Source organism: Schistocerca cancellata, chromosome 10 (genome assembly GCF_023864275.1).
Source record: "Schistocerca cancellata isolate TAMUIC-IGC-003103 chromosome 10, iqSchCanc2.1, whole genome shotgun sequence".
NCBI lineage: Eukaryota > Metazoa > Arthropoda > Insecta > Orthoptera > Acrididae > Schistocerca > Schistocerca cancellata.
In genome coordinates, this window is record NC_064635.1 from 104533784 (window position 1) to 105687216 (window position 1153433).

The window sequence follows — 1153433 nt, forward strand, 5'->3', positions numbered from 1 at the left end:
AGGGTCCAAACAAAGAAAATTAGCACTCGTACAAAACAACACACTTGTCCTTGATGCATTATGACAGGCATAACTGTTCGCAACAACATACGAGCAGTAGGACAAGGTAGAGAACGAGGACCCCCCTCCAGCAGACACCGCTGAACTTGAACATCGAGTTACAGCCACAACCCGACAAGTAAGAGAAACGCCACCAAATGACAGACCCGAACCAGTGGAAGTCAAAAGGACTATAAACAGACTGGGAACCAACTCTGCACCCGACCCTGACCCAGTAACAAATTTTCAGCTCCAACATTTACCGTAAAAACCCTTGGTTCTCCTTGCCAGAATCTTCAATGCCTGCCTCCTGCAACATTACTTCCCAGAACATGAAAGATCTGCAAAATTGTCCCAGTGCTGAAAAAAGGAAAGTACCTCAAGAAACCAGGAAACCACTGACCCATAAGTCTCCTCCCCACTATGTCAAAAGTGTTGGAGTGAGTGCTGCTTCCTCGCATCAGGCTACCAGTACTTGACGGAAACGTAATCAGAAGGGAACAGTGCACCTACCAGGAGACGCTTTCTGCTGAACTGCAGGTGTTAGGAATCACAGGTAGGTAACAAACATGAACTGAACTGCTCCCCATACACTGCAGCAGTCCTACTTGACATAGAAAAGGCAAATGACAAAGTGTGGTGGGATAACCTTATCATCAGACTCCAGGAAGACATGGACATACCAGACTGCTACCTGGAGATAGTGGACAGTTACCTAAAAGACAGGAGATGCTTCATTGAGATAGATGGGAAACAGTCCGAAATCAAGACACTGGCTGAAGGAGTACCTAAGGGCTCTGTCCTCTTGTCAGCACTATTGACCGTGTACATAAACAACATCCCAAGAAGCGGAAATGCCATTTTTGCGCAATTTGCCAATGACACGGCACTGCTGACCAGTTGTTGAAGGCTGAACACAACAATAGGAAGGCTACAGGAGCAAGTAAACTGGGCCAGACTCAACAAAGTAAAAATCAGTGCTGCAAGAACACACACAATTATGTTCACCAACAGCAGCCGACCTTCCAAGACTCCATTGAAATCCACAGCAGACACGTAAACTGGACTAACAATGTGAAATGCCTAGGGGTCACAATCGACAGCAAAATGCTCTTCAAAACCCACAAAGAAGACCGAAAGCTATGGTTATCACGAGCCATTTACGTCACATACCTGCTACTAGCAAGCAAAGAGATGCACCGTCTCACCAAACTCTATATATACAAGGCCATGGATGTTCGTAATGGGGTATCATGAGCAAATCAAATAAAAGACCACTGCAAGTACTACAAAACCAGTGTCTAAAAATTGTTCTAAATGCACCACAATGGACAAGCACAGACCTCATCCTTGTAGAACTCAAAATGCCCACTGTGGAAAGCCGAATCACTGACACGGCAGAGACGAGTTTTCGACAAGGTAGGCATACTCACAACCAACTACAAGAATTGGCAACAGTTGAACCAGCACCCTGGCACAAAGTTAATGAGTTCCCACAGCAATATTAAGGGATGAGTAAATCGTGCTGAACAAAAAATCAACAACACGAGAACACTCTTGATGATACCAGAAGCATGTGCCTGAAGGACCTAAATTAGTGCACAAAATCTCTCAAACGTTTACACCAGTGCCCAATTTATGTAGCTAAATGGTATCCCCAGTAAAAAAGCAATCTCCACAGTAGGTAGAGCCCTAGCTGTCCCACAACACAAAAAATGTATGCATTATTGAAGAACAGTATGAACCTCTATGAATAAGCTTTGGAAGAGAGGAGTTTGAAGTGGTAGAGGAACTTATCTACCTGGTAAGCAGGATCACAATGGATGATAGAAGCCAGAACGAAAGTGTGAGCAGAATACTGCAGGCCAAAATTGCATTTAATTTGAGAAACAACTTATCAGCAAGAATGTCTGTCTGGAAATAAGGAAACGGGTCATGATATTTGTTTGGGGTGTGGCCCTATACAGGTTTGAAACATGGACAGTAGGAAAATGAAAGATAAGATGCATAGAAGCCCTGGAGATTTGGTGCTATGATGAAGACCAGTTGGAGAGACAGAGTTACCAACGAAGAGGTGCTGAGAAGAGTTCAGGAAACCAGATCTCTGGAGAGACTTCCACAAAAGAAGAGACAAACTCATAAAATACATTTTAAGACACAATAACGTTATTGGAACAATAGCAGAAGGTGGTATCGAGGGAAGGAATTGCTGGTGAGGATGTCACAAATGCAAAATTATGAATGATACGAGATGCACTACATATGCGGAATGAAGAGGAAGGCAGACAGAAGAGAGGAATGGTGTACTGCTGCAAACTAAGACTAAAGAAGAATTTCTCTTTGGTGAAGCATACCCAGACATTTGATTTTCTTCACTTTATTTTACCTGTTGCATTCCAGCCAAAAGCGCAGTATCCAGAGTGTCATGTGGATGTTTTGGTGTGTCTCCTTTCACACCTAGACTGCCTCGTCTTTCAGTGTCTACATTTGAAACCACCTCTGCTTGTCCTCCTTTAATCATGTGGCAAACACGGGACTATGGTAGATGATATGCGTGGCAACATTATATGCTCTGACTAAAAAGGCAGATTTCACATATCTATTGAATATTTCAGTTTACTTGTTTCTAAAGACAGTTCTTCCATATTTCATGAAGATAGCCAATAGGCATAGAAACCAACATTCTACTCCAGCTATTGTAGTTTGGTCTTGATATGTTTAAGTTATATGGTAGGAGGGAAACAACATTAGAAAGTAAACTTCCCCTTCTCACTTCATGTATCTGTTACACCTTGTACAAGATTTTTTGTAACTCGCAAGGGGACATTATGGACTGGATTTTCTTAATACTTATTGCATTGTTGGATATGAAAGTTATACCCAGTCTTCAGTTTCCTACGACATATGATTTCAGAGCGCTATTAAGTACAACATACTTCGAGCTTTTTTGACACACCTGCTGCAGAATGTGTAGATTGTAAGTCTGGTAACTGTAAAGTCACTGGCTCGATTCTTGGTAGTAGCAATTTTTTTAAATTTTAATTATTTATTTGTTTATTTATTTTTGTTTGAATTTGATATTTTCAAATGGAAATTTAGTTAACAAATATTGAATTGTACTATTTCGTCATCATAATATTCAACGATTAGGCCTTTTGGCCTGTTCCACCTCAGAATTGTTCACACCGTGTCTTTAAGGAATGCTCAACATTGCTCTCAGTTCAGTCTGTATTTTTCAGTTATATTTCTAATGGGTTCTACGTTTAGTTATTGTCTAATACTGGTGTTTCTTTTATGGTCCAGTAATGAATATCCTGCTACAAAACAGAGGAAATTTACATCTGATGATTCAGTTCCTCATAATTGATTTGATATTAGAGTACAACATTCGTCACCATATATGTAACAGCAGAGGGAAGGCCATTACTTTGTACGGTTTAATTAAAGTTTCTTTCAATGTGTTACATTTTAATGTACTTTGTATGGTTCTACAGAAATGTCTGAATCTGTCAAAATTTAGCTCTTGCATCATCTGACTTTGGAAATTTAAAATTGTACTCTAGATATTTACGTTCAGTTACTTCAAACAATGGAAAACCCAGGATGGAATGTAACAGTATTATGAAAAGGAAAGTTGGTACTCGCCATATAGTGGAGATTCTGAGTCGCAGATAGGCACTACAAAAAGACTGTCACAAATAAAGCTTTCGGCCATTAAGGCCTTTGTCAACGAGACACACACACACACACACACACACACACACACACACACAAATGCAAACGCAAATACATCTCACACACACTACTGCAGTTTCAGGTGACTGAAACCACACTTTGAGCAGCAGCAACAGTGCATGATGGGAATTGTGACTGTGTTGGGGGTAAGGAGGAGGCTGGGGCAGGGAGGGGGAGGGATAGTATGGTGGCGGTGGCGGACAGCGAAGTGCTGCAGGTTTGACGGAGGACAGGGGAGAGGTGGAGAGGGGAGGGGAAGCAGCAGAAAAGGAGAGAGGTAAGAAGACTGGGTGTGATGATGGAATGACAGCTGTGTAGTGCTGGAATGGGAACAGGGGCTGCGCCGTTTAGGACAGTGACTAATGAAGGTTGAGGCCAGGAGGGTTACGGGAACGTAGGATGTATTGCAGGGAAAGTTCCCACCTGTGCAATTCAGAAAAGCTGGTGTTGGTGGGAAGTATCCATATGGCACAGGCTGTGAAGCAGTCATTGAAATCAAGGATGTCATGTTTGGCAGCGTGTTCAGCCAAAGGGTGGTTCCACTCGTTTCTTGGCCACAATTTGTCGGTGGCCATTCATGTGGACACGCAGCTTATTGGTTGTCAAGCCCACGTAGAATGCAGCACAGTGGTTGCAGGCCAGCTTGTAGATCACATGTTTCACAGGTAGCCCTGCCTTTGATAGGATAGGTGATGTTTGTGACTGGACTGGAGTAGGTGGTGGTGGTGGGAGGATGTATGGCACAGGTCTTGCATCTAGGTCTGTTACAGGGGAATGAGCCATGAGGTAAGGGGTTGGAAGCAGGGTTTGAGTAAGGATGGACAAGTATATTGTTGTGGGAGTGTTGGGAAAGAGAGTGGGCAGGACATTTCTCATTTCAGGGCACGACGAGAGTTCGTCAAAAACCTAGTGGAGAATGTAATTCAGTTGCTCCAGTCCTGGTTGGTACTGAGTTACGAGGGGAATGCTCCTCTGTGGCCAGATGGTGGGACTTTGGGAGGTGGTGGGGGACTGGAGAGATAAAGCACGGGAGATTTGTTTTTGTACAAGTTTGGGACGATAATTACGATCTGTGAAGGCCTCAGTGAGACCCTCAGTACATTTCGAGAGGGACTGCTCATCACTGCAGATGCGATGACCGCAGGTGGCAAGGCTGTACGGAAGAGACTTCTTGGTATTGAACATGTGGTAGCTGTCGAAGTGGAGGTATTGCTGGTGGTTAGTAGGTTTGATATGGATGTAGGTACTGATGTAGCCATCTTAGAGGTGGAGGTCAACATGTAGGAAGGTGGCTTGTTGGGATGAGTAGCACCTGGTGAAGCAAATGGGGGAGAAGTTGTTGAGGTTCTGGAGGAATATGGGAAGGGTGTCCTCACCCTCGATCCAGATTGGAAAGATGTCATTAATGAATCCGAACTGAGTGAAGGGTTTAGGATTCTGGGTTTTTAGGAAGGATTCCTCTAGGTGGCCCATGAATAGGTTGGCATAGGATGGTGCCATGTGGTTGGCCATAGCCACACCCCAGATTTATTTGTAGATAATACCGTCAAAGGAGAAGTAATTGTGGGTGAGGATATAGTTGCTTATGCCGAGTAGGAAGGAGGTTGTCGGTTTGGAATCTGTAGGGCATTGGGAAATGTAGTGTTCAATAGCGGTAAGGCTGTGGACATTAGGAATGTTAGTGTAAAGGGAGGTGGCATCAATAGTGATGAGCAGGGCACCGTGTGGTAAAAGGACAGGAACTGTCGGTGGAGGAAATGGTTGGTATCTTTTATAAAGGAGGATTGGTTCCGGATAATAGTTTGATGGTGTTGGTCTACAAGAGCAGAGATTCTCTCAGTGCGGGCACAGTAACCGGCCACAGTTGGCTGTCCTGGGTGGTTAGATTTATGGACTTTAGTCCATAAACAAGTCCTGCGTGATTGAATTTGGGAGTGGGGCAAAAGGTGAGGCCTTTGGAAAGGACTGATATTTCTGTGGAGCTAAAGCTTCTGGAGGAAAAGTTCATGACTGTGTTACACATATGATAGGTTCTGGATTGTGTGTGGAGGTGAGAGGGAGTTTTGGAAGGTGGGGTAAGTGTAGTAGATCTGTGAGACAGGATTTGTCAGCTAAGAGGGGATGTTTGGAGATTGTTGTAGAGGTAGTGGACAGTGGTACTCCAAGGCACAAGTAGGAAGTGAGCAAGGTGGAGAGCTTTTTGAGGTGGTCTTGTGCATGTTGCTCAAGTTCCTGCAGGGCAAGAGTTTCAGTGTGTGTTGTGGGTTCCAGAAAATTTGGGATTGCATAGCAGGAGAATTTTGTGGATGAAGAGAAGGTACTGCAAGGAGGTTTGAGCTTGATTGACATGGCTTTGCAGGACATGTTGGTGAGTGCTAAGGGACGGCTGAATCTGACCAGGTGGAGGTCATTGTGAAAGGAGGGGTGGTAGCTAGAGATGGGTAAATTGATGGTAAGGCCAGTTGATAGAATTCTATGAGCCAAGCAACAACACAGGAACAGTATGTGAAACTGGGGTATGGCTAGGGATAAAGAAATTTTTCTATATTGACGCAGATGGAAGCAGCAACAATCCATGGTGGTGAAAAAGATGGGAAAAATTATTTAAGTAACGTAAAACTATTTCTGAAAAATTTCACAAAAATACACCCTCCATCGCATGGAATCCCTGATGCGCTGATGCAGCCCTGGAGAATGGCGTATTGTATCACAGCCGTCCATAATACGAGCGCGAAGAGTCTCTACATTTGGTACCGGGGTTGCGTAGACAAGAGCTTTCAAATGCCCCCATAAATGAAAGTCAAGGAGTTGAGGTCAGGAGAGCGTGGAGGCCACGGAATTGGTCCGCCTCTACCAGTCCATCGGTCACCGAATCTGTTGTTGAGAAGCGTACGAACACTTCGACTGAAATGTGCAGGAGCTCCATCATGCATGAACCACATGTTGTGTCGTACTTGTAAAGGCACATGTTCTAGCAGCACAGGTAGAGTATCCCGTATGAAATCATGATAACATGCTCCATTGAGCGTAGGTGGAAGAACATGGGGCCCAATCAAGACATCACCAACAATGCCTGCCCAAACGTTCTAAAATGAGCTCTAACATGGAAATTAAGCGTTTCCGGACACATGTCCACATAACATCTTTTCTTTATTTGTGTGTGAGGAATGTTTCCTGAAAGTTTGGCCGTACCTTTTTGTAACACCCTGTATATTACTGTGGGAGGAGGTCTGAGGTTGGATAAGTGTGAAGGAGGGGGACAGCAGATGGAGTTAGTGGGTGCGAACTGGGACAGAACGGAGAAAGAGTGGAGGGGGGGGGGGGGGGGTTTGTATGATGAGGTACAAGGTCAAGTGGCACCGGAAAGGTGCAGGAAATAGGACACGAAAATACGGGAGATTGATGCAGGGAGAGTGATCAATTTGAAAGTATAGGATTAAATACATCCATTCTCTTACTACTTTAATTTTTTTTACTTTTGGCTCTTATGGGTTCCAATCTCAGAAATGTCATGTTTTTAGTTTTATCTGTCAGTATTCTTTTTCAAACAAAAAAGCTTCTTTTTACTTTTTTTAGTTTTAACAGTCACATGAAAATAAATTAAAATTTCTTAAAGAAATGCAAAATACCTGATTGTTAATGAAAATTGTTCAGTCTCTCTCAATATGAAATTATTATATTTTCTATTTGATGTTCCGCATTCTTGTTTCAAATTTTAATCTATTATGTATACTTTATTTTTAGTTACCAATTTGTTAAAATATAATTTAATAAATTTATTCAGTATTTTTTGATTAACAGGAGCCTTGAAAATAAATATTGAATTCAAATACAATAAAAAAATGTTTCTGTTACTTAGAACAAAACCAGTGGCTTTTTAATTACAAAACTTACACTAAAATTGTGTCGTGCTGCTTACTGAAGTTGTTGTGTGGTCGCTGACCCTTAAATTGTTTTAAGTGTGAAGAAATTGGAAGGCCAGTATGTGATAAGATCCCCTTATTAGTATAGCACTAATCCAAATAGGATGGCCATACTAGACACTGTTAGGAATCTTTGCGATTTTAGTGTCAATTTTCAACATACATGCAGTACATTACATTAAATAATTTTGTTGGGAATGACACATTTATTTAACCATTAACATTAAACCTCATACAGGATTCGTATGCTTTTTTGTAGAACATATCTTCATGTCATACGTGAACCGCAGTGCACACACTGATATTTTTACATGTGAAGCTAACTCTCTCTCTCTCTCTCTCTCTCTCTCTCTCTCTCTCTCTCACACACACACACACACACACACACACACACACACACACCTACTTCTATCTGGCAATGCCTGGTCATTTTGTTTGATAGTTCTCCTCATTAATTATCACTCTGACAACATATATTCACATTGTAATGTTCATGAATTGACATTTTGTCTGAATAACCCACTGCCCTCTATTCTTAACAATGTCATTCACTCATGACTCGTTTATTCTACTGCCTTTTTAAAACAGATCCCTGTAAACAGAACAATTTATCTCAGAGTTTTCTTGTTAGTCTTGTAATCCTGTTCTGAATGACAAAACTTTTGCATTTTTCACAAAGTTGATTTTTCTTTGTTTTGTTCATAAGATCACAGAAATTTCTGCATAAAAACTAGGAACCTAAAAAATTTGCATTTTTGATAAATACGAATTCTGCTTCAAAATGCAATAATGCAGAAATTCCTAATGAATGTTATATCAGCAACTTGTATCCACATGAACTACTTTAGATTGTTTGAAATAGCTTTATTCCATGCGCCTAAGTATCAAAAATGTAACTAATTATCCATTTCTAGTATTGCACATGATCAGGCGATACCCAATTTGCAAAGATAATGTGTGTAAGAACACATTTGCAAAATAAACAGTGCAAGATTGCAATGGCGTATCATTGCACATGATGCTCTAGTGCTACACCATTTGTGGATGGTTGAATAGTCTGTATATGAAACACACTGTGTAATGCAGTGTAGGATTCATCCATGGGAACTAGCACCTTAGAACAAAGAATGCCTACACCTATCTGCCCACTACAGTTCAAAAGTTGGTATAGTGTTCTCACTTTTATACAGGGTGTTACAAAAAGGTACGGCCAAACTTTCAGGAAACATTCCTCACACAAAAAGAAAGAAAATATGTTATGTGGACATGTGTCCGGAAACGCTTACTTTCCATGTTAGAGCTCATTACGTCTCTTCAAATCACATTAATCATGGAATGGAAACACAGCAGCAGAACGTACCAGCGTGACTTCACTTTGTTACAGGAAATGTTCAAAATGTCCTCCGTTAGCGAGGACACATGCATCCACCCTCCATCGCATGGAATCCCTGATGCGCTGATGCAGCCCTGGAGAATGGCGTATTGTATCACAGCCATCCACAACACGAGCACGAAGAGTCTCTACATTTGGTACCAGGGTTGCGTAGACAAGAGCTTTCAAATGCCCCCATGAAAATGAAAGTCAAGAGGGTTGAGGTCAGGAGAGCGTGGAGGCCATGGAATTGGTCCACCTCTACCAATCCATCGGTCACTGAATCTGTTGTTGAGAAGCGTACGAACACTTCGACTGAAATGTGCAGGAGCTCCATCGTGCATGAACCACATGTTTTGTCATACTTGTAAAGGCACATGTTCTAGCAGCACAGGTAGAGTATCCCGTATGAAATCATGATAACGTGCTCCATTGAGCGTAGGTGGAAGAAACTAAAATGAGCTCTAACATGGAAATTAAGCATTTCCGGACACATGTCCACATAACATCTTTTCTTCATTTGTGTGTGAGAAATGTTTCCTGAAAGTTTGGCCGTACCTTTTTGTAACACCCTGTATAGTGTGTGTTTTGAACTGTGGTTGCATCAAATACTGGTGGAAGCCAGACCAGAACTATCCCATTTATGGCACTGCCAATCTCAGCAGTAGCCATTACTGAATTCTTTGTACTGTATGTTGCTCTTCTGGTTTCTTTTCTTATTTTGAAATCAGTGCAGAGACTAATCTTGGTCCATCACAGAGTTCGATTACAACACCTTGCAACACCAGAAGGGATTAGAGATCCCTATGACTGTGTGTCAGGTCTAGTTCATCAGAAACACATAAGACTCCTCTGCCGTTTGGTGGTTGTAATTCTACTTTTTTACGCTGAGAGCTGTATACCAATTTAGTGTTTCCACACTCTGCACTATAGACACGGGGAAACCACAACCTGTCAACGTAGTCTGGGCGCTAATGACCATTGAAGTTGTGCGCCCTAAAAAAAAAAAAAACACAACAACAACAACGCAATGTGACCAAGCCAGAAGGCTTCTTCTAAACTGTGAATAGTTATTTTAGGTTCTGCTTCTGAGTAACTTGTCAGCTCTGTCTGTGGTGTTGTCAAGCATGGGTCACATGGCTATGAATGCCCATGAAAGATCAAAATCAGTGTTCAGATGTTGTAATGATTAAAGTGGATACAAAAAGAAAAATGCCAGAAACAGCTTCAATCACCGAGAAGCACTGTGTTCACATACGGGAAAATGCTGCTGCTTCTCAGCAGAAACAATCATTTGTTGAAAGTTAAAATAGAGAAAAAAAATGGGAAGACAACTGTTGGAGTTAATCAAAAATGAACATTTCTGTTGGAAAGCATCCCAACAACTTTCTTAAGGGGAAAAAAAGGGGGGGCTTTGTCTTCAGTATGTGAATTTTGCCGAAAATAGATGATACATTTTCCCTTTGCTGCGTCTGCGTTGGAGCAGGTACTTGCATCCCATTCTGCTCACCATCATGTCCCTCGTCTCATAATTTGCACCAACAAGTTGCTGTGTTTTGTTTGCATGTTTCAGTCCCTTTTCAGTCACAGTGTTGCTGCTTTCTCCTTCTCAATATCAATAAATTTTATTAAGATAACAGCGAGATGTCGTCGAATACCGGAAAAGCATTTTCTGCTGTCAATTTCTGTGTGTGCATTGTGAGGTAATAATGTGCATTGCTTTGACCTGAAACATGGTGATATGTAATCGTATTACGGCGTTAGTGAGGTATACAGCTTGCTTTGTCAAATGATGCTTGACTTTCTTTCTTCTGTAGGATGAAAGATGGAGAATTTGAAAGTGCACACTTTTATTTGTGGAACAATTGTGCTATACCTTATATTTTCTGCTTACCTGGAGTTTGTGAATGAAATGGGATGAGACCAAATAAATCAAACACTTTAAAGTATCAATTAAGATTTTTATATTACAGTGCAGAAATATATTACATATATTTTTGATTGTATAAGACAGTTGGCAGTTCCAGACACTAATAAATACTAGTATATTACACACACAAGTTTTTAAAAAAGGTTAAAGTTACATTGTGAAAAAAGAAAATTCTTTGGTCAGATACTTCAACTTTCACTTCTTTTGGATATGACAGTATCAAAAATTCTTATAAAACAAGTTTTATTGTGTTTTATAAGAATATATTTTAAGAAATGGAAATTCATGCACTGAGGCTTTGATGCTGATTGGTTATGTGCAGTTGCATGAATGTTGTGAAGTCTCTTCACAAAGTAGTGAACACTTACAAATATCTTTGATAAATGCAGAATAGTTCTTGCAAAGAGCACATTTCACATGTGTAATGTTTATAGGCGCGCACACACATTTACTACGGATGACAACTTATGATGTGGCTTCAGCACGTTACTGGCAGGGTGCAGAATTCCGAACTGAAAAGGAAAAGATAGTGTGAGGCACTACATGCAGAGAAACTTACTATACACATTGTTACTGATTATTGTGCAGTACTTGAGATAAGGACATCACAACTTTGCAATTGTATGTATTCATAAATTTATTGTGATGGCTCACGTCTTAAATAAGTTTGGAATTTCGCCAGTGATCAATTTGAAGGTTGACAGGTTCAGCTGCAGGTATTTTTGTGTCACCCTGTTCATCAAATGTACTTCTAGGAATTTATCAATGTCAGAGTTTTACATTACCTGTCTGGTTACTCTTACTGAACTAAGGACAAAATCTATGCCTGACACACACACTAATGGATTCAGGTGGGATGTCTGTCCATTTACCAATGTCAGTTGCATTGAACCTTTAAAAACTCTGGTAAAGATGTGATGTATGTCGTTAAATGATGGCACCACAACTAGCTTTGGAAGTCATCACCTTAAATTTATGCATAATTACAGAATTTGCAACTGTATTTTGTATTAAACATCCACTTAAAAACAATCCAAACTTTCTTTCAAAAGTTGTCACTAGTGACGAAAGTAGTCTCCCTGGCTACGGTCTTGAAACTAAGCAACAACCTTCGCAATGGCAGAGCCATTCTTCAGCCCAAAAGCTAATGGTTGAGGTGGTTTATAAAAAGGTGCTAAACCATTCCTTTAATATGTTTGAGATAGTGGAGTACAAATGGGCAGATATTCCGCCTAGACAATGGATGACTGCATGTGGCCTACATTATTCAGAAATCTTTTTGTGAAAAGATGATGGCAGTTGTCCCTCCTACCCCTACATCTACATCTACTTAGATACTCCATAAGCCACCATATAGTGCATGACTGAGGGTAGCCTGCACCACATTTCCTTTTCTGTACCTCTCGCAAATAGAGGGAGGGAAAAGTGGTTGCCTATATGCCTCTGTACAAGCCCTAATCTCTCTAATCTTATCTTCACGGTTCTTAAGCGAAATGTACATTGGCAGCAGTAGAATCGTTCTGCCATCGGCCTCAGTAGAACATCACCTTTCCTCTAGTGATGCCCATTTGAGTTCCAGAAGCATTCCCACGATACTTGCTTGTTCGAACCTACCGGTAACAAATCTATCAACCCGCCTCTGAATTGTTCCAGTATCTTTCTTTAATCATACCTGGCATGTATCCCAAACATTCTAACAGCACTCGGCAGTGGGTTGCAGTAGTGTCTTATATGTGGTCTCTTTTACACATGAACCACATTTTCCTAAAATACCATCACAAGTCCACAATTTACCTTCCCTACCACAATCCTTATGTGATCGTTCCATTTCATATTGCTTTACAATGTCATACCTACAAATTTAATTGACATGACTATCAAGCAGCACACTATTAACACTGTACTTGAAAATTATGGATTTGGTTTTTCTACTTGTCTGCATTAACTTACCGTATTTACTCGAATCTAAGCCGCACTTTTTTTCTGGTTTTTGTAATCCAAAAAACCGCCTGCGGCTTAGAATCGAGTGCAAAGCAAGCGGAAGTTCTGAAAAATGTTGGTGGGTGGCGCCACAACTAACTTCTGCCATCGAATATATGTAGCACTACAGAGGCATGCTTTGTAGGCACAAAGATAAATACTGGCACCAAATCTTCTGCGCCAGTAAATAAATTTAAAAAAAAAAAGGTGGAAGACGAGCTTTTTTTCTCCGCCCCGAGTTTCGACCACTGCATTTTCATACATTATCCAACAAAGTAAATACAAATTCCGTATTGTTCATCTTCGAATGTAGCAGCATTTCAATGTACTACGAAAATCCAACTGGCAAGACTGTTTGGGATGTTTGTCAATATGGCCAACCCTACTTGTCAATATGACCAACTCTACGTTATGAATTTTTTCCTACCTGTGAGAAGAGATTGTTGCTAATAGGAACTTTATGAATAGTGAATCACTTGCAGTATTCTCTTCACCATAAGAATAACACGAATATAAACATTTTGCCATGTATTCATTTGTGTTTGCTGCTATCTCATTAAAATCCTGTCTGCCTAATAAAGTACGAAACTAGAGTGAGACAATAGCAAACGCGGAAGAATATACATATCATGTCATGTTTATATTCGTATTATTCTTATGCCTATTAGTGTTACAGTCAGAAATGAAGCACAGCAATTGACTAGATTTTTGCAGAATTTAATGTACTAAAGAGGCGCCTGCAAAGATTTTCAAACGGAGAAAAATTTTCGCTAAACTCTCATTCAGAACATCATCTGTCATATGCAGTCTATTATTTGGTTCTTGTTGATCATTATCAAAGAAAGCAGCAGTGTAAGTAAAAACAAATAGCAGTCTCTTGCCATTGTATCACTAATGAGACTTTTTTTTTTAGTTGTAAGCGGCGGTAGCGCGCACAAAAGCAAGCCCATGCCGCGAGCGGCGTCAGGCCGTAAACACGCACTATCAGAATGCGACAAACAATGCATGACACAGTACAGTAATGCATTTTCAGCTTAGAGTGACGTAAACACCTATAACGAAGAAAAACGGCACTTATCAGATCAAAGAAAAATAAGCAATCAATTCAAACCAGACGAAGCACGTGAAAAAGGAAGGGTTCCTGTATAAATACCGACGGAGCGCCTGACGCATAGCAATGGCTACCTGGTAAAGCTTAACTGCTAAGCTTACGACTCGAACCAAACTACTGTAGCTGTATCGTCATTCATTCGACCTAAATTGTCTCTCACATTTCAATGGACCAACTTTGTTTCGATTTGGAGATGCGGCCTAAAACTTTTCTCTCCCCTTGAATTTCGAGTCTCAAATTTCAGGTGTGGCTTAGATTCGGGAAATTTTTTTTCCTTGATTTTGAGTCTCATTTTTCAGGTGCGGCTTAGATTTGAGTGCGGCTTGGATTCGAGTAAATACGGTACATTTTTTCTAGATTTAGAACTAGCTGTCATTCATCACACAAACTAGAGATTTTGTCTAAGTCATCTTGTATCCTCCTACAGTCACTCAGTGAGGACACATTCCTGTACACCACAGCATCATCAGCAAACAGCTGCAGACTGCTGCTTACACTACCTGCCAAATCATTCGTGTGTATAGAAAATAACAATGGTTCTATCACACTTCTCTGGGGCACTCCTGATGATATACACTTGTCTCAGGTGAACACACCTGCTATCGAGGACAGCATACTGGGTTCTGTTACTTCGTGCCTTGTACTCACCAGACTTAGCTCTGTGTGACTTCATCCTTTTCCCCAATATGAAAATAAAGTTGAAAGGGATGAGGATTTGGTATTGTGGAGTAGTTTGAAGCAGAATCTTGGAGGGTACTAGACAGTCGAACAAGAAAGGCTTCCAGAACGCATTAAAAAAATGGCAGAAATGTTAAGACCAATGTATTCATTCCCGAGAGGACTACTTTGAAGGTGATGGTGCAGAATAAGATCTAGCCGAGACGTAATAATTTTAAATAATACGTTACGGGACTTTTGGATACCAACTCATAAACATCTTAATGCTAGTGTACGAAGTGTAAGGCACCCGTATTACTCACCCCGTCAGACGACATAAACCTTGTCATGGCGGGAGGACGGAGTTGCCGCAGTCTGTGCCGCAGTCGGTGCCGGTGCGGGCGGGAAGTTCTGCGCCTCTTGGAGGATGCGAATGCGCGGGCCCAGTGGCACACCCATCCGCTGCAGGCGCTCCTCTGTCAGGTACGGCAGTTCAACCATCCCAACCCTCTCGTTTTCAAACACGTTCGCATATTTCTGCAACAGCAGGCAGTGCTTTGTTGATGTCAAGGAAAAGCAGCATGGAATACAGGTGTCTGGATATGAGAGAGAGAGAGAGAGAGAGAGAGAGAGAGAGAGAGAGAGAGAGAGATTTCATGGCTTTTTGCAAAATACTAGGAAAGAGTGAAAGGGAGATGCTCTTCATTTTACATAATTCAAATTTTTGGCATAAATGGTTATGGCACAAGCCCCAAAGAAAAGAACTGCTCGGTGAAAAGTGCAGTTTAGCTATAACATTGGTAAACCTCTTCTCGTGTCTTCAGTTCTGAACAGGAATACAACAACTTAGAGCAATCTGTTGTTCTGCCATCAACAGCACTAAAACTATCCTGCATTGGTTTCTTTTTTCTGCAAACAGCAACTCCACACCTATCCTTCATTTTTATTTATGCTGCCTGATGAAAAAAGTGAAGTGCCCCGATGGAGAGGGAGAAACTGAAATGAAACGTTACAAATTGAGAGGATATGTGGTGTTATTTCAATGGTTAAAAAATTGAGTCAAATTTACAAAGAACTTGACAGTGTGAGCCCACTAATCAGTATAACATTTCATCCCCCACTTGCCAGTAAGCATGCACTGATTCACTTATGGAGAGTGTCATAAAGCTGTTGTGTCCCCTACTGAGGCAAGCTGGCCCACAGCTGCTGTAATTGGTCCTTAATATCCCAGTTACTGGCACTGGGACAGACTCGATATCTGAGCTGGTATCACACATCCCATCACGACCAGATATGGGGATCTTGCTGGCTTCGAGAGCACCTCAGCATCGCACAGAAAGTTCACAGATACATGTGCCACGTGTGGATGAGCACTGTTCTGTTGAAAAATGCACCACAATACTATCACATAACAGGTAACGTACGAGGGTGCGAGATGTTCGTGACGTTCCATTCTGCTGTTGTAGTTTCCTCCGTCACTACCAGCTGTGACCTGAAGTCATACCTGACGACACCCCACATTCTAACATCGGGAGTAACGTTGCTTTGCCTTTCAAAAACATTTGGGACTTCTCCCCAGGTTGCAGCCATACTCACTGACAATGATCATCCGTGGTAGTGCAGAACTGCAATTCATCACTGGACACGATGTGACACCGTTCATTAGCAGTTTGTGTTTCTCAGGTGTAGTGTCACTCCAAACATAACTGTTTATGTTATGGTATTAATGGCAGCCTACACGTAGAATGATAATCCCCTAATCTGACTGCTGGTAGTCCCCGACTGATGCTGCGAGATGACAGGGTTGCAAGGAGTCCATTACTTGTTCTCACATGGCAGGAACAAATGTCATTGTGGTACGATGTTTTCGGTGCAGAATATGGTAGTCCTCCCCTGTGTTGGCCACATGCGATCGACTGGGACCTTGACGACTTATATGTCTGCCCTCGCATTCCCATGTAGTCCGACATCGGTCCACTGTTATGTCTGAACATCACCCCCAGATTTGGATTCTGCACAATTTAATCAACCGGCCAAATGGAAACACACAATGAGGCCCCTTTTGAACTCTGCCATGTGCTGATAACGCTGCCTCATAGCAGTACACAGCAACTCCACATTGATCACTCAACATTTGATTTTGATCACGGCCACTTACATACCCTGCCAGGCCCTTTAACAATATTAATGCACTTTAGAGACCATTCTACCTGTCACTGAGAATAGCACCTCTAAACATTCACACACCCATTGATGGTGTACCTTTTTTGTAATTGTGTAGTTCGCCACTCAGGTGGACAGGTCTTTTCTGATACAAATAACTTACTTCATAGACAGAAATGCACTCATATAAATAAAATAATTGTAATGCCAAGATGCAACAGCTGTCTATCATGCCACTGCATTTATATTATTGGTCCCAAATGGAAGCAAACAATAATCATAATCAAGGCAGTAAAGTATTCACCTATAGGAAGTGGCATATAGACACTCTGACATATCACAGCTAACACTTGGTTCAAGGACCATGAAAGAAGGTTGTATACATGGAAGAGGCCTGGAGATACTGGAAGGTTTCAGATATATTATATAATGGTAAGACAGAGATGTAGGAACCAGGTTTTAAACTGTAAGACATTTCCAGGGGCAGATGTGGACTCTGACAACAATTTATTGATTATGAACTGTAGATTAAAACTGAGGAAACTGAAAAAAGGTGGGGAAAAGGAGATGGGATCTGGATAAACTAATGGAACTAGAGGTTGTAGAGAGTTTCAGGGAGAGCATAAGGGAAGGATTGACAGGAATGGTGGAAAGCAATACAGTAGAAGAACAATAGGTTGCCTTGAGGGATGAATTGGGAAGGCAGCAGAGGATCAAGTAGGTAAAATGCCGAGGGCTAGTAGAAATCCTTGGGTAACAGTAGAGATATTGAATTTAATTGATGAAAGGAGAAAATATAAAAATGCAGCAAATGAAACAGGCAAAGAGGAATATAAATGTCTCAAAAATGAGATCGACAGGAAGTGCAAAATGGCTAAGCAGGGATGGCTAGAGGACAAATGTAAGGATGTAGAGGCATATCTCACTAGAGGTAAGACAGATACTACCTACAGGAAAATGAAAGAGACCTTTGGAGAAAAGAGAACCACTTGTATGAATAGCAAGAGCTCAGATGGAAACTTGGTTCTAAGCAAAGAAGGAAAATCAGAAAGGTGGAAGGAGACTATAGAGGGTCTGTACAAGGGTGATGTACTTGAGGACAATATTATGGAAATGGAAGAGGATGTAGATGAAGGTGAAATGGGAGATATGATACTGGGTGAAGAGTTTGACAGAGCACTGAAAGACCTAAGTAGAAACAAGGCCCCGGGAGAAGACAACATCCCATTAGAACTAATGGCAGCCTTGGGAGAGCCAGGGCTAAAAAAACTCTACCTTTTAGTGAGCAAGACGTATGAGACAGGTGAAATACCCTCAGACTTCAAGAAGATTATAATAATTCCAATCCCAAAGAAAGCAGGTGTTGATAGATGTGAAAATTACTGAACTATCAGTTTAATAAGCCACGGCAGCAAAATACTAACGCGAATTCTTTACAGATGAATGGAAAAACTGGTAGAAGCCGACCTTGGGGAAGATAATTTTGGATTCCATAGAAATATAGGAACACGTGAGGCAATACCGACCCTACGACTTATCTTACAAGATAGATTAAGGAAAGGCAAACCTACATTACTAGCATTTGTAGACTTAGAGAAAGCTTTTGACAATGTTGACTGGAATACTCTCTTTCAAATTCTGAAGGTGGCAGGGGTAAAATACAGAGAGCAAAAGGCTATTTGCAATTTGTACATGAATCAGATGGCAGTTATAAGAGTTGAGGGACATGAAAGGGAAGCAGTGGTTGGGAAGGGAGTGAGACAGAGTTGTAGCCTCTTCCCGATGTTATTCAAACTGTATGTTGAGCAAGCGGTAAAGGAAAGGAAAGAAAAATTCGGAGTAGTTACTAAAATCCATGGAGAAAAAATAAAAACTTTGAGGTTCGCTGATGACATTGTAATTCTGTCAGAGACAGCAAAGGACTTGGAAGAGCAGTTGAACGGAATGGACAGTGTCTTGAAAGGAGGATATAAGATGAACATCAACAAAAGCAAAACAAGGATAATGGAATGTAGTCAAATTAAGTCGGTGACGCTGAGGGAATTAGATTAGGAAATGAGACACTTAAAGTAGTGGATGAGTTTTGCTATTTGGGAAGCAAAATAACTGATGATGGTCGAAGTAGAGAGGATATAAAATGTAGACTGGCAATGGCAGGGATAGCATTTCTGAAGAAGGGAAATTTGTTAACATCGAGTATGGATTTAAGTGTCAGGAAGTCGTTTCTGAAAATATTTATATGAAGTGTAGCCATGTATGGAAGTGAAACATGGACAATAAATAGTTTGGACAAGAAGAGACTAGAAGCTTTTGAAATGTGGTGCTACAGAAGAATGCTGAAAGATTAGATGGGTAAATCACATAACTAATGAGGTGGTATTGAATAGAATTGGGGAGAAGAGAAATTTGTGGCAAAACTTGACTAGAATGGAGGATCACCAATTTAGTATTGGAGGGCAGCGTGGAGGGTAAAAATTGTAGAGGTAGACCAAGAGATGAATACACTAAGTAGATTCAGAAGGATGTAGGCTGCATTAGGTACTGGGAGATGATGAAGCTTGCACACGATAGAGTAGCATGGAGAGCTGCATCAAACCAGTCTCTGGACTGAAGAGCACGACCACAACCACAACTATTTTTTTCAGTATAGTCTTGCTATGAGCTCAATTATTTGCAGCAAAAACCAGAAAAAAGTACTTGAGGCCCAATGGCACAACAGTAATTGACAGTAAGTAGTCTACACCTGGAAGAGCTCAACAAACTGGACCATGGATTTGAATTGGTAGTAAGCAGTACACAGTAGGCTGTAGAAATGAATTAAATAATTAGACTTAATGCCGACCGGCAAACTATCTTGCATATGGATCAGGGGAGCACGCTAACATGAGGTATGATGAAGATTATGGTCTTTAGAGATACTGCATACTGCTTAATGGAAGTGAAAATGCTGCTCCATGTTTGTTTCACTCATAACTCGCCCACTCTGTTAAAAATGAACTCTCAAATAGCAGTGGGAAAAAAACTTAATGAGAGATTGGTTTAATAAAAAGTCATAGCAGAATGAAGGGGCCATTCTCTTCAAAAAATTATGTATTTTCAACATATTCTCCTTGTAGTGATAAACACTTTTTTAATGTCCCAGTAATTTTTCTAACATCTTAAAAAAATGGGGCTGTATTTTAGAGAGCTTTACAATTCTTATCTCAATGTTCTCACCTGGGCAGAACTTTTTACCTGCGAGGCAGCTCTTTCATCAAATCTTCAACAAAAATTCACAATACACCAGGCAAGCAAATTTGAGAGTGCTGTTGGAGTACTTTCTCCTTCATCAAATCCAGCCGTGTTTTCTTAAAATTCCTTGTTGCTATTGTATCTCACTTTAATATTGTCCAGTGATTATTTTTTCTTTTTCAAAGAAGTCTGTAAACATGATGCCTTCCATATCACAGCACATTCACTGGGAGGAACCCAGCATTTTTTGACTGATTCTTGATTTCTGTGCTGTAGTGATTAATTAGAGTCTCATCTAAGGAGACAACTAGCTGGATCTTGGTTCAGTTGCCCCAAACACAATTGAAGCTGAAAACTGCATCTCCTTGCTCTCTGCTTTCAGCAATGGTAGTGTCCTATTCAAATGACAGTTTTTAATCACCAAATTCACATGTAAAATAGTAGCAGCCATTTCCCGATACTTTGTGCAGGTTTGTTTGACAGTCAGCAGTAACAATGTGGTGGATTTCATCAATGATTTCTTTGGTAACCATCTCTGCTAGACAACCTTAATTTTTTTTTTTTTAAAAAAAAGGGTGTTAGACCATTTTTAAAGTCCTTGATTCAAACTTTTATCTTGTTGCATGATTTCCAATCCAAATGCAAAACATGAATCACTAAATGCTACTGCACTAGTTCCAGATAGTGAAATAGCTCGGAAACTGAACAAAATCTGTGTAATTTTTGTTTTAGCACTATCCAAGAGATGGTATCAGTAAATTGTACTAGCAGTGACACCTGCCCCCAGACAGTGGAACTTATTGAAGTACCCTCAAGTGTTAACAAAAAATTAACTGTGTGTATTTTTAGTGCATGTAATCTAAATAGATAGAGTACTGCAATCCAGAAATGTTGTTGTTTGTTGTTGTGGTCTTCAGTCCTGAGACTGGTTTGATGCAACTCTCCATGCTACTCTATCCTGTGCAAGCTTCTTCATCTCCCAGTACCTACTGCAACCTACATCCTTCTGAATCTGCTTAGTGTATCCATCTCTTGGTCTCCCTCTATGATTTTTACCCTCCACGCTGCCCTCCAATACTAAATTGGTGATCTCTTGATGCCTCAGAACATGTCCTACCAACCGATTCCTTCTTCTGGTCAAGCTGTGCCACAAAGTTCTCTTCTCCCCAAACCTATTCAATACTTCCTCATTAGTTATGTGATCTACCCATCTAATCTTTCAGCATTCTTCTGTAGCACCACATTTCGAAAGCTTCTATTCTCTTCTTGTCCAAACTATTTATCGTCCATGTTTCACTTCCATACATGGCTACACTCCATACAAATACTTTCAGGAATGACTTCCTGACATTTAAATCTGTACTCGATGTTAACAAATTTCTCTTCTTCCAAAACGCTTTCCTTGCCATTGCCAGTCTACATTTTATATCCTCTCTACTTCGACCATCATCAGTTATTTTGCTTCCCAAATAGCAAAACTCATCCACTACTTTAAGTGTCTCATTTCCTAATCTAATTCCCTCAGCGTCACCGACTTAATTTGACTACATTCCATTATCCTTGTTTTGCTTTTGTTGATGTTCATCTTATATCCTCCTTTCAAGACGCTATCCATTCCATTCAACTGCTCTTCTAAGTCCTTTGCTGTCTCTGACAGAATTACAATGTCATCGGCGAACCTTAAAGTTTTTATTTCTTCTCAATGGATTTTAATACCTACTCCGAATTTTTCTTTTGTTTCCTTTACTGCTTGCTCAATATACAGATTGAATAACATCGGGGAGACGCTACAACCCTGTCTTACTACCTTCCCAACAACTGCTTCCCTTTCATGTCCCTCAACTCTTATAACTGCCATCTGGTTTCTGTACAAATTGTAAATAGCCTTTCGCTCCCTGTATTTTACCCCTGCCACCTTCAGAATTTGAAAGAGAGTATTCCAGTCACCATTGTCAAAAGCTTTCTCTAAGTCTACAAATGCTAGTAATGTAGGTTTGCCTTTCCTTAATCTTTCTTCTAAGATAAGTCGTAAGGTCAGTATTGCCTCACGTGTTCCAGTATTTCTACAGAATCCAAACTGATCTTCCCCGAGGTCAGCTTCTACCAGTTTTTCCATTCGTCTGTAAAGAATTCGTGTTAGTATTTTGCAGCTGTGGCTTATTAAACTGATAGTTCGGTAATTTTCACATCTGTCAACACCTGCTTTCTTTGGGATTGGAATTATTATATTCTTCTTGAAGCCTGAGGGTATTTCACCTGTCTCATACATCTTGCTCACCAGATGGTAGAGTTTTGTCAGGAGTGGCTCTCCCAAGGCCGTCAGTAGTTCCAATGGAATGTTGTCTACTCCGGGGGCCTTGTTTCGACTCAGGTCTTTCAGTGCTCTGTCAAACTCTTCATGCAGTATCGTATCTCCCATTTCACCTTTATCTACATCCTCTTCCATTTCCATAATATTGTCCTCAAGTACATCGCCGTTGTATAGACCCTCTATATACTCCTTCCACCTTTCTGCTTTCCCTTCTTTGCTTAGAACTGTGTTTCCATCTGAGCTCTTGATGTTCATACAAGTGGTTCTCTTATCTCCAAAGGTCTCTTTAATTTTCCTGTCGGCAGTATCTATCTTACACCTAGTGAGATAAACCTCTACATCTTTACATTTGTCCTCTAGCCATCCCTGCTTAGCCATTTTGCACTTCCTGTCGATCTCATTTTTGAGACGTTTGTATTCCTTTTTGCCTGCTTCATTTACTGCATTTTTATATTTTCCCCTTTCATCAATTAAATTCAATATTTCTTCTGTTACCCAAGGATTTCTACTAGCCCTCATCATTTTACCTATTTGATCCTCTGCTGTCTTCACTACTTCATCCCTCAAAGCTACCCATTCTTCTTCTATTGTATTTCTTTCCCCCATTCCTGTCAATTGTTCCCTTATGTTCTCCCTGAAACTCTGTACAACCTCTGGTTCTTTCAGTTTATCCAGGTCCCATCTCCTTAAGTTCCCACCTTTTTACAGTTTCTTCAGTTTTAATCTACAGGTCATAACCAATAGATTGTGGTCAGAGTCCACATCTGCCCCTGGAAATGTCTTACAATTTAAAACCTGGTTCCTAAATCCCTGTCTTACCATTATATAATCTATCTGATACCTTTTAGTATCTCCAGGGTTCTTCCATGTATACAATCTTCTTTCATGATTCTTAAACCAAGTGTTAGCTATGATTAAGTTGTGCCCTGTGCAAAATTCTACCAGGCGGCTTCCTCTTTCATTTCTTAGCCCCAATCCATATTCACCTACTATGTTTCCTTCTCTCCCTTTTCCTGCTACCAAATTCCAGTCACCCATGACTATTAAATTTTCATCACCCTTCACTATCTGAATAATTTCTTTTATTTCATCATACATTTCTTCAATTTCTTCGTCATCTGCAGAGCTAATTGGCATATAAACTTGTACTACTGTAGTAGGTGTGGGCTTCGTATCTATCTTGGACACAATAATGTGTTCACTATGCTGTTTGTAGTAGCTTACCCGCATTCCTATTTTCCTATTCATTATTAAACCTACTCCTGCATTACCCCTATTTGATTTTGTGTTTATAACCCTGTAGTCACCTGACCAGAAGTCTTGTTCCTCCTGCCACCGAACTTCACTAATTCCCACTATATCTAAATTTAACCTATCCATTTCCCTTTTTAAATTTTCTAACCTACCTGCCCGATTAAGTGATCTGACATTTCACACTCCGATCCATAGAACGTCAGTTTTCTTTCTCCTGATAACGACATCCTCGTGAGTAGTCCCCGCCCAGAGATCCAAATGGAGGACTATTTTACCTCCGGAATATTTTACCCAAGAGGATGCCATCATCATTTATCCATACAGTAAATCTGCATGTCCTCGGGAAAAATTACGACTGTAGTTTCCCCTTGCTTTCAGCCGTTCGCAGTACCAGCACAGCAAGACCATTTTGGTTATTGTTACAAGGCCAGATCAGTCAATCATCCAGACTGTTGCCCTTGCAACTACTGAAAAGGCTGCTGCCCCTCTTCAGGAACCACACGTTTGTCTGGCCTCTCAGCAGATACCCCTCCGTTGTGGTTGCACCTACGGTACGGCTATCTGTATCGCTGAGACACGCAAGCCTCCCCACCAACAGCAAGGTCGATGGTTCATGGGGGGAGGCCAGAAATGTTATCTCTTAAATAAAAACATTTTCTGCCTTCAACTGTAATTTTATATTTATTCCCACTATTGGCTAGTTTTGTCTATTTTCAGGTGGTAGTTGATGTGTATGTGCACAAATCACCACGCATCCAACCACCAGCAAATAGTGGACAAACATAATACTTAATGTCCCAGCAAATGATAAAGCAATTTGTCAACCTTAATGTGTTTTTCAAATTATCTGGCAGTGTGCTGCATTGTTTCTCATGCTTACCGAACATACAGAGTGTTTGAGAGACGTTTTGACTGCTAGCCAATTTGACAAACAAGTCGGTCAATTTATGCATGTATTTGTCAAACAATAGCCAGCTGGTTGTGAGACTATTATCTGTAACTTTGAGATGTCTGACAACTGGAGCAGATTTAAAATTTGTATCCTGCATTGCACTTCATGCATTGCCCACAAGTGTCAAAATACTTCATGGCACAATACTCACAACTGCTTCAAAGTGATAAAAAAAAGGATGATTAGATGGTACACACATTCATTTATTTGAGAAACCTGTGTATTGTGTGTAGCAAACTGCAAATCTGACAAAATAAGTTTGTTCATTGACAGGGAACTTTATGACAAGTAGTGTGTAGCAAACTGCAAATCTGACAAAACAAGTTTGTTCATTGACAGGGATAGTATCGGTTAGTGCAAATTGGCAGCTTATTTTACTACAATTGACTCACACTGATTAGAACTACTAAAGTGCTTCTAAACTAACTAAATGCATGACTACTGTCATAAGTTCTACACTTATGTGCCAATAGTTGGATAGCTTGGTAGCATATGTGCAAGCACATCAACTGCCACCAATATTGGAAATAAATAATTTTTTTTCCAGAAATTTTCTACACCTTTGGTGCCTGCCCAAATCAAAGTAACAGAAATATTAGGTAATGTAAGTCCGGTTTTCCACTACTATCAGTATCTGCTGGGAACACAAGCCACTCCATCCTCTCCTATTTCCCCATTACCCCTCTGTCACTACTCTGATCCAGTTTTCCCCTAATTTCTGAATGCCCTTTTTTTAATCTTCTTCCCTCATATGTTATCTGCATTTTTTGCATCTATCTGACATCTCAGAAACTTCATGTAACTTAACTCACCTCTTTTCTTTTGTGAACAATTTCTGTGCAGTATACAATAAAATTGGTGTGTAATGCAAGTGATAATATTGATAATATCTTCTTATTTGTGTTTCTTGAAGTTTTCCTGATGGATCAATATTCAATCATCTTTTTGGGAGTGCATCCAGGGTATTATTAACTCGTGTACCGATATTTCAGCTGAAAACCTTTCAGCCATTATCAAGGTGAGTCAGTTGAAAGTGATCAAGAAAGCTGTGGAAATACAATTACCAAACATCCTGTTTAACTAAGACTTGGGTTTGCCAGCTCAACATGTCATGGAAACCACTCATTTCATGCCTGGGGTTTTAAAGGAAATACTGTTCTAGGTCAGGCAGTACAACATATGCCGTCGATAATAATCAACTAGCTATGTCATAAGGACTGTGGATTTGCTGACTCTGTGCTTGCTCCGTTTTACTCTTGGAGGTGTACTGTTTTATTACCGATACTCTTGTTACCAACAGAATTATCTTTGACACACGTGTTTACTCCACAGTGTAAAGTGCATTAAAAATCTTGCAAGTGACCCACCTTCAGAATGGCTGAAAGGTTGTCAGCCTAAATATCAATACATGAGTTAATAATATCCCAGATGCATCCTGAAAAATGATGGAATAACCTTCGTACTTTTCTGGCAGACTTCTTTGTCACATACAATTCTTGTAAAGCTGCCAGCTTGCATTGCATGGTCATTTGTCCTTTCATTATTTCTTCCATTTTCAGCTGCTCCCTAACCAGTGGCACGCTCACCTTGGGTTTGTTGTTCTCTCTTGTAGCGACCATCAACTCGCATTTCTTTGCATTAAATTTTATACCAAACTCTTGTGCAACTTCTTCGCAAACCTCTAATTGTTTCTGTACCACAAGATAACAGCAAATGAGATTGCTATCATCCTCTCCCCTAACTCTCTTGCTGCTTGCATCATTGTATCACCCATCATTGTTATAGTGCACTTCCTGGTTTCAGACACTTCTTTTTTTTCAGAATGTAAATAAAAGAACACACTTTCCCAGTTAAACAGAAATGCCTGAAGAACAGACTGTACAACTTTGAGGAATTGTAATTTTGAAATCTAATGAATCATATTTTTCCTTTATTTATCTGGTCATGTTAAAAAATGAGAAGAGGTTGAATATAAACACACATAACTGTGACCAGTCACTTATAAAATATTTATTTAATTTCGTAAACTACTTTTTGAGTGCATATTCATGCGATGCATAAAGAAGTTTCATATTTATGTTTGGAGATTGATGTTAGATACTGTCTCAGTGATAAGAAGATAAAAAAAGACCCTTTAATCTTCTGCCATGAGTGATATGTACATGGGAAGCTGTGTTGAAATTTTCTTTGTATACTGCAGCAGAATGTGTGGTATTGTTGTTAATATCCACCCATCAGCTTCCAGTTTCATTGACTATCGGCCACAGTATTAATCGTGGTATTGTTGTTAATATCCACCCATCAGCTTCCAGTTTCATAGACTATCGGCCACAGTATTAATCACATAGCAATCAGCTGTATTGTTTTGCTGTTAACCCTTTGACTACTATAGGTGTGCTCTCTGCATTCGTCACTGAGTGTGGCTTTGTTGTTGCTGTGCTGAGAGATGATGTTCCAACCACTATGATAAACTTATCATCCAATTGTACAAAAAAAATTCTGCGAAAAAAATTGAGTTTTGCACATCTTACAGTCTGATATCTTTACTCGATAAAGGACTGAATTTCTTTTATTATTTGTCATAGTTACTGTGCTAAATTAAATTAAGTAAAGTATTGCATGAAATTTTAAAAAAAGAGTTTGTAGAGATAAGAACGCATTGCGTAAACTGCGCCTCGTTGATTTCAGCTCATGTATTGCTGGGTATGAAATGTAGATAAGATATCAAAATTTTATTTAAAATTGAGAGCAGAATGATATTTCATTTCATTGTTTTTTGTATCCGGCAGACAGTTGCACATGGCACACCCAATTCCGTTCCTGGGTATTGAGAAACATGTGGTCATAGCAATTGTCATATTTTATTTTGGTTCTGGATATCAAAACGAGGCTTTTTGCAAATGATAGAACACAAAGAGGCACATATCTTGCATGATAAATTTTCAAAACTTTTTTATTCACTGAGATATAGACGTAACTCGTCCACAGCAGTGAGATGGGTGGCGGAATGTGATATGTAAACTCATCATTTGGGTATAGGAAAACACAGAGGTGGCATTGAAATGTGTCACCAGCACCTGGGAAGCTGTGGAGCGTAACGATTTAACTCATCCACAGCAGTCAAAGGGCTAATATTAACTTGGCAATTTGATTTTCATTGCCTATCAGTTACAGAATTCATAATATAGTGATCAATTCTGTGCTCACTAGATGATGAAAATGGAAGCTGCCAAGATGGCAATACCACCATATTGCTGCTTTAAGTAAAGAAATTTGTTTTCTGATAGAACTTGTCATACAAGAACACATCAGATAAATACATTGAAGTGTTTCCTACCTTCTTGTTATGAGTCAGTACATAGCACCATGCTACAAAAGTAAGTATGGAACTTCTCTATGCCTCACCTGAAAATGAACCGGAAAATGCTCAAAAAGTAGTTGATGAAAATAAATGTGTCATAAGTGATTGGTCTTGTTTATCTGTATTTACAGCCAATTAACCAACTGTCATACGGTTCTGTAATATCCGTAACAGATAAGCTTAATCTGCAGGATGTTAATTAACAAAGATAATGTAATGGGAGACGCCTGTCGGCGCCCGCTAAGCCGTAAGCCAGCAGGCTGGCTTAGAGCCAGCTGAGCTTGTAACCCCCCAGCCCTACCTCGTAGCCGAGCCTCCGGAGGAACAACCTGAGCAGGGGTGGCTCGTCCCCGAAGAACTTGGTCAGCTTGCGGACGCGTGACGGGTTCGACAGGCCGCCTGCACTGTCCCCTTGCGGACCGGCACCGCTCGCGACGTTGAGGGCACGCGGCACGGACTGCGACCGGTGGTGGTGCAGCGCCGTTTGCGTGCGCAGAGCTGCGATCTCGCCCCGAATGTTCTCCATCTCCTGCAAGCAGAAGCGCACCTATGTAACTTATGACCTTTCAGATGGATTCCTCAGCAGTCTTCTTCTTCTTTCAGTGTCAACAAACGATTCCTAGTTACTCTAATATACCTTTAAATAACTGTACATAACACAAGTCAAGTGAGTTATCAAGTGTATGTAGTTCTTTTTTTTTTATCACTGTCCAAACTGATGATGATCAACACGTATAAAATACATGATGAACCAGTAAACCACACTGACATTGAGGAGTCTAAACTAAACAAACAACTGGAAGCTCCATACTTAATAATGTTCATTTCAAAACTTGACGTAAGTGACAATATATAACACTATCATACAATTTCACTCAAGGACTTAAATACAAAGTTATTTCATTTTCAGCATCAACCTGAGAGACATGAGAAACAGAGAATACTTATACATAGTAGAGGGCTAAGTTATTTTGTTCAACTAAAAGCCATATATTTTTCAAATTACATTAATTCTAGGTTATATTTTATATAGTGGAATTACAGACCTCATTTTTATACCAGGGATTTCGCAAAGCCCACCAAGAATTTTCTGGGAACTCAAATTTTCTGTATGATGCATGTAACTAATTAACGTGGTACATTTTTCAAAACAGATGGAGGTATCTTTAGGCTTTTGAAGGGATTACATATTCAGATTCAAATTTCTAGATTTCTTATGACAGCAACAATTAATAGAGTTTCATAATTGTAGAAGCTTCAGAAAAGACGAAACATTTATTCAACAGAAGAAAGTGTGGCATTCAAATAAAGTATATCAATCTTAAAATAAACAATTATTAGTGTGCCACGCGGTCTGAGGCACCTCGTCACGGTCCGTGCGGCTCCCCCCGTTGGAGGTTCGAGTCCTCCCTCAGATATGGGTGTGTGGGTGTGTGTGTTGTCCATAGCGTAAGTTAGTTTTAAGTTAGATTAAGTAGTGTGTAGGCTTAGGGATCGATGACCTTAGCAGTTTGGTCCCATAAGACCTTACCACAAATTTCCAAAAATTATTAGTGGGTTTGAATAAGTGTGGTTTTTGTGAATCATAAATTTTGAATACTTCATTAAATAAAATATTTCTACACAAACTAATTGTACTGTCATCATTAGCATCACGTAAATGACATGCTGAAATGTAAACTTAGGAAAACTAAAGCTTAGATAAAAATTTGGGAATACATTAAATATGGGAAGGAAACAGGAAAGAGAAAAAGAAACCCGCAGTTGTAATGTTAGGAGTGGAACTATAACAAGTACAGGTGTTCCATCTGGCTAATGTTTCAAGTTTTGTCAATTTCATATACACTTTACTTTTGATGTGGGGTACAAAATCTAAACTGAAACCTGACACACTTGCATTTGGTATGATAATGACTAAACTATTAAGGTAAGCTTTACAAATCTGTCTATAATTACATAAGTTAGAAAATTGTCTTTGTAGCAACTTTAGATAAAAAGTTGCCTTATAGCCTCCAACTAGAGTATTCTTAAACCCTTTGTTTACAAGTGGTTACTGGGCAAATCAACTGTGTTGTTGAAATTATGCCTCATACGCCACAAGTCATTACTCTGAGTCATTTTTCATATTAAATAAGATAATTATCTGTAGTTTCAGTGTTTGATCACTGGCAAGTAAGGGCCAAGTCATTTTCTCTGCTCAGCAATCGAATTGTGGAATCTGCAAGCTGACGACCTGGCTGTTGATATGCATATCAGGTACTGCATTAATTACAAATTATCAGAAGTCAGTTACCTTTAACCCCCAACAGTGCTAAATGAGTATCAAAGGGTAATTGAAATTTTGGGTAAAAAAATGGAAACAGCTCAGGTGGACACTTGAAAATACACCATTTTTAGCTTAACTTAATAACCTGCTCATATAACATGATGTGCAGTCTGCTAACATGCAAGACATGGAGGTGTGCCAGACCCTGATTGAATCTGTGGGCATATTAACAACTGTGGGATAGTACATTGGCCAGCTTGAGTGTGGTTTTTTGATGGTTTTCCACACTTGTTCAGCCAAACGCTGGGTCATCAAATTCTGCCTCGGAGAATATGAAATCCAAACAGTTAAAACATGATAACAGCACAAGGCTTACATAATTCACAAACAGATGGTACACACAACTTTCTGACCTTAGCTTACCTTGACAACTGTAGCTTCAGGAAAGGCATCTGGCCCAAAAAATTCAGTAATAAATAAAGATTTTCAAATCCTAAAAAGCCGAGCTCATACTACACGAGGTAAATACTAAGAGAAAGACAGATTACCTTTACTTAATCTGTTTTCCTGTCTTCTGACAGTTCAACAATTTAGATAGATTGCTTACCTGTATCATGAGGTGTTGGGTTCTCATTTCTGAGGACAGATGTGCAACACTGCGGGCCAGAGTGACCACGTGAGACTCCAGGCGCTGGAACCTCTTGTTGATCCCCTGCAAAAAAACATGAATGATAAATTTGGAAGTATCATAAAAATCTCAAGTAAAACGCCATTTGTGCAACATTCTGAAACATGATGAGTTTTGCTGTTGTTGTTGTCTTCAATCTGAAGACTGGTTTGATGCAACTCTCCGTGCTAATCTATCCAGTGCAGGCCCTGTCGACTCCGCCTGACTAGCACAACCTACAACCATTTGAATCTGCTTAGTGTATTCAAGCCTTGGTCTCCTTATTCCTTGCTGCCTCAGAATGTTTCCTATCATGCAGTCCCTTTTTGTACTCAGGCTGTGCCATAAATTTCTTTTTTCCCCTAATTTGATTCAGTGTCTCCTCGTCTGTTGTTTGTTCTACCCAACAAATCTTCAGCATTCTTCTGTAACACCAAATTTCAAAATCTTATATTTATTTATGTCTGAACTCATTATTTTCCACACTTCACTTCCTTACAAGACTACACCCAAAGAAATACTTTCACAAAATACTTACTGACACTTATGCTGATATAAATGTTAACAGATCCCTCTTTTTCAGAGATGCTTTTCTTGCTATTGCCAGTTTGCATCCCATATATGCTCCTCTTTGGCCATTGTCAGTTATTTTTATGACTGGACAGCAAAACTCATATACCACTATTAGGGTCTCATTTCCTAATCTTAATTCTGTCAGCACCACCTGGTTTAATTTTACTGCACTCTATTACCCCATTTTACTTTTATAGATCATCACTTTTTAATTTATTTTTGATCCACTACCTATTCCCTTCAGCTGCTCTGCTTCCTGAACTGTATTTCCATTTCCAAATTTTTCCTTGGTTTCCTTTACAGCTTACTCAATGTACAGATTGAATAATATTGGGGACAGGCTACTGCCCTTTTTCACTCCCTTCCTAACCACTGTTTCCCTTTCATGTCCTTTGATTCTTATAACTGTAGTCTGGTTTCTGTACAAGCTGTAAATGACCTTTTTGTTCCCTGCACTTTATCCCTGCCACCTTCAAAATTTAAAAGAGTGATGTCCAGTCAACATTGTCAAAAGCTTTGTCTAAATCTACACATGTTATACTTGTAGGTTTGACTTTCTTCAACATATCTTCTCAGATAAATCATAGTGTCAATATTGCTCCACGTATATCTACATATTTCCAGAAACCAACAATCCCAAGGTCAGTATTTTGTGACTATGAGTTATTAAATTGATAGTGTGGTAATATTCACTCCTGTCAGCATCTGTCATGTGTGGGGTTGGAATTATTACATTTGCTTAAATCCAAGGGTATTTTGCCTGCCTTGTGTATCATGCACACCAGGTGAAATAATTCTGTCATGGTTGGCTCTCCCAAGGATCTCAATAACTGTGAGGATATGTCGTCTGTTCCAGAGGCAGTATTCCTACATAGGTCTTCCACTGCTCTGTCACAGCCTTCTCACAGTGTCGTGTCTCCCATTTCAGCTTCATCTACTACCTCTTTCCTCTCTCTAATATTGTCCTCACACTTGTTTATCTTATGTAGAACTATTATATTTTCTTTGCACCTTTCAGCTTTCCCTTCTTTTCATAGTACTGGCTTGCCATCTGAACTCTTCATAGTCATACAGCAGCTTCTCATTTCTCGAAAGTTCTGTAAGTTTCCTAAAGGCAGCATCGCTACCCTTGTTATCCATGCTTTTACAGCCTAGCTATTTCTGTAGAGCCATCTTGCATTTTCTGCCAGTCTCATTTTTTAGACCTTTTTATTCGTTTTGGCTCCATTATTTGCTGCATTTTTACCTTCTGTCATCTCATCACTTAAATTTAATATTTCCTACATTATCCAGGAATTTCTACATGGCCATGAGTTTTTACTGTGCAATTCTCTGCTGCCTTCCCTATTCCATCTCATTTATCTTCTTTTGTATTTCTTTGCCTTGATTCAGTCTACCATTGCCTAGTCCTACCTCTGAAACTCTCAACAGTCTCGGGATCCTTGATTTATCCATGCTCATTTCCTTAATTTCCTACTATTTTGCATTTTTGTTTCAGTTTTAATCTGCAGTTCATCATCAATAAATATTTCTTAAGAGTTCACATTTGCCCCTGGAAATTTCTCACAGTATAAAATCAGCGTTCAAAATGTTTGTCTTACCATCATACAATCAACCTGGTGAAACACACCTCTTCTGCTACAAACTCTTTGCTTTCCATATATTGGAAGGAAGTATTATGGACCAAAATGAGAAAAAAGTATGGTAAACATGGGCTCTAAGATGTATACCTACAGAGCTATAAGTAGGTGTTCAGTAAACAAAACTGCAACAAAGATGAACAAGTGCTCATAGCTATTAAGGTATGCATTTTAGAGCCCATGTTTACTGGACTTTTTTTTCTTGCTTAGGTGTAAGGAACTTGTTCCCAAATTTTTAAAACACCATTCTGAAACACCCTGTATAACCTTTTGAATGATTCTTAAACCAAGTGTTAGCAATGATTAAATTGTGATTTTTGCAAAATGCTACCAGGTAGCTTCTTCTTTCATTCATTTCCCTCAGTCCATATTCTCATACTATTTTGCCTTCTCTTCTTTTTTCTCATCATACATTCTTTCAGTCATTTCATCATCTAGGAGGTAACTGGCATGTAAATTTGTACTACTGTTGCAGGTGTTGGCTTCATGTCTGTCTTGGCCAGAATAATGTGTTCATTATGCTGTTCATAGTAGCTTATCCACATTCCTATTTCCTTATTCATTATTAGGTCTACTCCTGCATTATCTGTATCTGATTTTGTGTTGATAAGTAGAGAGGATATAAAATGTAGACTAGCAATTGGCAAGGAAAGCGTTTCTGAAGAAGAGAAATTTGGTAACATCGAGTATAGATTTAAGTGTCAGGAAGTCGTTTCTGAAAGTATTTGTATGGAGTGTAGCCATGTATGGAAGTGAAATATGGACGATAAGTAGTTTGGACAAGAAGAGAATAGAAGCTTTCGAAATGTGGTGCTACAGAAGAATGCTGAAGATTAGATGGGTAGATCACATAACTAATGAGGAGGTATTGAATAGAATTGGGGAGAAGAGGAGTTTGTGGCACAACTTGACAAGAAGAAGGGACCGGTTGGTAGGACATGTTCTAAGGCATCAAGGGATCACAAATTTAGCATTGGAGGGCATTGTGGAGGGTAAAACTCATAGAGGGAGGCCTAGAGATGAATACACTAAGCAGATTCAGAAGGATGTAGGTTGCAGTAAGTACTGGGAGATGAAGAAGCTTGCACAGGATATAGTAGCATGGAGAGCTGCATCAAACCAGTCTCAGGACTGAAGACAACAACAGCACAACAACAACCCTGCACTGACCAGACCAGAAGTCCTGTTCTTCCTGCCACTGGACTTCATTAATTCCGACAGTATCTAACTTGATCCATTTCCCTTTGTAAATTCTCTACCCTACCTATCCAATTAAGGGATCTAATATTCCAAGCTCTAACTGACAGAATGACAGTTTTGTTTATACTGATGATTACATCCTCTTGAGTAGTCCCTGCCTGGATATCCAAAAGGGAGAATATTTTATCTCCAGAACATTGTACCCAAGGGGATGCCATCATTATTGAGCCATATAGCAGCACTGCATGCCATCAGGAAAAAATAATGGCTGTAATTTCCCCTTGCTTGGAGATTTTTGCAGTACCTGCAAAGCAAGTTAGTTTATTGTCTGCTCTTTTATACGTGCAACCACTGAAATGACTGCTGCCCCTCTTCAGGAATAAAGGGTTAGCCTAGCCTCTCTCCACATACCGTTCCAGTGTAGATGCACCTTTGGTATGGCTGTGTACTGAATTATCATACTTTCTCTTCTTTCTGCTTTAAATGAAGTTTATATTTCTTGAATTCCCAAACATGTTACTAAAATAATTTGCAATCAGTTGGAATCCATGGCTTTTCTAATAGCAGAACTGTGAGTACTGCCCTACTCTACAGTGTTTGCAATGTAGCGAAGTTGAGCATAACCACTTGCTCTAATCTCAGTTCTAGAGTATGTAAATGGTTTTTTTTTTCATCATGAACAAAAGTTACTTAGAAAATATAAAAATTACTTCACACATTTTTTTTTTTTTTTTTCGAATTATTGCTGCTGGTATTCAGGCAGTAATTTGTGTTTTACTTTTTTCCTATGGTGTAAGTAGTTATTTTTCAAATATTTCAGTGTTGTACTTAATAATCAATATTGCCTAAATTCTGCTTCAAAACAGTAGGTCCTGGTTAATTAATACTTAAAAATGCTCACAAATTACTTTATGAAACAAGCCTATTTAAATAATTTTTGGCATACTAATAGACACAAGTGTGTGAAAAGGCAGGAGCGAGTTGCTTGACAGTACTGATTGAAGTATCTAGTGATACATGGTATGTTATAGGTGTGCACATGGACTGAATAGCTTTTGCCATTTAGTAAAATGTAATGTGGAGAGGCTTGGTGAGATTTCTAACCAGAAACAAGATTCCATGGCATATTAATATTCTTGCATGAACTGTAACTGTTTTAGGATGTTAGGTTTCATCCAATCATCCACAAATGCTAGAATAATTGTATGTGTATTGTGTTTTTCTTACCTTGGATATTTTATTTATTTTTCATTTCCAAAAACCTTTATAATAGTTTTATCCACAATTAATTCAAACCAAATACATCAATCTTGTTTGGTTAGTGACTGACAACTGACCATGATATTGTCTGAGATTCTGGTGATCAGGAATTTGACATGCTACCTTCTTTTCCCTTGGCAGGCAAATACTGATGGCGAAAATTTCTACCAGGATTTGAACTGGCTACCAGCCATTAACAACCTCAGCCATGGTAGATGGTTAACTAAACATGCAAATTTATCTGTAATTTTGAAAATTGCATCATTTACAAAGTTATACAGTCAGATTGTGTAATAGTAGTGTAGGTGCTGTGTGCAGTCTCTGTCCTCTCTTTGTATCATATGACATGATAATCTTTTGCTCTTTAACAATGGCCAAGGAGACATCTACATCCTCCAGGAACACTAAAAAGTAGACCATTTTATATCTAATTCTAGACGAAACAATTTCACTTTCTCTGGTTATCAGCCCTGGGTGTATATTGGTGAAACATCTGCTTGGAAACTGAGAGGTCACGAGATTGCATCCTGGTCAGACTGCAGAAATTTTCAGCCTGCCTTTAGTCTAGCCTTCAACTCTCCATGATGTGAGATGTTGTCAGAAATAACATGTGGATCAGATTCCATTTTAAACTATAGGTCCCCTGTCCTCCTCTGGATAATTCAGGAAGATTGGGCACACAAGTCACTAAAGTGGCATCCAATTGAAAGACTTGCACCCAGTCATTGTGCCACATGCAATTATTATTTTCTCTAGTGAAAACAGTGTTTCATTATTCAATTTTAAGTATTTCTTAGTCAGCAGTATGAAATGATGGTACTTGAGCAATTCTTCAATGTTAACTAAACTGTCATGTACACAGAAATGAAATTATTAGTCAAGATATAGAGAGTAAGTATGATTTTCAATTACCAGCAGTACTACTCAGTCATTCCACAGTACTGAGACAGTGCATCTGTGAACAATGCAGGTTCATAATCTGAGCTTCTATGTTCAAGCTCTTTTTCGTGTACTAATCAGCTTCTTCCATTTCTTAGCTCCACACACAAAAACTGTATTAGTGTGAGTCAACACGCCGGCCACGGTGGCCGAGCGGTTCTAGGCGCTACAGTCTGGAGCCGCGCAACCGCTACGGTCGCAGGTTCGAATCCTGCCTCGGGCATGGATATGTGTGATACCCTTAGGTTAGTTAGGTTTAAATAGTTCTAAGTTCTAGGGGACTGGTGACCTCAGAAGTTAAGTCCCATAGTGCTTTGTTGTGTACCTTGAGATCCCTGACTTTCTTGCGGTGGTCGTCGTGCCTGCGACGTTCGTGGGGCCGTGTGGCGGGCGGCCTGGAACTCGCAGAGCTGGGCAGCGACGAGAGGCTGCCGTAGACCCTGCGCCGCTGAGAGAGCCGCGGCGGGTCAGAGGGCGGGTACCGGCTGCCGCCCTTCTTCACGCCGAGCAGCTTCAGCACCTGGGTATGGCAACAAGTCTCTCGTATCGCTGCTGTCACTTTTCAGTTTCTGAATTCCTATCACCGTTGTGCTTCATTAATAACCGGCTTGTTCGATCTGCTATGCAGCAGAAAATTTGTCTTAAAAATGCTTACAATGGTGGTAATATTGAGACAGTACTATTTGTATAGCCTGTTAGGGTATGGTGTGATGTTCTGAGGAAATGCAAGTTTTGCAAAAAGGCTATCAAAATTTTAAAAATGAGCAATAAGAATACTGAAGGCAGTATCAATAGGGAACCATGCAGGAACAAATTAAAATGATGACTCTTCCAAAACTGTTATGCATACCTTACATCACATAGGGAATTTTCAGTGCCAAACAGCCCAATCCATGGTCACGAACCCAGAAGTAAGAATTATTTTACTAGACAAGTACATAGCAGGGCACCATATCAAAAAAGTATGCTGTATAAACCTAAAAACAATTGATACATTTAAAAAAGAGTTGTAATAGATGTTAATATCTAAAAGTTTTAAAGCACTGATGAATGCATAACTTATGCACATTGGCACAAGTCTGCCACTTTTTTCAAGAACACATATGATAATATTTTACAGTGTCATTCACATAAGGAATGTTTCTTCTGTTGCTTCTATATTTTAGCTGTGTGAGACAAGCTGGTACCCAAACGGCAATTGAAGTGAGCTTTCTGAAGATCAACATTAACAGAATGAGTGAAAAGATGGAGGGATGGACGGAAATTTGTTTCCATTTAAGTTGTCTACATTCTGTGTGCTTCCTTTTAAGTCACTTACACATATTACTGTACAAAATGGTCAAGGGATCAATAAATATTGTTATTAACAGTTTTATCTTTAGGGGTGCTTGCAAATTGTTCAGGATTTCACGTCTTGCCAGATAGGTCTAGTGGTATCCAGATATCCAGAGAGGAACTGCCACTACCTTAAATCACAAAATGAGACCAAAGTACAGACTTTGGACTGTGTTCAAATATAATTTGAAGCACATTAGTGTGGAGCATCTCTACTTGTCTGATGTCACTCCTAGAGTAAATAAGTACTATCCCCCATCCCCCCCCCCCTTTTTTTTTTTTACAAGTTACTTTCAGATTAAAACTGCCTATCAAAATTACTTCACGAGCTATGTTTCCCAAATTCTCATTACACAGATAGTAATTTGTGTTTCACTGATTTGTATGATGTACTAAATTTTTGTTTACAGAACTCAATATTTAAGATTTCATACTACCAATCGATCCCAGTAATTACCTTTTGCTGTGGCACAGTCCGTGATTTGATGTAGAAAGTTCTCTGTTTACAGAAATGTTTTCAATTTTATATAATTTTCAATAATTCTGAAGTTATTTTCATTTAAGAATTTCAAGATTTATATAAAAATGTAATAATACATAAAAAAACTGTATCAATTGCTAAGAGTTAAAAGGAGATGAGTGTTCATTACATTATGTTATTGACTAAAACTGTGTTAGTGCAAACTATATGCAATAACCATATTGAAATAATGTTTAGAGTATTGGTATAAATATATTTGAACATAGAGTATAATATAGGAGCATGAATAGAGGCAAAGATGGTTCTTCTTCTTGTTGCTGAGAGAGGGTTGAGTGGGGTTGTGATGTTCAGTATGCAAGGTGTGTGTTGTTTCTGGGCTGAGAGGTGGGAATAGCACCTGGCACACATGAATTGTAATTTTTAAGACTAGGTGAAAGCCTTTGTTATGTTTCTGGTCAGAATTATGCACAAGAATGACAAGTCAGCAAATACATATTTTTGTATGAAGTAGAACTGTTTCAGATAATCATCCACTGATGTGCTCTTTACTGAACAAAAGGTCAGTTAAAAAAAACAAAGTTTTTTGAATGTTGTTAATATAAAGATTTTCACAAATAATAAAATAAATGTATTTATCATATTTATAGGCAGAAAACTTACAAATTTGTATCTTCGGTGAGACACTTCTCATAAGAATACTCTATATTTTGTGTGCTCCTACCAGTGCACAATGCCCATATTAACATAACTGCGTGATAACAACTTATGTGTCACTATCGTCTTACTGCAGTACGATGACAGCAAGGAAACCTTTCAAGTGCAAAAATATTTGAAAATGTACCACTTTGACATATGGTGGTGGGTTTTAATTAGCAATAATTCTCATTTCATCAACATCTACACCTGAGAACAGCACGTAGTGACTCATCGTAGAATTCAGGTGTCTAGTATTTCTTCATCCACCTTATAGTTCTGACTTGACTCCTCCTTTCTTTTTATGTATACAAAATATGCGGTATCATTATGACAGGATGCCTTACGAAGTCCATGGCCAGTACTTCAGTTTATGAGTGCTTCGTTCAATCACATTTCTTTTATTCTTTAATCTAGCAGCAATTGTAACTTTGGGTAGCACTGGCATGGCAATGATTATCCTGTTGATAATAACAACATGTAGGTTACCCTAGTAACATTCTACACGGAAGTGCACAGAAAATCTATTCCAAACATGTTTGTGCCACTGTTGCTGGTGAGTCATTTATTTTCCCAACCACACAAGGAGCCTTGAACTTCATTAGTACCTGTGTTTGACCCTAATTTTTATTTATTTCGTCAGTGTCCTCTTTAATAGCCACCTGTGCACATTATTTTGTCAATGGTGGCTGAACAGTGTGAAATGGCTTTGCCTCGGTGTGTGCTGCATGCCATTAAATGGTACGATGGCTGCTAATGCCTGCAACCCTTATTGTTATGACCTGTATTGGGGGAGCTGTCAAGTTTACTGTGTGACGCAACTTTCTCATATCTATGTGAGGAGGAAGGGGAATGTTACCAGTAAATTTACTTAACAGTCAAGTCACATTTTTTGTAGGTTTGCGACCACTAAACTTTGGGGGGTTTTTACCTCAGAGTACATGCTCTCGAGACCCTCCAGCTGCCGACGAATGGCCTGGGCATCGGTCGCATCTATTGTGGTGCTGAGGTCATCGTCACTGGAGTTGTTCTCAGTGTGTCCATCCAGCACAGAGTCCAGACCTCCTGTTGTTGTAGAGGTAAGGTCAGTTGTGTCCAGGCCAAACACCGACGCACCTGTTGATAATAAATAAACAATATAAACATATAAACATTTTATAATGTGCTTTATAATTCTTCCATACATTGTGTTCTGGAACTCCCATGATGAAAGAGAACCTTTAGGAATGTGGAATGGATCCAGCTGTATAATTATAACTAGAATCAGTTGCTGCAGGGCACTTCTGTACAGTATACCGACATAAATTATTACTATATACTCACACATTCATACCCATAAATAAGAGAACTGGGAGAGGAGGGGAGGGTTGTATGATGAAATCTTTATTAAAATTAGCATGCACGCACCTCCACTCCCCCCCCCCCCCACCCCACACACACACATGTGCATGCGTATGTGCATAAACTGTCCAATAAAGTGTACCTTTTTATTTTATCATCAGACAAGTATCAGGCACAGGACCATATTTGGCAACACCTGACATACATAGATTTTCTAGTATGTGACAAAGATGTTTCTGATATCATGTAATAGTATGACATTGACAATCAGCATATAAATTACAGATTTCAGCAACTGGCAAGGACATTGTGTTTTATGTACTCTAAAGTCAAAAAACACTGGGAGACCGTAAGTGGCAGGTCCAGTTTCCTATCTCGAAAGATCTTTCTTCGTGCACGTTGGCACCTCTCCTTTGAGAAATGTTAGCTTTTTAAGTATGTGTTTAGAGTAGACAACTGTTGTATGTTTGTATTCTTTCTGACAGTTAGAGAGTAGGGAGAAGATGATACCCAGTGCTGGCACACACCCTGCTCTCTCAAATAGTGTGGAGGAGACTGCCAACATTAACAACCCTGTGTGAGACATGGATTGTCATCAACAGTGTCACAGGTCCTCACTTTACGAGACACTGTAAACGGGTTTCAAATTTAATCCAGGACGTTGGCACTTGTCGCAATATATCCTGCCAATGCTGGCCAAATATTGGAGCTGTGGATACCAGAATGAAAACTAATAATTTATTCCACAATGCATCCACAAATAAAATTGGAATATGAAGTGCTACAGACTGAATAGTGCAGCCCACATTGTATATTTATTATTCTGCTATAAATAGATGCATAATTTTACAAGAATTTCAGGTGAGTGATATCATCATCATCAGTGCATCATTTCCCTCATTTCCCCAACCTCATAAAAGCTGATTAATTACAGGAGTACAAGCGATTTGTGGAAAATGGTGTATGTGACTGTGTGTGTGGTATGTGGACGCTACAGGCACTGACCACCACCATTGTGGGAGGGGGGAGGGGAGAAGAGAGTGAGAGAGAGAGAGAGAGAGAGAGAGAGAGAGAGAGAGAGTGTTTTTTGTAATGGAACATCTAGTGTCTAACATGATACACATGCTTAATATAGTATTCGATACAAAGTCATAATTCGTATACTATCATTCATTATTTAATATTGTATGAACATTATAATGCTGTCATAACTTGAAAGGATATTATTTTTATTCCAGAAAAAAAAGATAGCATTAGACCCCATTTAAAAATGTTAATAATTAAAATAATAATGTAACTGAAAAGTAATGTTAAGTTACTTGTTGCTAATTGTTAACAAACTGAATTATGTAAAATTGCACATAGAAAACTAACTTTTGTTAAAATTGTGTTTGGCAAACATAACTCCACATTTAGTAAATCATTATGCTGTATCTGAATATTCCTAAAACTGCAATTTTTCATTGGAAGTTCATTACTGTAAAGGTTTGAAAAATGAATTTATGTATCTTAATTGTTACAGCTTTGTTCAAAGTACAGTGGTTGCATCTGCCAAGCTAGTTTACCTCTGTGTACAAGATACGGTGTTCATTTTGTGAAGTTTTGTCAAAAATTACAAAAGATTATTAAATTGTTACAAAATCCAGGAAATTGACAGCTGCAGAAAATATATTTTGAAACTCGTAGTTGACGAGTAATTGACAGACTAGACAACTAAAATTTTATAATTCTCTTTCATTCCACTATTGCATTTACACAAATTGTCTCATTGTGCTGCTGCATTTTCATGAATTGTCTCAAATTTCGTTATTAATTAGAAGTAGTGCACAAATATAAAAACTATATTACAGTCAAACTTGTGGTAGTTAAAGTGTTATGTGTACTTAGTTATTTAGTCCCTATTCTCCATCACTTATAAATTACTGCTGCTGAGTAAATGATGTGCTACTCACTGAGCTGCTTGCTCTTGGTGTCCTTGTTGCTGCGGCTGCCGGCTCCGCCGGCTGCGACCGACCTGTGGTGCTTGTCGAATGCCAGAGTGGCACTTCCCGGCTTTCCAGTTCCGCCGCCGCCACCTCCCGGGAGGCGTCCACCCCTCGGTTTGCCGGACGCACTCTGCTGGTGCGAAGGAGCCAGACCTTTGCGGCTGCCGCCGTCGTAGTCCCCGAGCTTGCTGCCGTACGGCAGGCTGCAATGAGGAGGCTCGTGTAAATCTTGTGGACCACAAATTCAGCTGTTGGCTCTGAAACTACATTCACTAAAGCGAACTGAATAAAAAGCAACATCTGCTCTATAACAGAGAGATATATTGGCTGTGTGTGAGGTTTGAAACCATTGTCTCAAAATTATATATGAATCTATAAAGTTTGATTAAGGTGCCTACTGAAATGTAGTGAAAGACTGGCAGGCCATGGCAGTGTGTTTCATTATTCCTACTGGATGTACTGAATATCCTCATATGGTTTTATGCACTATGCCACCTACTGCTCCTGCAGGAGCAGCAAAGGCTAGATTAGACTAATTGCTGTGTACACAGAAGCATGTCAGCAGTCATTCTTCGGGCGCTGCATTTGCAGCTGGAATGAGATCAAACCATAACATTTTGTAAAACGCTAAGTAAAATCTGGTTTTCAGAGTATGGAAGTAGATGTAGATGTTGCTGTTGCTTTGAAAGGTGGTGCACACTTTTTGTATAAAATATGAAAATTAATATTCATAACAACTGGCTGCTCAAGATTTTCAGAATGTCCCTCAACATACGAGTAGCAGTCACCTGTTTGCATGCTTGTAGCTCCTGGGCACTGGCGTCGGACTACCCCCTGGTGACAGTGGAGGCAGCGGTGGCGTGAGGGACGAGATGCTCTCACTGAGGGTAGAGTTGGCACCGCCACCCCCGCCGACGGCAGACCCCGCCCCGAGGCCGTGCAGCTTGGGGTCCAGGATCTGGCGGAGCTCGTTCTCCACCACGTCCACCCACTCTGGCTCGGCTCCTGCACCGTGCAGTGGTTGTGTGTCACAGATTTCGTGACGGAAAAATGGCCGTTAGCAGTATTACGAAGTGTGCCACATCATTGAAAAACTGTACCACGTAACTGACTTTTCCAGATTCCAGTCATTCAGCGTACTTGACTCAGATTACCTGCTGTTACTGAGGGAAAGACAAATTTTCAATTCTTTACATTTAAAGTAAAGCTGAAATAATAGCGCACGTATCAAATGTGGTAAAGGAAAGCTGGAAAATCCGCCTGACTGCAAAAGAATGAAATGCTGTGCAATTGCAGTGCTGGAAGCTCCGTGAAAGTGTTCGTAAGAGTTACAATGCCAGAAGGCTGCAGTGAAATGTTGGAACACCTGTGGAGGATCAATGCTCGGAGCAGTGCTGGCAGTCAACACTCACTCACAAAGAACAAATATCTTCTTCCGTATGCTATTTTAAATTGATCGACAAATCATTATGTGAGTTGCTGTCTATTTCCAACTGAAACCTTGATTCAGAATCCGCTTTTCAACACAGAGAGGTATTAACAAGCAATAACAATGCGTTTTCCCCATTTCATCAGGATGGTATTATTTCTTCAGCAACCGTATAAGCCTTCATAAAACGTGCTCTATAGCAAAGTGCAGTACCTCCACTTGCTCTGGAATTAATCCGAGGTTAGTACGAGAGAAAGTGGAGATCTTGTCATTCATTTTACAGTTTACATTCTGATTACAAATACCCAGTAAATTTCAAAATAACTTCACGCAAAGTGTTTTCCAAATTTTTATTTTAGCAGTAATTAATATTTTGCCAATTAGTATAACTTAGTTAGCTTTGCTACAGAACCTGATCTTAAACATTTCAAAATACCATGTGTCCTACCAATTCTGAACACTGTTAAGCTTTTGGTGAAACATTGAGCTATGCTGATTTACAGTACTGAATTTCAACATTATAGAAACGGGCTTCATTTTTCCTAGTATTCAATAATTTAGAAGTAATTTAAATTAAACAATTTTGTTGTTTATATAAAAATGTAGAAATAAACACTGCTTAAACTCTGCTCCAAAACAGTAAGACCTAGCTGACTAATATCTAAAATGGTATTGAGCTGCTAGCAGGTACAAGGAAATGTTTCTTATTTATGACAAATTAACAACTAAAATTGTATTACGATAAACTGTATTTTAAACCAATTTAAATAATTTTTTAAATGTTGTTATAAATACATTTCAACTTAGACATACAAAGGTTCTCAAAAGAAAGTTTATATTTGATGGGTGAAAATGAAATAGAGGTTGAAGTTTATCAACAAGGTCTTTATTTATTATTGAAACACGCAGTTTAAGAATTTGCTTCTTAAAAATAATGTCATTATGCAATCCAGCAGGCTTGCAGCACACACTCAAACGATGACCAAATTTTGGATGACTGCTCAGCATATAGACATTGCGATGGCCGCCACTTCCCCTCTGATATTTTCATTCAGTTGCTCCAGAGAAGTCATGTTATTGACATACACTTTGAAATTTCCCCATAAGAAAAAATGTATGGGGCTCAAATTTGGACTGTATGGCAGACAATTTATGTTACCCTCCCTAGAGATAAATTTGGCAGGGAAAATTTCACAAACTCACAGTATAGACAGACTGGACACGTGTGCTGTGGCTCCATCTTGATGAGACTGTATTATTTGGTTATAACCATGAATGTTTTGCAATTCAGGATCCAAAAAGCCAATTAACATAGTCACATACCATTCTGAAATCACTGTAACTGCACGGTCGCTCTCGTCCTTGAAAAAGTACAGGCCAATTAATCCTCGAGCCAACATTGCAGCCTGTACAGAAACATTTGGCGAATGGAGGAGTTTCTTGTGCTTCTGTTTAGGACTCATTGCATTCCAGTAGTGCCAATTTTGCTTATTGGTGTGACCTTTCAGATGAAAATGAGTCTCATCAGAAAACAGGATGATGTTAATTAAAGGGCACTTAGTCACACTATTAATGAACTGCAGCCTATGTCTGGCATTCTGAGGCTTTAATTCTTGCTCCAATTGGATTTTGTAAAGGTGCAGTTTAAGATCTTTTTGCAGACTTTAGTGTAGTCATGATCTGTGTGCATTAAAGAACAAATGCAGAGGTTAGGATCATCACGAACAGACTGATTTACACTCTCCATGGATTCACCCATTTTTGCTGAACCTGGTTGCCTGGATTTTGGTTTGGCCAGTGTTGAACAGGTCTCTTCAAACGTTTTTTGGATAAAGAGAACACTCGGAGAATCATTTACACTATGTACTCCATGACCACTGCAAAATTTCTTCTCAACTACGGTAGCCAAATCACTGTTTTTGAAAAATTCTCACACACAGAAAAGTGCAGTCTGCTCCCGAGAAGCGCTCCATATTGACTGAATTCCTAAAGGCCAAGCAAGTGGTGAACATACACTCCACTCTCCTCCAATTTGTTGTGGATGTGGAAAGATTTTTCAAATATAAACTTACTTTTGAGATGCCCTGTGTGTAGAACCATGAAACAAGATAGGAGTTGAGGTGTGGTTATTCCTGCTGTTGAGCGAAGTTGTCAGAGTGTGTATATGTAATTGCTGTCTAATGTTTTGGTCTGTGAATGGCATTTCTACTCAGTAAGCTGTAATGTTTAAGACTCAGTAAAAGCTCTTGCAATGCCTCTGGCCAGAAATGTGCATAAGAATCTTTTCATTGGCAGTAGCAGTTTTAATGTGCCAGGTTTTGGACAATCAACTGCCAATGTTCTTACCACTGGACAGGAAAGGAAAATAGTTGAATATTTACTTCACTTTTTTGAAAACTTTTACCATGAATGGTGCACATAAAATATTTATAGCATGCAAGCTCACAACTGGAGATATATTTACGAAAATCCAGTTGAAAATTATGAGACAGAATTGCTTGTGGGAACTTAACCTTCAGGAGGTGAAATATTAATACTACCGACAGGTGTATACATTCTTAGGGAAGAGAGATGATTCAAATGTTGGTTGGTGTCTCCTGATGGTGGCTTTTTAAGCTGGTGGTCTCTTTTGCCTTTCTGCACATCACAAAAACCTCTTACCAGCTCCTGCCTGTTGGTGGTGCAGGCCGTAGCCGACCCGGGGGGACCCCGATGACTCGGTGCTGGTGTCCAGCCGGTCCTTCTGGGTCGGCAGGCCCGCTCCACCTACACTGCCGCCACCCCCACTGCTGCCACCCACAGAGGGCTGCCGGCCACTCGAGTAGACGGTGCTCCCCCTGCCAGAGTCACCAGCCGTCGAGCTGGACTGACCCGTGCTGCGCTGCGTCGCCTTCTCGTAGTCCGAGCTCTGCCCGGAGGATGCCGTCCTCGGAGGTTCCGTCGATGGAGGGGGAGGTGGCGGGGCTGACACCCCGGGTGGCGCGAAGCCGCCCTCATCATCGTCGTCATCCTCGTCGTCCGGGAGGTCGAGCCGTGACTGCGAACCCCTCCTGCCCTCTCGGGCCTGCGGGGGCGGCAGCGCAGGCTGTTTCTGTGCCGGCAGGCCGGGAGCCCCCGACAGGTTTGCTGTTGCATATGCATTGCCTGAGTCGGCTCGTTCCTGCTGCCCTGTAGGTATAGGATGGAATTTATACATATGGCTATCCTTCCTTGTGTTGCAATTTTAGTGGCCAGCAGTGTACTTTCTTATGATTAACGTAGCTTGTACCTTGCTGTCAATGTAAACAAAATTTGACCCACATACCTGCCATGTGGTACTGCTGCTGTGCTTGAAGGTACTGGCCATTGGATGCAGCGACAGAGGTGGAGGCTCCAGTCTGTCGCATCACCATGTACACCCCTGCCTGCTCCAGCTGGCTCGCGTAGTTCGCCTGCTGTTGCGACATCGGGGACAGTGCCTTCTGCCGCTGCTGTTGCTGGTGAGACCTGTCCGAGTTATGAGGGATACAAATTCAGAGGTTTCCTCTGACACAGGTTGCATTCTTACAAATGTCTGGCAATGTTAGCAACTTCATCCTTTGGCACAATGCTTGAACAACTGACTAGTCTTCTCCATCAGTGACTGCATACAGTGGTCTTACAGGTATTCTGTGCTGGATGCAGAGAGCACATCTAATTTTAGCATTCACATCTGACAAAGAGGATTAGGTCACTAGTTAAAATGTACATAAGAATGGAAAACCACCAGGACAGTGACAAATACTAAACATTTCACCATTTTGCCATTTACAAGATGCTCATTCCCAGGCGCTGGGCCGTAATAATCTGCTCTTTGTCAAAGCTGCTTATGTTGGTGGATTTGCACACTTGTGGCCTGTATCATCGCTACAGTGATTCCCCATTCATTCGTGCTCTGATTATATGAGGGTAATCCCAAAAGTAAGGTCTCCTATCTTTTTTTATAAGTATATAGACCTGTTTATTTCCACAATGGTTTACATCAGTTTACAGCTTCAACATTTAGCTATTTTTTGACATAATCACCATTTCTGTCAATGCATTTTTGTAGATGCTGTGGCAGTTTTTGTATGCCCATGTCATACCAGCTCGCCACCATACTGTTCAGAAAGTTATGAACCTCTTCTTTCACCTCGTCGTCAGAGATGAATCTCTTTCTGGCCAAATGTTCTTTTAACGTAGGGAACAGGTGGTAGTCATTGGTGCCAAGTCAGGACTATAGGGTGGGTGGGTGATTATGTTCCACTGAAACTGTTGCAGAAGAGCAACAGTTTGCCGAGCAATGTGTGGGCGAGCCTTGTCATGGAGAATGTGTACGCCCTTGCTCATCGTTCCTCTTCTCTGGTTCCAAATTGCCCGTTTGTGTTTTTTCAGTCTCACAATACCTGTCAGCATTAATTGTGGTCCCAGCGATTCAGCTCCAATGACAAGGTGAAAGAAGTAGTTCATAGCTTTCTGAACAGCATGGCAGCGAGCTGGTATGACATGGGCATACAAAAATTACCACAGCGTCTACAAAAATCCATCGACAGAAATGGTGATTATGTCAAAAAATAGCTAAATGTTCAAGCTGTAAACTGATGTAAACCATTGTAGAAATAAACAGGTCTATGTACTTATAAAAAAATAGGAGACCTTACTTTTGGGATTACCGTTGTATATTTTCTATTCACTTGTTCATTCATTCACATATTATGTTCCATCAGTCTTGTCATGAAAGAGAGCTGTGGACTGAGTCAGGTTATGCATTAACTGGCAGAAACAGCCTCTGTTAACTATTTCTGTAAAGTATACTAACAACAAATTATGACCAACACTAATTTACTTAAACAAATTATGGTAATTAATTTATGTATATTGGGAGAAAAATTGTTGCTTTGAAGAAAGCCAGTGGTTCTCCTGTACCACTTGGATGCTGCTACTATTTCATACTTCAAATAAAGCATTTTAACTTTACAAATTAGGCAGAATTGATTTCATAAGTCCAAGTATACAGACACATTGTGTAAGAGGTGATCATAAGGTTTCTATTTGTGGTTGTTGCTGCAGTGTATAAGCAACATAACATGACATTGATGCCACTGTATAAGCACTGACACGTAGGCAAGTGATTAGTATGGTATTCATGTCTTTATGACATGTTTATGATTAATGCGGCAAAGTGAACTATGGCAATGTCATTACCAATGCGTCCAGACAGGACCCATGTGCTGTTATTCTTTTCTTGGCTGCTGAAGGACAACCACTGATAGACATCCATCAGAGAAGAATGTGTATGGGGTAGCACGTCTGTCGAAAACTGTGACAAGGGTTGTTGCTACTTAATGATAATGTACATTGTTGTATCACAGAAGTTATACCAATTCGAATTGGAGACATTCATGCATCCAGCCTATAGTCCTCATCTCTCCCTATATGATTATCCCACTTTTGCTCCCTTAAAAAGGGCCTTGAAAGGTCAACGATTCCCCTCAGATGAGGATTTGCAGGGAGCAATTATGGACATCATCTTCACAGCAGCACATGGTGCTTTACCAAATGGGTATTTTCAACCTGATGCATAGGTGGGATGATTGCCTCAATGTTCAGGGCAATTTTGCATGATTGGCATACCAATTTTGGACTGTACAGCCTTCAAAAGGAAACTTTTTGATTGCCCCGTATAGTAGGAGAGGCTAATGACATATTAAACTCTGTTTAAATATTTTGGGATTATATCAGTTTGCTGCCTGATGTCCACTGGCAATCTCTTATAGCCTTTTGCATCAGAATGCAAAACTCCATTCTGATCCCCAGACATGGATTCATAGTGTATAGGGAAATTAGTTCTACTTCTCGTATGGTGGTTGTGAATTGCTGAGGTCATCCTAAGTTCACTTTCACTATCAATCACAAAGTATATCCACTATTCAGTCATGTTATTGTGACCACCTGTCTGAAGACCAAATAACCGCCTTTCACAGTGCAGACTACTGCAGCCATACGGGAAGGGGGTGAATGAGGGTTTGGAAGGTACCAACAGGCACGTGAGCCATGCCGACTCTGGTGCCATGACCAGCTGAACTAGGGTCCTCAGTTGAGGATCCATGGCACAAACAGCCCAATCTAGGTGGTTCCACATATTCACAATTGGGTTTAAATCCAGGGCCATGTGAGTAGAGTACATGAATCCTGGTGCTTTTTGACACGTTGCATTGCCCTGCTGGAAAATGCCATCTTGCTGAGGACCCCCAAGGATAGGTGGATACTTTTGCTGATCCATCATGCCTTCAGAATGGTGAGATAACCCAGTAATGCCATGAGTATATTCTCCCTCCTCCGTCCTTGACCCTTCTGACGATTGTTGAAGGGTGCTTACTTTCAGATATTTCACACCGAATGAGCATAAAACATGATTTCCTGAAAAGACCACCTTCACCACTCACTGGACATCCAGTTGTATTGGCATGCAAATTCCAATCTCTGTCATTGAAGTACAGCAGTCAGCATGGGTGCATGAACTAGGCACATGCTGCACAGGTTCACAGGCAGCAATGTCTGCTTAATGGTTGTTGAAGAGGACTGCTGGTAACCCTGTACTTCATTTGGGCTGTCAGTTGCTCAACATTGCACATCCAATTGTCCTTACACATCTCCATAATCATTGTGCATCCCTATCATGCATTGCACCACACTTGCCTCAGCACCGTGCACCACAGTTGCTTTGCCGCATGTTTTGGATAGCAACATTTTGTGAGGCACAGTATACTTTAACCACAGTAGCACCATTTACAAACTTAGGCATTTCAGAAATGCATGGCTTGTGAAAGTCAATGATCAAGTTCTTTTGGATGTCAGGTAAGTCACACTGTTTCCGCGTTATGACATGTGTTGTGTGTCCCCTGGACACGCTTCATATACCCTCTGCTGCCACCTGCCTTCTATGAGTGATATTGAATCTCAAATATAGGCGGTGGTCACATTAATGTGACTGGACTGTATATATTGACATGAAGTGTAAGAATCCCTGGGTCCCTGAAGAGAAGTCTGCACGATTTTCGATTATCGTCACCACACAATAATCTTATTGCACTCTTCTGTAGAGTAAACATCTTTTTACCCTACATGCAATGTCCCAGGAAGTTATGCCATATGGTGGAAATTACTGAAAGCATAAAAAATTTGCTGGTGATCTTGCCTGCATATCAACACAAATGAGAGAGATTTCCGGGTGTAAAGCACGAAGAACTGCATCACTGTCCCGCAGCACCACCAGACTGCTTTCAGTCTCACAGTAGGCAATGGTCATAAGGTTTTGGCTGATCATTGGAAACCAGAGCGGTCTGACACATACTTGAACCTTAACTACTTTACTCCTTCTCTGAAAAATTTGAATGCAATTAATTCTACTAATTAAACAGAGAGACTCTGTCGGCGTCCCGTACCTCGGCCCAGCAGGTGTCTGGTGGTGGTAGTAGCCAGAGGTGGAGGGGACTGTGTTTTCAGATGAGTGTTGCTGGTACTGGTAGCTCGCAGCTCCCGCAGGTTCACTGCCACTCGCCGCGTAACTGCGCGGTGTGGGTTGCGCAGAGGCACCTTGGGGCACCGATACAGACGGCCCTCCTCCCAACAGCCTCTGCTGCCGCTGCTCATCCTCTGCATCTTCCCTGCCGGTCAGTGGCTGAGGCCGGACTTTGCGTGGACTCGCCTTCTCACTACCCATGTCGCCGTTTACCTGTGAATAGTTATGAGGTTGATTTTTTTAAAATTGTGTCAAAACATCAATACAGTTGTAGAAATAAAATGAGTAACTTAAAGCAAACATGTCTAGTTATAAGGTATAATGAAACTGGTCATTACTGCACTCCCAGTCTTTAAAAAAGAGCACAATATACTGCTTTAAAATACATGATACATTGAGATATTTCACATACAGTTACATTTTGCATCTATATTTATGACCTGTACATCATTTACATCACATTCACATATGGATCAATGCAGGGCACTTCTATAATTTGTGTTTACACTCAAATGATATTGGTTCAAGATTACTGTTCAAAGTTTGCGATTCATTGTATATTTTATTCTTTTGGTGGAAGTTTTTGCTGTTTGGATTCCATTTGTAATTATTATTATTATTATTATTATTATTATTAGTTGCTGAAACATTGTAAAAATCAGAGGAATGTGCAATGTGAATCAGTTGCTCTTGTTAGCATTGTGATTGCTATCTTTGATGTACAGTTTGGGTGACAGTTCTATCGTGACAAGTGTGTTGTGATCTGTACTCTGGACCTTTTGACAATTGGATGTGTTTAACAGAGAAGATTATTAATAACCTCAGGAAAAATGGAACAAACAGCCTGTGACAATTCACTGGAAAAATATAATGAAACAAACAGAACTCTGAAATTGTTTTTGTGTGTAGGATTAACCCTGTAGACAAACTGTGTCAACAAAAAGAATGCATATTAATCAACAACAAGTGGAAGATAAGTAAAAGATCATTTTTAATGATTTCAATTTAAATTCATAGATTTCCTCTTATTTGTTCTCAAGTTGTTAAGAAAATATGGTGAAACAAAATCACAAAAGATACTTCAGATTTTCTATCTAAAACAACTTTACTAAATCTAAGTTTTTGACTAAGTAAAGTAAGTGTCAGGTGAGAAAAGTCACAAAAAAAAAGAGTATAACATGGATGAACACAAGTGGGTGACTTTGAGAGCATTTAGAGCTGCCTAATGTACATCTTCCTCAGTGCGAGTGATTCACAGTTTGTGGTTCCCCATAGTCATAGCTGGCAGTGATGACTGGAGTTCCCCAATTTTGGAGATTACATCTGGACCTTTCAGCTCCAAAGCTTAGGCAATTCAGAGCATGCCAAGTAGTCCACTTCTCTTCATGCTACGATGTGTAGTATTTTCAGGTGGCTGAGAACAATAGGGTTTGTTTGTGAGTTATGCTTTCCACATTACTCACAGTTGAAATGTAACACAGTGGACTGCCCGAGCTTACTCTGCTATTGCTCTGCAGTATCCGAGTACTGTTTCACATATTTATATTTTACTTTAGGACAACAATTATCTACCAAATATCAAAATTACTCCACAGCCTGTACTTTCCAAATTTCATAGTAATGCAAGCTCCAAAATTTTGATCCCCCCCCCCCCCCCCCCAATAATCTTTTTCTGGAACATTTATTTATATGGATTGAAAGTATTAAGGTTACTTGTTTTAGGAATATGTTTGTTTTTACAAAATGTGCAATACTTTGGAAGTTATTTTAATTTGAAGATTTTATTGTTTATGTGGAAACATAATAAAGAATACTGTTTAAACTCCACTCCAAGTAAGTTTCAATTTGGATAATTAATATTCAAATACCAAAGTCATGACTCTATCACACATAGTGGCATTCTGTTGTGTACCCAGTCCATGTGGTGCCTCAGTCCGCTACCAATGATGTACCCTATGAGTACTCCATGTTTAAGGATGTTGACTCCTTAACAGTTTTTGTCTCTGACAGTTAACTGTCGGCGTCAGCTGGATGTGACTTATGCAATGACAAAACAAATCACAACAATTTTTCGTAGACTTTGTCTCCTTGTCTAAGGTACAAAGTGAAGTTGTCTGCTCTGCTGCAAAAGTCTTCAACAAATATGCATCCACCATAAAGCAAGAAACTGGGAATCCCCACACACTGAAACAAAGTGTGAAAACATAAATCACTAGCCAACTGTCTAGATTGAAAGACTGAAAATTCTTGTTAGCTAAATGGCAAATAGTAGGGTGCACTGTAAAACTGCATGGCAAATAGTAACCTGGCCTCTGTTGTTACAACCATAGGAAACTTTTTTCTTTGAAAAATACCAGATTATTGAAGTAAATATTGAGCTACTAGTAAGTAAAACAGCTAGGAAAATTGGTAACTGCACTGCATATGTATGTGGAACTCTACTGGAGAAAAAAGGGGCTTACCTGCAGAATGGGCAGGTTTTGGAATGAGAAAGATTTGTGGCTGTGGGGAGAAATTGAACACATGGAGACTGGAGGAAACTGAGCATGTGTGGAATGTTGGGCACCAAGTGAGTGCACAAATGTTTACTTGATGGAAGCTACGCTGGCAAGAGCAGTTAGCTTTGCACATGGAAGAAGTAACAGGCACAGTGACTAAAAGCAGAGAGTGGCGCAAGTAACGTGTCTCAAGTGTCTAGATACGTGAACTGTTGATGTAGCTGCTGGATTAATGGAAAGTTTTCAGAAGTATAATAGCTGATATTGTCTTGTATTTACAGTATTTGGACTGAGGTAGACAAATAGAGCATATCACTGGACAAGGTGTGTGACTGAGCAGTGGTCTTGATACAACCAGACGTTACTAAAAGGGATGTGAGATTCCATCTCTAATTGTATCAAAACTAAAGTTAGTGAGCATTGAGATCATTTGGTTAATATTGGAGTCTTCAATAAGCCCTAAACAAAATTAGTATATTCAATTGTACATTCTTGTAAGTTTAAAGACTTGATAGTTGATTTGGTTATGCTTATGTGCCTTGTGAGTAAATGTGGAAAGGAGGCAGCTGATTACTGGTTTAAGTAAGATTAAGGTAACTGAAATTTCTAAGCAAGAACAATAATTGAAATAATTGCACAAAAGGTTCAGTTTTTATGATAGTAAAATTAAATTTTATTGGTATGGTTGTAATATGTTTTTTATTTAATATTGGTTTCCTTAAGGAAATAATTTCACAGGAAGTGTTTATGCTGTACTGGATAATTGCATTGAGTGTTGTTGGGTTATCAGTAACCAAGTTGGTGGGACTTTGTGATTTTAAAATAAATGTTTCATGTGTTAATATTGTCTCTACTCAATCAATTGCTGCATCATTTTCCACCGAGGCCCAGTTACCCGTATCAGTGTGAGGACTTCAACAAGTATGTTACACATTTCATCCAGCACCGAAACCAATGAATGCAATGACAGTGGTGCATCATCAGAAGAGAGTGCATGTTCTGGGTTTTCTGCAAGCACAGTTCTCCTGCAGATTCACGAACACAGTGAGGGAGTGAAAGGTAGTGGCATGTGGAAACAGATTCCGAAGTTGAAGTACACGAGATATTACAGTTCTTATGGATAAAACGTGTATATTACACACAGGTTCACCGTGAGATTCTGGCAGTATATGGACCGAGTGCAATGCCACATCCAACAGTACTGCAACAATGTCAACAATATGACTAAGGCTTCCCAGACACAGGTGATGCCAATCAGCGAGGAAGGCCATCGACCAGAGAAAATAGAGCTCGGGCAATCGTGCAACTGATTTGCAGCAGTTGCAGATTTTCTGACAACGAGGAAGTTCACACAGTGGTTCTTAAATGGCTCCGTGACCAAGGAGTGGACTTTTACTGTCAGGAAACTGGATGAATGGTAGAACATTCCAACCATTATTTCTGGAGACTCTGTGACTATACTGAAAAATAGTGTCGCGTATCTGTGTGACTTCGAAGTGTAGTGCAGCATTCGATAAAAGTTGCTTAGCTTGCCATATTAATGTGTTATTTGCTTTTTAAACTCCCAAGTATAACCTGTACATTATTATAACTAAGGCTTACAATAATAATTTTATTAATGGTGAATTTAGCTACACTTCAGTATTATTACTTGCAGTCATTTTAGGCATATGTAAGTAGCAGAACAACATTTTTGTTTCATATTATATTCTTGATCTGCTGTTTATTTCCTATTTCTACTATGTGTACACACTCCTGCGCACGCGCACACACACACACACACACACACACACACACACACACACACACAGACACAGTGTGAAATATATGATTGGAAAGTGGGAAAAAAGAGGGAATGTATGAAACTGTTTTCATGTGCAAGTGACCTCACCACAGCATTGTTGTTGAGCCCTTCCTGCGAAGATTTTCCCTGCTCAACATCAGCACCAGAAGCATTCACATCCTTGGGAAGTTTCCCACTGCCGAAACGGCTCGAGATCATGTCCTTGATGGTGTGGTACGTTCGAGTTGAAAATGTCTTCCCGGCAACCTTGTCACCGCAGTCTTTCCCGTCCTTGTCCTTCATATTATTTTCTGTTCCACAATTTTGATCTTCAACCTGTGACAAGTAGCAATACACATTACACAGAATTTATTTACAACATTTGGAACGTAGCAAGATGGAACAGCTATTTTTTCCTTCCTTTTGTGCTCTCTATTTAATGCGTAATACTTGTACGGGAATATATAAAATCTCCAGTTCCTTTTAGCTGTATTTTTCAAAACTTTATTATTCAAGCATTATTTTAAAGACTGCTGATGATAATAATATATGTAGTTCGTGCAGAAACAATTTCTTTAATGAAATATCCTAAACTTACAATTCACTAAAACTGGTTGCTCTTCAAAATTCAAGCCCCCTAATACTTATTTTTTAAGGATCCCCACATCTTATTTAAAAGCCCTCATCCTCCTCTGTCAAACAAACATTTTACTTTTTCTGAAAAATACTATTTCAGCAGTTATCTTTATTCAAGGCAAATTCAGAAAGGTCAAATGCTTTATGAAGGCTGCTGCATTTGTGTATAGATCAGAAATGCTTATTATAATCGGTTCTAAACAACTAAAGGAGTTCAACAAGGCAGTCCCTTGACAGTAAGGACACCAGCACATTTGCATTTGCAAATAATGATGTAATTTGGGGTTTACAGAGAAAGAAGTCCACAAGAAGCTGGTCGTCTGGAATGACCCTCAAGAAGCACAGGGATTAATAATAAATGAGATATGGTTGCAATGTCAACCAACAGGCCAAATCAGACAGGAATAATAAGGCTGGAAAGTACGCTGCTGTAAACAGAAGACTGGCACAAAAACAACGTGTGTATCATTTCAAGTGATACAAGATACTGTTTGAGATGAATAACTGAACTCAAAAATTGGCTAGTTCTACCATCAAATTTTGGATCTACTCTGGAATGAACAAATCCTCTTAAGATCACAACAGACTGTTCTTCAGTCATACTTTATCTCCATGAAAACAATCAAACTGGTTGAAAATAAACTGTGAACTACAAAAATGATGTTCTTACAAACTTTGGCCCAGAAAACTAGGCATAATAGTATAAAAAATGAAAAAATTAGGGAAGAAGCTAAAGTGTTCACATCTTTGAATGAAAAAGTGACAAGGGCCTATTTGAGTTGGTTTGGCCACATTACATGAATGGATGAGTGAAGAGCAGTAAAACAATGACTACATACCGATGAAGTTGGTAAAAGACCAATAGGAAGATCGAGGAAGAGATGGCAGGATCAAGTGAAGGAGACAACAGGAACAAGAGGAGTCAACTGGGATATAGTTCTGAGAGAAGAATGGTACACAGGCAGACACAAGTGGACAGCCCTTGAAAAATACATTTGGGCAAATGATCTGACGATATTGATGATGATGCAAGTCCTATAGAGTCTATCAATGTCTTATCATAACAATGATGCTGTAGTGCTGAAACTTCAGTCTTGTATGTAAAAAGGCAAAGCCATCTACAACTCAAAGGTCAGTTTGAACACCACAATGGTTATGCTATGGGAGGAGTTACTCACCCTGTTTTAACAGAACTTGCTGTATATTATGGTGTAACTTGGCAATTTTTACATTAACAAATCACTGAGAGAGGTGAAGGAGATGGTAAATAGCAAAAAAAAAAAAAAAAACCTTGTACTGAGATGCAGAGCAAGTTCCTTAGATTTTCAGCCTGTCACTTGACCACGAAGTGACTGAGTCATAGTTCTCCATCTGCATCCTGTCAAATTTTATTGAGCTGATTAAATCTGTCTGGTTGTGAGGAGTCATCAGGAACAGAGACAGAGTGTGATGAGGCAGGTGGAAGAGGGACAGAGTTTGAGGAGATGGGTGGAAGATGGACAGGGTGTAAAGAGGCAGTTGAAAGAGACACAGTTTGTGAGGAGCTGGATGGAAGAGAGACTTGGTGTGAGAAGGTAGGTGGAAGAGGGTCAAGTTGTGAGGAGGTGGGCAGAAGAGGGATCAGGTGTAAGGAGTTGGATGGAAGAGGGACAGGGCCTGAGGAGATGGGTGGCAGATGGACAGGTTGAGAGGAGGCGGTTGGAAGGGGACAAAGCTTCAAGGTGGGTGGATGGAAGAGGGACGTGGCATGGGGATGTGGGTGGAATTAGGGACAGGATGTGATGAGGCGAATGGGTGAGGGACAGATTGTGAAGAAGTGGGTGGAAGAGGGACAGGATGTGAGGTGGTGAGTGGAAGGAGGACAGAGTGTGAAGAGGTAGGTGGAAGAGGGGCAGGCTGTCAGGGGGCAGGTGGAAGATGACAGGTTGCAAGGAGACCTGAAATTTCACTGTTAACTAACCACAGTCTTTTGCCCATCACTGACCAACTCGATTCATCAAGTGATGGTTCTTTGTTTCTACACAGTGCTCAACAGTAAGGTCATCAGTGGCTTAACAAAACCAGTTTGACATGCATGTAGCTAAAATATTAAAAATTGCTTTTCAAAAGGTAAAATATTATATAAGTCTGATACAATTTGTTTCACTCTCACTACTACTTTCACAAAGAAGCATGAAATAATTATTTAATTTTTATTTATTTATTTTGAGTCACCAGTTTTCTGACTGGTTTAATGTGGGCTGCCACAAATTCCTCTCCTGTGCCTACTTCTTCATCTCAGAGTAGCACTTGCGACTGGCATCCTCAATTATTTGCTGGATATATTCCAGTCTTGTCTTTCTCTACAGTTTTTACCCTTTACAGCTACCTCTAGTGCCACAGAAGTCATTCCCTGATATCTTAACACATGTCCTATCATCCTCTCCCTTCTCTTTGTCAGTGTTTTCCACATATTCCTTTCCTGTCTGATTCTGCAGAGAACCTCCTCATTCTTCATCTTATCAGTGCACCTAATTTTCAACATTTGTTTGTATCATCATATCTCAAAAGCTTGGATTATCTTCTGTTCCAGTTTTTCCACAGTCCATGTTTCAGTCCATATTTACTCATTAGACTGTTCATTCCATTCAGAAGACCATTTAATTCTTCTTCACTGTCATTCAGGATAGCAATGTCATCAGCAAATTATATCATTGATATCCTTTCACCCTGAATTTTTATTCCACTCCTGAACCTTTCTCTTATTTCCAGCATTGCTTCTTCGGTGTACAGATTGAACAGCAGGGGCAAAAGACTACATCCCTGTCTTGCACCCTTTTTAATCCGAGCACTTCATTCTTGATCATCTTTCCCTATAATTACCCCCATTTTCCTCAGAATTTAGAACATCTTGCTCCATTTTCCATTGTCAAACACTTTTTCCAGGTCGACAGATCCTATGAACATGTCATGATTTTTCTTTAGTCTTGTTTCCATAATCAGCCGCAGCATCAGAACTGCCTCTCTGGAGCCTTTACTTTTCCTAAAGCCAAACTGATCATCAGCTAACACACCCTCAATTTTCCTTTACATTTTTCTGTATAATATTCTTGTAAACAACTTGGATGCATGAGCTATTAAGCTGATTATGTGATAATTCTCGCACCTGTCACCTCTTACAGTTTTGGGAATTGTGTGGATGATATTTCTCTGCAAGTCAGATGGTATGTCATCAGACTCATACATTCTACACACTGAGGTGAGTAGTCATTTTGTTACCACTTCCCCCCAGTGATTTTAGAAATTCTGAGGGAATGTTATCTATCCCTTCTGCCTTATTTGATCTTAAGTCCTCCAAAGCTCTCTTAAATTCTGATTCTAATACTGGATCCCCCATCTCTTCTAAATCCACTACTGTTTCTTCCTCTATCACAACAGACAAACCTACCCCCTCACAGAGGCCTTCAATGTACTCTTTTCACCTATCTATTCTGTCCTCTGCATTTAACAATGGAATTCCCGTGCTGAGTCAGTCCTTATAACAATCATTTCTTTTTTAATTTCTTCACATTTTTCATACAGACATTTCATCTTAGCTTCCCTGCAGTTCCAATTTATTTCATTCCTCAGCAACTTGTATTTCTGTATTCCTGAACTTCCTTGAACCTTTTTTTTACTTCTTTCTTTCATCGATCAATTGAAGCATTTCTTCTGTTAGCCATGGTTTCTTTTCAGTTACCTTCTTTGAACCTATATTTTTCTTTCCAACTTCTGTGATTACTCTTTTTAGAGATGCCCATTCCTCTTCAACTGTATTGTCTACTGAGCTATTCCTTATTGCTGTATCTATAACCTTAGAGAACTTCAAGCGTATCTCGTTGTTCTTAGTACTTCCATATTCCACTTCTTGATGTACTGATTCTTCCTTACTAGTCTCTTAAACTTCAACCTACTCTTCATCACTACTGCATTGTGACCTGAGTCTATATCTGCTCCTGGGTATGACTTACAATCCAGTATCTGTTTTTGGAATCTCTGTCTGACCATGATGTAATCTAACGGAAATCTTCTTATATCAACCAGCCTTTTCCAAGTATACCTCCTCCTTTTGTGATTCTATTACTAGCTTAAATTTATTACTAACTCAATTAGTTTTTCTCTTCCCTCATTCCCTGACCCAAGCCCATATTCTCCTGTAACATTTTGTCTATTCCTTCCCTTATAACAACATTCCAGTCCCCATGACTATTAGATTCTCATCTCCCTTTACATACAGCAATACCCTTTCAGTATCCTCCTATTTCTCCGTCATCAGCTTGCGAAGTCGGCACGTATACCTGAACTATCGTCATTGGTGTTAGAACTGACAGCAAACCAACAGGAACAACCATACCACTGAACTGTTCACAGTAACACTCTCCCTGCCCTATATTTCTATTCATAATGAATCCTACTCCCGTTATACCATTTTCTGCTGCTGTTGACATTACCCTATACTCATCTGACCAGAAATCCTTGTCTTCTCTCCATTTCACTTCACTGGCCTCTACTGTATTTAGATTGAGCCTTTAAATTTCCCTTTTCAGATTTTCTAGCTTCCATACCACATTCAAGCTTCTGACATTCCACACCACAGCTCATAGAATGTTATCCTTTCATTGATTATTCAATATTTTTCTCGTGGTTGCCTCCTCCTTGGCAGTCCCCTCCCAGGTATCTGAATTGGGGACTATTCTGGAATCTTTTGCCAATGGAGAGATCATCATGAAACTTTTTTATTTACAGGACATATGTCCTGTGGATACAAGTTATGTGTCTTAATGCAGTGGTTTCCAATGGCTTCTGCATCCTCACACCATTGATCATTGCTGATTCTTCTGCCTTTACGGGCAGTTTCCCACCCCAAGGACAAGAGGGTGCCCTGAATCTCTGCCTTTTCCTCCACACTCTTCAACCAACAAGGCCGTTGGCAAAATGAGAGTGACTCCTAATGCCGGAATTCTTTGGCTGCCAATGCTGATTATTAATCAAAATTTAAGTGGTGGCATGTTTTGAACCCAGGACCAAAGACATTTTGATTACGAATCAAAGATGCTGCCCATAGACCACATATTTTATGAAATACATACAGCTCAGTATAATATGCTGTAAGTACGTGTTGTTGATCACTAGGAAAAAATAGAATTAACCAGCCACCTGAAAACACATCACAATTTTCTACATTATAACCTAGGTAGAAAGTCAGACAACACACAATCTTCCTTTTTGTAAAACACAATTGGAGAACCAACATCTGCAACAGACTGCAGAACGATCCTAATGCCACCAAGAGACAAGATAAGAGAAATTAGGGCTTGTACAGAAATGTACAGACAGTCATTATTCTCTCACTCCATTTGCAAGTGAAACAGGAAAAGAAATGACTAGCAATGGTAGAAGGTACCCTCAGCCATGCACCATATGGTGGCTCGTGGAGTTTATAAGTAGTTGTAGGTATAGACATAGGAGGAAGGTCATTGTGGCTGTGTCATTTGTTTCACTGTCCCTAGCTCCATGTTCATTAACCCTAGCCTCTCCTCCTCCCGCATACGAGTGATCCTGCATCTCACCAGTGAGGTATGCAGGCAGACCGTTGGAAAACTGAAATTTCCTAATAGGCCTACTTGCTGCTTCATGACCAAAGTATGACACCAGATGCATAAAGGCCCCACTCACTCACCAGCTCCGACTCGCTGCCCTGCTGCTGCTGCTGCTGAGCCTGTCTCGCTCGTTCCCCCGAGTGGTCCCTCCTGACTGCGCCTGCATTGGCGGTGCCGCTGCTGCCCGAGTCCTGGTGGTGCTGCTGTGGTGCCGCACCGAGCTGCTGCTGGTGGTGCTGGTGCTGGTGCTGTCCTCCCGGCGGTCCCTGGTTCGGCACCGGCGGGCGACCCTGTGCCGAGGAGCCCCACGCCCGAGGCACCGCACCGGTCGATGCGGCGTTTGCGTGGTGTCTTCGTTAGAAATGAGGCACAGAGGTACGAGTCAGAGCATCTCCCAGTGAAAAGGTGGAACTGAGTACGTTAGTGAGATGATAATTTAGTGCATGATACTAAAATTTTGTACAGCACCTGATACACGTGAATTTATTGATCCTACAACTTTCATTTAAAGTTTTTGGCATTAATCCTATGACTGCTGCAGATGTGCTCTTTGCATTCTGGGCTGAGTCATTGTACTGCTTGCCTTATCCTGACATCTACATCTACATGATTACTCTGCAATTCACATTTAAGTGCTTGGCAGAGAGTTCATCGAACCACAACCATACTATCTCTCTGCCATTCCACTCCCGAACAGCGCGTGGGAAAAACGGACACCTAAACCTTTCTGTTCGAGCTCTGATTTCTCTTATTTTATTTTGATTATAATTCCTACCTATGTAGGTTGGGCTCAACAAAATATTTTCGCATTCGGAAGAGAAAGTTGGTGACTGAAATTTCGTAAATAGATCTCGCGGCGACAAAAAATGTCTTTGCTTTAATGACTTCCATCCCAACTTGCGTATCATATCTGCCACACTCTCTCCCCTACTACGTGATAATACAAAATGAGCTGCCCTTTTTTGCACCCTTTCGATGTCCTCCATCAATCCCACCCGTTAAGTATCCCACACCGCGCAGCAATATTCTAACAGAGGATGAACGAGTGTAGTGTAAGCTGTCTCTTTAGTGGACTTGTTGCATCTTCTAAGTGTCCTGCCAATGAAACGCCACCTTTGGCTCGCCTTCCCCACAATATTATCTATGTAGTCTTTCCAACTGAAGTTGTTCGTAATTTTAACACCCAGGTACTTAGTTGAATTGACAGCCTTGAGAATTGTACTATTTATCGAGTAATCGAATTCCAACGGATTCCTTTTGGAGCTCATGTGGATCACCTCACATTTTTCGTTATTTAGTGTCAACTGCCACCTGCCACACCATACAGCAATCTTTTCTAAATCGCTTTGCAACTGATACTGGTCTTCGGATGACCTTACTAGACGGTAAATTACAGCATCATCTGCGAACAACCTAAGAGAACTGCTCAGATTGTCACCCAGGTCATTTATATAGATCAGGAACAGCAGAGGTCCCAGGACGCTTCCCTGGGGAACACCTGATATCACTTCAGTTTTACTCGATGATTTGCCGTCTATTACTATGAACTGCGACCTTCCTGACAGGAAATGACGAATCCAGTCGCTCAACTGATACGATACCCCATAGGTCCACAGCTTGATTAGAAGTCATATCAGCGCACACTCTGCTGCAGAGTGAAAATCTCATTCTGATTAGAAGTCGCTTGTGAGGAACAGTGTCAAAAGCTTTCCGGAAATCTAGAAATACGGAATCAACTTGAGATCCCCTGTCGAGACATGGTGTTCTGGCCGCTTTGAAATACTTACCACCCGAATTTAAGCAAATTATTCAATGAAAAAATTTGATGCTTGCACAACTTTCAGTCTTATATCTTTGCTCTATAAAGGACTAAATTTCTTTTCATTATTCGTCGTAGTTATTGTGCTGCATCAAATTAAGTGAAGCACTGCACCAAATTTTACAGAGTTGTTAGAGGTAAAAATGCTTTGTGTAACTTGGCATATAGTCGATTTTAGCTCATAAATTGTTCTGTATGAAAGATAGATAATATATTGAAATTTTATTTAAAATTGTGAGCAGAATGACGTCTCATTTTATTCTCGAGTTACTGATTTTTATATATGGCAGACAGTTGCATGTGGCACTCCCAGTTCCATTCCTGGGCATCAGGAATTTTGTGGTCATAACACTCCTCATATTTCATGAATGGTTCAAGATATCAAAACAAGGTTTTTGCAAATGGTGGCATGCAAAGAGACAAGTATGTTGTCTGATAAATACTCAAAATCTTGTTATTCACCGTGATAGGGAAGTAACTTTCCCACAGCAGTGACAGGGTTGGTGGAATGGAGTGCATAAACATGTAAATAAGGTGTAAGGAAACCCTGGAGTATATTTAGACACATCGTCAGCATCTGGGGAGTGGCAAAGTGAGACAAGTTAACTTGTCCACAGCAAAGGGTTAACGTATAATCTTGAGTAGACAGTTGACACTTTTAGTTACTAATTCAAACATTTTGCTTCATTTGGTAATTAGGTAGTGTAACTGGTGGAATTAATAATGCCAGATAAAAATATGCAAGTATGGGGCAATACCTTGTTTAAATAATGTGAATTGTGGAATTACTTCATAAACTGTGACTTTTATGAAGAAAAAACAAAACTGACAAATAATTTCAAAACAGTTAAACCATAGCATTCATGTGGTTAAGTATTGAAGCATGATAATAAAAAAATAATTTGTAATATTGCAGAAAATGAAACTAATGTAATAAATCTAAAATTTGGTAACATTAATACTGTTTTCCCATGAAAAGCATCAACTTTCAAGTGCAAACGAGAAGGCAAATGACCTCCAGCATAATAAACTATGTAAATTGGTGTAAATAGCAAAATCAAGTGTAAATAAAGTAAAAAATAATAGAACATGATAAGCTGATGTTAGATTTTTTTATAAATATGTAAGCAGCAGAGGGGAGTGGGAGTGTATCTGTACCAATGTCCGCAAATTTGCCTAGCATCTGACAAAAATAAAAGAAAAAATTTGAAGTAGGTGTTTCATGTTATTTGAAAGTCAAACTCCAAGACCCACTGATCCTGCATTCAAGATGAGAATTAATTATGAATGTACAAAGTTTCTGTAATTTCTCTAACATTTCCATCTTCATAGTGGCCTGTGGTGATGCAGTGTTGTTATTCATACTAGTAAATCACCAACTGAACTAAATTATTAAATTTTGTTGTATACTGTGTTAGACAGGGTATAATTTAACATTTGCCATTGTAAATTTGACTCACCCATTGTAGAGGTAGGGGTTGTGAAACTGACTCCTGTAATCCTTCCCTCGGCTGGCTTCATTCGGTACCTGCAGAGGCTGTGCCTACACAGATGTAACATTTAGTGTATATTTTGCTGCACTGATTAAGTCATATACACCAAATAAAGTGGAGACAGACAAATATAAGACAAGAGATAACGTCTACAAAGAGATGCAGCAACTGTCGTCACAGTTATAACTGGTTATTTATTGCTGTCACAACAGTGATTTAATACAGGTAATTGTCAGTTTCAGCCATTATGAGGCTTCTTCAAATCTATTTGGTTTAGTTACGGTTTAATAGACTAATACATCAACTTCCACCCACTCAGCATTAAAACGTGTTTTAATGTTAAGACGGCCATATGTGGTGATGAGGTTAATTTGTACTATATAATTAAGCTGGAAAGATCTGAATATGATCTATAATAGCCAAAATGAACCATCAATTATATTAAATTGCAGCTGTGACTGTAATAACTCTCTCTCTCTCTCTCTCTCTCTCTCTCTCTCTCTCTCTCTCTCTCTGTCTCATCAGTTACTGCTTTCAGCTCTCTTCTGATATATGTAGAAAGCCTTTGCTTTTGATTTTCATGGTAGTTTTCCATTATGTCACCAAACTTTGCAAAGGCAATACAGACAAGGCACAACATATGCATTAACTCAAAATTCAATACATATGTCAAAACATAGACTTGTTGACTTTTCGTACAGTACACTAACTCTTGCTGCTGTATCACTCTTCTTCACCCTCCTTTGTACATACACACCACTGCAGCTTTGAGCAATACTGAAAAGTTGATACCCGAACAGATTAATGACGCCACTGGGAAACCATGATCATACTGAGATTTATTACAAGATAACACTCATTGATCACACATCAATTTATTGAGTACCAGTTTTGATTCTTCTTAAGAGCCACCTTCAAATAGCCAGTGTAAAATGCAAAATGCAGCTCAGTATGTAATGTGTAAAATATTTGCCTGTACTATCTGATGACTTATAACCAAACTTAATAATTTATTAGCACAATAGTAATTGCAATATGGTATAAATGGACAAATACAAACATAAATTATATCCTCTCTAGAACTTCAAGACAAAAAACAGCAAAATAGGGTCTTTACAGAGGTGTAATTTTCTTTTATAATTTTCGCAATGGAGCAAGGGAAGAAAGATGGATGACAAAGATTCAAAACTTGCACATGGGGCATCTGCAGTTTCTTATGATCACTATGGCAATGAATATTGCTGTCACAGATTATAGTGTGCATAAAAATGGAACTGTCAACTTGGTTGGAAATCCAGAAAATGTATTTTTTAACTAAAACATAGATGAGTGACAGCAGTGTCTCTTTTATTAAATATAACAGTAAACATGTGGATATTTCAGTTGGAAGAGTATGTGATTTTTGATCATTAAGTAGAAAATTAAACTTGTTTCTAATGAACATAGAATATTTACCTTGTACATCTGGTGAGACATGTCCTCCAGGGCCATGCTTTTATCCCCGAGGTTCAAACTGTGCAGAGTTCTCGTAGTCAGAACAAGTGTGTCGTCAGAACCATTTACTGGCCCATGCTGAGATGAAACAGATATACATCATTGCAGGATGGCAGTGAAGTAAAAAAACATGCTACCTACTGAGTTATATATAGATACAGATAAAGAGAGAAAAAGAGAGAGGAGAGAGAGAGAGAGAGAAGCTGTTCAAAACTCCACAGTCTTTCATGATATGAGAGAGTCTCTCTAAAGGATCTTCCTATCTTCTCACCCCCCAAATGGTTATTACTACTTATGTAACAACAGACAATCTCAACAAAAGGCAATAAAGTATTTTCTGTGCAGACTAGTGTCCAGAGTGAAGTTCTACATCATTTTGTTGTAGCTGCCAGTAGAAGGGGGGGGGGGGGGGATCTGGTAATTTCGACAAGTTAAAAAGAAGATTGAAAACATGTCTAGACACTGCTGATGTAAACTGTTTGATATCTAGATTCAAAGATTGGAGATTCCTGTTTGCTGCATAACAACTGTAAACAGACCTCTCTTCCTGCATTATGTAGCTAACTCTTATTCTTCAATAAAAATCAATGTAATCAAGCAAATATTAAGCAAAGAACTTTTCCTGTATGTTTTTCTATGTTCTATTTAGCCATACTAAACACAAAACAGCATACTTCAGTTAGACAAGTTGTTTATTAATAAAGAATAAAGAACTGGTTGCTAATAACTGCTTCTCTTAGCTAATGTACACTTACAACTCTGTCCATATGCATAAAGGTTCTCCATTATAGTGGGATCTACAGATGGTGATTAATAATTATAGTGTTACTCATTCAGATCTGTTAGTTATTATTCATTAACTCATTCACTCACTCGCAAATTCTTTCTAGCAAATTGCATTATGTAGGGAAGCCTTCAAATGTGTGGAAAGAGTTGAAATGTGCATCAAGTGGCAGAAAGGGTGCAAATCCAATCACATTGATAATTATGGGAACTTTATTGTATGTACATTAGCAGAAAAGCAACTATTCCTCCTGCACTACTCACTTTTTGTTTTTATCTGGTTATTCAAATTAAGTCTATATGTAACTCTGCTGATTTCAGATAACTTTTTAGATTTTCTGTTTACTGGAAAAATTAAAATGTTAACCAAAATTTACACTGCAGAGTCCACATGTTCTGATAAATTATAGGAGGGACTGCCTAATGTCACCATCTTTCACTATAGTTTTGAATATTTTGGGCTTCCCAAAGTCCTTCGTGACGTTCGGAAACCTCTTACAGATTTTTGCGCCAGAGTACTTAAGTCCGTTTGCAGTCCTAGAAAGGGATACACAGTCTACATAGAAATTATTCCTGGTTGTGCTTTTCACACTTCATCCTAATTTTGCTTCTATTACCATCCACAAACAGTGCTAGGGAGCACACATACTTGCACGTGAATATAAGAATCCCGAGCTCTCTGAAGATGCTTATGCAAGACGTGCAGTAGTCAGCATTACATAACACGCTCCCTGCACACTTTGCAGGATAAATTCTATTTGGACCTTAGCTGCAAAGCCATAAAAATTGCACCATACAATAATACCGAGTGAAAGTATTCTAGCGTACAGTGTAGTGGAAGTTACCTGGTAGACTGCCAGACTGGCTGCGCTCCGGTGTGGAGTGCCCTGCACAGTGAGCTGCACCAATTAGCATTCACGGTAGCAACTCATCCTCCCCCACTTCCCTCCCACCCCCTCCCCTCCCCTGGCCTGTGCAGGCTGCTGCTACAGCCACCGAATACCAACTGCAGCGGGTGTGTTCCAGGGAGTGGTAGCTCTGCGTGCTGGCATTCCCTCCCGTCGTCTTCACACTGGACTCACTGCTTGTGCTTACCGGCATTTGATTATTGATGAAAATGGTTTCTTTTTTGTGATGAAAGGAGTTATTGTTTCTTAAAAAAAGGAATGAGAGCTTTAACAAATTTGGGAAGGGCAGAAGTGCCGAGTCAAACCTTAGAAGCAATCATTACCACCACCATCGACAACAACCATTTGGCAACCACTGCTGTGTAAAGGCCTCCTCCAGACTTCTACATGTATGTACGTGTCATCTTCAGCTGTACATCTACATATTACTTGTAGTCTACCAGAACAAAACAAATTACTGTACTACATGATCCTTAAGGTTAATGGAGTATATGACACCAAAATCATGTATTTGAAAATTTCTCATAATTGATGTTAATACTTTGACTTTCATAATCTCAATGTTACATGGATTCACAAATGCTGTTATAGTTAAAAAAATATTATTACATCTTAAAACTTTATTGATTATCTAAACTCCCACTGAGAATGTTCTAGAAAATAACATGTAACTGGATTAAAAATATGTATGATTATGAAATACCTAACTATCTTAGTCTGTTCACTTTTTATTCAAGATTCAATGAGAATCTTAGTATTAAAAATAACCATTAATTAAAAATAATGTAATGTCTTTTGAAATTAAATGCATAGTAAACACATTTCCTAAAAATCTCCATATCTAACCAAAATTCTGTTTATGTAAAACTTATTTACATGTTTTTGTAAAACATACTTTTGTACATTAACCGTTATAAATGTGAAACTTACAGCTAAAAGTTTATTTTTGTAAACACTTCAACTACATTGTGTAATACGGTAACTATTTTGTGTTTAGATGTACGATGGCTGCATGGTGAATTGGAGAGAACAGTCGAATAGTCAGAAATTTAATACCACTTGTTGCAGAGCAGTGTTCAGCCAAGTTTGTACTTTTGTAATAAGGCTTCAGTGTATATTAAAGTGAAGTACTAAGCAGAATAAATCGCATAAGATTCAGTTGTTGGTTATTTGATGGAGTACAGGGAGAAGATTCCACATGCAGTGAACTCTACACTGTATAACAGCAGCAAAGAGGTTTTCGTCACATTATTGGAACATAATATCAAAAGGCATGTAGATCTTATGTCAAATTCTGCTAAAATTCATTTGAATTTGTAATACAGTTTAAAAATTATCTGAAGCAAAATATAAATAACTGACATTAAGTGAATTCCCACTAACATCGGTAGCAGAATCATTACAAGCTCCTGCATGCTTTATAAGCAAGCTCCTGCATGATCATTTCCATCTTTTCTTGTCTCTTGGAATCCAACACACACACACACACACACACACACACACACACACACACACACACACATTCATTCACACAAGCAACAGTATCTCACCCATCTACCACCCATTCACATGCAATATGTCCCATCTAACTCAATAGCCAGCCCCCCTGATCCGGATGATTGTTTTCCTGTCTCCACCAGCATGTACGTCTTTCAATTGCTCACTGAGCAACCCATGTGAATGGTTTTCACATTAAAAGTATAAATGCTGTAAGTCAAAACTGGGATTACACACTAATAGCAAGCTTTCTATTTTGGACACTGGAAACTTATTCTTAAATAGCTTGTTCGTTACAGAGGGGAAACTGAAAGGTCTGTGCTGGTCTGCCCCTTTTCTTGTGAAGAATAATTCTAGTGGTGTTCCAGTTTTTTGGGAATCACCTTCTGTCACAAAAATCATTGCAATAATTTTGCAAGTTCTTTTAGCATGACTTTTCCTTGAGCTACAGTCACTGCAACTGAAATGTCATCATCTCTTGGTGCTTTCCCTATTTTGATATGTCTAATAATCTGATACACCTCATCTGCCACAATATCATCTCACTCTCCCTGCATAGTGCAAGTGTATATATGGCCCTAAGTATGAGACAGGTTCTGAAAGCAAGTTTCATCACTATTTTTCATATAGAAACTTTATTGCCAAAAACAAATACACCATGGTATCACAAACTATACACCTTACACTAATTTTTGACATTGAGACATTTGTTGTAGTGTGCAGTCAGTTTGATGGAACCACACTGGTAAAAATCCAGTGCCTTGCGATGCAAGGAATTGTTGCACATCCTGCTCCAGCGCACCTCAGCAATGTTATTTTTGTTCACGGATGTGAAGGGATACCCACTTCAGCTTCCATGTTCCGCACTCTGTTCCATGTTCCTTCTCTGAATATGCATCAGCAGTGACCAACCATTCGACGAGATATGACCACATCACCACACACTGTCTATAGGCATTTATGGATGATCAACACACTAGTCCCACATGCCCATTCGTACCAGATAACAACACGCACTTCCATTGGCAATTGCACTGTCAGTATGTGTCTGTCTGTCTGTCATCGTGATTGTGCTGTAATAACCTTGGGCGGCACTCCGGTCTGCTACTACTCTGTTTTCTTCGGAGCTCTGTGCATGTGTCATTCCTCCTCCACTGATGCCCCCTTCCATCAATGCACCATAAATGGGTGTGGATTCATATGGCATTTATTTGTGTCACCTGGTGTACCATCTCCTCTTTCAAAAACACTAATGAAACTTACTTTTGGAACATGCCTCATAGTTAGTGACCCAGAAAGGTTGATTTATTTCAGGTTTATAACAGAGGAACATACTATTCATGAAAGGCAAGATAGTGCTTAAATTAGTGAAATAAAATTTTAACATTGTAAGGGAAAGGGCACATTAATACTCTCCATAAGGGTGAGCTCAGATGGAAACCCAGTTTTAAGCAAAGAAGGGAAAGCAGAAAGGTGGAAGGAGTATATAGAGGGTCTATACAAGGGCAATGCACTTGAGGACAATATTATGGAAATGGAAGAGGATGTAGATGAAGATGAAATGGGAGATACGATACTGCGTGAAGAGTTTGACAGAGCACTGAAAGACCTGAGTCGAAACAAGGCCCCCGGAGTAGACAACATTCCATTGGAACTACTGACGGCCTTGGGAGAGCCAGTCTTGACAAAACTCTACCATCTGGTGAGCAAGATGTATGAAACAGGCGAAATACCCTCAGACTTCAAGAAGAATATAATAATTCCAATCCCAAAGAAAGCAGGTGTGGACAGATGTGAAAATTACCGAACAATCAGTTTAATAAGCCACAGCTGCAAAATACTAACACGAATTCTTTACAGACGAATGGAAAAACTAGTAGAAGCCGACCTCGGGGAAGATCAGTTTGGATTCCGTAGAAATACTGGAACACGTGAGGCAATACTGACCTTACGACTTATCTTAGAAGAAAGATTAAGGAAAGGCAAACCTACGTTTCTAGCATTTGTAGACTTAGAGAAAGCTTTTGACAATGTTGACTGGAATACTCTCTTTCAAATTCTAAAGGTGGCCGGGGTAAAATACAGGGAGCGAAAGGCTATTTACAATTTGTATAGAAACCAGATGGCAGTTATAAGAGTCGAGGGGCATGAAAGAGAAGCAGTGATTGGGAAGGGAGTAAGACAGGGTTGTAGCCTCTCCCCGATGCTATTCAATTTGTATATTGAGCAAGCAGTAAAGGAAACAAAAGAAAAATTTGGAGTAGGTATTAAAATCCATGGAGAAGAAATAAAAACGTTGAGGTTTGCCGATGACATTGTAATTCTGTCAGAGACAGCAAAGGACCTGGAAGAGCAGTTGAACGGAATGGACAGTGTCTTGAAAGGAGGATATAAGATGAACATCAACAAAAGCAAAACGAGGCTAATGGAATGTAGTCGAATTAAGTCGGGTGATGTTGAGGGTATTAGATTAGGAAATGAGACACTTAAAGTAGTAAAGGAGTTTTGCTATTTGGGGAGCAAAATAACTGATGATGGTCGAAGTAGAGAGGATATCAAATGTAGACTGGCAATGGCAAGGAAAGTGTTTCTGAAGAAGAGAAATTTGTTAACATCGAGTATAGATTTAAGTGTCAGGAAGTCATTTCTGAAAGTATTTGTATGGAGTGTAGCCATGTATGGAAGTGAAACGTGGACGGTAAATAGTTTGGACAAGAAGAGAATAGAAGCTTTCGAAATGTGGTGCTACAGAAGAATGCTGAAGATTAGATGGGTAGATCACATAACTAATGAGGAAGTATTGAATAGGATTGGGGAGAAGAGAAGTTTGTGGCACAACTTGACCAGAAGAAGGGATCGGTTGGTAGGACATGTTCTGAGGCATCAAGGGATCACCAATTTAGTACTGGAGGGCAGCGTGGAGGGTAAAAATCGTAGGGGGAGACCAAGAGATGAATACACTAAGCAGATTCAGAAAGATGTAGGTTGCAGTAGGTACTGGGAGATGAAGAAGCTTGCACAGGATAGAGTAGCATGGAGAGCTGCATCAAACCAGTCTCAGGACTGAAGACCACAACAACAACAACAACAACAAGGGTGACACACTGAGTTGCAGACAGACACAACAAAAAGACTATTGCACACTTAGCTTTTAGCCAAAGTCTTTTTCAGAAAAGGAACACACACACACACACACACACACACACACACACACACACACACACACACACACACATTCATTCACACAAGCAACAGTATCTCACCCATACAACAACAATCTCAGGCAGCTCAGATTGGAATTCCACTTGAGCTGTTAGAAATGGCGGCAGTCATGTGTGCATGCTTGTGTGAATCAAAATATGTGTATGTGTGTTATTCCTTTTGTGGAGAAGGCTTTGGCCAAAAGCTAAGTGTTGGTATTTTTGCTGTACCTGTCTGCAACTCAGTGTATCATCTTTCTGGAGAGTAGCAACCTATCCTTTTCCTCATGTTGTTGATATTACAACCTGAATTTTCAATCTTTGAAACAAAATGTTGTTAGATATTGTCTTTATAAGGATAAAAATACTGTTAAATTCGTTTTAATCTGTGACTGCTAACTGAAAGCACAAGAGCTGAGCACTGTTTTGTGTGCTATGGGGACTCACCATAGTATGGTGCTGCTGAAGGTGCTGCCTCTTGTCCTCTGTCCAGGCTATCTGCTTGTTGGGCCCCTCTGGTGCAATTGTTGCTGGTTTTGTCCTCTTTTTGTACTCGTGCAGGATTGGAATCTTTGAGTTCTTATCTGCACTGCTCAGGATAACTTCACGTTCAATCTACAAAAAAGGAATTCACTTGTGTGATACTTTGATGAGTGTAATCTTCTAAGCCAACAAAACCAAGATAACAAAAGTATTTATTCTACAGAAGTATGCAGTAAAGAATATCATCAAAAAATCTTAATTTAATATCTTGCAGAAGCCTCATCTGGGGCCAGGATTCCTTAAACTCTGTTGTCAATATATTTACTCCCTAATGGCAACAGCATTTACTAACTTAAGTTGAACCATGAAATTCAGAACTGCAGTACCAAGAGAAGAGCTTCTGTGAAGTTTGGAAGGTAGGAGTCGAGGTACTGGCAGAATTTAAGATGTGAGGACAGGTGATGAGTCATGCTTCGGTAGCTCAGATGGCAGAGCACTTGCCCAGCGAAAGGCAAAGGTCCCAAGTTTGAGTCTCAGTCCGGCACACAGTTTTAATCTGCCAGGAAGTTTCATATCAGCGCAGAGTGAATATCTGATTCTGGAAATCCCTCAGGCTTTCGCCAAGCCATGTCTCTGCAATATTCTTTCTCCCAGGAGTGCTAGTTCTGCAAGGTTTGCAGAAGAGCTTCTGTGAAGTTTGGAAGGGAGCAGACAAGGCACTGGCAGAATTGAAGCTGTGAGGACAAGTTGTGAGTCATGCTTTGGTAGCTCAGATGGTAGAGCAATTGCTCGCAAAAGGCAAAGGTCCCGAGTTCGAGTCTCGGTCTGGCACACAGTTTTAATCTGCCAGGAAGTTCCAAGAGTAAAAATAATTTCTGTATAGTCTGTGTGTTCCTATCTACGGTTTAGGTTGGAGTTTTATTATCTGGTGCAAATGTCTGACAGTTTTCTCATAAACATCAGCCAAGAAATTGGAAATTGTCAATTGTTCCATAACAAAGTGAAAAAGTATACTGTTAGCCATTTCCACTATAATTTGTGAGTGTGTTTGAACTAGGGGGATGTAACTTCCGGTTAACATTAATGTACAAGAGAAACAGACTTTTAACTTTTTCACTACATAGCTGATACTGTTCACAGCAATCTGTGGAGTTACACAAATGCTCTATATGCTGCTGAGTAGCATAAGAGGGAGAGTGGTGGCTTCTGGCAAAGTGACTGTTTTTCTCTTTAAGAAAACTTAATTTCTGTAATTATCAATGCAATTAGATTAGCACTAATTGCAACAGGTTGTTAGTATCTGTGACTCTTTATTGTCTGCTCCTACCTGTTGATGTATAATTTGTCCTGTTCCATATCCCTGAGGATCACCTCCATTATTAGATTTATGAAACGAGATGCACGTACAAATAAAAAATGAATGAATGCATGTATACGAGTGAGAGATGAGTCTGATGAAAAGACTGTAAAAGTTTGTTAAGTGACACAAATTGGTGAGAATAATTCCTGTAGCAACATTTTTATGTTTTAATACCAATACAATGAACAGTTGTCTGCCAATAGACACATTAAGTAATCAGCATCATGTATTTCAACGAAACAGATGAAGACTACTTCTGGGCATTAATAAAACATTTTTAATTTTGAAAAGTGGACAACAGATTATATACAGCCTGAAATGAAGTTAATTCATGGTAACCATACCAGCAGTGAAAACCTTTCATTCCTGGATACATGAATTTATATGAGGTCATGATGGTACTGCAGATTTGGCATATTCCAGACGCTAGATTGAATTAATAGGTAATAAAAGTCATGATACGACCATAAAAGATAGTCACATTAAGATCTGAAAGGGTAATTTAATTATGTGACTGTGATAATTGACGAGATTTTTGTCACGTAAAGTACCACAACTATATGTTCAAGAAATGTTTATTTTCATAGTCTCGGGTGTGTGTATGATGAATTATGACTAGTTTAATCAGTCAATGACCAATTTCAAATATGAATGGTCTTTTATTTAAAAAATAGTTAACTGTTCGTGATTAGTGCCAGCTCATATCTGAAGACGATCACTGAATCATCGAAACTAGTAACTTAGCATATGTACAACTGAGACTGAAAATAAACATTTCTTAAATTAACTGAAATATAAAGAATAGAATCAGTGGAGACTGCTTCAATGTAATGCAACTACACTGCAGATTCAGAATTTCTCTGGTGTCATTTCTTATAGCTGAATTTAATTGGTTTCATACTCGTAGTTCCATTCATGATCATATGAGACTTTTTTACTCAGCTGTGTAATGAAAAACATCTGATTAATTTGGTACTCACATTGGAAGTGACTAAGGGAATTATTCATAAATGGAAGCTAAATTAGAATGTAATGTGGCAGAAAAATGAAATCTATGATTATGATGATAATGAAGTATCTGACACTAGGTACCAAAGTTCATGTGAAATTATGTAAATTAAAGAGCTAGTAGTGTAACACTGTTGGATTGCTATATTGATGAAACTAAGTCAACTTGGGGTTATTGAGACCAATTACATTGAAGTGTAATCTATTTATAAAGATATCAAACCACTGAAAATATATCAAAATCAATGTAAATAAAGGTCCAATTTATCAATTTGTACATAGAAAGGTAAAAGTAATTATGATAAAGGTAACTGTTATGTTGCAGGGTCTGTGTTATGAACAAAAACCAATCTGTGTTTATAAAACTATCAATGAAAATAATTAGAACATCGTAAATACATATTTCAAGTAATATTTCGACATGCTAACTAATTAAAAAATGCTGCAAAACCAAATTCCATAACCAGTTTTATAAAAGCATTGAAATATTAGTTGTGAACTGAAATAAATGTGATTGAAACAATCTACCATATAATTTTGTTATTGTTGGAAGCTATATAGCGAACAGTGGCAATAGCCTTGGTACGTCAGTGCTACGTCATGTTTTAGGTGCAAAACCTATATCAGTCTTCCTCAGTTTGTGATGCGGTAAACAAGTTTTAAAGGTATTTTGATTGTTTTTTGTAACATCATTTGTTTGACTAACTTGACATAGACAGCCTGAACTATGTTAAGTAGACCAAGATATTATTTCAGGTGTAGGAAATGCAATGAGGCAGTGTTACACACCTCACTCAAGATCGATGATTATCAGCCAGTGAGATACATGAAATGAAGCCACAAAAACTGGTGACATTTGAACAGGGTGGTTGTCAAACTAATTTTAGTTGCAGTGCTCTGGATTGAATACAGAACTTGCAGGGACTTTAATTTAATCTATGATGCAGAGTTCAACATCAACTATGTTGCAAGAATAATTGTAAAAATCTAAATAGTAGGTGCTAAAATCTATTTTTTGAGTTATTCAGTTGCTTCCAATACAATGTGAGATTCAGGAAATATCATTACAAAATGAAACAGAAAAGATGCCAATGACAGGTTCCACTGTTTTAAAAATTAAGGTGGAGACCCTTTGCTGCATAGCTTGGGTAACAAAAATCTTAACAAGCAGCAAACACAAATGTAAATATAACACAATCAGACCTTCTCTCCCCATGATTTCAGAATGAAATTGTTGAATGAGCACCATCTAATAAGCTGTATTTAGCTTTGAAACAGAGAAAATTGGCACAACACACAGTTTCAGAGCTCACTGTAGACTGCAGCAATGGCAGCTGGTATTTGCCAACAGGTGGGGGTCTGACGGCCTTGGGTTTTTATTTCCGTCTATCACTGGAACTGCTTCATTAGGCGTGCAGCTCAGGAAAGCTGCTCATTAGAGCAAAGCATTCCTACTTACACTTAATGAACACAGCAAGCCTCTGAGAGTTCTGTCTTGTGGGTGAGCTATTACACAGATATAAACAATGGGGAAGAAAGCATTAAAAGAATGTGATTTCTGGTCGTGGGTAAGAAACTTTGTTAATACAAGTGACATGCAGACACTGAGAAATAAATGGTGCAGTGCTGGGAAATACACCAGCCAAAAATTAGTCATGTTACCAAGAGATACCATGCTAATACTATGAAACACCATCTCTGGCCTTGATGATGGAAGAGAGTCCACAACTTTCTTCATGAATATCATATCCTGCTGAAGTTTCTCATTGATGGTTATATACTGCAGAGTTACCAAACTGCAGAGATGTTGACTGCTAGATTTCACTTGCTCTTCCAAATAGTCCCAGACATGGCTGCTGTTATCTTGGAATATGGGAGTGTCCAAAGCATAGTTATTATGAAGACATAGGGGAAAAAAAGAAACGTTAACACTTGGTTCCCGTTGAAATATACATCCTGGTTCATGTTTGTGGTAAACCAACTCACAGTATGATCAGCGAAAAGTCCAGAGTCACTGTAAAAAAAAAACATAGGTGACAGCAGTATATAAGAACAGTAAAATGAGGGGCACACAAAATTACAGGCCAATATCCTTATCACCGGTTTGCTGCAAAATTCTAGAACATATTCTGAGCCCAAATGTAATAAATTTCCAAGAGGCTGAAAAGCTTCTGTGCACAAATGAACACGGATTTAGAAAGGACTGGTTGTGCAAAACTCAGCTTGCCTTTTTCCCAGAAGACCTGCTGAAAACCAAGGATAAAGGGCAACAGGCAGTTCCCACATTCCTAGATTTCTAGAAAGCATTTGATGCAGTTTCCCACTGCAAACCATTAACAAAGGCATGGTCATGTAGAATAGGTCGCCAGGCATGCGATTGGCTCAAAGACTTCTTAAGTAATAAAACCCAGTACACTGACATCGATGGCAAGTGATCGCCAAAGGCACGGGTGTCATCTGGAGTACTCCCCCTAAGATGATGAAGTTGAGTGACTGTAGGAGAATTCAAGATGACTTAGACAAAATTTCTAGTTGTTGTGGTGAATTGTAGCTGCTCTAAATGTAGAAAAATGTAAGTTAATGCAGATGAGTAGGAAAAACAAACCTGCAATGTTCAGGTACAGCATTGGTGGTGTCCTGATTGACATATTCATATTGTTTAAATATCTGAGCATAACACTGTAAAGCAATATGAAATAAAATGAGCATCTGAGGACTGTGGTAGACAAGGTGAATGGTCGACTGTGGTTTAGTGGGTGAATTTTAGGAAGGTATCATTCATCTGTAAAGGAGACTGGATATAGGACGCAAGTGCAACCTATTCTTGAGTACTGCTCAAGTGTTTGGCTTCCTCACCAAGTCAGATTAAAGAAAGACAGCGAAGCAATTTAGAGGTGGGCTGCTAGATTTGTTACCAGTAGGTTATAACACACACAAGTATTACAGAGATGCCTTGGGACTCAAATGGGAATTCCTGGATGGAAGGTCACATTGTTCTTGAGGAATACTATGAGGAAAAATTTAAAGTACTCGCGTTTGAAGCTGACAGCAGACTGATTTTACTGCTGCCTGAATATATTTTGTGTAGGGACTAGGAAGAGAGGATACAAGAAATTAGGGCTCATACAGACCCATATAGGCAGTTGGTTTTCCCTCATTCAATTTGCAACTGGAACAGGAATGAATGTGATTAGTAGTGGCACAGGGTACCCTGAGGCATGCACTGTTCGGTCAGGTGCATAGTACGCATGTAGATGTAGAACATTAGAACCACCACACACTGCGAGGTTAAACATCTCACAGGACTGCCAGTGCAGTTGGTGCCTCAGATCATTTGAAAAGAGGTAACATTGTGACTCATCAGACCATATTAGACAACTCCATTCAGCTGCTGCCTTGTTGCTGTGTTTGGAACATTGAAGACGTTCAGCTTTATGTGTTGCTGCGACCAACTGCTTTTTGTGAGATACCTCACTTCATATGTCCAACTGACACACTTTCCTTTTCAATCCTCACTCAAAAACTTCTTGAACTGGATCTGTATTCACTGACATCAGCAGTTCCATCTGGCTTGAAGCAAAGTGTCATTGGCAAAACATGACATTTGTCTTTAGTCTCTCCTTTGGGATCTTACCTCCTGCTCTCACTCTGTGTCGCATAGCTGTGAGTGGTACACAATTCCTTGTAGGTACAATGGACATTCCACCAACGAAGTGGGCAACTTCATTTATGGTGTCCAAACATGATAGCTCCTCTCTACCAATCTGTGATGTTGCTATGTTGACCATGATTACTGTGCTAATTCTGTATAACTGACTGGCATACATGCGCACGTGCACGCACACACACACACACACACACACACACACACACACACACGCACACACACACCACATGGGGCTAGCCGAGCGGTCTCAGGCACTGCAGTCATGGACTGTGCGGCTGGTCCCAGCAGAGGTTCGAGTCCTCCCATCCTCCCTCGGTCATGGGTGTGTGTGTGTTTGTCCTTCGGATAATTTAGGTTAAGTAGTGTGTAAGCTTAGGGACTTATGACCTTATCAGTTCAGTACCATAAGATTTCACACACATTTGAACACACACACACTGGGACACAATTTCATTGCCATGCCTTAAGTCAATGGCTGAGGGTTATGTGAGCACCAGTTCTACACCATCCATAGTGCTCAAATGTGGGCAATGTGCTGTTTCAAGGGGGGCATAGTACTCAGGTGACATTAAGTCATTGGATACCTCCTAATATTGTGCAGCAGCTCGATGTACCATGGACTCAACAAGTTGTTGAAAGTTCCCTGCAGTAATATTGAACCATGCTGCCTCTAAACCATTCATAATTACGAATCTGTTGCCAGTGACGGATTTTGTGCACAGCATAGCCATTTCCAGTCAATGATCGGTTCAGCTGGAATAGAGGATCCAGTCCATTCTTTATAAACAGAGCCTACACCATTATGGAGCCACTGCCAGCTTGCACAGTGCCTTATTGACAGCTTGGGCCCACGGCTTCGTGTGGTCTGTGCCGCACTGGAACCCTACTATCGGCTGTTACCAACTTAAATTGGGACTCATCTGAGAAGGCCACGGTTTTTCAGTCCTCTGGGGACCAACTTACATGGTCACAAGCCTGGAAGACATGCTGCAGGCGACGTTGTGCTGTTAGCAAAGGCACTCGCGTCAGTCGCTTGCTGCCATAGCCCATTAACGCCAAATATCGCCACACTGTTGTAACGGATAGGTTCGTCATACGCCCCACACTGATTTCTGAGGTTATTTCAAGCACAATTGCTTGTCTGTTAGCACTGACAACTCAACACAAATGCCACTACTCTCGGTCGTTAAGTGAAGGCTGTCGGCCACTACTTATTCAGTGGTGAGAGGCAAAGTCTGAAATTTTGTATTCTCAGCACACTCTTGACACTGTAGATCTCGGAATGTTGAATTCGTTAACAGGTTCCGAAATGGAATGTCTCGTGCGTCACACTCCAAATACCATTCCACATTCAAAGCCTGTTAATTTCCGATCGCATGGCCATAAACATGTCAGACTCCTTTTCATGTGAATCACTTGACCACAAATGACAGCTCCGCCAAAGCACTACAATTTCATACCTCGTGTGCTCGATACTACCGCCCTCTATATATGTCACTATCGCTAACCCCTGACTTTTGTCACTTCGGCGTATTTTATCTATTGAACTTAGGCTCTTCTTCAGAAAGATCACTGCGTACAGCACGCACAATTCCTTTTCCATTTCTATGCACCATGAGTTCAGCTTGTAACATGTAAAGCTGTCACTGGTGAAAGCACTTCATGTTGGGTCTTGCCGTAGCACAGCCTTTTCTACATCTGTTCTCAGTGAGTTACAGTGGAGTGCATGGCAGTAGACAGATTTTATCGTACCATATGTTCAGGATTGTTCCCATTCCATTCATGTGTGGAATGTGGAATGAAATACTGATTGAATGCCTCTGGGACAGCTATAACTGCCTAAGTTTATCCACGTCATCTCTATAGGATTGGAGAATATTCGCAGTTTATGTCCTAAAAGATGGTTCTTGATGTTTTCTAGTCTGCATCTCGAAAGATATATGGCATCTTTCTTTAGGTGTCTGCCAGTTAATATTTTTCTGCATTTCTGTTACATTCTCGCACCAACCCTGTTACTCCGATCTGCTACGAGTCCCAAAGATTTGAGCAGTACTCAAGTATGGAACGTACGACTTTTTATTTTTAGTAGACAAAATTCAGTTTCCGAGTATCCTGCCAACTGTAGCTTACCACTGTTGTACCTACAACTTGAGTCGAGGTGAATGTTTGCATGATGCGGCTGACCCCAGCTGTGACTCATTGATCCCGTATTCATGGCAAAATCATATTATTACGTTTCGCTAAGTGTACAACTTGGTACATTAATACCTACTTGGCATCCTTTGCACGAGGCTAATATTTTGTCGAGATCTCACTCAATATTACAGCTTTTTTTTACCGGATAGAATTTCCTTACAGACAACTGCATCTCCTGCAAATAGCCTGAAGCCTGGTTTACACCAGAGTGGGAAGAAGCAAACACAATTGAAAGTGTATTTATTAACAGTTTGCTATCATTCGCTTATACTAGTGAACATGTATTTGTTTACAATGAAAGGGACGGAAGAGAATGAGCAAAACATGGCAATCCTATGAACGCTGTGTTGTTTAGGTTTCACTTGATAACAGTATTATATAGCCACGACACAGAACTCTGATATTCGAATAAGATCACTTTGCATGGTGAGCAAGCTGTTTTTGATGAAGCAAGCAAAATGACACAGAAAGAGAAGTATTTAAGTGTCTGAATTTGAACTTTTAAGAATGAAATGCGTGGAGGTTGTGCTTAACCACAGAACAACCACTTCAGCTTTCCTTAGCTTTATACCAATACATCGCTCGTATGTCAGTTGACGCTTTTTGCTGGCTTCTCCTTACTACTGGGGAAGAAATTTAAAAGCAGAACATTAATTACCGATGATCAAAATTCACTACATTTACATGCGACACTCTTCAATAAGACGAAAACCGAGGTTCGGTAACAGTTTTTCGCTGTCACGTTTACATGTTAAGATCTGAAGCGGATTTGCTAGCCCAGTTAAATATGGCGTCTGGAAAACAGTTGGTTAAATATGGCGCCTGGAAAACAGTTGATCCAGTTTCTGATTTGGTCAACACCGCCCTTATTCCTCGCCTCTTAAATGTTACAGGCAGACAGCTTCATGCTCAGTCTAATATTTCTGCTTCTCCTTCACTGCACACTAAGTTCATATTAACAGAATATTCTGAAAACAAGACGTAACTAGACAGCCCAAGCACGTTTCAAAACCGGTTGCGTTTACATGGGAACGAAAATCGATTGCGGAACTGGAAAAGCGGCAACGAGAAGCGGATTTCCGGAATCGGTTTTGAAGTGTTACACGACCACCCAGAGGTGCAATTGGGAAATCGATTTGCGAAATCCGGTTATCGATACTGCCAGAGCCGGCGCCTCGAGTGCAGCCAATGAGCAACCTGCGTGCTGGCCATCGACCAATGAAGACCACCAGGACGGTGCTGTAAGCAGCGGGCACCTGGGCGCTAACTAGAGTGCTGCTTCAACTTGTAGTTCCGTGATTCTACTGTGAGTCCCAAGTTGCTAGTTGGTGCCGAACATTACTCCAATCTGTTGACAGTTAGCTCTGCCGGCAAACATTCAGTGTCTAAGATGCACGCCTCTGCTTACTGCGCCCCACGACTGTTACAAGTTGCCAACGGTTTAGCAGTTCTTCAGAATAAGTTGAGTAGAATATATTTATTCAAACTACTTTTATGTCGTGTCTACTAGTCTTTTGCTTGCCTGTCCAGATTTCTAGGGCGACATATTCTTTGGCCACCTTCACCCATCTAGTAACGAGGGCGTAACGGTTTCCGACGGAAGGGTAGTATTTACACTGTGATTACTAGCAGCTGGAAATATTTACTTCAGCAGCTGTTCCGCATTTCAACAGTTGCTGCGTCTCAAGTAGTGTGCCAAGTCTACAATGACATCGGTATGCACAGAGCTTTAAGGATGTTTGTTAAAGTATGGGTAAAGAACGTAATCTAAATAAAGTGTAAATACTGAAATGCGAAATAAACTTGATAAAATCTTCTGGGTTTCCACATGCAACAGAAGTGACGCGGCAACAAGTGCCGTGGCACCTGATACGACTGTGCTCTGTGGCGCCACATGTTGCTGTTTCCACACGCTGCTGTCAAAATTATGGTGGCACTGTTTTCAATATGGCGTCAGCCGAACATTTTTTAATACGGACATCGGTGTTGTCATTCAGGTTATGGTAATAGAACTGAGCCAAGAATCCAATAAGAAGAGAAAGCACAAATATTAGACTTGATGGAAATAACGTAGTGGCATCAAACAAAGTAAAGACGCAGCACTTGTAAATGAAAACCCACACGTTAAACTCTTTAGTATAACGAAAGCTCATTTCGAGTACTTGTAGGGTTGTGATTCGAGCGCTATTGAAAAATCTGATATTCACATTAAAGATGCGGTCCTGGCTCAAATGAAACTAGAAGTGATACTTCGTATTTCACATATCACGGTTACATCTTTCCAATATTTGGGCATATGCCATTTCTTAGACTTACACTTCCAAAGTTTTTGAGTGATATGTTCTGTCAGAGACAGCAAAGGACCTGGAAGAGCAGCTGAACGGAATGGACAATGTCTTGAAAGGAGGATATATGATGAACATCAACAAAAGCAACGAGGATAATGGAATGTAGTCGAATTAAATCGGGTGATGCTGTGGGAATTAGATTAGGAAATGAGACGCTTAAAGCAATAAATGTGTTTTGCTATTTGGGGAGCAAACTAGCTGATGATGGTCGAAGTAGAGAGGATATAAAATGTAGACTGGCAATGGCAAGGAAAGCGTTTCGGAAGAAGAGAAATTTGTTAACATCGAGTATAGATTTAAGTGTCAGGAAGTCGTTTCTGAAAGTATTTGTATGGAGTGTAACCATGTATGGAAGTGAAACGTGGACGATAAATAATTTAGACAAGAAGAGAATAGAAGCTTTCGAAATGTGATGCTACACAAGAATGTTGAAGATTAGATGGGTAGATCACATAAATAATGAGGAGGTATTGTATAGAATTGGAGAGAACAGAAATTTGTGGCACAACTTGACTAGAAGAAGGGATCGGTTGGTAGGGCATATTCTGAGGCATCAGGGTATCACTAATTTAGTATTGGAGGGCAGCGTGGAGGGTTAAAAACGTAGAGGGAGACCAAGAGATGAATAGACTAAGCAGATTCAGAAGGATGTACGTTGCATAAGTACTGGGAGATGAAGAAGCTTGCACAGGATAGAGTAGCATGGAGAGCTGCATCAAACCAGTCTCTGGACTGAAGACCACAACAACAACAACAACATGCTGGATGCTACTTTCGGCGCCCTAAGGAACGATTTAAAAGCTAATATTTTGACACTCGTACCCTACACCGGTTAAATATGATAAATTAAATTTATTCTGTACCGACTTTTGCTGCTATGCTTTGTGCACTAAAAAACGCTTAATACAGTTATTTTCCTTAATTAAAAGCTACACTAAATTTGAAATAACGCTGCCACCGAAACCTTGTTACTTCCGTTCTCAAACTTACTGGGCAAGTGTTTAAAGAGCATTGAAGTTTTCAGCACAAGAAACTTATTATCTGGATATACTGCCAGTACTTCACTGTTTGTAGAATGAAGTGAGCTGCTGTGAGCCCACAAATCACCTTTCACTAATTAAATAATACTTGCTTACACACACATAAATTTGATCATTGCATCATATAACAGAAACATTGTATCTACTTTCACCACATAAATTAATCTTTATGTGGCTGAAATGGCAAAATTTTATACAGCAAAGTTTTCTGGAGAGATCCTCAATGTGGTATATCACTGAAACAATATATTTTCGTAATCCACAAGTATAAATATGAACACCATCAAACACAGCATGCATAGCTTCAAAGATGACGGCTCCTTCTGACACTAACTGGTGGTGGGAGATGGAAAGTGCCGCCACAAAGTCAAAGCGTTTTTAAGTGATGTCACAAGAGTTGCGCAACAAGAATTTGGGTGTTTCCACACGCATCTTTGGTGACCCCACTAAAGTGGTGACCAAATGGCATCATTTTTGTTGCCTTTGGAAAACTGCGAACGTTAGAGATAGCGTGGTCGCATCGAAAAGAGTTTTTCATTTACTCGATCAGTACATCAAAAACCTCTGAAATAACAGTAATTATTAAAAGTGTTTGCTTTCAAGGAAATTTAGTGTGCTGTTCCTTTTTATTAAAAAGAAATACAAAGCTTGTGCCTATTCACTACATTCGCACCTGATGGAATTAATCATCTTTTTCATGTTCCCTGTTGAGCCTACGACTACTTCGCCAAAGTTCCACCAGTTATAATTGCTTTTGCCATTTTTCTACGAATCTCATCGATTTCACTAAGCACGTGTGATATTTCTATCCTTCTATTACCAGCATTACATTCTCTTCAGCTAACTGCACCCCTCATGCACCTCATGTCAACAACAACATTAATTCACACACAAGACAGCAGACAAATACCTTCCGTGCTACTAGCGTCAAAGAGGAGAAACTGTGAACACACTTTGTTCAATGGACAACCAGCGGAAGACGAGCAAACACCAGCAAATGCGAACCGATCACGACCATACGTAGGTCGCTCGTTCTCGCCTCTTGTTTACACCAGGGAGAATTCTCCTCCGCCAATGCCCATTCGCTTGTGTTGGCTCCAGTGTAAACCAGTCTATTTCGCGCAAGCGTCTTTACCTGAGCATAACTACAGCAGCCTACATCCATTTGAACCTCGTTACGGTATTCGAGTCTGTGTTTACTTTTACAGGTTTTGCCCTCTCAGACTTCCATCCATAACCATAGCCCCGTTTCTTTGATCTCCCTGGACGAGTGCATCGAACGAGGTCTTTGTTTAGCTACATCGTGCCATATATTTATTTCGTCTCCCGAACACGCTTCAGTACCTCATGATTAGTTATTCGAACTACCTGTCTAATGTTCGGCTTTATTCTGTAGCACCACATTTCAAAAGCTTATAATATCTTTTTGTCTGAACTCCTTATAGATCACGTTCCCCTTCTGTACAAGGCTAGACTCCGCACGAAGGGAGGTGGCGCAGTGACTAGCACATTGGACTCGCAATCGGGAGGACGACGGTTCAATCCCGCATCCGGCCATCCTGATTTAGGTTTCCGTGATTTCCCTAAATCGCTCAAGGCAAATGCCGGGATGGTTCCTTTGAAAGGGCACGACCGACTTCCTTCGCCGTCCTTCCCTAACCCGATGAGGCCGATGACCTTGCTGTCTGGTCTCCTTGCCCAAACAACCCAACCCAACCCTACACTCCACACAAATTGCTTTCAGAAAATACTTCCTAATACACTACTGGCCATTAAAATTGCTACACCAAGAAGAAATGCAGATGATAAACGGGTATTCATTGGACAAATATATTATACTAGAACTGACATGTCATTACATTTTCACGCAGTTTGGGTGGATTGATCCTGAGAAATCAGTACCCAGAACAACCACCTCTGGCCCTAATAACGGCCTTGATACGCCTGGGCATTGAGTCAAACAGAGCTTGGATGGCATGTACAGGTACAGCTGCCCATGCAGCTTCAACACTATACCACAGTTCATGAAGAGCAGTGACTGGCGTATTGTGGCGAGCCAGTTGCTCGGCCACCATTGACCAGACGTTTCCAGTTGGTGAGAGGTCTGGAGAATGTGCTGGCCAGGGCAGCAGTCGAACATTTTCTGTATCCAGAAAGGCCCGTACAGGACCTGCAACAAGCGGTCGTGCATTATCCTGCTGAAATGTAGGGTTTCGCAGGGATCGAATGAAGGGTAGAGCCACGGGTCGTGCAGATGGTTGTAGTCTTGCAAACGTCCCCAGCTGTTGACTCAGGCTACAATCCGACCTTTATCAAAGTCAGAAACGGGATGGTACGCATTCCTCCTCCTTACACGAGGCATCACAACAACGTTCCACCAGGCAACGCCGGTCAACTGCTGTTTGTGCATGAGAAATCGGTTGGAAACCTTGCTCATGTCAGCACGTTGTAGGTGTCGCCACTGCCGCCAACCTTGTGTGAATGCTCTGTAAAGCTAATCATTTGCATATCACAGTATCTTCTTCATGTCGGTTAATTTTCGCGTCTGTAGCACGTCATCTTCGTGGTGTAGCAATTTTAATGGTCAGTAGTGTATTTAAAATTTACATTTGTTTTCAGAATGTCTTTTTTTTCCTACAGTGAGTCTGGATTTGACATCGTTTCCACTTGGTACAAAAGTAAGCGGGGCGTCTTTTGTTGTCAGTTGAGAAGCAATGACAGCGGAATGGGGCGGTCAGGAGACTAAGTCATTGGATGTCATCTCCGCAACAAATCCAACACGGACATTTCAGCTCTTCTAAAGCTGCCCAGGTCGACTATTGGCGATGTGGTTGTGAAGTGAAAACGAGAAGGAACAACCGCAGCTAAGGCAAGACCAGGCTGGCATGTTTTAACCGACGTAACCGTCGAGTATTGCAGAAGGCGGTAAAAAACCAGTAGTACTGTCCATAGTATCCAAAGTGCCAGGAGTAATCCAGCTAGCACAATGACTTTGCTTATGAAGTTAATACAATGTGGTACAATGAGCGAGCAGCTCCTCATATGCCGCACGTTTTTGTAGCCAGTGCTAGGTGGCGCTTGAGGCGGTGTGGACTGGATGAGTGGTAAAGCTATGGAACAGTTTGGGCTTGGCGAGTGCCTGGAGAGTCTGCCATATAGTGTGGCGCCAGCAGTGAAGCACAGGGGTGGTGATACGGTATGGGGTGTTTTTCGTGGTTAGGTTGTGGTGCCAAAGTTTCGCTTAAGGAGACACGGAATGTAGAGTGACATGAAAACACTGTACAGTATCGTGTACGGTGTAGAGTGGAGGCACACTTTGGAGACGACGACTGATTGTATCAGCATGACAACGCACCCTGTAACAATGCAGCACCCGTGATGCAATGATGTGTGGATAACGATATTCCTGAAATGGACTGGGCCGGCCGGTGTGGCCGAGCGGTTCTAGGTGCTTCAGTCTGGAACCGGGCGACCGCTACGGTCGCAGGTTCGAATCCTGCCTCGGGCATGGATGTGTGTGCTGTCCTTAGATTAGTTAGGTTTAAGTAGTTCTAAGTCTAGGGGACTGATGACCTCAGATGTTAAGTCTCGTAGTGCTCAGAGCCATGTGAAATGCACTGGTCTCTCCAGCATCCCGACCTGAAGCCAATGGAAACCTTTGGGATGAGTCAGACCACCGAGTGCGCTCTGGACCCCAGCGTCCAACATTACTCCCGTCTGTGGTTTTTGCCCTTGAGGACGAGTGGAGTTTCTCTCCTCCCGACATTCAGGCACATAATTGAAAGTGTCCCAGGAAGACTTCAAACCATGATAAAGGCACGCCCACTCCAGTAATGGGTGCCTGGGCTCTTTCCATCAACTACTTGCTGCAGAAAATGGCGAGACCAACAGACTTGTTATCTCGATACTTGCGTTTCCAGCAAGCAGAGTGGTAAACTGTTATGCCCACGCTTCTATCATCAGCAAAAAAGAATAAAAACGTCATTCATGACCAATTGGAAATTAGTTATACAAGTACATTACAAACAGGCGAGGTCCCAAAATAGAAACCTGTGGAACACTTCGCACGATTGCTTTTAATTTTTAGCGTCCATTGGTGTGTTATCGACTAGCATCTAATACACTCGCAATTCTGTCTCGCAGCTAAGATAAAAAATGCCCATGAACGTGCTCTGTACAACGACTTGTGCGCCTCCGCGCGCGTCCTGCGACAAGGTCCGCACTTGTCGGGCTTTAAAACAATGCGACTCCTTATTAGCGAAATAAAAGAAGATTTGTCCTTCGTGTAAGGACGTGGTGCGGAGCGAGAGTGTTCGGTTACGTGGGGCGGCCCTGGACATTAAACGCAGCTAATTAAAACCTGGCTGTCAGTCCTTGTGGAAGAAAACGCTCTTCCTGGCGGGTTACGCAGACACTTCTTGGGAACGTTCTCACAGCTTGGCGTTCGTTTCAGTTCTCACAAAAACAGGAAACGAAAACATTGGCTCGAGATTACTATCTGTTTCCCTCTGTTTTGTTCCCTCTCGCTTCGGTATAGGGTGGCACAGCAAAGAGAGAAATTTTCGAATAATAAACTGGCGACCCTGAAAGGCCAAAAAATTGTTCGATGCGAAGCTTGTCGTTCAGGAACGTATTGTCTTATTTCGAATGAGTGTGACTTTATTTTTATTTACACGTCAAGTTCCGTAGGATCAAATTGAGGAGGAAATCTCCAAGGTCATGGAACGTGTCAGTACACGAAATTACAACATTAAAGTAATAACAGGTAAAAATAAATGTTTATGATCCCGAAAAAAGTCAGTCCATAAGTTTAAGCAAACGCAATCAACAATACAATAAGAATCAGCTTTATTTTTCAAGGAACTCCTCGACAGAATAGAAGGGGTGACCCATGAGGAAACTCTTCAGTTTCGATTTGAAAGTGCGTGGATTACTGCTAAGATTTTTGAATTCGAGTGGTATCTTATTGAAAATGAATGCAACAGTATACTGCACACCTTTTTGCACAAGAGTTAAGGAAGTTCGATCCAAATGCAGGTTTCATTTCTGCCGCCTATTAACCGAGTGAAAGCTGCTTATCCTTGGGAATAAGCTAATATTGTTAACAAGAAATGACAGTAAGGAATATATATCTTGACAGGCCCATGTCAAAATACCCATACTCGTGAGCAGGGGTCGGCAAGAGCTTCGTGAACTTACACCATTTATTGCCCGAACCGCACGTTTGTGAGCCAAAAATATCCTTTTAGAATGGGAGAGTTACCTCAAAATAAGAGGGTCACTCCAAAAGAATGCACACTATTTTTGTAAAAATACAGTTTTCATTCTGCATGTGTGAAAGTTTTACAGTATGTAGATACATCCTTCCCACTTGTTTTCAAACTTAGTTCAATCTGTTCCCGTGAGTGGCGCCGTCACAGCATGTCTTCAAGATGGCTGCTACACTTGTCGTTCGTCAGAAGCAACGTGCTGTCACAGAATTCCTGTGCTGTGAAAATGAGACAGTGCGAAACATCCACAAGAGGTTGAAAAAGGTGTATGGAGATGATGCTGACGGTCGCGGTACAGTTAGTCGGTGGGCAAGCAGGTTACGTGATGAAAAGCGGGCACAGGCCACGAACAATACGAGACTGGAATAGAAGGGAGAACCGATAGAGGTACTGAAGGTACCAAATGGTTCAAATGGCTCTGAGCACTATGGGACTCAACTGCTGTGGTCATAAGTCCCCTAGAACTTAGAACTACTTAAACCTAACTAACCTAAGGACAGCACACTACACCCAGCCATCACGAGGCAGAGAAAATCCCTGACCCCGCCGGGAATCGAACCCGGGAACCCGGGCGTGGGAAGCGAGAACGCTACCGCACGACCACGAGATGCGGGCTACTGAAGGTACCCTCCGCCACACACCGTCAGGTGGCTTGCGGAGTATGGATGTAGATGTAGATGTAGATGCACAGCAATATTGAGGATTGTCCTCGAAGCGGCAGGCCTCGTACTGCTCACACTCCAGACAATGTGCATAGAGTTAACGAATTGGTGACGGCTGAAGACGCGCCACAGTGAACGAATTGTCACGCTACGTTGGGATAGGGGAAGGAAGCGTTTGCAGAATACTGAAAGTGTTGGCGTTAAAAAAGGTTTGTACCAGGTGGGTTCCCAGGATGTTGACAGTGGTTCGCAAAGAAACAAGAAAAACGGTATGCAGCGAACTTTTGGAACAGTTCGAGAATGGTGGAGATGAATTTCTTGGAAGAATTGTGACAGGTGATGAAACACGGCTCCATCATTTTTCACCAGAGACGAAGAGGCAATCAATGTAGTGGCATCATGCAAATTCACCCAAGAAAAAAAATTAAAAACCACACCTTCTGCTAGAAAAGTTATGGCTACGGTCTTTTTCGATTCCGAAAGACTCTTGCTTGTGGACATCATGCCAAGTGGAACCACCATAAATTCTGATGCATATGTGACGACACTGAAGAAACTTCAAGCTCGACTGAGTCGTGTTCGACCACATCGGCAAAAGGAGGATGATTCGCTGTTGCACGACAATGCACGGCCACATGCGAGTCAAAAAACCATGGAAGCGATAACAAAACTCGGATGGACAACACTGAAACACCCGCCTTACAGTCCTGACCTGGCTCCATGTGACTATCATCTCTTTGGGAAACTGAAAGACTCACTTCGCGGAACAAGGTTTGAAGATGACGACTCCCTTGTGCACGCTGCCAAACAATGGCTCCAACTGGTTATTCCAGAATTTTACCGTGCGGGTATACAGGCGCTGCTTGTAAGAAGGCGTAAGGTAGCTGAGAGGGATGGAAATTATGTGGAGAAATGAAAATATTGTTCCTAAAGGATGTATCTACACACTGTAAAAATTTAAAACATGTAGAATAAAAGAGGGATTAAAAAAATTGTGTGTATTTCTTTTGGAGTGACCCTCGTATAATACAATACGACATAAGCGAATGAAAATGAGCAAAGTAGACTAATTTTCGTGTCAAACGATCACTCACTTCTGATACCGTTCGAATAGTAAAAATGGCAGCATCAGGTCTTTGAACAAGATCCTGAACGTGGGCTTTCCACGATAGGTTACTATCTATCTGAACACCTAGAAATCTGAACTGTTCAGTTTCACTAATCATGTGACTGTAGTATACACTCTAAGAAAAGACGCACCAGACAGGAATTATCCGAATGGGACGGAAATCAGTAGTGCGATGTGCATGTACAGACGACCAAATGATTACAATTTTTGAAAACTTGGATGATTTATTCAAGAGTAAGAGCTTCAGAAATCGAGCAAGTCAATGGCGCATTGGTCCACCTCTAGCCCTTATACAAGCCGTTGTTATTCGGCTCGGCACTGCATGACAAAATTGTTGGATGTCCTCCTGACAGCTATCGCGCCACATTCTGTCCAATTGGTGCGTTAAATGCAGAGATGGCTCCAAACGTTCTCAGTCAGGGAGAGATCCGGCGATCTCGCTGCCCGAGGTGTGGTTTTGCAAGCACGATGACAAGCAGCAGAAATTCTCGCCGTGTGGCTGTGTGCATAAGCACAGGATGGCTTGCCACGAAAACCAACAAAACGGGCCGTATTGCTGTGCTGCATGAGTGCCGCGGATGACGACCAAAGAAAGGGATTCTGCTACGAAAAGAAATGCGAGAGCAGGCCTGGAATCTCAATGGATGGAATAGAACTGTCTTCAGTAATGACCCCTGCTTCAAACTGACCCCTGATGACGAGCGAAGGCGTGTCTGGAGAGGCCGTGGACAGCGATGTGATACCATGCTGACTGTCTCCCGCCATACGGTGCCACAACCAGGAGTGGTGGTCTGCGCTGCCATTTCACAGCAGAGTTCCTTTGGTTGTCATTTTCAGCAGCCTCACAGCACAGTGGTGCGTCGACGACATTCTAGGCTTCGTTTTGTCGTCCTTCATGTCAAGCCATCCGAGGCTTACGTTTCAGCAAGACAATGCCCGCCCGCACACAGCGAGAGTTTCTGCTGCTTGTCTTCGCGCTTGCTGAACCCTACCTTTGCCAATAAAGACGCCGGATCTCTCCCTAAGCGAGTATTATGGGCAGGGCCCTCCAACAGATCGGGCTTCTGTCCATCTAACGCGCCAGTGGGACAGCATTTGGCACGATTACCTCAGGAGTACATCATACAACTCTATCGATTAATGCCAAGCCGAATAACTGCTTTGATGGCGGCCAGAGGCCGAGTTTTAATTAGCTGCGTTTAATTTCCAGGGCCGCCCCATGTAACCGAACACTCTCGCTCCGCACCCTGTCCTTACACTGAAGTGTTGGCAGAAGAGCCAACACCATGCAGCTAGAGGAGGCCGAAAAGGCACGCGTTAAGCTCACGCAGACTGGCGTGAGGTCTGGAACATTACAATGTTATTAATGTAGTAAATAAAGTACGTAGCTGCTGGAATACTTAACTTTAATCCATAATTGGTGTGCATCGCTCTTGATATCACATAAGTGCAATCTCAATATAAACTGGTCATGGCGCCTTGCTAGGTCGTAGCAAATGACGTAGCTGAAGGCTATGCTAACTATCGTCTCGGCAAATGAGAGCGTATTGGTCAGTGTAGCATCGGTAGCAAAGTCGGCTGTACAACTGGGGCGAGTGCCAGGGAGTCTCTCTAGACTAGACCTGCCGTGTGGCGGCGCTCGGTCTGCAATCACTGACAGTGGCGACACGCGGGTCCGACGTATACTAACGGACCGCGGCCGATTTAAAGGCTACCACCTAGCAAGTGTGGTGTCTGGCGGTGACACCGCATACACGAAGGACAAATCTTCTTTTATTTCGCTGATAAGGAGTCGTACTCCGTCTTCAGGCCACAAGTGGCCCATTGGGACCATCCGACCGCCGTGTCATCCTCAGCTGAGGATGCGGATAGGAGGGGCGTGTGACCAGCACACAACTCTCCCAGTCGTTATGACGGTTTTCTTTGACCAGAGCCGCTTCTATTCGGTCGAGTAGCTCCTCAATTGGCGTCACGAGGCTGAGTGCACCCCGAAAAATGGGAACAGCGCATGGCGGTCCGGATGGCCACCCATCCAAGTGCTGGCCACGCCCGACAGCACTTAACTTCAGTCATCTAACGGGAACCGGTGTATCCACTGCAGCAAGGCCGTTGCCGATGAGTAGTCGCAATGGTTTTACATCCCGACAAGCGTGGACCATGTCGCAGGACGCGCACAAATCTTCGGACAGAACACGTTTATGGATCTTTTTTTATCTTAGCTGCGAGCCGACGCATTATTGACTTGCTCAATTTGTGAAGCTCTTTCTCTTGCATAAATCATCCAATTTTTCTGGAAGTGCAATCGCTTGTCTGTACATTTACATCACATCTACTGATTTCCATCCCATTCGGATAATTCCTTCGTGGTACGTAGTTGTTTTTGTCTTTGTATATTTAGTAATATGCACAACAAATTTGACATCGATACTGAGAGTCACGTGACAGAGACATTCTGCTAGTTTGAAAGTGGAATGACACATGACGGGGGAAGCAAGGTCGTCGTAAAAAGCAGACTAACACAGTCAAAAAGGCCAGTCCTCGCTAAAAGAAGTCTACTGGTGTAGAAAAGAAGAAAACATACCTGAGAATGTACGTCTGCAAAAAAATGGTTCAAATGGCTCTGAGCACTACGTGACTTAACATCTGCCGGCCGCGGTGGTCTCTGAACCGCGCGACTGCTACGGTCGCAGGTTCGAATCCTGCCTCGGGCATGGACGTGTGTGATGTCCTTAGGTTAGTTAGGTTTCAGTAGTTCTAAGTTCTAGGGGACTGATGCCTTTAACAAATAAAATGTATGGCATGAAATAACAGATCACAAATGTGTTAGTCCATCTTCCACATTTCTCTTAAGCTTTCTCAAAAGCCTAGTTAATAGGTACGAGTTCTCTCTTCATTCGCCGAACGGAAGTAAATGTTAACACAAGCAGCTTCGGCAACTCGTTTCAGCAACTGGCACAGTTTCTTTCTCCGCAAACTAGTAGACATTTGCAACCACTTCGCGTGTTTGACTACGAAGAACTTCGCCCTTTAACTTGGTTTGTACTGATGGCATCTTCAACTTCGAACGTGTTATCGCAGAGTATTTACTAGTGGAGTGTTCCATCTGACTCGATGGTATCACTTCTGACGCTGGTAAGTGACTGAGCGGGGTCTACTGCGTACCTCTTTTTCGGTGTTCACGTCTGTTTGCATCAACTATGCTTGAGTTAGTGTGTTCATCTTTAGCCGAGTCCCAACAACATGAAAAAATTTAATTTTAAAATTTTTCACTAAATTAACATTTATCATCAGAGTAAGCTACGAACAGAAGAAGAAACTAGCAAAAAGTAAAAATCTATTATTTTAGGCAGGTGGTTTCACTTTGTGATATAATTTTAAAAATTTTTACAAAATTAACTTTTATTATCACAGTAAGCAACAAATACAAGAAGCAACTAGCAAAAAGTAAACAATAAATAGTTTTAAAGTCATCGTTTCACTTTGGAACCACTAGGACATATAGTTTTCAACCACCTATTATTTCACGAGGTATATTTGAAAGTAGTTTCGCATTTTTGCTAGAGACAAGCTCACATGTCGAAATTTGAACGAATTTATAATGCCTAAAACAAATTATAGTCCTACATAAAAAGCAAAAATGGGCCTAAAATTTAATAAATTTATATCAAAAGTAATTTACATACTGCTCCAGTGAATTCGAAACCACTCGTCAGACCAGAAGCACAGAAATTTATTTCAGAATAACTTTAGACGGACCTATTTCCACTGTCAGTGATCTCCTCATTAAGATCACTACGCAAAAAAATCACTTCGCACGATCTCCTACAATCACGTAGCACTGTCTCCACGCCGATTGTTGCTTTGAACACTGCAAGTGTCCGTTGCAACGCACTACTTTCGTTGAAGTACCTCATTGTACCACCAGATGTCTCTATCTTGCAATAGCAACTGTGATTTCATGCGAAAGGCACTGGTACTTCTTTTTTTTTTCTTTTTAAACTACTGCTTAATTTAAGTGAGTATGACAGCACTTCAAATTTTTGTTTCCTGTAACCCGTTAATTGACAACCTGGAATCAGGAGGGGAGTAAGGGGCACTCAGATGAAAACGAGACAGATGGAAAAAAGTAAGTGAACTGTTTATCTATTCAAAAGTAATCGCCGCAACTGTTAACACATTTATCCCACTGTGATACAAGATAGTTGGAATACTCATGGAAAAATGTTTGCGGTTGCTTAAGGAAGCACTATTGCACCCACTCGTGCACGTCATCGTCAGAAGCAAATCGATGGCAACGAATATCTCTTTTCAGGGCTCGAAAATTATATAAAATGGGCGGGAAGAGATCAGGACTGTACGGATGATGTGTAAGGTCTTCCCAGAGAAACTTCTGCAGCGGACTCGAAACAACATGCCAACAAAATACCCGGCCACATGTTGTCAACGTCGTCTCGACTACTCTGCAGAAGTTTCGCTGGAGAGCCCTTACGCGTCGTCCATACGGTCCTGGTCTCTCCCCTCGCATTTTCTTCGTTTTTGGAGCCCTGAAGATAGACATTCGCAGCCTTAGATTCGCTTTCCACGAAGAGGTGTGCGTCTGGGTACGATCATGCTTCTACATCTACATCTACATTTATACTCCGCAAGCCACCCAACGGTGTGTGGCGGAGGGCACTTTACGTGCCACTGTCATTACCTCCCTTTCCTGTTCCAGTCGCGTATGGTTCGCGGGAAGAACGACTGTCTGAAAGCCTCCGTGCGCACTCTAATCTCTCTAATTTTACATTCGTGATCTCCTCGGGAAGTATAAGTAGGGGGAAGCAATATATTCGATACGTCATCCAGAAACGCACCCTCTCGAAACTTGGCGAGCAAGCTACACCGCGATGCAGAGCGCCTCTCTTGCAGAGTCTGCCACTTGAGTTTGTTAAACATCTCCGTAACGCTATCACGGTTACCAAATAACCCTGTGACGAAACGCGCCGCTCTTCTTTGGATCTTCTCTATCTCCTCCGTCAACCCGATCTGGTACGGATCCCACACTGATGAGCAATACTCAATTGTAGGTCGAACGAGTGTTTTGTAAGCCACCTCCTTTATTGATGGACTACATTTTCTAAGGACTCTCCCAATGAATCTCAACCTGGCACCCGCCTTACCAACTATTAATTTTATATGATCATTCCACTTCAAATCGTTCCGCACACATACTCCCAGATATTTTACAGAAGTAACTGCTACCAGTGTTTTTTCCGCTACCATATAATCATACAATAAAGGTATAGGTAAGTAGCCAACCGCAAACGTTTTTCCATTGACCGTGTTGTCCCACAATGGAAGAAATGTATTAACAGTTACGGTGATTAGTTTTGAAATAATACAGTATACTTACCTTTTGCATCTGTCTCGTTTTCATCTGATTGTCCCTTATAGACGCGCGGAGATCAAACCTCTCCAGAGACAAGGGGTCAATAACCTCAGGGAGAACTGTTGTAACGAAACAGTTGCTCCAGGCAGAGCAGGCAGCTATAGCTAATGGAAGCCCTAATCGCAGCACACATCTCCCCATTCGTTTCCTAATTGGACTCTCTTTACCGTCACGCTCGGAGTAAGGCGAGCTGACCACTCTCCCACGCATCAGACGGAAACAGGCGGTCTACGACTGCAGCATTCCGGACCGAGCAACAGTACAATTCTGGTATGGTGACGTCGTGGAAGGGTAATCGTACCTCTTAAAACAGTACAAAAAGATAAGGTTACCCTGCTGTACTCAACGATTACGTACATCCGTCCCTCTAGCAATTAACAGGCATGGTAGCCAAGTGGTATTCTTGCACTCCTACAGACAAATGGTTAATTTTCTCCATCGATCACTTCTTTCGTCGTTCGTTATGTTCGGAGCCCAGAATTTCTTGTACCAACTGTGGAGGCGTTTATAAAAATGTCATCAACAAGGAAGGAGTGGGTGTAGAGGTATTGAGTCCGAAGACTCGTTTGAGATACAGGAGGGCCGGCAAAAATATGGAGACACCGCGAGACATTCGTGCTTGAACATAAATGCAGAGTCTAGCCACGCTCGCAGATTGTGCTGTTGTATTTGACCGCGAACGCCACCTGTGCAAGGGTCACAACAGTGTTTTGTACAGTAAAATTTTGTACATGGCTGCACTTTCAGAGACCGTGAATAGTTAGAATTGAAAGAAAACAGCCCTCGGATCACTAATTTTTAACGAATTAACCGGATTTCGACACTGCTAGGAGTATCTTCCTCGGAATTTAAATCAAAGAATAGTCTATAACATAGTCACAGAATTATGACTAAAAACGTATGATACAGAGCATAAGTACAGAATCGTCGTGAAAGATTGGCAATACTTATATGTCATTTATGAAATAATAAATATGCCAAAAGGGCATTAGTCACAAAGAAATTTAACATAAAAAATTGTGATGGCGAGCCACTAAGGGCTGCTCGTTACTTGCGTGGTTACAGGTTGCAGTTCGTTTGCAACCTGTAACCACGCAAGTAACGAGCAGCTCTTAGTTATAAGTACTGCCAATCTTTCATGATGATTCTGTATCATACGTTTTTAGTCATAATTCTGTGACTATGTTATAGACCATTCTTTGATTTAAATTCTGAGGAAGACACTCCTAGCAGTGTCGAAACCCGGTTAGTTCGTTAAAAATTAGTGACCGAGGGCTATTTTCTTTCAATTGTTCTGTACAGTAGTGAATTCGAACGTAGGAAAGTTGTTTGTGCTCTTGTGGTGGGTGTTTCCGCAACCAAGGGAGCGAAAGTTTTTGATGTCTCAAGTGGCAACGTGTCGCAGATTTATCCCACGTACCTAGAAAGCGGCGCGAGGTAGCCGTGCGGTCTAAGGCGTCTTGTGACGGTTCGGGCGGCTACCCCCGTCGGAGGTTCGAGTCCTCCCTCGGGCATGCGTGTGTGTGTGTTGTCCTTAGCGTAAGTTAGTTTAACTAGTGCGTAAGCCTAGGGACCGATGACCTCAGCAGTTTGGTCCCACAGTCCTTACCACAAATTTCCAATTTTCTGGAAAGCGGAAAAAAATGGTTCAAATGGCTCTGAGCACTATGGGACTTAACATCTGAGGTCATCAGTCCCCTAGAACTTATAACTGCTTAAACCTAACTAACCTAAGGACATCACACACATCCATGCCCGAGGCAGGATTCGAACCTGCGACCGTAGCAGTCGCGCGGTTCCGGACTGAAGCGCCTAGAACCGCTCGGTCACCGCGGCCGGCAAAGCGGAGAAACATCATCCGTTGAGTCATAACGCGGACAAAAGAGTGTGTTGAGTGGTCGTGACAGACGGTCACTGAAGAGGATTGGGAGCAAAAATAAGATGACGACAGCTGCAAAAATCACTGCAGAACAGAATGCTGCACCCGCGAGTCCTATCAGCACCAAAACAACACGAACGGAGCCCCATATGCAGGGAACACTAGCTGCCGGCTGTGACGTCACTGCTGGTCGCGGCATCGCCATATTCGGGCATACTGTGACTCGACGTTCGAAGTGCCAACTTCTTCCGCGCGATCGCTGGATCCCACGCCTCGAGCTGCGTGCCACCGTCTCTATTTAGGGTGTTATCGGAGATTTTTCTTTTGAAGGCTTCTTTATTTACAGTCCCAGACGTCGTTTGAGCAAACCGCGACGAATGTTTCGTCGAATTTTATCCGGTGTCCGTTTTTTTAAAGCATGCTCAGCTAAAGCAGATTTCTCGGGTTAGCTTAGGCGATAAAACCTCTCATGGTCCTTGCTGCGTTGTTCCACGGTGCATATTGTTTGTCCGACATAAGACCGGCCATACTCGCAAGGGATCTTGTAAATCCCAGATGTTCTGAGACCCGCTGCGTCTTTAACTGCTCTCAGTAATTGACGGATTTTCGTCGAAGGCCTGAAGATCATCTTGCGTCGTTTCGGCAGGCGGCTTACCTTTCCCAGTGCGGAATCGCACAATGGCAAAAAAGAAAGTTGGTCTTCCTGCTATTCTTACTTCAAATCACTTCATTTATTTGACGTACGTTATAGCCGTTGTTCCTGAAATCCTTAGGTAGGTGGGTCAGCTCATGCAGGAGGTTATCACCGTGTGATACCATTCTCGCACAAGGTACGCGTTACGCTTCTGTGCCGGGTGAAGATGGCTGATGGCGTGCAAGTACAGACCGGTGTAGGTAGGTTTTCTGTAGACACTGCGGCCAATGATTCCATTTCCGTTGCGGCGGACGAGAACGTCGAGGATGTCTTTCTCAACCTCCATGGTAAGCAGGATGTTGCTGTTAATACCGTTGAGGTGTTGCAAGAACTTGTCAAGTTTCTCACGTCCTTGGTGCCAAATGACGGACGTGTCGTCAACGTATCGATGATGATGATGATGATGATGTTTGGTTTGTGGGGCGCTCAACTGCGTGGTAATCAGCGCCCGTACAATTACCCAATCTTTGCTCAGTCCAATTTCGCCACTTTCCTGGATGATGATGAAATGATGAGGACAACACAAACACCCAGTCATCTCGAGGCAGGTGAAAATCCCTGACCCCGCCGGGAATCGAACCCGGGACCCCGTGCTCGGTCAACGTATCGGAAGAAACAATTTTATACAGGGTGTTACAAAAAGGTACGGCCAAACTTTCAGGAAACATTCCTCACTCACAAATAAAGAAAAGATGTTATGTGGACATGTGTCCGGAAACGCTTAATTTCCACGTTAGAGCTCATTTTAGTTTCGTCAGTATGTACTGTACTTCCTCGATTCACCGCCAGTTGGCCCAATTGAAGGAAGGTAATGTTGACTTCGGTGCTTGTGTTGACATGCGACTCATTGCTCTATAGTACTAGCATCAAGCACACCAGTACGTAGCATCAACAGGTTAGTGTTCATCACGAACGTGGTTTTGTAGTCAGTGCAAGGTTTACAAATGCGGAGTTGGCAGATGCCCATTTGATGTATGGATTAGCACGGGGCTATAGCCGTGGCGCGGTACGTTTGTATCGACACAGATTTCCAGAACGAAGGTGTCCCGACAGGAAGACGTTCGAAGCAATTGATCGGCGTCTTAGGGAGCACGAAACATTCCAGCCTATGACTCGCGACTGGGGAAGACCTAGAACGATGAGGACACCTGCAATGGACGAGGCAATTCTTCGTGGTGGTGGTGGTTAGTGTTTAACGTCCCGTCGACAACGAGGTCATTAGAGACGGAGCGCAAGCTCGAGTTAGGGAAGGATTGGGAAGGAAATCGGCCGTGCCCTTTCAAAGGAACCATCCCGGCATTTGCCTCAAACGATTTAGGGAAATCACGGAAAACCTAAATCAGGATGGCCGGAGACGGGGCAATTCTTCGTGCAGTGGACGATAACCCTAATGTCAGCGTCAGAGAAGATGCTGCTGTACAAGGTAACCTTGACCACGTCACTGCATGGAGAGTGCTACGGGAGAACCAGTTGTTTCCGTACCATGTACAGTGTGTGCAGGCACTATCAGCAGCTGATTGGCCTCCACGGGTACACTTCTGCGAATGGTTCTTCCAACAATGTGTCAATCCTCATTTCAGTGCAAATGTTCTCTTTACGGATGAGGCTTCATTCCAACGTGATCAAATTGTAAATTTTCACAAGCAACATGTGTGGGCTGACGAGAATTCGCACGCAATTGTGCAATCACGTCATCAACACAGATTTTCTGTGAACGTTTGGGCAGGCATTGTTGGTGATGTCTTGATTGGGCCCCATGTTCTTCCACCTACGCTCAATGGAGCACGTTATCATGATTTCATACGGGATACTCTACCTGTGCTGCTAGAACATGTGCCTTTACAAGTACGACACAACATGTGGGTCATGCACAATGGAGCTCCTGCACACTTCGGTCGAAGTTTTCGTACGCTTCTCAACAACAGATTCGGTGACCGATGGATTGGTAGAGGCGGACCAATTCCATGGCCTCCACGCTCTCCTGTCCTCAACCCTCTTGACTTTCATTTATGGGGGCATTTGAAAGCTCTTGTCTACGCAACCCCGGTACCAAATGTAGAGACTCTTCGTGCTCGTATTGTGGACGGCTGTGATACAATACGCCATTCTCCTGGGCTGCATCAGCACATCAGAGATTCCATGCGATGGACGGTGGATGCATGTATCCTCGCTAACGGAGGACATTTTGAACATTTCCTGTAACAAAGTGTTTGAAGTCACGCTGGTACGTTCTGTTGCTGTGTGTTTCCATTCCATGATTAATGTGATTTGAAGAGAAGTAATAAAATGAGCTCTAACATGGAAAGTAAGCGTTTCCGGACACATGTCCACATAACATATTTTCTTTCTTTGTGTGTGAGGAATGTTTCCTGAAAGTTTGGCCGCACCTTTTTGTAACACCCTGTATATGACAAGAGCCACTCGGCTTCAGCTAATGTAATGCATCACCATGCGTTTTAACGAAGCCCACTCCTTCTGAAGAAGATATATTTAGAAATATAGAAATCTAGAGCAAGAGCTAATAAACCTTTGTTTTGCAACTGGTTGTCTGATTTTTTCAACCTCTTCAGAAGCAACTCATCTTATACTGAATGTATGTTTGTTTCTGGAACGCTGATGCTCAGTTCAGTGTTGGAAATTGATTCCAAGTACCTATGCAGGGGCACAGAAGGTTTTTTGTTGAATTTCATGGTCAGAGGAGCAGATGGAGGAATGTAAACAACGGCCTTCCACAAGGGAGTGTGGTACACAAATGATCAGTCCTGCCCGTAAGGGACAAAGAGATTTATTTATGCTGATGATGTCGCTCTAGCAGTTCAAGGAACATCTTGGAACATGTTGGAGAGAAGCTCTCCCATGCTCTAGAAATTCTAAGTGGCTATTACCAAGACAACCAGCTGAAGACAAATCCACCAAAAACACAGATTTGTGCGTTCCATCTTAGAAATAGACATGCAGCAAGGAAATTGCAGGTGTTCTGTGAAGGTAAGCAATTAGAATACTGCTTTACTCCCAGATATCTTGGAGTAACTCTTGATCGAGCTCTTACCTACAGAATACCGGGTGATCAAAAAGTCACTATAAATTTGAAAACTGAATAAATCACGGAATGATGTAGATAGAGAGGTACAAATTGACACACATGCTTGGAATGACATGGAGTTTTATTAGAAAAAAAAAAAAATACAAAAGTTCAAAAAATGTCCGACAGATGGCGCTTCATCTGATCAAAATAGCAATAATTAGCATAACAAAGTAAGACAAAGCAATGATGATGTTCTTTACAGGAAATGCTCAATATGTGCACCTTCCTCAACAATAGCTGTAGTCGAGGAATAATGTTGTGAACAGCACTGTGAAGCATGCCCGGAGTTATGGTAGGCATTGGCGTCGGATGTTGTCTTTCAGCATCCCTAGAGATGTCGGTCGATCACGATACACTTGCGACTTCAGGTAACCCCAAAGCCAATAATCGCACGGACTGAGGTCTGGGGACCTAGGAGGCCAAGCATGACGAAAGTGGCGGCTGAGCACACGATCATCACCAAACGACGCGCGCAAGAGATCTTTCACGCGTCTAGCAATATGGGGTGGTTCTAATAAAACCTCATGTCATTCCAAGTATGTGTGTCAATTTTTACCTCTCTACCTGCATTATTCTGTGGTTTATTAAGTTTTCAAATTTATACTGACTTTTTTATCACCCGGTACATTGCTTGAACACCAAACGGAAGGTATCTGCAAGGAACAACATTCTCCGGAAACTGTCGGGTACAAGCTGGGGGACGCATCCTCGCATCTTAAGAACTTCTGCTGTAGCTCTTTGTTATTCAGCTGCAGAATATGCTTGCCTGCCTGGTGCAGATGTAGTCATGCTAAACAAGTTGGATATCGCCTTGAATGAAACCTGCAGACTCATTACGGGATGTTTGAGATCTACACCACTTGATAAAGTTTACTGTCTAGCGGGCAACCCACCTCCAGATATCCGTCGTGAATGTGCATCCAGACTGGAAAAGTCTAAGGCATTGAATCTGAAGACCCACGCACTACACGGGTATCAGCCAGCAGCACCAAGGCAAAGTCAAGGAAAAGCTTTCTCCATTCAACTGACAGCCTCACTGAACCATCTTCGAACTTCAGAGTCAACTCATGGCGTTCTAGATCCAGCCACTTTGCAAGGTGGATGATCCCGACCGAAAGCCTCCCATCAGGTCACGGAGAAAGCTGCTCAATATGGAAGATCTTCAACAGGCTGCGTTCTGGAGTTGGAAGAACGTAGACCAACTTGAAAAAATGGGGACTTCCATGCGACTCCACAGCATGTGAATGTGGTGAAGAACAGACAATGAGCCATCTTCTTGTCTGCAGCCTATGCCCAACATCATGCACGCCACAGAATGTCATCGATGCCACCAAAAGGAAACATGCGAAGTTTCTGCATACTGGTCACGCCGCATTTAATTGTAATTGTAATGCTTATAGTACCATGTTTTGGAACATTTTGTATAACTTGTGAGCTATAAAACTTCCTGACAGATTAAAACTGTGTGCCGGACCGAGACTCGAACTCGGGACCTTTGCCTTTCGTGGACAAGTGCTCTACCAGTGTGTGTTTCTAACACGGTTTAATAAAAAGAAACAAATAGGCTTTAATGGCGTCGTGTCTAAGGCAATATCCTCAAAATTCTCCACGAATGGGTTTTCAACGGATGGAGCTAACAGACTATCCATTCCAGCGCCGTCCGTCTGCTCGTAATACTAGCCGCTGTACAGAAAATATGGATATGTAACAGTGTGCCCAAATAGCTCGATCATGTCACGTACAAAGAGCTGGGACACTAGGACCAAAGAGTCGTTGACAGGCACATTGGTAAGTAGCGGCGCTACATCAAAATTGACGATAATGTCACCCTCATTAAGACGAAGATAGTTAATTCGGCAGATAAAATCTGCGGAGTCTGTAAAATGATGTCCGCAGTGCCCTACATAAGGAGCAAGGATGTTGGCAAAGTGCTTCGCCAGCGTGTAATTTGATGCACTTGTGGAAAAATGGAAATGAGCCTTTGGCGTCATTGGATGGGTGGCCCCTCGCGGGGCAGGTCCGGCCGCCTTGGTGCAGGTCTCATCACATTCGACGCCACATTGAACGACCTGCGCGCCGGATTGGGATGAAATGATGATGAAGACAACGCAACAGCCAGTCCCTGAGCGGAGAAAATCTCCGACTCAGGCGGGAATCGAACCCGGGCCCGTAGGACGGCAATCCGTCACGCTGAACACTCAGCTATCGGGGCGGGCGTGAACCAGTGTTGAACACGATGAGGTGGAATGGCGTTCCATCCCTGATTTTCGGTAAAGCATAAGCAGTAGGTGGCCTAGGTGCCTGTGGGACAAGATTCTTGACCACACTGTCTTCCCCGGATGTCTTTCTTATCACTCTCGACATTGGTTCGTGTGGGAGTTGCTTTGGACCTGCTGCTTCACGACCGAGCGACCACTGTTCAGCGGCTTTGGTATTCGATAGAGGCAGAGAGCTCGATACATCCGGTTGTACCTGTCAGCATGCGACTGTGTTACCGCCAGCTCCTCTAGTCTGCTATGCGCGTCTGCTTATGTCGGCTGCTCTTGACAGCAACAAGTGGTTACAACGTCTCTGGGCAAAGCAAACCTGTACTCTACTCACCAACTTCGCTCTAGTCCTGTCGATAAATACCCGAATGAGGTACGAGAGTACAGATGGAAGAAAAAGTAATACTGCCTCCAATTACAGGTATCTACTAATTTCCAGGTGCAACAAATGAGTCGCACTAGACACTGATTCAATTAAGAAACAGAGTGAGCGTAGCGAAAAAAGTCTGCCGCAGTGCGTCTTAGTGTCAGTTTAAATCACTACTTACGTGTATCGAGACGTTCGTAATTAGAGCTTGTCCGCCACCTGAAAGCTAATATAACAGGTCAAGCCTGTCCCGCTAATATACTGGGCGGCCACTTGGGAGACGCAATGTAATATCCACAAGTCTCCATATCAGATGCTGGGCGGCAACCTTCACGTGATTAACAGAGTGACATATCATTTAAAGTGCTTTAGCTTCGATATAGTTGACTGACGGGCATTTAGGTACGTGATTTTGCATGCCAGATTAATAGCGTGGTCAGTGGGATACTGACAGAGGGTGATCTTCAAGCCGGCAATAAGGAAAAACAACAAAATAAAAAACATTCTGACGTTCATGAATGACGCAGCCCTCGGGGCGTATGGTGGTTTTACATGTGCCGTCAGTGTCTGTATAGACAGCGATTGATATAAAAATGAAAGAGGTGCTGTATTTATGAAACACACATCATATGCAGCACGAGTCAGATACGTAGACACATCACAGCAGGGGAGATGCTTTTGACTGGGGAGAAATCACTTACAGGGTTCCACAAGGCGCAGTGTTAGGTCTACTATTGTTCCTTGTATATGTAAACGACCTCCCGTCCAGCATACAAGAAGCAGAATTCGTTATTTTGCGGATGATAGTTGTTGTTGTTGTGGTGTTCAGTACCGAGACTGATTTGATGCAGCTCCCCATGCTACTCTATCCTGTGCAAGCTTCTTCATCTCCCAGTACCTACTGCAACCTATATCCTTCTGAATCTGCTTAGTGTATTCATCTCTTGGTCTCCCCCTACGATTTTTACCCTCTGTGCTGCCCTCCAATACTAAATTGGTGATCCCTTGATGCCTCAGAACATGTCCAACCAACCGATCCATTCTTCTGGTCAAGTTGTGCCACAAACTTCTCTTCACCCCAATCCTATTCAATACTTCCTCATTAGTTATGTGATCTATCCATCTAATCTTCAGCATTCTTCTGTAGCACCACATTTCGAAAGCTTCTAGTCTCTTCTTGTCCAAACTATTTACCGTCCATGTTTCACTTCCATACATGGCTACACTCCATACAAATACTTTCAGAAACGACTTCCTGACACTTAAATCTATACTCGATGTTAACAAATTTCTCTTCTTCAGAAACGCTTTCCTTGCCATTGCCAGTCTACATTTTATATCCTCTCTACTTCGACCATCATCAGTTATTTTGCTCCTCAAATAGCAAAACTCCTTTACTAATTTAAGTGTCTCATTTCCTAATCTAATACCCTCAACATCACCCGACTTAATTCGACTACATTCCATTATCCTCGTTTTGCTTTTGTTGATGTTCATCTTATATCCCCCGTTCAAGACACCATCCATTCCGTTCAACTGCTCTTCCAAGTCCTTTGCTGTCTCCGACAGAATTACAATGTCATCGGCGAACCTCAAAGTTTTTACTTCTTCTCCATGGATTTTAATACCTACTCCGAATTTTTCTTTTGTTTCCTTTACTGCTTGCTCAATATACAGGTTGAATAACATCGGGGAGAGGCTACAACCCTGTCTTACTCCCTTCCCAACCACTGCTTCCCTTTCATGTTCCTCGACTCTTATAACAGCCATCTGGTTTCTGTACAAATTGTAAATAGTAGTAGTAATAGGTATTTTACCCCTGCCAGTATTCCAGTCCAGATTGTCAAAAGCTTTCTCTAAGTCTACAAATGCTAGAAACGTAGGTTTGCCTTTCCTTAACCTTTCTTCTAAGATAAGTCGTAAGGTCTCACGTGTTCCAGTATTTCTACGGAATCCAAATTGATCTTCCCCTAGGTCGGTTTCTACTAGTTTTTCCATTCGTCTGTAAAGAATGCGTGTTAGTATTTAGCAGCTGTGGCTTATTAAACTGATTGTTCGGTAATTTTCACATCTGATAGTTATATACATTTATACAGAAACAGAAAAATGGTTGAAATGGCTCTGAGCACTATGGTACTTAACATCGGAGGTCATCAGTCCCTAGAAATTAGAACTAATTAAACCTGACTAACCTAAGGACATCACAAACATCCATGCCCGAGGCAGGATTCGAACCTGCGACCGTAGTAGTCGCGCGGTTCCAGACTGTAGCGCCTAGAGCCGCTCGGCCACTCTGGCCGGCACAGAAACAGACGAATTGGTAAATAACTTTATCTAAAGTATTATTGTCTGGTTTTCTGTGAACTATCTCGCTTTCAGTTTCAAGAAGACACGACAAATTCATTCCTGCGTATTTAGAGGTACTGCATCAATGAGAAGTGTACCACATTGTGAGGAGATGATAATTAGGGTGGAAACGTCAAAAATTTTAGTTCTGCACGATGATGAGAATTTAAATTCGAAAAAACACGTTTTCGAACTTCTAAAACAACTAAGTTCAGCCATATTTCCACTCCGAATCACTGCAAATTCTGGGGAGAGACAAATCACCAATATTTCATAGAGGTGGTGTTGTACGTTTTTAATGACTGTTGCGAACTGCATTATGCAATACATAGATGTATCGGTATATTTTATTAGAGACTATCAGTTTCGGTGTATAATCAGACCATTATCAGGTTTTTGCACACGATGATGCTCTGATCCTACACCGAAAGCGATCGTTTCTAATAAAATATACCGGTACAGCGGTATTGCATAAAGGAGTTCTTAACACATGTAAGTTGACATACACTGAAAGAAAAAGAATCGCAACACCAAGAAGGAGTTGTGAGACATAAAGGAAAGCTGAACTAGAATTATATATTAATACCTTCAGCTGCAACGAGCGTTGATATATATCAACGGGGACAGGTGAAAATGTGTGCTCCGACCGGGACCCGAACCCGGGATCTCCTGCTTACATGGCTGACGCTCTATGCATCTGAGCCACCGAGGGCACAGAGGACAGGCTGACTGCAGGGACCATCTCACGCACGCCTCCCGCGAGACCCACATTCTCACCTTATATGTCCACACACTACATTCGTAGTATAAACGAAAGTTAGCAGGCGTGTTTCTACATTTCACAGATGATATCTATTCAAATTTCACGCCAGTCGCAAACGAGTGGCATTAGGAGCGCCACTATGAGGATGCAAATTGCTTTAAATACACGCTGTAACGGTCGTAAGCGTCAATTACCGGTGAGGTTGGCCATTGTGTGTTAGTGTTAGTCAAGAATGTCTTTAAGGCGACAAAGACACCATTATCAACACAGCAGTTTGAACGAGGTCGCGTAACAGGCCTTCCGCGATACTGCAGAAAGACTGGGAAGGGATGTAGCCACTGTACACGGGTGCTGGCAGCAGTGATCACGAGAATGTGGGGTCAACAGAAGTTCGCGATCCAGACGGCCACGTGATACTACACTCCTGAAAATGGAAAAAAGAACACATTGACACCGGTGTGTCAGGCCCACCATACTTGCTCCGGACACTGCGAGAGGGCTGTACAAGCAATGATCACATGCACGGCACAGCGGACACACCAGGAACCGCGGTGTTGGCCGTCGAATGGCGCTAGCTGCGCAGCATTTGTGCACCGCCGCCGTCAGTGTCAGCCAGTTTGCCGTGGCATACGGAGCTCCATCGCAGTCTTTAACACTGGTAGCATGCCGCGACAGCGTGGACGTGAACCGTATGTGCAGTTGACGGACTTTGAGCGAGGGCGTATAGTGGGCATGCGGGAGGCCGGGTGGACGTACCGCCGAATTGCTCAACACGTGGGGCGTGAGGTCTCCACAGTACATCGATGTTGTCGCCAGTGGTCGGCGGAAGGTGCACGTGCCCGTCGACCTGGGACCGGACCGCAGCGACGCACGGATGCACGCCAAGACCGTAGGATCCTACGCAGTGCCGTAGGGGACCGCACCGCCACTTCCCAGCAAATTAGGGACACTGTTGCTCCTGGGGTATCGGCGAGGACCATTCGCAACCGTCTCCATGAAGCTGGGCTACGGTCCCGCACACCGTTAGGCCGTCTTCCGCTCACGCCCCAACATCGTGCAGCCCGCCTCCAGTGGTGTCGCCACAGGCGTGAATGGAGGGACGAATGGAGACGTGTCGTCTTCAGCGATGAGAGTCGCTTCTGCCTTGGTGCCAATGATGGTCGTATGCGTGTTTGGCGCCGTGCAGGTGAGCGCCACAATCAGGACTGCATACGACCGAGGCACACAGGGCCAACACCCGGCATCATGGTGTGGGGAGCGATCTCCTACACTGGCCGTACAGCACTGGTGATCGTCGAGGGGACACTGAATAGTGCACGGTACATCCAAACCGTCATCGAACCCATCGTTCTACCATTCCTAGACCGGCAAGGGAACTTGCTGTTCCAACAGGACAATGCACGTCCGCATGTATCCCGTGCCACCCAACGTGCTCTAGAAGGTGTAAGTCAACTACCTTGGCCAGCAAGATCTCCGGATCAGTCCCCCATTGAGCATGTTTGGGACTGGATGAAGCGTCGTCTCACGCGGTCTGCACGTCCAGCACGAACGCTGGTCCAACTGAGGCGCCAGGTGGAAATGGCATGGCAAGCCGTTCCACAGGACTACATCCAGCATCTCTACGATCGTCTCCATGGGAGAATAGCAGCCTGCATTGCTGCGAAAGGTGGATATACACTGTACTAGTGCCGACATTGTGCATGCTCTGTTGCCTGTGTCTATGTGCCTGTGGTTCTGTCAGTGTGATCATGTGATGTATCTGACCCCAGGAATGTGTCAATAAAGTTTCCCCTTCCTGGGACAATGAATTCGCGGTGTTCTTATTTCAATTTCCAGGAGTGTAATAACAGGGAAGGCCATCGTAGTGGCGTATGGCTCTGGCGCATCGTACGGCACCTGCAACAGCAATTTGAACAGCGGCACAACGAACTGTTACAAACTAGTTACTCGAAGGAAGCTCCGAGCTAGACGCCCTGTTGCGTGCATTCCATTGATTGCAAACCACAGCCATTTGCAACTTCTATGGTGTCAAGCGAGAGTTCATTGGAGTGCAGGGTGGAGGTATGCTGTGTTTTCCGATGAAACCTGGTTCTGCCTCTGTGCCAGTGATGATCGTGTGTTGGGTAGAAGGAGGCAAGTTGAGGGCCTGCAACCAACCTGTCTGTGTGCAGACACACTGCAGCTACGCCTGGAGTCATGGTCTGAGGTGCGGCTTCGGATGACAACAGGAACGCCCTCGTTGTTATCCCATGCACCATGAATACAAGTTTGTACGTCAGTCTAGTGAATTCATGAACAGCGTTCCAGGGCGTGTTTTTCAACAGGATAACGCTCGCCCAAATACCGCTATTGTAACCCAACGTGCTCCGTAGAGTGCCTTGGCTCGCCCGCTCACCAGATCCGTCTCCTCTTGACCACACATGGGACATAATCGAGAGACAACTCCGGCGTCAACCAGAGACAGCATTATCAGTCCCTGTAATGTCCGACCAAATGCGACAGACATGGAACGCCATCCCACAGCCTGACAACCGGCAACTGTGAGAGACAGTGCATGTACATTTGCATGCTGGCATTCAACACTCCGGTTACACCTGTTACTAACACCAGCAATTTACATTTCCACTGGCTTAGCCCTCGCTGACATTAATCTGTGATGTTACAATTTTAATCACTTTTATGTTGCCTAGACAAATGTCGACCTGGAAAAAGCGTTCGACAATATAAAATGGTGTAAACTGTTCGAGATTCTGAAAAAAGTAGTAAACCAAGCAGTACAAGTTGTACAACAACCAAGAGGGAATAATAAGAGTGGACGATCAAGAACGAAGTGCTCGTATTATGAAGGGTGTAAGACAAGGCTGTAGCCTTTCGCCCCTACTCTTCAATCTGTACATCGAGGAAGCAGTGATGGAAATAAAAGAAAGGTTCAGGAGTGGAATTAAAATACAAGGTGAAAGGATATCAATGATACGATTCGCTGATGACATTGCTATCCTGAGTGAAAGTGAAGAAGAATTAAATGATCTGCTGAACGGAATGAACAGTCTGTACACAGATGGTTTGAGAGTAAATCGGAGAAAGACGAAGGTAATGAGAAGTAGTAGAAATGAGAACAGCGAGAAACTTAACATCAGGACTGATGGTCACGAAGTCAATGAAGTTAAGCAATTCTGCTACCTAGACAGTAAAATAACCAATGACGGACGGAGCAAGGAGGACATCAAAAGCAGGTTCGCTATGGCAAAAAAGGCATTTCTGGCCAAGAGAAGTCTACTAATATCAAATACCGGCCTTAATTTGAGGACGAAATTTGTGAGGATGTACGTCTGGAGTACAGCATTGTATGGTAGTGAAACATGGACTGTGGGAAAACCGGAACAGAAGAGAATCGAAGCATTTGAGATGTGGTGCTATAGACGAATGTTGAAAATTAGGTGGACTGATAAGGTAAGGAATGAGGAGGTACTTCGCAGAATCGGAGAGGAAAGGAATATGTGGAAAACATTGATAAGGAGAAGGGACAGGATGATAGGACATCTGCTAAGACATGAGGGAATGACTTCCATGGTACTAGAGGGAGCTGTAGAGCGTAAAAACTGTAGAGGGAGATTGGAATACGTCAAGCAAATAACTGAGGAAGTAGGTTGCAAGTGCTACTCTGAGATGAAGAGGTTAGCACAGGAAAGGAATTCGTGGCGGGCCGCATCAAACCAGTCAGTAGACTGATGACCAAAAAAAAAAAAAGACAAATGTACTCCCGAAACGTCATTAGTCTACATTAATTATTGTTTGGCGTCGCGATATTTTCCCTCGTGTATTTTTTGTATTTTCGTTCAATAATCTCTTAGGAGTAGTGTTCTGGGGTAGCTCAACTTTAAAAACGAAAGTGTTCATTGCCGGCCGATGTGGCCGAGCGGTTCTAGGCGCTTCAGTCCGGAACCGCGCGACTGCTACGGTCGCAGGTTCGAATCCTGCCTCGGGCATGGATGTGTGTCATGTCCTTTGGTTAGTTAGGTTTAAGTAGTTCTAAGTTCTAGGGGACTGATGACCTCAGAAGTTAAGTCCCATAGTGCTCAAAGCCATTTGAACCATTTGAAATGTTCATTGCTCAAAAATGTGTAGTAAGAATAATACGTGGTGCTCACCTACAATCATCTTGTATCCAGCCGTTTAAGGAGTCGTGTACTCTGACTACTGCTTCACAGTATATTTATTGCCTCATGAAAATAGTTGCAAATAATTCACTGTTGTGCAAAAGGAACAATAATATGCATAATTCTAGCACCAGAAGAAAAAATTACATTCGTTTCTCCACATTAGGGTTCTCTTTAGCACGAAAAGGGGTGCACAACCTGCAACCAAAATAGGACGAGGAATTCCGCCTTATGCAAGATAACATTTCAGTTTCGTTTTACCCAGACGTATTTCAGCACTTTTTGTGCTATCTTCAGTGGGTTATTTTATTTTCTCACTTACATGAAGCTATTGGGTTTTTATGTTGGTAGCTAGTCTGCTACACAATCTGCAACTTGTCATGGCTTTGATGTTGTAGTGTTTTCTCGTGTGTTTTGGCGAGGTAAATACGCTGATTTCTGTGACTTTCTACGAATTTTCAAACATGGGCAGAGTTTTCGCCGCTAATGGCACAAAAAATGCTGAAACATGTCTGGGTAAAACGCAACTGAAAAGATGTCTTGCATAAGGCAGAATTCCTCGTCCTATTTTCATAGCAAGCACGGACAAAGAAGAACTGCAACAGCACAAAGATGATTATCTGCAACCAAAATGTCTGATCACTTACCCAATGATAAAATATCTGATAGCACACAAACCGAATTTCTTTTTGACATATTCTTCTGTTCTCAAGATGAATTTCTAATTTTGTAATATGTGAAAGGTGATGGCTAGGAATTATTAACTCTTAACACTATTTATTGTCAAACTCTTTTTTTAGCCACTGAGTTGCGAAAGCAAGGTTGTAGGAGTGAATGCACACATCGTTATTAAGTGAGAAATGGATACGAAGACTACCCAGGGGGAGAAGGTGAGTTTTCACGACCACGCTGCGAAACCTGTATGGTCATTGCTCATCAATGCATGAAGTGTGTCTGGTCATGCTTTAGCAGTTATTCTTCTTTCCCCGTCGACTTGGAGGGGTTGAGATGTCCCTAATGCATTTGTTACTCAGGTAACATCCAGTGATTAGTCCACGTTAGAAGTCAATGAACTCTCATAATCGACAACATACCACCCCCGCCTCCTTTTATACTGGTGGGTCCGCTTTTCGTGACATCTAGTGGTCAGTTCCGCATTACTCAGGGATTCGCGCATACTTCTGGTAAGGTAGTACATATCAGCTGATTGTTGTCGATTCGACTGTCTGTCTGCGAGTCTGTTACGGGAATACGTATGAAACTGAAATGTTTGTGAGCTGCTGAGGTTTATGATCTCCTGGCGGTGTAAAAAACTTCAGCTTCTGAGTCAATGCAATCAAAAGATGCCGCCATATACGTCACACTCACTCATCAAAACCTATAGGTCGCCTCCCTTGTACTGCGAAACCTTGCTTCTTGACCAATTTCATGGTTCTAGTGCAAAGTACAGGTAAAACTCTGAAAATTTTTAATTCGTAATTGTATGACATTTAAAAAAACATTTTTTATCATTCGTATCAACTACAACTAGATCTACATTTATACTCCGCAAGCCACCCAACGGTGTGTGGCGGAGGGCACTTTACCTGCCACTGTCATTACCTCCCTTTTCTGTTCCAGTCGCGTATGGTTCGCGGGAAGGACGACTGTCTGAAAGCCTCCGTGCGCGCTCGAATCTCCCTAATTTTACATTCGTGATCTCCTCGGGAGGTATAAGTAGGGGGAAGCAATATATTCGATACCTCAATCCAGAAACGCACCCTCTCGAAACCTGGCGAGCAAGCTACACCGCGATGCAGAGCTGAAACATACTGAGGTCTGTGGTCCCTTGGTTAAGCTTCTAAGTAATACAATCAAAATATATTGCCTTTTACGTCATAAACTTTGATACTTGCACACTCGGTCATCAAAACCTGCAAGGTACTTCCCGTTGACCTAAAATCATGAAATTTGCCAAGAGGCAAGGTTTCACAATACAACCCGAGGTAAAAATCCGAAAACTGCTAATTTGTAATTATATCTCAAGAAAAAAATTGTCATTTGTTATTAGACAGTCTGTCGCTCTGCCTCTTAAGGATCCCTTTCCTCTGGAACGGACAGACGTACCAGGTTGAAATATACATCACACACTGACTTCTGTAGGCTTTTGGTGGTCTAAAAATGTCACGCTTGTAAGTCAGTGTAATCAAAAGATATCGACATTTAAGTCACGTATTTTGATGCAAACTCACTCATTAAAACCCATAGCGTACTTCCTGTAGTCCTGGGACCATGAAATCCACAAAAAAACAGTGTTTAACTCTAAAAGTAAACTGAAAAATCAGAAAATTTTTAATCTGTAACTATGTCACAAAAGTATTTCTTTTATTAATTATCAGACTATCCAAACTTATAATTACAACATTCTCGGAATTCTTGGAATTGCCGAGGCCGACATCTTGCCAGTATCAATGTCGGTTACAGGCAAAAATTATCGAAGTTCTCAATTCCCAGGAGGGATGAATTGTCTGTAATTAAGTTTGTACGCAACCCTCAGAACGCGAGTCCTGTTCGTACTTTTTTTTTTTTTGTTAAAAGCGTTCTCTCACATCACCATTCTTTGTTTACATAGTTTGTCTCTATAAGCAGCGCGGAGCGCAGAGCGTTGCCGTGTGCGGTGATCACCCACCCTATTAAGAATTATTTTCTCCCTTTTGTAATATCCAGGGGATATGTGTTTGAATAAAAATGGGTCAAATGGCTCTGAGCACTATGTGACTTAACATCTGAGGTCATCAGTCCCCTAGAACTTAGAACTACTTAAACCTAAGGACATGACACACATCCATGCCCGAGGCAGGATTCGAACCTGCGACGTAGCGGTCGCTCGGATCCAGACTGTAGCGCCTAGAACCGCACGGCCACTTCGGCCGGCGATGCCATGTTCCTTGGCTTCAGTAAGACATTTGACAGTGTCCCGCATTGCCGTTTAATCAAAAAAATATGAGCTTACGGAGTATCGGCGCAGACCTGCGATTGGATTCAAGACTTCCTTGCAGGTAGAACTCAACACGTCGCTCTTAGTGGAACTAAATCTACTGAGGTAAAGGTAATATCCGGAATACCACAGGGAAGTGTGATAGGACCATTGCTGCTCACAATACATATAAATGATCTAGCAGAAAGCGTCGAATATTCTTTAAGGCTATTCGCAGATGGTGCAGTTGTTTATACCAAAGTAGCAACGCCAGAAGATAGTAAGAATTTGCGGAACGACCTGCAGAGAATTAATGAATGGTGCAGAATCTGGCAGTTGACCCTGAACCTAAATAAATGTAACATATTGCGCATACATAGGAAAAGAAATCCACTACTGTACAGTTACACTATCGATGAAAAACAGCTGGGGACCACGTCTGCCGTAAAAGCGACCTTATGTGGAATGACCATATAAAATCTTAAGGAAATGTAACTCATCCACGAAAGAAGTGGCTTATAAGGCGCTTGTTCGCCCAGTTCTTGAGTATTGTTCATCATCTGGGATCAGGTAGGACTGATAGAGGAGATGAAGAAGATCCAACGAAGAGCGGTGCGTTTCGTCGCGGGATAGTTTAGCTGGTGAGAGAGCGTTACGTTGATGCTAAACTAACTCCTCTGGCAGCCGTTACAAGAGAGACGTTGTGCATCACGGAGAGATTTACTATTGAAATATCGGGACAGCACTTTTCAGGAGGAGTCGGACAACATATTACTTCCCCCCACATACATCTCGCGGATTGACCACGAGGAGAAATTAGAGCCAATACAGAGGCTTACCGACAATCATTCTTCCCACGCTCTATTCGCGAGTGGAACAAGGTTGGAGGGACCAGATAGAGGTACCGAAGGTACCCTCCACCACACACCATTAGGTGGCTTGCGGAGTATGATGTAGATGTAGATATGAAGGAAATCCTCAAGACAGTTGAAGATAGGGATCTTCGGAATACATAGTAAAAATCACAGCCATTTGCTGTGCATAGCCGTCTCGGAATCAGCAGCTGGGTCTTGGTACCCAAAAAACAAGTTTTTGGGAGTGTTTCGCGATAACGGATAAAGATCTTTGAAAAAGAGAAGATGCCTCTTCTAGATAAATGCCTAGAAAATATACCGTCGAAAGTTGAGCAGTTTGCTGTAGTTATTTATTATTTAGATTCACAAGCTGCGACATCGTCGCGAAAAAACAGTGACCCGTATATGTAATAAGTTTCATTTAATTTACGTCTATGGTCACAATCTTTTCTGTTTTACAGATTGCCGGTTTCGGTCTTTAATGACCATCATCAGATCTGCAGCAAAAGTGGGAAAAATTTTAAATACACTCGCGAACTGTATACAGCTTAAGAACAATACATAGAGCAAAGTCCTAGTGCACTGCAGCCGTAGTGGCAAAGTTGACAATGCACTGCAGCCATAGTGGCATAGTCAACTATGCCACTATGGCTGCAGTGCATTAGGACTTTGTTTTTATGAGACAGGTATGCCTCTTAACATTTAAAGCGCACAAATGTAAATTTTGTCAGTATTACTTTTCAATATGCTCTATGTATTGTTCTTAAGCTGTATACAGCTTGCGAGTGTATTTATATTTTTCCCACTTTTGCTGCAGATCTGATGATGGTCATTAAAGACCGAAACCGGTAATCTGTTAAACAGAAAAGATTGTGACCATAGACGTAAATTAAAGGAAACTTATTATAATTTAGATTTCGCATCATAGTGGATTTTAAGAGTAGAAGTAGGTAACTTTGAGTCTCTGTATCTTTGAAGCGGATACAGATACGAAGAAAATTTTCAAGTTTGTTCGAGATCAGTATCTTCGGAATATATTGTAAAAATTTCAGCCACTTGATGTGCATAGGCGTCTTGGAATCCTTGACTGGATTTTGGTGCGCTGGTGACAGCAAAAATATACTAAAAACACCTATGTGTGGTTTACCGAGGTACCGCCCACGAAATAATGGTGTGTCCACAAGTCCCATCGAGCCGACCGTACACCACATCAACTGTAAAAAGAACCAACCGATTTGCTCCATTTGCCTAAGCAGGAGGGAGTGTGTAAAATTGATACTTTGACTCTATACTGTAGCTTAGGAACGCTAAGACGATCCTTTTGTTGGGTATACAAATGGTCCCATCCAAACCACTTGACGCTACATTTTATCATCAACAGAACCCGAGGTATTAGCACTAGAACATCTCGTTTATATGCGAAGCGCTTTGGAACATATTAGGTGAACATGCTGTCACATGCATACCGAATCACACAAGATGTAATACTGCGTTGTTAGCTATCGCCCTGGTGTTTCAGTGAGTAATAGACCAGATACTGGGTCCACGGTAGGAGGCCGTCAGCTCGGCGTTGCTCGCCGGAAGGAAGACGATCTGTGCGCGCCGGTTGACCCCGCGCTCCGCTCGGCTTACCTTTTTTGCCGGCCGCAGCTGTCGCCCCCGGGCGCGGCATCACACAACACAACACACGCGCCTCTGGACGGGCCCTCGGCGCGGCTGCCCAACCGCTCTGCCACGGGCGCACTGGATGCGTGCCCCGACCGGCGGGTCCTCCGAGATAATTACTTCCCACGGGGATGGCTCGCTTTCTCACACCCACCCACCACCTCCCAGCCATTCTTTTGTGCCGGTTCCTCCCCCCCCCCCCCTCGTTACCTCCTCTACTTCCCCTCCACCGCAGCCAGGGTCACTACGCATACACTTTTTTACAGAAATTTCCGAGCTTATTTGTGAAACCTCTCTACAAGATGTCAGGACCTCTTCTTCTTCTTGCCTTCAAGTATTGAGCATCTTTCTGTTACGGTGACCATTTCTTCCTTTGCCTACACAGACGTCTTTGGCCTACCGGATTATAATTTACGACTTTGTAAGGTAGCCTATCGCTGTTCCATTCTGTCGAGGTGTTCACTCCGTTTTCTTCTACTGTCTTGACTTTTATTTCCTACCTTAAATATCTTTAATGGTTTCCTGATGTCGCTGTTTCTTAATCTGTAACTCTGGTACATCCTTTCGCAGCCCTAAGAAATTTCATTTCAGGTCCCTGGATCTTACTTTCTTGTCGTTTGTGTATGACACACAACTCACTCCCATCGAACAGTGTAGGGACGGCCATTACTCCACAAACATTAATTCGTATTACTTTTTGTGCTTCGTTTCTAAAGTACCTATTTATTGTTCCACAAATGTTTCAAAATTTTGTTACTTTCTTGGCTATATCTTTGTCATCCTCGTATATGATATCACACTCCAGGTAATTAAAATTTCCGACTTGTCCTACTGTGGCATTGTTCACTATCTGTGTTGTTGTGGGGCCTGTCGTATAAAAGCCACAGTTTTTTTTCGTGGATATAGTCTTATTACAGTCATCGGATATTTCAATTGTAAGTTTCTTTTTGCAGGTCATACTCTACCTCCGTGAAAATTGTGACTTAATCTGCATATAAAACACAATTCACAGGAATCTTTTTGTCTATTCTAGTACATATGTACATATATACATACAGCGTGGGCGTAATGCCACATCCTTACTTGACCCCCTTGTTATGATCGAAGGTGCTGTCAGCTCTTGAATTATATATAAAATGACTGTTACGGTTTGTAGGCTTCCTAAGGTGTAGTGGGTACCCTTTTTTCCTCATTATGCTCCACAGTATTTCTCGATTGACTGTCTCAAAGACCACTCCTGCATCAACAAATGCTATGGGCGTCTCTCGATTAAATTCTGTGCGATTTTCAATGATTTGTTTTATCACAAACATTGCATAAGGTCTCGAACCTTTTCCACGGAAACATATTTGTTCTTCACTTAATAACCACTTTAATATCTGGTTCCAGGAGTCTTGTATGTTGCGTCCAGAAAGCTGATTGCTCTATCTGTTTGGCCTCTTAGGATCAAAATGACACAGATAGGAGAGTTTCCTAAGCTGAGCACTTTGTGGTAAGAAATTATAGTCTCATTTAAATTACGAACTTCCAGCACTTCATTTGGTCTTCATAATAAGTATATATTTTTTAATAGTTTTTGTATTTCGTAAATACCATTTTGACTATCTGTTGCGATGATTTAAAAATGGGCCCTGGCCCAAAACTAGTCATCAAGTAAATAAAGAAAGCGAAATTTGCAACTTTAGCTGTTTTCGTTCTACTCATTTAAATTAGTTGGTATGGGACGTTTAACATCTGGTATCACGATGTTGTATACATTTACATACATATTATGGACACTGTCAAGTGGTGGAGGGAGTAAAACCATAGTAAAGGTCAGAAAGACAGAGATGAGAGTAAAACGAGATAAAAGGAAAAGACCTGCCAGGAAGGTTGGGTAGACAGTCGAGGACCATACACTGTACAATGGGTGGCTTGCACAGTACCGATGTACAAGGTGAATATCAAGTTTCTTCTGATTTAAAAAAAAATTCTGATGAACTTTGCTAGTTACAGCTATGCTGTTTGTTGCAAAAGGTAGCTTAACTCCTGATGTTTTGATGGATACGATCCTACATCTGCTCTGACGCCTCAGTTACAGGAATTTCAACAATGGACACTGTTTCAACAAGTTATGTGCACTGCCACCCTCGGGTTTATTTGTTAGCCAGGCCTTGGATGAAACCTTCCCGGGCACATGGGTCGACCGAGACGATTCAACATCAGGCCCACCAGGTTTATCAAACAATAACCCTTCCTGACTTTTTTGTCGGGTTCCGTTAAGGGTAACGTGTTACTGATCCGGCTGAAAGACGAGATGCTACACATGTGGTGCCGAAAGAAATGTTGGCAAAGACATGGAGAAAAACTGTGTATCACGTAGACGCTCTACAGGCAACACACGGACTACATGTGGAAGAGTATTCGTAAGATACTTGATGGGTTAAGCTACCATTTCCAACAAATTACATAGCTGTATCTCGAGAAATAAATTTTGTAATCCGGAAAGGACTTTATGTACATCCTGTACAAACTTTACTATGGTACAACACATGTTGCCGCACTTTCTCGAATATAAACGCTGTCGATTATTCAACGAGGGAGCTAGCTAGGACTCCCCAACCTGTTCCTCTTCAGTTTCTACTGAGATTTCATACACCAAGTGCTTCGCAGGCGAGTGAGATGCAGCAATCGCAGTGGCCAAGGGGCAGGGTCTTCCTCCAAATACAACAACGAAGGTATCTTATGTTCAGGCGCTGAAGGGTGTTAATACCCAAGTGGTACTGCACCATATTATATAAATCGCAGCAGTCTCTGTAATCCTGTGTTGCGTGGTAATGTGGCTTTTCGACTTTTTTGTACGTGTTGTGGTTTATTGCGAAAGATTTCCAATTTATTGCAAATACTCTTAAAAGGTCGATTGTACAAAGCAGCTGACATTAGATAAGCACAAAAAAATGGACAAAAATCAACTCTTGAATTTCACCCACATGAAATGGTTTCCTTGGTGGACCCTCACACTTACACTTTTGTTTAATAATGAAACAATCTGCGTCATTTAATTCTCAGGCAGTAAGAAAAGTAAATCACGCAGGCTGTTTCATTATTATACAAAAAGTGTTAGGATCCACCAAGGTAACGATTTCATGTGTGTGAACTGCTTGGTACGCCTTCACGTTGGACTTACCGGGAACTTGCTGGAGTGCGTGTGCAGGGCGACGCCGGGCTGCAGGTCTGAGGCCGCGGCGGCAGAGCCCGGGATGGGCACCGTCTGCGCGTCGCCGTACAGAGGGTAGGGCGGCATGCGGTACGGCGGTGGCGGAGAGGCGGCGCCGGAGGCGGCACCGGAGGCGGCTGCGGGCAGCGGCTTCGGGGGCGGTACCGGCTTGTACGGCTGCCCATAGCCGGCGGCTTCCACCTCCGCTGCGAACAAGCGCCACACATTAGGCTGATTGCAGTGACGTCGCAAAGACATGTAATGCTATAAACCGGCCTTTGTGGCCGAGCGGTTCTAGGCACTTCAGTCCGGAACCGCGCTAAGGTCGCAGGTTCGAATCCTGCCTCGGGCATGGATGCGTGTGCCGTCCCTAGGTTTAAGTAGTTCTAAGTCTAGTGGACTGATGACCTCAGATGTTAAGTCCCATAGTGCTCCGAGATATTTTTTTGTAATGCTATATGAGGCGACAAAGCGACGTCCAGCTGTGAGGTAAGAGGCATTCAGCACAAATGCTACAGATTCGCTGCAGTGACCATGACTTCAGTGCTAGACGAGAACGCGACGTGACAAAAAACAGCTAGTATCCGAAGACCAATTGCTGCAGAGCTGGTGACTTCAATGCAAGGTCAGAACACGAACTTTATCAACTGAAAGGCACAAGACTCTGGTCTTTCGTCTACTATAATCGACTGTATTCAGTCCTCAGTCAGTTTCGAGACTTTTTGTTTCTCACCGTCTGCAGTTCCATCGTCGTTCAAAGTCCACGTTAAATTTTAGGATTCCTATAACTAAAGTGCCTGGCAGAGGGTTCATTAAACCATTTTCATACTACTTCTGTACCATTCCACTCTCGAATGGCGCGTGGGAAAAAGGAACACCTAAATCTTTCCGTTTGAGCTCTGAGTTCTCTTATTTTATTATGATGATCATTTCTCCCTACGTAGGTGGGTGTCAACAAAATATTTACGCATTAGGAAGAGAAAGTTGGTGATTGAAATTTTGTAAATAGATCTCGCCGCAAAGAAAACCGCCATTCTTTCAGTGACTGCCGCTCCAACTCGCGTACCATATCAGTGACACTTTCATCCCTGCTGCGCGATAACGCGAAACGAGCTGCCCTTCTTTGCACTTTTTTGATGTCCTCCGTCAATCCTACCTGGTAAGGATCCCATACCGCGCAGCAATATTCCAGCAGAGGACGGACAAGTGTAATGTAGACTGTCTCTTTGGTGGGTTTGTCGCATCTTCTAAGTGTTCTGCCAACAAAGCGCAGTCTTTGTTTTGCCTTCCCCACAATATTATCTATGTGGCCATTCTGGCAGCGCTATTGCAGTGACGAAAATGCGCTTAACAAGATACACAAAAACACTTTAAAATAGCCATAAATCGTGTTTCATTAGTAAACTGACGAGGCGGGCGAATGTCTGCAGGTAAAAATGCTAAAAGATGTGTACCTTCCAGTACCCACAAGTTTCGTAAAGACCTAGCATTACTGTGGCACGGAAGATACAAGCAGAATATGAACAGACAAACAGAACACGACGTCTGTAACGAAGTCACAGTCAATTTTATTTGTTTAAGTTTGTCGGAAATTGGGTACGATGAAGTTATTATTGATGGAATGTGAAAAATTTGCATAAAATCAAGAGAAAGGAATGTAATACGTAATCCATGTAATGCCCAGCTTAAATATTATGCTCTGCCGTTGCACATTTGTTGAGCTGTATAAGGCGCGTAAATCTCCCAAGCTCGACGCAGTCAGGAACTGGTCACAGCCTCCTCCTATTGGGCCTCAATGGTCAAGGAAGCTGTGGAAATACAATTAGCAGACAAAATGCTCAGCCGAGACGAAGGCTTCCAGCTCGACAAACCATGGGCACACCTCACTTCAGCTCTACGCTCTCACTAAAATTATTATTCTGAGTCTTCGTTGCCTAGCAATCCATCCCATCACATCTATTTTAATAATCAACCACATAATTCGTAAGCACTGTGAGATGAAATACATAAAATGTATTCGCAGTTGCAAATATTGACAACCGTCAGCGGTATAACGGAGTGGCGACAGTGAAAATTTATGCCGGACCGGGACTCGAACCCAATTTTCCCACTTACCGCGAGCGGTCGCCTTACCATTAGGCTGTCAGAGCAAGACTTAACGGTCAGACCTAATCTTTCATACGTCGCCAGCCATGTGTCGACAACCTGCACTCGTACATTAGTTATGTATATTCCCGTATAGGTGAGGCATCTTGATTGCAAGTCGTTTGCCCAGTGTCGCCGGATAAATTCGATATTGCAGTGCTTCTGTTGTTCAGAAGTACTGCCAAGCGACAGTCAGTTAAAATGTCTTCCCTGCACGGGAATATACAAAATGAATGTACGAGCGCAGGTTGCACACACATGGTTGGCGACATATGGAACTTTTAGTTTGGCCGTGAGTCGTGATCGGATGCCTGATGATACGGATAGTAAGGTGAGCGCTCGCGAAAAGCGGAAATCCGAGCTCGAGTGGCACAAAATTTCGTTGTCGTCATTTCATTTTACAACCGATGGTTGTCAATATTCGCAACTGCGAACATATTTAGTGTACTGCATAAAGTTTTATCTATGACTGATGCTGTTGTTGCCGACAGTTTTATCTCTGGCGCATGCGCATTTACTACACACTATTTTGTCAAGAAGTTTTAATTTTGTGACCAGCTCACCTTGAAAGTGGTAGTACGGTCATCAGCTGAAATATCGGATTAAAGATACAATACTGCTCTTGATGCATGTCCGAAAGGTGATGGAATATTAGATCCGCCGAGAAAAAGGAAATGACCAAAATGTCAATTTGTACTGTAGTAGTAAGTAAAGGATTTTTAAACAGCGTAACTATTTATTTCCAAGCATAGTTTCTATCTTGTGTGTTTAATTCCGGGAACAGGGTGACTGAATATTAATTTGAGTTTTAGCCGCCTGCAATCTGTGGCTTGTATCTAGCTCCGCTGTCAGGATCTAAAGGGGGAGAGTTAACTGCGCAAAGCCTCTGCCATTTAGACGCTGATGGCTTGCGAGAAAGCTGTAATCTGCCCGAGTGATGTGGAGCCGCTGTCAGCTGGCGACCACAGCATTAGAAAGTCCGCTAGGGGGCTCACAGCCGCGTGGAGACTTCAACGCATGAGCAGAACACGAACACTGCCGTCCCAGATAGTTTGGTAGAATTTACTTCTCTGTGGGGTTTAACATTACACAAATACTTTGGTAGAATTAACTTCTCTGTGGGGTTTAACATTACACAGTAATCTCACCGAGCTGCTCTGTGACTAGATAGTGAAAAGGACACGTCATTCCAGAAAATATTGCTATTGCTATCTAATTCCATTGCGAACCGTGTGCACCACGACCGTATTATTGTCAATATATTTTGAATATATGGCAGTATCGGTCGTAAAGATTGAAATCCTTTATTTTACAGATCGATTTCGGTCACTGTGTGACCATCTTCACTGCAAACTTTTCGAACCTTGTAGCCCCATCTCATAATAACACATTTTCCATGATATTGGACCGGCTACTGCTGAGGTCACAAAATAGGTTCTTCTGTAATTCAAAACTACTGTATGCAGTGAAAGTGAACACATCTGTTGGAAATAACCATCACAGTACATGTTACGCCACACAGAAAATGTTATGTTATTATGATATGGGCCTGCAAGGTTCAAAATTTGCACTGAAGATGGTCACACAGTGACCGAAATCGATCTGTAAAATAAAGGCTTTTCCTTTCCTTTCCTTATTTCCATATCAATACCTGGTATCAACAGAGCCCTTTTATTGAAGAAAGTTTTCTTCGCTTGCAATAGTCTATTTACGCTATCTTCCTTGCTTGGCCCATGCTTTACGATCGATGCTGTCATTTATCCTAAATATTGTTATTGACAATGGGCTAAAGAAAGAAATGTGATAATTACAGCAAAGAGAATCAATAAACGCATGAGACAGTAGGAGGTAAGCTGCCTACACTGGTAAACAGAGACAAATCTATAGTGCTTTGCGAGTGCGTGAAGTTCTATACGCCCGAGTTGTAAATACATTCTTCATGACACAATTTCCGTGCTCTCGTTGAAATTTGCCAGAGGATACTATCTGAACTAGTGAAACTGTAACATCTCACATTACGTAAGCCGAATTATTGCTACATGCCAAACTTTCAGAAACTACTTCCTTATTTCCATATCAATACTTGATATCAGCAGACAACGTTTATTGAAGAAAGTTTTCCTCGTTTGCGATAACCTATTTCCGCTATCTTCCTTGCTCCGTACACGTTTTTACAACACTACGACTTTTGTCTATTGCTAATGTTAAAAAAATTAATAAATTGCCACCGTAATTGCCCTTATTTACATCAATGTCTTGTAGTTATTCCTTTATATTAATAAGAGCTATTTTTCAAACTAGGCTGCACTTTCCACTTTATGAAAACAATGTAAAATTCAGGCTAAAGTAGGTAATTTAGTGAAAATAGTATCCCACTTCGCAGAAACTATATTTTAAAAGCTTTATAAAACAGTTACTATCGTTCAGAATTTTATGAAAATACAGATTTTAATTCAGTTGCTGCCACCGTGATTAACTGCTAGAAGCTGATAAAAATCGACTGAATACTGTTTTAACAAAACTGTTTTGAAACGACATCATTCACACACAATCCATGAAAGGAGTAACACAGCTCATTTTCGTATCGGAAACTGATCTGCACAGCGTTATTGAAAGTTATATCACATATGAAACTTTAATTGCTGTTTTAGTTCAGCTTAAAAAACTTAAAGGCAACAGAACAAAAAACTGACTACGAACACGCTGTAGAAAGCAACGCAACGCCTGAAGGTCACTTGGTGCGTTTCACTCGGTAATTTTGCTTGCTATACAGAAGAATGCTTTCGCTTGTTCCACTACTGTGTCTGTTCCTATTTCTATGTTAAGCAAGTCATTATTCTCCTCATCACTTTGTCATTGTTTATCCACAAGCAATACTTCAAGCTAAGTGTACATACTGTCCATTACCTTCAACGTGTTATGTTATGTTAACCGGGGACCCAGGCTCCGCCCCGCCGCAGCCGCAGTGGTCCACAACCCCACGACGACTACCGCAGTCCACTTCACCCCTCCGCCGCCCCACACCGAACCCAGAGTTATTGTGCGGTTCGGCCCCCGGTGGACCCCCCAAGCAACTTCTCACACCAGACGAGTGAAACCCCTATGTTTGCGCAGCAATCGCCGACATAGTGTAGCTGAGGCGGAATAAGGGGAACCAGCCCGCATTTGCCGAGGCAGATGGAAAACCGCCTAAAAACCATCCACAGACTGACCGGCTCACCGGACCTCGACACAAATCCACCGGGCGGATTCGTGCCGGGAACCGGCGCTCCTTCCCACCCGGAAAGCCGTTAGTTAAGACCGCACGGCCAACCGGGCGGGCACCTTCAACGTGTACTGTTAAGTCTTCTTTGCGTCCGAACACATGGAACTCCGTGAAGATTTTACAGCTGGTCCCTACAACGATTCCTAATACGTTCATGGTCTTCAGAATAGACGAATAAACTTCGTTGAACAAACCTGCAGTGGTATATGCTGCTATTTAAACAGTTACTGAACCACAATGAAAGCGTATCGGTACCAGTATCCAAATGCGCCCTTTGAAACTCTCGTTGTCATTTTCCATGTTGGCACCGTCGCATTTTTAAGCAAATCTTCATCGTACAGAAGTTCGTATGCTGGTCGAATCTTTTCTTGAACTACACTGAGGCGACTTTTGTCACAGGGTATCTCCTAATATCGCGTCCGCCCCGATAGCTGAGCGTGACGGATTGCCGTCCTACGGGCCCGGGTTCGATTCTCGGCTGGGTCGGAGATTTCCTCCGCTCAGGAACTGAGTGTTGTCTTCATCATCATTTCAGCCCCATTCGGCGCGCAGGTCGCCCAATGTGGCGTCCAATGTAATAAGTCCTGCGCCAAGGCGGCCGGATCTGCCCCGCAAGGGGCCTCCCGGCCAATGACGCAAATCGCTCATTTCCAATTTTCATTTCCTAATATCGCGTCTCGACCTAATGCAGAATCTCGACGTAGCGGGACTCAACAAGTTGTTGGAAGTTCCCAGCAGAAATGTTGAGCCACTCTATCCGTCCATTACTGCGAAGGTGTTGCCGGTGCAGGACTTTGTATACGAGCTGAGCTCTCGATTACGCCCCATAAATGTTCGACGGGATTCACATCCGGCGATCTGTGTGGACAAATCTTTCGTTCGAATTATCCAAAATGTTCTTCAAACCAGTCGCGAACAGTTGTGGCCCTGTGATACGGCCATTGTCACCCATAAATATTTCATCGTTGTTTGGGAATATGAAGTCCACGATAATGGTAGTTTCAGTTGGATCAGAGGACCCAGTCCACTGCATGTAAACACAGCCCACACCATTATGTAGCCAACACCAGCTCGCACAGTGCCTTCTGACAACTTGAGTCCATATCAAGATGGTATCTGTTCTTTCGGACATTGACCTTCTTCTTCTGTGCTGGATGCACACGCATTGCTCGAACTCTTACGGCACTCGGTAAGAGTGTCTGCCGCGAGTAGTGAGTGTAATGGGCAGGGGCACTACGAATGTAGTGTGTGGACATTAAGTTGTGAATGTGGGTCTTACGGGGAGCGTGCAAGGGATAAATCAATGCAGTCGCACTATCCTCTGTGCCCTCGGTGGCTCAGATAGACAGAGCGTCTGCCATGTAAGCAGGAGATCCCGGTTTCGAGTCCCGGTCGGGGCACACATTTTCAACTGTCCCTGTTAATGTATATCAACGCCTGTCGACTGCTTAGGGTCTTGATTTAATTATCATTTCACTTGAGTCCATGGTTTCGTGGGTCTGCGCCACACACGAACCCTACCATCAGCTCTTACCAGCTGGCATGGGGACTCATCTGACCAGACCACAGGTCTTCCAGTCGTCTAGGGTCCAACCGATACAGTCACGAGCCCAGGAGAGGCGCCGCAGGCGATGACATGTAGTTTAGCAGAGGTCCTCACGTCGGTCGTCTGCTGTCACAGCCCACTGACGACACATTTCGCCACATTCTCCTCACAGATACGTCTCACATTGATTTCTGCGGTTATTTCACGCAATGTTGCTTGTCTGTTAGCACTGACACCTCTGCGCAAATGCCGCTGCTCTCGGTCGTTAAGTGAAGGCCGTCGGCCACTGCGTTCTCTGTCGTGAGAGGTTGTTGTTGTGGTCTTCAGTCCTGAGACTGGTTTGATGCAGCTCTCCATGCTACTCTATCCTGTGCAAGCTTCTTCATCTCCCAGTACCTACTGCAACCTACATCCTTCTGAATCTGCTTAGTGTATTCATCTCTTGGTCTCCCTCTACGATTTTTACCCTCCACGCTGCCCTCCAATACTAAATTGGTGATCCCTTGATGCCTCAGAACATGTCCTACCAACCGATCCCTTCTTCTGGTCAAGTTGTGCCACAAACTTCTCTTCTCCCCAATCCTATTCAATACCTCCTCATTAGTTATGTGATCTACCCATCTAATCTTCAGCATTCTTCTGTAGCACCACATTTCGACAGCTTCTATTCTCTTCTTGTCCAAACTATTTACCGTCCATGTTTCACTTCCATACGTGGCTATACTCCATACAAATACTTTCAGAAATGACTTCGTGACACTTAAATCTATCCTCGATGTTAACAAATTTCTCTTCTTCAGAAACGCTTTCCTCGCCATTGCCAGTCTACATTTTATATCCTCTCTACTTCGACCATCATCAGTTATTTTGCTCCCCAAATAGCAAATCTCCTTTACTACTTTAAGTGTCTCATTTCCTAATCTAATTCCCTCAGCATCACCCGACTTAATTCGACTACATTCCACTATCCTCGTTTTGCTTTTGTTGATGTTCATCTTATATCCTCCTTTCAAGACACTTCCATTCCATTCAACTGCTCTTCCAAGTCCTTTGCTGTCTCTGACAGAATTACAATGTCATCGGCGAACCTAAAAGTTTGTATTTCTTCTCCATGGATTTTAATACCTACTCCAAATTTTTCTTTTGTTTCCTTTACTGCTTGCTCAATATACAGATTGAATGACATCGGGGAGAGGCTACAACCCTGTCTTACTCCCGTCCCAACCACTGCTTCCCTTTCATGTCCCTCAACACTTATAACTGCCATCGTGAGAGGTACTGCCTGGTATTCTCGGCACACTCTTAGTACTAAGTATCTCGGAATATTTAATTCCCCAACGAATGCCCAAATGGAATGTTCCATGCATCTAACTCCCTTTCAGCGTTCAAAGTCTGTTAATTCCCGTCGCGCGGCCATAATCACGTCGGAAACCGTTTCACGTGAAACATCTGAGTACAAATGACAGCTCGCCAACGCGCTGCCCTTTTATATATTATGCAAGCGGTACTACCACCATAAGTATATGTGTGCATATCGCTATCCCATGAGTTTTGCCACCTCAGTGTAATTTATAGAGTGTCTATAGCTGACTATATTTCTGTCGGGGCACGGATCCACTCGACACGCTGTAGCTTCTAAAATGCTTTCGTAATCAAAAATTTCTTTTTCAGGCATAATCCATATACTTCAACGATGCAAATTATGTAAAAAAAATCCATTTCTTCATCGGTCTGTACCAGAACCACCCCTTATGTTACGCATTCCGCCCTGGGTGCGGATGTTGTATATTGGGTTGGCTGTCTTTCGGCATGTGAAACATTCCCCATGCCGGATTTATGTTGCCCAAACAGTAATTAGTTTTCGACAGCAGTGGGAATGTTGAAGGCGTGTCAGACCAATCGAGATGACTTCTTTACCCGTCTGACGCGCCTTCAACATTCTCGCTGCTGCCGGAAACGAATTACCACACGACACTCCACTTTATGAACTTGCTAAGCATGTTCGGAAATGCCAAATTGTGCACTTCACAGAACAAAAAACTGTAGTATTCACAACTATAATCGGTCAACTCGTCCAAACATTTGGCAACAACAATTTTTAGGAAAATGAAATGGATTAAACAGGCTCAGTCTCAGGTAAAGCAAGTGCTACATTTCGATTCATTTGCACGAGACTAAACAAATGCAGTCCATCTAGAAAGAAGATTGCTTACAAAACATTCGTGCCACCGATCCCAGAATATTGCTCAAGTGTATGGGACGCGTACGAAGTAGAACTGACAGAGAATATTTGACGCATACAAAGAATAGCAGCACGAATGGTCACGGGTTTGTTTGACCCACGGAAGAGCGTCATGGACACGACGAAAAGCCCGAACTGGCAGACGGCTGAAGAGACGTAAACTATCCAGAGAAAGCCTACTTACAAAGTTTCAAGAACCGGGCTGAAGTGATGCCTCTAGAAATATGCTACGACCCATATTGCTCTTGAAGACATCGCGAAGACAAGATGATGCTAATTGTAGGGCGCAGAGAGGCGTTTAAGTAATCATCCATCGCACGCTCCATAGGTCCATAGGTGAATGGAACGGGTATAAGCCCTAATAACTTGTGCAGTGGAAAATACCCCTCTGCAATGCACTTCACAGTGGTCTGCAGAGCATAGATGTAGATTTAGATTTATCAGTGGGCTAAACAATTTTGCTTCGGCTCCTGTAGCGGCGAGTTGCGGTAGTGTGCCGCGGGAATCTCACTGTCTACCAGGACTGCACATGCGAACCTGTCAACAAAGAACACATTTATCACGTAGCTTAAAGTTTTCGAGGATATAATTAAATCTTTGCTACCACTCGTGAACCCCAGCATTGGAATCTTTCTCCTCTTACACTTCTATTCCACTTTCGAATCTTTCTTTCTTATAAGATACGAATAAACCGCCATTCAAGTGCGACAAATGGTGTACCGTAAACCAAGTATAGCTTTACGGATTTTCAGATCCAAATGTGATTATCATGACTATTTTTTCAACATTGTGATATTTATGTCAGTGAACATAGCGGCTTGTACGACAGGATTACATACTAATAATTACAGAACAGTTTCTAAAACGCAGAGAAAGTAATGGAAAAAAATGTAGGTGGTCAAAGTTAGTATGGATTTGGGGTTACACTGACCGGCCTATACTTCCGCCACAACTGTTAATTACCGTACGTTTTGTGATTAATGTTTAAAAAAACGCAATGAAACTTTGGACACCCAGAAATGAATTCATCGATCTAAGCGCTGTACTAAACCTCATGAAAGAAGAAAAAAAGCAAGTCAGTGTGATCCTTCAGCAAAAGTTAAACGTAATTAAAGGTACAAACATGAATTGCCACATACATAGCTTCAAATTTAGCTGAGAATAATGCCTTCAGTTTCATCCACCTTAGACCTACATCCTAATTTCAAAACGTCCATTGCAGTTAGAATTAAGGTTATCTGTTCTTCATTTATCGGGATAATATATGGCTGTTGTGGTGAAACAAATTTCATTCCTTATTTCCGCGGATACTTGACATTATATGTCGTACCTGAATCACTACCTGGACCACAGTAGCTCGTAATTTGAGCAATATATGAATGACACTTGTTTTTCTTATTTGTAGGCACATTCACAATTGCAGATAAATCTTTGTCTATATACCGATGGTTAATGTATGTATTTCTTTTTCACACTTCATTTGTATCATCACTGTTTCCTAAATTATGTACCTGTGATCCTGGTGTAACAATGACTAGTGGTCAAAGTAATCCTAAACAGAGAAATCATTCACACGACGTCTGAAATCGTAATATAGTGGCAGATATATACATGTGAACAAAAAAACTAATCAGTCTTCTGTTTTGAGAATTCATCGGGTAACATGTGAAACAGTTGAAATCACAGACCACTTTGCAGTTAAGTGATATTGGATTTTGCACACTCCAGTTTTAACATACTTTTTCGTATACTATTATAAGTCGCAACAGGTTCGCCAACTGCTGCATAAGAAAATCGGCACTACATGACGCCATTTAGCGTACAGTATATTGCCGGCCTTTATCACCAAACAGTACATACTAAAACACTCACTGAGAGCCAACAGAGAGCTGTAAGACTTTTGGTGTACAAGTGGTCAGAGCAATCACGGCTGTTAATGTATACCCGGTTTACGGTACTCATTTTCCGTTGTCTTAGATTTTTATCAGGTGCCGCGAGGAATTTTTGCTTGCAATTTGAGAACCGACCATTCGCGATTCGTGTCTACGCCTTGGCGAGTCGCACGCAGAACAGTTGCGCAAGGAGACGGACTATCCAGGTCGATAGCTGAAGGCAACGTTCTCGGCTTGTATACCAAATGGGTTAAGTAGGAGGGAGATTAATGCAGTCGCTAGCAGTCCACCTGCCTGCTGCAACTCGAAGAGACGTCTACCCAAGACATTCGCATCTGCGGTTCGTGCAGCAGAAGATTTATGCAGAGAGAAATTTTAATGCCGCTCGAGATTGCACAGTGCTGCAACCGCATCTCTTAGGCATCTCGGCGCCTCTCGCTGTAAGTAATGTCGTTTCGAGCTGCTCATTTTCTCCTCCCCTTCTTCTGATTTCATGTTATATTTCGCACATGACTTCACTTTTATGATATTTTCTGAAACTACAATGGGCACTTAAACTTTTAATCACTCGTATTGGACAAAAAAGCTAATCTATGGATTCCTGGGACACAGGCAGCCCACAAAAGCTGTTGCGCATATCGTATGAACTTATATGTTCTCTTGTAAGTACAGGGCGAATCACCTGAAGCTTGCACCGCAAATATAGCGGAAATGGAGAGTGCTAGTGATGTGCCGTTTTCACAGAATCGATTGACAATCAGGGACTGCCATTTTTAGCCGATAAACAGATTGTAATAGCACTTAGCAAGTGTATTTCAGTGAAAACACACACTTTTAAAAAATGGAACAATGCCTATTGACATTAATAAACCAAAAGTAGCGTAAATCAGAATGTCAGTGTCTGTAGCAGGCTTCTAGAGCGAGCCGTCTACGAGATATCGTATTGTGCAAAGTTTCCACATCTACACTCGTCTGTGACATTCAACCTGCGTAGTAGCTAGGTTCGATGTTGTTACGTTTGTTTACAGTGAGCCTGTGAATTCCTTGAGGATATTGCGACTTGAAGCTCAGTCAGTGTGCATAGAACAAGCTGTAGGTTGTGAGTGGACGATGGAACTTACCAATACACAAAAAGCCGACATGCTCATGGTCTATGGAGAGTGTAGGAAGAACGCAATTCGTTCTTGTACGGTGTGTGCGGCAATATGTCCAATAAACGTCAACCATCTCGGCAGTTATTTATCAGCCTCTTCAACCAGTTACGTGGAAGTGGTAGTGTAACACGTAGACAATGTAACAGTAGGAAACAAGTGACGACAGAAGAGGGGAAAATTAATGTTCTTCTGAAGTTGCAGGTGATCCGCACGTTACCTCCTGTGCAATCGCACGAGGAAGTGGCATGAGTCAAGCAAGTGTCGTACGAATTTTCCATCGACATAGGTTGCATTCATATCACGTCTTTCTAGATCAAGAGCTGCACGGAAACGATTACTGGAATCGTGTTAACTTCTGTGCACGGGCATTGAGGCAGCATACTCCAAACCTATCGCGTATTTTTCTCAGTGATGAAGCCACATTTACCAGTCATGGTCAGGTAAACTGGCGAAACATGCACTGTTGGTGGTGTATCTTCGTCGCCGATGTAACGTCTTGAACCGTAGGAAGCAAGGGAGAGGACGATGTTATGTGTGGCCGGTGCCCTCTTTCCACGTCCGCCCCGACAGCTTCGCTCAGAGGGCTGCTCGCCCTCTGTAATAAGAAACTGAGTAAAGGAATCAACGATCAACTTGAACGGATGTCTTGTGACGTCCGCCTAGACCAAACGCAACGAAAAAAAAAGAAAAAAAAAATTACTGATTGGTCAACGTGACGGATTGCCGTCCTACGGGCCCGGGTTCGATTCCCGGCTGGGTCGGAGATTTTCTCCGCTCAGGGACTGGGTGTTGTGTTGTTCTCATCATCACCAAATCCTCATACAGCGCACAGGTCGCCTAATGTGGCGTCGAATGTAATTAGACCTGCACCAAGGCGGCCGGACCTGCCCCGTAAGGGGCCTCCCGGCAAATGACGCCAAACGCTCGTTTCCATTTTCCCTCTTTCCACAACACAAATGCACACATGGATTAATATGGCTCTTTATTTTCGTGAACTGAATACTTGAAAAGAGTCCATGTGTTGTGGTACAAGCTCATCAGCAATAGTGCTCTTGCAGACAATATCGGTAATCTTACAATTACAAACTTTAGTGTCGCTATAGCCACTAATCTGGCGTCCACTTGGAACTGTTGTAGCCTGTGATGTGGACTGGAGCCCGCTCTGCGATTGCTCTGACAGACGCCAGACTCAATGAATGAGGCAGTCCGGCGCTCCGGTCAGCGGCGGCGGCCTAAATACTTGCTGTTGGTTGTCGGTGTGTCTCTGGCCTTTCTCGTGATAGGTGGATTGGATTCAGCGCCTACTATCGATCTTCGCGCTCCAGCTTTGCCGACGGGTATGTTAACGACAGCTTACGCCAGCACAGTTGCTCTGTTCATAATCCCCATTCGCTTCGTCAGGCGGAACGGAAGCGTCCATGGATGTAAACGTTAGGCATGGGGTAGTGAACCACCAGCTCATAGGCCCGTTTTTCATAGACTGAACACTGAACGTGCACAAGTATCCAGCCTCCTAACAGACTATCTTCCACGGATGCTGTTGTTGTTGTCTTCAGTATAGAGACTGGGTTGATACAGCTCTCAATGCTACTCTATCCTGTGCAAGCTTCTTCATCCCCAAGTACCTACTGCAGCCTACATGCTTCTGAATCTGCTTAGTGTATTCATCTCTTCGTCTCCCCCTACAATTTTCACCCACCACGCTGTCCTCCAGTACTAAATTGGTGGTCCCTTGATGCCTCAGAACATGTCCTACCAACCGATCCCTTCTTCTTGTCAAGTTGTGCCACAACCTTCTCTTCTCCCCAATCCTATTCAATACTTCCTCATTAGTTATGTGATCTACCCATCTAATCTTCAGCATTCTTCTGTAGCACCACATTGCGAAAGCTTCTATTCTCTTCTTATCCAAACTATTTACCGTCCATGTTTCACTTCCATACATGGCTACACTCCATACAAATACTTTCAGAAATGTCTTCCTGACACTTAAATCTATACTCGATGTTAACAAATTTCTCTTCTTCAGAAACGCTTTCCTTGCCATTGCCAGTCTACATTTTATATCCTCTCACTTCGACCATCATCAGTTATTTTGCTCCCCAAATAGCAAAACTCCTTTACTACTTTAAGTGTCTCATTTCCTAATCTAATCCCCTCAGCATCACCCGACTTAATTCGACTACATTCCATTATCCTCGTTTTGCTTTTGTTGATGTTCACCTTATGTCCTCCTTTAAGGACGCTGTCCATTCCGCTCAACTGCTCTTCCAAGTCCTTTGCTGTCTCTGACAGAATTATGATGTCATCGGCGAACCTCAAAGTTTTTATTTCTTCTCCGTGGATTTTAATACCTACACCGAATTTTTCTTTTGTTTCTTTTACTGCTTGCTCAATATACAGATTGAATAACATCGGGGATGGGCTACAACCCTGTCTCACCCCATTCCCAACCACTGCTTCCCTTTCATGCCCTCGACTCTTATAACTGCCATCTGGTTTCTGTAAAAATTGTAAATAGCCTTTCGCTCCCCATATTTTACCCCTGTGACATTCAGAATTTTAGACAGAGTATTCCAGTCAACACTGTAAAAGCTTTCTCCAAGTCTACAAATGCTGGAAACGTAGGTTTGCATTTCCTTGCTGCAGTTTTTTTTTAGTGTTCTGTGGATATCCTTGGGGAGTTACCTGTTTTGGAAATTTTTTATGTTTATCGTAAAGCCTTGGAATAACCACCTGATTATGAGACTATCAGTCTGTTAACACTATTGAATGCTGTAAATTTAAGAAACAGCGCCATTTTTAAATTCATGGAAATTTATTATAAAATTGTTTTGATACTTCATTAAATGAGAACTTTAAAGGGGATGGATGACTCATAGCTCAAGCCGGTCCTACAACTTCCTGTAACGGCATGGTATTGCTGACGCACTATTTGGTAGACGTCATAATAATGACATCGCAAACCACCATAACAGAGAAACGGCTGCCTCGGCTAAAGGTTTGCAGCGAGTTGCTGGCAGCGTTGGCGGGAGCTTCAGGGGGTGGCTGTGTGACGCTGCGTATACCCGACAAGGGCACCTTGCAGAATGGTCCAGTTAGATTTTCTTCATACTTACAAGATTTGTAGGCCAGTGCAAACACGGCTTCGTCAAGCAGTTTTTTTTTTAAATGACCCTCGAAAATATCACCTCTGAAAATCATTATTTTTCTTCCCGAGCGCTGTTTCATGTACAAAACATTTCTAGCTTCTATTCATTGGTAGCTGATAATGTCTTTAAGTTATATGGAAAATAAATTTATGTAGTTTTTAAACGCTGTTCTACACAGCGGATGATTTTTTCCCTTTTTAAACTGTGTCATGTCAACAAGCAGAGGGCTTACTCTGTTAACACACGGCGACGAAGCTAACGAGAAGAGATTTTTTTGTTTTTGTTTTAAAACGAAGGACTATTATTTTCCCAATGACGGAAAACGTTATCAAGTGGAAAGATATAAAAAAGAAAAATTTGTAATTGTCTTTGGTTTAAATCTCGGCAATAGCACTTTTCTTTTACTCTTAATTCTATGTTTATATTATTAATTGGCTAAAATGGTGCGCAGTCCCACCCGCCAATCTAACAGCTTCCAAAGGCAACAAAAACTTGTTTTTCCAATACTTCATATACTTGCTGACATAAATGAAAAAAAAAATTAAAACGCTGTTACAATCTACTCACTAAGAGCCACTGTACATCTTATGTTTAACGTTTAATATGAAAGTCCGGTATTAAATTCAGCAACTGCGTGTATGTCTTGTGGCAATGTATCTCACAACACGCAAATCACCCAGACTATATTCATCCACTATTTGAGCATAAAAGCACTTCATACATAATTTCAAATCTTTTTAACACTTTTTCTGGCTGACACCTGCCATAAAATAATGAAAGTAAAGAAGTGTAGCGCTCGCTACATTTTCGCAATTGATGCACTAAACGTTCAGCATACTATATCACGTTTCAGTTTATTAATTCATTACTACCAGCTCCATTTGCAGACTTCTACTACGGAATGTAGCTGCAAAATTATATGATTGTACGACACGTAGTTCATGAGATATGACTTCATAAATATTGAGATGTGTGAAAAACTAGCGTTTCTTAAAACAATAATTCGATTCTTTGAAGAAGTGGGGCTGGGGGGTTACTCGATTATTAAGGTTGGGATATGTTAATGTACAAGCATTGAGTCATGATTTTTAGTAAAATTGAAATACTTTTTATTTTAATTACTAATCCTAACATAAATTTGTTACAGACCATCGAAATAAATCGCATACGTCAACAATCTGTTCAGTTACCTGAAAAAGTATTTTATTTTCTGCTTCACGGTTCGGATTTTTTACCAAATTTTAATTTATTGTGAATGCTCATAGTATTCATATGAATACTAATTAAAACTAAAAGATGTTATTTTTATTAAAAATTATCATTCAGTATTTATTATGTAACATATCCATTTGCTAATACATACGGTGTTTAAAGGTCGAAACAATATGCTTCTAGTAAGATTGGAATTTGCAATTTCACAATTAAAATCCTCCTATGCTAATCATTCTCCTACCAGTGAATGTGTTTTCACATTAGCAAACTGTTCCTGTGAGACCGTTGCGAATTCTGCTCCCGTAAATAATACGTAAATAAGAGACTAGAAGCTCGTTTTAAACTTTCTTATTGTTGTAAATATAAGTGTCATTACGTTAGTGTTTTGGGAAATATGATGAGTAAGATAAGTATATTGCACCCATAGACATAATTTTACCCCTAGGTTTTCGCATGCGAGTTGTACGGAAAGAGCAACATAAATTACTTTTCCATTTATTTAGTTGTATCTCGCGTTAGAATCAACGAGTCACTTGTGGTAAGTGTGGATGTTGCTGTAGATTAGTTAAACAGGAAGTGTCTTGGGAAAATTGTAGGTTATGGTGTCATTTGCGTGATTTTACTGGAGAAGAGAGTGGGGTGGTCGAAGGGGCTGTTCCGTGAAACTGAACAGAAAGACCAAAAATCCAGGAACAGGATTCAAAGATTTGTACCCCTCAGGAGGGGTTAGAAATCGCGATAAATTGTATCGCAACAGCTGAAAGGGGGGACGAGAAAGAGGACGTCGGGAAAAGTAGCAAGAAAACGGCGAATACGAGAAAATTCTGCTAACAAATTCTAAATTTAGTTGAGCAATATGTTTCGCTACCTATCAGTATTTAAGAAGGAAGAACCCATACAGATGTAAAGAAAGGCAGAATGCGCCCGAACAATGCTAAGAAACTTAATGATAAGTTGGATGTTAAATGGAAAAGAAAAAGAAGAGTTTTGTTGCTGGGTAGCAGTCCCTCAGCAGATACAGAAAAAATTAAGTGCATTGCACCAGGTCACAAATTTTATGAAACCAAGTGCTAGCCTTACCTAGGTAACAGAAAACTTGCGACAAATGTGTAAGGATTTTAACAAATAAGATCATGATTGAATGTAGGGGAGCTGGAAACATCATGGCTAAAAACGAAAAACACAGTCTTGGGGATGACCTGGACCAGACGGGTGTACCTACTGAGCACACAGTTTACGGTTTGTGGAGGTTCTGTGGCGCCATGACCAGCCTTGGCTTAACTCTGCTGCAAAGCGAGTAAACATGGAGCTGAGAGGGCCCCTTCAGCTGGATGCAAAATCCCATATTGTTGTTGATCCAGCAGCTGCTGTAGGGAGGTGGATATATACTTATCACGGCCTACATCTGAATAGGAGGGCTGAGGACAAGTTAGCAGATACATTAGCAGAAAACATAAGGGAGGCCACACACAAAGGCAGATACCCGTGGTTATTGGGCTCAGGTGAAATGCCAACATTAAGGGAAATACAGAATTTAGACAGAGAGCAGTAAAGCAAATTAAACTGCTAGAGATTCTCAGTTCATCTTGTATTAATAGAGGGGGGGATGTAATCAATGTGCTTCATCAGAACATCAGAGGGCTAAAAAATAAACTAAATGGGTTATTAATTTTTTTGCAAGATCTTAGTAGGTAGTATAGAAAATCTTAGTATAAGTGCTTGTAAGTCAGCTGTACATTCACGCAAGGCCAATATGGATAAAGGACGAGAACTCACATTCATAAATAAGGCTGTAAATACGATAATTTAGAAATAGGTAAATCGAGATACAGAAGCATGTTCTTTCATGAAAAAATTTGATGACTTATTGTGCTTTCTGTCAGACACCAGGATTATTAATATGTGGTGATTTTAAGGTAATTTTGCTGGATGACTATGACAGGAAAAGTAATCTAGAGGTGATTTTAGCCACTGATAATTTAGTAACAGTCATAAATTCTCCTACCTAAGTTGCTAAAGATAGTAATACCATTATAGATAATGTACCGATTCAACAAGCAGATGTTAGAGACACACGTGCCTATCCTGTGGTAAACATATTGTCAGACCACTAAGCACAGTTTGTCACATTAGACGCTACGGTCGCAGGTTCGAATCCTGCCTCAGGCATGGATGTGTGTGATGTACTTAGTTTAGTTAGGTTTAAGTATTTCTAAGTTCTAGGGGACTGATGACCTCAGAAGTTGAGTCCCATAGTGCTCAGAGCCATTTGAACCATTTTTTTGTCACATTACATGACCTAACTCCATGTACAGTTCGGAAACACTCAAAGAAAACAGTCAGGAAAATTAATGACAAACCTACTGATGATTTTAAAGAAAGCTTAAAGAAACGTCGACTGGGTGAAGTTAAAATGAATGTAATGCTAACTCTAAGTTATGAGTCAGTTTTGGAAGTGGTTTTTATAAAAATATAATTATATGCAATAACGGCATGACATTAAAGAAACCTGGGAACACTACAAGCATCAGTTTTTTGATGTATGGGTTTGTACGGCACTCAACTGCACGGTCATCAGCACCTGTACAAAGTCCTAATTTGTGCACAGTCTTATTTTTACACAATCCAATCTAGCCACTGTCACGAAAGATGATGATGATGATGATGATGATGACAACGCAAACACTCAGTCCTTGGGCAGAGAAAATCCCCAACCAGGCCGGGAATCGAATATGGGACCTCATGATCCAGAGGCAGCAACGCTAGTCACTAGACCACGAGCTGCGGACATACAAGCATCAGAATCTCTTCACAACCAAAATTGGATTTGAACAAAATATCCAGAATCAGTAATGATCCAGAAATAATTTATTATTGTAAACAGCACTGTAAAATATCAAGAAAAAATGTACAATAAATCCAGGAGCATGTAAACCATGTATGAAACTGATAGGTCATATAACAAAATAAAACAAATACGAAAATTTTTAAAACAGAGACGGGTAAAGAATCCATAGACGGTAACACTATTCCTGTAAAAGGAATGGTAACATTGTAAAAGACAGTACATGTGTAGCAGGTATTTTTAATAATTACTGTTTAAAAATAGATGTGAAAATTGGTAAATAGTCCAGGACAGAAAGCAAAACAGTACACTAAAGAAGCAGTACAGAAGACATATAGTGAATTAAAAATTAATTTCACATCCCCATCGGAAACAAGGGACTGACTGAAAAAATAAAAATTCATTAGGGGTGAATAATATGTCCAATAAGATATTAAGTAGTTGTATTCCAGTAATATGTAATGTTCTTTTCACTTGTATAATGCATCATTAACTCAGAATGTTTTCTCATGAAGACTGCAATATGCCATTGTTAGGCCTCTCTATGAGAAGGGATGACTCTGCAGATATTAACAACTGGCGCCCAGTGTCACTCCTCACACGATTTTCTAAAATTTTTAGGAGGTAATGTATTCCAGGGTTGTCACACACCTGTGTACTCATAGTGATGGAATACTTAGGCAAGCACCGTATGGATTTCAGAAGCGTCTTTCTACTGAGTCAGCTGTTTGTACATTATAAAATCTTTAGCTGACAAAATATCACCAATTGGGAGCTTCTGTGACTTATTAGTGGTATTTAATTGTGTTAGTCACAATATTCTTTAGAGACGTTACGTTTAATTGAATAAATACAGTAGTTCAACAAACCCCCGGTTAGTTCTTATTTAAGAAACTGTACAGAGAAAGTTACCAAGTAATACAAAGAGGGACGGCTCATCATCTGCATGGGGAGAAATTACAGTGTGAGTCCCACAGGGTTCGACCACTTGCCCACTACTGTTCTTGCTTGATGTTAATGATGTGCCATTTTATTTTATTCAGGAGGCAGAATTAGTTCTTTGAGCAGATGATACATGCATTGTTGTGAAGTCTAGCAAAGAAACATCGACAGAGAAAATAGTAAATGATGTTTTAATGAAAGTTATTGAATGGTTTTGCCCAAATGGGCCAGCTTTAAACTTTGAAAAATTGTAGGTCATCCAATTTTCTACTGTCAAAAATATCCCACTTCATATTAACGTATTATACCAACAAATAACAACAAACAGGGTAGATAATTATAAGTTCTAAGATGTTTTTACCGATGGAAAATCCTGTAGTAGACATTATAAACAGTTTAGATTCAGCTACTCTACCATAATAATAATAACTGTCAACTTTGGAAATATAGAAGTCAATAATTTAATGTAATTTGCGTATTTTCATTCATTGCTGTCTTATGGGATAATATTCTGGGGCAACTTCTCAATCAAGCAAAAAGTATTCATTGTGCTGAAGAAAGTAACTAGAATTATGTTTTAAGTTTACACATGAACATCTTGCAGGTAACGCTTTAAGCAGCTGGGAATATTAATCACAATCTCACAGTGCATTTATTAACTTACGAAATTTGTTATCAACAGTTCATTTAAGTTTGAGAGTAACAGAGACATTCTCAAGTACAACAATGGAAGGAAATATTATTTTTATTACCCTTTATTTGATTTAAACTATAGCAGAGAAATGTGTGAACATGTAGCTATGAAAAACTCTTTGACAATGTACTCATGCAAATGAAATGTCTGAGAGGTAGCAGAGGTATTATCAAATGTAGATCAAACATATTTCTTCTTGATAATTCCTTCTACACCACAGAGAAATTCTTGGGAAGAAATAATCACCCACTAAAAAAAAATGTAAATTGCCAGCAAGTAGCTCTTCAGTCTATTGACACATTCCACAACATAATGCTTATATTAAATTTGGTCAATGGAACCAGTAACTGATTATAACTAAACACAACACACCAATCAATTATATTTGGTAATTAACTGTGTCAGTCATGTGGACATACACTAATCAGACAATTTAAAATAAAAATTACGTGATACTGTCTTAGGAAATCGGTATCCAGGTTCTAACCTTAAAATCCTATAAGTCTAAAGGAAATTGAAGGGGGTCAATCGGTAAGTTTCCTTTGTGACTAATGGCGTGGTGGCAACACTGATGGTGGCCATATTAAATGCAGCAGACACCTGTTTTAATTTTGTGCTGAAGGCTAATAATAATAAACAAACATTAGATAAAGTTTCTGTTTGTTATTGTAACCATTCAAATTACCTCAGACATTTTATGAAGCTGTAGGCCTGCAATCCTGAACAAAGCTTCTACAAAAAGATATCGACAGTAATTATAGTTTATGTCAAAATGTATTGAACTCTGGTGCGGACGCTCTGAACATGAAGCGTTTTGCAGCGCCAAGGAAAGGACCAGAGGTAAACGGTGGGTCCTCTGGAGTGCTGCAGAATAAAGAGAATGGTGCCCACCTGCATTGGGCGCCATGGCGAGGTGGTAGAGGTGCGGCGGCGGTTGGCAGGCCTGCGCCAGGTGCTGGTGGTGCCTCCTGAGCCTGTCTCCGTGCTTTACCCGGCGCACAGTAGTAGCTCCGCCTCCCGCGACGGTCGAAGAGAAACTGGTGGCTCCCGTCGCTGCGTGGGCCATAGGGGCGAGGGGCGCGCTAGCGGCGCCGCCACATGGCGCGTTCCGGAACTACAGCTGCCGTGCTGTCAAGCCCTGCCGAATCTCACGATTTCTCTTCCCCAGATTCACTCTCCTTCCCTCCAGGAGGGTTGGAACGGTGGCGAATGCAACATCCGGCGGTTGCGAAAACGGCAGAACAATTAACGGTGGCGGAGGAAGTTTTCGCAACGCAAGAATCACACGCTCCAGTCCGCACACGTTCTCGGCATTCCGTTTGCGAATATGTTTTCCACTCGCGTCGCTACACTTGGTAGTGTCTTGGTGCACTGTAGCAATTATCACAAATAATAACTGTGCAGTACTTCACAGTCCTGAAATCGATATACCATATATATTTTCCACATTGCTTCTTTTGATCTGTAGAGAGAGAGTCACTGAGTCACGTGGATGTTCTTCGCTGACAGACGTAATTCGACAGACAGTACGGTAGACAGCTAGATGTGACTTTTGCATGTGACAGCGAAGGTCAGCCAGATCTTCTGTAGTCCTAACTGTGCCTAAAATAATAAAAGCGCACGAATTAATTTAAGCCTCATCGAATTGTGGGACACGCGTAGCAGATAAAAACATATTAACGAAATTCACTTAATTCTTTGGTACACAATTTACTAAATCCTAGAATTCTTACGACTGCAAATTACGTATCATACACTAACTCGCACACACAAACATATAGAAAGACTGACAGAACTTAATTTCCATTACCGGTAGATGTCAAGACGAGTAGTAATGGGATCCTACATTGAGTTCAAAGGTGAGGCAACGACGTTTCTTTGTTGTTGCAAATATGATCCACTTACATCTATACTAGTACAAAATTATAAAGAAAAGAGGTTGATTAATGCTGTTCCGAAAAATCTTGATACGTTTATGGTAGATACACTCCAAATTTTTACACCATGTTCTAATAAACTCTCAGATGGACATAGGTTATATTCTTGTCACACATACTCAACACACACACACACACACACACACACACACACACACACACACAGACGATAAAATTCTCCTGTCGGCGAACAAAAAAGGCGAATATGTTCTCTAAAAGACTCTAACAGAAGAGTTCCCACCAAAAATTTTGGCATGCCAACTTACTCGCACTCGTTTAACTTACAACATTCTAAATCCTTTCAGCCAGTCTCCATTTGGAGTGACGCCCTCTTACACAGCATCTCCCTCTCAATGCCACTCTCCATATAGACTACGTGATGAAAAGTATCCGGACACCCCCAACGTGCATTGTGCTGCCACCTACTGCCAGGTACTCCATGTCAGCGACCTCAGCAGTCAGTAGACATCGTGAGAGAGAAGACTGGGGCGCTCAGCGGAACTCACGGACTTCGAACGTGGTCATGTGATTGGGTGTCACTTGTGTCATAGGTCTGGTCTGTACGCGAGATTTCCACACTCCTATACATCCATAGGTCCACTGTTTACGATGTGATAGTGGAGTGGAAATGTGAAGGGACACGTACAACACAAAAACGTACAGGCCGACCTCATCTGTTGACTGACAGTGACCGCCGACAGTTGAAGAGGGTCGTAATGTGTAATAGGCAGACATCTATTCAGCCCACCACACAGGAATTCCAAACTGCAACAGGATCCAGTAAGTACTATAACAATTTGGTGAGAGGTGAGAAAACATTGGTATTTCACGGTCGAGCGGCTGCTCATAAGCCACACATCACACCGGTAAATGCGAAACGACGCATCGCTTGTGTGGAGTGACGAATAACGTTACACAGTGTGGCGATCCGATGGCAGGGCGTGGGTATGGCGAATGCCCGGTGAACGTCATCTGCCAGCGTGTGGAGTGCCAACAGTAAAAGTCGGAGGCGGTGGTGTTATGTTGTGGTCATGTTTTTCATGGAGGGGGCTTGCACCCATTGTTGTTTTGCGTGGCACAGGCCTACACTGATGTTTTAAGCACATTCTTGCTGCTCACTGTTGAAGAGCAATTCGGGGATGGTGTTTGCATCTTTCAACACGGTCTGTGGGGGATTGGTTGCACGACAGTAACTTCCCTGTAATGGACTGGCCTGCACAGAGTCGTGACCTGAATCCTTTTTTTTTTTGGTCATCAGTCTACTGACTGGTTTGATGCGGCCCGCCACGAATTACTTTCCTGTGCTAACCTCTTCATCTCAGAGTAGCACTTGCAACCTACGTCCTCAATTATTTGCTTGACGTATTCCAATCTCTGTCTTCCTCTACAGTTTTTGCCCTCTACAGCTCCCTCTAGTACCATGGAAGTCATTCCCTCATGTCTTAGCAGATGACCTATCATCCCGTCCCTTCTCCTTATCAGTGTTTTCCACATATTCCTTTCCTCGCCGATTCTGCGTAGAACCTCCTCATTCCTTACCTTATCAGTCCTCCTAATTTTCAACATTCGTCTATAGCACCACATCTCAAATGCTTCGATTCTCTTCTGTTCCGGTTTTCCCCACAGTCCATGTTTCACTACCATACAATGCTGTACTCCAGACGTACATCCTCAGAAATTTCTTCTTCAAATTAAGGCCGGTATTTGATATTAGTAGACTTCTCTTGGCCAGAAATGCCGTTTTTGCCTGAATCCTATAGAACACCTTTGGGATGTTTTGGAACGCCGTCTTCGTGCCAGGTCTCACCGACCGACGTCGATACCTCTCCTCAGTGCAGCACTCCGTGAAGAATGGGCTGTCATTCCCCAAGAAACCTTTCAGCACCTGATTGAACGTATGCCTGCGAGACTGGAACCTGTCGTCAAGGCTAAGGGTGGGCCAACACCATACTGAATTCCAGCATTATCGATGAAGGGCGCCACGAACTTGTAAGTCATCTTCAGCCAAGTGTCCGGATACTTTTAATGACATAGTGTACGTCTCTCTCCTATTGTCTCCTCTTTCTCACTCCGTGAAGAATGGGCTGTCATTCCCCAAGAAACCTTTCAGCACCTGATTGAACGTATGCCTGCGAGACTGGAACCTGTCGTCAAGGCTAAGGGTGGGCCAACACCATACTGAATTCCAGCATTACCGATGAAGGGCGCCACGAACTTGTAAGTCATCTTCAGCCAAGTGTCCGGATACTTTTAATGACATAGTGTACGTCTCTCTCCTATTGTCTCCTCTTTCTCCCATTGATTTACAGTATACCACACTACCACTGGCTCCTCTCCCACTTATTCTTTCGTCTTTTCTCTTTTTTCCCATTGCACTATATTCGCCATACTTCTGCAGCTCAAAAGTTCTGGGGTCCAACTTACTTTTCCCCTATAGCCACGTGTAAAAATCTGGGTCCAAAGTGCCCCCCCCCCCTTATATCTAAGTGTTAAAGTTCGACATTCTGGGAGGGTCCAGACCCCTCAAGGCTATCTATGATCTCCACTCACCTATATTTTCCTCTCTCTTTTGTTCTCACTAGTTCCATCCCTCTCTCTTTTACTGAGCCTGTCTGTCACTGAACATCAATATCTCTCTACTCTTTGGCTCCCACTGCTATTGTCTTCATACATCTCTCTTTCTCATCGCTGGCCAGGGTGGCCGAGCGGTTCTAGGCGCTACAGTCTGGAACCGCATGACCGCTACGGTCGGTCGCAGGTTCGAATCCTGCCACGGGCATGGCTGTGTGTGATGTCCTTAGGTTAGTTAGGTTTAAGTAGTTCTAAGTTCTAGGCGACTGATGACCTCAGAAGTTAAGTGCCATAGTGATCAGAGCCATTTTTTTCTCTTTCTCATCCACTGCCAGTCTCTCTCTGGTATATATCTCCGCTGCCACTGTCTCCTCTCTCTTCCACTGTCACTGAGTCTCTGCTACTGGCTGTCAACATAAAAAGGGTGAATATTTAAGCAGGTCAAAATGTTTGGTCAGAAAGGCGGAATGTTGACTGAGGCAGTTGGTTCCCCCCTTTTCTGGCAGTCTTCTCAAGAGGAACATATTAGTTATTCCACGTCCACAATGCTGGAAAGTTTGGTTAGCAAGCACCATATAAGTTCACCATCAAGCGACTGTGTAAATGTGGCAGGTGGAAGCAAAAACGGCAGACCGATGGTGTCAGTACCAGAGACGTGCAGCTTTCATTTTCATAGGTTTAGCCAGTTGGGTATCTCTACGGATTGTGTCCACAAGGCATTGGACAAAATGCAATCTGGGTGGCAATGTTTTGTGTGTTTAGAATAAGTGAGTGTGTGTGTGTGTGAGAGAGAGAGAAGAGGGGAGGGTGTTATCCGTTAGGCACGAAAATATTTGTGGATGATTTTAGTTGTAATACATCATCATTTCGATCTGTTGTTGTTATGATCGTCAGTCGGAAGGCTGATTTGATGCAGCTCTCCAAGCTACTCACTCCCGTGCAAGACGCACACTTTCCGAATAACTACATCCATTGGAACCTGGTTACTGTATTCGTCTCTTGGTCTCTGTCTACAACTTTTATCCCCTCCACTTTCCTCTATTACCAAACTGACGATTCCTTGTTGCCTAAGATGCGTCCTATCAGCCGGTTCCTTCTTCCAATCAAACTGTGCCTTCATTTTCTTTTTACGATTCAGTATCTTAACGTTTATTACTCGATCTACCCGTCAAATCTTCGGATTCTTCTGCAGTACACCGTTTCACAAGCTCCCATTCCCTTCTCGTCTGAAATGTTAAACATCAGCGTTTCACTTCCGTGCCAGGCTACATTCCACACAAATACCTTCAGAACAGACTTCCTAGCGCTTAAATTTCTATCCAGTATTACCAAATTCCTCTTTCTCACAAATGCTTTTCTTACTATTGGCTGTATACACCTTATAACCTTTGCACTTCAGCCTTCATCACTTATTTTGCTGCCTCACTAACGAAACACGTCTACTACCTTTAGCGTCTCGTTTCTAGTGTAATTCTCTCACCATTGCCTGATTTAATTTGACTACATTCCATTGCCTTTGCTTCTATTTTGTTGTTCATTCTCTCTCCATTCCATTCTGCCCTTCCAAGTCAGCTACTGTCTGACAAGATTACAATGTCATTGGCAAACCTGAACTTTACTTCCCTATCCAAATTTATCCTTGGTTTCATTTACTGCTCTCGAAGTTCAGATTAAATAACATCGGTGATAGGATAAAGACCTGTCTCAATCATTTCCCAATTACTGCACTTTCATGACTTTGCAGATATTATTTCCCTCCCAGTATTTCATGTCTGCTGTCTTTAGAATTTCAAAGAATTTATTGGAGTCATCTTTGCCAAACTTTTTTTTTTCACTCGGAGTGGCATTAACCCAATACCACGACAGTGTGTATTTCTTTTGATGTGGCCAAATCTTCAGAGACGATCCACCGAGATTAGCAACAAGGAGAGCACACGTTAATTAGATTTTTGCATGTTTTTTAATTTTTTGGAGTTCAGAACTCAAATATCAATCACACAAAGCAGATCGATGTTACTCTAAAATAATCTCGAGAAAATCGACTTCGAATTTTTCGAAACTTCTGCAGTATCCAAAAACAACTGACAGTTTTACCGACGGGGATGTGAGTCTGTGGTGAAATGCTCACTTGTTGTGAATGCACATTCTACCGGTATATCAGTGAAGGGTAAGGTACATAAGGGAGAAAAGTTGTAATTTATAACGTTACCTTCAAATTTAAACAATTTAGATTTGCAATGAAAATTGGATTTTTGTGTGCGATATACAGAGAAAAATAAGAAGATTGAAATTTTTGATAAAAATGACGTATGTATTTATTAGGGCATGTTTCACGCATTTTATATTTAAATGACTTAGGTAGTCGAACTGAATTAAAAAAATTAATGACCGAAAGGAGACGCTAACCAGTGATACGATGATCACCAGCCTTGAACATTACCGATTTTGTCAGTCTTAATGTATTTTAAGATTCACGGAAATGTTCGTCGATCACGAAGTTTTGTTTAAAATTTGCATTGGCTGGGATACGAACCTGGGTCCCCCGCAGAGTTGGCGAGTATTCTACCACAGAGCCACACCGCCTATCGAATACTGGAACTATCTTTAGGATACTAAAGATGCTCGGAAAACTTCAAATTTGATTTCCTCTAAAATTTTTGGGATTTGCTTCGATCTATTTTGGGCGAGTGATAACTGAGTCCTGAACTTCACGTACCATAAGTGTAAAAAAGTAGCTCAGTGCACGTTGCTTTCTCTCGCGTAGACTGTGTGGTCTATACAGATATTTTTTTTCTTTAAGCGAATTTTATGTTGTTCACAAATTTCAACTTTTCTAAACGTTTCACGCAAAATAAGGTCATAGAAGCATGAACTTTGGCGAATGTACTTTTGAGCAAATAGCGATCCTCGTAGCTGGAGCACAAGGGTTTTGTTAATCGCGTTTTTTGCTTTCTTGTGGTGGTTTTTCCATAGAAACGTCATCCCCAAACACATATTTCTTTATATTTAACAGAGAAGCGAAACATCAATTTACATAGATTTACCTTTAAAAATTATCTAACGTAAGGAAATATTTTTTAAAAAGTTTCATCCTCTCTTTTACACCCTTTGTGGTTGAATTTCAAAAAATGCTGAAACATGTATTTTTTTATTTCTGAGTGAGAAGCCAAATACCAATTTTCGTAGTTCTAGCGATATACTTTCGAAAAACCTTTCATCCCCTATTTCACCCTCTTACAAGTGTAGGCCTAATTTCGAACATTTCTTTCTTCAGCGATGCCTGCAGTGTAAGATCCACACCGTCTCGAAGTTTCGTGTTTCTGTCCTTAGCGGTTTGGGCTGGCCGATGACCAGACAGTGAATAAGTCAGGCCGGCTGCTGTGGCCGAGCGGTTCTAGGCGCTTCAGTCCGGAACTGCGCTGCTGCTACGGTCGCAGGTTCGAATCCTGCCTCGGGCATGGCTGTGTGTGTTGCCCTTAGGTTAGTTAGGTTTAAGTAGTTCTAAGTTAAGGGGACTGATGACCTCAGATGTTAAGTCCCATAGTGCTTAGAGCCATTTGTACCATTTTGATTGCGACATTACCATAGAAGAAGTGGTACGTCTTGATAATGAACATGACCAGACATGATATTATAACTAATTTGTTATGCAGTAAAACATACAGGAGGTTACAAAAAGTATTTCATATTTTTAGACGTGGCAGTACGGATCAAAACAGTACATACGGGCTCTAAATGCATACCTTAAGAGCAATGGGCACTTGTTCATCTTCGCTAGTGCTAAGCACATCTCAATTACTGAACAAGTGCTCATACCTCTTTGATACGCAGTTTAGAGCCCGTACGTAGTGAACATTTTTCTCTTGTTTTGGTCCACAGTGCCACCTCTCAAAATAGGTAATACCTTTTTCATGTCCATTATAATTATCCGGGCTGTTATGCCGTGGTCGGTTGATGAATTCTGTGTCGATTCCCAACGTTTCGTCTCCGACTGCGGGAGACATCTTCAAGGGGGTCCGTAGCTCAATGGAAGGTCCAACACACCCACTGGCTCGCTACTGACTGCCGCTAAATTCCGTGTCCGCGCGCTCCCACGCCGCGGCGTGACGTCACGTGTTTTGAAAACGTCAGTGCGATTGGCCGCTGTCCGTCGCCGTCGATCGCCGTTGCCATCACCCAGTAGTGGGCGGGTGCCGTTTAATTTCACACCCTCCTCCTTACGGTTGAAATTATTTGGGTGTTTAGCGATTTCGATTGCCTCCCTGTAGAGCCTTTCGTAATATCCGCTTGTGGCCGCTAGTACTTGCGTCTCCTCGAAACGAATATTGTGGTTCCCTGGCTGGAAAGCATGCTCCGCAACAGCTGATCGTTCCGTTTCTCCTCTTCTGCATTTTCCCTTATGCTCTTCCAAACGTTTAGAAACAGTTCTTTTAGTGGTACCCACATAAACATCACCACAGCTGCATGGGATCCTATACACTCCAGCTTTTTTCAGTGGTTTGCGAGCGTCCTTGGCAGGCTTAAGGTATTCCTGTATCTTCCTGGTGGGCTTGTAAATTACGGTAATATTCCGCTTCGTCAAGATCCTCCCTATTCTTTCCGTTACATTTTTAACAAACGGCAGGAAAACCTTAGATTTTGCAGTAGCCTGTACGTCAGTATGATTTCTGCATGGCTACCTCAACGCACGTTTTATTTCGGCGGACGAATATCCGTTCTTCATTACTGCATTGTGGAGATGTTCCATCTCAGCGTCGAGCAACTCAGGTTCACAAATATTTCTAGCTCTGTCCGCTAACGTCTTGATAACACCCCGCTTCTCTTGTGGGTGGTGGTTCGAATCCCGGTGCAAATAACGGTCCGTGTGCGGGGGTTTGCGGTATACTGAGTGGTCCAAACTACCATTTTCGTTTCTAAAAACAAGCACATCGGGAAATGTAACTTGCCGTCTACCTCCTCCTCCATTGTAAACTGAATTCTCGAGTTTATACTGTTCAGATGTTCTTGGAACCGGCTTAGTTCCTCCCTACCGTGTCTCCACAGGACAAACGTGTCATTCACGTATGGGAACCATACATTTGGTTTTTTGCTGGCAGTACCTAAGGCCTGTTCTTCGAATTTCTCCATAAAGAAGTTTGCAATTACGGGACTTAGGGGGCTTCCCATAGCCACGCCATCCGTTTGTTCATAAAACTGTTCATTCCACTTGAAGTATGTGGTCGTCAAACAACACTTAAACAGTTCTGAAATATCGTCAGGAAAAATTCGATCCAGCTGTTCCAATACATCATTAAGTGCAACCATGGTAAACAGCGATACCACATCGAAGCTGACCAATATGTCCTCCGGCTGGACCACTATGCCATTCAATCTGCTGATGAAATGTGTCGAATTCTTTATATAAAAAATTCATAAAGAAAAGGTGCTGTTAAGACCGATACTAAGTGCCATTGGTTCGCCCACGTATTCGTTAGCCAAGTTTTTGACTACGCTGCTAAAACCACATGTGGGCCGTTCGGACTCTTATATAAAGAATTCGACACTTCCGCCGCCCACCGAACTCCGCATACATGAACATTATTGAGCATATCTGGGATGCCTTGCAACGTGTTGTTCAGAAGAGATCTCAACCCCTTCGTACTCTTACGCATTTATGGACAGCCCTGCAGGATTCATGGTGTCAATTCCCTGCAGCACTACTTCAGACATTAGTCGAGTCCATGCCACGTCGTGTTGGGGCAGTTCTGTGTGCTCGCGGGGGACCTGCACGATATTAGACAGGAGGACCATTTTCTTTGGTTCAAAATGGTTCAAATGGCTCTGGGCACTATGGGACTTAACACCTATGGTCATCAGTCCCCTAGAACTTAGAACTACTTAAACCTAACTAACCTAAGGACAGCACACAACACCCAGTCATCACGAGGCAGAGAAAATCCCTGACCCCGCCCGCAATCGAACCCGGGAACCCGGGATGGGAAGCGGGAACGCTACCACAGGACCACGAGCTGCGGACTCCATTTTCTGTGCCTCTTCAGTTTGTTACTAACGCAAGCTCCAGATATCAATACATCCTCTTCGCTGGACATAACGTACAGCTCTATGCGAACATACTTGAAATGTTTGTCGCCAGCTTCAGCAGAGTAGAGGATGAGAATACATAAAGGGAAATATTTATCACTAATATGAACGGGGTAGGCAAAAACGAACATAGTTGAAAATATATTGCAAACATCATCGGAAGCAGTATTGCGCACAGAAACGTTACTAAACTCATTATCAGTGTAAATGCAGCTTACGAAGTGTAGATGTGTGTGCGACAGCGCCCAAAAGACTTTTCTTCGTTTCTAGAATGATTCCTTGGTTGCACCACGAATCTCAAGAGAGCGGATGCTGTCCATAAATCTTTAAACTAGAAGCCGGAAGTACGCTGCTAAGCGCAGCAATGACGAACGAGTAGAACAACTCACTACTGCGTCTCAGTTACGTACTTCACAAGGGCAAGCATGCCTAAAACACACACACACACACACACACACACACACACACACATTGGTTATGTTCTATCCTTTTCCCGCTCGGCTCGCTGATAAACTGTTAAACCGGCGCAGAAATCCCCAGAAGTTGTTAAGTTGTTTGGCAAGAGCGATTACTGTGTTCCGCGCTACGGCAGGTGGTTGAGCTACTTGCAGGAGACTACTGCGTTCTGCCCCACTGCGCAGACGTTCCGCGGAGCGAAACGCAGGCTGACTGCGTATTCTAGGTTCTAGCTTCTAGGCCTGACCTGGTCTACTTCGATCTGCGCTCAGCACGTGCGCGTGTGTGGGTACCCAGTCAATAGCAGCAAGCGGTTGTTGTCAACGTTTGGTACAGACTTTCGAGCTTCATCGTAGTAATTGTTTCCAATTTCTTGTAATATTGACCAGAGATTTGTCGATTTTAATGTGGCAAACGCCTTAAGACAGTCAATAAAAATATGGGTGTCTCATTATAAAACTCTCTTCTTACAAGAAACTCCGTGACACTTAATATGGGCGACAAAAAAATGAAATAAAATGATCGTGTGGCATTGATGTCCGACTTGCAAGTTTTATTTCAGGTGACGACACATTGGGCGGCTTGGGTGTCTGTGATGATGAAATGACAATGAGGACAACACAGATCCCAGTCCACGAGTAGACACAATATCGAACCCGGACACACTGCATGGTAGGCAAGCACGTTAATACTCAGCTAAGCAGGGGGACTAATGGACGATAAGAAGCTTATACAGTGAAACTAAATTTATAATAAAAACTGGAACAAAGTAAGTAAGAACGGCACCTGTGTTATTAAGGCACGATTTCGGGTACGGAACTAGCGACAGTTGCCGGATGCCTATCCACTGACTTGCAGGAGCAACACAAATTTGATTTTCAATACTGTAATACATATATGTCATTACCCGTGGTCTGCGGGTAGCGTCTTTGATTCATAATCAAAAAGTCTTCGGTCCCGGGTTCGAATCCCGCCGCTGTTTGAATTTCGATTAATGATCAGCATTGGCAGCCGAAGACTTTTAGCATAAGAAGTCACTCTCATTCTACCACCGGCCTTGTCAAAGAGGGCGGAGGAGCGGACAGAGGTTCACGGCACTCTCTTGTCCTTGGGGTGGCAAACTGCCCCTAGAATCAGCAGTGATCAACGGCATGAGGATGCAGAAGACAATGGAAAACACTACATTAAAGACACGTAACGTGTATCCATAGGACATGTGTCATGATGAAATGGTTCAAATGGCTCTGAGCACAATGGGACTTAACATCTGAGGTCATCAGTCCCCTAGAACTTAGAACTACTTAAACCTAACTAACCTAAGGACATCACACACATCCATGCCCGAGGCAGGATTCGAACCTGCGACCGTAGCGGTCGCGCGGTTCCAGACTGAAGCGCCTAGAACCGCTCGGCCACGCCGGCCGGCGAAGTGTCATGATGATCTCTCCATTGGCAAAAGATTCTGGAATAGCCCCCAAAGGGATCTCCCGGAGGGTCTGCCAAGGGGGAGGTTACCATGAGAAAAAGATTGAACAATCAACGAAAGGATAACGTTCTACGAGTCGGGGCGTGATAGGGAAAGTAGAAAATCTGAAAAGGTAAATGGAAAGCCCCAATATAGATATAGTAGCGGTCAGTGAAGTGAAGTGGAAAGAAGACAAGGATTTCTGGTAAGATGAGTAAAGGATAATATCAATAGTAACAGAAAATGGTATAACGGGAGTTGGATTCATTATGAATAGGAAGGTAGGGCAGTGAGTGTGTTACTGTGAAGATTTCAGTGTCAGGGTTGTTCTTAGCAGTATCGACAGCAAACCAACACCGACGACAATTGTTCAGGTATACATGTCGACGTCGCAAGCTGAAGATGAAGAGATGGAGAAATTATGAATATATAGAAAGGGTAATACAGTTTGTAAAAGGGGATGAAAATCTACTAGTCATGGGAGACTGGAATGCAGTTGTAGGGGAAGGAGTAGAAGAAAAGGTTACAGGAGAATATGGACTTAGAACAAGGATGAAAGACTAATTGAGATGTGTAACAAGTTTCAGCTATTCATAGCGAATACCCTGTTTAAGAATCACAACAGGTATACTTGGAAAAGGCCTAGTGATACGGAAAGATTTCAGTTAGATTACATCATAATCAGACAGAGATTTTGAAATCAGATACTGGATTGTAAGGCGTACCCAGGAGCAGATATAGACTCAGATCACAATATAGTAGTGATGAAGATTAGGCTGAAGTTTAAGAAATTAGTCAGGAAGAATCAATACGCAAAGAACTGGGATACGGAAGTACTAAGGTATGACGAGACGCTCTTGAAGTTCTCTAAGGCTATAGATACAGCAATAAGGAATAGCTCAGTAATCTCTAAAAAGGGCCAACACACAAGCTGGGAAGGAAACCATAGATACAAAGAAGGTAACTGCGAAGAAACCTTGGGTAACAGAAGAAATACTTCAGTTGAGTGATGAAAGGAGGAAGTACAAAAATGCTCCGGGACACTCAGGAATACAGAAACACAAATCGCTGAGGAATGAAATAAGTACAGAGCGCAGGGAAGCTAAGACGAAATGGCTACAGGAAAAATGTGAAGACATCGAAAAAGAAATGATTGTCGGAACGACAGACTCAGCATACAGGAAAGTCAAAACAACCTTCGCTGACATTAAAAGCAAGGGTGATAACATTAAGAGTGCAATAGGAATTCCATTATTAAATGCAGAGGAGAGAGCAGATAAGTCGAAAGAATTCACTGAGAGCCTCTATGAGGGGGAAGATTTGTATGATGTGATAGAAGAGGAGACTGGGGTCGATTTAGAAGAGAGAAGGGTTCCAGTATTAGAATCAGAATTTAAAAGGGCTATGGAGGAGTTGAGGTCAAATAAGACAAGAAGGGGTAGATAACATTCCATCAGAATTTCTAAAATCATTGGGGGAAGTGGCAACAAAAGGACTATTCACGTTGGTGTGTAGAATATATGAGTCTGGCGATATACCATCTGACTTTCGGAAAAGCATCATCCACACAATCCGAAGACGGCAAGAGCTGCCAAGCGCGAGAATTATCGCAGAATCAGGTTAACAGTTCATGCATCCAAGTTGCTTACAAGAATAATATGCAGAAGAATGGAAAAGAAAATTGAGAATGCGCTAGGTGACGTTCAGTTTGGCATTAGGAAAGGTAAAGGCACGAGAGAGGCAATTCTGACGTTGCGGCTAATAATGGAAGCAAGGCTAAAGAAAAATCAAGACACTTTCATAGGATTTGTCGATCTGGAAAAAGCGTTCGACAATATAAAATGGTGCAAGCTGTTCGAGATTCTGAAAAAAGTAGGGGTAAGCTATAGGGAGAGACGGGTCATATACAATATGTACAACAACCAGGAAGGAATAATAAGAGTGGACGATCAAGAACGAAGTGCTCGTATTAAGAAGGGTGTAAGACAAGGCTGTAGCCTTTCGCCCCTACTCTTCAATCTGTACATCGAGGAAGCAATGATGGAAATAAAAGAAAGGTTCAGGAGTGGAATTAAAATACAAGGTGAAATGATATCAATGATACGATTCGCTGATGACATTGCTATCCCGAGTGAAAGTGAAGAAGAATTAAATGATCTGCTGAACGGAATGAACAGTCTAATGAGTACACAGTATGGATTGAGAGTAAGTCGAAGAAAGACGAAGGTAATGAGAAGTAGTAGAAATGAGAACAGGGAGAAACTTAACATCAGGATTGATGGTCACGAAGTAGATGAAGTGAACGAATTCTGCTACCTAGGCAGTAAAATAACCAATGATGGGTGGAGCATGAGAGACATCAAAAGCAGAGTAGCAATGGAAAGAAGGGCATTCCTGGCCAAGTGAAGTCTACTAATATCAAATATCGGCCTTAATTTGAGGTAGAAATTTCTGAGAATGCACGTCTGGAGTACAGCATTTTATGGTAGTGATACATGGACTGCGGGAAAACCGGAACAGAAGAGAATCGAAGCATTTGAGATGTGGTGCTACAGACGAATGTTGAAAATTCTGTGGACTGATAAGGTAAGGAATGAGGAAGTTCTATGCTGAATCCGAGAGGAAAGGAACACGTGGAAAACACTGACACAAGGGACAGGATGATAGGAGATCTGTTAAGACAGGAGGGAATGAGTTGCATGGTACTAGAGGGAGCTGTAAAGGGCAAAAACTGTAGAGGAAGACAGAGATTGGAATACATCCAGCAAATAATTGAGGACGTGCAAGTGTTACTCTGAGATGAAGAGGTTAGCACAGGAGAGGAATTCGTGGCGGGCCGATGAAACCAGTCAGAAGACTTATGACAGAAAAAAAACGCATGTATGAATGGTGATCAATAAGTTTTCGTTTGAGGGCGTTGCTCCAGGGTATATACAGCGTATCGCGACTCCGGTGCAGATATATAAGCATCGGTACGTAGACAAGAGATTACTAGGGCGTCTACGTTCTTCCAACGTGAAATATGACGTTACCTTATGCGTCCCAACGGGACCACCTTGCTGTTATTCTTTTCTTGGCTGCCGGTATACATCCTTCGGAGTGAAAAATGTGTATGGAGCACCATGTCTATTGGAAACCGCCGCTATCGAATGGTGCGACAAATTCCGTGCTGGCCGCTATTCGACACCAGACACCGATAGATCCTGTCGGGCGTGGATGTGCAACAGGCAGGCAACGTAGCAGGACACGGCGTTTTACCAGTGCGTCGGCGGGACGATTGGATCAGTTCTGACGGCGATTTTGCCTGATTGGCATACCGATTCTGGACTGTACCGCTTTAGAACGGAAACTTTTTGATCGCCCTTATAATAAATAGGGACCGAGGTTGAAATTTTACAATGCTAACCATCTACTCATGGAGAGGTATATAATCTTATGCGAAATGTTGAATACAGTAAGACAACTATTGCAATTAGAAACTGTGTCTTTGTCTCGAAACAGCGTTAATTCACTGCACATAAATACCAAATTGTATTCGCCCGGTATTTAAGACTCAGAGGACTTTGTGACTTCCAACGAAATTTACACATAACTTCAAAACTTTTCTAAACATTTTCTCTCTTACACCCTTCAAATATTTAACACATTAGCTCAGTTGTAAACTAATAGGAAGTTTAGAGTTGTTATATACGTGGCATTTCGATTCTTTAAAGAATCAGTGGTTTACTGGCTATAGCTAGCCAAGGAGTAAAAAAAAGGTTGGAGTCTTTCCCCAACTTTATTCACTTTATATAGAAATGACATGATTAGAAAGTGAAACTTGGAAACAGAAAACAACCAAAGAATGAAACTTGATAAGGGCCATTACCTATAAACGTTAATGTGTGCTAACGATTAGACTACAACAGTAATACCATCGAAGTTATTCCTTGATGCCATAACACAAGTCCTATCATCCTGTTCCTTGTTCTTGTCAGTATTTTCCATATGTTTCTTCCTTCACAGATTCTGCAGAGAACCTCCTCATTCCTTGTCATATCAACGCACATAATTTTCTTCTGTAACACCACATTTCAAACGCTTCCATTCTCTTCTGTTCCAGTGTTTCCACCGTGATTCACTAACATTCAATGCTGTACTCAAAACTCACATTCTTTGACTTTGTGGCTTACCACGGAAGATCTTCAAGGTACGCCAACACTCGTTTAGGCTACTTACCACATTATTTACAAATTTCCTGCCGTTATTTCTGTAGAAGTGTTGGATCACCGAGCACCGTAAATATGTCGATGAGGCTGCAGGCTACTTCTTCCGCTCTCTTTGATTTCAGAGCCCTGAGAGCTACAAACTTAGTAAAATGATCTTGGCAGACCACTATAAACTTGTATTCTCCATTATAATGTGACTGAAAATCGGTCAGATCGACCTGACAAAGGGAAATGAATTCCGAATAAACCATTGGTTTGACCACAATATCTTTTTTAACTCCATTTTGCTTCTTCCTGCAAGGCTCACAAAGGTATATGTACTGCTCAATATCATGACGGATAATGTTCTTACACTTGCGTGAAAATTCTTTCAACATCATTTCCCGCCGTCCATGACTAATAGCGAAATGGGCCTTATGGAATGTGTGAAGTAACTCGGAGTCCACGACGTAAAATTGAATAGCACTCGTACCTTCTTTAACAGGATAGACCAATTCAGTATTATTCTCATTTCGTCATGGTGTTATAACAGCAAACAGTCCTGTCGCTCATTCTTCATGATCGTCTTAGCCTTTTCACATAGTTGAGTAACTTTTGGTAACTGGTTTCGGTTAGGAAAACACAGTTTTAGAAGCGTTGGCGCTTACTTGAAATAATTCATCGCAGAACCGTCGTTGCATGTCAGGATGGCGTGATTGCCGTCTTTGCACTCACTCCCTTCCGACATGGTGATGCAAGAACAACGGGAAAGTATGCCGGAAGAGCGTCTACGTAACTCCAGCCGGATGCCATACACTGGAGCACTATTAGGGCGATATCCGTGACGTCATAGCTGAACGTCGTACGCTGTCTTCGCAACCATTTAACAACGACCCGGACGCCACCGCAAACAGTGGTCTCATACATATGAGGGTCGTTCAATAAGTAATGCCTCACATTTTTTTCTCAAAATTTATTTATTGTTAAGAGTCAGAATTTGGTGATAATATACATCATGTCTTGTCCACGTCCTATTTTTCTACGTATTCTCCACCACGATCCATGGCCGTACGGCAACGTTATGGAAGAGTGTATACTCCCTACTGGTAAAAGCTCTTGTCCTGTAGGAGTAGCCATGTTTTCACTGCATGACTAACGCTCTCGTCATCTTCAAAATATGTCCCCCGTAGAGAATCCCCGTAGAGAATCCTCTTCTGTAAAGAGATGGAAGTCCGAGGGTGCCAGATCTGGACTGTAGGGTGGATGAGGCAATGATGTCCAACCCAATTTGGCGACGTGTTTCTGTGTTCTCAAACTTGTGTGTGGGCGTGCATTATCGTGTTGGAGCAAGATTTCTGCTGGAGTCTTGTTCGATCGAATATGTCGGAAACTGTTCTCGAGTTTATTCAGAGCCTTCACGTATGCCTCTGAATTGATGGTTGACCCTCTTGGCACCACATCCACAAGAATGACGCCATCACAATCCCAGAAGACTGCCACCATGACTTTTCCTGTCAGAGGGGGTTGTCTTGAATTTCTTCTTTTGTGGTGAATGAGGGTAATGCCACTCCGTGGACTGCCTTTTTGTTTGTGGCACAAACTGGTGCACCCAGCTTTCGTCCCCCGTAACGATCCGTGACAGAGAGGCCTCTCCGTCGGTCTCAAAACTCTCCAACAAATCAGATGAAATGGCCCCTCTTTGAATCTTGTGGTCCGCTGCGAGCATTCGTGGAACCCATCGTGAGCACCTCTTTGAATATCCGAGAGTCTCGACCATTGCAGACGCACTTTGTAGTGGGACGTGAAATTGAAGCGTCCCCCATTCACCAGTGTCAGCCCAGTTTGCAGGTGAATATAAGTTTAATTTACTGTTTTGTTTATGTATTTTTGTAATATTTGTAATAGCTGTGAATTATCTAAAGTATTGTATTTATTTTTTATGTTTGATGTACGGGGAGGGCGGCGCAACGAACGGAGACAGCATCTTCGCTGCCGGGACCAGAGAGAAAATTGCTGGCCACTATACGTCGCGGGTCGACAGCCAAAGAGCAACAGAAGATCCTGAAACCGAGTTGCTGCGTCGTGCTTCTAAAAATTAAAAAAAAATTGAGAATTTGTAATGTTTGTACAACAATGACGTCATAGAAAGTTTAATCATGTTGTAAATGTTCAGTTCTGTCTTGCCAATGCTCAGGTTCACGTCTATATGTAGGAAGATAATAAACTAGTGGATGCTACAAAAGTTTTAAATACGTGTTGCGAGTATTTATGAAGAATTATGTTACGTAATTTATTTGATAAGATTATTATTTTTGACAACGTTCATCGAGAGTTTGAATCTCGAAAGTTTATTCAATGTGGTTCTAATATTTATTAAATCAGATAACTTGCATTAATATAATTTCCGAGACGAAACAAACGACATCTAAATTTAAAAAAGTTTGCGCAAACCAATTGGACTGAGTGACGTAATTCTGCGCATACAACTCAAATGATGTTTTACAGTTTCGTTCAAGAACCATTCTGAGACAATTTAAAAAGAATATAAATAATTTTGAAGTGTGTTGTAACTGACGTAGGTGATGAAGTCTACACATGGTCATATGTCAAAAGAAAGTCATTTATACAAAACTTACGTCGTTACACTACAACTTCCGATGCTGACCGACGACTGTAGAGCCAGTTGCCGAGTTGTGATGCGCCGGCCGGCACTAATAATGGCATCCGCACGATTCAGCATGTCTGGAGCAGTGGCTGTGACAGGACGCCCAGAGCGTGGCTGATCACCAAGCTCTGTTTCTGCATTTCCTGAGGCTGTTACTTTCTTTACCCAACGCCCAACTGCTCTCCTATCAACTGCGACATCGCCATAAGCTGCACACAAACGTTTATGGATGTTCACGACGGTTTCTTTTTCTGCACATAAGAATTCAACAACAGCACGCTGCTTGTAACGTGAGTCGTATGTAGGACGCCATTTTGACGCTGTACTACGGCTCTGCCATCTGGCAGAACGGTTAGAAACTTCACCGGCTCACAGAACAAACATCAATTGCGAAGCAACGGCAAGGACGTTTGTCTATGCCTTCTTCTTCTTCGCAGATGGATTACTTAGGACCACGCGTAATCAACATTTGTTGGTCTTCCTTTTCGCCCAATATTCCTTCATAAGCAACGAATGGGCTAGTTTTCGTTGCCCAAACCACGTATGTCGGTTAGTTTTTCGCTGTTGTTCCTCAAAACCCCGTGTCTTTGTGATTTTTCTGATTTCATTTCTGTCATGTAGATTTGGAGACCCTAATTCTCTCAGGTTTTTTTCCGTCTGTTTGTACCAGTTCGGTCTTGTAGTTTTGTTCTTTAAAAATGTATGGATTTTGTGCGTTAACCTGTTTGAGTCCATTCTTTCTAAATGCCCCATGAATTAGATTCCTCTCGTGTGCATTGTGACTGTTATTTTGGAGATATTTTTATATATTTCTGCATTGAGTTTTGGGTAATGCACAGAATCTTTAGTTCTTGGTCCTTGGATTTTCATCATATTTTTACGTTATTTCACTTCTAATTCCCCTTTTAGTGTTCTGTGTTGAAGATTTAGTGCGTAGAGAGCTTCGGGTTTAATTACTGTTGTGTAGTGTAGTATTTTGCAATTCCACGAGAGATTCTTTTTGTTATAAACGTCTTTTGTTAACTGGACCGCCGTCTCCATTTTCTGGACAGATTTCTTTTAATTACAATTTTCTACAATACATTCACCTAAATATTTAAATTCTTTTACTCGAGAGATGTAGTTATTACTAATTCTGAGATCAGAAGATGCATCTTTGATGTCAGTCATAAATTTTGTTTTTTCAGATGAAATGTCTAATCCTATTTTTGCTGCCTGCTCTTGTAATAATTCTAGCTGTTTCTGTGCATCGGTAATGTCTTGGGCGATCAGTGCCATGTCGTCAGCAAATGCTAAATAGTCTAATTCTATGCCCTTACGTTTCGGTCCCAGTCTGTGTGCTGGTGCACCTGCTTTTCTCCTCTCTCGAACAACTTTTTCAAGAGCACAATTGAAGAGCCCTGGGGACAGTCCATCACCTTGTCGTACTCCTGCGTGTATTTCAAATTCTGTGCTGAATTCTCCCATAAATTTTACTTTGTTGTTTTTTGATCAAATTCTGCTAACATTTCAAAAAGGGCTTCTCGGTCTATACAGTCATAAGGTTTTTTTAAAGTCGACAAACGTGATGACATAACTTTTGTTGGAAGTACTATGCAAATATTTCATCGAGTTTTCAACTTAAGGATTTGTTCTACGCTTGATCGACTTTTCGTGAACCCACTATTGTATTCGCCTAGTTTTGAATCCAGCTGAGGTTTGACTACGTATATTAATTTCGTCAATATATATTAATGGCTTTTTTTTAATGTGGGGCATTTCTTATTGAACGACCCTTGTATTTTGGCAGCAGACAATCCGGCGAAGTATACAATGCCTAGACAATGTATAAAATATCAATATTTTCATAATTTGACGTTCGATTTTAAGCTTTCTATGAATTACCTGGGCATTCTAAAGAGTTCCGGATTTTAAACAATATCGGTAACATTTAGATTGAACAGTAGTGGCCTTCCTTAATCAGAGCACTTCGTTGTTGGTAATCTAGTCTTTTACTAAAATGTAGACTTTCACGGCCGGAAATATCATGTCCATTATAATTATCCGGGCTGTTATGCCGTGGTCGGTTGATGAATTCTGTGGTGATTCCCAACGTTTCGTCTCCGACTGCGGGAGACATCTTCAAGGGGGTTCGTAGCTTGATGGAAGGTCCAACACACACACTGGCTCGCTACTGACTGCCGCTAAATTCCATGTCCGCGCGCTCCCGCGCCGCGGCGTGACGTCTCGTGTTTTGAAAACGTCAGTGCAATTGGCCGCTGTCCGTCGCCGTCGATCGCCGTTGCCATCACCCAGTAGTGGACGCGTGGTACACACCTTCTTTAACACCGGCATCCATATACTGTTTAATTTCACGCCTTCCTCCTTTCGGTTGAAATTATTAGGGTGTTTAGCGATTTCGATTGCCTCCCTGTAGAGCCTTTCGTAGTATCCGCTCGTGGCCGCTAGTACTTGCGTCTCCTCGAAACGAATATTGTGGTTCCCTGGCTGGAAAGCATGCTCCGCAACAGCTGATCGTTCCGTTTCTCCTCTTCTACAATTTCCCTTGTGCTCTTCCAAACGTTTGGAAACAGTTCTTTTGGTGGTACCCACATAAACATCACCACAGCTGCATGGGATCCTATACACTCCAGATTTTTCCAATGGTTTGCGAGCGTCCTTGGCAGGCCTAAGGTATTCCTGTATCTTCCTGGTGGGCTTGTAAATTACGGTAATATTCCGCTTCGTCAAGATCCTCCCTATTCTTTCCGTTACATTTTTAACAAACGGCAGGAAAACCTTAGATTTTGCAGTAGCCTGTACGTCAGTATGATTTCTGCGTGGCTGCCTCAACGCACGTTCTATTTCGGCGGACGAATATCCGTTCTTCGTTAGTGCATTGTGGAGATGTTCCATCTCAGCGTCGAGCAACTCAGGTTCACAAATATTTCTAGCTCTGTCCGCTAACGTCTTGATAACACCCCGCTTCTGTTGTGGGTGGTGGTTCGAATCCCGGTGCAAATAACGGTCCGTGTGCGTGGGTTTGCGGTACACTGAGTGGCACAAACTACCATTTTCGTTTCTAAACACAAGCACATCGAGGAAATGTTGTTTGCCGTCCACCTCCTCCTCCATTGTAAACTGAATTCTTGAGTTTATACTGTTCAGATGTTCGTGGAACCGGCTTAGTTCCTCCCTACCATGTCTCCACAACACAAACGTGTCATCCACGTATCGGAACCATACATTTGGTTTCTTGCTGGCAGTACCTAAGGCCTGTTCTTCGAATTTCTCCATAAAGAAGTTTGCAGTTACGGGACTTAGGGGGCTTCCCATAGCCACGCCATCCATTTGCTCATAAAACTGTTCATTCCACTTGAAGTATGTGGTCGTCAAACAACACTTAAACAGTTCTAAAATATCGGCAGGAAAAATTCGATCCAGCTGTTCCAATACATCATTAAGTGGAACCATGGTAAACAGCGATACCACATCGAAGCTGACCAATATGTCCTCCGGCTGGACCACTATGCCATTCAATCTGCTGATGAAATGTGTCGAATTCTTTATATAAGAGTCCGAACGGCCCACATGTGGTTTTAACAGCGTAGTCAAAAACTTGGCGCGCGGACACGGAATTTAGCGGCAGTCAGTAGCGAGCCAGTGTGTGTGTTGGACCTTCCATCGAGCTACGGACCCCCTTGAAGATGTCTCCCGCAGTCGGAGACGAAACGTTGGGAATCACCACAGAATTCATCAACCGACCACGGCATAACAGCCCGGATAATTATAATGGACAATCTAGTCTTTTTCCCTACAGTTTACCCCTACTTTTCTCAGAATTTAGAAGATCTTGCCCCATTTTACATTGTCGAATGGTGTTTTTAGGTCGACAGATCCTATGAACGCATTTTGATTTTTGTTCAGTTTAATTCAGCCATCAGAGAATGCAAAAAAAAAAGAAAAAAATCGTGGAGTACGGAGCTCGCGCCGTGTTTTGGCAACACCTCTGGGCTCCGCAACTGATTCCCACGTCTTGTGACACGAGCTGTCGGCTTTTTCGCGGTCGTTAAGACGCAGCGTACAGCAGACAAAAGACCTCCTTGGGAAACGTCAATGATGAAACTAGCAGTGGAGGCGTACGTGTGTGTGTGTGTGTGTGTGTGTGTGTGTGTGTGTGTGTGCGCGTGTTACGTGAGTAACGATGTGAACGCAGAGCCGCAGACCTTCAAGTGGGCAGAACGGAGCCAGAGTTCCCCAGCTGGAGCGACCTCAGCAGACACCCACCGTGAAGGGCGTAGCGAATACATCCGCCCCCTGTGATTCCTGCAGGCCTCCAAACCGTGACTCACTCTCTCCGTTCTGACCAAAGGAAACTGGTTTGTAGCGGAAACTATTCCCAGAATTTGCTTGTGAAGGTCATCTCATTTTTTTTTTTAAGGAATGTCCATCATACGGGGTGTTCATAATCAAAGTGCAGCTACCCACAGGAGTCCAGTGTGGACTGTAATTATCGTATGGCAGCGAAACTTGGTAGGTGCACTAATGCCTTAATACGCAGCCGACTTACGCTGGAAAAAAATTAGTTCCAACTATGGCAAATCCGGTGCTGTGAATGCAAGAAAGAAGTATTTCCGTATCTAAAGGATTAGGAATTGGACATGGGCAGAAAACTGAGAAAGGCATAATGTTGTAGTTGTTATTAACCGCCGATTACACGAGTTGTCCAATACGAGCATCAGAGATGTAGACGAGATGCTGTACAGTGCCAGTCTTGCACCTGGTGGCCAAAATAGGAACTATTTTTTTTTCAGCGTAAATCGGTTCTGCGTTTAACACATTAAAATACGACCGCGTTTCGCTGGTATACGATAATTATAGCCCATACTTTATCTCTGTGAGAAGCAGCACTTTAATTATAAGCAACTGGTATAAATACTACGGCCTTGCCGCAGTGGTAACACAGGTTCCCGACAGATCACTGGGAGTTAAGCGCTGTCGGGGCTGGGCTAGCAATTGGATGGGTGACCATCCGTCTGCCGAGCGGTGTTGGCAAGCGGGGTGCACTCAGCCCTTGTGAGGCAAAATGAGGAGCTTCTTGCTTGAGAAGTAGCGGCTCCAGTCTCGGAAGCTGACATACGGCCGGCCAGTGATGCCTATGGGCTGAGGATGACGCGGCGGCCGGTCGGTACTGCTAGGCCATCATGGCCTGTTCGGGAGGAGTTTAGTTTAGTTTCGGTATAAATACTAACTGTTGCCGCTGTACCATTCTCCCCAATTTTGATCACTCCATTTTTCGATAATTTTGGCACTTTTGTTGCATCCAGTTGATCTTGGACTACACTACCTTATCAAAAGCATCTGGACACGTAATAGTGGGCATTAATGTGTGATGTGTCTACCGTTAGCCTTTTTGACCGTCTGTCAGTACCCGAGATCTGCGTCGTCTTGGTTAGCTGTGATTGTTCTTTCACGTTTCCACTTCACAATCACATCACTGACAGTCGAGTTTGGCAGATTTTGAAGGGTTTAATTGCTTCTGATGGATTTGTTATTCAGGTGACATCCCTAATGACTACTCCAGGTTCGAAGTCATTCATCTCTCCAGACAGACCGATTCTGTGGACATCGCTTTTCTAATGATATTTTTTTCTAATTTTTAATTTTTTCTAAATCTTTTCATTCCCATCTCTGATGATGAAGGCGGGCTACTTGAGAGCGTTTTCCTGCTCTATTCAGCCGTATGATTTTTCATTCATTTATTTAATTTGTTTTCTATTATATTTAATATACGTACACAGGATGATCTGGAACAAATGTAACAGTACTGTTGTTGCTAAGACTGTAGGGTAAGCAGCTTTCGGAGGTGTAAGTCTCGACCAAATTAAGAAAAAAGTAAATAATAAACATGGGCCCTTAACTGTGTACCGTAACAGCTATGAGCACTTGTTTAGTAGAAGAGGAGTGGTACACATCATCGAAGACGAACATGTACTCATGGCTGTAAGTATATGCACTTTACAGACCGTGTTTACTGGACATTTTTGTTCTTTTTTTGTTCCATACTACCACCTCTCAATACATGGAAAGCAAAGAGTTTGCAGCCAAAGAGATTTGTTTCACTCTATCGAAGACGAAATGCTCATAGCTCTTCAGGTATGCATTCAACAGCCCATGCTTACAACACTTTTTTGTGTAGAATGATCGTTTCTGGTATATACCTGAATACTGACCATTCCTCCTGGGACTCTGTGCAACAGTGGGGATAGAATGCCTCCCTGTGGCGCTCCTACCAGAGGAGACGAGAAATCTGAAGCCTCGTAGCCTCTTGCACTTCTGCCTCCTTTGATGTCTCTCGTGATGTGGTCAATTCCGCATTAGGTGCAATACCCAAATATCTTTGATCAAATAGTGGATTTTCTTCTGTGGAGTAACATAAGCTTTCTTATCCAAATTTTTACTTCCATTATTGTTGTGACTGCTGTTTTGTTGTTGTTGTTGTTGTTGTTGTTGATGACGATGATGATGATGATGATATGCTAGTAGTCATTTAAGAGACTGGTTTGATATAGCTATGCGCATTTCTCTATCTTGTGCAAGTATCTTGTTCTCTGAATAACTACTGCAGCCCACATCCGTTTGAATCGGTTTACTGTAGTGAAGCCATGGTCTGCCTGTACAATTTCACCCCCTCCCTTCCCCCTCACTTCACCAGCAAACAGATTCCTCCTTAATATATCAGGACGCGTGCTATCACCCGATCCCTTCTTTTGGCCAAGTTGCACCATAAATTTCTTTTCACAATAATTTCATTTAATAACTCCTGCTATCCGATCTACCCAGCAGTCTTGCTTAGCACCATTGTTATTGTCCAGATTGTTTATCGTCCACGTTTCACTTTCTTACGAGGCTGCAGTCCACGCAATTACCTTCAGCGAAAGACTTTCTTACAATTAATTTTATATTGGATGTTAAGAAATATGTCTTTTCAGAAACTCTTTTCTTGCTGTAGCCAGCGTGCATCAATTTATATCCCTTATACTTAAAGACTTGCCAATTATTTTGCTGCTCAAATACCAAAACTCATCTACTACTCCACTTCTTAATCTAATTCCTCAGCTTCGCCTCATCTAATTCCACAATATTCCATTAACGTTACTTTACCTTTCCTTGTGGTCAGCTTATAACTTATTTTTAAGACGCTGTTCATTCATTTTATTTGATCTTTTCTTCTCCATTAAATTTAATTCCCTTTCTAAATTTCCCCTTCGTTTCCTTTACTACTTACTCAATGTACAGATTGAATAACACCGGGGAGCAACTAAAGACTTGTTCCACGCCCTTCTCATCACTGCTTCCCTTTCATGTTCTTCCATTCTTGTAACTGATCCGGCTTCTGTGTAAGTTTTTTAAATCTTTCGCTCCCTGTATTTCATCCTTGCTGCCTTCAGATTTTCGAAGTGTGTATTCCCGACAACAGTGTCAAAAGCTTTCTCTAAATCTATAAATGCTACAAACAAAAGTTTGTCTTTCTTCAGTCTATCTTCTAAAGTAAGAATCAGTATTCCGTAACATGTTCCTACGTTTCTCCGGAAAATCCAAACTGATCTTCCCTGAGGTCGGCTTTCCTCTATTTTACCTATTAGAATTATTGTTCCCTCCTCAATAAATGTCTAGAAAGTTTTGTTTCCTTTTTTGGAGAGTTGTTACGATGTTTCTCTGCTCACTGAACTTTCAGATCATCGTCATTGGCTTTCTTATCTCACCAGGTAGTCCTCAGTTAAGCACATTCCCATCGCTTCTGAGCGCTGTTCTGTGTCTTCAAGAGTGTCCAGTCTTGCAGCCGTACAACGGTACACTTCAGAGGAACGTCTTGGTATTTTTTTCTTCCACACTAAATGACTTAACCACTCCCGTTCATTGAAGCACGTCTAGGTTCTGAAACTCTTTTTCCAATTTCCTTGCTGCACTTGTTGCGTAAGTGACAAATTTTACTACATTTTTCTCTTTTATTTCTTTCAATTTTAATGATAGGTGTTCTCATTATTAACTTGCTTGTTTCCATTTTTTTTTAATTTCGGTTTTAAGACTGCACCTTAAAACAATGTCATCTTGGTGGAAGTTTTGTACTGTGACCACACTCACTCAAAGGAGCTGTTAGACCCTCTAATATGGATCGTTACGTTTGACGTTCGCGACTCTTAAATGACCTACGTCATCGGTGGTCTTTAGTTACGTGTAGTTCACACGAGCACTTAGAAGAACGCTGACTGTACATTTGTGTGCAAATCCTATGTCACAATTAGTAAAATGTTAGCCCGCCCGGTTGGCCGTGCGGTCTAACGCACGGCTTTCCGGGCGGGAAGGAGCGCCTGGTCCCCGGCACGAATCCTCCCGGCGTATTTGTGTCGAGGTCCGGTGGGCCGGCCAGTCTGTGGATGGTTTTTAGGCGGTTTTCCATCTGCCTCGGTGAATGCGGGCTGGTTCCCCTTATTCTGCCTCAGCTGCACTATGTCGGCGATTGCTGCGCAAACAAGTTCTCCATGTACGCGTATACCACCATTACTCTACCACTCAAACATAGGGGTTACACTCGTCTGGTGTGAGACGTTCCCTGGGGGGTCCACCGGGGGCCGAACCGCACAATAACCCTGGGTTCGGTGTGGGGCGGCGGAGGGGTGAAGTGGACTGCGGTAGTCGTCGTGGGGTTGTGAACCACTGCGGCTGCGGTGGGGACAGAGCCTCTCCGTCGTTTCTAGGTCCCCGGTTCACATACAATACAATACAAATAGTAAAATGTTCCGAGCTATTATGCCGCGGTCGAACTGGTTTCACAATTAATCCCAAAGTTTCGTCTTCATCTGCAGAGAACATTTTCAAGGGATATCGTAGCTTCTTCGAGTGTCAGATCGACATCCTAGCTCGCTACTGACTACAGCAAAATTCTGATCACACGTTCTTCCACGCATTGGTGTGACGTAACGTGTTTTGCACACACGCGCGCGGCTGGCCTTTGTCGAATGCCATCGTCTGCTGTTGCTGTCACTCCATGCAAGAAAAATGGTAAACATCTTCTTCAGCGGCCGGCCGATGTGGCCGAGCGGTTCGAGGCGCTTCAGCACGGAACCGCGCTGCTGCTGCGGTCCCAGGTTCGAATCCTGCCTCGGGCATGGATGTGTGTGATGTCTTTAGGTTTGTTAGGTTTACGTAGTTCTAAGTCTAGGGGACTGATGACCTCAGATGTTAAGTCCCATAGTGCTTAGAGCCATTTGAACTATTTTCTTCAGCAATGGGATCGCCCACCTATTCGATTGCCAAGTCTTTGACAACATTATTAGGACCGTATAGGGCCGATCGGATTCCTGTATCAAGAAACCGGCACATTTTATCTGTAAATTAAACAGTTTAGAGGTCGAGCTGGGGGACATATTAGTTAGTTTTCATGTTGCACTGCTATTTATTATGGTTAAGCTAAAATCGGATTTTTCCTCTCCATGTTACAGAACTGTTTAAATATTGCCTCACGACAACGTATTTCAAATGGGACGATGTGTTCTGTGGATACACGATTGGCGTGGCTATGGGGAACCCCGCAAGCCAAGCTATACCAGATATATACATGAAAAAATTCGAGGAGCAAGCATTGGAAACATCCAAAAAAACTAAGTATTTGTTTATTTAGTTCAAACCAACCGTGAGGAACTGATGTTAGATTTTCAGCTTGAAGAAGAACCGGAGCCATCTCAACTTGACAAGCTAAGTAAACTTGAAAGTTTATTGTAATCTTCGCTCCTCTCAAATCTTCGTAAAAGACTTTTCTTATAACTTGGACTGGGCATTGTTTAATGTGGACAATAGATGGAAGAAGGGAGTCGAGTAAAACTCGTTTACGTAACTTCAGTGGGTAACAGAATACAAGTGCAGTCAGATCCTGTGTAATATCCAGAGAGTCCAGGTTCATAGCCAAGTGCCGGCCGGAGTGGCCGAGCGGTTCTAGGCGCTACAGTCTGGAACCGCGCGACCGCTACAGTCGCAGGTTCGAATCCTACCTCGGGCATGGATGTGTGTGATGTCCTTAGGTTAGTTATGTTTAATTAGTTCTAAGTTCTAGAGGACTGATGACCTCAGAAGTTAAGTTCCATAGTAGTCAGAGCCATTTGAACCATTTTTCATAGCCAAGTCAGTGATACACTGTGGATTAGAGGGACGGGCTGAGTACTGGAAGGCGTAGACGACAATACTGAAGGGCGCCGGGTGACAGTTTGCGGTGGCCTCCTATACACTTCGACAGCGTAAGGAGGGCGTGTCCGTGGAGCGGCCGCCGGTTGCTGTCTGGCTGCTCCTGGCGGCGATACTCGGCGTGTCTGCTGCCACGCCATGAATTACGAAGTGGTGTCCGTGGCGAAGGGCACCGCAGACTGATTGCGTGCTTCCCTCGACAGTCGTCTCTGTAACACTGGGGTCAGAGGCGTGGAGGCGTCAACGGCCACCTAACGCCTCGTACGCTGTCACGTCCACTACGAGAAATTGCGCTTGCGGTCTGTCAGCGTACTCCCGTATTCGCGAAGGGGTGGTCTGGCATCAGGCTTTAGCACTTGCACATATTGCAGCGTCAATGGATGGCGTTCCCAGAGCGAGTTCCTACCTCGCCGCACCGGAGAAGTGACGCGACTGTTCCCGAGTGGAAGCGCCATTTGTAGAGACGAATATACACTACCTGATCCTAGCAAAGCGAACTGCCAGAATGAAATTTTCACTCTGCAGCGGAGTGTGTGCTGATATGAAACTTCCTGGCAGCTTAAAACTGTATGCCGGACCGAGCCTCGAACTCGGGACCTTTGCCTTTCGCGGGCAAGTGCTCTACCAACTGAGCTACCCAAGCACGATTCACGGCCCGTCCTCACAGCTTCACTTCTGGTAGTACCTCGTCTCCTACCTTCCAAACTTTAGCCGGCCGGAGTGGCCGTGCGGTTCTAGGCGCTACAGTCTGAAACCGAGCGACCGCTACGGTCGCAGGTTCGAATCCTGCCTCGGGAATGGATTTGTGCGATGTTCTTAGGTTAGTTAGGTTTAAGTAGTTCTAAGTTCTAGGCGAATGATGACTTCAGAAGTTACGTCGCATAGTGATCAGAGCCATTTGAACCATCCAAACTTTACAGAAGCTCTCCTGCGAACCTTGCAGAACTAGCATTCCTGAAGGAAAGGATATTGCGGATGGCTTAGACACAGCCTGAGGGATGTTTCCAGAATGAAATTTTCACTCTGCATAGGAGTGTGCGCTGAAATGAAACTTCCTGGCAGATTAAAACTATGTGCCGGACCGAGGATCGAAATCGGGACCTTTGCCTTTCGAGTCTCAGTCCGGCACGTAGTTTTAATCTGCCAGGAAGTTTCAAAGCGAACTAGCCATCGCAACCCCCTCGGATATAGTGGTAAGATCACCCAGTGGATGGCCCGTCAAAAACTGAACACAGATCAAACATAAAAACAGGAAGAAGGTGAACCGAACTGCGAAAAAAAAAGCAAAACAAAAACAGTGAACGGTTTAAGTACATGAAGTGCAATGAAGAGCAGCTAACAACAGCAACGGCGTCGTGGTTAATTGGCCATGGTGGTGGACTGCCAAGAGGGCGACCCGTGTTCAGAACTCCCTCGTCCCATTTGTTTATGTATTTATTTTCACAATATTATGAACTGACCGTCCGGTCATTGAAACGTTTGTTCTGTTTCTGTAGTCTTGGCAGTTGCCATACTATACATTGTTTACAGAAAATGAGTCACGTGGTAAGCATAGATTACCGACGCAAGTAAACGTGATAGACAGTGAAAGCGTGCGAGATACCACATGGACGCCTCACAGAAATGAAAACAACAAAAAATGGTTCAAATGGCTCTGAGCACTATGGGACTTAACTTCTCAGGTCATCAGTCCCCTAGAACTCAGAACTACTTAAGCCTAACTAACCTAAGGACATCGCACACATCTATACCCGAGGCAGGATTCGAACCTGCGACCGTAAGGGTCACGCGATTCGAGACTGTAGCGTCTAGAACCGCTCGGCCACTCCGGCCGGCTGTAAACAACAAATAAACTGGCGTGGACTATGTTACGACATAGAAATTGAAGAGTCAAGACTTCCAAAACGAAACACAACTTCTAAAACATTGAAAACATGTTTTGACAGAGCACAGAGAAACTGTGTCTTTGTGAACCTGCTGCGTTTATTTATTGCAGCTTATGTAGCAAACTATTATGTTTTCATCGTCTGCTCATGAGTGATCAATTCGCATTCGTACGAACACCTATATCGGTCAGGGAGGCACATCTCGCTCACTTACCAGTCGTACAAATTAGGTGCGTCGATAACAGACTAATATCACATGACACACGTACTGTCACTAATGCCGTGTATGACAAACCAGACGTGTTTTCCGGTGGAGGATTCCGTTGATTTGTCGCCTTGTCGTTTGGATCCCCATTCGAAAGCCACCTCGTTTCGGCTGGTAAAAGAGCAGTTGAATCAGGAAGGTGTACTTGCTGTTGCAAACGGACATTACGCTATGACACAGACACAAATTTGAATAAAGCGAAGAGTGAAAAAAAAAATACGGCATGAGGAAGGTTTGAATTCGGCTCGCCTGCCTGGCAGTCCAACACCGTAACCACTTAACCATGACGCACGACACAGCTTTTCTATCCGGATGCTCTATATTATTGCACGTCTTGTTCTTGCACCGTTCACTTTTTTTTTTTCAGTTCAGTATACATTATGGGGTCAAAAGTATGCGGACACCCATGAAAACATACGTTTTTCATATTAGGTGCACTGTGCTGCCACCTACTGCCAGGTACTCCATATCAGCGGCCTCAGTAGTCATTAGACATTGTGAGAGAACACAATGGGGAGCTCCACGGAGCTCACAGACTTCGAACGTGGCCAGGTGATTTGGTGTCACATCCTTCATACGTCTATACCCGAGATTTCCACACTCCTAAACATCTCTACGTCCAGTGTTTCCAATGAGCTAATGAAGTGGAAACGTGGAGGAACACGTACAGCACAAAACCGTACAGGCCGACCTCGTATGTTGACTGACAGAGACCGCCGACGGTCGTAATGTGTAATAGGCAGACTTCTATCCAGACCATCAACAATGGAATTCCAAACTGCATCAGGATCCACTGCAAGTAGTATGACAGTTAGGCGAGAGGTGAGAAAACTTGGATTTGATGGTCGAGCGGCTGGTCATAAAGCCACACATCACGTCGGTAAATGCCAAACGACGCCTCTCTTGTTGTAAGGAGCATAAACATTGGACGATTGAAAAGTGGAAGAACATTGTGTGCAGTGACGAATCACGGTACACAATGCGGCGATCCGATGGCAGGGTGTGGGTGTGGCGAGTGCCCAGTGAACGTCATCTGCCAGCGTACGTAGCGCCAACAGTAAAATTCGGAGGCGGTGGTGTTATGGCGTGGCCGTGTTTTTCATGGAGGGGGCTTGCACCCATTGCTGCTTTGCGTGGCACTATCACAGCACAGGCCTACGAGGGATGTTTTTTAAGTAAGGGCCGTTCGCGCGTATAGTCCCGTAGTTCGTGCGGACGCCGCAACAAGCCACCACGCCACTTGCCGGCATCCTTCCCGTTCACACTGATGCAAGTTGCAGCTCTGTAGCTGACGTGTACGCATCGCTGTGCTACTTTATAATGTTTACGATTATTGAATCGCCCGCCGCGTGTGAGATACGGTCAGTGATACGTTTTTTGACCGCGAGAAGCCTATCAGCTGCAGAAATTCATCGTCAGTTAACAGAAGTTTATGGCTTGAATGCAATGAGTGAAGGTAAAGTGCGTCAATGGGTTAGAGACTTTAAAAATGGCCGTCAAAACGTCCATGACGAAGAACGCTCAGGCCGGCCCTCTGTGATCACTGATGATTTGGTGGCTGCAGTCGAAACAAAGATTCGTGAGGACAGAAGATTCACAATTTCCACTCTTTCTTTGGAATTTCCACAAGTTTCAAGATCGGTTTTGTACAAAATTGTGTCTGAAAACCTAAACTTTAAGAAACTGTGTTCTCGGTGGGTACCCAGACTCCTCACAGAGGACCACAAAGGGAAGAGATTTGCCACTTCATTGGACTTTTTGATTCGTTACGAGGAAGAAGGGGATGACATGTTGAATCAAATTGTCACTGGAGATGAAACATGGGTATCCCATACCACTCCCGAAAGCAAGCGACAATCGATGGAATGACGACACACAACCTCACCCATCCAGGTCAAAGCCAAACAGACGCTGTCAAAGCGCAAGATTATGGCAACTGTGTTCTGGGACCGGCGCGGTGTTTTGCTAGTGAAATTTATGCCACGAGGAACGACAATCAACTCAGATGCCTACTGTGCAACTCTAAAGAAGCTCCGCAGAGCAATTCAAAACAAAAGGCACGGCATCCTGACAAAAGGACTTCTGCTCCTGCACGATAACGCTAGGCCTCACACCTCTCAAGACTCGGGATTTGATTGATTATTTTGGCCGGGAAGTTTTGGACCATGCACCATACAGCCCCGACCTTGCTCCTAGCGATTTTCATCTTTTCCGGTACCTGAAACACAGTCTTGGCGGGCAGCGCTTCAATGACGACGATGAAGTGAAAGCGGCCGTGAACTCTTGGCTGTCGGAGCAGGCGGCCGAATTCTTTAAAGAGGGAATTAAAAACTTAGTTGTACGGTATGACAAGTGCTTAAATAAACAAGGCAACTATGTAGAAAAATAGGTAAAAGTGTGTAGAATCAGAAAATAAAAGTTTTTTTTACAAAAGTATTTGTATCTTTTTTAAAAAATAAAAACGGCCCTTACTTCAAAAACAACCCTCGTACATTGATGTTTTAAGCATCTTCTTGCTTCCCACTGTTGAAGAGAAATTCTAGGATGGTGATTGCATCTTTCAACACGATCGAGCACCTGTTCATAGTGCACGGCCTGTGGCGGAGTGGCTACACGACAATAACGTCCCTGTAATGGGCTGGCCTGCACAGAGTCCTGACCTGAATCCTATAGAACACTTTTGGGATGTTTTGGAACGCCGACTTCGTACCGGACCTCACCGAGCGACGTCGCTGTGCAACACTGCGTGAAGAATGGGCTGCCGTTCTCCAAGAAACCTTGCAGTACCTGATTCAACGTATGTGTGCTAGAGTGGAAGCTGTCATCGAGGCTAAGGATGGGCCAACACCATACTGAATTCCAACCACGAACTTGTAAGTAATTTTCAGCCAGGTGTCCGGATACTTTGATCACGTAGCGTACCTTCTTCCTGTTTTGATGCTTGATCTGTGCTCAGTTTTTAAAGGGCTATCCACTGGGACATTTTACCACTGAATCTGAGGAGGATGCGATGGGGAGTTCCCTTTGTAAGTGTATGGACAGCCCTATGTAACGCGGAATTGACTGCTAGATGTCACGAGAGGCAGACCCCCCCCTCCCTCCCCCCAGTATAAAAGCAGGCGTGGCAGAGGGGGAGAGGGGGGGGGGTATGTAATGTCAGTAGAAAAGCAGTAACAATAGAATGGGGAGCTCAGGAGAATTGTGTGGACTAGTTATTCGATGTCACGTAAGTGACAAATGCATCAGAGGCGTTTGAACCCTGTCTGAAGCTGTCCAAGTCCAGTGCTGGTGATGTGAATGTGTAGTGCAAACGCGAACAGCGACCACACCTAAACCAAGACAAGACACACCCCGTGTATTAATGGACAGGGGCCGTGGAGTATTCCGCCACTGTTGATAACAGAGGTAGTGGCAGAGGACGTACGGCGCCATATGTAATTTTACTTATATTCGAAAGAGGCTTATGTCTGTTGAAGTTATGAAGTTATTTTATTGGTTTTGATGCAGGGGCTGGGCTAAGACATTTTTCATTTATTGGTGTGTATGACTTCTGAAGAAGGCTATATTATTATAGCAGAAACCATGGTCAAGGTTTAAAATAATCATCATTTAGTGCAACTGTGGGTTGTTTTTTATTCGAGACAATTTCGTTACTGTTGCTGTTGTCGCTGCCATGATGAAAATAATGACCTATTACAACTGGTGGATTTGGTACATCCCAATGTCCGATGGCACCAACTTCTCTGGTTTCGGCTATCATTCCTCCTTAAAGATTAAGACAGCTCATTGAAAGTGTCTCCAGCAGAGTTCAAGCGGACGTAAAGGCGAAAGACGGTCATACCCCCTTTTAATATTCATTAGCCTAAGAGGTTCAAAAATGGCTCTGAGCACTATGGGACTCAACTGCTGAGGTCATTAGTCCCCTAGAACGTAGAACTAGTTAAACCTAACTAACCTAAGGACATCACAAACATCCATGCGCGAGGCAGGATTCGAACCTGCGACCGTAGCGGTCTTGCGGTTCCAGACTGCAGCGCCTTTAACCGCACGGCCACTTCGGCCGGCGCCTAATAGGTGTCCGGATACTTTTGATCAAATCGCGTATGCGGCATCACCGACCCAAGTGCGACTGATATGTGCACTTTGATTTCTGGAATTCTTTTCGGCAAGACGAGGTCTTTTTATATCATAAAAAGAAATCAGGTCCGAAATCAAGGCGGCTACGAGCAGAACACAGCGTCACCATGTACAGTCCAACTGGTTCAGCCATTCGCAAGTTCTTGGTTTCAGAATGTACGAACTTCCATACAAGAAATGTAGCATGCTCCATCTCGTACAAAGACATAACTGTGGAATCGGTATCAAGCGTTGGCAGCAGTCATTTTTCAGTTATGTCCCAGTAGAGTGCTTGTTGAAACTTTTAGCTCGACGATGAGAAATGGGCCGTCCAGTTTTAGTGCTTACATCTCACGGAGCGCATTAGCTTTTAGTGAGTCACTAAACTAAAACTCTATCGGAAGGCCTAACAGTACCGACCGACCGCCGTGTCATCCTCAGAAAATAGGCATAACTGGATGCGGATATGGAGGGGCGTGTGGTCAGCACACCGCTCTTCCAGCCGTTGTCAGTTTTCGCGATAGGAACCGCTACTTCTCAGTCAAGCAGCTGAGTACACCCTGCTTGCCAACAGATGGTCACCCATCCATGTGCTAGCCAAGTTCAACAGCAGTTAACTTCAGTGATGTGACGGGAACTGGTGTTACGACTGCGACGTTTGCTTCGGTGAGTCACACTGATGTTCAGTTATATAATAAGCCTTTTTTCTGGCCGGTGTGGCCGAGCGGTTGTAGGCGCTTCAATCTGGTTCCAACCGTGCGACCGCTACGGTCACAGGTTCGAATCCTGCCTCGGGCATGGATGTGTGTGATGTCCTTAGGGTAGTTAGGTTTAAGTAGGTCTAAGATCTAGGAGACTGATGACCTCAGATGTTAAGTCCCATAGTGCTCAGAGTCATTTGAACCATTTGACTTCCGGAAGGCCTTTGATACAGTTCCGCAGCACCGATTAGTAAACAAAATACTAAATTTCAGCAGAGTATTGGGAAAGATTTGCGACGTCTTGGTTTCAGCACTTCCTTGCATATGGAACTCGACACGCCGCTCTTGACGAAACAAAATCGACGAATGTAGGGGTAATTTAAGGAGTACTCGAAAGAAGCATGATAGGACCGTTACTGTTTACAACACACATAAAGCTAGTGGATAATGTCAGGAGCTCCGTAAGGCCATTCGCATATGTTGCGGTTGGCTATAAGAAGCTGGAAGGCTGTAGCAAATTGCGTGAAGCGCCGCGGGATGCCTATAATTACTGCAGGCACTGGTAGCTCACGCTGAGCGTCAATTAATCTGAAGTACTGCGCGTAAATATGCGGAAACACCCGTTACTCATCGATTACGCTATCGGCGACAGATCGCTGGAACCAACAGTAACGAACGTAAAGCACCTGGCAGTAATCGTTCAGAGTAACGTTAAGTTGAATGGCAACGTACAACTAATTGCAGCAAAAGCAGACGCCAGACTGAGATTCATCGGAGAATTTTAAAGGAAACGTATCGCCGAAAGAAATGGCGTACTTGTTCGACAGATTATGACGTATTGCACATTAATTTGGAAATCTTACGAGATTGGATTAATTGAAGAGATTGAGAAGAATCATTGGCATGCGGTGCGTTCTCCTACAGCATCTACATCTACATCTACATCTACATTTATACTCCGCAAGCCACCCAACGATGTGTGGCGGAGGGCACTTTACGTGCCACTGTCATTACCTCCCTTTCCTGTTCCAGGCGCGTATGGTTCGCGGGAAGAACGACTGTCTGAAAGCCTCCGTGCGCGCTCGAATCTCTCTAATTTTACATTCGTGATCTCCTCGGGAGGTATAAGTAGGGGGAAGCAATATATTCGATACCTCATCCAGAAACGCACCCTCTCGAAACCTGGCGAGCAAGCTACACCGCGATGCAGAGCGCCTCTCTTGCAGAGTCTGCCACTTGAGTTTGTTAAACATCTCCGTAACGCTATCACGGTTACGAAATAACTCTGTGACGAAACGCGCCGCTCTTCTTTGGATCTTCTCTATCTCCTCCGTCAACCCGATCTGGTACGGATCCCACACTGATGCGCAATACTCAAGTATAGGTCGAACGAGTGTTTTGTAAGCCACCTCCTTTGTTGATGGACTACATTTTCTAAGGACTCTCCCAATGAATCTCAACCTGGTGCCCGCCTTATTCGTTTAGTCGGCGCGAGAGCGTTGCGAAAGTGCTCACAAATCACAGTGGCAGACAAAAGAGGCGATGGCTATCACGGAGAGGTGTTTACTGTTAAAATTCCGAGAACGGGCATGACAGGAGAACTGGGCAACATATTACTTCCTCCCATAAAGCCCACACCGAGAAAGTAAAAAATAAAATAAAATACAGGTGCTATGTCGCTTTATGGATAGTCTTTCTTCCGATGCATCATTCGCGGCTGGATGAGAGGCGAAGGACGGGGAGGGGAGGGGGAACACAGCGGTACCAGAAGTACCCTCCACTAAACACCATTAGGTAAAGGAATACAGTTTAAAACCTACATACTCTTTCATAGACTATGGTAAAGCTTTTGATAACCTTCACCTTCACAGAGAAAAACTAAGGAATCTAATGGAGAAAAGAGGGACACCGCTTCATATAATCGAGGTCATCCGAAGCATATACAGAAGTCCATAACCGAAGTAGAGACGATACACACTACTGGCCATTAAAATTGCTACACCAAGAAGACATGCAGATCATAAACGTGTATTCATTGGACAAATATATTATACTACAACTGACATGTGATTACATTTTCACGCAGTTTGGGTGCATAGATCCTGACAAATCAGTACCCACAACAACCACCTCTGGCCGCAATAACGGCCTTGATATGCCTCGGCATTGAGTCAAACAGAGCTTAGATGGCGTGTACAGGTACAGCTGCCCACGCAGCTTTAACACGATACCACAGTTCATCAAGAGTAGTGACTGGCGTATTGTGACGAGCCAGTTGCTCGGCCAGCTTTGACCAGAAGTTTTCAATTGGTGAGAGATCTGGAGAATGTGCTGGCCAGGGCAGCAGTCGAATATTTTCTGTATCCAGAAAGGCCCGTACAGGACCTGCAACATGCCGTCCTGCATAGTCCATGCTGCTGCAATCGTTGTCGAACTGTTGGAGATGGTTGTACTCTTGCAAAAGTCCCCATCTGTTGACTCGGGGATCGAGACGTGGCTGCACGATCCGTTACAGCCGTGCGAATAAGATGCCCGTCATCTTAACTGCTAGTGATACGAGGCCGTTGGGATCCAGCACGGCGTTCCGTATTACCCTCCTGAACCCACCGATTCCATATTCTGCTAATATTGGATCTCGACCATTGCGATAAACCGCAATCGCGATAGGCTACAATCCGACCTTTATCAAAGTCGGAAACGTGATGGTACGCATTTCTCCTACTTACACGAGGCATCAAAACAACGTTTCACCAGGCAACGCCGGTCAATTCCTGTATGTCTATGAGAAATCGGTTGGAGACTTTCCTCATGTCAGCACGTTGTATGTGTCGCCACCGGCGCCAACGTTGTGCGAATGCTCTGAAAAGCTGATCATTTGCATATCACAGTATCTTCTTCCTGTCGGTTAAATTTCACGTCTGCAGCCCGTCATATTCGTGGTGTAGCAATTTTAATGGCCAGTAGTGTAAAATGTAGACTGGCAATGCCAAGAAAAGCGTTTCTGAAGAAGAGAAATTTGTTAACTTCGATTATAGGTTCAAGTCTTAGGAAGTCTTTTCTGAAAGTATTTGTATGGGGTATAGCTATGCATGTTAGTGAAACACGGACGATAAATAGTTTAGAGAAGAAGAGAATAGAAGCTTTTGAAATGTGGTGCCACAGAAGAATGCTGATGATTAGAATGGGCATATCACATAACTAATGAGGAGGTACTGAATAGAATTGGGGAGAAGACAAATTTGTGGCACAACCTGACTAGAAGAAGGGATCGGTTGGTAGGACACGTTCTGAGGAATCAAGGAATCACCAGTTTAGTACTGGAGGGAAGCGCGCGGGGTAAAAATTGAAGAGGGAGATCGAGAAATTTTATCAAAACTGCTATGTTTGCTGACAACCAGATGTTAAATTCGGATAACGAAGGTAACTTACAGAGAGCCTACGTAAAACAGCAAAAAGCATGATTTAAAGCGAGCAATAAAACCAAGTTCATGGCACTCCAAGGTCCACAACCTTTAAGAAGTGAAGTAACATTACGAAACAAAACATTGAACAAGCTAAGATCGGGTGGCCGCGCGGTTTTAGGCGTCATGTCACGGACTTCGCGGCCCCTCCCGCCAGAGGTTCGGATCCTCCCTCGGGCATGTGTGTGTGTGTTGTTCTTAGCGTAAGTTAGTTTAAGTAGTGTGTAAGTCTAGGGACTGACGGCCTGAGCAGTTTAGTCCCTTAGGAATTCACACAGATTTGAACATTTGAAGTTAAGATCTTCAGATTTTTGGCCTGTGGCATACCGCATCTCGGCGAAGTTGATACTGAAGAAACGACCGAGAGATTCAACGTCTTGTGCGACGCCATCAAAAGAACGCTCAGGGGGAAATTGCGAGTTGCTAAAATTTCATGACACAGTGGCAGTTCTCTGTGCTCTGTACAGGAGTGAAAACAGGGCTATGAACTCTGGAAGCGAGACCAGCGAGTAACAAGAAGAGATGGATTAAAAAGCGAAACCGTCCGGAGGAATGTAGCAATTTACAACTTTAATGAAACGTTTTAAGGAATTCCCTAAAGGAAAGAGGAACAATGGCACACCCGATGGAAGATCAAGGAATTGCAACGGAAAAACTGGTCTAGTGGTTGAGGGAGTACAAGATGATGAAGAAGAAGAAGTGGACGAAGTAAGATCAGCACTTAACGTCCCGTCGCCAACGGGTTCATTAGAGACTGTTCCGAGTCGATGATCGGCATGTGTTAATCACTGTAAGACTTCTCGTATCGCTGTTTCCACATAACGTAAGAAGTAAAACGGCTCCTGTCAGACGCGGCAAAGTTAACATGGGCGATGCGCTACCGAGTGCACGTAGCGGATAAAGAAAGCGAGTACGATACCGGTTTTGCAAGGCTGAACGATACGTGTGTGTGTGTGTGTGCGTGTGTGTGTGTAAGGGGGCGAGGGGCGGGGAAACAGCGCGTGTAATACCGGTAGAGCCGAATCAGTCGCGGGTAATTTAGCTGGAGAAGCGAGGCGGGAGGCATAGAGGAGGCGGTCGCGTTGGCGGACATTGCCCCCCCCCCCCCCCCCCACACCGCCGTCGCTTCTGGCTGGAAGCCTTCCAGCAGGGCACGGCCGCGCTGAGGTCGCCGGGCGGCCACCAAAGGACGGTCACTGGCCCGTCCACGCTGCGTCGCTGGAGTCTCAGGGCGTCAGGTAACACGAGGTAATAAAAGCTCTTTATACTCACGAAGTAATGAGTGCTATCGACAGGGGGTGTCAATTGATTCCATATTTTTAGATTTCCAGAAGGCTTCCGACACCGTTCCTCACAAGCGTCTTCTAACCAAACTGCGTGCGTATGAAATATCGCCTCAGTTGTGCGACTGGATTCGTGGTTTCCTGTCGGGCAGGTCACAGTTCGTAGTAACAGATGGAAACTCATCGAGTAAAACAAATAATATCCGGCGTTCCCTAAGGCAGCGTTATAGGACCTCCGTTGTTCCTGATCTATATTAACGACATAGGAGACAATCTGAGTGGCCGTCTTAGATTGTTTGCAGATGACGCTGTCATTTACCGTCTTGTAAAGTCATCAGATGACCAAAACGACTTGCAAAATGTTTTAGATAAGATATCTGTATGGTGCGAAAAGTGACAATTGACCCTGAATAAAGAAAATTGTGAAGTTATTCACATGAGTAATAAAAGAAATCCGTTACATTTGAGTTCCGCCATAAGTCGCACAAATTTAAAGGCTGCAAATTCAACTAAATACTTAGGTATTACAATTACAAATACCCTAAATGGAACCGATCACATACGTAATGTTGTGGGTAGAGCCAACCAAAGACTGTGATTCATTGGCAGAACGCTTAGAAGGTGCAACAGGTCTACTAAAGAGACTGCTTACACCACGTTTGTACGCCCTATTCTGGAGTACCGCTGTGCAGTGTGGGATCCGCATCAGGTGGGACTGACGGATGACGTCGAAAAAGTACAAAGAAGGGCAGCTCGTTTTGTGTTACCGCGAAGTACGGGAGATAGTGTCACAGACATGATACGTGAATTGGAGTGGCAATCATTAAAACAAAGGCGTTTTTCGTTGCGACGGGATCATTTCATGAAATTTCAATCACCAATTTCCTCCTCCGATTGCGAAAATATTCTGTTGGCACCCACCTACATAGGGAGAAAAATGGATCAAATGGCTCTGAGCACTATGGCACTTAACTGCTGAGGTCATCAGTCCCCTAGAACTTAGAACTATTTAAACCTAACTAACCTAAGGACATCACACACATCTATGCCCGAGGCAGGATTCGTACCTGCGACCATAGCAGTCGCACGGTTCCGGACTGAAGCGCCTAGAACCGCTCGACCGACACATAGGGAGAAATTATCACTACAATAAAGTAAGAGAAATCAGGGCTCACACAGAAATACTTAACGTTCTCGTTTTCCCCGCGCGCCGTTCGAGAGTGGAACGGTAGAGAGACAGCTTGAAGGTGGTTCATTGAACCCTCTGCCAGGCACTTTATTGTGAATAGCAGAGTAATCACGCAGATGTAGATAGCGATATGCACGTATATACAAGGCGTAAAAGGGAAGTGCACTCGCGGAGCCGTCTTATGTATTGATGTGATTCATGTGAAAAGTTGTCCGGCGTGATTAAGGCGGCACAACAGTAAATAATAGACTTAATACTGAATGGTAGTAGGAGCTGGACGCATGGGACATTCTATTTTAAAATTGCTTAGGGAATTCAGTATTCCGAGATCCACAGTGTCAAGAGTGTGCTGAGATTAGCAAATTTCAGGCATCACCTCTGAACACGGACAATGCACCGGTCGACGTACTTCACTTAATCTTCGTACATCCATGCTGAAATGGAGGACGTCAGCAGGTATAAATTTATATTAAAAATGAAGAAATTCCTCCAGCTGTATTTAAGGTGTCGATTTCACTACGTCCGTATCTCACCACTGACTTCTAGTATCAGCCGCACGCAGTTGACGTCAACAAATGTTGTTGTTGTTGTTGTGGTCTTCAGTCCTGAGACTGGTTTGATGCAGCTCTTCATGCAACTCTATCCTGTGCAAGCTTCTTCATCTCCCAGTACCTACTGCAACCTACATCCTTCTGAATCTGCTTAGTGCATTCATCTCTTGGTCTCGCTCTACGATTTTTACCCTCCACGCTGCCCTCCAATACTAAATTGGTGATCCCTTGATGCCTCAGAACATGTCCTACCAACCGATCCCTTCTTCTGGTCAAGTTGTGCCACAAACTTCTCTTCTCCGCAATCCTATTCAGTACTTCCTCATTAGTTATGTGATCTACCCATCTAATCTTCAGCATTCTTCTGTAGCACCACATTTCGAAAGCTTCTATTCTCTTCTTGTCCAAACTATTTATCGTCCATGTTTCACTTCCATACATGGCTACACTCCATACAAATACTTTCAGTAATGACTTCCTGACTCTTAAATCTATACTCGATGTTAGCAAATTTCTCTTCTTCAGAAACGCTTTCCTTGCCATTGCCAGTCTGCATTTTATATCCTCTCTACTTCGACCATCATCAGTTATTTTGCTCCCCAAATACCGAAACTCCTTTACTACTTTAAGTGTCTCATTTCCTAATCTAATTCCCTCAGCATCACCCGACTTAATTCGACTACATTCCATTATCCTCGTTTTGCTTTTGTTGATGTTCATCTTATATCCTCCTTTCAAGACGCTATCCGTTCCATTCAACTGCTCTTCCAAGTCCTTTGCTGTCTCTGACAGAATTACAATGTCATCGGCGAACCTCAAAGTTGTTATTTCTTCTCCATGGATTTTAATACCTACTCCGAATTTTTCTTTTGTTTCCTTCACTGCTTGCTCAATATACAGATTGAATAACATTGGGGATAAGCTACAATCCTGTCTCACTCCCTTCCCAACCACTGCTTCCCTTTCATGTCAATCCCTGTATTTTACCCCTGCCACCTTTAGAATTTGAAAGAGAGTATTCCAGTCAACATTTTCAAAAGCTTTCTGTAAGTCTACAAATGCTAGAAACGTAGGTTTGCCTTTCCTTAATCTTTCTTCTAAGATAAGTTGTAAGGTCAGTATTGCCTCACGTGTTCCAGTATTTCTACGGAATCCAAACTGATCTTCCCCGAGGTCGGCTTCTACTAGTTTTTCCATCCGTCTGTAAAGAATTTGTGTTAGTATTTTGCAGCTGTGGCTTATTAATGTATGGGCCTGAAAATAACGTTGTTACAACGTTGAAACTAGTTGCCAAAATAAAATCGACACCTACAATACAGCTGGAGGAATTTCTTCATTTTTAATACTTCACTTAAGGAGCGAGAACAGCTGCGTTCGCATAGAGTTGTCAGTGTTAGCAGACAAGCAACACTGTGGGAGAGGCAAAATTTGTCGTTAATAGGCTGTGCCAGCAGACGACCAATGCGAGTGCCTTTGCTAACAGCACGATATCGCCTGCAGCACGTCTCCTGGGATCGTGACCATATCGTTTGGTCCCTAGAGTATTGGAAAACCGTGGCCTACTTAGTTGGCGAGTGCTGATGGCAGCCTTCAAGTGTGGCGCAGACCCCACGAAGGCGAGGGCCCAGGTTGTCAACAAGGCACTGTCCAAGCTGGTGGTGGCTCCATAATTGTGTGGGCTGTGTTTGCATGGAATGAACTGGCTGCTCTGCTCCAACTGAACCGATCATTGACTGGAAATGATCTTGTTCGAACATTTGGAGACAATTTGCAGCCATTCGTGGCCTTCATGTTCCCAAACAACGGTCTAACTTTTATGGACGACTATGTGCCATGTCACTGGCCGAAATGCACGCGTTTTAGCTCACGCAGGCTGGCGTGAGGAGGGAAGAACTATAGTGACGTGAGGTCTGGAACATGACAAGGAATTAGAATCCAGAAAGCGGACGAATTTAGGTTGATACTTAACTTTAATCCATTAATGATGAACGTCGCTCTTGACGGTACATGAGTCACAATATCATCTGTTCAGAAGACATGGTAACTGAATATTGCGCCTTGCTAGGACATAGCAAATGACCTAGCTGAAGGCTATGCTAAACTGTCGTCTCGGCAAATGAGAGCGTATGTAGACAGCGAACCATCGCTAGCCAAGTCGGCTGTACAACTGGGGCGAGTGCTAGGGAGTCTCTCTAGACTAGACCTGCCGTGTGGCGGCGCTCGGTCTGCAATCACTGATAGGGGCGACACGCGGGTCCGACACATACTAACGGACCGCGGCCGATTTAAAGGCTACCACCTAGCAAGCGTGGTGTCTGGCGGTGACACCACAGGTTGTAAGGCCGAAATCGTGATTGTGTGAAATAAATGAATAGTAGACCAATTTACAGTCTGATGAGAAAAATTTCTTCCGAAAAGGTTGCGCTTGTAGCGCGAGTACTGCAAGTAAGCGGTTGTGCTTGCGAACTGGCGTGTTCGCTCTCCTTTCTGAGCGAGTAGAGTCCACCTTGTACCCGACAACAGACTCAGGTGGCGAGTGGGCTGCGGCCGAGACTTACCAGTCCAGTCTACGAGCACACGGAGACTGCCAGTTCGGAGATGACGTCAGAGGACTCGCTGGAGTGTTTAAAGCGAGCATACAGAGCTCATTTCTCGTCTCTTATTTGCAATACCTACACAAAGGAAAATCCAAAATACGTGAATCAGAGTCACCTACTGTTTTGGAGCGCACTGGATATTTCCCTTTGAAAGCAATGACTTATTAACAACACAATGAGGAAATAGCTGACGCGGTCCTATTGGTTTAGAAACGGACCATCTTATAGTGACTGTGGTGCTGTTTTATGGCAGTTAATGGAGAACCGACGAGAGCACAACCAGGTGACCAACATCCCATTCACAGATTATGAAATGGCTTTGATAAGAATAATTAGAAGCAAACTTTGGAGCAACAAGGGAAAACAAGGCTATCCGAAACATTTGATAAGGACTTGTATCAGCACACAGACATTGTAATAGATACAGGGAAAGAGAAGACATGACCAATAAATATCAACGAAGGAGTGCAACAAAAGTGTAGTCATTCACCGACTATACTCAAATCTTCGACAACATTGTTACACAGTGGAAAGTGGAAGTTAAACAAGATGTCGGGTTAATATCAGCACACACAAACACACACACACAAACACACACAAATACTCTGCTCTTTGTGTTATCTACTGCCACGCATTTGCATCCTTAATAGTCTCATAATACGAGCGGTGGTCTGCAGCTCGTTGTGTGTGACAAAATGTTGTCCTCATGGTCAGCAGTTCACGTGAGCGAAGAGATAGAAATCACAGGAAGCCATGTCCGGACCGTATGGTAGGTGATAAAACACGTCCCATAGAAAAACACTGCAGGAGCGCCATCGTTGTACCTGCAGTGTGCTCCCGAGAATTGCCTTGGAGAAGGAAACGCTTCACGGGTACGTTATATGGGTGCACGGAATTAGATGAAATCTTTCAACAGGTACTTCACACTTGACGGTAGAAACTGTTCTTGTAGGCATCTTTACGTGCTCACTGTGCGCTCAGAACTGAAAAGTGACGCAATAAATGGGTATACTAGAGGCACTGGGCAACACATCTGCGCAAAACTTCACCGGATTTGCGCTATAGTTTAATTTAACAACAGTTCAGGGGTTGAAAAAAAAATAGCCCTGGCACCTTTCCATAAATTTTTCAACAACTATTTAACAACTCGTTCGTGTATTTTGTTTACGTGTTTGTGTTTCACAAAAACACTTTTAAGAATTACTTTACTGTTTAAATCCACAATTTTTAACACTTTTTGTCATTTTAACCACATTCGTATCTCCAGAGTCTCGCTGTTGTGCGCACAAATAATTCGATCAGCAGCATCGTCATCATCATTACCATCTTCCCCTCGTGATCAACTGCTCTGAGCACTATGGGACTTAACATCTGAGGTCATCAGTCCCCTAGAACTTAGAACTACTTAAACCTAACTAACCTAAGGACCTCACACACATCCCTGCCCGAGGCAGAAGTCGAAGATGCGACCCTAGCAGTCACGCGCATCCTGACTGAAGCGCCTAGAACCGGTCGGCCACAGAGTCCGGCAACTGCTGCATGTTTATGACTAAATAACCATTGAGAAGAATAAAAATTACCTCCAGTTTGCAATACATCATCTTTCTGCTGGGCTTTATCCCGCATTTTAATGTTAATTAGTGGATTTGGCAATGTCAGTCGTAGAGGATGGCCAGATACCTCTCCTTTTCGCGAAACAATTTAGTGAAGCAGGCTGCAGAACGATTCTACCACCGCCAACGCACATTTCGCTTAAGGACCACGAACATAAGAGGAATTAGGGCTCGTACAGAGGCATATAGCCGGCCACTGTGGCCGAGCGGTTCTAGGCGCTTCAGTCCGGAACCGCGCTGCTGCTACTGTCGCTGGTTCGAATCCTGCCTCGGGCATGGATGTGTCTGATGTCCTTAGGTTAGTTAGGCTTAAGTAGTTCTAAGTTCTAGGGGACTGATGACCTCCGATGTTAAGTCCCATAGTGTTTAGAGCCATAGAGCCATTTGAACCATTAGAGGCATACAAACAGTCGACTTTCCCTCACACTATTTATGAGTGGTACAGGAAAGGAATCGACTGTGAGTGGTAACCCTCCACCGGTGGTTTGCGCTGTATGTAAGGGGTGATTCAGAAAGATAGAACAGATTGCAGATGTTTATTACAGAGAATCTATGAAAGACAGAAGCACATTGCGCTTGTCACTGGATAGAAAGTTCAAAGTTTTATGCCCTCACAGACACTATACCACACAGTCAACATGGGCACCATGCGTTGTTCGAGAAACATCGAAACGGTAGTCCGCTTCGTTCTACACACGAATCGTCAGATCCCTGTTTAATGAATCGAGAGCTTCGACAATTCGACTTCTCAGCTCTCGAAGAACAGCGGCCTGCCATAGGTAGGACAAAGATTCTGTCTTTCATGTACCTCCACAGAAAAAAACCTGAAGGCGTGAGGTCTTGTGATTTCGGAGGCTGAAAGCTATGAACGAAATCTTATTCACTTATTCCAATCCAACGTAGTGGGATGCTGTTGTTTATATAACGCCGCACTTCAAGGTGAAAGTGTGGAGGCTAGGCGCCGTCATGCATAAACATGAAATCATCGAAATCTTCGTGAAGTTGAGGAAACAACCAGTTTTGTAGCATGTCGAGGTATGACATTCCCGTCACAGTTTCCTCCGCAAAAAAGAAAGGTGCACAGAAACGGCACGACACACTTTCAGTTTCGTAATAAAATGCAACACCTACAGCCTTCGTTCCTTTCTTATTTGTCACATGGCTACGAGTTTCTGTGCTTCAGTACGTCATCTTCAGGCCTTAACTGACGCTGAAGGGGGTTAACTCCAATCGTATACACGATTCCATCAACGGCCAACATCTATGAACTGGTTTTCGTAGACTACTTATAACAACGATGTTTTGTCTCGAACCATCAATTACCAACTCAGAGACTGTGTGATGAAGGATCGAAACTGCTGCCTATATAATAAATAACATCGTAAGGACGGCTGTATGTGTTCCATTTTATTACATAAGTGAACGGCCGAAGTCCATCAGGCCTCCAATAAGGACATAATAAAACATTCAGTTTCGGTAATTCTCTTTCATGTTCGACGACGACGACAGAATTTTGCGACCCCAAAAGTGTCACATTATGGCGGTTTACTTTGTCCGGTGGATGAAACGTCTATTCGTCCGAAAAGATGAGTAGTTCAGAAGAAGTATCCTCTGCCGTATCCTGGAGAACCGAAATGCAAAAAGCCACATCTTCCCTTATGGTCGCCGGGACACAAATGTTGGAGTAACTGCAACTTGTAAGGCCTCATATGTAGGTGTCATTTCAGAAGACGCGCTCGACATTTTCATTAGACGCGCGTGGCCGACCAGTGATCTTCCCTGTGCATATGCAACTAACTTACAACTACTTTTCAATGTCAATTAACTTTACAAACAGCCGTACTCTTAAAGATATTTTATTTTATTCTGAAAATAACCAGTTTCGGCAATTCATTTTCCATCTTCAGGCTCCATACGCTTTTTTCAAATCAACTAACTTATCGTATAGCGCCATAAAACTGGATATCGTGAATCTGAATCTGCATCTGCACAACGACTGGAATTCACGATATCCAGTTTTATGGCTCTATACGATAAGTTCGTTGATTTGAAAAATGCGTATGGGGCTTGAAGATGGAAAAATGAATTGCCGAAACTGTTTGCTCTCAGAATAAAATAAAATATCTTAAAGTGTACGGCTGTTGCTAAAGTTTATTGACATTGAAAAGAACGCACCAGCCGGTGTCCCCTGGTCGTAAAGGACCAACTGAGAACTTACAAGTATTGCTATGCCAGTCATAAATCTGGTTTGGTAGAGGAAGCTTCTCGCGACGGCGGAATGCCCGTTGCGCTTGAACAATGGATCGACTCCGCGCAAATTCCAGCTCACAGAACCATTTTTCTTGGGGTGTAGTCGCCATGTTGCAGCGCAGCTGTGTGAAAACTTTGAACCTTCCTCTGTCCAGTGACATGTGCAATTTCTGTCTGTTTTTTATAGTTTGTCTGCAATAAACAGCTGGAATCTTTCTTTTTGAATCGTCCTGTGTGTAGATGTAGGTGCAGATATAGTTCGAGGTGTCCCACCTAATTACAGAAAAACTTTTATGTTTACTATTGTTCTAAAGGTGGCAGGGGTAAAATACAGGGAGCGAAAGGCTATTTACAATTTGTACAGGAAGCAGATGGCAGTTAGAAGAGTGGAGGGACATGAAAGGGAAGCAGTGGTTGGGAAGGGAGTGAGACAAGGTTGTAGCCTCTCCCCGATGTTATTCAATCTGTATATTGAGCAAGCAGTAAAGGAAACAAAAGAAAAATTCGGAGAAGGTATTAAAATCCATGGAGAAGAAATAAAAACTTTGAGGTTCGCCGATGACATTGTAATTCCGTCAGAGACAGCAAAGGACTTGGAAGAGCAGTTGAATGGAATGGTGGTGTCTTGAAGGGAGGATATAAGATGAACATCAACAAAAGCAAAACGAGGATAATGGAATGTAGTCGAATTAAGTCGGGTGATGTTGAGGGTATTAGATCAGGGAATGAGACACTTAAAGTAGTAAATGAGTTTTGCTATTTGGGGAGCAAAATAACTGATGATGGTCGAAGTAGAGATGATATAAAATGTAGACTGTCAATGGCAAGGAAAGCGTTTCTGAAGAAAAGAATTTTGTTAACATCGAGTATAGATTTAAGTGTCAGGAAGTCATTTCTGAAAGTATTTGTATGGAGTGTAGCCTTGTATGGAAGTGAAACATGGACGGTAAATAGTTTGGACAAGAAGAGAATAGAAGCTTTCGAAATGTGGTGCTACAGGAGAATGCTGAAGATTAGATGGGTAGATCACATAACTAATGAGGAAGTATTGAATAGGATTGGGGAGAAGAGAAGTTTGTGGCACAACTTGACCAGAAGAAGGGATCGGTTGGTAGGACATGTTCTGAGGCATCAAGGGATCACCAATTTAGTATTGGAGGGCAGCGTGGAGGGTAAAAATCGTAGGGGGAGACCAAGAGATGAATACACTAAGCAGATTCAGATGGATGTAGGTTGCAGTAGGTACTGGGAGATGAAGAAACTTGCACAGGATAAGTAGCATGGAGAGCTGCATCAAACCAGTCTCAGGACTGAAGACCACAACAACAACATTGTTGGACTGAAGACCACAACAACAACATTGTTGTGGTATCTGAAGTACGAATGGTTCAGTAAGCTTTCTTTCCTCACATCCTCTAACGCACGATAAGTGGTCTGGTGTGCACCAGTTCCTACTCTGGTTCAGCAAATGGAGGTAGCCTGCTAGCCTGTGTATTATACCTCCTCGTTGTTCGTATTTGGCGTCTCGCACACGCCGTCTGGACTGACGTGTGGGACGCCACTTTGAACGGAGAGTATTGTGAGAAATGAGAACGGGGGCAGCTGCAGTGAGCGCCAACCAGACGGCCTTGCGATAATCAAACCGTGCACGGTTTGCTAGCTGCCAATTCTGTCAGTTAGTATTGAGAAAACCCTTTGTGTGGTCAGGTAATTAATCGGCTGGAAATGGGTCGCGCACAAGGGAGCGCAGCGCGCGTGGGCCGAGATTCGATTCCAGTTTATCACAAAAACAGATCGCGGACGCAGTCGCTAGTGGGTTTAAGCCTTCACAGGTATTTTTTAATTTTTTTTCTGCACTTTCAATTTGTCGCCAATCTGTAAACATGGCTAGTGGCTGCAAATGGCTATAAGGTATTCATTAATTATACAGTACGGTGAGCCAGGCACGTGTTGGAGACGGTGCGCGAATAAGGGAAAAAGAAAAAGGAAGAAAGAAACGAGGAAGGAGGTATGGCGGAGGCGTTAATTGCGTGTCGCGTGCGATGTTATTCGCTCGACTCCGCCATTTGTGCAGAGGGGCCAATTAAGGTGCCCGGCCTTCGGCGAGCAGATGGATTTCCAAGAGTGGCGAGAAAAGACGCTGATCGCCAGCGGTGATACCGAGAGTGAAAATTGGAGACGAGGTGATCAGTCAAAAATTGTGGCGTCCGCGGAATTCACATGACACACGTCAGTAACGAAGAGGGCGTTTCAAATTGGTGGGCTCTACACGTTAGAGCTACACAAGATTTTTAAATGCATTTCGAACAGACGTCACACAGCAAAGCAGAAGTTAGTGTTGTGATCTTTCATTGAAGTCACCAACACCACTTTAGCAATCGTTAATCGTGCGTTAGGATGGTAACTATTCGTCCCACTAATTAATTTCATGGTTGAACCTCAAACCCACTGAGCCACTACGGTCGTTAAATATGAAAATTCTTGTATTGTAGTCTCCTCAAGATACACCACGAATAAATGAGAATTTTGATTTAGGTCTATAGACCACAAATTGTTCTTCTGAAAAACTTGAGATTAGCTTGGATTGTTACACCCATTTTGAACACAGAGTGTATCATAAGTAACAGCGAAAACTGATATAGCTGAAATTATAGGCCGGCCGGAGTGACCGTGCCGTTCTAGCCGCTACAGTCTGGAACTGAGCGACCGCTACGGTTGCAGGTTCGAATCCTGCCTCGGGCATGGATGTGAGTGATGTCCTTAGGTTAGTTAGGTTTAATTAGTTCTAAGGTCTAGGCGACTGATGACCTGAGAGGTTAAGTCACATAGTGCTCAGAGCCATTTGAACCATTGAAATTACAGAATAATCAAAACAAAACTTGTCTGGGAATCTTGCTTCAGCAAATTAACCGTCATTAACTTCATTATAAAATATTGCGCTAGTTAGTACTGAAGTATTTCAAACGTACACTTTTCCGTTATGTCTCCATTTGATTGGAGTCAGATTTCAATCACGGCCCATGCGTGGTTGGCGAATGTCATAAACGCATGAACGGACACCTGTACATATGCTGTAAGGCACCTGACTCTCCACTATAGATACGCGTCTACATCTATATCGACATACATACTCCACAAGCCACCGTAAGGAGCATGGCGCAGGATACTTCGTAAACTACTATCCCTTTCCTTTCCTGTTGCACTCGCAAATTAAACGAGGAGAAAACGATCATGTATATGCCTCCATACGTGTTTCAGGTTTTCTTATCTTCGTGATTCTTACGCGAAAAGTACTTTAGAGGCAAAGAAGCTTTCTGCAGTCAGACTTAGACGCCCGTCTCTAAGTTTTCTCAATAATGCCTGTCGAAAAGAACTTCGTCTTGCCTCCAGGGATTTTCATTTGAGTTCATGAAGCATCTTCAATACTTTCGTGCTGATCGAACCTACCGGTCATATATCCAGCAGCACGCCTTTGCATTGCTTCTATGCTTTCCTTTCATTCGACCTTGTGGCGATCCGACACACTCCAGCATTACTTCAAGACGTTGACGCACTAGTATTCTATGAGCTGTCTGCTTTATAGATGAACTACACCTAGTATTCTATGCGCTGTCTGCTTTATAGATGAACTACACTTTCCCAAAAGTCTGCCAATAACTAGAAGTCCCTAGGAGCCACAGGTCAAACACGGCCTGACCTTGGCCACCATGATCACCTGACATCATTTCTGTAGATTCTTGCATGTGAGATCACCTCTCTCTACCTCCCCCCCCCCTCTCTCTCACTCTTCCTCTCTCTCTCTCTCTCTCTCTCGCGTTGCACTTGGGCAACGAAGCCAACGAATTGTAGAGTCTTGTCCAGATTTACGAGATGATGCAGTGGTGTTTGAGAGACTTCGACACTCAGGAAGACAGGTTGCAAGGAGCAGTATGGTTTAACGTCCCGTCGACATACAGATCATTAGAGATGGAGTACAGCTCGGATTACGAAAGGATGGGGAAGGAAATAAGCGGTTCCCTTTTAAAGAAATAACCTCAGAATTTGCCTTAACGGCCAGAAGCGGAATTGAACAGTCGTCCTCCAGAATGCGAGTCCAGGGTGGTAGCCATTGTGCCACATCGCTCCGCAATTTGTAACTCAAGTCAGAGATAAATGCAGCACTTCATCCAAAAGCGAGGTCGATACGCGCAGCGCCATCTTTAACAGATAGTTGTATACAGTAAGATGTAACATGTAACACTGTGAAGCATTATTTTATTTGCTGCAATTTCCATGAAAATGCCATGAGACGGAGCAGTTCAGCGACTTTTAGATATCTTGCCCACACTCTTCGTAGCTACAAAATGCAATACAAAACTGCTATCAAAAGATACAGAAGTGTATTACATTTAACCATTGATTAGCGACATAGTATAGTGAGCAGAATATGTTTTTTAACTTACCAATGTTATGTCAATCACAGAAAATTGTTAAATAGGTATACTGTATCTCGTGAATATTCTTAAATAGGAGACAAACGCAAACTATTACCACGGAACAGATTATAAACTAAATAGACTGAACCATTAGGCGGCAATAAATACGTGGTACACGAGGCATTTGTTCACCATTAAGGTTTCGTCATTACATCGTATAAAACTACTTCATCAGTAAAGAATTCATAAAAATCACTTTAAAATGTTTTACAAAAGGTATTTTTTACAAAATAACGCCTAACAATTTTTTTTTTTTTTAGGAGTTGGAAATTAAATGGAGAAGAAGCTGGTGGGTGGCGCTGGGGTATAATGAGATAATTTTTACTGCTACTATTTTTTTACTTGTTGTAAGTAGTCAAGAATTATTTTTGTTACCATACAATTTGTCAACGTGGTCAACATATCTGAAAGTTATCAAAGTGCTGTATGCCTTGTCATGGCGACTTATTCTGAAAGTCTACGTTTAAATACACTTGTACTTAATCTCGTTCATCACAAAGGATGATTTTGGAAAGTCTGCAACTGTGCCATTCATGGTTTAAATAATGAAAAAACTCATTTGTTTCGTCTTTTTGAGGTTATACTGCAATCGGAAAAGCGGACAAAATTGTTCTTGGAATGTTTTTACATGGTAATGTCAGAGACCGTATTTTTGTTTGTCTAGTTTCAAATATTGTACCTCCTCCATTGCACAGATTATCACGCACAGGCAAGTCATCACTGAAACTGTGTGTTTTTGTAATCAAAACATACTTCATAGATATTACGACACTTTAACAAAGGGTCTGTACGCAATCAGAGTTGTTGCATTTTCTGTGGATCACTTTATACAAGGGTTCGAACTGTAATAGTGACAGCTATTTATTTACAGCTCTTACAAAATAGATACGAGTTTCAAAGTTTTACTGACCTTCAAAGTAGTCATCAGCATTGTGTATAACCCGTTGGCAGCGATGTGCAAGTCATAGGATACTCTTAGCAGTGACAGTTGTGTTGACAGCTCGAGCGGCGCGGTCTATTGCCCGACGAATTTGTAGCAGTTCTGAAGCGAATGCCGAGAAGTGTTTCCTTCAGTTTAGAAATCAAGTTGAACTCATGAGGGCTTAAGTCAGGGGAGTGCAGTAGGTGGTACAGAACTTACCAGTCCCATCAGTCAAACAAATCGGTAACAGCTTGCACTGTACGTGCTTGAGCATTGTCATTTTTGGAGCACAACCTACGACCAGCGTAGAGACAGAAGTGATGACACTTTCTGCAGGACCTGACCACCATTTTGCAGGACAATGCTCAAGCACGTACAGTGCAAGCTGTTACTGATTTGTTTGACTGGTGGGGCAGCTAAGTGCTATACCACCTACTGCACTCCCCTGACGTAAGCCCTCATAAGTTCAACTCGATTTCTAAACAAGGAAACACTTCACGGCATTCGCTTCAGAAGTGCTACAAATTCGTCGGACATTGGACCACGCAGCCGGTCTTTGTGGCCGAGCGGTTCTAGGCGCTTCAGTGCGGAACCGCGCGACCGCTACGGTCGCAGGTTCGAATCCTGCCTCGGTCATGGATGTGTGTGATGTCCTTAGGTTAGTTAAGTTTAAGTAGTTCTAAGTTCTAGGGGACTGATGACCTCAGATGTTAAGTCCCATAGTGCTCAGAGCCATTTGAACCAATAGACCGCGGCGCTCGAACTGTCAACACAACTGGCACTGCTAAGAGTATCCTACGACTTCCACATCGCTGACAACGGGTTATACACAATGCTGGTGACTAATTTGAAGGCCAGTACAACTTTGAAACACGTATGTATTCTGTACGAGCTGTAAATAAATAGTTGCCACTATTAAAGTTACAACGCTCGTATATGCAGAGTTGTCAATTATAACTTATATTTTACCGTTACTCGCTACTGAATTACGAATTACATTCTCTTTCTCTCTATATGAGGAAATATACATACGAAGAGCGTCCAGTAAGTAATGGAACACATTTATTTCTGAAAGCAGTTTTGTTTTATTCATGATTTCAATACACCGTACTTTTCCCTACTCTTTCGGGTACAAAACTCTATTTTTCAACTTAATCTCTGTTCAGTGCGATTGCCTTACGCCATCTTACTGGGAGGGTCAGTATGCCCGCAAGGAAACACTCTGCTGGTCGACGTCGGAGCCAACATCTTGCTGCATCATCGAGTAGAACAGAAGTGATATCTGGCATTCCGCAAGGTAGTGTCATAGCCCCTCTGCTGTTCCTGACTGACATAAATGATCTAGGTGATAATCTGAGCAGCCCCCTTAGATTGTTTGCAGATGACGCTGTAATCTGCCATCTAATAAAGCCATCAGATGATCAATTGCAATTACAAAATGATCTAGAGAGAATTTCTGTATGGTGGGAAAAGTGGCCATTGGCAGTGAACAAAGAAAAGTGCGAGGTCATCCACATGGGTACTAAAAGAAATACGATAAATTTTGAGTATACGATAAATCGCACAAATCTAAGGGCTGTCAATTCGACTAAATACGTAGGAATTACAATTACGAGCACCTTAAATTGGAAAGACCACATAGACAATATTGTGGGGAAGACGAAGCAAAGACTGAGCTTTGTTGGCAGAACACTTAGAAGATGCGCCAAACCCACTAAAAAGACAGCCTACATTACACTTGTCCGTCCTCTGCTGGAATATTGCTGCGCGGTGTGGGATCCTTACCAGGTGGGATTGACGGAGGTCATCGAAAAAGTGCAAAGAAGGGCAGCTCGTTTCGCGTTATCACGCAATAGGGGTGAGACTGTTACTGATATCATACGCGAGTTGGGGTGGCAGTTACTGAAACAAAGGCGGTTTTCTTTGCGACGAGATCTATTTACGAAATTTCAATCACCAACTTTCTGTTCCGAATGCGAAAATATTTTATTGACACCCACCTACGTAGGGAGAAATGATCACCATAAAAAAATAAGAGAAATCAGAACTCGGACGGAAAGATTTAGGTGTTCCTTTTTCCCACGTGCCATTCGAGAGAGGAATGGTAGAGAAGTAGTATGAAAATGGTTCGATGAACCCTCTGCCAGACACTTAAGTGCGAATTGCAGAGTAACCATGTAGATGTAGATGCATCAATTACCTCACCATAGTTCCTGTACTGCTTTCCACGGAGTACATCCTTCATTGGGTCATGGAAGTCCCAAGTCGGAACGTGCGAGATCTGGGTTGGCAGGTAGATGAGACAGGAACAGTCCAATCAAGTTTTATGAATTTATCTCAGGTGCGCAGAAGTGTGACGCCTTGCGTTGTCACGGAAAAGGAGAACTTAGTTTGCGTTTCTGTGGCGACGAGCACGTTTAATTCGTTTTTTTCAATTTCCTGAGGGTAACACAATACACTTCAGAATTGATTGCCGCACCGTGAGGTAGAACATAAAAAAGAATGACCCCTTCAAAATCAAGGAAGACCGCCGTCGCCATGAGTTTACCGGCTTTGAACTTTTTCTTCGGAGGAGAGGTGGTGTGACACCACTCCGTGGATCATCGTTTCGTTTCTGGTTCCAAGTGACGAACCCGCGCCAGAAAAAGAGTTGCCAGGATCAGCATCGTAATGTGCAAGCAGTTCCGTAGAGATGGTCCTCCGTTGATCTTTATGGTCTTCTGTTACGCGGCGAGGAACCAAGCGAGAGCGAGCACGCACTTTTGAGCGTCCCAACTGGGGGACAAATGTGTCAGCTAGACTTGGCTACTGTTTCTATGTTTCGGAACAGTGTATCGATACGTGGAACTGTTTCAGTGTTTCGAAACGGCTATGTTTCACTGTTTCGAAACAGTAGTGTTTCATTCCGCTCTGTGTCGGATAACGGGACCTGATTCGATCTCGAGCCAGCCACAGAAACTGTATCGTTGTTTCAAAATAACGCTGTTTTAGTCCACTTGTGCTTGGAACGGACTAACTGTATCGAAACAGTGATGTTTCATTTCGGTTACCTGATTCGATCTCGAGCCAGCCACAGAAACTGTATCGTTGTTTCAAAATAACGCTGTTTCAGTCCACTTCTGCTTGGAACGGACTAACTGTATCGAAACAGTGATGTTTCATTTCGCTTTGTCTCGGACGAGATTCGGGCACGGCACAGATACGGAAATAAATTTAAGATACTACTTCATCGAACTCTTTCAAGAGTGCCGAAATCCTTTTGACACACAACAGCATGAAGCTTAAGATTTCCGAAAATAAAGCTTCGTTTCTAATTGATTGCTCTATTCCGAAATGGCGTAATATATACTTTATAAACACTAACAAACAATAAAATAAAGCACACTATTCGCATCCAAAATAATAAAAGTGTGAAAAACATTCAGTTAAATTACACATCTCCTATAACATATGCTTATCTGTTGATGCGGGAAGGGCTGAGAAGCATGGTGGATTTATAGTAATGATTCGAAACATCTTAAGGGACAAAATTTTTTTTCTCTTATATTTTGTCATTTATTCGAATTATGTGGCTTTATTTGTGAGTCTATAGTCAATGTGCCTATTCTCCACAATGATTTCTTTTGTGTGCATGGATATTAGCAGGCCGGGTATATATTATCCATACTAACGAAATGTGGGAATCCCAGTAGCGTATCCATTGTTTATGCAGTTTTTTCCCGCCTCCAGTACAGTTCGTGTTAGTTCTTCTGTCTTCAGCTATGACGTTACGAAGTCCGGTGTGGGATTATTTTATGAAGATAAATCCTGAGAAAATTAAATGTAACTTGTGCTCGGCAGTGTTGTCGTTTAAAAGTAGTTCAACTTCTTGCTTAAACAGACACTTGCGACATAAGCATCCAACAGTTAATTTAAGTGAAACTCGTTCGAAATCAGTCTTTATGAATCTGGGCAGTGACGAAACCAGTTCAGTTTCCACAGCAACTGGTCAGGAATCTGCCATTCCAGTGCCTGTGCGTCAAGATGAACAATCTGTGCAAGAAATACCCAGCACTTCCACCAGTTCAGTTCTAGGTAGGTGTGGTAAACAAACATCATCCAAACGAGCCAAAATAGACGAACAGATATCAAGACTTGTTGTTAAAGAATACCTTCCATTTAATGTAGTTGAGATTGTAGAGTTTAGAAAAATGACTTATTTATTAAATGAAAACTATGTACCACCAAGTAGAAAAACACTCTCCCACAGTTTACTCTCTCAAGTGTTCGACAGCACACTAGTGCGAGTAAGATCTGCAGTGCAAGCTGCATCCTACATCTGCATTACAACTGATGGATGGACATCTGTGAAAAATGAGAATTATATTGCAGTGACTGCTCACTTCATTGATGAAAACTGCAATCTGAAGTCATATTTGTTATCTAGTTTTAAATTCCATGACAAGCATACAGCAGAAAACATTTCCAATGAATTACAAAATGTGACTTCAACTTGGGGTATCACCAATAAAATTGTAGCTTGCACTACAGATAACGCACCTAATATGGTGAAGGCAGTGATGATGTGCAAATGGTTGCATGTACCTTGTTTTGCACATACACTGAATTTAATCGTGCAAGCAAGCCTTGAACCAATTACAGACACAAGGGCAAAGGTGAAGTCAATAGTGGAATTTTTCAAAAGAAGTCCTCAAGCACTTGAGAAATTACACAATATTCAGAAGCAAATGGGCTTCCCTATTTTAACACCGAAACAAGATTGCCCTACGAGATGGAATTCCACATATGAAATGTTTGACAGGCTTTTGAAAATCAAAGAGCCTTTATAAGCACCCTTGCCATCCTCAGTGTGGATTCACAAACAAAACTGTCCAATGAAGACTGGTTAGTTATTGAAAAATCTTGTGAAATACTATCTCCTTTTGAACAAGTCACAACAGAAATTAGCAGTGAAAGAAATGTAACCTTGTCAAAAGCTGTCTTATTAAGAAAAGGTTTACAAAGTCATTGCCTGAGACTAAAAAACTCAGATCACAGCAATGAAGCCACTAATACAGTAATTGCTAAACTTGAGGACGGAATCTGTACCCGCCTCGTTCAAAAGTTTGCAGATAAAGCAACTGCTTGTGAGGCAACATTACTGGATCCTCGCTTCAGGGAGCATGGTTTTACAAAAACTGGGCATCGATTAAAAGAAACAAAAGATGCCATAATTAACAAGTGCTGTGCAATATGACAGAAACCCACTCGGTGTTCTACAGAAAATCCGCCACCAGCCAAACCAGTTGAGGTGAGCACATTCACTTCTAGCAGTGGCAACATTTGGCAATATTTTGACCAAGCTGTAGGTGGCTTGATCCAAAGTGTAGACAATCCACGTGCTGCAAGTATAGTCGAGCTTGATAAATATATGAACATGCCACTGATACACAGATCACAAGATCCATTGCTGTGGTGGAAAGAAAATCATGTGGTGTTTCCTACACTGTCTGAAATAATGAAAACGACGTCTTTGTATTATGGCCACCTCTGTTCCATGTGAGCGCATATTTTCAAAGCAGGGGCAAACAATAACAGACAGACGATCCCGTCTTTCAAGCGAAAAAGTATCAAAAATGATATTTCTAAACTACAACTTAGAACAGGCACAGCAGATCTACTCAGAAATGAAACAGGAAAATTTCAATTGATTTTGTTCTTCTCTGGACAGAGTGCACTGAATTTATATTTGATTGTATTTTGTTTAGTCCACTAAACTGTGCATGTAGCTACCTTACAAGAACATTTTTCTCAAATTTGTCGCACACAGAAGACACGTTTTTGCTCACCATTCAGTGAGTTTAATTTTTTTTAGTATGTTATTTATTCGTTTATGTGTTTGAGAATAATTATCTGATTTGTGTACGTATATGTTTGTGTGTATATTTTTGTAAATGTGCTGTGTTTGGTTATTACACTATAGGCATCTTGATACTTGTGTATGATAAAACATTCTCAGGCAAATCAACAATTGTACTTCGATACCTTTGTTTTTGGCGTTCAGATACTGTGATAAAAATTGCATTTCTACAACAATGTAATTTCATCTCTGATTTCCTGGGCAAGTATACAATAAAATGGTAATACATCTGCTTGCTGTGACTACTTGAGGGAACTCCATGTACCTGTACCTCAAACAAACTTCTTTAGCAAGAACTATAAGTGGTGTAGAGGCAGATTTGCCATGATACAGGTATCACAAAGGCATTACACTGTAGGAACTGCTTTAAATTTTCGTCTGGATTTTATACTTCAAAGAAACATGCGAATCTCTGCATTTCAGTTACCTTGAAATGTTTTCCTATTCTATCAAGTGTACTTACTATGAGATGTATCCAGCTAACTTTTGAATGTTTGATGAGAAACTGCCATACTTGACCATTGCGCTATATCCTCCAGTCTGTTACGGTAATTTTTTGATCTGTGTGCATCAGTCACTTTGCATCCTGCTCCGTGTGACAAACAATGGAAAATTTATCTGTGGGTAGTAAAAGTGTGAGTTGCATACTCATAAATGTTAATTCAGTGCCTCGCTTCCAGGATGTTATCTCAATAAATTATATCTCATGATATGCCTTTTCAGGAGCACATACAGATTATCACTCGTAAAACCTATCAAAATTATGCACTAGAATACAGGGAAACGAGTTTGACAAAATCTGTTATGCCAAACATATTAAGTCTGACCTCGGCCAATTGGAAAGTATGAAAGTCACATGACACGAAAGCAGTGCATTTGCTGCTACACGAAATATGGAACTGCAAAGAGCTTAAGTGAAAGTTTCACACTTTATGCGATATGATTGGCGGTCTCGCAGCTCATTTGTGTTTTTATGACAATATTTATACAGTAGACACTCAAGATTATATAATGTGACGGCCTATACTATTATAAGACACAAACTGTTTCACTGTTTCGAAACAGTTAGGTGTTTCAGTTTGCCCATCTCTAGTGTCAGCACTACCAACAGAGACGTCCTGTTGGGCATCGAGGTGTTTGACTGTGATCCATGGTTCACCTCGAACGAGAGTGGCCGCACGATCCAACACTGGAGGAGAGATCGGGCAGGTTTGCGCGACCTTGTTGCGGTGATGACAGAGGCCTGGTCCAACAACTCACCGTACTTTAGTTCACTGCCAGCTCTGCAAAGACATTCTTCAACTGACTACAAATATATGCGGTGCTCTCGTTTTCCGCCAAAACAAACTCGGCGACAGCCCTCTGCTTGGAAGACACTTCCGTTACAGACGCCATTTTGAAGACTACATATAGCGCCGTCACCTATTATCAAGTTCGTGACACTGCAGGGCCTGAAGCAGGAATATTCCATGACGAACCACAAAAAATTTCGCATTTTATCAACCGAAATTGGCAGAGAAAAAAATGTGTTGCATTTCTTACTGAACGGCCCTCGTATTTATGAAAGTTACTACAGTTACGATATGCAAGAGAAATATTTGAAAAAATTAGCTGATTCGCCATCTAGTTTGTCATCGAGAATTTTTTGCGTCCAGAAATTTCTAGCTCCTCCATTAAATCCATTGTACATGATTTTGGGGATAGGTGGATTAACTTAATAGGCACAATACTCGTAAATGGACAAACAAAAATACTATGACTGACATTAGCCCACAAAAACATTTCAAGATTCCTTCCCCGACTTTCTGATAGGAGTGTAACCTCAAAAAGACAATACAATTAAGAGAGACAGAAAATCAGACATACAAAAGTCGCGAAAAAAGTATTTATGTAAGCAAATGCACTTGGAAACGAGAACAAATTCTTGAAACACATTGTGCTAAGCACGAAAAAATAAGTAATTGCTGCAGATTTTCATTATTTAAATGATTTTTACTTAGCAGGACACTATCTCGTACTGAACTTAGTTCAAATGGTTCAGATGGCTCTAAGCACTATGGGACTAAACATCTGAGGTCATCAGTGCCCTAGACTTATAACTACTGAAACGTAACTAACCTAAGGACATCACACACAACCATTCCCGAGGCAGGATTCGAACCTGCGACCGTAGAGCAGCGTGGTTCCGGACTGAAGCGCCTAGAACCGCTCGACCACAGCGGCCGGCCTGAAGTTAGTGACGGATTGCTTGTGTTATTGTGTACCGTACTTTCACCCATGGCAGTTTTCATTAATGATTATGGTACATTCCACATATCTCAATTCAAAATTGTTTTGCACAGTCGGGATTACAGCTCTGTCAATTTTCAACAACTGATTAATAGTGCTCAAACCCGAAACCTTGCCTTTTGCAGGAAAGCTACTCAGATGTGACGTACGACTCGCTCTCGCATCTTTACTTCCGCCAGAATCTCTGTCACGACCTGAACTCGGCAGAAGTTCTGCTGTGTCCCTAGCGGGACTAGCTCTGCTGGAAGAGAGGATTCCCTGTGACAGCGATGCAGCAGTAAGTGCAGTGGGCCACGAGTCCCGTTGGCCGCCGCGAGCTGTCAGGTGGCGTCCTAGACAGCAGGTGGCGAGTGGCTTCAAGTCCCTCTGCGTACCAGATGGTCGGCTACTTCCAGGCATATCCGGTCTCCCTGTTGGCGTTAGTTCTGACTGCCGTGTTACTACGCTCAAGAGAGCTGGGGGTAGTCCAGAAACTGGCATCGCTGTACGGGAACAATTCAACAGCAGTGAACATGGACCGACTGGATGTGGCTGGGGATGATGACTACATCTCATGTCATTTACGACAATGACGTCTGTGCAACGTACCTGTGCGCCTATGTACCAGGCGGTCGGGTTGCTTTTTTGATCCAGTTAAATGTGACTCACACTGTAGTACCAGACAGTGTCGCTGCTATTTTGATCCGGTTAACTTTGACTGGCACTGTGGCTCGGGATGATGACTGTATGTCATCTACGACTATGGCGTTTCTACAATATATGTGTGATCCTACGTACGCAGAACCAGACTGCGCGGCAGCTATTTTGATCTGTTTAACTTTGATTGACACTGTGGTCGGAGATGAATGTATCTCATGTCAAATACAACGATGTTTGTGCAACGTTTCATGTACGTATACTGTGAACATGGCTGTTAATGAAGTTTTTCACTGTAAATTTGTTGCATGTAGTTTCGTCTCATACGCTTTGGAAAGTATGTGAATTTATATTGTATTGCAGTGAACGATGTTAACACTCTAAAGACAAAGTGTCCTACTTATTGCCTCGATTTAGACACCACAATTTTGTACTCTGATATGTACTCTTAGCAGTTTTGCATAATTATTTCTGGGCAGTGCTGCCGTATTCCTAAATATTTCTGACTTGTAACCTTATACTCCGCAAGCCATCGCATGGTGCATGGCGGAGGGAAGCTTGTAGCTGTCCATTAGCCCTTTCCTTTCCTGTTTCACCCACGAGAGGAGAGAGGGAAAAACGAATGTCTATGTAGCTCTGTACGAGCCCCATAAGTTGCTTCATTATTCACTTCCCAACATTAAACGAATAAGTTGACACCACTACACAACAGTAACCATTTAATTGGCGTTGCACTGCTGTAGAGCCTATACAGTATTATTATTGTTATTAGCGGCAGTGGTCAGAAACGAAACATTGGCATCTTCAAGGCATCCTGTTCTGCCATTTCAGCAGTCCAATGTGCCGTGCGTGGTTGAAGCAAGCGTCGCTAGGAACAGGAGTGGTGCAGGGAAAGCTGGTTTTATAACAAGTGTGTACACTCAATGTGGACAGATTTCTTTTCTTTTGTGAGAAGGAGTTGTAGGTAGCACAGGAATTTCACTAAGGATTGCGTCATCATTACATGAAAAAAATTGTTATCGAAAGGAGCAGTATCAGTTCTCTCATTAGATTCTGGTTTAATTAAACACATAGAAACCTAAGTTTTATTTATCTTTCATTTTTAAAAATAAAAGTAATAAAAAAATATTTTTTTCTCTATAGTTTAGTTAGGCGCTAATATTGATACTGGTGCGGAAGGGGGGGAGGGGAGGGCGCTCCAAAGGTTGGAAACCACTACCATAGCGTGATCATTTCTCTACAAACAGTTACTTTACTTATACCAACTACATCCTATGAAGCCACGTTACAGTTCTGCCAGTCGATTCTACGATGGAGCTTTGAAGATCGGAGTTCACAGCTTGCATTTTATATACTGACTGACTGGCATTATAAATTAGCACAATAACCACTTGTGGGCAGCTGAAAATCCTAGAGCGATCAGGTAAGCAAGGCATCAGGTTCGCGTTAGTAACAATATGTCCGCAGGGATTATGGTGGACTCTTAAGGCCACACACTTTGCTCGACAAATGAACAGGTGCTGTTTATCACCGATTCATGCGTGACGAAAAACCTGTGCTATTGGAGAGAGTTATCCTTGCAGAAAGCGAACGGTGCGAAACCCCATTTTCTATGCCTGGTACAGTAATGCTCAACGAAACATTTGATGAGTGACGGATTGCTCGACGAGACCCAGGAGCACAGCTTTCTGTGTCGTCTTGCGTTAATTCCTTACATTTCGGACTGTGCGGACATTTAAAGGCGTTGGTGTACTGCAAATCCATGGCCAATGTGCATACATTACTGGATCGTGCGTCTCATGCAAGTGACCACATGCGAGGGCAGCTAAGTGTGATCCCTCGATGCCGGCCACGGTGGCCGAGCGGTTCTAGGCGCTTCAGTCCGGAACCGCGCGACTGCTACGGTCGCATGTTCGAATCCTGCCTCGTGCATGGATGTGTACGATGTCCTTAGGTTAGTTAGGTTTACGTAGTTCTAAGTTCTAGGGGACTGATGACCTCGGATGTTAAGTCCCATAGTGCTCAGAGCCATTTTTTTGATCCCTCGATGTTCGTGGCTGTTTGTGGAGGAGGGGCTGAAGGTTGTTCAAAAATATATTGTAATCACACTGAACACATTGTGTAGTGCCAACAGGCACATGACCATAATAGAACGGAAAGAGTCGTATCCCAACAAGTATTTGTCTCTAGAGATATATCTGTATTCCTGGGGCTTTTTCTATAGCTTTGGCCAGAACCATCTCTTTTTCGTAAACACCACGTATGTACTGCCAGTCACCGTAAAGTGCGTGGCAGTGATCAATAAAAGCAATTTTTCAAAAAGGATCACGAAATACGCTACGTTAATAACATTAAGTAAAATTGTCCTAAAACCTAAATTTGATTTCAACACTACAATGCTTTAATGGCGGGGCCCAGTTGGATGCGGTGTGCTCTTGCCTTCCCACGACCTTTCCCAACTATTCTCTGCGATCCTACAATTTAACGTGGACATCGAACTGCGCAAATACTGGCCATTTTTCGCGTATACAAATCACTACCAGGGGATCAGAAAATATCCTCAGGATTCACTATGGATTTAGTGTAATTCGATAACACAGAAGTATGGCTCTACATTTGTTGAGCAAGTACTGAGTGAAGTGCTAGTTACCAGGAAGTTCTGCTACCTACTCTTGTCCAAGTTCGTGTTCTTACCTTGCATTGAAGTCCCCGGTACAGCAGCAACCCTGCGTTCCGACAGTCGCTATTTCTCCCACTATTTAATATCATGAGTGAACCTCAAACATTCGGGTTTGTAGGCTCGCGCCGATCTGTCTTTACTACTGACGTTAAGCTTGAAAATTCTTGTATTCTACATTCCTCAAGTCACGCTAGAACTTTGTTTTCCAAAATCGGCTACCACTTTTGTACTGCGGCTAGAAGCAGTCTAATGTGATATCATCATGTCATTTACTAAAAATCAAGGAAAGTCTGCTTATAATAAGTACACATCACTTCCATACGTATATATAACTGGAAGTCCCCCGCCACGTTTGTCTGCCTGTGTGAGAAGGTCAACCTGAAGATTTACTGTGGGGACATTGATATGGTTTGCCCAACTATACAATGGGGTCCTACAATTTAACGTGGACATCGAACTGTTCACCTGAAAAGACGACGGTGATTTTGTTCCGATTTCTGCATATGCCACTTGGCGGTATTAGATCTACTGATAATGGTTTCAACGTCGTGCACCAAAAGACAGCGTAGTGGCACAGCTGCCAGAGGGCGCAATATGTGTCTACCCTTTGATGGGGTACGCTCACAGCCAGAAGGCTCAGCGTAGTGCAAACGTGTTAAGCAAGCAGGGAACCATGCCACGGAGACGCACTCGTGCTTCCTACAGCCAACTCAGCGAGTTTTAAAGGGGTCAAATTGTGGCTTTCCGAGCGACGGAGTGGTGCTTTCGGAGAACTGCCACACAAGTTGGACGTGCTGCATCAGTTGTGGAACAACGCGGTCACGTGAACGTTCTCACACCTACGATAATGACTGAAGCAGACGAAATGAATTAAAATTTGTGCTGCGGCCGGGACTCAAACCCGGGTCTTGTTGCTTGCTAGGAAGAAATGCTAACCATTACACCACCTCAGTACGATGTTCAACGTTGCAGCACGAACTACCTAAGCTAAGTGCCCTCCCGAACAGAAAATTCAATTCATTTTTCCTTACACATTGTCACTACTGCCAGGGCTCTCCGATGTTGGCAAGAGCCCCGGCATTGGACGTAATGGGACGCCTTTATACCATTGGTGATCTTGTAGATCTTATAATGCAATGGTGACCATCGTACTGCGGTGGTGTAATGCTTAGCATTTCTGCATAGCAAGCAAAACGACCCGTCTTCTAGTCCAGGCCGCAGCACAAATTTTAATTCATTTCGCCTGCTTCGATCAATATCGTAGATAATAGTAAGAGACATCAGTATCTCAGGGAAACATTTAATTATAAGTTCTCACACCTGTGGACGACTTCTGGACGCTCACGCAGCACAAAAATCTACAAGGATCGTCGTGTCGTAAGGGCAACAGTGGGAGATTGCACACCTAGCACAGCATGGATGAGAGGGTTTGTGAGTCCAGACTGGTTATCACGAACTGCTGCGAAGTGGTTATTAGCAGTCGGACTAAGGCACGCACACCTCTAGCTCATCTTCCCTCACGCCACGGCGTCGACAGGTGCCATCAGAGGATCGGTTTGAAGATGGAACGGCGTTCCGCGGTCTTCGGCCATGAAAGCAGATTCTGTCTGTACGCAAGTGATGGTTGTTCGCACTTACGATGTACATCTGGTAAGTGCGGTCTCGTAGAATGCATTCGTTCAAGATACACAGTAGAGATGGGCAAAGTCGTTCATCCATGGGAACTAGTTCACTGGTGATCGCTCTTTTTTGGGAACCGTTCATTTTTACTCGTTCACCGTTCATTGTGCTTGGTACATGGTTCTTATGAAAAACTGAAAATTAGTAGCATAGGTGACTGAAGACGAAAGGCGCCAAGAGGGGGCAGTTGCCTCCCCCCTGGAGTACAGAGTTTTTATTCATAACAGAATTCTCACACACTTGTAATTTTTTTAAAAAAATGGCTCTGAGCACCATGGGACTCAGCTGCTGAGGTCATTAGTCCCCTAGAACTTAGAACTAGTTAAACCTAAGTAACCTAAGGACATCACACGCATCCATGCCCAAGGCAGGATTCGAACCTACGACCGTAGCGGTCTCGCGGTTCCAGACTGCAGCGCCAGAACCGCGCGGCCACTTCGGCCGGCTTGTAATTTTCCTGAGTCTGCAAAACATCTCGTTTAGCCAAATGTAGCGTTATGTGGCTGAGCGCAGTGAAATAATATAAGGTGGCGCACGAAAAACCGGCCCCGAATACAGACTGCTCGCCAATTACTCTCGATTTGTTCACGGCCACGAGCAGAATAGATAAAGGTGAAAACTGTAAGTGAAGAAATAACAAATAAGTTAATACAAACAACTTCTAAACAATAGATGACGGTTGCTAAGCGACAATGATCAGTCTAGTACTCGGGACCGATTTTTCGTGCGCCGCCCTGTGCCACTGAAATAATATTGTAGGAGTTATCATATTCTCTTTACAAAATGTGACACGATACACTCGATTACGAAGCGCGGGCTTCATTCGATTGAAAGTCGGTCTGCCTTCCATAACAATGAACATGGTATTTTACCTTGGATCAAAAAAAGACGGTAAATAGCCACTCGTGTTTGCCGTGCCGACGTCCTTTGCATGTCTAATAACAAAGAATCTTGCCTTTTTACAAATATTTATTCTGCTGTTCATCGTATTAGTGAAACAAGCTGATACGCTGTTTTGTTCCCTGAAAAGATATATGTATTACATACCACGTAATTGTTACGTAAGTTAAGTAATTATAAAATATATTTTAATTACCGGTCGTGGACGCTGAATAGAATAAGAAAAGGACCAGAAGTTCAGAGTTCAAAAAAGGTTCGAAACAGATCTAGAATGGACGTGCGCAGCGGACGAAACGATAAACTCTATACTGAACTAACTATGAGCAGTCGGCAGTGGAACTGCGACGAGTGACCAACGCGCTGAAGGACGAGTCCGGCCGAGCGAGACCGAGACAGACGGGAACGGGACCGAGGCTGGAACGAGACCGGCCGACGTGCCGTTCGGGAACGAGACCGACCGTTTCCCGTTCCCGGGAACTATAAATAGAAAGCCGCGACCGAAGTGAACTATGCAAGACCGTTCCTTAGAATTCGTTCCTCGCTTGTTCCGTTCATCTTGGGGAACCGTTCCTTTGGACCCGTTAGTGTGGACGACGCAGCTTTACTACACAGGCCTCACCCCAGGCCTTTGGGTGCGATAAGCCGCAACTGTCGTTCAGCTTCGATTTTTCTGGGCGACACACTAACGCAGCGCTCGGTACATGCAGAATGCTATTAGACCTGTTCTTTTGGTGTTCTCGCAACAGGAAGGTGATGCGTAACTCCAGCAGGATAACGCTCGTCCCAACACTGCCCGTGGAACTCAGCGTGCTCCGCAAGACGTGCACCAACCTCCCTGGCCAGCACGATCTCCAGACTCGTCTTCAGTCGAGCACGTGTGTGATATAAGGTGACGAGAAGTAACTCGATCGATTAATCGACCAACAACTCTTGCAGAACTTCATGAACAGGTCGAGCAAGCGTGGCGTAACGTATTCCAGGACAGTGTTCGCCATCTTTACGATCGACTGGATGTGAGAGACAGCGCCTGCGTTGCCGCCCGCGGAGGCTACACCATGTACTGAAATGGGTGTTCAAATGGTTCAAATGGCTCTGAGCACTATGGTACTTAACTTCTGAGGTCATCAGTCCCCCAGAACTTAGAACTACTTAAACCTAACTAACCTAAGGACATCACACACATCCCTGCCCGAGGCTGGATTCGAACCTGCGACCGTAGCGGTGGCGCGGTTCCAGACTGAAGCGCCTACAACCGCTCGGTCACAACGGCCGGCGATATGGGATATGGGTGTTTCATCCTGTGCTATTGATGTGTGACTGTAATCATTTCATGTACTCCATATGCACTGCTGTAACAATAAGTCGAGTGAATTGGAAACCTCTAAAAGGGTGTACTAAATTTTTTCCCGGCAGCAGTATAGAAAAACAGATTCAGGAGGAAGGTTTGCCGCCGCGCGGGATTAGACGAGCGGTCTGAGGCGCTGCAGTCATGGACTGTGCGGTTGGTCCCGGCAGAGATTCGAGTCCTTTCTCAGGCATGGGTGTGTGTGTGTTCGTCCTTAGGATAATTTAGGTTACGTAGTGTGTAAGCTTAGGGACTGATGACCTTAGCATTTAAGTCCCATAAGATTTCACACACATTTGAACATTTTTGAAGGTTTGCCCGTATCTATACACATTACAAATTATACCCCCCCCCCTCCCCCCCCCCGCGCGGCTTTTTTCTGACTGTATGCGAAGGCCAGCCTCAGTAACTGCTGTAGAGATTTTGATACATTTTACATTTGGCGCTATCCGCGCGAAACTGGGGCAGGGTGTTTGATAATTATTAAATTATGTGCTGTCCGATTCTCCCTGCGAATAACACGGCAAATATGAACTATGTACCCTCTGCCACTCGCCGGAGAGTCGCTAGTGGAATAGAGATGTAGCTGTAGATGTCGATGCAGATTAGCGTCATAAAGTACGAGAAATAATTAAGTGTAAAACGGGAGCCAAATGACTGTGTACCCTCCTGAAACCTAAGGAGATTACTTGCCTTTCTCATAATACGTAATTCACTGAGCAGGTGATTAAGAAGAAGAAATGCTATGGCCATATCCTGTGTCTAGCGTTAATGTACACAAAATATCGCGCCAATTTACACAGAGTTATCACTCGTGTGCCAAGATATCAATTTAGCGGCTGCAGAGTTTACTGTGGGGAAGCTTGTTTGGCACGGCTAAATAAATGTATGTTTTCCTCCTGCCAGATGTTCATGCGTGATAACTGGTTCTGTCGCTTCTTCTGTCTGCCTCTCTCTTTTTTTACTACCTTTCTCGGATTCTTTATAGCGGGTATATTTCTAGATAGAAAAACCGGTCGGGTTGAGACGAGTATCAGTCGACTGACGGAGAGACGAGGCAGTACTTTGAACTTCAGTAGCTGCCGCAGTAAGCACCGACGGTGCTGCCAGATGTGATGCGTCAGATAGAGTCATTACGCCAAGGAAGGGTGGAGCCTATTTTATTTATACTTTCATTCTGTAGCCTGAAGCGTAGAGTTGGCAATGCGAAGTAGGACAATTGCAGAGGCTCGGTTCCTTTGAACTACACTACTGGCCATTAAAATTGCTACACCAAGAAGAAATGCAGATGATAAACGGGTATTCATTGGACGAATATATTATACTAGAACTGACATGTGATTACATTTTCACGCAGTTTGAGTGCATAGATCTTGAGAAATCAGTACCCAAAACAACGACCTCTGGCCGGAATGACGGCCTTGATACTCCTGGGCATTGAGTCAAACAGAGCTTGGATGGCGTGTTCAGGTACAGCTGCCCATGCAGCTTCAACACGATACCACAGTTCATCAAGAGTAGCGACTGGCGTATTGTGACGAGCCAGTTGTTCGGCCACCGTTGACCAGACGTTTTCAGTTGGTGGCAGATCTGGAGAATGTGCTGGCCAGGACAGCAGTCGAACATTTCCGGATGCAGAAAGGCTCGTACAGGACCTGCAACATGCGGTCGTGCATTATCCTGCTGAAATGTAGGGTTTCGCAGGGATCGAATGAAGGGTAGAGCCACGGGTCGTAACACATCTGAAATGTAACGTCCACTGTTCAAAGTGCCGTCAGTGCGAACAAGAGGTGACGGAGACGTGTAACCAATGGCACTCCATACCATCACGCAGGGTGATACGCCAGTATGGCGTGACGAATACACGCTTCCAATGTGTGTTCACCGCGATGTCGCCAAACACGGATGCGACCATCATGATGCCGTAGACAGAACCTGGATTCATCCGAAAAAATGTCGTTTTGCCATTCGTGCACCCAGGTTCGTCGTTGAGTACCCCATCGCAGGCGATCCTGTCTGTGATACACCGTCAAGGGTGACCGCAGCCATGGTCTCCGAGCTGACAGTCCATGCTGCTGCAAACGTCGTCGTACTTTTCGTGCAGACGGTTGTTGTCTTGCAAACGTCCCCATCTGTTGACTCAGGGATCGAGACGTGGCTGCACGATCTGTTACAACCTTGCAGATAAGATGCCTGTCATCCCGACTGCTAGTGATACGAGGCCGCTGGGACCCAGCACGGCGTTCCGTATTACCCTCCTGAACCACCGATTCCATATTCTGCTAACAGTCATTGGATCTCGACCAACGCGAGCAGCAATGTCGCAATACGATAAACAGCAATCGCGATAGGCTACAATCCGACCTTTATCAAAGTCGGAAACGTTGATGAATGGTGTAGGCTCTGGGCCGGTCGGTGTGGCCGAGCGGATCTAGGCGCTACAGTCTGGAACCACGCGACCGCTATGGTCGCAGGTTCGAATCCTGCCTCGGGCATGGATGTGTGTGATGTCCTTAGGTTAGTTACGATTAAGTAGTTGTAAGTTATAGGGGACTGATGACCTCAGATGTTGAGTCCCGTAGTGCTCAGAGCCATTTGAACCATTTTTTTGTAGGCTCTGGCTGTTGACCCTCAACGTAAATAAACGTAGCAAATTGCGCACACATAGGAAAGAAATCAACTACTGCACAGCTACACTATTGATGACAAAGAGCTGGAGGCAGCGTCTGCCGTGAAATACCTAGGGGCAACTATCCTTAGCGTCCTTTGCTGGAATGACCAAACAGATAGTGGGAAAAGCAGACATTAACAGTGCAACGGGAATTCCACTGTTAAATGCAGAGGAGAGAGCGGATACGTGGAAAGAATACATTGAAAACTCTATGAGGGAGAAGATTTGTCTGATGTGATTGAAGAAGAAACAGGAGTCGATTTAGAAGAGACAGGGGATCCAGTATTAGAAGCAAAATTTAAAAGAGTTTTGGAGGATAATATTCCATCAGAATTTCTAAAATCATTGGGGTAAGTCGCAACAAAACGACTATTCTCGTTGGTGTGTAGAATGTATGAGTCTGGCAACATAGCATCTGACTTTCGGAAAAGCATCATCCACACAATTGCGAAGACTCAAGAGCTGACAAGAGCGAGAATTATCGCACAATCAGCTTAACATCTCATGCATCCAAGTTGCTTACAACAATAATATACAGAAGAATGGAAAATAAAATTGACGATGCGCTAGATGACTATCAGTTTGCCTTTAGGGAAGGTAAAGGTACGACAGAAGCAATTGTGACGTTGAGGTTAATAATGGAAGCAAGAATAAAGAAAAATTAAGACACGTCCATAGGATTTGTCGACCTGGAAAACGCGTTCGACAATGTAAAATGGTGCAAGATGTTAAAAATTCTGAGTATAGTAGGGGTAAGCTATAGGGAGAAACAGTTCATATACAATATGTACAACAGCCAAGAGGGAATAATAAGAGTGGACGACCAATAACGAAGTGCTCGCATTAAAAAAGGTGTAAGACAAGGATTCAGCCTTTCGCCCCTACTGTTCAATCTGTACATCGAGGAAGCAATGATGGAAATAAAAGGAAGGTTCAGGAGTGGAATTAAAATTGAAGTTGAAAGTATATCAATGATACGATTCGCTGATGAGATTGCTATCCTGAGTGAAAGTGAAGAAGAATTACATGATCTGCTGAACGGAACGAATAGTCTAATGAGTACAGAATATGGATTGAGAGTAAATCGAAGAAATACGAAGGTAATGAGAAGTAGTAGGAATGAGAACAGCGAGAAACTTAACATCAGGATCGATGGTCACGTAGTAGTTGAAGTTAAGGAATTCTATTACCTAGGCAGTAAAATAACCAATGACGGAGGGAGCATTGAGGACATCAAAAGCAGACTAGGAATGGAAAAAAGGGCATTTCTGGCCAAGAGGAGTCTACTAATATCGGCCTTAATTTGAGGAAGAAATTTCTGAGAATGCACGTCTGGAGTTCAGTATTGTGTGGTAGTGAAACATGGACTGTGGGAAAACCGGAACAGAAAAGAATCGAAGCATTTGAGATGTGGTGCTAGAGACGAATCTTGAAAATTAGGTGGACTGATAAGGTAAGGAATGAGGAGGTTCTACGCGGAATCGGAGAGGAAAGGAATATGTGGAAAACACTGATCTACATCTACATCTACATCCATACTCCGCAAGCCACCTGACGGTGTGTGGCGGAGGGTACTTTGAGTACCTCTATCGGTTCTCCCTTCTATTCCAGTCTCGTATTGTTTGTGGATAAAGAGAAGGGACAGGATAACAGGACATCCGTTAAGATGAGGGAATGACTTCCATACTGGAGGGATCTGTAGAGGGCAAAGACTGTAGAGGAAGACAGAGATTGGAATATATCCAGCAAATAATTGAGAATGTAGATTGCAAGTGCTACTGTGAAGACGACAGCACAGGAAATGTAGTCGTGGCGGGCCGTATCAAACCAGACAGAAGACTGACGAAGAAAAAAAAAGTTTCCACATGTTTGAGCAATATTCTAAGGGGATACCCAGACGATTTGTTGATCAACTGCATTTCTGCAGTATCCTGATTTACCTACGATTTAGCCTTACGTCGTCGTCCCATTCCAATTCCTTGAAACTGTTACATCCAGCTTTTTGTAGAGGGTGTACATAAAGTCCGGGAACACTTTCAGTTATGTATTGCACAAGAACGAAACATTGTATAGATATCGTACATATGTCATTTTGAAGAAAAACCCTGAAAGTTTTTTTCATGTCTACCGCCAGAGCGTAGTTTGGTAATTTGCCGATAGTCAGTGCTAGTCGCAAACATGGCCGTGCGACAGAAGGGGACAGCTGTTTCATGAAATGCCCTCCCCCATCACCGGATCTCACTCCATGTGACCTTTTTCTGTGGGAGCACATTAAAGATCTGGTATATGTACCGCCTCTACCAAGTGATGTAGCAGAGGTCCGGGAGAGAATGCGGGAAGCGACTGCCACAGCCGAAGATGGCATGCTGGGACGGGTATGGCAAGAATTCGATTACCATATTGATGTCTGCCCGGTCACTCATGGTACGCATATCGAATGTTTGTAAAAAAAAAAAAAAAAACTCTGAGAGTTTATCTTCAAAATGCAATATGTATGATATCTGTACAAAGTTTAGTTCTTGTGTAATAAATAATTGAAATTGTTCCCGGATTTTATGTACATCCTGTATTCGTTGACTGTCTGCAGTCGTAACTTAATATTTTAGTCAGAGGATACTATGTTTTGTCGTTAGATGAAGCGCACAGTTTCACATTCCCGAACATTTAAACCGAGTTATTAGACTCTGCACCACATTGAAATCTTATCAAGCTTTGACAATATTTGTGAGCAGGCTGGGACACTTTTGCGAAATTGCATCATCTTGAGACGAGAAGCGTGGTCGAGTCGTATAAGTTCAAACTCGGTAGAGAAGATGAAGATCTCGTCTTAGTTCTCGAGCAAAATTTGATCTTATAATTGGAGTCACGAACGATGGCAGTCGAGTGTAGGTTTGTTCTGCACACCCACGTCACGCATGCTCCGACAACCAAAGAGCGTTCAGTAGTGTTCCGAGCGCTCTGCTCTGAATGCCGTAGCTAATGCGAGCATTAAATGTGATCGTAGCGCGTTATTTAGCGAATTTATATTTCATTTGTTGCGAATTGTCATCGCTGATGGTGGTCGTAAATGATAAATTCTACACAAGCAAGCGAAAGACACAATTTGCAGGATACACACTTCCTTCTAGGATCCTTCGTGGATCGGACTATAGTAAAAAGCAAGAGACGGGCGAATTCTTGTGTCGATGCTGTGGCAGGAGCGTGGCTACAAGACCAGCTGGAGTGGCAACGTGAGCGGAGCCGGAACAGCGAATTCTCTGAACCCACCCACCGAAGAAAGGCGAACTGTTTTCTTGGCTGAAAAGGAGCCCATCTCGCCAGGAGACGTGTCGTGCAGCTGTCTCCGTGAAGGATGGACCTCTGCTTGTGCCACCGGCTCCGTGCGCCACACTCGCTATACAATGTTCTCGTACAGTTCTAAAATCAAAAGCCGTTAAACACACTCATGCTCATAAATTAAGGATAATTGCAGAGTGTGGTGCCACACAACGTGGCACTACACAAAACTGGCGCTAATAGCATAGGCACATAGGGAACACACAAGACACAGATCTGTAAGTCCACCGTCCACAGTATTGGTGATAAGTTGAGAAAACCGTCCCGAAACACATGTGCTACAAAACTCCACTGTTTCCTGCGCATGTACCCCGAAATCAATATGGGGCATGATCACCATGCACACGTACACAGGACGTACAAGGCGTTGGCATACTCTGGATCAGGTGGTCGAGCAGCTGCTGGGGTACAGCCTCTCATTCTTGCACCAGTGCCTGTCGGAGATCCTGAAATGTCGTACGGGTTTGAAGACGTGCAGCGATACGTCGACCGAGAGCATCCCAGACGTGCTCGATGGAGTTTAGGTCTCGAGAACAGGCAGACCACTCCATTCGGCTGGTATCTTCTGTTTCAAGGTACTCCTTCACGATGGCAGCTCGGTGGGGCCGTGCGTTATCATCCATCAGGAGGAAGGTGGGACCCACTGCACCCCTGAAAAGGCGGACATACTGGTACAAAATGACGTCCCGATACACCTGACCTGTTACAGTTCCTTTGTCAAAGACATGCAGGGGTGTACATGCACCAATCATAATCCCACCCCACACCATCAAACCACGACCTTCATACAGGTCCCTTTCAAGGACACTAAGGGGTTGGTATCTGGTTCCTGGTTCACGCCAGATGAAAACCTGGCGAGAATCACTGTTCAGACTATACCTGGACTCGTCCGTGAACATAACCTGGGACCACTGTTCCAGTGACCATGTACTGTGTTCTTGACACCAGGCTCTCCTGTGACCAGGGGTCAGTGGAACGCACCTTGCAGGTCTCCGGTGGAATAAACCATGTCTATTCAGTCGTCTGTAGACTGTGTGTCTGGAGACAACTGTTCCAGTGGCTGCGGTAAGGTCCCGAGCAAGGCTACCTGCAGCACTCCATGGCCGTCATCGGGAACTGATGGTGAGATATCGGTCTTCTTGTGGTGTTGTACTCTGTAGACTTCCCCTACTGTAGCGCCTGGACACGTTTCCTGTCTGCTGGAATAGTTGCCATAATCTTGAGATCACACTACAGCTACGACCTGCTGTGTTTGATCAGTCTCCAGTCGCCCTAGTATTCCACCCCTCATAACGTCATCAATACGTGTTCTTTGAGCCATTTTCAACACACAGTCGCCGTTAGCACGTCTGAAAACGTCTGCACACCTACTCGCTGCACCGTACTCTGACATGCACCAACACAACTCTGCGTGTGTGGACTGCTGCCAGCGCCACCGTCTGACGACCGCAGGTCAAATGCACCGCATGGTAATACCCCGAGGTGATTTAAACCTGCAAACCGCCCACCAGAGCGTTGTTTCACCATGTATCAGCATTATCCTTAATTTATAAGCATGAGTGTATTTGAGTAATAGTCGTGATTGGTTCAAACAAATATTCCACTTGCACTGGGCACATTATTCAACTCAGAAATTTCGAACGTATCCAACAGATATTGCTCTCACGGGCACCAAACGTACAGCGCCCTGACCTTGCTCTCGGACCCCTTCGTGCGCCGCTTGCACGACGTCACATCCGCCAGCTACCAGAGTGTGTCATCACTACACCGTGCAACTTAAAATGTGTCTTTGACCACTTACGTAACTACACTGGTGCGCAAAACTAAAGGACAAAAGCGAATTTCAAATGATGTTTCATTGCCAAGTAACATAGCTCGGTGAACATTGCACGGAAGGTAAAGGAAAGACAAACATAAACTGAACAAGAGGAATGGCATTTTTATTCAAACGCCGGCAGGAGTGGCCGAGCGGTTCTAGCCGCTTTAGTCCGGAACCGCGCGACCGCTACGGTCGCAGGTTCTAATCCTGCCTCGGGCATGGATGTGTGTGATGTTCTTAGGTTAGTTAGGTTTAAGTAGTTCTAAGTTCTAGGGGACTGATGACCTCAGATGTTAAGCCCCATAGTGCTCAGAGCCATTTGACCCATTTTTATTCAAACACATATCCTCTGGATATTACAAAAGGGAGAAAATAGTTCTTAATAGGGTGTGTGATCACCGCACACGGCAACGCTCTGCTACGTGCTTTCATGCTGGCCACAAAGTTGGTACGGAGTTTTTGTGGCAGGTCGATCCTTTCCTCCACAGCGCAGTTGACACCTGTTGTATGTTAGCTGGTGCACGTGGACCTGCTGCAATACACCTCCCGAACGCATCCCACAGGTGCCCGATGGGATGTAAGTCGGGGAACGGGCAAGCCGTTCAATTCGCCGAATATCCACTCGTTACAAGAATTCCTCCAGCTGCCCTTTCCGATACGATTGCGCGTTGTCATCCATAAAAATGAAGTCGGGCCGAATGAACCTCCGAAAAGACGAATATGTGGAAAGAGTACATTGCGACAATAACGTTGAAAGGTGAGTGTGCCGTGTTCCAGTATTTGGATCGCAGTACGTCCGTGCAACATTATTCCTCCCCACATCATGACAACCGGATTACCGAAACGATCATGTTCAACAATGCTGGACATTCCGTCACAAGGCGAGAGGTGCGAAACGTTACTGTAGTCCTTCCCCGTGGGCGGCTCTTCAGCGGTGCATCCGGCCCTGACTTCATATTTATACACTGAAGAGCCGGAGAAACTGATACACCTGTCTAATATCGTCTAGGCCCCCGGGAGCAAGGAAAAGTGCCGCAGCACGACACGGCATGGACTCGACTAGTGTCTGAAGTTGTGCCGGAGGGAACTGACACCATGAATTCTGCAGGGCTGTCCATAAATACGTAAGAGTACGGGGGGAGATCTCTTCTGAATTCTGAACAGCAAGTTGCAAGGCATCCCAATTACACTCAATAATGAAACTTCCTGGTAGATTAAAACTGTTTGCCCGACCGTGACTCGAACTCGGGATCTTTGCCTTTCGCGGGCAAGTGCTCTACCATCTGAGCTACCGAAGCTGTTAGTACCGGGCGTGAGTCGTGCTTCGGTAGCTCAGATGGTAGAGCACTTGCCCGCGAAAGGCAAAGGTCCCGAGTTCGAGTCTCGGTCGGGCACACAGTTTTAATCTGCCAGGAAGTTTCATATCAGCGCACACTCCACTGCAGAGTGAAAATCTCATTCTGGAAACATTCCCCAGGTTGTGGCTAAGCCATGTCTCCGCAATATCCTTTCTTTCAGGAGTGCTAGTTCTGCAAGGTTCGCAGGAGAGCTTCTGTAAAGTTTGGAAGGTAGGAGACGAGATACTGGCAGAAGTAAAGCTGTGAGTACCGGGCGTGAGTCGTGCTTCGGTAGCTCAGATGGTAGAGCACTTGCCCGCGAAAGGGAAAGGTCCCGAGTTCGAGTCTCGGTCGGGCACACAGTTTTAATCCGAGTCTCGGTCGGGCACACAGTTTTAATCTACCAGGAAGTTTCATATCAGCGCACACTCCGCTGCAGAGTGAAAATCTCATTCTGGACACTCAATAATGTTCATGTCTGGAGAGCTTGTTGGCCAGCGGAAGTGTTTAAAACTCAGAAGACTGTTCCTGGAGTCACCATGTAGCAATTCTGGACGTCTGTGTTGACATATTGTCCTGCTAGTATTTCCCAACTCTGTCGGGATGCATAATGGAAATGAATGGATTTAGGTGACCGGACAAGGTGCTTACGTATGTGTCACTGTCAGAGTCCTACCAAGACGTATCAGGGATCCTGTATCACTCCAACTACACACGCCTCACACAATTACAGAGCCTCCACCGGCTTGAGCAGTTCCCTGCTGACTTGTAGGGTCCATGGATTCATGAGGTTGTCCCTACCCGTACGCGTCCGTCCGCTCGATACTGTTTCAAGCCAGGCAATATGTTTCCAGTCATCAATGTCGGTGTTTAAGGGAGTGAAGTTTTTTTGTCGTGCAGTCATCAAGGATACACAAGTGGGCCTTCGGCTGCGAAAGCCCATATCGATGATGTTTCGTTGAATGGTTCGCACGCTGACACTTCTTGATGGCACAGCACCGAAATCTGCAGCAATTTGCGCAAGGTGTAGTGGGACGAAATTGAAGCGTCACCCATCCGCCAGTGTCAGCCCAGTTTGCAGGTGAATATAAGTTTAATTTAGTTTTGTTTACGTATTTTTGTAATATTTTTGTAATAGCTGTGAATTATCTAAAGTTTTGTATTTATTTTTTATGTTTCATGTACGGAGAGGGCGGCGCAACGAACGGAGACAGCATCTTCGCTGCCGGGACCAGAGAGAAAACTGCTGGCCACTATACGTCGCGGGTCGACAGCCAAAGAGCAACAGAAGATCCTGGAACCGAGTTGTTGCGTCGTGCTTCTAAAAATTGATAAATGAAAAATATGTAATCTTTTTTTTGTACAACAATGATATCATAGGAAGTTTAATCTTATTGAAAATGTTAGTCCTGTCTTGTCAAGGCTCAGGTTCACGTCTGTATGTAGGAAGATAATAAACTAGTGGATGCGGCTAAAGTTGAAATACGTGTTCTGAGGATTTATTTATGAAGAATTATGTGAATGGATTAATAATATATTTGACAAGATTATTGAATTTTGACAGCGTTCATCGCAACTTTGAATCTCAAAAGTTTATTCAATGTGTGATTCTAATATCGATTAAATCAAGATAACGTGTGTCAATATAATTTTTGAGGAGAAACCAACGACGTCAAAAATTGAAAAAAGTTCACGCAAACCAATTGGCCCGAGTGACGTAATTCTGTGCATACGACTCAAATGATGTTTTAGTTTCGTTCAAGAACCATTCTGAGACAATTTAAAAAGAATATAAATAATTTTGAAGTGGGTTGTAACTGACGTAGGTGACGAAGTCTGCACATGGTCATATGTCGAAATAAAATCATTTATAAGAAACTTACGTCGTTACACTACAAAGGGTTGCACCTTTGTCATGTTGAGCGATTCTCTTCAGTCATCGTTGGTCCCGTTCTCGCAGAATCTTTATCCAGCCGTAGCGATATCGGAAATCAGGCGTTTCACCTGATACCTGATGTTCACGGTATACTCGTGAAATGGTCGTAAGGGAAAATCTGCACTTCATCGCTACCTCGGAGATGCTGTGTCGCATCGCACGTGCGCTGACTATAACAGCACGTTCAGATTTGCCCTGCCTCGTGATGACTGGGTGTTGTGTGCTGTCCTTAGGTTAGTTAGGTTTAAGTAGTTCTAAGTTCTAGGGGACTGATGACCATAGATGTTAAGTCCCATAGTGCTCAGAGCCATTTGAACCATTTGAACCAGACTTGCCTAAATCTTGATAGCCTGCCATTGTAGCAGCAGTAACCGATCTAACAACTGCGCTAGACACTTGTTGTCTTATATAGGAGTTGCCGACCGCAGCGCCGTATTCAGCTTGTTTACATATCTCTGCATTTGAATATGCATGCCTATACCAGTTTTCTTGGCACTTCAGTGTATTTAAGTGGAGGCTGTGACTCGTAATGTGACAACTGTCGCCGTAGCAAACTTCGTTGGAGTGCGCAGGTAAATTCTCCGTTTGTTTCAAATGGCTCGAAGCACTATGGGACTTAACATTTAAGGTCATCAGCCCCATAGACTTATAACTACTTAAACCTAACTAAGCGAAGGACAGCACCACATCCATGCCCGAGGCAGGATTCGAACCTGCAACCGTAGCAGCAGCGTGGTTCCGGACTGAAGCGCCTAGAACCGCTCGGCCACAGCGGCCGGCTTCTCCGTTTGAAGTATAACCTCGACGCATTATGTTCCTGTGTCTCTTCCCACGTTCAAAGGATTTCTGTACTTTCTTCATAGTAGGTTTGTGCATTGTAAGTCATTGTTGTGCACTGAAGTCACTGATAATATGTGCCGTTTTTTACTGAGAAAGACGCATTTGTAAATTTCCCTTGCGTAACCAGGCCAAATAACAAATGGTGTGTTGGTACATGTACTCCTCCTCTGGGTCTGGAACCGATCCACGATTGCAAGAAGGATCGAACCGCTACCCTTTGGTCCAGAGTATTATTATTTTGATTTACGTGAGCGATCACCCTGAGAGTAACATTAAGCTAACGACCGCAGTTTATCCAATTATTTCAGCTAGCTAGACGGGCACAGTAATTAAAAAACGGGCACAGTAATTAACTAACCTCAGATCCAGAACGGGGTGGGGGAGTTGGATGGGGGATGGGGAGGGGGTGGCTACTACGATTACCACGAACTTGCCTCATGGTGACCGGTAACGCAGTCCCTCCAGTAGCCGACCTCGATGCCAATTTGTGCAGAGAGGAGTAAATTAAACACGAAAGTTACGACGCGTCTGAATTTCACGCTATCTTATGGCGCCTCGTAAAACTACCTATCACACAGCCCTACAGATCCGTTTCTGGCACGTCCATAAATTTCTCTTCAGGCTGCATCGTAAACATTCCTCGTTTTATACAAACACGATGCAGCACTCAGAAAACACCAATGGGAAAAGGTTAGCAATGCAGCCGTGCGTCTAGCGCCGTTAAGCAGAAAAATTAGTATCCTTTATAGGTAGTTTCTATTACTGTGTCGACGCTGTGCTAGTGGTGGGCTATTAATCAAAGTAAATAACATTGTTAGTCGTATCACTGCCAGTCCAGCGACCCACAGCCGGCCGCTGTGGCCGAGTGGCTCGAGGCGCTTCATTCCGGAACCGCGCTGCTGCTACGGTCGCAGGTTCGAATCCTGCCTCGGGCAAGGATGTGTGTGATGTCCTTAGGTTGGTTAGGTTTAAGTTGTTCTAAGTCTAGGGGACTGATGACCTCAGATGTTAATCCCATAGTGCTTAGAGCCATTTTAACCATTTGAACCAGCAACCCAGAAAAGAACAACAAAAATAAAAACAAAAGACTCTAAAGAACTGCCGAGGAAGTTGTTCACGGGCGAACAGCAGGATGTCATTGTCCAGAGTGTACAATACTTCAGCAAGTGACCACGTTGTCGCCATCGAGGAACTTACTGCAAGCATCTCTGAAAATTGTTTACCGCTGATGCAAGAAACCTCCAGAAACCTTAGCCCCAGTAAATACATTATTCAAAACTACAAACAGATCGCAAATTCAACTCGAAATTCTACATCCTAGACTTAACAATTCATCTTAATTCAGCAAAATTTGCAATACACACGAACACAGCCACGAGTGACTTGAAAAAGAAGGGAATTTTTTTATTTCACTTATTTCCATTTATTACTATTCTCTTCCTATCGACCAAATAAGATCACATTACCACTTAAATTTCTCTTCTTTTTATGTTGTTGAAAAAGAAAAGAATTTTTTTATTTCAGTTATTTCCACTTATTGTTATTCTGTTCCTATTAGCGAAATAGGATCACTTACTACTTCAATTTCTCTTCTTTTTATGTTGTTCCCTACTTTTTCCAGTACTACTACATCTTTTTATTTCTTTTCTCCGTGTTGTTCACGATCTCTTATTTCTTGTCTTGAAACCTTCTATATTAGTATTTTATTCTTATAAACGTTTCTTTCTGTTCGATTTCTCGATGTGTCTGTGTAGAATTTTTCACGGTTCTTTTATCCAAACTATTGTTAACTTTTATCAGAAATACAGAAATGTTTGTTTTGTTAACCTTTTCTCACTGATTTGGCAGAGGTGCTGAACGAAGATTTACCTTTGCTCTGCCTATTACTTATGATATTCTCTGTATATTTCCGTCTCTGAAGCATCTCTCTTCTTTGTAACATTACAAGCCAACATCTGTTGACATGAAATAGTTTTTTCATGAGCAGTTTCGACAGTAACTAGTTGTCATCTTCAGATTCTCATATCTATAACGTATGAATAGAATAACGTTGGGGCCGGCCGAAGTGGCCGTGCGGTTAAAGGCGCTGCAGTCTGGAACCGCAAGACCGCTACGGTCGCAGGTTCGAATCCTGCCTCCGGCATGGATGTTTGTGATGTCCTTAGGTTAGTTAGGTTTAACTGGTTCTAAGTTCTAGGGGACTAATGACCTCAGCAGTTGAGTCCCATAGTGCTCAGAGCCAGCCAGAATAACGTTGGTGTAGCAATCTGCTTGATCGTACAACATTATACACAAGGAATCAGATTATTTGAATAATAAAAGTTACATACCTCCCAAAATATGTAACTACACATCAGTTTCGTCGACATACTGAGAACAATTCTTGAAGGTCTTCATTTTTTGTTATTCATATTAAATGGTTTCTTGCGCGTAAGTGTTGTATGATCATGCGGATTACTACACCAACGTTATTTTATTCGCACGCCGTATATCTGAAAATCTGACGATGACAGCTAGTTACTGTCGATACTGGTCATGAAATAAACTATTTCACATCGAACGATCTTTTAGTACTACAAATTAAAACATTAGATGCCTCAAGAACATGTGTAAATCACATCTCTGATTTGTAGAGCTTAGAGTTTACCGTTTTTGCATTTAGATGCTGAATTTTTTCACGGCAGGATTGTTATTAGGGATATGAGTCTCACATTACAGTATCTTGTTCTACGAATTTGTACCCCACATTCATATGGTAGCTTAGCATGGAGTGCTGCATCGGATCAGACAGCAGACTGAATACAACAACGACTTGTACTACAAAAAACAACACCAGCCTAGCGGTTGTCCAAGAACGCTCTGCGGGGACCCATTCTTCTAATGTATACTACTTGGTCAAAAGTATCCAAGTACGCCGACACACATCCATGCCCGAGGCAGGATTCGAACCTGCGACTGTAGCGGGCGCGCGGTTACAGACTGTAGCGCCTAGAAACGCTCGGCCACTCCGGCCGGCGCCCCCGTGCCAGCGTAGCTCGAGCAATCGTAGTTTTCTGAAACAGTTTTTAAGTCGTTTAATGTATAGAAAATCTCTCACGCCTGTAGTTCGTCGGCCTCTCAGCAGTCATGTTATTAAAAACCTGGGAAATAGATAGCGTATTTTATCATTAAAAATTAGGTCATGACGGTCGATACAAGCGAATCGTAACGTGCTTCGGAACGTGTCTAAATTTAACATTTTTGCCACTTACTTTTGTTTTTATGTTGCGTACTTCTAAATGTTTTTAATTTTTCAGGTGCTCCTTATTGTTAATTTTTTTTTCAAACGTAGTCCACCGTATGCTTTGTCCGGCTATTGTGTTTCATTCTGAATAAACGTAAAAAATGTTGATTTCCTTATCACTTCTGTTAATGTTTCTATTGTTGATATATTTCGTCATTGCTTTTTAATTTCTTTTGATCTTAATGGACGTAGAATTTTCCTCGGAATTCTTCTAAAATCTGTAATTTTTTGAAATTTTTAATTGAACAGTAGGCTCTGATTGATTAGAGACGTTTTGGTGTCACTACCATTTTGTGTAGACCTTCTGTTATGGCCGATTTTTCTTACTCATTTTTCCTGAAACATTTCTCTCAGGCACTGGAACTTTTTGATCTTTTCTATTTGACACATTCCTGTAAAAAAAGTCTTGGTGGGTTTGTTACGATAGTGGAAAACTAGGTTTTCTCTGCACTGATTCTTAAACTTGTTTTAGTGGAAATCTGTTATATTGTTATTATTCTCTTATTGGTTTGGCCTACTGAGGACCACGTGAAATAATGTGTCTTCTTTCTTTTCTCCTTTCTTCCTTTCCAGGAAATTGACGATTCTTTCCCTAAGTTTTTGCCTTCTTTCTTCTGTCCATATAGAGACTGTCTTTTTCTTTGTTTTCTCCAGAAAGCCCTTGAAAGATTTTACATTTGTTCTTGAACTTTTCTCTTTCTCTTATTTATTCCTGCGTTATTCCGACATTCCCCAGGTCAACTTTAACTTCTATATGTTTTTGATTTCTGACGAAAAAATTTAAAAAAATCTTTTGCTATTTTTTTCCATCTAGCCTTTTAAAGCACAATTCTTCTCTTCCTGACTGTTTCTAACACCGCTATTGTGCTTTTCTTCTATAAACTTCTTTCTTATTTTTTAATTTCCATTACCCATTGTCGTATTTTTTCCTTCTTTTCTGTTTCACCTAACTGTTTCGCTGTATCATTATTATTTCACTGTCGTATTCAGCACGGGTTTTTAATATTAAATATTTTCAGTATTTTAAACATAGCTGCACAACAGCAACGGTTCCACGTAATAAAATTATAAACAGCCGACCAGTTGCATGGATCCATGTACTAATTTACATTTACATGACAAACCCTATTTTCAGGGCTATATTTTAATTTGGACAAATGGATCTATGCAGATATTTGTAAAAACGACGATGATACATCAGTCCATACTAATGTAAAATTGCCACCTTCTGAAGAAGAGAAATTTAAATTTGTTGAAACCTAGGTAAAGATTTCTTTATCCATTGCGACTGGTCGGCTGTTTATAATTTTATTAAATATTTTGTTAGACCGAAATTTTTTGTAAATGTTCGAATATACGACGTGTCATAAAACCTTGCCTTATTGACGCAGATTTATGACTGGATAATAATAAAATGAAGTAAGAATTAAATAAAGCGATCTGTATCGCAAATTATCATGACGCTTCGACGTAATTAGGTGCATGCAACACAAATCAAACGGCCCAAGTTGGTGCAGACATCGTGTGGTGAATTATTACGAAACCACTGCCAAAACTAGTATAATGTGGCCGGCGAAAACAGCCTATCTGCCGCTGTCGCCCTTACAAATTGGCAGCCCCATTACGCGTTATTATTAATGCGACTAATTAGCTATAAATTAGCCGGCGTGATAATTATGATTGCTGAAACAGTTTTCTCGCAGAGGGAATGAGTTTTATACGGAAAAACCGGTTGAACACCTGCTGGACGTTTCCTCTGCGTGCTGCAAGGAGTCGGACAGACTCGTCTCGTTCAGAGGCTCTGCAGAGTAGCGGCGCTTCCACAGCACCAGGCGATCGAACAGGCTGTCCTCACCTCGAAGGATGGCTGAAAAACACTGCGCTTGCAACGTACGGCTTTGGTTTCAGTGACAGTTTCGTTAAGGCTGATTGCTCTGCAACTACAAGAAATGGTATGAAGAAGGGCGACATTGTCCAAAAGAAGCAATGAAATAAACAAAAACCGCGATCGATAGACAGCATATTTTGTAACACTCTTTTTAACAGTCAGACGCGTTCAATTTAGGCCCAACCAGTAATCCCCTAATTATTTAATCTAGCACCCATATACACTGAAGAGCCAAAAAAATTGGTACACCTGCCTAATATCGCGTAAGGCCTCCGCCAACAAGCAGAAGGGACGCAGAACGACGTGGAATGCACTCGACTAATATCTGAAGTAGTTCTGGAGGGAATTGACACCATGAATCCTGCAGGGCTGTCCATAAATCCTTAAGAGTACGAGGGGGTGGAGATCTCTTCTGAACAACACGTGGCAGGGCATACCAGCTCTCCTCAATAATGTTCATGTCTGGGGAGTTTGGTGGCCAGCGAAAGTGTTTAAACTCAGAAGAGTGTTCCTGCTGCCGCTCTGTAGTAATTCAGGACGTGTGGGGTGGCGCATTGTCCTGCTGGAATTGACCAAGTCCGTCGGAAAGCACAATGGACATGAACGGATGCAGGTGATCAGACAGGATGCTTACGTACGTGCCACCTGTCAGAGTCGTAGCTAGACGTATCAGGGGGCCCATATCACTGCAACTGCACACGCTCCACACCATTACAAAGCCTCCACCAACTTCAGTGATCCCATACTGACATGCAGGGTCCATGGATTCATGAGATTGTCTCCATACCCGTACACGTCCATTCGCTCGATACAGTCTGAAACGAGACTCGTCCGACCAGGCAACATCAGTCCAGCGATCAACAGTCCAATGTCGTTGTTGACGGGCCTATGCGAGGCGTAAAGCTTTGTGTCGTGCACTATCAATGGTACACGAGTGGGTCTTCGGCTCCGAAAGCCCATATCGATGATGTTTCGTTGAATGGTTCGCACTCTTGACAGTTGTTGACGGCCCGGCATTGAAAATGGTTGGGTTCAAATGGCTCTCAGCACTATGGGACTTAACATCTCAGGTCATCAGTCCCCTAGAACTTAGAACTACTTAAACCTAACTAACCTAAGGACATCACACACATCCATGCCCGAGGCAGGATTCGAACCTGCGACCGTAGCAGTCCCGCGGTTCCGGACTGAAGCGCCTAAAACCGCACGGCCACCGCGGCCGGCCCCAGCATTGAAATCTGGAGCAATTTGTCACGTTGAACGTTCTCTTCAGTCATCGTTGGTCCCGTTCTTACAGGATCTTTTTCCGGTCGCAGCGGTGTCGGAGATTTGATGTTCCACAGGATTCCAAATGTTCACTGTACACTCGTGAAATGGTCGTACGGGAAAATCCCCACTTCATCGCTACCTCGGAGATGCTGTGTCCCATGACTCGTTTGCCGACAAAAGCATCACCTTGAAACTCACTTAAATCTTGATAACTTGCAATTGTAGTAGCAGTAACCGATCTAACAACTGCGCCAGACACTTGTTGTCTTATATAGTCGTTGCCGACCGCAGTGCCGTCTTGTTCCTGTTTGCGTATCCCTGTATTTGAATACGCATACTTATACCAGTTTCTTTGACGCTTCAGTGTATCTCTTAATGAGTAGATGTTCGCCGCCGCTATCTGACAAGGGAACCTCCCCATCGCACCCCCCTCAGATTTAGTTATAAGTTGGCACAGTGCATAGGCCATGAAAAACTGAACACAGATCAATCGAGAAAACAGGAAGAAGTTGTGTGGAACTATGAAAAAAATAAGCAAAATATACAAACTGAGAAGTCCATGTGCAAGATAGGCAACATGAAGGACAATATGAGCTCAGGAGCGCCGTGGTCCCGTGGTTAGCCTGAGCAGCTACGGAACGAGAGATCCTTGGTTCAAGTCGTCACTCGAGTGAAAAGTTTATTTTCAGACAATTGTTATCTGTCCGTCCGTCCGTCCGATGCGGGGTAACTGCGCCGTAGTATGGGGACGCTACACCTAAACAAACATCGAAACACACGACGTCAGTCGACTACAGCGCACAAACTCTTATGTTTTCATCACTTTTTTGGGAGTGATTATCACATTCACAAGAAAACCTAAATCGGGCAAGGTAGAAGAATCTTTTTACCCATGTACAAGTTAGGTGGGTGACAACATATTCTTGTCATGTGACGCACATGCCGTCACCAGTGTCGTATAGAATATATCAGACGTGTTTTGCTGTGGAGGAATCAGCTGACCTATGACCTTGCGATCAAATGTTTTCGGTTCCCATTGGAGAGGCACGTCCTTCCGTCTACTAATCGCACGATTTTGCGGTGCGGTCACAAAACACAGACACTGAACTTATTACAGTGAACAGAGACGTCAATGAACGAACGGACAGAGCATAACTTTGCGAAAATAAAGAAAATAAATTTTTCACTTGAGGGAAGACTTGAACCAAGGACTTCTCGTTCCGCAGCTGCGCACGCTAACCACGGGACCACGGCGCTCCTGTGCTCAGATTATCCTTGATGTTGCCTATCCTACGCATGGACTACTCAGTTTGTATATTTTGCTTATTTTTTCATAGTTCCAAACAACTTCTTCCTGTTTTCTCGACTGACCTGTGTTCAGTTTTTCAAGGCCTATGCACTGTGCCAACTTATAACTAAATCTGAGGGGGGTGCGATGGGGAGATTCCCTTGTGAGTGGTCAGCGCGACAGAATGTCAATCCCAAGGGTCCGAGTTCGATTCCCGACTGGGTCGGAGATTTTCTCCGCTCAGGGACTGGGTGGTGTGTTGTCCTCATCATCATCATTTCATCCCCATCGACGCGCAAGTCGCCGAAGTGGCTTCAAATCGAAAGACTTGCTTCTGGCGAACGCTCTACCCGACTTGAGGCCCTACTCACACGACAATGAGCGGATGATGACAGCATTTTGAATTTTGAAATTCGGTCAACAATTACGCGAAATACTGAAAATCAACTTTCGTTTGCCCCTAGATGCCGTTAAACAGCAAACTGGAAATAGTACCGGTGCCAGGATTTCGGCTTAGTAATATAGATGAGTTTAGATTCACAAACTGATCGTATGGCATTCATGTCCGGGAGCCCTCACCTGGGGGCCACCAGGTTGCAAGTCTTTTCAGTTGACGCCACACTGGACGACCTGCGTGTCGATGATGATGAACTGATGATGAGGTCAACACAACACCGAGTCCCCGAGCAGAGAAAATTTCCGAGCCGGTAGGGAATCGAACACGTGGCCTCTGCATGGCAATCACACGAGCGGACCACTCACCTAAGGAGGCGGACGTTCACATTATACGCAACAGGATCAGTTCGTTACCTGCATCGCTGTTTTTATTCTTTTTTTACAGCAAACCGAGAAATACATATTACGCTGCTAGTTATACCAAGAAACAATCGAGATATTAATAAAGACATTTTATTAATTCTGCTACATCGAGAAATATTATCAATGATTAACCAACTGCAACTCTTACCCTATAGTCACAAAGCTGCTAGCGTAAAAGACGATTGCATTCTCGATAACTGTGTTGCGATTTAAAGCTTCACTCTTTATCCACTGATAACCATTCGGTTAGCCGTCTCGGAGAGATGGGTCGCGATGCGCGATTTTAAAAGAAATCAAAACTAGACATGGTTGTCTCACTGGGAATTCCGCGATCGTTCATTAAATAATATTAATATCACTAACTGTATCTCTCTTATTAATTACATTTTTAACATTGTCTAACAGATCTGAAGATGGGCAGCTAGCCCGAAACCGGTAATTGAAAATAAAGAATAGCGATCGAAGACTGAAACGCTATATTTTATTAAAAGAAATGTTCAAATGTGTGTGAATTCCTAAGGGACCAAACTGCTGAGATCATCGTTCCCTAGACTTACATACTACTTAAGCTAACTTATGCTATGAACGACACACACACCCACACCCGAGGGAGGACTCGAACCTCCGGCGAGCGAGGCCGCGCACTCCGTGACATGGCGTCTCAAACCGCGCGGCGCGCGATTTTAGAGAGAGATGCGACCCAGCAAGTTTACTAGGAATGGAATGTTCTTGCCTTCTCCCGACCTATGTCCAAACTCACTTTACCCGCCACACTTCAAACCACGATAGAGTCTTTCGCTCTGTGGGCAAGGCGCAGACTACAAGTCCATAAATTCTGAATTCTATCACCAGTGGGTTCTAGAACCTTATCTGTCACTTTTCTGTTTCTAATAGAATTTTGCATAGTTGACAATTTAATAAAAGCCCACACTTGATATAAGAATCATGACAGAACCTTGTACACGTGATTGAACCATGCAGGTAAAGAGACTCGAAAGTTTCGTCTAGAATATGTAAAGACAAAATAGAGATATCGAAACCAGATTTTAAACTACAAAACCCATCCAGGAGCAGCTCTGAACTCTGATCATAATTTATTGGTTATTTGCTACAGATGAAAACTGAAAAAATAGCAGATAAGTAAGAAATTAAGATGTTCAACGGAAAAATTGAAAGAAGCTGAGATTGATGAGAGTTTTGAGGTGAGCATTAGATAACGACTGACAAACAGGGAAATGAAATACAATAGAAAAAGAAGGTGTGGGTTTAACGATATGAAGTTGTGAAGATAGCAGAGGATCAAACAGGTAAAAAGACAAGACCCGGTACAAACCTTCGAACAACACATGAGATACTGAATTTAACCGACGAAAGAAGAGAATATATAAATGAAGCAGTCAAAAGGGAGTAAAGATATCTAAAAAATTAGACTGACAGAAATTGAAAAATGGCAAACTAGGTTTGGCTAGAGGACAAATATGATGCTCTAGAGGTATGCGTGACTAGAGGGAGGTGGATACCGCCTCAACAGCAAAATTAAAGAGGCCTTTGGAGTAAAGAGAAGCAGCTGTGTTAATACTCTCAGAAGGCAAGCCAGTACTAAGCAGAGAAGGAAGAGCTAAAAGGCGAAAGGAATATATAGATGGTCTATATAACGGGAACAACCTTGAAGACAATGTTTTATAGGAAGAGGAAGTAAATGAAGATGAGATGGGAGAGACGATACTGCGAGAAAAATTTGAGAGCACTGAAAGATCTAGGTGGAAACAAGGACCCTGGAATGGACGACATTCCTTCACAATTACTGGGATTCTTGGGAGAGCAAGCCATGACAAAACTATTCCAGCTGGTATGCAAGATATGGGGGACAGGTAAAATGCCCTCTTATGTCACAAAGAATGTATTAATTTAAATTCAAAAATAGGCAGGTGCCGACAAGTCTGGATATTACAGAACAGTCTGTTGAATAAGTTGTGGTTCTACAGCACTGACGCAAATTATTTACGAAAGAACGGGAAAGCTTGTAGAAGCCAACTTCGGGTTACGTCGGTTACGGCTCCGTAGAGATGAAGAAACACACGAAGCTAAACTACCTCTACGACACGTCTTAGAAGTTTAAGGAATAGCAAACCTACGTTTATGGTATTTGTAGCTTTAGGCGAAGTTCTTAGCAAAGTTGACATTTTTAAATTTCGAAGGTAGAAGAGATACAATAAGACGAGCGGAAGGTAATTTACAACTTGTACAGAAACATGAAGAGTGAAAGGATATTTAGGGGAAGCAGTGATTAAGAAGGGTGGGAGAGAGGATTGTAGCCTATATCGATGTTATTTAATCTGGACATTGAGCAAGGAGTGAAAGAAAGCAAGGAGAAAAAAAAAAGGATTTAAAGTTCAGGGAGAAGTAATACGAACACTGATGTTTGTAAATTATGGGCAAGGAACTTGCAAGAGCAATTGCATGGAATGTTTAGTGCTTTGAAAGGAAGATATAAGATGAATATCAACGGAAGGAAAACAAAGGGTCCGCAGCTCGTGGTCGTGCGGTAGCGTTCTCACTTCCCGCGCCCGGGTTCCCGGGTTCGATTCCCGGCGGGGTCAGGGATTTTCTCTGCCTCGTGATGACTGGGTGTTGTGTGATGTCCTTAGGTTAGTTAGGTTTAAGTAGTTCTAAGTTCTAGGGGACTGATGACCATAGCTGTTAAGTCCCATAGTGCTCAAAGCCATTGAAAACAAAGGTAATAAAAGAGAGTCGAATTAAATGAGGCGATACTGTCGGAATTAGACTATAAATAAGATACTAAAAGTAGAAGTCGATTTTTGCTACTTGTGCATTAAAATAACTGATGATGGACGAAGTAGGAAGGATATAAAATGCCTGAACCGTGCGTGGCTCGTGTTCGTGCCATATCTCATTTGACATCCTGTTTTTACTGTACTACCACCTCGTTATGTTAATTTTCAATTACTGGTGTCACTGAGTTGCCGCCTTGCCTGCCCGTGAGCGGCAGCAGCGGTGCTTATCGGTATAAGCCCTGGCGTATTATCTTTGCTGACTGCTATTACTTCCCGGTTGTCGTCTGTTCGTAGTGAGTTGGGATCCGCCAGTGAGTTGGGAGGCGATAGCAGTGCAGTTCGGACCTGGCAGTGTTTGACTTCGGACGCGGCAGAAGTTGAGTCGGGGCGCGGCTGCAGTGAGGTCCGGACAGCCATGACTCGCCCGACGGTTGCCGGTACGTATCACTTGAGTGCGGACCATCTTGGTTGGTCGTCGGTCGGTCGTCTTGTCGGACGACGTGTATGTTGGCCGGCGATCGCTTATTGGAGGAGGACATTAGTGTTTAACGTCCCGTCGACAACGAGGTCATTAGAGACGGAGCGCAAGCTCGGGTGAGGGAAGGATGGGGAAGGAAATTGGCCGTGCCCTTTCAAAGGAAACATCCCGGCATTTGCCCGAAGCGATTTAGGGAAATCACGGAAAACCTAAATCAGGATGGCCGGAGACGGGATTGAACCGTCGTCCTCCCGAATGCGAGTCCAGTGTGCTAACCACTGCGCCACCTCGCTTGGTATCGCTTATGGGTTGCCTGCTTGTGCCGACTAGTGATTCGTCCTTATTATTGCACAGTCACTGCCGTTAGCATTGTATAGTCCTTCGTACATGTGTTCGTGCAACTGTGTGTAGCTTGTGATGTCGACTGCTCAGTTATTTTAGTGCTGGCAGTCGGTGGGTTGCTATGGATCAGCCAGGAAATCTCCGCGCGGCGCAGTGGGCCGGGCCCGCTGGCGGTCTCTACGCAGTGTCGGAGTGTGTGGCAGCTGTTCCGATTGCTATGAGGTTCGTGGCTCACTGACCGAGGACATCAAAGTTGAGTGGTGATTTAATTACCGAAGCTAGACTGTTCACATCGTGCCGTTAGTTTTCATGGTTGGCTGTTGGGGGTATTCCCGTGATCAACAGCGAGTGTTCGAGTTAGCGGAAGTTTGGCCACAATCCGGTGAAGTTTAACTGTATTTGGGTTATTTGAAGTCTAAGTGCACCAGCGGAATTTTCTGCCTTGCGGCCGTTTGCGTTTCGGTTACCCGCCCTGGTCGCTGACGTAAAATTCAGGCAGTGTCCTTTCCTCACCGTGTTGTCGCTGTCCAACAAGTGTGTGTAGTTTTGACAGTTTATGCGTACTTGGATGTGGGCGGCTACGCCTTTTACGTTTTGGCCTTTGAGTTCCTTGTGTACTGGTCGGGTGGAAAGCAAGTCGTCTTGTCGGTGGGTCCATTGGCTGGCTTTTGGTTGGGTTGCCGGCCGATCGGATATGGTTGGGCCGACTACCTGTCCCCCCTAAGCGAACGTTAATATTTCAAGTGCAGACCGACCCCCGGAAACTTCTGAGCGCCGCTGGCTGTACTGCCTTTTCTTATTGGTGTTTGATTGACTATTTTAATTCCTTATAGCCGATACTTTGAATGTGTATGCTTTTAGTTGGGTTTTAAATAATGGGCCTTCAGCCGTTTTAAAATTGAAAGTTCCTTACTTGTCAAGTGTTGCATTGCTAGGGCCTTCAGCCTCATTTAAAATACTTTTTTGGATAAAGCTTTGGGCCTTCTGCCTTTTGAAAATTTATTGTAGATGTGTTTTTCAATAATGGGCCTTCAGCCCCTTCAAAATTTAAATTACTTACTTATTAAATCTTAGATTGTTTGAGCCTTCAGCCTGTGTAAAATATTGTTTAAAGCTAAAGCTTTGGGCCTTCTGCCTACTAAAAATTATTTTAGTTGTTTTAAGTAATCGGCCTACAGCCGTTTTTAAATTAAAGTTCTTGTCTTTCAGGTAACAGAGTGCATGCGGCCTTCAGCCTAATTGAAGATAAGGCCTTTCTCCTTGTGTTTTTTTTTTATAAATTAGTTTTCCTCCAGTCTTAAATGATGGGCCTTTTGCAGTCTTAAAACGATACTTGTGCGCTTTCGAAGTGTTAAATTTGTTGGGCCTTCAGCCAAGTTATAGAACTTACTTACGTGAGATCTTCTGCCTTCTAAATATTCTGAGTCTGAATTTTAAGTTAATGGCTTTCAGCCGTTTTCAAATTTAAGTGGTTGTGCCTTTAAGGCATCAGATAGTGTGGCCTATTCAGCCGATAACTAAGTTCAATAAAGTTTGCTGTATTGTTTGGACAACTAAATAAAGTTATATGTGTTTGAGTGTAACTGAGAGCTCGCTTTTGGCCCCTTTCCACAATTCCAACTACGAGTTCTGCCCTGCGGACATAAGCAGGGCGTTTCAATGCTGACTGTCAACAGCAAGAAAAGTATTTCTGAAAAAGAGGAATTTCATAACATCGATTATAGATGTAAGTATTAAAAAGTCTTTTATGAAGGTATGGAGATTAGCCCGGTACAGAAGTGAAAGGCGGACGATAAACAGTTCAGATAAGAAAGCTTTTGAAATGTTGTGCTGCAGAAGAATGCAGGAGATTAGATGTGTATATGCGATAACTAATGAACTGATGGTGTATCGAATTAGAGATAATGGGAATTTGTGGCATAATTTGTCTAAAGGCAGGGATCGATTCATAGGACTGATCCTGAGGCATCGAGGAATCAATCAGGTAATGGAGGGAAGAGTGAGGGGTAAAAATTGTGGAGGGTTATTTTTTTTAAAAGAGGGGGGAAAGGTATCAAACTAGGAGGTCATCGGTCCCTTGTTCCTAATAAAACGATGCCACAGGTGTGAGAATAAACGAGGCATATAACACAAAACGGAATGGAAAGACCACAAGAACGAAGGAAAGGCAACGAACACTAAAAGGAACAAAAGATGTCAAGAGAACAGCAGAGATGCAAGAAAAAGTTAGATGAGAGTAAAACAAGGAAGCAGATTACAGTGGCTTGCCGACCACGAAAATAAAAAGGAAAAGCCAGCCACACTGCAACACACTAAAAGCACTAGGATGGAGGGCACAGAGGTAAAAAGGACATGCGCTAAAACTCAGATCTACTGGAGAGTTGTGGAAGTATTGACTACAGTAAGCAGATTCAAATGGATGTCGGTCGCAGCAGTCATGCGCTGACTTGCACAAGATGCGGCAGTGTGAGCAGTTGACTCACAACAGACTGGAAACGACAACAACATCGTCATGTTAGAGGCAAGAAGGGAGGGAGGGAGGAGGGAGGGAGAGAGAGAGGGAGGGAGGGAGGGAGTGTTTGTGTGTGTGTGTGTTTGAGAGAGAGAGAGAGAGAGAGAGAGAGAGAGAGAGAAAGAGAGAGAGAGAGAGTTGGTCTGATACTGTTACATTGGACTATTGAAACGACACTCAGAAAAGAAAAGAAGATGCGGACATGTTTATGGAGAAGTCGTCCTGATCCTGCTACTCCAACACGAGGCAATGTCGACGTATCCGTACCGGCAGCAGCGGTGGAGTGTATTATAGTGCGGCGTTTAGTGGCGGCGACCTGGACCGCGACTGCGGGTACCGTTGTACGTTAATGAGGGGAAGCTGTGCGGCGGGCGCCAGGCTCGAACAGCAAAAACAAAGGAGCAGCGGCAGCGGCAAGCGTCGGCCACCGGTTCTCCGATTTGTCACGGCCGGCATTTAACAAGGGCCGGCGCCGCAGTGAGCGCGTCCCAGCGGCACCCACTCGTCCGCTCCGGCTGCCTGTCTTCGCTCAGCACACCTCTCCAGACAACGCCGTTCTCCAGTAGTACCACATACCCTATCTGTTGCGGCTGTCTGTTTGTATGGCTCCTTAATCTCGTTCCTTAGCCTTTACAGTCGTACCGTCTTAAACCACCGATGTTAGATAATGTCTGTCCTTTCGAACATGTCTCAAAAACAGGCACAGTTTTGATCACGTAGCCATTATGAATCCAGAGGCAGAGGAATGGTTCAAATGGCTCTGAGCACTATGGGACTTAACTTCTGTGGTCATCAGTCCCCTAGAACTTAGAACTACTTAAACCTAACTAACCTAAGGACATCACACACATCCATGCCCGAGGCAGGATTCGAACCTGCGACCGTAGCAGTCCCGCGGTTCCGGACTGCGCGCCTAGAACCGCTAGACCACCGCGGCCGGCAGAGGCACAGGAATTAATGATATTACCTGCCAGTAAACAATGATTTAAATCAATGGGAAAAGCTGAAATTTTGTTCTGAACAGGCAGCTAATGTGTAAACGTAGGCCGTTGTCACAGCCAGTAAAATTCTTCTGAGTTTGAGACCGCATTGTCAACTATAAAATTCCGACGATTCGGCGACAATTGCAAGACGCCTTCATCAGGGTTTATTGCTAACTGATGACGGGGCACTAGTTAGGTTACGTATACAAGGCGGGCCAAATATCCCACGAAATAAGCGTCAAACGAAAAAACTACAAAGAACGAAACTCGTCTAGCTTGAAGGGGGAAACCAGATGGCGCTATGATTGGCCCGCTAAATGGCGCTGCCATAGGTCAAACGGATATCGATTGCGTTTTTTTTAAAATAGGAACTCCCATTTTTATTACATATTCGTGTAGTACGTAAAGAAATATGAATGTTTTAGTTGGACCACTTTTTTCGCTTTGTGATAGATGGCGCTATAATAGTCACAAACGTATAAGTGCGTGGTATCACATAAAATTCCGCCATTGCGGACGGTATTTGATTCGTGATACATTACCCGTGTTAAAATGGACCGTTTACCAATTGCGGAAAATGTCGATATCTTGTTGGTGTATGGCTATTGTGATCAAAATGACCAACGGGCGTGTGCTATGTATGCTGCTCGGTATCCTGGACGACATCATCCAAGTGTCCGGACCGTTCGCCGGATAGTTGCGTTATTTAAGGAAACAGGAAGTGTACAGCCACATGTGAAACGTCAACCACGACCTGCAACAAATGATGATGCACAAGTAGGTGTTTTAGCTGCTGTCGCGGCTAATCAGTAGCAGACAAATTGCGCGACAATGGGGAATCTCATAAACGTCGGTGTTGAGAATGCTACATCAACATCGATTGCACCCGTTCCATATTTCTATGCCCCAGGAATTGCATGGCGACGACTTTGAACGTCGTGTACAGTTCTGCCACTGGGCACAAGAGAAATTACGGGACGATGACAGATTTTTTGCACGCGATCTACTTAGCGACGAAGCGTCATTCACCAACAGCGGTAACGTAAACCGGCATAATATGCACTATTGGGCAACGGAAAATCCACGATGGTTGTAACAGGTGGAACATCAGCGACCTTGGCGGGTTAATGTATGGTGCGGCATTATGGGCGGATGGATAATTGGTCCCCATTTTATGGATGGCAATCTAAATGGTGCAATGTATGCTGATTTCCTACGTAATGTTCTACCGATGTTACTGCAAGATGTTTCACTGCATGACAGATTGGCGATGTACTTCCAACATGATGGATGACTGGAACAGTCGTAGCTCGCGTGCGGTAGAAGCGGTATTGAATAGCATATTTCATGACAGGTGGATTGGTCGTCGAAGGACCATACCATGGCCCGCACGTTCACCGGATCTGACGTTCCTGGATTTCTGTCTGTGGGGAAAGTTATGGATATTTGCTATCGTGATCCACCGACAACGCCTGACAACATGCGTCAGTGCATTGTCAACGTATGTGCGAACATGACGGAAGGCGAAATACTCGCTGTTGAGAGGAATGTCATTACACGTATTGCCAAAGGTACCGAGGTTGACGGAAATCATTTTGAGCATTTATTGCATTAATGTGGTATTTACAGGTAATCAAGCTGTAACAGCATGCGTTCTCAGAAATGATAAGTTCACAAAGGTACATGTATCACATTGGAACAACCGAAATAAAATGTTCAAACGTACCTACGTTCTGTATTTTAATTTAAAAAACCTACCTGTTACCAACTGTTCGTCTAAACTTGTGAGCCCTACGTTAGCGACTATTGCAGCGTCATCTATCACAAAGCGAAAAAAGTGGTCCAACGAAAAGATTCGTATTTTTTTACGTACTACACGAATATGTAATAAAAAATGAGGGTTCCTATTTTAAAAAAAACACAGTTGATATCCGTTTGACCTATAGCATCGCCATCTAGTGGGCCAACCATAGGGCCATCTGGTTTCCCCCTTCAAGCTAAACAAGTTTCGTTCTTTGTAGTTTTTTTTTGTTTGACGCTTATTTCGTGAGATATTCGGCCCGGTCGCGATCAATGGACCACCCTGTATATATATATTAAAGAAATAGGCACCTAAAAACGCGCCTGTATTACAGTTCATTTTTATTTATACAGATTTCGGTACTGGCAAATTTTCGGTTTAGGACTACCTCCACCACCACCACTACCACCAACAACAACAACATCAGCAGCAACAACAACGATCTATTATGTCGATGGGTCATTACTACTCACTGCGTCAGCTCCAAATATGACATAGGAATGTATTTTTTATAGAAGGCGTCTATGCGGTACTGAGTCTGAAATAATTCGAAACTGTCAGAAGCAAAGCAATGAACGTCTAGATGTGTTACAAGGCGAGAAGGGGAAGGTGTGCGTACGCTACAGAAGAGCGTCTTTCCTCGCCTTGACTCTCCCCAGAAACAGGTCTTAACGGCGGCTCGCGTAATTGCGGGACGTCCTGTGCCTTTCATGCCGCGGCGTCTGCGGCTCTCTTGTGACCCCGCCTCACCTCACAAGGGCCGGATTTCCGAGAGGAACTTCCCACAAGGCCGGGCAGCGCGGGGGCTGTTGTGTATAGGAGGCGCGCGTTGCGTGACCCACTGCCTGAGCTCCGTCGCGTCTGCAGGCTGCAAAACCAGAACCACATCCCGATTCTTTCTTTCCTTCTCTTTCGCCATAGTCCCGCAGCGATCGCAAGGTCGGCGTGGTTAGTTGTGGGGGATGGCCGTATGCCCTTCCTGCCGCCACCCCGTACCCCCAGGACGGAATTAGTGTACCCCAACTGTCTGCGACTAGTGTGAATCGTGATATAGTGCGGACGTGTTTCATATGTCTGCGACGCGTGTAACTGAGGCGGAACGTGGGGACCAGCTCGGTATTCATATAGCGGGATGTGGAAAAACGCCTAAAAACCACATCCAGTTTGGCCGGCACACCGGCCCTTTTCGTTAATCCGCCGGGCGGATCCGATCCGGGGCCGGCGCGCCTACCCGAGTCCAGGAAGCAGCGCGTTAGCGCGAGCGGCTACCCTGGCGGGTCAAACCACGTCCCAATTGTCCCGCTCGAAATAACGTAAGGCTTCAGTAGACAGACTTCCTCACAGCGTACTGTTACCCGTCTCCCATTTGGAGCTGCATGTTAAGTAATTTTTTTATTACTGAAGGAATATAGTAAGCAGCCTCTTATTGTTGTTGTTGTGGTCTTCAGTCCTGAGACTGGTTTGATGCAGCTCTCCATGCTACTCTGTCCTGTGCAAGCTTCTTCATCTCCCAGTATCTACTGCAACCTACATCCTCCTGAATCTGCTTAGTGTATTCATCTCTTGGTCTCCCTCTACGATTTTTACCCTCCACGCTGCCCTCCAATGCTAAATTTGTGATCCCTCGATGCCTCAGAACATGTCCTACCAACCGATCCCTTCTTCTAGTCAAGTTGTGCCACAAACTTCTCTTCTCCCCAATCCTGTTCAATACCTCCTCATTAGTTACGTGATCTACCCACCTTATCTTCAGCATTCTTCTGTAGCACCACATTTCGAAAGCTTCTATTCTCTTCTTGTCCAAACTAGTTATCGTCCATGTCTCACTTCCATACATGGCTACACTCCATACAAATACTTTCAGAAACGACTTCCTGACACCTAAATCTATATTCGATGTTAACAAATTTCTCTTCTTGAGAAACGCTTTCCTTCCCATTGCCAGTCTACATTTTATATCCTCTCTACTTCGACCATCATCGGTTATTTTACTCCCTAAATAGCAAAACTCCTTTACTACTTTAAGTGTCTCATTTCCTAATCTAATTCCCTCAGCATCACCCGACTTAATTTGACTACATTCCATTATCCTCGTTTTGCTTATGTTGATGTTCATCTTATATCCTCCTTTCAAGACACTGTCCATTCCGTTCAACTGCTCTTCCAAGTCCTTTGCTGTCTCTGACAGAATTACAATGTCATCGGCGAACCTCAAAGTTTTTACTTCTTCTCCATGAATTTTAATACCTACTCCAAATTTTTCTTTTGTTTCCTTTACTGCTTGCTCAATATACAGATTGAATAACATTGGGGAGAGGCTACAACCCTGTCTCACTCCTTTCCCAACCACTGCTTCCCTTTCATGCCCCTCGACTCTTATAACTGCCATCTGGTTTCTGTACAAATTGTAAATAGCCTTTCGCTCCCTGTATTTTACCCCTGCCACCTTCAGAATTTGAAAGAGAGTATTCCAGTCAACATTGTCAAAAGCTTTCTCTAAGTCTACAAATGCTAGAAACGTAGGTTTGCCTTTTCTTAATCTTTCTTCCAAGATAAGTCGTAAGGTCAGTATTGCCTCACGTGTTCCAACATTTCTACGGAATCCAAACTGATCTTCCCCGAGGTCGGCTTCTACCAGTTTTTCCATTCGTCTGTAAAGAATTCGCGTTAGTATTTTGCAGCTGTGACTTATTAAACTGATTGTTCGGTAATTTTCACATCTGTCAACACCTGCTTTCTTTGGGATTGGAATTATTATATTCTTCTTGAAGTCTGAGGGTATTTCGCCTGTCTCATACATCGTGCTCACCAGATGGTAGAGTTTTGTCATGACTGGCTCTCCTGAGGCCATCAGTAGTTCTAATGGAATGTTGTCTACTCCCGGGGCCTTGTTTTGACTCAGGTCTTTCAGTGCTCTGTCAAACTCTTCAAGCAGTATCTTATCTCCCATTTCATCTTCATCTACATCCTCTTCCATTTCCATAATATTGTCCTCAAGTACATCGCCCTTGTATAAACCCTCTATATACTCCTTCCACCTTTCTGCTTTCCCTTCTTTGCTTAGAACTGGGTTGCCATCTGAGCTCTTGATATTCATACAAGTGGTTCTCTTCTCTCCAAAGGTCTCTTTAATTTTCCTGTAGGCAGTATCTATCTTACCCCTAGTGAGATAAGCCTCTACATCCTTACATTTGTCCTCTAGCCATCCCTGCTTAGCCATTTTGCACTTCCTGTCGATTTCATTTTTGAGACGTTTGTATTCCTTTTTGCCTGCTTCATTTACTGCATTTTTATATTTTCTCCTTTCATCAATTAAATTCAATATTTCTTCTGTTACCCAAGGATTTCTATTAGCCCTCGTCTTTTTACCTACTTGATCGTCTGCTGCCTTCACCACTTTATCCCTCAGAGCTACCCATTCTTCTTCTACTGTATTTCTTTCCCCCATTCCTGTCAATTGTTCCCTAATGCTCTCCCTGAAACTCTCTACAACCTCTGGTTCTTTCAGTTTATCCAGGTCCCATCTCCTTAAATTCCCACCTTTTTGCAGTTTCTTCAGTTTCAATCTGCAGTTCATAACCAATAGATTGTGGTCAGAATCTACATCTGCCCCAGGAAATGTCTTACAATTTAAAACCTGGTTCCTAAATCTCTGTCTTACCATTATATAATCTATCTGAAACCTGTCAGTATCTCCAGGCTTCTTCCATGTATACAGCCTCCTTTCATGATTCTTGAACCAAGTGTTAGCTATATTTACTTCAGTCTTCAATTAACGTAATACATTTATACACTGAGGGCAAAATATCGCTGCACCAAGCAGGAGTTGTGCTACGAGTACTTGAACGAAAGTTGGTAGGCGTGTTACTACATCTGAAAGATTGCCGTTTAATGAAAAAAATACAAGCTTGCGGAGTATCGGAGCAGACTTTCGATTGGATTCAAAACTCTCTTGCAGATAGAATCCAACACGTCGCTCTTAACGGAACAAAATCGGTAGATGTAAAGATAAATCCGGAGTACCACAGGGAAGTGTGATAGGACCGTTGCTGTTTACAATATATATAAACGATCTATCAGAAAGCGTCGGATGCTCTTTAAGGCTATTCCTAGATGAAGCAGTTGTCTATACCTAAGTAGCAACGCCAGAAGATGGTAAGAATTTGCAGAACGACCTGCAGAAAATTGATGAATGGTGCAGAGTTTGGTAATTGACCCTGAACGTAAATAAATGTAACATATTGCGCATACATAGGAAAAGAAATCCACTACTGCATAGCTACAATATTGATGACAAAGAGCTGAAGACAGGGTCTGCCGTAAAATATCTATGCGTAGCTATTCAGGGAGACCTTAAGTGGAATGGCGATATAAAACAGATAATGGGAAAAGCAAACACGACTCAGATTCATCGGAAGAATCTTAAGAAAACGTAACTCATCCACGAAAGAAGTGGCTAATAAGGCGCATGTTCACCCGATTCTTGAGTACTGTTCGTCTATCTGGGATCCCTATCAGGTAGAATTGATAGAGAATATCCAACGAAGAGCGGCACGTTTCGTCACGGGATCGTTTAGCTGGCGAGAGAGCGTTGCGGAGATGCTAAACAAACTCCACTGGCGGACGTTACAAGAGAGGCGTTGTGCATCACGGAGAGATTTACTATTGAAATTTCGGGACAGCACTTTACAGGAGGAGTTGGAAACATATTACTTCCCCCTCACATGTATCTCGCGTATTGACCTCGAGGTAAAAACTCGAGAAATTAGAGCCAATACAGAGGCTTATCGACAATCATTCTTCCCACACACTATTCGCGAGTGGAACAGGGTTGGAGGGATCAAATAGTGGTACGAAAAGTTCTCTCAGCAACACACCATTAGGTGGCTTGCGGAGTATGATGTAGATGTAGATGAACTCTAAGGAGACCGTCTGCGCCACGAAGCCACCACGTATGCTGGGTGACATGAAGGAGGTGACTGTGACTACCTGTGAATAAGTTCCAGTGGCAACCGTAGCACATGAGTCAATCTTCTTGCAGTGATGCACACACTGTGTTGCTGCTGATGGTGGACATTTTGAACATCTTCAACTCTGAAACATCGTCAGTAATGTCGCGAACATATATGTCTGACACAAGAATTCATAGTTTTTGTTAGTTTTGTTCGAGTTTTTAAAGTTCAGACTCGTAAGTGGGGTGAAAAACTGTTAGAAGCTAGAGCGATTTATGCACCAACAAGTTGCTTTTAACCTAAAGTAGCCAACAACAAATTCAGAAATCACATACCTGTCTTGTAAGCATTCTAGGGAAAAAAACGTATAATAGCACACTGAGATGCTTCGAAAATCGAATAAACGGAACACGTTTGATTAAAAAAAAACCCTTTCATTTAGTCACAAGGCGAAATTTATGCTCTAAGAAAATACCACTATTCTATCTCGTAACTTGAGGACGTCGGAAGATACACAACAATAAAGACGGTAATGCAATTCAGTTAATAGCATATACGTTCCCGAGCACGGGGTCCCGGGTTCGATTCCCGGCGGGGTCAGGGATTTTCTCTGCCTCGTGATGACTGGGTGTTGTGTGTTGTCCTTAGGTTAGTTAGGTTTAAGTAGTTCTATGGGACTGATGACCATAGCTGTTAAGTCCCATAGTGCTCAGAGCCATTTGAACCAATAGCATATACGAGTGAAATCTAGAGAAGAGAGGCCTCAGAGTGGGCTGAAAGATCCTGAAAGTGAAACAGCAGAGGACACATTCTTGTGACATCATTTACATGTTGGTCGCAAGAAAACAATACTGCATAGCAAAAAATCAGGGGCATGAAATGAAACTTGGCGAGTCCTGTGACTGAAGATGCGGTGTTTCTTTTCCCCCTTATCTGAACAGAAGACGCAGGAAGAACAGACAACACTGGATATACCTAAGTTGTCAAGAACTTGAACTGTAGGCCTTGAAAACTGATCGGATACAGAACAAAATTACATAATGCGTAAGAACAGCACAGTAACCATATGTAAATAAATAATCAGAAATAGTGCGATTAGCGGTTTAGACTTCGTACCTGATTATCAGATGATCTGTTTAAAAAGAATTAAAAACAAGGGCAGTAAAATACTAGCAAACTAAATTATAACATCGAACTAACTTTACAGAGTGTAAACGACAACTGTTTAAACTTGTCGCAGTACTGTAGAGGAAGTCGAAACAAACAAACTGACGTACGACACTTGTGGTCTATCAAGCCGGGAAACAGTCTCAGACTGGCCTACAAGAAGCACCTGAGCCAAAGTGCATGCGTGCAGCGCGGTATTTTCAGTATTCTCTCCCTCTCTTCGCGCTAGCTATTAGCCCTAGAGAAAAAAATGAACAGTGGGATTTTTATGTAGGAAATTTAATTTAGTTTATTTTGTACTGGGATACGTTTTGACTAGAGGCCTTGATTTTCGAGTTATTCAAAAGAAACGTACAAATGTTACCTTCAAACGCACCGTCACACCCACAAATTCAATTCCCCCTTCTTAGGATTCCTAGTATGTTGTTCACGACACTCCTATAACTATACAAAAATTTGCTACTAAGCGATTTACACCCCACGGGCTTAGTCGGCTATTTCGGTAACATAACTGATTTAAACTTTCCCCAGAGGAAACTGAAAGAAAAAAGACTTTTTTAAATGTTAATCAAAAACGAATTAATTTTACAATTCGCTCTACAATCAGTCATTACAAGCACAATAGCTTCGTAGTAAGAAAGCCAGGAAAAAATTTTTAATTACCTGGTGTTTAAATTCGCAGAATGTGAGGTAAAATTTACAAAAGCGTCAATTTCACAATTTGTAAGTGCACGGCTAAGCGCGGTGGCGTAGTAGCTCTGACAATGAAGATCAAAAACGGACGAATATGAAAAGTAATTTGTGTAGTTACAAATTTTTATACAGAAGTTAGAGGCAGTGCCGTGAACAACATTCTAAAAATCCTGACCGGTCGAGGACGATTGTGATGCAGGAGGTATGTACTAATGTCAATTTTGTACGTTTCTCTTGAGTAACTAGAAAACTGCGACTATTAGCGAAAAAGTATCCCAGCACAAACTTAAAATACATTAAATTTCCTACAAATATCTCCCATTCATTTTTTTTCTGTAAGGCTCACAGTTTGCACGAAGAGAGCGATAGAGTATTGAAAACCTAGCGCGACGCGCATGCACTGTAGCTTAGCTTCTTTTTGTAGGCCAGCTTCAGGTAATTTCTCGATTGTTCGTCCCGACATCATCTACATGAATGTGATATGTTGTAAACAAATATGTTTACACCCTGTATACACAAACATACACACCTGAATATGCGTCAACTCGACAGGCCAGACGCGGAGCTCACGAAGAAAACAATATCTGCACTCTGAATGCTACAGTTAATGACGTAATGACATAAGGTTAACAATGCTTTAATCGCAAATTTGAGATTAAAAATAGTATATTAAATAAGTTGGGAGAGTAAGCCTTCCCAAAGTGAAAAGTAGTAAAAATTATCTATAACGATTGTTGTTGCGAAGCTAGAAGTGCACTAGAGGCAGGACAGACGACGCATTCCATGAGTAGCAGAGTGGTGTGGCTAGTGGTCGAAAGGGTATCTACACAAAACGGGGACAGTGTAAGAGAACTGATAAATAAAGCTACTAGTAGATAAGTGCGAACCGGCAGAAAAAGGAACTTCAACAACGGAAAACGGCAAAAACCGGGAAGAAGAGGTGTCGTAACAAATAAGAAAATACTTAGGAAAGGTTTTCTTAAAAAATTAGTAAACATTTCTAGCTCTTCTAGTACAACCATATGGGAGCCTTTGGTTAAATGACGACAGACATCCAAATGTTGATGTATGCATCCTAATTCGTCTGCATTTAAAAAAAATGAGAACCAAATGCTGTTTTATGCATACGTTACAATGCTCTCTAAAGCAGACATCAACAGATCTGTCCGTCTGTCGTACGGACAGGCGCCACATTTCATCTTACACACACACACGCACACACACACATACAGAGATTGAGAGACTGAGTATTTAATGTGAACTGTTCTTTCCTTATGCCGTAATTTACCTCGAAGTTGACTGTCAGAACGGAGGCCTAGTATCGCAGTTTTATTCTAATGGAAGAACGAGCAATCTGTTGAGATGCTTTCTCACTGTACACTAATTCAAGAAAATTCCTGATTTTGAATTTCGGTTTGATCATTTAAACTTCTCGTCCATTTATTAATTTATTATGCAAGATAATGTCTACCCTTGCTTTATAAGAGCTGACTATTGTCATTTGTTTTACTATATCGGGTTCAGTATTGCATTCAGTCAAACTGACTGTGCTTTCAAACAAATTAAAAAAAAATGGATGTGAATAGGACTCACGCATCAAGTGTTCTGTAGAACGTTAATTATATATATAGATAATTTATCCATTCTGGGAACCGAGAATTTCGACTGTTTTTGCCATTTATCGATACTGACAAATATCAAAATACGTTACATAAATGCCCGTATCTTTTGACTGCATTGATGATAAAGCTTAAATTTTTTTACACCGCGAAGGGACTTCATTCGTAAACCCATTCCTGAGAAAACGGAGTCATAACAGACGGAGAGACAGACAGGTAATAAATGAAATAAAAATATTTTTACGTATAATATGATTACGAATTAACAATTTTCGGATTTTTTTCTTTTGGCTGCACTGTGAAACCTTGCTTCTGGCCAAATTTCACGATTCTAGACAACCGGGAAGAGCCCTGCAGGTATTGATGAGCGAGTTTTCGAATATCAAATAATGACACAAATGGTCAAATATTTTGATTGTACTGATTTAGAGGTTCAGTTTTTAACCATAGTACGTGACATTAATTTCAACTGTGTTCGTTTACCCGTTCGTGAGAAAAAGTGTTTTTAACAATCGGATAGACAGACGGACAAGAGAGTAATCGCATATGGGTTCCGTTTTTACCAAATGAGGTACGGAACACCTTTGTCTGAACATTTACTTGATAAATTCAGCCTCAAATTATGTGGACAGCTCCAGTCTAATTACAATCCTTCTCGGTGTATTGGCGCACCATCAAGCGAAATAAAATATTGGAAAGACATCTCTGAAACATCAGTAATGTTAGCAGTTTACAATTTTAAGTATTTTATATGATGATGCACAGTATATGCAGAAGGATTTTAATATTTCGACAACCGACCCAGACATCTTCTTCACGTGCTGCGAAGTGTGTTTGTTTTGAGAACTAGCTGACTGGACCCCAACATGATTCTGAAATCTCGTCTCCGCGCTGCGCTATTTATAGCAGAGTTCGAAACCATATTTTCCTTTTTTTAAAGGATTTCGACTATGGAAAATATTGACCAGCTATTCTCAATTACATTTTTCTGTTCATGTATTGTTGTAACGATGTTCATAAATCAATAAATTAAAAAAAAAACATGACCCCCTACGACCTTTGACACTCATTCGACTTTCAGAAGCCGCACTGTCATTCCGCGATGCGCACATTCCCGCAACGCCTTGCATCTTTCAAAGATGAGATTTCCGGAGAAATATTAGTAAGTCGAGTGCCGGAGTCTAGGACTTGTTTAAATCAAAACGATGTATTTCGATTTATATGGCGATCCGACACGACTCGCTGCACCTGAAGACGACGACTGACTCGGTCAGCGAAATACTGAGCATAAAATGAAAAGAACTCGGTTAAATAATGGAAAGAAATTGCGGTAACTGTTGCTAAGTTTTTGGCACCTGCCACTATGCACGCATTTGTAATCTGCGAGAAGGTCCGTTTCTGATTGTGTATAGGAAGTTGCCTCTTCAGAATGCTACGCGTGTCCCGTTACATGCTCTAAATGAAAAGTCTAGAATATCACCGCAAAGCTTTCTTCGTGTCATAATAGGCTACGGCGTGAGACCTGAAAATACTGACCTTTCCGCAGACAGACACGCTTAACAACCGGGTATTGTTGCTACTCGCACACTACGGGGTGTGTTTCTTCGGAGGACCAGTGGACAATCAGAAAGGGCGCCACTGACGGAATTATTCACTTGTGCACCACTAATTCTCACACAGTCACGGGGGATACTGCCCTGTACTGCAGCCTGGCATAATTGTTGTACACTGGAGGTTACAGTACACTGCGTGGACCTTCGCGTAAGAGGCTGCAGAAGCACAGGTAGAAGTCTGGCGCAGGCACACGAACGCGGCACTCAACAAGTGGGAATCGTTGGACACAGGAACGGCGAAAAAACTGACGGGGCGCGTGGCGGAGGCGCGGCGGAAACTGAATGGGACCGGAAGGCGCTGGAAATGAACTCCGTTGAGGACTGCGTGCGTGTAGTGGGGGAGGGGGAGGGCCTGGAGAGGGGGTATATTGTGGGAGAAGGGAGGGGAGGCTCAGGGAAACACAGGTGGACTGCCGAAAACATAACAATCTGCTAAGCAGCTGTTTCGCCCCACCTACGTACCTACAAATTTGTGGGGTTTAGTTTCGAGCGGAACAAGGAATCGAAAAACATAACCTCTCTAAGAAAACAGTACTGCAAAATTAAAAAAAAAAAACGGTAACTAAAACTGGTGCAATCTAGTCGAAGTGCACGTCTGTGAAATAAAAATTTGTTTGTGGCTGAAATTCAGTAGCGTACGTATTGCTCCACGCCGTGTGTTCTAACATGCTTGCCCTCCTTGTGATGTTGTCCTGAAAGTGGACGAATTGTTGCTGTTCAAACCTGCCCCACCCTCCTGACGCTTTCGGAGTTTTGACAGTAAACCTCTTCGTAACGCACAAACAAGAGCTTACAAATGCCACCACAAACAAAGATCCGGAGAACGTGGAGGTCAAGGAGTTCGTCCACCTTTACCTATCCGTCTGGTCACGGAATCTGTTGCTTAGAAGCCTGCGAACATTAATACAGAAATGAGGAGGAGCTCCCTCGTGCGTGAAGTACACGTTACCCCGCACTGGTGAGGGCACCTGTTCTAGCAGAACAGGTACGGGATTCTCTAAGAAAGCCTAGTACGTTTATCCGTTGAGCCTGGATGAGAGAACATGACGCCGTAACAAGCAGTCACGAACTTGCCGACCCTAACGTTGTCACTCTTTGTTGATCACGTGATTCTCCAGGGATACATATTCTCATCACGGGTTCATTGCGACGGTTTGTTGATGCGTGCACCCTTGTTAACGAAGGGCATTTTGAACATTTCATGGAAGAAGGTGTTTCATACTGTAACACAGACGGTATCTGGAACATTCCGTATAAGAAAACGTTCCATGTACGTTCTGTTTCTGTGTGTTCCCCATGATTAATGTGACTACGAAGAGAAGTTGAAAGTCAGCTCTAACACACAAATATGGAGTATCCAGACCTGTGCCCGTACAACACATTCCGTTCCTCTATGTTTGAGGAATGTTGCTGGAAGTTTGGCATTACCTCTTTTGTTACAGCCCGTAGGACATAAGATCCTTATTTGTATTCAGGTTAAAGTGGCAGTTTCTGAACCAGTTATCAATCGTCCACAGTTCTTCCTGTACTGCGCTGCAGTCTTCTGGTATTGCTATCTTGTTCCTGACTGCAGCATCCACCTTGAGCATCCTCATGAAGTGCTGGTGGTTACCCGCTGCATCAGTCATATATACTGTCTAGACACATTAATGTGACCACTTGTCGAAAGCTCCAGCGCGGACCACCGAGAGACGTGCAGGGAGAGTGTCGTTGAGAATCTGGAAGCCTCCAACAGGGATGTGGAGCCATACAGAATTCAGCGCCGTGGTCAGCTGCGCTATATTTTTGGGTTGAGGATCTATGGCTCTAACAGCCCAATCGAGATGGTCCCACAGATTCGTGACTGGGTGTAAATCTATTCTGGGGAGTTTGGCGACCATGGCAGTAGAGCAAACTCATGCTGGTACTCTTCCAACCACGCACGTACACTGTGCACTGTGTGACACGTTTCATTTTCCTGGTGGTAGATGCCATTGTATATATGAAGATGGTATCTGTTCTTTCGGACATGCTGGTCCGAAAGAACAGATACCACCTTCATATATACAGTTAAGGCTCACCGGCCATTTGACCATCTTCTTCTGTGTGGATGCACAAACAGTGCCCGAACTCTTACGGGAATCGGCGGTAAAGCCGCGAGTAATTAGTATGATGGGCAGGGGCACTACGAATATACTGCGGGACAATAAGTTGCGAACGTGGGTCTCACGGGAGGCGTGTCAGAGATAAGTCCCTGCAGTCACACTGCCCTCTGTGTCCTCGGTGGCTCAGATGGATAGAGCGTCTGCCATGTAAGCAAGAGATCCCGGGGTCGAGCCCCGGTCGGGGCACACATTTTCAACTGTCCCCGTTGACTTATATCAACCTCTGTATGCAGCTAAGGGTATTCATTTCATTGTAGATGCTATTGTACCGAGGAAAAACAAACTGTTTGTGTTGATGAACATGGTCACCAAGGACAGATTCATACTTGCGTTGATCTACTGTGTTTTCCAGAATGACGAATTCATTCCCCAGACCATAACGCTCCTTCCTCTGGCCTGGACCCTTACGACGATTTTTGCAGTGTGCTTGCTGTCAGACGTTTAACGCCGTGCAAGCTAACAGCCATCTTTCCGATGGAGCATAAAACGTGATTCAAAAGGTCATCTGTCGCGATTCAGCGGACGTCCAGTTTTGGTACTGACGAGTAAATTCCAGCTTTCGTCGCCGATGAACAGCAGTCAGCACAGGTGCACGAACCAGGCAGCCGCTGCGAAGGCCCATACGGAGCAACGTTCGCTGTTGGCAGCCCCTTGGTTCATCTGGTCGGTCAGTTGCCCAACAAAATGGTTCAAATGGCTCTGAGCACTATGGGACTTAACATCTATGGTCATCAGTCCCCTAGAACTTAGAACTACTTAAACCTAACTAACCTAAGGACAGCACACAACACCCAGCCATCACGAGGCAGAGAAAATCCCTGACCCCGCCGGGAATCGAACCCGGGAACCCGGGCGTGGGAAGCGAGAACGCTACCGCACGACCACGAGATGCGGACAGTTGCTCAACAGTTGGACGTCTGTTCGCTCGAACACATCTCTGCAGCCGCCGTTCACCCCTGTCCTCCATGGCCCGTGCTGCAGCAAGGTTGCCTTGCCATCGGTTTTGGACAGCGCCATTTTGCCATGTATCGTACACTTTAACCGTGGCGGCACAAACTTAGTCGTTTTGGAAATGTTCCACCTCTGGTCCGAAACCCAATGATCAGGCACTTTTGGACGTCAGAGAAATCGCGCGGTTTCCTTACTGTGATAACGACTGCATTGTCTTCCGCGTCGACGCCCCTCAGACACCCTTTATATGCCCTCCACTGTTTGCGCTCCCACCTGCTGTCTGTAAGTGGTTATTGAGCGTTGACGACGAACATAAGTGGTGGTCACATTAATGTGTCTGGTTCGTATATATTGTAAACAATGACGGTTCCGTCACACATCATTAGGGTACTCTTGAAATTATTTTTACATCAGACAATGTTATGCTGCTAAGAACGAGTTCTTACGTTACGTCTGCTAGGAAGACTTGAAGCGAGTCGCAGATATGGTCCAACCGTTGGTAGCTCGTATTTTGTTCACCAAGCGACTGGGAGAAAAAATATAAAAATGGTTCCCGTTTGTCGAGGAACCTGGCATCAACCTGCAAACCGGTGTATGGATGTGGGACAGATCACGCGATGCTCCCTTCCTCACATGATATGCAGGTATCTACTCGGCAAGCTATAATTACAATCTGCACTCTGCCGGTCTTCATTTGAAATTCAAACAGGCCGGCCTCGCTCGTTAACAAGCACGCAGGCTTCTGTTGCACTTCAGAGTTCGTAGTGGACGCAGAATGTGTGTCTCGTCGATGGAAGTACCTCTTTGTGCATGGACGCTATGCGCGCCTGCACTGTCCAGCATGGAACTTCCGACCCTGGTACATTCCATCCTGAGACTCAGGGCTGCGTAGCCGAGATGAAGAGTAAAATGAAAAAGCGGAAGAGTACGAGAAGGATAACTAAAAATAGGAGAAATAAGAGGAGAGATGGATCGAAAAATAGAGGTGGAGGAGAACGAGTAGCAGAGACAAGAGGTGAAGCAGAGACAAGAGATGGAGCAGAGAGAAGATGTTGAGGAGAAAGAAGAAGTTCAGGAGAAAGGAAGGAAGCGGGGAGAAGGAGAATAGGATGATGATAAAGACACTGATGAGAAAAAGGAGAGGGAGGAGGGGAAAGACACAGAAAGAAGGTGGATTAATGCAAGCAAAAAAGAATGAGGAGGAGAAGAAGATGAGAAATAAGATGAGGAGGACGAGAAGAAGAAGAAGAAGAAGAAGAAGAAGAGGAGGACAATAAAGAGGAGGAGAACATGGAGACTCGATTGGCAGTATAACGAGCGATGGGCGTGTGAAAACGTGCATGGCTGAGACCTTTGGCTGCTGGTAAATGTAAATGCTGTAAATCGCTCTACTTGCAACAAATGATGTGGAATGGTGTGGAGTACATACACCACCGTCAACCTGATGGCGCCAGACGCTAAGTGTGCCACCTGGACAGACCCCTCAGTGCCCGGAGAGACCCGCACAGTAGGGCAAGATACTTTTCACGCCACAATGGCCTCTTGTCCGGCGTTATGTTCCACGTCCCGCACTATCGCCGCTATCTCCTCCACTCCGCCCGTTCTGTGGCGTTTCTTCGGAGGAAAGGGCCGTTCTTCCGGCTGCACGAAACAATGGAGAGTCGCAATATCAGCCGCGTCCCACGGGGCTCTGCGCTCGCACCGCTGCTGCTTCCGCTGGGCCTAAGCGGCTTCCTCAGTGGCAGAGTACATCCTAGCTGAAAGTAACGGAGACGTGACAGAGTAAGTAGTTCACCCTTCTAGGAAGTTTCAACAGTTCGTGATCAGCTGCGGAAATAACGCTCTACATTGTGCACAGATAAACTACGAATAGTATTATAGTGACGCTGAGGTACAAGCCACATCACGTCATGTGTTTTTGACGGGAAACGAACGGACGCTTTCCATCGACACTGGGCATCACATGAAAGACGTGATTAGCAATAATTTTTTCTTGGGACTTTTCCATGTACACATTGCAAACACTAAACTGCAAATGTCGGCAGAGACAGCAGAGAAAATGCGCCTGACGCCTCTTAGGAGGAACACACTGTATTTCAGGAGTAGTCCCCGTGTTGAACATTGTAGAACATCAGTAGCAATTTGTGCCCTCTGTTTCCTATCAATAAAATGTGACCGAGCGAGGTGGCGCAGTGGTTAGACACTGGACTCGCATTCGGGAGGATGACGGTTCAATCCCGCGTCCGGCCATCCTGATTTAGGTTTTCCGTGATTTCCCTAACTCACTCCAGGCAAATCCCGGGATAGTTCCTCTGAAAGGGCACGGCCGACTTCCTTCACCATCCTTTCCTAATTCGATGAGACCGATGACCATGCTGTCTGGTCTCCTTCCCCAAACAACCAACCAACCAATAAAATATGAACCACTTACTCGTTCTGTCCTTAAAGTCATAAAACTAAGTTTCTAAAAAATAATGTTGGGATATGCACATTCGAATGCTTTAGGTAAAAAAACGAAATATCGTCGTAGGCCATAGAGACTTGTACCAAGAGTGTGCCTAGGAAGATGGGATTGTATGTTGTTGTTTTACTGTTTGTTTTTTTTTTTTTTTGTCGATACTTCAGTGTAGTACTTTGTGCCTTCATAGCCTGTTCGGACGGAGTTTAGTTTCAGTCCAGTTACTGATTTTATAATCAGAAGTTACATTGAGGAATGAGCACTAGAGACTGCCATAAGCAGTTGCCGTCATTTTTGCTGTGTCTGGGAATATAGGCCTCTAACATAGCAGTAGAGCGACACGAGTAGCTGATACACGAGCTCTTAGGCGCCCCGGCAACGACAGCCAAAACAACGCGCGGTCCGAACAACAAGAGCCGCCACAGCGTGTTGTCAAGGGCAACCCAGGACGCAACCCGGAGCGCTCGCTCGCCGACAGGTGGCAACGAAATAGCACCAATGAGGTGCGGCTAGCACGAATTTATCATCCGTGCTTATCATCAATATGCAAGCAGTCCGCGACAGATTCTTACGGCGGCACTGTATAAGGGAAGTGATGTGTTGGCAGAAGAGCCAACACCGTATAGCTAGAGGAGGCCGAAATGCACGCGTTAAAGCTCACGCAGGATGGCGTGAGGTCTGGAAAATGACAAGGAATTATAGTAGCCAAAAATAGTGCATAGCTTCTGGAATATTTAACTTTAATCCATAATTGTAGAACATCGCTCGTTACTGTACATGCTTCATTAGATACATAGCAAAGGATAAATGGCGCCTTGCTAGGTCGTAGCAAATGACGTAGCTGAAGGCTATGCTAACTATCGTCTCGGCAAATGAGAGCGTATTTGTCAATGTAGCTTCGCTAGCAACTGGGGCGAGTGCTAGTACGTCTCTCTAGACCTGCCGTGTGGCGGCGCTCGGTCTGCCATCACTGACAGTGGCGACACGCGGGTCCGTCGTATACTAGCGGACCGCGGCCGATTTAAAAGCTACCACCTAGCAAGTGTGGTGTCTGGCGGTGACACCACAGGAAGATCAAAAACTTTCAGTCTGAGGGCGTTGCTGCAGTGTATGTACTTTGTAGTGCGACTACGATGCGGGACTGTAAGCACTAACATGTATACAAGGGATTAGTATGGCATTCGTGTCTTTCCGACGTGCTCGTAGTAAATGCGGATACGTGAACTACTGTGGACGAGTGAGCTATTAGTCTTCTCCTGGTTACCGAAAGACAAACTGTGCTGGCGTAAGCTGTCGCCAGCACACGGGTCGGCAAATATGATGCGCGAAGATCGATAGGCGCTGGATCAAGCGGGCCTGTCCGGAAAGAGGCCAGAGAGAGAACGACAAGCAACACGCCGCCAACGCCCTCCCGATAGCAAGTATTTAGGCCGCCGCCGTGTCGAGGTCCATGTACATGACACTTATTCGACCCCTGATGACGTACGCAGCTCCTGTCTGGGGATACGCTGCGCCCACACGCCTGCGCCGTCTGCAGCTCATACAAATCAAAGTACTCAAAAACCATAAGCAATGCTACACGATACACACGCATCGCGGATCTTCACCGGGAATACTGACTTGAGACTCTCACGGAGGTAATCCACAAACTCACCACAAGACTATACAGAAACTCCAGACATTCGCAGAACCCGTTCATTCTGAATCTGGGGAACTACGACCACAACCATACATGGAAACATAACAGACCAAAAAACATACTTGTAAGGATCTAACATCTGTGGCCAAGCACACTCAAACACAACGGTACAGGTGAGCCCCTGTTAATCAGACGCCATTACTTGATATCCAGCTGGAACACATTGCCGAATAACTGGCACCACGCAGGGAAGCCGTACCGTACACTGCATACAGACAAGCTCCACATACTCCCCACACAGTGAGATGATCTATGGCCGATCTCCCACTAATATACAGGGTGAGTCACCTAACATTACCGCTGTATATATTTCGTAAACCACATCAAATACTGACGAATCGATTCCACAGACCGAACGTGAGGAGAGGGGCTAGTGTAAATGGTTAATACAAACCATAAAAAAATGCACGGAAGTATGTTTTTTAACACAAACCTACGTTTTTTTTAATGGAACCCCGTTAGTTTTGTTAGCACATCTGAACATATAAACAAATACGTAATCAATGCCGTTTGTTGCATTGTAAAATGTTAATTACATCCGGAGGTATTGTAACCTAAAGTTGACGCTTGAGTACCACTCCTCCGCTGTTCGATCGTGTGTATCGGAGAGCACCGAATTACGTAGGGATCCAAAGGGAACGGTGGTGGACCTTAGGTACAGAAGAGACTAGAACGTCCACATGCTAACACCTTTTTATTGGTCTTTTTCACTGACGCATATGTACATTACCGTGAGGGGTGAGGTACACGTACACATGTGGTTTCCGTTTTCAGTTACGGAGTGGAATAGAGTGTGTCCCGACATGTCAGGCCAATAGATGTTCGATGTGGTGGCCATCATTTGCTGCACACAATTGCAATCTCTGGCGTAATGAACGTCATACACGCCGCAGTACATCTGGTGTAATGTCGCCACAGGCTGCCACAATTCGTTGTTTCATATCCTCTGGGGTTGTAGGCACATCACGGTACACATTCTCCTTTAACGTACCCCACAGAAAGAAGTCCAGAGGTGCAAGATCAGGAGAACGGGCTGGCCAATTTATGCGTCCTCCACGTCCTATGAAACGCCCGTCGAACATCCTGTCAAGAGTCAGCCTAGTGTTAATTGTGGAATGTGCAGGTGCACCATCATGCTGATACCACATACTTCTGTACCTACGGTCCATCACCGTTCCCTTTGGATCCCTACGTGATTCGGTGCTCTCCGATACACACGATCGAACAGCGGAGGAGTGGTACTCGAGCGTCAACTGTAGGTTACAATATCTCCGGATGTAATTAACATTTTACAATGCAACAAACGGCACTGATTACGTATTTGTTTATATGCTCAGATGTGCTAGCAAAACTAACGTGGTTCCATTTAAAAAAACGTAGGTTTGTGTTAAAAAACATATTTCCGTGCATTTTTGTATGGTTTGTATTAAACAATTACACTAGCCCCTCTCCTCACGTCCGGTCTGTGGAATCGATTCGTCAGTATTTGATGTGGTTTACGAAATATATCCAGCGGTAACGTTAGGTGACTCACCCTGTATAACGATCCTGATTGTTCCAGGAATGCAGCGGCTGCAGCAAACCGGGATAGATCGCCACCGTCTGCCACGGTAATGATGCATGATACCAACACTAACAAACCCAACATTGCACGATCTATCGCAGCTAGTAAGCCACTACAGTTCTTACTACCCATCCCACTGTCGCAGAGGGTTTTTTTTCCCCTCGGCACGAGCCTTGGCACTTTTTTCCCCTCTGCTCTTCAATCGCTACCCTCATTCGCGTTTCGTCCACTATCTATCACCTGATGGACCGTGTTATTGCGTAGCCTTACCCAGACGCACGGATAACATCACAGCCCAGCATCCTGTGATCCACTTACTAGATAACTGACATGTTGACGGAGGTGACAGTAGAACTTTTGGTCTGGTCACCACGTTGGTGCGGGCGTGGAGGGGCCGCATCTCTATAGGCCGCCGTCGCCGACCGGAGGGCTCAGTCAGTCAGTCACTGACGCTCGACTCGCTACTCCACGTTGGCGTCTTGCCATTCATAGCCGAGCGGGCTTAGGCTAACACAATACACTGCGGAACCAGATCAGTGTAACAGCAAGATTACCGATACCGTCGGCAAGAGGACTATTACGGAAGAGCTTGTACTTACAACACATCGACTCTGTCGGAGATAAGTAGCTTCCTGTTTATGTAAATAAAGAACGCCTTAATCCAAGAGTGCATTTCTATTGTGGAATGAGATACTGGCCACCAAACAACATCTTCTCGCTTGCTTCCCTACGGAACAGGACACTACAGTGGCGACGAGGACACTCGATCGCCGGTAGGCATCCGCGGGAGAATGAAGAATGTGTGTGGGTCAGCACATCTGTCGAAACCACCATTGCGGAATTGCGCTTCGCCTTCCATGCTGGTCGCGATTCGGCGCAAGATGTCCCCATACGCAAAGGTAACGCAGTTGTTACGCCGACTCAACTGGGAGCACCTGTCCCATAGTGTGATCTATCTTCATGGGAGCATCACGCCTTCGGTCCCTTAAAAAAAAAAAAGTCGTGAAGAGTCGACAGTTCCTGTCTTACGAGATTGTGCAGCAAACAGTTGCGGACTTCTTCACGCGGAAGGAATCGGTGTTTTACGGGACGAGTAGCCTGATGCGTCGGTGGGACGATTGTCTCCACGCTCACGGCGATTTTGCCTGATTGGTATACCGATTGTGGAGTGTACGGCCTGATAGCCCCTGATACTTAAGACGCCGCACTACCAATCTCCAGCAGTTTAACCATGCTTACCAGCCTGGAGAACACCGCATAAAGAGCCTACCTCGAGCAACCAGTCACGTTACGCTGCGACTTGGTGTCAAGAAGCTCTGGCATCAGGAGTTTTTGATATCCATCAAGTTTTTACTGTGTCATGTTCTCGCACAAACATCCTTAACAGTATATAAAAAACTATTAGCCTCGATTGCGGTAATGAAACCAACCTTTACCTAGGTTTCAGGCCAAATAATTGAGCCTTCTTCAGAAGATATACCTGAACCTATAATTTATCTAAGAGGGCATGGTCTAGAAATAAAACTAAAACACCCTGACTGCGCCTATTCAGGCCCTCATAGGTAAATTATAGATTCGAGTATATCTTCTGAAGAAGGCTCAATTATTTGGGCTGAAACCTAGGTAAAGGTTTGTTTTGTAGCCTCAATCGAGGCTGACAGTTTCTTATATATTAGATTATCACGATTGCTGACTGGGCTGCAATGTTGAAAGTAAAGAATCCTTAACAGTGGTCCTACCTGGCGTAGATTTTTTCCTGTTTAGAGTCAGTGAACTTGCCTACTACGACAAAGAATTACAAACCTCTTTTCAGACTAAGCGCTGAAACTGAATAATTATATTCACCAACAGAATGTTTTGTAACTACTTTATGTCCAACTCAACATCAGACTACTACAGAACAGTAAAGAGTATTTCATGTTGTTTTTAATAAATGTTTTGTTCCTCGTCTACCTGGGGGACAGTTTCTGCTTACTGAGCCATGGGCAGATCACTTCAATTTTCTTCCATTTTTGTTGTTGATAAAAATGAAGTTGCGTTTTGTGCAAAATTTGTAAATATTTCGAGTTCTTCACCCTAAAGAGCTGTATAAAATATTAATGCTATCTGGAATATGTGTTAATTCTTCTGTTACAAATTTTTACGGCTAGTAAAATTGTATATGTTATTTATGGACTATTCCGTTGCGTCTCGGTAGAACAATTCCATACTTAAGACTGTATTACAAGTACGCCACTTATTTGTTAATAGAACAAAAAAGTGTACTTATTATTCAACCTTAAAAAATTCTATACATTTTTAAAACTAGTTCCATAGCCTATGGACGGAAGTGTACTTTGTTGTTCGTCAGCCGTCTTGTACCTTGAAACGCAGCGAGGTCTTTTACCATGAAACATGTGATAATCGTAAATTAACTGGGTTTCATGAATAATTTTACCTGCCTTGAAAACGGAAATTTGTGTTACTTTCCAATATCTCTAATTTCAAAATGTATAAGGTGTGCTAAAACGGAAAAGGTACGAAACGTCGGAACAACCAAACCGACTGAAATTTCCATACGCCGCTTTGGGATACCGTAGTGAGATATTTAGGCACGTGAAGCAAGCGTCGTCATCTCCCCCTAAAAATTTCAAAGCTGTGACGTCGTCAGCCAAGGGGTTGCTCGCCGTCTTTCTCGACGTCCGAGGTTCGATACTCATCGAGCCATTAACAGTGACGTGTGCTGCGAGACACTTCGTAGCCTACGCAAGAACATCAAGAGCAAACGGTCTGGGCAGCGATCCAGCTCCACGATAACGCGTCCACACGTCCCCACAAGGTCATGCGAAGTGTAATGGTCAAGTTCAAGTGGGAGCATTCGCCCTACAGCCCGGACATGTCACTTTGCGGCTTCCACGTATTTGGTAAAAAAAAAAAAAAAAAAAAAAAAAAAAAAAAGCCTCAAGAGAAAGCGCTTCGCCTTTGTCACTGCCACAGGAATTCTGGGAACAGGGAGTCCTTCGGCTCGTGAAAGAGTGAGATAGTTGTCCTCAGGCCTCTGGTTGTTACTTTAGGACTTCAACTATATCCACAGTGTTGTATCGCACCTTTTCTTTTGAGCGTCCCTCATATTTAACTTGTGGCTGGTGTTTGATAAAACTTCTGCGTTATTTCATTATTACACTCACTCATTGTTCCTCTGTAGCAGAGTAATAATGTAACAGACATACGATTAAATGCACTATTAAGAAAATTTGCTTGACTGCAACGCTTTTGTATTTCAATACAATATTTGTTCCCAGGTTTATGATCATGTATCTTGAGACACGTTTTCAAATATGCAACAACCTTAGTTTTGCGAAGTAATTTCAGAACAAGAATGCAGCACATAGAAAGTGAATAGGATCATTGAAAACTGAAATAAGAAAATAGATTACAGTTCTGTTATAGGCTTGGCGAAAGTCAGAAAAGTGTTCCAAGGTACAAACCTCTCCTCTACACTTCCCAAATTTTATCTGTACATGTTATTATATACAATTTGCACAGAAACCTGACGGCAGTTATTAGAGCCGATGGGCATGAAAGGGAAGCAGTGGTTGAGAAGGGGGTGAGACCGGGTTGTAGTCTTTCGCCGACATTATTCAATTCGCACCTTGAGCAAGTAGTAAAGGAAACCAAAGAAAAATTTGGAGAAGGCGTAAAACATCAGGGAGAAGGAAAATAAATTTTTGAGGCTCGCTGATGACATTGTCATAGACAGCAAAGGAAATGGAAGAGCAGTTGAACATAATGGACAGTGTCTTGAAAGGAAGATGTAAGATGAAGACCAACAAAAGCAAGACAAGGACAATGGAATGTAATCAAATTAATCATGTGGTCATGAGGGAAATAGATTAGGAAACGATACACTTAAAGTAGTAGATGAGTTTTCTTTTTTGGATATTAAAATAAATGATGGCCGAAGTAGAGAGGATATAAAATGAGAGTGCCAATGGCACGAAAAGTGTTACTGAACAGAGACATTTTTTTAACATCATATACAGATTTATGTTTTAGAAGATCTGTTCCGAATGTATTTGCATGGAGTATAGGCACGTATGGAACTGAAACGTGGACGATAAACAGTTTAGGGGAGAATTAAATAGAAGTTTTTGTAATGTGGTGTCACAGAAAAAAGCCGATGATTGCATGGGTAGATTCCGTAACTGTTGAGGAGATACTAAATAGAATTGAGGAGACAAGACATTTGTGGCAAAACCTGACAAGAAGAAGGGATCGGTTGATAAGACACATACTGTGACATCAAGAGATCATCAATATAGTACTGGAGAGAAGTTTGGGGGGTAAAATTTGTAGAGCCAGACCAAGCGGTGAATACAGGTGCAAAAGGACGTAGGCTGCAGCAGTTATGCAGAGATGAAGAGGTTTGCACATGATAGAGTTGCACGGAGAGCTGCATCAAACCAGAATGAAATTTTCACTCTGTAGCGGAATGAGCGCTGACGTGAAACTTCCTGCTGGTAGCCGGACGAAGACCCGTACTCGGGACATTTGCCTTTCGCGGGCAAGTGGTCTACCAACTAAGCTACCCAAGCACGACTCAAGACCAGTCCTCACAGCTTCACTAATGCTCGGCTCCTAACTTCCAAACTTCACAGAACCTCTCCTGCGAAACTTTGAGAACTAGGACTCCTGGAAGAAAGGATATTGCGGAGACATGTCTTTGCCACAGCCAAGGGGGTGCTTCCTGAGTGAAAATTTCACTCTGCAGGGAGAGTGCGTTCATATGAAACTGCCTGACAGATTAAAACTGTGTGTCGGAACGAGACTCGAACTTGGGACCTTTGCCTTTCGCGGGCAAGTGCAACTGTGAAATTTGGAAGCTAGGAGACGAGGTACTGGCGGAAGGAAAGCTGTGAGGACGGATCGTGAGTCGTGCTTGGGTAGTTGAGTTGGTAGAACACTTTCCCGCCAAAGGTAAAGGTCCCAAGCTTTAGTCTCGGTCTACATCTACATCTACATTTATACTCCGTAACCCAGCTAACGGCGTGTGGCGGAAGCCACTTTACGTGCCACTGTCATTACCTCCCTTTCCTGTTCCACTCGCGTATGGTTCGCGGGAAGAATGACTGCGGGAAAGCCTCCGTGCGCGCTCGAATCTCTCTAATTTTACATTCGTGATCTCCTCGGGATGTATAAGTAGGGAGAAGCAATATATTCGATACCTCATCCAGAAACACACCCTCTCGAAATTTGGACAGCAAGCTACACCGCGATGCAGAGCGCCTCTCTTGAAGAGTCTGCCACTTGAGTTTGCTAAACATCTCCGTAACGCTATCACGCTTACCGAAAAACCATGCGACGAAACGCGCCGCTCTTCTTTGTATCTTCTCTATCTCTTCCTTCAACCCGACCTGGTACGGATCCCACACTGATGAGCAATACTCAAGTATAGGTCGAACAAGTGTTTTGTAAGTCACCCCCTTTGTTGATGGACTACATTTTCCAAGGACTCTCCCAATGAATCTCAATCTGGCACCCGCCTTACCAACAATTAATTTTATATGATCATTCCACTTCAGCAGTAACTGCTACCAGTGTTTGTTCCGCTATCATATAATCATACAATAAAGGATCGTTCTTTCTATGTTTTCGCAATTACATTTTTCTATGATAAGTGTCAGTGGCCACTCACTGCACCAAGTGCCTATCCGCTGCAGATCTTTCTGCATTTCGCTGCAATTTTCTAATGCTGCAACTTCTCTGTATACCACAGCATCATCCGCGAAAAGCCGCATGGAACTTCCGACACTATCTACTAGGCCATTTATATATATTGTGAAAAGCAATGGTCCCATAACTCTCCCCTGTGGCACGCCAGTGGTTACTTTAACGCCTGTAGACGTCTCTCCATTGATAACAACATGCTGTGTTCTGTTAGCTAAAGAGTGTTCAATCCAGCCACACAGCTGGTCTGATATTCCGTAGGCTCTTACTTTATCAGGCGACAGTGCGGAACTCTGTCGAACGCCTTCCGGAAGTCGAGGAAAATAGCATCTACCTGGGAGCCTGTATCTACTATTTTCTAGGTCTCATGAACAAATGAAGCGAGTTGGATCTCACACGATCGCTGTTTCCGGAATCCATGTTGACTCCTACAGAGTAGATTCTGGGTTTCCAGAAATGACATGATACGCGAGCAAAAAAAATGTTCTAAAATTCTACAACAGATCGATGTCAGAGATATAGGCCTATAGTTTTGCGCATCTGCTCGACGACCCTTCTTGAAAACTGGGACTACCTGTGCTCTTTTCCAATCATTTGGAACCTTCCGTTCCTCTAGAGACTTGCGGTACACGGCTGTTAGAAGGGGGGCAGGTTCTTTCACGTACTCTTTGTAGAATCGAATTGGTATCCCGTCAGGTCCTGTGGACTTTCCTCTGTTGAGTGATTCCAGTTGCTTTTCTATTCCTTGGACACTTATTTCGATGTCAGCAATTTTTTCGTTCGTGCGAGGATTTAGAGAAGGAACTGCAGTGCGATCTTCCTCTGTGAAACAGCTTTGGAAAAAGGTGCTTAGTATTTCAGCTTTACGCGTGTCATCCTCTGTTTCAATGCCATTATCATCCCAGAGTGTCTGGATATGCTGTTTCGATCCACTTACTGATTTAACATAAGACCAGAACTTCCTAGGACTTTCTCTCAAGTCGGTACATAGAACACAGTTTTAATCTGCCAGGAAGTTGCATCAAACCAGTCTTCGGAGTAAAAACCATGTTGTTGTTGTTGTGGTCTTCAGTCCTGAGACTGGTTTGATGCAGCTCTCCATGCTACTCTATCCTGTGCAAGCTTCTTCATCTCCCAGAACCTACTGCAACCTACATCCTTCTGAATCTGCTTAGTGTATTCATCTCTTGGTCTCCCCCTGCGATTTTTACCCTCCACGCTGCCCTCGAATACTAAATTGGTGATCCCTTGATGCCTCAGAACATGTCCTACCAGCCGATCCCTTCTTCTGGTCAAGTTGTGCCACAATCTTCTCTTCTCCCCAATTCTATTCAATACTTCCTCATTAGTTATGTGATCTACCCATCTAATCTTCAGCATTCTTCTGTAGCATCACATTTCCAAAGCTTCTATTTTCTTCTTGTCCAAACTATTTACCGTCCATGTTTCACTTCCATACATGGCTACATTCCATACAAATACTTTCAGAAATGACTTCCTGACACTTAAATCTATACTCGATGTTAACAAATTTCTCTTCTTCAGAAACGCTTTCCTTGCCATTGCCAGTCTACATTTTATATCCTCTCTACTTCGACCATCATCAGTTATTTTGCTCCCCAAATAGCAAAACTCCTTTACTTCTTTAAGTGTCTCATTTTCTAATCTAATTCCCTCAGCATCACCCGACTTAATTCGACTACATTCCATTATCCTCGTTTTGTTTTTGTTGATGTTCATCTTATATCCTCCCTTCAAGACACCATCCATTCCGTTCAACTGCTCTTCCAAGTCCTTTGGTGTCTCTGACAGAATTACAATGTCATCGGCGTACCTCAAAGTTTTTATTTCTTCTCCATGGATTTTAATACCTACTCCGAATTTTGTCTTTTGTTTCCTTTACTGCTTGCTCAATATACAGATTGAATAACATAGGGGAGAGGCTACAACCCTGTCTTACTCCCTTCCCAACCACTGCTTCCCTTTCATGTCCCTCGACTCTTATAACTGCCATCTGGTTTCTGTACAAATTGTGAATAGCCTTTCGCTCCCTGTATTTTACCCCTGGCACCTTTAGAATTTGAAAGAGAGTATTCCAGTCAACATTGTCAAAAGCTTTCTCTAAGTCTACAAATGCTAGAAACGTAGGTTTGCCTTTCCTTAATCTTTCTTCTAAGATAAGTCGTAAGGTCAGTATTGCCTCACGTGTTCCAGTATTTCTACGGAATCCAAACTGATCTTCCCCGAGGTCGGCTTCTACTGGTTTTTCCATTCGTCTGTCTGTCTGTAAAAACCATAACAACAACAAAACTACGCATGTCATGCAGGAAGAGCGTTCCTTTTGATCAGTTATCAAATAATATCTTACAGTTGCTGCTTGTGTTTCACTTATGAAATCCGACTCTTGTCACAGTCGGTAGGTGACTACGTTTGCCCTTGCTACCGTAGCGTCATGCACATGGCGCACTGTCTGGTAAAAACATGGCGGCCGCCGGGCGACTGGCTGCAAACTCTATACTCTACGTAGGCTGTGTATCCTGAATGGAGTGATCAGGGCGAGCTGTGGCGTTCGTAGCAGGTGCAGGCGTAACCGCGGCGTGGGAACCGGGGGCACGGGAGCCGTTGGCCCAGCGTTTAACGTACTAGCGCCCGCCGCCTGGGCGGTTTCCGGTGCACGACGCCACAGGTGGCTCACGGCGAACCAGCTGAGAGACAAGGATCGGGCGGCCAGCGACAGCCAAGTCCACCCAGATTATTCCGCACAGGGAGGTTAGAATAAAAAATTTTTGGCGGGTGTTCACTGACCATATGACTGCAATAGTGAAAAAGGAATAGGCCCAGAAGGGACCGGTGTCTCTCAGTTGGCAACGGAAGCGCAAGTTTCTGACAAGACACCGATAGCGGTCGTTCGGGGACCTGGCGGATCCAATGATGCGTACTCGCTGAGCCACGCCTTCACCGGCTCCGACCAGGAGCGCCCTCTGCCGCCGCTGTATACGATGGCCGGCGGCTGCTACACGACCCTGTATCAGCCGCAGTCTTCAGTCTCACAAGGAGACGGCACGTCCGTGGGGTCGGGGATTTGTCCGAAATTTTGTGTGGTGAAAGAGGACCCCTAACACCTCACATGGTTAAAGTATTAGGACGCACTACTCGGGAAACCCCGAAAAAAATCGATCCAAAGTTTCTTAGGTGCTGTATGAGAATAAAATGTCAGTCCGTTGCCGAACCGCCGTTTGGATACATAGTTAGCGCTCGGACGCTTACGCCAGAAGTCTCGGGTTCGATTCCTCCTCCGGCACTTTTTTTTTTTATTCTGTTGCTTGCAAAATTGCAACGCATTGTTACAGGCGAATCGTGAAATTAGTTCCCGGGAAGATTGTATAAAAATTCATTCTATAATACACCATCAATTATCGTCACCAATATTCCGAGACATGATTCAATATTTCTGGTTTGCCCCAAAATTATCAGAAATTCTAAAAATTTTTGTAAATGTTAATGGGGCATGTTTTTGTACAGATTTATTGCAAACGCCCTGTGATTGTAAGAAATCCGCTTTTATATGTTGCGCAAGATGTCGCAAAAATTATTGCTTTGTTTGTTTTTACGATAATTACCACTGTGGTTCTTGTTGATAATTATTATATGTATAAAAATCGAATGCTTCCGAATCGACTTTGTTATTCTGATTAAAATCTCAATGTTTCTCCTCACATACTTTACAATGAAAAATGGAAAACCCACCGCCAAGAAGTGTGTTGTTGGACAAAAAGAAAATAATTTTTATTCAATAACGTAACTAATTTGTTAAAGATAATGTAGATTTGGGAAACTTTCTGAATAATTGGTGGAATAACAAAAGAAAATGAAACAGATGAAAAAAAAGTGCCGGAGGAGGAATCTAACCCAAGAACTCTGGCGTAAGAATCCGAGCCCTAAACATCTAGGACAGACGGCGACTCGGCAATGCACTAATATTTTATACTCATACGGCACGTAAGAAACTTAAGATCGATTTTTCCCGAGATTTTCCGGGTAGTGCGTCCTAATACTTTAACCATTGAGGTGTTAGGGGTCCTCTTTCACCACGCAAAATTTCGGACAATTCCCCGACCCCACGGTCGTGCCGTCTCCTTGTCAGTCAGCCTTCGACAGGTCGCTCGCGCTTTAGAAGCGGGAGCCTCACTCTGCAAGACGTTCATTAGTCTGCTTCTTTTAATAGCTGGACTCCACTGCTGTCTGTTCTATTGTGAAGTTTCTCCACAACAGAGGAAGCTACGAGTTAAATAAAACTTCTGATTACTGTATTTACAGTACTAGAAATTCTGTCAAAGTCACCTTGTAGCCGGCCGGAGTGGCCATGCGGTTCTAGGCGGTGCAGTCTAGAACCGAGCGACGCTCCGGTCGCAGGTTCGAATCCTGCCTCGGGCATGGATGATGTGTGTGATGTCCTTAGGTTAGTTACGTTTAATTAGTTCTAAGTTCTAGGCGACTGATGACCTCAGAAGTTACGTCGCATAGTGCTCAGAGCCATTTGAACCATTTTTTTCACCTTGTATCCTCTTATAGTCGCTCAACGACGAGGCCTTCCCGTACACCACAGCGTCATCAGCATACTGCAGTAAACTGCCGCTCACCCTGTCGGTTGGATCATTTTTCTGTACAGGGAACTAGAGCTGTCCTACCACACTTCCCTGGGGCACTCCTAACGATACACTTGTCTCTGATGAACACCCTTACGGTCATCAGACGTGACCAACGGTAACCTTACGGAGGAGTATGCCCGATCTCATATTCGCACGCAGTTCAACATCATGCTACGGCCACACTCGAATGCCCCATAAATCTGAACATTGCACGATTCGACCAGCTGGCGAAATGGAAGCCCACAATAACACTTCTTTCAAACTGTGGTGAGAACGCTGTCTCACACGAGTATGCAGCATTTCCTTGTCCTTGAAAGTGACCACTCAACGCCGGCCGCGGTGGTCGAGCGGTTCTAGGCGCTTCAGTCGAGAACCGCGCGACTGCTACGGTCGCAGGTTCGAATCCTGCGTCGGGCACGGATGTGTGTGCTGTCCTTAGGTTAGTTAGGTTTAAGTAGTTCTAAGTTCTACGGGACTGATGACCTCAGATGTTAAGTCCCATAGCGCTCAGAGCCATTTGAACCATTTGATCACTCAACATCTGACACTGTTCGTGTGTCTCTGTGTCTGGTAACAACGCTAGACACGGATAAACACTAGTGTACCCTGAAACTTCCTGGCAGATTAAAACTGTGTGCCGGACCGAGACTCGAACTCGGGACCTTTGCCTTTCGCGGGCAAGTGCTCTACCAACTGAGCTACCCAAGTACGACTCACGCCCCGTCCTCACAGCCTTACTTCTGCCAGTACCTCGTCTCCTACCTTCCAAACTTTGCAGAAGCTCTTCTGCGAACCTTGCAGAACTAGCACTCCTGAAAGAAAGGATATTGCGGAGACATGGCTTAGCCACAGCCTGGGGGAAGTTTCCAGAATGAGATTTTCACTCTGCAGCGGAGTGTTTCGCAGGAGAGCTTCTGTAAAGTTTGGAAGGTAGGAGACGAGGTACTGGCAGAAGTAAGGCTGTGAAGGCGGGGCTTGAGTCGTGCGTGGGTAGCTCACTTGGTAGAGCACTTGCCCGCGAAAGGCAAAGGTCCCGAGTTCGAGTCTCGGTCCGGCACACAGTTTTAATCTGCCAGGAAATTTCATATCAGCGCACACTCCTCTGCAGAGTGAAAATCTAATTACTAGTGTACCCTGGTGGTCATTCAAACTGTCACAAACAATTATATCTCTAATCATTTAGATACTCGCCAATAGTGTGTACGTGAACAAAATTCCATTAACGCCAGCCGGACCATGGCCTCTTTGCGATTTAATTTTTTTTTGTCAGGAAATGTAATTACTAGTCCTGTATGTGTCTCGACCGACTTGTCATGCCTTGTTGTTGTTATTGTTGTCTTTGTTGTTGTTGTTGTTGTTGTTGTGATCTTCAGTCCGAAAACTGGTTTGATGCAACTCCACGCTACTTTATCCTGCGGGAGCCTCTTCATTTGCGAGTAACTGCTGCAACCTACATCCTTCTGATTCTGCTTACTGCATTCAAGTTTTGCTCTCCATGTGTTCTATCCCACTACACTACCCAACTACACAGAACTAAATTGATGATCTCATGATGTCTCAGTATCTGTCCTATCAACCGATCCCTTCTTCTAGTCAGGTTCACCAAAAATTCCGCTTCTCCCGAATTATATTCACTGTCTTCTCATTAGTTCCTCAATCAACCCCTCTAATCTTCGGCTTTTTCCTATTGCACCACATTTCAAAAGCTTCTATTCTCTTCTTGTGAAAACTGTTAATCGTCCATGTTTCACTTTCATACATGCCTACACTCCGTACAAATACTTTCAGAGAAGACTTCTTAACAGTTAAATCTATGTTGATGTTAAAAAATTTCTTTTCCTCACGAATGCTTTTCTTGGCATTGGCAGCGTACATTTTATATCCTATTAATTTCGGCATGTTGTTTTGCTGTCCAAACAGCAGAACTCATCTACTATTGCAAGTGTCTCATTTCCTAATGTAATTTCTTAAGCATCGCCTGAAAAATTCGACTACTTTCCATTGTCTTTCTTCTGCTTTTGCTGTTCATCTTATATGTTCCTCTGAAGACGGTGTCCATTCCCTTCAACTGGTCTTCCAAGTCTTTTGCTGTCGCTGACAGAATTACAATGTCATAGGCAATCATCAAAGCTTTTATTTCTTTTCCAGTGTATTGTTTGTCAACGTAGATGGTCTAATCGCAGCATACGCCGGCAGAGCGGGCGCCCAGTATGGATAACTGGACCACACGCAATACGTGCAAGAGAGAACGGCCGCCGGCGACTCGCAGGTGAGGCGAATGCTGGCAGCGCGAAGCAGACGAGACAGACGAGTGGGGGACAGAGTACTCTTTCTGGGTCAGGCGTCAGCCGAGTCCTTCCCGCACGGGTTGTAAATCTCGCTGCAACCGCGGAGTAAGCCTTGCACCTCGGTGCGAAAGGCACTTCATGACACCCAAGGCGAACACACAGCACACGTGAGGAAATTTAAAAATGGACGCTGTAAATGCTTCCTCTGCTCTGGTGCATTTGCGTGTAACACCCTCTGTCCTTGCAAGCCTTGTATTTAAATAAATAAACTAGAAGCAGTCTTGATCGCTTAACTTTTGTAATGGTGACCGGTTTCGATCTTTTTATCATCACCTTCGGACCTACAATAAACAGGAATTGATATAAACATATAAATGACGTAATCATATATTCATAAAGCAGTAAATAACGCTGATATACCATGAATGTCTGCCGGAGGCGGTGGCGCATGGCAACCCTCTTGCTTGTGGCTGGTGGTGTTCTGCAACGTGAAGAACACCAGCCGCTAATTAAATACTTGAAGCCCCGCCCACCGTTTCCGGCATTACGCCATGGATAGCCAATCACGTAAGTTGCATTTCTGCCGCTCAAAAAAGTAACGTGGTAGTTACTGTAAGTCATAATTGCCATCTATAGGACTTATAAAACACGTTAAAATCTTATAGCTTATAAAATATAGTGTAAAAAGATAATTACTGCGACCTAAACAGTGTGGCCCTCTACGTACTGTTATCGACCAACGCAAAGATGATGGCAAGGACGCCACTCCAGTAACCATGGCTACCTACTCGTCTTACTAGAGCCGAAGAGGCTATCTGTGGGGAAAGCATACTGGTCGCTCTTACCAGGGAGACCCAACGAAGGTCGATCAGTACATGATATGAGTAAGTGATATGCACATGAGTTCCTATTACCATTAAAATTTTAATTGAAATGCATCTTGTCAAAATAACTTAAAAAATGTTACGTCTGATATGCGATATCAGTAGTGGAATGTTACAGAAATTTTATAAAGTAGGAGCTATATTGCCGTTACGATCATTGGTCTGCATAGGATGCAATGTGATGGCTATCATGAGCGTAAAATTAATGACATTGTGCCAATAAAGAACAGGTAAAACCACTGTCAGGACAGTCACGTCATGGGCGGACGAACTAATGTCTACGATAAGCATAATGTTATATTGCAATATTGTGTTAATAAATATACCAATAACCGCCGCCATAGCAGGGTAGAGTGAAAAGGATTCCTTGTCAAACAGTAAAACACATAAAAGTGACATATGGCGTACAGATAAGGCATCCCTTGTCAAACAGTAAAACACAGATAAGTGACATAAGGCAAGAAAATGGATTGCTACACACACGCACTTAATCCAGCGTAATATGTTGTATAACAACGATCACATGTAAATATGGTACAAAGGCTACCAGTTTCGACATTGCGTCAAGGTCATCTTCAGGCCTGTAGACTTTGATGATATCAGTTGTGTGTGGCTGAGTACTAGAAGTCCGCTGTGAGACCAATACGTGCTCCACATGGATGGCGGGCAGTAACTACTGTAGTTGCACACCGAAGAGCGAAAGAAACTGGTACACCTGCGTAATCTCCCGCAGGGCATCCGGGATCCCATAGAACTGCCGCTACACGACGTGGTAAGGTCTCGACTAATGTCTGAAGTAGTGCTGGAGGGAACTGACCCCATGAATCATGCAGGGCTGTCCATAAATCCATAAGAGTACTAGGGGGTGGAGATCTGTTCTGAACAGCACATCGTAAGGCATCTAACATTGCTCAATAATGTTCGTGTCTGTGGAGTTTCGTGGCCAGCGGAACCGTTTAATCTGAGAATAGTGTTTCTGGAACCACACTGTAGTAATTCTGGACGCGCAGGATGTCGCATTGTCCTCCTGGAATTGCCGAAGTCCGCCGGAATACACAATGGATATGAATGGATGCAGGTGATCAGGCAGGACGCTAACGTACGTATCCTCTGTTAGAGTAGTATTTAGATGTATCTGGGGTCCCATATTACTCCAATTGAACACGGCCCACACCATTACAGAGCCTCCACCAGCTTGAACAGTCCCCTGCTGAAATGCAGGGTCCATTAATTAATGAGAATGTTTCTATACGCGTCGCATCCATCCGCTCGATACAATTTGAAAAGAGACCCGTTCATCCTGGCAGCATGTTTCCAGTCATCAACAATCCAATGTCTGTGTTGATCGGACCTGGCGAGGCGCAAAGCTTTGTATCGTGTAGTCATCAAGCGTACACGAATGGGTCTTCGGCTCCGAAAGCCCATATCGTTGATGTTTCGTTGAACAGTTGGCACACTAACACTTGTTGATGGCCCAATATTGAAATCTGCAGTAATTTGCGGAAGGATTACACTTTTGTCACGCTGAACGACTCTCCTCCGTCATCGTTGGTTCCGTTCTTGCAATATCTTCTTCCGGCCGCAGCAATGTCGAAAATCTGATATTTTACCATATTCGTGACATTCACGGTACTCTCGTGAAATGACCGTACGGGAGAATCCCCACTTCATCGCTACCTCGGAGATGCTGTGTCCCATCACTCGTGCACCGACTATAACACCACGTTCAAACTCACTTAAATCTTGATAAAATGCCATTGTAGCAGCAGTAACCGATCTAACAACTGCGCCAGAGACTTGTTGTCTTATGTAGGTGTTGCCGACCGCATCCCCATATTCTGCCTGATTACGTATGTCTGTATTTGAATACGCATACCTATATCAGTTCCTCTGGCGCTTCAGTGTACATATATGAGACTTGAAAATGTCTATGGAACAATATACTTTCATTTGATTATATCTACATGTTCCGTATCAGATGGAAGGTCGTGTACATACATGAGAAACAACAGTGGACCGAAATTTGAGGCTTGTGGAGCCGGATATTTGATTTCTCCCCAATCAGAAGATTGTCGCCTGGTTCTGTTGGACAAGCTAGTAAGTACAACTTTCAGCATTCTTTGGAAGTTTCAGTTTTATGAAGAATTTCTTTGTTCGCTCGTGTATCCCATAGTGAGAGAAATTGTGTTTGGTTCTTCGAACACAATACTGTGTTGTGCTGCGGCTTTGAGACCGCAGCGTGTGTGGGGCGGCTCGTCCGTGGCTTACCGCTGCCGGAAGCTCAGCAGGAAACACGGACCGCCAAGCAGAACTCCGCACCGCGCTGCAGCCATCAGACACGCCAACCACTCCTGCTGCCGCCGCCTTCCTTGCACCTAGCGCCTACAAAGGCTTCACCACTCTATCCAACACTTTGTCTTCTTTCCCTCATGTTACACGCCCAAACTCAATCTAGGCATGGGGTACAGCGAAGCCGTATAAAACGGTCTCGTCCGTTCGACTCTCTCTCCCTCTCCCTCTCTCTCTCTCTCACTCTCTCTTACCCTAGGAACTCTACCAGTTGCATGTCCTCGATCATCACAGGCAAGTTGCACGTGTGTGACAATTCAGAGCGATTATCGACAGCGACTGTTTCCTTAACTGTATAAGCGGATTTGACGGAGACCTCTGTAACCCTCACTTCGTTGTTAACTTGCAAAATTGCAAAATTACTTTGCCGGAAAAAAATGCGAGACCCTCAAGGACAGTGTTCAGTGACACCAGGTTATAGTAGTAAACTAAAAAAATACTCCTCCCGAACAGGCCACGGAGGCCCAGCGGCACTGACCAGCCGCCGCGTCGCCCCGCTCTCGCGGCCCTATGTCAGTTCACGAGACCGGAGCCGCTACTTCTCAATCAAGTAGCTCCTCACTCTGCCTCACGAGGGTTGAGTGCACCCCGCTTGCCAACAGCGCTCGGCAGACCGGATGGTCACCCATCCAAGGGCTAGCCCAGCCCGACAGCGCTTAACTTCGGTGCTCTGACGGGAACCGGTGCTACCACTGCGGCAAGGCCGTTGGCCCAGGTTATAGTACACACGTCAAAAAAAGTTTTTCATCACCGTGGTTCCCAGAAACTTTTGAAGATAGACGTTGAGTGCGGATATTGTATCGCAGACACAGTCCCTTTGACTGTTCAGAGTTTTCACTAAATCCGCCCAAATATGTGAACAACCGTGCATGAGCAGCGCCTATTAGATGGAGGGAGTCCGACAGCCGATCAGTTCCAGTCATTACAGCAGGAAGGAGGAAGACGGCTCGTGCTGTCTGTAGTTCAACCATCCCTAGACGGTCAATAGCGTGGTTCTATCGCGTCCGCCAGGAACGGGTCTCAACAAGGGAAGTGCCCAGGCGCCTCGAAGTGACCCAAAGCGATGTTGTTCGGACATGGAGGAGATACAGAGAGACAGGAACTGTCGATGACATGCCTCGCTCAGGCCACCCAAGGACCACTACTGCAGTGGATGACCGCTACCTACGGATTATGACTCGGAGGAACCCTTACAGCAACGCCACCATGTTGAATAACGCTTTTCGTGCAGCCACAGGACGTCGTGTTACGACACAAACTGTGCGCAGTAGGCTGCATGATGCGCAACTTCACTCCCGACATCCGTGGCGAGGTCCATCTTTGCAACCACGACACCATGCAGCGCGTTAGGGCCCAACGACATGCCGAATGGGCCGCTCAGGATTGGCTTCACGTTCTCTTCACCGATGAGTGTCCCATATGCATTCAACCAGACAATCGTCGGAGACGTGTTTGGAGGCAACCCAGTCACTCTGAACGACTTAGGGACACCCTCCAGCGACTGCAGTTCCCTGCTATGTTGAGGTGGCGGTATGTGGGGCCGACGTACGCCGCTGGTGGTCATGGAAGGCGCCGTAACGGCTGTACGATACGTGAATGCCGTCCTTCGACCCATAGTGCAACCATATCGGCAGCATATTGGAGAGGCATTCGTCTTCATGGACAACAATTCGCGCCCCCCATCGTGCACATGTTGTGAATGACATCTTTCAGGATAACGACATAGTTCGACTAGAGTGGCGAGCATATTCTCCAGATGTGAATCCCATCGAACACGCCTGGAATAGATTGAAAAGGGAAGTTTATGGACGACGTGACCCACCAACCACTCTGAGGGATCTACGCCGAATCGGCGTTGAGGAGTGGGACAATCTGGACCAAGAGTGCCTTGATGAACTTGTGGATAGGCTCTAGGCGTTTCAGTCTGGAACCTCGCGACCGATACGGTCGCAGGTTCGAATCCTGCCTCGGGCATGGATGTGTGTGATGTCCATAGGTTAGTTAGGTTTAAGTAGTTCTAAGTTCTAGGGGACTGATGACCTACGCTGTTAAGTCCCATAGTGCTCAGAGCCATTTTTTAACTTGTGGATAGTATGCCATAACGAATACAGGCATGCACCAATACAAGAGGACGTGCTACTGGATGTTAGAGGTACCGGTGTGAACAGCAATCTGGACCACCACTTCTGAAGGTCTCGCTGTATGGTGGTACAACATGTGTGATTTTCATGAGCAATAAAAATGGCGGAAATATGTTTATGTTGATCCAATTTCCTGTACAGGTTCCTGAACTCTCGGAACCGATGTGATGCAAAACATTTTTGGTGTGTGTATGTTGTTACTGAGGGACTGTGAAGTTAGTGATTCATTTGCCATGGTGATCGGCAGCTAGACGGTGATCAAAAAGCGTGTATGTGCGCCCTTCGATTCTGCAGGTAATAACTGTGCTCTGTTTCTAGAGCACAATGATGTCCCGCTAATGATTATGTACTCCTCTGGAAGAACTTTAGCCATTTGAACGGGGCCGCATTGTGGTCCTGCGGGAAGCTGGGTGGACGTATGGATCGATTGCTGTGTAGCAGTGGTCTGTGGAACATTCTCACACCCGTACACCAGGTACTGGAAGACTGTGCAGTACAGACGCACATCAAGATCGACACATTGTGCGACCAGCAGGGGCGATCGCGCATTATCGGGGGGGAAAATTCCGGGCACTTTTTGCACTTGCTGTGTCACGAGTTATCTTTCGGAACCGTCTGCTTGCAACAGGACTGACATCACTTGTGCCAGGCTACCACAATGCAGATACCTCGACAATGCAGAGCAGTCTGGTATCATGAATGAGTCGACTGGGGAATCGGATGACGCTTTCTCATCTTCAGTGATGAGAGCAGGTGCTGTCTGTAGGCGAGTGACGGACGGTACAAGTGTAGGCACAGACCCGGTCAGCTGTCTCCAGAGTGTAGCCTCACAGACACCACCCTAGGTTTCATGGTTTAAGGAGCCATCAGTTACAGCTCGTGGTCACACTTGGTGTTCCTGCAGGATAAGGTAACCAGTGGTCGCTAAACCGCACAGACTTGTTATACCTGTGCTACTGCCCTTTGTTCGACAGGAACGTGAATGCTTTTTCAGCAAGAAAGTTCACATCAACATACGACTCCTGCGATGCAACGCGTTCCTCGTGGTGTACAGCAACTACCCCGGCTAGCGAGATCACTCCATCTCTCGCCGTAGTGAAGAGTTTACTTACTCATACTCCAGAGCCTGGAAGAACCCTGCCGAATTGCAACACAAGGTACAAGATGCTTGGGACAATCTCTCGTCAAGGGGTGGTACAATGTACATTGATGAGACTATCTGAGCAGGGTTTAATGTGTGTGTTTCATTCGGTCTGAACTTTTTATCATATGCCCCTACAATGATCAAGTACCTGTCACATCACTTGTCAATAAAAAATTTTGGCCCGCTATTTCAGTCCCTTAGGGGTTGGATGACCAAAAACTGTGCAACACGCATTTCCTTATTTCTAGCAGAGAAGTCAAATACAAATTTTGATAAATTTACGTTTAAATATACTTTGATAATGACACATTTCATAAAACATTTACTCCTCTATCTCGCCCTCTTAATTAAGGGTTGAATTTCCGAGAACACTGAAACATGTATTTTTTTATTTGTAATCGAGAAATCAAATACCAATTTTCATAAACCAAACATAATTTTCATATGAAACTTCCTGGTAGATTAAAACTGCGTGCCGGACCGAGACTCGAACTCGGGACCTTTGCCTTTCGAGGACAAGTGCTCTACCAACTGAGCTACCCAAGCACAACTTACGCCTGTCCCCACAGCTTTACTTCTGCCAGTACCTCGTTTCCTACTTTCCAAACTTTACAGAAACTCTCCTACGAACCTTGCCGAACTAGCACTCCTGAAAGAAAGGATACTGCGGAGACTGGGCTTAGCCACAGCCTGGGGGATGTTTCCAGAATGAGATTTTCACTCTGCAGCGGAGTGTGCGCTCATATGAAACTTCCTGGTAGATTAAAACTGCGTGCCGGACCCAGATTCGAACTCGGGACCTTTGCCGTTCGCGGGCAAGTGCTCTACCATCTGAGCTACCCAAGCACAACCTCCCCCCCCCCTGGGAGCGGCTGTAGTGTTATTTTCAGGCCGATGATATTCTGATATTCAAATCGCCGCTCCATACTCGGAAAGAAGTCCTCAGGTGGTTGTGTCTGTTGTCTCTGGTACTATTTCACGTGCCACCATTGTCACATGTACTAGGTTGTTATCTCTAAGTCTATCTTCATACTTGGGGTCTTGTTGCCTCCGTTGCACCTTCAGAGCCGAGCTCAGCTGGAAACCGGTGTCCCGGTTAATGAGATTCTCCGCGACCTTAATCTCAATAGATATTTTGATGACACTTGGACGTCGTTCAGAACTTAATTCATCAATATTGACAGCGGATAATTACCACAAATTACGCGCACAGCGTTCGGAACGTCCGCGGCTAGAAGAGAACGCTGCAGCCGCTGCTATTGGGCGGCGCACGCCACGGACAGAGCGCTCACGCGGAGGGAACCGCAGAGGGAGCGCCTAGCATGACATAGGCATAAATGCCGGACTCTTTCCACACTGGAATCAGTATCAGACAGCACCTGAAGAAGGCTGCGAGTCACGCAGTCGAAATATCGTACAGGAAAGACGCGAACGGTCGGCAGAAACCCTATTATTCAACATGACAACGCCTCGCCGGGAAAGCCTGAAGAATTAATATACTTGTTTATTCACCTGTTTCGGCTTACATTAAAGCCATCTTCAGAATTTCTTTTTGTCCCCTATGGCTGGTGCTGGAGGTTCCTCAGCAATAGACACCCTACGTTTAGGTAAAAATCAACAGTGGGATAGCAATAATATTTGTCTATTTACGGGTTTCGGCTTATGTTAAAGCCATCTTCAGACTTTTTTTTCACTTTTGCTCTCTATGGCTGGTACTGGCAGCTCCTCGGCGATAGACACCTTACGTTTAGGTTAAAATCAACAGTCGAGACCGCAATAATATTTGTCTATTTACGGATTTCGGCTTATGCTAAAGCCATCTTCAGTTTTTTTTTTTTTTTTTTTTTTTCTTTTTACTCTCTCTCTCTCTATGGCTGGTGCTGGCGGTTCCTCGGCGATAGACACCTTACGTTTATGTTAAAACCAACAGTCGAGAACGCAATAATATTTGTCTATTTATGGGTGTAGGCTTATGTTAAAGCCATCTTCAGAATTTTTTTTGCCCAATATGGCTGGTGCTGGCGGCTCCTCGGTATTCTCGTGACACCATGAATAAAAGTTCTGAAGATGACTGTAACATAAGCCGAAATCGGTAAATAAACAAATATTACTGCGATCTCGACTGTTGATTTTCACCTAAACGTAGGTGTCTATTGCCTGAATGTCTCCGCAGCCCAAAGTGATGACCGCCGTGCAGTGTACAGCACGCGTGACGGCGAAGTCCGCGGACGCCCCCTGGCGGCGGAATTCCTGCAGCGAGGAGTCCGCAGGAGTGAGCGCCGCGCGTTTACGGGGAACGTGCCAGGCCTTGAGACGTGACGACCGCTGCATACCGATGTGGCCGCCAGCTCTTCAGTAAAAATAGAAATTCCGGACAAAGGACTGAGACGAGGCAGGACAGGACAGGACAAGACAGGGCAGCGTCAAAATAAAGCAGCGCGGCTGCTGGCGATGGCATTCCGGCCGTGGGACAAAGGCCACATCGCGCGTACGTCACGGCGCAGTAAGGACCGCGCGTATGTCGCGTTCAGCTCTCCCATTGCCATAGCGTTCATCGTGAGGGTAGACTGTAAATTCAGTGATGTAGAAAACAACAATCATTGACAAATTCACTTAATTCTTCCTAACTTTCAGTGGTTAAGTACATTGCCTTGGCCGAGCGGTTCTAGGCGCTTCAGTCCGGAACCGCGCTGCTGCTACGGTGGCAGGTTCGAATCCTGTCTCGGGTAGGGATGTGTGTGAAGTCCTTAGGTTAGTTAGGTTTAAGTAGTTCTAGGTCTAGGGGACTGATGAGGAGGAGGAGGAGATTAGTGTTTAACGTCCCGTCGACAACGAGGTCATTAGAGACGGAGCGCAAGCTCGAGTGAGGAAAGGATGGGGAAGGAAATCGGCCGTGCCCTTTCACAGGAACCATCCCGGCATTTGCCTGAAGCGATTTAGGGAAATCACGGAAAACCTAAATCAGGATGGCCGGAGACGGGATTGAACCGTCGTCCTCCCGAATGCGAGTCCAGTGTGCTAACCACTGCGCCACCTCGCTCGGTTAGGGGACTGATGACCTCAGATGTTAAGTCACATAGTGCTTAGAGCCATTTGAAGATTTGAAGTACATTGTCTGGTTTTACAAAAGGCGATTGTACGGATAAAACAAATTAGAAATGAAATTACACTGAAGCCAGAGAAAGTGGTACACCAGCGTAATATCTTGCAGGGCCCCCGCCAGCACGCAGAAGTGCCGCAGCACGACGTGGCATGGACTCGACTAGTGTCTGAAGTAGTGCTGGAAGGAATTGACACCATGAATCCTGCAGGGCTCTCCATAAATCCGTAAGAGTACGAGGTGTGGAGATCTCCTCTGAACAGCACTTGCAAGGCATCCCAGATATGATCAACAATGTTCATTTGTTGCGAGTTTGGTGGCCAGTGGAAGTGTTTAAACTCAGAAGACTGTTTCTGGAGCCAGTCTGTAGCAATTGTGGACGTGTGGGGTGTCGCATTGTACTGCTGGAATTGCCGAAGTCCGTCGGAATGCACAGTGGACATGAATGGATGCAGGCGATCAGACAGGACGCTTACGTGCGTGTCACCTATCACAGTCGTATCTAGACTATCAGGGGTCCCATATCACTCCAACCGCACACGCCCCACACCGTTAAGCAGTCGGACCGTGCATCCGAACGTTGAGCGTGCCGAGTTTCTGACGTCATAGCGTTCAACAGCGCGTTCGGCAGTCTTTCCGAACGCGCAGAGCAACATCCAGCGTGTCAGATATTCTGAGCGTGCGTCTGACCTTTGACCAATGAGATGGAAAAACGCCACCTACGTCACATGCACGCCATCTGCCTTCGGCACGGACCTGTGAGGTGCTATATTGGCATTCATTTCAAGCCTGTACGTATATAAGACGTTTCTGAGCACCAGCACATTTGAATCAGTCGGAAACCCTTTGTTAACAGTGTGATTCGTTGCAAAAAAAGTAATGAGAAACATCATATTCGTGGAAAAAGAATTATTGTAACTTGCGTATTATGAGAGTATGCTCTTTGAAGGCAACGACACACCGAGGATCCACCAAAACCGCATTGTTCTTGGTAAAATTTGTTATAATTAAATTTCAGTTACTAACATAGCTACGAGTAAAGCTTTTAGCAGATGGCAACATGCTACGATTGTCTGTTAACAAGGTGTTGTTGGTGTAGGATAGTGAGCAACGTCACTGATTCGTATCGAAATTCGTAAGAGGGCGGTGGTTCGCGTTTCACCGCTTCTGAAATTTTTTCTCTAACATTTGCGTGTCTATTAGGTTCTGATGCTTTATTATTAGTTTAATATAAGTATATGCTATAATATTTCACATTATGTAAATATAAGTTCACTTTTTTTGAGGAGAGTTTGTTCGATTCGCTTAATCTACAGGATAGCTTGCGCTACTTGTATAAAGATATTTTGCTCCTTTTTCTTTTACGTTTCGTAACTCACGTGTTCCAAAGATTCTGCTACTGTGTAGGAACAGCGATAAAGTAAGACTGACCTTGGGATTTTACTAAAATGTAGGAATGATGAAGTAATGTTTATCTTATGCGGAAAAGTATTGAAAATTTGTATCGCACTGTTTGTAATGGAACTTTTATAAGCCTGTGTCCTTATTGAGTGGACATGGTACTTTCCTTTTCGTCTTAAAACATATACATCGATATTGAAGTTTTTATTTGTGTATGTTACATATAGAACAACGTGACTAGGATATGGACAATGGAGGAAATGTACGTTTTAATAGAGCTAACGAACTAGAAACATCCCTCAACTGCCACTGGAGTCCTTTGTGATCGCGTATAGCACGATGGGGCCCGCGTACTGTGTGCACACGTCGCATCGTTTCCCAGCGTTGAGCAGCATGTTGCCCTCAGCACGTTCAACGTTAACGTTCGACAGCACGGTCCATGTGCCGACGGCTTGACAGAGCCTCCACCAGCTTGAAAAGTCCCCTGTCGACATGCACGATCCATGGATTCATGAGGTTGTCTCCATACCTGTACACGTGCATCCGCCCGATACGATTTAAAACGATAGTCGTCTGACCAAGCAAAGTGTTTCCAGTCATCAACACTCCAGTGTCGGTGTTGACGGGCCCAGGCGAGGCGCAAAGCTTTGTGTCATGCAGTCATCAATGGTACACGACTGGGCCTTCGGCTCCGATAGCCCATATCAATGATGTTCCGTTGAATGGTTCTCACGCTGACACTTGTTGATGGCGCAGCATTGAAATTTGCAGCAATTTGCAGAAGGGATAGCACTTGTGTCACGTTCAACGATTCTCTTCAGTCATCGTTGGTCCCGTTCTTGCAGGATCTTTTTCCGGCCGCAGCGATGTCGGAAAATGGTTCAAATGGCTCTGAGCGCTATGCGACTTAACTTCTGAGGTCATCAGTCGCCTAGAACTTAGAACTAATTAAACCTAACTAACCTAAGGACATCACACACATCCCTGCCCGAGACAGGATTCGAACCTGCGACCGTAACGGTCGCTCGGCTCCAGACTGTAGCGCCTAGAACCGCACGGCCACTCCGGCCGGCAGCGATGTCGGAAATTTGATGTTTTACCGGATTCCTGATAGTCACGGTACACTCGTGAAATGGTCGTACGGGAAGATCCCCACTTCATCACTACCTCGGATATGCTGTCTCCATCGTGCGCTGACTAAAACACCACGTTCAAACTCACTTAAATCTTGATAACCTGCTGTTGTAACAGCAGTAACCGATCTAACAATTGACCCAGACACTTGTTTTCCTATACGGGCGCTGCCGATCGCAGCGCCGTATTCAGCCTGTTTCCAAATCTCTGTACTTGTATTTGTATACGCATCACTATTACAAATTACTACTAAGTCCCATTCTGTTTTACACCCTTCATATGCGCCTATCAAGCGACATGAACGTTATCAGACAATGCACGACAGGTGAAATTTAGTTTCGTAGTGATAAGGTGGACTGCACTCAATGAGGCAAGCGTAGTGCCTTCTTTGTTTTCGTTAATTGAAAATTTGTCATCAGGACAAAAGTGCTGGTGCACAAGTATTTTCTACACTCGCACCGAGCAAGGTGATTACAACACTGGACTCCCATTCTGGAGGACAACGGTTCAAATCTGTAACCGGCCAGCCTGATTTAAGTTTTCCGTGATTTCCCTAAAACGCTTCAAGCAAATGCCGGGCTGGTTTCTTTGAAAGGGCACGGCCGATTTCATTCCTCATCCTTCCCTAATCCGAGCTTACGCTCCGTCTGTAATGACCTCGCTGTCGATGAGATGTTAAATAATAATCTCCTCCTGCTCTACGCTCGCAAATATGGTGGCTGCAATTCTGTGAAACTCTGTCAGTGGTGAATCTCGTGCTTGGCCCATGCTCCCACAGCGATTATGCCACGCAAAGTAAACACTCGACTACCGTGAATGCACCAGTAAAAATTATTGTCAAACCGGCCTACAGCATTTTAAAATTCCTATTCCCTGTATTGGAGGATTTTAATACCAAAACGAGACTGATCGCTGTCGGCAATTGCACAATAAATTTATTCGACGGAGAAGTCAGGTACAGTCGGGAACTGTAAGTATTTAATCACCACTGGTTTCGAATGGACATTTCCATTTCTATCAGGTATCGACGTTTAATATTGTGTTGTCTCATAAGTTCTCTCGTTTTGCTCGCGCGTTCCATCTGTAGCGACTTCAAACCGTGCACACGAGTGCCCTCCCCCTACTTCCCCCTTCCTCCCCCCCCCCCCCCCGGAGGGTAACACAGTTGCGTAACCACACCTACGACGTAGAGGTCGACAACCTGCCGCGCCATTGGATATGTGAGTGTGTGTGTGTGTGTGTGTGTGTGTGTGTGTGTGTGTGTGTGTGTGTGTGTGTGTGTGGCGTCGGATGAAACAGCGTGAAAGTGTATTTGCATGCTATGGAAAGCATGAAGGAACAGTTCCGACATCTTACGCCGTTTTACTATCGTAAGTGGTTTAAACGCCTCACAATGCCGGCGAATTTGCGCTGTTTACGGGGACGATGCAGCAACAGCTGGAGTATGTCATAGGTTGTTTAGTCGATTTCGAGCTGGGAACAGACAAACCTCGATCTGGATGGCCGACTGTTACGGAAGTGGAACGGTCTAATAACGTGATAGTCGACAATCTACGAATGACAACGCTGGTGTGGGCACCGGAGCTCAGCGTCGCTCATGCAACTGTAGTCAGTGACTTGAAGAAGCTGGGTTACGTGAATATTCGCGATGTATTGGTCCCTCATGAACTAAGTGAAGCGAGTATTGGTTAAAAACAGTCTTTGTTGCAAATATAGTTTTTCTCTTTTTCAACTACGCGTTTTGCCTTATTTAGGCATCTTCAGGTTCATCTTAATTTGGTATTTCTTAGCCAAAGTGCTACACTGTCTAAAGGATCATTCTAAGAAATACCAAATTAAGATCAACCTGAAGATGCCTAAATAAGGCGAAACGCGTAGTTAATAATAAAAAAAAATAAAATTGCAACCAAGACTGTTTTTAACCAATACTCTTAAGCACTGGTTTGCTGTATGCCATATATGGATTGGAAGAATTTGTACATGAAGCGAATTTGATTCAGCGCGTTTCCACGTGTGACTTGTTATTGGGATGCAATCAGATTGCTCCTTTTCTGGGACGGCTCGCAACTGGAGACGGGAAGTGGATCGTGTACGACAACGACCCGAAGAGTAAATCATGGCTCAAGATAGGACAACCACCACTACCGGTTCCTAAACTAAGGCTGCATCCGAGAAAGGTTCTGCTACGCTGGTGGAACTGCAAAGGCGACGTATATTACGAACTTCTTCACAATGAGACTATCACTTCCGAGAAATTCAGTTCGTAGTTGGTTCGTCTCAAGGCAGCGATTGTGAGAAACGACCTGGTTAGCGAAACGATGTCATCTTTCACCACGACAACGCCAGACGACATGCCCAATGATACGATATTGCAGTGCCTGCGTTTTTCTGACTACGATGCAAGCATGCGTACATGTCCAAAGGGACTTTGCACCGTAATCAGAATAACACAGGCTCTGAAATATCGTATTTATCTGCCGATACCGGGCAGGCGGCTTTCAAGTACAGCGTCTGACCTGTACGGGAATATACGTAATGGATGTACGAGTACAGGTCGTAGACGACATACTGGCCGTGAGTCGTGCACGGATAGCCAAATGGTAAGGCGACCGCCCGTCATAAGCGGAAATGCGGGTTCGCGTCCTGGTCCAGCACAAATTTTCACTGTCGTCATTCCATTCTACAGCTGATGGTAGTCATTATTCGCGAACTCATTTGATGTGTGACGTACCTCTATAGTCTATACTGATCTGTCAAAAGCTGGGTTCTTTTGAGAGGGACGTGTTACCCGAATTCCCGTATTCGCCAGACAATTCACCTTCCGACTTTCATCTATTCCGATCCCCGCAGACTATCCTGCATGGCAAACGCCTCACCTCCTTGGAGGACTGCGGACGGAACTTTGAACCGTTCATCAACCTGTAAATCCCCACATTTTGTAATAATGGCATTTTATAAGCTTTCAGAGAAACGGCAATATACTGTCGGCAATAATGTTGTATAGTGCAGAAAATAAACAGTTTGTTTACAAAACCTGTCCGCCTTATTTAGTTATTCGGAAAGTAAGGAACGATCGGCGGCGAAATGGAAACCACAGTGAAAATCCGATGAAGTTTTTCACAGGTGTGTTTGGCAGTGTCTCTAGTATGCCTGTCGATCGCGTTAAGTCGTTTTTTTAGTGCTGAGCACATATGGAGCACATAAAGATACCTAGAACAATAGGGTTTGCACCAAGTACGAGGGCCTGGTGAGAAATTTCGCCTGAAGCTATGCAGCCATCATTACATAACTGTCGTGCGTTCTCTTCTTCAAGACAATTCTCAGCCGCATTCTGCAGGGCAATGAAGATGCTCCTGCATCGTTTTCAATTGTAAATGTTTGATTACCCACAATACAGCCCGCAATTGTCTCCCTCTGAGTTTCGTCTCTGCTCACATGAACCGATGGCTATGAAGACAACATTTTGGCACAGACAACGAGCTGTAGGCCAGCGTAGAGAATTGGCGGAAAGCCATCTATAACGAAGGTATTGGAAAGTTGGTACAACGCTACGACAAACGTCCAAGTCAGGTCGGCGACTATGGAGGTAACTAGCTGAAAGTTGCAGCTAGCTGTTGGACATAAAACAGTTTTGATTTTCACTGTGGTTACATTTCGCGACCTACCGGTCCTTTCTTTCCGAATAGCCCTCGTATATTGTGGACGACCTTGTGAAGTGGGTAGCAGACAGGCCGGCAACCACTCTGTCGTAGCTGTGCTGCGGGGAGGTGTGTTCTCAGGCGTTCTTTGTGATTACACTGTAGCGAAAAGCGAACGACAACTCATTAGCTTCTGAAGAAAGATGACTTATATGCATCCAAAACCGGTAAAGAATAAATACTCAGCATTTGAAACTTTGGCCACACCTGACTTCTTCGTCGAATCAAAAATTTACGGTAGAATTCACAGAAGCCGCGCGAAAAGTTGGCTGGTCACCCAGGAGCGGAGCATGTACAGGTACAGATAGATTTGTCGTTGCGAAGTAAAGTGACGTGATGGGAGGAATGTTATCTTGTTTATCTTCAGGTGCTGGCAACTCACAGGTGTGTGCGTTTCTTACCGATCAGTTGCTTTAGCGTAAATTTTGATATGGAAGCAACACGGATTTGTGAATACGGATTATAGAGACGACCCCCTTCAGCTACGGTACTTATTTGTACCAAGGGGTATAAAATAAAATTAAGGCTGTGGTAATACAACGCAATGGGTAGAACAAAAGTGACAAACATTTACTAACCATTCGTACTGCATAATGCTTTTAAATTTTTAAGTCTAATGACTATTCCTAGTCAATTACTCATCCTCCCACACGGACGACTCAAGACATCGTCAGGCAATTAGAGTGTCACTACTTTGGGGTCGCTGAGGGTAGCAGGAATCCACAGGAGAGAGTCGACACGAAGTGTTACGAATGGTGGGGAATTTTAATAACCAGTACGTGTGGGCCGGAGGCCAATTTATCGCACTCTCAACACTACTTTAGCTACATTCTTGGGGGGACCATAACATACTAATTTATGTAGGCTAGCTATTAATATTAATATCGGTACATATGCCACTCGAACTGTCGCCTTGAAATATCAGTACTCGCTCTTAAGCAAAAACGTTTGACGACCACTGGTCTGCATTATGTTTTTTGCTTTTTATCCTTTGAGGGATCGTTTCCTGCCGTTTGTTTCCATTTAGCGAAACCAGCCTTTATATATTATTTGAAAATCTTCACTGTACTGCACACTCTGAAATTCTGAAGTAATCAGAGGCAAAAATGCAGAAATCGAAAGGCTATCTACAACTATTACAGAAACCTGACTACAGGTATTAGAGACAAAGGGCGGCATGACCGGGAAGCAGTAATTGATGGTCGACTGAAAAAGGCTTGCAATTTATTCCACGTGTTACTGAATCTGTACAGAGACCAAGCAATACAGGAAACAATACATAAATTTAGAAATCCATTTAACGTAAAGAGAGAAGAAATAAAATGACCGCCGATGAGACTGTGAGTCTGTCAGAGACGACAAAGAACTTACAAAAGCAGTTGAACAGAATGAATAGTGTCTTGGAAAGAGGTTGTAAAATGAATATCAACAAAAAGCAAAACAAGGGTAATGGAGCACTGTCGAATAAAATCAGGCGATGCAGAGGGAATTAGACACTAAATAGTGTACAGATTTTACTATTTGTGCGGCGAAACAACAGACAATGTCAGGAGTAAACGGGATATGAAATGTAGAGTGGTAATAGCACGAAAAGGTTATCTGAAAAAAAAATTTGTTAACATCAAAGATAAAAATATGTTAGGAAGTGTTTTATAAAGGAATTTTAATGTGTTTAGCCTTGTACGTAAATGAAACGTGGGCGATAATCAATTCAGAAAAGAAGGGACTAGAAGCTTTTGAAGCAACGCTTACGATTACATAAATAGATGCAATAACTAATGAGAGGTACGGAATCGGAAGGGAGAGAAGAGACATTTATGGCACAACTTGACAAAAAAGCGGATCGACTGATAGAACGCACCCTAAGAAATCAGGGAATCGTTCATTTGGCAAAGGAGAAAACTGTAGAGGGTAAAAATTGTAAACGGAGACCAGTGTTTCACCACGGTATCCAGGTTCATGCAGATGTATATTTTAGTAGTTATGCAGAGGTGGAGAGGTTTTAAAACGACAGACTAGCATCCTGAGCTGCACAAACCACTCTTTCGAGTGAAGACGACAGCAAAAACAGTCACCCTTTGCTGAAATCCAACATTTTCACCCATAAGCTGTGGAAAAAACCTTCGCCGTGTAGCGGAGGATTCATTTGGTACCACTGTGATTTACTCCTTTTCTGTCCCAAACGAGAGTGTTGTGGCTGGCGAAAGAACGACACTCGGTAACCCTCCGTAAGAGATCAAACATCCCTGATTTTCCCATGGTGGTTATTTCCTACCTCCTTCGGAACGTACCACCGTCGTATTTGCTACAAAAGCATAAATGCAATACTATAAGCAATCGTCTATATTTTTCTTCATTGTTAGGTCGAGCGATTATAATGAAAATGATAACCAGAAGCTATTTCAAAATTATAGATTGTTGTTTAATCTAGTATATTGTTCTAGCATACATCCGTTCAGGTTAATTCTAAGATGGAAGAAATCGTTTTCTATTCGTGCATCGAAGTCACCAACGTTTTGCCTCTATTACGTCTTAATAGAATATTCTAATGTGGAAGAACGTGACATAAAATGGCAATATTGCACAAACAAAACCAACACAGGAAGATATTGTCACACGTTAAGATAGACAACAAAATCACGCTAGGTAAGGTAGTAATTACATATCACATTCAAACATGACATATCTAAGTGCAGCTTCACGCAAAGATATCACACGGAAACGACATTCAGCATATAAATCTTCTCCTCTAGTACTGAAATTACTTGAGAATAATGGCGAGGCATTCTTACCGATGATGTGTTCGATGCAGGATTAAACAGTTCATCGTCCTCGGTTCTTACCTGAAACAAAAAGAGTGAGGCAGCTTCAATAAATAATTCGCTAGGAAGAGCATTTACTGCGTGTCTTGTTCAAATGGAACAAAGAATTTAGGAAACAATTTCATCATGCACATAAGCTACCTACACACAGCAGTTATTAATAAAGAAAAAAAACTTCTTATACTAAGCCGTTTACATCGAAAAATAAATTCGGTTGTGTAATGAGCGAACAGCAATCAGAAACTTATTTAAGCGGTATTTTAATGTACACAACATGTCTGAGACAAATAAGAAAATGAAAAACATATAAAGACAATAATTCACAAATATTGGGTCTTACGAAATGGCTAAGTTCGTAAGATGTTCGCATGAGCAAGAGGTGAACACGTATCGTGAACAAAGTAATGGCACCATTGTCATTAATAGCACGTGTAAGCCTTAGATACCTTGCAGCTGTTGAGAGAGGTAAATGCCGATTTGAACGGTGCGCGAAGTCCAACAAAACTTACATTCATCTACAGTGATCCCAGACCACCATTTCTGGATGTCGAGCGGTACGGCTGGCAACAATCAGGATGATACCCCACTGGTGTCCAGGGCGTCTTCAGACACGTCTTCGTCCTGGAGGCTCATTGACTGGAGTAGAATTGTCTTCGGTGATGAGTCCAGCTTCGAACTGAGCCCCGATGACCAGCGAAGACGCTTCTGCAGATGCTCTGGACAGCAGTGGGGTACCAACTAGAGATGGGCAAAACTGTTCTTTTCAGAGATTGGATCAGAACTGTTCACTCCCTGAAATGAATTAGCTCTTTTTCATGACTCACCACTCATTTACAATAGAAAATAAATGGAAGGCACATTGCCCTTTAAACTTGGTTTATTCCAGTACTAACCTGTATTTTGATCTTATTTAATCCTATTTTGAAGTAACACAAATAATGAGTAAGAAATTTGTATTGTTTATTGAAATTTCCACGATATGACAAAGTTTTTGATTATTGATTTATTTTGCACTATCGTGGTTTTTTGGGTGATCGGAAAATGTTGTAACTTGAGATTTACATTAACAATATATTTGGCTATAATGTATTAAAATTTCATTAACCTCATACAAATACACTCCTGGAAATGGAAAAAAGAACACATTGACACCGGTGTGTCAGACCCACCATACTTGCTCCGGACACTGCGAGAGGGCTGTACAAGCAATGATCACACGCACGGCACAACGGACACACCAGGAACCGCGGTGTTGGCCGTCGAATGGCGCTAGCTGCGCAGCATTTGTGCACCGCCGCCGTCAGTGTCAGCCAGTTTGCCGTGGCATACGGAGCTCCATCGCAGTCTTTAACACTGGTAGCATGCCGCGACAGCATGGACGTGAATCGTATGTGCAGTTGACGGACTTTGAGCGAGGGCGTATAGTGGGCATGCGGGAGGCCAGGTGGACATACCGCCGAATTGCTCAACACGTGGGGCGTGAGGTCTCCACAGTACATCGATGTTGTCGCCAGTGGTCGGCGGAGGTGCACATGCCCGTCGACCTGGGACCGGACCGCAGCGACGCACGGATGCACGCCAAGACCGTAGGATCCTACGCAGTGCCGTAGGGGACCGCACCGCCACTTCCCAGCAAATTAGGGACACTGTTGCTCCTGGGGTATCGGCGAGGACCATTCGCAACCGTCTCCATGAAGCTGGGCTACGGTCCCGCACACCGTTAGGCCCGTTAGGCCGTCTTCCGCTCACGCCCCAACATCGTGCAGCCCGCCTCCAGTGGTGTCGCGACAGGCGTGAATGGAGGGACGAATGGAGACGTGTCGTCTTCAGCGATGAGAGTCGCTTCTGCCTTGGTGCCAATGATGGTCGTATGCGTGTTTGGCGCCGTGCAGGTGAGCGCCACAATCAGGACTGCATACGACCGAGGCACACAGGGTCAACACCCGGCATCATGGTGTGGGGAGCGATCTCCTACACTGGCCGTACACCACTGGTGATCGTCGAGGGGACACTGAATAGTGCACGGTACATCCAAACCGTCATCGAACCCATCGTTCTACCATTCCTAGACCGGCAAGGGAACTTGCTGTTCCAACAGGACAATGCACGTCCGCATGTATCCCGTGCCACCCAACGTGCTCTAGAAGGTGTAAGTCAACTACCCTGGCCAGCAAGATCTCCGGATCTGTCCCCCATTGAGCATGTTTGGGACTGGATGAAGCGTCGTCTCACGCGGTCTGCATGTCCAGCACGAACGCTGGTCCAACTGAGGCGCCAGGTGGAAATGGCATGGCAAGCCGTTCCACAGGACTACATCCAGCATCTCTACGATCGTCTCCATGGGAGAATAGCAGCCTGCATTGCTGCGAAAGGTGGATATACACTGTACTAGTGCCGACATTGTGCATGCTCTGTTGCCTGTGTCTATGTGCCTGTGGTTCTGTCAGTGTGATCATGTGATGTATCTGACCCCAGGAATGTGTCAATAAAGTTTCCCCTTCCTGGGACAATGAATTCACGGTGTTCTTATTACAATTTCCAGGAGTGTACATCGCAAGCCATATATTTTTAAAGTGAACGTTTCCTTCCGAAGACGCCTAAAATCGCAAAATCCGTACCAGAATAAGAAAAAAATATATAAATTTGACTGTAAAACGAAAGTGCTGCATATAGCCTTATGCAGAATAAAACAAGGAAAATATTGGTGTATCATATTTTGCGATACGTTTATCGGTTCGCTCGTAATTAAAGAGTAAATTCGAGTGTCCATAATAAAAATCCTATAGTAAGAGGAGTCATCAGGAACCTAATCTAATCAGTTTAAACAAATAAAAATAAAATAAAAACAATTGATGTATACATAACATAATAATGTAATATACATAGCGGTATTACTACGAAGAACAATATCCAGTAGGGACGAACTCCGATGCAGAGGCGCTGAGTCGAGCAGGTCGAGCCGCGAGCTATATTACTGCGTGAGCTGAGACCGCAGAGACCAGAGTGACACTTGAGTCGCTTTGCTCAACGCTCTGGCTAGAGTCGAGACGGTGGGGTGAGCGTTGAGCGGGCGAGTTCCGAGGATGGGGGGAGCGGTGAACTCACCCGCTCCGAGACAAATCGTCCGTTCCCTTGCGAGCAGGTTGTTGCAAGTAGTTCCTATGTTATCCGCTAGGTGGCTTGCTCGCATCAACCACCCAGAGGGCAGGACGTGCGACTGAAACGATCGCCGACAGAGTGCGATGCGAAGTTAAGCTGCGCCAAGGCCCTGCACGCGGCAGACGACGCACAGAGATGGCACGGCATATGTGAAACACAAAATCCAATGGGGCACTGCACAATGCAGGCAGCCAAGGTAGAAGCAGGGCAGAGGCCGGCGCTGGCTGTGTTGTGTGGCGTGCACTGTGCTCTGACCAGCAGAGGCGCTGCTGATATGCTCCGTCTCTCTCTCTCTCTCTCTCTCTCTCTCTCTCTCTCTGCCGTGGGAAATGTTTGGAGCTACCGTTCTTTTTTTCTGAATCACTGATTGTTCACTCCTTTGAAAGATTCAACTCTATGAATTAGTTCAAGAGCGGATCCCCCATCTCTAGTACCAACCTCAGTGTCGCCCGCCGTGCAGCCCGGTACCAAGAATGTTGTCTTGGGTGCCATTTCTAGCAGGACCCGCTTGGTTGTCAAACGCAGCATCGTTGCAGCACAATGGTCCGTCGACGATGTTCTATGCCCACTTTTGTTGCCCTTCCCAGCAAACCATCCTGGGCTTACATTTCAGCAAGATAATGCACGTCCACACAGATTAGATTATATTCAGCTTTCGTTCCATAGACCCAAAAAATGAGATGATTCTCGTGGGTGTGGAACATGTCAGAAAGTATAACATAAAAACATAAAACATTTGAATATAATACTTACTACCAAAATGGCTCAAATGGTTCAAATGGGTCTGAACACTATGAGACTTAACATCTGAGGTCGTCAGTCATGACCCCCTCGAACTTAGAACTACTTAAACCTAACTAACCTAAGGACATCACACACATCCATGCCCGAGACAGAATTCGAACCTGCGACCGTTGCAGTCTCTCGGTTCCGGACTGAAGCGCCTAGAACCGCTCGGCCACCGCGGCCGGCTACTTACTACCCTGATCATTTGTCAGGAGATAGTCGAAATAGGTTAATACAAATGCAGTAAACTGGAACAGCTAATATTTACAGAAGTAACACGCTGTCAGAATGAAACACTGTTATACACTGTTAATAATTTTATCATACACAAAATACCTAATTTTGACTGTTTTGACCAAGTGTTGTCAGAACTGAAATCTAACAGATATTTTTACTTAAACTGGCTTCACAGTCTGTGTTAACATATTCATCTATGGAGTAGAAGGAGTTGCCTATCAAAAAGTCTTTCAATCTCTCTTTAAAACATGCTTTATCTGAAACCATTATTGGTTGCTGGCAATTTATTGAAAATGTGTGTTCCTGATTATTGGACCTCTTTTTGGACCAACGTAAGTGACTTTAGGTCTTTATGTAGATTGTTCTTATTCCTAGTATTGATACTATTGGTTGGAAACAGCGAGGTATTACTTGCAACAAATTTCATTAAGGAATAAATATACTGAGAAGCATTGGTTAGGATACAAAGTTCCTTGAATAGGTTTCTATAAGATATTCTTGAATTTACACCACAAATGATTCTTATCACACGCTTTTGCGCCCTAAAAACTTTTGCTCGGTTTGATTAGTTGCCCCAGAATATGATCCCACATGACGTAATAGAAAGAAAGTAAGTAAAGTAGGGAAGTTTTTTTATATTTATATCTCCTACATCTGGCATCCTTCTCGCGGCAAATACAGACTTGTTTAGGTGCTTAAACAATTTTGTGGTATGCCCTTCCCAAACGAATTTATTATCGAGTTGTAATCCCAGAGCCGGCCGGGGTGACTGAGCGGTTCTAGGCGCTATAGTCTGGAACCGCGCGACTGCTACCGTCGCAGCTTCGAAATAGTGCCTTGGGCAAGGATATGTGTGATGTCCTTAGGTTAGTTAGGTTTAAGTAGTTCTAATTTTGGGACTGATGGCCTCAGCAGTTAAGTCCCATAGTTCTCAGAGCCATATGAACCATGTTTTTGTAATCCCAGAAATTTAACACTGTCAACCTCTTCTATCTGCATGTCTTGATGCTGGAAGGAAATCTTTTACAGGTTCTGAACTGCATATAGTGGGTCTTCTCAAAGTTTGATGACAGTGAATTTGCTTTAAACCACACGGCGAAGGTTCCTACTTCCTGTCTTCATGCTTGCAAAACCCTGCCTTGGCCAGCCAGGTCTCCGAATCTCCCTAACTGAGAACGTTTGGAGCGTTATAGGCAGATTCCTCCAACAAGCTCGGTATTTTGACGATATAATGCGCTAATTGGACATGAATTGGTGCTACATCCCTCAGAAGGACACCCAACAACCTTGCCAATCAGTGCCATGCCGAATAACTGCCTGCATAGGGCCACAGGGGGACTAACGCTCTACTGACTTCTTCATATTGTGAAACTCACTCTCTTGAATAAATCATCCAATTCCGCACCAATCAGATAATTCGTTCGTGGTGTGTCTTTTTTTTCTCTCTTAGAGTGTACATAGCGCTTGGGTTCTACATAAAACAACCTGTGTCTATATAGCGTGCCTGTGGTACGATGCACATGAGAAAATCACAATCAAAACTAAGGTTTACGAACCTCCAGCAAGATGCAGGAAAACTGGATCAGTAATCCATTTTATTAAAACTGTTATTTGTAACTCTGTCGAACTTGCAGTGAGAAATATTATTCATTTGCGGTATGGAAGTGGGTGTTTGGCGTCATTGGCCGGGAGTCCCCTTACGGGGCAGGTCCGGCCGCCTTGGTGCAGGTCTTACTACATTCGACGCCACATTGGGCGACCTGCGCGCCGGAGGATTATATGTCAGGTGAAAAAAATATATATCGTTTTATTATTATTGTTTTAATATTTATTCTTTCAATAGGGTTTTTAATTATTAGTTCCATTTTGATTAGAATTTTATTAGGATCAACACCCAGTCCCTGAGAAGAGAAAAATCCCCGACTCAGCCGGGAATCGAACCCTGACCCCTTAGGACGGCAGTCCATCACACTGACCATTAAGCTATCAGGGCGGACATTCTTTTGCGGCGACTCGTTCCGAACATTAATTCCATTATGAAACAAGTGCAACTTCGACAGAGTTCCAAATAATAATTTTAACGAAACTGAGGTGTTGTGAGAACTGTGTTTTATATGCAGTCGGCACATTTTTTTCCTTTACCTACTCACGTTCTTAGAAGGTTACCCCCTGCGAATATTTCTTATCTAGTTAGCGGATACAAGAGCGTAATATGTCATACATTTATTACATAATATATATTTGTGTGATATTTTCATGGGTTACAATCTCTTTAAGTTCTCATGTTGTTTTATCCATTCTTATATTAATTCTTATATTTTGTTGTGTTGTGTATTCTTCAGGAAGACTTGATGCATTATCTTGGACGATACCGATCGTAAAACATTCGAAATAGAAGTTAGGAACAACACGAGCATCGCGCGAAGCCAGATTTGCCGCAGCGACGTTTCGCTGTGTGAATCTCACTCGGGAAAGGAACGTCGTTAACTTTGCTGAAGATTTCACGTGTTGGCAATGATTTCGCAGCAAACCGCTCATAACGGATCGCTCTGCTGATAACTGGCACTTGTAACTGATTATGAATCAAGATACTCTACAGAAATTTCAACGAAGACAATTTCTAATAATTTTTCATTTTTTAACACATTCGTCAGATATGCCGAATAAGAACAAGATTATTTTAGTATAGATTGGAAAACATTTGTAGAATAATCTTCTGCGGACTTGGGTAGAAAAATGAAAGACAAAAATAAAAATAACGATCGGATTTCAAACTCGGGGCGCAGAGGTGTGAACCCGAGACACTAGCCACTGTACCAACGCTTCTGTTACACTGTTTACTAGTTAAAAGGCGCATTAAGTACCTGTTGTATTTTCAGTAACGGTCGAGTATCTACGTGTAAGCCGAAACACATGTTCGCTTATTTTGAACGTTCTTCTACTTAGCGAAGTTTCTGGGAAATCGGCTATGGCACTTGCCGTCTCTTCTTCGTTAGAGTAGCACTTGAAACCAGCGTGAATCATTTCCTGCATGTTTTCCAAGACATTTCTTCCACTACAGTTATTCCAATCAACAGCTCCCCCTAATACCACAGAAGTTATTCCCTGTTGCCCTAACACAAGTCCTACCTTCCCTTCCCTATTTCTTGTCAGTGTTCTCCGTATTTTCCATTCGTCTCTGGTTCTGTACAGGAGCACCTAGTTTTTCATCAGTCCACCTAATTATCGACATCCTTCTACAGCATCATCTACATCTACATCCCTACTCCGCAAGCAACCTGGCGGTGTGTGGTGGTGGGTACTCTGAGTACCTCTATCGGTTCTCCCTTCTATTCCAGTCTCGTATTGTTCGTGGAAAGAAAGACTGTCGGTATGCCTCTGTGTGGGCTCTAATCTCTCTGATTTTATCCTCATGGTCTCTTCGCGAGATATACGTAGCAGGAAGCAATATACTGCTTGACTTCTCGGTGAAGGTATGTTCTCGAAACTTCAACAAAAGCCCGTACCGAGCTACTGAGCGTCTCTCCTGCAGAGTCTTCCACTGGAGTTTATCTATCATCTCCGTAACGCTTTCGCGATTACTAAATGATCCTGTAACGAAGCGCGCCGCTCTCCGTTGGATCTCCTCTATCTCCCCTATCAACCCTATCTGGTACGGATCCCACACTGGTGAGCAATATTCAAGCAGAGGGCGAACAAGTGTACTGTAACCTACTTCCTTTGTTTTCGGATTGCATTTCCTTAGGACTCTTTCAATGAATCTCAGTCTGGCATCTGCTTTACCGACGATCAACTTTATATGATCATTCCATTTTAAATCACTCCTAATGCCTACTCCCAGATAATTTATGGAATTAACTGCTTCCACTTGCTGACCTGCTATATTGTAGCTAAATGATAAAGGATCTTTCTTTCTATGTATTCGCAGCACATTACACTTGTCTACATTGAGATTCAATTGCCATTCCCTGCACCATGCGTCAATTCGTTGCAGATCCTCCTGCATTTCAGTACAATTTTCCATTGTTACAACCTCTCGATATACCACAGCATCATCCGCAAAAAGCCTCAGTGAACTTCCGATGTCATCCACAAGGTCATTTATGTATATTGTGAATGGCAACGGTCCTACGACACTCCCCTACGGCACACCTGAAATCACTCTTACTTCGGAAGACTTCTCTCCATTGAGAATGACATGCTGCGTTCTATTATAAGGGAACTCTTCAATCCAATCACACAATTGGTCTAATAGTCCGTATGCTCTTACTTTGTTCATTAGACGACTGTGGGGAACTGTATCGAACGCCTTGCGGAAGTCAAGAAACACGGCATCTACTTGGGAACCCGTGTCTATGGCCCTCTCAGTCTCGTGGACGAATAGCGCGAGCTGGGTTTCACACGATCGTCTTTTTCGAAACCCATGCTGATTCCTACAGAGTAGATTTTTAGTCTCCAGAAAAGTCATTGTACTCGAACATAATACGTGTTCCAAAATTCTACAACTGATCGACGTTAGAGATATAGGTCTATAGTTCTGCACATCTGTTCGACGTCCCTTCTCAAAAACGGGGATGACCAGTGCTCTTTTCCAATTCTTTGGAACACTACGCTCTTCTAGAGACCTACGGTACACCGCTGCAAGAAGGGGGGCAAGTTCCTTCGCGTACTCTGTGTAAAATCGAACTGGTATCCCATCAGGTCCAACGGCCTTTTCTCTTTTGTCACACCTCAAAACTCTTCTGTTCCGGTTTCCCAACAGCTCATGTTTCAGTAGCATACAATGCTGTAATCTAAACATACATTCTCAGAAATTCCTCCCTCAAATAAAGGTCTATGTTTGAAACTTCTAGACTTCTTTTGGTCACGAGTGCACTCTTTACCTGTGTCAGTCTGGCTGTGAGGTGCTCCTTGCTTAATCTGTTGTGTGTTATTTTCCTTTCAGGGTAGCAAAATTCTTGTATTTCGTCTACTTAGGAACAACAGTTTCGACGTCAATGTTATCGTTAATCTCATTCTGCTACATCTCATTACTTTCGTCTTTCTTCAGTTTATTCTCAATCCATAGAGTGTAGTAACTAAGAGTGCTGATTCTGTTCAACACATGCTATAATTCTTCCTCACTTTCACTGAGAATCGTAATGTAATCAGTGAATCTTAGCACTGATATCCTTTCACGTAGAATTTTTATCCAACTGTTGAACCTTTATTTTATTTCCGTCATTGATTCTTTGATGTATACCAGTGTATTGAACTGTACGGGCGAAACACTGCTTCCCTATTTTGTATTCTACTTAGTCAGAGCTCTTCGTTATTGGTCCTCCATTCTTATTGTTCTCTCTGGGTTCTCTACTTATGCCATTTTCCCCATCATTCCCTGTAGGTTAATCCTAATTTTCATAGTATTTCGAACGCCTTGCACTATAACGCTCTGTAGAACGATTTTTCTGCAGACAAATCCTATCAGCGTACCTTGATTTTTGTTAAGTCTTATTTGCACCATCGATTTGAAACTCAGCTCTGTCTCTCCGCTGCCTTTACCTTTCCTAAAGCCATACTGATCGTCATCTAATAGACCCTTAGCTTTCTTTTCCATTCTTGTGTATATTATTTTTGTCAGCAACATTAGGCCGATTGTGCCGTAATTATCGGATTTATCTACTCTTGCTATCTCCGAGATTGTGTGGAATGACATTTTTCCGAAAGTCTGGTGTAGTGTCTCGAGTGCCATACATTCTACACACCAATACGTAGTTTCGTTGTAACTTCTCCCATAGATTTTAGAAATTCTGTAGGAATTTTGTCTATGCCCTCTGCCTTAGTTCAGTTAAATTCTAATACAGATCCCCTATGTCTTACATATCGACTCCCTTTCTTTTTCTGTCAGGTCGTCAGACAATTGGTCTCCCTTCATTGTAGCGTTTCTACCTATTCGTCTTCTCCTCTGGGTTGGAATTACCACTCAACTCCCAAAGTTGACGCCCTTGTTTAACTCTACCGATGGTTGTTTTGACTTTTCTGTATACGGGTGCTTCCTTTCGACGAGTTTATTCATGTTATTTTACATCAAAGTCATATGCCAAATGGAACTGCGTCAGAGCTAAGGGAACCGTGGTGCGGCAACACGTCTGCGGACACCTCTGATATGGACTTGAGAGCACGTGACTTGGCCACTGACAGCTCATCTAGCTGTTAGCCTGAGCAGCACAACCGACTGCACTGGATGCTGCGAACACAGTCTAGACTGGAATAACGCGAGAGACAGCGGCTGCTGGGCTGTGTTTAGCACGTACCACACCCTCGCCCCTCCCAATAGTGCTGGCAGTGACTCAGTACTCCTAAAAGGAGCGTTACGCGCGGTGCAGCCGACTTCTCGGGAAGAAAGTTTCCGCTCATGCACGCTCACCGCTGCCTACAGGCGTGAAACGTTGCGAATGCAGAACCTAGAACTAATGACCCATTCTTTCAGGAGGTCGTGAACAAAGAGACTTCCCCGCTGTCTAGCAGTCCATATACGTAGAACGTGATGAAATCTGTACGGAACTGCCTGACAAGAGAAGTGAAACACCCAGAAACCTCCGTCGAATGTCAGTCTATCTTCGCAGATGTACACAACTACGGCTAGTATTACGTAAATACACTGAAGCGCCAAAGAAACTGGTATAGGCATACGTATGCAAATACAGAGATATGTAAACGAATAGAAAACGACGCCGCGGTCGGCAACGCCTATATAAGACAAGTGTCTGGTCCAGTTGTTAGATCAGTTACTGCGGCTACAATGGCAGGTTATCAAGATTTAAGTGAGTTTGAACGTGGTGTTGCAAGCGGCGCACGAGCGATGGGACACAGCATCTCCGAGGTAGCGATGAAGTGGGGATTTTCCCGTACGACCATTTCACGAGTGTACCGTGAATATCATGAATCCGGTGAACCTCCGACATCGGCGCGACTGGAAAAAGACCCTGCAACAACGCTACCGACGACAACTGAAGAGAATCATTCAACGTGACAGAAGATTAACTCTTCCTCAAATTGCTGCAGATGTCAATGCTGGCCCATCAACAAGTGTCAGCGTGCGAACCATTCAACGAAACATCATCCATATATGCTTTCGTAGGCGAAGGCCCACTCGTGTACCCTTGATGACTGCAAGACACAAAGCTTTACACGTCACATGGGCCCGTCAACACCGACATTGGACTGTTGATGACTGGAAACATGTTGCCTCGTCTCGTTTCAAATTTTATCAAGCGGATGGACGTGTACGGGTATGGAGAGAACCTCATGAATCCATAGACCTGCATGTCAGCAGGGGAATGTTGAAATTGGTGGACGCTCTGTAATGATGTGGGGCGTGTGCAGTTGGAGTAATATGGGACCCTTGATACGTATAGATACAACTCTGACAGGTAAACGTACGTAAGCATCCCGTTTGATCTCCTGGATGTATTCATGTCCATTGTGCATTCCGACGGACTCGGGCAATTCCAGCACGACAATGCGACACCCCACACATCCTGAAGTGCTATAGAGTGCCTCCAGGAACACTCTTCTGAGTTTAAACACTTCTTCTAGCCACCAAACTACCCAGACTTATCTCTTCCTCGTCCTGTTTCTTCTTATACCAGGTCATCAGACAAGATGTACCCCTTATAGAGGCCATCTATGTACTCTTTGCACCTATCCGGTCTCTCTTCTGCATTTAACTGCGGGGGTCCCATTGGACTCTTAATGTTGCTGCCTTTGCTTCAAACTTTATCGGAGGTTCTTTTGACCTATCTATATGCTTGGACATTTGTTTGTTTTTCGATTTCTTCTTTTTTTTCAGTCATTTGGCTTTAGCTTCTCTGCACTTCTCGCAAAAAAAAATGGATATAATAGGACAAAAAAGAAAACACATGTATATCAGTGTCGTGACATATTGCTATATTTCCCTGAGCTTAAAATAATTGAGATATCTGAACAACAAACATTTTAATGAATGAAAAGCACCAGTTTGCTTTTGTTCTACGTATTGTAGAACAAAACCAAACTGGTGCTTTTCATTTATTATAATGTTGTTCTACCAAGAACAAACGGAAGATTCTGTTTAAGATAACAAACATTTTCTACAGACGTGATGGTACTACACACACATTCAGTCTTGCCTGGGATTTTAATGAAGCGCTCAAAACAAAATGTATCAGAAAAATGTGCATATCTGACTAAAGCCACTTATTCAGATTGAACATTAGTTCTGCATTCCAGCAATCTAATATCAAACACCACATTAATTACATTTTCAAACAATGATATTGTTATGTCCGTTTCGTACCCGGCCTCGTAGCCAGAAGAAGTATTTTCAGTGTGAAACAGTGGCTTTAGTGAGATGTGAATACTTCGTTTTGACCACCTCACTGAAATGCCACAACTGCGCTTTTGAAGACTGAACATGTGTGCAACACAATCAAGTTTGATGCTCAGATAGTCTACTTATTTGTCCTCGTTCATGGAATAGGACCGAAAATCGCTATTATCATTACGAAGAACCCTCCGCCACACACTGCAGAGTGTAGGCCATACGCGCGTGCCCAGAGGAGCTGGCGGAGCGGTAGCAAGGCCGGGCAGACAGACCACTCGTTCAGCTGCCCTGAAAAGTCGCCTGACAGCCAAAGACTCGAACAATATTACCCATTGTATGTTAATTGCCCGCAGAACAGGGAATTAAATGCCTCGGCAGGCGCACGCGCCCCTGTCAAAGCTGTCTTCATAACTAAGGCGGCGGGCGCCCCGCTGTTCTGTGGCGCAGAATTCTCAAACGTGATTTCTGCAATCGTTCACGGCGCTTGGCACTAGCATTTAGTCAGTGCTCACCCTTAGCACTTCAGCTTGCGCATTAGTCTTATATGCCGCAAGTAATGCAAGTGTTACCTATTTAAGTCTCTGACGCTTTGGATAAAAGGCACATGCGCACACTCATCATATACGAATCATACACTACTGGCCATTAAAATTGCTACACCAAGAAGAAATGAAACTGATAAACGGGTATTCATTGGACAAATATATTGTACTAGAACTGACATGTGATTACATTTTCACGCAATTTGGGTGCATAGATCCTGAGAAATCAGTACCCAGAACAACCACCTCTGGCCGTAATAACGGCCTTGATACGCCTGGCCATTCAGTTAAACAGAGCTTGGATGGCGTGTACAGGTACAGCTGCTCATGCAGCTTCAACACGATACCACAGTTCATCAAGAGTAGTGACCGGCATTTTGTGAGCCGGCCGAGGTGGCCGAGCGGTTCTAGGCGCTACAGTCTGGAATCGCGCGAACGCTACAGTCGCAGGTTCGAATCCTGCCTCGGGCATGGATGTGTGTGATGTCCTTAGGTTAGTTAGGTTTACGTGGTTCTAAGTTTTAGGGGACTGATGACCACAGCAGTTAAGTCCCATAGTGCTCAGAGCCATTTGAACCATTTTTTTTGCGTATTGTGACGAGCCAGTTGCTCGGCCACCACTGACCAGACGTTTTCAGTTGGTGAGAGATCTGGAGAATGTGCTGGCCAGGGCAGCAGTCGAACACTTTCTGTATCCAGAAAGGCCCGAACAGGACCTTCAGCATGCGGTCGTGCATTATCCTGCTGAAATGTAGGGTTTCGCACGGATCAAATAAAGGGTATAGCCACGGGTCGTAACATGTCTGAAATGTAACGTCCACTGTTCAAAGCGCCGTCAATGCGAACAATGCGAACAAGAGGTGACCAAGGTGTAACCAATGGCACCCTATACATCACGCCGGGTGATACGCCAGTATGGCGATGACGAATACACGCCTCCAATGTGCGTTCACCGCGATGTCGCCAAACACGGATGCGACCATCATGATGCTGTAAACAGAACATAGATTAAGCGAAAAAATGACGTTTTACCATCCGTGCACCCAGGTTCGTCGTTGAGTACACCATCGCAGGCGCTCCAGTCTGTGATGCAGCGTCAAGGGTAACCGCAGCCATGGTCTCCGAGCTGATAGTCCATGCTGCTGCAAATCGTCGTCGAACTGTTCGTGCAGATGGTTGTTGTCTTGCAAACGTCCCCATCTGTTCACTCAGGGATCGAGACGTGGCTGCACGATCCGTTACAGCCATGCGGATAAGATGCCTATCATCTCGACTGGTAGTGATACGAGGCCGTTGGGATCCAGCACGGCGTTCCGTATTACCCTCCTGAACCCACCGATTCCATATTCTGCTAACAGTCATTGGATATCGACCAACGCGAGCAGCAGTGTCGCGATACGATAAACCGCAATCGCGATAGGCTACAATCCGACCTTTATCAAAGTCGGAAACGTAATGGTACGTATTTCTCCTGCTTACACGAGGCATCACAACAACGTTTCACCAGGCAATGCCGGTGAACTGCTGTTTGTGTATGAGAAATCGGATGGAAACTTTCCTCATGTCAGCACGTTGTAGGTCTCGCCAACGGTGCCAACCTTGTGTGGATGCTCTGAAAAGGTAATGATTTGCATATCACAGCTTCTTCTACCTGTCGGTTAAATTTCGCGTCTGTAGAACGTCATCTTCGTGGTGTAGCAATTTTAATGGGCAGTAGTGCAGATATACTACACCAGAGGTTCTCGATTTGCAGCTTCTTCTTTTTTTCTGGGAGAAGGGGGGGGGGGAGGTAGGGGGCAAATCAGCCTTCCGACTGTTTCGATGAGACCCACAATAACTCAACCTCCTCTGGAAATCTGATAACCTCAGAGCAGTACTTCTTGAAAACAGTTCCACTCACTATGCAGTGATTTCTTTTCTGCTGTCCGGTCCGCACACCTTCCGTGTTTATTTATTTTATTTATACGTATGGCTCACATGCAGTTTAAAATTACTGGTATATAACATTATACTATACTGTACATAGTAGGAACATTAAAATACAAAACTACATATAAAACAAATTAAACGTCAAAATCTAGGATCCTAATCCATGTAAGAGCCGTATCATCACCTTTCATGAGGTCGCTCCAACTCTCCTGGTAGGAACGCAGGGACCATTCATCTCTAATGTGCTTGATTGTTTCGGTGCCTCACAGTTACAAACTGGAGACTCTGTAGCACCCCATTTGTAAAGGCAGTGCCAGCCTTTGTGGCCGAGCGGTTCAAGGCGCTTCAGTCTTGAACCGCGCTGCTGCTACGGTCGCAGCGTCGAATCCTGCCTCGAACATGGATGTGTGTGATGTCCTTGGGTTAGTTAGGTTTAAGTAGTTCTATGTCTAGGGGACTGATGACCTCAGATGTTAAGTCGCATAGTGCTCAGAGCCATTTTTGTTAAGTCCCATAGTGCTCAGAGCAATTTGAACTATAAAATTACAATGAAATGAACACCCTTAGCTGCTTACAGGCGTTGACATACGTCAACGGGGACATGTCCGAAAGAACAGATACCATCTTAATAAATACAAAATTGTTAAGGCTTTCGTGGCCACTTGTTGACAAACTGCCTTTTGGCTTCTGTCTCGGGTTCTTCGGCCGACGTTCATCTAATGATTTTTCTGACGTTTCGCCAGCCGACCACGTAATAAAATTCGCCGACACGGAAGTTCTGGCTGTAGAGAAGCACTATCACACGCGCTTGTTCAGAGAAGCTGTAGAAATACAAAAACACGCGAATAGTTTGAACAAGAAAGAGGAAAGCCTTAAGGTAAACGGATCCTGGCTTCCCGTACTGCAGCGAACGACCGTCGCAGGTAGCAAGAGGAGAACCGCACCGGAAATGACCGCGGAGAAGCCCTCGGACGTTGGCGCGCCAGGTACATATAGTCTGCGGCCGCGAGCTCGGCTCCAGTTCACCACCGGCAATGGAGGGTGAAGCTTTGACAATGCCAGCCACTCGTGCTGGCGAAACGTCAGAAAAATCATTAGATGAACGTCGGCCGAAGAACCCGAGACAGAAGCCAAAAGGCAGTTTGTTAGTAAATACATTTGAACTATTTTTTGTAAAGGCAGTCTGCGCGTCGTCCATGCTCCGTGCGAGCTCTGTTCAGTTTCACCAAGAGTTTTCTGTCGAATTCTGTGCCAGCAATATAATAATTATACTTTCGGAACCACATGCGCTCTTCAGGATTTTCAGTAACGCGACACTTCTTGTACGACAGGTCTCTCACCTCGGTGTTACGGGCATCTAGCTGTTCTGCTTGCCGTAATCGTGCGTTTCTTGAACGGAGTCTATTTCGTCGTAAACTTGTTATGTCTTCCTGTATGGGTAGTTCCAGGTTCTCCTTTAGCTTGCGGTATTCCGTATGCAACGCCTCGCCTCTGCTGGTTGGATAGATGTTGCTCAGCATCGGAAGTCATTAAATCGGCGTTGGTCCGATTGCCCCAGTTATTAACTGCATAGTGTGGTTCAAATGGACATCGAAGTTCGTGTGGCAGCTGTTTAGCCACACCGAGCCACAATGCTCGGCTGCTGAGAAGACCAGCGTAATGGATGATGTGCTCAAGGTATCTGCTGAAGCTCCACACAACGTTTTAGTAATATTGTTACGAGTTTTTTTATCTTGGTAGCAGCTTTGTAGCCTCTCCCCGATGTTATTCAATCTGTATATTGAGCAAGCAGTAAAGGAAACAAAAGAAAAATTCGGAGTAGGTATTAAAATTCATGGAGAAGAAGTAAAAACTTTGAGGTTTGCCGATGACATTGTAATTCTGTCAGAGACAGCAAAGGACTTGGAAGAGCAGTTGAACGGAATGGACAGTGTCTTGAAAGGAGGATATAAGATGAACATCAACAAAAGCAAAACGAGGATAATGGAATGTAGTCAAATTAAGTCGGGTGATGTTGAGGGAATTAGATTAGGAAATGAGACACTTAAAGTAGTAAAGGAGTTTTGCTATTTAGGGAGTAAAATAACCGATGATGGTCGAAGTAGAGAGGATATAAAATGTAGACTGGCAATGGCAAGGAAAGCTTTTCTCAAGAAGAAGAATTTGTTAACATCGAGTATAGATTTAAGTGTCAGGAAGTCGTTTCTGAAAGTATTTGTATGGAGTGTAGCCATGTATGGAAGTGAAACATGGACGATAACTAGTTTGGACAAGAAGAGAATAGAAGCTTTTGAAATGTGGTGCTACAGAAAAATGCTGAAGGTAAGGTGGGTAGATCACGTAACTAATGAGGAGGTATTGAATAGGATTGGGGAGAAGAGAAGTTTGTGGCACAACTTGACTAGAAGAAGGGATCGGTTGGTAGGACATGTTTTGAGGCATCAAGGGATCACAAATTTATCATTGGAGGGCAGTGTGGAGGGTAAAAATCGTAGAGGGAGACCAAGAGATGAATACACTAAGCAGATTCAGAAGGATGTAGGTTGCAGTAGATACTGGGAGATGAAGAAGCTTGCACAGGATAGAGTAGCATGGAGAGCTGCATCAAACCAGTCTCCGGACTGAAGACCACAACAACAACAACAGCAGTATTTTCAAGATTTTTTCTGTATGAAAGCGTGTGGTCAGGGGTGACACCAAGGACTTAGGGCACTTGTTATGGCAAAGAGTGGCCCCGTTAAGTTTCACTCTGAGCTCCGCGTTATGTTGTTTGTTTGTCAGGTGGAATTTTCACACTTCAGTTTTACTTCTAATCGGTTTAAGTCACCACTTTATAAAATAGGAGCTCACAAAGGTTAAATCTTCTGTGAGAATTGTCTCCGCTTGTCCAAGACCCTTGGTCCTACGAACAAGAGCGATATCGTCCGCGTAGCAGAACTTTGTTGACCTGCTATTGAGGAGATCGGAGATATAGGTTGAATAATAGGAGGGCTATGAGGGAGCCCTGTGGTAGATCATTACTTAATATCCTCTCCTTGCTCACAGTTTTTCCCGAGTAAACACGGAAATATCTATTGTTTATCATGGTGTTGATGACAGTTACAGTTTTTCGGCATTGGAGTGTTTTTAGTAATTTGTATGTCATCCCTTCTCTCCAGACTGTGACATATGCTGCGGTTAGGTCTATCAACGCGACAATTGTCTTCACGTTTTCTTGGAAACTAGTCACTATGAAAGTTGTTAGGGCCAGTACCTGGACGCAGCAACTTCTCTGTGGCCTGAAACCCGCTGCTCTGCTGGGATATGTTCCAGAATGAAGCCGCTAATTCTATTATAGATGAGCCTGTCCAAGAGTACGGCTCAAAAGAGAAATTGGTCTGAAACTTTGAGTGTGCTTAGCTGGTTTACCTGGTATCAAAATTGCCACTATTTTTGTTCTTTTCGGCGCACTGGGCAGTGATCCACTATCTAGAATGTTGAGAAGAAGCGGACCAGCCTTTTTTTTCCCACCATTACCCACGTTTATCAGAAATTCCGGGTGTTTGTTATCCAGATCAGGTTAAAAATGAATGATGTTCATCCACTAGAAAAGCTGCAGCAAAATCAGTAGCAGGTTAACCGAGCGATCGATTGAAAGGTAGTTTGTGAGAGCTAACTCTGATGCCTTGAAAATTGTTTGATCCAGAAACACTGCCAACTTACGGTATCAAACCGAAACTAATACCGGAAAGTATTTCAAAACGGATTATCTGTGACAGAATGCTTGCCTGCTTAGGTGGGTGGTAACGTGCTCACCTCCCATGCAAGCGGGGCCGGGTTCGATTCCCGGCCGGGATGGAGATTTTCTGCGCTCGTGGACTGGGTGTTGTGTCGTCCTCATCATCATTTCATCATTATCATCGGCGCGCGAGTCGCCCAATGTGACGTCGAATAAAATAAGACTTACAATTGGTTGCCGAGCTTCCCCGAATAGGGGCCTCTCGGCCAACGATGCCATACGTTCATTTCCATTTTGCTCGTTCAAATATTACACAATCTCATCACTACGAATATTCAGTTTGCGGTCGCGTCTTGTATAACACGCCATGCAGAGTTATTCAAAAGTCACAGTTTACACATTAAAATCGAAATTCCACGTGTTCGTCTTTTGGAAACGTTCGCGTCCACTTTGCGGCACTTCACGATCAAGTTTTAACCATTATTCCGTCAAATTTTCACATATATTCAGAGCTCCGTATATCTACGTCCGAACACGATGCTGGCTGAGCTTCGAACTGAACCTAGGCTTCACAAAACAATTCTCCTAGACCACAAAATACGCGAGAATGTTCTGTCCTCTGATTGGCTGATATTCTTCCTAACCAATCCAATATTAGAATTACACTGGGCAGTTTATTTTTCACCAGTCACAACTTATAGCTTTTACGAAGAATTTATCAAAAGAACAAATTTACAAAATCGACAAATATCAAAATAACTCTCTCTTTAAATAACAAAATCGTCGTAAAATGTACCATGTTTTCTCAGTCCCCTAAATCGGCTAGTTGCAATTTACAATTTTCCCTGAGTATGATTCACTCTTTCATTACACAGTTCTCACGCTACCGTATACTCCATTTAGAAACATAATAATATTCATTTATTTAACCCTAGGACGCCCAAGCCTTTTTTTCTAACTTGGATGCCTAAGGGGGGGGGGGGGGGGGGAGTTTCGGCGAGCCCACAGGTATTAAATAAGTTTACTGACGAAAAATTACAACTTTCAAAATGGTTTATGTATTTTAACTAAGGCATCGGTTTATAAATGTTGTTACTTGTTATAAATATTGGATTGAGTGAATAAAAAATTGACATATTACAATACAAAATACAGATGTGTTCATATACAATAGACTACTCTGAGGCCTGAACTTCAAGGCAAGAGAGACACTTCACAATTTTTTCTGAATGTGTGTTACACACATGTTTATGACACTGTCCACAATACTGTTTTGGTTTACTTACATTGTTGTACTTCTGCTTCTTTGTTTTAGCTTTTTTACACAAACATGGCAGCGACCTTTCCCTGCAGGAGGCTGACGTGCTTCTGTTGTCACTTCTTTGATTCACTTTTGTAGAATAGTCTCCACTGATTGAACAATTTGGTTAGATAACCCTCTTGCATTGGCACTTCTTTCTTCTACCTGCAATTTCACTAGTTCCATCCCAGCTTGCAGAAGATATAGTTTCCGTTTGTTGTGTTTCTTTTCATTCCATCTTGGATGTTGTTGGATGAATATGGTGGTTGCATTGATAGCACAAATGTCGATGAGAGAGTAAAATACAGATAGAGACCACCTCTCTGTTCCCCTCTTGTAAGTGTACATACGTGCCATTTGATCAATGGTATCAATTCCACCTTTAGTGGAATTATAATATGCATTTATCTCGGTTTAATTATTCTCTCCTCCAACAGTGCCTTTATCTTGGTGCATTGTTGACAGCATCAGTAAGTTCTTACTTGGTTTCGTTTTTGCTGTGTAGGACACCAAAGTTACTGGAGGCCTACATGTTGGGAACTGCACTAACTCACTGCAAGTTTACAAGATAAATGACAGCTGACTGACATCAACGATCACTTCCTCTGAAAGTAAACCGATTATTGTGAATATCAAGAATACCAACCAACAAGGAACTAACTTGCATTGTTGTGGAGACGAGAAATACAAAATCCTACTAAGGGAAATTTTCTATAGCATGGAAGCCTAAGGGGGGGGGGGTTGTTGGACCCATAATAAGTTTATTTATTTTTTCTTTCAAAACCGGAATTTTCTATAAAATATATTGACACTAACGTTTTATACAATAGCCAACAAACAATAACTCAAAGGGAATATGTAGTATGAAAGTTACTTGGGCAAAAGCAGGGGAAATAAAAAAATTGTGGGTTCAACAACCCCCACCCCCTAGGCGTCCTAGGATTAATACTTCGCATTCACACTAATAACTAAACAAATTAGTAATGATTGATGAAAGTCGCAATAATCGCAAGAAATATAGTTTTCTTTCTCAAATATACAATTTTAACTACTTGACAATTTCATAGTCGGTAAGATGCTGACAGCTTTCGGTCTCAGACGAAAGTGAAACCTGGTAGTCAAGGAAAGGAGGGTTCGGTTACGATTGTGGACGGGGCCGTAATCAGTAACTATTGGTTGCCTTTTACAGTTACACACATTTATTTTTAAAACAGTAATTCCAGGCTCAATAAATAAAAACAATACCACACGTTATTAATGAAGGAATAAACAACTGTGTAAATAATAGTGTTTTCAGTGCGTTACAATTTAGCAAATCACCATAAAATACAGATAATGTTAATGTTTTTTTTAAAAAAAAAACTACTGTGATGACGGCTGAAGGCCTTACACGCCAAGAATGGCAATAAATTAAGAATCTTTAAGAACTCGTTGCAGTTACAACTTACAGGTATTGAAATTTTAAGGTAAGTGGCCACAAACACAGCAGAAGGTATCAGACGCCAGGAATGGCAGTAAATAAGGTTTTAAGGCTTACTGCTAAAATACAAATACAGAATTATTTTTTCAAAGCAAATGATCACAATCACGGCTGAAGGCTTTACACGCCAGGAACAGCAATTATATCAAACAATTAGAAACCTGCTGTAAAAACAGCAAATACAATAAAGGTTAATTAAAAGAAACAAGCAAGTGACCACCAAACGGGTGAAAATAAGATGATAGTAACCTTGTAACACAATCCTCACACTGCTAGATCTATTCCAGAAGACGACCGGAACTAGACATACATAACCTTTAATGTAGGCATTACAAGGTATGGTAATAAATAATACAATAATAAACACAAGGACTAGTCACAGACGGTGCTCCAGGAATCGACCTCTGAGAAGGTACGGCAACAAACACTTTCGCGAGCGATGAGATAGGCAGACAAGATTTGCATTCACTTCGCAAGATGGTAACTCAGACTAGTACAGTCTAATGAAGGGCTAATGATAATCTTGCTGAAGCTACCTGACGTCCGATAAACTAAATGCAATGATGGAACAATACGCCAAAGACGGAACCGGCGGTCTGCACTACATCCACAGAATACTGTGTTTACAGCACCTGGAACGAGAGAAGAATCACTAACATATTTCCGTCCGATTCCACAAACCCGAAAATCTGAACACACAAGTCACAGAACACAACACCAGACAAACTAACAGTAACTAAAACCCCACTCGATTTGCGTGCGAGGCAAAACTGAAATATAACCAACCAGTATCAGCAACCACACGTCATTCTGGGAACAATCGCAAAGTGAGCCAAAACCAAGTACCAAATGAGTGACATCAAATTCATTAGGCACACAAACGCACACTGAACTGACTGCAACAACTCTGACGACGGTTGGCAGAATGAAACAAATCTCTTCACTGCTTTATTAATTCACAGTTGAGTAACCACGCTGTCTAATCACTGAGCCAAGTGCTTTTAATACAGTAGGGTGTTCAAGTGCTAAGCGGTACGCAGATCACCAAACTGCACATGATGGCACGATGATAATGTGTACAACATCACATATGTACTATGGGGCCCACACGGGTGACTGACTCTGCTCTACTTGTATTGAAATGCACCCATCTTAAAGCTTGCTGGATCTGGTTTACGACAAGGACGTGCACCCTCGTGACCACAGCCCTTCCATCCGGCTGCCCATGCGTGCCGCCAGCGGTCCCGGCGTGTTTTCGCACTGTGCGGACCTGGCTCCTCCTGAGCCCTCAACCGAACTGCCACACTCACACAACACGGAAAAACCACGACGTCGCCCCAAAGATAGGCCAACAGTTACTACATATCGATAACCGCCGCTGCTGCCACTAGCGGACAGGCAAAACGAGTGGCGCCAGTCGAGACGAGAGAGATACAAACAACCGCAACCATGCCAACTAAATGATACGGTCTGGCCTCCAACAGAGGACGGAAACCTACAAACAACACCAACGCTAGCCACAGCACGGGTCAGAAACTACACTAAAATTGCTACACCAAGAAGAATTGCAGATGATAAACGGGTATTCAATGGACAAATATATTATACTAGAACTGACATGTGATTACATTTTCACGCAATTTGGGTGCAGAGATCCTGAGACATCAGTACCCAGAACAACCACCTCTGGCCGAAATAACGGCCTCGATACGCCTGGGCATTGAGTCAAACAGAGCTTGGATGGCGTGTACAGGTACAGCTGCCCATGCAGTTTCAACACGATAGCACAGTTCATCAACAGTAGTGACTGGTGTATTGTGACGAGCCAGCTGCTCGGCCACCATTGACCAGACGTTTTCAATTGGTGAGAGATCTGGAGAATGTGCTGGCCAGGGCAGCAGTCGAACATTCTCTGTATTCAGAAAGGCCGGTACAGGACCTGCAACATGCGGTCATGCATTATCCTGCTGAAAGGTAGGGTTTTGTATGGATCGAATGAAGGGTAGAGCCACAGGTCGTAACACATCTGAAATGTAATGTCCACTGTTCAAAGTGCCGTCAATACGAACAAGAGGTGACCGAGACACGTAACGAATGGCACCCCATACCATCACGCCGGGTGATACGCCAGTATGGCGATGACGAATACACGCTTCCAATGTGCGTTCACCGCGATGTCGCCAAACACGGATGCGACCCCATGATGCTGTAAACAGAACCTGGATTCATCCGAATAAATGACTTTTGCCATTCGTGCACCCAGGTTCGTTGTTGAGTACACCATCGCAGGCGCTCCTATCTGTGATGCAGCGTCAAGGGTAACCGCAGCCACGGTCTCCAAGCTGATAGTCCATGCTGTTGCAAACGTCGTCGAACTGTTCGTGCAGATGGTTGTTGTCTTGCAAACGTCCCCATCTGTTCACTCAGGGATTGAGACGTGGCTGTACGATCCGTTACAGCCATGCGGATAAGGTGCCTGTCATCTCGACTGCTAGTGATACGAGGCCGTTGTGATCCAGCACGGCGTTCCGTATTACCCTCCTGAACCTTCCGATTCCATATCCTGCTAACAGTCATTGGATCTCGACCAACACGAGCAGCAATGTCGCGATACGATAAACCGCAATCGCGATAGGCTACAATCCGACCTTTATCAAAGTCGGAAACGCGATGGTACGCATTTCTCCTCCTTACTCGAGGCATCACAACAACGTTTCACCAGGCAACGCCGGTCAACTGCTGTTAGTGTATGAGAAATCGGTAGGCAACATTCCTCATGTCAGCATGTTGTAGGTGTCGCCACCGGAAATAACCTTGTGTGAATGCTCTGAAAAGCTAACCATTTCCATATCACAGCATCTTCTTCCTGTCGGTTAAATTTCGCGTCTGTAGCACGTCACCTTCGTGGTGTAGCAATTTTAATGGGCAGTAGTGTACTTGCAGCTAGCTACTGGATCAGAGCGCATCTGTCATGCGATAACAATGACTCATTGTATGCAGCTGTCTGCCTCTAGCTTCTCCTACTTAATACACACGGGCGCGCCGCAAGACGCTACGCCTCACGCAGGTGCGACCAGCTTACTCAGTTTGTCTCGTACGGTGGCCTGCTGAAGAGTAGTGCCTCTGAATTTTTGATGTGAAACTGTTGAAGCCTTTCGAATAAAAGAAACGTTATTAACATTCTACATCATTATTCTTCACGTGTACATATTTGCAGCCCTCTGCCGCAAGAGGACTCCGAAATGTATCGTGTTACATGGCGATGTGTACGTATCTCTGTCGGTGCGTGAGAAACAGTGTGCTGTAATCGAGCTTTGAATTCAAAGAGTTCGTCCACACATGGCCCACGGTCTACTTCAGCATGACAATGCCAGACCACATACGAGAGCTGCAACAATCCGACGCCTTCGGTTTACTGCCATCGATCACATCCATACAATAACGCCGTGGCCCCATCCTATTTTTACCTGTTTCCAAAACATAACGAACGCCTACGAGGACTCCACTTTGGTGTGATGAAGCGGTCCAGGCAGAAGTGAGGTTCAGATTCCGACAACAAAGTAAAACGTTCTACAGCGACGGTATCAACAAACTGGACTCTCGTTGGGAGAAATGTGTTCGGCGCTACGGTGACTATCTTGAGAAAAGAATATGTAGACATGAAGAATAAAGGTGTACACAGTGTGTTTGATTTTAAAAACATTATGTAATCTTACAAAAAAATTAGCAGACACTATTTTTCAGCACGCTTTTTCTAATCTTTGTCGTAGTCTCCACCAGCAATCTCCAACTTAGATTCTTTGAAGGATAGAGCTCCCATGCATAAAACAGCTTCAAACGTCTAATTACGTTACAGATACTTGATCGTAAGCATATAAATCTTTATGGTTGAAGACGCAACAGTCAATGTTGATTTTATTTGTTTGTCGGAAGGCGATAAGTGTTTCCATAATCAAAATCTGGATGAGTATAGTCTGGGCAATTTGAGCTCGCTTTCAAGGAAAAGCTGGTTCACCACGCATCTCTATGTTTATGCAGTCATATCTCCCGAAATATGTGCCGTTATGATACTACTTTGCAGGCACATTCAGTGGTATTTGTGGATACTGTCTGCAGAATGTGTTCCGAAAAGAGTCAGTAGTAAAGAAAGGATGAATAAAATGTCTTGCCTGACACGGAAGTTTTAATGCATGTACAGCGAAAAATGTAAGGATATTTTTTGCTTTCACTCTTTTCTGGGGTTGGGATGGGGGGAAGTGGCGTGCGTCAGCGAGAAAATGCTCCAAGAAAGTTCAAATTGATGGCTTAAGTTTCATAGCTACCTCTCAAATAAGGAAGAATACAATCAGCGTAACCTGAGCGCCGTGAATTACGCTGCTTTAAGATGTACACACAGTTTCTATTTTAATTGCTTGACTTATTGTGTTAACCGTTTAAAGTAGCGTATGTCTCTTAATGAGTAGGTTGGCAGAGTATTTTAAATTATTAAACTAGGTGTACAATTTCATGATACACTGAAGAGCCAAAGAAACTACTACACCTGCCTAATATCGTGTAAGCCCCCACGAGCGCGTAGAAGTGCCACAACACGACGTGGCATGTACTCGACTAACGTCTGAAGCTGGAAGGAACTGACACCATGAATCCTGCAGGGTTGTCCATAAATCCGTAAGAGTTCGAGCAATACATCCCAGATATGTTCAATAATGTTCATGACTGGGGAGTTTGGTTGCCAACGGAAATGTTTAAATTCAGAAGAGTGTTCCTGGAGCCACTCTTCAAAATGGTTCAAATGACTCTGAGCACAATGGGACTTAACATCTGAGGTCATCAGTCCCCTAGAACTTAGAACTACTTGAATCTAACCAACCTAAGGATATCACACACACCCATGCCTGAGTCAGGATTCGAACCTGCGACCGTAGCGGTAGCGCGTTTTCAGACTGCAGCGCCTAGAACCGCTCGGCCACAACGGCCGCCTAGAGCCACTCTGTAACAATTGTGGACGTCTAGGGTGTCGCATTGTCCTGCTGAAATTGCCCAGGTCCGTCGGAATGCACAATGGACATGAATGGATGCAGGTGATCAGACGGGATGCTTACGTACGTGTCACCTGTCAGAGTAGTATCTATACATATTAAGGGTCCCATATGACACCAACTGACCCGCTGGGGTAGCCGAGAGCGACCGGCACAGTAGCTCAGCGTGTTCGGCCAGAAGGTTAGCAGCTCTTTGTAATAAAAAAAACTGAGTTAATCGATCAACAACGAACTTAAACGGATGTCTTACGACGTCCGCCCCGAGCAGATGCAACGAACGAAAGCGAACAAAATGAGATTTAAAAAAAGAGCGCTAATGCGCTGCTTCCTGGACTCGGGTAGGCGCGCCGGCCCCGGATCTAACCCACCCGGTGGATTAACGACGAGGACCGGTATGCCGGCCAGCCTGGATGCGGTTTTTAGACGGTTTTCCACATCCCGTTTGGTGAATATCGGGCTGGTCCCCAAGTTCCGCCTCAGTTACACGACTCACAGACATTTGAAAACGTTCGCATTATTTCATGATTTACACTAGACTCAAACAGCTGGGGTACACTACTTCCGTCCCAGGGGGTTCGGGGTGGCGGCAGGAATGGCATCCGGCCACCTTCTGTGATTAACACTGCCAAATCCGTCATAACAAATCCGACCCCACGTTGAAGCGGGACAAAGGTCCGAGAAAGAAATATGACTCCAACTTCACACACCCTACATCATGGAGCGTCCACCAGCTTCAACATTCCCCTGCTGACATGCTGGGTCCAAGCATTCAGGTTCTCTCCATACCCGTACACGTCCATCTGCTCGAAACAATTTGAAACGAGACTCGTCCGTCGAGCAACATGTTTCTAGTCATCAACAGTCCAATGTCTGTACTGACTTCAGGCATTAGTCGAGTCCATGCTACGTCATGTTGCTCGCGGGAGCCCTACACGATATTAGACAAGTGCACCAGTTTCTTTGGCTCTTCAATGTAGCATCCAACACAACTGAACATCCTGCCATAAACTGTACTAAATAGATTTGACTTTCAGAAACTGTCATATTATAGCAATCCACACTCGTCCTCCAGTAATCTATACTCTTGTAGAATTTAGTGGTATTTAAGAAGGAAGAGGAGCAGTAGCCATAATTGATACAAAGCAACCAGATGATACATCATCTCCTGCCTTCTTCATACGTCACGTGATAGCCGCAGTTTAATTTCATACATCTTTGCTAGTAGAAAACAAGTAGCAAAACAAATATCATCGAGGAATAATAATTATACGTCCCCGATAAACATAAAAGCGAGCCAAAGAGCCACGTGTGCGGTCAGAATATAACCGTTACAGAGAATCGAGGTTCCCCGCTCATATGTAATTAAACGAACAATTTAGAAACATTCTCGCAGATGAAATTACTTGAACAGTTATGCCATAGTAGACGGATCTGATGTAACTAGCGGTACATTAACGATAAAATGTTTGTAGCCAGCAATAAACTCATTTACGACGTGTAGTGTAACAATTCTACGAGCAACACCAGTTGAGAACAGTAAAAAGTTTACAGGAGTCGATGTTGTGCCTTCGTATGTTTTATGTATTACACGCCGAAGTAAATATTAACAGCAGAGTGACAATTTTCTCTGTAGTAAAGGAGAAAGTGTAGTATTGTTACAGCGCTTCTGTGAAAGCGAAATAACGGCCCCTGCAAACAATCAAATATGTTTGTCAATTTCGCTTCCTTTCCATTGTTTGTCAAAAAGATGCGCAGACGTACAAACCAAGTTTGTCAAGCTTAACCTCACTTTTGAGGCAGCTCTCGCGCTGCGTGTATCGTGTCTTGAAGTATTTGACACCAACGGGGACAATTCGTTTTTTGCGCTGACCTTTACACTATTTATAAAGAAGAAAAAGAAAAAAAGCTAGTCCAGGGAATGGTTGAAACTGAGAGGTAAAAGTATCTATGACAAGCTGCCAAGTGAAACATTACAGTCAAAACCTGACGATTATATTAGCCTTCTCCAAACTGACGTTATAGCTTTTAATAACACGTTAGGATTACTTCGCCCTCACGCTGAAAAAGACACAGTTATACGTAAATCCATCCGGTTTCTCAACGATTCTCTATAAATTACAAATATCTAGCAGCTGGAGCAGATTTCAAAGATTTAACATCTGTACCCTGCAGTGGACCTCGTAAATATGGAAATATGAAACGCTACAAATGAAACATTCACGTGCACTCCCACATGTACATTGTTCGTAGAATACCGAGTCTTTTATTTGCCTTCTTCTGCGAAATATTTGGATGGCAAATACGTAACACGTCTACCATCTTAGTAATGGTCTATGATCTTTCTTTTTTGTCCGTATAATCTTTGGATCTTAATTTCCACGATTTCGTGAACTCACGATACAAACGCATAAACGGCAATAAAAAGTACTTTTGGTTCAAAATGCGCAGCGAAGCACCAACATTCGCATCGACCGTCATCTTCGAAGTCTGGCAAGCAACTGGCTTTTGATTGACAAAGACAAGCATAAACGGTCAAACTTGTTTAATCGTCCGACAATCAAAATTACTCTCAAAAAATTGTTATTATGATGGAGAAAATGGCATTCCGTTTCAGGAGACAGTGACTGACATGTTATAAAGTTATGATTGTATGATAAAAAAGTAACTGTGTAAAATGTAAAGAGATTATAGCATTGTCATTAAATGAAGTCGCCAACATTTGAAGCCCTGATGTCTAGCTCATGATCAGTATGTATTAAACAAGAATAAACACGTTACAAGTAACTTCAGTGAAAAAAATTATCAGCCTGAACTCTGGTTTTAGGAACTTTGTAAATAACACACATTAATGTTACAATAATGAATTCAAGTTACTTATGTAATAAAGAACGTAATTTAAACCATATTTACTATCATCGTTGTGCGACTTTCGAAAATGCGAATACTGATCTCTACTTCCACACAAATTCTTTAAATATTAACTTTAGTCACTCTCTTTGTTTTGTCTACATTCTGAAAAGAAGTGGAAGTCATTGCTTGTGACAAAGTTTGTGTGACGCAACTCGAAAATATAAATTAATTTTTACACTATAATGTGTGCACCATGATTAAACCCATGGAAGCTAATAACCGTAAATAATGGTCTGAAGTCCATCTTACGATGTAAACCATTCCTGATATCTTGCCACATTCACTGCTAACTTTTTTTTAATCTACCCACAGCTACACGACCCCACAAATGCTACAAACAATCACTAAAAGTGTTTACCATTTGAAGGACAGTAGCTAGGCGATTCGACATCGGTCACGGTAAAGTAAAAAACTGAATCATCACAAAAGGCGACTGGATGCATAATTTCTGAGACCATATTTTTCCGAACGTCTGGTGGTATATCGCCAGTCTCATACGTTCTACACACCAAGTTTAATAGTCGTTTTGTTGCCACTTTCCCCCGACAATTTTAAAAATTCCTATGGAATGTTATCTATTCCTTTTGCCTTATTTCATCTTACATCGCCCAAAGCTCTTTTAAATTCTAATACTGTATTTCCTATCTCTTCCCTGTCGATTCCTGTTCCCTCTTCCATTACGTTGTTAGGTGAACTCTTCCCCCTCAAAGCGGCCTTCAAGTGTACTATTCCCACCTGTCCGCTCTCTCCTCCGCATCTGACAGTGGGTTTTCCATTGCACTCGTAATGTTACCGCTCTTGGACAAAGGCAGAAAGGTGCAAGTTGTGAATTCCAAACTGCGACAAGTCGCAACCCAAAATCGCAGTTACGGAAAAGTAGCATTCGCAGAAATCGGTGATGTCGGAAAGCCACAGTTTAACTTAGAAGTGGGGCACAGCGCTGGAACAACCGGTTTTCAGTTATATCGGTTTCTTTCTCCACGCTAGTCCCTTTGTTGCTTTTCCCCCGACAATTTTAAAAATTCCTATGGAATGTTATCTATCCCTTCTGGAGTGTTAAAACGTTTCAAAATAATCAGTTTATGAAATAACGGATTTTAGGTTTTTTATTCCTATTATTTCCTGTTGTAAAGGTAGAATCTGAACAATGTGCTCAGTTTCAAAATTATAGAATAAAAATATTACATTAAATAGCTAAATAAAAGCGAACTTAGTCCGTCCACCGTTCGCCGATTTCGTCCAAAAGCGATCAGTGGTTGAATACTACAAATAATCACCAGTATTCTCCTCTTGATTCTAATTGTTTGAAACTTCGCTCAAAAACCATGTTGTAATAGTGGACCATGCTGCTGTTTGGTATTAGGAATAGTCAGTGCTAAAGATTGAGAGGTGAGGTTAGGCAGAAGATCAGCTACTCTCTATTTTTATTGTATACTTTGAATGAATCGTTGTTAAGTTTTTTAATTTATTATTGTTACCGTAATTTCCTTCCTCTTTTATCATTTCGCAGAAATGGCAGACAAATCTTTCACCTTTTAAAGTCAATATCGCATTGTACTTCATTGCTGCGCCACTTCATAAAAATATTTCCAGGCTAGGGTTCGTGCCGTTCTGCAATACAACGGATGTACGGCGAAGACAGCGAGAAACTAGATCAGGTGGGGGCAAGACTTGCACACAGCACGTTCTACACGCGAACCATTATAGGTACGACAGCGGCAACACGGATATTATTTCTTAAAAGACATCATAGTCGCCGTTGACTGGAATATTTATTATTACGATTGCAATTTCGGCCTTAGGGTCATTTTCAAGTAACACTGCAAAAGTTACCTAAACAAAAAAATACAAAAATGAAGCAAATGGTGTGTATACATAATTAAACAAACATTTCAAATAATGGAAAATACAAGATGGAATGTAACAATACCAGAGAAGGAAAGTTGCTACTCACCATATAGCGGAGATGCTAAGTCGCGACAGGCGCAATAAAAAGATTCACACACTTATAGCTTTCGGCCATTAACGCCTTTGTCAGCAGTAGACACACATACACACACGCACAAACACAGATAAACGCAACATGCTCACACATATGCCCTCTCAGAGAGCTGAGACCACACTGCAAACAGCAGCACCAGTGCATGATGGGACCTTAATGAAATGTTTGTTTAATTATGTATATACACCCTGTGCTTCATTTTCGTATTTTTTGTGTTTAGGTAACTTTTGCAGTGATACTTGAAAATGGCCCTAAGGCCACTCCCATCATGCACTGGTGCTGCTGTTCGCAGTGTGGTCTCAGCTCTCTGAGGCTGCAGATGTGTGAGCAAGTTTGTGTGTGTGTGTGTGTGTGTGTGTGTGTGTGTGTGTGTGTGTGTGTGTCTACTGCTGACAAAGGCCTTAATGGCCGAAAGCTATAACTGTGTGAATCTTTTTATTGTGCCTATCGCGACTCAGCATCTCCGCTATATGGTGAGTAGCAACTTCACTTCTCTGGTATTGTAAACAAACATTTCATTAACATAGTAGCGTAATTATAAAAATTGGTGAGAAATGTACATAACTTACACTTTGTCAGAATATAAGATTATCTGAAATGAGTACATGTCATCGTCAAACTGCATCCTTTTCTGGGACTCTCGCATTCAAAAGGCTGCATTCTTACACAACATGTACTCATGTCAGATACTCTCATATTCTCACAGAATGTAAGTTATGTACATTTCTCACCAACTTTTATAATTACGCTACTATCTTAATGAAATATTTGTTTCATTATGTATATACACCCCGTGCTTCATTTTTGTATCTTTTGTGTTTAGTTAACGTTTGCAGTGTTACTTGAAAATGGCGCTAAGGCCGAAATTGCAATCGAATAAATATTTCATACAGTCAACGGCGACTATGTTGTCTTTTAAGAAATATTATATGATTGTGAATCCCAACCATAAGAAGTTAATCAAACGGATAATATTGATTCAACAATGCTGTACTAATTCTTACGCTGTTTGATTAAACTAGCATTGATCGCTTTTCCCATTTTCTGCAGTAACGCAATATTTCAAACCGATGCGAAATTTACGAATAAAAATTACTCTTTCTTTTTTTTAAAAAAAGTTTACTTAAAACGAAAAATTTTAGCACCGTTGCTGACTACTAGACATTTTTTATTCGGTTATTAGTAAAAAAATACAGGTTATTGAGAGCTAAAATAACGGTATCGTTTTTAGCCCGTCGGTTTTCTCCCATCTCTAGTTTAGCCCTTTTCAACAACGGGGGCTTAAGGGGGGTAGGACGTCAAACGGGCCGACTTGGAGCAGGAGAGGCACCACAGGACATTTTAATTTACACTGTCTATACTTTTACAAGTAAAGTCATAAAACTGTCAGCATGGCCACGAAGGATTCAGGATTCACACTCGTGGCGGCGGAAGTTCAAAAACATAATAAAATAATTTTTTTTACATGTGAAAGAAATGATGATTTTTTCTCTTACTATTGGCTGCATTTGTTGCTATAGGTACACTTTTCTTCATAAGTAAGAGAGACTGTTCGATGAATTTTGCACAGCATACAAACCATACTTACAGGTGTCTGAAACTCTAGAATCTATTTAATTTATGGTTCAAATTGCTCTGAGCACTATGGGACTTATCATCTTAGGTCATCAGTCTCCTAGAACTTAGAACTACTTAAACCTAACTAACCTAAGGAGATCACACACATCCATGCCCGAGGCAGGATTCGAACCTGCGACCGTAGCAGTCGCGCGGTTCCGGACTGCAGCGCCTAGAACCGCACGGCCACCGCGGCCGGCTTTTAATTTATGAAAAAGTGAATGAGTTGTTACATTTTTAACTTTATGTTTAGAAAAAATCAAATTTTGTAGTTACTTATCTCAACTGTTATCACAGTTTTTAATAGATTTGGAAAATTCTATAGTTTCATACACCTGTAAGTATGGTTTGTATGCTGTGCAAACTTCATCAAAGAATCTCTCTTACTTGTGAAGAAAAATGTACCTATAGCAACAAATGCAGCCAATAGCACGTGAAAAAAATGAAGAAATTTCATATCTAAAAAAAATTATTTTGTTATGTTTTTTGCACTTCCACTGCTATGGGTGTGAATCCTGAAGCCTTCCTGGTCATGCTGACAAAGTTTTATGAATTTATTTGTAAAAGTATAGACAGTGGAAATTAAAATGTCCTGTGGTGCCTCTCCTGCTCCAAGTCGGCCCGTTTGACGTCCTCCCCCCCACCCCCCACCCCATCCTTAAGTTTCGTCGGAGCTAGCCTGGGGCGCACGCTGCGCCATCTGTCAGACGAATGGCGAACCGCGCGCCGGGAGGAGCACAACGATGGCGCCACGTCCGCCCACGCAGAGATAGGGCAGGGGGGGGGGGGAGGAGGGGGCGTCGCCCACGCTGCCAACTCGCTCGCAGGATCCGCTGCAAGGCCGGTCCACGCCACACCACCAGGCGCACCGCACTGGGAGCGCGCCGGCCGGTAACGGGAACTTTAAAACCGCTCTGCTGCCGGGCCCGGCCGCCCAAACTCGTTCTGGCCAGCTCGCCTCTTCCGGTACCCGCCTGGAAGCCGCCGCTCTTCCAACGACGAACCGGGCTCCAGATGCGGCCATACCGCTTCTGCTGCAGCTTCCAGAAATAGCTCGCCACTGCAACCACCAACTCATCCCGTGTTGTCGTTGTCGTTCCGGTCAGCGACCCTGATGTAGCTCTGATGCACTCCTCCATCACTATCGCTTTCCACACGCGCTATTTGTTCGGGTAGAAAGGCGGCATCCCATATCTTTTTTTTTTTTGTTTATTTGGCCTTTGAGTGTGTACTAAATTTAGCCATCAGCAACACATAGTGACAATGTACACATAATTGAATAAACAAATACAGAAATGCATATTTACAAGAATAAAAAGCTTAACTGTTACAGTTTTGTACATAATGTTTTAAAATTGAATTGAATTGAATTGGAAAATAATTAAAAGTGTCTTGGCTTACAATTCACACCAATTCTGAAATATCTTCATCAGCAAGACATATTTATAATTTACGTACATCATTAAAACCTACAGATTGTAACCAGTACTCTTGATGAAGTTAACTATCTATACAGACGAACGTCTTTAGTACACACAAGAGAAGAAGCTGATTGAGGAAGATGGTAGCCCATACTCAGCAATGACTTTAGAAAGACGAACCGTTCACGGTCAAATATGGGGCACATAAATAAGATGTGGTTGACATCAGCTTCCGACTCAGGATCACACTCACATGCTGGTGAACTGATCCCATATCTTCTCGTCTGTATGTACACTGATGACCCAAAGAAACTGATACAACTGTCTAATATCAAGCTGGGCGTCCGCGAGCATGCAGAAGTGCCGCAATACGACGTGGCATAGACTCGACTAATGTCTGAAGTAGCGCTGTAGGGAATTGACACCGTGACTCCTGCAGGTCTGTCCATAAATCCGTAAGATGGGTGGAGAACTCTTCTGAACAGCACGTTACAAGGCATCTCAGATATGCTCAACAATGTTCATGTCTGGGGAGTCTGGTGGTCAGCGGAAGTGTTTAAACTCAGAAGAGTGTTCCTGGAGCCAAAGTGTAGCAATTCTGGACGTGTGGGATGTCGCACTGTCCTGCTAGAATTGCCGAAGTCCGTCGGACTGCACAATGGATATGGATGGTTGCAGGTGACCCACAGGACGCTTACGTACGTGTCACCGGTCAGAGTCGTATCAGGGGTCTCATATCACTCCAACTGGACACGCCACACACCATTACAGAGCCTCTACCAACACTAGGTGGTAGCTTTTAAATCGGCCGCGGTCCGCTAGTATACGACGGACCCGCGTGTCTCCTGCCAATTCACAACACAGACATACAGAGTCCGTGGATTCATGAGGTTGTCTCCATACCCGTACACGTTCATTTGAAACGAGACTCGTCCGACCAGGCAACATATTTCACCTAATGTATGTTAATCATATTATGGTTCTTGCGTAAATGAATAATACATCTAAGCACACAGTAGCGACATCGTGGAACCATATAGGCAAACATACTTCTACTAGTTACTGCACTTCAGTATGTTTCGTACAGTAATGCCAGTTGCAAAATGACTGTGTGGACGATGTGGTCTATTTTACTCCATATTTTAGTTCTACGTGACGATGCTTTGCTGTATTTATATGTTTTCGTTATAACACATTAGGACATGGTGTAGAAAGGTACGTTTTTCCTTATTTTATCTGCACATTTCCCAGTTTGTATATCGTGATATGAAATACTGTATTGTTTTGAAAGATAGACTGCCCACAAGTTGTACATTTTTATATTATAGGTCTGAAGACGGTCACTACTGACTGAAACCGGTCACGGTCGAAGGACTTTACATTGTGATCACAGACTGGAAAAAAAACCTATTTGACGATATCTTTTCTGTTCGTCTCATTGCGTATTTCTTTCAATTACGTTGTGTAATAGTTCTTCCTACACTCAAGAGCCAAAGAAACTGGTATAGGTATGCGTATTCAAGTACAGAGACATGTAAACAGGCAGAATATGGCGCTGCGGTCGGAAACGCCTGTACAACGTAACAAGTGTCTGGCGCAGTTGTTAGATCGGTTAGTGCTGCTACAGTCACAGGTTATCAAGATTAAAGTAAGTTTGAACTTGGTCTTATAGTTTTCGCACGAGCTATGGAACACAGCATCTCCGAGATTAACTGGGGATTTTCCTGTACGACCGTTTCACGAATGCACCGTGAATATCTGGAGTCCTGTAAAATATCATATCTCCGACATGGCTCCGGCCGGAAAAAGATCGTGCAAGAACGAGACCAACGACGACTGAAGAGAATAGTTCAACGTGACAGAACTGAACCCTTCCGCAAATTGCTGCAGATTTCAATACTGGGCCATCAACAAGTTTCAGTGTGCGAAACGTTCAACGAAACATCAGCGATATGGGCTTTCGGAACCGAAGACCCATTCGTGTACCCTTGATGACTGCACGACACAAAGCTTTGTGCCTCGCCAGAGCCTGTCATCATAGATATTGGACTGTTGATAACTCGAAACATGTTGCCTGGTCGGACGAGTCTCGTTCCAAATTGTATCGAGCGGATGAACGTGTACGGCTTGGAGAAAATGGTTCAAATGGCCCTGAGCACTATGGGACCTAACGTCTGAGGTCACCAATCCCCTAGAACTTAGAACTACTTACACCTAACCAACCTAAAGACATCACACACATCCGTGCTCGAGGCAGGATTCGAACCTGCGACCGTAGCAGTCGCGCTGTTCCACACTGAAGCCACAACGACCGGCTATTGAGACAACCTCAGGAATCCATGTATCCTGGATATCAACAGGGGACTGTTCAACCTGGTGGAGGCTCTGTAATGGTGTGGTGCTTGTGCATCTGGAGTGAAATGGGACCCCTGATACGACTAGATACGACTTTGACCCGTAACACGTAAGTAAGTATCCTGTGTGATCTCCCGCATCCATTCATGTTCATTGTGCGCCCCGAGAGACTTGGGAAATTCTTGCAGGACAATGGACACCCCACACGCCTAGAATGGCTACAGGAACACTATTCTGAGTGTAAACACTTCCACTGCCCACCAAACTCTACAGATACGAATATTATTGAGCATGTATGCAATGCCTTGCAACGTTCTGGTTCAAATGGCTCTGAGCACTATGGGACTCAACATCTTAGGTCATAAGTCCCCTAGAACTTAGAACTACTTAAACCTAACTAACCTAAGGACATCACACACACCCATGCCCGAGGCAGGATTCGAACCTGCGACCGTAGCAGTCCCGCGGTTCCGGACTGCAGCGCCAGAACCGCTAGACCACCGCGGCCGGCTGCAACGTTCTGTCCAGAAGATATCTCCACCTCCTCTTACTCTTATGGATTTATGGACAGCCCTGCAGGATTCCAGGTGTCAGTTTCCTCCACAACTACTTCAGACATTAGTGTAGTCCATGCCACGCCGTGTTGCGGTACTTCCGTGTGCTCGCGGGAACCCTACACGTTATTAGTCACATGTACCAGTTTCTTGGGGTCCGGTGTATGCTATGTCAGTTGGCGGCGATTGGAAGTGACTTCCGTCGCCAAGTTATGCTATACATTGTGTCTATGTTCAATGGCTGCACCTGACGACTTTTTAACTCACCTTTATGATCGTAACTGCGTAATTAGCGCTGGTACATTATATCAACAGGTGATACTTCCGCGCAGGTCGGGGTGGCCGAAAGGTTCTAGGCGCTACAGTCTGGAACCGCGCGACCGCTATAGTCGCGGGTTGGAATCCTGCCTCGGGCATGGATGTGTGTCATGTCCTTAGGTTAGTTAGGTTTAAAAAGTTCTAGGGGAGTGATGACCTCAGAAGTTAAGTCCCATAGTGCTCAGAGCCATTTGAACCATTTGAGACTTCCGCCCGTCTGAATATTTTTAAGTCCCATTATTTTTCGTTCCCTTTATTAACTGTTGCTCAGAGTGTCTGACTGTTTGTGTTATGCACTACGAATCCGAATAATTAAGCTTCATACGGAAGTAATAAAAGAATATTATCGAGACAATATTAGTCACGTAGGCATTTCTCTGTAACGAGTTGTCTGTGTTTGAATGTTTCAAAATATAAAACTGCCCAGTTAACAGTCTGGTTAACTATGTTGCAAGATGACGGTGCAATTTGATGCAGAAGCGAAATTCTTTGCGTAAATCCCTCCACCCTACCAGAAAACCGGAACATCTGTAACTCTTACAGAAGATTACGGAATCTGAAATCGCCACCAAACGAATATCTCGACGTACGAAGTAGGGGGCTACTCCGTATTCAGACCGTTGCCCTGATGTTGCATTCTTGATTATAAACGTTTGTGCAATTCGCAGCAGTCCTACCGCAAATGAAAAAAATATATCCACGCATACACCAGCCCTTTTTTTTTTGGCAATTTGGCATTATACTGCCATTAAGTATTTACAGGGGCACTCCCACGTTGAGCAGTGGACTAAAGCACGCTAATAGGCAGAGAGCGCGCAGAAAGGCAGCGGCGGCCGTGTAACGCAGCCGGTGCTGATTTATGACGAATAATGGCCGGTTCAGGGGGGAGTGATCTACTTCTCTTTTAGCTGAACGCTCTTATTAGACACTACGGCAAGGCTGAAGTATTAGTGGACGCAGCTCATAATCATTTTTAGGGGAACAGGTACCTGACTTCTTTAAAAAGCGAAACGTAAACTCCACATTGCTATTGCTAAACTATGACACTATTTGACCGGGTCTCGAAATACTTGTTTAATCAATAGATTGCTCCAAACGCTGGAAAACGCAGATGGGTAGGAAATCAAACTCTGTAATGTTCGAATACAGTATTAGTGGTGTGCTCATTGTCTCAGTTACCTCGATTAAATACGTAGGCGTAACGTCGCAAAGCGATATCAAGCAGAAGAAGCACGTGAGAACGGTGGTACGGAAGGCGAATGGTCGACTCTGGATCAGTGCGACAATTCTAGTAAAGTGCAGCTTATACATAAAGGAGATCGCGTACCCAACGCTTTTGCAGAATGTTTCGGATCCCAAACAGATTGGGATAAAGGAAGGCTTAAAAGCAGTTCTGGGACGCGCTGCTAGATTTGTTACCGGCAGAATTGATCAGCCTGGGAGTATAGCCGAAATGCTCCGTGAATACAAATGGAAATCCCCAGAGGGAATAAGACGTTCTTTTGGCGAACACTATTGAGAAAGTCCCCGGTAGTAGACAACATTCCATTAGAACTACTGACAGCCTTGGGAGGGCCAGTCCTGACAAAACTCTACCATCTGCTGAGCAAGATGTATGAGACAGGCGAAATACCCTCAGACTTCAAGAAGAATATAATAATTCCAATACCAAAAAAAGCAGGTGTAGACAGATGTGAAAATTACCGAACAATCAGTTTAATAAGCCACAGCTGCAAAATACTAACGCGAATTCTTTACAGACGAATGGAAAAACTGGTAGAAGCCGACGTCGGGGAAGATCAGTTTGGATTCCGTAGAAATGTTGGAACACGTGAGGCAATACTGACCCTACGACTTATCTTAGAAGAAAGATTAAGGAAAGGTAAACCTACGTTTCTAGCATTTGTAGACTTAGAGAAAGCTTTTGACAATGTTGACTGGAATACTCTCTTTCAATTCTGAAGGTGGCAGGGGTAAAATACAGAGAGCGAAAGGCTATTTACAGTTTGTACAGAAGCCAGATGGCAGTTATAAGAGTCGAGAGGCATGAAAGGGAAGCAGTTGTTGGGAAGGGAGTGAGACAGGGTTGTAGCCTCTCCCCGATGCTATTCAATCTGTATATTGAGCAAGCAGTAAAGGAAACAAAAGAAAAGTTCGGAGTAGGTATTAAAATCCATGGAGAAGAAATAAAATCTTTGAGGTTCGCCGATGACATTGTAATTCTGTCAGAGACAGCAAAGGACTAGGAAGAGCAGTTGAACAGAATGGACACTGTCTAGAAAGGAGGGTATAAGATGAACATCAACAAAAGCAAAACAATGATAATGGAATGTAGTCGAATTAAGTCGAGTGATGCTGAGGGAATTAGATTAGGAAATGAGACACTTAAAGTAGTAAAGGAGTTTTGCTATTTGGGGAGCAAAATAACTGATGATGCCATAGCAAGGAAAGCGTTTCAGAAGAAGAGAAATTTGTTAACATTGAGTATAGATTTAAGTGTCAGGAAGTCGCTTCTGAAAGTATTTGTATGGAGTGTAGCCATGTATGGAAGTGAAACATGGACGATAAATAGTTTAGACAAGAAGAGAATAGAAGCTTTCGAAATGTGGTGCTACAGAAGAATGCTGAAGATTAGATAGGTAGATCACATAACTAATGAGAAGGTATTGAATGGAATTGGGGAGAAGAGGAGTTTGTGGCACAACTTGACCACAAGAAGGGATCGGTTGGTAGGACATGTTCTGAGACATCAAGGGATCACCAATTTAGTACTGGAGGGCAGAGTGGAGGGTAAAAATTGTAGAGGGAGACCAAGAGATGAATACACTAAGCAGATTCAGAAGGATGTAGGCTGCAGTAGGTACTGGGAAATGAAGAATCTTGCACAGGATAGAGTTGCTTGGAGAGCTGCATCAAACCAGTCTCAGGACTGAAGACCACAGCAAACAACAACAACATTGAGAAAGTTCAGAAAACTGGCCTTTGCTACAGACTGCAGAATGATTATGCTGCCACCAAGGTAGATCTCGCACATGGACGCCGAACAAGATTGGGAGAAATGAACAGTCGTAATATAATAAGAGAAATCATCAGGAAGGAAATTTATGTTTTCACGTCCCGTCGACATAGTGGTCATTAGAGACGGAGACACGCATGGGTTGTTTCAAGGATGGGGAAGAAAATCGGCCGTGCCCTTTCAAAGGAACCATCCCGGTATTTTCCTGGACCGATTTACGGAACTCGTGCAGAACCTAAATGTGGACGACCGGACGCGGATTTGAACCGCCGTCCTCCCGAATGAGAGTTCAGTGTGCAGACAACTGCGCCACCTCGTTCGGTATTGAGATAAGAGAAATCAGCGTTCGTACAGATGCATATGGTCATTTTTCCCCCTCTCCATTTGCGACTGGAATAGGAAAGGCAATGTCTATCAGTGGTGGAAGGTACGCTCCGCCTTGTCACCGTATGGTGGCTCGTGGAATATGTATGCAGATGTAGACCCCATAAAGCAGGAGAAACTACAGGAATACATTAACAGCTCCGTGGAGGCTGATATTTACAGGGTACACGGTACGACGACTGTGCCTTGGCGAGCACCCAACATGCAATGCAAATCATGCGCCTAGTATGAGCGTAAATCTGACTGGTTTTCAAGTTCTTGATCCTGGCGTACTGCTCAGAAGTATGCAGCTGTGTGACCTCTAAGTACAAAAACATCAGAGCAAAGCCCTCTTCAGAAAATGAATCAGCAACGCGTCAAGTGTTTAAGCTACTATTTTGACATAAATGCAACACTTCGTCATAATAAGCGTAAATATATTTTCGTAACTTAAACTAAGACTGCAAATCGTAAATTCGTTTAAGTGTCGCCTCACCAAGGACAACGTGTAGAAACAACAATAAAGTATTTTTGTCAACGAGACTTTAAGCTAAGCGTACGATGTGCCAAGGTCTCAACTGACCATCTACTGTGCTTGAACATTGTGGAAACCTCGAAGGAAACGTTTTAATGACATATAATCAGCACGAATTTAGAAAATATCGCTCTTGTGAAAAACAATTTGTTTAAGCAGACAGCTTGATGTTAGTGAGCGAGAATAAACAAGATCTTGGAGAGATCTATAGAAAGATCGCCATAGCGGCAAGTGGAGCAGGAATACTCATAAATAATTTAAAAAAAAAACCTCTTGCAAATAGGCAGGACCAAATATGCACAAGAGACCTTTACAATTAACCAAGACACGTTCAAGCTTGTTGATGACTTCAAATACGTGGGAAGTTGGTACAGTTGTTGTAATCATACATAGATGTAAACGAAAGAATCTCTGCTGGCTCCAGTTGTCTATATGCCCGCTGAGCCATACCACATTCTGCGTAAATGAAAATCTACATTGAAGCGCCAAAGAAACTGGTACAGGCACGCATATTCAAATACAGAGATATGTAAACAGACAGAGTACGGCGCTGCGGTCGACAACGCCTACGCAAGGCAGCAAGTGGCGGGCGCAGTTGTCAGATCGGTTACAGCTGCTACAATGGCAGGTTATCAAGATTTAAGTGAGTCTGAACGTACAGTTACAGTCGACCCAGGAGCGATGTGACACAGCATTTCCGAGGTAGCGGTGAAGTGGGGATTTTCCCGTACGACAATTTCACGAGTGAACCGTGAATATAAGGAATCCCGTAAAACATGAAACCTCCGACATCGCTGCGGTCGGAAAAAGATCCTGTAACAACGGGACCAACGACGACAGAAGAGTGGTTCAAATGGCTCTGAGCACTATGGAACTTCACATCTGAGGTCATCAGTCCCCTAGAACTTAGAACTACTTAAACCTAACTAACCTAAGGACATCACACACATCCATGCCCTAGGCTGGATTTGAACCTGCGACCGTTGCGGTCGTCGCGGGTCCAGACTGTAGCGCCTATAACCGCTCGGCCACCCAGGCCGGCTAGACATCAGCAGATGTGGATTGTATGCTGTGCAACATTCATCGAAGAATCTCTCTTACTGATGAAGAAAAGTACCTATGGCAACAAATGCAGCCAACAGTACGTGAAACAATGATGAAATTTCATCGAGCGGATGGATGTGTACAGATATGGAAACAACCTCATGTAACCAAGGGCCCTGCATGTCAACAGGGCCGGCCGGAGTGGCCGTGCGGTTCTAGGCACTACAGTCTGGAACCGGGCGACCGCTACGGTCGCAGGTTCGAATCCTGCCTCGGGGATGGATGTGTGTGATGTCCTTAGGTTAGTTAGGTTTAAGTAGTTCTAAGTTCTAGGCGACTGTTGACCTCAGAAGTTAAGTCGCATAGTGCTCAGAGCCATTTGAACCATTTGTCAACAGGGGACTGTTCAAGCTGGTGGAAGCTTGGTGGGACCCCTGATTCGTCTAGATACGTCTCTTGACAGCTGACACGTACGTAAGAATCTTGTCTGATCACCTGCATCCATTCATGTCCATTGCGCATTCCGACGGACTTTGGCAATTCCAGCAGGACAAATGCGACACCCCACTCGTCCAGAATTGCTACAGAGCGGCTTCAGAAGCACTCTTCTGAGCTTCAACGCTGCTGCTCGCCACCAGACTTCCCAGACATGAACATTATTGAGCATGTGGGGGATGCCTTGCAACGCGCTGTTCAGAGGAGGTCTCCATCCCCTCGACTCTTAAGGATTTATGGACAGTCCTGCAGGATTCGTGGTCAGTTCCCTCCAGCACTACTTCAGACATTATTCGAGTCCATGCCACGTCGTGTCGCGGCACTTCTGCGTGCTAGCGGGGCCCCTACACGATATTGTGCAGGTGTACCAGTTTCTTTGGCTCTTCAGTGTATAATGTTCTTTGGCTCTTCAGTGTATAATGTCCTCTATCGTTCAGAAAGCTGTTCACTAACAAAAAGGGAGACAAAAAAGCTTGTAACATTTGAAAGGCCGGCCTGAGTGGCCGAGAGGTTCTAGGAACTACAGTCTGAAACCGCGCGACCGATAAGGTCGCAGGTTCGAATCCTGCCTCGGGCATGGATGTGTGTGATGTCCTTAGGTTAGTTAGGTTTAAGTAATTCTAAGTTCTAGGGGACTGATGACTTCAGAAGAAGTCCCATAGTGCTCAGAGCCATTTGAACCATTTTTGAACATTTGAAAGAAAGGTAATGAGAAGAATCTAAGGCCCAGTGATTGATGGAGACACTTGGAGAGCAAGAAACAATAATGAAATTTATGAGACTATGGACCAGTACAACGTTTTACAATATCAAAAGAACAGACTCGAATGGGCGGGTCACGTAATCTGTGTGCCAGGGACCTGACGTCCTAAGCAAGCTTTCATTGCCCAGATTGCAACAAGAAGACCCCCGCGTAGGCCAAGAAACAGCTGGGAACCACGTTTTTCCATTGCCCAATCGTCAAGAAAGAGGCAGAAGCGGACATGTCCGCAAGAACAGACACCATATCCATATAAATATATAGTTCTGTCAATACCGGCCATGACCTTCTTCTTCTGTGCGGATGCACACATATTCCCCGAAATCTTACGGGACTAGGTAAGAATGTCTTCCACGAGTAATGAGTGTGTTGGGGTGGGACACTACGAATGTATTGTGTGGACTTACAAGGTGAGAATGTGGGTCTCGCGGGAGGCGTGAGCCATTTAGTCCTTGCAGTCGCACTGTCCTCTGTCTCCTCGGTGGCTCAGATGAATAGAGCGTCTGCCATGTAAGCAGGAGATCCCGGGTTCGAGTCCCGGTCGTGGCACACATTTTCTCCTGTCCCCGTTGATATATATCAACGCTCTTCGTCAGCTGAAGGCATTAATATATAATTCTAATTTCGTAGATGTAGGCTACTGGCGGGGCAAGATACAGGGCTATTACAAATGATTGAAGCGATTTCATAAATTCACTGAAGCTCCATTCATTGACATATGGTCACGACTCACTACAGATACGTAGAAAAACTCATACAGTTTTGTTCGGCTGAAGCCGCACTTCAGGTTTCTGCCGCCAGAGCGCTCGAGAGCGCAGTGAGACAAAATGGCGACAGGAGTCGAGAAAGCGTATGTCGTGCTTGAAATGGACTCACATCAGTCAGTCATAACAGTGCAACGACACTTCAGGACGAAGTTCAACAAAGATCCACCAACTGCTAACTCCATTCGGCGATGGTATGCGCAGTTTAAAGCTTCTGGATGCCTCTGTAAGGGGAAATCAACGGGTCGGCCTGCAGTGAGCGAAGAAACGGTAAAACGCGTGCGGGCAAGTTTCACGTGTAGCCCGCGGAAGTCGACGAATAAAGCAAGCAGGGAGCTAAACGTACCACAGCCGACGGTTTGGAAAATCTTACGGAAAAGGCTAAAGCAGAAGCCTTACCGTTTACAATTGTTACAAGCCCTGACACCCGATGACAAAGTCAAACGCTTTGAATTTTCGGCGCGGTTGCAACAGCTCATGGAAGAGGATGCGTTCAGTGCGAAACTTGTTTTCAGTGATGAAGCAACATTTTTTCTTAATGGTGAAGTGAACAGACAGAATGTGCGAATCTAGGCGGTAGAGAATCATCACGCATTTGTGCAGAAAATTCGCAATTCACCAAAAGTTAACGTGTTTTGTGCAATCTCACGGTTTAAAGTTTACGGCCCCTTTTTCTTCTGCGAAGAAAACGTTACAGGACACGTGTATCTGGACATGCTGGAAAATTGGCTCATGCCACAACTGGAGACCGACAGCGCCGACTTCATCTTTCAACAGGATGGTGCTCCACCGCACTTCCATCATGATGTTCGGCATTTCTTAAACAGGAGATGGAAAACCGATGGATCGGTCGTGGTGGAGATCATGATCAGCAATTCATTTCATGGCGTCCACGCTCTCCCGACTTAACCCCATGCGATTTCTTTTTGTGGGGTTATGTGAAAGATTCAGTGTTTAAACCTTCTCTACCAAGAAACGTGCCAGAACTGCGAGCTCGCATCAACGATGCTTTCGAACTCATTGATGGGGACATGCTGCGCCGAATGTGGGAGGAACTTGATTATCGGCTTGATGTCTGCCGAATCACTAAAGGGGCACATATCGAACATTTGTGAATGCCTAAAAAAACTTTTTGAGTTTTTGTATGTGTGTGCAAAGCATTGTGAAAATATCTCAAATAATAAAGTTATTGTAGAGCTGTGAAATCGCTTCAATCATTTGTAATAACCCTGTATTTAACCAGTAGTTTCAACGGTGGAGGTCATCATAAAATGTCAACCTAGTATAATATTGCAGTATCTGTGTGGCCGAAAGAGGGTGTGTGGCTCCGTCTGCATAAAGTGCAAAAGAAATTCAGTGCCTCTATTTTTATGGAAACTTCACGAGATTCGCATTAAGATAGTTACAGAATGCATCGAAATTCGTGACACGAATAACGTAACCGAAGAACGGAAACGAAAGTAGAGGATGTATCAGTTGACTATTGGTTTGGTTTTAGCAAAGCATTTCTTACGTTGCACGTGGTATTCTTTCACAGGAATGATACGTTACCTGTTGCTTTCTTAATTACATGCGGTTATTGGGCCATTATCTACTTTTGGAGCCAGTGCAGGTTTATCAACACATGTACACTATATGATCAAAAGTGTCCGTACACCTGGCTGAAAATGACTTACAAGTTCGTGGCACCCTCCACCGGTAATGCTGGAATTCAGTATGGTATTGGCCCACCCTTAGCCTTGATAACAGCTTCCACTTTCGCAGGTCTACGTTCAGTCGGGTGCTGGAAGGTTTCTTGGGAAATGGTAGCCCAATCTTCACGGAGTGCTGCACTGAGGAGAGGTATCGATGTCGGTCGGTGAGGCCTGCCACGAAGTCGACGTGCCGAAACATCCCAAAGGTGCTGTGTAGGTTTCAGAACAGGACTCTGTGCAGGCCAGTCCATTACAGGGATGTTATTGTCGTGTAACCATTTCGCCACAGACCGTATATTATGAATAGGTGCTAGATCGTGTTGAAAGATGCAATCGCCAACCCCGAATTGCTCTTCAACAGTGGGAAGGAAGAAAGAGCTTAAAACACCACTGTAGACCTGTGCTGTTGTAGTGCAACGCAAAACAACGAGGGGTGCAAGCCCCCTCCATGAAAAACGCGACCGCACCATAACACCAATGCCTCCGAATTTTACTTTTGGCACTACACACGCTGGCAGACGACGATCACCGGGAATTCGCCATACCCACACCCTTCCATCGGATTGCCACATTGTGTACCGTGATTCGTCACTCCACACAACATTTTTCCACTGCTCAATTGTCCAATGTTTACGCTCTTTACACCAAGCAAGGCGTCGTTTGGCATTTACCGGCGTGATGTATGGCTTATGAGCAGCCACTCGATCATGAAATCCAAGTTTTCTCACCTCCCACCTAACTGTCATAGTACTTGCAGTGGATACTGATGCGCTTTTGGAATTCCTGTGTGATGGCATGGGTAGATGTCTGCCTGTTACGCATTACGACCCTTTTCAACTGTCGGCGGTCTCAGTCAGTCAACAGACGAGGTTGGCCTGGACGCTTTTGTGCTGTACGTTGAAAGGTATGTGCTGAGATTCGATCAGGATAGAGCCAGTGGAAAATGTCGATAGTTCCCAACCGCAAGGTTGGACGAGTAGTACATCTTCGAGTAGTAAGATCTTTGACAGCTAACCGAGCTAGGTGCACGCGGTAAAAGTTTGGGTAGTGGTGAGGAGATGCGCAGAGACAGCAGACGTGTTTCGAGTCGGAGCTAGATGCCTGCAGGAGGCAGCCGGGTCGTGACAGCATCAAAGTAAGAATTGGCGCTACGCACATAATAAGCTATATATTGAGCGAAACTCGGCACATATCTGGGGAAACTAGAAAGAATAATTAATAAAATAGGTTTTCTTTGGTTAAATAATGTCTAATAGCTAAATAGAAATCCCATTGTTGATGCAATAAGCGTTTTGTGAAACTTTCGCGTAAATCCGTGCTATAGAAGTTTTTTTAGTTTTTCACATGTGCCTTAAAAGTTTGAACAACAAATATTTTTTAGATAAAATTAGAGTTTCATCTCACACCTTATGTCGTTCTCCGCATCCTGTGCTTGAATTGAACCAAAAGGTACATTAAAGTAAAGTTCCCATGAGTAAAGCTAATAATTTCATTTATCAGAGTAAAATAATCTATATGCCATTGCACAGTTGGCAAATTAGTCAGATCAGGACAGAATTTTTATTAAGTAACAAACAGGGCCGCCCGCATCTCGTGGTCGTGCGGTAGCGTTCTCGCTTCCCACGCCCGGGTTTCCGGGTTCGATTCCCGGCGGGGTCAGGGATTTTCTCTGCCTCGTGATGACTGGGTGTTGTGTGATGTCCTTAGGTTAGTTAGGTTTAAGTAGTTCTAAGTTCTAGGGGACTGATGACCATAGTTGTTAAGTCCCATAGTGCTCAGAGCCATTTGAACCATCTGAAACAGGGCCAAAATGAGTAAAGTTATCTAGAATTACAATTTTATGCCATTGCACTACGGATGAGTTGAACATATGTTTTATTATCGACTTAACGGGAAGGAGTGCACGAGCTAAGTCCACAGACGCAGTCAGATGCAGGTTGGTGACTCATTTATTTTTACCACTAAACTTTCATGCAGTCAGATGTGTATTTTGAGTATTAATTTTCCAACAATATTTTCATGCAGTCAGATAAATTTCAGTTCAGTTAAATACGCAGTCAGATGCAAGTTCTATTAAAGACTAAAGCAGTCACATGCAGTTGAGTCTAGTTTAAATAGAGAAGTTTTATTAACAACACTTGCAACGTGTCCCTTCACGTTTGTACTTCACTATCACATCGCAAACAGGGAACCTGGGGATGTTCAGGAGTGTGGATATCTCGTGTACAGACGTATGACAAGTGACACCCAATCACCTGACCTCGTTCGAAGTCCGCAGTTCTGCGGAGCGCTCCATTCTGCTCTGCCACGATGTCTAATGACTACTGAGGTCGCTGATGTGGAGTACCTGGCAGTAGGTGGCTGCACAATGCACCTAATATGAAAAATGTATGTTTTTGGGGGTTTCCGGATACTTTTGATCACATAGTGAAGGTATTGTCGTGACTGTTTTCAGTCTGAAACTACCCACCCTACTCTATCCTGTACTATTTCATCTCAAAATAAGACGTGCAACTTGTATCTATACGAATCTGCTTAATGTCTTCATTCCTTTGTCTCCAAATTTGTTGTTGTTGTTGTGGTCTTCAGTCCTGAGACTGGTTTGATGCAGCTCTCCATGCTACCCTATCCTGTGCAAGCTTCTTCATCTCCCAGTACTTACTGCAACCTACATCCTTCTGAATCTGCTTAGTGTATTCATCTCTTGGTCTCCCTCTACGATTTTTGCTCTCCACGCTGCCCTCCAATGCTAAATTTGTGATCCCTTGATGCCTCAGAACATGTCCTACTAACCGGTCCCTTCTTTTTGTCAAGTTGTGCCACAAACTCCTCCCCAATTCTATTCAATACCTTCTCATCAGTTATGTGATCTGCGCATCTAATCTTCAGCATTCTTCTGTAGCACCACATTTCGAAAGCTTCTATTCTCTTCTAGTCCAAACTAGTTATCGTCCATGTTTCACTTCCATACATGGCTACACTCCATACAAATACTTTCAGAAACGGCTTCCTGTCACTTAAATCTATACTCAATGTTAACAAATTTCTTTTCTTCAGAAACGCTTTCCTTGCTATGGCAAGTCTACATTTTACATCCTCTCTACTTCGACCATCATCAGTTATTTTGCTCCCCAAATAGCAAAACTCCTTTACTACTTTAAGTGTCTCCTTTCCTAATCTAATTCCCTCAGCGTCACCCGACTTAATTCGACTACATTCCATTATCCTTGTTTTGCATTTGTTGATGTTCATCTTCTATCCTCCTTTCAAGAAACTGTCCATTCCGTTCAACTGCTCTTCGAAGTCCTTTGCTGTCTCTGATAGAATTAGAATGTCATCGTCGAACCTCGAAGTTTTTATTTCTTCTCCATGGATTTTAATACCTACTCCGAACTTTTCTTTTGTTTCCTTTACTGCTTGCTCAATATACAAATTGAATAACATCTGGGAGAGGCTACAACCCTGTCTCACTCCCTTCCCAACAACTGCTTCCCTTTCATGCCTCTCGCCTCTTATAACTGCCATCTGGTTTCTTTACAAATTGTAAATAGCCTTTCGCTCCCTGTATTTTACCCCTGCCACCTTTTGAATTTGAAAGAGAGTATTCCAGTCAACATTGTCGAAAGCTTTCTCTAAGTATACAAATGCTAGAAACGTAGGTTTTCCTTTCCTTAATATTTCTTCTAAGATAAGTCGTAAGGTCAGTTTTGCCTCACGTGTTCCAATATTTCTATGGAATGCAAACTGATCTTCCCCGAGGTCAGCTTCAACCAGTTTTTCCATTCTTTTCCAAATTTGAAACATAAAAATTATTCTGAAAACATTAGTGAAATTTTAGGAAAAGAAAACGAATAAAAAGCTCTGGATACACGGAAACAATAGAGTACCTTTATCTGCCGGTAGCAACAAAATTGTATCTGTGATATACAACGACCATCCGCTGTACGATTTGCGCTGTAAACGTAAAGCATCGTGGAGCGAGAAATGTCATTTTATCTGCAAAAAAATGCAGACGAAATTACTTGATTCATACAACTTGCCACCAGACAAATATCGTCTCCACGATGAATCATGAACATCACTCCACTTACAAGGGAACCTTCCCGTCGTACCCCCCTCAGATTTAGTTACAAGCTGGCACAGTGGATAGGCCTTGAAAAACTGAACACAGATCAATCGAGAAAACAGGAAGAAGTTGTGTGGAACTATGAAAAAAATTAGTAAAATTTACAAACGTAGTAGTCCATACGAACATAGGCAACATCAAGGAGAATGTGGGCGCAGGAGCATCGTGGTCTCGTGGCTACCGTGAGTAGCTGCGGAACGAGAGGTCCTTGGTTCAAGTCCTCCTTCGACTGAAAATTTTACTTTCTTTATTTTCGCAAAGTTATGATCTGTCCGTTCGTTCATTGACGTCTCTGTTCACTGTAATAAGTTTAGTGTCTGTGTTCTGTGACTGCACCGCAAAACTGTGCAATTAGTAGACGAAAGGACGTGCCTCTCCAATGGGAACCGAAAACATTTGATCGCAATGTCATAGGTCAACCGATTCCTCCACAGGACACTGTTGACGGCATGTGCGTCACATGACAGGAATATGTTGTCAACCCACCTAACTTGTACACTTGGCGAATGGGTAAAAAGATTCTTCTACCTTGCCCGATTTAGGTTTTCTTGTGGATGTGATAATCACTCCCAAAAAAGTGGTGAAAACATAAGAGTTTGTCACATAAACTGAAAATAAAAAATTAAAGTTTTCACTTGAGGGAAGACTTGAGCCGAGGACCTCTCGTTCCGTAGCTGCTCTCGCTAACCATGGGACCACGGCGCTCCTTGACTCTCATTGTCCTTGATGTTGCCTATCTTCGGATGGACTACTCAGTTTGTATATTTTACTAATTTTTTTCATAGTTCCACACAACTTCTTCCTGTTTTCTCGATTGATCTGTGTTCAGTTTTTCAAGGCTTATCCACTGTGCCAACTTATAACTAAATCAGAGGGGGGTGCGATAGGGAGGTTCCCTTGTTAGAAGTAGGTAAAATTTTAAAACGACTTTAAACATACATAGACGTAAGTAAGCTATACTCAGTTTTTTTATACTAAGTTTTTGATGTTGCTGAACGACATCAAAACAATAATTTTTAAATGAACACCTTGCCATTTGACTGTATTGTTGTTTATTTAATTAAGACCTAGGTGTCGGCCTTTTATGCCTTTTTCAAGTGATTGAGTTTATGTCATTAACGTATATTGCAAGACATCAAGCTCTAAATTGACCATAAATTAAGAAAAATATTCGCTCCCAATTGCCGATGTAAAATCAACTTTTTATAAGATGACAATTTTACATCTGGCATATAAACTCAATCACTTGAAAATACCATCAAGGCCGAAAGCTGGGTCATAATTAATAAAGTACAATACAGTCAATTGGCGGTGTGTTGATTCAAAAATCATTGTAGACTGGTTATTTCCGCAGAAGTGATAGTGGAGACCAGGGATTCCCAACAAAATTTCCTCGAGGACCCCCTCATCGAGCATGATTGGTACCTTGTCATATCACAGTATCAAGTACCTGAAAAATCCAAATTAAGAGTCTTTTTATACGTTTTCTATTTTTGGTACTTAGAAAAAACATTGACATTTCATTATTGAAACATATTGAGCGTCCAAAACAAATGTGTTATCATACGAAATATATTTAATATATTTTTTATTCTAATAGCATCTTGCGGACCCCTGTGGCATAGCTCGGGGACCCCTGCGGATCCGCGGACCACCTGTTGGGAACCACTGCTGCAGACTGTTGTTCCTCCGTCCTTGCAGGAAGGAAATGAGGAAGGGCGGAAGGAGTTTTCCTGGGCAGGTGCGTGAGACCGTTGCAACAACAGGACCTGTGTAGGCTGCAGGTAGGGACAGGAAGGGCAGCGAGCAGGAGGCGAGGGAAGGGCGCTTTGATCGTGCACAGGAAGTGGACGCGCGGCACACTTCCGCCGGTGGCCCACAAGGGCACAATCCAGCGCCCTCCCTTCATCTCGCTGCTTTTACGTCGGAGCTGATTCGTAATAAGCTACATGCTTCTGGCTCCCGCACGCACCTCACTGCATCGCGGAGACCACGTCTCTGCTTCACTCAACGATGACGGGCAGTGATGCAAAATAACTATAAAACACTTAGCAAAAGGAATTGCATGCTGCGTACAACTAAGGCGGTACGCGGAACTATGGACAAAATACCTACGCATCTACATCTCAGGCGAGATTTCAGCATAACGCCCCCTCCCGAAAAAAATTATACACTGCCTGGGAAAAAGTTAGGCAACCAGTAAATGTGGTCGGATGTGAAAGCAACTTCGTACAGGTATAGATCATATCGTTTACGTAAATGATTAGCGTAGCAATTGGTGTCACGTCCAGTGAACCCTGTGAAGAAGACGGAGGGGCCACGTACTCGTATGAGACAGCGTTATCAGCACCTGACAGAGTTTGAAAAGGACCTCGTTGGAGTCTCGATTTCGCCGGCAGGTTGCAGAGTGCAATATTCGGATTTTACGAGCTTCTGGATGTGGCAGTGTCCTATGTTGGACAGCATGGAAACACGACGGCAGACATATTAGTCGTCAAGGGTCTGGGCGTCCACCCCTGACCACCACAAGGGAGCATCGTCGTATTGTGTACAAAGCACATCGCAAGCCCTTCCAATCTTCGCTTACCATCCGAGGATTATAATAGACTCGGTGTTATTTGTCACTGTCAAATCGGGAGACAGACCATGTGTTACGTTAAAATGTGTGATAAAATCCTAGGTCAAGATCGTTAAGGTAGGCATGCGTATTCAAGTACAGAAATATGCAAACAGGAAGCATACGCAACTGCAGTCGGCAACGCCTAGGTACGACAACAAATTCTGGCGGAGTTATTACATCGGTTACTGCTGCTATAATCGCACGTTATCAAGAATCAACTGACTTCGAAAGTGGTGTTATAGTCGGCGCACGACCGATGGGGCACAGCATCTCCGAGGTAGCGATGAAGTGGGGATTCTTCCGTACGATCATTTCACGACTGTACCGTGAATATCAGGAATCCAGTGTTCCTACATCGCTGTGGGCGGAAAAGATCCTGCAAGAACGGTACCAACGGCGACTGAAGAGAATAGTTCAACGTGACACAAGTGCAACCCGTTCGCGGATTGGTGTAGATTTCAATGCTGGACCATCAACAAGTGTCAGCGTGTGAACCATTGAACGAAAGAGCATCGATATGGGCTTTCGGAGCCGAAGACCCATTCGTGTACCCTTGATGACTGCACGACACAAAGCATTACGCCTCGTCCGAGCCCGTCAACGCCGACATTCGACTGTTGATGACTAGAAACTACGTTGCCTGGTCGGACGAGTCTCGTTTAAGATTGTGTCGAGCGGATGGACGTGTATGGGTATGGAGGCAATCTCATGAACACATGGATCCCGCATGTCAGCGGGGGACTGTTCAAGCTGGTGGAGGTGTGGGGCGTGTGCAGTTGGACTGATATGAGACCCATGATACGTCTAAATACGACTCTGGCTGGTGACACGTAAGTAAGCATCCTGACTGATTATCTGCATCCGTTAATGTCTGGACTAAATAAATTATTTTAAGTACCATTTTGTTCAAAAAACTGTAAACATCGATTTAATATGGGAAACAAGTTGTAAGTCAGTGTTCGGAAACAGTTGTAAATACTCATGAACCTCTGTGGAAATGGCTTTTACAACGTTTAGTGACTCTTCTTATCAATGTTGTAATACAGTGTTATATGTGCTATACATCAAAAAAAGTTTTGCATCGCCTCGGTTCCGAGAGTTCCGGAACCTGTACAGAAAATTGGAGTAGAGATCAACATAAACGTCATTTCCGCCCTTTTTATTGCTCATAAAAACCACACATTGCATGTTGTACCACCATACAGCGAGTGAAGTTGCGCATCATGCAGCCCATTGCGCACAGACTGAGTCGTAATAAGACATGCTGTAGCTGCACGAAAAGCATTATTCAACGTGGTGGCGTTGCTGTCAGGGTTCCTGCGAGCCATAATCCGTAGGCAGCGGTCATCCACTGCAGTAGTAGCCTTTGGGCGGCCTGAGCGAGGCATGTCATCGACAGTTCCTGTCTATCTGTATCTCCTCCACGTCCGAACAACATCGCTCTGGTTCATTCCGAGACGTCTGGACACTTCCCTTGTTGAGAGCCCTTCCTGGCACAGAGTAACAATGCGGACGCGATCGAACTGCGGTATTGACCGTCTAGGCATGGTTGAACTACAGACAACACGAGCCGTGTACCTCCTTCCTGGTGGAATGACTGGAACTGATCGGCTGTCGGACTCCCTCCGTCTAACAGCGGCTGCTCATTCTTGGTTGTTCACATCTTTGGGCGGGTTTAGTGACATCTCAGAACAGTCAAAGGGACTGTGTCTGTGATACAATATCCACAGTGAACGTCTATCTTTAGGAGTTCTGGGAACCGGAGCGCCGCAAAACATTTTTGATGTGTGTAGTTTCCACTCGGTCTCCTCTAGCAACAAAATTAAGAAGCCACCGTTGCACCGGCAAGTGTATTTTCGTCCGGGTTGGGTTGTTTGGGGAAGGAGACCAGACAGCGAGGTCATCGGTCTCATTGGAATAGGGAAGGACGGGGAAGGAAGTCGGCCGAGCCCTTTCAAAGGAACCACCCCAGCATTTGCCTGGAACGATTTAGGGAAATCACGGAAAACCTAAGTCAGGATGGCCGGACGCGGGATTGAACCGTCGTCCTCCCGAATGCGAGTCCAGTGTCTGAGTATTTTCGTCCGGTGCAACAGAAATCATTTTGTCTTCGAAGGCGATTCTTTGCATGCTTTTGAGAATTGCGTCTTGGTGCTTTAGGAAATTGAAGTCTGTTCACTGACTTTCAGCTCCTGCCAGAATATAAGATCCTCTTTAAGATGAATTTTGCATCACTAAGGACAGATATTCTGGAGTAAGACTCTCTCTCTCTCTCTCTCTCTCTCTCTCTCACACACACACACACACACACACACACACACACACACACACAGAGAGAGAGACAACTTACAGTATGCAGTTTGTAGTGACGTGCGGGAGACACGGCTGGGGGAGACGCAGATGAACACGTAGAGCCACCAGAATGGACTGCGTGTCGGTGCCTGCTGGTTGTCGCCAGCGACCGCTGCGGAGGGGCAACAAGTGTCCCCCTGCCCTACGGAGTGAGCTGGTCCCCAGGTCGGCGCTATATACGGACACGGAGCGACGCGCGCTGTCTTAACCGCTCTGCCAAGTAGGACGGCGCGCCGCCACGGGCAGCGGACGGCGAGACAAATTACGCCGGTGGAAACCGAAAGTGTTACACCGTGAAGCACCAGCCCGATGTTTATCAAGCTCTCTGGACACACTCATCACGTGACGCGTATTAAATGATCGAACTTGCGTTCAGTTACGAGCTGATACTGATCGGCAACATCACCTCCACAGTCACGGAGACACTCCTGTAGCGTGGAAGCAGTATCGTCTTGAAGAATTTAACATGTCTGAAACACATGCCGTGTTAGTTCGTGAAAAATTGCTGCTTGCAAGCTACTATAAAAGTTCATCTTCCTATGGCACGCCAGACGACACCCATGGGTGACAGACAACGTATATCAAAGGATGCTACATGGTTCCAGAGACCTTTTCCAATCTCAAATATACCAAATAAACCGTTATCGACACGCGTATTCAAATATAGAGATATGTAAACAGGTAGAATACGGCGCTTCGGTCGGCAACGCCTATACAGGGTGTTACAAAAAGGTACGGCCAAACTTTCGGGAAACATTCCTCACACACAAAGAGAGAAAATATGTTATGTGGACATGTGTCCGGAAACGCTTACTTTACATGTTAGAGCTCATTTTATTACTTCTCTTCAAATCACATTAATCATGGAATGGAAACACACAGCAACAGAACGTACCAGCGTGACTTCAAACACTTTGTTACAGGAAATGTTCAAAATGTCCTCCGTTAGCGAGGATACATGCATCCACCCTCCGTCGCATGGAATCCCTGATGCGCTGATGCAGCTCTGGAGAATGGCGTATTGTATCACAGCCGTCCACAATACGAGCACGAAGAGTCTCTACATTTGGTACCGGGGTTGCGTAGACAAGAGCTTTCAAATGCCCCCATAAATGAAAGTCAAGAGGGTTGAGGTCAGGAGAGCGTGGAGGCAATGGAATTGGTCCGCCTCTACCAATCTATCGGTCACCGAATCTGTTGTTGAGAAGCGTACGAACACTTCGACTGAAATGTGCAGGAGCTCCATCATGCATGAACCACATGTTGTGTCGTACTTGTAAAGGCACATGTTCTAGCAGCACAGGTATTGTATCCCGTATGAAATGAGGATAAGGTGCTCCATTGAGCGTAGGTGGAAGAACATGGGGCCCAATCTAAAATGAGCTCTAACATGGAAATTAAGCGTTTCCGGACACATGTCCACATAACATCTTTTCTTCATGTGTGTGTGAGGAATGTTTCCTGAAAGTTTGGCCGTACCTTTTTGTAACACCCTGTATAGAAGACAAGTGTCTAGCGCAAATGTCACATCGGTTACTGCTGGTATAGTGTCAAGTTATCAAGACCTAAGTGTGTTTCAACTTGGTGTTATAGCCGGCGCACGAGCGATGGTACACAGCATCTCCGAGACAGCGATGAAGTGGGGATTTTCCCGTACGACCATTTAACGAGTGTACCTTGAGCATCAGGAATACGGATTTTTTTTTGTTATGGTTTTAGGGCGCAAAACGGCTATGGTCATTAGCGCCCGGCAGGAATACGGTAAAACATCAGATCTCCGACAACGCTGCGCCTGGAAAAAGATCCTGCAACAAAGGGACTAACAACGACTGAAGAGAATCGTTGAACGTTACAGAAATTCCGCAAATGGTTCAAATGGCTCTAAGCACTATGGGACTTAACATATGAGGTCATCAGTCCCCTAAACTTAGAACTACTTAAACCTAACTAACCTAAGGACATCACACACATCCATGCCCGAGGCAGGATTCGAACCTGCGACCGTAGCATCAGCGTGGTTGCGGACTGGAGCGCCTAGAACCGCTCGACCACCGCGGCCGGCCAGATTGCTGCAGATTTCAATGCTGGACCATCAACAAGTGTCAGCGTGCGAACCATTCAACGAAACACCATCGATATGGGCTTTCGGAAGAGCCACTCGTATACCCTGGTTGACTGCACTGAATATCTGGGCAAAAGTCTCTGTAGGGCAGGTATTAAGCCTATGTTTCGTAGCAACAAAAAAATAAAAGACGTTCTGGGCTCGACGAAAGATACAATTGACAAGTTTTATGCCATCGGAGTTTATGAAATCGGGAGCGAAAGTGGACTGGTCTATGTAGGTGAGACTGGGCGTCGAATAAGCACAAGGTTATCTGAACACGAGAGATATACCCGTGTCAAACAATACAACAGATCAGTGGTGGCAGAACACCTGGAATAGTGCAGGATGAAGATCGTATTTCGAGAGTCCCGCGTACTGGCTAAACAGCCGTTTAGTTTGAGGAGGAAGATTAGAGAGGCTATAGAAATAGCCAAGAAACCCGGCAACATGAATATAGAAGACGGGTAGCTACTTCCAGCATCTTGGCTGCCAGCAGTGTCAGCTTTACGTAAGGACAGCTCTCGCAAAGCAATAGGCGCGCGGTAGGCCACAGCGGCGGAGGGAAAACAGTGTGTTGACGCGCCCTAGTCGATACTAGGCAGTTAGTAAACAGCGCTACGCTGCAGTCACCGCTCAGTTTCCCATTCGCCGATTTCCACTAATGGCAAGCAATAAAGGAAAGTCCAACGGAAAACGTCTCTTTCTGTCGATGACGACACTCAATGCAAAGGCCAATAAAAGAACACCTGGTACCCCTCCTCCTCACCCTCATATCCAATGACAGCACTCCTCCATAGTATATAAGTAACCAAACTAGAGTTCATTCAGTAGTCAGCAATACATCCTGAGGAAGGCATCTTGCAATAGTCGCCGAAACCTCGGAATTTTATAGTTGACAATACGACCTCAAAGCAAGAAGAATTTTATTGACTGTGACAACGGCCGCGGAAGCTTACGTTTACATTTAACGTTGCAGCACATTGAAATCACATTTTAAATCTCCCACGGGCGTGCTCATGACATTGTCGTGGATATTTTTGCCAATGTGGAAAGTTTCATCTCGGTGGCTCCCGAGAAACTTGAATGCGGATCAGAGACAGGAGCGTGTGCAGTGTTGTAAAGAAATCGTCCGCCAATTTGAAACGGATGAAGACGGCTTTCTTGCAAGGTATGTGACAATGGACGAAACGTGGGTTTACCACTTTGATCCTGAGACAAAACAACAACCACAACTATGGAAACTTCATACGCTACCCCAAAAAATTCCTGGTGCAAAAATCAGCCGGTAAGGGTATGACATCGGCCTTCTGGGATGCAGAAGGGGTAATTATGGCGGATTACTTGCAAAAGGTGTAAACCAACAGTTTACTTCCGTAACCTCGAAATAATAAAATGTGACTAATCTCTCAATAAAATTGTGGCTCACATATAACATTTCAATAATTAACTAACTGTGAATCTAAACTGGTAAATCTGGACGTCAGCAAAGCTGCGTCATGGCCCTGAAAAGTCATTCTGAATAAACTGAAAATTCTTACCTCAGTTACGTCGCCGGATGACGCGTATATATCTGCTCCTATAACAAATTTTTCTAGCACAGCCCAGCGCAATGCTGGCCGCTAGGTTTGTTACGTATAAAAACAAACAACTGATTTTTCTTTACGATAATAGGAATGACCATAGATAGGAGAAATTAGTAAAATCTTTAACTTCAGGAGATGATCATCAAAAGTTATCTTTATAAGAAAGATTATCATTAAAAGATCTTCTAAAAACATTTACATGGGACTTGATATAACAATAGTACAAAATCAGTTGTTACAAATTACATATGCGCGCGGCTGCTTTTACCTTGTACTACATCGCTTACGCACGACCGGCCCAACCGCCCGACTGCGAGGTACCACCACTACTGCCGCCGACACTGCTCCCACTGCAGCCGACACCGCCCTCTGGTCTGCGACTCTACTGTAGCCTACATATCGCAGGCAGCGCGTGAGCAGTCCATCGATGTTACATCTGCTCGAGTGCGCTAGCACTAAATTCCTTGGTCATGGACCTCTTACAAAAGGTGTAATTATCAATGCATCATACTATTGCACCCTCCTGCGCCGTTTAGTAGAAGAGATAAAGAAAAAATGCGCGGAAAATTGCCGCGCTGAGTTATTTTCCATCAGGACAACGCCGACGCACAAAGCTCTTGCAACACTGAAAACTGCGTCACTGGGTGTTCGGATTATTACGTCATCCGCAATATTATCCAGATATGGCTCCATCAGACGTTTTTCTTTTCCCAAACCTAAAAAAAAAGACCTCAAAGGACAACGATTTGGCAATAATGATGCAGTGAACGCTTGGTTGGACTCGAAATCGAAGACCTTATATTTGTAGGGATTTGAATGGTTTGCAGAAGTTATCTGACATGCCGCAAGTTTATTAGTGTACACGGGCATTACATACAAAAATAAAATGTTATTAATAAGTTTCTGTCATTCTTTATTTGTTAGGCTAGAAAGTTTTGGACCCCCCCCCCCCCCCTCTCGTAATCAGGTTGTTGTTGTTGTTGTCTTCAGTCCAGAGACTGGTTTGATGCAGCTCTCTATGCTACTCTATCCTGTGCAAGCTTCTTCATTTCCCAGTACCTACTGCAACCTACATCCTTTTGAATCTGCTTACTGTATTCATCTTTTGGTTTCCCTCTACGATTTTTACCCTCCATGCCTCTCTCCAATACTAAACTGGTGGTCAAACAATGTTTCAAATGGCTCTGAGCACTATGACACTTAACTTCTGATGTCATCAGTCCCCTAGAACTTAGAACTACTTAAACCTAGCTAACCTGAGGGCATCACACACATCCATTCCCGAGACACGATTCGAACCTGCGACAGCAGCAGTCGCGCGGTTCCGGACTGAAGCGTCTAGAACCGCTCGGCCACGGCGTCCGGCTAATTGGTGATCCCCTGATGCCTCAGAATGTGCCCTACCAACCGATCGCTTCTTCTAGTCAAGTCGTGCCACAAACTCCTCTTCTCCCCAATTCTGTTCAGTACCTCCTCATTAGTACGTGATCTACCCATCAAATCTTCACCATTCGTCTGCAGCACCACAGTTCGAAATCTCCTATTCTCTTCTTGTCTATATTTATCGACCATGTTTCATTTCCATACATGGCTAACTCCATACAAATACTACTGGTAACTACATGTTTTATACTATGCTCGATTCTTTTTTTAGTTACTTTATAGTTAAATTAGTTAGTGTGAGGTGTGCCGGTTTTATGTGGGACACCCTGTAAATCTGTATAACGAAACAACTTTCATTTGCAAATGAGTTTAATTTCAGTGCGTTACATATTTCTTCAATGATAACAGCGTCGGCTATAAAAACCAAGCCGGCCGGTGTGGCCGAGCGGTTTTAGGCGCGTCAGTCTGGAACCGCGCGACCGCAACGGTCGCAGGTTCGAATCCTCCCTCGGGCATGGGTGTGTGTGATGTTCTTAGGTTAGTTAGGTTTAAGTAGTTCTAAGTTCTAGGGGACTGATGACCTCAGATGTTAAGTCCCATAGTGCTCAGAGCCATTTGAACCATTTTTTAATAAAAACCAAGCTGACTTCGTTTTGCGCGCCACGATAGAATCACTGAAATTAGTATTTCCGTCCTTAGTTCGGATCGCTTCGTAAGCTCAAAGCAGTAGTTGCACGCAAGTGTTCGCGAGCGGGCGACGCTCGGACCCCAGTGTCGCCGCGAGACAACGGTACCTCCGTGTCCTCTGTCCTCCATCCCTTCCCCTCCGCGCACCCCCCCCCTTTCCAGCTCCTCAACTGTCCGGTCCTATCCAGTGCGGGGACACCGAGTCTCCAGCAAAAACAGCCAGGGACGGCGCTGGACGCACCACTCACTCGCCAGCCACAGCCTTTACACAACACGGCACCCTGTCTGCCACTGGACTAAGGATGGGCTAAACTGCGATTTTCCGATAACAGCGATTTATGTGAATATTACTTATCGATAACTGCGACTTCTGCGATTTTAGCTACTTCTGCGATTCATGCGATTTCTGCGTTTTACGCGATTTCTGCCATTTATCACCGTAGATGATACAATGTGACTGGTCGCAAGTAAGAGATGAACTGTGTCGACGCAACCGAGAAAGATGTTCTCGCCTGTATAGGCGATTATTTGTCAGGGCCTAGGATTAACTTTTCTTTAACCCAACTGACAAAAAGTTACGTTAAATAGTATTGTTAATATTTCCGACGATGCTTCCTCTGTTGTTACATGATATACGAAACATACGGTTGCCCACACGCAAAATTTCATCTCAACAAAACAGTCAGTAGTATGTTTTACCTATGTTCATCCTTTGCTTTAATTTTATATTAAGGGGGGATAGGACGTCTAACGGACCCACTTGGAGCAGGAGAGGCACCACACGACATTTTAATTTCCACTGTCTATACTTTTACAAATAAATTCATAAAACTTTGTCAGCATGGCCAGGAACGATTCAGGATTCACACTATAACATTGTAAGTTCAAAAACATAACAAAATACTTCTTTTACATGTGAAATTTCAGTTTTTCGCTTACTATTGGCTGCATTTGTTGCTATAGGTACACTTTCCTTCATAAGTAAGAGAGAGCCTACGATGAATTTTGCACAGCATACAAACCATTCTTACAGGTGTAAAAACTCTAGAATGTATTTAATGTATGAAAAAAATAAATAAGCTGTTACATTTTAAACTTCATGTTTAGAAAAAACTCAAATTTTACAGTTAATTATCTCAATTTTTGCCACTCTTTTCAATAGATTTGGAAAGTTCTAGAGACATCAGCAAAAATGGTTCAAATGGCTCTGAGCACTATGGGACTTAACTTCTAAGGTCATCATTCCCCTAGAACTTAGAACTACTTAAACCTAACTAACCTAAGGACATCACACACATCCATGCCCGAGGCAGGATTCGAACCTGCGACCGTTGCGGTCGTCGCGGGTCCAGACTGTAGCGCCTAGAACCGCTCGGCCACCCCGGCCGGCTAGACATCAGCAGATGTGGATTGTATGCTGTGCAACATTCATCGAAGAATCTCTCTTACTGATGAAGAAAAGTGTACCTATAGCAACAAATGCAGCCAATAGTAAGTGAAACAATGACGAAATTTCATAAGTAAAAAAAAAATTTTGTTACGTTTTTGAACTTACACTGGCGAGGAGCGTGAATCCTCAATCCTACCGGGTCATGCTGCTAAAGTTTTACTTGTAAAAGTATAGGCAGTGGAAATTAAAACGTCATGTGGTGCCTCTCCTGCTCCAAGTCGGCCCGTTAGACGTCCTACCCCCCCCCCCCCCCCCCTTAATGGAACAAGTGTGAAAATTTTGATGATTTGATGTTGAGAATCATAACACAAATTACTACACGGTACCATAAGAGCTCATGTCTCGAATGCCGATTCTAACATCACTGTTACACTTTGCGATTCATGTGCTCCATTTACACCGACTTGGAAGCAAACATGCATAATTGGGTTCAGTTTTTGCCAAGTCACTGGTGGCAGAACGCTCATAGCAAAGCCGACCGATCGTGGTTAAGAGACAAATGTTCGGTTTGCAGAGCGAGAGATCAGAGCCAAGTTTTTATCGTAGTTACGTTGTTAATCTTCGTCGCGCCGTCGCTGGTCGAGTGCTCGCAAAGTTTTTCTACCCACGGCTCTTTACCTTAACTTGTGATTCGAATCGTGGAGTTCGTCTTTATTAAGCTGCATGAAAACTCCCTCTACGTTCTGGAATAGTTAGCGTAATCTTTGTTCGTATTTTCTGTCTTTCCATCCAGTTGCGGCTTCCCCTACAGCGCCGGCCGGTGTGGCCGTGCGGTTAAAGGCGCTTCAGTCTGGAACCGCGTGACCGCTACGGTCGCAGGTTCGAATCCTGCCTCGTGCATGGATGTGTGTGATGTCCTTAGGTTAGTTAGGTTTAATTAGTTCTAAGTTCTAGGCGACTGATGACCTTAGAAGTTAAGTCGCATAGTGCTCAGAGCCATTTGAACCATTTTTGAACTTCCCCTACAGCAAGCCTGTGGGTCGCCTGTGTGAACCGAAGTTGTTGACTGGCTAGTTGCCCTCTACACAGTGCGGAGGCCCACTTCTAATTGCACAGCTGACGCAGTGCGTCCAACTCCTGTGGCAATTCGCCGAATGGACCATTCTGCCACTCGAAAGACTACAACTGAATCGCTTTCAGTCTCGCCCACTTGGCTGTAGGAAGCACGAGTGCGTCTCCGTAGCATGGCGAGTGCGTCTCCGTAGCATGGCTACCTGCTTGCTTTACACGTTTGCACCACAGTGAGCCTTTGGGCTGTGAACATTCCCTGTTAAAACGTAGACACAGATGGCGCTCTGGTAGCCATGCCATTACGCTATCTGTTGGGAGACGACCTGAAACCCTTTCAGTGCATCTACTATACCCCAAGTGCCATACATCAGTAGGGGAACTGAGTATGTTCTGCCCCACTCTTCATTGTTGCCAGATGTATCCAAGATGGCGGCGATGACGTCATCCAAGATGGCGGATTTTTGCGAGAAGATAGGTCAATTGGGCTACCTCCACTAACATAACCCCCCTCCCCTCTCCCAGAAAATGCGGTTCACACATTCATTCCTTCAGGACAATACAACACAGCTCTGCCAACCCATGAAAATGGCGGGAAAATAGGTCACTTGGGCTATCTCCACTAACCTAAGTCATCTGACTGCCACCTCTTCCTATAAAATGGTGGGAAGAGGACTCAGCCTGTGCTAGATGTAAGTCTTTATTTTGCATTCAGCCTTTGTTTAAACAATTTGAGGTGGTACAGCCATCCGGTATGTTCGCCATGAGGTCCGGAGTCAAACTGACCTAGTACACAATACTGCCACTAAAGGGTGATGTCGTCTGTTCTGTGACGTAATCCAAGATGGTGGTCTGGGGCGGGGGAATTGGCATGAAGCAGTGTCGTCACCATAGGGTCTGGAGTCCAACTGACTTAGTGCATAGTACTGCCACAAGAGGGCGCTGTTGTCTGTTCGGTGACTAGGTCCAGACCTCGTAGTGAACACATTGTTTCCCGCCACTTTCCCCCCGCCATCTTGGATTATGTCACGGAATGGAATACAGGGCCCTCTGGTGGCGGTACTGTGTACTAGGTCAGTTGGACTCTGGTCCTCATGGTGAACACATTGGATGGCTGTACTGCCTCAAATTGTTTAAATGAAGACTGAATGCAAACATCCAGCACAGGCTAAGTCCTCTTCCTACCATTTTCTAGGAAGAGCTTGCAGTCAGATGACTTAGGTTAGTGGAGGTAGCCCAAGTGATCTATTGTCCTACCATTTGTTTTTTTAGGTTAGGAGAGGTGTGTTGCATTATCCTGATGGAATTCTCGCCATTTTATGAGGGAGGGGTGGGGAGGGGGGTTAGATTAGTGGAGGTAGCCCAATCCCCCAAAATCCGCCATCTTGGATGACGTCACAGCCGCCATCTTGGATGATGATGTGCTGTTGCCAAGTCTACAGGCCGACATCTTGGATGACATTATCGCCACCATCTTGGATACACCTGTGAACAAAGGAGAGTTGGGTAGAACATAGGTTGTTCCACTACTAACATGTGAAGTTCTGTAATTTCGTTCTTGGCAAGATAGAGGATGACAGTTTTCTTCCACGCTTAGTGTTTAGTGACAAGGCAACATTCCATTTAAATGAGAAGGTGAACCGTCATAATGTGAGACTATGGGGTACGGAAGAAGCACACTCTCCAAAATTTAACAGGGTACGGAAGAAGCACACTCTCCAAAATTTAACATGTTTTGTGCAATTTTATGGAAAAAGATGTACGGCTCCGGAGCGTTAGCGATCTCGGCTACGGTGGCGGATGAGGCGATGGTGGATTTTGAGATCAGTGAGATGCCGCGCCAAATTCCGTAACGTCACTTCCACTATATAGATGTAAACATCGATAGTTAACCTCCACCAGATTCTTCAGTGGAGCTGGTGCCTTCCGCCCGTCGCTGGGGAGCGACATCAGAGAGCAGGTGGGTGGGGGGAGCCGTGTCGGAGGGACGCAGCGCGCCGCGCCTGCTGCAGCTGAGGCGGCCGCCACACAACCGGTCTGGGGGCGGCTCAGCCTTCACGGGGACGTAACGCGAGACGCCGCCGATCTGCACACCAGTCGTGTTCGACGCCAACACGGGCCTGCCTGCCTGCTCATGGGAAGCGACGAGGCCGACCGGGGTACACGCCGTAAACACAGCCGCCACTCCCGACGCTACGCGGTTCACACAGGCTGAAGACTAGAGAGCGCTGGAAACCTACTGGTTATAACCGATACCGGTACTTCAGTTCTGAATGTCCGGTATTTTTCGCTATTCGTTTGGCCTCAGTTACAACAGGTGCCTTTTATTTCCTACTACACTGAAGCGCCAAAGAAACCAGTATAGGCATGCGTATTCAATTACTGAGATATGTAAACAGAATACGGCGCTGCGATCGGCTACGTTTATTTGAGACAGCAAGTGTCTGGCGCAGTTGTTAGATCGGTTACTGCTGCTACAATGGCAGGTTATCAAGATTTAAGTGAGTTTGAACGTGGTCTTATAATCGGCGCACGAGCGATGGGTCACAGCATCTCCGAGGTAGCGATGAAGTGAGCATTTTCGCGTACGACCATTTCACGAGTGTACGGTAAATATCAGGAATACGTTAAAACATCAAATCTCTGATATCGCTGCGGCTGGAAAAAGATCATGCAAGAACGGGACCGAGGACGTGTGAAGGGAATCGTTCATCGGGACGGAAGTGCGGCCCTTCCGCTAAATGCTGCAGATTTCAGTGCTGGGCCATCAATAAGTGTCAGCGTGCGAACCGTTCAACGAAGCATAATCGATTTGGGCTTATGGAGATGAAGCCCTACTGGTGATGACTGCAAGACACAATGGTTGACGCGTCGCCTGGGCCCATCAACACCGACATTGGACTCTTGACGACTGCAACCATGTTGCCCGGTCGGACGAGTCTCGTTTCAAATTGAATCGATCGGTTGGAGACACCCTCAAGGAGACAACCTCATGAATCCGTGGACCCTGCATGTCAGCAGGGGACTGTTCAAGCTGGTGGAGGTACTATAATGGTGTGGGGCGTGTGCAGTTGCAGTGATATGGCCGTCCGCTGTGACCAAGCCGTTCTAGGCGCTTCAGTCTGGAATCGCGCTGCTGCTACGGTCGTAGGTTCGAATCCTGCTTCGGGCATGGATGTGTGTGATGTCCTTATCTTACTATGTTCTAAGTCTAGGGGACTGATGACCTCAGATGTCAAGTCCCGTAGTGCTTGGACTCATACCTCTATATACGACTCTGACACGTGACACGTACGTAAGCATCCCGTCAGATCACCTTCATCCATTCATGCCCATTGTGCATTCCGACAGACTTGGGCAATTCCAAGAGGCTTGTGCGACACCCGACACGTCCCGAATTGCTGCAGAGTGGCTCCAGGAGCATTCTTACGAGCTTAAACACTTCTGCCGGCCACCAAACTCCCAAGTCATGAACCTTACTGAGCATATCTGGGATGACTTGCAACGTGCTGTTCATAAGAGCTCTCCACCCCCTCGTACTATTACGAATTGATGGACAGCCCTGCAGGATTCATGGTGTCAGTTCCCTCCAGCACTACTTCAGACATTAGTCGAGTCCATGCCACGTCGTGTTGCGGCACTTCTGCGTGCTCACGGTGACCCTACAAGATATTAGGCATGTGCACTAGTTTCTTTGGCTCTTCAGTGTAACAACAGAGTAAAAACCCGAAGTATCAGTTAGCCATGGCAGTAGTGCTGTAATTTTGTTTTCTAAATAAACCTTTTTTTAAAAACGAGTAATATTTGTTCGTAAAATATCCATTGATTTGAAATATTGTGCTGTAACAGAAAATGCGACAATCGACGGGTGCAATTTTGATGACAATGTCGACAAAAACGAGCCACAAACACATGGCATAAGAACTGGCACGGCGATGCAGAGACCGTAATGTACCTGTTACCACGTGGGGTCGCGTGCTCAATGTTATGCGCATACGTGCAGCGTGCGAGGCCTGCCGCATCTGGTCCATATCCTAGTTTCTCGATCATTTGTCATTACCGAATGGCACCATACCCAGTCTGGATGTATTTTACGAAGTGCGGTATCAGTCAAGGACAGTTCTGAATTTGCTTTAAAAGATTAACAATGGGAGAAACCAAAACAAACTTGCGAAGTCATATGAGGAGAAAACCTAAAACTTCACAATTCATTCATTGTTTACGATAAAAACAAAAATTAGCTATTCCATTGCCTGGGTCTATATAATATGCCTCTTTATCTTGATGTAGCCCTCGAAAACAGAGAAATTAACACGAAAAATAGAGTTCTTCAACATCACTTTTCATCCTTTAGCACTGACAATGCGTAGTATCCAAATAATAGTATGTGCGTCGATTATAACATGAATTTTGAGCACAGTTTCAAAAAATTAGAGTCAGTATCAGAATACTGTTTTTTTTTGTAGTATTCAACCACTTATCACTTTTCGAGAAAAGCAGTGAATGGTGGACGGACTAAATTTTCTTATAAAAGTATTTGCCTGTTTGATTTAATATTTTGATTCTGTGTATCTCGATAGCGAGGGAGTCAAAATTTTGCCGTCTTTGGTTATTATACGAAATAACAGGAAAAAAACCGAAAACCGGTTTTTTCGAAAACTGGTTATTTCGCGCGGATTTAACAGCCAGGTTAAACTGGCGTCGAAAAAAAACCGGTGTAACCGAAAAACGGTTGTTTCAGCAACAAGCGCCATCCTAGTAGATATCAGAAAGAGAGCGTGTTCGAATGCAGTGTTGAGGGTGGCATACATCAGAAATCAAGGCGCCGCTGCTACCGCCGACGATGCACTGGCTTGCTCTTTTCCCGCTGTAGTCCCGCGAGTATGACTGTGAATGGGTAGATGAGGTAGGAAGACTTCGACTCTTTCGGTCTCCACGTCTAATATACTTACAGCAGTCTTCTAATTTTTCATACATATGCATATTTATACAGCGTAGAACAGGAAACTATCCCTAATTTAGAAGGTTAATTTAATAATATTGACCCAAATATCTTGAAAAAAAATATTTTGAAAAAAAGCAGCGAACGGTGGACGAAGTAAGTTTCCTTTTATTTTCCTATTTAGTTTGATATCGTGCTTCTGTGCCTCTTGAAACGAAGGAGTCAACATGTTTCAGTCTTTGTTCGATTTCTGCTTTTATTGCAAGAACTAATGGATATAAAAAACTGTAAATCGGTTATTTCAGAATCCGGTTCCTTTGACCGGTTGTAACTGTCAAGTTAAATTGGTGTTCGAAAAAACACTATGTCACCGAAAACACGTCGTTTCAGCGATAACAGCTATCCCTAGTCTCCAAGAGGATAACGCGAAGTGGTGACTTCACTAGTCCTGACCACTATTCGCGTCCTCGCCTTATGTACAAGGTTGACGCAGTAAACGGAGGGCAGGTGTTGGAAGGGTGGGGTAGTATCTAATGACGCAGTAGCTGTGGAAGTTTCTGTTAGTGCCACTGTGAGCTGTGAACATGGTTTGGTCGAATGAGCAACGCGCTTTTGCCGTCGAAGCGTATGTTTCGCAAAACCGATGTGCCGTTGGAGTACAGCGCCTGATGCGTACTCGCTATCCTGCCTCAAAACAGTGTTCCTGGCCGTAAATCAATTTTGTTATGGGTGGAGAACTTCTGTGCATGTTGTAAAGTTGAGCAAAAGGGAGTTGGAGCATCAATGGACCAAGCTCGTACCGCCAATTGTGACCGGCATGTCAACTTGATCCAACAAATTTTTTAACCACATATTCAACAATGGTTTTGGGAGTAGTGTGATTTTAGCTGGATGGCGCCGCTGCCCACCCTTCTAGAAATTCATTTACTATTTTGAGGGAAATCTCACCGGGACACTTAATCTCCAGGCACAGTGACATTGCATGGCCTCTGCACTCACTGGATTTTAGCCCCGTGCGAGTACTCGAGAGTGAGATGATAAACATAGACCCAGAACCCTACAAACCTTGAAACTAGCAGTACGCCTTGAAGTAGGCCGCATTCCGCAACAGGTGCTTCACAAAGTTACACAGAAGTACAGAAACCGGTTTCAGCAGTGCATTAACAATGAGACAGCTCATATGCAAGAAGACGTGTTCTATAAAACGTCATGAAATTAACTTCCAGTTGTACGCCAGTGATGCCAAAACATAGGTAATTTTATTCTACCATTTCTAGGGTTCCATATAACAATGGGTAAAAATAGAACCCTTGTTGTCGTTGTGGTCTTCAGTCCAGAGACGGGTTTGATGCAGCTCTCCATGCTACTCTACACTGTGCAAGCTTCATCTCCCAGTACCTACTGCAACCTACATCCTTCTGAATCTGTTTAGTGTACTCATCCCTTGGTCTCCCTCTACGATTTTTACCCTCCACGCTGCCATCCAATACTAAATTGGTGATCCCTTGATGCCTCATAATATGCCCTACCAACTGATCCCTTCTTCTAGTCAAGTTGTGCCACAAATTTCTCTTGTTTCCAATTCTATTCAATACCTCCTCATTAGTTATGTGATCTACCCATCTAATCTTCAGCATTCTTCTGTAGCACTACATTTCGAAAGCTTCTATTCTCTTTTTGTCTAAACTATTTATCGTCCACGTTCCACTTCCGTACATGGTTACACTCCATACAAATACTTTCTGAAACGATTTCCTGACATTTAAATCTAAACTCGATGGTAACAAATTTCTCTTCTTCAGAAACGCTTTTCTTACCATTGCCAGTCTACATACACGATAGGGTACTTCCCGTTACACTATAATCATGAGCCGGCCGAAGTGGCCGTGCGGTTAAAGGCGCTGCAGTCTGGAACCACAAGACCGCTACGGTCGCAGGTTCGACTCCTGCCTCAGGCATGGATGTTTGTGATGTCCTTAGGTTAGTTAGGTTTAACTAGTTCTAAGTTCTAGGGGACTAATGACCTCAGCAGTTGAGTCCCATAGTGCTCAGAGCCATTTGAACCATATAATCATGAAGTTTGACAAGAAGCGAGATTTCACAGTACAAGTAAGTGAAACAATCTGAAAATCGTAAATTTGTAATTATCTCGCTCGAAATATTTTTTTTTTTTTGTGGTTTCTTATGTGTCTGTCGATAAGACCCCTTTACCTTTCTTCCCAGGAATGGCCAGACATATCACCTTGAACCGTGTCACGTACTAAGGTCTGTAGACTACGAGGTGCATTCAAGTTCTAAGGCCTCCGATTTTTTTTCTCCGGACTGGAAAGAGATAGAAACATGTGCATTGTTTTAAAATGAGGCCACGTTCATTGTCAATACGTCCCAGAGATGGCAGCACCGTACGGCAGATGGAATTTTACCGCCAGCGGCGAGAATGAGAACTGTTTTAAATACTTAAAATGGCGACGTTTTCCTTACTTGAACAGCGTGCAATCATTCGTTTTCTGAATTTGCGTGGTGTGAAACTAATTGAAATTCATCGACAGTTGAAGGAGACATGTGGTGATGGAGTTATGGATGTGTCGAATGTGCGTTCGTGGGTGCGACAGTTTAATGAAGGCAGAACATTGTGTCACAACAAACCAGAACAACCTCGGGCTCGCACAAACCGGTCTGACGACATGATCGAGAAAGTGGAGAGAATTGTTTTGGGGGATCGCCGAATGACTGTTGGACAGATCGCCTCCAGAGTTAGGATTTCTGTGGGTTCTGTGCGCACTATCCTGCATGACGACATGAAAATGCGAAAAGTGTCATCCAGGTGGATGCCACGAATGCTGACGGACGACGACATGGCTGTCTGTGTGGCATGTTGCCAAGCAATGTTGACGCGCAACGACAGCATGAATGGGACTTTCTTTTCGTCGGTTGTGACAATGGATGAGACGTGGATGCCATTTTTCAATCCAGAAACAAAGCGCCAGTCAGCTCAATGGAAGCACACAGATTCACCGCCACCAAAAAAATTTCGGGTAACCGCCAGTGCTGAAAAAATGATGGTGTCCATGTTCTGGGACAGCGAGGGCGTAATCCTTACCCATTGCGTTCCAAAGGGCACTACGGTAACAGGTGCATCCTACGAAAATGTTTTGAAGAACAAATTCCTTCCTGCACTGCAACAAAAACGTCCGGGAAGGGTTGCGCGAGTGTTGTTTCACCAAGACAATGCACCCGCACATCGAGCTAACGTTACGCAACAGTTTCTTCGTGATAACAACTTTGAAGTGATTCCTCATGCTCCCTACTCATCTGACCTGGCTCGTAGTGACTTTTGGCTTTTTCCAACAATGAAAGACACTCTCAGTGGCCGCACATTCACCAGCCGTGCTGCTATTGCCTCAGCGATTTTACAGTGGTCAAAACAGACTCCTAAAGAAGCCTTCGCCGCTGCCATGGAATCATGGCGTCAGCGTTGTGAAAAATGTGTACGTCTGCAGGGCGATTACGTCGAGAAGTAACGCCAGTTTCATCGATTTCGGGCGAGTAGTTAATTAGAAAAAAAATCGGAGGCCTTTGAACTTGAATGCACCTCGTAGCGTGCGAATGTTTGTTTCACATACAATTTGAGACGCCTTATCTGCTTGCAGTAATCGCCCCCTGCATACCTCATGATGGTTAGATTCAGGAACGGGGAAAATGAGCAGTAAAGCCATTCCTTGCCTGATGTTTGATTTTTACCTTTGCTATCCAGTCAGCGTGAATGGACAACTGCTGATTATTATAAAAATGATAGTCTCGCTCCTGGGTGACTTTGTCACATTGATGTTATTGAAATTAAAACATCCTCGAAAATCGTGGAATCCCTGGGACTGAAATCCTTCTAGTAACAATGTTGATAGTGGGCCGCGCTGGCCGAGCGGTTCTAGGCGCTTCAGTCCGGAACCGCGCGACTGCTATGGTCGCAGGTTCGAATCCTGCCTCGAGCATGGATGTGTGTGATGTCCTTATGTTAGTTAGGTTTAAGTAATTCTAAGTTCTAGGGGACTGATGACCTCAGATGTTAAGTCCCATAGTGCTCAGAGCCAACAATGTTGATAACAAGCAAAAGTGGTAGAGAGTCTTGATTACCGGAATGGATGAACGATCTGTATACATGTTAAGTCCGTACGAAACCCTGAGAGCGCGTGCTTTTTTCAAAAAGTGATAAGTAGTCCAATACAAAAAATACCAGTATTCTCCTATTGTTTCTAATTTTTATAAACTACGCTCAAAAGTCGCATTGTAATCGACGATCATAACACTATTTGGGCATTATAAATACTGAGTGCTAAAGGGTGAAAACTGATGTGGAAGAACTCTATTTTTTGTGTTAATTTGTGCAGATAAAGGCATGTTATGCACAGGAAGCAGATCAGCCACTCTCTGTTTTTATCGTAAACCATGAATGAATTGTTAAGTTTTAACTTTTCTCCTCATATGATGTCGCAAGTTTGTAGTAGCTTCCTCCGCTTGTGATCTTTTAAAGCAAATGGAACATTACACTTCAGTGATACCGCACTTCGTAAAACAGTTCCAGACTAGGGAAGGTGCTACTCTGTAGTAGAACTAATGTCCGATAACGACGGTGAGACTCTGCCACACACACGGGAGGTGGCACGTCTTGCACACGTACCACCTGATAGGCCACGCCACGTGGTAACAGGTACGTTATTGTGTCGGCAATGCTGTACCAATTGCTATGTCGTGTAGTTTTTGCTCGTTCCTGTCGGAACTGTTATAAAAACAGCACTGATCCTTTTCCCCGTTTTCTATTATAAAGCAATATTTGAAAGAGATGACAATTTTACGATTAAGAGTTACTCGGTTTTTAAAAAAAGGTTTATCTGAAAGCCAAAAATTTCAGATTTGCTTCCATGGCTAACAGATACTTCGGTTCCTTACGCGGTTATTAGTAAAAAATAAAAATGAAACACATATTATAACGGAGACCAAATAATATAATAAATCCCGGTTATTCAGACCTAAATACCAGTACCGATCGGTTATTTCCATTTCCACTGGAGACTGCTACAGCCTAGAGGCGAACGTTTAAAATTATTCAAACAGACTTCGTTTTGTCAGCACGTTTAGTGGCGATAATTGCGTGCATTCTCTACGCGTGATGCCAGACATGTGACAAAGTCATCTCAATGCTTGAAAAAAAAATGTACTGTAACAGTTAACTGCTACAAATCTGGTAAAACGTGCTATACTAGCCTTCGAAACTACACGTTTATGAATTGCTTAGGCTATGTAATCTCGTATTCAGACGGAAGTTAGCGTAATGGTGTCGAGTCGGACATATTATTGAGTCGCCTGATGGGGCAAAGTGACCAACTGACCAGTCTTCCTTAACGTACGCTGAAGAACCAAAGAAAGTGGTACACCTGCCTAACATCGAGTACGGCCTCCGCGAGCACGCAGAAGTGCCACAACACGACGTGGCATGGACTCGACTAATGTCAGAAGTAGTGCTGCAGGGCTGAGTACGAGGGGGTGGAGATCTCATCTGAACAGCACTTGCAAGACATCCCAGATGTGCTCAATAATGCTCAGGTCTGGGGAGTTTTGTGGCCAGCGAAAAGTTTACCCTCAGAAGAGTGTTCCTGGAGCCACTCTGCAGCAAATCTGGACATGTGGGATGTCGCATTGTTCTTCCGGAATTTCTCAACTCCGTTGGAATGCACAATGGAGATGAGCGGATGCAGGTTATCAGACAGGATGCTTCAGTAAGTGTCAGCTGTCAGAGTCGTATCTAGAAGTATCACGGGTTCCATATCACTCCAACTGCACACGGCCCACATCATTAGAGAGCCTCCACCAACTTGAACAGTCCCCTACTGACATGCAGGGTCCATGAATTCATGAGGTTGTCTCCGTACCTGTTCACGACCATTCGCTCGATACAATATGAAACGAGGTTCGTTCGACCAGGTGACATGTTTCCACTCATCAACAGTCCTATGACGCGCACACACGAAGCGTAAAGATTTGTCTTGTGCAGTCATCAAGGGTCCACGAGTGGGCCTTCGGCTCCGAAAGCCCATATCGATGATGTTTCGTTGTATGGTTCGCACGCTGACACTTGTTGATGGCCCAGCATGAAATCTGCAGCGAATTTGCGGAAGGATTGAACTTCTGTCACGTTGAACGATTCTCTTCAGTCGTCGTTGGTTCCGTTCTTGCAAGATCTTTTTCCGGCCGCAGCGGTCGGAGATTTCATGCTTTACCGGATTTCTTACATTCAAGGTACACCCGTGAAATGGTAGTACGGGAAAATCCCCACTTCATCGCTACCTCGATAATGCTGTGTCCCATCGCTCGTGCGTCGACTATAACACCAAGTTCAAATTCACTTAAATCTTGATTAAGTGCCATTGTAGCAGCAGTAACCGATCTAACTGCGCGACACTTATTGTCTTATATAGGCGTTGCCGGCCGCATCACCGTATTCTGCCTGTTTACATATCTCTATATTTGAATACTCATGCTTTTACTAGTTTCTTTGGGGCTTCGGTGTATAATGTGTAACGGATTTTCGCATGCCTCAAGCTGGCAGAACTGTTGATACGACAAGAGCATTTCATAAAATAAGTTCAAATGGCTCTGAGCACTATGGGACTTAACTTCTAAGGTCATCAGACCCCTATAACTTAGAACTACTTAAACCTAACTAACCTAAGGACATCACATACATACATGCCCGAGGCAAGATTCGAACCTGCGACCGTAGCGGTCGTGCGGTTCCAGACTGTAGCGCCTAGAACCGGTCGGCCACCCCGGCCGACATAAAATAAGTATGTAAAGGCATTAGTGTACTAACAACTAGGTGGAAAGCTCTGTCCTCTTATTGCAGAGTATGTTAAGATGCTATCAAACTATTTAAGAGAATCACGCAATTCCAAAGCTATGCAGCAGGAACCGGACGCTGTAAGACAAGAAAACATGCCGTTTGCTACAGCAGCCGAATTACTCAGTGTCTCAAGAAACACAATTAAAAGGTTAAAAAAATAGTATTGTTGAAGAGGATTCTTGAAGACTTCAGGTGCGTGTGCAACCAAGAGCAAGAGAAAAAACACCTTTGCCATATTTTTGACATGGAACGAAGAGGGTCATTTTTCTGCTACGAAACCAGGATTCGAATAGTAATACAACTGTTTTATGGTTCCAGTATTTGTGCAGCTTATGTGATATGTTCTCATATTTATGAGACTATGTTGGGAAAAACACTTTCACTAGGGTGGTCATTCTACGCAACTCACCCCTACGCACATACTCCTTTTGTCAGAAAAGCTCCACGATAGGTTTTTATAAAAACAGAAAATTGGACATACAAAGTAATGATACTAGCTCCTACCGAAGTACTGCCATTCACTATGTATACGTCGTCGCCAACGTTTCTGGAGGTCTTGGAAGCAGGCACGGAAAATTCAAAGTGCGGTTCTTGTAAACTTATTTGTCACATCCCGTTGGATGACTGCGACATCTCGATGATGCTTTCCTTTCAGTCGCCATTTTACTCGCGGAAACAAGAAAAAATCGCAAGGCGAGAGGTCGGGCGAATATGGCGGATGTGGAATAGCAATAATAGAATGTCTGGACAGATACTCGGTAACAGATAAAGCAGTCCTGCGTTGTCATGCAGTGAGAATCAGTCCTGAGAATGCCCAACATCAGAGCGGCGACGTCGAATTGCTTGTCGCAAACGTTTCAAGACTACGACGTAATGAGTTTGGTTCACTCTTTGACCTGGAGGAACGCACTTGTGGTGAACTATTCCTTTACTATGAAAGAATACGACCAATATTGTATTTATTCTCGGAAGTTGCCATTTGACTTTTTTTCGAGCCTGGTGATCCAGGATTCCGCCATTCAGCGCTTTGACACTTCGTGTGAGGGTCGTACTGGTAGTATCAACTTTCTCCCCCCAGCAATAATCTCTGACAGAAATGTGGGATCACGTCTGGCTCTATCCAGTGGTTCGGCAGAAATTATTCGCCTTTCCTCTTTCTGTTCGTCTGTTAGTGTGTGTGGGAGACGAGTTATGTATTAAGTTTCCGTTTTCTAAAATCGTAGCGCATATATTATGACACACACCACGATTCAAATTAAGTTCTTAAGTTTCAAGACGGTCTTCTTGCAGTAACTGCCTTACACGCTGCACGTTTGCATTGGTATGTGCTGTAGACGGGCGACCAGCTCTGGGATCGTCCTGCACTCAATCTCTGCCTTGACGAAACGTTTTGTGCCACTCGAAAACGCGACTTCTTGAAAGTGACTCGCCTGCATTATACTCGCCGGGGTTTTCCCTAGGTTAACGCAGATCTCTGCTCACAGTCAGCGTCCATTGTGTCACCGTAACTAATGCGCCAAGAATCCAGTGTGTTGCCACCTAGTGAGTTTCCGCGGAAACATGCCCAAGGGCATTTCAAGGACGCACACATACAAAAAAAAAAAAAAAAAAATAAAAAAAAATTGTTCCTTTCTTGTATTGCAAACTCAGACATGAAGAAATTTGTCCTGGAACTTTTCTGACAAAGTGAGTATAAAGGTGTGCGGAAGTTTGCCACGCCGGACATTTGCCACGATTTTGCCTGCTCCGAAGGGTTGACTTCTTTGCTCCACCTCCTCCTCCTCCTCCTCCTCCTCATCGCTTACTGAGCCTTTCCGCTGGTTTTATTAACATAAAACCAGAATCTCTTTGGATTTTCCGCCACATTTTTGGAGAGAGTTTCGTTGTGGAAACTATTAAATGCATCTCGCATTGAAATCCGCACCAAATTTCGAGCTCAGTAAAATTTCGCCAATCTTGGAGATTTTGCGTTCGTCTAAATTATACTAGCCTTTTTCGGTGCTCCAGCAGCAGCTTTCTGTCGTGTTTTGTGTACCACGGGGGTCAGTTCCGTCTCTTATTAATTTATTTGGTATGAACCTCTCGAGTGCTGTTGATACTACTTCTTTGAACTTAAGCCACATATGGTCTTCACTTACGTAGTTTGGAAGGATTGGAGACTGTCTCCTAGAAAGACGTCAACAGAATTTTTAGTTGCTTTTGTAAATAGATATTTTTCGCGTTTAGTTTTGGTGAATTTCTTTGTTACGGAATTGAGCCTCGCTACGACTGTGTGTTCACTAATCTATGTATCCGTCGTGATGCTCAAGATTATTTGTGGCTAAGAGGTCAAGTGTGTTTTCGTAACCATTTACAATTTGAATGGCCTCGTGAACTAATTGTTCAAAATAATTTTTAAAAAAGCATTTAGAACAATCACGGAAGTTGTTTTCTATCTACAATAGATTGAAGTCACTGCCAGCTATAATTGTATGAGTAGGGTACCTATTTGAACTGTTAAGCAACTGTTTCATCTGAGACCGGGGGTCGGTAAAAGGAGCCAGTTATTAATTTATTCGGTTGTCGAATATAACCTCTGCCCATACTAAGTCACAGGAACTATCTGCTTCAATGTCGCTTGTAAGCTGGAACACACATTACATTATTTTTCCTGCTGTGCTTCTTGTTTGTGTTGTAGTGCAGATCATTACAATTAAGGCTTTTCCCTCCAAAACCTGTTCTAGGCGCTTCAGTCTGGAACCGCGCGACCGCTACGGTCGCAGGTTCGAATCCTGCCTTGGGCATGGATGTGTGTGCTGTCCTTAGGTAGTTCTAAGTTCTAGGGGACTGATGACCTCAGCTGTTAAGTCCCATAGTGCTCAGAGCCGTTTTTTGTTGCTTGTACACACGTGCCACGTCAGTGCTCTTGGAAGAGAGCTGTGGCGGTGACGTGGCTCTGTTGTTCCCGCGTAGTGATTTGCGAAGATGAAAAAAATCGAGATTCGAGCAGTGATTAAGTACTTCGTAAAGAAAGATCTGAAAGCAAAGGACATTGGTGCAGATTTCGAGAATACACTGGGGGACTCTACTCCTTCATATTCGACTGTTGCCAAGGGGACAAATGAATTCAAATTTGGTCTGGAGAGCTTAGATGACCCGCGCAGTGGTCGGCCAATATGTGGCACTACTCCAGAAATCATGGCAAAAGTGCACAAAATGGTCATGGAGGATCGCTGATTGAAAGTGCGTGAAATTACGCACGCTAGCCAGATGTCATCTGAAAGGGTACACCACATTTTAACTGTAGAATTAGAAATGAAAAAAATTATCTGCATGATGATGCTGGATTAGAAACGCATGATGTGGACGTATCGGCACAATATTTGGCCCGTTTTAGGAGAAACGAAGAAGGTTTTTTACGCCGGTTTGTGACCACAGATGAAACTTGAGTGGACTACTATACCCCAAGAGACAAAACAAGAGTCGAAGCAGTGGAAACATGCTGATTCTCGGCAAACAAAGGAAGCAAAGACAATTCCTTCGGCGGGAAGTTCATGGCATCAGTTTTCTGAGATGCGAAGGGTATTGTGTTCGTAGATTATCTCCCCACTGGGCATACAATTACTGGATAATACTGTGCTAACCTCTTGGAAAAACTGTAAGAAAAGACACGCGAAAAACGACCAGGTTTAGCAAGGAAGAAAGTCATCTTCCATCAACACAATGCGCGGCCGCTCACATGTGCCGTCGCCATGGCAAAATTACACGAACTATGGTATGAATTGTTGCCACACCCGCCTTACTCAACTGATATGGCTCCGTCAGACTTCCATCTCTTCCCAAAACTGAAAGTTTTTCTTGGTGGACGAATATTCAGTTCAAATTAAGACAAGCACACTGGACTCGCATTCTGGAAGACGACGGGTCAATCCCGCGTCCGGTCATCCTGATTTAGGCTTTCTGTGATTTCCCTAAATCGCTCCAGGCAAATGCGGGGATGGTTCCTTTGAAAGGGCACGACCGACTTCCTTCCGCGTCCTTCCCTAATCCGACGACACCCCAAAGAGCCCAACCCTCCCCCCCCCCCCCCCCCCAAATTAAGAATTGATAGCAGGGGTTGACAAGTATTTTGCATGCCTGGAGGATACTCATTTTCAAGATGAGATCAATGCACTGGAACATCTTTGGACAAAGTGCATTAATATACAAGGAGACTACATTGTAAAGGAAAAAAGTTTCAATGATGTAAGTACTTTTTTTTCTATTCCGTTCCGAAAACTTTTCAAACTACCCTCGTATTTTGCTCCACAAAATTTCGGCAGTGCAGCCGCATAAATTCCACTTCTAACATTTCGGCCGAGTACCGTTCGGCCATCACCAGAGTGAGCCGAACAGTCAAAGACGTTTCGGTGAAGATTCGCCATCGTCAGTGGGTTCATTTATTGTCTGAGTATCATATATTCATGTTTATGTGGGCGTCGAACATTTGCAGTCCAGCTGATATTTTGCTCTCGTTTATCATTATCTGTTGATTCCGGATTTTCATCCCTCTATAGGGTATGTTAACTTTCTACCACAGTGCGTGTATGTGATACTAACACATGGTGAGACTTTACTGAAACGAGTTTGGGTGTGAAACATGATGAATTTGTGTTTACTGAAGCCACAACCGCATATATATTAGGAGTCGAACATGGACAGAAAGAGAGCTTCAGTCACGGGAAGAGTATCTAGCTGTGACGTCTGTCGTCAGCTGGTGGCCCCCTAGACATGGTGATATGAGTTTGTGCCAACACAACTCTTGACACGGATGCTCGTGAGTGGACGAGCTCCACCGAGAGATGCCGGACGGCGTGAGTCGGGTGAAAGCTATGTCCCGACAACTCGCCGGTCTCTTTCTCCACCGCTGGGAAGTGGGCCGCACTACAGTCAATTGTTGTTGTACCTGGCCGGTGGCGTAGCGCCGGTAAAAGTGTGTTAGTGAATGTGTGTGTGTGTGTGTGTGTGTGTGTGTGTGTGTGTGTGTGTGTGCGTGCAAAGGTGGGTGGATATGGCGCGTATCTTGATTATTTAGAAATTATAATCATATGAAACTACATGGGTCTAGAGGTGCTTTTAATCTCAAACATCCGTTATGTATATACTGAAACTGTGTATGGAAAATGAAGCGACAAAAAAAAAATTTGTGCTAAGGCTGGCATTCGAACCTGGGTCTCAGATGCGCTAACCACTACGCCGCGCGGGCTCAGTGGACGTGCACAACTGTGTGCCATCACCAGACATTATTGTGAAAATTTACGAAACTAGTGGGGCGATATAAAAACAATCAGCCGGCCGCTGTGGCCGAGGGGTTCTAGGCGCTTCAGTCCGCAACCGCGCTGCTGCTACGGTCGCAGGTTCGAATCCTGCCTCGGACATGGATGTATGTGATGTTATTAGGTTAGTTAGGTTTAAGTAGTTCTGAGTCTAGGGGTCTGATGACCTCAGATGTTAAGTCCCATAGTGCTCAGAGCCATTTGAACCATTTTTGTTGCTTTTTATGAGGTTTTCGCCCTCAGGACAGTTAGAAACCGATGTGACTGATGCTTTACATGCGGTTTTTGGCCTGAGGATAATTAAAAACCGATTTTACCGGTGTGATATGACCATGCCGTAACTAACAGTATCACACCTGTACACCCATACATCAATGCACACGGGGTATTACGGTTTGTACGTAAACCTTAGGCATTGTCATTTCTAATCGACCACTGTTAAATTATGATGCCTACAGCACCATCGATTGCTACATTTTGTAAGTATTTATTTTTCTTCTGCTATACGATTTTCCCCTTCTCCGATAATATCCCGTTGCAATCTGACGTCATTCTGACCAGTGGTGTCATTTATACAGCGGTTTGAAAGTTTAACGTTTATTATGATCACCCGGTACATGAATGAACATAGGACTCACACGAAGGCATATAGACAGTCGCTTTTCGCTCGCTCTATTTGCGAGTGTGGTTACCATGAGAAAAAGATTGAATGATCAACGGAAGGATAACGTTCTACAGTTCGGGGCGTGGAACGTCAGAAGCTTGAACGTGGTGGGGAAACTAGAAAATCTGAAAACGGAAATGCGAAGGCGCAATCTAAATACAGTAGGGGTCAGTGAAGTGAAGTGGAAAGAAGACGAGAACTTCTGGTCAGATGACTATAGGGTAATATCAACAGCAGCAGAAAATCATGTAACAGGAGTAGGATTCGTTATGAATAGGAAAGTAGAGCAGAGTTTGTTTTCCTGTGAACAGTTCAGTGGCAGGGTTCTTCTTATCAGGATTGACAGCAAATGAACACCGATAACGATACTTCAGGTATACATGCTGGCGTCGCAAGCAGAAGGTGGAGCGATAGAGAAAGTGCATGAGGATATTGAAAGGGTAACACATTATCTAAAGAGGGATCAAACTCTAATATTCATGGGGGTCGGGGGCTGGAATGCAGTTGTAGGGGAAGGAATAGAAGAAAAGGTTACAGCAGAACATGGGCTTGGGACAAGGAATGAGAGAGGAGAAAGACTAATTGAGTTCTGTAACAAGATTCAGCTAGTAATAGCGAACACCCCGTTCAAGAATCACAAGAGGAGGAGGAATACTTGGATAACACCGGGTGATACGGGAAGATTTCAGTTACATTACATCATGGTCAGACAGAGATTCATAAATCAGGTACTGGATTGTAAGGCGTGCCAAGGATCAGATATAGACTCAGATCACAATATAGTAGTGATGAAGAGTAGGCTGAAGTTTAAGACATCATTCAGGAAGAATCAATACGCAAAGAAGTGGAATACGGAAGTATAAGGCATGACGAGATACGGTTGAAGTTCTCTAAGGCTATAGATACAGCACGGAATAGCTCAGTAGGCAGTACAGTTGAAGAGGAATGGACGTCTCTAAAGTAGGCCATCACAGAAGTTAGGAAGGAAAACGTCAGTACAAATAAGGTAAATGCGAAGAAACCATGGGTAACAGAAGAAATACTTCAGTTGATTGATGAAAGGAGGAAGTAGAAAAATGTTCGGGGAAACTCAGAAATACAAGTCGCTGAGGAATGAAATAAACAGAAAGTGCAGGGAAGCTAAGATGAAATGGCTGCAGAAAAAATGTGAAGACATCGAAAAGGAAATGATTGTCAAAGGAGAGACTGAGCATACAGGAAAGTCAAAACAACCTTTGGTGACATTAAAAGCAACAGTGGTTACATTAAGAGTGCAACGGGAATTCCACTGTTAAATGCAGAGGAGAGAGCAGATAGGTGGAAAGAATACTTTGAAAGCCTCTATGAGGGTGAAGATTTGTTGATGTGATAGAAGAGGAAACAGAAGTCCATTTAGAAGAGATAGGGGATCCAGTATTAGAATCAGAATTTAAAAGAGCTTTGGAGGACTTAAGGTCAAATAAGGCAGAAGGGATAGATAACATTCCATCAAAATTTCTAAAATCATGGGGGAAAGTGGCAAGATGTAAGATGGTGCTAGATGTTGGAAATTCTGAAAATAGTAGGGGTAAGCTATAGGGAGAGGCGGGTCATATACAATATGTATAACAGCTAAGAGGGAATAATAAGAGTGGAAGACCACGAACGATGTGGTCGCATTAAAAAGGGTGTAACAAGGATGTAGCCTTTCGCCCCTACTGTTCAATCTGTACATCGAGGAAGCAATGATGGAAATAAAAGGAAGGTTCAGGAGTAGAATTAAAATTCAAGGTTAAAGAATATCAATGATACGATTCGCTGATGACATTGCTATCCTGAGTGAAAGTGAAGAAGAATTAAATGATCTGCTGAACGGAATGAAAAGTCTGTACACAGATGGTTTGAGAGTAAATCGGAGAAAGACGAAGGTAATGAGAAGTAGTAGAAATGAGAACAGCGAGAAACATAACTTGAGGATTGATGGTCATGAAGTAGATGAAGTTAAGGCATTCTGCTACCTAGGCAGTAAAATAAGCAATGACGGACAGAGCAAGGAGGACATCAAAAGCAGACTCGCTATGGCAAAAAAGGCATTTCTGGCCAAGAGAAGTCTATTAATATCAAATACCGGCCTTAATTTGAGGAAGAAATTTCTGAGGATGTACGTCTGGAGTACAGCATTGTATGGTAGTGAAACATGGACTGTGGGAAAACCGGAACAGAAGAGAATCGAAGCATTTGAGATGTGGTGCTGTAGACGATTGTTGAGAATTAGGTGGACTGATAAGGTAAGGAACTACGCAGAATCGGAGAGGAAAGGAATATGTGGGAAACACTGATAAGGAGAAGGGACAGCATGATATGACATCTAAGACATGAGGGAATTACTTCCGTGGTACTAGAGGGAGCTGTAGAGGGCAAAAACTGTAGAGGCAGACAGAGATTGGGAACATACAGCAGTTAATTGAGGACGTAAGTTGCGGGTGCTATTCTGAGATGAAGAGGTTAGAACATGAGAGGAATTCGTGGCGGGCCGCATCAAACCAGTCAGAAGACTTATGAAAAAAAAAAAAAGAAAGAAAGAAAGGGAAATGACTAGTAATGGCACAGGGTACCCTATGCCTCGCACCGTACGATGGCTTCCGAAATATAGAGGTAGATGTAGATACACATCACATTTAGAGGCTAGTTTTTCAAGTCACAAATAATCATTACATCACGTTAAAAGAAGGTTCTATGGCTTCATATACACAGTTGTTACGGCGACGCTATAAGTGTACGGGGAAGTATCGTCACTGAGTGGCTGTAGGACGACACAGTATAAAGTTGAAAAGAATCTGTTTCTGGTATGTATGCTGGTTGATAGCTTTAAGTGTTGAAAAAGGTACCATAATGTAGAAGAGTAGGACACACACGCCTGTAATGTTCGGATACAGTATGTGTGGTGTGGTACTCGACGCAGTCACGTCGATTAAATACTTATGTGACACGAAACTGAAGGAGCACATCAGCCTGGTTGTGGAGAAGTCGAATAGTCGACTTCGGTGTATTTGGAGAACTCTGGGAAAGCGTAGCTCGTCTGTAAAGATGACTGCGTGTAGGACACCACAGTGCGACACATTATTGAGTAGTGGTCGAGTGTTTGGAAACCCCACCAGGCCGTCTTAGAGGAAGACGCCGAAGCAATTCAGAGGCGTGCGACTAGATCTGTTACCGGTAGGTCCGATCAGCTCGCGAGTATTGAGGAAATGCTACGAGTAGTGAAATGGGACTCCATGATGGGAAGACGACTCTATTTTCGCAAAACACTACTCAGAAAGTTTAGAGAACCGGAATGTGAAGCTGACTGCACAAGGATCCTACTGCCCCCAACGTCGACTTCTACATCTACATTTATACTCGGCAAGCCACCCAACGGTGTGTGGCGGAGGGCACTTTACGTGCCACTGTCATTACCTCCCTTTCCTGTTCCAGTCGCGTATGGTTCGCGGGAAGAACGACTGCCGGAAAGCCTCCGTGCGCTCTCGAATCTCTCTAATTTTACATTCGTGATCTCTTCCGGAGGTATAAGTAGGGGGAAGCAATATATTCGATACCCCATCCAGTAACGCAACCTCTCGAAAACTGGACAGCTAGCTACACCGCGATGCAGAGCGCCTCTCTTGCAGAGTCTGCCAGTTGAGTTTCCTAAACATCTCGGTAACGCTATCACGCTTACCAAATAACCCTGTGACGAAACGCGCCGCTGTTCTTCAGATCTTCTCTATCTCCTCTGTCACGCCGACCTGGTACGGATCCCACACTGATGAGCAATACTCAAGTATAGGTCGAACGAGTGTTTTGTAAGCCACCTCCTTTGTTGATGGACTACATTTTCTAAGGACTCTCCCAATGAATCTCAACCTGGTACCCGCCTTACCAACAATTAATTTTGTATGATAATTCCACTTCAAATCGTTCCGCACGCATACTCCCACCTATTTTACAGAAGTAACTGCTACCAGTGTTTGTTCCGCTATCATATAATCATACAATAAAGGATCCTTCTTTCTATGTATTCGCAATACATTACATTTGTCTATGTTAAGGGTCAGTTGCCACTCCCTGCACCAAGTGTCTATCCGCTGCAGATCTTCCTGCATTTCGCTACAGTTTTCTAATGCTGCAACTTCTCTGTCTACTACAGCATCATCCGCGAAAAGCCGCATGGAACTTCCGACACTATCTACTAGGTCATTTATATATATTGTGAAAAGCAATGGTCCCATAACACTCCCCTGTGGCACGCCAGAGGTTACTTTAATGTCTGTAGACGTATCTCCATTGATAACAACATGCTGTGTTCTGTTTGCTAAAAACTCTTCAATCCAGCCACACAGCTGGTCTGATATTCCGTAGGCTCTTACTTTGTTTATCAGGCGACAGTGCGGAACTGTATCGAACGCCTTCCGGAAGTCAAGGAAAATAGCATCTACCTGGGAGCCTGTATCTAATATTTTCTGGGTCTCATGAACAAATAAAGCGAGTTAGGACTTGCACGATCGCTGTTTCCGGAATCCATGTTGATTCCTACAGAGTAGATTCTGGGTTTCCAAAAACGACATGATACTCGAGCAAAAAACTTGTTCTAAAATTCTAAAACAGATCGACGTCAGAGATACAGGTCTATAGTTTTGCGCATCTGCTCGACGACCCTTCTTGAAGACTGGGACTACCTGCGCTCTTTTCCAATCATTTGGAACCTTGCGTTCCTCTAGAGACTTGCGGTACACGTCTGTTAGAAGGGGGGCAAGTTCTTTCGCGTACTCTGTGTCGAATCGAATTGGTATCCCGCCAGGTCCAGTGGACTTTCCTCTGTTAAGTGATTCTAGTTGCTTTTCTATTCCTTGGACACTTATTTCGATGTCAGCCATTTTTTCGTTTTTGCGAGGATTTAGAGAAGGAACTGCAGTGCGGTCTTCATCTGTGAAACAGCTTTGGAAAAAGGTGTTTAGTATTTCAGCTCTCTAATTTTACATTCGTCATCTCCTATAAGTAGGGGGAATCAATGTATTCGATACCCCATCCAGAAACGCACGTTCTCGAAACCTGGCGAGCAAGCTACACCGCGATGCAGAGCGCCTCTCTTGCAGAGTCTGCCACTTGAGTTTGCTAAACATCTCCGTAACGCTATCACGCTTACCAAATAACCCTGTGACGAAACGCGCCGCTCTTCTTCGGATCTTCTCTATCTCCTCTGTCATCCCGACCTGGTACGGATCCCACACTGATGAGCAATACTCAAGTACAGGTCGAACGAGTGTTTTGTAAGCCATCTCCTTTGTTGATGGGCTACATTTTCTAAGGACTCTCCCAATGAATCTCAACCTGGCACCCGTCTTACCAACAATTAATTTTATATGATCATTCCACTTCAAATAGTTCCGCACACATACTCCCAGAAATTTTACAGAAGTAACTTGCTACCAGTGTTTGTTCCGCTGTCATATAATCACACAATCATACAATAAAGGATCATTCCCTCGCTGTACTTGCGAGTGTAACATGAAAGACGACGTCTAGCACTTAGGCGCCCTCTGCCTTGCACGATATGGTGGCTCGAGGAGCATGTATGGAGACGTAGCTGTCGGGAGCTGGTGTGGGAGAGTACCCTAGAATGTTCTGGATGTTCGCCGTCATCGTACAGTATCGCCTTTGGAGCAGGAAGTCGGGTGACGAGTGTTACGGGGGCCCCTGCGCACGCACACGCACGCAGCAGCTGACAGACTCGGCACGCAGTCGTCTCCGTCACGAAAGTTGCGACGCCACGGCGGGCCATAATTAGCGCCGGCTGCTGCAGCCTGCAGCCTGGGAGGCAATTACACACTTGTTGCGGAGGAGAGGAAAGAGCGGCACAGCAATGCGAAGAAAGTCTCCCGAGAGATCCCCCGGCGTTTCTCCGGAAGCGGCCGCCGGCAGCTGCGTCTGTTACTCCGGTCGTAAAGTGGCACCGACGTGGCTGCCGCCTCAGCCCAACTCGAGGCTACCGCGATCGTGATTGCCAGCAAAAAAAAAAAAAAAAAAAAAAAAAAAAAAAAAAAAAAAAAAAAAAAAAAATATGGCTCTGGCACTATGGGACTTAACTTCTGAGGTCATCAGTCCCCTACAACTTAGAACTACTTAAACCTAACTAACCTAAGGACATCACACACATCCATACCCGAAGCAGGATTCGAACCTGCGACCGTAGCGGTCCCGCAGTTCTAGCTGTAGTGCCTAGAACCGCTCGGCCACCACGGCCGGCTGATTTCCAGCACAACACAAAGTTCTCAGGGTACCCTTGTCTGTCCCACCGAGGACAAGTACTGAAGCATGATCAGGGTGTAATGTACCGTCGACCATAGCCACTATGGTCGCATGGGTAGTGCGGAAAATTAATAAAAGCCACTAGACCCATGTACAAACGCCGCAAAGATTATTTTAAACAGACAGATCAGAAACAATAAGGACCTCTACTATTACCGCTTCCCTGTGTCTCCAAGCTCGCGGGTTTGCGTCTTCGCAGTCGGCACGTTTGCCATCTCTGCTGCCTTCAATTGTGGACGCTGTGCTGCCGGAGTTTACTTACGGCGAACCACGGCCCTACCACGAAAATGTCGAGCATCTTTGTTACGTGTAGCTGAAGAACCAAAAACGGTCGTTGGCTTTCGCGAACTCCCCCGTGTATAATGATGCTTAGCTCTGGACAGTGACAACTCCACTTGTCTTAGAGCTGTATTTCGGTCAGCACTCAGTGTTCACAGAACAAGCTCGAGATATTTTTAAGTGTACTGGCAAAAAGCTAGGGAAATTATATTTTAATGTTGATTGTTTTGTGGAACTTTTATATCTGTATTTACTCATTTACAAGAAATTATTTTTTTTTTTAAATTGTGTGGTTTCGTGTAACGGCCCATGTGATAAGGTCGACAATCGTTTTGCATTGTTTGTTTCTTTTAAACTGCTACACAATTTTTTTTAAATGCAAGATTGCTGTGCCGAGGCATGCAAACTTGCATTATTTAGTTAGAGTTGTACGGCCTTGTAACATGTTCTGCAGTCAGATGCGTGTTGTCATTATAATGTTTAGACTGTGTGTGTGTGTTTAAGATTTGAATGGCCCCAGTGATCTACGAGCTAACTCAAGCTGCTAGCCTGACATTAACGCACCAATCGTTCTCCGCTCTTCCGTGACTCATCTTTTTGAAACCTACGAACTTGTTAAGGTTGATTCGCTTACTATTTATCCTACATACACGTCATACAGGGTGTCCCTCGTAAGAGTCGTCAGGTGCATCTTCTCTGCTGTTTCAGCAGAAATTTACCATCTCGCTTGCACGTTGTCTGTCTGGAGTCAGCCCAAACAAATAGTGCTCATCACATCTTTCATGGAACGCCCAGTTTCCCGTTACAAACGAAGTGACTTTTAAGGAGGAATTCTACGCGCCGTTTCGACAGAGCTCTCCTAAGTTAGTGTAGCATGTCCAACAGCAATATCACCGCCCTGGCCCGCGCTGACTGCTAACGCCAGGCATGCAGCGCTACTCAGTCGCTGCTGGATTCCTGTGTATTCATACGAGGGTAATCCCAAAAGTAAGGTCTCCTACTTTTTTTATAAGTACATAGACCTGTTTATTCCTACAGTGGTTTACATCAGTTTGCAGCTTGAACATTTAGCTATTTTTCGACCTAATTACAATTTCTGTCGATGCATTTTTGTAGACGCTGTGGCAGTTTTTGTATGCCCACTTCATACCAGCTCGCCGCCATGCTGTTCAGAAAGTTATGCACCTCTTTTTCACCTCGTCGTCGGAGCTGAATCGTGGCCAAATGTTCTTTTAACCTAGGGAACAGGTGATAATTACTGGGCGCCAAGGTGGGTGGGTGATTATGTTCCACTGAAACTGTTGCAGGAGAGCAACGGTTTGCTGAACGATGTGTGGCCGAGCTTTGTCATGGAGAATGTGTACGCCCTTGCTCAACATTTCTCTTCTCCGGTTCTGAATTGCCCGTTTGAGTTTTTCCAGAGTCTCACAGTACCTGACAGCGTTAATTCTGGTCCCAGCGATTCAGCTCCGACGACGAGGTGAAAGAAGAGGTTCATAACTTTCTGAACAGCATGGCGGTGGTATGAAGTGGGCATACAAAAACTGCCACAGCTTCTACAAAAATGCATCGACAGCAATGGTAATTATGTCGAAAAATAGCTAAATGTTCAAGCTGTAAACTGATGTAAACCTTTGTAGAAATAAACAGGTCTAGGTCCTTATAAAAAAATAGGAGACTTTACTTTTGGGATTACCCTCGTAGCATTTTACTGTCTTTGTCAATACGTATCGATAAAACGAATTTCGGACTCGACTAGACTACTATCGGAGTGCCCTATAGAATGAGCACGTAGAATTCCGATATAAAAATCATTTTGTTTGCAACGGAAAACAAACCGACGTTTCCCGTAGACACGAGGCGTTGTATGAAAGATATAATGAGCAGCATTTACTTGGACTGACTCCAGATACACATCGCGAAAACTGAAACGTAAACATCTGACTAAATACTAGAGAAAATGTTTCTGACGACTCTTAGGAGGGACACCTTGTATCTACAAAGCTTTAACGTTTTGGGTAAATGTTGTCATTTTCATTGTTAGAATTATTAACGATTTCATAGTTCCTCTTATAACACATCTTCTTACTTTTTTCTTGTCAATGTTAAAATGCCGCTGAGTAAAATAAATATATCTACGATTCTTTCAATTTTTGCTTAGAACCTCACCATCTCCCAGATCCAAGCTCCATACCGTCTTCAAGTACCTTAGGGAGCCGGCCACTGTGGCCGAGCTGTTCTAGGCGCTTCAGTCTGGAACCGCGCGACCGCTACGGTCGCAGGTTCGAATCCTGCCTCGGGCATGGATGTGTGTAATGTCCTTAGGTTATTTAGGTTTAAGTAGTTGTAAGTTGTAGGGGACTGATGACCACAGATGTTAAGTCCCATAGTGCTCAGAGCCATTTGAACCATATCTTGGGGAAAAGAAATTAACAACCATCTGGCTTCACTGTCAAATCTACCCAGGTAGGAGAATGTTCTGTGTCAGTAGCAAGGTGAGTTCATGTGCGTATGTCACTACAGCACTAATTATTTATAAAGCGTTGACGAGTATAGGACGCTTTTCTCTCCCGGGTTTGCTATGGCAGATCTACATTAGTATGCACCTATAAATGGTGACGGGGCAAATTTAAGGAATACGCGCTTGAAAGTGCCTAAATCAGCTGATCATAGTGTAAATAAAAGTCATTATATAATAGACAGTGTGGAAAATAGAATTGTTGGAAGAAATGTGAGTAAAATTCATCATGAAAGGATGCCAATGAAAAAATTCACTGATGACAGTGCCAGCTTCAGTGAAAAGGATAAGAATTACAGGGTCTCCTCAATGGAATGACCAGTCTAATGAGTACGGAGTATGGATTGAGAGTAAACTGGGGAAAAGCAAAAGTAAAGAGAAATACCAGAAATTGGACTAATGAGAAACTTAAAATCAAAATTGGTCACGAAGTAGACGAGGTTAAGAAATTATGCTGCCTTGGAGAGAAAATAACCCAGGGCGAACGAAGCAGGGAAGACTTAAAAAGCAGACTAGTACAAGCAAAGAGGGCCTTGCTGGCCAAGAGAAGTCTCCTGGTAGCAAACATTGCCTTAATATGAGGCATAAAACATGAGAATGTACGTGGAAGTAAAGTTTCATGATAGTTAATGATCGACTGTGGGAATTTTTTTCATTGTATTGGAATCTCTTTTTCGATGCTATTTACTGATAAAATACTTTTTTAAAGTTAGAAAATGGAAAACAGGCTGGGCTGCAAATTTATTTAATTTCAATAACGCGTTTCGCCCTTTGAGGCATCATCAGATTGCCTGAAAAACAAGAAAACAGAAGACAGGGAGGTGCGTGGTTGTATCTTGTACGACTAAGCGAATAAATAAACTAAAACAGACACTTACTAAAACTGGATATAAAACCCATCTGTCCTAGAATCATCAAGAATGAGAGTCAGATCTAATTATGAAAAAGAAATTACAACAATAAACTACCCCATGTATGAAAGAGATGGGAAAAATTATAAAAAAGTTCCAAAAAACCGTAGTTACCTTAGAAAGCACACAATGCGCTAGTGTGGCAAAACACCACCAGATAGCGCGCAAAACTAGCCGTAAGGCGTGTGCATGAACATAAAAACTATGTAAAACAAATGTAAAATGTATACAAACAGAACATAATATGTCCTACAAATTATGTGAAAACAAGTATATATTAAGAGGCTCATATACGAGCGAAAGAAAAAAGTAAAGTGACGGTAACAAGACACAAAGCGAGTCAAGTACGTCATAAAGGCCCGGTAATGCGCACTGAATTGGCTAAGAATTTAAAGTGCATGTACAGTGCATGCACTCAATAAATAACAATTTTTAAAATGTTAATTTAGTTCGTAGAGCGTACCCTTATTGGGTTAAGTTAACATGAAGTGCATTCACCCGAGAGCAAGTAGATCGATAAAAATCAACAAATTCGACAGGCTAGTAAATGCATCTTGCAGTGCAACTCAGAATCCGAGATTTATGGCTGACGTTTATTTTTCGCACGTTTCCGGCGCAAAAAAGTAAAGTATCTCTTAAAAGCGGTAGAAGTGATACATTTATTCTTAGTCAGAGGGTATGCCTGGTTTGAAAACCGGATTCCGCACTAAAGTGGACGGAGCTTCGTGCATCTGGAATGCTTTTGATAGGAATTCGACCTGGTTGTTTTGTAAACGGAGGCATCCATTAGTACCTCTGGAAAGCTTTCGAAATCATCGCGCCGGGATATCGATAAATCAACATAGACCTGCTCTAACCCTCAAGATTAGTGGTCGAACGTCTTCCTGATATTTTTTATGTATCGAATCGTCATAAAAGTGTCAGGATGGAAAATTATAGCTGGTAAGCCGATAAAAGGTAGCATAGAAGGCAAGTTTTATATTGGAGTTGTTGTAGTCCTTAGCCCGAAGACTGGTTTGATGCAGCTCTCCACTCTTAGAGTATCCTGTACAAGTTGCATGACGCCCCCCCCCCCCCCTCCCTTCCAGAAATGACTCAGTTTAGCCAGTGGGTCCGTAAGACGATGGTATTTGGTGCCCAAAGCATAAATGGTCAAACTTTCCTATCCGAATTTTGCGATAATTAAGTCAGTCCTTCCTTGACTTACTGAGCCACCGCGTGGGAATACTTACTGCCTGTTAGGTGGAGATGCTGTATTACGAGGGTGAGTCAAATGAAAACCTTAAATTTGTAATAAAAAATCGAAATTTCGAACCCTTATTCTGTAAGTTGGTAAGCGTGCTACAAACAGCATGCAGAATGGCCTGTAGGTGGCAGCATAGTGCACATGCACACATACCGTCGCAATATCAGTATAAAGATGGCCGCCCCACTTGCGACTTGCACCAGGGAAGAACGGCGTTGGGTTATTCGGTTTTTGCGTAGTGAAGGTGTGAAACCTACTGAAATTCATCGACGAAAGAAGGTTCAGTACGGTGATGCATGTTTGTCACAGCACCAAGTCTACGAATGGAGTAGGCAGTTCTCAAATGGTGTGACTTCAGTGGAAGATGCTCCTCGTCCAGATCGGGCACAACGAGTTGTGACTCCACAGAGCATTGCAGCAGTTGAAGCCATAGTGAAGGAAAACCGACGAATGACACCGAATGACATTGCAGCATGTTTACAGATTAGTCACGGGTCAGCACACCACATTGTGCATGATGTGCTCCAGTTTCACAAAGTGTCTGCAAGATGAGTGCCACGACAGCTGACTCCTGAAATGAGAGAACGACGTGTTGATGCTTGTGAAGAACTTCTTCTGCGCTTTGGACGAGAAGGTGATGGCTTCATTGCAAGAATCGTTACTGGGACCGAAACCTGGGTTCACTTCCTCCAACCGGAAAGAAAGAGAGCGAGCAAGGAATGGCGCCATTCTTTATCACCAAAATCAAAGAAGTCTCGAACAGAACCATCAGCAGGGAAGGCTATGCTGACACTCTTTTGGGACGAAAAAGGTGTCATTTTGGAGCATTACATGCCTAGAGGGACCACTGTCACCAGTGCATCATAAACAGTTCTCCTAAAAAATCATCTTCGGCCTGCAATCAAATCAAAGCAACGTGGACTGCTGTCAGCAGGTGTCCTTTTGCAACATGACAATGCAAGGCCCCATACTGCCCGTACAATAGTTGCAACAATCACAGACCTGTATTTTGAGTGTCTTCCTCATCCACCATACTCACCAGACCTTACCCCAAGTGATTCCCATATGTTTGGACCACTCAAAGACGCAATGTTTGGACCACTCAAAGACGCAATGGGAGAGTTCCGTTCTGATGAAGAGGTACGCCGCGCGGTGTATGAGTGTTTGCGCGGACTACCAGAAGAATTTTTTTCTAAAGGAATTTATGCACTTTGTAAGCGCTGGAGGACTTGCATTGAGCGTGGGAGAGATTATGTTGAAAAGTGATACAGCTTTGTACCACTTCTACACAATACATAATATTTAAAAAAATATTTAAGGTTTTCATTTGACTCACCCTCGTAGTTTTATGACCCGTTGCAGGGCCGTAGCAGCGCCGTCGGACCCTGAATGTGCAATACTACAGTCTAATGGAGGGCTTCCCAAAGTGTGGTCCGCGGACCACTTAGGAGTCCGCCGGCTCTTTCTAGGGGGTCCGCAGCCACCTTTCACCAAATCGTGTAAAATAATGAGTAAAATTATTGAATAAAAATGTGAAAATCAAATTCATCACTATTTTTTCGTGTGAAAAACGTGTACTTTTACTTCAGGTCGTATTCCCAAGCAGCCTTTGCGGTTACTATGTGAGAACGCATATACAGTTTAGTGCCGGAGAATGCGGCTTTTTTGATCGACTGTTTCGCAACAATACGGGGGTGGTTTGTGCGCCGGCTCACGGCGCTAGATGCGCTGAAACCTTTTACGCATGCGCGGACCGAGCTTTGTCGACCAATCACAGCGCTCGCTGGCACGTATGCGGCTCCAGACATCGTTAAATGTTAAACTTGCTTTGTCAGTGCACCACCTATTTCATAAGTCGATTTTTGACCAGTTTATTACTTCTAACATGGATCCGTGGCTGAAGTCAGGATAATTGAAGAAGGGTTCGGTTTCTCCATCGCCTTCACAACAAGGTAAGTTTCCAGTTGAAATGAATGAGGAGGGAGGACGACCAAAGGAAGAACAATCACAAGGAGCTCCAAAGACTATTGATACTTCGGGGGAGGGGGGGGAGGTGGGGTCATGGGGTCATTGGGAACATGGCACTTGCATTAAGAAGCTTTCAGTTCCCATGGGTTTCGCTCTGAAATTTAAAGTTACTGTGCTCTTGACTGACTAGGGGTCCGCCTTGGATTTTCGACTGTAGAAGGGGTCCGCCAGCTGAAAAGGTTGGGAAGCCCTGGTCTAGGTTTTACTTAACGAAGCGGGAAGAAGTTCTTTGTGCAAATAATTTTTTACATGGGACACCATTATGGTGCATTTATTTAAGAAATGCCGTAAAACGAACTTTTTCATACTAATATAAACTTATAAACTAACTATTAATGGTACGAGAACGCGGTCTACTGCATGAATAGTTCGAAAGGCACCCTATCGACGATGGCCGACCATGAGGCACAGCTGTAACTTGAGCTTACATTCGGTACAGTTCGTGTAAGACCGAGCATCTTCCGTTATGCCAAAGCTATTCATTTATTTGTTAATATCAACGTTTCCTGACAATGCTGCACCAGTGGGGATGGAAGTCCTGCCCTCAATGAGGCTGCAGCCAAGACCAGCAAACAGCGCATCGTGCAACATTTGACTGTTCCCTCAGGGGATTCAGACAGGCAAGAGAAGATCTGTACAATTTGCCTGCAGAAGCTTCTGACGGGATTTAATACGACTGACAGCTCTGAACCCGCTAGGAACTTGTGATTGCGTGTCTCTGGGTAGAAATATACACATTTGTTGTAAATAGCAGTCTAGTATTTGTCCTTCATAATACGATAAACTTATAAATACACAGGGTGTTCGGAAATTCCCCTTTAAAAACTTACAGGACTTGCAGAGGGGAGTGAGTGCATAATATTTTGAACAGGAAGCCTTTAATTGGGATTTTTAACTTATCCACTTCTGTTTGAGGAATTGAATTAGACGTAACGCAATTGTTAGGTAACTGACTGAAGGATTCTTCTAAGAAATACCAAATTAAGGTATCTGCTCTTTCAGTATTTGATCTGTTTATACATGCTTTTAGCTTATTCAAGTCTGCACAACGCGATCGCGATTCTTAAATATATGTATTTGTTCTCTGTTTTCTATGTAGATAACCTGAAGATGCCTAAACAAGGCGAAACGCGTCGTTGAAAAATAAAAATCTAAAATTGCAACCAAGACCGTTTTTAACCAATACTGTTAAGCACTGGTTTGCTGTATGCCACATATGGATTGGAAGAATTTCTATGTTAGGTAACAATTCGAAAGGAAACATAGCGAAGCATCCATTTATCACAGGGTACGCAAAGTACCTGTAAAGACAGGAGAAGATCTGCCGGTATGAGTTCTGGCCGCTGCACCAGAAATTGAAGAGACATCACGTGAGATTGGAGAGTGTATACCAGAACATGCTTCGTGATACCGTTGGTGGTCACTACATCGATGCTGTAATGCATCAGTACTGTTCTGTACGTACGATGTGCTGGGTTCTTTTCTGTTCGGGAATAATGTAAACACATAATGTTTAACTGGTAATACAAACAAATGTGCGTAAGTGATAAACGGATATTTACTTATGTTTCATTTCGCATTATTACCTAATAATTGTACTGCATCATGCCTAATTCAGTTCCTCAAGCAGAAGTGTCAGGAAGTCATTTATGAAAGTATTTGTATGGAGTGTAGCCATGTATGGAAGTGAAACATGGACGGTAAATAGTTTGGACAAGAAGAGAATAGAAGCTTTCGAAATGTGGTGCTACAGAAGAATGCTGAACATTAGATGGGTAGATCACATAACTAATGAGGAGGTATTGAATAGGATTGGGGAAAAGAGAAGTTTGTGGCACAACTTGACAGGAAGAAGGGATCGGTTGGTAGGACATGTTCTGAGACATCAAGGGATCACCAATTTAGTATTTGAGGGCAGCGTGGAGGGTAAAAATCGTAGGGGGAGACCAAGAGATGAATACACTAAGCAGAGTCAGAAGGATGTAGGTTGCAATAGGTACTGGGAGATGAAGAAGCATGCACAGGATAGAGTAGCATGGAGAGCTGCATCAAACCAGTCTCAGGACTGAAGACCACAACAACACAACAAGCAGAAGTGGATTAGTTAAACATCTGAACTGAAACCGTAGTAGAATGGCAACGGTACGTTTCCGGAGATAGTTTCCTCTTAAAACTACACTGAAGAGCCAAAGAAATTGAATCATCTGCCTAATATCGTGTAGGGCCCCCGCGAACACGAATAAGGGCCGCAACACGACGTGGCATGGACTCGACAAATTTATTTAGTGCTAGAGGGGACTGACACCGTTAATCCAGCAGGGCGTCCATAAATCCATAAGAGTACGAGGGGGTGGAGATCTCTTCTGAACAGCACCTTGCAAGGCATCCCTGTTATGCTCAACAACATTCATGTCTGCGGACTTTGATGGCCACCGGAAGTGTTTATACTCAGAAGAGTTTTCCTGGAGCCACTCCTGTAGCAATTCTGGACGTGTGGGGCGTCGCATTGTCCTGCTGGAATTGTCCGAGTCCGTCTGAATGCACAATGGACACAGAATGGATGCAGGTGATCAGACAGGTGCTTACGTACGTGTCACCTGTCAGAGTAGTATCTAGATGTATCAGGGGTCCCATATCACTCCAACAGCGCACGTCCCACAACATTACAGAGCTTCCAACAGCTTGAAGAGTCCCCTGCTGACATGCGGGGTCCATGGATTCATGAGGTTGTCTCCATACCCGTACACATCCAACCGCTCGATACAATTTGGAACTAGACTCATCCAACCAGATATCAACAGTCCAATGTCGGTGTTGACGGGCCCAGGCGAGGCGTAAAGCTTTGTGTCGTGCTCCGAAAGCTCATATCGATGATGTTTCGCTAAAAGGTTCGCAAGCTGACACTTGTTGGTGGCTCAGCATTAAAATCTGCAGAAATTTGCGTTGGGGCTGAACGATTCTCTACAGTCGTCGTTGGTCCCGTTCTTGCAAAATATTTTTTGTGGCCGCAGCGATGTCGGATATTTGATGTTTTACCGGATTCCTGATATTCACGGTACACTCGTGAAATGGTCGTACGGGAAAATCCCCACTTCACCGCTACCTCGGAAATGCTGTAACCCTTCGATCGTGCGCCGACTATAACATCACGTACAGACTCACTTAAATCTTGCTAACCTGCCATTGTAGCAGCAGCAACCGATCTAACAACTGCGCCAGACACTTGTTGTGTTATATAGATAGTCCACTGATCGTGACCGGGCGAATATATCACGAAATAAGCGTCAAAGGAAAACACTACAAACAACGAAACTCGTCTAGCTTGAAGGGGGAAACCAGATGGCGCTATGGTTGGCCCGCTAGATGGCGCTGCCATAGGTCAAACGGACATCAACTGCGTTTTTTTAATAAGGAACTTCCAATTTTTATCACGTATTCGTGTAGTACGTAAAGAAATATGAATGTTTTAGTTGGACCACTTTTTTCACTTTGTGATAGATGGCGCTGTAATAGTAACGAATAGACGAACAGTTGGTAACAGGTAGGTTTTTTAAATTAAAATACAGAACGTAGGTACGTTTGAACATTTTATTTCGGTTGTTCCACTGTGATACATGTATCTTTGTGAACCTATCATTTCTGAGAACGCATGCTGTTACAGCGCGATTACCTGTAAATACAACATTAATGCAATAAATGCTGAAAATGACGTCCGTCAAGCTCAATGCATTTGTCAATACGTGTAACGACATTCCTCTCAACAGCGAGTAGATCGCCTTCCGTAATGTTCGCACATGCATTGACAATGCGCTGACGCATGTTGTTAGGCGTTGTCGGTGGATCACGATAGCAAATATCCTTCAACTTTCCCCACAGAAAGAAATCCGGGGACGTCAGATCCGGTGAAAGTGCGGGCCATGGTATGGTGCTTCGACGACTAATCCACTTGTCATGAAATACGCTATTCAATGTCGCTTCTACCGCACGCGAGCTATGTGCCGGACATCCATCATGTTGGAAGTACATCGCCATTCCGTCATGCATTGAAACATCTTGTAGTAACATCGGTAGAATATTATGTAGGAAATCAGCATACATTGCACCAGTTGTATTGCCATCGATAAAATGGGGGCCAATTATTCTTCCTCCCATAATGCCACACCGTACATTAACCCGCCAAGGTCGCTGATGTTCCACTTGTCGCAGCCATCGTGAGTTTTCCGTTTCTCAAGAGCGTATATTATGCCGGTTTACGTTACCGCTGTTGGTGAATGACGCTTCGTCGCTAAATAGAACGCGTGAAAAAAATCTGTCATTGTCCCGTAATTTTTCTTGTGCCCAGTGGCAGAACTGTACACGACGTTCAAAGTCGTCGCCGTACAATTCCTGTGCATAGAAATATGGTATGGAGACAGTCGATGTTGATGTAGCATTCTCAACACCGACGTTTTTGAGATTCCCGAACTCGCGCAGTTTGTCTGCTGAAACACCTAGTTGGGCATCCTCATTTGTTGCAGGTCGTGGTTGACGTCGTTTCACATGTGTATGAACACTTCCTGTTTCCTTAAATAACGTAACTATCCGGCGAACGGTCCGGACACTTGGAAGATGTCGTCCAGGATGCCGAGCAGCGTACATAGCACACGACCGTTGGGCATTTTGATCACAATAGCCATACATCAACACGATATCGACCTTTTCCGCAATTGGTAAATGGTCCATTTTAACACGAGTAATGTATGACGAAGCAAATACAGTCCGCACTGGCGGAATGTTACGTGATACCACGTACTTATACGTTTGTGACTATTACAGCACCATCTATCTCACAGCGAAAAAAGTGGCCCAACTAAAACATTCATATTTCTTTACGTAGTACACGAATATGTAATAAAAATGGGGGTTCCTATTTAAAAAAACGCAGCTGATATCCGTTTGACGTACGGAAGCGCCATCTAGCGGGCCAACCATAGCGCCATCTGGTTTCCCCCTTCAAGCTAGACAAGTTTCGTTCTTTGTACTTTTTTTCGTTTGATGCTTATTTCGTGAGATATTTGGCCCGGTCACTATCAATGGACGACCCTGTATAGGCGTTGCCGACCGTAGTGCCGTATTGTACCTGATTACATATCTCTGTATTTGACTTCGGATGCCTGTACCTGTTTTCTTTGGCGTTACAGTGTATAGTATAGTTATTTATAAGCTGAATGTAACATAAGCTACAAAGCGTTAAAAACCACGACATTCATTTTGAAACTCCCGGTACAGTGTGGAATGATTTGAGTGTGTGTCCCGTGAACTGCGAATCGAGCCTTACTGGAGTGGCTACTACGGCAGTCATCTTGCACGCCCTTGTCGAACTTGGCCGTTTGTCGGGGCTGGCGTATTGGCTAAACGGACGACCAGCCGGCTACGTGACTGCGGTGGCGTGTGCCTGGAGCTGCAACTCCAGTACTGGAGGGGGCAGCGATTTGTAGCGGGCGGCGTGACCAGCCCCCCTCCGAGGCTGCTGTCCGGTATGCAAAGTGGTCGCCGTGCTTTACGAGGGCGCTCGGCCGGGCTGCTCTGCTCTGCGCTCCGGACCAGCACTTCCGCGCCGCCGTGGCCCTAGGCGGCCAGCCACCGCCGGCGGCTGTTTGCCGACCGCTCCTCTGCACTGCGGCCGGGATACAGCAGGCACTGCAGTACCACAGGGCAAACGGGGAGGAACTTTTCTGTGCGATAGCAATGGAGATACTATCGAAGACAGTGCTGCCAAAGCAGAGTTACTAAACACAGTCTTCCGAAATGCCTTCACAAGAAGACGAAGTAAATATTCCAGAATTCGAATCGAGAAAAGCTGCCAACATGAGAAACGCAGAAGTAAACATCCTCGGCGTAGTGAAGCCACTTAAATCACTTAATAAAAGCAAGCCTTGGTTCAAAAATGGTTCAAATGGCTCTGAGCACTATGGGACTTAATTTCTGAGGTCATCAGTCACCGAGAACTTAGAACTACTTAAACCTAACTAATCTAAGGAGATCACACACATCCATGCCCGAGGCAAGATTCGAACCTGGGAAAGTAGCGATAGCGCGGTTCCAGACTGTAGCGCCTAGAACCGCACGGCCACTCCGGCCGGCGCAAGTCTTCTGGTCCACACTGTATACCAATTAGGTTCCTTTCGGAGTATGCTGATGCATTAGCTCCATACTTAACAATCATATTCAACCGTTCGCTCATCTACATCTACATTTATACTCCGCAAGCCACCCAACGGTGTGTGGCGGGGGGCACTTTACGTGCCACTGTCATTACCTCCCTTTCCTGTTCCAGTCGCGTATGGTTCGCGGGAAGAACGACTGCCGGAAAGCCTCCGTGCGCTCTCGAATCTCTCTAATTTTACATTCGTGATCTTTTCCGGAGGTATAAGTAGGGGGAAGCAATATATTCGATACCTCATCCAGAAACGCACCCTCTCGAAAACTGGACAGCAAGCTACACCGCGATGCAGAGCGCCTCTCTTGCAGAGTCCGCCACTTGAGTTTGCTAAACATCTCCGTAACGCTATCACGGTTACCAAATAACCCTGTGACGAAACGCGCCGCTCTTCTTTGGATCTATCTCCTCCGTCAACCCGATCTGGTACGGATCCCACACTGATGAGCAATACTCAAGTATAGGTCGAACGAGTGTTTTGTAAGCCACCTCCTTTGTTGATGGACTACATTTTCTAAGGACTCTCCCAATGAATCTCAACCTGGTACCCGCCTTACCAACAATTAATTTTATATGATCATTCCACTTCAAATCGTTCCGCACGCATACTCCCAGATATTTTACAGAAGTAACTTGCTACCAGTGTTTGCTTCGCTATCATATAATCATACAATAAAGGATCCTTCTTTCTATGTATTCGCAATACATTACATTTGTCTATGTTAAGGGTCAGCACCAAGTGCCTATCCGCTGTAGATCTTCCTGCATTTCGCTACTATTTTCTAATGCTGCAAATTCCCTGTATACTACAGCATCATCCTCGAAAAGCCGCATGGAACTTCCGACACTATCTACTAGGCCATTTATATATATTGTGAAAAGCAATGGTCCCATAACACTCCCCTGTGGCACGTCAGAGGTTACTTTAACGTCTGAATACATGCTGTGTTCTGTTTGCTAAAAACTCTTCAATCCAGCCACACAGCTGGTCTGATATTCCGTAGGCTCCTACTTTGTTTATCAGGCGACAGTGCGGAACTCTATCGAAAGCCTTCCGGAAGGCAAGGAAAATGGCATCTACCTGGGAGCCTGTATCTACTATTTTCTGGGTCTCATGAACAAATAAAGCGAGTTGGATCTCACACGATCGCTGTTTCCGGAATCCATGTTGATTCCTACAGAGTAGATTCTGGGTTTCCAAAAACGACATGATACTCGAGCAAAAAACATGTTCTAAAATTCTACAAGAGATCGACGTCAGAGATATAGGTCTATAGTTTTTCGCATCTGCTCGGCGACCCTTCTTGAAGACTGCGACTACCTGCGCTCTTTTCCAATCATTTGGAACCTTCCGTTCCTCTAGAGACTTGCGGTACACGGCTGTTAGAAGGGGGGCAAGTTCTTTCGCGTACTTTGTGTAGAATCGAATTGGTATCCCGTCAGGTCCAGTGGACTTTCCTCTGTTGAGTGATTCCAGTTGCTTTTCTATTCCTTGGACACTTATTTCGATGTCAGCCATTTTTTCGTTTGTGCGAGGATTTAGAGAAGGAACTGCAGTGCGGTCTTCCTCTGTGAAACAGCTTTGGAAAAAGGTGTTTAGTATTTCAGCTTTACGCGTGTCATCCTCTGTTTCAATGCCATCATCATCCCGGAGTGTCTGGATATGCTGTTTCGAGCCACTTACTGATTTAACGTAAGACCAGAACTTCCTAGGATTTTCTGTCAAGTCGGTACATAGAATTTTACTTTCGAATTCACTGAACGGTTCACGCATAGCCCTCCTTACGCTAACTTTGACATCGTTTAGCTTCTGTTTGTCTGAGAGGTTTTGGCTGCGTTTAAACCTGGACGAAAGATCAGTAGCCAAAGACTGGAAAGTTGCACAGGTCACACCAATATTCAAGGAAGGTAGTAGGAGTAATCCACTAAATTACAGGCCCATATCGTTAATGTCGATATGCAGCAGGATTCTAGAACGTATATCGTGTTCCAACATTATGATTTTCCTCGAAGAAAACGGTCCATTGATACACAGTCAACACGGTTTTAGAAAACATCGTTCCTGTGAAACACTACTAGCTCTTTATTCACTGGAAGTGCTGAGTGCTATTGACAAGGGATTTCAGATCGATTCCTTATTCCTGGATTTCCAGAACGCTTTAGACACTGTACTACAAAAGTGACTCGTAGTAAAATTACGTCCTTATGGAATATTGTCATAGTTATGTGACTGGATTTGAGATTTCCTGTCAGAAAGGTCATAGTTCGTAACAATTGACTGAAAGTCATCGAGTAAAACAGAAGTGTTTTCTGGCGTTCCCCAAGGTAGTGTTATAGGCCCTCTGCTGTTCCTTGTCTATATAAACGATTGCGGAGACAATCTTAACAGCCGTCTTCGGTTGTTTGCAGATGACGCTGTCGTTTATCGACTAATAAAGTCATCAGAAGATCAAAACAAACTGCAAAACGATTTAGAAGAAATATCGGAATGGTGCGAAAAGTGGCAGTTGGCTTAAATAACGAAACGTGTGAGGTCATCCACATGAGTGCTAAAAGGAACTCGTTAAACTTCGGTTACGCGATAAATCAGTCAAATCTAAAAGCCTTAAATTCAACTAAATACCTAGGTATTACAATTACGAACAACTTAAATTGGAAGGACCACACAGAAAATGTTGTGGGAAAGGCTAACCAAAGACTGCGTTTTATTGGCAGGACACTTAGAAAATGTAACAGACCTACTAAGGAGACTGCCTACACTACGCTTGTCCGTCCTCTTTTAGAATACTGCTGCGCGGTGTGGGATCCTTACCAGACAGGACTGACGGAGTACATCGAAAAAGATCAAAGAAAGGCAGCACGTTCTGTATTATCGCGAAATATGGGAGAGAGTGTCACAGAAATGATACAGGATTTGGGCTGGACATCACTAAAAGAAAGGCGTTTTCCGTTGCGACGGAATCTTCTCACGAAATTCCAATCACCAACTTTCTCCTCCGAATGCGAAAATATTTTGTTGAGACCGACGTAGATAGGGAGGAACGATCACCAAGATAAAATAAGGAAAATCAGAGCTCGTACGGAAAGATATAGGTGTTCATTCTTTCCACGAACTATAGACGATTGTAATAATAGAGAATTGTGATGGTGGCTCGATGAACCCTCTGCCAGGCACTTAAATGTGATTTGCATAGTATCTATGTAGATGTCGATGTAGAACTTAACAATTCGCTTCGAAGGGCACATGGACTGTTTCACACGCGACTAACGCCTCAAATCAGTTGTAGCTAAACGTACCAGTGGATCGGGCCACAGTGGTACTGGAGCCGGCGGCACACTGGACCAGTTAGCTGAGGTTCGCGTGGCACTGTACAAGTTTTGTGACGTCACTGCCTGCTATTTCTCGTTGAGGAGCCATTTCGTCACGTGAAACGCAAAATTGCGATATTTCGTCATATGCTATGTAAAATAGAACCAACAGCAAGCAAGAACGCTCCTTACATCACAAGCAAAAAGGAAGCTGTAGCTGTCGTCGTACAAAATGCAAAGTATGTTTGTAATGGGTAGATTATGTGAGGCAGATGTTCATGCACTAATGCTAGTATCTCAAATAAAAAAAATGGTTATTGGTAACTTATGTAAAGAGTATTACAATTTTAGAAAATATTGACAACAGTGATGATCTTTCAAAAAAAATTTCGTTTCATGATTGAAATACAAATGTACCCTTCTGTTTTCCATTGTACCTTTCAGTTGATAATTACAAAACACACAAACGTGGTTCAAAATGAAAAAAAGTGCCAGTGGAATGAGGGATGGGAATAAATCAGTGTCTCAGTAACTTGAATTCAGCTGTGCTGAATTAGAAACTCCACGATCTACTTCTCCATCTACACACATACTCCGCAAGCCACCAGTGCACTGCATGTCAGAGTAGCTTCTACCGCCATTGGTTATTTCCTTTCCTGTTCTAGTCTCAAACCGAACGAAGGAAAAACGACTATCGGTATTGAACCGTGAATTTACTTTCAAAACTTTTCTTAAGAATTTACTTTATTTACTAGCAATTCATCAAGAACATTAACACATTTAATCACACACTGTGAGCATGCAAGTAGTTGACAATGAGTAACTGATGACACAAAAAAACATTTTTCTTTCAATAAATGGAAATTTTATTCCTAAAAGCCCTTTTTTTTCCTTTTGAAACAGATTGAAACACGACCGCTCAGAACAACCTCTGAAAGACTACACTGGTGCAAATCTGCAACACACAAGATTACTTTAAACTAAAAGTTTTAACAATTTACACAAGGACACAAACTATGCACCCCGTAAGAGGGATGGAAATGGTACAAAACACTCACATTAAAATTATTTGTCACCGAAAGTGCAACTTGTTTTTAAAAGAACTCTTACGGTGGAAGGGTGGCAACTTTATATGCTAAAATGACCATTTAAATAAAATCCATGAAAGGCAGTTTTACATAAAATGTACCAACATCCTCTACATTACACATATACCACCTCGCAAGATGATCGGCAAGATAAAAACATATTTCAGGAATTCGGCCTTTACACCTTAAGCAATAAATTCGTTAACACCGAATCCGACAACATGACAGAGGCAGCTATTAACGTACGGCAGACCGACAGACAGATACACAGACACTAACTTCCTAACAAATGCGGACGAGAGACTGACCAAGAAAACATGTAGAATTTAACAAGTAACTGAAACAACATATCTCCAATCACTTAACTTTTAATAAATGCGATTTCTGGCGAAGACCTGGCGCAGCACCCCCAAAACGCTCTCCCGAACCGTCCGCTGCCAGCCGCTTCAACGGGCGCAGGAAGGCGCGCCGATCTCCCGTCTCACGGCGTCGCAGCTCGCGCCGACCAGACCGATGTCGTGGGTTGGCTCCTGTTGCTCTCGTGTCGACCGCGAAGCCACTACCCCTCGCTATACGGCGCAGCCCACTGGACTCACGTGGCGACCTCACATGCGCCGACTCTCAAGACGGACAAGTCATCTAGTGTCTCAGTGCGCGACCGACCAACCGATCGATCCAACCGCCAATAACTACTGCCTGAAGAAACTCGAGCAGACTGGCGGCCTAACACATACTAGCACTCCAGACAACAGACAGACACTGACTGCCCCACACTGACCCGTCTGACCAACTGACCAGACTCGCTGAGACTGTCAGACTGACCGACTGCAGAGTTTTTTCTTTTTCTTTATTGTAATTTTAATCACCTCATACAGGCGGGCTGTCAGCAGCATAATACGCTGCTCTTCAGCCTTAAGTGGTACAATAATATGACATAAAGGTGACACAGACAATACAATAAAAACGGCGGGCAAAAAATGTAGATACAAAAACCAATAAACATGAAGCCGTTCACGCTGGACGAGAAAAACACTAACACTTGTTGACACGGCGCACATAACACGGATGACTGCGACAGTGGAGGCGTGATGGCGAAAGGAAACTAAACACAAAACGAAGGCACACACACACGTGACACTAATGGCGATGATCTCCGGCGCGCGAAAGTCCACTGAGCGTGTACGAGTCTGGGGACCTGTCAAAAGAAGAGGAGGGGGGTGGGTGGGAGAGGGAGAGGGGAGAGCAGAGATGCCATGGGCAGAGGAGATAGGGGGAAGGGAGGAAGGGGGAGAGGAAGCCCGGGGGAAGAGGGGTGGAGGAAGGGGGATGGGGGAAACGGAAAGAGAAGGGAGGGGAAGGGAGGGAGGGTGCCTAAAGGAAAGGACAGAGGAAGGGGGGAGGATCAAAGTTGATAGGTGGGGTAGATGGAGGGGAGGAGGACATCATCAGGGAGGGGGAGCTGGCGGAAGCCACCTTGGGAGAGGGTAAGGAGGGTGGAGAGATGGAGACCGGGTGGGTCATGGGAATACAGGCGCGGCAGCGGGCGGGGGTGGGAGAGGATGGGTGAGACAGGCGGGTGAGGAGGATCGAGTTTGCGGGAGGTGTACAGGATCCGTATCCTTTCAAGGAAAAGGAGGAGATGGGGGAAGGGGATGAGATCGTACAGGATCCGCGTGGGGGAGGGGAGACCACAGAGCTCATAGCGCCCCTTAAATGCATGCGAACAGGCATCCTTTCCCCTTTCCCACCAGAGGGAGACACCAAAGCTGCAGTTGCCACAGCGGCACCACCGCCAGAAACGGAAGGCGACTGCTTTACACTACGCGCTGCGGCGCGCTCTTCAAAACAGCAAATTTTACCACGGCTTAGGTACGCCTCAATACGAGACCTAATTTACCCTATCTCCTCTTCGTGATTCTTACGCGAAATGTACATTGGCAGAAGAACAATCGTTCTGCAGTCAACTGCAAATGCCCGTTCACTAAATTTCTCATTAGTTGTTTTCCCTCTAGTGGTTCCCATTAGAGTCACGTGGAGAAGAGTTTGTACCTCTTTAATTCAGACGAATTCTGCATGAGAACGAGACATGCACTCGACCCCATCCTTATCTACCAGCTAATTAATTATGCGCACAACGGTACCAGAAGGAAATGATGGTGAACCCTGCTAGTTGGTAAAATAAGGAGTGTACACTCACAATAATTTAATAAAAATCGTAATCTACTCAAAAGAAAGAGAACTTTATGATGATAAACAACAGGAAATGGGATTCTGCGTATATCTACGAAATGATATGCGGATTAAATATTACAATGAGATTTATTATACATAAGAACATAAATGCACATGATTGTCTACACACACAGTAAGTTAAAGGATAGGGTATACTTAACTATTTTGAGAACAAGAGCTGGCTCGAGAACAATGGGCTCCTACTCTCTGTGATGCAATAGATTGACGATAATGACTGGATGTCCTAACGAATCAAATGTCAATCTCCCGACTATATAGCAGTATGACAATTAGTAGTGAGAGCTCAAATGGGATCACATGGATAAACAAGCAAGGTCGACTTGCAGCAAAGCGAGCGTACGTGCTGCTGAGGGATTCAGTATAAAATTGATAAGGTCCTACAATGCCGGAGCCACAAAACACTGTACCAGTACTGAAATCTGCAGAATGTCGTCGGTAGGCAGCGTCCTGATGATGTAGGCGCCGACTTCTGCAGTGCAGCGACTCTGTGTCAACCCCTGGCCGCGAAGGCTGTCCGAGGATTCTAAGTTCTTCCGAAAACGAGCGACCAAGTCGCAAGACCGTCCGACTCCGAGGAAGATCAGATCCCGAATTCCCTGCCCGCGCAACGCAAGAGCGAAGCCAACATTGCTCTACTCCCTACTCTCCACGAAAACTGCGAATCAGCGTTCAGTTCCGATTCCAAAATTCCCCCACACTGTCTCAGAACATCATTCGCGCCAGTAGCGACCGTTCCCTCCAATTTTGAGCAGGGCTTCATGACGTCAGCTAGCCTCAGTTTAAGTTGACCAATCGTGCCTCTGCTAATCAGCTGAGGGCACTGAACTTGCCGTTTGACCGGCTACGAAAACAACCTGCCTAGACCACCGGCCATCCGGCGCCAGACAGTCGCACACAGCAGGGTACAGTCCACCAGTATTCTCAGAATCATGAGGACAATGCAGTCAGTCGGTGCCAGGAGTCTTCGTTCCGGACGCGCTGGAACGGTAAACACATAAACTGCGGCGACACTCAGATGTCTCGCAGGTCATTTCACCCTGCATACAATAGGCGAAACTCGACCGACGTCAGTCGTTCCGCCAGGCGCTTAAGCCTATTGTACGAACCCCTCAGAATTCAGGGAAGTGCAGACCCAACCAGAAATGCCACGTGCCGCGTCCTCCGATGATTCCCTCTCACAAGCCACCCAACATGTATAGGAACCAAGTGAAAAGTATTTTTTGAGCTGTCAGTACAAATACTCTCATTACAATAACCTTATTCGGTCTTTTACTACAGTGCAATCACATAGAACATTAATAAAATTGAGGAAAATGAGAGGAGACATGCAAAAGAGGGCATGGACCCTCTCACAGTGGTATGCCATCCACACAAATTGCACATCGGGGCGCCGGATGTGCAAATGATGTGTTCGGCAGACAGATTCCGGCAACCATTGTTGTTGTTGTTGTGGTCTTCAGTACTGAGACTGGTTTGATGCAGCTCTCCATGCTACTCTATCCTGTGCAAGCTTCTTCATCTCCCAGTACTTACTGCAACCTACATCCTTCTGAATCTGATTAGTGTATTCATCTCTTGGTCTCCCCCTACGATTTTTACCCTCCACGCTGCCCTGTAATGCTAAATTTGTGATCCCCTGATGCCTCAGAACATGTCCTATCAACCGTTCCCTTCTTCTTGTCAAGTTGTGCCACAAACTCCTCTTCTCGCCTATTCTATTCAATAACTTCTCATTAGTTACGTGATCTACCCATCTAATGTTCAGCATTCTTCTGTAGCACCACATTTCGAAAGCTTCTTCTTGTCCAAACTACTTATCGTCCATGTTTCACTTCCATACATGGCCACACTCCATACAAATACTTTCAGAAATGAATTCCTGACACTTAAATCTATACTCGATGTTAACAAATTTCTCTTCTTCAGAAACGCTTTCCTTGCCATTATCAGTCTACATTTTATATCCTCTCTACTTCGACCATTGTGAGTTATTTTGCTCCCCAAATAGCAAAACTCCTTTACTACTTTAAGTGTCTCATTTCCTAATTTAATTCCCTCAGCATCACCAGACTTAATTCGACTACATTCCATTATCCTCGTTTTGCTTTTGTTGATGTTCATCTTATACCATCCTCCCAAAAGACACTGTCCATTCCGTTCAACTGCTCTTCGAAATTCTTTGCTGTCTCTGACAGAATTACAATGTCAACGGCGAACCTTAAAGTTTTTATTTCTTCTCCATGGATTTTAATAAAACTTAAAACAGTGATCCAGACAGTGATTGTAACAGCCGGGATAGCGGTTCCTGAGACATGGCGATTATTCGGAGACACCTGATTTCAAATCAGCGCCCACTCCGCTGGACAGTTGAATACTCATTCTGGAAGGTTCGGAAGCTACGTGTGGTACGGCCGGCGTACGAACTGGGACTTGGTTAGAAGTTGCGGAATAGACTGCGGTAACGACGCCGTCAAGTCGTGACAGCGATAGATGGAGGGATGGATAGGGAGCAGCGCCCGACCCGCCTGCGACACGCGGCGAGATGCGCGCGCCAGATGGACACGCACGAGCGGAGACCGGGCCGCTGGCTGGTCGGTACAGCACAGCGGGGCAGGAGTCGTGTGGAGCACAGGCGAGCAGATGCGCAGGCGCAGATAGCGGGTCATCGGGAGCAGAGTAGTGGTGGTAGGGTCCCTGCAGCAGCTGGGAGGGGGGTTGAGGCGGGAGAGGTGGTGCAGTGGCATGGGACTAGTATCTGGGGGGGTACGCGATACAAGGCCCGCTCCGGCTGGACATACAGAATCATGTTATCTCTGGCTATGGGGAAGACTGGGACGATTCCTTTGATTAGGACACTGTCTACTTCATTCCACTTCCTCCCCAATCGCAGCTTGTGTTCAAGTTCCCAAGTCAGGCATTGGAACACATCCAGCAAGTAACTGAGGACGTAGGTTGCAAGTGCTACTCTGAGATGAAGAGGGTGCAGCAGGAGAGGAATTCATGGGGGACCACATAAGACAAGTCAGAAGACTGATATCCCCCCCCCCCCAAAAAAAAGAATGGTGGATACTGCGAGGTGACGGGGCTAGCAGTGTATTTAACACTAAATTCGTCTAGAATCCTCATATGGAAATGATGCTCTAAGCCCCCCCCCCCCCTTTTCTAACTCCGACTTTTGCTGTTGCACATGGATTAAGAAGAAACGCGAACTGACTGTAATCGACGCTGCAAGTGTAGTAGAAAAGAGTTAGGCACCTGCAGTAATTTAATTGGATAGAAATTAAGGAAAGTTTCATTAACGTAGTGAGAAATGAAGGGGTTGCTCTAGCGATCTACAGAATGAAAGTTCTGTCCAAAATAACAATTTGATTTATTATCACTAAACCCAAAATAATTAACAAAACACGTGAAAAATTTACAATACATCAAATTGGATACTCAAATAAATGCTGTGAAGGTGAAGTTGTCCATAAACTAGATTGTGACATTTATGACCTAGTGATATGTGGAGCCAATTCCTTGCAACTCGAATCTTAAGAGAAACACCCAGCCAGCCCAACATTAATTGCTGCTACAGTAGTGATAACTCAGACAATGAACACCCAAGACAGAACAAAGTTAGAAAAGACGAACATGCGCGCTCTGCTGAGCTAGCTAGCTCTGCTCTGCTACCAAAATTTCCTGATTTGCTGGTGCTGCGGACGTACATTACCAAGCTGTCTTCTTAACTGCAAGGACACGATCTGGCATACCGGAGGCGATGGCTAGTTGCTTCGACATCCCGTCGTGGTGATGGTAATGTCGTGAGTATAGCCCGAAACAAATTCTCCTGGTCTGGTTGATCCAGACTAAAGACTTCCTAGCAACACAAATACGTCTCTGAGGGAGACGAAGAAGGCTCGCTACACAATCACTGAGGGTACAGTGAGTGATTTTAACAAGCGAAGTCACACAGTAAATCCGATACAGTCAACTTTAGCCAAAACTGCTCAAGACGGACAACATAGGCCGCTTGTACGCAGAACGCTCAATTGGCAACTGTACTCGGAAAGTTACGTTGAAGTCCAGCAACTTCGTCAAACAGTTACAATTAAATGAAAGTATATTAGACAGCCAACGGAAGGCAGGCTGTCCAGAGCAGCGAGAGCTCAGTCTTGTAACCTACTCCTACCGAAAGGCGAGAGCCGACCCTCTCAAGAGCACCCGTACAACCCGAACATAGAACATTGCCGCCCCCACGACAGTGGTCGTGTTAAACGTTCCAATCAGCAACCCGCAAACCGGCGGAAAATTCCCTTCTATTCCCGACGCAGTACTATTCCACCAATGGAGATACTTGACGCCAATTTCTGCGCCGATTTTGCTACGTCACGGAGCTATTCCCTGAGCAAGCCAATCACAGTTATGATTTTGCAGAAAACGCCGGAATTTGCGCGCCAAGACTGCCTGGGAACGCAAGTCATTCCCACGCCTCGCTGGTAGCCCGCCAGAAAGTGTTTTCGCTAAGTTTCTGTGAAGTAACGGAATCTCTAGCCCAGCCGCTCCGTCAGGCCCGTGTGAGCGTGTCGCCGCCGCTCTTATGACAATGTCGGCGTCTGGAAAGCATCCACTCGACTCCCTCACACCCGTCAGCAGAACCCGCCTGTCACCAGACCACCCGGGCGGCGAGAGACGCTGTGTGGGAAGTCCGCGTGTGAAGGAATAGCGACTTTTCACCGCATGCAATTAGAGAGGAAAATCGAATTACTCAGAGTAAGATAGAAATATGAGAGGGGGGTCATGCCACCTCTCAATACAACACCACTTAGATCAAACTTTTAGGTGGTGTAGTTAATGGCAGCATGCTGTAAGTGTAGAAAAATTTAAGATGATGCAGGTGAGTAGGAAAAACGATTCCATAATGATCGAATACATCGTTAGTAGGGTGCTGCTCGACATTGTTACGTCATTAAATATCTAGGTGCAACATTGTAAAGCGGTATGAAATGTACCGAGCTTGCAAGGGCTGTTGTGGGGAAGGCAAATGGTAGACTTTGGTTTGTTGAGAGAATTTTAGGAAATCGTAGATCTTCTGAAAAAGAGCTGCGTGTAGGACACTAGCGCGACGCACACTTGAGTAATGCTCGACTGTTTCGGATACTCAACAGGTGGTTCGAAGGAAGACATCGAAGCAGTTCAGAGACGGGCTCCTAGATTTGTTATCGCTAGGTTCCATTGACACGCAAGTATTATGGAGATGCTCCGGGAATTTAAACAGGAAACCGTAGAGGGGAGGAAACGTTGTTTTCAGGGGACGCTTTTGAAAAAAATTAAAAAAAACTGCAATTTGACACCGAGCGAGGTGGCGCAGTGGTTAGACACTGGACTCGCATTCGGGAGGACGACGGTTCAATCCCGCGTCCGGCCATCCTGATTTAGGTTTTCCGTGATTTCCCTAAATCGCTCCAGGCAAATACCGGGGTGGTTCCTTTCAAAGGGCACGGCCGACTTCCTTCCCCGTCCTTCCCTAATCCGATGAGACCGATGACCTCGCTGTCTGGTCTCCTTCCCCAAACCAACCAATCAACCAACTGCAATTTGAAGCCGACTGTAGAACAACTCTACTGGCACCAACGCGTATTTCGCGTAAGGACCACGATGATAAGGAAATATTACGGCTCGTATGAAGTCATATAGACACTTGTTTTGTCTTGCTCTATTTGGGAGTGTAACTGGAAATGACTAGTAGTCGTACAGGAATCTTTCGCCACGGACCGTACAGTGGTTCGTGGAGTATGTATGAAGATGTAAATGTGGATGAAGACAGCTGGGAATATAATAAGCAAAAAAGGGCGTGTGTACGTACGGCCGGAAATGAGTTCCAAGGGAAGTATACCCACTTGAAGGTGGAGAGAAAACCTGGTTCGCCGTGACGTCGCACTCACAGCGCTCTGCACCGGCAGGTTTCGACTCTGTTCGGCTCGCAAACCGTACAGTTTGTTCACGAGAAAGACATGCGTAGAATTCGCTCGTTAGCAGTATTAAAACGCATACTTGCTTCCCTTTCCACACGCTAGTCATGTTCTTCTGTCTGTGGTTTTATGTATTTACTTATTTATTCGTATGGCTCACATGCAGTTTAAAAATACAGGTATTAACATTAGTATATGTATATAACAAGAACGCGAAAATACAAAACTACGTATAAAACTAAGTAAAAGTCAGTATCTATGTTCCTAACCCATATAACAGCTGTGTCATCAGCTTTCATGCCGTCGCTCCAACTCCCCTGATAGGATCGCAAGTGGCATTCATCTCTAATGCGCTTGGCTGTCTGGTTCGGAGCCCCACAGTCACAAGCCGGTTACTCTGCAACACCCCATTTGTAAAGAGAGTCTGCGCATCGCCCGTGGCAAGTGCGAGTCCTGTCGAGTTCTGTGCCATCAGTATCACAGTTATACTTTCGGACCCAGCTGGACGTAGAGGTTCAGGTTAACGCTTGTTGCCCTAATCATTTATGGCGAATGCTGGGATGGTTCCTTTAAATACGACACGTCCCACTTCACTTCCATTGCTCCTCAATCCGAGCTTTTGCTCATTGTCCTATGACTTCATCGTGTAAACTGACAGCTAGCGGGCAGCTGGGAGCCGTTAGGTGCTGGGAAGTAAAACTTGACATTTGCACCAGAAAAGACACATACACAGGTGAGCCGAAACATTATGGCCACCCTGCTCGTCCTCTTTAAAACGAAATAAATCACTGATTCCGCGTATCAGGCGTCCGACAGTTCGTTGGCAGGTTTGTGGAGGTAAGTGGCATTAGATGTCTACGCACAGGTCACGTAATTAGCGTAATTAACGGGCCGCTGATGGCACACAAGATAACGACCCAGATGGGTTCCACAGGAGTTACATCATGTGAATTTGGTCGCTGAGGTAACGACGTGCGCTCATTACGACACTCCTCAAACCACTGTAGCACGGTTCTGGCTCCGAGACATGGACAATTATACTGCTCAAAGATGACATCGCCGTAGTGGAAGACTTCAAGCATGAAGGGGTGCAGGTGGTTCATAGCTGCCATCGCGTCATCAATTACTACCAGAGATCCCATGCAAGCGCAGGAGAATGTCTCCCACAGTAGAACAGTGTTCCAACTATCCTGCGTCCGCGGCACGCTGCACGTTTCGAGCCACCGTTCATCTTCATGGCGGCGTTTGTGAAGACGACCATCGACCTGGTGTGGTAAACATGTACGTGGTGCATTCAAGTTCTAAGGCCTCCGATTTTTTTTCTCCGGACTGGAAAGAGATAGAAACATGCGCATTGTTTTAAAATGAGGCCGCGTTCATTGTCAATACGTCCCAGAGATGGCAGCACCGTACGGCAGATGGAATTTTACCACCAGCGGCGAGAATGAGAACTGTTTTAAATACTTAAAATGGCGACGTTTTCCTTACTTGAACAACATGCAACGATTCGTTTTCTGAATTTGCGTGGTGTGAAACCAGTTGAAATTCATCGACAGTTGAAGGAGACATGTGGTGATGGATTTATGGATGTGTCGAAAGTGCGTTCGTGGTTGTGACAGTTTAATGAAGGCAGAACATCGTGTGACAACAAACCGAAGCAACCTCGTGCTCGCACAAGCTGGTCTCACGACACGATCGAGAAAGTGGAGAGAATTGTTCTGGGGGGTCGCCGAATGACTGTTGAACAGATCGCCTCCAGAGTTGGCATTTCTGTGGGTTCTGTGCACACAATCCTGCATGGCGACTTGAAAATGCGAAAAGGGCATCCAGGTGGGTGCCACGAATGCTGACGGACGACCACACGGCTGCCCGTGTGGCATGTTGCCAAGCAATGTTGACGCACAATGACAGCACGAATGGGACTTTCTTCTCGTCGGTTGTGACAGTGGATGCCATTTTTCAATCCAGAAACAAACCGCCAGTCAGCTCAATGGAAGCACACAGATTCACCCCCACCAAAAAAATTTCGGGTAACCGCCAGTGCTGAACAAATGATGGTGTCCATGGGACAGCGAGGTCGTAATCCTTACCCATTGCATTCCAAAGGGCACTACTGTAACAGGTGCATCGAACGAAAATGTTTTAAAGAACAAATTCCTTCCTGCACTGCAACAAAAACGTCCGGGAAGGGCTGTGCGTGTGCTGTTTCACCAAGACAACGCACCCGCACATCGGGCTAACGTTACGCAACAGTTTCTTCGTGATAACAGCTTTGAAGTGATTCCACATGCTCTCTACTCACCTGACCTGGCTCCTAGTGACTTTTGGCTTTTTCCAACAATGAAAGACACTCTCCGTGGCCGCACATTCACCAGCCGTGCTGCTATTGCCTCAGCGACTTTCCAGTGGTCAAAACAGACTCCTAAAGAAGCCTTCGCCGCTGCCATGGAATAATGGCGTCAGCGTTGTGAAAAATGTGTACGTCTGCAGGGCGATTACGTCGAGAAGTAACGCCAGTTTCATCGATTTCGGGTGAGTAGTTAATTAGAAAAAAAAATCGGAGGCCTTAGAACTTGAATGCACCTCGTAATTCACCCGAACAACCGACACGTCTCCATTGATCGACAGTCGAAACCCGATGGTCCCGTACACACACATGTGAACACGTAGGAATGGTCTGCTGCGCAGCTACGTGTTCAACAGCGTACGATGAACGGTGTGCTCCGAAACACTTGTGCGTGCACCAGCATTGTGTTCTACTGGCAGAGACGCCACGGATCACCATCTATCTCACTTTGCAGAGCCTCGGAACCCCACGTTCCGTGAAGCGCCGTGGACGTCCGACTATTTAGCGCCTGTTAGTAGTTTCACTGTCCTTCTACCTCTTCCCGCAGATGCTCACGACAGTAGCACGTGAACATTCGATCAGCTTCGCCGTTTCCGAGATATTCGTTCACACACTGTGTAATAATAATCTGCACCTTGTCAAAGCCGCTTTCTCAAGGGCTTACCCCATTTGCAGTCCATATCTCCCCTGTGAGACAGGGTTGTAGCCTATCCCCGAAGTTGTTTAATCTGTGTATTGAACAAGCAGTAAAGAAAACAAAAGAAAAATTCGGAGTAGGAATTAAAATCCACGGAGAAGAAATAAAAACTTTGAGGTTCGCCGATGACATTATAATTCTGTCAGAGGCGGCAAAGGACCTGGAAGAGCAGCTGAACGGAATGGACAGTGTCCTGAAAGGAGGATATAAGATGAAGATCAACAAAAGCAGAACGAGGATCATGGAATGTAGTGGAATTAAATCGGGCGATGCTGCGGGAATTATATTAGGAAATGAGACACTTAAAGTAGTAAAGGAGTTTTGCTACTTGGGGAGCAAAATAACGCACAATGGTCGAAGTAGAGGGGATATAAAATTTAGACTGGCAATGGCAAGGAAAGCGTTTCTGAAGAAGAGAAATTTGTTAACATTGAGTATAGATTTAAATATCAGGAAGTCGTTTCTGAAAGTGTTTGTATGGAGTGTATCCATGTATGGAAATGAAACGTGGACGATATATAGTTTGGACAAGAAGAGAATGGAAGCTTTCGAGATGTGGTGCTTCAGAAGAATGCTGAAGATTAGGTGGGTAGATCACGTAACTAATGAGGAAGTATTGATCAGAATTGGGGAGAAGAGGAGTTTGTGGCACAACTTGACTAGAAGAAAGGATCGGTTGGTAGGACATGTTCTGAGGCATCAAGGGATCACAAATTTAGCATTGGAGGGCAGCGTGGAGTGCAAAAATCGTAGAGGGAGACCAAGAGATGTACACTAAGCAGATTCAGAAGGATGTAGGTTGTAGTAGGTACTGGGAGATGAAGAAGCTTGCACAGGATAGAGTAGCATGGAGAGATCCATCAAACCAGTCTCTGGACTGAAGACCACAACAACATCATCTTCCCTGTGTTGAACCCCGTCCGTGCCTGCTCTACTTACATGCTTTTATTACCGCAAGCACTCGCAACGCGAGCAAGCGGTGTCCAACGTCGCGGTGGGCACTGGTCATAATGGTTTGGCTTATCATTGTATTTGAAAACGTCAGCTAAAATTAAACACCACAAAATTTCTCATATTCCACTTTGCTTCTTATTACAAAATGCTTGTTTACGGCAGTAGGATGAATAACTCCTGAGGCTCATAGAAGTAAATGAAACAGTGATAGTGCTAATCAGTGAGTAATAATAATTTACCGAGATGAGACCTCTGTTAGAACAGTATTTAAGCAAACGAGCAACAATTTAAAAACATCGAAGTATCAATAACATAATTACAGGAGATACGGAAAGGTGCAATTTAATTATTTATAGTCTTCGCTGGCCCTGATTCAATCTATATCAGACAATACCAAATCGGAGAAAAATATTTACATTAGACACACTGATGAGAACATTTATGTATGGGCCCAGATCCACCAACGAGCCGCCATAACCAAAGACTGTAAGAACAGTTGGTGCAATACAACTTATAACTACGGTTAAAAAAGGAGGCCGCAGCTGTCACACGAACAAGTGTGCTCACGATACTGAACTACAAGCAAAGCCCATACTACGCATTCATTCAAGAATTTTTTTTTTATAATTGTACACTTCAGATGCTCACATTGCACCAAAAAAATAAAAAATGGCTGTTTTTGAGCAAATAATGTTTACAATCAAAAAATGATTTTTCAGTTTAACCAATTTTGAGCAAATAAACAACACATTATAGAAAAAGGTATCAATGACTTAGAGCCCAAAATACTCAACTGGCTCATGCTTAATAAAACCACCTTCGTCCAGCACGCATAAATATGGTCAACACAGACCTCTTCGGTGGGGAAAAAAAAAGAAAGAAATTAGGAAACTTGAGGTAGCCGGTGGACTGTACTCATGTAACAGACACCTATTAGACACATACAAGCCAAAACGCCGGTACACTTCCCTAGGGACTGGGTATGGGTAACCACTGAGCACAAACACGCCATAGGACCAAGCAAGATGCTCACCGAACAAATCCATACACGTCGGCTGCTCCACTCTGTCTGTTTACCCGTGGACCAAGCAGAAATGGCGAACCATTGCCGTGTCGGAACTACAGCATCGTGTTTCTCAGACTGCTGAGGTTAGCAATCCAAGAGCGACACATAAGACAGCAACGATCGTCTATTTGCAGCCCCACGGAACGACCGGCCGTCCGCGGTAACCGAACGGTTCTAGGCGATTCAGTCCGCAACCGCGCGACTGCTACGGTCGCAGGTTCGAGTTCTGTCTCGGGCATGGATGTGTGTGATGTCCTTAGGTTAGTTAGGTTCAAGTAGTTCTAAGTTTAGGGGACTGATGACCTCAGATGTTAAGTCCCATAGTGCTCAGAGCCATTTGAACCATTTTTGAAATTTCGTGATACGCATAACTGGTATACAATATGGACTGGAAGACTTGCCTTCATTTAACTCTTTCAGCTGCTACACTACTCCGAGGATATCTTCTTCTACGTTACTCATGTTGGCAGCTGTTTGTATGATTGCATTCCGTGAACGATTTTTTAAACGTTAAACGTAAAACTTTGGTTTTCCTTTTTCCTATCTTGTAATGCCACACCAGCACGGTCCACTTCCGTATAGAGCGGCAATGTTACAAACGTGATAAGTCACAAAGGAGTACGTATTAGCTGTCAAAGCTACACTCAACTTCGACGTCCTGGGTCGGTGAGTCACGAAGCTGGTAGCGATCGGAAAGCTGCGACACTGCGCATGGCCAGGCAGCGGACCCAGGCGACTGCGCCGCACGGAAGTATCTTACCTGGTCCGCAGCAACCGACCGACTGCCTGCTGGTCCGTCCACGACAGCTGCCCCGTCGCGACTGCACTGCTGGTGCGTCTCCCACTCACTTCCAGACACAACGGAGGAAATACTGTCTCGTACCCAACCATGCAGAGGAAACACGCCCACTGGCTAAACGACATCCCTGCACCAGGAATGGACCGACACAAGTTGCACAAGATGGTAATTGAAGGGGCCTAGAAGCGCTTGGAGAACCAGTTACACGTCGCCCAATGAGACGACCGACTCCTCAGTATGCGGACTGTGGTGTCACCGCCAGACACCACACTTGCTAGGTGGTAGCTTTAAATCGGCCGCGGTCCAGTAGTACATGTCGGACCCGCGTGTCGCCACTGTCAGTAATTGCAGACCGAGCGCCACCACACGGCAGGTCTAGAGAGACTGACTAGCACTCGTCCCAGTTGTACGGACGACTTTGCTAGCGACTACACTGACGAAGCCTTTCTCTCATTTGCCGAGAGCTAGTTAGAATTGCCTTCAGCTAAGTCCATGGCTACGACCTAGCAAGGCGCCATTAACCATTTCAAGAGAGAGTCTCACTTGTATCATCAAGAATGCTGTATACAAATGATGGATTAAAGTTAAGTATTCCAGCAGCTACGTACTTTTCTTTATAGCATTCATTACGTATCCTGTTTCAGACCTAACGCCAGCCGGCGAGTGTACACGCGTTCCTTTCGGTTACCCGTCACTGTGGACTGGCTGTCTTGTCAGTCCACAACACGGACAACACCTAAAATTGTCCTCAATGGGAATAACGGGAACTACACATACAACCTGACAAACTCTTGCACGAAGACCTGAACGAACCCGACAGTAAAAAATGGTTCAAATGGCACTGGGCACTATGGGACTTAACTGCTGTGGTCATCAGTCCCCTAGAACTTAAAACTACTTAAACCTAACTAACCTAGGGACATCACATACATCCATGCCCGAAGCAGGATTCGAACCTGCGACCGTAGCGGTCGCGCGGTTGCAGACTGTAGCGCCTAGAACCGCTCGGCCACTCCGGCCGGCAACCCGACAGTAACTAAGCACGTACGAAGACAAATCGGGAGTCGATGCGCACACGCGCGCGCCCCCACACACACACACACACACACACACACACACACACACACACACACACACACACACACAGCCGACTCATGAACGATCGGCGAGCCAAAACGCGTCGTCCGGTAGGACGACCGACCGTCGATCCACCAAGAACGTGGCCCGGTTCAGGTGATGCGTGGCGGCAATGGTCGGGCGAGCCATGTCGACGCAGACCTCACTGCTGCTCCAACCCGACTACACTAGTGCCGCATTGAAACTCCCCGACTGGCAGGTCAGGACTGCGCTCCAGACGCGTTCCAACTGACTGGCAGACCCGAACTCGCGACCCGAACTCGCGACCCGAACTGCGACCAACTCACAGCAAAGAATGAGCGGGAAGTAATAGCAGCCGAGCAAAGATGCTACGAGAGGGGATATATCGATACGCGCTGCTAACGCCGCTCGCGGTTAGGGAAAGCAGCAACTCAGTGACAGTAGTAATTTAGATTATCGCAGTGAGGTGGAAGTACGTTAAAAACAGGGTGTAAAATAGATGATGGGGGGAACACGAGCCACGCACGGCTCAACCTACACCCCTCAAACAAGAACCCGTGGGGTGATACGCCGAAAGAAACTATCTAGCAGCTTCTAAAAAGGCACAAGACAGTGGCCGAGAAAGGCCGCAAGCGAAACACTCGGTCGGACCCACCCCTGCAGAGGAAACACGCCCACTGGCTACCTGACATCCCCGTCCCGGGAGGAGACCGACCTAAGTCCGGCAAGGCGACCAATTCACAGCCATTGCTAAGTCAGCAACGAAAATAGCGAGATACCCGCTTGGACTTAAGCAATGCAGCGGAAACATGCCCCAGGCAACCCGACATCCCTACATAGTAGAAGGCACCGAGCTAAGCCTCACAGGATGACAAAAGTTGAAAGAGCTGCCAGAACTTTAAGAGCAGAAGGTAATGCCTGAATTTAACGGACTATCAGGCCTGCACTCAATCCGGCTGACTCTCACCAGGTGGGGTTCCCTCTAGAAGACCGATAGTGTCTACAAGGCCTTCAATAGCCTCAGAGGAAACCGAACTGCCGCTCCTGTCCCTGCGACCACCATCGACGCAACGTGCTACCAATTCTGGAACACTGCCCTCAGTCGGTTGACGCCTTACTGCCAATTTTGATTTTGTTGCACCACAGTATTGCCCTAACAGATTATTAGTAGGCGTGCGGACTTCCAATCAAATGGCTCTGAGCATTATGGGACTTAACAGCTGTAGTCATCAGTCCCCTAGAACTTAGAACTACTTAAACCTAACTACCCTAAGGACATCACACAACACCCAGTCATCACGAGGCAGAGAAAATCCCTGACCCCGCCGGAAATCGAACCCGGGAACCCGGGCGCGGGAAGCGAGAACGCTACCGCCACGACCACGAGCTGTGGACGGACTTCCAATCGTTGGAGGTCTAATAAACAGTACGACACCATAATAGCGGATTCCAGTAGAAGATACAATTCTTGTTTGTGTTTTTTTTCTTTATTGTGATTTCATTCCCCTGCCCCATATGGGCAGGGGAGGGCTGTCAGCAGCACAATCCGCCGCTCTTCAGCCGAGAGACACGACAACTAAAACAAGAATAAAATGATACAGACATAAGGAGATAAAAAAAGGGGAACATAAAACAGAGTAAGGGGAGAAAATGGAGGTAAAAAGACATGGACATGTAGACGTTCATGGGGGACAGTTAAAAAAGTCATCTGGAAAGTTAAAAAAACACAGTTGGCGATTCTTGAAACACAGAGAAGACACTGAATGCGCATGCACAGGTTAAAAGTTGGCCACAGTATTAAAAACACTCCGAAACAACACACTTAAAACCCACGTGGAGCACACACGACGAAGAGTAAAACTACCAGGTGGGACCTGCCGAGGGAAAGTCAGAGAGGATGGAAAAGGAGGGGAGAGCATGGGGCAGCTGAGGAAGCGGCGGGATGAAGAGAGGAGGGGCAACCGTGGGTTCACGAAGAGGCAGGAGACACGTGGGGCGGGAGAGGAAAAGGGAAGGCAGGGTAGGAGGGAGCGCAGAGACACTGAAAGGAGGCACAAGAGATGGAGGTGGAGTACGAGGGGAAAGCCGCTCAGAAGGAGGGAGGGGGAGGAGAGGGAGCCCTGAGGAGGAGGCAGGAAAAGGGGGTTAGAGTTGGTAGGAAGGGTAGATGTCAGGGCGAAGCTCATCATCCGGGAGGGGTAGATGGTGGAAGTTGTGTTGGGAAAGGAGATGGAGGGTGTGGAGATGGAGAGAGGGAGGGACACAACGGTCAAGGCGCGGCAACTGGTTGGGGGTGGAGAGGAAGGGAGGCACCAGGGGGTGAGGGGGATCAAGGCGGCGGACAATATATAGTGTGCGGATGTGTTCAAGGAAAAGGAGAAGGTGGGGGAAGGGGATGAGATCGTAGAGGATGCGCGTGGGGGATGGAAGGCGGATGCGGAAGGCGAGGCGGAGTGCATGGCGTTCGAGGATTTGGAGGGCTTTATAGAACCGGGGAGGGGCGGAAATCCAAGCGATGCTGGCATAACAAAGGATGGGGCGGATCATGGATTTGTAGGTGTGAAGGATGGTGGAAGGATGCAGACCCCACGTCCGGCCGGACACAAGTTTCAGGAGGCGGAGGCGGTTGTGAGCTTTGTTTTGGATGGTAAGGAGATGGGGAGTCCAGGTGAGGTGGCGGTCGAGAGTGAGGCCAAGGTATTTGAGGGTAGGAGTGAGGTGGATAGGACGCCCATAAATGGTGAGGTAGAAATCATGGAGGCGGAAGGAGCGGGTGGTGCGGCCTATGATGATCGCCTGGGTCTTGGAGGGATTAACACGGAGGAACCACTGGTTGCACCAAGCGTCTTGTTTGTGTTGCGAGTTGGAAGGTGTAGGAATGCAGGTTGTTCTGCTGAGCCGAGTACGCGCCGCGGCCTCTGTCTTTCTCGTGAGTCTCGCTCGGCACGCTCAACGTTCGACGCGTACGGACGGCTTAACGGTGGGCTGGGCGTAAAGGTGTAGTGAAAAGTAATTTCGTGTTTGCTATTCTTCCCAGCATTGCAATGTTAATGGCCACCGGCGTGAAATGAGAACGTTCGAGTGGCACAAGTGTAGCAGAGTGCGGCGGACAGTTCCCCGTTAGCCGGCGCGGCGCAAGCGGAGACGAGGACAAAAGCTGGCGGGCGCGGGCGCGGGCGTTGCCTTTGGCTGGCCGGCGCGTGCCGCCGCGCGCTGTGGACAATGGCGGGCGGCGGCCGGCACGCCACGCCCCCTACCGCCTGTCAGCGGCGCCTAGCCTCGCCTCGCAACGCGTTACAGACGCACGAGTGCAGTGGTGCTTCTGCCAGTCAGCGTCTCAGCGCAAATTCCACACTGCGAAGTTTAAAACCCGTGATTTGGTCAACTATCTTATTTCACAACCATATCAAGTGATGAAGCCACGCTAAATGCCAGTAAATTAGCCTATTACACAAATGTTCTCGCAAATACTTTTGGTAAAATTGGAATATATAATTGAAGACAGACATGTGGCTACTTCCCCTCAGTGTGGAAAACTGCAAAAGTAATCACCCTACCCAAACCTAATAAAAACCTGCTCCTTCCAGAAAGCTATAGACCTATCTCCCTACTAAACGGCATGAGTAAAATACTCGAGCTGCTCATCCTCTCACCCCTTCAACACTTCCTTACTGCACACAACATCCTGATGCCCGAGCAGTTTGGATTCCGCTCTGAACACTCCACAACCCAACAATGCCAGCGCTTGGTAGAGCACATTTGTCTGGCCAGGGCAAAGAGAGAATCTACAGGAGCAGTGTTCCTGGATATAGAGAAGGCATTTGACCGCGTCTGGCACGATGGCCTAATATATAAACTAGACCAAATAGGATGCCCAGGACATCTAATACAGATCATTGATTCATTTCTTGCGGAGCGTCAATTCTTCGTAAGAAGTGGATCGAGATCGAGCCAGACACGACCGATTGCGGCCGGAGTACCGCAAGGTTCGGTCCTGGGTCCCGTTCTCTACTCAGTCTACACTAACGACATACCCAAGCAGGTCGGCGGAGGGATTGCACTCTACGCCGACGATACAGCAATCTTCAGGAGCTGTCGTAACCTTGCATTCATACAGCGCAAGCTACAAGAGCACCTCGATACCATCACACAGTGGTGCAACATCTGCAAGATCAAAGTTAACCCTGAAAAATCCCAAGCAATATACTTTACGACCAGGCTGAAACTCCCAGACCAACAACTCACCATTGGTGGTCGGGACCTAGCCTGGCATAACCGTATCACATACTTAGGTCTCGAAATAGACAGGCGTCTTACGTGGCAACAACACATCCACAAAACTGCGAACAAAGGCTGCGCCCTCCTGTCGCAGCTATACCCCCTCCTAAAGGGTGACGGCCTCACCCTAAACTGTAAAATGCCTCTGGCGTCAGCTCATGCTACCGGCCATCTTGTATGGATCGGAAGTATGGTCGATGGCGTCAGACACCACGCTGGCACGATTGCAGCGACTGCAGAACAAAGCCTTCCGAGTCATCACAGGCGCTGACAGATACGTCCGAAACACACAAATAAGAGAATTTTTAGGCCACCCAACCATATACTCCCTCATAAAGGAGAAATCCACCAAACTTTATGAGAAAACACAAACATCGCCCCACCAACTCATACAAAATTTAGGTCACGAACACCCCGATTTTCAACATAAGCGCCCAAAACTAACACTCACCCGTCAATTTAGAGACATTTAGAGAACACAGACACACACACAGAACAAACATTTACATAAAAACACGCACACAGCACAATATCTCATTTTCATAAATCCCCAAGCGCACTACTTGAAGTCAGACGGGCACAGCCCAGTGGCACTTCGGTACACTAGAACAACCTGAGAGCGTCTGCTTAAGAATATGATCACGTTATCGTACAGTCTTTAGAAATGGTCTGTTTCTCGTTCAGTCACTGTTTTCTTTGATCTTAAAGGTGGCGCATTACTGCACCCCTCCTCTGTACCTCCACTGTCAGAGGGTGGCATGTCACACTTGCAAAGTACTATGCTTGGCTGTTATTCAGCAGTTGCTTTGAGTCTCTTGTCACTTGTCCACGACAGTTGGACCGGATCTGAACCGGTGACGCTGTGTATTAGTAAACTGCCACAAAAAATATGTAGTTGATGATTCCTGTTACACACTCAAATGGTGGTCACACAACGAAGATCCACAGAAACTGATATACCAGATAAACATCATGTAAGGACCTCGCCAGCACGCAGAAGAGCTGCAACACGACGTGGCATGGACTCGACTAATGCCAGTCCAAGTCCATCGGAATGCACAATGGACATGGATGGATGCAGGTGATCAGACAGGATGCTTACGTACGTGTCTCCTGTCAGTTTCGTATCTGGACGTATCAGGAGTTCCATATCACTCCAATTGCACACGCCCCACACCATTACAGAGCTTCCACCAGCTAGAACAGTCCCCTGCTGACGTGCACGGTCCATGGACTCATGAGGTTGTCTCCACACGTCCATTCGCTCGATGCAACTTGAAACGAGACTCGTCCGACCAGGCATCAAGCTTCCAGTCATCAACAGTTTAATGTCGGTGTTGACGGGCTCAGGCGAGGCTAAAGCTTTGAGTCATGCGGTCATCAATGACACACAAGTGGGCATTTGGCTGCGAAAAACCATACCGATGATGATTCGTTGAACGGTTCACAGGCTGACACTTGTTGATGGCCCAGCATTGAAATCTGCAGCAGTTTGCGGGAGGGTTGCATTTCTGTCGCGTTGAACAAATCTCTTCAGTCGTCGTTGGTCCCGTTCTTGCAGGATCTTTTTCCGGCCGCAGCGATGTCGGAGATTCGATGTTTTACCGGATTCGTGACATTCACGGTGCACTCGAGAAATGGTTGTACGGGAAAATTCCCACTTCACCGCTACCTCGGAGATGCTATGTCCCATCGCTCGTGCGCCAACACCACGTTCAAATTCACTTTCATCTTGATAACCTGCGCCAGATACGTCTTCTTGTCTTATGTAGGCGTTGCTGACCGCAGAGCGTCTTCTTCGTGTTTACATATCTCTGTATTTGAATACGCATGCCTATACCAGTTTCTTTGTCGCTTCAGTCTATCGTTCAAAAGATCTATGATAATGTTACCTATGAGAGTGCCTTTAAAGCGGAGTTACTAAGCACAGTTTTTTAAAATCCTTTTCACCAAAGAGGCGAAGTAAATATTCCAGGATTCTGATCAGGAACCGCTGCTGACTTCGTAATAGATATCCTCTCTGGAGAGAGCAGTTTTATTCACTTAAGAAAAGCACGTCTACCGGTACACACTGTACTCCAATTAGGTTCCTTGCAGAGTATGCTGATATAATACCTCTTATACCGGCTGATCAAAAAGTCAGTATAAATTTGAAAACTGAATAAGTTACGGAATAATGTAGATAGAGAGGAACAAATTGACACACATGCTTGAAATGACATGGGGTTTTACTAGAACCAAAACAATACAAAAGTTCAAAAAATGTCCGACAGATGGCGCTTCATCTCATCAGAATAGCAACAGTTAGCATAACAAAGTAAGACAAAGCAAAGATGATGTTCTTTACAGGAAATGCTCAATATGTCCATCATCATTCCTTAACAATAGCTGTAGTCGCGGAATAATGTTGTGAACAGCACTGTAAAGCATGTACGGAGTTACGGTGAGGCATTGGCGTCGGATGTTGTCTTTCAGCATCCCTAGAGATGTCGGTCGATCACGATACACTTGCGACTTCAGGTAACCCTAAAGCCAATAATCGCACGGACTGAGGTATGGGGACCTGGGAGGCCAAGCATGACGGAAGTGGCGGCTGAGCACACGATCATCACCAAACGACGCGCGCAAGAGATCTTTCACGCACCATCTGTCAGAAATTTTGTGAACTTTGTTTTTCTTCTGTTCTAATAGATCCCCATGTCATTCCAAGCATGTGTGTCAATTTTTACCTCTCTATCTACATTATTCCGCGGTTTATTAAGTTTTCAAATTTATATTGACTTTTTGATCACCCTGTATATAACAATTATATACAACCACTCGCTCGACGGAAGGTTCGTACCTAAAGACTGGAAAGTTGCACATGTTACAGCAATGCTCAAGAAATAAAATGGAAGTAATCCGCTGAATGACATGCCCTTATCAAGACGTCGATTTGCTGTAACATTTTGTAACATATTCTATTCGAGTCTCGGTCCGGCACACAGTTTTAATCTGCCAGGAAGGTTCATATCAGCGCACACTCCGCTGCAGAGTGAAAATCTCATTCTCGATGCATCGAAGAAGTTCAAAGAAGGGCAGCACGTTATGTACTATCGCGAAGTAGGGAATGTCACTGAAATGATATACGATTTGGGGTCTCACGTAATTTCAATCACGAACTTTTTCCTATCAGAATTTTTTAAATCACAGCGAAATAAAGCACAGTACAACTCAAGCACACGGTAGAAATCATACTTAGTTCTGACCATACAAAGCCGACAACGTGGGAGCTCTAACGTCACGATCGGCAGACATTGGTTCACGCCCCGCACCTAGCGCCTCGCGCTTCTCGTTCTTCACTTGTTACACTACTACGCTGCCAACTTGACATGCATACGTCAAATGCAAAGTTTGAGCTTCCCGGATATGGGCACTGGATGTCTCCTGACTAACAAATCCATCACGGACTTTTCAACCCCTCTAAAGCTGCTCAAGTAGACTGTTGGTGATGTGATTGTGAATGGAGACGCCGACCCGAGTGGACGAGCGTTTCTATGCACTACAGTCTGGAACCACGCGACCGGTACATGGTATCACCCGCTACGGTCGCAGATTCGAATCCTGCCTCGGGCATGACTGTGTGTGATGTCCTTAGGTTAGTTAGGTTTAAGTAGTTCTTAGTTCTAGGGGACTGATGACCTCAGAAATTAAGTAACATAGTGCTCAGAGCCATTTGAACCATTTTTTGAAGTGGAGACGTGAAGGAATAACCAGAGCCCAGTCAAGACCAGCAGACCTCATGTACTGACTAACAGCGACAGTCGAGCATCACGAAAGAAGGTTGCAAAAATCGCCTGAAATCAGCGGAAGATATCACTCGTGAGTTCCAAAGAGGAGCAGCAGTCCATCTAGCCCGTTGACTGTGCGTAGGGAGGTAATGAAAATTGGCACAATGGCCGAGCAGCTCCTTACAAGCCACACATTTCTGCGGTCAATGCTGTGAGATACTTCATGGAGTGTAAAGAGAGACGTCAGTGGACAATGGATGACTGGAAACGAGTGATTTCTGCTGACGAATCTCGCTGTACCCTCTGGCAATCCGATGGAAGGGTTTGGGTTCGGCAAATGCCTCGAGAACTTTACCTGCCGTCATCTGGAGCGACAGCACTGTGGAGGTTATACATTTAAGTCTCACAACATTACGACTGATAAGATACTGTGTATCTATATATTTGGGACAGATCCATTTCTGCTGTATGTTGGTCCATAAGACATTATGTTATATAGATTTGATCCTTTGAAATGGTGTAAAGTAGACAATCATAAGGTATAACAAAGCCAATAAAAACAGTGATCAAGACAAAAGTGTTATTAAAGTTAATGGTACACTGTCTTTCTGGTAATTTATAGGTGTAAATGATAGTTTCTCTCTGATTTTCCATGCTCGCAAAATAGTTTTGGAAATTTGCGGTAAGTTCCTGGCAAAATAGTGCTCAGGAAGAAAAATTGAAGAAATCTTGGCTGTGGAGCAATCTCGATTTAGAACAAATTCAGACGAAGCATGCAATAGAACTCGTACGCATTCTAGAATGGAGAGTTGTTAAGTGGGGAAAGAGCTTATATAGGAATAAGTGTCGCAGACTTGGAGAAAGCTTTTGATTACATGAGCTGGAACGAGATTGTAATTATACTAAAGAAAAGTCAACAGATTTGAAACGACAGAATCACAAAGGAGAGAATACCAACTGTATAGAATTATGAATACAGGTGTAAAACATGGTTTCTGTGAACCTCTCACACTCTTTAAAGCATACTTAGTAGATATGATTGATCATTGCTTCCTAATGGACGAAGGGTAAAATTCAGTGGCCGTAGAATGTGAAGGTCGAGATTAGCAGACAATATGATTCTGCTACTAAGCATAGAAAGAAGCTCCAAGAATTGATAGAGGAGATCAGAAATATAGGAAAAAAATGGTTCAAACGGCTCTGAGCACTATGGGACTCAACATCTTAGGTCAAAAGTTCCCTAAAACTTAGAACTACTTAAACCTAACTAACCTAAGGACACCACACACACCCATGCCCGAGGCAGGATTCTAATCTGCAACCGTAGCAGAAATATAGGAGAAATTATGGAATGAAAATAAGCGAAAGAAAACGAAAATTGTGACGCTAGACAGAAATGAAGGAGGATGCTGAACGTATAGAAATTAAATCGGTAATAGCAATAAGAAAATTGGAATTTCCCTGCTAAGAGGATTATTTTCTGCGTCGGTATGCAGATGGTATTAAGACAAATGTTGATATAGTGATTCGGTTGGACTGTAGTTCGGTACAGCGCCTCTAATTAGACCATGAGAAGGGTAAGCAGTAAAACCTTCAAGCTTTGAAATGTGGGCTGCTGGAAAACGGAAAAAAGGTAGACACACACAAGTCAGCGATGTGGCATCAAAAAGAAAGACCTGTACTGAGCAGCCGAACAACACCAGACGGAGTCTCCCGGCTAATTACGCCATACGATCATTTTGTTTCAGAGTAACAAACGAAGATGTGATGAGGGAAGTATGAGAAGAAAGACAATTACTGTGCTACCTGAACTTAAAAAAGAAACTGGGATAGGTATATACTAAAAAAGTATGAAGTGATTTTGTAGAAAAAGAGAAGCCGCGTCTTGCTGAACAATTGAAGATATGTCGCAATTTGACACCCTCCTTTTGGTAAATTCTCATTGTGTACGTTTTTTGTACCTCGTTAGTTACCAGAAAACAATGTTCGGACTACGTCGGAGATATCTGCATGGTTCACGTAATGCGAAGGCGGTCACGGAATTATGGAGGAATGTGTTCCTTTCCTGTGCGAGCGTTGAAGTCTCCAGCGGGCCCGTGTTTTGTGGCGGCGCGGCGTGGGGGCGGGGCCGGCCGCCCTTCGCACTTCGACCGCAGCAGACCCTGCGGGCAGGCCACACCGGACGGGCAACGCCAGGCAGCACGCCGCTCGGAATTCCTCGAGAAAGTTCAGGGGTGGCCAGCCAAAAGTCCCGACTGGACCACCAACGAAGCTCTGTTGCAGTCGACTCTAAGTACAAACAAGTTACCTGTTTCCTACAATGAAGAGCCAAAGAAACTGGTATCAGGGGTCCCATATCACTCCAACTCCACACGTCCCACACCATTCAACTCCACACGACCCATACTATTACAGAGTCTCCGCCAGGATGAACAGTCCTGAGGTTGTCTCCATACCCGTACACATCCATCCTTTCGATACAATTTCAAACGAGACTCGTCCAACCGGGCATCAAATGTCGGTGTTGACAGGACCGGAGAGGCATAAGGTTTTGTGTCGTGCAGAGATCAAGGGTACACGGGTGGGCCTTCGGCTCCGAAAGCCCATGTCCATGATGTTTCGTTGAACTGTTCACACCCTGACACTTGTTGATCACCCAACATTGAAATCTGCATAAATTTGCGGAAGCGTTGCACTTTTGTCACGTTGAACGATTCTCTTCAGTCGTTGTTGGTTCCGTTCTTGCAGGATCTTACTCCTGCCGCAGCGATGTCGCATATTTGATGTGTTACCGAATTTCTGATATTCCCGGTGCATCCGTGAACTGGTCGTGAGAGATAATCCCCACCTCATCGCTTCTTCGGAGATGCTGTGTCCCATCGCTCGTGCGCCGACTATACCACCACGTTCAAATTCACTTTCATCTTCATAACCCACCATTGTAGCAGCAGGAACCGATCTAACAACTGCACCAGACACTTGTTGTCTTATACAGGCGTTGTCGAGCGCCGTGCCGTATTCTCTCTATTTGTATATATCTATATTTGAATACGTCTGCCTGTACCAGTTTCTTTCGCGCTTCAGCGTAATTCCTGCATCGAAGCAAAAGAACTTTTGCGTATGTTATCATTTGTTATGGTGCGTAGTACGATGCTTATGATTTATGACTATGATCTGAATCTGGCTGGAACTTTGCCAGAGCATTGAAATCTTCTTGTACCTCGAAAAACAAAGGTCGGGCAAAATACAATCCGACGGTTCGAAGAACAAAGATGGATGTTGTTGTATTTACTGGGGTAGCAGCTGCCACAGGGTTATCAAATTCACGACGACTACAATAGCTGAGCTTACAGCTATACAACGAGCTCTTGTATATGTACACAAACATCTGGATTGCGAAATCGTTGTCGTCTCTGATTACTGAAATATTTCTATAGTGGACAAAAAAAAACCCATCCAGTTGCACCGTCGTCACGAAGCTGATATTAAAACGCACAACTGGAAATTAGTGCAGTGCCACGTGTTATTCCTGTACCTGAAAAGGTAGACAAGCTCCCCAAAGCAGCCACTTGCAAAGGACAGAGGGAACGTGCAATAGTTCCAGCTGAGGATCTTTGATAAGATCTGCAAGTAGTAATCAGTGGAAAGTGGAACGCAGAATAGCAAGACTCATTTAAGGGTAGGTTTTTATACCAGAACGATAGCGGTACTGGTAACTTGATTCTGACAATAAAGACATCCATCCCCAGTATAACAAGCCTCACGATCAACCAGGGATGCTAAGCGACATATTAGTGGACATTAATTTGAAATGTGTCCATCCTTCGTCTTTATGAGGGCTTGAGCTATGCCAGACACGCTTTCATTGAGGTGTCTGTGAAGCAACAACAGCCCATTCTTCCCGAGAAGCCGAAACCAGAGAAGGCAGAGATGTTGGTTGCTGGGGTCTGGAAATCGACCTAATTCATCGCAAAAGTATTCCATTCAGTTCAAGCTGGGCTCTTGCAGGACAGTCCATTTCAAGAAAGTTATTGTCTCGAAACCATTGCCTCACAGATGCTGCGTTACGGCATGGAAGATTGTCTTTCTGATACAATCATCGTCTTCGAACTGTTCCTCTACTGTACGAATATCCAGGAAAGTACTTCCTCGGTAGATCCATCGTCCATTAGCCTGGCCATATGTCCCACTCACCTCCATTTCATCTCCATCGCGGTAACAACTAACGTCCTCCAATCTCTTTTCTCGGGTATTACTTATAGTCCTGTCTCTCCTAATAGCTAAAACCATGCATCTCTCCGTTTGTCGAACGATCTTCTGTTTTATGATATTATGTAATGGAAATGACTGTGGCGTCGGAAATTTTTCAGAGTCGTTTCGAGAATGCAGACTTGTGACACAAGATAAAATAGAAGTGGTAAATATACGTGAAAAAACCATGCTTACAATCTTCTTGCAGTCTAAAGGGGCCTTGCCACGGTTCGCGTAGTTAGATTAAGTAGTGTGAAAACCTAGGGACCGATGACCTCAGCAGTTTGGTCCCATAGGAACTTACCACAAGCACAAACACGTCAAAGAATTTTAATGAAAATATCAGTCGTGATCATTGTCAGTCTTAGTAGATCGTCTTCAGACCGGAAGGCGATACTATTGGTGACCCACGTATAGAATCAGCACAACTGTGCCGGAAGGTACCTGTTGTCAAGTGCAGCTGACGACTGCTGCTTACCAGTATACAGGGTGTAAATTTTAAGTTGACAAACCAGAATAACTCGAAAAATGAGCTTTACACGAAAAAATGTGTAGAATCCAAAGTTGGTTATTTTCGAGGGTGACATCTGCTGCTGCTAAAATTATCCTGCCACCCCAGTCCACTGGGGGTGGAGCGCGAAACAACATTAAAATTTCAAATGGGAAACCTAATTTTTTTATTGCAGAATCAGATTCTACATAAAAAACTACGTACATCTTGTCTGAAACATTCGTTTTGATTCTTGGTAGTTGGCGCTGTAATTCAAGAAAATCCATGTTTTCATTCTTCGTGGAAAATGGTTATGGTTAAATAAAAAATACTTATTCACTTCGTAAACTTTGATTGGCTAAAACTAGTTAATGAGTTCACTCGTTTTTAATAGGATGCTTGGTTAGTTAGATAGCTACTCAGATGATTTGTTTGATAATTAAAATTGTGTGGCCTCATGACCACGAAACAGACAAAACTTATCCGAATCTGCGGAAAAATTAATATTTGGGTCAACATTTGTAAAACTCTAATTCCTTTCTCTCAAACCCTACCCTATGGGGATAGAAGGAGAGCTTTAGTTTTGGCGAATCAAAATTTACGAAGTAGATAAGTATTTTTTATTTATCCGTAACCATTTTGCACGCAAAAATAACATTTATTTTCTTGAATTATAGCGCCAACTACCAAGAATCAAACAAATGTTTAAGACAAAATGTACGCAGTTTTTTATGTAGAATCTGATTCTGCAATAAAAAATTAGGGTTTCCATTTGAAATTTTAAAGTTGCCTCCCGCCCCACCCCCAGGGGGCTTGGGTGGCGGGCTAATTTTACCACCAGAAGATGTCCCCCTCGAAAATAATCGTCTTTGGATTCTGCACATTTTTTCGTGTGAAGCTTATTTTTCGAGCTATTCTGGTTTGTCAACTTAAAATTTACACCTTCTATACGAGCTGTGGTCATTGTGTACGTGGGTCATCAGTGGTGTCGTCCTCCGGTCTGAAGATGGTCTACTACGGTTGAAGTCGGTCACCAGTAATGAAATGAAGCATCACTTGCGATCACGACTGATTATTTTCATTAAAATATGATATACATCGCTGCTGTTCTCATCATGTTATTAAAAATTTTTAACGTCAAAAAATTACAATATTACGAAAAGTTCCATCTTGTCACTACCTTAAAATACATCGCAGCCTTAATAAAGTTAAATGAGTACAACTTAAGAAAAAAAATACGAGGCCTACAGAAGACAGAGACATAAGAGTCGAAACACGGGTTAAAAATAAGAGAAAAAATAATGTCATGTTTTGCAAACGGTGGAATTTTTCTAAAAACCTAATTTTGTAACACAGGAATGTTCTTCTTTATAACTGAAAATGGTAGCGTATTCTTACCAATAATAATGTGGCCGTTGGAGACTTAAGTAAGTTATCAACTCCAGTCCTTACCTGAAACAAAAAGAGAGGTATCTTCCGTAAATAGTTCAGTGGAAAATAAAGAGCAAAAATCTATTACGCTATTCCTCTACTATTCAAAAGAAATAAATAATGATAAAGCAATTTTATTGCGTCTCTAAAGCACCTACAGGCAACAAATTGGGCGTGAAAAATGCTTTGGGTATCTAATTAAGGCAGTATCGTCAAGAAATTGGCATATCAATAACTTAGCTTGAACTTGATCTGCTATTTTCCCGAAGGCGCGTGGCGTTCAATCCGCGCAACAAAAATGTGTTTAAAGCAACTGAAAACGCAAAGGCATTATACAAGAAGAAATATGAGTAAGAAAACTTATAAAGTAAATTCCTCGACTGAGTACTGAACGTTGTTTGCGAAGGCATCCAGCTACGGTAGCGGACTGTTTCATTATTATTAACTGTTTGGTTGGTTTGTTTGGGGGAAGATGGTTCAAATGGCTCTGAGCACTATGCGACTTAACTTCTGAGGTCATCAGTCGCCTAGAACTTAGAACTAATTAAACCTAACTCACCTAAGGACATGACACACATCCATGCCCGAGGCAGGATTCGAACCTGCGACCGTAGCGGTCGCTCGGTTCCAGACTGTAGCGCCTAGAACCGCACGGCCACTCCGGCCAGCGTTTGGGGGAAGAGACCAAACTGCGAGGTCATCGGTCTCATCGGATTAGGGAAGGACGGGGGCCGGCCGCGGTGGTCTAGCGGTTGTAGGCGCTCAGTCCGGAACCGCGCGACTGCTACGGTCGCAGGTTCGAATCCTGTCTCGGTCATGGATGTGTGTGATGTCCTTAGGTTAGTTAGGTTTAAGTAGTTCTAAGTTCTAGGGGACTGATGACCACAGATGTTAAGTCCCATAGTGCTCAGAGCCATTTGAACCATTTTTGAAGGACGGGGAAGGAAGTCGGCCGTGCCCTTTCAAAGGAACCACCCCGGCATTTGCCTGTAACGATTTAGGAAAATCACGGAAAACCTAAATCAGGATGGCCGGACGCGGGATTGAACATTATTAACTGTATGAAGAGTAACGTGTTACTCCGTATTCGAACATTTCTTATATCGGATGCAAGGGGTTTACAGCTTTGTCCGCTAAAGATTTTGGCATCTGTGAACTTTAAACTGGGCTTCTTATGTGGTAGTTGGAGTGGCGTCAGTAACTTTCATTATAGGCTCACATCAAGAGAGGAGGACACCACGATTTACATGATGTCATTGCGCTGGGACATGAATCAAAGTACCAGGCTGGTGGAGAATCAGAACTTTCGTGTGTTCTGCCTCTACACACATATGGCCACTCGGACGCTCTCTTTTCAAAGTACAGATCTGGACAGCCACGTGTAACAGACCGTAATATCAACGGGGGAAAACGCAGGACAGGCGCTAGGACAGTCATTGTGAAGAGCATCGCCACTTGTTTCTGTTAGGTTGAAGAGATTAACTAGTTACTGTTGTGTCTGTGGCGACTCCAGTAAACTACCACTGACGGTGTAACCAACAACCCGTCTTTCTGCCAGTTTACGCGCAGTACGAGGTGCATTCAAGTTCTAAGGCCTCCGATTTTTTTTCTAATTAACTACTCACCCGAAATCGATTAAACTGGCGTTACTTCTCGACGTAATCGCCCTGCAGACGTACACATTTTTCACAACGCTGACGCCATGATTCCATGGCAGCGGCGAAGGCTTCTTTAGAATTCTGTTTTGACCACTGGAAAATCGCTGAGGCAATAGCAGCACAGCGGGTGAATGTGCGGCCACGGAGAGTGTCTTTCATTGTTGGAAAAAGCCAAAAGTCACTAGGAGCCAGGTCACGTGAGTAGGGAGCATGAGGAATCACTTCAAAGTTGTTATCACGAAGAAACTGTTGCGTAACGTTAGCTCGATGTGCGGGTGCATTGTCTTGGTGAAACAGCACACGCGCAGCCCTTCCCGGACGTTTTTGTTGCAGTGCAGTAAGGAATTTGTTCTTCAAAACATTTTCGTTCGATGCACCTGTTACCGTAGTGCCCTTTGGAATGCAATGGGTAAGGATTACGCCCTCGCTGTCCCAGAGCATGGACACCATCATTTTTTCAGCACTGGCGGTTACCCGAAATTTTTTTGGTGGCGGTGAATCTGTGTGCTTCCATTGAGCTGACTGGCGCTTTGTTTCGGGATTGAAAAATGGCATCCACGTCTCATCCATTGTCACAACCGACGAAAAGAAAGTCCCATTCGTGCTGTCGTTGCGCGTCAACATTGCTTGGCAACATGCCACACGGGCAGCCGTGTGGTCGTCCGTCAGCATTCGTGGCACCCACCTGGATGACACTTTTCGCATTTTCAGGTCGTCATGCAGGATTGTGTCCACAGCACCCACAGAAATGCCAACTCTGGAGGCGATCTGTTCAACAGTCATTCGGCGATCCCCCAAAACAATTCTCTCCACTTTCTCGATCGTGTCGTCAGACCGGCTTGTGCGAGCCCGAGGTTGTTTCGGTTTGTTGCCACACGATGTTCTGCCTTCATTAAACTGTCACACCCACGAACGTACTTTCGACACATCCATAACTCCACCACCACATGTCTCCTTCAACCGTCGATGAATTTCAATTGGTTTCACACCACGCAAATTCAGAAAACGAATGATTGCACGCTGTTCAAGTAAGGAAAACGTCGCCATTTTAAGTATTTAAAACAGTTCTCATTCTCGCAGCTGGCGGTAAAATTCCATCTGCCGTACGGTGCTGCCATCTCTGGGACGTATTGACAATGAACGTGTCCTCATTTTAAAACAATGCGCCTGTTTCTATCTCTTTCCAGTCCGGAGAAAAAAAATCGGAGGCCTTAGAACTTGAATGCACCTCGTAAGTTATTTGCATGAGGCATCAATATCTCCCTGCCTCCTCTCGATTCTTTAAAGATTCCAACTCCCGTGTATAAAGCGGCTTGAAGTGTCTTATTATTTTAAAAATTAGTTAATGTAGTCCATTTTTGGTTTTAAGCATGTAGGTAAGAAAAAGTGCTGAAAGGTTTCAAATTACACAGGAAGGAAGAATAATAACGTTTACCGCCATATTTTTCTCGTGTTTTGTTGAATCATACGGCTCATTTCAGAGCCTTCAGGTCCATCGGCATGTGGAAGTCGTTTTAATACATTATTTACTTCTGCTCTTGAGTGAAGTGACACGAAGTCTTCACTATGCTCCTGTGATGGGCAGGTTACATGTCGGGACGTATTTGTGGCGCTCCGTTTACCGTCGTTAACTATTTTGGTATTTTAAGCTTTTTTTAACTTACTTATATGAAGTAAGAGAAGAAAAGTGTTTAAGGTATCGAAAAAGCGCTGAAGATAACATTGTAATCTACCAAAAAGTAACAATAACCTAAAGAAAATATTATGTAATGTTCATAGTAATGCCTAGATTGTTATTTATATAATGGATTATAGTCGATATAAGACAATGATTCATAATTCGGTATCCAATTCTGACACTCTACTTGATGTCGCACCTTCACGTAAGTGGAGCTGTTTTATGTTATTAACACCTGATCAAAGTAAGTCTTGACTTTCATTCAAGTGGTCTGAGTAACCGAGTAGCTAGCTTTTAAAATTGAAGTAATTTTTATAAATATTGGTGGGCTCAGTAATTTATTAGCTGACGATTGTGTGGAAGTATGGATGATCGATCGGCTTTCTCGAAAGACCGCAATTTCATTATCTGCAAACAAAAACTCGCTTGATTCTTCAGTAACATACGAAATCCGATGTTTTATAAAGGAGATACAGGGCGAATCTTAATACAACCACAGAGACCGACGCTATTTCAGTAACTTTGGCTTGAACCTAGTTTAAAGGAACAGCAGACACTAGTGCATATAAAGCTGCATTATTCAGCGAGACAAAGATCATACATAGTAACAATATAAGATTTTCTCCAAGTTAGAAAATATAGCTTTTCATCCTGTAGTAATACCGAAGGCATTTCGAAATATTTTTGAATTTCATTGAAGTAGGCTAGTGGAGTTGAGTTATATTCACATGCATACAGCAACCCAACAAATTTACTGAACGAACAAACCGTCCTAAAGCACAAAAAATACATAGAAAACTTTATTCACGTTATAAATTGGGAAAACGGGTAAAACAATAATATCAGTGACTCTACACAACACATATCCATAGAAACAGCGATAACATGATTAGTGTAAAACAGACAGAACACCAACATAAACCATAAACAACAACAATTATTACGAAAAATTAAAAACGTAAAATAAAATTAAAACTAACTTTAGACAAAAACATAATTAGAAACAAACCTATATGAAAAAAATAATAATAAACAACTGAATTTCACACATCAGTTATTTAGAATGGTAACTACATAAACATGTAACATCGCTGACCCACTGTCATCCAACTGTCAGAAAAGTAGCATATTTCGAAAACAAGTAACATCTGATATACATCTCCACTCTACACCTGGGAGAAAGTAATAATTCCAAAACAGACAGGACATGACAGCAACGATGTTACGTATAAGGTAAAACACCTAATGATATATTATAAATTTTCAGATCATAGTTACAAAACCATTGTATTAAGACCATCGCTTATCTAAGTATTTACAGAGCACCTGACGATGGCAATTTGCCAAAATGCGCTCATTGTGAATGAGTAATAGGACATGACAGCAACGATGTTACGTATAAGGTAAAACACCTAATGATATATTATAAATTTTCAGATCATAGTTACAAAACCATTGTATTAAGACCATCGCTTATCTATGTATTTACAGAGCACCTGAAGATGGCAATTTGCCAAAATGCGCTCATTGTGAATGAGATAAAACATAAACAACTTACATAGCAGTGTAGCTGGGTATTATTCATGAATAATTAAATCTTTCCTCGAAACATTTGAGTCTCACCTTTATCTACGAGAATGGTGGAAACTGAAGAAGTAAATTAAAATTTGTGACATGACAGGGACTTGAATCCAGGTCTCCTTGGTTATTAGGCAGCTATATTCGTTATTACGCTACCACAGCACTCTAGCTAGCATCGGTGCACATACTACCAAGTCAATGCCCTCCCTAACACAAATTTCAATTCATATCTTCAGCTTATTTTCCCCTTCTCAGATTGTCACTATTGCCATGGCTCTGCGGTATTGGAACAGCACCCCACACTTGGATGTAATGACGAGCATATCTTCCTAGTAAGCAAGAAGACCCGGGTTCGCGTTCTGGCCATGGCACAAATTTTAATTCATTTCTTCAGCTTCCACCATTATCGTAGAACGCAGAATGTCATTCTCCACGGTGAGAAGTTTTCAGATGTAAAAGTAACTTCGGTCGTGTCCCAAGGGGGTTTTACAGGGCCATTAGATTTCACAATATACATTTACGACCTAGTGGATAATGTCGAAGTTCCAAGAGGCTCTTCTTGGACGATCCCCAATGTAAACAAATGTAACGTATTGCACACAAAAGATAGACCTATTATTGTATCACCAAACGTTTGCAGAGCAATAACTGGAAGGAATCACACCTAAGCATTTGGGAGTACGTGTACGAAGTGATTTAAGGTGTGCCGACGTCACAAAATGAATCGTAGGAAACTCACAGTGTGGCCCATCTACGAAGGAGGTAGCTTGCAAACATCGGGCGACCAATACTTGAATGACATTCTGGGACTCGTGCCAGAAATGACTGACGGAGGAAATAGAGATCAAAAGAAGAGCAGCACGTTACGCCACAGGTTCGTTTAATAGAAGCGAAAGCGAGACAGGAGGTGCTCGGCCAGCTACAGTGGCAGACACTACAACAGAGGCGTCGTGCATCACGGTGTGGTCTGCTGTTTTAAGTTTCGAGACCGTGCGTAGACAGAAGAGTCAACCGACATATTGTTTCCTCCGACATACATCTCGTGAAAAGTATAAAAACAAAACTAAAGAGATACGGGGTAGCTGTAGGCGTTGAAGACTGTGACAAAGACTTAACGAAGATGGAGCCAGAATGTTTCCACACTCTGGACGCCCAGTTCAGGGGCAGTTTCTGCAAAAAAGAGAGACGTATTCATTGGTAAATCACGACTTGAGAAACAGTTCGACAAGGGGAACACGACTCTGCTTCGTGACTGGCGCATGCGCCGTCTTCTTTCGCGAAGTGGAATGCCAACTTTAGGGCAGCGGTACAAAAACTTGAGCGAACACACTGCGTCGCAGCTCAATTCTGCGTTTCGTGTGAAGCACGATCCGCGCAGAAGGTGGAAACTCACAACGTGGCCATTTGGGTGCAGGCAGTGCTCCTCCGAACAATGATTCCGATCGTATGGCGTTCTGAAAAATCCCCACTTTCGTGGCACGCGTTTGACTGTCCGCCAGTATTCGAGAGTCTTAAGAAAAACGTTCGCTACCCTCAGGTACCTACCCAGCACCTTAAAAACCACGGATTTCATCCGTTAAACTTTACCAAGCAGCAAAAACATCAACAAGCGGGAAAAAGACCAACAGTATATACATTTACGCACTCGCCAATAAAATTCCAACAGCAGGAACGACAGCAAATAACGAAATTCTACTTATTGCGCGCGTACAGTGTAGCAGGAAGAATGCGTGACTAAATTTTCATGTGACTTGCGTAGTGGTCGAAACTTCGCGCACATAAAAATGAATTATTTAAATAAAAACCTTTTTTAAACTAACACGTTTTTAAAACGGACTAAAAGGTATAAAATAATTTCTCCTAATGCCGTACAGATTCCCCACTCCAGATAGTCCTGAATATTTGTGACTGAATATTTTTAATAACTACAATAATATTTACGATATATATGAAGACGATATCTGTTCTTAACTATATACAGGATGGTCGATTGATAGTGACCGGGCCAAATATCTCACGAAATAAGCGTCAAACTAAAAAACTACAAAGAAAGAAACTTGTCTAGCTTGAAGGGGGAAACCAGATGGCGCTATGGCTGGCCCGCTAGATGGCGCTGCCATAGGTCAAACGGATATACAATGCGTTTTTTAAAAATAGGAACCCCTATTTTTATTACATATTCGTGTAGTACGTAAAGAAATATGAATTTTTTTAGTTGGACCAAATTTTTTCGCTTTGTGATAGATGACGCTGTAATAGTCACAAACATATGGCTCACAATTTTAGACGAACAGTTGGTAACAGGTAGGTTTTTTAAATTAAAATACAGAACGTAGGTACGTTTGAATTCCTTTCCCCCCTTTTTTATTTTCCCATCATCTGTCCAGTTTCCCCCCACCTGCTCTCGGCTGTGGTATGTCACATTTGCCAACTTTTTAGTGTAGTGTTCCAGTGACTGTTCAGTGTTGTTCGTCTTTCTCGTGTTGCGAACAGAATGGCTCTGAGCACTATGGGACTTAACATCTGAGGTCATCAGTCCCCTAAAACTTAGAACTATTTAAACCTAACTAACCTAAGGACATCACACACATCCATGCCCGAGGCAGGATTCGAACCTGCGACCGTAGCGGTCGCGCGGTTCCAGACTGAAGCGCCTTTAACCGCGTGGCCACACTGGCCGTCGCGAACAGAAACCATGCTGTCGCTTGGTGTGAATTTTATGTCTTTTGCGAACAGAAACCAGACTGTCGCCGTGTTTTTTAATTGTCTGTCTATTGTTTTACCTGTCTGCTTCGTATGTATTTTATTAGCGTCATCATACCTCTGTTCTTTGTTTTAAGCTCCACGATTTCTTTTCGCCATGTTACTCTTTAACTCTCCGATTTTATCGCCTGTTTTTATTGTTTATTCTCTTCATCTTTCTAACAAAGTCTGTAGGCTGAAGCGCGGCATACTAAGCTGCTGCCAGCCCGCCCCCTTCGGGGGGGAATTGAAATTCAATAAAGGAAAAAAAAAATACGTTTGAACATTTTATTTCGATTGTTCCAATGTGATACATGTAGCTTAGTGAACTTACCATTTCTGAGAACGCATGCTGTTACAGCGTGATAACCTGTAAATACAACATTAATGCAATACATGCTCAAAACGATGTCCGTCAACCTCAATGCATTTGGCAAAACGTGTAACGACATTCCTCTCAACAGCGAGTAGTTCGCCTTCCGTAATGTTCGCACATGTATTGACAATGCGCTGACGCATGTTGTTAGGCGTTGTCGGCGGATCACGATACCAAATATCCTTCAACTTTCCCCACAGAACGAAATCCGGGGACGTCAGATCCGGTGAACGTGAGGGCCATGGTATGGTGCCTCGACGACCAATCCACTTGTCATGAAATATGCTTTTCAATACCGCTTCAACCGCACGCGAGCTATGCGCCGGAATCTATCATGTTGGAAGTACATCGCCATTCCGTCATGCAGTGAAACATTTTGTAGTAACATCGGTAGAACATTACGTAGGAAATCAGCATAAACTGCACCATTTAGATTGCCATCGATAAAATGGGGGCCAATGATCCTTCTTCCCATAATGCCACACCGTACTTTAACCCGCCAAGGTCGCTGATGTTCCACTTGTCGCAGCCATCGTGGGTTTTCCGTTTCTCAAGAGCGTATATTATGCCGGTTTACGTTACCGCTGTTGGTGAATGACGCTTCGTCGCTAAATAGAACGCGTGAAAAAAATCTGTCACTGTTCCGTAATTTTTCTTGTGCCCACTGGCAGAAATGTACACGACGCTCAAAGTCGTCGCCATGCAATTCCTGGTGCATAGAAATATGGTACGGGTGCAATCGATGTTGATGTAGCATTCTCAACACCTACGTTTTTGAGATTCCAGAACTCGCGCAATTTGTCTGCTACTGATGTGCGGATTAGCCACGACAGCAGCTAAAACACCTACTTGGGCATCATCATTTGTTGCAGGTCGTGGTTGACGTTTCACATGTGGCTGAACACTTCCTGTTTCCTTAAATAACGTAACTATCCGGCGAACTAAAAAGTGTCCAAATGTGTGTGAAATCTTATGGGACTTAACTGGTAAGGTCATCAGTCCCTAAGTTTACACACTACTTAAGCGAAATTATCCTAAGGACAAACACAGACACCCAGGCCCGAGGGAGGACTCGAACCTCCGCCGGGACCAGCCGCATAGTCTATGACTGCAGCGTATCCGGCGAACGGTCCGGACACTTGGATGATGTCGTCCAGGATACCGAGCAGCGTACATAGCATCCGCCCGTTGGGCATTTTGATCACAATAGCCATACATGAACAAGATATCGACCTTTTCCGCAATTGGTAAACGGTCCATTTTAACACGGGTAATGTATCACGAAGCAAACACCGTCCGCAATGGCGGAATGTTACGTGATGCCACGTCTTATACGTTTGTGAGTATTACAGCGCCATCTACCACAAAGCGAAAAAAATGGTCCAACTAAAACATTCATATTTCTTTACGTACTACACGAATATGTAATAAAAATGGGGTTTCCTATTTAAAAAAAAACGCAGTTGATATCCGTTTGACCTATGGCAGCGCCATCTAGCGGGCCAACCATAGCGCCATCTGGTTTCCCCCTTCAAGCTAGACGAGTTTCGTTCTTTGTAGTTTTTTCGTTTGATGCTTATTTCGTGAGATATTTGGCCCGGTCACTATCAATGGACCACCCTATATATATATATATATATATATATATATATATATATATATATATATAAGGCTCACCGGCCATTTGACCCTCTTCTGTGCGGATGGACAAACAGTGCCCGAACTCTTACGGGAATCGGCAAAAAGCCGCGATTAACGAGTATAATGGGCAGGGGCGCTATCAATATAGCGCGGGACACTAAGTTGGGAATGTGGGTCTCACGGGAGGCGTGCCAGAGATAAGTACCTGCAGTCGCACTATCCTCTGTGACCTCGATGGGTCAGATGGATAGAGTGTCTGCCATGTAAGCTGGACATCCCGCGTTCCAGTCCCGATCGGGGCACACATCTTCAGCTGTCCCCGCTGGCGTATATCAACGCCTGTATGCAGCAAGGGGCATTAATTTCATTGTAATATTTGTGATATTTAAAACGAAAAACATGGGGCGTGTGCGATAGATAATCCGTGCATGAGTAGTTCACCTAATTCACTAGCAGTTTTACTTCTATGCAAATGATATGTAGTGCTGTCTCAACGACAGCCACCCTTTACAGTCCTTAATATTATACACGGTCCAGTTACATTAATGTGACAACTGCCTTTGTTCGGCGTCAGAAACCAGTCATAGACAGCAGGTGGCAGCACTAGCAGTGGAGGGTGTATAAAGTGTGTCGGGGAGGGGGAGGAGGGGCGGGACGCGGAAAGCAGTACAGTCACTGCCGTAATGCGGAAACCGAAGGATTTATCTGACGTCAAAAAGGGCATGACCACTGGCTTTTGGGTAAATGGTGGAACCATTTCCGAAACAACTATGTTTGTAAACTCTTCGTGTGCCGCCTTGGTTTTAGTATAACGTGAATGTTATCCAAAACCAGTGCCGGGGCAAGAGTGGTTCACCACGGGCCGAAGATGAGAGAGGGGAACGATGACTGCGGAGATGCGTACGGGCGAACAGACGAGCAGCTTAATGCAATTTTGTCATATGATGACATGATGGAGACCGTGGCTGTTGTTTGAAGACAAATGTTGATGGTGTTAGGACAGCTGTTGAGCCACTGACCGCCTACATGAACGAAGGGGCTAATAACAGTGTCTCCGTTCAGTAAACGTTGATGCATATGGGGCTCTGCAGCAGGCACCTGGTTCGCGCACCAATGCTGAATGCTGATCATCGGCGACGGCTGGAATTTGCACGCCAATATCGCAAACTGGGGGTCTATTGAGAGGCGATAGGTGGCCTTCTCAAATGAGCTACGTTTCATGCTACACCAGACAGATGGCCATTGGCATGTGCGGCCCTTCAACAGTTTTCGGAAGGGTCCAGGACGGAGGCAGGAACATCATAGGGAATGTTTTCGTGCCATTCTCTGGCGACTACTCGTTCTGGCAGGCGCAAGCCGGCCGGGGTGGCTGAGCGGTTCTAGGCGCTTCAGTTTGGAACCGCGGGACCGCTACGGTCGCAGGTTCGAATCCTGCCTCGGTCATGGATGTGTGTAATGTCCTTAGGTTAGTTAGGATTAAGTATTTCTACGTTCTAGGGGACTGATGACCACAGATGTTAAGTCCCATAGTGCTCAGAGCCATTTGAACCATTTTTTGGTAGGCACAATTGATCACCAGATGTTTGCATCTATCCTTTAGAGTGCCACGTCCACCCCTGCATGCAGTTTTCTCCCCCTTGGCACGATGGCATCTACCAGCAGAACAATGCAACGTTTCACACAGCTAGCAGTGGTTCGAAGGGCACCACGGTGACTTTACCACAGTGGTACCACCTGGAGCGGGCTGTTAGCACCGTGAATCCTTAACCGAGAAACCTAATGGAGCTGGCCATGGCGCTGGCTCCACATCCCTGTCCGTACCTTCCAAAACCTCACTGACCCTCTTCCTGCACGTCCGCACTACAAAAGATGGCCATTCAGGTCGCGCGGAGTGGCTGCGTGGTTTAGGGCGCCATGTCACGGATCGCTCGGCCTCTCCCGCCGGGGGTTCAAGTCTTCCGTCGGTGATGGGTGTTTGTGTCGTTCTTAACATAAGTTAGTTTAAGTAGTGCATAAGACTAGGGATCGATGACCTCAGCAGTTTGGTCCCTTAGGAATTCACACACATTTGAACATTTGGTCATTCAGTTGGTCACATTTATGTGACTGACCCGTGTATACTGAATACGCAATTGTCACAGGTATTAAAAATCGAGCTCACAAGCAGACATTTTCAGGTTATCTGTATGGGGCAGGAGAAATTATTTTATACTCTTCAGTCTGTTTTGTAAACTTCTGTTAATAACTTTTCCATTTAAATAATTTTTTTCTCATTTTTGATCTTGTGTATGTGAAATTTTTCAATCGATTTCTAACATTTTGCTGAGATTACACCAAGACGTGGTATTTTCTACAACTAGAACAGCCTTATATCACTTTCTCTTCACCTGTCTCAGCCTATAGATCTCGCGAAAAGACCGTGAAGGCAAAAAAGAGGGAAAACCGAGCTCACAGGGCAATTTCGTATTACCGGCAACAGTTGTACAACGAAACATTAGTTACTGGAACAGGTTCAAAATGGTTCAAATGGCTCTAAGAACTATGGGACTTAACATCTGAAGTCATCAGTCCCCTACACTTAAACCTAACTAACCTAAGGACATAAAACACCTCCATGCCCGATGCAGGAATCGAACCTGCGACTGGAACAGGGAGCGGAAAAAAAACAGTGGTGCACAAAATACCCTCCACCACACACCAGATAGTAAAGCGAATTAATATCGCGTTATCGCCAGTTCTGGGCTATGTTGAAAGTTTCAAGTGTGTTGTTCATCGAGAAGTTGTATTAAAATCGACTGCAAATTTATGCCGAATAGACAGACAGAGAAACAAAGTACTCTCCACCACACACCAGACTATAAAGTGAATTAACATTGCATTTCATATCTTAGGAAGGTTAGTTTGAAATCACTTAGAAAATTCGCACCGAACAGACAAGAAAACGACCAAATAAAAACGCCTTAATATCAGTAATTACGACTCGCATTGCATTCGCCTGATCAGCCACAACAACATAGCACGACAAGTATTACTAACAACGAACGAGGACGCGAATGTGACGTGCAGAGGTCGTATTGCACAAAATGCTGCTGGGCAAAGACGTCGTTTTCGAAAGAGCAGCGACTTCCTGGTGTTCAACAGTATTTTGCCAGTCGTTCGTATGCACGCGTTGTAGATGCGCGTCGTGGGAAATGTCCAAGAGTTGCAGTGTCAAACAATCCCAAATAACGACATTAACTGCCCGTTTCCGGGAATGCGACAACAAGAAAACCGGGAGACCTGCTAAGGACTCTACGCTGGTGAGGGGAGGGGGGGGGGGGGATGTGATGCTGCGTCTGCCTTCAAAAAGTTTGAGGATACCATCTGTCCAGTCTCCGTCACATTAGCGGAACTGAAAACGTTCTCTGAAACGCAACTGTGTATTGTATAGAGCACTGTTTCAGAACACTATTACAAACAACATGGAAATACTTCTCTCATCTTCCAAGATGCATAGAAAAAAAAGGACACAGGATTTTTAACAAATCTGAATATCAGGACCCATAAAGTATGAAAATTACTTGTACCAGTCTTCACCTTTTTGATGAAAATTTAAAACTTTTCCTCCTTCGAAACATGTTTAAACAACATCGTAACACTTACAGTCTCCATATAAATGTCTTTGTTCCAATAACGCTACCGTCAGTATCTGTCGACTGACCTGTGAAAACCTGCAGGTCTTTAAATCATCCCAAGGTATCTTTCATTGTTTTGACTGTGTAATTCTTGAACACATTATCTTATTCTGTGTCTTTTTCTTCCAGTTTTGGTACTAACTTTTTCCATTTTGACCTCCATGTAAGACGTATATTTTTACTTATCAGAAAACGCAAAGACTTCAGCCAGTCTACGGTTGAGGAGTAGACTGGAGATCTGCGTCTGTTCCATCTCCAGCTCCTTCAGAATTAAGTCTTCAGTTGGGAAATTCGGCTATTTCCTTGTTACATGCTTCCCATACACTTCGCACATCACCTTATCCACAAGCTTTTAGTTTATAGGTATTCGAAAATATCTCATGACCTATGAAAGTATCATCTTGACAGATGAAGGAGAGTTTCTGTAACTCAGCTGGATACTACACCACCCACACTCGCCACCTTCACTAGTGGAACTAAACACTGACATAACAATAGATTGATGAAGGATTCTCGGGTCTCCAGCCGGGCGGTAGCGTTGATATCTCGCGACGTTTCTTCTGGCGAAGATGGGTAGTATGACACTTCCCGAAACGTCGCGAGATATCAAAGCTACCACCCGGCTGGAGACCCGAGAAACCTTCATCAATAGTTTACGCCGGGCAAGTCTACAGTCATAACAACTGATATTAACATCAATGTCAACGAGTTCGGCAAACTGATGACAAACATATACAAGACGATCCAGCCGCACCTACTGCAGGGTCTTATACAACCTGCAACACCTTCAAATACGTCGCACCCGATTTGCATATCGTCTTGGACGCTAGCACATACTATTTGTCCAACAGAGAAACATGAGCAGGAACTTTTCGTAAAAAAAAAAAAAATTAATGTAGTTAAATTTTGCAGTGAGATAATTTCTCGCTACAGGCAGCAGTTCTCGAATTATTCATGAAAACTGTACAAAAGTGACCTTGAAATGCGTTTTTAATGAGTAACTCTAAAACCATAGCTTCCAGCAAAAACGTATCCCAGCAGAAAATTTGAATTTCCTAGAAAAGTATCACGTTCATTTTTTTTGTAGGACTAGTAGTTTCCACACAGAGTGTGAGAAACTATGACAACTTTGGATGTGGTTTTTAAAGGTGTTGCGGGTTGCATGAAACTGATGAGTAGGGGCAGCTGAATCGCCCTATATAGTCCTCATTCACTCCACCAACAAATTTTCAGAGGTGACAGAATGGACCGAAATAAGAAAAAGAACATCCAGTAAACATGGGCCCAAAAGTGAATACCTCAAGAGCTTCAAGCACTTGTTCACCTTCGCTACTGTCACAGACCTCTCTTCTGCTGAACAAGTGCTCTTACCTCTTCAGGTACGCATTTTACTCCCCATGTTTGCTGGACATTCTTCCTTATTTTGGTCCATACAGCCTCCTCACAAAATATGGAAACCAAAGAGCTTGCAGCAGAAGATATACACTACTGCCCATTAAAAGTGCTACACCACGAAGATGACGTGCTACAGACGCGAAATTTAACCGACAGGAAGAAGATGCTGTGATATGCAACTGATTAGCTTTTCAGAACATTCACACAAGGTTGGCGCCGGTCGTGACACCTACAACGTGCTGACATGAGGAAAGTTTCCAACCGATTTCTCATACACAAACTGATTTGACCGGCATTGCCTGGTGAAACGTTGTTGTGATGCCTCGTGTAAGGAGGAGAAATGCGTACCATCACGTTTCCGACTTTGATAATGGTCGGATTGTAGCCTATCGCGATTGCGGTTTATCGTATCGCGTCATTGCTGCTCGCGTTGGTCGAGATCCAATGACTGTTAGCAGAATATGGAATCGGTGGGTTCAGGAGGGTAATACGGAACGCCGTGCTGGACCCCAACGGCCTCGTATCACTAGCAGTCAAGATGTTAGGCATCTTATCCGCATGGCTGTAACGGATCGTGCAGCCACGTCTCGATCCCTGAGTCAACAGGTGGGGACGTTTGCAAGACAACAACCGTCTGCACGAACAGTTCGACGACGTTTGCAGCAGCATGGACTATCAGCTCGTAGACCGTGGCTGCGGTTACCCCTAACGCTCCATCACACAGGAGCGCCTACGTTGGTGTACTCAATGACGAACCTGGGTGCACGAATGGCAAAACGTCATTTTTTCGGATGAATCCAGGTTCTGTTTACAGTATTATGATGGTCGCATCCGTGTTTGGTGACATCGCGGTGAACGCACACTGGAAGCGTGTATTCGTCATCGCCATTCTGACGTATCACCCGGCGTGATGGTACGGGGTGCCATTAGTTACACGTATCGGTCACCTCTTGTTCGCATTGACGGCACCTTGAACAGTGGGCGTTACATTTCAGATGTGTTACGATCCATGGTTCTACCCTTTATTCGATCCTTCCTAAACCCTACATTTCAGCAGAATAATGGACGACCGCATGTTGCAGGTCCTGTACGGGCCTTTCTGGATACAGAAAATGTTCGACTGCTACCCTGGCCAGCACATTCTCCAGATCTCTCATCAACTGAAAATGTGTGGTCAATGGTGGCCGAGCAACTGGCTCGTCACAATACGCCAGTCGCTACTACTATGATATCGTGTTGAAGCTGCATGGGCAGCTGTAACTGTAAACGCCATCCAAACTCTGTTTGACTCAATACCCAGGCGTATCAAGGCCGTTATTACGGCCACAGGTGGTTGTTCTGGGTACTGATTTCTCAGGATCTATGCACCCAAATAGCATGAAAATGTAATCACACGTTAGTTTTAGTATAATATATTTGTCCAATGAATACGTGTTTATCATCTGCATTTCTCCTTGGTGTAGCAATTTTAATGGCCAGCAGTGTATGTTCCACACTACTGAACATGAACAAGTGGTCATAGCTCTTAAGGTATGCATCTTAAAGGCCGTGTTTGCTAGATATTTGTTTCCTGTTTTGGTTCATTCTACCACGTACGGAAGTTCGTCGGTGGAACTCTGGTTTACTATGCACAACTTTTCGATCACTCTATAGGAGACACAGCTGCCATCTCTTGCAGTAGCCATGGGCACAGCAGAGATGGCGAGTCTTAGCGAACCCGTCGGAAGACTGATTGAAAGAAAAATAATAAAATTATTGAACGTGATTATATTGAAGACTGGTCGGACTATACTCCGGGGACAAGGAGACGTAATGACATCGGTCTGTAGTTCCCGTGGTAATACTGAGGATCAGAATGTAGTGGGTAGGGCACGGCCAGTGAAGGCCTGCCGCAGCTGAGTGGGTATGTAAATGAGAAAGTCAGACGGTCGAAAAGAGGTCTGTGCGGCCATCCACCGTGACGGACAACAGGGCGCCCGGGCAAGCACTTGCGGCGGCTACGTCAGTATTAGTTGCGCCACGTCGCGCTTCGGAGCGCCCAATGTGCGAGTGGCGCGGTGGGGGCGGAGGGCGCGCATGCGCAGACAACGCCCTGCAACAAGCAGGGCGCGCACGATCCCCCCAGAGCGGCGGGTCGGCAGCACAGCCTACCAGCATTCGTCTAGGGCATCGAGTATGAAATGAGTATACAGCACTGCCCACGTCACGAACACCAAAGCGAAATACTCACGCGACTTTCGTATGTCGCTGTAGTGCCCCAAATACCACGAACATGTCCCACCTGGTACGCACGATGTACAAGGTGTACACCTTTGCTTCCGCCGTTTGCTGATAGGTGGCGAAAACGGTAAGTAGCGGTCGAAAGAAACAGATCGCAGACGTCAGGCAGTTAGCTTGGACCTCGGTCAATATAACCTCATTAAAACATTATTCGATTTGTGTCTGCATCATAAAGTTGTTCCTGATTGAAAAGGTCAGTTTACAGTATCAGTCATTCTCGTCATTTGCGGGAGGTGTTACTGTTTTGTTTCAATATGAACCAAACAGCGGCTGAGTCTCATCGAATGCTCTCAAGTACATATGGTAAGCACGGCATTAGTCAAAGAACGTGTCGTGAGTGGGTTCAGCGCTTCAAGAACGGTGATTTTAACGTCGTAGACCGGCGCAGTGGTGGAAGAGAGAATGTTTTCGAAGTTGCAGAATTGGAGACATTGGTGAGTGAAGAGTCGTGTCAAACTCAAGAGGAATTGGCAAGATTCGTGGGAGTGACACAGCAAGCCATTTCAAAACGTCTCAAGGCTATGGGCATGACTCAGAAAGAAGGAACTTGGGTCCCGTGTGAGCTGAAACCAAGAGACGTTGAACGGCGTTTGTGTGTTTGTGAACAGTTGCTTCAGAGGCAAAAACGTAAGGGATTTCTGCTTCGCATTGTGACCGGGGACGAAAAATGGGTTCATTACGATAATCCCAGCCATGCTTCCACGTCAACGGCCAAATCGAATATTCACGGCTCCAAGATCATCCTCTGCATTCGGTGGGACCAGCTCGGGGTCGTATACTATGAGGTATTAAAACCAAGTGAAACAATCACAGCTGATCGTTATCGTTTGAGCAGAACATTAAAAGACAAACGGTCGCAATACAGCGAGAGGCACGATAAAGTATTTTTGCAGCACGAAAAAGCACAACCCCACGTTGCAAAAGAGGTCAAAACATACTTGGAAACGTTAAAATGGGAAGTCCTACCCCAACCGCCGTATTCTCCAGACATTGCTCCATCTGACCATCACCTGTTTAGTCAATTGCGTACGGCCTGGCTGACCAACACTTCCGATTTCATGAGGCAGTCACAAATTTGGATCGAATCGTGGATCGCTTCAAAACATAAACAATTTTTTCGACGCGGGATTCGTACACTGCCCGAAAGATGGGAGAAGGGAGTGGCCAGCGATGGAAAATACTTTGAATGATACATGTGTAACCAATTTGTTTCATTAAAGCCTCAAATATTGGGGAAAAAACGGCGGAAGCAAAGTTGTACATCTTTTATCACGGAAAAACTAGTCGAAGCCGGACTGTAGGAACACGCGACTTCATATTGCCTTTACGACTAACACTATCTGATCATAAATACGCGAAAACCCCTACTTAATGCAAAATTGACCAGTAGATATCACGAGTAACAGCAGAATTGTTCAAATCGATCATCGACATTTCAATCATAAAGCTACCAAACTCGACTGTTTGTGATGTAACTGTGAAATGAAAACGCGAAGGAACAACCATTGCCGAACCGAGACCAAGGATACCTCGTATACTGACGGACAGGGACTGTCAAGCACTGCGGAGGGTAATTCCAAAAGAATCGCATGAAATCAGCGGAGGGAATCACTCCTGAGTTCAATACTGCTACCACCAGGTCAGCCAGCACGATGAGTGTGCCGTAGGGAGTTGATCGAGCAGCTCCTCATAAGCCACACATTTCCATACTCAGTGCTAAGTGACGCTCGAAGTGAGTAAAGAGCGACGATACTGGGCAATGGAAGAGTGGAAACGTGGTTTGGAACGAGGAGTGACGCTGTACCCTGTGGCAATCCGATGGAACGGTTTGGTTTGGCGCATGCATGGAGAATGTTGCATGCCTTCATGTGTGGTGCCATCAGTGTTGTAAGGATTTGATGGTGTTACGGGGTGGGTGTGTTTATCGTGGTTACCATGTGGTTTCCTTATTGCCCTTAAGGAAACACTAAACGCAGAGGGATATGAACACACTTTATAGCGTTGTGTACGTACAGTAGTTGCTTGTGTTGTATTCACGGACCCAACCAACCAACCAAGCAATTCGCGCACGCGCACCCTGACCGTGACATCGCTGGCCACAGTTCCTGTCGCGGCCGTCGGCGTCTCAGGCCGTTACCGCCGACGGAAGAGGTCGCGCCAGGGCTGAGCTCGGGTCCGCAGGGCCCTCTGCCTTTTGCATGTAAGGAGGAGCGCTGGCCCCGAGACGGATCTGGACCCCTCCACCATCCTCCACACCTGTAAATCCCTCATCCGCCCTATCCTTTGTTACGCCCATCCGGCCTGGATCTCCGCCCCCCCCCCTACCTTTTATAAATCCCTCCAAATACTTGAACGCCATGCTCTCCTCCTCGCCCATCGCATCCGTCTCCCCTCCCCCACGCGGATCCTGTACGATCTCATCCCCTTCCCCCACCTCCTCCTTTTCCTTGAAAGAATACGGATCCTGTACACCTCCCGCAAACTCGATCCTCCTCATCCGCTTGTCTCACCCATCCTCTCCCACCCCCGCCCACTGCCGCGCCTGTATTCCCACGTCCCACCCGGTCTCCATCTCTCCACCCTCCTCACCCTCTCCCAAGGTGGCTTCCGCCAGCTCCCCCTCCCTGGTGATGTCCTCCTCCCCTTCATCTACCCCTCCTATCAACTTTGATCCTCCCCCCCACTCCCTGTGTCCTTTCCTTTAGGCACCCTCCCTCCCTTCTCTTTCCTTTTCCCCCGTCCCCTCCCTCTTTCCCTCTTCCCCCGGGATTCCCCTCCCCCTTCCTCCCTTCCCCCTATCTCCCCTGCCCATGGCATCTGCTCTCTCCCACCCCCCCCCCCCCCCCTTCCTCCTCTCTTGGCAGGTCTCCGGACTAGTACACGGATAGTGAACATTCGCGCGCCGGAGATCAACGCCTCGTGTTCTGTGTGTGCCGTCGTTTTGTGCTTAAGTGATTCAGTGTTATTCGTTTTGTGCACCTACGTTCACGTGTGACAATTTTCGTCTCTGTCTGTGTCCAAGTGTCTGAACACATTTTGGACTCTACGCCCGTGAACGGCACCTTGTATTTTAAAAAGTGTTTGTCTCCGTTTATATGTCCACCATGTTTCTTCTTTAAATGTCTTCATTTGTATATTTGTGTTTCTCTGCGGCTAAAGAGCGGCGTCGTATGCTGCTGCAGGCCTGCCTGTAATACAGGTTTCAAAATAACAATAAAGGGAAAAAAAAACCGAGACGGACAGTCTATTGTCGATTGTCTATCGCTAGCCTTTCGTGGAGTTTATAGCGGAGCCATTGCAGTGTGATATTTGCTATTCTATTCGATTAGGCTCAGTACACGGATTACTCTCGGATATTACTTGGACTTGTACTGCTGGTGCACGTTTCGTCAGAAATAAAGATAAGTTATCTCTTCATTCTAGCTGGTGCAATTCTTGTCATTATTTTTCGGCCAACAGACATAGCTACATCCTGGTCACTACCCACGCTTTACACAATTTGTGGTGGCTGCCCCAAAAGTACAGTCGAGAACCTTGGGTTAGGGAGCCGTCACAAAAGCTTGTACTAGTGTGGCAGCGCATCCTGTTACAAACCAGCAGCAACTGAAACACTATGTTTTGTGGACAACAACCTTCCTGAAATTGACTGGCCTGACTGAGGCCTCGACCTGGCCCAGTGAGACACCGACTCCAGTGTCCAACATTACTGCCCCTGAGGAAGAACGGGATGTCATTGCTCCAAGGACATTCAGAAGCATCACTGAATGGGTCAGATTTCAAGCCACCATAAAGGCGATGGGTCGACACACCTCATACTAATATCCACCAATATTTGACCCGGTACTTCTGACCAGGTAGTACCAGAGGCCTATCACTGAAGCGGCAAAGAAACTGATATAGACATGCAGAGGTATGTAAACAGGCAGAATACGGCGCTGCGGTCGGCAACGTCTATATAAGACAAGAAGTGTCTGGCACAGTTGCTAGATCGGCTACTGCTGCTACAGCGGCAGGTTATCAAGATTTATGTGAATTTGAACGTGGTGTTACAATCGGCGTACGAGTAGTGGGACACATCATCTCTTGCCAGCCGGGTGACCGAGCGGTTTTAGGCGTTACAGTCTGGAACCGCGCGACCGCTACGGTAGCAGGCTCGAATCCTGCCTCGGGCATGGATGTGGGTGATGTCCGTAGGTTAGTTAGGTTTACGTACTTCTAAGTTCTAGGGGACTGATGACCTCAGAAGTTAAGTCCCATAGTGCTCAGAGCCATTTGAACCATTTTTTGAACACATCATCTCCGAGGTAGCTATGAAGTTTGGATTTTCCCCATACGACCATTTCACGAACGTACAGTGAATGTCAGGAATCTGGTAAAACATGGAATCTCTGACATCGCTGCGGTCGGAAAAAAGATGCTGCAAGAACAGAACCAACGACGACTGATGAGAATCGTTCAACATGACAAAAGCAACCCTTCCGCAAATTGCTGGAGATTTCAATGCTGGGCTATCAACAAGTGTTAGCGTACGAACCATTCAATGAAAGGTCATGAGTATAGTCTTTGGGAGCCAAAGGACCACTCGTGTACCCTTGATGAGTTCACGACAGAAAGCTTCACGCCTCGCCTGGGTCCCTCAACACAGACATTGGACTGTTGATGACTGGAAACATGTTGCCTGGTCGGACGAGTCTCGTTTTCAAGCGTTACGAGCGGATGGACGTGTACGAGTAGGGAGCCAGCCTCATGAAAGCATGGACCCAGCATATCAGCAGGGGACTGTCCAAGCTGGTGGAGGTTCAGTAATGATGTGGAGAGTGTGCAGTTCGAGTGATATGGGACCCCTGATATCACTCCATATCACTCTGACAGGTGACACTTACTTAAGCATCCTATCTGGTCATCTGCATCCATTCATGTCAATTGTACATTCCGACACACTTGGGAAAATTTCAGCAGGGCAATGCGACGCCCCATACGTCCAGAATTGCTCAGAGTGGCTCCAGGAACACTCTTATGTGTTTACACTTCCGATGGGGACCAAACTCCCCAGACGTGAATATCATTGAGGATATCAGGGATGCTTTGCAACATGCTGTTCAGAAGAGATCTCCACCCCCTCGTACTCTTAAGGATTTATAGACAGCGCTGCAGGAGTCATGAGCTGCAGGATTCATGGTGCCAATTTCCTCCAGCACTACTTCAGACAGTCGAATCCACTCCACATCCTGTTGCGGTACTTCTGCCTGCTCGCGGGGACCCTACACTATATTAGGCAGGTGTACCAGTTGCTTTGGCTCTTAAATGTACACTATGTGATCAAAAGTATCCGGACACGCGGATGAGAATGACTTACAAGTTCGTGGCGCCCTTCATCAGTAATGCTGGAATTCAGTATGGTGTTGGCCCACCCTTAGCCTTGATGACAATTTCCACTCTCGCAGGCTACGTTCAATCAGGTGCTGGAAGGTTTCTTGGGAAATGGCAACCCATTCTTCACGGAGTGCTGCACTGAGGAGAGGTATCGATGTCGGTCGGCGTTCCAAAACATCCCAACGGTGTTCTATAGGATTCAGGTCAGGACTCCGTGTAGGCCAGTCCATTACAGGGATGTCATTGTCGTGTAACCACTCCACCACACGCCGTGCATCATGAACAGGTGCTCTATCGTGTTGAAAGACGCAATAGCCATCCCCGAATTGCTCTTCAACAGTGGAAAGCAAGAAGGTGCTTAAAACATCAGTGTAGGCTTGTGCTATGATAGTGCCACGAAAAACAACAAGGGGTGGAAGGCCTCTCCATGAAAAACACGACCACACCATAGCACCACCGCCTCCGAATTTTACAGTTGGCGCTACACACGCTGGCAGACGACGTTCACCGGGCATTCGCCATACCCACACCCAGCCATCGGATCGCCACATTATGTACCGTGATTCGTCACTCCACACAATGTTTTTCCACTGTTCAATCGGCCAATCTTTACGCTCCTTACATCGAGCGAGGTGTCGTTTGGCATTTACCGGCGTTCAAAAATGGCTCTGAGCACTATGCGACTTAACTTCTAAGGTCATCAGTCCCCTAGAACTTAGAACTACTTAAACCTAACTAACCTAAGGACATCACACACATCCATGCCCGAGGCAGCATTCGAATCTGCGACCGTACCGATCGCGCGGTTCCAGACTGTAGCGCCTAGAACCGCTCGGCCACCCCGGCCGGCTTTAGCGGCGTATTGTGGTGCTTATGAGCGGCCGCTCAACCACGAAATCAAAGTTTTCTTACCTCCCGCCTGTCATAGTACTTGCAGTGGATCCTGATGCAGTTTTGAATTCCTGTGCGATGGTCTGGATAGATGAGTGCCTACTACACATTACGACCCTCTTCAACTGTCGGCAGTCTCTGTCAGTCAACAGACGAGGTCGGCCTGTACGCTTTTGTGCTGTAGACACAAGTGACACCGAATCACCTGACAACGATCGAAGTCTGTGAATTGCGCGAAGCACCCCATTGTGCTCTCTCACGAGGTCTAATGACTACTGAGGTCACTGATACGGAGTACCTGTCAGTAGTTGGCAGCACAATGCACCTAATGAAAAAGTGTGATTTTGGGGTGTCCGGGTACGTTTGAGCACATAGTGTAGGTCCTTTCGATGTTGTTTTGATCTATAGGAACTCCTGTAAGACTGTGCGACACCTTTTTTTTTGTAAACACCAAGCTCATTTTTTAGGGCAGGCGGCGCGCTGTGTTGCTTCGGCGACGCCAGCACCTGAGACGGACCATCCACCGTGGCTGGGAGGTGACGCATGCTCGGTGCCCGCCCAGCCTTTGCTGCTGCGCTCAAGGCCGCTCTGGCTAAACTCCGCTGAGGTCAAGACCGCGGCGTGACGCTGCCGCCGGCGAGCACGGCTGCACCACACCACACCGCACCGCACTGGCCCGCGCTCCGCTTACAGCCCGGTCGCGATGACAGTAGCGATTGACTCAGTCACGTCGATTAAATATTTGGGCGTAACATTGCAGAGCGATATGAAGGGGGCCAGCATGTAATGGCAGTTGTGGGGAAGGCGGATAGTCGTCTTCGGTTCATTGGTAGAGTTTTGGGAATATGTGGTTCATCTGTAAAGGAGACCGCTTATAAAACACTAATACGACATATTCTTGAGTACTGCTCGAGCGTTTGGGATCCCTATCAGGTCGGATTGAGGGAGGACATAGAAGCAATTCAGAGGCAGGCTGCTAGATTTTTTACTGGTAGGTTTGATCATCACGCGAGTGTTACGGAAATGCTTCAGGAACTCAGGTGGGAGTCTCTAGAGGAAAGGAGGCGTTCTTTTCGTGAATCGCTACTGAGGAAATTTAGAGAACCAGCATTTGAGGCTGAGTGCAGTACAATTTTACTGCCGCCAACTTATATTTCGCGGAAAGACCACAAAGATAAGATAAGAGAGATTAGGGCTCGTACAGAGCCATATAGGCAGTCATTTTTCCCTCGTTCTGTTTGGGAGTGGAACATGGAGAGAAGATGCTAGTTGTGGTACGAGGTACCCTCCGCCACACACCGCATGGTGGATTGCAGAGTATGTATGTAGATGTAGATGTATAGGAGCATGCGGTTCTGTAGCTAAGCTCACCTAATGTGACTGGGGTAGTCCTGGGACAACCGACTGGTATTAGCAAATGACCGGCAAATCGATTGTTTCTTAGTCCAGCTGAATGAAACAACCGAATGGTGCTAGTCTCTGTGGCCACGTCAGCGGTACGAATTCTCCTCACCTATCCCCGGGTGTTGTTTTCCTTAATGGGAATTAACCGACTGGCATAAGTCTCTGACGGATACGGGAGTTACAACAATGCTTTCATTCAGTCGCCCGGTAGGAGTGTATTGACCTATGTACGAGGGGCGTTTGAGAAGTCCGTGCAAAAATAAAAACTACTCACGTGTTTGGAGTAAACCTTCTTTATTTTTCGCCATAGTCTCCTTTTATACACTTCGTCCAACGTTGTTCTAATATGTTGACCCTTCCGAATAATAGGAATTGTCCAAGTCTGCAAAATAGCTATTAGTTGCTGCAATTGCCTCCTCGTTCGAATAAAATCTTTGTCCCGCCAGCCATTTCTTCAAATTGGGGAACAAATAGTAGTCTGAGGGAGCCAAGTCTGGAGAATAGGGGCGATGTGAAGCGAGTTGCAATCCTATTTCCATTAATTTTGCGACCACAACTGCTGAGGTTTGTGTTGGTGCATTGTCGTGATGGAAAAGGACTTTTTTGCGGTCCAATCACCGGCGATTTTCTTGCACCTCGGTTTTCAAACGGTCCGATAACGATGAATAATATGCACCTGTAGCAGTTTTACTCTTTTCCAGATAGTCGACGAGGATTATCCCTTGCGAATCCCAAAAGACAGTCGCCGTAACCTTTTCGGCAGAAGGAATGGTCTTCGCCTTTTTTGGTGCAGATTCTCCCTTGGTAACACATTGTTTTGATTGTTGTTTGGTCTCAGGAGTATAGTAATGTATGCATGTTTCATCTACAGTGACGAAACGACGCTTAAAGTCTTGTGGATTCTTCCTGAACAGCTGCAAACCATCCTTGCAACACTTCACGCGATTCCGTTTTTGGTCAAGCCTGAGCAATCGCGGAACGCATCTTGCGGATAGTTTTCTCCTGTCCAAATAATTATGCAAAATATTATGTACCCGTTCATTCGAGATGCCCACGGCACTAGCAATCTCACGCACCTTAACTCTTCTGTCATCCATCACCATATCATGGATTTTATCAATGATTTCTGGAGTCGTAACCTCCACAGGGCACCCAGAACGTTCAACATCACTTGTGCCCTTATGGCCACACAGAAAATTTTGAAACCACTTAGGCTATAAACTGTTCTAATCGAAGGTGCAGAGTCACCGTAATGTTTATCAAGCTTCTCTTTGTCTTCTGAGACGTTTTGCCTTTCATAAAGTAATGTTTAATCACCACACGAAATTCTTTTTCGTCCATTTTTCGACAATCACTCGACTTTCTTGATTCACACGAATGCCTAACACAAAGTAATAGACTAATATGGCTGAAACTTGGTGTGTGTTCTTTCCAAAGATGCTACTAACTAAACATGACCTCGATACGCGCCGGTGGTGCCATCTCTCGGACTTTTCAAACACCCCTCGTACTTCTACACTCCTTGCGGTTGTACAGGATGGTCAGAAACAGTGTGAAAAGCTTGTAACTGTGTTCCAGAGAAGGTTACGCTGAGAAACAACAGTTAAGAAAAAAATTCGATACATTGCGTCGTTTCCGAGGTAATTAACACTGAAGACAGCAAATCAAAGCCGTTGTGCGTGCAAATTCAAGCGACGAGTCAGATACAATTAGAGTATCAGCTGTTCTCATAGCGAGAACGATAGCGCACGAGACTGCTCAGTTTTTGGCTCGGGTTCTATCCCTTCTACCGTCTTAAGGCCAGTCTTTTTATCCCTCTCTTGTTAGGTTTTAGGCAAGAACACGTTTGCGGGCGCAACAGCCTAATTGGCTAACTTCAATATTAGTTAACTCGGGAACGGCGAATTTTTTTTCTTCAGAGGTATATCTCAGCACAACTTACCCTGCAGCCCCCTCGTAAGCTTTTCTGACGGTTTGTGACCATCCTGTGTATGAGCAATGATTAGCGTCGTCTGCTTGTCTTGCAACTGTTTACGCATATTGTTTCCAGGAGATATAAATACACAGTATATTTAAATAAACGAAGTATTTCCTAAGTTTTGTATTAGTTTACATAAGTAAACCCATTAACAGTTGCCTCTAACGGCTTCCAGGGGCAACAAAAATTTGATATTCAACATTTGATACAAATCCTCATGGAAGATAATTTAAAACGCTCTTGCAATCTACTCATCATGAGACAATTGAGACAATACTTTACATTAAAAATTTCGCATAATAAGACAAGACAATAAGAAAATGTGTGTTTGTTCCGAGGCAGCATCACTGACGGCGTACAAATACATGGACTTTATGTATCCTGCATCTGTGAATGAGAGCTTTTAGTCATTTCCAACAAACTTTACACATACGAGGCGTATTCCGAAAGTAAGGTACAATCGGTCGCGAAATGGAAACTACAATGAAAATCCGATAAAGCTTTGCATAGGTGTGTTCAACAGTGTCTCTAGTATGCCAATTTATTGCATTATGTCTGTCTTTTCAGTTATGAGTGCACAGTGAGCACGTAAAGATGCCTACAAAACAGTACAAGTGCCCGTGAGAGATTTCGCCTGATTTCATGCAGCCCACACAACATAACTGTCACGCATTTCCTTCTTCCTGACAGTTCTCGGCCGCACTCTTCAAGGGCATTGAAAACACCCCATCAGCGCTTTAGATGGGTTCGTTCGCCCTCCATATAACCCGGCCTTTGCTTCCTTTGATTTTCACCTTCGCTGATATGAACTGCTGGCTATGAAGTCGACGTTTAGACACAGACAACGAACTGCAGATCAGCGTACATAATCGGCGAAAAGTGCAGGCGGCTGCCTTCTATGACGAGAGTATTGGAAAGTTGATACAACGCTACGACACATGTCTCAGACGGAGCGGCGATTATGTAGCGACATTGCTGAAAGGTGTGGCTAATTACTCCAAATAAAACACTTTTGATTTTCACTGTGTTTTCAATTCAGCGACCGACTGGACCTTTTTCGGACTGCGCCTCGTAGTAACAAACCCTTACGAAACTTTTCCACTCACCCCCTGCCCCTACCAAAGAAAAAGAAGTGATAAACGCAAGCCGGCCAGTGAGGCCGAGCGGTTCTAGGCGCTTCAAAAAATTGGATCTGAGCACTATGGGACTTAACATCTATGGTCATCAGTCCCCTAGAACTTAGAACTACTTAAACCTAACTAACCTAAGGACATCACACAACACCCAGTCATCACGAGGCAGAGAAAATCCCTGACCCCGCCGGGAATCGAACCCGGGAACACGGGCGCGGGAAGCGAGGACGCTACTGCACGACCACGAGCTGCGGACTAGGCGCTTCAGGCTGGAACCGCGCGACCACTACGGTTGCAGGTTCGAAACTTGCCTCGGGCATGGATGTGTGTGATATCCTTAGGTTAGTTAGGTTTAAGTAAAAAAAAATGGTTCAAATGGCTCTGAGCACTATGGGACTTAATATATGTGGTCATCAGTCCCCTAGAACTTAGAACTACTTAAACCTAACTAACCTAAGGACATCACACACATCCATGCCCGAGGCAGGATTCGAACCTGCGACCGTGGCAGTCGCGCGGTTCCGGACTGAGCGCCTAGAACCACTAGACCACCGCGGCCGGCAGGTTTAAGTAGTTCTAAGTTCTAGGTGACTATTGACCTCAGATGTTAAGTCCCATAGTGCTGAGAGCCATTTCTTTGATAAATGCAAAACATTTATCGCTTACTATATTTTTGCTGTTAATGCATCATCAGACATGGCACTTTAATTTGTCACGTCTTTACAGCACAGTTTGCGGGTAGTATAAGTATATACCACTGAATACACCGCAAAATTATACGTCACATACTACAGGAGATATGTTATAGACATTTAAATGTGCGAAAAACCAGCCTTTGCTTAAAACGGAGTGTAAAGTACCCAGACTATAATCATCCAGTATTTCATTATGACAACAGTTATCGGCTTGCATTCTCTGCCTCGTGATGACTGGATGTTGTGTGCTGTCCTTAGATTAGTTAGGTTTAAGTAGTTCTAAGTTCTAGGGGACTGATGACCTCAGATGTTTAGTCCCATACTGCTCGGGGCCATCGGCTTGCAACAAACTTCAAGCGTAAGAGATTTGACTTCAGGAAGGTATCTGACACTGTTCTGCACTGCCGGTTAGTGAAAAAAATACGAGTTTACCGAGTATCGGATCAGATTTTGGACTGGATTCACGACTTCTTTGAATACACAACACGTCGCTGTTAACAGAACAGAATCGACAGGTGTAATTTCCAGAGTACCCTAAGGAAATGTGATAGGATCGTTACTTTTCACAGCGTATTTACACTGATCAGCCAAAACATTATGAACAGTCCCCACCGTGACGTTGGATGCCGCACGATGGCGTTGCGGTCACGTGACGCGGTAACAAAAGTATGTAAGCGGAGCAGACACGGATGGGGGATAACCCTAGCCTAGAAATGGGCCGCAAATGGGGTACTCCACTGAGATAAGCGACTTTGACAAAGGGCAGATTATTATAACGCAGAGCTTTTGAACGAAGATCTCGAAAATGGCGAAACCGGTCGAACGTTCACGTGCTACTGTTGTGAGCGTCTACGGAAAGAGGTAGAAGGACCACTAGGCGCGAAGTGGTTGGACGTACACGACTCTTCACACAAGTGGGGTCGGAGGCTAGTGTGCTCTGTAAAGTAGGGTAGATCACCATCTACTGTCCGTGGCATCTCTGCTGAAAGAGCACAACGCAGGTGCACGCAAAAGTGTTTCGGAGCACACCGTTCGCCGTACACTGTTGAACAGGGACCTCCGCAGCAGACCAGCCCCACGTGTTCCCATGTTGACCCAACGACATCGTCAATTACGGTTGCAGTGGGCGGGGGACCATCGGGATTCCACCGTCTATCAATGGAAACGTATCGGCTCTTCGGCGGAACCACATTTTTACTACGCTAAGTCGATGGTCGTCTCCACAAGTGCCGTAATTGAGGAGAACGGCTCCTCGAAACGCGCAGCACGCCACGGGCGCAGGGTAGTGGAAGCAGCGTTGTGCTATGGCAGACATTCTCATGCAGTTCTAAGCAAATAAGGGAAAACAGAAAGGTGGAAGGAGTATATAGAGGGTCTATACAAGGGCGATGTACTTGAGGGCAATATTATGGAAATGGAAGAGGATATAGATGAAGAGGAAATGGGAGATACGATACTGCGTGACGAGTTTGACAGAGCACTGAAACACCTGAGTCGAAACAAGGCCACGGAGTAGACAACATTCCATTAGAACTACTGACGGCCTTGGGAGAGCCAGTCCTGACAAAACTCTACCATCTGGTGAGCAAGATGTATGAGAAAGGCGAAATACCCTCAGACTTCAGGAAGAATATAATAATTCCAATCCCAAAGAAAGCAGGTGTTGACAGATGTGAAAATTACCGAACTATCAGTTTAATACTAACGCGAATTCTTTACAGACAAATGGAAAAACTCGGAGAAGCCGACCTCGGGGAAGATCAGTTTGGATTCCGTAGAAATATTGGAACACGTGAGGCAATACTGACCCTACGACTTATCTTAGAAGAAAGATTAAGGAAAGGCAAACCTACGTTTCTAGCATTTGTGGACTTAGAGAAAGCTTTTGACAATGTTGACTGGAATACTCTCTTTCAAATTCTAAAGGTGGCAGGGGTAAAATACAGGGAGCGAAAGGCTATTTACAATTTGTACAGAAACCAGATGGCAGTTATAAAGAGTCGAGGGGCATGAAAGGGAAGCAGTGGTTGGGAAGGGAGTGAGACAGGGTTGTAGCCTCTCCCCGATGTTATTCAATCTGTATATTGAGCAAGCAGTAAAGGAAACAAAAGAAAAATTCGGAGTAGGTATTAAAATCCATGGAGAAGAAATAAAAACTTTGAAGTTCGCCGATGACATTGTAATTCTGTCAGAGACAGCAAAGGACTTGGAAGAGCAGTTGAACGGAATGGACAGTGTCTGGAAAGAGGATATAAGATGAACGTCAACAAAAGCAAACCGAGGGTAATGGAATGTAGTCGAATTAAGTCGGGTGATGCTGAGGGAATTAGATAAGGAAATGAGACACTTAAAGTAGTAAAGGAGTTTTGCTATTTGGGGAGCAAAATAACTGATGATGGTCGAAGTAGAGAAGATATAAAATGCAGACTGGCAAGGGCAAGGAAAGCGTTTCTGAAGAAGAGAAATTTGTTAACATCGAGTATAGATTTAAATGTCAGGAAGTCGTTTCTGAAAGTATTTGTATGGAGTGTAGCCATGTATGGAAGTGAAACATGGACGATAAATAGTTTGGGCAAGAAGAGAGTAGAAGCTTTCTAAATGTGGTGCTACAGAAGAATGCTGAAGATTAGATGGGTAGATCACATAACTAATGATGAAGTAGTGAATAGAATTGGGAAGAAGAGGAGTATGTGGCACAACTTGACGAAAAGAAGGGCCGGTTAGTAGGACATGTTCTGAGGCATCGAGGGATCACAAATTTAGCATTGGAGGGCAGCGTGGAGGGTAAAAATCATAGAGGGAGACCAAGAGATGAATACACTAAGCAGATTCAGAAGGATGTGGGTTGCAGTAAGTCCTGGGAGATGAAGAAGTTTGCACAGGATAGGGTAGCATGGAGAGCCGCATCAAACCAGTCTCAGGACTGAAGACCACAACACACAACAACAACAATCAAAGACAGGCTGACAGCTGCGAACCACATATATCCCTAAATGCTTGATGTCTTCCCCTACGGCGATGTCATCTCTCAGCAGTATAATTGTCCGTGTCTCGGAGCCAGAACCGTGCTACAGCGGTTTGAGGGGCATTACAGTGATCTCAGGTTCATGTCTGGGCGACCAAATTCGCCTCATATACATCTTATGGAACCCATCTGCATCGACAATTGGCACCATCACTACGTACGCAAATCAACGGCCCGTTGTTTACATGAATTACATGACCTGTGCGTACACATCTAATGCCACATACCTCTACAAACCTACCAACAAACTGTCAGATTTCTGATACGCGGAATCAGGGATCTACGTCGTTCCAAAGATGGACAAACAATGTATTAAGCACGTTGTCATAATTTTTTGGCCCATCGGTGCAAATGATGTAGTAGAAAGCGCCGGGCGCTCTTTAAGACTGTCCAATTGTCTATAACAAAGTAGTAACGCCAGAAGACAGTATCGACTTGCAGAATGGCGTGCAGAGGATTGATGAATGGGACAGGCTCGGGCAGTTGACCCTGAACGTAAACAAGATGTTGTGCATACATATCAAAAGAGCGCAAAAGATATCTGGAAACAGTAACTACTGTAAAATATGTGAGACCTTAAGTGGAATGACCACATAAAACAAATAACAGGAGAAACTGATGCCAGATTGTAATTCATCAGAAAAATTTTAAGCAAACTTAACTCGTCTTGTCGCTAACACGGCGCTTTGTTCGACCGATTTTTGAGTAGGGTTCATCAATGTGGGATTCTTATAAGGTAGGACTGATAGAAGAGATAGAGAATATCCAACGAATAGCGGTGCGTTTTGTCACAATATCGTATAGTCGGCGTGAGAGCGTTACAGAAATGCTCAACAAATTCCACTGGGAGACGTTCCCACACGCCATTCGTAAGTGAAAAATGGAATGGGGCTACCAGTTAGTGATACAAATAGTACCCTTTGCCACACACCCTCGTTAGCTTGTGGAGTTTTATGTAGATGTAAATGTAATTTCAACCTTTTTCTCAACCATTTCTCGCTTACATGGGTAACGTCAAATACTCAACGCTTTAAATCATTGGTATTTTGAAGTTTGGAGGTTTTATATGCGAGAGTTTGATTCCTTAAAGAATTGGAGGTTTACTGTTCATCTCTAAGCTAAACAAAAACCCTATCCCACAAAACGAAAACTCGTAGTTTCATATCACTACAGTGTCAGCGAGTAACAGTTGGGATAGATAAATGGCATTTTGTGCCGGAGATGCTCAAAGAAATGGCGGAGTATCAGAGAATCTTAAAGATGGCTGAGTTACAGCTCTTTGAGATTCCACAGTAACTCTCAGTCAAACATTACACTGAAGAGCCAAAGAAACTGGTACATCTGCCTAATATTGTGTAGGCCCCCGTAAGCACGCAGATGTGCCGCAACACGACGAGGCATCGACTCGACTAATGTTTGAAGTAGTGCTGGAAGAAATTGGCAAATTACGTGGGTTGGAAAAGTAAGTAATGAGCAGGTTCTCCAGAGAATCTGCAAGAATAGGCATATATATGAAAAACGCTGCCAAGAAGAAGGAACAAGATGATAGGGCATGTGTTAAGGTATCAGGGAATAACTTCCATGGTACTAGAGGGAGCTGCAGAGAGTAAAATGTCTACATCTACGTGATTACTCTGCTATTCATAGTAAAGTGCCTGGCAGAGTGTTCAATGAACCACCTTCAAGCTGTCTCTCTACCGTTCCACTCTCGAACGGCGCGCGGGAAAAACGAGCACTTAAATTTTTCTGCTCAAGCCCTGATTTCTCTTATTTTATCGTGATGACCATTTTTCCCTATGTAGGTGGGTGCCAACAGAAGGTTTTCGCAATCGGAGGAGAAAACTGGTGATTGAAATTTCATGAGAATATCCCGCCGCAATGAAAAACGCCTTTGCTTTAATGATTGCCACAACAATTCACGTATCATGTCCGAGAAACTATCTTCAATATTTCGCGATAATACAAAAAGAGCTGCCCTTCTTTGTACTTTTTCGATGGCATCCGTCAGTCCCAACTGATGCGGATCCCACACTGCACAGCAGTACTCCAGAATAGGGCGGACAAGCGTAGTGTAAGCAGTCTCTTTAGTAGACCTGTTGCACCGTCTAAGTGTTCAGTTAATGAATCGCGGTCTTTGGTTTGCTCTAGCCACAACATTATCTATGTGATCATTCCAATTTAGGTTATTTGTAATTGTAATCCCTAAGTATTTAGTTGAATTTGCAATCTTCAGATTTGTGTGACTTATCGCGTAATCGAAATTTAGCTAGCGGATTTCTTTTAGTACTCATGTGAATAACTTTAAACTTTTCTTTACTCAGGGTCAACTGCCACTTTTCGCACCATACAGATATCTTATCTAAATCATTTTGCAAGACGTTTTGGTCATCTGATGACTTTCCAAGACGGTAAATGACAGCATCATCTGCAAAAAATCTAAGATGAATTCTCAGATTGTCTGATATGTCGTTTATATAGATCAGGAACAATAGAGGATATTACTTCTGTTTTACTCGGCGACTTTCCGTTTATTACTGCGAACTGTGACCTTTCTGACAGGAAATCACGAATGCAGTCGCACAACTGAGGCAATCTTCCATAGGCACGCAGTTTGGTTAGAAGACGCTTGTGAGGAACGATGTCGAAAGCCTTCTGCAAATGTAAAAATATGGAATCAATTTGACATCCTCTGTCGATAGCACTCATTACTTCATGAATAAAAAGAGCTAGTTGTGTTTCGCAAGAACTATATTTTCTGAATTCGTGCCGCCTTTGTGTCAATAAATCGTTTTCTTCGAGGTACTTTATAATGTTCGAATACAGTATATGTTTCAAAAACCTACCGCAAACCGACGTTAGTGATATGGGCCCGTAATTCAGCGGATTACTTTTACTTCACTTTTTGGGTATTGGTGTGACTTGAGCAATTTTCTAGTCTTGAGGTACGTATCTTTCTGTGAGCGAGCAGTTGCATATAACTGCTAAATATGGAGCTATTATATCAGCATACTGTGAGAGGAAGCGCACCGGTATACAATCTGGACCGAAGGCCTTGCCTCTATTAAGCGATTTAAGCTGCTTTGTTACACCGACGATATCTACTTCTACGTTTCTCAAAAAAATAGTTCACATGGCTCTAAGCACTATGGGATATAACATCTTAGGTCATCAGTCCCCTAGAACCTAGAACTGCTTAAATCTAACTAACCTAACGACATCACACACATCCATGCCCGAGGCAGGATTCGAACCTGCGACCGTAGCAGCAGCGCGGTTCCGTACAAGCGCCTAGAACCGCTCGGCCACAACGGCCGGCTATCTTTGTCATCTTGGCAGTTGTTTTTGATTGGAATTCAGGAATATTTAGTTCCTCTTCTTTGGTGAAGGCGTTTCGGAAAACTGTGTTTAATAACTCTCCTTTAGTGTCAGTGTCGCAAGTGACTTCACCGTTATTACGTGTAGGAAGACATACCCAGCAAATTCAGTACGTAGGTTGCAGTTGATACCCTGAGATGAAAAATTTTCCACAGCAGAGGAATTCGTGGCGGGCAGCATCAAATCACTGCGAAAACTGAGGTTAAAAACAAAAAAAGGCCAAGGATGACACAGCATACGATGGGTCCGGATTGTCCTGTCTGGGCAGAACTGGTACAATGAGAGGTACCGCCATGCAGTTCGCTTTGGTTTTGCAGAGCGTGGATGTAGCAGATGCACGTGTAGATCTGTCAGACACCGGAAATCAGCTGTAGCGTTCGCAGTAGCGCACGTGGAAATGATGTGTTATAGTGTTTCGGGTTCAAACCCCGGTCACATATACTTTTAATCTGCCATCAAGTTGCAAAACAGCACGAACTGGACTGCAGAGTTCAGACATTCGTGGCGAAAACTACGGTTTGTTGATGCTGTCGGTGCCGCTATCAATCACCGCGCACCCAAAAGGACGCGAGGCGACCGTTCCGCGCCTTATACGTGGCACGTACAGCGGTGGCCCATAACTCTCGAGGAGACATGTAAATTAGTCTATCATGAAGGCGCGATTATGCAAAGAGTATGTTTCATGAGGCTGCGCTGAGCGGAATGAAAAAGCAAAGTAAACTCTCGCCGCATGAGCGGTTGGCAGGTTTTTCGTTTTGCGACCCAAACACTGTGGCACATTTTGCCCTCTTCTGGTCAGGCCCGTGTCTAATTGCGGGGCAGCCACGCTGCATCGCAAGTAGGCTGCGCCGACCTCGAAACCCGCATGACCAGTTTTGGGTCTGTCGCCGGAAAATATTTCGCCTAGGCCAGCGCTAGCGTCGGAGACCCACTGCTACTTCGAAAAAACTGGTTCAAATGGCTCTGTGCACTATGGGACTTAACATCTGAGGTCATCAGTCCCCTAGCACTTAGAACTACTTAAACCTAACTAAGGACATCACACACATCTATACCCGAGGCAGGATTCGAACCTGCGACCGTAGCAGTCGCGCGGTTCCAGACTGTAGTGCCTAGAACCGCTCGGCCACTCCGGCCGGCCACCGCTGCTTCGACGGCGGTGTAACGGCGAAATAGACCCGAATTAATGCATCGACATGTGTCACATTTGGATCGAAACACCTCTTCTGACGAATCTGCACAGCGCTGATTGGCAAAAACTTTAATGTTGGTACAGTTTTGGCCACCAAAACTGCGACACCACAAAGAATACGGATGAACTATGGATAAAGGGCAACAGGCGATTCCATATTTCTAGATTTCTGGAAAGCGTTTGACACGAAACCCCACTGCAGACTGTTAACGGAGGTACAAGGATACGGAGTAGATTCCCTCGCGGGTGAGTGTTCATCAGAGACAAGGGAATGGTCAGGGGGTTGGCAAAGTAAATAATGAGCAGGTTCTCTAGAGAAACGGCCAGGAAACGAATACGTGGAAAACGCTGCTAAGAAGAAGGAGCAGGATGATAGGGCCTAAGATCATCATTTGCTTTGGGCCTTTGTCCCACTTCATCCTGGGGTCGGCCTAGTTACTATGGATTTGACAGTGTTAGTGTTAGAAGATGGCCGGATGCCCTTCATGTCGCAACCTCATACCCCTTGGGATGGAATGTGTGTACCGCAGCTTTCTGCGTCTAGAGCAGGGCCGGCCAAACGCTGCACAGTGTGCAGACGTGCGGAAGTGCTGCACGTGTGCGACAGAGAGCGTCAGCGACATCTGTTATTAGACATGTGTCCTAAATGAACGGCGGCGGTTCCACTTCCATGTTTATGTGGTACAAGCAAGATCGCAACACATCCAGTCTCGTTTACCCCTGGTGACCGTAACCTTAACAGAGAAGTGCTGAGAAATGGCAAGTACTGTGAAAAAGCAAAGGACGGGAGATCTATGTTCTCAGTCGTTTAAAAATGACTGGGAACTGAAATTCTTTTTTGTAGCCGTTGGTGAAAACTCAGTGTTTGCTGTGCCGCCGAATAATAGGCGGCCAGCGTACGTTTCCTATTGAAAGACATTACAATAGATATCACAAAGACGAGTGTAGTGTACTCAACAGTGAAGAATGGCAAGCAAAATTAAATGTCCTTAAGAAAATGGAAGAGATATATCAACTCGATTTTACTGTACGTCAAAGTAACTGATACTTCTTGAACTCTTAGTTTCTTGTGTTACATTTATGTCTGTTTTACTGTATGCTGTACAATGTACTGTTTTCAATTTTCCAGAATGACAACCACACTAAATCTTCACTGCGAGCAAGTTTTAAAATCGCATTAAGAATTGCACAATCTGGGAAGCCCTTTTCCGAAGGGGAGTTTGTGAAAGGGTGTCTGATTGATGCGGCAGAACTTGTGTGTCCCACGAACGTTAGCAGGTTTCAAGAAATCAGTCTATCCAAACAAACAGTGAGAAGACGTATCAGTGCTATGGCCGGCGATCTGCACAGGCAGCTAATAAATAAGGCTAAATACTTCGTTGCTTTCTCTGTTGCGCTCGATGAAGTAACAGATGTTACAGATACAGCCCAGGTTGTGATATACATACGAGGTGTTGATAACGCACTTTGTGTAACAGAGGAGCGACATCTGTGCGTAGAAACATGCACTACACGAACGCTGATGGCTGCGGCGTGCACGCTATGACCCGGAACTTGCACATGTGCAGGAGCACCGCACGCGTGCAGAATTTCTGGCCGGCCCTGGTCTCGAGTAAGCCATGAAAGAGTGTGAACGTTTTACGTATGTCTGTGAGTCGTGCAACTGAGGCGGGACGTGGGGACCATCCCCGGTATTCACCTAGTGGGATGTGGAAAACCGCCTAAAAACCACGTCCAGGTTGGCCTGGACACCGGCCCTCGCCGTTAATCCGCCGCGCGAATTCGATCCGTGGCCAGCGCGCTTACCCGGATCCAGGAAGCAGCGCATTAGTGCCCTCGGCTAACCTGGCAGGTAGGGCATGTGTTAAGATATAGAATAATTTCCTTGGTACTAGAGGCAGATGCAGAGAGTAAAATGTGGGTAGGAAGAAAGATATTGGAATACACCCAGCAAATATGAGTACGTAGGTTGCAATTGCCACTCTGAGATGAGAAGGTTCCCACAGGGCAGTAATTTGTGGCGGACAGCATCAGACCAATCAGAAGACTCAGGAAAAAAAAAAAGGAAATGGATGACACAGCAGTCGGTGGGTCCGGATTGTCCTGTAAGGGCAATTATTTTCTATATACACATCAATGATCTGGAGGGCAGGTAAACAGCAGCCTGCTGATGATGCTGTGGTGTAGGGGAACGTGTCGTCGTTGAGTAGCTGCAGGAGGGTATAAGCTGACTTGGACTGAAATTGTGGTTGGTGTGACGGATGCCGCTAGTTCTAAACGAGGAAAAATGTAAACTAATGCAGATGAGTAGGATAAAAAATGCCGTAACGCTCGGATGCAGCATTATTAGTGTACTGCTTGAGACAGTCACATCGATTAAATGTGTAGGAGGGGGCAGGACGTTCCAAAGCGATATGAAATGAAACTAGCATGTGATAATTGTGGTAGGGGAAGCGTGTGGTCAACTTCGGTTTATTGAGAGAACTTACGGAAGGTGTGATTCATCTGTAAGGCAGACCGCGTATAGGACACTAGTGCGACCTATTCTTGAGTACTGCTGGACTGTTTGGGATCCCCATCAGATCGAGTTGAAGGAAAACATCGAAGCTACTTGGAGGTGGGCTACTAGATTTTTTACTGGTAGCTTCAAACAAAACGCAAGTATTGCGGAGATCCCTCGGAAACTCAAGCGGGAATTCCTGGAGGAAAGGCGAAGTTCCTTTCGTAGGAAACTACTGAGAAGGTTTGGAGAACCCTCATTTGAAGCTGACTGCAGAAGGATTCCACTGTCGCCAACATACATTTCGCGTAAGGACCTCGAACGTGAGATAAGAGCTATTAAGTCCCGTACGGAGGTACATAGACAGTCGCTTTTCCCTCTCTTTTTTGCGAGTGGGACAGGAAAGGAAAAGACCACTCTATTCATCATAAGAATAGACCTGATGTAAACAAACAGAAACGTGATGATTGCTCAAAATCCGTAGCACACGTTCACTGGTGTTTATACAGTCTTGGAAGTAGATCCTACTTATGTATTACATATCTTATTCCCAACTTACCTTAAATGAAACTTTTAGATATTCTACTGTATTAACAGCCATCAACGTTTTTCTTAATCGCGCTTTAGCTATGTAGCCTTTACTTCAAAGATCGTATACAGTCACACAAAGTTTCTGTACTGTTCTGCTCTGATTTTCGCGCTGTCAATGCGCAGTATGAAAATGGCTAAGGATGCTCCCTCTCTGCAGTGAAACATGCGCGTGGAACACGGTAAAAAAAGAGCCGAGAAATAGGTTATTCTGAATATCTTTCATAAGTTTACAGAAAGAAATCGGCTTTGAAGTTTACCGAGTGGCTGTATTTGATACAGTTGAGATACAAATACACACTGCAGTGGAATTGATAGCGTAGTAGATTAATAAGTATACACACTCGATGTGTAGCAGAATTGTTAGCGCAGTAGATTGATAACCTAGTGCAGGTCATGGATCGTTGGATCAAGTCCCGTCTTGATCATCCTTTTTTTCGTTCCATTTGGAATACCCGCACATCGTAAATGCAAAATTCATCATCATTTTTTATGAATAATGCATACAAAAAAAGAAAACTGCAAGAACTACCACGCTCAACATCTCATGCACTGAAATTGACCCAAAAAAATGTTTTACTATTGCTTTCATAGGAACCATTTCCTATCTGATTCAGTGCATGCTTCGCAACAAATACAACTGGCAATGTTGCATTCTCTACTAATAATAATCTAAAGAGAAACTTCATTCATAATTTGAAATCCATTCGCTCCCCTACAGAAAGTTCTGGCGTTTATAAGATCATCTGCGATACCTGCTCCTCCTATTATATAGGGCAAACTGGACGTGCTTTTACCGTCAGATATAAAGAACATCTTTTGAGAAAGAACGGTACCAGTCCCCTAAATTCATCCTTTGCCGATCATCTCTTAATTACTGGGCACGTGCCTAAAGCCATAGGCGATAACAATATTCTGCATACCGAAAAGAAGGGGCGTAGGTTAGATGTCTTAGAGGAACTGGAGATTTTCAAACATCTCACTCGTCATGATGGCCTCATTCTCAACGAACAGCTGCAGCCGCGAAATAAAAACTTTTTTGACTGTATGAAGCCACTGCTTGATCTTTGATTCAGATTTCCTCATACAGTTTACCGAAATGTTGTTTTCCTGTTACATCTTTGCTGTTTTCTTGTATGTCATAACTAACGTTTTCTACGTTACAAAATATATCTCTATTTAAAGCAGATAAATATTTAACTTCATCCTGTTATTATTAATGCTTACGTTATGCCTGAATCAGCTGCATCACAATTTCATGTGTCTAATTTTGCATGTACAGTAGCCTAGTTCTTTCTGCGGCTACTGGATGGCGCTCGTAGCAACACCATGTTTACTTGCCCACACTTTCTAAAAGTGGGCACCTCAGTCTTGTTGCAATCCTTGTTCACAGTACGAGCAGCCCTTAGCGGCTCGCCATCTCACAACTGTTCATGACGTCGCCTTTCCGGCTTAGATCTTTTTTAATATGTGACTTGTAAGTACTGCATCTTTTCCAGTCAGTACAAATTTTAATTTTATTAATGTACTATATACCTAATATGTTTTAGAACAGTTAATCTAATTCTGAAGACGACACTCATAGTAGCGTCGAAACCAGGTCAATTTTGACTTAATATTTGTGATCGAGGGCTTATGTGTTCCAATATATTGCATATCATCTTCTTTATAATTATATATTGCACTCAATATTCTTGTTTTCATTTCAAATATAAATTCTTAATTACCGATATTTTATGAAAGATTGTTAATGAAGGTTGCTTAAATTAAGAAAACGTAACAATTTAATTTTTTTAGGACTGCGCGGCAGGCCAGCGTCGGCGCACTTCTCGACCAGACGGCGACCGTCATCGCGGCTCAGAGAGCGCAGATGAGCCACAGTTACGGGAGGGGATCGAGCACCCCCTAGGCCACATACGCACGCGCCACCTTCTTTCGAGTATGGAGGGTGGAGACGCAGCGTCCACTTCGTGAGTAGCTGCTGGGCGCTCGCGGCGCACCCGGACAAGTAGAGGCACAGGGACCGCCGTAGCATCGATAAAGGAGAGATGTATTTTGCGAGAATAAAATGGTTAAAAGTCCTTCTTCTACTGCAACCACCGGCGTACACAGTTTACAACCACCTCCTCTTCCCTGAGGAACCGGCAAGTGGCGAACTGGTTGAGTGCCTCCTGACACACCATCCATCTGCCACGCCTCCCAATAGCCGTTACCCTTAACCCATCACAATATACCGGCTGGTTCAAAAAGAAAGAATAGATTTCAATTATCTACCGCAGACGAACTATAGAAGATAGAAACGGATTGCGCATGACACTGGGTAGCGTAAGGGTTCAAAGTTTTGACGCAGCTGCTTGTTTGTAGCAACATGGCGACTGCACCACAAGAAAAAACGTTTTGCGTGTCGGAATTTGCGCGAAGCGCAGCGTGCATTCCGCTGTCTATTCAGCAAGAAGCGGTCTCTGCACAAGAAGATTTGTGGCCGGCGTACAAAACTCTTCGAAATTCGTTGCATATGCAAAGAGAAGAGAACTAGTTGGCCATGCACGTCTGATGAAAATGCCGAACGTGTCCGACATGAGTTCACAAGGAACCCTCAAAGTGCAGAAGATGTGCAGGCCGGGAAGCTCATCTTCCTCAGACAACGATGTGGCGTGTTCTGGAATGACGCCAGCGTGTGGAGCCGTAAAAGTTGCACTCACTGCAGCAGTTACGTCTCGGGGACCATGACAGAAAATGCCAATTCAGCATCTCATTTCTCCATATTTTGTAAGCGACTCATCTTTTGGGACGAATCGATGTTTCTTAAGTTTTTTTTTTTTTTTTTTTTTTTTTTTTTTTTTGACGTCTCTGTTTGCAGAGTTTTCTGCGGAGGAATTTGTGACATGCTGCAAAAGTGGTTGTTTCCCGAACTCTACGACGATTCCAATGATTTCATTTTTAAGCATGACGGCTCCGCGTCTAAATTTCGCAATGTGCGGCGTTAGCTTAACAACGCCATCTGACAACGCTGGATAGGAAGAGGTGGAAAAAAAGATAGTGTTCATTACTTTTGGTCTCCGAGGTTTCCAGACCCCACGCCTTGCGATTTTTTTTCCTGTAGGGTACATAAAAGACGGAGTTCTTCGTCCCATCTACGGCAGCTACTCTTCAAGAGCTGAGAAATCGAATTGTTGAAGCTGTCTATTCAATAAATAGGGACCTGTTGACTCGTGGAAGCATAAGCGGCCAAAGACACTACTAGCTAGGGCATAACCACCTATGGCAAGCTAACATACACCAACAAGCGACCAACGTCGGCAAGCCCCTGCACATCAGCAACGCTGACTGGTAACTACCAGCTGCTATTAGAGCCGACCAACAGGCCACAGCAGGGAGACCGACGAGTTCGCACACTGACGCACAAACACCAACATTACGCCACACTGTGCATCTGATATATGACCTATCGGACACAAAACAATGACGAACCTAAATCTTACAGGTGTGCTGACGCTGGCAGCCGCCCAGTAACAGCACCGCACAACGTAAAAGGTATCGACATGCATGGTACCCACTACTAACAAAGCCTATCCTTGCACGACCTATCGCAGGCAGCAAGACAACGGCTACTGCTCTTACCACCCGACCTAACTATCGCAGAGGTTTTTTCCCTTGGGTCTTGAATTGGCACTTTTTTTCCTCTGCCCTTCAAACCGCTAGCCTTCGTTCGACTTTCGACCCAATCTGTCTCCAGATGAGCGCGTATTAATGGTTAACCTTAACCAGACGTACGCAAACGTCGCAGAACCCACATCCTGCGACACCTCACTCTAGTGAACACTAATCCCTATGCAGAGATGGCAGTAGACCTTTTGTGCTGGCCATCATGCCGGTGTGGGCGTGGAGGGGCTCCATCTCTTAAAAAAAAAAAATATGCTTCGAAGTTTCTCGAGAAAGGGATGGTGCTCCTGTTGTGTGTACAGTATAGTGTCTGTAGTGTCTGTGAGAACATAAAACCTTGGACCTTCCTCTGTCTAGTCACACGTGCAATGTGTTTCTATCTAGCATAGTTTGTTTGGAATAAGCAAATGAAATCTGTTCTTCCTATTTGAATTGCCCTTTTAAGTGTGTGAGTCGATAAATTCGGAACTTCCTTGAGGCTTTTCGCAAATTATGCTGTTTCATAGGGAGAAGTCGCAACGCTAGCACACTGTAGTGAAATGGAGGGAGACGAGCACACGGTCGACGCTTGGTGCAGAGACTGCCAATTGACCCTCAACTTAAGCAGATGTAACGTGTCGCTCATAAATATGGAAAACGACCCATGATTCTGCGGCCACACGATTGCAGAACAATCACTGGAAGCAGTCACATCTGTTAAATGTCAAGGGGTGTGCACACGCAGCGACATTCATGTGGAACGACCGCATAAAGCTGATGGCACGTATCCTCAGAGAGTGTGCTCCATCCGTGAAAGAGGTAGCTTACAAAACTTAAAATGCCCCTGTCGTAGCACAAAAAAAGCGAGTATGTTCTTACCAGAGTTAGGAACCTAAAAGAAGAGCGCTAGGTTTTCGACTTATCTGGCAACTGCGAAGCCAGCTAGATCAAAACTTCCTAATATATTCACGCTTTTATACTTGTTAGTATTACTACCATGTCACATAACATACTGCATCGTGTTAAGTAAAGTGACATGATGCGTGAAGTCATCCCTCCCCCGCCCCCAATAACAAATCCACCCCCGAAAACTTTACCTCACCAGAAAAACTTTTTTAGCTCTTACATGTATGCTCTTGAGCCCTATGATGTAATGTATTGTTTTCTATAGCTGGAGAATATCGTCTCTGCCTTGGGTACAGAGTCAGGGACTCCAGCCTATAAACTGCAAGAGGCAGGGGTGTCAACATCTTGCAGCTAAGAGAGCTTGCTGTGGTAGGGAAGTAGGGTTAACTTGCAAAAAAGCGCGAATATGTTAAGATATTATGATTTAGGTGTCTTTAAAACTGCCCGAGACATACTCTCCTTGTTTTGTGCTATGATAGGAGTATTTTTCATTCTGGTTGTCCACTCTTACTCAACCATAGCTTTGACGTTAGAGCACCATCGGCTGACAACCAATGTAGAATCTTGTAGACTCGGGTGACGACTGATACGGTGTGGTTTTATTTTTTATTTTTTTATATTTTTTTACTTGCTTTTCAACCATGTCTGATAGCGATGGGCTTCATTAGTTCGGCTCCTCTGCGGTTACCGGCCTGACATGGTTGAACATGTCCAGGAGAGCCTCCTGTGTCCTCAGGGTACACCGGCTTCACCACCACGTTAAGGTTTCATGACAGTGGTAGGTTTTTAGTTTTAATTTTTAATTTTTTTCGTGTTTTTATTATACGTTTTTAAATTTTGTTTATTTTTTTAATTTTTATTTATTATTTACACACATTTTAATCATATTCGCATGAGTCTGAAACCGGAATCACATGAAAAATGACCATAGTGTGCTGAATAACAGCAAATATACATACAATACCGAACGATGGATAAAATACTGTATTGCACAGATAAACTTACTTAAAAGGTTATTATATCACAAGCTGAACGATTCCAGCAACAAATAATAAATTATTGGAAAGCAGAGATCTTGTTATTATCTCTTATCTAACAAATCTTTTCAACTGTCTAATTAAAGTATGTAATAATAAAAATTGAAAATGAAAAACCTGCCGCTTTAAAAACTAACGTGAATACTTTTGGCACGATATGTTGCAACGACCGAACCGATTGGCTGAAATAAGCAGAACAACTGCGAAAGAATGTATGCACCGCAAAATAGTATCAACGTTTCAATGCTGTACGAAATCTGACGAACGTAAGCTTGTTTTGTCCAAAAGTAAAGTTGGTACAATATAGCATAGTAGTTTTTGGAGCAAAGGCAGTAAAATGCTTTCTGTTCCTTGAAAAAAAAAAAAGGCATACTTTTTTCTGACAATTATTATTATAGAAATTTCCAGGTTAGCTTAATTTTCTGCGTTGTCATCGATAAAGTTATAAATGATCAATCAAACATTATATCATTTTATACCGGGCTGAGCATATTTCTAGTTTGGTACATGCATTGTTTTGCACGTCCAAAAATATTTCGACGCGTCTAAGCCACTGGCTAGCAAAATTTTTGACAGAAATACCATAGCTTGGCAGGCGACGTGTATTTTTGTTGACTCGGGCGACAACTGAGAACAGAATCGAAGCTTTTGAGATGTGGTGCTATAGAAGAATGTTGAAAATTGGTTGTAGTGATTAGTTAAGGAGTGATGAGGTCCTGCGGAGAATCGGAGAACAAAGGAATGTATGGAAAACACTGACAAGAAGAGGGGACAGGATGATAGCTCATTTGTTAATTTCCATGGCACTAGAGGGAGTTGTAGAGGCAAACACAAATTGGAACATATCCAACCAATAACTGAGGACGTAGGTTCCAATGCTACTCTGAGATGAAGAGGTTGCTCTGAGATGATGAGGTTGGCACAGAGGAGTACGAAAGAAATTCGTGGCCGGCCTCATCAAACCAGTCAGAAGACTGGTAACTAAAAAAACAAAAAACTTTCGAACCATCATACTTATATCATGGCAACAGATAGAGCTTTCACAAAACAACAGGACGAGCATTAAGTACATGTATTTGTCCACCTTGTCACAAAATTTGAAGCGATTCGCTTAAGTTTGAAACATGTATTTGGCGCGCGTAGAAAAACTCATAGAAAACGTGTTTTCTTGCACATAAAACCCGAGTCAATCTATATTCTTGAAAGTGAGTATTCAATTGTATCGTAAGAACGTACTTTTTATTTACCTGAATCACTTTCAACCGTTTCCACGCATTGAAAAAATATTCAAATGTGTGTGAAATCTTATGGGACTTAACTGCTAAGGTCATCAGTCCCAAAGCTAACACACTACTTAACCTAAATTATCTTAAGGACAAACACACACACCCAAGCCCAAGGGAGGACTCGAACCTCCACCAGCCGCAAAGTCCATGACTGCAGCGCCTAAGACCGCTCGGCTAATCCCGCGCTCCGCGCATTGAATTCACGTAAGAATGAACTTTATTTGCTACATTTAACTCGAGTATTTCGACAACGGAAACAGATTATTGGATAAAAAAAAATCGATTTGACGTCATCTATTCATCTGTCTTAATGCAAGTTCCAGACGATACGTACAAATTTACACTACAGAAGTGGCACACTTCAAGGACATGCCAGAAAAACACTTCTTTTGCACGTTTTTACACATAAAATCCGATTGGTGCACATACAAATGGTGCCATTAGCTGAGACTTAATTTCGGTCCAATTAACACCTTTTGATAAAGGAATTAATCGATTCGCACAATATACCCCGGCGCCAGCTCCGGTTCGTCGTTCAAACTGTGCTTAATATACTATAAGATAGCTTCAGTAAGATGGATGTTCGAATAGCTACACAAATGACCGCTGGTCCGGCCTAAACAAAAAAATTTCACACCATGTTCCTACCTCAAATAGGAACCGAACAGCAAGACCTCTGAAAATCGCGCTTCTGCGCTCGGACTTCTCAAACATATTTCTTACTGCGCTTCCGCACTTTAACGATAATGCTTGTTAGTCTGGGATCTGTACCGTAAGACATTTATAAAGAAAATAGAGGAGATCCAAAGAAAAGCAGCGCGTTTCGTCACAGGTTCATTAAATAAGTGCAATGCCCAGCCAACTCCATTGGCAGACGCTGGAAGAGACCTGTGCTGAATCACTGTGTGCCTTGCCGTATACGAGGGGCGTTCAGTGAGTACTGCAACACTTTTTTTCTTGAAGCAGTCTGGTTTTCTTAAAGATTCCACCAATATATCATATTATTTTCCACTCTCTCGCTTGCAAAACCCTGTTTTTCAACACAATCGCCGTTCAGTTTGGCGGCCTTACTCCACCTTACTGGGAGGGCCTCCATGACCGCGTGGTAGCACTCTACCAATGCGGGAACCAACGTGTTGCTCCATCAACAACCTCCACATCACGGAATGAGAGTGTCCGTACGTTCCAGCATAGCAAGAGTCACAGCTGTGTGTAACCGGCCGGGACAGGAGACATCGGACAGTTTCACGTGACCTTGTCGCGATAACGGACACCTCCCCAACGACTCTCCGTGCTTTTGTTCACTGGCGAGTCTCCATAAACATTCTGCAAGTTCTGTTTTCCCATCAAAAGAAAGTGACAGGTCTATGTTTGGCGCACGCTTCCGTTACTGCCGTCATTTTGCGCGCTAGGCATAGTTGCGTCAGAACTTCATGAAATTAAAGCGGCTGAAGCAGAACATTCCACAATGTCCCACAACAAATTCTACACATTGTCAACCGAAACAGGCCGAGATAAAAATGTGTGGCCTTATTTATTGAATGGCTCCGTATTTCCGAGAGCGCACGTTCCTGGAGAATCATCCAATACAGTATATTGCTTCCTGCAACGTACACTTAAGAACCCAAAAAACTGGTACACCTGCCTAATATCGTGTAGGGGCCCCGCGAGCACGCAGGAGTCCCGCAACACTTCATGGACTCGACTAATGCCTGGAGTAGTGGCGGAGGGAACTGGCACCATGAATTCTGCAGGACTGTCCATAAATCCGTAGGAGTACGAGGGGGTGGAGATCTCTTCTGAACAGCACGTTACCAGATTAAAGTTCCAGCCCGGGGAGTTTGGTGGCCAGCGGAGGTGTTTAAACTCAGAAGAGTGTTCCTGGAGCCAATCTGTAGCAGTTCTGGACGTGTGAGTTGCCGCATTGTCCTGCTGGAATTGCTCAAGTCAGTCGGTACGCACAATGGACATGAATGGATGCAGGTGACCAGACAAGACGCTTACGTACGTCTCACCTGTCAGAGTCGTATCTAGACGTTATCACTCCAACTGCACACGTCCCATACCATCAGACAGTCTCCACAAGCTTGAACAGTCACCTACTGACGTGCAGGGTACATGGATTCATTAGGTTGTCTCCATACCCGTACACGTCCATCCATTCGATACAATCTGAAACGAAACTCGTCTGACCAGATAACATGTTTCCAGTCATCAACAGTCCAATGTCGGTGTTGACGGGCCCAGGCGAGGCTAAAGCTTTGTGTCGTGCAGTCATCAAGGGTACACGAGTGGGTCTTCGACTACGAAAGCTCATACCGATGATGTTTCGTTGAGTGGTTCGCACGTTGACACTCGTACATGGCCCAGCATTGATATTTGCGAAAGGGTTGCACTTCAACGATGTTTTTCAATCGTTGTTGGTCCCTTCTTCGAAGGATATTATTCAGGCCGAAGCTATGTCGGAGATTCCTAATATTCATCGTACACTCGTGAAATAGTGGTATGGGGAAATCCCCACTTCATCGCTACCTCGGAGATGCTGCGTCCCATCACTCACACAGTTACGTGGCTTCCGGAGTATAGATCTAAATGTAGAATCGTGCCCCCTTCCCTGATATATTTCCCACCCCTTTCCTTAATCTAATTTGGTAACAATCACAAACATACGAAAAAAAATCTCTACAACTGTTCTACGAGTATTTTTGTAACCTTTCTCCCTCCACTGAGGTAAAGCAGTGCGTTCAAATATCGTTTCTCGCCGTAGTGAACTTACGCGACGGCTGGGTGCGGCAGGCAGCATGTAAACACACACCCTACACCAGAGTCAGGTCCCGACACGCCATCCATCTCTCCTGGACCTGGCTGCCTGGATAGCTTCCTTCTTTTTTTCCCCCTCTCCTCCTCGTTTTATTTTTACACCTTCTCACTCCAGCGCAGTAAGTCAGACGCCGAGTGGCCAAGGGTGGGAGATAACGCAGTCTAAACGGACGATCAGCCCATTCCTCTCGTACGATGGTCTAGACTCTATAGACATATGCGATTCTGCCTCTGCCTCTCTCTCTCTCTCTCTCTCCACACACACACACACACACATGCACTGATCGCCTCCAGCGCAGCCGCCAAGTACCTCCTTAAACTCCTCGCGCGGCAGCGGCCCAGATCAGATTGAAGAGACACCTTAATACCTCCAAGCCGCGCCGCTTTAAAGCGGGCCTTCCCCGCCAATAGAGCCCCAGAGCTCTTAGCACCGCCGCCCCGATCAGAAGAGACGCGAGTTATGGACGGCAGGCATAAAATATACCACCGCTTACCACGCGCTCCCAAACAGCCTCTCCGTCTCCCACAACGAGACTTGAGTACGGTGTTCCTAGCCGTACAACATAAGGCAACACTTTATGGGCCATCAATACAGCTTTGGACCTCATACGGTGTTTAACGAGGGAGCCGGCACGGTCCGCCAATTAGCTTCGCTTGCTTCCGCAGTCGCTACATTGCCGGAGACTTTCCGAACAGAAACACGCAAGTAACACTTTAACCCTTTCCGTAGTTCCAGAGGTTTTTGACGGAGACGCAGTGGTACACTATCTGATCAAAAGTATGCGGACAAGTAATGAGGAAGTGATCACCAGATGCCTCGAGTGTCGGGCCAGCCAGTATAAATGGAGGGGGGGAGGAGGGGGGGTTGTATTGTGTAGTTTTACCCTATGCCCAACAGGCAAAGCACACTGAATAGGAGGGTGTCGAGGTCCAAGTGCACAACATTAATCAGACCACTGATGACGTTTGCAACTCCAGTTTGGGGATACGCAGCTCCAACAGGTCTACGCCGACTGCAAATCATACAGCACAAAGTGCTATGTATCATAAGCAACGCTCCACGAGCACGGTGATCATGACCTTACCGGCGGAAGCAGTTGCTTTGAATTTTCTGTTCTGTGGAGAGTGGGAATGGCGCCATTCCATTGACTGGGCTCAAAATGGCGATCCCAGGTTTCATCACCTGTCACAGTTCGGGACAAGAAGGCCTCCCCCTCCCAGAGTGGCCGAGCGGTTCTAGGCGCTTCAGTCTGGAACCGCGCGACCGCTACGGTCGCAGGTTCGAATCCTGCCTCGGGAATGGATGTGTGTGATTTCCTTAGGTTAGTTAGGTTGTTTTAAGTTCTAGGGGACTGATGACCTCAGAAGTTAAGTCCCATAGTGCTCAGAGCCATTTGAACCATTCTGAAGGCCTCCCCCTCAGCTTCAAAACTTTGTAAAGATTCTGTGCGATTTGTGATCCACGGTTAGACACCGCGGGACCCATCTTGTACACACTTTTGAATGTCCAAGAGTCTGCATAATTGCATCCACAGTTCCTCTGCTGATTGACAGATGCAGCGCCAGCAGCCGAGCCGTAATGCATATGTCTTCGCGAATGACAACATCAACTCTCTTCAACATGTCAGGAGTGACATGCCGTGGATGTTCTCCCCGACCGTTGCAAATCGTGGAGCTCCGCCGAACTGTCTTCTGATGACCTCACCATCCGTGCCCAGCGAGTAACTGTACTTCTGTCGACGGCAGATGTTCCATAGACTTTGGACAAGTGTTTGTGGATATTGCCCACAGTTTCTTTCTCTGCAGTGAGAAATTCAATGACGGCACGTTGCTTGTAATGTACATCACCTACATACGTCATTTTCAAACTGCCCTACAGCTACGCTATCTGTCAGAAGTGACGGAAACTTGGCGCGTTCACTCAGGAGACTTCAAATAATACGCACGTAACATTTCGCATTCGTATCACTGTTTTCGGCTGAGAAAGAAAATGCGGTGCATTACCTTCTGTGCAACCATCGTACTGGGTTAAGTAATGTATGGATTCCAAGATGTTACAGTGAAAGGTGGAATCGCATGTAAAGTGGAAACGTTCCTGATGTGCTGCCCTATGCGCAAGGAATCCAGCAGACAAAGGCTGTTTACGGGGGTAGTACAAGGGCGGATCCAGTAGCGGAAACAAATATCAACAGGTAGGATGTGTCCTAATAAATGAATGAAACTGTAGCACTAAAGTAGTATTAGTAGTTCGATAATTAGTTGAGGGCGTTTATCGTAGTTTTGTAGCACGAAAAATAAATGTAGTAATAATGCGTTTTTGGAATTTGCATTTTTTTCTGGTATTTATACGTACACCAGGAAGAAATAATTAATACATATATTTATTACTGTATATAAAACTGTGACTGTATTGCCTATGCTAGCTTTCTAGATAAGTGGCTGTAATGTGAAGAATAAATAAATAAATAAATGGATAAATCAAAGACACCATTTTCTCTGGTTTCGGCTCTTGAGGAAGAATAAGCTGCCATTCCTCCACAGACACTGGGACACCTCACTGATAGCGCCCCAGCCATCATGAAGGACAACAGCGGACGCACCATGTATTAATACCCACTAATACGTACTCGGATATTTTTGATCATATAATGCACAAGTAACATGCCTTTCTATAGCTACTGATGGCTGGGGAGCACGTAGTGATAACTTTATGTCATCAGACTTAATTACTTCTCCAGAATGCTGTGACGATTCTTCCTTCCGATTTGGCCAGTCAGAGAGCACGTGACAATTCCACTTTCTTCACATTTTTTCTTTCATTTTCCTAAAAAATATTCTTTCATTTAGCCAGCCGCGGTGGCTGAGCGGTTCCAGGCGCTTTAGTCCCGAACCGCGCGACCTGCTACGGTCGCAGGTTCGAATTCTGCCTCGGGCATGGATGTGTGTGATGTCCTTAGTTCAGTTAGGTTTAAGTAGTTCTAAATTCTAGGGGACTGATGACCTCAGATGTTAAGTCCCATAGCGCTCAGAGCCATTTGAACCATTCTTTCATCTCTTGACCGTGTCTCTCTTTTCCTCCCTTCAGACCACTTCACTCCTGTTGTTGCTTCTAGCTTGCACTAGTTGAATTTAGCATCTTGCTTCTCAAAAAAATCCTCTTTTGCTTCGTCTTCTTCTGCGTTGTCGATTACTAATTTTTTTAGGTCAGTTTGTTCTAAATTTCCCTTCAGCTTATTATTATTCGCCCTGTATAAATGCGAAAACATGTATTCATTTTTGCTTTTTCCCCTAATTCTTCACACATTTCATTATCTCTCCTTAATTTACATGCTTCTGTGCTTTTAATCGATTACATTATTTATTTTTTTATTATTTTGGGTCTTTAGCGTAGGTAGGCCTACCTGAAGACAAGATACATCGCAAAAAATTGGGCTGATGATCGATACACGTGAAAGAATGAGAGTTTTGTACGTACGTTTGAGTTCGGTAGGATAGAACATTTAGCTACCTTGAATAAATATATATTAATGGCAACTCTTTTTATAATTATTCAAAACGATTGCGCTACAGCCCAACAGTCCATTAATCAAGTAACGGTAACACCACCTACGATTCTTTGAAGAACCCGACTCGTACGCATAAAACAGTTGTGTTTTAAGAAAAGCTAGTTTTTCATGCATCCCAAAGTTTATGACGTCATATCTTTCGGGCAGTCTGTCGTACAAATGACAAACAGCTACTATCAGTGGTATATGTGAATACTGTCCGTAAACTGCACTGGCAATAAAAATGGTTCAAATGGCTCTGAGCGCTATGGGACTTAACTTCTGAGGTCATCAGTCGCCTAGAACTTAGAACTACTTAAACCTAACTAACCTAAGGATATCACACACATCCATGCCCGAGGCAGGATTCGAACCTGCGACCGGAGCGGTCGCACGGTTCCAGGCTGTTCAAAAAATGGTTCAAATGGCTCTGAGCGCTATGGGACTTAACATCTGTGGTCATCAGTTCCCTAGAACTTAGAACTACTTAAACCTAACTAACCTAAGGACATCACACACATCCATGCCCGAGGCAGGATTCGAACCTGCGACCGGAGCGGTCGCTCGGTTCCAGACTGTAGCGCCTAGAACCGCACGGCCACTCCGGCCGGCCCACTGGCAATAGCGTTAGTAGTAAAGAAGTAATTAATTAAAACGTCAAGCCTGGTGGTAGAGTTTTAGTGCATGAACAGAGAGTGGCGGGAGACATCAGGGAAAAGAAAATTTGCAAATGTTCGAAATTATGTGTAGAGTTTATTGGAAGTCGCTAAGCGCTCCCATACTCAAATTCTAGATGAATACACTCAGGGCAGTTTGCATTCCGCGAGTTACGTTCCCTCAAGACATGAAGCACAGTTTCTAAATTTAACACTTGACCTGCTGTGTTACACCTTTTAACGTACGATTAAACCTCTTAATGTATAACTACGGCAGCATTTTAAATTTTTAAATTCGGTTAATAATTAAGGATATATAAAGTACTGTAAATCATATTTTTGTTGCCCTTGGAAATTATTAGATACATAACTGGATGACCACTTTAGCCGTTTGCGTTTAGTGATGCAGACACACAGGGAACGTTGTTGGGGCTAACAGGGGATAATAAGTGGCATCCTGTGCAGTGTGAGTGTCGCAGACATCAGCACGGGGTTTTAGTGGGCTAAGTCATTACTTTACGCCGGCCGCGGTGGTCTCGTGGTTCTAGGCGCGCAGTCCGGAACCGCGCGACTGCTACGGTCGCAGGTTGAATCCTGCCTCGGGCATGGATGTGTGTGATGTCCTTAGTTCAGTTAGGTTTAAGTAGTTCTAAGTTCTAGGGGACTGATGAACACAGCTGTTCCCATAGTGCTCAGAGCCATTTGAACCAACCATTACTTTACGCAAACAGCGCACCCTTGCACGACGTATTCACCAGAACAGCTCTACAGTAGCGCTCTTGATATTTATAAAAAATCGGAAATCCGACGTACTTAAAAAAAATCAATATCCGCCGACGACATACCGAAAAAAGTATCGGTACAGTGATACATCGGCAGAAAAGATATCGACGTATCGCCCGATAAAAATATCGGCTAAATATTGCAAATAAACTCGAGGTTTTAGAGTTGTATAAATATTGATTTATTATTAGATATTCTGTATATGAACGAGTTAGCAGCCTGATTACCCCCTTAGAGCAGGAATTGAAAGGAAAACAACATCGTTCACACTTGACAATAACAGCGGTAACTGCATGGAGGTGGCGCAGTAAAAGGTGTCCGATTGTCGTTCATATATCGGATTTGTCGGGAAATCTTCATGTCGACTTATTTGCTTTCTCATTTCTGCAAACGCCACCAACCTAGCAGTTGTAATGTCAAAATTGCGTGAAGTCGAACGTTGTAGTTTCTGTTGGTAGCCCCCGTTACGTCACCATCCCCCCCCCCCCCCCCAAAGTCTCCGCAAACCGTAAAGACTAATCATGCCGTTTAGAGTGTTTGTCATTTTCAGCAACTATTTTGGAAGAACGCCGACGTGAAGAAAAAACACTAGTAGCGGTAAAAATTGTTTTTAATGCAACTGGTTTGTCATCAGTTCAAATCGAAAATCATCTTATTCCACTCATACTGCAACCTCCTAGTGCAACCTGACAACTTCTTTGTGCCACCTATACTTGCTTCACACAGTCAAAGAGAAAGACGGACTTGATGAAAGCTCAAAAAGTAGTAAGACTCCTTCACACAGTGAAAGTAAAATTACGTTCCGCAACAATTTCAAAACAGCAATTTGAAATACTTACCGAAAAATAGCGAAAAAAATGTAATATAAAATAAAAATATCGGTACTCGAAATCGCCATCTCGATGTCGATATATCAGGGAAAGTACGTCGCCGATGCATATCGACAGTTCTTTGGGGAAAAAATTGATACATTCTGTCGCGTCCCGGCACAGTCTCACTACACCAGAATGAAGTAAGTGCGAACTGCGTAGCGCAATCGGGACGTTAACGACAATGGGTTAGTTATAAATTGCTGTCAACCTTTATATCGGAGATGAGAGGGAGAGAATCTTCTTGGTTTGAAGCAAATAAGTTTCCTGAAAATAGGTTACAGGATTGGAATAGGCAGAAAAGATTGGTTAGTTTCTATCAAGTTTATTCTCACATATAGTTATGTGAGGTGTTGGACCATAAACCCCTCAGTAAGATTCATTCTATTTATTCGGACTTGCTACTTCAAAGCTAAGTAATTGAGACAAAGACTGACAGCCTCTGTTCAACACTATTCCAATGAAACTCTAAAAAACCTACTTGACCTGCAGTTCTTGAGTGTTCACCAGAGTCTATCACCGTCTTCTCGTAGTTGAAGTCTTTGTCAGCTGTATCGGCTGCTACGAGCCTACTCGGCCCCGCTTGCGTCTCGCAGCGCAATCTCCAAACTGCCGGCACTGGCTCTGAATCTGCATCTCTGCTTCTAGCTATTCCGCTGCCTGGCCTTTTATTTCGTTTCTCATGTACTTGGGTGCACACGAGTTAAATTTGTTTCACACGACCCTTTCATTTCTAAGTGATCGGATTGCACAACAATGCCTATGGTTCCACACGACACTCTCGTTTCTAATTGGTCGGCTTGAGCAAGAATGCCTTCGGTTCCACACGACACTTTCGTTTCTAGCTGCACGCAACTTAATTTGGTTCCACAAGTCTTTTCCGCACGTGACTGACACTCTCTTGCTGTATTATCGCCCTGGTGTTTGGGTCTTCCATTGCGCAAGTTTGCTTCATGCTGCTTCCTCTGGCAGGAAGTCAGACACTAAGTTATTTGATCAACAAGCCATACTTGGCAGCCTCCGCCGCTCATCTTGTCCCTACGTCCTGGTGGACTATTTCTTAATGTCGGCTGGCTGTGTGCCTATGGAGCCTGGGCTCTTATTATGGTCACAAAAGCAAGAATAAAAATTAAAATTTTCTACGGTCACAATAATTCATACGTCGATATTTTACCAGCAGTCCCACTCTACAGTTACGTCAACATTACAACATGAGCATAATTGTTAATTACTATGCTGAAAATGGCGTTAATCGGTTGAAGAATCCGAGAATTGATAGATACTTATTTGGCCTGGGATTTTTTCGTTCGTATCTTCTTGACCAAATAGGGTACAGGAATGTTCGAACTGGCGATCTCAGCCAAATAAGGAAAGGCGCTGCGAGAGAGCTCGGAAAAAAGCCTCTGCATTCGCGTTAGATGCGAATGGACGAGCTCGCCTCTGACTTCGGCAGCAAAAACCTTAGCGTCCGCCGTGCGGCAGTAGTTGATCGCGCTCGATGAAAACGCCGAGGAGTCGCCTATTTTCCCCTCACGGGAGACCTGTCTACGCTCTTCACTTTTTTTGCTCGGCAGTAACGACTGGTCTTCAGGTGCAATAGAGCCGCCCGCCGCTTTAGTAGACCGCCGAGCCGTCAACGCGAGTCGATATCAGCTGTAAATGGTGCCGTAGTGACTTTCAGAAAAACTGAGATCCAAGACAGCTTTCCGGCCTCTTACTGAAATGACCTAGGATAGTACCAAAGCTGCAACCTGTTTCGTTGTCTAGCCGGTGGAGAATTGAGTAGAATGCTCCCCTGTTCAGCGGTTCAGTCATAAACCGGTTCATTTTGGCTGTCACAACTTAACTGAAGTTGCTTTCGAGAGAAATGCGCAGAAGCGCCAAAGGAGCTGGTGTAGGCATGCGTCTTCAAATACAGAGATATGTGAACAGGTAGGATACGGCGCTGCGGTCGGCAACGCCTATGCAATACAAGAGTCTGGCGCAGTTGTTAGATCTGTTACTGCTGCTACAGTGACAGGTTATCAAGATTTCGGTGAGTTTCAAAGCGGTGTTGTAGTCGACGCACGACCGATAGCACACAGCATCTCTGAGGTAGCGATGAAGTATGGATTTTCCCGCACGACCATTTCACGAGTGTATCATGAATATCAGGAATCCGGTAAAACATCAAATCTCCGACATCGATGCGGCCGTATAAAAGAACCTGCAAGAGCGGGACCAACGATGACTGAAGAGGAATGTTCAACGTGATAGAAGTGCAACTCTTTCGCAAATTGCTGCGGATTTAAACGCCGGACCATCAACAAGCGTCAACGTGCGAACCATTCGACACCCCGCACGACCAGAACTGCTACAGAATGGCTCCAGGAACACTCTTCTCAGTTTACGAGGTGCATTCAAGTTCTAAGGCCTCCGATTTTTTTTCTAATTAACTACTCACCCGAAATCGATGAAACTGACGTTACTTCTCGACGTAATCGCCCTGCAGACGTACACATTTTTCACAACGCTGACGCCATGATTCCATGGCAGCGGCGAAGGCTTCTTTAGGAGTCTGTTTTGACCACTGGAAAATCGCTGAGGCAATAGCAGCACGGCTGGTGAATGTGCGGCCACGGAGAGTGTCTTTCATTGTTGGAAAAAGCCAAAAGTCACTAGGAGCCAGGTCAGGTGAGTAGGGAGCATGAGGAATCACTTACAAGTTGTTATCACGAAGAAACTGTTGCGTAACGTTAGCTCGATGTGCGGGTGCGTTGTCTTGGTGAAACAGCACACGCGCAGTCTTTCCCGGACGTTTTTGTTGCAGTGCAGGAAGGAATTTGTTCTTCAAAACATTTTCGTAGGATGCACCTGTTACCATAGTGCCCTTTGGAACGCAGTGGGTAAGGATTACGCCCTCGCTGTCCCAGAACATGGACACCATAATTTTTTCAGCACTGGCGGTTACCCGAAATTTTTTTGGTGGCGGTGAATCTGTGTGCTTTCATTGAGATGACTGGCGCTTTGTTTCTGGATTGAAAAATGGCATCCACGTCTCATCCATTGTCACAGCCAACGAAAAGAAAGTCCCATTCATGCTGTCGTTGCGCGTCAACATTGCTTGGCAACGTGCCACACGGGCAGCCGTGTGGTCGTCCGTCAGCATTCGTGGCACCCACCGGGATGACACTTTTCGTATTTTCAGGTCGTCATGCAGGATTGTGTGCACAGAACCCACAGAAATGCCAACTCTGGAGGCGATCTGTTCAACAGTAATTCGGTGATCCCCTAAAACAATTCTTTCCAATTCCTCGATCATGTCGTCAGACCGGCTTGTGCGAGCCCAAGGTTGTTTCAGTTTGTTGTCACACGATGTTCTGCCTTCATTAAACTGTCGCACCCACGAACGCACTTTCGACACATCCATAACTCCATCACCACATGTCTCCTTCAACTGTCGATGAATTTCAATTGGTTTCACACCACGCAAATTCAGAAAACGAATGATTGCACACTGTTCAAGTAACGAAAACGTCGCCATTTTAAGTATTTCAAACAGTTCTCATTCTCGCCGCTGGCGGTAAAATTCCATCTGCCGTACGGTGCTGCCATCTCTGGGACGTATTGACAATGAACGCAGCCTCATTTTAAAACAATGCGCATGTTTCTATCTCTTTCCAGTCCGGAGAAAAAAATCGGAGGCCTTAGAACTTGAATGCACCTAGTAAATACTTGCGCTGAGCACCCAACTCCCCAGACATAAACATTATTGAGCATATCTGGGATGTCTTGCAAAGTGCTGTTCAGAAGAGATCGCCATCCCCTCGTACTTTTACGAGTTTATGGACAGTTCTGCAGGATTCATGGGGTCATTTCCTTCCAGCACTACTTCAGACGTTAGTCGAATTCATGCCACGTCGTGTTGCGGCAATTCTGCGTGCTCGCGGCCACCCTGCACGATATCAGGCAGCAGGCAGGTGTACCAGTTTCCTTCGTTTTTCAGTGTAAAATGACCCACCAACACAACGACATCGATAATAATAACAGAGAACTTGGATCCACCGCCCGACGCCATAATTTAACCCTTTCACACCCAATTTCCTTTTTGAAGTGGAGGTGCCTGCAGGCGCAGAGGGTAGAAAAATGTTTTCAGTTAAACGGCTGAACCTCCCCTTTTGAGCATCACTTGTCTAACACGATAGGCTTATGTTTCTGTTGCGACTAAGTCTGTGAACACCTCCCCCAATATGCTGATGACACCTCCTTCCTGGCTCTCTGTCCTACCCTTCAGCAGTCCCAACACACTATCCAAACTCACTTTGACCAGTTCACCACTTGGTGTAATCAGTGGTTCCTTCGTATCAACCCCTTCAAAACCCAGGCAATCATCATAGGCCGCACCATCTGCTCCTTCCGTCTCCATGATTTCTACCTCACCATTTATGGTCGTCCCATCCAGCTCTCCCCACCCTGAGATGCCTTGGCCTCACCCTCGATCATCACCTCCCATGGACCCCTCGTCTCCTGACCAACCAGCAGAAAGTCCATTCCCACCTCCGTCTCCTGAAACTCCTGTCTGCCCACACGTAGGGATTGCATCCATCCACCATCTTCCACACCTACAAATCCCTCTTCCATCCTATCCTCTGTTATGCTAGCGTTGCCTGGATCTCCCCCCACCCCACCCCCAACCTATCACCCGCTTTTACAAGGCCCTCCAAATCCTTGAATTCCACACACTCTGCCTTGCATGCCATATCCGCCTTCCTTCCCCCAAACGACTCCTGCATTACCTCCTCCCCTTCCCGCACCTCCTTTTCCTCCAACATCTCCGCATCCTTTACACTGTACGCAGGCTTGATCCCCCCCCCCAACCCCTTTCCTCCTTCCTCTCCATCCTGTTGCCACAACACTATCGCTGTATATCTCCCTCTCTCCACCTCTGCACCTTTCCAGCATCTCCGCCTCCTGAATGTCGAACTTCACTGTGACATATATCCTTCCTTCCAACTGTAACATGGCCTTGTTTCTCCCCCCCCCCCCCCCCGCCTCCCCAGGGCCCCCTTTTTCGCCTCCCCTCCTTCTCCCAGTGCGGATTTTCCTCCTTCCCTCCCTGATTTCCTGCACCCCCTCCTCAGCTGTTTTCCTCTCCCATAAGCGGCCGGAATGGCCGTGCGGTTCTAGGCGATACAGTCTGGAGCTGAGCGACCTCGACGGTCGCAGGTTCGAATCCTGCCTCGGGCATGGATGTGTGTGATGTCCTTAGGTTAGTTAGGTTTAATTGGTTCTAAGTTCTAGGCGACTGATGACCTCAGAAGTCAAGTCGCATAGTGCTTAGAGCCATTTGAACCATTTGAGCATCTCCCATACCTTCCCTCCCCAGCCCCTCCTTCGGCGCGCCCTCACCTCATCTCCCTTTCTCTACCCTCCTTCTCGCCTCCTTTTGTCTTCTCCCTCGTCCCCTCCTCCTCTGTGGCAGATCCTCTCAGGTTTTTATTCATTATCAAGGGTGCTACGTTAGTGTCGTGTTCAGTGCTATTCTACAGTATCATCTAATGTTGTGGTTTTAATTGTGTGCTGGACCTGTATATAGTCCATGATTGTTCGTGTGCTTTTTATACTGTGGCTGCCTTTTACGTTGTTTCTGCCTCGAGTGCTTTTTTAAGTGCACTTTAAATTGCCAGCTCTGTTCTCTTAACTTTATTTCGACTTTTAACTGTAACCTAGTGCATGTTCCCATATTAGTGTGTATTTTAACTCCCCTCATCTCCATTTCCACTGCTTTTATGTCCCCTTTTTTATGTGAGAATCAGCCTTTCTGTATTTTATAAAGCCGTTTGGCTGAAGACCGGTGGACTGTACCACTGGCAGCCCTCCGTATCCATGTGGAGCAGGGAAATGAAACTACAGTAAAGAAAAAAAAGTCTGTGAAGTGAGGCTATCGTCGTCATCGTAGTATTTTATCTTTTAATATCTTTAATAGATATCTTTTAATAGAGAGAAGAGGTTATTCAAGAAATATTTAAAACTTTTTATCTATGCGAGACCACTTTGTTACTCACACCAGATCACGTGCGTTACGGAAAATAATTGTGAACTGATCACTGTTTGAACGTTATTGTAAACAAACGTTTTGGGCACTTACAAATACTTAGAAATAGACCGAATGGGTAAAGACATTGTGTGCAATGTACAATAATTATTTTGCAAGATACTCTACATAATTAATACTTTTGTTCAAAGCAGTGGCTTACCAGAGGAGTTAAGATATAATCATGACAATCAAAAATGTTGTGAGTTCGAATCGCTTCACGTTCTCTGAACTTTTCATTTTTCATTCTTTATCTTGATGCATTCTCTTTACTCAACCGTATTTATTCTACTTCTAATCCTTTGTCGCGTAGTTTAATCATTGTATTGACTTTTTTATATCTCCACCACCTTATAAATGGTTTCAAAAAGTCGATGACACCCCTTCCCTTATGAGTTACTGAATTTTTGTCACCAGCAAAGTATTTGTGTGCCAGTAAGTGGAAGTGGTTACAATAATTAACAAAGGGTAATGCTGTTGATGCCAGTTAGTTTTGCTTCGTTAGTTCAGAAAATATTTCAGCACATACGTATCTTGTTTCGTCAAAGAGAGATAAAATGTGTGTCTCCTCAAATAAATAAAATAAAGGGTTAATGATCACCACAATACTCTTCTTTCTTCACTCCACATTAAATCAGTTTGTGAAAACAATCAACAGTTTAAATGGCAAATAGGCACCTCGTAACTGCCGCGTTGCAAGCATTTTGGTTTTTGAGTCATACAGAAGAAGTCAACCCAGAATGAGGCCCATGTCACCGCCTACATGGACAACAATTAATCCTTGACTGGCAGTTTTATTCGACATTCTGCCAACATTTTTTTACCATGTAATTTGTCTGACTCCATGTTTCATGTAAGTAAATCACTGGGCCGTTTGATTCATTCGTAGAAACCTAATGTAGTATTCCCTTTTTGCAACTACGTTCTCTAGTTCGCACATAACAACATGTTTATTTTGGTATCTTTTATAACTGAATTCCATAAACAGAACAATTTCCCAAGAGTTTCCTTGCTAGCCTTGAAGTTCAGTTCTGTGCGACAAAAGCTGTGTACTGTAAGTACTTTACTTCTCCTTGTTCGGCGCAGAAACGAAATTTGCTCGGCTTCTTGTTCCCTCCCTTCAAAATTTGCAAACCATCCTGTTGCTCAGTTTTTACCATTTTGCTTTACGTTCCGTTGCCTTCTCCACTAGCATGATAAATCCCATCTCTTTCTCGTCGGCAACAAGTTAAATCAAGTTAACCACGAGCAGATTCATTTGCCCGCAATTTTTTTTCCAAGGTCACCGTTCATGTTTGCACTACGATGTAACAATGCGAACTACTTTAACCGGAAGATGTCGTCTTATGGTCACGATAGTCTTTTTTTCTTTTTTTTCTTGGGTTTCGTATAGTACACATACAGCCATCTAAATAACGGAATGTAAATTGTAACGAAATGAACGTAAGAACATGACAACACCCAGTCCCCGAACGCAGAAAATCTCCGACCCTGACAGGAATCGAACCGGGGCCCATTCGGTTAGCAATCGGCCGCGCTGACCGCACAGCTGCGGTAGTTCCTAATACGACTGCATTACCACTTCGGCTTGCCGAGTGATATTTATAGACACGAATTGTTCGGGAAGGCGTAAATCATCTGACAATCTGATGACGCCCTTCAAAGTAGGACTGCTGATTTTTAAAAAAATATCGGGAATCAGAGATACCGAAGTCCAAAAATGTTTCGTTATCAACTCTCAATACACCTAAAGAAAAGTATCGATATATCGACATATCGGCGGATAGAACATCGACGTACCGGCCAATAATAATATCTTCAGTACATTGTAAATATACTGCCGGTTTTAGATCTGTATATTTAAGTACTGATTAATTATTGGATATTCTGTACATCAATAAGCTAGCAGCCTGCCAGTCGCCCTTACACCAAGAATTTAAAGGAAGATGCGCGCTAAAGCTCGGTGATAACCAGTTTACTAACGACGATAACTGCATATAAGTGGCAAAATATAAGGTGTCTGATGGGGCGAACGTTTGGTTTAGTCACATATGCGATTCGTTCAGAACATTTCGAGTTGACTTCCCTGTTTTTTTCATTTCTGCAAACGCCAGCGAACTGGCAGTCGTATTATGAAAATTGCACGGTGAAACTAAACGCTGCAGTTTCTATTCGTGGCTCCGAGCGCCGATTACGTCAGCATTCACCCTTACGTCTCCGCGCACCTCAAAGACCAATCTTGTCACTTCAATTTTTCTTTGTCTTTTTCAGCAACTGTTTTTAAAGAATACCGAAGTGAAGAAATGGCACACTAGGTGCGTTAAAATTTGTTTTTAGCGCAACTGGTGTGCTGTTTCCTCACATCGGAAATATTGTTATTCCATTCACCCTCCCCCACCCCCCTGCCCCGATTGCACTCTGAGTTGTTCTTTTGTGCCACATATACTTGCTTCACACAGTGAAAGTGACAAACTGGATGTGATGAAAGCTCAAAAAGTAGCGATCCTCTTTCACATAGTGAAAGTAAAATTATGTCCTACTCCAATTTCAAAAGGACAGCTTCAAGTATTTTCCGAAAATTGTGGAAAAATATAATACAAAATAAAAATATCGTCACTCGATATTACCTTTATTATATCAATATATTGACATATCGGTGAAGAGAATACCGCCGATATTTCTAGATCGGCCGGGGTAGCCGAGCGGTTCTAGGCGCTACAGCCTGGAACCGCGCGACCGCTACGGTCGCAGGTCCGAATCCTGCCTCGAGCAAGGGTGTGTGTGATGTCCTTAGGTTAGTTAGGTTTAAGTAGTTCTAAGTTCTAGGGGACTGATGACCTCAGAAGTTAAGTCCCATACTGTTCAGAGCCATTTGAACCATTTGATATTTCTAGGAGAAAACATCGATATATCGATATTTCATCAACAGTCCTACTACGAAGGCTAAACGCATCATTAAAGCAATATTTCCGCAGCAGAGATTATTTTACTTAAAAATTTTAAAAAATTCGATAACGCTAATGCTCGCAAAATGCTAAGTTCTAGGTTCGAGACCAGGTACGAAATATATTTTTAATACGGGAGCAAGTTTCAAGGCAGCGCAGAATCCGCTAGATAGTGAAACATTCGTTGCGAAAACTACGGCATTATTTTATCTTTATGTCTAGTGGACAAACACTGACGGTAACAGTTTTAAAGCAGTATTATCGTCCCAGCTTCCGACGTTATCCGAGTGATGTGAAGATCTTCACAGGCTACGCAAGGGAATGCCGTACAGGAGGGGCGCTGGTTCGAGGTGCACTGCGGAAGCCGTAAATTACTGCGGCCAGAGTGAGAGAGGGGGGACTTTATTACAGGGGGTGCGATTAACGGGCCCCGCGTAATGGACGCTCTCCAGCGCAGCGGTCGCGGCATACAGCCTCGCGCGGTTTACAATTACTGCCGCGGCAACGCCCCACTCAGGCGTAACAACCGCGGCAGTTACGACGACAGCCGAACAGCCAAACGCCACTGCTGGTGACGGTGGCCGAACGGGGTGAACGGGGAAGCGGACGGGTTATCTGAAATTACTCGTGACGAGCTGGAGGAAGCGATTACACGAGGTGCCTGCAACGAGTCCCCAGGTCCAGACGGATTCCCGTTGGAATTTTACCGTGCCTTTGTGACCATTATGACACCGATGTGGCTATGCATGTTTAATGAGCTTCTGCGGCAAGAAGTACCAGTTCACATTCAATTCACGGAAGGGCTCATGATACCGATACCAAAGCCCCGTGGAGGCAAACGGCCTTGTGATTATCGCCCCTTGACCCTCCTTAATAGTGACTACAAGATCTTCATGCGCATCCTGGGCAGTCGTATCAAAAAGTCGCTGGAGAATCGAATACATGCCGATCAGACTTGTCTTGGCGGCATCAGTAATATCCACACAGCCTTGGCAGACTATCGTGACGTCGTAGCCCTCGCAGCTGCATGCCGCCTCAGGGGGGCGATGGTTGCAGTAGATATCGATCATGCTTTTGATCTCTTGGATCATGTGTACCTCGCGGCGGTGATGAACAGGATGGGTGTCTCTCCATTATTGACCTCTGTTGTGATGCGGCTGTTGCATGGCGCCAGATCAGCGATGGTGGTCAACGGAGGGAGAACTGAGTATTTTCAGATCTTAAGATCAGTGAGACAGGGTTGCCCCTTGTCGGTCCTCCTTTATGCGATCGCTTTAGAACCGTGCCTCGCAGGCCTTCGCCGTCGTCTTACCGGGATCTTCCTACGGCATTTGTCATTCAAATGCAGAGCATACGCGGATGACATTGTGTTCCTCGCCCGGAATGAGGGGGGAGACTCGAACAGCACTGGATTGGCTACAGACTTATGGGATGGCAGCTGGAGGTGCGGTCAACAACCGAAAATCACAATTCATGCATGTGGGGCGTGGACTAGAACCAGGAATGGAAGGAGCCTTACCTGCGGCGCAAACCCTCGGCTGTTTGGGTATCACCTTTCACGGCGGGAACGGCTGCGGACAACTACCGAATGCTGTTACTCAGAGTCCGCACGGCAGTACGATTAAACGCCCTACGGTCAATGGATATGCTGCAGCGAGTGTTACTCGTCAGCCTTTATCTCGCGCCCATGATGAGCCACCTGACACACCTTCTCCCCTTGACGCGCACAATGGCTATGAGGATTCAGGCGGCTCTTGGGTACTATGTAAGCCTGGGACAGCTCTTTAAGGTACAGTACATCAGGCTTACCCTCCCAGCGCGAGAGTGGGGCATTGGTTTAGTGAACGTGCACGAGAAGGCGCGTGCCATGTATATTAATACTATGCCCAAACGGTGAGGAATCACTCGCTTACGGGGACGATCATCGAAGAACTAGTACCAAATGGTTCAAATGGCTCTGAGCACTATGGGACTTAACATCTATGGTCATCAGTCCCCTAGAACTTAGAACTACTTCAACCTAACTAACCTAAGGACAGCACACAACACCCAGCCATCACGAGGCAGAGAAAATCTCTGACCCCGCCGGGAATCGAACCCGGGAACCCGGGCGTGGGAAGCGAGAACGCTATCGCACGACCACGAGATGCGGGCCAACTAGTACCAATATCGCATCTTCCTCCAGTTAGTGTCGGCCATATATCGCCTCGGTTAACGTATGTGCGCACGTTCATCGTGGAACACAGTTACGTTCGACAGCGTTTACCGACGACCCGACAGTCGACATCGAAGGACGTGTACCCTCTGCTTCTTCGACAGATCACCCGGAATAGGGTGGAACGGAAACATCCAGCTGTTAATTGGCACGTGGTGTGGCGCACGGCCCACCTACCTACCTACATCAGTCAGATCAACATGGTACATTGTCGTGAACCGAAAATACCCTACGAATGATAAAAAGTACGCAATACATTTTGGCGGATTCGCCCTTGTGTCAGCAATGCGGCGTGCTGGATACGGACGACCGTCGGCTGGTCTGCGGCGAGGCGTTGGCTGTCTGGACTCTCGCAAGAAAGATAATAGTGTTCATGCGGCGCACTATCTATACAGAAGTCACTTCTGACATAGTATTTTTTCCAGAGGACACGTATTTTCCGCGTCATAAGACGAACGCAGTGGCGTGGATCACAGGTATGCCGGTCCATTACATCCATAGAGACACACGTATGAACGTACTGAACATCCTGGCAATACTTTCAAGATGGACACACAAAAATATTACGGCTACAAAAGTACAAGGATTGGTATGCCAGTTTCCAAGCAACGGTTTTTGCGGACCCGCCATATACTTGGGGTGTGCCGGATGCGCAAAAATGAGCGGCGGTGCTGTCGTTGTGAAACCGACGAAGTAAAGTGATCAGCTAAGGATACTATGTGAGTATGCGACCTAGGAAAAACTAACGCTTGCACAGTTAGCAAATGGATGTACTTCAAATTTTGTATTCATCCTATAAATACTTTTCTTTAGGGTGCCGGAGGTGACCCCACTCTGAATTTGTTGTTATTTCATGCTGCATGGTAGGACGGCAGCTAGGTTCCATCCAGGACAGTTATAAAGGTGTAAGGACGTACTACGTTTATTTTGTGAATAATAAAGGTTTCTGTTTCTGCTAACTTCCTTAATAAAAAAATAATAATAAAAAACGCTCACTCCTGGCAAAAAAAGAGGTTCCCTTGTAAAGAAAAGAAAAAAAACACGGGGAAGACTGCTACACCATAGTCGGTGCTGCGTCATAGTCCGGCGACTGGGAGAAGCACGAGGGCTGCTGCTTCCTCCTGGCTCGCTTCCTGCTCCAGCATGCCGACCGTGTATGGTACCAAACGCCTCACAATGGTTTTTTAATTTTTTTTTATAGAGGGTGACACACGGGAGACTGACAGTTTTTAATGAAATATTACTCAGCCAACTTTAAAATTAACGCATGTTTATTTACACAAAATCAAAGCTCATTATTTGCCATTTTACGAGGTGCATTCAAGTTCAAAGGCCTCCGATTTTTTTTCTAATTAACTACTCAGCCGGAATCAATGAAACCGGCGTTACTTCTCGACGTAATCGCCCTGCAGACGTATACATTTTTCACAACGCTGACGCTATGATTCCACGGCAGCGGCGAAGGCTTCTTCAGGAGTCTGTTTTGAGCACTGGAAAATCGCTGAGGCAATAGCAGCACGGCTGGTGAATGTGCGGCCATGGAGAGTGTCTTTCATTGTTGGAAAAAGCCAAAAGTCACTAGGAGCCAGGTCAGGTGAGTAGGGAGCATGAGGAATCACTTCAAAGTTGTTATCACGAAGAAACTGTTGCGTAACGTTAGCTCGATGTGCGGGTGCGTTGTCTTGGTGAAACAGCACACGCGCAGCCCTTCCTGGACGTTTTTGTTGCAGTGCGGAAGGAATTTGTTCTTCAAAATATTTTCGTAGGATGTACCTGTTACCGTAGTGCCCTTTGCAACGCAATGGGTAAGGATTACGCCCTCGGTGTCCTAGAACATGGACTCCATCATTTTTTCAGCACTGGCGGTTACCCGAAATTTTTTTGGTGGCGGTGAATCTGTGTGCTTCCATTGAGCAGACTGGCGTTTTGTTTCTGGATTGAAAAATGGCATCCACGTCTCATCCATTGTCACAACCGACGAACAGAATAAGCATTCGTGGCACCCACCTGGATGACACTTCTCGCATTTTCAGGTCGTCATGCAGGATTGTGTGCACAGAACCCACAGAAATGCCAACTCTGGAGGCGATCTGTTCAACAGTCATTCGGCGATCCCCCAAAACAATTCTCTCCACTTTCTCGATCATGTCGTCAGAGCGGCTTGTGCGAGCCCGAGGTTGTTTCGGTTTGTTGTCACACGATGTTCTGCCTTCATTAAACTGTCGCATCCACGAATGCACTTTCGACACATCCATAACTCCATCACCACATGTCTCCTTCAACTGTCGATGAATTTCAATTGGATTCACACCACGCAAATTCAGAAAACGAATGATTGCACACTGTTCAAGTAAGAAAAACGTCGCCATTTTAAGTATTTAAAACAGTTCTCATTCTCGCCGCTGGCGGTAAAATTGCATCTGCCGTACGGTGCTGCCATCTCTGGGACGTATTGACAATGAACGCGGCCTCTTTTTAAAACAATGCGCATGTTTCTATCTCTTTCCAGTCCGGAGAAAAAAAATCGGAGGCCTTAGAACTTGAATGCACCTCATAGAAATGGATTGTGGAAAGTCAAGTAATTCTTCTTACTATAAACTACGTCTGTACAAGCTTCGGCAGGCTAAACGGTACCGACCGACCGCCATGTCATCCTCAGCACATAGGTGTCAATGGATGCAGATATGTAGCGGCATGCGGTCAGAGCACCGCGCTCCCGGCCGTTGTCGGTTTTCGTGGCCGGAGTCGCTACTCCTCAATCAACCAGCTCCTCACTTGACCTCACAGGGGCTGAGTGCACCCCGCGTGCCGACAGCACTCGGCAGAGTCGAACAGTCGCCCATTCCAAGCGGTAGCCAAACCGGCCAGCGCTTAACTTCGGTGATCTGGCGGGAACCGGTGTTACTACTGCGGCAAGGCCGTTGGTACTCTTATTATCTATGTTGTAATACAGTGAACTAACACAGCCACAAAGGTAAATGGAGGTATGAATTTATATGATACTAGCGACTCGAACTGGCCTCGCACCTTTACGTCTAAGTAGCTATGACCGGACGAACTGTTTATATGTATAGATATACAAAATGCTTGCTCGCTGTCAATTTGTTTGTGAAACCTGTATCAAAACCCGTACAATAGTTCATGAGATTAGCCCGAAGATACAGACAGAAACCGCGGAGGGGACCTCTGTTCCGTGGAAACCAGCACAAACAATGGCTTCAGCCAACAGCTGACTCCAAGAGACACAGTGCATGGAATCGATATTTACTCTGCTGTGCAATTATCTTCAGTGCAGTACAGACATCATCATCATCATAAACAAAAGGATATGCCTTGTCGATTTAGCCACGTCCCTCTCTCCATTGTCATCCAATTCTTCATACGATTTTATCCCCATATCTTCTTTCATGTTATTAATATACGTTTCTCTTGGCCTGTCTCTTGCTTTTAAAACTTTTCCTTCAAATACGTCCTTTAGGAACTGGATGTGTCTCATTATGTGCCCCATCATTTTTGATTTTCTTGTTCCTATATAATTTAGAAGTGTTCTGTTCTCATTCACTTCTCTTAAGACTTGTTGATTACTTTTTCTATCTACCCAGCTTGTTTTCGTCATTCTTCTCCATATCCACATTTCCAATGCTTCCAGTCTCTTTTTCTCTGCCTTTCCCAGAGTCCTCGCTTCACATCCGTATGTTAAGACACTCTAGGCACAAGTTTTGGCAAACTTTTTCCTACTTTCTAGGCTTATATGATTGTCTGTTAGTAAATTCCTTTTATTTTGGAAAGCTTTCTTTGCGAAGGATATTCTTCTCTTTATATCTGTGATACATTTATTATCGTCAGTGATTGTGCTCCTCAAATAACAGGATTTCTCAACCTGCTCTAGAACATCATCTTTACCACTTTCTTTGGTCTTCCCTAGTACCATAGTTTTTGTTTTCTTCTTATTTATTTTTAGATTAAATTCTCTTAGGATTTTGGCAAATTTTAGCAACATGAACTCTATCTCCTTTACTGAGTCAGGAAGTACTACTATATCATCTGCAAAAACGGATACAGTGTATTCGTGCCCCATTAACTTTAATTCCTTTGGTTATTCATTTCAATTTTTCAATGTTTTTTTCAATAAATAAGTTGAACAATTATGGTGATAAAGAGCATCTTTGCCTTACTCCCCTCCTTGCTTTCTTCTTGACACCATTCACTTCTATCTCTGCTTCTTGCCTTTTATACAGGTTCCAGTATAGGTTACAGTACAGACAGAAACACAAATCTCGATAAGAATTTATTCAAAACGCAAATATTCAGTGCCAGCCGGGGTGGCCGAGCGGTTCTAGGCGCCACAGTCTGGAACCGCGCGACCGCTACGGTCGCAGGTTCCAAATTCTGCCTCGGACATGGATGTGTGTGATGTCCTTAGGTTAGTTAGGTTTAAGTAGTTCTAAGTTCTACGGGACTGATGACCTCAGAAGTTAAGTCCCATAGTGCTCAGAGCCATTTGAACCAAATATTCAGTAATGTGCCACTAAACATCGCGGGCCGCTTACACCGAAATAGTCAAATAATATCTCTGAACCCCACCAGAAATTATCTGGGTGGACTTGAGGTTGACCTTGTATAAAATCTGTTACGGAGCACTCAGAACGACAAGTGACATTTGACAGAGTCCTCGTGTGGGCTGTTGCGAGTAAACAGGCGCGCACAAAGGCTCGATCCAGCAGCTGACTGGGCCAGTTCTGTATAAGGGTAAACCGAGCCCGCGGACAAGCCGCGGCGACAGTATGGCGCCGGTCCAAAGCCGTGATTAACGCAGCGGGAATTAACATTCTTGCAACGATGTCGTTAATACTGGAATGCAAGCCGCGCCGCAATTACATGCAAATGATTCCATTTTGCGACGTTCTGGTCGGGACGCGCGTAATGACTTTTCTTACTGCTGTGTAATTAAGACGGCGAAAATTGCACTTCAAAATAGACATGACGGGCCTGACGATGCTAATTCGCTAATATTTCAATCACGGCGTCGCAACGATGTCATCAGAGCGTGGGGGGTACCGACCCGGGGCGGCGCGTGAAGCTGCCTGGAGGCCTGCCTGGACGGTTGGCGTTCGCAGCAGGTCGACTACCGGAATGAATCGCTTGTTAAACTTAAGCCACGTTCTGAAACTTCCTTGGAGATTAAAACTGTGCCCCGTACCGGGACTCAAATCCAACACCGTGCCCTTCGCGGGTAACGCACGTACCTGCTAAGCTACCGAGCCGTGTCTCACCTACCGCCCTCACAGCTATACCCCCCACGCCTCCTCAAATCTTCCAAACCTCGCGCCTCTCTCTTGAACCCATGCAGGACTAGTACTCCTTGACGGCAGGAACTAAGGAGATTGTTTGAGCCACATAGATCGCACATGATGGTTAGCGCATAAAGCGTGATGGTCTAGCGCAGGGCTTAACAACTGGCCGGTTTTGAGCGCGAGTACTCACGTCTGCTCAGGCACGTGCTCGCGAGCAGGTGCAACGTCGCGGAGTAGGGAGGGAGGGGACGGAGGGGAAATGCGCGCGCACGTTTGAATGTGATCTCGCGTTCGTAGCAGATTTAACTAGCCATCTGAATGCTTTGAACATTTTACTACAAGGTAAAGATCTGCTAATTACTCATTTCATAGATCGAATACGAGCTTTTAAAATGAAATTGACACTTTGGGTGAGTCAGCTGGAAACAGGAAACCTAGCTAAATTATCATCCATGCAAGATGTTCACAAAGACTGTGAACATTATTCACATAGTTTAGTTGATCAGCGCTTTCAAGATCTGACAGCGCTAGACAATGATTTTGATCTGTTCTCTCCATATTCAGCGAATATTTAAGAGATTCGTCCTGAGCTGCAGCAAGAAATTATTGACCTGCAGTGTGACAGAGAATAGAGAGACAAATTTCAGAACAAGAAAAACATTTTGGAATTCTACAGACACTTCCCTCAGGATAGATTTCCTCGTTTGCACAAACTGGCGGCTACAATAATATCAATGTTCGGTTCAAATGGCTCTGAGCACTATGGGACTTAACGTCTGTGGTCATCAGTCGCCTAGAACTTAGAACTACTTAAACCTAACTAACCTAAGGACATCACACATATCCATGCCCGAGGCAGGATTCGAACCTGCGACCGTAGCAGTCGCGCGGTTCCGGAATGAGCGCCTAGAACCGCTAGACCACCGCGGCCGGCCAAAGTTCGGTTCCACATATGTTTGTGAACAACTGTTCTCTGCAATGAAATGTAACAAGACGCGCCTGAGAAACGCATTGTCTGATCGAAATTTAAACTGCACGCTGCGCCTAAAACGCACAAGAACAATTACTCCGAACATAGACGCAATTGTAAAGAGCAAAAAGTACAAGATAACCGAGAATCCCACACTTTAGTGACACCTTTTATTGTGTTACAGTTCACAAATTAATGCGAATGTAGAGGCATACACTAAGCTAATAAAATTATGTGGCATGTGTACATTCTCCTTTATTTGTTTCATTTGTCGCAGTAATAATTCGTGAGTGATATCTCTGCACGTGGCCGCGGATTTACATTGACTGGCGGCAGCTGTTGTGTGCCCCACGTGACTCTCCCCACTCTCCGCTCCGGTAGTGGGGGTAGCGTGCTCGCGCTGCTCTCTGCTCGCGCCTTGCTGCTCACAGCTTGCTCCCCGAGCACGTATGTTGTGAAGCCCTGGTCTAGCGCTTAGTGCGTGGTTGCGTTGAGTGTAACACATGCTGGCATAGAGCAGCGGGCGGGGGAGGGGGGACAACGACATTGTTAACACTTTACAGTCCGTCCAGGACGGTCCCAGGTCCACTCAGTCTGCTACCAACCATCTGAACATTTCCCAGGTGTAAAAGGCGGCTAGGGCGATCAGACCGCTACCATCCGCCTCCCAGCGCCACGGGGAAGAAAGGCTACACTCCAACTGCAGTCAGACCAGTAGCGGGTTGGGTTGTTTGGGGGAGGAGACCAAACAGCGAGGTCATCGGTCTCATCGGATTGGGGAAGGATGGGTAGGAAATCGGCCGTGCCCTTTCAAAGGAACCACCCCGGCATTTACCTGAATTGATTTAGGGATATCACGGAAAACCTAGGTCAGGATGACTGGACTCCCGAATGCGAGTCCAGTGTGCTAACCACTGCGCCACCTCTCTCGGTGTCAGACCAGTAGCCAGGTCACGGGCTTCTGCCACAGACTTCATCTCTACCTTTACATCGCACCTAGTATACTCCCTACTACGCATCGTAGGGTGACTTGCGAAAAACAAATATAGTAGCGAATGCACACGTCTAATGATGGAAGCAGGAGCTCATAGAGAGAATCTTTGTTCAAAAAATCGCTCAAATGGCTCTGAGCACTATGGGACTTATCATCTAAGGTCATCAGTCCCCCAGAACTCAGAACTACTTAAACCTAACCAACGTAAGGACATCACACATATCCATGCCCGAGGCAGGGAAATTTTGGAAATTTGTTGTAAGGTCTCATGGGACCAAACTGCAGAGGTCATCGGTTCCTAAGCCTACACACTACTTAATCTAACTTAAACTAACTTACGCTATGGACAACACACACATCTATGCCCGAAGGAGGGCTCGAACCTCCGACGTGGGGAGCCGCACGGACCGTGACAAGGCGCCTGAGACCGCAGGGCTACCCTGCGCGGCAGAGTCTTTGTAACTATAAAACCACGTATGGGTATAAAACTTACGCAAATTCAATGAAAGGAAAGATTTGAAAGAATACTGCCCTAATATACAATGATCAGCCAGAACTTTGTGATCATAACCTACTATAGATATAAACCTGTCCAGACGATAGCAGCGTCTCCTGGCGAGTAATGGCACCTAATCAGACAAACGCACGGTGCATGTAGTATCAGTGGGTGTGCTGTCCGCGTGTAGAATAGGGGTGGCGCGCGACCTACGTCCGTTTGACCGAGGACAGATGGTGATCGCCCGGAGGCTCGGTACGAGATTTCTGGAAGCTGCACACCTTGTCAGGCGTTTGAGGACTCCTGTGGTGGGCGTCTTGAATACGTGGCGAAACCAGCTACATCTCCGTGTTTACTCTGCTATTCACAATAACGTGCCTGGCAGAGGGTTCAATGAACCACCTTCAAGCTGTCTCTCTACCGTTCGACTCTCGAACGGCGCGCAGGGAAAACGAGCACAAAAATTTTTCTGTGCGAGACCTGATTTTTTTATTTTGTCGTGATGATCATTTCTCCCTATGTAAGTGGGTGCCAACAGAATGTTTTCGCAATCGGTGGAGGAAACTGGTGATTGAAATGTCATGAGAAGATCCCGTTGCCAGCCGCTGTGGCCGAGCGATTCTAGGGGCTTCAGTTTGGAACCGTGCGACCGCTACGGTCGCAGGTTCGGATCCTGCCTCGAGCATGGATGTGTGTGATGCCCTTAGGTTAGGTAGGTTTAAGTAGTTCTAAGTTCTAGGGGACTGATTACCTCAGAAGTTCAGTCCCATAGTGCTCAGAGCCATTTGAACCATACTTGAAGATCACGTCTCAACGAGAAATGCCTTTGTTTTAATTATTGCCACTCCAATGCATGTGGTACTATCTCCCCTATTTCGCGATAATACATAACGAGCCGCCCTTCTTTGTACTTTTTCGATGTCATCCGTCAGTCCCACCTGATGCAGATCCCACACCGCACAGCAATACTCCAGAATAGGTCGGACAAGCGTGGTGTAAGCAGTTTCTTTAGTAGACCTGTTGCACTTTCTAAGTGTTTTGCCAATGAATCGCAGTTTTTTGTTTGTTCTACCCACAATATTAACTATGTGATCGTTCCAATTTAGGTTATTTGTAATTATAACCCCTAAGTATTTAGTTGAACTTACAGCCTTCAGATTTGTGTGACTTATCGCCTAATCGAAATTAAGCGGATTTCTTTTAGTAGTCATGTTAATGACTTCACCAAGGTGAAACAACGTCCAGACGTCGTTGGGGTGGGCAGCCACGCCTCATTACAGATGTCGGACATCGCAGTCTCGGCAGACTGACAAAGCATGACGGGCGGCGAACCGTGGCGGAACAAAGATCAGAATTAATGCTGGGCAGAGACAAACGTGTCTGGTCTGAACACATCTGTACACCGAACACTCCTAACGATGGATCTCCGCAGGTGACGTCCCGTGCACGTGCCAATATTAACACCGTGACATCGGCAAGTAAGTCTGAAATGGGCACGTGACCATCGCTACTGCACGTTGGCGCAGTGGCAGAGCGCTGCACGGTCTGATGAAACCCGACACTTTCGTCATCATCGAGGTGGGAGGGCGCGAATCCGTCGTCTTCCAGTGGAACAGCTCCCTGACACCTGTACTGCCGGACTACCGGCGGCTCAAATATGCTCTGGGGAAGATTCACGTGGGCATCCATTGGTCTCGTGAAGCTTGGGCAAGGCACCTTGGCGGCCAAAGAGAATCGTACACTGGCTGCAGACCATGTACATCCTTTCATGACTCACGTTTCTCGACGGCAGTGGCACTGTTCAACTGGATTTGTAGACTTAGAGAAAGCTTTTGACAATGTTGACTGGAATACTCTGTTTCAAATTCTAAAGATGGCAGGGTAAAATATAGGGAGCGAAAGGCTATTTACAATTTGTACAGAAACCAGATGGCAGTTATAAGAGTCGAGGGGCATGAAAGGGAAGCAGTGGTTGGGAAGGGAGTGAAACAGGGTTGTAGCCTCTCCCCGATGTTATTCAATCTGTATATTGAGCAAGCAGTAAAGGAAACAAAAGAAAAATTCGGTGTAGGTATTAAAATCCATGGAGAAGAAATAAAAACTTTGAGGTTCACCGATGACATTGTAATTCTGTCAGAGACAGCAAAGGACTTGGAAGAGCAGTTGAACGGAATGGATGGTGTCTTGAAGGGAGGATATAAGATGAACATCAACGAAAGCAAAACGAGGATAATGGAATGTAGTCGAATTAAGTCGGTTGATGTTGAGGGTATTAGATTAGGAAATGAGACACTTAAAGTAGTAAAGTAGTAAAGGAGTTTTGCTATTTGGGGAGCAAAATAACTGATGATGGTCGAAGTAGAGAGGATATAAAATGTAGACTGGCAATGGCAAGGAAAGCGTTTCTGAAGAAGAGAAATTTGTTAACATCGAGTACAGATTTAAGTGTCAGAAAGTCATTTCTGAAAGTATTTGTATGGAGTGTAGCCATGTATGGAAGTGAAACATGGACGGTAAATAGTTTGGACAAGAAGAGAATAGAAGCATTCGAAATGTGGTGCTACAGAAGAATGCTGAAGATTAGATGGGTAGATCACATAACTAATGAGGAAGTATTGAATAGGATTGGGGAGAAGAGAAGTTTGTGGCACAACTTGACCAGAAGAAGGGATCGGTTGGTAGGACATGTTCTGAGGCATCAAGGGATCACAAATTTAGTATTGGAGGGCAGCGTGGAGGGTAAAAATCGTAGGGGGAGACCAAGAGATGAATACACTAAGCAGATTGAGAAGGATGTAGGCTGCAGTAGGTACTGGGAGATGAAGAAGCTTGCACAGGATAGAGTAGCATGGAGAGCTGCATCAAACCAGTCTCAGGACTGAAGACCACAACAACAACAACAACAATGAGCCAAGTCACAAGGCCAGGATTGTGATGGAGTGGTTCGAAGAACACAGTCGCGAGTTCCAATTACGGTATGTGATTGGACGTGGCGTCAGAGTTCTTCGTCCCACTCCACGGTATTTTAATGAATTAGGTGACTTGTGTGTGCAGATGTGGTACCAGCTCCCTCCGCCGACCTATCAAGGCTTCACTGCTACCGCGCCACGACGCGACGCCGTTGGTATCCGTTCGAAAGGTGGACATACCGCCTATTAAGGAGGTGAACATAATGTGTTTATTTCTTTTGTTTTCGTTTTTTCAGCCTTTCGCTGTCCATAATCTTTCGCATGGAATGTTATTGTAAACTGAATTTTTTTGATGCGTACAAAGTTTTGACGCACTTTAATAGAACACTGTGCGTATCATAAGCCAACGGTGTTGCGGCAGTGGTAACACCGGTTCCCGTCAGATCACCGAAGTTAAGCGATGTCGGGCTGGGCTAGCACTTGGATGGGTGACCATCCGGTCTGCCGAGCGCTGTTGGCTGTGAGTGCACACTCAGCCTTTGTGATGGAAACTGAGGAGCTACTTGATTGACAAGTAGCGGCTCCGGTCTCGGAAACTGACAGACGGCCGGGACAGCGGTGTGCTGACCACGTGCCCCTCCACATCCGCATCCAGTGACGCCTGTGGGCTGAGGATGACACGGCGGCCAGTCGGTAACCTTTGGACCTTCATGGCCTGTTCGGGGGGAGTTTAGTTTATGCGTATCATTTCATTGCATACAATAAACATACAAACTAGGCATCCTGCACTAAAACGTTGATGTTCATGTGTCCGACCGCTGTGAAGTTCCCAACCTGACCATCATGCTACTTTTCATCTCTTTGAAAACAGCTACTCTTCGTTTTTAAGGAGAAACACTACCCTAAAACTTCACCTTTAAAAAAAAATATTAATGGCTGTTTCACATTTTTATAGTTTTTACTCTTATACCTAAAACGATTTTCTTCATTCGAATTACAAGTGCGTCTAAGAAATGTTTGAAATACGGACTGCACACCGAAAAATGCGAAAAAAATTTTTGATCTCTGTCACCATCAAACAGAACGATGTTTACTCCAAACTTGGCATAAACTCAACCTGGGAAAAACAAGTTGCCAGACTTCCAGGAAAAATTATATTATTGAATTTATTCTTCGGTTCCATCTTCCTGAGACGTTGTTAGTGTGATGGCGCCTTCCACGACAATTCCACATCTCTATTGGCATATATGCGTTACCGAGCCACTAGTCCGAGAAATAGTCACGGAAATCCCAAAGGTAGTGGGTTTTCAGTCATGCTCTTCTGAATATACAGTCAACTATCATCCAACATTTTCAGGGGAACATGTGCTAGAGCAAACACACTCCTATGTGACAACGTACTCCCTCGTTTTTCTTATAGGCTGGGACAATGCCACAACACTGAACTTGTTTCCACAAACATTGAATACAATGATAATTGCAAACAGTAATCTCTGTCCCAGGAAACAAACTGTGACCTGCTTGGACTACGGCAATTCCGAAGTCCGTCATCAGAGATGCAGGGTTCCATCCAGCCAAGTTAGTTTCAATAGCTTTAAAGAAACAGGTTCATATGTTTCTTGCTTTTTAGTTGGCAGCAAAGCGCAAACAACTGGAATAGTCTGTTACTGTAGGCTATCCGTCTTGAGCTGACTGGCTCCAGTCCAGTAACCTATAGTAACAGATTTTATCAGCTGATGCGGAAGATGCCCACGCAAACAAACGCACACTCGAACGGTGTATTGTTTCCTCCCAAGAACTATGAAGGTCGGCGTAGAGTACAAACAATTGTCCAAACTGCTTGCCCGAACACTTGAACGTTCCATTCACAAAGAATGATGCGCAGTTTGATAAACTCGCTTTTCTCTTTTCGCTGGCAAACACCAGTATTCTGTCGTTCGGTCCCCTGTTATCATCTGCAGTAAAAAACTGCTACCATCATTCATCAGTAATTTATTTTCTTGGAAGAATATTCCTCCAGAATCGACGGGATCTTGTGAAGGACCCATATGTTTTCACCTAATGCGATGTAACGACTGTTTCGGATTTCCTAGTGATGGTAACGATGTTGATAAGTCGTAGCCTCTATTGAAGAGCTGCCCAACTTCTTCAACGTAGAGTGATCAAACTGTAGGGTATGGTTCTTTAGCTCGCTTCTTTACACTGACAAAATGTTTTCGCTCTTCATTCGTTGCTCCAACTGGAATACGACCATGGCTGCCTTCCCCTAAAGCTGTGTTGCTTTTTGTGGATAGTCTTCCTTTACATTCATTCTTTATAAAGTTGACGCAACGCCAGTAAGTCACTTCTTGTTTGGTTGTACGAGGTACATTCAAGTTCTAAGGCCTCCGATTTTTTTTCTCCGGACAGGAAAGAGATAGAAACATGCGCATTGTTTTAAAAGGAGGCCGCGTCCATTGTCAATACATCCCAGAGATGGCAGCACCGTACAGCAGATGGAATTTTACCGCCAGCGGCGAGAATAAGAACTGTTTTAAATACTTAAAATGGCGACGTTTTCCTTACTTGAACAGTGTGCAATCATTCGTTTTCTGAATTTGCGTGGTGTGAAACCAATTGAAATTCATCGACAGTTGAAGGAGACATGTGGTGATGGAGTTATGGATGTGTCGAAAGTGCGTTCGTGGGTGCGACGGTTTAATGAAGGCAGAACATCGTGTGACAACAAACCGAAACAACCTCGGGCTCGCACAAGCCGGTCTGACGACATGATCGAGAAAGTGGAGAGAATTGTTTTGGGAGATCGCCGAATGACTGTTGAACAGATCGCCTCCAGAGTTGGCGTTTCTGTGGGTTCTGTGCACACAATCCTGCATGACGACCTGAAAATGCGAAAAGTGTCATCCAGGTGGGTGCCACGAATGCTGACGGACGACCACACGGCTGCCCGTGTGGCATGTTGCCGAGCAATGTTGACGCGCAACGACAGCACGAATGGGACTTTCTCTTCGTCGGTTGTGACAATGGATGAGACGTGGATGACATTTTTCAATCCAGAAACAAAGCGCCAATCAGCTCAATGGAAGCACAGAGATTCACCGCCACCAAAAAAATTTCGGGTAACCGCCAGTGCTGAAAAAATGATGGTGTCCATGTTCTGGGACAGCGAGGGCGTAATCCTTACCCATTGCGTTCTAAAGGGCACTACGGTAACAGGTGCATCCTATGAAGATGTCTTGAAGAACAAATTCCTTCCTGTACTGCAACAAAAACGTCCGGGAAGGGCTGCGCGTGTGCTATTTCACCAAGAAAACGCACCCGCACATCGAGCTAACGTTACACAACAGTTTCTTCGTGATAACAACTTTGAAGTGATTCCTCATGCTCCCTACTCACCTGACCTGGCTCCTAGTGACTTTTGGATTTGTCCAACAATGAAAGACACTCTCCGTGGCCGCACATTCACCAGCCGTGCTGCTATTGCCTCAGGGATTTTCCAGTGGTCAAAACAGACTCCTAAAGAAACCTTCGCCACTGCCATGGAATCATGACGTCAGCGTTGTGAAAAACGTGTACGTCTGCAGGGCGATTACGTCGAGAAGTAACGCCAGTTTCATCGATTTCGGGTCAGTAGTTAATTAGAAAAAAAATCGGAGGCCTTAGAACTTGAATGCACCTCGTATAGTCCACTATTCACTGATGCAAGTTGTAAATCAGTCAAGGCTTCTCTTTCGTGGTTTAGGTGAACTCCATTATCTGACCACTAAAACACGGAACACTGCTTGCCTGTCACAGGACAACTGCAGTACTGAACTCGGGGAGAGTGCCACGCACAACACGAACTAAAATGGTTCAAATGGCTCTGAGCACTATGGGACTCAACTGCTGTGGTCATAAGTCCCCTAGAACTTAGAACTACTTAAACCTAACTAACCTAAGGACATCACACACATCCATGCCCGAGGCAGGATTCGAACCTGCGACCGTAGCGGTCGTGCGGTTCCAGACTGTAGCGCCTTTAACCGCTCGGCCACTCCGGCCGGCACAACACGAACTGATACGGGGACAGGCAACTATGTGCAGAAACGGACTTTGGCTTTCCCCAGAAGAAGTCGCAGTTAGCGTCTGCCGGGCCAGTGTATCCTGCTTCTGGAACACCCCGTCCACTGCCCACAGTGTCCTGGACTCCGTACGACTGTCACCCCGTGCAAGTGGCACCAAGTCCTTTTTCCTGCCCCTGTCGGTTAGTATGTTTTTACTACCACTGTGATCCCCGCCGCGTTACTTGGCTGCGGGTGGTGCACTAAGCACTTTGGACAGTCCGTGTTGATCCATCAACAAATCCGCCACTTTTATCCATGGGCACCTCCACCTGCTTTCTGACATCCTGTCACATCCCCAGATCGACCCATCGCACTGTTCTGATTCCTTACAACCGACTGGTATATAGTTCCATGTCAGTCGACGATCGTTGCATCACAGCGTGGTATCATTTCTACAGTGTCTACATCTACACATCTGCATCTACGTGACTACTTTGAACTTTGCATTTGAGAGCTCGGCAAAAACGAACACTTAAATCTTTATGTGCAAGCTCTCATTTCTCTTACTTAATTATGTGTGTAGGTCGGCGTAACCAAAACATTTTCGCATTCGAAAGAGAAAGTCAGTGACTGAAATTTCGGGAAAAGATTTCGCCGCAACGAAAACGCGTTTTAATGATTGTCTCTCCCCACACACACGACACCCTCTCCCCTGTTCCGCCATAATACAAAAGGAGAGGTCTTCTCTGAACTTCTTGGATGTCCTCTGTCGGTACTACCTGGTAAAAATCCCATACCCCATTGCAATACTGCAGAGGGTTACGGACAACTGTAGTCAAATAGAAGACCTGTTGCATCTCCTAAGTGCTCTGGCAACAAACAAAGTCTTTTCCCCGCCATAAAAAAAAATAAATAAAAAAAATGGTTCAAATGGCTCTGAGCACAATGGGACTTAACATCTGAGGTCATCGGTCCCCTAGACTTACAACTACTTAACTAACTAACCTAAGGACAGCACACACATCCATGCCGGAGGCAGGATTCAAACTTGCAACGGTAGCAGCAGCGCGGTTCCGGACTGAAGCGCCTAGAACCGCTCGGCCACAACGGCTGGCTCCCCAGGTTCCTCACAATATTTTCTATGTGAACGTTCCTATGTCAGTTCCTTTTTCAGCTATTCGTGCTTGTAACCCCTAGGTATTTAACTGAATTGACAGCCTTTAGATCTGCGTGTAACCGAAATTTAACGGATTTCTTTTAGTGTTCAAGTGACTGTCACTTTTGGCATCATACAGATGTCTTGTCTAAATCGTTCTGAAATTTGGTTTCATCTTCTGAGAACTTTACTAGACAGTAAATGACAGCATCATCTGAAAAAATCTAAGAGGGCTGCTCAGATTGTTCCCAAAATCGTTTATACTATAGATTACAAAGAGAGGAAGGCGTGTGTAACACTTCTTTGAGGAACGGCAGATATCACTTTTGCTTTACTCGATGACTTTCCATGAAGTACTGCGAACTGTGATCTTTCTCACAGGAAATCACGAATCGAGCCACAGAATAGGAACGATACTCCTTAGGCACGGAATATGATCAGGAATAGCCTCTGACAACCGGTGACAAAAGGCTTCCGGAAATCTAAAAACATGGAATGAGTTTCAGATCCGGTATCGACAGCGCTCACTACTTCGTGTGAGTAAAGAGATACTTGTGTTTCACAATAATATCTTCTGAATCCGTGCTCACTATCTGTCAATAAACAGTTTTCACCGAGGTTTTTCTTAATGTTGGAAGACATAATACGAGGGTTATTCGGAAAGAAAGGAACGATCGGTCGCGAAATTGAAAATACAATGAAAATCTGATGAAGCTTTGCATAGATGCGTTGGGCATCGTGTCTAGCACGCCCGTCCATCGCATCATGTCGCTTATTTCAGTTCTGAGATCACAGGGAGAACGTAAAGAGGGCTAGAAATTGGTGTCTCCCCCCCCCCCCCCCCAAGTATGAGGACCTGGCAAAAGATTTCGCCTGAAGCTATGCAATCCACATAACGTAACTGTCATGCAGTTCGTTCTACAAGACGATTCTCGGCCGCACTCTGCAGCTGCAACGAAGATGCTCTTGCAGCGTTTTCGATGGGACGTGTTTGATCACCCACAATACAGCCCATAATTGGCTCTCCTGAGGTTCATCTCTGCTCATATGAACCGCTGGCTATGAAGACAATATTTTGACACAGACAACGAGCTGCAGTCCAGTGTAGAAAATTGTCGAAGAGCAATGGCGGATGTCTGGCCATCAAAATTGCTACACCACGAAGATGACGTGCTACAGACGCGAAATTTAAACAACATGAAGAAGATGCTGTAATATGCAAATGATTAGCTTTTCATAGCATTTACACAAGGTTGGCGCCGGTGGCGACACCTACAACGTGCTGACATGAGGAAAGTTTCCAACCGATTTCTCATACACAAACAGCAGTTGACCGGCGTTGCCTGGTGAAACGTTGTTGTGATGCCTCGTGTAAGGAGGCGAAATGCGTACCATCACGTTTCCGACTTTGATAAAGGTCGGATTGTAGCCTATCGCGATTGCGCTTTATCGTATCGCGACATTGCTGCTCGCCTTGCCGAGATCCAGTGACTGTTAGCAGAATATGGAATAGGTGGGTTCAGGAGGGTAATACGGAACGCCGTGCTGGATCCTATCGGCCTCGTATCAGACCATGGCTGCGGTTACCCTTGACGCTGCATCGCAGACAGGAGCGCCTGTGATGGTGTACTCAGCGACGAACCTGGGTGCACGAATGGGAAAACGTCATTTTTTCGCATGAATCCAGGCTCTGTTTACAGCATCATGATGGTCGCATCCGTGTCTGGCGACATCGCGGTGAACGCTCATTGGAATCGTGTATTCGTCATCGCCATATTGGCGTATCACCCGGCGTGATGGCATGGTTACACGTCTCGGCCACCTCATGTTCGCATTGACGGCACTTTGAACAGTGGATGTTACATTTCAGATGTGTTACGACCCATGGCTCTACCCTTCATTCGATCCCTGCGAAACCCTACACTTCAGCAGGATAATGCACGACCGCATGTTGTAGGTCCTGTACGGGCCTTTCTGGATACAGAAAATGTTCGACTGGTGCCCTGGCCCGCAAATTCTCCACATCTCTCACCAATTGAAAACGTCTAGTCAATGGAGGCCGAGCAACTGGCTCGTCACAATACGCCAGTCACTACTCTTGATGAACTGTGGTACCGTGTTGAAGCTGCATGGGCAGCTGTACCTGTACACGCCATCCAAGCTCTGTTTGACTCAATGCCCAGGCGTATCAAGGCCATTATTGCGGCCAGAGGTGGTTGTTCTGGGTACTGATTTCTCAGGATCTATGCACCCAAATTGCGTGAGAATTTAATCACATGTCAGTTCTAGTATAATATATTTGTCTAATGAATACCCGTTTATCATCTGCATTTCTTCTGGGTGTAGCAATTTATTGGCCATTAGTGTGTTACGAGAGAACTGAAAAGTTGGTGCAATGCTACGACAGATGTCTGATCGGCGACTGTGTAGAGAAGTAGCTGGAAGGTGTAGCTAACCGTTGCAAATAAAACAGTTTTGATTTTCACTGTGGTTTCCATTTCGCGACGTATCGTTCCTTGCTTTCCGAATAGCGCTCGTATGCTCTAACCTCCTACTGGAAATCGACGTAAGTAATATGTGTCTGTAAGTGGATGGATAACTCGTACTTACTTTCCTAGTAATGGTGTAACCTGTGCGACTTTCCACTCTATAGACACCAATTTTTCCTCGAGTGAGCTGTTGTGTATGATCACAAAGCATGGGGCTATTTTAACAGCATACTCTGAAAGGAATGTAGCTGTTATGGAATCTACAGCGCTCTGTAGATAGCAGTGTGCTCCTTTAAGGTTGAAACTTCCTGCCAGATTAAAACTGTGTGCCCGACCGACACTCGAACTCGGGACCTTTGCCTTTCGCGGACAAGTGCTCTACCGACTGAGGTACCCAAGCACGACCCACGTCCCGTCCTCACAGCTTTAATTCCGCCAGTACCTCGTCTTCTACCTTCCTTTAAGGTTGTTGGATAATATTTTTTACGGTTTAGCTTCCTTTCAGTAGTATATGGGCAACCTCTACGACGATGCGAGGTCTGCCAGTAAAGGATTAACAGCCGCATGGAGTCGGGTGTCCTTGCAGAAGGATTTCACAGTCCGACGGCGAAACGGTCCCCTTAAAAGAGTCTTTCTCTCTCTCTCTCTCTCTCTCTCTCTCTCTCTCTCTCTCTTCTCTCTCTCTTTGTCTCTCCCTCTGTCCTCTCTCTCTCTGTCTGTCCCTTGCCAGCAGCGAGACCTTTGCTCGTCGCAGGAACCGTTACCGGACAGACGAGCGTAGCGAAAGATAGCGCAGCAGAGAAGAGGACGGGACGCGGCGGCAGAGGAGATAAAAAGCGAGGGGGCGACCGCTCACCTGGGCTCACTTACAGGCAGGCCTTTGTGGGGCCGCGCTGACTTCCCCCCACCACCAACACACCAACAGCCAAGTACAGGCGGCTGCCACATAATCGCCGTGCTGACGCGTCCCAGACCAGACAAGATTATCCTCAAGGAACGCTGCATCGGTCATATTTAATATTTTTTCCATCCTCAGCAATCGAAGCAGTAAATAGCGAAATAATCAGCAATCACTTGCTTAACACAAATTTAATTTCTTAACAGGTTTCGGCCACTTGGAGCCCTTCTTCAGAAGATTCTACCTATCGCATTATTTGCGACTTTCAACACTACCATTTTTCTACAGGTTCTACGATCGAGGAATGTTATATTTTTAAAAATATCGGGAATCCGATATAGCGATATTAAATAAATATCATTGTCGACTATCGATATATCGAGGAAGCGTCAATTTATCGATGTATGTAGACGGAAGATACATCTGTGTTTACATCTGCATCTACATGGATACTCTGCAAGTCACATTTAAGTGCCTGGCAGACGGTTCATCGAACCACCTTCACAATTCTCTATTATTCCAATCTCGTATAGCGCGCGCTGAAAGAACGAACACCTATATCTTTCCGTACGAGCTCTGATTTCCCTTATTTTATCTTGGTGATCATTTCTCCCTATGTAGGTCGGTGTCAATAAAATATTTTCGCATCCGGAGGAGAAAGTTGGTGACTGGAATTTCGAGAGAAATTCGGTCGCAACGAAAAACGCCTTTCCTTTAACGATGTCCAGCCCAAACCCTATAATTTCAGTGACCCTCTCTGCCATATTTCGCGATTTTGCAAAATGTGCTGCCCTTCTTTGAACTTTTTCGGTGTACTCCGTCAGTCCTATCTGGTAAGGATCCCACACCGTGCAGCAGTACTGCACAGTAGTTAGGTTTAAGTAGTTCTAGGGGACTGATGACGTCAGATGTTAAGTCCTATAGTGCTCAGAACCATCTGAACCTCTGTATAAATCTACATGGATTCTACAAACAGATATCCTGTGAAACTCAGCTCGCTCTGTTCCTGCATGAGATCCACAGCGCAGTAGATATCAGCGCTCGGGTTGATGCCGTGTTCCTTGACTTCAGTAAGGCATTTGACACCGTCCCGCACTGCCGTTTAGTGAAAAAAATTTCAGCTTACCAAGTATCGGACCAGAGTTTATACTGAATTCAAGACTTGCTTTCATACAAAACACAACATGTAGCTCATAATCGAAGACTATCGAGATAGGTAAAGGTAATTTCAAGAGTACCTCAACGAAGTGTGATTGGACCTTTACTATTTACGATGTATATACGAGGGTTGGAACTTAAATAGTGGCAACTATTTATTCACAAACTATACAAAAGAGTTACATGCTTGCACCTGTTACTGTCCTCCAAAGTAAACACCAGCGATGTGGAAGGCGTAGTATACCGTTAGCAGAGCCTGTTCTGTTGATGGTGCGAATGGAGCGGTCTAAAGTTATGGTGATTCTCGTGTACGACTGTGATGGTGTTATCCTAACGCATTACGTTCCTCCACGGCAGACCGTCCATGCACAGTATTACTGTTCGTTTTTGGAGTATTAACTGCGACCAGCTTTGTGAAAGAAGCGGCGACACTTTCTGCGCAACCCAGCCATCATTTTGCACGACAATGCGCGGGTGCATACAGCACAAGCTGTGGCTGCCACGTTCGGTCGATGGGACTGGGAAGTACTGTATCGTCCACCATACTCTCCGGATTTAAGTCCTTTTGACTTTGATTTGATTCCGAAGATGAAGGAACCACTTCGTGGCATTCGCTTCAGAACTGTTCCAGAGATTCGACAGGCAGTAGACCGCTCCATTCGCAACATCAACAGAACAGGCTCTGCTAACGGTATACTACGCCTCCCACATCGCTGGCAACGGGTTCTACACAACGCTGGTGACTACTTTGAAGGACAGTAACAGGTGCAAACTCTTTTGTGTTGGTTATGGATAAATATTTAAGTTCCAACCCTCGTAAATGATCTAGTAGAAACCATCGGATGCGCTTTAAGACGGTTCGCAGATAATGTGGTGGTCGTTAATAAAGTAAAACGCCAGAAGGTAGTGTTGATTTGCAGAATGACCTGCAGAGGATAGATGAATGGTGCAGCCTCTGGCAGTCGACCCAGAACGAAAATAAAGCCGACATATTGCGCATACATAAGAAGTGAAATCCACTCCGTGCAACTGCACAACAGATGACAAATTTCTGGAAACAGTATCTACCGTAAAATATCTAGAAGCAACTATTCAGAGCGACTTCAAGTGGAATGGCCACATAAAACAAATCGTAGGGAAAGCAGATGCCAGACTGAGATTTATAGGAAAAATGACTCATCCACGAAGAAAGTGGCTTACAGTGCGCTTGTTCGACCGATTCTTGGGTATTGTTCATCAACCTGAAATCCTTCCCACGTATGTCTAATAGAAGAGACAGACACTGGTAGCAGCTACTTCTGTAAAATATCTGGGAGTATGCGTACGGAACGATTTGAACTGGAATGATTATATAAAATTAATTGCTGGTAAGGCGGGTGCCAGGTTGAGATTCATTGGGAGAATCCTTAGAAAATGTAGTCCATCAACAAAGGAGGTGGCTTACAAAACACTCGTTCGACCTATACTTGAGTATTGCTCATCAGTGTGGGATCCGTACCAGATCGAGTTGACAGAGGAGGTAGAGAAGATCCAAAGAAGAGCAGCGCGTTTCGTCACAGGGTTATTTGGTAAGCGTGATAGCGTTACGGAGATGTTTAGCAAACTCAAGTGGCAGACTCTGCAAGAGAGGCGCTCTGCAACGCGGTGTAGCTTGCTGTCCATGTTTCGAGAGGGTGCGTTTTTGGATGAGGTATCGAATATATTGCTTCCCCCTACTTATACCTCCCGAGGAGCTCACGAATGTAAAATTAGAGAGATTCGAGCGCGCACGGAGGCTTTCCGGCAGTCGTTCTTCCCACGAACCATACGCGACTGGAACAGTAAAGGGAGGTAATGGCAGTGGCACGTAAAGTTCCCTCCGCCACACACCGTTGGGTGGCTTGCAGAGTATAAATGTAGATGTAGATCCAAAGGAGAGCGGCGCATTTCGTCACGCGATCGTTTAGTCAGCGCGAGAGCGCTACAGAGATACCAAACTCCAATGGCAGATGTTACAAGAGAGGCGTTATGCATCACGGAGAGGTTTACTGCTGGTATTTCACGTCTCGCAGCTGTTCGCGTTTCCAAAGGTGGTTATTACCGCTTTTCGCAAGTGGTCACGTTAATGTAACTGGACAGTGTTTATTTTAACGTGGGCTACGGATCACCGTACAACTTAGCGTATTCCAGAGACGCCAAAGGTGAAAGAAGTGAGAAGTGGAAGAAAACACTAAGATCGAGAGGCATCAATTCACATGGAGGAATTCTTAACCTTTGAAAGAGCACTAAGATACAGTTCGACCTGTCCAAGCTGATCATATCGTAATAAAAATGAATTCGCTCCCCGCACTGCAAACACTAACATAATTTTGATGAAGACAGACAGAGCTGCTACGAGCGATACCAGACAACTGCTACTGTATGAGAACTACGAAGAAACGGTATCGTGTGTATTTACGAAGCGATGTGCCAGCATTGTGGGGAATGTGAAGGCCGACCAACTGCCAAAGAATGCAGCTAAGAATGGAATGCAAGAGAGATGTATTTCAGGTGGGGATCTGATTGCTGTTAGAGGCAGCAAATGGAATAAGGGCTGGGAGTTGTACCTGGTACACGGAAATCCACATATATATATCGAAGACATAAAAGTGGGATACGAAACTCAACACCACTGGCAAAATGAAGAGCTGCCACACTGAAATTGAACCATAGAATTCACGCCTTACCATCGGCACACTGCGATTAGGTGGAGGTCTAGAGCGTCAGCCACACTTAGTTTGTCTGCCCGAGACACAGAAAGAATCACCAGCTGCGACATAGTCGCCAATATAGTGATCCAGTACTGTCAAATGCTTTTTTTTTATTATTCCAGTCTTTGACCACAATATAAATTCCTTTGACGATGACCGGTTTCAGTCAGTAATGAACATCTTCAGATCTGTTCTACACCGTGTCAATATGTGGTAAAGTCGTAATGGCTCCGTCAAAACATATAAGTGCACTCAGTAAAGCATCGTCACGTAGAACTAAAATACGGTGTAAAATAAAAAAATAAAAATAAAATTGTAGATGAACAGTACCGGCTCAGAGGCAAACAGGAAATCAGACAATACTCTAATATTCACAGTGACATTAGAAAAAGCAGATTAAGAGTATATGGACAGACAAAGCAAATAGCTGAATTCTATGAAAAGAGGAGTAAATCTAAAACAGACACAACGAAATGGATTGGCGAAATCAAAACAGATCTGAAACTAGCAGGAATTACACCAGAGGATATCCAAAACAGGGAATTCTTCAGATCCAAAATTCACAAGTGGTAAGTTGACCAAGAGGAGAAACCAAAGACTGGAACAATGTGGTCTCAAGAAAGAAAAGAAGCTCACAGCAAAAGAATGAAAGAAGTATGGGCACAAAGAAAGGCAAATGCACGCCACAAAGTACTTTGCGAAGTCCTAATGGGCTGATTCGTATATATATATATATATATATATATATATATATATATATATATATAAAGGAATCTGTTTGAGTATTTATGGAACTGACTAAAATGAAACGAGAATTTTTCTGAGTACTGGTACTCTTTGCAACAGCGAAAATAAAACATTTGTAAACTGCTTGTGGAAATCGTGTTCAAATTTGACATCAAAATATTCCAGCTGGGGATCTGATTGCTGTCAAAGACGGCGAATAGAACAATGGCTGGAACAGTTTGTGTTGGTTCAAATGGCTCTGAGCACTATGGGACTTAACTTCTGAGGTCATCAGTCCCCTAGAACTTAGAACTACTTAAACCTAACTAACCTAAGGACATCACACACATCCATGCCCGAGGCAGGATTCGAATCTGCGACCGTAGCGGTCGCGCGGTGTCTGATTGTAGCGCCTAGAACCACTCGGTCAACCCGGCCGGCAACAGTTTGTGTGTTTGTGTGTGTGTGTGTGTGTGTGTGTGTGCGAGAGAGAGAGAGAGAGAGAGAGAGAGAGAGAGAGACCCATCAACGTCATTTCCTGCCACCAGCAATACATTTTGGATGATAATAATAACCAAACTTGGAACGTGCCGGCAAGGAAATGAGCGTGCCCTAGAGAGCCAGAAAATTGCCACCAGATGTCAGTCATTGCGTGTACTCACTTTGTACGTCCGCCCAACAGAAGATCTTTTGTGTGCTGCAGTTTGCAAAGAGTGAGTCAATGCTTTCGGTCCAATGTGCCTTTCGTCGGCGTTCTACCACTGATCCGCCAGCCATATGTGCATCCAATAACAAACTGAGGTCGTAGGAAGCAAATACTACTCTAAGATGGGCCGCTAAGGACTCGGAAAATAAAATTGGCAACCACTTAAATAAAATTTACATGTTTGTCTTGTCCCTACACGATAGGAACTGCACGGTGTGTAGATCCATGAAATATGACTGATGTAATGTTGCACAAAAGCAATAAAACATTGTTAATGCAAAACTCACACCGATGTTGATATTATGCAACTGATGGAAGAAGGATATTGTTGAAGAAAAAGTGACGTGTACTCAGAAGAGAGAGAGAGAGGGAGAGAGAGAGTGGGGGGGGGGGAGGGGCAGAAAAGGGGGCAGCAGGGGGGGTCGCATTTCGAGTTCAAACATTATGGTCTACCCGGAAAGAAAGAACCTTCTCCATGCGAAAAATGGGATTTATAGATTTTTGATTCAGTACAACATCAACGCCGTCCATAGAAAATACGTTCCTGCGTGTAACCAGATTAGTGACTGAAATGAAGATTTCCAGAAGGGCCGTGTGCTGCACGACATCTAGGATGGAGATTCATCAACACACAGTGCAGTAATACTTGATGTCCTTCAGGGGACTTTATAGGACTGTTACAGTCCATGTTAAGGACTTAGTTGAAAGTATTAATCACAACCTCAGATTCTTCGCACATGATACTATTTCCATGACAACTTTACGAGAAATTTTGTAGTAATAGACACGCGACGATAAAATATTAGCCTGCTGCATAGGTAGGAAACTTGATCTTAGAAAACTTGGTCTCAGTGGAGATACGTACCTGGTATACATCGATTACATAACGATCCACAACTACAAACAGATATGTCGTATAAATATATGGAAATAAGAGTCCGTCGAAGTACAGGGTGATTCAAAAAGAATACCACAACTTTAAAAATGTGTATTTAATGAAAGAAACATAATATAACCTTCTGTTATACATCATTACAAAGAGTATTTAAAAAGGTCTTTTTTCACTCAAAATCAAGTTCAGAGATGTTCAATATGGCCCCCTCCAGACACTCGAGCAATATCAATCCGATACTCCAACTCGTTCCACACTCTCTGTAGCATATCAGGCGTAACAGTTTGGATAGCTGCTGTTATTTCTCGTTTCAAATCATCAATGGAGGCTGGGAGAGGTGGCCGAAACACCATATCCTTAACATACCCCCATAAGAAAAAATCGCAGGGGGTAAGATCAGGGCTTCTTGGAGGCCAGTGATGAAGTGCTCTGTAACGGGCTGCCTGGCGGCCGATCCATCGCCTCGGGTAGTTGACGTTCAGGTAGTTACGGGCAGATAAGTGCCAATGTGGTGGCGCTCCATCCTGCTGAAATATGAATTGTTGTGCTTCTTGTTCGAGCTGAGGGAACAGCCAATTCTCTAACATCTCCAGATACTGTAGTCCAGTTACAGTAGCACCTTCGAAAAAAAGGGACCAAAAACTTCATTGGCTGAAATGGCACAGAAAACGTTCACCTTAGGTGAGTCACGTTCATACTGAGTTGTTTCCCGCGGATTCTCAGTGCCCCATACTCAATAACACAAAAAGCTTTCTGTTGAGCGGTCGCCATCTTAGCATCAACTGACGCTGACGCCTAGTCAACAGCGCCTCAAGCGAACAAATGTACAACTAAATGAAACTTTATAGCTCCCTTAATTCGCCGACAGATAGTGCTTAGCTCTGCCTTTTGTCGTTGCAGAGTTATAAATTCCTAAAGTTGTGGTATTCTTTTTGAATCAGCCTGTATTAAGTGGAGCGACCAACTAGGCTCAGTTGCGAGTGAGAAACCTGCGACTGTTAGGTGCTGCCTGCCTTTCTATACTTCTTTGAATATCCTCAATATCCCTTTTACTATTATTTGATTTGAGTCTCACACAGTTACAGCCATCCAGAAAGTTTTTGATATAAATGAGTTGTTAAATCGAGACATATCATGATATAAGAACTAAATACCATCCGATCAGTATATGACTCAAGAGACGGGAGGGGAGGGCGGGGGGAGGCAAGTTCCCTCCTCCCCTTTGCGGACGCCTACGCACAGAGTTGAGCAATATTCTAGGGCGGGTCACGAGAGAGTTTCGTAAACATTCTCCTTTGCATACTGACTGCATTCTCCCTGTATACTACTAATGTCCCGAAGTGTGCCACCGGCTTTACCTACGAAGGAGCCCATCTGCATGTACACACCTACATACATAATCCTCACGCCACCGTACGGTGGGTGGCAGAGAGTACCTTGTACCTCTGATAGTCATCTTTCCTGTTCCACTCGCGAATAGAGCGAGGGAACAACGACTATCTATATGCTTCGTATGAGCCCTAATGTCTCATGTCTTATCTTCGTGGTCCTTACGCGAAATGTATGTTGGCGGCAGCAGAATCGTTCTTCAAATGCGATTCTCTAAATTTTATTACTAGCGTTCCTCAAAGAGAACTTCATCTTCTTTCCAGGATTCCCATGTGAGCTCCCGAAGCATCTCCGTGAGACTTCCGTGATGATCGAACCTACTGGTAACAATCCGACCTGATTCGGATCCGAAACACTCAAGCAGTACTCAAGAATAGGTCGCATCAGCATTCTATATGTGGTCCCCAATACTGCTGAAACAACCTTCCCTAGAATTTTTTCTCTGCTGATCCATTATGGACTGTGGGACAACGGCTGACAGTATTTCTTGATACTAAAATTTACCAACAGCTGTGTGTATTGTAGATATTTATTTTATGAAATTCTTATATGCAGTCAGTTTCGGCATTACATTGATGCCATCTTCAGGCCCCACACGTCACAGTCGTAAAATCGATATACACGAAAGGAGCCATATAACTCGATCCTTGAATCAAATCGCTATGCAACAGGTCTTGGTGACTGTGTCGCCTGATCACCAAGACCTGTTGCATAGAGATTTGATTCACGGATCCAGTTATATGGCTCCTTCCGTGTATAGTGATTTTACGACTGTGACGTGTGGGGCCGGAAGATGGCATCAATGTAATGCCGAAACTGGTTGCATATAAGATGTTCATAAAATAAACATCTACAATACATACGGCTGTTGGTAAATTATTGCATCAAGAAATTCCCTAGAATTCTTCCATGAACTGTAGTCGACTATTCACCTTCCCTACCACAATTCTCACACGCTCGTTTCATTTCATATCGCTTTGCAACGTTACGTCCTGATATTTTAACGGCTTGACTACGCCAAGCAGGACACTAAGAATGCTGTATCCGAACTCTGCGGGTTTGTTTTTCCAACTCGTCAGCGTTAACTTACGGATTTTTTTAATATACATTTATATATATTCATCACACCAACTGGAAATTTTGTCTAAGTCACCTTGTATCCTCCTACAGTCACTCAAGTTCGACGGCTTCACAACATCACTAGTACCATCAGCAAATAACTGCATATTGCTGCTCAGCCTGTCTGCCAGATAATTTCTAGTTGTAAATCGTAAATTACAACGTCCTAACACACTTTCCTGCGGCACCCATTACGAAAGCCTTGTAGCTGATAATCACCCACCGTCGAGGACGACATACTAGGATCTATTACTTAAGCAGTCTTTGAGCCACTCACATATCTAGGAATCAGTTCCATACGATCGTACCTTCGTTACCACCACAAATTATGTCACTGAACAGCCAAAGAAACTGGTACTTCTAATATCTTGTAGGGCCCCCACGAGCACGAAGAAGTGCCGCAACACGACGTAGCATGGACTCCACTAATGTCTGAAGTAGGGCTGGAGGGAATTGACACCATCAATCCAGAAGGGCTGTCCGTAAATCCGTAAGAGTACGACGGGAGATCTCTTCTGAACAGCACGTTGCAAGGCATCCCAGATGTGCTCAATAATGTTCATGTCTGGGGAGTTTGGCGGCCAGCGGAAGTGTTTAAACTCAGAAGAGTGTTCTTGGAGCCACTCTGTAGCAATTCTGGATGTGTGGGGTGTGGCATTGTCCTGCTGGAGTTGCCCAACTCTGTACGAATGCACAATGGACATGAATGGATGCAGGTGATCAGACAGGATGCTTACGTGTGTGTCACCGGTCAGAGTCGTATCTAGACGTATCAGGAATGCCATATCACTGCAATTGCACACGCCTCACATCATTATAGAGCTTCCACAAGCTTGAACAGTTACCTACTAACATGCAGAGTCCATGAGTTCATGAGGTTGTCTCCATACCCTTACCTGTCCATCCGCTCGATACAATTTGAAACGAGGTTCGTCCGACCAGGAAACCTGTTTCCAGTCATCGACAGTCCAATGTCAGTGTTGACAGGCTCAGGTGAGGCGTAAAACTTTTTGTCGTGCAGTCATCAAGGGTACACGAATGCGCCTTCGGCCCGAAAGCCCATATCGATGACGTTTCGTTGAATGGTTCACACGCTGACACTTGTTGATGGCCCCGCATTGAAATCAGCAGCAATTTGTGGAAGGGTTTCACTTCCGTCACGCTGAACGATTCTCTTCAGTCGTCGTTGGTCCCGTTCTTACAGGGTCTTTTTCCGGTGGCATCGATGTTGGAGATTTGACATTGCACCGGATTCATGATAATCACGATACACTCGTGAAATGGTCGTACGGGAAAATCCGCACTTCATCTTTACCTCGGAGATGCTGTTTCCCATCGTTCGTGCACCGAATGTAACACCACGTTCAAACTCACTTAAATCTTGATAGCCTGCCATTGTAGCAGCAGTAACCGATCTAACAACTGCGCCAGACACGTCTTATATTGACGTTGCCGACCGCAGCGCCGTATTCTGCCTGTTTACATATCTCTGTATTTGAATACGCATGCCTGTACCAGTTTCTTTGGCGCTTCAGCGTAGAACGCAATAAGATTTCATTCACTTCAGTTGTGACTCACTGATATTGTAGTAAATGGATACAAAGTTTTTGCGTTTTGTTCTGTGACTAGATAGACATCCATATTTTACAAACCACCGTGAATTACATGACAAGAGTGTAATAGTAACGGTACACGATACCGTGACAGAATATAGTTAGATCTGTTCTCTGCAAATCAGCGCGAAATGTGTGGCAGAGGGTACTCCCCGTTGTAGCACGTAGTTAGGTTTCTTCACGTTCACAGTCTGTTATGGAGCGGGAAAAAAAAGACTGCTTAAACGCTTCTCTGCACGCTCTCCTACTAACAAGGGAACCTCCCCATCGCACCCCCCTCAGATTTAGTTATAAGCTGGCACAGTGGATAGGCCTTGAAAAACTGAACACAGATCAATCGAGAAAACAGGAAGAAGTTGTGTGGAAGTATGAAAAAAATAAGCAAAATATACAAACTGAGTAGTCCATGCGCAAGATAGGCAACATCATTGATAATGTAAGCTCAGGAGTGCCGTGGTCCCGTGGTTAGCGTGAGCACATGCGGAACGAGAGGACCTTGGTTCAAGTCTTCCCTCGAATGAAAATTTTAATGTCTTTATTTTCGCAAAGTTATGATCTGTTCGTTCGTTCATTGACGTCTCTGTTCACTGTAATAAGTTTAGTGTCTGTGTTTTGCGACCGCACCGCAAAACCGTGCGATTGGTAGACGAAAGGACGTGCCTCTCCAATGAGAACCAAAAACATTTGATCGCAAGGTCATAGGTCAACCGATTCCTCCACAGGAAAACACGTCTGATATATTCTATACGACACTGGTGACGGCATGTGCTTCACATGACAGGAATATGTTGTCGACCCACCTAACTTGTACACTTGGCGAATGGGTAAAAAGATTCTTCTACTTTGCCCGATTTAGGATTTCTTGTGGATGTGATAATAACTCCCAAAAAAGTGATGAAAACATAAGAGTTTGTCACATAAACTGCAACAAATAAATGCAACAGTTTCACAGTCGCACAGTTTTCCCTGTGCTCTGTCAAAACATATGTTTTTAACGTTTTCAAATTTTTCCTTGTGTAGACCGTCAAATCCTGCATATGTCCAAGGAAATCTGAACATGTCCTGGAATTTTGGAGAGCAAAGTTGATTATGTGTGAGTACCTGAACTTTGATAATTGTCTGAAAACAAAAAATTAAACTTTTCACTCGAGAGAAGACTTGAACCAAGGAACTCTCGTTCCGCAGCTGCTCACGCTAACCATGGGACCACGGCGCACCTGCGTTCACACTACCCATGATGCTGCATATCTTGCGCATGGACTACTCAGTCGGTATATTTTGCTTATTTTTTCATAGTTCCACACAACTTCTTCCTGTTTTCTCGATTGATGTGTGTTCAGTTTTTCAAGGCCTATCCACTCAAATGGCTCTGAGCACTATGGGACTCAACATCTTAGGTCATAAGTCCCCTAGAACTTAGAACTACTTAAACCTAACTAACCTAAGGACATCACACACACCCATGCCCGAGGCAGGATTCGAACCTGCGACCGTAGCAGTCCCGCGGTTCCGGACTGCAGCGCCAGAATCGCTAGACCACCGCGGCCGGCTCAGGCCTATCCACTGTGCCAGCTTATAACTAAATCTGAGGGGGGTGCTATGGGGAGGTTCCCTTGTTAGTATGTGGTCCTTACGGGAGCTATACGCAAGGGACTGCAGTCTCTCCCTAGACCTCTCACTTAGCTCTTGTTCTCGAAATTTTGTACGCAGCCTTTTACGGGATGTTCTGCGTCTTCCAGTGTCAGCCAGGTCAGGTTTTTGAGTATCTCAGCGACGCCCTGCCGTAGCTCAGACACACCCGTGGTCACTCGTGCTGCCTTGCTTTGTATGAGTTGAATATCCATATTAGCTCTATTTAATAGGGATTTCACGCACTTGAATAATATTCTGTTCGCGATGCAGTATCTTACTAGCGCGCACAACTTGACTAGAAAACGGAATCGGTTGATAGGACATATGTAGAGACATTAAGAAATCATCAGTTTGATAGTGGAGGCAAGTTTGGAGTGGGGGCGTGGGAACTGTTGAGCGAGACCAAGGCTTGAACACACTCTTCGTTTTACGTTACAGAAGGTAAACTCTTCGTTGCCAAGTTCGCTAATGATAACCTTTATTCTCGATAGCCGGGTTCGGTGATCAATGTTACCATCTTCAGATCTCGACGGACAGGTTATTGCATGTTTCCTAAAATAGCAATAAAAGCGCTCTTTCTAGTGATTTGGCAGGTGCGTAGCAGACTGGAAGACTGCATCGGCATCTGTTACCTACTTGCCATTTCGTGAGCAAAACACTTTTATTGCTAGTTTAAGAAATATGCAGTAAGCTGTCCCTCGAGATCTAAAGATGGTTACATTTATTGGTGGAACCGGTTACCAAGAACAAAGGTTATTATTAGCGAATTTGGCAACGAATTTTATCCTCTCTAATGTATCTCGTGGCTCAAAATGAGTAAACTGAAACTCTTACTCTTGTAGGTGTTAACTCCGTCCAGTACGTTGTTCACGGCAGTCAGAACTTGGCAAATTTATTTTATTTATCTTTGCGAACAGAGGCCCTTCTTGTCACCGCAGCTGTCAGTTACCCAAGGGAGAAAGAAATTGTGAGCAACTCCTGATTGTGAATCGTGTAAACTTCGTTGTGTGTTTTAACTGTTTTTGTACCGTACTTCCTGACGCGGACGACGAGTCCAGCGTTTGCCTCGGAATCATGGGGAACCAAGTCCTAAAAACAGCAGGCAGATTCAATTGGATGTAGGTTGCACTGGTTACGCAGAGACGAGGAAAGATACACAGAATGGACTAATATGGAGAGCTGCGTCAAACCAGTTTTCTGACTGAAGGTCACAACAGTAAGAAGGATACAATGTCAATGCTTTACTGATTTTAATACTGACACTGCTCCTTGTTTTTTGTTGTCTCAAGATGGCGCCTGCCGAAATGTCGTAATAAATGAAGACTTTTATTTAGGAATCTAGAGGGTATTGTTCGTAAAATTTTCTGATGATCACCAACTCATATCGGTTTCCTTTGTTATCAATATCAATGAGAACGAGTACGGTAAAACTTACGTACTTCAGTTCCCCTCCATCCAACCCCCTGCATTCATCGTAGTTTATACACGTACCATCGCGTATATCATATAGAGCAAGAAACTCGTCAAATGCTTGTCTACTATCCAATACAGGTTGCCTGAATTCACCTTACACTTCTTAGTTTTGATAAACGGTGTTAAATATGGAGCGAATGCATATACCGAGGTGAATTATAGTCCTGGTCTTTACGAAACCTTTATTTCGCATTCACATTTGTTGACTCCGTCACAACCGAACACTCACGTTGCATCCTAACCTAGGCCTCGTGCTGAATATAAGTTGGTCACCCTAATCAATACACTGAAAGTATGAATTAAAAAACTTAACGTGTTTTATTAAGTACACGATGCATTTCGGACCCTGCGTGTCCATCATCAGGTGTGATTTGTCTAAATACGTGCTTTATTTTTTTTCTCTTGAATGAGGTGAAATGCATATTCCTGTCATGGAAAGGTTCGATGTTAGGTTATGAATTTCGTAAGTCAAATGCGGAAAATATGTGCGAAATAGTGGAAAAGGTGAACAGTGTTAACTTAGAACATAATCCAACAAATGCCTTTTTAACATTTTAGCACAATCATACAGTGTTTTCTCCATCCTTTTCGTACGTATCAATTCATTCAAGAGGCACATTTGCATACACATGTTTGTAAACAATTCACAGATCCTTTTGTATATGGTGTGATCAAAGATGAATTTATTCGTAGTGCTAAAGATACAATTACTAAACAATTGTCATATGCAGGATATAACTTTAGAACAGGTCTTTAAAATTACTGAAATAAGAGTTTCGCTGTTTTATGTCCTATGTCATCTTTCATTAATAACGATGGTTGCGTTATGCAGCACTCGTTGTGAAAGGGCCGATATATTCTAACAGTGTATGTCTGGGTAGTGTGTTCGCACTCACATGAATCCATGCATAGCTTGTTACATTTTAGTCATAACCTGGTGCAGAGGCTTTATGTTTCAGAGTTTCAACCTTTCTATAAGTTATTTGTTTTAAGATATAACTGCGTTGGTCTCTGTTAGACAGGCGCAATCATGGAGGTAAGAATAGAGGGAGATGCCGTGACGTCACAGCTGTGAAGCTATGTGAAGCCGAGGGTAGCCATCTCAATCCGACCAAAACATTGCTGCTGTAAGCTTGTGTGCATAGGCTTGTCGCTCGCTTTTGGAAGGATTTTGCGCTATTATGGTGACTTGTGTGGTGTTCGGAAGCTTGTGTGCATAGGCTTGTCGCTCGCTTTTGGAAGGATTTTGCGCTATTATGGTGACTTGTGTGGTGTTCGGATGTACGAATTGTTCTGATTGTGATGCGAAATCGAAGGGAATAACATTTCATGTGTAAGTTGTCTCGTTAAGTGTGATTTTACAACTTCATTGTGAATGAACGTGTGCTACATCGGTACTTGTACTATAGCGTGTTTTTCTCCTGTATGATTTTAGATTTCCTAAAAATGAAAGTCGGAAAGCTCTGTGTGAGAATGCCGCGAGGAGGAAGAATTGGCGTGCGTCTAAATGGAGCACTATATGTTCTCAGCATTTCCGAGAAGAGGACATAGACCGAACTTCCCTTTCAACAGTAAGGCTCCGAGAAAATGCTGTACCATTAGTTTTCCCTACACACCCAATACCTTTGCAAAAGGTATGTTAATTCAAAGAATTAAATTCTTAGTTTTCAAGTTCACGTTTCAGTATAATACGTAAGTATCGTCGATAATCGAAGTGTTGAGTAACACTTTGTCTTCATCATGTACCAAATTAAAAGCTAACACTACATTAACTGGCGTAAAGTATAGGCCTAAACAGGACACTGTGTAGATTTGTCATTCTATGTACCGTATTTCAGTAAATATTGGTGGTAATGAACAGTGTTTCCCAGTAGTGTCACTGAAATGTCCCAGTACGTATTACAAACAAGATGTATTTATGGGGCTCTGGAGGGAGGGTATAGCTAACTTAGTTTTCAGTTTCTATTATTTAGTTTGCGATATTTTGAATCAGAAGAAACGCGGAATTTCGCCTTTACGAGATTTTATTTTAAACAAAAACTTTGAAACAACCAATCTGATGACGTTACATGCCTATATGGTGCAATTAGCGACTGTAATACACGCAGCGCTATAGCACACTGGCAATGTTTTGGTCAGAGTGTCATGGCAGCGAGCCACGCCCCCATGGCTTCAAAACGTAGTACGGCTGGGATACGTAGCGCCATCTCCCATTATTCTTAGCTCCATGGGCGCAATGTTCCCCGCCATGTTGATTTGCAGTGCGTCATCTAGTCCTACTTAGTTTCACGTGAGCTTCCGAGGCCCACCGCACGGCGTCTATGGAGACGAGGCGCACGCCAGAGCTTAAGTCTTGGTGTTGAATAAGTACTAATGTACCGCACTTTGAAAATGTGACTACGCCTATTCAGGCTGTTTTAGTTTTATTTCTAGACCATGCCCTCTTAGACAAATTATGAAGAAGGCTCAATTATTTGGGCTGAAACCTAGGTACACGTTGGTTTCATTACCGCAATCGGATAGCTAGACAACAATTCAAGCAATTTATTACAGTAAGTTAAATTGACAATATTTAATTTTGCGTTTTCACAGAGAGGTGTCGCAAGCAACGGGCAACATGCACATAATCAGTGTCCTACTTCTAAGGCCTCCGATTTTTTTTCTCCGGACTGGAAAGAGATAGAAACATGCGCATTGTTTTAAAATGAGGCCGCGTTCATTGTCAATACGTCCCAGATGTGGCAGCACCGTACGGCAGATGGAATTTTACCGCCAGCGGCGAGAATGAGAACTGCTTTAAATACTTAAAATGGCGACGTTTTCCTTACTTGAACAGCGTGCAATCATTCGTTTTCTGAATTTGCGTGGTGTGAAACCAATTGAAATTCATCGACAGTTGAAGGAGACATGTGGTGATGGAGTTATGGATGTGTCGAAAGTGCGTTCGTGGGTGCGACGGTTTAATGAAGGCAGAACATCGTGTGACAACAAACCGAAACAACCTCGGGCTCGCACAAGCCGGTCTGACGACATGATCGAGAAAGTGGAGAGAATTGTTTTGGGGGATCGCCGAATGACTGTTGAACAGATCGCCTCCAGAGTTGGCATTTCTGTGGGTTCTGTGCACACAATCCTGCATGACGACCTGAAAATGCGAAAAGTGTCATCCAGGTGGGTGCCACGAATGCTGACGGACGACCACACGGCTGCCCGTGTGGCACGTTGCCGAGCAATGTTGACGCGCAACGACAGCACGAATGGGACTTTCTTTTCGTCGGTTGTGACAATGGATGAGACGTGGATGCCACTTCTCAATCCAGAAACAAAGCGCCAGTCAGCTCAATGGAAGCACACAGATTCACCGCCACCAAAAAAATTTCGGGAAACCGCCAGTGCTGAAAAAATGATAGTGTCCATGTTCTGGGACAGCGAGGGCGTAATCCTTACCCATTGCGTTCGAAAGGGCACTACGGTAACAGGTGCATCCTACAAAAATGTTTTGAAGAACTAATTCCTTCCTGCACTGCAACAAAAGAGTCCGGGAAGGACTGCGCGTGTGCTGTTTCACCAAGACAACGCACCCGCATATCAAGCTAACGTTACGCAACAGTTTCTTCGTGATAACAACTTTGAAGTGATTCCTCATGCTCCCTACTCACCTGACCTGGCTCCTAGTGACTTTTGGCTTTTTCCAACAACGAAAGACACTCTCCGTGGCCGCACATTCACCAGCCGTGCTGCTATTGCCTCATCGATTTTCCAGTGGTCAAAACAGAGTCCTAAAGAAGCCTTCGCCGCTGCCATGGAATAATGGCGCCAGCGTTGTGAAAAATATGTACGTCTGCAGGGCGATTACGTCGAGAAGTAACGCCAGTTTCATAGATTTCGGGTGAGTAGTTAATTAGAAAAAAAATCGGAGGCCTCAGAACTTGAATGCACCTCGTACAAAAGTTCATAAGTTGTGGCTAAAGCGTTTGGACGACGGCTCGTATTCTAGTGCGACCGCGGGTAGGCGGAGAGCGCTTATACTCCCTTCGCATAGGGGCCGCTGCTGTCTTGATGTCGTCACAATCAACGTACTACTGGCTGGCGTCGTCTCACAGCCCTCTCTGCTGTGAAGTTCCAGCCCGGAGTGCTGGCGCTTGACGTTACGCCGGAACACTGTGGCTTGGCAAATCTGTATGTTCATTTAACATAGATTCTGGTTTTTTGACTTTATGGAGGTATATCTCCAGTTTCCGCTTCTGTGCCAAATGAGCAAACAGATTTCGCAAGGCACAGTTATTTCAGCAGTTTTCAAGACCTATCCTACAGTTATTGCCTGCAAATGTCAATTGTTTAGTAATTTTATATTTAGCACTACGAATAAATTCATCTTTGATCACACTATATACAAAGGCATCTGTGAATTGTTTACAAACGTGTCTCTTGAGTCAAGTGATATGTACGAAAAGGATGGAGAAAAGACTGTATGTGGAACCGCGCGACCGCTACGTTCGCAGGCTCGAATCCTGCCTCGGACAGGGATGTGAGTGATGTCCTTAGGTTAGTCAGGTTTAAGAAGTTCTAGGGAACTGATGAGCTCAGATGTTAAGTCCCATAGTGCTCAGAGCCATTTGAACCATTTTCGAAAGATGTATGATGGTGCTAAAAACGTTAAAATCGCTTTTCTTGGACGGTGTGGTAAGTTTACACTGTTCATCTTTTCCACTATTTTGCACAATTTTCCGCGTTTGACTTACGAAATTCATAACCTAACACAAAAGTTTTCATGACAAGAATATGCATTTCACCTCATTCAAGACAAAAAATAGACCATATATCAAGACAAATCCCGGCCGCGATAGCCGAGCGGTTGTAGGTGCTTCAGTTCGGAACCGCGTTCCTGCTACAGTCGCAGGTTCGAATCCTGCCTTGCGCATGGACGTGTGTGATGTCCTTCGGTTAGTTAGGTTTACGTAGTTCTAAGTCTAGGGGACTGATGACCTCAGATGTTAAGTCCCGTAGTGCTTAGAACCATTTGAACCATTTCAAGACAAATCACACCTGATTATGGACGCACAGTGTCCAAAATGCATCGTGTTCTTCATAAAACACGTTATTCATAGTTCCGTTGTTGTTGCTGTTGTGGTCTCCAGCCCAGAGACTGGTTTGATGCAGCTATCCATGCTACTCTATCCTGTGCAAGCTTTTTCATTTCCCAGCACTACTGCAACCTACGCCCTTCTGAATCTGCTTAGTGTATTCATCTCTCGGTCTCCCTCTACGATTTTTACCCTCCATGCTGCCCTCCAATACTAAATTGGTGATCCCTTGATGCATGTCCAACCAACCGATCCCTTCCTCTGGTCAAGTTGTGGCACAAATTTCTGTTCTCCCCAATTCTATTCAATACCTCGTCATTAGTTATATGATCTACCCATCTAATCTTCAGCATTCTTCTGTAGCACCACATTTCGAAAGCGTCTATTCTCTTCTTGTCCAAACTATTTATCGTTCATACTTTCAGTGTGTTTTCACTCAACAGAGGAAAGTGCACTGGGCCTGACGGAATACCAATTTGATTATACACAGAGTACGCGAAAGAACTTGCCCCCCTTGTAACAGCCGTGTACCGCAAGTGTCTAGAGGAACGGAAGGTTCCAAATGATTGGAAAAGAGCACAGGTAGTTCCAGTTTTCAAGAAGGGCGTCTAGCAGATGCGCAAAACTATAGGCCTATATCTCTGACATCGATCTGTTGTAGAATTTTAGAACATGTTTTTTGCTCGCGTATCATGTCATTTCTGGAAACCCACAATCTACTCTGTAGGAATGAACATGGATTCCGGAAACAGCGATCGAGTGAGACGCAACTCGCTTTATTTGTTCATGAGACCCAGAAAATATTAGATACAGCCTCCCAGGTAGATGCCATTTTCCTTGACTTCCGGAAGGCGTTCGATAGAGTTCCACACTGTCGCCTGATAAACAAAGTAAGAGCCTACGGAATATCAGACCAGCTGCGTGGCTGGATTGAAGAGTTTTTAGCAAACAGGACACAGCATGTTGTTCTCAATGGAGAGACGTCTACAGACGTTCAAGTAACCTCTGGCGTGCCACAGGGGAGTGTAATGGGACCATTGCTTTGCACAATTCGCAATATATATAAAAGACGTAGTAGATAGTGCTGTGCCGGCCGAAGTGGCCGAGCGGTTCTAGGCGCTACAGTCTGGAACCGAGCGACTGTTACGGTCGCAGATTCGAATCCTGCCTCGGGCATGGACGTGTGTGATGTCCTTAGGTTAGTTAGGTTTAATTAGTTCTAAGTTCTAGGCGACTGATGACCTCAGAAGTTAAATCGCATAGTGCTCAGAGCCATTTGAACCATTTTCGAACAAAGGAGGTGGCTTACGAAACACTCGTTCTAGCTATACTTGAGTATTGCTCATCAGTGTGGGATCCGTACCAGGTCGGATTGACAGAGGGTTATCTGGTAAGCGTGATAGCGTTACGGAGATGTTTAGCAAACTCAAGTGGCAGACTCTGCAAGAGAGGCGCTCTGCATTAAGGGGTAGCTAGCTGTCCAGGATTCGAGAGGGTGCGTTTCTGGATGAGGTATCGAATATATTGCTTCCCCCCTACTTATACCTCCCGAGGAGATCACGAATGTAAAATTAGAGAGATTCGAGCGCACACGGAGGCTTTCCGGCAGTCGTTCTTCCCGCGAACCATACGCGACTGCTACAGTAAAGGGAGGTAATGACAGTGGCACGTAAAGTGCCCTCCGCCACACACCGTTGGGTGGCTTGCGGAGTATTAATGTAGATGTAAAAAAGGCATCCTAATCAAGATTTCACTATAGGCTGGTGGCGGGATGTAGAGTAGTCGCTGTCACACTCCCGCCACGCGTGTGAAACTCCTCCACGGTTCAGCTATTGGGCAGACCACGACGCCTGCCCCGGCGGCGGCGGCGGCGGCGGCGCCGTGCGCCAGCGCGGCCGTGTTTACCTGCTGGTGTTCTCCTACGCGGGTCCAGGTTGCCTCATAGGTGACCCTCCCGCAGCGGTCCGGACCCTGGTATGCTGGGGCAGGCGGCTGCACTGTCTGTCGCAGCGGTGACACAGAAGCACTGGGCGAGCCGAACAGACGACGCACACGGAGCGGACACACACGGGCACACGGGAGGCGGCGCGACCACGCCAGCGAGACGCCACGCAGCGACTGGCCGCGCGCACCGCCGGAGAGGCACGCCGTGCTCCCCCCCCCCTCCCGCCCTCCATCACCTCTGCCTGCCGCCCCCCCCTTCCCCCCCACACACCTTGAACGACTACCTACCTACCTAGGCCACGCCGCAGAATCACGCTCTCCCGCATCCAGACTCCCTGCGGCTGCGGCTCGGTCCAGTGCACTTGGGAGACGAAGAGGAGACCGCGGATCGCGAAGCGCGCGGGCCAGCAGGGACGCTGCAAAGAACTCCGGCGGCGCAGAGGCTGCCGCCCAGCTTCCGATGAGACGGCGGTGGAGGAGGTGTGTTTTGAACAGACCAGCGGGGGAGCCCGCGGAATAACGACTGGCTCTGGCTTACGACCCCGTACCGTTACCACATACTGGAGGATGCTGCCGTGGGGATGATCTGAAAACTTGTGGACCCCTAATGTTGTTGTTGTTGTTGTGGTCTTCAGTCCTGAGACTGGTTTGATGCAGCTTTCCATGCTACTCTATCCTGTGCAAGCTTCTTCATCTCCCAGAACCTGCTGCAGCCTACATCCCTCTGAATCTGCTTAGTGTATTCATCTCTTGGTCTCCCTCTTCGATTTTTACCCTCCATGCTGCCCTCCAATGTCTCAGAACATGTCCTACCAACCGATCTCTTCTTCTAGTCAAGTTGTGCCACAAGCTCCTTGTGGTGTTCGTACTGTAAGACCTTCGGTATACACACCGTCAGATTATTTGACTTGTCGCTCTAACGAAGTAGGCGAGTGTCAACAATATGTCTCGTGGTCTTATCGTGGCGTATTTATCTTCTGCCGTTAGGTCAGACGAAATGCCACTTGCACACTTAGAGTAGCAGATTGACGGTGACCAACTTTAAACACAACTGGATTAATTTTCACACACATTTATTAAAATAATAAAAAAAATATAGACATTACGTAACTTGATTCTGGATGCTGTTTACATTTGACAATCTGAAGTTCCTTTGGTCTTGGTACGTTAATCTTATTCTCACATATCTCTGATACTTGACAAAGTGTCTATACATTTCTCTTCGTAGCTATGTACAGGAATATAATAATCTTATTAGGCGCAGACTGAAACTTGACTATAGACTGGTACAGACAGGTGCAGACTAATGCAAACTAATCGGAGGTCTGTACACTCGTTATAATACCTCGCGCGTTCAGGTATCACTGCGCGACTGTGATCCGCGAGGAGAAAAGGTTCTACGTTAGCAGCAATCTCATTGGCTGCATTACATATTAATACGCGGATCGGCGGAAGCAGAATTTGGTCCGTCTCTAAGACAGCGCCATCTGGTAGTGCGGAGACGGACGAACGCTGCGCCTGCGCTGTTGTGCTTAGCGGGGCGCGCTCTAGTGGGAAAGTTGTTACTACGCGGAACTATGTACACAACACTCCTCTTCTCCCAAATTCTATTCAATACCTTCTCATTAGCTACGTGATCTACCCATATAATCTTCAGCATTCTTGTGTATCACCACATTTCGAAAGCTTCTATTCTCTTCTTGTCCAAACCATTCATCGTCCACATTTCACTTCCAAATATGCCTACACTCCATACAAATGCTTTCACAAAAGACTTCCTGACACTTAAATCTATACTCGATGTTAGCAAATTTCTCTTCTTCAGAAACGCTTTCCTTGCCATTGCCAGTCTACATTTTATATCCTTTCTACTTCGACCATCATCAGTTACTTTGCTCCCCAAATAGCAAAACTCCTTTACTACTTTAAGTGTCTCATTTCCTAATCTAATTCCCTCAGCGTCACCCGACTTAATTCGACTACATTCCATTATCCTCGTTTTGCTTTTGTTGATGTTCATCTTATACCCTCCTTTCAAGACACTATCCATCCATTGAACTGCTCTTCCAAGTCCTTTGCTGTCTCTGACAGAATTACAATGTCGTCGCCGAACCTAAAAGTTTTTATTTCTTCTCCATGGAATTTAATACCTACTCCGAACTTTTCTTTTGTTTCCTTTATTGCTTGCTCAATATACAAATTGAATAACATCGGGGAGAGGCTACAATCCTGTCTCACTCCCTTCCCAACCACTGCTACCTTTTCATACCCCTCGACTCTTATAACTGCCATCTGGTATCTGTAAAAATTGTAAATAGCCTTTCGTTCCCTGTATTTTACCCCTGCCACCTTCAGTATTTGAAAGAGAGTATTCCAATCAACATTGTCAAAAGCTTTCTCTAAGTCTACAAATGCTAGAAACGTAGGTTTGCCTTTCCTTAATCTTTCTTCTAAGATAAGTCGTAAGGTCAGTATTGCCTCACGTGTTCCAATATTTCTACGGAATCCAAACTGATCTTCCCCGAGGTCGGCTTCTATCAGTTTTTCCATTCGACTGTAAAGAATACACGTTAGTATTTTGCAGCTGTGACTTATTAAACTGATAGTTCGGTAATTTTCACATCTGTCAACACTTGCTTTCTTTGGGATTGGAATTATTATATTTTTCTTGAAGTCTGAGGGTATTTCACCTGTCTCATACATCTTGCTCACCAGGTGGTAGAGTTTTGTCAGGACTGGCTGTCCTAAGGCCGTCAGTAGTTCTAATGGAATGTTGTCTACTCTGGGGGCCTTGTTTCGACTCAGGTGTTTCAGTGCTCTGTCAAACTCTTCACGCAGTATCATATCTCCCATTTCATCTTCATCTACATCCTCTTCCATTTCCATAATATTGCCTTCAAGCACATCGCCCTTGTACAGACCATCTATGTACTCCTTCCACCTTTCTGCTTTCCCTTCTTTGCTTAGAACTAGATTTCCATCAAAGCTCTTGATATTCATGCAAGTGGTTCTCCTTTCTCCAAAGGTCTCTTTAATTTTCCTGTAGGCAGTATCTATCTTACCCCTAGTGAGATAAGCCTCTACATCCTTACATTTGTCCTCTAGTCATCCATGCTTAGCCATTTTGCACTTTCTGTCGATCTCATTTTTGAGACGTTTTTTGCCTGCTTCATTTACTGCAGTTTTATATTTTCTCCTTTCATCAATTAAATTCAATATTTCTTCTGTTACCCAAGGATTTCTACCAGCCCTCGTCTTTTTACCTATTTGATCCTCTGCTGCCTTCACTATTTGATCCCTCAAAGCTACCCACTCTTCTTCTACTGTATTTCTTTCCCCCATTCCTGTCAATTGTTCCCTTATGCTCTCCCTGAAACCCTGTACAACCTCTGGTTCTTTCAGTTTATCCAGGTCCCATCTCCTTAAATTCCCACCTTTTTGAAATAGTGAAGATAAAAATTCTGATATAATTTTTCAATCACTTTTTACTGATATTTATTACCGCGACGCGTTTCGGCAGCGTGCAACCATCATCATTTGCGATACAGTTACGTAGAGAGGGGTCCAAAAAATGTATCCACTGTTTAAAAGTCCATAACTTGCAAACTAATTGACGGAGTTGTCTCATTTTTTGGTGAAAGTGTAGCTTAAAGTCCAGCTAAAAGATATCAGTGTAGGTGTTCGAAATGATCACCATTAACATCCACACACAAACGATGCCGCCGAACTGCAGCACGAACTACTTACTGCAACGTGTTCAGTTGGATATTTGCACACGAATGTATGATTGATTCTCGAATTTCATCCAATGTGCGTGGCTTTTGTCGATGAACGACGTTCTTCAGTGTTCCCCACACGTGAAAGTCCAGAGGAGTTAGGTCTGGGGAACGTGATGGATACTCCACTGCACCTCTACGGCCTGTCCTGGTACATTTTCGTCGAGATACGCCCTAACACGATTTTGGTAGTGGGCTGGGGCACCATCTTGTTGAAAGTAAACTCTTCCGTCTCCATACAAGTCACGGATATCAGGTAAAATGGATGTCTGAAGCTTCTGAAGGTGCACCTCACCTGTAACTTTGCCGTCAAAGAAGAATGGTCCAATCAAGCACCGGTAAGACAACCCACACCACGCATTTACTCCTGGCAAATTCACGGCTTTGTCTACATGAACTTTCGGGTTTTCGGCGGCCGACTAGATGGCGATTTACTGTACCATTGAGTTTGAACTGTGCCTCATCAGACCACACAATCGTCTATGCAAACTCTTCATCGTTGCGCACCATGATAGTAAACCACTCGCAGTACTCCATTCTACGATCTGGGTCGTCCTCGTTCATTGTGTGTAGCAATCGTGGGATGTAGCACATCCACTTTGCTGTCTTCAAAACAGTAAAGGACGTCGTTTATCGACAAAAGCCACGCACACTGGATGAACTTCGAGAATCCATCGTACATTCATGTGCAAATATCCAACTGAACACGTTGCAGTCAGTAGTTTCTTGCCGCAGTTCGGCGGCATCGTTTGTGTGTGGATGTTACTGGTGACCATTCCGAACACCTACAGTGATATCTTTAAGCTGGACTTTAAGCTACACTTTCACCAAAAATGAGACAACTCCGTTAATTAGTTTGCAAGTTATGGACTATTAAACAGAGGATACATTTTTTGGACCCCTCTGTATACATTAACCTGAAGGTGCTGCGCGTGCCGGTCATATTGATGTACACGTATTAGGTTTACAACTTCTCTTCCAGCGTTTCACCTCGAAGTCAGAGACTTGTGAAAAATTTACGGAAACGTAACAATTCAAAATTTTGACCACCGCTGGCCACTGCTTTCCCCCCGCCTCTCGGGCAACATACGATTCCGCGGCGAAAGAACTGGGCTCGTTTTGAGGAGATTCACGAATCGATCCAATTTTCCACTTGTTTTTATGACCGTAAGTGCTGATCAGTCAGGCCATGTGCTATTGTTCGAAACAGATGGCACCCAGAGGGAGCAATATCTACAGAATACGGTGGTTGGACTTCCCATTTCAACGTTTCCAAGCTTTTGCGGCATAGGGTCGAGCATTGTTATCCTGGAAAATCAGCTTCTCGTGTCTGTCGCTGTCATGTGGCCGTTTGTCTCTCAGTGTTCAGGTCAAACACATCAACTGCTTTCGATAACGATCGCCTGTAATTTCTTTTGTCAGTTTCAGTAGCTTCGGAAAACTTCCCTATTTCACCGCGATGCCTGTCTTCGACATAAAAAATCAACGTTCTTGAAGCGTTGGAACCATTATCTTCAAGTTCTTTCACTAAAAGTTCTTTCACAATAGGTCTTACCAGCACCTAATGAGCCTCAACTGCAGAAAATTAAAACTTTCCCCAAATGACGACCACTGTGCTCGGAAGTTGGTATATTCAATGCACAAGCCTATATGATGCAATCACAATTCGACTAATATTTTGATGGCGTTGTGTTTACCAACGCAAAAGCTTATTGTATGATACTTATGGCGCACAGTTTGTGTCATCACTTGCCGCTGATGCCATCTGTTGTAAAAATGGCGCAAGCAAAGCTTCAATATTATCGCGACGTGTTTCGGCAGCATGCTGGCATAATCAGGTGTGGTCCAACTGGATGTACATTAACCTGAATGTGCTGGTAGTACCACTGAGATTAATGTCCAAGTAAGTGTAACGGACTTGATGCTCATACCCAGCAAATAATCCCCAATACGCTTCTGATTAACTTACATGTAACTGTAATGCATGTGGTAACAGCATGCTGCCGAAAGTCGTCGGGCTAATAAATATACCTAAAAAGTTACTGAAGCGGAGCCGCGCTGGATAGCCGCGCGGTTTGAGGCGCCTTGAAACGGTTCGCGCGGCTCCCTCTGTCGGAGTTTCGAGTCCTCCCTAGGGCATGGGTGTTTGTGTTGCCCTTAGCGTAAGTTATGTTAAGTAGTGTGTAAGATTAGGGACCGATGACCTAAGCAGTTTGGTCCCATAAGATCTTACGACAAATTTCAAAAATTTACTGAAGCAGTAAAAATTATTTCATAAATTTATAGCACAGTCCCTGGCCTCAACCAGCTCCGTACAACATGGCAACATGGATAAACTGAAATCGAGAATTTACGTTCTAAAAAACCTTTGGGTGGAAAACCATGAACAACAAAGAAGAATTTTAGTTTTAGAAAGAGATAGAAGTCTGATGGAGCCAAAGGTGGGGAACAGTGCCTACATCCCAACCCTTCAATCGCAAATTCTACTATTGTTCCATTAACAAGACACTTCTGCGAGCAAGTGCGCTGTCTTAATGAGAGATGATACAAACTAGGTCTCTTTTCTAGAGTTTTTGCATCCAGAACAGTTAGAAGATTACAATTATATCCCCAAGTTGTTGTGTTATCTTCTTGAAGACAACTAATTAACAGAATTCGTTTCACATCGCAGAACGCTGATGCCATGGCCCTGCCCCCTGATGACACTGTCTTCGTCTTTCTTGCATCCAAGGAACCCGCCCCCTCTGTCGACTGCTTCGACTCTTTTGTTCAGCAGCGTGGTGATAAACTCATCTTTCATCCATTTTCACGTACCGATGCAGAAAATAACTCTCCCTTTTCTTGCGAAAAGGTCCAAACACTGTACGGAAACGGTCGTTCGAATTTGTTTCTGATCCGCCGTCGGTAGGCACGGCACACAGCCTGCACAAAGGTACCTTTCTCACGTGCACTTCCTCGTACAAGATATGGCCGACACGTTATTTTTGAATTCCTACGGTTCATGACGTGGTAGCACTCTTCAAATGTCTTTCATGTTCATCACCTTGGACACTCGCACAGCCACGTTTACCTTCGACAATCCATATTATCAAGATGGAAACCGAACAACCTCTGATAAACCTTCCGTTGTGGTCAAACGTTCTCTTACAAAAAATCTCACTGGGGCTAATCGATTTTCACCGTTTCCGCGCCTTGTTGAGTCAGCTACCAGCTGCCAACTGCGGGACGGAATGACTTGCAGTTTCATACGGAGCCTATCTGAAACTGAACCAAGCTCTCGGGAAAACCCTGATGTTGTAATCTACTCTTCAGACCACACTCGTAGTTCAACCAAGGCCTTCAGGGGTCCATTTATGGACTCATACTTTGCGACATAAATACACTGGTGTCCAAAATTATTGAACAAACGGAAAGTTTGTTACAAAACAGTATAAACAGATGATAGTAAAGTAGAAAAAATGTAAAGAATAGAGACATACTCAAATGCAATATACGTAATGGTAGACAAGAATCTTTTTCATTTATTTCCAACTTAAGGGATTTTACACACACATTCTGACAACTGGTTAATAGGTTCAATATTGGGGGGGGGGGGGGGGAGGGAGGGTGGTGACCACCTCTGGCACTAATGCAGGCCTGGCACCGACGGGACATGCTGTGCATGACGTCATCAATCTTATGTTGAGGCAGTAACGGCTATTCGTCCTGCAGATCTGCTCGCAAGTCTTGGAGAATGGTCGGTGGATGCTGACGTCATCCAACCCTTCTCCCTAGTGCATCCCAGACATGCTCTATGAAACTCAAATCGGGAGAGCGAGCAGGGCACGTCATGCGTGCAATATCTTCCGTTTCCTAAACAACATCAACCACCTGTGCTCTATGATGTCGTCCTTCATTACGAAGTCTGGGCCCACAGCACCTCGCAACAACCTCGCATGAGATCCCAAGATGTCCTCACGGTACCTACAGCATTCAAATCTTGTTGATTCACCTGTAGAATTCCATGAAGAGGTGTTCGACTGACCAACACAATCCCTGCCCACACCATTACACATCCTCGCGATATCGGCCTCGTTCCACAATGTTTGGGTGCCGAAATCGTGTTCCATGTGCCCTCAAGATGCGAATCAGTCGAGAATCACTCTCAGACCAAATCGGGACTCATCTGTGAAAACAAACATTGGCCTACTCTTCGGACGTCCAGGTGGCATGTAGACAGCTACATTCTAGACGTTCCCTTCTGTGAAGACACGCCAGAGGTAGACAGACAACAGGTCTCCAACAACAAAGGCCACAATGCCGAAACCTTCTGTACACCGTTTGGTTCGTTACAACAGGTCCAGGGGTTGTTGCGAGGTCAGATGCTAGTTCCAGTGCAGTAATGAGGCGGTACCGTCGTGCACTTTCTGATATCACGCGTGGTCAGCCCTGTCCTGGTCTGCAGGATATAATTTCGGTCTCTAAAAAGGGTCGCCATATCCGAGAAGCAACAGAACGATTCACGTTAAGCCATCGGGTCACATCAGTTTGCGACTCTCCTCCTCAGATTCTTCCTATGGCTCTCCGCAGCTGAGAGTCTGTAGGCGTCCTCTCTGTGCCATGTCGTCTGTGACTGTCTACAATGGCATCTCATGCAACTCGTCGTAGAAACCAGCGGCAAAACCCTAACCTGTGTCCATAGTCGGCCACAGGATTTAGGTCTTGGACAGGGTGGAAACTAAATGAATGCTGGCCGTCGTTCCTCAAAACCTCCCAGACTAACTCATGAGTGACCCCCCATGTCGTGTCTTTTTTTTTTTCTCTTTATTGTCATTTTGAATCCTGTATTACAGGCAGGCCATGCAGCAGCAGACGACGCCGCTCTTTAGCCGCAGAGAACACAAATATACAAATGAAGACATTTAAAGAAAAAATATGGTGGACATATAAACGGAGACAAAACACTGTTTAAAATATAAGGTGCCGTTCACGGGCGTAGAGTCCAAGATAAAATCGTTCAGACACTTCGACACAGACAGAGACGAAAATTGTCACACGTGAACGTAGGTGCACAAAACGAATAACACTGAATCACTGAAGCACAAAACGACGGCACACAACAGAACACGAGGCGTTGATCTCCGGTGCGCGAATGTTCACTATCCGTGTACGAGTCCGGGGACCTGCCAAGAGAGGAGGAGGGGGGGGGAGAAGGAGAGGGGAGAGCAGAAGCCTTGGGCAGGGGAGATAGGGGGGAGGGGAAGCCCGGGGGAAGAGGGAAGGAGGGAGGGGATGGGGAAAAAGGAAAGAGAAGGGAGAGAGGGTGCCTAATGGAAAGGACACAGGATGTGGGGGGAGGATCAAAGTTGATAGGAGGGGTAGATGGAGGGGAGGAGGACATCATCAGGGAGGGGGAGCTGGCGGAAGCCACCTTGGGAGAGGGTGAGGAGGGCCCATGTCGTGTCCAACCGGTCGAGTACTTGTCGTAGGTACTTCCTTGAACCACTCAAGAACGGCCTCTTCAAATGCAGCTTCCCGTCGTGTTCTGGGTCTTCCAGCATCACCATGATGTCCCGCTAACGAGCCTGTTTCGCCAGGTCGTCGGTGAATCGCTGTAAACCAGGGCCGGCCAGCAATTCTGCACGCGTGCGGTGCTCCTGCACACGTGCAACTTCCGGGGCACAGCGTGCACGCCGCAGCCGTCAGCGTTCATGTAGTGCATGTTTCTACGCACAGATGTCGCTTCATCCACTTGCTGGGATACTCTGTACCGGCGCATTCTAGTGCTCTTTCCACAGCTTGCAATGGGAAGGTATTTCGCGTATTAAACATTTAAAATACTGCCACAGTCTACTCATTGAGACATCTACTTTTATGTTAACAGTTTAACCCAGTAAGACATGTAACACAGTTGACAATCGTGGGTTTTTATTAAGGAAGCTTGACTGACGGCAGGTAAACACGCGTAATGTTTTTGAGCTAGTATTTAAGAAAGAGAGCACTTAGCGACTTCCAACGACCCTTATTCATGATTTCAAATAACAGTAAACTAATGCAAGGTTTCCTATAACTAATTCTCGGTGCCCTCAGTTACACCCACATAATTTCTGTCTCGCTTACCTCTGAACAGAATGATAACCGCAGACCTCTCGATGATCGCCTGTTATTTCAATACCATTATTGCTGTATCTTTCATCAGTTCCGTCTGAAATCTGCATAATAACCGACAGTTAGATGAATGTTATGTTTTATCGACTGCAGCTGAGCGTAGCCCTTCACACATTTTAAAAAAATCCTAAATGTAAGTATACATCAAAACAATCGGTTTAATGACCAAATTTCCTCTTGCTTGTACCACATAAACAGGGAAGTGGAGCCGCCGCCGTTCATTTAGGACACATGTCTAATAACAGATGTCGCTGTCGCTCGCTGTCGCACACGTGCGCACATGTGCAGCACTTCCGCACGTCTGCACACTGTGCAGCGTTTGGCCGGCCCTGCTGTAAACTTTTGCCGGTGTGGGTGGCGTCTTGCCGGGCACCGTTCCTCGTACAACCGCTGAGCTTCATGCGCATTACCGTCGGCTAATCCATAAACAAAAACCATATCTCGTTGTTATCCAAACGAATACTGTGCCGTAATGCTTACTGTATGACTAAATCCAACGAAAGACCTGTTTGTTCATACCGTCACCGTAGAATGTTTGGCATTGTTGACGGAGCTACAACCTCACCTCTCTGCTTGCACCGTGTCATCACCATCAACGGTGAAGTCCTCGAAGATTTAAGTTTTGGAAACAGGTGAAAATCGGATGGTGCTAAGAGGGGACTGTATGGAGGATGGTCAATTACAGGGAACCCAAGGCGTTGGATAGTCGCAGATATCCCGGCGTTCGTGTGTGGTCTGAGTGGGTGGTCCATCTGGAGGCACGTCTTCTGCAGTTACAGCAGATTACAGCACGCTGATTGTCACGCACCGACCAAAGTTGCGCCACACGCCGCCGTGTTGCACGCTAATATTCGTAGCCATGCTGCGTGCCACGTAATACTCCAAGCGATATTGAGAACAGAACAAAAAATTCAGAGGTATTACTTTTCAGTCAGTCCCCGCATGCTGCAGTTTTCTCACAATCGCCTTCCGAAACCGCAGAGGAGTCGGCCAGTGAGTTTTCAACCCTACGTTTATTCAATGACAAAATTGGAAGTAAATATTTTATGTCCGCAGCTCGTGGTCGTGCGGTAGCGTTCTCGCTTCCCACGCCCGGGTTTCCGTGTTCGATTCCCGGCGGGGTCAGGGATTTTCTCTGCCTCGTGATGACTGGGTGTTGTGTGCTGTCCTTAGGTTAGTTAGGTTTAAGTAGTTCTAAGTTCTAGGGGACTGATGACCATAGCTGTTAAGTCCCATAGTGCTCAGAGCCATTTTGAAATATTTTATGACGGCAGTCTGAAAAGACTTAATTGTCGGATTAACAGGTTTTATTTGAGAATAAAAGAAAATGAAATGACAGTACTGACGAGAGACATAAAACCGAAGATTATCTTGCAGAACTAGTCATCAATATGAAAGATTTACCACTGAAAACAACAACCTTTTCAAAGATGGATGAAATATATTTCAGGCAAGAAAGAAAAGTACAGATTGACAGACAAGTACGACATACAGGGCTATTACAAATGATTGAAGCGATTTCATAAATTCACTGTAGCTCCATTCATTGACATATGGTCACGACACACTACAGATACGTATAAAACTCATAAAGTTTTGAAACTTCCTGGCAGATTAAAACTGTGTGCCCGACCGAGACTCGAACTCGGGACCTTTGCCCGCGAAAGGCAAAGGTCCCGAGTTCGAGTCTCGGTCGGGCACACAGTTTTAATCTGCCAGGAAGTTTCATATCAGCGCACACTCCGCTGCAGAGTGAAAATCTCATTCTGGAATCATAAAGTTTTGTTCGGCTGAAGCCCCACTTCAGGTTTCTGCAGTCAGAGCGCTCGAGAGCGCAGTGAGACAAAATGGCGACAGGAGCCGAGAAAGCGTATGTGGTGCTTGAAATGCACTCACATCAGTCAGTCATAACAGTGCAACGACACTTCAGGACGAAGTTCAAAAAAGATCCGCCAACTGCTAACTCCATTCGGCGACGGTATTCGCAGTTTAAAGCTTCTGGATGCCTGTGTAAGGGGAAATCAACGGGTCGGCCTGCAGTGAGCGAAGAAACGGTTGAACATGTGCGGGCAAGTTTCACGCGTAGCACGCGGAAAATTCGCTCATGCCACAACTGGAGACCGACAGCGCCGACTTCATCTTTCAAAAGGATGGTGCTCCACCGCACTTCCATCATGATGTTCGGCATTTCTTAAACAGGAGATTGGAAAACCGATGGATCGCTCGTGGTGGAGATCACGAACAGCAATTCATGTCATGGCCTCCACGCTCTCCCGACTTAACCCCATGCGATTTCTTTCTGTGGGGTTATGTGAAAGATTCAGTGTTTAAACCTCCTCTACCAAGAAACGTGCCAGAACTGCGAGCACGCATCAACGATGCTTTCGAACTCATTGATGGGGACATGCTGCGCCGAATGAGGGAGGTACTTGATTATCGGCTTGATGTCTGCCGAATCACTAAAGGGCCACATATCGAACATTTGTGAATGCCTAAAAAAACGTTTTCAGTTTTTGTATGTGTGTGCAAAGTGTTTTGAAAATATCTCAAATAATAAAGTTATTGTAGAGCTGTGAAATCGCTTCAATCATTTGTAATAACCCTGTATATACGTGACTGTAAAAGAAACAATTAAGGAAAGGATTGCTGAAACTCTAGTGTGTTGAGTACAAGAGATATCTCTGGTTAGCGCTATAGGAACGTGACAAGCAGTTCATAGAGAACTGCTACATCTACATAGATACTCCGCAAGGCACTGTACGGTGCGTGGCGGAGGGTACCCTGTACCACTACTACTCAGTGCCCTTCCTATCACACTAGCAAATAGACGGAGGGAAAAACGATTATCTACATGCCACCGTATGAGCTTTAATTTCTCGTATCTTATCTTCGTGGTCCTTCTCTAAATTTTCTCAATAGCGTTCGTCAAAAACACCGCCGTCTTTCCTCCAGGGATTTCCATTTGTGTTCCCGAAACACCTCCGTGACACTAGCGAGTCGTTAGAACCTACCAGTTACAAATCTGGCAGCCCGCCACTGAACTGCTTCGATGTCCTCCTTCAATCCGACCTGGTACTCATCCCAAACACCCGAGCAGTACTCAAGAATAGGTCCCACCAGCGTCCTATATGCGGTCTCCTTTACAAAAAATGGTTCAAATGGCTCTGAGCACTATGGGACTTAACATCTATGGTCATCAGTCCCCTAGAACTTAGAACTACTTAAACCTAACTAACCTAAGGACAGCACACAACACCCAGTCATCACGAGGCAGAGAAAGTCCCTGACCCCGCCGGGAATCGAACCCGGGATCTGCCGGCCGGTGTGGTCGTGCGGTTAAAGGCGCTTCAGTCTGGAACGGTGTGACCGCTACGGTCGCAGGTTCGAATCCTACCTCGGGCATGGATGTGTGTGATGTCCTTAGGTTAGTTAGGTTTACTTAGTTCTAAGTTCTAGGCGACTGATGACCTCAGAAGTTAAGTCGCATAGTGCTCAGAGCCATTTGAACCATTTTGAACCCGGGATCTCCTTTACAGGTTAACCGCACTTTCCTAGAATTCTCCCGATAAACTGAAGGCGACCATTCGCCTTCCCTACCACAGTACTCATATTATCGTTCCACCTCACACCGCTTTGCGACATTAGGGCCAGATATTTAAACGACGTGACTGTGTCAAGTAGGACACAACTAATGCTGTATCCGAACATTACATGTTTGTTTCTCCTACTGATCCGCATTAATTTACATTTTTCCACATTTAGAGAAGGCGACTTGCCACAGTTCGCGCGGCTACCCAGTCAGAGGTTCGAGTCCTCTCTCGGACATGGAAGTGTTCGTTGTCCTTAGCGTAAGTAAGATTAGGTTATATTAAGTAGTGCGTAAGCCTAGAGACTGATGAGCTCAGCAGTTTGGTCCCATTATAATTCCTATTGTTTCCCATTATTCTATGATCACAGATATTGGTACAAGATTGTTTTGTTCCTGATGAGCATGTGAGAGTTAACAATAAGATTTGGGAATAATACTAGTTATTATCGTACAGTTTTCTCTATGTGTCCCAAAACTACAGTTGAGTGACATGCCCCTCTTTTCATCTCAACATCTTAACTGGCCAGGAACGTATACAGGGTGAGTCACCTAACGTTACCGCTGGATATATTTCGTAAACCACATCAAATACTGACGAATCGATTCCACAGACCGAACGTGAGGAGAGGGGCTAGTGTAACTGGTTAATACAAACCATACAAAAATGCACGGAAGTATGTTTTTTAACACAAACCTATGTTTTTTTAAATGGAACCCCGTTAGTTTGTTAGTACATCTGAACATATAAACAAATACGTAATCAGTGCCGTTTGTTGCATTGTAAAATGTTAATTCCATCCGAAGATATTGTAACCTAAAGTTCACGCTTGCGTACCACTCCTCCGCTGTTCGATCGTGTGTATCGGAGAGCACCGATTTACGTAGGGATCCAAAGGGAACGGTGATGGACCTTAGGTACAGAAGAGACTGGAACAGCACATTACGTCCACATGCTAACACCTTTTTATTGGTCTTTTTCACTGACGCACATGTACATTACCATGAGGGGTGAGGTACACGTACACAAGTGGTTTCCGTTTTTAATTACTGAGTGGAATAGAGTGTGTCCCGACATATCAGGCCAATAGATTTTCAATGTGGTGGCCATCATTTGCTGCACACAATTGCAATCTCTGGCGTAATGAATGTCGTACACGCCGCAGTACATCTGGTGTAATGTCGCCGCAGGCTACCACAATACGTTGTTTCATTTCCTCTGGGGTTGTAGGCACATCACGGTACACATTCTCCTTTAACGTACCCCAGAGAAAGAAGTCCAGAGGTGTACGATCAGGAGAACGGGCTGGCCAATTTATACGTCCTCCACGTCCTATGAAACGCCCGTCGAACGTGTACCTCACCCCTCATGGTAATGTACATGTGCGTCAGTGAAAAAGACCAATAAAAAGGTGTTAACATGTGGACGTAATGTACTGTTCCAGTCTCTTCTGTGCCTAAGGTCCATCACCGTTCCATTTAAAAAAACATAGGTTTGTGTTAAAAAACATACTTCCCTGCATTTTTTTATGGTTTGTATTAACCAATTACACTAGCCCCTCTCCTCACGTTCGGTCTGTGGAATCGATTCGTCAGAATTTGATGTGGTTTATGAAATATATCCAGCGGTAATGTTAGGTGACTCACCCTGTATACTATCATGACAAAAGGCAGATTGTTATGGCCGGGCGACTCGGAACGAGCATCGCAGAACGGCGGAGCTGGTCGACTGGCAGCATGTTCCTGTCATGTAAGTGCGCCCATACGGTAAAATTGATTATTTTGTATCACAAGATTTGCTACCAAATGTACAGTCCGGTTTTAGAAGTCGTTTAACAACAGAAAATGCTATATTCCGTTTCCTCTGCTAGGTACTGGATGGATTAAGCAAAAGGTTTCGAACGCTATGCATATATTTTGATTTCACTAAGGCGTTTCATTGTGTTGATCAGAAAATCTTGCTCCAGAAGTTGGACCATTACGGAATACGGGAAATAGCTCACAATTGGTTCACCTCTTACTTTAGCGACAGACAGCAAAAGGTCATTATTCACAGTGTTGAAAATGGCTGTGATGTGGGGTCTGATTGGGGCACGGTCAAGGGGGGATGGGGGAGGTGGCCCAGGAATCAGTGTTGGGGCCACTCCTGTTCCTTATTTATATAAATGATATGCCCTCTAGTATTACGGGTAACTTTAAAATGTTCCTGTTTGTTGATGACACTAGCTTGGTAGTAAAGGATGTTGCGTGCAAAATTGGTTCGGTTTCAAATAGTGGAGTTCAGGACGTAAGTTCATGGTTTGTACAAAATAAACTACCGCTAAATGACAGTAGGACTCAGTTTTTACAGTTTCTAATACACAATTCAACAAAGCACGACGTTTTAAAAAATGGTGCAAATGGCTCTGAGCACTATGGGACTCAACTGCTGTGGTCATCAGTCCCCTAGAACTTAGAACTACTTAAACCTAACTAACCTAAGGACATCACACACACCCATGCCCGAGGCAGGATTCGAACCTGCGACCGTAGCAGCAGCGCGGCTCCGGACTGGAGCGCCTAGAACCGCACGGCCACCGAAGCCGGCACACGACGTTTTAATTTCACAGAATAGGCATATGATTAGTGAAACTGAACAGTTCAAATATCTAGGTGTTCAGATAGATAGTTAACTGTAGTGGAAAGCCTATGTTCAGGATCTTGTTCAATGACTTAATGCTGCCATTTTTACTATTCGAACGGTATCTGAAGTGAGTGATCGTTCGACATGAAAATTAGTCAACTTTGCTTAGTTTCATTCGCTTATGTCATATGGTATTATGTTTTGGGGTAACTCTTCCCATCCTAAATGGATATTTATGGTTCAGAAACGGGCGGTTCGGACAATAAGTGGTGTAACCTCACGAACCTCTTTTCGACCCCTGTTCACGAGTTTGGGTATTTTGACATTGGGCGCTCAATATATGTATTCTTTACTGTCATTGCTTACTAACAATATTAGCTTATTCCCAAGAATAAGCAGCTTTCACTCAGTTAATACTCGGCATTGCATTTGGATCGGATTTCCTTAACTATTGTGCAGAAAGGTGTGCAGTATACTGCAAGCCGGCCCTTGTGGCCGAGCGGTTCTAGGCGCTTCAGTCCGGAGCCGCTCTTCTGCTGCGGTCGCAGATTCGAATCCTGCCTCGGGCATGGATGTGTGTAAAGTCCTTAGGTTAGTTAGGTTTAAGTAGTTCTAAGTCTAGGAGACTTATGACCTCAGATGTTAAGTCCTATAGTGCTCAGAGGCATTTGAACCATTTTGAGTATACTGCAGCATCCATTTTCAATAAGCTACTACAAGAATTCAAAAATCTTAGCAGTAGTCCACGCACTTTCAAATCGAAACTGAAGAGTTTCCTTATGGGCCACACCTCCTACTCTGTCGAGTTTCTTGAAAAATTAAGGTGATTCTTCTTGTATTTTTGATTGCATTTACTTAAACTTACGGCTTGACTTTCGGGTTCATAAACACATTATTTTTATCTGTTATAACTTTTATGTTGTAATTTGATGTACCGACACGTTACATGTCCTTGGAGATTTGCTCCTCAATTTGTTCCTACGGAACTTGATGTGTAAATAAAAAAATAATAATAAAATAAAATAAATAAGACGATTGGCGACTTTTAAGTTGGTTGGTTGGTTTGTGGGGGTTGAAGGGACCATTTTACAAAGGCCATCGGTCCCGACTTTAAGGTATTCATAAAAAAAGTTCCTTCCGAAACTATTAAAATTCTGCATAATACCGACTTTTAAATCACTCTCTTGAAACAAAAACACTTAACTACACTATATTTTTTCCTCTCCCTATGAGATAGGGGGAAGGGGCGCGGCACCCACTTGGTCTCCAGTATCGCCTACCCCCTCCGCCCCCCACCCTCTTCCGCTCCCACCCACAGTATGGACGACGTAGCTGTCATGAGCAACTTTGGAAAGTGGTTGAAGGGTAGTGAAACTAAGAGTAGACGGCAAGGTGTCCGATGTACACGCCCAGTCACAGATCTGGAATTTGTAAGCTTGCCCGTACTGTCGATCACGATAGGCGGCTTCTGTATATCACGATAGGCAGCGATCTGTGGCAGACCTGATGACGGAGTACAGTGCTGTGTTTGGAAGCACGCCGTTCAGCAGACAGTGTTGATCATGGAGATCCATAATAGGTGACAACGACACGTGTTCCCATGTCGACCCACTGACATCACCAGTTACGACTGGAACGGGCGCAGGTTCATCGAAATTACACCGTGGATCAACGGGACAGTGTCGCCTGGTTGGATGGATGAATCGCGACCCTTGTTGCACCAGGTCTACGGACATGCTGTGGCACGTTGTCAAACAGGCGAATGGCTGCTTGATACATACACCACGCCACAGATACTGGCCCAGGGGGGCAGCAGTACGCCGTGGGGGACACTGACCTTTCTTCTGTTACTTTCTGTGGTAGTAATCGAAGGCTCCATGTCGTTGACGTTGTTGTGGGGCGGAACGAATTTTCACTCTGCAACAAAGAGTTCGGTGATATGACACTTCCTGGAAGAGTAAAACTTGGTAACTACGACGGCTTGGTTGCTTTAGTGGCATAATCGGTAGCGATTTACCCACGAAAGGCAAAGTCCCGAGTTCAATCTCGATCTGGAACATAGTTTTAATCTGCCAAGAAGTTTGCATATCTGTGCACGCTCCACTGCAGAGAGAAAAATTCACCCTGGGAAGAACATTCCCCAGGCTACGGATAAACCATGTCTCTGCATTATCCATTTTTCCACGAGTGCCAATCCCGCAATTTTCGCAAGAGAGCTTCTGTGAAGTCTGGAAGGTGATAGACGAGGTACTGGTGGGTGTAAAGCTGTGAGGACAGGTCGTGAGTCGTACTTGGGTAGCTGAGTCGGTGGAGTACTTGCTTGCGAAAGGCAAAGGTCCTCAGTTCGGGTATCTGTCTGGCACTCAGTTTTAACCTGCCAGGGAGTTTCATTATTGTGGACGAGTTGTATTCCTTCATGGGTGGATCGCCACTACGCTGTCACAGTGTGGCTGTCTACTTGTTTGGTATGTGCTGAACCATTTTCGATTGTGCTTGTGTATCCTGAAACCGAAGCACAATGACAGGAGGACTGTGTACAGCACGCAAGGATGTGCTTCCCCCGTTGAACTAACTAGCTTCTTACAGGAGGTATGGGGATGTCTATTCACAGGAGTGATAAATGTACTTACAGGGTGACAATTATTGAACTATATGAAAAAACGTAAATTACTTACAAACTGCGGAAAAACTACGGCATGCACACACTCTGTTCAACATGTAAACGTCACTACAGATATTCGGATTTAGGTTATGACATGTCCGATATGCCTGCCATCATTGGCGATGATGTGGCGCAGACGAATAACGAAATTCTGCATGACCCGCTGAAGTGACGGAACATCGATACTCTCGAAGACTTCCTGAATGGCTGTTTTCAGCTCAGAAATAGTTATTGCTGTACACCTTGTCTTCAATATAGCCCCACAAAAATGAGTCGCAAGTGTTCAGATGCGGAGAGTACGGCGGCCAATCGAGGACCATGCCAGTGGCCTCTGGGTATCCAGAGACAGAATGCGGTCCACAAAATGCTCCTCCAGGACATCAAACGCTTCGATAGGATCTAGCTCTGTCTTGCATGAACCACATCTTGTCGAATCAGGGTTACTTTGGATAATGGGGATGAAATCATCTTCCAAAACCTTCACGTAACGTTCGGTAGTCACTTGCCATCAAGGAATATCACACCGATTATTCTGTGACTGGACGTTGCACGCCACACAGTGACCTGTGAAGAGACTTCTCGATGGCGAAATGCAGATTATTATTCCACCAAATGCTCCAATTTATTGATAAACCCATCCAAATGCAAGTGGACTTTGTTCCTAAACCAAGCCATACATGCATATACTAATTCCCATCATGCCCCGTGGCCAAACGTACAGTTGGAACGTCCTAACGCAAACTATTCAGAAGTTATGATGATAATTGTCACCATCTAAGAATACGTGTAACAAGTGGTAGAGCTAGATGACAGAGATACTGTGAACAGTGGTCAAACAGCCAACTACTTCACAACAAATCTTTACAAGCCACCCATTGACTGCTCTGCTGCTAGTAACTTTAGCTTTCAGAGGTTGGTTTACCTGGCGCTCTGGGTGGCAGCGGTGGTGGGGGACTCCCCGGGCTGGCCGGTGACAGCGGCTGCTGCTGCTGCTGTTGTATCAGCTGGGCGTTCTTCTGGAAAGAAACATGGAAACCTGAGCATCAGAGAAAAAAGCACACAAACAGGCAAAGCGAAACCACGTGTAAAGTGCCAGCTGATCAGTGTTAACAAATATCGTACAGAGACTGTTACAATGTGCTCATGTAACTTGATTTACACAGGGCAACAAGTATTTCCCTTATGTTTGATACATCACCTTACCATTAACGACTACTGGAAAAGCATACAGTAAAATATAGTAAACTATCCAAAATTATTGTGTGCTGTATTCTATTGAGTAGGTATGTAGATAGAAAATGAAAACTGCAATAATTGTCGTGTGTGTTTTTGCGCATTTGTGTCATACCATTGCCTAACCAGAAGTTTTTTGTATAGCCCATTCCCATCCATATATGGTGGTTTAAATCACAGTGGGCTCAACATTGTTGTTTGGAAATACGACATTGCAGCCGACGTTGCTACTTGAATGGAGTATCTCATGCATTCTTGGCCATTAAAGTACTCTTTATCTCATCTCAGATACTCCGGTTTTATTTCGGTAGGGCATTAAAATTACGCGTAATATTGGTGCCGTTTAGCAATGTTGCCAGCGTCTTGGTTGGTTAGTTCTACTCGCAACCGTTCCGATAGTTACTCATTAAACATCATAGATCATATAGGCGGTAGGATAAACTATAAAGTGTGTCACTTCTTTTTCTTCTTCTACTTCTTCGCACCACATACTCTGATGGGCCTCGGTTTCGCCAGCAATCTTCCTCCGTAAATCTGTTTTCTCTGCATCTCTCTTCCATCTGCTGATCTCAGTCTGGTGAGGTCAGCCAACACATTGTCCAGCCTGGACATCTTGCCCACAGTCAGCCCTTACTTCCGGTGGAATGAAATCTTCCTTCTCCCCAACAGAGAATATTTGTAGTATTATGGGCAGGGGCCTCCAACAATCTTTGGATTTTGACGATCTAACGCGCCAGTTGGACATAATTTCACACAATATCTCTCAGGAGAACATCCAACAACACTTTCAGTCAGTCATACAATAAAGGCTTTCACGACCGGATGTTTCAGTCGGCTGATAACGTAGTGAAATATTAGGAAACTGAAGTTTTATGTACTGTGATGAACTATTATCTATGGCTATACAGAGAAGCCATCGAAATATATAAACATGGGAAAAATTTTAACAGATAAGAAGAAGCCCTGAAAGTAAGCGATATATGGACAGTGGCGCTACAGAATCGATGAGAAGTTTTTATCTTTCACGTACTATGATCGATAGTTGTATTCTATCCTTGACAAGGTTTATCTCTGCTATCTCGTGAAATCCAGTCCACGCCCACTTTCCACGGTATTTAGGCCGTTTTTCGACGTCCGACTCGTCAGTCGGCAAACTCAGCCAGAAGTACATCCGAAGATGTCCAACGTAGCTTTTGACGAAACGTCAGGGATAGAAGAGTTCTATGTGGTCCAGGCCATACAACCTGGAAGAATTCCCAGCAACTTTCAGTCAGTGCCAAGCTGAATAACTGCATCAGTCGGCATTCGGTATCTTGGTAGGCAGTGATTGCAGTGGTTTAGCTCAGTGGTGTATTTCTTGAGACTGGCATAACACGGACCTGCACTCTGATTTTTCTGTCTAACATTTGGCCAGTTCTTGTTTTTGCACGTTCAAACCAATACTGATTTTTTGTTCATTTAATTTTTCTTGACTTTTCTGATTCGTAGTCTAGCATTATGTTCAGCTTCAATATTATATACAATACATGTAGAGGTTGAGCATTTGCCACTTGATTTTACCAAGCGAGGTGGCGGAGTGGTTAGCACACTGGACTCGCATTCGGGAGAACGATGGTTCAAACCCGTCTCCGGCCATCCTGATCTAGATTTTCCATAATTTCTCTAAATGGCTAAATCGTTTCAGCCAAATGCTGGGATGGTTCCTCTGAAAGGGTACGGCCTGTTTCCTTCACCATCCTTCCCTAATTCAATCTTGTGCTCTGTCTCTAATGGTCTCGTTATCGATGGGATGTTAAACATTAATCTTCTTGTCCTCCTCCTCCTCCTCCTCGTCCTCCTCGTCCACTTGATTTTGAAACTATCTAATGCGACGGTAGTGAACTGTAGTTATCGGTCGTAGTAGTACAAAGCCTGTACCACCCCATGTTGCAATGTTGCCAAATTTACTCAAGATGGCGGATTCAAGATGGCGGCGATAGATATGGCAATGTCGCAATGACATCATGTTGAGAAGTTCAAATTTGGGTGGGAAAATAGGTCAATTAGGTTCCCTACACTAAACTAACCCCCTTTCCTCCCCCCTCCCCCTCACCCCCTCCCTCCAGAAAATGGCGAGATCTTAAAATTCCAGGACAATGCAGCACACCATGGCTACTTCCACAAACATAAGAAAATGGCGGGGAAAAAGGTCACTTGGGCTACCTTCACTTAGTTAAGCCATCTGACTGCCACCTCTTCCTAGGAATTGACAGGGAAAGGAGCTCTCTTTGACCCCTGCTCAGCTCATTGGAATGACATGTGCAGAGCTGCATAAATGACAAAAGTTGCAAGAGGCATAGGGACTGTCTAAAATTTTACTGCAGCTAATAGGTTCGAAAAAGGTGACTCATTTCAGTATGTGGGTGTGTCAGAAATAGGGTTCACTAGTGGATGTAATCATTAAAGGACTTCTGCATAGGATCTAATGCAAGTATGAGTATGTGGTTGAATGGAAAGACTTGATTCCAAATCCCACACAGCATTTCAACTGGAGATCGTAACATTAGAGATCTAAAAAGCCTGTGTACATTTCTTACAACCTCAATCAGCACACCATCTACTCTTTGTGATCCTTCTCAATCAGCCTTTGCCTATACCCCAGTGGATATATCACAGAACCTCTGACATGGCATCATGACAGAATGCTTTACAAATACTGCAGAAATATCTAGCAGCAGCACGAGGGAGGTGCAAATGCCGGTTTCATACCACAGTCCTTACCCGAATCACTTTCTAAATTCTGTGATTTTATCATGAGGTTGCATCGTCAGCTGCGTGTAACTGCACTGTTCGTCTGATAATATACACTCCAGCGAACGCTGTCTGTTTTCAGTGTCGTGGTAGTTATATGGAAAAACCACTCAATTTGGAGGTAATGCCATTCCTCGATTTATAAAGCCAGTATAGCTTTTTAACATGGATACTTGTGTGTACCTGTAGAACCAACACTGTTTGTGATAGTAATATGGTCGTTGTGATCGTGTTTTTTTACATATGGCGGTTTGTAAGATGATTACACCTCTCTTTCTAAGACACAGTAGGACCACCCGCAAATTCTTCTTATGTTAGTGGAGGTAACCATGGTGTGTTGCGTTGTCTTGCTGGGATTTAAGCTTCCTGCTATTTTCTGGGATGAGGGGGTGAGGGGGGAGGGGAGCATGTTAGGTTAGTGGATGTAGCCCAAGTGACCTATTTTCCCGACAAAATTTGAACTTCCCGGCCTGACGTCATTGCGAGGTTGCTACATCTATTACCACCAATTTGAATCCGCCATCTTGAATAATTTTGGTAGCAATGCAACGTGGGGTGGTACAAACTTTGTCCTACTACTATCGACTGTAACCATAATCTAGTTACAAGGTAGCACCCCTACTGTGTCCAAGTGGCTTACAAGAAGGACAACACAGGAAACTATATGGTTCAGGACAAGAAAGCAAAAAAGCCGGTTATAACACTACATGAACTGGCAACTGGAGAAACCTTCAAAAGGTAAGATCGTTAAAAAAGCATTTTATTTGATGACCAGTTTCGACACAGCTACACTGTCGTTATCGGATCTTATGCTTTTGAATTACAACAGCATAGCTCTGTCGAAACCGATTATGCAATAAACTGATTTTTTCGCGACCTTTGTTTGTCATGGTTTCCTCCGTTAGTATACATTGCAGATTGCCCAGACTGACAAGTCAGAAATTTATAACTACGCCTACATGAATTATCTAAAATAACTGCATCTGTGCGTCGTCCTTTCAGATCCTGTGTAAAATTGTCGAAAGTACCGTAGTAAATGCACCATCAGATGGGCCCCTTGGACGTGCGATGTAGTCCGGAACGTGAAAACTATAAAATGGACTATAAAGACGAAGCAACGAAGCAAAAGCAGAAATAAGCACAGGATCGATCGCGACGCTGTCGAAGCATTTGCCTCACCAACCCTTTGCCTAGTGAAGCTGACTGTGGCATTCAGAACAGTCTTCGGATTCACGACAGCATTACTGGTGTAAAAGAGGGGATCATTGGAGCAGTTGCCAGAGAACGCCAGAAAACGGGCGTTACTGCGCATGCGCAGCTACGATGACTCCTGGAGCTCATTCTCTGTGTTCGCTCTCCTCATTACGGTTCACGCCACATTTCTGTTTGGAATTTCGTGCATACTGGGGGATCACGTGGCCATGTGTAGGACTGCGGCATGTTGTTCAGAGAGTTTGTGCTGAGTAATTGTATGTGATGATGGTGAGGTCCCATACTCCGAGGAGCATAGGGAACGATGCGGGAGACCCGCACCGCCGACCAGGCAAGGTCGTAGTGGATTTGGTTTGCCATTGCCTTCCTCCGACCGTAATGGGGATGAATGATGATGATGAGGACAACACAACAACAGCCAGCCATCTCGAGGCAGGGAAAATCCCTGACCTCACCGGTAATCGAACCTGGGACCCCGTGCGCGGGAAGCGAGAACGCTACCGCAAGACCATCGGAATAATTTTTTTATCATATCCTATCCAGATTAGGAATGCAACATAATGAAGCAGTTGTTGGCATAATATTCTTTTCAAAGCCAGACCCTACAGCTCAAAGATCCAAATATTTTGCTACGTGGTGACTTAAACAGATTTTTTTGTACCCTGCAACACTTTTATGTAGTATTCCAACGACATTTACTTCTACACAGCACTGCAAAAAGCTAGAGAGAAAGAATACAAATTTCTTGCAATATGAAAAAAATCTGATGTTTGCATACACCAGACTATTTCAAACCGTAGGAACAAATATAAAGCCATGTGGGAAGTTACAATGATAAAATACTCTTTGCTACCAATCTAAAATTTGCCAAAGAATGACATTCTGTAAATTAAAGATGTAAACAGCACAAATTAAGAAATAACGCCAAGCCTAGAAGAGGTACCAGGCAAGCGATGAAGATGTCTTGTAATCGAAATATTTGGAGCTTCAGGGAAGGTAAATTTGTAAAATTCTACTGAAGCTTCGAATATATTTGAAACTAAATATTTTATTCGGCATTACTGGCCAAATTTGCCTCTGTACTTATCTTCAATTGAACATTTACGTATGTCTGTTAAGTATATAGTATTAAGAGATCTCAAATTACGTCGTAAAAGAAACAGGACATCAGAGAACACGCTAAAAATATGGTTCAAATGGCTCTGAGCACTATGGGACTTAACTGTTGAGGTCATCAGTCCCCTAGAACTTAGAACTACTTAAACCTAACTAACTTAAGGACATCACACACATCCATGCCCGAGGCAGGATTCCAACACGCTAAGAGCATCGTAATTTTGTAAACCACGTGTAAAGTGCGCATTCGTATATTTAGATTCACACTGAAATACCCGGCAATAATCTTTACAGTGTGGTTTTCGGGATGCCAATTTTGTTGGAGTGGCAGTATTGTATTATCTCACGTTTGATTTTTTATTATGGCAGAATGCCATACGTGCCATAAAATGAAAATCTGGACTTCAGATTGAGCAAAGAGTTGAAACTAGCATATAATGCGGAATGGTACACTTCGTTTTAAGTGAATTGACTTCTCCTGCGGAAATCATTAAAAAGAGATAAATTTGTTCGGCAAAACGACAAAAATAACTTCATTTTTCTGCAAGACGGTTCGTGTTTGATTGCTAATAATGTGGAAATAAAATAAAGTCAGAAAACGGAAACTAATAACATATTTAGTCTGCCGTGATTATGTGAATCTATTCTAATACATCTGATAATGCCCAGCTAAAGAAATCCGTTTCTTTGTCTTCGTTTTACTTGAGAGTGCAATATTTCTGGCTTTGCAGCCATCATATTCAGGAACTCTGCTTAGAGCAGTTAAGAAGGCAGAAGTGGGGAGACGACGTTATGTGGTGTGAGGTACCGATGACAGATGCTTTGTTCGGGACGGGTATCGTGGGAAACACCGCCTAAATTGTGGTTCTTCTCCGCGATTGGCTGCTCCGTACTGAAGTTGTGGGTCAGAATGATAAACTTCTCTTATTAATATTAGAAAAACTAAACATCGTAATTACTTGTATTTCAGAAAAAAGCATCTCTCAATAGCGTGCTATCATTATATTATTTCACTAGTATTAATAACCAGCAGAATATTAAACAACTGCTACACGAAAAGGCAGACGGACCACTTCGGTGATCTTCGGACCGCGCCTAACTTGGATGGCGGGCGAAGTGGTTCGGCTGTAGGATCAGAGCTGGAGAGCTGGTTCGGTAGTGTCGGAAGACAGACGTAGAGTTTGCCACAGTCAGTATTAGTTAAAACTTTATTAGCATAGTATGGTTATTCTGACATATAGTTGAGAACAGTGTGATACTAATTTACGGAAATATGCAGCTCATTAATTTATTGAAGAATAGAAATCATTTGGGAATCTAAAACAGGAATGTAATTGTGTAGTCTAATAAAAAGCGAGTCGCAACCTTGTATCAACAAGATGATTGGAAATTTATTTCTAAAACAACAGTTACTCGCTAAGAATTTGTTACAGCCTCAACATAACGGAATCACGACCTACGAGCTGTTTTCTGCACAGGGGACAACAACTATAGAAGACTGCAGGTTGGCGAACATTTGTTAGAACTTAACGCATTCCACTCAGGTCGGTGGAAGCAAACAGGCAGCTCGCGTGTACCGCAATCTTAGCACAAATGAGATCACTGACACGTCATCTGTGGTAACACAGAGGAGGTACGAAAAAGAGAGATATTTTTGAGGGAAGAGGTTTATCATATTCACGTATACATATCACCCCCCCCCCCACCCTACCCCGCCCCCTCCACTCTCTCTGTTTTTCAATTTGCTGTAAGAACTGTAAACGAAGAAAAAATAGCAGAATCACGAAACGTAAATATGGGACACATGGAGTGAGCTGTGTGCGGATTGTGTTGGTGCTGTTGGTAGGTTGGCAACGGGTAATAGGGATAGTGGCGTCCCGTTTTCTCCTGTTAACCGGCGCCACTTCGTTTGCTACCGTTGTCTGCCCGCGAGTGGCAGCAGCAGCGTTTATCGATATCTAGTACCCGTACTATCTTTGGAAGGACGTGAGGTGTTTTTCTGGGTGGGGTGTGTGAGTAGTTCGGTTGGGACGGAGTAGCAGCGAGGTCCGGCAGCGCAAGGACATACCGGTATCACTGGCAGCACACAGGCATTGCCAGATTGAAGGGCTGTAGTTGCGAGGGCCACAACCTCATTGTCCACCGGACCCAGGACGTTGAGTTGAGTGAACATTAACCCAGTAGTGAAACCTCCACTACTTGGTGATCATGCAGTTTCTTCGGGCGTTGATACTCGTAGCGTCGCTGTGAGACGAACAGCAACAAGTTGAGCGTGTTGAGTTGGCAGAATCTATTAGTCGTCTTCTACTGACTGTTATTACTTTCGAATTTTGTATTATTATTTGGTGAAGTGCAACCAGCGGTATTTTACTGCCTAGTGGCCGATAACGCCCCAGTTACCTGCCCTGGAGGTTAGCGTATTTTTGCAGCAGTGTACTTTTCCTCGTCTTGCCGATGATGTGTAGATCGACAGCCTCCTTGATTGTGGTGTGGATTGTGGTTTCTTGGTTGTAGTGGTTCCTTCTGCCTTCTGATGTTTTAAACATTGGATTCTGAAGATGCCATGCTGTGTCACTTCGTCCTCGCTCGAATTATTCCATCGTCGTACTGATTATCACACGTTAGGCGGTTTTAGTAAGAGGATTGATTGGCGTTTAAACTGCCCCTAGTGTAGGTTGCCATCCTGTTACGTGAGCAGAAGTCTTGGCTGCCTGTCTCACCGCTTACGCAGCTGTAGGGACTTTTTCTCAGGTCGATCCTTGGAGCTCTGTCTGTGGATGACTCCCTTCTTTATTTGGTCTGATTGTGTCAATTGTTTAAAAATAATCTTTTGTTTAAATTATTTCTATTGCTTGTGGCCTTCAGCCGACAAATGATTTGAATTCTTCTTGATAAAGCCTTCAGCCGCCAGTGTAGCTTGTATTACAGTCAATTTTAATTGTTTTAAAATTATTTTGGTATTTATTAACGTGTAATTGTCTTCCTCATTTGTAATTCAGGCCTTCAGCCGCTAATTGTTCTGAAGTATTGCTTGTAGCCTTCAGCCGAAAAATAATTTTGAATTCTTTCTTAATAAGGCCTTCAGCCATCATCTACATCTAAATCTACATTTATACTCCGCAAGCCACACAACGATGTGTGGTGGAGGGCACTTCACGTGCTACTGTCATTACCTGTTCCAGTCGCGTATGGTTCGCGGGAAGAACGGCTGCCGGAAAGCCTCCGTCGCTCGAATCTCTCTAACTTTATATTCGTGATCTTCTCGAGAGGTATGAGTAGGGGGAAGCAATATATTCGATACCTTATCCAGAAACGCGCCCGTCTGTGTTACAGTCAATTCTTTATTAAAAAATTATTGTTTTAAAAAATTATTTCCTTAAATAAAGTGTATGTGTTTACTGTGTTTACTGTGCAACCAACGGTAAGTGATAAGGCCCCGTCCACACCTTTTCCTGCTTTCCCTAAGTCCCACGTTTCATGGACACTATCTATCCCTGTCACAACTCAGAACGCTCTGCACATGTGCGAATCTGGCAGCGTTGGCGCGCCATAAAGATTATGCCAGGCGGCGTTTGGCTGCTTGCAGCTGCTGCTAATACAGCCGACAGCCACACTCCAAGAAGCCAGAAGCGGAAGAAGGCGCTGCTCATACGAGACTTCAGCTCTGCGAATGGGTGTGAGCCCGCTGACAACTGCTCAAATGAACCTCGTGTAGTGAACTACCCGCACCTCTGAGAGACCCCGCACCAGGTTCCGCTCTGTGTCCGTGTGCTGAACTCCGTGACGCAGAGAAGTGGAGCGGAGCTTGTGACGGTTGGAGGCTGCAGAGAGAGCAGATGCTGCCGAGAGTGAAAGGCTCCGGACAAAAGCAAAGCAAAGCAGGTGCGTGAGGGCCGGCTGCCTACCTGCCGGCCCGCCCGACCTCTGCCTCTGCCTGAGAGGGAGGGGCCGCCAGTCGTTAGCTCACCTGGGGGAAGCCCAGCCTCGCCAGGGCTGCCAACGGCTGCGACCGCTCGCACAAGCCACTGCTCTGTCTAGTGTCTACTGTCACACCACAGTCTAACACAACAGTCGCGACACTCACTGCTGTAAAAGTTGTTGCCGTTTGACAGATGGAGCGACACTAGCGCTCCAAGCGGCAGGTAAGGTGAACGTCAGACGCGTCGTAAGCATAATGTTTGTTTGCATCCGTTTCCTACGTAATTTCCGAATTATCTGAGTTATTTTCTTGTCTCCAAGAGTTTGTGTAGTATCAGAAGGCATATACGTTTCTAAAAATGATTCTAAAATAAGCGCAAGTATGGACAAAAACCATTAATAGAGTGGCAAGCTACAACACATTCGTGAATGAAGCACTTGTGACATTGGACAGAATTGCAGCTTACCACGTTGATATCAAAAGAATATGAACACACAGATTCACATGTAAGAAGCACAGACATGTACCCCTACATGCAAAAGCGATTGACAAGCCGTTTATCGTTCTGTAGGCCTACTGTGTTTGTCATTGTCGCCTGTTGCCAGAAGTACGACCTTCATCTTTATATTATTCTAAGTGGGACAAGCAACTGCCAAATACTGGGAGAAATATGCTGAAAACATTATAATGAGCTGATTACATTACATTTCACGAAAAAACAAAAATTTGAATAATTTTCAAACAATCTGTCAGTGAAAAAGGTACTAACAAAATAATGTCATCACACGTAAGAAACAAGGAAAATTAAGTGACTAACAACAGAAGTGAATCAAATACATACCAAAGAAATCAGCAGCCCAAATGAGCCAACTTCTTCAGTATCTTATTTGCTTTCTTGTTGTTAGAAACTAAGTCTTGATTCCAATAATTGAGCCGATAAACGAGTCTCACTTTAACAGATATCTTGATCAACAGTTTCCATCCTGCAGCACGTTTCTCTTCTCTTTCAATGGCATGCTAATCTGGCTTAACAACAAGTCAAGGGCATCTTTTTTTAAATATCGGGATCCTATAGTCTTTAACATTCGTTTGTCCTTGTTCACTTGATCCTTCTGATACAGTTTCTGTCGCTGTCTGTTGGCACTTTCCTTGTCCCGTAATAGTTTCGCTCGAAGTCTAGCGATCTGCACATTCCGACACTTCACACGCTTTTGTAAGACACTAACAGCTGCACTTAATCTAACCACTTCACAGTCAAAGCAGGTCTGTACTGATGATTCACACGAATCTGGCACTGATACATGGAGAGTTGAACTGGCTGCTTCTGTGTCATAGGACTGTTTTACAGCTTTAGATTGACTGTCGGATCTTTGTGGCAGTTTCCTCTTCATCGTCAGTTGAGGTGGCTTATTTGGAATGTCAAACAGTGTGGGTACTGCATTCCACACGAGTTTGTTATTGTCTGCGTTCATGAACTGGTTTTGTTCGAAATGTAGCGAACAAAACACAATATTATTATACAGGTAAACTGGGTCTTTCTTCTAAAGTCTTCTCGTCTGTTATTAACTAGCCATTTTCTGCTCCTAAAACGAAACATTCATCATTTATACACATATAATGTAGCAAGTGAATCCTGACGATACAGTTTAGTAACATGATGGTATATACCTTTCAGGATCCTTAGGAAACTTAAAAAAAAAAAGACAGCTGTGGTGTATTCTTCCTGTTGTTGCTGCAATTTATTGCGCTACAAACGCTCCCGATGGTAAAAACCATTGTATGAATCAAAATAAACCAGCACTATTTGCTTTCACGATCGCGCCGAACTCATAGTTCAACCCACCGGCCGCTTTGGACGCTGCTGGCGCTGTAGGCAACAAAATCGAGACGAAGTGTCGCGACTGTTATGTTAGACTGCGGTCTAACGTAATAGGCGCGACCCTTACCGTTTGACAGCTGGAGCGACACTAGCGCTCCAAGCGGCGAGAAAGGAGAACTTCAGAGGAGTCGTAAGCATAGTGTTTGTTTTGCATCCATTTCCTACGTGATTTACGTAATATTTGAATTATTTTTTTGCCTCCAAGAGTTTGTGTAAAATCAGAAGACATAGATGTTTCTAAAATGATTCTAAAATAAGTGCAAGTTGGGATAAAAGTCATGAATCCAGTGGCAAGTTACAACACATTCGTGAAGAAACACTTGCGACGCTGGACAGAACTGCAGCTTACCACGTTGATATCAACGGGATATAGATACATAGATTCACTCGTAAGAAGCACAGACATTTACCTCCGCATGCAAAAGGGATCGACGCTCCATTTGTCGTTCCATAGGCCTAGTGTGTTTTAGTCATTGTCGCCTGTTGCCACAAGTAAGACCTTCATCTTCATATTATTCTAAGTGGGACAAGCAACTGCCAAATAGCAGGAGAAATATCCTGTGAGTGTAAGCCCCAAGTCCTCAAAGCCAATAACGCAGAAGTGGTGTCATATGTATATTTGTCATTAGAGACTTTTCAGTGACATATGCACAGTATCAGATAACTACTGTATCTCCTGCTTCAAACGGTGGAACATATTGTCACTTATCCCACATTTTATTTGTATGCCTTCCACATATCTCTGTAATGTACACACTGATGGAAACATACAACATTCTGACAAAATCTTTGTGCCTCAGTGCTGTAATATAATAAATTTAGAGCAAACAGCTTAGTTTTGCCTCTCCATTTTGCAGATGGCCTGCTACTCTGCTTTACCAACAACCCAAGGGCATCTTTCTTTTTTTTTTTTTTTTAAATATTGGGATCCTAAAGTCTTCAAAATTTTTTTGTCCTTCTTCACTTGATCCTTCTCATACAGTTTCTGTTGCTGCCTGTACTTCAAATGACGGGCACTTTCCTTGTCCCATAATAGCTTTGCACGAAGTCTAGCGATTTGCACATTCTGATACTCCACACGCTTTTTCTAAACACGAATACTTAATTTTACCACTTGATCGTCAAAGCAGGTCTGTGTTGACGATTCACACGGATCTGGCACTGATACATGGCAGGTCTGTGTTGACGATTCACACGAATCTGGCACTGATACATGGAGAGTTGAACTGGCTGCTTTTCTGCCATAGAAGTGTTTTACAGCTTTAGACGGATTGTTGAACCTTTCTGGCGGTCTCCTCTTCATCATCAGTTGAGGTGGCGTATTTCGAATGTCAAAAAATGTGGTTAACTGCATTCCACACGAGTTTATTGTTGTCTTCAGTCATGAACTGGTTTTGTTCAAGATGCAGTGGATAAAACTTAACATTATAAAGGTTAACAGGTCTTTTTTCATAAGATCTTCTACTCTGCTATTTACTAGCCATTTTCTACTCCTAAAACGAAACATTTATCGTCAATATAAATGAAATTTGCAAGCGAATCCTGACGATACAGTTTAGCAACATGATGGCATATACCTCTCAGGATCCTTAGGAAACCTAAGAAAAAAGACATGTGGTATCTTCTTATTGTTGTCGCTGCAATTTATTGAATTCGCTACCATTGTACAAACCAAAATAAACAACTACTGTTCGCTTTCGCTTTCACGATCGCCCCGAAAGCAACAGTTTAACTTACTGGCTGGTTGGCGCGTTGCTGGGACAGTAGGCAACAAGATCGAGGCGAAGTGTCGCGACTGTTATGTTGGACCAGGGCTTCACAACATACGTGCTCGCGGAGCAAGCTGTGAGCAGCAAGGCGCTAGCACGGAGCAGCGCAAGCACGCTTCCCTCACTACCGGACCAGAGGGGAGAGTGGGGAAAGTCACGTGGGGCACACAACAGCTGCCGCCAGTCGATGTAAATCCGCGGCCACCTGCAGGGATATCACTCACGTATTATACTGCGGCAAATGTAACAAATAAAGGAGAATGTACACGTGCCAGATAATTTTATTAGTTTAGTGTATGCCTCTACATTCGTATTAATTTGTGAACTGTTACACAATAAAAGGTGTCACTGAAGTCTGGGATTCTCGGTTATCTTGTACGTTTTGCCCTTTACAATTGCGTCTATGTTCAGAGTAATTGTTCTTGCACAATGTAGACGCAGCGTGCAGTTTAAATTTCGATCAGACAATGCGTTTCTCAGGCGCGTCTTGTTACATTTCATTGCAGAGAACAGTTGTTCACAAACATACGTGGAACCGAACATTGATATTATTGTAGCCGCCAGTTTGTGCAAACGAGGAAATCTATTCTGAGGAAAGTGTCTGTAGAATTCCAAAATGTTTTTCTTGTTCTGAAATTTGTCTCCGTATTCTCTGTCACACTGCAGGTCAATAATTTCTAGTTGCAGCTCAGGACGAATTTCTTCAATATTCGCTGAATATGGAGAGGAGAACAGATCAAAATCACTGTCTAGTGCTGTCAGATCTTGAAAGCGTTGATCAAATTCTTCCTTAAGGACAACTAAACTATGTGAATAACGTGCACAGTTTTTGTGACCATCTTGCATGGATGGTAACTTAGGAAAATGAGCTAGATTGCCTGTTTCCAGCTGACTCACCCAAAGTGTCAATTTCATTTTAAAAGCTCGTATTCGATCTATGAAATGAGTAATTAGCGGATCTTTACCTTGTAATGAAATGTTCAAAGCATTCAGATGGCTAGTTAAATCTGCTAAGAACGCGAGATCACATTTCCATGAAGGCTCTTTCAATTCAGGAACACACATGTTACTTATTTCCATGAACATATTTATCTCATCTAATAGGCAAAAAAATCGATTTAATAATTCGCCACGACTAAGCCAGCGGACCTCGCTGTAATAAGGCAGGCTACCATACTGGTTTTCTACATCCTCAAGAAAGCTTTTAAATCGTCTGTGTTGTAGCCCATGCTTCCTTATATAATTGGTTGTACGAACAACACTCTTCACATTTTTTAGAGTGATACTCTTTGCACATAAGTTTTCCTGGTGGATCACACAGTGAACGCCGCTTATTTCATTCGGCACGGTCAGTTTTTGCATTTTCTCCTTCAACAGCGCAACGAAACCTGATTTTTTCTCTGTCATCGCTGGTGCACCGTCTGTAGACACTGAAACTAAAGAATTCCACGACAATCCTATATTTTCAACACTTCCTTCAACACTACTTAAAATATCACCTCCGGTTGTAGTGTTATTCATGGTTACTACATCGAGGAGCTCCTCCCTCAACTGAAGATCTCTATTAACACCTCTAATAAATATGGCAAGCTGTCTGTTCCAGTGATATCAACACTTTCGTCCAGAGCTAGAGAATATCTTTACAGATATTTGCAAGCTGGCTCTGGACGTCGTCTGCCATGTCCTGTATGCGACGCATAATGGTCATGTTAGATAATGGCACAATCAGAAACTGTTCAACTTGAGATGGACACAAATGTTCCGCTGCAGCTACCAAACATTCTTTTATTAAATCGCCATCAGTGAAGGGGCGCAGGGATTTTGCTAAAAGCAAAGCAATTTTATAACTCACTCTGAGAGCGGCCTCAGTTGATTTTTCTTCGTCTTCCAGATCTTCTTCGGATAGCTTCCTTTTAAGTTTAATAACTTCCTGTGCACGATCTGGTCCATCATATTTTCCACTTCTGTAGTCTTTCGCGTGGTACGACATATAATGTCACTGCAAATTAAATTTCCTAAAAGAATTCAGCGTTTTGTGACATACTAAACATTTTGCAACTCCATCTTTTTCTGTAAACAGATACAATTCCTCCCAATGGGGGTTGAACTGCGAAAGCATGGTTGGGGTTACACAACGGCGACTTGACATGATTCTTAACCAGCGAAGTGACTGTTAGAGCTGATCGTAGTACTTTAAACGTTACACAGTCAGTGCGAATTCAATAGGCATGCTGCGGCCCTATTCAAACGTGCACGCGCATTTCCCCTGCTCGCGAGCACGTGCCTGAGCAGACGCGAGTACTCGCGCTCAAAACCGGCCAGTTGTTAAGCCCTGTGTTAGACTGTGGTTACACTGAAGGTGAACGTCTGGGACTATCGAGACGCGTCGTATTTTTCTTCAAACTTTTTCTCCAAAATTCTTCGTTTTTGGCCAGATATATGAAAACTGCGTCCAGTGAAATTTAGGACCGTACAAAAATCTTTGAAATTCCCAGCCAGTATTCTCCGAAACAATCTGCTCACGGCTTACACGCACCCTGAGTGTCTGCATGTACATCTATATTCTGTGAACCACTGCGAAGCACATGGGAGCGGCGTTCCATTGTACCAGTAATTAGGGCTTTTCCTTGTTCCAATTCACGTCGTTTTTCTCGTGACATACACGTATGGAGAGCCAGTTCAGTTCTTTCAACATCTCGGTGACATTCTCCCGAGGGTCAAACAAACCTGTCACCGTTCGTGCTGCCCCTGTCGTTCAATATCCCCTGCCAGTTCTATCTGGTACAGGTCCCACACACCTGACCAGTATTCAAGAATGGGTTGGATGAGTGACTTGTAAACAGTCTCCTTTGTAGACCGATATCACTTCCTCAGTATTGTCCCGATAGACCAAGTCTACCACCTGCTTTGCCCATAACTGAGCCTATGTGATCACTCCGTTTCATATCCTACAAAGTTTTACACCCAAGTTTTGTATCAGTTGGCTGATTCCAGCAGTGATTCACTGATATTATACTCATAGGATACTACGTTTTCTAGTTTTGTGAAGTGCACAACATTACATATCTGAACATTTAAAGCAATCATTGCACCACTTTGAAATCAAGATCTGACTGAATACTTATGCAGCTTCTTCCAGACAGTACTTTATCATACCGATAGATAACTGCATCGTATCCAAATAGTGTGAGGTCGCTATTAATATTATCTACAAGGTCATTAATCTAGAACGCGAACAGAAAGGGTCCCAACAAACTTTCCTGCGGCACATCCGAAGTTACTTCCACATCTGACGATGACACGCTGCGACCTCCCAACGAAAAGGTCCACAACCTAGTAAAAAAATTCACTTGATAAAACATACGATCGAACTTTTGACAGTAATCGAAGGTGGGGTACTGAGTAAAATGCTTTTCACCAATCAAGAAATACTGTGTCTACCTGACTGCTTTGATCCATGGCTTTCAAAATGTCATCATGGCTTTCAGAATGTCATGTGAGGAAAGTCCCAATTGGGTTTCACATGATTTTTTAAATTTAAGTTATTTATTTATTTATTTATTTATTTCATCGGTCTTCTGACTTGTTTGATGCGATCCGTCACAAATTTCTCTTCTGTGGCAACCTCTTCATCTCACAGTAGCACTTGCAGCCTACGTCGTCAATTTTTTGCTGGATGTATTCCGATCTCTGCTTCCTCTACAATTTTTACCCTCTACAGCTCCCTGCAGTACCATGGAAGCTATTCCGTTATCTCTTACCAGAATATCTACCATGTTGTCCCTCCTTCTTGTCAGTGTTTTCCATATACTCCTTTCCTCACCGATTCTCTGGAAAAACTCCTCATTCCTTATCTTATCAGCACCTAATTTTCTACATTCTTCTACAGCATCACATCTCAAATGCTTCGATCGTCTTCTTTTCCGGTTTTCCCATAGTCCATGTTTCACTACCATACAATTATGTGCTCCAAACTTAAATTGTCCAAGATTTCAAATTAGCACGTATGTTTGACACTAGTAGACTTCTCTTGTCCAGGAGGCCCTTTTTGCCAGTAGTGGCCTGCTTGTTATGTCCCTCTCGCTCCGATGGTCGTGGGTTATTTTACTGCCTAAGTAACAGAATTCTTTAAGTTAATCTACCTCTTGATCACCAATCTTGATGTTAAGTTTCTCGCTGTTCTCATTTATGCTTTTCTCATTACTTTAACTCTCAGTCCATATTCTGTACTAATTAGAGCGATATTTCCATTCAGCAGACCATGTAATTCCTCTTCACTTTCACTGAGGATAGGAATGTCATTAGTGAATCTTATCACTGATATTCAGTCATCTTGAATTTTAATTAAGCAGTTGAAACTTTCATTTATTTCCGTAATTTCTTCTTCACTGTATAGGTTGAACAGTAGGGGCGAAAGACTACGTTCCTGTCTTACACAATTTTTAATCCGAGCACTTCGTTCCTGACCTACCACTCTTATTATTCCCTCTTGGTACTTGCACATATTGTACATTACCTGTCATTCCCTATAGTTACCGCTATTTGTTGAAGAATTTCAAACATGTAGCACCATTTTACATTATCGTAGATCTTTTCGAGATCGACAAATCCCATGAACGTCACTTGGATTCTCTTTAGTTTTACTTCCGTTATCAATTGCAACGTCAGAATTTCCTCTCTGGTGCCTTTGTGTTTTCGAAAGCCAAACTGATCGTCATGTGATGCATCCTCAATTTTCTTTTTCATTCTTCTGTATATTATTCTTGTCGGCGACTTGGATGCATGAGCTGTCAAGCTGATTGTGCGATAATTCTCGCACTTGTCAGTTCCTGCAGTCTTCGGAACTGTGTGGATGATGTTTTTTTTTTTTTCGTAAGTCATCTGGCGTATCGCCACAGACATACATTCTACACATCAACGTGAATAGTCGTTTTGTCGCCGGCCACGGTGGCCGAACGGTTCTAGGCGCTCAGTCCGGAACCGCGCGACTACTACGGTCGCAGGTTCGAATCCTGCCTCGGGCATGGATGTGTGTGATGTCCTTAGGTTAGTTAGGTTTAAGTAGTTCTAAGTTCTAGGGGACTGATGACCACAGATGTTAAGTCCCATAGTGCTCAGAGCCATTAGAACCATTAGTCGTTTTGTTGCCACTTCTCCCAGTGATTTTAGAAATTCTGATGGAATGTTGTCTATCCCTTCTGTCTTTTTCGATCTTATGTCTTCGAAATTCTGTTTCCAATACTGAGTCCATTATCTCTTCCCAATAGACTCCTAACTCTTCTTCTCTCGCGACATCAGAGAAGTCTTCCCCCTCATAGAAGCCTTCAATGTTCTCTTTCCATCTATCAGCTCTCTGCTTTGCATTTAACTGTGGAATTCCCAAAGTGCCCTTTATGTTACCACCCTTGAATTTGATCTCACCGACGAGTGAAAGAGATATTAGTGTCAGTGGCGTTGGTAAACAGCTGAATCGTCTATGTTTTCGAAATCCATGCTGGTTGGCATGGAGAAGGTCGTTCTGTTCGTGATATCCCATTACGTTTCACCTCAGAACATATTCTAAGATTCAACAACAAGTGGACGTCAAAGATATTGGACGGCAGTATTTGTGTATCACTTCTGGTACCATTGTTGTAGACAGGTGTCACGCGTGCTTCGTTCCAGCTATTAGACACTGGTTTTTATTCGAGGGATCTAGTATATCCTCGGAAGGTTTCTCATGTTGCATACTACGTCCGTGACACTAGCAAAACTTGCTGACACGCGGAACATCAGCGTACGAAGTGGAAGCCTGCATGGCTGAGAGGCAAGCAAGAAGGGCCCATGCGTCATGACAACGAGACGCACCGAGGCAGAACACCAAACTAGAACGTTCTTCCGGAAACAGTGAGCGAGTGAGAGACGGAGAGGACCAGAAAGGGCTTCCTGGGACCGTGACAGCCGTCTCTCTCCCAGTGTCTTGCAACGGTAGAACAGCCCCAGCGATTCCTGAGTTGTGCCTCATCGCATCAGCGTACAACAGTCCGGAAAAAAAAATTAGAAAAACCGATTTTATTCCTAACATCGAGTGCAGTACAGTAATGTAGTGTAGGGTGGTGTGCAGTGCTCTGTAGCAGGGCTGTTGATTAAAATTGATAAAATATCGATGTATCGCTCTATCGAAGATTTTGCAAACAATATCGATAGATGTAGAAAAAATAACACACCCCCTATATACATCGATATGGCAATATCGAGTGCCAATATATTTATTTTATATTATTTTTTTCACAATTTTCGGCAAATATTTGAAGCCGTTCTTCTGAAATAGTATTAGAACATAATTTTAGTTTCACAGTGTGAAGCAGTCTTAGTACTTTTTGAGCTTTCATCACGTCCAGTTTTTCTCTTTGACTTGTGAAGCAAGTACAGGTCGTACGAAAGTAGTAGTCTGATTGCACGGGGGGGGGGGGGGGGGGGGGGTGACGAAGTGAATGGAATAACAAATTTTTCTACGTGAAGAAACAGCACACCAGTTGCGTTAAGAAACTATTTTTAATGCAACTAGTGTGCTATTTCTTGCCATCGGTAGTCTCCAAAAACAGCTGTTGAAAGTGACGAACAAAAATCTAAACAGGATTGGTCATTGCGGTGTCCAGAGAAGTGTGACGGGGAAGGCTGACATAATCGGCGCTTGGGGCTACCAACAAAAACCGCAACGTTTAGCTTCTTCACGCAATTTTGGCACTACTACTGGCCTTTGCAGAAACGAAAAAAAAAAGGAGTCGAGATGAAGTGTTGCCGACAAATCTGACTGACATGTGACGAAACTGAACGACGGACCCACCGGACACCTTTTATTGTGCCACTTACATGCAGTTACCACTGTTAGCAAAGTGGTTGTAGCCAAGCGTGAACGTGCATCGTTTTCCTTTCAATTCTTGCTCTAAGGGATACAAACAGGCTGCTAGATTTTTGGGGGACGGAATTCCTAATAACAAATCAGCGCACACTCCGCTGCAGAGTGAAAATCTCATTCTGGAAACATACCCCAGGCTGTGGCTAAGCCATGTCTCCGCGGTATCCTTTCTTTCAGGAGTGCTAGTTCTGCAAGGTTCGCAGGAGAGGTTCTGTAAAGTTTGGAAGGTAGGAGACGAGATACTGGCAGAAGTAAAGCTGTGAGGACTGGGCGTGAGTCGTGCTTCGGTAGCTCAGTTGGTAGAGCACTTGCCCGCGAAAGGCAAAGGTCCCGAGTTCGAGTCTAGGTCGGGCACACAGTTTTAATCTGCCAGGAAGTTTCAACAAATGATTTTTTCTGAATACCAATATTTCGGATTCCCGATATTTTTAAACTTATCAACAGTCCTACTCTGTAGTGCTGCAGAGTGTTTACGTTGTTTAGTGTAGAGCAGAGTAGAACAGTTCAGAATTCGTCATGCAGCAATAGGACACAGGACAGCAGTGAGCCGGCCGCTGTGGCCGAGCGGTTCTAAGCGTTTCAGTCCGGAGCCGCGCTGCTGCTACAGTCGCAGGATCGAATTCTGCCTCGGGCATGGATGTGTGCGTTAGTTAGGTTTAAGTAGTTCTAAGTTTAGGGGGCTGATGACCTAAGATGTTAAGTCTCATAGTGCTCAGAGACATTTAAAGCATTTTTTGACACTAGTGAAACAGCACCTGCGTTATGGCTTCCGGATGAGTATGCAAGAAGGGATCAAAAAGTAAGTTACACATGTCCTCCCACGCTAAGACGACTGTGCATTGTCAGGAGGCAGTACGTGTTCCAGGTCTCCTACAGACACGGTTGTGCTGCGGTACTTTCAAATGGTTCAAATGGCTCTGAGCACTATGGGACTTAAGAACTGAGATCATAAGTCCCCTAGACTTTGAACTTCTTACACCTAACTAACCTAAGGACATCACACACATCCATGCCCGAGGCAGGATTCGAACCTGCGACCGTAGCAGCACCTCGGTTCCGGACTGAAGCGCCTAGAACCGCTCGGCCACAGATGCCGGCTGCGGTACGTGTGACAGGGCCATCACAGTGTAGGAGTGAAACCTTGCGGCAACTGGAAATGTATTCCAACCTTGAAGTACGCGGGCCAGTAAGAGTCTTGTGGACAAAACGCCAAAATTGCACACAGATTCACCGTAAAATTCTGGCGATATTCGCACCAAGTGCAATGTCCCGTCCAACCGTAGTGATATGGTGCGAACAATTTGACCGAGGCCCCACAGACGTGAACGGTGCTGACACGGAGGGAAGGGCATCGACATCGAGCACAGTGTTCAGGCAGTCGGGTAACTGATTCGCAGCAGCCGCCGATTTTCCACCGATGAGGAGATACATGCAGCGGATCTCCAATGGCTACGTGGGCTACGGGCGGATTTCTACCGGTGAGCAACTGAGCGACTGGTAGAACGTGCCGATAATTGTGTACAGAATCTTGGTGACTATGTTCAAAAGCCGTGTCATGTGTAGTGCAGCGTTCGATAAAAGTTACTTGGTCCGCCACAATAATGTGTAACTTCCCGTAGTATCTGTGTGCCAGAGGTGCGAAGGATAGTAGGTAGATTTTTTTCCCTTGATTATCGATTGCCCGGTTGTACTACGCCGGCCGGAGTGGCCGAGCGGTTCTAGGTGCTACAGTCTGGAACCGCGAGACCACTACGGTCAACTCCAAGCGCTGCTCGTCGCATTGCTTTGGGGCCTGTTTTCTCGGAGAGACCCATCCCTCGAGACCATCTCGAACAACGCTCTCCATCGTACGTGTAAGTGGTTTTGGTGCCTTCGTTTCGTCAAACGATTTGCGTTGCAGCGAGTGAACTTGGCCGGCCGCTGTGGCCGTGCGGTTCTAAGCGCTTCAGTCTGGAACCGCGTGACCGCTACGGTCGCAAGTTCGAATCCTGCCTTGGGCATGGATGTGTGTGACGTCCTTAGGTCAGTTAGGTTTAAGTAGTTCTAAGTTCTAGGGGACTGATGACCTCAGATGTTAAGTCCCATAGTGCTCAGAGCCATTTGAACCATTTGAGTGAACTTGTTGGTCGGTTGACAGCCGGCAGAGTCTGTGTGACTGTATGTAGACCAGCAGTTACTATTTGCTTTAAAATCCGCTGGTCGGACGACTATTAAAAGGCAGATTAGCACGAAGGCGTGCGTGTGATTTTGGGTTTATTGCCATCAAGTGACGTCCCTTGTATATTACTGTAAGAGAAAAAAAAATTGCAACCAGTTATTCTGTTATTAGTAAAACCTGTATTTTGTAAAGCTACTCATTTATATGTACTTCCTTGTGCTCTTATTGAATGAACTCACTCAACAGTAATTGGTTTGTGTACTTTTTTGTTTATTGGTTTATTAACCTTGATGTTTGGTTAGTGTTTGCCGTGTCTTCTGCGGTCTGTTTGTGTTCCGGTTTCTGCGAGTTGGGGTGCGTGGGTGTGGCGCCACGTCTCGCTTCGGTGCACAGAAGCTGTGACGTGCCGTCTAATGGGAAGTGACTCCCAGCAGGATTCCGGCGTTTAGGAGTTGTTTGGACGGCTTCTTCCGGCATTTAAGTTAAATGACCCTTGCCCAGGCCACCTGAGGTCACTGCCCATTTGATAAATATAACCTATTTCATGTTGTTTTTTTTCTTTTAAATAAAAATATAAGTATATAAATATAAATAAAAAGTGGTTTTAAATTTCTTGAATATGAATTGTAATTATAGTCACGTGCTGTGCTGGTTGGGTTTTTGGGGGATCTAAACGAACTGATGCATCATTACCTTCATATTATAAATTAAAAAAAAAATTTAGGTGCCATTTTTTAAATCAGCTTCATGCTGTAATTTATCTGAAATCTGTGTGGGTCATCTCTTTAAATCTATTGGTAATTGTTATCTGCTGTCTTGCTTGAGAAGCAAGAAATCTGTAATATTTAATAAAAATATGCCCACATTGTCTCTTACCTGTTTTGAATAAACAATGAATTTGGTAGTTATTGTTTCAGGAGTGACATTATAGGGACCTTGACCTCCCATCCTAAGTGTATCCCTCATCCCCACTTCCTAAGTAACAAATGCTTTGTTTCAACTTTACGCCACACTTACCTCCAGCACTGAGTTGTTCAGCTGGTCCTGGCTCAGGTTCACGTTCTTCGTCTGCATCCTGAAACGAAGCATCCCGAAATTAAAGCAAAATCAACTACTGACCCATGTGTATGAAATTAGAGGAGGAGGAAGAGGGAAATAATATTCTGTATGGTGGTACTGTGTACTATGGTTGCATCCTGTGTGACTAAAGCTAAGGGAAAGCCTCCATGCCTAAGTCAAGGAACAAACAAAAAATAAGAAATAAAACAGTTCTGATAACTATCACCTTACTTGCTTTATGGACGCTTCTCGTATGGCAACTGAAAGACAGGAAGAAGGAATGTTTTCGATATACTCTAGATGTACTGTACGAGCACAGAAATGGAACAAAGGAGGGTGTGAAGGAACAAATACGGCTGGAAAAGAAGTATGGAGAAGAAAAAGGAAGTTTGCGGTTTCACTTCCCGTCGACGGCGTGATCGTTACGTCATGGCAGTCGTTGTTACGTGCACAGACGTAGCTGAGGAACCAGCGGCGCTCAGCTTCTATTCCAGCCAGGTCGGAGATTGGATGTACTGCTGTCTTCATCATGATTTCATCCTCATCGACACGCAAGTGGGCGAAGTGGAGTCTACTGAAATGCTTTGCACCAAGCGACCAGTCTACCCGACGGAACGCCCCAGCCACACGAACATTTCATACTTTGCTATGTAGTCGTATACATAATGAAAGGGTACAGTGCCGTCCGACATTGAAAATAGGTACAACATACTTCATTATTCTTGTCAGAACAACATATTTTTTCTAATAATAACTCAATTTCAATTAATACAGCGAAGCCGGATACCAGTGTGGGAAAGAATGACAATTTATTTATTTAATTGATCACATGTGCACTCCCACAAAATAAATCCCTACATCCAGTTTGGTGAGATCTGTGAAATGAATGAATGTATGGTCGTCTGCTAACCGCAGATAGTGAATGTGAATATATGATCATCTTTGAGACGATCCTTTGGCCACCTTTGGTGGAACCAAAGAGATGAAACTTACCGGAGCTTTGAGCGCCTGAAATGTGGCTGACCAATACGGTAGCATGGTCTTCCCCCACCTCGGCAGAGGTGCGAGATGACCTGAAGAACGGCCATGTTTCAGCACTCTGCCGCTGGATCTTGTGCTGTTAAGACCTGTCTTAGGTGTGCTCCGTAAAGACAAAAGAGTGGAGACATGGTATGCATGTGGAATATTTAAGAGTAGTTTGAAATAATAATTTCTCTATTTCAAGAACTTTTGTGGGGAGAATTAAATGTCAGGCAGGTAATATTAATGGGATCGTAGTAATCTTCGGAAGTGACCAACGGTCACAATGAAACCACATGTAGCAATAAGTTGAAATACTTCCGTGTGCTTAAGTTAAGCTGAATTACTAGCGTGTGTACTATAAGTTGAAATATTTAAGAAATGGCGTGTGCAGGACTTGAAATTAGAGACGAGTACTTCCACGTGGTGAGTACTGTGTGAGTCTCAATCTGTGTATGAGACAAAGGATAAAGAGAAGTACTCGTCCATGGTATCAGTTGAGGACTCGCGTGTGTGATGAATATGCTCTTAATATTACTTTGCATTTTATGTTTCCGTGTGACGCTTGATTCAAAGTATAATACTCTGAGAGAGAAGCAAGGTGAGTCAGCCGTCTATCCAGCAACGCCACTTGGCTTGTATTGAACAGGAAGACGTGCATATATCTCCAGACTTCATAGTAGGAAAGAAGAATTACGAAGTGGGACAGTGTCGTGTGAAACTGGAATAAATACTAATTGAAGTGGGAAAGCTGAAAGTGATAGTGTTGTGACTATTTATTGTGTTGTATTCCATGTTGTAGTTGTGTATGTCATGTAATTTGGGTATGTGTGGTTTGCATGGGAGAGTAGCAAGGTAGTTTCAAAAGATTAGTGGGTTATGCGTGTTCCTTTTGTACCGCTCGGTCTGGAGGAAAGTTTCGTGATGATGGTTGTGAGAGTCGAAGTGTGAGATATAGCAAAAATATCCACCATCCTATCCAGAAAGTGCACTGTAGCGTTGAATAATTACGAGACCATAAGATAGAGAATCACCAATGTAAAGCCATGCCCACTGGGCGGAATTTCTCATGTGTCATTGTTGTAGGTTATAGAATTTGTGTGTTTAGGTTATAGAATTTATCGGAATAAATAGGATAGTGAAAAGAAAAAGATTGGTGGCCTTTTCCTTCGAATTGTATGTTGTCATGATATCCAGAATTTATAATGTGTGCGCCACTCATATTCAGTGCGATGGCCACGTGTTGATAAAAGCCGTTAAATAAAAAAAAAAGAAAATGTAGTATTGCCAGTGCGTAGTGAACAGTCAGAGTTCTGTAAATTACTGATAGTCAGATGAGCGTTTCCGTTGCGCATTATTCATACAGGAGGATAATTTGTAACTTTATTGTGAGTACTAGAGTTCATGTTACTCGACAGATAAGAATGAATCCACTCGCTTGGCAGACCACTCATCTTGCAGGCCTGACTGCTTGATGCCACAGTATCAGCAAGGCATGTGGGTGCCTCTCAATAAGAATGCTGAAGAACAGATGGGTAGACCGTGTAACCAATAAAAACGTGTTGAATACAAGTGGGGAGGAGAATAATGAAACAACTTGACTAAAAGAAGGGATAGGTTGACGGGACATGTTCTGACACACCAAGACATCACCAGTTTAGTACTGGGGAGAAGTGTGGTGGGTGAAGATCGTAGACGGAGACGAAGAGATCAGTACAACAACCATATTCAGAAGAATGTAGCTTGCAGTAGTTACTCAGGGATGAAGAGGCTGACACAGCGTGGATTAGCATGGAGAGCTGCATCAGACGATTCTTAGAACTGAAGACTACAACGACGACGACGACGACGACGACGCGTTGTCCTGACATACACTCTAAGACAATAAAACGACACACCACGAAGGAATTATCCGAAAGGGACGGAAATCGGTACATGTGATGCACATGTTCAGACAAACAAATGTGGCCGAGCGGTTCTAGGCCCTTCAGTCTGGAACCACGCGACCGCTACGGTCGCAGGTTCGAATCCTGCCTCGGGCAAGGATGTGTGTGATGTCCTTAGCTTAGTTAGGTTTAAGTAGTTCTAAGTTATAGGGGACTGACGACCTCAGATGTTAAGTCCCATAGTGCTCAGAGCCATTTGAACCATTTTGAACTGTCACCCGCCAAACAGCAGTTCAACCAGAGTGATGGTCGGGGGTACCATTTCTTTCCACAGCAGGACATCTTTTGCTGTCATCTGGCACGATATTCTTCAGGAGGACATCCAATAACTCTGTCAGTCAATTCCAAGCGGAATAACTGCTTGCATAAGGGCTGGAGCTAGGCCAACGCATTGCTGACTTGTTCAATTTGTGAATCTATTTCTCTTGAATAAATCATCAAATTTTTCCGAAATTGTAATCTTTCTTGTCTGTACGTGTACCTCACATCCCCCGATTTCCGTCCTCTCCGGATAATTCCTTCGCGTTGAGTGTTTATTATGCTATTGTATGATTTGTTGTAGCTACAAGTTTAAAATTTCGTTTTCAATTCACGGTCTAGAAACAGAATAAAATAAGGAAAATATAAACTCATGCTCATAAATTAAGGATAATGCTGATACATGGTGAAACAACGCTCTGGTGGGCGGTTTGCGGGTTTAAATCACCTCGGGGTATGACCATGCGGTTCATTTGTCCTGCGGTCGTCGCACGGTTGCGCTGGCTGCGGGCCACATACGCAGAGGTGTGTTGGTGCATGTCAGAGTACGGTGTAGCGAGTAAGTGCGCAGACGTTTACAGACGTGCTAATGGTGACTGTGTGTTGAAAATGGCTCACAAAACACTCATTGATACCGTTATGAGGGGTAGAATACTAGGGCGACTAGAGGCTGGTCAAACACAGCAGGTCGTAGCACGGGCCCTCCGTGCGCCACAAAGTGTGATCTCAAGATTGTGGCAACGATTCCAGCAGACAGGAAACGTTCCCAAGAGCTACAATACGGGACGTCCACAGTGTACAACACCACAAGAAGACCAATATCTCACCATCAGTGCCAGCAAACGGCTACGGAGTACAGCAGGTAGCCTTGCTCGGGACCTTACCGCAGCCACTGGAACAGTTGTTTCCAGAAACACAGTCTACAGACGACTGAACAGACACGGTTTATTCCCTTGGAGACCTGCAAGGTGCATTCCACTGACCCCTCGTCACAGGAGACCCCGTAAAGCCTGGTGTCAAGAACACAGTACATGGTCATTCGAACAGTGGTCCCAGGTTATGCTCACGGACGAGTCCACGTATAGTCTGAACAGTGATTCTCGCCGGGTGTTCATCTGGCGTGAACCAGGAACCAGATACCAACCCCATAATGTGCTTGAAAGGGACCTGTATCGAGGTCGTGGTTTGATGGTGTGGGGTGGGATTATGACTGGTGCACATACACCCCTGTATGTCTTTGACAGAGGATCTGTAACAGGTCAGGTGTATCGCTATGTCATTTTGCACCAGTATGTCCGCCTTTTCGGGGGTGCAGTGGGTCCCACCTTCCTCCTGATGGACGATAACGCACGGCCCCACCGAGCTGCCATCGTGCAGGAGTACCTTGGAACAGAAGATATCAGGCGAATGGAGTGGCCTGCCTGTTCTCCGGACCTTAACCCCATTGAGCACGTCTGGGATGCTCTCGGTCGACGTATCGCTACACGTCTTCAAACCCCTACGACACTTCAGGAGCTCCGACAGGCACTGGTGCAAGAATGGGAGGCTATAACCCAGCAGCTGCTCGACCACCTGATCCAGAGTGTGCCAACCCGTTGTGCGTCCTGTGTACGTGTGCATGGTGATCATATCCCATACTGATGTCGGGGTACATGCGCAGGAAACAGTGGCGTTTTGTAGCACGTGTGTTTCGGGACGGTTTTCTCAATTTATCACCAATACCGTGGACTTACAGATCTATGTCGTGTGTGTTCCCTATGTACCTACGCTATTAGCACCAGTTTTGTGTAGTGCCACGTTGTGTGGCACCACATTCTGCAATTATCCTTAACATATGAGCATGAGTGTAGATATCACTGGAACTTATCATTGCGATAAATCTGTGTTTACAGTCGTTCAAAATTCGTCAAAAAATGAAGAAATAAAAGTAGATAGCTTTCGGTACATTGATTAGTTGGGTTAGAATTCTAACTCGGCGCTGATAACAATGCATTGCTTGAAAATCCACCATATTATGGATCTTTCGATCAAGTTAATGATGTTGTGGAAACGCTGAATATTACTTTGAGCGCCTCCCGTGAATGCTGGTCTAGGTGAATACGAATAATCAACATCTTGAACACGTCTAAAGATATTTGCAGAGAAACCATTAGCCGCCTCACGCTGTGTATAAAGAGAGTAGCGGGCCGAGAACAGAGCCTTGCGGAACCCCACTTAGCAGCAGTCCAGTGCTATTGAGAGCGACTGCTAGCGGCGCGGTATCTCATCTCCAGCGCTCCAGCAGAGCTGCCCGCGATTGTGTGCTAATGCGTGGTCAGTCGCTGCGAGAGTTTATTGAGACGAGAGCGGCGCTGTTAGCCAGCGAGATTATCGCATCGCGTTCCTGGATGAAGCAGGCCAGGCGGAGCTGCCTCGCCCGAGACAGCTGCGTATATCCCCCTGAACTGACGTACCGCAGCGATTCATTTGCCTAAATCAATCCGTCTCTTCCTCGACGGTCTGTCTCTCCCCCTGTCTCTCTCTCCCTCATTATGCTCTCACTCGCTTTAAATGGCTAAATGGCATCTACAGAGACGGGACAATTGCTCGTAACTTCCGCACAAGTCAAACGCAAAGTCTGTTTGTTCCCTCCTAGGTTTTGTGCTGCACGAATAAAAAAAATCTTTGCAATGTTTCCAACATTCCGCTCGCTAATGCACATACCAGTAATATACCAACCGCGTTATAGCTCCCACGGATCCAGTCCAGTCAGAATGTATCAGAGCTAAGGAAGCCTTGAGATCCAGTAAGACAAGGGGCATACAACATTCCTTGGCCTCCTGAATTTCTAAAATCATTCCTGGAAGTGACAACCAAACGACTTTTCAGCCTTGTGTTTGGAATCCATGAAACTGGAGACATACCATCAGACTTTCGGAGGAAGTGTCGTTCACATAGTGCCGATTATAGTTCAGACACTGGTGTTCAAAACAACTCTTTTCGTAATAAACTTTGTGTTCTGCCTTACAGCAGGTCTTGTCACGGGGGAAGCCTTGTCAGGGAGGTCCACCGCATGAGCGTCTAGGGAAGTGATTCCAGTGCCGGTTTCTCCTTGCCTTCCACTGACGATGATGAGGACAACACAACACCCAGTACCTGAGCGGAGAAAATCTCTGACCCAACCGGGAATCGAACCCGCGCCCCTTGGCGCGACAGAATGCCGCGCTGACCACTTAACTATCGGGGCGGACTCTTCGTAATAAAGTCGTCGAATTTTTTTCCTCGAGGGTTCTACATGTTTTTTGGGATGCGAAACACGAATTTCATTTTGGCTGTCTCGTAGGAGGTCGGTTTCTCAACGGAAAACATTTTTAAAAAATCAAAATTTTCGCACCATTTTCAATTTTCCGCTTACATTTCGAAAACAATGCGCTGTTCGAAGATAACCATTATACTCCAAATTAAAGTAGACAAAACTTCCTACAAAATGCAATAGTCTCTTCGATTTCCTGACGAGCGGTATTGACGTTACAGCGGGCTTAAAAGCAGAGAGTTTTGGCCCTTCTGCGAAAACGTCAGTAGCCACCGCATACAATTTTACAATTATGTATATAAAAAAACCTACAGCACGTGAAAATACATTGAATTTCCTACAAGAGATGTCTATAACATTCAATTTTCTCGTAAGGAAGGGAGGAAGCAAAGCGAAAATTACGAAAATGCCTTCTGCTCTCCACAGCTAAACGATCTCCCAGCCTCTGTCATGGGCGGTATACTTTCGGCGTATGAATGAATTAACGAGCAAGCCGCCGTGGCCGAGTGGTTCTAGGAGCTTCAGTCCGGAACCTCGCTGCTCCTACGGTCGCAGGTTCGAATCCTGCCTCGGACATGGATGTGTGTGATGTCCTTAGGTTAGTTAGGTTTAAGTAGTTCTAAGTCTAGGGGACTGGTGACTTCAGATGTTAAGTCCCATAGTGATTAGAGCCATTTTTGAATGAATTAATGCGAAAATATATTTGACGAAAGCATTAAAACAACATATTTACAACCTATTTAGGTAAATGACACCGAACAGAAATGGGAATATGAAAGATGTAAGTAGTATCTATAGCACTTCTCCTAGAAGAAAGTTTACGTTTACAGTATTTGTAGACTTAGAGGAATCTTTTGGCAATATTGACTGGAACACTCTCTTTGAAATTCTGAAGGGAGCAGCAGCAGTTGTAATGCACATTGGTGCTTGTGTTTCAACAGTATGTCGCCGTAACAGCAGCGACGCCTAACGGCAATTAATTGCACTAACGCTGACTACTGCAGTGCATAGTATGAACATCACTCCTATAAAGTTTGGTACCCGGATGCTAAATGGTTTTCTGCATACACTGGTTCAAGTTTAATTGAAACCACTGCATTTCAACCTCAAGTTTCAATTTCTTACCAAGACATCGTCAGAGGGTTTGAAGACGTTACATAGTATCTCGTGTAGTGAACAGGCCCGTCGAGGCAGTTAACAGACAAACATAGCCGACGTCCGCCCCATCAGCGAGCCGACTTTTGCGCGCGCTGCCGCGTCCCGCCACGGTCGCCGGCGGTGCCTGGTTAGGAGCGGGCCAGGCGCTGACTCAGCCCCTCCCACGCCGGGTTACTGACCACACAGGCACACACATCGCGGCGTGGCGCGGCGAGGCTGCCGCTACAGCAGATCAAGGCCAGCCTCGATTACAAGGGCTGCGCCACTGCCTTCTTTTTCTAAGTGTTTCTAGGGCTTCTGGCCGCTTCTAAGGAAGTCTGTAGTATCACGAAATTGTCGGTGACACTCGGTGCCTCTAATTCCCGACCCAACGTATGCACAGGCCGTTTTACAAGTTGTATTATATGGTAAAACCTGTTTTTGTTAGGCAACTGCGGAAATTAGGTTTTTGGTTCTCTTTTCATGTTACGACTGATTACAGAGAGAATGAGTGACGCATTTGAAGATGGGCAAGTCTGAAAATATCTGGTGACATGGTCATCGTTCCTTGGGGTAACGACTCCAGAGTTTTATTGTAACTTGCGTTAATGGAATTAGTTTACGTGCAGTTTTCGTCAGACACCTACTAGACTCTTAATTTCAATACATTTCTGTTCCCACATCTTGTTCTTTTCTAATTGAATTCTATTTCTGAATTCGTAATGAAGACACCCAGGTAAACAAAGCAGTAGACAACATAATTCCCTTAAAGGAATGGGAAAAGCGATATGCAGATCTTTTAATTGAAGATAGGCCATGTGCAAGGGAATGAAGAAAAGATGGAAGTAACTGATCGAAATATAAACTTACAAAACAGGAAGTGAATTGTGCATTAATTGAAATTAAGAATGGCCGATCACGTGGTCCAGGAAACATTCTTGTTGAATTATTGAAGGCTGGAGGAAGATATCTGAAGAAACGAATAACTTGTCTGATGAACAACTGTTGTAAAAGGGTTGAAATTACCTCAGGTTATATATGGTTTCAGTTTTCAAGAAAGGGAATAGAAAAGACAAACTACTATAGAGGCATTAGTGTCAACTGTACAATGAGCCGCTTATTTGGCAGATAATGTTTGAAAAAAATCTGAAAAAATGTTGGCCACCATATTGGGGAAGAGCAGAGCGGGTTTAGGCAGAACAGATCGTGTAGAGATAACCTATTTATTTTACAATAACTAATGAAGAACTTTATAGCTGTAGGGAAGGAGCTACACATTGCCTTTGTAGATTTAGCAAAAGCTTACGATACAGTCCCTAGATCTAAGCTGTGGGAAGCTATGAAAGATATAGGTATCGATGATCACTTTTTACGAATTATTATTTAAATGTACAGTGATAATATGGTACAGATTAAACGAGGTTCAAAGTTATCAGAACCTATTAATGTCACTAAATGTTTGCAACAAGGTTGCAGTATGTCACCCATCTTTTCCAATTTATATATGTACATGTGGCCCTCCGAAATTGGAAGAACAGCTGCACAGGAATCTGTCAACGATGTACAGATATTTTCATCAAGTTTTGCTGACGATCAAGTTATTATAACACAAGATGATTATGACCTTGAGTTCATGATACATCGATTATATCAGGAATACAACAGTTGGGGACTACAAATGAGTCTAACAAAAACAGAGTATCTGGTGGTGAATAGTGATGCTAAATTTGAAGTACACATCAATGACGAAGCAGTTATGAGACAGGTAGAGAAATTTAAATATCTCGGGGCACGTGTTGATAAAAATGGTTTGGGCCATACAGAAGTAAAATATAGAATAAAGCAAAGCAGAAAAGTGTTAGAGTGTATTAATTCTTTTTTGGTGGGATAAGAATATTGCCAGCAGCAAGTAAGATTGTGGTTGAATCAGTGCTATGCTACGGATAGAAATATGAATCTTAAATGCAGATCCCAAAAGAAGACTAATAGCTGTGGAAATGTATTATTCGCGTAGGAATGTCAGAATATTAAGAATCGAAAGTAAAACTAATGATGAAGTAAGACCTAGAATGAAGGCAAATGATACAGTGATAGAATTGAAAGAAAATCATTAAAATGGTACGGACATACAATGAGAATGCCAGATCATCGGTGGCCAAAGAAGGTTTATGAATGGAGACCATCCGGCAGACGCAATCGTGGAAGACCACGACGTTCTTGGACGGACCACATAAATGGAGTAATGGAACAGCGAGCATCGATAAGGAAGATTCGCTTGATAAAGAGTCTTGGCGAAGGATAACAGGAATACAACAAGAAGTTATTAATTAATCTTTGCATTGATTAACCCTGTAATAATAATAATTTTGTCAGACACGCTTGTTCCTTTTAATGTACAAACCATGTAACAAAAATAAACTTTTATTCAAGATTGGAAGTTAATTAAATAGACTTGTGTGTAAAACTTAAGGACGGAAGTAACTTTTGCATGATTTGTGGCTGTCAAGAGACATTTGTAATATTTCTGACTTTGCAGCCATCATATTCGATTACAAGAAGCTCTTTTTAGAGCGGTTGAGAAGGCAGCTGTGGCAAGATGACGTAATGTGGTGTGAGGTACCAGTTAGGAACGGATATCGTGAGGAAGACCGCCTAAATTGTGGTCCTTCTCCGCGACTGGTGCTGCGTTCGGAGGTTGCGCGCCAAAATGTTTATCGTCTGTTATTAATATTAGACAAACTAAACAGTGTATTACTTGCATGTCATATATAAAGCACCTCTCAATAGGGCGCTACCATTCTATTATTTCACAACTATTAATAACCAGCAGAATAATAAACACTGCAAAACGAAAACGCAGACGAAGCAGTTCGGTGATCTTCGGATCGCACCTAACTTGGATGGGGGGCGAAGTGGTTCGGCTGTAACATCAGAGCTGGCTCGGCAGACTCGGAGGACGGATATGTCGTCCGCCGCGGTGTCAGTCAAGACCTTATGAGCAATGTATAGTTATTTGGACATACAGTTGCGAACAGTGCGGCCGTGGTGGCCGAGCGGTTCTAGGCGCTTCAGTCCGGAACCGCGCGACTGCTACGGTCGCAGGTTCGAATCCTGCCTCGGGCATGGATGTGTGTGATGTCCTTAGGTTGGTTAGGTTTAAATAGTTCTAAGTTCTAGGGGACTGATGACCTCGGATGTCAAGTCCCATAGTGCTCAGAGCCATTCGAACCATTTGAGAACAGTGCAATACTAATTTACGGAAATATGCAGTTCATTAATTTGTTGAAGCATAGAAATAATTTGTGAATCTAAAAAAGGAATGTAATTGTGTAGTTTCTCCTGTTCTGCTAATAAAAAGCGAGTGGCATCCTGTATAAACAAGCTGATTGGATATTTAATTATTTGTAAAACAACAGTTCCTCGCTAAGAGTTGCTTACAGCCTCAAGATTACGGATTCACGACCTACGTGCTGTTTTCTACGCAGGGGACAACTGTAGAAGACTGAAGGTTGGTGAACATTTATGAGAACGTGTGCATTCCACTCAGGGTGGAGGAAGCAAATAGGTACCTCGCGTGTATTGCAATCTTAGTACTAATGAGATCAGTGACACGTCATCCGTGGTAACACACAGGAGGTATGTGAAGTGTTGGAAGAGCCAACACTGTGTTGCTAGAGGAGGCCGAAATGCACGCGTTTAATTACACGCTGACTGGCGTGAGGTCTGGAACAGTTAAGAGAATTAATAATAGCAAATAAAGTACGTAGTTGATATAATACTTAACTTTAATCCACAATTGGTGTACATTGCTCTTGACGGTACATATTATAATCTCAATATCAAATGCTATGGCGCCTTGCTAGGTCGTAGCAAATGACGTAGCTGAAGGCTATGCTAACTATCGTCTCGGCAAATGAGAGCGTAATTTGTCAGTGATCCATCTCTGGCTAAGTCCGCTGTACAACTGGGGCGAATGCTAGTACGTCTCTCTAGACCTGCCGTGTGGCGGCGCTCGATCTGCCATCACTGACAGTGGCGACACGCGGGTCCGTCGTATACTAGCGGACCGCGGCCGATTTAAAGCTACCACCTAGCAAGTGTGGTGTCTGGCGGTGACACCACAGTATGAAAAAGAGAAGTATTTTCGAGGGAAAAAGGCTGATCATACGCACACGTAAATATATCCCGTTCTCGGTCCTTCTCTCTATTTCAACTTGCCGTACATTGTTCCACAAAATTTGACCATACGTAGAAACAACTGCTACAGGATAATACAGATGGTAACTGAAAGAAATACTCTACGAAAGGAACACGAAATTACACTATTATTTAAAGACAATAGCTACACTCTAATCGCAACGATTTCTGAAGGTCCCGTGGAAATTACAAAACGCGGACTATGGTTGTTAATAGGATGTGTGATCACTGTGGACAGCAATGCAGGCTCCACGACGTACAAAAGTAACTTTTGCATGATTTACGACTGCCAAGTGACATTGTCCCACGAATTTGACCATACGTAGAAAGAACTGCAACAGTATAATACGGAAGATAATAAAGGGAACACGCTATGGCCGGCCGCTGTGACCGAGCGGTTCTAGGCGCTTCAGTCCGGAACCGCGCTGCTCCTACGGTCGCAGGTTCGAATCCTGTCTCGGGCATTGGTGTGTGTGATGTCCTTAGGTTAGTTAGGTTTAAGTAGTTCTAAGTCTAGGGGACTGGTGACCTCCGATGTTAAGCCCCATAGTGCTTTGAGCCATCTCAACCATTTGAACACGCTATGAAACAAACAGAAAATTACACTTTTATTCAAAGACAATAGCTACACTGTCGTCACCGCGATTTATGAAGGTCCCCTGGATATTAAGAACGGTGGGATATGGCTCCTGATAGGATGTAAGATCAACGCGGACGGGAAAGCATGCTCTAAGACGTGTCCCCATACTGGCGTTAAGGTTGGGAAAGAGCTCTTGTGGTATTACTAATAAAGTGATTAGTAAAGTAGTCAATGTTTTTATTAAGTCGTGGTGATAGGTAGATGGATCACTTTAGGAATAATGATAATACGGGGTTACACGCCAATTAACTTAGGTTTCTCAGTACAACCATGTCCTTTCATCCGAAATTGAACACCTTTTGCTGGCTCCACTTTCCTTCTGTTACGTGTAAACAATACACGGAGTGACAATTATTGAACTGGTCCCGGCGGGGGTTCGAGTCCTCCCTCGGGAATAGGTGTGTGTGTTTGTCCTTAGGATAATTTAGGTTAAGTAGTGTGTAAGCTTAGGGACTGACGACCTTAGCAGTTTAAGTCCCATAAGACTTCACAGTGACACAATTATTGAACTATATGAAATAAAATCGTCGTAACTTCCGAACAGTTTGCTTTAGGACGTTCAGACTGCACGGTTGGCCGCGGGGCATGATGGGAATTAGTATGCGCATGCGGACGCGCATTGTTGCCCTTGTTCATTTTGCACGAGAACATGTCACAGTTCAGCGTGCCTGAGCGTATAGAGCTTGTGAAGGCCTACTTTGTGAGCAGTAACACCCCAGCTACAGCTCAAAAGAAGTTTGCGACCGGGTTCAAGCTGAAGGCAACCAGCCCAAATGTGCTAACAATCAAGAATTTGATCCGCAAGTTTGAGAGAACGGGTAGCGTTCGTGATGACAGTGTTGGCAATATCAGTCGTCCAAAAGGGGCGAAAACGACCAAAAGCCGGCCGAAGTGGCCGTGCGGTTAAAGGCGCTGCAGTCTGGAACCGCAAGACCGCTACGGTCGCAGGTTCGAATCCTGCCTCGGGCATGGATGATTGTGATGTCCTTAGGTTAGTTAGGTTTAACTAGTTCTATGTTCTAGGGGACTAATGACCTCAGCAGTTGAGTCCCATAGTGCTCAGAGCCATTTGAACCATTTGAACGACCAAAAACATCAAGAAGACAGCCGCAGTGTTTCAAATCAGCCCCAGGAAATCAATTAGACAAGCTGCACAACTGGTGGAAATCAACCGGGAGACAACGTGACAAAATTTTCACCTGTATCCCTTTCCATACAAAATTCAAGCTCATTACCCTTGAAGCCCCAGGGCCATGGAACAGCGATTGTGTTTCTCCAACACTATTGTCCACAGAACTGACGAACAGGACTTTGATCTGAATATGCTTTGCTTTAGCGATTAAGGCCATTTTCATTAGGATGGGTTCGTCAATAAGCAAAATTGGCGCTTTTGGTGGACTGAGAGTCCGGAATTTGCCGTTGAGAAGTCTCTTCACCCTCAATGGGTGACAGTATGGACTGCAGTGTCCAGTTGCGGAATAATCGATGCGATATTCCTTGATGGCTCGGTGACTACCGAACATTGTGTCAAGGTTTTGAAAGGTAATTTCATCCCCATTATCCAAAGTGAACCTGATTTCGACAAGATGTGGTTCATGCAAGACGGAGCTCGACTCCATCGAAGCAGGAGAGTGCAATGAGGTGACTGTATTCTGGCTCTAGTACCCACAGCAGGCCACTGGCATGGGTCTCCGTTAGCCACCAAATTCTCCGGATCTGAACACATGCGACTCCTTTTTGTGGGGCTATATCAAAGACAAGGTGTACAGCGAAGGAGGTCATCTACAGTATCGGTGTTCCGACACTTCAGCCGGTCATGAAGAATTTCGCTATACGTCTGCGTCACATCATTGCCAATGATGGCAGGCATATCGAACATGTCATAACTTGAATTCAAATATCTGTAGTAACGTTTACATGTTGAGTAAAGCATGTGCACGCTGTGGTTTGTAATTTACGTTTTCTTTTTTCCATGTTGTTGTTGTTGTGGTCTTCAGTCCCGAGACTGGTTTGATGCAGCTCTCCATGCTACTCTATCCTGTGCAAGCTTCTTCATCTCCCAGTATCTACTACAACCTACATCCTTCTGAATCTGCTTAGTGTATTCATCTCTTGGTCTCCCTCTACGATTTTTACCCTCCACACTGCCCTCCAATGCTAAATTTGTGATCCCTTGATGCCTCAAAACATGTCCTACCAACCGATCCCTTCTTCTAGTCAAGTTGTGCCACAAACTTCTCTTCTCCCCAATCCTATTCAATACCTCCTCATTAGTTACGTGATCTACCCACCTTATCTTCAGCATTCTTCTGTAGCACCACATTTCGAAAGCTTCTATTCTCTTCTTGTCCAAACTAGTTATCGTCCATGTTTCACTTCCATACATGGCTACACTCCATACAAATACTTTCAGAAACGACTTCCTGACACTTAAATCTATACTCGATGTTAACAAATTCCTCTTCTTGAGAAACGCTTTCCTTGCCATTGCCAGTCTACATTTTATATCCTCTCTACTTCGACCATCATCGGTTATTTTACTCCCTAAATAGCAAAACTCCTTTACTACTTTAAGTGTCTCATTTCCTAATCTAATTCCCTCAGCATCACCCGACTTAATTTGACTACATTCCATTATCCTCGTTTTGCTTTTGTTGATGTTCATCTTATATCCTCCTTTCAAGACACTGTCCATTCCATTCAACTGTTCTTCCAAGTCCTTTGCTGTCTCTGACAGAATTACAATGTCATCGGCGAACCTCAAAGTTTTTACTTCTTCTCCATGAATTTTAATACCTACTCCGAATTTTTCTTTTGTTTCCTTTACTGCTTGCTCAATATACAGATTGAATAACATCGGGGAGAGGCTACAACCCTGTCTTACTCCTTTCCCAACCACTGCTGCCCTTTCATGCCCCTCGACTCTTATAACTGCCATCTGGTTTCTGTACAAACTGTAAATAGCCTTTCGCTCCCTGTATTTTACCCCTGCCACCTTCAGAATTTGAAAGAGAGTATTCCAGTTAACATTGTCAAAAGCTTTCTCTAAGTCTACAAATGCTAGAAACGTAGGTTTGCTTTTTCTTAATCTTTCTTCTATGATAAGTCGTAAGGTCAGTATTGCCTCACGTGTTCCAACATTTCTACGGAATCCAAACTGATCTTCCCCGAGGTGGGCTTCTACCAGTTTTTCCATTCGTCTGTAAAGAATTCGCGTTAGTATTTTGCAGCTGTGACTTATTAAACTGATAGTTCGGTAATTTTCACATCTGTCAACACCTGCTTTCTTTGGGATTGGAATTATTATATTCTTCTTGAAGTCTGAGGGTATTTCGCCTGTCTCATACATCGTACTCACCAGATGGTAGAGTTTTGTCATGACTGGTTCTCCCGAGGCCATCAGTAGTTCAAATGGAATGTTGTCTACTCCCGGGGCCTTGTTTCGACTCAGGTCTTTCAGTGCTCTGTCAAACTCTTCACGCAGTATCTTATCTCCCATTTCGTCTTCATCTACATCCTCTTCCATTTCTATAATATTGTCCTCAAGTACATCGCCCTTGTATAAACCCTCTATATACTCCTTCCACCTTTCTGCCTTCCCTTCTTTGTTTAGAACTGGGTTGCCATCTGAGCTCTTGATATTCATACAAGTGGTTCTCTTCTCTCCAAAGGTCTCTTTAATTTTCCTGTAGGCAGTATCTATCTTACCCCTAGTGAGACAAGCCTCTACATCCTTACATTTGTCCTCTAGCCATCCCTGCTTAGCCATTTTGCACTTCCTGTCGATATCATTTTTGAGACATTTGTATTCCTTTTTGCCTGCTTCATTTACTGCATTTTTATATTTTCTCCTTTCATCTATTAAATTCAATATTTCTTCTGTTACCCAAGGATTTCTATTAGCCCTCGTCTTTTTACCTACTTGATCCTCTGCTGCCTTCACTACTTCATCCCTCAGAGCTACCCATTCTTCTTCTACTGTATTTCTTTCCCCCATTCCTGTCAATTGTTCCCTTATGCTCTCCCTGAAACTCTCTACAACCTCTGGTTCTTTCAGTTTATCCAGGTCCCATCTCCTTAAATTCCCACCTTTTTGCAGTTTCTTCAGTTTCAATCTGCAGTTCATAACCAATAGATTGTGGTCAGAATCCACATCTGCCCCAGGAAATGTCTTACAATTTAAAACCTGGTTCCTAAATCTCTGTCTTACCATTATATAATCTATCTGATACCTTTTAGTATCTCCAGGATTCTTCCAGGTATACAACCTTCTTTTATGATTCTTTTTTCCATATAGATCAATAATTGTCACCCTGTAAGTTGATTTATCAGTCGTGTAAGTAGACTTCCCAACATCTCTGTTCGAAAATTATAACAAATGAAATGTGTTTTACATTAACAACCGTTATGTTAAAACTCTCAAGGTCACGTAGTGAAGCAGAAATACATGTTACAACTGCTACACTTATCCAACAATTACCTTGCGCAGAAGTACCGGTAATGTCTACACAGCGCCAGAGCTGTACAGTGTACAAGCTGATCAAGAGTTTGCAGTTGACATCTGGTTCAGTGAGAATAAACAATAAAGCAATGAAGGGCAATGCACGGAATACCCCACTTACTGGACCATGAGTTTTTGTCGGTTGTAAGCTTAATTTTGATGTAGACAACAGCGGCACTTTTGCTCAATGTAATGGTTCGATAACTGTAGCAGTTGTGAGATGTATTTCTGCTTCACTACCTGACAACTGATGGATGGCCGTTGGTTCATGTGGACGTGCTACAGTCCGTCTCCTTAACGCTTCCCACACCCATTAGATGGGATTTAAGACGGGGCAACGGCGGGCAGCTCATTCGCCGAATATCCTCTTCGTTCACCTGCGCAGTTCGATTCGGTAGCGCATTGTCATCCATAGAAATGAAATCAGGACTGAATGCATCCATAAAAACACGCAGGCGGGAAAGGATTATAGTGTCACAACGGTAACCGGTGAACATGCCGAGTTGAGAGATTTGGAGGTCGACACGACGATTATACCTCCCACACCATCAAAGCGATCATCTTCGATTCTGTTCCTGGGTGCGTTACGTGTTCCCATCTCTTCCCATACGAAGGTACCTTTATCATTGTCAAATACGATACGCTGGTGGTTCATATAATATTCGCAGGCTGTACGTTTCCATGCGGCAATAAATACAACAGTATATTCGAGTCAGTGGTCACCACACCACATCGTGATATTGATCACGGACACTATGTTCCCGTGCAATGAAAGTTAAAACAAGTTATGTGATGAACATCTCCACAATGTTTGATAAACATCGAACTGATGCTTCATAATGTAACACTTTACACTTTGACCAGTGCATATATTACGAACAATGATGCTCCCATCGTAGTTTAAAGGGATATGCTCGAAATTATCATTAACTCTCCAACATGTAGTTTTCCGTCAGTCAACTCTTTGAATGTAGAAATACGCGTTGACTGCTCGATTTGACATTCTAATCACACAAAGACAATTAAATTCATTTTGTTTTATGAACTTGTAATAATGTCTGTACATGACGATTCTTTCAACAGAGATGGCAATTCAAAGTTAACAGACAATAATTAAAATTGTTATGAGAACGATTTGGGACTATCGATTCATTCTCCTGATTAAATTAGTTTAACTCACATATTGCAGTTGTGTGATTCGACAAATTAATTAAGAAACGTAAATAAAGTTCTTAACATATATACTACCTCATGAATGAAAATTCTCCCTGTATTTTACACCATCCAGCAAATTTCTGCATATTACACAATACTGTGAATGCTGGAGAATAAAATGCAATCAGAATGACAGACTTGGAAACCATTTTAAAGGAGGCAAGGAAGAATTATAAGTACATACAAGAATTGATATAAAAATAATGCTGGAATTGTAGCGGTATACCCGTTTTAAAGCCTGATTAAATAATCGATTCGTTTATCGTTAAAAGAGTACTCCAGCCAATAGCAGAAACATTTTCACGAGAGGAGCAGTGCGACATCCCTAAAGGCGAGTCCTATGCAGATGCAACATTTGTTCTAAACCAACTGACAGAAAAAGGAAGAGAGTTCAACAAGCCACAATTCTGCTCTTCCTAGACTATGAGAGGCCTTCGATAAGGTGAGAAGGATGAAAATATGAGAAATACTTGCAGACTACACTGCACCTCTAAATCTGTTGAATGTCATATATATTAACGGCAAATTTCTAAAAACTCGGAGGGAGTGTATCTGGGAAGGAACAAACTTGTTGACACTCTTTTATTTGCGGACGACAAGGTTCTCCTAGTAGACAGTGAAAGCGTCTTACAAGAAAATGAGGTGAAACTGAATAACGTTTTACAAAGTAATCGAATGTGTAAATCTGTAAATAAAACAAAAGCACTGGCAATTGAAGGGATACAGGTAAGGTGCGCAAAAATAGTGATAAAAAATAAGGTAGTAAAACAGATAAATTCTTTTAAATACGTTGAAACAGATATATGTACTAAATAAATTAATATGCAGTACAGAAAAATAACGCTGTAGATGGTGGTGTAAGAACGCTTCTTGGTAGGACTATGAGAATGAGACCACACTAAGACAGCACAACGTGGTGGCTAAGTCTACTCTAACATTGTGTGGTAGTGAATCCTAAGAAAAGGAGCTGAACGGAGAAGTGAAGCATCGGAGGTAGATGTATGAGGTCACTTTTTGGGTTAACGTTAACAGACACAGTGCGAAGTGAGAGTTTGGCGCAACCAATCTGTTAAAGGGATCTTCCGGTCTCTTAGACTTACTTGTTGCTCATGTTTAAATACTTTATCATATAAATCCTTATTAACAAACAACAGTACATATCTAAACTAAAATGTAAATCAATTTTGCTCGGTAAGTTGTTGAACCTCTGAAGCACAAAATGGCGGCCAAAGTACCTCTGCGCGGATTGTGCAGCTAAACGGTTCGCACGAATAAGGGTGAAGTATACTGTAGGTCTGTAATCAAAATCAATCATGAATATTATTAGCATTAAATTCGCTAAGGCGAGAACCTCAAAAATAAAATTACCTGATGTGCATTTTAAAATGGTGGCCGCTTCGAAACGTACACTACTGGCCATTAAAATTGCTACACCAAGAAGAAATGCAGATGATAAATGGGTATTCACTGGACAAATATATTATACTAGAAATGACATGTGATTACATTTTCAAGCAATTTGGGTGCATAGATCCTGAGAAATCAGTACCCAGAACAACCACCTCTGGCAGTAATAACGGCCTTGATACGCCTGGGCATTGAGTCAGAGCTTGGATGGCGTGTACAGGTACAGCTGCCCATGCAGCTTTAACACGTTACCACAGTTCATCAAGAGTAGTGACTGGCGTATTGTGACGAGCCAGTTGCTAGGCCACCATTGACCAGACGTTCTCAATTGGTGAGAGATCTGGAGAATGTGCTGGTCAGGGCAGCAGTCGAACATGTTCTGTATCCAGAAAGGCCCGTACAGGACCTGCAACATGCGGTCGTGCATTATCCTGCTGAAATGTAGGGTCTCGCAGGGATCGAATGAAGGGTAGAGCCACGGGTCGTATCACATGTGAAATGTAACGTCCACTGTTCAAAGTGCCGTCAATGCGAACAAGAGGTGACCGAGACGTGTAACCAATGGCACCCCATACAATCACGCCGGGTGATACGCCAGTATGGCGATGACGAATACACGCTTCCAATGTGCGTTCACAGCGATGTCGCCAAACACGGATGCGACCTTCATGATGCTGTAAACAGAACCTGTATTCATCCGAAAAAATGACGTTTTGCTATTCGTGCACCCAGGTTCGTCGTTGAGTACACCATCGCAGGCGCTCCTGTCTGTGATGCAGCGTCAAGGGTAACCGCAGCCATGGTCTCCGAGCTGAAAGTCCATGCTGCTGCAAACGTCGTCCAACTGTTCGTGCAGATGGTTCTTGTCTTGCAAACGTCCGCATCTGTTGACTCAGGGATCGAGACGTGGCTGCACGACCCGTTACAGTCACGCTGATAAGATGTCTCTCATCTCGCCTGCTAATGATACGAGGCCGTTGGGATCCAACACGGCGTTCCGTATTACCCTCCTGACCCCACCGATTCCATATTCTGCTAACAGTCATTGGATCTCGACCAACGCGAGCAGCAAAGTCGCGATACGATAAACCGCAATCGCGATAGGCTACAATCCGACCTTTATCAAAGTAGGAAACATGATGGTACGCATTTCTCCTCCTTACACGAGGCATCACAACAACGTTTCACCAGGCAACGCCGGTCAACTGCTGTTTGTGTATGAGAAATCGGTTGGAAACTTTGCTCACGTCAGCACGACGTAGGTGTCGCCACCGGCGCCAACCTTGTGTGAATGCTCTGAAAAGCTAATCATTTGCATATCACAGCATCTTCTTCCTGTCGGTTAAATTTTGCGTCTGTAGCACGTCATCTTCGACGTGTGGCAATTTTAATGGCCAGTGGTGTAGTTACTGAAAAACGAGCTAATTTGTTGCTTTAAATGTAACTAAACAAAGAACAATGTTTTCTGAAGTTCACGCCAAAATTAAAAGCGTCCGGTTTATTAAATCTAAAACGACACCCAGTTTTACAGAGTAGTTTTTTTTAAAGCATGTGAACGATTTCAGAAAAGCATTGTCTCGAAAAACATTTGAAGTACTGAGTTTGATTTCTGTGTAAATTACTTTAAATTTTTTCAGCCTACCGTTAATGTACTGTACATGGGACATACAGTAAACCTTCCTTCCACGTCTTTCTTAAAGTGTGGATCTCCCCAGCCGCAATTCTAGCCTCTACGCCGCTTTGGATCGAGCGCTGGTCAAAACTCGATCCGTTTCTCGTCTCCTTTCGTCGCGAATGAGCGAGCCGTGGAGCTGATAACGACTCCCATGACTTTCATGTTATGCAGTACACCCTTAAATCCGTAGTAAAAATTGACGCACGTCCGACTGTTCGCCATCCGGGTGAATTGTACAGTCTAAAATACGCGTTTTGGAGCATAATAGTAAAATCATGCTTTTTTTGCAGATGATGGAGTTATTTATAATGAAGTACTATCTGAAAGAAGCTGCATAAATATACGGTCAGATCTTGATAAGAATTCGGCGTAATGCAGAGATTGGCAACTTGCACTAAATGCTCAGAAACGTAAAATTTTCCACTTCACAAAACGAAAGAACGTAGTATCCTTTAACCACAATATCAATGAGTGACATTTGGAATAGGCCAACTCCTACAAATATCTGGGTGTAACACTTTGTAGGGACATGACATGGGATGATTTCGTGGATAAAGCAGGTGGTAGACTTCGGCTTAATGGTAGAATACTGCGGAAGTGCAATAAGTCTACAAAGGAGATTGCGACCGGTTCTAGAATATTCCTCAAGTATATGGGACCTGTACCAAATAGTACTAACAGGTGATATTGAACGCATACGGTGAAGGGAAGCACGAATGGTCTCAGGTTTGTTCAATCCGTGGTAGAATGTCACGGAGATAATGAAGGGATTGAACTGGAAGACTATTGAAGATAAACTTATCCTGAGAAAATTTATTAACAAAGTTTCAAGTACCGGATTTAAACGATTACCCTGGGAATATGCTACTACCCCCTACGTATCGCTCACACACAGATCATGAGAATAAGATAAGAATAATTCAGATGATCATTCTTCCGGCGCCCCATACGTGAATGGAACAGGAAGAAATCCTAACACTGGTACAAACGGTCCAAATGGCTCTGAGCACTATGGGACTTAACATCTGAGGTCATCAGTCCTCTAGACTTAGAACTACTTAAACCTAACTAAGCCAAGGACAGCACACACATCCATGTCCACGGTAGGATTCGAACCTGCGACCGTAGAAGACTGGTACAATGTAACGTACTCTCTGCCATGCACCTCTCGGTGGTTTGCAGAGTACAGATGTAGATGTAGATAAGTCGAAATTAATGAATTTAGTGTTTCATAGTTGTTCTGCAGATAGGCTCCAGGGCACGTCTCCATCAAATTGTCGTCTGTCAGATGTTTGCACATACGAGCAAGAGCTTCAGTAACGTCACTCTTCTGTGGTGGCTCATGATGAAAAGCGTCTAGTGTCCCGTCTGTCTGAGCTTGGTTCCATTCGCACCAACTTTCAGACCAATAATCGTCCTGCGGTTTGTCATCCGTTAAATTCCTACGATACAGTAAGGGCATAACTGTTTTTTCATCTTACTTTTGTCGAAAGCATATATTTGAGACGTTTGTTGGGCAAGTATATCTATATCTATATTTTCTTCGACCTAGAATGTTACATTAGCTTTACAGAAATATATCTATCGTAGTCGCAAACGGTCCAAGAACGGAGAGCTCCTAGAGTGGGGGTTAGTGCTTCCGCTGAAACGTGATTTTCAGATATTTCCCGGCAAAATGCTTTTGATCACATGGTTCAAATGGCACTGAGCACTATGGGACTTAACAGCGGAGGTCATCAGTCCCCTAGAACTTAGAACTACTTAAACCTAACTAACCTAAGGACATCACACACATCCATGCCCGAGGCAGGATTCGGACCTGCGACCTTAGCGGTGGCGCGGTTCCAGACTGAAGCGCCTAGAACCGCTCGGCCACTCCGGCTGGCTTTTGATCACATGTTCTTAAGGCTATATAAGCAGTCAGAGACAGCAAAAAAACCAGTTTCTGAAAGAATCTGAAGCCATTTCGACTATGTAAAGGTTTTTTCTTTTAAATTACCGCTAACAGTCACAAACTTAGTTTACTATTGTATTACTTATTTATTTAGCGACACGTTTCGGGGGAATATTTCATCTTCAGGCTAAATGGCATTACAAAAACAATTTTACAATAAGGTCATACTGATGTTACATAGTCTTTTCATAAATCCTGTGGTTATCCTGTGGAAGAAGAGAAAACTTAGTAAGAGGCGATGTTACTTTGGAAGCTGGACTGATGTTTGCATGAAAATGTTTTGTAACGGTCAGTCACTTTGTTCTTCTGGCGTGGCAGATAAACGGGACACTAGACACTTTACAAAATATTTTCATGCAAACATCAGTCCAGCTTCCAAAGTGACATCGCCTCTTACTAAGTTTTCTCTTCTTCCACAGGATAACCCCAGCATTTATGAAAAGATTACATAACATCAGTACGACCTTATTGTAAAATTGTTTTTGTAATGCCATTTAGCCTGAAGATGAGGTATTCCCTCGAAACGAGTCGCTAAATAAATAAGTAATACAGCAGTTAACTAAGTTTGTAACTGGTAGCGGTAATTTAAAAAACCTTTACATTGATTTTGAAACACTGATACGGAAATTCCGATAAATTTCTTTGGTTTCGCTAAAGGCTAATACTAAATGGTTCAAATGGCTCTGAGCACTATGGGACTCAACTTCTGAGGTCATTAGTCCCCTAGAACTTAGCACTAGTTAAACCTAACTAACCTAGGGACATCACACACATCCATGCCCGAGGCAGGATTCGAACCTGCGACCGTAACGGTCTCGCGGTTCCAGACTGCAGCGCCTAGAACCGCACGGCCACTTCGGCCGGCATAGGCTTAGACCGATTCCTTGAAACGGAAATAGAAAAAGAATTTTTTCTTGGCTACCTTTACTATTTGCTCAATATGCAGACTGAACAATGTGAGAGATAGACTACAACCCCGTCTCAGTCCCATTCCAACAACTCCTTCCGTTTCATGTTCTTCGATTGATAACTTCGTCCTGCTTTTTCTACATTTTGTAGATGACCCTGTATTTTAGACCTACAACGTTCAGAGTCGCAAAGTGTATCCTCTGGTCCATATAGTCAAAATCTTTCTTTAAGCCTACAAAAGCTATAAGCGTACATTTGCCTGCCTACAGTCCATCTTCTGAGGTAAGTCGAAGCGTCAATATGGCCTCGAGTGTTCCCACATTTCTCCGGAACACAAACTTATCATTCCCGATGTCGACTTCTACCAGTTTTTGATTCTTCTGTAAATAATTCGTGTCATGTCTTATTAAACTGTCAGCACCTGAATCTTTGAAATTGGATTATTACATTGCTCTTGAAGTGTGGTGGTATTTTACCCTTCTCACATGTCTTCCACGCCAGGGGGGATAGTTTCGTCATGGCTGTCTCTCCCTAGAATCTCAATAATTCTTGTTTCTTTCAGTACTCTGTCAACTTCTTCTTCCAATATTTTTACCCCATTCCCTCTTCATTCAATTCGTCTTTACTTTCCACAATACTGCCTTCAAGTTTCGTTTCTTATTATGGCCCTTCCATATATTCGTTCCACCCTTCAGCCTTCCATCCAACATCCGCATTCACATACTCCGCAAGCGAGTTCATGATACGTGGCAGACGGTAATATAGGAGACATACGTAGGGGGGAAGCGGTATACTCGTTGACTCTTTAGGGACGCACAGTCTCGGAATTTTAACAGTACACCATATCATAGTGCACGACGCCTCTCTTTTAGCGTCTCCTACTGCACCGCCGTGACGCTTTCGAGCCCACTAAACGAGTTACTAAACCGAATTCTTTATTTAGTGCTTGCTTATTATCTAAGCTTTTTATATTTATACAGAAGCTTTCTTTTCTCCAAAGGAAACATAAATTCTTTGATATAACATGTACGTCTCCTTTTACCCTTGGTTTAATTCAAGTACACGAAAGTATAGTTGTGCCTCCAACCGACCTCTTCCACTGGCAAGACCAAAAGACTGTTTGCAAACGCTCGTCCGCGACCTCCTAGTAGGAAAGCAGCTCCTGCCATCTAGCGCGCCTTCCATGAACTTCCACGGGAGATCACGGCACAGGCCTACGGAGCGGAAAAGACTTGGGACCGATTAAAATCTCTCTCCGATTACAACTTTGGGAAAACAACAGCGTGCTTTTGATCCTGTCCATAAAATTAAAATAGTGTCCTTCCCAAAACGGAAAGAGGTACACCCCGTGACTAAAATATTAGCGGGTAACAGTTGAAATTAGTCGTACGCATGTCTGGGCGTAACAGTTGTGAGTATATGAAAGTTAGTTACATAGTTGTGATGCATAGATAATTTGAACATTCTTTTATTGAAATCATGAGGAACGAGTCACTTTACAGGATATGTATGCATGATTAGTGTTTATTTTAAAGAAAGCATTATTATGTTCTTCATTTTTTTTCTACTCATGCAACTATACCTAAAAGCAACATTTTTTAATTTTTTTTTTACTGGCTACCAGGTTGTAAGTAGAAATTTTTTAATGAAATAGAAGGAGTTGTCCAGGGGAAATGACTTTAAATTAGATTTAAAACTTGCTTCGCTACCTGTCAGACATTTCATAGTGTTGGGCAAATGAACAAAACTTTTTGCTGCTGCATACTGGACTCCTCTTTGAGCCACTGACGGGCTTAAAAATGCATAACAAATGTCATTTTTCCCCTATAGTGTTGCACGTATGTATGTCACTATTCTCCTCAAACTGTGGTGAATCATTTATGACGGATATCATTAGGGAGTACATCGACTGCGACGGCGCAATGCACGCTGAAGAGGTACCCACATGACGTGGCCATAAATACTTTCTTTCCAGGTAATGACAACCTCAGAAAATTATTCCGTAAGAAACTATTGAGGCGAAATATGGAAACTATGTCAGGAGGTTGATACGTTTGTTTCCAAGATTAGCAGTTATACGAAGAGCAAAAGTAGCTGACCTTAACTGGTCGAGAAGCTCAGTAATTTGCTAATTCCGTTTTCAGTTTTCATCAACATTTACACTCAAAAATATGGAGCATTCTGCCCTGTTTACCGACTCCTGCTCATGTGTTCCATCAGTTGTTGGTATGACTCTGTCGGTTGTACAGAACTGAATGTAGTTTTTTTTTTTTTTTTCAAAATTTAGGAAGAGTCCATTTTCAGAGAACCACTTAATTATCCTTTGGAAAATATCATTTACCTAATCTTCTGTTGGTTTCTCTCTAATGGTGTTTAAAATCACACTAGCACCATTCCAGTTTTATTTGTTGAATATTAAGTGAAAGGTCATTCACATATAAAAGGAATAGTAGTGGATCAAAAATTGAACCCTGTGGAATCCCTAAATTGTCTATCTTTCCCCAATTGAATTATTCAGCACAACCTTTTGCTTTCTGTTTGTTAAGTATGATGCAACTGAGCATAAAACCATCAGGAACATAGTCTCAGTCATAGTTAAAGCACTTAGCAGATTTCGGTTCACTGACACGGCACTGGGAAAATGCAATGAGTTTACGAAAGAGATTGCCTACAAAACAAACATGTGATCCTGAAATAACGCTCAAGTGGGTGGGAACCATACCGAAGAGGACCAACGAGGGATAATGAATGCAGACCACGAAGAGCAGCACGAATGGTCACAATTTTGTTTAAACCGCGAGCGAACGTCACAGAAATGCTGAACATCGAGCAATAGCACACGTTTGAACATGCTGGAGTTGGACAAAACTACGGAATCCCAGCGAGAAATGCTTTCTTGAACGTAAACGCAGATGCTAAGCCAAGCCTGCAGTTTGTGCTGTTGTATTTGACTACGAACACCACCTGTGCAATGGCCTCAATGGCGTGTTGCGAGTGTCATTTGGGTCAGGACAGTGAGGGATCCTGCAAGAACGGAACCAAGGCTGAAGAGAATCGTCAAACGCGGTGGTTCGAGTCCTCCCTCGGGCATGGGTGTGTGTGTTGTTCTTAGCATATTTTAAGTAGTACGTACGCTACTGGCCATTAAAATTGCTACACCAAGAAGAAATGCAGATAATAAACGGGTATTCATTGGACAAGTATATTATACTAGAACTGACATGTGATTACATTTTCACGCAATTTGGGTGCATAGATCCTGAGAAATCAGTACCCAGAACAACCACTTCTGGCCGTAATAACGGCCTTGATACGCCTGGGCATTGAGTCAAACAGAGCTTGGATGGCGTGTACAGGTACAGCTGCCCATGCAGCTTCAACACGATACCACAGTTCATCAAGAGTAGTGACTGGCGTACTGTGACGAGCCAGTTGCTCGGACACCATTGACCAGACGTTTTCAATTGGTGAGAGAGCTGGAGAATGTGCTTGCCAGGTCAGCAGTCGAACATTTTCTGTATGCAGAAAGGCCCATACAGGACCTGCAACATGCGGTCGTGCATTATCCTGCTGAAATGTAGGGTTTCGCAGGGATCGAATGAAGGGTAGAGCCACGGGTCGTAAAACATCTGAAATGTAACGTCCACTGTCAATGCGAACAAGAGGTGACCGAGACATGTAACCAGTGGCACCCCATGCTATCACGCTGGGTGATACGCCAGTATGGAGATGACGAATACACGCTTCCAATGTGCGTTCACCGCGATGTCGCCAAACACGGATGCGACTATCATGATGCTGTGAACAGAAGTTGGATTCACCCCAAAAAATGACGTTCTGCCATTCGTGCACCCAGGTTCGTCGTCGAGTACACCATCGCAGGCGCTCCTATCTGTGATGCAGCGTCAAGGGTAACGGCAGCCATGGTGTCCGAGCTCATAGTCCATGCTGCTGCAAACGTCGTCGAACTATTCGTGCAGATGGTTGTTGTCTTGCGAACGTCCCCATCTGCTGACTCAGGGATCGAGACGTGACTGCACGACCCGTTATAGCCATGCGGATAAGATGCCTGTCACCTCGACTGCTAGTGATACGAGGCCGTTGGGATCCAGCACGGCGTTGCGTATTACCCTCCTGAACCCACCGATTCCATATTATGCTAACAGTCATTGGATCTCGAGCAACGCGAGCAACAATGTCGCGATACGATAAACCGCAATCGCGATAGGCTACAACGTGACCTTTATCAAAGTCGGAAACGTGATGGTACGCATTTCTCCTCCTTACGCGAGGCATTACAACAACGTTTCACCAGGCAACGCCGGTCAACTACGGTTTGTTTATGAGAAATCGGTTGCAAGTTTTCCTCATGTCAGCACGTTGTAGGTGTCGCCACCGGCGCCAACGTTGTGTAAATGCTCTGAAAAGCTAATTATTTGCATATCACAGCATCTTCTTCCCGTCGGTTAAATTTCGCGTCTGTAGCACGTCATCTTCGTGGTTTATCAATTTTAGTGGCCAGTGGTGTGCTTGTAATTGCAAAGGAGATAACTTACCTCACTCGTTGGCGGAGTTGTCGTCATGTGAAAGTCCATTACAGTGGTCTGGATGGATAATTTGGAAGAGTCGAACCATGTATTCTTCCTGACACTCGTTCGTTTTCCGCACAGTGCGCAATGAAATTGTAACGGTATTTCAGCATCGAAGCTGTTCTTATGAAGTTTTACACAGTTCGCACCACCACAGTCTACACAGTCCCTTCTTTCCTCGTCCGGTAGTACTCCATATTTGCGACAAAAAGTCGAACAATTTTCTACGCTGGATAAGCATGGAATTAGATTTTTCCATGTGAGAGAATTCTCCGAAGAAACGTCAAATACACCAGACATCCCACTCACTAACGACATCAATCGTCTGGGTTTCCTTAGCAACTCACAAACAATTCGCGGAGGTATGTAATTTAGAGCAACTAAGGGAACGACGGAAAACAGATAAAAATGACGATCACAAATAATTGATCACAACACCGATTTATGATCGCACGTTCTATATGTATCGTTTGGACCCCGCGACTTCGATAGGCATACATTCTTGGAAATTTCCGGAAATGGTTATGTTCGGCTGTTTGGAGACGACCTGCAACCATTCATGGACGTCATGTTCCCAAACAACGATGGAATTTTTATGGATGACAATGAGCCATGTCACCGAGCAACAGCTATTCGCGGTTGGTTTGACGACCATTCTGAACAGTTCGAGCGAATGATCCGGCCACCCATATCGCCCGACACGAATCTCATCGAGTATTTATGGGACATAATTTGGAGGTCAATTCGAGTACAAAATCCTGCACCGGCAACGCTTTCTCAGTTGTGGACGGTTATAGAAACTCAGTTACGCAAATTCTGTCACGTTTGCCAAAAATGATTTCGGACAGTGTATTTTATGTAATTTTGAGACATTTTACATCACGCTACCTACGTATTTAATGTCTTTTAGATCTGAGGATGGTCATAGCTGCCCGAAATTAATTACCTGGTTACTGAAATTTTTGTGATCCATGACAGGATTTATAACAAAACGAACATGATTCTGTCCTCGTCACTCACCAAAGTCGATCAGAACTCGATCGAACACATGTGCTGACTGACCAGGAAGTTATTCATTTCTTTTATTTATTGAACCACATTTTATCCTAGTTAAGTAGGAGAAATACATGAATTCTGATCCACCTCGTGAGGTGTCCGCCCCTGGTAGCTGAGTGGTCAGCGCGACAGAATGTCAGTCCTAAGGGCCTGGGTTCGATTCCCGGCTGGGTCGGAGATTTTCTCCGCTCAGGCACTGGGTGTTGTGCTGTCCTTATCATCATCATTTCATCCACATCGACGCACAAGTCACCGAAGTGGCGTCAAATCGAAAGACTTGCATCCGGCGAACTGTCTACTCTACCCGACGGGAGGTCCTAGGGCCTAGTCACACGATATTTACAGGGTTATTACAAATGATTGAAGCGATTTCACAGCTCTACAATAACTTTATTATTTGAGATATTTTCACAATGCTTTGCACACACATACAAAAACTCAAAAAGTTTTTTTAGGCATTCACAAATGTTCGATATGTGCCCCTTTAGTGATTCGGCAGACATCTAGCCGATAATCAAGTTCCTCCCTCACTCGGCGCAGCATGTCCCCATCAATGAGTTCTAAAGCATCGTTGATGCGAGCTCGCAGTTCTGGCACGTTTCTTGGTAGAGGAGGTTTAAACACTGAATCTTTCACATAACCCCACAGAAAGAAATCGCATGGGAGGCGTGGAGGCCATGACATGAATTGCTGATCATGATCTCCACCACGACCAATCCATCGGTTTTCCAATCCCCTGTTTAAGAAATGCCGAACATCATGATTGAAGTGCGGTGGAGCACCATCCTGTGGTACGTTTAGCTCCCTGCTTGCTTTATTCGTCGACTTCCGCGGACTACGCGTGAAACTTGCCCGCACACGTTCAACCGTTTCTTCGCTCACTGCAGGCCGACCCGTTGATTTCCCCTTACAGAGGCATCCAGATGCTTTAAACTGCGCATACCATCGCTGAATGGAGTTAGCAGTTGGTGGATCTTTGTTGAACTTCGTCCTGAAGTGTCGTTGCACTGTTATGACAGACAGATGTGAGTGCATTTCAAGCACGACATACACTTTCTCGGCTCCTGTCGCCATTTTGTCTCACTGCGCTCTAGAGCGCTCTGGCGGCAGAAACCTGAAGTGCGGCTTCAGCCGAACAAAACTTTATGAGTTTTTCTACGTATCTGTAGTGTGTCGTGACCATATGTCAATGAATGGAGCTACAGTGAATTTATGAAATCGCTTCAATCATTTGTAATAGCCCTGTACATTTATTACCTGGTGAAGTAGCGAAATCGAACTGCTTGGTGCAAACCAATCCCCTGTATGGCAATCTAATTTTTAAATTGCGATATCGCTATGTCTTTTCGTAGCACGTGCTCCAATACACAATTAGTAGCCCGTAAGAAAGCATTCGCTAATTCTGTGCGCTGGAACGTGAATATCTCTATACTGGATCGGAAGTTTTCTGGAGGTTCGGGCTCTCTAAAATTCTACAGTACAATAACTTTCCACCAGTGATCACTTCGTACTTACTCCCCAAGGCGCATAATTTAGGTGGTTGTAATGAAACACCCTCGTACGCTTAACTGGCATGGATCGCAGGCGTTGTTTGACGTGGATAAGATTTTCAACATCCCATCTTCCTTCTTTCTGCGTACCCACTGACATCCACAAAGCCAGTGTACTTCCTCTTTCTTGAACGAGTTAGCAAGGTACTGATATTCTCATTTCTCCGTACTGATGCAATCGAACAGCTCTTCACCATTCGTGTACAACAACTGGCGCAAGGGAAAATTGATATTTGAACTGGATACTAAAATCCATTCAGGTATAACATGTGAACACAAAATGCGACTTTCGTCTTCCACAAGGTGTATCGCATGTAAAGCCGGGTTCACACACGCAACTAATCTGACGCCATATCTTGCGGCATTCTGGAGTGACACCACGAGCTACCGTTCACACAGAACGCCGCAAATTCTACGTAGTTGCACAGCTTTCGTTACGGCGTCGTCTGAAATTATAGAGCAGGTATTATAGTACAGGTTATGGCGCTGGAGCTGCGACAACAGAAATATAAGGAAGACGAAACCCAAATGTTGGACCTGAACATAGATTTTGCGCAGGGAAATATCAGGGGCCTCAAACACTTTTATAGAACAAATAACACCCGAAGATGAAAAACACAGTCCGTTAGTTGCAGACACGCCACTCTTCCAACATTTTAGAATCTTATTGCAGTCATTGGTGCATTTTGGATAATTAATTTTTAGTATAACAGCTGCGACATCACATTTCCTGTTTCCTGCGTGTAATCAACGATTTATACAGTTATTTATTTATTTATTCATCTAAAAATCTTTCAGGATTGTGGGAAACACACACACACTCGATACACACACACATACACACACTGACAGCCTGCTACAAAAACTTAACAATAATATTAGGTTGTCGTCCTAGTAGCTGCAGTAGCTGCGAAAGTGTATCTGGCGACCACTGTTTCGATTTTTCCGTAGTAAAATGAGAACACATTGAAATCGAATGGAGTACATCACCAATTATTCCACAATAACTGCGACGAAATGCTCGCGCTTCGAAATACAGGCGCCAGGGAGCAGTGGTGGAAGTGGCGACTGACGTCACAAAGTTCAAGCGATTTGAACTTTTTGTGACAAGACAAAAGTTATGGCACTGAAAAATGGGTGTTGCCACTCGCAACTGCACTGCCACTGCAGTATGGCATCAGCTGTAGCGTCACTTTCGTTGCGTGAGTGAACTTGGCTTGAACGTGTGTTGAAGATTTTACGGTGAATTTTGGACAGGCAGGTGTTTTGTCTGTGACCGTCGGAAATTCAATTTCCTAAATGTTGGCAGCAGTGGTAGGAGTGGTGTGTGCCGCGAACCGGCAAGGTCGCCTGCTGTAACAAAAGACGATCGTCACGTCACGCACCACGGGTGGAAGTCGTCACGGGAGGCACCGCGGCACAAGACCACTCCAGTGCGTGACGTCCTCGCTTTTGGTCGACAACATAAACCTGTTCAAATTTAACAGTGACATCTTTTGGAATTGGCCGATGCACTGAACTACATGAATATACATTCTCCACAAATCACTGTACAGTGCCTGGCGGAGGATACGTCGTACGAAAATCAAAGATTTTCTGTTCTATCGTAAGCCCCTAATGAGCGAGGGAAAAATGACTATCTACAGCAGGGGCGGGCAGGAATCCTGCACGTGTGCGGTGCACTTGCACGCATGCAGTTAACAGGTGTTCCGCGTGCACAAAGGGGCAAGCTGGCCACCCGCTTCTCTCCCCTCCCCACCATAACTTCTGTCTGCTCCTTCCTCTGTAATGCGTTTTGTTTCCTAGTTTGCTTTATTTAAATGAAGGAATAAGGTTAGTAGGAGTGCTTGAAAGAAATCATCGTTTGAAAGAGTACCTATTACCTACGATACGTTTTATTTAACTATCACAGGTGCAGTTTACAATACGTTTAATACCTGGATCAAAATTTCTACATACAGACAAACGCAAACAGTTACGCAAATTTTCATCGCTGATGTTTGCTCTTAACCAAAACTTGTTAATTCAGCAAATGGTTTTCCAGCTCTCGCTATATTAAGCCCAATCTTATAACCTGCACGTACCGCTGGGCTATTATTGTTGTCGTCCTGAAAACAGTGCTCCATAAAATGTTAAATCAGTTAGATGAGAGACATGACGAAAGAAAGTCGCAGACCTCTCCTGACAACAGCAACTACAACAGATTTATCTAGTATCGTCAGATCGCTCTTCTTAAGCTCAGTCAGTTTCCCCATTCACTCAGAATCCGACAATAAATTGTACTCGTCCTTGTGAAATTTATTATAATGGCCTTCAATACTAAACTTCCGCTGACCAGCGAGAATACTGCCACATATTAAACATTTCGAATTTTCACGTTTTTGCACAAAGAAAAATGATTCTCTCATTACTTTTTAAAAGATAGCAAATCTCCGCTTCTCAGTTTCCTTGTTTCATTCTGAATCTTCCAGTTCTTGAAATACAACGTTCACTACGTAGTGGTCGCTTCGCATAAACGACTGCAGCTTAGCCTGGCACTACACTGCCGCAACCTGCCGGCGCCTGGCTGTCGCCACAGGCCCAGTCGACGACTGCACGCGAGCAGCACACGTGCAGCGCTGTGCGCTCATGAGCCGCGTGCAACGTTTGCCCGCCCCTGATTTACAGGATACCCCAAACTGTTGCGACAAAAGTCAAAGGGTTGTAGATGGTGTCTTGAGGAATAAATCTAGAATAGAAAACCGTTTCCGGAAACGTCATCCAACGACGCTACAGGGCGTCAAAGCCACAGGCACCGGCTCCTGCGAATAGGCCACCCCTTAGGCAGCAAACGTGAGATCGCCCACTGACAGTGGGTAGGCGCTACGTCTCGCAATGTTGTTTGTTATTCAGTGATCACGACTGATTGCCACGATCGCCAGTGGTTCAAATGGCTCTGAGCACTGTGGGACTTAACATCTGAGGTCATCAGTCCCCTAGACTTAGAACTACTTAAACCTGACTAACCTAAGGACGTCACACACAACCATGCCCGAGGCAGGATTCGAACCTGCGACCGTAGCAACACCGCGGTTCCAGACTGAAGCGCCTAGAACCGCTCGCTCGGCCACAGCGGCCGGCGATCGCCAGTGAAGAAGATTCAGTTAGCTGCTGCGTAGACTGTTCTTGTCTCCTATGAAAGTGATGCTCAGTTACTCGACATGCCAGTCCAGTTCTGGCCATTCTTCCGTAGCACCACATTCTTGTCTTCTATTCCCTGTTTGTCTGAAGTGCTTATCGTCCACGTGTCACTTCCGCACAAGGCTCATGCTCCCCTCCCCCTGTCTCTGTCTCCGCCACTCCCACCCTCTTTTCATATCTTCCTCTTCCCTGCCTCACGTCCATCTCCTCCTCCTCCGTCTCATTCCACACAATCATTCTCACCCAAACAGGAGGTTGCTGGCTCCTACACACATAGTATTTCTTTTTAGAAATGAAGCAATACGCCGCGGTGGCCGAGCGAATCTAGGCGCTTCAGTTCGGAGCCGCGCGACTGCAACGGTCGCAGGTTCGAATCCTGTCTCGGGCATGGATGTGTGTGATGTTCTTCGTTTCGTTAAGTTTAAGTTATTCTAAGTGCTAGGGCACTGATGACCTCAGTCCCATAGTGCTCAGAGCCATTTGAACCATCAAGCAATATATGCATACCAAGTTTAGTTGAAGTCGATCCAGGGATTTAGGAGAAGTCCTTTACATATATTTAACATATTTCACATATATTTGTACACATATTTCACCGGTATCTCTAGCGAATTTCGCCACGCAGTTTCGTTTTTACGCAGATCAATGTTCATGACGTCGTATGTGCCGAACAGTGACATAATTCTGCAGGTAGATCCAGTGGTAAATGTGGATACTGTCTGTGAAATTTCCGAATAGAGTTAGTAGTAAAGAAGTAATAAATTAAAAGATCGCGCCCGATGCGGCAATTTCACTGCATTTAGAGCGAACATGCAGCGAGCGTTAGACGTTTTTCTTTTCATTATTTCGTGGAGATGGTCGGCGTAAAAAAGTTTCCTAAAGAATAAAATTTACGTGTAAAGTTTGTTGCAAGTCACTAAGTGCTCTCATTCTCAAATACTGGATGAATAAATTCGGGGAAATTCCGTGTTGTAGGTTGCACTCCTTTTTCACCCCTACAGCGATTCTTTCCAGACACTAAGTGGCACATGTACCAAGTTTCGTTGTAACAGGGCAAGTGCTTTAGGAGCAGATGTGGAACACACGTACATATAGGGCGACAACTATTGAACTATATGAAAAAAACGTAAATTAGTTACAAACTATGCCGTGCACACCAAAAAAAAAAATGTTCAAATGTGTGTGAAATCTTATGGGACTTAACTGCTAAGGTCATCAGTCTCTTAGCTTACACACTACTTAACCTAAATTATCCTAAGGACAAACACACACACCCATGCCCGAGGGAGGACTCGAAACTCCGCCGGGACCAGCCGCACAGTCCACGACTGCAGCGCCCTAGACCGCTCGGCTAATCCCGCGCGACACCGTGCACACCCTTTATTCAACAAGTAAGCGTTACTACAGATATTCCGATTTAGGTTGTGACGTGTCCGATATGCCTGCCATCATTGGCGATGATGTGGCGAAGACGAATAGCGAAATTCTGCACGATCCGATGATGTGTAGAACATCTATACTGCCGATGACCTCCTGAATGGCTGTTTTCAGCCCAGCAATGGTTTTGAGGTTATTGCTGTACACCTTGTCTTTCATACAGCCACACAAAAAGGAGTCGCATGTGTTCAGATCCGGAGAATTTGGCGGCTAATCGAGGCCCATGCCAGTGGCCTCTGGGTACCAGAGCCAGAATGCAGTCCCCAAATTGCTCCTACAGGACATCAAGCACTCTACTGCTTCGATGGAGTCGAACTCCGTCTTGAGTGAACCACATATTGTTGAAATCAGAGTCACTTTGGATAATGGGGATGAAATCATCTTCCAAAACATTCACGTACTGTTCGGTAGTCACTGTGCCATCAAGGAATATCGCATCGATTATTCGGCGACTGGACATTGTACTCCGTACAGTTACCCATTCAGGGTGAAGAGACTGCTCAACGGCGAAATGGGGAAAGCGCCAGTTATGCTTATTGACGAACCCATCCAAATGAAAATGGCCTTCGTCGCTAAACCAAACCATATCCATATCAAAGTTCTGTTCGTCAGTTCTGTGGACAGTAGTATTGGCGAAATACAGTCGCTGTTCCTTGGGCCTGGGCGTTCATGGGTAATGAGTTTGAATTTTGTATGGAAAGAGATGCAGGACACAAATTTGTCGCGTTGTCTCCCGGTTGATTTCCACCTGTTGTGCAGCTCGTCTAATCGTCGGAACGTCGAGGCTGTCGATGACCTCCTGAACGGCTGCTTTCAGCTAAGCAATGGTTTTCGGGTTATTGCTGTGCACGTTATCTTTAATATAGCCCCACAAAAAGAAGTCGATCTAGGCTAAAGCCAGTGGCCTCCGGGTACCCCAGGCCCAGGATGCGGTCCTCAAAGTGCTCGTCCAGGACATCAAACACTCTCCACCTCGATGGGGTTGAGCTCCGTTTTGTATGAACCACATCTTGTAGAAATCAGAGTCACTTTGGAAAGTGGAGATGAAACCATCGTCCTAACCCTTCACGTACCGTTCGGTAGTCACCGTGCCATCAATATCGCAGCAGCTATTCCGTGACTGGACATGGCACACCGCACGGTCACCATTTCAGAGTGAAGAGACTTCTCGATTGCGGATTCTCAGTCCATCAAATGAGGCAGTTTTGCTTATTGACGAACCCATTCAAATGAAAGTGGGCGTCGCTAAACCAAACCGGGCATGCACACACTAATTCCCGTCATGCCCCGCGGCCAACAGTGCAGTTTGAATGTCCTAACGTAAACCGTTCAGAAGTTATGACGATTTTATTTCATATAGTTCAATAGCTGTCGCTCTGTATATACGTACCTCCACTTCTATAGTAGCCATAATATCCTAAATATATGGATATGGGTATTAGTAAAACTGCCTTTTTAAGAAACGCTGTTCTTGCTGTAGTCAGTCTGAACTTTATATCCTATCTACTTCTGTCATCATCAGTGATTTTGCTGCCAAAATCGTAGAATTCATCTGCTACTTCTACTGTCTCGCTTTGGTGAGTCTGGATAAGGACGTACGGAGCTCCTCGGGTTGCCAGCGAGGCGACTACTGCGCGTATCTGCGACGAAGCTGCCTGTGATCCCGTCCCGGTTAGCAGCCGACGATGCGGCACCGTGTCGAACGCCTGTTGGACACCGAGGAAGACTGAATCCACCTGTTGGTCTGCATATAACCTCACCGAACAAAAAACAAATAAAGAGTCACCCGTAGAGAAATCATTAAACGCAGCATTTAATACCGTGTAATTCCGCCCTGGACTATGTAAACGCCTGCATTCGGTTAGGAAGAGAGCCGCATTCAGCTTTGGCCACTGGCTGAGAATTTGGTGGCGCAGTTTCACCAAGTTTCGGGGATGCTGGTGTCGGCGTTTCACCCGCTTTTCTAGCAGGTGCAACAGATTTTCTATGGGGTTCAAGTCAGGTGATTTTGCAGGCGAGTCAAGTTGTAATAGGGTTGAGGAGTGCTCGTAAAGTCAAGCACATACTCTTCCAGTAGCATGAACTTTGCTGTTGTTTTTATGTGTCTGCGTGACGAGCGGCCTCTTGTGAGATGACCGACTCCAAATCTTCATTACATTTAGCTCCCGCCGCAATGTTCTCTCGCTGACAGGTTGGGGTGGACCATCATTCACTTTCTGCGGCAGTCTGGTTTGCAAGCGATTTTGATTGACGGCCCTTGAAACGTATCTATAATCCCTCTCAGTCAGGACATTTCCCCGACAACATACACATCTACATCTACATATATACTCCGCTAGCCACAAAGCGGAGTGTGGCGGAGGGCACAATTCGCGCCAAAGTCATATCCCCCCCCCTCCGCCCCCCACTGTTCCACTCGTGGATCGCACGAGGGAAAAACGACTCTATGAACGCCTCGGTACGAGCTCTAATTTCCCTTATCTTTGAATGGTGATCATTGCGCGATTTGAAAGTTTGTGGTAATAATATATGCTCTACATATTCGGCGAATATCGGATTTCGGAATTTAGTGAGCAGCCCCTTCCGTTTAGCGCACCGTCTATCTGCAAGTGTGTCCCACTTCAAACTTTCTATGAGATTTGTAACGCTCTCGCGATGGCTAAATGGACCAGTCACGAATCTTGCCGCTCTTCTTTGGACCTTCCCAGTCTCCTTAATCAGACCCAACTGGTGAGGGTCCCATACAGACGAACAATACTCTAACACTGGACGAACTAACGTATTGTAAGCAATTTCCTTTGTCGAAGGACTGCATCGCTTCAGGATTCTACCAATAAACCGCATTCTAGAGTTCGCTTTGCCCGTTACTTGTGTAATCTGATCATTCCATTTGAGATCATTTCGAATAGTCACACCCAGATACTTGACGGATGTTACCGCTTCCAAAGACTGGGCATTTACTTTGTACTCGTACATTAATGGGGATTTTCGCCTTGTTATACGCAATATCTACATCTACATCTACATTTATACTCCGCAAGCCACCCAACGGTGTGTGGCGGAGGGCACTTTACGTACCACTGTCATTACCTCCCTTTCCTGTTCCAGTCGCGTATGGTTCGCGGGAAGAACGACTGTCTGAAAGCCTCCGTGCGCTCCTCGGGAGGTATAAGTAGGGGGAAGCAACATATTCGATACCTCATCCAGAAACGCACCCTCTCGAAACCTGACGAGCAAGCTACACCGCGATGCAGAGCGCCTCTCTTGCAGAGTCTGCCACTTGAGTTTGTTAAACATCTCCGTAACGCTATCACGGTTACCAAATAACCCTGTGACGAAACGCGCCCCTCTTCTTTGGATCTTCTCTATCTCCTCCGTCAACCCGACTTGGTACGGATCCCACACTGATGAGCAATACTCAAGTATAGGTCGAACGAGTGTTTTGTAAGCCACCTCCTTTGTTGATGGACTACATTTTCTAAGGACTCTCCCAATGAATCTCAACCTGGTACCCGCCTTACCAACAATTAATTTTATATGATCATTCCACTTCAAATCGTTCCGCACGCATACTCCCAGATATTTTACAGAAGTAACTGCTACCAGTGTTTGTTCGGCTATCATATAATCATACAATAAAGGATCCTTCTTTCTATGTATTCGCAATACATTACATTTGTCTATGTTAAGGGTCAGTTGCCACTCCCTGCACCAAGTGCCTATCCGCTGCAGATCTTCCTGCATTTCGCTACAATTTTCTAATGCTGCAACTTCTCTGTATACTACAGCATCATCCGCGAAAAGCCGCATGGAACTTCCGACACTATCTATGTTACACTTACTAATATTAAGAGATAACTGCCAATCATTACACCACACATTTATTTTCTGCAAATCGTCATTGATTTGTTCACAACTTTCGTGTGATACTACTTTCCTGTAGACTACAGCATCATCGGCAAACAGTTTAATGCCGTTGTCAATACCTTGAACCAGATCGTTTATGTAAATCGTAAAAAAAGCAGCGGACCTGTTACGCTGCCCTGGGGCACACCTGATGTTAAGCTTGTTTCTGTTGAAGTCACCCCATTCAGGACGACATACTCCTCTCTGCCTGTTAGAAAACTATCTATCCTACCGCATATGTCATCGGATAGACCGTAAGCGCGCACTTTTTGAAGCAAGCGACAGGACGGAACTGAGTCGAACGCCTTTCGAAAGTCGAGGAATATGGCATCAACCTGGGAGCCGGTATCTAGAGCCTGTTGTACATCACGCACAAAGAGGGCCAGCTGTGTCTCGCATGACCGCTGTTTCCTAAAACCGTGCTGGTTTTTACAGATGAGTCTAGAAAGGTCATTATGTCTGAACACAAAATATGTTCCATGATTCTACAACAAATCGATGTCAGTGAAATTGGCCGGTAATTATGTGCATCCGATTTTGTACCACTTTTATAGATTGCTGTGACCTGGGCCTCCTTCCAGTCCCGTGGAACTTTCCGCTGTTCCAATGATCTCTGACAGATGATGCATAAGAATGGTGCTATATTTGTAGCATAGACAACATATAATCTTATGCAGCTGGTAAGAGCTGCTGATAGGGTTCGAGCGTGGCGTAGACGCCACGAATCCTGAACCCAAATTTTCAACAAGACACTGTGAAAAGTGGTGGTGGCTCCACAATTGTGTGGGCTGTGTTTACATGGACTGGCCAGGGTCCGCTGATGCAAATGAAATTATGACTGGCAGGAGACGGTTGTGTTCGGCTACTTGCAGCGATTCATGGATTTCATCTTCCCAACCAACGACGCAATTTTTAGGGATGACAATACGCCATGTCATCTGGCCACACTTGTTCGCGACTGGTTTCAGAAATATTCTGGAAAATTCGAGCGGATGATTTGGCCACCGAGATCTCTAGAAATGAATCTCGTCGAACATGTATGGGACTTAATCGACAGGTCAGTTGTTGCACAAACTCCTGCACCGGCAACACTTTCGCAATTATGGACGGCTATAGAGGTAGCACTGCTCAGTCTTTCTGCACGGACTTCCAACACGTTGTTGAGTCCGTGTCACGTCTAGTTGCTGCACTACGCCGTGTGGAAGGAGTTCCGGCGTGATGCTAGGAGCCTTACCATGAATTTTTTTCGTCTGCTTGTGCGTGTATGGTTGACCACGTGACTCAATCGCTGCGCGCTTCATGTGTGCGTGCGCAATGGGTGTGGCTAATACAATGAAGTGCCAGAGAAACTGGTACAACCATACGTACTGAAATACAGAGATATGTAAACAGGCGGAATACGGCGCTGCGATCGGCAGCGCTTATCTAAGAGAACAAGTGGTGTGGCGCAGTTGTTAGGTCGGTTACTGCTGCTACAATGACAGGTTGTCAAGATTTAAGTGAGTTTGAACGTGGTGTTATAGTTGGAGCACAAGCGATGGGACACAGCATCACCCAGGTAGCGATGAAGTGGGGACTTTCCCGTACGACCATTTCACGAGACTACGGTGAGTATCAGGAGTCCGATAAAACATCAGATCTCCGATATCGCTGCGGTGGGAAAAAGATCCTGCAAGAACGAAACCAACGACGACTGAAAAGAATCGTTCAACGTGACAGAAGTGCGAACCTTCCGCAAATTCATTCCATGTAGGCTTCCACAAGCGTGGCGTCAGTTACCATCATATTCTGCTGATGAAATTAGAATGGAAACCTCCAGGATTTTACGCAAAGCTAAGCCACCCAGCAGCAATCTGTCTCAAGGGGAAAGGAAGGCATTGTGGGAGATCAATGCAGACAAGAATGTTACTATAGTTGCCGCTGACAAGGGAAATGTTACTGTTTTAATGAATACTGAGGATTATCACAAGAAGATCCTGGAACCCAGCACATACAAGAAGTTGAAAAAGGATCCCACAACGAATGTGCTGAATGCCACCAATCGTCTGATAAAACAGTCTTCCATTCCTACAGAAGTTAAAAAGTATCTTTGTAAAACGGAGGCTTATCCTCCGAGATTATATGGATTACCAAAGATACATAAGCCTGATGTTCCTTTGAGACCAATAGTCAGCGCAATTGGAGCTCCTACCCAAGAACTAGTTAGACACCTTGCCTCTTTGTTACAACCTTACATAGGCAAAACTGAGAGTCATATTAAAAACACTCTACACTTCATCGAGAAATTGAGGGAAATTACTGTCGGTCCTAATTACATCCTTGTCAGTTTTGATATAGTGTCTTTGTTCACGATGGTTCCAGTTGATGAAGCTCTCTCCCATGTAGCCGATATGTTCCCTAGTGATATAGTAGCCTTCTTGCAACACTGTCTATCCTCGACCTATTTTCAGTACAATGGTGAATTTTATGAACAGATCGATGGGGTAGCCATGGGAAGCCCCCTAAGTCCCGCAATTGCGAATTTATTCATGGAATATTTTGAACATCAAGCACTGCAGTCGGCCAAAAAAAGCCCCTCGAAGTGGTATCGGTATGTGGATGATTCCTTTGTAATATGGAATAATGAGGAAGAAGACTTGAATGATTTCCTGGTACACTTAAATAGCATCAACCCAAAGATTAAATTTACTATGGAGAAGGAGAAGCATGGACAACTTAACTTCTTGGATGTATCAGTTATCAAACGGGCGGATGGGACCTTAGGCCATAAGGTCTACAGGAAAGGTACACGTACTGATCGCTACCTCCATAAGAACTCAAACCACCACCCTAGGCAAAAGAGGGGGGGTCATAAAAACACTAGTGGATAGGGCCAATAATATTTGTGAACCAGGCTACTTACAAGAAGAATTAAATCATTTACGAATGGCCTTTGCGAAAAATGGTTATACAAAAAACGAGATTAACCGAGCACTTGACCCAAATAGAAAAATGCCTAAAAATAGGAGACAGCAACAACTATCAGCTGGAAAAGTATTTCTTCCGTTCATCCATAATATCACGGATCGCATTGGGAAAGTACTAGCCAAGTTTCAGGTAGAGACCATTTTTAGACCTACTAAGAGAATTAGTGAATGCCTAAGATCAACAAAAGATGCTCGTCACCCCCTAGCCACCCCAGGGGTATATAAAATTCCGTGTAGTTGTGGCAGGGTTTACATAGGAACTACAAAAAGAAGCATCAATACACGGTTGACGGAGCACAAAAGAAACTGTCGCTTGGGACATATCGACAAATCGGCAGTAGCGGAACATGTTTTTAAGGATGGAGATCACGAAATAAAATTTGGTGAAACAAGCGTGCTAGCGAGGACGTCGCATTATTATACACGTATGTATAGAGAGGCAATTGAAATCCACAAACATCAATACAATTTTAATCGTAAAGAAGAAGGATTAAAATTGGATAAGATATGGCAGTCGACATTGCATCAATCACGTGACAATCGATTGCCTGCAATCGAGAGAACAGACGATAGCCAGAGATAGCTGCACATCGACACCACGTGACGTGCGGTGGCGCCCCCTACGATATCCATATAAGCGGCGGCCCCAGCTCCTAGCAGCCAGTCGTTGACTCACCTCGGAAGATGTTCTCCGTAGTTGAGAACGAAACGCCAGGGAGAAGAAGTTCTACAGATCGACCACGGCAACTTAGCCCGGAAGTGTTTACTGGCTTCCGCAAATTGTTGCAGATTGCAATGCTGGACCATCAACAAGTGTCAGCATGCGAACCATTCACCGAAACATCATCGATATGGGCCTTCGCATCCGAAGTCGCACCGGTATACGCTTGATAACTACACGAGACAAAGCTCTACGCCTCGCCTGGGCCCGTCAACACCGAAACTGGACTAGCAGAGGTTGAAAATACCGCTACAGTTGTAAATTACTTCGTTTTCACACGACCGGTTTCGGGTGTTCTGCGTTCATAGGCAGCACATCGCGCCTGGTACACGCGAAGCTCGGGGACCACAGCACAGCGGTAAGTGTCGTGATATCATTTGTATATATTCCGTACCCAGGCAGTCGTTCGTAGTACTGTCTGGTGCCACTTACGCATTGACATAGGTCTCACAGCACCTAGCCCGACCGGCGGTTTCAAAATGCTTTTTAAAAAAATTTTAAACTTTTTAGAAAAAAATTGGTTTTTTGTTTCTTATGTGTGTTGCGGCGTGTGAAAATTATCTGCCGTCTTTTGCTATTTCCAGTACGACACCTGAGGATGGGCTTATAACAATCCGAAACAGGTCGTGTGGAAATAAACTAATTTAGAACTGAAGCGGTATTTTCAACCTCTGCCATAATGCTCAGTTGCGGATGTTCTTAAAACAGGATTGTTTGTAGCGAAACTGGACTGTTGACGAATGGAAACATGTTGCCTGGTCGGACGAGTCTCGTTTCAAATTGTATCGAGCGGATGGAGTTGAACGGGAATGGAGGCAGCCTCATGAATTCATGGACTCTGAATATCAGCAGCGGACTGTTCAAGCTGGTGGAGGCTCTCTAATGGTGTGTGGCGAGTGCAGTTGGAGTGATACGGAGCCCCTGATACGTCGAGATACGACTGTGACAGGTGACACGTACGTAATCATTGTGTCTGATCGCCTGCATCCATTCATGTCCATTGCGCATTCCGACGGACTTGGGCAACTCCAGAGGGTCAGAAGTGGTTCAAATAGCTCTAAGCACTATGGGACTTAAGATCAGAGGTCATCAGTCCCCTAGACAGAACTAATTAAACCTAACTAACCTGAGGACATCACACACATCCCTGCCCGAGGCAGGATTCGAACCTGCGACCGCAGCTGCAGCGCTGTTCCGGACTGAAACGCCTAGAACCGCTCGAGCACAGCGGCCGGCTCCAGAGGGTCAATGCGACACCTCACACATCCAGAGTTTCAATAGAGTGGCTCCAGGAACAGTTTTCTGTGTTTAACGCTTGCACTGGCCACCAAACTTCTCTGACACGAACATTACAGAGCATATATGGGACGCCTTGCAACCTGCTGTTCAGAAGAGCTCTCCACCTACTCGTACTTTACGGATTTGTTGACAGCCCTGCAGGATTCATGGTGTCACTTCACCCCAGAACTACTCGAGGCATTAGTCGAGTCCATACCACGCCGTGTTGCGGCACATCTGCGTGTTCGCAGGGGCCCTACACGGTATTAGGCATCTGTACCAGTTCCTTTGGCTCTACAGTGTATTTTGTCTGGTGAACTTACACCAGGGTGTCGCCGCCTGACACTGTCCCTGTCTCCAGGGCAAAGCAGAAAGCGGTGTGGCCAGTGCACAGACGGTAGCAGGACGGCGCCCACCGCGTCCAGACGGTGGTCCGCGGCCGCGTCGCCTCTCCTTCGGAGCATTCATTATTCATGGCGGCGGCGAGCGACACCCGGGGCATGCAGAGGGCCGCCAACAGCCTGTCCCCTGTCTGCTGCGGTCTGGTCTAGCGCTCTCGTGCCGGGGCGAACCTCTACAGCCTCATATACCCACCACAGTCTAATGACTGGGCAAAGCCTCACATATCGGTCACCTCCGCTACGCATTTATCTCTTTCCTTGTAAGAGGTATTCTCCGTTACTAATGATCATTCTACAGGGTGTTTCAAAAATGACCGGTATATTTGAAACGGCAATAAAAACTAAACGAGCAGCGATAGAAATACACCGTTTGTCGCAATATGCTTGGGACAACAGTACATTTTCAGGCAGACAAACTTTCGAAATTACAGTAGTTACAATTTTCAACAACAGATGGCGCTGCGGTCTGGGAAACTCTATAGTACGATATTTTCCACGTATCCACCATGCGTAGCAATAATATGGCGTAGTCTCTGAATGAAATTACCCGAAACCTTTGGCAACGTGTCTGGCGGAATGGCTTCACATGCAGATGAGATGTACTGCTTCAGCTGTTCAATTGTTTCTGGATTCTGGCGGTACACCTGGTCTTTCAAGTGTCCCCACAGAAAGAAGTCACAGGGGTTCATGTCTGGCGAATAGGGAGGCCAATCCACGCCGCCTCCTGTATGTTTCGGATAGCCCAAAGCAATCACACGATCATCGAAATATTCATTCAGGAAATTAAAGACGTCGGTCGTGCGATGTGGCCGAGCACCATCTTGCATAAACCACGAGGTGTTCGCAGTGTCATTTAAGGCAGTTTGTACCGCCACAAATTCATGAAGAATGTCCAGATAGCGTGATGCAGTAATCGTTTCGGATCTGAAAAATGGGCCAATGATTCCTTTGGAAGAAATGGCGGCCCAGACCAGTACTTTTTGAGGATGCAGGGACGATGGGACTGCAACATGGGGCTTTTCGGTTCCCCATATGCGCCAGTTCTGTTTATTGACGAAGCCGTCCAGGTAAAAATAAGCTTCGTCAGTAAACCAAATGCTGCCCACATGCATATCGCCGTCATCAATCCTGTGCACTATATCGTTAGCGAATGTCTCTCGTGCAGCAATGGTAGCGGCGCTGAGGGGTTGCCGCGTTTGAATTTTATATGGATAGAGGTGTAAACTCTGGCGCATGAGACGATACGTGGACGTTGGCGTCATTTGGACCGCAGCTGCAACACGGCGAACGGAAACCCGAGGCCGCTGTTGGATCACCTGCTGCACTAGCTGCGCGTTGCCCTCTGTGGTTGCCGTACGCGGTCTCCCTACCTTTCCAGCACGTTCATCCGTCACGTTCCCAGTCCGTTGAAATTTTTCAAACAGATCCTTTATTGTATCGCTTTTCGGTCCTTCGGTTACATTAAACCTTCGTTGAAAACGTCGTCTTGTTGCAACAACACTGTGTTTTAGGCGGTGGAATTCCAACACCAGAAAAATCCTCTGTTCTAAGGAATAAACCATGTTGTCTACAGCACACATGCACGTTGTGAACAGCACACGCTTACAGCAGAAACACGACGTACAGAATGGCGCACCCACAGACTGCGTTGTCTTCTATATCTTTCACATCACTTGCAGCGCCATCTGTTGTTGAAAATTGTAACTACTGTAATTTCGAAAGTTTGTCTGCCTGAAAATGTACTGTTGTCCCAAGCATATTGCAACAAACGGTGTATTTCTATCGCTGCTCGTTTATTTTTTATTGCCATTTCAAATATACCGGTCATTTTTGAAACACCCTGTTTATAGGAATGATGTGGGTATAACTTCTGAACCATGATCGGATGTGGAAAGTGCATGCTATACATCTCTGGAAAACTATATTGTGTATGTATTACTCAAAGCCACTGTTTTAAGGAAGTAGTTTTCTCGTTTTACGGTTCGATACCATAGTTTATCATAGAGAAACCTGCAAGAAGAATGTATGTCATGCACTGGAAATATATATGTATTACACTGGAATGTTAACAACACTGCATTCTACATGACTGATAGGTCGGAAACTCAAGCAATCTAACATTATAGCCTGTTTTAAGTGCAGAAAGTTGTATCCTTAGGGGTGCGTGTGTTTATGTGCTCTCTTACCAGTACCTTCCAGGTACTGATACTAGACTTGAGAACAATACTTTAGAGTTGATAGCGTAGTTCATTTGCATAAAATGGTTCGGCCTCCATCTGTCTGGAGCTCCATCATGCATAAAAATCGCCTGTTTCTTGTTCTTCTTAACTGTCTGCTATTACATTACAAAACTTTCAAATCTGTTTCTATACACCGTTAAGGGGTGCTAACCTCCTCGACATCGGTGCATCTGGAGAAATCTTGGATGGCCGAGGACTCGGATATTTCCACTCATTCACGAGACGTGAAATGTAGCGGTCTACTTCTGGTCAGTTGAAGATTAAATCTGTAATGCTGCTGCAGGGCAGGTTGGTCAATAACAGTGTGAGGGGTCTTTCAATCTCTAATTTTACCCTAAGGCTCTAATGCTCTGTGACCCCCATCCTCATAGATAGATCGTAAATTAAGCACTATGTTTGAGGTGTTAGAAATAGTACAGTGCTACCTGATATACTTTGATGATGTATGTGTTTGACAATTAACAATGAATGGACACACTGCACATTCATCTATCTACATTCACAATGATACTCACAAAGTAGAGAGGGGGCGGTTTAGCTAGCGGATGGCAGCGAGAGATTCCTTCCGTGCAAACAGTACAAGGTCTGTTACAACATTTCGTCCTGTCCTTATTTTCAGTAGAAAACAGACGTAAAACTACGGAGGTTGGCAATACTCTTATCTCATATACAATTATACCATTGAATGCTGTGCAGCTATGCTGCCCAATTAATGTGGTGCAGGTTTGCGCTGCTATGCTCGAGATCGATTTTGGGTCTGAGTCTTTATTTTTTTTAAGGCAACGGCCTTGCCGCAGTGGATACGCCGGTTCTCGCGAGAACACCGAAGTTAAGCGCTGTGGGGTGTGGCCTGCACTTGGATGGGTGACCAACCGGGCCGCCATGCGCTGTTGCCGTTTTTCGGGGTGTATTAAGTTTCGTGATGCCAATTGAGGAGTTACTCGACCGAATAGTAGCGGCTCCGGTCGAAGAAAACCATCGTAATGACCGGGAGAGCGGTATGCTGACCACACGCCCCTCCTTTCTGCATTCTCATTGAGGATGACACGGCGGTCGGATGGTCTCATTGGACCAGTTGTGGTCTGAAGACGGAGTGCTATTTTTTTTTTTACTTCCTAACTCGAGACTGCATGATACGTTAAGTGGCTTCTTCATCGTTGTACAACAATTACAACACGTCTTTGCTATTACACATGGTTTATGAAACATATTCTGTCACTGGTAGCGTATATAAAACATTACAACTGTTCCCTCTTACTAAATTTAATAATAATGTTCAAAATCTCCACATTCACAACTTTGCCATTTTAACTGATTATAACCCTTCACCATTATTTCTGACATTTATGACTAATAATTGCTTCGTTCAACATTAAACATGTTTCTGTGTCATGCAAATAATGTAACTAGCTTAGCGTCCGCTGCTTTGCTCGCGTTAACTCTGTGATCTCCATAGATTTTTTTTTTACTTTAATTGAATTTCTATGTTGTTTGTCAATTGCAGCATCTTCTAAACTTTTCACGCTAATTAAGGCCTCAGAAGCATGGTCTTTCGCGAATGTACTACTGACGAAAAAGCGATTTTGGTAACAGCAAACCTTATTTTTCGTTAATCATGCCTTTTGCGTTCGTTTGGTGATATTTCTACAGAAACTATCATCCCCTAACAAAGATTTCTTTATATGTAACAGAGAAGTGAAATACCAAGTTTCGGCGATTTAACTTTAAATTTTTTTAATATAGCTAAATATTTTATTAAAATGTTTCATCGTTTATTTCATCCAAATAGGGTTGAAATTTCTTAATGACGTTTACAGTATAAGCTCCACACCCCTTCCAAATTTCAGGTTTGTATCCTTAACAGTTTGGATTGGACGATGATGAATCAGTGATTCCATCAGTCAGTCGGGACATTCTGTTTATACACAGAGATAAACAGGGTATACTAGCATTCTTCTTCTTCTTCTTCTTCTTCTTCCCGGCGACCACAGGCCCTCTAGACCACACACTGCATCAACTATCTGCTTCTACCGCCTTCTATCTCTCATAGTCTCTCTCCACCCTGAGGAAATTCCTAATGCTGCGATGTCCTCCTCTATGTCATCTTTCCACCTTGTACGAGGTCGGCCCAATGGTCTTGCCTGGAGAGTTCCTTCAAATGCTTTCTTGGTGATTCCATTGCTTTCCATTCTATCCACACGTCCAGCCCATTGCAGTCTCCTACTTTTTAATTTCTGGATGATAGTGGGTTGCTTCATTAGCTGATAAATTTCATTGTTATTTAGAATTCTCCATACACCATTCACTAACACAGGTGCCCAGATTTTTCTCATTACTTTTCTTTCTAAAACATTCAGCATTATTTGGGATATTAAAATTAGAAAATAGAACAAAAACATCTAGACCCAGAATCGAAGTCATAAACGCTAAGTATAAAAACCTTTTTAAATAAAACACACTTTATTAACATTCTACACCTTTATTCTTCCAATCTACTTATTTATTTCTCAACATACTGATCTTGGCAAAAAACAAATTTCTCCCAACGAGAACCAAGATTGCTGATACCGTCCTGTAGAATGCCTGACTTTGTTGACAGAACCACAGCCTCACCTCTGCTTGCACAGCCTCCAAGGTGTTCTTAAAGTTTCGGAAACTGATGAAAATCGGTTGGGGCCAAACCGGGATTGTATGGTCGATAGGCAATGACCAATGACAGCGAACCCAGGGCATCGGGTTGTTGTAGGATGTGACAGCGCTCGTGTGTGTTCTGCCATTGTTATGCTGATGGAGAGGGTGCTCCATATGTGGACGGTTAGAAACTCGATTACATCACGCTGTTTCTCACGCAGGGACAACGCCATTAGGTGCTAGAATTTGCAGCCCTCTAGTGGCAGAGGGCTGCAGCATTTGTAGGCGATGTGGGAAAGTATTTTTTTTCTTTATTGTTATTTCTTTTCCCAAAATGGGGTGGGCTGGTAGCGGCACAATATGCCGCTCTTCAGCCAAGAAAGTTACAGAAAAAAAGCATAGTCAAATGAGAAAAGAATACATAACATAGAATGGTATAAAGTGATGAATAAACAAGAAACTAGATGAGTGTAAATGGTAGTAGATTTAGAAACCACATAGATGAGAACCACACACACATGCAGAGAATGAGCACTGTGAGTCGACACGAAAACAAAGAAAACCCCACAGTGGGAACGCAAATGAATGACGCTGGCGACATTGTTGGTGCTGGTAGAGGAATATAGCACTGCACACAGCACTCGAGTAACACTGACACACAACACTGACCACAACGAAAACGTTAAAAATCGCTGCACTGAAGGGGATCTAACACTGGGCGAAGGGAGGAGAGGGGGAAGAAAAGGGAGGGGGAGAGATGGTAGGGGGAAACCAGGAGTGGGGTAGGAGGGGGGACAGTGGAGGGGAGAAGGAAAGAAGCCAGAAGCCTTGCAGGGGAGGGGGGGCATGAAAAGGAGAAAGAAGGTGTTCGGTAGGGAAAAAGGGGGGAGAGGGAGGGAGAGAGGTAGCCCTGAGAAGGGGGGTAAGAAGGAGGGATTAGATCTGGTAGGAGGGGTAGATGGAAGGCACGAGGACATCATCCAGGAGGGGGAGTTGGTGGAAGCCATCTTGGGCAATGGTATGGAGTGTGTAGAGGTGGAAACCAGGTGGGACAATGTGGTACAGGTGTGGCAGTGGGCTAGGGTGGGAGAGGATGGGGGAAACCAAAGGATGGGGGGATCCAGTTTGCGGGAGACACATAGGATCCGTATTCATTCAAGGAGCAGGAGGAGATGGGGGAAGGGAATCAGATCATAAAGGATCCACATGGGGGACAGAAGACGGATTCAATAAGTGTGGTGGAGTGCATGGTGCTCAAAGGTTTGAAGGGATTTGTAATAGGTGTGGGGGGGGGGGGGAGGTGGGGATCCAAGCGGGGTAGGCATAACATAGGTCGCAGGTTCGAATCCTGCCTCGGGCATGGATGAGTGTGATGTCCTTAGGTTAGTTAGGTTTAAGTAGTTCTAAGTTCTAGGGGACTGATGACCTCAGAAGTTAAGTCCCATAGTGCTCAGAGCCATTTGAACCATAACATAGGATGGGGTGGATCAGGGACTTATAGATATGTAGGTTAGTGGAAGGGTCTAATCCCCATGTTCGACCAGAGGATGTGGGAATCTTGACCGAGTAACGTGCGTTACATGTAATACCACAATCCTTATTGAGAGCAGAATAAAAAATTCGGAGGTACTACTTTTCAGCAGGCCCAAGTAGGAAAACGAAACAAACAAGCACTGAGTAGGGTGTCAGAAAACCCAAAGAGATTCTGGTCATACATAAAGCACACCAGTCGCAAGACGCAATCAATACCTTCACTGCCTGATAACAACGATGAAGTCACTGATGACAGCGCCACTAAAGCAAAGTTATTAAACACGGTCTTCCGAAACTCCTTCACAAAAGAAGACGAAGTAAATATTCCTGAATTCCAATCAAAAAGAACTGCCAAGATGAGAAACACAGAAGTAGATATCCTCAGTGTAACAAAACAGTTTAAATCACTTAACAAAGCCAAGGCCTCTGGTCCAGATTGTATACCAGTCAGGTTCCTTTCAGATTATGCTGATACAATAGCTCCATATTTAGCAATTATATATAACCGCTCGCTCATAGAATGATACGTAACTAAAGACTGGAAAATTGCTCAAGTCACACCAATACCCAAAAAGTGAAATAGGAGTAATCCGCTGAATTACAGGCCTATATCACTAACGTCGATTTGCAGTAGGGTTTTGGAGCATATACTGTGTTCAACATTACGAAATACCTCGATGAAAACGGTTTATTGACACATAGCACGGATTCAGAAAATATCGTTCTTGCAAAACACAACTAGCTCTTTATTCTCATGAAGTAATGAGTGCTATTGACATCGGATGTCAAATTTATTCCATATTTTTAGATTTCCACAAGGCCTGCGGCCGTTCCTCACAAGCGTCTTCTAACCAAACTGCGTGCCTCTGTCGTGCGACTGGATTTGTGATTTCCTGTCAGAAAGATCACAATTCGTTGTAATAGACGGAAAATCATCGAGTAAAACAGAAGTAATATCCGGCGTTCCCCAGGGAAGTGTTATAGGCCCTCTATTGCTCCTGATCTATATTAACGACATCGGAGACAATCTGAGTAGCCGTCTTAGATAGTTTGCAGATGATGCTGTCATTTACCGTCTTGTAAAGTCATCAGGTGACCAAAACGAATTGCAAAATGATTTAGCTAAGATATCTGTATGGTGCGAAAACTGGAAATTGGCCCTGAATAAAGAAAAGTGTGAAGTTATTCACATGACTACCAAAAGAAATTCGCTAAATTTCGATTACGCGATAAGTCACACAAATCTGAAGGCTGCAAATTGAACTAAATGCTTAGGGGTTACAATTACAAATAACCTAAATTGGAACGATCACATAGATAATGTTGTGGGTAGAGCAAACCAAAGACTGCGATTCATTGGCAGAACACTTACAAGATGCAACAGGTCTACTAAAGAGACTGCTTACACCACGCTTGTACGCCCTATTCTGGAGTATTGTTGTGCGGTGTGGGATCCGCATCAGGTGCGACTGACGGATGACATCGAAAAACGACAAAGAAGGGCAGCTCGTTTTGTATAATCGCGTAGTAGGGTAGATAGTGCCACAGACATGATACGTGAACTGGAGTGACAATCATTAAAACAAAGGCGTTTTTCATTGTGACGCGATCTTCTCATGAAATTTCAATCACCACTTTTCTCCTCAGAGCGAGAACACATTCTTTTGGCTCCCACCTACACAGGGAGAAATGATCAATACGATAAAATAAGGGAAATCATGGCTCACAAAGAAAAATTTAAGTGCTCGTTTTTCCTGCGCGCCGTTCAAGAGTGGAACGGCAGAGAGCTTGAAGGTGGTTCATTGAATTCTCTGGCAGGCACTTTATTGTCAATAGCAGACTAATCATGAAGATGTATAAGGAATTACTTGCACCATAAGTTCGACTTCAAGGCGTTACTTATTATACGATACACGGGTCCCCCCCCCCCTACACACACACACACACACACACACACACACACACACACACACACACAAACCCTTTGTCTTCAAGGCGTATCTATTTACCTCTATTTTTTCACACGTACACTCAACGCTCTCCATACCACCCTCCCAAAGAGCCACGTATCTTAATGTTATCATTAAATCAAGCCGCCAATATGCTAAGCTCTAATCTCTAGTTCTTAATCGGTATTCTTACTCTAGAATAAACACGACAAACGTAATTTCAGTACGAAATGTTGTAAAACAAATATAAGGGGGCGATCAAAAAGATTCGGTTTGAGGGCGTTGCTGCAGCGCGTATGCAACCTAGAGCAGCTCAGATGCCGATATATAAGCGCCGACGTGTAGGCGAGGGTTTAGTGTGGTCTTCGAACGGAAACCCCCCTTATACCGCCCTGAATTCTAGTTTTGTAGAGTTTGTAAATATCACATGTTAATTTCAAGTAGGAAATACATTTCAGTTTTGTAGTAACGAATGTAATTTAAATCGTAGAGTATATTTATCGCCTTCAGTTATGAACTTTCGAAAATGGAAAGTATTCTATGGTCGAAAGCAAATTCTTTGGAATTAACTTTAATCGCACGGTCTGATTTTTTTACATCCTGTAAATTACATGGGAGTAGCTGTACGTGACAAAGTTCATGCAGCGCTGGAGTATCAAGAAAGCTAGAAAATATCAACTCTGACTTGCAGAGTGGTAAGTGTGGTTTCACCGCCAGACACCACACTTGCTAGGTGGTAGCCTTTAAATCGGCCGCGGTCCGTTAGTATACGTCTGACCCGCGTGTCGCCACTATCAGTGATCGCAGACCGAGCGCCGCCACACGGCAGGTCTAGAGAGACTTCCTAGCACTCGCCCCAGGTGGACAACCGACTTTGCTAGCGATGGTTCACTGACAAAATACGCTCTCATTTGCCGAGACGATAGTTAGCATAGCCTTCAGCTACGTCATTTGCTACGACCTAGCAAGGCGCCATTACCAGTTACTATTGAGATTATGAATAATGTACCGTCAAGAGCGACGTTCACCATTTATGCATTAAAGTTAAGTATTCCACCAGCTACGTCCGTTGTTGTAAAGTCTAATTTCCTTGTCCTGTTCCAGACCTCACGCCAGCCTGCGTGAGCTAAAACGCGTGCCTTTCGGCTTCCTCTAATAATACGGTGTTGGCTCTCCTGCCAACCCACAACGTACGTGTACCAGAATTAAACCTATGGATGCTAAATAAGTGTAAGGATTGTCTTCAAGTCGATCTTACATTATTGCCTTATTTATTACATTAACTACGTCTCTTTTTGTCGTAAAGTCCCATCCCTTGCTCTATTCGTCCCAATGCTCTGTCGATAATTATTTGTTGCCCACTTACACTCTTCACGTGGTTGGATTCTGTGACTATGAACGTTGAGAGCGTATCCGTGAGCCAATCTACGTGACACTACCGTAAGTAGATTTACTTACATTTACTTTTACTGGTTGTCCTTCGATAATTTTTTAAGCATATCGATTACACGCATGCTTTCCTTCCCATGTAGAACCACAAGATGTTGCTTTAACGCAGTGAAACTGGTGGTGAACAAATCATCACTGAACAGCTGTTTGCGGTTTTGTTCACGTTCAGTTTATCGTTACGACAATAAATAAAATGTAACTATAGTTATGCGTTCAACATAATACTGAAAAAGCAAACAAAGGAAGAGAAAAATCCTCCGACTAACTGTGGTCCTAATCGAGATGTGGTGGCCTGCGTACATCTGTGATCTGGGCAGCAAAATAATTGATATTACTAGAAGAGAGGATATAAAATGCAGATTGGCTATAGCAGGAAAAGATATTCTCAAAAAGACTAATGTTTTACATCAAAGCTAAATGTATGTACTGGGAAGTATTTTCTAAATGTATTTGTCTAGTGTCTAGCCGTGTGTGGCAGTGAAACATGGGCGATAAACAGTTTAGACAAGAAGAGCACTGTAGCTTTCTAAAATAGGTGCAACATAGAATTCTGGATATTGGATGGTTACCAGAATGAGATTTTCACTCTGCAGCGGAGTGTGCGCTGATATGAATCTTCCTGGTAGATTAAAACTGTGTGCTGGACCGAGACTCGAACTCGGGACCTTTGCCTTTCGCGGGTGTGTGCTCTACCAACTGAGCTACCGAAGCACGACTCACGCTCCGTCCTCACAGCATTACTTCCGCCAGTACCTCGTCTCCTGCCGTCCAAACTTTACAGAAGCTCTTCTGCGAACCTGCAGATCTAACACTCCTGAAAGAAAGGAGAGATTCTGTAAATTTTGGAAGGTAGGAGACGAGGAACTGGCAGAAGTAAAGCTGTGAGGACGGGGCGTGAGTTGTGGTTGGGTAGCTCAGTTGGTAGAGCACACATCCGCGAAAGGCAAAGGTCCCGAGTTCGAGTCTCGGTCCAGGACACAGTTTTAATCTACTAGGAAGTTTCATTGGATGGCTAGTTCCAATAACTAATCAGGAGATATTGAATAGAATTGGGAAGGAAAGAAATTTATGGCACAACTTGACAAAAGAAGGGATGCGTTGATAGGACAGATCGGGAGAGGCACCAAGGAGAAAACAGTTTCATAACGGAGGGAAGTGTGTGTGTGTCTGAGGTGGGGGGGGGGGATAAACATGGTATTGGGAGATCGTGCCTTGATTATAGTAAGCACGTTCAAATGGAGCTACGCAGAGATAAAAATACTTGCGCGGATTAGAATAGGGTGAAAACTGCATCAATTACAGTCTTCGGAATGAAAATCACAACAACAAAACAAGAAAATAAAATGTTGAAAAAAACACCATCAAGTGTAGCACCAAAAGCACCAAGAAAAGAGCATCGAATTTGACCATAAAATAAAACGATATTCACCTGTCCGTAGCAGAAATCAGAACAGCGACAAACTTTTTATAACCTGAGATCACTGAGTGGATGTAGTTAAGGAATTCTGCTACCTAGCCAGCAAAATAACAGATGACGGACGGAGCAAGGAGAACATAAAAAGCAGACTAGCACTGACAAAAAGGGCATTCCTGGCCAAGAGAAGTCTGCTAGTACCAAACAAAGGTTGTAATTTCAGGAAGAAATTTCTGAGCACGTACTTCTGCAGGACAGCGTTGTACGGTAGTGAAATATGGACCGTGGGAAAACCGGAACAGAAGAGAATCGAAGTATTTGGATGAGGTGCTACAGAAGAATGTTGAAAATTAGGTGGGCAGATAAGGTAAGGAATGAGGAGTTTCTCCACAGAATCGGAGATGAAAAGAGTATGTAGAAAACACTGACAAGGAGAAGCGACAGGATGATGGAACATTTGTTAACATATTAGGGAATAACGTCCATAGTACTAAAGGGAGCTGCAGAGGATAGAATCTGTAGTGGAAGGATATTGGGATACACCAAGCAAGTAATGCAGGACGTAGGCTGCAAATACTATTCTGAGATGAAAAGGTTGGCATGAGAAGACTGATGACTAAAAAGGAAAAAAAAAAAAAAACACAAAGCTGACATTTCCCGTGGCATGAATCGAACGCGGTATAGCACGCGTTATATAATGAGTTATACCACTGACATGAATATGTCACAATGTGGAAAACATCTTGACTTAGCTCTAGAAGCCCCCCCCCCCCCTCCCCCGCCTCTCTCTGAGAGTGGCCCGACAAATGATGGTAGGTACAGGGTTCATCAGGGATACTAAATGCCACGAGAGCTGGAATGATAGTGCCTCCCCCGAGAACCGTGATCGTGTCAGTCCAACAAAAAAAAGGTGAGGACTTCGGACTTCATAGATATGGAAGAGCCTAAACAGACCCAAAAAGGGACACGGAATATGTGCACAGAATCTCCGTAAGTGAGGAAAGCTACTCAGCCCTAGCTATGTGAGGCTCGAAATGTGACTGTGCAAGACACTGCCCGGGATAGTCAACTGAGAGACTGTCGAGTTAGTCTGCCTGACTTCTGCAACATCACACCGTCCTGCCTTGAATGGGTCGCCAATATGAACGTCAGAATATTAAAACACAAGTTACGCAGTTTATGTTTTGTTTTATTGCCTTTTTGTACTCTGAGCACCCTCTACTGATTTTTTTATAGTGTATTTTATCACTGATCATATAACCAATGTAAATCATATGCGTAGGGCCATAGGCTCATAAACAAACATCCTGAAAGGTGCTCCTGCCGCTGCAAAGGTCTGCAAGACCTATGTCACAGCAAGAGGTTCGCATCATGAGATTGGAACGTTTGACTGTATTGGATGAAGGAAGAGCTGGATGAGGCAACGCCTAACAAGTGCTGGGAGAACTACACGGCAAGCAGATGTGTTTAGCGTGTCATCTATTTGACGACCAGCAGGCGCTCACAGGAAACTGCAATCTCTACTTGGACAGTGGTCACCACGTGAATTATTAAAGAAAATACTACGTTTTTTTTTTCAAATAATCATCTTTACCCGATCAAGTTTCTGTTCAACCTTCCTTGAACTGTTATTTTGCTTATTAATCTTGGTTTTAATTCCGCCCAACGGAAAACTTTGTTAGGAGATTCTTAAAATACCAGCTAATTTTATAAAAAATCATCAACACTTGAACTACAGATACAACCAAGAAGTCATTGTGAACTATAGCGATGTCTATGCATCGTTTCGACAAGAGACTGACGACGTTGGAGTGCTATGGTGATCCGTAACAGTTTTAACCACCGTTCACCGAGATTGGTTGGAACGAAATTTAAGGAGATGGGCGTCCTTCGAGAAAGTATTCCATACATGCTCTCGGATTATAAAAGAACATCATAGTATGACGAGTCGTAATTTTGTTGTATCTTTCATTCTCTTAGCTCTTGCATCGACCGAGATATTAACAAAAATACGACACGAAATGCGGTAGGTGAAATGTCAAGAGAATATGAATATGAATGTTGGCGTTCAAATACTTCGCAAAGGTGGCCGAGAAATATTCCTTAATTGAATACTATGGTGACAGGAGACGGCTACTTAGGTGTAAACTCCGATTCTCTGTCGAGAAGCTAGGCCCACCCTATTCACAATTAGGTAAAGCTCAATTCCTTTTGGCACTACACAGATACAGCGTCGGCAACGGTAGTTGTGAATAGAACTACGTGCTGAGTTCCTGCATATGAGAACGGGCTCCAACAGAAGTAATTCAGATGTGTGTGAGCGTGCTAGTATTTAAATGAGCCGCAGAAGTGCAGAAGAGGTTAACACTTACTTCATAAATGTTGGAAAATTTTCCATGACAGATGAAGTCAAGGCAAGTAATAATCACCGAAATGCAGACAGACTGCCCGTTTTATGGAAACATGAATCTAATGCTGTTTTAGAAACATTCCGGTGAAAAACTGTTGATCCTAAGGAAACAATAGATGTTGTCTCCAAGAAGAGCAACTCTAGAACAGAGGATGTCTATGGTCAGTCCAATTTTCTCCTTAAAAAATTGAAAATACAATCTGTCACTCTATGAGTTTCCTTATAAATCATATCAGACAGCTTGAAGTTAACCACCATATTGCCTGTGGATAAAAATGGAGTCAGAAACACACCTATAAACTATAGGCCTATTGCAATAGTCCCAATAATATCAAAAATTATTGAAACTACAGTAAAAAACAAACTGAATGAGTTTTTTTGAAAGTAATAACCTCTTAAACAAGGCTCAGTATGGGTTTCAAAATGGGTGGTCTACAATTAAGGCCATTCAAAATGTTGTGTTATCTGCTCTACATGGCTTTGAAGATATACAACATACCTATGCCACTCTGTTGGATCTTAGCAAGGCCTTTGACCATGTTTCACATAATATTTTAATAAACAAAATAGAATATTATGGGATTAAAGGCAATGAACTGGCATTTTTGAGATCATATTTACCTAACAGAAAACAAAGGGTGATCATAAATCCAAATAAAATATGTTATGTATGTGGTCCCACGAGGTTCTGTGCTGGGGCCCTTCCTGTTTGTTATATATGTAAATGACTTGCAAATATGGGCCATGTAAAGTAGTGATGTATACAGATGACACCACTTTAATCACATCTCACACAGATGAAAAGGTTGTGATACAAATGAATGAACTAATGATGGAATGGGCTAGTGAGTGGTTCAGGGCCAACAGATTAAAGCTAAATGATGCTAAAACAGAACACATACTTTTCTCCCTCAGGAACTTTGATACTGACCTGCGCAAACTCAAGGAAAAGTCAGTGAAATTGCTAGGCATCCATATTGACAGTATGTTATGTTGGATACCCAGACAGAAAAAGTTTGTAATAAATTATCAAGAGTAGTGTACCTGATAAGAAAATTGAAAAGCTGTGTCAATCAAGACCTCCTCCTTATGGCCTATTATGCATTTTTTCAGACACAATTGAACTATGGAATAATACTCTGGTGGAAATCTGCTGGGGCTAAGAATGTCTTCCTGTGGCAGAAGAAAGTAGTAAGGTGCATTTTTGGTCTACAAAACACAACTTCCTGCAAAGAATACTTCACCAAATACAAAATACTTACTGTTCTCAGCTTGTACATACTGCGAGCTCTTGTCTACACCAACGAGAGTGCTCTTATATATGAAACTAGAGCTAATGCCCATACTTATGAAACCAGGAACAGAAACTTAATAAATGTCCCCTGGACTAGACTGTCCAAGACCAAAAACAATTTTACACACATTGGCAAGGTGTTTCTGAACAGAATACCATCAAGTATTAAGGAACTGCCACATAATAAATTTAAAATGGTGATGGAATCATGGCTAAAAAGAAAGGCTTTCTATAATGTTCAGGAATTCTTATGTAATACCATAAAAGATTTAACTGTAATGTGAACTAAATTATGTATATTATAAACTGGGTAATATAAAAGTGTAAATTGAAATTTATATAAGTTTAATATGTAATATTGTATTCTGTTGCCCACAAAGAAATAACTTATAGTAGTATAAATTAAAATTTATGTACGTTATATGTAACATTATATTCTGTTGTACACAAAGAAATAACTTGTACTTGACGATGTCTTATGCAACAGGAATGTTGTCTTCAGACAAATAAAAGGAATTGATTGATTGATAAAAGTAAACAGATTTGATGGAACGACGGAGTCTGGCGCGAGAATATGAGATCATCACCTGAACGGAATGGATAGTCTCTTGAAAAGTGGTTGTAAGGTGAATATGAACTAGAGTAAAACAATTAAATCAGGTGATAATGAGGGAATTAGATCAGGGAATGAGAAACTGAAGTAGTCGATGAGCTTCGGTGATTGGGCAGAAAATAACTGACCACTGCCGAAGTAGAGAAGATATAAAATGCAGACCGGCAACAGCACGAAACGCTTGTCTGCAAAGCAGAAAACCGTTAACATCCAATCTAAATTTAATGGTTAGGAAGTAATTCCTGGACGTATTTGCATGGAGCGTAGCCTTGTACGGAAGCGAAACGAGGACGACAAACGGCTCAGACAAGCAAACAATATAAGGTTTTACAAAGTGATGCTACAGAAGAATGCTGATGGTTGGATCGCCATTGAAGGTATTTTAAATCTGCCGGTGCGAGTGCAAGAAAGTGTGTATTTTTGTCATCAACACGTTTCGTTTTGTCGATATAAAACTTCATCAGTAGTGGTACACTGTGGCGGAAGACTCTCACAACAGGAACTGTCGTGTACTTGCACTTTTTAGGGGTATTCTCTCGTTTGGCATTGTTTTTTCTTGAAATTTTTGGACACTTTCTGGAGTGAGCGAAAAGCGGGCTTAAAATGCCACCACTGATGATGTTTTACATTAAGAAAATGAAACGCTATTGGTGACAAAAATACGAACTTTCTTCTAGTTGCGAATACTTATTAAAAATAATTATAAAGCAACTACGGACAATATGACCACACAAATAAAGATTTAGATGGGAAGTTAAGATGACTACTGAAAAGGTTACTGAATCGAATCGGGAAGAAAAGAAATTAATTGTACAATCTGAAAAAAAAGAGATCATCGCTTGATAGGATTTACCGAGAAGTCGTTGGTAATGGAGGGAAGTGTGGGCGAGAAAAGTTATAGAAGGGGACCAGAGCACGTGCTTCGATAAGTGCCAAAGTGATAAGGAATACCACTCAATCCATGATAAGAATATTGCAGCACTGCATTGATACCAATGGTCATCACTTCGAACACCTTCTGTAAATGGACGTTCATGCCATTTTTTTGACCGTTTACATCATTGGATTCGTCTCGATAGCGGCTATCAGAAAATAAGTACTAAACTATAGCATTCCATTTAAAAAAAGAAAACAAACTTGACCCTGATATCTCTGAAGCGACCCCAGCTAGCAACAAAAAACCAACGTCATATTATGGCCCACGTTGTCCCATGCAACTATTGTCCCACGAACTTTACAGCTCCTATCATACTTTCGGAGTTATTCTTAGTGGGAATAGTTAGTGGCTCGCCCTGTACGTCGGGAACATGGCAGCTCCTCACAATTGAATGAATGCGTGTGAATTCCTAAGGGACCAAACTGCTGAGATCAACGGTCCCCAGTCTTACACACTACTTAAACTAACTTACGCTAAGGACAACACACACACTCATGCCCGAGGGAGGACTCGAACCTCCGCCGGGAGCGGCCGTGCAATCATCTGACAATTACATGTCTTTTGCCGGCGTGTTTAGTAATCATACACACACAAAATGTTTTTCATGCTTACTTCATGCCGTATAATAAATAATTCTGTAAAATGAAGTCAAAACATTAAGAACAAAGATTTTTAAGCATTGAAATTGGAAACTTTCACAATTTCGACCACGTAGTAAGTTACAACACCGCACATGTAATTTCAGAGTGATTGGGCATTTATTCTCAACATATATACGGTTCCGTTACATCAAATACTGGGCTATATTTCTGTAAAAACCTTATGCTACGTAATTCTGTTTGTTCGTGCAAAATTTTGTTCCGCCCTTTTTTAGTACGCGTCTGCAGACGAAGTCCCAAGATGAATGGTCAATACTCAGCGATATGACCGGAACGATCATTTCAAGCAAAACACTTAATGTTCAAATAACTTACGGGTTTGCTGCCGGGTGACGTCATCGAAAAGCGCGGTGTCCGCCGACGTCACCCGGCAGCAAACCCGTAAGTTATTTGAACATTCAGTTCGCCGGGAAAAATCTCACAAAACACTTAATGTGAACATATGAACTATTCCGAATAGTTTCCGAGGTAGATCACTTTCAATATGCATTGTTATTTATTTTTTATATTTTTCAACACTCTGAAAGTTGTCACATCCACACAGCTACAACAGATAGTAAGTATTATAATATGCGTTTTAGTATGTATCAATTGGAAAATCGGTATTCACCTGTAAGAGCTATCGTACACGTCACATTATAGCTGCTGTACGGTTCACAATAAATACTTTAATATCCCTACTTCAACTTTAGTGCATTTGTACACTCTAGCTAGGGAGAACACGTTGTGTTGCTAAGCTGAGCGTCTCTACAAGTTCCATAATGAGGGTAGCAGCGGCCGTAATGCAACCAAGTGGTTCATCTCCCTTCTTCAGATTTTATTTGTACACCTCAAACTTCATCCATTATAATAAACAAAAATCCAATGGGGTAAGGTCTGGCGATCTTGGTGACCAATCCAGCGATTAGGATAGTGCGGTTGAGATGTTTCTCCACACGGCTCGCAACATGTTGGGGGGCTTCGCCAAGCTGCAACTAGATTTGCAGTCGGCGTGGCGATAGGTACGTCCTCAGGGTGTTCAACGAACTAATTTTCCAAAAAAATGCTAGTAATTTTGTTTGATCATTCGCTCTTCTAAAATGACTGAAACTATCGACGTGTTACCGATCGCGCTGCACCAAACATTGGTCGAAAAACGAACTTGGAAATTGGTTTTCTCTCTACTGCGTGAACCTTCCTGCGACCATCATTGATTGTCACGTGTGTTGTTGATTCCATTCTGTGTAAACGTGGCCTCATCATCGAATAATACAAATGGAGGTAAGCGATTTAACTAGTGACAAAACTGATGTCATATGGTGGTGTCGCCAATCTGATTGTGGATGCCCTATATATGAAATGGGAACAAGTTTTTCCGGATGTAATGTGCGCCGTACACGTGTTCGTGGGTCAGTGATACGTGCAGTAAGTCGCCGTGAGCTGGCAGTAGGACTACGCTGCGCCATTTCACCACGGTGTTGCTGTTCCCGTACAGGTGGTAGAATTGCATACCCAAAAGAAAAATGATAACTTGGAAGAATACCTGTTACACGCAACATAGTGAAAACTCCTATAAACACTCTACGATCGTCAGTTCGACGTGTCGTAAAGCCCAGACAGTATTCTTCGCCAGCAGCAGGAGCACTTTCCTCATAGATGCCGTAAACGTACATTGCATCTGCATTTCTTCATTATTGAAGATGTGTGCGTGTACAAACACAGTTAACCGTTGCTTCTCTCTGATAGGCGCACAATAGCGGGCGTTGCTTCACTCGCAGCACACCACGGACGACTTCGCGTACAACGGGCTCGTTTAATGGCAGAAAGATATGGTTCAAATGGCTCTGAGCACTATGGGACTTAACAGCTATGGTCATCAGTCCTCTAGAACTTAGAACTACTTAAACCTAACTAACCTAAGGACAGCACACAACACCCAGTCATCACGCAGAAAGATATCTCAAGCAATGAGATTGAAAGCAACGAGGTAGGGCGTTCTAGAATAAAATATCAAAGAGGTTAGGAGGTAAGACACATACGCGAGTGGCACTACCCCGAAAGCAAATATACAGAGGGGTCCAAAAAAAAATGCATCCACTGTTTAAAAGTTCATAACCGGCAAACTAATTGACGGAGTTGTCTCATCTATGGTAATGTAATAATTTGTAGTTCCGGCAATCGCCACGCAACCGTTGTATTGCGTTGTTTTGTTTTGTCAGATGACAGTCACCAGATAGTCAGTGTTTTGTTCTTAGTTGCACCTAGTTACTCGAGTAAACATGGCTGGCGCAAGGCTTACATTCGGTGAAAGGAAGTCAGTTCTGAAGTGGTATTTTAAGTACGAAAACATTAATGAGGTTCAACGGCAATGGCGAAATGAGTATCAAACAGAGCCACCGACACGTTTAACGATTCGTCGCATTCGAGATAATTTGAAGCCGAAGGCTGTGTTAAAGATGTACACAAACAACGGTCTGGACGACCTGTAACATTAACAAGTCCAGCTAACTCCCGTCAAATTCACTCGCTCACCACAAAAGTCTGTGAGACAGTGTGCCCGTGAAACTGGAGTGAGTCGCTCAAGTGTTCGGTGAATTTTGAAGACAGCAACATCCAACGACTGCTACACGCAGTGAACGAGGACGACCCAGATCGTAGAATCGAGTACTGCGAGTGGTTTACTACCATGGTGCGCAACGATGAAGAGTTTTCAGAGATGATTGCGTGGTCTGATGAGGCACAGTTCAAACTCAATGGTACAGTAAATCGCCACAATTGCACCTATTGGGACGCCGAAAATCTGAACGTCTATGTAGACAAAGCCGTGAATTTGCCAGGAGTAAATGTGCGGTGTGGGTTGTCTTACCGGGGCTTGATTGGTCCATTCTTCTTTGACGGGACAGTTACCGGTGAGGTGTACCTTCAGAAGCTTCAGACATCCATTTTACCTGCCATCCGAGACTTGTATGGAGACGGAAGAGTTTATTTTCAACAAGATGATGCCCCAGCCCACTACAAAAATCGTGTTAGGGCATATCTCAACGAAAATCTTCCACGAAGATGGATAGGCCGTAGAAGTACTGTGGAGCATCCACCACGTTCCCCAGACCTAACTCCTCTGGACTTTTACCTATGGGGAACACTAAAGGACGTCGTTTATCGACAAAAGCCACGCACATTGGATGAACTTCGAGAATCCATCGTACACTTATGCGCAAATATCCAACTGAACATGTTGCAGTCAGTAGTTCGTGCTGCAGTTCGGCGGCATCGTTTCTGTGTGGATGTTAATGGTGACCATTTCGAACAGTGGTATATTTAAGTTGGACTTTAAGCTACACTTTCACCAAAAATGAGAGAATTCCGTCAATTAGTTTGCAAGTTATGGACATTTTTTGCACCCCTCTGTACATTAAATGTGTTGTATCTAGGAAACGATTCGGAATAGGGCATGTGTCCATATCAAGTTTTTTTTCTTCAATTGAGCGATCCTGTCAATATTCCTGAATATTGATCACTCCTCATGGAACATTCTGCATTTCCATTTCCTCAAGTGCTCTCTTTTGTGTTTGTGGGGTTTTGGTGGCCTCTGAATTGCTGTGGTCGGTGTCTTTCAAATGAGTTTCCACTGTGGTATTATTGCTCTCAGTCAATCTAATGTGATCTTAAAATTCTGTGCTGAACTGATGTAACGTATGATCTACATAAAATTTCTAGCATCCATCACAGTTAAATTTGTAGGTACTGGAACCTGAGAAGGGCTCCTTTTTGTTGTTTGCGTGACGCGTGAACCTGTCCAATGTACGCGCAGTATGGAAGCTGATAATTACTTTTTTTTTACCACGTGATTCTGCCCGAGTGTAGACCAGATATGGCTCAAATTCAAAGATACAGTATCGACAGCAAGAGATATCTTCATACCGCATAAGTTAATAAGAGAGTTAATAAGAGTGATCCACCATAGTACACAAAACACGTCAGATCACTGTTGCAGAACTAACGAAAAAAGCATGCCAAATTCAGAAGAACGCAAAATCCCCAAGACTGCCTAAGTTTCACGGAAGCTCGAAATTTAGTGCGGACAGTGCGAGATACTTTTAATAGTTTCCACAATGAAATATTGTCTCAAAATATGGTAGAAAACCCAAAAACATTCTGGTCGTATGTAAAGTACATCAGTGGCGCGATAGCGATGGGAATGTTACCGATGATGGTGCCACTAAAGCGGAGCTACTAAATACACTTTTCCGTAATTCCTTCACGAAAGACGACGAAGTAAATATTCCAGAATTCGAAACCAGAACAGCTGTTAGGATGAGTGACATAAAAGTAGATATCTTAGGTGTCGCGAAACAAATCACTTAGCAAGGCAAGTCTTCCGGTCCAGATGGTGCACCATTCAGGTACCTCTCAGAGTATGCAGACACAGTAGCGCCTTTCGTAGCAATCATATACAACCGCTCACTTGACGAAAGGTCTGTTCCTAAAGACTGGGAAGTAGCACAGGTCACACCAATACTCAAGAAAGGAAATAGGAGTAACCCATTGAATTACTGACCCATATCACTGACCTCAATTTGCAGTAGGATTTTGGAGCATATACTGTACTCGAACATTATGAATCACCTTGAAGGAAATGACTTATTGATTCATAACCAACACGTATTCATAAAATATCGTTCTTTTTATTCCCATGAAGAAATGAGTGCTGTCGACATGGGATCTCAGATCGATTCCATATTCCTAGATTTCCAGAAGGCTTTTGATACCGTTACTCACAAGCGAGTATTAATCACATTGCGTGCATATGGAGTACCGTCTCAGTTGTGTGACTGGATTCGTGATTTCCTCTCAGAGAGGTCACAGTTCGCAGTGATAGACGGTAAATCATCGAGTAGAACAGAAGTGATGTCTGGCGTTCCGCAAGGTAGTGTCATAGGCCCTCTGCTGTTCCTGGTTTATATAAACGATCTAGGTAGTAATCTGAGCAGCCCCCTTAGATTGTTTGCAGATGACGCTGTAATTTACCGTCTGGTAAAATCATCAGACGACCAATTCCAATTACAAAATGATCTAGAGAAAATTTCTGTATGTTGCGAAAAATTGCAATTGGCACTAAACAAAGAAAAGTGCGAGGTCATCCAACTGGGTACTAAAAGAAATACGAAAAAGTTAGGGTTACGATAAATCGCACAAATCTAAGGGCTCTCAATTCGACTAACTACCTAGGAATTAAAAATAGGAGCAACTTAAATTGGAAAGACCACACAGATAATATTCTGGGGAAGGCGAAACAAAGACTGCGCTTTGTTGGCGGAACACTTGTGTGACACACCCACTAGAGAGACAGCCTACATTACGCTTGTCCGTCCTCTGCTGGAATATTGCTGTGCGGCGTGGGATCTTTACCAGGTATGATTGCCGGAGGACATCGAAAAAGTGCAAAGAAGAGCAGCTCGTTTCGTGTTATCGCGCAGTAGGGGTGAGAGTGTCACTGATATGATACGCGAGTTGTGGCAGTCACTGAAACAAAGGCGGTTTTCTTTGCGGCGAGATCTATTTACGAAATTTCAATCACCAAATTTCTCTTCCGAATGCGTAAATATTTTGCTGACACCCACCTTCGTAGGGAGAAATTATCATCATAATAAAATAAGAGAAATCATATCTCGAACGGAAAGACTTAAGTGTTCCTTTTTCCCACGCGCCATTCGAGAGTGGAATGGTAGAGAAGTAGTACGAAAATGGTTCGATGAACCATCTGCCAGGCACTTAAGTGTGAATTGAAAAGTAACCATGTAGATGTAGATGTAGAAATATTTGGTGCCGAGGCGTATATGGTTTTCTGGTGGTGGTGGTGGTTAGTGTTTAACGTCCCGTCGACAACGAGGTCATTAGAGACGGAGCACAAGCTCGGGTGAGGGAAGGATGGGGAAGGAAATCGGCCGTGCCCTTTCAATGGAACCATCCCGGCATTTGCCTGAAACGATTTAGGGAAATCACGGAAAACCTAAATCAGGATGGCTGGAGACGGGATTGAACCGTCGTCCTCCCGAATGCGAGTCCAGTGTGCTAACCACTGCGCCACCTCGCTCGGTCGTATATGGTTTTCCTCACTAGTGGGAGTGCAGGCGCTGACACTGCAGCACTACCTGACACGGAGAACTCAGACAGTCCGAGTGTCCTCCGTCAGCACACGGAGGGTTGCGGGAGGAGGGAAGCGGACCAGGAACACAACCTGGGCGGCCAGTCGACGCTCGTGGTTCGCAGAGCGCGACGAGAGCCGTGGAAAGGCGGCCGCGGAATGTTGGCCAGCCCGTCGCGGCGCTAATTCGAAGAACGTGGGAGACTGCCTGCCGGTACACACTCCACAGTGTGCGGTCACTGGCGACCAGCTGTCCCCGTGCTGCATCACGCTGCCGCGGCGGAATGTGAGCCGGGAGTCGCGCCGTGACGTCTCGGGCTGTGTTGCGGCCGCCGCACTGGAAACGTTTAACTAGACCACGTCAAGGGACTGCAGCCAGTCGTCGGTCAGTTATCAGCACGATATTTTAACCTGACATGCCCCAGTTACACTCAGGGGAAAGGTAGGAAGATACAAGAGTGGCAGTCATAATTGTCACGGAATCAAAATATAGGCGGTTCACGAAAACTCGAGCTCAAATTAGACAACTTTCAAGAATTTAGACTTTTTATTTCCGCAAGGGAAACCCTAAAGAAGTTTCGTGCGTCTACATTTCCACAAACAGTAGTAATATTCTTTGGATAATTGGTTACTGGGTCACTAACACACAGCCTGATAAAAAACACACTGAAGCATCTAGAACGGGAGGAGGAAACGACAAAAATGTTCACAGCTTGAAAGGGTATCTGGTGTCATTTCAGTGATTACAAAGTTCACTCACACACTTATTAGCATGGAGGTTAACCACCCCCAGGCATCATGCGGACACTGATTCGGTTCGCCGGCCGTTGTGGCCGAGCGGTTCTAGGCGCTTCAGTCCGGAACCGCGCTGCTGCTACAGTCGCAGGTTCGAATCCTGTCTCGGGTATGGGTGTGTGTGATGTCCTTAGGTTAGTTAGGTTTAAGTACACTACTGGCCATTAACATTGCTGCACCAAGAAGAAATGCAGATGATAAACGGGTATTCATTAGACAAATATATTGTACTAGAACTGACATGTGATTACATTTTCACGCAATTTGGCTGCATAGATCCTGAGAAATCAGTACCCATAACAACCACCTCTGGCCGTAATAACGGCCGTGATACGCCTGGGCATTGAGTCAAACAGAGCTCGGATAGCGTGTACAGGTACAGCTGCCCATGCAGCTTCAACACGATACCACAGTTCATCGAGAGTAGAGACTGGCGTATTGTGACGAGCCAGTTGCTCGACCACCATTGACAAGACGTTGTCAATTGGTGAGAGATCTGCAGAATGTGCTAGCCGGGGCAGCAGTCGTTCTGTATACAGAGACGCCCGTACAGGACCACCAACATGCGGTCGTGCATTATCCTGCTGAAATGTGGGGTTTCGCAGGGATCGAATGAAGGATAGAGCCACGGGTCGTAACACAACTGAAATCTAACGTCCACTGTTCAAAGTGCCGTCAATGCGAACAAGAGGTGACCGAGACGTGTAACCCATGGCACACCATCACTCTGGGTGATACGCCAGTATGTCAATGACGAATAGACTCTTCCCACGTGCGTTCACCGCGATGTCGCCAAACACGGATGCGACCATCATGATTGCTGCAAACAGAACCTGGATTCATCCCAAAAAATGACGTTTTGCAGTTCATGCACCCAGGTTCCTCGTTGAGTACACCATCTCAGGCGCTGCTGTCTGTGATGCAGCGTCAAGGGTAACTGCAGCCATGGTTTCCGAGCTGATAGTCCATGCTGCTGCAAACGGCGTCGAACTGTTCGTGCAGATGGTTGTTGTCTTGCGAACGTCCCCATGTGCTGACTCAGGGATCGAGACGTGGCTGCACGATCCGTTACAGCCATGCGGATGAGATGCCTGTCCACGAGAGTGAATCCCATTCAGGAACGTCGTAATTACGAATTCCTCTCCCAGACCTGAAACTTCTTCCTATATGCGTCAAAGTGCCGCTGGGATCCAGCACGGTGGCCGGCCGGAGTGGCCGTGCGGTTCTGAGCGCTACAGTCTGGAGCCGAGCGCCGGCTACGGTCGCAGGTTCAAATCCTGCCTCGGGCATGGATGTGTGTGATGTCCTTAGGTTAGTTAGGTTTAATTAGTTCTAAGTTCTAGGCGACTGATGACCTCAGAAGTTAAGTCGCATAGTGCTCAGAGCCATTTGAACCATTTGATCCAGCACGGCGTTCCGTATTACCCTCCTGAACCCACCGATTCCATATTCTGCTAACAGTCATTGGATCTCGACCGACGCGAGCAGCAGTGTCGGGATACGATAAACCGCAATCACGATAGGCTACAATCTGACCTTTATCAAAGTCTGAAACGTGATGGTACGCATTTCTCCTCCCTACACGAGGCATCACAACAATATTTCGCCAGGCAACGCCGGTCAACTGCTGTTTGTGTATGAGAAATCGGTTGGAAACTTTCCTCATGTCAGGTTAGTTAGGTTTAAGTAGTTCTAAGTCTAGGAGACTGATGACCTCAGATGTTAAGTACCATAGTGCTTAGAGCCATTTGAACCATTTGATCAGCCACAACGTTATGACCATCGACCTACCACCGCACATGATAGCAGCGTTATCTGGCGAGAAATGACTGCTAGTCAGACACACTCACGGTGTATGTAGTATCTTTGAGCGTGCTGTCAATGTATAGGCGCGCGATCTGTCTGAGTTTGACCGAAGGCAGATTGTGATAGCCCGGAGGCTCGGTACGAGGATTTCGGAAACTGCACGACTTGTCGGGTTTTCGAGGAGTGCTTTGCTGAGTGTCTTCAGCACGTGGCGAAACCAAGGTGAGACAACTTCCAGACGTCGTGGGTTTGGGCGGCCACCCATCACTACATCGCAAACTGGGAACGCTGGTAAAACACAGCAGATGGCGAACTGTGGCAGAACTCTAATGCTGGACAGAGAACAAGTGTGTCTGAAAATCTAACGATGGGCCTCCGCAGCCGACGACCGATGCATGTGGGCCGGACTCTGTGGCCGAGCGGTTCTAGGCGCTTCAGTCCGGAACAGCGCTGCTGCTACGGTCGCAGCTTCGAATCCTGCTTCGTGCATGGATGTGTGCGATGTCGTTAGGTTAGTCAGGTTTAAGTAGTTCTAAGTCTAAGGGACTGATGACCTCTGACTTTAGGTTTAAGTACGAGGTGCATTCAAGTTCTAAGGCCTCCGATTTTTTTTCTCCGGACTGGGAAGAGATAGAGTCATGCGCATTGTTTTAAAATGAGGCCGCGTTCATTGTCAATACGTCCCAGAAATGGCAGCACCGTACGGCAGATGGAATTTTACCGCCAGCGGCGAGAATGAGAACTGTTTTAAATACTTAAAATGGCGACGTATTCCTTACTTGAACAGCGTGCAATCATTCGTTTTCTGAATTTGCGTGGTGTGAAACCAATTGAAATTCATCGACAGTTGAAGGAGACATGTGGTGATGGAGTTATGGATGTGTCGAAAGTGCGTTCGTGGGTGCGACAGTTTAATGAAAGCAGAACATCGTGTGACAACAAACCGAAACAACCTCGGGCTCGCACAAGCCGGTCTGACGACACGATCGACAAAGTGGAGAGAATTGTTTTGGGGGATCGCCGAATGACTCTGTGGGTTCTGTGCACACAATCCTGCATAACGACCTGAAAATGCGAAAACTGTCATCCGGGTGAGTGCCACGAATGCTGACGGACGACCACATGGCTGCCCATGTGGCACGTTGCCGAGCAATGTTGACGCGCAACGACAGCATGAATGAGACTTTCTTTTCGTCGGTTGTGACAATGGATGAGACGTGGATGCCATTTTTCAATGCAGAAACAAAGCGTCAGTCAGCTCAATGGAAGCACACATATTCACCGCCACCAAAAAAATTTCGGGTAACCGCCAGTGCTGAAAAAATGATGGTGTCCATGTTCTGGGACAGCGAGGGCGTAATCCTTACCCATTGCGTTCCAAAGGGCATTACGGTAACAGGTGCATCCTACGAAAATGTTTTGAAGAACAAATTCCTTCCTGCACTGCAACAAAAACGTCCGGGAAGAGCTGCGCGTGTGCTGTTTCACCAAGACAACGCACCCGCACATCGAGCTAACGTTACGCAACAGTTTCTTCTTGATAACAACTTTGAAGTGATTCCTCATGCTCCCTACTCACCTGACCTGGCTCCTAGTGACTTCTGGCTTTTTCCAACAATGAAAGACACTCTCCGTGGCCGCACATTCACCAGCCGTGCTACTATTGCCTCAGCGACTTTCCAGTGGTCAAAACAGACTCCTAAAGAAGCCTTCGCCGCTGCCATGGAATCATGGCGTCAGCGTTGTGAAAAATGTGTACGTCTGCAGGGCTATTACGTCGAGAAGTAACACCAGTTTCATTGATTTCAGGTGAGCAGTTAATTAGAAAAAAAATCGGAGGCCTTAGAACTTGAATGCACCTCGTAGTTCTAAGTCTAGGGGACTGATGACCTCTGATGTCAAGTTCCATAGTGCTTGGAGCCATTTTTTTATGCATGTGGCAGCGTCAACACCATGATATTGGCAACAACGACTGAAACGGGCACGTGACCATCAGCAATGGACGTTGGGGCATTCCAGAGCGTACGTTGTCTGCTGAATCCCAACAGCTTCTTCGCCATGACGATGGGAGGCCACGAATCCATCGCCTTCCAGGAGAACAGCTCCTTGACGCATGTACTGCGGGAGGGAGACGGCAGCGGCTCCATTACATTCTGTTGAGCAATCACGTTGGCATCCATGGATTCAATGGAGCTCATGCAAGGCAGCGCGACGCCCAACGAGTGTCGTATACTGATTGCAGACCACGTACACCCCGCGATGACGATCATGTTTCCCTAGAGGATCCCAGGCATTTTTCAACAAGCTAACGCGCCACGTCAAGACGAGGGGTGTGACGGAGTGGTTCGAGGCACACAGTGGAGAGTTCCAAATGAGGCGCTGTCCCCCAGTTCGCCAGATCTGAAGCCGGTCGAACACATCTGAACGTGGCGTCAGACCTCATCAGCCCGCTCCGCGGAATTTACGGGACCTAGGTACGAGCGTACGTGGCTCGTGTTCCCGCCACCATCTATTTTACACCATGGTTTTAATGTACTTCCATCTCAGTACGTTGATTTAAATTACTACTGTCACTGAGTTGCCGTTTTGCCTGACCGTGAGCGGCGCTAGCAGCGCGTATCGATATATCCCCTCTCGTAGCATCTTTGCTGGACTGCTATTACTTCCCCGTCGTTGTCTGTCGTAGACCTCCTCATTAGTTATGTGATCTACCCATCTAATCTTCAGCATTCTTCTTTAGTACCACATTTCGAAAGCTTCTATTCTCTTCTTGTCTAAACTATTTATCGTCCATGTTTCACTTCCATACATGGCTACACTCCATACAAATACTTTCAGAAACGACTTCCTGACACTTAAATCTATACTCGATGTTAACAAATTTCTCTTCTTCAGAAACGCTTTCCTTGCCATTGCCAGTCTACATTTTATATCCTCTCTACTTCGACCATCATCAGTTATTTTGCTCCCCAAATAGCAAAACTGCTTTACTGCTTTAAGTGTTTCATTTCCAAATCTAATTCCCTCAGCATCACCCGGCTTAATTTGACTACATTCCATTACTCTCGTTTTGTTTTGTTGATGTTCGTCTTATACCCTCCTTTCAAGACACTGTCAAATCCGTTCAACTGCTCTTGTGAGTCCTTGCTGTCTCTGACAGAATTAGAATGTCATCGGCGAACTTCAAAGTTTTTATTTCTTCTCCATGCATTTTAATACCTACTCTGAATTTTTCTTTTGTTTCCTTTACTGCTTGCTCAATATACAGATTGAATAGCATCGGGGAGAGCCAACAACCCTGTCTCACTCCCTTCCCAACCACTGCTTCCCTTTCATGTCCCTCGACTCTTATAACTGCCATCTGGTTTCTGTACAAATTGTAAATAGCCTTTCGCTCCCTGTATTTTACCCCTGCCACCTTCAGAATTTGAAAGAGAGTATTGCAGTCAACATTGTCAAAAGCTTTCTCTGAATCTACAAATGCTAGAAATGTAGGTTTACCTCTCCTTAATCTTCCTTCTAAGATAAGTCGTAGGGTCAGTATTGGCTCACGTATTCCAACATTTCTACGGAATCCAAACTGATCTTCCCCGGTGTCGGCTTCTATCAGTTTTTCCATTCGTCTGTAAAGAATTCGCGTTAGTATTTTGCAGCTGTGACTTATTAAACTGATAGTTCGGTAATTTTCACATCTGTGAACACCTGCTTTTTTTGGGATTGGAATTATTATATTCTTCTTGAAGTCTGAGGGTATTTCGCCTGTCTCATACATCTTGCTCAGCAGATGGTAGAGTTTTGTCAGGACTGGCTCTCCCAAGGCTGTCTGTAATTCTAATGGAATGTTGTCTACTCCCGGGGCCTTGTTTCGACTTAGGTCTTTCAGTGCTCTGTCAAACTCTTCACGCAGTATCATATATCCCATTTCATCTTCATCTCATCTTGTCCCCTATGAAAAATGAAAATTTTCTGCCTTTGGCTAGTAACAGAGACGCAGGTACAGACGGTTCCCACTGGCTGTCTGCACCTCGAAGTCCGGGAAGCGTCAGGGCGTGCGGTGGGTGGGCGCTTGCCCCTGGCCGCTCTGCTGGAGGACGCGTGGCCATCGGTTGGCAGCCCCCGACTGCTGCTGCGGCCTGCGCAGTGGTTCTGCTCCAGCGGCCGGGCCGCCTCCAGCAGCGTTTTCGACCTCCACGCACAGCGCCTGGCCAGGCCGGAGACACGCGTGGACGACTCCTGCTCGTAGGCGGACACACTGCGAGGCAGGACTAGTCAGCCCAGGCCTGGTCGTACGTCTGGCACCAACAACGGCTCGTAAAGGGCGCGCCTGGATGGGCCATATTTTACGGCAATATTTGGCGACACTGGCATTGCCGTCAACATTGCTGCAATGTGACTGCAATAGGCTGAGATTTTGCAGCCGATGTACTGGTGAAGGATTGCCAGTGTCGTCCAGCAAGGGTGGAGAATATGTCGTACTGCAGGTCAATATCGGTCCTTGTCTGTAAATGCTTCTCTCCCGCTCTCAGCTTTGTTTAATACACTATTGCCCATTAAAAGTGCTACACCACGAAGATGACGTGCTACAGACGCGAAATTTAACCGACAGGAAGAAGATGCTGTGATATGCAAATGAATAGCCTTTCAGAGCATTCACACAAGGTTGGCGCCGGTGGCGATACCTACAACGTGGTGACATGAGGAAAGTTTCCAACCGATTTCTCATACACAAACGGCAGTTGACCGGAGTTGCTCGGTGAAACGTTGTTATGATGCTTCGTGTAAGGAGGAGAAATCCGAACCAACACGTTTCCGACTTTGATAAAGGTCGGATTGTAGCCTATCGCGATTGCGGTTTATCGCATCGCGACATTGCTGCTCGCGTTGGTCGAGATCCAATGACTGTTAGCACAATATGGAATCGGTGGGTTCAGGAGGGTAATACGGAACGCCCTGCTGGATCCCAACGGCCTCATATCACTAACAGTCGACATGACAGGCATCTTATCCGCATGGCTGTAACGCATCGTGCAGCCACTTCTCGATCCCTGAGTCAACACATGGGGACGTTTGCAAGACAACAACCACCTGCACGAATAGTTCGACGACGTTTGCAGCAGCATGGACTATCAGCTCGGAGACCGTGCCTGCGGTTACCCTTGACGCTGCATCACAGACAGGAGCGCCTGCGAAGGTGTATCTCAACGACGAACCTGGGTGCACGAATGGCAAAACGTCATATTTTCGGATGAATCGAGGTTCTGTTTGCAGCATCATGATGGTCGCATCTGTGAATGGCGACATCGCGGTGGACGCACATTGGAAGCGTGTATTCGTCATCGCCATACTGGCGTATCACCCGGCGTGATGGTATGGGGTGCCATTGGTTACACGTCTCGGTCACCTCTTGTTCGCACTGACGGCACTTTGAACAGTGGACGTTACATTTCAGATGTGTTACGACCCGTGCCTCTACCCTTCATTCGATCCCTGCGAAACCCTACATTTCAGCAGGATAATGCACCGCATGTTGCAGGTCCTGTACGGGCCTCTCTGACTCTTGATGAACTGTGGTATCGTGTTGAAGCTGCACGGGCAGCTGTATTTGTACACGCCATCCTAGCTCTGTTTGACTCGATGCCCAGGCGTATCAAGGTCGTTATTACGGCCAGAGGTGGTTGTTCTGGGTACTGATTTCTCAGGATCTATGCTCCCAAATTGCGTGAAAATGTAATCGCATGCCAGTTCTAGTATAATATATTTGTCCAATGAATACCCTTTTATCATCTGCATTTCTTCTTGGTGTAGCAATTTTAATGGCCAGTAGTGTACTTCTCTCACCGTCAGCGCCACAGTCACGCGTCCGACCGAAACAACATGATTTCGTGACTAAGAAGAATCTTTGCAGCCAAGATCCCGTCTTGAAATATTTTTACTTCCTCAGTGACCGGTTTCTGCAAGTTTAGCTATCATCGTTTGATCTTCTGGAAAAAATATTAATGTGCATCAACTGTACAACCATAACGAGAGCACACACCTTTATAAAACACGGGCGCCATATTGGCTTGTCAAATACATAAGACAGAGTAATTATGCATTTTACAAAACAATGTGGCGCCTCTGTTTTCCTAATGGAGTGTGCTCTCGTTACTGTTGTTCGATTCATGCCGGTTAATATTATTTTCAGAAGATCGAAAAATGGCAACTAAACCTGTCGAAACCGGTCACTGAGGAAGAAAAAATGTTTCAAGACGCGATCTTGGTTACAAAAATTCTTATTTATCACTAAAGACCACATCGCACCCAGCCACATGTGAAACTCAGACATATAATATCTTTCCGCTTTTGTAAGATAGTTTGAGCGCGTACATATACCGACATGTGCTCTACTTGTTTGTTGTGTGCAGTAATGGAGAAGTGGGCAAACTAGAGAATTGTGAATGTTATAAACGCTATTCATCCACGGCCACAGCAATGGTACTTCAAGATTAATGTATACACAGATCGCAAACTGGAGAAAAACAAAGAAAAACGAAGAAGGAGCTGGCAAGCTATTTACAATGAGCCCGGAATCACCCTGATGAAGCATACAAAATATCTCGAAGTCTTCGAACCTATGCCGCACGCGCCGCAAAAAATGTTACAATGGGGAAAGAGCCCGTAGCCCTTCATCCTTATGCTTGCATTTGATATCCTGAATTGCATACGGTCTCGAGACGTACTTGAAACAGGAACTGATACGCACAGTTGCGTGTGCTGATGAACAAAAATAAAATGTAAATTGCCTTCGGGTTTCAAACTTGGCTCGGTGAAATCTTTCAGTCTTATTATCAAAGTATTGTATACTTCTGATAACGTGACACTTATCGATGAACAGTGAACTTTCGAGAGGCGCATTGAACTTGTGTGTGAATCGGCAATAGCTGAAAACCGAAGGGTGATAGCATATGAGGTTTTAAATTCTATCCATTCTCTCATTTTAGCAATTCTCAGGCCAATTCGAAATCTTGTTTCGGCATTCTGCTAAAATTATGGAAGAGGTATGTAACCAGTATCAGTTCACATGTTAAATTTTTGAAATCTTTCCGCTTACTTGAAAAAAGTGCCCACCCACAGAGACTGATTTCTCTTGTTCCCTCTGACTTGAGTCTTTGTGCGATGTAAAAGCAGTAGATTTCGCTCATCATGTTCGATATTTTAGGAAATCCTGCAACCATGTCATCCGTGATTTAACTAATAAATGAGACAGTTACCTATTATTTCATACTTGGAACAAGGCGTTTCGAGAATTTATCATAATTTTCATGTGCGTTTGTTTACAGGAATATTTTTGTGGTGTTTGCTTGTGTGATTTTCTACATCTACAGTGCAAGAAATCAAACATGCATACATCAAAAAGAGATGCACTTGAAAATCAGTATTAATACCCAAAACGCGTCGTGCTAACGCATGAAAAAGTTTTTAATTATTTAAATCGTAATAAAGTAGCCGCGCTCACTACCTCTACTTCGCGTTCGTCCGTTCTGTGGGAAGAGTGCGGCTCCTAGTAAACACTGCTGGCTCGGAAATGTATTGCCGCAAACACCGCTGGGTGATAGTGGCCACTAATGTTGCAGAACATGTGGCTGCAAGTAGTGAGCTCACAGTGTTGTCCGACAACGTCATCGGGGTATATTGTGGGTAGTGTGCAGTTTTATGGTCCATGTAAACGTGCCGCGTGGCTGCGTTCGCAGTGCCACCGACAACGGTCAACAGACGCCGTCGCTAGATAACGTCGGCTGACAGGTCCGTCACAGCGTGTCCGATCTCCTCCATCAGTTTTTGGCGGGATCGAGGTTAGGCTACGTTAGATTAGGTTAGAATCTGTTCTGTCTGAGAGGTTAGATTTTTAACTTCCTTGGGCGGGATGGATGCCACAACGCCTTTCGGTTGGAGGCGAGTTCTGATGATGGTATTTGCTACTAAAAAGACGGCGAAGGCATGTGCATGGGCTACACATGTCTGGAAAAGAACGTGGCGGGCACTGTACACTCTTTCTGCAGTTATTGGAATAATCAAATAAGTTTTACGGATATATGAGACGAAGAGAGAAACGTTCTAGTAGATATTCGAGACGATTCGTGATGACATTGTAAAGGAAGACTGCAAATACTCTGCACAACTCCTGATGTATTCAGCAAAACAGACATACGCAAGTTCACCTTCAGTGACTTTCATCCAGCACACATGTGAAAGGCAATCATAAATTTTAGCATAACATACTCTGAACACCTACACTAGTGAAAAGTTGAAAGATGTATACCACATTTTCAAGCCGCCTCACATAACAGAATAACCACCCTATTGGCATAGAAACAGACAGTGGGAAAAGCAGACACCAGACTCAGATTCATCGAAAGAATCTTAAGGAACCGTAGCTCATCCACGAAATAAGTGGCTTATAATGCGCTCGCTCGCCCGATTCTTGAGTATTGTTCACATATCTGGGATCCCTATCAGGTAGAACTGATAGAGGAGAAGATCCAACGAAGAGCGGCGCGTTTCGCCACGGGATCGTTTAGGTGGCGAATGGGCGCTACGGAGATGCTAAACAAACTCCACTGGCAGACGTTACAAGAGAGGCGTTGTGCATCACGGAGAGATTTACTATTGAAATTTCAGGACAGTACTGTTCAGGAGGAGTCAGACCAACATATTAATTCCTCCCACATACATGTCCCGTATTGACCACTAGGAGGAACTTCGAGAAATTAGAGCCAATACAGAGGATTACCGACAATCATTCTTCCCACACACTATTCGCGAGAGGAACAGGGTTGGAAGGATCAGATAGTGGTACCGAAAGTACCCTCCGCCACACACCATTAGGTGGTTTGCGGCGTATGATGTAGATGCAGATTGTAAGTAGGCTGTTTATGTTTTCTTTGTGTAAATAGGCTGTTTATGTTTTCTTATTGGCAACGTTACGTAGCGCTCTATATGAAAATCACTGGCTGTGCTGTGTGCAGTCTGTGGCTAGTTTGCATTGTAGTGTTGGGCAGCGGCAGCTGGATGTGAACAGCGCGTAGCGTTGCGCAGTTAGAGGTGAGCCGCCAGCAGTGGTGGATGTGTGGAAGGAAATGGCGGAGTTTTGAAATTTGTTATAATGGATGTCATGAGCTGCTATATACATTATGACTTTTGAATACTACTGAGGTAAATACATTGTTTTTTCTCTATCAAAATCTTTCATTTGCTGACTGTGCCTATCAGTAGTTAGTGCCTTCCGTAGTTTGAATCTTTTATTTAGCTGGCAGTAGTGGCGCTCGCCGTATTGCAGTAGTTCCAGTAACGAAGATTTTTGTGAGGTAAGTGATTTGTGAAAGGTATAGGTTAATGTTAGTCAGGGCCATTCTTTTGTAGGGATTTTTGAAAGTCAGATTGCGTTGCGCTAAAAAAATATTGTGTGTCAGTTTAAGCACAGTAATTCTATAATTTTTCTAAGGGGACGTTTCATAGGGAAATGGAGCTGGTGGCAAATAATGGCGTAGACAGTGAAACAATTAGTGAACAGGGAAGCATTATCGATCGATCGATAATGTTTCCCTGTTCACTAATTGTTTCACTGTCTACGCCATTATTTGCCACCCGCTCCATTTCCCTATGCACAATTACCAAATTACTACTTGGAATGTCTGTTAATTCACTACACAGTGGTGCTGATAAGCTACGCTCGTCGTCACTATTATTTCTCAGTTTACTTTGGAGCCTAGTGTTACGTTTTTCACACGCCATTATTGTCACAATATTTCACACGATAACACAGAAAAGCACAATTTGAAGAGCAAAAATAAGAGAACACATTAACATAGCACTAAAAATAATATCTAGTTAATTGCAGCTGCTAAATACTTGGTGCAAATCTACATGCATGCCACAACTGTTTTACTGTACAACAATGAAAGACTGCAACTACAAAGGAGATTCTCTCCACAATTACGCGCTAGCAATAAACAAAAGCTACACTAATTACACAAACTACAAGAAAAAATCAGAAGATTCCAGTGAGGTATCCACGGCTAAGGGTCGACATATGAAACGTCCCCTTAGAACAATTTATACAAGACTGTGCTTAAACTGACACACAATATTTCTAGCGCAACGCAATCTGACTATCAAAGATCCCTGCAAAAGAATGGCCCTGAGTAACATTAAACTATACCTTTCAGAAATCATTTACCTCACAAAAATCTTCGTTACTGGAACTACTGCAATACGGCGAGCGCCACTACTGCCAGCTAAATAAAAGATTCAAACTACGGAAGGCACTAACTACTGATAGGCATAGTTAGTAAATGAAAGATTTTAATAGAGAACAAACAATGTATTTACCTTAATATCATCAAAAGTCGTAATGTATGTAATTTCAAAACTCCGCCATTTCCTTCCACACATCCACCACTGCTGGCGGCTCACCTCTAACTGCGCAACGCTACGCGCTGTTCACATCCAGCTGCCGCTGCCCAACACTACAATGGCAGACAACAATGCAAACTAGCCACAGACTGCACACAGCACAGCCAGTGATTTTCATATAGAGCGCTACGTAACGTTGCCAATAAGAAAACATAAACAGCCTACTTACATAAAGAAAACATTAACAGCCTACTTACAAGATACTGATTTGAAAAGGTCGGCCGTCTTTGGCCCATGTCGGTCGTCGGCCGTCGGCCGTCGGAGGAATCCACCGATGTCGGAGCCACTGCGACCGCAGCCTAACGCGTCTGGGCATTTAGCGAACTGAGCTTGGATAAGAGTCGTGGGTACGTCAGACCGTGCCGCTGCAACTCCCTGCCGGGGTTCGTCAATCGTAGTGGCTGCCGGGTGGTGGCGCCGTTGAAAAATCTTCCGCTGGTCTTCCTGCATTTCCCTACATCGTGACCTGCGGCCTCAGCCGCCAGCGTTAACATGGGAGATACCGAGAACGAAACCAGATGCGCGAACTGTCACGTTTTTTCCGTAAGTGTCAGTTCGTGCATCTTTCTATGGGTCCCAGGAACTGCCCGGGAGGCTAGTTCGACCGTGGCCGCCGAAGACAGAAGAACGACTTCTCTGTCGATCACAACGAGGTTTCCAGTAACACATTTGTATCAGGCCTGCTGTAAGCGCGTGGTTGCTAGCTTCCACTTCTGCGAGCTCATAACCCAACAGTCTTCTAGTTTTTGGAACGGTGGGCAAAGGCATTCAAGCGAGAGAACCTCACTCTGAGCAAAGGAGAAGTAACAACACTGAACACGTTGGTTCGTAGAGCCAAGATTATCTCTGACGACGACCACCTACCGTCTGAATTGCAGAACTTAGAAAACGTGTTTTCGGGGAAAATGGATACAGCAAAAGAGACATCGCGAACGCTTTCAAGGGCCGCCGACGAAAGGCACCCGGTGAAGCAGTAGAAGAGGCCAAACGGACTGTATTCCTGCCATACTGTGGAGCAACTAGGAGCAACTTAGGACGTCTGCTGCAGAAACATGGGCTAAGACCAGTGTTCCGGTTCGCCTCCAAGATACGAGATACGCTGCGCCCGGTTAAAGACGACATTGCTCTTGTATCCGGCGTGTATGATGTACCCTGTGAATGTGGCAGCATGGATATCGGACAAACAATTCGCACGTTTGCGGAGCGTTGTACTGAGCACAAGCGCCATATAAAACAAAGGGAGCTTGACAAGTCGGCTATAGCGGAGCATCGCCTAGAAAACGGACATAAAATACAGTTCGAAAACACAAAAGTGTTGGCTCCTGCATCTACATATTGGGACTCCATTATAAAGGATAAAGATTCGTTTAAACAACAACAGTTTCAACAGAGACCATGGGTACACACTCAGTAGGGCATGAGGACGGACATCGAAAGAAAGCAGAGACAGATGCGCGACGCGGGAGCGGCAGTTTCAAACGTGGCGCCTCCCCCTGGCACCGGTGCTGCCACGGGCAATAGCTCCGCTAGCTGCCCGGGTCGACTTTCGCGACACATTGGGTCTACCTGACTTGCTGCTGCTGATGTCATCATGCCTATATAAGCGAGGTACCGTAGCAGCCCCGACACCCCCCTACCCTCCATCTCTACACCCTACATCTCCTTTCCCAAGGTGGCTTCCATCAACTCCCCCTCCCGGACGATGCCCTCTCTCCCTCCATGTATCCCTCCTATCAACTCTGATCCTCACTCCCCCTCCTTTCCTCTGTCCTTTCCCTGGGCTCCCTCTTCCCCCCCTACCGTCCTGTTTTCTCCCCACTAAACCTCTCCCTACCTCCCTTCTCCCCCCCCCAAGTCCTTTTGTATTCCCCTCCTCTGCCTACCCCACTCCCTGTCGCGTCTGCCCCCCCCCCCTCTTATGGGTCCTCATCCTCCATCAGCTCCTTTCTCGGTTCCCCCCTTCACTTTTACTCTCCTTTCCCCCCTTTTTTTGTTTTCCCATCTTCTGTCCAGTTTCCCCCCACCTGCTCTCGACAGTGGTATGTCACATTTGCCAACTTTTTAGTGCAGTGTTCCAGTGACTATTCAGTGTTGTTCGTCTTTCTCGTGTTGCGAACAGAAACCATGCTGTCGCTAGGTGTGAATTTTATGTCTTTTGCGAACAGAATCCAGACTGTCGCCGTGTTTTTTAATTGTCTGTCTATTGTTTTACCTGTCTGCTTCGTATGTATTTTATTAGCATCATCATCCCTCTGTTCTTTGTTTTAAGTTCCACGATTTCTTTTCGCCGTGTTACTCTTTAAGTCTCCGATTTTATCGCCTGCTTTTTATTATTTATTCTCTTGATCTTTCTCACAAAGTCTGTAGGCTGAAGAGCGGCATACTAAGCTGCTGCCAGCCCGCCCCCTTCGGGGGGAATTGAAATTCAATAAAGAAAAAAAAAAAAAAAAACAGCCCCGGCAGTCAGTGAACTCCTGACGACAATGGCGGAGATGGTCATCGAAAGCTTGAGGATTTTATTCGAATTGACGTGGCTTGAAAACGGAGAACGTTTTATCCACTCACCCCTATGCCTAGAGATGGGAAAAACCGACCGGTTAAAACCGATACCGATATTTTAGTTCTTAATAACTGGTATATTTCGGTATTTGTTTGGTGTCGCTATGACACGTTTTCTTTAATTTTTACTGATAATCAGATATAAAACCGATTTATCAATTTGCCCTAGCAGTGGTGCTAAAAGTTTTCCTTTTTCAATAAAACTTTATTTGGAATCTAGTTAGGTTGGAAGTTCTGCGGTTTCTGGAAGACTAGTATTATCTTTGAATGATACTGTTTCTGATGAAAGTGTCAACATACAGCGAAACGCACTGGAGTATTTATGAACAGATTGAACAGTACTTTGTGGTCAAGGTATTAATTAATTATTGAAATTTTAACTCTTTTCATGTAATTGTGCCCGGTAAATACTGTATTTTGCTTGCGCTCTAAATTTTTCACTTGAATATTTTGAAACAGCATTTTCGGTTTTGTCAGTAGAAGATCAATCCCATTCAAATTTCTGCTAAATTATTATATATATTTGGCTGAAAACGGGGTTCTCCTTCGAAATAATTAATGAAAAAGAACACTAAAAATTTTATACCTATGAAATAACATAAGAAAAAGGCAGTTATGGAAACATAATAAATTAAAAACTTAACACTCTATTCGTAGTTTACAACACAAATCTAAACTAGCTGACCTGCTAATTGTGTCTACAGAATACGTCCTAATCTGTTTGTAACCCTTGGAAATAGACAACGTAACACGAAATACAGAGTTCTCCAACCTCAGTTTTCATGCTTTACTACTGGCTATTCGTAATGTCCAAATAGTACTTTGAACCTCGATTACAGCACGACTTTTAAGCAGAGATTTAAAAAAGATAGAATCAATCGGAGAATACCGGTGTATTTCTTGTAGTATTCAAGCCCTCATTGCTTTTCGGGAAAAACAGCGAATGGTGGACGGTTTTTTTATTTAGCTATCTTATTTGATATTTTGTTCTACGTATTTTGAAATATATATTGCAAAAGGCTGAGAGAGTCTTAGAATTTTTGAGTCTTTGTTCGATGTCTACGTTTGTTGCACGAAATAGTAGCAATAAAGAACCGAAAATCGGTTATTCCAGGAACCGGTTATTTTGAGTGGTTTTAACAATCAGGTTAAAATGGAGATGAAAATTACCGGTTGTTTCACCGATAACGGCCATCCCTACCCGTCCGCACCAAACACCGTACATGCGACAATTGTTAGTGTTATTTACGTAAGAAAGGTCAAGCACCCCTCCCTCACTACGGCATGCAAATAGCGTTGCACACTTCGGACAGTTCCGAGATCCTTGCGGAAATTCGTGGTGCTGGATTGGCTACCTGTCCCTACTCTTTGTAAAGGTGGAGAAGAGTGACCCTAGACTGGACAAGTGCTGCCCAGGCCAACAGTTGAACAGTCTGTGTATCGCGGTGGGTCAGGACAGCACAGGCAATATGTCGTCTTATCTTGTTGAAAGATATCGTGAGGAAGAAAAAGATCAGCTACCGGGCTTAGGGGGTTAGAAATGTGACGGCTGCTATCCAAACTACCAGCTATGCGAATCTGGTGAGATCGTATTGCCTACCCAACGTCACCAAATAATATCACGCCAGGTGATGGGCCTATAAGACGATGACGACTGAAATTTCGGAAGGTTCGATCTCCTTGAGACTCCACACGTGTATACGTCCATCGTGATGCTGTACGCAGAACAGGGAGCCGTCTGAAAAAAGGACGTGGTACCAACCAGCTCCGTGTACAGTGCCGTCGTTGCGTATCACTGAAGACGCGCCTCTCTCTCAAAGGAAGCCGCAACAATGGTGGCAGTCGTGGTACCCCAGACGCCGACCCACTGCGGATACTTGTCTTACTGCAGGGGAAGCCCATTTCCTTACAGAAGGTACCTGACATGCCTGTATCATCCTGTGGCCGAACTAACAATGTGTCAATCCTCTCAGGCGCTAGTTGCGTGGCGGAGGGCTGTTGAGATTCTGCATGAAATCATTCAGTGTGAGCCTCCTGGACCCATCGTTTCCATAGTCGCGTGGCAGCCGTTGGAACGAACAACGCAAGCAGAAATACAGCGGAACGACACATCACAGTCTCGAAAGGCAGTGATCCTGCTACTTTCAGATTCCGACACTTGTTGCAACACATTTCTCGTTGTTACACGAGACACAACACTATCTTCTCACAGAGAAAACAACACAGAAGTGCGATTTCTTATCTACAAGTCCTCTACCACAATGCTGATGGCGTTGCTGCTACCTAATTTATGCAGTTGCACCGAAGTGCTCACCGTTTCCATGTCCAGGCATGTAGTTCTCTTCACGCTCCATTCAGAAGGGGATACGCTTCGCTCGGTCGTCATGCCAAGCTGCGCGCTCGTCTGTAACAACCGACACGTTACACATTGCTGGTTCTAAAGTCGGACTCCAGTGCACTTGTCCCGCCAAGAAGAGGCAGGGAGTGTCTCTGACGTGGAAGGAGCACTACGTTTCGTTGACTATCTGTTCAGGTGCTACTATAAAATGCTCACCCTGATGACGTCAACAGAGTGCCTGCGATAGCAGGCTAAGTTGCTCTCCACTGTACCACCAGTAATGTACCTGTCCGCAAATTGCGGGCGATAGAAATAGCAGAAGTAGTGCCAGGCAGGCGTATTCATTAGGATACAAGCTGATCGCTTTCCTTTTGACAACCGACTCCCAGAGACTGCAGTACACAGTAATCAGTTCAAAAATGGTTCAAATGGCTCTGAGCACTATGGGACTCAACTGCTGAGGTCATAAGTCCCCTAGAAGTTAGAACTACTTAAACCTAACTAACCTAAGGACAACACACACATCCATGCCCGAGGCAGGATTCGAACCTGCGACGTAGTGGTCGCGCGGTTCCAGACTGTAGCGCCTAGAAACGCTCGGCCACCAGCGGCCGGCCAGTAATCAGTCTCTCTTTTTATTCTATGATCTGGGGGAAGATACAGACAGACTAAAATTAAACGGTTTTCAAGTGACAAAAATTCTAAACAGTGCAAAATGTTACATTCTTTCAGGGCGTTACAATTTCTTGTATAAGTCCAGTTTTTGATCTGGTCATAAACTCGTACGTCACAAGATGCTACTGTGGCAGATGCTGGACTCGCAATTGCGATGATACCGATGATGATGATGATCATGTAGCGGTGGTAGTGGTCAGATCCCGTCAGAAAACTCAAATTTCTGTGGTTCTCGCAGACAGGTAAAGGCAAATTCCGGGTTCCTTTGAAATGCACAGTACCGATTTCCTTCTCCATCTTTCCCCAACTGTAGCTGATATTCTATCTCAAGTAACGTTAAACACTGACCGTTATTTTTTCGAAATCTGAGTCGGAAGTAGTATTTACACATGCCTTCACTTCCACAAATAACTTCTTGTCGAAATGCAAAATAGAAAGAAGTGTCAAGTTGTTGGTGTTTGTTTGTTTGGGGGAAGGAGACCAAACAGCGAGGTCATCGGTCTCATCGGATGAGGGAAGGGTGGGGAAGGAAGTCGGCCGTGCCCTTTCAAAGGTACCATCCCGGCATTTGCTTGGATCGATTTAGGTAAATCACGGAAAACCTAAATCAGGATGGCCGGACGCGGGATTGAACCGTCGTCCTCCCGAATGCGAGTCCAGTGTGCTAACCACTGCGCCACCTCGGTCGGTGAAGTATCAAGGAAAAGCGGTTTAGCCACTAGGGGGATATTAAGCAACACGATTGCCTTTCCTGTAACTTTATTCGTTACAAAGATATGAACAGCAATATGTCTTTTTTTTTAAAAATAACGCCCTAGATTTTTTTATTAACTATTCCACTTCCTCTCCTCAAGACCTGTCCAAAAAGGTGACTACCTTTCACGTAAACACGACGCCATTAAAAGACTTAAACAATGCAGACTCCTGTGTTAGCCCATAGTGCAGGGACCAGGGGCAATAAACATACGAAAACACAAGGAAAATGAACCCTGGTCATTCAATAAATCGTCTTCAGCTGAAGGTTTCAGAAAATCGTACAAAAAGAGAGGGTAAAATGCTACTCATCTACGGGGAATGTTAATTACCCAAAAAGTAATGATAGGTGTGCATTTTTCTAGTGTTCCCATGTTTTTGCTGTCAACTCCAACAAGTGGGCGAGGTATATTACCCGCACTTCGTCCTAGTACAGCGGAGTCGAGGTCAGCTTTGCGTTAAATTTAATGCCTCACTGAGACAGTTGGTACTACTCATTTATAATAACCTGTTTTATACAATGTTGAAGTAATTCCTGCATTATCGGGAGTGTTTCATACAACTCTGTCTCAGAAAACACATTGAGGGTAGACACTTGTTACAAAACATGCTTCCTCTCCACCGCTATCTCTTTACAGACACATGCATCACCCACGCCGCACACTTCCACTTAAAATCAACCAATTTAAAATGTCTGCGCTCTATTTAATGCTTATGAGTCACTTGATTCCCGTACGCCTTACTTCTGCACTGGCGCAGATGTGAAGACTTCAGGCTACCAATGTTTTGTGCCTGACCACTACGCGTAATAATAATAATAATAATAATAATAATAATACGGTGTAGGCACTATAGCAATGCAGTCACATAGTTACTATTGTGTTGCGCTTCGGCTAGTTCGTTTATTTGTTGCGAAATGATTAATGAAGCAATTTGTGGACTATTCTGGACACTGCCTCTGAGAAGGCATTTTCATGACATATTTAACAGTAAATGAAGTATATCTCTCAATTTTACTGCCACAGATGCTTGGTACAAAGCACAGAATACGGGTAGAGTGAGAGGACTATGTGGCGAAGTTGATGTTCATGCGAGGGCGTGCTAGAAAGTAATGCTTCCCAATTTGTTACATGAATATTTCTACAGCTCCTTAAATGAAAGAAACGTTATTAACATTCTACACCTTTATTCTTTATGTCTACGTATTTATTTCTCAAAAGTCACCCTGGCGACGAACACATTTCTTCCAACGAGAGACCAATTTGTTGATACCGTCAACGTAGAATGTCTGACTTTGTTGACGGATCCACAAACTCACCTCTGCCTACACTGCTTCATCACTATCAAAGTGAGGTCCTCGAAGGTGTTCTTCTAAGTTTTGTAAACAGATGAGAATCGGATAGTGGCGAGTCGGACTGTATGGAGGATGATCGATGACAGTGAACCCTAGACGTCTGAATGTTGCAGATGTCGCAGCGCTCGTGTGTTGTCCGGCGTTGTCACCCTGAAGGAGAGGGTGCTCCGTGTGTCGACGAACTCTCCGAATTCGAAACTCGATTACAGCGTGCTGTTTCTCCGCCACTGACATACGCTGAAGAGCCAAAGAAACTGGTATAGGCATGCGTATTCAAATACAGACATTACACTTATGCTCATAAATAAGGATAGGTGGGAGGTTTGCGGGTATAAATCACCTCGGGGTATGACCATGCGGTGCAATTGACAAGCTGTCGTTGCAATACGCAGAGGTGTGTTGGTGCATGTCAGAGTACGGTGCAGCGAGTAAGTGTGCAGATGTTTTCAGACGTGCCAATGGTGACTGTGTGTTGAAAATGGCTCAAAGAACACATATTGATGACGTTGTGAGGTGTAGAATACTAGGGCGACTGCAGGTTGGTCAAACACAGCAGGTCGTAGCACGGGCCCTCCATGTACCACAAAGTGTGATCTCAAGATTGTGGCAACGATTCCAGAACGCAGGAAACGTGTCCAGGCGCTACAGTATGGGACGTCCACAGTGTACAACACCACAAGAAGACCGATATCTCACCGTCAGCGCCCGCAGGCGGCCACCGAGTACTGCAGGTAGCCTTGCTCGGGACCTTACCGCGACCTCTGGAACAGCTGTCTCCAGACACAGTATACAGACGACTGAACAGACACGGTTTATTCGCCCGCAGACCTGCAAGGTGCATTCCACTGACCCCTGGTCACAGTAGAGCCCGTAAAGCCTGGTGTCAAGAACACAGGACATGGTCATTCGAACAGTGGTCCCAGGTTATGTTCACGGACGAGTCCAGGTATAGTCTGAACAGTGATTCTCGCCGGATTTTCATCTGGTGTGAATCAGGAACCAGATACACACCCCTTAATATCCTTGAAAGAGACCTGTAAGGAGGTCGTGGTTTGATGGTGTGGGATGGGATGGGATTATGATTGGTGCACGCACACCCCTGCATGTCTTTGACAGAGGAACTGTAACAGGTAGATGTATCGGGACGTCATTTTGCACCAGTATGTCCGCCTTTTCAGGGGTGCCGTGGGTCCGCCTGATGGATGATAACGTACGGTCCCACCGAACAGTCATCGTGGAGGAGTACTTTGAAAGAGGCGAATGGAGTGGCATGCCTGTTCTCCAGACCTAAACCCCATCGAGCACGTCTGCGACGCTCTCAGGCGACGTATCGCTGTACGTCTGCAAACCGCTACGGCACTTCAGGAGCTCCGACAGGCACTGGTGCAAGAATGGGAGCTGCTCGACCACCTGATCTAGAATATGCCAACCCGTTGTGCGGCCTGTGTACGTGTGCATGGTGATCATATCCCATATTGATGTCGGGGTACATGCGCAGGAAACAGTGGCGTTTTGTAGCACATGTGTTTCGGGACGGTTTTCTCAGCTTATAACCAATACCGTGGACTTACCGGTCTCTGTCGTGTGTGTTTCCTATGTGTCTATACTATTAGAGCCAGTTTTGTGTAGTGCCACGTTGTGTGGCACCACATTCTGCAGTTATCCTTAATTTATGAGCGTGAGTGTATAAACAGGCAGAATACGGCGCTGCGGTTGGCAACGCCTATATAAGACAACAAGTACCTGGCGCAGTTGTTAGATCGGTTACTGATGCTAAATGGCAGATCATCAAGATTTAAGTGAGCTTGAACGTGGTGTTATAGTCGGCGCTCGAGCGATGGGGTACAACATTTCCGAGGTAGCGATGAAGTGGCAGTTTTCCCGTACGACTATTTCACGAGTGCACTGTGAATATCATGAATCCGGTAAAACATCAAATCTCCGACATCGCTGCGGCCGGAAAAAGATCCTGCAAGAAAGGGCCCGACGATGACTGAAGAGAATCGTTCAGCGTTACAGATGTGCGACCCTTCCGCAAATTGCTGCAGATTTCAGTGCTGGGCCATCAAAAAGAGTCGGCGTGCGAACCATTGAACGAAGCATCATCGGTGTGAGCTTTCGGTGCCGGAGGCCCACTCGTGTACCCTTGATGACTTCACCGCGGTTCTAGGCGCTTCAGTCTGGAACCGCGAGACTGCTACGGTCGCAGGTTCGAATCCTGCCTCGGGCATGGATGTGTGTGATGTCCTTAGGTTAGTTAGGTTTAAGTAGTTCTAAGTTCTAGGGGACTGATGACCACAGATGTTAAGTCCCATAGGACTCAGAGCCATTTTTGACTGCACCACACAAAGCTTTACCCCTCGCCTGGACCCGTCAACACCGACATTGCACTACTGATAACTGGAAACATGTCGCCTGGTCGGACGAGTCTCGTTTCAAATTATATCGAGCGGAATGACGTGTCCGGGTATGGTGACAACCTCATGAAACCATGGAACCTGCATGTCAGCAGGTGATTGTTGTAGCTGCTGGGGCGTGTGCAGTTCAAGTGATATGGGACCCCTGATACGTCTAGATACGACTCTGATAAGTGACACGTACGTAAGCATCCTGTCTGATCACCGGCACCCATTCATGTCAATTGCGCATTCCGACGGAGTTGGGCATCTCCAGCAGGACAATGCGACGCCCCACACGTCCAGAATTGCTACAGAGAGTCTCCAGGAACACTCTTCTGAGGTTAAACACTTCGGCTGGCCGTCAAACTCGCCAGGTATGAACATTATTGAGCATACCTGGGATGCCTTAGAAGGTGCTGTTCAGAAGAGATCTCCACCCCCTCATACTCTTACCGATTTATGGACAGCCCTGCTGAATTCATGGTGTCAGTTCTCCAGCACTACTTCAAACATTAGTCGAGTCTATGCCACGTCGTGTTGCGACACTTTTGCGTGCTCGCGGGGGCCCTACACTGTATTAGGCAGGTGTACCAGTTTCTTTGGCTCTTTAATGTAGTTACGTTACACACCGCCATGTTATACGCTATAGTTCGTAGCCGTGTAGCAGCAGAAGGGAAGGTGCAAATACTATATGTATACATGAATAACGAAGATTTAGGACGTTTATAACGTTCTTTTTACTTAAAGAGCTTTGAGAGTTTTCGAGCTTTCACTTTAAAAATTCGAAGATATTTCTTTTCAGCACACACTTGTTCTGTCATTTCACAAGGTGTAACCTCCACTACACTGTGTCACGCGTTAATGCTAGTACTTGAAAAAGAATGTATTTATTGGTAACTTAGATAATTAGTACTATATTCTTACGAATTGGTGATAATCCTAATGATACTTTCAAAATAAGACAGTTTCGCGAGTTTAAGTTAATGAAATCATTTTCTTTTTACCTCTCGGAAAATTTCATTTTACCCCTGACGGAGTGATTACTCTCAGGTTGGGAAGACTGGATTAAGGCATGAAGCTGGCCGCCGTTACCTGTTGCCCTTCCAGTCCGATGCGCGGGCAGTGTGTCCGTGAAAGCGGCGCTCCACAGAAGCAGCAGTGCGGGGCGCGTCTAGGCAGCAGCAATGGAGAGAGGCCGGATTCTCGCAGCTTTTACATTCCGCGTCTCCTGCCGGCTCCCTGAAGAGTGCCGGGCAGGCGGTGTGTCCAGCCGCCCCTCTGCCGAGCGCCTGCAGGAAGCGGCCGCCAGGTGTTCCTCGCGGCTCCGTGCTGGGGCCTCCACTAAATGCAGCCGCTGCTCCGCTTGCCTTGCGACCCCCGCCCTCTCTCACCTGGCTTTACTCTTCGGCAGGTGCTGTCTCTTTCACATCCGTATCGAGAGCGCACAGTTACAGGGATAACAGTGGTCAGTTATGATACGGTCAGTCATTCAACAGCACAGTGTTCAGGACCCATACCTGAATAGCGACAGTCTTAGAAAGACTGTATTTCAAAGCTGCATAGCTTTCCTTGTAAGGAACTTAGTTCGATAAATGGTACGTGAAATAAGGAAAAAAATCAGTTTCTCTCTACTCTATTCACTCAGAACCAGTTTCACGTGACTGGCCAACACCTGTTGCAGTAAAAGCAGGGGTGTCGAAAATCCTTCGTGCATGTTGTGCACATTTGGCTGACATCACAGAAGGGCGTGCGTCGCTCGTGAGAAAGCCTCCGCTATGAACTTGGGCTCGAATGTATGAAAGAAACCGTGAAAAACAGAGACGCGGCACAGCAGATTTAGACAAAAGTGATCTTAATAACAATATAAGTGATAATAATGTTAAAGGAACGACAAAGCTAAGTTCATTCTGTCTGACTTTAACTACTTTAATTCATGTTAGTAACAAAACCCTCATCTCCCTCCCCTATAATGCAGTCTAATTTCCACATTTGAGTTTCAAATTTTTCCACCACACAGAGGACACATTTGTTCCACTCTTCCACAGTCACTGCTGTTACTGCTGTTAACTTACATTTTGTATGTTTCGTTTCTTGCTGCAACATAACCTTTGTTTCTGGTCCAGACTAAATCGATAGTGTTTAATTCGCAGTGGTATAGAGGGATTCGAAGAACAGTTTTCCCTGCATTCTTACCCATTTATCGCCGGCGGGGGTGGCCGAGCGGTTCTAGGCGCTTTAGTCTGGAACCGCGCGACCGCTACGGCCACAGGTTCAAATCCTGCCTCGGGCATGGATGTGTGTGATGTCCTTAGGTTAGTTAGGTTTAAGTAGTTCTAAGTTCTAGGGGACTGATGACCTCAGATGTTAAGTCCCATAGTGCTCAGAGCCATTTGACCCATTTACCCACTTGTCCTAATGCGTGTTCGTTGCACGATACTCTATCTTTTCCCTTTTTACTGACGATTTCTAGTACTCTTTTCTTTAACACACCATCCTTAAAAAGAGATATCTTTAGATTTTAGCCATTTCGATATCTCTTGCTTACTGGAATTCGCGTTAGGCGTTTTATCGATAACAAGAACTGCGTTTTCCTGAAGCCGAGGAAGAACATCCTGAAACCACTTATCGAACGTATCGGCAAAAATCTCCTAATGGTAATCTCCATTCTTCGTGGATACTCAGCTTCCGACGAAACCTGCTTTGTTCCCAATGTGTATAATAATCGGGCAATCCCTCTACACGGTAGACAATTGCTTCCGGACAGAAATGTTAGTTTAGGGATTTTATGGCGTTATGTACGCAGAAGTTGCTTGGATTATGTCCTGCGTCCCGGCATGTCTCTTCCAAATAGCATATAGGCCTTTCGTCATCCCTCAACAGTTTAATGTTCCGTAGATCACGCCGCATCAATAAAATGATGTCATCTCTATTAGAATGTTATCGTGTGCACGCCAAGCATATTTGAAATTCATTTCTTTTAATAATTTATAAAATGCATTTCTCGTAAAACTGCCCAAAGCTTGAAGGAGATTTTCACTCTGCAGTGGAGTGTGCGCTGATATGAAACTTCCTGGCAGATTAAAACTGTGTGCCGGACCGAGACTCGAACTCTGGACCTTTGCCTTTCGCGGGGAAGTGCTCTACCATCTGAGCTAACCAAGCACGACTGACGCCCCGTCCTCACAGCTTTACTTCCGCCAGTTTGCCCAAATCTTGATGAAGGTTTCTCGGGCTTCCAGCTGGAAAGCCTAAAGTCACATATGCCAAAATCTTGAACTTCGTTCATGGCATTAGCAATCTGTCAGTTGTTCGCAATTTTTTACGAAAAATATTCAAGTACTTTGGATCGTATTTCTATCGAAGTCATCAAAACTTTCTGAAAGCTACTGTCGTGGTTTATCTTTTTTTTTTTTTTTTTTTTGGAACTTCAAAGAATGTATTGCCTCACACGACATACTGAAGAATGACCAGCACCTGCGGATGCAGCTGTTTTCAAATAGCAGCCACTGACTGCTCTGGATACAACAGCTCAATGTTATACACATGCAGAACAATGTGTTTCTCTGGAGAACTTCTGCGATCGCTTCCACGGAGCACTCAGAACTGTCATGTCGTCCTCGCTCGCTATATCCGTGGAGGATGACATAATGAGTTTACTTGTACGTGATACTAATGAAGAAATGGTCGGGCATAGTAAGAACGAAGGATGCTTGTGATTACAAACACCGATACGCTACTCAAATGCTGGTGTTTCAAACAAGACCAGCCTTATGATCAGACTCTGAGGTCACACACTGACGACTTATAAGGGAACCTCCCCATCGCACCCCCCCCCAGATTTAGTTATAAGTTGGCACAGTGGATAGGCCTTGAAAAACTGAACACAGATCGATCGAGAAAACAGGAAGAAGTTGTGTGGAAATACGAAAAAAATAAGCAAAATATACAAACTGAGTAGTCCATGTGGAACATAGGCAACATCAAGGACAACCTGAGTACAGGAGCGCCGTGGTCTGGTGGTTACCGTGAGCAGTTGCAGAACGGAAGGTCCTTGGTTCAAATCTTCCCTCGAGTGAAAATTTTAATTTTTTATTTTCAGACTATTATGTGACGCACATGCCGTCACCAGTGTCGTATAGAATATATCAGACGTGTTTTCCTGTGGAGGAATCGGTTGACTTATGACCTTGTTATCAAGTGTTATCGGTTCCCATTGGAGAGGCACGTCCTTTCGTCTACTAATCGCACGGTTTTGCGGTGCGGTCGCAAAACAGACACTAAACTTATTACAGTGAACAGAGACGTCAATGAACGAACGGACAGATCATAACTTTGCGAAAAAAAAGAAGTAAATTTTTCACTCGAGGGAAGACTTGAACCTCGGACCTCTCGGTCCGCAGCTGCTCACGCTAACCACGGGACCACGGCGCTCCTGAGCCCACGCGGTCCATGAAGTTGCTTATCATGCACATGGACTACTCAGTTTGTATATTTTGCTTATTTTTTTCATAGTTCCACACAACTTCTTCCTGTTTTCTCGATTGATCTGTGTTCAGTTTTTCAAGGCCTATCCACTGTGCCAACTTATAACTAAATATGAGGGGGGTGCGATGGGGAGGTTCCCTTGATAGACTCACAACGAACGCGGCCACACACACCGAGCGCCCCCTAACTCGTTCGCAACGAGCGACATGGCGAAGTGGTTAGCACATTGGACTCGCATACGGGAGACGACGGTTCAGTCCCGCGTCCAGCCATCCTGATTTATGTTTTCCGTGATTTCCCTAAATCGCTCCAGGCAAATGCCGGAATGCTTCCTTTGAAAGGACACGACCGACTTCCTTCCCCACCCTTCCATAATCCGATGAGACCGATGACGTCACTGTTTAGTCTCTTCCCCCAAACAACCCAACCCCAACCTCGTTCGCCCCTCGACGGCTGTGCCGTGGTGACGCCTCTTGATGAGTTTACAGACCGTCTCCCGTCTACGTGACTGGAGTATAAGGTATTCGCTGTAAGCACTGTAGGCGGCACGTCGTACATCTAGTCCACAGATGATTGCTTCCCACACTAGGACTAGTTTACACAGGACTGATATACTGCCTTAGAGGAAAGACGAACGACTTGCAAAATTTTTGTTACACTCTGCCTGACAAAAACGTGGCGCACCCAGGAGTGGGAAACGAAATGGGACTTCACAAGATGAGAGAGATTGTGATATTATTTCAGTGATTACGAAATAAAGTTTACAAACAACTTTGCAGTAACAGCCCAGTTATCAGTGTGACATTGTACCCCTTTTGGCCTGGACCCAAGCACATGTGCGGTTGAGAAGTGCGTCACGATACTGTTGTACCCTCTCTTGAGGCACACTGGGTCCCAGATGCTGTAACTTTTCGCTGATATCCTGGACACTGGCGGTGGGACGGAGTGGATGTCCGAGTTCCTCCCTCACACATGCTCTATCGGGGACAGATGTGGTTATCTTTTTGGCCACTGGAGTACGTCAACATCATGCAGACAGTTCGAAAACACACGCGCCACGTGTAAACAAGCATCGTTCTCACATAGGGCTGAGCGCAGAGATCTTGCATGCTGTCGGGATAGCTGTTGGGAAACTCTGAAGCGTCTTCGAGGCTAGTAAAACGTTATTAGATTTCAACAATGTAGGAAAGGATAGACTGCTACTTCCCGTAAAAAAGACGAGTTGCAGACAGACACGTTGTCGCGAATAGCAGAGAAGACAAGCTAAATTCAAATAACGCAGAACGTAAATTCTTAACCAGAGCAGCAGAGGCGCGTACGTGAGCGGATGATGCAGCCACTGTTTACTATCTGTTCCGCCAACAAGGGCGGACTCTGTAGCATCACGAGGCTCGGAGTAAGCGAGGAAAAGTGACCTTTCAACACAGTCAGTGTGGAAATATCATGCGGGTGTCACGCGCTCCGGCATGATCAGCCCCACCCATATACGTAAGGGTAGAAACTTCCAGAAGGATGGGGCCGTGCGCAAAGACGCCTATACGAGGTGCATTCAAGTTCTAAGGCCTCTGATTTTTTTTCTCCGGACTGGAAAGAGATAGAAACATGAGCACTATTTTAAAATGAGGCCGCGTTCACTGTCAATACGTCCCAGAGATGGCAGCACCGTACGGCAGATGGAATTTTACCGCCAGCGGCGAGAATGAGAACTATATTAAATACTTAAAATGGCGACGTTTTCCTTACTTGAACAGCGTGCAATCATTCGTTTTCTGAATTTGCGTGGTGTGAAACCAATTGAAATTCATCGACAGTGGAAGGAGACATGTGGTGATGGAGTTATGGATGTGTCGAAAGTGCGTTCGTGGGTGCGACAGTTTAATAAAGGCAGAACATCGTGTGACAACAAACCGAAACGACCTCGGGCTCGCACAAGCCGGTCTGACGACATGATCGAGAAAGTGGAGAGAATTGTTTTGGGGGATCGCCGAATGACTGTTGAACAGATCACCTCCAGAGCTGGCATTTCTGTGGGTTCTGTGCACACAATGCTGCATGACGACCTGAAAATGCGAAAAGTGTCATCCAGGTGGGTGCCACGAATGCTGACAGACGACCACACGGCTGCCCGTGTGGCATGTTGCCGAGCAATGTTGACGCGCAACGACAGCACGAATGGGACTTTCTTTTCGTCGGTTGTGACAATGGATGAGACGTGGATGCCATTTTTCAGAAACAAATCGCCAGTCAGCTCAACGGAAGCACACAGATTCACTGCCACGAAAAATATTTCGGGTAACCGCCAGTGTTGAAAAAATCATAGTGTCCATGTTCTGGGACAGCGAGGGTAACAGGTACATCCTACGAAAATGTTTTGAAGAACAAATTGCTTCCTGCACTGCAAGAAAAACGTCCGGGAAGGGCTGCGCGTGTGCTGTTTCACCAAGACAACACACCCGCACATCGAGCTAACGTTACGCAACAGTTTCTTCATGATAACAACTTTGAAGTGATTCCTCATGCTCCCTACTCACCTGACCTGGCTCCTAGTGACTTTTGGCTTTTTCCAACAATGAAAGACACTCTCAGTGGCCGCACATTCACCAGCCGTGCTGCTATTGCCTCAGCGATTTTCCAGTGGTCAAAACGGACTCCTAAAGAAGCCTTCGCCGGTGCCATGGAATCATGGCGTCAGCGTTGTGAAAAATGTGTACGTCTGCAGGGCGATTACGTCGAGAAGTAACGCCAGTTTAATCGATTTCGGGTGAGTAGTTAATTAGGAAAAAAAATCGGAGGCCTTAGAACTTGAATGCACCTCGTAATAGGGCTACCCACACTACTGGAAAGTCGTCGGGAGGAGGATTGCGAGTGTCACTGTGTGGCAGCGGCTGGACTTAGAAGAATCCTGTGTAGTCGACACTGAGGCCGGCACGCTCGCCTCTGCATCACGAGACTTAGGGTTAGGTAAGAATAGGAACTCTTATAACCAAATGAAGACACTTGGTACATATGCAATGTGCCAGGGGGTGCATCCAGTAACAGTAATCCTATCGCCCGCTTTATGATATCCTCCTCGGATCTCCGAGATTCCTGCCGATTTCCGTACTGTAACCCACTCAATAGCCTACTTTTCAGCCAAGAGCATGCGGCCTACTAGCAGAAGCTGTTTTCGACGTACCTTGTCGGTGAGTTCCATGACGCGCATTCGTGCAGTCCTTCCTGCTCCTTCTCAGGACTTGCCAGGCACTCACATGTAGTTCAAAGGCACTCACATGTAAAGGTGCCTATTATGCGATGGTTCCCTAATATGAGACACCCCAACTGTGCTCATGTCGGGGGTTGCGTGCCAGACGACGACACAGCGAGTAGGACGCCATGGTTGAGCCGGGAACAGTACGTAGAGGTCGATACAAAATTTCTTGTGTTTGGAGTTTTTGCGACATCTGTGTTAAGACAATATTTCAGCTTAAAGGTGAGTGGATATTACTGCACTCTTTTATTGTTGTTATTTGAAACGGTATTACCTATAATTATTGACAATTAGGTTCATTTTCCAACGAACGTTGTTAGCAAGTGCGTGATTCTTTGTGTAAGATGGCGAAATTCCTAATATGCGATAGTATGGGGATCCAAATACGCGACAGTGTCGCATATTACGATATCTATCGCATATTGGGGGAACTCGTTCTCTCACGATGTTTTACATGTAATTTACGCAATACTATCATGAGATATAGTCCGCTGCTCGTGGTCTCGCGGTAGCGTTCTCGCTTCCTGAGCACAGGTCTCGGGTTCGATTCCCAGCGGGGTCAGGAATTTTTCCTGCCTCGAGATGACTGGGTGTTGTTGTGTCGTCTTCATCATCATCATCATCATTCATTCCCATTACGGTCGGAGGAAGGCAACGGTAAACCACCTCCATTAGGACCTTGCCTAGTAAGGCGGTGCGGGTCTCCCGCATCGTGCCCCTACGCTCTGTAAAGAAGCATGGGACTTCATTTCCATTTCCATCATGAGATAACAATATTTCATCATTTATTGTACTAAAATTTTGGCAACTGCGATTATTTTAATTCGATTAAATTATCATAAACAGGGATTACTTTGACTAGTCTTATGATCAGAAATTTGAATGTTTTCTGGAATTTGATGGACGGTGCACCTGCAGGATCAATATCAGCTTGTCATCCAAGTGGCTGGATACAAACTCACTTTTTTACTCAGTGTTTTGATCGTTTTGTGAGTCATGTAAAGCCATCTTCAAATGACTCTGTCATTTTGATTCTTGATGGGCATTATTTCCACACAAAGAATCTCGATGTGTTAGATAAAGCACGTGAAAACAATGTTCATATTGTATGTTTGCCACCTCACTCAACGTATAAAATGCAGCCACTTGACGTCGGATCTATGGGGCCTTTGAAAACCTACTATGCCTAAGAGATAGAAACGTGGTTGGCAAGTAACCCAGATCGTGTTATCACCCCATTATTAATAGCCAAGTTATTTGGGGCAGCTTACAACCGACCAGCAACAATGGAAGCATCTGTGAATGCCTTCAGAAAAACAGGTCTCATCCCATGCAACTGAAACAACTTTACGGAACATGAATTTTCAATTCATCGCCATGCTAACGCTCTTCAAGAAAGAGATGCCAAACACGAAAATGAAACTACTGACGGTGATGGTCAAGCTGTCAGCCCGGCAGACATCAGACCTCTCCCACACATCGCAAAACCACCTGGAGTTCGTCAAATAGGTCAAACATCGCGTTGGTGCTCTGCTGCGTTACTATCTTCAACTCCTTATGTGAAGCAATTGCAAGAATCTAAACAGAAGAAATCAGAGGCTGAAGCTAAGTAAGCAGTGAAAAAGTTATTTGGGGAGAAGAGTGGAAAATCTTCCAATCGTAGACCTAAAGCAGAAGAATCGTCTAGTGACTCGGCATACGATGCCCATCTTGATGACAGTGGGGATTCAGACAGCAGTGATGACGATGACGTAGAGTGTCTGCTCTGTACTGGGCGCTTTTCTGACGGCAAACACGGGGAGAAATGGGCACAGTGCACGAAATGTCATGAAGATTGCGGTGTCACAGAAGACAATTTTGTTTGCCCCGGATGTCGTAAATATAAACCTAAGTAGTGTGAAATGAGTGAAGGATAGCAGAAATGAATGAACATGTAAAAATTGTATATTCATATGTCATTATTATGTAATAAAATAATTAAAGCAAAATATTATTACTGCCTCATATTAGGAAACCGTGTTCTCATTTCTACGAAATGTTTGTGAAGATTTAATAACTACTCTGAAAGATTGTTTATTATTGCAAATACGATAATTGTATGATAAAATTAAATATGCAAGACCTTATTACTATCATAAAGAATACAATTGCACTCACTTTTAGGTTTTTCAAATGGGTTTACAAAGGTGTGTCTCATATTAGGCACCTTTCCTCTATCTTTCGGCCAGAGCCGTCTGTAAAGAGAGCATTACTCATGGCCATCTCCAACTTGACGTGTAAGAGCAATTTATCTTTTCCTACATTGTTGATATTCCTACGTGGAGTTTCCATATTTGGGTTATTGACGATGTTTACAAGGCGTCGTTCTACGACAGTGGCCTCGGCTGCTGCTCATTCAGCTTCATGCTGGATTCCAGCTGACAGCTCAACGTCTGCACGGCCAGTTGATGTCCTGAGCGACGTCGGCGCTGTGGCCCGTTGCCGGCTGGTAGACGTAACTACTGCCCAGCACAAAGTGATTCTCGTGCTGGTTGCTGGAGTGTTCCACTCCAAATTCTACGATGACCCATCCGTTCTCTATCTGGTGCTGGTAGTCAAGTGGTCGGTTGATCTCCCTACCCCTGGTAGCTTTCAGCATCCACAAAACGCCTGAGTGGGCCCGAAAACACAGGTTTCCACGATGAAGTCCAGTATTGGCATCAGTCTGCGATGTGAAGCTCCAGCAGTCGATGGTAGGCAGCGAGCAGCTCGTCACCTCAAGGCCATCATCTCGAGTACATGTTTGCCTACTTCATAGCATCTATTGGGTATGTATGTATATTTAACGAAGGTGTCAATCTTGCTAGGGAGAGGAGTGATGAAGAAGAATTGTTTCGTAACAAGTGTCTACCCTCAATGGGAGTTAGCTTTCGTTTTTGAGAAGAAATTGTTGGAAGTGCTCATGATGCACTGAGAACTGCTCCAACAGTCTGTAAAACAATTTGCTAGAAATAGTACCATTTGTCTTATTGACTCATTACTTATTGGTTTGCTAAAACACGTGTAAAAACTAAGTATCATTCATCGATCGTCATTTTAGAAATGAAAGCTTTCAAAGAAAATTATTTCTATTTTAACGTTTAGGCAGGTACTAATGTGGATCATGGGGGAACAGTGGGGGGCGGGGGGCGGGGCGGGGGTTGACGGAGTACTAGCCAAAGTCTCATTACACTCAGACCATGGCTCTAGACAATAGGCAGACGGCGTGGTAATATTAGGTTAGTTGATTCGTCAATTGTCACATGTTTTTTGCAGTTCACTGTTGCTATTTGATTTTACATGCTGTCATTTTGTCAAAAAAAATGGTTCAAATGGCTCTGAGCACTATGGGACTTAACATCTGTGGTCATCAGTCCCCTAGAACTTAGAACTACTTAAACCTAACTAACCTAAGGACAAACAGACACATCGATGCCCGCGGCAGGATTCGAACCTGCGACCGTAGCGATCGCGTGGTTCCAGACTGAAGCGCCTAGAACCGCTCGGCCACACCGGCCGGCATAGTGAGTGGAGCTGCGGATGCCAGTTATAGGTGGAGACTTTAATCTGGGGTCCATTGACTGGAAAAATTACACGTTTATCACAGGGGGCAGAAGCAAAGACTCGTGTGAATTTATTCTAGGGGCGCTCTCAACATACAACCTTGGGCAATTTGTTAGAAAACCAACTCGAGATGGGAACATATTAGATATCTTGGCGACAAACAGACCTGATCGTTTTGAGGAAGTTAAAGTAGAAGAACGTATTAGCGACCATGGTATCGTTGTGGATTCTATGTCTATGGAAGTTGCAAAAAACCAAAGAAACAGCGTAGAGTTTTCTTGTTTGGGAAAGCAAATAAAAGTGTTATGAATATCTTCATAGCCAGCCCGAAGCATTCACCGCGGGACACAAAGGTATTGGGCATCTTTGGTCGGAAATGAATTGTCCACCACGTGCTAGAGAAGTACGTGCCTAGCAAAAATATAGGGGAGAGAAAGGATCCACCTTGCTACAACAAACGTATTAGGAAATTACTGAGAAAGCAGAGAATTTTGTACAGTCGTTTTACACGTAGTCACCGCCCCGCTGACGAACAGGAATTATGCGAAATAAAAGCAGCTGTCAAAAGGTCAATGAGAGATTCTTTTAACGAATTCGAAAGCAATATTTTATCTGCAGATTTAAAAATAACGTCAAAAAAAAATTTTGGTCGTACGTAAAATCTATGAACGCAACAAATAATTCAATACCTTCTCTTGCTGACAGTACGGGTAATGTAACAGATGATGATAAACAGAAGGCCTAAATTCTAAACCTAGCTTTCAAAAACCCGTTAAACAAACAGTTAAGATCCTTAGACGCCAGGAAGGTATCTGGCCCGGACGGTATCCCCGTAAGATTATATGTTCACTATGCTACTAAAATAGCACCATTCTTATCCATCGTCTATCAGAGATCATTGGAACAGTGGAAAGTTCCACGGGACTGGAAGAAGGCCCAGGTCATAGTAATCTAAAAAAAGAGTAGAAAATCGGATGCACATAATTACCGGTCGATTTCACTGACTTCGATTTGTTGCTGAATCATGGAACATATTTTGTGTTCAGACATAATGACCTTTCTAGACTCTGAGAAGCCCATCTGCAGAAACCAGCACGGTTTTAGCAAACAGTGGTCATGCGAGACACCGCTGGCCCTCTTTGTGCATGATATACAACAGGCTCTAGATACCGGCTTCCAGGTTGATGCCGTATTTCTCGACTTTCAAAAGGCGTTCGACTCAGTTCCGCACTGTCGCTTGCTCCAAAAAGTAAGCGCTTACGGTCTATCCGATGACATATGCGGTTCAATAGAAAGTTTTCTAACAGGCAGAGACCAGTATGTCGTCCTGAATGGGGTGACTTCAACAGAAATAAGCGTAACTACAGGTGTGCCCCAGGGCAGCGTAATAGGTCCTCTGCTTTTTACGATTTACATAAACGAGCTGGTTGATGGTATTGACAGCGACATTTGACTGTTTGCCGTCGATGCTGTAGTCTACAGGAAAGTAGTATCACACGAAAGTTGTGAACAAATCAATGAGGATTTGCAGAAAATAAATGTGTGGTGTAATGACTGGCAGTTATCTCTCAACATTTAGTAAGTGTAACCTACTGCGTATAACAAGGCGAAAATCCCCATTAATGTAACAATACAAAATAAATGCCCAGTCTATGGAAGCGGTAACATCAGTCCAATATCTGGGTGTGACTATTCGGAATGATCTCAAATAGAATGATCAGATTATACAAGTAACTGGCAAGGCGAACTCTAGACTGCGGTTTATTGGTAGAATCCCGAAGCGATGCAATCCTTAGAGTATTGTTCGTCTGTATAGGACCCTTACCAGTTGCCGGCCGGGGTGGTCGAGCGGTTCTAGGCCCTACAGTCTGGAACCGCGCGACCGCTACGGTCGCAGGTTCGGATCCTGCCTCGGGCATGGGTGTGTGTGCTGTCCTTATGTTAGTTAGGTTTAAGTAGTTCTGAGTTCTAGAGGACCGATGACCTCTGCAGTTCAGAGCCATTTGAACCTTAGCAGTTTGGTCTGATTCAAGATATTGAGAAGGTCGAAAGTTTCGTGACTGGTACATTTAGCCGTCGCGAGAGCGTTACAAATCTCGTAGAAAGTTTAAAGTAGGACACACTTGCAGATAGATGACGCGCTAAATTCCGAAATCCGATGTTCGCCGAGGATGTAGAGCATATATTATTACCACCAACTTTCCAATCGCACCATTCAAAGATAAGAGAAATTAAAGCTCACGCTGAGGCGTTCAGACAGTCGTTTTTCCCTCGCGCGATCCGCGAGTGCAATAGTGGAAATATGACTTTGGCGTGAATTGTGTCCTCCGCAACACACCACTTGGTGGCTAGCGGAGTGTATATGTAGATGTAAAAAATGGAATGCCCAGTGGAGAATACGAAACATTTCCGACGTATTCTAATGTTTAAGGCAGCCAGAAACATTTGCAGCCTGTATAGGGATAATCCCATTGAACAGAGCACGGCAAGAAGGATCGTTTTGACGTTAGTGACACTCCACATTCAGGAAGATCGTCAAGGTTTGATGAAGATCGTTTAAACCCATTAAACCACCATGATCCACGTCGGTATACTCGAAAACTGGCAAATGTAGTGAACTGTGATGATCCTGTTATGATGGGACATTAGCACACAAGGCGGAACGTTCAAAAACCGGGTCTATGGGTACCGCATGCTCTAAGCCATAATCACAAATATTAGAGGGTGGCCATATTGTATCTCGTAAAAAATGACCGCTCTTAACCTGTATCGTTACTAGCATCGAGAAATGGCGTCTTTCTGCTAGTATAAGGAAAAAAGGAATAACTCAGACCAAACAAAGCAGCAACACTCCATACAAAGACCTGCGCGTCCACAAAACGATAATGTTATGCATCTGGTGCAACAGCGACGGTGTGGTGTACTACGAATTGGTTTCACCTTTATGTAACCGTCGCTGGTATCGTGTATAGTCAACAACTGGGACGTCTTGCAGACGCCATCCAAGAATAAGGACCAGGAAGAGTACACGAAGGGATGCTAATCCACGATAACGCTAGCCCTCATTCTGCTAGACTGACAAGAAACACTATACGGATGTTGGATTGGAAAGTCATTCTGGATCCACCTTATTCATCTGATCTTGCGCCCTCAGATTTTCACCTTGTTCGCTATCAGTCGAACAAACTTCAAGGAACTTCGTTTCCAGATGAAAATGCGCTCCAAACATGGCTCGACGAGTTCTTCGTCTCAAGACCACCCGATTTCTACAGTCGCGGAATCGAAGAGCTACCTCAGCGTTGGCAGAATGTTGTTAAGTAGTGAAGGAGAATATGTTGTTCTTGTGGTCTTCATTCCAGAGACTGGTTTGGTGCAGCTCTCCGTGCGACTCTATCCTGTACAAGCTTCTTCATCTCCCAGTAACTACTGCAACCTACATCCTTCTGAATCTGCTTAGTGTATTCATCTCTTGGTATGCCTCTACGATTTTTACCCTTCGCGCTGCCCTCCAGTACTATATTGGTGATCCGTTGATGCCTCAGAATATGCCCTACCAACGGATCCCTTCTTCTTGTCAAGTTGTGCCACAAACTCCTCTTCTCCCCAATTCTATTCAATACCTCCTCATTAGTTATGTGATCTACCCATCTAATCTTTAGCATTCTTCTGTAGCACCACATTTCGAAAGCTTCTATTCTCTTCTTGTCTAAACTATTTATCGTCCATGTTTCACTTCCATACATGGCTACACTCCATACAAATAATTTCAGAAACGACTTCCTGACACTTAAATCAATACTCGATGTTAACAAATTTCTATTCTTCAGAAACGCTTTCCTACATTTTATATCCTCTCTACTTCGACCATCATCAGTTATTTTGCTCCCCAAATAGCAAAACTCCTTTACTACTTCAAGTGTCTCATTTCCTAATCTAATTCCCTCACCATCACCCGACTTAATTCGACTACATTCCATTATCCTCGTTTTGCTTTTGTTGATGTTCATCTTATATCCTCCTTTCAAGACACTGTCCATTCCGTTCAAGTGCTCTTCCAAGTCCTTTGCTGTCTCTGACAAAATTACAATGTTATCGGCGAACCTCAAAGTTTTTATTTCTTCTCCATGGATTTTAATTCCTACTCCGAATTTTTGTTTTGTCTCCGTTACTGCTTGCTCAATATACAGATTGAATAACATCGGGGATAGGATACAACCCTGCCTTCCCAACCACTGCTTCCCTTTCATGCCCCTCGACTCCTATAACTGCCATCTGGTTTCTGTACAAATTGTAAATAGCCTTTCGCTCCCTGTGCTTTTACCCCTGGCACCTTCAGAATTTGAAAGAGGGTATTCCAGTCAACATTGTCAAAAGCTTTCTCTAAGTCTACAAATGCTAGAAACGTAGGTTATTGATGACTAAAAGCTCTTTTAAGTGTGTCTCTTGTGTTTATTAAGCTTATGGAAAGACGCTACCAACCTATACATCAACTTAATACCTGTAGCTTCTGAGCTCAGTCCACCTTCCCCCCTCCCCCCCCCCCGCCCCCGCCCCCGCGACCACGCCTTCCCGTCCCCAAGACGGAAAGCCTGGATTCGACTCTTCTGGCTGAATCTTTCTGCATTACCTTGCACTGTAACACAAAAGTGTCGCCTCGGACCCTTGTGTTTGTTCAGCTGAATCTGTAATCTTGACCAGAGTGCTACCAGCAGGAGAGACTCGGAGGGGTTGGCAGTGGCGCCCAGCTGAAGACACGGGCCGTCCGTCCGGCCATGTTTAATGCATGCTGCGGTCGCACGAGCTGAGGCGAGGTGAGGTGAGGTGGCCCGGCGGTGTTTGGCAGCCGCTCGCAAACACACACACACACACACACACACACACACACACACACACACACACACACAGCGCCCTGGCGCGGCCGCCGCCGCCGCCGCCGGCCACCCACGCCTCACACACACCTGCCTGCTACCTGAGACGTCAAGGTTGTCACGCCTTGACTCCTCTGTCAGCCCCACGACGCCACTGGGCAGTCACAACACTGTGACGTCTACACGGCGTACCTGCCGTGGCCAGTAAGCCTGGGATATCGACAATCCACTGTCAGGTTCTCTACTTATCGGCGAAAAAAATCAGAGACAAGGAGTGCCCCAGGGAAGTGTCACAGGATCGCTGTTGTTTTCTATATACATGAAAGAGTAGTTTCAGGGGAAAGACAAGGCTGCAACCTGTCTCCACTGTTGTTCTTATTATTTATGGATCATATGCTGAAAACAACAGACTGGCTGGGTGAGATTAAGATATGTGAACACAAAATAAGCAGTCTCGCACATGCGGATGACTTAGTTGTGATGTCAGATTCGATTGAAAGTTTGCAAAGTAATATTTCAGAGCTAGATCAGAAATGTAAGGACTATGGTATGAAGGTTAGCATCTCAAAACGAAAATAATGTCAGTGGGAAATAGATATAAACGGATTGAGTGCCAAATATGAGGAACAAAGTTACAACAGGTGGACGGTTTCAAGTACTTAGGATGCATATTCTCACAGGATGGCAACATAGTGAAAGAACTGGAAGCGAGGTGTAGCAAAGCTACGATCTACTCTCTTCTGCAAGAAGGAAGTCAGTACCAAGACTAAGTTATCTGTGCACCGTTCAATCTTTCGACCAACTTTGTTGTATGGGAGCGAAAGCTGGGTGGATTCAGGTTACCTTATCAATAAGGTTGAGGATACGGATATGAAACTAGCTAAGATGATTGCAAGTACTAATAGATGGGAACAATGGCAGGAGGGTGTCCACAGTGAGGAAATCAAAGAAAAACTGGGAATGAACTCTATAGATGTAGCAGTCAGGGCGAACAGGCTTAGATGGTGGGGTCATGTTACACGCATGGGAGAAGCAAGGTTACCCAAGAGACTCATGGGTTCAGCAGTAGAGGGTAGGAGGAGTCGGGGTAGACCGAGGAGAAGGTACCTGGATTCGGTTAAGAATGATTTTGAAGTAATAGGCTTAACATCAGAACAGGCACCAAGGTTAGCACTGAATAGGTGATCATGGAGGAATTTTATAAGGGGGACTATGCTCCAGACTGAACGCTGAAAGGCATAATCAGTCTTAAATGATGATGATGATGATGACGATGATGATGATGATAATAAATGAATGATGGATGCGTGACTGTCGGAGGACATTGGATGACTTATAGTAAATTTCTATTTGACGTGATCAACGGCAGCTAACTCTAAATGCAGAAATATGTAACTTCATGCGCATAAGTAGGAAAACAAACACATTATGTTCGAGCACTACGTTAATAATACCCTTGACACAGCCACGTCGATTAAATATCCAGGCGTAACGTAGCAAAGCGATATGAAATGGAACGAGCGTGTGAGGGTTGTGGGAGGAAAGGCGAATGTTCCACTTCGGTTTATTGGGACAATTTTTAAGAAAGCGTCGTTCACCTGTAAAGGATACCGCATATAGAACACTTGTGCGACCTATTGTTGAGTACTGCTCGAGTGTTTGGGATCTGTACCACGTGGAAGACATCGAAGCAATTCAGCGGCGGGCTGCTAGATTTGTTACTGATAGGTCCGAACAAAATGCAAGTTTTACGAAGATGTTCCACGAACTCAAATGGGAATCCCTGCAGGGAAGCCGGCGTTCTTTTCGAGGGAAACTATTGGGAAAGTTACATAACTAGCATTTGAATCTTATTGCAGAACGATTCTACTACGAAGATAAGAGAAATTAATCGTCTCACATAGTGGAACAGGGTACCCTCCGCTACGAATCATACGCTGGCTAGCAGAGTATGTAGGTAGATCTACGAAGCTTATTTACAACTTTTACAGGAATCAGACTGCTGTTATAAAGGTCGAATTACACGAAAGGGAAGCAACAGCTTAAGGAGTAATACACTACTGGCCATTAAAATTGCTACAACAAGAAGAAATGCAGGTGATAAACGGGTATTCATTGGACAAATACACTCCTGGAAATGGAAAAAAGAACACTTTGACACCGGTGCGTCAGACCCACCATACTTGCTCCAGACACTGCGAGAGCGCTGTACAAGCAATGATCACATGCACGGCACAGCGGACACACCAGGAACCGCGGTGTTGGCCGTCGAATGGCGCTAGCTGCGCAGCATTTGTGCACCGCCGCCGTCAGTGTCAGCCAGTTTGCCGTGGCATATGGAGCTCCATCGCAGTCTTTAACACTGGTAGCATGCCGCGACAGCGTGGACGTGAACCGTATGTGCAGTTGACGGACTTTGAGCGAGGGCGTATAGTGGGCATGCGGGAGGCCGGGTGGACGTACCGCCGAATTGCTCAACACGTGGGGCGTGAGGTCTCCACAGTACATCGATGTTGTCGTCAGTGGTCGGCGGAAGGTGCACGTGCCCGTCGACCTGGGACCGGACCGCAACGACGCACGGATGCACGCCAAGACCGTAGGATCCTACGCAGTGCCGTAGGGGACCGCACCGCCACTTCCCAGCAAATTAGGGACACTGTTGCTCCTGGGGTATCGGCGAGGACCATTCGCAACCGTCTCCATGAAGCTGGGCTACGGTCCCGCACACCGTTAGGCCGTCTTCCGCTCACGCCCCAACATCGTGCAGCCCGCCTCCAGTGGTGTCGCGACAGGCGTGAATGGAGGGACGAATGGAGACGTGTCGTCTTCAGCGATGAGAGTCGCTTCTGCCTTGGTGCCAATGATGGTCGTAAGCGTGTTTGGCGCCGTGCAGGTGAGCGCCACAATCAGGACTGCATACGACCGAGGCATCTCTACGATCGTCGCCATGGGAGAAAAGCAGCCTGCATTGCTGCGAAAGGTGGATATACACTGTACTAGTGCCGACATTGTGCATGCTCTGTTGCCTGTGTCTATGTGCCTGTGGTTCTGTCAGTGTGATCATGTGATGTATCTGACCCCAGGAATGTGTCAATAAAGTTTCCCCTTCCTGGGACAATGAATTCACGGTGTTCTTATTTCAATTTCCAGGAGTGTCTATTATACTAGAACTGACATGTGATTACATTTTCACGCAATTTCGGTGGATAGATCCTGACAAATCAGTACCCAGAACAACCACCTCTGGCCGTAATAACGGCCTTGATACGCCTTGGCATTGAGCAAACAGAGCTTGGATGGCGTATACAGGTACAGCTGCCCATGCAGCTTCAACACGATATCACAGTTCATCAACAGAGCGACTGGCGTATTGTGGCGAGCCAGTTGCTCGGCCACCATTGACCAGACGTTTTCAATTTGTGAGAGACCTGGAGAATGTGATGGCCAGGGCAGCAGTCGAACATTTTCTGTACCCAGAAAGGCCCGCACAGTGCCTGCAACATGCGGCCGTGCATTATCCTGCTGAAATGTAGGGTTTCACAGGGATAGAATTAAGGGTAGAGACACTGGTCGTAACACATCTTAAATGTAACGTCCACTGTTCAAAGTGCCGTCAATGCGAACGAGAGGTGACCGAGACGTTTAACCAATGGCATCCCATACCATCACGCCTGGCGATACGCCAGTATGGCGATGACGAATACACGCTTCCAATGTGCGCCGAACTGGCGTCAAATCTAAAGACGCCAAACGCGGATGCGACCATTTTGATGCTGTAAAAGAACCTGGATTCATCCGAGAAAATGACGTTTTGCCATTCGTGCACCCAGATTCGTCGTTGAGAACACCATCGCAGGCGCTCCTGTCAGTGATGCAGCGTCTGGGGTAACCGCAGCCATCGTCTTGCTTATAGTACATGCTGCTGCAAACGTCGTCGAACTGTTCGTGCAGATGGTTGTCGTCTTGCAAACGTCGCCATCTGTTGACTCAGGCATCGAGACGTGTCTGCACGATCCGTTACAGCCATGCGGATAAGATGCCTGTCATCTCGACTGCTAGTGATACGAGGCCGTTGGGATCCAGCACGGCGTTCCGTATTACACTCCTGAACCCACCGATTCCATATTCTGCTAACAGTCACTGGATCTCGACCAATACGAGCAGCAATGTCACGATACGATAAACCGCAATCGCGATAGGCTACAATCCGACCTTTATCAAAGGCAGAAACGTGATGGTTCGCATTTCTCCTCCTTACACGAGGCATCACAACAACGTTTCATCAGGCAACGCCGGTAACTGCTGTTTGTGTATGAGAAATCGGTTGGAAACTTTCCTCATGTCAGCACGTTGTAGGTGTCGCCACCGGTGCCAACCTTGTGTGAATGCTCTGAAAAGCTAATCATTTGCATATCACAGCATCTTCTTCCTGTCGGTTAAATTTCGCGTCTGTAGCACGTCATCTTCGTGGTGTGGCAATATTAACGGCCAGTAGTGTATTATTCAGACTCGACATTAAAGGATCCACGGTAGAATTGGAAAGGGAATTAAAGTCGAGGGAGAAGAATAAAAATTTTTAGCTTTGCCGATGATATTGTGCCAGGTTGAGGTATTTCATGTCATGCACATTACTCTGCCGATTTTCTCATTTCGCTGACGGAAGTTGTGACCCTCGGCGTGTAGAGGGCTCGGAACTGTAGTGTGTGACGTGGCGATGTGTGACGTAACTATGTCGGTGCGTGAGAGACCCTCAGAATTGAAAGCAGAAATTCAGACAATTCGTCCTCACATGGAGCACCATCTCCTTCAGCATGACAACGCCAGACAACACACGAGCGCTGCGGCATCTGCAAAAATCCGGTGCCTCGGGTTCGCTGTCATCGATCATCCTCCATACAGTCCTGACTTGGCCCCATCCGATTTTCATCTGTTTCCAAAACTTAAAAGAACACATTCGAGGATTTCACTTTGATAGGGATGAAGCGGTGCAAGCAGAGACGCGGTCGTGGCTCTGTCAACAAACATTCTACAGTGACGATATCTCTCGTTGGGAGACTTTTGTTCGTCGTCGGGATGATAAGTAGAGAAATAAATATGTGGACACGAAGAATAAAGATGTGGAATGCTAATAAAGTTTGTTTTGTGTAACACGGTGTAAGAGTTCAAAAATGGTTCAAATGGCTCTGAGCACTATGGGACTTAACTTCTGAGGTCATCAGTCCCCTAGAACTTAGAACTACTTAAACCTAATTAACCTAAGTACATCACACACGTCCATGCCCGAGGCAGGATTCAAACCTGGGACCACAGCGGTCTCGCGGTTCCAGACTGTAGCGCCAAGAACCGCTCGGCCACTCCAGCCGGCATTCTGAATATATCAAGACAACATAATACAGCCAAGTAACATTTGATATATTGATCTGGTGTTAAAATAGATGCATTATGTACTTTAAAGCATTGCATATGGCGGTGTGTCTCAAAATATTTGTTGTACTGCTGTAATCAGTGCATACAAAACGTTTGAAAATGTATTTCATAATTTGTTAATAACGTTCTATCTTTTAATATACGTAATGGTTTTGAGGATGAACGAAAAGTTCGAGACTACTGATTGATAAAAATACCATTTGCAACACTGGCGGAAAACTAATTAATGATTTACAAATTGCATCATTATTTTACAATTGGTACTAACCTCATTTAAAGTTGTGTTCGCAGGTTTGTCTCTACTTCGCGGTCCAAAACATTTTTGATAAGACCTAGTTGACATTTAATTGCTTTTCCCAACAGCGCGGATCGTAAATTTTAACATTTCATGCTAGCAGTCGTCGATCGTATGACATCTCTCTCTCTCTCTCTCTCTCTCTCTCTTCCCCCCCCCCCCCTGTGTGTGTGTGTGTGTGTGTGTGTGTGTGTGTGTGTGTGTGGAAGGAGAAAGAGAGTACTAGCGAACACGGCAATACTTCACAGTTACTTAACATGTACGGAAACTGGATACGCGTCCTAATCTGCTTTTCCTCCTTCTCTCTGTCCATCTCCTCCTCGCGTCTCTCTATTCACCTCCTTCTTCCCGTTCGTTCCTCCTCCCCCCACCTCCTCCTCCTCCTCCTCCTGCCCATTCTTCTCTCCATGTCCGTTTCCTCTTCACCCCTCTCTCTCATCTTGAACATTGTGCACTGTTATTGCCGACGAAACCATGATTGAGAATTGAAGAAGGTTAACATGAACGGATAAATCGGCTGGGATCATTGGTATACGAGCATATGTTGTATTAGGAACCTCTCCTGCTGCTGAAACCGTGAAGATAGTAGTTCCAATGGCAGAATTTAGCATAGAGTCAATGTGTGAACGGAAGGCATTATAAAGCTTTGCGAGGTTGTCCTGTAGTAACGTTCTAATCACAAGCCGACAAGCCATCAACACCACTTCCCTGTTTTTTGTTAAAATCGACTGCAAGGAAGTAAACAAAACATCATAAAATAATGTACACAATTTTTGTTTAGCATAAAACAGAAATCTCTTTTTCGCAGTCGGTATTAACAGAAAATCTATAATTTTGTTAACAACGCGTCGCCGGTATATGGTACAAAAGTTGAAATGTGTGTGAATTCCTAAAGGACTAAACTGCTTAGGTCATCGGTCCCTAGAGCTACACACTATTTAAACTAACCTATGCTAAGAACAAGACGCACACCCATGCCTGAGGGAGGACTCGAATCCCCGGCGGGAGGGGCCGCGCAATCCGTGACATGACTCCTCAAACAGCGCGCCTGTATATGGTCTATTCATATTTATGTACCACAGATATTTAAAAAATAATTATGTAGCCTACGACCGTCCGGACGCTTTAAACTGAGGCGACAGCTCATCGGGTAGTGATACGCACATAACCAGATGGCGGCGCTATTGCATGCACAAAGTACAAACGGACAGTTCATTGGCGGAACTGCCATTTCACTCATCTGATTCATGTGAAAAGGTTTCCAACGCGATAATGGCCGCACGAAGGAAACTAGCACACTTAGAAAGCGGATTTGTACTAAGATGTAGACGCTCGGAACATTCCGTTTACGAAATCGTTAGGGACTTCAGTATTCCGAGATCCACAGTGTCAAGAGTGTATCGAGATTACCAAATCTCCGGCACTGCCTCTCAACCACCGACAACGCAGTGGCCGACGGCCTTCAATTAACAACCGAGAGTAGCGGCGTTTACGTAGAGTTGTCAGTGCTAGCAGAAAAGCAACACTACGTGAAATGACCGCATAAATCAATGTGGGACGTACGACGAACGAATCCGTCTGGACAGTGCGGCGAAATACAGCGTTAATGATATAAAACTGCAGACGATACATGCGAGTGCTCTTGTAGACAGCACGATATCACCTGCAGCACCTTCCCTGGACTCTTGACTATATAGTTTGGACCCTAGACCACTGGAAAACGGTGGCTGGTCAGATGAGTCCCGGTTTCAGTTGGTAACAGCTGATGGTATGGTTCGTGTGCGGCACAGACCCCACGAAGCTATGGACTGAAGTTGGCAACGAGGCACTGTGCAAGCTGGTGGTGGTTCCATAATGGGTATGCTGTCTTTTACCTAAAAAGGGCTGGGTCGTCTGATCCGACTGAAACGATCATTGACTCGAAATGGATATATTCGGCTGCCTCGAAACCATCTGCAGCCATTCATAGACTTAACGTTTCCAAACAAATAGAATTTTTGTGGATGACAATGGAATTGTTCGCGAGTCGTTTGAAGAACATTCTGGACATTTCGAGCGATTGATGTGGCCACCCGGATCGCCCGACGTGAATCCCACAGAACATTTGCGGGACATGACCGAGAGGTCAGTCCGTACACAAAATCCTGCACCGCAAACACTTATCGCTGTTATGGGCAGCTGTAGATGCAACATGACTCAGTATTTCTGCAAGAAGCTTCCAACGAATTGTTGAGGCCATGATACAACGAGTTGCTGCGCTTGGTTCGGTAAAAAGAGGTCCGATCTTAGGAGGTATTCCGTGATTTTCCTCACTTCAGTGCATTGCGTAAAAATCTGAAGTAAATCGGTGATGAGCTTTACGAGCTTTTTGATAACAATGTTAAACAACTTGCCTTTCTAATGTTACAGATTGAAGTTACATTATTGTGCTGCTCGTATCTACACTGAAGTGCTACGGTCGGTAACTCCCCTATAAGACAAGTGTCTGGCGCAGTTAGTAGATCGGTTACTACTGCTACAAAGGTTATAAAGATATAAGCGAGTGTGAACGTGGTGTTACAGTCGTCGCATCAGCGAAGGGACACTGCATCTTCGAGGTAGCGATGAAGTTGGAATTTTCCCGTACGACCATGCTACGAGTGTATCGTGAATATTAGGAATCCGGTGAAACATCAAAGCTCCGACATCGCTGCGTCCGGAAAAAGATCCTGCAAGAACGGGACCAACGATGACTGAAGAGAATCGTTCAACGTGACAGAAGTGCAACCCTTCCGCAAATTGCTACAGATTTCAATGCTGGGCCATTAACAAGTGTTAGCGTGCGAACCATTCAACGAAACAACATCGATATGAGCTTTTGGAGCCGAAGGCTCACTCCTGTACCCTTGATGACTACACGACACAAAGCTTTACGCTTCACCTGGACTCGTCAACACCGACACTGGACTGTTGAGGACTGGAAAGATGTTGCCTGGTCGGACGAGTCTTGTTTCAAATTGAATCGAGCGCAAGGAGATGTCCGGGTATGGTGACAACCTCATGAATCCATGGAAGCTGCATGTCAGCAGGGGATTGTTCTAGCTGCCAGGGCTTGTGCAGTTGGAGTGATATGGGACACCTGATACCTCTAGATACGACTCTGACAAGTGGCACGTACGTAAGCATCCTGTCTGATCACCTGCATCCATTTCATGTCCATTGTGCGTTCCGATAAACTTGGGCGTTTCCAGCAGGACAATGCGACACCTCACACGTCCAGAATTGCTTCAGATTGGCTCTAGGAACACTCTTCTAACTTTAAACACTTCCGCTGGCGGCCAGAATCACCGGACATGAACATTACTGAGCATATCAGGGATACCTTGCAACGTACTGTTCAGAAGAACTCTCCACATCCTCTTACTCTTACGGATTTGTGGACAGCCCTGCAGGGTTCATTGTGTCGATTCCTTCCAACACTACTTTAGTCGACTCCATGCGACGTAGTGCTGCGGCGCTTCTGCGTGCTCGAGGACACCCTATACGATATCAGGCAGGTGTACCTGTTCATTTGGTTCTTCAGTGTATATTACTCACGTTAAATTTAAGGACGGGTGAGCCAGCCGCGGTGGCCGAGCGGTTCTAGGCGCTTCAGTCCGGAACCGCGCGACCGCAACGGTCGCAGGTTCGAATCCTTCCTCGGGCATGGATGTGTGCGCTGTCCTTAGCTTAGTCTAGGGGACTGATGACCTCAGATGAGAAGTCCCATAGTGCTTAGAGCCATATGAACCAAGTACGGGTGACAAATAGTTTGCTGTTGTGCGCCCAATCCAAGAAATTACGATCATCACCAATACTTTTAGTACTTGTTCGTATCTGTTACTGAGGAATTCGAGTAGGCGGCAATTCCACGAGTTGGCAGTCGTGCTTCGGCCTGTTACGCGTTATACCAGAGGTGTACGGCGGGCTGTCTTTGTGTTGGGGCTTTGGTGCCCCTCCCCTCACGTGAGGCGTCATCTGGACCGCGGGGAAAAGCCGGCGGCGGGTTCTCAACGCGCCTCATTTGCATCCCTGCCGCCGCCAGACACTCGGGTTACCCGCACGCACCGACAGCTCCTTTTTTTAGACTGTGGTCCGCGTGTCTGAAACTGTATCCCTCTGTCCGTGTGGTCGAATGTATGACACGCATGCCCCGTGCGCCGAATTCTCGAGCATGGCCACGCAAAGTGTGTGTGTGTGTGTGTGTGTGTGTGTGTGTGTGTGTCCGTAGGTGAGGCAGCGCTGTTCAGGAAAACACACGCACCTAATGCAAAATTGTTCAGGCTTTCGTGGCCAGTTGTTTAACAAACTGCCTATTTGCTTCTGTCTCGGGTTCTTCGGCCGACGTTCGTCTGATGATTTTACTGACATTTCGCCAGCACGAGTGGCTGGCAATGTCAAAGCTTCACCCTCCATTGCCACTTCAAATCATGTCATTTATTGTTTCGCTCTGAATAATAAAATTCCGGCGCCAAGAGGACAATTTACAGAGAAATTTTACATCAAGAGCCATGGTCATGTATGACGACTTCCCAAATTGCGTGAAAATGTAATCACATGTCAGTTCTAGTATAATATACAGTACTGCCCATTAAAATTTGCTACACCAAAAAGAAATGCAGATGATAAACGGGTATTCATTGGACAAATATATTATACTAGAACTGACATGTGATTACATTTTCACGAAATTTGGGTGCATAGATCCTGAGAAATCAGTACCCAGAACAACCACCTCTGGCCGTAATAACGGCCTTGATACGACTGGGCATTGAGTCAAACAGAGCTTGGATGGCGTGTACAGCTACAGCTGCCCATGCACCTTCAACACGATACCACAGTTCATCAAGAGCAGCGACTGGCGTATTGTGACGACCCAGTTGCTCGGCCACCATTGACCAGACGTTTTCAGTTGGTGAAAGATCTGGAGAATGTGCCGGCCAGGGCACCAGTCGAACATTTACTGTATCCAGATAGGCCCGTACAGGACCTGCAATATGCGGTCGTGCATTATCCTGCTGAAATGTAGGGTTTCGCAGGGATCGAATGAAGGGTAGAGCCACGGGTCGTAACACATCTAAAATGTAACGTCCACTGTTCATAGTGCCGTCAATGCGAACAAGAGGTGACCGAGACGTGTAACCAATGGCACCCCATACCATCACGCCGGGTGATACGCCAGTGTGGCGATGACGAATACACGCTTCCAATGTGCGTTGACCGCGATGTCGCCAAACACGGATGCGACAATCATGATGCTGTAAACAGAACCTCGATTCATCATCCGAAAAAATGACGTTTTGCCATTCGTGCACCCAGGTTCGTCGCTGGGTACACCATTGCAGGCGCTCCTGTCTGTGATGCAGCGTCAAGGGTAACCGCAGCCATGGTCTCCGAGCTGATAGTCCATGCTGCTGCAAACGTCGTCGAAATGTTCGTGTAGATGGTTGTTGTCTTGCAAACGTCCCCATCTGGTGACTCAGGGATCGAGACGTGGCTGCACGATCCGTTACAGCCATACGGATAAGATGCCTGTCATCTCGACTGCTAGTGATTTGAGGCCGTTGGGATACAGCACGGCGTTCCGTATTACCCTCCTGAACCCACCGACCCTATATTCTGCTAACAGTCATTGGATCTCGACCAACGAGAGCAGCAGTGTCGCGATACGATAAACCGCAATCGCGTTAGGCTACAATACGACCTTTATCAAAGTCGGAAACGTGATGGTACGCATTTCTCCTCCTTACACGAGGCATCACAACCACGTTTCACCAGCAACGCCGGTCAACTGCTGTTTGTGTGTGAGAAATCGGTTGGAAACTTTCCTCATGTCAGCACGTTGTAGGTGTCGCCACCGGCGCCAGCCTTGTGTGAATGCTCTGAAAAGCTAATCATTTGTATATCACAGGATCTTCTTCCTGTCGGTTAAATTTAGTGTCTGTAGCACGTCATCTTCGTGGTGTAGTAATTTTAATGGCCAGTAGTGTAAATACCTTCAAATTATCACACGGTCACGCTCAACATTAATTGCTGTCATTGGAGTAACGTTACTCTCGGCTTCCTCTTGTTGTGAGAATAACTACTAGTGTTATTCTTGACTTTTCTCTTAACAGTAGTAATAGTAGTGATAGTATTATAAGTCTGCCCTTTTCTTGCACGATATCCTCCGAATCACAGAAACATTCCATATTCCCTAGTCTCCGGAAAGGGTTTGACACAGAGCTCCTATTGTAGACTGTTAACAGGGGTCCGAGTAAATGAATATATGTGTGTCGCTTGAAAACTTCTTAAGCAATGTAACCCAGTAACTTGATCTAAACATAGAAAAATGTAAGTCAATGCAGATTAGTAGGAAAAACAAACCTGTAAAGTATTACCGGTATGCTACTTGACATAATCGCATCAATTAAAAATCTAGGAGTAACGTTGAGAAGTGATACGAAATGGAACGAATACGTAAGTTCGGTAGTGGGGAAGACGAATGGTCGACTTCGGTTTATTGGGAGAATTCTAGAAAAGTGTAGTTCATCTGTAAAGGAGACCGTGTATAAAACTCTAATGCGACTCATTCTTGAGGTCTGCTCTGGTGTTTGGTATTCGCACCACGTCGGATTAGAGGAAGATATCGAAGAACCTCGGAGGGGTGCTCCTAGATTTGTTACCGGTGGATGCGATCAACAGCCTGGTATCGCGGGGATACTTCGTGAAATCAAATGGGAATCCCTCGAGGGAAGATATTGCTTTAGCGAAACACTATTGAGAAAATTTAGGGAGTCGGCATATGCTGCTGAGTGCATAAAGATTCTACTGCTGCCAAGGTGCTCTGCATTTGCCTTAACGACCACGAAGACGAGATAAAAGAAATTATTGTTCTTACGTATGCATGTAGACAGTCGTTTTTCCACGCTCCATTTGCCAGTGGAATAAGAGAGGGAGTGACTAGTATTGGTACAAGATACCCTCCGTCATGAACGGTATGGTGGTTGCGGAGCACGTATGCAGATGTAGATGGAGATCTGTACTCATATTGTTCATGCAAAATAGTCTTTCTCTTTAGTTTGAAATTATAATATAGTCTGTTTTTGCGTAATGTGTGTGTTTTGCAACGGTTGCCATAGTGTTGCGGTAGACAGAGATATTACTGTTGGGAGGCAGTATTGCGTGCTGGTTAGCAGTGGAGTGCGAAATGAGAGTTGGGTCTGCCTTGTCCCGTTAGAGAGGACGTAGGAACCGGTGCAGACATCGACTTCTCGGAGAAGTGAGTGAGAAAAAAAGGTGGCCCGGCAGAAAACATTATGTTACCAGAACGAGATTTTCACTCTGCAGCGGAGTGTGCGCTGATATGAAACTTCCTGGCAGATTAAAACTGTGTGCCCGACCGAGACTCGAACTCGGGACCTTTGCCTTTCGCGGGGAAAGTGCTCTACCATCTGAGCTACCGAAGCACGACTCACGCCCGGTCCTCACAGCTTTACTTCTGCCAGTATCTCGTCTCCTACCTTCCAAACTTTACAGAAGCTCTCCTGTACTCTCTAGTTCAGCACTACTGAAACAAAGGATACTGCGGAGACATGGCTTAGCCACAGCCTGGGGGATGTTTCCAGAATGAGATTTTCACTCTGCAGCGGAGTGTGCGCTGATATGAGGACCGGGCGTGAGTTGTGCTTCGGTAGCTCAGATGGTAGAGCACTTGCTCGCGAAAGGCAAAGGTCCCGAGTTCGAGACTCGGTCGGGCACACAGTTTAAACTGCCAGGAAGTTTAGCATTATGTTAGTCGGTATGCCCGGTCAGCTACATCGGTACATTCTAGTCACTGTAAGTGCGTGGTAGAGAGTGCCTTCCTCTGTACTGCTACGTCTCATTTCAGTCTCTGGATCAGTCTAACACTCCAGGCGCTATTTCGTCTGTACTTCGCTTTTCCGTTGCGCCTGTCCCCGCGTCTTCCCCACATCGCGCAGTGATTTTTCTACCAGCAGACCGCTCATTTATACAGAAAGTAGTACTTCGACGTCATTGACAACCGCAGATATTTCGACAGGTGCACACCCTGTCATTTTCAAGACAAAACTGCATTAGAGAGAAATTAATTTAACGCAGAAACAAACTATATCATGTCCAAGTATTCTTACAGAACAAATTAATCTCTAATACTTTTATCCCCATTCGTTAAAATTCTAAAGATGCAGGAATTTCGTTGTTCTTAATTTTACAAAATAAAACAAAAGAAACAGTTACATATTCGCACAGCTGAGAGGTAGAAAATTATTACATCATATTCAAAACTGCAGAATATACAATGGAGAGAGAGAGAGAGATGGCGCAGTGCCTAGCTCACTGGACTCGCATTCGGGAGGACGACGGTTCAAACCCGCGTCAAGCCATTCTCATTTAGGGTTTCGTGATTTCCCTAAATCGTTCCAGGCAAATGCCGGGATGGTTCCTTTCAAAGGGTACTCTGTCCTTCCCTAATCCGATGGAACTAATGACCTCGCAACCATCTAGGTTCCCCCTGATCAGCACATCAAGAAAGGGAATGCAGCCATCCTTTCCCACCAATCTCCGTCGTGAAACGGATATTCGGGTGGATTGAATTCAGCTACTCTAAAAAGTCGTCCATACAACAAAAGTATCGTCTATATATACAATCCTGGAAATGGAAAAAAGAACACATCGACACCGGTGTGTCAGACCCACCATACTTGCTCCGGACACTGCGAGGGGGCTGTACAAGCAATGATCACACGCACGGCACAGCGGACACACCAGGAACCGCGGTGTTGGCCGTCGAATGGCGCTAGCTGCGCAGCATTTGTGCACCGCCGCCGTCAGTGTCAGCCAGTTTGCCGTGGCATACGGAGCTCCATCGCAGTCTTTAACACTGGTAGCATGCCGCGACAGCGTGGACGTGAACCGTATGTGCAGTTGACGGACTTTGAGCGAGGGCGTATAGTGGGCATGCGGGAGGCCGGGTGGACGTACCGCCGAATTGCTCAACACGTGGGGCGTGAGGTCTCCACAGTACATCGATGTTGTCGCCAGTGGTCGGCGGAAGGTGCACGTGCCCGTCGACCTGGGACCGGACCGCAGCGACGCACGGATGCACGCCAAGACCGTAGGATCCTACGCAGTGCCGTAGGGGACCGCACCGCCACTTCCCAGCAAATTAGGGACACTGTTGCTCCTGGGGTATCGGCGAGGACCATTCGCAACCGTCTCCATGAAGCTGGGCTACGGTCCCGCACACCGTTAGGCCGTCTTCCGCTCACGCCCCAACATCGTGCAGCCCGCCTCCAGTGGTGTCGCGACAGGCGTGAATGGAGGGACGAATGGAGACGTGTCGTCTTCAGCGATGAGAGTCGCTTCTGCCTTGGTGCCAATGATGGTCGTATGCGTGTTTGGCGCCGTGCAGGTGAGCGCCACAATCAGGACTGCATACGACCGAGGCACACAGGGCCAACACCCGGCATCATGGTGTGGGGAGCGATCTCCTACACTGGCCGTACACCACTGGTGATCGTCGAGGGGACACTGAATAGTGCACGGTACATCCAAACCGTCATCGAACCCAACGTTCTACCATTCCTAGACCGGCAAGGGAACTTGCAATTCCAACAGGACAATGCACGTCCGCATGTATCCCGTGCCACCCAACGTGCTCTAGAAGGTGTAAGTCAACTACCCTGGCCAGCAAGATCTCCGGATCTGTCCCCCATTGAGCATGTTTGGGACTGGATGAAGCGTCGTCTCACGCGGTCTGCACGTCCAGCACGAACGCTGGTCCAACTGAGGCGCCAGGTGGAAATGGCATGGCAAGCCGTTCCACAGGACTACATCCAGCATCTCTACGATCGTCTCCATGGGAGAATAGCAGCCTGCATTGCTGCGAAAGGTGGATATACACTGTACTAGTGCCGACATTGTGCATTCTCTGTTGCCTGTGTCTATGTGCCTGTGGTTCTGTCAGTGTGATCATGTGATGTATCTGACCCCAGGAATGTGTCAATAAAGTTTCCCCTTCCTGGGACAATGAATTCACGGTGTTCTTATTTCAATTTCCAGGAGTATATATATATATATATATATATATATATATATATATCTGTGTGTGTGTGTGTGTGTGTGAGTGGGTGTGTGTGGGCGAGCGGTTAGAGGCGCTTCAGTCTGGAACCGCGCGCCCGCCACGGTCGCAGGTTCGAATCCTGCCTCGGTCATGGATGTGTGTGATGTTCTTAGGTTAGTTAGGTTTAAGTAGTTCTAAGTTCTAGGGGGCTGATGACCTTAGAAGTTAAGTCCCATAGTGCTCAGAGCCATTTGAACCATTTTTGTGTGTGTGTGTGTGTGTGTGTGTTTTAACTTTCCGGAACTGCTGTGCAAACCGAGTGTTTACAATCACATCTACAGCGCTTACTTGAAACAATTTTGTCTCGAAAATGACAGGGTGTGCACCTGTCGAAATATCGCAGGTTGTCGACGACGACGTTCAGTTGCATTCCTGTAAATTATTTGAACACTGTATAGCCGCAGAAACTCAGGTGTCACATTGTACTTAGCAGCTGACATTTATTATAATGTTCTTCTTCTTGAGGACCACAGTAGTGTAAGTTTGTGTCAGAGTAGGACGTGACTTGTATTTATTTCGCTTGTCTTTTTTAACGGTTAGCCGAACTGGTATAATCTGTTCTTTTTCGTTTTGTGAGAAAAAAAATGTACATGTACTACGTACGAAACAGAAATAGGAACCGTCGAATTATTATTAAATATTTTTTATAAGCGATTTGTAAGCTCAGCGTATCTGATGCCGTAGTTTAATCTTAGCACATTAGTTTAGGAACATATTTGTTGCTTGAAACAATTAACATCTTGTTTATTATTGCTGAAGTCTCATGAGAACTTGTTTAAACAGTTTGGTCAACCCAAACATTAAGAGGGAAAAAAAGACGCAGCACGAATCAATCATCAGAACAGATTGAAAATCGGTAGATGTGTTGTACATGTACAAACGAAAATACAATGGCTGCAGTATCATAAAAATTTTGTGCTTTATTCAAGGAAAGGAGCTTCACAAATTAGTCCTCTGATACAAGCAGTTATTCGGCTTAGTCTTGATTGATAGAGTTGTTGGATATCTTCCTGAAATTTTGTCCAGCTGGCACGTTAGACCGTCAAAATCTCGAGGTGTTTGCAGGACCCCGCCAGTAACACTCTTAAGGTGCCCGCCCGGCTAGCCGCTCGGTCTAACGCGCTGCTACCCGAGCGGGAAGGCGTGCCGGTCCCCGGCACGAATCCGCCCGGCGCATTAGTGTCGAGGTCCGGTGTGCCGGACAGCCTGTGGATGGTTTTTAAGGCGGCTTTCCATTTGCTTCGGCGAATGCGGGCTGGTTCCCCTTATTCCGCCTGAGTTACACTATGTCGGCGATTGGTGCTCAAACACTGGGGCGTCAGTGGGGTGGGTGGACTGCTGTGGCAGGCGACAAAAAGGTTGGTTCTCCACCGCTGTCTGGGGCGTCTCCAGACTAGTCTTCGACCTGAAAACTCATTGACTGGAGCACAGTTGTCTTCAGAGATGAGTCCTGCTTCGAACTTAGCCCCAATGACCAGCTCTTTAGTTTAGGAACATATTTCTTGCTTGATATAATAAGCGTCGTGTTCATTACTGTGTAAGTTGCATAAGAAATTATTTGAATAGCTTGGTCACCTCATTTCCTTTTCCAATCCACTAACTATATTTTCGGTTTCACGATAACTAAGCAAAAGAGATATATTCATTGAAGTAAGGCGTATAATTAATATTGTTGCATCATCGTCAGATTTTAATTAAAAAGATAATTTTACAATTAACCGCATTTTTTGTGATCTATTAAAGAAATATCGTTATAGAAAACTGTAAATTCCATTCTCAAACGACGAAATATTCTATTAGTCCTAGAACTCAAGTATCCGTAATGCAAAATTAATATTAGATTTTCAAACTTTCACTTTAAAATATTTTCGATAATTGGGTATAACAACATTTTGGGATTTCCAATGTTATAACAATTTGAAATCACTTCTTCTCAATACTTCATCATCTGAAACGAGGTACTAATAACCGGTTTTCGGACTCCGCCACAAGTATTCTTGGAGAATAACGCTGAGCTTGCGCGCTGACTGTCCTAACATTTCCCAAGTCTCACATGCGTAGGCGGTGGGATAATAGACGAGTGCAACAGAAGCTTAATGGACATACAGAGTCTAATTGCCGTATGGATCGCATTCGTTGGAAGACTGCAGCAGGTTTTCCAATTCTGCTGCTACTGTCTTCATTCACGTTTCCAGTTCTACGGATAAGCCTGCCGAGATATGGAAATCGGTCACGATGTCGTAATATCTCTAGTAATATCTTCTCTTACAATATAATGATTATTTGATCAGGTACATTATCATTTTTATCCACGTTCAGTTTGTCTTATCGCGATTTACTTGTAGCTGTACAGAATTCCATCCAGCTTGGCACACATTAGTTGTAAACTTTGTTGTGTTCTACCAGAAGACAGATGCCTTCAACAAAATCCAGATCACCGGCCGCTGTGGCGACAGTACGCCTCAGGGCACGATATTCTTCATAGTGGCCGGTCGCTGTGGTCGAGCGGTTCTGGTGCTTCAGTTCGGAACTGCGCTACGGTCACAGGTTCGACTCCTGCCTCGGGCATGGAAGTGTGTGATGTCCTTAGGTTGGTTAGGTTTAAGTAGTTCTCAGTCTAGGGGACTGATGACCTCAGTCCCACAGTGCTTAGAGCAGGGCTTCACAACATACGTGCTCGCGGAGCAAGCTGTGAGCAGCAAGGCGCGAGCACGGAGCAGCGCGAGCACGCTACCCCCACTACCGGACCGGAGCGGAGAGTGGGGAGAGTCATGTGACGCACACAACTGCTGCCTCCAGTCAATGTAAATCCGCGGCCACCTGCAGGGATATCACTCACGAATTACACTGCGACAAATGAAACAAATAAAGGAGAATGTACAAGTGCCAGATAATTTTATTAGCTTAGTGTATGCCTCTACATTCGTATTAATTTGTGAACTGTTACACAATAAAAGGTGTCACTGAAGTGTGGGATTCTCGGTTATCTTGTACTTTTTGCCCTTTACAGTTGCGTTTATGTTCGGAGTAATTGTTCTTGTGCATTGTAGGCGCAGCGTGCAGTTTAAATTTCGATCAGAAAATGCGTTTCTCAGGCGTATCTTGTTTCATTTCATTGCAGAGAACAGTTGTTCGCAAACATACGTGGAACCGAACACTGATATAATTGTAGCCGCCAGTTTGTGCAAACGAGGAAATCTATGCTGAAGGAAGTGTCTGTAGAATTCCCAAATGTTTTTCTTATTCTGAAATTTGTCTCCGTATTCTCTGTCACACTGCAGGTCAATAATTTCTAGTTGCAGCTCAGAACGAATGTCTTCAATATTCGCTGAATATGGAGAGGAGAACAGATCAAAATCACTGTCTAGTGCTGTCAGATCTCGAAAGCGTTGGTCAAATTCTTCCTTAAGGGCAACTAAACTATGTGAATAACGTTCACAGTTTTTGTGAACATCTTGCATGGATGATAATTTAGGAAAATGAGCTAGATTTCCTGTTTCCAGCTGACTCACCCAAAGTGTCAATTTCATTTTAAAAGCTCGTATTCGATCTATGAAATGAGTAATTAGCAGATCTTTATCTTGTAGTGAAATGTTCGAAGCATTCAGATGGCTAGTTAAATCTGCTAAGAACGCGAGATCACATTTCCATGAAGGCTCTTTCAATTCAAGAACACACATGTTATTTATTTCCATGAACATATTTATCTCATCTAATAGGCAAAAAAATCGATTTAATAATTCGCCACGACTAAGCCAGCGGACCTCGCTGTAATAAGGCAGGCTTTTAAAGCTTTTAAATTGTCTGTGTTGTAGCCCATGCTTCCTTATATAATTGGTTGTACGAACAACAACACTCATTACATTTTCTAGAGTGATACTCTTTGCACATAAGTTTTCCTGGTGGATCACACAGTGAACGCCGCTTATTTCACTCAGCACAGTCAGTTTTTGCATTTTCTCCTTCAACAGCGCAAGGAAACCTCATTTTTTCCCTGTCATCGCTGGTGCACCGTCTGTAGACACTGAAACTAAAGAATTCCACGACAATCCTATACTTTCAACACTTTCTTCAATACTACTTAAAATATCACCTTCAGTTGCAGTGTTCTTCATGACTACTACATCAAGGAGCTCCTCCCTCACCTGAAGATCTCTATTAACACCTCTAATAAATATGGCAAGCTATTCAAACGTGCGCGCGCATTTCCCCTCCCTCCCCTCCTTCCCAACTCCGCCACCTTGCAGTTACTCGCGAGCACGTGCCTGAGCAGACGCGAGTACTCGCGCTCAAAACCGGCCAGTTGTTAAGCCCTGGCTTAGAGCCATTTGAACCATTTGAAAATCCAGATCCATAAGCCTAGACGGCTCATTCCAACTCAAGTACCTGTTGTGCTCATACTTTTTCCCATTATGGAATCTATGGCTAATATGAATAGAAATGGTGACAAAATGCCTCCTCGCCTTACACCTATCTGAATGCTAGACATAGCGGTGTTCCTACGAGGGGCTTTCAATAATGAATGCAACACATTTCTTCTCGGCCAGTTTCGGTTGAAAGAACGCCTGATATTATTTTGTGGGACGCCGTGGAATGCTTCCGCTTCAGCTCCTGCGGTTTCATGAGGTTCCGCTAGCTGGTTGCGCTATACGTACCCTTCAAAATGGTGTTTGTAATGGAGGTGCATTCCAAGCAGAGAGCTATCTCGGAGTTTCTTTTGGCGGACAATCAGGGCATCGCAGATATTCATAGGCTCTCGCAGAATGTCTACGGAGATATGGCACTGAACAAAAGCACGGTGAGTCGCTGAGCGAGGCTTCTATCATAATCGCGACAGGGTCGCGCAAACCTGCCCGACCTCCCGCTTGCAGGCCGGCCGCACACAGATGTGACTCCTGCAGTGTTGGAACCTTGAGACACTTCAGCACGTTCATCACCACAAAAATGCAGACGAACTTCATCACGACAAAGCCAGGTCCCACACAAATCTGCGCACCACAGAAGAGCTCATACAACTTCATTGCGGTGTCATTCCTCATCCGTCCTACACTCCGGATCTCGCACCTCCCGACTTCCATCTGTCTGGCCCAATGAAGGATGCGCTCCGCGGGAAGCATTACGTGGATGATGGACTGGTCATCCCTGCAGCAAGACGTTCGATCCGACGACGAACGGTAGAGTGGTACCGTATGGGCATACAGGCCCTACCATTAATGTGGTGTAATGCCGTCGCATTGCACGAAGATTATGTTGAAAAATAGGGCTTTGTAGCCAAAAGTTCAGTGAATAACATGGTGTACTGGTATCCTAAATAAAACCGATCTGCTTTCAGAAAAAATTGTACTGCATTACTTATTGAACGCCCCTTATATTTTAGGACGATTCCGAGGCAAAAACTAAAAGAGAACAGGGTTAAATTGCTTTTAAGAATGGGAAAAACAAAGGTGATGAGAACATGAAAGAAGACTGGATGTAAAGAAAAGAACAAATATTAATAAATAAACACCTTTCGTGTGCTAAACAGTGGTGCTCCGTGATGCACAACCACTGTCGTCGTCTTTCTGCAAGAGTTATGTTCTCTCATTGTTGACAACTCGTCGCACCGAAATAGGCGATACGCAACACCTGTTATTCTGTTTGGTAAATTGTGTGGCCCCACGAGTCGGTCACCGAAAATTCCAGCCAATACACCGATACTGAATAGATCCGTATGCCTCTCCTCCACGACTGCTAGTGGATTTAGGTCTGCTCTTTCTTGCGTATTGCGGTGATTTACTACAGTGTGTCTTGTGAATCCTGCCTCACATGTATCACGGAATACTACACATTACTCGTCACAAGTATAACGGCCCATACCTCAACAGGTATTAGTTTTCGAACATATACCTATTGGAAATTTTCTTCTGGTTTTGACCAATGTTACCTTCCATATTATCTATTTACATAGTTTATGCCCACACTGTAGCACTAAAATCGAGCATAACACAACAGAGTCTAAGTTTAGGTCTTAGCAATTTCTTCGTTTCCAAAAACTTCTTCATTCGCTGTGATCTGGCTGCTCGTTCTTCTGCAAATATGACATGCTCCTTTCGTTCTGATGGTTTGAATGTCAGCCGTGTGTATTTGTTCTTCAGAAGCAGTTTCTCTTCTCTATGTTGAATTTGGTGTGTGGTGATGTTCAGTTCATCCATATCACTTTGTACTTTTTTAAACCAGATGTTTTTTGAAACTTCCTGGCAGATTAAAACTGTGTGCCCGACCGAGACTCGAACTCGGGACCTTTGCCTTTCGCGGGCAAGTGCTCTACCATCTTTTTTTTAAATTTTTTGCACTGTATTAAGATGCCACAGTGCATGTGCCACCTGTATACCGCACTAGAAAACACTGGGACACCGGAAGTAACTTTCTCCTGAGGGGTCACCTGACACTGCATACGTAACCTAGCCAATAGATGGCGAATGATTTTAATTGTTGCCTGCACTGAAAGCGAAGATCTCAAGCCATGCAATAAAACCACAGATACCGCCAGTCCACCAGTATCAAAATAGATATAACATACTGGATGTTGATACACATTTTCTCTTAATTCTTTTGAACAGTATATTACTTGAAACTTCCTGACAGATTAAAACTGTGTGCCGGACCGAGACTCGAAGTCGGGACCTTTGCTTTTCGCGGGTAAGTGCTCTACAAACTTTTTTTTTTCATATGTTGACAAATAGTGGCTAATTAGAAAATTAATTAATTAAGGAAATAAATAAAACTGAAAATGCTCAAATGAAAGACATGAAGACATTGCGGATAGTACAAATACAAAAGAAACATGCTCCTGTAGCAATGAAATGAAAGTCGTGTGGGGGGGCGACACCTGCTCACGACCCGACGTTCGATAGAGCAAGAGAGCCATCTATCGACTCGTTCTCCAGACGTTGGTGTAAGACTGGGTCGTCTTCTCGAAATTAACTAAGGGTCCGTAAGTGTGATCGATGTCAATCTCGGCTTCTTCGTCTATCTCATCTCTCACCCGTCACACCCCATCTGGCCGGCGGGTCGGTAAATGTAAGTCGCAAGTAATTAGCGAAGTCTTGCCTATATTTCTTATGGTGTTGCAGCTTCGTGTGCCCATCCAGGAGAAAATGCCAAAAATCAATTTTGTCCTTTTCCGATTCGTTATACACGTAGCCCACCACCATTCCCCGCACCCATGTCACTGCATTGGTTTTTTGGACCGGGAAATAAGATTCTTGGGGGAAAAAAAGTGTGTCTGATGAAATTGTGTGAGGGGCGGAGCGTAACAGGAACGCCAATATCTACAAATCTTTAACATATTGCAGCGTGTCAGCAACTGTGAAATGTACAGCAAATAAACAATTTTTTCAGCCTTCAGTTGCAAGGTAATTTTACTCGTTTACCTAGGTTTCGATTCCAGTAATGGAATCTTCTTCAGAACCTATAAATTAAACCACATACGGACATATATTACTCACTAAAATGCATTATCAGTCTAATGATTGAATAATGAAGAAATTGTGATACTTACAAAAAATGAAATTATTTTGTGAGCCAAACACTGGCCATGTCACAGATTAAAAATTAAAACATTAAAGACGCATAATCATAAGATTATGTCAGTCAAAATTAAAACCATTAGGGCGAACGTAGACGGAGCTGCGCCGGCCATAAATCAGGACCACACGTAAGCGGCTCGAAAACTAGGCGTCGTGAGCAGTTACGCGGCGAGGCTCGGCCGCGGCCAAGCGCATGCGCAAGCGCAGGGGCGAGAGACAAACTGTCTCAAAATTACTTAGAGCAAATATACATATAAACAAAATGTGACTGAAAGCTGTCCTACAATTGGACAAACCTATCTATTGGTATAGCAACATTAAACAATTTACCTGAGAACAAACTACAAAGCCAAGGTATAATTTTTTTTCCTTTAAATATTATAGTAAGAGGGCGTAGCCCCGCTACAGTAACTAAAAATTAGTGTCAAAACCATGCGTGCTAAGCATCAAATGTCTTTAACATGAAAAAGGCCTTAGCAACTATGTGTCATTACCAAGCATATAACGAAATACAAAGACACACATGTACAATCACATTATAATAAAAGGACAAAGCAGATAGGGAAACAGCATCGGCCATTCGAGGCGGACTGTGGGTCAACTCCACTGAAGTAAAGGTTGAAATCCTTCGAAATAACTTCTATTTTTTAATTGCAGCTGATCATTAAGTAAGTTGTCCCTATCAATACTAAGATGTTTAAAAATTTGCAATTCTTCGAGGGTGTCTAGCCTACATCCCTTTACTTCATTATGCAAAAGCTCTGCGTCTTTTAGAGGCTTGGGAGCATGCGCCTTTTGGACCAGATGTTCAGCAAATGTAGATCCTCGAGTTCCATCACCGCTTTTTGTCGGCAGATGCTCTTTAAACCTAACAGACAGGGCCCTTCCTGTCTGTCCAATGTAATAAGAAGGACATTCAGCACACGTGATTTTATATACACCTGACAGCGATGATTTATCATTACCTTTATCCAGAGAATGAACTAGGTTCTTTTTGAGGTTGTTGGTGGTAGAGTATGAAACTTTACACCCTAGGTTTTTATATGTATATTTGCTCTAAGTAATTTTGAGACAGTTTGTCTCTCGCCCCTGCGCTTGCGCATGCGCTTGGCCGCGGCCGAGCCTCGCCGCGTAACGGCTCACGACGCCTAGTTTTCGAGCCGCTTACGTGTGGTCCTGATTTATGGCCGGCGCAGCTCCGTCTACGTTCGCCCTAATGGTTTTAATTTTGACTGACATAATCTTATGATTATGCGTCTTTAATGTTTTAATTTTTAATCTGTGACATGGCCAGTGTTTGGCTCACAAAATAATTTCATTTTTTGTAAGTATCACAATTTCTTCATTATTCAATCATTAGACTGATAATGCATTTTAGTGAGTAATATATGTCCGTATGTGGTTTAATTTATAGGTTCTGAAGAAGATTCCATTACTGGAATCGAAACCTAGGTAAACGAGTAAAATTACCTTGCAACTGAAGGCTGAAAAATTTGTTTATTTGACGCCAATATCTGTTGTGCCAAGTGCCACACTGGAGCCGTCCCACTACATGCTAAACGATGTTCATCAGTGTCCACTGTTGCGCAGCCTAAACATAGTGGAGTGTCTGCCAAATGAATCGCGTGCCGCCGTTGATTCGTTGCGAACTTCCTATTTATCACCACATACCATGTTGAGCGTACCGACGTTGGGAGGTAAACGTTCCGTATAACGCGCCAGATCTGTCGCCAGTTCTTGTCTGGGTACTTCTTTTCCAGGGTATTCCTGGGGCACCGGCGCAGTAAGAGTTGGTATACGTCTCGCGTCGTCGGTAGTCGTGTTGTTGGGAAGGAATCTCGGACATAGCTAAGCTCCAAAAAAAAAAGACTTGAAATGTGACAGCTTCGGTGAGATATGTCCCACATCGACTGGGGGCAGCATTGAAGTGGGCGCTAGTACATCGGCCAACGCACCCGAGATATTGCGAAATTGACCGCGCCACTGTCGGAAAATCGTACTGACGAATAACGCCCGTGCCTTTTCATATACGTTCACTAGACCAAGTCCACCCTCTCCAGGTGGTAGCGTAAGCGTTGTGTATCGGATCTTAAACAGGTGTCCCACACTCACGTAGGTTCCGAAAGTTGCTTGTATCCGTGATGCCATTGTGCGCGTTAAAGGCAGGACGTGCGCTACGTGAGTGAGTCTCGGTGCTAGGTATACGTTAACATAAGTCACCCTCTGAATCATATCCAACGCTCTTAATTTCTGTAACAGCACCATTGTCCGCATCAGCTTCAATATGCGTCGGTAGTTATCCGCTGCTGTCCGCTGCACATCCGTGTGGAACGTAATACCTAGGCATTTTATGGTCTTAACTAAGATGAGCGGGCCTTCCTCCCCCGGTTGTAATCCTCGACCGACATTCATGCAGCGTGATTTTTGTAGATTAAGCACGCTTCCTGCCGCCATCCGGTATCGCTGTATCCATGCCAACGCCGTACGTACTTCTTCGCCTGTCCGTGCCACCAGCATCACATCGTCAGCATAAGCGCGGCAATGAAAGGTCAGTTGTGGCAACGGCACTCCCTCCAACCGTCTTCGGAGACCATATAGACAGGGTTCCAAGGCCATTGCATACAAAAATATCGAAAGGGGGCAACCTTGACGAACTGACCTTGAAATAACAATGTAGTCAGTGCCCCGCCCATTCACCGAGACCTTTGATCGTACGCCGTGTAACAGTCGCATGATCACTAGGATGAAGGCCTGTGGGATTCCCAATCTGTCCATCACCGCATGCAAAAAGGTATGATCCACTCTGTCGAATGCATGATCGAAGTCAATAGCGACGAGTGCCCCACGCACTCGGCATGCCGCTGCTAATGCGATGATATCTCGGTAGTCACTGAGCGCCGTGTGTACGTTGCTCTTACCGCCGAGGCAAGTTTGATCTACGAGGAGTCTATCAGAAAGTGAAGACCGCAGGCGAGCCCCAAGGATGCGCGCGAAAATCTTATAGTCGCAGTTCAAGAGAGTGAGTGGTCTATAATCTCCTGGATTTCTGCCACCGCGTGGTTTGGGTATTGGGATGATGATACCCTCCGTGAACTCGGCAGGTATCTCAGTCTGCGGTAACAGGAGTTCGTTGTACATCTGAATCCAGGTCCGTCCCATGAGGTATGCAAAGGCGCGGTAAAATTCAATTGGGAAGCCGTCCTGTCCTGGGGACTTGTTCGGAGCCCCCCTGGCAATTGCGTCTGTCAGCTCGTCCTCTGTTATCGCTGTGATGAAAGTCTCTGCATCCAGCGGTGGTCCTCTATCTGGCATTTCCGAGATGACATCATGTAGTGTCTCGTGGTTCACATGTACAGGTCCATATAACTGGCGGAAGTAGTCGGTAAACACATGCGCAATATCACGCTGGTGCACAACTTGCTGGCCAGTTTCAGAGATTAGTTCCCTGATCAATGTCCTGCGTCGTCGTTGGCGTTCACGTACCACGTGGTGCATGTAGGGGGTTTCGGCAGCAACTGTGTCCGCCAATCTCGCCCGGACCATTATACCTTCCATTCTTAGTCTCGTCAGCTGTAATAACTTGGCTTTTATCCTGCGCATGGCCGTGTGCCTTTCCGGCGATGGTTGTTGGGTCATCAGCTCCCTCAGGGCTGTAAAATAAAAATCAGCCGTTGTGCGGTTCCACTGCGATTTGTCCTGCCCGTCTCGTATCAACGTTCTCCGTAACGTTGGTTTTGCGCATTTAATCCACCACTGGACAACCGAGGTGTATGCTCGTTGGCGGCGAACGCAGGTCTCCCAGGCCGCCTCTATCGACCGGTGACATTCAGTGTCACGTAAAAGTGCACAATTCATTTTCCAGTGACTTTTACTCCGCCATATCTTCTGACGCGTTAGTGAAATCGTACAGACGTACGCCATATGATCCGTAAAAGCCGCTGGCCAGATTTCGGAATCCAGTATCGTCGTCCGTAGAGCTCGTGTCACGTACACTCTATCAAGTCTACTCGCCGAGTGTCCCGTGACAAACGTATAATCGGGTCTGTCGCCATGCTGCAGTTCCCAGGTATCCAGAAGCGCCATTTCGGTAATCAACGCACGCAGTTCCATGCATGGCACATAATGAGGTACTTGGTCCTTTTTGTCGACGACACAATTAAAGTCGCCGCCCACTACATAGTTATCAAAGCGTCCAGCGAACAACGGTGCTATCTCTTCGGTGTAAAAAGTCGCCCTTTCTCTTCGTTTTGTGGAGCCAGATGGTGCGTATAAATTGATGAAACGAACGCCGTCGACAGTGATCGCTATGCCGCGTGCCGAAGGGAGAGACCTGACGTCCTCCACTCCTATTCCTTCCCTGATGAGAATCGCCACACCGCATCCACTTTCATCGTGCACTGAATAATGTGCCTCGTAACCGTAGAACTCTGGCGGCGATGTGAAACGCACTTCTTGTAGGAGTACAATATCCACGTCCGCAGCGCGTAACATATCTTTCAGCATTTGAATTTTAAGCGGTGTCCGTATGCCATTAATGTTTATCGTGGCAATGCGGTACGCCTGGCTTGTGTTCATCAGTTGTAGGGCGGTGTCATTAAGCGTCCATCTGCACCCCCGGCGCTCCTCAACACACTAAGTTGGTCAACATTTCCCGACCCCTCCCGGCCTCCGGCCAGGACTGTCCTCAATCGTCGCGTTCGTATTTTCATCCTGTTCCTGTTGGTCCATTTCTTGCGCCCAGTCCCCCAGCATATTTCCGGAACTGGTCGAAGGATGGGAGGTAACGTTGTCATCGCTCTGATGTTGGACAGTTGTCATCTCCACTTCCGCCTTCCGGTCACCAGAAGGAGAGTTCAAGTTATCGTCGCTGTGTAGTTCCTGCATCGTCATCTCGGTATCTATTGAATCCACTGGTCTCAGGTCGATACTGTCGTTGTCGTCCACTGTCCCCTCGGGACTATGGCTATCGTCAGCAGAAGTCAGTCGACGCTTCTTTCTTCTCTTCGGCGAACGTTGTTTCCGTTGCCTTGCTTCCGCATCGGCTGTTGGGGTTGCGTATCCTCCGTCTTGGGCCTGGCCTATCACGCTCTCGGTGGAAGCACTCGCAGCCACCATGGATGAGCCTGGAGCGGCCGTCAGCTGCATCTCTTCTGTGGTGTCCTGTGGCTGCTGTGGTGGAACCGGTGGTCGGAGTTCCAGTCCGTTGGTGTCCATGTTCTCTATAGGGGGCAGCTGCTGGTGCCCATCGGAAGTCTCCCTCACGTCGCCTCTCAGGGCTTCCACAAAGGTCAACGGTAAGACAGTCGTCGGTTGTGGCGTCTGAACGTCATCCCGTGGAGTTTGCACTAAACATCGCTGGAGGCATTCCGAGCGGACGTGACCTTCTTTCCCGCACCCCGAGCAAGTGCGAGGTTGCCCATCATAGATTATAATCGCTCGACAACCTCCTATGTACAAATAAGAGGGGACGTGCTTGCGCAGCTCTATCCGTATTTGTCTCACCCCATTTAAAACGGGGTACGTGGTAAAACTCGTCCATTTTTCGGCCACATGGGATAGAACCGTACCGTATGGTCGAAAGGCGTCGGTAACAAGTTCAGACGGGACCTCAAACGGAAGTTCGAAGACTCGTATAGTGCGGATCCCCATTCCCGCGTGATCGACTGTAACCGCACCAACATTCCCGTCGGCGTGACAGAAACGATACCCGTTGGGTGATCGTTGTAGAAGTCTTTCGCAAGCAGCCTCGTCAACAAGCTTGACATAGACGACGCTTGAAACGAGCGATAAATTGATTCCCACGATTTCCTGTGGATCGATTTTTACCTCTTCTCTGAAGAAACGTTCAATCTCGTGTGCCTTTGGTCGTGTATAGTCGTTCGCAAAACTGAACTTCAAAGTCGTTTTTCTGTACGAGTGTGCCATCTCGTTCTAGACTCACAACACCGCACACGCGAAGCTGCTCCGGCGTAAACAAACAGGCGCGCGCACCACAGCGCGGCCGGCAGGCAACACGGTCCGCACCGTCACTGCCGAAGGCAGACTGCCATCTGAGCTACCGAAGCACGACTCACGCCCGGTACTCACAGCTTTACTTCTGCCAGTACCTCGTCTCCTACCTTCCAAACTTTACAGAAGCTCTCCTGCTAACCTGCAGAACTAGCACTCCTGAAAGAAAGGATATTGCGGAGACATGACTTAGCCACTCCGCTGCAGAGTGAAAATCTCATTCTGGGAACATCCCCAAGGCTGTGGCTGAGCCATGTCTCCGCAATATCCTTTCTTTCAGTAGTGCTAGTTCTGCAGGTTCGCAGGAGAGCTTCTGTAAAGTTTGGAATGTAGGAGACGAGGTACTGGCAGAAGTAAAGCTGTGAGTACTGGGCGTGAGTCGTGCTTCGGTAGCTCAGGTGGTAGAGCACTTGCCCGCGAAAGGCAAAGGTCCCGAGTTCGAGTCTCGGTCGGGCACACAGTTTTAATCTGCCAGGAAGTTTCATATCAGCGCACACTCCGCTGCAGAGTGAAAATCTCATTCAGATGTTTTTTTTTGTTTTACTGTTCCAGAAATAGTCAGAAATTTGCTTCAGGGTTCTAGCATTTGGTAGGCGAGATATGTGGCCGAAAAATGCAATCCTTTTTCGCATACTACCAATAATGGATTAACTTTCTTTATACACTACTGAATTGGGCAAAAGTCTCCACTGCCCATTAACTTGGTGTTTCTTAGTGATAATTGTTCGGAGTATTCTTCTATAAACCTTCCATAGGAATGTATCACACTTTTTTCAAGCACCTGGAAGAGGAAAGATGTCCCGTCCCTTGGCATTTATTGACGAGGTAGGTATTACTGTAACTTAGAATGCAGTGCCTCCCACGGGTAATGCAAGTGCTCGTACAACGTCATTATAATAGTCCATCCCACTGTCAACAGTATGGAATGTTTTGCAGTGTATTTTTCCGCGTGTAAGTTCCAGATGGTACAGCAACTGAAACCTCATGATCCGCAGCAACGTTTTCAATTTGCTCTTCGGTTCTTGGCAACACTCGAGGCGATAACAGGTGGCCGGGCAATGTTCTGTGGAGTGACGAGGTACATTTTACACTACAGAGTGCAGTGAATACACAGAACTGCCGAATATCCGGTACTGATGAACGATGTGTGCTGCACGAAGAACCATTGCACTCGCCATACGGGCCTCCGTAGTGTTGATTCACATTCATTGTCATACATTTTTCTTTGATGAGAGTACATCCAGAGGGCCGGTGAGGAGTACCATGACGTCTGCGTTTCATCGAGACCTCCTTGTACATCACGTCATTCCTGGTCTGAAATAGTGCACTGTGTGGAAACCGCTATTTTCATGGAAGATGGGGCAACATCTCATGTCGCTCTTTCGGTGAAAGGTCTGCTTAATGTAGCCTTCCACGGACGTGTTACAATATGTGATCAAAAGTATCCGGACACCGGCTGAAAATGACTTACAAGTTCTTGGTGCCCTCCATCGGTAATGCTGAAATTCAATATGGTGTTGGCACACCCGTAGCCTTGACGAAAGCTTCCACTCTCGCAGGCGTACGTTCAGTGAGGTGCTGGAAGGTTTCTTAGGGAATGGCAGCCCATTCTTCACGGATTGCTGCACGGAGGAGAGGTATCGATGTCAGTCGGTGAGGCCTGGCACGAAGTCGGCATTCCAAAACATTCCAGAGGTGTTCTGTAGGATTCAAGTCAGAACTTTGTGCAGGCCAGTCCATTCCAGACGTGTTACCGTCGTGTAACCACTTCGCCACAGACGGTGCATTATGAGCATGTGCTCGATCGTGTTGAAAGATCCAATTCCCATACGACAATTGCTCTTCAACAGTGCGAAGCAAGACGGTACTTAAAACATCAATGTAGGGCTGTGCTGTTGTGCTGTGATAGTGCCACGCAAAACAACAAGGTGTGCAAACCCCTCCATGAAAAGCATGACCACGCCATAACACCGCCGCCTCCGAATTTTACTGTTGGCTCTACACGCGGTGGCAGATCACGTTGAGCGTGCATTCGCCATACCCACAGCCTGCCATCGGATCGCCACATTGTGTACCGTAATTCGTCACTCCACAAAACCTTGTTCTACTGTTCAACCGTCCAATGTTTACGCTTCTTACACCAAACGAGGCGTCGTATGGCATTTACCGGCATGATGGGTGGCTTATGAGCAGCCGCTCGAGCATGAAATTCCAGTTTTCTCACCTCCCGCCTTTGCAGTGGATCCTGATGCAGTTTGCAACCTGTGTGATGGTCTGAATAGATGTGTGCCTATTACACTTTATGACCCTCTTCAACAGTCGGCGGTCTCTGTGAGTCGTCGGCCTGTACGCTTTTGTTCTGTACGTGTCCCTTCACGTTTCCACTTCACTATCAGATCGGAAACCTACGGATACTTAGGAGTGTGGAAATGTCGCGTGCAGGCGTATGACACATGACCACGTTCGATGTCCGTAAGTTCCGCGGAGCGCCCCATTCGGCTCTCTCACGATGTCTAATGTCTACTGAGGTCGCTGATATGGAGTACCTGGCAGTAGGTGGCAGCACAATGCACCTAACATGAAACATGTTTTTGGGGGTGTCCGGATACTTTTGCTCACATTATCTCCATAGCTTTCCCAGATGCATGGCCTGCCAGATCTGAATCCATCTGACTTTTGGCTCTGTGAATATCTAAAAGAAACGGGTTTACGAGGGGCACGTTCAGACCCTACTGATCTCAAGGCCTGTGTAGAGGAACACGTTGCTCAAATTCGACCGGAACTACTACGAGCAACTTGATCACATCGCTTTACGGCTGCACCACCTCGTCGACGTCTCCGGTGCTGCTCATACTGAACAAATTGTGCAAGCGGCAGTTAATAATAAAATCAAAATTAAGCCTTTCTCACTTGTTCAAAGAAAGGCAGCACATTTTGTATTATGGCGAAATGTGGGAGAGAGTGTCACAGGATTTGAGCTGGAAATCGTTAAAAGAAAGGTGTTTTTCGTTGGGACGGAATCTTCTCACGAAATTCCAATCACCAACTTTCTCCTCCGAATGCGAAAATACTTTGTTGAGGTCGACCTACATAGTGAGGAACGATCACCACGATTAAACAAGGGAAATCAGAGCTCGTACGGAAACATATAGGTGTTCATTCTTTCCGCGCGCTATACGAGATTGGAATAATAGAGAATTGTGAAGGTGGTTCGATGAACCCTCTGCCAGGCACTTAAATATGATTTGCAGAGTATCCATGTAGATCTAGCTGTAGATGTTTGACCTTTGGTTCAAATGGCTCTGAACACTATGGGACTCAACATCTTAGGTCATAAGTCCCCTAGAACTTAGAACTACTTAAACCTAACTAACCTAAGGACATCACACACACCCATGCCCGAGGCAGGATTCGAACCTGCGACCGTAGCAGTCCCGCGGTTCCGGACTGCAGCGCCAGAACCGCTAGACCACCGCGGCCGGCCTGTTTGACCTTTCCTGCCCACGACCCGTTCCCATTCCATTACATACGGAAACATTTCCATAAGTCTTTATTGCATTCATAGCGCCATATTTGCACCTAGTGACCAACATTCAAACAAATTTTTTCCATCGTATATCAGTTCCGCATTAACGCATTATTAGGGTATCTACAACTTTAGTTGCCATACGATAATTACAGCTCGCGCTGGATCTCCGCGTGTAGCCGCAATTTAATTATTACCACCCGGTATAGTCTGTCTGTAAACTGAAGAGCGAGCGAGCGAGTCCCCACTCTGCCAACCCAGCTACGTCACAAGGCGCTTCTACAAGCTGTTTCACAACGTAGTAGCGGCCCTGCCGCGGCGCGCGATTTAATTCTGTGGCGACGCCGTACACAGATACGTCTCGGCTGCGTTTATTTTCAGACAAATGCATTAAGACCATAAGGAATACAAAAGACGATAGCTTCTTTCGAAATACAACAATAGAGTAAATAATATTAACATAAGAACTGAAGTCAGGATTCTACTACAAACATAGAACCGAATGCCTGTTCATGTGAATATGGTATATGTTCCTCTGCTGCTATTCGTAAAACGAACCGCACATAGTTCAATAAATCTGTAGAATTTATGGTTTGTTCTTACTTTGTGTTTCTACTGAAAGGTAGAAGTTTTCATTGAAGGACTGTGTTGAAACTTAACAACTCTTGCAACATGAAGAGTGTTAAAAAAGTAAGCAGAAATTTATAATTTTATGTGTTAGTCCGATTTGCACTACTTTTTTGTCACTGTCTTCGTGAACATGTCTCTAAAGTATGTGTACAATGTTATGCATATTGGGTATTTACTCTGTTGTCAGTTGTCAAAAGGATTACATGTGTTTTGGTAGCATCAACGATTATTTGTTTTGTATAAAAATAGATCAGATAATCTGTATCAAATTTTGTTGTAAGAATGGAATAAAATGTATGAAATTTTTAGAAATATTGAATATTGCTTTTGGTGAACTTGTTATGAGTAAACCAAGGGCATACAAGTGGTATAAACATTTCAAAGTGGGTCTTAAAGGGCAGCAGTTTTAACAAGTATGGATGAGATTAAAAATATGCAGTTAGAAGACCTATAAACTATCCCAAAGAAACAGTTCCTAAAGTGTTTCGGGAATTGGAAAAAGCACTGGCATAAGTGTGTAGTATGTAATGTGGAATATTTTGAAGAGTATAACATTGCTGAAGACTAACAAATAAAGTTATTACCAAAAAATAAATGGTAATATGTAAGCGCACCTCGTATGTCAAGCTTTCTGCTTGGAAGTCCAGAATCGGGGTATGTGTTTCGAAGTGTTTACGATAGCTATTGTGCACATGTCTTAAGCAGTATGTCTTAGAATCGGGTGAATAGTGACCGAGACTGTCTGTAAGGATGGGTTTCCTCACAAAATTATTAATTTCCTTCGTGGCGATTCCAGTAAACCATGCGGCTTATTTCCGCGTTTCTTCTTTATGCGTCCTATTGGGCGAGGCTGACGTTTGCCTAAATTACAGCCGTTTGGTTGGGAGTAGTAATATTAGCCAACAGTTCTTTTTGCGTCGCCTCTTTAACATACGCTGTACTAACATTAGAGACGATCGAACGCTTGTTACTCCGCAAATATCTTCTTCGTATTCTTCACATTTTCTTACAATGCTAGACGATTATCCATCACTTCCGGATATCGAAGTATATCAGTAAGTATACAAAGTTACTGACACTGGCAACTAAAATCCCACGAACAGAAACAACGTATATCACTGCACGCCGATCTGCACCGTTACACAGGTAATGGGCAACAGATTTTGGGTGCCCCTGTAGTCCGGTGGCAGCGTTCTTCCGGGAAATGCCACTTCCCCCACCAAAAGCGCTGCTCGCTCTTCAGTTTACAGACAGACTATACGACCGCTGAGTTCCTTCGTGATACAAAAAATTCAAAATGAGAATGCTCTGAAATTATCACGAAGTCCGTTGTTGGCCAAAGCGGAAGAAGAAATGTACGAGTGAGCCACTGGTAAAGCCACCGCGTCCAGGGTTGAGGCTGTTTCCAGTCTCCGTGGAGCAAAAGGCGCTCGGACACAGCCGGTATTCGATCTGCTGCCCGCGCCTCGCACCGCGCTGCGCTGCGGGGCACTGGACCAGCAGTCCCGTTTGAGGCGGGAAGCGGACGCAGTTCCCGGAAAGCAAAGGGAAAAAGCACCCGCCGCCACGCACACCAGTCGTGCGTCGCCGAAAACTGGGACGGCTGCACACAGAGAATATTTCGCGAAAGCCGCCCGGTCGGCATACCTCGATGGTGCTCCGTCTGCTGTGCACCTGTACCATTCGCTACTACACGCACAAACAAAAAGTTTCCCATCACATCGATATGTCGTGCAGGTGTTGTTAATGTGACTGTTCGCTTACCGGTCGAAAGGCCACCCCTAACTACGCTACAACACTTCACTCCGTCTCGTACCACAGACACTCACATGGAGCCCACATGCTGAATCGGCTGCCCCTACCGCTGTCGTTTTATGCAGTCCGCAGTGCTATCGCTGGCCTTCATAAACCACGTGCGAAATTTTCAAGCTCTCTCACTCAATAGGCGAAAACTGTAACTGCTACATAAAAAATCACAGGAGTTTTTGTAGCGAACTTAATGTAGTTAAATTTTGTACTGGGTACATTTTCCGTAGAGACCGTAGTTTTAGAATCATTCAAGAAAAGCGTACAAAAGTGACCTTCAAACGCACCCCCACTTCCAAATTCAGCCCCCACCGGTCAGGATTTCTAGCATGTTGTTCATGGCATTCCCTCCTACGACTGTTCAAATATTTACGACTGCACGAATTATCTTTCTTGTCTTCACTGACTGGTCTCATATCGCCAATGTCTTAGTCGAGCATTTAAAATTTTTAAAACTGCCTTTTTTGTAAATTTTACCAATCACTTTTGTGAACTTTAATTGCATGAAATAAACAATTACATCTTTGTATTTGTCAGGCGTTCTGACTACGAAACTACTGTGCTTTTAATGGTTAGGCTTGTATCAAATTACCAACGTAATTACGTAGTTTTAGCGTAACGTTTACAAAAGTCGTTCTTCTTTGATTACCCTCACGCGCACGTTTAAATTAATAATATTAACGAAGTAGCCATCTGTATTGGTGGCGTAACAGTCCAACAACAAAGACTAAAAAAGTTCGAATATCGGGAATAGTTCGTGCAGTCGGAAATTTTTGCACATTGGTAGGAGGGAGTGTCACGAACAACACACTAGAAATCCTGACTAGCAAGTGTGGAGTGCATTTAAAGGTCATTTTTTTACGTTTTCGTGGATAACTCGAAAACAAAAAGGTCCTGTTCATTTTTCTTTAGGACTAACAGTTTGAGCGTAGCGATCGAGAGAATACGGAAATCTCGCACTTGGTTTATGATGGTCACCTACAACATTGCGGGATGCACAAAACGACAGCAGTAGGGACAAGTGATTCACCCCGTATATACGAGGTGTGTTCAAAAAGTAAGGCTACGTTATATTTTTATGAAAAAATATTTATTGATTCATCAGGATTCATGTTGTCCCCTTCAGAGTAAACCCCTTCATATACAATACACTTGTGCCAACGCTTCTTCCAATCCTCAAAGCACTTCTCATGAGCACTTTTTGGTACAGCCTTCAGTACTTCCAGTGATGCAGTTTTTATTTCCTCAGTCGTTGTAAATCTTCGTCCTTTCATACGTCTCTTCACTTTTGGAAACAGGAAAAAGTCGCAGTGGGCCAAATCCAGTGAATATGGTGGCTGACTATAGCGTTGTTGCCAAGAAATCTCTCACAAGCAACGATGAATGAGCAGGTGCATTGTCGGATACAAAAGCCATGAACTGTTTTTCCATAATTCCGGACGTTTTTTGCGTATTGCTTCTCGCAAACGGCGTATAACGTCAAGGTAATATTATTTATTGGCCGTACGACCAAAGGCAAAAATTCATGATGGACTATGCCACGATAGTTGAAAAAAAAAACATTGAGCGAAACCTTGAAAAAATTTTGGAAATTTGTGGTAAGCACTATGGGACCAAACTGCTGACGTCATCGGTTCCTAGGGTTACACACTACTTAATCTAACTTACGGTAAGAACAGCACACACATCCATGCCCGAGGGAGAGGACTCGAACCTCCGACGGGGGGAAACCCATGCGAACCGTGACAAGACGCCTGACCGCGTAGTTAGCCCGCACGCCGGAGAAACTTTGACATTTGATCGACCTTGGAGTGCTTTTTTTCGGTCTTGTCGTAATAATAGCATTACACATTAAAAAGAGAAAACCATTTTTATTGAAATAAAGCAAGCGTCCAGAGGGAATAGTGAAGTGCTGTCGCTATGTGTTGCTTTGCAACTCGAGTTTCATGTTGTCCAAGTAGCGTCCGTGTGTACGCTGCGGATCTCAGAGGCGCTGTAACGCGCATCATCCACGCCCTATCGCAGCTCATCGACCAGCTACGGCCGCAATAACCGCCCCACACAGGTAGCGAGCAGTTGCGAAAGACTTCGTCGACGCGCTTCGATATGAGGCCACCACAGTGGACCATAAACAGTGTTCGATACAGTTATCGTATCGTGGCACTGTAGCCCAATTACGATGTTCGGAACATGGCCGTGCTGTATGTCTATAAGTGATGAGAACATTTTAAGTCCATAGTTACCTTTAGTCTCCACAAATAAAACATTAAGTCAAATGCAGTAAAACATCACGATGCTAAGGCTGTCTTAAAAAATATTTTTAAGTCAACAATTTCAAACATATTAAATAGTGAAGAGGGAGGGGGCAGATGAGGGGTAGGAAATAGGCGGTGCGACGTAATACGCATAGGGGCAAGAGAAACTAGTAAAACTTTGCAGGTTAAAAGCGGGAGGCAGAGGGAGAGGGGGGCGGAGTGGGTGGGAGGCTTTGAGCTCAATAACAATGTCAGTAAATTGTGCATCGAAACGGATCCAATTACTTACATGACCTGTCACCCTTACAAGCTTTCTGCAGACAGTTCTAGGAATTGCTTTTCCTCGGCCCAGTTTGATCACTGAGTACCTTAATCGCTTTTCTTGTCACGTAACCGGTGCCCAGTCGACAAAATAAATAAATAGAGAGTACAGAATAAAACATGCATTTTTTCTGTTCCGGCGAAAATATGTCGGGAATATACAATGAAGCACCAAAGAAACTGGTATAGGCATGCGTATTCAAATACAGAGATATGTAAACGGTCAAATACGGCGCTGCGATCAGCAACGTCTAAATAAGATAAGTGTCTGGCGCAGTTGTCAGATCGGTTACTGCTGCTACAATGGCAGGTTATCAATATTTAGGTGAGCTTGAACGTAATGTTATAGTCAGCGCACTAACGGCGGAACACAGCATCTCCGAGGTGCTGATGTGGTGGGTGTTTTCCAGTACCACCATTTCATGGGTGTACTGTGAATCTGAGCAGTCCGGTAAAACATAAAATCTCCGACATCGCTGAGGCCGGAAGTAGATCCTACAAGAACGGGACCAACGACGACTGAAGAGAATCGTTCAAAGTGACAGAAGTCCAACCCTGCTGTAAATTGATACAGTCTTCAATACTGGGCCATCAACAAGTGTCAGCTTGCGAACCATTCAACGAAACATTATCGATATGGGCTTTCGCAGCCGAATGCCCACTCGTTTATCCTTGATGACTGAACGACACAAGCCTTTACGCCTCTCCTGGGTCGGTCTACATCGACTTTGGATAGATGATGACTGCAAACATGTTACCTGGTCAAACGAGTCTCGTTTCAAATTGTACCGAGCGGATGGACGTGTACAGGTATGGAGATAACTCATGAATCCATGGACCCGGGATGTCATCAGGTGACTGTTGAAGCCGGCGATGGCTCTGTAATGGTGTGGAGTGTGTGCTGTTGAAGAGGTATGGGATCCCTGATACGTCTAGATAAGACACTGTGAGGTGACACGTACGTAAGCATCCTGTCTGATTACCTGCATCCATTCATGTTCTTTGTGCATTCCGACGGACTTGAGCAATTCCAACAGGACAATGCGACACTGGAAACGTCCAGAACTGCTACAACAGAGTGGCTCCAAGAACACTCTTCTGAGTTTAAACACTTCCGCTGGCCACCAGACTCCCCAGACATGAACAATATTGAGCATATCTGGGATACCATGCAAAGTTCTGTTCATAAGAGATCTCCACGTCCTCGTACTCTTACAGATTTATGCACAGTCCTGCAGGATTCATGGAGTCAGTTCCCTTCAGCACTATTTCAGACATTAGGCGAGTCCCTGCCACGTCGTGTTGCGTCACTTCTGCGTGCTCGCGGGGCCCCTACACGATATTAGCCAGGTATACCAGTTTCTTCGGCTCTTCAGTGTATAACAGCACCAGAAGTGGCAGGTGACAATAGCACAGCAGCCGGCCGGAGTGGCCGAGCGGTTCTAGGGGCTACAGTCTGGAGCCGCGCGACCCCTACGGTCCCAGGTTCGAATCCTGCCTCAGGCATGGTTGTGTGTGATGTCCTTAGGTTAGTTAGGTTTAAGTAGTTCTAAGTTCTCGGGGACTGATGACCTCAGAAGTTAAGTCCCATAGTGCTCAGAGGCATTTGAACCAATAGCATAGCAAAAACAGAAGGACCGTGGTCTTGAGGTGGCCCGAGCGAGTACAACACGTCTAGAGTGTTGTGGCGAGTACACCAGTAGTGCAGCGCAGAGGCCGCTGGGAGGCTCTACGTAGCTTCTACCCTTGGCTGGTCACCGCCGCCGCCTTCCCAGAACCGTGACAATGAGCTGCGCGCGCGCCCTGGTCTGGCGTCACTGCCTCCCCATTTGGGAGTCTCCCACATGGCGTCCAGCATTGTCTACACACGCAGCTTGCATTCCGAGTTGCTGCAGAACGGCGCCGTGCGAGGTCCGCAGTCGAGCACACGCGACATTCCAACTGCGTCTCCGTCTCGTGACTTAACAATGCGCACAGATTTTGTATTCCAAGACTGGCGGCGTATCTGGTTTCTGGCCCAGCTACGCTCTGTATTCCGCAAACAACCGTCGTAACCACTGATACCTAAGGCACCAAGATATAGCATATACACTGAACAGCAAAAGAAACCAGTACACCTGCCTAATATCGTGTAGGGCCCCCGCGAACACGCATAAGTGCCGCAACACGACGTCGCATAGACTCGACTAATGTCTGAAGTAGTGCTAAACTCCATTCACCGAAACAAGAGACGTACTGTAAACACGGCAAGGCGCATGACCACAGCGCTGCCGTCGAGGGGTGTACAAGGCAGGGGCGTCAGAAATTAAAAAATGAAAGTCGTTTTTTTTATAATTTGGCACCTGAACATGATAAAGAGATCCGAGAACCACCTTCCGACACCTTTATTTACATTACATTAAAATTTATTGTCACTCAAAAAGAGAAATATTTAAGCTTTCAGGAAAAGTTGTTTTTCGCGTTACTCTATATTTATCACGCCATATCTCCTAAACTGTGTGTCACACAGCAAAATAATTTTATAATTGCCTTCAGTACTATATGTTGATAACGTCTGCAAATTTTCTGCTCAATAGAGTCAGTAATAGTGAATCAATGAATTAAAATCTCGCGTCTGATATAGAACTGTTACCAAATCATCGTCCGAAATATAGTAAGCGACAAACTTTTTCCCTTTACATTCTTTTGTGGGGGTGTAAGCGAGAAAAGTTTCAGAAAGGTTTGAATTTAATTTTGTGGTTTGTTCGAATGCGATGGGTGCAACCGTTTGTCCTTTATGAGCGATGCATTGTGCGGTTCGCAGGCGCGGCGCTCAGTAAGTGTGGCCGTCTCAGTTGCAGGTGTGAGCTCCTTAGTGGGTGTTGTACGGCGGCGATTTCAGGATATCTTAAGTTCATCTGTAAAGACGCTTGAAAGACTCGTTGTTGATTATTAGAGTAAGTATACGTGTTTGTAGTCACGCTGAGCATTCACTATTTATGTGCGCATCCAATAGCATCGCATGGTTTCTTATTTTATATATTCACTTATTTCATTAGCGTCACATACGGCTGTCCTCATTATGTCATCCACGGATTCAGCGAGCGAGGTCGACGTGTCAGTTCTAAGTCTACCAAAAAAGCGAGCAAATAAGAAATCATTAAGCTCTTCTGAGAAGCACATGGTGCTTAATGTGTGTAAAACGGAACTTTTACATCCAGAGCAGTCGATGAGTGACATTGTTTCGAAAACAGCTGCAGCTACAGGTGTTGGACGTTCTTCAGTGCATCATGTGATAAGTGAGTACAAGGCCACACACTCTTTGAAGTCTCCCAAGAAAGGAAAATTACGACAAACTTTCTGAAAATGTTGATGACTTCGATACAAATGCGATACGAAGGAAAGTACACGAATTTCTTTTTTCGTAACGAATTGCCATCAATTGACAAAGTGCTTAGAGTCGTGAACGAAGATGCAGATCTGGGCAATTTTTGGAGAACTACAGTTTATAAGTTATTGAGAGAAATGAATTTCAAATATGTCCGGCGTGGGCGCGATAGCATGCTAATAGACAGGGATGACATCTTTTTATGGAGGCGGCGTTATCTTCGAACCATTAAACGGTTGAGAGATGAAGGCAGACCCATTTACTATTTGGACGAGACGTGGATGAACGCAGGACATACCCGAAGTTACGTCTGGGTAGATGACACTATAAATTCCTCAAAACAAGCGTTTCTGTCCGGGTTATCCACTGGAAGCAAGGGCCCATCAGGTAAAGGGAAACGTCTGATTATCGCACACATTGGCAGCAAAGCAGGGTTCGTTGAAGGATGTTTGTGGACTTTCGAGATTATCATGAGGAGACGTGCGCCGAAACCTTCGAGAAGTGGTTTCAAGATGTTCTTCCTCAGCTTCAGGAAAATGCAGTTATTGTTCTTGATAACGCGCCGTACCATTCTCGGAGAAAAGAGAAAGTTCCCAATGCGAATTCCAATAAGCACGAAATATCAGAGTGGCTAAAATCTAAAAACATCGATTTCGAAGACGGTATGTTGAAGAAAGAACTTTTAGATATAGTTAAAAATCACAGAACAGCGCACAACGAATACGCAATAGATGAAATGGCGAAGCATGCAGGGAAAACTGTTCTCAGAATTGCTCCGTACCACTGTGAATTAAACGCCATCGAGTTAGTGTGGGCCAGAATCAAAGGCTATGTTGCAGCGAAAAACAAAACATACAAAATGCCGGAAGTAAAAGTACTGCTAGAAGAAGCAGTAAGAACAGTGACTGCAGAGGATTAGAACAAGTGCGTCCTCCATGTCGTAGAAAAAGTGGAAACTCAAATGTGGAAATTAGATTGCATTATAGAGGAGAGAGAGGAGCGGTTTATTATAAACTTCAATGAGAACAGTTCAAGTTCGACAGAGTGAACCTTGTTTCGTCATTTCTCATTATTATTACTGGTATTGTTATTAAAATTAACAATTAATTGTGTTTTAATGGAGCGTTTTGTTAGAAACCTGAATGAAAATAAATCTGCTTCGACAGAATGAACTCAGTTTAACATTATTTTAACATTGTTGTTAAATTTATTTCGTACATTGTTGCCCTGGTTTCTCACAGTCCGCTGTGACAGCTCGGCAGCCAGCCGAACGCCGCCAGCTGCAAAGCGTGCGCCAAGGGTTTTCCACACCCCTACGTATCACGTGAACACCGAATGCTTTCTCTGGAAACGAGCGTAGTCGCTCACGTGACACTGTTTATGTTTCGTCCCAGCTCTCGGTGAATAGACTTTAGAGGTAACTGACACCATGAATCCGGCAGAGCTGTCCATAAATCCGTAAGAGTACGAGGGGGTGGAGATCTCTTCTAAACAGCACGCTGAAGGCATCCCTTTATGGTCAATAATGTTTATGTCTGCGGAGTTTGGTGCCTAGCGGAGCTGTTTAAACTCAGAAGAGTGTTCCTGGAGCCACTCTGTAGCAATTCTGGACGTGTGTGGCGTCGCATTGTCCTGCTGGAATTAACCAAGTCCGTCGGAATGCACAATGGACGTGAACGGATGCAGGTGATCAGACAAGATGGTTACTTACGTGTCATCTGTCAGAGTCGTATCTAGACGTATCAGGGGTCCCATATCAATCCAACTCCACACACTCCACACCGTTACAGAGCCTCTACAAGCTTCAACAATCCCATACTGACATGCAGGGTCCATGGATTCATAAGGTTGTCAACATACCTGTACACGCCCCACTGCTGCCGGAAAAAGATCCGGCGAGAATGGGACCAACGACGACTGAAGAGAATCGTTCAACGTGACAGAACTACAACCATTCCGCAAATTGCTGCAGTTGCGCCATCAACAAGTGTCAGCGTGCGAACCATTTAACGAAACATTATCCATACGGGCATTTGGAGGCGAAGGGCCCATTCTTGTACCCTTGATGACTGCACAACAAAAAAGCTTTTCGCCTCCCCTGGGATCGTCAACACCGATATTGGACTGTTGATAACTGGAAACATTCGACATAAAAGTTTTCTGGGTATGGTACCGCGTCATAGTGTAGAAAACTACTGCTGCTGGAGAAAAACCAACGTTTCGGCCACGATTGTAGCGGCCTTCTTCTGGGTCCCCAGACATGAACATTATTGAGCATATCTGGGATGCCTTGCAACGTGTTGTCCAGAAGAGATCTCCACCCCCTCGTACTCTTACGGATTTATGGACAGTCCTGCAGGATTCACGGTGTCAGTTCCCTCCGGCACTATTTCAGGTATTAGTCGACTCCATGACACGCCGTGCTGAGGCACTTCTGCGTGCTCGAAGGGCCCTGTACGATATTAGGGTCCGCAGCTCGTGGTCGTGCGGTAGCGTTGTCGCTTCCCACGCCCGGGTTCCCGGGTTCGATTCCCGGCGGGGTCAGGGATTTTCTCTGCCTCGTGATGACTGGGTGTTGTGTGATGTCCTTAGGTTAGTTAAGTTTAAGTAGTTCTAAGTTATAGGGGACTGATGACCATAGATGTTAAGTCCCATAGTGCTCAGAGCCATTTGAACCACGATATTAGGAAGTATTGAATAGGATTGGGGAGAAGAGAAGTTTGTGGCACAACTTGACTAGAAGAAGGGATCGGTTGGTAGGACATGTTCTGGGGCATCAAGGGATCACCAATTTAGTATTGGAGGGCAGCGTGGAGGGTAAAAATCGTAGGGGGAGACCAAGAGATGAATACACTAAGCAGATTCAGAAGGATGTAGGTTGCAGTAGGTACTGGGAGATGAAGAAGGTTGCACAGGATAGAGTAGCGTGGAGAGCTGCATCAAACCAGTCTCAGGACTGAAGACCACAACAACCAGTTTCTTTGGCTCTTGAGTGTATTACTTACACAGGTAAGCAGAGTCAAGTTTTCCACAGTCTGTAAAGTTTTAACACTGCGAACATTGTAGCGAATAGAGAAAGGAGGCAGGTTAGAGGACAGAAAGGGGCGGGAGGGGGGGGGGGGTAGTGGACCTTCAAAACTGCAAATGAGAATAGCGTTGGCAGGTTCTCGAAAACGGCAACAGAAGCTTCGAAAATTGCAATGAAAGTGACACCTTAAGATACAACGAGCTGCTACAGAATCACGACAAGATGGCAGCAGAGAGATTTGTCGGTTCGTGCACGACTGAGCCGCCTTCCTTATGTCAAGATCGTTACAATGGCTGCATCTTCTTGTGGACACTAGAACAGGCACCGAAATTCGCTGAGCGCCTGCATGTGGCTCCCTGAATGCCGCACGTCTGGCGCCGCCGTAACGCGGTGACTCGTCTACGACGAGAACGCGTGAACACAGCGCTCGTAACTACGGCTGCACTCGAACAGACGTCAAAATCCCCCGGAGAGCAACGACCCGCCTACTGCTGATTCCCGCGGCTGTCGGAGCCCCCGCTGCGCAGTCGGAGGCAGTGCGGCGCCAGCTTCCCAAGGCGAGGCCGGCCTGCCTCTGTCTGTGGCGGCCGCGGCGGGGAACTTCCGGTCGCGTGCGATCTGCCCGCAGATACGCAGCCGCCGGCAGCCAGGGGCACGCTTACTGCCGGCGGTCGGGCGAAGCACAGCCGCAGGCGAGCGCGGCCCCCGCATACCTATAGCCTGATTTCAGGTAGCCGGCTTGGTCACATCAATGTGGCCCACCGTCTCCGTCCGACGTCACCGTGCAATAACCACGGTAGGTGGAAGCACTAGCAGTGGAGGGCAATAAAGCGTTCTGGGGGATGCAGAAAACACTGTACTCGTTATAATGCTAGGCCGGAGCGATTTATCTGACGTCCAAAAGGACGCCGATCCGAAGGTGTGTGGTACTCGTACATCACACATACCGCGGATGCGCTATAACTCTTAGATTCGTGTCTTTATGCAGCGTTTCCATCTTCATTCCTCTCACCAGGCATCCATTATTTACACTCGCTTAAGAGCCTACTTGAGCGCAGCCGTATTTTGTCTCCTCCTCACGGACTCTGAACCGAAATCAGAAATGGGAAACACTCACACTTTTAACAGCTCTGCTTAAATAAATGGCAAATTCCAAGACACTACGAAGTGGTCTACGTTACTTAATAACCCGTTCAATGATTTGCTTGTCAAGCTCCGAGAAAGACACAGAAAGACACATAAAGGAACGAAAGGATTTCCTCTACCAGTTGCTACAGCTTGTATGAGAGTCAGGGAATCTCACACTTTCCCCCACCCCACAAAAAAAGAAAGTTTTACTAAAAATGATCACAATTTGACGTACGGCAATTTCAAAATTCCCCAGTCAACTTTTGGAGAATTAAGCAGCTTGGACACCGTGTGTTTCGAAACTGACGAAGATACAAGCTCTGTCTAACACAGAGCACTTCCCAGTTGTGAGGCTCAGAGCTGACGTACATTTATGGTCTTGCGGCCTGGCCTGCTACGGGAAATCTATTCTACACTATGTGATCAAAAGTATACGGACACCCCCAAAACATACTTTTTCATATTAGGTGCATTGTGGTGCCACCCACTGTCAGGTACTCCATATCAGCGACCTCAGTAGTCATAAGACATCGAAAGAGAGCAGAACGGGCCACTCCGAGCAACTCTCGGACTTCGATCGTGGTCAGGTGACTGGGTGTCATTTCTATCATACGTTTGTACGCGAGATTTCCACATTCCTAAACAGGTCCACTGTTTCCGATGTGATATTGAAGTGGAAACGTGGAGGAACACGTACAGGACGAAAGCGTAAAAGCCGACCTCGCCTGTTAACTTACAGAGCCCGCCGACAGTTGAAGAGGGTCGTAATGTGCAATAAGCAGACATCTATCCATACCATCACACAGGAATGCCAAACTGCATCAGGATCCACTGCAAGTACTATGACAGTTAGGCGGGAGGTGAGAAAACTTGGATTTCATGGTCGAGCGGCTGCTCATAACCCACACATCACGCCGCTGAATGCCAAACGACAGCTCACTCGGTGTAAGAAGCGTAAACATTGGACCATTGAACAGTGGAAAAACGTTGTGTGGAGTGACGAATCACGGTACACAATGTGGTGATCCGATGGCAGGGTGTGGGTATGGTGAATGCCCAGTGAACGTCATCTGCCAGTGTGTATAGTGCCCCAGTAAAATTCGGAGGCGGTGGTGTATGGTGTGGTCGTGTTTTTCATGGAGGGGCCTTGAACCCCTTGTTGTTTTGCGTGACGCTGTCACAGCACACGCCTACACTGATGTTTTAAGCACTTTATTGCTTGCCACTGTTGAAGAGCAATTCGGGGATGGCGATTGCATCTTTCAACAGGATCGAGCACTTGTTCATAATCCACGGTCTGTGGCGGAGTGGTTACATGACGATGACATCCCTGTAATGGACTGGCCTGCACAGAGCCCTGACCTGAATCCTATAGAACACCTTTGGGATGTTTTGGAAGGCTGACTTCGTGCCAGGCCTCACCGACCGACATCGATACTTCTTCTCAGTGCAGCACTCCGCGAAGAATGGGCTGCCATTCCACAAGAAACCTTCGAGCACCTGATTGAACGTATACCTGCGAGAGTTGATGCTGTCATCAAGGCTAAGGGTGGGCCAACACCATATTGAATTCCAACATTACCGACGGAGGGCGCCACGAACTTGTAAGTCATTTTCAGACAGGTATCCGTGTACTTTTGATCACTTTTACATCTGTACTCTCCCACTGTTAAGTGTGTGGCAGAGGGCGCGTCCCACTGTACCAGTTATCACGGTTATCTCCCGTTCCATTCACGTATGGAGCGCGGGAAGAATGACAGTTTAAACGCCGTAACTAATCTAATCTAGTCCTCACAATCCCTATGGGAGCGATACGTGCAGTGTAGCAGTGTATCCCTAGAGTCATCATTTAAAGCCCGTTCTTTAAACTTTAAAGTAGGATTTCTTGGGTCTGTTCACGGCTGTCCAAAAGTCTGCCAGTTCAGTTTCTTCGGCATCTCTGTGACGCTCCAACAAAGATCAAACAAACCCGTGACCATTCGTGCTAACCATCTCTGTACACGTTCAATATCCGCTGTTAGTCATATTTGGCACGGGTCCCACACACTTGAGCAATATTGTAGAATGTGTCGCACAAGTGATCTATAAGCAATCTCCTTTGTAGATTGACTGCATTTTCCCATTATTCTTCCAATAAACCGAAATCTGCTACCTGCTTCAGCGCGACTGAGCCTATGTGATCGTTCCATCTCATGTCTCTAAAAAGTATTATACCCAGGTATTTGTAATTGTTTACAGGTCCCAGCTGTTGTTGTGGTCTTCAGTCCTGAGACTGGTTTGATGCAGCTCTCCATGCTACTCTATCCTGTGCAAGCTTCTTCATCTCCCAGTACCTACTGCAGCCTACATCCTTCTGAATCTGCTTAGTGTATTCATCTCTTGGTCTCCCCCTACGATTTTTACCCTCCACGCTGCCTTCCAATACTAAATTGGTGATCTCTCGATGTCTCAGAACATGTCCTACCAACCAGTCCCTTCTTCTAGTCAAGTTGTCCCACAAGCTCCTCTTCTCCCCAATTCTATTCAATACCTCCTCTTTAGTTATGTGATCTACCCATCTAATCTTCAGCATTCTTCTGTAGCACCACATTTCGAAAGCTTCTATTCTCTTCTTGTCTAAGCTATGTATCGTCCACGTTTCACTTCCATACATGGCTACGCTCCATACAAATACTTTCAGAAACGACTTCCTGACATTTAAATCTATACTCGATGTTTACAAATTTTTCTTCTTCAGTCTACATTTTATATCCTCTCTACTTCGACCATCATCAGTTATTTTGCTCCCCAAATAGCAAAACTCATCTACTACTTTAAGTATCTCATTTCCTAATCTAATTCCCTCAACATCACCCGACTTAATTCGACTACATTCCATTATCCTCGTTTTGCTTTTGTTGATGCCCAGCTGTTATCCATTGGATATTGTTTTTTTCGCTTTGTGAAGCGAACAATTTTACATTTTTGAACATTTAAAGCAAACTGACAGTCTTTGGACCTCTTTGAAATTTTATCAAGTTCTGACTGAATATTTATACTGGTTCATTCAGACTGTTTTAGTTTTTCGTAAATCGAGTATTACTGCATCTCATGTCAGAAAAGTGCGAGTTGGTTTTTTGTGTTTCACATGATCGATGTTTTCGAAATATATGCTGGTCGACGGAGGAGGTCGTTCTGTTGGAGATGCGTAATTATGTTCCAGTCAGCAGTAAACGCGCACATCCACCTGCCGTCCGCAACAAATCCGACTCGCATCTTGTGCCCACAGGTGGTACCGGCAAACCACGGGAGGCTGAGAAAGCCGATGCAGAAAAGTTAAGAACCCGCTCTAGTTGAAAAAAAAAAAAAAAAAAGGAATGAGTTTCGAGAATGTAGGCGGAAATGTCTGACGGAAATGGTTCTCCCCACCACACACAGACTCACATAAGAATATTCTTCAGACCTGTGTTTTCAATCTTATAACTAACAAGAGAAATGTATGACCTCGTATACTCAGAACCACATTAACATGTGTTTAAAATATATATCGCTCATCCCAGAAACAGTGAAATGTAAGAATTTTTAGCGTATTGTAGCTCCGTCAGCAACTGTGATAGCAATCTTGACGCTGCCAACCGACCGCGCGGTGAAGAGATGCCGGGGCTGGACTTCAGCTAAGTAGTTTTAATACGAAATGTTAGTATAGGTTTTAATTTTAATGTTGACTGTGCCTTACTCTGGCATGTTATAGTAATTTTATGCTTCTGAAGAGGGCTAGATTAATGTAGCCGAAACCCGGTAAAGACCAGAAAATTTGTGCAACTGAGGCTGATTCTTCAAAATATTAACAGCGGAATGTGCCAATCGGATTCAAAACTGCACGTTTTACCACGAAGAACATTTGAATTATCACCTATCCAAAATCTAAGAGAGGAATTTTTGCAATACAGTGAAAAAAATATATCGACAGAATAGGGTCAAAAATACAGATATTTCGATGTCGTGACTTACTGCTATTTCTCCATCTGCTGAAAATAATAACACTAACTGAACAATTTTCCCTGACCTGATAGCGTTGCAAAGCTATTCAGTCATCTAAGTGCAGGTGCCCGATTTCAATGAAGTGTTCAAAGCAAAGTGGAACAAACAAGATGGAGATGTAACAAAAGCCAATCACTTCTGCATTCAAACACCCCAACATCAAACGCCGCATGTTTAAACGGTGATATTAGTGTATTAATGTCAATCTTGGAGAGGTCGAAAGAATCAGCCAGCCAGTGGGAATAAAGGTCTGCTGGAACACTTTACCTAGGTTTCGACAATTTTAAAATTGTCTACTTCAGAGGGTATAATGGACCCTAAAAATTATATTAGTGGTTACAAAAATATTTTAAACAAAACAAGGAAAAAACAACTCCAGACAAAAATTGCAAAATAAGCGTACTCACTTCTTACATCGCATGCTGATAAAGTACATTGAATAAAACGAAACGGCTCTTGTCATTAGAGTCATTCGTGTTACGAACACAAAGAATCACAACCCATGACTGCAGCAACATAGAATTTCAAGTTTGAAGATAAACGCCAGATGTAGTTGCCCATTAACATAGGGCTCTTAATGGGAGAGATATTTTGGTAATTAACGAAAACAAGTATTTAAGTACAGTAGTTTTCGGTACATAACGTAAACGTAGATGTGGACGGGAAAATATCAGTTTTCAACAAATTTACATAATACTGGTCGTAATTAAAATTAAGAACAGTTTCTGATATCAGGTACGGGAATTTTACATTTTTACGCTATTTTTGTTGGAGATAAAAACTTTAAAGCGATTGTCGAACGTTACGGACAGCAGAGCGCTGGGATTAACGAACGTGTTGGATACCGCTTCGCCAACTCACAACCAAACTGTTACCTATCAGTCTAACCTAGACCTCAGCCTACGCTACAGGCTAGAATATCAACACCGCCAGCATTCCAGAGACTAATACAAACCCAAAAGAAATGTCGCCGTTGTTGTTCTGTTCTCTTTGTGTTTGCGGGATCGTCATTAAATTAAGTAATGAAGCTCCTAATATACATTCACACGTATTTTGGTTATTTGGTGCTGAGAGACAATTACTTAATATTTTACGCGTCGAGAGCCGCAAGACAACGGCAATTTACATTATTCAGAGGAATCCTTGGCTGATGTAACATTGGCTGTAAATCGACTGTGAGTGCGCAGCGGACATTGGTTGGCTGCCGTGCTTCTGTGCAGAGAGCATAGTTTTTATACTAAACAAGTTCACCGATTGTAGACTATTATACATAGTTCTCTCTAGTCAGACGCGGAGGATAAAAGACGCTCATACGAGGTGTGATTGGAAAGTTTTAAGAATGGATCCCCTACTGCTTATTGGTTTGGCGGGCAGATACACGGAGGGTGGGGAGTGCGTCATTGCCTTGTAAGTAAACGCCTTCTGACAGGAAGTTGCGTTTCCTTTAGTCAGTTCGTTGTGGCAGCTGACTGAGTGCGAGTGTGTTAGGGTTTGTTGCCGGATTCTGTCTGCGTGAAAATGGAGGTAAAAACAGAGCAACGAGTTTGTGTGAAATTTTGTTTTTAAAACTGGGAAATCCGCTTCTGAGACTTTTGGAGATAATTGTATGAGCGAGTCAAATGTTTTTGTCTGGTTCAACAGATTTAAAAGTGGCCGCGAATCATTTGAAGATGAACCACAGTTCGGCCGTTCTTCCACCTTAAAAACGAATGAAAATATTATGAAAGTTCGCGACTTCGTGCGCTCTGACCGTACACTTACAATTAGGGAGATGGTTGATGAACTTTAAGTTTCTATGCAGTTCAGTCAATTTTAACTGAAGATCTGAACATGCGTCGAGTGTCCGCAAAATTCGTTCCAAAAGTGTTGTCAAGTGACCAGAGACACTATTGACTTGAATTGTGCCAATTAATCGGATTAAAAATGACCCAGATGTGTTAAGTAGGGTAATTACAGGTAACGAATCGTTGGATATGGTCCTGAAACCAAAGTGCAATCTTCGCAGTGGAAGACTCCACGACCGAAAAAACTACGGCACAGTCGGTCAGAGGTGAATACAATGTTGGTGACTTTTTTCGATTCTACCGGTACTGTGCATCATGAATTTACGCCTGGAGGACAGGCAGTTAACCAGGAATACTACAAATGTTTCCTTGAGCGTATGTGCGAAAAGGTGTAGGAGAAAAGGCCTGCATTGTGGAAAGACAGGAGTTGGGTGCTCCACCATGACAATGCTCCGGCTCATCGTGCCTTCTCCATCGTTGAATTTTTTAGCAAATTAAAAATTCCTGTGCTTCCACAACCGCCACATTCCCCTGATTTGGCTCCTGCGGACTTCTGCCTGTATCATAACCTGAAATTTTCTCTGAAAGGAAAGCGATTTGTTGTGTGTTCAATGAGAAGGGGACTATTTTGAAGGAGATGCATTACAGCAGCATGTAAGTGCCACCATTGTACAATTACAAGCCCATTCTTAAAACTTCTCAATCACACCCGTAGAGTTGATCTCGCGGAGAAATCAAGCTTATTGTTGCTATTGTACGAGGTTAATTATGTGTCAAATTCATTGCAAAGGAGAGTCATAATTATGTAAATACAGCACTTTACTTCAAACGATAAATAATATTTTACGTACATTCAAAGTGACTTAAAAAAGTTGTGGGCGGTTATTGTTATGAAGCTTTCGGACAATGATTTTTGGATGCTCCCTGTCGAATATGCAGACGCGATGAACATATCGGTAAGTTTATTAACTAGTGAGTAATTTTCTGTGGGTTTCTTACGCTGCCAGACGGTCATCCACGTTTCATTTGTGAACTGTATCGCACTCTGGCAGTCTCCGAAAGTTCTGAAGTGAAAGTGAAGAATCATTTTAGCTTCTCCTGGCGGCCGAGCAACCATTATCAGTTTCGCAGCTGATCAACGAGATTTTCGAGACCATCACTGGGAAAGTAATTAATTTCAGGTTTATTCACAGAGTTTCTACGAACAGTAACATTGAATACAATACATCGTTGAAGCTAAGTTAAACTGAGGTTGAATAATAATAATAATAACAACAATAATAATCAACAACTTAAAAGCAAAGACTGAAGATTAAATCCAAAACAATAATTGTATAATTGTCTTATAAGGCTGGCACATAGTGATGATAAAAGCTGAGATCCCGTATCGCTAGGTTAAGTTACCCGAGCGCTGCGTTCGTTTCCTATCTACGCATTGAAGTCACCAACGACTTGCGTCGTTATAGCAATATTTTACAGGAAATAGCAGCTATCCGTATCATGTTATTACACTGAAATATTACACATGAGCGGGCGATGTTGAAGCCACAGTAATGTGAGAAAGAGGGAAAAGAGTTGCATCCTGGTCCAGTGCCTTCTTTAAGACAAGCTACTACAAACAAACATGACATGTAGAAGTTTACAGCGAGAAATACTTCAAGGAAAAAGTAGAGTATTCTTACCGAAATAGCAGGCAGAAGCAAATTAATCACCTCCGATGCTTACCTGAAACAAAAAGAGAAGCAGTTTCTATTAAAACATGCAGCGAAAATTTAAACATCAATTCCGTTCGGTTTCATATGAAATAAACCAAGAACTAAGTACAATTATTATTTTCATTAAGTAACAACTACGAGACCAATGAAAAACAGCAAGAGGAATTATACTGACCGTACCTGATATTATAAGTAGGGCTTTGAGAGAAGGAACTAGTAATGAAAAATGAATATTTAGTTCTTACTATCAGACAGCTTACACCTCGTTTTGTCTACTTTCTTATCAACGTATACTGTCCCCCATCTCTCTCCACGGCCATAATGCTCTTGTCTGAACAACATGGTAGGAACACTCATTCCCATCAGAGCAAAATGCTTTTTGTCCCATTCCATCGTTCAGCCGCTTTCCCGAAGTCCTCTGTAGCAGAAACCCGACTCTGGTATAACCTCCTGCATTATGTTAGAGAACTAAATAACATCACCACCTTCAGAAGACAGTTAATGACGTATCTACTAAAGCAAAGATTGTGATTACCATTGTCCCTCTACGCACTAATTTCTCTTGACATCACTCTTTCCAACCAGGTCATTTCTCAGTACTCTTAAATCGTTCAGTCTCCCCTAATTTCCTTTCCCCACAACTCGCTGTAGCAGACAAAGTCCATTTCGTACACCAATAAATTCTTTTTATTTATGCCACTATCATTATTGTTATCATCATCATCATCATTTAATCACAGCTAACACTTGGTTTAAGAATAATGAAAGGAGGTTGTATACGTGGAAGAGGTTTCAGATAGATTATATAATGGTAAGACAGAGATTTCGGAACCAGATTATAATTGTAAGACATTTCCAGGGGTATATGTGGACTCTGGTCACAATCCTTGGTTATGAACTGCAGATTAAAACTGAAGAAACAGCAAAAACGTAAGAATTTAACGAGATGGGACCTGGTCAAAGTGAAACGACCCCAAGTTGTAGTGAATTTCAGCGAGAGCGTTATGTAACGACGAAAAGAACAGGGAACATGAATACAGTAGAAGAAGAATGGGTAGCTTTGAGAGATGAAATGGTGAACACACCACAGATCAAGTAGGTGAAAAGACGAAGGATAGTAGAAATCCTCCGGTAACACAAGAGATATTGAATTTAATTGATGAAAGGAGAAAATATAAACATGTAGTAAATGAAGCAGGCGATAGGCAACGCAAACGTATAAAAAATGAAATTGACAGGAAATGCAAAATGGCTTGCAAGAATGGCTAGAGAACAAATGTAAGGATTTAGAAGCATATTTCAATAGGGGACAGGTGGATACAGCCTACAGGAAGACACTAGTCCAAAGCAAAGAAGGGAAAGCAGAAAGATGGAAGAAGTACATAGAGGGTATGTATTGGAGAGCAATATTATGGAAATGGAGAAGGACGTAAATAAAGATGAGATGGCAGATATGATACTGCGTGAAGAATTTGACAGAGTACTGAAAGACGTAAGTCGAAACAAGGCCCCAGGAGTAGGCAACATTCCGTTGGAACTACTGAGAGCCTTGAGAGAGCCAGCATGACAAAACTCTTCCACCTGTTGAGCAAGATGTACGAGACAGGCGAAATACCCTCAGACTTCAAGAAGAAGATAATAATTGCTATTCCAAAGACAGCAGGTGCTGACTGATGTGAAAATTACCGAACCATCACTTTAATATGTCTCGTTTGCAAAATACTAACACGAATTCTTTACGGAAGAATGAAAAAACTATTAGAAGCTGGCCTCGGGGAAGAAATGTAGAAACACGCGAGCCAATACTGTCCCTTCTCATAGAAGATAAGGAAAGACAAACCTACATTTATAGCATTTGTAGACTTAGAGAAAGCTTCTGAAAATGATGACTGGAAAATTGTCTTTCAAATTCTGAGGGAAGCAGGGGTAAAATACAGGGAGCGAAAGGCTATTTAAAACTTGTATACAAAACAGATGACAGTTGTAAGAGTCGAGGGGCGTGAAAGGCAAGCAATGATTGAGTAGGGAGTGAGACAGGGTTGTAGCCCATCCCCGACGTTATTCAATGTGTACACTGAGCAAACAGTAAAGGAAACAAAAGAAAAATTTGGAGCACTAATTAAAGTTCGGCGAGAAGAAATAAAAATTTTAAGACTTGTCGATAACGTTGTAATTCTGTCAGACAGTAAAGAACTTGGAAGAGCAGTTGAACAGAAGGGACAGTGTCATGAAAGACGGATATAAGATGAGCATCAACAAAAGCAAAACGAGGATAATGGAATGTAGTCGATTTAATCAGGAGATGCTGAACAGATCAGGAAATGAGACAAAGTAGTAGATGAGTTTTGCTGGGCAGCAAAATAATTGATGATGGTCGAAATAAAGAGAATACAAAATGTAGACTGGCAATGGCAAGAAAAGCGTTTCTGAGGAAGAGAAATTTGTTGACATCGAGTGTAGATTTAAGTACCAGGAAAACCTTTCTGAAAGTATTTGTAAGGAGTGTAGCCATGTATCGAAGTGAAAAGTGGGCGATAAACAGTTTACACAAGACGAGAATAGAAGATTTTGAAATGTCGTGCTACAGACGAATGCTGAAGATTAGATGGGTAGATCACGTAAATAATGAGGACGTGCTGGATGGAATTGAGGAGCAGAGACATTTGTTGTACAACTGCACTAAAAGAAGGGATCGATTGATAGGACACATTCTGGGGCAGCAAGGAATCACCAGTTTAGTACTACAGGGAATGGACGGGGGGGGGGGGGTAAAAATAGAGAGCAAGAGATGAATACAGTAAGCAGATTTAGAAGGATGTAGGTTACAGTAGTTCTTCGGAGATGAAGAGGCTGACGTAGGATAGAGTCCATGGAGAGCTGCATCAAACCAGTCTTAGGACTGAAGACAACAGCAACATTATCGCTATTATTATTATTGTTACTACCATGAGCGGCAGACAACGGCCTTGCCGCACTGGATACACCCCTTCCCGTAAGATCACCGCAGTTAATCGTTGTCGGGAGTGGTCGGAACTTGGATGGGTGACCATCCAGACTGCCATGCGCTGTTGCCATTTTTGGAGGTGCAGTCAGCCTCGTGATGCCAATTGAGGAGCTACTCGACAGAATAGTAGCGGCTTCGGTCAAGAATACCATCATAACGACCGGGAGAGCAGTGTGCTGACCACATACCCCTCCTATCCGCATCCTCCACTGAGGATGACACGGCGGTCGGATGGTCCCGGTAAGTCACTCGTGGCCTGAAGACGGAGTGCTTACGATGAGCGGCAACAGCAGAAGTAGTAGTAAAAGAAGTACTGCCAGTACTAAATTTATTAGTTCGCAGTCAGAATACATCTAGCAAATACTTGAGGACATAGGTTGCAAGTGCTACTCTGAAATGAAGAGGTTGGCACAAGAGAGGAATTCGTGACAGGCCGAGTCAAACCACTCAAAAAAATCAGTATTATTTACTCATATCGTCACTATAGACACCCAAATCATTTTAACAGAAACGTCACTTTTAAATTGTTATTTCTTAGGCAATTGTGATACAAAAAAATGTACTATATGTATGCGACCCTGGTCCGATGTAAGAGAGAGCCTGATAGCGCTAATGAGATCAGGTTAAATAAATAAATACAGCACCAACTGCTGCTAATACACTGATTACTGAAATGAAATTGCAACAATCAAGTATTCCACAACTTTGCCGGTGAATTAATTACTACTAGTAGAAGACAGTATCTACCGGCTAGGATAGCCGAGAGCGCTAACGCGCTGCTTCCTGGACTCGGGTAGGCGCGCCGGCCACGGATCGAATCCGACCGGCGGATTAACGACGACGGCCGGTGTGCCGGCCAGGCTGGGTGTGATTTTTAGGCGGTTTTCCACATCCTACTAGGTGAATACCGGGCTGGTCCCCACGTCCCACCTCAGTTACACGACTCGCAGACATTTGCAACACATTCACACTCCAGAATGAGATTTTCACTCTGCAGCGGAGTGTGCGCTGATATAAAACTTCCGCCGGCCGATATGGCCGAGCGGTTCTAGGTGCTACAGCCTGGAGCCGCGCGACCGCTACGGTCGCAGGTTCGAATCCTGCCTGGGGTATGGATGTGTGTGATGTCCTTAGGTTAGTTAGGTTTAAGTAGTTCTAAGTTCTAGGGGACTAATGACCTCAGAATTTAAGTCCCATAGTGCTCAGAGCCAATTGAACCATATGAAACTTCCTGGTAGATTAAAACTGTGTGCCGGACCGAAACATCCCCCAGGCTGTGGCTAATCCATGTCTCCACAATATCCTTTCTTTCAGGATTGGTAGTTCTGCAAGGTTCGCAGGAGAGCTTCTGTAAAGTTTGGAAGGTAGGGGGCGAGGTACTGGCAGAAGTAAAGCTGTGAGGCCGGGGCGTGAGTTGTGCTTGGGTAGCTCAGTTGGTAGAGCACTTGCCCGCGAAAGGCAAAGGTCCCGAGTTCGAGTGTCGGTCCGGTACACCAGGAAGTTTCACATCCACACTATTTCACGATTTACACTAGACGCAGACAGCTGGGATACACTAATTCCGTGCCGGGGGGTATGGGGTGGGGCAGGAAGGGCATCCGGCCACCCTTAAAAAGTTAACCATGCCAAATCCGTACTTAACCCAGCCGACCCTGCGCACTAGAGATGGGCAAACTGAAACACGTAACTGTTTCGAAACAAATGAAACAGTACAATATAATGTTTCGGTACGCTGTTTCGAAACATTGAAACAGTTTGTGTTTTGTAATCTAATAAACCTACACGTTTTATCATCTTGAATGTCTACTGTATAAGTATGTCCATATAAACACAAATGAGGTGCGAGAAAGTATGAAACTATCACTTAGGCGTCTTGGCAGTTTCGTATTTCCTGCAGCAAATGCGCTGTTCTCGTGTCGTGTGACTTTCATACTTTTCAGTATCGCAGAAAGTATGAAACTATCACTTAGGCGTCTTGGCAGTTTCGTATTTCCTGCAGCAAATGCGCTGTTCTCGTGTCGTGTGACTTTCATACTTTTCAGTTTGTTGAGGACAGCCATAGCTGAAGACGGAACCACCACGAATGGAACTGGAGGTGGGAGCAAACTGCAGAAACAACGGATATGCTACTGGGATTCCCACATTCCGTTAGTATGGGTAATATACCCATCCTGCTAATTTCCATGCACACAAAGGGAATCATTGTGGATAATAGGCACAGTGACTATAGACTTACAAATAACGCCAAATAATTCTAATAAATAACAAATTATAACAGAAAAAATTTTCTTTTTCAAGGTGTTTCGAACCGTTACTATAAATTCACCATGCTTCCCAGCCCTTCCCGTTCACAATTACACTATCAGTGATATGTCATATGTCAAACAGATTGCTTGCAATTATACCTACATCAAATTTATGTATATGTCTAATAACTGTCACTCTACGCCTTTTTTATTCAAAATGTTGTAGGTTTACTAGCGTTTCTTAATATGATTACTGTACATGAACAGGGAAGCGTATGTTATAAAAAAAGTGTAATTTAACTGAATGATTTTCACATATTTATTATTTTGAATGTGAATAGCATGCGTTGTTTTATTGTTCGGTTACTGTTTATAAAGCAGATGTTACGCCATTTCGAAATAGGAGAGTCAGCTGGAAACGAAGCTTTATTTTCGGATATCTTAAGCTTCATGCTGTTGCTTGTCAAAAAGATTTCGACGCTCTTGAAAGTGTTTCATGAAGTAGTATGTTGTGTTTCAGTACCTGTGCCGAGCCCGAATCTCGTCCGACACAGAGCGGAATGAAACATCACTGTTTCGATACAATTAGTCCGTTCCAAGCACAGGTGGAATGAAACAGCCTTATTTTTAAACAACGATACAGTTTCTGTGTCTGGCTCGAGATCGAATTTGGTCCGGTCATCCGAGACAGGGACGGAATGAAACACCACTGTATCGAAACATAGAAACAGTGGCCAAGTCTACTGCGCACAATGCGGGATACAGGCAGTAGCAAAAGAAAGAAAGAAAAGTAAGTAGAAGACAATGTTTCCGAAGTTGTGCAACATAAGTTTCGTCATTATCGACGAAATTTCTAATGGGAATTTTATTTCCGTAGCGCTCCTTTCTCCAGTAGAGCATGTTGTTGTTGTTGTGGGCTTCAGTCCTGAGACTGGTTTGATGCAGCTCTCCATGCTACTCTATCCTGTGCAAGCTTCTTCATCTCCCAGTACCTACTGTAACCTACATCCTTCTGTATTCATCTCTTGGTCTCCCTCTACGATTTTTACCCTCCAATAGCAAATTGGTGATCCCTTGATGCCTCAGAACATGTCCTACCAACCGATCCCTTCTTCTGGTCAAGTTGTGCCACAAACTTCTCTTCTCCCCAATCCTATTCAACACCTCCTCATTAGTTATGTGATCTACCCATCTAATCTTCAGCATTCTTCTGTAGCACCACATTTCGAAAGCTTCTATTCTCTTCTTGTCCAAACTATTTATCGTCCATGTTTCACTTCCATACATGGCTACACTCCATACAAATACTTTCAGAAACGACTTCCTAACACTTAAATCAATACTCGATGTTAACAAATTTCTCTTCTTCAGAAACGCTTTCCTTGCCATTGCCAGTCTACATTTTATATCCTCTCTACTTCGACCATCATCAGTTATTTTGTGGCCGGTGTGGCCGTGCGGTTCGAGGCGCTTCAGTCTGGATCCGCGTGACCGCTACGGTCGCAGGTTCGAATCCTGCCTCCGGCATGGATGTGTGTGATGTCCTTAGGTTGGTTACGTTTCAGTACTTCTAAGTTCTAAGGGACTGATGACCACAGATGTTAAGTCCCATAGTGCTCAGAACCATCAGTTATTTTGCTCCCCAAATAGCAAAACTCCCTACTTTAAGTGTCTCATTTCCTAATCTAATGCCCTCAACATCACCCGACTTAATTCGATTACATTCCATTATCCTCGTTTTGCTTTTGTTGATGCTCATCTTATATCCTCGCTTCAAGACACCATCCATTCCGTTCAACTGCTCTTCCAAGTCCTTTGCTGTCTCTGAGAGAATTACAATGTCATCGGCGAACCTCAAAGTTTTTATTTCATCTCCATGGATTTTAATACCTACTCAGATTTTTTGTTTTGTTTCCTTCACTGCTTGCTCAATATACAGATTCAATAGCATCGGGGAGAGGCTACAACCCTGTCTCACTCCCTTCCCAACCACTGCTCCCCTTTCATGCCCCTCAACTCTTATAACTGCCATTTGGTTTCTGTACAAATTGTAAATAGCCTTTCGCTCCCTACCCGTGCCTCCTTCAGAATTTGAAAGAGAGTATTCCAGTCATAAAACGTGAAATTTAACTTTCGTTAGAGCCAGTGGTAGTGGAAGCGAGTGAAAAAGACGCGCTCCTGTTACGAAACAGGAGGCGGACGCACCCGCCACCTATCCCCTCGCTGCTGTCGCGTTTTAGTAGCAAATTAAGACGAGCAAGAGCGCGCGAGCGCGAGTAAAAAAACCCACCGGCCGGTACGGCAGGGCCGCGGCTCGCCGTCCAGATGGCGGGCCGGCTCAGCTTCCGCGAGCGCAGCTTCTGTCTCTCTGTCTCTCACCGCCGCCCTCTGTCCTCGTCTCTCCCTGCCAGGTGCCCGGGACATCCAGCCTCTCTCTCTTCCCTCTCCTCTTTTTTTCCGGAACGCAAAGCCGAGCTTCTCGGAGCAGCAGAAAGGCACGCTGTGCACGTGCACGAGTTTTTCGCTTGCGTACGAGAACATCTGCTACCGGCACCGACAAAAGAGAGAGAGAGAGAGACAAATAGACAAGAGGAAAAATAGAGGGGGAGGGAATGATAGCTCAGACGCACGATGGTACCTGGGCAGCCCGGTGAGAGCCGTGACGTGGCGCTTATGTTAATATTGCGATGCGGCGAGAGTTCTGGAGGCGGAGTCACATACATACACAATGTGATCAAAAGTATCCTGACACCTGGCTGAAAATGACTTACAAGTTCGTGGCGCCCTCCATCGGTAATAATGTAAACTATGAGGACAGCTTCCACTCTCTCCGGCATACGTTCAATCAGGTGCTGGAAGGTTTCTTCAGGCATGGTAGCCCATTCTTCTCGGAGTGCTGCACTGACGAGAGGTATCGATGCCGGTCGGTGAGACCTGGCACGAAGTTGGCGCTGCAAAACATCCCAGAGGTGTTCTATAGGATTCAGATCAGGACTCTGTGCAGGCCAGTCCATTACAGGGATATTATTGTCGTGTAACCACTCCGCCGCGGGTCGTGAAGTATGAACAGGTGCTCGATCGTGTTGAAAGATGCAATAGCCATCCCCGAATTGCTCTTACAAGGTAGGAAGCAAGAAGGTGCTTAAAACATCAATGTAGGTGTTGTGTACATAGTTCCGCGTAGTCAGCGCGTACACAACTTTCCCACTAGAGCGCGCCCCGCTAAGCACAACAGCGCAGGCGCACCGCTCGTCCGTCTCCGCACTACGAGATGGCGCTGCCTTAGAGACGGACCAAATTCTGCTTCCGCCGATCCGCGTATTAATATGTAATGCAGCCAATGAGGTTGCTGCTAACGTAGAACCTTTTCTCCTCGTGGATCACACTCGCGCAGTGATACATTAACGCGCGAGGTATTATAACGAGTGTACAGACCTCCGGTTAGTCAGTCTGCATTTGTCTGCACCAGTCTGTGCCAGTCTCCATTAGTTTGTACCAGTCTGTAGTCAAGTTTCAGTCTGCGCCTAAGAAGATTATCAGATTCCTATACATAGCCATGAAGATAAATGTATAGACACTTGGTTAACTATCAGAGATATGTGAGAATAAGATTAACGTACCAAGACCAAAGGAACTTCAGATTGTCAGTTGTAAATAGCATCCAGAATCAAGTTAAGTAATTTTATGCTTGTTATTATTTTAATAAATGTGTGTGAAAATTAATCAAGTTCTGTCTAAAGGTGGTCACCGTCAGTCTGCTGCTCTAAGCGTGCAAGTGGCATTTCTATCGTCTGACCTAACAGCGGAAGATAAACACGCCACTATAAGACCACGAGACATATTGCTGACACTCGCCTACTTCGTTAGAGCTATGAGTCAAATAATATGATGGTGTGTGTACCGAAGGTCTTACAGTACACACACCACAGTAGGTCTGTGCTGTGATAGTACCATGCAAAACAACAAGTGGTGCAAGCCCTCTCCATGAAAACCACGACCATACCGTGACACCATAGCCTTCGAATTTTACTGTTGGCACCACACACGCTGGCAGATGACGTTCACTAGGCATTCGCCATACCCACACCCTGCCATCGGATCGCCACATTGCGTACCGTGATTCCTCACTCCACACAATGTTTTTCCACTGTTCAATCGTCCAATGTTTATGCTCCTTACACCAAGTGAGGCGTCGTTTGGCATTTACTGGCGTGATGTGTGGCTTATGAGCAGCCGCTCGACCACGAAATCCAAGTTTCTTCACCTCCCGCCTAACGGTCGTAGTACTTGCAGTGAATCCTGATGCAGATTCGAATTCCTCCGTGATGGTCTGGATAGATGTGTGCGTATTACACATTACGACCCTCTTCAACTGTCGGCGATCTCTGTCAGTCAACAGACGAAGTTGGTCGGTACGCTTTTGTGCTGTACGTGTCCCTTCACGTTTACACTTATCACATCGCAAACAGTAGACCCAGCAATGTTTAGGAGTGTGGAAATCTCGCGTACAGACATATGACACAAGTGACACATAATCTGCTGATCACATTCGAAGTCCGTGAGTTCCACGAAGTGCCCCATTCAGATCTCTCACGACGTCTAATGACTACTGAGGTAGTTGATATGGAGTACCTGGCAGTAGGTGGCAGCACAATGGATACTTTTGATCATACAGTGTAGTTACCGTAGGCTACCACAGCCAGTCGTAAGCAAGCGTATGGTAGTGTTCCTAGTAGCACTTGTCAGTTAAGATCGTAACCGCGTTATTTGTACGTTTAGTGTGTTGCATAACTATCAGGCTTAACTTAATTCCCATCGCTTTGTTTCCATATGCGATCAGAATCTCACTAAAATGCCTTGGAAACTGCAAATGAGTGACAGTATATAAAGTGCCGCATTAACGCACGGAACATTTTTTCTCGTACTTATCCTCTTGTTACTTAAAAATAAACAGTATTTATAGCAAAACTGAAATTGTCAATGTTTAACTCAGATTTATTTGGAAAACTGTTTATTTGTAACGTGTTACGGAAGTGACTTTGCAACAGAATAAAAAGAAAGATACAAATTTGTCATACAGCGCTAGAAAATGCAATTTCCTGAAAAAAGGTAAAGTTGAAAAACAGAAAACAAAAATATATCACACATTGCTTGAATACTTCGTAGGGAATATATAAAACATGTTTCTGGTATTCATAAACAACTTTCATAATTTTTAATAATAACCGGAAACTCTGGCCTTTTACCATGATGAACATTCTGCTGAGTATAAAATAACAACAATAATGTATAGATTTTTTATATTTGTGCAAGTCAAGTATACTTGTATCAAAAGTAATTGCTATGGTTGCATAAAAGCCGAGAAGTTAAGCGATCAGCTAATTTTATTACTTATAAAACACATTTTATATTTTGTAAGAACATAAAATACACAAGGGACTACTGTGAATGACGTATGGTTCTAATTTCGTGCAAAACAAACATAAAAACAAAGAGAAGTTGTCGGCTGTAGTGTACCAAAACTACCGAACCGTAGTTTTAATAGAGTACAACTCTACCAGACATAATTACTACTACCCAGTATTAGAGCCAGAATTTAAAAGAGGACAGGAAGGCTTGACATTAAATATGGCCGAAGGTCTAGACAATATTCCTTCATAATTTCTAAACTCATTGGGTGAAGTGTCACCTAAATCACTATTCTAGATGGTGGGTAGACTATAAGAGACTAGCGACGTACCATCAGACATTCGCAAAAAAATTTCATCCACACAATTCCGGGGATACCAAGGGCAGGTAACTGCGAGAGCTATCGCAGAAACATCCTAACGGCTCATGCATCCAACTTTCTGACACGATAATTTACACAATGCGAAAGAAAACTGAGGATCTGTTAGATGATGATCAGTTTGCTTTTAGGGAAAGTAAAGGCACGAGAGAGGCAGCTGTAACGTTGCGCCCGATAATGGAAAAAAGACAGAATAAAACTCAAGAAACGTTCATCGGATTTGCCGACCTACAAAAAGCATCCGACTATGTAAAATTGTGCACCATGTTTGAAATCCTGACGCAAACAGGATGTAAGGTATAAGTAAAGACGGGTAGTGTTCAATATGTACTAGAAGCATGAGACAGGATGACCGAGAACGAAGCGCTGGGATTGAAAAGGGTGAAACACAGGAAGGTCTTGCAACAATCAAATGGTTCAAATGGCTCTGAGCACTATGGGACTTAACATCTGAGGTCATCAGTCCCCCTAGACTTAGAACTACGTAAACCTAACTAAGCTAAGGACATCACCCACATCCATGTCCGAGGCAGGATTCGAACCTGCGACCGTAGCAGCCGTATGGTTCCGGACTCAAGCGCCTAGAACCGCTCGGCCACAGCGGCCGGCCACTATGAAGAATATCGTGTCCTGTCGCGTACAATCGCAAGAGATGAAACGTGGTGTCATCATTTTGAGCCGGAGATGAAGAATCAGAGGCAACAATGGAACCACATGGTTTTACCCCCACCGAAGAACTCCAAAGCCATGTCGCCAGCTCCTGGAAAATCGTGATGACCTTATTCTTTGACTGCAAGGACGCGATGCTCATTATCTTCTGGAAGAAGGCACCACAGTTAAAGCTCATCGGTACGTGAACACTTTGCAAAACATCAAGTCCAAACGCCCAGGAATGTAGACTGACTTTTGTCACTCTCCACCCCCACGGTGTCACGGTTGTTTCGACTACGCTGCAGAAGTTTCACTGGGAAGCCCTTAAACATCCTTCATACAATCCCGATTTCTCCCCACGCGATTTCCACATTTTTATAACCCTGAAGATACACATTATGGCCGTAGATTTTCTTCGCAAGAAGAGGAGCACGCATAGGTTCGATCATTGTTTCGCAGGCAGCAGCAAACATTTTTCCATGAAGGCAATGGCCGTCTTGTCTCACAGTGGGATACATGTCTTAACAGTTATTGCGATTACTTTTAAAATAATAAACATCTGCATCTATATTATTACTCTGCAGTTTACACTAAAGTGTCTGGCAGAGCGTTCTTCGAACCATCAGATTATCTCTCTACTGTTCCACTCTCCAACAATGCGTGGGAAATATGAACACTTAAAATATTTCTCTACGAGCTTCGATTGCTCTTATTTTATCACAATGGTCATTTTTCTCTACGTATGCTGGGGATAATAAAATATTTTCACATTCAGAGGAGAAAGCTTGTGACTGAAATTTTATGAAAATATCTCGCCGCAACGAAAACCGTCTTTGTTTTAATGATTGCCTTCTCAAGTCGCTTATCGCATCCGTGGCACTCCCTTTTCTAATTCGTGATAATACAAAATGAGCTGTCCATCTTTGAACTTTTTCGATGTCTACAAAATGCCTGTTGGCTCCTGTCTCGGATTCTTCGGCCGACGTTTGTTTGATGATTTTTCTGACGTTTCACCAGCACCAGTAGCTGGCATTGTCTAAGTTTCAACCTCCACGACTAGCAATGGAGGGTAAAGCTTCGACAATGACAGCCGCTCGTGTTGGTGAAACGCCAGAAAAATTATCAGACAAACGTCAGCCGAAGAACCCGAGACAAAAGCCAACAGTCAGTTTGTCAAAAGCCTTAACAATTTTTCGCTGTCCTCCATCAATCCTATATGGTAAGGATCCCATACGGCACAGCAATACTTCAGCAGAGAACGAATAAGTGGAGTGAAGTAGATCTGTGACATCCCCTAAGTCTTCTGCCAACAAAACGTAGCGCCTCGTTTGCGTTCCCCGGAACGTTATCTACGTCATCGTTCCAACTTGTTCGTAATTGTAATTCCACGTATTAAGTCAAACTGGCTGCGTCTACCTTGTGTGATTTATCATTTAATCGAAATTTGCCGGATTCCTTTTTGTACTGGTCTGAATGACCTCATACTTCTCCTGATTGACAGGCAATGGTCACTTATTGCAACATTCAGACATCGTGTGTAAGTCATTTTGCAATTGGTTTTGATGTTCTGATGACTTTACTACACGATAAATGACAGCATCATCCGCAAACAACATAAGAGGGATGCTCAAATTATCTCCTAAATCGTTTATGTCAACCGATTCCTCCACAGGAAAACACGTCTGATATATTCTATACGACACTGGTGACGGCATGTGCGTCACATGACAGGAATATGTTGTCGACCCACCGAACTTGTACATGGGTAAAAAGATTCTTCTACCTTGCCCCATTTAGGTTTTCTTGTGGATGTGATAATCACTCGCAAAAAAGTGATGAAAACATAAGAGTTTGTCACATAAACTGAAAATAAAAAATTAAACTTTTCACTCGAGGGAAGACTTGAACCTAGGACCTCTCGTTCCGTAGCTGCTCTCGCTAACCACAGGACCACGGCGCTCCTAGACTCCCATTGTCCTTGATGTTGCCTATCTTCGCATGGACTACTCAGTTTGTATATTTTACTAATTTTTTTCATAGTTCCACACAACTTCTTCCTATTTTCTCGATTGATCTGTGTTCAGTTTTTCAAGGTCTATCCACTGTGCCAACTTATAACTAAATCTGAGGGGGGTGCGATGGGGAGATTCCCTTGTTAAGATAATTTAGGTTAAGTAGTGTGTAAGCTTAGGGACTGATGACCTTAGCAGTTAAGTTCCATAAGATTTCACACACATTTTTTTTTTTTTTTTTTTTTTTTTTTTGTTACAGGTCTTTCGATGAGCGACAGGACGTATATGATTGGTAAGCTTGGGGCTATTGCATCAGCATATTGTAAAAGGAGTTTACTTTTCCTTTCGTTTGCATTTGACTGCCCCTTATACGTGTTACTATGGGAAGTACCGCCTGGCATGCCCTGAGTTGGGTACGGAGCCAGATGTAGATGGCAGAGCCTCTGCCGCGCGCGCTTCGCCTCACGGGAGCATATGACGAGGGCGCGGGGAGGCAGCTCTCGATGACGTCACCAGAGGGCGGGGGTGGTGGGGGCGGGCGGGGCTGCGTGTGGATGCGGGCCGCGCGCCCGCCGGTATGCGCCGCTTCCGGTGCGTGAGCTCTTGCCCGTGCGTGTGTGCCCGTGTGCGTGAGCTGCCGGCAGCTGCCGCAAGGACGGCCGAAGCCACCGCTGCCGCTGGACTCCGGGGGGCTGGAGGAACGTCCGCTGGACACGATTACCGGTGCGATGACGTTTCTCCAGACTGGGAGACTCCTATGCAATCGAGCATCAGGTGAAACCAAAGTTGCTCTATTCGTTCACCATACAGAATGTTTATACACTGAAGCGCCGAAGAAACTGGTATAGGCTTGCGTATTCAAATACAGAGATGCTCTAATATCCACGCCTATATTTTATTCAGAATAGTTCAAATGTGTGTCAGTTCTTAAGGAACGAAACTGCTGAGGTCATCGGTCCCTAGGCTTACACACTACTTAAAGTAACTTACGCTAAGAACAACACACACACCCATGCCCGAGGGAGGACTCGAACCTGCGGAAGGAGGGGCAGCGCAGTCCGTGTCATGACGCCTCTAATCGCGCGGCCCCTCCGAGCAGCATTCAAAATAGTATTCACAACAGCACTGTACGTGGAATGTGACCGAGGTTTGATCCTATTCTCGTCATACTAATAAAAAGGACTTCGTCGTTAATAAAATAATAAATGATTATAGTCAACGATATAATTTTATAGTTGGTAAAAAATTAAATGCCAGACAATACCCATGTAAAAAGATAACGAAAATGTCAATCTTTTTATCTATGATTTTGTAGAAAAATCCTTCTAGTTCGAACTGTTGTACTCACAGGATATGATTGATGTCTCGTAACAAAGACGTCTCTAAAAAAACTGTACTATGTTGCAACCTCATATCTGAGAATTTATTTGTTATTGAAATAATTGAAAAACCATAAAGCACCAGGATCAGATTGCACAACTGCAGAATTAGTTACAAATGGGGGACAGAAATTGGTGGAAGTAGTTCACAAAATGATAACTGAAGTATGGAACTCAGAGATGATACCTGAAGAGTGGCAGGAGTCGATTCTGATCCCAATTTTTAAGAACGGCGACAAAATGGATTGTAGTAATTATAGAGGCATATCGCTATTACAAGTATGTTCCAAAATTTTCTCGAATATTCTGCTAAGCAGGCTTACTCCATATGCAGACGAAATTGTGGGGGATTACCAAGCTGGCTTTCGGAGGAACAGATCAACTATAGACCAAATATTCACCCTGCGTCCAATTTTGGAAAAGAAATGGGAATACAATAAACCAGTTCATAATCTTATCATAGATTTTACAAAAGCATATGATTCATTATTGCAATCAAAACTGTACAGAATTCTTTTGGAACTTGGAATACCAAAGAAGTATGTTAGACTTATAGAAGCGAGTTTGAAAAACACAAAAGGTAGAGTACGCGTGGGGAAATTGTAGTCAGAAGAATCTGTAATAAAGAACGGACTTAAGCAGGGAGATGCCCTGTCTACGCTACTTTTTAATTTAGTCCTAGAATATATTGTACGAATGGCAGCAGATAATTCAGAGGGTGTGGAGTTAAATGCAAATATTAAGATATTAGGATATGCAGATGATCTAAACATCATTACCGATAGGAAAGAATCTGTAACAGCAAATGCGAATGCGTCAATCAAGGCTAGTGAAGATGTAGGTCTAAGGATAAGTGAAGACAAAACTAAATGCCTGGTTACTACTAGAATGCCAACAGCAGTAGAGCAGGATATGTTAAGAGTTGGAGACATGCAGTCTGAAAAAGTGAACACATTTAAGTATCTAAGCGTGGACATCACTTCGAGAAATGAGATTGAATCCGAACTGAAGAAGAGATTACGGGTGGGAAATGCGTGCTACTTCTCACTGAATCGATTACTTTCATCACGGCCATTGTCTAGCAATTTAAAGAATAGAATATAAAAAACTATTATTCTACCAGTTATGCTGTATGGGTGTGAGACTTGGTCTCTCACTGTGCAAAATGAAAAGCCGTTTCGAGTATTTGAAAAGAAAATTTTGAGGAACATTTTCGGAGCAAAAAGGGATGACATTAGCGGAGAGTGGCGAAAACTGCATAACGAAGAAGTTCACGAACTCTCTTCAAGCCCTGACATAATCAGTATTATTAAATCACGTAGGCTGCGATGGGCGGTTCACGTAGCTCGAATGGATGAGCGCAGGGCACCTAGAGGGAAAACGTCCTGTGGGGAGAACGAGGCGTAGATGGGAGGACAATGTGAAGGCTGATTTGAGGAGCCTAGGTATTGAAGGTGAATGGAAGGAAATAGCCCAAGACAGGGACAGATGGCGAAAATACGTTGCTGCGGTAATGGACTCTCGAGTCCGGTATGACCAATGAGAGAGAGAGAGAGAGAGAGATTTGTTATTGAAACGAATCTTCTTTGTTTGGAGTTTTATTTTATTGTAATTTTCGTCCTATATGAATTCTGAGGTAATAAATTCCAGTTAGACTATGAATACATTGAACTTCTGTGAAAGCAAACAGTATCTTACATATAAATTCTTATCTGCTGATGTATGAACCCCGGCAATTCCGTAACAACTGCCGGCCGCTGTGGCCGAGCGGTTCTAGGCGCTTCCGTCTCGAACCGCGCTGCTGCTACGGTCGCAGGTTCGAATTCTGCCTCGGGCATGGATGTGTGTGATGTCCTAAGGTTAGTTAGTTTTAAGTAGTTCTAAGTCTAGAGGACTGATGGCCTCAGATGTTAAGTCCCAGAATGGTTAGAGCCATTTGAACCATTTTTTCGTAACAACTTTTATGGAATATTTAACAGGAAAATACATTAGCGTAGTGTATGTGTGTTACTGTGTGACAAAACTGTTCATTTTGCTTAAAGAAAAGCGTTGCCACCTCGAATAACAGTAGCGTTAAATTTGATAAATGTTCTGCAACTAGCAAAGAGTCTTTTAAACAACAGCACTGAAATTACTGAAAATCATCAATCTTGTTTAGTTAAGATTACTTATCACACATTTAGCTTGTTTACAGGTTATAAATGATTACTTTTGTGAATGAGCATAATTACGTTTATACTGCTTGGCGGATAATATAGCTACACGTTCCCAGGTGGAGATTTCTTAAACAAAATAACCTTCATTACCGGGACAAAGTAGTGATTAAATAAACCCTCATGTTACATTATAAATAAGTAACTAATTTTATTGTAATCTTGCTGAAATTGTACAACACAACGCACGCACAATTACACCACTCGTCACAATACGTAAACAGGCAGAATACGGCGCAGCGGTCGACAACGTCTATATAGCACAGCAAGTGTCTGGTGCATTTGTTGGTTCGCTTACTGCTGCTATAATGGCACGTTATCAAGATTAAAGTGAGTTTGAAACATGGTGTTATAATTGGTGCACCCGCGATGGGACACAGCATCTCCGAGGTAGCGATGAAGGAGGTATTTTCCCGTACCGCCATGTCAGGTATCCGGGACAACATCAAACCACCGGCATCGCTTGGACCAGAAAAAAATCCTGCAAGAATGGGACCAACGGCCACTGAAGAGAATCGTTCAACCAGACAAAGTGTAACCCTTCCGCAAATTGCTGCAGATTGGGCCATCAACAAGTGTCAGCGTGAGAACCAATCAACGAAACATCATCGATATGGGCTTTCGGAGCCGATGGCCCACTCGTGTACCCTTGATGATTGCACGACACAAAGCTTTACGCATGCTGCTACAAGCCGGCCGGTGTGGCCGAGCGGTTCTAGCGCTTCAGTCTGGAACCGCGCGACCGCTACGGTCGCAGGTTCGAATCCTGCCTCGGGCATGGATGTGTGTGATGTCCTTAGGTTAGTTAGGTTTAAATAGTTCTAAGTTCTAGGGGACTGATGACCACAGCTGTTAAGTCCCATAGTGCTCAGAGCCATTTGAACCATTTTTTTACGCATCGCCTGGCCCCGTCAACACCGACATTGGACTGTTGATAACTGGAAACATGTTGCCTCGTCGGACGAGCCTCGTTTCAAATTGCATCGAGCGTATGGACATCTACGGTTATGGAGACAACCTCATGAATCCATGGACCTTGTATGTCAGTAGGTGACTGTTCAAGCTGGTGGAGGCTCTGTAATGGTGTGGTTCGTGTACAGTTATATATGGAATCCTTGATACATCTAAATATGACTCTGGCAGGTGGCATGTACGTAAGCATCCTATCTTATCACAGGCATCCATTCACGTCAATTGTGCGAACAGACAGACTTGGACAATTCTAGCAGGTCAATGAGACACCCCATGCGTCCAGAATTGCTATGTAGTGGCTCCAGGAACGCTCTCCTGAGTTTAAACACTTCCGCTGGCCACCAGACTCCCCAGACACCAACACTATTGGGCATCTCTGGGATGCCTTGCAATGTGCTGCTCAGAAGAGCACTCCACCTTCTCGTACTCATACGGATTTATGGACAGCCCTGCGGGATTCATGGTGTCAGTTCCCTCCATCATTACTTCACACATTATTCGAGTCCACGCCACGTTGTGTTGCGGCACTTCTGCGTGCTCGCGGAAGCTCTACACAATATTACGCAGGTGTCCCAGTTTCTTTTGCTCTTCAGTGTATATTGGTTGTACGAAAATAACATTTAATTCTGAAAAAGGTAAATAACTTACAGAAATATTTGATAAAGCGCTAAATGCAGTATATCTTCAAGTTTTATTAACAAATGTTCAGCGTGGCTGCCTTTTACAGTACGAAAAAGTCCCGTTTGTACTTTTCGGCCAAATCCTATGAATCAAGTCTTGATGTATGGCGCCAACTGCTCGTATAATCCGTTGTCGCAGCTTGTCGGCGTTTCCAGGAAGCGGAGGAACGAAGACTCTGTCTTTAACATAACCCCATACACACAAGTCCACTGGGGTTAAATCAGGCGATCGTGGTGGCCAGAATATTGCTCCAACAGGTGCAGTCCATGTCAGCACATTCCTACGGAGATACGCAAAAACTTAGCGATAATAATGTGGTGGCGCGCCATCTTCCTGAAAAATAAATTCTGTGCCCATATTCTGTTGTAGTTGAGGAATTACAAAACGCTGAATCATATCCAGGTAGGTACGACATGACTCGGCAATTTACAGCGCAAAAAACGTTTACCTTAGGCAATTCCCGTACGTGTTCGATTATGTAATGTAGTTTCCGCTTACCCCACATCCGAACATTATGCCGATTCACTTTGCTGCAGGTATGGAAGGCGGCTTCGTCACTGAAAGCAATTTTATTAAGTCTCCATTCTGTTAAACATTTCTACACAGAACTTGACTCGTTTTTCTTTCTCACATCGTTTCAAAGCCTCCAGCGGTTCCAATTTGTAGAGTTTGAATAACATGCACTTCCCTAATAGCTTCCACACTGTAATACTAGGCATACTCAATTCTAAGCTGGCACACCTCGTTGACTTACCTGGACTACTGATGTAAGACTGCCGAACTTGTTCAGTTGCCTCCTTCTAATGCCACGTCAAAGATCCTTGTCAAAAGCCTTGTCAAAGAAATTTGACGAATCCCGAAACTTAAGGTTGTTTGCAATAAAACGAGACACCTACCTGTTCCGTAAGTAATCTCAATAAATTTCTGTGTCATTCCACAGCTGTAAAGACCTTTTGACTCACCCTGTCGGATCACTTTAAAATTTCGTCAACTGGTTTTTAGCCATTTATAGTGGCTCGAACCTGCAGGCCAACCATGTCCTCAGAGAAGTATTGAAACGACCGGGGGTGTCGCAGTGTCAAACGTTGTCAGGGACTGTTGGCCGTCCCGAACCCAGCCTCCTTCGTGATACACGGCCAGTTTCGGTGAAACGATAGTACCAATTAATAGCGATTTGTCTTTGAGGTGGTCGCTTGCCATATTTAGACCTGAATTATCTCTGAACTGTCGTAGCAGATTTGGATTCATGAAACCATAAACATCACTGCGAGCGCTGAGGTGACAGAAGTCACAGAAGTTTACATATACAGTTGGCGGCCAGCATCGCGTACACAAGGTATAAAACGGCAGTGCACTGGCGGAACTGTTATTTGTACTGAGGTGATTCGTGTGAAAAGGATCCCGACGTGATTACGGCCTACGACGGGAGTTACCAGAGGTACAACGAGGAATGATAGTTGGAACTAGACCATGGATCATTCCATTTCGTAAATCGTTGGGGAATTCGAAACTCCGCGGTCCACAGTGTCAAGACCAAGCCGAAAATTCCAAATTTCAGGCATTCCCTCTCTCCACGAACAACCCACTGGCCGGCGACCGTCTCCTGATGATCGAGAGCAGCGGCGTTTGCGTAGGGTTGTCAGTGCTAACAGACAAGCAAGACTGCGTGAAATCACCGCAGAAATCAATGTGGGACGTACAGCCAAATACAGCGTTAATGTGGTATCGTATTGTAGCAGAGAACCGACACGAGTGCCTTGGCTTGGCAGCACATCGCCTGCAGCGCCTTTCCTGGGTTTGTGTCATATATCAGGTGGACCCTAGACGACTGGAAAACCGTGGCCTTGGCAGACGAGTCCAGATTTCAGTTGGAAAGACCAGATGGTAGGGTGTGGCACGGACCCCACGAAGCCCAGGACCCAAATTGTCAACAAGGCATTGTCTAAGTTTGTGGTGGCTCTATAATGGTGTTGGCTGTGTTTGCATGTAATCTACTGGGCCATCTGCTCCAACTGAACCGATCTCTGGTTGGAAATGGCTACGTTCGGATACTTGGAGACCATTTGCAGTCATTCATGGACTTAATGTTCCCAAGCAACGATGGAATTTTTATGAATGACAATCAGTCATGTCACTGGGTCACAATTGCTCACAATTGGTTGGATAAATATTCTTGAAAATTCGAGCGAGTGAGTTCGCCACCCAGATCGCCCGAAATGAATTCCATCGAACATATACGGGACGTAATCTAGAGATCAGTTCGTGAACAAAACCATGGACCGGCAACACTTCTACTATAATGGACGGTTATTGAAGCAACATGGCTCAATATTTCTGCAGGGGACATCCAACGACTTGTTGAGTTCACCTCGCGTCGAGCTGCTGCAACTACGCTGAGCAGGAGGAGGACCAACACGTTTTTAGGAGGTACCTCACGATTTTTGTCTCCTCAGTGTATACGACTCCATGGTGACTGTGGGAATAACTCATTCGCACATGCGATCTAGCGAGGAACGTTGGGGACCAACAGTGGTAGACGCGAATAAATTTAGAAGATGTACAGCATTCAGTGCTGTATCATACATTTTTGTAAGTTATCTACCTTTTCACAATTAATGGTTCCTTTTGTATAACTAATTTACAGACAGCCTGTATCTATAAGACAGGATACAGGGTGTAAACGACTATTGACTGCAATGCACCATAGTGGTGTAGGCTGTAGGGGAAGTCGAGACGAATAATTTTGATACAGGGACACTTGAGGTCTACCAAGGTGGGAAAGACACTCAAACTGGCCTACAAAAGCCACATAAGCTACGCGCATGAATGTCGAGCGAAATTTTCAATATCCTCTAGCCCTCTTACGCCATCGGCTAAGTAGTGCGCTAACAAATTATGAAACTGACGTTTGTGTAAATGTTACCTCACATTTTTGTGAATTTTAACAGCGTAAAATCCAAAATTAAATCCTTTTGGTTCTCTGTCCTAATTACTACCAGACGGCTCTGCTTCTGAGGGTTAACGTTAGACTGAAAACGTATCCAGTATACGCATAATGCGTTCGAAAGTGTTTTCCTTTCATAACCCTCACAGGAAAGGAAAATATACTGATGTTAAAAAAAACAGTGGGCGACTTGATATTCAACGCGTTATAGCTTAGGAGGCTTTTGTAGACCAATTTTAGATGTATACCAACTCGATACACGACAAGTGTCTCATGTCAAATTGTTCGTCTCGATTTCTGCTACAGTACTATGGTACGAAAGGGTATCTACATCGCATTTATGGATCTTGCGCCACTTCGTGTGCGGTATTCATCGCTTGCTTTTGGAGCTCTGCAAGTACTGGAATGTAGGTGTCACTCACACTGAGGTTATAAAAGCCATGTGGTACCACCTCATGTCGTGCCGGGCCTCTTTTTGCCCACCATAGCACAGCAGCTCCACGTGGCATGGACTCCATAAGTTGTTGGATGTCCCCTGCAGAAATATTGAGCCATCCTTTTTCTATAGCTGTCAATAACTGCGAAAGTGCAGCATTTTGTGCACAAACAGACCTCTCGATTATGTCCCATAAATGTTCGATGGGACACATGTCGGGCGGTCTGGGTGGCCAGGTCAGTCATGAATGTTCTTCAGACCAATTGCGAACAACTGTGCCCCGATGACAAGGCGCATTGTCACCTACATAAATTCCGTCGTTGTTTGGGAACATTATGTCCATGAATGACTGCAAATGGTCTCGAAGGTGCCAAACATAGCCATTTCCAGTCAATGATCGGTTCAGTTGGATCAGAGGACCCAGTCCGTTCCATGTAAACACAGCCAACACCATTATGAAGTCACCACCAGTTTGCACAATGCCTTGTTGACAACTTGCGTCCATGGCTTCGTGGAGTCTGCGCCACACTCGGACCCTACCATCAGCTCTTACCAGCTGAAATCGGAACACATCCCGAGAATTCGCGCAAATTACAGCTCCGCCAATGGACTGCCATTTTATACTTCCTGTGCGCAACACTGATGCCATCTGTATATGTGCATATCGATATCCCATGACTTGTCGCCTCAGTGTTCCTACCGTTCCATTTTGTATCACTTTTTTTCCAAAATTAGGACCTGTTCGCCTATGCGTGTCAAATGTTCAAATGTGTGTGAAATCTTATGGGACTTTACTGCTAAAGTCATCAGTCCCTAAGCTTACACACTACGTAACCTAAATTATCATAAGGACAAACACACACGCCCATGCTCAAGGGAGGACTCGAACCTCCGCCGGGACCAGCCGCACAGTCCATGACTGCAGCGCCTGAGACCGCTCGGCTAATCCTGCGCGGCCTGTCCGTGTCACCGCCTAAAAGAATGACATTGTAATACTACCTTCTGCTCCGTGTAAAAGACCTTTCTCAAAGATATATGATCAACATTTAATCAAATTGCTTTGTCAAAGAAAATTTGATAGAGTAATATCGACCTGAGGTGACTAAAACTGTCAAGTGCTTATTTTATCGCTCTGTTGTATAAAAAGCTTCCTGTGACACAGTCTTGACGCCAGGGACTAAAATCTCATTTTCACAAGTGTTGTAATATGACTTGAAATTAGAGACTACAGTGCTTAAAAATGAATATAATTTTGACTCGTGCTATGGTTGGAAACAGCTATGTAAACTCAATGTTTTAAAAAAAAAATATTTACTTCAAAATGAGATGTGATGGTAAAGAAATAACTCTTAATGAGAACTAAACAACGGAAACCAGGTAGGAATATCAACAATGTAGGAAAGGATAGATTGCTACTTACCATAAAGATTGGAAGTAGGCTGTTTAGGTTTTCTTATTGGTAACGCCACGTAGCGCTCTGTATGAATATCACTGGCTGTGCTGTGTGCAGTCTGTGGCTAGTTTGCATTGTTGTCTGCCATTGTAGTGTTGGGCAGCTGGATGTGAACAGCGCGTAGCGTTGCGCAGTTGGAGGTGAGCCGCCAGCAGTGGTGGATATGGGGAGAGAAATGGCGGAGTTTTGAAATTTGTAAGACTGGATGTCATGAACTGCTATATATATTATGACTATTAAGGTAAATACATTGTTTGTTCTCTATTAAAATCTTTCATTTGCTAACTATGCCTATCAGTAGTTAGTGCCTTCCGTAGTTTGAATCTTTTATTTAGCTGGCAGTAGTGGCGCTCGCTGTATTGCAGTAGTTCGAATAACGAAGATTTTTGGTGAGGTAAGTGATTTGTGAAAGGTATAGGTTAATGTTAGTCAGGGCCATTCTTTTGTACGGATTATTGAAAGTCAGATTGCGTTGCGCTAAAAATATTGTGTGTCAGTTTAAGCACAGTCATGTATAATTTTTCTATGGGGACGTTTAAAGATGACACATTCATTTGCAGACTGTCAAATTAAAAGAAATTTATGGGAAGCTTTTGGACACAATCTTCGTCAGAAATAGAGAAGATATTCATTCACACAAGCCACAGCAAGCCCCAGCTGCCAGAGTTGGCGGTCATGTGCGTATGAGGTCTGTTTGGTTGGGTGAATGAATGGTGTGTGTTTATTTTTTTCTGACGAAAAAAAGTGGCTGTCTGCAGCTTAATGTGTCGTCTTTAAGGTAAGTAGTAATCTATCCTTTCCTACGTCCTTAATGAGAATTACCTTCTTCACAACCTACCGTGATAATATTTGATCCGAAATAAAGGATTTGCAGCATCTACCGGGTGATCAAAAAGTCAGTATAAATTTGAAAACTTAATAAACCACGGAATAATATAGACAGAGAGGTAAAAAATGACACACATGCTTGGAATGACATGGGGTTTTATTAAAACCACATCTGCCGTTATCGGGCCTTTTTTCTTCAAGGAAATGCGTGATTCTGGTTTTGTAACTGCTACCGTGACGGGTGAGAGGAACGCCGATATGTTACAGAATTGCATCATCCCCAACCTGGCTGATAAACACCTGCTGGAACGTACGATGTTTATGCAGGATGGCGCTCCACCCCATATTGCTAGACGCGTGAAAGATCTCTTGCGCCCGACTTTTGGTGACGATAGTGTGCTCAGCCGCCACTTTCGTCATGCTTGGCCTCCCAGGTCCCCAGACCTCTGTCCGTGCGATTATTGGCTTTGGGGTTACCTGAAGTCGCAAGTGTATCGTGGTCGACCGACATCTCTAGGGATGCTGAAAGACAACATCCGACGCCAATGCCACACCATAACTCCGGACATGCTTTACAGTGCTGTTCGCAACATTATTCCTCGACTACAGCTGTTGTTGAGGAATGATGGTGGACATAGTGAGCATTTCCTGTAAAGAAGATCATCTTTGCTTTGTGTTACTTTGTTATGCTAATTATTGCTATTCTGATCAGATAAAGCGCCATGTGTCGGACATTTTTTTTAAACTTTTGTACTTTCAAATGGTTCAAGTGGCTCTGAGCACTATGGGACTCAACTGCTGTGGTCATAAGCCCCCTAGAACTTAGAACTACTTAAACCTAACTAACCTAAGGACATCACAGACATCCATGCCAGAGGCAGGATTCGAACCTGCGACCGTACTTTTTTTTTTTTTTTTTTGACCAGAAGAAGGGATCGGTTGGTAGGACATGTTCTGAGGCATCAAGGAATCACCAATTTAGTATTGGAGGGCAGTGTGGAGGGTAAAAATCGTAGGGGGAGACCAAGAGATGAATACACTAAGCAGATTCAGAAGGATGTAGGTTGCAGTAGGTACTGGGAGATGAAGAAGCTTGCACAGGATAGAGTAGCATGGAGAGCTGCATCAAACCAGTCTCAGGGCTGAAGACCACAACAACAACATCCCGTATTCACAGGAGTTCCTTTCAGAGATATATGCGACTTCAGTTGCTTTGCTGGTATAATTCATTGTATGTGTGGCTTTACCTCAGGTTCATTACGTCACTGGAGTATGATTATTGGGTTCAAAAAAAGGAAAAAAATAAGAAAAATAAGCAATATAAATTAGATACTGAATTTTGTTTTGTATAAGTAATGATAGTAAGTTTTTTATGTAATTTTATGATGTGATTTATCCCCATTTTAGTCACAAACATGCATGGAGAGCTGCATCAACTCAGTCTCTGGACTGAAGACCACAACAACATGTCATTCCAAGCATGTGGGTCAATTTGTACCTCTCTATCTACATTATTCCGTGATTTATTCAGTTTTCAAATTTATACTGACTTTTTGATCACCCGGTATATGGATACATCATTACACCTACAACTTTAGTATATATTGTGTGCATTTAAAGAGATCTTTGCTTCTACCACTATCAATTTCTTCGAGACAGGAATGTTTTTGAGCCTAGATGAAGGGATGAGCATGTTCGCTTTTAGTTTCTGTCACTGAGTGATATCAGGTAAGAGACAGCTAAATCCTGGCAGTACGTTTCATAGCTAGAAATCGACGTCAGAGGATAAGAGCTCGAGAGAGACAGAGAGAGAGAGCTCATCAGCATAACGACCGTGGGAAAACTTTCCCCCCGGCCGCCACAATCGGCCCACAAGCGGATCAGCGGTGGTGGCACTTAATTACGGTGCAATTAGCGCACCGCGGCCAGTGTCGGCCTGCCCGCTGCAGCTTCCTACCAATTTGTGGAACCGGTTGCGGCCGCATCCGAGTGCGCGCTCGGTGAAACGGGAGAGGAGCTTTCTGCCTCACTGAGAGCGGAGGCAGACTAGGTAGGCCCTTATTATTAGGCACCTGCCTGCCGTGTGGGGCAGCGGCCTATACCTGAGAGCTGCCCTAAATTCGTGTGTAATTCCAGGAGAGCGGAAAAAAACGCGGCGCCACGTGGTCCGATATCACCGGTAATCGCTGCCTGCCCTCGCCGCCCCCAAATTTCACGTTACGCAACAGCGAACCGAGGCCCTGGCCCATTCACCTGCATACGGACTCAAAGTTCCCTGTGTTTATGTCTCCGACAGCCTCAATCCCGTTCGAAAACTAAAGCCCTTTTCGCGGTAGATTCTCACTGGAGGTCAACTGAACAGACGACGATGCAGTGACGTCAAGCCCTGCCCACACTACGTCAGTAATTTCCAACGTGGGACAATTAGCCACAGAGAGGAAGAATGAAATTTTCTGAGAGGTAAAACAAAAAGATTAATTCATGTTTCAGTCATGAAGCTAAATTATTCTTAAAAGACCACTACTTCGTAATACTGTAATACCACTGAGGTGTTCAATGAAACAACAAGTTTACTGTTACCAGTCACCGTTTCATTTTATTTCCACGACGCGTTTAAACCTCCATCATCGAGTGGATTTACATTAGGTAGTATGACATTTGTACGTGTACGTGTGTGTGTGTGTGTGTGTGTGTGTGTGTGTGTGTGTGTGTGTTGTGTTACGATTTTTTGGAGGAACTTGTTGCACTGCCTAGTGGAGAAACAGGACACTATTTCAGAACATGGTTTTGGATTTCTTCTGACAAAAAATTAAACTGATATCTAATGGTAAACATAAAAGCTAGAGAACCTCTAGTGGTTACAGGTTCCTTTCGCTGTCGTAACACATCACATGTATACTGTCACATTTGTAAACAAATATGGCGTCTGTAATCTGCTGGGTGCAAGGTTCGTATAGCAGAAGAGAAGACATAATCGTAAAGGGCAAAGAATATACATCGTAACAATATTATTACAGAATAATTGTTTAAAGCATTGAGAGGTGTTTCTTTAGAGGTGTCGAATATATGTGTGTGTACTTCAGGTGGCATATAAATCCAATTTTGACAAGTTAAAACGGCTTAATATTCGTACTCGTTTACACAATAAGGTGAAATGTTAAAATGCTTTAACTTCATGCTTGTTAATAACAATCAGGTTAAATGTTGCAGACTTGTTGGCTACAGCAGTAAAAGCATACATAGATGACACTCTTTGATTGGGATTAATAGACATATGTGACAGGCTGGAGGCAGAAGGAGAGGAAGAGAGAGAGAGAGAGAGAGAGAGAGAGAGAGAGAGGGTGGAAAGAGTGATTATATGAGAGCAAACATTTACATGGCAGGGGGTCATAAGATTACATGTTACATATATTAGCTGCCTAAAGGTTGGGGCAATACATTCGTTAATGCTATAAAATATGCAGATAGATATACAATTTGTGCCAGTAGTTGATGTACAAGGGGTACAAGCTGTTGGTGTCATGAATTATCTGTAAATGATGTCAATCTCTTATTCTCTTGGCGGCTGTAAATATTTGTGGTAAATATTAAGGTGTGTGTACGTGTGCGTGTGTGTGTGTGTGTGTGTGTGTGTGTGTGTGTGAGTGTGTGTGTCCATTTTAAGAATGTAGGCAGTTGCCGAAAACAGAGATGATACTATTGTAAATATTGTCATTTTTGTCATTTAAGATGGATTCAGGCTGTGTGATGAAGTGGGTTTCGTCACCACTGAGGTGACTTACTAATATTTATACACTGCAGAACCAAGGAAACTGGTACACCTGTCTAGTACTGTGTAGGGCCCCCGCGAGTACGCAGAAGTGCCGCAATACGACGTGGCGTCGGACGACTAATGACTGAACTACTGCTGGAGGCAAGTGACACCATGAATCCTGCAGAGCTGTCCATAAATCCGTAAGAGTACGAGGGGTGGAGGTCCCTTCTGAACAGCACGTTGCAAGGCATCCCACATATGCTCAATAATGTTCTTGTCTGGAGAGTTTGGTGGCCAACGAAAGTGTTTAAACTCGGAAGAGTGGAACCACTATGCAGCAATTCTGGAAGTGTGGAGAGTCGCATTGTCCCGCTAAAAATTGCCCATCGGATAGCACGATGCACATGAATGGATGCAGGTGAGCGGACACGTTGCTCACATACGTATCACCTGTCAAGAGTCGTATCTAGACGTATCAAGGATCCCATTTCACTCCATCTGGACACGCCCCACACCATTACAGAACGTCCACCAGCTTGAACAGTCCATGGATTCATGAGGTTGCCTCCATACTCGTACACGCCGGCCGCGGTGGTCTAGCGGTTCTAGGCGCTCAGTCCGGAACCGCGCGACTGCTAGGGTCGCAGGTTCGAATCCGGCCCCGGGCATGGATGTGTGTGATGTCCTTAGGTTAGTTAGGTTTAAGTAGTTCTAAGTCCTAGGGGACTGATGACCACAGATGTTAAGTCCCATAGTGCTCAGAGCCATTTGAACCATTTTGAACCCGTACACGTACATCCGCTAGATACAATTTGATACGAGACTCGTCCGACCAGGCAACATGCTTCCAGTCATCAACAGATCAGTGTTGGTGTTGATGGGTCCAGGCGAGGCGTAAAGCTTTGTGTCGTGCAGTCCATTCATGGTATACGAATGGACCTTCGGCTCTGAAAGCTCATATCGATGTTGTTTCGTTGAATGGTTCGCACGCCGGCACTTGTTGATGACTCAGAATTGAAAACTGTAGCAATTTGCGGAGATGTTGCACTTCTGTCACCTTGAACAATTCTCTTCAGTCGTCGTTGGTCCTGTTCCTGCAGCACCTTTTTCCGGCCGCAGCGATGACGGAGGTTTGATGTTTTTCCGGATTCCCGATATTCACGGTACACTCGTTAAATGGTCGTATGGGAAAACACAATCAGCTTAACAGCTCATGCATCGAAGCTGCTTACAAGAATAATATACAGAAGAATGGAAAAGAAAATTGAGAATGCGCTAGGTGACGATCAGTTTGGCTTTAGGAAAAGTAAAGGGACAAGAGAGGCAATTCTGACGTTACGGCTAATAATGGAAGCAAGGCTAAAGAAAAATCAAGACACTTTCATAGGATTTGTCGACCTGGAAAAAGCGTTCGACAATATAAAATGGTGCAAGCTGTTCGAGATTCTGAAAAAACTAGGGGTAAGCTACAGGGAGAGACGGGTCATATACAATATGTACAACAACCAAGAGGGAATAATAAGAGTGGACGATCAAGAACGAAGTGCTCGTGTTAAGAAGGGTGTAAGACAAGGCTGTAGCCTTTCGCCCCTACTCTTCAATCTGTACATCGAGGAAGCAATGATGGAAATAAAAGAAAGGTTCGGGAGTGGAATTAAAATACAAGGTGAAAGGATATCAATGATACGATTCGCTAATGACATTGCTATCCTGAGTGAAAGTGAAGACGAATTAAATGATCTGTTGAACGGAATGAACAGTCTAATGAGTACACAGTATGGTTTGAGAGTAAACCGGAGAAAGACGAAGGTAATGAGAAGTAGTAGAAATGAGAACAGCGAGAAACTTAACATCAGGATTGATGGTTACGAAGTCAATAAAGTTAAGAAATTCTGCTACCTAGGCAGTAAAATAACCAATGGACAGAGCAAGGACATCAAAAGCAGACTCGCTATGGCAAAAAAGGCATTTCTGGCCAAGAGAAGTCTACTAATATCAAATACCGGCCTTAATTTGAGGAAGAAATTTCTGAGGATATACGTCTGAAGTACAGCATTGTATGGTAGTGAAACATGGACTGTGGGAAAACCGGAACAGAAGAGAATCGAAGCATTTGAGATGTGGTGCTATAGACGAATGTTGAAAATTAGGTGGACTGATAAGGTAAGGAATGAGGAGGTTCTACGTAGAATCGGAGAGGAAAGGAATATCTGGAAAACAGTGATAAGGAGAAGGGACAGGATGATAGGACATCTGCTAAGACATGAGGGAATGACTTCCATGGTACTAGAGGGAGCTGTAGAGGGCAAAAACTGTAGAGGAAGACAGAGATTCGAATACGTCAAGCAAGTAACTGAGGACGTAGGTTGCAAGTGCTCCTCTGAGATGAAGAGGTTAGCACAGGAAAGGAATTCGTGGTGGGCCGCATCAAACCAGTCAGTAGACTGATGACCAAAAAAAAAAAAAACATGGGAAAACCCCACTTCAACGTTACCTCTGAGATGCTGTGTCCCATCGTTCGTGCGCCGACTATAACACCACCTTGAAACTCACTTAAATCTCGATAAACCGCCATTGTAGCAGCAGTAACCGACGTAACAACTGCGCCAGACACTTGTTGTCTTATATAGATGTTGCAACCCGTAGACCGTATTCTGCCTGTTTACATATCTCTGTGTTTGAATACGCATCCGCTTCAGTGTATATACAAATTCATAGTTTCGTTGCGATATGTAGTGATTCAATTCTCTCTAGCTTCCAGCTGCGTCAAGTGGTTAAAATCCACGAGCTTTCAGCCGAATACTCCTCGGCCATTATGAGGTGGCGACTGCCTTTTGGTTGCTGCATCCTTGCATATGTAGCCGCGCTGTCTTCTGTGACTTCATTGGTGCTCCTTACATCGCCGTATATGGTAAATTGTTCGTTGCTAGCCCGTCGCATCCGTTTCAAACTTCCGATGGCGGGGTCCCAAACCGTGATTAGGCCGGTATTACACTATCAAATTTCTTTGTCAAAGATTTGATCAAAGATGTGATAAAACATTCCGTCAAATATATTTGACAAAGATCTTTGACGTAGCGCTAGAAGGGGTATTACACTGTCATCAAATTTTTCGTCAAAGTTCAAGATGGCTGACAACAACTTGTTATTAACCGCAGCAGTTGCACGTACCGCAATTGCATTATGTGCGCATGCGGAAAAGAAGTGGGGGAAAAAGGGGAACCATACATACGAGGTTGACAGTCTTAAATTCCTGGGATTACAACTTGATAATAAATTCAGTTGGGGGGAGCACACCACAGAACTGCAGAAACGCCTTAACAAATCTGTATTTGCAATTCGAGTCTTAGCAGACATAGGCAACATAAAAATGAAAAAGCTTGCATACTTTGCCTACTTTCATTCCGTAATGTCATATGGTATAATATTTTGGGGTAACTCCTCAAGTGCCCGCATCTCGTGGTCGTGCGGTAGCGTTCTCGCTTCCCACGCCCGGGTTCCCGGGTTCGATTCCCGGCGGGGTCAGGGATTTTCTCTGCCTCGTGATGGCTGGGTGTTGTGTGCTGTCCTTAGGTTAGTTAGGTTTAAGTAGTTCTAAGTTCTAGGGGACTGATGACCATAGATGTTAAGTCCCATAGTGCTCAGAGTCATTTGAACCATTTAACTCTTCAAGTCAAACAAAAGTTTTCAGAGTCCAAAAGCGTGTAATACGTATTATTTGTGGAGTAAATTCACGGACGTCCTGCAGAAACCTCTTCAAAGAACTAGGTATACTAACTACTGCCTCTCAGTATATTTACTCCTTAATGAAATTTGTCCTAAATAATGTACCTCTTTTTCTAACAAACAACTCAGTTCATACATACAATACCAGGAACAAAAATGATCTGCAGAAGGACTTAAAAGCACTTACTTTAGTTCAAAAAGGGGTCCACTACTCAGGAACACTCATCTTCAATAATTTGCCAGCAAACATAAAAAATTTAGTTATAAATAAAGATCAGTTTAAAAGGAACCTGAAAAACTTACTAGTGGCCTACTCCTACTCCATTGACGAAATTTTTAATAGAAACAAATGATGTTTGTATTTATTCATACTATTAGTATTGTTATTGTTATTTCAGCTTTAAAAATTGACATATTCCACATCCACGAGGATCTCCTCAGCACGTATCTATGAAACGAAAAACTAATCTAATCTGGGTGAAGCCGTGGGTTTTACGACGACACGATAAAAGCATTCAACAAAACTTGTTACGTGAGCTTACAGTAGAAGACGTCAAGTCGTGCAACAATTACTTAAGCATGGATGAGCATACATTTCTGTATGTGCTCAGTGAAGTGTATCCTCATATCACAAAGCACAATATTCACTTAAGAACTGCTACATCTTCAGAAGACAGCCTCACTGTAACACTCCGATTCCTTGCAACAGGAGAGGGTTATGTTAGGTTAGGTTAGGTTAGGTCAGGTCAGGTCTCCAATCTTCTTAATCTATTTTTGTATTCAGGGTGCCTCACGTTGTAAAGCGCCTAATCAGCTTCATACATCTCTATTAATTTTGTAGTTGTCGGCACACACCAATTGTATTTACCGGCAATGTTTAAAAAAACACTACAGACGACAGCACGCTGCAGCTATGCTAGCGCTCCATGTGGTAACATGTCACATTGCAGTGAACAGAAGACAAGCGATTTCTTTGATCAAATCTACAGCGAGGCCCTAGATTTGATCAAATATTGGACGACATTTGACAAAGTTCCTATTACACCATCAAATATATTTAACAAAGATTTTTGACAAAGAAATTTGATAGTGTAATACCGGCCTAGCTGCAGGCCGCCGTCTTCATTGAGTATGCCGTCACAGTTGTCTCGTCGAATGCAATACGATATCAGTCTTGTAGAGCGTTCTCTGCTACCGCTGATATCTCAGGGTACGGAGGGAAGACATACACTATGTGATCAAAAGTATCCAGACACCCCCAAAGACACACGTTTTTCATATTAGGCGCATTGGGCTGCCACCTACTTCCAAGCACTTCATATGAGCGACCTCAGTAGTCATTAGACATCGTGAGAGAGCAGAAACGGGCGCTTCGCGAAACTCACGAACTTCTAACGTGGTCATGTGTCACACGTCTGCACGCGAAATTTCCATACTCCTAAACATTCCTAGGTCCACTGTTTCCGATGTGATAGTGGAGTGGAAACGTACAGCACAAATGTGTACAGGCCGACCTCGTCTGTTGACTGACAGAGACCGCCGACAGTTGAAGAGGATCGTAATGTGTAATAGGCAGACATCTATCCAGACCATCACACAAGAATTTCAAACTACATCAGCATCCACTGCAAGTGACGGGAGGTGAGAAAACTTGGATTTCATGGTCGAGTGGTTGTTCATAAGCCAAGCATCACGCCAGTAAATGCCAAACTACGCCTCGCTTGGTGTAAGATGCGTAAACATTGGACGATTGAACAGTGGATAAACGTTGTGTGGAGTGACGAATCACTGTACTCAATGTGGCGATCCGATGGCAGGGTGTGGGTATGGCAAATGCCCGGTGAAAGTCGTCTGCCAGCGTGTGTAGTGCCAACAGTAAAATACGGAGGCACTGGTGTTATGGTGTGGTCGCGTTTTTCATGGAGAGGGCTTGCACCCCTTGTTGTTTTGCGTGGCACTATCATATCACAGGCCTACATTGACGTTTTAAGCACCTTCTTGCTTCCCACTGTTGACGAACAATTCGGGGGTGGCGATTGCATCTTTCAACACGATCTTTCAACACGATCAACACGATGCATGGCCTGTGGCGGGGTGGTTACACGATAATAACATCTCTGTAATGGACTGACCAGCACAGAGTCCTGACCTGAATCCTACAGAACTTTGGGATGTTTTGGAACGCCAACTTCGTGCCAGGCCTCACCGGCCGACATTGATACCTCTCTTAAATGCAGCACTGTCTGAAGAATGGGCTGCCATTTCCAAAGAAACCTTCGAGCACCTGATTGAACGTATGCCTGCGAGAGTGGAAGCTGTCATCAAGGCTAAGGGTGGGCCAACACTATATTGAATTCCAGCATTACCGATGGAGGGCATCAGGGACTTGTAAGCTATTTTCAGCCAGGTGTCGGGATACTTTTGATCACATAGCGTATCTCGTGTTCTATACCGAGCGAGGTGGCGCAGTGGTTAGCACACTGGACTCGCATTCGGGAGGACGACGGTTCAATCCCGTCTCCGGCCATCCTGATTTAGGTTTTCCGTGATTTCCCTAAATCGTTTCAGGCAAATGCCGGGATGGTTCCTTTGAAAGGGCACGGCCGATTTCCTTCCCAATCCTTCCCTAACCCGAGCTTGCGCTCCGTCTCTAATGACCTCGTTGTCGACGGGACGTTAAACACTAACCACCACCACCTCGTGTTCTATGTAGCGGTGTTGAATATACGCACAGTCTGTCCGACACAGAACTGTTCAAGGTATTTTACATACTCTTGGCATTCTGAGGCCTACATCAGCTTTCTCATGCCTCATCAACTGTCGAAATTTAGCTGGAGGCCTGAAGAGAAAATCGATTTTATTCCTCTTTCGGAACCGGCTAATCTTTTCTGTTACTGAGCCAGATAATGGCATAAACGCTTTTTCGTGTCCATGTCGCGGTCCTTCCGCTTTCGGATGGATGCCTTGTGAATTTTGGCAGGTGTTGTAGTCGATTTCCTTGAATACTTCGTGTAATTGACTCAGTTCGTTCGACACGTTTTCAGTGTCTGAGACGGCTTCCGCTAGATTCACCAAGGTCCTCGGATCGTTTTTGCTACGGATGGTGATAGCAGTTAGCGTGCAGACATCGGTCCATGTGGGTGGCTTTCCGGTAAACACCCATTTGCTTTACGGCGGACGAGCATATCAAGGACTGCAAGGCACCATCTGTCTCTTCCTCCCTCGTGAATTTGATGTTGTCACGGGTATTGTTCATGTTGTCCAAGAATTCTCCTAGTTTTTCATGAGACCAGACAACAAATGTGTCGTCGACGAGCCCCAGTGACGTCAAAAAAGAGAGTCACCTCTTGACAATGGCGAAGAGCACTTGATGGAAAGCTCGTGGATTTTAGAGCAGTTGATTCGGCTGGAAGCTAGAGATAATCTAAACCATAATTACATATTTTTTATTTCAATAGTAGTTCAGGCCTACTCAAAAAGAAGGAACAGATTTCAAATATTTATTGCTTCCAAATTACAAAAGATAGAAATCCATCCAACGTTCCTGGTAAAACAAAAGTTCAAATTTTTATGAATTTTGTGTGAGAACCGTAAGTTACACTACAAATATCAAAATGGTGGTTCATTTCCTGCCACACACGAAGTAGCTGGTCTCTCAAGTAACTCACAGCTACAACAATGTGGCGTCGCAGACTTTTAAGAGGATTAGCCATAGAGGGGGATAAAAACGCGGTCTTTTAGGCAACCACAGAGATAAAAGTCACAAGGTGTGAGGTCTGGAGACCTGGGAGGCCACTGGCGATTAAGTTCACCTTCTGCCCCTCCTCTCCCAATTCAACGGCCTGGAATTGTGCCTTTCAGGTAACGTCGAACGTGCTTAGAGAATTTCTCAGCTTTACTTCTGCCAGTGTTTCGTCTCCTACCTTCCAAGCTTCACTAAAGTTCTCCTGCGAAATTTGCGGGCGTAACACTGCTGGAAAAAGGATATTGTGGAGACGTTTCTCCTCACCGATCTGATTCATGTTGACAGACTGGGACTTCAACGTTTGTAAGTAGAAAGAGGCAACTCTCAACCGTTTACGAAAAAATCAAGTTTGAAAATTTTAGGCGAGCTTATACACTTTATACGATCGCTAATACGCAACGAGTCCGCAGCTGAGCGAGTAAACGCTTAATTTCAGCGCGAGGTGCCCGAATCGAACCTCGCTGCCGGTACTGCTTCTTCTTGTGACTTACCTGCAGCAGTATTCGACGCCGTGTTTCGATATGCGTGGTACACCGCGACATTGTGTGACGATCGAGACCCGTTTATGAACGTAAACCGAGTTTGTTGGAAAGAAAAAACTATGGACATGCAAAAATTCGGCGTTCCTTACATTTGCTGTGTGTCGCGATAATTGTATTCCACATTTCTACGATCAGTGTCATCCTGACTCGTGCTGTGCTGCGTAAGTTACATATTACACTTGTCAAAAATATAGATAGAATAATATTAGTAGACTTACTACACTGATTTGATTGACATTTCACGTGCATCCTTTTCTGATTTCCGATGTCCTTAAAGAGAACAAACTTTCTTCTTTTTTGTGATAAAGGTTAGGAAAACAGTAACTGAATGACTATATATTGATACTTCTCACGGCCAATAATAAATGTTAGAATTATGTGGGATTGAAAATGTTGTGGGTTGGCAGGAGAGCCAACACCGGGTGCTAGAGGAAGCCGAAAGGCACGCGTTTTAGCTCACGCAGGCTGGCGTGAGATCTGGAACAGGATAAGGAAATTAGACTTTAGAAAAACGGACGTAGCTGGTGGAATACTTAACTTTAATCCATAAATGTTGAACGTCGCTCTTGACGGTACATTATTCATAATCTCAATAGTAACTGTTAATGGCGCCTTGCTAGGTCGTCGCAAATGACGTAGCTGAAGGCTATGCTAACTATCGTTTCGGCAAATGAGAGCGTATTTTGTCAGTGAACCATCGCTTGCAAAGTCGGTTGTACAACTGGGGCGAGTGCTAGGAAGTCTCTCTAGACCTGCCGTGTGGCGGTGCTCGGTCTGCAATCACTGATAGTGGCGACACGCGGGTCCGGACCGCGGCCGATTTAAAGGCTACCACCTAGCAAGTGTGGTGTCTAGCGGTGACACCACAGAAAATAAGACTACCAGCAGCGAGGTTCGATCCAGAGACTTGGCGCATATGAAACAAAGTGCTTACTCGCTCGGCTGTGGATCCCGTGAGCTCTGTCGGCCCTACAAAGCGTATGGCATAAGAACGTCTATAATTTTCAAGTTTGATTTTCTCAAAAACGGTTAAAAGCTGCGCCTTCCTGTTTACATGTGTCAAAGTCCTAGTCGTCCGCTGCACACCCCGTCATTGTGAATCAAATCGGCGAGGAGAAGTTCGTACTGTATCCTTGTTAGACACAGCCTGGGAGAAGTATCCAGAATGAGATTTTCACTCGCTAGCGATATAGTTTCCAGGCAAATTAAAACTCTACTGGCGGAAGTACAGCTGTGGGGAGATTTCGTGAGACGTGTTTGGGTAGCTCAGTTGGCAGAGCAGTTGCTCGTGAAAGGTAAAGGTCCCGAGTCCGAGTCTCGGTTCAGCCAGAAAGTTCCATAGTATCGTACATTCCGCTACAGAGGGAAAATTTCATTCTGGTTTCCCAATAGTGTTTCGCAGACAGAAACTCTTCCCTCCAGTGATTCCCAGGATTTCCCACTCTTCTCCATTAACCAATATTTTTTCCTCATTTAGAAAGAGTTGCCACTTATTACACCCAACAGAAATGCTATACAGGTCATCCTGTGTGCTCTTACACTCACTCAACGACAGTACATTTCCATACACTGCAGCATCACCAGCAAACAGCGGCAGATTGCTGCTCACCCTATTAGTCAGATAGTAACGTGCCGCGTAGTTTATATACGTACAGGCAGAACGAGAACGCCGCTGACAAACTTTGAGAGGTTGTCCAACGACACCTTTTGAGAGTTCTGATCAATGCACTCACCGTGGCCGGCGGCTTGTTACGGAGTCAATGCATTTCGTTTGTACCCCAAATATCTTTGTGTCTGTATGGCAGTGGAAACAGTGCACAACAGTGCAAAAGTCCATGGCATGCACTCGGTATGTTCCTGCCATTCTCTCAACTCCAACTACACGGATACTCCGCAAATCACACTCAAGTGCCTGGAGACGGTTCATCGAACCACCCTCACAATAATTCCCTATTATTCCAGTCTCGAACAGCGCACGGAAAAATCGAACGCCTGTATCCCTCCGTGCGAGCCCCGATCTCCTCTGTTCTACCATGCTGATCGTTTCTCCCTATGTAGGTCGGCGTCAATAAAACATGTTTTCGGAGGAAAAAGTAGGTGTTTGATATTTCGTGAGAAGATTCCGCCGCAACGACAAACGTCTTTGTCTTAATGAAGTCCACCCCAAATCCCGTCTCACGCCAATGATACTCTCTCCCCTACCTCACAATAATACAAAACGCACTACTCCTCCTTGAACTTTCTCAATGTAACTTTCCTGGCAGATTAAAACTGTGTGCCGGACCGAGACCCGAACTCGGGACCTTTGCCTTTCGCGGGCAAGTGCTCTACTATCTGAGCTACCCAAGCACAACTCACGGCCCGTCCTCACAACTTCACATCTGCCAGTACCTCGTCTCCTACCTTCCAAACTTTACAGAAGCTCTCCTGCTAACCTTGCAGAACTAGCACTCCCGAAAGAAAGGATACTGCGGAGACATGGCTTAGCCACAGCCTGGGGGATGTTTCCAGAATGAGATTTTCACTCTGCAGCGGAGTGTGCGTTGACATGAAACTTTCCGTTAACGCTATCTAGTAAGGATCCCAGACCGCGCAACAGTACTCGAAAAGAGGGCGGACAAGCGTAGTGTAGGCAGTGCAATATCTTCAGTAGACATGTTACACCTTCGAAGGGTTCCGTCAATAAAAAGTGTTTCGCTCCCCCCCCCCTCCTTATCATCACATTTTCCGTGCGTTCTTTCCTATTATTTAAGTTGCTCGTAACTGTAATTCCAAGATATTTAGTTGAATTCATAGCCTTTAGATTTGACTGATCTATCGTGTAACCGAAGTTTAGCGGATTCCTTTTAGCACTCATATGGATGACCTCACACTTTTCATTATTTAGAGCCAACTGACAATTATCGCACCATACAGATACCTTTTCTAAATCGTTTTACAATTTTTTTTTATCTTCCGATGGCTTTACTAGACGATAAACGACAGCATCATCTGCAAATAGTCTAGTACGGCTGCTCAGATTGTCTTTTAAATCGTTTATATAGATAAGGAACAGCAAAGGACCTATAACACTACCTTGGCGAACTCCAAAAATCACTACTCGATGACTTTCCGTCAATTACTATGAGCTGTGACCTCTCTGACTGGAAATCACGAACCCATTCACATAATTGAGACAATATTCCATGAGCATGCAATTTCACTACAAGCCACTTGTGTGGTACAGTGTCAAAAGCCTTTTGGAAACCTAGAAATACAGAATAAATTTGAAATCCCTTGTCAGTAGCACTCAACGCTTCGTGTGTGTAAAGAGCCAGTTGTGTTTCACAATGTTTTCTAAATCGGTGTTGACTGCGTGTCAATCGACCGTTGTCTTCGTGATGATTCATAATGTTGGGTTGGAAAACAATATGTGTTCCAAAGTCCACCTTACGCCAGCACAGCGTCTGTTGATGGGTGGGCGTTCAGAACCTCATCTGCGGGTGTGAAGATGTTCATGTGGCCGCTGATATTAGCAACGTTGCACAACTGACGTAGCACGTCCAACTTCTGCGGCAGTTCTCAGAAAGGACCATCCCATCACTTGGACGGTCACAATCTAACCCCTTTCAAACTCGTTCTGTTGGTTGTAGGAAGCACGAGAGCGTCTCCGTGGTATGGTTTCCTCTTTGCTTCACACACACTGAGCGTTCTGGTTGTGAGTTTCCCCTATTAAAATGTTGAGACATATGGCATTCCAGTAGCTATGCCACCACGCTATCTGTTGGCGGACGACGTTGAAACCATTATCAGTAGATCTACTATCCTCCAGTTGGCGTATCCATCATCGGATCAAAATCGATGTCATTTTTCCAGGTGTACATTTTTTTCTGGCAACGTATTTCATTAAAGTACCCACTTAAACAGCAAAGGACTTGCAAGAGCAGTTGAGCGGAATGGATGGTGTCTTGAAGGGAGGGTATAAGATGAACATCAACAAAAGCAAAACGAGGATAATGGAATGTAGTCGAATTAAGTGGGGTGATGTTGAGGGTATTAGATTAGGAAATGAGACACTTAAAGTAGTAAAGGAGTTTTGCTATTTGGGGAGCAAAATAACTGTTGGTCGAAGTAGAGAGGATATAATATGTAGACTGGCAATGGCAAGGAAAGCATTTCTGAAGAAGAGAAATTTGTTGACATAAAGTATAGATTTAAGTGTCAGGAAGTCGTTTATGAAAGTATTTGTACCCATGTATGGAAGTGAAACATGGACGGTAAATAGTTTGTACAAGAAGAGAATAGAAGCTTTCGAAATGTGGTGCTACAGAATAATGCTGAAGATTAGATGGGTAGATCACATAACTAATGACGAAGTATTGAATAGGATTGGGGAGAAGAGAAGTTTGTGGCACAACTTGACTAGAAGAAGGGATCGGTTGGTAGGACATGTTCTGAGGCATCAAGGGATCACCAATTTAGTATTGGAGGGCAGCGTAGAGGGTAAAAATCGTAGGGGGAGACCAAGAGATGAATACACTAAGCAGATTCAGAAGGATGTAGGTTACAGTAGGTACTGGGAGATGAAGAAGCTTGCACAGGATAGAGTAGCATGGAGAGCTGCATCAAACCAGTCTCAGGACTGAAGACCACAACAACAACAACCCACTTAAAGAACTCCATCCAGTCAATAGCCCAAAGACATCAAACAGAGCACACTTACAATCTCTTGATGCGTGAACAAAGTCCATAAATTACTCAATGTCCAGTTACTGTCTGCAGTCAGCACTTTTTATTCCGTCTTCCCCAAGAGCCACGGCAGGACTAACGCCGGTACTTCTGATTTTGCGCGCAAGTATTTGATACTGAAAGAACAAAACAACAATCTCCACGGTCAGGTGCGCCGAACACCTGAAGCCGGATGCGGTGGTGGTTTTTACAATGCACATTCGAGAGCTACACGGAACTGAAATCACAACTAACACACAAACGCAAGTTAACGAGCGCGCGAGCGCCTATTTTTTTTTATGTGAACATAAACTGCTGCCCAGAATTTATGCCGCAGTGAAGGAAATCCTTACATCGTCCCGAGTAGGTGGCCATTCGCTGCGATCGTAAAACGGCAGTTAACACCGGCTCCAACGCGCCGGAGCGAACACAAAACATTAATTAACCGCCCTCTGAAGGCGCCTGTGTCGCGATTTCTAATTTTTATGTCCGATCCGGGACGCTCGCGAGCGAATCAACACTAATGGTCTGGGAAATGTTTCAGATAGCGGGATGATAACGAGCGGTCAGTGTGGAAGTGGCGATACAGCAGCAGCGTGGCCAAGAGGCCAGCGAATACTGCGGCCAGCCACAACTCACGTGCTACACAAACTCAAGGTCCAAATTACGGAGGTGGCAGTGAGTCCTGAACTGGGACTTTCGAGATAGTGAAAACTAATGACTGGAAATCAAAGTTTTGATCTTTATTGACAAAAATGGTGGTATGTGATTAAGGAGGTGACTTAAGTTATAAGTTGTTTAAGTGGCGACAGTCTGGCTCATTGCATGGCGTACAGCGGAACCCGCTGACAAGGTAACATTCCCAGGTGTGAATGAAGGACCTTGATGAATAAAATGTTCTCGGGTTTCCAACCGCGCCAATGGCTCCAGCTGTTGCAAACCTCTTCATGGAGAATTTTGAGGATATTGTCATAGATACTGCGCCATTGAAACCGAAGTGTTTCTTTCGGTACGTTGACGACAAATGGTCCAAATGGCTCTGAGCATTATGGGACTCAACTGCTCTGGTCATCAGTCCCCTAGAACATTTTTTTTTCTTCATCAGTCTACTGACTGGTTTGATGCGGCCCGCCACGAATTCCTTTCCTGTGCTAACCTCTTCATCTCAGAGTAGCACTTGCAACCTACGTCCTCAATTATTTGCTTGACGTATTCCAATCTCTCTCTTCCTCTACAGTTTTAGCCCTCTACAGCTCCCTCTAGTACCATGGAGGTCATTCCCTCATATCTTAGCAGATGTCCTATCATCCTGTCCCTTCTCCTTATCAGTGTTTTCCACATATTCCTTTCCTCTCCGATTCTGCGTAGAACCTCCTCATTCCTTACCTTATCAGTCCACCTAATTTTCAACATTCGTCTATAGCACCACATCTCAAATGCTTCGACTCTCTACTGTTCCGGTTTTCCCACAGTCCATGTTTCACTACCATACAATGCTGTACTCCAGAGGTACATCCTCAGAAATTTCCTCCTCAAATTAAGGCCGAAATTTGATATTAGTAGACTTCTCTTGGCCAGAAATGCCTTTTTTGCCATAGCGAGTCTGCTTTTGATGTCCTCCTTGCCCCGTCCGTCATTGGTTATTTTACTGCCTAGGTAGCAGAATTCCTTAACTTCATTGACTTCGTGACCATCAATCCTGATGTTAAGTTTCTCGCTGTTCTCATTTCTACTACTTCTCATTACCTTCGTCTTTCTCCGATTTACTCTCAAACCATACTGTGTACTCATTAGACTGTTCATTCCGTTCAGCAGATCATTTAATTCTTTTTCACTTTCACTCAGGATAGCAATGTCATCAGCGAATCGTATCATTTATATCCTTTCACCTTGTATTTTAATTCCACTCCTCAACCTTTCTTTTATTTCCATCGTTGCTTCCTCGATGTACAGATTGAAGAGTAGGGGCGAAAGGCTACAGCCTTGTCTTACACCCTTCTTAATACGAGCACTTCGTTCTCGATCGTCCACTCTTATTATTCCCTCTTGGTTGTTGTACATATTGTATATGACCCGTCTCTCCCTATAGCTTACCCCTACTTTTTTCAGAATCTCGAACAGCTTGCACCATTTTATATTGTCGAACGCTTTTTCCAGGTCGACGAATCCTATGAAAGTGTCTTGATTTTTCTTTAGCCTTGCTTCCATTATTAGCCGTAACGTCAGAATTGCCTCTCTCGTTCCTTTACTTTTCCTAAAGCCAAACTGATCGTCACCTAGCGCATTCTCAATTTTCTTTTCCATTCTTCTGTATATTATTCTTGTAAGCAGCTTCGATGCATGAGCTGTTAAGCTGATTGTGCGATAATTCTCGCACTTGTCAGCTCTTGCCGTCTTCGGAATTGTGTGGATGATGCTTTTCCGAAAGTCAAATGGTATATCGCCAGACTCATATATTCTACACACCAACGTGAATAGTCGTTTTGTTACCACTGCCCCCACGCGTACGAGCCCTAGAACTTAGAACTACTTAAACCTAACTAACCTAAGGACATCACACACATCCATGCCCGAGGCAGGATTCGAACCCGCGACAGTAGCGGTCGCGCGGTTCCAGACTGTAGCGCCTAGAACCGCTCGGCCACACCGCCGGCCGATGACGACACGTTCGTCATTTGGCCACACGGACAAACTAGACGAGTTTTTTCAGTGGTATCAACAGTAATATCCACTTTACCATGGAGGTGGAAAAAGATAATGCATTACACTTCCTCGACGTCCTTGTCCATCGTAAACGAAATGGGTGCCTTGGCCACAGCGTCTACCCCCGCAGACCTGGACCTGCACGCCACCAGCTATCATCATCCAGCACAGAAGCGCACAGTATTACAAACACATGAGAATAAGACCACCGTCGAAGTGCAGGAAAAGAAACTTGCTTTGCTGCCATTCTGGGCTCTGTGTCGGGCAAGATAAGCCGCCTGTTGATAAGACACAAGATCAAATCAATCTTCAGGCCTCCAACGAAAATCCGTCAATTACTGAAACCAGTTAAAGACGCAGTAGGTCTCAGAACACCTGGAGTCTACGAAATACCTTGTGGGTGTGGCCAGAAGTACATCGGACAAACAGTGCGCACTGTGGAACAACGCAGGAAAGAACATGAGAGGTATTATCGCCTACGCTATCCTGAGAAATCTGCGTTAGCTAAGCATACCTTAGAAAATGATTGGTTGGTTAGTTGTTTTGGGGAAGGAGACCAGACAGCGAGGTCATCGGTCTAATCGTATTAGAGAAGGATGGGGAAGGAAGTCGGCCGTGCCCTTTCAAAGGAACCATCCCGGCATTTGCCTGGAGCGATTTAGGGAAATCACGGAAAACCTAAATCAGGATGGCCGGGCGCGGGATTGAACCGTCGTCCTCCCGAATGCGAGTCCATTGTCTAACCACTGCGCCACCTCGCTCGGTAGAAAATGGTCACCACATAAAATTTGACGATACCTCTGTCGTGGCTCGCACTAATGGCTTCTGGGACAGTTTAATAAAGGAAGCTATTGAAATAAAAATTACCGCAAACACGTTGAATAGAGACGGTGGCTTGCAGCTCAGCGCTGCGTGCGATCCAGCGATCGCGCGGTTGAAGAGGGCACATCGAACGTCGACTCAAAACATGCCCATATATGGCAATGTCATGGGCACCAATGACGCCACAGCCGGCAGCTAGCGCATATAAGGGCGCACCAACAGCCCACTGGCAGTCATAACACTTGACAATGGCCAAGGAGTGCTTGGCCGAAAGCTCGTGTAGTTTTAAGCAATTGACGCGGTTGGAAACCCGAGAACATTTTATTCAACGTTATCGCCGCGAGATTCTGCATTCAGACCTTGATGAAAGTTGGCAGGTACAGGGGACAGGAAAAATAACGTGAACAGTGGTAGTAATGGGATGGTTGTGTTTGACCGTCAACAACGCAGGTAAGGTACGTCTCGCGCTGGACTGTGCGTGTTCAGTACGGACTAGCCAACAGTGCAGGTTGTTTACGGGTAGTGTACACTTCGTATCTGCATATAGAGGCCGACGTCGAAAGACCTAACAGATTTCCAGAGAGAGCATGTTGTGTGGGCCCGATTAGCTGGAGCATCAGTAACCAAGGCAGCCAATTTATTGAATGTTTCAAGAGCAACTGTTTGAACAGTCATGACAGTCTACACAAAACATGGAAAGACATCATCTTGTAAACGTAATAGCCGGGGCGAATCAAAACCGAATGACAGAGATCGTCCTACGCTAACTCGAACTGTGTCAAACAACACAAAACTACGGCGGTTAACGTGACTGCAGAGCCCAATAGGTATCTTCGAGACCCCTTATCTCTCAACACTGTCCGCCGAGAACTCCATAAAGCGAATATTCATGGACGAGCTGCTATACCGAAACCATTAGTGACGACAACCAACGCAGAGAAGCTTAAAACATTGTGTCAGAAGCATAAATCCTGGACGGCTGATCAGTGGAAACATGTGATATGGTCCGACGAGTCAACGTTTCCAACATCCGACCGGGTTTACGTCTGGCGAACGCCAAAAGAAGCGAACAATTCCAGTGGTTAAGCAAGGAGGTGGAAGTGTGATGGTGTGGGCAGCAATATCGTGGTATTCTGCTGGTCCCATCACTACTCTCAAAGGCCGCGTTACAGCCAACTATTATGTGAACATTTTAGGTGATCAGGTGCACCCCTGAATCAAATGTTGTTCCCCAACAACGATGCCATATTTCAGGGCGACAATGCACCCATTCACACAGCCAGGACAGTACAATCGTGGTATGAGGAGCACGCAACTGAACTGCAGCGTCTTCCCTGGTCAGCACAGTCCCCGGACTTGAACATTCTGGAACCCTTGTAGGCAGTACTGGAGCACAGACTCCGGGGCAGATTTCCGCCTCCCTCGCCACTACAGGAGTTAGAAGACATTCTGATCGAAGAGTGGCAAACACACCACTGGAGACTATACAGTCATTACATGCCAGTATTCCAAGAAGAATCGCAGCTGTATTACGGGCAAATGGGGGTCCAATCCCTTATTAATAAACCATTCCCAAGTAAGTACAGGTGTTTACTTTATTTTGCCTATCTCCTGCATGTAGAGAGCCAAAATAATGCAATACGTATTTTTTCGTTTCTGCCCAGTTTCGCTTTTAAGAGGTAGAACACACCAAGAAAGGTAATTTGGATATTAGGTTTACAGGCAATATTTTCGTAACCATGAAGTCTCAAAATCGTGTCTCATGTAAAAACTGTAATGTACTTAACGTTCCTGAAAACAATATAATCAACTTTTGTAATAATCTATTTTGCATAACACCCCTCCACCACTAATTAATATTGAAAAGTGAACACTTTTGCTGTAAGATATTCAAAGCAGATTTCACGCTACTCCATCGATGTGTAATAAAGCTGGTTTGTGAAATACGACTTTTGTAAAATAAAGTGTCCACAATGTGCTGCCGGACTATTTTCAACAAACTTAAATAAAATGTCTAAACGTTCAATATTTATTTGTCAACTACCTAATTAAAATATCTAAACGTACAAATCCGATTATTTTACTTATTTTTGTTTTCTGTTTTAAATTATGTTTTATTTGTTTTTTAGTTTCTCGTTTCACATTCGTGTATTATTTTAACTTTAAAAATAAATAATTCATTATTGTGGTACAAAATCATTGCAGTAATGGTAATCCTTAATCCTTTTTTTACACAATGCACATTGAGTGAAGGAAATTTCTTCAAATAACACACACAATGGGAAACACAAAACGAAACATCATTCAGTAGGATTTCAAATTGTGGCAGGTGATCCTTCATATATCCTGATTTGTACCAGGCATATTTCAGTACACGGGAAAACTTCGGAGAAGAGATTTGTTTGTGTACGAGTCACTAGAGCTTGATTGTATTGTTTCTCAAGTGGAGATTGACATCACCATCATTCTGCAGAGCTAGATCTGAAAATCTCGTCAGAAAGTCCTTCCAACACCGAAAGCCTTATACTTCCAACGGCTGTACCTATCCCACTGAGCCTTTTGGTTTTGTTGTGTTTGGATCTTATGGGCGCCCAACGACGAGGTCGTCAGCGCCCTTACACTTATCAAAACAAACGAATGCGGAGATAAACTCTTAAACAGTCCCACACTCATGCACTCGAAAAGACCACAAAGTCACTCTCTCTCTCTCACACGCGCTAAAACAACTAAGGATGAGGGAAAGTAGCTACACATGGAATTAAAACACAGAGAAAACAAAACACAGAAGAACTAAAAGAAAGCACAGGGAAATGTGACCGGCTGACCAGATACAAAAAACTTGGGTGAACGAGTCACTCTGTTAACACATTAAAAACCTCTCCCTAATATCTTGTGAAAATGTTGGACAATTCACAAAATTTTAAAACTCGGAGCACATTCGTTTGAACGTTACTTAAAATAGAGGGCAGATCCGTCGGCAAATTCGCCACGGCTGCCAGTCGGAAAATAAAACACAATACAATAAAATGTGGCCACCAGTTATCTGTACCCCACAAGCGCCAAGGTTTTCCCGTGTACTGGTACAAATCAGGATATCAGGAGGATCACTAACGACAATTTGAAATCCTGCTGAATTTTGTTTTACGCTTAAGACCCAAAAAATTGCCTAATATCGTGTAAGGCCTCCGCGAGCATGCAGAAGTGCCGCAACACGACATGGCATGGACTCGACTAATGACTGACGTAGTGCTGGATGGAACTCACACCATGGATCATGCAGGACTGTCTATAAATGCGTAAGAATACGAGGGGGCGGAGATCTCTTCTGAACAGCACGTTGCAAGGCATCCCAGATATGCTCAATAATGTTCGTGTCTGGGGAGTCTGATGGCCAGCGGAAGTATTTAAACCCAGACGAGTGTTCCTGGAACCACTCTGAAGCAATTCTGGACGAGTGAAGTGTCGCATTGTCCTGCTGTAATTACCCACGTCCGTCGGGATGCACAATGGATATGAACGGATGTAGGTGATCAGAGAAGATGTCTACGTACGTGTCACCTGTCAGAGTCGTATCTAGACGTAACAAGGGTCCCATATCACTCCAACTGCACACGCCCACACCATTACAGAGCCTCCGCCAGCTTCAACAGTCCCCTGCTGGCATGTAGGGTCCATAGATTCATGAGGTTGTCTTCACACCCGTCCATTTGCACGATACACTTTGAAACGAGACTCGTCCAACCAGGCAACGTGTTTCCAGTCCATTGGATGACGGGACCTGGCGAGGCGTAAAACCTTGTGTCGTGCAGTCATCAAGGGTACACGAGTGGGCTTTCGGCTCCGAAACCCTGTATCAATGATGTTTGATTGAATCGTTTGCACACTGACACTTGTTGGTGGCCCAGCCCTGAAAACAGCAAAAATTTGGGAGAAGGGTGCACTTCTGTCACGTCGAACGATTCTCTTCAGTCGTCGTTGGTCCCGTTCTTGCAGGATCTTTTTCCTGCCGCAGCGATGTCGGAGATTTGATGTTACACCGGATTCCTGATATTCACGGTACACTCGTGAAATGGTAGTACGGCAAATACCCACTTCATTGCTACCTCGGAGATGCTGTGTCCTATCGTTGATGGACCGACTATAATACCACGTTCAGACTCACATAAATCTTGATTACTTGCCACTGCAGCAGGCGTAACCGATCTAACAACTGCGCCAGACAGTTGTTGTCTTACATAGGCTTTGCTGACTGCAGCGACGTATTCCGCCTGTTTACACATGCCTGTATTTGCATACGCATTCCTACACCAGTTTCTTCGGTGCTTCAGTGTACTTAAAGGCGCAATAGAAGTCTTAAAAGATCGGAGTTGACAATTCGTGGTTTTTTTTTTTGTAAGAATCAAGTTATTCTACAGATAAGAAGAATATTTAACAAGTCGGGAGTTCGCAGATTACTCTGGGCTGAAGATCACAGCGAGGACATCCATCACGGCAGGGTCGTACGAAACAGGATCGGAAAAATCGGTTTTTAACTGTCCTGAGGTCAAAAACTACATAAAAAGCAAAATGACAGCGGTGTCCACTTGTCGTGAGACTGGCGCAAGACATGTTCAGTATACTGTCTGTCGTTCCTGCCACAAGCTGAAATACAGAACCAGCATGTTCCACAACAGACGAAGCGTCCCGTGGGCCTCGTTCAGGACGCGTTGCGCAATGGTGCCTTCAATTCAGCTTCGTTCCTAACAGGAGTACTGAAAGCAACATCATTCAGATAACCCCAAAGCCAGAAGTCACGCGAATTAAAATCTGGTGATCTGAACCGTCAGGATGTAGAGAAATGACGACTGATAATTTTAGTATTTCCAAAATGTCTCTGTAGCAGCCGTTTCACTGACTGTACAACGTGCAGAGGAGCTCCACTTTGCATAACAGTGATCCTACCCACACATCCACGCTGTTGATGAGTCGGAATGACGTTGGTATGCAGTAGACTCTCGTACCGTTTACCAGTGACGGTAGAGGCAACAGGAACCGCAGGACTCATATTCTCGAAAAACTACGGCCGTATGATAAATGATGCCATCAACAGGCACCACACACTCAAAAAATGGTTCAAAGGGCTCTGAGCACTATGCGACTTAACTTCTGAGTTCATCAGTCGCCTAGAACTCAGAACTAATTAAACCTAACTAACCTAAGGACATCACACACATCCATGCCCGAGGCAGGATTGGAACCGGCAACCGTAGCGGTCGCTCGGTTCCAGACTGTAGCGCCTAGAACCGCACGGCCACTCCGGCCGGCACCACACACTCACATTTGCAGAATGAAGTGGTACCTGTTGATGTGCGTGCGTATATTCTGTTGTCAATATTCTGCAGATCTGCAATTCGGTGAACTGAAATATACTTGGAAATTGAAATGGGCTTCGTCTGTCCACAGAATGTTCCACGGCCATTCATTGTCTACTTCCAGGCGAGCAAGAAATTCCAGAGCCAAAGTTTGTCTTGCTGGCGGCACATCAGCAAGAAGCAACTCCTGAACATGGACAGTTTTGTATGGATAGCAATGCAGCAAGTTTCGTAGGATTTTATGCACCGTGCTTGCAGGTACGTCCAACGTTCGGGCAGTTCCCCGTGCACTGCATGTTTGCACAGCACCGCTCGACCCTTCCTGCAATGCTGTGGCCACGTCTTCGACAGACGTCGGATCAACTGCTTTCCGTTCTCTACTCTAGTCTTCTCGAATTTCGTAATTATTTTCCCCAGACCCTTAGCAGACATGCAACCAATGTCTTTTTTCATACCTTGAGTGTCCGGGCACTACAGTCTGGAACCGCGCGACCGCTGCGGTCGCAGGTTCGAATCCTGCCTCGGGCATGGATGTGTGTGAAGTCCTAAGGTTAGTTGGGTTTAAGTAGTTCAAAGTTCTAGGGGACTGATGACCTCAGAAGTTAAGTTCCATAGTGCTCAGAGCCATTTGAACCATTTGAACATGTGACAGGCCGGGTGCATTGCTCCCCGACTCGGCCGGCGGAGCCTACGACCCGCGCGCCGAGCCGACGCTCGGTCCTGATAAACGGCCGCAAGGTCGCCGCTCATATTGCGTGACGTAGTGCGCGCGCCGCGCCGGGATTAGCCCGTCCGACCGCCTGCCGCCGAGGGCGTTCCCGGGATTAGCATCCGCACCGGCACCGCGGCCGATCTATTAGCCGGCTCGCGCTGGAAACTGGACACTCCAGTTCGGGACGTCACGAGGGCGGCCGTGGGTGGGACGGGACGGCGCGTCCTCCTCCTGCGATCTGGAACTGCGACGCGTCGGCGGCGGGAATGCAGAACGACTGCGGCTGCGGGAGATCCCAGGAGATAGGCGAGGGGGTGCTGAGAGGGGGCGGGGGGGGGGGAGGAAAAAAGGCGTTTTCCGCTGCACAGCCCTGGCCGCGCGCCATGCGCTGCGACAACGCGTCCAGACTGCAGAGGCCGCCTGCAGTGGTCGCGCACTCCGAGACCCCACTGCGCAGGGCTGCGATTTTGAAGCAACAGTGCACGACAAAAGCCAACAGCAGCAGACCCCACTAAATACCCAGGGTGTTCGGAAGTTCCCGTTACTAGCCTGTAGAGTGAAGAGAGGGCCATAGACACGTGTTCCCAGGTAGATGCCGTGTTTCTTGACGTCCGCAAGGCGTTCGATACAGTTCCCCACAGTCGTTTAACGAACAAAGTAAGAGCATATGGACTATCAGACCAATTGTGTGATTGGATTGAACAGTTCTTAGATAACAGAACGCAGCATGTCATTCTCAATGGAGATAAGTCTTCCGAAGATCGAGTGATTCGAGACCCCACTGCGCAGGGCTGCGATTTTGAAGCAACAGTGCACGACAAAAACCAACAGCAGCAGACCCCACTAAATTCCGAGGGTGCTCGGAAATTCCCGTTACTAGCTTGTAGAGTGAAGAGAGGGCCATAGACACGGGTTCCCAGGTAGATGCCGTGTTTCTTGACGTCCGCAAGGCGTTCGATACAGTTCCCCACAGTCGTTTAATTAACAAAGAGCATGTGGACCATCAGACCAATTGTGTGATGGGATTGAGGAGTTCCTAGATAACAGAACGCAGCATGTCATTCTCAATGGAGAGAAGTCTTCCGAAGTACGAGTGATTTCAGGTGTGCCGCAGGGGAGTGTCGTAGGACCGTTGCTATTTACAATATACATAAATGACCTGGTGGATGACATCGGAAGTTCACTGAGGCTTTTTGCGGATTATGCTGTGGTATATCGAGAGGTCGTAACAATGGAAAATTGTAATGAAATGCAGGAGGATCTGCAGCGAATTGACGCATGCTGCAGGGAATGGCAATTGAATCTCAATGTAGACAAGTGTATTGTGCTCCGAATACATAGAAAGATAGATCCCTTATCATTTAGCTACAATATAGGAGGTCAGCAACTGGAAGCAGTTAATCCCATAAATTATCTGGGAGTACGCATTAGGAGAGTTTTAAAATGGAATGATCATATAAAGTTGATCGTCGGTAAAGCGGATGCCAGACTGAGATTCATTGGAAGAATCCTAAGGAAATGCAAACCGAAAACAAAGGAAGTAGGTTACAGTACGCTTTTTCGCAGCGCGCTTCGTTACAGGATCATTTAGTAATCGCGAAAGCGTTACGGAGATGATAGATAAACTCCAGTGGAAGACTGTGCAGGAGAGACGCTCAGTAGCTAGGTACGGGCTTTTGTTGATGTTTCGAGAACATACCTTCACCGAGGAGTCAAGCAGTATATTGCTCCCTCCTACGTACATCTCGCGAAGAGACCATGAGGATAAAATCAGAGAGATTAGAGTCCACACAGAGGCATGTCGACAATCCTTCTTTCCACGAACAATACGAGACTGGAATAGAAGGGAGAACCGATAGAGGTACTGAAGGTACCCTCCGCCACACACCATCAGGCGGCTTGCTGAGTATAGATGTAGATGTAGATACAGGGGGTATCAAAAGAATCACCCAATTTGGCACGTCTATACATGGTGGTCGGAAATTCCCGTTACAGACTTCTAGGGCATGTAGAGGGGAGTGAGTACATCGTATTTTGAATAGGAACCCATGTCCGGAAACGTCATCCAACGAGACTACAGAGCGTCAAAGTTATAGGCGCGGGCGTCTGTAAATGTACGTATACACGGGGTGATTCCGTGATGAAGTTACAGACTTTCTACGACGGAGAACAATAAATGTATTAATTTGAAGTCAGGATCCCTGTACCGGAAACGAACGAGTCGAAAGTTATAAACTAAAACCGTGCTGATACCTCTGACAGCTGAATACATGTACCGATTCTTGCGTTGCAAAGGATGTAGGGCTGGTAACTTTGAGTGTTGGTAGTGTGGACAAAAACGAAAAAAATGTCCAATAAACGTGGGCTCTAATTGAATACCTGAGGAGCTATGACCATTCGTTCATCTTCGCTAATGTGAAACACATCTCCTCAACTGAGCAAGTATTCATAGCTGTTAAGGTACGCACTTTAGAGCCCCGTCTATTGGACATTTTTTCTCGTTTTTGTCCACACTACCACCACTGAAAGTTAGCAGCCCTACACTCTTTGTAACACAAGAACCGGTAAGTGTATTCAGCTGTCAGAGGTATCAGAGCAGTTTTAGTTTATAACTTTCGAATCGTTCGTTTCCGGTACAGGGATCCTTACTTCAAATTAATACATTTATTGTTCTCCATCATCCTAGAAAGTCTGTAACATCATCATGGAACCACCCCGTGTAAACGTACATTATAGACGCCTGCGCCTATAACTTCGACGCTCTGTAGTCTTGTTGGATAACGTTCCCGAACATGGGTTCTGTTGTGGGTTGGCAGGAGAGCCAACGCCAGTATGAGAGGAAGCCGAAAGGCACGCGTTTTAGCTCACGCAGGCTGGCGTGAGGTCTGGAACAGGACAAGGAAATTAGACTGTAGAAAAAACTGACGTGGCTGGTGGAATACTTAACTTTAATCCATAAATGGTGAACGTCGCTCTTGACGGTACATGTTTTACAGTATCAATAGTAACTGGTAATGGCGCCTTGCTAGGTCGTAGCAAATGACGTAGCTGAAGGCTATGCTAAACTATCGTCTCGGCAAATGAGAGCGTATTTTGTCAGTGAACCATCGCTAGCAAAGTCGGCTGTACAACTGGGGCGAGTGCTAGGAAGTCTCTCTAGACCTGCCGTGTGGCGGCGCTCGGTCTGCAATCACTGATAGTGGCGACACGCGGGTCCGACGTATACTAACGGACCGCGGCCGATTTAAAGGCTACCACCTAGCAAGTGTGGTGTCTGGCGGTAACACCACAGGTTCCTATTCAAAATACGATGTACCCACTCCCCTCTACATGTCCTAGAAGTCTGTAACGCGAATTTCCGACCGCCCTGTATTTCTGAAACTATTAAACATATACAATGGCTCTTGGTTTTTGATGAACAGGAAATTCAAAAACCTTTTTTCCTACCTTTTCATAGGTGTATAATATGGCCCCTTAATGGTCCCTTAAGATGTACGGTCCCGGTTCCCGTCAGATTACCGAAGTTAAGCGCTGCCGGGCGTGGCCGGCATTTGGATGGGTGACCGTCCGGGCCTCCATGCGCTGTTGCCATTTTTCGGGGTGCACTCAGCCTCGTGATGCCAATTGAGGAGCTACTCGACCGAATAGTAGCAGCTCCGGTCAAAGAAAACCATCATAACGACCGGGAGAGCGGTGTGGTGACCACAAGCCCCTACTATCCGCAGAAGATAGTGTCGGAAGTTCCATGCGGGTTTTCGCGGATGATGCTGTAGTATACAGAGAAGTTGCAGCATTAGAAAATTGTAGCGAAATGCAGGAAGATCTGCAGCGGATAGGCACTTGGTACAGGGAGTGGCAACTGACCCTTAACACAGACAAATGTAATGTATTGCGAATACATAGAAAGAAGGATCCTTTATTGTATGATTATATGATAGCGGAACAAACACTGGTAGCAGTTACTTCTGTAAAATATTTGGGAGTGTACGTGCGGAACGATTTGAAGTGGAATGATCATATAAAATTAGTTGTTGGTAAGGCGGGTGTTAGGTTGAGATTCATTGGGAGAGTCCTTAGAAAATGTAGTCCATCAACAAAGGAGGTGGCTTACAAAACGCTCGTTCGACCTATACTTAAGTATTGCTCATTAGTTTGGGATCCGTACCAGGTCGGGTTGACAGAGGAGGTAGATCAAAAGAAGAGCGGCGCGTTTCGTCACAGGGTTATTTGGTAAGCGTGATAGCGTTACGAAGATGTTTAGCAAACTCAAGTGGCAGACACTGCAAGAGAGGCGCTCTGCATCGCGGTGTAGCTTGCTGTATAGGTTTCGAGAGGGTGCGTTTCTGGATGAGGTATCGAATATATTGCTTCCCCCTACTCATACCTCCCGAGGAGATCACAAAAGAAAAGTAGAGAGATTCGAGCGCGCACGGAGGCTTTACCGCAGTCGTTCTTCCCGCGAACCATACGCGACTGGAACAGGAAAGGGAGGTAATGACAGTGGCATGTAAAGTGCCCTCCGCCACACTCCGTTGGATGGCTTGCAGAGTATAAATGTAGATGTAGATGTAGATCCTCAGCTGAGGATGACACGGCGGTCGGCAGCCTGAAGACGTAGTGCTTTAAGATGTACGGCATGTGTCAATGCGGTATTGAAACTGTTCCCACACTGCAACGAGAATGTCTTGAGTTACAGCTTTCACAGCTGCTGTTATGCGATTTTTCAGTTCAGTCATTGTTGTTGGTAACAGTGGCACACAAGCAGAGTCTTTTGTAAACCCTCACAAGAAATAATGACACACAGCCCGGTCCGGTGACCTTGGAGGCCAGTAATGTGAGGTTGAATCATTTGGTCCAGTGCGACCGATCCATCGTTCGGTAACTCTTTGATTTAAAAATTCCCGCACTTGCAGATGCCAGTGTGGTGGTGCCCCATACTGTTGGTAAATGAAGTCGTTCGAATCAGTCTGCAACAGTGGAAAAAGGAAATTCTCAAGCATATCGAAATATGTGCATCCTGTAACAGTGTTCTCGGCAAATAAAAATGGACCATACATCTTTTCCCCATGAAACTTCACAAAACACATTAAATTTTGGAGAGTCCTTCTCATGTTTTACAACTTTATGTACTTATTCCGTACCCCATAGTCTCACATTCTGACGGTTCACCTTTACATTTAAATGGAATGTTGCCTTGTCACTAAACACTAAGCGTGGAAGAAAACTGTCATCCTCCATCTTGCCAAGAACGAAATTACAGAATTCCACACGTTGTTGTTTGCCACATTCACGAAGAGCTTGCAGTAGCTTAATATTGTATGGTTTCATGTGTAAACGTCGACGCAACACGTGCCAGATGGATATAGGGGGCATATTGAGCTGTCGAGCTGCACAGCGAACGGATTTCTGCGAACTCCTTGTGAAACTATGGCGGGTGCGTTCGCCGTCGCGGACGGCCCGGCGATTTGCCTTGACACAGACAACCTGTTTCTCCGAATTGTCCATGCCATCCTCTAATGCTGTGTGCTGTACGAGGATCCCTAACCAGTATGGACCTAGTATGAAAGTCACGCTGGACAGCTATTACTGATCCGCACTGCACAAAACGTAGGAACACAAAACGCTTTCTGTTGTCCCGAAACCAATTTTACTAGAACTGAAGTGGGCGCACAGTGCGGGAACCATATAAAACTCTTTCCAACAGTACGTTGTTCACGCACATATCTCAAATAACATAATAGTTATGACTTTTTAAAAAAAAAATCGGATGATTCTTTTAATACACCCTGTATTTTGATTAAGAACCCATGTCCGAAAACGTCATCCAGCGACGCTACAGAGAATCGAAGTTACAGGCGCCAACGTCTGTAAATGTGAATATCTCGGCAACAAGTACCGGTACATGTATTCCGGTATCAGAGGTATCAGAAGGATTTTCGACTCGGTCGTTTCCGAAACAGGGAGCCTTACCTCAAACTGATACACTTATTCATCTCCATCATCCTAGAAAGTCTGTACGATCTTCACGGAATCTCTCTGTATATCCATACATTTATAGGCGCCGGTGCCTACAACTTTGATGCTCTGCAACGTCGTTGGACAACGTATCCGGACATAGGTTCCTGTTCAAAATATTATGCACTCACTCCCCTCTACAATTTCAAGAAATTTGTAATGACGATTCCGAACAGCTTGTATACTTACTGCCGGCCACTGTAAAAATGAAATGTCGTGCGGCTAGGGCCTCCCGTCAGGTAGACCGTACGCCTGGTGCAGGTCTTTCGGCGACCTGCGCGTCGATGGGGATGAAATGATGATGAGTAGGACAACACAACATCCAGTCCCTGAGCGGAGAAAATCTCGGACCCAGCCGGGAATCGAACCCGGGACCTTAGGATTGACATTCCGTCACGCTGACCATTTAGCTACCGGGGCCGGACGCCGGCCACTGTGACCGAGCGGTTCTAGTCGCTTCAGTCCGGAACAACGCAGCTGCTACGGTCGCAGCTTCGAATCCTACCTCGGGCATGGATGTGTATGGTAGGTTAGTTAGGTTTAAGTAGTTCTAAGTCCAGGGGACTGATGATCACAGATGTTAAATCCCATAGTGCTCAGAGCCGTTTGAACACTCACTGGGATGTCACGTTCTCACTGCCATTCCATCCCAACACAACTGATGTGGACCCAAATCAGCGATTACTGGGTGTTCTTTTTCTTCTCTACATCTGCATCTACATGATTACTATACTGTTCGCGGTTAAGTACCTGGCAGAGGTTTCATCGAACCTTCAAGCTACTTCTGTACCGTTAGACTCTCGAACAGCGCGCTGGAAAAACGAACACTTAAACATTTCCGTGCGAGCTCCGTTTTCTCTTATTTCATTATGATGATAACAGAGCGGACAAAGGTAGTGTAAACAGTCTCTTTAGTACACATTTTGTTCCGTAAATAGCCGGCCGGGGTGGCCGAGCGGTTCTAGGCGCTACAGTCTGGAACCGCGAGGCCGCTACGGTCGCAGGTTCGAATCCTGCCTCGGGCATGGATGTGTGTGATGTCCTTAGATTAGTTAGGTTTAAGTAGTTCGAAGTTCTAGGGGAATGATGACCACAGAAGTTAAGTCCCATAGTACTCAGAGCCATTTTATTGTTCCGTCAATAAACAGCAGTCTTTGGTTTGCTTTACCCACAACACTATCTATGTGATTGTTCCAATTGAAGTTATTCGTAATTGTAATCCCTAAGTTTTTAGTTAAGTTTACATCCTTTATATTTGTGTGACTTGTCGTGTAACAAAATTTAGCGGATTTGTTTTAGAACTCATGTGGGTGATTTCATACTTTTCATTATATAGCGTCAATTACAACTTTTCGCATCATACAGGTGATGATGATGATAATGATGATGATGATGATGATGAGGTCCTGTACTCCGAGGAGCGCAGGCAACGATGCCGGAGACCCGCACCGCCGACTAGGTAAGGTCATACAGGTATCTTGTGTAAATAATTTTTCAATTGGCCTTGATCATCCGATGACTTTATAGGAGGGTAAATGACAGCATCGTCTGTAAACAATCTAAAAGTGCTGCTCAGATTGTCTCCTAAATTGCTTTTGTAGATCAGGACCAGTAAACAACCTATACGGTAACACTTCCGTGGGGAACGCCAGATATTATTACTGTTTTATTCGTTGACTTTTAGTCAGTTACTACGAATTGTGATATCCCTGACAGAAAGACGAGAATCGCGTCACACGTTTGAGATGATTGCCTGTAGGCACGCAGTTAGGCTAGAAGTCGCTTGTGAGTAATGTTGTCAATAGGCTTCTGGAAATCTAAAAATACGGAATCAGTTTAACATCCCTGTCGATAACACTCATTATTTCGCGAGGATAAAGAGCTAGTTGTGTTTCCCAACAACGATGTTCTCTGAATCCGTGTTGGGTGTTTGTCAACAATTCGTTTTCTTCAAGGTAATTCGTAATGTTCAAACGCAGTGTAGGTACACTATGTGATCAAAAGTATCTGGACACCCACAAAAATATACGTTTCTCATATTAGGTGCACTGTGCTGCCACCTACTACCAGGTACTCTGTATCAGCAACCTCAGTAGTCATTAGACATCGTGTGAGAGCAGAATGGGACGCCCCATGGAACCCAAGGACTTCAAACGTGGTCAGGTGATTGGGTGTCGCTTGTGTCATACGCGAGATTTCCGCACTCCTAAAAATCCTTAGGTCCACTGTTTCCGGTGTGACAGTGAAGTGGACACGTGAAGGGACACGAACAGCACAAAAGCGTACAGACCGACATCTGTTGACTGACAGAGGCCGCCGACAGTTGATAAGGGTCGTAATGTGTTGCTGCATTTGAGAATTTTCAAATCTGTATTGATGTCTGTTGGGTTATATTCCTTGTCAATAAGATGTTCAGCAAATGTGTAATGACATCTGTTACTTTTTAATGCTGTTCTGTGTATCTGGTATTAAAGTTCCTGCTTTTCTGTGCTATATAAACTGATTTGCAGTCCTAACATGTTAGTTTGTAAATACCAGGTATGTTGTGCTTGTTTTAGATTAGATTAGATTTACTTTCATTCCAATTGATCCGTAGTGAGGAGGTCCTCCAGGATGTGGAACATGTCAGAAAAACAACAATACATGACAAATATTTACAACTAAAACAAATAAGCTAATGTACCATTCCACAGGTCCCAAGTGGAATGATCGTCATTTTTTAATGAACACTAAGAGTCATTTTACAAATACTAATGCACTGAATTTAAAATAAAAAAGATTTTTATTTATTTATAAGGTAATAAACATGTAATACAACTACTGAAATACTTATTTACAATGAACACATTACTGCATTGAAATGGTGCAGAAGTTAGATTATACTTACACACAACCACACACACACACACACACACACACACACACACACACACACACACACACACACAAATTTTCAGTGAACACATTACTGCACTGAAATTGTGCAGAAGTTATGTTGTACTTATATACAAATCAGTTGGTTTTACTAAGAAATTCATCAATGGAGTAGAAGGAGTTGGCCACCAATAAATCCTTTAGGCTTCTCTTAAACTGAATTTCATTGGTTGTTAAGCTTTTTATGGCTGCTGGCAAGTTATTGAAAATGTGTGTTCCTGAATAATGCACACCTTTTTGTACAAGACTAAGTGACTTTAAATCCCTGTGAAGATTATTCTTATTTCTAGTATTGATTCCATGAATTGAGCTGTTGGTTTGAAAAGTGATATATTTTTAATGACAAATTTCATTAAGGAATAAATATATTGGGAAGCTGTAGTTAGTATCCCTAGTTCCCTAAACAGGCTTCTGCAGGATGTTCTTGAGTTCACACCACATATAATTCTTACTGCACGTTTTTGTGCCCGGAAAACTTTAGCTTGGCTTGATGAATTACCCCAAAAAATAATCCCATATGACATTATGGAATGAAAGTAAGCATAGTATGCCAGCTTTTTCATTTTTATATCCCCTATGTCTGACAAAATTCGCATTGTAAACAGAGATTTGTTAAGACGCTTCAGCAGTTCTGTGGTGTGCTCCTCCCAGTTGAATTTATTATCAAGCTGTAATCCCAAGAATTTAACACTGTCCACTTCTTCTATCTTCTTGTCATTGTATGTTAGACATATACTCTTGGGACACCCCTTACAAGTTCTGAACTGCATGTAGTGTGTTTTTTCAAAGTTTAGTGACAAAGAATTGGCTAGGAACCAGTGATTAATGTCCACAAATATTTTATTGGCTGATCTTTCTAAGACTACACTTGATTTGCTATTTATTGCAATGTTTGTATCATCGGCAAACAAAACAAACTTGGTATCTGGTAATGTTACTGATGAAAGGTCATTGATATACACAAGGAAAAGTAAGGGCCCCAAAATGGAACCTTGTGGGACCCCACATGTAATTAGTTCCCAGTTGGATGATGCCTGATAGCTTGATACATATAAGATTGGAACCATTTTGCAACATTTCCTGTTACACTATAATATTCTAGTTTACTTAAAAGGATATTGTGATTTACACAGTCAAATGCCTTTGACAGATCACAAAATATACCAGTTGCCTGCAATTTTTTGTCTAATGAATTAAGCACATTTTCACTGTAAGTGAAGATAGCCTTCTCAATATCAGAACCTTTTAGAAATCCAAACTGTGACTTTGACAGTATGTTATTTGAGATAAGATGGTTATAAAGACGACTGTACATTACTTTTTCGAAAATTTTTGAGAATGCTGGCAACAGTGAAATTGGACGGAAATTTGATGCTATTTCTTTATCTCCCTTCTTAAACAGTGGCTTAACTTCAGCATATTTCAGCCATTCAGGAAATATTCCACTGATAAATGACTGGTTACACAGATAGCTTAATATGTTACTTAGCTCAGAATCACATTCTTTAATTAACTTTGTTGATATTTCATCATACCCACTAGATGTTTTTGATTTTAAAGATTTTATGATGGACATTATTTCTGTTGGGGTAGTGAGGGTCAAATTCATATTATGGAAGTTACTTGAAATGTCTGGTCTAAGGTAATCCATAGCAGCATCTACCGAACCTGACAACCCCATCTTTTCAGTAACAGTTATAAAATGTTTGTTAAAAAGTTCTGCAACACTATACACATCTGTCACCAATGTATCATTTACTTTTAATGCTATTTGTTCCTCTTCATGTCTGGTTCTACCGGTCTCCTCCTTCACTATATCCCATATTGTCTTTATTTTGTTATCTGATATGACTATCTTTTCCTTGTAATATATTTGCTTTGACATCCGTATTACAGTCTTTAATATTTTGCAGTATTTCTTATAATGTGCTATAGCATCAACATTGGAAATGTTTCGGATTGACAGATACAGTTTTTTTTTTGTTTTACAAGATACCCCTATTCCTTGAGTAATCCATGGCTTCTTTGTACACTTTGCTCTAACCTTGGTAAGTTTTGGGGGAAAGCAGTGTTCAAATAAGGTAAGCACTTTATTAGCAGAAATGTTATATTTTTCATTCATGCCATGAGCACTGTAAACATCAGTCCAGTGAATGTCTCTGAGGAGTGTCCTAAAATAATCAATTTTTGGCTTACTGATTGTGTGTGCTTGTGTTGGTTGTCCTTAGTTTTCTCTGTGTTGAGTTGTCTGTCCTGTAGGCTATTTGTAGCCCTTGTTCTTTTGAGCATGTTGCCTATTCTGTGGACTGCTTTGTTCTTGTAGGTGAGAGTGAACCACTTGTTTGTTGTTGTGGGTGTTTCTTGTTCATGTGTGCTCGTTTGTGTGTTCTGTGTGTCTGTAAGATGGTGAGAAAGTTTGTGTGTTGGGAGTCTTTTTAATTTTGTTTTAATTTTGTAGTTCAGTTTATCTATAGTGTTCGTATCGCGTCCATTCTCTACAGTTGTTTGTCTGATTGTCTATAATTCATTGTTGTTCTTGTTTTCAGTGGGTGAAGATTTGTTCAGTCTGTGTAGCATACATTGGAAGGCGGCTAGTTTGTGCGCAGTCAGATGATTAGAATGTTTGTGAATGACTGTGCTAGTGGTGGTCACTTTCCCGAATATGGCGAACTAGTGTGAAGATCGTTGGGAGCAGCTAAGTGCCTTCATTCTCAAATACTAGATGCGTACATTCTGGGTAATCTGAGCGCCGTGAGCTATGCTGCCTCAAGATAAAAACGCATTTCTAACTTTAATACTTCCCTTACTACGTTGAGCTTTTAAGGTAAGCTTATACCTACACTACTGGCCATTAAAATTGCTACACTACGAAGATGACGTGCTACAGACGCGAAATTTAACCGACAGGAAGAAGATGCTGTGGTATGCAAATGATTAGCTTTTCAGAGCATCCACACAAGGTTGGCGCCGGTGGCGACACTTACAACGTGCTGACATGAGGAAAGTTTCCAACCGATTTCTCATACACAAACAGCAGCTGGCCGGTGTTGCCTGGTGAAACGTTGTTGTGACGCCCAGTCTAAGGAGGAGAAATGCGTACCATCACGTTTCTGACTTTGATAAAGGCCGGATTGTAGCCTATCGCGATTGCGGTTCATCGTATCGCGACATTCCTGCTCGCGTTGGTCGAGATCCAATGACTGTTAGCAGAGTATAGAATCGGTGGGTTCAGGAGGGTAATACGGGACGCCGTACTGGATCCCAACGTCCTCGTATCACTAGCAGTCGAGATGACAGGCATCTTATCCACATCGCTGTAACGGATCGTGCAGCCACGTCTCGGTCCCTGAGTCAGCAGATGGCGACGTTTGCAAGACAACAGCTATCTGCACGAACAGTTCGACAGCGTTTGCAGCAGCATGGACTATCAGCCCGGAGACCATGGCTGCGGTTACCCTTGACGCTGCATTACAGACAGTTGCGCCTGCGATGCTGTACTCAACGACGAACCCGGGTGCACGAATGGCAAAACGTCATTTTTGCGGATGAATCCAGGTTCTGTTTACAGCATCATGATGGTCGCATTCGTGTTTGGCAACATCGCGGTGAACGCACATTGGAAGCGTGCGTCATCGCGATACTGGCGACTCACCTGGCGTGATGGTATGGGGTGCCATCGGTTACACGTCTCGGTCACCTCTTGTTCGCATTGACGGCACTTTGAACAGTGAACGTTACATTTCCGATGTGTTACGACCCGTGACTCTACCCTTCATTCGATCCCTGCGAAACCCTACATTTCAGCATGATAATGCACGACCGCATGTTGCAGGTCTTGTACGGGCCTTTCTGGATACAGAAAATGATCGACTGCTGCCCTGGCCAGCACATTCTGCAGATCTCTCACCAATGGAAAACGTCTGGTCAATGGTGGCCGAGCAACTGGGTCGTCACAATACGCCCGTCACTACTCTTGATGAACTGTGGTATCGTGTTGAAGCTGCATGGGCAGCTGTACCTGTACACGCCATCCAAGCTCTGTTTGACTCAATGCCCAGGCGTATCAAAGCCGTTATTACGGCCAGAGGTGGTTGTTCTGGGTACTGATTTCTCAGGATCTATGCACCCAAATTGCGTGAAAATGTAATCACATGTCAGTTGTAGTATAATATATTTGTCCAATGAATACCCGTTTATCATCTGCGTTTCTTCTTGGTGCAGCGATTTTAATGTCCAGTAGTGTATTAAGAGTAGATTATGATGCCATTTTAAAATTCTAAATTTGGTCAATAATTATGTGAAATAGTGAAAATCAAAATTTGTTGCCCCTAAAAGATGACGTATGAATGTGGCCTCCCGTGGGGTAGACCGCTACGCGGGGTGCAAATCTGTCGATTTGACGGCACTTCGGCGACTTGCGTGTCGATTCGGATGAAATGACATAACGCCCAGTCCCTGAGCGGATAAAATCTCCTCTTAGGATTGAGATTCTGTTGCGCTGACCACTCAGCTACCGGGGGCGGACCCCCTAAAAGATGTTAGGTACCTGAAATTTGGATAGGGTGACCAGTTAACTGATTTGATTAGTGATGCAGATGTTGTGTGTATTTATGCGGAGAGGTGGAGATTAGCACAAGAAACAATTACAAGAACATTTAGGGTTTTATTTAAGTCTATGCTGAAATTTGGAAAGCGAGTTTAAATATCTAAAGCACAGACCACCGCACTACTGGTTGGTGATCGGTCAGTGATGCTGACAATAATTTCGAAGGGCAGGATAGTGGCGTTCTCCTCCAATGAAGACGGCCCGGTCAGACTGAAAAAACGGCAGAGCCACCGGTCGGGCTAGCAGAGCACCGGCGAGCGTCCACTCGACTCGAGGTACGTCCGGGGCGACCGCAAGCGCACGCCGCGCTTCCTCCAGGCGTGACAAATTGGCCAATCTCTGCGGCCAGCGCATCAACCAGCACGCACCTGCCGCCTACTCCTGCGCCGCCATATTGGCCGGAGCCTCTGGTTGTCGGGGCAGTCGTCTACGCTCGATATAGCCACAGGCGGTCGTCTCAAGTGGCGCAAGCAACACAGTCACTAAAAACACAACTTCGTGGACACCTGTTGACACAGTTCTGACAGCGTTGGTGCGTAGGCATAGTTCACAGCCGACGTTTGGCAAGGGCTCCGTCACGGCGAGATGGCAGCACAACGACGTTACTCCGACAGGAACTTCCTGGAATTGCGCTGGATCCGACCTCGGACGGAAGCACCCTCCTGGCCTCTGGAGTCGCTATTTCAGGGCAAAGGCGCCGCCGTGGTACGGCTTCTTCCTAGCACATCATTTGCTGTGCATTACGTGTGCTGCTGATAGCCTTGGGAGAGCCAGCCATGACAAAACTCTACCATCTGGTGAACAGGGTGTATGAGACAGGCGAAATACCTTCAGAGTCCAAGAAGAATATAATAATTCCAATCCCAAGGAAAGCAAGTGTGAACAAGTGTGAAAATTACCGAATTGTCAGTTTAATAAGTCGTGGCTACACAATACTAACACGAATTCTCTACAGACGAATGGGAAAACTCGTAGAAGCCGAACTCGGGGGAAATTGTTTGGATTCCGTAGAAATGTTGGAACACGCGAGTGAGTACTGACCCTACGACTTATCTTAGAAGATAGATTAACGAAAGGATTTGTAGACTTGGAGAAAGATTTTGACAATGTTGATTGGAATACTCTATTTGAAATTCTGAACCGCGCGACTGCTACGGTGGCAGGTTCGAATCCTGCCTCGGGCATCGATGTGTGTGATGTCTTTAGGTTAGTTAGGTTTAAGCAGTTCTAAGTTCTAGGGGACTGATGACCACAGATGTTAAGTCCCATAGTGCTCAGAGCCATTTGAACCATTTTTTTGAAATGCTGAATGTGGCAGGGGTAAAATACAGGGAGCGAAAGGCTGTTTACAATTTGTACAGAAAGCAGATGGCAGTTATAAGAGTCGAGGAGCATGAAACGGAAGCAGTGTTTGGGAAGGGAGTATGGCAGAGTTGTAGCCTATCTCCGATGTTATTCAATCTATATATTGAGCAAGCAGTAAAGGAAACAAAAGAAAAATTTGGAGTAGGAATTAAAATCCATGGTGAAGAAATAAAAGCTTTTAGGTTTGCCGATGGCACTGTAATTGTGTCAGAGACAGCAACGGACCTGGAAGAGCAATTGAAAAAAATGGACAGTGTCTTGAAACAAGGATACAAGCTGAACATCAACAAAAGCAAAAAAAGGATAATGAAATGTATTCGAATTAAATCAAGTGATATTGAGAGAATTAGATTAGGAAATGAGACACTTATAGTAGTAGACGAGTTTTGCTATTTGGGGAGGGAAATAGCTGACGACTGTCGAAGTATAGAGGTTATAAAATGTAGACTGGTAATGGCAAGAACAGCGTTCCTGAAGAAATTTGTTAACATCGAGATTACATTTAAGTTTCAGGGAGTCGTTTCTGAAAATATTTGTATGAATTGTAGCCATGTATGGAAGTTAACATGGACGCTAAGTAGTTTAAATAAGAATAGAATCTTTCGAAATGTGGTGCTATAGAAGAATGCTGAAAATTAGATTGGTAGATCACGTAACTAATGAGGAACTAGTGAATAGAACTAGGGAGAAGAAGAAATTGTGGCACAACTTGACTAAAAGGAGGGATCGGTTGGTAGGACACGTTCTGAGGCATCAAGGGATCACCAATTTAGTATTGGAGGTCAGAGCGGAGGAAAAAATCGTAGAGGGAGACCAAGAGACGAATACACTAAGCAGATTAAGAAGGATGTAGGCTGCAGTAGGTACTGGGAGATGAAGAACCTTGCACAGGATAGAGTAGCATGGAGAGCTGAATCAAACCAGTTTCAGGACTGAAAACCACAATGGGATACATCCGAAGTGTGTTCGGATACCCGAAATGGTTCAGGAGACTGCTCGCGATAAGCGAGAAATCCGGGTTAGATTCCCGGTTCGGCAATAATCTTCATTGTCCTCATTCCATTACACAGCAAACGGTTGTCCACACTTGCAACTGCGAATACATTTCCTATAGTTCAGTTTGCCAGTAAATCGAGCTGTGGAAGGAGGAGTTACCCGACTCTTCCCACTTACGAGGGAAGTGCGTGGCCTCGAATGCTCAGAGCTGGACGAAAGTGCTCAGAATATAAACCGCGTATCCCAAAAGCAGTTGTGTGACCCATTCGCATGCAGAACGCGCCTGCTGTCTGCTGGCGCCTATTGTCTGCTAGAGCCTATTGCTGTGCGATTTCTGGTCAGGCCGTAAAGATGGTACTCCGCGAGACGAAAGCTTTCCGAACAAGGATGTGACTCTCAAGATACTGCCATCGAAGACAGTAAAATATTACCAACATCTTGATGTGCAATAAAAGCTCTTCGCGAGAAGGATCGTTGATTTTGTAAGGCTGCTATGCAAAGAACCACAAGTTACACGCTCTTCATTTCACCAACGGACTTGGCTCTATACTATACAGTCAACTTTGTACACCGAAATAAAAACTTATGTTACAGTGTGCTTAGCCAAAGACAGATTACGCCACTGACATGACAATATCATCGTTTGAAAATGAAATTAGTGTGGCGTTTGAGACTGGACTGCTTGACTGCAGAAGTTACGTCGAATGCGAAAAATGGCTCAATCCTGATGAGCACATTGATTTGTTCCACTTTGCTTTGACCACTTGATTGAAGTCCCACTCCTGCACTTTGAATAGCTACGCAACACTATCAATATGTATGATTTTGGTGGTAATATCTTAGCGTTACGAAAGTTCCTCTCTTATACTCCGAAAAGCTGATCATTCAAATGTGTGCCCGCATCTCGTGGTCGTGCGGTAGCGTTCTCGCTTCCCACGCCCGGGTTCCCGGGTTCGATTCCCGGCGGGGTCAGGGGCTTTCTCTGCCTCGTGATGGCTGGGTGTTGTGTGCTGTCCTTAGGTTAGTTAGGTTTAAGCAGTTCTAAGTTCTAGGGGACTGATGACCTTAGATGTTCAGTCCCATAGTGCTCAGAGCCATTTGAACCATTTTTAGCCATTCAAATGCGTTTGTTGGGGTGTGTGATCTACATTCTGAGCACATTTCCTTGCGATTCTCAGAGTCATGCACTTCCCCTATTAATGGAAACAAGAGAAAGACATCCATAGCCACCAGCTCAATTAAAGCACACACCGGAAATAGGTAGTGGTTCAAAAAATTTATTTCTGTTTTACAAAGGAGCTATTATCCGTTGTTAGTGATTTTTCCTTGCCACACTAATTGACCCATTAAACGTCGAGTGTAACATGTAGTTCCAGTACGAATTATGATGAATATGTTGGCCGAGCGGTCTAAGGCGCTGCAGTCATGGACTGTGTGGCTGGTTCTGACGGAGGTTCGAGTCCTCCCTCGGGCATGGGTGTGTGTGTTTGTCCTTAGGATAATTTAGGTTAAGTAGTGTGTAAGCCTAGGGACTGATGACCTTACGAGTTAAGTCCCATGAGATTTCACACACATTTTTTGACTATAATGATTCAAAAATCAGGGTGCATGGGATCTGTTAGTAGTTAAATTATTGAAATAAGACATTAATAGATTTTATTTTCAGGTATTACAGAGAAGCAAACCAACAAATTTGAAAAGAAAAATGAAAACGTACTGCCTATTGCGGTGCCCGCAGCCCCTGAGTGGTAGCACTGTTATTTTAGAAGTAATGGAAAACGATATATCGATATTTAAAAGAAATATTATTAACGTCACTGGATAATTTGAAGAAATTATCGATGTATCGTCGGAAAATATATCGATCTATAAAAATATATATAAAACATATCGGCCTATAAAAATATCACTGCACATTGTAAATATAATGCCGTTCTAGAGCTGTATATTTAGGTTGTTGTTGTTGTGGTCTTCAGTCCTGAGACTGGTTTGATGCAGCTCTCCATGCTACTCTATCCTGTGCAAGTTTCTTCATCTCCCAGTATCTACTGCAACCTACATCCTTCTGAATCTGCTTAGTGTATTCATCTCTTGGTCTCCCTCTACGATTTTTACCCTCCACACTGCCCTCCAATGCTAAATTTGTGATCCCTTGATGCCTCAAAACATGTCCTACCAACCGATCCCTTCTTCTAGTCAAGTTGTGCCACAAACTTCTCTTCTCCCCAATCCTATTCAATACCTCCTCATTAGTTACGTGATCTACCCACCTTATCTTCAGCATTCTTCTGTAGCACCACATTTCGAAAGCTTCTATTCTCTTCTTGTCCAAACTAGTTATCGTCCATGTTTCACTTCCATACATGGCTACACTCCATACAAATACTTTCAGAAACGACATCCTGACACTTAAATCTATACTCGATGTTAACAAATTCCTCTTCTTGAGAAACGCTTTCCTTGCCATTGCCAGTCTACATTTTATATCCTCTCTACTTCGACCATCATCGGTTATTTTACTCCCTAAATAGCAAAACTCCTTTACTACTTTAAGTGTCTCATTTCCTAATCTAATTCCCTCAGCATCACCCGACTTAATTTGACTACATTCCATTATCCTCGTTTTACTTTTGTTGATGTACATCTTATATCCTTCTTTCAAGACACTGTCCATTCCGTTCAACTGCTCTTCCAAGTCCTTTGCTGTCTCTGACAGAATTACAATGTCATCGGCGAACCTCAAAGTTTTTACTTCTTCTCCATGAATTTTAATACCTACTCCGAATTTTTCTTTTGTTTCCTTTACTGCTTGCTCAATATACAGATTGAATAACATCGGGGAGAGACTACAACCCTGTCTTACTCCTTTCCCAACCACTGCTTCCCTTTCATGCCCCTCGACTTTTATAACTGCCGTCTGGTTTCTGTACAAATTGTAAATAGCCTTTCGCTCCCTGTATTTTACCCCTGCCACCTTCAGAATTTGAAAGAGAGTATTCCAGTTAACATTGTCAAAACCTTTCTCTAAGTCTACAAATGCTAGAAACGTAGGTTTGCCTTTTCTTAATCTTTCTTCTAAGATAAGTCGTAAGGTCAGTATTGCCTCACGTGTTCCAACATTTCAACGGAATCCAAACTGATCTTCCCCGAGGTGGGCTTCTACCAGTTTTTCCATTCGTCTGTAAAGAATTCGCGTTAGTATTTTGCAGCTGTGACTTATTAAACTGATAGTTCGGTAATTTTCACATCTGTCAACACCTGCTTTCTTTGGGATTGGAATTATTATATTCTTCTTGAAGTCTGAGGGTATTTCGCCTGTCTCATACATCGTGCTCACCAGATGGTAGAGTTTTGTCAGGACTGGCTCTCCCGAGGCCATCAGTAGTTCAAATGGAATGTTGTCTACTCCCGGGGCCTTGTTTCGACTCGGGTCTTTCAGTGCTCTGTCAAACTCTTCACGCAGTATCTTATCTCCCATTTCGTCTTCATCTACATCCTCTTCCATTTCCATAATATTGTCCTCAAGTACATCGCCCTTGTATAAACCCTCTATATACTCCTTCCACCTTTCTGCCTTCCCTTCTTTGCTTACAACTGGGTTGCCATCTGAGCTCTTGATATTCATACAAGTGGTTCTCTTTTCTCCAAAGGTCTCTTTAATTTTCCTGTAGGCAGTATCTATCTTACCCCTAGTGAGACAAGCCTCTACATCCTTACATTTGTCCTCTAGCCATCCCTGCTTAGCCATTTTGCACTTCCTGTCGATATCATTTTTGAGACGTTTGTATTCCTTTTTGCCTGCTTCATTTACTGCATTTTTATATTTTCTCCTTTTATCAATTAAATTCAATATTTCTTCTGTTACCCAAGGATTTCTATTAGCCCTCGTCTTTTGACCTACTTGATCCTCTGCTGCCTTCACTACTTCATCCCTCAGAGCTACCCATTCTTCTTCTACTGTATTTCTTTCCCCCATTCCTGTCAATTGTTCCCTTATGCTCTCCCTGAAACTCTCTACAACCTCTGGTTCTTTCAGTTTATCCAGGTCCCATGTCCTTAAATTCCCACCTTTTTGCAGTTTCTTCAGTTTCAATCTGCAGTTTATAACCAATAGATTGTGGTCAGAATCCACATCTGCCCCAGGAAATGTCTTACAATTTAAAACCTGGTTCCTAAATCTCTGTCTTACCATTATATAATCTATCTGATACCTTTTAGTATCTCCAGGATTCTTCCAGGTATACAACCTTCTTTTATGATTCTTGAACCAAGTGTTGGCTATGATTAAGTTATGCTCTGTGCAAAATTCTACAAGGCGGCTTCCTCTTTCATTCCTTCCCCCCAATCCATATTCACCTACTATGTTTCCTTCTCTCCCTTTTCCTACTGACGAATTCCAGTCACCCATAACTATTAAATTTTCGTCTCCCTTCACTACCTGAATAATTTCTTTTATCTCGTCATAAATTTCATCTATTTCATCATCATCTGCGGAGGTAGTTGGCATATAAACTTGTACTACTGTAGTAGGCATGGGCTTTGTGTCTATCTTGGCCACAATAATGCGTTCACTATGCTGTTTGTAGTAGCTAACCCGCACTATCCTATTTTCTTATTCATTATTAAACCTACTCCTGCATTACCCCTATTTGATTTTGTATTTATAACCCTGTAATCACCTGACCAAAAGTCTTGTTCCTTCTGCCACCGAACTTCACTAATTCCCACTATATCTAACTGTAACCTATCCATTTCCCTTTTTAAATTTTCTAACCTACCTGTCCGATTAAGGGATCTGACATTCCACGCTCCGATCCGTAGAACGCCAGTTTTCTTTCTCCTGATAACGATGTCTTCCTGAGTAGTCCCCGCCCGGAGATCCGAATGGGGGACTATTTTACCTCCGGAATATTTTACCCAAGAGGACGCCATCATCATTTAATCATACAGTAGAGCTGCATGTCCTCGGGAAAAATTACGGCTGTAGTTTCCCCTTGCTTTCAGCCGTTCGCAGTACCAGCACAGCAAGGCCGTTTTGGTTAATGTTACAAGGCCAGATCAGTCAATCATCCAGACTGTTGCCCCTGCAACTACTGAAAAGGCTGCTGCCCCTCTTCAGGAACCACATGTTTGTCTGGCCTCTCAACAGATACCCCTCCGTTGTGGTTGCACCTACGGTACGGCCATCTGTATCGCTGAGGCACGCAAGCCTCCCCATCAACGGCAAGGTCCATGGTTCATGGGGGGGTATATTTAGGTATTGATGTTTTATTAGATTTCTGTACATCAACGGCCTAGCAGCCTGCCTACACTCCTCAGAGCAAGAATTGAAAGGATAATGATGCGCCTTCATGCTTGGTGACAACCATTTTGCTAACAATGATAGCTGCACGTAAGTGGCACAATAAAAGGTGTAAGATGGGTCAGTCGTTCGGTTTCCTCACATACCGGATTTGTCTGGAACTCTTCATGTCGACTTCCCTGTCTTTTTCATTTCTGCAAACGCCAGCTACCTAGCAGCTGTAGTGTCAAAACTGCGTGGTGAAGCTCCGTAAACGTTGCCGTCTCTGTTGGTAGCGTAAGGAGCCAATTACGTCAGCATTTCCCTACACACATCTCAGCGATGTTCCTGAAGAATGCTGATGTGAAGAAATAGCACACTACTTCCCTTAAAAACTATTCTTTAAGACAACTGGCGTGCTATTTCTTCACACCAGAAATCTTGTTATACCATTAACCCCTCCTCCCCCCCCCCCCCCCCAGTGCAATAGGACTTCATTGTACTGTACTGCTAAACACAGTCAAAGACAAAGACTGGACGTGATGAAAGCTCAAAAAGTAGTAAGACACAGTGACAGTAAAATTATGCTCTACTACAATTTCATAGGAACAACTTCAAATGTTTACCGGAAATAACGGAAAAAATATAATATAAAACAAAAATATCGATACTAGATACTGCCACTTCAGTATCGACATATCGATGGTAAAGTGCTGCCGAAATATATCCATACTTTTTTAAGGGAATATCGACAGGTCGAATGTCGATATTGCATCAACAGCAGATGGAAAGATTCCACTTTCACGCACGGCTTCTTGGAACAAACTGGTAGCGCATCCTGTAGCGTACGTACCGGAAACTTCGTGCCCTATACTCAAGATTTACTGCATGAACGGTGAAAATTTAGTAAACCATGCATTTTTTTCCTTTCATCATTTTTGTCTTTTTTTGCTGGGGGAGGGGGCATAATCAGAGAGTAAAAGTTTCGAAAAGATTTGAAATTATGTGTAAAGTTTGTTGGAAGTGGTTAAGTGGTCTCGTTCTCAAATACTCTGTGAATAAAAGTCTGAAGAATTTGCGAGTGGTTAATTATGCAGCCTCAAGACATAAACAGTTTCTAACTGAAATACTTATATTACTGTGTTAGGCCTGTAAAGCACGACGTCTTCATGAGTAGATCTTGATAGCATTTAAAATTTTCTGATTCGGTCAGTAATTCTATGAAAAGTGAAAATCAAATTTTTGTTGCCCTGGAAGGCAACCTGGAAGAGGGGCAGTATTTTTGGAAAAGAGGGGGTACTTAGAGTTGATCAGGTGTGTGTGTGTGTGTGTGTGTGTGTATTTTCGTATGAATTTTTTTGTTTTGCATGTCGGAAATCGCGCTCTTGACGTCTGAATTGCCTCGACGGAGAAGCTGCGCTGTGCAGAGATGAGAGGTGCCATATCTAGTTGGGACATCGTCGGGACAATCTACGAAGGGGATGTAGAAATGAAGCAAAAAATTGATTTAATGTAATTACTTTTGAAACCTTCCCGTCTCCTCTATATCTCTTATGTTACGCAACCTTCCCTTTTATAATAACCTATGAAACCTTCCCTTAGGATTTCTGTCTCTTGCTTAATAATAACAAATGAAATCTTCCCTTTGAAATTTATTCTCTTTCTCAATCTTCGCATACAAATTTAATTGCTGCTTATTAAAAGTTATTTTCTGATTATTTCGACGAAACATAGAATGTGTCGTCGTCGTGGCCCTCAGTCGTTACCTGCAATAACCCAAAACTGTTCCTTACCTTTTTTACTGTTACTGGATCGCCATCTGACTGCTACATCGAACTGCGACATGAATATATTTACTCTGTTTTACTATACTCTATTAGCTGCTGGTGGGCTGTCATAACAAGTGGCTGTATTTATTACCAAAGCTGACGTTATTTTATAATAGCAAAGCTGACCTTATTCATTGATTAATTTGACTAAAGTTACGTAATTCATAGTTAAACGTTTCCTTGACAACAATCAAATTTTGCTAAGTTTTACGTTGATGGTTTTTGAGATGGATTATAATCAATAATGTAATATTTCTGGCAAAAATTAATTATATTCTGAATGAAATGATTTTACAAATGTTCAAATGGGACTTAGTTTTTACAATAATCTTACAACCAGCAATGCGCAAACATACCTTCAGTAGTCTTGAGTTTCTCAAAAAATTAATTCAATAATATTAGTTCCTCTTATATAACAGGTGTAGGATTCGTTATGAATAGGAAGGTAGGGCAGAGGGTGTGTTACTGTGAACAGTTCAGTGACCGGGTTGTTCTAATCAGAATCGACAGCAGACCAACACCGACAACGATAGTTCAGGTATACATGCCGACGTCGCACAGCTGAAGATGAACAGACAGAGAAAGTGTATGAGGATATTGAAAGGGTAATGCAGTATGTAAAGGGGGACGAAAATCTAATAGTCATGGGCGACTGGAATGCAGTTGTAGGGGAAGGAGTAGAAGAAAAGGTTACAGGAGAATATGGGCTTGGGACAAGGAATGAAAGAGGAGAAAGACTAATTGAGTTCTGTAACAAGTTTCAGGTAGCAATAGCGAATACCCTGTTCAAGAATAACAAGAGGAGGAGGTATACTTGGAAAATGCCGGGAGATACGGGAAGATTTCAATTAGATTACATCATGCTCAGACAGAGATTCCGAAATCAGATACTGGATTGTAAGGCGTACCCAGGAGCAGATATAGACTCAGATCACAATATAGTAGTGATGAAGAGTAGGCTAAAGTTCAAGACATTAGTCAGGAAGAATCAATACGCAAAGAAGTGGGATACGGAAGTACTAAGGAATGACGAGAGACGTTTGTAGTTCTCTAACTCTATAGATACAGCAATAAGGAATAGCGCAGTAGGCAGTACAGTTGAAGAGGAATGGACATCTCTAAAAAGGGCCATCACAGAAGTTGGGAAGGAAAACATAGGTACAAATTGGTAGCTGCGAAGAAACCATGGGTAACAGAAGAAATACTTCAGTTGATTGATGAAAGGAGGAAGTACAAACATGTTCCGGGAAAATCAGGAACACAGAAATACAAGTGATGATGATGATGTTTGGTTTGTGGGGCGCTCAACTGCGTGGTTATCAGCGCCCGTACAATTACCCAATCTTTGCTCAGTCCAATTTCGCCACTTTCCTGGATGATGATGAAATGATGAGGACAACACAAACACCCAGTCATCTCGAGGCAGGTGAAAATCCCTGACCCCGCCGGGAATCGAACCCGGGACCCCGTGCTCGGGAAGCGAGAACGCTACCGCGAGACCACGAGCGGCGGACAGAAATACAAGTCGCTGAGGAATGAAATAAATAGGAAGTGCAGGGAAGCTAAGACGAAATGGCTACAGGAAAAATGTGAAGACATCGAAAAAGATATGATTGTCGGAAGGACAGACTCAGCATACAGGAAAGTCAAAACAACCTTTGGTGACATTAAAAGCAACGGTGGTAACATTAAGAGTGCAACGGGAATTCCACTGTTAAATGCAGAAGAGAGAGCAGATAGGTGGAAAGAATACATTGAAAGCCTCTATGAGGGTGAAGATTTGTCTGATGTGATAGAAGAAGAAACAGGAGTCGATTTAGAAGAGATAGGGGATCCAGTAGAATCGGAATTTAAAAGAGCTTTGGAGGACTTACGGTCAAATAAGGCAGAAGGGATAGATAACATTCCATCAGAATTTCTAAAATCATTGGGGGAAGTGGCAACAAAACGACTATTCACGTTGGTGTGTAGAATATATGAGTCTCACGATATACCATCTGACTTTCGCAAAAGCATCATCCACGCAATTCCTAAGACGGCAAGAGCTGAGAAGTGCGAGAATTATCGCACAATCAGCTTAACAGCTCATGCATCGAAGCTGCTTACAAGAATAATATACAGAAGAATGGAAAAGAAAATTGAGAATGCGCTAGGTGACGATCAGTTTGGCTTTAGGAAAAGTAAAGGGACTAGAGAGGCAATTCTGACGTTATGGCTAATAATGGAAGCAAGGCTGAAGAAAAATCAAGACACTTTCATAGGATTTGTCGACGTGGAAAAAGCGTTCGACAATATAAAATGGTGCAAGCTGTTCGAGATTCTGAAAAAAGTAGGGGTAAGCTATAGGGAGAGACAGGTCATATACAATATGTACAACAACCAAGAGGGAATAATAAGAGTGGACGATCAAGAACAAAGTGCTCGTATTAAGAAGGGTGTAAGACAAGGCTGTAGCCTTTCGCCCCTACTCTTCAATCTGTACATCGACGAAGCAATGATGGAAATAAAAGGAAGGTTCAGGAGTGGAATTAAAATACAAGGTGAAAGGATATCAATGATACGATTCGCTGATGACATTGCTATCCTGAGTGAAAGTGAAGAAGAATTAAATGATCTGCTGAACGGAATGAACAGTCTAATGAGTACACAGTATGGTTTGAGAGTAAATCGGAGAAAGACGAAGGTAATGAGAAGTAGTAGAAATGAGAACAGCGAGAAACTTAACATCAGGATTGATGGTCACGAAGTCAATGAAGTTAAGGAATTCTGCTACGTATGCAGTAAAATAATCAATGACGGACGGAGCAAGGAGGACATTAAAAGCAGACTCGCTATGGCAAAAAAGGCATTTCTGGCCAATAGAAGTCTACTAATATCAAATAGCGGCCTTAATTTGAGGAAGAAATTTCTGAGGATGTACGTCTGGAGTACAGCATTGTATGGTAGTGAAACATGGACTGTGGGAAAACCGGAACAGAAGAGAATCGAAGCATTTGAGATGTGGTGCTATAGACGAATGTTGAAAATCAGTTGGACTGATAAGGTAAGGAATGAGGAGGTTCTACGCAGAATCGGAGAGGAAAGGAATATGTGGAAAACACTGATAAGGCGAAGGGACAGGATGATAGAACATCTACTAAGACATGAGGGAATGACTTCCATGGTACTAGAGGGAGCTGTAGAGGGCAAAACCTGTAGAAGAAGACAGAGATTGGAATACGTCAAGCAAATAATTGAGGACGTAGGTTGCAAGTGCTACTCTGAGATGAAGAGGTTAGCACAGGAAAGGAATTCGTGGTGGGCTGCATCAAACCAGTCAGTAGACTGATGACCAAAATAAAATAACAGTTAGCTTATGTCTCTATACATCCGTTTATAATCTCTTGTAAATCATAGCTAGTGGCTGGCAGGCACACCGCTCCTCTCAACCTCTCGCTTCAGAGCTGCTATCGTCTCGCTTCACATCTCGCTTAGTGCAGACTTCCTACAAACGCTAAAGTGCGGTCTCTTCCGCCAACAATGCTTTCTGGTGCAGACAATCCCTGCTACCATCACAAAATGTATCAATGCGCGGTCTTTCCCGCACTTTTCTTAAAATGTATCCATACGCGGTCTCTCCCGCACTTTTTAAAATTATATCAATGTGCGGTCTCTCTTGCGAACAATACTTTGGTGCAGACATTCCCTGGTACCACAATTATTTCCAACATGGCAGATATTAATTATTCCTACTTAATCATATTAATAAAATATAAACATCTTTCATAAATTGTGGTTTGACAATAGACAATAGAAATATACACATCGTACACTTTTTTTATTTAGAACACAAATACACGGAATCTGTTGCGGCAAAAGTCGTTGGTATACCATATTTTCGGAAATTTCACCTTTTTCAGCAAGTCTTTTTTCCCTTTTACGTATTTATAAAACTGCATGCACGTCAGCTTGTAGTCAAACTGTCACTGTAAGACTGATTCCACAGTCCCTGGTAGCAGCTGATTTCTTTCACCAGTCCACTGGGCCGACATCAGCGAAAATACCCTTTCCACAGTACCGTCGTGTGCGGGAATAGAAGACAAATACTCGCATAATTCTAACAGTTGGCATTTGTGTTCAGGGTTTTCGGTTGCAAAAACCGGATAAAAGTGGGTCTCATCAGGAAATCAGGACATGAAAGTCCACAACTGTGACGGTTCCGATACATTGGAACGGTGGCAACCATGGACAGTGGTGATCTTTGCTCTGCGAACATGAGCTCCAGATTTATCTGTTGATCGCGAGAAGAGGAGAGGAGATCGACTATTGAGCTTTGGTGTTAGATGTGATCAGTCGATTTTTAGTAGCAGTACGCAGCAAACAATGGAGACTTTCGGGAATTATATCATGGTTTAATGGAAATATTATTATGGGATGGTGCTATAACTTCCTTGCACACTATGTGGTACTTTAGCGGATATAGGAGCGAGGAACAAATGCTGCTCTTGAACAGAGAATTCAGATATTAATTTGCTCTACATGTAATATAAAATACTAAAGACATTGCATAACTTTGTTGCTGTATTTTCAGCGTCAGTTGCTGACAGTGGATCTGAATGCAGAAATATATATCTGGATAGAAAAGATTTGTAGCTCAGTCTTCAATAGAACATCTATTCAGAAGAAGTCGAGCGCTGCCCACTACGTAAGTCTGTAAATGTTACTCAACTAGCAAACACACAAAAAATGGAGCTCCGGAGAGGGAATACTCGCATCTCATTGGCCGCGGTGGCCGTGCGGCACTAGGCATTTCAGTCCGGAACCGCGTGACTGCTACGGTCGCAGGTTCGAATCCTGCCTCGGGCATGGATGTGTGTGATGGATGTCCTTAGGTTAGTTAGGTTTAAGTAGTTCTAAGTTCTAGGGGATTGATGACCTCAGATGTTGAGTCCCACAGTGCTCAGATCCATTTGAACCATTATTCTTGTAGGCGTTCGCGTAAGCGCGATCGTCCCGCGGTGGCGGCTGCAGGAAGCGCGGCGGCGTAACTGGCGGTGCGCGTATTTGAAGTGCGTCGATTACAGGCAATGATTAAGTTTGTTTCATTTGTGGCCGCAATTTGACCATGCACCATCTTTGGTTCGTCAGACACAAAGACCAGGAACCTTTCTTTCTTTTTAAAGATTAATCTATCATTGTGAGAGAAATGGATTTAAGAATTAGATTTTGAAATTTTGTTTACGAAAACATAATACACGTTGAAACGTCCCCCTAGAAAATTATAATTACTGTGCTGGTAAACGTCTACGTTATTTGATACAGAGACAGCTTAGCAAAACTCAATGTACTCCAACACTTTTCTCTTTACTTATTCTGATCGTTACTAAACTGACACACAATATTTTCAGCGCAACGCAATCTGACTTTCAATAATCCCTACAAAAAGAAAAATCGCCCTGACGAACAATAACCTCACAAAAATCTTCGTTACTCGAACTACTGCAATACAGTGAGCGCCAATACTGCCAGCTAAATAAAAGATTCTAATTACTGAAGGCGCTAACTACTGATAGGCATAGTTAGCAAATGAAAAATTTTGATAGAGAACAACAATGTATTTGCATTAATTATGTTCAAAAGTAATGATTATATATACACTCCTGGAAATTGAAATAAGAACACCGTGAATTCATTGTCCCAGGAAGGGGAAACTCTATTGACACATTCCTGGGGTCAGATACATCACATGATCACACTGACAGATCCACAGGCACATAGGCACAGGCAACAGAGCATGCACAATGTCGGCACTAGTACAGTGTATATCCACCTTTCGCAGCAATGCAGGCTGCTATTCTCCCATGGAGACGATCGTAGAGATGCTGCATGTAGTCCTGTGGAACGGCTTGCCATGCCATTTCCACCTGGCGTCTCAGTTGGACCAGCGTTCGTGCTGGACGTGCAGACCGCGTGAGACGACGCTTCATCCAGTCCCAAACATGCCCAATGGGGGACAGATCCGGAGATCTCGCTGGCCAGGGTAGTTGACTTACACCTTCTAGAGCACGTTGGGTGGCACGGGATACATGCGGACGTGCATTGTCCTGTTGGAACAGCAAGTTCCCTTGCCGGTCTAGGAATGGTAGAACGATGGGTTCGATGACGGTTTGGATGTACCGTGCACTATTCAGTGTCCCCTCGACGATCACCAGTGGTGTACGGCCAGTGTAGGAGATCGCTCCTCACACCATAATTCCGGGTGTTGGCCCTGTGTGCCTCGGTCGTATGCAGTCCTGATTGTGGCGCTCACCTGCACGGCGCAAAACACGCATACGACCATCATTGGCACCAAGGCAGAAGCGACTCTCATCGCTGAAGACGACACGTCTCCATTCGTCCCTCCATTCACGCCTGTCGCGACACCACTGGAGGCGGGCTGCACGATGTTGGGGCGTGAGCGGAAGACGGCCTAACGGTGTGCGGGACCGTAGCCCAGCTTCATGGAGACGGTTGTGAATGGTCCTCGCCGATACCCCAGGAGCAACAGTGTCCCTAATTTGCTGGGAAGTGGCGGTGCGGTCCCCTACGGCACTGCGTAGGATCCTACGGTCATGGCGTGCATCCGTGCGTCGCTGCGGTCCGGTCCCAGGTCGACGGGCACGTGCACCTTCCGCCGACCACTGGCGACAACACCGATGTACTGTGGAGACCTCACGCCCCACGTGTTGAGCAATTCGGCGGTACGTCCACCCGGCCTCCCGCATGCCCACTATACGCCCTCGCTCAAAGTCCGTCAACTGCACATACGGTTCACGTCCACGCTGTCGCGGCATGCTACCAGTGTTAAAGACTGCGATGGAGCTCCGTATGCCACGGCAAACTGGCTGACACTGACGGCGGCGGTGCACAAATGCTGCGCAACTAGCGCCATTCGACGGCCAACACCGCGGTTCCTGGTGTGTCCGCTGTGCCGTGCGTGTGATCATTGCTTGTACAGCCCTCTCGCAGTGTCCGGAGCAAGTATGGTGGGTCTGACACACCGGTGTCAATGTGTTCTTTTTTCCATTTCCGGGAGTATATATATATATATATATATATATATATATATATATATATATATATATATATATATAAACAGGGTGACTCACCTAACGTTACCGCTGGATATATTTCGTAAACCACATCAAATACTGACGAACCGATTCCACAGACCGAACGTGAGGAGAGGGGCTAGTGGAACTGTTTAATACAAACCATACAAAAATTCACGGAAGTATTTTTTTTAACACAAACCTACGTTTTTTTTTAAATGGTACCACGTTAGTTTTGTTAGCACATCTGAACATAGAAACAAATACGTAACCAGAGCCGTTTGTTGCATTGCAAAATGTTAATTACATCCGGAGATAATGTAACCTAAAGTTGACGCTTGAGTACCACTCCTCCGCTGTTCGATCGTGTGTATCGGAGAGCACTGCAACATACATCGCGTTTCTACAGAATGATCTGCCAACGTTGTTCGAAAATGTCCCACTGGAAACACGTCGACGTATGTGGTATCAGCATGATGGTGCACCTGCACATTCCGCAATTAACACTAGGCTGACCCTTGACAGGATGTTCGACGGGCGTTTCATAGGACGTGGAGGACGCATAAATTGGCCAGCCAGTTCTCCTGATCTGACACCTCTGGACTTCTTTCTGTGAGGTACGTTAAAGGAGAATGTGTACCGTCATGTGCCTACAACCCCAGAGGATATGAAACAACGTATTGTGGCAGCCTGCGGCGACATTACACCAGCTGTACTGCGGTGTGTACGACTTTCATTACGCCAGAGATTGCAATTGTGTGCAGCAAATGATGCCACCACATTGAACACCTATTGGCCTGACATGTCGGGACACACTCTAAACCACTCCGTAATTGAAAACGGAAACCACGTGTGTACGTGTACCTCACCCCTCATGGTAAAGTACATGTGCGTCAGTGAAAAAGACCAATAAAAAGGTGTTAGCATGTGGACGTAATGTGCTGTTCCAGTCTCTTCTGTACCTAAGGTCCATCACCGTTCCCTACGTAATTCGGTGCTGTCCGATACACACGATCGAACAGCGGAGGAGTGGTACTCAAGCGTCAACTTTAGGTTACAATATCTCCGGATGTAACTAACATTTTACAATGCAACAAACGGCACTGATTACGTATTTGTTTATATGTTCAGATTTTTCTGGCGGACACACGTGCAGATCGTCTGCTGATAGTAACCTCTCAAAATTCTGCCATCTCTCTCCCCACATCCGCCACTGCTGGCGGCTCACCTCCAACTGCACAACGCTACGCGCTGTTCACATCCAACTGCCCAACAGTACACTAGCGAATGACTTCCAACAACGAGTCCAACCAGCCACAGACTGAACAAAGTACAGTCAGTGATTTTCATACACAGCGCTACGTGGCATTACCTACATAAAAACTTAAACAGTGTACTTAGAACGTGAAACTTAATTGTTTTTAATTATTCGATTGCAGTTATGTCATTGTAGAGAAAGTTTAACTATTATTGAGCCGCGCGGGGTGGCCGAGAGATTCTAGGCGCTACAGTCTGGAACCGCACGACCGTTACGTTCGCAGGTTCGAATCCTTCCTCGGGCATGGATGTGTGTGATGTCCTCAGGTTAGTTGGTTTTAAGTAGTTCTAAGTCCTAGGAAGTTAAGTCCGATAGTGCTCAGAGCCATTTGAACCATTTGACTATTATTGAAGTTTCATTAAAGGTTGTCAAGTCAAATGACATGAGCACCTACAGTGTCCGCCCCCGGTAGCTGAGTGGTCAGCGTGACAGACTGTCAATCCAAAGGGCCCGGTTTCGATTCCCGGCTGGGACGGAGATTTTCTCCGCTCAGGGACTGGGTGTTGTATTGTCCTAATCATCATCATTTCATCCCCATCGACGCGCAGGTCGCCGAAGTGGCGTCAAATCAAAAGACCTGCACCAGGCGAACGGTCTACCCGACGGGAGGCCCCAGCCACACGACGTTTCATTTCATTTCAGCACCTACAGTTGCTGTTGTGCAAGATCAGCTTCAACGTCAGGTATGCGTACCATTCAAAAGAGAAAGCTCAAAATCTAGCATCTAATAGACAATTTAATACAAAAAATACAATCAACAACACAGATCCATTTTCACTAAAAGAAATTTAAACAGACAACTTTCTCAGTGTACGCACATTACGCAGAATTTCGTTACTCCTTAGCGATCGTGGCGCTGCAGTTTTAGTGACTGCTAATGTGGACGGTGGCAGTGGCGGTCACGGTCGCTGTCGCTCCCTGGGTAAACACGCTCAGCTGGGCACGCCGTGGGCCGTGGGCAGCGGGAAGCGGCCTCCACCTGTTGCCCGGCGTCGCGGTGTTCGCTTTGCCCAGCCGAGCGCCTGGACGCGTCCGCTACAAGCTGGCCACCTGCGCCCGCCTTCCGCTCTCGATTACCGCACACTGTAGCAACTCACTCATCCCGTCCTGCTTTCTTCTGCTGGATTCTATGGGTATGACAACATATGGAGGTTATGCGTGTAGCGACACAAGCGTCCTGTGAAGCTACACTACCGACCATTAAAATTGCTACACCAAGAAAAAATGCGGATGATAAACGGGTATTCATTGGACAAATATATTATACTAGAACTCACACGCGATTACATTTTCACGCAGTTTGGGTGCATAGATCCTGACAAGGGAACCTCCCCATCGCACCACCCTCAGATTTAGTTATAAGTTGGCACAGTGGATTAGCCTTGAAAAACTGAACACAGATCAATCGAGAAAACAAGAAGAAGTTGTGTGGAACTATGAAAAAATTAGTAAAATGTACAAACTGAGTAGTCCATGTGCAAAATACGCAACATCTAGGAGAATGTGAGCTCAGGAGCGCCGTGGTCCCGTGGTTAGCGTGATTAGCTGCGGAACGAGAGATCCGTGGTTCAAGTCTTCCCTCGACTAAAATTTTTACTTTACTTTCGCAAAGTTATGATCTGTCCGTTCGTTCATTGACGTCTCTGTTCACTGTAATAAGTTTAGTGTCTGTGTTTTGCGACCGCACCGCAGAACCGTGCGATTAGTAGACGAAAGGACGTGCCTCTCCAATGGGAACATAAACATTTGATCGCAAGGTCATAGGTCAACCGATTCCTCCACAGGAAAACACGTCTGATATATTCTATACGACACTGGTGAAGGCATGTGCGTCACATGACAGGAATATGTTGTCGACCCACCTAACTTGTACACTTACCGAATGGGTTAAAAGATTCTCCTACCTTGCCCGATTTGGGTTTTCTTGTGGATGTGATAATCACTCCCAAAAAAGTGATGAAAACATAAGAGTTTGTCACATAAACTGAAAATAAAAAATCAAACTTTTCACTCGAGGGGAGACTTGAACCTAGGATCTCTCGTTCCGTAGCTGCTCTCGCTAACCACGGGACCACGGCGCTCCTTGACTCCCATTGTCCTTGATGTCCCATATCTTCGCATGGACTACTCAGCTTGTATATTTTACTAAATTTTTTCATAGTTCCACACAACTTCTTCCTGTTTTCTCGACTGATCTGCGTTCAGTTTTTCAAGGCCTATCCACTGTGCCAACTTATAACTAAATCTGAGGGGGGTGCGATGGGGAGGTTCCCTTGTGAAAAATCAGTACAAAACACAACCACCTCTGACCGCAATAACGGCCTTGATACGCCTGGGCATTGAGCCAAACAGAGCTTGGATGGCGTGTACACGTACAGCTGCCCGTGCAGCTTCAACACGATACCACATTTCATCGAGACTAGTGACTGGCGTATTGTGATGAGCCAGTTGCTCAGCCACCATTCACCAGACGTTTTCAGTTGGTGAGTGTTGTGTACATAGTTCCGTGTAGTCAGCGCGTACACAAGTTTCCCACAAGAGCGCGCCCCGCTAAGCACAACAGTGCAGGCGCAGCGCTCGACCGTCTCCGCACTACGAGATGGCGCTGTCTTAAAGACGGACCAAATTCTGCTTCCGCCGATCCGGGTATTAATATGTAACGCAGACAATGAGATTGCTGCTAACGTAGAACCTTTTCTCCTCGCGGATCACATTCGCGCAGTGATACCTGAACGCACGAGGTATTATAACGAGTGTACAGACCTCCGATCAGTCAGTCTGCATTAGTCTTTAGTCAAGTTTCCGTCTGTGCCTAATAAGATTATCATATTCCTGTACATAGCCATGAAGAGAAATGTACAGACACTTTGTCAACTATCAGAGATATGTGAAAATAAGATTAACATACCAATACCAAAGGAACTTAAGATTGTCAACTGTAAATAGCATCCAGAATCAAGTTAAGTAATTTTATGTTGTTATTATTTTAATAAAAGTGTGTGAAAATTAATCATGTTCTGTTTAAAGTTGGTCACCGTCAATCTGCTACTCTAAGCGTGCAAGTGGCATTTCTATCTTCTGACCTAACGCCAGAAGATAAACACGCCACGATAAGACCACGAGACATATTGCTGACACTCGCCTACTTCGCTACAGCGACAAGTCAAATAATCTGATGGTGTGTGTACCGAAGGTCTTGCAGTACGCACACCACCGTGAGAGATCTGGAGAATGTGCTGGCCAGGGCAGCAGTCGCACATATTCTGTATCCAGAAAGGCCCGTACAGGACCTGCAACATGTGGCCGTGCATTATCCTGCTGAAATGTAGGGATCGAATGAAGGGTAAAGCCACGGGTCGTAACACATCTGAAATGTAACGTCCACTGTTTAAAGTGCCGTTAATGCGAACAAGAGGGGACCGAGACGAGTAACTAATGGCACCCAATACCATCACGCCGGGTGATACGCCAGTATGGCGATGACGAATACACGCTTCCAATGTACGTTCACCGCGATGTCGGCAAACACGGATCCGACCATCCTGATGCTGTAAACAGAACCTGGATTCATCCGAAAAAAATGAGGTTTTGCCATTCGTGCACTCAGGTTGGTCTTTGAGTACAGCATCGCTGGCGCTCCTGTCTGTGATGCAGCGTCAATGGTAACCGCAACCATGGTCTCCGAGCTGATAGTCCATGCTGCTGCAAACGTCGTCGAACTGTTCGTGCAGATGGTTGTTGTCTTGCAAACGTCCCCGTCTGTTGACTCAGGGATCGAGACGTGGCTGCACGATTCGCTACAGCCATGCGGATAAGATGCCTGTCATCTCGACTGCTAGTGATACGTGGCCGTTGGGATCCAGCACGGCGTTCCGTATGACCCTCCTGACCCCACCGATTCCACATTCTGCTAACAGTCATTGGATCTCGACCAACACGAGCAGCAGTGTCACGAAACGATAAACCGCAATCGCGATAGGCTACAATCCGACCTTTATCAAAGTCGGAAACGTGATGGCACGCATTTTTCCTCCTTACACGAGGCATCACAACGACGTTTCACCAAGCAACGCCGGTCAACTGCTGTTTGTGTACGTGAAATCGGTTGGAAACTTTCCTCATGTCAGCACGTTGTAGGTGTCGCCACCGGCACCAGCCTTGTGTGAATGCTCTGAAAAGCTGATCATTTGGATATCACAGCATCTCCTTCCTGTCGGTAAAATTTCGCGTCTGTAGCACATCTTCGTGGTGTAGCAGTTTTAATGGACAGTAGTGTACTTGAGCGTGGAATATCAGACCGACTGTGTTCAACAATAGTTCAAATGGCTCTGAGCACTATGGGACTTTAACTTCTGAGGTCATTAGTCCTCTAGAACTACCTAAGCCGAACCAACCTAAGAACATCACACACATCCATGCCCGAGGCAGGTTTCGAACCTGCCATCGTAGTAGCAGCGCGGTTCCAGACTGTAGCGCCTAGGACCTCTAGGCCACCCCGTCCGGCCCCTCGCTGGTGACCGTCTCCAGTGTCCCAGTGTGAAACGGGACTACGGAGGAGCTTGTACCACAACACCTGGACTATCTTAAGTAGCTCTCTGGTTATGTTAATAAAGAACCCTGTTAATTCACGTGTGCAGTTGTGTTATAGAAAGAGTATACCGCCCACCGAACAACATCTCTCCTTGCTTCCCTTGGTACAGCTCTACAGAGACAACGAGACAGCACAAAAACAACCACCCAGTATTTCCTACCGAGCGAGGTGAGGCAGTATTTAGCACACGGGGATCGCATTCGGGTGGACGACGGTTCATGTTGTGGACTGGCAAGACAGCCAATCCACTAGGACGGGAGGCCGAAGGGCACGCGTTTAAGCTCACGCAGGATGGCGTCAGGTCTGGAACAGGACAAGGTCTTTATAGTAGCAAAAATAGTTCGTAGCGTCTGGAATACCTTACTTTAATTCATAATTGGTGAACATTGGTCTGAACGGTACATGTATCACAAGATAAATAGCAATGATAAAGGCGCCTTGCTAGGTCGTAGCAAATGACGTAGCTGAAGGCTATGCTAACTATCGTCTCGGCAAATGAGAGCGTAATTTGTCAGTGATCCATCTCTAGCAAAGTCGGCTGTACAACTGGGGCGAGTGCTAGGACGTCTCTCTAGACCTGCCGTGTGGCGGAGCTCGGTCTGCAATCACTGATAGTGGCGACACGCGGGTCCGACGTATACTAGCGGACCGCGGCCGATTTAAAGGCTACCACCTAGCAAGTGTGGTGTCTGGCGGTGACACCACAGTTCAAACCTGCGTCTGGCCATTTCGATTTAGGTTTTCCGTGATTTCTCTAAATCGCTTCAGGCAAATACCGGAATGCTTCCTTCGAAAGAGCATGGCCGAGTTCCATCCTCATCCTTCCCTAATCCGTTCGTACGGATGACCTCGCTGTTTGATCCCCTCTCCCAAATCAGCTATCCACCGAAGCGGTATTCACTCAGGAATCTGACGTCTCGACCAAAGGCTTAAGACGAATTAGAATGTGGCAGACTACATTAAAAAACATAGGGGAGCAACATGTAGGACCAGGCGATAGTGTGGATGACGGGTGGCCGCTGCATCACGTCTTCGGAGAGACCGATGCACCGCCGGTGTATTAAAAGCCGGGAGGTGTGGGCTGCTGTTTTGCACGTCTTGTTGCGCTGCAGGTTGCACAGTTCCCCAGCGGCGTAATGAGCGGCCGTTAGCGGCAGCAGAGGGAATACCGGCGCCCTGCCAGACAGCTGGTCGTTCCGCGGCTGCCGACCCTGGTCGTGTGTGTGTGTGTGTGTGTGTGTGTGTGAGCGCAGGAAGCCGTCCGTTTCTGCGCAGAGCCCGCCTGCCCCCGTGTCGCGGACTTCCTGCTATTAACTCCACCGGCCGCGGAGCATCCTGTCCACTGTCCACTCCCCCCGCCCTGCAGGCGACTGCTCGCACTGGCTGACTTCTGGCCGGCATTAGCGGCGCTCTGTCTCGATGTTGCGCAATGTGCGCGCAGGTAAAGTCTTCTAGAAGCGTAGTTGTGGCAGTGCCGGAAAAATACAGCCTCGCCGCCAGGATCATCGCGGAAAGGTGAAAGACATCGCCTGTTTACATTCCAGCTCCAGCATCAATACTTATCTATTTTTTAAATTTGTTTACGCCTTTATTTCGCGCGACAATATTAGGGCGCTCAGGTCCTCTCTAACTTCTAACCTTACTTCCTCACTGAGCAGAATTATAGTTTGCTTAATCATGAGCAATATGTAATTACTACGGCAGCCGTTACGAAAAAAGCATCTCAAGATCACCTCACAGTCCTACAGTTAGTGATAATTTCGAATGTTAGGGAAAAAGCTGAAAAAAATTAGACATATCTATTTGTTGTCAGGGAAATGAAGAAATACTTTCCAAAAGAAAATGCTTGCTAGCTGCTACATAAAAAGTAAAAACCAACTTAAAATAATTTTGAAGAAAAATATATATGTATGTCAGTGGGAAAGAAATATAAACTGATTGAGTGCCAAATAGGAGGAACAAAGTTAGAACAGGTGGACAGTTTCAAGTACTTAGGATGCATATTCTCACAGGATGGCAACATAGTGAAAGAACTGGAATAGAACAGGTGGACAGTTTCAAGTACTTAGGATGCATATTCTCACAGGATGGCAACATAGTGAAAGAACTGGAAGCGAGGTGTAGCAAAGCTAATGCAGTGAGCGCTCAGCTACGATCTACTCTCTTCTGCAAGAAGGAAGTCAGTACCAAGACTATCTGTGCACCGTTCAACCTTTCGACCAACTTTGTTGTATGGGAGCGAAAGCTGCGTGGATTCAGGCTAACTTATCAACAAGGTTGAAGTTACGGATATGAAAGTAGCTAGGATGATTGCAGGTACTAGTAGATGGGAACAATGGCAGGAGGGTGTCCACAATGAGGAAATCAAAGAAAAACTGGGAATGAACTCTATAGATGTAGCAGTCAGGGCGAACAGGCTTAGATGGTGGGGTCATGTTACACGCATGGGAGAAGCAAGGTTACCCAAGAGACTCATGCGTTCAGCAGTAGAGGGTAGGAGGAGTCGGGGCAGACCGAGGAGAAGGTACCTGGATTCAGTTAAGAATGATTTTGGAGTAATAGGTTTAACATCAGAAGAGGCACCAATGTTAGCACTGAATAGCGGATCATGGAGGAATTTTATAAGGGGAGCTATGCTCCAGACTGAACACTGAAAGGCATAACCAGTCTTAAATGATGATGATGATGATGATTTATTAGCCGGCCTGGGTGGCCGAGCGGTTCTAGGCGCTACAGTCTGGAACCGCGAGACCGCTACGGCTGCAGGTTCCAATCCTGCCTCGGGCATGGATGTGTCTGATGTCCTTAGGTTAGGTAGGTTTAAGTAGTTCTAAGTTCTAGGGCACTGATGAACTCAGATGTTAAGTCCCACAGTGCTCAGATCCGTTTGAACCATTTTTTTGTATTTATTTACTTTAACCTGGGGAAAAAATAGAACAACTCACATATCTCGATTGACAATAATATACGAACATCCTTGAAGTTTATAGACGCATATGATACACATTTTATCATGAAAGCATAAAATTTGAAAGACGTGCATCTACCTTGCACTTCTTCCACTTATTTACGATTTATGACATTGTAGTCCTATTGTTATCATTACTAATACGGCAATAGCATGCCTGCTATTCTGCTGATTTTTTCAGTATGATAGCATAATTAAACTGGAGAGAGGACTGGAGCAAGGTATTTTATTTTATTCCCATATTCAGCAGTCTCCATCTGCTAGCCGTGTTGGCTTTCCTTCTCCCGCGCTGACCTTTTAGCTTGGAAGTGTGGGCCGGTAGTTGGAACGACTTTGAGAAGTCCTTCTTCTTATTCTTCTAAGTAGTAGTACCAACCTAGAACTCAGCTTCTTCTGCACGTTTGGCTCTGTAAAGAGGCCTCCGTGACGACTCCCTGACTAAATTCTATCCAATGACGAGTCATTCCGCCAAGTGAGGAACGTCTGCTTGAACGGCAGCTAGTTCGGCGACAGATCCGTGCCCTCTGATTGGCCGGCGAAAAGTGCGCCAATTCCCACCCCCACAAGGACCGGCTCCACTGGAGCAACGGCCGGCAGGCTGTTAGCAGTCGTGGGCGTTCGGTGGCGAGATCCAGGAGAAGATGGTCGCAAGCTCGTTCAGTATGCGTGCTCTTGCTTGGTTCAGAAGTGGATTGAGTCGCGAACACATACACTCCTGGAAATTGAAATAAGAACACCGTGAATTCATTGTCCCAGGAAGGGGAAACTTTATTGACACATTCCTGGGGTCAGATACATCACATGATCACATTGACAGAACCACAGGCACATAGACACAGGCAACAGAGCATGCACAATGTCGGCACTAGTACAGTGTATATCCACCTTTCGCAACAATGCAGGCTGCTATTCTCCCATGGAGACGATCGTAGAGATGCTGCATGTAGTCCTGTGGAACGGCTTGCCATGCCATTTCCACCTGGCGCCTCAGTTGGACCAGCGTTCGTGCTGGACGTGCAGACCGCGTGAGACGACGCTTCATCCAGTCCCAAACATGCTCAATGGGGGACAGATCCGGAGATCTTGCTGGACAGGGTAGTTGACTTACACCTTCTAGAGCACGTTGGGTGGCACGGGATACATGCGGACGTGCATTGTCCTGTTGGAACAGCAAGTTCCCTTGCCGGTCTAGGAATGGTAGAACGATGGGTTCGATGACGGTTTGGATGTACCGTGCACTATTCAGTGTCCCCTCGACGATCACCAGTGGTGTACGGCCAGTGTAGGAGATCGCTCCTCACACCATGATGCCGGGTGTTGGCCCTGTGTGCCTCGGTCGTATGCAGTCCTGATTGTGGCGCTCACCTGCACGGCGCCAAACACGCATACGACCATCATTGGCACCAAGGCAGAAGCGACTCTCATCGCTGAAGACGACACGTCTCCATTCGTCCCTCCATTCACGCCTGTCGCGACACCACTGGAGGCGGGCTGCACGATGTTGGGGCGTGAGCGGAAGACGGCCTAACGGTGTGCGGGACCGTAGCCCAGCTTCATGGAGACGGTTGCGAATGGTCCTCGCCGATACCCCAGGAGCAACAGTGTCCCTAATTTGCTGGGAAGTGGCGGTGCGGTCCCCTACGGCACTGCGTAGGATCCTACGGTCTTGGCGTGCATCCGTGCGTCGCTGCGGTCCGGTCGCAGGTCGACGGGCACGTGCACCTTCCGCCGACCACTGGCGACAACATCGATGTACTGTGGAGACCTCACGCCCCACGTGTTGAGCAATTCGGCGGTACGTCCACCCGGCCTCCCGCATGCCCACTATACGCCCTCGCTCAAAGTCCGTCAACTGCACATACGGTTCACGTCCACGCTGTCGCGGCATGCTACCAGTGTTGAAGACTGCGATGGAGCTCCGTATGCCACAGCAAACTGGCTGACATGACGGCGGCGGTGCACAAATGCTGCGCAGCTAGCGCCATTCGACGGCCAACACCGCGGTTCCTGGTGTGTCCGCTGTGCCGTGCGTGTGATCATTGCTTGTACAGCCCTCTCGCAGTGTCCGGAGCAAGTATGGTGTGTCTGACACACCGGTGTCAATGTGTTCTTTTTTCCATTTCCAGGAGTGTATTAAAGTGTTAGGTGATCTTCAGTTTGGGGAGGATTTGCGCCTCATTGCTTTTATTTCTTCATCATTTTGCAATTTTGTGTATGGACTTGACGTCAGAGCCTGGTCGGTTGCAGTATGCAAAATATGCGTGGGACTCTCAGTCACCACGTCCGGTATGATTCAACCACCCTCGTAACTACTTCGCTTTCAGCGAATGTCTTTCCTTCTCCAATCCTCCGTGATATTAGTGAACATTTCATAACGGCCTTTGTGTGTTAGGTTTTCCCTTCTTTGTCGCTCAGTGGACACGTGGCGAGTAATACTGCACATGACATCTAAATTGAACCAGATTTAGCATGGCCAGCGGTTCTTGTTCGTATTCATAAATCAAGGTGTTGCAGAATGAATTTTATTAGTTTACGGACGGGAGGTCGCTTTAATAACATGGACGCACAAGTAGCTCATAGTGTGTCTTTTCAATATATTTACGTGTTACCTATTGGATCCCACTCTTACCTTTCACTAATTATTAGAGTAAATTCTTTTCTGGATTGTCAGCTCCCACCTTTCCTCGTCCATTTCCAACGCTAGTATCGTGGGTGACTGCTGAATTTAGGCCATATCCCCCTATGTCCCCCAGTCTTGCGTTAACATCTATAGTTTAAAAAAATGTACACTCAAGAATTATACTTTGAACAAGTGTAATTTCGATTTATAATAAATTGTTGCATTGCATGGTCCCCGCTGAAAATGCTCCAGTTAAGATGATAAAATTAATTGTAAATCCAATGATCAGTTTTGTTTAATAGTGATGGATATTTTTTATGCAGTCACATAGACGATCCTTGCCCCAGGCCCTACCTTTCTGATGCGCCGACGACTCTTGTATGTTGTCCAAATGGCTCTGATCACTATGGGATTAACATCTGAGGTCATCAGTCACCTAGACTTAGAATTACTTAAACCTAACTAACGTAAGGATATCACACACATCCATGCCCGAGGCAGGATTCGAACCTGCAACCGTAGCAGCAGCGCGATTCCAGACTGAAGCGCCTAGAACCGCTTGGCCACAACGGCCGGCTCTTGTAGGTGGTTATCTGTATGAAATTAAAGCCCAGTCCTCCCTTCTACATAAGGGAAAGTCATACTGATAGAGCAGTTGTGAGCAAAATCCACGTTATGTGGTTAAATTGGAGGCCCTGCCATTCTCGATCCCTTTTAATGGGCAAGGCACTTCTTTTAAAGTATTTCGGGATAAAAGAAATTAATTTTTATTTGTTTAAAGCAGTCTTCCGTGGAACGGTATCTGGCGCCGTAACCGTCATACAGCGATTACAGTCGGTCTCCTACTGAACGTTTGCAATTACGTATTACAAACACAGAAATGGAAATACAGAAATGGAAATACAGTCGTTTTCATTGTCAGCTTTTAAAGAATCGCTTTGCCCGTCGTGGACGCGAATTGTTTCGTTCCTTTGCATCTATTAGATTACAAACCTATTTTCTGTGTGCCCTCCCACAATGGTCTCATAGAAATTATTTGTATAGCACGTTGCTAGCCATACTGGTGACGTAAGGCCCCAACGAAATATAATGGACCTGAACGTTGCAAGAATAATACCCAGTCTTAATCGATGGGACCACTGGGGAGGGTGCACAGAAAACAAGTTTGGAATATAGCAGATCCAGTGGTGTGAAACAAATCGTGTCTACGACATGCAAAAGGTTTCTTTAAAAGCTGACCAATGAAAACGACAGTATTTCCATTTTTGTGTTTGTAATACGTAACTGCAAATATTTTGTAGGAGACCCACTGTGATAGCTGTATGACGGTTACGACGCCAGATACCGTACCACGGAGACTGCTTTTAGCAAATAAAAATTAATATACCTTCAACCCAGAATCGAATCCTCGTCCTCCACCATGTCAACACAAAACGCTATCCACTGCACCAACTGCACAGCACTGCTCTGTTTACTAACAGAATTAGTAAAGGTACATGTGATTACAGTGTTGCTAGATTGCCATTTACTACCCAAAATATGTGCAGGACAAAATTTTGTGAGAGACATTTTTGTATTGTCAGTATGTGAGGAACTGTGGTGCGAAGTTTGTGTGCGCGAATTTATCTTCACCCTGTGTATACGGCGAAGACGGCCGCTGCCAAAAAAAAGACGATAGTCGTTGTCTTGATTCTAAAACCTACATGGGAACCACGAGATGTGCAAGTGTGGGTAAATGAATTAATAGCCTATGAGAAGAAATCGATAGGTATGTGACATATGGAAGTTTGGATCGGTCCGGGGAGCATACTAGAACAGCGTATGCGGTAAGGTGACCGCTCCCGATGACCAGGAAATCCGGGTTCGAGCCGCAGTCCGGCAAAAATTTTCATATCTCGCTTTAAGTAGTACATCTGTACCTGTTACAGTTAAGTTGAATTTCAGGAATAAATTTCAAGAAATGCTGTAATTGCGCTTGTTGACTAAAAAAGTATGTGGCTCTATCGACCGGCAAGCGCTCTTCAGCGTTTCCGAAGAATTTGGAATAGACAGAAAAACCAGGAAAGCTGCAAATCAAACCCTAATGGAAACCATCTCTAAAGTACAATTTCACGGGAAAATTTCAGATTAAGAGACTAAGACAGGCGTTAGGCAGGAAGGTGTTACTGGCACCCAATTTATTTAACATCGTCCTGGAAAAGATAGTGAGAAGGAAGCCAAGATAGTAGTTAAAGAAATCTGTAAGTCCAAAGAAGCACAAAAAAATGTGTATGAAATCTTATGGGACTTAACTGCTAAGGTCATCAGTCCCTAAGCTTACACACTACTTAACCTAAATTATCCTAAGGACAAACACACACACCCATGCCCGAGGGAGGACTCGAACCTCCGCCGGGACCAGCCGCACAGTCCATGACTGCAGCGCCTTAGACCGCTAGGCTAATCGCGGGCCAAAGGAGCACAGTTTGACGGTGGAGCGCATAGAGTTCCCTGATAATTTAGCCTTGTTGGCCAACCCTAATAGTGCTCGAGAAACATTAGATACCAGAATAAAAACAGAACTTGTCATACGAAAAAAAAGGATACTTGGAATACAAACATGATACGTGATTTGGAAAGCTCAAGAGAACAGATAAATTCAAGTACCTTAATGAACGGATCCAAATGAGTGGGCTTGATAGAGAAGCGGAGAAAGGACGAGCCAGAAAGATAGAATTAGAACTTAGGTTAGAAAAAACGATCTCCTTCAATCCAAATATTAGGCACTTCGCGTTGAAGAAATAAAAAACTTTGAAGTTGATCGATTACACTGCAATTCTGTCAGTGGCAGCAAAGGACTTGGAAGAGTAGTTGAGCCGAAAGGAGGACATAATATAACATCAACAAAAGCATAACAAGAGTAATGGAATGTATTCCATTTAAAGCAGTGCGGCGGTGAGGGAATTAGATTAGAAAACGAGACACTGCAAGTAGTAGATGAGTTTTGCTATTTGGGCAGGAAAATATCAGCTGATGGTCAGAGTACCATATATTGTAGACTGGAAGCGGCAATAAAAGCGTTTGTGGAGAAGAGAAATTTGTTAATTTATTAGCATCGAATACAGGTTTAAATGTTAGGAAGTCTTTTCTGAAAGTGTTTGTAGAGAGTTTATCCATGTACGTAAGTGAAGCATGAATGGTAAATAGTTCAGAGAAGGAGAGACTAGAAGCTTTTGAAGTGTAGTACTACAGAAGAATGCTGAAGATTAGGTGGGTAGATCACGTAAGTAATGAGGAGGTACTGAACAGAATTGGAGAGAAAAGAAATTTGTGTCACAGCTTGAGTAAAAGAAGTGATTAGTTGATGGGACACATTCTGAGACGTCAAACGATTACCAGTTTAGTATTAGAGGGAAGTGTGGGGGTAATAAGCGTATAGGGAAACCAAAAAATGAACACTGTTTCTTCCGGTTTTTTTTTTTTTTCAGGCTTCTGACTGGTTTGATGCGGCCCCCACAAATTCCTCTCTTGTGCCAACCTCTTCATCACGGAGTAGCACTTGCAACCTGCATCCTCAATTATTCGTCGGCTGTGTTCCAGTTTCTCTCTTGCTCTACAGCTTTTACCCTCTACAGAATACAGTATGCAGGTTCAAAAGGATGCAGACTGCAGTAGTTCAGTAGTTACACGGAAATGAAGAGACGTGCACAGGATAGAGTTTCGTTGATAGCTGCATCGACCCAGCTTTCTGACTAAAGACAACAACAAAAACGTTGTTGATACTCCTCTTATAACCTGTTTTCAAGACACTATCAGCTTCGTTGAACAGTTCTTCCAAGTGATTTGCCGTCCTGCATACACGATGCAATAAAGCGTTCCCTTTAACATTTACTTTATTGTAACTGTTTAGACTTCACGTACTCGCCAGTCGGTCACAAAGAGACGGAAGAGATATACACTACTGGCCATTAAAATTGCTACACCAAAAAGAAATGCAGATAATAAATGGGTATACATTGCACGGATATATTATACTAGAACTGACATGTGATTACATTTTCACGAATTTGGGTGCATAGATCATGAGAAATCAGTACTCAGAACATCAACACGATACCACAGTTCATCAAGAGTAGTCACTGGCGTATTGTGACGACCCAGTTGCTCGGCCACCATTGACCAGAGGTTTTCAATTGGTAAGAGATCTGGAGAATTTGCTGGCCAGGGCAGCAGTCGAACATTTTCTGTATCCAGAAAGGCCCGTACAGGACCTGCAAAATGCGGTCGTGCATTATCCTGCTGAAATATAGGGTTTCGCAGGGATCGAATGGAGGATAGAGCCACGGGTCGTAGCACATCTGAAATGTAACGTCCACTGTTCGAACTGCAGTTAATGCGAACAAGAGGTGACCGAGACGTGTAACCAATGGCACACCATACCATCACGCCGGGTCATACGCCAGTATGGCGGTGACGAATACACGCTTCCAATGTGCATTCACTGCGATGTCGCCAAACACGGATGCGGCCATCATGATGCTGAACACAAAATCTGGATTCATACGAAAAACTGACGTTTGGCAATTCCTGCACCCAGGTTCCTCGTTGAGTACACCATCGCAGGCGCTGCTGTCTGTGATGCAGCGTCAAGGGTAACTACAGCCATGGTTTCCGAGTTGATAGTCCATGCTGCTGCATACGTCGTCGAACTATTCGTGCAGATGGTTGTTGTCTTGCAAACGTCCCCATCTGTTGACTCAGGGACCGAGACGTGGCTGCACGATCTGTTACAGCCATGCGGATAAGATGCCTGTCATCTCGACTGCTACTGATACGAGGCCGTTGGGATAAAGCACGGCGTTCCGTATTACCCTCCTGAACCCACCGATTCCATATTCTGCTAACAGTCATTGGATTTCGACCAACGCGACTAGCAGTGTCACGATACGATAAACCGCAGTCGCGATAGGCTACAATCCGACCTTTATCAAAGTCGGAAACGTGATGGCACGCATTTCTCCTCCTTACACGAGGCATCACAACAACGTTTCACCAAGCAACGCCGGTCAACTGCTGTTTGTGTATGAGAAATCGGTTGGAAACTTTCCTCATGTCAGCACGTTGTAGGTGTCGCCACCGGCACCAGCCTTGTGTGAATGCTCTGAAAAGCTGATCATTTGGATATCACATCATCTCCTTCCTGTCGGTTAAATTTCGCGTCTGTAGCACATCTTCGTGGTGTAGCAGTTTTAATGGCCAGTAGTGTATGTTAGAGAGGCATTGTTGGGCTGAGACCAAAGCGCAGTCCAGAACCGTTGCCGCAATTTCCATTTGTATAGAGGAAGTTGGAGACAGTTGGGGAGTTCCTGCAGGGAGCCACCTGCTGCTGAGTTCGTTCCGCTGGACGGGAGGGCTCGAGCGTTGTCTGCCCGTCCCACAGTCAAGGCCGCGCCACCCGGGCATGGCGACGGTGGGTGGAGGTAGCCAGGGATCTACGCCTGCACACCCACACACAGTCCACGTGCCGGTCTGCAGAGCATCGCGAAGGTTGATGCATAGTAACAGCGATAGTCCTTTAGCGATTGTTCGAATAAACAATTTGTGGTGTCACCGCCAGACACACTTGCTAGGTGGTAGCCTTTAAGTCGGCCGCGATCCGTTAGTATACGTCGCACCCGCGTGTCGCCACTGTCAGTGATTGCAGACCGAGCGCCGCCACACGGCAGGTCTAGAGAGGCTTCCTAGCACTCGCCCCAGTTGTACAGCCGACTTTGATAGCGATGGTTCACTGACAAAATACGCTCTCATTTGCCGAGACGATAGTTAGCATAGCCTTCAGCTACGACATTTGCTACGACCTAGCAAGGCGCCATTACCAGTTACTATTGATGCTGTAAAACATGTACCGTCAAGAGCGATGTTCACCATTTATGGATAAAGTTAAGTATTCCACAGCTACGTCCTTTTTTGCTAATCTCATTTCCTTGACCTGTTCCAGACCTCACGCCAGCCTGCGTGAGCTAAAACGCGTGTCTTTCGGCTTCCTCTCATAGTGGGTTGGCTCTCTTGCCAATCCACAACACAATTAACGTCTATTCCTCCAAAAAATTATGTAGTTAGCTTTTCGAATCTTCCAGGTAGAATTAAGGACGTCGCTCTTTACAGAACAAAATCGACTGGTGTAAAAGTAATTTCAGGAGTACTCCAAGGAGGTGTATACGCTGACGGAAAAATATCGCACCAGGAAGTTGGAGTTGTGCGATACAAACGAAAGTAGGTGCACTACGTATCAGAAGTATCCGGACACCTGGCTGAAAATGCCTTACAAGTTCGTGGCGCCCTTCATCGGTAATGCTGGAATTCAGTATAGTTTGGTCCTCCCTTAGCCTTGATGACAGCTTCCACTCTCGCAGGCATACGTTCAATCAGGTGCTGGAAGGTTTCTTGGGGAATGGCAGCCCGTTCTTCACGGAGTTCTGCACTGAGGAGAGGTATCGATGTCGGTCTGTGAGGCCTGGCACGAAGTCTACGTTTTCTCTAGGATTCAGGTCAGGACTTTGTGCAGGCCAGTCCATTACAGGGATGTTATTGTCGTGTAACCCCTCCGTCACAGGCCGTGCATTATGAACACGTGCTCGGCCGTGTTGAAAGATACAATCGCCATCCCCGAATTTCTCTTCATCAGTGGGAAGCAAGAAGGTGCTTAAAACATCAATGTCGGCCTGTGCTGTGATAGTGCCACGCAAAACAACAAATTGTGCAAGCCCCCTCCATGATAAAACAAGACCACACCATAACCCCTCCGCCTCCGAATTTTAGTGCTGGTACTACACACGCTGGCAGATTTCGTTCACTGGGCATTCGCCACTCCCACACCCTGCCATCGAATCGCCACATTATGTACCGTAATTCTTCATTCCACACAACGTTTTTCCACTATTCAATCGTCCAATGTTTTACGGTCCTCACACCGAGCGAGGCGTCGTTTGGCATTTACTTGCGTGATGTGTTGCTTACGAGCAGCCGTTCGACCATGAAATTCAAGTTTTCTCACCTCCCGCCCAAATGTCATAGTACTTGCAGTGGATCCTGATGCAGTCTGAAATTCCTGTGTGATGATCTCGATAGATGTCTGCCTATTACACATTAGGGCCCTCTTCAACTGTCGGCGGTCTCTGTCAGTCAACAGACGATGTCGGCCTTTTATGCTGTACGTGTCCCTTCACGTTTCTACTACACTATCACATCGGAAACAGTGGACCTAGTGATGTTTAGGAGTGTGGAAATCTCGCATATAGACGTATGACACAAGTGACACCCAATCACCTGACAACGTTCGAAGTCCGTGAGTTCGGTGGAGCTCCCCATTCTGCTCTCCCACGATGTCTAATGACTACTGAGGTCGCTGATATGGAGTACCTGGCAGTAGGTGGCAGCACTATGCACCTAATATGAAAAAGGTGTGTTTTGGGGGTGTACTTTTGATCACACAGTGAGTGTTTCTTCATCTGAAAGATGAGGGCTGTTCGCACAGGAATGGCGCTAGTAGTGCCACTATGAGGATGCAAATCACGTTTGCTTCTTTAAATACGCTCTGTAACGGTCATGTGCGTTAGGCCAGTATTACAGTATCAAATTTCTTTGTCAAAGATCTGATTAAAGATGTGATCAAATATTCGTCAAATATATTTGACAAAGATCTTTGACGTGGCACAAAAAAGGGGTATTACACTGCCATGATATTTTTTGTCAAAGTTCAAGATGGCTGACAACAACATGTTGTTATTAACCACAGCAGTTGCATGTAGCCGCGTGGGATTAGCCGAGCGGTCTAGGTGCTGCAGTCATGGACTGTGCGGCTGGTCCCGGCGGCGGTTCGAGTCCTCCATAGGGCATGGGTGTGTGTATTTGTCCTTAGGATAATTTAGGTTAAGTAGTGTGTAAGCTTAGGGACTGATGACCTTAGCAGTTAAGTCCCATAAGATTTCACACACATTTGAACATTTTCAACAGTTGCATGTACCACAATTGTACTGTGTGCAAATGCGAAAGAGAAGCGGGGTAAAAAAAAGGAAATGCACGTGCGTGAAGCCTTGGATTTTACGACGACACGATAAAAGCATTCAACAAAACTTGTAACGTGAGCTTATAGTGGAGGACGTCAAGTCGTATATAAATTACCTGAGAATGGATGAGCATACATTTCAGTATGTGCTCAGTGAAGTGTATCCTCATATCATAAAGCACATTACTCACTTAAGAACTGCTATATATGCAGGAGACAGGCTCACTGTAACACTCCGATTCCTTGCTACAAGAGAGAGTTAGGTTAGGTTAGGTCAGGTCAGGTCTCCAATCTTCTTAATCTATTTTTGTATTCAGGGTGCCTCAAGTTGTAAATCGCCTCATCAGCTTCATACATCTCTATTAATTTTGTAGTTGTTGGTACACATCAGTTGTATTTACTGGCAATGTTTATAAAAACACTACAGATGACAGAACGCTGTAGCGATGCTAGCGCTCCACATGGTAACATGTCACATTGCAGCGAACAGAGCAGAAGCGACTTCTTTGATCAAATCTACAGCGAGGCTCTAGATTTGATCAAATATTGGACGACATTTGACGAAGTTCCCTATTACACCATCAAATCTCTTTGAGAAAGATATTTGACAAAGATATTGGAGAAAGAAGTTTGATAGTGTAATACCGGCCTTAGTTACCATTGACATTGGACGTGGTGCGTTTATGTTAGTCAAGAACACCTTTAAGACCACAAAGACGCCATTATCAATACAAGATCCTGTAATAGGACCAAGACGTTGGATGTTCCTTCTCGCGTCACTGCAGAAAGAGTTGGCAGGAGTGTAGCCACTGTACACGACTGCAGGCAGCGGTTGTCTCGAGAAGCTACGGTGGCAAGAAGACCGGACACCTGACGGGAACGTGGCACTATCCAGAGAGAAAAAGCTTCGTGTTCGGTGTATGTCTCTGGCGCATCGCACTGCGTCTGTAGCCGCAATTTGAGCAGCACTTGGCACCGTAGTGATACGACTATTACAAATCGGTTACTTCAAAGACAGCTCCGAGCCAGAGTCCCTGTAGCGTTCAATCCTTACCCCAAACCACCACCATTTGTGACTTCTGCGGTGTCAAGCGAGAGCTCATTGGAGGGCAGGGTGGAGGTCCGTCGCGTTTTCTGATGAAATTGACCCTGCCTCGGAGCCAGTGATGGTCGCGTGTTGGTTAGAAGGAGGCCAGTTGAGGGCAAGCACCCAACCTGTCTCCATGCTAGTCATACTGGACCTACACCTGGAGTTACGGCTGGAGTGCAATTTCGGTGTGGCAGGAGGAGCACTCTCGTGATTATACTACGCACCCTGACTGGCAAATTTGTACGTCAATATGGTGATACGACCTGCTGTGCTGCTATCTGTGAACAGAACTCCAACGGGTGTTTTCCAACAGGATAACGCTCGGCCGACTGGTCTGAGGCGTCTTGTCACGGGCCGTGCGGTTCCCCCCGTCGGAGGTTCGAGTCCTCCCTCGGGCATGGATGTATGTGTTGTCTTTAGCGTAAGTTAGATTATGTAGTGCGTAAGCTTAGGGACCGATGACCTCAGCAGTTTGCTCCCATGAGACCTTACCACAAACTTCCAAAAAGGATAAAACTCTCTCATATACCGCTTTTGTATACTATTATGTTTTACGGACTCTTGATATGATGCCTTGGTCTATTCGATCACCAGGTCTGTCTACAACCAAGCACATATGGTATATCATCAGGCGACAATTGCCGGCCGTGGTGGCCGAGCGGTTCTAGGCGCTGCAGTCCGGAACCGCGGGACTGCTACGGTCGCAGGTTCGAATCCTACCTCGGACACGGGTGTGTGTGATGTACTTAGGTTAGTTAGGTGTAAGTAGTTCTAGGTTCTAGGGGACTGATGACCTAAGATGTTAAGTCCCATAGTGCTCAGAGCCATTCGAGCCAGGCGACAATTCCAGCATAATCCAAAAACAGCATTTACCGTCGCTGTATTGACTGACCAAGTGCAACAGCCGTGGAACTACATCCCACAAACTGATACCCGGCACCTGTACAACACAATGCACGCACTTTTGCATCCTTGCATTCAATATTCTGGCCATTATTAATGTACCACCATTTCAGATTTGCAATGGCATATCTCGCGTTTATATCAATCTGTGATCTTGTAATGTTAATTACTTAAATATGTTACCTAGACAAATGTTTTCCCGAAATTTCATTCCCATAAATTAATTATTTTTTGGTGCTGTAATTTCTTTTAATAAATAAATAAAGCAGGCAAAAAGGAATACAAACGTCTCAAAAATGAGATCGACAGGAAGTGCAAAATGGCTAAGCAGGGATGGCTAGAGGACAAATGTAAGGATGTAGAGGCTTATCTCACTAGGGGCAAGATAGATACTGCCTACAGGAAAATTAAAGAGACCTTTGGAGAAAAGAGAGCCACTTGTATGAATATCAAGAGCTCAGATGGAAACACAGTTCTAAGCAAAGAAGGGAAAGCAGAAAGGTGGAAGGAGTATATAGAGCGTCTATACAAGGGTGATGTACTTGAGGACAATATTATGGAAATGGAAGAGGATGTAGATGAAGATGAAATGGGAGATACGATACTGCGTGAAGAGTTTGACAGAGCACTGAATGACCTGAGTCGAAACAAGGCCCCCGGAGTAGACAACATTCCATTGGAACTACTGACGGCCTTGGGAGAGCCAGTCCTGACAAAACTCTACCATCTGGTGAGCAAGATGTATGAAACAGGCGAAATACCCTCAGACTTCAAGAAGAATATAATAATTCCAAAACCAAAGAAAGCAGGTGTTGACAGATGTGAAAATTACCGAACTATCAGTTTAATAAGACACAGCTGCAAAATACTAACACGAATTCTTTACAGACGAATGGAAAAACTGGTAGAAGCCGACCTTGGGGAAGATCAGTTTGGATTCCGTAGAAATATTGGAACACGTGAGGCAATACTGACCGTACGACTTATCTTAGAAGCTAGATTAAGGAAAGACAAACCTACGTTCCTAGCATTTGTAGACTTAGAGAAAGCTTTTGACAATGTTGACTGGAATACTCTCTTTCAAATTCTGAAGGTGGCAGGAGTAAAATACAGGGAGCGAAAAGCTATTTACAATTTCTACAGAAACCAGATGGCAGTTATAAGAGTCGAGGGACATCAAAGGGAAGCAGTGGTTGGGAAGGGAGAGAGACAGCGTTGTAGTTTCTCCCCGATGTTGGTCAATCTGTATATTGCGCAAGCAGTAAAGAAAACAAAAGAAAAATTCGGAATAGGTATTAAAATCCATGGAGAAGAAATAAAAACTTTGAGGTTCGCCGATGACATTGTAATTCTGTCAGAGACAGCAAAGGACTTGGAAGAGCAGTTGAATGGAATGGATAGTGTCTTGAAAGGAGGATATAAGATGAACATCAACAAAAGCAAAACAAGGATAATGGAATGTAGTCGAATTAAGTCGGGTGATGCTGAGGGTATTAGATTAGGAAATGAGACGCTTAAAGTAATCAAGGAGTTTTGCTACTTGGGGAGCAAAATAACTGATGATGGTCGAAGTAGAGAGGATATACAAAGTAGACTGGCAATGGCAAGGAAAGCGTTTCTGAAGAAGAGAAATTTGTTAACATCGAGTATTGATTTAAGTGTCAGGAAGTCGTTTCTGAGAGTATTTGTATGGAGTGTAGCCATGTATGGAAGTGAAACATGGACGATAAATAGTTTGGACAAGAAGAGAATAGAAGCTTTCGAAATGTGGTGCTATAGAAGAATGCTGAAGATTAGATGGGTAGATCACATAACTAATGAGGTAGTATTGAATAGGATTGGGGAGAAGAGAAGGTTGTGGAACAACTTGACCAGAAGAAGGGATCGATTGGTAGGACATGTTCTGAGGCATCAAGGGATCACCAATTTAGTACTGGAGGGCAGCGTGGAGGGTATAAATCGTAGAGGGAGACCAAGAGACGAATACACTAAACAGATACAGAAGGATGTAGGTTGCAGTAGGTACTGGGAGATGAAGAAGCTTGCACAGGATAGAGTAGCATGGAGAGCTGCATCAAACCAGTCTCAGGACTGAAGACCACAACAACAACAATTTCTTTTTTCGTCAGTGTATATGAATGATGTGGTAGAAAACGTCGAAAGCTCCATAAGACTGTTTGCAGATGAGACAGTTCTCTGTAAGAACATGGCAACATTAGAAAACAATATCGATTTGCAGAATGACCTGCAGCGGTTGGAAAATGGTGCTGCGAGCAGCAGTTGACACTGAACGTTCAAAAAATGGTTCAAATGGCTCTAAGCATTATGGGACTTAACATCTGAGGTCATCAGTCCCCTAGACTTAGAACTACGTAAACCTAACTAACCTAAGGACATCACACACATCCATGCCCGAGGCAGGATTCGAACCTACGACCGTAGCAGCAGTGTGGTTCCGGGCTGAAGCGCCTACAATCGCTCGGCCACAGCGACCGACACTCTGAACGTAAATAAACGTAACATACTGCGCACACACATAGGCAAACAATGCCAGAACTTTACAATTACGCTATTGATGACAAACTGCTGGAAATGGTTACTTACGAAAAATATCCATGACTAACCAAAAAATGGTTCAAATGGCTCTGAGCACTATGGGACTTAACATCTGTGTTCATCAGTCCCTTAGAACTTAGAACTACTTAAACCTAACTAACATAAGGACATCACACACATCCATGCCCGAGGCAGGATTCGAACCTGCGACCGTAGCACATGAGTAACCATTTCGCGCGAATTTAAGTGCAGTCAACACGCAAAACAAATAGTAGTAATAGCAGGGGCGAGAGAACGACTGGCAGGTCGAAGTTTTGGGATATGTAATTCATCCACGAAACAAGTGGCTTACATAACACTTGTTCGACCGATTCTTGAGTACTGTTCGGGTGTTGGGTGTAGCTGTCGGGTTGACTAGAGGAAGACATCGAAGCCATTCAGAGGTGTCCTACTAGATTTGTTACGAAATTAAAGTACATGGTTCTGGAGACCTTTTCAAGTCTCAAATATCTATAATGTCTATACGAAGACTGAAGCGACGAATGAAACTTTGTACTAAGGCCAGGATTTGAACCCGAGTCTCTTGCTCATTGGTACAAATTTTCATTTGCCGCTTCAGTCTGCATACATACATCATAGGTTTTTTACTGGTGGATTCGATCACGAAGCTGGTATTATGGAGATGCTTCGTGAACCGAAATGGGAACACCTCATGGGAACGCGCCGGTCTTTTCGCGAAACACAGCTGACAAAGATTTAAAGAGCTGGCATTTGAAGCTGACTCCAGAGCGATTCTACTGCCGCCAACACCCATTTCGCGCAAGGACCACGAACACGGGGCTCGTACGGAGCCAGACAAACAGTCGCTTGTCCCTATCTTTGTGGCCGCGCGGGGTAGCCGCACGGTCTTGGGCGGCTTTTCACGGTCCGCGAGGTTCCCCGCGTCGGAGGTTCGAGTCCTCCCTCGGGCATGGGTGTGTGTGTTGTCCATAGCGTAAGTTAGGTTACGGACCGATGACCTCAGCAGTTTGGTCCCATAAGGCCTTACCACAAATTTCCAAAATTTCCTATCTTTGAGAGTGGCTTGCAGAGTATGCATGTAGATATAGATATTTCCATCATGGGATCGTTCAGTCTGCGCGAGAGCGTTACGGAGGTTCTCAAAACAGCTCCTGAGACATACGCTTCAAGAGATGCGCTGGGCTTCACGGAGAAGCTTACGACTGAAATTCCGGGAGAGCACATTCCGGGAAAGGTCGGCTGCCATATTGCTTCTTCCTACATACGTCTTTAGAAATCACCACAATGAGGAAATTCGGGAAATTAGACAGCAAACCAATACCCAGAATACTTCAGGTGTACCTGCCGACGTTGCAAGCAAAAGGTGAAGAGATAGAGAAAGTATATGAGGATAATGAACGTGTAATTCAGTACGTAAAGGGAGGTGGAAATCATGTGGTCGTGGGGGACTAGAACGCGGCTGTAGGAAAAGGTGTAGAAGAAATGGTTACAGGTGAATATGGGTTTGGGACAAGGGATAAGAGAGGAGAAAGACTAATTGAGTTCTGTAGTAAATTTCAGGCCAATACGCTGTTCAATAATCACGAGAGGTGGACGTATACTTGGAAAAGGCAGGGACATACGGGAAGGTTTCAGTTAGACTATATCGCGGTCTGGCAGAAATTCCGAAATCAGATACTGGATTGTAAGGTGTACCCAGCAGCAGATATAGACTCAGATCACAATTTAGTAATGATGAAGACAAGGCTGAACTTTAAAGACGCTAGTCAGGAATAATCAATTCGCAAAGAAATGGGATACGGAAGTACTAAGGAAAGAAGAGATACGCTTGAAGGTCTCTCATGCTATAGACATTACGACAATGAACAGCTCACTAGGCAGTTCAGTTGAAGATGAGTAGACACCGCTAAAAGGGCAATCGGAGAAGTTGGAAAGAAAAACATTGGCGAAAGAAAGGTTGTTGCGAAGAAGCCATGGGTAACAGAAGAAATATTTCACGTCATCGGCGAAAGGAGGGAGTACAAAAATGTTGAGAGGAATACAGAATTCAAGTCACTTAGGAACAAAATAAATAGGAAGTGCAGGGAAAAATAGTTCAAATGGCTCTGAGCACTATGGGACTTAACATCTGAGGTCATCAGTCCCCCAGAACTTAGAACTACTTAAACCTAACTAACCGAAGGACATCACACACATCCACGACCGAGGCAGGATTCGAACCTGCCAACGTACCGGTCGTGCGGTTCCAGACTGAAGCTCCTAGAACCGCTCGGCCACACCGTCCGGCCGAAGTGCAGGGAAGCTAACGCGAAACGGCTGCTAGAAAAGTGTAATGAAATCGAGAAAGAAGTGTTTGTCGCAAGGACTGACTCAGCATATAGGAACGTCGAAACAGCTTTCGGTGAAATTAAAAGCAAGCGCGGTAAGTTAAAGAGAGCAACGGGAATTCCTCTGTGAAATGCAGAGGAGATAGCAGATAAGCGGAAGGAGTGCGCTGAAGGCCTGTATGAGGGAGGAGACTTGTCTCATGTGATTGCAGAAGAAACAGGAGACGATCGGAAGAGGTTACGGATCCATTACTAGAATCACAATTCAAGAGAGCTTTCGAACACTTCGAATAAGGCAGAAGGGGTAGATAACATTCCATCACAATTTCTGGTGGAAGTGGCAACAAAAGGACAGCTCACGCAGGTGTGTAGAATGGATGAGTCTGGCGATATACCATCTGATTTTCGGGAAAACATCATCCAAACAATTCCGAAGATAACAAGAGCCGACAAATGCGAGAATTGTCACACTGTCAGCTTACGTGCTCATACATCCAAGTTACTGATAAGACTAATATACAGAAGAATGGAAGACAAAATTGAGGATCTGAATAAAACATTCTCGGTTTTCAAGCCGCGTCAATTCGAATAAAATCCTCGAGTTTCCGATGACCATCTTCGCCATCGTAGTCAGGAATTCACTTCAGAAATTCACTGACTGCCGGGGCTGCTACGGTTCCTCACTTATATAGGCATGATGACATCATCAGCAGCCAATCAGATCGACCCAAAGTGGCGCGCGCGCGTAAGTCGACCCAGGCAGCTAGCGGAGCTGTTGCCCGTGGCAACAACGGTGACGTCAGGTGGCGCCAGGGGCAGGCGCCACGTCTGAAACTGCCGCTCCCGCGTCGCACATCTGTCTTCGCTTTCTTTCGATGTCCAACGTCCGTCCTCATGTCCTACTGAGTGTGTGCCCCTGGTCTCTGTTGAAATTGTTGTTGTTTAAACGAATCTCGGCCGCTTCCTTTATAACGGAGTTCCAATATGTAGATACATGAGCCAACACTTTTGTATTTTCGAACTGTATTTTATGTCCGTTTTCTAGGCGATGCTCCGCTATGGCCGACTTGTCAAGCTCCCTTTGTTTTACATGGCGGTTGTGTTAAGTACAGCGCTCCGCAACCGTGCGAATTGTCTGTCCGATATACATGCTGCCACATTCACAGGGCACACCATACACGCCGGTCACTCGAGGAGCAATATTGTCTTTAACAGGACGCAACATATCTCGTATCTTGGGGGCAGGCCAGAACACTGGTCTCAGCCCATGTTTCCGCAGCAGAGGTCCTAACTTACTGCTAGTTGCTCCACAGTATGGCAGGAATACAGTCCGTTTGGCCTCTTCTACTGTTTCACCGGGTGCCTTTCGTCGGCGGCCCTTGAAAGCGTTTGCGATGTCTCTTTTGCTGTATCCATTTTCCCCGAAAACACGTTTTAAGTTCTGCAATTCAGACTGTAGGTGACCGTCGTCAGAGATAATCTTGTCTCTATGAACCAACGTGTTCACGACAGCTTTCTTGCGTACAGGGTGGTGGAAACTATTGGCGTTCAAGTACCGATCAGTGTGTGTTGTTTTCCGGTACACTGAATGACCAAGCTGGCCTCCTGCCTTCCGCTCAACCAAAACATCCAAGAATGGTAGCTTGCAGTGCTTCTCCATCTCGACAGTAAATTTAATGTTGGGATGGACACCATTCATGTCATCGACGAATTGCTGTAGTGTATTTTCACCATGAGGCCGTATCAGGAAGGTGTCATCAACGTGTCGTAGAAAGCAAGACGGCCGTAATGTCGCAGTTTGCACAGCCTGCTCCTCAAAGTGCTCCATGAAGAAATTGGCGACTGCTGTAGACAGTGGTGATCCCATGGCGGCGCCGTCCGTCATCTCATAACGCGGCTTGAAAGCCCGAGAACGTTTTGTTCACGTACACCGTCGCGAAAGACTCCGACGACACAAATTGAGGATCGGTTTGATGATGATTAGTTTGGCTTTAGGAAAGGTACAGGCACGAAGGGAAGCCCTGACGGATAGGCTTATAGTCAAAGCAAGACTGAAGAAAAACCAAGACGCAATCACAGGATTGGTCGGCCTAGATAAAGCGTTCGACAATGTAAAGTAGTTGAGAAAATGGGTTGCATTGTGGGGTGAACATGTAGACGAGAACTGTTCATCACCAAGTTTCATTGTTACAGGATTTTTGCGAGGTGGTAATTTAAACTTTGTGATTAGATCTCGTGAAACCTGCGCAATGCCTGCATCCGACAAGCGCGATGTCGTACGCTAATAAACCGGACGCTAACCCCTCGCGACGCTTCACGTTAATCTGCTACAGTGGATCTACAGCTCCCCCACGGACTAACATCGACACTGCAGACTCTCCCTCGCCATTACTGCCCTCACAGACACACAGCGTACGCACCGGTGCGTGATGCGTGTTGCGGGGGAGTTGCGAACACAAGCAGGACAGCCCCCCTATAGCACTCTCGCGTTTCTCCCGCCCCACAAAGCGGCCACCCCCGGCGGCAATCGGATACCCGTCCACAATGGCGGCACTTGCCCGCACGAACGTCCAAAGAGGGCAGAGGGCGTGTTGCTCACTCGCTGGCCCTTTTGTTCCTCGTCACGCAGATAGGAAGAGCGGGGAGGCGGGGGTGGAGGAATTCGGGGCTCTGACGCGACGCTTCCACTCTGCCGCAGGCCGGTTTTCCTTACCAGTTTACGTCAGCTGTGAACGACATTCCCAGGGGCGTGCTGCCAATAAAGTCAAATAGCAAGTGCTTAAGAAAAATGTTGCGCTACAGTGTTACACTCAGTTACGAATAACATCCTTGGAGGCCACTTTTTTATTGATTTTGTTTTTGCACTAGTGAGGTCTAAAGGGTGAATTGGTGGCCGAGTGAGCACATAAACAAAGTAGACAATATATACTACCTGATAAAGAAAAAAAAAGAAGAAGGTGAAATGTGAAGGTAGAAACGAAATCAACCTCCATGTTCTGAGTGCATATTAGCACTGTTGATGTTTTTAAAAATGTCGGAAATCCGATACATCGATATTTAAAATATATAATACCGGCTCTCGATAAGGGGTTGACAGTATAGATATATCGATGGAAAATATATCGACGTACCGGCCTATAAAAATATCGGCTGCACATTGTAAATATGCTGCCAGTTTTAGAGGTATATATTGAAGTATTGAGCCGGCCGCGGTGGTCTAGCGGTTCTGGCGCTGCAGTCCGGAACCGCGGGACTGCTACGGTCGCAGATTCGAATCCTGCCTCGGGCATGGGTGTGTGTGATGTCCTTAGGTTAGTTCGGTTTAAGTAGTTCTAAGTTCTAGGGGACTTATGACCTAAGATGTTGAGTCCCATAGTGCTCAGAGCCATTTTTTTTTTTTGAAGTATTGATTTATTATCAGATATTCTGTACGTCAACAAGCTAGCAGCCTGAGGAATCCGTCAACAAGCCAGCAGCCTGCCTATCTCCCTTAAAGCAAGAACAGAAAAGGGAAACGATGCATGTTCACGCTTGGCGATAACCACTTTGCTAACAATGGTGATTGCATGTAAGTGGCGCAATAAAAGGTGTCCGATGGGTTCGTCGTTCGGGTTCATCATTTCGTTACATGTTGGGATGTTGGGATGTCGGCTTCCCCGCTTCTTTTTTTTTTGTTTTTTGTTTTGTTTTATTTCTGCCTACGCCAGTGATCCTTCAGTTGCAGAGTCAAAATTGCATGGTCAAGCTGAACGTTGCAGCTTCTGTCGGTAGTGTCTAACGCCGATTCCGTCACCATTTCCCCTCACACGTCTCCACCCCCCGCAGAGACCAACCTTGTCATTCAGATTTTTGTTCATATTTTCAGCAACTGTTTTTGAAGACTACTGATGTGAAAAATAGAATACTGGTTGCGTAAAAAATTGTTTTTTAACGCAACTGGTGTGCTATTAGTTCACATTGGAAATATTGTTATTCATTTCACACTGGCATCGCCCCAGTACAATCGGATTTCTTCTTTTGTGCCACTTATACTTGCCTCACACAAAGAGAAAGACTGGACGTGATGAAAGCTCAACAATCAGCAAGACTCCTTCACTCAGTGAAACTAAAATGATGATCTACTACAATGTGAAAAGAACTTAAAACTATTTACCGAAAATTGCGGCTAAATATAATATGAAATAAAACTATCGGCACTCGGAATCGCCATTTTCATATCGATACATCGAGAGAAGAATACCGCCTGTTTACATCGATGTTTTAATAGTATCGATAAATTGATATTATATCAACAGCCGTAGTAAGTATGTCGTGTTATTTCAGTGTTTACAATGTCAAATTAAATTTACAAATTTCGTCGGGTAGAGAGTCATGAAGTCGTTGTATCCTCTCCTATGGCAAGCTGGACTACAGTTGTTGAAACCGGTCCTTGATATACTGGATAATGAAACTGGGGCGCCGGCCTTTGTGACCGAGCGGTTCTAGGCGCTCCAGTCCGGAACCGTGCTGCTGCTGCGGTCGCAGGTTCGAATCCCGCCTCGGGCATGGATGTGTGTGATGTTCTTAGGTTTAAGTAGTTCTAAGTCTGGGGGACTGATGACCTCAGTTGTTAAGTCCCATAGTGCTTAGAGCCATTTTTTGATACTGGGGCAGAGTTGACGCCCAGACTGGTCCCACACGTGACAGGCACGTGGATCTTGCCGGCCACATGAGTACCTCAGAATCACCCAGACTGCTCATAAGAGAAACGTGCCGTTTGTGGACGAGCATTGTGCTGTTGAAAAATGGCACCACGGTATTGTGGCGTGAGAGGTAAAACATCAGAACTTAGAGGGTGGGTGGCGTATCGTCCTGTGAACATTTCCCCCAATTGCTGCCAGCCGTGACGTCACACCCGACGGCTTCCCACACCGTGACACCAGCAGTAACACCAATGAGCCTCACCGAAACGGGTGAGTCTCCTCCCGCCCCGATTAAGTCAGGCGTGACGTTATTATGATGGGTACACGCTCTATCGAAGACGACAGTTAGCAAAACTTGTCGTTATATTGATATAAAGAAGCTTCTGCGAATACTGTCAGGTCACTATATTCACTGTGCGCGGTTCATGGTCTTGCGTTAGCGTTCTCGCTTCCCGCGCACGGGGTCCCGGGTTCGATCCCCTGCGGGGTTGGGGATTTTCTCTGCCTCGAGATGACTGGGTGTTGTGTGTCTTTCATCATCGTTTCATCCTCATTCACTCGCAAGTCACCGTGGTGGCGTTAAAAGAGTTGTGGAGCGGCGGCCGAACCGCCCCGCGAGTGTTCTCCCGGCCACCAGTGCCATACGCTCATCACTATAATCACTTGAAACCGATATTTCAAAAAAAAAAAACCTTACGTAAATTGTCACTAGACATGCCATAAATTTATAGCATTGTAAAATTGAAACAAAAGAGCCCTCGGTCACAAATTTTTAGTCTTATTTATTAGGTTTCAACACTTCTATGAGTGCCTTCATGAGAAGTTAGACATTTAAAGTGGTCTATAATACAATTGATGATCTGCTGAACGGAATGAACAGTCTAAGAGTACACAGTATGGTTTGAGAGTAAATCGGAGAAAGACGAAGGTAATGAGAAGTAGTAGAAATGAGAACAGCGAGAAACTTAACATCAGGATCGATGGTCACGAAGTCAATGAAGTTAAGGAATTCTGCTACCTAGGAGGACATCAAAAGCAGACTCGCTATGGCAAAAAAGGCATTTCTGGCCAAGAGAAGTCTACTAATATCAAATACCGGCCTTAATTTGAGGAAGAAATTTCTGAGGATGTACGTCTGGAGTACAGCATTGTATGGTAGTGAAACATGGACTGTGGGAAAACCGGAACAGAGGAGAATCGAAGCATTTGACATGTGGTGCTATAGACGAATGTTGAAAATTAGGTGGACTGATAAGGTAAGGAATGAGGAGGTTCTACGCAGAATCGGAGAGGAAAGGAATATGTGGAAAACACTGATAAGGAGAAGGGACAGGATGATAGGACATCTGCTAAGACATGAGGGAATGACTTCCATGGTACTAGAGGGAGTTGTAGAGGGCAAAAACTGTAGAGGAAGACAGAGATTGGAATACGTCAAGCAAATGATTGAGGACATAGGTTGCAAGTGCTACTCTGAGATGAAGAGGTTAGCACAGGAAAGGAATTCGTGGCGGGCCGCATCAAACCAGTCAGTAGACTGATGAAAAAAAAAAAAAAAAAAAAAAAAAAAAAAAAAAAAAAAAAAAAAAAAAAAGTTAAAAATTCATGGGAAGAAAAAAAAGTACAAAAGAAATGTGTAAGTACTGACTAACAACACAAGACAGAGATAGGACAGAAGGGCTTTGTATGAATGCAGAGTCTAGCAGCGATAACATTGAATAAAATGTTCTCGGGTTTCCAACCGCGTCAGTTGCTTAAATTGACGCGGTTGGAAACCCGAGAACATTTTATTCAGAAGGGCTTTAGTCACAAAATATATAAAAAAGAATGCGTGAAAGCGAGCTACTGTGGGCTGCTCGTACCTGTACAGCCACAGGTTGCAACGCACTGAGGCGCCCGCGTTAACTAGTGTGACGGGTGAACATGGCGTTGCAGCGAGAGCGCCATCTAATAGCCACACGTACAACTTGGCTATTTAACATTCAAATCTAGACAGGCGAAAATTATAATGAATATTGTTCAGTGCATAATGTAAAAGGCAATATTTTGTTTAACACTGACAGATAAAGTAACATTTTGTGTACATGAGATCGTAGAAGTACAGTATAAAGCAGAAAAACGTCATTTTAAAAAATACAGAAAGCGCTGAATGACACAACCTGTAGAAAACGATATAACGTGAAATACAGCAAATAAACCTTTTAATACATGAAAAATTATGAGATGACTTAGATGGAAAAATATATTTCCGTGAACTGCACGAGGAGACCCAAAATTAAATGTCAAGTAACGGCTTTATACCCTTTAAGAAATTTTTGTTACGCAACTGCAGTTGCTCATTGAGAATGAGGCTATCATTTCGAGAAATGTGTTTAAAAATCTCTAATTCTTCAAGAATATCTAATCTACTTGACATTTAATTTCGGGTCTCCTTGACGTCCTGTTACAGCCACTGCTCCCGACATGCTGAATCGTGCGATGCCATTATTCATGCCCACCGGCACATCACAACTCGACAATTGGCTCTACAGTTGTCTGTCAGCATCGGAAGTGCGTCTGCAATGATCGAGACTCTCGGATATTCAGATAATCACGATGGGTTCCCCGAATGCTCACAGCGGACCACAAGATTCAAAGAAAGGCCATTTCATCCGAATAGTTGGACCGTTTTGAGACCCATGGAGAGTCCTTTCTGTCACAGATCCCTGCGGTGGACGAAAGCTAGGTGCACTACTTTGCACCGGAAACAAAAAGGCAGTCCATGGAGTGGCAGCATCCTCATTCACCACAAAATAAGAAACTGAATACAACCCCCTCTGCCGGAAAGTCATGGTGACAGTCTTCTGGGATTGAGATGGCTTTATTCTCGTGGATGTAATGCCAAGAGGGTCAACCGTCAATTCAGAGGCATACGTGAAGACTGTGAATAAACTCAAGAACCGTTTCCGACGTGTTCGTTCGGACGAACCCTGCAGAAATCTTGCTCCAACGCAATAATGCACGCCCACACACAAGTCTGAGGACCCGGGAATACATCGCCAAATTGGGTTGGACATCACTGCCTCGTTTACCCTACAGTCCAGGCCTGGCAGCCTCGGACGTCCATCTCTTAAAGATTCTCTACGGGGAACACACTTTGAAGATGTCGAGAGTATCAGTCATGCAGTAAAAACATGGCTACGCCTACAGGACAAGAGCTCTTAGCACCAGGGAATACACACCGTTGGCGTATGCCCATAGAACTTGATGGAGACTATGTAGAAAAATAGGGCATGGACAAGACAGGTTGATGTATATTGTCACCAATTTCTGACTCTTAACAATAAATACAGGGTGTACAACTTTGCTTCCGCCGTTAGCCGATAGGTGGCGACAACGGTAAGTAGCGGTCGAAAGAAACAGATCGCAGGCGTCAGGCAGTTAGATTGGACCTCGGTCAACATAACCTCATTCAAACATTAGTCGATTTGGGTCTGCATCATAAAGTTGTTCTCGATTAAAAATGTCAGTTTACGTGCCTAATTCTCGTCATTTGCGGGAGGTGTTACTGTTTTGTTTCAGTATGAAGAAAACAGCGGCTGAGTCTCATCGAATGTTCTCAGATACGTATGGTAAGGACGCTATTAGTGAAAGAACGTGTCGTGAGTGGTTTCAACGCTGCAAGAACAGTGATTTTAACCTCATAGACCGGCATAGTGGTGGAAAAGAGAATGTTTTCGAAGACGCAGAATTGGAGACATTCCTGAGTGAAGACTCCTGTCAAACTCAATAATTATTGGCACTATTACTGGGAGACCGGCATAGTGGTGGAAAAGAGAATGTTTTCGAAGACGCAGAATTGGAGACATTCCTGAGTGAAGACTCCTGTCAAACTCAAGAATTATTGGCACTATTACTGGGAGTGTCCGTAGCTCGTGGTCGCGCGGTAGCGTTCTCGCTTCCCGCGCCCGGGTTCCCGCGTTCGATTCCCGGCGGGGTCAGGGATTTTCTCTGCCTCGTGATGCCTGGGTGTTGTGTGATGTCCTTAGGTTAGTTAGGTTTAAGTAGTTCTAGGGGACTGATGACTATAGATGTTAAGTCCCATAGTGCTCAGAACCATTTGAACCATTTACTGGGAGTGAACACAGCAAGCCATTTCAAAACGGCTCAAGGCTATGGGCATGATTTAGAAAGAAGGAACATGGGTCCTGTGTGAGCTGAAACCAAGAGACGTTGAACGGTGTTTGAGTGTTTGTGAACAGTTGGTTCAAAAATGGCTCTGAGCACTATGGGACTTAACATCTATGGTCATCAATCCCCTAGAACTTAGAACTACTTAAACCTAACTAACCTAAGGACATCACACAACACCCAGTCATCACGAGGCAGAGAAAATCCTTGACCCCGCCGGGAATCGAACCGTGTGAACAGTTGCTTCAGAGGCAAAAACGGAAGGGATTTCTGCATCGCATTGTGGCCGGGGAAAAAAAATGGCTTCATTACGATAACCCTAAACGCAGAAAATCATGGGGATATCCCGGCCATGCTTCCACGTCGACGGCCAAACCGAATATTCACGGCTCCGAGATCATGCTCTGCATTTGGTGGGACCAGCTCGGCGTCGTGTACTATGAGGTGTTAAAACTAAGCGACAATCACAGGTGCTCGTTATCGAACGCAATTAATGCGTTTGAGCAGAGCACAAACGGCCACAATAGAGGGAGAGGCACGATACAGTGATTTTGCAGCACGGCAACGCTCGACCCCACATTGCAAAAGAGGTCAAAACGTTCTTGGAAACGTTAAAATGGGAAGTCCTACCCCACCCGACGTATTCTCCAGACATTGCTCCCTCTGACTATCACCTGTTTAGATCAATGGTGCATGGCCTGGCTCACCAACACTTCCTATCTCATGAGGAAGTCACAAATTGGATCGATTTGTGGATCGCTTCAAAAGATGGATCAACAATTTTTTCGACGTGGGACTCGTACACTGCCCGAAGGGTGGGAGAAGGTAGTGGCCAGCGATGGAAAATACTTTGAATGATACATGTGTAACCAATTTGTTTCATTAAAGCCTCAAATATTGGGTAAACACCGACATGTTCTGAGAAAAAATATGGGGCACTACTTACTGAACGACCCTCGTAGTTGAAACTGGTTCTATGAGCCTTCTTCTGCCAAGCATCGAAGCTGTCACGTACATGCAGATATGTGCGCTAGAGAGCGGCTACCGTGGAGCAAGGGCCCAGCGTGACCCGGCCGTTAGGCCGATGCGCCGGACGCAGATGAATCTTCCGGACCAGGTGTTTCACTTGCCGGCTGGTCCGGCGATTCATTTGCGCGAATGACGCATGCGTTTGCGGGACTCCAATGAGGGAATAACCAGCCGAGGCGCAGCCGACTGCCGCAGCTCGATCCGCACTGAACGACAACGAGACGCCAAACTCTTGTCAAGTGACGAGTGGTTCCCGAGTGTTCCATAACAGGAGGCGTCATTTGCTGTGACGCGTAGCAGCCTGAATATGACATCACGTAACAGTATGTTCGCACCTAGCTGCGCTGACAGGCTACTGCAACTGTAGCTTTTTTTAATTCTACAGGGTGTTTTTATTAAATGTGAGCAAACAGCAGGAACCAGTTTCGCCGAGAAAATAGCGGCCCTACGTAAAATCACTAAGCGGGTCCTACATTCCTATCCAGTCACTCGTTGACCAATCTGGTGCTGCAGTAGAAGACAGCAAAACGAAACGCGAAGATGTAGATGTGAATCTGCGTGATTACTCTGCTATTCACAATAAAGTGCCTGGCAAAAAGTTCAATGAACCACCTTCAAGCTGTCTCTCTACCGTTCCACTCTCGAACGGCACACGAGAAAAACGAGCACTTAAATTTTTCCTTTCGAGCCCTGATTTCTCTTATTTTATCGTGATGATCATTTCTCTCTATGTAGGTGGGTGCCAACAGAATCCTTTCGCAATCGGAGGATAAAACTGGTGATTGAAATTTCGTGAGAAGATCCCGCCGCAATGAAAAACGCCTTTGCTTTAATGATTGACACTCCACGTATCATGTCTGAGGCACTATCTTCCCTGTTGCGCGATAATACGAAAAGAGCTGCCCTTCTTTGAACTTTTTCGATGTCATCCGTCAGTCCCACCTGATGCGGATCCCACACCGCATAGCAATATTCCCGTATAGGGCGGACAAGCGGTGTGTAAGCAGTCTCTTTAGTAGACCTGTTGCATTTTAAGTGTTCTGACAAAGAATCGCAGTCTTTGGCTTGCTCTGCCCACAATATTATCTACGTGATTGTTCCAATTTAGGTTATTTGTAATTGTAATCCCTAAGTATTTAGTTGAATTTACAGCCTTCAGATTTGAGTGACTTGCCGCGTAATCGAAAATAGGTGATTTCTTTTAGTACTCATGTGAATAACTTCACACTTTTTCTTATTCAGGGTCAATTGCCACTTTTCGCGCCATACAGATATCTTATCTAAATCATTTTGCAAGTCGTTTTGATCATCTGATGACTTTACAAGACGGTAAATGACAGCTTCATCTGCAAACAATCTAAGACGGCTACTCAGATCGTCTCGTATGTCGTTAATATAGATCACGAACAATAGAGGGCCTATAACACTTCCTTGGGGAACGCCGGATATTACTTCTGTTTTACTCGATGACTTTCCGTCGATTACTACAAACTGTGACCTTTCTGACAGGAAATCACGAATCCAATAGCACAACTGAGGCGATACTCCTTAGGCACGCAGTTTGGTTAGAAGAGGAACGGTGTCGAAAGCCTTCTGGAAATCTAAAAATATGGAGTCAATTTGACATCCCCTGTCGATAGCACTTATTACTTCATGAGTATAAAGAGCTAGTTGTGTTCACAAGAAAGATATTTTCTGAAACTGTGCTGACTATGTGTCAATAAATCGTTTTCTTCGAGGTACTTCATAATGTTCGAATACGGTAGATGTTCCAAACCCCTACTGCAAATCGACGTTAGTGATATAGGACTGTAATTCAGCGGATTACTCCTACTTCCCTTTTTGGGTATTGGTGTGACTTGAGCAATTTTGCAGTCTTTAGGTACGGATCTTTCGCATTTAAGAAATCGTTTGCGCAGGAGAATCATACAGACGTACCGTTGTTTGACTAACGCACAGACTCCCGTATGGAGGACACAGCAACAAGTATATCTGGCGTAAAACAACTGAACGAGTCGCCAGGTCCGGGTGGAATCCTAATTCGGTTATACAAGGAACCTCCTTACTAACCCGCATTTATCACGAATCTATAGCCTGTAAGAGGTTCACCACCCTGCTGGAGCAAACGCAATCTCGATGTATTGCCAACTTGCTAGAACGACAATTCACAGGCGCTGCCTGAGACATAAAATATCTTTGCCCCTGCTAAAAGAGAGCTGCAATAGAGTAGCAGGTGAGAGCAGTCTCTGCCGCAGTTGCAGTGGCTCGCTGCCATAGTGTAGTTGTAGACTGTCGCTGGTACAGTGCAGTTCATAGTTAGTACTTGTTAAAGTCACAGTGCAGAACTCAGATCTCAGACAAATGTGAGCCAGTATTAGTAGATAGGCCAGCACTGCAATAAGCTGAGCCATTTACGAGCAGATGTAGAGACAGCGTGATCCGGCGACACCATCACGAGGTAACAATTTTTCAGTTTATTTCTCACGGACAGATTCGGATTGATTTCACAGGGCCATGGCGTAGCGCTGCTTACGTCAAAATTTATCAGTTTTTTCATGAGTTAAGATTTATCAGTTTTCATACATCAGAATTAAATTATCCATTTTTTTTTAATACGGGAAGGTTAGAAGCACAGCACAAAGTCCCAAGCCACTAGAAAAAATGGTAGGTAACTCACATATATAAGAAGAGTACAACAACGAACCCCCAAAATTACAGACCAATATCCTTAACATCGGTTCGCTGCAGAATTCTTGAACATATTTTCAGTTCCAATACAGTAAATTCCCTTTAAACGGAAAAGCTCCGTGGTTTTCTCACATGATATACTGCGACCTATGGATGAAGGGCAATAGGCAGATTCTATATCCCTAGGTTTCCGAAGAGCATTTGACACAGTGCCGAACTGCAGACTGTTAACAGGTTGCCCGATATGTGAGTGGCTACAAGACTTCTTGAGTAACAGAACACACTATGTTGTCCTTGACGGCGAGCGTTCAGCAGAGACAATGCTATCTTCAGCAGTGGCTCCACGGATGTGTGAAAGGACAGCTCTTATTTTCTAAATTCAGAAATTATCTGGCGGACAGGGTGAGCAGAAATCTGTGGCTGTTTGCTGGTGATGCTGTGGTGTACGGGTAGGTGTCGGAGTTCAGTGACTGTAGGAGGATATAAGATTACTTAGACAACATTGCAAGTTGCTGTGGTGAATGGCAGCTAGCTCTAAGTGTAGAAAAATGTAAGTTGATGCGGACGAGTAGGAAAAACGATCCCGTAATGTTCAAATACAACGTTAGTAGTGTGCTGCCCGACACAGTTACGCCATTAAATATATAGGTGAAATGATAATTAAATCAAGACCCTACGCTGCCGACAGGTTATGATATACATCAACGGGGACAGTCGAAATTGTGTGCCCCGACTGGGACTCGAACCCGGAATCTCCTGCTTACATGGCAGACGCTCTATCCACCTCTCTCTTTTTTTTTTAATCTCATTTTTTTCGCTTTCGTTCGTTGCATCTCCTCGGGGCGGACGTCGTAAGACATCCGTTTAAGTTCGTTGTTGATCGATTAACTCAGTTTTTTTTAATTATTATTATAGAGGGCTTCTAACCCTCTGACCGAACACGCTAGCTACCGTGCCGGTTATCTGAGCCACCGAGGGCACAGAGGATAGTGTGACTGCAGGGACTTATCCCTTGCACGCTCCTCATGAGACCCACATTCCCAACTTAATGTCCACACACTACATTCGTAGTGCCCCTGCGCAATACACTCATTACTCGCGGCAGACAATCTTCCCGAGCCCCGTAATAGTTCGGGCAATACGTGTGCATCCAGCACAGAAGGAGAAGAAGGTCAATGGCCTGTTAGCCATAATATATATATCAATCAGATCGCTTTGCAACACTGCACACACACACACACACGTCGCCAGCTAACCGCTAGGACCACCACAGCCGCAAGTTTTAGCGTGAGACTTTTTCGCGTCTCTGTTACGTCAGGACCACCCCCCAGCCCATGTTAAAAGCTAGAGCCCTCCAGAAGAACAGTATAGATCTTACGATAACGCTAAAAGGACCACACCAGCTGCAAGTTTTAGTGTGAGACTTTTTCGCGTCTCTGTTACGTTGCAAACTTTAAAAACATTTCCCCACCACGAAAAGTATAACGTTTCTCATTGGATAGACAGAACTTTTGTAGGGGGAGCTTAAGGTTAACATTGAGACCCTGATTGGTCAAATGAAAACACAGCCAGATAGTTTTTTTAAACTAACATCGGTAAATTGTAGTAAGGAGAAGTTAGGAGGGAGTTGCTTCTGAGACGGCGAGGTGAGCGGAGCTGTGCTGTCCGTCGCCCCCTGACGAACACCGACAAGGTAATGAACGCACGCGATGCCGCATAACAGCGCATAAAGCTTCACTCAGAACTGCAGAAGTCTCATCTGTTACACCCCCCTGTTACATAATACTAGTGTCGATCGTCAATTAAAGCTCATGGTATTCAAAAATGGCTCTGAGCACTATGGGACTTAACATCTGTGGTCATCAGTCCCCTAGAACTTAGAACTACTTAAACCTAACTAACCTAAGGACATCACACACATCCATGCCCGAGGCAGGATTCGAACCTGCGACCGTAGCGGTCTCGCGATTCCAGACTGAAGCGCCTAGAACCGCACGGGCACACCGGCCGGCCATGGTATTCACATTTGCTGCGTAAGTTAAAATCTGAAACGCGATGATTTTTCTGTTATATAGTTATTGAGAAGCCACATCAGCCACTGTAATTTACGACAAGTTAGATAAGTAATTAAAGATAATTGAGGGTCACTGTAGACCATTTTGATAGTTTTCTCTCTTGTGAAACTTAATTTAAACCTAGATTATAGATGTGATATGCCATAGGTCATCCTTCGATCCATTGTAGAACTTGGAAACACACTCAGGGAATATTCGTTCACATTTTTGTTGAACGCAGTTGGTTTTTACCATCCTGTATTAAAACATTTCCTTTTATCAATAGTGCAATTCATAAACAATGTTTTGTGAGTAGAATAAAATGTCCAATAGTAAACTTAACTGCTTTTTCGACGTTATTTTACCAGCTAACTAAAAATAGGAAAGCCTTGAACCCCTTCCACTAAATTTAGTTAGTACTAAGATTCTTTTACAGGGAGTGCAGTGGAGCTGACGCTGAAATCATTAAGTATTTGGTTATATCATCGCTAGTCTCAGTGAACTCTTCTGAACTCTACACGTCATGTGTGGTCTGGCGTCTCCTTACCAGCAACAGGTCCCAGGTTCAAACTAGTCAATTCCCTAAAGAACACGCTCAGAGCGTCGTTGCGCGAAAGTGGTAGGGAGACACGACTTAGAACAAACAGATACCACGCAGAATGTTAGAATGGAAAGGAGATTTACTATAGCTGAACTATGCGATATGCATTTAATTTATGGCGAGGCAAAAGGTGTAGCGAGGGCAGCTGTACGAATTTATAGAGAACGCTTCCCACAACGACGACTTCCTGCACGAAAAACATTTGCTGCTGTGCAGCAAAGGTTTGTGTCATTGTAATTCTCTGCTTGTATGCGATTATTATGCATTTACATCTTAAAAAAGTACAGTAGTTATCTGCACCTTTGTAAATTTTCGTCCGTATGCGAAACGTATCTTCTGTTCTGATATGCTTTCCGTTTTTGTTACATCATGACAGAATACAACTGACGAGTACGTATTTAATTTCCCTAGTTTGAGAGATACTGGCTCTTTACTGCCCCGCGCAGAAGGAAGAGGCGCAGAACGCGCCGATCGTACATTGGAGGCTGAGGAAAGAATTCTGGACCGCATCCAGGAGGCTCCTTCTCAGAGTACTAGAAGCATCGCCCGCCACGTGGGTATATCGCACACTGTCGTTCACCGTACTTTGCAAGATGAGCGTCTGCGGCCTTACCACATTTAACGCGTACAACCATTGGAAGAACAAGATTTCCCTCCACGACGTGAGTTCTCAGAGTGGTTTTTGTTACACAGTGTCAACAATATACTCGTCACAGATGAAGCGTGTTTCACTCGCGACGGAATAACTAATTTCCATAACATGCACACGTGGAGTGTACACAATTCTCGCCACGTAGTGGCAACACATTTTCAGCGACGATTTTCCGTAAATGTGTGGGCGGGTATGCTCGATAATTACATTATTGGGCCCTATGTTTTACCTGCACGTTTGACTGCTAACTATTATCGAACGTTTCTAGAGGAAACATTGTTACCAACTTTGTTAGAAGACATTCCGTTAGGCATACGTCATAACATGTGGTTCCTCCACAACGGTGCTCCACCCCACATTGGTCACAGAGCACGCACATGTTTGGATAGTCGATTTCCAGGACGATGGATCGGGCGGTCGGGTCCACGTCGATGGCCAGCACGCAGCCCTGATTTAAGTCCACTGGATTTTTACTTTTGGGGCCATATGAAGGAACTTGTTTATGCTGAGCCAGTAAATAATGTGGACGAATTGACGCAGAAGATTTTAGATGCTGTCAATACCATAAAGGCCAATGTGCATGTGTGTGAACGAGTGCCACGAAACTGGGTTCGCCGTAATGAAGCATGTGTAGAAGCGAATGGTGGTCATTTCGAAAATTTATTGTAATATTGGTGTAAGAGTAAACGAAGTAATGGGTTTTCTTTTCGTTACGATGTTGTTGTACAGAAGGCATTGCCGTAAAAATGTGAAACAGTTGATTGTGAATGCACAACTATCTAATTGGTGATTGATTGAATTTGTACTAATGGAAATACATTGTGTTTGATATTAGCGTGTCATTACTACTACGACCTTCGTTATCTACTTGTTGAGAAACAGACTGGTTGCATTCAATTCACGTAAAGCGAACTGCACATTCTTGACAACCCATAAACCGTTTACATTCCTTTTTTCGGTACCACCCGATTATCACACCACGTCGTTGTACACGTCTAATGGTTTTAATCCTCTGGTCGGCTCGTTGCCTTTCTCTGGCCGCCCCGTCATTGTAGGCAGTAAGCTCGGTACGCCGTGCACTGTCGGTTGACTATGTAAACAGAAATGCGTATAATATCTATCCTACCAACATTAGGTTTTAATAATACAAAAATAAAGTACATGATACAAGAAAATGTCATTAGACTTTTTTGTCAAGCACTCCGAGATGTACCATCTGTATAATTTTGACGCCTTATACCGTTTACACCCTGTATGTGTGTGTGTGTGTGTGTGTGTGTGTGTGTGTGTGTATGTGGGTGGGTGGGTGTGCGTGTGTGTGCGCGCGCGCGCAATGTTGCAAAGCGATATGAAATAGAACGAGCATGCAGGGACTGTGGTAGGGAAGGCGAATGGTGGACTTTGGTTTGTTGGGAGAATTTTAGGGAAGTGTGGTCCATTCGTAGAGGAGACGGCATATAGGACACTCTTGAGTACCGCTCGACTGTTTGGGATCCTGAACAAGTCGGATTAAAGGAGCACATCGAAGCAATTCAGAGATGAGCTGCTAGATTTGTTACTAGTTGGCTCGATTGACACGCAAGTATGTAAATTGAAGGTGGAGACGGGAAGAAAGTAAAGGAAAAGGACAGGATAACTGTTGTCAGCTGCATCACAACATGAGCGGCGACGAGTAAAAATGTGTACCGGACCGGGATTCGAACCCGAAATCTTCTGTTTATTAGGCAGGTGCTTTAATCACTGTACCACACGGGACATAGCGTTATCGCAACTGCGCTGACTATGTCGGCACGCGTCACCGCCGGTCGACATTCCCGCCGAGTGCAACCCTATCCGCATCCCCTCCCCTGTCAATTTCTTCCATGTTCGCTTTCTGAGATTACCACAGGAAATCGGACGTATCTGTGCATCCGCACTCAAGAAGGTGGCCGCACTGCAATCAAATCCCAAGTGGCGCAGTGGTTAGCGCTTGCCTAAAAGCAAGTGATCCTGGATCCAGTACGCACTTTCATTCGTCGCCGCTGATTCCGTGTGTCCCTATACAGCTGACAGCAATGAACCTCCCCCTTTCCTTTCCCTTCCCTTCTTTCCGTCTCCACCTTCAATCTCCATATACTGAAATTTTAAACATTGTTATAGGCTGAAGTCCAGCAACGGTGCGTTAACTTTAGAGAATGCACGTATAGCCACCAAGTCTGCATAAAAGTGTTGTCAAATTGACCATGGTTTCGACAGCTCTAAGGCGGATTCATCAGAATAAAAATAACATAGGATTATATGTAATCATACCATAGGTTGATGTTTTTCACCCATGGTGTGATTACATGTAATCCTATGTAATTTCTATTCTGATGAAGACCGCGTTAGACCTGTCGAAACCATGGTCAATTTGAGAACAATTTTATGCAGCCGAGGTGTCCATACGTACATTATGCAATTACATGTAATGTATAACAGCTGCGGATTCTGCGTTATGTCTGCTCTTTCGGACATCTCCGAAAGAACAGACACTATACATTCATACACTCCTGGAAATTGAAATAAGAACACCGTGAATTCATTGTCCCAGGAAGGGGAAACTTTATTGACACATTCCTGGGGTCAGATACATCACATGATTACACTGACAGAACCACAGGCACATAGACACAGGCAACAGAGCATGCACAATGTCGGCACTAGTACAGTGTATATCCACCTTTCGCAGCAATGCAGGCTGCTATTCTCCCATGGAGACGATCGTAGAGATGCTGGATGTAGTCCTGTGGAACGGCTTGCCATGCCATTTCCACCTGGCGCCTCAGTTGGACCAGCGTTCGTGCTGGACGTGCAGACCGCGTGAGACGACGCTTCATCCAGTCCCACACATGCTCAATGGGGGACAGATCCGGAGATCTTGCTGGCCAGGGTAGTTGACTTACACCTTCTAGAGCACGTTGGGTGGCACGGGAAACATGCGGACGTGCATTGTCCTGTTGGAACAGCAAGTTCCCTTGCCGGTCTAGGAATGGTAGAACGATGGGTTCGATGACGGTTTGGATGTACCGTGCACTATTCAGTGTCCCCTCGACGATCACCAGTGGTGTACGGCCAGTGTAGGAGATCGCTCCCCACACCATGATGCCGGGTGTTGGCCCTGTGTGCCTCGGTCGTATGCAGTCCTGATTGTGGCGCTCACCTGCACGGCGCCAAACACGCATACGACCATCATTGGCACCAAGGCAGAAGCGACTCTCATCGCTGAAGACGACACGTCTCCATTCGTCCCTCCATTCACGCCTGTCGCGACACCACTGGAGGCGGGCTGCACGATGTTGGGGCGTGAGCGGAAGACGGCCTAACGGTGTACGGGACCGTAGCCCAGCTTCATGGAGACGGTTGCGAATGGTCCTCGCCGATACCCCAGGAGCAACAGTGTCCCTAATTTGCTGGGAAGTGGCGGTGCGGTCCCCTACGGCACTGCGTAGGATCCTACGGTCTTGGCGTGCATCCGTGCGTCGCTGCGGTCCGGTCCCAGGTCGACGGGCACGTGCACCTTCCGCCGACCACTGGCGACAACATCGATGTACTGTGGAGTCCTCACGCCCCACGTGTTGAGCAATTCGGCGGTACGTCCACCCGGCCTCCCGCATGCCCACTATACGCCATCGCTCAAAGTCCGTCAACTGCACATACGGTTCACGTCCACGCTGTCGCGGCATGCTACCAGTGTTAAAGACTGCGATGGAGCTCCGTATGCCACGGCAAACTGGCTGACACTGACGGCGGCGGTGCACAAATGCTGCGCAGCTAGCGCCATTCGACGGCCAACACCGCGGTTCCTGGTGTGTCCGCTGTGCCGTGCGTGTGATCATTGCTTGTACAGCCCTCTCGCAGTGTCCGGAGCAAGTATGGTGGGTCTGACACACCGGTGTCAATGTGTTCTTTTTTCCATTTCCAGGAGTGTATAATATGACGCAGAAGTATTACGGAGATGCTTTGGTTCTCAAATAGGAACACATGGAGGGGAGGTGACGTTCTTATCGAGGAACACTACTGAGAAAATTAAAAGAACAAGCATTTGAAGCTCACTGAAGGACAATTCTACCGCCACCAACGTATATTTCACGGAATGACCACGATGACAAATTAGGCCTCGCACGAAGGCATACAGACAGTTATTTTTCGCTTGCTCTGTTCGCGAGTAGAACTGGGTATGACTAGTATCGGTAAAGTAAACCTCCGCCAGAGAACGTACGGTGGCTTGTGAAATATGTGTGGATGTAGATCGCTGAGAAGATAAACTTAGCTCCGTCCGAACAGGCCTTGGAAGGCCCAACAGTAGCGGCCGGCCGCCGTGTCAACCTCAGCTCACAGGCGTCTCTGGATGCGGATATGTAGGGTCATATGGTCAGCACAACACTCTCCCGGCCGTATGTCAGCTTCCGAGACCGGAGCCGCTACTTCTCAATCAAGAAGCTCCTCAGTTTGCCTCACATGGGCTGAGTGCACCCAGCTTGCCAACAGCGCTCGGCCAACCCATCCAAGTGCTAGCCCAGCCCGCCAGTGCTTAATTCAGGTGATGTGACGGGAACGGGTGTTACCACTGCAGCAAGATTAGGAGCAGCAAAAATGGGCATATGTCAGTATAGCCACAAATTCGTTCGAAGGGAAGTTCTCATTTGAGGATAGAGATAAAAGGTCAGTGTAAGTTTCAATGATTGAAAGCATATACACTACTGGCGTTTAAAATTGCTACACCACGAAGATGACGTGCTACAGACGCGAAATTTAACCGACTGGAAGAAGATGCTGTGATATGCAAATGATTAGCTTTTCAGAGCATTCACACAAGGTTGTCACCGGTGGCAACGTGCTGACATGAGGAAACTTTCCAACCGATTTCTCATACACAAACAGCACTTGACCGGCGTTGCCTCGTGAAACGTTGTTGTGATGCGTCGTGTAAGGAGGAGAAATGTATACCATCACGTTTCAGACTTTGATAAATGTCGGATTGTAGCCTATCGCGATTGCGAGTTTATCGTATCGCGACCTTGCTGCTCGCGTTGGTCGAGATCCAATGACTGTTAGCAGAATATGAAATCGGTGGGTTCAGGAGGGTAATACGGAACGCCGTGGTGGATCCCAACGGCCTCATATCACTAGCAGTCGAGATGACAGGCATCTTATCCGCATGGCTGTAACGGATCGTGCAGCCACGTCTCGATCCCTGGGTCAACAGATGGGGACGTTTGCAAGACAACAACCATCTACACGAACATTTCCACGACGTTTGTAGCAGCATGGACTATCAAATCGGAGACCATGGCTGCGGTTACCCTTGACGCCGCATCACAGACAGGAGCGCCTGCGATGGTGTACTCGACGACGAACCTGGGTGCACGAATGGCAAAACGTCATTTTTCCGTATGAATCCAGGTTGTGTTTACAGCATCATGATGGTCGCATCCGTGTTTGGCGACATCGCGGTGAACGCACAGTGGAAGCGCGTATTCGTCATCGCCGTACTGGCTTATCAGTCGGCGTGATGGTATGGGGTGCCACTGATTACACGTCTCGGTCACCTCTTGTTCGCATTGACGGCACTTTGAACAGTGGACGTTACATTTCATATGTGTTACGACCCTCGACTCTACCCTTGATTCGATCCCTCCGAAACCCTACATTTCAGCAGGATAATGCACGACCGCATGTTGCAGGTCCTATACGAGCCTTTCTGGATACATAAAAGGTTCGACTGCTGCCGTGGCCAGCACATTTTCCAGGTCTCTCACCAACTGCAAACGTCTGCTCAATGGTGGCCGAGCAACTGGCTCGTCACAGTACGCCAGTCACTACTCTTGATGAACTGTGGTATCGTGTTGAAGCTGCATGGGCAGCTGTACCTGTACACGCCATCCAAACACTGTTTGATTCAATGCCCAGGCGTATCAAGGCCGTTATTACGGCCAGAGGTGGTTCCTCTGGATACTGATTTCTCAGGATCTATGCAACCCAATTCCGTGAAAATGTAATCACATGTCAGTTCTAGTATATTTGTCCAATGAATACCCGTTTATCATCTGCATTTCTTCTTGGTGTAGCAATTTTAATGGCCAATGGTGTATTAAGAGTAGATTATGATGCCATTTTAATGGCCAGTACTGTATGAGAGCACACCACGCAAGTGGAAAAGTTCTGTCTGTACTAGTGTTTCAGCTCAGTGCTCAGAAGGGCAGTGAGCTGGAGCCCGATCAGTCACAGTACCTTTCGTAGTAGTCACAGTACCTTTCGTACCACGAATGACACGTCTTCCAGCAGGGAAATCAGTGTCACCCACCTCTGAGGCGTTGTGGAAGGACATCCCACGTGGCAGTCGCCAATAATCCCCGCCCATACATTGAGGCCGAAATGGCACTGACGGCTCGCTGCCACCATACCGTGCGGAGTCTCCGTAGCCCACAGTTGGGTGTTGTGAAGGCTGATGATACCACCACCAGTAATGGCAGTCTCATATGAGAATAGGACAGGTGACAGAAATCCCACCTCTGTGGTGGCCTGTGCAATAAACCATTGACAAATTCGTCACCATGGAGACAAGTCAGAGTGATATGGCTAGTGGCCATTGTCGCGGAAAATGACCCACACGGTCGTCTGGCTTACCCAATGCTGGCGAGCAACCTGTCTGGTGCTTAACGCGGTAGTCACTATGAAAGAGTGGGTGCATCTCCCCTGGAACGCATTTACGGCCGTACTCCGTATCCTCTCAGGGATCGTTTCTTGACGTTTGTTCAAAAATGGTTCAAATGGCTCTGAGCACTATGGGACTTAACATCTCAGGTCATCAGTCCCCTAGAACTTCGAACTACTTAAACCTAACCAACCTAAGGACATCATACACATCCATGCCCGAGGCAGGATTCGAACCTGCGACCGTAGCGCGGTTCCAGACTGAAGCGCCTAGAACGGCTCGGCCACCAACGGCCGGCTTGACGTTTGTCTCCATTTAGAAAAATCGCCCTGCAAAGGGTGATTCAGCTGCCCCTACCGCTGTCGTTTCATGCAATCCGCAACGTTATATCGGGCCTTCATAAACCCCGCGCGAGGGTTTCATTTTCTCTCGGTCGCTAACTATTTAATGTAGCTAAATTTTGTACCGTAATATGTTTTCGCTAGAGGCCGTTGTTTTCGAATTTTTTAAAGACAAACGGACAAAAGTGATTTTCAAATGACCCCACGCCCACACTCAACCGTTTCCGGTTAGGATGTTTAGTATGTTATTCATGCACTTCCTACTACCACTGCACGAAAAGTTGCGACTACACGGATTATTTTACACGTTCGACCTTTTTTGGTCTTCAAATGCCGGTCTTATCATGTCACCGGCTTAGACGAGCATTTAAATATTGTAAAATTGATCACAGTGTAACTTTCACTTAACAACATTGTGAATTTTAACACGTAAAGGGCCAGTGTAGCCGAGCGGTTCTAGGCGCTACAGTCTGGAACCGCGCAGCTGCTACGGTCGCCGGTTCGAATTCTGCCTCGGGCATGGATGTATATGATGTCCTTAGGTTAGTTAGGTTTAAGTAGTTCTAATTTCTAGGGGCCTGATGACCTCAGAAGTTAAGTCCCATAGTGCTCAGAGCCATTTTAACCATTTTGAACACGTAAAATGAACAATTACAACTTTGTATACGTCAAGCAATACAGTCGAAGTAGGGAGAATATAAAATGTAGACTGGCTATAGAAAAGAAAGCGTTTCTGAAGAAGAGACATTTGTTAACATCGAGTATTGATTTAAGTGTCAGGAAGTCGTTTCGGAAAGTATTTGTATGGAGTGTAGCCATGTATGGAAGTGAAACATGGACGATAAATAGTTTGGACAAGAAGAGAATAGAAGCTTTCGAAATGTGGTGCTACAGAAGAATGCTGAAGATTAGATGGGTAGGTCACGTAACTAACGTGGAGGTACTGAATAGAATTGGGGAGAAGAGGAATTTGTGGCACAACTTGACTAGAAGAAGGGATCGGTTGATACCACATGTTCTGAAGCATCAAGGGGTCACCAATTTAGTATCGGAGGGAAGCGTGGAGGGTAAAAATCGGAGGCCAATAGATGAATACACTAAGCAGATTCAGCAGGCTGCAGTAGTTACTCGGAGATGATGAAGTTTGCACAGGATAGAGTAGCATGGAGAGCTGCATCAAACCACTCTCTGGACTGAAGACCACAACAACAACAACATACGACAAGCCTGCTGACTATGAAACTACTTCTTCTTTATTTGTGTCAGAGGTGCACTAAAACGAACACAAATACAATACATACAAAGAAAACTATACAGTATTTACTCAGAATTGGGCAACTGTGATAGCATTGAGTGCTACAGCTGGTTGGGCATGAGTTACATTTGAACAGATGCCGGGTTGTCTGAAATTCATCGCATTCGCACAGTGTTGTGTTGGCAGTTGGAAGTTCCATTTAAGGAGATTGTCCCTCGATCATGCGACTTCGGTCCGTAGTCTGTTCAAGGACTACCAGATGACCCACTTCTCCATGTGTCCAGGCGGCAGGGGCTCTTGTGGTGTGATCCAGTTTGACAGGTGTTGGCATCTGTGTGGAGAGTCGGGTAGCCGCAACTGATCCTTCTAAGGGCTGTGAGGTTGATATAAAACTCTCCCTGGACTTCAGTCTTCGCTTGGCAGGTTGATGTCCAAACAGTGGATATGAGGTCACTGTATTTGATTTATGCCTCTCAATGTTAGCGGCGACCTCTCTTCTGATGTCACATGGAGCAATCCCAGCGAGAAATTGAACTTTGTCCATACGAAACTACTGTGCTTGTTAAGGTTAAGTTTGGATGAAACTGCGAATGTAATTAGTTTTTGCGTAACGTTTATAAAAGTAATTTTTAGTTCATTACCCTGATGGGCACGTTTAAATTAAAAACCAATTAGGCTACTACGCTAGTGTCGTAATAGCCCAGTCAATAGAGACCAAAAAAGATCGAAAACGGGAGTAGTTCGTGTAGTCGCAACATTTTGTACAGTGGTAGGAGGGAGTGCTACGAAAAACATACTAGAAATCCTGAATGGTGGGGTAGAGGTGCGTCTGTTCTCTTTTGAATGTTTTTCTTGAATGACTCTAAAACTGTGGTGTTCAGTGGAAACTTGTCCCAGTACAAAATTTGACTCCATTAAATTTCCTACAATAGGGTTCTGCCCATTTTTTCTGTAGGGCTAACAGTTCGCGCGTAGCGAGCGAGGCAACATGAAAATCTCATCCGTGGTTTATGAGGGCCAGCTATAACACTGAGGGTTGCATAAAACGACAACGGTAGGGACAGCTGATTCACCCTGTGTGGACTTGGGTCTACCGTGAGCTCCTTGCGCAGGTGAAAAACTAATGTAGGCTATACACACCGAGCGGGGTGGCGCAGTGGTTAGCAGAGTGGGCTCGCATTCGGGAGGACGCCAGTTCAAACCCTGGTCCGGCCATCCTGATTTAGGTTTTCCGTGATTTCCCTAAATCGCTCCAGGCAAATGCCGGGATGGTTCCTTTGAAAGGGCACGGCCAACTTCCTTCCAATGGGAAGGTTGTTGATGCAACAAGACGTTGGCTCCTACGTCGACCAGTGGAATGGTACTACGCGAACACACAGGCTCTCCTAGTAAGGTGGCGTGGAGCCGTTGCATTGGAAGGAGGTTATGTTGAAAAATGGGAGTTTGTAGGCAAAAGAGTGGGGAGTAGTATGGTCTATTGGAATCCTGAATGAAACCATCTTACTATCAGAAAAAACAGTGTTTCGTATTACTTACTGAATGCCCCTCATAATAGTGCTAATAGCGTCAGCATTAAATATAATTGTAAAATCTGTTAAAAAATTGTAAAAACGAAATCCTGTAGCAACGGACTTAGAATGTGAAAAGATGATATTCGATAATCACATGTTGAATATATATATATATATATATATATATACAACTTATCCACGAGTAATTCGGAGCAAGGTCCCTTCCAGGGGCAAAACAAAATTTGATTTTCAGTATTTTATATAATTATTGACGGATTTCAAAAATATAAAATTCTCTCATAATCTACTCATTAAGGGGTATAATCTAAAGCCAAAGGCTTAACACAGAAAGACAAATCTTAGTTTGAAATGAAATGAGCGATAACATTTTTGACCCCTTCTGCGTTATCGGCCGCATGGTGCAAATGTTTTTATATAACCCCACTTTGGTGACATGCGCGTTGATGAAGACGAAACGATGACGGACGACAGCACACACACACACACACACACACACACACACACACAGACCCAAGTGGAAAAAATCCCCGACGCTGCCGGAAATCGAACACGGGGTCGCAAAATCGAGGGCTAGCGATGCAAATCACGAACTACTGACATTAGGGTTAGAAACTGAGTATATGCCTCGAGGCTGCGTAACTGGCGGATTGCAAATTGATCGTAGTATATTCATCCAGCTTTTTTTAGAATGAGAGCACTTAGCAACTTTCAAAAAGCTTTAAACATAATTTCAGACAATTCTAAGCTTCTGCTTGCTGAAAAAGTTTACCAATTACTACATTTTTCGCTGTGATTGTAGTAAAACTTCAGCACCATGCATGATGTTTTAATTTATTACTTCTTTACTATTAGCACCATTCGCAACACATTTTGCAGACTGAGTCTACATATACCACTGAATGTACCTACAAATTTATGCCATTGAATGACACATAGTTCAGGAGATATGACGCGATAAACAATGAGATGCGCTAAATACTAGCAAATTACACAGACTATACACATCCAGCGTTCCGTAATGAAACAATGTGCTTAGAGATTTCAAACAAATTTTAAGCATAATTTCAAACCTTTTCTATATTTTTCTCTCTTAGATCCGTAATTTCAAATCTTTGAGCCATTTACTCATTTGTAAAGTAAGCAGACGTTAGAAGCTGTTTTAGCCATGACAGAACGATTCTTTTAATAATCTGGGTTGCGAGATTAAGTAGTTTAATAGAAATCTTGTGAACAATTTTCCTAGCAAAAGTATGATGTTTAGGTTTTCAATTCAGTGTCACTTACGAACATCGAGATATCGTATACAGCAAGGTACAACAACATTGCTCTGTAATACTATGTTTCCGATGTGGTCATTACAAAAAATTTCACTCATTCTTGAGACTTACACCTACTTCCGAACAGGGTAGTCAGTCTTTATAAACAACGTTAATTGTTACATAATGCTGTAACATCAGAAATAATCCGTATGGTTAGTTTGTAAGCAACACAATCACCCACAAGAAATAAATGACATAAAAAGGAATAAACACAAAAAGATCCCAGACGCCATCTGCATATGACGTCACACATAAAAGACTTGCCCATTGTTGTGGCGCAGGTGCCCGTTTGCTTAAGAATTAAATAAGAACAATATGATTAGCTTCTTGCGTAGCAAAGTTACCGGCATGCTACAGGCTGTTAGGTAGAAAATAATGAGAAGTAAATAACGGAAGGCTGCAATTACATTCGGAGCTAAGGGAAATTGAAACACAATTTTCACAGTTCACCCACGCATATGAAACAAAATAGGGGAAGAAATGTTAAGTACATATTACTTACCTTCTATGTGTTCTGCTCACAGTTTCGCTATGAAACTGCCACAGCACGTAGTGTTGATTTCAGTAATCCAGTATGCACTCACACACGTCCGCAGGTAAAGTGTACGAAGCACCGCCTACGCCGACTGTGGGAACATACACACGCACAAAAAGTGCCGATGGACGCTCGGAAACTGTCCTTTTTACGGCGAGCGTTGTTTAATGGGAGTAATAAAAATTATACATCCACGAGTAAACACGGCATCACTTTTAAGTTTCTAATGTTACGGAACACTGGGAGTCAACAACCGGAACGTAATTATACGGTATCCTCTAGCCCACTTCCTCGGCACCGATAGCCAAAGCAATAAAATAGGGACACAAAAAATCTCCCCCGCCTCGGCAGAGCTCAGAATCCCACTCAGTTCGGTAACGGACAGCCGTGTCGAATTTTTGGCCCCGAATTCAGCAGCAGCGACGAATTATATAAAAAAGGACTGGAACACCACTTTACAATATATTCTGCCCCATCACTGGTGTAATTTGATTACCTACACAGACTGCAGCACAATAACTATTCGATGTATTATTTTAAATGGAAATAACAGGTGGAAAATATCTGGAATATCGTATTTTCTTTGTACGTGCAGAGCTCCATCACCCTATATCCTCTCCGGTGGCAACAATCAATTGTTGAACTCGGCTTCTTAATGTCTAGCCAAACGTCTTTTAGATACAGCGACTATCTCTGATGGAACGTACTTTCTCTTTTCTCAGTCAGTTTCTTGTTGTAATGCCCGAAGCTGAACATGATTCTAATTGAAATATTGTAGTAATGCTAAATTGGAAAAAAGAAATTGTTCGCTTCCCTAATAATTATCACTCCACGTTTGACGAACGCAGATTAGAAAATGAACTAGTAAATTAACAAACTACGTCAAACTTCGGATAAATCTTTCAACTATACATCACTGAAGCGTTAAAGCTGGAGTTTCGAATACGATGAAGTCACAGATCACACTTCTGCAGCAAACACCGACGTACACGCAACATATTCTTAATCCCGTCAGCGCTCAACAACGCACGCCACTCAGTATTACGTATTAGTCTCCGATTTTTCTTCACTCTGTGGGAAGGCGCTGACGCGCCGGCGCACTCGACAACGCGTCGCGAACGAATTCAAATGTGCCGGCCGCAAACATTCGACAGCGCCCGATGCTTCGAGCGCCAGCCGACAACTGACGAAGTCCCAGCGAGCCGCGGCCGAACCAATGCCGCAGCGCTGCGCTGCGGACGCCGGCTAAACTACGGTCTCCGCTGACCGTAGGAGCTTGAAAGGAAACAGTTTTTCTTTCAGGACGTCCAGTGAACGCTTGGATGATGTTGGATGATTGATGTATTTTCGTCGTTCGAACGAGATTAATGATTACTTGGCGCTCCAGTTCGAAACGAAACCTGAGAACTAAAGGATATATAGGGTGCCCAGCTCAAGAGCACCTGATTTCAAAATTAAATACTTCGGAAACATGTACGGGACTACAAGTCCTACCGCCACACCTTCACCTGCCAATGTTAGGCAAAGTTTTCTGCCTGACTCATGTAGTACTATCACCGTCAGAGGGTGGTACGGGACTACAAGTCCCACCGCCACACCTTCAAAGTGAATTGCAGTGACGCAGTCACTGCCCTGTGGAAATTTACTGCCTCACCAACACAGTTAGACCGCAATAGACCGGTGATGCTGTATTGTAACATATCACCCCGGACTACAAGTCCATTAATTAAAAAAAAAAAAAGATTTATAGACCATCCTCCACACCTACAAATCCCTCATCCGTCCTATCCTCTGTTATGCCAGCGTTGCCTGGATTTCCGCCCCCACCCGCTTTTACACGGCCCTCCAAATCCTTGAACGCCATGCGCTCCGCCTTGCCTTCCGTATCCGCCTTCCTTCTCCCACACGGCTCCTGTATGAACTGATCCCCTTCCCCCACCTCCTCCTGTTCCTCCAACATCGCATCCTGTACATTGTTCGCAGACTTGATCCCCCCCACCCTCTGGTTTCCTCCTTCCTCTCCACCCCCCCGCCCGTTGCCGCGCCTCTATCGCTGTATCCCTCCCTCTCTCCACCTCCACACCCTCCATCTCCTTCATCAGGGCAATTTCCAACGCCTCCCCCTCCCGGATGACGAACTTCGCCGTGACATCTACCCTTCCTTCCAACTATAACCTGGCCTTGTTCCCCCCCCCCTCCCCAGGGCCCCCTTTCCTCTTTCCTTCTTCTCCCAGAGCGGATTTCCCTCCGTCCCCCCTCCCCTGAGACCCTTCACCCCATACCTGCCTCTCCCCTTCCCACCCTACCTGGCCCTCTCCCGTGCGCCCCCTGCTCACCTCCCCCATCTCTTCCACCCCCTCCCTTCTTCAGGTCTCCCTCATCTCCTAGCGCCTGGCAGATCCTCTGTATTGCTCATCATCAGTGTGCCACATCAGTGTTGTGTTTAGTGCTGTGTGCGTCAAGAGATGTGATTTTAATTGTGTCCTGCCTTGAGGTTCGCCGTCAGTGTTACGTTATGTGCTATGCCGTCTGTCGCTACTTTTATGCTCCAGTCATACTGTGCCTTGTGTTCTTTTAACCGTCGCCGTGTGTGGCTTTTTATATGTGCTACTTTTAAACAGTTTTTTGTTATCTCCATTTTACAGTCACCCCGTTTTGTTTTGTTTTGTCTTCAATGCTGTTCCCCCTTTTTTATATCTATGTTCACCTTATTCTCTCCTTTGCTGTTTTTTAATGTCTTCTATTGTTTTGTACTGTCTTTCGGCTGAAGAGCAGCGCCTATGCTGCTGCCAGCCCGCCCCGATGGGGAATTGAAACACAATAAAGGGAAAAAAAAAAAGATTTATAGATCTTTTCCTCCTCCTCCCCCTCCCCCACCACCTCCGAGTCCCTGCGCCCCATCGTCACCTCTTTCCCTCCCACATCATTCCTTTCCCAGCCCTCTTCTTGGGCGCCACCCACCCATCTCCCCCCCTCTTTATCCCTCCCACCATTCTTCCCTTCTCCCACATCTCCATGCTTCTGATCCTCTGTTTGTTCAACATCATCAGTGTGTTACGTCAGTGTTGTGTTTGGTGCTGTTCTCCTGTGCATCGAGAGCTGTGATTTTAATTGTGTGCTGTACATAGTGTTACTGTCAGTGATTGTTATGTGCTACACTGTCCATCGATACTTTGATCCTCCGGTCATGCTTTGCCTTCTGTACTTTTAAGTGTCCCAGTGTGTGGTTTTTTTACGTGTGCTACTTTTTTATGGCTTTTATTTCCATTTTACAGTTGCCCTCTTTATCTATTGTCTTCATAATGTTCCTCCCATTTTTTATATCTCTATAAACAATATTTTCTCCTTTGTTATTTTTAATGTCTTCCATTGTATGATCCATGTCTTTTGGCTGAAGAGCAGCGCATATGCTGCTGCCAGCCCGCCCCAATGGGGATTGAAATACAATAAAGGAAAAAAAAAAGATTCATAGACGAGTGCTGAAGAGATTAGAATACATGAGAACACCTTCAACCAGGACAGCAGGCATAGGAGAGAGTTAGGTAAAACCAGATATGCTGGTCATACCAGGTACTTACAGATTTTCCCTCTGACTATCGCTGTCATTGGTCTAATAACGCACTAAACTACTAACAGCTGCCATTTCGGGGTCTTGTAAATAACCGTCTTTAGCGGATACCTACATCTTCTACATCTACATACATATATCGCAAACCACTGTACGATGTGCGTCGGGAGGGTACTCTGAACCACTCCTAGGCATTCCCTTTCCTGTTCCACTCGCAAATGGAGCGAGAGAAAAACGACAGTCTATATGCCTCCATACGAGCCCTAATTACTCTTTTGTACCCCGCTTAAGTTATTTGGACCATATGGAACAAAATGGCGGCCATTTGAAAACAAAATCTATTTTTCGACTTTGTCGGCCAAGTAAAAATATTTATCGTTGACGGATCGGAATAAAAGTGGTACAACTCCTAGACAATTTAGTTAGCTTCGTCGGAAACAGAGAATCATGCCAAATCAGTTCAGTAGATTGGAAGTTACCACACAGCGCGATAAAAAAAAAAAACGTCATTTCGAGAAAAACGCGTTTGAAGTTTTGACTACATATAAATGCAGTAGTATGCAACTTATGTTCAATCTGCTATTCCGGGTCCATAAACTAGTCCTTCCTCTTCCTCATAGAGGGCTCTCTGCTCGATCTGGGCCATCCTGCGCTGCTCCAGAGCCGCTCGTACGGCCGGTGACAAGCGGTTTTCGGCCGCTTGAACCGGTGGTCGTCCGAATGCTTAGCGAACTACTTCGAATAGACTCCCAAGGTGACGTCCATCGTTGTCATGGTCTTCAGAATTGCTGAATACCCTTCGTTGAAGCTGCTCACTGCCAAGAAAGTCGCAATTTCCACAGACTTCGCACCAGAATGCAAATGCTTGGGGGCTAACATCCAAACGCACGGCTTTAGACTTTCATTTGAATTTTGTGTTTCCTCCCAAGCACCTAAAGAAAAAAACTGGTGCGTGAAAAAGGCCGATTTCAGGCAGGTGCATTTTTTTGTTCAACCGTGAATAACAAACATTTCCGTTCCGTATTCAGAAAAACCGTTTCAAGGGTGGATCCTAAACACTTTTATGGATCCAAAAATGCAATGTTTTTAAAAAATAGATTTTTTCAACCAAAAGATAGTAAACTTCCCCTCAATTCGACTTGGCGCGGATCCAAGCACTCGAGCAGGAATGGGTCCTCGACGCGGTCTCCAATACAGATGGGCCACACTTCCCTAAAATTCTCCCAAAAAACCGAAATTGGCCATTCGCATTCTCTATTACAACTCCGAGCTCGACCCATTTCATATCGCTTTGCAACGTTACACCTACAAATTTAATCCAAGTGACTGTGTCAAGCAGCACGGTACTAATGATGTATTCGAATATTACGGCATTGTTTTTGTTACTCATCTGCGTTAACTTGTATTTTCTACTTTTAGAGCTATGTGTCATTCACCACACCAATTCGAAATTTTGCCTAAACTATCTTGTATACTCCTGCAGTCTTGTATACTCCAGTGGCAAAAAACAGTCAGTACCGTCACTGAGCGATAGCGATGGAAATGTTAGCGATGATGGTGCCACTAAAGCGGAGTTGCTAAATACAGTTTTCCGCAATTCCTTCACGAAAGAAGATGAAGTAAATATTCCAGAATTCGAAACCAGATCAGTTGTTGGCACGAGTAACGTAAAAGTAGATATCTTAGGTGCTGCGAAACAGCTCAAATCACCTAAGAAAGGCAAGTCACCCGATCCAGATGGTATACCAATTAGGTTCCTTTCAGAGTATGCAGACGCAATAGCTCCTTTCTTAGCAATCATACACAACCGCTCACATGACGAAAGGTCTGTTCCTAATGACTGGAAAGTAGCACAGGTCACACCAATATTCAAGAAAGAAAATAGGAGTAACCCATTGAATTAAAGATCCATATCACTGACCTCAATTTGTAGCAGGATTTTGGAGCACATACTGTACTCAAACATTAGAGTCACCTTGAAGAAAATGACTTATTGGGATTCAGAAAATATCGTTCTTGTGCAACACAGCTAGCTATTTGTTCCCATTAAGTAATGATTGCTGTCGACAAGGGATCTCAGATCGATTCCACATCCCTAGATTTCCAGAAGGCTTTTGATATCTTTTTGTTTTTGGTTTTAGGGCGCAAAACTTCTATGGTCATTAGCGCCCAAATGCGCTTTTGATATCGTTCTTCACAAGCGACAGTTAATCATATTGCTTGCATATGGAGTATCGTCTCAGTTGTGTGACTGGATTCGTGACTTCCTCTCAGACAGGTCACAGTTCGTAGTGATAGACGGGAAATCATCGAGTAGAACAGAAGTGATATCTGGCGTTGCGCAAGGTAGTGCCATAGGCCCTCTGCTGTTCCTGATTTACATAATCTGAGCAGCCCCCTTAGACTGTTTGCAGATGACGCTGTAATTTACCGTCTAGTAAAATCAGCAGACGACCAATTCCAATCACAAAATGATCTAGAGACAATTTCTGTATGTTGCGAAAAATTGCAATTGGCACTAAACAAAGAAAAGTGCGAGGACATCCACATGGGTACTAAAAGAAATACGATAAATTTTGGGTATACGATAAATCACACAAATGTAAGGACTGTCAATTCGACTAAATACCTAGGAATTACAATTACGAGCAACTTAAATTGGAAAGGCCACGTAGATAGTATTGACGGGAAGGCGAAACAAAGACTGCGCTTTGTTGGCAGAACACTTAGAAGATGCGATAAACCCACTAAACAGACATCCTACATTACACTTGTCCGTCCTCTTATGGAATATTGCTGGGCGGTGTTGGATCGTTACCGGGTGGGATTGACGGAGGACATCGAAAAGTGCAAAGAGGGGCAGCTCGTTTCGTGTTATCGCGCAGTAGGGGTAAGAGTGTCACTGATTGATACGCGAGTTGGGGTGGCAGTCACTGAAACAAAGGCGGTTTTCTTTGCGGAGAGATCTATTTACGAAATTTCAATCACCAACTCTCTCTTCCGAATGCGAAAATATTTTATTGACACCCACCTTCGTAGGGAGAAACGATCATCATAATAAAATAAGAGAAATCAGAGGTCAAACGGAGAGATTTAGGTGTTCCTTTCTCCCACGCACCATTCGAGAGTGGAATGGTAGAGAAGTAGTATGAAAATGGTTCGATGAACCCTCTGACACGCACTTAAGTGTGAATTGCAGAGTAACCATGTAGATGTAGATGTACAGTCACTCAACGACGATATCTCCCCCTACACCACGGCATCATCAGCTAACAGTCACAGATTGTTGCCCACCCTGTCCACCAGACCATTTTTGTATGTAGAAAATAACAGCAGTCCTATCACACTTCCCTGGGCCACACCTGATGATACCCTTGTCTCTGATGAACACTCGCCGTCACGGACGACATTCTGGGCTCTGTTACTCAAGAAGTCTTCGAGACACTCACATATAACAGTCTGCAGTGGGGCACCGAGTCAAATGCTTATCAGAAATATAGAAATATGGAACGTGCCTGTTGCCCTTCGTCCATGATTCGCAAGACATCATGCGAGAAAAGGGCAAGCTAATTTTCGCACAAGCGAATGCTTTCTAAAACTGTGCTGAGCTGTGGACAGATTTACAAACTTTCTTGATATTATTTCTGAAATTTACTGCAATGTTGGCGCTTCTTAGAGCAGTGTTTTGAGCAAAAACATTACCTGATAAGACACTCGTAAGTAATTAGTTCGTTTAAGACAGTGGCGGATTAATGACGTTTTGTGGGTGTGGATGGTTGCCTAGAAACGAAAGAAGACCCATTCATCCCCTCCTTGAAAGTTAAGGGGAAAAAAACCTTAAAAAACTGCTGTTTTAAACTGTTTTGATACTTAAAAAATCAAACTATTCCAAAAATCTGTTGTATTTTAGATAAAAAAGTTTTAAATTTCTTGAAATGTGTAGCATTCACAACCTTTTTCTGAGTAACTTTTATTCTATAATTCTTAACACACAGCAACAAGCTCATAAGCCTTTTGTTAACACTTAGTTGATAAGCAAATTAAAACTAAATAAACTGAAATTAGAATAACATACTTTTAAAACTTTAGTTCTTAATTTGTTGACAGTTATATTTTTACCAGTTCATAAATATATATAGACTTATACATCAAAAATAATAATTGCAAAATCTTGAATAACTTTAACTTTGGTACTACCTCACGGCAGGTCGTGTCATGGGGGAAGCCTCGTCTCACCGAATGCCGGCCGCTGCGGTCGAGCGGTTCTAGGCGCTTCAGTCTGGAACCGCGCGAGTGCTACGGTCGCAGGTTCGAATCCTGCCTCGGGCATGGATGTGTGTGATGTCCTTAGGTTAGTTAGGTTTAAGTTAAGACTAGGGGACTGATGACCTCAGATGTTAAGTCCCATAGTGCATAGAGCCACTTTGAACCATCCAGCGCATGAGCGTCTAGGGAAGTGATTCCAGGGGTGGTTTCCCGTTGCCTTCCATTGATGATGATGAACTGAGAATGAGGGCAGTACAACACCCACTCCTTGAGCGGAGAAAATCTCCGACCCGGCCGGGAATCGAACCCAGGCACATTGGCGTGACAAAATGGTTCAAATGGCTCTGAGCACTATGGGACTTAACATCTGTGGTCAGCCGGCCGGAGTGGCCGAGCGGATAAAGGCGCTACAGTCTGGAACCGCACGACCGCTACGTCGCAGGTTCGAATCCTGCCTCGGGCATGGATGTGTGTGATGTCCTTAGGTTAGTTAGGTTTAAGTAGTTCTACGTTCTAGGGGACTTATGACCACAGCAGTTGAGTCGCATAGTGCTCAGAGCCATTTGAGCCATCTGTGGTCATCAGTCCCCTAGAACTTAGAACTACAACCTAACTAACCTAAGGACATCACACACATCCATGCCCGAGGCAGGATTCGAACCTGCGACCGTAGCAGCCGCGCGGTTCCGGACTGAGCGCCTGGAACCGCTAGACCACCGCGGCCGGCTTGGCGTGACATTCCGCCGGGCTGAGCACTCAGCTATCGGGGCGGAGAATCTTGAATAGAGAGTCAATTTTTTTCTAATTTTTACTTTCAATACAGCTCACAATGATACTCGTTTCTAAATAAATAAAGCGTGAATAAAAATGCAATATCCATAATAATTATGTTCTCGAAACAATATATTTGAAACTAATACCTGCCAGGCACTTAAATGTGATTTACAGAGTATCCATGTAGATAGAAAGAAGAGCGATGTAAACAGTGAGAATGAAATTACATCATTACAGCAGTACAAAGCTTGCTTGCAGGTACATAAAGCCATAGTTATCAATGTAATATTTTGTTTCTTTGATACACTAGGTGCTTCAAATCTTGCAAAGATGATCTTTTTCCAAGAAACAGTCGTGTTTATATTTTGCATTTTAGTACACTCCACATGCTTCATGCATATTTGTGTCCGATATGCATTTTTCTAAAATTTTATACAAAATTGTAATCTAAGTGTGTGAATGCTTAATTATTCAATCTTTTTACCTCACAGAGGAACAACTGTCATTATATTAAATATTTTTTGTACTTAATAAAACATATATTTTCTGCTCTTCCAGCCTTGTCAGTATACCTATCTATGATTTTTTCATTGTTAATATACCTATCTATGATGATATACCTATCTATGATTTTCTCATTGTTAATAATATGAAGACATACAACAAATTCTACAGCTAATTAGGCCTTTGAAGGACGATGTTATACTCAGAACGCCAGGTGTATATAAAATACCGTGTGAGAATAGATAGTTCTTTATTGGACAACTGTATGTATTACTGAACAGCGCCTTGTTGAAGCAGGCGCGGCAAGCGGACAATGAAAACATTACCATACATGGCTTTGGAGAGACGGCAGCAGCAATCATTCGACGGTCACCATTTGAGTTGGCCGAGGAGAACTCAGCCGAGGGCTCGTGGTTCAAATGGCTCTGAGCACTATGGGACTTAACTTCTGAGGTCATCAGTCCCCTAGAACTTAGAACTACTTAAACCTAACTAACCTAAGGACATCACACACATCCATGCCCGAGGCAGGATTCGAACCTGCGAACGTAGCGGTCGCGCGGTTCTAGACTGAAGCTCCTAGAACCGCTCGGCCAGTCCGGCCGGCAGAGGGCTCGTGGATTTTGTACCGCTGGGCGCGGCTGAAGCGAGAAGAAATTTTATCAGTATGTATCGCCGCGAAACTGTGCATTCGTATAGCAAGAGAAGTATCTCGAAACACCATCAGTACTGTTGTATTATCCAACAGTTTATTGAACGTAACTTCTTCTACAATACAATATCTGGCTGTACAATAGATGCAGACGTCCGTCGATCTAGCCGGAGATGTGGTTCCTCTCGGTCGGCTGGTACTTCGATCGGCGGTGCAGTACAGCGGCTTCGGTGATATCTTCTCGGAGATTCTGCTATAGCGGTTGCCATTAGCAGCGGACCAAGACTGGTCTGCCTTCGACCGGCCGGGCCTATATAGTGAGTTGGAGCCAATAGAAACCCGGAGTAGGAATCCGTGGCTGGCTATGTCATTGCGACCTCTGCAAGGAAAGGTTCCTATTAATCGACTGGAATCTTCGGCGTGTTTACCTTATGTCTTCGCCTGTTTGGCTGTTGGTTTGTTTCCCCCATAGCGTGGCTGTTATGCGGTGCTGCCTGCCGTTTAGGGGAACCCGATGGCAGACAGTACAAGTACCATGAAACTTTTCCATTGCTAACATTTCCTCCAGAGGTGCGCTGGACACCTTTAGAGGTGCTCATGGTCCTGCTGAATCTTGTCGATGCAAGGATGGAAAAGTTTCATGTATTGTGGCCATTCAACCTGGAAGAGTCACTAGCAACTAAGGCATTCGAGCGTGAGAGCCTCCACTGAAAATGTTCGACTGCTGCCCTGGCCAGCACATTCTCCAGATCTCTCACCAATTGGAAACGTCTCGTCAATGGTGACCGAGCAACTGGCTCGTCACAATGCGCCAGTCACTACTCTTCATGAACTGTGGTATCGTGCTGAAGCTGCATGGGCAGCTGTACCTGTACACGCCATCCAAGCTCTGTTTGACTCAATGCCCAGGCGTATCAAGGCCGTTATTACGGCCAGAGGTGGTTGTTCTGGGTACTGATTTCTCAGGATCTATGCACCCAAATTGCTTGAAAATGTAATCACATGTCTGTTCTAGTATTGAAACGTCCCCTTTGAACAATTATACACGACTGTGTTTAAACTGACACACAATATTTTTAGCGCAACGCAATCAGACTTTCAGAAATCCCTACAAAAGAATGGCCCTGACTAACATTAACCTATGCGTTTCACAAATCGCTTACCTCACAAAAATCTTGGTTACTCAAGCTACTGCAATACAGCGAGCGCCACTACTGCCAGCTAAATAAAAGATTCAAACTACTGAAGGCACTAACTACTGATAGGCATAGTTAGCAAATGAAAGATTTTGATAGAGAAGAAACGATGTATTTACCTTAATAGTCATAATTGACATCCAGTCTTACAAATTTCAAAACTCCGCCATCTCTCTCCCCACACCCACCACTGCTGGCGGCTCACCTCCAACTGCGCAACGCTACGCGCTGTTCACGTCCAGCTGCCCAACACTACAATGGCAGACAACAACGCAAACTAGTCACAGACTGCACACAGCACAGCCAGTGATTTTCGTACAGAGCGCTATGTAACGTTGCCAATAAGAAAATATAAACAGCCTACTTACAGTATAATACACTCCTGGAAATTGAAATAAGAACACCGTGAATTCATTGTCCCAGGAAGGGGAAACTTTATTGACACATTCCTGGGGTCAGATACATCACATGATCACACTGACAGAACCACAGGCACATAGACACAGGCAACAGAGCATGCACAATGTCGGCACTAGTACAGTGTATATCCACCTTTCGCAGCAATGCAGGCTGCTTTTCTCCCATGGAGACGATCGTAGAGATGCTGGATGTAGTCCTGTGGAACGGCTTGCCATGCCATTTCCACCTGGCGCCTCAGTTGGACCAGCGTTCGTGCTGGACGTGCAGACCGCGTGAGACGACGCTTCATCCAGTCCCAAACATGCTCAATGGGGGACAGATCCGGAGATCTTGCTGGCCAGGGTAGTTGACTTACACCTTCTAGAGCACGTTGGGTGGCACGGGATACATGCGGACGTGCATTGTCCTGTTGCAACAGCAGGTTCCTTTGCCGGTCTAGGAATGGTAGAACGATGGGTTCGATGACGGTTTGGATGTACCGTGCACTATTCAGTGTCCCCTCGACGATCACCAGTGGTGTACGGCCAGTGTAGGAGATCGTTCCCCACACCATGATGCCGGGTGTTGGCCCTGTGTGCCTCGGTCGTATGCAGTCCTGATTGAGGCGCTCACCTGCACGGCGCCAAACACGCATACGACCATCATTGGCACCAAGGCAGAAGCGACTCTCATCGCTGAAGACGACACGTCTCCATTCGTCCCTCCATTCACGCCTGTCGCGACACCACTGGAGGCGGGCTGCACGATGTTGGGGCGTGAGCGGAAGACGGCCTAACGGTGTGCGGGACCGTAGCCCAGCTTCATGGAAACGGTTGCGAATGGTCCTCGCCGATACCCCAGGAGCAACAGTGTCCCTAATTTGCTGGGAAGTGGCGGTGCGGTCCCCTACGGCACTGCGTAGGATCCTACGGTCTTGGCGTGCATCCGTGCGTCGCTACGGTCCGGTCCCAGGTCGACGGGCACGTGCACCTTCCGCCGACCACTGGCGACAACATCGATGTACTGTGGAGACCTCACGCCCCACGTGTTGAGCAATTCGGCGGTACGTCCACCCGGCCTCCCGCATGCCCACTATACGCCCTCGCTCAAAGTCCGTCAACTGCACATATGGTTCACGTCCACGCTGTCGCGGCATGCTACCAGTGTTAAAGACTGCGATTGAGCTCCGTATGCCACGGCAAACTGGCTGACACTGACGGCGGCGGTGCACAAATGCTGCGCAGCTAGCGCCATTCGACGGCCAACACCGCGGTTCCTGGTGTGTCCGCTGTGCCGTGCGTGTGATCATTGCTTGTACAGCCCTCTCGCAGTGTCCGGAGCAAGTATGGTGGGTCTGACACACCGGTGTCAATGTGTTCTTTTTTTCATTTCCAGGAGTGTATATTGGTCCAATGAATACCCGTTTATCATCTGCATTTCTTCTTGGTGTAGCAATTTTAATGGCCAGTAGTGTAGGAACAAGCAGAAAAGAGCACAATGTGTAAAGTATACGGTGCAATCAGGCACATCGAGTTTAGTTTAGAAAAAGAATAAAAGTTCGAGGTAGCAAGCATGCTGCCTAACGACTGAGGAGGATAATTTTTTTCAAGACATTATCCATTCCGAGTCGGAAACAAATTATGTGCAACGAAATGAAAATTCGCGGATCGATGGCGTTGTAAGAGGGAAGAATCCATCCGAGAAACCCGTGAAGCTCGTTAGCTGCGAGTGCTGGGGGGGGGAGCGGCGCTGAGGTCTCGTGGCCGCATTTCCATCTGCCGTTCCCCTCCAAACCACAATTCCTGGAGCGTTCCAGCAGGAGGGGTTGTGCTGCCCTCGCCAACCCTCTGCGGACCGCCCTATCGACCTGCCTCCCTCCGGAAACATTTCATTTCGCCGGGATCGCAGTTTCCTCATGGGTGGGGAGATTTCAACACTTCACTTTTCGGTGCCCGCTGTCTCTAGTTCGTTGCAGCCCTTCTAGGACGCTAAACTGGGGAGGAAAGTACGGTTCTGCAAGTAGTGGCCGCACGTTCCGCAACAAACGGCGCCCGAGCTCCTTGCATCATATAAAGAGGGGAAATCACCCACTGTTAAATGTTGTTATCTATTGCAACCTATCTCCATTCGAACCTGCTTACTTGTCAACACTAGCTCTCTTCCACTAATTTTTGCCCTACACTCTTCCCCCATTGCCAAACTGACTGTTCCCTCGTGTCTCAAGATGCGTCGTATCTATCGATCCCTTCTTTTAGTTGGATTTTGCGATAAATTTCTTTTCTCCCCTGTTCACTTCAGTATCTCCTCACTACTACTATTTTTTAGAAATAATTCAAAAGCGAAGATCGCTTAAACACTGTTTACTAGATGACCGGTTTCAACACACTAAAGGTGTCATCATAGGATCTGAGTGTAGCTTAACGTGTATAAATCACTTGGATATATACACATACATGAAGCAGCCCAGCTGATATAAAATCACTATCACAGAAATTTTTAATATTTATTTCTGTGACACTGATTTTATATTAGATAGCCTGCCTCATGTATCGTTATATCCAAATGATTTATACACGTTAAGCTACACTCAGATCCGATGATGGCAGCTTTAGTGTGTTGAAACTGGTCATCTAGTAAACAGTGTTTAAGCGATCTTGGCGTTTGAATTATTTCTACAACAGAGATTTTTTTTTTTTTTTTTGAGTCAGTCTTCTGACTGGTGTGATGCAGACCGCCACGAATTCCTCTCCTGAGTTAACCTCTACATCTCAGAGTAGCACTTGCAACCTTTATCATCGATCATCGATTATTTATTTATTTACACGTCAAGTTCCGTATGACCAGACTTAGGAGCAAATCTCCAAGGTCATGGAACGTATCAGTACATGAAATTAGAACATAAAAGTAATAACAGATAAAATAAAATGTTTATGAACCCAAAAAAGTCAAGCCATACGTTTAAGTAAACGCAATCAGCAATACAATAAGAATAAGCTTAATTTTTCAAGGAATTCCTCGACAGAATACGAGAAGTGACCCATGAGGAAACTCTTCAGTTTTGATTTGAAAGCACGTGGATTACTGCTATGATTTTAGAATCCTAGTGGTAGCTTATTGAAAATGGATGCAGCAGTATACTGCACACTCTTCTGTTAAGGAAGTCCGATCGATTTCTGCCAAGTATTAACTGAGTGAAAGCTGCTTATTCTTGGGACTAGGCTAATATTGGTTCAAATGGCTCTGAGCGCTATGGGACTTAACATGTGGGGTCATCAGTCCCCTAGAACTTCGAACTACTTCAACCTAACTAACCTAAGGACATCACACACATCCATGTCCGAGGCAGGATTCGAACCTGCGACCGTAGCGGTCGCGCGGTTCCAGACTGAAGCGCCTAGAACCGCTCGGCCACATCGGCCGGCTACTAAACTAATGTTGTTAACAATAAATTACGGAAAGGAGTATATATATTGAGAGGCCAGTGTCAAAATACCCAGACTCGTGAACAGGGGTCGACAAGAGGTTCGTGAACTTACACCACTTATTGCCCGAAAGGCCCGTTTCTGAGCCAAAAATATCAGAATGGGAAGAGTTATCCCAAAATAGAATAGCATACGACATAAGCGCATGAAAATAAGCAAAGTAGATTAATTTTCGTGTCGAACGATCACTCACTTCAGATGTTCAAATAGTAAAAATGGCAGCATTAAGTCTTTGAACAAGATCCTGAACGTTGGTTTTCCACGTCAGTTTACTATCTGAACACATAGAAATTTGAACTGTTCAGTTTCACTAATCATAAGCCCAGTATGTGAAATTAAAACGTCGGGTTCTGTTGAATTGTGTGTTATAAATTGTAAAAACTGAGTCTTACCGTGATTTAGCGTTATTTTATTTTCTACAAGCCATGAACATGTCATGAACTGCACTATTTGAAACCGAGCCAATGTTGCACACAACATCCTCTACTATCAATCTAGTGTCCTCAGCAAACAGGAATATTTTAGAGTTGCCTGTACTACTACAAGGCATATCATTTATGCAAATAAGGAACGAGTGGCCCAAACACTGATCCCTGGGGCACCCCCTTGGATGTATTCCAATCTCTGTCTTCCTCTAATGCCCTAGAAATTATTCCCTTATGTCTCAACAGCTGTCCTATCACCCCATCGCTTCTTTTCGTCAGTGCTTTCTTTATGTCCCTTTCTTCCCCTATTCTGCAGAGAACCTCCTGATTCCTTACCTTATCAGTCCCCTAATTTTCAACATTCTTCTGTAGCATCACAGCTCAAACGCTTTGAGTTTCTTCCGTTCTGTTCATAATTCACTAACATACAACACAGCACACCAACCGTACATTTTCAGAAGTTTCTTCCTCAATTTAAGGTCTATGTTACCAGCAGACTTCTTTTGTCTGGGAATGTCCCTTTTCCCTTGTACTTGTCTGCTTTTTATGTCCGCCTTCCTTCGTCCGCCAAGGGTAATTTTGTTTACAATGTAGCAAAATTCCCTAACTTCGTCTAGTTTTTGATAACCTATACTGAAGTTTCTCCCTATTCTCATTTCTGTTACATCTTATTACCTGTGTCTTTTTCCAGTTTACTCTCAGTCCATATTCTGTAATCGTTAGAATCCTCATTCCATCCAATAGATGTAATTTTTCTTCACTTAAAAAGAGCATTCCAGTGTCATCAGCGAAACTTATCACTGATATCCGTTCACCTTGAATTATAATCCCACTCTTGAACCTTTCTTTTATTTCCGTCATTGTTACTTCGATGTATAGTTTGAAAGACAGGGGGCGAAAGACTACATCCCTGTCTTACACCTTTTTAATCCGAACACTTCGTTCTTGCTCTTATGCTCTAATTGTTCCCTCTCGGCAGTTTTACATATTGTATATTACACGCCTTTCAAAACAGCTTACCCCTATTTTTCTCAGAATTTCGAACATCTTGCACCACTTAACACTGTCTAACGCTTTTACCAGGTCGACAAATCCTATGAACGTGTCTTGATTTTTGTTTAGTCTTGCTTCCATTATCAACCGCATCGTCAGAATAGTCTCTCTGGTGGCATTGCCTTTTCTAAACCCAAGCTGATCGTTATTAACACAGCCTCAGTTTTATTTTCCATTCTTCTGTATATTATTCTTGTCAGCAGCTTGGCTGCATGAGCTGTTAGGATATTTTTCCGATAGTTTTCGGAATTATTTCTCCTTCCTATCTTCGGAATTGTGTGGATCATGTTTTTTCCGAGAGGCTGATGGTTTCACCGATTCTACACACCAACTTCAGTAGTTGTTTGGTTGCCACTTCGCCCAATGAAATTCCAATGGAATGTTGCCTATCCCTTCAGCCTTATTTCATCTCTGGCGTTCCAGACTTCTTTTAAACTCTCTCTGATACTGGATCCCCTATGACATCCATATCGATTCCAGTTTCTTCTTCTATGACGACATACGAAAAATCCTTCCCCTCAAATGGTTCAAATGGCTCTGAGCAATATGCGACTTAACTTCTGAGGTCATCAGTCGCCTAGAACTTAGAACTAATTAAACCTAACTAACCTAAGGACATCACGCACACCCATGCCCGAGGCAGGATTCGAACCTGCGACCGTAGCGGTCGCTCGGCTCCAGACTGTAGTGCCCAGAACCGCACGGCCACTCCAGCCGGCTCCTTCCCCTCATAAAGGCCTTCAATGTACTCTTTCCAGATATCTGCTCTCTCTTCTGCATGTAACAATGGAGTTCCCTCCTAATATTACCATTACGCCTTGGCTGCCTCGCACCTCCTGTTTATTTCATTCGTAGGTGACGTATTTCCGTATTCCCTTCTTTCCCTGAACATGTTTGTGCTTTCTTCCTTCATCGATTAACTGAAGTATTTCATCTGTTACACAAATTTTCTCAGCCGTTACCTACCTTGTGCCTTCGTCCGATATCTGTGATTGCCCTTTTTAGAGATGTCCATTGCTCTTCAAGTGATCTGCCTCCTCTAATATTTCTTATCGCAGTATCCACGATCTTAGCGAACTTCAAGCGTATCTTGTTATTTGTTAGTACTTCTGTATCCGACTTTTTTGCAAATTGTTTCTTCCTCACTAATCTCTTAAACTTCAGTCTGTTTACATCACTACTAAATTGGGATCTGAGTCTATATCTGCTCCTGGGTACGCCTTAGAATCGAGTATCTGATTTCGGAATCTCTGCCTGATCAAGATATAATCTATCTTCCCTTTTTTTCGGCCTTTTCCAAGTATATCTCCTCCTTTTGTGATTCATGAACAGAGTATTCGCTATCACCACCTGAAATTTATTTCAGAACTCAATTACTCGTTTTCATCTCTCGCTCCTACTCCCAAGCCCATATTTTGCCGTAACTTTTTCTTCTACTCCTCCCCCTACAACCACATACCAATTCCCTCCCCCCCCCCCTCCACCTTAGATTTTCATCTCCCTTTGCATACTCAATTACCCTTTCAGTATCCTCATATTCTTTCTCTGTCTCATCATCTGCTGCTTGCGATTTGTGCATGTATACCTGAATTACCGTTGTCGGTGTTGGTTTTCCTGCGAATCTGATGGGAACAATCCTATCACTGAACTGTTCGCAGTAATTCACTCTCTGCCCTTCTTATTCTGCAGGAATCCTACTCCCGTTATGCCATTTTCTGCTGCTGTTGATATTACCATATACTCACCTGACCATAAATCCTTGTCTTCTTTCTATTTCACTTCATTGGCCCCCTCTATATCTAGAGTGAGCCTTAGCATTTCCCTTTTAATATTTTCTAGCTTCCCTACCACGTTCAAGCTTCTGACATTCCACGCCTTGACTAGTAGGGCGTTATCTTTTGTTGGTTATCCAATCTTTTTCTCATGATCACCTCCCCATTGGCAATCCCCTCCCGGAGATCCGAATAGGGGGACTGTTCAGGAATGTCTTGCCAATGGAGAGAACATCATGACACTTTCTCAGTCACAGATCATATGTCTCCTGGATACACATAATGTGTCTTTAAGGAAGTGGTTTACATTGCCTTCCGCGTCCTCATGCAGTTGATCATTGCTGTTAAGGGCAAATACCCCCCCCCCCCCCCCCAAGGGCAAGAGAATACCCTGAATCTCTAACTGCTCTTCCGCACTCTTCACAAGACCGTTGGGAGAACGAGCGTGACTTATTATGTCGTACGTCTTCAGCCGCCATTGTTGATAGCAGTGACTGGGTTCGAAAATGGGAGACAGAAAGCTTGAACTAGCAGTCAAATATGCTACCCCAAGACCACGGGTGATTACTCAATACGACCCACAAATATAGTACTTAGTATTCTCCTGTAGCACTACGGTTCGAAAGGTGATATTCTCTTCTTGCCTGAATTCTTTATCATCCACGTTTCACTTCCATACAAGACTACATTCCAGACAAGTACCTTCAGAAAATATTGCTAACGCTTATAATCTATATTCCATGTCAAAAAATTTCTCTTCTTCACAAACGCTTTCTTGGCAATTGCCAATCTACAGTTTATATCCACTCTGCTTCGGCCATCGACGGTTGTTTTCCAGCCCAGCTAGCGGAACTTACCTACTGTTTTTACCTTCCTATTTTCTAATCTCATTCATCATAGCCTGATTCAATTCCTCTACATTCCATTAGCCTTGTTTTACTATTGTTGATGTTCACTCTATGTCCGCCTCTGTAGTTGAGTGGTCAGTGAGGGTAACTGCCTTGGGGAGGACCCGCGTTCGAGTTTCGGGACTGTCAGGCAGTTTCCGTTGGCGGGATGCCTGGAATGGTGTGCACTTAGCCTCGTGAAGCTGCTTGGCCGAGAAATAGCGCCCCCAAATCACGATAACTGATAAAGCGCAGGAGAGCTGTGTTCTTACCGGACACCCCTCCATACCGCACTTAATGACGCTATTAGCGGACGATGACGAGGCGGTCTGTCGATACAGCTGATAGCACAAGGGCTGTGGACGGAGTGTGCTTTTTACGATATTCATTTTAGAACTGCTTCTCACGACAAAAACCATTCCGCTCAACTGCTCTTCCAAGTCATTTGTCGTCTTTGACAGAACTAGGACGTCATGGTCAAAACTGGAAGTTTTAATTTATACTCCCTGACTTTAATTCCTTTTCCAAATTCCTCCTGGGTTTCTTTACTGACTGCTCAATACGCAGATTGAATAACACCTGGGGTAGAATACGCCTGTCTCTCTCCCTTCTCAACCACTGCTTCCCTTCCATATTCTTTCAGCCATATAACAGCAGTCAGATTTCTGGACAAATTGTAGATAACCCTTCACTCTATTTTATTCTTGCTACCTTCAGGATTTTAAAGACACTGAACACCCAAAGAAACTGGTACGCCTCCCTAACATCGTGTAGGGCCCCCGCGAGCAGGCAGAAGTGTCGCAACACGATGTGGCATGGACTCGGCCAATGTCTGAAGCAGTGCTGGAGCGAACTGACACGATGAATCCTGCAGGGCTCTCCACAAATCCGTAAGAGTACAAGGAGATCTCTTCTGAACAGCACGTTGCAAGGTATCCCAGATATACCCAGTAATGTTCATGTCTGGGTAGTTTGATGGCCAGCGAAAGTGTTTAAACTCAGAAGAGTATTCCTGGAGCCACTCTGTAGAAATCCTGAACGTGTGACGTGTCGCATTGTCATGCTGAGGTATAACTCCGTCGGAATGCACAATGGACATGAGTGGATGCAGGTGATCAGGCATGGGGCTTACGTACATGTCACCTGTCAGAGTCGTATCTATACGTATCAGGGGCCCCACGTCACTCCAACTGTACATGGCCTACACATTACACAGCCCCCACCAGCTTGAACAATCCCCTAGAGGGTCCATGGATTCATGAGGTTGTCTCCATACCGGTACACATCCATTCGGTCGATACAATCTGAAACGAGACTCGTCCGACCAGCCAACATCTTTCCAGTCATCAACTGTCCAATGTCGGTGTTGACGGACCCAGGCGAGGCGTAAACCTTTGTATCGTGCAGTTATCAAGAGTGCACAAGTGGGCCTTCGGCTCCGAAAGCCAACATCGATGATGTTTCATTGAATGATTTGCACGCTGAAACTTTTTGATGGCCCAACATTGAAATCTGCAGCTATTTTCTGATGGGTTCCACTGCTGTCGCGTTAAACGATTCTCTTCAGTCGTAGTTGCTCCCGTTCTTGCAGGACCTTTTTCTGGCCGCACCGATGTCTGAGATTTGATGTTTTCAAAATGGTTCAAATGGCTCTAAGCACTATAGGACTTAACATCTGAGGTCATCAGTCCCCTCGACTTAGAACTATTTAAACTTAATTAACCTAAGTACTTCACACACATCCATGCCCGAACCTGGATTCGAACCTGCGACCGTAGCAGTCGCGCGGTTGCGAACCGAAGCGCCTAGAACCGCTCGGCCACCGCGGACGGCGATTAGCGATAAACGGAATGGTAAATTGGGGAGCACACACTAGATTAAGTGAGGGAATTGTGGCACGTTGGAAGAAAAATAACAAACGACGGACGAATCACGGAGGACACAAAAATCAGGCTAACACCGACAAGGGCAATACTGATCAAAGGAAGTGCACTACTATCAAACGTAGGCCTTAATTTGAGGAATAAATTTGTGAGAATGTTCGTTTGGAGCACAGTATAGCTTGTAAGCGAATTATGGACTGTGGGAAACAGGACAAGAAGTGTTCGAAAGCGTTTGGGAAGTAATGTTTAACAAGGACGCCGAAAATTACAAGGGGGTGCTGAAAACTTATGCCTCAGAGTTTTTTATGTAAAGACTCTTAAGGCTTTTCAAATAAAATAAACGCTTTTAATATTCTACATTTTTATTTTTCACGTCTACACGTTTATTTTGCAACACAGTCACCCAGGCGACGAACACATTTCTCTCAACGGGACACCGGTTTGTTGGTACAGTCGCTGTAGAATGTTTGACTTACGATACGGAGCAGCCGGTCGGAGTGGCCGAGCGGTTAAAGGCGCTACAGTCTGGAACCGCACGACCGCTACGGTCGCAGGTTCGAATCCTGCCTCGGGCATGGATGTGTGTGATGTCCTTAGGTTAGTTAGGTTTAAGTAGTTCTAAGTTCTAGGGGACGTATAACCACAGCAGTTGAGTCCCATAGTGCTCAGAGCCATTTGAACCATTTAAGATACGGAGAAACAGACTCACCTCTGTCTGCACTGCTTCCTTACTATCAAAGTGAAGTCATCAAGGTGTTCTTTAAGACGAAAATTGGATTGGGTGAAATCGGGACTGAACCGTGGTGGCTTTAATTTTGGCGGGCATGCCACACCGCTGTCGCCACTAACTACTTGGGTTGCCGATATCGATCCTGCTCGCATGTCTGGAGCTAGGGTCTTTGGTCAAGGCATGTGTTGTTGGTTTTGGCGAGCCCTGGTACTGACAGTTAGGTGGAGGGCACGTGACTGGTAAGTTGTTGGCTTTGGACGACTCGAGAAGCCGCGAGTGGTTAAATCGGTCGGAGGCAAGCCTTGCCGGCTGGATTGAGGATTGACAGATGTGAGTTACGGAAGAACAGTGAAAGCTGCGTGCAACGAGGTCAGCAAGTTCCTGGCCGACTCTCAAGCTTAAACTTTACAGCGCCTGAAAAAACGCCTGTATGGATTGGAGCCAGCAACACCCCAGCTTGAAATCCTAGAAGTCACAGGTCCTTCACACCTGCGTTGAGTTATTGTTTTCTTATAGGTACTAGTTATCGTAAGGCCACGTCTGTGTTAATGTGGGATTGAACCTGTTATACTAACGCGCCTCCGAGTGACTGTGTGTCTACGAGGGTTAGAACTTTAATAGTGGCAACTATTTATTTACAGCTCGTACAAAATAGATCCGTGTTTCAAAGTTTTAATGACCTTCAAAGTAGTCACCAGCATTGCCTATAGCCCGTTGCCAGTTATATGGAAGTCGTAGGACACTCTTAGCAGTGCCAGTTGTGTTGACAGTTCGAGCGGCGCGGTCTGTTGCTCGACGAATTTGTAGCAGTTCTGAAGCGAATGCCATGGAGTGTTTCCGTCAGTTTAGAAATCGAGTTGAACTCACGAGGGCATAAGTCAGGGGAGTGCAGTAGGTGGTATAGCACTTATCAGCCCCATCAGTCAAACAAATCAGTAACAGCTTGCACTGTACGCGCTTGAGCACTGTCCTGCAAAACGATGGTCAGGTCCTGCAGAAAGTGTCATCACTTCTGTCTCTGTGCTGTTCATTTTTGGAACACAACCTACTACCAGCTTACAGACGTCGGTTCCGAGTGTTCAGAAAACTGGAACAGAGATCAACAAAAACATTATTTCCGACCTTTTTATTGCTCATGAAAACCCCAAATTGCATGTTCTACGATCATACAGCGAGACCTTCAGAGGTGGTGGTCCAGATTGCTGTACACACCGGTACCTGTAATACCCAGTAGCATGTCCTCTTGCACTGATGCATGCTTGTATGCGTCGTGGCATACTATCCACAAGTTGATCAATGCACTGTTGGTCCATATTGTACCACTCCTCACGGCGATTCGGCGTAGATCCCTCAGAGTCGATGGTGGGTCACGTCGTCCATAAACAGCCCTTTAGAGACATCAAAGGGATACAATATCCACAGTCAACGTCTATCTTCATGAGTTCTGGGAACCGGCGTGATGCAAAACTTTTTTTGATATGTGTACATTTAGTGACAGTCGTTTACAATTCCTTTTACTGATAAAACTCAGTTTGTTCAACTCGCCTGCAGTCACACCTAGCTGGTGTGACTTCTTACTTGTATTTCGGGACTATATATTCCTGGTTTCAAGTCCATGTTCAGTATATATTTAACAACATATTACGATGTAATAAGTGTCGTACGCATCGGATCTTGTGGGACTCTCATAGTCAAAAGGGTGCATTTTGACGACGACATGTACTCATGTCAGATAGTTTTATATTCTGACAGAATGTAACTTTGCAGTGTTACTTGAAAATGGCCATAAGGCCGAAATTGCAATAGTAACAATAAATATTTTATACGGTCAATGGCGACTATCATGTCTTTTAAGAAACATATGTAGACATAAGGAATTAAGATGTAGAATGTTACCAACTTTTGTTTTATTTAAAAAAATTTTAAGAGTTTTCATATAAAAAGTTATACAATATGTGTTAAGGCATCAGGACGTAACTTCCATGGTACTAGAAGGAACTATTGAAAGTGGAACTAGAGGAATAGATTCAGCCAAAATTGAGGACGTAGGGTACAATTCCAAAGACTGCAAGAGCTGACAAGTGAGAAAATTATTGCGCAATCAGCTTAACAGCTCATGCATCCAGGTTGCTGACAAGAATAATATACAGAAGAATGGAATAGAAAAATGAGGATGTGCTAGATGACGATCATTTTGGCTTTAGGAGAGGTAAAGGATGAAAGAGGCAATTCTGACTTTGCAGTTGATAGTGGAAACGAGACTACAGAAAAATCAAGATACGTTCATAGGTTTTGTCGACTTGGAAAAAGCCTTCGACAATGCAAAATGGTGCAAGATGTTCGAAATTCTGAGAAAAAGAGGGGGAAGCTACAGGGAGAGACGTGTAGTATACAATATGTACAAGAGCCAAGAGGAAATTGTGGTGTCACCGCCAGACACCACACTTGCTAGGTGGTAGCTTTAAATCGGCCGCGGTCCATTAGTACATGTCGGACCCGCGTGTCGCCACTGTCAGTAATTGCAGACCGAGCGCCACCACACGGCAGGTCTAGAGAGACGTACTAGCACTCGCCCCAGTTGTACGACGACTTTGCTAGCGACTACACTGACGAAGCCTTTCTCTCATTTGCCGAGAGATAGTTAGAATAGCCTTCCGCTAAGTCCATGGCTACGACCTAGCAAGGCGCCATTAACCATTTCTAGAGAGAGTCTCACTTGTATCATCAAGAATGCTGTATACAAATGATGGATTAAAGTTAAGTATTCCAGCAGCTACGTACTTTTCTTTATAGCATTCATTACGTATCCTGTTTCAGACCTAGCGCCACCGGCGTGAATTAAACGCGTGCATTTCGGCCTCCTATTGCAACACAGTGTTGGCTCTTCTGCCAACACTACAGAAATAATAAGAGTGGACGACCAAGAACGAAGTGCTCGGATTAAAAAGAGTGTAAGACAGGGATGTAGTCTTCTGCCTCTTGTGGCACAGGAGTGGGATTAAAATTCAAGGTGAAAGGATATCAATGATACGATTCGCTGATGAAATTGCCGTCCTTGGTGAAATTTAAGAAGAATTAGATAATTTACTGTATGGAGTGAACAGTCTAATGAGTACAGAATATAGACTGAGATTAAATCGAAGGAAGACGAAAGTAATAAGAAGTAGCAGAAATTATAACAGCAAGAAACTTGACATCAGGATTGACGGTCACGAAGTAGATGAAATTAAGAAATTCTACTACCTACTCAGCAAAATAACCAATGACGGACGGAGCAAGGAGACTAGCACCGGCAAAAAGGGCATTCCTGGCCAAGAGAAGTCTACTAGTATCAAACATAGGCCTTAATTTGACGAAGGAATTTCTGAGAATGTACGTTTGGACTATAGCATTGTATAGTAGTGAAACATAGACTGTGGCAAAACCGGAACAGAAGAGAATCGAAGCATTTGAGATGTAGTGCTACAGAAGAATGTTGAAAATTAAGTGGATAAGGTAAGGAATGTGGAGGTTCTGCGAAGAATTTGAGAGGAAAGGAATATGTGGAAAACACTGACACAAGGGACAGGATGACAAGACATCTGTTAAAACATCAGGGAATGACTTCCACGGTGCTAGAGGGAGCTGTAGAGGGCAAAAACTGTAGAGGAAGACAGAGATTGGAATACATCCAGCGAATAATTGAGGACGTAAGGTTGCAAGTGCTGCTAGGAGATTGAGAGGTTGGCACAGGAGAGGAATTCGTGGCGGGCCGCATCAAACTAATTAGAAAAATGATGACAGAAAAAGTAATGTTCTGAATTTTATAAAGAGTATTCCAGTCTACGTCATTAAAAACTGTCTCTAAATTTACGAGAGTCGTTCAATGAATACTGACCGACAATTTTTTTCTCATAACGTGTATTTGTTCTTTAATTTTAGAATTTGATAATAATATCAGTCAACACTTCTTTTACATTTGGACACAGTCTCCATCAAACTCTTTGGTACACGCCAGCGTTTGTGAGAGCATCTAATCACTGTTGGTAAAAGTTCAAAGTGACGCACAGGGCTTCCGCCGTAAGTGATGATCCATGACAGAAATTTGTCTCCATTGGCCTCAAAATGCTCCAGTAGTTCAGACGAAATGGCTTTTCTTTGAATCTAGCGGTGTGTCGAGAGCCCTCGTGGAACGCATCTTGAGCACACCTTCGAATATCCAAGCGTCTGAATTTTTCCACCCGCTCTTCCAATGCTCACCGATAGCTTTAGAGCTATTTGTGGAGTTGTGATGCGCCGGTTTGCACGAAGAAAGACCTCCATGCGACTCGCCGTGTCGGGAGCAGCGGGTGTGACGGGACGTTACGAACGTGGCCGGTCGTGGGACCCAGTCCGTGTACTTCCAGAAGCCTCAGCTGTGTTTAGCCATGGATTAACAGTTCTCCTAACAACAGCATCACTATCCTATACTCTACACAAATGTTTGTGGATGTTCGCCTGGTTTCTTTTTACGCATCCAAAAATTCGACTAAAGCATTTTGCTTCTAAACAACGTCTTACGTAGACGCCATTTTGATGGTTCACTACGGCTCTGCCATCAGTAGGATTTGATCGAAACGAACACACGTCCAGAAGACACATCAAATTTGTAATACCTAAAACAAAGGCGTCCATACATTAGTTTATTAGACCTGGTGCTATGGAGTAATTTTAATATTTTTTGAATGATCTCATACTTTTCCTTAGAGACAATTGCCACTTTTCGAGCCATACGGGTATGGTGCCCAAATAATTTCGCGATTGGTTTCGACCTTCTGATGACTGTGCTATAACGTAGTCATCTGAAAACAATTTAAGAGGACTGCTCAGATTGTCACCTAAATCGTTTATGTAGATTAAGGCCTATAACACTTTCTTGGGGAACGCCGGATATCACTTTTACTCGATGATTTTCCGTCGATCACTACGCACTGTGACTTTTCAAAACGCAAATCACGAATCCAAGCGCACAATTGAAGCCAAACTCCATAGGCACGAAATTCGATTAAAAGTCTCTTGTGTCAAAAGCCTCCTGGAAATCTAGAAATATGGAATCAATTTGAGAAATTGTAATCAATTATCTATAGCGCTCTTCTACTTCGTGCGAATAAAGCGCTAAATGTGTTTCACAAGAACGACATTTTCTGAATCCTCGCTGGCTATCTGTCTATAGATCTTTCAGGTAATAATGTTCGCACAGAGTATATTTTCCAGAACCCTTCGGCAACTCAGTGTTAGTGATATGGGTCCGTAATTCAGCAATAAACTATGGTAACAAACCGTAAAACGAAAAAACTACTTCCTTATCGATTCTGCGTGATACGTGCATAATATACCTTTCCAGAGATGTATAGCGTCCACTGTTTACATCCGCTCGCGGTTCAGCAATTATACTATGCCCGCATCAGTCCTATACAAAAGTATCGTTAGTAACGGAGAATGCCTCTTAGAAGGAAACAGATAAACGCATAGGAACGGGGTTTGCCATGTGAAATTACACGTCATGCCGCCAATAACTCTGTAAACAGGATATCTGTCAAGCAAATGTATACACGTGGATTGCAGTGCCTCACAAACACCTATCGCTAACTTAGAATCATCTTATGTATGAAACTGAAGTCTTGATTTTATACCCAAGATGTGACATGGGAATGGAGTACATTGCATAAATCTTCGTTTGTTTAGAGGAATGTGTCACGTTTCATCACACATGAGACGGAAGTCTGCACCACAATACAATAGCAAAATCCTCGTCCTTCCCCCAGTTCCCGTACTGTCCTTTATGCTATCTCATGCTGCAGGAGCAGGCTTCATTTGGCGCTGACCTTACACGTCGTGCACTGTTGGTGGAGGTATGACAACCTGTTCCCATTTCCACCGAATAGTCAAAACATGGTCCTGACGCACTTGCTCAGGTCACTCTGTTACTACACAGGTTGCAGAAGGTGGTGGATGTAGCTCTCTCTCCGACTTCTCCTCAGTTCCGACTTAAATTGGAACGATCACATGCGTAAAGCTGCATAAATGGCAGCAGTTGCAAGAGGCATAGGGGCTATCTGAAATTTTACTGTAGTTGATAGGTTCAAAGAAGGTGACCTGTTTCAGGACATGAGAGTGACAGCCTGGTGAAACGTTGTTGTGATGCCTCGTGTAAGGGGGAGAAATCCGCAGCATCACGTTTCCGACTTTGATAAAGGACGGAGTGTAGCCTATCGTGACACTGTTGCTCGCGTTGGTCGAGATCCAATGACTGTTAGCAGAGTATGGAATCAGTGGGTTCAGGAGGGTAATACGAAACGCCGTGCTGGATCCCAACGGCCTCGTATCACTAGCAGTCGAGATGACAGGTATCTTATCTGCATGGCTGTAACGGATCGTGCAGCCACGTCTCAATCCCTGGGTCAACAGATGGGGACGTTTGCAAGACAACAACCATCTGCACGAACAGCTCGACGACGTTTGCAGGAGCATGGACTATCAGTTCGGAGACCATGGCTGCGGTTACTCCTGTCGCTGCGCCACAGACGGGAGCGCGTGCGATGGGGTACTCAACGACGAACCTGGGTGCACGAATGGCTAAACGTCATTTTTTCGGTTGCATCCAGGTTCTGTTTACGGTATCGTGATGGTCGCATCCGTGTTTGGCGACATCGCGGTGAACGCACATTGGAAGCGTGTATTCGTCATCGCCATACTGGCGTATCACCCAGCGTGATGGTATGGGGTACCATTGGTTATACGTCTCTGTCACTTCTTCTTCTCATTGACGGCACTTTGAACAGTGGACGATACATTTTAGATGTGTTACGACCCGTGGCTCTACCCTTCATTCGATCCCTGCGAAGCCCTACATTTCAGCAGGATAATGTACGAGCGCATGTTGCAGGTCCTGTACGGGCCTTTCTGGATACAGAAAATGTTCGACTGCTGCCTTGGCAGCACATTCTCCAGATCTCTCACCAATTGAAAACGTCTGGTGAATGGTGACCGAGCAACTGTCTCGTCACAATACGCCAGTCACTACTCTTGATGAACTGTGGTATCGTGTTGAAGCTGCATGGGCAGCTGTACCTGTACGCGCCATCCAAGCTCTGTTTGACTCAATGCCCAGGCGTATCAAGGCCGTTATTACGGCCAAAGGTGGTTCTTATGATTTCTCAGGATCTATGCACCCAAATTGCGTGAAAATGTAATCACATGTCAGTTCTAGTATAATATATCTGTCCAATGAATACCCGTTTATCATCTGCATTTCTTCTTGGTGTAGCAATTTTAATGGCCAGTAGTGTATTTGTGATTTTTGGAAACGATGTTGAACGACGCGTTGTCTTTATGTAGTAGTGCAGATTAATGGCTACAAAAAACCTTTGGGGGTGTTACTTATTGAACGACGCTTGCAGAAATGGTGTGGACGTTGGATCGCAGTTTATTCAGCCTGTCTTCTAACATGCGTATTAGGGGCTGTTCTGGCTAGTGTGTTCCTGTACACAGAGTGCCTTTTGACTATTTAGTGACAGAACAGCGTGGCTCCAGCGTGTTGCGCAGTCGTGCCTGGAGCCCCGACCTGCAGGCAGGCGGGAGGACACTGGAGCCGGCCGGAAGCCCTGCCCTGGCTACGTGCGCGCCACGCGCTACAGATTCCCACTTCCTGCCGCACAGGGGTCCCCCTCGCCGCTATTGTCCCCCGTCTTATCGCTGCGGGCTCACAGGGTGCCTGTGTGCGCGGCCCGGCCACAGGAAAGGCGCAGGCGCCGAGCTGAGAGCGCCACCGCAGCTGTAAGGTTTCTCTACTGGCCGTATCAGCAGCAGTCGCCCAGTTAGGGTGACCAACTCTTTCGTATTTCCAGGGGTCTCCCACATTTCTCTCTCTTTCTTTTATTTTTTCTTTTTAATCTTGCCGGTTCCCTTATTGACTGGTCATCGGGGCTCAGTTCGAAGTGGGACTCAACAATGAACAGGCCCGTGTCTCGAGACGCTCCAGACAGTGGTAGGACACCACCCTGATTGTCGACTGCCGTACGGCCCAGCAGCCAGGTCTGGGGTGCCATTTCTTTTCGTATCAGGATCTCTTTCGTTGTCAACTGCGGTATCATTACAGCACAACGGTACGTCGACGACATTCCACGACCCATTTTGTTGCCGTTCATGACAAGCCATCCTGGACATTTCAGCAAGAGAATGCCCGCCCGCACACGGCCAGTGTTTCAGTCCTTCGTTCTTCCCAAAGTCTACCTTGCCCAGCAAGGTCGCAAGATCTGTAAAGGAGACCACTTATAAAACACTAATACGACCCATTCTTGAGTACTGCTTGAGCGTTTGGGATCCCTATCAGGTCGGATTGAGGGAAGACATAGAAGCAACTCAGAGGTGGGCTGCTATATTTGTTACTGGTAGGTTTGATCATCACGCGAGTGTTACGGAAATGCTTCAGGAACTCGGGTGAGAGTCTCTGGAGGAAAGGAGGCGTTCTTTTCGTGGATCGCTACTGAGGAAATTTAGAGAACCAGCATTTGAGGCTGACTGCAGTACAACTTTACTGCCGCCAACTGCTATTTGGAGTAAAGACCACAAAGATAAGATAAGAAAGATTAGGGCTCGTAAAGAGGCATACAGACAGTCATTTTTCCCTCGTTCTGTTTGGGAGTGGAACAGGAAGAGAAGATGCTAGTTGTAGTACGAGGTACCCACCGCCACGTACCGTATGGTGGATTGCGGAGTATGTATGTAGATGCAGATGTAGATTTAGATGGATATATAGAAGATCTCTCGCCAGTTGAGGACGTTTGGAGCATTATGGGAAGGGGACCTCCAACCACCTCGAGATCTTTATGATCTAAAGCGGAAATTGGACAGCATCTGGCCCACTGTCCCCCGGGAGGACATACAGCAACTCTCTCAATAAATACCGAACCGAATAACTGCTTATATACAGACCAGTCGTGGACCTATGCGTTATTCACTTGCTCAATTTGTGACGTTCTTTCTCTTCAATAAATCATCGAGTTTTTCTGAAATTGCAGTCATTTGTTTGTCTGTACATGTACATCCCATCAACCGATATCCGTCCCGCTAGGGTAATTCCTTCGTGATCATTGTTATAAATACACTGAAGCGCCAAAGAAACTGGTATAGGCATGCGCATTCAAATACAGAGATATGTAAATAGACAGAATAGCCGCTGCTGTCGGCAACGCCTATATAACACAACAAGTGTCTCGTGCAGTTGTTAGATCGGTTACTGCTGCTACAATGACGGGTTATAAAGATTTAAGAGAGTTTGACCGTGGTGCTATAGTCGGCGCACGAGCGATGGGACACAGCATCTCTGAGGTAGCGACGAGATGGGGATTTTCCCTTACAACCATTTCACAACTGTACCGTGAATGAAACTTCCTGGCAGATTAAAACTGTGTGCCGGACCGAGACTCGAACTCGAGACCTTTGCCTTTCGCGGGCAAGTGCTCTGCATCTGAGCTACCCAAGCACGACTCACGCAGCGTCCTCACAGCTTTACTTCTGCCAGTATCTCGTCTCCTACCTTCCAAACTTCACAGCCCCCAGGCTTTGGCTAAGTCATGTCTCCGCAATATCCTTTCTTTCAGAATTTCTAGTTCTGGAAGGTTCGCAGGAGATCTTCTGTGAAGTTTGGAAGGTAGGAGACGAGGTACTGGCAGATGTAATGCTGTGAGGACGGGACGAGAGTCGTGCTTGGGTAGCTCAGTTGGTAGAGCACTTGCCCGCGAAAAGCAAAGGTCCCGAGTTCGAGTCTCGGTCCGGCACACAGTTTTAATCTGCCAGGATGTTTCATATCAGCGCACACTCCGCTGCAGAGTGAAAATCTCATTCAGTACCGTGAATATCAGGAATCCGGTGAAATATCACATCTCCCACATCGCTGCGGCCGGAAACAGATCCAGCAAGAACGGGACCAACGATGACTCAAGAATAATGTTCAACGTGACAGAAGTTCAAACCTTCCGCAGATTGCTGCAGATTTCAATGCTGGGCCATAAACAACTGTCAGGTTGCGAACCGTCAACGAAGCATCATTGATATTGGCTTTCGGAGCCGAAGGCCCACACGTGTACCCTTGATGACTGCACGACACAAAATCTTCACGCCTCGCCTGGGCCCGTCAACACCGACATTGGACTGTTGATAATTGGAAACAAGTTGCCGGTCGGTCGAGTTTCGTTTCAAATTGTATCGAATGTATGGACGTATACGGAAATGGAGACAACCTTATGAATCCATGGGCTCTGCATGCCAGCAAGGGCTTGTTCAAGCTGGTGAAGGCTCTTTAATGGTGTGGGGAGTGTACAGTTCGAGTGATATGGGGCCCCTGATATGTCTAGATTTGACTCTTACAGGTGACACGTACGTAAGCATCGTGCCTGACCACCTGTATCCATTCATGTCCATTGTGCATTCCGACGGACTTTTGTAATTCCAGAAGCACCCCACACGTCCATAATTGCTACAGAGTGGCTCCAGGAACACTCTTCTGAGTTTAAACACTCCCCAGACATGAACATTATTGAGCATATCTGGGATGCCTTGCTACGTGCTGTTCAGAAGAGATCTCCACCCACGTACTCTTACGGATTTAGGGGCAGCCCTGCATGATTCATAGTGTCAGTTCCCTCTAGCACTAATTCAAACGTTAGTCTAGTACGTGCCACGTCGCTTTGCGGCACTTCTGCGTGCTGGCGGCGGCCCTACACGATATTAGGCAGGTGAACCAATTTCTTTGGTTCTCCGGTGTATTAAGCGTGCGAAGTACTATCGGTAATTCAAATTCGTGACCGACAGATATTGAAAAATTTTCGTATAATAATCGATACTATTGTCGACATATAGTCTTTTTCTGTCCGTGCTTTTACGAAAAGATGATTTGGATCAAGGGGATGCGAGGAGGGAATAAAGTACGACACTGCCTATCCGTCTAGAGGGGACAGAGGAGAAACGTTTACTTGTTTCTCGGTCAGTGCTGGCAATAGCTCGGTGACATTACATTTAACAAAAACAGTTAACAGTTTTTTCGACAGTCTTATAAATTGTGCAAGTCCGAATTGTTTCAAGATCAAGCTGCCTGTCGTTACAACAGCACAGCACATTCTGGTCGATTTCAAGCGTACAGGTAAACATACGACACCAGGATCAGTTATACTGTGGTCGACTAATACCGATCAGCATTCTATAGCATGAATAACACACGGAAGTAACAAGGACTCCAGAATTCGGATTATGTTCATGTTTAAACACACTCGTTACGTTACTCATTTCTCAACTGGCTCACACGACACAACAACATTTCTCAACGCTTCCAAGGAGCCAGCACGGAATACTGATAGATAGCTTAAATCGGTAGTTATCGAAATCAGTCAATACGAAATGTTCCGATTTGCGTAGTCTTTTTTTCCGTAATCGTACCATGCACGCTGTGCAGCGTTCACAATGAGTCTGCACCTAGAAGTAAGCAAAGTATGCCTTTATGTTTATAATCCCGTAGACACCCACTCTAAGAAAATGCCATGTAGTGTGTAATTTAAATTCAATTCAACTAAATCTCCCGTACAGTTCCTTTAAAATCATGATCAGATGTTGGTCATCTCCCTTAAAACCATGATCAAATGTTGGTCGCCCTACGCCCATGTGTAATACTTGTATACACTGCTTATCACATTTAGCAACGAAATCCGACAGGGGCGACAAAATACGAGGGCAAACGGGGGTGGGGAGGGGCTCCAGGTGATATGTCACTTCTGTGGCAAAATGCTCTCAAACTGGGGAAAAAAAACTTATCATAGCGCGTAGTAGCTTCCAGCGCACTGTAGGGCCATGAATATCCACAGTACACTCGAATACGAATTACCTACAGAATAACGTCGGCATCTGCAATCGCTGTTGATGCTCTTGTATAAACAGAAATCAGTATGTTACAATAGTTCCACCGAGACTCGCAGAGGATCTACGTTTTGTTCAGGTACTGCCGCTCAACATAAACAAATATCACTTATTACGTGACAATACGCACAAAGACTCATTATTGTACGAGAATGTCAGAAAGTAATGGAAAATGATTCGTTCCGCTTCATTACGATTTGTCGTCCAAATGATCCATACAACATGAAAGTAACTTATTAATTAAATAATGTCTGCGATATTTCTGACATTTGATTTAGGGGAATAAGTTCGTGGTCCAAGGCATAATTCGCTGTCTAGCATTTCGTGTTCCATTGCTGGACACTTCGTCAGATGGTTCAAATGGTTCAAATGGCTCTCAGCACTATGGGACTTAACTTCTGAGGTCATCAGTCCCCTAGAACTTAGAACTACTTAAACCTAACTAACCTAAGGACATCACACACATCCATGCCCGAGGCAGGATTCGAACGCGGTCGCGCGGTTCCAGACTGTAGCGCCTAGAACCGATCAGCCACTCCGGCCGGCAGAGACTTTAGGGAATAAGAAAACTGTTACGAGTATCTATCCACAGAAGGGTCACTCACACGGATAGATACTTTCACAAATATTCCAGTTACCATCCGAAGCAGAAAAGAGGAGTGATCAAAACATTAGCAGACCAGGCCAAAACAATCTGTGAACCACTGTATTTAGAGGACGAACTCGATCGTTTAAGAACGGTCTTCAGAAGAAATGGCCTCTTTGACAAAGAGATAAACAGGGCGCTACATCCTAAAACGACTACAGTATTAAATGAAAAAGAACTAGCTCAAGGGAAACTTTTCCTTCCTCTTATCGGAAGTATCACAGATGGTATCAGCAAAGTACTCAGACAACACAGTATTGATGCGGTATTTAAGCCAACAAGAAAGATGATCGAATATCTGAACACTGCATAAGGACCTACGCCTGCCGTTTCCCACAATTGAGCATATAAAATCTCTTGCACTTGCGGCCATGTGTACATAATAACTACACAGAAAAGGCACAGAAATGCCACGACACGACGTGGCATGGACTCGACTAATGTCCGAAGTACTGATGGATGCAATTGACACCATGAATCCTACAAGACTCTCCATAAATCCGTAAGAGTACGAGAGGGTGGAGATCTCTTCTGAGCAGCGCGTTGCAAGGCGTCCCAGATATGCTCAATAATCTCCATGACTGGGGAATTTGACGGCCAGCGGAAGTGTGAAACTGAGAAGATGTCCCTGGAGCCACTCGGTAGCCATTCTAGACGTGTGGGGTGTTGCATTGTTCCGCTGGAATTGCCAAAGTCTTCGGAATGTACAATGGACATGAATGGACGCAGGTGATCAGACACGATGCCTACGTACGTGTCACCTGTGAGAATCGTATCTAGAATACCAGCGGTCCCGTATCGCTCCAACAACGCACGTCCCACACCATTACAGAGCTTCCACCAGCTTGAACAGTCCCCCGCTGACATGCGGGGTCCATGGATTCATGAGGTTGTCTCCATACCCGTACCCGTCCATCCGCTTGATACAGTATCAAAGGAGACTCGTCCGACCACGCAACATGTTACCACTTTTTAACAGTCCAGTGTCGGTGATGACGGGCCCAGGAGAGGCGTAAAGCTTTGTGCCGTGCAGTCATCAGGGGTACACGAGTGGGGCTTCGGCTCCGGAAGCCCGTATCGATAATGTTTCGTTTAATGGCTTGCACGCTGACTCTTCGTGACGGCCGACCACTGAAATCTGGAGCAATTTGCGGAAGGACTGCACTTCTGTCACGCTGAACGATTCTCTTCAGCAGCCTTACCTCGGAGATGCTGTGTCGCACCGTTCGTGCCAGACCACGTTCACACTTACTCAAATCTTGATAATTTCCCATTGTAGCAACAGTAGCCGATGTAACAACTCTGCCAGACACTTATTGTCTTATAAAGGCGTTGCCGACCGCAGTGCCGTATCATGCCTGTTTACACTGAGAGGCACCCACATGCCTTGCTCATACTGTGGCATCAAGCAGTCAGGCCTGCAAGATGAGTGGTCTGCCAAGCGAGTGGATTCATTCTTATCTGTCGAGTAACATGAACTCTAGTACTCACAATAAAGTTACAAATTATCCTCCTGTATGAATAATGCGCAACGGAAACGCACATCTGACTATCAGTAATTTACAGAACTCTGACTGTTCACTACGCACTGGCAATACCACATTTTCTTCTTTTATTTAACGGCTTTTATCAACACGTGGCCATCGCACTGAATATGAGTTGCGCACACATTATAAACTCTGGATATCATGACAACATACAATTCGAAGGAAAAGGCCACCAATCTTTTTCTTTTCACTATCTTATTTATTCCGATAAATTCTATAACCTAAACACACAAATTCTATAACCTACAACAATAACACATGAGAAATTCCGCCCAGTGGGCATGGCTTTACATTGGTGATTCTCTATCTTATGGTCTCGTAATTATTCAACGATACAGTGCACTTTCTGGATAGAATGGTGGATCTTTTTGCTATATCTCACACTTCGACTCTCACAACCATCATCACGAAACTTTCCTCCAGACCGAGCGGTACAAAAGGAACACGCATAACCCACTACCTCTGCAACTACCTAGTTAATCTCCCATGCAAACCACACATACCCAAATTACATGACATACACCACACTACAACATGGAATACAACACAATAAATAGTCACAACACTATCATTTTCAGCTTTCCCACTTCCATTAGTATTTATCCCAGTTTCACACGACACTGCCCCACTTCGTAATTCTTCTTTCCTACTATGAACTCTGGAGATATATGCACGTCTTCCTGTGCAATGCAAGCCAAGTGGCGTCGCTGGATAGACGGTTGACTCACCTTGCTTCTCTCTCAAGGTATTATAGTTTGAATCAAGCGTCACACAGAAACATAACATGCAAAGTAATATTAAGAGCATATTCATCACACACGCGAGTCCTCAACTGATACCATGGACGAGTACTTCTCTTTATCCTTTGTCTCATACACAGATTGAGACTCACACAGTACTCACCACGTGGAAGTACTCGTCTCTAATTTCAAGTCCTGAACACGCCATTCCTTAAATATTTCAACTTATAGTACACACGCTAGTAATTCAGCTTAACTTAAGCACACGGAAGTATTTCAACTTATTGCTACACGTGGTTTCATTGTGACCATTGGTCACTTCCGAAGATTACTACAATCCCATTAATATTACCTGCCTGACGTTTAATTCTCCCCACAAAAGTTCCTGAAATAGAGAAATTATTATTTCAAACTACTCTTAAATATTCCACATGCATACCATGTCTCCACTCTTTTGTCTTTACAGAGGACACCTAAGACAGGTCTTAACAGCACAAGATCCAGCGGCAGAGTGCTGAAACATGGCCGTTCTTCAGGTCCTCTCGCACCTCTGCCGAAGTGGGGGAGCACCTTGCTACCGTATTGGTCAGCCACATTTCAGGCGCTCAAAGCTCAGGTAAATTTTATCTCTTTGGTACCACCAAAGGTGGCCAAAGGATCGTCTCGAAGATGATCATATATTCACATTCACTATCTGCGGTTAACAGACGACCATACATTCATTCATTTCACATATCTCACCAAACTGGATGTAGGGATTTATTTTGTGGGAGTGCACATGTGATCATTTAAATAAATAAGTTGTCATTCTTTCCCACACTGGTACCCGGCTTCGCTGTATTAATTGAAATTGAGTTATTTTACAAAAAAATATGTTGTTCTGACAAGAATAATGAAGTATGTTGTACCTATTTTCAATGTCGGGCGGTACTGTACCCTTTCAACACATATCTCTATTTGCAGACGCATGCCTGTACCGATTTCTTTGGCGCTTCACTGTATAAAAAGTATTTCTGCCCCCTCTAAGGAACACAAGAGCGATTGTCGCCTGGGCAAGACGAATACATACATCAGCAGTACCATATCAGGCACTAAGACCGGGAAACATCCCAATTGGTTCCTCTGGCACTACGGTTTTAGCAAGATCTAATAATCAACTATGCTAAGACACAGAGAGGCCTTAGAAACTCAAAAGCACTAACACTGTTCCAGCAAAAATGTCTAAATAGACAAGTTGCGGGTCCTAGTGCTAAATATTGGGTTGATGCATAAGTTCGTAGCGTTTTTCCATAAGTCAACAGATACACATAACAGAGACTTCAGTCATCAATAATACGAGTGTCACTCCAAAAGCAATGCACACTATTTTTGTAAAGATACAGTTTTCATTCTGCATGTGTGAAAGTTTTACAGTGTGTAGATACAGCCTTCCCACTTATTTTCAAACTTAGTTCCACCTGTTTCCGTGAATGGCGCCATCACAGCCTGTCTTCAAGATGGCTGTTACACTTGACGTTCTTCAGAAGCAACGTGCTGTCATAGAATTCCTGTGCCGTGAAAACGAGACAGTGGGAAACATCAACAAGAGGTTGAAAAAGGTGTATGGAGATGCTGCTGTCTATCGCAGTACAGTTAGTCAGTGGGCAAGCAGGTTACGTGATGAAAGCGGGTACGGCAATATTGAGGATTCTCCTCGCAGCGGCAGGCCTCGTACTGCACACTCTCCAGACAATGAGCAGAGAGTTAAGAGGTTGGTGACTGCTGACAGACGCATCACAGTGAACGAATTGTCACGCTACGATGGGATACGGGAAGGAAGTGTTTGCAGAATACTGAAAGTGTTGGCGTTAAAAAAGGTTTGTGCCAGGTGGGTTCCTAGGATGTTGACAGTGGCCCACAAAGAAACAAGAAAAACGGTATGCAGCGAACTTTTGGAACAGTACGAGAATGGTGGAGATGAATTTCTTGGAAGAACTGTGAGAGGTGTTGAAACATGGCTCCATCATTTTCACCAGAGACGAAGAGGCAATCAATGGAGTGGCATCATACAAATTCACCCAAGAAAAAAAAATTCAAAACCACACCTTCTGCTGGAAAAGTTATGGCTACGGTGTTTTTCGATTCCGAAGGACTCTTGCTTGTGGACATCATGCCAAATGGAACCACCATAATTCTGATGCATATGCGACGACACTGAAGAAACTTCAAGCTCGACTGAGTCGTGTTCGACCACATCGGCAAAAGCAGGATGTTTTGCTGTTGCACGACAATGCAAGCCACATGTCAGTCAGAAAACCAAGGAAGCGATCATGGACAACACTGAAACACCCGCCTTACAGTCCTGACCTGGCTCCATGTGACTATCATCTCTTTGGGAAACTGAAAGACTCTGTTCGTGGAACAAGGTTTGAAGATGATGACTCCTTTGTGCACGCTGCCAGGCAGTGGCTTCAACAGGTTGGTCCAGAATTTTACCGTGCGGGTATACAGGCGCTGGTTCCAAGATGGCGTAAGGCAGTTGAGAGAGATGGAAATTATGTGGAGAAATGAAAATATTGTTCCTAAAGGATGTATCTACACATTGTAAAACTTTCAAACATGTAGAATAAAAGATGCATTTAAAAAAAAAAGAGTGCATTTCTTTTGGAGTGACCCTCGTATATTCACTACTTACAAAAGTCTGCCAGCGCTGGGGTAACTTTTCCATTGCACGAGTGTAGAAATCAGTGGTTTTGAGGCGAAGAATTAGTCAATCCATAATGAGATTTTCACTCTGCAGCGGAGTGTGCGCTGATATGAAACTTCCTGGCAGATTAAAACTGTGTGCCCGACCGAGACTAGAACTCGGGACCTTTGCCTTTCGCGGCCAAGTGCTCTACCATCTGAGCTACCGAAGCACGACTCACGCAGGAGAGCTTCTGTAAAGTTTGGAAGGTAGGAGACGAGGTACTGGCAGAAGTAAAGCTGTGAGTACCGGGCGTGACTAGTCAATCCATGTTGATCTTCATTCGGAAAGGAAGTTACTTGAAGGTTGTTCGACAGCGATCGGAAAAAGTGAAAATCTGAGGGCGCAGGACCAGGTGAATGAGGTGGGTGTGGACTGACTTCCCAACCCACCTCTTGTTTACTGTTTTTTTTTTTTTCAGTCTAGCATAATAGGGGCGGCCGTTATCGTGGAGTAGCATCAGTTCACGCAAACTTCCTGGTCGTTGTTCTTTGACTGCGTCTCCAAGACATCTCATTTACTGACAATAAATGGCAGCAGTGATGATTAGACCTCGGGGAAACTATTCGTAGTACACCGTACCGTCGCTGTTCCACAAGATGCGTAACATTATCTTTTGCGAATGTGTACAGGTCTTTGTACGGTCAGATCCTGCTGTGTCTGGGCTCAAACATTCTTTTCTGTTCCTTATGTTAACATAAAGTCACCATTTCTCGTCACCAGCAACGATGCAGGGTAGGAATAGTCGGTGTTGTTCACGAGCTAATTGATGACGAGCAAGCAGATATACAAATATGACCACCTGCTGATTTTTGCGATTTTGGCTTAGGGTATGCGGCACCTATACACACGATTTTTGAAGCCTCCCATTGGATGCAAATGTCACACGATTGTGGAATGTTCACAGTTCATCACATTTCCCAGTTACTGTGTAAACTGACGTAGATCATCGTTTAAACGAACTTCTTCAAACCCCGAACGTCTTCGCTAACGTGGAGAGTCACTAATGTCAAAATGAGAGAACCATTTTCTTGCCATGCCCTGTCCACCTTCATACCCAACGCAAATGTTCCCAGGTGCCTCCGCTGGTGTCGCCCCTCTATTGAACTCAAATTGATTAACACATCGAAAATGTTTCGATTTCTGCACTTGGCACTCCATTTTCTAGCGCCCACAGCTCCACTCACTATCTCCAAATGACAAAACGACAATGTGTAAACTCAAAAAGCAACAGTGAATTACAGATAAAAAGTGACAATCGTAAATCTATAGCACCCAGAATACCAACATGCATAACGAAAACACTACAAACTTATGCACCATCCTAATAAATAAACACCGTAAACTCTGCCCCATAGCAAAAGTCGGCGCGATTCCGCAATCTTAGGCAGTCGTCTGATGACGTCACAATCCGACATTAGCGCGGCGCTGGTCCCGGCGGAGGTTCGAGTCCTCCCTCGGGCATGGGTGTGTGTGTTTGTCCTTAGGACAATTTAGGTTAAGTAGTTGTAAGCTTAGGGACAGATGACCTAAGCAGTTAAGTCCCATAAGGTTTTTAAAAAATAAAAAAATATAAAAAAATTGCGCGGTTACATAGAAACCGTTGGGTTTACTGAGCTTGTTTTCATTCTGTTAAAGTTTGGCCGTTAAGGCCTCTGATGACGGATCCAGAAGTGAAAAACGAAAAGTTAGGCAGATAATTATGTCTTGGACCACGGCCTTCTGCCCGTAACACAAATTTCAGCAATAGCGCAAACACCGGCCGTGGAAGCCTGCATTGTATAATTAACTAATGTCGGCTTCTTTCTTTTCCCCTACATTATGGTGGTAATATACTAATCATGAATTTGACACATTTGTGCAAACCTTCTTCTACAACGCACTCCAGTAGCAGTGTCCTTCATCAACAGAGGACAGCGCTGTATAACGTTGTTGCATTAATTTGTTCTGAAAGCGGTGCTGATATTCAAAACAATAAAAGCGGGGTAAAACCTGTGAGCTATCTGGGGAAGTTAACCTTGCATTACTGAGCAACTGTTTCACCAGGTATCCAGTCTTGTTTACCAAATTCCCAACCAGACTAACATTAATTATAATCTTTTAATAGTCATCTTACGACAGAATTTAAATAAAAACAAATAAATCAGTTTATATTTGGACATTTATTTTAACATTGATCATTTAACATTAAACTTGATTCATAACTAAACTGGTGCCCTATTTAGGATTGTGAAAATGTGAGTTTGTAATCTTACGAAACACATTAAATATGGAGCCAAGATAGGGAGACTGCATACAACTCTGCATTCATAAAATAACACACGTTGAAACATATGCAAGAGGAAATTAACCACAACCAACCGATTCAATTTTCACCCAAAGAAGTTACGTTCGTAGCGCAATCCTGTCCGTTATGAAATTACCACACACTGGTATACTAAATTCATACTAACTCTCTGTGAAATCTTCCCGAAAAGAATAGCTGAGGGCTACTTTGATGATTACACCACATGCTTAACGTGGTCAACTTCGTTTACACAAAGAGTGTAACTCGACAATAATTTTGATAATTAAAATAAATTACATCGAAACGCAATTTACAAAAGAAAAACCTCCAACTGGTTACTATCGTCTTACTATTAACCTGATGGGTCAAAGAATTGTATAAGCACGTGGTACTGGTCACACAAAGTACGCCCCACGTGGGTTGAACATAAAGAAAAGTTGCTATATTGAAAAATATTGTCAAGGCGAGACGTTATAATCTCACGCACACTCGCATTTAAGATTGACGATCTTAGTTAGAGTTACGGATCATCAACACGTGGTTCCACTTTACTCACAAAGTAGTGACAAAGCAACTACTGGAAGATATTCTGAACTTCACACTCGAATTACACTGCACTGCAATTTAAGATAACATATTTTAGATCTAAACCTGAAACAAAGGTGATTAAATTTCCAGTTAGGCTGAACTTAAGAAATCCATTGTCCTACGGACTTAGCAGAGACGCGCTTAGCCGGAGATCTTACCACTTCAGACGCTCGCCGCGGACAGACTGCCCGTGGGCCCTACCAAGGGTGCTTCCAGACACAAAACGGAAGTGCCGAGAGGCAGCTTCCTATACCAACATGGCAAGGGACGGACAGGACCATACTAAGAATAGAAACCTCTTTGCTTTTATAAAGCGTAGCTAGCTGTTCCGCCGTTGGTCCTACTGTTCTCTAGCAGACAGGCTTGTCTGCTACCCTCAATCATGCAACTAGAAATACGTTTGCTCATTCATCCTTTCACACAGAATGGAAGGTGGATGACTGTATCTTATCATATACAGTATAGAAAAGAAAGCAGATGTAGCTTCCGTATGAGACTATATGACATGAATTACATATAAACTGTGTTTTAAAGTGTAGTAGTGTGACAGATCGTTCTTGATTATGTGTAAAAGTAACACGTTCCACTGCTCAGTCTCCTCCCAGATAGTCAGAAACACCACAGTAAATTTAGAAGTGGAATGTACGCCGTAAATGACAATAGTTTTAAGAAATTAACATGAAAGGAATCCAACAGAGACCTTTCAACATTGAATAAAAACCGTGGCAGCTGTTATACACTGAAGCGCTAAAGAAACTGGTATAGGCATGCGTATTCAAATACAGAAGTATGTAAACAGACAGAATACAGCGCTGCGGTCGGCAACGCCTATATAAGACAAGTGTCTAGCGCAGTTGTTAGATCGGTTACTGCTGCTACAATGGAAGGCTATAAAGATTGAAGTGAGTCTGAACGTGATGTTATAGTCGGCGTACGAGCTATGGGTCACAACATCTCCGAGGTAGCTATGAAGTGGCGATCTTCCCGTACGACCATTTCACGAGTGTACCGTGAATATCAGGAATCCGGGGCCGGAAAAAGATCCTGCATCAACGGGAGAAACGACGACTGAACATAATCGTTCAGCGTGATAGAAGTGCAACCCTTCCGCAAATTGCTGCAGATTTCAAAGCCCAGCCATCAACAAGTGTCAGCGTGCGAACTATTCATCGAAACGTCATCGATATTGGCTTTCGGAGCCAAAGGCCCACTCGTGTACCTTTGATGACTGGACGACACAGAAGCTTTACGCCTCGCCTGGGCCCATCAACACCGACATTGGACTGTTGATGAGTGGAAACATGTTACCTGGTCGGACGAGATTCGTTTCAAATTGTATCGAGTGGATGGACGTATACGGAGATGGAGACAACCTCATAAATCCATGGGCCCTGCATGTCAGCAGGGGATTGTTCAAGCTGGTGAAGGCTCTGCAATGGTGTGGGCAGTGTGCAGTTGGAGTGATATGGGAGCCCTGATACGTCTAGATACGACTCTGACAGGTGACAGGTACGTAAGCATCCTGTCTGATCACCTGCATCCATTCATGCCCATTATGCTTTCCGACGGACTTTTGCAATTCCAGAAGGACAATGCGACACCCCACACGTCCAGAATTGCTACAGAGTGGCTTCAGGAACACTCTTCTGAATTTAAACACTTCCGCTGCCCCCAAAACTCCCCAGACATGAACATTGAGTATATCTAGGATGCCTTGCAACCTGCTGTTCAGAAGAGATCTCCATCCCTTCGTACTTTTACAGACTTTTGGACTGATCTGTCAGTTCCCAGCAGCACTATTCAGACATTAGTCGAGGCCATGCCACATCCTGTTGCGGCACTTCTGCGTACTCGCAAAGGGCCCTACACTATATTAGGCAGGTGTACCAGTTTCTTTGACTCTTTAGTTTAAGTTCTTTATCAAAGGCACGAACGGTATCGTAACTTCAATTGCATCAACAGGTGCAGAGTCGAATGAAAAGAAGAAAGTGACTGTAAACACTATTGTGCAAAGATTATATTAAAGTGACAATAAATGAGTGCAAGAGTGAATGCCTATATTTTAGTGGTCAAGCCAGTTTTAGTCCGATCCGAACCTTTTCTTTAAAATTTGGGAAATTTCGCAAAAAGCAATAGTCATGGATTAAAACGTGGCAATGGAAGACAGATGGAGCTACGATGTGAATACCGTTGGCACCCATTATTGCCAATTTGTTTATGGAAGACTTTCAGGAATATGCCTCGGAGCCGGCAGCCTTGAAACCTGAGTGACTTTTCTTTTTTTTCTTCACTTGTCTAGATATTTTTGTTGTTTGGCCTCACGCCAAAGAGAATTTAAACGACTTCTTAACACCTGAATGCAGTCCACCTGAATATTCGTTTCACGATGGAGTTGGATGGGAAAGGATGGCTGCCTTCCCTTCCTTGATGTGTTGGTCAGGAGGAAAATTGGTGATACGTTGGGACATGTCGTTTATACAAAGCCTACTCACTCATCTGCACGCTGATAGTTTGAAATAGGTACATATAGCGAAAATTGTCAGTTTTAATGTATTATCCAAGAGCATAAGCGATACATCGATTACAAAGATACACGTGTGAAAGAACGCTGCGAGGCAGCATTCGCTGAAGCACACTATATGTAACGAAGAGATTATGTTGGGTCGCGCAGTGCTAGGCCGTTGTTGCTCGGGAGTAGCAGGAGTAGCACGCCAGAGGCTGGCAGTGACTTGCCATGCTCCGGAGGGGGCAGTCGCTTAGTATTAAATATTCAGTGTTGTGTATTGGTGATTAATGGAAAAAGTAAGATCTGAAGCAAAATTAATATAGAAAAGTTACAAATATTATTATGAAATTTTGATGAAGGATCTTTCTACATATTGATAGCCGGCCGCTGTGGCCGAGCGGTTCTAGGCGCTTCAGTCCGGGACCGCGCTGCTGCTACGGTCGCAGGTTCGACTCCTGCTTCGGGCATGGGTGTGTGTGATGTCCTTAGGTTAGTTAGGTTTAAGTAATTTTAAGTCTAGGGGACTGATGACCTCAGATGTTAAGTCCATTAGTGCTTAGAGTCATTTGAACCGGTTTTTTTTACGTATTATTACATCTGTCTACAATAAGGTAATCAATATCCATGTATTTACGCGCTTTTGCTGTGGAACGCATTTGAATGAAACCAGATTTGTATGTAACCCCACGTTTTTTATTGTATTTTTTGTAAAGATCATTTGTTTGCGTTAATGTAATTTTTGTGATAGGGCTTAACAGTTGCAAGTCAGTTTCACAATATAGTAAGATTTTCAAGTAAGATATTACAGTCATTCTCGTCAGTCATGTTCCGCGTCCCAATTCAAAGCGTTTTTATTTAAACAAATTCTAAATGCGTCTCAGTCACGTACCTTGCATTTTGGCCTTAGGAACTGTAGTTAGTTCAGTAGTACTGAGAGCAGAACAACGCGTTATCCAAGGCGACACTGGTGTAAGAAATTTATTTCACACAGTTTATGGATTTTCGCACAGGGACTACTTTTGTACTTATTCAGATTTACAGGGCTGTAGTAAGATCGAGTAGATCTGAATGTACGTCCTCTAATTTGTCATTATCGCGCACTGGTTTTGATTAGTTTCGGATTGTCTAGTAGACTGGTTGTTTAAAACAGGATCAAATGGTTCAAATGGCTCTAAGCACTATGGGGCTTAACATCTGAGGTCATCAGTCCCCTAGACTTAGTACTTAAACCTAACTAACCTAAGGACATCACAAACAGCCATGCCCGAGGCAGGATTCGAACCTGCGACGGTAGCAGCGGCGCGATTCCGGACTGAAGCGCCTAGAACCGCTCTGTCACAACGGCCGGCAAAACAGTATAAGGTAAATATACAGATACACACAATCAGATACGCAGTCACCACACCACTTTATATAACTGTTCTTTTGTAGACATGAGCATCACATCTTACTTTAGACCTAAACGTTACAAGTTGTGACCATCCTCTTCAGCGCGAAAGGGTACCTCGTACCTTTGTCAACTGAGTCAGCTCATCTCGAAGTCACCTTTCGTCAAAACGGTTATAGTGAAAGACAGGTCATATGTGTATTGAGATACCGACCTACCGTGCACCAGGTGAGTGATGTAATACTGAGGTGAAACCAAAATCTACGATCTACGCAAGGAGCATTTCCAACAGAATTCATCGTATTTTGAGGAAATATGATGCGAAGTCTGCTTTCCGACCACCATCTCAGACGCCCGCTAAACCCGCTGGACAGAACAGGTAACTAGGATTGTGGAAAGGGCCAAATAAGGTTGGGGTCAGTTTTACCTTCAAATTGTAATTTATTGTAATTTAATAACACTTTTACAACCAAAGCGGTACAAAGCCGAACCATTACCAAATGCAACTCTTTCACGGCTGAAGGCCTCCAAACAAGGAATCTTAAAAATCGACAAGATAAAAATGCAGTTAAAATAGCAAATAAAATAATTAAAAAAACATATATCACAGCTAGGTGGAAAGCCTCATGGCAAAGTAGATAGAACAAACATATGCAAGGTGCAATACAAATGGCTGAAGGCCACAATTAAATTTTAAAATATATTGCCATAACCTTTTAAAGGCAGAAGGCCGCAATGTTTAAGCTTGAAACATAATTTTAAAAATAAAGTTGCAAGGCTGAAAGCCCACAATTTTCCAAAATGTTTAAAAAGATATAAACATAAGCCTTAAATTTTAAATAGCTGAAAACAGATAATTAAACACCGGTGGGGAAAACAATAAAGACAACGGCAATCAAAAGCCTCCAGGGAGGTCGGTCTGCCCTCATTCACTTAGGTGAGACAGGTGGTGAGCCCCCCGCATCTCGTGGTCGTGCGGTAGCGTTCTCGCTTCCCACGCCCGGGTTCCCGGGTTCGATTCCCGGCGGGGTCAGGGATTTTCTCTGCCTCGTGATGGCTGGGTGTTGTGTGCTGTCCTTAGGTTAGTTAGGTTTAAGTAGTTCTAAGTTCTAGGGGACTTATGACCATAGCAGTTGAGTCCCATAGTGCTCAGAGCCATTTGAACCATTTGGTGAGCCCACTTGATCCGTCGGAATCCAACCAGGGGACAGCCACGGACCGACCGACAAAATGACTTGCTTGCCACTAGCCGGTACATGAGAACTCAAACACCAAAATGTTACGGACGTAATTATCCACAATCAAATATGTATACGTATTAAGCTATCAAAACCTTGGGTACTTGAAAGGGCTACTCAACCTTGACGTCCTGGGTCGGTGAGCCACGAAGCTCGTAGCGATCGGACAGCTCCACACACACTCCGACACTGCGCAGGGACCCAGCCGACTGCACCGCACGCAGATATCCTCCCTGGTCCGCACCAACCGACCGACTCCTCTCAGAATACCGACAACATCAAAAATAGTCAACATTTGAGATAGGAAATAACGCCAACTACACACAACCTGACAAACACTTGCACGAAGACATGAACGATACCCAACAGTAACTAGGCACGCAAGAAAACAAATCGGGAGTCGATGCACACACACACAGCCGACTCATGAACGATTGGCGAACCAAAATGCGTCGTCCGGTAGGACGACCGACCGACCGACCGACCATCAACCAAGACCGTGGTCCGGCTCAAGTGATGCGTGACGGCAATGTTCGGGCGAGTCATGTCGACGCAGACCTCACTGGTGCTCCAACCCGACTGCACTAGTGCCGCATTGCAACTCCCCGACTGGCAGGTCCGGACTGCGCTCCAGACGCGTTCCAACTGACTGGCCGCTCCAAGTCGCGACCCGAACTCCCTTACGACAGAAAACGACCGGGAAGATATAGCAGTCAAGCAAAGATACTACGAGAGAGGATATATCGATACGCGCTGCTAGCGCCGCTCACGGTCATGCAAAGCAGCAACTCAGTGACAGTAGTATTTTAAATTAACGTAGTGAGGTGGACGTCCGTTAAAAACAGGGTATAAAATACATGATGGCGGGAACACGAGCCACGCACGGCTCACTATCTAAGATTAGGTTCCTTTCAGGTTCCGTAAAAGATGATCTTAGTCTACGTGAGGCGGGTGTCTATCATATTCCTTGCAGACTTGGTAACACTATCAGGACTGTGGAGGACAGGTGTACTGAGCATAAGCGTAACACACGGTTACAACAGCCGAGCAAATCTGCCATTGCAGAACATTGTCTTGGCACCTGTCATCCTATGCAATATAACACGGAGATTGGCAAGCACTTGCAGCTTTTGGGACCGCGTTATTAAGGAAGTAGTTCGAGTTAAATTAGCAAGTAAGCAAAGGACAGCTAAGGCGAAATGGCTACATGAAAACGGTAAGGAGACCAAAAAATAAATGATTGGCGGAAGAACTGCCTCAGCATATAGAAAAGTCAAAACAACTTTCTGTGCTTTTAAACTCAGATAAGGCAACGCGGATATATAACATTGCATATGTATAACATAGGGGGAACTGGCAACAAAACGATTACTCACGTTGGTAGGCTGACTGTATGAGTCTGGCGATATACCATCTAACTTACGGAAAAACATCATCCACAAAGTTCCGAAGACTGCAAGTGCGAAAATTATCACAAGATCAGCTGAACAGCTCATGCATCCAATTTACTGACAAGAATAATGCACAGAAAAATGGAAAAGAAAATGGGGGATGTTTTAGAGGACGATCAGTTTGACTTTAGGAAAGGTAAACGCAACAGAGAGACAGTTCAGACGTTGCTGTTGATAATGCAAGCAAGACTAAAGAAAAATGAAAACACATTTACAAGATTTGTCGGCCTGGAAATAGCGTTCGACAACGTCAAATGGTGCAAGGTGTTCGAAATTCTGAGAAAAATAGGGGTAAGCTATAGGGAAAGAAGGGTATTTTATATGTACAAGAACCAAGAGGGAATAATAAGAGTGGAAGAAGGAGAGCGAAGGGCTCGGATTAAAAATGGTGTAAGACAGGGATGTAGTTTTTCCCCTTAGTGTTCAATCTGTACATCGAAGAAGCAATGATGGAAATAAAAGAAAAATTCGGTAGTGGAATTGAAATTCAAGGTGAAAGGATATCACTGATGAGATTCGCTGATGACATTGCTATCCTGAGTGAGCGTGAAGAAAAATTACATGCTCTGCTAAATGGGATGAACAGTCTAATGAGGATAAGTCGAATAAAGACGAAAGCAATGAGAAGTAGCAGAAATGAGAACAGCGAGAAACTTAACGTCAGGATTGACGGTGACGAAGTAGATGACGTTAAGGAATTCTACCACGTAGGCAGCAATATAATCAATGGCGTGTGGAGCAAGAAGGGCATCGAAAGAAGACTAGCACTGACAAAAAGGGCACTCCTGGGCAAGAGAAGTCTACCAATATCTAACACAGGCCTTAATTTGAAGAAGAAATTTCTGAGACTGTACGTTCGGAGCACAGCATTGTATGGTAGTGAAACATGGACTGTGGGAAAACCGGAACAGAAGAGAATCGAAGCATTTGAGATGTAGTGCTACAGACGCATGTTGAAAACTAGATGGACTATTGAGGTACGGAATTAGGAGGTTCTCCGCAGAATCTGCGATGAAAGGAATATACGGAAAACACAAAAAGAAGGGACAGGATAGCAGGACATTTGTTGAGACACCAGGGAATAACTTGCATGGTACTAGAGGGAACTGTAGAGGTTAAAAACTGCAGAGGAAGTTGGTTGGTTGTTTCGGGGGAGGGGGAGGGGATCAAACAGCGAGGTCACTGGTCTCATCGGATTTGGGGAGGATGGAGAAGGAAGTCGGCCGTGCCCTTGCAAAGGAACCATCCCAGCATTTGACTGAAGTGATTTAGGGAAATCACGGAAAACTTAAATCAGGACGACCGGATGTGGGTTTTATCCGTCGTCCTCCCGAATGCGAGTCCAGTGTGGACGGAGATCATCTCCATGGACGGAGATCATCTCAGCGAAAATATGAGCTGCAAATGGGGAAATCCATTGAGATAAGCGATTTTGACAAAGGGCAGCTTATTAACACACAAAGCCTGTCAACGAGTATCTCGAAAGCGCTAAGCCGGCCGAATGTTTACTACTGCCGCGAGCGTCTATGGAAAGAGGTAGAAGGACAAGCCGGCCGCCGTGGCCGAGCGGTTCTAGGCGCTTCAGTCGCAGGTCCGAATCCTGCCTCGGGCATGGATGTATGTGATGTCCTTAGGTTAGTTGGGTTTAAGTAGTTCTAAGTCTAGGGAACTGATGACCTCAGACGTTAAGTCGCATAGTGCTTACAGCCATTTGAACCATTTTTGTAGAAGGACAGTGAGGCGCTAAAGGGTTGGACGTCCACGACTCTTCACAGAATGTGGGGTTCGTGGGCTTGTCTGCTCTGTAAAGTAGGACAGACGGTGATCTGAGGTATCTCTGCCGAAACAGCACAACGCTGGTGCACGCACAAGTGTTTTAGAGCACACTGTTGAACAGCAGACCACCCCTATGTTTTCACATGTTTACCCAACGACATCGTCAATTACGATTGCAATGGCCACGGGACCATCGGAACTACCGAGCGAGGTGGCGCAGTGGTTAGACACTGGACTCGCATTCGGGAGGACGACGGTTCAATCCCGCGTCCGGCCATTCTGATTTAGGTTTTCCGTGATTTCCCTAAATCGTTCCAGGCAAATGCCGGGATGGTTCCTTTCAAAGGGCACGGCCGACTTCCTTCCCCGTCCTTCCCTAATCCGATGAGACCGATGACCTCGCTGTCTGGTCTCCTTCCCCGAAACAACCAACCAACCATCGGAATTCGACCGTCCATCAGTGGAAACTTGTCGGTTCTTCGGGTGTATCACGTGTTTGCTACATTAGATCGATGGTCGTCTCCACAAACGCCGTCATCGAGATGAACGGCGGCTCGAAACGTGTAGCTCGCCACGGACGCAGGCTGGTGCGAGCAGTATTATGCTGAGGGGGACATTGTCCTGCGCTTGCAGGTTACCTGTGGTAGTAATCAAAGACTCGCTGACAGCTGCGAACCACCTGCATCCCTTCATACTTGATGCCTTCCCAGACGGCGATGTCATCTTTCAGCTGTGTAATTGCCCGTGCCTCGGAGCCAGAACCGTGCTACAGTGGTTTGAGGAGCATTATAGTGAACTCACGTTGATGTTTCGGCGACCAAATTGGCCTGATGTAAATCCTATGGAGCCCATCTGGGCCGCTGCCGGGCACCATTACCGCGTACGCGCACGGAGGCAAATCAGCGGCTCGTTATTTACGCGAATTACGTGAAGATCCAAAGAAGAGCGGCGCGTTTCGTCACAGGGTTATTTGGTAACCGTGATAGCGTTACGGAGATGTTTAACAAACTCAAGTGGCAGACTCTGCAAGAGAGGCGCTCTGCATCGCGATGTAGCTTGCTCGCCAGGTTTCGGGAGGGTGCGTTTCTGGATAAGGTGTCGAATATATTGCTTCCCCCTACTTATACCTCCCGAGGAGATCACGAATGTAAAATTAGAGAGATTAGAGAGCGCACGGAGGCTTTCAGACAGTCGTTTTCCCCGCGAACCATACGCGACTGGAACAGGAAAGGGAGGTAATGACAGTGGCACGTAAAGTGCCCTCCGCCACACACCGTTGGGTGGCTTGCGGAGTATAAATGTAGATGTAGATGTAGATGTAGACCTGTGAGTAGATATTTAATGCCCCATATCTTCACAAACGCCGCTCATCAGTATAATTTTAATTTCCCTTGTTTCTGTTGCAAATTGTAACAAAGAAACCTCCGATTTAATTTCTTATGGGTGTTGTAATGGGACACCCTTTTCTAACATAACCTTTTTTTTATAGAAATAACCGACACCATGTATACTACCGATTCTTGTATAGGTGAACATTATATCAGCTGTTTAACTGAATGAACTCCATACGATTTTGTATACGATGTGTTATGTTTCGTGCTAAAATATGTGAAAAGAAATTAATTTGTTAGTACTCTGTACGTACAGTTAAAATTACTTTTCTTTTAGAAGTATTTGAAATTACGAAATATCTGGCATACTCAAAATTCATATTATTAATTGTACCATCTGACACTAATTATTAAATTTATTTCTGGACTCAGTTACAAAATAATGATATATTTTAGCGAAGATTCTTCTTTCGTCAAGAAAGTCTGTAAACCCTTTTGCTTTGTAAACTCTATGGAATATTGTGAGTACCGCAGAATATAAGTAGTAGTGGGCATGCCTCTGATGGAATCAGACGTGTTTTTAACTGTGTCGCTAATAATGTAATTTGTGGTGTGATAGAAGTGGAAATTGTAAAAGGCGGTGTGATAATGAAAAATATGACAAATAATAAATTAGTCATCAGGAATTCACAACGTTAAATCAAAATTTCAGCCGCAAGAATGTACACCTAGACTCAAGAACTGGAGCCAATAACAAGAAGAGAAAATGAAACTTCCTGGCAGATTAAAACTGTGTGTCGGACCGAGACTCGAACTCGGGACCTTTGCCTTTCGCGGGCACGTGCTCGGGGTAGAGCACTTGCCCGCGAAAGGCAAAGGTCCCGAGTTCGAGTCTCGGTCTGGCACACAGTTTTAATTAATCTGCCAGGAAGTTTCATATCAGCGCACACTCCGCTGTAGAGTGAAAATGTCATTCAAGAAGAGAAAATGAAGATAAGTAAAAAGTTTTTCTTTTGTATATTTTACGCCTCTCTATGCTTTTGAAAATAATGAAGAGTAAGAGAACTTTAATAGTGTGTGAGTGTGGGAGGGTAAGATTACAAGACGGATATACGTAAAGTACAATAGCATAAGTGGAAAAAGAGAAAAATGTTGTATAAAGATGTTAAATATTCTGCGATTTTGTATACTAAGTAATGATTTTCTGCCTCTAAAATCTATGTAACTGTTTCATGCTTTTTTATGTAAAATTAAGAATAGAGCACCTACAGCTTACGAATTTTAATACACCTGTAATAAAAGTATGTCAAATTACTTCGATTTGGTAAAGTTTGGAATTGTTCCGATCACACTGCATAGTCGTGTTCTCGCATGGGAATGAATAGTAGGACGTTCCAGTTTGAATAAAACAACTGCGATACTGCATTTACTGGAAGTATTAACTGGAAGGTCTCTATAAGGCAAATGAGCTTGAACCAACTCTGTGGAAAGGGAAGAGGAAGTAGATGATGGCTTGGGAAATACGATACTGCGAGAATAATTTGACGTAGCACTGATAGATCTAAGGCAAAATACTCTCAGACTGTACGAAGAATCTAATAAATCCGATTCCAAAGAAGGCAGCTGCTAATAGATGTGAATATTACCAAACGAACAGTTTACTAAGTTAGGCGTCCAAGTGTTTACTACGTTAGGCGTCCACTACTAAATTGCTGGTCCCTTGCTGCCTGAGAACGTATCCTGCCAACCGATCCCTTCTTCTAGTCGTACCAAAAATGCCTCTTCTCCCCAGTTCTATTCAGTACCTCCTCGTTAGTTACGTGATCTACCCATCAAATATTCAGCATTCTTCTCTAGCACCACTTGTCGAAATCTTCTAATCTCGTCTTGTCTAAACTATTTATCATCCATGTTTCACTTCCATATGTGGCTACACTCCGTACAAATACTTTCAGAAACGACTTCCTGACACTTAAATTTATACTTGATGTTAGCAAATTTCTCTTCTCCAGAAACGCTTTCCTTGCGTAGTCAGTCTACATTTTGTATCGTCACTACTTCGACCATCATCAGTTATTTTGGTTCTCAGATAGAAAAACTCATCTACTACTTTAAGTGTCTCATTTCCTAATCTAATTTCCTCAGCATCACCTGATTTAATTCGGCTACATTCCATTATCCTCATTTTGCTTCTGTTGATCATCTTATAGCCTCCTTTCGAGACTGTTCATTCCGTTCAACTGCTCTTACAGGTCCTTTGCTGTCTCTCACAAAATTACAATGTCGTCAGCAAACCTCAAACTTTGTATTTCTTTTCCCTGAACTTTAAGTCCTTCTTCAACTTTTTCTTTAGTTTCCTTGACAGCTTGCTCGATGTACAGATTGAATAGCACCGGGGACAGACTGCAACCCTTCTCAACCGCTGCTTTCCCTTCGTGCCCCTCGACTGTAATAACTGGCGTCTAGTTTTTGTACAAGCTGTACATAGCTTTTCATACCATTTATTTTAACTCTGGTAACTTCAGAATTGGTGTTCCAGTCAACATTGTCAAAAGCTTTCTCCGAATCTACAAAAGGTATAAATGTAGTTTTACTTTTCCGAGCCTCTTCTAAGATAAGTCATAGAAACAGTACAGCCTCGTGTGTTAGTACATTTCTCTGTAATACAAGATGATCTTCCCCGAGAGCGTATTCTACCAGTTTTTCCATTCTTCTTTAAAGAATTCGTGGTAGTATTTTTCAACCATGACTTATCAAACTGATAGTACGGTAATATTTACAGCTGTCAGCACCTGCTTTCTTTGGAATTGGAATTATTACATTCTTTTTGAAATCTGAGTTTCTTTCGCTTGTCTCATTCATCTTGCACGCCAGACGGAAGAGTTTTGCCCGTGCTGGCTCTCCCAAGGCTGTCAGTAATTCTGACGGAATGTCGTCTACTCCATGGGTGTTGTTTCAACCTAGGTCTTTCAGTCCTCTGTCAAATTCGTATCGCAGTATCATAGCTCCCAAGTCATCTTTATCTACTTCGTCCAAATACTGACAAGAATTACCTACAGCAGAAAGGAAAAAGTGGTAAAAATCGACGTTGGGGAAGACATGTTTTGCCGGCCGATGTGGCTGAGTGGTTCTAGGCGCGTCAGTCCGGAACCACGCTGCTGCTACGGTCGCAGGTTCGAATCCTGCCTCGGGCATGGATGTGTGTGATGTCCTTAGGTTAGTTAGGTTTAATTAGTTCTAAGTTCTAGGTGACTGATGACCTCAGAAGTTAAGTCGCATAGTGCTCAGAGCCATTTGAACCATTTGAAGACAAGTTTGGGTTTCAGAGAAATGTAGCAACACGCGAGGTAATAATGACCCTCCAACTTGTCTTACAAGACAAATTGTAGAAAGGCAAATATATTGACTGGAAAACACATTGTGAAATTCTGAAGGCAGCGGCGACAAAATACACAGAGTAGATGGTTGTTTACAAGATGCATAGAAACCAGACTTCGCTTATAACATTCGAAGGACATGAAAGGAAGCAGCTGTTCAGAAATGAGAGAGGGTGGTAGCCTATTTCCGACGGTATTAAGTCTACTCATTCAGGAAGTAGTAAAGGAAACCAAGAGAAATTGGAGAGAAAGTTAAAGATGAGGGAGAAGAAGTAAAACTTTGAGGTTTCTAGATGGTGCTGCAATTCTGTCACAGACAGGAAATGACTTGGAAGTGCAGTTGAACAGAAAGTATAGTGCCTTGAAAACAGGTCTATGGAATGTAAACGAATAAATCAAACAACGTCGAGGGAATTAGAGTAAGTCATATATCAGTTTTGCTGTTTGGGCAGCAAAGTAACTGATGATTTTCAAAGTAGAGTGGATACAACTCGCAAAGTGGCAAAACACGAGAAATGGTTCAAATGGCTCTGAGCACTTTGGGACTTAACATCTGAGGTCATCAGTCCCCTAGAACTTAGAACTACTTAAATCTAACTAACCTAAGGACATCACACACATCCATGCCCGAGGCAGGATTCGAACCTGCGACCGTAGCGGTTGCGCGGTTCCAGACTGAAGCGCCTAGAACCGGCTAAGCACGAAAATCATTTATGATAGAGAGGAATTTACTAGAATATACAGGGTGTTTCAAAAATGACCGGTATATTTGAAACGGCAATAAAAACTAAACGAGCAACGATAGAAATACACCGTTTGTTGCAATATGCTTGGGACAACAGTACATTTTCAGGCAGACAAACTTTCGAAATTAAAGTAGTTAAAATTTTCAACAACAGATGGCGCTGCGGTCTGGGAAACTCTATAGTACGATATTTTCCACATATCCACCATGCGTAGCAATAATATCGCGTAGTCTCTGAATGAAATTACCCGAAACCTTTGACAACGTGTCTGGCGGAATGGCTTCACATGCAGATGAGATGTACTGCTTCAGCTGTTCAATTGTTTCTGGATTCTGGCGGTACACCTGGTCTTTCAAGTGTCCCCACAGAAAGAAGTCACAGGGGTTCATGTCTGGCGAATAGGGAGGCCAATCCACGCCGCCTCCTGTATGTTTCGGATAGCCCAAAGCAATCACACGACCATCGAAATATTCATTCAGGAAATTAAAGACGTCGGCCGTGCGATGGGGCCGGGCACCATCTTGCATAAACCACGAGGTGTTCGCAGTTTGTACCGCCACAAATTCACGAAGAATGTCCAGATAGCGTGATGCAGTAATCGTTTCGGATCTGAAAAATGGGCCAATGATTCCTTTGGAAGAAATGGCGGCCCAGACCAGTACTTTTTGAGGATGCAGGGACGATGGGACTGCAACATGGGGCTTTTCGGTTCCCCATATGCGCCAGTTCTGTTTATTGACGAAGCCGTCCAGGTAAAAATAAGCTTCGTCAGTAAACCAAATGCTGCCCACATGCATATCGCCGTCATCAATCCTGTGCACTATATCGTTAGCGAATGTCTCTCGTGCAGCAATGGTAGCGGCGCTGAGGGGTTGCCGCGTTTGAATTTTGTATGGATAGAGGTGTAAACTCTGGCGCATGAGACGATACGTGGACGTTGGCGTCATTTGGACCGCAGCTGCAACACGGCGAACGGAAACCCGAGGCCGCTGTTGGATCACCTGCTGCACTAGCTGCGCGTTGCCCTCTATGGTTGCCGTACGCGGTCGCCCTACCTTTCCAGCACGTTCATCCGTCACGTTCCCAGTCCGTTGAAATTTTTCAAACAGATCCTTTATTGTATCGCTTTTCGATCCTTTGGTTACATTAAACCTCCGTTGAAAACTTCGTCTTGTTGCAACAACACTGTGTTCTAGGCGGTGGAATTCCAACACCAGAAAAATCCTCTGTTCTAAGGAATAAACCATGTTGTCTACAGCACACTTGCACGTTGTGAACAGCACACGCTTACAGCAGAAAGACGACGTACAGAATGGCGCACCCACAGACTGCGTTGTCTTCTATATCTTTCACATCACTTGCAGCGCCATCTGTTGTTGAAAATTGTAACTACTGTAATTTCGAAAGTTTGTCCGCCTGAAAATGTACTGTTGTTCCAAGCATATTGCAACAAACGGTGTATTTCTATCGCTGCTCGTTTAGTTTTTATTGCCGTTTCAAATATACCGGTTATTTTTGAAACACCCTGTAGTTTCAAGTGGTAGGAAGTCTTCTCTGAAGGTATTTGTCTGGAGTGAAACCTGTACTGAGGTGAAACGTGCACGATATGACAGTTCAGACAAGAAGAGAATAGAAGCTATTGAAATGTGGTTCCACAGGAGAAAGCGGATAGTTGGTAGTTCGAGTAACTATTGAGGAGCTACTGAATAGAAATGGGGAAAAAGAAAATGTCGCAACTCGGTTAAAACAAGCGATCGGGTGAGCCGCATGGAGGGACGTGTGGCGGGTAAAAACTGTAGATGGATACCAAGGAATGAATACTGTAAGCAGATTCAGAAAGATGTAAGTTGCAGTAATTATTCGGGAATGAAGAGGCTTGCACAGGGTCGAGTAGCATGGAGAGCTGCACCAAACCAGAAGTCGGTCTGAAGACTACAGCAACCACAACTACAGTTACTACTGTAGAGTGCAATAGATCTTTTTATTCATACGTTTTTCTGTGACGCTGAATTGCTCCAGCTATGGTGTTAAGCTGTACGAGGAATTCTGTGAAGAGGAATTTAGCCTCTGGAGAGTGTTACAGAATCCACGAGCTAAACTGTGGGATGATAGCGCAGGCAGTTTCAGCTCAACAGCAAACACCTTGCTGGGCTGTAATCCTCGTATCTTCCGCAAAGGCGACGAACACCTTATCAGTGTTTGCGTGTTGTCAGATGCAGAATCAACAGTGCTTTAACATTCTGGAGCAACTGCTCTGGCTTACTCCCCTCGCACACTTTACATGACATTATATTACACTACATTAATACTTGTTCCATACATCATGAATACATTTCGTATTGATGTGAAACGTGTCGATTTTGTTGTGTCCTGCCCACTCGTCTAATATAGGGTGCCTAGGAAGACCGTGTTCCTGGCTAGCTAGACAAAAATTCAAGCAAATACTATTAATATATTTTTATTACAGTAAGATAAATGACAATACGAGGTGCGACAATAAAGTAATGAGACTGATTTTCTTTGCAAGATGTGGCAACCCTGCAGGCTTGCGTAGGCACAATATCTTTGACCTTAGTCTATAAGCTGCTTCTAGTCCAAGCAGAACATCGATGCAACTGCTCAGTCGTAAGTTGTGCTGCAAAAAGTTAACACATGTTTGTGTCTCTCGTCACGGAAATGGAACCGCATAATATTGCGCAACGGTATGCCATTTCTTTTTGCGGTACATTGGGTTAAAACGCGACGACAACTTACGGTAAGCTTCAGAAGGCTTTTGGAGAGGAGGTTATGTCAAGAGCTCAAGTTTTCTTTGTCATAAAATGGTTAGTGAAGGCAGAACAAATGTTGAACATGAAGAGCGCAATGGGCGACCATCAACCTCACGGACGAATGTTAACTTGGCCAGGGTGCGTGAACTCGTACGATCTGCTTGAAGATTATACGTGAAAATGATTGCACAAGAACTGAACATCAATCGAGAAACGGTTCGTCTAATAATAACTGAAGATCTTTGTATGAGAAAGATTTGTGCAAAAATGGTCCTCAAAAATCTCACACCACAACAGCGAGAAACACGGAAGAATGTGGCAGCTGATCTGCTAGAGCAAACGGAAATCAATCCAAAATTGTTGAGCCGTGTTATCACTGATGATGAAAGTTGGTTTTTTCAGCACGATCCAGATACAAAACTCCAAATTCGCAATGGTGCTCAAAGGGATCACCCAGACCAAAAAAAGCTCGCATGTCAAAGCCAAAAGTGAAATGCATGCTTGTGTGCTTCTTTGATTCCAAGGGAATTGTTCATAAAGGGTGGGTGCCTCCTGGACAGACAGATAACCGATATTACTACAAAGAAATTCTAAAAAGACTTCGTAAAAGAGTTCTTCGTGTCTGTGCCACCCTTTGCTGGTAACTGGATTCTGCATCACAATAATGCGCCATCCCATATTGCTCTGACAGTACAGCAATTTTTAACCTCAAAACAAATTTCAGTACTACCACAGCCACCCTATTCACCAGATATCGCTCCGTGCGACTTTTTTCTATTTCCAAGAGTCAAAACGGCAGTCAAGGGACACCATTTTCAAACAACACAAGATGTCCAAAAAGCTGTGACGAGGGCCTTGGAGGATATTACAGAAGATGAGTTCCAGAAATGTTACCATCAATGGCAGAAGGGCTGAAAAACGTGTGTGCAATCAGAAGGGAACTACTTTGAAAGAGACAACACTAAACTTGACTAAAACTGTAAGCAACATTTTTTTTTCACGTCAGTCTCATCACTTTATTGTCGCACCTCGTATTTAACTTCGAAATACAGAAGTGTCGAAAGCAATAGGCAACAGACAAATAAGAAGTTTCTTCAGTAGACAATTCGTAACACAAGTGAAACAATACAGTTTATAAGTCATTACTGTACCGCTCGTAGATCGGCAAGACTTCGACTTTTTTTTTTTATTTTTTTTTTTTTTTTTTCATCTTTCATTCCTCACCCTGAGGGAGTGAGGCGGGCACATGGAGAGCTTATTGCTCTTTGGTGCCTTATATTAACTTAGAGTATGCTGTGGTGGCACTTTTTATTTTCGGAAGTGGGGTTTGAGTTTCCTAGTCTTGTTCTGACTCTCTTGTCTCATAACTTATTGCTTTCTGTCGCGTGGGAGGGTATTGAGATCCTGGCATTTGCCCGTGTGCTGAGGGAAACCTCCCTAAAACCTCAGCAAGGATCTGTTGAAAGTTCTCTTTCTTGTGATTTGTTGTTTTCTCTTCTTTGTTGTCTTGTTAGTGTGTGGTCGTGATTTTCGTACTCTTTTTATGTGTCGTCTTCTTCTTCTGATTCTTCGTCTTGTAGGTGTTTTATCATGTCCTGTTGTATGTCGTCGTCAGTAAAGTTTGTTGCTGAATTCGCATCAATTGCCTTAATGCTTGTTTTGATTACTATTGGCGGATAGGGGTATTTTGTTTGCGGGTACCTCAGTACGGTGTAATTTCTTAGGAGAATGTCTGTTGTGGCTGTTCTGTTGCGTAATCTGTTGGTGCCGATTTTAGCGGTTAATTCTAGCCATCTCTTCTTTAGGGGGTACACTTGTGCGTTCCTGTATACTACTTCGTTTCGTGTCCTGGGGTTCATCTGGCCTGTTGTCCTGGGCCGCGGTCTTATATAGGATGGGGCCCCTCCACGCCCGCACCAACGTGGTGACCAAACCAAAAGTTCTACTGTCACCTCCGTAAGCATGTTAGTATTTGAATCAGGCGTCACAGGATGCAGGCTGTGATGTTATCCATGCGTCTGGGTAAGACTACTCATTAACATGGTCCATCGGAGATAGATAGTGGTCGAAAACGATCGAAGGGTAGCGGTTGTAAGAGCAGAGGGAAAAAAGTGCCAAGGCCAGCGCCAAGGGAAAAAAACCTCTGCGACAGTAGGACGGGTGGTAAGGGCAGTAGCGGTTTGCTAGCTGCGACAGAGCATGCAAGGTGAGGAGTGGTTAGCGTGAGGTACCGTGCAACGTTACCTATGTACTGCGTGGTCGTGTCGTTAGCTGGGTCAGTCCGGTGCTGCGGCTGGGCTCGCTTGTAGTCTCCTGGGCCGGCGGCGGTGGCTTACTCCCTGTAACATAAAAGTTCGGCGCGGCAGCTTGGCGACGCTTGTGCGATGAAGACTGCCCTATTGGCTTTTGCACCTTTCACCTGCGGTGCTGCTGGGGCAACCGCTGGGATAGGCGCAGGTACGACTGCGCTGTGGCCTTGGGCGAAGACTGCACGCAGTTGCCTCAAGGCCTCTTCCTTCTCTGCAGCCAAGGCGGCTGCGAAGGCAGCCCTCTCCGCCGCCATGACGGCTTTGAGGGCTGCTGTGGCCTCCTTCACGGCGGCCCCGAGGTCGAGGTCGCACTTCTTCACGGGAGGGCGAGCTGCGTCCTGGCTGCCCGTTTCCGAGCGGCCGTCCCTGCCCCTGGCAGGTGGATCTGCTGCTGCGCCGTTCCTCAGCTGCGCCGGGCTGTTCTGCGCCCTACGCCGTTTCCGACGTCGTCTTCTCTTCTGCTGCTGCATCGGTACGGCCGCGGCCGCTTCGCCGCCCCCTGCACGGCTGCGACTTGAGAAAGCCGCACAACCGCGCCAACTGGCGACGTGCGGGCCGCCACACCGGACACAAGTCGGCAAAGCGTTGCTGCCGCGGTCGCAGGCGCGGCTGTCGTGCTCGCCTGAGCACTTGACGCACCGCGCTGCGTTGCGGCAATACTTCGCTACATGGCCCTCGCCCTGGCACCTGAAGCACTGGGGCAGAGGGTCCATGGCGGTCGGGAGAGCCTCCGTCGTCACCGGGAAGCCCAGCAACTTCCGCAAGTCGAAGATGTCACTCCCGCCGTCGACCGTTTGCACGGTCACGGCATAGAGCGGCGCCCTCTTCCTGTTGGTCCGGTTGTGCAACCTTGCGGTTGCGCAACCAAACCCGGCTCGCAGCAGCCCTTCCCGGACCGCTGCCTCGTCACAGCACCAAGGCAACCCCCTGAGGAGTGCCTTGGTCGTCTTCATCCTTCCGACGGAGGTGCCTTATCACGCGCCGGCGGTGCGTCGACGACGTGGTCGGCCACTGCGACCTTGATCGCCCTGTGGTCGGCCACGTTTGCAGCTCGAACGCAGATCAGCGAGTCTGTATCGACAGACTCGTAGACCACCTCGTTCCGAGCGCAATTCGTGATGGTGTCGAACAGCGCTGTCCACGCGCCTTTGCACTTGACGTACAAAGGGGGAGCAGGCCGCGACTCGTCTTCACGGGAGTTCCTCGCATGGTCGGCAGACTCGGTGAGTCGCACAACCGAAGGACCCTTCGTAGCGGCAGGTTTCCTCTGCGCACCCTTCTTTCCCATGCTGCGAGGCGCGGAACACGACAATTTGCACGCGTTGTAAGAACAACGCACGACAATCTGCTCTCCGCGGCGCCCACAGCACAGAAAACCTCTTCACGAGCTCTCAACGGCCGAGTAGGCGGCGGAGCGCGCCTTATATTCTCTTTGCCTGGATACCGCCCCTGTCTCGGTGTCGTCCTAGGGAGGGGTTCGTCAGCGTCCTATTGGCTGACGTCGTCTCCCAGCCCTCTCTGCTCTTCCGTTCTTAACCGTCATGCTGGCGCGTGACTTTCCGCCGGAACCAGTTTTAAAATACGGTTTTCTTACACGATTGTGTTATTGCTGTTGTGGTCTTCAGTCCAGAGACTGGTTTGATGCAGCTCTCCACGCTACTCTATCCTGTGCAAGCTTCTTCATCTCCCAGTACCTACTGCAACCTACATCCTTCTGAATCTGCTTAGTGTATTCATCTCTTTGTTTCCCTCTGCGAGTTTTACCCTCCACACTGCCCTCCAGTACTAAATTGGTGATACCTTGATGCCTCAGAACATGTCCTACAAACCGATCCCTCCTTCTAGTCAAGATGAGCCACAAATTTCTCTTCCCCCATATCTGTTCAATACCTCCTCATAGTTATGTGATCTACCCATCTAATCTTCAGCATTCTTCTTACACGATGTAATTACTTTTTCTACAATTACTACTTCATATTTAAAAATTCATCTATTGGGCGAAAGGAGTTGTCATTCAGAATTTTCTTTTGATTTGCTTTTATATGTTGTGTGGGTATCTGTCAAATATAAATGCTGTATTTTAAATGACCAAAGACTTCTGTGGCGGCATAATTCAACCCTATTTGTGCCAAAGTCAGATTCGAGCCAGAATAGTGTTGCAGCTATGATCTTTACTATTATTTTTAAATTTGGATAGGTTACTAATAACAAACTTCATAAGTGAACAGCGGACCGATGTGGCCGAGCGGTTCTAGGTGCTTCAGTCCGGAACCGCGCTGCTGCTACGGTCGCAGGTTCGAATCCTGCTTCGGGCATGGATGTGCGTGATGTCCTTAGGTTAATTAGGTTTAAGTAGTTCTAAGTAGAGGGGACTGATGACCTCAGATGTTAAGTCCCATAGTGCTTAGAACCATTTGAACTATTTAGCACTTTTTAAAGTAGTCTAAGCTCTTCCTCGGGTTTTCAAGCTATCCCCCCCCCCCCCCCCCCAGCAAATTTCATCGAAATCAGTTCAGCAAGTTAGCCGTGAAAACGTAATAGACTGAATTACTTTTTAATTTATAATATTAGTATGTCTAAAACTTTAAATTGCGACATCTTTTGGTTTCGTGACCCCTTGCTGATAAAATAAAGTCTGTACGGTGCCCCAAGCTACGCTCCAGTTACCTGCGAAAATCCCATAAACATTCGTCTAATAGTTTCTGTGCAACGTGTTCAAACAGAGAGACAAGAGAGTTTTATGGATTTATTATTGGTAAATATATAAAAAGCAGCCGCGGATCTACGATATTTCCTCTGAACTGGGGCATAATCTTGATAGTGGAGGCCCCCCCCCCCCTCGAACGTTTGAGATAGGACGTCAAAAATTTTAAAAAAAATGATTTTTCAAATATGTTTATTTTTTAGCACACATCATTCTCAGAGAAGTTTGATATATAAAACATACACGTTCGAGGAAATGTGAGACATGTTATTTATCTTAAAGTGCGCCAAAGTGCAGTACCATGCCTCTTCTCACAGCATTCTTCTAGCGCAGGTCAGTGTATTTCGCTTTGTGAGATTGAAACGTGTCTATTTTTTAATAGAAGCTATCAAAACTATATTCGGGAGAGTGGAAATTAAAATTGTCCTGTGGTGCCTCTCCTGCTCCCAGTCGGCCGGTTTGACATCCTACCCGCCCCCCCCCCCCCATACAAAAACTCACAATTAATACTGGGTAGGATTACTTGTAACCGGAGAATAAGAACTCTTCAGAAAATTTGCACTCTTTATTGCCCTGTTGGCTAGTAACTTTCTCTTTTGTGTGACATAAAATTAAATATAGAAAACATAAAACCACTGAAAACAAGAGACATGCTAAACAGTTAGGTACACACTTCTTCAATCCTTAGGTCCCAGCACTTTTTCCTCTCTAATCTTGCTACAGCTTTACACGGCGTACTTTCCTTTTTTCTAAAGAATCTGTTACCTCATTAAAGCTCGTCATACGTTTTGATACATGAAAAATCAAAATGTCGTTGTCGAATACTGAGAAAGTACCAAAGGCTGGTGTGGTTTCTCGATTTGATTACGTCTATTCTGTCACTGTCTGCTAGATAAAACGAAATAGGCCTTTCTAATATTGCAGCAATTGTAACACGCCAAATAATCGAAACTGTTTTGGCAAAAATGATAATTTTTATCTACATTTACATAAGTAACGCGACAGAATATAATTCACGAAGTATCAGTATCAAATGCCTATTAGGCCTACTACAAGCAAAAAGTTTTATGTTAGGAAATAGTTTCACATTTCATTCATACACTCCAGTTTCTCAAGCATGAGACCGACAAGTGGTAGTACGAAATTTTTATATAAATATGGAATCGTCATGTTCTTCCACATAATTTGTGCCATGTCGCCGTTACTTCTTCTTCCTCGTTCAAACAAACAGTCTTGTGATCACTAATTCTGTAACTATTCCTGCCATTGTCAAAACTTATTCTCCAGTTAGCTTCACGAACCCTGCCACAACCACCAGTTTAAATATCCCTCGTTTATTTTCCAGCTAAGCGTCATTACGTGTTAGTACAACGCGCTATTCCGAGAATAGAACTTGAGCGGCTGCTGATCGGGGACTGTACAACTGGTCCTTAGCAGTGTAGCGATCTGGCAAAAATTTTCTGCCGAAGTTCCTTTTCTTTTATTCACCGAGAAGATTAATGTGTAATCTTTCTTACCTGTTATTCCTGTTAGACGTTTATTTGCAGTCTGGTAGTCTGAATCTATGGATTTCGCTAGTAATTATAACAAAACTGATCATTCGCACACCCAATCAGCCACATAAACAAACAGCGATTGGCATTCACCCGTTCGGGTTTATTCGGCTCAGCTCGTATAGCCCCGTCCCCTTTTGTCCCCAAAAAGTGTTTTATCTCTAGATGCAGCGGGGATTCCCCTGGCAGAGACAACATATACACTATGCACGCATTCAAAAATCAACTTACGATTCGTTCAGAAATCAACTTAGAATGCGTTTAAAAATATTCGAGAACCAACAGGCATGCGTTTCAAAATCATATGAATAATCATAGACGAACGTGCGCTGGTTGCTAGGCACTTTGTGAAATAAGTTTTTTTTTTTCAGGCATACGAATTTGATGCCCCTGAAATTGCCCTCTGTAGATCCGGCCCTGATCAAAAGATTGCGTACTCTATTGAAATGCCGATACCATTTAGGTATCAAAGTAATCTACCTTAAAAATAATTATCAATCGTCTGAAATACAATTAGTTTTGTATATTTCCTGTCAAAATAAGTGGTTGGAGCGCTACACGTTTTCAGACATACCGAATCAGAAAGGTTTTCGAATTTTGCCCCTCCCCCCGCCCTCTTGGATAAATTTCTGATGTGAAATTAGCTGATCGGTAGCAACGAAATAATGGGTTTAGTTAAAGGAAAAGAACAGCCTTATGCAGGAAAATCAATTTTTCTAAGAAATTCGTACCAGCTTTGCAACCATGCATGTATAAGAGTCTACTTTTCTGCAGAGCATAATGAATAATATTTTTGAAATCGTGGTTCGTTGTGGCAGCTTCTGCGGAAAAGCTTTCCCACAGCGGAGGATTACGACCCGCTGTCGAGGCAGATTGGCGCGAAGATGCCACCTGCAAGAGCGACGTGACGGGTAACGGCCTTCCCCATCCGGCACCTGTCGCGAGCAGGAAGGCCTTTCCTGCGGCACACATGTTTCCCTCCAGCCATAACGAATTTCCACGCTGGGCCGCGACGATTCGACAGGCGTGCCTGACGTGTAACAGCTTTCTCCGTCGTAGACCAAACATCTCGCTGGTTATCGTGTTTTAAAGAGCAACCACGGAGAGCCCTCGAAAAACTACACTGAAGAGCCAAAGAAACTGGTATAGGCATGAGTATTCAAATAAACAGATTTGTAAGGAGGCAGAATACGGCGCTGCGGTCTGCAACGCTTATACAGGGTGTTACAAAAAGGCACGGCCAAACTTTCAGGAAACATTCCTAACATACAAATAAAGAAAAGATGTTATGTGGACATGTGTCCGGAAACGCTTAATTTCCATGTCAGAGCTCATTTTAGTTTCGTCAGTATGCACTGTCCTTCCTCGATTCACCGCCAGTTGGCCCAATTGAAAAAAGGTAATGTTGATTTCGGTGCTTGTGTTGACATGCGACTCATTGCTCTACAGTACTAGCATCAAGCACAACAGTACGTAGCATCAACAGGTTAGTGTTCATCACAAACGTGGTTTGGGAGTCAGTGGAATGTTTACAAATGCGGAGTTGCCAGATGCCCGTTTGATGTATGGATTAGCAGTACGTTTGTATCGAGACAGATTTCCAGAACGAAGGTGTCCCGACAGGAAGACGTTCGAAGCAATTGATCGGCGTCTTAGAGAGCACGGGACATTCCAGCCTATGACTCGCGACTGGGGAAGACCTAGAACGACGAGGACACCTGCAATGGACGAGGCAATTCTTCGTGCAGTTGACGATAACCCTAATGTCAGCGTCAGAGAAGTTGCTGCTATACAAGGTAACGTTGACCACGTCACTGTATGGAGAGTTCTACGGGAGAACCAGTTGTTTCCGTACCATGTACAGCGTGTGCAGGCACTATCAGCAGCTGATTGGCCCCCACGGGTACACTTCTGCGAATGGTTCATCCAACAATGTGTCAACCCTCATTTCAGTGCAAATGTTCTCTTTACGGATGAGGCTTCATTCCGACGTGATCAAATTGTAAATTTTCACAATCAACATGTGTGGGCTGACGAGAATCCGCACGCAGTTGTGCAATCACGTCATCAGCACAGATTTTCTGTCAACGTTTGGGCAGGCATTGTTGGTGATGTCTTGATTGGGCCCCATGTTCTTCTACCTAAGCTCAGTGGAGCACGTTATCATGATTTCATACGGGATACTCTACCTGTGCTGCTAGAACATGTGCCTTTATAAGTACGACACAACATGTGGTTCATGTAAGATGGAGCTCCTGCACATTTCAGTCGTGACCGATGGATTGGTAGAGGCGGACCAATTCCATGGCCTCCACGCTCTCCTGACCTCAACCCTCTTGACTTTCATTTATGGGGGCATTTGAAAGCTCTTGTCTACGCAACCCCGGTACCAAATGTAGAGACTCTTCGTGCTCGTATTGTGGACGGCTGTGATACAATACGCCATTCTCCAGGGCTGCATCAGCGCATCAGGCATTGCATGCGACGGAGGGTGGATGCATGTATCCTCGCTAACGGAGGACTTTTGAACATTTCCTGTAACAAAGTGTTTGAAGTCACGCTGGTACGTTCTGTTGCTGAGTGTTTCCATTCCATGATTAATGTGATTTGAAGTGAAGTAATAAAATGAGCTCTAACATAGGAAGTAAGCGTTTCTGGACACATGTCCGCATAACATATTTTATTTCTTTGTGTGTGAGGAATGTTTCCTGAAAGTTTGGCCGTACCTTTTTGTAACACCCTGTATAAGAGAGCAAGTGTCTGGCGCTGATGTTAGAACGGTTACTGCTGCTTCAATGGCAGGTTATCAAGATTTAAGTGAGTTTGAAAGTGGTGTTATAGTCGGCGCACAAGGTATAGGACACACATTTCCGAGCTAGCGATGAAGTGGGGTTTTCGCGCACAAGCATTTCACGAGTGTCCTGCAAACATCAGGAATCCGGTAAAACAAAGTCTCCGACGTCGCTGCGGCAAGGACAGGACCGACGACGGTTAAAGAGAATCATTGAACGTGACGGAAGTGCAACTCATACGCCAATTGCTGCAGATTTCAGTGCTGAGCCATGAACAAGTGTCAGCGTGCGAACCATTCAACGAAACATCATCGATACGGGCTTTCGTAGCCGAAGACCCACTCGTGCACCCTTGATGATTGCACGACACAATGCTTTCCGCCTCACCTGGGCCCGTCAACATCGACATTGGACTGTTGACGGCTGGAAACATGTTGGCTGGTAGGACGAAACTCGTTTCAAATTGTATCGAACGGATGGACGTGTACGGGTATGAAGACAACCTCATGCATCCTTGGACCCTGTAGGGGATTATCTAAGTCTGCAGGCTTTCGTGGCCGTTGTCACTGAAGTTAAAATCTTCTAGGTTATTAGGCCGCCTCATATTTCTTCTAAAATGATCGACTTTTCGACCCCTCCGCTGGGATCTTCCTAAGGATCTTCTGGTGTCCACTACTGCTAGAACACTAGCATTTTAGAAGAAATATGACGTGGCCTAATAAACCAGAAGATTTTAACTCCTGTAGGGGATTGATCAAGCAGGTGGAGTCTCTGTAGTGGCGTAGGGCGTGTGCAGTTGGAGTGATATGGGGCCCCTGATACGTGTAGATACGACTCTGACATGTGACACGTACGTAAGCACCCTGTCTGATCACCTGCATCCATTCATGTACATTGTCCACTCCGACGGAGTTACGCAATTCCAGCATGACAATGCTACAGGTCACAAGTCCAGAAGTTCTATAGAGTGGCTCCAGGAACACTCTTCTGAGTTTAAACACTTCCGCTGGCCATCAAACTTCCCAGGCATACACATTACTGGGCATATCTGGGGTACCTTGCAACGTACTGTTCAGAAGATACCTCCACCCCTTCGTACTCTTAACGGATCTATATGCACAGCCCTGAGAATTCATGGTGTCAATTCCCTCCAGCACTACTTCAGACATTAGTCGAATCCATGCCACATCGTGTTGAGACACTTCTGCGTGCTCGCGGTGGCCCTACACGATATTAGGCAGATGTACCAGTTTCTTTGGCTTTTCAGTGAGAAAAACAGACATGGGATTCCAAAGCACACCATTATCTGCTTGCTGTACTTAAATCAGTCTACCAGTATGAATGCTAACGTAAATGTATCCAGTTACTATGGATCAAGGGCTACTCTAGACTCTCATAGAATGTGGTGAGACGCAGTGTCATTGATGGCCAAGTTTACCACACTTGTATACCACCTCGGCCGCCCACTGATTCCATGAGACGTCTTAGCCCACATGAGTTAATTATTACAAATATCGGTTCTTCAGCACATTGTTATACACCTATATAAATGTTGCCTGCATAGTACACTGTAAACGATTTATTTATTGATTGGATGTACCGTGTTTGGATACGTATAAATGTTAGTACACACAATAATAATAATAATAATAATAATAATAATAATAATAAACACTACATGGCAAGCACCCGTATCATCTAACACAGCCACACATCGATCAAGACGCATCCAACACATGGCTAAGAAAAGGCAATATATACAGTGAGACGGAAGGATTCATGATTGCAATACAGGATCAAACAATAAACACCAGATATTACAGTAAGCATATTATTAAAGATCCCAATACCACAACAGATAAACGCAGACTTTGCAAACAACAAATAGAAACAGTAGATCACATCATAAGCGGATGTACAATACTAGCAAATACAGAATACCCCAGAAGACATGACAATGTAGCAAAAATAATACATCAACAGCTTTCCTTACAATATAAACTTATAAAACAACACGTTCCCACATACAAGTATGCACCACAAAGTGTACTGGAGAATGATGAATACAAATTATACTGGAACAGAACCATTATAACAGATAAAACAACACCACATAACAAACCTGACATCATACTCACCAATAAAAAGAAGAAATTAACACAACTAATCGAAATATCCATACCCAATACAACAAATATACAAAAGAAAACATGAGAAAAACTTGAAAAATACATCCAACTGGCTGAGGAAGTCAAGGGCATGTGGCATCAGGATAAAGTTGACATTATACCAATTATACTATCAACTACAGGAGTCATACCACACAACATGCACCAGTACATCAATGCAATACAGCTACATCCAAACTTATATATACAACTACAGAGATGCATAATTATTGATACATCTTCAATTACCCGAAAGTTCCTAAATGCAATGTAACATATACCGTACAGTTAAAAGGAAGTCACGCTTGATCAAGGTCCGCGTCACTTTCCATTTTTGACCAGACATAACGTCTGAGAAAAGAAAGAAATAATAATAATACACCGAAGAGCCAAAGAAACTGGTGCACCTGCCTAGTATCGTGGAGTCGTGTAGGGCCCCTGCCAGCACACAGAAGTGCCGACACACGACGTGGTATGGACTTGACTGACGTCTGAAGTAGCGCTGGAGGAAACTGACACCATGAATCCTGCAGGGCCCTCCATAAATCCTTAAGAGTACGAGGGGGTGAAGATATCTTCTGAACAGCAAATTGCAAGGCATCACAGATATGCTCAATCATGTTTGTGTCTGGTGAGTTTGGTGGCCAGCGGAAGTGTTTAAACTCAGAAGAGTGTTGCTCCAGCCACTCTGTAGAAATTTTGGGCGTGTGGGATGTAGCATTCTCCTGTTGGAATTGCCGAAGTCCAAAGGAATGCACAATGGATATGAATGGATGCAGGTGATCAGACAGCATGCTTACGTACGTGTCTGCTGTCAGAATCGTATCAGGCATCCCATATCACTCCAACTGCACACGCCCCACATGCAGGGTCCATGGATTCAAGAGATTGTCTCCATACCCGTACACGTTCGTCTGTTCGATACAATTTGAAACTAGACTCGTCCCACCGGGCAACATGTTTTCAGTGATCAACAGTCCAATGTCGATGCAGAGAGGCATTGGCGAGGCGTAAAGCTTTGTGTCGTGCAGTCATCACCTTCGGAACCGAAGGCACGCATCGATGATGTTTCATTGAATGGTTCGACGTTGACACTTGTTGAAGACCCAGAATTAAAATCTGCAGCGGAAGGGTTGCGCTTCTGTCAGGATGAACGATTGTCTTCAGTCGTCGTTGGTCCCGTTCTTGCAGGATCTTTTTCGGGACACAGTGTTGTCGAACATTTGATGCTTTGCCGGGTTCCTGATATTCACGGTACACTCGTGAAGTGGTCGTAGGGGAAAATCCCCACTTCATCGCTACCTAGGAGATGCTGTGTCCCATCGCTTATGCGCCGTCTACTTAACTCTTGACTACGTTCAAACTCACTTAACTCTTGATAACTTGCCATTGTAGCAGCAGTAACCAATCTAACAACTGCGCCAGACAGTTACTGTCACATACAGGGTGTCCCAGCTATCTTGTCCACCCAAAATATCTCTGGAACAATAACAGCTATTGGAAAACGACTTTCACCGGTATCAATGTAGGGCTGGGGCCCATGAATGTACATATTTGGAAACATTCTAAAACGAAAGCATACGTGTTTTTTAACACAAACTTATGTTTTTTTTAAATGGGCCTCCTATATTTTTTTTCAGCAATCCATAGCATGACAAAGCACATACACAATGGCGTTGATTGCATCGCAATATTCCCATTACTTCGCGAGATATTGAGACGCGAAGTTGACGCTTGAAACACCCGACATGCGCTGCTAGGGCACGTCCTGAGGCTCAGGCGTGAACCACATGCTGCCCGTAATCGCGATGTGATTGACATGTGTCATCATACCTCCATACTTATCAAGAGGGACACTTACTTGTCAATCACATCGCGATTACGGGCAGCATGGGCTTCACGCCTGAGCCTCAGGACGTGCGCTAGCAGCGCATGTCGGGTGTTTCAAGCGTCAACTTCGCGTCTCAATATCTCGGGATGTAATGGGAATATTGCGATGCAATCAACGCCATTGTGTATGTGCTTTGTCATGCTATGGATTGCTGAAAAAAAATATAGGAGGTCCATTTAAAAAAACATAAGTTTGTGTTAAAAAACACATATGCTTTCGTTTTAGAATGTTTCCAAATATGTATATTCATGGGTCCCAGCCCTACATTGATACCGGTGAAAGTCGTTTTCCAATAGCTGTTATTGTTCCAGAGATATTTTGGGTGGACAAGATAGCTGGGACACCCTGTATAAGCGTTGCCAACCGCAGTGCCGTATTCTACCTGTTTACATTTTTCTGCATTTGAATACGCATGCCTTTACCAGTTTCTTTGGCGCTTCAGTGTAATGACAGCTACTAAAAGAAGCAAACGTAGCATTTACTAACACAACTTTGCAGTACCCTTCGTTGTTTTGACTTAAAAAGTCTGCTTGAAACTATCAGAGCCAGCTAAACAATTTCGGACAACTGTAGATAGAAAACTAAAGCTTCCATTGTTGAAACTGTTGAAGTTCTCCACTACATCACTGAAGCTCATTTTAGAAGGAAGTTCAGGATGTATTGATGAGAGTGAAAGATGATTATGCTCCTCTTGCCTAAAATTGATCTTAAAATGATGTTTGTTTAATGCTAATTTACTAACTCGTCTCTCACCTGAAGTAACAGTCACTGGTGGAGTTACGAAAGTCCTGAGTGCAAGAAAAAGATCAGGGAATACAGATTGTAAAATCAGCTTGTAAATTTCATTTAGAAGAAGAAATATAAGTCCTTTGTTTTCTGTTGTTATTGTCAAATCCGAGAAAGTAGGTTCAAATTGCTCTGAGCACTATGGGACTTAACATCTGAGATCATCAGTCCCCTAGACTTAGAACTACTTAAACCTAACTAACCTAAGGTCATCACACACATCCATGCCCGAGGCAGGATTCGAACCTGCGACCGTAGCAGTAGCATTGTTCCGGACTGAAGCGCCTAGAACCGCTCGGCCACAACGGCCGGCAGTAGGTACACGCCTTCACTTACACATCTGTAGCTCTTTGATAAGAATATTACTCATATCGTCACGATAAGTTACAATTATTTTCTTAATCGTATCACTACCATCCACAGTTGTATTTATTCTCAGAATGACTCCAGATGTGGCACAAATATCTATCGCTTCCTTACCCCGAGAATCCATCTGAGAAACAGTCCTGCTAAGATCACGTCAAAAACCTCTTTTTGAAATCATGTAGAAGTATGTCAGACGCTCCACTACTACCCAGTCAGATTCATCAATGAAAATCCTCCTTTTCTTTAGTCTCTTTTATGAAAAAAGTGCCATAGTGTCAATTTCAGTAGCCATTTTTAGCTCTGCTTAAGAGTTCAGGCCACAGAAATCTCATATCCTAATCTATGGTAACCGAAAGAGCTTTAATATTTGTTTTTCATTTCATTGTCAAGGGATTTAACTTTTGGCTGCAGAATCAATTATGGTGTAAAATGTACCTCGAAAGATTCAAGAGAATCATTGTTGCAAACTTCGAGAAATAATTGATCATCATTGCAACCACAAGTTGGACAAGGTATAAGATCTTTAAGTCTGCTTATTTTCTGTTATTTTAAGGGGAGGTTTACTATCTTTGGCCCGAAGAAAGCATGTTCTTTGAGATTTTTTTTTCTCAGAACGTGTTATAGATATCAATGTCAAATTTGGTCACAATGTTTATTGATATTTCCTCTACAAACTGGAATTTTTTCGATCGGAAATGTCGAAGAGCAAAGGCGGAAGTGCCGACGGAACGAAACAGAATTTCGATGTAGACCTCCACGCGCGGTATGTCACAGGTCAGCCGGCTCGTCTAAAATCAAAATTGAGTTGACGTTAGCGAAGTACACTCCTGGAAATGGAAAAAAGAACACATTGACACCGGTGTGTCAGACCCACCATACTTGCTCCGGACACTGCGAGAGGGCTGTACAAGCAATGATCACATGCACGGCACAGCGGACACGCCAGGAACCGCGGTGTTGGCCGTCGAATGGCGCTAGCTGCGCAGCATTTGTGCACCGCCGCCGTCAGTGTCAGCCAGTTTGCCGTGGCATACGGAGCTCCATCGCAGTCTTTAACACTGGTAGCATGCCGCGACAGCGTGGACGTGAACCGTATGTGCAGTTGACGGACTTTGAGCGAGGGAGCATAGTGGGCATGCGGGAGGCCGGGTGGACGTACCGCCGAATTGCTCAACACGTGGGGCGTGAGGTCTCCACAGTACATCGATGTTGTCGCCAGTGGTCGGCGGAAGGTGCACGTGCCCGTCGACCTGGGACCGGACCGCAGCGACGCACGGATGCACGCCAAGACCGTAGGATCCTACGCAGTGCCGTAGGGGACCGCACCGCCACTTCCCAGCAAATTAGGGACACTGTTGCTCCTGGGGTATCGGCGAGGACCATTCGCAACCGTCTCCATGAAGCTGGGCTACGGTCCCGCACACCGTTAGGCCGTCTTCCGCTCACGCCCCAACATCGTGCAGCCCACCTCCAGTGGTGTCGCGACAGGCGTGAATGGAGGGACGAATGGAGACGTGTCGTCTTCAGCGATGAGAGTCGCATCTGCCTTGGTGCCAATGATGGTCGTATGCGTGTTTGGCGCCGTGCAGGTGAGCGCCACAATCAGGACTGCATACGACCGAGACACACAGGGCCAACACCCGGCATCATGGTGTGGGGAGCGATCTCCTACACTGACCGTACACCACTGGTGATCGTCGAGGGGACACTGAATAGTGCACGGTACATCCAAACCGTCATCGAACCCATCGTTCTACCATTCCTAGACCGGCAAGGGAACTTGCTGTTCCAACAGGACAATGCACGTCCGCATGTATCCCGTGCCACCCGACGTGCTCTAGAAGGTGTAAGTCAACTACCCTGGCCAGCAAGATCTCCGGATCTGTCCCCCATTGAGCATGTTTGGGACTGGATGAAGCGTCGTCTCACGCGGTCTGCACGTCTAGCACGAACGCTGGTCCAACTGAGGCGCCAGGTGGAAATGACATGGCAAGCCGTTCCACAGGACTACATCCAGCATATCTACGATCGTCTCCATGGGAGAATAGCAGCCTGCATTGCTGCGAAAGGTGGATATACACTGTACTAGTGCCGACATTGTGCATGCTCTGTTGCCTGTGTCTATGTACCTGTGGTTCTGTCAGTGTGATCATGTGATGTATCTGACCCCAGGAATGTGTCAATAAAGTTTCCCCTTCCTGGGACAATGAATTCACGGTGTTCTTATTTCAATTTCCAGGAGTGTACTTGTCAATCACATCGCGATTACGGGCAGCATGGGGTTCACGCCTGAGCCTCAGGACGTGCGCTAGCAGCGCATGTCGGGTGTTTCAAGCGTCAACTTCGCGTCTCAATATCTCGGGATGTAATGGGAATATTGCGATGCAATCAACGCTATTGTGTATGTGCTTTGTCATGCTATGGATTGCTGAAGAAAAAATATAGGAGGTCCATTCTATAACATAAGTTTGTGTTAAAATCACATACGCTTTCGTTTTAGAATGTTTCCAAATATGTACATTGATGGGCCCCAGCCCTACATTGATACCGGTGAAAGTCGTTTTCCAATAGCTGTTATTGTTCCAGAGATATTTTGGGTGGACAAGATAGCTGGGACACCCTGTATAAGCGTTGCCAACCGCAGTGCCGTATTCTACCGGTTTACATTTCTCTGCATTTGAATAAGCATGTCTTTACCAGTTTCTTTGGCGCTTCAGTGTAATGACAGCTACTAAAAGAAGCAAACGCAGCATTTACTGACACACCTTTGCAGCATCCTTCGTTGTTTTGACTTAAAAAGTCTGCTTGAAATTATCAGAGCCAGCTAAACAATTTCGGACAACTGTAGATAGAAAACTAAAGCTTCCATTGTTGGAACTGTTGAAGTTCTCCACTACATCACTGAAGCTCATTTTAGAAGAAAGTTCAGGATGTATTGATGAGAGTGAAAGATGATTATGCTCCTCTTGCCTAAAATTGATCTTAAATGATGTTTGTTTAATGCTAATTTACTAACTCGTCTCTCACCTGAAGTAACAGTCACTGGTAGAGTAACGAAAGTCCTGAGTCCAAGAAAAAGATCAGGGAATACAGTTTGTAAAATCAGCTTGTAAATTTCATTTAGAAGAAGAAATATAAGTCCTTTGTTTTTAGGTTCAAATTGCTCTGAGCACTATGGGACTTAACATCTGAGATCATCAGTCCCCTAGACTTAGAACTACTTAAATCTAACTAACCTAAGGTCATCACACACATCCATGCCCGAGGCAGGATTCGAACCTGCGACCGTAGCAGTAGCATTGTTCCGGACTGAAGCGCCTAGAACCGCTCGGCCACAACCGCCGGCAGTAGGTGCACGCATTCACTTACACATCTGTAGCTCTTTGATAAGAATATTACTCATATCGTCACTATAAGTTATAATTATTTTCTTAATCGTATCATTACCATCCACAGTTGTATTTATTCTCAGAATGGCTCCAGAAGTGGCACAAATATCTATCGCTTCCTTACCCGGAGAATCCATCTGAGAAACAGTCCTGCTAAGATCACGTCAAAAACCTCTTTTTGAAATCATGTAGAAGTATGTCAGACGCTCCACTACTACCCAGTCAGATTCATCAATGAAAATCCTCCTTTTCTTTAGTCTCTTTTATGAAAAAAGTGCCATAGTGTCAATTTCAGTAGCCATTTTTAGCTCTGCTTAAGAGTTCAGGCCACAGAAATCTCATATCCTAATCTATGGTAACCGAAAGAGCTTTAATATTTGTTTTTCATCTCATTGTCAAGGGATTTAACTTTTGGCTGCAGAATCAAGGATGGTGTAAAATGTACCTCAAAACATTCAAGAGAATCATTGTTGCAAACTTCGAGAAATAATTGATCATCATTGCAACCACAAGTTGGACAAGGTATAAGATCTTTAAGTCTGCTTATTTTCTGTTATTTTAAGGGGAGGTTTACTATCTTTGGCCCGAAGAAAGCATGTTCTTTGAGAATTTTTTTTCTCAGAACGTGTTATAGATATCAATGTCAAATTTGGTCACAATGTTTATTGATATTTCCTCTACAAACTGGAATTTTTTCGATCGGAAATGTCGAAGAGCAAAGGCGGAAGTGCCGACGGAACGAAACAGAATTTCGATGTAGACCTCCACGCGCGGTATGTCACAGGTCAGCCGGCTCGTCTAAAATCAAAATTGAGTTCACGTTAGCGAAGTATATAATATTCTTTAGGAGTTGTACCTCGCTTAAGATATTTGGACCATAGGAAACAAAATGGTGGCCATTTGAACAAAAACAGTGTTTTTTCCATCGATTTTTCGACTTCGTCGGCCAAGTGAAACTATATATAGTTGATGGATCGGAATAAAAGTGGTACAACTCCTATAACATTTAGTTATCTTCGTAGGAAACAAAGTATCATGCCAATCAGTTCAGTAGATTCGAAGTTACCATACCGCGCGATAAAAAAAAACGTCGTTTCGATGAAAACGCGTTTGAAGTTTTGAGTACATATAAATTATTATGCAACGTACGTTCAATCTGCTATTTCGGGTCCATAGAGGGTGCTCCGCTCCATCTGGGCCATCCTGCACTGCTCCAGAGCCGCTCGTACGGCCGGTGTTAAGCGGGTTTCGGCCGCTTGAATTCGGTGGTCGTCGATATGCTTGGCGAACTGCGTAGAATAGCCCCAGGGTGACATCTATCGTTGTCATGGTCTTCAGAATTGCTGAATGCCCTTCGTTGAAGGTGCTCATTGTCAGGAAAGTCTCAGTCTCCACAGTCTTCGCACCAGAAGGCAAATGCTTGGGAGCTAACTTCCAAACACACGTGTTTAAAGTTTCATTTGAATTTTGTGTGTTTCCTCCCAAGCAACGGTACAATAACTCGTCCTCCGAAAGAAAAAAAACTGGTGCGTGAAAAAGGCCGATTTCAGGCAGGTGCATTTTTTTGTTCAACCGCGAATAACAAACGTTTCCGTTCCGTATTCGGAAAAACCGTTTCAGGGGAGGATTCTGAAACACTTTTATGGATCCAAAAATGCAATTTAAAAAAAAATCGATTTTTTTGAACCAAAAGATAGTAAACCTCCCCTTAAATTTATAACCTAACAAAAACACCGCTAGCAGCATTGATGGTACAAGCTTGTCCATTCGCCCAGCAGAAACAATTGGGCGAAAATTTCAATCTTCAGCAAAATTACAGCTGAATAAAGAAATGAAATACGTATAGAGAGATATTTTTTTCCACCCCCTCTCTCCAAAAGCCAGCGCCCCCGACAATTGTCGGGGAGCCCCCCCTCCCCCCCCCCCCCCCCTTATGGGTGTACCTTGTACCGCACACGTCTATCGTCGCCATTTTATAGAAACAGTAGTCAAGGTGATATAACGGATAAAGCACTCCGGCCCTGCGGATTTCGAGCTCAATCTCGGATAGCGACAGGGATTTCTCCTCATTCCAGACAGTCCACGATGGCCCCTAGACCCAGGCCATCCAGGGAACTTCCAAGTGGTAATAGGCAGCCAGGACGATGGACTCGCTGCCCCGCCCACCCCTGCTGCCGGAGCGGAGAAACGCTGCACTCCACCTGCAGGCGAGCCCATAGACCGGTTTTGGGCTTGAAACAAGTCATATTGTCGCCTGCACTGAACTGATAGGAACTTATAATTAAAATTATAGAGTGTCAGGAACTTGTACCTCAATAATAATATGATAAATAAATAAAATTCATTATTGTAGTAGCCAAATATGCGTAAATAATTCTAATTAAGAATAATATTTTAACTGCAGTTTTTCGGAACATAAAGGCGGAGCGCCTCAAGCGGACGATAAGACGCACCCTTAATTTTGTTATGAAAATTTTGAAATGTTCATTCATCCTGTAGTGGTGAGTTCATGGTTTCCACGTTCATTCATTTTGTCCCTTCTTATCGCATTAAGACTGCATAACGGTACACTTGATACTACGTAGTAAACGCAAAAGAAAAGGAGTGAGGGTTGCACCACAGAATTTACCTTTACTTACTTACAGAAACAAGCTTTACAGGGACGGTCACGGATGTGGGAGATATCACAACAATCGCAAGGAAGGCATTACCCTGCAGTAGGGTTGTAACGCTAACATAGGCTACTGTAGACTACTACGAGTAACATCTACATCTACATTGACACACTGCAAATCACATTTAAGTGCCTGGCAGAGGGTTCATCGAACCACCTTCACAATTCTCTATTACTCCAATCTCGTATAGCGCGCGGGAAGAACGAACACCTATATCTTTCCGTACGAGCTCAGATTTCGCTTATTTTATCGTGGTGATCGTACCTCCCAATGTAGGTCGGTGTCAACAAAATATTTTCGCATTCGGAGGAGAAAGTTGGCGACTGCAATTTCGTGAGAAGATTCCGAGGCAACGAAAAACGCCTTTCTTTTAATGATGTCCAGCCCAAATCCTGTATCATTCCTGTGACGCTCTCTCCCATATTTCGCGATAGTAAAAAACGTGCTGCCCTTCTTTGAACTTTTTCGATGTACTCCGTCAGTCCTATCTGGTAAGGATCCCACACCGCGCAGCAGTATTCTAAAAGAGGACGGACAAACGTAGTGTAGGCAGTCTCCTTAGTAGGTCTGTTACATTTTGTAAGTGTCCTGCCAATAAAACGCAGTCTTTGGTTAGCCTTCCCCACAACATATTCCGTGTGTTCCTTCCAGTTTAAGTTGTTCGTAATTGTAATACCTACGTATTTTGTTCAATTAAAGTCTTTTAGATTAGACTGCTTTATCGTGTAACCGAAGTTTAACGGATTCCTTTTAGCACTCATTTGGATGACCTTACACTTTTTGTTATTTAGTGTCAACTGCCGCTTTTCGCACTATTCAGATATCTTTTCTAAATTGTTTTGCAATTTGTTTTGATCTTCTCATGACTTTATTAGTCGATAAACGACAGCGTCATCTGCAAATAACCTAAGATGGCTGCTCAGATTGTCTCCCAAATCATTTACATACATAAGGACAAGCAAAGGGCCTATAACACTACCTTGGGGAACGCCAGAAATCAAGTCTGTTTTACTCGATGACTTTCCGTCAATTACTACGAACTGTGACCTCTCTGACAGGAAATCACAAATCCAGTCACATAACTGAGACGATATTCCATAAGCACGCAATTTCACTACGAGCCACTTGTGTGGTACCGTGTCAAAAGCCTTCCGGAAATCGAGAAATACGGCATCGATCTGAAATCCCTTATCAGTAGCACTCAACACTTCATGTGAATAAAGAGCTAGTTGTGTTTCACAGGAACAATGTTTTCTAAACCCATGTTGACTGTGTGTCAAAAAATGGTTCAAATGGCTCTGAGCACTATGGGACTCAACTGCTGTGGTCATAAGTCCCCTAGAACTTCGAACTACTTAAACCTAACTAACCTGAGGACAGCACACTACACCCAGCCATCACGAGGCAGAGAAAATCCCTGACCCCGCCGGGAATCGAACCCAGGAACCCGGGCGTGGGAAGCGAGAACGCTACCGCACGACCACGAGATGCGGGCGACTGTGTGTCAATAGACAGTTTTCTTCGAGGTAATTCATAATGTTCGAACACAATATATGTTCCAAAATCCTGCTGCATATCGACGTTAACGATATGGGCCTGTAATTAAGTGGATTACTCTACTACCTTTCTTGAATTTGGTGTGACCTGTGCAACTTTCCAGTTTTTGGGTACGGATCTTTCGTCGAGCGAACGGTTGTATATGATTGTTAAGTATGGAGCCGATGCATCAGCATATTCCGAAAGGAACCTAATTGGTATACAGTATGGACCAGTAGGCTTGCTTTTATTAAGTGATTTAAGTTGCTTCACTACTCCGAGGATATTTACTTCTACGTTACTCATGTTGGCAGCTGTTCTCGATTCTAATTCTGAAATATTTACTTCGTCTTCTTTTTTGAAGGCATTTCGGAAGGCTGTGTTTAGGAAGAGTAGACTCGGTAGTTTTCCTAGTATTTTTGATCAGTTAAGGTCATACCTGCACTACCTGTACGTTAGTTGTGTTGCGTACCTATGAGGCGTTACATCATAACGATCACTTACCCTACATATACAATCACTGTCATACTTGAGTCCCCCTAAAAACCGGAAGCAATGAACCGTCTAGAAACTAAGTGAGGGCATGCAAAGGGCTGCGTAACCCATGGAACATTTTTGTTTTACAGAGTAATCCTCCTGTCTTTTACTTAAGAACAAACACTATTTATAGAAAAACTGAAATTTTCAATGTTTAATTCATGTTTTATTCGAAAACTGTTAATTTGTAAAGTGAAAAAGAGGAACATTTTAATAAAAATAATAAAATAACAGATACATCCCAGCACCGCTAAACGCATTTCCTCGACAAAAAGTTAAAATAGAAACAACTGCAAAACAAATATACACTGACGAAAAATCGAAACACTTACACCTAATTAACATAGATAGGGTAATTAAATTTAGGGAATATATAAGTGATTCAAATTGCAAGACAACAGGTTAATGTAAGGCGAGATAAGCCAATGCAAATGTGAAATGGTGGTACACTAATAACCAGTGTAACCGCCAGTATGGCAAACGCAAAAAATGTGCTACATTGTGTTGTATAGGAGCCGGATGTCAGTTTGTGGGATGGAGTTCCATGTCTGTCGATCTAGCTCGGTCAAAACAGGGACGGTTAATGCTGGTTGTGGATGATGCTGGAATTGTCGCTTGGTGATGTCCCTCATGTGCTCCAAATGGTTCAAATGGCTCTGAGCACTATGGGACTTAACATCTATGGTCATCAGTACCATGTAACTTAGAACTACTTAAACCTAACTAACCTAAGGACATCACACAACACCCAGTCATCACGAGGCAGAGAAAATCCCTGACCCCGCCGGGAATCGAACCCGGGAACCCGGGCGTGGGAAGCGAGAACGCTACCGCACGACCACGAGCTGCGGACAAAGTCATGTGCTTCATTGCAGACAATCTGGTGATCGAGCACGCCAAAGCAACACGTCGACACTCTGAAGATTATGTTGGGCTACAACAGCGGCATGTGGGCGACCGTTCTCCTGTTGGAAAACACCTCCTGGAATTCTATTCGTGAACGGCAGCACAACAGTTCGAATCCCCAGACTGACGTACAAATTTGCAATCAAGGTGCATGTGATAACCACGAGAGTGTTGCCGTCCGGTGTGGCCGAGCGTTTCTAGGGGCTTCAGTCTGGAACCGCGCGACCGCTACAGTCGCAGGTTCGAATCCTGCCTCGGGCATGGATGTGTGTGATGTCCTTAGGTTAGTTAGGTTTAAGTAATTCTAAGTTCTAGGGGACTGATGACCTCAGATGTTAAATCCCATAGTGCTCAGAGCCATTTGAAACATTTTTTTTGCTAACGGCACAACATCGCATACAGCCGCTTAATACAAAGGGAGAAAGGGGTTGTAGACAATATTAGACCTATTTCTATGCCATTAGTGTTTGCTAAAGTTGTTGAAAAGGCGGTGTAGGTAAGGATAATTGATAATTTTATATCACATAATTTGCTATCAAATGTGCAGTTCGGCTTTGAAGTCGTTTAACAATTGATAATGGTATATTAACTTTTCTCTGTGAGGCACTAGACGGATTCAATAAAAGGTTTCGAACGCTACGCATATTTTTAGATTTAATTAAGGCGTTTGATTGTGTCGATTACAAAATATTGCTCCAGAAGTTGACCATTATGAAATACGTGGAGCAGCTCACAATTGGTTCACCTCTCCCTTTAACAACAGACAACAAAAGGTCATTGTTCATAGTGAGGGGGCCCAGGGATCAGTGTTGGGGCCACTCCTGTTCCTTATTTATACGGGGTGAGTCACTAACTACTGCCACCAAGAATAACTCCGAAAGTATGATAGTACCTTAAAAGTTTGTGGGGCAAATGTTGCACGGGACAACGGGGGCCATAATATGACGTTGGTTTTTTGTAACTAGCTGGGGTCTCGTCAGATATATGAAGGTCAACTTCGTTCTTTTTAATACGATGTTACAGTTCGGTAGTTATTTTCTGATAGCGGCTATCAAGACGAATCCAATGATGTGTAACAGTGAGGTCTTTGTACGTCAACGAAGGTAAAAAAAGGTAGCATGAACGTCCATTAACCCAAGGTGTTCGAAGTGATGATCATTAGTAGCAATGCAGAGCTACAATCTTCATATCATAGATTGAGTGGTATTCCTTATCACATCGGTACTTATCGAAGCACATGCTCTGCCAATTCTCTCTCGCATATCTTCAAGTGTAGTTGGAACGTCTTTATAAACAATGTCTTTACGAATCTTCACAAGAAATAATCCAGAGGCGTCAAGTCTGGCGAACGAGCCCGCCACGACACATCGCGTTCAATCCAACGATTTGGGAATTGTCTCTGCAAATCATTTCTACCCATCGTGTTGATACCACATTCATTTCCTTGTTTCTAAATGTATTTCTTCCAAGAACAGACCTAATGTTTCTTGCAGCAATGTGGTGTAGCATTAAGATTTCCTTCGATGAACTAGGGGCCTAAAATTCTGTCCTCCAGAATCCCACGTCATACATTCACCGACCACGGTTTTTGGTGTGCAACTTGCCACAGCCAACATGGCTTTCATTGCGACGCATACAATCCGTACCAGTTAATTCTTGGTGGAGACTGATATGGTAAGGACGATATTTATGACGTTGCATGACACGGACATCACTACTCTGGCTCACGCCAGATTCCCTTGCGATCTGACGCGAACTGACACAAGGACCTCGAACCACAGTGGCAAGAGTACCAATTTACGTTTCCTCGTTAGTAATTTTCCTTTGCCGGATATGTTTTCGATGCGTTAAAGATCCAGTTGTTCTCAATTTATGGTTCAAATGGTTCAAAAGGCCCTGAGCACTATGGGACTCAACATCTTAGGTCATAAGTCCCCTAGAACGTAGAACTACTTAAACCTAACTAACCTAAGGACATCACACATACCCATGCCCGAGGCAGGATTCGAACCTGCGACCGTAGCAGTCCCGCGGTTCCGGACTGCAGCGCCAGAACCGCTAGACCACCGCGGCCGGCGCGTTCTCAATTTCTCATACACATATTTAAATGTACAACGTGTAGGGGACTATGTTGACGATATCTTTTAGCGTATAAGTCTCTAACTCTCACTGAATTTCGCTGGCATTCTCCGTAAATGAGAAGCATATCGACTTGTTCTTCGAACGGAATACATCATTCACATTCGCTTAATTGGACGATACTAATCTTACCGTTCCTATTAGTGTTGTATTGCGAAACCGTCGAATGGTGTTACATGTCAATGGCATGTTAGATGAATACGCCGTATTCGGCGAATGTTTACTATTTGCTCGATATACGAGAGAGAAGTGTCAGAGCATGTGCTTCGATAGGTGCCGAAGTGATAAGTTTCAAATGGCTCTGAGCACTATGCGACTTAACTGCTGAGGTCATCAGTCGCCTAGAACTTAGAACTAATTAAACCTAACTAACCTAAGGGCATCACACACATCCATGCCCGAGGCAGGATTCGAACCTGCGACCGTAGCGGTCACGCGGTTCCAAACTGAAGCGCTAGAACCGCAAGGGAAGTGATAAGGAATATCACTCAATCCATGATAAGAAGATTGCAGCAATGCATTGATGCCAATGGTCATCACTTCGAACCCCTTCTGTGAATGGATGTTCATGCCACCTTTTTGGCCGTCGTTGACCTTCAAAGACCTTACTGTTACACATAATTGGATTCGTCTCGATAGCCGCTATCAGAAAATAAGTACCAAATTATAGCATCCCATTTAAGAAAACAAAGTTGAACTTCATATCTCTGACGCGACCCCACATAGCAACAACAAAACCAACGTCATACTATGGCCCCCGTTGTCCCATGCAACATTTGCCCCACAAACTTTTCAGCTACAATCATTCGGAGTTATTCTGGGTGGCAATAGTTAGTAACTCACCCTGTATAACTGATATACCCTCTGTTATCACGGGTAACTCTAAAATACGCTCCTGGAAATGGAAAAAAGAACACATTGACACCGGTGTGTCAGACCCACCATACTTGCTCCGGACACTGCGAGAGGGCTGTACAAGCAATGATCACACGCACGGCACAGCGGACACACCAGGAACCGCGGTGTTGGCCGTCGAATGGCGCTAGCTGCGCAGCATTTGTGCACCGCCGCCGTCAGTGTCAGCCAGTTTGCCGTGGCATACGGAGCTCCATCGCAGTCTTTAACACTGGTAGCATGCCGCGACAGCGTGGACGTGAACCGTATGTGCAGTTGACGGACTTTGAGCGAGGGCGTATAGTGGGCATGCGGGAGGCCGGGTGGACGTACCGCCGAATTGCTCAACACGTGGGGCGTGAGGTCTCCACAGTACACCGATGTTGTCGCCAGTGGTCGGCGGAAGGTGCACGTGCCCGTCGACCTGGGACCGGACCGCAGCGACGCACGGATGCACGCCAAGACCGTAGAATCCTACGCAGTGCCGTAGGGGACCGCACCGCCACTTCCCAGCAAATTAGGGACACTGTTGCTCCTGGGGTATCGGCGAGGACCATTCGCAACCGTCTCCATGAAGCTGGGCTACGGTCCCGCACACCGTTAGGCCGTCTTCCGCTCACGGCCCAACATCGTGCATCCCGCCTCCAGTGGTGTCGCGACAGGCGTGAATGGAGGGACGAATGGAGACGTGTCGTCTTCAGCGATGAGAGTCGCATCTGCCTTGGTGCCAATGATGGTCGTATGCGTGTTTGGCGCCGTGCAGATGAGCGCCACAATCAGGACTGCATACGACCGAGGCACACAGGGCCAACACCCGGCATCATGGTGTGGGGAGCGATCTCCTACACTGGCCGTACACCACTGGTGATCGTCGAGGGGACACTGAATAGTGCACGGTACATCCAAACCGTCATCGAACCCATCGTTCTACCATTCCTAGACCGGCAAGGGAACTTGCTGTTCCAACAGGACAATGCACGTCCGCATGTATCCCGTGCCACCCAACGTGCTCTAGAAGGTGTAAGTCAACTACCCTGGCCAGCAAGATCTCCGGATCTGTCCCCCATTGAGCATGTTTGGGACTGGATGAAGCGTCGTCTCACGCGGTCTGTACGTCCAGCACGAACGCTGGTCCAACTGAGGCGCCAGGTGGAAATGGCATGGCAAGCCGTTCCACAGGACTACATCCAGCATCTCTACGATCGTCTCCATGGGAGAATAGCAGCCTGCATTGCTGCGAAAGGTGGATATACACTGTACTAGTGCCGACATTGTGCATGCTCTGTTGCCTGTGTCTATGTGCCTGTGGTTCTGTCAGTGTGATCATGTGATGTATCTGACCCCAGGAATGTGTCAATAAAGTTTCCCCTTCCTGGGACAATGAATTCGCGGTGTTCTTATTTCAATTTCCAGGAGTGTATTTCTGTTTGCTGATGACACTAGCTTGGTAGTAAATGATTTTGTGTGCAACACTGGCTCGGTTTCAAATAGTGCAGTAGATGCCCTAAGTTCATGGCTTGTGGAAAATAAGCTAACGATAAATCACTGTAAGGCTCAATTTTTACAGTTTCTAACACACAGGCCAACAAAACCCGACGTTTTAATTTCACAGAACGGGCATATGATTAGTGAAACTGAAAAGTTCAAATTTCTAAGTGTTAAGATAGATAGTAAATTGTCGTGGAAAGCCCAGGTTCAGGATCTTGTTCAAAGACTTAATGCAGCCACTTTTACTATTCGAACGGTATCTGAAGTAAGTGATCGTTCGAAACGAAAATTAGTCTACTTTTCTTATTTACATACCCTTACGTCGTATGGTACTCGTATTATATTTTGGGGTAGTTCTTCCCATTCTAAAAGGATAGTTTTGGCTCAGAAACGTGCGGTTCGGGCAATATGTGATGTAAGTTTGCGAACCTCTTGTCCACCGCCGGCCGGTGTGGCCGTGCGGTTAAAGGCGCTTCAGTCTGGAACCGCGCGACCGCTACGGTCGCAGGTTCGAATCCTGCCTCGGGCATGGATCTGTGTGATGTCCTTAGGTTAGTTAGGTTTAATTATTTCTAAGTTCTAGGCGACTGATGACCTCAGAAGTTAAGTCGCATAGTGCTTAGAGCCATTTGAACCATCTTGTCGACCCCTGTTGACATTGAACTCCCAATATAATATATTCTTTACTGCCGTTTCTTGTTCACAATATCAGCTTATTTCCAAGAATAAGCAGCTTTCACTCAGTTAATACTCGGCAGAAATCCAACCTGCATTTGGATCGGACTTCTTTGACTCTTGTGCAGAGAGGTGTGCAGTATACTGCTGCATCCATTTACAATGAGCTACCACAAGAATTCAAAAATCTTAGCAGTAATACACGCGCTTTCAAATCGAAAATGAAGTGTTTCCTCATGGGTCACTGCTTTTATTCTGCTGAGGAGTTCCTTGAAAAATTAAGTTTATTTTATGTTATATTGCGTTTACTTTTGGCTTGGCTTTTTTTGGGTTCATAGACATTGTATTTTTATCCGTTATTACTTTTATGTGGTAATTTCATGTACTGACACCTCCCATGACTTGGAGATTTGCTCCTCAATTTGATCGTACGGAACTTGATATGTAAATAAATAAATAAAGTGTCTCTCCTGGGATAATTGTCAGACGTATGCGTTGCCGGCGATGGGCGAGGCATGGCAGAGTCTCTGACCAGAGAGTAGTATGTAGTTAGTTGTTGCCTGTCGCTAGTCTTCAGTAGTCTAGAGTAGTCTGCAGTAGTCGACAGGAGTCGGCGCCTGCCTGCGCGTGTCGGCAATCTGCTCTGGTCGGGACTCTGGAGGATGAGTATTATTGTAGCAGGTAAAGAAGCAGCCTTGCGCATATCTAGTAATGTAGATTAACTGTCATTAATTTCTTTTTAAAAAAATACCCACAATAATAATTTTTATAATATAAAGTATTTTTTTTAAGAAAAGCATTCATTTCAATTTAAAGAATATTCCCAATGCATGATCATTCCATCCAAGAATCAGAAAAAAATATACGCCAGCATTGCACAAAGCTGTGCCGAAAATTTTTTACGTAACAGCAGATATATTCGCAGTTTTTATTGAGGTAAGAATTTTTTCCTTTCTTTCATTATTCAGAATACAGGGTCGAGGCGCAGCGCTGCTGTCGTCATAAAATTTACCAGGTTACTGAATTTTTTTTATTGTTTTTGGTGTTTAGGAATTTTTCTGTTTCGAACTTAACATTAAATGAGAAGAGAATTTTGTGCGTACATTAAATGTGAATGCATTTCTGCACAGAGATTATAAATGGGAGCCAATTTTGTTCAGAGGTTACAATATAAAAAAAATCATTTAAATATTTCTGTGGGGAGGTTACAATTGGTTCATGGTTCATATTATAAAATATTTAAATGATTTGTTGAGGCCTTGCCACGTCGCGTTGCTGCACTGCGTCGGGCAATAGGAGGTTTGACACGATATTCGGAGGTATCCCATGATTTTTTGTCACCCCAGTGTATAAAATAATAAAAATATTAACAAAAATCTTCCAAGCACTACTGGTTTTTCGTTAGATAGGCTGTGAGTTCCAGTATTCCGCTGTCTGAGTTATCACTTGCTGCATGTAGTTCTGTGGTGTAAGGATTGGGCAGGTTTATGCAGACCAGAAACTCACTTTTAGTCATGAATCCCCACTTCCTGAGGTTCACTTTGCATCCTGACACTCCTGTCCTTAATAGGGTTGATGCCTTCGATGTCAAATATGGCAGAGGAAAGCCCTCAGCAGGTTCCTCTTTGATACACTCCCCAATTCTTTCAGTTAATGAACTTCGCCATAGCTCTGTTCAGCTAGGTCAAGGTACTGATGGAATTGCTGATGTGTACATAAAGCTCCTGATGGATTTTGGAATAGTTTTTGGTTGTTCATGCCCAAAAAGACGATGTCTGGTGTCAATTTCTTGCTTCTCTTCCTCCATTTCTGCGACTTTTTTTCTGAGTACGTCAGGTGCCGCTACACCGATAGTCTGATGCATTTTTGGTGACAAGTGTTGGTCATAGGCAACCATTTACAATCTGTCGAGTCTCATTCAATGCTGTATCCCCTTTTTGGCATGTCTGGAATTTCGCCAGACTGATGCTGCGTATTCTGCTGCAGAGAAGTACATTCGTAGTGTCATGGCAGATGTACGAAGCGTGTTTGGCAGTGAGCCGCATATGGTGCCAACAAGTTTACGGATGATGTCCATCATCGACGAATCTATGAAGTGTGACCAAGACTGTCATGAATGCACTCCCACAACCGTTGTGGCATGAAGTTAAACAGCCTTCACATGTCATCTTGAGGCATTTCCTTGCCACATCTGAAGCAGATTCTGTGTCAGTTTAGGCTGGTATGAAAGTACACTACTGGCCACTAAAATTACTACACCATGAAGATGGCGTGCTACAGACGCGAAATTTAACCGACAGGAAGAAGATGCTGTGATATTCAAATGATTAGCTTTCCAGAGCATTCACACAAGGTTGGCGCCGGTGACGACACCTACAACGTGCTGACATGAGGAAAGTTTACAATCGATTTCTCATACACAAACAGCACTTGACCATACCCAGTGAAACGTTGTTGTGATGCCTCGTGTAACGAGGAGAAATGCGTACCATCACGCTTCCAACTTTTATAAAGGTCGGATTGAAGCCTATCTCGATTGCGGTTTATCGTATCGCGACATTGCTGCTCGCGTTGGTCGAGATCCAACGACTGTTAGCAGAATATGGAATCGGTGGGTTCAGGAGGGTAATACGGAACGCCGTGCTGGATTCCAACAGCCTCGTATCACTAGCAGTCGAGATGAGAGGCATCTTATCCGCATGGCTGTAACGGATTGTGCAGCCACGTATCGATCCCTGAGTCAACCTTTGCAAGACAACAACCATCTGCACGAACAGTTCGACGACGTTTGCAGCAGCATGGACTATCAGCTCGGAGACCATCGCTGCGGTTACCCTTGACGCTGCATCACAGACAGGAGCGCCTGCGATGGTGTGCTCAACGACGAACCTGGGTGCACGAATGGCAAAACGTCATGTTTTCGGATGAATCCAGGTTCTGTTTACAGCATCATGATGATCGCATCCGTGTTTGGCGACATCGCGGTGAACGCACATTGGAAGCGTGTATTCGTCATCGTCATACTGGCGTGTCACCCAGCGTGATGGTATGGGGTGCCATTGGTTACACGTCTCGGTCACCTTGTACGTAGGCTGTTTATGTTTTTATACTGGTAACGCCACGTAGCGCTCTGTATTAAAATCACTGGCTGTGCTGTGTGCAGTCTGTGGCTGGTTTGCATTGTTGTCCGCTATTGTAGTGTTGGGGAGTTGGCTGTTAACAGCGCGTAGCGTTGCGCAGTTGGAAGTGAGCCGCCAGCAGTGGTGGATGTGGGGTGAGAGATGGCGGAGTTTTGAGAGCGTACGATCTGGACGTGTGCCCATCAGAAAGAGGAAATTTGTAATATTGGATATCATGGACTGATATATACATATATATTATGACTTTTGAACACTACTAAGGTAAATACATTGCTTGTTCTCTATCAAAATCTTTCATTTGCTAACTATGCCTATCAGTAGTTAGTGCCTTCAGTTGTTTGAATATTTCATTTAGCTGGCAGTAGTGGCGCTCGCTGTACTGCAGTAGTTCGAGTAACGAAGATTTTTGTGAGGTAAGTGATTTGTGAAACGTATAGGTTAATGTTAAAGTAAAGCTGCATGCCCTCGGGAAAAATTACGGCTGTAGTTTCCCCTTGCTTTCAGCCGTTCGCAGTACCAGAACAGCAAGGCCATTTTGGTTAATGTTACAAGGTCAGATCAGTCAATCATCCAGACTGTTGCCCCTGCAACTACTAAAAAGGCTGCTGCCCCTCTTCAGGAACCACACGTTTGTCTGGCCTCTCAACAGATACCCCTCCGTTGTGGTTGCACCTACGGCACGGCTATCTGTATCGTTGAGGCACGCAAGCCTCCCCACCAACGGCAAGGTCCAGGTAGCATTGAGAGCTGTATCAAACCAGTCTCAGGACTGAAGACCACAACAACAACATAGGTTAATGTTAGTCAGGGCCATACTCTTGTAGGGATTATTGAAAGTCAGATTCCGTTGCGCTAAAAATATTGGCTGTCAGTTTAGTGTTAATCAGAATAGGTAAAGAGCGCAATGTCTGCTCAGCTGTTTGAAAATCAAATAATGTAAGAGATTTATCAGCACAGTAATTCATTAATTTTTCTAAGGGGACGTTTCAACCTCTTGTTCGCATTGGCGGCACTTTGAACAGGGGATGTTACATTTCAGATGTGTTACGACCAGTGGCTCTGCCCTTCATTCGATCCCTGCAAAACCCTACATTTCAGCAGGATAATGCACGACCGCATGTCGCAGGTCCTGTACGGGCCTTTCTGGATACAGAAAATGTTCGACTGCTGCCCTGGCCAGCACATTCTCCAGATCTCTCACCAATTGAAAATGCCTGGTCAATGGTTGGCCGAGCAACTGGCTCGTCACAATACGCCAGTCACTACTCTTGATGAACTGTGGTATCGTGTTGAAGCTGCATGGGCAGCTGTACCTGTACACGCCATCCAAGCTCTGTTTGACTCAATGCCCAGGCGTATCAAGACCGTTATTACTGCCAGAGGTGGTTGTTCTGGGTACTGATTTCTCAGGATCTATGCACCCAAATTGTGTGAAAATGTAATCACATGTCAGTTCTAGTATAATATATTTGTCCAATGAATACCCGTTTATCATCTGCATTTCTTCATGGTGTAGCACTTTTAATGGCCAGTAGTGTATATATCTCCCCATCGCAATTCTTGCTATTCTTGCCATATATTTCTGAGCAACAACAATTACCAAACCAACCCCGTTTCATATCCTACAGCTCTCCACATCATGATTCCAGGATTTAGATGGGTATGCGTCTCGAGAATGGGTGCTTCGTCGGACCTTTCACCAGGATGTGCACGGACACATTGATATCAACCTGACCACCACAAACAGAAGCGATACTCTTTGCTAAAGACCAAAGGTGCCAGTCAATGTCCGCAGTTGACGCTAGCCCTTCAGCATGCACTTTTGTATTGTTTGTCGTTTTGTGTCAGAGATAAACTACTGAAACATGTACGTTTTTAATAGGAATGTAATTACTTAACCGACAGTGAGGAAACACAGCTGTTAGAAAGTAAATGGCATGCGAACTAGAAATTTATCTCCTCGCTTGTGCGCTTTGCCCTGTACTGAACTTTCCTGGCTGCGAGAATGTAAATTGTCAATAACTTTAAGCCAAACCAAAACTGCATGAATTTACGTAACACAAACAACTGAATCTGATGCAACACTGTTGATTTGAAATTTTTCCTGGTAATAAAACAAAACTTGATCAATTTGAAAATAACGGTCGCTGTACTTAATGAGCGCTATCCCTGAGATAATAAAATTTCTTACCTTTATCTGCGCAATGGTAACGCTCTTCACATTGCTCGCTGTTAGACTTTAAATTGTATAGTTAGCATGCAGCTATTGTGCAAGGCTATAGCTTAGTATACATTTTAATTAAATTGAATATGACTGAGACAATAACTTCTTGAGCAAAATAGCTAATCAAAAACAACATGGATCTGGGAACTGGTATTGACTTGTGGTAAGTAACAATATGACACTAACTTTAAAACTTGTATTCTGAATCTTTGAAAATTAATAATGCTCACAATGAACCGATTATACATTAACAATGAGCTTTACAAAATCATTGGATGTGAGTGCTATACATTATCTTAATCATTACTTATGACTACGCGCACTGCATAGGTAGCAAAAGAGCCGGCCGGAGTGGCCAAGCGGTTCTAGGCGCTTCAGTCCGGAACCGCGCGACCGCTACGGTCGCAGGTTCGAATCCTGCCTCGGGCATGGATGTGTGTGATGTCCTTAGGTTCGCTAGGTTTAAATAGTTCTAAGTTCAAGGGCCTGATGAGCTTAGAAGTTAAGTCCCATAGTGCTCAGAGCCATCTGAACCATTTTTGGTAGCAAAAGAACTTTGTTTATCTTAATTATTTCCACTATGGTATCTTGCAAATACAAAATCATTATTGCCCGTAGCCAGTATGCATACACTATATGATCAAATGTATCCGGACACCCCAAAAACATACGTTTTTCATATTTGGTACACTGTGCTGCCACCTACTGCCAGGTACTCTATATCAGCGACCTCAGTAGTCATTACACATCGTGAGAGAGCCGAATGGGGCGCTCCGCGGAACTCACGGACTTCGAACGTGGTCAGGTGATTGAGTGTCACTTGTGTCATACGACTGTACGCGAGATTTCCACACTCCTAAACATCCCTAGGTCCACTGTTTCCGATGTAATAGTGAAAGGGACACGTACAGCACAAAAGTGTACAGGCCGACAGCTGAGACCATCACACAGGAATTCCAAACTGCGTCAGGATCCACTGCAAGTACTATGACAGTTTGGCGGGAGGTGAGAAAACTTGGATTTCGCGGTCGAGCGGCTGTTCATAAGCCACACTTCACGCCGATAAATGCCAAACGATGCCTCACTTGGTGTAAGGAGCGCAAACATTGGACGGTTGAACAGTGGAAAAACGTTTTATGGAGTGACGGATCACTGTACACAATGTGGCGATCCGATGGCAGGGTGTGGGTATGGCGAATTCCCGGTGAACGTCCTCTGCTGGCGTGTGTAGACCAACAGTAAAATTCGGAGGAGGTGGTGCTATGGCGTGGTCGTGTTTTTCATGGAGGGGGCTTCCACCCCTTGCTGTTTTGCGTGGCGCTAACATAGCACGGGCCTACATTGATGTTTTAAGCACCTTGGCTCTGAGCACTATGGGACTTAACATCTGTGGTCATCAGTCCCCTAGAACTACTTAAACCTAACTAACCTAAGGACATCACTCACATCCATGCCCGAGGCAGGATTCGAACCTGCGACCGTAGCAGTTGCGCGGTTCCGGAGTGAGCGCCTAGAACCGCTAGACCACCGCGGCCGGCTTTAAGCACCTTCTTGCTTCCCATTGTTGAAGAGCAATTCGGACATGGCGATTGCATCTTTATACACGATCGAGCACCTGCTGATAATGCACGGCCTTCGAATGAGTGGTTACAAGATAATAACTCCCCAGTAATGGACTGGCCTGTACAGAGTCCTAACCTGAATCCTATAGAACACCTTTGGGATGTTTTGGAACGACGACTTCGTGCCAGGCCTCACCGACCGACATCGATACCTCTCCTCAGTGCAGCACTCCGTGAAGAATGGGCTGGCATTCCCCAAGAAAGCTTCCAGCACTTGATTGATTGAACGTATGCCTGTGAGACTGTAAGCTTTCATCAAGGCTAAGGGTGGGCCAACACCATATTGAATTCCAGCATTACCGATGGAGGGCGCCACGAACTTGTAAGTCATTCACAGCCAGGTGTACGGATACTTTTGATCACATGTGTATATCCAGCAGACATTTGATACCCCACGTCTTTACACTCGAGAATCCTTCATACATCTCTCTATCTAGAAGTTACTCTTAATACATTACCCATAACACCTTGAATCAACGACCGCTGCTGTGCAGCGACGCTACTCCACAATTGATACATTTGCAATATAAAATTTTCTAACAAAATTTTACCCTGTGTACGTACCTCTCACTACGAATGGCGGCTGGAGACCTTAAACCCAGCGGCCGGCCGCGGTGGTCTAGCGGTTCTGGCGCTGCAGTCCGGAACCGCGGGACTGCTACGGTCGCAGGTTCGAATCCTGTCTCGGGCATGGGTGTGTGTGATGTCCTTAGGTTAGTTAGGTTTAAGTAGTTCTAAGTTCTAGGCGACTTATGACCTAAGATGTTGAGTCCCATAGTGTTCAGAGCCATTTGAACCATTTGAACCTTAACCCAGCTTCCAACAATCTGTTCCCACCGTTTCGTGGTGACACACTGCCTGTAAAAATTACTCATTATTATTGAGAATATCGGTAGAGAATTTTCTAAAACCAATCCACAAGGGATCCAGCTACAGGATGTGAACAATACAAGACTTGCATATGCAGATGATGTGCACTAATAAGCAGTTCCAAAAGAGAATTAATCAGAATAATGCAAAATCACTACAAGATTGCTGAGAAAACAGGATTACATGTTAATGAAGAAAAGACAGAATACCTGCCCGTAGGTAAGAAAACCAGAGAAGATACACCTCTGATATGAGCCGTGAACAACTGTTGTAGCATTCGTGTTGCCTCTTGATACCTTCGTCAGCAACCAAGAGGATGTTAAATGTCTACTCACACAAAGGGGAGGGAGACACATAGAGTTGCGAAATGGTCCGTGATTTGGTCTGAGACGAGCTACAGTGAGCGTGAGGTTTCTTCTGCAATTTGAGGTTCAAACAAACTCCCAGAGTTATCTGACTAAAATACAAATACTCTAAAACATGTATTTCGACGGAAATATCGAAATGTGTGGAGGCGTGAAGGACATCGCGGCGAGAACGTGCTAAACAGATTACAGAGCATGCTGATTGTACACTGACGGAAAAAGATGACAGCACCAACAAGGAGTTGTGCGTCACTAACAAAAGTTAGTAAGCGTGTTTCTACACATGCAATATTATGTCTATCCAAACTTTGCGCCAGCCTGTGAGGACGCAAATCAGGATTGCTTTAAGGGGGGACGTTATTGAAAACCACACACTACTTCAAAAATGCACCAAATCCACAGTTTTGATGTTGTTTTTGTTGTGGTTTTCAGTCCTGAGACTGGTTTGATGCAGCTCTCCATGCTACTCTATCCTGTGCAAGCTTCTTCATCTCCCAGTACGTACTGCAGCCTACATCCTTCTGAATCTGCTTAGGTGTATTCGTCTCTTGGTCTCTCCTCTTCTCACCACTTCTACTCAATACCTCCTCATTAGTTATGTGATCTACCCATCTCATCTTCAGCATTCTTCTGTAGCACCACATTTCGAAAGCTTCTGTTCTCTTCTTGTCCAAACTATTTATCGTCTACGTTTCACTTGCATACATGGCCACACTCCATACAAATACTTTCAGAAACTACTTCCTGACACTTAAATCAATACCCACTGTTAACAAATTTTTCTTCTTCAGAAACGCTTTCCTTGCCATTGCCAGCCTACATTTTATATCCTCTCTACTTCGACCATCATCAGTTATTTTGCTCCCCAAATAACAAAACTCCTTTACTGCTTTGTCTCATTTCCTAATCTAATTCCCTCAGTATCACCCGACATAATTCGGCTACATTCCACTATCCTCGTTTTGCTTTTGTTGATGTTCATCTTATATCCTCCTCTCAAGACACTGTCCATTCCGTTCAACTGCTCTTCCAAGTCCTTTGCTGTCTCAGACAGAATTACAATGTCATCGGCGAACTTTAAAGTTTTTATTTCTTCTCCATGGATTTTAATACCTACACCAAATTTTTCTTTTGTTGCCTTTCCTGCTTGCTCAATTTTTTCAGAGATGTGGGAATGAATTTTTGTACCACACTTTACATGAAAGCAACACATTTATATATAAAACCCTTTGATTATATATATTCAACTTTTTAAAATGATATTTGAAGTTTTATTTTCATAAAATAGTATATGTTCCTTTTTCTCAGAAAGTATTCAAGAGATTTCTACAAACATTTCTCTGTTTCATCTCTTTATTGTTGTAAGCTTCTCTTGTGAGGTTTTTGGAATAGGTCAAATAGAACTTTCATAATTTTTTAATTATAATTCCACAAGTACAATTTTAAATTCATGCAAAATTCCAAGCACTTTGTCGCATATCCCAGCTTGCAATCAGAATTTCAAAATTTGCTCTTGACGCAACATTTATTAGGCTTACAGAAATACGTATACAAAATTTCATAATTCTAACATTCATAGAATCTGAGGAAAAGGTACATAAACTTTAAAAAACAAATTTTTCAGGAAACGCAATTTTAAGTTCTACCTAACTTTTTTCCTTATGTCGCTTCTTCAGTAGGCACAACATTTGTACTCTGGGTCGTCTTTCCCTTCAAGGCTTCTCTTCTAGTTTCTTGTTGTGTGTCTTCTTTCCTTTAGCAGGTCTTCAATTGACTTTTCAGCTGCAGAGACGAGCTGTAAATCTATTTTTCTCAGGATGTCTTGACTAAAATTTCCCATCTTGAAGCCCATTCTTTCTAATACCTTCATCCTCCCGATGTTCTCATCATTAAATACAGTAACTACATCATAAGTTGCAATTCTGACAACTGTAGCACATGCAAATGTTTTTTTAGGGCATCGTTTCCATATGAGTGAATTTAGAGACTCATTTGGATTTTGGGTTTTGCCATGAACACACTTTTTGAGAAGTGCAGGGTCGTCCAGAAATCTGTAAGTGGGCTTCACAAGATCCAGGATACAATTTGGAAGCCTCTCCTTGTGAATGTAGGGGTTGTTACCCCTCTGAACTTGGCGTGGCATGGAGGCCGTGTCACACTTTTGATTAATTTTCAGGCACTTCGGATGCGATTTCAACATTGAAATTTTGGGAACGCATTTTCCGTGAGTTGTGTTAACAAATAAAAAATAAAACGAAAATTGACATTTTTGGTCAATTTCGTCAACGTCCCCCCTTAAATACACGCTGTAACGGTATTGAATGTTAGTTACCTTTGAAATTGAACGTAGTGAGCTGAGGTTAGAGGGAAGACCATCGTGTTCGGCGTATGGCTGTGGGGCATCGTGCTACGAGGTGCATTCAAGTTCTAAGGCCTCCGATTTTTTTTCTCCGGACTGGAAAGAGATAGAAACATGCGCATTCTTTTAAAATGAGGCCGCGTTCATTGTCAATACGTCCCAGACATGGCAGCACCGTACGGCAGATGGAATTTTACCGCCAGCGGCGAGAATGAGAACTGTTTTAAATACTTAAAATGGCGACGTTTTCCTTACTTGAACAGCGTGCAATCATTCGTTTTCTGAATTTGCGTGGTGTGGAACCAATTGAAATTCATCAACAGTTGAAGGAGACATGTGGTGATGGAGTTATGGATGTGTCGAAAGTGCGTTCGGGGGTGCGACAGTTTAATGAAGGCAGAACATCGTGTGACAACAAACCGAGACAACCCCGGGCTCGCACAAGCCGGTCTGACGACACGATGAGAAAGTGGAGAGAATTGTTTTGGGGGATCGCCGAATGACTGTTGAACAGATCGCCTCCAGAGTTGGCATTTCTGTGGGTTCTGTGCACACAATCCTGCATGACGACCTGAAAATGCGAAAAGTGTCATCCAGGTGGGTGCCACGAATGTTGACGGACGACCACATGGCTGCCCGTGTGGCATGTTGCCAAGCAATGTTGACGCACAACGACAGCATGAATGGGAGTTTCTTTTCGTCGGTTGTGACAATGGATGAGACGTGGATGCCATTTTTCAATCCAGAAACAAAGCGCCAGTCAGCTCAATGGAAGCACACAGATTCACCGCCAACAAAAAAATTTCGGGTAACCGCCAGTGCTGAAAAATGATGGTGTCCATGTTCTGGGACAGCGAGGGCGTAATCCTTACCCATTGCGTTCCAAAGGGCACTACGGTAACAGGTGCATCCTACGAAAATGTTTTGAAGAACAAATTCCTTCCTGCACTGCAACAAAAACGTCCGGGAAGGGCTGCGCGTGTGCTGTTTCACCAAGACAACGCACCCGCACATCGAGCTAACGTTACGCAACAGTTTCTTCGTGATAACAACATGCTCCCTACTCACCTGACCTAGCTCCTAGTGCCTTTGCCTTTTTCCAACAATGAAAGACACTCTCCGTGGCCGCACATTCACCAGCCGTGCTGCTATTGCCTCAGCGATTTCCCAGTGGTCAAAACAGACTCCTAAAGAAGCCTTCGCCGCTGCCATGGAATCATGGCGTCAGCGTTGTGAAAAATGTGTACGTCTGCAGGGCGATTACGTCGAGAAGTAACGCCAATTTCATCGATTTCGGGTGAGTAGTTAATTAGAAAAAAAATCAGAGGCCTTAGAACTTGAATGCACCTCGTACATATGCAACAGCAATTTGAGCGGCAGTTGACACCACAGAGGCACAGCGATCCTCCAACCCAGACGCACTGTAACGTGCATTACGCTGACCCCAAATCACCGCAATTCGCGATATCAGTGGTGTTAAGCGAGAGCTCACTGGAGGGCAGGGTGGAGTTACGCTATGTTTTCCGATAAAAGCCGTGTGTTGGTTAGAAGTACGCCAGTTGAGGACCTGCAACCAACCTGTCTGCGTGCTACACACACTGGACCTACACCTCTAGTTGTGGCTTGGGATGTGATTGTATATGACAGCAGGAGCACTCTAGTGGTTGTCCCACGCACCCTGTCTGCAAATTTGTGCGCCAGTCTGTTCATTCGACCTGTTGTGCTGCCATCCGTGAACAGCATTCCAGGGTGTTTTCCAACAGGATAACACTCGCCCACATACCACTGTTGTGACCTAACATGCCCTACGGTGTGTCGACACGTTACCTTGGTCTGCTCCATCACCAGACCTGTCTCCAGATGAGCACATATGGGAAATCATCAGACTACAGCTCCAGCATCATCCACAAATAGCATTAACCATCCGTGTACTGACCGATCAGATGCACCAAGCACGGAACTCCATCCCCCAAACTGACATCTGGCACCTGTGCAGCACAACAGGTACGCGTTTGCGTGCTAGCTGTTGGGAATGCAAGAGGACGGCGTAGGTTATCGTCAATCAGAAACATTCCCAATTAGTAATAAAATGATATTTATTAAATGTGAAGAAATACTCAAATTATGCTGCTTCTTGTGAAATGTCCGGCACTATTAGACGTTTGCAATTACTGCAAGTCCTCTGAAATATTTAAGTGCTGTCACTGTGCATCTGAATGATGCCTGCGTAGAGTCCATAACTGGCCTACGATACTTACGGAGCCTACTGTTCGGAGACGACGGACGAACACTGTAGCTTGTGGATTCGGCGGTAACTGCAGACTGTACACGACTCGGCGCCGTGAAGAGAACTGACCGCTGTAGCTCAGTGCTCCTGTATTTAACGAGGCAACGACCAATCGTTGTCCATACACGTGATACCCATGGGCTTTCAGTCGCGACACCTGGCAGACCGTGTAGTTCGTACTGCCGACCAATACAGCTGCTGCGCTACGAGTGTTTAGAATGCGGCTTATCGATTGTGGTACTCTCTGGAGTCGTGAGTACCATCACCACACTTGCATTCCACATTCTGGCAGTTGCGCCTGTTATTGTTGTTGTTGTGGTCTTCAGTCCTGAGACTGGTTTGATGCAGCTCTCCATGCTACTCTATCCTGTGCAACCTTCTTCATCTCCCAGTACCTACTGCAACCTACGTCCTTCTGAATCTGCTTAGTGTATTAATCTCTTGGTCTCCCTCTACGATTTTTTCCCTCCACACTGCCCTCCAATACAAAATTGTTGATCCCTTGACGCCTTAGAACATGTCCTACCAATCGATCCTTTCTTCTGTTATTAATGTACCAGAATTTTTCATTTGCAATGACTTATCTCGCGCTTACATTAACCTGTGATCTTGCAATGTGAATCACTTTCATGTGTTGCCTAGACAAATGTATTATCGAAATGTCGTTGCTCTACATTAATTATATATTGGTGTTTTTTCCCGTCAGTATATTAGTTATGCAGAGTATCACAAGATGGACAAACAAGCAGGGGAGGCAATCATAAAAGCAGCCAAAAGAGTGATGAAAAAAAAAGAGAGTTTCTGAACGCCCTGCATGCGTCTTCGTAGGAAAGTGCCAGTGTGAACAAGTAAGTATTAAACTATCAACACGAGATAACCAGCAACCATCTAGTGTAACTGAGGACTGTCACCCCATTTACATGGGACTCCTATGACTGATTTCCCAAATTCTGGGTGGTCATATAAACACTTCAAAATTTATTCTGGAAATCTACTTTTAGCTGCCGGTTTTCCAATTCCGCAATCAATTTTCGCTGCCATGTAAACGCAACCTGTTTTGAAAGTGGTGCGCTGTCAAGTATCGTCTCGTTTTTAAAAATTTTCGGATAATGTGGGCGGAATGGTGTTTTATACAGTGAAGGATAAGTTGAAATATTGAAGAGAAATAGCGATTGGGCTGATCAAATCTGAAACAGTTGACAGCTGTCTTTTCAGGCATCATACATAACTGGGCTAGCAAATCCGCTTCAGACGTTAACATGTAAACACGACAGCGAAAAATCGTTTCCGAAATTCGGTTTTCGTCTTTCGGAAAATGATTCAAATGGCTCTGAGCACTATGGGACTTAACTTCTGAGGTCATCAGTCCCCTAGAACTTAGAACTACTTAAACCTAACTAACCTAAGGACATCACACACATCCATGCCTAGACCCGCTCGGCCACTGCGGCCGGCTTTCGGAAAATGTGTCGCATGCAAACGTAGTAATTTTTCGCAAACTGCGGTAGCAACTTCCTTTTAATTTAACTGGTTAAACTTAGCTGGTATAACGGTGAATACCGTTAAGCAGTAGGGACCTATATTGGGAATTTGTTATTAATACAGTGTAAGGAGTTAATGTCTATGATATGCTTTATTTTGTTGCTATACCTTCACTCGCTCCCCATTCCGAAAGTTCGCCTCTTCGTAGGGATTCAGACAAAACGATGAACAGCCGAATGAATCTAGTCTATGTACCTTAGAATGAATCATTTCTCGTCAGCAACCATGGGGCACACGGAAATATTCAACTTCCGGCACCGAACTGACGCGCAGTTCAACGGACGCCGTATACGGGATCGCTCATTATTAAAACGCGCAACAGGATTCTAATTGCTTTGCCCAATTACTGTGGGCACCAGGAGTTGCTTTAATTGCCACGATCCTGTTAGCTGGAGTACGAAAAGATTATTAAAACTGTGAGGAGTACCGAATGGGGAAGCAGGAAGAATTGCTAGATGAGTGTAGTCAACTTTTCTCACGTTACGGTTATCATCGTCTCTGGAATTTTATCAAATGTCAGGCATGTACTCGAATGCGTTGTTTAAGAGATACAAAACCTTCATTATGAAATCTAAGGGAAATTACAGAAACGTGCGTGTTTCTTCTCCTTCTTCTTTTCTTTTTTGCCTTTTCCCGTTTCTCCACGAGATCGGCATTGTTGTAAGAGCGTCTGCCAGAAAGTAATGCACCACATTTTTTTCTTAGCCAGCAACAATGGTACGAATTCGAAACTTTTTTAAGTACGCATTCTTTGAAGTTTCCGGAGCGCGCGCGCTCTATATACCTACAGCTATGTTTCAAAATGGCGTCTGTAAGTGTTGTACATTACGAGCAGCGTGTCGTCGCCAAATTACTCACTGCGGACAAAGAAACTGTCGGGAACATTCACAAACGTTTCTGTGTAGTAAAATTATAAACAGCCGACCAGTTGCAATGGATAAAGAAATTCTTTACCTAGGTTTCGACAAATATATATTTGTCTTCTTCAGAAGGTAGCAATTTTACATTAGTAAGGACTAATGTACCATCGCCGTTTTTACAATTGTCGGCATAGATCCATGTGTCAAAAATAAAATATAGCCCTAGAATTAGGGTTTGTCGCGTTAATATAAAATAGCTCATGGATCTGGCAGAGCTCACCTTCTGAAGAAGACAAATTTATATTTGTCGAAACCTAGGTAAAGAATTTCTTTATCCATTGCAACTGGTCGGCTGTTTATAATTTTACTACGTGAAACCGTTGCTGTTGTGCAACTATGTTTAAAATATTGATGTTTCTGTGTAGTTTATGGGGCATCAGCATTCGACAATAGCACTGTTAGTCACTGAGCAAAGAGGGTGACGCCATTACGAGAAGGTGATTTGGCAGTGCTCCAAGAGTTGCAGTGTTCGGGGGGGGGGGGGGGATACACGGCTGTCAGATGTGACAAGATGGAACTTGCTGATGTACTCATTCGAGAGGACCGACGCATAACGACTCGGCAGTTGGCACTGGAACTGTCATCAAAGGAAGTGTGGATGCAGTCATCCATGCTCTTGATTGCTTATAAGTGTGTGCACGGTGGGTTCATTCAAGGAGTGATACCCACAGGGCATACAAGCCCTTGTGTCTCATGGGATGAAGGCCATTGAATGGGAAGGAGATTGTGTGGAAAAAAATCGGTAGTGTAGAAGAGTGATGTTTATCACTCTTTCTTGTATGTACGTTTCATTGTGTTCAATAAATATTTGTTGAAGAAAGAATATGTCGTGCACAGCTTTCTGGGCGATGCTCATATATCGGTTTCGGCAGTGTTGGTGGCGTTTGATGGCTGTAAGTCTTCCCTGATGCCACTATCCACTCCAGGAAGAAATCATCTGTCTGCGTCTAGCATAGATATCATGGTCAAGTCTAATGACATTTTCCAAGTGATTGCATATTGTGTATCTGAAGCGCAGAGTAATGTACCAACCCAGTATTCGCCTAGTGCGATGTGGGAAACTGCCTAAAAGCTATGTCCATGCTGGCAGGCTCACCAGGCCTTCTCATTAATCCACGCGGCAGAGTCGATCCGGGGCTGACTTGCCTCTGCTTCTCCCCAAAGTGGGCACATCAGCACTCTCAGCTATCTGGGGTGTCCAACCTTCTTTTTTTCTTTAAAAAAATAAAAAAAGAGCAATGCCACTGTTGGTGAGGGATAGAGGAAAGAACCATTTTAATGACAAACGACTGTTTCAGGACATCAGGAGTCCACTACACGCAACAAGCGGCTACACGGGTAGCAGGGGTTGTGTGGCGTGGGCTGGGCGGTTTTTTAGGTTAGATGGCCTCGGGCAAGTGCAGAAAGGGCAACAGCCTCAACGGGTGCGGGGCAAAGTCAGGACATGCGGGGACCAAGCAGCAATCGGTATTGTAATTGTAAACTGTCGAAGCTGCGTTGGTAAAGTACCGGAACTTCAAGCGCTGATAGAAAGCACCGAAGCTGAAATCGTTATAGGTACAGAAAGCTGGCTGAAGCCAGAGATAAATTCTGCCGAAATTTTTACAAAGGCACAGACGGTGTTTAGAAAGGATAGATTGCATGCAACCGGTGGTGGAGTGTTCGTCGCTGTTAGTAGTAGTTTATCCTGTAGTGAAGTAGAAGTGGATAGTTCCTGTGAATTATTATGGGTGGAGGTTACACTCAACAACCGAGCTAGGTTAATAATTGGCTCCTTTTACCGACCCCCCGACTCAGCAGCATTAGTGGCAGAACAACTGAGAGAAAATTTGGAATACATTTCACATAAATTTTCTCAGCATGTTATGGTCTTAGGTGGAGATTTCAATTTACCAGATATAGACTGGGACACTCAGATGTTTAGGACGGGTGGTAGGGACAGAGCATCGAGTGACATTATACTGAGTGCACTATCCGAAAATTACCTCGAGCAATTAAACAGAGAACCGACTCGTGGAGATAACATCTTGGACCTACTGATAACAAACAGACCCGAACTTTTCGACTCTGTAAGTGCAGAACAGGGAATCAGTGATCATAAGGCCGTTGCAGCATCCCTGAATATGGAAGTAAATAGGAATATAAAAAAAGGGAGGAAGGTTTATCTGTTTAGCAAGAGTAATAGAAGGCAGATTTCAGACTACCTAACAGATCAAAACGAAAATTTCTGTTCCGACACTGACAATGTTGAGTGTTTATGGAAAAAGTTCAAGGCAATCGTAAAATGCGTTTTAGACAGGTACGTGCCGAGCAAAACTGTGAGGGACGAGAAAAACCCACCGTGGTACAACAACAAAGTTAGGAAACTACTGCGAAAGCAAAGAGAGCTTCACTCCAAGTTTAAACGCAGCCAAAACCTCTCAGACAAACAGAAGCTAAACGATGTCAAAGTTAGCGTAAGGAGGGCTATGCGTGAAGCGTTCAGTGAATTCGAAAGTAAAATACTAGGTACAGACTTGACAGAAAATCCTAGGAAGTTCTGGTCTTACGTTAAATCAGTAAGTGGCTCGAAACATCATGTCCAGACACTCCGGGATGATGATGGCATTGAAACAGAGGATGACAAGCGTAAAACTGAAATACTAAACACCTTTTTCCAAAGCTGTTTCACAGAGGAAGACCGCACTGCAGTTCCTTCTCTAAATCCTCGCACCAACGAAAAAATGGCTGACATTGAAATAAGTGTCCAAGGAATAGAAAAGCAACTGGAATCACTCAACAGAGGAAAGTCCACTGGACCTGACGGGATACCAATTCGATTCTACACAGAGTACGCGAAAGAACTTGCCCCCCTTCTAACAGCCGTGTACCGCAAGTCTCTAGAGGAACAGAAGGTTCCAAATGGTTGGAAAAGAGCACAGGTAGTCCCAGTCTTCAAGAAGGGTCGTCGAGCAGATGCGCAAAACTATAGACCTATCTCTCTGACGTCGATCTGTTGTAGAATTTTAGAACATGTCTTTTGCTCGAGTATCATGTCGTTTTTGGAAACTCAGAATCTACTATGTAGGAATCAACATGGATTCCGGAAACAGCGATCGTGTGAAACCCAACTCGCTTTATTTGTTCATGAGACCCAGAAAATATTAGATACAGGCTCCCAGGTAGATGCCATTTTCCTTGACTTCCGGAAGGCGTTCGATACAGTTCCGCACTGTCGCCTGATAAACAAAGTAAGAGCCTACGGAATATCAGACCAGCTGTGTGGCTGGATTGAAGAGTTTTTAGCAAACAGAACACAGCATGTTGTTCTCAATGGAGAGACATCTACAGACGTTAAAGTAACCTCTGGCGTGCCACAGGGGAGTGTTATGGGACCATTGCTTTTCACAATATATATAAATGACCTAGTAGATAGTGTCGGAAGTTCCATGCGGCTTTTCGCGGATGATACTGTAGTATACAGAGAAGTTGCAGCATTAGAAAATTGTAGCGAAATGCAGGAAGATCTGCAGCGGATAGGCACTTGGTGCAGGGAGTGGCAACTGACCCTTAACATAGACAAATGTAATGTATTGCGAATACATAGAAAGAAGGATCCTTTATTGTATGATTATATGATAGCGGAACAAACACTGGTAGCAGTTACTTCTGTAAAATATCTGGGAGTATGCGTGCGGAACTATTTGAAGTGGAATGTTCATATAAAATTAATTGTTGGTAAGGCGGGTACCAGGTTGAGATTCATTGGGAGAGTCCTTAGAAAATGTAGTCCATCAACAAAGGAGGTGGCTTACAAAACACTCGTTCGACCTATACTTGAGTATTGCTCATCAGTGTGGGATCCGTACCAGATCGGGTTGACGGAGGAGATAGAGAAGATCCAAAGAAGAGCGGCGCGTTTCGTCACAGGGTTATTTGGTAACCGTGATAGCGTTACGGAGATGTTTAACAAACTCAAGTGGCAGACCCTGCAAGAGAGGCGCTCTGCATCGCGGTGTAGCTTGCTCGCCAGGTTTCGAGAGGGTGCGTTTCTGGATGAGGTATCGAATATATTGCTTCCCCCTACTTATACCTCCCGAGGAGATCACGAATGTAAAATTAGAGAGATTAGAGCGCGCACAGAGGCTTTCAGACAGTCGTTCTTCCCGCGAACCATACGCGACTGGAACAGGAAAGGGAGATAATGACAGTGGCACGTAAAGTGCCCTCCGCCACATACCGTTGGGTGGCTTGCGGAGTATAAATGTAGATGTAGATGTAGATGTAGATGTAGATCTGTGGCGACCTTGCTGTAGGTATGCATTGGTTAAAAGTTGTTTTTTGGGCCATTATCTCTTAGGTTCTACATTCCTACAATACATCAGTTGTCCTTTTCATTTAGGTGTATCATAACTGCTGAATCCTACTTTCATGATCTACTGCATGTAGGTCCATCCATAGCCAGGCCTCGTTCTACAACATTTCTACCATGCATTCAACTACAGCTTCAGAAACGACTTGTGTTCTATTGTGTGCCGAAACTTTATATATCTTTTATTAATTACTTTCTTGACTAGACTTTTTTTCTTGTCGAATTGCTGCAGGGCACCTTCATTTAGTGTGCAACAGTGTCTTATAGCTACTTTCTGCTCAGATGGATAATCGATTCTTAGCTTCAGAATTCTTCTCTGGGTAAGAAATGCATAAAATATTAAAATTTCAAACTACAGAAAATGTCAATAAAAATAATAACCAAAAATAGTAATCAAGATCTACTCAAAAGACTGGAGAATTTAACCACATCATGTGAGTACATTTACCACTCAGATGTGCACACCAAACATATCCAACTAAATGCTTATGGATTATAATTATGAATAATGTAAATTGGAATGATCAAATAGATAATGTAGTGGGGAAAACGAACCAGAAACAGCAATGTATTGGAAGAACACTTAGAAAATGCACTAAAGAATCTGCCTACATTACGCTTGCCCTTCCTCCTCTGGTGTATTTCTGCACAGTGTGGCATCTGCTTAAGATAGGATTGACGCAGAACATCGTAAAAGTTCAAAGAACAGCAGCTCGTTTTGTACTACTGCAAACTAGGAGAGAGCATGCCGTGTATATGGTACATAAACTGGGGTGACAATCATTAAAACAAAGGCATTTTTTGCTGTGGCAGGATCTTCTCATGAAACTTCAATCAACAACTTTCTCCTCTGCGTGTAAAAATATTTTGTCATCCACTTACATAGGGAGAAATGATCATCATCATAAAATAAGAGATATCAGAGCTCACAGAAAAATTTAAGTGTTCATCTCTACTGCACAATGTTTGAGAGTGGAACAGTAGCGAAATAGTTAAATTGCAGAGTAGTCATGTAGGTGAAGATGTAGACTAATCGCATTGACAATAACTGCATGAACAACTGTGTCTATGACTATGAAGTAAGATCTAGACTGAACTTATATCTATCAAGAAAGAATAAAGATAGAACTCAAAACAATATTTTCTACCAAAGAATAAAACTGTGCAAAAAATTGCCCAGGAGATTAAATAGATTACTAAACAAACTTACTTAAAAAGACAGTTAAAAGTACCTGTTCAGCAATACATTCTATACAAAAAATGTAACACAAACTGCAAGATCAAGTAAATAATAAATTGGGAACCTGTTTCGTGACAATTGCTGATTACATTAATTTCCAAAGAGTAATGTGTGTGACTTGTAAAACTGTTATCTACCATCTTCTTTCTTGTGGCTTTAGCTTGAATTATAAGAAGTTTTATCTACCATTATTGATGCAACTCTTGTCTTGTAATTGTGCTGATATGGGCACCAATTAATGTATGTATACTGCCACCACATTAAATTACATCACGCTGTTTTTCTTTTTTTTTTTTTTTTCAGAAATTAAATGCTCCTTATTGAGCTTAATGAACCTAGAGTGTATAACCCAATCTCAATTAACGTTTAAAAATTAGCAAGTCACTAGTATTTCAATCTAAATTTGTAATTAATAGTCTTTTTCGTATTTTGCATGTGCATAAATACATAAAAAATAGACAAATATTCTACAACGAGAAATCATTATATTATACTATAAAGTTAATAGTAGTAATAATAATACTGATAATAATACAGCTACTATTTCATACAACACTTTCACACTACCTGTTTTTTTTCCCCTTCTTTCTTCTCCTGGAAAAGGTTACTATCAAAGCTCTTACTCATTACAGAGAATACTGACTCTGCTTTTAAAGTTATAAAATGGGAAGTTGAGCAAAATAAAATGGAAATCAAATAATGTTGCTTTGGTCTCAACATTGTGTGTAGTGTTGTCTTAAGAAATAGTGCATGCACTGGGAGTGAGAAATGAATGAACAGTGTAGTTCTTTAAGTATGCAAATGCTTGTATATACGAACATGGATGTCAGCATAAATTTATCCAGAGAGGGGTGGGGGGCAAGACTTGACTGCTGTTTTTATGTAAATGAGCTGGTCAGTTTCCACACATCATGACACAAGAACTGTGTTTTATAGGTCACATGAAAAAGCTTATTGTATCACAAAGAGTTGATGGTTATCCATGGTGAATGGGAATTCTGTGGTGAATAAAACATGTGTATTACATATTACAGAAAGTATATAAATTATGTTCCTTTTGTTATTCTTAACAACAACAATATTGTAACATGGAGTTTCCACTGTTTGATTTATTTTATGTAGTACCAGGACATATCGAGTACTCTTGTAAAAGTGATCTCAGGATGAATATTACTACAACTGTTCCTTATAGTTCAACCCAACTTATCTGCAGCTGCCTCCTGTTGCACCACATTTCACAGGCTTCTTAATTGATTCTTTTCTGTCTCCCTCACCCCATGTTTCCTACCTGTACAGAGATTTGCTCCAAGCATAACTCTCCATATAGCTTTCTTTAGGCAAAAGGTTTTCATTTTTGGATGTTATAAGCTTTTCTTTCTTCTTAAAAAATATGACCTACAATAATTTATTTAGTGTATGGTATTTAAGTACATTTCAGTACTAGATCACATTATTCTACAGTGCATACATTCACAGACAAACATCTAGTCCTTATATATATTCAATGGATTTTTGGGATGCCGTGACGAATTCTTCGAAGTCTCCACCGAACACTCTGCCACTGCATTCGTCTCTGATGTGTTGGACGGTTTGCTTAGGTGCGCCACAGTCACATGCTGGCGAAGACAGCAGTCCCCGTTTGAGTCAGCACATCGTCCGTGCCCAGTTCAGAGTTGACCAGATCTTGCGGGTCTGATCAAACCCAGGAACTGCCTCAGTAACGCAGGGCATTAGGTTGCAAGTTGTTGGGATATTTTGGAGCCATTCTACAATCATTGTAGCGAATAAAGAATTCTTAGCTTGATTAACTTCATTCCCGATCAGAGCGCTTTGGAAAAAGATGCATAATGTTCATACCAAAATTTTTTGATTACTTACCTACAAACATAAATGTCTGGCAGATAGCAAGTATAAATTTAAAAGTAAACTAAAAACATTTATGCTCTGAGGAATGCCTCCCATTTCACAGCAGAGATTGTAAAATCAGGTGAATGTGGATGCCATAGCAGCATTCCCAGCTTGTTCAGTACAGAATCTGTAGAGTGACTGTCAGATGCTCAAGTATGTTCCAGTGGAAGTGGGCATGAATACCTATACATATTTATTTTATTTTGGCCTTTGGAAATGTAATCTATTCGGCCACCTCACACTCTTACAGACAAAAACACGTATCACTGCAAACTACAATATGTTCAATTGACAATGAAAAAATGATTTACACAGCCTGACAAAAAACAAAAAACTATCCAGAAGACATGATCAGATGACAGTGTCACTTCATATATGTACGTACCATCGGCAGTATTGTAGATGATTAACGTTGCAGTTCTCTGTGACAGATAGAACGTCCACAAGAGAGCATTAGTGTTGTTCAGGTTTTGTCTTGTTACCAGGTCTCATACGGTATACACAGGGTGTGAACAGGGTCAGATGTTGGGTAGTGACATAGATGGTGCATGTTCATGTGAGACTATGTTATTAGCACTCCACAGATTTTGAAAGTAGCCTCATTAGGGATCTCCATTTGGTTGAATCATGCTAGATCTAGATTTGTTGGGCACTTGGATACGACAGAGCTCCAATGTTGGACTACTTGCCAATGTGTGGCCAGAGATACTCGTCATCGAGGTTCCGGCTAACTGCCTCAAGAGAGGATCACCGTGTTTGCACTGAGCACATTGTAAGCCCTTCCCCTGCACCTGACATCTGAGAATAAGTAATGCACTCTCTGCAATATTTCGCACTAGCACCTACCATTGTTCTGAGACTATCAGTAGTGGTTCCACACGTACACTGCTGTTAGCACCACAACACAAATGGCTGCATCTGGAGTGGTGCAATGACTTGGAAGCACAGACTACCGATGAACGGGATAACAGTGTGTTCAGCAATGAATTGTGGTTTTGCACTATCCCAAATGACCACTGTTGGCGAGTACAGTGGTGGTCTGGGGAAAGGTCTCATTCTTCCAATGTTTTGGAGAGGCAGAGCGGTGTTACTCATGGTGTCACAGTCTGGGGAGCCATCACATATGACTTCATATCACGGGTGGTAGTGACTGAGGGAATTCCGACAACACAAAGGTATGTCACAAACATCCTGTATCCTCACACATTACATCTCACGGGGACATTTCTCGACAGGACAATGCTTGTCTACACGTGGCCCATGTCTCTACAAATAGTCTTGTATGATGTTGAGGTACTGCCACAGCCAGTCAGATCACTGTATCTGTCCTCAATAAAACAAGTGTGGGGCCAGGTTGAATGTGAACTCCATCCCAGTGCCAGCATATTGAGGACCGTGAGCCATAGTAAAATTTGCTGTTTTGAAGAGCGCGCCGCAGTGCGTTGTGTAAAGCAGTTGCCTTCCATTTCTGGTGGTGGCGCCGCTGTGGCAATCGCAGCTTTGGTGTCTCCCTCTGGTGGGAAAGGGAAAAAGTTGCCTGTTCACATGCATTTAAGGGGCACTATGAGCTTGGTAGTCGGTCAGTCTGAGTTGCCGAGTCTGGTTAGTCAGTCAGCCAAGTTAGTTTGGGTCTGTCTCTCATCCGCATTGGTGAGGTGGTTGTCCGGAGTGCTAGTATGTGTTAGGCCGCCAGTCTGCTCGAGCTGGCTCAGGCAATGGGCATTGGCAGTTGGATCAATCAGTTGATCGGTCGGTCGCGCACTGGGACACAAGATGACTTGTCCGCCTGGAGCATCGGCACATGTGAGGTCGCCACGTGAGTCCAGATCAACAGGCATCAACCCACGACGTCGGTCTGGTCGGGGTGAGCTGCGACGCTGTGAGACAGGAGATCGGAGCACCTTCCTGCGTCCGTTGAAGCGGCTGCCAACGGATGGTTCAGGAGAGCGTTTTGGGGGTGCTGCGCCAGGTCTTTGCCAGAAATCACAGCTTATTAGAAGTTAAGTGCTTCGTGATATGTTGTTTCAATTACTTGTTAAATTCTACTTGTTTTCTTGGTTAGTCTCTCGTCCCCAGCTTGCTCGTTGGTCTCTCGTCTGCGTTTGTTAGGCAGTTAGTGTCTGTCTGTTGGTCTACCATGCATTAGTAGCTCCTCTGTCATGTTTATCGGATTCGGTGTTAATGAATTTATAGAATTAAGGTAAAGGCCGAATTCCTGAAATATGCCTATCATCTTGCGAGGCGGTATATGTGTAATGTAGAGCATGTTGTACACTTTATGTAAGTCTGAATTTCATGGGTTTTATTTAAATAGTCATTTTTATAAAGTTGCCACCCTTCCACCGTAAGAGCCCTTTTAAAAACAAATTGCACTTTTGGTGGAAAATAATTTCTTAGTGTGTGTGCTTGTACCATTTCCATCCCTCTTACGGGGTGCATAGTTAATGTGTTTGTGTGAGTTATTAAAATTTTTAGTTTAAAGTACTTTGGTGTATTGCAGATTTGCACTAGTGTAGTTTTTCAGAGGTCGTTGTGAGCAGTCGTGACTACGGCCATGTTGAAAGGGAGCGGAAGCTTCTCAGCCTGAAGGCTCCTAATGTAACAAAAAAAATTTTTATTCTGCCTCTGAATAATTGTACCTTGATATTTGGAGGGTGCTTTTCTGCTTATAATTTTAAATCTGTTTTGAAAAAGCTTTCAGGAATAAATTTACATTTGTTAAAGGTAATTTTCCATCAGTTACTCCTTGACAATTACTTCCACGCTCACCTAGTGTGTTTAAATGTGTCAATGTTCTTGATGAACTGCCAGTAAATAAAGTAAATTCTTTAGGAAAAGATTTTGAAAGTAAATTTTCACGGTTCAGACCGGTTACAACAATCTTGGGCCAGATTCCTTCAGGAGAGCTTGCAGCAGCTTTATGACACCCATCCCAGGTAAATCAGTGCACACATCCAGACCAGAGGTGGGGCAACGGCATTCTGATATGTTGCCTCGTACTGCCAAATTCTTTGTAAATTTGATTTGATTTTTTAATCACCGAAATAACGTACATACCCTCCCAACCACTTATTTTGTTTCTTTCTCCCCATCAGAGTGCTTCACTTTTCTTTTTGTCAGGCAGTGTAGCTCTGAAATCCATTCTTCAGGCATAAAAAGAATCCACTACACACCTTTCTGTCGAGCACTTGAATAAAAGTCAATATGCAACAATGTTGTTAGTTTCGAGCAAAGTCTTGAAAATTGTGGGGAGTGCACAAGTTAGTTTCACGGCTCCCACTCATCAGTGACACTATTTTGTTGACACATTGAGCGCCCAAGGAATAGGTAATTAAGATGTCCAGTCAATGCCACAGCCATAAGCTGCGGGTATAGTTTCTACGAAGACAGTAAAGACACAGATGAAATTTCCATTATTAAATCTTATCTGGTAACTTGCCACTACAGAACGTGGGCTACATTTCTTGTCTTCAGTCTGCCTTCAATACGGCATGACATTTTTAACAGGTGGTTCCACTTTGTCCTCGAAATTACTTCGAACCTGAAAAGTCAGTCAGCTAATAATAACGTTTCAAGTTTTCACTCCTTAATCCTGACCGCTCCCTCAGCTGCCATATCCATCTCTATGTAGCCAATTATTCTGCAGTATACTTTCATATCCAGCATGTACAAATGGAACATGTTGTACGTAACTAAGCAGAAATCCCTATTACTGTATGGTTACACATTGCTGAACAACACTGGAAGCAGCTGCATCCATTAAATATCTTAGAATACATGTAACAATTTAAGTGGCACAATAACATAATGCTCATCAATCTGAGGTTCATTCCATACAGGTCTGACACAGGAATCAGGTAAATCCAAATAAAAGTAGGACTGTTTAGCAAGTATGAATGTGTCATGCAGATCCACATTGAATTACAGAGGCAGAAGACACCAGAAGAGATGATTGTGTGTTGCTGTGTGGCTTACTGCTAAAATTCTGAGAGCACACATTTTTAGAAGAGTGAACAAATATATTCTTTCTTCCTACATATATCTCACAAAAATAACATGAAGGTAGAAATTAAAGGTTACAAAGATAATCACCAAGTTCTGTTCTTCCTGCATGCCATTCGTGACTGGAACAGGGAAGGGAGGAAGTGACAGTGGTATGTGAGTACCCTCTGCCACACACTATAAGATGTATAGATATTGGGTAGTAGGTGATAATGGTTTTCATTTTCAAGTTCATTTGTCATTTCCAGTATCCCTTAAGTCAGATGGTCATTATCTATGACACTGAAAAAGTTTTTATACGTAATTGTGATGGTGTACACCTTTGCCAGCACACCGTTTGGCACTAGGAACTGAACTAGGCGCACCTAGGACAAGAGAAGACCAAGACACACCGCCAGGCTACACTTCAATAACAAACCATGGGCAGCGTCCTTATAGGCCTCCACTGCCAACCGAGCTGTCTCAATCTCTCAATCTTAGTATGTTGCATCGGGACTCAGTTCTCACTTGTGTTGTGCTCTAGTCTTCCACAGAGATAGTCATCACCTCTCACCTTAGCTAGTTGTGAAGGAACATTAGTCATTGTATACAGCTGTAATATGAACACAGACAAGATTCAAGAGTTAGTACATGTCATTTGATTGCTGTTAACCACAGAACTTCAGACTGGACATCACTGAAGTTAAGTACTCAACTGGTTCCTGTAATAAAGTGTATTTTAACCACGTGTGCATTTTGTGTTGTAGTGAGAGGAAGCTGTCCATCCACATCCTACCAGGAACCACAAAACATTACAAGAGGGCACAGCCACAACAGTAATTATGCAGTGTGCGAATCTGAGAGGATCACGATGTTTTTTTTAACACTTTTTTTCTCATGTATCAGTCTTCTGAAGATATCAATGAGCTCAACTGTCTTTACCAGTGGCTCAATTGTGAATTTAATAATTCCACATAATTAATGTCTTTCATCAAAGAATGTGCATCTGGTGACTTTGTTGGCTTTCTAGCCATCCGTATACAAGTAAATACGAGGGTGCAGAATGAGATTTTCACTCTGCAGTGGAGTGTGCGCTGATGTGAAACTTTCCTGGCAGATTAAAACTGTGTGCCCGACCGAGACTCGAACTCGGGACCTTTGCCTTTCGCGGGCAAGTGCTCTACCATCTGAGCTACCGAAGCACGACTCACGCCCGGTCCTCACAGCTTTTACTTCTGCCAGTATCTCGTCTCCTACCTTCCAAACTTTACAGAAGCTCTCCTACGAACCTTGCAGAACTAGCACTCCTGAAAAAAAGGATATTGTGGAGACATGGCATAGCCACAGCCTGGGGGATGTTTCCAGAATGAGATTTTCACTCTGCAGCGGAGTGTGCGCTGATATGAAACTTTCCTGGCAGATTAAAACTGTGTGCCCGACCGAAACTCAAACTTGGGACCTTTGCCTTTCGAGGGCAAGAGCTCTACCAACTGAGCTACAGAAGCACAACTCACGCCCGGTCCTCACAGCTTTTACTTCTGCCAGTATCTCGTCTCCTACCTTCCAAACTGCAAGGTTCGCAGGAGAGCTTCTGTAAAGTTTGGAAGGTAGGAGACGAGATACTGGCAGAAGTAAAAGCTGTGAGGACCGGGTGTGAGTGGTGCTTCGGTAGCTCAGTTGGTAGAGCACTTGCCCGCGAAAGGCAAAGGTCCCGAGTTCGAATCTCAGTCGGGCACACAGTTTTAATCTGCCAGGAAAGTTTCAAATATGAGGGTGTGTTGAAAAGTAATGCCTCTGAATTTATGTGAAAACTCTGAAAGCTTTTTAGGGATAACAAATTTTGTTAATATTCTGTACCTTTATTCTTCACATGTACATACTTATTTCTCAACATAGTCACCCTGGCTACGAACACAATTCTCCCAACAAGAGACCTGTTTGTTGATACCGTCACTGTAGAATGTAAGTCTTTGTTGACAGAGTCACAGCTTCACCTCAGCTTGCAAGGCTTCATCAGTATCAAAATATAGTTCTCGAAGGTGTCTTTTAAGTATTGGAAACAGAAGAAAATCAGATTTGGCCAGATCGAGACTGTACGGAGGGTGATGGTGACAGTGAACCCAAGGCGCCAGATTGTTGCAGATGCCGCAGCACTTGTGCGTGGTCTGCCATTATCACACTGAAGGAGAAGATGCTCCATGTGTAGACGAACTCTTCGAACTTCTGCTTTCAGTTTTCTGAGTGTTTCTCACACACCAATACAGTTATGTTACACATCGCCATGCAATGCACTGCAATTAGGAGACCTCTAGTAGCAGAGAGTTACAACTTCCATCAGCAAAGTGATAAAATTGATCGAGTAATGTGCATGACCTCTAATACCTGAACCGATATTGAGAACAGAATAAAAAATTTGGAAGCATTACTTTTCAGCATGCCCCAGAACATTCAACACTGAACCATTCATGTACACGGGCTGTATTTACCGGGTGATCGAAAAGTCAGTATAAATTTGAAAATTGAATAAATCACGGAATAATGTAGATAGAGGTACATATTGCCACAAATGCTTGGAATGACATGGGGTTTTATTAGAACCAAAAAAATACAAACGTTCAAAAAATGTCCGACAGATGGCACTTCATCTGGTCAGAACAGCAATAATTAGCATAACAAAGTAAGACAAAGCAAAGATGATGATCTTTATAGGAAATGCTCAATATGTCCACCATCATCCCTCAACAATAGCTGTAGTCGAGGAATAATGTTGTGAACAGCACTGTAAAGCATGTCCAGAGTTATGGTGAGGCATTGGCGTCGGATGTTGTCTTTCAGCATCCCTAGTGATGTCGGTCGATCACGACGATACACTTGCGACTTCAGGTAACCCCAAAGCCAATAACTGCACGGACTGAGGTCTAGGGCCCTGGGAGGCCAAGCATGGCGAAAGTGGTGGCTGAGCACACGATCATCACCAAACGACATGCGCAAGAGATCTTTCACGCGTCTAGCAATATGGCTTTTTTTTTTCCAAGCATTTGTGTCAATTTTTAGCTCTCTATCTACATTATTCTGTGGTTTATTGAGTTTTCAAATTTATACTGACTTTTTGATCACCCGGTATATTGGGTCTCCAGCCGGAACATCTCATCATCTGGACACAATATTTTGGCGGCCACCTGGCCACCATCTTCAGATGAGTAGGCCATCCGCATTATCTCACCAGAACTGAAATCAAACACGTCGTGGCTGCTCCTTTATGCACCAACTGTGGATCCACTGCGTAACTGCCCTCTAGTGACAGGCACAACAGCGCACCGGTGGTGAAAGCTCATAAATCGATATCAAACACTATTTACAATTTTTTAAAACTGAGACAAGGATCACTGTTTCTTAATCTCAAACAGAACAGGGTTCCAACTCTTACTTAAAGGATATCTGTTATCTCTGTTTATAATATTGTCAGCAGACTGGTGCACCGTTGTGCCTTTAGCTAAGGTGCAGTTATGTTCACGCAAGCGCAGTGGACCCACAGTTGATGTATAAAGGAGGTGCCACAGCATCTTTGATTTCAGTTCCAGCGAGTTAGTGCAACGGCCTACTCACCTGAAGATGGCGGCCAGGTAGACCACTGAAATATTGTGTCCAGATGATGAGCTCTTCCGGCTGGAGACTCGATAGAATACAACCAATTATTACACCAGAAAAGTTTACAGAACCACATTCATGTACACTGTCACCCAACAATTTGTTTTCATCTCCATTGTACTCAAGTCCAAAGTGTTCTGATGTTGGCAGCAGTAATGGTGCATCGAAATACTATCTGAAAAGAGTTTAAATATTTTCAAGCAGCAGCCGGTTGATAAAATTTTTGACTGTATTGAAGTATACGTCTGCCAACAAAGGAAGTTTCTTAAGGAGGCAGTATCATTCAACAAAACATCTCATTGCTAGATCTCAACACGTTCGTAGAACTGTATCATTCATAAATTTGAAGAGTTTCATTGAGAACTGAGGATGAACATCCACTAATGAAATGTGTTAATATATTGGTGGTTCTCCCTGATGCTGGAGGAAGCTGTGTGTTAAAGGAAGAGATACGATAATTACATTATGACTGAGTGATGAGATGGAGGAAAGCAGTGTTGCCAGAGCCAATTTGCAGAAAATCAGGACTGGTGGTTTAAAAAATTGGCACAAGGACCTAAAAGTCGGAACACAAAAAAAGGATGTAAATGTTCATTTATTAGATAACATCTCCTCTTAACACATCATGAACAAAATTGGTACAACTGGTCTCCTGATAGTACAACTGTACTCAAAAGTACTGCTATTTTACAAAAAGTTCATTGGACCTCCTCACATCTGTCACTCATAAGGCTGTCTAGAAATTGTGCTTGACAGAAAAAAGTGGCACATTAAAGTGTTACATATGAAGAAACTGCTCGCTCTGCATTTCTCAAGAAAACTAATGAAACTTTAAAATGTAAGACGGATCATAGTTCAGGCTTGTTAGTGTAGTAAATGGCTACCCCTAATAGCATGTAGTTTCATTCAATTTGTTTGCATTTTGAAATATGTAGATATTTAATAAATTACTTACAAATCATCTTTTCAACAACTCAATGAAATGGGAAAGTCGGTGGATATTGTGAGCACACTTCACTTAAAAGTCACCCACCTCTCACATTTTGTTTCTCACTACAACCAAAGTGGGAAAAGAACAAGGGGGTGGCCCTCCTGGGACAATCTCTCCATTTCAGAGTATGCTCACACCTAACATTCTCAATTATCTGCTGGATAATGGATGTATTCTAGTCTCTGTTTTCCCATACAGCTTTTGCCCTTTACTACTCCATCTAGTACCATGAAAGTTGCTCACTGCTGTCTTAACATACGTGCTTTCATCCTGTTCCTTCTTCTTGTCAGTGTTTTCCATATGTTCCTTCCTTCTCCAATTCCGTGGAGTACTTGCTCCTTTCTCACCTCATCACTCCACAAGTTTACAACGTACTACAACACATCTCAAACATTTTGATTCTCTTCTCAGGTTTTTCAAAGTCCGTGTTTCATTACCATACAATGCTGTACTCCAAACGTACATTGTCAAAAACCTCTTCCTAAAATTATTCTTGGTCTTCCGTACTTACAAGGTGCTATCCAAAATTTTTGGGACTGGTGCTGCCATCTGTTGAAAACCATACCTTTGGACTTATGGTCACCATCACCCTCGAAGTAGTTACCATCCGCACGTACACACCGGTCCCAGCACTTCTGCCACTGGTCAAACGTTTTCTGGAATTCCTGTTCTTTGGAGGTGTTCATCACCACCAATAATGCTTCTAGAATCCTTTCTAGAATGTCAAACTGATGGCCTTTCAACTTGAGTTTCAGTTTTGGGAATAGCGCGAATTCACAAGGTGCCAAATCTGGCTGGTACGGTGGGGGGGGTACTACAACTGCCATGTTGTTTTTTGCCAAAAAGGCCCTGGTGAGCAAGGACGTGTGACAGGGCGCACTGTCGTGATGCAGCAGCCAGTTCCCTTGATGCCAGAGTTCAGGCTGTCGTCCCCACACATTTTCACGGAGCCGTCGCAAAACGTCACAGTAGTACACAGAATTCACTGTTTGGTTGTGTGGGACGAATTCTTTATTCACAATTCCCTTAGTATCAAAGAAAACAATGATCATGCTTTTCACCTGTCTTACTTTTTTGGGTCTTGGAGAGCTCGGGCTCTTCCACTGGGACGATTGTTGCTTTGTCTCTGGGTCGTAACCATCAATCCAGCTCTCGTCACCCGTGATAACCCATGACAAGAACGTTGGATCATCAGATGGGGTCTGACGAAGGTCCGTGCACACTTCAACACGCTGTGCCTTCTGATCGGCAGTCAAGATCCCTAGCAAAAATTTTGCAGCGACACAATGCATGCCCAATTCATCAGTCAACATTCGTTGACATGTCCCATAAACAATATCCACTTCATCCACAAGGTCTTGAATGGTTCAACGTCAATCCGCACAAACTAATTGTTGAAGTTTGGCAACAATGTTTGGCATTGTGCGGCTAACGGGCCTTCCAGTGTGAGCATCACCTTCGACATCTGTACGGCTGGCCCTGAACCGAGCATTCCACTCAAACACACGCGTACAGCTCATGCTCTGTCCCCCAAACACTTGTTGAATCATTGCAAGGGCCTCTGTAGCACTTTTCCCGAGATTCGCACAGAATTTGATACACACGCACTGTTCTGTTCATGGATCCATCGTAAAATTGTCACACACCAAACAGAGAGTATTATGGAAATCACTGTGGACACGCAACACGTCCTCCCAGCTGAAAGCCACTCCACACATTGACTCATCAGATATTGAGCTCTTGACACCTAGTGGCACAAAGATCTCCTACTCGTACTTTCTAGATCGCAGCACCAGTCCCGAAAATTTTGGATTCCACCTCATATTGTTTTTTTTTGTTTTTATACATACTGTGTATTACCTGTCTTCCCCTATAGCTTACACTTATTTTTCAGGGAACTTGAACCATTTTGCATTGCTGAACAAAAACTTATCCCCTTATTCTCATCTGTAACAGATCCTCAATTTTCTATTTCATTCTTCAGCATATTTTTCTTATCAGCATCTTTGATGCACGATCTGTTACACTGATTGTGCCATAGTTCTCACACTTATCTGCCCTCAGTATCTCCCGGATGTTGTGGATGATATTCTTCCTAAAGTCTGTTGGTACATTTCCAGGCTAATAGATTCTAAAAACCAACTTTAATTGTCAGTATCCCTATATATTTTTGAAACTCTGGAGCAATATTATCTATGCCTTCCACGTTATTTGGTTGGAAGTCTTCCAAAGATCTCTTAAACTCCTACTCTAGTACTGGATTTCCTGTGTCTTCCATAATACATTTCTTCTTCTATCATGTCCTCAGACAGTTCCTCCCTCCCACACAGGTCTTCAATATATTCTTTCCATCTATCTACTCTCTCCTGTGTTTTTAACAATGGAATTCCCCTTGTACTCTTAATGTTGATGCCTTTGCTTTTAATTTTGCCAAGTTTTTTTGACTTTGCTATATGCTGACTCAGTTTTTCTGATGACAATTTCTTTTTTGATTTATTCACATTTTTCCTTCTGTCATTTCACCTTGGCTTCCTTGCACTTCCTATTTATTTCAGTCCTATTTGACTTATACTGCTGCATTCCTTTCTTTTCCTGAGCAGTTAAGTACTTCCCTTTCTCACAGTCAATTAAAATATTTTCTGTTTCTCAAGGTTTCTTCATAGCCACCTTTCTTGTATCTATTTTTGTCTGTCCAGCTTCTGTGACAGCAATTTTCAGATATGACCATTCATCTTCTACTGACTTGCCTATTGTGATACATCACAGTACATATAGCCATAGAGAACTTCATATACACCTCATCATTTCTCAGTACTACAGTATTCCCCTTTTTCCAGAGCAATTCTTCTGGACAATTCTCTTGAACTTCAGTCTTATCATCGTTACTAAATTATGAACTGAATCTGTATCTGCTCCTGATACAATCAAACACCAGATTTCGGGATCTCTGTCTGATCATGATTAATCCAGCTGAAATCTTCCCATGTCTCCATGCCTTTTCAAAGTACACCACCTCATCTTCCAATTTTAGAGTAGAGTACTTACTATTACCAACTGAAGTTTAATGAAGAATCGGTTAGTCTACTTCCTCTCATTACTACTGCTGAGCCCATAGTCTCCTGTAACACCAACTTCTGTTCTTTCCATTAACATGGTGATACCCGTTCAATGGCCGCACAGGCACATAAACATGAACTACTGTTGTTGGCATTGGTTTGTTGTCAGTTTCAATGAGAATAATTCTTTAGCTGAACTGTACAAACAGTATACATTGAGTATCTTTAATGCAAATGTTTTCATTGCCTTCTGCATCCTCATGCCACTTATCACTGTCGATTCTTGTGCCTTTTAAGGGCAATTTCCCACCCATGGAGCAAGAAGCTGCCCAGCCCATTGTCCGCTCCTCTGCCAAGGCCACTTGCATTATTAGGGTGTCCCCTTATGTTTGTGATCACTTTCACTCGCTTTTAAAATAGTACCTGGATTTGAACCCAGGACCCTAGACTTCTGATTGTGAGTGAAATACTCACTCCATCTTCAGGCCACGAATGGCCTACCGGGACCATCCGACCGCCGTGTCATCTTCGGTGAAGGATGCGGATAGGAGGGGCGTGGGGTCAGGGCACCGCTCTCCCGGTCGTAAGATGGTATTCTTGACCGAAGCCGCTACTATTCGGTCAAGTAGCTCTTCAATTGGCACCACGAGGCTGAGTGCACCCCGAAAAACGGCAACAGCGCATGGGGGCCCGGATGGTCGCCCATCCAAGTACCGACCACAGCCGACAGTGCGTAACTTCGGTGATCTAACGGGAACCGGTGTATCCACTGTGGCAAGGCCATTGCCATTAGTTAAATACGCTTACCCTAATTTAAATTTCCTACATCAATAAATTGAGATTATAAACATTAAGGGAAAAAATTGGGGATCCCTTCCAACTGAAAAGAAAATATTATAATAATTAACTAATTTTTAAATGTGACAATAGGACTGAAATTTTCTACATGATACATAACAAATAGGGCTATCTATTTGTACAACATCTAGATAACTGTTCTGCTTTTTCAGTTATCAGTGTCTTTTTCATGATGGGTATGCAGTTGCTATAAATTTCTTTAAAAAAGTCAGTTTCTTGTTTAGGCTTTTTTTTTTTAAATAAACACTTCATTTAATCACTGTCTATTAGATAATTTCTTCCCCTTGCACATTTTCTAGCTTGATAAAGCCAAGGGGTCAAAACTGGCAAATCGTTAATAGAGGAATAAAGTTTTTATTTTAAAATGTTAAAAAGCCTACGCAGGAAAATTACTTCTTTTAAGAAAGTTAATGCCACATGCTATTTGTCAAGCAAGCAGTAGTACTAACCAATAGCTAGTTACTGTAACTAAAGAAAGAAGCAGCAGCTTTAACAATCACTTTGTCTTCATTTGTAGCTTTTCTAAGCTCAGAATAAGGCTTGTTAATGTAACATACAAAAATAGTTTGACAGCCTTCACTTATTCCAAAACAACGAAAATTCTTTGTTACAGTAAGATCCATGAAGTACGAATGGAAGTAGTAACAGCATGCCAAACACTTTACCTCACATATCAAAAACTTACTTTATTTACAAAAAGTAACATAATGAAAATCGTCCCTAACACTAAGACAAGGAAAGTCTTTTGACTTCTGACAAGAAGTTATGTCCTGTTAAGAAAATGGCATTCAAACTGCCATATTCTGTGTCCTCCATAATCAGTCGAATTACCTTTATTTCACTGTCCACAATGCAGTCTAGAATTTACAACACAGCACATTTAGTTCACCTCTTCATACGGTGGCATACTGAAAGTGGATTACACCTCCACAAGAATAGTTCATCACTGAATACAGACAGACAAATGTCCACTGTTACACAAACAGCGAAAGGGTGCCCCCTGGTATTGTTCTGTCCTACGGGGTGGGTTCAGAACCTCTCCCTTTCCCTCTCCTGACAGCTCGTCACGCTTTCGCAGGCGCCGGTGTCGACGCTGCAGGCTTCTTGCGGCGGGGCAGCTTCACGGGTCTCAGGTAAGGGTTGTCGATTGTGTCCGCGTCGCCAGCACGTGCCGCATCGTCACCCTCGCGAGTTTCCTCGTCACCTTCCTCCTCCCCGTCAGCTTCGCGGCGCTGCCGTGGCGGTCGCTGAGGAGGGCTCGACAGTTCCTCGTCGAATTCAAACACCTGCAAAATAGTGCGGGGTTTGTCAAACAGTATTTCATCAATGACTTTACTGTCACAATTTATTCACGCCTGATTACTACATTGTCAACAAGAGGTATTATACAACATTTCAAACTACATTACCTATAACACAGGAAAGCAAACTGAAAACCTGACCGTGGTGTCAGTACTATTGTGTTTACAACCAAGAATTTGAGGGAGCCTGTAGTAACAGTATACACACCATAATTCTTACAAATGAAGCACCGTCACGAACTTTATGTCTACATTCCAACGCTGTGTATTAACATTACAAAACAGTGAGTGGCACATTTGTTTGACAATGCTTCAAGTACCATGCGCCTGCAAAGTCTCTCCACAGGGGTGAGCCTCACAAATCTCGCTTTGCGGTGTGTGTAAAGTTGGCAGCATATACAAGTCTCGCGTACACGGGTTCCGTGGATCTGCAGTGGTAGGGTGGGGGCAGTAGTGGCGCACAAGTGTTGCGGCTGTCAGTTGTGTTATTGTCTAGTTCTTGCATAAGCTGAGTGTAGAGAGAATGCTTACTATTTCAGACAGAATGTTTTTAGTGGAAGAGATTTTTGTGCAGGAGGAAACGTTGAGAAGCATGTGAGGCGGCAATTTAGATTGCGTTTTTCAGCTTCGAGGTGTCCACATTGTGGCAATGTAGGTGATTTAATTCTAAGATTCCATCCAAAAGGTTCATTTCATGATGCACCATGAACTTGTAGGCACACAATTTTAACAGAACAGAAGCTTGATGACATTTCAGATAATGTGTTGCGGAGTCCAACAAAATCAGTAAGGAGCTTATTGCAAGAGACTAAAACCTCATACGACAACACATAAGGCCGTAACCAAAGCACTGGGGATGTATCCATATCAAATTACTGATGTGCAACAACTACATTGTATGGACTGTGCAAAACAAATAGTGTATTGTGAATGGGTTCAGCAATTTGTTAACAAACATAGAGCTGGTGTTTTACATCAAACCTTTTTCATTGATGAACCTTGGTTTCACCTATCTGGCTCCATTAATTCCCAAAATCAACTAATTTGGTCATCAGAACATTCACATACCTTATGAGAAATGCTATTGCATGCAGAGAAAAGTTGAATAGGGTTATACCATAATGTGAACAAATTATAGGACTGATCTTTTTTGATACTATCGTCACTTCCAATGTCTATTCTTCCCAGATAATTCATCCATTCATTACCCTGCTGAATGAAAATGAGATCAGTCATTCTTGTTTCCAACAAAACAATGTTGCTGCTTATACGGCACACCAGTCTCTACAATTCTTAAATGAAATGTTTGAAAACAGAGTAATTACGAAAGGTCTCTGGCCCCCACGCTCACCAGATCTGTCTCTGCGCAACTATTTCCTTTGGGATATGGATAAAACATTTGTGTATCACAGAAACCCGAAGGCAATAGATGAACTGAAGACAACGATAACTCATTATCTGCAATTGATTACACGTGAAACATCAGTACAGAATTCACAAATAAATGAAAATGTGTTGAAATACGGCTTCAAGAAAGAGGAAAACATTCCCAGCACATACTGTGATATTTGTGAGTACAGTGTATTTAACTGTAATTAATATAATTAATTAATTTCATTCTTTTAACTGTAATAATGTCAAGTCCAATTTCCGAACATAACTGCAGCCACCAGCAGTGAACCCCTAGCTTATGCGGCAACATGAATATGCTGCCTACCTTACACGCTCCACAAGGCGACACACACGGAGCTCGCCGCTGTGGAGAGACTTTGCAGACACACTGTACACTATCAATGTGACAACATTTCTTCACAGTGTAATGTGAAAAACTCATGTTTCATCTGAATTAACAACTGGATGCTTTAATTCTCATGCTTCATGTTTTTCTAGTGTCATTTCCGTTTCTTTAAATATGTCATCTCATTTGCATATCATAATTTGTCTATTGTGGCAGCTTTCAAATCCAAATGCCTGGAGAGAACAGTTTTTCTTTTTTTTGACGTCCAGGTAAAAGCTGTCAAGTTTTTGTAAATATCAAGTCCTTACGCAACTTTTTCAGTATGTCAGAAAAACAAAGCACATAATAACGTAAAAAGCTACAGCTACATGATTACTCTGCAATTCCCAATTAAGTGCTTGGCAGAGGGTTCATCAAACCACCTTTAAGCTACTTGTCTACCATTTCAGTCTTTAACAGCATGTCAGAAAAATAACACTTAAATCTTTCCATGTGAGCTCTGATTTCTCTTATTTTATTATGATCATTTCTCCCTATGTATCTGGGATCCAACAAAATACACTCCTGGAAATTGAAATAAGAACACCGTGAATTCATTGTCCCAGGAAGGGGAAACTTTATTGACACATTCCTGGGGTCAGACACATCACATGATCACACTGACAGAACCACAGGCACATAGACACAGGCAACAGAGCATGCACAATGTCGGCACTAGTACAGTGTATATCCACCTTTCGCAGCAATGCAGGCTGCTATTCTCCCATGGAGACGATCGTAGAGATGCTGGATGTAGTGCTGTGGAACGGCTTGCCATGCCATTTCCACCTGGCGCCTCAGTTGGACCAGCGTTCGTGCTGGACGTGCAGACCGCGTGAGACGACGCTTCATCCAGTCCCAAACATGCTCAATGGGGGACAGATCCGTAGATCTTGCTGGCCAGGGTAGTTTACACCTTCTAGAGCACGTTGGGTGGCACGGGATACATGCGGACGTGCATTGTCCTGTTGGAACAGCAGGTTCCCTTGCCGGTCTAGGAATGGTAGAACGATGGGTTCGATGACGGTCTGGATGTACCGTGCACTATTCAGTGTCCCCTCGAGGATCACCAGTGGTGTACGGCCAGTGTAGGAGATCGCTCCCCACACCATGATGCCGGGTGTTGGCCCTGTGTGCCTCGGTCGTATGCAGTCCTGATTGTGGCGCTCACCTGCACGGCGCCAAACACGCATACGACCATCATTGGCACCAAGGCAGAAGCGACTCTCATCGCTGAAGACAACACGTCTCCATTCGTCCCTCCATTCACGCCTGTCGCGACACCACTGGTGGCGGGCTGCACGATGTTGGGCCGTGAGCGGAAGACGGCCTAACGGTGTGCGGGACCGTAGCCCAGCTTCATGGAGACGGTTGCGAATGGTCCTCGCCGATACCCCAGGAGCAACAGTGTCCCTAATTTGCTGGGAAGTGGCGGTGCGGTCCCCTACGGCACTGCGTAGGATCCTACGGACTTGGCGTGCATCCGTGCATCGCTGCGGACCGGTCCCAGGTCGATGGGCACGTGCACCTTCCGCCGACCACTGGCGACAACATCGATGTACTGTGGAGACCTCACGCCCCACGTGTTGAGCAATTCGGCGGTACGTCCACCCGGCCTCCCGCATGCCCACTATACGCCCTCGCTCAAAGTCCGTCAACTGCACATACGGTTCACGTCCACGCTGTCGCGGCATGCTACCAGTGTTAAAGACTGCGATGGAGCTCCGTATGCCACGGCAAACTGGCTGACACTGACGGCGGCGGTGCACAAATGCTGCGCAGCTAGCGCCATTCGATGGCCAACACCGCGGTTCCTGGTGTGTCCGCTGTGCCATGCGTGTGATCATTGCTTGTACAGCCCTCTCGCAGTGTCCGGAGCAAGTATGGTGGGTCTGACACACTGGTGTCAATGTGTTCTTTTTTCCATTTCCAGGAGTGTATTTTCACACTTTGAGATAAAGTTGGTGAGAAGGTCCTGCCACAGTGAAAAATGCCTCTGTTTTAATCACCACCACATCATTTCAGGTATAATATCAGAGGCACTCTCTTTCTTGTTTCACAATAATATAAAAGGACCTGCCCTTCTTTGAACTTTTTTGATGTCCTTCGTCAAACCTATCTTATGTGGATCCCACACTATGCTGCAGTATTCCAGAAGGGGGCTGACAAGTGTAGTGTAAGCAGTCTATTTAGTATATCTGTTACATTTTCTGGAAATGAATTGCAATCTTTGGTTTGCTTTTTCCACAAATTATCCATGTGATCACTCCAATTTAAGTTATTCATAACTGTAACCGCTAAGTACAGGGCTATTCAAAAAAGGAACAGATTTCAAACATTAATTGCTTCCAAACTATAAAAGATAGAAAAACAATTCCAAAGTTCCTGGAAAGAGAAAAGCTTAATTTTTTATGCATTCAATGCGAACACCATGTGTTACAAGACAAATATCAATACGGTAGCTTATTTCCTGCCACACATGGAGCAGGTGGTCTCTCATAATCGAATTCAGAGCTTCAACAATGCGATCTCACGGCATGGGTGGAGGGAGGGGGGGATAAAAACTCAATCTTTTACGTAATCCCACAGATAAAAGTCACAAGGTGTGAGGTCTGGAGACTGATGTTACCTGAATGACACCATACCAGGACACAGGATTAGAAGAAGAGGAACAGAAGATGAACTTCTCCTGACCTCGCACCTTGTGACTTATCTGTGGGGTTACGTAAAAGGCCATGTTTTTATTCCTCCTATGTCTCACACTTTTGAAAGTCCGTGACATTGTATTGTTGAAGCTGTGAATTCGACAGCGAGAGACCGGCTTCTCCGTGTGTGGCAGGAAATGAGCCACTGTTTTGATATTTGTCATGTGGCACATGGTTTTCAAATTGAATGCATAAAAATTCTTTCCAGGGACGTTGGAATTGTGTTTATATCTTTTGTAGTTTGGAAGTAATAAATGTCGGAATCCCTCCCATGAAGCATGCATGGACCTTGCTGTTGGTGGGGAGGTTTGCGTGCCTCAGTGATACAGTTAGCTGTAGGTACAACCACAACGGAGGGATATCTGTTGAAAGGCCACACAAATGTGCGATTCCTGAAGAGGGGCAGCAGCCTTTTCAGTAGTTGCAGCAGCAATAGTGTGGATCATTGACTGAATTGGCCTTGTAACATCAACCAAAATGGCTTTGCTGTGCTGGTACTGTGAATGGTTGAAAGCAAGGGGAAACTACAGCTGTAATTTTTCCCAAGCTCTCCTGTATGGTTACATGATAGTGATGTCCTCTTGCGTAAAATATTCCAAATGATCTGTGGGCTGGGACTACTCAGGAGGACATAGTTATTGGGAGAAACAAAACTGGCATTCTATGGATCGGAGTGTGAAATGTGAGATCCCTTAATAGGGCAGGTAAGTTAAAAAATTTAAAAAGGAAAATGGATAGCTGTGGGATGAAGTGGGTATTAGTGAAGTTCGGTGGCAAGAAGAAAAGGATTTCTGGTCAGGTGAATACAATGTTATAAATACAAAATCAAAGAAGGAAGGAGCACCTTTAACAATGAATAAAAAAAATAGGAATGTAGATAAGCTACTACGAATAGCAAAGTGCACGCATTATAGTAGCCCACACCTACCACAGCAGTACAAGTTTATATGCCAACTAGGTCTGCAGATGAAGAAGAGATTGAAGAAATGTATAATGAGATAAAAGAAATTATTCAAACAGTTAAGGGAGACGAAAATTTAATAGCCATGGGAGCCTGGAATTCAATAGTAGGAAAAGGAAGAGAAGGAAAAGTCGTAAATGAATAGGGACTGGGGGAAGGGAATGAGAGAGGAAGCCGCCTGACAAAATTTTGCACAAAACATAATTTAATTATAGATAACACTTGGTTTCAGAATTATGAAAGAAGTTTGTATACGTGGAAGAGACCTGGAAGGTTTCAGATTGATTATATAATGGTTAGACAGAGATTTAGGAACTAGGTTCTAAACTGTAAGACATTTCCAGGGGCAGATGTGGGCTCTGAGCACAATTTATAGGTTAAGAACTGTAGATTAAAACTGAAGAAACTGCAAATGGTAGTAACTTAAGGAGATCGGACCTGGAAAAACTGAAAGAACCAGAGGTTGTAGAGACTTTCAGGGGGAGCATTAGGGAATGATTGACAAGTACAGGGAAAAGGGAAACAGTAGAAGATGAAAGAGTAGCTCTCAGAGATGAAATACTGAAGGCAGCAGAGGATCAAGTAGGTTAAAAGACGAGTGCGAGTAGAAATCCTTGGGTAACACAAGAGATACTGAATTTGATTGATAAAATGGGAAATACAGTAAATTAAGCAGGCAAAAGGGAGTACAAATGTCTCATAAATGAGATCAATAGGAAGTGCAAAATGGCTAAGCAGCAATGGGTAGCAGACAAATGTAAGGATGTAGAGGCATATCTCACTAGGGGTAAGATTAATGCTGCCTCCAGGAAAATTAAAGAGATCTTTGGAGATAAGAAAACCACCTGTCTGAATATCAAGAGCTCAGATGGAAAATCAGTCCTAAGTAAAGAAGGGAAAGCAGAAAGATGGAAGGAGTACATATGGGGTCTATACAAGGGAGATGTACTTGAGGGCAGTATTATGCAAATGGAAGAGGATGTAGATGAAGATGAGAAGGGAGATATTATACTGTGTGAAGAATTTGACAGTGCATTGAAAGACCTGAGTAGAAAAAAGGCCACAGGAGTAGACAACATTCCGATAGCACTACTGATAGTCTTGGGAGAGTCAGCCATGGCAAAACTCTTCCATCTGGTGAGCAAGATGAATGAAACAGGTGAAATACCTTCAGACTTCAAAAAGAATGTCATAATACCAATTCAAAAGAAATCAAGTGCTCAAAGGTGTGACAATTATGGGACTATCAGTTTAACAAGTCACGGTTGCAAAATAATGACACGAATTCTTTACAGGCTAATGGGAAAACTGGTAGAAGCCGACTTCGGGGCAGGTCAGTTTGGATTCCAGAGGCAATATTAACCCTACGACTCTTCATAGAGGATGGGTTAAGGAAAGGCAAACCAATGTTTATTGTATTTGTAGACTTAGAGAAAGCTTTTGACAATGCTATCCGGAATAATCTCTTTCAAATTCTAAAGGTGGCAGGGGTAAAATACAGGGAGCGAAAGACTATTTACAATTTGTACGGAAACCAGATGGCAGTTATAAGAGTCGAGTAGCAGGTAAGGGAAACAATGGTAGAAAATGAGTGAGACAGCTTTGTAGCTTATCCGTGATACTATTCAATTTGTATACTGAGTAAGAAGTACAAGAAACAAAAGAAAAATTTGGAATAGGAATTAAAATGCAGGGACGAGAAATAAAAACTTTGACGTTTGCTAATGAGCTGTAATTCTGTAGGATGCAGCAAAGGACTTTGAAGAGAAGATGAACGGGATGGACAGTGTCTTAAAAACAGGAGATAAACTGAACATCAATAATAGCAAAACAAGGGTAATCGAATGTAGTGAAATTAAATCAGGTGATGCTGAGGGAATTAGATTAGGAAATGAGACACTTAAAGTAGTAAAGGAGTTTTGCTATTTAGGGAGCAAAATAACTGATGACAGTCGAAGTAGGGAGGATATAAAATGTAAACGGGCAATAGTAAGAAAACCACTTCTGAAGAAGATAAATTTGCTAACATTGAGTATAGATTTAAGTGTCAGGAAGTCTTTTCTGAAAGTATTTTTATGGAGTGTAGCCATGTATGGAAGTGAAACATGGGTGATAACTAGTTTAGACAAGAAGAGAATAGAAGCTTTTGAAATGTGGTGCTACAGAAGAATGCTGTAGATTAGATGCAATGAGGAGGTACTGAACAGAATTGGGGAGAAGAGGAATTTGTGGCACAACTTGACTAGAAGAAGGGATCGGTTGGTAGGACACATCCTGGGGCATCAAGGGATCACCAATTTAGTACTGTAAGGAAGTGTGGAGGGTAAAAAATCACAGATGGGGACCAAGAGATGAATACAGTAGGCAGATTCAGAAGGATGTAGGTTGTAGTAGTTACTCAGAGAGGAAGAGGCTGCACATGACAGAGCTTGGAGAGCTGCATCAAACCAGTCTTTGGACTAAAGACCACTACAAGAACAACAAATGTTTGAAATCTGATCTTTCTTTTTGAATATCCATTTTTTTAGTTGAGTTTACAGTCTTTAGATTTGTGTGATTTATTGTGCAGCTGAAATTTAGCACATTCCTTTTAATGGTCATGTGGATGACTTCACACTTTTCATGATTTAGAGTCAATTGATACTTTTTGCTCCATTCAGGTATCTTGTCTACATCATTTTGCAGTTTTTTAAACATTTGATGACTTAACACAGTGGTAAAGGATGGTGTCTATCTGTAAACAATCTAAGAGGCAGCTCAGATTGTCTCCTAAATTATTTATGTAGATCAGGAACAGAGGGCCTATAAGACTTCCTTGGGGAATGCCAAATATTATTCCTGTTTCACTCGACAACTTTGCGTCAATTATTACAAATTGTGATCTTCCTGACAGGAATCACGAATCTAGTCACACAACTGAGATGATACTTCATAAGAACACAATTTAATTAGAATTCACTTGTAAGGAAGAGTGTCAAAAGCCTTAGGGAAATCTAAAAATACAGAATCAATTTGTTGTCCCCTTGTCAATACCACTAACTGCCTCATGAGAATAAGATTAACAAGACAGAAAAGCACAAAATCAATATTACAACAGGAGTGAGCACATTGTAAATAGTTTAAATTCCAATGTTAGCAGCAATGCTACAGTCACCTGTTTCTCTGTATGTGCAGTCTGCAGCATAGTCAGGATTTTAGAATTCTAAACCTGACATAGCCAATTGATCATTGACATTCCGACTGACCAACCCACACAACATGGTTGGTGGCTTTTTTACACACAGGCACAGGGCACGTATTCACAACTACAGTGATCAGAAAGTCATTCATGTAAAACAGGCTTCATACATTCAGTTATAATTTTCTACTGATCCCTTACACATCAAGCTGTTCTGAGCAACCGGAAGAGATCATACTGCACGCCCAACTACAAAGGACAACATAGCTGACTCACAAACATCATTCATCTGTTTGTAACACAATTGAAAACATATTTTGAGTTCAAATTTACTGAGCCACTCAATGCTAATTTATATAGATTTTGAAAAAAATGATAATTTCATAAATGTTACGGATAAAGTATAGCTTGATTTTTTAAAAAAGCATTCACTACAGATCTCACCAGTTCTTACTAAAGAAAATATGTTTACTTACAATACCAATTTAATAACGGAAAATACTGGGTGAAATACAGACACAAGAAGTAGCCAAGGTAACCACTCACTACACAATAAAGTGGTCAATAGGTGCATACACAAGACAGAAAATAATGCTAAGCTTCCAGGGACCAGAGCTAGATTGGGATGGGGGCTCATATTGACTGGAGTGTGTGAGGGGGAAAATGAAGGGAGGGAGGACGAGGGCTAGTAATGAGAGAAAGCAAGGGAATGGAATAAGAATGTATCAATATTGAGCTCATCTTGAGGACACTGTCTGCATGCTTAGCAGTATTTTCAAACTCTTGTTCCTACTGACTGCTCAATATGTCATGTATAGAGCAAACTGACCATGCTAAAAGCAATTGTGAACCACAGTATTTGGATGACAGGTTTGAGCATTTAAGAACTATTTTCAAAAAACACAAACATTCTGTCAGAGACATAATCAGGGCACTACATCCTAAATGATCTGAAGTTTCAAGTGAAAAAGTACCAGCTAAAAGTAAAATTTTCCTATCAATCATGCAACAGTCATAAATCATAATACTAAGAAGAGACGGTACTGACACAGAGTTTAAGACAACAAGAAAGTTGTATGAATATTTGATCACTCCAAAGAACCTACATCCGCATAGTGAGAGGAATTAAAATCCACCACACAAGCAGCCAAGTTTACATAAGAAATACAAAAATTACCATTAACTCCTCACTTAAGTACTACAAGAGCAATTGCTGTATGGTAAACACAGATAATTTGGCAGTAGCAGATCATGTACTGGGACCAGAGACCACCAAATTTGTTTCTCCGATACTATGATTTTATCAAGGTCCAATCATTACTGTGCTGGGATGTATAGAGACGCTATATAAATCCAAAAGCACAAAAACAACTTCAACAGACGAAAATAAGGATTTAAATAAGGAAAGTCGTGGGCTTGGGCATCCCTACTGCACCAGTTGAGCATATCTACCAATCTGTGCCGCATGTCAGGGAAAATATTATCAAGCGTTTCACTAATAGTTCTCTACATAACCAAGCAACATGAGCAGTTTGGAGTCATATTTGCGAGAAAAAAAATTTTCATGCTATCAGTACCAGTACGCAGTTGCAACTTCTCATTATGCATTCCTCCTTTTCTTAATTTAGCTTGAACAAAATCCCCTGGCAAATTTTTTTCTATTAAAATTAACTGTCCCAACAACATATGTTTCATTTTCAACTAAAGTTACATACAGGTTTGGTGAAGAATTCCAATTATCCAAATAGAAAGTACGTCCTTTATCTATTATTTAGTACTGACTTTCATACTGCCAACAAAACGGTTTCAGATGCATTGTAATCAAGATGTCTTTTATTGTTTCGTGAATTTATTTTAAAATTATTGCAACAGCCTGATGCTAACCCCCACAGTTTATGAAATTTTATCCCAAACCTTGCCCTCTTTGAGGGACTAAACTGTTTATAATACATGTGTCCCTTCAATTTCATTAATGGCTCATCAATCATGATGCTCTCTTCCATTACATTTACTTCTTTGAATTTTTTAAATTAAATTAGTTTATTAAAGGTGTGCCTTTACATAATTTATCCATTATGTTGGTCATATAGTTTTTTGCAAAATGTAAAAACCTAAACCATTGTTATGTATAGATTAAAGATTTCTTTAATTTTGTTGCAATTATAGGGACTCATGTCTCATCAATTCTCTTTCTTCTTTCATGTATTTTCACTGATCACCCAGAACATACTACCAAACATCATAAACAAAGTCTAACTCTCTTGCACCTCTGCCTAATCACTCTAAAATTGGTGCCTTTATGCCAGGTGTCAACATATACAATTTTTGTTTTGTTATTATCTTCTTTTCCAATCTACTGCTTGAACAACTGATGATTGATACTGTCTTCATCATCAGTGTCACCAATAACGATTAATCTTCTTGAATGTTTTCATACAGGAAACACAATAACACTACCATCACTCTCATTATCAGAAGGATCTATCGAATCACTGTCCGCAATAATAAAACACTTATCATTACTGTTATCAATATTAGATGTTCTTTTATTTGACATGATGGTATGTAGGTTGTTTACATCTTTTGGGAATTATAACTGACATCTGTGAGCACTATGGAGGAATACAAGTATCTGAAGTAAAAGAATATCAAGAACCACAAGTTTGACTCTTGTTGTTGTCATTTGTCCCAAATGATCTACCATTTCCTCATGTTCATGTGTGGTCTGCACTTAGTACCATGATGTAGGTTCATGCTTATTGCTTATGGCCCAACTTCCTTACCACGTTTCTCACTCGTGGCAAATATTTGATACATCAGGATACCTCTATTTTACCTCCATTATACTGCCAGCATCAAAATCATTCAATTTATCAAAATACGGGTATATCAAAACTAAAAAGAAATTTGCCATATCTGCCTCCCCCCCCCCCCCCCCCCCAAGCACCTTTCGCAGTCCTCAATGCCAGCATGTGCCTTTTGTGACTGGGACTTGTCAGTGCTATCATTAACCATGGATGGCATGATTCCAGGCAAACAGAATGTTGTTGTGGTCTTCAGTCTGAAAAATGATTTGAGATGGCTCGCCACATTAGTGTGTCTTGTATAATCTCTTCAGCTCTGCATCACTAATCATACTTAATCCACTTGACACTGCTTATTGCAGTCAAGCATTGGTCTCCCTTTACAATTTTCGTCCATCCACCAAACTCCCCCTCACCCCCACCCCCACCCCCCTTACCAACCCATTTCCTCCATTACCAAACTGATTGTTTCCAGATGCCTGAGGGTGATTCTATAGACTCATACCTTAGTTTAGTCATGTTGTGCCATAAATTTCTTTTCTCTCCAGTTCGATTCACTGTCTCTTCTTTGTTATTTAACCTACCTATCTAATTTCCGGCATTCTTCTGTAGCAGCATATTTCAAACGCTTCAATTCTCTTCTTGTCCATACTGTTTATTGTTCATGTTGCAGTTTTATACATAGTGAACAATTCCTTTTATTTTATGATCAAAGTACCTCATTTACATTGTATCAGTGAACTGGCCGCAGATTTATGTACACATCACCTGATTGACTATGTAAACTTCCCCATGGCATCCTCTGTATTTATGTAATTTTTATCACTACTGACAAACTGCACCAGGTACTTGTAAGTTCATGATGTTTAAATTATTTGTTACACCATTGTCACTATTATTTATAATGTTACATTTACATAGTTTTTATTTGTTGCACTTCTTTTTTTACTTTTCTCAACTCAAATCTGAAGATGACCTGCTTGTCTGATTAAAATCCAGTCACCACTAACAAACAAAGAAGTTATCCAAATTATGTTTTTCATTAATAAATGTGCTGTAATCACTGTACAATAAATCAAATGTATCTGTATACTGAACAGAGAATGAGGGTAGTCAATAACATTGCCTTCAGTAGGCTGTGTACTCACCTGGTCACTCGGCAGCAGAGCCTTGAGGTACGGTGGATGATGAGGTTTGCATGCGATAAGAGGGAAAACGTGCCCATCCTCCACACCGACAAAGAGACTATGTGTCTCACTCGTCTTGGCAACAAAACGGGTTAGAGCCCTCTCCACATCCCGTTTTTGAGTGGCCGCCTTCTCACGAATAGCCTCGTATTCTGTCACGGGCTGTTTGTGAGTCGGGGTCCTTATGTATGCGTGTGGATCGGGGAATGCCGGCAGGTGTGTGGGGACGTGTGCCGGATGTGGCAGCTTCACACCCGCTTGTAGAATGCTCAAGCTCTGAAAAACAAAGTAATGTACTACAGGACAACAGAAGGTATCATCAAATTAAACACTTCTCCTGGAATTACACATATTAAACAATGTAAACAATTTAGGAGTACAGGTAACAATTCTCCAAATAGTAGAGGCAATGTATCATTGACTGGAATGCAAACAAAACTGAAAACTTTGCTAGCTTTCAGATGAATCGTTTTTTCAAGCTAGAGGGAGTGAGCAAGCACATCCTTCCCAATTTTCCCCTCTCCACTGCTGTACACCTACATACACTTATTCGGCACACTGTGCAGTGTGGCCAGAAACTCCCTTTAAACCTGAACCAAATGCATGTAACAGTGTAAGATGATACGACATTTAAGATTTCAGTCTCCTTCTAGCCCATTCTGCTCACTGTTACGGCAACAGTTCTTCTCCAAGAATGGTAATGTGATTGCCACATGACTGCCTGATGGAGGATAACAAAGTCTGTGTGCTAACCAGTTTGTTGTTTGCCTTTCCATGCTTGGTGAAGAACAATGACAGATACGTGTGACTTCACTTTGGAGGAGCACTCAGTCACAAGTGTGTGGGGTCCATGAATGGAAGCGCAACAACAAAAACATGACAAAGCCAATGTATAGGTTTGGTGAACAGTTCCATAAGGAGTCACCAAGTCATCAGACTTTGATTTTCACCTGGGAAGTGTTTTGCTCCACTTTCCTCTCTGGTTGTTGAATAATCTGAAAGGAAAATGTGATCTAATTAGTGTGTCAGAGATGCAGTCACCCTGCAAGTCAACCAGAAAATGTGCTGCAGGATTTTGAAATAAAAGGAGCACAATCAATTCCGCATAAAAAGGGACTTAAAATGGCTACAAACATTTTTAACAAATAACTGTAAGTGTTATTAAAGTTACAATGAAATAATTTCACATGTACAGAGACTGGTCATTCTGTAGATGTAGTCTGTGTGTGTGTGTGTGTGTGTGTGTGTGTGTGTGTGTGTGTGTGCGCGCGCGCGCGTGTGAGAGCGCGTACGCGCACCCTCATGTACTATAGCATGAAAAAGTATTCGTCTGAAAGGTAACACTGAATACAGTCTCATTTTTCTGCCTCTCGATGATACCTTTAATCCAAACATTATTTACATTATTCTACAAGTTTCTGTACTACTTACATTAAACAATTATAGTCTTATTTACATTAGTTCACCTCTGACATTTAAAGTCCAAAGTACTACTGTCTGTAGGCATCCACCACAGTGCTCCACTCTCTGCGGTAATAGACCATCACTTTAAAATCTCTACCTCCTACAAAAAACACATAAAAATCTGGAATTCACAGTATAAATCTCTATAGGTCTCTAAGGATGTCAGACCTGTTATTAATTTTAACTAGCTTCATAATTAAGTCTTTTCTTGAAACAGCTGAAATTTTTGATCCCACAAAAGGTTCTACTTGAAAACTGGCATGTACAACACATTGTGCAACGAAACTGGTAACACAGTGAGAGCCAGTAATTCTAGCACAGCTCCCAAGGCTGTGTTGCTGTCAAGAAATCCAGCCTGATCTGTTCACTGTCAAATGCCAACTACTTTAAATTGAACTATTAGAATCAGCAGTTGTTACAGGACATTTAATATTAAAGAATGTAATTTTTTAAAAAACATCAATAGTGTTCCACTTATATTTTCACTTGACAAAAATATAGACAATACAAGCACAGTAAAAAGAAAAATGGTCCTCTGGCTAACAAGGCCACTAAGAAAATTTTTGTTTTGGAAATATTCCACAATCTGTCCCCAATTTGTGCTACTCAGATCAACTGACAAGAAGAAGGCAGCGCAGTTTGAAACTCGTGTAGCTTTCATTGAAACGTGCAGTATAGACCCACCTTCTCTAGAGACCATTGCCATAAAGTGTTAGACATAGTGCAGGGAGCCCAAGTGACAAATGACATGCTTATGTTCATCAGCTTTCCCACATCCAGAGAAGCAGAGCCTCAGTATATTCGTGATCAAGAAAACTTTACCCATCTTCATTCTGACCTGGATGTCAAACTGTCGGCATCAAGAAAATTCTCACACAGTTGTTGGTACACAGTGAACATTTCCGACCAGAATTGTACAGGACTGTGTAAAGCAAATTTGATCACCAAACTGTACTTCTTGCCTCAGCACCCCATAACTTTTCTCAAACATCAGTGAGACACACCAGTCTTACTCTGTACACTCCATGTTGTTCCCTTGCTTCAGAAGAACCTGCAAAAGGCAGATGCATCAGACATCCAAATGTGTGTAAAATCAATGCTCCAACAAAAGAGGTTAGAATATAGCGAGGTGCCCTTACACAGAAAAAGTGAAGCCAGCCTCCACCATCCTGGTGAGTCTTCAATTCCACTTCAAACAGGAATAAAACATTTGGCTTTTTGCCGCACTGTACACCATACTCGACAAGTGAGATTTGGCATTAAAAAATTATGTTTTCAATTGTCTGATCGTGAGTATTCATCCACAAAAGTATATTGTTTCAAAGTACGTACTCTGAACTGGCTGTCAATTCAAAGCATTAATGCTATGAGGATAAGTTTAACACAGGGCCTTAACAGAGATGGTGGACAGGCTTCAACTGATGTCGATGCTCGGCACAGACAACACCATCTCTCTTTACTCTAACCACCTTGGGTACAACTGACAAAAAAATCTTTGCCAACACTTCTTGGCAGCTTTATAAATGTTGCAAAAAGTGTACTATGGCCAATTGAGGTTACTGGAAGACAAATGATGGCTACTTTATGGATATTCTGTTTTGTTTGTTTAAAAGTACCATTTACTGAAGCTTACGTATGATGATTTTGAACTATGGGGCAAAATGTGTTTTACATTTCTGGATGATTACAGAATTGTTTGGGAACAGGACATTGAAATCTTTAGTGCCCATATTTTTGTACTGTAATATGTATGTGATTAAATGAACAAAACTTTAAAAATGGCTTACAGAGTGTATAATGAAGCAGATGTTAAAAAGTAGAGCACCCACATGTGACTGGCTGACCACTGAACTATAAATGGAAATGTCAGCCATTCTGCAACACACTGAAACCTCCAGCTACTAGATTGGGCTGGAGTGCGAAAAATTCACCAAATTTTAAAATGTGAACCACATTTGCCCAATTGTCAGGTAAAATAGAAGACACAAACCCACTCGAATTTATTGCTGCCATCTTGTGAGAACATAACACGCACTTAGTTAAAAAATGGTGTACTGAAATGCATATCTCTAATTTACAGCTGGATAGAAAGCTATGGGTCACAGGACATCGAGCCATACAGAGGAAGACAGATGTCACTTCACCCCAAATGCAAACAGAATAAGGATCGCCACAGCCAGACAGTTACTTTCACTGAATAATGCTTATTTTCCAGCATTTCCTGCCACTCTCCTGACAACAAGTTGTGACTGGACTCAATACAGGAGACAGCGGCAGAGACAGTACATTGATGCAGTGTGTCCCTGACACGTTTCCACACCTGCTATATCAGTTTCCTCAATTCCCTGGATTCCGACATACTCAATACCCAACAGAATACTACCTAATTTTACTGAGCGGGTAATGAACTTACAAGTTATAGCAGACTTATGTCTTGAAGTGAATAGTTTCTAAGCTAGAACCAGTTTGTTAATACTCTGTTGGCCTACAATGCATCTCAGCAGTTGAGACACTGATTTCCACTGTCAAAAGACAGAACTGTTTCTCATGAAGACAGCACTATGTTGCATGTGTTCCTTATGAAGGCAGCATTATTGCATATTCAACATAATGTGATCCTTATCTGTTGTTGTCCTTGTATGATGCCTCATGTGGAAGCGTAATTTCTGCGGTACACACAATCTGCAGTTCTGGAAGTGGTGCCTACAGTAGTAAAAAGGGATGTGTGGCTCCCACATAACAGTATTCCACCCCACTGTAGCATATTATTTTCTGTCCACTTGTGTGTACACTCACTCTCTCTCTCTCTCTCTCTCTCTCTCTCTCTCTCTCTCTCTCTCTCTCTCACCCACCTCAACTACTTTCCTGCCACTAGGGGGTGGTAGTTTCTGTTCGGCCTGAAGATAATGGGCCAGTCGTTACCTAATCCTCCTAAATGGGTGGTAATTAGAGCTGACTGGTGGATTTTAAGGGCAGTAATTTCCCCACACTGGCTGATGCTTTGCAATGTCTGCAGCAGAGAATCTTCTAAAAGTCCTGCCAGAAAGCAAGACTTTACAGAAGTACTGTAAGTGGGAACAGGCTATGGCAAATGAAAATACCTTCATTCTGGTTCAATCTCTGACTGGCTGAAAGGTCTGAATGTAAAACAGTTTCATGGAGCAGTCTGGAGCTCGCGAAATCAAGGTGTCAATGAATAGTTCACCCGGATGTTGGGAGCTATGAACCCTCTGGAGTAGAGGTGCCTATTACAGTGTTACTCATTCCTCTGTCTGGAGACTTAACAATCAACTAATTATTTCTTCGGATATGGATAGCTGAGAGAAATGGCAAGGGTGTCTCCCATGTGTAGGTATAGAGTACTCAAAAAACTCAGTATGCAGAGTCCTCAAACTCAGTTGTGATGTCAAGAAGGTAGTTCAATAGTTGGTGTTTTGATGAACAAAGAGGAGTTGGCAAGTTTTTCACCAAAGGCAATAAATTACATTTCTTCCTCATGGAAATTTGAATGTTTCTGTGTCATTCCATCCCTATTACCTTTCTTGTCATTATGGAGATTACCAGCAGAAGTTGCTCAGATCTACTCAGGGGCTGTGTACAAAGGGTCAGTAGCTTAGTAAATTCCAATTCAGTGTTCAGGTCTCTGACTAAATGTCTTTGGACTGCTACAGTTTTCAATTACCGGTACTGACTTTGGTGTAGTACAAAGTTTAAACCTGTCTCGCAAGTCTAAGCAAGACTGGTGACCACTATTTAAATAGACTGGACAGTGTGGCATTGCAGAGAAGTAATCCGGGTAAGTCAATAGAAGTTTCCAATGAAATCTGTGGAGCAGTATGTTGTGCAAATTGTTGTTGTGCAGTTTGTATTGTGCACTGCATACTGCTAAGAGTGCGAGACTTCTGGCTGTGACCACATTTTCAATTTGATGTGATGCTCCAGAAGCTTCAAAGAACAGACAAAACAAATGTTTCACTACTTCTGTCCTCCAGCACAGAATGAGAGTGTCTTGTCTACTGAAATATGCTGAATGTTCCTTATCCTGTCAGGTGTCAATACATTATGTATGGTAGATGTGCATCATATGAACCAAAATACTCATCTCATATATTTCTATGTTTTCGTTATCCATGAATAAAACTACATTACATTTACATCAAAATTATGGCTCCAACAGATTTTTTATGAAATTAGAAATAACAAACAAGCACAAAGCAGGGTCAACAGGTTATTATTATGACAAGTGAAAATTAAATGTGGACAAAATTTTGCCAATGGCGAATGTACACCTCGTGCTATGCTACAGATCAATCTGTTACCACCTTCATTTCACATTCTCATTTGTTAGCTTTGCCAACTAACAACACAACTGACACATTCCAGTCACCCATCGTGAAGAGGAAAAAAGGAATCTGTTAACATCTAACATAAATTTAGATGTTAAGAAGTCTTTTCTGGAGGTCTCTGGAGTGTGAAGAGGCTGCCAGAGGACAGATTAGTTGAAGAACTGCTTCAAATCACTCTTCAGTCTGAAGACAGTGGTTGGTTGGTTGGTTTTAAGGGGGAGACAAACTGCTAGGTCATCGATCCCTCATTCCAATTAAAATAATTCCACAAGGGTGGGAGTAAAACAAACGAGACACACAAAACAAAGCTGGAAGAAAGAAAGAAACCACAGATGACAGAAGGGCAACAAACACTAAAATGGACAAAATCGGACAAGAAAACCACAGACAGATTCAAGAAACATGTAAAAGAGATCAAAACAAGAGAACAGATTACCATGGCTAGCTGCCCATGAGAATCAAAAAGAGAAGCCAGCCACTCTGCATTAAAACCTCCACCCTAAAAGCACTAGGGTGGAGGACACAGAGGGATAAAGGAGATGCGCTAAATTTAGATCAATTGATAAAACCCACCCTCATGAATAAAACATAAAACTAAAGCTGCTGTTCAGGCATTGTCGCCCAACACTGAAGGTAGGGAGCTGGGAAAGTTAAAAGCCCACTGCAGAGCAGCTAAAAGTGGGCAGTCCAGCAAGAGGTGGCGACCGCCATTAGTGAGCCACAGCGACACCAAGGTGGGTCCTCGGGACGGAGGAGGTAACCATGCGTTAGCCACGTATAGCCAATGAGCTAGCAGAGGACAACTGATTCCCTGCGAGAGGACTGTATGGAAGACTTCCACACATTTGTCGTCTCCCTAATGACACGCACTTTGTTGTGCATACTGTTATGCCATTCCGCCTCCTAAAGCCGAAAAACCCTGCGGCATAAGACAGAACCCAGGTCACTTTCGGAAACACCCTTCTCCAGAAGCGGTTTCCATGTAGCCTGTTTTGCCAGCCTGTCGGCAAGTTCATTGTCTGGGATTCCTAAGTATCCTGGGGTCTATACAAACACCCTACGAAACGTGATATGTAAATAAATAAATAAATAAAAATAACAACCACTGAATGATGGGATCGTTCCAGGGCATAGGTGGACTCCTGAATGGACGCTACCAAAGAATGACGATGGTAGCGCTGGTCGACAGCTTGTAGACTACTCAAGGAGTCAGTACACAGGAGAAATGGCTCGCCAGGGCATGAGCAGATGTGCTCAAGAGCATGAGATACGGCCGCCAGCTCTGCAGTGGAAACATTGCAGCCATCTGGCAAGGAGTGATGTTCAATATGTCCTCCATGAACATAGGCAAAGCCCACGAGACCATCGGCTATAGAGCCTTCTGTGTAAACCACTTCATGGCCCCGGTACAGGTCGAAAATCAAGAGGAAGTGATAGCGGAGAACCGCAGGGTTAACGGAGTACTTACGGGCATGCAAATGGTCCAGAAGAATCTGCAGCCGAGGTGTACTCCATGGAGGTGTGCGTGAATGGACCTCAAGGAGAGATGGTAACGGAAGAACTCCAGTTCGGACAGAAGGGACTGGACGCAAACCGCAATCGTAAGCCATGACCTGGGTTGCCGATGCAGAAGACAAACCGTCGTGATTGGGAAAAGGAGACTAATTCGGAGAAAGAAAACTGGCGTTCTACAGATCGGAGCGTGGAATGTTAGATCTCTTAATCGGGCAGGTAGGTTAGAAAATTTAAAAAGGGAAATGGATAGGTTAAAGTTAGATATAGTGGGAATTAGTGAAGTTCGGTGGCAAGAGGAACAAGACTTTTGGTCAGGTGAATACAGGGTTATAAATACAAAATCAAATAGGGGTAATGCAGAAGTAGGTTTAATAATGAATAAAAAAATAGGAGTGCGGGTAAGCTACTACAAACAGCATAGTGAACACATTATTGTGGCCAAGATAGACACGAAGCCCACACCTACTACAATAGTACAGGTTTATATGCCAACTAGCTCTGAAGAAACTGATGAAATGTATGATGAGATAAAAGAAATTATTCAGGTATTGAAGGGAGATGAAAATTTAATAGTCATGGGTGACTGGAATTCGAGAGTAGGAAAAGGGAGAGAAGGAAACATAGTAGGTGAATATGGATTGGGGGAAAGAAATGAAAGAGGAAGCCACCTGGTAGAATTTTGCACAGAGCATAACTTAATCATAGCTAACACTTGGTTCAAGAATCATAAAAGAAGGTTGTACACATGGAAGAATCCTAGAAATACTAGAAGGTATCAGATAGATTATATAATGGTAAGACAGAGATTTAGGAACCAGCTATTAAATTGTAAGACATTTCCAGGGGCAGATGTGGACTCTGACCACAATCTATTGGTTATGAGCTGTAGATTAAAACTGAAGAAACTGCAAAAAGGTGGGAATTTAAGGAGATGGGACCTGGATAAACTGAAAGAACCAGAGGTTGTACAGAGTTTCAGGGAGAGCATAAGGAAACAATTGACAGGAATGTGGGAAAGAAATACAGTAGAAGAAGAATGGGTAGCTCTGAGGGATGAAGTAGTGAAGGCAGCAGAGAATCAAGTAGGTAAAAAAACGAGGGCTAGTAGAAATCCTTGGGTAACGGAAGAAATATTGAAATTAACTGATGAAAGGAGAAAATATAAAAATGCAGTAAATGAAGCAGGCAAAAAGGAATACAAACGTCTCAAAAATGAGATCGACAGGAAGTGCAAAATGGCTAAGCAGGGATGGCTAGAGGACAAATGTAAGGATGTAGATGCTTATCTCACTAGGGGTAAGATAGATACTGCCTATAGGAAAATTAAAGAGACCTTTGGAGAAAAGAGAACCACTTGCATGAATATCAAGAGCCCAGATGGAAACCCAGTTCTAAGCAAAGAAGGGAAAGCAGAAAGGTGGAAGGAGTATATAGAGGGACTATAAAAGGGCGACGTACTTGAGGACAATATTCTGGAAATGGGAGAGAATGCAGATGAAGACAAAATGGGAGATACAATACTGCGTGAAGGGTTTGACAGAGCACTGAAAGACCTGAGTTGAAACAAGGCCCCGGGAGTAGACAACATCCCATTAGAGCTACTGACAGCCTTGGGAGAGCCAGGCATAACAAAACTCTACCATCTAGTGAGCACGATGTATGAGACAGGTAAAATACCTTCAGACTTCAAGAAGAATGTAATAATTCCAATCCCAAAGAAAGCAGGTGTTGACAGATGTGACAATTACCGAACTATCAGTTTAATAAGCCATGGCTGCAAAATACTAACGCGAATTCTTTACAGACGAATGGAAAAACTAGTAGAACCCAACATTGGGGAAGATCAGTTTGGATTCCGTAGAAATAATGGAACACGTGAGGCAATACTGACCTTACGACTTATCTTAGAAGAAAGATTAAGGAAAGGCAAACCTACGTTTCTAGCATTTGTAGACTTAGAGAAAGCATTTGACAATGTTGACTGTAATACTCTCTTTCAAATTCTAAAGGTGGCAGGGGTAAAATACAGGGAGCAAAAGGCAATTTACAATTTGTACAGAAACCAGATTGCAGTTATAAGAGTCGAGGGACATGAAAGGGAAGCAGCGGTTGGGAAGGGAGTGAGACAGGGTTGTAGCTAGAAGCTTTAGAAATATGGTGCTACAGAAGAATGCTGAAGATTGGATGGGTAGATCACATAACTAATGATGAAGTATTGAATAGAATTGGGGAGAAGAGGAGTTTGTGGCACAACTTGACAAAAGAAGGGACCGGTTAGTAGGACATGTTCTGGGGCATCAAGGGATCACAAATTTATCATTGGAGGGCAGTGTGGAGGGTAAAAATCGTAGAGGGAGACCAAGAGATGAATACACTAAGCAGATTCAGAAGGATGTAGGTTGCAGTAGATACTGGGAGATGAAGAAGCTTGCACAGGATAGAGTAGCAATGAGAGCTGCATCAAACCAGTCTCAGGACTGAAGACCACAACAACAACAACAACAACACCAACAATTCGGATATGCAAGAAAACTACTAAAGTGTGCAACGTAAAAGGTGAGCAGTTGTGCACGCCTAACCTTCAATGGAAGGACTCTGTCCACCAGGACACTGGTCATCGGCCTCGTTCTGAAAGCTCCCGTCGCTAGGCAAACACCACAGTGGTGCACTGGGTTGAGTAAATGCAATGCTGAGGGCACCGCAGAACTGTAAGCAAGACTCCCATAGTCAAGGTGAGATCGAGCAAGGGCTCTGTAGAGCTGCAGGAGCGTAGAGTGATCTGCACCCCAATTGGTGTTGCCCAGGCAGCGGAGGGCATTGAGGTGTCGCTGACACAACATATGTTCCAGCAGCTTACAAAGAACGTTGGTCAGGCTGATGGGCCAATAGCTATCCATATCAAGTGGGTTTTTACTGGGTTTGAGCACCAGAATTATGGTGCTCTCCTGCCACTGCAATGGAAAGACACCATTGGACCAGATCTGGTAGAAGATGACCAGGAGATGTCGCTTGCAGTCAGATGAGAGATGTTTAAGTCATCTGACTGTGGATCCAATGTGGCCAAGGAACTATCTCGGGGAAATGTGCAAGGGCACTTAGGGAGCTCTGATGCACAGGCTTGAGCATAGTGCTCAGCAAAAGTGCTCGGCAATCGCGTTTGTATCAGTAGATAACACGCCATTTATGTTAACACTAGGAACACCTGTTGGGGTCTGGTACACGAAGATACATTTGATCTTTGCCCAGACTTGGGAAGGTGACGTATGGCACCCAACGTCTCTCTCCCAACGCGCCTGCTTCCGTCGTTTGATAAAATGGCGAACGCGGGCACAGAGCCGTTTAAAGGCTATAAGATGCTCTAAGGAAGTGTGCCGCTTATGTCACTGTAGAGCTCGCCAACACACTTTAATTACCTCAGCAAGTTCCAGCAACCACCAAGGGACTGCCTTTCGCCAGGGGCACCTTAAAGACCCTGGGATTGTGTCTTCTGCCACAGAAACGATTGTTGTAGCCACCTGTACAACCACCACATCGATGTTTTCGTGTGGAGGAGATTCAACAAGTGAAAGTTTCCCAGTCCGCCTTGTTTAAAGCCCATCTGTGCAGGCATCCGTGGGCCTGATGCCGGGGCAGTGACAGGAAGATGTAGAAGGGGCCACTACCACACACGTCTTCATGTGCTCTCCAGTCGATAGATGGGAGAACTTCTGGGCTGCATATTGATAAATCAATGACTGAGTAACTACCATGAGGCACACAGAAATGTGTGGCGGTCCCAGTATTTAAGACGCAGAGGTCAAACTGTGACAATAAAGTTTCAACATCTGTGCCTCGACCAGTAAGCACGGTGCCACCCCACAAGGGGCTGTGAGCATTAAAATCTCCCAAAAGTAGGAAAGGTTTAGGGAGTAGATCAATCAGTGCAGTTAATACATTCAGGGATACTGCACCATCTGGAGGAAGATATACATTGTAGACAGTTATTTCCTGTGTCATCCTTATTCTGGCAGCCACAGCTTCAAGAGGGGTTTGAAGGGGCACAGGTTCACTACAGACTGAGTTTAGGACATAACGCAAACTTCACCTGACACTCGATTATAGTCGCTATGTTTCCTGTAGTATCCCTTATAGCCGCAGAGGCCAGGTCCGCATTGCTGGAAACCAGGTTTCCTGGAGGGCAATGCAGAAAGCAGGTGAAAAGCTTAACAGTCGCTGTAGCTCTGACAGGCAGTGGAAAAAACTGCCACAATTCCACTGGAGGATGACGTCGTCGTGAGACAGGGAAAGATATGGAACATTCAATGAGGTAGTTAACGCCTCAGGGTCACCTGCTCCACTGACTTTTTGCCTGAGCAGTCTATATCCATTGTGTGGGAGGGTCCGGCGAGATCTAGGTCCTCAGTGGACGCCAGAATCTCCACCCAATCCGCAGACGTGAGTGCCACCACAATTCCCTTGGTCTTGGGGACCTTCTTCTTGGATTTCTCTTGCTGCTCCTTGGGTTTCCCTGGCTGGGAGCACTTCACTGATCCAGTCTCCGGGACTGAGGATGAGTGTGAAGCCCTACGACCAGCTGCTTTTGGGCTCTTCAGCCATTGGCGGGCGTCATCTTTCCCACTAGCAGAAATCTGAGAAGGGAGTGACCCAAGGGGCCCCTTCATAGCAAGAGGAGCCGAAGAAAACTTACTTCTCTGGCTCAGAAGTGGGGACTGATATCCCTGATTGTTGGGGGGAGGGGGGGGGGGCGCGAGTGTTGCTCCCAAAGTAGGTTGTGCAGCAGCCACAGGGAGGGAAGTGCCCCCCACCATCAAGGGGGTAGGTGTAGTCTTCTGGCTTTGAGAGGTGACTGGGGTTGGCAGAGCTGATAGGGCTAGAACTGCTGTAGTGGCGGCATAAGATGATGTCATACGTACAGGATGTAGGCATTCAAATTTCCTGTTAGCCTCAGTGTAGGTCAGTCAGTCCAGGGTATTGTACTCCATGGTTTTCCTTTCTTTCTGGAGAATCCTGCAATCAGGTGAGAAAGGCAAATGGTGCTCTATGCAGTTGACACAGTTGGGAGGCGGGGCACATGGAGTATTGGGATGTGATCGGCGTCCGCAATCTCGACATGTGACGCTGGAAGTACAGCAAGAAGACTTATGGCACTTAAAGCATTGCATCGGGGGAGGAATATATGGCTTTACATCACACCGGTAGACCATCACCTTGACCTTCTCGGGTAATGTGTCACACTTGAAGGCCAAGATGAAGGCACTGGTGGCAACCTGATTACCCCTCGGATCCCGATAGACACTCTGCTCTAAATTGGCATGCAGCTCATCATCAGATTGCAAAAGAAGGTCACTGTGAAATATGATACTCTGGACCATATTTAAGCTCTTATGGGGCGTGATGGTTACAGAAACATTCCCCAGCTTGTCACAAACGAGTAACGCCCACGACTGGGCAGAGGATGCTGTTTTGATCAAGACTGACCCAGATCTCATTTTGGACTAGCCCTCCACCTCCCCAAACTTGTCCACTTAATGTTCAACACAAAACTGAGACTTCATCGTCATGAAAGATTCCCCATCATCTCTTGAACATACAAGGTACCGGGGCAAATAAGAGCCACTGCCATCCTTAGCCTGACGTTCCTCCCATGGTGTGGCCAGGGAGGGAAACGATTTGGGGTAGTACTTCTGTGCATTGAATTGAGCCTGTAAACGCTTACAGACTGCTGGTGTTTGACCACCACCAAGAGATGATGTACTAATCTTCATCACGTGTCACCCACCCTGATGCCACCCACTCCGACCAGGAACCCTCTCCATGGGCGCCACCCAGCTGCAGCAAAGGACACCTGGCAAGATAGTCATTGCCGGGAGTCCCGATGCCCCAGGGACATACATGGAGAGTTAACAGTGTAGGCATTAGCAGAGCGATCCCTGTATGGTCAGGAGGCTACAACCAACAGGGTACATGGCGGCTCCACCACAACGGAGTGGCTACCATGCTGGACATCAGGTGCAACCAAGCAAACAAGTCTATTATCATCGTCAGCATAGAAAATGATACTGCACAGTTGATGGAAAAACACGCACCCAGGAGGGCGACCTCACCCAACAGTTGGAGAATGAGCAGAAGTGCAGATCCACGTCGACGAAGGCTGTGATAGGTCTCAGTGCATGATGGACACGATGCACCATGTAAAGTGCCCTTACCCAACTGGCTCGCTCTTCACAAAAATTTTGAAAAATGGTGGTCAAACCCTACAGGGGACCATCACATAAAAGTCAAAATGTGTGAGACTTCTTTTAGTCACCTCTTACGATAGGCAGGAATACCTCAGGCCTATTCAAACTCCTGGGCCCGCAGGGGGGACAGAGTAACATTGGTTGGGGCATGTAGAAAGAATGGTGGAGAACAGCACAGTCAAGAAAGTTTTCAAAGGAAAACCCAGTGGACATCATATAAGGGGCAGACCAAGGACCAAATGGCTAGACAACGTGGAGCAGGACTTGAGAATTAGAACATGGAGATCGAAGGCAGCCAGCAGAGAAGAGTGGGCAGTGATTGTCCAGGATGCCAAGGCCCTACAAGGGGTGTAGTGCCAAGGAATATTAGTAGTAGTAGTAGTATAATTAATTACAAACACAAACTGGAATCGTATCTGCTTGACAGTTACTTCTACTCCATGAATAAATTGTGAATGTGTAATAATATGGTATGTGTATGTGTGTATGTGTGTGTGTGTGTGAGAGAGAGAGAGAGAGAGAGAGAGAGAGAGAGAGAGAGAACACAGAATAAATTAATATATGAAGGGAGGTACGAGGGTAGCTTAAGGCCATCATATAGTAAATTACCTGACGTTGCCACAATTTTAACTGAGAAAGTGCAGTATAACTGTAACTGGTTTCATTCACATCCCAGAGAGATGTCTCAGTTACGATCCACAGAACATGCAAATAGCAAAGCTAAACTGAACTGCAGATCATTTCTCCATCACAGCTAAGATACTGGAGGTGGCCCCTGATGCCCTCAAACCTTTTTTCTTCACTTTGTACCCCAATGAGCAGAGAAAAAAAAAACTTTACTGGCTATTGAGATCAAAAAGGTACTACTGCTTTAAGGATGGAAGTAAGGAAAGTAGCCGGGAGTGTAATGTCCAATTAATGACCAATTATCATGGATGAGGCACAAGGTCAATATGGGCAACGATAGGGAAGAAAATCAGCTCCGTCATTTCCCCAGGAACCATACCAGAATTTCTTGTGAAGAGAGATTATGTCTGCACTACTTTGTATATTTATTACAACGATCTTTGTTACAGATCAACCTCAGATCCAACATCTAATAACAAAGCAGAAAGTGGTACAATAGAACACAGTACACTCCAATGTGACATAAAAAATACAAATAATGACAGTTTACTTCATATCACATTACAATCGCCTTCATACCATTAACCCCCCTGCTCTTCTTTTTTTATTGGATCTCAGAATGATGTGTAACAGAGTTCAAGACTACTTCTTCTCATGGCATTACAACCCTGCACAGGTCTTAGTCTTTTCAACAAGTTTCTTCCATTTTACCCTCTCCAGCACAGTTCTCCACTGTACTCAGAGATTTTACATCTTCTTCCACATTGTCCATCCACACTTTTGTGGCCTTGGTATCTGTCTTTTTCCAGCTGGCCTACATTCAAAAACCTTTTTAATTGTCTGTGAAGTATTCATCCCAAGGACATGTCCAAGCCAAGCTATTCCCATACTTCTTATTGTTCTTACAATGTGAGCTCCTTGTATGAGGTGATCCAGCTCTGTGTTTGTTCTAGATCTCCAGAAATCATTGTTTTTCTGAAATGCCCCATAGATCTTGTGCAGAATGCTGTGTCTACATATCCTGAGCTGCTGCTCATCAGCACTTGTTAGTGTCCATGTTTCACGTCTGTAGTTTGCAACTGGCCTGATCATGACCTTATAAATTTGAAGTTTCAGTTGCCTATTTAATAACCTAAAGTCAACAATTTCTTAAATGTGTGGAAGCATTTATTACCATTTAGGATGCACTGTTTTATTTCTGTTGGCATGGAATTTGTCCTATTAATATCAGGTCCCAGATAGTCAAAGTTCTGTGCAAGTTCACAATTGAAACCAGCTGCTGATAGTTTACCAAGGCAAGGCCTCTAGGTAGGGTGGCTTCTTTCAGCTCACCTACTGTTCTCTCTCGTGAAACTCTTCTTCTGTTAATAATGCTACATCAGTAGCATATACACATATCTGGGTTGACTTTGTGTCTATGTCACCAGCTATTTGAAGCTTCTGAATGGCTGCTTCAAGAGTCAGATTAAAAAGCATTGTAGAGAGGGGACCCTGACTGCTATACTAATGCTAAACCATTTACTGAGTTCTCCATCCATTCGCACCGCAGCCTTGGGACCATCCAACGTTGCTAAACAAAGTTTCAAGAACCAATTCTAAGTGATTAATCTAGGAATATACCATAACCACTTAAGAGGTGAGATCAAGAACTAATGACAATTTTTCAATTTTGCGAGCTTTTACATCCGATTTCAAAAACTTTTTTTTATTTTTTTTTGTGTGGATGTTCCCGATGTATGTCTGCATTTTCAGCTGTTTTGACTATCTAGTGTTTTGTTGACAGTTGAAAAGATTATACACGTTTTCGAGTGTTTCGAGAATTCTTGCTTCCGAAAAAGATGCATCAAAGAATTCACATTACATTTTACTTGAAAAATGGAATAAAGTGCAGCACCACATTTGAAATGTTGACTGCGGCTTTTGGCAAATCTACCATGAGTAAGACAAGAGTTTACGAGCAGTATAAACACTGCACAGAGGGTCGAGAAAATGTTAAAGGCAACGTCAGCCCTGGACATCCTAGCACATCAATTGCTGATAACAATGTGGAAAAAGTGACGAAAATGGTTCTGTAAAATCGCCAGATCATCAGAGAGATTGCTGTTGATGTTGGAATATCCCTTGGCTCATTCCAAGCAATTTTTTTCAGATGTTTTGGGCATGAAACATGTAGCAGCAAAGTTTGTTGCAAAACTGTTGAATTTTGACCAAAATCGACATCATGCAAACATCGCTCAGGTAGTGCTGAATGAATTCATCAATGATCCAGAACTTGTACAGAAGGTTATAATCAGTGACAAAGCATGAGTTTATGGATATGATGTCGAAACCGAGGCCCAATCATCCCAATTGAAACTGCCCAAAGAGCCAAAATAAAAAAAAAAAAAGATTTGACAAGTTTGATCACATGTGGCGGTTCTTCTCACTGTTTTCTTTTATTACAATGGGATAGTGCATCATTGGTTCCTACCTAATGGTTGTACAGTCAATAAGGAATACTACCAGGAAGTTATGCAGCATTTGCATGAAGCAATCCGAACAAAATTATCAGAACTGTGGCAAAACCACTTGTGGAAATTACATCACACCTCAATGCTTGTTCACGGTTTTTTGGCAAAAAACAAAACTGTTGTGTTGCCTCAGCCACCGTATTTGCTGGACATAGCCCCCTGCAACTTCTTTCTATTCCTGAAACTGAAGAGAACAATGAAAGGATGGTTTTGCCACCATTACAGAGATAAAAACAGAATCACTGAAGGAGTTGAACACCATAACAAAAAGTGAGTTACAGAAGTGCTTCTACAATTGGAAAAAGTGCTGGCACAAGTGTTATTATATCTGTAGGGGATTACTTTGAAGGGGACAAAGTTGATACTGATGAATAAGTAAAGATTCTTTATGAAAAACAAAAATTCCCATTACTTTTTGATCACAACGTATAAGTGGTATGATGGAAATATTTTCTGTCATATATTTTAACGTGATATCCAGAGTATGTATGTGGATATGGAGGTGGATGTGAATGTAGATTTACACATCAAGACAGCTACCTTATGCTGCGAGGCATGTGTGGGCGGTGACAGTACGGACCGACCGGGACGGCGGGCATGCGCCTCGAGGCCCTCGAGCGGGAAGCCTATGTTGACGAGCGCCACCACTACGTCGCCCAGCAATGGTTGTGTGCGGCCAGCCAGCTCGCAATACGCCCGGCTGCTGTTGCCGACCTCCCAGACGAATGACTGAACAGCCTCGACAAGGGACTCGAGGGCGGCACGGTCGGCGGCCTCAGTGCCGAGTTCCGCCAGCAGGCAGCAGACGGCGGCATGCAGGGCACGGCGGCGCGCTTCCCACGGCAGCTGCGCCTGCTGCTGCTGCGCCTGTTGCTGCTGCTGGAGCTGCGCCTGTGTCGCCAGGCTGCCCGCCCCACCCTGTGGCTGCTGCACCGCCTGCATCGGGCCGTGGTGGTGGCTGTCCATGCCGGACATCTGACGGCTGCGTGGAGTGATGTTTCAGAAATCACACAACTACCGTGTAAAAGTAAAATGCATTAACGCGCCCTGCCAACAAGGATTATACCGTGGACTGCTAATACCAATTACAAGCTACCTTATATGTAACGAGAGTCAGTAAACAATGCTGTACATCAATAACAGGCTGATGACATCATTAGCACAGAGGATATACGAGCCTCATCAAACAAACGACGGATGACGTCAATAAGAACATTAGAATGTCATTTCAGACACAAAGGAATTAAAGCCATGGCTGCCAATGGGCATTGATTTATATCAATGGAACAAGTTGAAAATTTGTGCCAGACCAAGCACAAATTTGTTAATGTCTTTAATTCTTTAGTGGCTGCAGGATCAAAAGTTGAGAATTTGGGTCCAATGTGAGATGTGCTAGGGTAGTCAGTGCAGTTGTGGTGACCACTAAGTCCTGATGGCATAGTGGTCAGCACAACTACTTGGTATGCAGGAGACCTGAGTACGAATCCCGGTCTGGCACAAATTTTCAACCTAACCCACTGGTATAAACCAAAGCGCACTGCAGTCCTTTGTGTCTTGATTCATAGTTGCTGCAGGATCAAAATGGTGTGTGCTGATTTGGACATGTCTGAAATGAAAGACATTACAGATACAAGATGATGAAGATGGTGATGTGGTCTTCGGTCCAAAGAGTGGTTTGATGCAGCTCTCCAGACTACTCCATCCCGTACAAATATCTCCATTCACAAATAACTACTGCAACCTACATCCACTTGAATCTGCTTACTGTGTTCATCCACTGGTCTCCCTCAACAATATTTAGTCCCCACACTCCCTCCATTACCAAACTGATAATTCCTTGATACTTCCAGATGTGTCCTTTCAACTGATCCCTCTTCCAGTAAAGTTGTGCTGTAAATTTCTATTTTCTCCAATATCATTCAGTACCTCCTCATTACTTACTCCATCTACCCATCTGATCTTCAGCATTCTTCTGAAGTGTCACATTTCCAAAGTTCTTGTTTCATTTTCATAAAATGCTACACCCCCAGAGAAATACCTTCAGAAAATACTTCTTAAACTTTAATTTATATTAGATGTTAAGAAATTCCTCTTTTTCAAAGATGTTTTCCACACTACAGCCAGTTGGCATTTTATATCCACTCACCTAAGGTCATCATCAGTTATTTTGCTGCTTACATCTACATCTTCATCTGCATTTATACTCCGCAAGCCACCCAATGGTGTGGGGCAGAGGACACTTTACATGCCACTGTCATTACCTCCCTTTCCTCTTCCAGTCGTGTGTGGTTTGCGGGAAGAACGAGTGCCAGAAAGCCTCTGGGCGTGCTCGAATCTCTCTAATTTTACATTCGTGATCTCCTCGGGAGATATAAGTAGGGGGAAGCAATATATTCGATACCTCATCCAGAAACGCACCCTCTCGAAACCTGGACAGCAAGCTACACCGCGATGCAGAGCGCCTCTCTTGCAGAGTCTGCCACTTGAGTTTGCTAAACATCTCCGTAATGCTTTCACGCTTACCAAATAACCCTGTGACAAAATGCGCCACTCTTCTTTGGATCTTCTCTATCTCCTCTGTCAACCCGATCTGGTACGGATCCCACACTGATGAGCAATACTCAAGTATAGGTCGAACGAGTGTTTTGTAAGCCATCTCCTTTGTTGATGGACTACATTTTCTAAGGACTCTCCCAATGAATGTTAACCTGGCACCCGCCTTACCAACAATTAATTTTATATGATCATTCCACTTCAAATCGTTCTGCATGCATACTCCCAGATATTTTACAGAAGTAACTGCTACCAGTGTTTGTTCCACTATCATATAATCATACAAAAAAGGATCCTTCTTTCTATGCATTCGCAATACATTACATTTGTCTATGTTAAGGGTCAGTTGCCACTCCCTGCACCAAGTGTCTATCCGCTGCAGATCTTCCTGAATTTCGCTGCAATTTTCTAATGCTGCAACTTCTCTGTATACCACAGCATCATCCGCGCAGAGCCGCATGGAACTTCCGACACTATCTACTACGTCATTTATATATATTGTGAAAAGCAATGATCCCATAACACTCCTCTGTGGCACGCCAGAGGTTACTTTAACATCTGTAGACATCTCTCCATTGAGAACAATATGCTGTGTTCTGTTTGCTAAAAACTCTTCAATCCAGCCACGCAGCTGGTCTGATATTCCGTAGGCTCTTACTTTGTTTATCAGGCGACAGTGCGGAACTGTATCGAATGCCTTCCAGAAGTCAAAGAAAATGGCATCTACCTGGGAGCCTGTATCTAATATTTTCTGGGTCTCATGAACAAATAAAGCGAGTTGGGTCTCACACGATTGCTGTTTCCGGAATCCATGTTGATTCCTACAGAGTAGATTCTGAGTTTCCAGAAATGACATGATATACGAGCAAAAAACATGTTCTAAAATTCTACAACAGATCGATGTCACAGATATAGGTCTACAGTTTTGCGCATCTGCTCAACGACCCTTCTTGAAGACTGGGACTACCTGTGCTCTTTTCCAATCATTTGGAACCTTCCATTCCTCTAGAGACTTGCGGTACATGGCTGTTAGAAGGGGGGCAAGTTCTTTTGCGAACTTTGTGTAGAATTGAACTGGTATCCCATCAGTTGAGTAATTTCAGTTGCTTTTCTCTTCCTTGGACACTTATTTTGATGTCAGCCATTTTTTCGTTTGTACGAGGATTTAGAGAAGGAACTGCAGTGCGGTCTTCCTCTGTGAAACAGCTTTGTAAAAAGGTGTTTAGTATTTCAGCTTTATGTGTGTCATCCTCTGTTTCAATGCAATCATCCCAGAGTGTCTGGATATGCTGTTTAGAGCCACTTACTGATTTAACATAAGACCAGAACTTCCTAGGACTTTCTGTCAAGTCGGTACATAGAATTTTACTTTCAAATTCACTGAACGCTTCATGCATAGCCCTCCTTACACTAACTTTGACATCATTTAGCTTCTGTTTGTCTGAGAGCTTTTGGCTGCATTTAAACTTGCACTGAAGCTCTCTTTCCTTTTGCAGTAGTTTCCTAACTTTGTTGTTGAACCACAGTGGGTTTTTTCCGTCCCTCACAGTTTTCTCGGCACGTACCTGTATAAAACACATTTTATGGGTGCCCTGAACTTTTTCCATAAACACTCAACATTGTCAGTGTCGGAACAGAAATCTTCATTTTGATCTGTTAGGCAGTCTGAAATCTGCCTTCTATTACTCTTGCTAAACAGATAAACCTTCCTCCCTTTTTTTATATTCCTATTTAATTCCATATTCAGGGATGCTGCAATGGCCTTATGATCACTGATTCCCTGTTCTGCGCTTACAGAGTCGAAAAGTTCGGGTCTGTCTGCTATCAGTAGATCCAAGATGTTATCTCCATGAGTCGGTTCTCTGTTTAATTGCTTGAGGTAATTTTCGGATAGTGCAATCAGTATAATGTCACTCAATGCTCTGTCCCTACCACCCGTCCTAAACATCTGACTGTCCCAGTCTATATCTGGTAAATTGAAATCTCCACCTAAGACTATAACATGCTGAGAAAATTTATGTGAAATGTATTCCAGATTTTCTCTCAGTTGTTCTGCCACTAATGCTGCTGGGATGGGAGGTCGATAAAAGCAGCCAATTATTAACCTAGCTCGGTTGTTGAGTGTAACCACCACCCATAATAATTCACAGGAACTATCCACTTCTACTTCACTATAGGATAAACTACTACTAGCAGTGACAAACACTCCACCACTGGTTGCATGCAATCTATCCTTTCTAAACACCGTCTGTGCCTTTGTAAAAATTTTGGCAGAATTTATCTCCGGCTTCAGCCAGCTTTCCGTACCTATAACGATTTCAGCTTCGGTGCTTTCTATCAGCACTTGAAGTTCCAGTACTTTACCAATGCAGCTTCGACGTTTACAATTACAATACCGATTGCTGCTTGGTCTCCGCATGTCCTGACTTTGCCCCGCACCCTCTGAAGTTCTTGCCCTTTCTGTACTTTCCTGAGGCCATCTAACCTAAAAAACCGCCCAGTCCATGCCCCACAACCCCTGCTACCTGTGCAGCCACCTGCTGTGTGTAGTGGACTCCTGACCTATCCAGCGGAACACGAAACCCCACCACCCTATGGTGCAAGTCGAGGAATCTGCAGCCCCCACGGTCACGCAACCGTCTGAGCCTCTGATTCAGACCCTCCACTCGGTTCTGTACGAAAGGTCCACAGTCAGTACTGTCGACGATGCTACAGATCGTGAGCTCTGCTTTCATCCCGCTAGCGAGACTGGCAGTCTTCACCAAATCAGATAGCCGCCAGAAGAGGATTTCCTCCAATTCATAGCGACACACATCATTGGTGCCGACATGAGCGACCACCTGCAGATGGGTGCACACTGTACCCTGCACGGCATCCGGAAGGACTCTTTCCACATCTGGAATGACTCCCCCTGGTATGCACAAGGAGTGCACATTGGTTTTCTTCCCCTCTCTTGCTGCCATATCCCTAAGGGGCCCCATTATGCGCCTGATGTTGCAGCTCCCAACTACCAGTAAGCCCACCCTCTGCGACCGCCCGGATCTTCCATACTGAGGGCAACCTCTGGAAGAGCAAATCTCCGTAACTGCTTTTATTGTCTCATTTCCTAATTTAGTTCCTTCTGTATCAGCTGATTTACTTTGATTACATTCCATTAACGTTGTTTTAGTTTCGTTGATGTTTATGTTAAAGGTTTTTTTTTGCAAAACATTTGTTTACCTGGTCTCCCAGCTCCTTTGCTGTCTCTGACACAACGTCATCAGAAAACCTCAAAGTATTTATTTCTCCTCACTGAACTTTAATTTCATCTCCAAACTTCTCTTTGGCTTCCTTACTACTTGCTCAAGGTACAGATTGAATAACATCAGATATAGGCTACAAACCTGTCTCACTCACTTCCCAACCACTAATTCCCTTTCCTTCTCATCCTGTCTGGTAAATCTCCCCTGACCTGAGATTCTGGGTGACTTTCTCAATTCTACCACTTTTCCTAAACCTCACAGTCCTTTTCCTTCATCCCTCTTCCTTCCTGTTCAACCCTTCTGTCATGAGAAGGAGGCACTGGCTCTGAAAGCTCGCACACGAAAAAACCTTATTTTTATATGTGTGTCTATCCAATTAAATCAAATATGAGAGCAGAATAATAGAAAGCATTCAGGAATAACCAAATTTTGTAAATTATTATTTCTCTGGTACTGTGGAAAAGCTACAGCAAAATCTTCCTAAAACACGTGTAGCACCCACAGTGACTTACTATGTTCCCACAACAGAGCTTGAAGTCAGAAAGACAATAAAAACAATTAAAATTAAGAAGTCATCAGGCATAGTTAAACTTCCTGTCTCTATTTTGCAGGCATGCATAGGTAGGACACAAGCTCCATTAACAAACATAACAAATGAGTCCTTTAGTTCAGCTATTCTAATCAGTAATGGAAGAGAGACTAAGTTACATGAATAATTACAATCTTTTTAATGAAGTTTAGTTTCCAAAGTGGGAGAAATACAATACCTGCCATTACAGAGTTACAAAAGTGATTCCTGAAGCTCCTGACATGGATAATTGTGTTATTCTTAGACTCAACCAAGGCTTTAGATCATAAAATACTACTAAACAAGTTAGAAGTGCTCGGTATAAGAGAAACAGTGAATAAGTGGCCCCAGTGTTAGCTGGAAAACAGGGTGAAAAAGGTGAAGATAGTTCACACATCTGCTGATAGTAAAATTTCAGTAAAACAACTGTCAGAAAAGAAACACATAAACATACAGCAGAGGTATTAATTCTGGACATTTTGTTGAAATGTTCATTCATTTTAACATCACAAGATGTAAGTACAGTTTGGCGTACGAAATTAACATTTTTTTCTTTTCTTTTTGTTTGTGGCATGTCCTCCACAGTATTTATCATTTTTAGAGAATGCCATGTTACACTTTTTATTAAAAGTGTACAAATAGAGTTGAATGATAACAGTTAAAAAACTTCACTGTTTCATTTGCTTGTGCAGCTGTTTCCAATGTGTTTTGTTCCAACATATCAATCAATGGAAGCATGTTATTGCTTTATTGTGATGATTGTTGTAAGTCCAGTAGTAGCAATAGATTGTTCTTGTTGAAGTGCCAGGTTTCTTTAATGTGAGCTAAGTTGAGATGGATTACGGATTGAAAATGATGTCTCCTCTACTGATATGTTTTGATTTGTCACAAACTAAACAGAGTAAGGCAGTAACACTCTATGAAGAAGATTATACATATGCAGAAATGGCAAAAAGTTGGGTGGAGGTGCTAAAAAATTGGGTGTGAGAAAAGTTTGCAACTGGTATCAAGAAAATGGTTCAATCAAAACTGCTCCCCATGAAAACCAATATTGACTAATCAAGACTCTTGTAGAATCTGCTGTCTTACTCTGGAAGGTCATTGACAACCGCAAAAGACATAAAGGAATTTTTGAAGACATAAGGGGCTGAAGTTTCTGATGCAATCACCCGACAGAAACTTTGTGAAAATGGTTTTCAAGCAAGGACTCGAAAGAAGAAGCCTTATCTGAATGAAATGCAGAGGCAGAAACGTGTGCAATGGGTATTAGCACACAGGGAATGGGTGCAAGCAGACTGCACTAGATTCATTTGGAGTGAAGGCACTAAGATCAGCATCTTTGGAAGAGAGAAAGTTCATTTTGTACATTGTAGGTCAGGCGAAGGCTTACTATCTCAGTGCAACACTGCCATAATGAAGCTTACCATCAGTGTCATGGGGTGGGGCTGCATGGCAACTCATGGCACGAGACATCTGGCAGTGTTATTGGGCAACATTACCACAAAAAAGTACCATGGCGAAGTCTTTGCATTGAAATTGCTTCCCTCTATATGCAATTTGTTTGAAGGTAAAAACCACCAGTGCATCTTTCAGCAAGGCAGTGCATCATGTCATACCATGAAAATCAATATGTAATAGTTTAGTGACTATCAAATTAGTGTGCTGCCTTGGCCTGGCAACAGTCCCAACCTCAATCCAATTGAGAACTTATAGTTTCACAAAATCATTGTTTCCCAACAGAAGCCCAGTAACATGAGGGAGCTCCTAGAGCCCATGATGACAATGATGTTTTAGTTTGTGGGGGACTCAACTGTGTAGCCATTAGTGCCCTTACACATTCCCAAAATGTACACAATCCAATCTAGCCACCATCATGAATGAGGATGGAATGATGAGGACAACACGAACACCCAGTCCCCAGGCACAGAAAATCCCCAACCCGGCCAGGAATCAAACCCAGGACCCCATAATACAAAAGTAGCAACGCTAGCCATTAGATGACGAGCTGCGGACCCTAGAGGCCATCATCAGTTCGTGGTTCAGAGTGATCAAACCAGAAGACCTTCAACATCTGGTGGACTCAATGCCACACAGAGTCAAGGCAGTGATTAAAACAGAAAAATATACCACAAAATACTAAGAAACATTGTAATAACTTTTATGTCATGTAATCTGTAACTTTCTGAAACTGTTGGACTGCATTTTGTTTGATTTTTAAAATTTTTGGTTAAATTCTAATATTTGAACTTTAATTCTCTATTAGTGGATATAAGGGCATGTACTGAAAATTTGTACTGAATTATATCGTATATTTCAACTAAAATAAACTCCTGAATGCAGTATTCAGTTAATGTCTACAAAGTGTCCTGAATTAATGTCACTACTGTAAGTATTGTTCACCATAGAGTACTGGGTCCAATTCTGTTTTTAATATTTATCACTGACTTTCAACAGCACGAGAAAAAGTTATTTGCTGAAGACAGCAACATCATGTTGTTGTTGTTGTTGTGGTCTTCAGTCCAGAGACTGGTTTGATGCAGCTCTCCATGCTACTCAATCCTGTGCAAGCTTCTTCATCTCCCAGTACCTACTGCAACTTACATCCTTCTGAATCTGTTTAGTGTATTCATCTCTTGGTCTCCCTCTACGATTTTTACCCTCCAATACCAAATTGGTGATCCCTTGATGCCTCAGAATATGCCCTGCCAACCGATCCGTTCTTCTAGTCAAGTTGTGCCACAAATTTCTCTTCTCTCCAATTCTATTCAATACCTCCTTATCAGTTATGTGATCTACCCATCTAATCTTCAGCATTCTTCTGTAGCACCACATTTTGAAAGCTTCTACTCTCTTCTTGTCTAAACTATTTATTGTCCACGTTTCACTTTCATACAAATACTTTCAGAAACGACTTCCTGACACTTAAATCTATACTCAATGTTAACAAATTACACTTCTTCAGAAACGCTTTCCTTGCCATTGCCAGTCTACATTTTATATCCTCTCTACTTCCACCATCATCAGTTATTTTGCTCCCCAAATAGCAAAACTCATTTACTACTTTAAGCGTTTCATTTCCTAATCTAATTCCCTCAGCATCACCTGACTTAATTCGACTACATTCCATTGTCCTCATTTTGCTTTTGTTGATATTCACCTTATACCCTCCTTTCAAGACATTATCCATTCCGTTCAACTGCTCTTTCAAGTTGTTTGCTGTCTCTGACAGAATTACAATGTCATTGCCGAACCTCAAAGTTTTCATTTCTTCTCCATGGATTTTATTACCTACTCCGAATTTTTCTTTTGTTTCCTTTACTGCTTGCTCAATATACAGATTGAATAACATCAGGGATAGGCTACAACCCTGTCTCACTCACTTCCCAACCACTGCTTCCCTTTCATGCCCCTCGACTCTTATAACTGCCTTCTGGTTTCTGTACAAATTGTAAATTGCCTTTTTCTCCCTGTATTTTACTCCTGCCACCTTCAGAAATTGAAAGAGAGTATTCCAGTCAACATTGTCAAAAGCTTTCTCTAAGTCTACAAATGCTAGAAACGTAGGTTTGCCTTTCCTTAATCTTTCTTCTAAGATAAGTCGTAGGGTCAGTATTACCTCACGTGTTCCAACATTTCTACTGAATCCAAACTGACTTTCCCCAAGGTCGGCTCCTACTAGTTTTTCCATTCATCTGTAAAGAATTTGTGTTAGTATTTTGCAGCCATGGCTTATTAAACTGACAGTTCGGTAATTGTCACATCTGTCAACACCTGCTTTCTTTGGGATTGGAATTATTACATTCTTCTTCAAGTCTGAAGGTATTTCGCCTGTCTCATACATCGTGCTCACCAGATGGTAGAGTTTTGTTATGCCTGGCTCTCCCAAGGCTGTCAGTAGTTCTAACGGAATGTTCCCAACCACTGCTTCCCTTTCATGCCCCTCGACTCTTATAACTGCCTTCTGGTTTCTGTACAAATTGTAAATTGCCTTTTTCTCCCTGTATTTTACTCCTGCCACCTTCAGAAATTGAAAGAGAGTATTCCAGTCAACATTGTCAAAAGCTTTCTCTAAGTCTACAAATGCTAGAAACGTAGGTTTGCCTTTCCTTAATCTTTCTTCTAAGATAAGTCGTAGGGTCAGTATTACCTCACGTGTTCCAACATTTCTACTGAATCCAAACTGACTTTCCCCAAGGTCGGCTCCTACTAGTTTTTCCATTCATCTGTAAAGAATTTGTGTTAGTATTTTGCAGCCATGGCTTATTAAACTGACAGTTCGGTAATTGTCACATCTGTCAACACCTGCTTTCTTTGGGATTGGAATTATTACATTCTTCTTCAAGTCTGAAGGTATTTCGCCTGTCTCATACATCGTGCTCACCAGATGGTAGAGTTTTGTTATGCCTGGCTCTCCCAAGGCTGTCAGTAGTTCTAACGGAATGTTGACTAGTCCCGGGGCCGGTTTCGACTCAGGTCTTCCAGTGCTCTGTCAAACTCTTCACGCAGTATCATATCTCCCATTTCATCTTCATCTACATCCTCTTCCATTTTCAGAATATTGTCCTCAAGAATATCGCCCTTGTATAGACCCTCTATATACTCCTTCCACCTTTCTGCTTTCCCTTCTTTGCTTGGAACTGGGTTTCCATCTGAGCTCTTGATATTCATGCAAGTGGTTCTCTTTTCTCCAAAGGTCTCTTTAATTTTCCTGTAGGCAGTATCTATCTTACCCCTAGTGATACGTGCTTCTACATCCTTAACATTTGTCCTATAGTCATCACTGCTTAGACATTTTGCTCTTCCTGTCGATCTCATTTTTGAGACGTTTGTATTCCTTTTTGCCCGCTTCATTTACTGCATTTTTATATTTTCTCCTTTCATCAATTAAATTCAATATCTCTTCTGTCACCCAAGGATTTCTATTAGCCCTTGCCATTTTACTTCATAGCCATTGATAAAACATCAGAACTCCTATTACAGAAAGAAAGTGAAACCTTCAAGGATGTTTACAGTTCGACAGTATGTAATATATTAATGTTGAACAAAAAGAAATCAAACAGCAAACACTTCAGCATAAAGAAGGGGAGCCACTCTATCGCATGGACACACACAAAGTTTTTAAGGATGAACACTGGTTGTCAGTTAACAGGGAATGAATACACAGAGGTATTGGCAAAAAAGGATTTCAGTAGCATGTTAAAATTTGACCATCAGTTCGTAACAGTTGACGGTTTGTGGTGTCTACATGCACTCGTTTCTTAGCTATGAAATTATTTTTTGGGGACTGAAGGCATAGCACATGGATGCAGTTCTTAAACTGCAGAAAAGGGCCATTACGGTAAATAACTGGAAGTTATAGACAGGCTAACTGTAAAGAGCTGTTTAAAAAATTGGGCATGCTTACTGCACCAAGTGAGTAAATCTACCAATCTATGACACGTTTCAGGAAAAACATCACTACATATCTCAGTAATAGCTCTATACGTAATCATGGAACAAGGGCCGTTTGGACTTACACTTACCCACGAAAGAGAAACCAAAAGCTCAAAACAGAACATGATACCAAGCAATAAAACTGTAGGTGCTTCTGAGAAGTTCAGTGAATGGTCTCAGAGGGCAAATGAAACAAGAGTTACAAACAAAATACCTTTGCTGGCCTTCAGAGTAATCACCATTAGCTACAACAAACTTGTGACATTGATTGCAAAGATGTTGTAAGCCGTCAACAAATGCTTGAAGCACCGAGGCCATGCATTGTTGCACATCCACATCATTACAGGAAATGAGACCTGCTGCTACCAGCACAATCTGCAGACCAAGCAGCAGTCAAAGGCACGATGTTCACTGTCTTACCTGTACCCAAAAAACAAGTCAGCTGATAAAATCCAAAATTACAACAATGTGGATCACATTTCTCGACAGCAAGGGATGGATACATTACGAATTTCTTTCTGAGGGAGGTGAGAAAGATAACAGACACTGTGCCATTTACTGTTGCTTATCTCCAGGTCATATCAGTAGCACCAGATCTTGTCTCACCTGCAATGATCCGGATATCCAACAAAGCATGAGCATGGTGCTCTGAGCAATTCCACAAGAAGTGTTTGCTGACAGTTTCTGACAGGTTTAAACCAATGTCAGAAGTGTGTTGTAGCTAATGGTGATTACTCTGAAGACAAGGGAAAGTATTTTGTTTGTAACTCTTGTTTTCTTAATATTATCTGAGACCAATCATTGAACTTTTCATATATACCTTGTATAATAGCCTAAACTGAAAAAGGAAATGAAAAGATTTACTAAAATACATCTGTTTAAAAACGAAGCTAAAACTTTCTTCATAAGTAATGCGTACTACACAACTAAATTACTAGAGGGTAGTAACGAAACAGGATAAATACAACATGCTGTCACATTTCAATACATGATCATGGTTTACTGCTTCCTCAAGGAAATCATGTGTCAAGATGCAAATTACATGACAGTAATTTCTTGTAATTTTTCCAAATTCATTATCTCACTCATCATGGAGATATATTGACTCAGATTTTAAGGTGGACTGAGGAGCATAACTCAATATATGCGGGCAAAAGTCAGCTTTGTGAACGGACTGGAGCTGCTGCAAGTGGCAAAGCATCATCTTCACAATCCAAGGGACACCAGCAGATGCCCTTCGTGTGTGCGGTGATGATGATGAACAAAACTATGTTTTATATTAGAAGTTATCTGAAATAAATTGTGTAAATCAAAGAACACTGAGCAATGGAGACCAGTGGAATGAAGCAGTGCAGCTGTTACGAGAACGACCTGTTATTCGGAAAATGGACTTGCTCTCCAGCCATCCTGATTTGGGTTTTCTTAAACCACTTAGACAAATGTCAGGATAGTTTCTTAATCATGTCCCACCCTCAGACACCACTTGCCCTATTATAATAAACTATGTTATGTATCCTGTGGGTTGTAGCTTAATTTTGAACTGTTGATTTGTGCTGTGTTAACTAGATAGTTCCTTCATTATTGAGAGATGATTCTTGTTTAAAGACATATAAATAAATATTACCCTTGTCCATTGTTTATAGTTTAGACTTGTTTCTCATTGTATCCCTGTGTTTGACACTACAGGAAACAGATACCGGCATCCCTGCCCTAGCAATGTAAACAAAACGTAAAAACACAAGAAATAAAAATATGAACGTGTGGTATAAAAAAAGGAAATGATTCACACAAACAAACCGTAAAAAGAACAGTAAATTCTCAATATAAGAACTGCTATTTAGCATGGAACCTAACTATCTGCTATAAACCCGTAGAATGCATCGAGCAGCAAAAAATGAGAAGGGAATTTGCTAACAACCGATGTGAGATTTTTTACTGAAAAATTAGACATCGTAATTACTGGGTGCTCTATATAACTCCCAAATGTAAACTACAGCCGGCCGGTGTGGCCGTGCGGTTCTAGGCGCTTCAGTCTGGAACCGCGTGACCGCTACGGTCGCAAGTTCGAATCCTGCCTCAGGCATGGATGTGTGTGATGTCCTTAGGTTAGTTAGGTTTAAGTAGTTCTAAGTTCTAGGAGACTGATGACCAAGTCCCATAGTACTCAGAGCCATTTGAACCATTTTGTAAACTACAGTTACGCAGCTATAATCCATTTTTACGCACAAAAGAGAGAGTGAGCCGATGAATTTATACAATATCCGCAACTTGAAGATGAAAACGATAATATTTCAAACACATGGTACCGCAGAAAAACAAACAAACGAGACGAAAAAGACTTTATATGTATATACAGAGAGACGCTAAGTTGTCAAAAGAACCCTACGAACACATATGAAATGTAACCTGCAATTTCGATATGGTATGTTCTTAGGAAAAATTTGTTTAACAACTCACTTAACAACAAACATTAAGTCAGTTCAACTACTGCACATCACTGTCGTAAAATTATATTATTAAAAATGTAAACACATCCTCGTCAACACAACCAAGTGATACTCAAAGATGTTTAACGTCACAACGAAACTTGTTCAACTATTTGCAGGTGTGCCACACTTACCTATATATGATCTTGAGTTCTGCTGGCGCTTACGGTCAAAAGTTATCAAACCCCTATACTGGAGGTGCCATTAGCCGGGGCGCTGACTTGTAAAAAATATCCGGCGGCACTGGGAAATTTTCTAATTTTTAGATGAAAAATAGTGAGCTTTAAAGATTTTTAAGCATTTTAGAGACATATGATCAACATTAGAACCTCGAAAACTGGACTCTCGATAACTCGACACTCCGGGAAACTCAACAAGAATGACACATTTTTTGGCTTTGAAGAAAGAAACTAAACATAAACACGCTCGGTATTTTCGTAAAAAACTAGTTTAATTTACAGTAATAATCATACTATTACAGAGCAGTGAATATATACTTCTGAAAAGACTAAAATTATATTTAAATAAATACTAAACCATCATTGTATTGTATTGTATTGTATGTTAACCGGGGACCTAGAAACGACGGAGAGGCTCTGTCCCCGCCGCAGCCCCAGTGGTCCACAACCCCATGACGACTACTGCAGTCCACTTCACCCCTCCGCCGCCTCATACCGAACACAGGGTTATTGTGCGGTTTGGCCCCCAGTGGACACCCCCGCCCCCAGGGAACGTCTCACACCAGACAAGAGTAACCACTATCTTTGCATGATAGAGTAATGGTGGTGCACGCGTACGTGGATAACTTGTTTGCGCAGCAATCGCCGACATAGTGTAACTGAGGCATAATAAGGGGAACCAGTCAGCATTTGCCGAGGCAGATGGAAAACCACCTAAAGACCATCCACAGACTGGCTGGTTCACCAGACCTCGACACAAATCCTCCGCGCGGATTTGTGCCGGGGACCAGGCGCTCCTTCCTGCCCGGAAAGCCGTGTGGTACACCGCACGGCCAACCGGGCGGTCCAAACCATCATTACACGCTGTTATTATTACTAACAACAGAAGCAGAAATAGAAAAAAATTATTCGTACAAAAATCAAGGAAAAAGTCCTCTGCAGGACAAGATGAGATCCCCTACTTTCTTCTCCATAACTGCAGCAATCTCATAAGTAAACACTGTCCCACATAATAAACTCTTCATTCCTCAATCACATATTTCATAATAAACTCAAGACCGCAAAAATCATACCCATTAATAAAAAAGGCAGTAAAGATGATATCAGCAATTACAGGCTAATAGCAGTACTCTCAGTATCCAGCAAAATATTTGAATACAGTATGGCAGACAGACTAAATTCACTTCTGAGAAAAAGATATGCCATATCACCTGCTCAGTTTGGTTTCCAAGGAGGAAAAACCACAACTGATGCAATACAGAAACTCCTACATTACACCTTAACACTAGTAGACAAGAAGTTTCCAGCCATAGGCATTTTTCTTGACCCAAGAAAGGCATTTGATATGGTCAATCACAATATAATGCTCCAAAAAATTTATTCCTATGGAATGAGGGCACTGGCCATGACTGGTTTAAAAGCTACCTCAAAGACAGAAATCAATATGTCCAAATGAATGTAACCAATCGAGCAGGAATTGCTAATACAGTACAGTCATCTACCCAAATCACAGAACGTGGAGTTCCCCAAGGCTCAGTGTTGGGACCCTTATTATTCTTACTTTATGTAAATGACCTCCCCTTAAATTTACACAATAACAGAACCTTCCTCTTTGCTAATGATACCACAACTATGATATCCGACTCAAATGAACATCTTCAAGGTGCAATAAACAGGAGCACAGCACAACTAAACTCATGGCTTAATTCAAACAGACTACTCCTAAATATAAAAAAGACAGCTGGTATTACTTTCCATACAGTCCAAAATAAAAACCCACCAGTACCAAATATATCACTGAGTGATGATAAAATCAACTATGTAAAGGAAACTAAATTTTGGGGGTGTTACCATTGTGTTATGTCATATTATGTTAACCAGGGACCTAGAAATGACAGAGAGGCTCCATCCCCACCACAGCCGCAGAGGTCCACAACCCCACAATGACTACCGAAGTCCACTTCACCCCTCCGCTGCCCCACACTGAACTCAGCATTATTGTGTGGTTTGGTCCTCCTTGGATGCCCCTCCCCCCCACAGGGAATGTCTCACATCAGATGAGTGTAACCCCTATGTTTGCATGGTAAAGTAATCGTAGTGTACGCGTACATGGAGAACTTGTTTGCGCAGCAATCACAGACGTAATGTAGCTGAGGCGGAATAAGGGGAACCAGCCTGCATTTGCCGAGGCAGATGGAAAACCTCCTAAAAACCATCCACAGACTGGCCGGCTCACCGGACCTTGACACAAATCCGCCAGGCGGATTCGTGCCGGGGACCAGCGCTCCTTCCCACCTGGAAAGCCGTGCATTAGACCGCACAGCTATCAGGGCGGGCAGGGTTACCATTACTGACACACTTACAGGGAAAAGCCATAATGATATAACCTGCACCAAACTGAGTAAAGTATGAAACTTCCTGGCAGATTAAAACTGTGTGCCGGACCGAGACTCGAACTCGGGACCTTTGCCTTTAGCGGGCAAGTGCTCTACCAACTGAGCTACCCAAGCACAACTCACACCCCGTCCTTGCAGCTTCACTTCTGCCAGTATCTCGTCTCCTACCTTCCAAACTTTACAGAAGCTTTCCTACAAACCCTGCAGAACTAGCACTCCTGAAAGAAAGGATACTGCGGAATCTCGGTCCAGCACACAGTTTTAATCTACCAGGAAGTTTCATATCAGCGCACACTCCGCTGCAGAGCGAAAATTTCATTCTGAGTAAAGTATGTTTCATGATTAGACAAACAAGGAATATTGTTAATACCAGCACCCTCACATCAATGTACTATGCTCTTTTCCACTCTATATTAAGCTACGGAATTATCTTTTGGGGCCACAGTGCAGAAGCAGTGAGGCTGTTTAAACTCCAAAAAAAAAGTAGTTAGAATAATATTATTCAAACAGAAGGAAGAATCTTGTAAAGCACTGTTCCAGAATCTGAACATATTACCCCTCCCATGTCAGTACATACTGGACCTATTATGTTTCACTAAGAAAAGTATTAGCAACTTAGACATAAACTCAAACTGGCACCAACATGATACAAGGTCAAAGAACTCTCTACGAGTGATTCCCCATTCTACAAAACTAATCAGTAAAGGTGTCAAATATATGGGAATAAAACTCTACAACCGTCTCCCAATAGCAGTGAAGAACATTACACAAGTTAAGGGTTTTAAAAGTAAAATGTGGTCACTCCTAATTAAACACTGCCTCTTCAGCATACCGGAATTCCAGGAAAACAACCTGCTATAAGGAACTGCTATAAGGAACTGCTCAACAAAAACATCAGATAATGGATCCCAAACTATTGAACTTATGTAACATAACTGAATGTAACTTTTATTGGTATAAATGCTAAATTCTGGTACAGAATAAATATAAGACCTAAGTACAGTACACATGTGATATAAATATGTAGTCATTTTATAGATTCATAGACATAATTGATCCCAAACTATTGACCATATGTAAAATAACTGAATGTAAGTTTTATTGGTATAAATGCTAAATTCTGGTGCAGAATAAATATAAGACCTAAGTACATTACACATATGATATAAATATGTAATCATTTTATTGATTCATAGACATGTACCTCTCCTTATAAATGCCTAATATGTATCAAATGACCTGTCCTATATCATGATGCGCATTTCTGTACAATGTATGATTCAGATGATCAAAACAAATAAATAAATAAAAAAGAATAAAACATAAAATATTGCTGAAACATATTAATAGCACTTTGTTTAATAAGTGAAATAGCTAATTTAAGCTTACTTTGAATAAGGCTCAGGATTCATTAAATAAAAACAATATCTCAAAGTTAATGCTTTAATTCAGTTAATACAGCATGCCTAATATTTCAGTCAAAAAGTGTGTAAATAGCGGATTTTAATTGGGTCTTACACCCTAACAATATTTAAGTATTTAAAAATAACTAATACAGTAACATAGTAATACAGTACTAAACTAGTACTAATATTTCGAAATTGAAAATTTAACATATGTATGTATTTAATTCTCTATTTTATAAAGAATTTTAATATTGACCAAAATACCATTATTAGGGCTCGAGTGTCTTAAGAAAGGTGCAAATGTCGACCATCTGACTGGATTACTGAATATGAAGTCGTGGATGACTGGTCGGATATCCAATTCATCCAAAACATCTCGGTGGGGATGAAGAACACCCAAGTTGTTCAATCACTTCTGTCCCATTGCTGATCGGAGATATGACTTCAGACATCTAAGGGTGCTAAATGACCATTTTGCTGTTGCTGTTGTGATTGGAACTACTTGGAGAAGCTTAATACATCACTACTTCACATAACATTTCTCCAACTGCGGACGTTTATGTAATGTACTTTCTAACATCACACATGTTTTTTAAGACCAGTTGTTTTTTATTAGAGATATCAGCTAACATATTCAAGTGTAAGCACAATCTCTCAATGTCTGAGTCATTTTTGAAAAACTCAGTTGATTTTTCCAAATTTGTTTCACCCCTGTTTACTAAAAGCAAGCACTCTTGTTCAACTGCAGTGACCTGTGTGAGTCCAGTTGAAGCAAACTGCTCAGTAACGCAAGATTGCAGCATTTCACAAACTTCTATGTAAATAGCTTTGTAGTATTCCTTTGGGATTTGGAAAGTGTGTGGTGTGCTGGCTTCTTTGTTTTCATACTTCTTTGGCGTACCTCGATTCCGAGGAAGCAAAGGATCATCAACTTGTGAAGGTTTTTCTTTTAAACACAATTCCCAAAAGTGTTCAAAATTACCACGCCTTACATTCAATATACAAATCAAGCCCTCATATGTTTTTTTCCAGATCAGCAACAGCAGCCAGATTAGATGAGGGCACTGAATTTTTTTCATTGACATCCTCTACTGGCTTCATTGCATGGCAATAAAGACATAAATAAGTCTTGAATTGTAACATTGATTTAAGACAGCCTGCACATTTGTACCTTGTCTCTGTTTGGTCCTCTGCAGAAAATGTTTCAAAAACCTCTAGAAGTTCTTCAAAGTTTTTCAATATTCTCAAGATACTAGAAGCTCTCATAGTCCATCGAGTCGCGCAAAGGGGTCGTAGACCAACTTGGTCATTGGCGCTCTCACAGCTTATGCTTCTGAAAAGTACCATCCTTTTGTTGGATTCCCTTACGGTGTTTATTAAGTCCTCATCTAAAGCCATAATATCCCTCATAGACACAAGATGGAGGAGACCATCTACAACTGCCAAATCTAAACTGTGACCAGTGCAGTGCACATAACGTGCTTTTGGTTATATATCCAAAACTAACTTTTTTAGTCCTTTGAACTTACCTCTCATATTTGAGGCACCATCATAGCACTGTCCCCTTAAGTTATCCATTGACAAATCAAGACAAGCAAAAACGTATTTTAAAGTACTAAACAGAGTTTGTGATTCAGTGTTGGGGTCTCGTATAAGCCAACAAAATCTTTGTTGATGGTTAAGGAATCATCGACAGTATGAATACAAAATGACACTTGTTCGTGGATGGAAGAATCATTTGCTTCGTCAACAATAACAGAAAAATGTTCAGTCTTCTTGATTGAAGCCAATACTTTTCTCAACACAGATTTTCCTAGTAAATCAATGATCTCGTTTTGAACATTGCGGGATGTCCACTTATACCCCAAACTCAGGTATGTCATTCTTTCAGAGTTCCAACAACTGAAAAATAATTGAGTTTACACCTTTGTGCCCGCTAATTGCTAGACCTTGTCGGCACAGAAATTGCACGGTAGTAAAAATTGTCTCAAGAGCTAAACGGCCTTTCTTCATATCATTATCTAACTGTTCATTCAATCGGGAGGCCACACTTTGGTTAGTGATAGAATTTAGTTTCAGAACACCTTCTTTATGTGTAAACATATTTTCATGAAGACAGAAATTTTCCAGAGCCTTTTTCGAGCTAGAAAACCCTACAGAAGTATATGCTTCTTCTTTTTTTGAAGAAAATTGTAATAGATTATTAGCATCTGCCTCTTTGTAGGTTTTGCAAAAAAACTTTTTCGGTAGATGCTTCATATTCTAGCCATGTATATTTGATCAACCAAGACTTCTGAAATGATCTTTCCTTACCAGATTGTCCAGGTTTCAGCTGTCAACGGTTCTCACCTAAAGACGATGGAGCAATTGACGACACAATAATTGTTGGAGGTTGACTTGCAGTATTATCAGCTTCCAAGCGCACCTTTTTGGTAACAAATTAACCATTGCAAACTTAATTCACAATACACTAAGAGACTAAAGTAAACAAATAAAATATACTCATATAAAATAGTACACTAGACACTAAAGTTGGAACAGTAAACACATCTGCAGCATGCACTGAATGAGACTATCCACTCTGAATGACTGCAACAGCAGAGTGGGCTTTATATAGCTGCGGCATCATAATGTCTCGAAGTGTCAAGGCGAAGCTAGGCGGTGGGTTCCAGGCACTTCTGCTCCAGTCCCTTTGATGTCGCCATGGCGGCAGTGCTGGACACCGGCACCAGACTTTACCTGAAGTTCCGCACACCAGGACAAATTCTAAGTGTGTTTGCAGCACCGTAACTCTACCATGATTCACACCACTCATTTTCAGGTAACCTGCTTACTACCATATTAATTATTGGTTTTAACTCATTACTGAATGTATTTTAAAAGGTAACTATCGTCAAACAAGGAAAATAAAAAATACCAACATAATTCTGTGATTTTACAAAGCATAATGTAACTAATAATTTTCTTAAATTATTGGGGGGCCGAGGGGCTCTGCCCCCCCCCCCTCCCCATTCCCTCCAAACGAATTTATGAGGGGGCTCAGACTCCCTCAGGTCCCATGGAGTTGTCACCTGTGGGTATCAGTCAAAACTAGAAGGAAAATTCCAATAATAGTATGTCTGCAAACCAATATCTGTTGAGTTATGCACCGGTTCCTCTTTTGTTTTTCTTTGTACTATAAGCAAAAAGGCTGCTACAGCCAACGCATCGTCCTCCAAGCTCAACATATATCTGGTACAAAATGATGCTTGATAGGTTTTGGTTGGAAGTTATTTCTAGTTGATTAAATGTATATTCAGCTACGTATATGTATAATGTATGTGTAATGTATGTATATGTATAATAGGATGGTGACTGACGTTTCAGAAAAGAATTGGGTAAAAAATGTGTTCCGTTTCAACTCCTTGTTGACGATTCCAAAGAGTTCCGTTCGTTTCTAAGAATTTTCAGAATGTTTTATTCGACTAAAGTAATGAAAGCCATAAATCAGCCTACAGACCCCAGAAATGTTTTGGCACTATTATCAGTAATTTTTGACATGTGTAAAGTGGGTATTACATGATGATCTGCTGCAAATGGTATTGGTCTACCATGACAGCCATCTAGAGGTAGAACGGGTGAAACCACAAAAATTAGCAGACACACATAATCCATGCACCAGAATCTCATTGCCATCCATACCCCCACCCCCCCACCCCCCACCCTCCAAAAAAAATAGTGTTTAGGTTTTTTGCTTTTGCTGAGATAGTACTATTCCCTAAAACCAAGTTGACACTTGGTGCAATGGCTGATAGAGTGAGTGTAAATGGGAAATGCCATTCAGGTCACTCCCATGAGCCATAACGCTGGGTGTCAGCTTAGTTTGTGGGAATAATAAGTAGTCTCGTTACTATCGCACAAACTCTTCCAAAGCCACTTGGCAATATACTTCCATACATTCATTTTAATCTGCACACCACTGCGAAATTACGCATCATGTACGTAGCATAATTTCAGTTAAGCCTTCTTTATACCCGAGCAAATGAGCATTCACAGGTAATTCACCTTTGTTCATGTATAGTACCTGTGAAGATGCATTTACTGTGGAGGGAAATGAAACACAAGAGAACAAGCATAGTTTACCAATAATCCGAACACTGTTTTTGTTTTGTGCTAATAATTGCCACTTAAGTTTCACTTGATACAGCACTAGTTATAGTCGAGATGCAAAACTGTGGCATTCACCACTGGTTGCTGTGGCTGAGCAGTTCTATGAGCTTCAGTCCAGAACTGCGCTGCTGCTACGGTCACAGGTTCGAATCTTGCCTCAGGCATGGATGTGTGTGATGTCCTTAGGTTAGTTAGGTTTACGTAGTTCTAGGTCTAGGGGACTGATGACCTCAGATGTTTAAGTCCCATAGTGCTTAGAGCCATTTGAACTATTTTGTGGCATTCAGACAGGATTAGTTTGCATGGCAAGTGCACTGATTTTGAGAAGCAAGTAAAATGGTGTAGAAAAAAAATAGGCTTCTGAGAAGCGAGAACTAAAAACCAAGAACTGGGATCGCTTCTCAAGAACAACAACTCGTTGGAATCATGGACTTTGTAGATCTTGGTTTGTTCATCACTAGCTGTAATGTGCAGAACACTGATGGTGGCTCTGATACTAGTCATAGCAGTACAACAATCTGCTTTTCCTGGAAAAACACAAAATACTATTTACAGAACACTATGTTGCCAGGAAAGCTCAATCAACTGATATGGTCTGTTTTTGAACTTTGAAGTTCTTCAGAAACTAAATAATGATGAAAATGTCACAGCAATATGAAATGTCACTGAAATATGTCTAGATTTCTCTGAAGGGAGTATCGAAGAAAATGTCCCTGCACATGCTAAAGAAAAAATTTTAATGTGGATGGGCTGTCATATCGAGTGCAGTTACTGACGTGTGCTTAAAGGGAATCTCAAAATCTCTTGCCTACCTGATTAACTGCAGCCTTAGAGAAAACATTTATCCAACTGTCAAAAAAATGAGCATAGAGAAACCAGTACCTGAAGGAAGATGTCTCCGACTGTAGACAAATATAGCTAATTCCTACCTTCAGTAAGATACTGCATTCAATATTATTATCCTATCCCTGCCACATGCATTTGTAACAAAACTCAAACTGCGTGTAGATTCTCAGAAAAGAGCGAAGTACAATAACAGCAGTCACACAGTTCTTCCCTGAAGTAACGGCCTGTTGGACCAGAAGATGTGCCCCAGAAATTATGCACTTCACAAACTGAAAAAAATGTAGTGTCCTAAGACTATAATATCAATGAGTCACTGTTGGAATCGGCCAATTGATACAAATACCTTGGTGTAACGCTTCGTAGGAATATGAAATGGAATTATCACTTAGGCTCATTCATGGGTAAGCAGGTGGTAGAATTCAGTTTATTGGTAGAATACTGGGAAAGTGCAGTCAGTCTACAAAGGAGATTGCTTACAAATCGCTTGTGTGAGTGGTTGTATAAGATTGCTAAAGTGTGAGAGATTCACACCAAATCGGACTGATGGAGGATACTGAATGTATACAGAGAAGGGCAGCACGAATGTTTACAGGTTTGTTTGATCCATGAGAGAGTGTCACAGAGACACTGAAGGAACTGATCTGGAAGACTCTTGAAAATAGACATAAAGTATTCTAAGAAAGTCTGTTAACAAAATTTCAAGAACTGGCTTCAAATGATTACTCTATGAATATAGTACAAACCACTATGTATCACTCACATAGGGATCATGAGGATAAGATTAGAATCATTACTGCATGCACAGAGGAATTGAAACAATCATTCTTCCTGTGCTCCATATGTAAATGGAACAGCAAGAAACCCTTATAACTGGTACAATGGGACGTACCCTTTGTCATACATTTCACAGTGATTTGCAGAGTATAAATGCAGACTGCAGGCAATTATATTTTTAGACCTCATAAAAGCAATTTATATAGTAAATAATAGATTACTACTAAAAAATCATACAAAAGGGATGATAAAATTATGAACTTTCAGTCAACAACTGAAACAGTAATACAAGGTATACCTCAGGTCTCAGTCCTTGGTCCGCTTCTATTCCTCAAATATGTTAGCAACATTGCACAACCCTTTAACATCCATATAATAAGCTACCAGTATGCAGATGACACCTCAGTCTTATTCTGTGGTAGAGAATGTAAGGTGCTGGACCCTTTTGCTACCAGTAGCATAAAGGAAGTAACGAAACATCTATTTCAAGCTCAGAACCTCAATGTGAACATCATGAATTCTCAATTACCATTTAAAACCAACAGTTCTCACCACAACAATGTAAATAGCGTACCTGACATCTTAGTAACAGAAACAGGGAGCTGGAAATTTCTGAGTGTGTACATTGATGATAATTTGCGGCAGACAAACCATATCGAATTTGTATGCAGAGGAGTTAGTAGTACTTTCTATCTCCTTAACCAGCTCACAAAGATCATTCTTAACCAGACATTGAAAATAGTATGTTATGGAACAATTTACACCTTTCTCAATTATGGGATTGAAGTATGGGGCTGTGCAGCTGACATACACTTAAAAAGAATACTGCTGTTACATAAAAGGACCATAAGACATACTCAAGGGAAGGGCCTCAGAGATTTATGTCATGAAGTGTCTGTGCAGCACAAATACCTCATAATATACTCTCTGTATATATTCAGAAAAGTTACATTTTCTATGAGTCAATTAATGTAAACTGTCAAGTGCAGTGATGCACATGATCACACCACCAGGACAAAATTTAACTATTTCCAGAAAAAAATAACATCAAAATTGATCGACAGAAGCTCATACATCAGTGGTTTCATTTGGTTTAACAAATTACCAAAATCTCTAAGGACACAGTATATGGCAAGTTAAAATCTGTTACGATACAAGAACATTTATATTCATTCAACAAATTTTGAGACACTCATTGTAATATGAAACAGTAGCATATCAGCTGTAATATAGTAAATGTTTGAAATAGATGTAACACACAACAACTGCAGTATATAACATTTTGCAAGCATAATTATTGCCAGCATCCCAGAAATTAAAATAAACCATAAAAATCAAAATCTAGAAGAAGTGGATTCTGTGAATTGTTTAAAATTATAGCTAGACAAGAATTTAAATTGGAACAAGCTTGTGGAATATCTAGTAAACAATGTAGCTCTTCAAACTCCAGATATATGCACTTCCAATTAACTACATTTGCCTAATTGGTTCCTTCCTACCTAACTGTCCATTCTTTGTCACTATTAACACCACCAGTTCTCATATCTTCTATCCTGGGGCAGGTGTACCCCAGGGCCCTGTCCTGTTTCTTCTCCTTTATATCCTCTATGCTGCTGATATGCCCATTTCAGCCCACATCCTTCATTATTCTGATGACACTGGTGACCTAGCCCTCTACTTGCTACTTGGAGAAATCCCAATGATTTTCCAACTCCACCTTAACCAGTTCTCCTCCTTGTGTAATCAGTGGCTTCTGAAGATACACACTTCCAAGGCACAGACATTAATTATAAGATGATACCCCTGTAACTTCCATATCCATGACTTTTACCTAACCACTTATTACTGTCCTATTCAGTTAAGTAAAACACTAAATTATCTTGGACTAATGCTCTACCACTAGCTAGCATGGAAACCTCACCCACCAACTATCCAAAAGAAAAACTATTAACCACCCGAACAAGAGGACTGCAGCCCTCCACTATACTCCACACCTACAAAATCTTGATCCACCCTGTCCTCTCCTAAATCAATGTTGCCTTGATATTTGCTCCACACAAGTTCTATCACTTCCCATAAATACTTGAGTGCCATGCACTCACTCTTGCTTTCTGCATCTGTTTACCATTCCATACATGGATTCTCTACTATCTCATCAAATTCCCACTCCTTGTCACTGATATTGAACACCTCTGCTTTTCGTATGCTACCGACACACTAGTTTCCAATATCCCTTATTATTTCCCCACTAATCACCAATCATGATATGCTGAAGTAACTACACCAACACACCCTACCATTGCTACACCTGTCCACACTCCATACCCTGTCCCAGTGCAGCTTCAACTAACTCCCCATCCCAAACAATGAAAGCTGCCTCAAAATTTATCCATCCTATCAACTATAACTCATCACCACCTGTCCCACTGCACATCAAGATACAACCTTTCCCATTCCCTTCTCCTTGGTACTATGGCACCTGTCCACATACAAAACTTCACCTTCTTTTCTGTTTCCCACAATGCATCCCAACACCTATCTTCATCTCCAAAGCTACTGTTCAACAGGGACCCATATACAGGGTGTTAACTAATATGTGGGAAACCTCTGGAGAATGAATAGTTGATTTAAAAAGAAACAAAGAAGTTCATATATATACAGGGTGATTCAAAAAGAATACCACAACTTTAGGAATTTAAAACTCTGCAACGACGAAAGGCAGAGCTAAGCACTATCTGTCGGCGAATTAAGGGAGCTATAAAGTTTCATTTAGTTGTACATTTGTTCGCTTGAGGCACTGTTGACTAGGCGTCAGCGTCAGTTGATGCTAAGATGGCGACCGCTCAACAGAAAGCTTTTTGTGTTATTGAGTACGGCAGAAGTGAATCGACGACAGTTATTCAGCGTGCATTACGAATGAAGTATGGTGTTAAACCTCCTGATAGGTGGCACTTATCTGTCCGTAACTACCTGAATGTCAACTACCCAAGGCGATGGATCAGCCACCAGGCAGCCCGTGACAGAGCACTTCATCACTGGCCTCCAAGAAGCCCTGATCTTACCCCCTGCGATTTTTTCTTATGGGGGTATGTTAAGGATATGGTGTTTCGGCCACCTCTCCCAGCCACCATTGATGATTTGAAACGAGAAATAACAGCAGCTATCCAAACTGTTACGCCTGATATGCTACAGAGAGTGTGGAACGAGTTGGAGTATCGGGTTGATATTGCTCGAGTGTCTGGAGGGGGCCATATTGAACATCTCTGAACTTGTTTTTGAGTGAAAAAAAACCTTTTTATACTCTTTGTAATGATGTATAACAGAAGGTTATATTATGTTTCTTTCATTAAATACACATTTTTAAAGTTGTGGTATTCTTTTTGAATCACCCTGTATATGTATGACCACTTTTCTTTATTTTCTTGCTCTCAGACAAGTTTTTGTTGTTACATGTGTGCTTAATTTCTGTCTTTCCATTTTCAAATTTCCAACTTGGTCCTACATGTATTTTTTTCTTGTCTTCTGATGGCTAAATGAAGTGCTCAGAAGGCTACCATTAGCTCCAACACAAGCTTTTAAACACAGCATCACATATTGCCTTACTCATTCCCATGTCCCAGGTGTCTGTTGTATCTACTGAAATGCTTCTTGAACATGCTGGTGAAGATTGTCAATATCCATAGCAGGACTTGAATACACAAAGTCCTTTAAATGTCCACAAAAATAAAAATCCATTGCATTGAGATCAGGCCACTGCACTGCTGCCCCACGACCTACCCATTTATTTGGAAAATGCTGATTTAAAATTGTGCTTGCTTGCAGAGCAAACTGGGGTGTTACTCCATCATGCATGAACCACATGTTCTGTTGCATGTGTAGTGTAACATCTTACACCAAAATATTTAAATATTCCATTAAAAATCCACTGTATAATGTTCCAATCAGTGTCCCATGGAAAATGAAAGATCCAATTAATCTGTCTCCAATTATGCCAGCCCATGCATTAATGCCAAACTGTTGTGGATGTCTTGTTTCCAAAACGGCAAAAGGATTTTCATCTGCCCATACATGAATGTTCCAAAAATTCTGCACCCCATTCCTCATAAACTTTGCTTCATCAGAGAATAATATAGTAGGCAGAAAGTGTTTGTCTTGAGCACACATCCCCAGTAACCAACTACAAAAAGCTTTTCTGGATTGAAAACCTTTTTCATAAGGCCTTGCACTCTCTGTAGATGGTAGGGATGAAGGAGTTATTGTGACACTTTACACACAGTCACATGACACATTCTCAGTTTCTGCTATTTCTCTGGCACTGCTGCCATTATTGTCCTAAATATGATGAAGTATTTGATCTTCCAAATCAGGAGTTATCAGATTATTTGGTCTTCCACAATGAATTGAGCCTGTCTCCACAAGATGTTAATATATTCTTTGAAAGGTCTAATTGGTTGGTAAATGTCTGTTAGTAAATCTTTCACCATACAAATATCTGGCTTCAGACACATTGTAATTTGCTAATCCATACATCAGGTACATGTCTACCTCATGCTGATTACAATATGTTTCAGCCAGAAATGTACAGCACACACTAGTCAAATAAGAATGTGGCTGAGCATGTGTCATGCCTGCGACTGGAAGACAGACACAACACGTCACTCCCCAGTTGAGATTATTCAGTGGTTGAGGTTGTTCAGTGGCACCCCCCTCAGAAATAGCCAGTTTGATTACTGGTGGAGGAAGAATATTCAGTACACACTAAACACTAGTCCAATAAGAACTATAGAATAAGCTTTCACTACTGATTGTGGCCTCAATACTAAAAGGATATGTTTATTTACTGGTATCATTGGAATTAAGATAAATGTAAGGAGGCTTTGACCTGCATCTGTAACTAAGAAAATGTGTAATAAAAATTGACCATATGTATGTATGAACTTTTTTGCTTCTTTTTAAGTCCTGTATCCATTCCAGAGATGTTTCCCACAAATTAGTTAACAATTGGTATTTACACTGAGGTGACAAAAGTCATGGGATAGTGATATGCACATGCACAGATGGCACTAGTATCACATACACAGGGTATAAATGCAAAGAGCATAAGCACAGCTGTCATTTGCACTCATGTGATTCATGTGAAAAGGTTTCTGACGGGATGGCCACACGATGGGAATTAACGGCTTTGAATGAGGAATGGTAGTTGGAGCTACACACGAGACATTCCATTTCAGAAATTGTTAGGAATTCAATATTCCAAGATCCCCAGTGTCAAGAGTGTGCTGAGAATACCAAGTTTCAGGCATTACTGCTCATCATAAACAACACACCAGCCGACAGCCTCATTTTATGACTGAGAGCAGCTGCGTTTACATAGAGTTTGCTAACAGACAAGCAACCCTGCGTGAAATAACTGCAGAAATCAGTGTAGTATCCACTAGTACTGCATGGCAAAAGTTTTAATTAATCTTCTGTGGCAGCAGATGAGCAATACAAGTGCCTTTGCGAACAGCACGACATGGCCTGCAGTGCCTCTCCTAGGCTCGTGACTGTATCGGTTGGACCCCAGGCAACTGGAAAACCGTGGCATGGTCAGGTGAGTCCTGATTTCAGTTGGTTAGAGCAGATGGTAGGGTTTGAGTCTGTTGCAGACTGCCTGAAGCCATGGACCCAGATTGTCAACAAGGCACTGTGCAAGCTGTCAGTGGTTCCTAAATGATGTGGGCTGTGTTTACATCGAATGGATTGGGTTCCCTGGTCAAACTGAACTGAACACTGACTGGAAATGGTTATGTTTGGTTACTTGGAGACCATTCGCAGCCATTTATGGACTTCATGTTCCCTAACAATGATGTAAGTTTTGTGGATGACAATGCACCATGTCACCACACCACAATTTTTCGCAACTGGTTCAAAGAACACTCTGGACAAGTTGAGCAAATGATTTGGCCACCCACATCAACTGACATGAATCCCTTTGAACATTTATGGAACGTAGTTGAGAGGTCTGTTCGTGCAAAATCCTGCACCAGCAACTCTTTGTAATTATGGGTGGCTATAGAGGCAATATGGCTCAATATTTGTGCAGGGGACCTCCAAAGACTTGCTGAATATATGTCACAATGAGCTGCTGCACTAGGATGGGGAAAAGGACTCCAACACGATATTAAGAGGTATCCCATGACCTTTGTCAACTCAGTTTATATCCACACCTTTCAACCATACAGAACACCTAACATTTCCTCTCCCCAAATCATTTCTTCCAGTGCAGCTCCTTCAACTTGCATGCATATGTGTGTGTGCGCGCGCGTGTGTGTGTGTGTGTGTGTGTGTGTGTGTGTGTGCGCGCGTGTGTGTGTGTGTGGTTTTCCTTCTTCAGAAGAAGGCCTTTTGGCTGATGCAACTCCTCTATATGGTGAGTAGCAATGTATCCTTATCATAATGTTGTTGTTATTCCATCCCCATCAATTAGGTTTACTTCAGGAGGAAATATTGTTCCATAGAATCACAAATGCTTCCCCAGTCAGACTATTCAGAGACAATTTACTTTACAGGGTTGTAGCCTCTCCCCGATGTTATTCAATCTGTATATCGAGCAAGCAGTAAAGGAAACAAAAGAAAAATTCGGAGTAGGTATTAAAATCCATGGAGAAGAAATAAAAACTTTGAGGTTCACTGATGACATTGTAATTCTGTCAGAGACAGCAAAGGACTTTGAAGAGCAGTTGAACGGAATGGACAGTGTCTTGAAAGGAGGATATAAGATGAACATCAACAAAAGCAAAATGAGGATTATGGAATGTAGTCGAATTAAGTCGGGTGTTGCTGTGGGAATTAGATTAGGAAATGAGACACTTAAATTAGTAAAGGAGTTTTGCTATTTGGGGAGCAAAATAACTGATGATGGTCGAAGTAGAGAGGATATAAAATGTAGACTGGCAATGGCAAGGAAAGCGTTTCTGAAGAAGAGAAATGCGAATGGACAGTAGGCAGACAGTGTTTGTTGGTAATGGGGATCACCCTGTGGCTAAACATGCCTTGGTGCACGGCCAGCACATCTTGGCACAGTGTTACACCGTCCGGGTTATCTGGATACTTCCCACTAACACCAACCTGTCAGAACTCCATAGATGGGAACTTGCCCTTCAGCATATCCTCTCTTCTCGCTATCCGCCAGGCCTCAATCTCCGCTAATTTCTAATTTCAATTTGCCGCCGCTCATACCTCACCTGTCTTTCAACAACATCTTTGCCTCTGTACTTCTGCCTCGGCTGACATCTCGGCCCAAACTCTTTGCCTTTACAAATGTCTGCTTGTGTCTGTGTATATGCGGATGGATATGTGTGTGTGCGGGAGTGTATACCTGTCTTTTTTTCCCCCTAAGGTAAGTCTTTCCGCTCCCAGGATTGGAATGACTCCTTACCCTCTCGCTTAAAACCCAAATCCTTTCGTCTTTCCCTCTCCTTCCCTCTTTCCTGATGAGGCAACCGTTGGTTGCGAAAGCTTGAATTTTGTGCATCTTCTTTCTTTTTAGATATATTTTTCCCACGTGGAATGTTTCCCTCTATATATATATATATATATATATATATATATATATATATATATATATATATATATATATATATATATATGGTTATAATAGAAGGAAACATTCCTCGAAGGAAAAATATACCTAAAAACAAAGATGATGTGACTTACCAAATGAAAGTGGTGGCAGGTCGACAGACACACAAATGAACACAAACATACACACAAAATTCAAGCTTTCGCAACAAACTGTTGCCTCATCAGGAAAGAGGGAAGGAGAGGGAAAGACGAAAGGATGTGGGTTTTAAGGGAGAGGGTAAGGAGTCATTCCAGTCCCGGGAGCGGAAAGACTTACCATAGGGGGAAAAAAGGACGGGTATACACTCGCACACACACACATATCCATCCACACATATACAGACACAAGCAGACATATTTAAAGACAAAGAGTTTGGGCAGAGATGTCAGTCGAGGCAGAAGTGCAGAGGCAAAGATGTTGTTGAATGACAGGTGAGGTATGAGTGGCGGCAACTTGAAATTAGCGGAGATTGAGGCCTGGTGGATAACGGGAAGAGAGGATATATTGAAGAGCAAGTTCCCATCTCCGGAGTTCGGATAGGTTGGTGGTAGTAGGAAGTATCCAGATAACCCGGACGGTGTAACACTGTGCCAAGATGTGCTGGTCGTGTACCAAGGCATGTTTAGCCACAGGGTGATCCTCATTACCAACAAACACTGTCTGCCTGTGTCCATTCATGCGAATGGACAGTTTGTTGCTGGTCATTCCCACATAGAATGCATCACAGTGTAGGCAGGTCAAAATAACCAGAGCCACTTCCTCATCCTCTCAAACCCAGAACCTCCCACAGAAGAACCACAAAAGTGCCCCACTTGTGACAGGATACTTTCCGGGACTGGATCAGATTCTGAATGTGGCTCTCCAGCAGGGATACGACTTCCTCAAATCCTGCCCTGAAATGAGATCCATCCTTCATGAAATCCTCCCCACTCCACCAAGAGTGTCCTTCCGCCGTCCACCTAACCTTCATAACCTCTTAGTTCATCCCTATGAAATCCCCAAACCACCTTCCCTACCCTCTGGCTCCTACCCTTGTAACGGCCCACGGTGTAAAACCTGTCCCCTGCACCCTCCCACCACCACCTACTCCAGTCCTGTAACCCGGAAGGTGTACACAATCAAAGGCAGAGCCACGTGTGAAAGCACCCACGTGATCTACCAACTGACCTGCCTACACTGTGATGCATTCTATGTGGGAATGACCAGCAACAAACTGTCCATTCGCATGAATGGACACAGGCAGACAGTGTTTGTTGGTAATGAGGATCACCCTGTGGCTAAACATGCCTTGGTGCACGACCAGCACATCTTGGCGCAGTGTTACACCGTCCGGGTTATCTGGATACTTCCTACTAACACCAACCTATCCGAACTACGGAGATGGGAACTTGCTCTTCAATATATCCTCTCTTCCCGTTATCCACCAGGCCTCAATCTCCGCTAATTTCAAGTTGCCGCCACTCATACCTCACCTGTCATTCAACAACATCTTTGCCTCTGCACTTCTTCCTCGACTGACATCTCTGCTCAAACTCTTTGTCTTTAAATATGTCTGCTTGTGTCTGTATATGTGTGGATGGATATGTGTGTGTGTGCGAGTGTATACCCGTCCTTTTTTCCCCCTAAGGTAAGTCTTTCCGCTCCCGGGACTGGAATGACTCCTTACCCTCTCCCTTAAAACCCACATCCTTTCGTCTTTCCCTCTCCTTCCCTCTTTCCTGATGAGGCAACAGTTTGTTGCGAAAGCTTGAATTTTGTGTGTATGTTTGTGTTCGTTTGTGTGTCTGTCGACCTGCCACCACTTTCATTTGGTAAGTCACATCATCTTTGTTTTTAGGTATATATATATATATATATATATATATATATATATATATATATATATAGTTATAATAGAAGGAAACATTCCATGAAGGAAAAATATACCTAAAAACAAAGATGATGTGACTTACCAAATGAAAGTGCTGGCAGGTCGACAGGCACACAAACGAACACAAACATACACACAAAATTCAAGCTTTCGCAACAAACTGTTGCCTCATCAGGAAAGAGGGGAGAGGGAAAGACGAAAGGATGTGGGTTTTAAGGGAGAGGGTAAGGAGTCATTCCAGTCCCGGGAGCGGAAAGACTTACCTTATGGGGAAAAAAGGACGGGTATACACTCGCACACACACACATATCCATCCAGACATACAGACACAAGCAGACATATTTAAAGACAAAGAGTTTGGGCAGAGATGTCAGTCGAGGCAGAAGTGCAGAGGCCAAGATGTTGTTGAATGACAGGTGAGGTATGAGTGGCGGCAACTTGAAATTAGCGGAGATTGAGGCCTGGTGGATATATATATATACGAGGGCAGTTCAATAAGTAATGCAACACATTTTTTTTCTGAAACAGGGGTTGTTTTATTCAGCATTGAAATACACCAGGTTATTCCCCAATCTTTTAGCTACACAACACTATTTTTCAACGTAATCTCCATTCAATGCTACGACCTTACGCCACCTTGAAATGAGGGCCTGTATGCCTGCACGGTACCATTCCACTGGTCGATGTCGGAGCCAACGTCGTACTGCATCAATAACTTCTTCATCATCTGCGTAGTGCCTCCCACGGATTGCGTCCTTCATTGGGCCAAACATATGGAAATCCGACGGTGCGAGATCGGGGCTGTAGGGTGCATGATGAAGAACAGTCCACTGAAGTTTTGTGAGCTCCTCTCGGGGGCGGAGACTTGTGTGAGGTCTTGCGTTGTCATGAAGAAGGAGAAGTTCGTTCAGATTTTTGTGCCTACGAACACGCTGAAGTCGTTTCTTCAATTTCTGAAGAGTAGCACAATACACTTCAGAGTTGATCGTTTGACCATAGGGAAGGACATCGAACAGAATAACCCCTTCAGCGTCCCAGAAGACTGTAACCATGACTTTACCGGCTGAGGGTATGGCTTTAAACTTTTTCTTGGTAGGGGAGTGGGTGTGGCGCCACTCCATTGATTGCCGTTTTGTTTCAGGTTCGAAGTGATGAACCCATGTTTCATCGCCTGTAACAATCTTTGACAAGAAATTGTCACCCTCAGCCACATGACGAGCAAGCAATTCCGCACAGATGGTTCTCCTTTGCTCTTTATGGTGTTCGGTTAGACAATGAGGGACCCAGCGGGAACAAACCTTTGAATATCCCAACTGGTGAACAATTGTGACAGCATTACCAACAGAGATGTCAAGTTGAGCACTGAGTTGTTTGATGGTGATCCGTCGATCATCTCGAACGAGTGTGTTCGCACGCTCCGCCATTGCAAGAGTCACAGCTGTGAACGGCCAGCCCGCTCGCGGGAGATCAGACAGTCTTGCTTGACCTTGTGGCGATGATGACACACGCTTTGCCCAACGACTCACCATGCTTTTGTCCACTGCCAGATCACCGTAGACATTCTGCAAGCGCCTATGAATATCTGAGATGCCCTGGTTTTCCGCCAAAAGAAACTCGATCACTGCCCGTTGTTTGCAACACACATCCGTTACAGACGCCATTTTAACAGCTCCGTACAGTGCTGCCACCTGTCGGAAGTCAATGAAACTATACGAGACGAAGCGGGAATGTTTGAAAATATTCCACAAGAAATTTCCGGTTTTTTCAACCAAAATTGGCCGAGAAAAAAAATGTGTTGCATTACTTATTGAACTGCCCTCGTATATATATACCTAAAAACAAAGATGATGTGACTTACCAAATAAAGGTGCTGGCAGGTCGACAGACACACAAACGAACACAAACATACACACAAAATTCAAGCTTTCGCAACAAACTGTTGCCTCATCAGGAAAGAGGGAAGGAGAGGGAAAGACGAAAGGATGTCGGTTTTAAGGGAGAGGGTAAGGAGTCATTCCAGTCCCGGGAGCGGAAAGACTTACCTTAGGGGGAAAAAAGGACGGGTATACACTCGCACATACACACACACATATCCATCCACACATATACAGACACAAGCAGACATATTTAAAGACAAAGAGTTTGGGCAGAGATGTCAGTCGAGGCAGAAGTGCAGAGGCAAAGATGTTGTTGAATGACAGGTGAGGTATGGGTGGCGGCAACTTGAAATTAGCGTAGATTGAGGCCTGGTGGATAACGGGAAGAGAGGATATATTGAAGAGCAAGTTCCCATCTCCGGAGTTCGGATAGGTTGGTGTTAGTGGGAAGTATCCAGATAACCCGGACGGTGTAACACTGCGACAAGATGTGCTGGCCGTGCACCAAGGCATGTTTAGCCACAGGGTGATCCTCATTACCAACAAACACTGTCTGCCTGTGTCCATTCATGCAAATGAACAGTTTGTTGCTGGTCATTCCCACATAGAATGCATCACAGTGTAGGCAGCTCAGTTGGTAGATCACGTGGGTGCTTTCACACGTGGCTCTGCCTTTGATTGTGTATACCTTCCGGGTTACAGGACTGGAGTAGGTGGTGGTGGGAGGGTGCATGGGCTGTCCTTCTGATACCTTGTGTACATAATACCACCACCATCTATATATGAGCATATCACTGTCCCACGACTTTTGTGATCTCAATGTAGTAACCCTTTGACATCTGTGCTTACATCTGAGAACAAGTAATAGACTCCCTCCAATATTCTTTGTCATCCTGTGCTGTTGGTCAGAGAACAACAGCAGCCAGACTGGGGAATTACTGTCCTATGCATAGGCTTCCAGCAAGACCACAACACAAATGGGTGCATTTGGAATGGTTCCGTGACTGTGAATTATGGACTGTTGATGAATAGCTTCACACTGTATTCAGCGACTAACCACAGGTCTGCACTATGTCACATAACCATTCTCGTGAGTATAGCGGTGACCTGAGGAGAGGTTCCATACTTTCAATGTTTTGGAGAGGCACACTGGTGTTACTCCTGGCATCACGATTTGAAGATACATCAAGTATGACTTCAGGAACTGTGATGGCATAATGGCTGAGTCCTCATCTGCTCTCTCTCTCTGTGTGATGTTAAGCTACTCTTGTGGCCAGCAAGATCCCCTGATCTGTCACTGATAGAACATGTGTGGGACCAGTTTGGATGTCAACTCTCTCCTAGAGCCAGAATACAGGATCATTTAAACAGTTGTGGGCCAGCTTGCCTCAGGTGAGGATACAATGGCTCTATGACACCCTCTCCAGCTGAAACAGTTGGTACACCAGGCCAGAGGATGTGCAATGTCATACTAATAAGTGCCGTGCTACCCCCCAAGTTCTTTGTACAGTAAATTTAACTCAGTCCATTGCAATAATGTCACGTACCTTCCCAACCCATGGAGCTTCATTTCCTCCTCCCCTTCAGGGTGTTTCACTTTTTTTGTCAGGCAGTGTATTTGCTCATTCTAAGCATATTTTCGGTGGTCTGTCTTAGCCGTCTCTAAAATGAATGAAGTCACATAAATGGGTAATATAACGGGTTAGGTGATATCAGCAGCTGACAAGTGAAACAGGAAGGGCACTGGCTTTTCCTAAGTAGCTCCGATTTTCCTCTATTTTGCACAATTGCATGAACTACCTTACTACACCTACCTCCTCTATCCAAATTCCCAATCGAGCCTTAGCCCACTCAGTATTCCCTCTAAACCCGAACAGCATTGCAGAGGCTCTCCAGCTGTATTGGAATAGCACCTCAGCATCTAACAAAAAGGGGAATCCTGCCTGAAACCCAGCAGCTGAGGTTCTATTCCAAGACAGTTGGAACACCTCTGCAATGCTATTCAAGTTTAGTGGGAATACCAAGTCGGCTGAGGTGTGAATGGGAGTTTATATTGTGGAGGGAGACATGCTAGGGTAATCTGTGCAGTTGTGCAAAGCCACTCCAGGGTGGTGTAGTGGCTAGTGCATCTGCCTGGTGAGTGGGGACTAGAGTTCGAATCCCAGCCTCAGTGAAAATTTTCATTTGTCACTTCAGTCTGTATATATACATCATAGACGTTTGAGTCTGGATAAGATCTCTGGAACCATATACACTACTGGCCATTAAAATTGCTACACTAAGAAGAAATGCAGATGATAAATGGGTATTAATTGGACAAATATATTATACTATAACTGACATGTGATAATATTTTCACGCAATTTGGGTGCATAGATCCTGAGAAATCAGTACCCAGAATAACAACCTCTGGCCATAATAACGGCCTTGATATGCCACTGCATTGAGTCAAACAGAGCTTGGATGGCTTGTACAGGTACAGCTGCCCATGCAGATTCAACACGATACCACAGTTCGTCAAGAGTAGTGACTGGCGTATTGTGACGAGCCAGTTGCTCGGCCACCATTGAGCAGACGTTTTCAATTGGTGAGAGATCTGAGAATGTGCTGGCCAGGGCAGCAGTCGAACATTTTCTGTATCCAGAAAGGCCCATATAGGACCTGCAACATGCGGTCGTGCATTATCCTGCTGAAATGTACAGTTTCGCAGGGATCGAATGAAGGGTAGGGCCACGGGTCGTAACACATCTAAAATGTAATGTCCACTGTTCAAAGTGCCGTCAATGCGAACAAGAGGTGACCGAGACGTGTACCCAATGGCACCTCATACCATCATGTCGGGTGATACGCCAGTATGACGATGACGAATACACGCTTCTGATGTGCGTTCACTGCGATGTCACCAAACATGGATGTGACCATAAGGATGCTGTAAACAGAACCTGGATTCATCTGAAAAAATGACATTTTGCCATCCATGCACACAGGTTCATCGTTGAGGACACCATCACAGGCGCTCCTGTCTGTGATGCAGTGTCAAGGGTAACTGCAACCATGGTCTCCGAGCTGATAATCCATGCTGCTGCAAATGTCGTCGAACTGTTCGTGCAGATGGTTGTTGTCTTGCAAATGTCCCCATCTGTTGACTCAGGGATCGAGATGTGGCTGCACGATCCGTTACAGCCATGCGGATAAGATGCCTGTCATCTCAACTGCTGGTGATACGAGGCCGTTGGGATCCAGCATGGCGTTCTGTATTACCCTCCTGAACCCACCGACCCCATATTCTGCTAACAGTCATTGGATCTCGAACAACGCGAGTAGCAATGTCACAATACGATAAACCACAATCGCGATAGGCTACAATCCAAACTTTATCAAAGTCAGGAACGTGATGGTACGCATTTCTCCTCCTTACACGAGGCATTACAACAACGTTCACCAGGCATTGCTGGTCAACTGCTGTTTGTGTATGAGAAATCGATTGGAAACTTTCCTCATCTCAGCATGTTGTAGGTGTCACCACCGGTGCCAACCTTGTGTGAATGCTCTGAAAAGCTAATCATTTGCATATCACAGCATCTTCTTCCTGTCAGTTACATTCGCGTCTGTAGCACGTCATCTTCGAGGTATAGCAATTTTAATGGCCAGTAGTGTAGTTACATTTGATTGAGGTACTTTTAGCGTTGTTTCTTGGCAATGATTTTTGAATGTGAGGCTACACTCCAACTTCATTCCCAGGTATTTGGAGTATTGTAGTATGAGTAGATTATGGCAATGCTTGTCCACCCTGTTAGCTGAATGGCCAGCATGACAGACTGCTGTCCTAAGGGGCCCGAGTTCGATTCCCGGCTGGCTCGGGGATTTTCTCTGCTCAGGGACTGGGTGTTGTGTTGTCCTCATCATCATTTCATCCCCATCCGGCACACAGGTCACCCAATGCGGCATGGAATGTAATAAGACCTGCACCAAGACGGCCGGACATGCCCCGTAAGGGGCCTCCCGGCCAATGAAGCCAAATGCTCATTTCCATTTTCCGTGGCAATGTTAGGCATAATTTGTTGGTAATATACTATATAGATGTTCCTTTCTGCTTCTAAATGCATTCCCATAGGTTCTGCTTCATGAACTTATAGAACACAGTGCGTGAATGAATGGATCAGAATTGAAAAAACTATTAAATGTTAATTTGTAAAGCACAAATCAATTATTTACAGCAATGCAGGCAATACTCCCCATATTGCCCGAGAAGAATCTTACCATTACGTAGCCAATTGTCAGGAAAAATTTGAAGGAATTAGGAAGAATTGCTGCCAAGTTAAAAAAAAAAAAAAAAAAAAAAAAGTGAAGCAATTAGGAAGAATTGCTGCCAAGTTAACCCGTGGATACAACTCCTGTTATTCTAGCTCCCGTGAGAACAGTTACGAATTGCACTAGCTGATTAACAACATACAGACCCTCTATGTAATGTGTAACTAACATCTAGACATCACAAGAAGTGGGCCTGTAGTATAAAATGAGGTGTGGAGTATTGTGTTGCCAGTAGGGAAGCAGTAACAGCAGAATGGGGCAGAAGGGCATGGAGTGGTCACCAGGTGTCACTTGAGTACCAAAACCACCAATCAAAACAGAAATGTTTTCTGGCATTCCCCAAGGCAGTGCTATAGGCCCTTTGCTGTTCCTTACCTATATAAATGGTTGGGAGACAATGTGAGCAACTGTCTTATGTTGTTTGCAGATGACGCTGTCGTTTACTGGCTAGTGGTCATTAGAAGGTCAAAACAAATTGGAAAACGATTTAGAAAAGATATGTATGGTGCGAAAATTAGTAATTGACCCTAAATAATGAAAAGCTTGAGGTCATCCACACGAGTGCTATAAGGAATCTGTTAAACTTCGGTTACACGATAAATCAGTCAAATCTAGAGGCCGTAAATTCATCTAAATACCTAGGAATTACAACTACGAACAACTTAAATTGGAAGGAACACACAAAATACGTTGTGGGGAAGGCTAACCAATGACTGTGTTTTATTGGAAGGACACTTAGAAAATGTAACAGATCTACAGAGACTGCCTACACTATTCTTGTCAGTCCTCTTTTAGAATACCGTTCCGCGGTGTGGAATCCTTACCAGATAGGATTGACTTAGTACGTCAAAATACTTCAAAGAAGGGCAGCACGTTTTGTGTTGTGGCGAAAGAGGGGAGGGAGTATCACTGAAATGATACAGGATTTGAGAAGAACATAATTAAAATAAAGGTGTTTTTCTCTGCGGAAGAATCTTCTTGTGAAATTCCAACCACCAACTTTCTCCTCTGAATGCAAAAATATTTTGTTGATGCTGTCCTACATAGGGAGAAATGATCACCATAATAAAATAAGGGAAACACATACACGAGTTGGGGTGGCAGTCACTGAAACAAAGGCAGTTTTCTTTGCAGCGAGATCTATTTACGAAATTTCAATCACTAACTTTCTCTTCCGAATGCATAAAGATTTTGTTGACATCCACCTGCGTAGGGAGACACTCAGTGACACTCTCGCCCCTATTGCGCCCTTCTTTGCACTTTTTCGATGTCCTCCGTCAATCTTACATGGTAAGGATCCCACACTGCGCAGCAATATTCCAGCAGAGTACAGACAAGTGTAATGTAGGCTGTCTCTTTAGTGGGTTTGTCACATCTTCTAAGTGTTCTGCCAACAAAGTGCAGTCTTTGTTTCGCCTTCCCCACAATATTATCTATGTGGTCTTTCCAATTTAAGCTGCTTGTAATTGTAATTCCTAGGTATTTAGCCGAATTTACAACCCTTAGATTTGTGCGATTTATCGTGTACCCAAAATTTATCAGATTTTTTTTTAGTACCCATGTGGATGACCTCGCACTTTTCTTTGTTTAGTGCCAATTGCCACTTTTCGCACCATACAGAAATTCTCTCTAGATCGTTTTGTAATTGGAATTGATCATCTGATGATTTTATTAGACGGTAAATTACGGCGTCATCTGCAAACAATCTAAGGGGGCTGCTCAGATTATCGCCTAGATCATTTATGTAAATCTGGAACAGCAGAGGGCCTATGACACTATCTTGCTGAACGCCAGATATCACGTCTGTTCTACTTGATGATTTACTGTCTATCACTACAAACTGTGACCTCTTTGAGAGGAAATCATGAATCCAGTCACACAACTGAAACGATATTCCATATGCACACAATTTGATTAATAGTTGCTTGTAAGGAACGGTATCAAAAGCCATATGGAAATCTAGGAATATGGAATTGATCTGAGATCCCTTGTCTACAGCACTCATTACTTCATGAGAATTAAGAGCTAGCTGTGTTGCACAAGAACGATATTTTCTGAATCCGTGTTGGTTATGTATCAATAAGTCAATCTTGTCAAGGTGATTCATAATGTTCGAGTACAGTATATGCTCCAAAATTCTACCGCAAATTGAGGTCAGTGATATGGGTCTGTAATTCAATGGGTTACTCCAATTTCCTTTCTTGAATATTGGTGTGACCTGTGCTACTTTCCAGTCTTTAGGAACAGACCTTTTGTCAAGTGAGCGGTTGTATATGATTGCTAAGAAAGGAGCTATTGCGTCTACATACTCTGAAAGGGACCTAATTGGTATACCATCTGGATCGGAAGACTTGGCTTTCTTAGGTGATTTGAGTTGTTTCGCAGCACCTAAGATATCTACTTTTACGTCACTCATGCCATCAACTGTTCTGGTTTCGAATTCTGGAATATTTACTTCATCTTCTTTCATGAAGGAATTACTGAAAACTGTATTTAGTAACTCCGCTTTAGTGGCACCATCATCGCTAACATTTCCATCGCTATCGCACAGTGACAGAATTGACTGTTTTCTGCCACTGGTGTACTTTACATATGACCAGAATCTCTCTGGGTTTTCTACCATATTTTGAGACAATGTTTCATTATGGAAACTATTAAAAGCATCTCGCATTGATGCCCACACTAAATTTCGAACTTCCATGAAACTTAGCCAGTCTTGGGGATTTTGCGTTCTTCTGAATTTGGCATGCTTTTTTTCGTTGCTTCTGCAACAGTGTTCTGACGTGTTTTGTGTACCATGGTGGATCAGTCCCATTTCTTATAAACTTACGCGGTATGAATCTATCTATTGCTGTCGATACGGTATCTTTGAATTTGAGCCTTATCTGGTCTATACTTACATAATTAGCTTGGAAGGAATGGAGACTCTCTGTTAGGAAGGCATCAAGCGAATTTTTATTTGCTGTTTTAAAGACATATATTTTGCATTTATTTTTAGCGGTTTTGGTTGATATGGTTTTGAGCTTCGCTACAATGACCTTGTGTTCACTAATCCCTGTATCCGTCATAACGCTCTCTATTAGATCAGGATTATTTGTGGTTAACAGGTCAAGTGTGTTTTCGCAACCATTTACAATTCGTGTGGGCTCATGAACTTATTGTTCAAAGTAATTCTCAGAGAAAGCATTTAGTACAATTTCGGAAAATGTTTTCTGTCTACCACTGGCTTTGAACATGTATTGTCGCCAACAAATCAAGGGTAGATTGAAGTCTCCACCAATTATACCTATATGAGTGCGGTACTTATTTGTAATGAGATACAAGTTTTCTTTGAACCGTTCAGCTATTGTATCATCTGAGTCGGGGGGTCGGTAGAAGGAGCCAATTATTATTTTGGTACAGCTGTTGAATATAACCTCTACCCACAGTAATTCGCAGGAACTATCTATTTTAACTTCACTATAAGATAAAATACTACCAACAGACACAAACACACCACCACCAACTTTATTTAATCAATCCTTTCTGAACACGGTTTGTACCTCTGTAAAAATTTTGGCAGAATTTATATCCGGCTTTAGCCAGCTTTCTGTTCCTATAACGATTTCAGCTTCAGTGCTTTCTATCAGCATTTATGCTCTGGCACTTTTCCAACACAGCTACGACAATTTACAACTACAATACCAACTGTTGCTTGGTCGATTCTTCTCCTTTCTTTGCCCCGTACCCTTTAAGACTGGAGCTCTTTATGATCTTTCCCGAGACTGTCTAACCTAAAAAACCGCTCAGTCCATGCCACACAGCCCCTGTTACCCATGCAGCTGCCTCCTGTGTCTAGTGGACACCTGACCTATTTAGTGGAACCTGAAACCCCACCACCCTATGGCGCTAGTCAAGGAATCTGCAGCCTAGACGGTCACAGAACCGTCTGAGCCTCTGATTCAGACCCTCTACTCGGCTCTGTATCAAAGGTCCGCAATCGGTCCTGTCGACGATGCTACAGATGGTGAGCTCTGCCTTCATCTCGCTAGAAAGACTGGCATTCTTCACCAACTCAGATAACCGCCGGAAACCAGAGAGAATTTCTTCCAATCCATAGCGACACATGTCATTAGTGCTGACATGAGCCACCAACTGCAGCTGGCTGCACCCTGTACCAGCCGGAAGGTCCCTTTCCACATCTTGGATGACTACCCCCAGTATGCACATTGGCTTTCTTCCTGTTCTTAGCTGCCATATCCCTAAGGGGCTCCATCACCCGCCTAACATTGGAGCTCCCAATGACAAGCAATCCCACCCTCTCCACTTGTCCGAACCTCTCAGGAATACCGGCCCTCAACAGGTGAGGCCGCCCTAGCTGGCTCAAAAGTACTTTCAGCAGTGGGCAGTACCTCAAACCTGTTACGGAGGCGTAAGGGTACAGCCTTGTGGCCAGCACCAACTTTTGTCTTCCGCCCAGGGATTCGTGACCCCACCAAGGTTTGCCAATCACCGTCAGGCAAGTGTCGACTAGCAGGGACGTCCGAATCCTAGGGCACAGTGGCATCAGAGATCCCAGGTGATGCTACAGGTTCCAGAGGCACCAAAGTGCTCGCCTCGGGTGTCCTAATGTCACCGCGACCCAGGGCAACAGCCTGGAGCCTGTCGACAACAGCCAACACAGCTCCCAACTGTTTATGGACGGTGGCCAATTCCCCCTGAATACGTACACAACAGGCACAGTCCCTATCCATCCCTAACAATCTTTCCCTCTCTTTTATCCCACAACCTGTTCAAAACAAACAGATGACTGACGACTACGTGAATTTACACTATACCAGTTACTATAACACGATGCTACGACTCTCAAATACTATAATATGCCCGAAATTTGTGAATTAAACTATGCAAGTACCCAAAAACACAAAAAGAAATTAAGAATTAAACTATGAAACAAATAAGTGAGCTAAGAGTATATGACATGCTGCTGGCTGCTGCTTATCCAACAGCGGCAGGGAGCTCACTGGCTGTGACCAACTGACACTGGCCGTTCAAAAGATGGGTCGTGAGGTGATAGCTCTATTGGTAGAGCAATGGGCCAGGAAAGGCAAAGATCTCAGGTTCGTGACTCGGTCCAGAACACAGTTTTAATTTGTCGAAGAAAATAGTTGCGATACTGATTGACACAATCTACAGTGATATCAGAAAAAGTGACATAAATCCACCTACAGTGGATTCGTCGAGTTGCAGGCCAGAAAGCAAGCAGCCAAAATAAAAATCAGTCCATGTCTCAATTTCAGGTTGCAGACACTAAAATGGTGAAAGCCTTGCCTACAGGCAATGTGGGTAGCAGTCAAGTATACATCACGAGCTGCAAAAAGAGACATTTCAATCTAACTCGTAAAATCATACAAATTCTTATTTCCCAATACTTCAAGTAGTTAAGACTAATTGTATCAAAAGGAAAATTCACTAGAAAAAACTATATAATTATGAGAGAGGACAGCTTGCCAGTGTCTACTTCCACAGGACATTTTCAGCACTGCAGACGTTCGTGGAAGTACACACTGTCTGAGTATTCTGAACTAACTGCTACTTCCCCAGAGAAAAGAAAGGGATAGGCTGGGGAAGGTCATAAAGGGCAGGACACTTAGACCTTAAGAAGAGAGGGACCACCTGTTGTGAGGATGAAGGGAAACAGAGATTTCCCCGCTATTCAAATTTGTGTGTTGACAAAGGCATTAATTCTAGAAATATCAATGCATTTCTCATAATGTAGCTTATAACCACCCTAAAAAAGTTTTAGAAAAATTGTTAATTGTTGTTGACTTGTATCAGCTACATTCTTCTTAAAGAGGTACTTATGTGTAAGTAGGGTCCAGGAACTGCGAATATCCTTTAGAACATACTTGGTAATATAACACATTTTTAATAACGTGTACTATACCAAGCTGCAGATACTTTTATGACCACCATAAAAATATATTCAAAGACTGCAAATTTCATTAATTGCTGCTGCCTTTACTCACAACATGCTTTTTAAAGAGACTGCTGATAAGTAGGCTCATAAACCTGAAAAATATTCGTTGTGAAATTCACTTTGGAAAGCAATGTCAGTACTAACACTTTGTCTGAAAAATTTTACGCATATACGGTACGTTTATTTTTATTGATTAAAACAAAAAATTAAAATATAAAGTAACTGACTAAATTAAAATATTTTCAAAAGGAGTGCATAAAGTAACCCCTCCACCATTCAGCTTTAAGCTCTCCGTTTCAAATCTCATCCAGTGCAGTCACCAACAATGTCTACCCATTCTGTCCGGTGAGTCTCCCTGACACAGGGTTCTGTGTGACTATTCCAATCCCTCCCTATTTCATGTGCCTCACCAGTCCTTTTCCTTCCCATTGGACTTTTCTGCCAGAAGAAGCAACCAATGGCTCCAAAAGTTTTCAATATATTTTTATATGTATGTTCTATCAACACTTCGCGAGTAGATTCTTGATCTATCCAATTACATTACATATTAAAAAATACAATTTAATGTACAGTACTGCACTATATATTGTACTAAACATAGAGGAGTGTGTGAACATTTGCAGGTGTACAGTGTCAGGCATGAAGCTCTGCTGTACCAAGAGGTGGCCTCATGGCGACCAATGTGTTAAAATCATATTGTTGAGTGTTACGAAGATCTGTGATTGGGCGTTGTTTTTCCCAACCACAGATCTCACTGGAGAATCGATAACTACTACTGAATTAAGTGTACTGCAGCATTATGATGAATGCTGGAATCACTGTATGTCGTACCGAGGCAGAGGGGTTTGCCTCATCTGACAGCAATTACGATGTCAATTGGTTAAAGCCCTGGTTTAAGTAACTCAATTTCACATCCCTATACATTAAGAAAAGTTTAATTATTTAGTGTATGTGAATGTCAACTGTGTGAGGTGTTAATGGAATTGAAAAGGAAAATGTGAAACACAGTCCACTTCTTTCGAATAGCACAGAGTGAAAAGCTGACCCTGTGCTCAACTGATGAACAGATCACGATCACCTGTTTCAAATTCCATAGCTTTGTAGGACACTGCAGAGGGGTTTGGTGTTTACCCAGGGTCAGTGGCACAAGGTGTGATAAGGAAAGTCTCTCCCCAACCCAAATACTAGTGGTGAAAGTTTCTTCCAGCACTCAGATGTGTATCTTGATACCTCAGACTTGAGTGTCACCATACAAGAGAGCATTAGCATCTTACAATACGTTAGCCGTGAGTGGAAATAAATACAGCATACTACAATGAAAATTTTTACCACATGCGTAGAATTTCTTTGGCATCTTTATGTATGTACAGTAAAGGATTAGACAGTAACGAAACATTCACTTACTTTCATATTTTTTTATTAAAAATAGGAATGTTTGGTCATTTTAAAGTGACATGAATTGAAGAGGTATACATTAAAAAATAATGTATGTACAAACACTCTTGCTTAAAAGCCACATGATTATAAATCACAAAAATTAAAAGGAATGTACACTAATACATGAATTATACAGTCCTGTATTTTCTGTTCGACAGCAGGTACATATTAACACTAAATGTAATGGACGAGTGCTTGCAAAGTAGCTCAACTCCAGCAGAAAACGTTTGGGCACAGCATTGCCCCAGACATTGGAGAAACACAAAATGCAATTTCTTGCTTTCCAATCTTTGTTTGGATTTTGCAGGATGAGAAAACGGGTGGAAGACCCGATTTTGTTACCACGCCCTTCTCTACATGAAGAAAAGCTATAAGAAAAGGCACTGGATTTTATGCTTCTCATTTATCAGTTTGTGACAGCTCTTCTCCAACTGTATCTGTCTATGCAATTATTAAGTAGACACTCCTCATTTTGCAGGTTAATTTTCATCTTAAATCTTAATATTTTCAATTTAGCTCAATGATTTCATTTTTGGCACATTATTAAAAAAGTATTGCAAAGACTATAGCATCAGTCAATTGCAGGACTTTATAGTCAAAGATAAATTACAGGAATAAAGTAAGACCAAATGCGACATAGTGTGGTTATCAGAAGTACTGAAAAAGTGAATATCAGATAAGAGTTATAAAGATAAGAACATTTTTATTACAGAGAAATGCAGCTGGGTGGAAATTAAAATGACTGCTTTATTGTGAACAAGAAAAGTAAAGGTTACTTAAATGATGTAGTAACATTATAAAATCACTGATTGCTGTTATCCCATAAGACATTATGTCTGTTTTGCAAAGTAAAGGTAATGATATAGCTATTAAGGAAATCTCTACACAGCTAGTTCCAAAAATAAACAAAATGTTTCAGAGTAGAATCTGATTAAGTGAGCTATCAGGAAGGGAATTAGAAATTTAGATTATGAGAATTTAGAAATATGGAGGCATACCAGGTTACACTGAATGAAGACCTTGTCCTGAAAAATAAATATGGACACAGATGAAAGCGACAATTTACATAAGGTATGTACACAAACAGGAAAATTCATTCAAGTGTACACACTAACATGTTTACATTGAGGAGGCAGAAAATGTGATGAATGGCAGCAAGTCCCACAACAAAATAATATTAGGGCATTTTAAAGCTTAAGGTAAGACAAGTACTATTCAATGATTTTTTCAACTACGGATATGATACCTCAACAAATTCTTTCAGAAGAAATCAAATAGAAAGTGGACTAAAACAATGATCAACATACTGCAAATAAAATAAAACTAATTCACAATACTACCACAAAAACAGCAGAAATTTTTTAAGGACAGATGAGGATGATAAATCGACAGATAACAACAGAAATAACCTTATAAAGTACAAAAGGCCTGGAGTGCCAGTGGTAATTTAAACCAGAAGGAACATGCCACATGTGTGTGTTCCACATCTGGCACGTATTACAAGTTTTGGGAACTACTAAATGACAAATAAACGGATCAAGATACAAACCAGGAGACGTAATAACAACTATGAATGAGAATGATGTAGAAATGGGGAGCATATGTAGCAAAGACCACAATATAGTACATGGACCAAGGAAGTGCCTCACTGGATTCCAAGAAATAAATGATGCAAGAGCAACATGGATGCAAATAGTTGAATACTGGAATGCATGGAAAAGATCTGAATCCAGCAAATGGCTGATAATCAAGAATTTTCACCAGGTGCAGATTACTGCTGCAAAACTATTCATACATTTCAACCCATGAAGTGGAATACAGCAACAACAAAAATAAATGAAAAAGAAATAAAAAATAAAACCTTGTGACTCTTTTCACGTGGTATTTATCTAAAATCCTGAATTTCTCTGTTATAAAATATGTGCACCAAATAACTCTTAAGATGCTAAAATACCAAGTATAAAATACAATTGTTTTTGTCATTTAACACAACACATTCTAAAGCTAATGAATTACACAAATGGCTGCATATTATAAATAAAGCAAAGCATAAAAATGATTTAATACCTTTTTGTTTAATAGGACCATATATGAAGAGCTTTGGATGCAATGGGAGCGATGAAGTACAGTTGATGCTACTTCAATTGTCTCTTATCCAGTCAACAAGCCAATTTTGGCCAAAAAAATGCAATACTGTTGTTGTCAATCAAATGGGCAAATCTTTACAGTATGAAATAAATACTACACTGCTCATATTTGTAAAAATACACTGGGAGAAAAGATTTTACATTTCCACAATCTCAGTTTCTGAGATAATCAAGAGAAAGCAAAAGAAAAAAATGAATGTAAAATAGGAGATGAATTACAAGTGTTGTCTGTTATTCGAAAACAGCCACGTCATCTTCACATGGGACAAAAAGATAAATTAAATCAAACAATGGAAAATCCAGGAGGGAATGTAACAATACCAGAGAAGGAAAGTTGCTACCATATAACAGAGATGCTGAGTCACGATAGGCACAATAAAAAGATTCACACAATCATAGCTTTCGGTCATTAAGGCCTTTGTGAGCAGTAGACACACATACACACACGCATGCAAATGCAACTTGCACACACGTCTGCAGTCTCAGAGAGCTGAAACTGCACTGTGTAGTTTCAGCTCTCAGACTGCAGACGTGTGTGTGTGTGTGTGTGTGTGTGTGTGTGTGTGTGTGTGTGTGTGTGTGTACTGCTGACAAAGGCCTTAATGGCCGAAAGCTATGATTGTGTGAATCTTTTTATTGTGCCTATTGTAAAAAGATAAATTTCTATTTACGGTACAGCAAGAAAAATTATGTGGCAGAGACAGATGAGAGTCCTTGAGTCTGAGTCACAGTTAACAAAACTCCATCATGTAGTACCCAAGTAAAAGGCTGATCCACTATTGTGGAGAAGACATATATAACAACATAAGCATAAACAGTAACAATGGAAATCTTCATTCTTATCCCTAAGTAAAATTTTGATCAACTCCAAAATTAAAAGTCTGAAAGTTTTAAACAACAGAATATATACCAAAATCTTTCACAGTTCCGAAGAATCTGAGCCATTACAACAAAAATCTGAATTGAAGAATAACTGTTATTCAAACAATTACAATTAAAATGTATAAATTTAATAAAGAACCACCAACAAAGGAATAAAGCATGGTCCAACAGGATATTAACCACAGAATAGACACTATTCTATATGTAACTAACAATAAAATAAGTCTGCACAGGAGTACAGCTGTGCTAAGCAAAGATTAACAGCTGCAGTCCCTAACATGTGTCACAAAACCAACCATAAAACAAAAAAGTGGGGTACTGGTAACAAGAGATAATGTTCTGCACAGGCAGCTATAGCAGAGCCATTGCAGAGTAAAGCATGAAATTTTAATATGCACACAGGTCAGCCACAGCTAAGCTGCACAGCAGACAGTTATGTACTTGCCAATAAAATTTATGGCATAGGCTGCACGGCATAAAAATCCATTAAAAACTACTAGAACTGAGGTTGCATCATTAGAAATACTAGAAGTTAAGAATCTCTGTAACAACAATATAGAAACACAAGAAAGAAATATTTTGCACTTGGTAAATGTTTAATACTCCTAGCTTGACAGATCTGTAAAAATTCATTATCAAAAACACAGATCACAGGCAAATAATGTTCTAAGCCTATTTGATCAGAAAAAAATCAAAGTCTGTATAATCTACAGTGACTTTTTAAAATTTGATTTTTTGCACTGCTCATGACCCCTTGACAATTACACTTGAACACTTAAAACAATACAAGATTGTAATAAAAATTGCAAAAGGATGCATGATATCAGTATTAAGTATAATACAAGTCTTTCTTACATTTGAGTAAATATCTTTACAAACAATATATCTGGGCTAAAATTCTTAAGTATATCCACAGTTTCACCCAATGTCACACTGTGGAGAGAGTATTTTACAGCGATTTATTTGCGGCCCTCTTCGTAGCCAGGAAAGAACGCCTTCAGGACTCCAAATAAATGTTCGTTCACAACAAACTGGAATTTTTTGGTCAAGTCTTCCCTGCATGTAGGGCAAGTATAGACTTCTGCCTTGAAAGCTCTCTGCATACAATCCTGCAAGGAGAAGAAATTAAGGCATAATTACTTTGAAACCAGAATTGTACAGGATAGATTTAATACCCTGATTTATGCAATTCAACAACAAATTTTCTGTTATTTTGCCACTTACCAAACAGAAATTGTGATTACAAGGCGTGGTAATGGGTCGATACAACAATTCTTGGCAACATATGCAAGAAAAATTTTCCATAACAGCATCGAGATATTTCTGCAAAAAATAAATAAATATCAAAAACTATTGAGAAATAGAAAAAGAAGCATATACTGCTGAGTCAATAAATAGTAGGATGAGGTGGCACTGGAACTTCACCTCCTTGGAGCTGTGGGTTAGTTTTTAGAGAGTAGAAGAAGAAAAAGTAGTAGTAGTAGTAGCAGTAGAAGAAGAAGAAGAAGAAGAAGAAAAGAGAGAGAGAGAGAGAGAGAGAGAGAGAGAGAGAGAGAGAGAGAGAGCATTAAGTTACACAAAAACAGACAGAAACAAAATGTGCACACAATGTTACCAAAAAGCAAACACATGGCACATACATGACCTATTTAACTAACGTAAATCTATCTGATGATTGAGGTTTAAAGCTTCTAAATGCATAGTGAAAATAATAAATAAAATGTGGCTGGTTGCAAGAAACCTGTAGGTAACTGATATTCATAACAAACATAGTAAAGCGTAACCTAAAATGTTTGCATGTAAAATTGTGAAATAGTAAAAAATATACAAATGAAACAGTAAACAAATTCAGAGGCGGTATACAAGAAAACAACATCCAACCAATGAGAAATAGTACGTGGAGAGGTAAGAATGGTTTGGGATGTAGGACCATGCTACAATTAAATCAAAATCTGTAACTGGTGCCAACTGCCACATGAATTGCAGTTTTATATTTCATGCAAGTATACAGAATTACACTTAACTGCAGAGTAGACGTGCATATGATGAAACAACAGAATACATTGACGGCCACAATGACATTAACTTAGAGACCAATAGATGACTGGAGTGGAGTGGACAGTGCGGAAAGAACAGAGTGACTAGGGGTGTGAATGAAGATGAGGACAGAAGTACTTATCTGAGGTTGACCATTTGATCATTATGAGAGGACTGTTGATATAAGAGCTTCCAACATATGCAGCTTTTGGCCTTTGTTTGTCAAGGGAATGGAACTGATAGCTGCGATCTTTACTCAGTAAATGTCCAGCAAATATCACAATCAAATTCTACATCTCCAGCTGCATTCATGTTCAACCAATATAGCGGCCATGTTCTTTACTCACTGAGGATTATAAAAACTGCTAATCAAGGTAAGCAATTTCATGTACTACACTGCTGCCTCACAACTGCTTCTACCTTTGGCACTGTCAATTCACTTCACATTCAGTTTAATACTTCTGGCAGTTCAACATAACGTGGATGATATGAATCTTTACAGATGAATAAACATACCATGATTATACTGCCAAAATCTATTAAAAGATCAACTGCTAATATATCACGTAGTTGGTACTTGCAGTTCACACATTAGCTGCAGAAAATGGACAGGTCATTAACCAAAGAAAGCAAGAAACATTTTGTGGGAGTTAAAGAATCCAGAAAATGCTGTAACATCTGTGATGTGGAAAACTCACCGGAGAAGGCAGTCAGTTACAAATCAGAAGCTCACCAGCTTTGATAGCAGTATTGAGTGAATTTATGTCGTTACTGTCGGTGGTGGTGGTGGTGGTTAGTGTTTAACGTCCCGTCGACAACGAGGTCATTAGAGGCGGAGCGCAAGCTCGGGTTAGGGAAGGATTGGGAAGGAAATCGGCCGTGCCCTTTCAAAGGAACCATCCCGGCATTTGCCTGAAACGATTTAGGGAAATCACGGAAAACCTAAATCAGGATGGCCGGAGACGGGATTGAACCTTCGTCCTCCCGAATGCGAGTCCAGTGTGCTAACCACTGCACCACCTCGCTCGGTATCGTTACTGACAATGTGTAACTGCTGCCACTGTCTGCCTTCTTTGAAATTATGTTCACATTGGGATTAGTTGGCTAATTTTGGCAGGAGAAGTTTTGTCTCTTTGCTAGTTTATTTGGATAGTGAACTGGTCTAGGGTAAAATTTCATATGGTCTTCATATAACTTCATGGTAAACATTCACCTCTGACACTCGCATCGTTTAGAGTTCTGTAGTTTTAATGAAAGTCCTATCGCCCCTTTCACTTCATTCTTTCAGACAGAAACACACCTACACACGTCACAAAATTCACCATTTCAGAAAGAATGCCTTCTGGCAACTGAAAGGTCACGATAATCACTTTCTTTCACACTGATAAATCATTTCCTTTCACTATTAAAGTATTGAGGGAAATAAATCACCACTATAATCTTATGTGCATACTTTCACTGTGCCATGCAAGCAGCCATTACACATGACTGATGGTCTCAGTCACCTTACTGTAACATATTGTTATAACAATTCATTAAATTCATTAATAGTATTTTTTTATTATGTACTGTTTAATACCTATCCCCCATCTCCGGAACTTTACCCCAGGTCTCTTGCATACCTTGTAGGTCTATAATTCCCAAAAGAAAGTGCTAGTCCTGTACGGGACACAGGAAAACTTGTATAAAGTTTGGGAGTTAAAAGAGGTACTGGTCGAAGTAAAAACTACGAGGATGGGTCTTGAGTCACTCTTGGCTATCTCAGTTGGTACAGTAATTGTCTCCATGTTCAAGTCCCGAACCAGTACACAATTTTAATATGTCAAGAAGATCCAAATCAGTGCAAACTCCACTACAGAGTGGAAATTCCGTCTGGATTCAGAATATCTGTTTTCCATTTTTAAATCCCAATTAGCTACAATTGTGTGCACGGCAAAAGTAACTGAAATAATGCACTAAAAAAAACCTAGGGCACTGGATTTTTTAAATTTTATTTTAACTGAGGGTTCTGATTTATGTAGTCCCTAAAAAATCCTTCTTGAAAAATCATCATCCAAACACATTATAGCTATGGTATTCTGCTAGATATACTGAACTAGGAAAGATTAGAAAAACATAATTATATAAGAGGGTGAAGCATGTATCAACCAGAATTTTTGTTTTACACACACTTTTGCAAATGGAGAGCAGCACAGACTCTGTTCATTGCTGCTTTTCATTTCCAGCAGTTGTTCTTCACAACTAAGGTGTCATACCGTTTCTTAATCAGAATCGTAATGTCATACCAAGAGCTCCAGTCATCTGTTGTGCAACAACACATTTTAATAAAGTTTCTCACAAGAGAAGTTGTAAAATCATTAAAAACTCTGGGAGACTTGTGGCACAGTTTGGTGACATCACCCTGAGAAAGACTCACGTGTACACAACACAAGGCACAAACAGTTTTTACAAGAATGAGAAACAGTTGAGAATTCAGCTCACCGATGTTGCCAGAGGACCAGCGTGACTGAGAAGAATATTTGCACTGTCAGTCAACTTACTGAAGTTGATTGCTGAATAACAGTCGCTGAAATCACTACTGAGGTTGGCATAAGCTACTGTGGTACTCAGACAATCATTACTACTAACAACCTTGGATTTCAGAAAATGCCCACAACGCAGGTGCCTAATCTTTTCACCACAGAGCACAAATTTCATCATCTCGAGGTAAATGGACAAATTGCAACAAAATGGGCATATCGTCAGCAAAGGCTCGCATTTCCAATCAGGGATGCGACTGTGCTTCGTGACAATGCTTGATCACACACAGCTGCCCAAACTCTACCAAAAATTCCGCTAGGAAAAATGTCTATTCTGTTCAGCAGGCTATATAGGAAAATAATCTCCACGTGTATGAATTTTTCTGAAGCTTATAAAAATAATTCCAGTTCGTGAGTGATTCGCTCTAGTATAAATAGTAAGGGAAGTGGTTGCAGAATGTAAACAATTTTGGAGTAAAGGAGACCAATCACTGAATAAGTGTTGAGCACCGACAGGTACACAGAAAAAGAGAACAAAAATTTTGCTAGCTTTCCAAATATTTTTATTCTTCTCTTTTTCCTTTCTACTATCCCACTCAGTTAAATTTATCAATGCCAAATTTCATATCCAGCTTCAGGTATCTTACAAAGGGGCAGGGATCCATCTACATCTAAGCCATTTCCTGAGGGAGGGCATGATGGGACTATTTATCATGTATCAACACAAGCACAAAGATGTCTCAACTGATCTACACAACTGAACTTGTGAAATTTTGGATGTGTCAGTCAGTTAAAGTGTATCTGAACTTCAACTGATAGTTGAATTTTGCAGTGCTATCACCAGGTGACAAAGATGTATATTGATTTCTGTGCCCTTGTAAGATGATTGGAGACATAGCAGTTTGGTTCTGAAATCAATAGCATGTATATCTGACATCAATAAATATGGCTGAGTGGAAAAAAAAGACTGACTTTTCCTCAGTGAATTCTATCAACTGAGATCGTAATCTTGCATCACTACAGAAGCTCCAGGGTTTACTAATAACTGGTAACTACAATATTTACAAGCTCTATTTTTTGACTGATTAATTAATTAATTAACTACTTGTGACAGCTATCATCCATTTCCGTAGATTTCTTGTTGCTGGCGATATTTTTGTGCCATTGGCTATCTTTCTCTGCCACAAGAAAATTTTTTGGGACATTTTTGCGGCACGCGCGATCTTTTTTGCGGCACGCGCGATCTTTTTTTCGGTACGCGCGATCTTTTTTGCGGTACGCGCGATCTCTTTTGCAGCACGCGCGATCCTTTTTTCGCCACTCGCTATCTCTGTTTTTGAGCAACGTGTGTTCTTTTCCCCTGATCTGGACATACTTGCTTGGTCTGGTCAACTTTTTCCGTATTTTTCTTATTTAGTGGCCTTCCTTTGGTATTGAACATTACCAACACAATTTCTTTCTTTCTCGTCCTTCCCTCCGCATTTTATTCCTTCTTATGATTACTATTTAAATTTTAGTTATTTAATTTCTCTACCCACCAGTTACCCACTATGTACCCTAATCCTATACCACATTATTTACATTCATTCCGGAAACATGCATTCACCGTAGCCAAATTGCAATCCCACATACTTTTCCTCCGGTCCTGCTTAACCTTTGGAATTACCCCTAAAGGGCTTACCTTAAAAGTTCCCATCTCCGGGTGCAATTCCTCCTTCCACCAGTCTCTCCTGGACTTCCAGAACCTTCAATCCTTAGCCCTTACCCAACTTGTCCTGAATCTCTACACTACTTCATGTAACCACCACTCCCAACAGCTCCTATCTCTCTTCAAAGTCCTCCACCTCTCAAACCCTTGCTTGGAGAACACCCTCAAGAACATCATCCTAGAAGCCAGCTGCAAACTTGAGTTCCATGCCACACAACACCTGAAAAAGCTATCCACAGTGCTAGTGCAACACCTAAGAAGTGGGGTCCCTCTCCCTATCCCTCACAAACACCAACCACAACAGAACCTTCAACAAACCCCCCTCATAGCCAACAAACCTAGCCTAGCCACCCTACTCAATCTCCCCATCCCAGCACATGCCCCACACAGACCAAATCTCAACTATAGCCACAGTCAAATGCCACATATCGCCAGTCCCAATTCAGTCCTAAACCTCTCATCCAGATCCCTCTCTCCTCCAGAGACATCTGTTCTGTCAAAAGGCTTAACCTTTAGCCCCATGCCTAAATTCAACCACACTGCCCTGGTTAAAGATCTCCTCTCATTCACCCGGAACCTCAACTGGAAATACCACTTCACTACCCAAACACAGCCCCCAAATACTAGACCCAGTGTTGAACCCTGTCTAGAACAGTTCCGACTGCCTTCTCAAAGGGATCCTCCTCCCCTCCCCCAAAACCATCCCTTACAGACATTTCAGGAATTCCTCACATCCAGTGTTGCCTCCCAGTCCTTCTTGAAGAACATCCCAACAACCCCCAACATCACCCCAGCTGAATCCCGTGCCATTAAGGAGCTGAAAATAGACCGCTCTATTGTCATCCTCCCGGCGGATAAAGGCTCCACAACTGTCGTACTTGACCGTGTGGAGTATGTGGCAGAAGGACTGCGTCAACTCTCCGACACCTCAACCTACAAAGCTGTTACCCAGGATCCCATTCCCTCCATCCAGACTGAGCTGCAAAAAATCCTAAGAATCCAAGGTCCCTCACAACGGCTTCCATAGAATTACTCACTCCACCTGAGCCACGTACCCCTACCTTCTACCTATTACCCAAAATCCACAAAGAGAACCATCCTGGCCGTCCCATTGTAGCAGGCTTCAAAGGCCCAACCGAGCGTATCTCAGCTCTGGTAGACCAGCACCTCCAACCTATCACCCGCAGACTCCCATCCTACATCAAAGACACAAACCATTTCCTAGAACGCCTCAAATCCATTCCCACTCCTCTCCCACCTGAAACCTTTCTTGTCACCATAGATGCTACATCCCTTTACACAAACATCCCACATACCCATGGTCTCTCTGCCCTTGAGCACTACCTCTCCCAACGCCCACCCGAAGATCTTCCAAAAACCTCGTTCCTCATCACACTTACCAACTTCATCCTCACCCATAATTACTTCACTTTTGAAGGCCAGACCTACAAACAAATCAGGGGAACGGCCATGGGAACCAGGATGGCTCCGTCCTATGCCAACCTCTTCATGGGCCGCATGGAGGAGGCTTTCCTGAAGACCCAACAGCTGCTTCCCCTGGCCTGGTATAGGTTTATAGATGACATCTTTGTGGTCTGGACTCATGGTGAAGAAACACTCCTTAATTTCCTCCATAACCTCAACTCCTTTTCGAATCTGAATTTCACCTGGTCCTTCTCCAAAACCCAAGCTACCTTCCTCGATGTTGACCTTCATCTTGTTGAAGCTCACATCCACACCTCTGTCCATATCAAACCCACAAACAAACAACAGTAACTTCACTTTGATAGCTGCCATCCATTCCACATCAAACGCTCCCTTCCCTACAGCCTAGGCATTCGTGGCAAACGTATCTGCTCCAGTGACGAATCCCTCAACAATTATACCAATAACCTGACCAGTGCTTTCCTCTCCCGCAACTATCCTGCAGACCTTGTCCACAAACAGATCTCTCGAGCAATACATTCCTCCCCGTCCAACAACAATGTTCCTACCCCCAGACCACACAGAAGCATCCCCCTTGTCACCCAATATTATCCTGGCCTCGAAAACATCAACAAATTACTCCGCCAGGGATATGATTTTCTCAAGTCAACCCCTGAAATGAGATCATCCCTTGACAAAATTCTCCCAACACCACCCAGAGTTTCCTTTCGTCGGCCCCCTAACCTCCGTAACATCCTTGTTAAACCCTACAATATTCCCAGACTACCTTCTCTACCCAGCGGTTCCTACCCCTGTAACCGACCCCGCTGCAAAACCTGCCCCATGCATCCCCCCACAACCACTTACTCCAGCCCCGCTACTGGTAAAACGTACACAATTCAAGGCAGGGCCACATGTGAAACTACACATGTCATTTATCAACTGACATGCCTGCACTGCACAGCCTTTTACATCGGCATGACAACAACTAAACTGGCTGAGCGCATGAACGGACACAGACGAACTGTCCGCCTAGGAGATGCCCAATACCCAGTAGCGGAGCATGCCCTCCAGCATAATTCTAGGGACCTAGGAACCTGCTACACCGTTTGTGCCATTTGGCTTCTCCCACCCAACACCAGTCCCTCTGAACTGCGGAGATGGGAACTTGCACTCCAACACATCCTTTCATCCCGCCATCCCCCTGGACTGAACCTACGTTAAACAACCTCACTCCCATTTACTCTTCAGTCTTCTCCTCTTTCCCTTTCCTCTTAGCCATTCACGCATCTTTTCATCCTACATAGTTGTGTTTATCTTTAGACTATATACCTCTTTACTTCTGTATGCATCCTCTTTGGTTTGAAGCTGGCACAGTACTTACAGTAGAATATCTTTGGCTTTCCTCTGACAACCATGCCTCCATCCTTGCTACCCTCCCTATTTTCCTTTCCCTGTTGCTTCATAACCTGGGTTGTGAGTAACTGAATCTCCTTTCCCTTCTTCCCTTTCTTTCCCCTCTCTCCTCCCTGATGAAGGAACTTTTGTTCCGAAAGCTAGGAACATAAATTTTCGGTTTTGTTTTGTGTGTATCTATCGGCTGTACTGAGCTGAGGTAAGTACTGGCCAGCCCCTCTATCTCTTTGTTAGTATTTGAGTCATAAAGAAGGGTATTTCTACCTAACACATGAAAACAAAGGTTGGTACAGGTTCCAACCTCATCACATATTACACCTGCCACAGGAAATAACTGTATTGTCAAGTTAAAAATAATCACAATTTCAACACATAATTATATTAGCAGATTAGCGAAAAATTAGAAGTTTTAATGTCAAGTATTTAGGATAAACAAATGTTGTGCTTGCTTAGTACACTGGACTTTACCTTTTTGCCATCTTTAAGTGAAGAACTGCAGGTTTCCCACAGCTTTGTGTTTTGCTTGTCTTTGGCAATAATTTTTTGGATTTTTGCATCAATCACATACGGCTCAGCTTTCACTTTTTTTGTGAAAAAGTTTATTTCATTTCCATTGCTTAATTTACGTTTGGCTGTTTTCTTCGGCTTATCTCCAGATTTCTTTGCGAGCGCTACATCGTAGTTTTCTGGCACCTGTAAGAATATAAATTCAAATAAAACACTTGACACTGGTTTTAAGAAAGGTAACCATGGAAATGACAATGAAAGTTAACTTTCACCACTGTATCAGCGCTGCATAAAACGGTGACATGTAAACCCAAAATGCTCGAGTCCCACACATTAACACAACCAGTCGCATCTGGAGTGGTGGTGTGACCAGGAAGCATGGACTGCCAACCAATTGAGTCACATTGTGTTCAGCAATGACTTTCAGTTCTGCACAGCCCTTTACAAGGAGAGGTCCCATTCTTTGAATGTTTCGGTGAGGCACAGCACTGTCAAGCCTGGTGTCATAACATGGGCAGTCATTGGGTGTGACTTCAGATCCTGGCTGATAGTGACTGAAAGAACTCTGAGGGCATAATGGTTCTTCACAGACATCTCACGTCCTCACGTTACCTCTGATGTGACAGTATAGTGGTGCCATTATCCAACAGAACTTTCTGAATGATGTTGAGGTATTCCTGTTGCTAGCAAGATCACACGATCTGTCTCCGGTAGAACATTTCTGGGACCAGTTACGACATCAACTCATTCCTAGAGCCAGTATCCAGGATCAGTTACAATACCATATTTACTCGAATCTAAGCCGCACTTTTTTCTGGTTTTTGTAATCCAAAAATCGAGTGTAAAGTAAGCGGAAGTTCTGAAAAATGTTGATAGGTGCCACCACAACTCTGCCGTCGAATATATGTAGTGCTAAACAGGCATGCTTTGTAGGCACAAAGATGAATACTGGCGCCAAAACCTCTGCGTTAAAAAAAGTGTGTGGAAGACGAGCTTTTTTTCTCTGCCCCGAGTTTCGCATTTTCATACATTATCCAACGAAGTAAATACAAATTCCGTATTGTTCATCTTCGAATGTGGCAGCATTTCAATGTACTACAAAAATCCGACTGGCAAGACTGTCTGGGATGTTTGTCAATATGGCCAACTCTACGTTCTGAATTTTTTCCTACCTGTGAGAAGAGATGGTTACTAATAGGAACTTTTATGAATTGTGAATCACATGCAGGATTCTCTTCACCATAACAATAATACAAATATAAACATTTTGCCATGTATTCCTTCGTGTTTGCTGCTGCTTCATTTAAATTCTGTATGCCTAGTAAACTACAACACTAGAGTGAGACAACAGCTAACGCGGAAGAATATACATATCATGTCATGTTTATATTCGTATTATTCTTATGCTTAATAGTGATACAGTCAGAAATGAAGCACAGCAATTGACTAGATAACTGTAATTTCTGTGCAGAATGTAATGTACTAAAGAGGCGTGTGCAAAGATTTTCAAATGGAGAAAATTTTTCACTAAACTCTCGTTCAGAACATTTTCTATTATACGCAGTCTATTATTTGGTGCTTGTTGATCATTATCAAAGAAAGCAGCAGTGTATGTAACAACAAATGGCAGTCTCTTGCCATTGTGTCGCTAATGAGACGATTCCTCTTGTTTTTATATATATAGTTCTGATAACTTTCGCTTTATTTCCATTTCCGTTTTTCGCACATCACTGATAATATTTAGCCGCTTCCCACAGGTTTTAACGTCATTATTTCTTTGCCAGACAATTGTTAGCCTCATTTTCATAATCTGCCACCACAAAACCACTCCTTTTAATACATTTACACGCAGTTTTTTCGAAATTTTCCCGAATTTCTCCATCCTTTAACGTTTTTTGGCAGCAACACAACTACCTAACCTTTGTACCCATCATTGTTCCCCAACCTAAGTTCACCACAGGATCAACATAGCTCATCTCAAACCAACACTTTTTTGCCTTTTTTCACAACCGATCTCCAGTTACTTTCTCCAGTTATTTTCATTTCAACCTCATGTTACACTTTCCACCTTCTAATACCATGTCACCCTCACAACACCCCCACAACGACCCCATTAAGTTTTATTTACATTCCCTCCGCAAACATGCCTTCCACCCTAGCCAGATTATGCTCGCATATTTTATTTTCTCAGGCTTGTCTGACATTTGGCATTACCCCCAAAGGCCTCACACTTAAAGTTCCCATCTCTGGCTGCAACCCTTCTTTCCATCAGTCCCTATACCAGTTCCAAACTGAACAATCCATTGCCCTCACCCACCTAATCCTTCACCTACACATCAACTCAGCCAATCAACACGCCCGTCAACTCCTATCCTTAATAAAAGCCCTCAATCTTTCCTCTCCCACATCCACCCCGGCTGTTCAGAGCATCCTCCTACAGGCCAACCGCAAATTAGAACAGCATGCCACCCTCCACCTTAAAAAACTATCCAATCTCCTGGTTTCCCACCTCCGGAAAGGCAACTCACTCACCCTTCACAACCTTTCCAGCAAACCTCAACCTCCTCTCATTGCACACAAACCCAGTCTCTCCCATCTACTCAATCTCCCACTTCCAGCTCCACTCCCTCCAAAACCTCAAAATTCCAATCAACACAATCTGGAACCAAAACACCCCAATTCAGTAGTTAACCTTTCCTCCAAACCTCTCTCCCAATCCGAAACCTCTGTCCTATCCAAAGGCCTCACCTTCAGCCCCACTCCCAGATTTAACCAAACAGCCCTCGTCAAAGATTTACTGTCCTACACCCGTACTCTCTGCTGGAAATATCACTTTGCCACGAAGAAAAATGATCCTAATCCTACTCCTAATGATCCAACTCCCCAAGACACGATCCAAATTGAACCCTGCCTGGAACAGTTCCGTCCTCCGTCACAGCGGGACCCACCTCCTCTTCCACAAAATCACCCTCTCCGAACCTTCCAGGAATTTCTGACTTCCAGCCTTGCCTCTCAATCCTTCTTAAAAAAACCTTAATCCTACTCCCAACATCACCACTGCTGAAGCCCAGGCTATCCGTGATCTGAAGGCTAACCGGTCCATCGTCATTCTTTCGGCGGACAAGGGTTCCACGACCGTGGTACTTGATCGTCGGGAGTATGTGGCTGAGGAACTGCGTCAGCTTTCAGACAACACCACATACAAAGTTTGCCAAGGCAATCCCATTCTTGATGTCCAGGCAGAGCTTCAAGGAATCCTCAGAACCTTAGGCCCCCTACAAAACCTTTCACCTGACTCCATCAACCTCCTGACCCCACCGACACCCCGCACCCCTACCTTCTACCTTCTTCCTAAAATTCACAAACCCAATCATCCCGGCCGCCCCATTGTAGCTGGTTACCAAGCCCCCACAGAACGTATCTCTGCCTACGTAGATCAACACCTTCAACCCATTACATGCAGTCTCTCATCCTTCATTAAAGACACCAACCACTTTCTCGAACGCCTGGAAGCCTTACCCAATCCGTTACCCCCAGAAACCATCCTTGTAACCATTGATGCCACTTCCTTATACACAAATATCCCGCACGTCCAGGGCCTCGCTGCGATGGAGCACTTCCTTTCACGCCGATCACCTGCCACCCTACCTAAAACCTCTTTCCTCATTATCTCAGCCAGCTTCATCCTGACCCACAACTTCTTCACTTTTGAAGACCAGACATACCAACAATTAAAGGGAACAGCCATGGGTACCAGGATGGCCCCTTCGTACGCCAACCTATTCATGGGTCACTTAGAGGAAGCCTTCTTGGTTACCCAGGCCTGCCAACCCAAAGTTTGGTACAGATTTATTGATGACATCTTCATGATCTGGACTCACAGTGAAGAAGAACTCCAGAATTTCCTCTCCAACCTCAACTCCTTTGGTTCCATCAGATTCATCTGGTCCTACTCCAAATCCCATGCCACTTTCCTTGATGTTGACCTTCACCTGTCCAATGACCAGCTTCACACGTCTGTCCACATCAAACCCACCAACAAGCAACAGTACCTCCATTACGACAGCTGCCACCCATTCCACATCAAACGGTCCCTTCCCTACAGCCTAGGTCTTCGTGGCAAACGAATCTGCTCCAGTCCGGAATCCCTGAAGCATTACACCAACAACCTGACAACAGCTTTCGCATCCCGCAACTACCCTCCCGACCTGGTACAGAAGCAAATAACCAGAGCCACTTCCTCATCCTCTCAAACCCAGAACCTCCCACAGAAGAACCACAAAAGTGCCCCACTTATGACAGGATACTTTCCAGGACTGGATCAGATTCTGAATGTGGCTCTCCAGCAGGGATACGACTTCCTCAAATCCTGCCCTGAAATGAGATCCATCCTTCATGAAATCCTCCCCACTCCACCAAGAGTGTCTTTCCGCCATCCACCTAACCTTCATAACCTCTTAGTTCATCCCTATGAAATCCCCAAACCACCTTCCCTACCCTCTGGCTCCTACCCTTGTAACCGCCCCCCGTGTAAAACCTGTCCCATGCACCCTCCCACCACCACCTACTCCAGTCCTGTAACTCAGAAGGTGTACACAATCAAAGGCAGAGCCACGTGTGAAAGCACCCACGTGATTTACCAACTGACCTGCTTACACTGTGAAGCGTTCTATGTGGGGATGACCAGCAACAAACTGTCCATTCGCATGAATGGACACAGGCAGACAGTGTTTGTTGGTAATGAGGATCACCCTGTGGCTAAACATGCCTTGGTGCACGGCCAGCACATCTTGGCATAATGTTACACCGTCCGGGTTATCTGGATACTTCCCACTAACACCAACCTGTCAGAACTCCGGAGATGGGAACTTGCCCTTCAGCATATCCTCTCTTCTCGCTATCCGCCAGGCCTCAATCTCCGCTAATTTCTAATTTCAATTTGCCGCCTCTCATACCTCACCTGTCTTTCAACATCATCTTTGCCTCTGTACTTCCGCCCCGACTGACATCTCTGCCCAGACTCTTTGCCTTTACAAATGTCTGCTTGTGTCTGTGTATATGCGGATGGATATGTGTGTGTGTGCGCGCGAGTGTATACCTGTCCTTTTTCCCCCTAAGGTAAGTCTTTCCGCTCCCGGGATTGGAATGACTCCTTACCCTCTCCCTTAAAACCCATATCCTTTTGTCTTCCCTTCTCCTTCCCTCTTTCCTGACGAGGGAACCGTTGGTTGCGAAAGCTAGATTTTTGTGTGTATGTTTGTGTGTCTATCGACCTGCCAGCGCTTTTGTTTGGTAAGTCTCATCATCTTTCTTTTTAATTATATATATATATATATATATATATATATATATATATATATATATATATATATATATATATATATATATATATATATATATATATATATATATAAAAATAATAGAGGGAAACATTCCACGTGGGAAAATAATATTTAAAAAGAAAGATGATGAGACTTACCCAACAAAAGCGCTGGCAGGTCGATAGACACACAAATAAACACAAACATACACACAAAACTCTAGCTTTCGCAACCAATGGTTGCCTCGTCAGGAAAGAGGGAAGGAGAAGGAAAGACAAAAGGATTGGGTTTTAAGGGAGAGGGTAAGGAGTCATTCCAATCCCGGGAGCGGAAAGACTTACCTTAGGGGGAAAAAAGGACAGGTTTACACTCGCACACACACACATATCCATCCACACATACACAGACACAAGCAGACATTTGTAAAGGCAAAGAGTTTATATATATATATATATATATATATATATATATATATATATTTAAAAAGAAAGATGATGAGACTTACCAAACAAAAGCGCTGGCAGGTCGATAGACACACAGACAAACACAAACATACACACAAAATCTAGCTTTCGCAACCAATGGTTGCCTCGTCAGGAAAGAGGGAAGGAGAGGGAAAGACAAAAGGATTTGGGTTTTAAGGGAGAGGGTAAGGAGTCATTCCAATCCCGGGAGCGGAAAGACTTACCTTAGGGGGAAAAAAGGAGGGAAAAAAGGACAGGTATACACTCGCACACACACACACATATCCATCCTCATATACACAGACACAAGCAGACATTTGTAAAGGCAAAGAGTTTGGGCAGAGATGTCAGTCGGGGCGGATGTACAAAGGCAAAGATGATGTTGAAAGACAGGTGAGGTACGAGCGGCGGCAAATTGAAATTAGAAATTAGCGGAGATTGAGGCCTGGCGGATAGCGAGAAGAGAGGATATGCTGAAGGGCAAGTTCCCATCTCCGGAGTTCTGACAGGTTGGTGTTAGTGGGAAGTATCCAGATAACCCGGACGGTGTAACACTGTGCCAAGATGTGCTGGCCGTGCACCAAGGCATGTTTAGCCACAGGGTGATCCTCATTACCAACAAACACTGTCTGCCTGTGTCCATTCATGCGAATGGACAGTTTGTTGCTGGTCATTCCCACATAGAACGCTTCACAGTGTAGGCAGGTCAGTTGGTAAATCACGTGGGTGCTTTCACACGTGGCTCTGCCTTTGATCGTGTACACCTTCCGGGTTACAGGACTGGAGTAGGTGGTGGTGGGAGGGTGCATGGGACAGGTTTTACACCGGGGGCGGTTACAGGGGTAGGAGCCAGAGGGTAGGGAAGGTGGTCTGGGGATTTCATAGGGATGAACTAAAAGGTTGCGAAGGTTAGGTGGACGGCGGAAAGACACTCTTGGTGGAGTGGGGAGGATTTCATGAAGGATGGATCTCATTTCAGGGCAGGATTTGAGGAAGTCGTATCCCTATATATATATATATATATATAAGGCCCAAACTCTTTGCCTTTGCTTTTGTTTGGTAAGTCTCATCATCTTTCTTTTTAATTATATATATATATTAAAAAAATGTAAGAGGCGGTAGCATGCACAAAAGCAAGCCATGCGGCAAGTGACGACAGGCCGTAAACACTTATTATCAGAATGTGACAAACAATGCACGACACAGTACAGTAATGCATTTTCAGCGGAGAGTGACATAAACACCTATAACAAAGAGAACGGCACTTATCAGATCAAAGAAAAATAAGCAATCAATTCAAACCAGACAAAGCACGTGAAAAAGGAAGGGTACCTGTATACATACAGACGGAGTGCCTGACGCATAGCAATGGCTATCTGGTATTTCTTAACTGCTAAGCTTATGACTCAAACTAAACTACTGTAGCTGTATCGTCATTCATTCGACCTAAATTGTGACTCATATTACAATGGACCAACTTTGTTTAGATTTGGAGGTGCGGCGTAAAACTTTTCTCTCCCTTTCAATTTCGAGTCTCAAATTTCAGGTGCGGCTTAGATTCGGGAAATTCTTTTCCCCTTGATTTCGAGTCTCATTATTCAGGTACGGCTTAGATTCGAGTAAATACAGCAGTTGCAGGCCATCTTGCCTCAGGAGAGAATACAACGGCTTTATGACACCCTTCCCAACCAAATCAGGGCATCCACCCAGGCCGGAAGGGATGCAATGTCATAATGACAAGTACGTCCATACTCCCAAGGTCTTTGTGATTTGACTCAATATTCTTAATCACTGAAATAACATCACATACCACCTTGACCTTTGAAGTTTAATTTCATTACTTTCTCTCCTTTTGGATGCTTCAATTTTTTTGTTTGGCAGTGTAGAAACAAATGGCCACGTTTCAACATACATCCTGTAATTAATATTGCTTTTCATGCCTGAGGACAGTCTGTTCTGCAAAATCTAGATTCTTTTAAAATTTCAAAACACCATCTCCTAAATGTAATGTAGAAAACAGTTCTCTAAAAGGGTAACTCTCAGTTTATCGAGTGATGTCATACTCACAACCATTGCATTGCTACACCAATATCTTTTTGTCAAGTCCTACGCATGCTTCAGGATAAATCCACAACAACAAGAGGATCACATTTAAGAAATATTTGTTGGCTGCAAGACACCATGGCCAAGTAGCATCTGCTCCCAGTTTAGCCCGCAAACAGACAGCAGAGATGCTCTCATTTGGTGCAAAGGCAGTATGTATGATCAGTCGAAAGAACTAATCACATATACATCCTCCTGTTCACTTAACAATGTACTAGACCAATGATTTAATTGTTAAGCCACTTGTGAGACTGCATGAGAATTATTTATAGTTTAATTACTACACATCATTAACATGGAAGTATTCAATCAGCAACCATTCAAAGTAATTTCCATTTCCTCCTCTTACCCTCTTTGGATGGACGGAGGGGTTTCTGTATACTGCCTATTGCCAGCAAAGACTCAAGATTTACCCATATTATGTGCAAGTCAGCAATATTTTTGGCAGTAATCCAGTAAAGCCAAGAAAGTTTAATAAGAGAGAAATAATTTGGAACAGAGACACACAAATGGAGGAAACTGGGAGAGCGTGACATTTGATCTCATAAAAATTAATTAAAATTCATGTAACAGGCTCGTTATGGTATACAACATGTTGATGCACCGACCTCAAGCTGAAGGCCAAGAGATGCTATTAATTTCTTTCCAGCTGCCGTCCACGGGGCCGGTGTTGGGTCGTCCCGACGCAGGAAGTATCGCCATACGATGAAACCAGATTGCCCTTTTTCTGGGCGATATTCCGCGACTTTGTAGATGCCGTCGTACCTGAAACATTAAAAAACAACAAATTTTTAAAACATGTTCTAGTGACAGTGACGGCTGCCATATGAAAAGAATTACAAATTAATTTTCTACTGATTAACGGAAGACGTGAACTTAGTAAAGTACAGCTGTATTAATGTCTAAAATGAGAAAAACTGTAATGACTGAACTTCCAAAGGGAGAACTGATATGTTGCTACAATAGTTTTAGAGCCATTTTATAAATCTCAGTGAACTTTGTAGTGTGCATATTGATCAGAAGTTTAGCTCTTATAGTGCCAAATACAATCTAATCTGATCGCACGGTATGCGCGAAAAGTGCCAGGTACAATCTAATCATACTGCTGTTTTTGCACACTTTTCTTTCAAACTAAGGCACAGATCGTCGTATATCGATGTCGTGAAGGCAAACGAAGGTCGAAAGATAGTCGTCAAGTACTTCGTTTCGATCGTCGATGCCAATAATCAATATTTTCGAGTTCCAAACACAAGGTTGTTTTTCGTTCATTTCGAAGGTAATATGATGCCGCCAAGCAAGAAGTCTTGTTTGAGTGTGATGCATACCGCGGAAAGTGGTGAAAGTGAGAATGATTTTGCAGGTTTTTCGGACAGTGGATCGATCTACGAATGGTCTAGTGGTGATGTCTCATCATGAGAGTCATCAATAGTCGAATCTGCACCCAGCAGCGATGAAGACGATGTTGAAGAATTGACTGCAGCCAGCGACACATTTGCTGAAATTGGAACTGATGAGTTGGACAATCCTGCTCCTCACCGCTTCACGTTTTCGTAATTACCAGGCCCCAAACATGTATCAATAAATGCTATGCCAATTGATTTTTAACTTTTTTCCCCCCAGTGCAACTGTTGACAATAATGGCAACAGATATTCTCGACTATTTCTCAAAGCAAACGTAAACTTATCAGTGCACTCTCGTGTGAGAAAGTGCTGTACTACCTCAGTGCCAGAAATGAGGGCTTTTGGGGTAGTAATACGAAATATGGGACTCATAAAGAAACCGACACTTTTTAGTTACTGGTCCACAGACAAAAATATGGCAACTATGATTTTCCCGAATGTTTTCACTAAATACATTTCAGTTGCTCTTAAAATTTTTCCACTTTACAGACAATACAAATTGCTCCCTCCTGGGCATCCAGTGTACGATCCTACTGCAAAGTTTGACATTATGCTGAACATTGCCAATAATGTGTTTCGTCACCATTATATGCTTCATCAACAGCTGAGTGTTGACGAAAGTCTTGTTGGCTCTAAGACTCATTCTCAACTCATCCAGTATCTCCCTAACAAACATCACCACAGATGGGGTGTAAAGTTCTGGATGCAATATGATTCTGTGGTGAACTACTGCCTTGGATTGTGTGTGTACTGTGGAGCAAGATGTGAAGCTGACAGAGTGGTGGTAAAAGAGCACGGATACGGCTATGTAGTTATTACAAAATAACTTGCTCTTGGTAATTACATGAACAAGGGGTACAACATTTTCTGTGACAATTTCTTCATGTCAATTACAGTAGTGGAAAAACTGTAGTCCATGGGAACCTTCCTAACTGGCACAATACAGAGGAACAGAAAATTTCTCCCACCTAATCTTCTTTCCAAATTTGACATTGGGCAGGTCAAATTCTTTAGAAAGGCCTTTGTGCTTCTCTGTGGCTTCAGGGAAAAGATGTCACATAAAAATCCAGTTCTGTTGATCAGTTCCTCCTCTACTGCACCAGTGTCAGAGAGAAGTATTTGCAAACGACAACCTTTGAAGAAACCTGATGTCACATTTCAGTATAATAAATACATGGGAGGGATTGATTCCTCAGATATGACAACGTACTTTTATCTGGATGAGAGGAAGACTGAAATTATGGAAGAAAGTGGTTTCCAGCATAACTGGCTGAATGTTTCTGAATGCTTACATTTTTTATAAAGAAAATCTATCTTTGTCCGAAAAACCACTCACACGTCTGAAATTCAACAGCAAAATCATCTGCACGTTGTCCCAGGAGTAGTTCAAGATACAAAACTTAGCACCCACTACATCAAGTGCAAATGCAGCCGAGCTACGCACAGGCTTGGTATCCAGAGTGGTAAGAATGTTAAGCTAGCTGGTCCTAAGTGCCAATAAGGAAGTTTTTAAAAGCTGATTCTTACAAAAACGAAAGCAGTAACCAGCCACTGTTGATGATTATAGTTATTTACACTACAGTTCCACTACCTGTTTCAAACTTGACAGTTTTTGTTTCATCCTTAGACTACTGTTCACATTAATATTGGTTTCTGTTTACATTAGTTGTGACCGTCTCCCCCCTCCCCAAAAAAAAATAAATAAATAAAAAAAATAAATAAATAAAAAATAAATGTGAACATCCCTCTGAAGATGAGCTGCCATTAGCAAAATAGCTAATGGCTCTATCTGTGTAAATAAATAGCTTTAATAACAGTGGCTGGTTGCTATTTTCTGCTTTGCAACAATCAACTTTCATTTTGCATATGAACACAGTCTCAAAAATGCCAGTTTTCTACAAATTAGCAGGAAGGAAAGTTTTTGTTCCAAGTGCCATAAACACTTTGACTATTAGAACTGTAGTCAACAAAATATGCAGTGTATATGTTGCTGCACATCAAGGATCTTTCCAAAATGTGTTTTTTCCCGAGTTTCATTTTCTAAAGTGCCGGGAAATTCTACGCCGGTGTATAAAACCATAAACCATAAAAGGATTGATAAGTGCCGAGAAAAAGTATCCAGACAACCCAAAAACAAACGTTTTTCATACTAAGCACATAGTGTTTTCACCTACTGACAGGTACTCCATATCAGCGACCTCAGTTGTCATTAGACATCGTTATTAAAAAATTTTACTGGCACATTTATGTGATGTATGACGTGCAACAATATATGTGGAAGCTTAGATTCTCTTGCAGCTTATTAATCTTAGAGACAAATATTATAAGTGATAGCTTTTTTTTTTCTTGTAGCAACAATTGTACATTAATTTTTCTTATTACTGTGTTCGCGCTACTTAAGAGTGATCTTGCTATCGGCTGACTACATCACGTGTCAAATGCTGTCATCAGCTGGCGAGATCATGTGACATGAGCTGTGACTGGCTTACAAAAGCGCGTCGCAATCTCGATTTTAATACTTTGGAATGTAACATGCGGTGTTTGGTGGAATTCGAATTTATACCTGCATGTGAAATTGAATCTGCACATCTACAATTGGAGAAGCTGAAAGCTGTGTAGTTGTCACGCCGAAGGGTAATGGGAGCCAAATACAGAGAAATTTTGTGTCCTATATAAATTTTATCGACAGATACTTTTAATGAGAACAAAGCATATCTCCACCCATTTACTGATTTTATTTTTCACTAACATTTTACTTTTGTATAAAAATTGAAAACGTATTCTTAGTTTCACTCTGTGCTCACTCAATATTGACTGATTTTAAGGAAGTTGGTTAAAAATTGATTCTGTATTACTTTCATTTTTGTTTCTTTAGAAGACACGACACATTTATACATGCCCGCCAATCCAGTGTGTTTGAAAATGTAAAAACGATTTACTAATGAATGTGTCTACTGTTTGAAATGAGTGATGCATACTTGTTAGTAAAGACTCTTTTCACATATGATGTAATTTCCTCATGCCAATTTTGTAAAGTTAATTCACTGCTTCACAACACACTTCAGAGTTGCTGCTGAACACTCGCCTAAGGCTGTTATTTCACGCAAGCATCAGTCATCGACACTGTTGCCTCTAACACACTTATCTACAGCAATAGTCTGTAGGTAAATATTTCACATTGTGGAGAGTCAGCACGTGGTCTGCTCTGCACACGCCGACACCACCACCACCACCACCACCACCACCAACACCAACACTGCTATCCATCAATTACGGTATCATTTTAATACAACTATGAATGAAACAGTACAACAAGATAAGTGGAATATTACCTCAACCCTTCCTCTGGAGCAAACTTAGAGTGCTTCCGGAATTTGTAGCTTCGAATGACGCGCACCGGTTTTCCCTTCTTCCAATCGTCAGCTTTAGCCCCCTTTTCATTCAACGGAGCTGCACAGTTAACGGCAAGAGCCCTGAAATATACAATAACAACTACCTACAGAATGACTCAGTGAATAATTCCAGCTTTAAGATATCTATAGCCAAAAGAAGCAGATAGCTCATTTAATACAGTATGCACCACGCAATATATGATCAATTTTTAAATAATTTAAGATACAAGCGAAAAAGAAAGTAAGTTTGCGAGAAAGGTATTAGGAAATAAAATTGTTGAAATATTTACATTAAGAAGCAATGCATAAGTATAAAAATACACTGTCTGACAAAATAAATGAAGCACCATGAAGGCAAAGAGGAAACAAAATGAAACTAGGCCTAAATGCGCTGAGAAAGTATGCAATGTTATTTCAGTGATTACAAAATTGAGTTAAATTTACAAACAACTTGGCAATATGAGTCCTCTTATTAGTACAATGTACCGCTCCCTCTGATTCATTTGTAAAAGATGTCAAAGTCACTCCAAAGGAGTATTTTTAATACACAATATTTGTGTTTCAATTAATAAAATTAAACGAAGTGGACAATTTGAATTAATACTGCAACAGTCACTGAGGTCATTAGGACTTTATAGCACTTGGGTGTACTCAATTTCATAGTTTCTGTTCAAACACTCAAGTATGTTACATTATCGTTTTAACAATGTAGGAAAAGACACATTGCTACTTACCGTAAAGAAGACACGTCATGGGCACCTGCATGGCACCCTCCTATGCCAACCTTTTTATGGGCCATTTAGAGGAGAAGAGTTTGTATAGGGGGTCGGAGAGTGGAGTGTGTAAGATTTGCAGATGTCATGGTTGTGGTGGCAGAGAGTGCAAGAGAGATGGAACAAATGTTAGATGATCTAAACACAAGATCACAAAAATATGGAATGAAAATTAACAATAAGAAAATGAAAAGCATGGTAATTGGAGGAAAGGGGAGAAAATTCCGTATGAAAATAGGGGGAGAGGAAATAGAGCAAGTGAGTAACTTCAATTACTTGGGAAGTGTAATAATGGATGATATGTATTGCTCAACAGAAATTAGGAAAAGAATTGCAATGGCAAAAGAAGGATTCAAGAGGAAACAGAAATTACTTTTTGGACCACTAAATAAAAATCTGAGGAAAAGACTTGCCGCTACAGCTGGAGCATTTCACTTTATGGTGCAGAGACCTGGGCAGTGAGGAAGGAAAATGAAAGAAGACTGGAGGCACTAGAAATGTGGATATGGAGAAGAATGCAAAAAGTGAAATGGCAAGACCGAGTAAGGAATGAAGAAGTATTAAGAAGACGTGGAGAAGAAAGAAACATGTTGAAAGTCATCAGAAAGAGAAAACGAAACTGGATTGGACATTCTTTGAGGAAAGACTGTTTACTGAAGGAAGGAATAGAAGGAATGGTGGAGGGAAAAAGGGAAGAGGAAAAAGAAGATATCAAATGCTGGACAATATCAAAGGAGACAAATATTCATAAATGAAAAGACTGGCTATGAACAGACAAAAGTGGAAGAGGCTTAACCTATGACACAAGAACTGCCGTAAGGCAGAATACCATACTCATACTACTACTACTACTACTACTACTACTACAGAGGAGATCTTCCTAGCCTCCCATAACACCAAACCTCTAGTCTGGTTCAGGCTCATTGATCTTCATCATCTGGGCCCAGGGCCAAGATACCCTATCTTCATTCCTTCACGACCTCAACACCTTCTCTCTCATCCACTTCACGTGGTCCTCCTCAAGCCAATGGGCCACCTTCCTAGATGCTGACTTCTCCTTTCTGATGGCTCCATTCACACCTCTGTCCATATTAAACCTACCAACAGTACCTGCCTTTTGACAGCTGTCACCCCTATGACACTATCACACCAAAAAATCCCTCCCATATAGCCTGACTCTCCAGGACAGCATATCTGCAGAGACAAAACTCCCTTGCTCAATATACTGAGATCTCACCAAGGCCTTCACAGACAGGCACTATCCCTCAGACCTAGCCCGCAAACAGATCTCTTGTGACATTTCTCCTAACAACCCCAATCCCCCCCACAACCCCCAAAAACCAGCCACACAGGAGTGTCCCTTTCGTCACTCAGTACCATCCCAGACTGGAGCAACTGAACCACATCCTTCGCCAGAGCTTTGATTACCTATCATCGTGCCCTGAAACGAGGGACATTCATCCCAAGATACTTCCCACCCCTTCTTAAAGTGGTGTTCTGTCACCCAACCAACATCTTAGTCCATCCCTACACCACTCCCAATCCCAATCACTTGCTAAAAGGATTATATCCCTGAGAAACACCCAGGTGCAAAACCTGCCCAATCCACCCACCCAGCACTTCCTATTCCCATCCTGTCGCAAGTTTATCCTACCCCATCAGGGGACGGGCCACAAGTGAAAACAGCTGTCATTTACTAGCCCCGTTGCAATCACTGCACAGCTTTTTATAACCGACCAGCCGTCCACCAGGATGAACAGCCACCGCCAAAATATGGCCAAGAGCAAAATAGACCACCCTGTGGCACAACCTGCAGCTGAACATAACACATTTTATTTCAAAGGCTACTTCACTACCCGAGCCATCTGGATCCCCCCCCCCCCAGCTTATCCCGGTCTGAACCTACGGTAACATACCGCCCCACACCATCCACCCAACAGTTTCCACCCCCCTCTGTCCTATCATCTCCCCATTCTCATCTCACACCCTGTTATTTGCAGCCCTCTCCCCCTCTTTTTCTTGTTCCTTTTATTCTCACAACCCTGTCCCATAACTGCACCTGTTGGCATTGTAGTCCCTGCACACTCCTCAAGACAGCGTTCGTCTCTCTCTCCCCACCTCCAGATCGCTGCTTGCATCCCACACGATATTGCAGCCCGACCCGAAACGCTGGAGTTGGTGGGCATGTGTGTATGAGGTGTGCTTTCTTGCTTGCTTTTGTGTGTGTGTGTGTGTGTGTGTGTGTGTGTGTGTGTGTGTGTGTGTGTGTGTGTGTTTTTTTTTTTTTTTTTTTTTTTTTTTTTTTTTTTTTTTTTTTTTTTTTTTTACTGACGATGGCTGTGGCTGAAAGCTATATGTAAATGTCTTAATTATGCCTGTCACAGCTTGACGTATCTGTTTTATGGTGAGTATCAGTCTGTGTTTTCCTACATTGTTGATATTTCTACCTGGAGTTTCCACTGTTTAACACTCATCTTATTTATGAACAGGGCAGAGAAAGAGAGAGAGAGAGAGAGAGAGAGAGAGAGAAGGGGGGATGCAGCCTATAAACTACCATAATCATGTTTACACTGAAAAGATAAAGATGTGAATATGTAGTTAATATGGTAGATGTAACAGGTGACAGGCACTGAAAAAAAAGTAGTAGTAGATAGTTACAAGCTGATACAGTAGGAATCAGACTATACTGACAGTTGTTATACCTAGGGGACTGTTTTATCTACACCTGCTTGACTGTGTACTTGTACTTAGATGCAAGAGATTTAATATAGCTACATAGCGAGTAAAGCTACTGAGTTTTACGTATACGCCCTGCAAGCAAAAACATTCAGTGAGGGAGCAAACTTTATAGTGTGTAAACATTATCAGATGAGCAAATGTTGGTTCACACACACACACACACACACACACACACACACACACACACACACACACACGACCAAATTTGGTAGGGAGATAATTTTGTATCATTATGGCATTCTGTAAAGGCGTATAGATGATGCCTTATGCAAAGTCAGGGAAGTACTAATTGGCAAACGAAGTGAGGAGACAGTTACAATTAGATAAATGTAAGTAAGTGTGTGCAGTGATTATGGGTAAGTGGGACAGGGAGACAATTTTACAATGCCACAGTGGTCTGTGAGGGTATATTTTTTAAGATCTTATAGCCATCTTTCAAATATTGGAAGACAAAGTTTTGTAGTGTAAAATTTGTTCATTGATGATTTTAAGAAGTGGCAGTGTAAATCTCTAACTGCTCAAGAATGTTCAATGTGTAGAATAGAGAGGTTATCACCAATAATAGATTAAAAACAGGAGAATGTAAATAAAAAAGCTGGTCCCTTATGTAAATGGTTATAATGTAGCAAAAAATATACTGAGAAACTGCCATTACCTTTGTAAAGCACTTCTACATTTACAGTGATACTATGCAAATCACTGAAGAGCATTGCAGAGGGCTCTTCTCACTGTACCAATTATTAGGGCTGCTTCTCATTCCATTCAAACATATGGAGTGCAGGAAGAATGACTACTTAAATGCCTCTATGTTGTAATTTCGTCTGGTAATTTCTTTGTTATCCCTACTGGAGTGAAACGTACGGATATTCCAACATTCAACACTTACTGTCGGTCCTTGAAACTTTGTAAGCAGGTGCTCACAGTTTGAGTCTATCTTCAAGCATCTGCTCATACAGCTTCTTCATCTGTGTGACACTCCCATGGGTCACACAAACCTGTGACCATGCTGGTCTTTTGTATATATTTAGTATCCTCTGTTAGTCCTGTCTGGTGAGAGTCCCACAAACTTAAGTAATATTCTAGGATGGACTGGAGAAGTGTTTTATCACCAATGTCCTTCATAATCTATTTCCCTAGTATTCTACCAATGAACTGATGTCTGCCACTTGATTTGATTTACCTATGTATGAGCTATGTAATCGTTCTACTTTATATCCCTCAAAAGGTTACTCACTCCCCTCCCCAGGTATTTGCAACTGTGACTCTTTTACTGTAGTCATAACTTACAATGTTTTTTGTTCAAAGAACTGCACAATTTTACTGGTCTGTGCATTTAAAACATTGCCAATCTATGTGCCACTTTCAAATCTTATCAAGATCTGACAATGTTCAATCAGCTTTTTTCTGACAGTACAACATAACTAATTGTAGAGTCTGAGGTTGCTGTTGTTGTTCGCAATGTCCTAATATGCAACATAAACAGCAAGGTCCCAACACACTTTCCTGGTACACACCCCAAGTTAATTCTACATAACAATGAGCATGTGCATCGAACTGAGAATTTAAGACGTACTGCATCTACCTGACAGCTTCAACCTATGGCTTTCAGGATGTCATGTACAAAACGTGTGAGTTGTGTTTCACATGAGCAACGTGTTCGGAAACCGTGCCGGGTGCCACGGATGAGGTCATTTTGTTAGAGATACCGTAATATGTTTGGGCTTAGAATATTCTGTAATATTTGACAAATGCACATCAATGACGATGGATGGTAGTTTTTTGAATCACTTCTGGTACAGTTCTTGTACACCTGTGCTTTCTTCCAACCACTAGGCATGGTTTTTTTTGTCCGTGGGTATCGTACATTATGGTTGAAAAAGGGACTAAGCTCAGCTGCGAACTCAGTATAGATGGAGAGGAGTTCCACTGGGCATTAATCACACTGAGTTCCTTTTAACATGCTCTACAGATTACCATAATAATGAACTAGCAGTAGAAATGATGTGCAGAAAATATAAGACTAACTTGTTAGTATTTGTGAGCAGCTGATCTGATGACTGCACAGAAGTACGTTTATTGCCGGACAAATCTCTACCGCCAGCACCGGTGTACCAAAAGCTATCTCCAAAATCCTCATCATCTTCGTATCCACCACTCAGTACAATGCTGAAGGCACCCACGTCCTCGCGTCCATGAATACCACTGACAGGCGGTCTGTGAACTCCAGCTTCAGACGCCTGCCGGACAGGTAGCAAAACTGTTAGTACAAATGAGACAAACCCCATCTGTAAACCTACATACCAAACCAATTTATTTTATTTTTATTTATTTAATTAGCCATGATACATGTTGTATCATTACATATAGGCCTTGGCATTTTGATTATACAATAACAATTTTCTACAACTTAGTGCATTTATAGCATAGATTACAGCATAATACATTAACGACACTGTACTGTGTATTCAGTGATTTCTAACAGTACATGAATATTTCCCTTATATTTTAAAAAAAATTGCATACATACATTTTTATTGTTTGTTGAATTGGACAATGGTCACTTATCATATTTTTGAGTATTCTTTGCAACACAAAGTAAATTCATTTACAGAATAAAATGGATTTTTCTCCAGTACTTCTATAACTGTGTTCTTAAAGATATTAATATTATTTATTTTTTCTGATACTGTTTGGAAGGCAACTGAATTGGTACATTCCCATACATGAAATACTTCTCTAATATAACTAAACTACATACCCAACCAATTACTTCAATAATTGAAACTATATACCAAACCAATGACTTCGTATAGTTTGACAAACCTGTATCCGAAACTTCCAGCATGTTCCTACTTCCACACCCGGTATGGGTCCAAAGTGGTGAGGCGGCACTATGGTACATCTTTTGGAGAGCCCAACATTTGCCATCCCCTTGCCCCATTTAGTGTAACCACTTTTCACCCAGACGGAATTTTCCTTCTTCTTGCTAGCTTTGAGCTTATGTCCAGCTCTGACAATTTCATTTTCATCATTTTTGCAATCGGGACAGAACCTAAACCAACAACAGTTTTGCGTCCAATGACATTCATAATAACCAAATACATTACAAAGTTTACACAATACGACTACAGTCAAATGTTATGCAGCCAGGTGCCAAATTCTTAATGAAGATGTGCGATGACAAATATTATATGCTTAATTATTAAGGCATTTATCTCTCATGCCATTTAAAACTTTTCCCACTCCATCAGGCTGGCTGGTACAGCAACCGTATGAAGATTATTTTGAAGCAAGGCAGTCTTGGTTGCTATGACCGTTGTTTAATAATTTTAGGGTATCAGTAGTTTTGTTAGCTGTTATGCTTATTTTACAGCATAACAGCAAACTGTTACACATATTGAATATCTTCACTCTTAGTGGCAAGAATGGCTCAACTTACTGGATTTTTTCCCACAGTTGGATTACCACAAAAGAAGAAAAATCTTTCTTACCATTCATCCACATCTGGGATTTCTTCCAGAGGAGGTGTAAGGCACCATATGTGATACGGTGAATCACATTCATCACACATGATTTGCTTGGACGGCTCATTTTTCTTGCCACATACTTGACAACTGCACGATTTACACCTCTTGAGAGGATTGTCATTGCACTTGTCACAGAGTGCAGGAACAGGCCCTAGAAAGAGACCATACTATTAACACCGAGTGGATATAAATAAGAACAGCAGGGCAGAACTCCAGTCATATCTGAAAATAACTACAGCAAAATATATGGAAGTTAAGCATGTTACTGCAATCTAGTAACACAAAGCTACCACATGCAACTCATTAGTGCTGTAATGCACTAACACCATTCACATGGGGGAGACAAATGAACTTTTGACACTGACCAGCCAAACTGCAGGAAGGCAACTAGCTATTCACAGATAAGAGAGCACATGATTAAATGTTTCCCTCTGTTGTTCACAAGCTGTGGCAATAATTTCTAATGAAAGTTTTCACATCCAGATGATTCATCCATACACACAAGAGTTTGAAAAGCCAATATTAAAGGTTGGATTTTCCCAATTATGCTTCATTTATTAGACTAATTCATTATACAACTAGTTTCCGTTTCTTAAGCCATTACTGAGTGTTTCACAGTATAAAAGAGTGTATTACATTACTGCCATGAAATAGAAACAATTGTGTGAATGCACAACAGAAAAAGATGCCATAAGAATGAAAATGGCAGCATATTCACACATTCATTTTGCTTTACAAATTTTACTGTTCTTAAATTGAAAAGTAAAGAATTAAACTGAGAAATAACCAATAATTTCAGGGATCTATGAAGGTATATATGCGAGTGTATACAAAGAAAAAAAAGCTAATAAAATTAATAAAAAATGAATTGCCAGAAGATATGGTGTAAGAAAACAACAAAATTGAAAAAAATTAAGAATTTTCACTCACGTTATACACAATATAAATAACCCTAATCATCGAAATGGAATTACTACTTTGGTACATAGCCTCTGAAACTTTTTGTCCATCCTTAGTTTTATTCATTGGTCAGTGTTTTTCTGTTACGTCACATTCATACCACTGTGTTTGCATTTTATGGTGGTAACATCGTGTGCTTCTTTTTATACAGCTAAAAACTTAATAATGACTTAAAATGCTTTGTCTAGCTGTTGAACTAAGAACATTTCTAAAGAAATACTGCCTTAGTGGAAAAATACCACATTGATTCAATACATTTAGGGCTGTAATGCCTGCTATGTAAAAGATACATGCTGCACGAAGTGTATCGCCTAAGAGGTCTGGCGCACTTTCTATTGTGTTTCAAGGAACATAACAACGTAAACAAATGTTTTTGTGTGTGCCGCTGATAAAGTGGTTCTAAATTATTCTTGTGTGGTATTTGGTTTAATGATATATTATGTCAAGAAAGAAGGAAAAAGCACGAAAAAATGCCACCAGCAATTGCACAGCGTAGCAGGTAAGATAGCACAACTTGGGCTGGTCCACTAGAAAGGGAAGGAAAGGCATATGGAAGCTGAAACATCAAGCTGTCCCATGAAATGATACAGAAAGTGATAGTGTACTGGGCTGTATTAGTGCTTTGAAAAACAGACAGCAAAATATCAGTAAACATTTGTTCCTTATCTCCTTGCCCGACTTGGCCTTCCGTGTCTTGTGTGCCAGATCGCATTGTGGTGAAGCTGAGCACCACTTGGCCGCTGCTATAGTACTGGCTAACCTTCTTGTTCTGTTCTAAGGACAGTCCGTACAGAGAAAAACTCGGCGACATCAATTTGCAAGGTGTTTCGTCGTAAGTTCATTTACCGAGTGCAAGAGCATCACGGAGATGCTAATCAACTGTCAGAGGCTTTATGTATCACAGAGAGATTTACTGTATAAACTCTCAGAGAATATGTCCCATGACGTTTGGCAACACATTATTTCATCCGACACACATTTTGTTAAATGACCATAAGGTAGACTTTGCACCAGTCATCCTTCTTGTGTACAATTTGCAACAGGAAAGGTAATGGGCAGCAACTGCAGTTCACCACAGTTGCCACCGAAATTACTAGTAAAGACACGAGCCTATGCAGATTGACTCTGTACAGTGAAGCAGGTTACTTGCGGCAATATGGGTTCATCGCACATTGCCGCCTGCCTGTCAAGGCGATTACCTAAACCGTGAGGCATTAAGACATGTAGCATACACGACTTTCACAGCTGCATCACCGTAACAGGTGCATACTAATACTGGCTGCCTGGCTAGGCTGGAGATCGATTGCATTGGTGAGTCACCGAGTTGTCAACCGTCATCGAGTTGTCGACAGTCGTCTTGCCAGCCTCCACCTCGAGGTCCGGGTCGCTCTGCCATTAATTTGACCGAACTGCCTGCCAATGGGGTCCGGCCACTGCCCGACGGACCAGTCTACGAGCCAACAGGTGCTTGCCAGCACTAGCCAGATGCAGGTCCAGGTTTTGTTTCAGGTGCCTCGTGTCATCTCACAACAGGTTGACGGCCAGCAAGCGCCACCTGCTGTCAAGCTTTGCCAAGCCAGCATCACTGGCTGCTTTGCTAGCACCGTAACACCACCAGTAGGCTGTAGAAACCCCTCGTGCAACACTCCGCCGTCAAGAATGCCTCGGGATGTGAGGTCGCTCTACGACTGGGATGTGCTGAGCATAACAGCTACTGACAACACTCACCACCGAGGGCAGAGAGATCGACACTTGACCACGCAGCACAACCCAGATGCTGTGGCTCGAGACCAGGCTGAGCCCTGTGACAAGCGCACGCACCTGCAGCTCATTTGAGCAGTAAGAGTTTTCACGCACATCACCTGTCTTGCTGCAGTCACGTAACTTCCTCGACTGCCTCCTTTTGTCCTCGCCAATCTGTCAAACTCAAAATACCCAGATGGGCTACCCAGACACCATCATGACAACGACAAGAATGGCTCTTTCACCTATCCAGGGTGGTCACTGCACACCATGCCATTAAAATTAATTGTACCCTAATAATGTGTATTAACATTTTATGTATATGCAGTACTGCTTGACAGACTTATCATGCTCCAAATAAATATTATTGTGTAGCAATAAACTATTATTCTTTGTTCTAAACCTCAAATGTCATTATGTTTGGATGTTTTCTTTGTTTAGAACTGTAGTTTCGTGTTTCATTTACACCTTGTAATATATTCTACACTATTAAGTTTCACTATAGATTTGATATTTCTGATTTTATCTTTTTCCTCCCAGATTTACGAAATATATTTCTCTCTTATCTAGTTGAAGAGTTGCTTACACTGTAAACGGCAAAGGAAACACAAAAACTAACTCAAATAAAGAACTGTAAAGACTAACACAACAAGCTGCGAAAAGCATTTACATCTGGTAATCTGTAGCAAAGCAAATAAAATAAAAAAAGATAGGAAAACAGCATCAAAGGTGGAAATACCTCAGACACGAGGATCCAGGTAGCACATCCTGATGCAAGCAAGAAAGAAAGAAGTCCAGTATGTAAGTGAACTTCACTTTAGCAGATCGATACATGGTTTGTTTTTGACTCACCAACAAAATGTAATTGTTAAGTGCATATTATTTTTATATTACATGCAATGTATTTACTAATAAAGTACACACAGTGCAAGAAAGAAGTTAGTTTTAGTTGCGCAGACAGTACAGGAATTGAAAAACTAGTCACCCAGTAAGAAGGACTGCAATGGTTGTGCTTATGAATAACTATGTCGTTAGATTAAAATATTATGAAAAGGACATATTACCACTCACCGTATAGCAGAGGCGCTGAGTCGCAGATAGGCAAAATCTAGTCACATCTGCTGTGCCTATGTGCAACTCAGCATCTCTGCAACATAGGGAATATTATACTGTTGTTGTTGTGGTCTTCAGTCCAGAGACTGGTTTGATGCAGCTCTCCATGCTACTCTTTCCTGTGCAAGCTTCTTTATCTCCCAGTACCTACTGCAACCTACATCCTTCTGAATCTGCTTAGGGTATTCATATCTTGATCTCACTCTACGATTTGTAGCCTCCACGCTGCCCTCCAATACTAAATTGGTGATCCCTTGATGTCTCAGAACATGTCCTACCAACCGATCCCTTCTTCTAGTCAAATTGTGCCACAAATTCTCTTCTCCCCAATTCTATTCAATACTTCCTCATTAGCTGTGTGATCTATCCATCAAATCTTCAGCATTCCTCTGTAGAACCACATTTCGAAAGCTTCTATTCTCTTCTTGTCTAAGCTATTTATTGTCTATGTTTCACTTCCATACATGGCTACACTCCACACAAATACTTTCAGAAAAGACTTCCTGACATTTAAATCTATACTCGATGTTAACAAATCTCTCTTCCTCAGAAACGCTTTCCTCGCCATTGCCAGTCTAAATTTTATATCCTCTCTACTTTGACCATCATCAGTTATTTTGCTCCCCAAATAGCCAAACTCATTTACTACTTTAAGTGTCTCATTTCCTAATCTAATTCCCTAGCATCACCTGATTTAGTTCGACTACATTCCATTATCCTCGTTTTGCTTTTGTTGATGTTCATCTTATATCCTCCTTTCAAGACACTGTCCATTCCATTCAGCTGCTCTTCCAGGTCTTTTGCTGTCTCTGACAGAATTACAATGTCATCGGTGAACCTCAAAGTTTCTATTTCTTCTCCCTAGATTTTAATACCTACTCTGAATTTATTTTGTTTCCTTTACTGCTTGCTCGATATACAGATTGAATAACATCGGGGATAGGCAACAACCCTGTCTCACTCCCTTCCCAACCACTGCTTCCCTTTCATGTCCCTCTACTCTTATAACTGCCATCTGGTTTCTGTGTAAATTGTAAATAGCCTTTCACTCCCTGTATTTTACCCCTGCCACCTTCAGAATTTGGAAGTGAGTATTCCAGTCAACACTGTCAAAAGGTTTCTCTAAGTCAACAAATGCTAGAAACGTAGGTTTGCCTTTCCTTAATCCATCTTCTAAGATTAGTTGTAGGGTCAGTAATAGTAAACTATACTTTTCATAATATTGTAATTATTCCAGCCTGGGTCATGGTCATTAGACTGGTGCATTAAGTATGTAGCAACTTTGTTTTGCATATTACAAACCAGCTGCTGCAAGTGTATGTGCTAAATGTAATTTTTAATTTATATTGCTATCATTCAGTTGGAGCTTCTGTAATTAATTTTACATGTTTGGGAATAGGGAGTGGTGCTACAGGTGATAAAAAAATGGTGTATCAATTTGAGATGTTTATCATTTCCAACATACGAGGATGTTACAAACAAGATGTAGGGTGAAACAACAACAATATTATGAGAGGGATAGATTTTCTACTTACCATATAGATGAGATGTTGAATCACAGATAGGAACAATGAAAAGACTGGTATACATTTAATCTTTCAGACAAAAGGCCTTCTTCTGAAGCAGAAAAAACACACATGACCACTACCTCCAGCTGCTGTCACTGGACTGCAACTGTAGATGGTGGAGCAGCAACCTGGTGTGGGTTATGGGGGTAAGGAAGCAGCATGGGGTGAGGAATAGCGGGTTAGGGGTGGGGGAAGGTAACGCAATGCTTGTGGGAGTGTGTGGGGCATTGTGCACCCAGGGTAGGCTTTGGAGGGGGGGGGGGGGGGGGGAGGAGAGAAGTAACCAAAGAGAATAAGACAAGTAGTGGGCGTATTAGCAGCAGGGATGGGGTTAGGTAGGTGGGAAACAGACTATTAAAGACTGAGGCCAGGGGCTGGTTATGAAACATGGGACATACCGCAGAAAGTTCCCATCTGCACAATTCACGGAAGCTGGTGGGGGCAAAATAGTCATTGACGTAATACACGATGTTGGGCAGCATGTGTAATTGGTCCACCTCTCTCTTGGCTACAGTTTGCCCACTGCCATTCATGCAGACAGACCGCTTGTTAGTTGTCATGTCCATGTAGAAAGCAGCACAGTGGTTGCCACATTGTTTGTAGATCACGAGACTGCTTTCACAGGTAGCCCTGCCTTTGATGGGATAGGAGACAACCACAAACCTTTTCTCCAAAAGCTTAAGTCTCACAGACGTTATCAATCATTTCCAAAGACCTTACATTTTGTCCCATGCCCAAATTCAGTCATGCTGTACTTGTTGAAGACCTCTTCTTCCCCCAGCCCCTACCAACAGACTCAACCAAAAGCTAATGTTGAACCCTGCCCACCTAAGCTCATTCCCCATACAACTGTGATCCACCACCAATGCCCCCAAGATCATCTCATTAGTACTCCAAAAATTTCTTAGGCTCGAAACCTGCCTAACCATAATTCCAAAATCCCCCAAACAATTTTACATCCGTAGAAAGAACCATAATCCATCACCTACAAACTGATCCCAACCTATCAACAGAGGCTCCACCACTCTGATTTTAAACTGGAGGGATTATATGGCAGAGACTCCTCCCACAGTGACGCCAACCCACATATCCAACAGTACCTCCAGTCCATCCTCAGACCCATCCCAGAACCTCTCCCCTGAGTATATCTCTCTCCTCACCCCTACCATTCTCTACACTCCTCCCTTCTACATGCTTCTAAAATCCCGCTGTGGGCAGTTAATGTGCCTTTACTGAGAGAATCTCTGCTCTCATGGACCAATACCTTCAAGCTTATTACCCATAAACTACCGTTTTGTACAAACGACATCAACCATTTCCTCCTCTGACTCTCCACAGTTTCTGTTCTACCACTTGGTACCCTGCTCATCACTGTTGATACCACCTCCCTCTACATTAACATCAGTGCCCATGTCCTTGCCACTAATGAACACTACCTTTACAAACAGCCAACTGACTCCAAACCTACAACCTCCTTCCTGGTCACCCTAACTATATCCTCACCCACAATCACTTTTCCTTCCAAGGCATTACCTACAAACAAATCTGCAGTACAGCAATGGGCACCAACATGGTACTATCTTATATCAACCTATTCACGAGCCACTTAGAGGAATCCTTTCTAACCACCCAGAATCACAAACCCCACATCTGATTCAGATTCACTGAGGACATCTTTGTGATATGGACCGAGGGTGAGGATATCCCATCACATTCCTCCAGAACCTCAATGCCAACTCCCCCATATTCACTTCATCTGGTCCTCCTCAACCCAACAAGCCACCTTCCTTCATGCTGAACTCTTCCTCAACAATGGCTACATCAGTATCTCGATTCATATCAAACCTACTAACAACCAGTAATTCCTCCACTTCAACAGCTGCCACTCAATTCCAAGAAGTAGTAGTGATGAGCAGATATATGAGGGGCAGTCAAATGAAAACCAAACACCCACCACAATGCGACCATGAAATGTTTCCAATGAAAAGTAATCACCACACATGTTAAGATATTTATGCCACTGGGAGACAAGACAATCAATTCCTGTTTTGTAGAATGCAGTTGACCATTAACAGATTTACAAGCGCATCCAATCTTGCACTTCTTTGTCCAACAAACTGACGTCCACACGTCTTCCTTCAGGTCACCAAAGATGTGAAAATCAGATGGTGAAAGATCCAGGCTCTAAGAAGGATGCTGTAATATCTTCTGACCAAATCGCTGAAGCACAGCCTTTATCCAATTGGCAGTGTGGAGGCAGACTTATTGTGTAACACGATGATTCCTCAAACAGTATTCTGAAAGGCCGAGGACAAACAGCAACACCAACAGTGGAAACACCCCACATCTCCCCCACCAAAGAAATACAAGGCTATTCACACCAAGTTCCAGAAAGGTCATTATGACCTCCTTATACTGCAGTGGCTCTCTGCTTGTTGAGTTCCTCGAGCATGGAACCACAAACAACATGCTGCATTATGAAGACACTTCGCAGAAACAGCAACACGCCATAAATTCAACATCCCCAAGAATGCTGTCTGACGCAATCATTCAGTTACATGACAACACCCGCACCCACACTACCAATCAGATGAAGGCTATAGTTCTACAATTTGGTTGGGAAACACTGCAACATCCTCCGTGCAGCCCAGATCTTTCAGTGTGCGATTTTCACAACTTTGGTGACCTGAAGCAAGACTTGTGGACGTAGGTTTCAATCGGATAAGGACATGCAAGAGTGGGTGTAATTGTGGATCCGTCAAGTGTCCAACCACGTTCTACGAAACAGGAACTGATTGTCTCATCTTCTAGCGGGAAATGTGTCTTAAAGTGTGTAATGATTACTTTTTAATGGAACAATTCCATGATCCCATTGTCACATGTGTTTGATTTTCATTTGACAGCCCCTTATACCAAGGGTCTCACTGAGCCCTTCACAGACCAAAATTACCTTCCCAACCCTGTCCTTCACCACCGCCACTACTGCCTCCACCACCTACTCCAGTTCGGTCATAGGCATCTCCTATCCCATCAGAGGCAGGGCTACCTTTGACAGCACACATGTGACCTGAAACTAAACTGCAATCACTGTGCTGCTTTCTACATGAGCATGACAACTAAAAAGCTGTCTGCAGCATGAATGGCCACTGGGCAATAAACCGTTAGACCACTCAGATGCCGAACATGTGTTTCACTTCAATGACTGCTTCGAAGCCTGAACCATCTGGATCCTTCCTACCAACACCGGCTTTTCTGTATGTTGCAGGTGGGCACCCTCCTTGCAGAATATCCTATGTTCCCTCAGCCCCCTGGCCTCAGCCTTGGCTAATCCCTGTCCACTACCTATTCATGCTCCCACCCCATCACTACACAGACTCCTATTGGAATAGGACAGCAACACTACATGTTCCCCCACCCCAACCTACTATCACTTACCCTCCCACCCTGCCTCTTTACCCCTACTGCCCATCAGGCAAAGTAGCAGTCAACAGTGGTCTCGTGTGAATGTGTGTGTGTGTCTTCTACTTTTGTCTGAAAGCTTAAATGTATAGCAGTCTTTTTGTCATGCCTGTCTGCGACTCAATGTTTCCTCTGTATGGCTAGTAGTCTTATCTTTTTCATAATATGAGGCTGTAACATCTTCACACATATTCTTTAGAATAAACATCACCCTGCAAAACTAGATCTGAAGATGATCAGTCCAACGAATCAAAACTGGCCAGCAAAAAAATAGTGATACAGATGGGATTTTCAGGCTGATGTAACTGATGGATCTCTAGCCTAGCCACAGCTTTACGTACATGCCAAAATAACCCTTTCACTGCTACAGGTGAGCTCTTCGCATTCCAAACTGAGGCAGCTTTTGTTATGGCTGTACTGCTTGCCAGATGCTGGCGCTTGTGCTGAGATCACTCACTAAAGAACTGAATTTCTTTCCATTATTCATCATACTTACTGCAGTATAGCAAATTAAGTTAAATGTCGCACATCATTTTAGAGGGTAAAAACCCATTGCATAAGCTTTCCATACGGTTAATTTTAGCTCATACACTACAGTGAATGAAATCTCGACAGGATACCAAAATTTTAAATATATTGAGAACAGGAGACTATTTCATTTAGTTCCCAAGTTATTGAGTTTTACTACTGAAGGATGGTCGTGCAAAACAAGCCCATTCACATCCTTACACAATCGTCATATCTCAAATGACTCAAGATATCAAAACAAGGTTTTCTGCAAATGACAGCATGCAATGAGGCACACATGTTGCATGATAAATACTCAAAACTTTTTTATTCACCAAGATATGAAAGCAACTCGTTCACAGGAGTGAGAGGTCGGTGGTTCACGGCGCATTCAGATGTCTGTAGCACTGTAGGAAAATCCAACTGCCACACGTATACACATCCACAACACCTGCAGAATGGTGTAGCAGGACATATATACATGCACACAGTAGCAAATCGGTTAATGCACTTTGCCATATACAACACACTTTTTGTTACAACAACTAAAACAGCAAGGTAAATCCAGAATGCCTACATTATGTAGCAGACAAGCCTCCTGCAAGTTTTCTGATGCATATATTGTACATAGTGTACGAAAAATGATTGAAATGATTGGGGGTAGGTCCACTATGCACTATGTCACTTTTACCAACGTTCTTTTATTATGCCAACAGTGGTCAGTACTTTTAAAGACACTGAGACTTCAGTTTGAAGTTACAGCAAAATTTTGAGCAAAACATAAAATACCACAGCAGACAATTTGACACTGTTGTGATGAGATGAAGTGACGGATCTTTATTGACAAAAAGCTATACATACATGATTGTGGTGTCTTAACTGAACATGTGGAGGAACATCGAATACCTAACAGCTGCAGGTACTTACGTTTCTGTATAGACTCCAGATCAGAAAAATCTTTTCTGTCTTTCAGCAGTTCCAGTTTTTCAATAACCCATATCTTTTCGACATTACTAATCTTCACATTATTCAGCTGACATCCACTCCGACTATGTATGCGAAGTTCACCTTCAAGCCACTTCTTCATTCTGCCATTCGCAACCTTTGAGACTTTGAGGTCAAACCAGTGACCTAGTTTATCTGGCTCACTATCATTGTAGTTAACCAGAACTGTCTGTCCCACTTTAACATCTGCAAATTTCAAAAGTTTTTGCGACATCGGGCGAATTTCTGAGAGCTTGCTCAACATTTCTGCTTCATCGACGTGACTGTAAATGGAATAGTGAGTAGTTTAATAATGCATAATCTTTTACAAATTTATTCAAATACTAAGTCTTACCGCAATGTGAGGTACTTTACAAAACAAACTAAATGATACATGAGGCTAGTGCACTGAAGAGGTATTACAGAAAGTTAAAAAAACAAAGTGGGAACATAGATGAAATTATTTCACAGCTCGAATACCTGCTTCTCCCAAGTGAGTGTACAGATACTTATTGTCACATTAAAATAGAGAGTAGAAAGTATGTTCCTCGTTTTATTTATGCCCTTATACGTGCAAACACGGTTTTCAGAGCTGATGCTAAAAATGAAGTTGACACCCATATAAGAGTGTAAATAATATAAAGAATGTACTTTATTTTACATGGAACAAAAACCAGCAAAAACTACAGATGTACACATTTACAAAAATTAGCAAATGCATTCTATTGTAATTTTGTGCTTAAAGTAAGAGAAAAGCAATCCTTCACCTGCAGCAGCCAATGTGTGGCACACAGAAACACACAACAGGAAACAGTGCTCACACTACCTTTCAGGCTTTTGCTCTTTCTCTAGTAAAAGTACACACAACTAAACAGACACCCAAATGTACACTCCAATGATACATCCAAAGGTACACTCAAATGCTTGCAGTGAGATTAGTTAGTGGAGGTTTGGGCCAGGGGGATTGCGAGAGCACAGGATATGCTGGAGAGCAAAATCCCACCAGCAAAGGTCATAGAAACTGTTGCTGGAAGTGAGTATCCAAGTTATCAACTTGTGAAGCAGCTGTTTAAGTAATTTGTGTTGCAGTGCACAGTGTGTTCACCAACTGGCTGGTCAATTTTGCAGTTTGTTACAGTTTGGCAAAGGCCAGTCATGTGAATAGACAATTGGTTACCTGTTGTGCCCACACAGAACGCTGTACAGTAGCTGCAGCATACACAACACAGAACATGGATATTTTCATGTGTGGCCCTGCATCGTTTTGGGTAGAAGATTCCTGTGACTGAATTACAGTAGGAGATGAGTGGGTGTCTTACACCTGGGCCAATCACAAGGGAGTGCTGACCCATGGAGTGCAGGATGGGGAGAAAGACTGCAATAGTCATGGACAAGAATATTCTGTAGGTTGGGTGGATGGTGGAACAGTACTTCGGGCGACACGGGTAGAATATCCCCCCACCCATCACGGGGAATGACGGCAGGTATTGCAGGCCCTGGTGAAGGATGTGGTTGAGCTCCTTGAGGCCAAGGTGACACTAGGTGAACAGAAAAGTGCTGCTCGATGCTGGCTGAAAGGTTTACTGGCTTCAGGGTAGGAAATAGCCCAGGAGATCTTTTATGAATAAGTTGGCTAGGGTAATGTCTATCAGTAAAGGCTCTGGTGACATCAGTATGAAACTTCCTGGCAGATTAAAACTGTGTGCCGGACTGAGACTCGAACTCGGGACCTTTGCCTTTCCCGGGCAAGTGCTCTACCAACTGAGCTACCCAAGCACGACTCACGCCCCGTCCTCACAGCTTTACTTCTGCCAGTACCTCATCTCCTACCTTCCAAACTTTACAGAAGCTCTCCTGCGAAACTTGCAGAACTAGCACTCCTGAAAGAAAGGATATTGCGGAGACATGGCTTAGCCACAGCCTGGGGGACGTTTCCAGAATGAGAAGTAAAGCTGTGAGGACGGAGCGTGAGTCGTGCTTGGGTAGCTCAGTTAGTAGATCACTTGCCCGTGAAAGGCAAAGGTCCCGAGTTCGAGTCTCGGTCCGGCTCACAGTTTTAATCTGCCAGGAAGTTTCATATCAGCGCACACTCCGGTGCAGAGTGAAAATCTCATTCTGGAAACATCCCCCAGGCTGTGGCTAAGCCATGTCTTCGCAATATCCTTTCTTTCAGGAGTGTTAGTTCTGCAAGTTTCGCAGAAGAGCTTCTGTAAAGTTTGGAAGTTAGGAGACGAGGTACTGGCAGAAGTAAAGCTGCGAGGACGGGGCGTGAGTCGTGCTTGGGTAGCTCAGCTGGTAGAGCACTTGCCCGCGAAAGGTAAAGGTCCCGAGTTCGAGTCTCGGTCCGGCACACAGTTTTAATCTGCCATGAAGTTTCATATCAACGCACACTCCACTGCAGAGTGAAAAATCTCATTCTGGTGACATCAGTATGTTTTGGCAAGTCCTCTTTTCCACTGCATATGTGGTATGCCACGGTGGCAAAGCTGTAAGAAAGAGAATTTTTGACAGGTGTCAAAATGGAGGTACTGTTGCTTGTTGGTGTACTTGAGATGAACACACATATTTATGAGACCACATTTGGTGGAGACTGACATCTAGGAAGGTGTCTAAATGAGTTGAGGAGGACTAGGTGAAGCAGAATTGGGAGTACATGTCCAGGTTATGGAGAAAACAGCAAAGATCATCCCTGACATAAGTCCCGAAAATGTCATAAATGAATCTGAACCAGACAAGGGGTTTTAGGTGTTAACGTGATAAGAAAAAATGGTTCAAATGGCTCTGAGCACTATGGGACTTAACATCTGAGGTCATCAGTCCCCTAGAACTTAGAACTACTTAAACCTAACTAACCTAAGGATAACACAACACATCCATGCCCGAGGCAGGATTCGAACCTGTGACCATAGCGGTCGCGCAGTTCCAGACTGAAGCGCGTAGACCCGTTTGGTCACACCGGCCGGCACAGGATAAGAAGAGTTCCTATATATGACCCCTAATTAAGTTGCTGCAGATGGTCCATGTGAGTTCCTGTGGCAGTACCACAGATTTGTTTATGGATTTTCCCTTCACAAGTGGAATAATTGAGAGTCAGGATGCAGTTGGATAGGAGAGTTAGGAAAGCAAGGGTGGGTTTGGTATCAAGAGGATGTTGGGATAGGTTGGTGGTGACGGTTAACAGGACAGGAAGACTGGAGAGGCAGGGAAGAAAATGAGCAATGTCTCGAATGTAGGATGGGAGGTTATGGACAATAGTTTGGAGGTGTTGGTCGATTAAGGCAGAGGTTTGTTCTGTGAAAGCATTGTGCTGTGCCGCAATGGGATGACTGGTATGGAGACGTGGGGTTGAGACTGTAAAATTTGGGGAGTAAGTAAACAGTAGGCCGGGAGGGGAGATAGATTCAGGTGCCAGATTTTGGGATGGAACTAAGGCCATAAGGAGTTGCTGGACATCCTGTTGGACTTTTGCAATGGGATCACAGTGGTAAGACTAATGCAAAGGTGTCGGAAAGATGGCGGAGACCCTCAGTCACGTAGTAGCTACAATCCGTAACCACTGTGGTGGCCCCTTTGTGTGCAGAAGGATAAGGTCCATAGTGGTGTCCATGTTAAGGACAGCTGTGTCCATAAGCGATATGTTGTACCATGTTATGGACAGCTGTGTATTCCATAAGAGTCATGTTGTAATCACTGGGGGAGGATTTAGGAAAGGAATGTGAGGTCAGGTCATAAGTGAGGAACTCTTGAAAGATAGATAGGGGAAGACTGGGTGGAAGGGCAGAGGATCACTGTTTGAAGGGAGGCTGGAACTGTTGCAAGCAAAGTCCTATGTGGGATTTTGGTAGGCGTTTGTCTGTGGCGTGTGTTGTGAAGAAATGTTTTTCATTAATAAACGATCTCCCATGCCATTGTCTCTTCTGACACCAGAAAACATGTTGAACCAAACACTGAACAGCACTCCTCTGATCACTCAAGGATTGAAAAGCTCAATCACAACCTCTTTTCATGCCCTGAGATGAGGGAGATCCTATCCAAAATCCTACCCACATCACCCGAAGAAGCATTCCGCCACCCACCCGTGGAATATTCTCATCCATCTTTGTTCCAGGGTCAATCCATTATAGTCTACACAGGTGCAAAACCTGTCCCACACACCCATCCACCACATCATATCACAGTGCAATGACAGGTATCTGCTACCATATAAATGGCAGCACCACATGAGAAAGCAGCCACGTTATATTGGGCGTTTCAAAACAAATATCAGGGTATTGAGGATTTTTAGTATTTATTACATTCAACAGCTAAAAATGTCTTAAAACTCCAATCTTAATTTTGAAACATCCAGTGTATCTGTTATGCTGCAATTCCTGTGTAAAGTTCTATGTGGGCACAACAAGTAACCAACTGTCTATTTGCATAAATGGCCATGGCTAAACTGCTGCAAACTTGACCGTCCAGTTGCCGAACATGCAGCACGTCACAACCCAATGACTTCACCAGCTGCTTCACTACACAGGTCATTTGGATACTCCCAGCTCATGTGTCTCTGATCTATACAGATGGGAATTCTCCCTCCAGCATATTCCTGCACTCTCACAATCTGCCTGGCATTAACACCCGATAACCTGTTTCCCACTGCCTTGCCATTTTTCATTCTGTTGTTGTCCAAACTACTTCCCTGTCCACATTGCGCACTATCTTCTCCCACCACACTCCCCATCCCTACTCAGGCATTCTCTTCACACCCCCATTTTCTACTCTTCTCCCTTTATCTCCTCTACATCTCTACCTCCCCCCCCTCTCTCTTTTATGCTCTACCCCCAAACTCCTTTTGTCTAGTTCTGCAGCCACTGAGTCATCTGTTGAAAGACTTGCCTCTCTCACTATGTTTAAAAATATATTGGTACGATTCATTTTCAATGGGATCTGGACAGCAACAGGCAGAATTTTAACCCCCTTCCTTGATAATACATTACTCTGGATCTATAACATCTACACAATGACATTTTATGGCGACACTGAAAAAATCCTAGGTAAACCAATATTACAAATTACATTGATTTATACAAGCTAGTTTAATTATTACAAAAATTTGCCTACAAGACGGCTTTTGAATGCACATTCAGGTTTCAGTGCCAGTGTCTGGAGTATCACGGATGTAATACCACTCTCAAACTATGGCAGTCTTCTCTCAATACCTGTAGAAATATGTTATGCCTCCCGACTTGTAATTTGGAGTATAAATAGGAAAAAAAATTTATTTTCTCATTTATATCCCAAACTGAAAGATGTAAGGCATAACATATTTCTATGGATGTTGAGAGAAGCTTTCCATAGTTTGAGTGATGTTATATGCATGATAACCCAGATTATGGCACCAAAAATTTAATGTACATTCAAAACCCATCTTGTGGAGAAGTCATAACTGAAGTAACTCATATAAATAAATACAATCCTAAATACTGGTTTACCAGGGGTTATGGAATTTTAACATAAAACACCATCTTCCAGGTGTTATAAACAAGGTTAGTGTGTTCTCAAAATACATGGTGAAAATGCCAGCTGTTCATGTATTAAAACTGCTTCAGTTATTTGCAATAACTCATTATGTTGCTAACTACCAGACTTCAAATGCATTAAGGTGAACCAAGATACAACTAGAGCAATAAATCACCTCTGCAAGCATTCATACTAACTTGAGGTTGGTTATCTCGTATACACAGCCATCATCCAGCTTATTTTCATCACCCGGAGCTCCCTTGGACATGGCGTCTCCATTCCTTTGTGATGGTTTCTTAACTGACGTATGAGAGGAGTGTCCACTGTCCCCGCTTTCAGAATGTTCGGTGTCACTCGCCACATTTGTTTTCTCAGGGAAGGCATCGGGAGCACTATCCTGCAACTCTCCTTGCACCGTTCCTTTCGACTCACGTGTATTCCCTGCGGCTTCATTACCTTTCGTTCCATTCTCTTCCATCCCGAGGCTACTACAACGACCACTATCTGTTTCGTACATTTCTTCATCTGAAGTTTCCTCTTTAGAATCCTTCTTAAATGTACCTGAGCCTTTGTTGGCAGTACTTTTATCTTCCAAAATACCATTTTTGTGAGTGGGAGGGTCTACTTCATTCCTGAAAGCGTCAAAACGTGCCTGGTTCTCCACATAGATATTTTTAATCTTGCCTTGGAACCACGCTCCAATCAAGGTATCCACGAAGTCAACATATTCGCCAACCTGCAAATGATAAATTCACCATTCTCAAAATAAAACATTACAATACAATAAGAGTATTTCACTTTTTTTAAAAAAATGGTGTGATTATCACCTTAACAACAATGTAGTAGCAAAAAATGACAAATTGGTCTACCTGAGAAGATCAGCACAGCTCATCAAATTTTATTCACTGTGCCCATTTTGATGCAATATTGCCATCAGTTTTATCAATGGAATCATAAATTACAATTCAATATTGCGCTTAAATTTGACTTGAGAACTTGAAGTTAAAACATCATGAATTTGTATACAATATGCTAACATCTAACAATTATTGACATTACAGGTGGAGAAACAAACGTGCTTTTCATCTAATATGCAAGCAAAGAACAACAGCTTTTACCTCTCATTTTGAACTGAATGGGCAAAACTGAAGTGTACACTATCATGAGTGAATACCAGATACACAACAGCAAATAGCAATGGGTATAATAGCAAATACAAAATTAAGCAACTGGGAACAGAAACAAGAATCCATACAGACTATAATCCATATAATACCTAAACAACATAGGCCATTAGACATGCCTGCCCCAGATAAGCCTATAGGTAGACTAGCCAAAGTGTCTGCTAGAAATAATAAAGCATTTTCAAAAGACTTACTGTAAAAGAAGATCATCAAACGAGATTATGTTATTAACACTTTATTTCCAGAAGGGAGGGGCAATGTTACTGATTTGACTATAGTGTCAACATGATCCATTATAATAAACAGTAATGGAACAAAGTAAAACATATTCTAGTCAAAATAATTGCCCACACAAATTCCTTTTGTTGCCTAATGGATCACTAATAATGCACATGCTACATAATGGTGTAGGGGCATGAAAGAAACAGAATGATATCAAACTGCACATGCATACAGAAACAAGACTAAAAAACAACACATAGCGGATACTTGCATCATCAAAACATCCACATCTGCATGGTTACCCTGCAATTCACACTTAAGTGCCTGGCAGATGGTTCAACGAACAGTTTTCATACTACTTCCCTACCATTCCAATCTTGAACGGCACGTGGGAAAAAGGAACACCTAAATCTTTCTGTTCAAGCTCTGATTTCTCTCACTTTATTACGATGATCATTACCCCGTACGTAGGTGGGTGTCAACAAAATATTTTCGCATTCAGAAGAGAAAGTTGGTGATTGAAATTTTGTAAATAAATCTCACCGCAAAGAAAACCGCCTTTGTTTCAGTGACTGCCACCGCAACTTGGGTATTATATCAATGACACTCTTACCCCTACTACACGATAACACGAAACGAGCTGCCCCTCGTTGCACTTTTTCGATGTCCTCCGTCAATCCTACCAGGTAAGGATTCCATACCGCACAGCAACATTCCAGCAGAGGACAGATAAGTGTAATGCAGGCTGTCTCTTTAGTGGGTTTCTCGCATCTTCTAAGTGTTGTTTCGCCTTCCCCACAATATTGTCACTAAATTATCAACATACTGCACTTAAAAAACTAGCAACATTCACATAATACAATGGGTCAAAGAAGCCTGTCTTAACATACAATGCGCAACTGAACTAAAAGTATTTTGAGACACACATGGTACTCACCTTAAAATGCTTTGTCTCTGATACTTTGGGCAGATTCTTCAGCTGCAACAGAAGAAAAAGTCAAGGATTCATAATATGTAGCAATGTTCATAACTCACACAAAAACTTTTAACAATGGAGGGTACAAGAGTGTAATTTTAGTTTTACATTACAGGCACACTCATGCTAATGATGCCGTTGAAACTTTTCACTTGCCCCAACAGAGCACCGCACCAAGTGTTAATCACATTTGTTCATAACACGAGCAGGTGCATGGTGTGCTTTGTAAACAAGTAAAGAATAGCTGTCTATATGTTATGAAAGTAAAGATGTATGAGTAAAATCATAGTTTAATCTCAGTTTAATTACACAACAATAAAATAAACTTACTTTATATGAGATAATTCACAGTTTAATTACACAACAATAAAATAAAGTTTCACTATCTCACACTCTTGCCGCGTACAAGTGTTACTCCACAGCAATGACCCCCCCCCCCCCCCCCCCCAGAAACACTAAACAACATAGTTACGTCAGATCTATGCCAACCACTTACTTCATTACTAATCATCTCCTAGATAACTGCCTCATTGTGGGATCATGCTGGGTCATTTTCTTGTGAAGACTGTACATTTTTTCTCACCTAGTATGCTGTCTATTTCATATTACTGGTGCTCACTTGGATACATGAGAACACAACTTATCACTGTGTTCGCTGAAGCAATAGTGAAGGAACAGGTACCGACTCTTAATTGTAAAACAAGAATGGAATGGTACAATACAATGTTATTCGTGATTTGCGCACTTTATACACAGGCATGCTAGCCCGAGGTTTAGAAGACAAATTTAACCAACGTGAGAGTGTCTACACAGGCACAAAATTTCGTAGACAAGCTGCATGAATTGGCACGTTTGACTTTGTTAGTGGTATTTTAAATCCATCTTTGCTAGTTTTGGCTTTGTCTTGCTCCAAAATACTCTGTAACTTGTCATTTGTCTACTGTGTTGCTTCGTTATGTTACTATGTATCCATTCAATGTATTTGTGAAATAAAGTAGTTATGATGGAGTTGAAAGTCAAGGGTCAACAGGGGGGAGGGGGGAGGCTGCAGCCAAAGACGGGCGAACAGCTGATGTAAAGAAGAGAAATGGGGAGTGATTTGGTAATGAGACAGGGAAAAGGTGTGAGGACAGAGGGGTGAAATGGAAGGGGGGGAGAGGGGGGGAGGGAGAGGGAGAGAGAGAGAGAGAGAGAGAGAGAGAGAGAGAGAGAGAGGGGGGGGGGGTGGTTTGTACTGTATTTCGATACTCTGTTGTGCTCTTTGTATTTTGTTTCAAATGTTCTGTCAGTCTTCCCAACTTAGATTTTGTCAGAGTCCCTGCAACTGAGTTGGTGTATACTAGATTGTTGGTATCTGTCTGGTTTGCTTTTCAACTTCACCAATATTTCTTAGTTTCACTTACACACTGAATAAATACATAGTAATGTAATTAAACAACATAACACACGTATGACAATTCTCAGCGGAAGAGAACATTTTTAGAGCAAGGGAAAACCAAAACTCGCACTTAAGCTGGCAACACACCTCGGACAAAACCCATATAGCATGTTTATCAAGAAGTACGCAAACAGAAACTATTGGTGTTACATAAGGTCATGTTTCACATTCAGGAATGTATAGTTCTGCAAAACAACGTGGGTTAGGTGGAAAAGAGCATTGCCAAATGGGGAATACCTTCAAAACATACAAGTGTACGGCTTTTCCCGATGTGAGAGAAAGTTGAACAAAAAATAGCAAAGGCAAAATCAACATCTTTTGTAATTAACTGTTTTTAGATCTAGAAAGCAAGCCAAATCATAGATATGTATCATTATAGAACAATGATGATGTTTTGTATCGATATAACGAAATGTGTTTGATGGCAAAAATTCGTGACTGGAACAGGAAAGGGGGAACTGTAAATGAACAACTCTTAAGTATGAAAACATCAAGAACACAACATAATACCATGCCGAATACAGTGTAAGAAAATCATTGGCATTAAAAACAGCTTTCAGTCATCTCATGGTGGATAAATGCAGGACACATATAGTTTTCAAGGGAATCTTATACAATTCTTCCCGCAAAATAGTGGCAAGTTAAGGTAACGATGATGGGTGGACGAGATCTGGCACACTTCTAAGTACATCACAAACACTAAATAATAATGAAATCTGGACACAGTGGTGACCAGGGGAAATGCGACAATTTGTCCTCATGCTAACAAAACCAGTCACAGATGATGTAAGCCATGCGAATTGGGGCTTGTGTCTTCCTGGAACACATCACCACCATTAGGGAACAAATATTGTACCACGAGATGCACATTATCAGCCAAAACGGTCACATAATCCTCCGAAGTACTGCAACCTTGCAGAGTAACTGTGGAGGCCAAGAAATATCACATCTGGCTGCCAACATCATCACCAAACCCTCACGATGTTTCATTCTTGGCACTAAGCAGTGTGCATCACAGTCTCGGGTCAGCGTAAACGAGATAAACTCTGCCATAAGTTGGAAACAGTGTGACCAAATGGTTTTCTTCCATTGCTCCACAGTCCAGGTTTTATGGTTTCGGCACCACATTTTCACCTAAACATCAACTACAAATTTGCTGCTGACATGGTTATCGAGAGTGACATTCAGTTCTGGGGTGACTTTTGCAGCTGTCATCATTTTTCATCACAATTCTCTTCAATGAACATCTGTTACTGTAATTCACTACACATGTGACTTAGCGAATCATGTTTTTCCAACTTCCCTGTATGTGATTCAAATCTTCGTTATGGTGCCTCCTGAAATACCAAACCCTTTGGCTACGTCGGTTACAGACGCTCCACCCACACCAGCATCAACAATTCATCCACATTCGAATTCACTGAGCTCCGACATGATGCACTCACAGCTACACAGAACATTGTTCTGACCACAACTGACACTTGCAAAGTATTGAGGTCCACTGCACAGGGCCAGTTCATGGTCAAGTACAACAGCAATACCTGCAGGCATGGCTACTATCAGCATGTGTTCAAGCACGCATTTCTTGCTGTGTTTCTGTATTTTTGTCTGGCCTCTGTATAGATGATGTTGTGATATAAAGACACAATGTTTACTCATAAAACTTTGAAATTTTGTGACTTTTTAGTCAGTGTAGAAATTATAGCCCAGTAGCTGTATTTACTGGTTTTTATCTCCTACTGTACAAAAAGCAGCCACCACTTTGGCCATGTAACGTTTCTTTACACATCTATGTTATCAGCGTACCAGAGCTACTTGACAACCCTTCTTGTGACTGCCACATGATGCTACAGGGTACGCCGAAGCTCCTGAGAAATGAAGCAAGGGAAAATTTACATCGGTACAGTACTTCAAAGTAAGAGTCCAAAGGTAGCGAAACTGAAAAACAAGTAGAAACTAGTAGTGATGATTATATTCCATGTAATGTTGATCTCATGAAAGCAGTGTGATGTGTCTAGAGAAATTACATCAATGATTGTTACAGCAGGAAGGGAAAATCCTCGATTAAAATTGGCATATCATTCAGAAACACCTGAGATTGAAAACAACCATGGAAGAGATCGGTCATGTTCTTGCGGGTCATTAAGGACTCTGAAAAGACTTGGCAGGATGGGAGATGGACCATTAGTTTGATTGAGTGTGGAAGAGTATAAAAACAAAAATATTTTGTTTTTGTATAGGAAGTTGCATAAATACCACCTGTGAAGCTAAAGATCAACATTCAAAGCACTGCTAGTTCATGGCAACTGTTTGTATACGACAATAATATACTGGGCACACAGAGAAAGGCCACGGGAAAATTGGAAACAACACATGGCGCATATATCTTTCTAATCTAGAGTACTCCTGTAACTTGTTTTTCTTCCTTCACCGAGGAAATCTAAAGTGTGTTTGGTCAGAAAACTGAGGAACCAAAATTACTGGACAATGCATGCACAAGAGACTGATTAAGAGACATTATGAAAATTTTATGCTATGAAATCAGGGAACTTTAGTGGTTGAAACTGCAACTGATAAGCAGCTCTTCCCCACTAAGGCCACATCCTGACTTAACAGTACATGGCTAGTATGTTAGATAAATTTGGTATCAAACTTTGATTAGTAGCAGATATTCACACCAAATATATGTTCAACAGGTTTTCATATCTGGGAACAAATGAAAACCAGCCATAGAACTGAACCCTTTCCCAACATACTGTCATAAAGCTTATGGCACCATTTTGTAGAAGTGGAAGTAATATGATGATAAATAGTTATTCCCATCTTTGTACAAATGAAAAGCACCAAAAGATAACCTTGTCCATTTATCAAGGCAAGAAAATAAAAATGTTTTTGTTCTCAGTATGCTTCAGAAATTAGGAACAATTGAAAACATCCTCTGGAAATAGCAGAAATTTATATCAAATTCAATATGGGGTGGATATACTGGAGCAGATGGTTAGAAACTAATCAAATAAAGCAGCCTCACAGAGGTCGTCATTCAGCCATAAGCAGTTCTGCGGCATCTCAGCAAATAACTAAGATATGACCATGTGAAAACTAAGTGATAGTATTTCCAGTAACCAGCAGAAGAGCAAATAATGAAGACAAACCAGTGAGAAATAAACTAAAACATCAGTGCAAGATGTCAAACTACAAGAACAAATTTAATGAATTACGCAACACCTGCAAGGAACTTATGAGTGAAAAATGTACGAAACTAACTCCAAGGCAGCCAGTAACCTCCACTCCCCCTCACTTCTGGTTCTTTAAAGAACTTAGCTCCCATATGTAAAACATCCGTTTCATGACTCTCAATGTTTTTGACAGTATAATGTAATTGGACAGATATAGAATCCACTCATCAAGCTGAGGCACCCCAATTAACCCCACTAATTCTGACTTAGACCTCCCTTCCACAACCCTAAAAACACAATCAGAACACCCACCCCCCGGAACAACAGCCCCCCCCCACTTACCCCTCCCATACTTCCTTTTCCCAAACTGCGACTCGTCCACCTCCACAACAACCCCATGCCCCCCCCCCAACTTAACCCTGTACTTAATAAACTCAGAACACACTTCACGGCAAAACGAAAACCAATCAAGCACATTCCTCTCACTCACACCAGTCTCATGCGTGCAAAAACTGTGTGGGGATCTATAACAAAAATAGTAGTCACCAGTACAATCTCGCGCACGCCCAACCTAGACTTCTCGAACCAAGAACCACGCCAAATGTCATCCTTTCGACAGCGCCACATATAACTGTCCCTGGTCCAAGATGCTGGAACTTTAACCAAACAACTGCAAAAACTTTATCAGTTCCAAAGCGGTGTTTCCCATCATTTCCCGCAGACGCACGCTATTAATTTTATCCTTCATATCCATTCCTGAACAAAAACAACAACCAATTAATTTACTAAAAGTACCACAAGACCTACAGCGAACAACACTAAATTAACCTTTACACAAAACCACTAAATCGTTAACTCACTGAAACGAATTCCACTACAAACACAGCCAACACTCGAACAATTCTGTATAATGAGCAAGACCAAACTGAGCCCATTACACCACACAAACGAAAGCCATGAACATGCCACCACAGGGCACAACAAAGCACAACACGACGACATCTATAAACACGCCACACTCGCAAACCAAACTCCGCGCCGTCATGACATCACACATCACAACACCCTTACGTCACGGGCCAAAGCCGAAGTGTGGGATCGGAACGCTTCTGTCGACCCGTGAATAGATTACAACAGCATTTTAAACTCAATCAAAATGTTGTTGTCCCTGGAACCTGTAAGATAGGAAAGGGCACCATATACAGTCAGTTTTAACTGTTTAGTAATTCAAGACTGCTTGTTAGTATTAATTAAAATATAAAAAGGATAGCCATGAAACTACTACCAATTTGACCAGTGCTGCTGTTTTAAGTCTATAAACAATCCTTGCTTCTTTTGCAAACTTAACTGAATGGCCTGCACATATCAGAAGGGTAACAACCATATTTAATCCTATGCTTTTGTGAGAATCCTGTCAACCACGATAGGGACACTGCACACACAACGCAATTTTCTTTTTGTGGCGAGTTTTGAAGATGTTGGTTAAAATACATCTCAAATATGTGGTTCAGATAATGTATTCTCACAAATAATAGTGAGCAAATGGCTGAGTTGTTCCGGTAAGTGTTCCAGATTGAAATGATGCACATTTTGTGCACTCATCCTTTCAGTATACTGCTTCACAGAAACGAATGAAGAACAAAGACAGATGATTGATATAGGCCAGCATGAGTTCGTTACTGTTTGCAATTCCATGTTCATAATTGTGACCTCTCACAATGAAACAGAATGAATTGTTGAACTCTCTCTCTCTCACACACACCTCTCTCTCTCTCTCTAAAAAAGGAACTGTCAAGTAGACATGATTTTCACTGCAATGTGTGTTTGAAGTCAACTTAATTACCTTTCAGATTCCTCACATTACTAGGAAAATGGCCACAAATTTTTATGGCTCAATACCTCACTCATAACAAAAGTGATTTCTCCTATATTTACATTAATAGAAGTTACTGTTTTTGAATTGCAATTTATTACTGGAAACAAATTTCATACAGAAGTAAATGTTCTGTGAGGCTGTCAGCACCCAAGTGTTACAAGAGCCAGCTGCAATAGGTTATAGATAAGACATCGCATATTATCCTCATTTGACATCTACCGGTATTCAACAAACACTTTATTCCTCAATGGAGAGCTATCCCAGAATATGATGTCATTTTTAGCGAATGAATAAAGAAAGCCTGTCAACTTCGACCTCTCCAAAAATCTGCTATTATTCGCACTTTAAAAGTTGTGGAGCTTACACATTTTAGATCTATAATACATGACTTACACATCTGGTTCTAATCAATAGAAACATCCCAGACTTTACAATGTTCCGTTTCTTTTACTCATCTTACCTCTCACATTTTTTATTAATGTGCTAAAGTCAATGTACGTACCATTGCTCATAGTCAGTTTTTTATAGCCAATGGAATGACAGTTTCATGTAAGCAATGGCAGATGCAGAAAGAGGCATTGCATTTCTAGTGCCGAACTTGAAACCATTCTCTCTGCTTTTACCTTTCAATATCATTTTAATTCATACTCTGTATGATTGGCAGTATAGCCTAAGGTGTACACTTGAAGGAAGATGGTGATTTGATGAAGCCAACAAATACAACAACATTCTCTCTTCTCTTGCTACGGAAGACTGTCTGCCTGCTGCTTTCATTGGCTATATAAAACCAGCAACTGACAATTATTCATACATTTTTATTTACATTTTCATGATCCGAGTTTCTACATTAGGCTTGAGAAACAGCACAGTGGTGCGGAAATTAATTAGCAAACACTCTAAAAGAGTAAAATCATAAAAAGTAAATACAAATGCTAAAAATGGAGGATATATAAAAATGGCATGAATTTTGTAAACAAGATTTACTAATTGCTAACAAATTACAGCCAGGCTAATGCTTCCAGCAGATGAAGACTCTTGACAGTTTTCACATTACTGATCACAACAGGAGGCAGCCAAGTCTCAGGGTAAGTCTGTTGACAAACCACACTCCCCCAGCAGTAGAACAGTGTATTCAACTAAAATGTGACTTACTGACAGTCATACACTACCCACACTGAACACTTGCTAGTTCTTACTATAACAAAAATCTCTGCATGCGAGAGTAGCGTACAGTGTGAAATCCGAGGAGAATAATTGTGGCTGGAGAGTGATTGAATGTAAGTGTTTAACACACCACAGATCTGGAAAAAAAACTTCCTAGTGGACTTATTAAATGCTGCAGACTAGGCTTCTGAAAATATTTCTGTTATCAATCTTTAAGCATGAAAGTCCGCTAGATTAACAATCTGACACTTCTGCTGCAGACTACACAACACATTTTCCTGTAAAAATAGCAGCATATTGGGACACTTCTTAAAATTTGTTCTTAACATACACACAGCAAACAATGCTGCTGAGAAGGTGCACATCATATCATATCTGAGTTGGATTTAAATCAAGATAAGAGGAAAGTGTCTTACACCAGGGCTATGTGGACTCATTCATTCACACACCAAACAATAAGGAAAGCCTTCTGGACTAATCAGTACCCACCTTCAAAATGGAAATTCCAATACTGCTGTCACACACATTTAAAACTTGGAAAAAAAAAAAAAAATACCTAGCTTTCCAAACTCTTAGTTCATTCCCCAGAGAGGGAACAGATAAGTTCAGTAAGGGCAAAGGCAAATAACATTTTAAATTCTACGAGCGTGACAAGCTATCAGCAGACTCCTCCATTCTTAGGATATGGTAGGGTTGGACTACTTTGTGTTTCACATGGAGCCCAGAAATTATCAGTATTTTTCTCTATAAACAAGTAACTCACTAATAATAGAAATACACTGAGCAGAGTCTTTCAAAAATTATAACTACATGATTTATAATTTCCCAATATTATGTTTCTGATACCCAAATAAACAAAATAATTGTTTGGCAAAAGCTCATAAACAAAACAAAAATAATATTCCTCATTCCAACATTTCATCCTATAAACGCAGAGGATTTTACAATTTACTTAATATGTAGATTGTCCAGAATTATCGCTGTCTAGTATACACAAAACAATAATGCTTGAGATTGTTTTCGAACTAATCACTTTACCAGAAATATCGAGCAGTCTATCAGACATTATAAAAGTGTTGCCATTACCAAGAAGTTTTGAGCTGAATCTATTTTCGTATGTCGTTAACACATCAAACAATGCTGCTGAGAAGGCGCACATCATATCGTATCTCAGTTAGGTATTTCATTTCCATGTAAAGAAAAGTTGGGCGCCAATCGTCCTGACCTATCCATATCAAACTAATGACCTCTCCTTCGTACCAGACATCTACAGCTGCACTCTTAACAAAAGGCCTATGTATTACCACAGTCTTGTACAGGAACTGAACACAAAGTTACATTATGATGAATATATATATACGTGCATACTTACACGTTTCTCTGTACTGAGCGGTGGCTCCTGAATTTCTTTAACCTCTTCCTTCTGAGTCACATTTTGTTTTACAATTAATTGCAGCACTTCATTCATTTGAACGCCATAATCGAACAGTTTGTATTCGTCCTCCAACTAAAGTGAATTAAAGCAACTAAAGTTAGGTAAAACCACCACGAAATGGATAAATGATAAAGCAAACAAAATAACTTACTTGTTTCCCGCGATAGATAAGACGCTGTTTTGCTGGCTCCACATCAAAGAGTTTGCCGACTTTTTCTTTCAACTCTTTGACAGGCATCAACAATGTGATGGTTATTATTTCCATTCTTTGACAATCAGGGCCTCTAACTTTCACAAACATTTTTACTGTTCTCCTACTACACGTGCACGGTACCAACACGTCAAAACGCCTTCAACAAACAACGCTTGAATGCTAAAAAGCGCGGCAACACAGAGTATACAGTCCTACCAACATCAACCGGTGACTTCCATGGAGCCATGCAATGATCTCCATAAAGATATTCAACGCAATGAGGCAGCCTCTCTCTTTGGAAAGTGCGTCTTGCAGGCCCCGAGGAACTGCTTCATGACGTCACATTGACATAAGTGACATCAGTCACCTGATGACCGTGGCCGACGAAAAATTCTTCTCGTGCGCCTGATGTGTTGACCGAAGCGTTTATACAGACCTGCCCACAGCTGTTATTTTGGGTCAAGTCGATATAGATTGCTTGAATGAAGCTTTCGTTATGAGAATTAAATGTAGAAACAAGTTTCGAATGCGAATAATCTCGAGTATGGTGACATACTAACCCTTAGTGTAGTCAGAGTTACCGATTAGTGTGTACGTGATTGATTGAAGCCAATTGATTACGAATTATTAGTTGAATGGCAGAGTGTTTTACAGCATAATACATAATACTACGCCTTCAGCACATATGTCTATATGTTTTTTAACATATTAAGTGGAGCTTATTAATGCAACTACTACTCAGAAGTTGTAATACTTAACTACGAATTTGCCTTTGCATCCATACGAGCAATAGTAAATGCGAAAAGACGGATCAGGTATTGGTAATAGTTACGTAGCTCAACGCCGCTTCCATTTTTGCGGTTTGGTACGATATATGCACGTAATATCCATCAAAACACACCTCGGATACTTGTTCATTGTGTAAGACATCTTTTTGGTAATGCCCAAGTAGTTTTAATTTTTATTATGAAAACTGCGTTAAATATGGAAAAGTGCATTTAAATATGGCGCAAACAAAATACGAGGCAATACCACAAGAATGTCTGTTACCACAATCTTTCTTTCACATTTGAGAGTAACAACTGTCAGCAAATTATTACTCTTCAGCCTGATGTAGACCTCAGACTACGCTACAGATAAGCTTGTTACTACAACCAATCTGTGCTACCGGTATGCTTAAATTTTGAACATTATTGATCTGTAAACAAACAGCTATGTGCCAGTCACAACTTCCTATATATAGTTTCTCAAAATACAGTTCATTTTTAAGTGGCATTTTGATAAACAGAGCTGAAAGAGGAATTATTAATAGATCTAAGCAATACGCAGATCGCCAAATTGTAGAATGTTATAGATCCAAGTCATTGATTACCAGAGTATCAGATACAGTTAAATGTGTAACAAAACATTTCAACTAAGTCATGAAGTTTTAGGTTAGTTTCAACCATATTTTTTAGTTTTCTTCCATGTTTTAATACACACACACACACACACACACACACACACACACACACACACACTACACAAGCAACCAAAGGGTGCATGGTGGAGGGTACCTTGTACAACAACAAATCATTTCCTTTCTACATTTACATCCATACTCTTCAAGCCACCGGACAGTGTGTGGTGGAGGGTATCTTGAGTACCTCTATTGGTTCTCCCTTCTATTCCAGTCTCGTATTGTTCGTGGAAAGAAAGACTGTCAGTATGCCTCTGTGTGGGCTCTAATCTCTCTGATGTTGTCCTCATGGTCTCTTCGCGAGATATACGTAGGAGGGAGCAATATACTGCTTGAATCCTCGGTGAAGGTATGTTCTCGAAACTTCAACAAAGGCCTGTACTGAGCTACTGAGCGTCTCTCCTGCAGAGTCTTCCACTGGAGTTTATCCATCAGCTCCGTAACCCTTTCGCGATTACTAAATGATCCTATAACGAAGCACGCTGCTCTCCGTTGAATCTTCTCTCTCTCTTTTTATCAACCCTGTCTGGTACGGATCCCACACTGCTGAGCAGTATTCAAGCAGTGGGTGAACAAGTGTACTGTAACATACTTCCTTTGTTTTCAGATTGCATTTCCTTAGGATTCTTCCAATGAATCTCAGTCTGGCATCTGCTTTACCGACGATCAACTTTATATGATCATTCCATTTTAAAATCACTCCTAATGCGCACTACCAGATAATTTATGGAATTAACTGCTTCCAGTTGCTGACCTGTTATATTGTAGCTAAATGATAAGTGATCTTTCTTTCTATGTATTCGCAGCACATTACACTTGTCTACATGGGATTCAATTGCCATTCCCTGCACCATGCATCAATTCGCTGCAGATCCTCCAGCATTTCAGTACAATTTTCCATTGTTACAACCTCTTGATATACCACAGCGTCATCCGCAAAAAGCCTCAGTGAACTTCCGATGTCATCCACAAGGTCATTTATGTATATTGTGAATAGCAACGGTCCTATGACACTCCCCTGCGGCACACCTGAAATCACTATTACTTTGGAAGACTTCTCTCCATTGAGAATGACATGCTGCATTCTGTTATCTAGGAACTCTTCAATCCAAACACACAATTGGTCTGATAGTCCATATGCTCTTACTTTGTTCTGCTCGCAAATAGAGTGAAAGAAAAAAGGCTGCTATATGCCTCCGTTGTTGTTGTTGTTGTTGTTGTTGTTGTTGTTGGTCTTCAGTCCTGAGACTGGTATGATGCAGCTCTCCATGCTACTCTATCCTGTGCAAGCTTCTTCATCTCCCAGTACTTACTGCAACCTACATCCTTCTGAATCTGCTTAGTGTGTTCATCTCTTGGTCTCCCTCTATGATTTTTACCCTCCACACTGCCCTCCAACGTTAAATTTGTGATCCCTTGATGCCTCAGAATATGTCCTACCAACCAGTCCCTTCTTCTTGTCAAGTTGTGCCACAAACTCCTCTTCTCCCCAATTCTATTCAATACCTCCTCATTAGTTATGTGATCTAACCTTCAGCTTTTTTTCTGTTACACGACATTTCGAAAGCTTCTATTCTCTTCTTGTCCAAACTATTTATCATCCATGTTTCACTTCCATACATGGCTACACGCCATACAAATACCTTCAGTAACAACTTCCTGACACTTAAATCTACACTCGATGTTAACAAATTTCTCTTGTTCAGAAATGCTTTCCTTGCCATTGCCAGTCTACATTTTATATCTTCTCTACTTTGACCATCATCAGTTATTTTGCTCCCCAAATAGCAAAACTCCTTTACTACTCTAAGTGTCTCATTTCCTAATCTAATTCCCTCAGCATCACCCGACTTAATTCGACTACATTCCATTATCCTTGTTTTACTTTTGTTGATGTTCATCTTATATCCTCCTTTCAAGACACTGTCCATTCTATTCAACTGCTCTTCCAGGTCCTTTGCTGTGTGTGACAGAATTACAATGTCAAAAGTTTTTATTTTTTCTCCATGGATTTTAACACCTACTCCGAATTTTTCTTTTGTTTCCTTTACAGCTTGCTCAATATAAAGATTGAATAACATCGGGGAGAGGCTACAACCCTGTCTCACTCCCTTCCCAACCAGTGCTTCTCTTTCATGTTCCTCGACTCTTACAATTGCGATCTGGTTTATGTACAAATTGTAAATAGCCTTTCGCTCACTGTATTTTATCCCTGCAAACTTCAGAATTTGAAAGAGAGTATTCCAGTCAACATTGTCAAAAGCTTACTCTAAGTCTACAAATGCTAGAAACACATGTTTGCCTTTTTTTAATCTAGCTTCTAAAATAACCTGTAGGGTCAGTATTACCTGAAGTGTTCCAACATTTCTACGGAATCCAAACTGATCTTCCCCGAGGTCAGCTTCTACCAGTTTTTCCATTCGTCTGTAAAGAATTCGCATTAGTATTTTGCAGCCATGACTTTCGTAGAAATATTGGAACACATGAGGCAATACTGACCTTACAACTTATCTTAGAAGAAAGATTAAGGAAAGGCAAACGTATGTTTCTAGCATTTGTAGACTTAGAGAAAGCTACATATTTAAAAATATGTAGCAGATGATTTATACAAGCCATTGAAATACTAAGAAGAGTTTAGTCACAGCACTCCCAGAAATTTTATGGAATGAGTTAATACTGTGGTTAAGGTCACTTTACAGAGAACTCGCAAAACAAACATTTAAACTCTCACTTTACAATTTATTACTGCATTTTTTGAGGTGCAAGGACCTTTACAATTTTTTGGCATGTAGAACATTTTTATTGAAAATGTATTTACAATATTATGTCAGTTTTTATTTAGGTAAATATATTAGTGACTTAACCAGGAAGTTCAGTGGTTTCTAGAATACACGAGATTTGGAAATATAGTCTAATTATTAGACAAAATTTATTTCCTGTACATGATTTTCTAGTGCATCTTTACTTCAGTTATACTTACTCTTTACTTTCACTTGGTTCTTTTATTTCACTGCCCCAATCAACTTCCTTGTATTTTATTGTTTTGACAAGTGCCTGTCAAGTCGTCATGCCTAACATATTTAACCGGTAACTAGTATGGTTGGGTTCTGTGGACTGCAGGGAATTTTGTTTTCTGTTTAGTTTAAATGTTTGCAACACTGTGGCACTGCAATCTCAGTACCATTCAGTCCATCTGTTGTGACTTGTCAAACAGATTGATCATGTTTACAGCAGGGAAATTTATGACTACACCAATTGTTGTTTTAATTAGGGTGAGACTGACACTAATGTACTACATAAGATATCCCTCTCCTAGACTGAAGTGGTGTTACATTCTCATAAAGAAATGAAAGTAAGAGAACATATATCTTAATGTATGTCGGTACAAAAGTACACATTGAACTGTTACATGAACTTGTGAGGACCAGGAAGCTTGTTGTTGTAATGTTTTTATGTACATGATCTATTGTATGCATGTGTCCACATAGCATGAAACTGGTTGCAGATTGTGACACAATCACCAACATTATACATTTGAAACTGGCAGAAGAACAAAACTGGCCAGTAACACAATAAAGGCATCTTGAATAATGAAACAGAAGCTACAGTGGTGTTTTTAATATGGTTTAATCATTTAGAAATGTGCCAGTGTATAACTGGTTCTCCTCAATAATAGTAATAGTAATAATAATAATAATAATAATAATAAGACAAGAACTATATTCAACATCAATTCCATCAATTCATAACAAATGGCTGCACATATGTACATGTTTTACAGCAGAATGTGCTACAATAAGGCACAGGGCTCCAAGTAATTTACTTATAGGTGAGGCATGATTTGAAGGAAGAGAGCATTTCGCCTTAGCAGCTATGATCTGTATCGACAATAGGAAAAGACAGATTACTGGTCTCTTTAAGTATGACATGTTGAGTTACAGACAGGCTGGGTACAACGAAAAGACACGTTAAAGTTAAAGCAAAACCTTCCTTCTTTCGTTTTTCTATTAAAAAAAAGTGGTGGGGGTCAAGAAAGGAGGACTCACTCTCTCTCTCTCTCTCTCTCTCTCTCTCTCTCTCTCTCTCTCTCGCTCTCTGGATGAATGTGTGTGTTTTTCCTTTTTCTGAAGAAGGCTTTGGTAGAAAGGTAATGTTTAGCGTCTTTTCGTTGTGCCTGTCTGCAACTCAACGTGTAATCTTTATGGTGAGCAGCAATCTATGTTCTCCTTATATTGTTGATATTCCAACCTGAGGTTTCTATTGTTTGATTTCAGCTAAGATCTATTTTCAGATTAGTTATTTAAGAAATAACTTAAAACTAAAACTGGATGATAAAGCATTTCTATTAAATGATGCTACACATATATAATGAAGCCTACAAAAAATTGCTTTTATTCTGTGCAAAACAGATACTCATCTAGTGGTTAATGTGGGTTGACAATGAATATTCTTTTTAGTTGGGTTTGAAATTTTGCAGTGGGGAGTGATGTGACTGAACCCTGTAATGAATTGACAAGCCTCGATCCTGCATATAGAAGGTTTCTCTGCTAAAGTGCAATTTGGTGGCTTATGAGACAAAACTGATCTATGTTTCTGGTATTGTGTTTTTCAGGTCAGAGTGTTTGCGGCAACATAATTTTTCAGGTCAGAGTGCTTGCGGCAACGTAATCGGTTTAAAAATATACACCGATCAGCCAGAACATTTTGACCACTGTCCTACAATCGATATAAACCCATCTGTGGTGGGAGTGGAAAGACTGCTAGTCCGACATGCGCACGGTGCTTTCTAGTATCAGTGAGTGAGCTGTCCATGTGTAGAATGGGGAAGGTGCATGATCTGAGTTTGATCAAGGACAGATTGTGATGGTCTGGAGGCTTGACACAAGCATTTCAGAAACTGCATGACTTGGTGGGTGTTCGAGGAGTGCTGTGGTGAGTGTCTTCAACACATGGGGAAACCAAGTCCAGACATCATGGGGTTGAGCGGTCGTGCCTCAGTACAGATGTCGGGCATTGTAGGCTGGGCAGACTGATAAAACAGGACAGGTGGCAGAACAGACATCAGACTTTAATGCTGGGCAGAGTGCAAGAGTGTGTGAAGACAAAGTGCACCAAACACTCCTAATGATGGGCCTCCACACTGACGACCCATGCATATGCCGATGTTGGCACCACGACATTGGCAACTGCAGCTGAAATGGGCACATGAGCATTGGCACCGGACATTGTGCACTGGCAGAGTGTTGCACGGTCTGACGAATCCCGATGGCTTCACCATCGTGCTGATGGGAGGGCACGAATCCATTGTCCTCTAGGGAACAGCTCCTTGATACCTGTACTGTGGGATGCAGATAAGCTGGCAGCAGCTCAATTATGCTTTGGGGAGCATTCATGTGGGCATCCATGGACCCAGTGGAGCTCGTACAAGGCACCATTCTGGCCAATGAGTATTGTGCACTGCTTGCATACGTACACCCTTCATGAAAATCATGTTTCCCGATGGCAGAGGCATTTTTCAACAAGATAATGCGCCATGTCTCAACACCAGGAATGTGATGGAGGGGTTCGAGGAACAAAGTGGTGAGTTCCAATTGATGTGCCGGTCCTCTAACTAGCCAAATCTGAACTCGGTCGAACACGTCTGGGATGTGATTGAATGCGGCGTCAGAGTTCATCACCCCTCTCCCAGGAATTTATGGGAATTAGGTGACTTGTGCATGCGTATGTGGTGCCAACTCCCTCCGGCAACCTACCAATGCCTCATTGCTTCCGTGCCATGATGTGTCGTCGCTGTTATCCATGCCAAAGGTGAACATATTGGATATTAGGTAGCTGGTCGTAATATTCTGGCCTGATCAGTGTACATATTTATAACAGTTAATATCCCAACTTTATGGAATAGAACACAGCGTGAGTATCTTGGTCTTGCACCACAAATTATTGTTACAGCCCTCTTCTGTAACTTTAAAAGCTTATGAAGATTTGCCTGTGGTGTGGCATCCCATGCTTCTATTCCAGTTTTGTAGATGGCTGTTACAACAACATATTTAAATCTGTCAGGAAATGTGCCCCAAGTCATTGATTAATTACAAAGATATCTTAACAACAATTCGACGTCAGCACAATATTTTAATATTCTGGTAGAAACACTATTGTAGCTCTCATTTTGTAGTGTGTAGTTTGTGGCCTATGATGTATTCTAGTATGTAGTGATATTTTTTTTGTAATTGTGTGTGTCATTCATATTATTTTCCAAGTAAAATTAATAAAAACACATTGTATTTTGCTGTTACTTAACATTGTAAGTCTTGGCCTAGAACTGAGAGAATCCATAACACTATTTTCCAAAAGACTTCAACCTCCAGTGTGAATGATTATCTCAGTGTCGATAAGATCAACGTTAAAAACACAAGGACATGTTCCAAACATTTTCATCCACAAGATTACAAGCATCTGCCATTTGTGGTCTCGTGGTAGTGTTCTCGCTTCCTGAGCACAGGGTCCCGGGTTCGATTCATGGCAGGGTCAGGGATTTTCACCTGCTTCGAGATGACTGGGTGGTGTTGTGTCGTCTTCATCATCATCATTCATCCCCATTATCATCAGAGGAAGGCAATGGTAAACCACCTCCATTAGGACCTTGCCTACTATGGCGGTTCGGGTCTCCTGTATCGTTCACCTATACGCTGTCGAGAAGCATGTAGTTCCATGCCAGAAATCTCCAACTGGTGTGGAAATAGCCTTGGTGCTGCAGGTTCTGGTAACACAGAAGACTACGTAACACAAAGATAATGCCACAGTAAGTTCAGAGCAGTGTGGAAGAGGGCTCTCCAAACACTGCAAGTTTTGTCTACCAAGAGAGCCAAACAGTAGAAGTCATTTCACAAAGAAATTCCTCCTTATGGAGCATAACAGAGACTTCAGGAATACTTGCTAAGGTCCTTTATGGTACTCTGGTTCCAGATAAGCCCTTTGTATTGTCAACAGGCAGAAAGAAGAAGTTGAATGCTGATGAGTACTTGTTTATTTGGGCCAAAGTAGGCAATGGAAATTGTAAAATAAAAATTTTTGGTGACTGTATGTTGTATTATAGACAATAAATGTAAATTCCTTGTCTTCTTTCCTAATCCCTTATCTCTCTTCAAAAACATATGTTTATTCGATGAGGAAGAACTATACTTTGCCCTGCTTTTCAGTATTCCAAAACGGAACAAAGCAGTTTAATTGTAAATCAGACATTTTAAATTAAGTCCTACGTATCACTACAGCTAAATCAACAATATTCACATAATTTAAAACCATGGCTGTCCTAAGCTTTAATGACATGAGATTGACCATCGTGTAAGTTAAGATTCAACTGATGCAGTGCTTGGATCACCCAAGAATGTTCAAATAACCATGATAAAAGTTTTTTTCAGAGGGGTATGGGAGCAAAAAGTTCAGAATTGTGAAAACAACATTGTATATTCTCCACTAAGATTTTTTTTTTTTGGACCGTAAGGACAATAAAAAGTATTTTTTTAGTATACCACATTTGCTGAAATTATTACTAATTTATTTTATGGACAACAATCACTGTGCCTGACAACATTGTATTTATGAAGTGTTACTGTAGTGTTCACCAAGCTGCTTACAGACCCATATGTGGTTATTATCTGTCCCCTAAATAAATTGGGATTCATCACTAAACACCACATTTTGCCAGTCTGTGGCAGTCCACACCATTCTGACACAGCACCTACTACATTTTGTAAGCTCATGTCAATGACAATGGATGTCCACATCAGAATGGTTCCACAGAGATCTACATACTACACTGCTCAAGCTGTGAAATACATTATGCATAAGGATCATAACAGAGTTTCATTGAATCAGTCATGTTTTTAGTGTGTTGAAATGAGGTACACGACAGAACACACTTTTTAGAAGTGGTTATGGTTTCAACCTCAGAAGTCAAGAAAAATCTCTGAAAACATTTGTAAAAAATCACACTTTTCAAATTTTTTCACTTGCGAGTATGTCAAAAATGCCAATGCAACCTATGTCCTGACTGCCAGGCTGTGTGAAGAATTTTATGGGATTTGTGATCTTGGTATATTTTGTGATGGTGATAAACAGAATTCACCTTCTAATGCTGACTAGCTTGATGTTAGTCTCCTGGCCCCACAAACCAGACAGTTTTTGGCCTCATCTAGAATTTCCCTTGGCACTTTCTTCTGCTACTGCAACACATTCGATATCACTAGTACTTGCTTCATGTTACTGCTATGTTTTTCTATGTATAATGCAGCACCTGTGTTACTGTGTTCTTCATTTCATCACACATGTAAATAATTGTTCCTATTTTCTGTAAAGTTATTTAATAATAATGTATTTGTTAATGTAATTTTCGAAACTTTGTTCATGTAGAATGCGAATGTATTAAAATTTTATGTATAAAACTGGTTCATCCATAGGGTATGTAGGTTTATGCAGATGTAAATGCTTGGGGGGGAGTCCCTCCACAATGACAAAAGGCAAAGGATGGACTGGCTAAAAGTGAAATCGTAAGTCTTTATGTTGTACCTGCCTGCAACTCAGCATGTTATCTTTACGTTGAGTAGCAATCTATCTTTTGCCTCATATTGTTTAACACTAAACTCTTTCTTGCTTTAGAACAGACAGTGTATGTTACGGAGAGGTAGTTTGCTGCCAAGATGTTTTAGTTTTTTTTTTATTTGTTTTGATCATGGATAACAACTTACTTGCTAGATGATCATCCAGTTTACCAAACAGATTCCATTTCATAGTAACGCCATATTTGACTGTCAGTTTTCTTGATTAGCAGTATATTTACCTGGAATCAGTTTGCCTAGTTTGATTGGGAACCATTTTGATTGACACAACTACAGTTTCATTTTACACATTGAATAACATTGGTTTGACTCCCATTGATGTAAATCTTGTCCCCTGTCAAAACTTAATCTTTCGGGTAACGAAACATAATTCAATTCCTTCCCATTAGCACAAGCCCACAGTCAAATTTTGAATGCCTTTCGAAGGAGTAACATTAATGGGGATTTACTCGTGCAGTAATAACCAGTACCGTTATGGTATCTGAAGATCATTGACCACCTGGTCTCTCCATCTAGTTTTTGATCTGCCCAAAGGTCTTTGTCCTCTGGGTTTCTTCTCTGATACCTCACCCACTTTTAATCCTCCCTCTCTTCTATATATGTGGTGGCCAACCTAATTCTCCTTCTCTAAGCTTTTGCAACAGTATCTGGTTCATTATATATCTCCCTGATCTTTTTCCTTTCCCATTCTCCCTCTCACATGTGTAGCACCTGCAACGAATGACCATTTCTAACTCTAACTAATACTTTTCTTTATTTCCATCTAGTAATATTATTGAACTAAATAATGATTTTTATAAAAGCAATCTAATGTGTAGCATATAAAGAAAATGTTATATTTGTAAAAGAAGGTAATAATAATTATAAAAAGAAATACAAAATATTCTGTGTGTGAAAAAACCTTGTAAAGTGTCTTTAAAGTAATGAATCAATTGTAACAGACCATTTAATAATGTAAAATGGTGAGCTAATTGTGTGAAACCTTTCTAGAGCAGGAGGGCAAGGGCCACCTGGTCTGCTTTGTTTTTGGTTTTGTCTGTCTTTGTCACAGATGACTTGATCAAGAAAGTAAACATAATTTATTTATAAAAGTGTCCGACGTAACTATTTACCAGCCTGATGACTGATGGCGTATACTCAAGGGTAAGTGAAATTTATTATACATCCAAAAATTGATATGGCATAAGTTTCACTTTGCATCTGCAGTGAAAAGTGCGCACCTTTCAACTACTATTCTGTTTGGGTGTTTGAGTGGATAAATTATTGACACCACTGATAAGGTGGTACACTACAACAGCCACCTCCACTTGCTTGCAGTACAGCACTTGTCAAGGTCATGAGTAGTATTCCCAGAGCAGTGCTTCTGTGATCCATGTCAGTTGCCGTAGAGACTATCCACATGTTCCATGCTTCAATAGGGGTATGTTTATGATCAAGGTTTGGAGCCTGTCTGGGTGAAGTTGGGACAAGTCCATCTGTCTTGGGGCTCAATGTCTTTCTTTCTTTCTTCCTTCTTTCCTTCCTTCCTTCCTTTCTTCCTTCCTTCCTTCCTAGCAAGCCTGTTCTCACTCTCCATTTTCTTCTTCTCTGAAATCATAGTGGACGCCCCCGGGTACAAAACAACTTAATGTGTAGGGGGAAGGTGCAGGCTGAGTTTACAGAAGGCCATTTGTTGTTTCACAATAGTTGGTAATCCTTAATTTTATAAATACTTTATTTTATAATTTCCTTGGAAGCATCAATAACATATAAGTCAATAGTAACTGATAGATAGATTTCAGGACGGTGAACCAAAAGGACCAAACTTACAATTATTTCTTTTTTTTCATAACATTTAATATCTCTTTATAATAACAAGTTAAACATTCATAAAAATGCAGCTTGAAAGCTTTTTAAGCATCTGTATGATTACAACCATGCAAATTTGACTTCACAGCAATTACAGACACAGCACTGCCAGAACAATGTGAAGACCGCTCATTTGAAGAATGTATCCCTTATTTAGAAAAATTTTTACAAATTCAGGCTTACTATTAAAATAACTTGAGAGTGCTCGCAATTTAGCAACTTTTCAAACAGGAAAGTGACAATATTCAAAATTATACAATTTTAACATTTCACAATATTTTATAATTTTTATGTCTCAGATTAGAGCAAAGTTTTGAAACACCCTTTGGGTACTAACAATTTTGAAAGAGAAGACAACAAAAATTTTAAAATTTACAGTGATGCACAATTAAGAACTGAAAGCTCTTCAAATCAAGCAGCAATACGAGACAAGGCCAGGTTGGGTGAGGTGAGGCTGGCTAGGACAGCTTACGGTAGTGGACACCTTGATTTAAACTTAAGTCTGAATGCCATAAGATTAAAAACTAAACTTATACAGAGTTAATGCGGTAAGCGAGGAGGCTGGGACACCTCAGTGGCTACAGCAAGATGGGAGGCAGAACACCACGCTACACACATGTATACAGCCGACATGGACTAGTCACACTTGGTGAATCGGCGGGTAGTGGATAACATGCCGGGGCCAACGGCTCCAGTGTTATGACCAACTTGGGAAGCCAAGGGCAAACAGACAGACATGTATTTCATGCAATACTGAGCATCAAATAACTAAATTACCAAGGACTGACACAAGAATACCAAATGCAGACCCTGCCCCTGACATCATCCAATATGTAAGTGTTACAATGACTGCATAATGAAAATAAAGATTAACCAGTTAATTGTTTAACAGTAATGACCAAACACAGGAATTAATTTGATTAAACAACGAACTGTTAACAAGGCCCCCCCAAAAAACCAAAGTCGCTTAGGTAAGCTTAAAAGTAAGAAAAAAATGCTTAAACACTAATACCAAATCATGAGATCAGATCACAGTAGTAATAACACATACAACAGTCAAACAACAAATTCCTTAAGAGAAATGCTGGATCTCACTAAGGCCTTCCAACGTGAGTACAGAAAATGAGCCAACATTCATCGGGCTGCTGCCATTCGCTTGTCACAACCATGCCAGATGTTACAATTCATACACAAGTTGGGCAAGCAAGAACTTGCCATCTTAAAAGTCAGGCTTGATATTCAACCTCAGTGGTCATTAATGTATGCCCAAAAACATATTACAACCAAATTAATTTCACACGCAAGTAATAATGACAAGCTCAGCAAAATAGTGAACAAATTGCAAAAAAAGGAAAATGCAGTTTCAATACTGTGAAACATATCATGCACAAGGGGAGATACACAGGGTTGGTTGATTGACTAATTGAGAGGGGTTATGGGACCAAACGGCGAGGTTACCTGTCCCGCGATTCTGAAGTTATTCACAGAAGGAAGAGGGTACACTAAAAGTGGACAGATCCATTCAGGGGAGTCAAATTATAAAATAATGAACCTTAAACACACACAATAAAGGCATAAAAGATGAGGCCAGATCTAAAAACTGGAAAAGAGGGGACAGTCATGGGGTCACAGACTGTGAAGACTGTAAAAGAAGTCCCAACCACAACCAACCTGCCCCTGCTCCAAGACTAAAGTAGAACCTTATATCTGGAAATAAAAAACACTTTCACAGGTGAAACTATAACCAGTTCAACCATCTGTGGATTGTCTGCTAATACTAAATTTAAGGAATCAGGAAGACGATACTTAACACGAAGGGCCGAAAGAACAGGACATTCCACCAATATGTGAGATATCATCAGTCTGGTTCCACAACCACATTGTGGGGGTGGGTCATTACGTAGGAGGAAACAATGGGTGAGCCAGATATGACTAATGCATAAACTGCATAAAACAGTTGACTACTTCTGAGAGAAATGGAAGGAAGAGAGCCAAACTGCAGTAGACTCCTTGATTGTGCGAAGTTTATTACTAAGAGCAGTAGCGCTCCAGGTGGCACTCTACTTTTGGGCAAAGTGAGATTTGACGTAGATCCGCATATCTGCAGCTGGAATCGTGAAAGGAAATGGGGGGGGGGGGTTAAGTATCTGCTTCTCTAGCCAAACGCTCAGCCAGTTCCTTCCCTGGCATGCCCACGTGACTTGGGAACCAGAGAAAGACGACTGACCAGATGACATGCTCATGGGAAGAGAGGAGGGCAGGGAAAGCAGAGACCAAAGGGTGACGAGAGTAGCGTCGGTCAATAGCCTGCAGGCTGCTCTTGAAGTCTGAATAAATTAAACCATTGTGCCATTGTGGAGGGAGGGCTGGGAAAAAAAAGAAGGAGGGGGGCTGTGAATGGCTCGAAGCTCTGCTGTGAACACACTACGTGATCTTGGCAATAAGTGGTGTTTGAAGCCAGCAGGATATGGGGAAGCATATCCCACCTTATCGATTGTCTTAGAACAATCAGTTTAAAAGATGGTGGCACCCTGAAACTCTACAAGAAGACGCTGGAAAACCATAGGAGTGACAGAAATCTTATTACCCTGGAATAGATCAGTCCTAATCCATGGTCTAGGAACCATTCAAGGGGTGTGGGGGTGGGGGGTGGGGTGTGTATGGGAGGAAAGATACAGGGTGCAGTCCAGTGAGTGGAGATGGAGATCCTGACAGAGGGAAGTGAGACGCATGCCAACTGGCAATCACACCCGTTAGTGGGTGTTAGGAGGGAGACATCCCTCATTGCAAAGAGCGCAGGGTATAGAGGATGGTCAGGGAATTGACAAATGGTGATTGCATAAGAAACAAGGAGTTGGCTCTGTCATATATGCAGTACGGAATCCCTGCTTCTGTGAGGAGACTATTAACAGGACTAGTGCGAAAGGCACCAATAGCCAGATGCAACCCACAATGGAGTTAACACATGGGAGAGGGGAGGGTGAATTTTGTAGCTTGAGTATGGAGAGAGGGAGAACAGCAGGCAAACCATCCTAATGGAAACAAGTCCAGTACCGGAGCAGAGGTGCCAAAATCAACAAAAAGAAGTACCTTACCCAAATATATTGTAGAACAGGTTGTGACCTGGGAAAATCAATGTGGTTACGACGCTCAAATCAACAGATGGCCACTCGCCGACCAAGATAGCTAATTGGGTGCAACAGTGTAAAGCCCAACTTTCCACACCAAGACAGTCCAGCTGCCCGCTTGGATGAGCGGTCGCCGATTGGGCCCCGTATTGGCAGGATCACCATTTGTCACCCATTCTCTCATTGTCCGACTGTCCATCAACAACCTCCCTCCATCTTCCTGCAACCAAAGAGACAACTACCAGATGACTGAAGCGCCATCTGGTGGTGTGACAGGAAAATGGATCACACCTGTAAACAGCTCGGAAAATGAGCCGACACAGTTCAACCTCCCCCACCACAGGAAATTTACTCCCCCACCACAGGAAATTTACCCTCCCTTCCAGGAAGGGGTGGGGGGTGCGATGGAAGGATCCATGAGGGGCAGGTTAATTATCTCTCCTAACCTGGCTAATATGTACCCATAAGATTTTTCTAGTCAATGAGTTATGCACCAGGAGATTTACTGGGCTCAGAACTCTCAAAACAGTGCAAGGACCTACAAATCATGGGATAAGTTTATTAGAGCCATCTCCTTCTGAACCACCGACAGGGTTAAGGTTTTGCATGAAAATCCTGTCTCCAACCTTACACTGAAAGGGCCACCTGCTATGATTATGTTTCCTCAGCTGACTGTGGGCTAGTTCAAGGATTCTCTGGGCCCACCCCCAATGCTGCCTAATAACATCCTAGTCGAAGATCTCAGGTAAAAGGTCATTATTATTCCAAAAGCAAGACAAGGGAGAATCAAGAGGGTAGGCAAGCATTGGGGTAGCCAGGGCTGCTCCAGAGGCTTTGTGCTGTGCTGAATTGAAAGCAAGGTTGATCCAGGGAATGGAACTATTCCACTTGGTTTGAGATCTTGCATAGTAAATAATAAGGGCAGCCTTAAGATTCCTATTTACCATTTCCTCAAAGGAGGGCTGCAGATAATAGAGGGTGGTGGTGATGTGCTTGATACCATTGCTAAAACAGAAACATTTAAAATTCCTGGAAAGAAAGGCCAGCACATTATCACTTACTAGCACCATAGGATGACAAACAGAGAAAATATCTTGGTAAGGTGGTGAATGGTTACAGATACCAACACTGCTCGAGTAGGAATAATCCAAAGTAAATGGGAGAAGGCATCCATGACAACCAGAATGTAATGGTTCCTGTCCTATGAAGGGAAAAGTTCCCATGGCAACCCCCTTGGATATAGTGGTAAGATGGCCTGGTGGCAGGCCTGTCAAAAACTGAACACAGTTCAAACATGAAAACAAGAAGAGGGTGTACTGAACTAGGGAAAAATAAGTAAAATAGAAACAATGAATAGTCCCAGCTAAAGACATGCAGCATCGACCAAATTTGAAGAGCGATGGTGGTGTATTTGTGAGGTCACGGTGTTGCACTGCGAAAAGGGAGATCTGTGTTCAAATCTCCCATTTGCCCATTTTTCTTTTCCTTTTTTCCCTCTCACAAAATCATGAACTATCCATCTGCTTATTTACGTATCAGTCTGCTATACTCAAATTTGTGTCTGTTTCATGGTGTAACATCTGTTTGCAACAGAGATATATAAGGAAGGGACCTCCAGAAAATGTATCTCCTATTTCATCTATACAAGTACCACCCATTATAAATCTTGCATTCTATTTTGAAAGTTTAGACTCTTTTCCTAAGCTGTAACATAGTTCACACCCATTTATTTGTTGTTTTCATTTCTGTGCAAGCTCTATGCGGCATCTCGTATGCTCTCACTATTCATCACATTTACATGTGACGGTAATATGTTCCTATTACATGAGTCATATTCTATAACTTCCTCCACCACAGCAGGTGGTGACAATTGCTAAAACTACAGAAGCTGAACCGATAGCTCATTGACTAGGCAGACAGTTCATAATTTTTCTAAAAAATGGGGCAAGGGGGGGGGGGGGGGATTTGAGCGTGGATCTCATACTTTGCAGTTCAACACTGTGACCACACAACAATGACGCTGTTGATTTTCCAATTCGCTTGATGTTGTACTTCTTGTGCTTGGACCATTACTGTTCCTATTTTGCTTCTTTTTCCACAGCTCAGTACATCTTCCATTTTCATGCTTGATCTGTGTTCAGTTTTTGATGGGCTACCCACTGGTGCATCTTACCCACAAAATCTGACAGGGGTGCAATGGGGAGTTTCCCTTGTTAGTGCAGGGTAGGGGTCCCATGTAATCAATAAGTAACTTGTCCATCAGGTGTTGCTCACGTTCCAAATAGCTATTTTACAGAGCGCATGCTCCCCCACTAAGTGGTGAACATCCTTGGAAAGGTTTAGCCAGGTGACATGGTGCCAAATCTTCATGATCATTTTGTGGTTGACCAAGTGGCCTCCCACCAGTGAGCTATGAAAGTAATGGAAAATGGATGGAACAAGCTCAGTCAGCAAACAAATTCTAAGTTGTACAGTCCTATCTACTCCATGGCTAAGACAGCCTCTCTGCAAAGTGTAACCTCGGACCGAAACTCCCATCAAAAAGCTGCTTACAAATAGGTGCTTGATCAGGATCTTCATCTACATCTACATCTACATTTATACTCCGCAAGCCACCCAACGGTGTGTAGCGGAGGGCACTTTACGTGCCACTGTCATTACCTCCCTTTCCTGTTCCAGTCGCATATGGTTCGCGGGAAGAACAACTGTCTGAAAGCCTCTGTGCGCGCTCTAATCTCTCTGATTTTACATTCGTGATCTCCTCGGGAGGTATAAGTAGGGGGAAGCAATATATTCGATACCTCATCCAGAAACGCACCCTTTCGAAACCTGGCGAGCAAGCTACACCGCGATGCAGAGCGCCTCTCTTGCAGAGTCTGCCACTTGAGTTTGTTAAACATCTCCGTAACGCTATCACGGTTACCAAATAACCCTGTGACGAAACGCGCCGCTCTTCTTTGGATCTTCTCTATCTCCTCCGTCAACCCGATCTGGTGCGGATCCCACACTGATGAGCAATACTCAAGTATAGGTCGAACGAGTGTTTTGTAAGCCACCTCCTTTGTTGATGGACTACATTTTCTAAGGACTCTCCCAATGAATCTCAACCTGGTACCCGCCTTACCAACAATTAATTTTATATGATCATTCCACTTCAAATCGTTCCGCACGCATACTCCCAGATATTTTAGAGAAGTAACTGCTACCAGTGTTTGTTCCGCTATCATATAATCATACAATAAAGGATCCTTCTTTCTATGTATTCGCATTGATCCTGTTTACCCTTTAAACCACTAAAGAGCTGGGGAACCTTGGTAAGAATGCTGCCCACAAGAATGTCTGTCTCAGGAGGATGTTGAAGAACTGGCTCACTATTTCTGAATATTCAACTGAGTGCATCAGTAACCATGTTATTAGAACCTCTAATATGCCGCACTTGAAAATGGAAGGTTGAAATATGGATGGTCCACCTTGTGATCCTTCCTGTCTTTCTAAGCCGAGTGAGGACCCAACCAAGGGCTTGGTTATCAGTCTTGAGATTGACCTCCCCCATGTTTTTTTCTTCTTTTTTAAGTAAAGTTTAAATTTCTTGAGAGCGAACAACACAGCCAAAACCTCACACTCATGAACACAGTATTTAAGTTTGGGTCTTGCCAATCTTCTAGAGGTGTAAGCAAGGGGACGTCTCTCTCCTCTATCATCCTGGAGCAATACTGCGGCAACACCAACATAGGAGGTGGTCCAAACAATGAACCTTTTATCAAAATTAGGAATGGCTAAGACTGAGAGATTAGTTACGGCAGTTTTATTTGTGTCAAAGGCAGCCTGCTAGCTTTCTCCCCGCATGAAATCTTGCCTCTTCCTGTGCAGATTTTTAATGGGGCAGCAAAATTAGGCAAGAACTTATGAAAGTAATTTGCCCTGCCAATAAACTTCACAATGCCCTTCTTATTTACCAGAGGGGGAAAGTTCCTTAGGCCAACTTTGGGTTTGTGGTCAACTCTAATTCCATCATGGGACACCAAGTGCCCCAAAAAGAAAACTTGACTCCTGACCAAAGTGAACTTCGATGGTTTAACTGTAAGACCAGCCTTCCGCAATCTAACCAAAACCTGACAAAGATGTTCAAGATGTTTGCTGAATGACTGACTATAAATGACCACCACATTGTCTGAGTAGTTATAGATGCAACCAAATTTTTAACTTCTCAACACATGATCCAACAACTGGAACAAGACAGCAGCACCAGTGTACAAGCCAAAAGAAACCATGTTGAACTTGTACCAGTCAGTACAGAAGTCAGTGGCCAACTTGAAATCCTCAGTAGGAAGTATTTGATAATATGTCTGATTTAAATTGAACGCCATGAAATAAGAGGCACCTGAAAAACCACATAAAGGCATTATAGAAATCAGTAAGTGGCACTGACTTCAAAATTACTTTGTTATTAAGTGCACAATAATCAATAACTGGCCTGTAATCATTGTCTCAACCCTTACGAAGCAAAAAGATTGGGGAGGGTGGGGGGGGGGGGGGGGAGCTTAAGGTGAAATGGATAGCATAATGACACCCTGGCAAAGCATACGATTTATCTTGTCCTGAAGGACAGCTATCTTGGGTGGGGAGGGGCATTAAGATGCTTGTTGGACCAGGACATCGTTAGAAAGATGGACCTGTACTGGATGGGATTAGTAGCACTGAGTCTATCTGTCAAGATGTTGAAAAATTCATACAAAACTCCTAACAATTCTTGCCCCTCATTGACTCCCAAATGACTAACGTCAAATTCCGTGTCCTGCAGATGGAAGAATTGATGCCACCTGCAGAACCGCACAAACACAGCACTATCTTTCCTAATGGAGAAAATGTAAAATAGAAGGAGTCAAGACCAAATTCGAGCACCAGACCAATCCACCATATAAAGTCAAACCCAAGGATTAGCTACAAATAGTCAATTTCCCCTTTATTTCCCCAACCACAGGTAATTTTTGCCAATTAGCGGTATGACATCTCCGAGAAGAAGAGTGTATGGGAGAGAAATTGCAATTGTGCCTGAACTCTAAATAGCAACTGTAATTAAGAAGGGAATGACACTTCTGGAATCTAACAAGGCACAAACAGCTTCCTGATTCAGACTAGCACAAATAAAGTGGAGCAGAGAAACCTCAGCAGCAATGATAGAGGCACAACTGGCCGGACACCTCTGCATATGGTGCTAGTAGATCTTGATGGATACTTAACAGTACATTCCCACACAAAATGAGCATTGGAGCCACAACAAAAGCATCGCCAGCTCCCCAGGTAAAAAGGACAAGTACCATTAAGTGAGAGAAAACTTGAAGCTTGTCCTCCCCAATCCAGACCATGCTGCTCATTAGCAAACCTTAAGGCTTCAATCAAACTGACTAACTGGCTTAATTCTGAAAAGGTGGCGGATTTACTGCTGGTTGTTGGGGCTCATCTCTTTTAGAATGGTAGAAATGATCTCCAATTCCCCAACAATCATCTGTAGGGCAGCAACTGTGGTCTGAACATGCTCTATAAAGGGAAGCAAAGCCTCATTCAGTCCTAAACGCACCAATAATGTGTCTGTTCTGATTCATTGTGGACACGCAGTGACAGCTTCTCTTTGATAATATGCCATCTCTAATCAGTTAGACTACCCCGACTTTGGAGTGCCTCAGCCAGAAAATCGCGTAAGGAGCTGCAAGATAATGGGCACAGTAAATTATGGATAACAGTATGAGAGCATTGGTATGACATTCAAATTGGACAATTAACCCACAATCAACACTCTGCCTGAGCTAACTGATTGACTGACAACTGTGATATGTCCTTCAGCAGGTAGATAATAGGTTGAGTAATTTGGTGAAGGTGGAGGCAACATGAGCTTCAGCAGCCAAGGGGTGCCCAGGTCGAGTCCACTGATCTAAATCTATCAGAGCTGAAATTGCTGTCTCCTTATCGAGGATGTCCCCTTCCTCTTCCCCAGTACTAGTTGCAACTAACAGTTTCTCAAACTCAGCCTATAAGTTATCAACTGCCTCTCGCTGTGGCAGACCCACAAACTGGAGACCCACAAACTCAGCCAAACGATTATTCCAAAGGCAAAGTTTAGCTTGTAAACTTAATAACTGTTTGTGGGTGGGTTTACTGTCTCTGAGGAAACTAAGATTTTGGTTGAGTTCTTGTATGTCAGACGAACAGGTAGAAATTGCGACAGCAACCTTGCCAGTACCGCACACAGTAACATCAACTGGACTGGACCAGACGGTGCATAATCGAGTCACAAGTTCAGGAACCCCCGGCCAT

The 1153433-nt window shown here is 43.8% G+C and overlaps 3 protein-coding genes, 1 non-coding gene and 3 pseudogenes across 10 annotated transcripts; 1 reads left to right on the plus strand and 6 right to left on the minus strand.

Annotated features, from left to right (window-relative positions):
* Window positions 1-11047: 11047 nt before the first annotated feature.
* LOC126106668 (mediator of RNA polymerase II transcription subunit 1-like) lies at window positions 11048-872250 on the minus strand. Of its 7 annotated transcripts, none has more exons than XM_049913034.1 (20): window positions 871673-872250; window positions 576109-576166; window positions 553040-553130; window positions 121867-122102; window positions 73524-73691; window positions 66650-66766; window positions 65162-65244; window positions 61963-62233; window positions 55737-55964; window positions 51271-51560; window positions 47133-47314; window positions 46490-46996; window positions 43188-43404; window positions 42367-42602; window positions 40005-40189; window positions 36890-37084; window positions 30893-30997; window positions 28321-28548; window positions 15071-15284; window positions 11048-11511 (listed from the first exon to the last, which is right to left on the minus strand). In XM_049913034.1, the coding sequence occupies exons 2-19, from the start codon at window positions 576163-576165 to the stop codon at window positions 15075-15077; spliced, it is 3606 nt and encodes a 1201-aa protein (XP_049768991.1). In that variant the 5' UTR covers window position 576166; window positions 871673-872250; the 3' UTR covers window positions 11048-11511; window positions 15071-15074. The 7 variants fall into 7 exon arrangements, with proteins under 7 accessions (XP_049768991.1, XP_049768990.1, XP_049768989.1 ...); XM_049913033.1 differs by having other exon boundaries at window positions 553040-553133; XM_049913032.1 differs by lacking the exons at window positions 553040-553130; window positions 576109-576166; window positions 871673-872250 and adding exons at window positions 143877-144587; window positions 252668-252934.
* LOC126107211 (5S ribosomal RNA) lies at window positions 278030-278147 on the minus strand (annotated as a pseudogene).
* On the minus strand, window positions 281191-281267 carry Trnas-cga (transfer RNA serine (anticodon CGA)). The gene has a single exon. It is a non-coding gene; the product is annotated as a tRNA-Ser (tRNA).
* Window positions 504675-504792, plus strand: LOC126107138 (5S ribosomal RNA; annotated as a pseudogene).
* A 122066-nt stretch (window positions 872251-994316) lies between the features above and the next one.
* LOC126107096 (5S ribosomal RNA) lies at window positions 994317-994434 on the minus strand (annotated as a pseudogene).
* A 736-nt stretch (window positions 994435-995170) lies between these two features.
* Window positions 995171-1039500, minus strand: LOC126106671 (transcription initiation factor TFIID subunit 8-like). Its single transcript, XM_049913040.1, has 4 exons — window positions 1039372-1039500; window positions 1025659-1026100; window positions 1008379-1008693; window positions 995171-995790 (listed from the first exon to the last, which is right to left on the minus strand). The coding sequence occupies exons 1-4, from the start codon at window positions 1039383-1039385 to the stop codon at window positions 995569-995571; spliced, it is 993 nt and encodes a 330-aa protein (XP_049768997.1). The 5' UTR covers window positions 1039386-1039500; the 3' UTR covers window positions 995171-995568.
* Window positions 1039501-1072173: 32673 nt separating this feature from the next.
* Window positions 1072174-1132253, minus strand: LOC126106670 (E3 ubiquitin-protein ligase UHRF1-like). The gene is made up of 13 exons (XM_049913039.1): window positions 1132030-1132253; window positions 1131816-1131950; window positions 1122751-1122792; window positions 1120605-1121143; window positions 1114849-1115189; window positions 1104536-1104722; window positions 1103868-1104096; window positions 1103070-1103281; window positions 1097473-1097613; window positions 1093348-1093504; window positions 1084813-1085037; window positions 1076464-1076562; window positions 1072174-1076348 (listed from the first exon to the last, which is right to left on the minus strand). Exons 1-13 carry the CDS (start codon window positions 1132177-1132179, stop codon window positions 1076199-1076201), a joined length of 2607 nt encoding a protein of 868 aa, XP_049768996.1. The 5' UTR covers window positions 1132180-1132253; the 3' UTR covers window positions 1072174-1076198.
* Between the last annotated feature and the right edge of the window lie 21180 nt (window positions 1132254-1153433).

Bases quoted from the DNA above. Each gene is read 5' to 3' on its own strand.
- LOC126106668 (XM_049913032.1), bottom strand. From the start codon at position 144,051: ATGGCCCACGCAGCGACGGGAGCCACCAGTTTCTCTTCGACCGTCGCG. The intron at 51,561-55,736 runs GTGAGGTCACTT...AACTATTCACAG, and splicing joins GGCTCAACAACAATGCTGTG to GTAAACGGCGACATGGGTAG. The intron at 37,085-40,004 runs GTAAAAACCCCC...TGCCATACCCAG, and splicing joins TCGAGAGCATGTACTCTGAG to GTGCTGAAGCTGCTCGGCGT.
- LOC126106671 (XM_049913040.1), bottom strand. The intron at 1,008,694-1,025,658 runs GTAGCTGTCTTG...TTTGTTTTTCAG, and splicing joins CACATGCCTCGCAGCATAAG to AGCTTGAGCATTCTACAAGC. The intron at 995,791-1,008,378 runs GTGAGTACACAG...ACTATTTTGCAG, and splicing joins CTCTGCTGCCGAGTGACCAG to GTGTTTGAATTCGACGAGGA.
- LOC126106670 (XM_049913039.1), bottom strand. From the start codon at position 1,132,179: ATGTTTGTGAAAGTTAGAGGCCCTGATTGTCAAAGAATGGAAATAATA. The intron at 1,097,614-1,103,069 runs GTTAGTCTTATA...TGTATATTTCAG, and splicing joins CTGCTCACAAATACTAACAA to GGCTCTTGCCGTTAACTGTG. The intron at 1,085,038-1,093,347 runs GTCGGTGCATCA...ATATTCTTACAG, and splicing joins CTCTTGGCCTTCAGCTTGAG to GTGCCAGAAAACTACGATGT.